The 917,911-nt window shown below is 41.3% G+C and overlaps 46 protein-coding genes and 4 long non-coding RNA genes across 91 annotated transcripts in view; 21 read left to right on the plus strand and 29 right to left on the minus strand.

Annotated features, from left to right (window-relative positions):
* Positions 1 to 11,370: 11,370 nt before the first annotated feature.
* Positions 11,371 to 25,319, minus strand: capn12 (calpain 12). The gene is given in 23 exon segments (XM_018702145.2): positions 11,371 to 12,191; positions 12,309 to 12,361; positions 12,719 to 12,835; positions 12,920 to 12,998; positions 13,128 to 13,196; positions 13,444 to 13,505; positions 13,859 to 13,904; positions 14,001 to 14,072; positions 14,170 to 14,206; positions 14,797 to 14,919; positions 15,837 to 15,916; positions 17,422 to 17,433; positions 17,531 to 17,790; positions 17,883 to 18,067; positions 18,158 to 18,235; positions 18,339 to 18,424; positions 19,440 to 19,523; positions 19,606 to 19,777; positions 19,922 to 20,055; positions 22,822 to 22,940; positions 23,830 to 23,881; positions 23,883 to 23,900; positions 25,096 to 25,319. Coding segments are annotated over 23 exon segments (2,166 nt in total). The 5' UTR covers positions 25,297 to 25,319; the 3' UTR covers positions 11,371 to 12,164.
* A 9,016-nt stretch (positions 25,320 to 34,335) lies between these two features.
* znf296 (zinc finger protein 296) lies at positions 34,336 to 45,154 on the minus strand. Its single transcript, XM_018702141.2, has 3 exons — positions 44,758 to 45,154; positions 41,721 to 42,083; positions 34,336 to 37,916 (listed from the first exon to the last, which is right to left on the minus strand). The coding sequence occupies exons 1-3, from the start codon at positions 44,807 to 44,809 to the stop codon at positions 36,115 to 36,117; spliced, it is 2,217 nt and encodes a 738-aa protein (XP_018557657.1). The 5' UTR covers positions 44,810 to 45,154; the 3' UTR covers positions 34,336 to 36,114.
* A 578-nt stretch (positions 45,155 to 45,732) lies between these two features.
* On the minus strand, positions 45,733 to 57,808 carry clasrp (CLK4-associating serine/arginine rich protein). 2 transcript variants are annotated; one of them, XM_018702135.2, is made up of 21 exons: positions 57,669 to 57,808; positions 55,653 to 55,792; positions 55,123 to 55,220; positions 54,404 to 54,505; positions 53,604 to 53,683; positions 53,298 to 53,382; positions 53,043 to 53,179; positions 52,654 to 52,750; positions 52,436 to 52,514; positions 52,273 to 52,346; positions 52,134 to 52,175; positions 51,851 to 52,039; positions 51,065 to 51,403; positions 50,791 to 50,976; positions 50,449 to 50,488; positions 48,526 to 48,586; positions 48,262 to 48,320; positions 48,029 to 48,075; positions 47,842 to 47,927; positions 47,568 to 47,592; positions 45,733 to 46,419 (listed from the first exon to the last, which is right to left on the minus strand). In XM_018702135.2, the coding sequence occupies exons 2-21, from the start codon at positions 55,749 to 55,751 to the stop codon at positions 46,377 to 46,379; spliced, it is 1,968 nt and encodes a 655-aa protein (XP_018557651.1). In that variant the 5' UTR covers positions 55,752 to 55,792; positions 57,669 to 57,808; the 3' UTR covers positions 45,733 to 46,376. The 2 variants fall into 2 exon arrangements, 1 of the variants encoding a protein (XP_018557651.1); XR_001963807.2 differs by lacking the exons at positions 45,733 to 46,419; positions 47,568 to 47,592 and having other exon boundaries at positions 47,884 to 47,927; positions 50,445 to 50,488.
* A 2,796-nt stretch (positions 57,809 to 60,604) lies between these two features.
* On the minus strand, positions 60,605 to 107,307 carry LOC108900880 (protein jagged-1b). The gene is made up of 14 exons (XM_018702146.2): positions 106,120 to 107,307; positions 101,284 to 101,610; positions 80,072 to 80,129; positions 75,470 to 75,718; positions 73,151 to 73,211; positions 72,536 to 72,666; positions 71,075 to 71,194; positions 70,601 to 70,714; positions 67,056 to 67,169; positions 63,660 to 63,773; positions 63,206 to 63,252; positions 62,763 to 62,939; positions 62,000 to 62,150; positions 60,605 to 61,918 (listed from the first exon to the last, which is right to left on the minus strand). Exons 1-14 carry the CDS (start codon positions 106,279 to 106,281, stop codon positions 61,482 to 61,484), a joined length of 2,262 nt encoding a protein of 753 aa, XP_018557662.1. The 5' UTR covers positions 106,282 to 107,307; the 3' UTR covers positions 60,605 to 61,481.
* Positions 107,308 to 111,827: 4,520 nt separating this feature from the next.
* snrpa (small nuclear ribonucleoprotein polypeptide A) lies at positions 111,828 to 114,697 on the minus strand. Of its 3 annotated transcripts, none has more exons than XM_018702126.2 (7): positions 114,618 to 114,697; positions 113,693 to 113,776; positions 113,417 to 113,589; positions 113,146 to 113,319; positions 112,687 to 112,863; positions 112,501 to 112,589; positions 111,828 to 112,407 (listed from the first exon to the last, which is right to left on the minus strand). In XM_018702126.2, the coding sequence occupies exons 2-7, from the start codon at positions 113,763 to 113,765 to the stop codon at positions 112,248 to 112,250; spliced, it is 846 nt and encodes a 281-aa protein (XP_018557642.1). In that variant the 5' UTR covers positions 113,766 to 113,776; positions 114,618 to 114,697; the 3' UTR covers positions 111,828 to 112,247. The 3 variants fall into 3 exon arrangements, with proteins under 3 accessions (XP_018557642.1, XP_018557641.1, XP_018557643.1); XM_018702125.2 differs by lacking the exon at positions 114,618 to 114,697 and adding an exon at positions 114,071 to 114,171; XM_018702127.2 differs by lacking the exon at positions 114,618 to 114,697 and adding an exon at positions 114,071 to 114,146 and having other exon boundaries at positions 113,693 to 113,773.
* A 59-nt stretch (positions 114,698 to 114,756) lies between these two features.
* actmap (actin maturation protease) lies at positions 114,757 to 119,043 on the plus strand. The gene is made up of 7 exons (XM_018702122.2): positions 114,757 to 114,878; positions 115,155 to 115,375; positions 116,270 to 116,338; positions 116,563 to 116,681; positions 116,953 to 117,082; positions 117,512 to 117,582; positions 117,904 to 119,043. The coding sequence occupies exons 2-7, from the start codon at positions 115,176 to 115,178 to the stop codon at positions 118,236 to 118,238; spliced, it is 924 nt and encodes a 307-aa protein (XP_018557638.1). The 5' UTR covers positions 114,757 to 114,878; positions 115,155 to 115,175; the 3' UTR covers positions 118,239 to 119,043.
* Positions 119,044 to 119,210: 167 nt separating this feature from the next.
* itpkcb (inositol-trisphosphate 3-kinase Cb) lies at positions 119,211 to 137,589 on the minus strand. Its single transcript, XM_018702119.2, is given in 10 exon segments — positions 119,211 to 121,328; positions 121,473 to 121,544; positions 121,658 to 121,759; positions 122,321 to 122,525; positions 122,820 to 123,033; positions 123,187 to 123,286; positions 133,018 to 133,806; positions 133,809 to 133,982; positions 133,984 to 134,355; positions 137,296 to 137,589. Coding segments are annotated over 9 exon segments (2,049 nt in total). The 5' UTR covers positions 134,167 to 134,355; positions 137,296 to 137,589; the 3' UTR covers positions 119,211 to 121,118.
* A 725-nt stretch (positions 137,590 to 138,314) lies between these two features.
* On the plus strand, positions 138,315 to 149,367 carry gfm1 (G elongation factor, mitochondrial 1). Its single transcript, XM_018702118.2, has 18 exons — positions 138,315 to 138,513; positions 138,687 to 138,839; positions 138,943 to 139,075; positions 139,977 to 140,181; positions 140,421 to 140,537; positions 140,806 to 140,956; positions 141,676 to 141,830; positions 141,962 to 142,046; positions 142,170 to 142,307; positions 142,644 to 142,745; positions 142,901 to 142,957; positions 143,061 to 143,198; positions 143,601 to 143,683; positions 147,354 to 147,516; positions 147,664 to 147,808; positions 147,929 to 148,089; positions 148,204 to 148,257; positions 148,856 to 149,367. The coding sequence occupies exons 1-18, from the start codon at positions 138,439 to 138,441 to the stop codon at positions 148,985 to 148,987; spliced, it is 2,247 nt and encodes a 748-aa protein (XP_018557634.1). The 5' UTR covers positions 138,315 to 138,438; the 3' UTR covers positions 148,988 to 149,367.
* lxn (latexin) lies at positions 143,744 to 149,833 on the minus strand. Of its 2 annotated transcripts, none has more exons than XM_018702123.2 (7): positions 149,535 to 149,833; positions 146,546 to 146,722; positions 146,366 to 146,428; positions 145,490 to 145,661; positions 145,064 to 145,200; positions 144,508 to 144,570; positions 143,744 to 144,077 (listed from the first exon to the last, which is right to left on the minus strand). In XM_018702123.2, exons 1-7 carry the CDS (start codon positions 149,685 to 149,687, stop codon positions 143,961 to 143,963), a joined length of 882 nt encoding a protein of 293 aa, XP_018557639.1. In that variant the 5' UTR covers positions 149,688 to 149,833; the 3' UTR covers positions 143,744 to 143,960. The 2 variants fall into 2 exon arrangements, with proteins under 2 accessions (XP_018557639.1, XP_018557640.1); XM_018702124.2 differs by lacking the exon at positions 149,535 to 149,833 and adding an exon at positions 147,002 to 147,137.
* A 1,202-nt stretch (positions 149,834 to 151,035) lies between these two features.
* On the minus strand, positions 151,036 to 155,753 carry neu4 (sialidase 4). Of its 2 annotated transcripts, XM_051065366.1 has the most exons (4): positions 154,763 to 155,753; positions 153,755 to 154,030; positions 153,331 to 153,586; positions 151,036 to 152,244 (listed from the first exon to the last, which is right to left on the minus strand). In XM_051065366.1, the coding sequence occupies exons 2-4, from the start codon at positions 153,953 to 153,955 to the stop codon at positions 151,235 to 151,237; spliced, it is 1,467 nt and encodes a 488-aa protein (XP_050921323.1). In that variant the 5' UTR covers positions 153,956 to 154,030; positions 154,763 to 155,753; the 3' UTR covers positions 151,036 to 151,234. The 2 variants fall into 2 exon arrangements, with proteins under 2 accessions (XP_050921323.1, XP_018557645.1); XM_018702129.2 differs by lacking the exon at positions 154,763 to 155,753 and having other exon boundaries at positions 153,755 to 154,110.
* A 98-nt stretch (positions 155,754 to 155,851) lies between these two features.
* On the plus strand, positions 155,852 to 158,583 carry wdr53 (WD repeat domain 53). The gene is given in 4 exon segments (XM_018702121.2): positions 155,852 to 155,945; positions 156,757 to 157,006; positions 157,008 to 157,253; positions 157,365 to 158,583. Coding segments are annotated over 3 exon segments (1,191 nt in total). The 5' UTR covers positions 155,852 to 155,945; positions 156,757 to 156,763; the 3' UTR covers positions 158,067 to 158,583.
* An 807-nt stretch (positions 158,584 to 159,390) lies between these two features.
* On the minus strand, positions 159,391 to 162,210 carry srprb (SRP receptor subunit beta). Its single transcript, XM_018702128.2, has 7 exons — positions 161,997 to 162,210; positions 161,549 to 161,643; positions 161,349 to 161,426; positions 161,129 to 161,211; positions 160,599 to 160,735; positions 160,442 to 160,496; positions 159,391 to 160,298 (listed from the first exon to the last, which is right to left on the minus strand). Exons 1-7 carry the CDS (start codon positions 162,160 to 162,162, stop codon positions 160,088 to 160,090), a joined length of 825 nt encoding a protein of 274 aa, XP_018557644.1. The 5' UTR covers positions 162,163 to 162,210; the 3' UTR covers positions 159,391 to 160,087.
* A 685-nt stretch (positions 162,211 to 162,895) lies between these two features.
* LOC108900881 (collagen alpha-1(XXVI) chain-like) lies at positions 162,896 to 184,794 on the plus strand. The gene is given in 15 exon segments (XM_018702147.2): positions 162,896 to 163,912; positions 164,163 to 164,285; positions 164,766 to 164,869; positions 176,596 to 176,657; positions 176,743 to 176,869; positions 177,309 to 177,413; positions 177,506 to 177,543; positions 177,545 to 177,635; positions 180,465 to 180,548; positions 181,136 to 181,188; positions 181,286 to 181,348; positions 181,794 to 181,829; positions 181,920 to 181,964; positions 182,048 to 182,132; positions 182,772 to 184,794. Coding segments are annotated over 15 exon segments (1,347 nt in total). The 5' UTR covers positions 162,896 to 163,721; the 3' UTR covers positions 182,912 to 184,794.
* Positions 184,795 to 184,944: 150 nt separating this feature from the next.
* Positions 184,945 to 188,324, minus strand: LOC127139048 (myosin regulatory light chain 10-like). The gene is made up of 5 exons (XM_051065520.1): positions 188,297 to 188,324; positions 187,572 to 187,685; positions 186,727 to 186,811; positions 186,455 to 186,503; positions 184,945 to 185,049 (listed from the first exon to the last, which is right to left on the minus strand). Exons 1-5 carry the CDS (start codon positions 188,322 to 188,324, stop codon positions 184,945 to 184,947), a joined length of 381 nt encoding a protein of 126 aa, XP_050921477.1.
* Positions 188,325 to 189,802: 1,478 nt separating this feature from the next.
* On the minus strand, positions 189,803 to 191,860 carry LOC108900840 (4-galactosyl-N-acetylglucosaminide 3-alpha-L-fucosyltransferase FUT6). The gene has a single exon (XM_018702091.2). It carries the CDS (start codon positions 191,512 to 191,514, stop codon positions 190,345 to 190,347), a length of 1,170 nt encoding a protein of 389 aa, XP_018557607.1. The 5' UTR covers positions 191,515 to 191,860; the 3' UTR covers positions 189,803 to 190,344.
* A 5,979-nt stretch (positions 191,861 to 197,839) lies between these two features.
* Positions 197,840 to 258,156, plus strand: cux1b (cut-like homeobox 1b). 3 transcript variants are annotated; one of them, XM_018702132.2, is made up of 23 exons: positions 197,840 to 197,975; positions 215,657 to 215,767; positions 219,774 to 219,821; positions 223,794 to 223,872; positions 226,521 to 226,658; positions 228,457 to 228,580; positions 231,106 to 231,182; positions 231,710 to 231,776; positions 236,261 to 236,309; positions 238,215 to 238,319; positions 238,712 to 238,900; positions 239,166 to 239,224; positions 239,587 to 239,629; positions 239,780 to 239,876; positions 241,186 to 241,986; positions 242,743 to 242,826; positions 243,332 to 243,433; positions 243,547 to 244,097; positions 244,226 to 244,367; positions 245,038 to 245,325; positions 245,512 to 245,700; positions 247,273 to 247,537; positions 247,969 to 253,916. In XM_018702132.2, the coding sequence occupies exons 1-23, from the start codon at positions 197,913 to 197,915 to the stop codon at positions 248,474 to 248,476; spliced, it is 4,179 nt and encodes a 1,392-aa protein (XP_018557648.1). In that variant the 5' UTR covers positions 197,840 to 197,912; the 3' UTR covers positions 248,477 to 253,916. The 3 variants fall into 3 exon arrangements, with proteins under 3 accessions (XP_018557648.1, XP_018557649.1, XP_018557647.1); XM_018702133.2 differs by lacking the exons at positions 241,186 to 241,986; positions 242,743 to 242,826; positions 243,332 to 243,433; ... (4 more) ...; positions 247,273 to 247,537; positions 247,969 to 253,916 and adding exons at positions 254,234 to 254,437; positions 255,605 to 255,717; positions 255,840 to 255,956; ... (3 more) ...; positions 257,040 to 257,104; positions 257,223 to 258,156; XM_018702131.2 differs by lacking the exon at positions 242,743 to 242,826.
* Positions 258,157 to 268,814: 10,658 nt separating this feature from the next.
* LOC108900851 (SH2B adapter protein 2) lies at positions 268,815 to 290,148 on the plus strand. Its single transcript, XM_018702104.2, has 9 exons — positions 268,815 to 269,054; positions 278,930 to 279,890; positions 283,629 to 283,730; positions 283,982 to 284,073; positions 284,410 to 284,510; positions 284,614 to 284,775; positions 284,876 to 285,072; positions 285,677 to 285,851; positions 287,168 to 290,148. The coding sequence occupies exons 2-9, from the start codon at positions 278,961 to 278,963 to the stop codon at positions 287,506 to 287,508; spliced, it is 2,100 nt and encodes a 699-aa protein (XP_018557620.1). The 5' UTR covers positions 268,815 to 269,054; positions 278,930 to 278,960; the 3' UTR covers positions 287,509 to 290,148.
* A 575-nt stretch (positions 290,149 to 290,723) lies between these two features.
* dnajc30b (DnaJ (Hsp40) homolog, subfamily C, member 30b) lies at positions 290,724 to 293,215 on the minus strand. The gene has a single exon (XM_018702116.2). It carries the CDS (start codon positions 292,934 to 292,936, stop codon positions 292,046 to 292,048), a length of 891 nt encoding a protein of 296 aa, XP_018557632.1. The 5' UTR covers positions 292,937 to 293,215; the 3' UTR covers positions 290,724 to 292,045.
* Positions 293,216 to 293,945: 730 nt separating this feature from the next.
* On the plus strand, positions 293,946 to 298,998 carry bud23 (BUD23 rRNA methyltransferase and ribosome maturation factor). The gene is made up of 12 exons (XM_018702117.2): positions 293,946 to 294,138; positions 294,314 to 294,351; positions 295,545 to 295,640; positions 295,971 to 296,053; positions 296,592 to 296,688; positions 296,789 to 296,885; positions 296,996 to 297,046; positions 297,185 to 297,270; positions 297,515 to 297,560; positions 297,659 to 297,720; positions 298,275 to 298,364; positions 298,551 to 298,998. Exons 1-12 carry the CDS (start codon positions 294,091 to 294,093, stop codon positions 298,603 to 298,605), a joined length of 849 nt encoding a protein of 282 aa, XP_018557633.1. The 5' UTR covers positions 293,946 to 294,090; the 3' UTR covers positions 298,606 to 298,998.
* LOC127139038 (uncharacterized) lies at positions 298,641 to 300,194 on the minus strand. Its single transcript, XR_007808860.1, has 2 exons — positions 300,025 to 300,194; positions 298,641 to 299,911 (listed from the first exon to the last, which is right to left on the minus strand). It is a non-coding gene; the product is annotated as an uncharacterized LOC127139038 (long non-coding RNA).
* stx1a (syntaxin 1A (brain)) lies at positions 299,842 to 354,479 on the plus strand. 5 transcript variants are annotated; one of them, XM_051065424.1, is made up of 11 exons: positions 299,842 to 299,982; positions 313,000 to 313,077; positions 320,308 to 320,407; positions 336,141 to 336,215; positions 339,439 to 339,512; positions 339,963 to 340,071; positions 347,880 to 347,953; positions 348,051 to 348,185; positions 349,717 to 349,827; positions 350,076 to 350,186; positions 353,056 to 354,479. In XM_051065424.1, exons 1-11 carry the CDS (start codon positions 299,953 to 299,955, stop codon positions 353,131 to 353,133), a joined length of 975 nt encoding a protein of 324 aa, XP_050921381.1. In that variant the 5' UTR covers positions 299,842 to 299,952; the 3' UTR covers positions 353,134 to 354,479. The 5 variants fall into 5 exon arrangements, with proteins under 5 accessions (XP_050921381.1, XP_018557631.1, XP_050921380.1 ...); XM_018702115.2 differs by lacking the exon at positions 350,076 to 350,186 and having other exon boundaries at positions 351,184 to 354,479; XM_051065423.1 differs by lacking the exon at positions 350,076 to 350,186.
* A 947-nt stretch (positions 354,480 to 355,426) lies between these two features.
* On the minus strand, positions 355,427 to 366,392 carry LOC108900839 (uncharacterized). The gene is given in 16 exon segments (XM_051065521.1): positions 355,427 to 357,121; positions 357,291 to 357,400; positions 357,528 to 357,689; positions 357,775 to 357,955; positions 357,957 to 358,010; positions 358,246 to 358,422; positions 358,514 to 358,590; positions 358,689 to 359,040; positions 360,131 to 360,241; positions 360,395 to 360,504; positions 360,641 to 360,796; positions 360,933 to 361,182; positions 361,285 to 361,461; positions 361,619 to 361,707; positions 361,841 to 362,125; positions 366,186 to 366,392. Coding segments are annotated over 16 exon segments (2,403 nt in total). The 5' UTR covers positions 366,193 to 366,392; the 3' UTR covers positions 355,427 to 357,016.
* On the plus strand, positions 363,164 to 374,408 carry rabgef1l (RAB guanine nucleotide exchange factor (GEF) 1, like). Of its 5 annotated transcripts, none has more exons than XM_018702110.2 (9): positions 363,164 to 363,529; positions 368,065 to 368,259; positions 368,436 to 368,608; positions 368,958 to 369,136; positions 369,716 to 369,797; positions 369,945 to 370,077; positions 370,225 to 370,316; positions 370,446 to 370,702; positions 371,479 to 374,408. In XM_018702110.2, the coding sequence occupies exons 2-9, from the start codon at positions 368,087 to 368,089 to the stop codon at positions 371,908 to 371,910; spliced, it is 1,521 nt and encodes a 506-aa protein (XP_018557626.1). In that variant the 5' UTR covers positions 363,164 to 363,529; positions 368,065 to 368,086; the 3' UTR covers positions 371,911 to 374,408. The 5 variants fall into 5 exon arrangements, with proteins under 5 accessions (XP_018557626.1, XP_018557625.1, XP_018557621.1 ...); XM_018702109.2 differs by lacking the exon at positions 363,164 to 363,529 and adding an exon at positions 365,000 to 365,888; XM_018702105.2 differs by lacking the exon at positions 363,164 to 363,529 and adding an exon at positions 367,210 to 367,361.
* Positions 374,409 to 375,198: 790 nt separating this feature from the next.
* LOC108900877 (high affinity immunoglobulin gamma Fc receptor I) lies at positions 375,199 to 378,077 on the plus strand. The gene is made up of 6 exons (XM_018702142.2): positions 375,199 to 375,322; positions 375,432 to 375,467; positions 375,705 to 375,995; positions 376,260 to 376,532; positions 377,032 to 377,307; positions 377,452 to 378,077. The coding sequence occupies exons 1-6, from the start codon at positions 375,253 to 375,255 to the stop codon at positions 377,820 to 377,822; spliced, it is 1,317 nt and encodes a 438-aa protein (XP_018557658.1). The 5' UTR covers positions 375,199 to 375,252; the 3' UTR covers positions 377,823 to 378,077.
* Positions 378,078 to 378,201: 124 nt separating this feature from the next.
* otol1b (otolin 1b) lies at positions 378,202 to 381,624 on the minus strand. Its single transcript, XM_018702092.2, has 4 exons — positions 381,071 to 381,624; positions 380,900 to 380,989; positions 380,046 to 380,117; positions 378,202 to 379,959 (listed from the first exon to the last, which is right to left on the minus strand). The coding sequence occupies exons 1-4, from the start codon at positions 381,543 to 381,545 to the stop codon at positions 379,061 to 379,063; spliced, it is 1,536 nt and encodes a 511-aa protein (XP_018557608.2). The 5' UTR covers positions 381,546 to 381,624; the 3' UTR covers positions 378,202 to 379,060.
* Positions 381,625 to 385,386: 3,762 nt separating this feature from the next.
* On the plus strand, positions 385,387 to 387,842 carry LOC108900842 (uncharacterized). Its single transcript, XR_001963802.2, has 3 exons — positions 385,387 to 385,535; positions 386,767 to 386,839; positions 387,425 to 387,842. It is a non-coding gene; the product is annotated as an uncharacterized LOC108900842 (long non-coding RNA).
* A 15,630-nt stretch (positions 387,843 to 403,472) lies between these two features.
* Positions 403,473 to 410,171, minus strand: sptssb (serine palmitoyltransferase, small subunit B). Of its 2 annotated transcripts, none has more exons than XM_018702217.2 (2): positions 408,013 to 410,171; positions 403,473 to 405,979 (listed from the first exon to the last, which is right to left on the minus strand). In XM_018702217.2, exon 2 carries the CDS (start codon positions 405,969 to 405,971, stop codon positions 405,729 to 405,731), a length of 243 nt encoding a protein of 80 aa, XP_018557733.1. In that variant the 5' UTR covers positions 405,972 to 405,979; positions 408,013 to 410,171; the 3' UTR covers positions 403,473 to 405,728. The 2 variants fall into 2 exon arrangements, with proteins under 2 accessions (XP_018557733.1, XP_018557735.1); XM_018702219.2 differs by lacking the exon at positions 408,013 to 410,171 and adding an exon at positions 407,801 to 407,954.
* A 134-nt stretch (positions 410,172 to 410,305) lies between these two features.
* Positions 410,306 to 421,660, minus strand: nmd3 (NMD3 ribosome export adaptor). 2 transcript variants are annotated; one of them, XM_018702207.2, is made up of 16 exons: positions 421,551 to 421,660; positions 421,093 to 421,179; positions 420,271 to 420,405; positions 420,011 to 420,107; positions 419,264 to 419,344; positions 418,521 to 418,649; positions 417,325 to 417,415; positions 416,580 to 416,658; positions 415,919 to 416,015; positions 415,248 to 415,365; positions 412,954 to 413,099; positions 412,505 to 412,617; positions 412,321 to 412,393; positions 411,998 to 412,104; positions 411,058 to 411,128; positions 410,306 to 410,850 (listed from the first exon to the last, which is right to left on the minus strand). In XM_018702207.2, exons 2-16 carry the CDS (start codon positions 421,134 to 421,136, stop codon positions 410,717 to 410,719), a joined length of 1,515 nt encoding a protein of 504 aa, XP_018557723.1. In that variant the 5' UTR covers positions 421,137 to 421,179; positions 421,551 to 421,660; the 3' UTR covers positions 410,306 to 410,716. The 2 variants fall into 2 exon arrangements, with proteins under 2 accessions (XP_018557723.1, XP_018557721.1); XM_018702205.2 differs by having other exon boundaries at positions 421,517 to 421,645.
* A 2,111-nt stretch (positions 421,661 to 423,771) lies between these two features.
* Positions 423,772 to 467,764, plus strand: ppm1lb (protein phosphatase, Mg2+/Mn2+ dependent, 1Lb). The gene is made up of 4 exons (XM_018702208.2): positions 423,772 to 424,721; positions 454,172 to 454,388; positions 462,578 to 462,739; positions 465,377 to 467,764. The coding sequence occupies exons 1-4, from the start codon at positions 424,323 to 424,325 to the stop codon at positions 465,715 to 465,717; spliced, it is 1,119 nt and encodes a 372-aa protein (XP_018557724.1). The 5' UTR covers positions 423,772 to 424,322; the 3' UTR covers positions 465,718 to 467,764.
* A 1,181-nt stretch (positions 467,765 to 468,945) lies between these two features.
* Positions 468,946 to 470,953, plus strand: LOC108900932 (ADP-ribosylation factor 1). Its single transcript, XM_018702211.2, has 2 exons — positions 468,946 to 469,414; positions 470,083 to 470,953. The coding sequence occupies exons 1-2, from the start codon at positions 469,100 to 469,102 to the stop codon at positions 470,389 to 470,391; spliced, it is 624 nt and encodes a 207-aa protein (XP_018557727.1). The 5' UTR covers positions 468,946 to 469,099; the 3' UTR covers positions 470,392 to 470,953.
* A 1,215-nt stretch (positions 470,954 to 472,168) lies between these two features.
* On the plus strand, positions 472,169 to 486,313 carry kpna4 (karyopherin alpha 4 (importin alpha 3)). The gene is made up of 17 exons (XM_018702204.2): positions 472,169 to 472,406; positions 474,247 to 474,291; positions 474,478 to 474,567; positions 476,832 to 476,861; positions 476,995 to 477,047; positions 478,270 to 478,365; positions 478,701 to 478,786; positions 479,665 to 479,751; positions 479,860 to 480,029; positions 481,229 to 481,273; positions 481,421 to 481,552; positions 481,842 to 481,970; positions 482,657 to 482,761; positions 482,870 to 482,941; positions 483,393 to 483,555; positions 483,657 to 483,751; positions 483,977 to 486,313. The coding sequence occupies exons 1-17, from the start codon at positions 472,338 to 472,340 to the stop codon at positions 484,070 to 484,072; spliced, it is 1,563 nt and encodes a 520-aa protein (XP_018557720.1). The 5' UTR covers positions 472,169 to 472,337; the 3' UTR covers positions 484,073 to 486,313.
* Positions 486,314 to 488,442: 2,129 nt separating this feature from the next.
* trim59 (tripartite motif containing 59) lies at positions 488,443 to 491,899 on the plus strand. Its single transcript, XM_018702210.2, is given in 5 exon segments — positions 488,443 to 488,723; positions 488,869 to 489,090; positions 489,197 to 489,406; positions 489,906 to 490,331; positions 490,333 to 491,899. Coding segments are annotated over 5 exon segments (1,275 nt in total). The 5' UTR covers positions 488,443 to 488,468; the 3' UTR covers positions 490,495 to 491,899.
* Positions 491,900 to 492,437: 538 nt separating this feature from the next.
* On the minus strand, positions 492,438 to 511,551 carry smc4 (structural maintenance of chromosomes 4). Of its 2 annotated transcripts, XM_018702189.2 has the most exons (24): positions 511,370 to 511,551; positions 509,715 to 509,872; positions 508,549 to 508,739; positions 507,775 to 507,966; positions 506,543 to 506,719; positions 504,217 to 504,381; positions 503,509 to 503,636; positions 503,190 to 503,330; positions 502,470 to 502,620; positions 500,386 to 500,550; positions 500,047 to 500,280; positions 499,679 to 499,864; positions 499,324 to 499,485; positions 498,997 to 499,222; positions 498,828 to 498,904; positions 497,611 to 497,763; positions 497,317 to 497,443; positions 496,919 to 497,108; positions 495,455 to 495,599; positions 494,711 to 494,884; positions 494,050 to 494,232; positions 493,589 to 493,821; positions 493,279 to 493,462; positions 492,438 to 492,759 (listed from the first exon to the last, which is right to left on the minus strand). In XM_018702189.2, exons 2-24 carry the CDS (start codon positions 509,860 to 509,862, stop codon positions 492,595 to 492,597), a joined length of 3,897 nt encoding a protein of 1,298 aa, XP_018557705.1. In that variant the 5' UTR covers positions 509,863 to 509,872; positions 511,370 to 511,551; the 3' UTR covers positions 492,438 to 492,594. The 2 variants fall into 2 exon arrangements, with proteins under 2 accessions (XP_018557705.1, XP_018557706.1); XM_018702190.2 differs by lacking the exons at positions 509,715 to 509,872; positions 511,370 to 511,551 and adding an exon at positions 509,456 to 509,653.
* Positions 511,552 to 511,833: 282 nt separating this feature from the next.
* ift80 (intraflagellar transport 80 homolog (Chlamydomonas)) lies at positions 511,834 to 547,557 on the plus strand. Its single transcript, XM_051065398.1, is given in 22 exon segments — positions 511,834 to 512,367; positions 512,488 to 512,546; positions 512,807 to 513,030; positions 515,241 to 515,351; positions 515,504 to 515,572; positions 518,017 to 518,126; positions 519,887 to 519,976; positions 520,061 to 520,198; positions 537,646 to 537,717; positions 537,719 to 537,826; positions 539,211 to 539,329; positions 539,692 to 539,766; positions 540,351 to 540,514; positions 540,599 to 540,648; positions 540,650 to 540,664; positions 541,941 to 542,076; positions 542,186 to 542,333; positions 543,714 to 543,885; positions 545,550 to 545,639; positions 545,832 to 546,004; positions 546,169 to 546,292; positions 546,809 to 547,557. Coding segments are annotated over 21 exon segments (2,334 nt in total). The 5' UTR covers positions 511,834 to 512,367; positions 512,488 to 512,511; the 3' UTR covers positions 546,920 to 547,557.
* Positions 547,558 to 550,996: 3,439 nt separating this feature from the next.
* On the minus strand, positions 550,997 to 552,452 carry LOC108900930 (uncharacterized). The gene has a single exon (XM_018702209.2). The coding sequence runs from the start codon at positions 552,411 to 552,413 to the stop codon at positions 551,454 to 551,456; it is 960 nt and encodes a 319-aa protein (XP_018557725.1). The 5' UTR covers positions 552,414 to 552,452; the 3' UTR covers positions 550,997 to 551,453.
* Positions 552,453 to 561,481: 9,029 nt separating this feature from the next.
* si:dkeyp-97b10.3 (ribosome biogenesis protein bop1) lies at positions 561,482 to 573,959 on the plus strand. Of its 3 annotated transcripts, none has more exons than XM_018702212.2 (13): positions 561,482 to 561,924; positions 564,799 to 564,830; positions 567,243 to 567,275; positions 567,489 to 567,560; positions 567,761 to 567,793; positions 567,916 to 567,951; positions 568,352 to 568,393; positions 568,496 to 568,548; positions 568,656 to 568,708; positions 568,786 to 569,013; positions 569,242 to 569,497; positions 570,926 to 571,052; positions 571,189 to 571,212. In XM_018702212.2, exons 1-10 carry the CDS (start codon positions 561,875 to 561,877, stop codon positions 568,940 to 568,942), a joined length of 561 nt encoding a protein of 186 aa, XP_018557728.1. In that variant the 5' UTR covers positions 561,482 to 561,874; the 3' UTR covers positions 568,943 to 569,013; positions 569,242 to 569,497; positions 570,926 to 571,052; positions 571,189 to 571,212. The 3 variants fall into 3 exon arrangements, with proteins under 3 accessions (XP_018557728.1, XP_018557729.1, XP_018557730.1); XM_018702213.2 differs by having other exon boundaries at positions 567,764 to 567,793; XM_018702214.2 differs by lacking the exons at positions 561,482 to 561,924; positions 564,799 to 564,830; positions 567,243 to 567,275; ... (5 more) ...; positions 568,656 to 568,708; positions 568,786 to 569,013 and adding exons at positions 571,501 to 571,548; positions 571,643 to 571,714; positions 571,895 to 572,185; positions 572,605 to 573,959 and having other exon boundaries at positions 569,304 to 569,497; positions 571,189 to 571,324.
* il12a (interleukin 12a) lies at positions 573,685 to 576,267 on the minus strand. Its single transcript, XM_051065412.1, has 7 exons — positions 576,124 to 576,267; positions 575,800 to 575,949; positions 575,591 to 575,658; positions 575,307 to 575,348; positions 574,957 to 575,097; positions 574,755 to 574,796; positions 573,685 to 574,575 (listed from the first exon to the last, which is right to left on the minus strand). Exons 1-7 carry the CDS (start codon positions 576,140 to 576,142, stop codon positions 574,435 to 574,437), a joined length of 603 nt encoding a protein of 200 aa, XP_050921369.1. The 5' UTR covers positions 576,143 to 576,267; the 3' UTR covers positions 573,685 to 574,434.
* A 3,045-nt stretch (positions 576,268 to 579,312) lies between these two features.
* schip1 (schwannomin interacting protein 1) lies at positions 579,313 to 772,212 on the minus strand. 5 transcript variants are annotated; one of them, XM_018702193.2, is made up of 15 exons: positions 772,101 to 772,212; positions 771,715 to 771,808; positions 764,019 to 764,086; positions 763,620 to 763,706; positions 762,050 to 762,191; positions 713,360 to 713,424; positions 713,030 to 713,101; positions 712,446 to 712,581; positions 615,153 to 615,938; positions 589,043 to 589,161; positions 587,533 to 587,650; positions 586,659 to 586,856; positions 582,086 to 582,209; positions 581,297 to 581,390; positions 579,313 to 580,275 (listed from the first exon to the last, which is right to left on the minus strand). In XM_018702193.2, exons 1-15 carry the CDS (start codon positions 772,121 to 772,123, stop codon positions 580,224 to 580,226), a joined length of 2,178 nt encoding a protein of 725 aa, XP_018557709.1. In that variant the 5' UTR covers positions 772,124 to 772,212; the 3' UTR covers positions 579,313 to 580,223. The 5 variants fall into 5 exon arrangements, with proteins under 5 accessions (XP_018557709.1, XP_018557714.1, XP_018557713.1 ...); XM_018702198.2 differs by lacking the exons at positions 712,446 to 712,581; positions 713,030 to 713,101; positions 713,360 to 713,424; ... (3 more) ...; positions 771,715 to 771,808; positions 772,101 to 772,212 and adding an exon at positions 618,985 to 619,140; XM_018702197.2 differs by lacking the exons at positions 712,446 to 712,581; positions 713,030 to 713,101; positions 713,360 to 713,424; ... (3 more) ...; positions 771,715 to 771,808; positions 772,101 to 772,212 and adding an exon at positions 617,818 to 618,223.
* On the minus strand, positions 764,107 to 765,835 carry LOC127139026 (uncharacterized). The gene is made up of 3 exons (XR_007808850.1): positions 765,661 to 765,835; positions 764,863 to 764,940; positions 764,107 to 764,701 (listed from the first exon to the last, which is right to left on the minus strand). It is a non-coding gene; the product is annotated as an uncharacterized LOC127139026 (long non-coding RNA).
* Positions 772,213 to 772,393: 181 nt separating the features above from the next.
* On the plus strand, positions 772,394 to 773,778 carry LOC108900887 (P2Y purinoceptor 3-like). Its single transcript, XM_018702152.2, has one exon. It carries the CDS (start codon positions 772,728 to 772,730, stop codon positions 773,721 to 773,723), a length of 996 nt encoding a protein of 331 aa, XP_018557668.1. The 5' UTR covers positions 772,394 to 772,727; the 3' UTR covers positions 773,724 to 773,778.
* A 607-nt stretch (positions 773,779 to 774,385) lies between these two features.
* On the minus strand, positions 774,386 to 784,178 carry mfsd1 (major facilitator superfamily domain containing 1). 3 transcript variants are annotated; one of them, XM_018702201.2, is made up of 17 exons: positions 783,924 to 784,178; positions 783,680 to 783,732; positions 783,239 to 783,351; positions 783,037 to 783,079; positions 782,806 to 782,873; positions 782,520 to 782,628; positions 782,266 to 782,365; positions 781,602 to 781,700; positions 781,143 to 781,254; positions 779,889 to 779,945; positions 779,260 to 779,416; positions 778,533 to 778,630; positions 778,305 to 778,417; positions 778,104 to 778,151; positions 777,849 to 777,915; positions 774,802 to 774,907; positions 774,386 to 774,579 (listed from the first exon to the last, which is right to left on the minus strand). In XM_018702201.2, the coding sequence occupies exons 1-17, from the start codon at positions 784,090 to 784,092 to the stop codon at positions 774,520 to 774,522; spliced, it is 1,572 nt and encodes a 523-aa protein (XP_018557717.2). In that variant the 5' UTR covers positions 784,093 to 784,178; the 3' UTR covers positions 774,386 to 774,519. The 3 variants fall into 3 exon arrangements, with proteins under 3 accessions (XP_018557717.2, XP_018557719.2, XP_018557718.2); XM_018702203.2 differs by lacking the exons at positions 774,386 to 774,579; positions 774,802 to 774,907 and adding an exon at positions 775,107 to 776,685 and having other exon boundaries at positions 783,924 to 784,177; XM_018702202.2 differs by lacking the exons at positions 774,386 to 774,579; positions 774,802 to 774,907 and adding an exon at positions 775,107 to 776,688 and having other exon boundaries at positions 783,924 to 784,177.
* Positions 784,179 to 791,249: 7,071 nt separating this feature from the next.
* On the minus strand, positions 791,250 to 794,930 carry LOC108900966 (P2Y purinoceptor 13). Of its 3 annotated transcripts, XM_018702259.2 has the most exons (5): positions 794,624 to 794,930; positions 794,306 to 794,420; positions 793,471 to 793,669; positions 792,978 to 793,367; positions 791,250 to 792,287 (listed from the first exon to the last, which is right to left on the minus strand). In XM_018702259.2, exons 3-5 carry the CDS (start codon positions 793,648 to 793,650, stop codon positions 791,814 to 791,816), a joined length of 1,044 nt encoding a protein of 347 aa, XP_018557775.1. In that variant the 5' UTR covers positions 793,651 to 793,669; positions 794,306 to 794,420; positions 794,624 to 794,930; the 3' UTR covers positions 791,250 to 791,813. The 3 variants fall into 3 exon arrangements, with proteins under 3 accessions (XP_018557775.1, XP_018557776.1, XP_018557774.1); XM_018702260.2 differs by lacking the exon at positions 794,306 to 794,420 and having other exon boundaries at positions 794,624 to 794,925; XM_018702258.2 differs by lacking the exon at positions 794,624 to 794,930 and having other exon boundaries at positions 794,306 to 794,575.
* Positions 794,931 to 796,176: 1,246 nt separating this feature from the next.
* LOC108900888 (P2Y purinoceptor 13-like) lies at positions 796,177 to 797,166 on the minus strand. Its single transcript, XM_018702154.1, has one exon. It carries the CDS (start codon positions 797,164 to 797,166, stop codon positions 796,177 to 796,179), a length of 990 nt encoding a protein of 329 aa, XP_018557670.1.
* A 2,141-nt stretch (positions 797,167 to 799,307) lies between these two features.
* LOC108900889 (P2Y purinoceptor 14-like) lies at positions 799,308 to 800,748 on the minus strand. Its single transcript, XM_051065487.1, is given in 2 exon segments — positions 799,308 to 800,444; positions 800,446 to 800,748. Coding segments are annotated over 2 exon segments (993 nt in total). The 5' UTR covers positions 800,626 to 800,748; the 3' UTR covers positions 799,308 to 799,631.
* A 2,069-nt stretch (positions 800,749 to 802,817) lies between these two features.
* LOC108900883 (P2Y purinoceptor 12) lies at positions 802,818 to 806,687 on the minus strand. The gene is made up of 3 exons (XM_018702149.2): positions 806,575 to 806,687; positions 804,745 to 805,005; positions 802,818 to 804,221 (listed from the first exon to the last, which is right to left on the minus strand). Exons 2-3 carry the CDS (start codon positions 804,994 to 804,996, stop codon positions 803,379 to 803,381), a joined length of 1,095 nt encoding a protein of 364 aa, XP_018557665.1. The 5' UTR covers positions 804,997 to 805,005; positions 806,575 to 806,687; the 3' UTR covers positions 802,818 to 803,378.
* A 10,730-nt stretch (positions 806,688 to 817,417) lies between these two features.
* Positions 817,418 to 831,011, minus strand: igsf10 (immunoglobulin superfamily, member 10). Its single transcript, XM_018702250.2, is given in 11 exon segments — positions 817,418 to 819,922; positions 820,009 to 820,375; positions 822,044 to 822,947; positions 823,083 to 823,413; positions 823,415 to 823,608; positions 823,793 to 824,692; positions 824,830 to 826,608; positions 826,740 to 827,507; positions 828,091 to 828,481; positions 828,833 to 828,962; positions 830,693 to 831,011. Coding segments are annotated over 11 exon segments (7,548 nt in total). The 5' UTR covers positions 830,926 to 831,011; the 3' UTR covers positions 817,418 to 818,371.
* Positions 829,928 to 830,803, plus strand: LOC108900958 (uncharacterized). Its single transcript, XR_001963815.2, has 3 exons — positions 829,928 to 830,015; positions 830,119 to 830,273; positions 830,715 to 830,803. It is a non-coding gene; the product is annotated as an uncharacterized LOC108900958 (long non-coding RNA).
* Positions 831,012 to 850,344: 19,333 nt separating the features above from the next.
* On the plus strand, positions 850,345 to 857,684 carry aadac (arylacetamide deacetylase). Its single transcript, XM_018702256.2, has 5 exons — positions 850,345 to 851,291; positions 852,747 to 852,975; positions 853,591 to 853,660; positions 854,721 to 854,892; positions 855,724 to 857,684. The coding sequence occupies exons 1-5, from the start codon at positions 851,151 to 851,153 to the stop codon at positions 856,348 to 856,350; spliced, it is 1,239 nt and encodes a 412-aa protein (XP_018557772.1). The 5' UTR covers positions 850,345 to 851,150; the 3' UTR covers positions 856,351 to 857,684.
* A 932-nt stretch (positions 857,685 to 858,616) lies between these two features.
* On the minus strand, positions 858,617 to 862,751 carry LOC108900965 (succinate receptor 1). Its single transcript, XM_018702257.2, has 3 exons — positions 862,634 to 862,751; positions 861,974 to 862,108; positions 858,617 to 861,724 (listed from the first exon to the last, which is right to left on the minus strand). Exons 2-3 carry the CDS (start codon positions 861,974 to 861,976, stop codon positions 860,774 to 860,776), a joined length of 954 nt encoding a protein of 317 aa, XP_018557773.1. The 5' UTR covers positions 861,977 to 862,108; positions 862,634 to 862,751; the 3' UTR covers positions 858,617 to 860,773.
* A 19,503-nt stretch (positions 862,752 to 882,254) lies between these two features.
* The window catches only part of LOC108900947 (muscleblind-like protein 1), a 64,464-nt gene continuing 28,807 nt past the window's right edge, over positions 882,255 to 917,911 (plus strand). For 2 of the 14 annotated variants that reach the window (XM_051078882.1, XM_018702236.2), the window contains exons 1-2: positions 887,735 to 887,922; positions 900,813 to 901,855. In XM_051078882.1, the coding sequence (XP_050934839.1) occupies positions 901,682 to 901,855 (174 nt within the window). In that variant the 5' untranslated portion in view covers positions 887,735 to 887,922; positions 900,813 to 901,681. Of the gene's footprint in view, positions 882,420 to 887,730; positions 887,923 to 900,644; positions 900,728 to 900,812; positions 901,856 to 902,201; positions 902,354 to 904,851; positions 904,966 to 917,911 lie in introns of those variants that run through there. The other 12 variants (XM_018702230.2, XM_018702231.2, XM_018702232.2 and 9 more) reach the window with 12 other exon arrangements.

Raw genomic sequence — 917,911 nt, forward strand, 5'->3', positions numbered from 1 at the left:
TTTTGCGTGTTGTAACGTCAGGCAGTTACGGGGAAAGTCAAAGTGACATAGTCTATCACGTTTATCAAACTCGCGTTTTGTCCCGTGGCCTAGTCTTAGCCAGTACAATGCAAATGTGCACACGCCTCGCAACGCACAATACATGCATGTATGTACCATGTTGTTAAACACTGTGTTGTAAATGTGGAGGTTCACCAGCGGAGCAGTTTTTATTTACCGTAACAGACAGGTTCAGCGTTAGACTGTACGGGTAAATGAACCCTTTTTTCGTGGCTACAGCGCTGATATTTTCAGAATATCTTTTTTGTCATTGTCACATGTACAACGAACAGTTGTGGAAGAGATGGGATAAAAACGATCTTTTTAATTAATTTTGCAGATTTTTCTCAGACACTTGCTGCATTAAGTGTGAAACAAATGTGTTTTATTTCATAAAGTTAATCCACTTACTATCAATGGTGCTTTCCAGGAATCCTTGATAGACTACATATAATAATAAACACTTAAAATGTATCACAGATTACTAACAGTTTGTCAATCAAGTCCACTTGTGTCCAAATAGGGCCAACTGACGATTATTTGTGTCACTTTATATTTGTCTAATTACTATCTGTTTTATAAATCTGCTGATTATTTTAATAGATGCATCACTCTGTCTCTGAAATGACAGAAAATAGTGGAAAATGCCTGTCATGATTCCCACAACTCAAGGTAACTTCTGCAAATACCTTGTCTGACCAACAATCCAAAACTCAACATAATTAACAATGATATAAGAAAGAAAAAAAAAACTCAAATTGGAGAAGCTGAAACCAGCAAATATTTGGCATTGTTGCCTAATAAATGACTGACATGACCATAAATGTTAATTGATTCTCTGACAATCAATTAATCATAGCAGCTCCCATCTGAATGTTCCTTAAGTAAATTGAAAGTTATGGGTATTGCAGCATTATCATAGAATCAGTGTTCCAGCTTGTAAGTTATGTCTCTTTGTGGGCTGGGTAAACCTTACTCACTCTACTAGTCATGGCTACATTTAGAGAGTGCAGTGACTACATTATGGAGTTTAAATGAGTCTGCAGTCATGTCTCTAAACTTTTTTGTTCCTTGAGAGTTTGTTTGTTTACAACTTGTGGTGGTCTAGACTCTGGTCGAGCCAGGTAAAAAATAGACACAGTGTTGTCTAATGCCCTTGATGTGCTTTGTTTTGCTTCCCCCTGTCTCTTAGCGTATTTTCGGGAAGCCACTAACTTGCACTGTGCTCATGAGGCCAGCCCCTGTTTCCTATTGGAAGGCGGGCCGTGTTTGCCTAGTCTTCCTGCCCAAAATATTTGTTACCAGGCAACGGTTAGGCCTGTCCCATTTCAGAGTGGTGTTGTTTACACCCCTTCTGGCTCCATATCCCAACAACATTACATAACTCTCACAGGCTTTCCCCACCTCTTTGAGAAATTTGATCGGTCTGCTCTCTACAGCCAACCAAAATGTTTCATACTCTCATACCATAGTTTTTCCCCTCAGCCACTCAACAGTTTCCTTTGTCTGCTCACTCAGAGCTGTTCTTATTCACGCAGGCATTTAGAGCAGCAAAACTGAAACTGAGGCTAAGACTGTTTATGAAAAAGCTACGCTTGACTTTCAGGTCAGCCTTTAACGAAAAACCCCTGAAGCTTATTGTTATATGATCAGTTAGGTGGAGGTTCAGGTCTGCCCCTAATAAAACATCTATTCTCATCTAAGTCCAGAAAGTCTCTCTTGGCAAAGCTGAAGGCCTTCCTGCACTCCTATATAAACATGGCCTGTGTACAGTGTATTAACTAAAATATTTGAGCTGAAATCTTTAAAAAAAAGTGGAGCCCTACATTTATTAACATTTCAGTTGAGAGAGATACAGCCATAAACTTCTGAACTTCCTCTTTCTCATTTCTGCAAATCAGCCACTGGTCTGCTTCTTAAATGTTCCTAGATATTTTGTCAATATTGCAGTCCAACTTTAGAATATTCAGCTTTGCTGGAACTATAATAGCAACAGAATACAGCAGTTTTTGACTTTTTTTCATCATATTTTGTACCTTCCCCTGTTTTTGGCTCACATAGTAGCTCATGTAGTCTTTGGGTGATAGTCTAAAAAGAAAAACACATGCCTCAGCTGGCCTCAGTCTCCCTCATTTTATGAGCGATAAATATAAAAGTGCAGTAGTGCAGAATTGTTAAACAAGTGTTGCCAGTTCTCTACCTTTCATTAGGGGCAGAGTGCAGTTTCTCCAGTTTTCTGTCTTACAGCTGACTCTGTGTTTTCTAGTCATATCACAGACCAGGAGCGGAGCAGAGAATACTCTTTTGCTCTTTTGCGAGAGCCAAATAACGGGCACAGTGCCTCGATATTAACCTCCAGCTTCTCCAGATTCCCTGTGGTGTTGTTCAAACATGGAATCTGGTATCTGATTTGTGTTATTTACATTTGTAGGGGGAATTAGTTTTGTGCCAGTTAAAAATCGTAGCATTAGCTTGTGCTTGTGAGTGACTTCACTTTCCATCCATTCATTTTCTGGTGCTTGTCTGGTCACATTTAACCACTAGGGCAGTACAATAAGCAAGTAATGTGTTCATGAGGCATCCAGACTAGATACCCATGTAACGTCAGCTGTCTCCTTTTGATGCAAAGGTAGAGAGCATCATCTTCTCCCAAAGGATGAGCCCAGACAACCTAAGCTAACTCATTTTATTTATTTAACTTTATTTAATCGGGGAGTCTCACTGATGACAAGACTCATGGTGAGTCAACCCCACAACCAGCAGAGAAAAAGAACACATGTAAGGCCAGACAACGTACAATCACATTACAAGTACAAGAGTCAGTACAAGAGTCATAAAAGACATCAGAGAGTAAAACTTTAAAATTTATAAGGGGAATCAAAGAATCTACCCTGAAGCAAGATTTCTGTTCATACCACATGAGAGGTGAACAGTCCCTGAAATCATAAAATCTAAGCTTAAACAGTTCATATACTCAAGTTAGGGGCTTTAAATGAAAGAAGAGTTATCCACTAGTTTATCCCTTTAGCCGCTTCCCAGATCTTGTGACTTTAAGTTTGGACTGTAACATACATAAATCAATAAATCCAGTCAGATTTCAATCCTAGCCTAACCATGATTGTCCAGCACAACAGCCTTGGTGCTCCATTTTCCCATAGACTCCCGTAAGTGGACAGTCAAAATTACAAAAGTCATGCTGACTGGGAGGGAAATTTCCCATGACCCTCTTAGTGTCTGTGAAGAGCCAGTTACATTGTTTACACTTGTGACTTTCCAGTTTTTCTTGTTCCCTGCCTCAGCACACAGCTCCGCTTCACCTCACTTTTGTCCTGTTTATGTTAATGTATTTGTGTTTATATGGCGTAATCCTTCTGGCTCTCTGCTTAAATAACGAACTTGTGTGTTTATAGGAACCCACACGGCACACACGCACATCAATAATTTACAGTGGTCTGTGCAGAAGGTAGAACATCCAATTGTGTGCATGCGTCAAAGCCCTGGTTTGTGGGCTCTTCTGAGGCAAAAATGTTCTTGCGTCATCTTATTTCACCCGGGCCAAGTGGTATCAGGCCTCTTAAACTCTCATTTCCCCCTGTGTAACATCAGGTGAGTGAGGCTGTGGTCGGCCATGGCTTGGCTGACCTGCTCTAAATAGCCCTTGACAGTACTTGATGATGAAATACACATTAAAAGGATGCTCGACAGCTTTGTGTGAGAGAGCAGTTATTGTACTATGGCAGAAAATTAGGATGACATACTGCATTTTGTTGCATTGTTCAGTTTGTTTGGTGTCCCAAACCTACTTGTGTGCAACCACAAGTAGGATCATCTCATCTTAGCATTAATATGTAGCAAGTGAGATCATTACTTTATCTGTATATTGGCAGTGCCTCTAAATAACCATCTCTAGAATTGTCCACAGCCTCAGAACAATTGGCGTCCTTTTTTCCCCTGTAAGTACAGCTATAAACGTCAGCATTGAGGTGCAGAAAGCAGAGTGGATGGCTCTATTGTATCATGGACTGCATGGGAGTCCTGATGCCTAAAGTTAAATGCAATCAGTGGGTTTCAGTATTCCACAGCTCTCTGTGACTCAGACACAAGCAGCGCGTCAATCCTAGCCTACTTTCAACAGGCTCGCTGCCAGTCAGAGAGGCAAAGTGCCAGAAAGAGGGAGGGACAAGAGCAAGAGGGTGAGAGAGAATGAGGATGAGATCAGAGGTGGAAAGTAACTCAGTATATTTAGTAAGATACTGTGGTTAAATATGGTGTTGAGGCACTGACCTAAGAGGGTTTTTTTTTTTTTTTTTTTTTTTTTAACTCTTAAGGTGTTTCTATTATTTTGTCCACCACATTTATATCAATATCAATGAGGGTTAAATAATGTATAATGCTGCATAGTCCAGCAGCATCAGAAGCTACATCCTTCAAAAATGTTCCTTTAAAAATGTTCATAGTTTAATCAACTCCTCTCTAACACAATTTTAATAGAGGAGGATTTGTTGCAGAACTGTTTTATTAAACTGCATCAGTTTAAGTGTACATAGACAGGAAGATTGTGGTTTTACACGCCAATTTTACAGTTCTGTTTTGGCTTCTAACTCCACCATGTTTGATGAACCATTTGAAAAGAAACAATGGTAAAGAATATCAAGTGCTGACTGTCAGCTTTAATTGAAAATTGAAAATCTCACTTTGGTGAAAGCATGTAAGTATTATTAACAAAATGTAGTTGTACTCATGATGTACTGTGAGTCTTCTACTACTATATATCATATTTTTACATCATTATTACTGATGCCTTAATGTGCATGTGGCATTTTATTGTTGTAGTTGGTCGAGGTAGAGCTAATTTTAGCTACATACTTTTGGATAAGCCACAGTAGTGCATCATATTTCAAAAACTGATATGTTTTGTATGTTAAATCTTAGTCTGCAAAGTAACTATAGCTCTCAAATGAATGTAGAGATACTTGAGTAAATGTACTCCGTTATTTTCTATCACTGGCAGTCTGTTTTTTATGCTTTACTCCAGCACATTGGATCTGAAAAGAACAATGACTGTGAGGTTAAAGTGCTGACTTCAGCTTTAATTTCAAGGTTTTACATCTAAATTCTGCAGAGGCTGTAGCAATTCTTGTACAACCCCCCCCCCCCCCCCCCCCCCAAGGGTAAAAAGGGCCACAGTCTGTACTGTTTGCCCTGAAAGCCAAAACATCTGCATTCAAACATCATAGTCACTGCTTCATATGTAAACCAGTTTCCTGGAGTACAGCCACAACTGGTAAAAATATAATTGTTCTCATACATACAGTCTGTAATATACAAATAAGCTTATAAGACACAGTGCATTGCAGAGCCATGTCATATTGCTGCCATTATTTAAGTGGATTAGAATACTTCTTCCACCTGGATAAGGTGCGTAGATGCCAACTTCATTATTCCCCCTACTCACTCTCTCTCTCTCTCTGTTTGCTTGTTTCTATCCATAATGCTTTGTTTCAGCCTTTTTTTCCTCTGCTCGCAGCCCCCCTCCCCACTTCTTCTCTCCTCCTTACATAAGGCCTGCCCTATTTTTTCAGGGACCAGTAAGAGGTAGGAATAAAGGGAGTGAGTGGGTGAGGAAGAGGGACTGGTAGAGGGTGAGATCCAATGAAGAGAGAGAGAGAGAGATATGGGGGTAGAGGAGAGGACTGTGTGTACACTGCACACGTCAGGAAGACACAAGCCTGCATGTGTCCCCATCATCCCCCTCACCTCACTGGCCTTCTCTGCCCACACACTGCTCCCTCGCTCCTCACCTTTTTCCTTCTTGCTCTTGTGCCGATCCTCTCTGCAACGGTCCCTGTCCTTAATTCACCCCCTTTGCTCTGCATTACCCCCAGGAGTGCATCTGCTTGTTACCAGCTGAATCGGTTGTTGGCAGTCTTTGATATCACCTTCCCTGCGACAGATTGACTAACCCCCACCACCTCCTTCCTCCGCCAACCCCCTGCGTTACATGTCGACTCATTCATACAGAGAGAGATTTTTCCACAGTACACTTATTTAAAAGCTGTGGTTACTTGGAAGATCAAGGCTTTAAAAATTCTAACTCTAACGGACAGCTGATCACAGCTTCATTCTCTGCACTCATAAAACCAGGGATACAATGTGGAACCACAAAAAAGCCTTCAGCTAACCGGCCAACAATTTTTATGTAAACTGTGCAAATGATTATGAGATGCTTTAAACCACATTTGCGTAAGTATACAAACAAGCTGAGCATAACACACGGTGATGACATGGTATTTGAGTCATGAATAGAATTTCAAACGTGTTTTTTGCCTGGAGGCATTTGAGTAACGCAGACATGACCGACTGACGGCAGCAGTTTGGTGCTTATGTTTGCACATTCCTCTCCTCTGCGCACGTGTGGACTGTTTTACAGCTTTTTTTTGTCCACTTAAAATAAACTATTAGCAGTTCTTTGATAATCTAAATACTGCATTGTAGTGTACTGAAAACCAGCAGTTGCATGGTGGCACAGTTCTTCACCTGTACGTTGAGGATGCCCTCAACCTGAAATGACTGATTTTCTGGCCTCTTAGGGGCAGCAGATCCAAGTTGTGAACAGAACACTGACATCTTGTCATGGCTGACTCTTCAGCAAGCACTTGCTAATTTTCACTTCCAGAAGTTACAGAGCAACATAATCATAATAATCATAAAATCATAATCATATTTTTTGTCCACCTGGTGAATATAAGTCCAGTATTCTGTCTCTTTTGACTCTGTTTTTGGTCTGTACCAACTGACGGAAATACCTGGCCCATTAGTATGCCAGTATGTTCACCACTAGATGCTAACTGTGTTTGGTGATGAGAGTGAACCAAAACAGTAAAGGTGTGATCCGAGTAGCTAAACTATGAGCTGATACTCACTGTAAAACTGTAAAGCCAAAGGGAGCTGCAGATTCTGTCGTCTTCACTCTGTAGACTGGCACAGAGGCTTTAACGGTAACACACTGCAGACAAAAACACAAGACAAGTTAGTAGAATATCCAAAAAGACATGAAAGACAGGACGTTTACTGTGCACATCTGAAGAATTGCTTCTAACATGCTCATTAATTTTACTGGATAATATTAGATCACTCCAAAGTATAATGAGATACCAATCCAACATGTGGCGATCATCCTTACTGTAAGATCCTGACTGATCAACCCTGATCTAAATATTATTTTCAAATATTTTTAGGACTAATGCAAAATAGAATAGGCATACAGAATGATGAAGGGTTGACATTTTTACTTTGGTTTTCATCTTTACATACTAGCCTACTATCTCCTCACTCTTCCCTCCTCCAAGGCAAAAAGACACAAATGTCAGCACAGGAGGAAATAACAGGTAAAATTCCAGGTCCTGTTAAAATTAATTTATGCTTTAAAATACCTTGTCTCTCACATTGTCAGATTTATATCTTGTCGAATGACAGGCCTTTAAAAAAAAGAGATCATTACCTGAGGATCCTCAAAATGCAATTAGAAGTTTCAGGAGTGACAGGAGATCATATAGTCAGGAACTGCATGCAGGTAGAGTCAGTGATTTCCAATGAAGCAGTCTTCTCCTGTGGGCAATTACAGTGGTCTGAGTACATGTTCAACTGTTGTTTTCAGGTATGTGATGTTATTTCACTTTCAAAACCAAAACCACCACAACAAAAATCACTGGCTTGGAGAAACTCCCTACTTTGGATCTGGTTGAACTCTTCACATCTCTGTCTCTGGGTTTACTTTTTTACAGATGGTTGATGGCTGAAGTCACTGAACTCAATGTCATGTTCATGAAACCAGTTTGAGACAACGTTTGCTTTGTGACATGGTGAATTATCAGACTGGAAGACGTTAGTAGAAGACAGTAAATTGTGGCCATAAAGGGATGAACGTGGTCGGCAACAGTGCTCAGATAGGCTATGACATTCAAACCATGACTGATTGGTCTTAAAGGGCTCAAAGCGTGACAAGGAAACATTCCCCACACCGTTACACCACCATTACCCTGGACTGTTGACACAAGGTCAGGTTGGATACATGGATTCATGCCGTTGATTCCAAACCCTGACCCTGCCATCTACATGCCTCAGCAGAAATCCAGATTCTTCAGACCAGGACACATTTTCAGTCTTTTCCTCTCCAGTTTTGATGTGTCTGTGCCCACTGCAGCCTCAGATTTGTGTTCTTGGCTGACAGGAGTGGAACTAGACATAGTCATCTGCTGTTGTAGCCCATCCACCTCAAGCTTCAATGTGTTGCCTATTCTGAGAAGTAAAGAGTGGTTATCTGGGTTACCAAAGCCTTTCTGACCACTTTAACCAGTCTCCTCTGACCTTTCTCATCTCCAAGGTCATTCAGTCAAAGTGAACTGTAGACTGTTGGGTGTAAAAGTGTCAGGTCCAGTCAGTCTGGCACCTACAATCAACCAAAATCAAAATTTTCTCACATTCTGATGTTTGATTTAAACATTAACTGAAGTTCCTGAACTGAAACTGCATGATTTTAGGCATTGCACTGCTTCCACATGATTGGCTGGTTGGATAATTGCATGACTAAAAAGGTACCTAATAAAGTGCTTGGTGAGTGTACAAAACAGAAGGCACAAATAGAAAACAGAAAAACTAAATATCTATAAATGAGTCCAAAAGATCTTGTGTTGCTGTCTAATTGCCTCAAGTTTATTCATATAATAAAGTTGGACAAGAAGTGAAAGTCACAGTTAAAGAGGAGTTTCAGTGAGATGTTACATCACCATCATATTTCTGTGGCACAGTCAGTGACTGTGAAACACCTGGTCACCAGCATCTATAACAATCTGCCATTTAGGAAATAAATAGCAACAACAAGATGAGGAACAGAAAGCAGAGTGAAGGGGAGAGGTGTTGTACTGTAGATGCAAATGCCTGCCCTTTACATCTCAAATGATCAGCCATCAGTCTTCACGACTTGTAAATAAACACGCACAATAAATACACCCAGCATCCCATGCCAACACACACTCACATCTTTAAATACCCCAGCTCTGACGACAGAGATAGTACTGCTCATCAAATTTATGCGTGAGCGAGCCCAGGCTAAATTTGCAGCCAGGGAGCCAACTTACGCAATCCTCCCTGGTCTCCCTCCTGTCTATACAATGGTTTAAAATCTCGCAGTTCTCAAACCGTTGCAGCCCTCCCCAGATCCCACCCCCACAGTATACACTACAACTCCGGCACTATTCCTGTACCAGCCCCCGCCGCTGTGGCACAAAAATACCAGCACCTCCAAGAACAGACGCCAAGCCTGTCAAAGCATCCTCACATCCCACAGGACAACTGGGGGAGAGGGGTGGAGGGGAGGACGGTGCGAAGAGTGGCGAAGAAGAGCAGGTGGAAGGACCAGTGCAGCTGCTGATGAGAGACAAGAATCAACAGAGAGACAGAAAAGAGAAAATAAAGACTCTGTGTGAAGGAGGGGACACAGTTTACAGTTATATCCTGGTAGATCAGCCACAAACTGTTTCTCTCTTTTCATCTGAGGCTGCTCGAACTGTTTTAGTTTATATTTAGCTCATTTTTTTCTAGTTGCTTTTTTCCTCATTTTTTTCTGCATGTAAATTTCTTAACAAGGAAGTGAAATTAATTAATTAATTTGTCTTTGATAATTGATTGTTTAAATGTCAAAAAATAGTGAAAAATGCTCATCATCATTCCCTGAAGCCCAAGTTAACATCATCATTTATTTTGTCTCACCAGCAGTCAAAGAAAATAATGGGGGTTGTGCTAATGCCATGACTGAGTCAAAACTGACTTTGTATTTTGTTTTTAGTGATAATCAACAACTGTTAGCAACATACACATACACTGAAATGGTGAACATGGTAAAAATTATATCTGCTATACCTCCAGGCATTAGAGTAAATCCTCACAGGACTGCTAGCGGACTGTAGACTCTGAACCAAAGTGGAATACCAACTATGATTGGTCCTCAGTCTTGTGGCCTTGGTCTTGTGGAAGGACCTGAATTCTTAGAGGTTAAACTGAGCTCATTTTCTAAAGTTGCATTTTTATCAAATTGCTTCAGTTTTTTTCTGAGTAGATTTATTGACACACAGGGAAAAAATGAAGCAGTTCCTTTGTGGGACGACTGTAAAGCTTCAGCCAGCAATTATACATATCCATCAATAGATGTAACAGCTATTTTCTTTGATAATCGATTGTTGAGTCTTTAAAATGACAGAAATTAGTGACAAATGCCCATTATTTCTTCTTTTGTCTGACCAGCAGCCAGAAATGCTTTGAGTTAACTGTCAGGAAACTGGGGAAAGAGGAAAAAAAAAGAAAAAATATATCAATTTAAGAGGCTGGTACAATTGTTGTAAATTCATTTTCTGTCCAGTACTTGATTACCAACCAATCATCTCAGCTTTATGCTGATTGGTTTCTGGGTCCCCAGCAGGTTAATCTGGCCTTGTCCGTAGAGCTGGACTCAGACGAATAAAGGTTTTTGAGAAGAGCAGAGGAAAGCAACATTCAGACACATAAAATAATAACGTGGGCAAATGTGAATTAGAGGCCAAACAGTGAGAGGAGCCTTAACAATCACTCTTGATAGGTCCTTCTTGTCTCACTCTCCTCTCTCCATCACAATGTAGATGGACGGTTGCCGAGGGCAACCTGTGTGTACTCACCTAAGGATGAACAGGAAGTGGTGTGTGAACAAAGGTGCTATTAATAGAAGCATGTGCAGAAAGGACATTTGCTTGTGAGTGAGTGTGTGTGTGTGTGTGTGTGTGTGTGTGTGTGTGTGTGTGTGTGTGTGTGAGCAGCCAGCGTGTAACAGGGAGGAGGAGGCTGCAGATTGTGAGACTCAGACAGTTACTAGAGAGAACAGGTGGGGGGGGGGAGAAAGAGAGGTAGTGAGGGATGGATGGAGGGAGTGAGGGAACATAGTGGAGGAGGGGGCGAATGTGTGTTGACGCTGTACGTGGCGTCAGTGTGATAAGAATAGAGATGGTGCGTGTAGCGCTGCTGAGACATCACCCTCACACCCTCAGTGGGGCAGGCAGTACTCACCGAGTGTGTGTGTGTGTGTCAATGAGTGCATGCGTGTGCACCGATATTACCCAGGGTACGCTCATGTGTGTACGGATGAGTAAACTGTTGGGGCTGCAGTGATTTTTCCTCAGTTGTGTAATTGCAGTTGTGTGTGTCATTTCATTCAAGTTAACTAATTCTTAAATCTTTACACAATTTCTGAACAACAACTTGAGAATGGTGATAATTACTTTGGGAAAAGGGGTAATAATGTTGACATTATTTAGGTTTTCAAAACAATTTTCTTTTTAATAGAGCAATGCTTTAAAAAGACAGTAGGAATAAAGATATCTTAAAAGTCACACCTGTAATTAAGTAATACTATTATACAGTACTGCTCTAACAATTGAATGGTGGTGCTACATAGTCTGCACATAGATGGATTATGAGATAACAGGTCCCTGGATAGAGACATGTAAAAGCCCCCCCCCCACTCTCCTACATAAAAGCAAGAGCCACAGATTGAAAGAGACATAAAATGGCTACAAACTATGAGATTGTTTAATCGTGTTGTCTCTTTGCAATCATATCAAGTCGTTTTTTTTCTTTTGTCTCTTTTTTGCTATTTTTGTTTGTCTTTCTTTCTTGATGTTTTTGTCTCTTTCTGCTCATTTTGTGTCTCTTTGTGAATATTTAGCATCTCATTCTGGTCAGTTATTGTTATTTTGTACTTTTTGTAGTCGTCAGATTGACCTTCCAACAAGAAATGTTGTCACTTCAAATAGAGGCTCTGGCACATGGGCCCCCTGACCACTTTGGCCCGTGGGCCTGTGCCTGGTAGGTCCTTTCAGTAAGCCATCTAGGACTTTGAATATTACATCAAGGTCAAGTATTAGTGTAAAGTAGTAGAATGGTACAAGATGAAGCTAAAATAAAACAATGGCAAAGCAAAGCATAACCTGACATAGCTGCAGCTGCTGCTCTGTAGCAAGGCACACATGGAAGAAGAGTTTTGTTCATGTATTACAGAGACTCAGCTGGGTCTGAGTGGAGATCCTTTTCCGAAAGCATCTTCACAGCATCAGAAACTGAATCAGCCACTGTGGAGGGACAACAAGTGGAGAGGGAGCAGAGAGAGCATAAACGGGAAGTCAAAAACTTGCTTGGGTCCAAGTAATTTTAGACACATAATAAAGCATATCTGACCAGATACTCACAGCATTGATCCCTCTGTCTTTCACCTCTTGACTGGTCTCTGATTCATACAGAGCTGAGGAGAAGAGGAGAGGAAATGACTGCATACAGTATCTCTGCAAAGGCTCAACACTCAGTAACTTCTGCATCAAATTCAGTTTTCAATTTAAAACAGAAGTCCTGGACAATATTTTATTTGGTACTCTGCCTCTTTGAGCTGAATACATTTATTCAAGTGAAACCATGTAAGATGTTTAGAGGGCAGAATTTTCTTTGGTGGAACTGCTGCTGACTCATAAACATCTGAGACCTCCAAAAAGTCACAAGCCAAAAAGTTTGGGACCCACTGGTTTAATCTTCAACAATGTGTTGTACCTAACTGGGTTAAGTAATAATACACCTAGATACATATATGTGTGTCTGTGTGTGTTACCAAAAAGCTTGCGCAGCCTGGTGAAACATGATACAAAGCCGTGGAAGGGCATGTGCAGCTCTCCTGATGCAAACCGCTCAGACAGCAGTTGAACCACCTTTCCATCACACTGCATTCCTGGGAAACACAGGTGTGAAACGAAGGTGTGAGGCCAAACAGCTGCAACCATGTGTGTTTGTAAAGGTTTGTGTATATGCATACCAACAGCTTCCAGGGCTGTGCTGAGCTCAAAGGGGCTCATTGTCCCAGAAGAGTCTGTATCGAACCGGAAGAAGATGGACTGAAAGGGAAAGCAGTGTTAGAATAAGTAATAATGACACAACCCTCCTTCTATTTTTGTCTTCAACACACACACACACACACACACACACACACACACACACACACACACACACACACTGAGATGTACCTGCAAATTGCGCAGCGTGGACAGCAGGGTTTCGGTTTGTTTACGGCTGAGACGGGAGCGCCCTCCAGTCTGCCGACAGAGTTAAGGACATCTCAACAGGAGAGAGGACAGAGAGATGAAGTTATGAGGAAGAGGAGTGAGAGCGAACAGCGACGGGAGGCGTGATGACTCAACCAGAGGACCACGGGGCTCAAACTAGCAAAGGTGCGAAAGCGGCAGAGGTCAGTCACGTTTTCTAACAGTACCAACTGTAACGGTAACTCACAAAAAACATGTAATTTCTCTAAAACTGATTATACTGAGGACAAAAGGATACATCCTCTCCAAAGATGAGCTCTCTGCACGTCTCCAGGGGCAGATGGTAATCTTTGTCAAGAACTGAGGGAAGAAAGACACAGATTGATGAGGAGAAAGACAACAAAGGGGTTAAACTGGATTAAGCTGAAGGGGAGGTGAAGATAAGGGCAAGCATAGTCAGTTTTATTACTTAAATAAGCTCAATTCACCTTATCTGACTGCAGCTGTGAGCCTCTGTCTAGACAGCTGACCTCTATGGCTCAATCCAACTCTCAAGTTAACATATTGCTACTTTGATCCCACCTAGTGGCCACTACAAGTATTGCAGAGTCAAAGATCACAGCTGGTGATCTGGCTGCCTTTGCATGATACATGAAAGCTTGGTCACAGTCTCTGAGGCAGCGAAATAAATGTAATATAGTGGATATTCTGACCTGAGTTGAACAGCTTCATGAGCTCATTGGCATTCAGCCTGTCATCCTGCCAGGAAGACAGAAGAAATCAGTTTGGTTCCAGCCAAATTTACACTTTTTTTTAAAATAATGAAGTCAGATGGGGAGAATGAGGAGTTCTTACAGGGCCAGCACCCTCATCAAAAGTCCTCTGAACTCTCCTTTGATCCTCTGGGGGCACAGGAGCTGCCATAACCTTTTCAGCATAAACATGGCAGACATTAGCATACTATAGATTTTTCTGGTTGTCTGTTACTTGCAGCTTTCAGTGTGAGCTAAACCACTGAACTCACCGGCAAGAAGCCAGAGGAGCAGGTAAAGTCCTGAGACCTGCAGCAAAAAAACATCACCACACAGTCAATGTTGCTCTTTTACATTATACATTTATACAGTTTGAACTGTAAACATTAATAATAAATGAATAAAAATAAAGAAATAAATAATGTTTGACAGTTGCATTAACTGAACAGTGGTGGAAGAAGTATTCAGCCCTTTAGACTACCAAAGTTAAAGTACTAATACCATAATATAAAAATACGATTTCATTTGAAAGTTGTTGTCAAAATTCTACTTGAGTAAATGTATTTTGTTACTTTCCACCACTCGGAAATAAGAATGGTTATTATAATCAGAGTCAGTATTCATATCACACTGTCCTCAGCTGTGTAATTGACTGTTGTTTCTGACAGGAGCCAAGAGGCAGCTATTGTTGTTTAGACCAATTGTAATTTTCTAAATTATACGGCAGTATAATGTTGGGAACACAATCTCAGCCTGAGTGTGGGTACAGGTGAGTGTGGGCGACTGTAACCGTGCTTATGAGAGATGCTCAGCCCTCACCAAGTGTTGTGGGTCTCTCTCTTTTAACAAAAATGACATTCAGCTAAACTGTTGTCAAAGCTAAATTTCGTGCATCTCACCCCAGAGTGTTTCCAGTCTTGGAGAAAATGCGGACAAAGAACTCTCCGGGCTTGTTGGGTCGATAAGTGGACACTACAATGGTGTAGTAACCCGGGTCCAGATGCAGCTTCCTCCACACACCCCTGTAGAACAAAGTTAATAAGTTGTATTAATGAATTAACAGCTCAACAGTGTTCAATGATTAACTTATAATGTTATGTCCATGCAAAATTCTATATACAATACATATTTTATATACTGTATAATATATAGACATTACAACCATGTGCAATAAGGACTACTGTTTAGTATGTTTTATCATTTGTCGCTGTCCATTTGATGTAGATCACTACACTAGAAGTGTTTTTAGGAAATGGCAGTAAATAACTGTATTTTGGGAAATTGTATGTAAAGTGTTACAACAAATACTAGGACATAAAGTCCCCGTGATTTAAATGGTACTTTCAGCATATATTTGGTTAAAATACAGTTAATAGCAAATATAAAAGCTATAACAAGGAACTGGAGGAAGGTAACACCACAGACAAAGGACTAACAGGTAACAATTGTTGAAGAAATCTTCTTAATGGAAAAGCTGACACATATTTTGAGATTTCAAAAAGCACAACTGGAAGAAAAATGTGACAAATGGACATTATACAAGACTCAAAACAAGGCAAATAAATCACAATCAACAGGACTGCAGAAGTGAGTGCAAAAAAGTGAACAAATTTCCCAAACTATTATCTGAGTTATTCACAAATTTTAAACAAATATCAAGGGACTAAAACTACATTTTATTCATTCTGTGGCAACAAGCTTTGTATGCAGCTGGACAATTATTACTAAAGTGAATTAGTTTATTTGATATTCTTATTTAGAGGGAAAAAAGTCATCAAACTCAATTCAGTGCACAGCTGACACAGTGCTCTACAGTCCCTAAATGAACCAATTAGAAGCACAAAATGATATGCTCTTATAACCAAATCCATTTTTTTTTTTTTTTTAACAAACTTGGAAGTATATGGGAGTTACTTTCTCATATGACGGCAGCCTTTACCTCTGAGCCTGATATTTCCCAGAACGTCCCACAGGACGATTTGTCATGAAGAAGTTGCGGCTCAGACACACACCCTGAAGCTGATGGAGAAAAACTTTATAAATGGATGAAAGGTTTGGTAACATTTTACAATATAGGCCATGATTCATTGTATAATTCCACCGTATGAATCAGGTACCAATAAAATAATTACTGGTTTCAACTGGTGAATAAATGTAGGTACAGTGGAAGAAAACACGACTGCCAGGAACAAAGGAGAAACAACTGGGCATCCCCAGTACCGCACTGGGATATAAAACTGAAGTTCGGTTTTAAAAAATGTTAGAAACCTTGTTCTTATTATATTACTCACGAGGACAAGGGGAATACCAGCCACACATTATATTACTGCACACATATAAAATAATAATTACAAGATTCCTAATTAAATACTAAAGCTTAGCCATGTTTGAGCAACCTCCATTAATGATACATTACTTTATTACTTTTAATAGATTACAAATTTTAACTGAGTTGATCACAATAAAAGGCTGTGATTAACCACAAGTTTAAAATACTAGTATTTACTTGTATTCATGAATTTTTTAAAGACAGTAGTTCCCCTCGAAGGTATCTTTGAATGATAGATCACCTGATACCATCTGGATAATGGCCTGAAGCCCTTGGTCTTCAACAATGTTGGTCGGTCTGCAGTCTGAGGCGATCAATTTTGAGATGGCATTACTTAGCTTTAGTTGTAATGGTTTTGTTGTTTTGTTGAACTCTCCAGTGTAGTGTGACGAGCGCGGCTACATCCAGTGTCGGTGCTAGCATCTTGGCTAACATCTGCGAAGATGCGCTTTGTCTAAAAGACGGCACTTCAAACTCGTCGTGCCTCGGTGGAAAGACAGTTCATCACTGCACCGTCTTCACACAACTTTGTTTTTCTAAGCCACCAGGAAGCTCTTTAAAACCAAAATTTACGTTAACCACACCAGTGAAAGTCTCCTCCTCCTTCGCGGTAGCTTGCGTTAGCCTTTCACCTTTGACCCCGAGCGGTGAAGTCTCGCGCTGGAATCATGGGAGGAAGTTGTGCGCAAACTTCCTAACATGGTTAAATTGTAATGTGTAATCGCGACGCGTTAATGTTGACTAGTCCTGTTAATTAGATAACAACAGAAACCTTTCTTGACAAAGATACGTTGTTTCTACTCGGTACTGCTGCTGACGAACACACCTGCGAAAGGCAAACATTTAAAAGTACAGACCTATTTCTCGTCTTATCTGAAAACTATGACTGAAACTGCAAAGTGCATGTACATTACGTTATAGCACTGTATACCGCAGATATCCATTATCTCCAAAATTGTGTAATTTATTTCACCTTTACACTGAAATCCATTTTTTACTCCCTTGTTTTCTTCCACTGCACCTACATTTAAGTACTAGAAGGAACCGGACAATATATTTATTATTACCTGATTCATATAACGAAATTACACTGTACACTGTGGGCTCTATTATAAAGTGTTACATTGTGTTCCTTCTCTATATGAGAATATAAAGATTTTCAGCATGATAATAAAATAGAACAACAGATACTCACCTCAGGGGGAACCTGCAATACAGAAAAAACACAAACATTTTAGCTTTTCCAGAACCAGAATAAACGTGCTGAGATCCAAAGTACTGAACAAATAAAGACTCGTTCTCACCCTGTAGATGTGGTAAGCGATGTAGAGAAAGTTGAGTTTGCCCGTCTGCCTGCGGTTTTTCTGCAGCAGCTCCACCAGCACAGTGCACTGTTTGGCTTTCTGCTTCTGTTTCTCTGCTATCTTCTTCTCCTCCGGGTCCATCTCCTCCTCATCCTCATCCTCATCATCTTCGTCATCCTCACCATCGTCTTCATCTTCATCATCGGGGTGGTCCTGCTCTTTAAGAACCAACTCAAACTGAGGATTCTTCCAAAATGTTTCTGAGGAGGGGGGACAGCAGGAGTGTGATCACATAAATGATCCAGGTGGAGCTTGAATGTATTTTTGTCCAAATACAAAGCCATAAACGTACGGTTGAATTTGCGGCTACCACCGGCAGAGCTCCCCGGTACCCACAGTCCTTCATGTTCACTGATGGTCCACTGGGGTGCAGCACTGGAGGGAGAGGCAGGTGTGTTTCCCTCAACAAGAGTGTCAGGACTCACACTGCAGAGCTCCACGACATCAAACAGGCTGCTGAAGTCCTCAGCACTGATCCTAATAATAAATGTGTCAACAGTGAGTGTTTTTGTACGTGACAGCTCATATGTCAGTGTAAATTGGTGTGTTTTAGTATCTGCCACATACCAGAACTCTCCATCTTCAGTCTCTTTCAGCTCAATCCGTTCTTTCTCTGCTTTGTCCACATCGTCCCACTCTTTACCCCTGGAGTCACAAAGAGAAACTCAACAACCAACCTGTGGAGGCTCTGTAATCTGTGAGTGAGCCGCTCTCATTTACGACACACACAAACAGCAAGCTTCCTCACTTGTCGCTCCAGGGGCCCCGATATTCAATAAAACCCCAGGGGTTCCTCAGCCTCAGCAACAAAATCTCATCTGTTGCTTTTTTCACCTGAAATGTAAGGAGACATTAAATTAATTTGTGAGTTAGGATCTGAGTTACATAAGGAAAGGTTTTGGAAAATGATTTATCAGTTCTCAGTATTATCTGAATATTGTATTTGTAGTGAGGAGGTGAGCTGAGGTGACTGGGATGAGATGAGATGAGACAAAATGCCATGACAGGAAATGACGCAAGATTAGATTACATTTCCAGGACATAATGTTGGATTAAATTAGATGAGACTGAGATGATATAAATATATAAAATAGACATTAGAATGAGATGTGATGACATTAGATGTGGTTAGATTAGATCATTTCTTTGACATAAATGAGAGTAAAGGCCTCTGAATACCAGAGATGCGATGAGATGAAATGCTCTGACTGGAGATGATAAGACAACATTTGAGTCTAATTACATTGGATGAAATAAACGATATTAGGATGTGATAAAATGAGATGAAATGTGATTCAACAAGATTAGACAGGGAGGGGAAAATTGATATGAGGAGAAATACCATGACATCAGATTATATAGTAGATTAGATTAGATTAGATTAGATTGGATTGGATTAGATTAGATTGGATTAGATTAGATTAGATTAGATTAGATTAGATTGGATTGGATTAGATTAGATTGGATTAGATTAGATTAGATTAGATTAGATTAGATTAGATTAGATTGGATTGGATTAGATTAGACTGTAGTGAGATGAGATGACATAAATAAAATTACATAGAAATCACATTTCAGACGATGATGAAATGAAATTAGATGAGAAGGTGAAATGAGATTACATGAAGATTTACATGAGGAGATTAGACAGGGATAGGGTGAGATTAGGTGAGGTGAGATTAGACTCCTCAAAGCATTCACATTATAGCTCTTCAAATCTTTATTATTAAATAAATAATAATAAAAAAGCAAACACATCAGAGCAATGATTGATGACGACCAATCACTAAAACAATAACAGTGGGTCAGCACTACATAGTCTACTGTGTTGTCTCAGTGTGATACGTACCTTGTCAGTGTCAGTGATGGCGTAAGCGTGGCCCTTTATCAGCCCGTTTCCTGTCACTTTACCTATGTCAAGATAGTTGCTGGCCTGTGGGGACAGAGACAGAATCTCAGCAGGTCTAAAATAAAAATCCACATGTTCAGTGTGAACACTTGCGGTGTGTATGTACCTGGATAAAACAGCTGAGCAGGCTGCCTCTGAACAGGGCCCTCGTCAGAGACCTCCAGAGGACTCGAGGGGTACGAGATGAAACCTTTATCGAGTATGCGATGCCTCCTGTAAAATCCTCCATCCCCTCAGAAATGTTACCCCCCTTCAGGCTTCCATAGGATCCCATTAACCTACATACATGAGGCGAGAAAGTTATCTCCGGTGAGTGTATTTTTGTTACGTCGCTGTGGCAACAAACACACAGACACGCAGAAAAAGAGTGGGTGATCTCAGACATTACAACCCAGAAACATATGCTGGTAGTGGCAACTGACTTGGCATAGGCCTTCTCCACCAGGGCGCTCCAAAACTCATTGCGGGTGTGAGAGTAGCTGAAGAGCAGACGGCCTTGGCGTACTGGCAGCCTGTCATCCACAACCACCTCCACCCACTCACCATACTGCCAGAACTACACAGGGAGAGAGAGCGAGACAGGAAGAGAGGAATGGTGAGAATAGAGGAGAGATGGGTGTAATGAACTGGGAGGAAAGATAATGAGGAGGGAGGCAGAGTGCAAAGAGACATTTGAATATTATGTCCCTAATATTCCCCTTAAACCTGTTGTTTTTGGACTCCTGTGGGCAGCATAACCAAACTGTAAACACTGTACATGCTATTATACCATCATCTTATAAGCTGATTCAGTAAACTTTTAGAAATATTCACTAACTCAGTTTTAACTCAGTTTAGGGTCTGCAGTCCCTGTTGGTAAATCCTCTTCTCTCTAATCCCACAAAGCACAGAACCATGTAACTTTGCACTATATGCACATTTTTCCTTTTTATACTATGTATAAATTATAACTCCTACTCACTCAACACTGTTTGCTGTCACCTTTAGTATGTTATACCTTTATCTGTTACATATTGGTGTCTGTATATTCATATATCTTATTTGCACAAATGTTAATGACGGTATTCTCTCTCTCTCTTTGTAGTTTAGTTGATTATTAAAATAGTTACTTACAGTTAATTGAAGTGCCCATCAGGTAATTGATTCATTGACCAGTCATTTCAACTCTAATATAGTGAGTTGTAACTATACAGTGGGTTGTTTATTCCTCTGTTAATCCTGTTTTATCCTGTTCTTAACATCCTATTTATTTATATGTATATTGTTTATTTGTATTTTATCCTTGTGTTTGCCTTATGTTCTGTCCTGTTCTGAATTGCCTTGTTGTTGAAAAGATAAAAAATTGGCCTTGCTAAACCATACAGTATTATACTTCCACATGACACACACACACACACACACACACACACATATATATGTATATATATATATATAAAAATCCAGACAAAATAGAGAGAATAAAAAACAGAATGAAGTCTTCCAGATCTGAAAAATTAAACCTTGTGGTCTATGAAAGGACGAGTTAAATTAAATTAACACACTGTTCTCTTGTATTCTTGAATTAAACCACCCCCACGGCTGTTACTGGTCATGACTAGGGGAGTGTACTGTACTGCTAACTGTGTGTACAAAACAAGGGGCCAAAAACAGGCCTGCACTGGTCTTTCATAGCTGCAGCTGTGTGTGTGTGTGTGTGTGTGTGTGTGTGTGTGTGTGTGTGCATGCGTCCCAGGGGTAGTCACTACCTGCATGTCTGGACTGCTCTCCCATCACCCTGACGGGGCAAAATGAGTTTCCAGTCCTGCCGTGCTGCTTGTTAAGTCATGTCACATTCTCCCTAACAGTCTCTAAAGGACCACAGCTCCGAGGCTAAATAATCACTGAGCACAAACTGTAAAAAAAAAAAAAAAAATCACCTGACATGTCAGTTTGTTTTTACAAGATTGATGTGTCTAATAAGATTATATTTATTGATCTGAGCAGGTCAGAGCCAGTGAATGATGAACTCTCCAGATTATTATCACCAATGATGATGATGAGGTTTGTCTCATGTTTCGTGCGAGACCACCGGGCAGCCATGACACCAGGATGAGTTGCTACCTGTTTGATAAAGTTGCCTTCATCTGATGCCAGAGCTGTGATATGACAGCTAAATGAGAAAACATCTCACTGAGAAGTCTAAAAGAATAAAGCCAGATCAGATATCTGTGTTTATTTCAGAGAATCAGTCCTTTTCATGAGATGACTGAGTATGAATCACATATATAAATCATTTGTGTCCGTCCTGTCAAGCACAGCAGTTATTTCATTGCACCTTTTATTGGTAAAAGTGTTTTGTATGTATTTTATTGTTGAGTTTGATGTATTTGAAAGCCTCATCTAGAGATGAGCATTGCAAGATAGCTCAGGTTGTAAATGCTCTAGTACTCTATGTGGCAGAGGTTCATACAACTCAAAGTTAAATCACTGTACACATTACACTTTGGGGTTATTTTAATCACATAACTTTACCATGAACTGGCTTATTAAGCTGTGCAATATACGTTGGTTAGTTTTATATTTAAGTAGGAATAATTCCACAGTATTACTTTGGGGCTATTGCAGAAGATTGTTATTATATACGGTAAAGATTTCACTTTATCATCCATCAGCACTACATTTTTAATATTTATATGTGTTACAATTAAATGACTTATTTTTATAAAATCAGGGCTGTTGAGTTAGAAAAAAGTGAGCTTACCAGTCCTCTGTGGCCTGCCCCTCATCTCTGCTTGAGACTAATGATTTGAGGCTAATTAGCACACCTGCGCGTCCCACAGAACTGTCTTTAGTTGAGTTCCATTGTGGGTAATGTAGGCATGGCATAAGAGCAATCATATCTGTGGTTCTGCTGTCCATCATGAGTCTGACAGTGTTACAGAAGTGCAGTGCTCTTTTGAGGCCCTTATCATGTCTGTTGATGTTGTCCTGTCATAGTGTGTATTCCCACACAAAGTCACAACTAGTCAGCTGCCACACTGTGAATATGGGTCCTTTGGTGGGTCTGAGGGGGCCATCTGTATACAGCATTATGCCCATCTGTTCATTAAATATATATCTCAGGCTCTGGTGGTTTGTCAGTTCGGGGACCATGTGTGTCAAACTTGAACCAGACCACCAAAAAAAAAAAAAACACATTAAATGGTTAAAATTACAGTTTGTCATGAGTATTTGCTTTTATAAAGGAAATCAAAGCAATGTGTTTTCTGTGTGTAATATTTTTCATTAACAACATAAAAAGGGTTCTCTGTCTAATCCATCCATCTAATCTATATTTACTTACTGTAAAATGGAAGATCCCTGCATATGGCTTGGAGAGGCTTTGCCCCGGTGGCACCACCTTCACAAAGAGCTTTGGGTGCATGGTCAGACAGGACAGAGCTGCCAGCAGCCAACAGTTACCTGACAAACAAAATTAGGCACATGAAGCTGGCACAGAGGAACCATCCCTCATTTCATGTGATGACTGATGTGTATCAAAGTGTTTCAGTGGTTAGACTCCCGCAAGGCATGATTCATGTTTGCGTCAGGTGGGGTTAAGCTCGCACACACACACACACGTAATAAGTTGCATTCCTCTCCAACAGAAAACATCTGTTCCATGTTGTTTCTCTGGTGATGTTGCAGTAATTCTTGGTTTCTGCGTAAATCATGGAAAAAAACATCCTGGGATGCAGTTTGAAAGAAAACGTGAAACATAAAATTCAGACATGAAAGGAGGAGGAGTAGGAGGTGGGGGGTGGTATTGATCAGTACCAATGACATATTTACACGCAACTGGTGACATGACCCATCAATCCAGAAATCCCAGAGGTAGAAGGAGAGTTTGATGTTGTGCAGAAAACAGTCCTCTAGTTCACCACAAATAAGAAACAGACAGGAGGCGACACAGATCTGAGCAGTATCGGGGGGATGTTAAAGACAGAGCTGGATGGGGTAAAGACCCTCTGCAGATTTGGGGGTTTTAGGTTTTGGGAACAACAGGGTGTCATCCCTCTTTCCCCCTCGCTGTGCATTTTAAGTTGGGTCTCTGGGGCTGTGTGGCGCATACATTGAGCTCAGCATTTTACTGCATTCAAAAAATAGGAACAAACTGAGCTACGTAAGCGTGGAGTGTTTCAGCGCTTGGTTGTGCAGATTTAACTTTTCCAGGGTGTTGTGCAATGCCAGTGTAAGACAATTCAGCAATGACGTATGCTAGTCTAAAACCTCAGTCTTCGGGGAGGGCAGATGAGCTGTGGGCAGGAGGAGCAGATTTTACTGCTGATGGAAGTTTTTCTGATGCACTCACCCAGTTGGCCCTGACAGATATCTGTGGTCCCGGTCATGCCCTCCACAAACACAGGCATTCTCACTGATTTCCTTCAGAGACAGAACGAGAGGGCAATAATGTGAGCACAAGATGCTGCAGCAGCACAAACTGATATCATGAGATAAGAAATTTTTAACTCTCTGTGCTGCAATCTTGTTTTCTGTGAGAGAATAAATGGAGATCTGTGTGTTGTGCCTTAGACCTGAAATGATTAATCGATTAGTTATTCAATATAAAGTCCCTAAATATATTATCTATACCATTTATCCTTAAGCAGGGGGAGAAAACCAAACCACACACAGAAAAGCCTGAGTGAATCGGGGTTTGAATCCAGAACCCTCTTGCTGTGAGGTGCTGCCCCTCAATGCATTAATTTTTCTGCAATAATCATTTAAGTTGTTTTCCATGCAAAAATACCACAAACTGATTTATTCCTGCCTCTCAAATGTGAGGATTGTTGTCTTTTCTCCCTTATGTAACTGTCTCTGTTATGTGATTGTAAATTCTCCATTTTATAGGTTTGTTGGTAAGACAAAACACAGCATTTGAATATGTCACCATGGGCTCTGGAAAAATGTGATGGGCATTTGTTTCTATTTTTCAGACCAAATGACTAATTAAGAAAATAACTAGCACATGGGTAGAATGGGTAAAATAATCATTAATTATAATACCGGATTTAGACTGTGATGCGTGATATGTGACTTTTGCAATGTCTATCATTATTTATTTTCATATTTTCAGTATTATTTGTCTTATTTCCTCAGTTACTTTGTTCCTCTCTTGAGCAAACTGCACCAGGTAGGAAGTACCTCAGACCTGAGCCACACCTGGTTGAGTCACTGTCAGTCACATCTATCAGCAAAACTGTTGATAAGAGTTCCTGTGAAAGCCAAAACCTAGAAGACAATGGGAGCTACAAGTCACATTGCTTCAGCGTTAAGGCATTTTTTTTAGTAATGTGCAGAAGTAGTCAACCATGTAAAACATGTAACCAACTGTGCCCAAAATAAAAATGTTGCCCAGAGTATGTTTCAAATGTTGGGAGCATTTTCTCAGATACGCATTTTTGTTTCTTTTTAGTTGCAGACGATACTGTGACATGACTCATGATTTTTTATTATCTTACAACTTATTTATTGTGTTATTGGTAGAAGTGAAGACGCACATCATTGAGGACGAAAACACCCTGCAGTATCTGGGTAAAAACTGGTACTTTACACACAGTGGTCAAAAAGAACGCACCTTGGGTCGCTGCCACTTAATCGCCTTTTTGGGATCCGGGTCTTCGGGCATACCGATGGACTGCTGCTCAGCCGGGAAGGTTGGATCAGAAAACAGCACGCCGGACTTCAGACACTCCTCCATCAGAGTCTGGAAGTCCTGATCATTGAATTTGATCGGGTTCTCGCTGGAGCCCAAAGGTGCCACTTTGTCGTTTGCCATGCTGCCAGAGAAGGATCAGCAAAATTCTTCATCCGAGGTGCAAAATGTTGCGAGCGGGCTCGGGCTTAAATAGGGTTTAAAAGCGCACACCCACTACATCCAGTGTGGCCCACTTTGCAGCGCCTCCCTGGCTCTGCCCAGCCCAGAAAGGTATGCAGAGCGCCGGGGGCCGTGAGGAGCTGGAGTCGGAGTAATGACATGGTGCCAACAACCTCTTTGATCTCCTCTAATTTATCGTCCATTCAACAAGCTTCCATTAGGGACGCAAGAAAGGCATAAAAACGGACATTTAACTGGACATCTCTGCAGGGACAAAGGTCAAAGTACCCTGTCTCCTCCACCAGTGCAAAAGCTCTCTAAAATGTTTTAGTAATTTGTATATTTTGTCCTTTACTTGCTCAGTTTGCTGGTCAGATCTTTCGCATTACAGGTTGTCACCCAGTATTTCGTAACAATCACATTCCCCTGAAAAAACCTGTTTTTACATGTAAGAAATGTGTTTATACAAGTGTACATAAATACAGTGGAAGGACTGTGTCTGTGCTTGAGAGGAGATACAGGAAATACAGGAAATCACAAATAAGCAACATTTAAATTAAGCAAGAAAACTCAAATTAACCACAGACCAATTTATCGAGCAGATTTTTTCAATTCTAAATCAGTCGAGTCCTCTGTCACCTCTCTAAAACCGGCGCTAGGTGGCAGTCTACTCCACTCAAAGTTGCCAGACCACAAATCACCACATCTACTGTACAGCAGGCTTTTTTTCCCTTTTTTTTTTTTTTTTTAAACTGTAAATTGTGGTGGTGACGATTATGATAAATAAGGCCATGAGGCGAAATACACATTCAAAACCTCTAGGGTAACTCCAGGTCTGTTCAACTGAAAGTAAAGTAAATCACACGGTAGAAATTTCCCTTCTTAGAAGATGTAGACAAGATGGACACCACAGAAAATTACTTTACCTCTGAAGTTAGCTAATGTATAAGGTTTATTGCAGTTCTCAGGATTATTTGTCAGTTATAGCACAGGCTGATAAACCACATTACTATAAGTTTTATGCAACAGACACAAACTTTAAATAGTCTGTTATATAACCTGTGCTTATAGCAAATGTAAAATGAGAAATGTATCCATCTATGACAGTTTCAGTTTTGACTTACTCATTAAAGTATCTCTTAACAGTCATCCAACTGTCCAACTGTTATTATTCTAGATGAGAGAAAAGAGGAGTTGATCTCTGATCTCACAGAGCACTTTATTAGGAACACCATACTAATACTTTGTGGGGGTTCCCTTTGCTCTTTCTTTCCATTGAGATTCTTCTCCACATTGACATGATTCCATCACATAATTTCTGTAGATTTGTAAGGTGCACATTCATACTGCCAATCTCCCGTTCTACCACATTGCAAAGGTATTCTGTTGGATTCAGTTCTGTTTGACTGGGGAGACCACTGAAGTTCACTGAACTCACTGTCATGTTACTTTTGTTACATGGAGCATTATCAGGCCATTAGAAGATGATGAATAAATGGATGAATATGGTCAGCAACAGTCTGTGGCCTTCAAAGCACAATTGATTGGTATTAAGATGCCCACAGTGTGCCAAGAAAACATTCCCCACACCATTACACCACCAGCAGCAGCCCAGACTGTCACAAGGCTGGTTGGGTCTTTGAATTCATGCTGTTGACACCAAATTCAGACCGTACCATCTACATGCCTCAGCAGAATCCAGATTCATCAGACCAGGCTACTTTTTCCAGTCTTCAGCTGTCTAATTTTGGTGAGCCTGTGCCCACTGCAGCCTCACAATTCTGTTCTTGGCTCATGGTCCTCTGCTGTTGTAGCTCATCCATCCTTCAATGTGTCGTGCCTTCTGAGATGCTTTTCTGTTCACCACAGTTGTAAAGAGTGGTTCTCTGAGTTATCATAGCCTTCCTGTCAGCTTCAATCAGTCTGGCCATTCCAGTTTGGTAAGCCTTGATAATAATGTTTATTTGCTAGATTGATTTCAATATAAACAGCAAGTTACATTCTGACACTGATATTGTCACTGATCTGTAGCTGAGTTTCCAAGGAGGATTTAGTGACTTCAAAGATAAAGTTCTCTTTCCTATTGTCTACAGACTATGTGTGGTATTTATTAGTGTCAGATCATTTACAAATGCCATATAATTTATATCAGTTATAAGACATTAATAAGAACAAACATTGTGGCTGTTTTTCTGTCCCCCAGCATGACTCTTTGATTAATCAGACTGCACCAGTAGACCTGGAAAAGAACTAAAATAATAAACTAAAATACATGCCTTAACAACCTGATAACAGTTACAGACTTGATGGATTATTGTGGGGGAAATTTACATTAAATTAATTAATTTATTACAAAATTTACAGCTGGAGAGTTGATGGCTTATTGGATAGTGAGAGTTGTTGGTAGTTGTCAAAGAAATTTAGTAACCTGGAAACACAGAAGTTACAAGAAGGATTTATGGTCATCAATCCCTGTGAACAGCTTTTAGAAAGGGTGCTCTGGTCGCTTGTGTAGGAAGGACCTAAATTAATTTTGTAACAAGTTATTAACAATTAAAGACCCGATAACTGTTCTGAGAGCCTCTTTATTAATAACTTATTAACATTTATAACCACAGAATTGGAAACCATTAGTTATCATAAAGTTATTAGAACTTATAAACCCTTTACAAAGTGACACACTCCATTTTTAATATCTTTCACCATTGGAATAAGTAGATAAATAAGAAAGTAAAGGAAGAATCTCTTGTTTCTTAAGACAAGACTATATTTATTTCATCTTTTAAAGTTCTGTCAATTAGGTGAGATGATTTTGTTTCGATGGAAATTTTAGGACAGAGAGTAGTAAGGTTTCCAGAAAATTCATTCATAACATCTTAAGGTTAATGTTTTTTTCACAATAGACTATTTTGCCTGGATGGACCAGTCTAAACAGTTTTTAGAAGGGGTGCTTGGGCCTCCTCCTGTGTAAACCACATGTGAACTCTGGTCAAAACTCTAATAATCTGAAGTGGACATCCAATTACCGTAACTCCCCCCCCTTTCCCTGCCCTCTTATGTCGTGTCATTCATTAAGTTTAGGTGGATATCCATCTCCAACAAACTGTTGTCCTGCAGTGCTCACTCCAGGCCTCTCCAGGCGTCTCCAGCCGTCCCTCCATCACACGCCTGATTACACTGAAAACGTGAGACTGACCGGGACTAAACAAACAAGAAGAATAGCGACACAGATCCGCCTAATGGTCACCATTTAACTCCATTCATAGGCTCTCCATTATGTCCGTATGGTCTTTGAGGACGGGATTATAGGAAGCCTCAGTGACAAAGGTCAGAGGGCCGAGCAGACACTCCCACACCTCCATGACCTACTCTGATCCCACGACCCTGGCACCAACAGCCCCCCTGGCCCCTCACACTCTCCCCTCTGGTTAACCGGCTTTGTCCCGGCCCGTTTTCTGCTGCATCACTCACACATCTCCAGACTGAACGGGTCAGATGGAGAAGGGAACTGGAGAATTAGCCTCCAGGAACACTGAGGAGAAATGACTAGAATATACATACGGTTAAAAAAAACAACATAATATCTACCTCTATTTTATAGTGTTTTTACTCTTCTTAAGTCTGCATTTTTTTGTCTGTTGCCTCGATGTTATTGTGAAGCACTACAGTATGTGATTATCTGCCCGTGGAGGGTGCAATATAAATAAAGTTACACACCACATACACCATTTTGTTAATACTTATGATGGAAAATAACTAAATGGTAAATACTGCACGTAAGCACCTTTCTGAGGTACTTCTACTTTGTATTTCCAGAGACAAATGTTGAACCTTTTACTCCACTACATTCAGATGTAGTTAGCAGTTGCTTTACAGATTAAGTTTTGTCACACCAAAACCTACAACTGACTTATAAAATACAATTAATTATAATTAATCTAAACTACCCAACAGTAAATAAAGTAGTTAGAATAAGCTCCTCCACAAGCAACTGTACAACAATAACTGCAACTTACATGTAATTGCATCAGCAACAATCAAATCATGTAAAATATAATAATATGTACTGACAGAGGACCTTCTGCTGAATTATATTTTCAATACATTTTGATAATGACGCTTCTGTACTTTTATTTCAGTAAGTATTTCTATTGCTAAAGATCAAAATACTTTATGTTTGGGAATTATCCTTGTAAAACATATAAGAGTTTGTTATTGTTTTAGGGTACCACTCAGTTCAGCTGTTGCATATACAGTGTGTTGAATTTGTGTTTCTTTATCTGTTGAAAAAGCTCTCAGATCAGTCAAGTCAAGTTTATATATGTGTGTAATCTAAGTAACTATTCTAGGACCAATCATTACTAAAGCAATGAAGCATACAAAAATGCTAAAATGACAAGTAAACTTGACTAATAAAGAGTTATATAACCGGGGTGACGGTGGATATTTGTTCCATGTGGAGCTTCTGGTTGAGGCAGTTAGAGGCTGCAGTTCACCTTCCCTCAGGCCTGCAGGAAACAAACACATGAAAGCATTTTCACCTGTCACAGGACTGAACTCCACCTTCTAACCTTACTATGCATGCTATCAGGCAGCACCTCTGACCCCAGCTTTGTGTGTGTGTGTGTGTGTGTGTGTGTGTGTGTGTGTGTGTGTGTGTGTGTGTGTGTGTGTGTGTGTGTGTGTGTGTGTAGGGAGGGGGTGGACAGTAAGGAGTGTGTAGTCAAATCCAGTTTTTCTGGCACTTTTGGATGGATGTTTCTGGGACAAGAAAAACAAAATTGACTGACCTGAAAATTAGTTTGTGTGTGTGTGTGTGTGTGTGTGTGTGTGTGTGTGTGTGTAATTACCTGAGCAAATAACTGTGAGTGTGTTTGTGTCAGGTTCACAAGGAGGGTCACCAGGTACTGCAAGAACAGAGTAATGTGTGCTTGTTTATGAAAGACAAAGAGAGAAACAGACGTTTGAGGAACAGTTTGTCAGAGTGTATTTGAGTGGGCAGGTGTTTGATTGCTTCACCTCCTTCATCTTCTTTACATTGTGATTTGGTTGCAGTTTAGTTCACCCTTGAAGCTTTATACATTAACAAAACAAGCAGAGGTGTAAAGAGACATTTTCCAGTAAACAGTGAAACCATTAAGCTACATCTTATTAATCTGCAGAGCATGTGCACAAGCAGCACATTTACCAAACACCTGATCTAAATGTTTCAGTATGTGTGGATGTGGCGTGAAAATGTCAAAATGTAAGAACAAACAAAAAATGTGTCGTCATGAAAGACAGAGAGCTGAGAAAGGAGTCATGACTAAGTCTGAATCACAGAGCAGTTCATATCATATAGAAAGATTTTCCAGTTCCACCCACAACATTTGGCGTCATTAAAGCTGCTTACTTTCTAACCACTTTCACCAGAAATCTGTTTGGTTCAGATTCATATTTTGACCTGTTTCATTTCTTTTCAGTTAAAACTCATCAGAAAGTTATTCATTTGGTTAAAATTTTTGCAGGTTTCAGACAATAATATGACAATCATACTGTGAACAGTAAGTGTAGAGGCAGTTTATAGTTGTTTCATTCTCTGTATCAGCCACACCCTGTCTCAGCAATCTTTAAAAACAATAACCTCAGATGATCTCTGGGATGAAAGTGAGCCCATGATCTTCACTCAGGGAAGATCCTTATTTAGGTGAGTTTTGAAATGTATTTTCACCATCGTTATCTGGCAACAATTTCTGCCTGTTTGATGTAATGTTTGGCCTCCTGCTGTGAAAAAAGACAAATCAGTGAACTTCCTCCTCTTTTGTTTTTAACCTGCAAACCTGTCTCCACTCTTAATGGCGTTGCCTCGCACCCAGGCCAGACAGAAGTAACACACCTCCCTCTGAGCTTGTCCTCTGCAATCAGTGACATTATATAAGCCCCTGTAAGAATGAACGCTCCTTGCCTTTCCCTCCTCTCATTATCTGAAGGTGTTGAATGGCAAAAAAGAGAGGCACCCGATTGACGGATGGCTGCCTGGGACCGTGTAGCCTCTCACCCCGTCCTCCCACACTCTCACTGTTAGAGGTTAGGTGGGTGAGGGGAGGGTGGGGAGGGGGCGAGGTGCAGCGGGTGTAATTCCAGGGTTCAGATTTCACTCTGTGGTCGTTGCGGGAGGAGGGACGGGTGAGAGAAGGTGGGGATTGTGGGAACTGAGCGAGGGATAAAGAGCAGAGAGGGAGTCCTGCGGTTTGTCTGATTGCTCCCGAAAGCATCTTTCTCTTTCTTGTTATCCCCGTCTCAGTCGGCCCTGGCTGATGATTTAATCCTCCACCTCAACTATTCTGAGGAGGACGAGGACAACAGGACAGGGACTGCAGAGATGATTGGAGGCTTCACACAGTTATAACATGACAAATGTAATTAAATACACCCAGTTAATTAGCTTTCTACACGATAAAGCACAATCTTCTCATACATAAGTGAGAGCCTCTCATGGCCACAGGCCTCCCCTATAGGAAAACAAACACACAGCTGATAAATTCCCTTTGTTGTGAGCATTTTCGGAGCTAATCATCTAAAATTTAATCTGAATTTGTGATTGTGCTGCTACTGCCAGAAAACTGCACTTCATGTCTTTAATGTCCATGACTACCCAATAGGCCATGTTATCAGATGGCTCTGTCTGCGCTTCAGTTTTAGGTTTGAAACTGATGCAGGTGAATGCTCTTTTTGGTTCAGCTGGCTCTCACTGCTCTATTATGACTTAGACAGTGGGTGGGTATCTCTCAGTCAGCACTTGAGTGGTTCCCCTTTTACGTCTCTAACAGGAGATTCTGAATTGCTGTTGGTATCTATGCATCCTCACTGTAAAATTAATTTGTGGTGTTCCCCAAGGTGCTGCCCTGGGTCCCTCTCTGTTTACCTTGCATAAGGTTTCCATTTGGCAAACAAGTCATTTTAAAGGTATTTTCTTGCACGATTATGCAGATGATACTCTGCTGCACATCTTAGTAAAAAGGCTTTTAAATATTTGAGCTACAGCAGGAATTGAAATTGGATCACCTAATTTTTGAAGATGAATTAAAAGATTTAATTGAGTCCACTACTAACTATACACATACTGTACAAGTCACTGCAATAATTACATATTTAAGTTTAACTAGGTCTTCAACCCACATTTTAAAAAATTTATCTGTTGTTTATTAGATGCCCTTGTTTGTACAGTTTATCATCTTTTATGTGCAGTTTTGTAAGTTGTCTAAATGTTTGGTTTTTGTTCTTTGTGCCTTCTTTGTATGAATTAAGATTGAAGGAATTAATTAATCACTTTCAGTGTTCCTTGTTTTAACTCACAAACAACCCAATAAAGAAGCAGGAACAGTATCACAGTAATGCAGCAATTTAGATGCAGAAAGCTCAACATTTAAACTGTGGCACAATGATACAGTGACTGAAATCCCACATGCTTTTGCCTTACATCAATTTATCTTTTTTGTCATAGTAGTATACAGCATTTAGCAAAAGATGTTTAAGTGTGTGTAGCATATTAAATCCCCTGTGACAGTGCTGGTTTCTGTCCCACAGTGACTTCTCCCACACCAACAAAAGCTTTCTCTGTGGAGCTGAGACACAACTATTAGATCTCAAAGTCCACATTACTACCGCCCAGGGGGACGCACTGGTCAGAAAACACACACACAATGTTGGCCTCACCCTCCTACTGGCAGACACGATTAACTCTTCATGTTGTGATTGGCTGGTTTGGGTGCTGCTGACACCGGCCTGTGCAGGGTTTGTGAACAGCAGTGAGAGAGGTGTGTACTGTGGGAAGACAAAGGGCACTCGGGGACAAGGAAAAGATATCCACTTGCTGTAGGGGCTACTGTGCTGTGTTCTGCCGTGTATCACCTTACCTTACATAATTGGGTCCATACGAGCACCAAATGGCGCTGGCTGTGGCGCCCAACAGACAGGCAGGGCAGAGTTTACCAGAGGGAGAGACAGAGGATGTTACCTGTCACCTGCTACTGTCCTCCCTCCCTCCTTGTATTTTTTTTTTCTGTCTCTGTGGAGTGAAACGGACAAACTGACTCATCTGGGTCTGAGAGGCTTCTGTCTTCACTTCCTTCTCATTCTCTATAACACAATGGTAATTGGTAGGAGTGGGCGTGTGTGCATCTGGTGCAATAACCCCACCACCACTACCACCTCCCACCCCACTCCTCCTCTTCATCTACCCAGCCCCCACCCTGTTGAAAGCTCATTAAAAGACCTGCTGTTAATGAGCTAGAGGGATCATAGAACTTCATTTTCATTAGGGGGGGTGGGTGGGAAGGGAGGGTTAAGGCCAGAGATGCTGGTGCAGAGGTTTTTATGCCCTTAAAATGGAGTCAGCAATTATCCCAACCCCTTGACACTCCCCACCCACCTTGCTCTGCCTCCTAACATGCCCACAAACAATAACCAAACTGCTGCCACCCCGCAACCCCCCACCCCCCCCATCAATTTTGTATCCTGAGAAATCCCTGTCGCCCGTGTCCCATCACAGCTCAGCTGCACCCATCCCACAACCTGCTGCTGGATGACGGACACCAGCTCAAATATATCTGCAAACACACACACTGCAATACACACACACACACACACACACACACACACACACACACACACACACACACACACACAGACGCCCGCTGGAATTACATTACAGTGTTTCTACACAAAGCCAGTAACATCCCAAGGATGTAAACAAGGAGTGAGGGTCCCTAATCCAAACACTCAAATTAAAAATTAATAACTCAGCGCTGACTGCGGTCCTCAGAGAAACGACCCACACTGACTGAGACAACATCCTGGTGAGAAAAGATATTTAAAAATAGTTTTGCTTTGTTGTGGGTCCCAGGATAAGAAAAAAATAAATAAATAAATAAACACGCATGGAAAAGCAACCACAAGCAGAAAGAGACACGGGTGGGAGGCAGAAAAAAAAACCCCAAACAAACTCCACAATACAGAATATTTCACCTCAATTCTTTATTGAGGCTCCTCGTGACATGGTACAAAATGGTGTCAAGTTTACAAAGACAGCAGAGTGGTATAGCTTCACAACGGCCAGTGTTCAGCGTAAAGGAGACGATGCTAGGAAAAGCGGATGTAACAGAGACAGGCAGATAATATTAATAATAATAACAATAATAAGTATAGTGACAGCAAGTATGTACAAAATATTATCCCTGAACAGTTAGACTGCACTCACTCATAACCATTCATTACACCACTCACAAAAGAATTTGTTTTCCCTGACATGGATGCAAGCAGAAATCAGACACAGTAACACAAAGTCATCACAGTAGTTACGAAAAAGTTGGTAACACTCTACTTGAAGACCCCTGTCCTGTTATATGAGCAGGTTTCCTCACGCTTAACTTGCATTTAAATCTGAATCACGAGCACGGCATGGAGATTACGACCAGCCGAGTCATGCTCAAGACACAAGATGACAGTACAGAGGGTTCAAGTAGAGGATGTTTTTTTTTTTTTTTTGTCTTATGTACACACAAAAACATTCACTCACTCACCCAAGTGCTCGCACAAAACTCTCCACCAATCAGCTCTCTACTACCCCACCTCTCAACCCTGTAGTTCAGCAGTGAAACAGACTTTTTTCAGTTACAGAATCTCCAACATGCGGCATTCATAAATTAGGAATAAACTCAAAAAAAAGGAAGAAAAAAAAGAACAGTTTTAAATGGCTGGAAAACATGCACAAGCTTCAAGCAGTCCGGCCTTTTACAAATGTAAACAATGAAAGAGAGGAATTACCGTCACAATACTAAGTACACATTGAGAAAAATAATACACACCCGTTTCACATGTAGGTAAAATTGCAGGTTTTTTATGCATAGAAACTAATCATGAGAAGAAAAAAAAACATCAGTAGATGAGACTTTAAAGTCTTCTCATTCACATTTATAAAATCTGACAAAACAAACATAAAAAAACAGAAACTCATCCATACATACTGTCACAAAGTCAGAGCACAACCTTGCTAGGCCCCTGAGAGCCCTGTAAACATTACGTTAAGTGACAAGTGTTGTGACAACCAAGTGCCTTTAAAAAGAGGAGTCTGAGAAACTGCAGGCAGACAGTGTTTGGATTCATTTCACCCCTGTGTCTGTTCAACACGTCTTTAAAAGGTCTTCTCAAAAGAAAACAGCTAGGTAGCATGATATCACCTCTCTCCCCATCTGCTGCTGAAAATATATTAACATCGTTCTATTGCTAGGGTTTTTTTTCTTTATTATTTGATATAATCCTTTCTCTGTATTATCTGACAGTTAATATCCGTCTCCACCTGTCCAGTGGGTCACCAGAGAGATAAATCACTCGTCTTTTGCATCCTGCACTGCAACATGGTGATCAGTTTCCTGTGTCGGTGTGGACTGTGGCAGTTCACTTCCTGTTCAAGAGCTCTGGTAATCTCCCTGCTGAATGTCATGGCCTTGTTTTTGCTCTGTGGTCTAAAGAAGTGTAGGCACCTAGTTTCAGACAGCAGCTTTGCATACAATTGTGAGCAACGTGGCTGCCGAGTGCCTCAGTGCTGGCAGGGAGGACACAACTGCCTGCTGCTTTTCCACAGCGCTGTTGCTTCTTCTTCTTCTTCTTCTTCTTCTTCTTCTTCTTCTTCTCTAGATTCCAGTTTAACTTGACTGATGGGACGAGTTCTTTCTATTTGAAGGGTGACTTAAATCCTATACAGTGCTATTTTAACGTCAATCAGTGAAAAGAGAACAGCTCTCACGGTGCAGAAGTCAAAGCTGAGCTCACTTCTGCGCTGCTCTCAGGTGGGAGATCGCCCACTATGGCCGGACTCCCCCCGCTTTCCACATAATCTGCTTGGCTCTGGCCTTCCTCCACCTCCATGCTTTTCACCGCATCGCTCTCCATTTTGCTCTCCATCTCTATCCGATCCAAACTGGCTTCATCCTCCTCCATTTTCACCACCGCCACTGCTGCTTCTTCTTCAGCTTTTATGGCAGCTAAAGTGTCCGCGGCGCTGGCCTGAGCGTACGCCCCCACACTGGCGTGGCTCAGGCCGTGGACTTTTTTCAGGTGTTTCTCCAGGGTGGCGTAGACGGTGAAGGGTACCGCGCATAGCTGGCACAGGAAGGACGCCTTGGCCCCCTGGGCACCGTGGGTCTTCATGTGGCGCGTTAACTTTGAACTCTGAGCGCAGGCGTAGTTGCAGAGGCCGCAGCGGTAGGGCCTTTCACCTGTGTGGCTGCGGCGGTGCACAGTCAGGTTGCTGCTATTTCTGAACTGTTTACCACAGTACTCGCAGGCCTCGTCTTTCTTTTTTTTACCAGCTGAGCCAGCAGTAGTAATATTGTTGTTTCCTCCTGCGCTGACACCTCCTGCTACGCTCCTCCGCTCGTTCTCCCTCTGCCACTCCTGCACAGCCTCACTCACTTTGACTGAGCTCCAGTCTTTCTCCCTCTCGATGATCTCCCCTCTCTCGTTCTCCCACTCCCCGACCCCTCGCACTCTGTCGCCCATCTCGGGACGTTTGGGTGTGCAGTTGCCGCTGGCGATTCCGCTTTCGCCACTACCTCCCGTCTCTCCGCTCTCCAGCGAGCCCTCAGAGGGGCTGGCGCAGGGTGAGGTGTGCTGGGGCTCCCCCTGCCCCTCTGCCTCCTCCTCTACTCCCTCTACCCCCTCTCTCTGGCGCTGGTACAGCCTCAGCAGCTCCCTGTCTGACGGCCTAACCTGCGAGGTCAGCATCATCAGGCCTGAGGCTATGGAGGGGTGTTTGGGCAGGGTCAGGTCCAGCTCCGAGGGGCCCTGGGCCCTTACATCTACACCAACCATTCCCTTTCCAATGTTTCCAGCTGGCTGCATTTGAAACCTCCCTCTCATCCCCTGCCTCCCTACATCCTCCTCCATCACAACCATCTCCACCGGCTCATATCCACTTCCTCCACCTCCGGCCTCCCTGTGATGGCTCCTTATGTGACGGGCCAGCTGGCCACTCTGGGCAAAGGCCTGCCCGCACACTCCACAGTGATAGGGCCTCTCGCAGGCGTGAGTCCGGCGGTGGGCTGAGAGGGCGCGCAGGGACTGGAAGTTCTGGTTGCACAGCTCGCAGTGGAAGTCGGCCTGGAGGAACCCGGTCTGAGGAAAGGGAGAAGCCGCTGGCGGAGAAGAGGACGGAGACAGCACCAGGCCTCCGGGGGAGCTACCGGCAGTGTTACTATTCCCCTCGGCAAGCTCCCTGAGCCGCACTGAAAAGTTCAGAGCTTGCACATTACTGGACGAGGAGGTGGAGGTGGAGGTGGCGTGTGTCTGACGGGAGCGACCGAGGCGCAGGGCGGAGGGCTGAAAGGCAGAGGCGAGAGCTTGGCTCAGGTGGCGTGGGTCCAGAGTGGCTGCAGCAGATTTGTGCTCTTTAAGACCTTCTCCTCCTCCTCTCATGTCTGCGTCACCCTCCAGGTCCTCTTGGTAGATGCTCAAGGAGTGTGTGTGCTGAGCGTGCTGTAAGAGCGCCCATGCAGATGAAAACACGCCTTCGCACTGCTGGCAGGTGAAATAGGACGGCTCCTCTGGCAATGGAAAAAAAAAGATGGACAGAGCAGAGTTAGCGATTTTGATTAATGGATGTTAGTGAAGAGAAGATCTTTTGAAATGTCTTGGCTTCCAACAGGAGGTAAATTCATAGAAATTAAACCTGCAATAACAGATCCACTCAGTTGATATGTTGGCACATCCTTCCTTTTACACATCACACACAGTGACACTAATATTTATAATGGAGTTGTGTTTATGTCCACCTGATGAATCCAGACCCTGTATTCCCTCTCTTTTTAACTCTGTTTTTGGTAGCCACCAGCTCTTTAGCTGCTAAATGCTCCATTATTCTCACCTGCTAGATGCTAAATGCCATTTGGTGCTGAACATGTAGCGCATGTTATGGATTTTTAGGGCTTTTTGCTGACAGATGCAGCCGCAAACAATGCAGCAAGAGAGGCGAGAGTGAAGCTGCAGGCTGGAAATGAAAACAAAGAGTGTAAAGACGCTACAGAACTCTGTTGACCTGAAGGGAACTGAAGAATTGAGTGATAACTATCTGTGGTTTCATCACTATGAGTAACCTTTTTCACATACAAGAAGTCATGTGATGCCCTGTCAGTATAAAGATACAGATTACTACACCTTTAAAGTTATGAAAGCTGAGCTTGAACGTGAGTGTCAGAATGATAACTACGTAATCTTAAAAGGGGAGTAGCGCAGACAGATTGGTGAGGGCTCAAATGAATCTAGGATGAAGAGGAGGAGCCAGGTGAACCCGGAAACTGGGCAAGGAAAGAAGAAAACAAGTAAAAAGTGATAGGAAAGAAGAGTTGGACCTGAAGCAGAACAGAAGCTGAGAGGCCAACAGAGCAAAGTACATCTGGAGATATTTTCATATGTGGATAGCTTTGTCTCCTCACCGAGAGCCACTCTCCAATTAAGCTGCAAATTGCTAATTAGCAGAACGCAGAAAACGAACGCTTTATGCAAATCAGGCACTGACTCAGCCTGCTTGACAAATGAGGCCTTTCTGCATAAATCAAAATTGGAGAGAAGATCCCCAAATTGAGGGGGAAAACAGTTCTTTTTTTTTTCTTTTCTGGAGAGGTTCAAAGCCGACTCTGGTATAAGCCTCTTTCATGTTTCCTCAAGTCAAATCCTTCTGTATTTTACTGGAGGGGGGGAGGAGAGTGAAGATGAAAAAGAGAGCAACTGTTTCTTTTTCTTTTTCCTCCCCTCTCTCCCGCCCTCCCTCCGTCTGGAGACGAGGAGAGGAGCCACGGCGTTCGTGTCCTTTAACCTAGCCCCGAGGAGAAACCCAGGAGAAGTTGAGATGCTTCTTTTAAAAATAGGGTGAAGAGTGAGAGCAGAGGAAAGGGAAAAAAAAGAGACAGATAGATAGGTAGGTCAGGGCTCAGGAGATAAAAAGAAAATGAGATAAAAAGATTATAATGTAGTACGTGGGGGCCGAGAGACACCACGAAAATATGTCACCCCTTCGGATTGTACTTGAGACCCATCCTCCAACCCTGGCTCTCCTCACCCCTTTGCCCACCCCCCCTCCCTCCCCAAAACCCTCCAAATCTTTCCCTGAGGTGAGGAGGAGGGTGGGTGGGGGGGTGGGGGGCTTTTGTCTTGAGGTCCTGGAGTGAAACACAATACCCAGCCAGTTTCTCTTTCCTTGCCTCTCTCCCCTCTCACTCCTCGCTTTTTTTTCTTTCTTTTTTTTTGTAAGGATTCCCATTTGGCCCGGGGTAGCACTTGAATATTAAGCAGAAGCAATAACTACTAATTAAAAATGCAGATTGGCTGGGAGCACTAACGAGCAGCAGGCAGAATCTCTTTTCCCTTGGGAGGCGGGGGGGGGGGAGAAAGCGAGAGTAGCGGGGGAGGGTGGGTGGATGGGGTGTGGGGGGTGGATTGAAAGAGGCCAAAGCGAAAGTGTGTTGAAGATGGGGGGAAGAAATAAGGAGGGATGGGGGAGGTGGATGTGTATGAGGGGGGAAAAAACAAACAAGGAGAATAAATAAAAAGGAATGAGACAGATGCACGCGGCTCGTCAGTAATCCATCCCACTCTACCCCCTTTTTTCTCTCTCTCCGCTCCTCTCTCTTGAATACAGAAAATGGATGGAGGAGCTATCTGTTGTGGGATAACTGCTCTTTCACTTCCAGTCATCTCAGAAGATTCAGATGCTCGGCTTCCCTCCCACAAAAAAACAGCTTCGCCACTCAAGCAAAACAAGACTTCCTACTGCTCTCCGCTGCTTCTTTTAACGTGCAAACTCTTTATGTCACAACTCATAAAAATCTGAGGAGATAAGAACACTGGAAGCTGGGTAAAAAAAATTACAATCAGGAACTCGAAACAAATCTCTAATAAAACTTTAATCCAAACTTATCCACTTTTGCATTATTCACAAGCTGTCATGCTCTTTCCCCTCGCGCACGTGTCAGGTTTGTCGTATAATTCTGCGGGCACCAAATTACCAAACTCATGGCTGTAAGTGAGAGATGTAGTGAGAGAGTTAAGAAAAAGAAAAGAAAAAACTGACTGAAATAGAAAAACAAGAGAGGTTGTGGACAAACGGAAATGGTGCGTGCACCCGTCCCCTGAGCGTTACACAAAGGAAGGAACTGCTAACGTGTGTGTACATGACAGAGGAGTGTTTCAAAATGTGCAAAGGGGCATTTGTACCTACTATGAGTGTGTCGCAAGACGCACTGTCCATTTGCAATCATTTACGACACCCCCAGCGTTCGCTTTCTTTGCATACGCAGAGTGACCTTCAAACACATCTTACAGGGGATCTTTGCAGGGAAAACACAGCAACTCCAACACGGTGCTCAGCAACTGGATATTAATTTTTTCAATAGGATTTTAATGAGAAGTCATGAATGGATGATTGAGTTTTAGTGAGCTTGACCCCCTATTATATTTAGCATCCACCACAGTGTCCATAGTCAGTCCTCTTCTCTAAAAACAAACAAACAAAAGGTGAAAAAGAAAAAAGAAAAGGTGTGAAGAGAAAAGACCACTTAGGAAAATCAGTGCTAAAGTATCATACAATGTATCATACAATTTTATGCGGAGCGAGAAGAGAGGGACGCCTTAAGAGACAGAAAATATGAAAACAAAGCGCAAGAAGAGAGAGAAGATGATGCATAAGATGGAGAAAAAGCAGGAGGAAAGGAGGAGATTCCCAGGAGCTCAGGTGGCTCGGCCCGAGGCAGAACAGTGGGAGATGGCAGAGGAGCTGCACATGATGCAATGTCCTCCATTACAGTGTCATGACGGCGAGGAGAGCCGCACGAACACATCTCTGACCCGTTTCACACCGCAGAAGGGTGAATTCAACCCAACGAACCTTGTTTTCAGAAACGCTGTGCATGGCTTTATAAACACCAACACATGCTCCCATGCTGGTTCTAAGAGGATGTGGCATCATGTCTCTGTTGTCCAGGGTGCAGCGGACGACGGGAGGGAGAAACATGTTTACCTGGCCATTCCACCTCAGAGGACTGACAGTCAGGGAGATGGGAAGGAGCTGTGGAGCTCAGGTGCTCAGTGCAGGGCCCCTCGGGGGACCCTCGGTGCACTCTGAACGCTCCTGACGCCTAGCCTTTCCACACAATTAGCCTGTGCGTCACTAACTCATGCAGGTCTGCTAATGGCAACGGCTAGCTAATGAGCTGGACTCGGGAGGGAGAGGGAACAGTTGTTAAATGAAGAGGAGGGCGGTTGAGAGAGAAAAAAAAAATAAAACAAAACAAAAAACAGAGTCACTAATTAGCAACCTGCCCTCTTTTTCTCTGCGTCTTCTTCTGAGTGCTCACCTGCTTTGCTGGGCTCCGCCTTCGTTCTCGCGCCAGGCTCCTCCCCCCAGGCTCTGTCCCTGGCAGCCCCCCCTCTCCTCAGCTCGATGAAGCCCGGCCCCAGCTCAGCGTTTGAGACACGCTGCTGCTGCTGATGGCGGTTGGCAGGCGAGGGGGGCGTGGCGCTGGCATTTGAGGCCTGGTTCCGGGAGAGGCAGCCACCTTGTTTGTGCTGGATGAACGCCAAGATGTGGGCAAGGGGGAAGGCCTGGCTGCACTGGCCGCAGGTCAGGAGGTCGCTACCCTCGTCAGGGACTCGTACCTGCTGGGGAGCAGGGGTCGGGTCGTCTGATGGGCCGCTGCCCTCTGCCATGTCGGTGGCATCTGAAAGACATGATAGGCAGGGGAGGGGAGACACTACAGTTACTAAAGGAGGCGACTACTTTTAACTTACATTTAATGGTGTAAACATAACAGAGAAACTGGTGTGTGAAACAAAAACATGGGGACCAGGTTGGTGCCATCAGTTAACAGACAAGTAAAATTCATGACACAGGGATTTAGGCACTATAGCCCCTAAGTACTGAAAGGAGAAATAAAGAAGGATGTTTTCAACAAAGCTGTAACAAGCAGATCAGTTAGTTTAAGTAACTTTTCACGCAAATATGGCAAAATAAATAAAAAAAATAGATAAAAAATAAATCGCTGGTTTCACCTTCTCAAATGTGAATAATCTATCTTTCTTAGTAAAGTGAATGTCCTCAGGTTGTGGACTGTTAATCAGACAAAAATAAAACATTTAAAGATGTCACCTTTGCATTTTTCAAACTTTTCTGACATTTTATAGACCAAACTGCTGATACTGAAAATAATCTTTAGTTTTTAGAAAAAAATGGGTATCACTCTGTTTTTTTCATTTCATCCAGTGTAGGTGTGTAAATCCTCTTCTCCATGGGGCATAGATAGTTAACAGTGTCTATGAGAAGTTTCATACCAGAGGGGGTTTCTCTAAAGCCAGGATTTATACACTAAGATATAACTTTTACACAAATCTTTCGCCATACAAAGAGAGGAAGAAAGTATCAGGACTAAAGAAAAGTGTATCCTTCACATTAAACATCCAACTTTTCCAGAAAGTGAAAGTGAACAACACTGATATATGCTGATCCACCCGTCCGCTACCAAGAGTCCCTGTCTGTTTGGGTTTTTGCTGAGGGACCATCTCTGATCGTGCTGTCAAACGTTAACAACCCCAACGCTCGGCATTATGTGGCACAAGTGCTGTTAGACCTCAGTGGAACAACAAACAGGCGTGGTGATTCGAAGTGCTAGTTTCAGTTGTAAGCACTAAAGCAAAGAGGCCAATCTGCTCAGCCAATACTGACCACTTCCTTTAACCAACCCAAAACAGATCCGCTTGCTCTGACTGAGGCTGCTGGGTGCAGAAAGAGAGAGAGAGAGAGAGATAGGGGGTGAGGAAGAGGGAGGGAGAACAGCCCAACTGCCCATCTCAGCAAAGCACACTGGCCTCCTGGTTATATGTCAATCACTATGTGCTGATAAGTCATTTTATTACATTAAAAGTGTAAGATTATGACTCAGGCTTTCACCTTTCACTCACAATAATATGTTGCCCTACCAGCCACAGGCAGCGGGAGCGGGTTTCTCAACAGGAAGTGGATTGCAATAAAAGAGAAAAAAGTGACTGAAGGTGTTTGAGATAAGAGCAGCAACTGTGTGTTTTTTTCTGTGCACACAAACGTACAGGAGAGCTCATCTGATTCAACATTAACAACCTGAGAAAATGTGGTTTGCAGGTTGACATGCATGCAGTCTGCAGACCTGGGAAAACACTAAGGAGAGTTGCTAAAGCAGTGGACACAACTTAAAGCAAACCTCTTCAGAGGCTGTGTAAACTTTGGGTACGGCTTAAGAAAGTTTCCCAGATCAGACCAGGTAGAGCTCTCTGAGGAGGAGGAGGAGGGGTCAGTCAGATTGTTGCTCAACACGGTCATGGGCACACCTTGATGCCTGGACTGGATTCACCTGCCCGGGCTAGGCCGGCTATACAGCACACGGGACAGGTACAGACAGTACAGTCTGAAGTCGGATCTCGCCAGTTGTTACTCAAAAATGTCACCTTTCCTGTTTCAGGCCTGCGCTGTTTGTGCAGACTTGCAAGGCGCGGTCACACACACACACACACACACACACACAAAGAGAGAGAGACAGGGTTGAGTCAGGGCCTGTGGTCACACCAGACACGCACCACTGGCCTCCAGTAGAGAACTGTAAAAAACAAATTGTGTTTTTCAAGTTTCCCTCTTATTTCCCTTCGAGCATCACATGTCTCGCATCGCTGTTTTTTGTGTTTGAACAACCTGAACCAGATCAAATGGGATGGAGTTTGACATTTTTATTTTTATTTGTGAGTGTTACTTAATCAGCCACATATTTTTTTAAAAAGTATGTCATGGTCTACAGGAGTGATGGGTCCAGTCTCTTGGCTTGTAACTGATGATGTGCCCCAACAGCAGAGGAGAGCAAACTGTCCCACACTGAGACAGAGAAACTTGATCATCGTCTAACCTGGAAATATTAATCATCGTGTTCGGACCTGTAGCCTCTGAAAACAGCGTGCCAATAAACCGGTCCTTCCTCTGTGAGCTCGACTGCAGCCACAGTGCACATCAGGACAAACACGAGAAAATTACAAGCCCTTGTCTAAATATTTGCCCAGAAAGTGTGCACAGTGCTTTAAAATACCTCTACACTGCCCTGACCGAGGTCCGTGTAAACGCAAAGATACTTTAAAACCTCTTAAGGAGTGTTTTCGGTGCTTTAAAATTAAAAGAATAACACGTTCATCCATCATATCTACTCAACATCTGAGATAATCGGTGCCAGAGCGCATTCAAACCATGCGCACAAACTGGCACAATAAAACAAAACCATGACCTGAATTTGTTTTAGAAAAAAAACAACAACAACAACAACATCACATCCGTCTCCGGCAGCCTCAACGTGCCCGCACATCGGTGCTCTCACTTCGGCTTACCTTGAAATGCACTCAGGTGCTGCGGTCTGCTTCCAAGTTTGCGCCTGGACATCGCGTCGAGCCGTTCCGGCTTTGGCACCTCAAGCAGCAAATTACCAAAACAAAAAACTCCCAAACCAAAAAGAAGAAGAATCCGTCCAGCTGCTCCTTCTCCGATAAGTTGACCGTAAAGCCGAGCGGCAGGGGGACAGACTGATAAGACTGACTGGCCTCTGCCTGGACTCGCACTGAGCGGTGAAGGCAGCGTTCAAGTTCACGCTTCTTCCCCCGCAGCGAGCGGAGGGCAAAAGGGGGCATGTGCGACTGTAGGCACCGCCCGCCACCGACACCGCTGCTCAGCTTCACTCCTCTCTCCTCTCCGACCCTGACCCCGCCCCCTCCTCGGGTAACACACTCTGCAAAAACGATTTCAAATAATAATAATATTAATAATAATAAATCATTTCCCTCCTACACATTCACTTTCTGTTTTTTTACGCAAAAGATTTTTAACTGTCTGAGTCAATCACATCGGACGGTGGAAAATCAACATCTAGTTCCTCCTCGGCAGCTCCGAGGAACTACCTCGCTGGTTTCCCACAGGTGTCTACGAAACCCAAACCGGAACTAGGGGAGCGCTCATTTCTCCTTTTCTTGATGACCAGCTGTGGCTGTTGTACAGGTGTAAAGAATACATTTTAAGTCAGAAAAATACCACAAAACTCAGCAGAAATACGCTCAGTAACGAGAAGTCGCAGTGAGGCATCTTTAACTGAAAAATCTGAGGTTTGTCGCCACCTACTGATGAAAGTGACAAACTGCAACCCTCTGAGAAGTTATCAAATAAGGGGTCTCTTTTTAACAGCATATACTAATGTACTAGCAATTTTAAGATGGACATTTGATGAAATATTTAAGGTATGCAAAACAAAACTAACAATATTTCTTTATAAACATGTGGATCTCCAGGCTGAAAGAAAAAGGAAAACGAGCAAATAATTTCAAAGTCAGTTTTATTTTCTGTTCTGTATTTAACATTCCACATTACTGAGAACAAAGAAGTTATTTGCGGTTGTTAACCAGTTGGCAGAGGGCAGAGAGTATAAAAAGAGCAGTTGATTGTTTCAATAAATGTAGGAACTTTGACTTCAACGTTTCATAAACAAGTTTCAAATGGATGTGTATAAATAATCCTGTACATCAGTTCATGAGGGTTGTGTAAAACGGTCCTTAGTGTATTTTCTTGCTAAAGTAAAATGTGGGAGAACATTGATGACATAAGGTGAAAGTTTAGTTATTGCTCTGTATCACATACTTTGAAGAAATGCAAATGTCTGCAGAAGAAGTCTGCAGTGAGAAGAGTTCAGGCAGGAAAGGAAAAAAAGGAGCATGCAGAGGAGAAGAAACTTATTTAATCAGACGATCTTCACAAGATGAAGCAAAACTGAAAAGGGCAGACCAAACTGCGCTTGGTTGAACCACTCAGAGATGTAATTAGTGAAACTAAGGTATCATGGTCAAGGTTTTATTCTTTGTAGACATAAACAGTACCAAAGAACACACATTTAGATTGGTCGGTTGGTCTGTTCATATCTTCTTTACTGGACAGTGACTGTAGATGTTATTTTCCAGCTGTCGGCTCAGTATCTGTAGTACGGACTTCGTGATCGAGACCGTGACCTCCTGGAAAAATGAAAAGACAGGAGCTGATGCTGAAGGATGCAAATCGCTGTGTAAATTACAAGACTGCTCATAGATACATAAACACATAAGCATGAAGGATTACATGTTTGGAAACACTTTAAGTTTTATAATAAATGCTTAAAACAATGTGATATATTTGTTAGCAGCTTTAAGGAAACTGTTTATGAATGTGCAGTATTTGTAAAAAATTATAAAGACACAGTTTATAACATTACACCTGTTATACACCAGCCTCCACTTACAGTGCTACCAGGTGTATTGGTTTTGTTAGCTAATTATGAATTGACAGGAGGTGCTTATTTTTCTCCATTGTTACAAACATTATTCATGTATACAAACATTTAACATAATCACAACATCATAAGTTTGGCAACTAAGTAACTAAATTAATTAGTTGTAGAGCTGTCTTGTGTTACTCTATGTTTTAAAATATGTTGGTCTGGGAGCGATGGCAGGTTCCTATCTGCATTTAAAATTTTAGAGGTGGGGTGCCACCTGCTCATTCATGCAGTTATCCAACCAGCCAATCCTTTAGCAACTGTGCAGTGCAGATACAGGTCAGCAGCTTCAGTTAATGCTCACATCAAACATTAGAATGTGGAAAACAAGATCTCAGTGACTTTGACCATGGTATGATTGGTGGTGACAGGTGGGCTGGTTTGAGTATTTTCACACTCAGAGTGGTGCAGAAAAAAAGTTTTTAAACACATCTAAATATATCAGTATTGGCTTCAGTAATACTTGACCTGACCCTTGATAAATTTAAAACATTTCTAAACTTAATATATAATAGTATCTTAATTTATTGTGGTTCACACTGGTAGTAGTTTTTGTCTTTATGGGAAAATTAACTGCAGGAGTGTTTCGTTTTACTTTAGATATCTATTTGGATCTGGGTTAGGATTTTTCTCACACTCAAGTCTAAGTGTGCAATGTTGTTTTCAAGTTTCAGGACTCAAAACTAACTCTTCATTTCAGTGAAGAAAAAGCCAAGTGGCTGAAGTACAAGCAATAAAATCAATCAAATGAGCCTTTGTGATAGTGTTTGTGCATTAATGTGGAGAAAAAAAAACATAATTCATTCTGCTTCATCTGAGCTATGTAGATTCTTGTGGCTTCTCACATACCTTCTGTATGAGTTGTATTCTCGGCCTGAGGGACAAAGGACACAGAGCCACGATCAAAACAACAGCAAGCCAGAACATCTTGAAGTCCATAAAACTGTCAGAGCAGAAACTGATGCCAGGGAATCAGACAAAGGCTGAGCTGATTAAGTATCTGGTTACTTCTGTTTGAGTATGCAACACTAGGCACACAATAAACACTGCATGCTCACCCAAACCCAATCATTATTATATTAGATCCATATGGCCTTTGGTGATCAGAAACCCAAACTCTTACCATATTTGGAAGGAGAAGGCGAGTGGCTCTGTCGCCCGTACTGTCGTTCCCACTCATCCCTCTCTTTCTCACGGCGCTCACGCTCCCTAAACGCAGAGCCCCTGGGTCAGACAATTGCAACACACACACACAAATACCAAACTGTCCACTTCCACACACACACACACACACACACACAGAGTCTTACTTCATGCGTATCTTGCGTGCCATGGCTCGTAATTCTCCCTCGCGTTCCTGTAAAATAAACACCCAGCAATGAGGGGGAATTGAGGATAACAGAATCTCAGTTTCCACCTCAACCTGAAATATATACACTCAATCTCTCTCACACACACACACACACACACACACACACACACACAAAACACACACACACACACACACACACACACACACACACACACACACACACACACACACCTGTCGTTTGTGTTCCTGCTGCTGGATCTTCACCTGAGCAGCTTTTTTATCCGCCTTGGCTGCAGCACGGAAAAACCCACAGGAAGTTGAGGTAGGGAAAGAAAACAAAAGTAACAAAGTAATCAGTTGTTTTTTTTTAACATCTGTGATTTGCATGTGAGAAACTGTACAACATCTCAACAAGGTCACTACTCCGAGGTCTGCACTGTACCATTTCTGAACTTGTGCACAAACCACAAACACTCTCTGCTTGGCTGTACTCACATTGCTTATTTAGTGCCTTCTGCATTCGTAGCTTCAGCCGCTCCTGTGGGGTCATCTTGGGCTGCAGGTGACACAACTGTGTTAGCACATCCTCTCACAGCTTGACAACCATGTGTGTGTGTGTGTGAGAGAGTGTGTGAATGCGTGTGAGAAAGGATAAGATCAAAGGTACCGTGTTGTTATACTATATCGATACTATCACCTTTATGTTCTGTTGCTGTTGGAGATAAAAAGGCCAAAGACAAATTAATTTCATGTGATGTTTGTTAAGTCAACAGGCTCACTGGAATACCACTGGCTAAACGGGTTGTGTGCACGTGCATGTGAGTGTGTGGACAAGAGACACACTGCTGTTGTGGCTGCGGCTGACAGCTGCTGTGGGACAGTTTAGATGCAGGACAGGATCCAGTTACATGAATCTTTACACAGTATATTTACTTATTTACTAATATGTACGAATACTGTCAGAGGGATAAGAGAAATGGAGGAGAGAGGGTCGGAAAGTGAAACAAGAGCAAGTTCAGGTCCGGTGAGTGAGTTCAACAGAGTTCAGACAGAGTCAGTGCCACTCCCATCACTGGGCTGTTTAAACCTGGCCAGGCAAGAAAAACTGCAGGTCACAACACTGCAGGCAAGTTTAACAGAAAAGCAGATTACGACCTCTGTATTTGTCTGTTTGACTGTTGGAACGTGTTCAAATGTTTTCAGAGAGAGGGAAGGCCGGTTCAGGACAACAAACGGTCCAGAATGTATTTCAGTCCTGAAGGAACTGTTTGACATTTTGGGAAATGCGCTTATTAAGATGAGAGGATTGATAGCGCTTCGTGGCTCTGCTCAAAACATGAAGCTGGTTAGTTCAGACTGGAAACAGAAGGAAACAGTTAGCCCAGCTCTGTCCAAAAGTAACAGAATACAGCTACTGTTTCCTCTAAAGTTCATTAATTAACACATTACTTGTTTGTTTAATGTAAAAAAAAAAAGGGCAGACACACAGCCCCTGTACTAAAAGCAAATTGTCATTTTTACACTTCTGTTTTTGCACAGAAACAAGATACTACATCTTGAAAGGTAAGCTTTGGAAGTGCTAACAGGTGGGTTCCTTTTGAACAGAGCCAGACTCAGTGTTTTCCCCTGTCTCGAGTCTCAGCACCAAGCTATCCAACTAGCTTCATATTTAGCATACAGACATCTAATTGTCAGCAAGACAGAAAATAAGTGAATTTACCAAAATGTCCAACTTCCCCTTCTTCTCCTAAATGTGTAGGTGGGATATTGAGCACTTCATTTCAAGAGTCAGAGCGTGCTCCACTGCTCGTTAAAACAAGCCCAGATACGACTGTCCAGAGCACACCCATCTCATTTCTCATCAGAGCCGCACTAGACAGCGTCAGTTGTGATCACTTGGCCAAAACTGAAGTTGTAACAAGACACATGGTCATAAGAGAAAGAAGTCCTCTTCTTCCTCTTAGGGCCACTGATGTGTGAGTGTATTTGAGATGACAAACAGATATATAAAAAGACGCTGCACTCTCTCTCACCCACATGTATATATGTATGTATATACATGTATGTACCAGCCAGACTAAAAGCACAGTCGAAACAATAAATAATGACTTCACAGGGTGTCTAAAAGTTCACTCCATACAGAGATGGCAGCATTAATTCAGTCATTTGTCAGTGTTGGCAGGTTGGCATGAATACTGTAATGGTAATTTCAGAGTAGATGCAGGGCTTTGACAGCAGAGTATGTCCACTTTTGGGGTGGGGGTGGGGGAGAAAAAACAAAAATCATATCATTTTTTTTTCTCTGTGGGGAACAATGGCTTTTACATCCCAGTCTGGTGGACAACCATGTCAGCCTGTCAGGGATGAGGGAGGCGTAGGCTTTAGCAAGAAACCCAGCTAGATCAAATTCTTACTGACTTTGGCAGCTCCCGTCTCTTTACCACCCGCAGTATCAGGCCTAGAGAAGAGAGAGAAAAAGACAACGATTATCTGAGGTGATGAAGACAGCTTGATTTATATACAAACATCGACTTTCCTACACGTCTTAATGCTGAAGGGTAAGTAAGGCTTTTAAAGCATTACAAAGAGATCAATACATAACAGCCCCTGATAAGTTGTTTCTGGCTTCATGACATTGCATTGCTGCATTGACGGTGATTTCGTGGCTGTGGTGCAGAATAGGATATATTCTTATAGAACTTCTAAAAATAATACATGGTGCAAATTCTTGCCTCCCTCCTGTTTACATGGGCCTCTTACTTTCTTAGCTTGTCAGAGATGGTGGTGGTAGAGGGCTGGGCTCCTCTGTGAGCAGGGGAGGGACTGTGGTTTGGGCGGCTGGGGGACTGAGAGGGGCTGCGGCTGCCGCTGTCTCCTCGCCGGTGGCCTCCACTGCTCCGGCCCCCTCGCCTGGAACTGCCCCCCTGCCGTGAGCTGGAACGGGACCTGACAGAAAGGATGAGGCCACATTTTACAAACATGCATTTAAAAAATACTAACTACAGTGATGATGGTGGTCAGTGAGGAGTCTTACCTTGTTCGCCTGCGTGCTGAATATCGTCTCCTATCCCTATCCCTGTCCCTGTCCCTGTCTCTGTCCCTGTCCCTTTCTCGCTCTCTATCTCGGTCGTTGGACCGCGATCGCGTCCAGTCGCGTCTCCTCCAGGATCCACCTCCTCCGTTCCCTCCTCTGCCTCTGGAGTGAGATCTCGAACGCCGCCTCGACCTCGAGCGGCTCCGGGAACGACGACCATCTCTTCCACCCCCCCGTCCTCGTCGGGCTCGACGTGAACGGGAAGATGAGCGAGAGGAGGAGCGGGATGAGGAGCGGGAGGAGGAGGAAGGGGAACGACTGGAGGATGACCTTCGTCTCCTGAGCAAAGAGAGAGACGGTGTTTTAGTAACAACACCAGCCCAGCACCTAGCCTATCTGAAGAAAATTTCTGATTTCTTGTTTTTGAAAAATCTTACGGTTTCATGGTTAATAGAGGCAAAAATCACCAGATAATAAAACTGCAGCTTTCTGTGTTTTACCACAATGTTACATGCACAGTCATAAAGAAGTAAATATGTGTCTAAGCTTAAAACTACTGTATCACACACTTTTTCTCTCTGCACATGCTCAGTTGAATAGGTCCTATTTGTCACTCCTCAGCAACTATTTGAAATATGTTATTTGATTGTGAACTTATCCACCTCACCTACCACAAAAATCAATCAGTATTCTTTCTGCGTCAACAGCTGTGGTCATTTCAATGAATATAAGGACTGCAAGAAGAAAATAACCAATGAAAAGCCAGGAAGAGGGAAAGTTACCGACCGGGAGCCCCTGCTATGACCTGCAGGGTGCTGCAAGTTGGAGGGGGCGTGGCCAGAGTGAGGAGCGGTAGTTTGAGTTGCTGCTGCAGCTTCGTCGTCGCTGCCTCCGAAGCTGGTGATGAAGGTGATCTTCTCTGGACCGGGAGACCGAGAACGTGACCGAGACTCAGAGCTGGATTCTGACTCTGGCCTGAGAGAGAACAGAAAGTAAAGTTCAAAGACAGATATGGACAACAGCTGAGGAAACCAAAGGAGGAGGAGGACAAAACAGTGGGTTAACTCACCGTTTATAGGGATCGTACGTTGGGCTGTCTCTCCTGGCGTAGCTGAAAACCAGGAGGACAAGGACAAAGGTTAAACAAGTTTAAAGGAAAGTGGACTCTAAATGAGGGAAAAACCTTTACAGACAACATAATTTTTTACCTTGGTGGACTGATCTGTCTACCTTTTAGCCTCTTCTCTCTGAACTCTCTCCTTTGTCTGCGAGAACGCCGGCCCTGCGATGATCATATGTACACAAATTACAAAGTTGCAACTGAAATACGTGACACACACACAGACACATATTCAGTGGATGTCATCTTACAGAGTACATGGCCTTCTCCGCCTCCAGGGCCTTGGCATGTTTGATCGCCTCCACTTCCTCCTTGTCTTTCCTCAACATCCTGACAAGCAGGTAACAAATTCACAGCATTATTTCCAACTCAACAATAACATTACATTACAATATGAAAACTACCCACAAGAAAACATCCATATTGCTGTACATTTCAGACATGTCAATATAAACCACTGAGATGTTACCTGACAAAGTCTCCTTCAGCCATTCCATATGGGGTCGCCATTTTGTTTAGGTCCAACACCTGCTCCTGGTTCAGCTCATCGACATCGACCTCCACATCTGCACAAACACACGACACGAAACTCTTTTTAACAAAATAAATCTTAGCCTCATACTCATGTTTAACAAATATTTGCAGAGACAGAGAGGATTTACATTTTCAGAACAGATCCTCAGTTGGGTCTGGTATGTTTCTATATTCTTTAAAACTAAGACCCACAGGCAGAGAGTTGTTGTTATGCCTCACTGCACATTTCTGCTCTGCTTCCTGTTGTTTTTGTGTTATCTTTGTGTTAGTTTTGATTCTTCTAATCATGTGTTAATCTCATTAGTGCCAAACTAATTTCCTCACCAATATCTGGGATGCCCTCATCCTCTTCAGATTCACTGTTCTCTGAATTTTCCTCATCTTTGTCTGACTGGGGTTCAGGCTCTGTCACAGTGCTGTCTTCATAGGTGTAACCAATGGTGGCCTTCTTCTCAGCCAGCCTGCACAAAAAGATTTATCGTCACATGGTGCCGTAAATGCTCCACAGAGCAAACGAACTGTAACAACCACAAATTTACATGCAGTGTAGGGCTGAAACAGCAACTTTAAATGACATACTTTTTCTTCTCTTCCTCATTTGGTTTCTGCAGGCCACCATAGAGCTCATCCAGGTAGATCTGGTATAAACACTGCTCCTCGGAGACTGCGGGAGGACAACAGGGAGTTTGAGAGCACAACACAACTGCAAAATACACCCACTGAGGACTATTATAGTACATTAAGAGCACATACTGTATGCAGCACATCAGTGTTGCATCATGAAACCAAATGATGACCTAATCTATGTTATTCACTGGTGATGTAGCTTCTAAAAGTGGAATGAAATTTGACTGAACATCAGTGACCACGGTTTTTAATACTCACTGTTGGCAAAGTCGTTCTGCACAAGGCCTCTGTAACGCTCATAGTTACACTTCCTCTCCTCCATCTCCTGCTCTGGGGTTCTGTGCACAACAAAGAGCAGAGGGTTGCTTTACTACTTCACTAAATACTAAAAATACAAATCTCACCACACTGAGCATTTTCAGGGGTTCTGTAGGTTTCACCAAATTAAATGCAAGACTTATGTAATACCACAAGAATGACAGAAAATCAGCAGGACACCAATAATTTAATTAATGTCACTTTTTGTTGACCATTTATAACTTCCATAACAGTAATACCAAATAAAGACAATTAATTAACGTAACCCAACCATGATTTTCACAATGAAAAATTAAAGTGATGTATCTGATTTAATCTAATCTAATTTAATCTAATCACCAATTCCTTTTGCTGTAGGTAAATGACTTTTTCACACAGTTAATTTACATTTTATTAAACATGTGCTTCTCATGTCAAAATGTTTTTTCTTCTGTCGATTGCAGCAGGATGAAACAAGAGAATGAAAGAGCAACTTAATAAAAACAAACAAAACACCAAAACCTTTCTGCTTAATGCTTGATGCACTCTCTTGAAAGATGATTTTATGTTATGTATTGTTAATCTGTTGAATTTATGACTTTTGTTCTCCTTAAATGCAAACATGTATAATAATCTGTGGAGCACACATGAATGTCCACAGCAATTTCCTTATGTACAATCATAACAAAATTAATTAAATATAAAATATTCCATTTACACTTCTGGAGTTGAATGTGGCTGTAGGTAATGTGAAGACTTACGATGTGCTGAGCAGTGGAGGTGTGTAGGTGGGGATGTAGTCCAGGTGAGCCCTCACATCAAACCTGTCAATCATGTTGTTGGCGTCTCCTTGCCATGGCATCCTTTAGACAAAACAAGAGAAAAGAAAACAGGTTGTAATCTCATTGGCATGATCCCACCAGTACTGTGCATGTCTACTGTAAGTGTCTACTGTAAGCTCACCAAGCACTAAATTAGAAACACCATACTACTACTGTGTAGGTCCTCCCTTTGCTTTCAAAGCAGCCTCTGTTCTTCGTGGCATGGATTACACAAGATGTTGGAGACTTGTGATCACATCATTTCTGCAGATTTGTCAGCTGCACATTCAAGCTGCTAATCTCCTGTTTTACCACATATCAAAGGTGCTGGTTTGGATTCAGATCTGGTGAGTGAGGAGACCACTGGCCATCCTCCTCTGACCTCAAGGTGTTTACGTCGACAGAGCTGCAGCTAACTGGATGCTGTTTTTCACACCACTCCAAGTGAATTTAGTAGTTTCAGAAATACTGAAACCAGCCCATCTGGCGCCAACAACCATGCAACAGTCAAAGTCACTGAGATCACATTTTTTCCCCATTCTTACATTTGATGTGAACATTAATGAAGTTCCTGAACTGGTCGGATAATTTCATGAATGAACAGGTGTTCCTAATAAACTGCGTGGTGACTGTGTGTGTGTGTGTGTGTGTTTCCTCACATGTTGATGGGGCTCTCTGCAGCCAGCGCCACAGCAGGATCTAGATGAATCTTATATGCTCGGCCATGCACCTGGAGAAACTGAGCTGGATCTTTTTTCTGTCAAAACAAAATGAGGGGCAGTCAGAAGACAATAACATGCCATCTTATAATCAACCAAATAGTGAAAAATATTATCCTTTGCATCCCTTTAACTCTTTAAGTAAGTTGTCTATTCAAACAAGAAAGATAATTTAGGCCATGCATGTGGTTGGTACAGTGTCTTGTGAAGTGAGGCCAAATTTGGCTCACAAATCTTTTCTTTATTGTTTAAATGCTGTTTGTGAGAGTCTGAGAGTATTCATCTGTCATTTCAGGTCTAAATTAGACCCCATTTAAACAGCTTGAACAAAAACAGTCAGAAATAGAAAGCAGACAGCACACCGAACCCAGACAATCTGATTTGAGGCTTCCTGCCACAGAGCTTCAGTATAACAGAAATAATATTAAATCTCTGCATACGTTGCTCAGCTAGGTGACAAAGTCTCTTACTATCTTCTCGTAGTATTCTCGCCGGCGCTCGCCTCGGCGCTTGTAGTCTACCATCATGCCACGGAGCTTGCGCTCATGTTTGCGGGCCTCCTGCCACATGACGGCTCCGCTGGGGGTGGGGGCGCGGCGGGGCACGGCTGCTGCAGAGAGGCAAAGACAGGATGGGAGAGAGGAGAAAGAGAAAGCATACAATGATGTGAGGTAATCAAAGACAGAGATGAGAATGGAAGAGACAGAAGAGAGATGTACAAAGACTTTTTTTAAAAAATTAATTTTAAATAAATCTTTGACTGGGACAAGCTGCAAAGACAAAGCTCTTCTGAGAGGTCACTGCACGAAAGTTTTGGCTCCCTTGTCATTTCTTTTAAAATGAATACTTTAAGCATAACTCCTCTGCTGTTTATTGCAATTATTCCTCATTAAAATGACACATTATAACACAATCAATACATCTGAAAATCCAATGCCAAGGCTCAGTTAGAGTTTCACCCATGACACAAAATGTGACACATAATTTCACTGAGCGCAGAAAACACTTTTAGCAATAAATCGGAACCAATATGTCAGAGTCACTAAGTCAAAACTAAAAACATTTGGTTTAATCAAACTGACTTTAGATCTGAAAATGATGTGAAAGTTAATCTGGAACATGATCTGCTTTGCCAGCATGACTTCTGAGTTAGAAGTGAATGCACTTTGTTTGGTATGGTCCTTTGTGTTATAACTCAATAAAGAGGTGGTTCATTAAAACTAAAAAAGATTACTTTCTTAGGAGAGACATTGGAAATATGAAAATAAAACAAAATCAGGTTTTTATTTGTCAGCTGTCAGGAGCTGTTGTTTGAATGTCATATTATTGTGTGTCATGCAATCCTTTCTGAGTTGGACCATTTTCATGTTGTGATGGGAAATTAAAAACTTCATACATTCATTCAATTTGGTCTGTGGTATTAATACTGATGATTATCCAACATAATTTACTCCAGTTAATGATACTAAAAAGTTGCGTAAATAAACAATATAAAGTCGCCTCTGAGTCAGATTACTTTGAGAAGAAACTCAAAACTGAAAGGTACACATTCACTTCTTGGAAATATAAAGACCAGTGTAATAAACTTCTGACAACTTCACGCGATTTTCCCCGTTACAGATTTGGCGACATATTTATTGATATCAAAGAACCTTTTTAGTTATATGCATAGCCTTAGTGCTACTCTTTCCTTATTGGTCAGCTATAATTACATGGATTATTTTAAACTTGACTGTTTATAAATAAATCGATGGTTTTAGACACTCACTTGTCCTGACCATTTTAAGCCGACTGTAGCAAATACTATTTGGTCCTGCAGAGAAAAGTGACATTCAATCCAACAAATTAAACAAACAAAAATAAAAGCTGCTGCGTTTTTGCATTTTACTGCCAATAGTTTGGGACGTTTTTTTAATATTTCTGATAAACTTCTCAAACTGGTGGTTTACTATTGTAACATGCACAACTTATGACTGGGCTGTAAAACATGGACTGTTGTTACTAAATGTTATGCTGATCTTATCCCTGTCATTACGTGTGTGTTTAGTAGTTCACAGCAGCAGCAAACAAGCCACCTGGAGCTAAAAAGCTAACACAGCTATCTACTCAATATCAACGCTGACAAGCTCATCACACCACAGCTCTGATTATCTATAATTAACTGTCCATTTAATACGGTCATTTGCGCCTCCCTGCTATCGCTTACAGGGTCGAGCAGGATGTGAAATAAATGTTGTCAAAGTTATCGAGGAGTTTCTTAGCATGCACATCGGCCTGGCTGCGCATGTAGCCTGGGCCTATATAACGCTATGCTGCTGTTAGCCACTTAGCATTACCGCTAGTCTTGCCTAGCCTAGCTTAGCTTAGCTTAGCGCGTCTGCAGGGACGTTAGAGACAACGCGTGAGCAACAGCCACGTTAACACCAAAAAAACATGAAATACAGCCACATGACACATCAAGCATCGTTTTAAATATCTCTGTTTACCTGTTTTATTGACCACCGACACACACTGGGGTTGTTCTCGGTTGGGTAAAGACGATGGTGGTGGAGCGTCACACGCCTCCTCTCCTCCGTTTACAAACTACTGGTCTGTGCAGACCTGTGCCTGTAGGGGGCGTTACACGCCTTTTCCTCATAGACTGTATGTAAAAACGCCGCTTGTATCAGTCTCTGGCGCACAGGTTTTATACTTGACAGGACCTTTTTTATAAACTTGCAAAGTGTAAAAAACGGACATATTTTCTCTGGTAGATGCTGCAGAATAATGCACACCGAAACAAATATAAACAGATGAACAGTTTCTTTCCACAGGCCATCACTCTGATCAGCAGATAAAGCAGTCACATGCATGGCCAGATAAACCCGCTACAAGGCCCAGGGCCAAGACCCCCCAGCCCCCCACCCCAGAAACCAACCAGTACTTTAAAGCTGAAACGATTACATTAATTTCTCAGTTACTTGATAGAGTTGGTCAAACAACAAAAGCAAGCTGAATATGTTCACTTAGGTTTTAGGGAATGGCAATGGGCATTTTCACTATCATCTGAAAATCTATTCACTGAACAAGCATTCAGTTATTAGATAAAATTATCATATCTATTCACAATTAGATAGAGTAATACTATCATGTCAGAGGTTTTCTGTTAATTACTCAACACACTGACAAACATGGCAGCAATATGGCCACAAGATGTCCCTGCAGGACAATGTAAACGTCCATAACTTTGAGGTCCACCTTACTTTTGAAATTCTCCTGGTGAAATAAAGTGAACTGAATTTGATAACTGCAACTCAAAGCAGTTTTATGAACTAACTGTCTTTATAACAGCATATTTTGTACGCTACAGGCCTCGTATAAACGTTGAAACTCTGATCCCCAGTGACAAGTCAATCACTGCTTAAACCCCACATAACCCATATATTTGCAGAAAGTTTTGTCTTCAAGCTTCTTTCTGTTTCAAAGATGAACTGAAATATAAAAAACAGTGATAGAAAGTAATAAAGTGCATTCACTCAAGTGCTGAGCTTAAGCCCAAATTTGAGATACTTTGACTGTATTTTTCTAGATTTATCTGACAGCTGTAGACTCTATATATGTTTGGATTTGATTGATTTTAGGAACAAAACATATGACAACCTTAAACCAACTACAACTTTAAAGTGTCACTGTGTGACTGTAATACTTTTACTTTTGATACTCTGTAATAGTTCTACTTAAGTCAAATTTTGAATGCAGAACTTTACATGTAATGAAGTATTTTTATATAGTTGTTATGTTTACTTAACTAAATGATTTGACTATCTCTTCCTCTAGTCATAATTGTGAGTTTAGCCTCGAGCTGAGGTCATCAAAGTTGAAGGGAACGATGATGACAGAGACCAGGAGCTGAGATGCAACATGTATTTTAATACGTACAATAGGAACATTAAAGTGTTTGGACTGGGACGCAGCTACCTGTCAGCTGAATGTAAACTTTCTAATCTGGAAGCAGTAGTCTGACATCCTGGGCCTCACAGCAGGTGTAGAGAGGTTCCTATACATACAATAGAGAGTGTGTGTGCATGTGTGCATGTGTGTGTGTGTGTGTGTGTGTGTGTGTGTAAACTATTTCCTACATTTCCTTCTTACCAGGGTGGTGACAGGAAGTCTGTGTTCATTTCCAGCCTTTAGCCATTTGCACAGGTCAGAGGTCACATGTGTAACATCCATTTGTCCTTTTAACTGTCGCTGCTGTGACCTTGCAGTCACTTTACACTGCCCCGACACACAAACCTCTTCCTTTCACACACTGTCATTTTACCACAAATTTATCTTTTTAACATCAGCCTGAGATAGTTTAAAGATAGTTTTAAATTGTAGCATTATCCTCAGAAGCCCACTACTCTTGTAACTTACTGTAAATTTTACCAACTTACAACCTAACAGACAAGTTTCTCACAACCACGCAGTCGTTTTCTAGGAAGACTGAGGTCAGTCAGGTGGTTTTCCATTTTTTCCTGGCACCGTCAGCATCATTGTTTGTGAATGTGTGTCAGAGAGAGAGATAGATAGATAGATAGATAGATAGATAGATAGATAGATAGATAGAGAGAGAGAGAGAGAGAGAGACCTTGTGTATACAGTGCGACCCACTGACCCACTGAAAGTGGCTGTGAGCCATGTGCTTCATGATGAAATATCTTCCCTTTGAGCATTCAACCGTGATATGAAAGAAGCAGGGTCTAAAAAGTGCACTCTGGATAAGAAGGGTAAGAAGAACTTTACTCTGTTCTTGCCCTTGTTGATAATTTTACACATCATTTTTATTCATCTATTCATTATCAATATTTTTCTCTTCTTACCTCTTTAAAATTTCCCCCAAGAGTAGAAAAAATCTCACTGTATCTATTTATTCTTTTAAAGCTGTATAATGGAGCAATAATGTTGCTCCTCCTGAGGGCGGAGGCAGTTTTTCTTATTGTACAGATTGTAAAGCCTCATTACAGTGAGAAATATTCAAAACTCCATTTTATTTATGGCTGCAGTATTTCATAAAATGGGAATATTCTATGTGTCTTATGTATAATTTACACATTTTTATAAATGTTGACATATTTGGTGTCCATATGGGAACTGTGAAAGTTTTTAAAATAAGTTTGAACACTGCTTGGAGCAAATTACAAAGTTGTAAAGATGGACTGTACTGTGAGCACTTCAGACTTCAAGCTAAAAGAAGTTGAATGTGACATAATAAATATACAGCAAAAGAGATCTCTGACAATGATATTAGTAAGTAAGTACTTGTTATGTACACATAAAAAAGGTGAGAAGCTTTAAGAGCATAGTTGTTAATCTTTTTCTGGCAGTGTTGACACCTTCCTCTAGCAGCAACTGTGGCCTCACACTGGTGATGAATGATTATAGGCACTAAAAAATAAAATAGAGTTGGTAAATGCACCTTTATTACAATCCACATGTGCTGGTTGTTCCAAATGTAAAGTGAAATGGGACAAACAGAGCAAAGTAATACAGAGATACTTTCAGACCAAACCACAGTACAAAAATGGGCGTCAATATGTACAATATATTTATGTACAAAAAAGCTATTTTACACGCAGGTATGAAAAAATCATACATCTTTGACAAACTGTAGTATTACAGAGATGATGCAGGCAACAGTGTATAGTCTTAAAACAGTTTTCAGTATGCACTCTCTTTTGACAAGTATATCATTTTTGTTTTCTTCAGTAAAATCCTTCTGTCCTTCCTTTTTCCCTCACATACACTCATACTATACACTCTCTCTTTCGCTTTCACTCTCACACACACTTTATGAACAACCAGACACAGAAACACACTGAGTGTTAAATAGGCATCCGCTCCATCTGTCAGAGTTCAGTCTGAAACACAAAGGTCTGAACACCAATCAGATGGCGTCGTGGACTGGGAAACATGTTGAGAGGCTCCTGCACAGGCTGATCCTCCACTTCTTCTTGACAGTATCTCAGGCACTCCAAGGCATGTCTTTAAGTCTTTCAGTCAAACATCATGCACCCACTGCTTCTCACAGTCTTCAAAATGGACTCAAAGAAGTCAACACAGTAAGACTTTTGACCCCTCTTCTTAGCAGCTTTTGCTCCTCAGGTGTTTGCCAATCTGCCATCTGAGCGCACAAAGGTCATAGGGTTGCCTCGCATTTTCATATCTGCAACTGTGATATAGTGGCAGTAGTTGAACGCAGGGTCCTGTGAGCAAAAGAGTGCAAGGGACGCAAAATAGAATTAAAAAAGCTCCTCAGATGCCCAAAAGTTCAAGGGTCAGACCTCAAGTTCCTGGTTGTCTGTGTAGTGGAAGCGGTTCAACTTCTCCCTGTCCCGGTTTGAAATGTCCAGCTTGGGAGCATGGGCAGGCTTTAACGCCGGCGAGGGGTGTGAGGGTGCCGGGGAAGGTGGAAGGGTCAGTTCAATCTCCTCGTAGCAACGTGAGACAGGGGCAGGGGCTGGAGGCTGCGTGAGCGGGGCAGCGGGGGGAAGAAGGGGCACGGGACGGTCCACGTTTCTGATGAGGTTGACAAACTCCCTCTGGTTGTTGATGCCTTCTTCCTGTGGGACGGCCTGCTGCTTTTTCCGCTTTCGATGGAGGTGGGAAAGGATGAAAGCACAGGCAGTGCAGCCGCAGACCGTCACTAATGCTAAGATGCCCACCAGGATCATGTAGAAGCTGATGCCTCCATGTGTCGTGTCCGACATGGCACCTGCAGGACGGAAGGCAGAGAGGTTAGACTGGAGTTCACAACAATTTTGTACATTTTTACACACGTGTATATTTTTCTTACCTGGACAGTGTTGACCAATGCAGGGACTTTTGAGGCTTGTGCACTCGTTACCATAGTAACCCTCGGGACAGGCACACATGTACCTACCCTCTGTGCTGTGACAGGCTACCCCCTGCTGGCAGGGGTTGGGGTTGCATAGGTCCAACACAATCTGAAATAAAAATGGGAAACTGTAAGACTTAATTTCACTTTAAAGGTCACAGTTTTTCAAGCCTGTATTTAAATAGTCATCTGCCAAAATGAACACTGAAATGGTTTTTCTTGTAATTGTTCCTCCTGTCCTGATGTGTTTTCAGTGTGCGTGATGGAGGACAGTCCTTGTTGCTGGAAGTGCACACTTCCACAAAACACGATAAAATACAATATAAGTGTTAAGCTCTTTACATTGCTTGAGAAAGTACTAACTATTGTTGTATTGTCAGGCTACTGATCCTGGTAATCAATTCATATTTGGGATATTTCATATTAATATGTTTCAAACCTGTGGATTTATGTGTAAATGTACCTAATAGTCCCTGACATTTCCAAATTTTCAACCATTTTTTGTACTTACATTTTTTTAAAACTTGAATTTGATTTTATATATTTTACCTGACACGTTCTATAAAGTGTTTAAAGGATTTCCATTAACACAATTTTTCTTGGTCTTTTATTGTATGTCACTCTTTTTGACATTCTTTTGTTAATCTAGTTCATTTAATCTTGTTTATCTGGTGTTAATGACAACACATGACTGACACTGTGAATCTGAGTGTTGTCCAACCTCACAGAAGATTCCTGAATATCCCGCGGGACAGTTGCAGGTGGCCGTTCTCCCATCCCTCTCTGTGCACTGTCCTCCGTGCAGACAGGGGGCGCTGTCACAGGGACTTGGACTGTTTTGGCAGTATTTCCCAGTGAAACCAGGTGGACACCAGCATCTGGACCCTGACACCTGGTCCTAGGTATGACAGAGGTGTATATTACATATATGTATGTAAAACAGAGAGAGCAGTGAAGTGGGGAAAAGCGGCAGTGGATAAGCTATTAACCTTATTACAGTGATTGCCTTTTACAGATGATGGAATGACACAGAGAAGATGACAATGTTGCCACAGTGTAAAGGAGAGAGCGAGGGGAGGACAATGAGGGAGGTCAGTATTGTGACTGATATGCAGAGGCAACAGGCAAATTAAGCAGACAGAGGGAGGCAGCCGAGACTCTCACCTCACAGCGTCCACCGTTCAAACACAAACCCTGACAGCTGCTGTTCCCTAGAAAGCAGAGAAAGCAGAAACACTATATTAACCTGTCACACAAGGACAAGACACGTAAAAACAGAACAGACTGACATGCATTATAGGTGATTTGAATACATGATGTTGGAGTTTACATCGTTTAACAGCAAAATGAAACAGGAGATAATAATCCAAAACAAAACTTCACACACAGTCTTATTGGTTAATGTTAAATTTTTAGTGTATTTCAGTGAAACCCTGTGACAGATAATTGATTGAACTGGAGTTGGAGTAAAACGATCTCCCGCTCACAGCGACAGCAGGGGACTTGCTGTTTTAACATAATCCACAGAGGCCCTTCATGTTTCACCGCCTGCCACAGGAATATCACCTCTCACTCCTTTTCTGTCATTTTGTTTCCTCTCCTTTCCTTTCATACTCACTGATGTCACAGTTTGGCCCCGTCCATCCAGGAAGGCAGTCACACAGGTATCCACCGATCAAGTTGCGACAGTAGCGGGCGTGGGCGCATATACCCGTTTCACACTCGTTGGTGTCTGAAGGGACAAAGCAAAAGAGGACACTGATGAAATGTAAAATAAGCAATGTTTCATCTCTGTCTCAGCTGAAATGGCTACATTGCATTCCGGCAAAGAAGTATCTATACTCAAAAAGTGAGTAAAACTAGTAAAAATACTGACTTATATTACACAGTATATTTGAGTATATTTTGTCCTCTTTTCAGTTTGGAAACACAACACATACGGGACCAGTTTGTAGTAAGAAAACAGGTCACATAGCAATTATGCCATCATCAGAAATTAAATGTTTCCATTGAAACCAGCTGAAATTAAATTTGTAGCTCACTTGATGAGTCAAGAGAAGTTTAATTGCAGGCTTTATACAGAGTGCTGATCAGTTAAGCCAACATTAAAGCTCATATTTGTTTTATAATAGTTTTAAATATACTTTATTGATCACTTTTGGGAAATTTGTCCCCCTTATATTATCTGTTTTGGAGTCAGTGGCCTGGTACCAAACCTCTTAATGGCTGCCTACATCCCTGTCGTCTTTAGCAGTTCAAATCGAAGTGTAACAAAATGTTCTCAGTCAGATTCAGTCTGATTATCAGGTAAAGATCTGACTTAAGTGCCACGGTCAAGGGCAATGGCAGGAGAGTCTCTAATACTGAGCATGTACCAGTGCTTTTGGATAAACTCTTCATATAGAAAGTCTAAGTTGGCTTCAGTGGAGATCAAATATAGTGCCTCAAAAACAGAGGGCCAATATAAATAACATTAAGTATATGTAATCTTGTTGCATAACACGCAAACAGCACTATACTAATTAAACGTCTCATTCAAAGAAGATAAATCATCACGTATATCCCTTTATCTAAGAGACACACATCCCATAAAACTACTAATCCTGTGTGCCTCCCACTGAGCCCTGACCATCCACTTAAACCAAAGTTAAATTAGATTCTGAAGTGGATGCTTGAAATGAACTGTGAAGTGGAGAATTGCTGGGCAGGCGCCAACAGGATGCACATGCCTCTCACAGATCCCACTGAATATTATGTTTACAAATGCACTGTACATCCAAAGTAGTGCCTTGCAGCATCCTCTCGCATCTTCTTTGTTTATGCCCCCCCGCCTGCTGCACCCAGTGCTCCTGTTAAGTTTATGTGTGTCTTTTCCCACCCTCTGTCACACTGAGAGCGTTAAAGCACAGGAACCCCTCAGGGCTTGGCTCTGATAGGAGAGGAGGAGGATTAGAAAGAAATGCTGAATGAATAAAGAGGAAGTAGTCAGTCAGTTATAGGTAATCTAAACCTGTTAGCGTCAGCGAGAGGCCTATTAGGATTTAGCACTGCCAGGGTGTGTGTGTGTGTGTGTGTGGGAGGGTGTTATCTATGGAAAAAGCCTGGGGATTTCGCCTGGAACATGAGAAAATGTGGGGACAGAAGTCGACTAATAAAAGAGTGAAACTGATAGAAGGTATAATTGCTTTTCACCATTTGGGCCTCTGCTGATGTTCTCTCCCTGTCGGCTCAGGCTATAAAGAGTTTTATCACTTGTGTTTGAAAACTGCGTATGGCTGTGTGTCTGCGCGTGTGCGTGTTATACTGTGAGCTACTGACCTGTGATGTGGAACTATGGGGGATTATCAAGTGTCAGAGTGACATATCACTGTAACACAGAGGAGTAGGAGAAGCTGTCATCCTGAAATATGTCTCAGTTTTTACTTCATAACCCCCAAGCTTTTGTATGTGTATATACAGTCTCTTTCTGTGTGTGTGTGTGTGTGTGTGTGTGTGTGTGTGTGTGTGTGTGTGTGTGTGTGTGTGTGCCTATGACCTGATTCTGGACAATATTCCCTCTGCTGTACTATCTAACACAATAACCCTCTGGGAGCATACTTGTCAATATGAGCGAATGCAGCCCAGAGAGACGTGACGGTGCATTTAGTGAATACTGATTCACAGTCAGGATGAGTTGATAGGAGAATTAACACACCGCTGGCTTTTTCTGCTTCACTAATTTGTGTTTTAAATGCATATTTCACCTCAAATGGAACATAATCACTTATTGAAAAACAGGTTTTTGCAGCTTTTGAAACCAGCTGTGTATTACAGCTAGGGTTGATTTTTGCTTGTTGGAGGATCAGTGTTAAAAATCCTTTGACTGGATTCCTTTGAAGATGAAAAACATCAGATTTTCTTATTAACAGAACACTGTATTAACAACTGTGGAGACATACTTTAATGATGAGAAATGATCACCCCAGCATGCTAAACTTTTGAAGCATTAAACTGTTCTACTCAGATAAAATCCTTTTGCACCAACTTTATTGTCTCTGCTCTGTTCATTTTATTGATTAGTTGCACTGTATTTCAGTACACACAGTATATCATATGCCTCGTGTAAGCTGATTCACAATCTGCACTCTTGGTTCTAGCAATGAAAACGTTACCACACAGTTTGTAAAACAGTCACACACTCAAGGCTTCCATGTGTTTTCACTGCTGAATGAAACCCAGTAGTTTCATTGATAATGAAGCCAGTTTGTGTGGTGAAGTGTTGACTGGAGTCATTAGCAATGGGTGTGCCATCTTGTTTTTTTCATGTTTTTTAGAGGCAGTGGTCCTTGAGTTTACACCTCAAGCAGTTGAGAGTGTGCTTCTCCTGTCTTTTAATGAAATATTTCTCTGACTTATTAAACTAATGTTCAAACCAGTGAACTGTGTTCCATTGTTTTACATTAAGTTACATGAGAACCTTTTTTCATACATGAACAACCAAACTAGTTCAGATTGCCAATTGAAAGCTCCAGACTTGGTGGTGAACCTGTTTCTTTCAGTTTCTATTTCTAAGGTCAGGAATGAACTTTCAGGCTCAACTTGAAGCCAACGTGGCATCAGCATTTTTGTGACATCTGGGCAGCTCCATCCACAACGGTTACTGAACTGACCTTGTGTAACTAACTTTGGTAATTATTAGTCATTCATTTGGGAAAAAGAAATGTGTAGAAATGATAAAGTGACAAGATCATATTATCACCATGATTTTGCTTTAAGTCAGTAAGGAATAATACTGTCATTTTGCCCAGCCCTACTTTTACTCCTGATTGAATCATTTTTACTTTAATAATTCCCTAATAAAGCACTTTGCCTCTGTGTCCTGGAATGTGTCATATATATTCATATATATCTTTGAATATATTGAAGAATGAGCATAAGAGGCTACCATTAATCATAGGCAGTAACCCTCTACATGTATATATAATACATGTAAAATCCCACTGAAGTGACAGCTGTTTAATCCTGACCCACTGACCCAGCTGGCACGTCCTGCCGGTCCATCCAGGCGGGCACAGACACCGATAACCTCCAGGAGCCTCCTCACACGTCGCTCCACGACCGCAAGGGCTCCGATCACACTGCCTCACCACTGGGAAGAGGGAAGAGGAAACACAGTACATGAACTACTGGTCTGTGTAAGGGGAATGTGTGTGTGAATATTAAGGAGACATTTTGAGCATGTGTGTAAATTGCGTGTGGTGCCGCCATGAACTGTAGCATTGGTATGCGGATGCTTCGGTGGCTGGTGTTTTCATTCTTTCTTCTGCTGCTCTGGTTTCTGTGCAAACAATGATAAATACAATCATCTGCCGCACACATACATGGCTGACACCTCAAATCTTTCCCAGAGAGAGAGAGAGAGAGAGAGAGAGGGAGGGAGAGGGAGCAGCGAGTGAATTTAAATAAAGGAAAGGATGGTGGGAGAAGAGACAGACAGGGGTTTAAATAGAAATAGAAAAACAGAGCTGCCACGCCTGGTTCCACCACTCTGAGAAGGAATTAAAAACAGATAAAGAGACTGAGGGAATGTGAGGGAAAAGAGCACAAACAGATAGTGAGTTTAGGGGTTAACCGTGCATAACTTCCCATTACACATGGCATATTTGTGCAGTAGTGGCATCATAACATTTCCCATGCATATCTCTGCGATATACGTCTTTCACTCAAGAGCTCTCTGTCTCTCTCATAACCTTTTTTCATTTACCTAACCCTGCATCCTCCTGACCCTAAGTCCAACCCTGAGTAATAATAACCTCATCAAGCCAGCGGCACTTCTCCCAAAACTAGACAGAGGATTCATAACAAACAAAGAAGCCTTTAATTAATATTGGTTATATATATGTATATATATATAAATCTAGTCTGAAAACAGGGCTGTGTTGTGGTTTTGGTTGTCATTCCCTGCAAGCCTGACAATCCTCTCACTGTGTATTCCCCTGAGGAGCCCCCCCCACAACACATACAGAGACAGAGATAGACCGGCATCCGAGCAACAAATAACAAGAGTGACTAACCAAAGCAAAAATAAACAAGTCCTTCATTCCTCTGTTTGTCTTTCTCCTCTTCTTAGTCTCTCTCTCTGATAAACATGCTCCTTGCTGAAGTGTTTACACGCCACTGAGCGACCTGCAGCGCCGTTTCTCCTGATCGAGGTGAAAGCAGAGGATGTGGAACGATGCTTGTTTACACACACAGCTCTGACAGACCATAACCTGAGCAATCAAATCTCACCTGCCCTCAACACACACACACACACACACACACACATACACACACACACACACACACACACACACACACACACACACACAACATGAGCTCAAACCTGGTATACACCTAAGTCTCTCATACACATACACACCCACAGATGGACCACATGATCGAGCCAGAGACAGACTGTTGTGACAGCTCAGTTGTTACTTTGCAGCCAAAAACATGTTTGACCTTTATTCACACCTCAAAATACGCGAGTGGGAGATCTTACAAAGTGTGAGGACTGATTTAAAAGCCAGTGTGGTGTAGTGTGTACAGGGGGTGGGGGGTGTCAAATTATGTGATTCAATGCACTTTCCCTGTAACTGCATTAAATATTTTAAGTAAATATTTAATTAAAAGACAGGACAGTATGAATTTCAGATTTTTACACATAGACAGGTGACAAACTTATTTAGACTTCTGAAGGCTCCTTGCTGTCACCTTAAAGGAGCACTCCACCATTTTTACTCTTAAAGGCCACTGCACTTTTCACAACAACCTTTATAATATCTTCTGCGGTTTTAAAAGAAGCTTTCTAAAGTCTGGGAAACTAATCCCAGTTACATCATCAAGGTTACAAACTGGGAGTGTGGAGTTTAAAAGAGGGTGACATTTGTCGAATTGCATTGTGGGAAATGTAGGCTGCAGCAGTTTTGAATTTTGCTCACCAAAAACAAGCTTCCTTCACTTCTGCTGTTTCAATTTTGATTCTTTTTTTTTTTTAAATGACAAGAAGTACTCCTTCAAGTTATAGTTGAACCTTGAATTAAATTATTTTGAATACAAGGATGCATCTTTATATTAAATGATTTTTCATTTCATCCTTCCACGATGCCATTCCTGCCTTGTTTTCTTGTGTACAATGTTGTTATTATCCACATGTTGTCTTTTATGGCGAACAAAGAGACCAAAAACTGTGTTTTGTGTTTAAATGGCAGTAAAGAAATCAGGTTACTAACAGTGACCTCAGTGCATGTAAATACACAGTGAATGGCTCAATCTCATGGTAAACACTGAGGAACCTTTGTCAATTTGTTGTGATGCAGAAATGCATCTTAATCATATGTTCGTCATGTGGTTTATTACACTGTATACTGTAAGTCAACGTGTGCCTGCAGAGTCAGAATAAACTCTCCAACTCTCTTGGACATAACATAATGTCACTGCTGTGGCTGTGAACTGCTCTTTTCAGCTGGTGTCATCATGCATCATGGTGATATCAAGATCTTTGCAAAGGCCAAAGTTAGATAGTCTAGCATACAGCAAACTAATGCCACCACAACTGATGCGGACAAAAGCCAACAACAACATGTCATTCCTGTTCTAAACACAAGTGTGTATTGTTTTTCTGTTTAGCAGTGGTCTCAGTTTCCTCACAGAGCAAACAAAACCTGATTACATTACATTCACTTGGCAGACGCTTTGGTCCAAAACAACTTGTTTTAATTTTTTTCCCACGCACACGCACACCACAAGGGAACCGGATGTTGCAGCGCAAATTCTCACATATGTGATTAATGGCTGTGCTGATAGTGTTCACTTGTCTCTGTGGATGTGACTGAGGAAGAGGAGTGGAGCACAGCTGACACTCGTTAGTCCTAAAACTTTTGTACCTTTTTTTGGTGAGTAGGCAGCATGACTTTAATTTTTAGGGGAATCCTTGGTCTTTTTTGTGGACAGTATGACTCATGACAAACAATCTGGAGTTCAGTGTTGTCCTTGACAGGAGAAGCCAATCTACTGACTGAGTGGTCATTCCTAAAGTGCTAGTGACATCAGTCTGCTTCATCTGGATCTGGATTGAGACAAAACCTCAATATATCCAGGGGCAAAATACGACAAACCTTCGATTCACTGCCATTAAAAAGGAAAAAACTCACAACGTCATCTCTGTTTATATTAGAGAAATAGAGTTGCTCCACCTCAGTCTCTTGCTTTTCTTGTCGATGCAAATACACATGTAAATGCATGCCCACACAAACACACACACACACACACACACAAACGCACGCTGGACTAGACAGAGGGGCAAGACAGATCACTGATTGCTGTTGATACTGTTTGTGTTCAGGCTAATTTAGCTTCCTCTGTTGGATTGATTAGAGTCACTCACTGGCTTTGATCCAATAACAACCAATCACAGACAATCTCGCACTGCCTGGCCCCTCAGCTCAGAGTTGTGTGTGTGTGTGTGTGTGCGATTGAGGTGTTTGTGTGCGAGTGTATTTGTGTGTCTGGGGAGGGAGGTGGTATATTGACAATCACCATCTGCGCAGGTGTTTCCGGTCCAGCCGTCGGTACAGATGCAGCTGAAGCCCGTTGGGTCCTCCACACAGGTGGCTCCGTTCATACATGGAGACGACAAACACGCGTGTTCGACTGATGGGAGAAGAAAGAGACGAGGGAGAAGGAAAGAGGATAAACTTTAAAGGCCCTGGATATCCACACAGGTATTTAATATTGTAGCGCACTTAACCTGCCCACAGTGTAAAATTAAAATGGCTTCTTTCTCAAAATTCTGACAAATTCCTGTTATCACTTATTATCGCTGTTATCATTTATGTTCGCCTAATAATTAAATAATTAAGATGTTCAATTTGACCTTAACTTTCGGTCCCTTTACCACATTGTACATCTCTTTCATTTCACATTTGTTTTCTGCTGTATCCATGTGCAGTAATTAAACTAACTTTTAAATTCCTCAGTGGTTCAGTGACTGTATTGTGAGGCCACACTCACCAATGTCACAGTTGCGCCCTCTGAAACCTTCCTGGCATTCACACTTGTACTCGTTTGGCTCAGTGTTGGTGCAGGTCCCACCGTTCTTACAGGGCTGGTGAGTGCCACAGAAGTTAAGATCTGAAACAGTAAAAAAAAAAAAAAAAAAAAAAAAAAAAAAAAAAAAAAAGGTTAAAAGAATTGTATTTATTATATTATTTAGTTCACAGCACAAAACAGCAGAGAAATGAAGTGGAGAAGAGATAAAGGCATGAGGTTGCAAGATCCAGGTTAACTTCAGCTTAAGCTGTTTCAAGAGAGCACAACACACACACACACACACACACACACACACACACACAGCACAGAGGCTGAAGTGTATCCAGGTCGGCTCAGTCTGCTGACTGGTGCAGGCCAGTAGCTGCAGGGCCTGTTGTCCCCAGTGTTGGGTCTGATTAAAGCTTTGCTTTCTCTAATGATCTCCTCCGTGCCCACAGTCTCTTTGTCTCACCACAGCTCTTTATAGAGCCTTTCTGAATACACAGAAACAGCTTAGGACCCCACCTAGCTAAGAGCGCCCGGCCCAACCCCGCTCACATTCACCTTACCCAAGGCTATCGCCTTTCCTCTTCACAATACACTGTCCCGTGGGCACCCGTTTGGCTCCCAGATCCCAGCTCCCACACTGGGACAGAGGAGGGTGGTGGGCGGTTATATCCAGGGATAATGATGGTGGTGTTGGTGGGAAAAGTTTCAGAGTGGAGGGTGAAGCCCAGAGGGAGTTTTGTCATACAGAGGAGCAGAAGGTGTGTGAAGACAACGCCTGACAAACTAATGCATTGTGACACAGTCCTCAAGTTTAGTATTAATGTTGGACAGTGAAATAAAATTCTCATGAAAAATAAGCTGCTAGCCAAAACGAGAAGTAATCAACACACTGATGCGACAATCAGCATTCACCACGGTGTTCCCAGTGAATGAGTATCTCAGTATTTGTCTCAGTGATTGATTCATGTCTCCTCACTCCCAGAGCTCCCAGAATCCATCAATGCCTTTTTGAGTTTAAAGAGTAAAGTGCAGTTTGAATTCCTAAAACCTTAAGATTCACAGAAAGGAAAAAGAAAAAATCTGATAGGAAAATATATGTTTACAGGCCATAAGGGTTGTTGTTTTCAGAGAGTGAACTGGTGTTTTTCACTAATTTTGATATACTATACTGAATTATTGTTTGTTCTTTTCCTAACAGATTACATTATGTATCTGATGAAATGATGGGAGTTCAGGATGGGATGTTTAAGTGAGGATCATGTGAATCTGGTGCAGTGCCCTCAATACAGGTGGCTCCAGTTACATATTTGGGATGTTGAATTGAACAGAAGGAGGGAAACAGATTGACAAACAGAAATGAAATCCCCTTGATGGAATATTAATGCTGTCTTTCATCTCTGCTGCAGAGTCTTAATATCACATCACACATCTGACCTTTGTCACACAGCAGTCCTCCCCAGTTGACGTCACACACACACTGCCAGGGCTCGGTGCAGCTCCCGTACACACAGCCGGGGAACGTCACACACTGGTCACACAGAGGACCCTTCCAGCCATAATGACACCTGGAAGAGGTGAGCAGAGAGACATCTGTTCACGTCATGTTGATGAGGATTAATAGTTACGGTTATGGACCAGTTCCACACTGTAAAAAAATGGAAAAGCTGAGAAAACTCATCAAACTTCAGCAAAACGTTTGCGAAGAATTAATCACTGTTGCAACTACTACAGCAACCAGTTCAGGCAAAGCTGCACCTGCCTTTTGCTGCAGGATTTCATTGGATTCTGACCACAGTGCAGATGTCCAATCCAGGATGAGGTTCAAAAACAACAAAACATCAATATTGCATTTTGGCTGGGCCAGAATAAAGGCACCATCTGTGACTGACTGTTTCAGAAAAGGTTCAGGAAATTACAACAGGCTTCATATCACTGTCTTTAGTCATATTGCTTTACACTGCAGTGTGCTGCTGAACTGTGGGGATTATCTTGTTGTGACTGATGAGTTGAATCTTCCTCAGACTTTTTCCAAGCGATCCTCTGACTTACTTGCATTCTCCAGGTACAGTGCAGGAGCCGTGGGCCTGATGACACCCCTGCCGGCACACCGCTGTGAACAAAACACACACACACACACACACACGAAAAACAAGAACTGTTAGAGACTAGAAAACAGTAACAATGAGACAGAGATGACATCCAGTCGAGTTACTGGACATTAAAACCATGTGATATCACCACATCTATAAACATGCACCCAATTAGTGCAACATAACATAGATCTGTGGCTCTAAAACCACTGTCATGCATCCCTGTTAAAGCTTAAAAAACCCAGGAAAAATCAATAACAATAACAACAACAACTGATCATCTGTGTCACCACAATAATAATATTCATACAACTGTGGCTCCAATCAGAGAAGAACAAGAAAAACGCCCAGAGTTTACACTTTACTCAATGCTTAGCTCTTTGTATTGTCAATTGTATTGACTAATATTGGGGTTGTTGTTTGTTTGTTTGTTTGTTTTTGATATAACCAGCCAGCACTAGAGATATGATCAGTGTCGAAGGTCAGCTGCTCATAATTGCGGTTTAAGTGTGACATGAATGTGACATACACCACCCAGTTTGTGAGCCACTGTCACAGGTGATGTCGAGCAGTCCGTAAATGTAGGAACTAGGAAATATCACCCAGTTGAAAACTCAAAGATATTGACGACTTTTGGAATAGGAGTCTTCAAACTTACTTCTTTATCTTCTTTAAATTCTTTATCTAAATCTCAAGTCTGTCTTCAAACAACTGTTCGGTGTCTATATGAACACCAAAACTGGTTTTCTTTTTGTTCCACCTGTTTACACCAGCCATTAAAAATCTCCTGCGAGTCCACCTCTATTTTAAGTGGGTTGTTATAATATGAGGCTTCAGCCATCCCAATTATTTCAATCAAGGGGGTATCTGTCGAAGTTAAAGCCTTTTTTAGTATAAAATTCTCTCTTTGTCACCACCTCTCTGTGATAGCTCAACAGGGAAACAGAAAGGGGAATTTTATATTAAAAAGGCTGGAAGCTATCACTTGATTTGACCAGCTCAAACTGCTATAGACTCATATTACAACAAATAAAACCCTTTTCATTGTTCATCAAGGCACCTGACTAATGTTTTCAGACAGACTTGAAAAACTGAAACTTTAACTACTTTGACTACTTTAAACCTGTATGTCATTGTGAGATTATTTACTTGAGCAGTTAACTTATTCAGCGTGTCCAGCTGGAGAACTGACAACTCCCTGAACTTCATCATGATCAGTCACCTACAGGGGGTAACAGAAGCACCCTGGCTAATTTTTCAAACTTCCTGCTTCTCTCCAGCCCAATCAGCGACCTGCTGAGGAGGAAGTCGGATGAAGTTAGACAGGGGCTGGATGGGCAGGGCTGCAGGATGTCCTTAAACTGTGTCCTTCAGGGTTCCCATGGTTTCCACTCTGGTTTCCTCCATTCACTTTTACCATCGCAACATGATGGCAGCGCTCCGAGGTCACACAGTGAGGTCGTCCGGCTGATGAGTCATGGACAGACGGAGAATAATCCCTCACACACACACACACACACACACACACACACACACACTGTCCACTGAAGCTACATGATATGGCTCTACTGGAGAGGGTCAGTGTAATGAGTCCTGAAAGCTGTCACTACTTGTCTCATTGACATGAACAGCAAATATGTGTAAACTTATGCCTGATTAGTCTTATATTTTTGGACAGTAAGGACGTTTATTAGGCCAGTCACTTTAAGTAAGTATGTGTGTTAGATTCCAAAACAACATATCCAGCAATTGAAAATACCATCACTGATTCACAGATAACTTGTGAAGCTACAGGTCAAGTTTATTTGAACAGCCCTTGGTCCCAATCAGATGATTTCAAAGAGCAAAATTAAACAGGAAAACAAAGACAACATCGTGGAAAAACCTTTTAAGAAACCTTGGGAAGTATTGCCAAAGAGGAAGCCCCCTTCTAGGGCTAGTGGAAAAATAAATGGAGAGCAAAAACATTTTCTAAATTTTCTTATCAGTGGCCTCAAAACATGTTGAGGCCAAAATTGCTAGTGTCAGAATTAAAGAATAAAACCCAGAGCTGTTCAGTTTAAATAACATTAGGTGAAGATAGAAAGTCTCTTTTAAGAAGCTGGGATCAGAGTATGTTTGATATTTTTTCTTGAAAAATTACATAAATGATTCATTAATTGTCAAAATAGTTGCTCTTCACAGCTCTCAATACCAAACACAGATAAAGACTGATTCTCATTTTATACATGACTTTCACATTTTTCAAAATGAATACAGGATAGGTTTCCTCTCTCACCTTCTTTGCACTCTGGCCCGGTCCAGCCCTCCATGCAGACCTTTGAGCCGCTGGAGTCACAGCTGAAGTGACCAAAGAAGTCATCGCGGGCTCGGCAGAGCTTGTTGCAGAAAGGTCCATAGTAATTGGAGTCGCAGCGGAAGCGAAGCCGGTACTCCAGGCTGAGGGTCCGGCCGTGGTGACGATACGTCTGCCACTGTTCGCCAGGGTTCAACATGGAGGAGAGGAGGACTCGCTCAATTAACTGACCTGAGGGAGGATGGAGGAAAGAAAAACCAGATCCACTTTTATTTTATGTCACCTGTCCACAGTCCTGTACTCATTCTCTTTCAGCTCTGATTTGGTCAACAACTCCTGAGGGAAATACATGATTTTTTTTTTTTTGGCTCCATTGTGTTCAGCAGTGAGTCTCTTACTGTATCTGTCAGTCGTTTGGTGCTGAGCAGGTGGTCAAAAGTGGGTTTTTAGACATTTTCACTGAAAAGAAACTGCCTGCAGCTGGAAACAACACTGATGAGAGTGGCCATAAACTCTAATCAATGACGTTAAAGACGCTAAAACCTAATGTCGAGCTGAGGGAACTGCAGAGTTGAGTGATTATTCTCTGTGGGTTTGTCACTTCTTTCAGATTACATGTAGCCAATCAGTCATTGCAGCTTTAAACTTGATCCTTTAATTTGCACAGAATTTCTTGGGCCCCACAATCAGCACTTGACCAGACAGGGAGGATCTGAGCAGAGAACTAAAAAAAAAAAAAAAAAAGTTGGGTACAAATTCCAATGGAGGCAAGAGTCAGCTATAGGACCAGACAAAAAGGGGTCGGGGGTCTGCAGGGGAGAGAAAGAGGGGGGCAGCCTGAACACCAGAGAGGACCAGATGAGGCCCGGGGCAGTGGCTGCTGCTCCTGACCCCCAGAGGGGATTTCCCAGAGGCGCTGTCATCCCCAACTCAGTCATTATCTCCTCTGACAGGGTGTTAACTCCAAGCACGGAGAATACATGTGTGCAGAGTGTATATCTGTGTGTCTCAGTGTATGCATGTGTGTATTTAAGAGATGGTGGTGAGGATAAGAGGGAAAGATTGTGAGATAGTAAAGCAGAAAGGGAAGCCTTGTTGGAAGTAAGTCGGTGATGGAGAGAGGGAGGGTGGACGGTCAATGTGTGTGTGTGTGTGTGTGTGTGTGTGTGTGTGTGTGTGTGTGTGTGTGTGTGTGTGACAGACAGAGCCAAAGAGGAAGGGAAGCAGCTATTAGTGCACACACACACATAACAAACTGCCTGATGGAGAGATGAGATCACTGTGGTTTGACACAAAGGAATGAAAACAGGGGCACATATTAGCCAGTCTGTGTGTGTGTGTGTGTGTGTGTGAGAGAGAGAGACTGTGTATTTTAGAGAGTTAAAGAGGAATGGGAACAGAGCAGACCACCAAGCGAACTGTTAGCTCAGCCGTCGCCCCATTCCTCCACCGCCCTCCGCCTGCAGTCAAATCTGAGGGCCCGCTTTTCCAAACACTCATCACGCGACTGTGGTGCATTGTGGCCTGATCATTATTTCATTACTCTGTCACGTCAAAGGACTAATTTCGTCATCACCATATCTCTGGCAAAAAAGAAGAGCAGCGAGAAGCGAAAAGAGTTTAGGGAGAAAAAAAAAAACACATTATCAGCCAGCACAGCAGGGAAGGTGTATAACCGAGTCTGATTTCCTCTGTAATGTGATTAGATGAGATGGCACAATAATGAGTGAGTAGAGAGAAAGAGGGAGACTGAGAGAGAGAGAGGAGCTCAAATGCAGCAGCAAACAAGAAGCCCTGAGCTGCTTTTGAAATCGCATTTTACAGAGGAAGCAAACAGCAGGCACACAGGGTTGTATCTGCAGGTAAAGAGAACACTTAAATCTCTTCCTCTGGCCTCTGGTGATTGTCTCCCACTGCCTGGTATTAGCTGTGAAGTGCTTGCCCTTGACTGTGGCTGCGAAAACACCGCAGGATCTCTCCTTTTTGACTTGCTATTCCATATTACATGAACCCACAAATCGATAGATAAATCAATGGAAACCAATAGATCACCCAGATAGTGATCCTTTGTTGTCTGTTTTGATTCTTCCTTTCTTCCCAATGAACTTATTGTCATCCGGATAAAAACACTGAGTCTAAACATGTGTCTTGAATTTTGCAGACAAGCTGGTCTAGATTATAACGCGTCTAATATTGAATTCCACTTTCTCTCCAGTGGTGGTGGCAGTTTTGTGGCTGTGAGTGCTATGTCAATACAGTTGAATCGAGGGTGAGCGCAGCAGCAAGTCTGTGCTCAAAATGTCCCTATAAATATGTGAACATATGTCATTGGTTTTGTGCCATTCCACGTTTGGTAAGGATAATGCGCAGAGAAATGTAGTGATGTGACACCGAGCGCAAAGAAGAAGAGGACTGTAATGTAGGTTTCAAATTCATCCAGAAATCAGCTCGGCAAATGTTAAATCAATACGCTTGTTTGGACTCAAAGAAACATACACTGTGTTTTGGTGAGAAACAAAGAACACAAACATTAAAATAATTGATCTTATTTACAAGTAAACTAAGGTATGTGTGATGCTGAAAGTCAAGAGGCAAAAAACTTGACTGGTCAGACAACCAGTCAGGTTTTAAGTAAACCTCCAGGTCCCAATTTGAGCATATTTACCATGTTAAAAGTTACGATTTGCAACATGAAATCATTTCATCTTCTCTCACTTTGAAATTTTTCCTACTCAAGACAAGTATCAGAGGTGTAATAGAGTGTATACAGTATGTATTTAAACAGACAGGATGACAATCCTGACCATTCTACTAATCAAGCTAAACATGGCCAGTACTCCCTCAGAAATGTTGGTGTAGATGTGGAGTGAAAGTCCAAAGTACACATTATCAAGAGCTCACTATATTCAGTCATCACATCTAATACTATTTCTTCTATACATGTATTTTTTTCTTTTTATGTAATTATTGTCTGCTGAACTCTTCTGTTCATTTATCATTTTCCTTGTATTTTGCTCAGTCATGTTTTACTGTATATATATTAGTGTTGTTTCTCATCCCATTTGACATTGTTTTTCCAAATCCCAGCATTTAGTTAGGAGATTAAAACGTCATCAGAACTGAAATGATGAGGACCAAAACTATGGAAATAAAACCAAATGAAATGGGAGTATCCTTTGAAAGACAAAGGTATGCCCCTGCAAATTAACGCTTAGTACATTTCATTTAAACAAAAATCAGTGAAGGTCACACTGTCGGTGCACAAAGAACGTAATATTTTCTCCCTATTTCCAAAGACTGTTTCAGCCATGCTCAGTAATCCTTTCTGATAAGCAGCAGGGCCCGATAAGTCCGATCAGACTGCTGTGGGACGCCTGTGTTTGGGCTGAGCTAAGCTGCCGGCCTAGTGAACAGCTTTAGAACCAATGTTAAAGCTGTCAGGAGCTCAGGTGGAAACGACACATAATGCAAACAAGATGTAAGAGCAGCGCTGGAGGGCAGAAGGAAGGAGAGATGGAAGAGGACAGGAGCGATGAACGGAGAGAAGGGGAAGGATCTGTGGAGCAGTCCTCATTATCTCAGCCATCTTTTGGATATGACTGCGGTCCTTCCACTGGCTGAGAGGGAGGAAGAGGATGGTGGGATGAAAGGAAGGAATGTGGCATGATAGGAATGAGGAAGGCATAGGAACATCTGTCTCCATTCGTGCATGTGTGTGTGTGTGTGTGTGTGTGTGTGTGTGTTATGCTTTTTATAGCATGCAGCTCACACTCCCTGTCATGGAGCTTTTCCCGATTATGAGGAGAAACAACAAGGAGACGAGCAGGAAATTAAAGGGTCTGGATAAAAGACCCTCCAACCTCATATGATCACAGACATAAAGACGCAAAGGATATTTTCACATTGTTTCACCATGTTGAACCACACATACTTGTAAACAAGCACCCGTGTTGTTTGTCTCTATGAAAATGTTGCTTGTTGAAAACAAAAATGTAGATAATGTGAGATGGGGCGAGAGTGCTGCCCCGAAAAACCAAAACATGTCTGACTGTTAAACATGTGCTTTACTGTACCATTGCAAACAAGATGAAATTAGAAATGAGAAATTATAGAAATTATTTGAAAAAATAATGTGTAAACAGAGGTAAAAACCACACTGTACCTTAAAGCTAGCCAGGATCAGAGCCAGTCTGAGCTAAAGCTAATTTAACAACATTTTCTGACCTGTTTGGCACACCAATCAATTTTGATGCTCCATTGCTTTAGTAAATTAGTTTTTTTTGTTTGTTTGATTGTTTTTTAAATACCACATAAACAAGGCAGTGTGTAAGTACAATCATAATGGATACAAAAATTTAACAAACAACTAGCATGCTAAAGGCTAACCAAGCTTTGATGATTTTCACATATTGGTCAAAACTCATGAACATAAAAATAACCAACACACAACTTTCTCTGTCTCTACCTATGGAAAAACATCAGGAATAAAATTATTTCATTTTAGCCCCCTATTTTTCATGCTTATGTCTAGACATGGAATAAAAAATAACTACAGACAAACAAACACATAAACCACAGCTTCACCTGAGTCTGATGTGTCGTTGTCGTAGTCCAGAGCATCCAACACCAGAGAGAAGGACTTCTGTGAAGAAAACACAGAGAAAACATCTGTCAAACCTGTGCTGCCAACTTACATTTAATATTACATCAAACAATTCATCAAAACAAATTCTTTAGACATTGAACAGAGTCTACAAATCATGCTCCAGCTTTGTCAGACTGACATGATCCCCCGTGTGCATTCAGCATTATTTAGCAACTGATTGAGCACTAGTCCTTGCTGTGCTGGAGTTATGAATTTAGAACAGCGATAAGAGTAATTTAGCAACCAAAAGTACTAGACATGGTAAAATTGTTTCCTCTCTGCTTCAGCGGGGAATAGGATGTGTAGGTGTATGGTTCAAATAAATGAAAAACCTGCATGAGAAATTCAAGTTTTTGACTGTGTGGTTAAGAATTGTTGTTGCAAAAATTGAGAATGCCTGATTAAAATTTGAGCATGAATTATATTAACAATAAGTTAACACAAAGCCTGATTTTGTGAAAATCTGATTACAGATTCAACAGACAGTGAAATTAAACATGGGAATACATATTCAAGTTACAAGTACAGATTTTATTTCCACCTCGGCAACCATCCACCATCCTGAAATAACTCGGCAGGCAAGGCCAAATTAAAACATTCTCACATTTTCTCACAATCTCTTCTACATATTCACAATGGCAACATTCAACCACAGGCTTTGTAATTATTTCTGAGCCTCATTTCACAAGATTGTATTGTTTATTGTCCCTTTTTGAGACCACACAGGCAGTGTTTTCTCTTCTCGTGAGGGTCAGAATGAATATAACCTCTGTTTAAATCCTGCACACTTGAAATCCAGTTGTGGATTCAAATAAAACATTTAATATGAGTGAGTGTTTCTATCCTTGCTCTCAGCCTTGAAAAAACAGGACAGGCATCGGAGGTGATTCACTGCCCGGAAAAGCCAAGGCTGCAGCTGGATGCTGATTCGAGAAAACTTCAACCTGCAACCTTGCAGTGAGAGAAAAGAGGAGGGGCGTGACATCAGCTGTGGTGGTGAAGGAAGACATCCAAAAACTCCTATTTATTTTAATGAACACACTCCTGGGCTCAGGCGTGATGCCCCATTGTGCTCCTCTTTCACTCTCTGACAAGTCCTTGCAGCCTGTACAATAACTTACAGATTACCCCTGGATGGTTGGAGCAGATTGTAGCAAGCAGTCTACATGACTACATTTGAATATTTATTAAAATTCAGAGCCTTATGTAGAGATAAAGTCAGCCTATACTGTATAAGGCAGTCTTGGAGTACAGTAGGGGACTCGGGCATAGGCTCGGCATCTTCAAATGATGACTTTGAGCATACAGAGATATCACACTCCGGAGAGATAACATAAGACAGGTGTTTTTTCTTCTGTCTTCTCTGATGCATTTGTTCATCCTATAGACCAGCGATGAATAATTCAGACCAATACTTTCCCCCTACAACTCTGTCTCTCTCTCTCTTTCTGTTCTTGCTTTCTCTGTCTCTCTCCATCCATCCATCCCTCCCCCTATGAAACACGCCAGCGCCTGTCATGCAAATCTCTCCACCATGTAAATGTGGGTGAGGTTTCTCTTGAAGGGCTGCGCGAATGTGTAGTCACGTCTTTTGCTGACGGAGTGTGTACCGCCAGGGGGTGGATGAGTGGGAGGAGAGGGAGAGGTACTGGGAGGTGCGAGAGGTGAGCGAGGTGTGAAGTGGAGAGATGGATTTGGAGGGAGGTGAAGGAGCGGGAGGTCTGCTCTATCGCTAAAGTTAGCCAGAGGCGAGAAGAGGCGAGGAGGAGAAGAGAGGATGAAGGGTTGCCGTGGAGGTGCAAAATGTTAGGGGAGAGAAAATTGGTGTGTGGCAGAAAACGCTGAGTCAGGGATCTGTGTCCAGTATGTCTGTGTTCAACAAATGAGGAGATGGGAGGAAAAGGTGAGCAGGGTGATTGTACAGAAGGAGAAAAGGACTGAGGAAAGGGTAGAAAGCATAATAACATGGGGAGTATGTAAAGATAAAGGACATAGGAAGGTAGAGAAGAAACTGGGGCAGCTGTGTGTGAAGTAATGATTTGTCCGACCACTGGAGTTTGTCAGGTTTTCAGATGTGATGGAGAGAGAGAGCAAATGTCAGGGGGAGGTGAAACAGAGGGATCGTAAGATAAAACAGGAGAAAAGATTAGAGGAGAAGACAAAAGAAGAGAGAGGCAGTAAGATAAGAAAAAGGTTGAAGGGGAAGGGGAAGAACACCCACACACACAGTATTTAGAAGTCAGGGTGCTAATGAGATGTGCTGGGTTGCTCGGGGCTCGCAGCCAGTTCATTAAAGCCGGCAGATAGCAGGTAGTCCTCAGATGGAGCAGCTGGAGTCAGTATGCGTCGGCTTAAAATTCTAACCTCGAGTAATGTTTAGTATTCATGATTTACATCTGGGCACGGTGAGATCCTGCAGTCGACTTTAAGAACAGTTCAACACAGAAGCAGTGGAGGAGGAAGAACTTACATTACAGTCACTCCACAACAGTCCTGTATTCAAAATCAGGAGTAAAAGGAGATAAATATTATCAATAAAATAACCTCAAGTATCAAAAGCACAAGCACTGCTGCTGCAGAAAAATTATTAATTATGACATCGTTAGGCTGTTAATCCTGACACATCAGAGTGCCAGTGCCATTTTATTGTTGTTGCAGGAGCTACTGTGGTTTTAACTTCAGTTTAGCCGTGTGGTTTTCAACCAAAGGGTCGACCCCCCTCCTGTGGGTCATGACATAATTAATGAAAGAAGAAAAGACAATATTCTCTTACACACATTTGTTGTACTTTTTTGATTTTTCTCTATTATTTACTTTTTAAAAATATTATAGTTTGACATCTTTGGGCTCCAAAAATGTTTGGAGGGAAAATATCTCTTTGATGGATCTGCTAGCAACCCTCACAGACAAAACTTTTGGAGTACCAGTACTTAATCGACTTCGGCGTTGCACTCCCATAGCTGTCAAACTCAAAATGGACAGTTCACTGACAGTTCAGTCAGAGATTCAGGTGTGTTATGCTAATAGCACCTGGTGTAACCTCCAGCCTGAAGCAGAGATGAGGCAACTTCACTTTCTTCAGATTTTTTTTTTTTTTTTTACTTTCAGTCTTGCAGCCTTCAGCTCCAACCAACACTGACTCAAATGACATCACTTTATGCAACTTTTTTCACATGCAGTCGTACTCCCCAACAGGCTGTGAACAGACACTGGTTTGTGAAATCTTTTACAATGTATTCTGTAAAGTCTTGATATGAAGAGTAACTACTGCTGTCTGATAAATATAGTGGAGTAACATAAAGTAGCATTAAATGGAAATACTCGAATAAAGTGCAAGTACATCAGAATTAAGTGCAGTGCTTGAGTAAATCTACTTAGTTACTGCACAGAGTTACTGTTACTACAACGTATAATCAGCAGGTCTCTCCTGCAGCGGGTTGGTAAACATTCAGCTGATAAAATGCTGCTGGTGTTGGAGCGTTATGATGAACTGTCCACTACTACAAAATGCACACACAGCATTGCCTCACTGCTGGCCTGCTCACAGACCTCTTAGCTTTATCGTCGGTCCAATCGCTCTCCCTCTTCCCTCGCCCTTCCTTCCATCCACCCACCGTGCCTCTCCCTCTTTCTGCCCGCACCTTCTGCCAACTACTACGGCAGGTTAAGACCTGTGGGAGTCTTTTTTGTTTCTTTTGTTTTCTCTTATTCAGTCCCCCCACCACCACCACCTCAACACACACACCCTAACCTCTTCACCTACCAGTGCACACAGCCAGGTAAGTCATGATACCGTCATCGATACAGGAAGGGTGGATCTGTGGATAGCCCTGTTGCTGAGGTTGGGGTCTTCCATAGAGGCCCCAAGGGGGTCACACTAACCATGGTTACCAAGTTAAAATCACAACAACAACCACTGATAAGACTGTTTTCAAGAGATCATCCACATTAAGCTCTTCCTGACAACCTTTCCAAAACACACACACTCACACGGACACCACAGCAATTTGTTTTGCAATCACAGGGTGACGTCAGAGAGAGAGACGGACATTAGAGGCCAGGCTGGGCCAGGCGAAGTGACCTCACAGTGTGTTTAAGAATAAAACAACACACACTCACAGAGAGAGGAAAATCATAAGGTAAACACGACAAAGAAGAGGCTGATAAGATCACAGTCAATGATAAAGTGATATTTTTACCTCCTTCTGACACAAACAACATCTCAGTGTTATTTGTGCCATTTGTGGCGATAATGGCCAAAGTGATGACAGCAAGGAAATGACATAATGGGAAAGGTGTGCGTGTGTGATGTATGTGCTTGTACTGTATGTGTGTGTGTCTCTATCTGTGTGTGTGTGTGTGTGTGTGTGTGTGTGTGTGTGTGTGGACTAATCATTTTAGAGGAGATGGAAAATTGGCCCAGCAGAGGACAATACTCCCTCTCAAAACAGTGATAAGAAACATATTAGAAAAATGACAAGAATCATTTTGTCTTCTATCTCTGAGATTTTACAGTTGACAGCTAAAAAAATCAGATTTCAACCTCCAAGTGAAATAAAGGCTAAGACTCTAAGGCTATGCTAGCAGCTCTGTGAGGTTGTACTAAGGCACAGTGGTGATTTGATGTTTGTCAGGCACCGTGTTTCAGGTTCTCATTGTCTCAGTTTAGCATGTTAGCTGTTAATATTCGCTAATCAGCGCTGAACAAGAACATAGTTGAGGCTTGTGATGAATGTCTGACCCCATGGTCCATGTTGTTTGACACATGTTGTTTGACTTCCTAAAAATCTTGCTTACCTGAATCTTGCTTTTATCAGAGCACTTGTTTCTTTATCAGTCCAAAATGAATCTGATTTATTGTCCCTTCTCACTGCAGAAATTTCAACTTGTCACAGCAGGAAAAGCACAGGTGGAACTAACAACATTAATGACTCTTCTGTTCCAGCAGTTAATACAATGCAAAGCAACAATCATAATCAATATAGTACACTGTGACGACAAGTGTTATCAACTGAGCGTTTAAGTGGCTCTGCAGAAAATGTTGTCTTTGATACGTGGATTCAGCCCTGTGGTGCATTTTTAATTATTTATTGGGGAAATAAATATAGACTGAACAAGGAAATTCTCTCAAAAACAGTTCAATATTTCAGCATATTTGATAAGATGTTATATTCTGAGCAAAACACTGCAGAGGCCTGACACAGCAAATGTGAAAGCACATTTTTGAGTGCACAAGTGGATATTTGATTTCCTCTACATCCTATGAATACCCAGAATCACTTGTTTCCATCTGAACCACTTCCACTTTGCAGCGTTATGGATCTGCCACATCTGAGCCTGACATCTCTGCTCCTACACACACAGCTCATTTTCAGTCATCTCTCGCTCTCATTGTTTGCCAGTCATGACCTGTGCAGATGGCCTGAGCCTGGCACAGCCGGAGAGAACAGGGGTTTCCCAAAAAAAAAAAAAAAAAAAAAAAACAGAGGGGGAGAACAAGACTACATCAAAACACAAGAATTAGTCTGGATGATAAATCTGCCCCTCCCTCGGGCTATAGGCTGTCTGGTCGTCTGGGCCTGAACCCTTTGCCTGCAGTCCAACAGTGGCAAAGCTCGGGATTAGAGCGAAACTATGCTAATTCAAACCACTGGGCAGACATTTGTAATGGCATGCCAAATTCTATTAAGTTTTTAAAAAGCCAACCTTGTTTTCCATCCTTCAGAACTCCTGCCACTGCCTCTTCCACTGCTCCACCTCTCATTCCTCCCCTCCAGGTTCTCAGCCTGACCCCTTACTCTCGATCCTTGCCCGCCCACCCCCCTCTGCTGGTGCCCCCCACACCACCACCACCACCACCACCATCCCTCCCTCCATCTCTCCCTCTCTCTTTCTCTCTCTCTCTGTCTCTCAGACATGGGCAGGGTAGGATATCCCGACAAAGCCAGGCTGTACAAACACAGCTCTACGACAGGAAGGACTCCCAGCCCTGAGAGAGGAATTTCCCCTCAGAGCTCACACACTAATGCGCACATGCACACAACCACACGCCCCGCGTTGCTCATGTTCACGCACATCCACAAGTCAGGCACACATGGACATCCAATATTACCCTGCAACCAATATTTATGTTTCCATATACAATGCTTTCATTCAACTCTGAAAATATGAGTCTATGTACTACAATGGAGATTGTAGAGGGAAAAATGTGTCATTTATCATTTAGACAACAGGATTTGGTGCCTTTTGCTTTAATCATTCAACAATAGCTATTGTGCCATCTATGCAGCCCTCACAGTAACTAATTTCCTAATAATTTCCTCAGCTACTTGGAACAAATTTGCGCCAATTTATAAAGAAAATACTGATAGTAAGAAATATATTAAGTCTGAAAAGGTGGTCTTACATTTGAGGATACTGTTTTTACTGTCACTCTAGGGCAGTGGAAACAAGTGATGAACACAACACTGTCATATCATCACCTTTAAGTTGATATGGAGCAAACTGCTGCATATTTACACGTCCAGCAGCAACACATTCTTTCACTGGAGTCGTGTTTCTGGTCATTTGGCTGATTCTCTCTCAAAGTGTCTGACTCCTCAGCTGCCAAATGCTCCACTATGTTCATCACATGACTGCTGACTGCTTCTGTCTGACACTTAAGATAAGATACACTTTATTCATCCCACTTGTGGGAAATTTACATGTTACAGCGGCAAGAAACAAGACTGACAAAAATAGAAAAATAAAAAATAAAAATATAATATAAGAAAAGCACAGAAGGGTAAAAAGGTTAAAAAAGTTAAAGTGTAGTAATCAGCATTAAAAAAAAAAAAGTGCAGTCGTAATATAGGAAAAATGGTGATAATCATTGAGGTAGATGAAACTATGTGCAAATAAAGTGACCAGAAGGTGGAGTCCAGAGTTTCAGGTTATTGTTCTCACTTAGTGCTGATCAGGAGGTGCACAGTCTGTTTTTTGGTGAAAACAATGATAGAAACGACACTGTGACATCAGTGGAAATGAATGAGTTTTTGGACTGTAAGATGAAACTTGATATAAACCTCTGTAAGGCTGAAAGGAGCTGCAGGCATTAATTTTCTGTACGTTCATCTCTATGAATGAAATCTCTCACAATACACACTGTTTTCACATTGTCATTTGATACATTGTTATTGTGAAACTGGCAAATGCAGAGTTCAGCTGACCAGCTGTGCAAGTAATGAACTGTTCTTTCCTATAATTACAACCAAATCACATACAGTGATATATTTTTTTAAAGAAACTTTGAAGATATTAGAAGATTACAGACCAGTAAAATACTGAACTGTTACCACAAAATGATATCAAACATCACAGTATAGTACTATTTACACTTCCTGTCGTCTACTTATTTCTCATTAGCTCTTTTTTTTATATCTCTAGTTTCCTATTTATATTCATTTATTCATTCATTGCTCATGGCATACATTTAATAATTTATCTCTTCCGTGTTTTTACCAAGCAAGATTTCTTGCTTTCTCACCACATTTACCTAATCCTTATATAATAATGAGAGATGGGCATGTTCATGTATGCAGAGCAGTGATTAGTTCAGGCAAGCAGATGCTGTTTTAATCTAAATATTCATGTATTTTCTCAACTGATTGGTGGTAAAGGCAAAAGATAAACCCTTTATTACCCTTTATCAAACCTCTAAACTCTTTATATTTGTTTAGAACTCTAATTTCACAGTGTTATTTATATTTCATTGCCTCATTAATCAGTAAAAATACTAATATATAATCAATGCCGAAGCCCCTGTTTATCCCACAAGTCTGAACTCATAAACATTAAGTTAAACCTGTAAGCAGTGATTAAACAAATGCACTTAAGCCTTTATGCACATATAAAAAATCCACCCGCACAATTAAAATCTTGTACACACACACACACACACACACACATACAAGCAGGAGACTAATTGACAATTAAACATTTGCTGTGCAGATGATGGAGAAAATTAAACTAGCAACAAATGTTCCACACAACTTTTAACATTCATAATTTGCATCTGAACATTTGTTGTTTTTATGCACCTGCTGTGTCAGGAAGCTCGAGCAATTACAGACTCACACTTGTGCAAACACACCAAACAACTCACACACACACACACAAATGCAACCGGTTGTCATGACAGCAGCTGTGCCTGAGCTGGATTGGATGGCTGACACCTCACCTGCACTACCAATTAGGAGTGGAGGTAACCACAGTAACAATACCATTACTATTCCAGAGACAAAGCTCCAGGTTTACATCATTTTAAGACAAGTGCATGTAGTAAACATGACTATGTAACAATCTGTGGATGTTCGCACCATGTAGTCAGTGTCATGTTATTTGTATTCGAGTACAAAAAAACTAACAGTTTAAAGAGCTGAAAAATGTATACATTTCAGATTGGTTTCCATTCAATTTAAGTATAAAAAAATGTTATTTGACCACTGAGGCTCCCCACAGACCCATGATATAAGCATCCTTGTGTCAAATATGATTATTGATTCTTGTCTTATGATAACAAAGAAAAAAAAATATCAATTTCTTTGGCTCAAGAAGCAGCCAGTGCCCAGGAGAGTAAGAGACATGATGTTATGGTGGCTAATTTGTGAATTTCATAAGTCTCTGTAGATATGAGCCAATGTGAGCCATCTCCCTGCCCTCAGGTGGAAAACACACACTCACTCACACAAACACACACACAGCACTAGATGAGGAATTAGACCCTCGGTGTGCAGCCGTCCTCCCGATCCTGCTCCCATGACCCCGTCTCCATAATTACGCGTCTCTGTTCTCGCATTCTCGCCGTCTCTCCTGCTTTTCTTTCATTCTGGGCATAATTAGCATCAGGCTTTATCTTCCCCTCTTCGCCCTTACTTTCCATCTACCCACCACCACCACCACTACTACCATGTCATTGCTGGTCAACTCCCAATGAAAGAGGTTTCAATAGACTCAAATGACGTCTCACGCAGAGGCATTTTACTGAAGCTCAGCTGAGGATGAACAGAGATGAGCAATAGAAGTTAAGACTGTGTAATGACACTCAGTTATGAAGGAATCCGTCCTGCATTTAACCCTCTAACTATGTTGTGCCTCCTGGAACCACATGGTCATGGATCAACTGTCATATAAATATAGTGGAATGTGGTGGAGTGAAGCAAACAGCAGCAAATGGAAATGCTCAAATAACGTTACAAATGTATATAAGTAAAGAACTTGAGTAAATATACTCAGACTGCCCCTCTCTGCATCCTCGCTCCTTCCCTGTCTGACACTCACATTCCTGCGGGGTTAATTGGCTTACACTAAACTATGCGACCACTTCAAACAGTTTGGAACAACAGAGGCCTCTTGACATGACGTGCCCTCGTCCTTCACGCCGCCCTGCCCCATCTCCATCCTGTCCTGTCCTCCACCCCCAAACAACCCGCCCTCCCTTTACCTCCTGCTGCTTATGATTCTCTCAACAGTGTGAGTAAGCGGCTATGACACACACACACACACCCAGAACACCTGCGCCCCACACTGAGATCACCCACTCGCCGCTCCCCACACTGTTTCTCCCTTATCTAACTCTCACTTCCTTCTTCTTTACTTGGTCTCCCCTCTGCTGCGCTTACATCAACTTTACCCTTTCGCCCATTAATCTCAACTGTTCCTACCACCCTCCGCCCTCGCCTCACATCCCCCACCACAACCCAGACCGACTGCCTTCATCCCCACTGAACCCCCACACCCCTCCCCCCTCCTCCTCCTCCTCTCCGACTTCCGCAGGAAATTACCTTGTCTAGCCGCTGGATGCTTCACATCCACGGCTGCACTTTCAGTGAGAGAGAGAGAGAGAGAGAGAGAGAGAAGCATTATGAGTGAGAAAATAGAACGAGTCTGGGAGTGTCTGTGTGTGTAGAGAACAGTGTGTGTTAACAGTGTGTCACAGTGTGTGTGTGTGTGTGTGTCAGATTTCTCAAGTCTTGATAGGAGAAAAAGTAGGGTATTTTCATTGAACTACAATTCTGTGGTTTGTTGTTACACTGGAGGATTATTCTTCTTACATCTGAGCCAATGATTATATCAACAAACTTATTGTGTTTGTTAACAAATCACTGCTTGATGATAATGACTGATGAAGCTGAAGTGTGTCCATTTACACTTCTGTTTTTAACAACTTCCCATTTTGTCTTTATCTGTGACTGTGAGTCGTCTTTCAGTTCTGATAAACTGTGTAACCTCACATCCATACAATGCACTCTCTGTAGTTTGAGCTCACCATGTGTTATTATCACTTCCTGTTATTTCAAATAGTCATGTTATAATTATGATGCAAAACCATACTGAAGATGTGTGCACAGACTCCACTTGACACCTGTTTTTGCTGTAGCGTCCACTGAAAAAACTGTGTGGAATGATGAGACAGTTGCGTTCCTTAAGTTAACATGAGACAAATATGACTGCCATATTTCCATCATGTTTTCTACATTGTTTTTTTTTTTTGTTTTTTTTTCCTTTTTGAGGTTTGACTGGCAGCATTTTAATTCTGCCACCTCGTTAGGAGAACTGGCACCACCAGCTGTTTATCTTGCCAAACCAACTCCTAAAATTTGCAGTGGATGGAAATGTGAATTTAATTAGCATTTTCTTTCGCCAAATTCCTTGAAATGTGCTTAGAATTTGAACTACATTTGGATGCAAACCCACTTGAACCATCATGCACAATACCAGGACTCTGAAAACCAAAGCAGCTTAATAGAATTCATCATTAACCTGTTAACCCTGGTCTCAATCAATCAAGCAACTGCAAACAAAACTACTGAAGTTTTTGGACTTTGTGGAGTTCACAGGATTAAAGCTTGAATCCATTTTGTTCACTGGAATCTTGTGGTGAAAACTGCATGAACTTTTTACCACTTGGACGTGATTTCATCTTACCTCACTAACGGCCAAAAAGGCAAGGACTGACTATTTTGTTTTGTGTGCTAAGCTGCTACAAAATGAAAATCAGCTGTTGCAGTGATATGTGGATCCTAAAATGTCAAGGTTCTGTGAAGACTGAAAACAAAACACAACTAAAGTAGCACTACCAAGGCCAAACCATCATCCCGCGGGTGTGAGAGTGTATTTTAAAAGGGTAATTTTATTATTTATACCTGTACATTCCCTATTGTGACATACCAAAAGACCTACTCTTAAGGCTTGGTTACATTACACTTTAACTGAAGCCTGTATGATCAACAAATTGAAGCGTGAGATTTCTGTTTTGACGAGATGCTCAGTGAGTCCACCTAATGCCAACCTCTGACCGTGTGAATGTGTACAGTGGGTCATTAGAAATGCTGAGGCACTGTGTTCGCAAATGGAGAACCACTATTCTAGTGCGTGCCATTTCCTTGTTTACAACAATATCACTCCACCAGACTACAAACCACAGGACCGCTCTCATACATATTTACGGTTTCTGAGAGCTTTGCTCGATATTTATTCATTCCACACGTCAGAAGTGTTATTGCATCCCTCTGAGTCTGGGACAATTTCGTCGAAAGTAGGTGAAATGTAAATGTAACTTTTAGTAGTGCATGAAGTTTGGTGCAATAACATAATTTCCCGCACAGCTGCACCTAAATTCAACCTAAGCAGAGGTTTAATCAGCTGGAATAAATGCAAACACCTGTGTGGGTGTGCAGCACTTTTAATATTTGAGTCACTTAACAGGCCTATGTATGCTGAGGGCTAGAGATGTTCCTCTCTCCAGCAGAGGATGGTAAGAGTCATGAATACTTTACAGTTAATTACTCCCACTTTTTACACATCGTTGAAGAGGGAGGATGCATGAAAATCATTATATGAGTATGAGTAATATGAGTATGTGAGATAGATAGATAAGCTTAGAATTAACATGAATGTAGAATATAAAAATATCCCACATTACCTTCGATAGACCTAAGTAGCTTTTTCAGTGATCTGATATGACAGGTGGAGTAAAGTGGGAATAATAACCAGTACGCCCCTCAGACAGACAGAATGAGGACAGGGGGTTATAATAATGTGATAATGAGACACACTGATGTAAGTCTGACATACTGTAGGTAAGGACACGAGTGTAACAGACCTGAGTCTGAGAGGCATCGTTAGACAGGGTCGACATCGCACTGGGGACTCTAGTGAGAACAATGTTTCATGATGTGATGGCTCAAAATGTTTGTGCTCGCTCCCGTCGAGCTCCAGCAACACAAGAAACTGCAGGGAGAGGAGGAGGATTTATGACAGCTGTAACTCTTCCTTGCTCTGTGTAATCCACCCAGGACGTGATGTGGCTGAACATCACCGGGGAGGCAGTGACACAGAGAACAAAAGGTTTAGAGGCACTGGAGGTGGAGGAGATATGACGAGAAGAGAAAGAGATCGATGGCTCTGAATGGCAGCCGTTTGCTGTAATTACACCTGTGTGTCCTTTTACGAGTTTGTATACCTGCAATCTGCATTCAGTGACACGCCACAAGACACAGGGACACACTGTAATTTCACAGTGATCATGTAAATCAAGGCTCCTCTTGCCTCCTTTCTCTTCTAATAAAGAGGCTCCTACTCTCAATCCAATTTGCACACAAATGAAATCATTAAAACACGCTCCCCCTGAGACGTTTACCCCCGAGTTATTAACTTATCTCTAAAAAACACGAGCTCCGAATCCTGATGGAATTAACCTTCTTTGTGTTTTGTGTGTGTGTTGGCTGATGAATTCATGATCTGTGTGTTTGGGTGTATCTATAGTGGGAAAACTGAAAAGGTTATAAGGAGAAATGTGTGTGCACATGCCTGCAGGTATGTGTGTGTGTGTGTGTGTGTGTGTGTGTCCAAATGACACGCACAACAGTATCAGCGTACACACTGGTATGCGAGGCTGCGTAGGAGAGTCAATTAGGGGACAAAAGAGAGGAGAGCACAAACGACGGGGAGAAAGAGTGAAAGAGAGACTCTGGAGAGAAAGAAAGCTCCAACTATGCTCCTCTCTTTTCGTTTCCCTTCACTGACTTCCCCTGGCCCCGGCTCCCACACAGCAGGAATGCACAGGTTACAACAATGTGTTTGTGTGTGTGTGTGTGTGTGTGTGTGTGTGTTGTGTGTGTGTGTGTGTGTGTGTGTCCTACATGATGATTTATACGGCCTCTTCTGTTCAGTTTCAGTCATGGGAAGTAACTATGTACATTTAAGTCCAGCTCTGAGGTACTTGCACTTTACCTGAGTATCTCCAATTTATGCCACTTCTTACCTCCATCTTTACTTCTATATTTAATCCTTCTAGTTGCTACAGGTACAGGTTGATACCACCATCAAGTCTACATGGTAAATATGAAGCTACAGCCAGCAGACGACAAACTTATGAGCAGAAATGTGTGACACCAGAGACTGAATTTGAATTATTTATGTTTGAATTTGAATTGCTCAACTTGAATAATTGCATAAAGAACTGAATTTGAGCCACATAATTTGAATTCCTATTGTTTAAACTGAATAACTGCATTGAAAAAGTGAATAAGTATAATTTGAAATTTAATTCATTAGTTCGGAACGGACCTCCAATAAACTTGAAACTGAATGTAATAATTGAATTCATTTGCTCTGAAACTCTATCACTGAAAACTCACCTTTCTGAATACTTCCACACTCAGTTCCTGCAAATTAGTTTGAGTTTACTGAGACACAGTCTGGTCACTGAGGAGGAGCAAAGGAGTTCAGATTCACACAACTTATTTTCATGTTTTTTAAATTGTGCATGCTGGACTTCCACTTGTAATAAAGTGTTTTTACATTGTCACACTGGTCCTTTTACTTAAATAAAGGATCAGAGTGCTTCCTCCACCACTACTATCTGAATAAATTCACTTCAGCTTCTTTACTTGTCACCGTAGAATAACAGTAGAGCATATAGAGACTGGGAGGCTCAACCCACAGTGGCTACACCTGAACTTATTTGCCTGACGGATGCACTTTGCATATTGAAGTTGATGACGACTGGACACAATAAGCTGCCTTAGAAGGATTTCACTGAAAAGGAAGTGCTTTGTTAATCTAAATAGGCCATAATATAGCTTCACCTACTGTAAATGACAAAAAAACGGATTGTTTTGGTTTTTTTTTACAGTGAAAGGAATATAATGTACATACATCTGAGAACAACAACAATGTGTCTGAAATAATGTCATAATAACTTGGATATTAAACAGGCCTCACTGTGCTGCGAACAAACAACACAGAGACTTCACTGTCTCTAATAAGAAAGTAATTCCAGTGAAAACTGTCCACAATGAGGTCTGTGGTTGGATTATCTAGAAAAACTGAAGTGAATCATCTATTTGTTTTGTCATTTTTGTCTTTGTTGGATGGCTGACAGAACAGATAGAGACAGACAATGTGGCGAGAGAGAAAGACTACGACACAAAAAAGTCCCATGTCAGTGGTGAGCAACTATATAGTTACTTATTATTGTCCATAAATTCAATTTTTAGGTACTTGTGCTCTGAGAGCATGAGTCCTTTGGTTTTATACTCCTTTATACTTGTACTCAGCTGAATTTCAGAGGAAAATATTGCACTTTTCTCTCCATTACAGTTATCTAACAGGCGCAGCATCAGTTATGAGATTTACAGCCGGTCTGTACTATACTCGATACTTAAAACTTGTAGTAACTGAATTTTTTGGACATACAGGAGCATGGAAACAAACTATAAACACAATATCTCACATATTATATACTTAATAGAGTTTACACAATTAGCAGATATGGAGCAACATCAGCATTCATTTGATGTTTGTGTTCACTCTGTGTATTTAAGTGCTGAAATTCACTCTCTGTTTTGGTCTCAACCAACTCCTAAGAGAGATACCCGTTTCTTTAGCTGCTCTCCTAAAAATTGTCTTTATACAACATGACTGCAACAGCAAAAACATAAATACAAACAGATGATGTTTTCTGTAAGCATAACACGGATATATTGTTAGTTTTTGTATTTGGCATGTTGAATAAATGTGGACACTGAACATATCAGTGAAATGTTGTCAGACAATGTATTTGTCTTCCACCAAAATACCCGATCTTGCGGTATAATATGCATTTATAGTAACTACAACATTATGGTTATGTTTAGGCAATAACAGCATTTGGTTAAGGTTAGGGAAAGACTATGATGTGGTTCAACACAGAAAAGTGACGTTAGACAAAATGTCTTTAATAAAATTTAACAAAAACCACAATCTTTGCCTAACCCTAATCAGCCACAGAGGACCTCACCACAGATGGGACTCTGGATGTGAACATCAGTCTTTGGTGTGACAGTCAAGTGCTTTAACCAAAACAGTGATGTTGTGGGCTGCAAAACCGAAACAGTAAAGCTGAAAGGCTCAGACACTGTTCACATTATACAGAGCTGATAGTAGTTAACATGTATGATATGTGCCTTCACCACGAGGACACCTGAGCTTCTTTAAATTCAGAGTACATGTTAATATGTAGCTCTAACAGTAACATTTTGGCTCACAGTCATCTTCACTTATACTTAAACATCAGGATAACATTATACAACATAACGTTATCTATTGACAATTTTCTCTCTTCACGCTCTGCATGCTCTGCATAACCTGGCATTTTGCTCCATTTGTGATAACACAAATATATAAGACTCATATCTATGCAAACATATGCTAGATACATTTAGCATGAAAGCCAAGAGACAAGGCAACACAACGTTGGTGTGCAGTGAAAACACTCACACACACACACACACACACACACACACACACACACACACTCACACACACACACACACACACACACACACACACTCTTTGCTGAAAGAGAGTCTTTCCCAGGAACAGCCAGCTATGGCCTCTGGCAGTGAACCTGACCATGAATGACTTTTAACACTTGACATGAGGATTATAAACGGTGGGGACTTCACTGCATTCACTTCATGTTAACGGTATTTCTATAGCACCTATCATATTGTCATTTGTCACAGGCGGTTTTAACAAAGGAGCAGGTCTAAAGCAGACCTTGATGAACTAGTTCTGACTGACAAAAGGTCAGGAAACATCAGATTCTGTTCCCACAATGTATGGCAAATGGGGGTCTTAGGAGGCTGAATCGAAGCAGATACAGCCACCACAGCTTTGTCTCCACACTATCACAGCCAGCTTATTTTGTCCTGTGTACCTGCCTTCATGCCCTCTCTTTCCTTTTCACTCTTCGCCCCGATTCAGTCACAGATTTCTCCCTTCTTCTGTCAGATAAACAGATCCATCAGGAACACACTCTCTCTTGGCAGCTTGCTCTTTTTTTCCTTTCGTCATCCAAACAGATTAAACAGTGAAACCACCAACAGAGAGAAGGCTCAAAGAAATGACCTCGCAGTTATGAAGTCTTTGAACTTTTCCCGTCTCTGTGGAGGCGCCGCAGCTAAAACATCCCAGACCGCTGAGTGTCTGTGATTTTAAATCTGGGGTCAAAATGGAGCCACATCCCTCAGACTATCTGTGAGATTATTGATGACCAGAAGGCGAAGCTAAAATCTGGATTTACCATCTAAAACCAGACAAAGAAAAACAGCAGAAATGCAGTGCTACATCCTCTGTCATTTTAGTTTTCATATGAAATAATGGACAGGGGATGATTAACCTTCACATTTACCATTATGTACCCCTCCAACAGGACCCCCAGACTGATGGACGACGAGGTGGTGTGGTCGTTCTGTACTTCTTTGCGGTTGTTTGTAGTCATTTGAGACTCTTTGTAGTCATTTTGCGCCTCTGTGATCATTTTACATCTCTTTGTGGTTGCTTTGCCCATCTTTTCCATAGTTTTGCATCTCTTTTAGTTATTTTATGTTAATTTATAGTTGCTTTGTGACCATTTGTAGTTGTTTTGTGTGTCTTTGTAGTTGTTAGTGTTGCTTTGTGGTTACTTTGTGTCTTTTAATTGAGCTCTATGACTCTCAAACAAGAAATGCATTTTCAAACAGAGGCTCTTGCCAGGGGCCTGAGACATTGTGGGGCCCCTGAGCTCACAGTAACCCATCCATGCAGCCACCTGAGTATTGAATGTGTTATTTACACTGTATATTGCTTGATCTGTTACATAATGTTATATCTTTTGGCAGCTATCATTAGAGTGGGCTGACCTTTTCTCAATTTTACATATAGGGCAGACCAAATATGTCATACATAATATTTAAATATTCTTACATATAGCACCATTATCTGTCCATGTGTTTCTGTGGTCACTCATTGCCCAAAAACTTTTCCAGTGCTCCCCCAGTCCACTTAAAATAAATCCCTGTTGTCTTAGACAGCGTATTGGATCTTTAGTTTGATGTTTGGACTTGTTACAAATCCTCCTATCAAGGCTTTAAATGGTAAAAACAGTGAGACAGAACTAGTTCGTGACAATGACTGGTTAAAAGTGAGACATCAGCTCACGACCAGAGCTTTAACCACAGCAAACACAACACAGACTAACTGGGATGAAAACCTCCAGGCAATCTTGATATCATTATGTGCAAAAACAAACACAACGCAACAAATTACAACTATGCTCACATTCATAAGCAAATACAGACTCACATATGACATTTCCCTGAAGAGATTAGAGGGAGAAAAAAGACGGAACAAGTGAGGGAGGGCATGGGACAGAGAGAGCTCACCTTTCCTCATAATGACTACGCTCACCTGTTCATCCCCTCACCTGGGGCAGGGAGATCACTCTCCCTCTCACCCCCCTTCACCTCCACCGTCCACCTCCCCCTCTCCCCCTTTCTCCACCCCACCACCCTCCACCTCCCAGAGATGGCCAGATAAAGCAAGTCTTTCAACTGAAGACGCTGCCACTGTGTGTCCCAGCTCTCTCTCCCCCCGTAGCCCAGCCCGCCCTGCGGCCCGGCCCTGAAACTGATCCAGGTAGACTTTCTGATGGAGAACTTTCTCACACTCTTACCTGCCAATCACACACCTCCCCAATGTACAGGAAGAGAGAGAAAAAAAAACACACACAAGGAAAGTGTGACACACACACGCAGTATGCATACAGCACATACACAGAAACGCACACAAAGGCAAACTTGTACACAGATAAGGGAAGATAATTGGCTCTGGGACAGAGAGTCTCACAGGTAAATAGGCTGATACTAATCAAGAAGAAGAAACCTAAGCCATCTCTGTGTAACATTCCTGTGTATGCTGGGTGTGTGTGCTCAGGTCAGTGTGGATACATTAGGAGTCATGGATGGATTACTGAACGGACCTAACGTACACAGGCCCAGGGGCCAAGTGATCTGGGGGGCCCCTGGACGAGAGCCTCTGTTTTAAGTGACAATATTGTTGGAAAGTCAATCAAACAACTCCAAAGAGACACAAAATGATTAAAAACTGATGCAAAATAACCACAAGGACACACAAAATAAACAAACATAGACGCAAAACATCCACAAACAGACACACAACGACTATCAAGAGACAAACAACGACGATAAAGAGTGTATTTCAATCTGGGAGGCTTGCTCTTATGTAAGAGGGGTAGGGGGATGTCTGTGCCCAGGGGTCCATTGTCTTCTAATCCATTTTAGGAGAATGTGTGTATCACGCGTGTGTATTTTAAGCCTCACCTGGGTTTTGTGCAATATTACAAACATTATTACAACACAACACGATTATGAATTACAACCACAAGGCCTTTTGTTGCATTTCTGTAATACTTTCATTATTAGAAACAAGTCAACCATGCTGAGAGCGATCAAAGACAGAAAAAAGAAAGAAAGGAAAAGACTGCAGGAGGCTTTCTTTCACTGCAAATTGAAAAACTAAGAAACAAACAAAACCTCTTAAATCCTTAGAAACATTGTGGCTCACTCCTCCATGTCCTTGCCAAGTCATTTTGAAGGGATTCTCTCTGAGTCTAGTTTCATTAATAAACAGGCATTAATTACTGAAATGAAGAGTCTGGGAGAGAAGTGTCTAATGGGTGGAGAGATGGAAAATTTAGAAAATGGGGTGTTTGGAGGAGGTAAAAGCTTCACTAAATGAGTGTTTGTGTCACTCACTGCTATTAAAGCTTCTCATTTTCCTGTCCTTGTAAGGATTTTAGGTCTCAAAGCAAACAAACGGGTGTACATGATAGGCCTGCAACATATTTTCATTTCAGATTAATCTCCCAGTGGTTCAGTCTAAAAAATGTCGGAAAACAGTGAAAAAATATCCTTGCTCATTTTATCTAATCAAGAGTCAAAAAAATTCAAAGAAGTTCATTTATTATCAAAGAAGAGTTATTGTTATATCTGAGAGACTAGAACAGATTTTTGGCATTTTTGCTTAAAATTGTCTTAAATAATTAAGCAAAATATAGACAGACTGACTTGTGTTGATTGATCAACTAATGATATAGATAGCAGTGTAGAACAATGCACAATATAAGTTAAAATCCATTATAAAGGCTAACAACCACTATTTTATTGTGTGGGTTTTTTGGCTTATTATTGGGGAAAAAAATAAAGAGAGAGAGAGAGAGGGAGCACAGGAGGAGGAAAGAAAACGGTGGACTGAATAATCGATGTCTGTTTCTTGGCCGCACTCGCCTACTGCTGTGCTAATGGCAGATTAATTGGTCTGCCCTTTAATGAGGACACAAGACGAAGCAGCCAGCAGTGCGATGTTTGATCGAAATACAGATTATTCGATATGCTCAGAGGAAAGCAACGAAAAGACCAAAGTTTTTTAACTTAGGAAGAGAAAGTTCAGAATGGACGGAGGAAAGGAGGGAGAAAGAGAAGAGAAATAGGTGACTGAGGACATCAAGGGATATTTGTGTTACATGATACAGAAAATATTAAACAACAAATGAGATTTTGTAATGATGTGGAGTAATCCTATCATGGGATTATTTAAAATATTAAATGAAATGTTTAGTTGATGCAGTAATGGAAACAGATCTTGGCTAAGTTTACTCAACTTTTGGGTTGCCAGGTTGTGGACACTTTTACATGCATTAGGGAGAATGAAGTCATAATCATACATGTTAATAGTTTGCTGGAGGACAATTTTCCACAACCTGGCAACCCAAAATATGTTCTCATTAAAACTTTGTCTCTCACACTTAAACTGATCCACCACGCATTAGTAAATAATTTATTAACCAGTAATAGAGTTATTGATTACCTATTGATTACTGATTAGCATCTAGTGGTGCCAATTAGATGTTAACATCTGCATGCTAATGTTTGCTAATTAGCACTAAACACAAACCATAGCTGAGGCTGATGATGGGAATATCTTTAGTTTTGAGGGTTTTTAGTGATAAACCAAAGTACAGGGAAATTAAAATTAGACATGATGATGATGTTAGATGAAAAGTCACTAATCACCAACTGTTGCCAAAGTTAATAATAGTTCATCCCATGGGGATGAAGAATGTGTGAACCAAATTCATGACAATCAGTACAATACTTCAGTCTTGACCAAAGCAACGGACTGACTGAATGACCAGCATCTGCTACCCCTCGGTCCACAACACTGGCATTGCTTCATTGTCCCTCTAATAATCCTCTGATTATTAAAGGGACAGGACTCTTGGGGGGGATTTTGAGTCCAGCCCTGAGGTTTGGAACCACTGATCTAAACAATATATTTGCTTCTTTTCCCATAAAGACAAATGTTTCATTTTATAAAAGTGTATTAATGAATGAATGTTTTGAATTGAATGTTTTTGTGGAGTTGGTTTTTGTTTCAGGAGTGATCCAACCACTGCTATAAAACACAATAAAATCCTTATGGCCAGTTTTGTCAATTAATGAGGTGATTGTCTTTTCCATATCTAAACAGATTTTCTGATATCGGCCACCACAACTAGAACAAATACACTCTGGTTGTTGTATTTTTTTTTTTTTCCATGTTGTCCTGCCCTGGCACTTTAACTCGCATGCAGAGAGGGACAGAGAAAGTATAAAAGCATGTGAATGTGAAGTCTGAGTGTCATTGTTATTCCACTCGAGCCTCAGTTTGAGTGTATTGTTGTACTTCAAGCTTTGCCTGTTCCCTTGGTAACCATATTGATAACCAGCACTGCCCCTGTACTTACTGGCCAGGCGTATTTGAAGGGAATGACAATGTGTCCATTAGTGCCATCCTCTCCTCCTCCTCCATCATGTCCCCGGTGGCGGAGTGACTGGGAGTTTCCACCCAGGATCCCTGTGCTGCCCGACCCGAAGGTGCAGGTTCCGGTTGAGGCGACCCGGGCCTGGTACTCCTTGAGGCAGGCTTGAAAGAAAGTGTCACATTGGTCCCTGGCAGAGCAGCGCTGCCCCCCACTGGCCTGGAGGTCGCAGCAGTCTCCAGTCTGCAGGAGTCCGTGTGGGTTCTGGAAGTGGCGGATCTGAAGCTCGAACATTCCCGCGGCGCAGACAGCCTGAGTCCAGAGAGAGGGAAGGGAGGGTTGGGAAGGAGAGAGTTACATTAATATAGCATCCATTATCAAACTGGCACAGTGCCTGGAAAAACAAGCAATTACAATATGCAAGTTCTCGACTGGTGTGATACAAAATCACCAAAAATCAGCAGGTGAATTAAACTTAAGGTCAATCAAAACATTCAGGGGCTGCAGTCTGGAGACTTTAAAGGAACAGAAGCTAATTAGAAAATCAATGGGATTCCAAATCTCTGTAGGACGAACACACACACACAGATACACACTCACACACAGTTCACAAACTTTTAAAGGAATAGTGCAGCCTTATCGGGACATACACTTATTATCTCAGTTGCTCATAGTAAATACATTCTCCAGTATGGCTCCGGCTGTAGACAACTGCAGAAGCTTCTATACTTCATACAGAGGCATGTGCACATGGACACAAACCACACTAGAAAATATGAAGATGACCTCTTGAGATCAAGAAGTAGCGCTCCTTCGTTTGTTGCATTCAGCTGAATGACATGAAAAAGTCATAAAAGGAAAACAGAGTGTGAGTAACCGTTTAACAAGAATAGGAGTACAGTACATTCATACAGCGCACGTGGACCCTCACAGTCACAGAAACGATGAACTAGCCTATAGACTTTTAGCAGAGACTCCTGAAAGTCACTGCTCCTGACCAAAAACTAGTCTGACACGTAACCCTCTGTTCAACCACAAACCTCCCAGATTAAACAAATGAGATGTGTTTCCACGTCACATGAAAAAGTTATTAATGTATAAACTGTAAACTGAGAAAGGAAATTGTTCACACTGTCTATCATATGTTCTCATCTTGCCCATAGACCTCAGGAATTTTACCTGATAAAAGTTGACTGACCAAAACATCATAACTAGTTAAAAAGAAAAAGAAGTGCGTGTGTGCTCATAAAGTGTTATTGAAAAGAATGACGAAACGTAAACCGTAACATCTCGCTACTTCTGGGAATCCGCAGCAGCCTCCATGTTTCCTCTTTATCATCTTTTTATCAGTGTGTGATAAGACAACAGTCGTCAGACAGTAAGCGAGACGGAGAGAGGAGGACAAGACAGGAAGACATTATTTTATTCTTCTGTCGAAATCTAACTTTTCCATCCAAATTACAGACAGAATCTGCTGTATAATCCTCCATTTATTTCTCAACTTTGGCTTGGTTCTCTTTCTTTCTTTACCACCACTCCCTTCTTATTTCCCTCTTCCTGGGGGACGGTGACACTGGGAACCTGCTCACACTCCTTTTCTTTCCCTCCTCCTCCTCCTCCTTCTCCCTTCTCCGTTCTCTATCTGGGAACAAGCTGTAACGCTCCTGTCGTTTCTCTTTCTGCGGCCATCGGCTCTTTTCTGCATTGTTGTCATTCTCCTTTTCATCTGCCTCCCTTTCTTTTCTCTGTTTAAAGATGGGTGGAGGACACACACACACACACACACACACGCATACAATCACTTCCACACACACTCTAGAGTTAACAAGCCCCCCTGAGAGTCTGGGAGCACCAGGGTCAGGTATGTGCGTGCATGCATGTCTGTGTGTCTGTCTGTCACTGTGGCAGAATGAAACAATGGCTGTGGCTTCTTCCAACAAACTGCAAACACAAAAATAAAGCCACTGTTATCTCGGTTTGCCATGAAACCTCTGCTGATGAATAAATCTGAATAATTTACAGCCGTTTTGGCATTCTTGAAAAAACACACACACACAAAAAACAACAACACTAAACTAATGATAGCTCATTAAGTCCAAGATTAAGAATCATGTCTCCCCTGCTGCACTGTGCGCTCAATCATGGACAGAAATCACCAAGACCGACGTGTCATGTGCCAGAATCTCAGTCGCCCCATTGTGTTTTGGTTGCGTGTCCCTCTCCTGCACCCTGTCCCTGAGCTGAGAGGAGGGTGGGAGGGGGTCAGGGGGGGTGGACTTGTCTACATCAAAAGGCCTGTGGAGATACAGTGGACGCTCATCACTCCACATCCTCCTTTCTTCCTCTCCTACTCTCACTAGCCCGAGCCATTCCCTGCATACCAGCATTTCAGCGCTTCAGTCTGACCAGAGAAAGCGAGAGGGAGAGGGCTTAGGAGAGGGGAGAGGGACAGAGGGAGAGATCCCAACAGTGGCTCACACCGTCTCTGCAGGAGAGCTCGGGAAGCTAAAGGCTTGCTACGCCCAAAAGTCAAGGCTGTCTCACAGCAAAATCCTCTCCATCTTAAAGACTGACGGTCACGGCTCAGCACCTGAGCTCTATTTAACTGTGCAGGGCAGGTGAGACTGGTTAAGTCTCAAAAGGAGAGTAGGGTTAAAGCAAAAGTTCGAAACCAAAAAATGTTTTTTTCCTCTAAAACAAGGTGCTGAAGTTTGGAGACGTCGGCAGTAGTGAATACCAGTTACCACCAGAAAGTGGCACCAAATTATTCAGTTCTCAAAGCTCAGCAGCAACGTCTAATGTCAGATATGACACAGCAAAAATTAGCAACAACAGTTTCACTAAGTGTTTCCTTTTTAATAAGTATTGCAAATAATTCTATTTGGACAGATAATGAGTTTCATAAAAGTAAGTTTTGTGACACTTCAATCAATTTAAGTCATTTTTCATGGAAAATAATGGAAAATGGTGGTTTCAGCATCTCAGATGTAAAGATTACTTGTTTTTTTCTTGTGTTACGACTTAACTGAATATTTTTGAGTTCAGAATTGTTCAGACAAAAAAGAAGACACCTTTGGCTCTAGGTGTGTGTATGCAGGCATTTTAAGCTGACATTTAATAAACCAAATAATTCAATATTTGGTAGACTAATCAATAATAATGATAGCTAGTTGCAGTCCTGTATCACTGACTCAATGAAACTATATCTGGTTGGCTCTGTCAAACTATGGTTAGAAACCAAACAGGCTTTTATTGGGGTTTTAAATGAACTTTCCCTTTAATGGCGAAATCAACTCCTAATTGATTTGTTTCAGTAAATTGCTTTGAATGTGGAGCTGTTCTATCTAAATAAGACTATAACTGAAAAATATCAAACTGAATGAGCTTCATTTTGCTAACCACAGCTGAAAATCACATTGAAACAGTGTGGCGGTATCCTACACTGCAGTGTGCGCTTTGGGAATAATAAAACTGGACAACATGTGGTGACTGCTGGACTTCATTTACGAATCACACTCTTCTAAGCAGGCCTAGATATCTCCTAATGCAGATGGTCTCCTGTCCTCTGCATTATAAATGGTGACCAGCAGCAGCAGAGGATCCTGAGTGTGTGTTTCACACTGCAGTGCAGTCGGAGAATGGAGGGAGTGGAGTGTGTTGTTCTTCAGCTGTGAAGGGGTTGCAGGGGCGCAGCAAGAGACACGCAGAGCTGCCCCGAACGTTCAACATTCACACGCCCTGGAGTTTATTCGGCTGTGGCCCCGAGCTCCACACACACCCAAGACACAGATGCTGAATGTGAGCTCATAGTTTAAAAAAAAATCCACACTATCACACACACACACACACACATGTGCATACATGCACACTATTGAGCACCTCTAGGCCTGTTCTTGCTACTGCTGAGTCCTGTCACACATCATAGACATCCTGATCAGACCAGCAGCTGCCTGACAGCTCACAGGGCAAAGAGGAAAAACACTCACCTCAATGCTCAACATTTTGTTGACATAAAATCCATACTAAAGCTTTTCATGCTGAAAAAATAATGCTCAATCATTTATACAACTTATTGCAGTGGCTTCTGCACTATAACACACAAAAAAGAAAGTCTGCATCCATGCAACCATGAGGGATAAAGAGCAGGGGATGGGGGCTTGGGTCAGAAAGTGACAACGTTAAAAACAGGCATTGCACCAACAGGCAAATGTGCTAAGGATGAGGGGGGGTGCAGAGAAATGCAGATGCAATTACTCTATTATTAACCAGTGAACAAGGAGTGGATGCTGAACAGAGGATGTGGGGGTTTGGTAATTCACTGAGGAGCCACCACAGTCCCCTCAAAAAGAATGTAGGGTTTTATTTAGCATTGAAATCCCCAAAATAAACCACATGCAGCAGCTGGATGCCATTATTCTTGTTTGATTTCTGTGTTGCCCGCTTCATTATCCTCAACAAACAGTGGCATAATAAACAGTGATTTCTTTGTAATGCGAAAAAAAATATGGTTTTGCTATAATAATCCTATTCGACACATATTTTACTGTGGCATTTGCATCCCATGCGTCTAAAATGGGATTACAGTAGTTATCTCTTGCGTGGGATAATAGACAGCAGCGGGCTGAAACAACAGGTGGGCACAGCGCCATATAGGAGCAGAATGAGGGCAGCACAAAGGGGAAAGGGACAGTGCGTGTGGACTCCATTACTGACTGTTTTCACGCAGCTGTGGTGAGAGATACAAGCTGAGGCACAATTAAAAGTCAGCTTCTGGGGGTTTAAGGGCACGGCGCCCGAAATAGCACTAAATCGGTGGCTTACCTGCGGCTGCATCGCGAGCGCGACGAGAAAAATCACAGCCCGCTGCAGGTGGAGGTGTCCCCCCCGGTGTCGGTCACTCCTCATGCCTTGCCTCCCGGTGATCTTTCTGCTCGCGTTTCTGGGGTCGAGCCGAGTTATCCCGTGCGCTCTTGCGCTCTCCATCCCTGCGTCAAGAGGGATTGTGCTGTGCGCTTTGGCGGCGGCAGCGGTGGAGGTGGTGGTGGCGGCGGTAGTAGTGGTGGTGGTGGTGGTGGTGGTGTTGTCCCCCCCTCCTCGTCCCCTCCCTGCGTGCGTCCGTCCGTCCACCCTACCCCAGCTCTCCTCCTTCTCCGGTCTTAAACCCTGAAACTCCCGTGGAGCCACTTCATCGCGTCCAGTTCACAGAGACCATAACCAACCTCTGTCTGCGCTTGGATTTATCCCCCACCCACCCACACACCACACACACGCACACACACACACACACACACACACACACACACACACACTCACTCACTCACATACACCTGATCACCCCCTTGCTTCTGTGTCCAGGGTGGATCTCCACTGGGGAATGACACATGCACACAAACACACACGCGGCACCTAAACACAGCACCTGCGTTAAGAGGCTTTAAAGGTCCAATCTGCCGTCTCACTTGACTTGAACTCTCATCCCAATTAGCTGACACACACGTCTCTCTTCTTCTTCTTCTTCTTCTTCTTCTTCTTCTCTTCTTCCTCTCCTCCTCCTCCTGTCTCTCTTCAAGCCCGATCCACGCACCAAAACATCAGAAAATAAAATCTAGGCTCATCTTCTTTCGTGAGGAGTGTGTGGAAGCGGCCGACAAAAACTTGTGTCTCTCCGGCGGAATGATTTCACTTTGCGCTCTTCTCATCCAAGCGGCTGCGGCTCGTCATTTGTCAACCGAACGAAGCCCGGCGGCGACAGAGTCAGTGTGGGAAACAATGAGAGAGGGAAAGAGAGAGAGGGGGAGAGAGAGAGAGAGAGAGAGCGTGGAGGGTGTGTCCTGAGGCAGGGAATATCCGTCTTTCCGGATGGTTCCCAGCGCGCACCAGTGCTGTCATCCCTCTCTTCCCTCTATAGCTTACACACTCTGAGCCACCTGTAGGCCAACCCCAACTTTTTTTCTCTCTCTCTAAGCGTGTCACATTTACGCACGGAATTGTCCTGAATTCGTATCTCACTTCTCATCTTTTGGTTTTCTGTTTCCTCTCTACTTTTTTTGCGGCCTCTCACCGTTTCCTCTCCTCCAGTTTCAGCTCACTTCAAAGTTCCGTCGTGCCAATTAGGCCAAACTGTTTTCACAGTTTTGCTCGGGCTCAAGTGGGCCCTGAATAGGAGAAGTTTCTATGCTGTGAAGCTGAAGCCACTCCATCATTAAAATACCTCTATGAAATGGAACTTGTTCACAAAAAAAAAAAAAAAAAAAAAAAAAAAAAAAATGGTGACCGCTATACCCACGTTTATGATTAAACTTGTTTGGACAGCTGCCCCGGCCTGTATACTGCGCGCACATGCCGCAGCTTAATGATGCCGCCGGCTGCAAATACTAACATGGTGAGAGCATAAATATAAAAGAGACTTGTAGAAGGCGCATAGGCATCTTTTTGAATATTGGCATCGGTCACATGGCATATTTTCCACATCTGACCTCCAGTGCTCGTCTTGTTGGGACCGAGACCTCCGCACAATGTACCTTCTTTATCGGAGGGAAATCTAATGAGATTCGGCCTCCTCCCCCCCTCCTCCTCCTCTTCCATCTTAAAGTCTATCACGGGCTTGTTGCTCAAGAGCTTCCCTGACAACCGCTGGTGTTTCCGCGCGGCCCAGTGGTCGCTCGGCGGTGACCCCCCCGGTTCAGAACAGAGGGCTCTTGAGGAGCAGAGCGTTGATTTGCATAGAAGAGCAGTGACCTCCAAACATGAGCTGAATACTTAAACCAACCGCCCCGGAAAACACGCAGACATCACTGGGTCTGCTCAGACCAGGCTGCTGCTGCTGCTGTGTGTGGGTCACCTGAGGAAGAGCCACCAAAAATATGTGCACTCCCTGCTCCCTCTGGGTCTCCTTGCATGAGCGGGAAGAGTTGTGAGTTTGGCACCATCTAATGGTCACACGCGTCCTTTTGGGCCCAAGTTGAAGATGCTTAATGATCTCAATTTAAAGCCTCTGAGGACTTGGCCTCAAATCATGACGAGACAAGCAGAAATCAAAGCTAGGAAATAATCTTTAGATATTATTCTCTGAGAGTTTAAAACTCAAAAAGTCAATTCATCTGCCTCATCAGGACTGAGAGAGTATAGTTCAAATCTGACACTGGCTAAACAACTCATCAACTTTCATTAGAGTCTAATTTAAATGTCTTAAAATCCTGCATGGAGGTACAGTGTGTGGCATCATGTTTTTCTAAGTCCCACCCACTTAAAACTGATGAGAAAAGCCCAGAGGGAGAGAAAAAAAAAAAAATCTAATGTGAAATAACCAAAACTGCTCCAGCTTTGGCAGAACATACTGTGTTCCTGTGGGATCCCTTTACTCACTGTAAGAAGCTGATTGAGAAAATAAGTTCTCAGGGCCTGTAAGTAGTAATCAGTTAATGACAGAGATAAACCTGCGAACAAATTCTCAGATTTTCCAAAAACAGCTCTCCCATGATAAAGTGTAAATGCATAATGTAAATGCAACATCTCTGGTTTGATTTTGGTTTCATTGTATGTGCGCTCCCTGTGTTTTCCACGGCAAACTGTCAAAGACAGGCAAAACCTTTAAAGGAAAATTTAAGTTCTAACAGTTTCCTCCTTTTTTCACCATTAGTAGCTTAAAGTTTGTTTAAAAAATCATCTTATTGTGACAATTTTTCTTTTGTATCACTGAAGCCATATGATTTAAACTTACTGAAATATTTAACAATTTTGATTGAGATCAATGCGCTGGGGTTTTGAGGGGTTTAGCCACACAACAAGAGTTTGTAATGATGACGGATACACTGGCTGGTTAGTGGGGTTCAATGGTAACAAGAAATGTAAACAATGTTTTTAACTATAAAAAGCAAATAGCTGCAGATTCTGGCACAAATGTTGCCTCTACACACACACCACTTGACAGCTTTAGACACAAACTATAACCATCTATGATCAGTGTATGACTGCAGCCCTTAGACACAGAGAAACATGACAGTCCTTCCTTCTTACTCAGACAGGCCACAGTCTCAGATATTGATGATACTGAGCTTGGGGTGATTTTTTTTTAAATATCTCACTCTAGAGCAACACAACTCTCATGCATAACCCACCGGGTGAGTATAAGTTGCCTTTCAGTCCCTGCAACTGAAAGATCACTGTGTTGGTGAATGGGAAGGCACTAGGCATGTTGCCAAGAGCATGCGACACACACACACACACACACACACACACACACACACTCACTCACACACACACGGCGCCCTGGTGGCTAAGGTCAGCGCTTTCTCAAGGCAAAATAAGGGAGTGTGGAAAGGCTTGGGAAACTGCAGAGGAATGTGCATTTTCTGTGTACACTGTTGAGCTGACCTGCAGACAATTACTCAGGGCACAGTTTAAGTCCACAACAGGGAGGCCCTGTGTGCGCTGGGCACAGTTGATAGTGCGGGTCTAAATTAAGCTTTTCAGGCCTAATTCACACATCACTCTGCCCCACTCTCATGAATCCAGCCTTTGAGAGGAGGGAGGTGGTCCTTAGTGGCATGTACAGTAATTATTCTGCAAACCTACAGCATCTGAGGGCTGAGAGGGGCCTCTGAGGATGTGCAGCAAAACATACAGTTGGCATTTACTAATTGGCAAATTGCGAGACAACTGTGAAAACATTGTGTTCAGTGACATTCATTAGATATTTGTTTGAACACCAATTACAATGTTTAAATGTTTTTTAAATGGTTCAGAACATAACACATTTAAAGTTAATTAATTTATAGTATTGGTCAACAATTATAACTCCTCCTATAAAGACATATTATTACACCTGTGTGTTACTAGATTATCACTATTATCTGTGAATGCAGCAGCCTCCATTTACAGGTGTCCACAGGAGAAATTAACAGTATTATAGTGCTTTATGAGGCAGTTACTAAATGTTTATATACCACTGATAAATACTTGATAAGGGGCTTAAAGTGTTACCATATTAACTCCTCTTAAACATTAAAATGCTCCCTGTATGTTAATGCTTCATTAAATACAATCTAATAGTACAATATAACACTAGCACAGGGCGTTCTGTCTGCATAATGAGCACTTTTATTTTTGATATTAAGTAAATTTTACAAATAATACTTTAATCTAAATAATTCTGAATACTTTTACTTTTGTAACTGAGTATTTTCACACTGTAATATTGGTACTTTTACTTAAGTAAATAATGTGAGCAGCTAAAGCTTTATTTCCTTTTACTCTTGAAATGTTTGTGTCAACTAAATGTTTAATGCGATCATCTCACAAAGCCAGAGACCACAGAGCAGAGGTGACTGATTTCATCGCATATAGTAGAATCAGTTCTTCTACAGGCATGTTTAAAAAAATAAAAAATAATAAAAAAAAAAAAACAGAATAAATTCCTGATTAAATTCTCAACATTTGATGTCTATTACACCTAAAGACATGAATGATAAAATGATAAAAATGTAAGTTTTTGTTCTCTGATAACTGAAATAATTTGGCAGACAAAAACACAGAAGCCTGAAAACAGATGCAGCTGTATGAGATGCTACAACAGAACAACAACAACAAAAAAAAACTTTAGAGTATAATGGTCTGAGACCAGCCACTAAAGACCGTAATTGAATAGATTTAAAAATAAAAATCAGTCTCTCTGTGGTTTATTACACTGACCAAAGCACAAAGGCCAAATAAAAATAAAAATGTTTGTTCAGGTCGTGTATGCTGCATATTTCAATTGAATGAGATTCCACTTGGTTCACTTTACAAGCAAGATGGTAAAGATGATTTGTATGGAGATCCAGTGGTAGAAGACAAACATAGGCTACATTTTCTAATAAATGAAGGACTAATGGAACATTGTGTTTCTGAGGCCAAAGAATTAAATTTTCTACAAAATATCAATGTTTGCAGAGAATGTGGGCTGCCAGCAATCTGAACTGCATACCATGTAACATCAGCCTCCTGAGACCGAGGACTTATTTTGCCCATTTCTCCCTCCCTACATCTCTTTTTTGAGCTCCACTGATGACTAATAAAGACAACAATTCAGATAATTAGCTTCGTCCTACAGAGGGATGAGAGTTGGCTGTTTAATGTTCCAAGCAAAAGCTAGACCACAAGTAATTTCTCCCAGATACCACATGGTTGAAGATATGTTAAAGAGAAGATATGCTGGTGTTTTTTTAAGGTTGGAACAAAAGCTGACAGGTCCCCAGTCCTCCACAGCAAAGAGTTTAATACCCTTGCATTAACAGATTATTGCTTAATATCTAGTTTCAGAAAATTTGATGAAACAGAAGTAGTGGGCAAAAGAAATTAAAATCAACACTGAGAATTATTTATCAGTTGGGCTGCCCGAAAGCAATTTAACCCATCCATTCCTTTACCACCTACCCCTATGCAACGCACATCAACATCAGGAACGCAAGAAAGTAGGTTTACAGCACCAGCTGCTGGCCTGTGACGAAATCACACTGCAACATTAGCACACACGAAAAAGTGAGGAAGAGCACAGTGTCAGAAAAGCTTTAATTATAAAAAAAGGAAAAAGCTCCAGGTACAATGTCTGATATACCAGACTCTGGGTGCAATGCTTTAGGACAAACAGTTAAAAAAAACAGTACACATCAAGTTGCTTGTGGATTTAAGGGGGAAAAAAAAATATCAGTGGGATGCAGAACTCACAATTTCCATAAATTTACCTGAAATTATTTTCCATTAAGAGTTCTGTGGCACAATAAAACACAGCAACTTGATGCAAATAAAGTATACTTACATGTAATCCTGGAACGAGAACCGAGACACCTACTGCACCGACCAGCAACTGTACATTTCTAAAACTGTTTCTTGGTTTGAATCACTGCTGTTGATCGTTTTAAAAAAGACTAGTATGTGTGGGCATGTAAGAAAATGACTGGTCCTGAGAGATGTTATTTCTTTGCAAATGAGATCTTCATGGCATTAGTTTGTGTGATCTTAAAGCCTTGAAGTGCATCTCGTGCAGCGCCGGCCTGCACCTCATTCTCAAACTCCACAAAGGCAATGTCGTGGCGACCAGGGACCAGACGCACCTCCTTGAACCCAGGGAATCTGAATACACAACAACACAGTCAGGTTCAGCCTTTAACTAATGGACAAATGCAAATACACATAATTGAACGAAGAACATGACTTGTTACTGACTGGTTAAACAGCATGGAGAGCATGAGTTCGTTTGTCTCCTCTGGCAGGTTTGTGAGGAAGAGGATGTGATTGGGAGGATTTTCTGCAACCTGTGAGGATAAAGCCCAACAGAATTTAGAACGCAACTGAAGAATGAAATGGTAACATCATTTATTTAAGCAAATGAGAAGGCGGGACACACTGTACCTGCTGAGGCATTTGTCCTGGCATCTGTCCAGGCATCATTTGACCAGGAGGCATGGCACCAGGGGGCATCTGACCGGGTGCCATCCCCGGAGGAGGCATCATGCCTGGAGGGGGCATATAGGGCGGCTGGCCTGGCATGTGCATCATGCGAGGAGCCTGGCTCATGGGAGGCATTCCCTAAAGAGTGAAGAACAAGAAGGATGAGCATTTTCAACCAATTCTTCTATTTGCCCTTCATAATGCAATCAATGATTTCCACCCATATCTGGGGAAACTATGTGCTACGTTTACTCTACTGCATGAAAATTATGTGTCAATTTTAATTCTTTGGTCTTTCTTATCGGTGGAAATTTTCCAGGGGACAAAAAAAGCGAATCTGTTTTCTGTAGTTTGCTATTCCATCCGCATTTATGTCCTCAGCTGTCACAAGATATTATTGCTGACATTAATTCTACTTACAGGCATAGCAGTAGGTACCCCAGCGACCATGGGTGCAGCAGCTCCTGGTACACCTTTCTTAGCTCCCGATGCATCAGGTTTGGTCTTCTTCTTCTCCTTCTTACGGTCACGCTCCACATATGTCCCCTTCATTTTAGCTATGATGTCTGAGTCCTGCTTGGCATACTGGATACGCTTCATGAGGAGACAAGGGAGTTAGGCACTCTTATATACAATGTTTTTTGGAATGTTTTAATGTGCAAAGCTCTTTAGTGATCTGGTATTCACCTACCATGGGTTTGTCATAGAAAGGGAATCCCTGCATAGATCTCAAAGCATTGGAAGCACTGTTTATCTCTTTGAAGATCACAAAGGCCTGACCCTTCATCTTCAGGTTTCGTGCGACCAAAATGTCCAAAATCTGTCCGAACTGAGAGAAGATGGCGTACAGAGACTTCTTCAACTCTGCAGGGGAACATTAAATCAGAGAAACTATTAGTTTGATTTGATACATTTTTATATTTAACTGGATCACAGAGAGCCTGGAGAGAGTGGGTCATAAGCTTACCATCTTTCTTGATTTTCTCATTCAAGTTGTTTATGTAGATTGTATGGTTAAGCCGTACCTCCGCTGTGGCCATCTTTCTACCTGCTGATGAGTGGTTGGATTAAAAAAAAAAAAAAAAACGTTAAATATTCCTCTAAACCAGCTAGAAGCACAAGCTAAGCAGCTAACGAGCTAACACTCACTAACGTTAGCAAATAACCTGAGTAACGTGGGGTGAACGTTAGCCTACAAGCTAGCTACAGCTAACAATATCTAACTACGTCCATCTATCGTTTACGCTTCATTCACTCTTTGGCACAAACACGAATAAATATGCTGCATGAAATCATAAATTGGTAGCAAAGGTCTTTATATCGAAATAGAAACGGTTAAACTCACCTCGAAATGTTGAATGAAAACCCGGGGGTTCACAAATCCCGTTCGCTGTTCTCGCGATAAATTAGCAACGCAAACGTCATTTCCGGTATTACGGTAAATTCTGACCCATCAGATTCTTCAGAGACTACTTCAGCACTTTTTTATCTTAGTGTCCCTGATTTAATAGCTGCTATTCCCAGGCCACCACACCATTTAGATGAAACCACATTTTTTGATAGCCACGAAGAGAGAAATTGGACTTTATAGGTACAGAGAGCGTGACAAACTTTGGGTGTTACACCTGTCGTAGTAACTCGTACACAAATGAATTGACTGTGCAGTCTGTTCAGATAATTTAGTGGCATAACTCTACACCATACAGTTATAAATTGAAGCCTAGAGGCCTATGGGACTATAAAGAGATGCAAAAGTACCACACACAGGAACAAGAGGAGACAAATGACCACAAGCACACACAAAACAACTTTAAAGGGATGTAAAGCAAACGAAAAAGAAACTGTTAATGACCATTAAGACAAAACAACACGTCAAAGAAATGAAAAACTACCTTTAGGAGAAAGGGACTCCTTCAGTTCAAGGTCTGGCGCAGGAGTATCTCTTCCCAGGGGTCAATTTTCTCACTATCCATCCATGCATGCCGTTTATTAATGCTACTCTAGGGGGCGGTGTGACCGTTTACCTTTAGTGTGTGATCCAATAATAAACACGAAAAGAAGCGGGGCAGCTACTGCCAAATATGGGCAAAATACCGGTGCTGTTAGCCGACTGATTGACGATGGTTCGTCAGGAGGGAGTAGGATCCAGTATGGTAAATGCAACGAGTTAATTACTGTTTGTGGATGATAACAGTTTACAGGAGATGATTTTTGCACCTCGCTTTCTTTCTAAATACCAGTCAGCACCGAGTTAAGATAACTTTACTCGTGTTTCGCTCTGCTTGTAGGCAGCAGTGCTACTAGCTAAACTGTAAGAGTCGGTATTTCAATTACAGTGTTCATGGAGTAGAGCTGTTTAGAGCTGCTGCAACACACCCCCCCCTTTGCTAAGTTGCACCAAATACTTAACAAGCCTCCCTTTCTATCAGGTCTGAGCTAGAGGGAGCTGTATGAAAATGCCAGTTGATTGCCCCCTGTCACCTCCTCCTCCTCCTCCACCACCACCACCTCTTCCTGCTCCAGGTCCACCACCTCCTCCTTCAGCCTCATCACACAAAAAGAAGCTGTATCAGACTATAGCCAGCAGCAGGAGTCCTGTAGAGGGGGACCACACAGAGGCCTGCCTACTGCTCAGTCAGAGAGACAGCAGGTGAGAATTACTATGTGGGAAATGAGATTTAATCTGAACATCTGTTTATTGTGATCATCCACCGTCCATAGTCTCAATGTCTGGTCTTGCCTGATGGATGAGTAACAAGTAAAAGAATATTAATTATAATAAACTATATAAGTTGGATCAAAATAAATCTAGAAGTAAAACACAACATTAAAAGAGTGAACATCAATAGGTATACAAATGCTTAATATTCATAAGAAGAATAAACAAACTTCACAATTTTGCTTTGTGGACTTAGTTGCCGAGCCACTATTAGTTACTATTTACCATGCAACAAGAGGATACCACAGTGTTGTACATTGTCATTTCTTTCACCTTATTGTTGACCATTAAATATTGAATGTTCTTTTCTTTTTGCCCCCCATCCACCCCCTTCATTTCTCCCAACGTATTGGCACATACTGTCATGCTTTTTCTTATTTACAGTCAGTTTTATAAACTGAGTTATCCAGATTATAATGTTGGTGATTTGACACAAGCTTGGGTTTTTTTGGGTTGTTTGAAGCTGGTTTCTAATTCACCTGGAGCTCCTGTCACAGCAAAAAATCCTTGTCTAGTCTTTAGGAGTTTGTGATTTTTCATAGACACCTTATAAACTACACGGTTTGTTAGTTAACTGCTTTATATTGAAAAGTTTATTGTTAGTAAGTTGTCCACCCAACTTACTAACATAAGGTTGGCAGAATTTTGGAAACACACTGAGTCATCAAAAAGTAAACATAAGCTTGAAAAAGTACTGTAATAGATTGTACATATAAGTCAAATAAGCTGTTCAATTAGTCTAAGTTTGAAAGGGCAGACAGCATAGTTGTTGTTCTCATGGAATAGTGTGTATTTATGTTCCATGGTGTCGGTTTTGTGCTTCAGTTTTAGGAAGGACCTGCAGTGGATACTGGTGAACACATATGTGCCTTCCCTCATCCAAGATGGTCCACAGTAAGTCAGTAAACTGCTGTCAGTCTAACACTTGTCAGGTAACACTCTAATCTACAGTTGACTAAGGAAGCACTTACATAACGCAATTAAAACTGTCACCTCAACTGTTGTATGTACAATGGGGCTATTGTGTCATTGGTTTTACCTGAATGCTTTTCAGTCATTAAACATGACATTATTTACCAGGGTGTGACAATGATTGTGTTCTTTCACTTATCTCTCAGGTGTGGTCTGGTGGCTTTGTGGATGGCTGCTCACCTTGGACAGCCGCAGCTGAGCATGGAAACTGTAGTTCAGACAGCACTGAGCAGGGGATACACAGCACAGGGGGAAATGTTTTCAGGTGACAAATGTGTGTTTCTGCCATGGTGGATCACAGCAGAAACTTTCTGACAGCACTGAGCAAAGCGCTGAATTCTCTCAAGGGCAAAATAAATACCTCGACATCACTAGGTGTCGCCAGAAGTACGCAGGGTGTAATTTAAAAATGTGGAAGTTGCATAACCAACTTGTTTTAGTGGTGATTCACTCTTACACACCATAAACTCTCACACTGTGTTTAGTTTATGCTGTTTGGTTACTTTTTGTTCTCATTAAGATTCTTATTTTGTCAGCTAGCGACATGGCCCTGCTGGCAGAGGAGGTTTGTGGCTGTAAGGCAGAGCTGCTGTCCGGAGGTTTAAGTGGCAGCAATGCTGCAACCATCATCACACACTTGTGGGGGAGACAGCCGGTTCTCGTCCCGTATCCTGGACCTTAACAAAACCACCATGAAGGATGTTAAATTGTTTTTACTGCTAATGTTAGCGCAAGACAGATACATTACAGTGGACTCGTGTGTATGTCGGCTGAGAAGTAACAAGAAACAGGACAGAAATGCTTAACTGCATTTGAGCTAATTCAAACACAGTGTCACCAGGACAACATACATTGTTTGTCCTCAGGAGTGACAGGTTAATTTTTCAACTACAAAATGTCATATTTTGCATGTACCTTCTTTGTATCTGGCTTAAAAAATATAAGTGATCCATATTAAGGTTGTTTTAAGTTAAAAATGTTGATGTTTCTATCATCCTTAAAAATCCAGTAACAGTCAGGATGAGCTACATGTCATAAGAGAAAATACTACAAAAATTACAAATAACAATACAAATTCTTTAATAGCATGCACAGATATGATGAGGACTACAACCATGAGCCATGCCAGCGTAGCGGCCACAGGGCGCACTGGGCAGTCGCTTCAGGTAAGACTGGATAGTGTTCTGATAGTGTTCTGGATAGTGTTTTTTTTTTTTTTTCATTTCACATTAACCTAACAAACTGAACCAGGATTAGTCTGTTTCATAAAGCTGGTTTGGAGCTAATGAGATTAGTCCCAGTCAAGTCTGGTTTATTTAATGACTTTGAGACACAGACCTGAGAAATTAAGGACTGATCACACCAGTTCAGTCTGAAAAACAGCCTGATCAGTTTCCATGGTGACTAAACCTGGTTTAACTGGCCTTATGAAACACCTCTCAGCACAAACATCAACATCCCACACAATAACCGAATGTTCATTCCAGGTGTTCTCCTTGGTTTGGACCAGGGGAGTGTGAGTGAAATGCACCATCAGTCTAATCCCAGTCTGCCCTGGCTTTACCTGCCCAGCGACACCAGTTTCCCCTGTCCCATCAGCAACACGGGACTCAGAGAGGTTTATATCCTGGCTAAGCAGGGTAAAAGCCTGCGCTACCAGCTGTGGAGTTGGGACAGCATAGCTCAGAGCAACGAGCAGCTGAGGACAATGGACCCTCAGAGAGCCAACGACGGGACCCAGTATGTGGTTCCTCGAGGAGGGGTAGAGGCTGGGCTGGCGGGAAAGGCAGTGTTGCTCCACACAAGGACACAGGAGCAGTAATAAGTACGACGCTGCTGGCCAACAATCCGAGTTTTATTTTGCATCACGGTGAATTCTTATGGTGCTGTCTGAATGACGCTGCAGTTGAACCCATGTGAATAATGGGTTTATACAGATGTGGATCAGTCTTGTTTCAACTTAACTTTTAAGTTTAACAGGGCTTTGAAAAGTACAAAAGTAAAGATGCTGTACATGTCACAGTTCTGATGCAGCATGATTGTTAATTCTATTAGAAAAGGGTGAAATATATTTGTCAACCATCAAGAGATATGGCTGATCTCAGGGAGTTATCTCCTCATCTGTAGTTGCATAAGGTCTTTGTAGGTAAATGAATAATTATATACTAAACAAGAGGATCTTTGATTGCCTTATGTCTGGTCATTATCTCCATGACAAAAGAACATGTGTGCTCAGAGTATTAATAGTTAGTTTACCTCATTGATATTCAACAACGTGCACCGAAATCCAATCAGATCATCTTACACCTGTGGTGTAACTGTAAAGTTTCTACTATGTATTCAGCATATCAACATACTGTCCTACAGACCATGTAGTGTGGTGGAGGGACACATAATTTGAACGACATAATTGTCGTAAATGAGCCAAAGTGTAATTGCTATTCTTGGCTGGATCTTTTATCTTTTTTCTCTCTCTGTTTGTCATGGTTTATTGTTGTATCGCCTGTGAAACTGGAATGGTGTGCCTCCTTGGCCAGGTGTCCCTCAAAAAAGAGACTGTAGTCTCAAGGGATTCCTGATTAAATAAAGGTTTAATAAAATAAATAAAAAAACATTTCTACACTAAATAGTCTAATTTGATTTAATATTTGTCATTTCAGTTCATTTCCTACCTGTACCTGTACATGTTTTCAGATCTCCAGAAAAAGAAATATTTAAACATGAAAATCAATCAGTGTGTGATGTGAGTTGTGTGTTGGGGACAGAGTGAAAACAAAAACCGAACTCTTAGAAGTCTTATTTCCAGTTTATTGCAAACCATGACCTTCTGGACAAAGCAGGGATTTAGTAGCAATTTTCACCAATCTGTCTGTTTTACAGCTTTAAAATATGCTGCCTTTTAAAAATACAAAAGGTGGTTATGAATCCAGTTTTCTTGCTGATAAAGCAGCACCCAGTTTGAAAACCTGATAGTTTGCCACTTTACAAATATAGAGGATTTGTGGGCAAAGAAATATAATACTTTGTAAACACTATTATTCCTCTCTCCTTACACGTTTATTTTACAGAGATGGAAAAACTTATCTCCTGATTTTAAATTCCAATTTCATGAAGTCAGACTTTTGCTGCACTCATGTAGACAATTTGTGTGCTAAGTGAACCGCCTACACACGCACACGCACACCCCCCAAACAGTGCTGCCTGACACTGTCAAAGGACGTCTGGAAGACTGAAGACTGTTCGTGTTCACTGCCCTGCCGCATTCCAGTTGAGGAATGGCAAATATGATCGTAAATCACTGCCTTAATATCTAAATATAACAATGCAGTTTCTTTGTAAACTTTCCATCTTGCATACAAAAATTCAAAACCTCCTCTTTAGCTAAAAAAGGCTTACAGCAACAACCTCGTGTTTAAAATTGATATTCTTGTGTTCAATAACACGTCATCCTTTGGATCATAAGACACTTTGAATTTTCCAGTTTCAAAATCATGTGTAACTTGGTGCATAAGTGAAATCTCACAAAAGCCTAAAAACAGACTGAGACTGAGTTTAATCAGGTAATTCCAGTTTCATTTCACCCATAACACCACAGCTTTACGGTAAAACTCCCTGCAAATCTAAAGCAACACTGATCAGAGAGAACTGAGTGATAACACCAAATTAAAATGAAACTGCTAAATGTCCTTAGCTGTAAACCCAATACTTAACTGCTGCTTCCCATCCTAAGACACACAGAGGCACCGCTTGATTTGTTCAATGGCTTTGTGAGGATCCATAGTGCAACAAATTCCAGACAAACATGGCTGCCAAGCTGCTTAATGTACAGTTACTTGAAAGAAAAAAAACTTTCACTGCATAATCATACAAAAATCCAATTAAGAAAACACTTTCAGTTCCTACTACAAGTTAAACTTTGGGATTAGGTGTAAATCAGTTTATACTTGGGTGAACTCTTTGGAAGAAAAACAGCAGGAGTCCACTGCACTGGAATGATCAAACAACTCTTTCTTTAAAAACGCGAGGCACAGAAATTGTACAAACAAGTTAAGGAGGTTATACCAAGGCCAAAAAAAAACTTAAATAAAATCATATTTACACACTGAGTTAGTGAACACGTGGTCTGACCAGTGTTTTAGTGTTGCTGTGTACTTAAATGTCAAAAGTGGTCCATGACAACAAGAAAACTCCCATTAACAAAGTTCCTCGAAGACCGTGTACAAAGGTTTGTTTACACCATTGGATCAGATTCATGGCTGCCAGAGTGCTCTGTGCAACTCTAACCAGCAGAGGGAGATGGCAAGGAGGGAGATGAGTACTGTCAAATGCAGGAAATAGTGAGTGTTAGAGGTCCATGAATTCAGAGGACTGTATTCTCACAGTGACAAATGTTATGACTCTGCATTAAATTCTCCCTCTTTCTATTGCCTTTTGCCTCAAAAGATCACAGGTCAGCTGTACCTAAGTTCCACAGTGCCTAGCATAATGCATGATGGTGGCCTTTAGCATATTCCATGTAGCAATAGAAATCCTGTGCTTGCTTTGCCTCCTCTTCTTCCACAGGCGCAAGTGGATAAAGACACAGACTCTTCCATTCCTTCGTCTGTCAGTCTTTCCTTTTCTCCAAATTCTGATCTCGTATCTCTTCCACCATGAGGACATGGATCAGTCTTTTCATTACAGTCTTCTGAGCCCCCCCGCCTCAAGGTGTCTTTGGGAGCATACTGCTCAAAATGTCTATAAGGTTGTCCAGTCCCCACAGGTAGCCGTCCTCTCTGTTGCCCTCCACCCAGGGAGTCCTGTGGTCCAGGGTGCTCGGCTCTGGCAGGGGAACCGTCTTCCCAAAGTCGATCATCCACACTCTGGCCTTCCCTGAGGCATCGTGCACAAACAGCAGAGAGCTTCCAACAACCTACGATGGAGAAACCGGTGAGACGGGTGATGTAAGGCGTGTGAGAAGTTCAGCACAGAAGCTAATGACGGGATGATATCACAAATCTTCAACCTGGCCAACAGGTTTGTTTAGAAATCATGTAAAACTGAGTGTGTGTCTCACCTCGTGTGTCTTGAAGAAGTGCGACTGCTCGAGGACTGAGCGGAGGTTCTCCAACTGCTGCAGGTAGAGTTTCTGAGGAAAAAGAAAAGGCAGCAAAATGTGAGAACAGTACACAAAGAAATTGTTAAAACTGGCTTAAAAATATACCTGACACTGAGCCTATAAATAAAAATAACTTCACATACCAGAATCTGAGTGTTGCCATCAACAAAGTCCTTCAGGGCCTGCATCACCTGCTCTCTGTGCTTTGTCTTCTTAAAGTTGGTGTTACAAGTTCCATCAGCTTTCTGTAATAAAAAAAAGAAAACATGAGACACTGTCTAAATTCTTCTTTCTCTTTATTATTTTTATGACCTGCGTGAGGACAGCTTGATTCAGTAGATTATTTACAAGTTCCTGATTCAAGTGCATGTTCCAGAGTTGTGAGTTGTGGTTTTGCAATGGAAAACTATGACCAAAAAACATTAAAATTAATTTCGATGAGAGTGCTACAGCCAGCTGATACTTGTTTGGTTGGAAAATGACGCCACAGTAAGCTGCTTTAAATGCTTACAGTGTGTCATCAGATGTTTTCATTCATTTCTGAGCAGCATGCAAATCCACAGATATTGGTAAAAACCTGGTGACCAGCTCTGGATTTATTTTTGAAAGAACAAACATTTATGGCTGCACATCCCACCAAAAACTCCAATATACTGTTTCCCATTTTCACTCCAGTGTGTGTGGTCTATCACAGCAAACAGATGATAAATATTTACTCCCACTGATTTACTTCTTGTAGAAACTATTTGTTCTCCTCTGTAACACTGACTGCTACAGCCAGGCATATGTCCAGGACGACCTCTGACCTTAATGCCTTCGATGCGGAAGCCCAGAGTAGCTGTGGAGCTGAGCGTCTCCCTCCACTGCATGTATCTGGGTTTAAGGACGCCCTGCTGGGCCCTCTCCTGCTCTGTAGGGGCCCCAGGGTCCACAGCGACCATCTTCTCATACATGTCCTTCCGCAAACGTGGACGCTCCCTGGCTTTTATCAGCTCCTCTTCCAAATACGTCCTGAAAAGTAAAGGCTTGATATTTAATTTTGTTTTTGAATTAAGTTTGTTTTTTTAATGTATTTTAACATTTTATTTTTGCATCTATTTTCTTGAGCATGATTTTTGTTCTTATAGTGCTCATATTATAAAGAAAACTGTAGAGGAAACTGTGTTAAGCTTAATGTGTATAAGGTTCATTTTCAAGCTCACTGTATCTCCCAAAGCATAACATAAGCTCTAATAAACTGTCTTCTGCAGTTACTGTGGTCTCAGAAAATACTTGTCACACAGTTTCACTTTCTTACAGTCGTACCTGCTGCCCATTTTACAGTCCATGATGGAGGGCGAGTCAAAGTCAGCCAGCAGATCATCCATTAGGTTATAGTCCTGCTCGTCTCTCTGAACGACACCATAATAACCAGGCACGTGGGGGCGCAGAGTGTCCTTCATCAGCTTCTGTAGGCACTGCTGCTCACACTCACAGTATCGCTTCAACAAGCGTCCATACTCACCAGCCTGGAAGTTACCTTGGAAAAGAAGACAGAATGTGGATTAAAGCCGTAGTCTGACATTCTGGGAAATACAGATTATGTTTAATAATATTTCTTTTAATAATGAGGACTGAGCCTGTATAGATGATATGCAGAGGTATATACAGTACACCGTATATTCATGCATACCTGCATGGCCAGCGAGCTGCACCCATGGGTAACGCTTCTTAAAGGACACGACGAAGGGGGACCAGTGAACCATGGTCTTCAACTTCTGCCACGACTTATTCTGTAAAACAAAAAGCAAAAAAGAACGTCATCCTCTTGTTGAAACCATGAGGGCGGTCACACAAATGATAACTCTGAAGCACTGACTAATCAGCATGAGAGTTTATGTTCTGGTCAAACAAAGCACTGAGCTAAATACACGCCAATAGAATGATTATTCATTAAAGGAAAGCACGCCCTGTAGCATGCACACACACACACACACACACACACGCACGCACGCACGCACACACAAACACACACATCAGTAGACATTGGACAGATCCTCCCCTTTACCCAAGGTTGTACAACCCAGGTGCTCAACCTACGTGACAAAGCCCATTCATAAAACATTTACCAAAGGCACCAAAGGGGTGTCGTAAAACAGACCCTTACTGTCAGAAACTGTGTGTGTGTGTGTGCATGTGTCTGTGTCTGTGTAATGGTTATCTGCATTGGGAAACACCAGAGCAAGGACAGTGTGCAACAGCAGCTTTGACGCAAGCAATCTGAGAGGAACATGACATCAATTCAGTAGAACATGTGTGTGTGGGACAGCCGATTTAGTATGGTATTTTGTGTGTGTGTGTGTGTGTGTGTGTGTGTTACATTACAATGGATATTACCAAAAAGCAAACAAAATTACTCTTTCTCAATATACAGTACATTGTTTTTTATACATGTACCATATGCAAATAAATGTTTTACAGTCGCTCAAGTTCAAAAAGAGTGTGACAGAGGGAAAACAGGTTAACCTGAGTAATAAACCACAGGGACAAAAAGCCATAAAATGAATCTTTTTATAACTAAATAACTTCTGTGAATGACTGCCCAGCCTATCTCTGCCATGTTTACATGCTGGCCTATCTCTGCACTCCTCACTTGCATTCTTTCCACAGCTGCTCAGTTGAAACTCTGTCACAATAAAACAGTTTTTATGTAGGAATATACACACACAGCGGAAACTGCCAGTCTGTGTTTACCTTAGAAAGAGAGGGAAAAAGGTTTTTTTTTATTTGAGTTTATGGAGTTTAAAGATCCTGAAAGCCAATTTGCTTCAACAAACTTCTTACTGTGAGTCTGAAATATACTAAATAATCTGCTGGGAGTTAGTTAGGCAGACTGACTGACTGAGATTTATAAAAAATAAAACTGTTTATTTTGATTGTTGCTGAGAAAAACTCTGATTTGAAACAACATTTTAAGAGGCTTTAGCCATTTTAAATTCCAAAATGAAGACGAAAAAGACAATATAGAGTACATAATATGTGATAAAAAGATAAAAAGTCTTACTCCGTCCTTAATGAAATACAAATAACCATTCTTCGTCTTGAAGATAAAGGAAGTGCTCACCTATCATAATTCAACATGAAGAATATTTTCTGTACTTTATTGGATGTAGATATTAAAAACATTACCACATTGGTATTGGTCACACTGCAGGTGATTTTGTTTCATCACCATCATTACTCCTACACAACCTCAGTGACAAATGTGATTACAGTCATCATTACAGTCATCCTGTTTTGAAATAAAGACGATGGAGAACCAAATTTTCTGACTGCATTCATCTGTTGGTTCCTTATGATTGGAAACTGCATACAGAGTGTTTGTACAGAGGGTTTGTGCCTTGACAGACAGCTGGTCAAAGTCAGGATTTAAGAGAGAAACAAGAGGCAAAGAGTAATTAGAGTGAATACTTAAGTCCTGCGACCTGAACCTTCAATTGCATCAACAGATTAACCCCCGACATAACCTCCGCCACCCCAGGGCGAAGAACGGTGATGAAATGTACGAGTAGTGACTGCATTTCAACAAATGTGCGACAAATGCCACAATTTGCAACATGACAAAAATTCCTCTCGCTCATCACAACATGTTTGAGTAATCACATGCGATGCTATCCTTCTTTTAGATGTTTTCTTTCCTTTATGCTCACCTCTACTGTCTCTGTAGATTTGGCTGAGTTTGTTATTTTGCTCAGGATTCCTTCAGAAGGGAAACTGCACAGACCAGTATCTGACTTTTACCTTAAACTATACTTGTAAAACAAAGAAAAATGCCTAAACACTTAACCTTTGCTCCATTTGCTCTCGTTTCCCTGTTTACAACAGGACATCTGATTTCAAACTGAACAGAAAAATAAAAGATCAACAGAGCAACAAGCACCCCCTCCAATCTTAACCCACGTAAAACGCAACAACCAATCCACCTTCAGACGCTCCACCTGGGCAGTACAGTAAAAATGTTGCCAGTGGTTGTCCTCCAAAGAGATAATCATGAACCAGTTATGTAAGGTTCATACCACAAAAGTCTACAAGACAGCATGAATAGAGGGGGCACAGGCAAATACATGTACACACACTCACTACAGGCTCACACGCAGACATAATAAGATTATACATGATAGTGGGAGCATGTTTAAGCTTTAGAAAGACAGACAGAAATTAATAGACAGCAACTATTTTGACACTCAGTTGACGTTTTTAAGACAAAAATATCACAAATTCACTGTTTCCAGGTTCACCAGTTTTGCCTGATTAACCTGATTATCTTTTGGTTTTACACTGTTGGTTGGATAAAAATAAGATGTATGATCTGATAAATTATAACGAACATGCTGCACTATTTTGTGACATTTTACAGAAAAAAAACAACTGAGAGAGTAGACAGATGGTAGACAGATTAATACAATTGATAATAAATGATTGTTGTACTGTGTAATATTTTTCTAGAGAAAAGGCCTAAAGTTTTTACGTTGCAAATTAAAAATGTGAATCTTCATCTCTGTCTGTTGATTTGAGGTGTTTTTCTATTTGGTGTCAATGCAAACATAAGGCAATTAAAGTATTCAAATGAATTTCATATAAGATCATGTAATATTTGTGATTACAATATTCTGAATATATGTGAAACTGTGAGTTTCCTGCCTGCTGGACCAACATGCTGTTGTTACTGTGCAGTAACATCTGTTCTAAGACACAATCAACACTGTAGTACAAAAAAATCTTGTGAAATCATATCACATCTGTTAGTGGACAAAATACACACTGAGTTTACCCGTTAGACTGTTATAACCTCTGTTTCTTTTTATTTGTCTATTATTACCAGCATCTGTCCTCATCTGAAGAAGATGCCAGTTACAGATAAAAGTCAAGCGGGGGGGGAATGGGAGAGGTTCTCCAGCCTCTCTTCTTTCACTTCTTTTATCGACACACCATTAGGCTCTCTCTCTAATTGCCTCAAGCTGACAGCTTAATGTGTTGCCTCTGTGGGGTCAAATGTATCTGAGTAATATTACCAGTCACAGCCGGAGCTAATGTTGCTAATATTTTATATAATAAATCATTTTTTCAGTTTACACTGAAGAAACTGTTGAGTGCTGCTGTCTCATCCTGTGTCTCCATCCCACACACTTCACATTTCACCTCATGCTGTCCAACCCTCACCATCACCGCTTTCTGTTTTATATAACTTGCGTATATATAGCACAGAGCTTCACTTCATTGTTCTTTGTTTTCTAGCCTCCTCTTCGCCCCCAACACTTTGACGTTAATAAATGCCATGCCATTCTACCATCCTATTTCTCCTTCCTTTTTTCAAGTTATTTTTATTTTTCCCCCACTTACATGCAAATGAAAGTCCCACGACTGCTTGCCTCTGCCGCTTCCTCTCAATCAAACGTCAAACATTTGTCCTCCCGACAGCTTTCTCTAATTTTCTACTTTACTCTCATCACACTGCCATCCTCCATAATATTTACAGGCCTTTCCTAGATTTTGTGGTTGGAATGCCAACAATGTTTTGGATGCTCGTCATGAGGCGACACACACGTGCACACACACACACACACACACACACACACACACACACACACACACACACACACACACACACACACACAGACACACAGACACACACACACACACAAAAACCTCTCTGCTGGTGTCCCTCAGTGGTTCACATGACAACAACAAAGGTCACACTGGAAGAGGTCACACAGACCACAAGAAGGTGTCTTTACAGTCTCAGTTTCCAACAAACACACAAGCCCCTTTACAAACATGATAAAATACGAAGGCAGGAAAGACACACACAGAGTTGCCAGTTTATTAGGTACACCTAGCTAAAAGTAATGCAGCCAACACAGCAGTAGTTTGAAATCCCCCTTCATGAAGATTATAGTTATATTATATTGCAGTTTGTGCTTTATTATTTATCCTATCCTCATTAATGTAAATGGGGTGGATAAAATAACAGGAACACCTGTCAGCTGAACCAATGCCTCTTGACAGATAAACATATAATATACAATACCATGGAAACTACTGTCTTTCTTCTAAGTTAGTCTTCATCAAAAGTAACACACAGTAGTTAAGATGTTACTTAGCCTGTAATCAAACAACACTGAATACTAAATGTAAAAAATGTTGCTAAAAGTTTCATATGTTTGGTAGGATAATATAAAGTATATGAAATAATTTCACAGAGGTGTTGATTCAGCTGTATGGTCATTTTCGAGGCTGTAGTTTGTGTAATTGTATAGCATTATACTGAGAAGTGTTTCTAACATTTTTAGTCCACCCTCATTAATGTTAAGTGGTGGTGGTTCAGAGACATCTCTCAGTATAAAGCATTAGTTTTAGCAATAATAAGTTTATCTACTAAACTGGCAACTGGGTGTATCTGTCAAAAGAAAACAACAATTGTTACATCTGAGAAATGAAAGTATAACAGCCTGAAGCCTGATGATCCGGGTGGTTGGCTTACTGGCTTCTTAACCCAGTTAGAGAGATCATCAGAGCTACACTAGGCTAGCTGCAGACTGCATGCCAGACAACCAGCCACATACTGCAATGCCAACAAGACACTGGATGCCAATCACATTACATTTGAATACCCAAATCTGTCACCTGCATCTGATGCAAGCTGCACTCGTGTCATCGTTCTGAAGAAGCGTGATGTTATCGACCGCATCCAACTGGTCTGAGGCTAATGTAAGCTGAATTTAACTCTGCTCTGGATAAATTTGTCATGTTCTATTTCTTACCTGGCAGACAGAGCAATAGTGGAGGAGGAGGCAGGCGCTGACACAGGCACAGACAGCCCCAGAGACCAGGCGAGAACGCAGCCAGAACAAAACACTCCTCACCATCAGCACAGGGTCTCCCCACACAAGCACTACCAGGGACATGTGCCTCCCTGTTGGCCGGAGATCCTTCACAACCATCTCTTAGCCGAGTCTTATTCTAGTTATTTAGCTTCAGTCAGTCTGTAAACCCTTGTCGTAAACTGAGGATTGTGTTCCCTGCCAAGTAATCCTCCTCTGATATGAGCACTCTCACTGAACCTCTCTCCCTCTCTACAACCTCTTTTTGTCATCCAAATTCACAATTTCTACTATTTCAACATCATATCACTCCTCCCTTCCTCTCTTTACACTTTCTCAACACTTGATATGTTCTGTACTGTCACACACCTACCTACGGACCTATAGCTGTCATTCTTCTCTCTCTTTCTACCATCTTCCTGCTCAAACTAGTCCGCTTTTGTTTTGCTTCCTCCCTTAAATCATTCACCCTTTCTCCCTGAAGCTACTAGCGGTGTCTCCTCTTTCTCCTCAGTTTAACATTTGTTCTTCTCCTCTATTTCTCTCTCTCTTTCATCCCCTAATCCCCACAGGGCCTATCCTGAGCCCCACACTGAGCCAATCTCCTGCCAGGTTCATGACTGATTGGCAGCATGGGGGTAGGGACAACAAGCCTTTCCATGCCCTCCTAGTGCTCTCCTTTTGGCTGCATGACAAATTCCTCAGTACTATGTAACCTACAGAGGTGTGTGCATGTGTGTGGACACAAAGCAGAACCTGTCAGACAACTATGATCAGCTACAGGAGTGACAAGAGATGCATACACTGAGGCTGTTTGCAGGTACTGTCAGAGCTCTTTTCTCAAAAGTAGTTGATATAAAACCACATCCCTTTCCCCTGACTTAAGTCTCCAATGTTCAAGCAGTTCAGCTGTGGTGGGCCACACAAAACCATCTTCAGAAAAGAGACATTCAGATGAATTCAAACTTTTTTTTTTTTTTTTTTTGCCATTTTGGCTTTATTGTTATGATAATACATATTGTTACAGTACTACTGATTTTCTCTGAGGTGTGTCTGTAACAGTCACCAGCAATTTTGATAACTGTTAATTTTGTTTAATAAAAGATTTGTTGCTTTCTCTCTTTTATATCATCGTAAATTTAACTTTTTGAGCTGTTGCAGGAAAAAAAGACATTTCATGAAGTTACTTTGAGCTCTGAAAACTTATGACAGGTGTCTTCCACTACTATTTAATGCTTATGTTTGATTGTATTTTGTATGTGGCATTGCTTTTACTTAAGCAAACCATCAGAATATTTCCACCACTGCTGCTTATTCATATTATTCTAATTTGGTAAGCTAATGTAGCGTGTGGCTGTTGTGTATTATATTGTTAGTGACCTTATGTATAAGTTGTGTGCAAGTGGTGTTGATTTGTATTGTCAAGCTGTGGAAAATGCAGTGGATTGTAAATATAAAAGGATGGAAATTAAATACGACAAAAATAGGATTGAGAAAAGCAAACAGCGTGGAGTGTATTTCCCTTTTTTGAGCTTATTAGTTTTGTATCATGGATTTTGTATATAAGTGCTGTGGGAGTAGTGTGTGGGATTTTGAATAGTGAGTGGCACGGAAAAACAAATCTGCAATTGTGGCTCATGTGAATAATCATGCATGAATAAAAGAAAAACTATCACGTGTAGGCTACGTTCAAAGTTTCACTGTATGTTTTTGTCTGCCTGTGCCCTATTTTCTGTCAGCTTACCCTAATTTTCCTCTTGTTTTCTGTTCCACTGTGCCGTATGTCTCATGGTGTCCCAGAGGAAAATATTAAGCTTTTGTACAAGGCTGAATGTGGAGGGGGAGAAAGAGTGTCTCATATAGGAGGGGAGTAATCTGAGAAGTTATACAATAATATGTGCATTGTTGGGCTGATTAGATATTTACATCTAATAACATTCAAATGTCAGGGACAGAGTAGATACTGTCAGTGAGAAAGAGAGAACAAGACAAGGAGGGAGAAAAAAAAGTACCATATATGGCAAAGACGTCACCTAGCAACCGGCTCTGCCTTCAGCCCAATTTTCCATGACACACACTCAACTCTGAATGCATGCATGTGCGAGCAAGTATCTGCTCACGTCACCGGAGCGAACAAAATGTAACTGGTTTGGCTGGGGGCTGGCAGCATGGCCCCGGCTTTTTAAAGCCAATAATAACAAACAAACACAACCATGCATGCGCGTGCGCACACACACACACACACACACTCCTTTCATCAATTACTGTAAAACTGACAAAGAGGACTTTTTCAAAACGACAAGAGGACAGAATGTAACCATTAAAAACCAGCTCTTATCAGAAACCACAGGCTACCGTCATCCTGTTTGTTACAACAGCTCAAGTGCAACTCCTCAGGTTGCTCATTTCCTGGCTCTCAGTGTAATAGCCAGGAAATTACACTGTCCACTGACCCACTGATTCAGATGGTCATTACCGAAACTGGTACCCGATCAATTATGTTTGTTGTGCGGAGAAATGTGTATTTGAAAGTGGTGGAGGTATTTCTATAATTTAACTCAAGATGAAGGGCTGACACAGGAACAGTAAACACATAAGAGACATTAATAGATACTAAATTGGACACTGGATTATTCTTTTTTTTCTGCTGAATTCACAAATCAGTGTAGAAAATAATAAACTAATGCAATTCAAATCATATGGGAGAGGTATTACAAACTGTGGCTTTTGAATTAGTCAATTAATTAATTGATAAAAAGATATTCAGCAGCTATTTTGATAACTGACTAGTTGTCTGACAAATTTTCCAGGGAATATTCTCTGGTTCCAGCTTCACAAACCTGAGGATTTGCTGCTTTCCTCCGTTTTATGATACTTTAAACTAAATATCTTTGTGTTTAAGACTGCTGTACAGACAAACCTTGGACTCTGAGACAAGATCAAGATCAATTTTCTGACATTTAGTGACAAAATGATTTGTCTATTAGTCAGGAAATAGACTGTCTGACTGTATATCATCCCTTTGTGTTTAAACTAATTATGCTGAAAAGATATGAGGATGACTACATTTAGTTTGTTTGTGTGTCTATGTGTGCATGTGCGTGTGTGTTTTTGGTTCTGTTTGTGGTTTCTTGCTATGTTTGTTGTGGTAGTTGTTAGGACTGTATCATTCTGTTTTGTAGATATGTGATGTATTTTGGAAGCTGACAAATGACGAAGTAACATAAAACAGCCGACACTGCTAACTTGTCTGCCTTGATGTTTGTGTAGACCTGGGCACACTCACTTTGACACACTCAATTTGAATGAGAGACACAGCAACATATCAGGTATTAGTCATTGCTTGGAGCCCTATCTCCACCTCACTGTAAACATAAAGACAGAAGTGTTCAGTGCAGCTGTCAGAGAAAGAGTAAGTCGCGAGTAAAGTTTCTCTGTGTCATGTCTTTCTCGTTTCCCTCTGGAAAAAAGATGTAAAATACCAGACAAGGGTGGAACATCCACTGTGGAAAAAATAAATGGGGCTAGATTATTAATAAATCTATGAGTACTATCTCTGCCAGGCTTTTATGTTTTTTGTTTTGTATTATGAATAGCATGTAGATGATTGAACATCATTTGACAGGCATGCTCGGTGACGTGGCCCCAATACAAAAACCTGGACATTCAGGATTCACATGCTGCCGAGAAGAGAGGTGGAGATACTGAAAGACTGTCTGCAGTGGATACATCCTGTTTTTAAGACTTGTCTCATTCCAAGCATTTCTAGACACAGTAATTCAAAGCCTCCTGACTCAGAGCAAACATCCTGAATGGAAACTTTAACTGCATCTCATGCCTGGAGGAGAGGGAAACCTTGAGCCTCTGGGGCAGCAAAGCTAAAGTCTAGATCACTTTGATAGCATCTGTGTGGTCTATTTTGTACAAGAGCTGCACAGTGCTGAAGCAGCAACTGTAATGGGATGACAAATCATTCAAATATGCATTCAGACAGCGGTTAAAAGGTCCCACGGCTGAGGTCATCAGAGCCATGTGATCGCCATGGGAGTTGAGTGACACAGAAGGGGCTGAAGATAAGAGACAGTTTCCTCTTTAAATTTGTTATATTTCATTTATCAGAGTGGTGTGAGTCCAACCGTTAAGGCTCTGAACCATGTTAGACAAGTTGTTTCAAACATCATGGATCAGATTTTCAAACAGATACACTCCCAGTTTACTTCAAAGATCACCACATCCTGGGAATTTACCGTAAAATATCAATATGACAAAGTCTAAAACTGTTTTTACACATCTGACCTGACATGCACTTTGGCCTGGTGATTTGACCAACGACTGTGTTACAACCATGACATGTGCATGGTGACTGATGTGTCATCGTGCAATGTCTGTTTGTCTGCAGTAAACATGTAAATACATGTGTGCATCTTCATGATCATTTAAGTTATCTGATGACTACACAAAGTGTCTGTGCTTAAAGCTGTTACAGGATATGGGAGTGTTGGCCTGCATGTGTCCTATGAGTTGTGCGTGCGTGCGTGCGTGCGTGTGTGTGTGTGTGTGTGAATGAAACACAAGAAATTTCACCCTTGTGATTACTAATAGCTGATCTGCGCAAATAATTTTAACAATAAAAAAACACTCACCCCTGTCCCGTCGTCCGGGCTGCACAGAGACCGGGCCGGAGACAGACTGGACTCGATGTCGCTGCCGGTGAAGTCGTCCTCGGACTCCTCGAAGGACGACGCGGAGGACAGGCCGATGGAGGATGAGTTGGACAGCTTCCTTGGCGAGCGCATCAGGGCAGGGGACCCTCCGCAGCCGCTGTCCGAGCAGGGAGACTCATCCTCGGGGTGACACAAGCCGGTGCCGAGCTCCGTGGGGACGGTCAGCAGAGCCGGGGTCCCCTGAGAGCGGCTCGGACTGGGGTCTCTGGTTATGATGAGTTTGGGTATGGTTCCTGGGTAACTCTGGCCACTTGGGGGACCCTGGGGGGCCTGATCGGAGTCCTTTCGGCTCTCACTTTCAACCGGGCAACAGTTTTTTTGGTCACCGGCCGCTTTGGGCGCACATGAAACGGTACTACAGTCAGTTTTTGTCATTTTAACCTCAGCGTGATCGTCCAAAGGTTGATCCGGGAGCAAGGTAGTCAAAGTCCGCTCAGTGTCCAGGTCAGAGGTGAGCGGTGGGGCTGAACTCAGACTAGTCCCCGCTAATGCCCTAACCTCAGACACACAACGATCCTGCTTGTTTCCCCCCAGTGGCTGATCTTCCATGGCCCTCGTCGGGGGATCCGAGGCATTGTCCTCTCGCTTGGGTTTCGGCTCCTCGCAGCCCGCACCGCTGACTTCACCGGTCCGCGTTTCCAAACCTGACGCATCGGACGATCCAGCCGCCGCCTCCCGGCTCACGACGCGCTGGGTAGGCCTCGGATGTTACCATCGAGGCCGGACGGTGTCTCGAAAAGACCCGGGGCTGCTCGGTGCTCCCCGACCGCCGACGCGACCTCGTCCCTCGGCAACTTTCCTACTCTGTGATCGCGGCGCGTCGCTGGATCTCCGGCTCCGTTTCCGCAACCGAAATCCGCTTCTGTTTCGCTGGAGTCTCGCTTTCCTCCTTCCCAGACACGACAGCACTTGATTTTTCATCTGATTTTTGTTTAACTGGTCGTTCCGTCGCTTCTCTCCGCTTCCAAATCTGCGGATACGGAGCCGCTGGGCTGTCTCGCCTGCTTTCCCCTTTGCTCTGCCTGGGGTGGTGTTGCTGCGCGATAGATCCGAGCGAGTTTGGCCCATCCTGCATGCCGTAGTAGTAACAGTAAACCCAGACACACCTTCTCAGAGGTTGATTTTGAAAATAGCTGCCACCACCTAGACCGTGACTCTTACAATGTACAGTAATCCATTAATCATATAATCCAGTAATTCAGCCTGGGGAATTTCACAGTGGTCCATCCCTTCCCACCACGTAGGAATTGTTCATATCTGTGAGAACAAACACACGATGAATAATTTAGTAAACACGATTAATTGTGTGGATTAACAATTACCAGCTATGACAATACACTGTGTCACAAACACTCCCTTACCCTAAGACTCCATTAATCTGACTGATACTGTAATCATTAACAGCTCACATAAAGCAACTGTATTATTCTCCACAGCTCCAATAAACACTGGCTGCTATTAATCACAGTGTTTGGCTTAAGAATGACAATTAATCTGTGATTTATCAGCTCTGAAAACCAGACTTTTACTTCCTGGAGGAGGCGATGGGACAGAAATAAACAGACAGACAGGGGAAAGTCAAATCAGTTGCACCAGCGCTGAGAGTATATTCACTGGAAAATATGACAAGAGGAGAGATTTAAATATTGCAGTAAAACAAATGAGTGCAAATCAACTCAAGGTTTCAAAAGGTTTGAGTTTCACCAGTGTTAAGTCAGTGTGATACTGCCCTCATGTGTCTGGATGCTGAAACCTTGCCCAAGTAAGCCTCTCCTATCACTACAGCACTTTCATTTAGACCTTTGGCTGTCTGAAAAGTGTATCATTTCATTTTCAGAAAAAGGTACAGCAGGCATTAATATGGTTAACATAGATGTATAGTACTGTGTAAAACAAAGCGTTAACGTTGGGTTAGTAAAATTGTAGAACAAATGTTGACATACAATGCCATTTTCATCTCTTACTTCACAACAAAATGTAGAGCTGCAACTAAAGATTATTTTCATTATCAATTAAAGTATCACTTTTACTTATTAGTTCAATTAAGTGATTAACTGCTAGGTCAAAAAGATGACAGAGAGTAGAAGAAAATGTCTGTCACAGTTGCCCAGAGCCCAAGGTGATGTCTTTAGGTTGCTTCGTTTTCTGACCTACAGTCCACAACCACAATATATTCAGTCTACAACGATACACAAAAGCAAATCCTCACAGTCAAGAAGTTGTAATCCAGCAACTTTTTTGCTCAATAAATTACTTTGAACCTTTAATCAGGCATTAAACTTGCTGATTTCATTTTTGTTAATTGACAAACAGAATAATCCACTGATCATAAGTAAGTGTTCAACCAGCACAGGAATGTAACAACTAGAGCTGCAATAATTATTTAATCAACAGAAAATGAAGTGGCAACTATTTTTCCAAGAAATAAAATTTGAAGTCATTTTTCAAGCGAAACAGTCAAATCCAACTTCCCAATTGTGAGAATTTGCTGCTTTTGTTTGTCTTGTGTGATGGAAAACGAAGTATCTTTGGGTTTTTGGACTGGTGGACGGACAAAACGATTAGATTAGATGTCACATTGGGCTTTAGGAAAGTGTGAATGTGCTAAACTTATCAACAGATTAATCAATAATGAAAACGGTTGCAACGCTTGTCCACACACAGCCAATAGGAACAGTGGACGGGCTGTTTCAGCTTCTGTGTTTGGTCCTAATAGGTGAAATGAAACACTGGAAAACTTTCGAGTAAATGACAAATTCCTCTATGAATACAGTAGCCACAAACTCCAGCCTGCTAATAGCTATTTTCACATCAATATTTCATGTGAATACAAAAGTCACAGCAACCCAAAGTGCGAAATGTAAGCTTTCTTCCTATTTCATCATTGTCTTCCTAGAAAAATTCTTAGTCTTCTACATTAGACACGCAGTCGTTTACTGTGACAGCTCTGCAGTCACCCTGCTGTCAGGAGGAATGCTCACAAAAAGGAAACGAGACAGGAAGGATAACAATGGAAAGAACAGCTCATCATGTACCACACACGCACACACACACACACACACACACACCTTTGAGTGTTTGACATTCTTGTGCAATAAAAATCATAAATAATCATACATAATGACTCATACAGGGGTGGGTGATTGAGAGTCTTGTGCCATGCTGAAATCAAATGGATCTTTTTAAACACAAGTGCACACACACAAGCACACATACCCATCTACACACACTCGAACATTGACACATACTTAATGGGAAGTTAGTCATTCCTCGGTAAACCATAAAACACTAAAAGAAAATTATGATATACGATGTCAGAGCAATAAGTGGCAGTTATACCCATCAGTTACACATTGTACCATCTTTTATCTATAGCATCTATTTGTTCAATCAGAGAACACACAAAGTTTCCACAGTGGAAAACACTTTTACTTTTGCCCTAAAATTAAAAATCCACCTTTTTTGAGAAAAATAATACAACTCTTGATAAAGGATAGGTTTAGTTAGTGAGATAGTTTTTTAAAAACAGTTGTTGGTTATTTTCAGTGGTGAAATGTAGCTAAAGTACAGTACATAAGGAAATATACTGAGTTCAGCTTTGAGGTACTAGTACTTTACTTGAGGACTTTCATTTTAAGCTACTTTATACTTCTACTACACCACATTTCAGAGAGAAGTGTACTTTTTACTCCACTACATTTATCTGTTACTAATGATACTTTAAGTACATTTAGCTGCGAATACTTCAGTACTTTTCCTTATTAGGAATGCAGGATTTTTACCCGTAATTGTGCATTATTAAAGTGTGGTATTAGTATTTTTACATGAGTAAAATATCTACTACTTCTGCTTGAGACAAAATAAATGTTACCTGATGAATTTCAGGAGGGAGTTGTTTTTTTTTTTCTTCTTAAATGTGTAGTTTAAGTGAAAATATAAGACTAGGTGGAAATACAGAGGAACACAAATAAAATATGAGAATTTTAACTAGAAAAATATCAAAGAATATATTAGAATCTGTATTACTGTGATGTAAAACAACAACAAAACGTGTGTGTTTTTTTTTTTTTTTCGCTCACTGTGACTTTGGAAACGTCGTTCTGTTAACAATAAACCCCACCCAAACTGATGAATTACTGGACAAAAAGACAGCTAAAATCACACTACACACTTGAGAATTATGAGACAAAAACCTACCAGACAGATCCGGAGTTCCTCCTCTGGTTCATGTGAAGCAGCTGTAAAAACCTGGCAGGGATGCGGAGAGTTATAACTTACTGTAGAGCGCGAAGGGGATGTGACTGCGGCTTATCTGTTCAGCTTGCAGTGTGTGCTGCTGTTGTGTAGTATCAGCATGTGGTTGAAGTAAAAGAGGAAACGCTTGTGAAAACAGGAGGCAGGTCTAACCAACTGCTCTGGATGTCATTTAAACCGACACCTGAAGTGACATTACTACACGAACTTGCTTAACACACATAAAAGCAGTGATGTTACTCCGGTTCCTTACCTACAGTAATTACCAAAACATCTGTTAATCAAGCAAAAAAAAAAAAAAAAAAAAAAAAAAAAGCTAAATTATAAAGTAACTAACTTTACGCGGTGAGTAACTAACCGTTAGTAGGGAACAACACGCGACTTTAGAGTGTATTTAAATGTGTTACCTTTAATTGCTCCGCGGATTTTTGAACGTCATATCCACCAAATGTTAAATCCCTCTTAATTTTTTACTATGTAGTGACTGGTTTCAAACTAATGATTTACCACTTGAGTTGCACCATTAAAAAATGTCCTAGCTAACAAGATTTTAAGACGGTGCAAATCACGTAACACGTAACTATAACTCTGCTCAATTTTTCGAGTTTTCACGTAATAGCATATTTCCGGGTCAAACAGAGTTAGCTTAGCCGTTGGTTTTCTACGACAAGATTTTTTATAATAACTTATTTATTCATTTCATATTGAACACTTAACAAAATGCAGTTTAACGTTATTTTGCCTGACAGCACTTGAAAGCATCATGTGCCCCTACGTAAATGCGTAGTTTCTCGATCAATTTGAAGTTTAGAAAAAATATGTTTGATATTTTTCTCGTCAAACTGAACAAATATCACTCACAGTCAAAACTCTCCCACATACTATACTGTCTTTGCGGGTGGCGTCGTTCATTTTCATTATAAGCTACATTAGTAAGTTTGGCACATTCGAGTTTCCGTAGGCACGGAAGTAGCGTTTCACAAACTACCGTCAGGGTCCGGCGTGACATTCACCGGGTTGTTGGAGTTGGGGGTTGCGTAAAAGGAAGAATACGACCACCCTGTTTCCGACTTAGCTGTTATCAAAATGAGAGTACTAAAAGCGGGCCTGTGTTTGGCTAAAACGCATCTTCTGGCACCAGGGAGCGTCACTGTTAAAAAGGTAACCTAAAGTGTTTGCTGTTGTACCGATCTGACGCCAGAAACCTGACAGAGCGGTTTGAATATTGATCCTCCTCTATGTGTGTGTGTGTGTGTGTGTGTGTGTGTGTGTGTGTGTGTGTGTGTTGTGTGTGTGTGTGTGTGTGTGTGTGTGTGTGTGTGTTATCTACAAAGGTGCTCATCAACAGCTGTCGGACATGCTCCTCCGGTGTCATTCCCAACGAGAGGATCCGCAACATCGGGATCTCAGCACACATCGACTCGGGGAAAACCACCCTGACCGAGCGTGTCCTCTACTACACCGGCAGAATAGCAGAAATTCATGAGGTGAGCACCGGGACTGGTGCTTATGTGTCTGAGCATTCATCCAGGTTTACAGGTGTGCAGTCAGCTGTCATGAGCTGTTACCTCTCTCCTGTTGTGTGTGTAGGTGAAGGGGAAGGACGGTGTCGGAGCCACCATGGACTCTATGGAGCTGGAGAGACAGAGAGGCATCACCATCCAGTCAGCTGCTACATACACCATGTGGAAGAATCACAACATTAACATCATTGACACACCAGGTACTAAAAGTTGAGCTGGATCTGGGGCCCACGGGACAGCAGTTTGCTTAGGGCCCCTAGGAATGTAACTAAGTACATTTACACAATTACTGTAAGTACAATTTTGATTTTGATACACCGATCAGCCACAACTTTAAAACCACTGACAGGTTAAGTGAATAACATTGGTCATTTTGTTACAATACAATGTTCTGCTGGGAAATCTTGGGTCCTGACATTCATCTGGACACCTAAACATTGTTGCTTGGTCTGCAGCAATGTGCCCCCCAATGGCAGAGGCCTCCCCCAGCAGGACAATGCTCCCACCACACCTCAAAACCTGCTCAGAAATGTCTCAAGGAACACAATAAAGAGCCAAAGGTGTTGACCAGATCCCAAACTGATCCAGCATCTGTGGGTTTCCCAGCAGAACATTGTATTGTAACAAAATTATCAATGTTATTTATTCAGTCTGTCAGTGGTTTTAAAGTTGTGGTTGATCGGTGTATCTGTACATAACTTGAGCATTACTAATTCATGTCATTTTAGTCTTCTACACCAAGACATTTCAGAGGTGAAATACTGCGCTTTTCACTCCACCACAATCTGACAGATGTAGTTACCACACAAGGTTTTACAGACAAATCATACATAACTCCAAATACAATGCATTCTCAAATATGATTAAAACCTTTTAAACTGCTGTAGAAAGTAAAAGAGCAGAAGACGTTACTCAAATGTGTAATAAGTGGGGTAAATATAGTTAATTCTGTGCCTGTGATCAAGGTGTATTGCCTAGTCTGAACACAAATGAAAAATCTTCACCAGCTCCAGGACTGTAGCTCCCAACTCAAAGGTCTCACTGAATCATGTTTACTCTGCTGTATTACTAAATGTCAACGTCCCCCTTTGTGTCGCCAAGGTCACGTGGACTTCACCATCGAAGTGGAGCGAGCGCTGCGCGTGCTGGATGGAGCGGTGCTGGTTCTGTGTGCCGTGGGGGGGGTCCAGTGTCAGACCATGACCGTGAACAGACAGATGAAACGCTACAACGTCCCCTTCCTCACCTTCATCAACAAGCTGGACCGCCTGGGCGCCAACCCCAGCCGAGCTCTGCAGCAACTTAGGTACAATATGGCGATTAACTTAATCCATGCCTTAAATAAACTTAATACTCCTGATCAATATGTGTTTCCTGGACTCAATAAATAGAAAACAGAATAAACCACCATGACTCTGTCACTCTGTTCACATTAAGTCATAACTATTCCACAAAACAGTGTTGTAATCAGCTGTGGTTTTCTGTCTGTATCTTTGGTTCCTGATTTTTCACATTTAGATTTTCTTTTACTTGCTCTTTCCCCAGAACCAAACTTAACCACAACGCAGCCTTTGTGAACATCCCCATCGGCCTGGAGGGGAACATGCGTGGCATCATCGACCTTGTACAGGAGCAGAGCGTGTATTTTGAAGGACCCTTTGGGTAAGGGATTCCCCTTCAGTAGCTTGACCAGGAAGACATTGGTTTCTCTATTGTCACTCATAATTTGGTTATTTTTTAAATCTGCACTGTAGTGTTGCTGTGCTGACAGCCCAATAACTTTGAATCACTTCTTGTTTGTTTTTTGTTGATTCTCATAAATTGTGCTTCAGTTTTTAGCAGCACAAATCATTTGTCCCAGATATGAGATTCTGAGATTCTGTTCCTGAACAATATGAAACTGATTCATCTGTTTTCTTCCTCCCTGCAGTCAAAGTGTCCGCTACGATGAGATCCCGGCAGATTTTCGTGCTGAGGCTGCAGACCGGAGGCAGGAGCTGGTGGAGTGTGTGGCCAACGCGGACGAAATCTTGGGAGAGATGTTCTTGGAGGAAAAAATTCCCACCAATGATGACCTGAAGGTTTGTGTCTTTCAAGAACAAGAGCATGTGAGGAATCTGGGGGATTTCAGGAAATTATTCTAAGGTCTCTCTCAGGATTAGCACCTCACTTCCCGTCAAAAACTATGATGTATAGTTGATTCATCATAGTTTTAAAATAACTCATTTCACAATTTTTTCTTGATTTTTGCAAGTAAACTGTCAATATCTACAGCATTGCTTTCAGCTAAATGCAAACATCAGTATAATAACATGCTGGTATTTAGCAGGTGTGATGCTTGCCATGTTTACCATCATAGCTTAGCCTCTTAGCATGCTATGATTTGCTTTTTAGCACTTAACGCAGACATTAGTTTGCTCATAAACCAAAGTAGTGGAAAAATTTTAATTTCCACCTTAGTTAACAGATCACCAAAGTTCTTAAAATGTGTCCTGAGGGGAACATGAATCTTTATGGCAAACCCACCACAAGTTGCGGAGACAACAAGAGTCAATAAGATTCATTCTGCGATCATCATGGATAACTGTACTGAATTTCATGGCTGTCTATCAGGTATTTAGTAAGATTTTTCATTAAAAATCAAAAAGGCCCAAACAGAAAAGGTGATGTATGCACTGGTACTGATCTACTTCAGTCTGGACCAAAGTATTAGACCTAGCCATGGTGTTGGTATTGCTAATAAAATCTTTGACATCTAATTTTGACCAGTTTGCCTTCGAAACCTTTTATTGTCTTCCAGGCTGCAATCCGCAGAGCCACAGTGCAGCGACTCTTCACCCCAGTGTTGGTGGGCACAGCGCTGAAAAACAAGGGCGTGCAGCCTCTGCTAGACGCTGTCCTGGATTACCTGCCCAACCCCACTGAGGTCCAGAACTATGCTACCCTCAATGATGAGTGAGTAGGGTTGTCAGTTTGTACACAATGTTTGCTTAAATATTAACAGGAAATGACATTTAATCAATGTCGGATTGTTTTTTCTGATACAGCTTTTCTTGAGAAATGTTTCTGTTGTGTTTTTTTTTTAGAGATTCCAGTGAAACGTCAAAGATTCAAATGGACCCCACAAGAGATGATACAAATCCCTATGTCGGCCTGGCCTTCAAACTGGAGGTAAGCTGCAGCGAGAGATTAGATCTGTTTCGTCAAATGTCCTCATCACATTGTGTCTTTGCTCAACAGGAAGGGCTCATTTGGTCATGCTTTGTTGTTTCCTGTGGTCGTTCTCATTAACAGGCCGGGAGGTTTGGCCAGCTGACATATGTGCGGGTGTACCAGGGCTGTCTGAGGAAGGGGGAATACATCTACAACACACGCACAGGCAAGAGGGTCAGAGTTCAGAGGCTAGTGCGTCTTCATGCCGACCAGATGGAGGTGAGAGCAAACCAGCACGCATCAGCTGGTTGTCAGAGGACACAGTTTTCCATCTGTGGTTTGCAGTTTACACAGAAGAGAAACATGACTGGTCAAAACAGTTAGGTTCCTCTTTTGTCTCTAGTCAAGTGTGTAGATAAGAACCACATCCCCTGTGACACCAGAGTAACATGTTTCCATTCGTCAAGCATCAAAACAAGATATTGAACGTCAACTATAAGACATGTTTAATATTTTTCAGTTATTAAAAATAAGACATTTGGAGCAATACAGTCCTGAAATTCATTATCTTGTCCTCTTATCTCCATTGTTCCCTTTCTGTCCCTGTTGTTTCAGGATGTGGATGAAGTTTATGCAGGAGATATTTGTGCTCTGTTTGGGATTGACTGTGCCAGTGGAGACACTTTTACATCCAAGACCAATGCTAACCTGTCAATGGTGAGCAGCTTTAATGTTTTCACTGTGCAAAAGACCTGTGAAAGAGCAGGAAGCCTGCTCCTTTTAAGATGTTTTGAAGATTACTCCACTTTTCCCTCTTTACTCCAACATATAAATATGATCTAGTGTTCATTTGTTGCCATTTTGTCTCACAGGAGTCAATTCACGTCCCAGAGCCTGTCATTTCCATGTCAATGAAGCCAGCCAACAAGGTAAAACATCCTCAGTATCCCCCTGTACTGTATGTACTAATAAGAATCTAACTCTAGAGTCTAAATAGCATCTGTTGCTCTTCACTATCTTGTATTCGGACAGAATGACCTGGACAAATTCTCCAAAGGTATCAACCGCTTCACCAGGGAGGATCCAACGTTCAGAGTTCATTATGACCCAGAGAGCAAAGAAACCATAATCTCGGGCATGGGCGAGCTGCATCTGGAAATCTACTCTCAGGTACCTGGTCATACAGCATGTACCTCAAGGGTGTTGTGCATGTGTAATACAAGTCATCCTGTAAAAATTGAGACCGATTCTGTGTTGCTTTGCTGAGACAAGTCATCTACAGAGTATCACCACAGATACCAGTGATATTTAGTCTGTGCCAGAAGAGTCACATCTGAAAAACTCAACTCTGCCTCCATGCAGCAAAAAGAAATGTTGTGTCAGCTCTAAAAGTTCAAAGTCCATAAACCCTGGGAAAATCAGACTGAAGATTAAAAGGATATATCACTCTCTGCATTAAAAAGGCTGTTTTTCTTTCTCATGTTTTAGGGAGTTTTGTCTTTAAACCTAATACCTGACCTGTGTTTCTGTGGGGTTTTCTGTTTTTTGTTTTGTTCTGACATGTTGTTTCAGAGGATGGAGAGGGAATACAGCTGTCCCTGCGTGATGGGGAAGCCCAAAGTGGCTTTCAGAGAGACGATCACCAGTCCTGTACCGTAAGTTCTGATCTCCTGACACACACACACACACACACACACACACACACACTCAACAGCTTGTGTATAACAGTTTATTTTGGCTAAAATACTCTTGCAACCAACAGTACAGAACATTTTGAGGATATCATATCATTATGTACGATGGATTAATTTGATAGTGTAACCACGTCTCTGTGGTTCAGCCGGCATCATCGGCTCATCTCCTTGACGTAACCACATTCGTGCACCAAAATTTGAATACAAGATGTGAGCATCAAAATTTTGCCTTGGTTGTTTAGTTTGTGTTTGGAGGTTTTTCACAATGATGGCAGTGAGGCAGCTGTTCCATCTGCAGCACTTTAACTCCCCCTGATGGAGACCAGGAGACCTGCAGTTTCCAGTGAATGATATCCTGCAAAGATAAAACACAGATGAATACAGTTTATCGAGTAGTCAGACTGCTCCTCATGTAGTATATATTTAACATGAGAGTACGTGTTCCTCTCAACTCACTAATGTACCAGACAATTTACTGCAAGTGCCAGAAATTATTAGCTGCTTCAGTAACTGGTTATTGTGATAAGCAATCAAACAGTTTAGATGCTTAAATAATAAATAAATATAGGAAACGTTTACTGATTTTCTTTTTCTTCTTAGTTACATATTTCTCTGAACAAGAAATCTTAAGACAAAGTCTTTGACATTTGATGGTAGCCATCTTGTTCTACAGTAGATTCATAAATTAAAATATTTTCTAAGGTGATGAAAATAATTGTTAGCTGCAGCTCTTTATATTACCAGTTTCAAATGTGTTAAATGTTAATGTCACAATAAGTGGTTACCTGTGACACCATCTCATGCAGCAGTATGTGATAGTCAAATCTCAGCTGGTCGTTCTCAGTTGCCTGCAGTGGACGAGGGAAAAAATAAGGCCAAATGATAGAAACTGAGTCTCCTACAGATGTTACAGGCTTAATCCTCAGCTGGTTTGCAGCTTCCTCTCTGCCCCAGCCTCTAGAGTATAGGGCAGTATTTTGTCTGCAATACCCGCCTTGTATGCCTGATGACTGAAATGTATTCAATAGATAGTGGAGAAGTTGTGTATATGGTCTTCAACTGAATGTGGACCATACACTGTACATCAGCCCCGCCCTCTAAAGGTAGCAGATTTATCCAATTTATATATATGTTGAAATTACTTTGAATAATCAGAGACAACAATTTTTTATTGCTGTGTAAAATAACATATGCACATGTGGTTTTCAGAAATCCACATTTAATAAAAATCCTGTTTCCATTACTTTAGTAAAAGGATTACATCAACAAACAGTAACCCCTACAAACAGTATCATATCCAGGATTTATGAGCAGACGTGATAAGAGGCAAAAATAACCTACCAGCTGCGTGACGTTGGCCACCTGAGCCATGTTGAACAGAGTGTTTTCAGTGGATTCGTTCAGCATGATAAAGCTGGAGGCCACAGCGCCCAGGTGCCAGAAAGGCTTCATCTCAGGGTTGATGTGACCATAGCTATCTGTCGGTAATGAGGGAAGTTAGACTGTATGTGTGCTGCAAACTATACATCTTGTTATGTAAACAACTGGGTGTGCTCGTAATATACAGCAGATTACAGTTTCAGTATTGGTGACGACAGGCATTTGTGTTGTGTTAATATTGTTAGGAGCGACACTGAGTTCACTTAAAAACCACAACAGTGTTGAAATCCTAAAATGCTGCAACTTCAGGCAGTTAAGTTGTGCAACAGCTGACTTTGGGTGTTGATTAGTAGCAACAGTATGCAGAGTGTGTTGCATTGTACATACCAGGTAAATGTGCTGCCAACAGGCTTGGGTTCGTCTTGTACTGTTGGTACAAAGCCTCTTCTTGAGCTTTAGTGTCAATTTTACGGAGCTCCTCACATGAGGCCTGGACATGGGGCGAACGCTGCTGCTCTCCCCCTGGAAACAAAACCTCTGCAGAGCATTTCTCTGTATTCTGGATGGATATTAAAAAGGGGGGGCAGAGAGTTAAAAAGGTTAGATAAGGAAAAAGTAGAAGGGAGCATACAGAGCAAAGGCGTGGTCCAGATGTTACCATGGCAGCCAGTGAGTCAACGCTGCACCACACTATTAATCACACTGTGAGCCTCCTTTTATCTGCTCTCTAGCAAATCTTGTCATACCTGCTCACTCTAGAGCTACATATTACTCAACTGTGTATTTTAGACTAAAATCTCACGCCTAGGATTTGCTTAAAATATCTCGAATGCAGTGCTTTTAACTCCTGAAATGTTGAGGGTAAATGCAGGCAGTTAAACATATATTATGTCTGTCTCAATTTTAGAGATGAACCCAAGTGAGTGCTAGAGTAAATCTCCCATGTCAGGGTGGTCAAAGGATTTTAATGATCTGATTCAGGAATAAATGTAGTCTATAAATTTGTACTTTTATTTTTTTTATGGTGCTTTTAACATGTGATCAGAGACAATAAATAATCCGACTTCAGAGATAACTGTGGCTCATTTACACTTTTTTCCTGATGATTAAGGAGCAGTGTCACTGGCAAACCAATAAAATAAAATAAAACAAGAGATCTGCTTAATATGCCACTTAAGTTACTCTGTTGACTCCTGACTGTATCTAAATTGTGATGACCCCTGTGTCAAAAAAAAAAAAAACCAAAAACCCAGCATAGCCTACAGTGCTAATGAGGTCCTGCACTGAGATCTCCAGCTGATACTTTCTTCCAGAGTCTGCCACATCCTGAAAGAGAAATCAACTACAATCACAACTTGTACTGCGTCACTATGTGATATTTAGACCATAGCTATTATAGTTGAAAGTTTGTTCATATATGAATAGTTCAATAGTTGAGCTGACCTCTGCGTTTCCGCTGTGGACCCTGTGCAGGAAGAACACCCTGTACGGTGAGCCATAGCGGGTGTTGAGGTAGTGCTGGACCACCTTGGCTGCCCTCTGAGCAGGGTAGTGATTTGGGTTCAGCTTGCCAGTCGCCATCACATCCTCCTCAAGCTCCTCCACTATTGATACTTTTTGCTGTTATTCCAATATGGACAATGAGAAGAGAGAGGAGAAAATGAGAACAGAATCTGCTTTAGAGAGCAGGGATGGGCTCCCAGTCCCTGAGGGACTTTGACCCTCAGGTGTCAGCAGGGTGGAGCTTTTGTCTTTTCAATCAGTTTATGTCTAGATAAGAAAAGCCATAGACACACAGAGAACACAGGGCAGGGAGGCAAAACTGCAGAAGCACATGGTGAGGAGGTATACAGGTGGAAAAATGTGAATAGTGAATTAAACGAGGGAGTCTGATCTTGCCTGTAACTGGAGACTCCCTGACGATTACTTGGCAGGTGGAAAGTTTTATCTGTTCGGTGTTCAGAGTCAGCTGCTCCTCATGCAAGTGGAAAGATTACTTCCCACTTCCTCTGACACCAGAGCTCTTTAAGGACTGCCCCTTTTTAAAGACACAGAGCTCTTTGTGTTTTTCCACAGTAGCTTTACAGAACATACAGTGCAAGTAAGCAGACCCTTGAAAATGTTTTTAAAGCAATAGAAGGATGGATCAGTCAGAAATGCTGAAAAAAAAAACAATTGTGTTTACCTGATAAAATCAATTAAAAGCAACACCCTGCTTGAATATGTGGATATTTTGTCCTGTTTCCTGTAGGTTTGATTTCACCCATAAGAAGCAGACTGGTGGCTCTGGGCAGTACGGTAAAGTTATCGGGGTACTTGAGCCTCTGGAGCTAGAGCATTACACCAAGTTGGAGTTTGAAGACCAGACCGTCGGTACGAACATCCCAAAGCAGTTTGTACCCGCTATTGAAAAGGTAATTCTACTCTTTAATGTGGTCACAGTCTGCTATGTAGGTGTGAAATGTTTTAAAGAGAGTTTATGCGAACATGAAGCAAAAGCCACAGACTTGATCTCCAGTTGTCTTTGTTGTCTCTTTTTTTTTTCCCCCATCACACTGCAGGGCTTCAGGGAAGCCTGTGAGAAGGGTCCCCTGAGCGGGCACAAGATCTCAGGAGTCAAATTCTTGCTGGAAGACGGAGCACATCACATGGTCGACTCCAATGAGATCTCCTTCATCCGAGCAGGAGAGGGTGCTGTAAAGCAAGGTGAGCATTCAGTTTCATGACCTCTGATCCTTGTTTCATTTTTTAAAAAAATTCTGGCCCAGCTTCATCTGTATTTTTTATCATTGCACGCTAATGTTGCCTTCAATGTTCTCCCCACAGCTATGGAAAAGGCCAACGCGATCATCCTGGAGCCAATCATGTCTGTGGAAATCGTAGCACCTCAGGAGTTTCAGGGAGCAGTCATTTCTGGCGTAAACCGTCGGCACGGTGTTATCACAGGACAGGACGGGGCCGAGGGATACTTCACTCTGTACGCTGATGTGAGTCCAGTTTGTAAATATATTCACACGGAGCACGTATCCACATTCTTTTAGCTCACAATATTTATTCTATCATCCTTCAACCGACTAATGTCAGCCTATTTCTCCTAACAGATTCCACTAAATGACATGTTTGGCTACGCCTCAGAGCTACGCTCCTGTACTGAGGTAGGTTTAAATTAAACACTCTGAACGTCTGTTGTCCATTACAGTGGAGATCATGTTGAGCATCCAGAGGAGCAAGGGTGGAGGTTTGGTTTCAGAAGCGGGGACAGGATAATGAGACACAAGGGTTAGAGTGTTCAGAGACATAATATTTTGTGATGATGTGATGTATTTACATTTTTGCTAAGCAATGTGCTGCTCTGCCTTGGAGGCTCAACAGCATTTGTTGATATTGCCTGTAATCAAAAATACAGATTATGTACTCTGGGGAAAAAAGTAGAAGAATTTGCAGTACTTTTTCCAGACTTGAGTCACGTCTTCAGTTTTCCTCCCAGGACAATGAAGTGCACAAATCACTCTGTTGCTCAGAGATCTTCTTGCGGGTGTCACACTGATAACACAAGGAGACAAACTCAACATGTTGATCAGCTCACCTCTTTTCTCTCAGCTGGATTTAGGCGGCTGTACGGTCAGAGGAAGGAGGCAAACAAACTGAAACTGTGTGTGGAAAGTGAAGGAAGTGAGGCGAGAGAAGGAAGGAGTGACTTCCACAATGCATTACAGTGTCAAAAACTAACATCTGTCATCGTTGTTTATTCAGGGAAAAGGCGAGTACACCATGGAGTACAGCAGATATCAGCCCTGCCTGCCAGCCACGCAAGAAGAACTCATCCATAAATACTTAGAAGCCACAGGGCAGCTGCCTGCAACAAAGAAGAAGTGGAAGAGCTGAAAACTGTCTCCTCTCTTGTATACTACTGGACTTTGACATGACAACCGTCCCTCCTTTAGACACCATTTCTGCCCATCATCACCTGAGACTTGACAATAAGGCTTTAATTAGTGGAGCCAAACAAAACCTTGACATTTTACTTTTGTTTTGTTGTTAAAGCTAATTTTCCTCCCTCATGATTGACCCCTGTGGAAAAACATGCTGTATTTATTACTTTGCTTTTAGCACAGTTTGGCCTCTATGCTCTGTAGTCAACATTTTGTAAGGTGGTAAGGAAAGCTCAGTGTTTTGAACCTGAGCTTATAATGGCTTTTGTACTATGTACAGGATGGTTTTGATGTAATAATGACTGCAGAAAAGATCCATGTCCTTCTTTTAAAGTGTGATTTTTTTTTTCCTGTGTAGATCATTTATTTCCCATCAGAGTCTTAGAAACACTGTTGAGTTAAATCCCTGCAGATATTTCACATGTGCACATTAGAAACCTAAACCTGCAAAAAGAAACATAATAGCATGCTAATACCAGTCAGAGCTAGCTCCCTCTCACCTGTCCAGGAGTCTCCGTTTCCTCTGCCGTCTCTGGTAGGCTGTTGGGATGAGCTGATGTGTCCTCTGAGGCAGCTTCGGGTCTGATTGTCACAGTGGGACTCCCAGTTACCACCACTAACACAGCCAGAAAAACGACGATCCTCAAACCCATTATAGTACGCCGTGACTGTAAAACAGAGATGCTGGAGAGCAAAGGAAAGGAAAAGCCACTTCTGTGAAAGAGTCCAAGCAGGGAAATGACCCTCCTGTTAGTGTGGAGTTATATAACAAGAGGAGGAGGGGAAGCAGAGACTGTCCAGATCCTGCTGTCTTCCTGGCACGATCTGTTTATTTTTTTCCCCTCTTGACTAAACAAACCGCTCCGCTTTATCTGGTTCTGTTCTTCGTACGCTCTCATGCAACTCACTTAAGCTGTCAGCCACTAAACGTTTCAGCACCCTCACAGGAAGAAGTGATTAGTTTGGGAACGATTATCCCATTAGAGCTGCTGCTCATGAAGCAGGTGTGATTAATATGTGAACTTGATGAGTTGCAGCCTCGCCTGATCCATAGAGTGTTTCACTGAGCCAAATGAAACATGTCCTGGCAATTTGGAGTTGTTAAAGCACAGAACGCACACTGTTTAAGGCGTAAGATTATTCTCAATAGTCAAGTTGTGCAACATGAAGAGGACAGCTAGAAAAGTAAGTTCATCATGAGACATCTGCACAGAAAATACTGCTGCTTTCTCAATCTCTACATTGTAAAATTAGTTCTTAAATTCTTCATGGATCTGAAACCAAGATAAAGTTAAGACGAGGGTTTCATTCTGCTCTGCTCTTAGTGTGTGTTTGGTTGATAACAAGCTTTTTTTCTTTTTGATGACACTACAGGAGAGTGGAGAGACGTAATTCTCATTCGTACTTGACCTCGAAAACAGGAGCTGACAAAACAACAATCTTGTCATAAAATTAGTACAAATGGATCTTGCAGTGAGATTGTTTTGTCGGCTATCATTGTCCTTGTTCACGCTTTGGCTTGATAACTGATGACGAGGGAGGAAGAGGAAACTGGAGAGGGAGCTCTGGGATTCTTAAAATGGCTGACAAAGCAGACGGCTGTCTTATATTTCAGAAACATGCTGGATGTTCCTCCATGTTTTGCAAATCAGCACCTGTCTTTGAATCAGAGGAATAATTCTGCATCTGAAATGCGCTCCAGCTTCTTGTTTTCTTTTTAAATTGCTTTGTTTGGCTCCTTTTCGAATCATCATTAGAGCTGCATTTAATGATTATTACATCGCAGTTCCTCAGGGTCTAAAGTCGTGCGTCAAAAAGTTTTGTTTTGTCAGACCAAGAGTCCAAAACTCAAAGATAATTGGCTTACAAGCGGCAAATCTTCACACTGGAGGAACTGGTTGGTTCAGAATGGATGTTAATAAATCTATTAATTTTCTAATGATTTCAGCTTTAATCATCATTAATCACAATATAGTCACAATAAATGGAGAAAAGGAAAAGAAGGGTTAGGAAGACTTTAATGACACTTCTACAAAAACACAACTGACAAATGACCAACAACTGAGTAACACTATAAAAACTACATTACTCATAACAACAATCACTCTTGTAAATAGTGTGTGTAATATTCTGTAATGTATGGTGAATTCACTGTATATAGAAAGCAGTTATTGGAAGAAACTTTCTGTTTTACAAGCTTTTAAGACACAGAGCACAGCTCAGTCAACTTGCTCTTCTTCCTCCTCTTCTTCACATGAGGCACCTGTTGGAAAACTGGTGTCCCCTGAGCATCATGTCTACAGCTCCGCCCTGTCCCGGAGACTTGATTCTCCTGTCTTTTATATTCATCACCCAGCTGCATATCCCGAGGCAGATTATCGATAAGCTCGTAGAGAGTGAAGATGCTAAAGCAGATTTCATCGTAGGCCGTTTTGGTGCCGCACTCGAACAGGCAGGCGAAGGCCACGGCGGGTGGTGCTCCGGGCGAGGGAGGCAGCTCCAGGTAGGCCAGGTCAGAGTAGGCGCTGGGGCCCTCGTAGATCACCCAGGGCCCGCGCCAGCTGTCCGGGTCACGGGGAAATAGGCTGAGGAACACGCCCAGGTCCTTGCGCGCGGTGGTCCATGTCGGGTGGGAGTATACCACCCAGGTGGGGGTGAGGAAATCAGGAGGGGCTCTGTGATTGGGTGACAAAGGGCCGGTGGGAGAGGGAGAGGTGGAGCGATTTGAGTGGGTGCTGCAGGACGTCCAGTGTCTGGAGCGGCGTTTAGGTTGGTGTGAGTGATTGTTAAGACTTTGACGTAGATGCAGCGGGGCCGGAAATCCAACAGTGCTACCATGACAACCGTTTCGCGGCTCCACCAGCCGCTGCACCAGCTGTCCCTCCTGAAACACAGCTCCATCGTCCAGACTGAGGGCCTGCACCCTGTAGCCCAGAGGGCTGCGGGCGTTACAGTACAACACGTTAGTCCCGTCCTCCTCATCCACGGACACCATCTGACACTCCACGCTCTCCGGGCCCGGCACCGCCTCCCCGAAACGCCAGGTTCTCCCGTGGGTGTCGCTGTGAAAGCAGAAGGCGTGAGGAGCGGTCTGGCAGAGATGGCCGAAGCACTCCTTGCACTCGATGTGGTAGGCGTAGGCGGGAATGAGCAGGCGGCCTGACTTCAGCTGGATACCGTGGCCCGGGCCGAGAGCGAAGGTAGCCCATTCTGCGAGGGAGAAAAGGTGAGAAGCAGATGTTGTTACTGATAAAGTAAACAGAAGAACTACAGTTTAAGGAGTGAATACATGACACATCTTTAGGGGTTTAGTCATGACATCATGACAAAGGAGGCAGGTACCCCAAGTCAAGTCAAGTTTTATTTATATAGCGGCAAATCACAACAGAAGTTATCTCAAGACATCTTTCACATAGGGCAGGTCTAGGCTGTACTCTTCATATTATTATATTTACAGAGAGCGGCCCAACAGCTTTCCACCATGAGCAAGAACTAGGTGACAGTGGCAAGAAAAAACTTCCTTTTAAGAGGCAGAAACCTGGAGCAGAACCAGGCTCAGCGGGGGCCATCTAATCTGCATCGACCGGTTGGGTTAGGAAAGAGAGAGAAGGTGGGGGAGGGGGAACACAGCACAATACAGATAATAATAGAAAAGTTAGCCTAAATACAAATGTGTAGAAATACATTTTTAAAATAGATATCATGTTATAATCCTGCACAACTCAGTTTTGATTTGTTAAAGTGAATAAATTTATGTTTAATTTCAACAGCAGAGACTGAAGAAAGACTGTGGTGATGATTTATTCTAGTGGTTCCCGACTTTCACTTTGTTTAATATGCAGCCACATCTGCACTTGTCACAGGTTACACATGTATTATTTATTTGGAAGCCGTTTAAGTGAAGAGATCTTTTTCAAATTGTTTATTTCCATCTTGTGAGCTCCCATGGACGGATTACCAAGCAGTCCTGCTGGGCATAGGCCCAGGTGCGTAAGAGGTCAGGCAGAGAAAGAGACACAAAAACACCACACAGAAACAACAAAAAAGACTACAAATGACACAACTGTGACTGCGACTGACATTTGTCATTACTTTGTGTCTTTTTCAATATGGAGGTCCTATATAGGAGGCATGGGGTGTCAAGTCTAAGTATAAGTGGGTATTGCCATATTTACAGGACTCACTCAAATTATGGCCTACACAGGGTCCAGAAAACTCAGAATGAATAGTCAGAAAAACACAGTGGGAGTCTGTTTTATGTTGGATTTTCCCTTTACGGACGCCCCTTTCTCTGACCTTTGATAGTGTCCCCTATGACTCTCTTGGTGAGGTCAGTGACAGCAGTCCAGGTGTCTCCGTCGTCGGTGCTGCAGATGTAGCAGAGTCGGGTCACGTTCTTGCCGGTCACCAGCTGATAGGACTCTGAGGTGTGGCCCAGAACAGCGATGAAGAACAAGAAGAGAGTGCCTGTGAACTCATCGTAAACCGGACACGGGTTCATGGACCGGTGGCCCATCAGGAAGGCAGTGCCAAGGACACGCATGTCCTCCCACTGGAGCAGCACGAGGAAGAAGGAACAGAGATTAGAAAGGAACAGTCTAATGCAATCCAATAATCTTTGTAAGTTAAATAATCTTTCTTCAAGTATGAGCCATTAAAAAGGGTAGTTGCTCTAATTGACCTGCTCTGTGTGTAGGGCAGTACAGACTTCACCACTGACCTCTACATAGTTTCTGTAGAAAGTGCCTTTCCTCATGACCAGCAGGTGAGCCTGAGAGTCAGACGGGCTGAGTCTCTCCTCGCAGAAGGCCAGGAAGGACCTGGAGTGGGACAGGTAGAGCAGTGCCGGGACTCTGTACGTCACTCCATTCGGCTCCTTATGGAAAAGCACCGACCTTGCTGGGAAATAGGGCGACCTCATCTTCTCTGGTGTGTGACTATTTCTGTGAAGCTCCAAATCCTCTGAAGAGAACAATCAGGACCAGAGGCAGCTTCTCTGGAAAGGACATTAAAGGACAAGTTCATAGTTTTTCAAGCCCATCCATCTCAAAACAATAACAAGGTGTTCAACTGTAAACTCAAATAGGTTTTGTTTGCTGTAAGTATTCCTCCTGTTCATACTGGCCATTACGAGATCTCTTCCCAAGCAATGAGGGACAAAATCCTTTATCTCACTGAACAATCTCTGGAAAGATTCCAGCTTCAGATGAAGCTAAATCATCTGTTACTAATGTGAATTCTGTTTGCCACCTCAACCATTGCAGCAGTGTTAGTGCACTTCTTCTGCCTGGTACTGGTGCCTCTGTTCAAGCTGTTAAACATCAGATTCATTAGGATAATATAAAGAAATATCTTGTGCTTCTTCATTGTTGCTTTACATGTTCAAGGCGATTAAAGCTTCAAATACATTTAAATTTAAGCATAACTGCCTAAATATGAAAAAAGATGGCTCTTACCTCATACATCAGACGCTATCTGTAACAAGCTTGTTGTAAAGGATAAATTTAAAAACACATCTGGGAGGAGTTGTGTAACTGAGCGTGGTTTTAAAACCACACATACACAAATTTACACTCATATGTTTTAGCAACTTAAGCATCACATTTCATCAGCACATACTTGTCTGTTTCAAAAAAGGAACTTGTCACTATAACAGCATCATTAAGAGCAGATTGTATCTCACCACATGTAATGACCAGAAAAATGTAAATAGCTGCAGGTTACTTACATTCACGATGCTCTTTGAGAACTGCTGCTGTTTTGTTGGGATGTACTGTGTGTGTCAGCACTTGAGTGTTGGGTTGACAGTGTAATGTGTGTGTGTAGTTAGTGTGCGTGTGTTTTTGGGTGAGGGTCTGAAAGCTATGGCCTCTCCTCTCAGTTCCCTATTCAGTGCAGCAGTATGGCGTGGCATTTTGTTCACTGACCCAGAAATGGACCGCACTCATCAGATCTACAGCTTTGGATGAATCAGCGGAGAGCAGCCATTGTGGAAATGAAGGCCGAATGGGCAACACGCTGAACAATGATTCAATGACCTGCCTCCTCTGTGTCGTCTGTGGTTTACCTTTTCATTTTCTGCAGAATGTGCTTTTATCTCAGTGTAAAGCACCTTACTGCTGCAGCTATCTTGTATTAACAAATTTGTTTTGGTCGTATAGCCTATCCTATATATTGTATTCATTGGGTATACTGTACATTACATTTTATGGCACCATATATAAGAGGTTTATGAGCTGTAATCAAAGGCTAAAAGTAACTAACTCATTCTTTATAGATCAGTTATTTGGCTCATTATGTTCATTTTAGGTTGCCAGGTTGTGGAAAATCCTCCTCCAGCATGACACTTTTGTCTTCTTAGGTCAACTCATTGGGGAGACCTCCTCAATGAACTGTTAGATTACCTACTCTCTTGAAAAGCAACTATTTTGATTATTTACTAATAGTTGTGGGTCATTTTTCAAGACAATATGTCAAAATCCAGTTTTTGTAATTTCAAATCATTTTTATTATTCATTGTTATTTTTATATACATGCTTTTATGATAGTAAATTAAACATGTACATGTTTTAAAGAGTAAAACACAGTTTAGTTCTGTCTACGTATGTATTCCCCGTACTTTGCCTTGTAGGCAGAGTTTCGTTCCAACTCTGTACATAAAAACAACAACCATAATCAGTTAAATACTTACTTGTACACATTATAATGGCAATCAAGTTTGTATCAAAAGAGTTAGTATTAAAATCAGCCGTTCTTGGCGAAAGAATTAAGATTGCGAATATAAGACTGACTATAATAACGCCTGATAGGCTGTACTCAGGGCAAAGTTAAAGTCCAACAGTTATGATATAATCAAACGGCGACTCAGCTCCACATGGCAGCTCGGTGAAGTTCTGGTTGCTCTCGCTAAGGTAGAGTAATTCTGCGGTCCCTATGTTATTAATAATGTCACAACACTGCTCTAAATTATGTTTAATGTGAACATTGACAGCAACGTGTTAGTCATCGCAGCCAGGCATTCAGCTGAACATGAAGTTGCTTATTAGCTTTTAGGCTAACGAGTTAGCAGAGCCAGAGCTCAGGCTGTTTGGTTTGAGCACAACTGTTTTCTCGCTGTTTGATCTGATTCTGAAAAGGATATAAGCACATACATAGGTATAGAGCTTCTGCCGATCACTTTCTCGATTAATATCAGAAAACCGTGAAACATGGCGTTTTGTTTTGTCCGACCAACAGTCCAAACACCCAGATGTATGCATCATAGAAAGCTAAGAGACCAGTAAATATTGACATTAAATACAATTTTAATCTATCACGTTTATCAAGTTAATCGCCTTAATATATAAACCGCAAGTTTATATATTAAGGTTAGTTATTTTGTTCAACCAGGTGTCATAAACCCAAATATACTCAGTAAACAGCTCTGAGCAAAACTTTTAGTTACAAATATAATGTCATGAGCAGTTTTTAATTATAAAATTAATTATTAATTATTTAAAATTAACTTAATACAAAGTGCACTAAACAGAAAAAAACAGCACCAGTTCTTCTTCCAAACATCTTGGAGAGCTCCTTCTGTCTCTTCCTGTGATCCCAGGCTGATTCCATGATGATGAGATGAGGACTCTGTTGGGGCCATGACAAGTCTTGTGTGTGCATTGTTACCATCAGCCATGTTAATCTTATCTTATGTTAATCTTATTGTTAACTAACATTTTGTAGGGTCACCATGGCCAGGCAGTGGTCTGAGGGCCACTCCTCATCCATCCTGTGTGTTGGAGCCTCCGTGGGCCCTGAGGGTCTCCTCGCTTCAGGCTCTGAGGGTGGAGAGGTGACCGTTTGGAGCCAAGAAGGGACCATCCTAGGCAGACTCACCCTCCCCGGTGAAGAGGACAGCACCAGTGTTGTGTTTTCACCTGCAGTTCCAGGCCAGCTGTACGTGTCGCATGGAGACACGGTGAGCGTACTCGACCCCCAGGAACCTGAAGGGCCCCGTGGAGGAGTTCCAGGGCGCAGGGGAGGAGGAGATCAATGCTTTAGCACTGAACGAGACAGGTTCAGCCCTGGCGGTGGCCGATGACTCTGGGGCTGTGCGGGTGCTGGAGCTTCCTGGGGGAAAAGTGTGTAGGACTCTTCGCAGACACACTAATATCTGCTCCTCTGTGGCTTTCAGGCCTCACAGACCCAACAACCTTGTGTCTGCTGGACTGGACATGCAGGTCAGAGGAGATATCCAAGAGTCTCTCTGTATTACATTTCATCCACTTCTGCACCAAGACTACATTTGATGATATTGATCTTCTAATTATTTTTACCTTTTGTTGCCTCAGGTGATGCTGTGGGGTCTGCAGAAGACTCGCCCCCTTTGGACGCTGAACCTCCAGGATGTAGCAGAGGAAGAAGACGACCACCAGCAGCGTCCTGGCCAGCTTTTCAACCCACCGCTGGCTCACTGTGTTTCTGTGGCGAGTTGTGGGAACGTTTTGGCTTGTGCAGCGGAGGACGGGCGTGTCCATGTGATGCGGATCGGCAGCGGCTCTAAACTGGAGCAGCAGGGAGCCGTCAAAGCCCACAGTCAGGGAGCCTCACAAGCCCACTTTGTTAGTTTTCTCTCCCACCCGTACTGGCTTGTCACCGGGGGAAATGATGGCCAGGTCGCCCTGTGGGACCTTGGTACGCACCCAGTGGTGGCTCCTGAGGGCAAAGCCAAAACTAAAGCGACGGCTGCCCAACGCAGGAAGGGTAAGAGCAAGACAAAGAGGAAAGAACAATCCCGAGACAAAGCAAAGACCCCATCAAAGGCTGAAGCAGAGCAAGAAGCAGCTGAGGTGGAGGATGACGCAGCAGCAGCTGCAGCAGCAGCAGCAGCAGATGCAGAGGACGTGATGGAGGACAAGTCTGGACCCAAACTGAGCATCAGTCATGGGGACAAGGTGAACTGGCTGTGTCCTGCTGTGCTGAAAGGAGAACAGTGTGTGGTAGTGGCAGATCAGAGCTGCAGTCTGACTGTGTACCCTCTGTCTCACCTGTAGAGTGATTCACTCGTTTTATTTTTAGTTTGAATGTTTTTTTGAAATTCTTCTAATATAATCCTGTGTTTGTTGCTGTTTGATCTGGCAGCATCCTTTTTTTTATTTCTGGGGCCCTGGTAGCTCTTAATTGGCTGAATTAGGAGAGTGAGGGGTGTTTGTTGTCACTTCAGGTGATGCAGGGGTCTGCAGAAACCCCACCCCCCACCCATTTTGCTGAACTTTTAGCGTTAAGACGAACTTATTCAGCTGCTGCAAGTAATGAGCCTTGTCAGGTCAGAGTTTTGGAAACATAGAGCAATAATGAGCCTTTAAAAGTGCATGTTGACGGCAGCCAAGTTACCAAGGATCCAATTAGCTGGCTCTTCACTACTGTTAACCATGGAGATGTGTGGAATATCTCAGCTGTCTGTAAGAATTATTCATCAAACCAAAAATGCACCTTTTAGTCCCCAGTTTGTTCAACACTTCATTAAGTATACATTTAATAATCATTACCTGCAATAAATCAATGAATAAAGCTGTCTAGAAAATATCTAATATATTTATAAACTTTTAGCAAGGACATTTTTGTGCCATTTATTAAGATTCCCAGTGGTGAGATAGGATGTTTCTTTTTGAGTACGGGCCCTGGGCATCTGGTCTGGTGTGAGGCTTCCTAGGATCTGTCTCACCTCTCTTTAAGTCTGACCTGATAGAAGAACCAGATATAACTGGTGTTCTTGTCTGGACTGAACACTGCAGCACCAGTATTATAAGGTAGATCTTTACAGCAGCAATCAAACCTCAGTGTTTAACAAACAGTGTTTTTCAGGTCTCATTTAATGAAAGCTCCACTCATTGGATTTTGCTTAATGGGGGTTTAGTGTGTGTGTGGTCCTATAAAAATGTTTCATCCTTTGAAATATATTTTGTAGTCTGACACTGGGTTCATTATATTTTTCTAAACATTGTGCATGCTTGTGGTCTGTGAAACTACCACATGAGACAAAAAGAAATCTGCATCTCATGTCTAACAGAGTCTGCTGTGTTTTTATAGAGTTATTAAAAAAAACCCAAAACAAATCTCAATCCAAACCAGGTGCCAGACAGAAAGTGAAGAAGGGAGTAAACTAAAAGCTGTTTCCAAACACATTCAAAAACAGTTTATTACAGACTACACAGCTGCACTTTTTAACAGCTTGGGGTCCTGTGATCTGTCCCATGACTTTGGCCTCTGGGGAACAGTGGTGTAGTTTTTAAATGAATGTAAGGCAGCATCTTGTGAGCTGACACCCTGCTAACGCCCATGTATGTTAAAACACAATTAAGATGAGGCATCAAAAACTTGATATTGTCAGTTTTCTTTTCTTTAAACAAGCCAGACAGCTATAAACACAACATTTCGTTCTTGATAAGAAATTCATACATTCTTTGCAAATGGACTGTATTCACACTATACTTCCACACAAGTAAACCATCTTTCTTCTGCAGACAAGCACAACACTTTTTCTATAAGAATACCAGAGAAAAAAGGCACAAGGCTGACTGTCCAAGCTAATGAATAAATGCAATTCGCACCTCTCTGTTTCCACAGGGCAGACTAGCTGAGACACTTAAGATAAACATGGTGAAATAACCGATAATACTTTTTCTTTAAATTGAAATTATAAACAACAAATGTTCTTCAAGCTATAGATTTTCTAATCAAGCCAAACAAAGCTGTTTAAGGATGTTCACAGTAAGACTGACAGTGAAGAAGCACATGATCATTTCTCAGCACTGCAGAGCAACCTGAAACAGCTACAGGCTTTCACAGTCTTTTTGCTCAGTATGTCTCAAACATTTTTCCACCTTTTAAATTCATATTATCATTTACATTTACCATCAGCACAGACAGGATCACGTTTGACTGGTCACTCCTGCCAAACAGATCCCACACTGAGATGCATTTGTCCTCCCTCCTTTGATTACTGAGGTGACGGCAGGTGTTGAGGTGATCTGATCTGAGGTCCGCGCCCTCTGAAGATGTCAAGTTGCTCATTTTACAGTTTAGCCAGGCTCTTCTCCAGGCTCTGAATGTCTGCGTCCCCCTCCTCACCCTTGCTGCCACGGGCGCTGCACTCCAGGAACTCCACCTTCACGGGCAGCTGGCTGAACTCGAAGTCCTTTCCTTTCTTTCCCAGATACAGATTGCCGCCCACAGAGCCATCCTGAGAGCTGAGAGCTGCTGAGCGAGTCACTCGCAAGGTGTTCCTGTGTGAAAATGAGATGTGAGCGTTGAGGCATCTTCATTTGCTCACTGTCCAATCAATCTCAATGATCACTGTTAACTCCAGGTATTCTGGGAAGTATTTTTTATGAAGCAGATAACAAATAAAAGAGTGGATTTTACTTACAGTTCCTTTTCCAGCTGCTGCTGAATCAGTTTAGCTGATTTTGCCATGGTGATATCTACAGAACAAAGATATCCGTAAATAATAAGCAAATAAGCTTTTGGCAAAGGGTGATGTGACTGAAATGTATGTTATTTTAAGGGTCAGAGAGCTTTTCCACCTTGTTTGTTGCATGCCACCAGGAGAGCTGGAGCATTTCTGGAGATCACAGAGTCTGTCAACAGGACGTACAGGAACTCTGCCACGTCTCTCACTTCCTTCTGGAAGATAGCGCTGTCCACTACAAACACGATCGCTCTGAAGAGATGAGTGACAAGATAAAGATGTATAATACAGCTGCAACAGTTAAACAACAGAGACAGAATCAGCAGCTAGCTAAAACTGATTTATCTTCATTTTTAAGCAAAAATGCCATGATGGTTCCAGCTTCTCTATGCTGCGTTTCCTTGTTTTACATCAAATATCACTGAGTTTTGGACTGTTACTCTGACACTGTGGGATCCAGCAGACTGGTGGACATTTTTCACTGTTTTCTGAACTATCACAGATTTAATAACTATAAATAAGTAGATTCATTAATAATGAAAATAAAAGTTTGTTCCTGCCATAATAAAAACCTATCTGTGACTTTATCTCACTAGTAAACAGGTAATGTACATCTGTGACTCAGACGGGCTGTCCTGTCCTCACCTGGCAGCAGACTTGAACTTCTCCAGGTACTGAGGGCGAAGACTGTCATGTCCCGGCAGGTCGATCAGAGTCCAGGTGCTCCCCTGAATACACGAGAAAGAGGGCACAACTGTAAAACCTTGTGTTGTCCCTCACTTGTAAGCCTCTCTGGATGAAATCGTCCGCCAAATGAGTCCGTGTAAATGTAAATGTAAAGCATGCTCGCGGTGAAAGGACTCACCCTGTCGTTTTTGGCTTTGTACGGAGCACTGCTGTCAGTGATGGAGGTCTGCGTCCGCTTGAACTTTCCTGACAGCAGCTGCCAAGACATGAGAAATGCACAGACATTTACAAAGAGGGCTAACCATGCATCAGTCTCACATCTGTTCAGCGTCCTTTGATAGGCAACGTGGCGACTGAGGTTTAGTTGCATCAACTCACCCGGCTGAAGAGAAGCGTTTTCCCGGAGTCACACAGTCCAACCAGCAGCACAGCGCTCCGGACAGTTTTACTTGTGAGAAAGTACTTCAGAAACACTGTAAAGAGAGAGCAGGGAGGTTTGTCGCTGATTTACCCTCAACTTAACAATAACCATCACTGTCTATTATCAAACTTCACATTTTGAGTTTGAATGACTTCAGTGGAAAAAGCTGTGGAACTGACAGCTGCTTTAGCTTAGCGGTTAGCTACCTAGCTCGCTAATCCAGCTTCTGACTTTAAAGCGCTCTTTCCTTTGTAAATCAAACCTCAGTGATTAAATGTCAGAGCTGAAGCCCTGTTTACAAAACAAAACTGCTTTCCAACGGGCAGGCACTTTGTAGCTAACTATGCTAAGCTAGAAGCCACAGGCCTAGCCGGCTAAGCTAATGTTAGCATGGTAACTTCTTACCACATGTGATGACAACAACCGCCAAAGCGACGATGACTCCTATCAGGAAAACAGGGTCTTGGTCCTCCAGTTGCTGACGGAGGGATTCAATGTAAGGTTCAAACGGGTTTTCCATTTCCACCTCTGCTTTTTCTCTCATGTTGCCCCCGGTGCTGTCTGCCTCCATCGTTCTAGCTAAACTGTCAGTGAGGGACACGTCTGCTTTCTCGAGCCTGTACGGAGCCTGAGGAGCCAGCAGGGGGCGCTGCCGGCCTGGACCTGTCCAGTTTATTCCCACTGTGGTTTCTAAACTGGTGGGGTACTGGAACCAGTCTGAGTAACCACAACAAAACCAGGGAAATAATAGTTTGATGTCACTTTTATTTCCCTCCTTTGGCCTGCCGTCATTTGTTTATGGAAGTCATTTTAGCCAAGAAAATATTGGAGGGCAAGGATGAAAGTGGTAAATTAAAATAATAAGATAACACCTCAAAATGTTGCTTTACTGAATCAAAACTGTGTGATAAGTCAAAAATCCGATATAGTAAATCAAAATTACGAGATAATAAACCAAAAGCTGTGATTTATTAGTCGGATTATGAGGTAAGTAAGTCAACATTTTCACTGTTAAAGTCAAACATATGAGGTCATCAATTGAATGAATTCCCTAAATCAAAAGAATTAGGAAATAAATCTAAAATCTGGTTTATTAGATTCAAATTTATGAGGGATTAAACAAAAAAAATGATTTTAAAAAAGTTATTTTTTCGGTGAAACATTAAGTCAAAACTATTATTATCTCAATATAAGTATTTGATGATTTCTTACATTTCATTCTTTGTTTTTATTTTCTCGGTGGAAATATACTTTCTCATGTATAATCTGATATCTGCCTAATTGCAAAAAAACAATCTAACATTGGTCGCTAAAGCTTAAAAATCTGTCTCGGTGCGTAAAGAGGTTTATAGACAATATATATTTAGATTAAATTAAACATCTTGTCTCCAACGACATTTCATTAAGAGTTAAATGTGCTGCCATTATGTAGGCTAATAACGTGCTGTATCTGTGTCTCTTGGCACGCGAGTCTCAGAGGATAGTTTAGTCTCCAAAAGGAAACATAACCTGCTATTTGACAAACTGATGGAAATTACCCACATGAGATGATAATGTCATTGTTATCTTATCTTATCTTATCTGTCTCTGTTGCCCCTGGCTTATGCAGGCTGGAATAATATGGTTAGAATAAGTCCCTGTGGTGTAGTATCAGTATCAGTATCAGGGTAATGAAGACAATAGACGTTGCATAAGAGCGTTAGAGCTCAGTAAATGTGAATCCACTATTGGCCATCTCGTTCGCATTATAGCTCCCATGTGGAGACTGAATGCTGGTGGTTTTCGACCCGGGACCAGATGCGCTTTTACGCACTCAGTCTCCAGCCCTCACACTCAGCGCGCGCGCTTTTTACGCACACGGGATATTTGACTCCTCAGTCCTCGGCACGATGTCAAACGTCAGAAACCCACATTATTCTATAGGAAGAGGTTGTGTGTCATTCATTTTGAGCTCTTGAGAGGGCCAGTTTGTTTCTCGCCAGGAAGACGAAATGGCCAAGTCGTTTGCTGTTACAGTGTCGTTTGCTTAGACTTGCTGGACACTTTTAATTCCAGATACTGTAGAACTGTCACAGAGGGATTTAGAACTTCGGGGTTTACTTGAAAATCGTGCGGATATCTCTATCAGGGATGAATCAAAAGGAGACGATGGCTTTATCGTTGCTCTACGCGCTGTGCATGTGGATGACGTTAGTCTGTCCTTCGGTGGGAACAGGGTTTGTTTATCGCTTTCCAGGCATCACTGTGCAGCGGCAGCGCATCAAGTCGGAGCAGAGCGGCAGTACTGGACCTCCAGGTACCGGCTCCCGTACTCAACTCAGGTGAGCACTGCTGCACATGGCACATTTTCACCGCAGATGATGTCAAATTTTAATCTATGTCTTCAGCAGTAACACATTTGCTGGTGATGCTGCAGAGTTATTAAACTGTCACGTTAATGTTTCAGTCTGTTTTTAACGTTTTCGCATCATGTCTTAGTGTGTATCCTCCTCAATACCTTTATTGATTATGTATGATTACTTTCATATAGCATTAATAATGAGAGTGGAATCTGTTTCGTGTTTGTTTTAGGAACTGGTGTCAGTACACTGTTTCCAAAACAGTGTCCTGTCAGGTGCACAATGGAACAGAAACCACGGTGCAGAGAGTGTTTCAGGGCTGCCGATGGCCCGGACCCTGTTCTAAAGTCATCAGGTACTGTACCCTCACAGTCCTCACTGTTAAACTCCTGAGCCAAGTCCTCTTCTCATCTCCCCTTCGTGTGATGCTCATACTGTTGGTAGGGGTAGGGATAAGGGATTTCACATAAGTGAAAGACATATTATCAAAACTTACTTTAAGTATTTTAAGGGTTTCCCTCTGAAATAGAAAGTACTGCACTTCTCCTGTAAGTGGACTAGAGGTACCAAGTTGTGTAACAGAAAAATATTCAAGTAAAACACATGTAATTGCAACATTCCCACTTCCCAGTCAGGGATCTTTGTTGCTTCTTATTCCCCTCTCGCCTAATTTCCTGTCCACACTCAACTCCACTGTCAAATAAAGACAGAAATTCCCCAGATAACACTAAAAAAGAATAAGGCTCGGATATTTGGCAGTGTCAATGTGTCTGTGTATTTGTGTCTCTGCATTCATGCGTCCCTGTAGTCACAGTTACCATGTGTTGTTTTCCAGCTACAGGACCCTCATCAGGCCGTCCTTCAAGGTTACCTACAAGCAAGTCACAGCACTGGAATGGAGATGCTGCCCAGGGTTTGTGGGAGAAGAGTGTCGTGAAGGTGAGTTTCTTTGTTTGGTTTTTTTCTTCTTCTTTCACATGATGCAGCTTTCTCAAAGCATGGACTGGAGGAATTACAGACAGTGTAGTCTATGAGGCTAACTCTCTCAAGGACTGAAATAAAGGCCATGTGTTTTGCCCGGACCCATCTGTGTCTTTTTAGTAGCACCAGGCAGCTTTAGCCACATCAGTGCCTTTTTTATGTTTGGTGGTGTGTAGTCGGGGAGCTTGCTAATCGTGCTGCTGTGCAGCAGTCGGCCTCTTGATATGATTGTGAAGTTGTTTTGGATTAAGACTGAAGGTCTGTTTTGGATTACTTTTGGGAATACGGACTGCAGTAAAACAAGGGTTGAAAGGGATCCTGTGCTCTGTGGTTTTGTACCTTTTTCTTTTACAGCTGCGAATTCAAGACGCTTCTGTGCCTGGAAGGAGCGGGATTAAAAACACAATCACTCTCCTTCTGTATCTTTTTCTGTCTCGTTTAACTGCTAGACTGCACAGAGGCAGTTTCGCCTGTCTCCTCAAATATCATCAGGGCTGTTACAGTCAAAAGAATGAATGAAAAAAAAGCTTGGAGGAACGTCCAGCAGAATGACTTGTAAAGTGGGAGGTAGTCTGGGTTTCGGTGGTGGGCAGTGCTGCTCCTGGGGACCACAGACCGCAGACTCTGAGCCCAGTAAAGGGCCAAAACTTTCAGCCAGGGGTGAGCCACCACAGTCAGCATGAAACCATAGAGTGGGAGGGTGGAATGGATGTCTAATGTAGGGCTGCCTTAACTCTGCAGCTGTTTATATATAAATGTACACACACATATATATACATATATACACTTATATATATGTATGTAATCACAGCTCACAACCACAGTGACAAACATGTTTTCACATATTGTATTTTGAACATTGTGGCAGACTGAGGCTGCTCTGGCTGACCTACAGTCAGATGCAGAGTTATTTCAACAGTTTTCTATTCAAATTGTTTAGTACACCCACCAAATTGGTAGATTTTTTACAGGTTAAGCAATACAGCAATTGGTATGTCATTGAAAAACACTGGCATGGTTCGTCCACATTTGTCCAAGATTAACAGTTACCTCAATGAGCAAGTTTTGCCTATTGGTAATAATTACCACACCTTGTTCCATTTAACAAAATTATTCATTGTTGCACTTGGATGGACAAGATTTACCATGAGTTCAGAAAACACACATTAATACTTAGGGAATAAACACAGACATTATTAGCCTTTGGAAACCATTATTTGCCCGGTGGTGGATATTATTCCTCACAAAGATTAACACATAGCTATATCCGCTGAGTCTGTAATGCCAGAGATTATGGTTCACTTGAGACCAAAGTGGTTGCAGGAGTGTGAAGAAGTAATCTGGCTGTTTATTTAACATTTGCTGAAATGTATTTGCACATTCTAATGGCTATAGAGCAGCAGTGGGGGAAAATCGTCTCCATATGGATAGACAGAAGGCCAGGTTCGACTCAGCGAGGAGACCGTAACGACAGAGGCTGATGTCAGAGACGGTCTGCTTCATGCTGAGGAGGAGAGGCTAGATCTGGCAGGGGTCAGTGTGTCGGCAGAACAGAGAGAGAGGACACCGAGGGGAGAAAGTTCGGACTAGAGCACATAAAACAGCAAAGTGTTAGAATTGGCGAGGCAGAGACAGCTGTGTAGCAATATTCAAGGAGAAGAAAAGAGAGGAGAAGAGAAAAGTGAAGCGTAATGAGGAGTGTTTCTGTCCCACAGGACCCCAGCTGCTACGAGCTGCCCAGACGGCAGCGGAGCAGAGAGCCGGTTCTGTGGGAAAGTGGCCCCACTGAGATTAATGAGCATGACACTCCTCCGCCAGGTCTCTGTAACATACGTGACCGTGCTAAAATCAGACTACAGCTCTGAAACAAAGACTGGTTCTCCTCATGTAGATTAACCTGTGTGCAATAAAAAGAAGTCAGATATGGCACCATATGTGTATCAGGAAATAATGGTTGATCTTTATAATAATACCACAGGAGAGCATTTTAAAGTTATACCACAAACCTTTTTTCTTTGAATCTTTGAAGGAACCTTTGCTTTAAGTTCTTTAAAGACCTCATAGGCCTGTCCTTTTTTAGTATATTTTGCCTTCATTGCCTCAATTTTGCTGTTACATATTGAATGCAGATGTGTTTCTGTTTGATTTCAACTGTCTTTTGTCTATTATTGGAGGTCAAGGTTGTGAAAACAAGTCATGCATCACACTTAAGAACCTCTTGGGTTCATTTAAGCACTGCAGGAAGGAAGATTTACTATAGGGCTACCAAATGTTTCCCCATGGCATCATAATGAAAAAGTACATTTGTTTATAAGGGAGTAATTTGACATTTCTCATACCTGTTTGGTAAATTTGATGCTATAGCCAGCAGTGAGTTAGCTTACGTCAGCATAGAGACCTGTCACAGGAGTCACTGCTGCTGGCAAAGAAATAGTCACGCACATGACCCCCTGCATAAAACCACAATCTGATTTTTTTACCTTCAGACAGAACCAAGCTAGCTAGTTTCCAGTCTTTATGCTAAGCTAAGCTAACCATCTCCTGGCTCTAGCTTCAGATGTGACAAACAGACATGAGTGTGGTATCAATCTTCTCATCTAACCTGCGGCAACAAAAGAAAATAAGTGTATTTCCCAGAATGTCAAACCTTTCCTTAAAGTGTGGATAATTTTGGTTAGTAAGAGAATCCTGTCACCAGGCCAACACTGTACATGCAGCAGAAAACTGCTGCATTGGGGCTGTGAGCCAGCTGTTTTATCAGAGCGGGTGAGGACAGCCTTAACCAATGAAGATGACATCACCTCTGGTTTTAGTTTGATGGGATTCTGGCTCCACTTCAGAGACCCCCGAGGCCCTCAGAGATGTAGAGACAGGGCACACAAAGAAAGCTAAGTCTGTGTAAGCTGAGGAGTTCCTCCCACCTCTTCACACACTCTTGTTGTTTTCATCTTCTAAACTGTGAATCATTTTGTGCATGACACTAATGTCTTTTTCTTTTGTTACCATCATTTCTTCTCAAATAGATAATTAAATAGCCATTAAAGACAGTGACTTGGAGCATTAATTTAACTGTTTTGGTCTTTGAAGATCTTACAGAGTGAACACACTGCACAATATAGCACCTTTACACAGGGTGTTTGGTGTAATGATGCTGTGGCAGAGAGGACGTTAAAATCATGCCACAGTGAGCCCGGAATCTGTAACCACGACCTGATGGAGGCAGTGTGAGGAATGGGTCGTGGGGGGTCTGGGGTTCTGTGAAATGGTATGTTTACTGTGTGTGATGGCTTCGCTGTCGAGGTCTGAGGGGTTGGGGAGGCCAATAATTTTAGAGGCACAGTGTGTGATGAGTTTAACGTACAGACAGTGTTGTCGCAGCAGAGCATGTGCCATCTTACAGCCTCTGAATTATGAGGATTTTCCTGCTTTGTTTTATGTGATACTAAGCTGAATATCTTACAACAAAACAAGCTACTTGAATACATCACGTTGGACTCAGGAGTTGCAATGAGCATTTGTCACTATTTTCTGACAGTTTATCCACCAATCTATATTATAAACTTGTTGACAAATCACTGTTCAACCATTGTACCGTAGCAAGTATTTTCTCAGTTGGCTCTGGCTTTTGTAGGTCCTCTTGTGTGTTCCCTGTGTCTGTGTGTAACACTCACAGTTTGCTTTTTATGTTGTCCTTTATAACCCAGTAACACTCCTGACGCTTGTGGCCAAACTCCAAGGCCGAGCTGGTCACAAAGACTGAATTTTTCTGCGTTTGCTAATGGAAAGTGGGTGTTTTCTTGAACGCTTTTCGTTGACACCCTGACCCGTCAATATTTTTGACAGTCTGGTTTTTGCTGGCTGTGTATAGTGCATCTCAAGATTTACATTTTGCTTTCAGCAGAGTTGTGCTAACACATGACGGCATGGAACACATTTGGGAAAGAAATGTGTTCGTAATTTCCCTGCCGTTGGCCCCTGTCCCCCACCTCCCCTGCCCCATCACAGCAGCACCCCAGCATCTATCTGCACGCATGATCACATTAACAGTAGGGATTGTGGGTAATGTCTATGTGTGCGGGGAGCATAATCTTAAAAGAATTAGTGCCTGGACCCCCCCTGGTGAGAGTGTAACCTTTGATGTCACGCAAAAGCTCAGGAAAAGAAGTTTAACAAAGTTTAATGCTGGGTGTGCCAGCACAGAGTGTGTGTGTTTTTTTAAGGTGGAGTTAACGATGAATTTCATTAAAGAAGTGACAAGGTGTCTGAAAGCTCAGGGTGTCAGATGTGTTAATTTGTTAATGCTACAGCTATGAAACTGCTAAAGTCACTGTTTCCCCTCTGCAGCTGGATGAGAGGGAAGTGAGCTAAAGCCTCACTGTTGGAGGGATTATCTTGAACACCAGCTATATTATATGTCATTCAGAAATACCTTTGAATTCTTCCGTTTTTTTTTCTTCTCATTTTATTATCCTCTCTCATGCTCCCACAGGCTTTTGCTCTTTTGCCCTTGATTTTTCTTGCCACTGCTGGCCTCTTTATCTTATATATTCCTTGCTGCGTTCTACTTATCTTACTTCCTATGTCCTTTAGATCTCCCGCTCCCTTCTCCTCAGAGTAAAGTGATAAAACAGAACCATATCCCATATGTGCTTCTCTAGACCACAACCTTTACAGCACGAGGATATGTCTCTGTTACATCCCTGGTTGTGCTCAAATATAGGTCAGACGGTAACCTTTGACCTGCTGGGAGCCATGGGATAGCTCAGCTGTTCCTGGTCCTGGTCTGATCTGCCTGATAGATGATGCTCTGTTCTTGCTCCTTCTGTGGTTTTTCATTTCTTTCACCACCTTATCATTGGGTCTTCCTGCCTCTTAATGACATCTTTCCATTTGTCCCTCTGTCTTCCTGTCTGCAACTCCTCACATCTGTTTATGCAGAGCTGAGCAGGTAAAGTTACTGAGTACTTAAAAAAAAGTTCCCAGAAAAGTTCCCAAGGGAGCCAGATATTTCCATAATAGTTGGTGTTATCTGCCGGTTTATGTTGTTTGTACTCTGCAGTGCTGCTGGGAAATTCCTGTTTATGAGTTTGGAAGTTGAAAAGTTTTGTGGTTGTTTTTGAGAGAAACAAACAACTATTCTTTGCATTTGTGGCTTTACACTGGTCCTGAGTTGGGCGCAAAGCGCGTAACAAGAGATTTAGAGTAAGGTTATGCTCAAACAGATAGAACTAGTTTTTGTGGCAAGTTGTCTGGCCACATTGGAAATCAAAAGTGTTTATAGTGTTTTCTGAACCACCACACTGGAAGATGGATTGAAAAGCTGAAAAGGGGGAGGGTGCCTCAGTTGGTCGCATTAAAAATCACACAAATAGTTGTATCAAGAATGAAATGAGAGCTGGAGAGAGAAGTTCAAACCCTGGCTCCATCTCACCTCTGCACAGCTGTCTAATCGTGGCATGAAGATTTTTGGTTTCAGAAAGTTACAGGAATGGTCAGACACAGCTCTCTGCTAATCCAACATCGGAAAGTCTTTGGGGGGGAAGGGGTTTCTGAAGCTATTCAACCATCCGGCAAGCCCTTCTGAGGAGGCATACTGCCTGTATCAAATTTCATAGTAGTTGAGACATTTCACTCCAAACCAGAAATGACAAACACTTGGAGAGCCAGGTGAAAAGTCAGGGGATCATCAGAGTCCTCAGGATACATCCTCTGGGGACCATGAATATTAGTAGCATATTTCATGACAATCCTTTTAACCCATGTGGGTGGACTGTCATTCTCTTTGAACGGATCAACCAACAAGCTGAACAGCATCTCATTCACACTTCAGCTTATGTTTATGTGAAAGTAAAGTATTATTTTTCTGAATGGTAGAGGCACTCTCACCTTTGAAATGTATATTTCTGGTAGTTCCGGTTTTGTTTGTTTGTTGTTGCATTCAAGTGCTCTCATCTTATAATTATAATATTTCTGATGTGACTTGTGAGCAGGGACACTCTGCCACTCTTTCCTCTCTTTATTATGTCTCCACCCTTTTTGTTCTCTCCATTTCATCACACACCGCTGCAAAACCACGTGAACCTCAAAAATGTAGCCACTTATTTCAGCCGATCGCGGCCTGATCGTCTCTCCTCACCAGATTCACACAACATCATCTCATAGCATGACGATGACTGTATGTCTGTGCACCAGCAGGGCCATCCATCTCTCCCTGTGACTGATGTGTTGCTAAAGTTTCAGCACCAGAGCAGTAGCACGCCGTCTTGGCTGAAAAGGCTGGACAGTGCGGCGCGATGACATGAGTGGACACATTCTGGCGGAGTGAGGGAATGACGGAGAAACTGGGTGCATTTTCAGGTTTGGAGCGGATTCAGTGTGTCATTGTTTCATGACTATGCCTGTCGAGCAGCAGCACTCTGTGAGAAGGAATGTCAGATTAATAACTGTGCCTCATTGTGGTTTTGAAGTCCATTATTAAGTCATTGACCATATCTCATTTAGCATGAAATAATGGCATCATGTCTCAAATGTAATGGCCAATTCTATTTAATAGCCAAGTATTTGTTACTTGCAGAGTGAAATGGTGTGTGGCCTGTCAGCTGGCATCATGGTGAAAAATGCTTAATGGTCCCACAGTGGACAGCTAGACATCCTGGATTTCAAAAAAAGCTTTGTTCACCATCCTCCACCAGCCACCGCAGCCGAGGTGGGTGGGTGACTTAGTGAGTGAGAAAGTTTGTGACAGTGTGTGTGTGTGTGTGTGTGTGTGTGTGTGTGTGTGTGTGTATGTACACATATGTGTGTGGGTGTGTGTCCTGTGCCAGCTGTTCTTCATGCCAGCAATAGCTGACCACTTGCTGGCTGGGGCCGACGCACAACAGACTCCTGGGATACAGCCAGCTCTCGGAGGCCGTCTGTGGTCTACACACACACACACACACACACATACACATACACAGAGGCACACACACAGACTGGGCACACACTTGTCTGTGTTTCTTGGGGATGTGACAGCGACTCTTAGGACGGTCCAAGAAGATGTTTCAATACATCATCCTTCCGTCCTCACACATGCAGACAGAGCAAGTATTTAGTGGCATTGAAAATTACTGTCCCCAGCTGTGTGTGCGTCATGGTTTGTTTTGCGGTTGAGGTTGTCTGTGTGTGTCTGTGGGTGTGTGCGTGTGTGAAAAACTGCGAGAAAGCAAGTGATTTCTTTGATCCATATCCAGGTCTAATGTAGGAAATGTAGCTGTCTCAACAGACGATGCCCGCAGTCTGACTTACACTCCTGCCAAAATATCCTGTGCTGTCTTGTAGTGTAGATCACACAATGATGGCAGAGATGACTCATTAAGCAGGTTGGTGCTTTCATCGTTAGCTGAGATGAAATATGCCCATTGCTTTGGTTCTTCTGATGTTTAAATGAAGATTTATCCTCCAAGAGTTTCTAATCTTATTTGCACTCCATGCTTTGCCTGGAGGGAGTTTGATCGGTGCCAAGTCTTCTCTCAGTTTTCATCACCAGACTCAACAGTTGAGCTTATCACGTAAAACTAATGCCAGCCTTGCTTCTGTACCATGTTATTTATGGACATATAATCAATTTACATGGTGCATTACCCAGTAATCTGATGTTTTTATTAATTGCATTTTATGTGATTAAAGTGTCTGTGATAATTTTGAATCAACTAAACCTTCTTTCACTTGTCTTGTCTCTTCTGTAAATGAAATAACAATCCACAGTAACAGATGAAATATTAACCTCTCATGAAAATTAGGGAAATGTTAGTATCTGAATATTTGAAATAACTGCTCAATCCTCCTCTTTGGAGCAGAAAATGTTTGCTATCCTTTCTGTTTACTTGGCTCCCCACTAAAGACAACATGATTCTGATTCTTTCCCATGAGCTGAGCACAGGCCAAGAAAAATAACCCTGTCTTATGTTGCCATGGTGTAATTATGGATCCAAACAGACTCGGTAACTGTGGTCCCGTTCTAAACATCAGCTCAAGCACAGCGGAAGTTTGGTTTTCTAACCCAACATAATTAAATTCCAACTGCAGAAACGGAAATCCCTCCCACCACCATTACAAAAAAAAAAAAGAAAAAAAAAGGCAGTCGTTTTGCTTTGGTAGATTGACTCAGTCTTGGTGTTTTCCTGTGGTGTGTGTTTATGACATAATAAGATGTGGCTGGCTTATTTCTGGCTCTCTTTGGACAAGATATGAAGATTGGACAAGTTAGCTCGTTAGCAGTGAAGAATGGAGCTGAAGAAGCCTCTGTTTTTAGGCCTGAGGAGCAGAAATCCATCACCGATGAGGCGGGGATGCTTATTTCTCCATCAACTGGCCTCACAGCGAAGCAGCCACAAGGCACTTTGAGCCAAAGTACAACACAATCAGCTCTCTGCGGCTTGTTGAAATGTTGAGTGAAAGTGGGTATAAACACTAAATAAAACCCTGGCTGTGTCCAAAATCATACCCTCAGTCATTCAGTCACTCCATATAATAGACACTCAATACTTAATGGTGAGCACTTACTAGTCATCAACATTTTGCATCATCACTGACAGCTGTGGAGTCGCACAGTGGTAATTTTTGCACCTGTAAACAGCACGACTTTGCATTGTGAGAAAGTTTTGTTTTGTTCCATCGTGTAATTTTTGAGGACATTATATAGTCAGTAAATGTATACAGTCAGAAGTCAGACACTCAAAAATAGGAAGTGATTTCAGACACAGACTGCAAGTCTACACCTATAGCTGCTTTGAGCTAAATGCTAACTTTAGCATGCTAATGGCATTGCTAACATGTTTGGGAGATATAAAGTTTAACACGCTAGCCTTCTTAATTTAGTCTGTTAGCACATTACATTTTCTAATTAGCACTTAACACAAGTACAGCCGAGGCTGATGGGATTTAAATAATTTTGTACCAAGAGAAATTTTAACCTCTCGATTGGTGTTGGGTGATGGCAAGTCAAGGAATCACCAAAGTTATCTCCAGCTCTCATTTCATTCTTGATACAACTATTTGTGTGACTTTTCATGCAAACAAAGTTATGTCTAGGAACCATGAATGTCTGCACTAAATTTCACAGCAATCCATTCAATAGTTGTTGAGATATTTCAGTTTGGACCAAAGTGGTGGACCCACAGACAGGCCAACAGACAAAACTGAAATTGCCATCCCCTGAGTCACACCACTAATTTGGCTAAAAACTAAACACATCATCACAAAATAATGCAATGGAGATTGATGTACTGTATATAACAGAGTGAGAGTGTCAGAGGGTGGAGACTTCCTCTGGGCCGATGATGAATAACTGTAGAGTAGATGAAGGCATATCAACTCATCGGTCCTCTCACATTGCAGAGCCCATGATTGCCCACAGTCTTGCTGTTGTGCAGCGTGTGGCTTTGATGTGTTTTGGTGTAGTCACTGAAGAAACCTCAGTGCAGTCAGTCACAACAGGCGGCTCATGTGGGGTCATTTTTGGTCTTGGCGGTTGAACGGCCCTCAGTATTTGGGTTGATGAATCCTCAGGAATGTGTTTTGGGTTGATCTGTTGATTGTTGTTTCTGTTTGTGGCTGCACGCCAGGATGAGATTCAAGATGTTGAAACAAGGCATTCAGAAACCACACCCACGCAGTCTGATACACCACTGGACCCGGAGACGTAGATGATTATAGACACGTAGACATGGTAGACAGACATTCACACTATCCTATTTCAGTGAAGCAGAAACCTCAGCGGCTGCAGTTAGTACCCTGTACATCACGGTCAGAGACGATGATTTGGGCAGACCAGAGCTGTTTGGGTCATTTTTGTTGTTGTGTTAGTTATTTATGAGCACCAGTTGTTCCTCATTCGAGGTATCCCCGCTATGACCACAATGCGGGTGGGTCCCATCTGTGGGACTGACAGCTGACATTCCACACTTCTTATGAGCCATAGACCAGAGGAAGGCTCAGATTTAGAACAAATACAGGGTTTTTTTCATGAAACTGTGCTATTCTGTGTTTTGGATTTTGGGTTACAGTTCATGTAAATGATCCAAAATTACTGCAGAGCGAGGCATGTATAGGTCTCTGCGGTTTACTGGTGGCTGGAATGGTATAATTTGTGAGAGAGATGTGTTCAAAACAGACTGATCGTAACATATAAAGTTAGTGGCAAACAAGATTTTCACTGAGACACGTAAATATTTAGCAAGTGCTAACAGCAAAAATGAAAGGAAAAAAAAATGCTAAAAAAATAAGCTGCTATAATGAATGTTTTATAGTTGTAACAGTGGATCAAATGACTTCTTGTTAATAAAACAAGTCACCTGTAGTGTTGAACCCATGACCCTGTAGCTCCCCTCAGCTCAACAGAACATCTTTTAGCTAATCCTTTTCTGCTGTTTTCAGCCAAAAAAAGATCCAGAAATCTACTGTGTGCTACCTGTCCGGCAAGAAACGACAGGTAGACAAAAGATAGCATCTAGCTGGTGAACACAGTGGAGCATTTAGCAGCTAATCAGCCAAATATTCCCTATAGGATTTGGTGGAGATGAAAAACTGAGCTAAAAGGGGAGTGAATATTAGACATACAGTCACCAGGTTGTCACAGCCATGACTCTAAATGGATGATAATGTTGTCTTGTGTCTGCTGGATGCCTTAACAGGCAACAAGTTTGCCATGTCATCTTAAAAGCTAACAATACATTATGTCTGTGTGTCACAGCTTGTTTCCACTGCCCCCAGTTAGCCATAATAATAATAATAATAAAATAATCTCTTATAGCTTGTTTTGAAATGTATCACAAATTTCATTTTAAGGAAAGGCAAAGTCATTTTTAGCCCTGGCACTGTAGTTTTTAGTGAACATAATTCAAAGAGTAAATTATGTATTTGTCAGGGACTATTTTCAGCAGTGGAGTAATACACATATAGTGCACTAGTGAGTGTTAGCAAAATAACAACATGACAGCAGTGTAACTCATTGATATGTTTTTAATAGTTTTTGGACGACAGTGGAGGTCTATGGCAGAGAGGAATAACATATATCAAGGTTTGGATACACAAACACATCTTATATCTTATCTTGTCGACATTTGGAAATGTTAGTGAAAGTATGTAGATAGAGCTGTGTGTGTGTTTGAGAGTGTGTGTGTGTGTGTGTGTAAATGTGTTTTTGTTTGCGTTTCCATGTGCTACACGCAGTTCATGGTTTTGGTATCTGGAGGAGGATGTGAGTGTGGGCACACAGGCCATCACTGTGAGTGGGCAGACAGACAGAAAACATGCAGTCAGGAGACGAGCAGGTGTGTGCCGAGCTTGTGTGTGTGTGAGAGAGAGAGAGAGAGGGAGGGAGAGAGTGTCAGCAAGAGAGAGAGAGACTTTTATGAGAGGTCTAATAATATTTATTCTGTGAGTGAGTGACATGATTTAAGGAGGAATTCCTAATAAATTCTTGGGTCTGGTTTGATGGGCATTGTTCTTGTGTATCTTGGCTTGACCTGCTCAGTGTGAGATAGAGAGATACAACCGATGGTGCCAGGAAAAAAAAACAGAAACAGGAATGAAAGAGATGCGGGAGAGGAAAAGACAGACGGAGAAGAAACAGCAGCAGCAGCATGTATGCCTGCAATAATGTGGAGACTAAACTCATCCTTGTCTGTCTGTCCTTCTCACAGAGTGTCTGAACTGCACCAGCTTCACTGACATGAACAGCAGAATAAATGCAATTGAATCAAAGGTAAAGAAGATCCCTCTACAAGCCAGTGGATAATTTGAATACAAGCATATGTGCGCACTTTACTTAACTGCTGCTCTCGTTCCAGATCAGGCTGTTAGAAGAGGGACGTCCGTCACTGCCGACAGTCAGTAGTTTACCAGAGGGCTCAACGGACAACGAGGTGGACACACCTCAACCCACTCCTATTGGGCCACCGTTATACCTGCCGCCAGGTGCCAACATCATATCGTGAAAAATGTGCTTTCTAAAATATGTAGTTGGGATGTTGAAGAGCTGTTTGTTTTTAATCATCTGTGTCTGAGTCAACCAACAGTTTCAGCATTCAGGGATTGATTAAAGGAATAGTTTTGCCACTATTTCTGTCAAACCTGTCGACCCAAAGAGCTTAAATGATGAAAATTAATTGATCAAATTATCATTTTTCAAGGGAAAAAATGCCTGTATCTTTGTGCTGGCTGGACAAAACAAGCATGTTGAAGACATCACCCTGGATTTTCTGCATGTTTGTTAATCAAGCGTTTGGTTGTTTATAAATGTTTAAGTCTTTAGCCTAAGCCAAGATGATGGTGGAGTGCTCCTTAAATCATTTTGGACTGAATGATTTCCTGAACGGTGTGTTTGACTCTGACTGTCTCTGGTTTTTTTTTGGAGCACCAGGAAGAGTAGGGCCTCCAGGACCCATTGGACCTCCAGGGCTTCCCGGTTCTGCCGGACCTCCAGGTCCGGCTGGTAGACCAGGCTTTCCTGGACCCAGTGGTAAAATGTCATCAGTCTCATCTGCTTATTGGGATGTTTAACATGACTAATGGATCGATTAATTGTATTTCGTTGTTTTCATTGGTGCTCAGGACCAAAGGGAGCCAGAGGTCTACCAGGAGAATTTGGTCTACCCTGGCCCTCCCGGTCCACCGGGTCCTCCAGGGCCGAGTTCCTTTCCAGTCCTGGCGCGAGGTGATGCCTTCCAAGTCGGCAACCAAGGTGAGCAGACCGTTCCACTACAAATGTAGTCTCTCAAATCGGGACCGCATCGTCCCAGATGAACTTAAATGAGAGCATAATAGAAACAGATCTCACACACATGGTTGAGTTCTGGTCCAAAAACAATTGTAAAACCATTCAAGCGTTCAGTTTTTGAACAATTTAAATTCATGCCAAAACCACAGGTCCATTTTCTCAGTTCATCCCACAGTGACTCATGTGTCTCACTAGTTTCAAACACTCACATATCTCAAGCTGTTGTCCACCCCGTTCCTTTCTTGAAAACATTTTGTTCTCCCAAATTGGTTGTATAGAAAATGGTACAGGCGGAAGCACAGAGAATAAGGCACACTGTGGCTGTTACCAGGTGTTTAATTGAGCAATATACGTCTTTAGCTTTTAGAGAACGACTGAAATTTGTAATGGAGAGAGTATTGTTTCTTTTCCTGAGGAGGGCTGGCTTAGATTTAGTTTAATTGTTTCCGTGTGTTTTGCTGCTGCTGAGCCACTGTTTACTGCAACCTCATTTAACACCACCAACAATGGAGCCAAATACCAGCATATAAATCACAAGATTAGCCCAGGGGCTGAATCAATTAGAAAAATATATTGAAGCATTTTTCATTCATCTTATTCAATTTAATTTTAGCTCACCTCTTTGTCTCGTCCCCACAGAGATTAGTGAACACAAGGATGAAACTTACGTAGTGAATGTTAACATGAAAATCTTTGATTTTGTTTAGTGTTTGCAACATTTAAACCTTCATATGTTTTCAGATATACAAGATAGAAGAACAAGTCCGTGCACCAAAGTTACTTTTCTCACAGTTAGTACATAGGTTTTACCACAGGGAGGCAGTAGAAGTCCGTGTTGGAATCATTACCTCATGCAGACTGCTGGCTCCGATTAGACTTTTGGCTGCGTCTGCCTTTCTGAGCCCAGGACTGTGTCTGCGGGTCTGGAACTATGTAGATTTGGGTCTGTGGGACCATGTAAGCTGAGGGGGGCCAACTGGCTGTAAATCAGGCCTAATTTGTTAGCTGTCAGCACAACAGTCTGCGTTTTGGGGAACAGGCCGCGGCCCGGAGCCAAAAGCTGGGCCGGCTATGAACGAGGGAGGAGATAGTCTGCCACTCATGTGGAGTTTCTTGGGGAGGCAGCCAGACTCGAGGAGACTGTAACATTAGAAAATTAGTTCCAGAGGGAAATGTGCTCCTTCTAGACCCTTTCTGTGGACTGTAGCCATAATGTAACAGCGCTGTCTAAACAGGGAGGGGGGGACTGACTCGGAGCATATGGTAAAGTGGAGAGGAAGTGGAAGTGTGGCGTGATTTCAAACAAAATTTATACTTACAAGCATACTTTAAAATATCCTACATGCTGAGAACAAGGCACGACTTCCCCCTCATGCATGTTTTCTATGAAGACAGATCATGTCCAAGCATTTACTGCTCCATTAAATGGGACCTCTTTTAGATCGACCAGCTGTTCCTGTCGATCACTGTCACAGCAGATTTAATCCTCCTGTTGGCTGCTGGTGAAACTCTGCAGGATGACTGCTGACCCCTGATGTCTTAACTCTCCTGCTAGGCTGAGAAAAAGAACCCCTGAAGTTTACCTACTAGTATATACATACAGCAAACAACAATTTGAAAGGCATTTAGAGAGCCAAACAAACATTTCATAGTCATGCCAAAGATGTTCAGAATTTGTAAGCTGTAATAAGTTTGGTACATTTACCCAAGAACTGTACTTAAGTGGAATTTTGAGGTACTTAACTCTTACTTTTCCATTTAACAGTTTCATGCTACTTTGTACTTGTGCTCCATAACATTTCAGAACTCCAGTCAACTACATTTGTTTGACAGCTTTAGTTCCTAGTTACTTTGCATATTCAGATTATGGACACAAAATATAAATAATCTAATGAAGTATGAATGATTATTATACATTAATGTACCCAGTAGTATATAAAGTCATTAAAAATATTGATCTGCAACATTAGTGATGCTTACACATGAATGCATCACTAATTATGATTCTGTAATATGATATGCATTACTCTGAAACAGACCATTCTGCATAATGAATGCTTTCACTTTTGATAAAAGTATATTTTAGTGCTAGTACTTTTACTTAAGTATGATTTTGGATGTAGGACTTTTGCTTGTAACGGAGTATTTCTACATTGTGTTTTGCTATTTTACCCTTTTTAAAAGATTTGAATACTGACATAACAGCTGAGCTGTACCACTCCACAGACTGTATGAGGCGGCAGGCACCATCACTCAACAAAAACCAACGGGGGAAGGGAAAATGTACCATGTACCAAAACCATTTTTCTTTTGTAATGGTCAGATTTTAAAGAACTTGTAGAACTGAATGAAACTTACTTCATACCAACATTTCTGCTTTTCCTGTACAAATACCCAGTGTTAGAGCTTTGGCAGTCAGTAACAACAGAGTCATGGAGATTTTGGCAATTTTAACAAGTGACTGGCTGACTACTGAGCTGCAGCCTCTGAGTCACTAAATGAGAACATTATTAGAAACCTAGTTTACTTGTAAGTAATTAACTCCAGGAAATAAGAGTATAATTTTACATCTGTTTGATTCTGTTGGCTCCAGAGGAAAATAAAAAGGACGTGACAATGACAGTATGTTGAGAAACAGCATTTTAATCATTTATGACATTTAAACATGATCTAAATGATAATGATCCACCTGTTGTTGTAACACGATTGTCATTGACCGTCAGTCAGGCGTTAATGTTCTTCTCTAATCTCCATTATCTTTTGTGCAAAGTAAACGGTCTGTGTCTTTCCCAGAGGAGATCCCCATCCATGAACCTCCCCCTGCTCCTCAGATTGTAGTCGGGCCTCCTGGTCCAACAGGTCCCTCCGGCCCCACAGGTATGAATATGAGATGCTTCCATTTCTCTGGTTAGAAGACAATGCCGATAGTTTTGAAGAAAGCATGTCCTCAGTCTAACACAGTTCATGAAACATATCTGTGTATTATATTTTGTTCATGATTGGGTTTTGACCTTTTCAACCTCCTGTAGCAAGTCTGTCATTACAAATGTACGTTGAACCGCCGAACTCTGCTCAAATTCTAGTCAAGAGATCCCAAAACTTCGAAATATAGAAAACATTTCATGCTTATTTGCAAGGGAATGTGTACAGAAGAGGAGATTAACATGACACTCGAACATCAAATTTCCATTAGATGCTATCATGCAGCAATAAAATTTGACTCTGTATAAGCAAAATAAACTATAGTGTGTTCAACATGGGAGTTCAAGTGGTTAATCGTGGGTTCATTTTGTAAACCCTGACAAATGTCTCTCACAAGACAATATAATTTCTGAATTAAATTAAACTGTGTTAGATTGACTGAATTGAATTTTGACATTGCACAATAGTCAGAGCCAAGCTTTAACATTTTAACATTCATCCCCCCTTCTCGCTATGTGATGTTTTTGTTAATGACACTACAGGACCCGCAGGACCGAGAGGACCCGCAGGAATACCAGGCCTGCCGGGACGAGATGTGAGTATCTGTCACCGGGAGCTGATTGTTGATCAATAAGACTATGAATGTATGACCGGCATCATTAATAAATGTCCTTCTCTTTATCTGACACCAGGGCAAGGAAGGCCTCCAAGGCAAGCCTGGGGATCCTGGGCCTAAGGGAGATCTAGGGGAAAGGGTGAGGCTGCTTTAAAAACCGTCCTTGTTATTGGATTAGCGGGCTGGCTGAACATATTTGATTCTGATGAACTATCAAATGCTTTTTGTTCTATGTTTTGTAAAATCGGCCCTAGCTGTCATGCAATCTTAAACACATTAAAGGTGAACAAGCTTTTCTTCAAAGACTCACTCCAAGCCGTGACTAATCCTCCTCTTTTCTCTCTCGTCCAAGGCCAGGCCTCGCTAATCAGGGCAGCCATGTCGGGTCCCCTCTGTAGTCGGCTCTCTAGTGGGCCTCTGTCTTTAAACCTGATCCCCTTCCTCTACTAGCATGATTTAAGATTGGAGATCTAGTGAAGAGACTGATTAGTACGGGGGGGCAGGAGGGGAATAGAGAATTCAAGCTGGTAAAATGTGTGTGTGAGCAGGAGTCCTGAGTTATTTTCCTGTTTTTCCTGCACCAGGGGTTTCCAGGTGTAACAGGCGAGCAGGGCCTACCTGTGAGTATAAGGTTATTGTGTTACATAAAACACACACACACACACATAACGCAGATGAGATGACAAGATTATTTTACTCTGTTTTCACAGGGAGCACCAGGGCCAAAAGGAGAGCCAGGAGAAGGCTTGAATGAGGTAAGAGACATTATTAGTTGTTTTTTTTTTCTCCTGTGCTCCTTTGAACAACTGGCCTAAATAAACATGATGGTTCTGCTCAGGGAGAGGCCGTGCAGCAGCTCAGGGAGGCCCTGAAGATCCTGGCCGAGAGGGTCCTGATCTTGGAGCATATGATCGGCATTCATGGTGAGCAGGAAACAAAAATGGAGGATAATATGTTTTCCAGACCGAAGAATGATTCATGTCAAGGGAATCGTCTGACGTTATGGGAAATATGCAGTTTTGCTGTCAGGTGGAGAGTTAGACAAGGAGGTCAATACCACTTAAACATCTGTCCATTAAATATAAGGTGACAGCCAGCAGCTGGTTAGATTAGCTTAGCACAAGGAGAAACCGCTAGCCGGGCTCTGGCCAGTGATAATAAAATCCATTATTGCTGTCTCTATCGCAGTCCTAATCTTGTTTGTTCAATCCATATAAGAAAAAGTGTAAAAAAGGCACATTTACCTCCTGTAAAACTGCAAATTGTTTTATGTGTGTAGATTGAGCAAACAAGACATAGCATGTTAATTACTGAGCTTTATTTGTGTTGGTTGGTGGATTTTGTTTCCCTCTGACAGAGCCAGGCTAGCTGTTTCCAGTCTGTATGCTAAGCTAAGCTAAGCTAACCACTTTCTGATTCATCACTCACATTCTCATCCACCTCGCCACCAGAAAGCAAATAAACGTATTTCCCAAACATTTCTTTGAAAAGCATTATTTTTAAGAAGAGTTCTTTTCCAGCTGATCGTTGTTTTTTTTTCTGTCTTTCGTGTCTTTAAACAGACAACTCTGAAGGATCTGGTTTTGGTGGCATTTCGGACCCATTGTCTTTCTCTGCCATAAAGATCAAGCGCCTTCAGCCTGTTCAAACCTCTCCTCAAACTCCAGCACTCGGGGAGAGACAAAGACGAGCTTCCCTTTAAGAGTACAGTCTACTTTTGTATTTCTGTTCATTATTGTGAAGGATGTTGCAAACGACGCTGAACTGGCGATTTTTGTTCATATCAGTTTTCCTTATGCCCTTATTTTTTGAATTTATTTTTGTCTAATTGTCCTTTTTGGTTTTTGTTAAGTACTGTTGTAAAAACAAAGCTCTTTGCAGACATGAGATGTTGAGCATTTCATCCACATGATAGGCTTTTTTGCGCCTTTTTCACCCTGTTGCTGCATGATAGCATACGTAGCCTTAGCAGCAGCACTTACACTGTGTTGTACAATGAAATATTATCTCATAAAGCGTAATGAGGGTTTTGGCATCATTCTTTCCTCAGATAAAAGACTGCCTAGTAAACACATCACTTTCCTTGGCTGATGCTGCAAAGCTCAGAGTTCCTGAGAGCTGGACCCAAAGTGTACAATTTAGTGTCGAACACATTCTTGGAACGACCTCGAGGTTCATCTTGTGTTAACCTGTCAAATATATTTCTTCCTCTCTCTTCTTCCTGTCTCTCTCGCTGTGCTCTGCCTTGTTAAAACTGAGGTAAGACATGACAAGCTGCCAAGAATATCTGCTTAAAATAAAGTTAGGTGAAATGAATTGCATCTGGAGAGCGCACATCTGGAAAGCAAAAGGAGGAGATGCTGAAACTGTCGAGTTTTGGCCTGAAAAACCCAAAACCTGCTCAACGAGGTTCCAGTGCACCTTCACTCTGGCTGACAGAGCACTAAACCAGACAGGATTACACTGACTTCTTCATATACTGCCTCCGAGATTTGTTTTGAACTGATGGGATTATTGTATAATAAGTCTCTGAGAGACCAGACCTGTTGGTCTCTGAGTAAACCTTTGGCTACAGCTGGTACAATCTTTGTTTTTTCCATTACGAGGTTCATATGTTAAAGGAACTGTTTATACACTTATTTACTTTCTTGTCAAGAGATATATGGGATGATTTATACCTCTCTCATTTCTGTTAATATGAAGCTATAGCCAGGAGCTTGTTAGCTTAGCTTAGCATAAAGACTCAAAACAGGGGGAAACAGCTAGTCTTGGCTCTGTGAAAAGGCAAAAAACCCAAAATCCTCTGACAAGCATAACCCTGCCAATTTGCGTTCACATCATATCAGTTCAGACTGGAATAATGAGCAGCTGAGTGGGAAAAGCTGTTCATGTCAGATTCTGCTTTGCTGTATAACTAAGAGTTTGGGATTTTAGGAATTCCTCAGAGTGATGATATCTCCCACTTGGTAAAAAATAAAAAATAAAAAATAACAATACAAGTGTCAAAAATTGGAAATAACTGCTGCAAAGCCACCATCACTGACAGTTACATTTAAATAAAATCCAGTCAAATCGATTCAACACATTTGAAAGCAGCTAGACCAATTTTAAATGTAGTCTTAATTATTTACAAACTGCTACAAACACAGCAAAAGTAGCTAACTGCACACAGCCAAGAAACTGTGTGGCACATGACCACCTGTAAAAACCACATATAACATATTAATAAGTCAGTAAGTGGATTTTATTACCTTATAGTTAAGCTAGCTGTTTCCAGTCCTTGTGCTAAGCTAAGCTACACGCCTGCTGGATGCAGCTTCATATTGAACCCAGAGACATAAGAGTGGTATTCTCATCTGTCTCTCAGAAAGACAGCAGATAAGTGTATTTTTATGTTACTTAATGTTAAAGATGGCCGAGGCCTACCTTTTAAATGCAGCCATTTTGTTGTGGCTTGTGCATGTTTCGTTATCTTTTATACTCAAAAATGTTCAGGTGTGCTTTGTTGTTTAATGTGCAAAACATTGTACTCTGCAGATCTGTCTTGATTGTTGAAGTAAGATTAAAGTCACAACAACAAAGGGATCCATTTCATAGTCACCACTTAATTGCACATGATTACGTTCTCTCGCCACACGGCGCGGTGAGGCAGGAGCTTCACTGCAGCTCCTCCTCCTCCTCCTCTTCCTCACCTCCCTCCTCTTTTTCATCCCTCTATTTCCTCTCATCCTCCTTTCACTGCAGCTCTTTGTCCCCTCCGCAGGTGATCACATAACACACGTTCTTGTAATTGAGGTTACCAGCGACATCCAGGGGGAACTTTGTAAACATCTGTTTTATCTGTAAGCAAACAGGTAATAACAGGATTTATTGCACTTTTTTTCCTCCTCTTCTTTTTTTTTCCTAGAAGAGGAGCTGTCAGGCTTGCAGAGAAAGATCACGCACGCTATTACAGCTACAGACAAAAAACAGAGCTGGCTTTTGCCATTCGATTATCTCATCACAACGGAGAGATAAGTGCGGTTATGTATCATTGTCACATATTCCACTCTGGCCTCTTTATGCGTCCTTTCATCTGCATGCTATGACTGCCTGTTTCTGTCTTTCTCTTCATGTACCCCCCCCCCCCGTTTGTCTGTCTCTCTCTCTCTCCTCTTGTTTTTCCTGTCTACTGAACAGAGACATGTTGATATGAGGCCCGCTCGCACGGCCCCACAAGGGAACAAATCTCTGGAGCTTTTGATCAGCTGCAAGATCAGACATGTCCACCGCTCCCCCCTGTACACTCCAGTGACTGATCATGCAGTATAATGGACAGGCACAGACAACCCGAAGATGCACACCCACACGTGTTCTCTCTGTAGATCATATAAGCATGGGCACACACATTCAAAACACACATACACACACACACACACACTGTGCAGAGAAGAGGGCCTGTGGTCCATGTGTTGGCTCTGCTCACAGTGGGGTGGCTTGTTTGCAGGACACAAGGGAGCAAGAGAGAGAGATGGTGTGTGTGATTTCCCCCTTTCTTGCCCTTTTTTTTTGCCTTTGACAGTAAGATGGATGATTGCAATCACAGGAGCCATCAGTGAGACAGAGTGGAGGTCTATGGGGCAGCGAGACACAGCCATGGGAAACCAGCCGTCAGATTACTGCACCGCGCTGCCATGGGAACACTGTGCTGTTTATTTGTCTAGGGGTTTTGTTGTTTCATATGCATTTTCTTCTCTCTCTGCTGCCCCACCCCCCACCCCGTGTGGCCTTTTGATGTACAGAACATGAAAGATTCCACATAAAATATGTGCAAGACAGCGTTTACGTTTCACAACATAGTAAGCCTACTGTAAGTCAATACGTCTCTTCAAGCCACTACAAATGTGACAGATTTCATAGTGATTACCCTGGTCTCTTTGATCCCTTGAGAGAATGAGAGGCAGACTTTTCACTCCCCAGTCAACGGATGTTTTTAAGAGAAACATCTGTTGCTGTACAAATGAGATTACTGTGTCTCTAGCCAGGGGCCACGCAGGTTATGAATGGCACTGTTGCCGAAGAGGGGGTCTGGAAGAGAGCTGAGAAGGATCTTTGTAATAAGCTGTAACTGGTAGTTAAGGGGTTTAAATCAAATTAAATTGCCTCAGATTCTGGGTATTCATCAACGCTCACCTTCAACTTGCTCAACAGCATCGCCACCGCCGGTACATCCAATATTTCACCTTGTTGCCAAGCAACAACTCACCTCAGCCTCAGTAAACTTGTCGGCCTGTGACACGAGGTGATATTTCATCCTGCAGGAGAGCAACAGAAGAGAAGAATTACTATTTCCATCTCTTTGACTTTAAATGAACTATGATCTGTTTTTCACTGACCAAGATTTGCATTATCTGCATCCTCGAACTTTAAGGTTTTTTGCCATATGATACTAATTCTTCATTATCTGAGGGATGAGAGGGATCACAAGCCACAAAGTGGTGTTTGTTTTGTCTGTGCAGACTGAAGAAAATCGCACACTCGCCCCTCCTGCCTCCAAGGACTCCTGTTCCTTCTGGGTCAGAGACCTTGAAGGCATTGAGAATTGTCTCCTCTGGGTCATTTCCTCACAAAACACAGGTAAAGTTGCTTGTAAGAGCTGTTTGTGTGAGCAGACATGAAGGACACCACACTGACTCAGTTTCAGATGATACTTTCTTTTTTCTTTTCTCTTTTTCAACAAGTGCTAAAACATGACATTTTGATGCTGACTACAGAAAGTGAAGTAAATGGAGGTCTCTCCTGTTTTTATGCAGCAGCTCTTTCAATCCAAGACAAGTGTTTTGCTTTGGGAGACAATAAAAACAAACCTTGACTTCAAACTTAAAACTTAAAGTCATGACTGAAACTGAACATGAATAAATGATTGAGTTCACTTAAAACCACACCACAAACCAAACTAATATTCAAATAAAAATGTTATAGCAGGTTTTCCAGTCAAAGACATGTTTCACTTGTATACAGGAGAATAATAGTAATAAGCCCAACTATATATATTATATTATATATATTCTCCATTTTTGAATACATGTACACATAAACAATCAAAATACTAATCTAATAATAGATTAATACAATTATAAACACTTATGAACATTAACTGAATTAAAATGAGCAAAGGTAACTATGTCACACTTAAAAGATAAAACTTACATGATCCAGGTGGGGAAACCATGTCTCTGAAAGTGAAAATATAAATAGATAAGAAGCAAATGTGAGTTTTGAAAACAGAAAAAAGACATTTTCAACTAATGCACAGACGGGAAAATATTAGGGCCGTTTTCCACATCTGCTTCTTTATGACTAATGGCAAATAAATACCTAACTAGAGGTGTCCCTCAGGTCGCTCTCATCAATGACACCATCTCTGTTCTGGTCCACGATTGTGAAAGCCCAAGACTGATGGACAGTTACACAAGTCAGCAGAGGAGGCAGCGCAGCTATAAGGGAAGAGATAATCAGTCATACATGAGAGCACATGTGCACACACACACACAGTTTCACCACAGCATCTGTCCTCTAACCTCCTTAAACTCCTGGTTCTGGTTCTGCTGATGACATTGGAGCCTCCACCTTCTTGGCTTTTTTGGGAGCCAGTAACAGATGTGACAAACCTGCTCAAAGTGTGTGACGTGGAGGGGAGATGAGCCAAGTTCGAGTGCCAGTAAATGTGTTTTATTTTAATTAAACAGAACATATCTTTATGCAAAAGGATGCGTATGATGTTAGAGGCTATGTCATTAGCATGGGAAATGCATGGATGCTAAACTGTGTCATTTTATTACCAAAATATACAGAAGTTCAGTCCTGCATGACATCCAGTATCAAGACTCTGTAACTGACCACAAACTGCATTTAAACTGTGAGCAACACATGATCTGAGTTATTGCTAAAACATACCACATGCAGGTTAGTGGGTGCAGGCATATAAATTATGTGCTGTACAGCTTCTTAACACTGTGTGGGTTTGCTTGCAGTCTTCTTTGTGATTGGATGAGCTCTTAAAAATTAAGTGCCTTTCCTTTATATACTAACAACAACTGTGTGGCACCTGCTCTGTTCAGGCAGTTAGAGGCCATGTATAGTGTGGCGTGCCATTTAAAGGATGCTGAATGAGGACATATCAAATGAGTTTCAAGGAGAAGGGCAGGGTATTCACTGGATCTATATTTGAAAGCATGAGGAGTGAATATGATTTTACTCACAGTAACTGGATATGCTAATAATTCTCTATTGTGCATGAATGGGATTATGACAGGGGATGAGGGGTCTGGCCGCGCTGGCCGTCTAAATGCATTATTGCTGATAGACGTCAGTGGTTTCAGCAGCTGTTGAGGCATCCACTCATTATGGGGAGCAATATTACTGGCTGCTGCTGTGCCTGCAGGAAACGTCTCATTTGACAGCGTAAAGTGTTAATTCTGTGTCTAGGCACTAACACAGAGGTGTAAATTTGAATGATCCACATCACAGCTTCTGACGCCTATCAAGTGACTCCTGCAGGTTTTTTTCAGTCTAAGCTATGGCAGGATAGTAAAAACATGAGCAAAATGAGCATAGCTGTGCAAACATAGCAAGACTAAATGAAAGACTGGAGGATGTGGATGTTAGTGCAGCTGTTTTGCTCTCCAACAAGTCGTGCCAGGGCTGTATGAACTGCCCTACAAAGACAAGACAAGTTTTGGGACCTAAAAACACCTTTCAGGTCTTTCATTCAGACCCCTGCGTGGTCAGTGCAACCAGTCAGTGCTATTTTAGGGATGCATGGCCTACTATGAGACAACCATCAACAATGTATGGCATTAAGCTAATAGATCAGATCCAGGGATGCTATTGTTGAAAACAGAGGGGGAAGCAATCAGCAGGCTTCATTTCAGAGAGATCTGTTGAGTGGTTTAGTTTCTACAACTGAAAGAAAGTAAAGATACAAAACTCTAAATCATATCAATCAGTGAATGGATGCTCCCCTACTTTAAACACATCATAATCATGTCAGAATACATTTAAGAGATCGGATGTACAATGTCTAACTTGTTACATTCGAGAAAATGGAATAAACATAAACTAAAAGCACTCATGAACAAAGGACAAAGGGAAGCAGCTTATCTGACAGTGAACAGTGAATGACTCAGGATGAAGAACAAAGGAAACACAATGCACCTGTGTCAGCTGCTTCCAGGGAGTGTGCTCCTGTCCTGCATGTGTCATGTGACACCTCCAGCCCCACCCTCCCCCCAACTTCCAACAGCCATGATTAACATGATGTAGTGCTAACCCCTCAGGTGAGAGAGAGGCAGTAAAACAGGCAGGTATTTCTGCACTTTCTGGGGGCAGTCTCTATATTGCCTCTCTGAATCAAACGCACACAACAGGTCATGAATTCATACTCTCCCTCCTCATTACCTCTCCTCACCCCAAAACTAACAGAATGTACCTACTTTTTGTTGTTGTTGTTTTGGCATGTCATCTATCCATATTCATATTTACTCGATTTTACCAAGTGAACCACTTTTGTAAATATATATATATATATATAATAAGACACTTTGCAAAGACGTCAACTTGCAATTTATCACCTTTATTATTTGTCAGTGAATTGTCTTGTAATAAAATAAACCAAGTGAGGATTTTGACATATTTGACATGTGCAAAGAAACTAACTAATAATCAGTCACCTTGAGCAACTCTTATCTCTGCCAGCTGACTTTCTTATTGTAATGCAAACAACTGAAACCAGTAGCTTAACACATTAAACAACAACAGTATGGACAAAGACAAAGGTAGCCTAGTTTCAGGGCTCTGAGCTGTAAAGACTGTAAAGCCCTCTCAGGTAAAGTAGACAGTAGATGAGATGAGAGTCCATGGCCTATAAATAATTTTCAGAAACTGTGTTAATCTTTACTCTGGGTACTGCTGAAAAAATGTAACAGTACACAAGCAAAATAAGTTTTGAAAAACTCTCAATTTTGAGTCATAATTTAAATAAATTCACAGCCCTGGTTGATGATAATAGATTCATAGATTTCTTTTAAACTTTGAAAGCAGCAGTTTGACTTTTCCTCTCTCACTGTCACAGAGAGAGAAGTTACAATCTTGCCATCAGTTCACTTCAGTCCGGTACCATTTTGTCAGAGTTTTGACCACATCAGTCTTGCCCCTGGTCCTCCTCACCGCCCTGCAGGCCGTGCAGTAGTGCTCAGCCCAGAAGGCGGTCTGGTGCAGACTGTAGCCCTCCCTCCACTCCAGGTGCCGCCTCAGCCGGTCCGGGTTGCGCCTCAGCATCCGCAGGTACCGCGCCAGCCCTCGGACCGTAGGGAAGTCGTCCACGTGGATGAAGGCCTCCGGGGGCAGGAATCTCTCGTAGTTCTTCCTGGGCGGACCCAGGACCACCGGGACGGCGCCGGCCTTTACCGCGTTCCACAACTTCTCTGTGATGTAGTCCGTGTGCTGCGAGTTCTCCAGCGCCAGGTAGAACTGGTAGCGCCCGAGCAGCCGCACCACGCTCCCTCTGCCCTCCGGTAACGGCAGACCCGCGCGCCCGAACACATCCACGTTGATGTACCGGCGGAGCTTGTAGTAAAAGGCCACGCGCGCGTGGGACTCGGACCAGTTGCTGATGACCCAGGCCACGAAACGGGGCCGAATGACATTTGAGCGCGAGGGTTTGTGGAGCGGGTGCGCGTAGCGGTTCTGGAGACTCTTGGCTGTGCCCACGCGGGGGATCAGATACCCGTACGGCAGGAAAATATCTGAATCTGTCCGGTAGCTCAGAGTGAGGTTGAACACACCCTCAAAAAGCCACAGCGCGGGTGTGTGCGTGGGGGACTCGTAGTTCATCCATATCCACTTTTGCGCACCTGGCCGCGGTTCCGTCGGCAGTTCCGCTCTGCCGATGGCAACATCGCGGTGGTGGATGATCACGGCGTCAGCCTGCGGGTACGCGCGCCTGTCGTCGGTGAGCGTGCACTTGTGGATCTGGAAGAGCGCGGAGCAGTTCGGAAGTTTCCGGTACCGTTCGAACGGATGCGCCCAGATCAGGAGCAGCGTCACATGACTGCTTTCCTCAGAGACAGCTGGTTCCGGCGCGGACGGGTCCGGTAGGTAGAACAGAGAGAGTCCCAGGAATAACAAAAACCCGACGGTGGCCACGCACACAGAGCTGGTCCCTTTGTAAACAAGTAAACAACATCTCTTCCGCTGGGACGAACCGGAGCGCCTGATTGCTCTGTGAGCTGTGATTGCTGCTTTCCCATGAGTCACAGCTCCCATCGACGCCCTCCTCTCACTCTGCAGTCCACCCCCCCCCCAAAAAAAAGTTCAAAAACTTTTATCAGAGTAAAGCAATTTCCTCTGTCCTCCAGGAAGTACGGCACCAAGGTGCAGAACAAAAATCAGTCCATCTCAGCCTGCTGGCACACCCAAAAATCATACTTAAAAGTTACTGTGTAAACCAGTGCAGCAGGTCAAGTTATTTAACAACCAAATCCCCAACAATCAGCAAGTTCCTCCCAGAACTGTTGTGTCCCGTCTGTCCTGTTCAGCGGCGGTTTCATTTCACACTTCCTTCTCGGTCAAAATAGAGTAAACGAAAAAAAACAAACAAACACCATTTGCCCCCAGTGCTGTATATGCCCAAGCAGATTCGACGTGGCAGCGTCCTGTTACCGGTGAATGGGGCTTTTGTGAGGCCTGCAGCCTGTCGGTCAGCCTCCCAGGCACTTTTAGGTTGGGTAAACATGCTGGCCAGGGGTGCGGTGTCCTGCTGATGAAATAAGCAAGTGTCATTTTATTAGAGAAAGAACAGGACATATTTTTGATTTGGCATCTTTAAGTATATAAAAAAAAAACAGAAAGAAGGCCAGGGGTCAAATCACGAGCCGTGTGGTTTGGAGAACTGGCAATATTGGAGTCAAACTGATAATATTATATTGGTAAAATAATCCCTCAGATCTCATTGGCTCGCTGATAAAAAAAAAAAAAAACAACAACTTTTTTGGTACTTTTCGAGGTAATAAGGCGTGTAAGAGGCCTCCGTGAATCGTCATATAAAACGCTACACAGGTCGCTCACCACTAGGTGTCTCCATACACAAACACAAAGTTTCCCGTGGAGCGTCCTGGTGCAGGTTTGTGCAGTGAGTAGGGACGTTGGGATTTATCTCCAAACATGCATGTTTAATTTGGCCAATGAATAAACATTTCAGATGAAAATTAGGCATGCAGCAGCCTCGGCTTTGAAAAGGTTTGTCTCTGAATGTTTTATTTATTAGATATGACCCAGCATCGCAACGCCCTCCAACCAGAAATGTTAATGTTAATAAATGACTCACAGTTTTAATTTGGTGATCTAACCTAAACACATACAGGAAGGAAGGTAAGAAAACAAAAAGGCCTGACACATAGTCTGTGTAAAAGGATCAGCTGTCCACATTGTTGTCATTATGTGGATGCATTCTGATCAGAACTCATGAAAAAATGATGAGACGACGGGGGTTGGAAATCCTGCACTCACTGTGTGTTGTGTTATGTTGTGTCTGAGCTCTGGTGGGCAGGAAAAAACACGCCGTGACTGGGACAACATTATTTCTCCCCACAGACACAGGGTATGTCATGAAGTCTGAATGTGAGCGGAAAGAGGAAAAAAAAATGGCAGACAAGGAGGAGTGGGAGGAGATGAAGCAAGAAGCATGTGTGTCTTCTCCACTGGGTCCTCCTCCTTCCTGTTACATCCATTCACTTTTCTTCACAGTGGAGCAAAAAAAAAAAAAAGAAGGGGGATCTCTTTGTGTGTGTACGTGTGCTTGTGTGCGTGCATGTGTGTGTGACTAGTTATCCCCATAAGAGGTTTTGTATTCTTTCTGCATTATTTATCCTCCCTTTCATCTGAACAGTTCTATTTTCGGCCGATCATTTAATGTCCTGCCTGGGGTTATCTTGTGTTGGGGAGAAATGCAGCAAACTCATAAGTTATGGATACACGGTGAGGGGCTAACATTATACACACATGTGTGTATTTCCTCAGAAACAGAAGAGGTGGCCCTGAGGTCAGGAAATGACACATAGGAATGAGTTGTGTTTATCTGCTTTCAGTTTGAGTTTTGTTTATTTGAATCCTTTATTATGCAGCACAGAAGCACGCTAACGTTGCTGGAAATGTGCTATAATTAAAGTCGAACTGATTGGTGATATGGTGACATTTTGTTCAGCTCAAATTACAGCCGTGGTGATACGAAAAGCCTGGCATTTATGTTTGCTTCATCGTTTTCCTCCTCTCGCTCTCACAAGAAAATAACTTTTTAATCATCAAGCTCTTTCATTCGCATTTGCAGACCTTGAACATCAATGGAGGGATTGTTATTGCGTTTTTCTGTGTTCGGCCGTCACTGCAGCAACTGGCCACATTGGTACATGCATGCAACACAGAGAGAAGGACAGGAAACAGACAAAAAAAGGCTTGTCATGCTTTTTTATGTTGACCTTGGAAGCCATCTTCAGTTGTAACACTGCAAAAACACTGCATATTTTGCAGACTTGTGTATCTTTTTCTGTAGTTTTTGTACATTTTCCAGACCTGTTTTTACCACTAGCTTCCTGCTTCTTAAAAGTAACAACACTGTACATCTGTATGTGTTTTGTGGCTGTGTGAATCATACCAGCACAGATAGAAGCATTCAGTTTTTGATGGGACCCCCAGGTCTTCACTCATCTTCCCTATTGATTTTCTCTTGCTTTCCTTTTTGCACTCCCAGGGGGACGGGATGTCTCAATTGGTCCCGGCCGGTAAAAGAGAGCAGTGAGCGATAGAGGAACGAATAGAAAATGAGGGAAAGAGAAACCAGAGAGAGGGAGGAAAAAAAAGGAGAGAGAACGAACCGAGAGACTGTAGAGGAGAAAGAGGAAGGAGGGGCTTGTGAGTTCAACTGATCACAGAGGCCCTGGCTGACCCCTGACCTTGATCATGACCTTAGAGGTTAGCCCAGAGGTCAGAGGTTGTGTGAAAGTGCCACTGCGGCGATTCACTCCACTGCTGGGTGATGATGATCTTATACAGCCTCCCCAGCCTGTCTGACATGATCAGTGTTGCTCTCTGCCTGCAGCTCCCGAGGGCCACACATCCATCTCTAACCCAGCCACACAAGGCCCACTAAAAGCACCTTACAGGCAGAGTCAATGAGCAGGAGGAAAAGGGACACAAACAGAGAAAAGTGGGAAAGCTAAAGGACAGAAAGGCTGTTTTATCTTTTACCCTGTAGCTCTGTCGGGGTATAATATCTAGTTGTGTAACTGACACACAGAATGTGTGTTTATTTCTCTGCATTTAAACTCTGACCAAATATACATGAACTGATAAGGCTACATTTGTGAGCCCCGCTGTCCTCCTCGTGAACGATTTATGCAGAATTTTCTCCTCTTTAATTTTTGCTATATAGTGTAATAAAAAGACAAGTGAGGGGAAAAAAACCCACACAAGTCATTCATACCAGACGTGCACAAGCCTCTGTAGCAGGAACATGATAATTTGTAGGTAGATTGATAGCTCAGACTCTTACTTGTTCCAACTTACACAGTGTACCCCCTACTGCTTCAAAGTAATCCACAGCTGAGTGAAGCTTCAGTCAAATCCTTATGGGGATGCTGTGTGTTGAAATGTGTGTTTGAGAAGAGGCAGTGCAAAAAAAATCACATGATCTGTAATGTCCAAATTTGCTGAATTTCATTGATGAAGCTCTATGTTAAGTATAATTTATGCTCAGGTTAATATCATTAGCTATAGAAATCATAGTCTTGAAAAATTAGTAAGGTTTTTAGACTTATGTACCTAGGATAGATAATTCTAAAACCTAACTTATTAACTTTACAGTATTTGAAGCAAATAATTATTATGCTAGTTAATGTCATATAAAAGTGATCAATGGTGAATAATCTTAAAACATTCCTCAATACAAATACCATGTATTGTGGAGTAAAATACTGTTCAGTACTTTCTTTTTTTGTTTTGCAGGTCATATTAATATCAGTGGCATACAAATACATCCTGTTTCTTTTAGTTATGTGCTTTCTTTGTGTGATAGTAGGAGATAACTATACAAACAAAGCATAATGGACACACTGCAGAGCTACTAAGCCTGTGCGGATTATCTCAGACCTGTATTTCTGGTTTGACTTAATGATAGGTAGCATCACAAGTCAAGCAGGCCGAGCCAAGAAAACACTGATTAACATGGTGGAAAGGGGCAGAAATGAGAGGATTAAACACAGGATTCATTGGTTAAGATGTGGTCTTTCTTTCTAAAAAGTAAATGGATCTTTTCAGCAGAGTATTTGTTACGTATATTAGTGAAAATCAATTGCTCAAAGTCTTTTAAAAGACAACTATGGTGTAGTAATGGTTGATGCCGAAACTAATGTGAATCATGCTGCTATTATGTCTGTGTTCATAATGATCTTTTAAAGCAGCTCTCCCCCATTTGTTTTATACAGTGTGATTGAATGGTAAATGTGATTAAGTTCATTTTAGTAAGAGCATGTGACTGGGTGTGAAGGGAAAACTAAAACCTTTAATTCACTGTATTATGTTTTTAAATGAAGTATAAAATAAGGCAAAGCTATTTAGGCTGAATATCTGCTGAGCACTGAGCACCATTCATACTGTAGAAGGAGGGAGACACAAACAGCTTCAAATCAAATCAAGTAATGACCTGAAAGTTGAGCTTATTCAAAGCACTAAAATGCCCACCTTTGTATCCACACGAATGCAGTGAAAGAGGGGTTATTATCTATGGCAAATTCTTGTGTTATATTTAGTGAATGTAATTAAAGTGCAATGGCTGTAAAGAAATGAAAATGATCGGAGAAAAAGAAAATAAAGCTATGAAATATTTTTGTTAAAGGCTGTGGGGTCTGAGCATTCAAAGACAAAAAGAAAAAAGCCTCCAAAGTGTGACTGAAGGCGTAGATTTTCCACACAGCCAGGCCTCACGACACACTCGACAAGTCAAATTTGGGAAGCCACAAAGTGCTAAAAATGAACACAATGTGTACAACAGATGTGTTACCGTGATAAACCTGGTCGCTCTGGTTCGGTGTGCAGAGCAATTGGAGGCTGAAGCTGAGGCGGGATGTGTTTTAAGGTGCACGAGGTGGGAGGCTGCAGTTTAATGCAGGAATTCAGGGCACTCCATACATACAGTGTAATTAGAAATTCTTTGCATATTCCTCTGAGGCACGTCCTCACACTGAGGGGGTCAGAGGACGTGGTCAGCAGGAGTGACGCCTCAGGAGCAGCCAGGGTTCAGCGTGTTGCTCAAGGTCACTTCAGCAAAAGATATGAATGCACATTGACACTGTAACCACTGGGCTGCCCTGCTGCAGCAGTGACTTGACTGGATTAACAACACAACAATCTGATTTGATTAACTAGTCTGATTAATATCTCTGTAGGAAAAGAATGCCTTAAACGAGAATATCAGGGTTTCTTAATCAGGCTTAATCTAATAACTGTAAACTGAGAAAATCACTAACTCGAAAATACTTTGTGCCAAGTGGAAGTCCACTCCATCTTTTACCAATTCTTTAAATGGCCAGGTTCAGCAGGTCCTCTCCAAACCTGTTTTGTTGCATATGCTGAGTTTGTACACTCAAACCACCCTTTTAATAAAAATAAAACAAAATAGATGGATAAAATAGATGTATCATGAAACTAAAACGATTGTGGTGATTTTTATCATTAATTTGGGTCGAATGTTTTGTTCTAACAATTTGGATAGACATCTTAAGCCTGGATTTTCAACAGTTTCAATTTATTAAATTTTGTTTAGATTTCTACTAAACTTTATTTTTCTGCAATTGTCCCTAACACATGTCCATAGTTGAACAAAACAAAAATCTTTTACTGGGGTCACTCAAAAAAAACAAAACAAAACAAAACAAAACAAAGCAAAGCAAAACAAAAACAACAACAAAAAAACATACAAACAAAAAACCCCCAACAAAACAAGCATACATAACACAGAAATTTAAGTTTTTGTTGTTTGTTGTAACAAACAAGTAAATATGAGCTTGAGCCTATGACAAAATTCCAAGCAGTTGCATGGATTTTTATTTTTATTTTTTTAACTTTTTATTTCTAAATTTGACAGCCATGTTGTATTTGCAGGAGCAACTATTATTGGTGTAATAAATCATTAAATGTTAAATTATCTTTTTGCACAGTCCTACACATCTCAGAGGCAACACTGGTCCTGAATGCTCCCCTAGTGGGATTTTTTTTCTTTTTTCTTTTTAGATATGGCTTCCAAGTAGCCTCCTGGCATTATTTTTGTGTGATCTTTGCTCTCCATAATACATAATGACAAACCACGTCAGAGTATCAAACACTGGCGGTCACGGTTTCGTGTATTTCAACGTAATAAAATTAAGAGTAATTTAATGGCAGTTCGGTTATTTACCTGTAATATCTGAATGTTGATAAAATGCTATTTAAGCAATTATAATGGCGTTATTAAGGCAACACTCCTGTAAGCTGACTCCGTTCCGTACACCAGCTGTTGCCGGGGTGAGCAGTGGGAGTGATCCGGTCCGGGTGTTCCGACCGCCCGGTCCTCTCCACTGAACTCCAACCCCCGCGCTCTCTATCAGCATCTCATTCCTGTCTCAATATGTCTCAAGATGGCGGCCAATGCAGGATCGATGTTTCAATATTGGAAGCGCTTTGACTTACAACAACTACAGGTCAGTTCAACCTCTGTCTAAATCGTCTACCCTTCATTCGCTTCGGCTGCCTTGTCTCTCTCGGCGGCTGTGTTTTGTGTTTTTTTCGGCGCTCGCCTCGTAGGTGTTTCGGAAGAGAATTCAAGACCTCTTCCTCACATTGATGAAAGTGGCTCTCTCGCTGATCAGAAATTGATCCTCTTTGTTCAATTCAACATCGATCGGACACTGCAACTGGGCAAGCCGGGGCGACGCCGCGGGGATGCGCCGAAATAAAAACAAAACGACGGGGGCTTTGGCGGAAAGCTCTCGGTTTGCTATCTTTATTGCGTGTTCTTCAACTTTTACTGGAGCGAGTAGCCGTAGTTAGCCCGACGCTTTAGCCGCTGTAAGGTTGGATAATTTGGGGGAAAAAATAAGTGCGACTCATTATACGGTGGCGCTGTGGTGACACCAACCGTACAGACGGGCAGCACAGACACACAACAGCGCTTTGCTTGTGTTTTTTCTCCTGCTTTTAACTGTCAAATTTAAGTTTACTTCAACACGAATGGAAAACATTAGCAACCTTATCGGCTAACGGGTTTGAAGCAGTTTATATTGAAGTCGTCCCCGTGATTATGGTTGATCAACTCGGCCGTTTTTTTCGGTTGCCCCCCTCCCTCCTCCTCCTCCTCCTTGACGGCAATTATACACAGAGAGGTTTTTACAGACGTTGCCACGTCTGTGGAAGTGGACGGGACGGGACAGTGTTTGTTGACGCGGTGCAATGAAATAAAAATAATAGTAGAAATTTGAGCGATCATGACCTTGTTGGTTATGATGAACTCCCAGAAATGTCCCAGCCTCACGCACGCCGCTAATCTCGGCGTGCACGGAGGAGATCCATGGCACAGTAAAAGGATATGAGGAAAATATTGGGCCTATTCAGCGTGTGAATATAGCCTGTGTATATTAGAGCCTGTTTGACCTATCACAAGACATGTAGACAATGGCACTGTTGTGTTTTCCCGTGGCATTTAACGTGCATTGCTGAATTTCAAATCACAATTTATGAATATTAGCAGCCTAGTCGCCGTCGTCATTAACATAAGATTGCATTATGTAGGCTAGCCCAATTGTTCATACATTATTTTGTAAATCGCACAGGCTTGGGATTTAAACTTTTATTTAGGTCATGATGCCCCTATGACTGGGTAGACAAAAGGACAGTGAACAAGTCTTCCCAGCGGGCTTTGTGTTGCACTTATGCCACATCATCAAGGCTTCACTTCTCCTATTTATTTGATCCTGTTTGGTCCTCCTACTCGTGCCCCCTTGTTCATGCATTATGTAAAAAAATTGAGACTGCTTTCTCTTTTCTTTCCTGCACTATCTATCTCCCACCCACCCCCTTCCTGCCCCCCCCCCTTCTCTCTCCAATCTTTCTCTCCCTCACATCCCCCTCCCCTCCTTTTAATTTTTTTTCCTCTCTCTCTTCTCTGGCCCTTCACCCTGCTTTCACCCATTTCGCCCTGCTTGAACTGGTGTGTGTGTGTGTGTGTGTGTGTGTGCTTTTGTGTGTGTGTGTGTGTGAATTTGTCTGAGATCAGTCTTTTTCGTAGATTGACTGCCAGCGCGGACAGTGAAGGCACTGCCAGCAGCCAGGACATGAAAAATGCATCGCATAAGTTTGTGATAAGGCCCTGGGTAATTATGGCAAAGGCCCCTATCACAAGCGATTAGTCAGGACAGTGAATCTGAGCGTGTGCAAAAAGGCTGGCGGTTGGCAGGCCTGTCTGCAGGATAGGAATCAGTCGGAGCTGGTGTGTGTGCATGTGTGTGTGTGTGAGTGTGCGCGCGCAGAACTGCTCAGAACATTCACTGTCTATTATTGATGACATCTTATTTACTCTCCCTCCCACTGAGAGGCTCCTAGAGGAAAGCCTTCAGAGGAGAACCTTTTTTTCTTATCTGTTTTTTGAGGATAATATGGGGTTAGCATGATATGATTGTGGTCTACACTTGGCCTTGTCAGCCAATTGCTTTCTCATTTGCTTCTTCTTTGTGATCGAATGGACAGTGTTCACCATACACTTACAATCATGGCCTGTTTTGTCTGTGTGAGAGGCACCAGCAAAGGAATGTTTTTTTTTTGGTTGTTTCTTTTGATGATGAAAATCCAACCCAACCTAGATGTCAGTAGCTTTAAGCCATCATAGCGTCTATTCCTCAGGCTCTAACTGCTGATGTTCATTAAAATCCTATTTGATCAGCGTGTCCTATTCCCTGTGTGAGAAACTAGCTAGGTGGTTGTTACAGGACAGAGAGTGCTTTGAAACAGCACAGCGAGCTGTTAACTTGTCTTCTCTGCATGATTTTTTTTCCTCCTTTCTCTCCCCCCCACCCCCCACCACCACTACAAACACAAATGGGTGCAACAGTGATGCTTTTAGCAAGGTCTCGCACACTTGCAAAATGGATCAGTGATTCAGAGATGATGGCAGGGTGACAGTGAATTACAGATGGAGGAGGTTTTAACGTCTGTAATCCCTGTTCGTCCATTACAGAGTTGAGTTTCTTTAGAGGGGATCATCACTCTTCTCTCCTGTTGTTTTTTTTTCCTTTTTTTTCCTTTTTTTTGACCCAGTCAAGCAGTTTGCTGGAACATTGTGTTTCTACTTGAGAGCGCTGAGAAATTGCGCTTCATTACGAGCAAACCTTAATAAGATATGAGCGAATAGCTGAGCCTAAACCTATACTTTATATTTTTTTTTGTGTAGGCTGGGAAAATTAAGAACAGACCTATGTTATACACAATTCCCAATTTAGGCCTAATAGCCTACATCTCACCTCATAACATTTCCTGGAACAAAGCACCCTAGAGCCATTTTGAAAAATAGTTCACTACGTTAGCGGACAGCTAAATAGTGACTTAGATGAAAACTGATCTAGAGCTCGTTCTTATTCACCACCTCCTAATGGGTAAATTTAGGAAAAGGGTTTTGTAAGCTGATCCCAGAGCTGTGGTCAGTGGCAACCTGAGTGGTTTAAATCTCTCAGCGACTGGCCCGCTGTTGTCTGCAGGAGTTTTAGTGTTAATTTATGAGCTGGTTGTCTGAACTCACTGGTGGGATATTTTTACCCCTCTGTTGCTGCACAGGCTGGGGGAGCATAGAGGAAGGGGCATCACGTCATGCTTTTACTGTAGCCAACCGGTTCTCTGCCCAGTGACAAAACCTGGCATTGGGACTGAGGTTTCACTGTGTGTTGGTGGGTGGTGAGCGACTAAGCGTGAGTCAGAGAGAAGGATGAGTGCATGTCAGGTCTTTGGTCTGCCCTCGGTCTTCCTTGGTCGGGGTTCTGTCATCCTACTTTCTAAGAGGTTATAGTGTATCCTTACGAAGGATATGGTCCGTACGACTGCTAGGAATGTGCAGCTTTTAGAAAACTGAGAAAAAAAAAACTTCTGTTCATGTACCTTATCAGTGGCTAATTCTCAGCAGAGGCCCACACTCCCCAACTCCTCAGCAATTTAGTGTACGTCACTCTCAAGCTCAGTTTCTTCACCCTCTCTCTGCTTTGTGTCTGAGTGTCTACACCAGACTCAGTTTATCTGATTTAAGACAAAAAGTAAATATATTACACTCTGCGAGAGCCATAATCCGAATACTCAATTAAACAATTTTTTACATTAGTGCGGGTAAAAGAAATTTTGTCCAATGTCATCTGATGTTTGAACAAAAGATAAAAAGCACTTAGCAGAAGTCTAAAAATAGAGGTATCCAAACAGATGGAGTCAGCAGCTCTTAATTCAGGCTTTATGCTAAAGTGTGTGACAGACATGTTTCCTCTTAAAACTTGAAGTTGTGGAAGTCTCTGCGTATGATAAAATATCACATTTTTGTTTCCACAATTTATAAATTTAGATTAAGTAGTGTTGAAACATCTTTGTTTTGCACTTGCTTTTCACTTGAACTGCAGGGTCTTAAAATGGTCCAGGTGATAACATGAGATACAAATAAACATAAAGTGATATTGGGGAAAAAGAAAAAAAAAATTAAACATAAAAATATTTTTTGTGTTTTATTTCTCCCATAAATTGAAAATATTTTGTTGTAGTATATGCAGAGATTATAAACTGAGATATGCTTGAAAAATCTGGGTCAAATGACACCACAAAGACAGTAGAGTGACTTTTTGTTTCAGTTACTGACTGTATTCTGCCACTTAAAAAGTATGATCACAACAGAGATGTCATGAGCAGTTAAAAATTAAATAAAAGTATTCCTCCACAGGCCAATTGTGTACATCAGTGTAATGGAGGGGCCTGCAGCCAATGTGAAATATTCTGCATCTGACTTTTCTGAAAGCATATTTATTGCTTTCACCTAACTTAATAAGTTTTTAGTTTGTAACATTCCTGCTGCTCTGAAACATACTGAGACAGAGAGGTAACGTTTTCAGGGTGGAGAAAATGGAGGCTGTGTAAACATGTGATGTAAAGAGGATGTTTGTTATGGTTGTCTCACTATTACTGCTTGGTATGCTATTAAAATCAATATTTTCAACACTTTGAATTTGATCATTAAAACATTTTTTTTACCATCTATTCCTCCTATTTTTTTCGTGCAGAATGTAGAGCTATGGGCTCTGATCCCCCACAAAATATTGTGTTTTTGTACCTTGAACCATTCAAACTACACACATTTATAGAAAAAGAAATCATAAAAATTAAAGTGTTTTAAGTGGTGTGACAGCCAATATTTTTCATGTCTTTTATGTCTTGGCTTGCTCAGTGAATACTTTTATTATTATAAAAATTATTATTATTATAATTCAGTTAATTTGTGCCAACTGTGCTGTTCAGACTCTCTACAGGCTGCAGTGTGTACTGTACTTTTTTTTTTTTTTTTGGTAAAACTGGTAATCAATACTTTGCACCCTAGTCTTACAAAAATACCACAAAGCAGCTCTTGTTATGGTTATATTCATAAAAACCTTTATTGTACATCAAAACGATGATAGAAATTTATACTTTATATGGCTCATAATCACCACAAAATCTTGATATAGTGTCTTCCTGTTTCCTTCCACACAGCACTAGATCACTTAAATGTAACTACACAAACAGAACTTGCACCCTACAACCAGCAACAAGAGCACAGGGGGCAGTTTCCAGAGACCTATTTTCAAGTGGCAGGCATTATTTACAGACCCACTTGGAGTCTCTCTCACCTACAGCATCATAGAGTTTCAGCGTATCTCATGACAGAAGCATCCATTATTCTGCTGCTCTGTATTCCAGCAGAGAGAGCACAGGCTTCAGTGACTGGACACTTCTCTTTAGGCTCACTATGGAATATACTGGGGCTGTTTCCACTTGTAAGTTTGAGGACGCTGCCCACTTTATTTGAAAATCCGGCGCACACTTGAAACGGTGCCTCTGAGGCCGATGTAATGTTGTATAGTCTGTTGCTCATCTTGTAATATTAAGCCTAAGGTTTTCAGTAAACAAAAATCTTGCATTCCCAAGGGGAAAAAATGTCTGCTCCTGTCTATAAGCGACTGGTGTAAAGTAAGTGTTCACACAGTGAGGTGCAGGCCGGCCTCATGTGCAGCAAAACAGTCAAGTCGCACACTCTTTTCTAGTGCTTTTGTTCTTATCTTTTTACTTGTTCACTGTATGTTTTTAGCCATGTCACCTTTTAAGGTGATGTTTATTTAAAAGCACCAACTTACCATTAAAATACGTATATACGTATGTGATACATATTCTTTAAATAATTAAAGTAAATCTCAAACATGACATCTCTTTAGGGCTGCAGCTCATGATTATTTGAATTTTTGATAACTCTAGTTGTTAGTTTTCTGATTAATTGAATTGTTTGATTGTTTAATTTCCTGAAGCCCATTGCTGCTTTGTCCAAACAACAGTAAAAAAAAAAAAATATGCTATTCAGTTTATAGTGATATAAAAGGCAGAAAATCTTCACAATTGAGAAGCTGGAACCAGTGAGTGTTTTGCAGTTTTACTGGTAAGAATTACTTAAACGGTTAAGTAATTGTCAAAATAGTTGCTGATAAATCGCCTGTCATTCGAGTCATTTATTTTATTTTTCAGTAATACATCATTCTTCACTGTATTTTCCATTATCTGGAGTCATTTTACACTTGCGCTACATGAGGATTAGAGTTAGAAGTGAGGAAACCTAAGAAACGTGTGGTGAAAATAACTTTTGAATAATGACAACTTTGGTGAAAAACGGACTTAAAGCAGCCGAGGAAACCTGAGCTGGCAGAAACCATTTGATTGGTTGTTAAGGTGCAGATTTCTGATGATCCAAGAAGCCGGGCCTGGATATGAGACTTAACAGTATTTTGAAGAGTTAAACAAGACGTTAACATGGAAATATAAACAGAGGCAATGGACCAGAAAACGAAACGGAGTCCCGTTTCCACAAGGTACCACAATGTGATAATTTAGACCAACTGCAGACGGTCGCACACTGGGGGCCAGTGTTTGAAACTTTTTTGACAAGTTTGGCTGAGTGCTCTGCTGAGTTTGAAGCTAATGCAGTGCCTCATTTTGTTCCACAAACGTGTCCCTCTGCAGAAGCCTGACGAAATTTGTTTCTGCCAGCGAATGCTCTGTGGCCTGCAGTGTCTGGTGTGGCCAAGCTATTGGTGAACCACTTGCCCTACCTAATTTTAGTGTTGTTTATCTCACTGTTATCAAGGAGTCTGGGCTAAATAAGGCCTGAGGATCCTTATGTGTGGGCCTTATCCCATGTCAACCCATGACTCCAGTATCAGTGTCCGGTTAGATCATTGACCATAGGTATTGAATTCTAATAGGCCTATTGGTGTGTCCTAATGGTCCAAGTATTGAATTATGATATTGGCAAGGGCTGATGGCCTCAGGATTGAATTATGATATTGGTGTGCTGCAAGCTAATGGTTCTTGGTATTAAATTACGATATTGGTGCACTTTGATGCTGTAGGGATTGAATTATGATATGCCTTGCTATCTGCTAATAGCTCACTCTGTGTAATTTTCAATGTCAATCATGGCTTCAGTTGCTAGATCCATAGCCGGCCTTTAGGCTCAACACATCACTCACATCAGATGGGAACAGCCTTCAACCTTTAGCCTTAGTTCTCACTTCAGTTTCTGTTACTCTCTCCCTTTTTTCTCTTGCTTTTGTCTTGCACTCACTTCATCCAGGAGTTTGAGATTTGCTACTGCATGTATTTTATTATCGTAAAAATTAGGGTTTCATTAAAATAAAGCAAGGACGAGCAGTTCATTGTTTATATCTTCACATCACCTTGAAAACCACCTCAGTCAACTTTAGAAATAAGGGAGTAGGACAAACTTTCACATTATTACTCATTAAATATTGTGATTAAAGTCTCTTGAATTTGCCCTTTTGACACATGGTAATAATGTAGTCAGCTGTTATTTTTTCCTCCAGTGTACATTTATCCTCACAGCCTATAAGAGTAGGAAGCGTTGGATGTTTTAATGACAAGCCAACACCAGTTTACAGATTAGGTAAATAATTTTATTGATTGTCTGGCCTTTGTTCAGTGGCCAGTGAGTAACTCTGTGGATTTGGCATTTTCATATACCACCTTGTGTTCATAAGGACCCTAATGTTTTAGCCGTGGAATTGTAATGGCTCTGAATCTGAGCTAACTTCATTTCTGTAAGTGTCCACACCTTTGCAGTGTTTATGTTGAGCTCATTCCCATTTTGGTAGTTTAAAAGCAACCAGAGCTGTGATGGTCCTGCTGCCAGCTCACAGAGTAAATGGACGGCCTGCTTCTGTGTCAGCCCTCTAAAAATAACACAGACTGCTGGCTGGGCTCAGCAGAAAACTACCACCGATTATGATGATTCAACTACCCTGTATTCACAGGTGCGTGTATGTGTGTGTTGGATGGGGGTGGGTCATGCTTAACAAATTGTTCTCTGCGATTTAGTTTTATGTCGTAGGTTGGTGAAACTTTGCTCAGTCAGACAAACTTGGAAACTGTTGATGTGTATTTTAAGTTTTTGAGGTATAATTATTTAATGGAGGAAAGGCTGTCTCATTTTAGTTTAGTGAACCAAAGTCATTGTAGTGCTTGCCATGCTAATTTAAACTGTACTGGGAATCAGATTAAACAGTTTAAACTACCAGCACCCTGCTATTATTACTGCACAGGCTTTGCTTAATGTAAAATGAAAATGCGTAGGGGCAGATCCATGGCTTTGTCCACTGAAACATGGGAAACTATACAAATGACGCAGTCCTGTATCTGTTAAATTCATTGAACATCCTCAGACGGCACCTTAACCCCTCCCTGACCTTTGACCCAAGCAGCTGTCAGACTGGAGCCAGGGTTCAGAGGTGGTCTGACCCAGCAGACCTCAGTATGACCTGGGCTGTCTGACTGGCCTAACCTTTTAGAGCTAACAGATGATGACTTCACCATCTGTCTTGCCTTTAACAGGTCTGCCCTCCTTGAACTTGAACTTGTTTGGATGTGGAAAGAAGAAGAAAAAATCAAGGGAGAAAACTGTCTCACAACTAGCTCAGGATGTCTCCCTGTGCTGATGTATTTGTTTTATTTTTAAAGGATGACCAAATGTGAAGTCCGACGTTTCAAACTTTAGACTTTGTTTACTTATTTGTGAGCTCCTGCTTTATTTAGAGGAGTCTCTGTTTGTCCCAGTTTAAAAGTGTAAAACTGGCTGTACATTGCTACGTTCTGTGGCTTGCTGTCTCATTTTTAAAAGTGAGAGTTGTCCTCTTGAGGAAGGGGGAAGGGACTATGTGTTTAGTAGACACAGGCTCATCCGCTGACTGCTGTCTGACCCTGAGTTCAGCGGTATGGTTATTAATAGGCCCAGAGGCCTCAACTTCCAGGAGGCCCTCTGATCAGCTCCAGATGTGGAATGAGAGAGAGGACAATTCTACGTCGGCCTGTCCATGTTTCACATGAAGCAGAAAGTAGGGAGATAGGCATTTGGAGAGACTGATAAAGAGTGAGGGAGGGAGGGAGGGAGGAAGGGAGGGACAGGAGACCTTTCCACAGCAGGAGTGTGTTTTGTGAGTCTTTGTTTTCATGTGTGTGTGTTTTTTCATTTATTACACTCTCTGCCCTCAGACCAAAAGACCATAAAAACGTATGGCATCACCATGGTGACCATAATAACTACCTATAAAACAGCGTGTAAACTGTGAAATAAGACAAACAGACCAGAACAGCCCTGACTGGCTGGCTGGCTGACTGAATGGCTGCCTTCCGCCATAAAACTATTTGAGAGCCAGACTGAAGGAATGCCTTGGAGGCTGCTGTGGCTGTCACGACACATGAAAGGATTAGGCTCTGTGTTTTATCTCCTCTTTATCTGATGGTAATGGATAAGCTGAGTGTAGCCTATCATCTGACGCTTGGGCCGGGGGTTTGATGTTTTAGTAGGGTGACGGTTTGTTGAGTTGACCGCTTTGGTCTATTGATTGCTGTTTGATGGTTTTGATATGTAGGCTGTGTGGAACAGGTCAAGTCTTTTATGCAGTGAAGGCTCCAAATAGCTTTTAGCTGTCCTTCACTCCCCCCATTACTCTAGTGGTTCGTTTGATGTTTGGATCAATCAATAGAAAGAGCCTGAGCTCTTACACATGCTCCATCCTACTTCCCACCGAGCTCAATTCCTCTTCCTTCATTGTACAGGCTTTATATCACATTCTCTCAACACAGAATAAATGATATAATTACAACCCATTACTTAGCCTAACGCAAGCTAATTATTCTGTCATTACTGTAAGGATTAGCTATGCTCATTCTGTCTTTCTCACTGCGTTTCTTTGCCATTTCCTCTCAAAACTCGTGCAAGCAGAGCAGAAAACTCTTACTCATAAAGGCTGAGTAAGACTTAGCCCCAGGACATGCTCTGTTGACGTTGATTGTATAGACCATGGGTGTCAAACTCAGTCAGAAGGCCAGGCCACGCTAGAAAATAGTGACAGCATGGGGCTGGACACATTTAAAGAGTCTAGATATATCTAACCTAATGGGGCATTTTGAGATGTGCCTTTAATTTATGCACAGAAGTCAGTGTGCTGCTTTTACTGGCTGTGGCACAACTCATGCTGATGTGTCATCATCAGGCGTCTAGAATATTTACTGGATACAACAGATAGACAGGGCTAAATTAAAACGTGGAAAAAGGGCATCATGCAGAGCCGGGATTTAATGTACCAGAGGCACATGAGAGTGACACACACACACACCTTTTTCAGAGTCCTGTAACTGTGCCAAGAGCATGTCCTTAACTCTAAGTCTAAGTGAATTACAACAAATCAAATAGGTCAACGAATTGAGAACAGATCAAATCTCAACTTAATTAGAGCAACTTTGAACACTGCTTCATTGTCAAGGGGTCATAGACTTTCTGGGCTAAATATATAAGTGTAGGATGATGAGTGGATGTCTACAACATTACAAGCCTGCACCTGTGACCCCGTCATTATCCACCTATGGCTTCTTGTATGTGCATTTGATGGCATATAAACTAATAGTAGCGATGTCAATTGCTTGCCAGAGTCCTTGGACCACAGCCTTGTATATGTGTTACCGGGACTGGAGAGCCCCACTCTTCTTCCAGACTTGATTAATCCCTATCGCCCCTCTCCATGATCGCAGTTCCCATTTTTTAGTCCGTATCTGTGCACTCATCCCCTCCCCAATCTCCTCTCACTGGCACAGAATAGCTTCCTGGCAGAATGGAGGCATTAATTCAGGGATGAGAGGTGTGATACTCTGTCCCCGTCTCTCTCTCTCTCTCTGTCTCTCTGGGTCTCTCTCTCCCTCTCTCTCTATCTGTGCTCTGTTTGTAATGCGTGGCCTTTATCGTAGCTGAAACAGCTCACTACCCTCTGATCCTATCTCAGATCTCAATATCCTAGCCGTTCCACCCTGTAAACGCAGGGATGAAAAATCTTGCCCTTTCACCAATGCATTACACCCTAGCATATCGCCATACCCCCTCTCCTCCCATCGCACACTCCACACCACTCACCCTTTGTGACACAGGCCTCTAGCTAAATTCAAACTCTGCAAAATGAGACCAAGTGAGCTGCACTTCCTCCATGCCAGAAACCATCTTAGTCTCATTATATTTGTATTTAGGCTCAGGCCTGGCCTCTGAAACCCTTTGTCAGACAATAGGTCGGGCAAAAATAATGACTAGCTCTCAGTAAGCTTCAGGAGAGTTAAGGCTTGGATGTTGGGGAGATAAAACAACAACCAGTCTCTCAGCAGAGAAACATGGATCAATACGAACGAGGCTGCGGTGTAAAAAGGCTGTTTTTGATCCAGGCTTGCGTCAGCGTCAGTGAGGTGAGTCCTGACAGCTCCTGTGCTGTTGGTAGATATGGATCTGTGTTCAAAAAAAGGAGCAAAACGCTCAGGGACCACAAGCATCTTGTTAGACTGTGGAGAGTGGTAGGCTGACCCCCCGCCCCCCAGCCGCTCTGCACACAAACACAAGACGTACACACAGTTGCACAAACACACGGCAAAAAAAAAAAAAAAAGTGTACAGACCTCAGTTGTCACAGTGAAACTATTGTGTTAGCTTGTGGTAAAGAAAAGTTTGTGGCTTTGACTCCAGTGGGTGAGAGGAAAAGCAAAAACTGAGATTCAGGAAGATATGACTTGCGTCTTCAAACCCCGCGTCTGTGTGGTTTGTGAAAACGCCGTCTGTTTGGCACATTTTAGGCTGTGCACCCTGCTATGTCAAAGGTAGGAAGGCAGACAAGCAGGCAGGATTGTAGTCTCTTATCTGTGCTGCTGTTGTGCTGTGTTTTGAGGGGGCGTGCCTGTGATCTGTGATCATGTACCGTGTCGTTGTAGCAAGCGTAGCTGTTGCTCCTGACTGAGCCGCCACCCCACGACTCCACCCCCACACAGTAGGTTTGGCATACAGAACAGTCAGCCGCATGGGGTGGGGTGTTGGGGGGGGCTAGGCTGTAAGGGAATATGGAGGGGGAGTTTGAAAGATAGGACTCGTAGATTTCAGATAAGACATCTTTCCAGACGCCTTTACTGTTTACTATCATAACCACATAACAGCCCCAGACATGTCAGAGATAAAAGGAAAGATTACTGACTGCAGTGGCAGGACAAAAAACTTCATCTCTTAAACATCTGTGTCATGTTTCCAAGTACAGAGCCTGCAGAAGGCTTCTCACTTTGTAATGAACACAGAACAGTTTGGTTTTAAAATATTACCCTCTTCTGTAGTGTGACTAATATGGTGTTAGTATTATAGAGTAGAACTGAATGTATTTTTGTATGTCTCTTTTTATGCCTGGCTTGAATTCAAGAGTGGTACTCCCATTAGATTCATGTGTAAGACGTGGAGCAGTTAACCTACGTTATGTTTGGACTAAAGGAGTAGTGGCAGACTACTTGGCATGTGTGACTGCAGACTAGGTGTAAACAAAGTGTTTCTAGCAGCTTACAGTCCCAATTATTCCACAGGGGAATGAGATCTGAAGCAAATCCTTGTGTGGAGCTTTCTCCTCAGCGTGCACTCCCTGGTCACTGCCGGAGTACAGACAGCAGCTCAAGACTGACTTCATACTGTGTACATAACAATAACTTTGTTGTCATTCCACCAGCCTATCTGTCTCGGCATCGTTGGAGCGTGAGGGCATAAAGAATTCCACGAAGTTTTGATACCTCAATTAAAGTGCGTCTGTCTCCTGTTATCTCATTTAGTCTGTAGTCGATATGATTGGCATAATCAGACATGCCTGATTGGTGCCTCCCATTTAATTAATCAGTCTCACTGTATCATCACCTGTGGCTCATTAGAGTAATTAGAGCGAATTAGTCAGATAGAAGGCCTCTCTCTGCCTGCAGACGAGTGGAAGGAATTTCATTAGGAGAGATGAACACACACACATACACCTTAGGTCCGATGGCCAGTGGTAATAGGATTTGTTTACCCGTGACTGTTATCGGTGATTAGTATTATTACCACAGTGGTGGGGACGGAAGGATCCTCATTTCTGTTTGGCTCAACCTCTCCCCCCCACAGCTGCGAACATGGCTCATCATGCCAAAATTTGCTGGGCGAACATGTTAGCAGACTTCCTCTTTTGAAACGGAGTTCAAAAGAATGTGGAAAGACTGGGCTCCCCAAGTTACTGCAGCGGCCTGTGAGTGCATTCATGTGAGAGCACACGCGTGTGGAGCAGTGTGCGGGAGGCTTCTTGGCCAAGTCGGTGTTGAAGTCTCTCTAGGGACTGTTGGCAATCTGTTCCAATCGTCTTTACAGCTGACCAGACGACCAAATGAACCAGGACAGGGACTGCTGCTGTGGGCCAGTCCAGCCAAGCCAAGCAGAGCTGTTACAGCAATCACACAGACATTACAGCCCACTTAATGCTCCCATGCACACACCATATTCCATCCTCTGCTAAACTAGACAGTGCAGTCCTAACCAGCCATAGCCAAATTTTAAAAATAGTGCTGGACTTAATGTAAAATGGTTAAATGAATTAATTCAGCAGTAAATCAAACAGTTTTTAGATTTGAAAAGTAAAAGATTTCAAAGTCAGGCCAAGGAGAGCTAGAGAGCGTTGACCTCAGAGACTTTGCCTGAGGGCTCAAACAGAGTGGGCACAAGTTTTTCATGCATGTTGTTTGATGCTCTTAATTATATTTCTTGTCATTACATTAGTCATGTAGTGTAAAATATAGACTCCCTTAATTAGCATGTTTTTGTATTTTTTGATTAGAGTTTCTTCACTTGTTTTTGGCTGCCTGTCAAACGTGAATTTGTATGTTTTATCAGATTGGCATGGTGTCAATCATTTATGTCAAACATGATAGAAAGAAAATCCCAGTGGTATGCCAGATGGCTTGAACCCCTGTGGAGCAGCCTTGCCTAACATCCACAGTATTCCCCTCCAAAAGTTTGGAGATTGATAAAACCAACAAGCGACATGCTTCTAGTAGACGCTTTTTACTAAAATACAAAGAAACCTTGGGATCGTTTATAATCTGTGACGTCACCTGGACATCTATTTTTGACGCCTGTTCCAGTATTCTGCAGCCATATTTGCACTGCTGACTTATGTGTTCAAACCCAAATGTGCCAAGGCTCTACCCAATCCTTTTAGCTACCCAGTCCGCACGCAGTGTTGCTGTTCATCTTCACTGTCATGGCCGTTGATGGATAGTAACAGATGTTACCGTTGCGGTCATTATAAAAATGAAAGGTCTTCATCTTTCTATTTAGCTATCTATTAATCTAGCTATCTACTATCTTTAGCCATGACCGTAATATAGACTGCAATGTGGGTGGCTAGCAAGGATCAGGTGGCCAGACCGATTGGGCACTGACAATTCTCACTGCAAAGAATTCAAACAGTTTGAATGGTTATCCGTATCAGAGTCTAGAAATTAATATTGACATTCTGCGGTCTCGTATTAAAGCAAATGTCACCCTGCTTTAATCAGTTGTATTCCTGTAATATTACAATATTATCAACACGAGAATATCACCTTGGGAGGAAAAAGGGCAGTATGTGTTGTTACTGTGTTGAATGTGTTGGTCCCATGTTAATGTTCTGAAACCACTTTCAGAGGAAATGTAGAAAGTCAGTTTGACAATTTGAAAGTCAGTAAAAAAAAAAAGGTTTCATAGAAACAAAACCCAGTGTAAGTTAAATTTGCCTTTAAACAAACATGTTTTATGCGTCACTGTGTTTTAGTTTGTTGAAACAGAGCAAAAATATAAGGAGAAAAAGGACATGTACAGCTTAAGTCTGCAACTTTTGTAACATGTTAGCAAAATAAAACTGGACTGAACTGTGGTCAGCTAAGAACCCACAGCCTACAAAAACAGCATTCAGCAGAGCAAACACCCTAAACATATTTGCTCAGTATTTCACTTAAGGTAATAAAATATGACAACTTATCATGTAAGACACTATGTGTCTTAAAATCAGGATAATATTGGTCTCCTAATGGTCAGTAAGATTTGATGTGTGTTAACAGGGGAGGGGGAAGGGGCAGGCAGCGGGGATTGTGCACTTTGGGATGTTACGCTCTATCAGCAAGATGAGTGTAAAGTCTGCCCGTGTCTGCTGATGTGGGCAGAGAGTTTGCTGCATAGTCAAAACCTGACTGGGTCTGAGGGTCCTTTTTTTTAATTTTTTTTTTTTTTTTTTTTTTAACTGAGACCATGCCCATAATTACTTGCCCACTTGGCATTGAATCAATCCTCTTTCATGTGTGATGTGTTTATTTAGCTTAGCAGTGAGAATTTTTTTTTTTCCTTTTTTTCCCGAATGGGGATTTGGTAACACATTGGAATATGTGCAGGGTATTGGAAAGGGATTGGGTAGAATCAAGGGCGTCAGGGATTGGCACATGACCTCTTAAAGCAGAACCCCAGTGGAAGCCTGGCTGTGGTTATTTTAGTTTTGCTCCAAAACAGAGCTTATCAATGAATATACAGCAATGGATTGGCTTACTGCGTTGTATAAATTTGACTTTTGGATAACTCCTGTGCAGTTGAAAATGAATTTACTTGAAGTTTTTATGGACACTTTGAATATCATGATATCAAAGAGCATTTGGATAAATTTGATTTTAAAAAAAAAAAAAAACAATAGGGTTATGTCTTTATTTCCATACATCCACAGCTGGGAAAAGAGTAAAAATATGTTAGAATTAAACTGTGTTCTAGAGCCACAGAACGAGATGACGCAGACACTTTAATGCAAACCATGCTTCATTTAAATATATTTATTTTTAATGAACTTAAATGAACTTTTTTCTTCAAGTTGATGTACTTAATTGTGTCCTGAGGTGTGTAACATATGCGCTTCATAAGCAAAAACCTCAGTCATCCACAGTATTTTAGTTTTGTCCTGGTGTACTCTCAGAGGGAGATTTCTGTATTTTCAAAATTTATTCCTAATGTTTAATGACCTAGCTTGGACGATTAACGGCATTATCTCTTTACTTTTAGGATATACCTAAAATTATCCCGGTTGCTGTTTATGCCATCTGAATTCAGCTCACGCTTCAAACTAAAGTGTTCCACTGATTTATTATATTTAAATGATTTTGGTGATGTCTCCACCACCCAGAAAAGTAAAGCCTTAAGGCCTAAAGCATCGTAGTGTGATTAATATCTGCCAATTTGATGTTAATATCTTGAACCAACTGGGTCCTGTATTCTTGTTCTGTAGCTAATCTTTACCAATATAATAATTACACCTCTATTCATGAACTAGAGCATTCATTTTTTGACAATTAATTTAACATGATTAAAATTTATTAGGTTCCTCTTTTCATCAAGCGTTGCACAAGCTTCTGCGCACGCTCGAATTCACTAACAGATAGTGCAGCTGCTCCATGGCCATGGGCAGACAGGCTGCTACATCAACTGCTCCATGGGCAGTGAGAGCAAGATGGCATGTAAGCAAGTGAGCAGTTTTTTTTCCCATTTTTTTTTTCAAACATCCTGTGCTACTGCGTAAAATCCATTGCAGAGGACAGTCGACCAAGTCCATTTGTTATATTTTTTTTTATGGTTTGTGGATAAAACGAGATCACGGCTGGTCAGGGAATTAAACTTAGTGCTGATGGGGGAAAAATCTCCTAATTAGTACTTGATCACACTATTTCTTTAGAGGGTTGTATTTTCTTGTGTGTGTTGGGGGGGTGGGCATGTGTGCGTGCGTGTGTTTTGGGACCTTGTCAGCAGACTGAGCCACAAGGGCCCCTGTGGTAATGTGTGTATTAAATGATTAGTGTGTTAGTTAGCATAACGGCCCTTCAGCAGCGTTTAATCACTCTCAGGGGTGGGCGGCCTCACAGGAGGTGGATGGGAGGGAGGAGAAGAGAAGGGGGGAGGCGGAGTAAAGGGAGAGGAGAGAGAGATTTAAATGGAGGAGAAGGAAATGCTGGTTGAATGAGTGAGTGGATGATCTGGAGAGAGTACGGAAAAATGAAGGGGGGAAAAAAAGGAGTGAGCGTGACAGAGGGCAAGAATCCAACAGAAACATAATCCAGCAATGCTCACACACTCAGCAGAAAGAGATACAATCTTTACAAGGCCTGAATGTCTTGTTAATGTCAGCACTTGGCCCATCATCTGGAACTAGTCCCATAAATAGCTATTAATAACAATGCAAAATGGATGTGGATAAAGGCGGGCCCTGCCTCAGCCTTTACAACACTGCTGTTGTTGATAATTGTGCTGTTGTTGTTACGTGGGGAGGGGAGGGGTCGTCTGGTGCAGACAGTCAATAATTGTTGTGAATTGTGTGTATAGTAGTCTGTTGCTACAGAATTTGTCATGCCCGACATAGTGGTAACTGATTGACTGACAGGCTGAATGGCTCACATATTGCTCGCTTGCTGGTAGCAGATCAAACTACTGGTGTAGATGGGTTTTCTTTGGCGGTACATCGGCGTTGTGGTTCTGTTCCCTGCCTCTGCTGCCGCAACACACTGTCCAAGTTCAGCTGAGGCAGGACGGGTTGTCTGCAGCACGCCAGATGGGTCAAGGAGTCTGCTGTCTTTTTTTATCCCGAGTGATAACAATGATGCTGATTATAATGACAGGGGCAGTAATGATAAGTATGATAAAATTCTTTGCCTCAGCAAACTGAAAAAGTTGTGTGCTTGCTTTGCAGAAAGAACTAGACGCCACCGCCACACAGCTTGCCAACAGACAGGACGAGAGCGAACAGTCCAGGAAGAAACTAATCGACCTGAGCCGCGAGTTCAAGAAGAACACACCAGAGGTGGGAAAATCAGATTTTCACAGACATGCACCAACACACAAACACGCATACGTCCCGCTGTTCTTTTGGCAATCATAGTTTGCCTCACTGTTTCTTCTGTGTCTGTTCTCCTCTTCATAACTGCAGCCATGATTATTTACTGAGAAAGCAGGGGAGGAGTAGACGGCGCAGAGATGCGGGCTTGGATCCCAAAAATAGTCTCTCCATTAGTTTCCCTGAAATCCTAAAGAGACAAAACAGAAAACCCCTCAGGAGTTTGTATTATCTGACCTAGTTTTTTATGCGTGCAGAAAGTGTGGTCCGTGAGTGTGTATGGGAGAGGGAGAAAGACGGAGAGAGAGAGAGGGAGAGAGAGAGGGAGAGAGAGCAAGCAAGAGCAGGAGGGAGAGAAAGAGAGTGTGACAACACTACTAAGTGGGATCAGGAGGGAATTCTGTCCTGCTCCTGTGTTCCCATCACTCCTCCTGGGAATATTTGTTTCATCTCTGTTACCAAGGCAACACATTTTAAACCACACAGTCGAAAACAAAGTATTGTTGTGTTATTATTGGTAATGTCACCATGGTGAATTATTGATGGTAGTATGAATTATGTATGAATGGAGTAGACAGTGGATAGAAAATTGTCAACTCTCGGTGGAGTTGACAGTAGGCCTATTACAGTTACCACAGGATGAGCATTGTGACTATTGACTTCAGCATGTAGCCCACCCGGTGCAGAGGAATATACACCAGAGGAAACCATACCTGCATACAAAAGATGCTAATTTCACTTTACCCCGCACATTCATCTCTAATCTCATTTTCAAGTATAACCACATAACTAGCAACACACACAGGGAGGCAAGACAGACAGAGGTGTAGAGGCATACAAACGGAGGCTGAGAGAGAAAGAGAACATGCACACAAAGAAAACATGCAGACGCAGAGGCGCACACACAAACACACAGAGGCAGATAGCCTAGATCACAGAACAGGACACACACATTCATCAGTGTAACAAGGCTGTGATTTAGGAAGGCTCCTCTGGCGTCTGTGTGGCCCCTGGCATCTCCCTGGTATGTGGAGGAGGAATCTGAGCCAGGCCAGACGAGCGACAGGATTCATTACAGGGCTGTAACAGGCTCAATAGGAATCAGCACTAAAACTCGGGGCGTTTGGAAGTATATAAGCACCAAGGCTGCCTACTAAATAGGCTGGTTCATAACATGTGATGGCCCCGCGCTTGATTAAAAATGCCCTGAACGTCATCATCGTGCGTTTGCGGGAGCCGTGTTTTCTGTCTCGCGTGCGCGGCCTCTGTGTGTGTGGTTGACCAGCCTATAGAGCGGGGCTGTCAGCTCTCTGTGGTCCGCACCAGTCAGCGGAGATCACAGTCACATCAGATCAGACTGCATTAGGCTGAGCGGGAGTCCGTCTCTGATCCATTATTCAACAACCAGGAGACCAGCCCACGTTGACTGTGTCTAGTCTGCTGAGCTGTACTCGGCGTGAACTGCACTCATGGTCTGCATAATTACACACATACACACACACACACACACCCAGGCTTTTGTAGCATTTTGAAAGTAGTGCAAAGAAATGCAGCGTGAAAACAAAGTTTTCATAATTCATTAGGACTGACACACTGTTGAATTTTTTTTTTTTTGGGGGGGGGGACTACATCTCACTGTGCCTCCTAAGTTGTCTGAATTATTCATCCAGTTCTTAATTTCCTTTTAGTTTGTCAAGACTCCTCTACTACAGTGTTATAAAGGCAAGGGTGGGAATGGTTGTAAAATGTCCCAAAGATTGCTAGCCAGAGGCAGTGGTAGTAAAACAACTTTGTGTGTGCTTGTATGTGTGTGCACACGCATGCACATACGCACGTTTGTGTTTAGCTGCAGGGCAGACAGACAGCAAATGTGAGTTCCATACTCCCTGGAGGATTCCTCAGGCTGGCCTGTCTGCTGTCTGCCGGCAGCTCACACACCAGCCATCCATCTCCTGCTGCCCGGCCCCCTCCTCTCCCCTCACTACACAAACACACACACACACACACACACACACACACACACACACACACACACAGATTGACCACGGTGTCTGTGTGCATTGTTATGTTATATGGTCATAAATCTTTGGAAGTGGAGGGGGCAAGGAGGCGGAGCACTGGAGAGTGGACCAAAGGGGGTTCAGTGCTTCAGCAAAAGGAGTAGCTTGCCTCTACATGTTATTTGAATGTGTTTGTTTTTGTGTGTTCAGTGTGACCTTTCAGTAAGTGTGTGTGTGTGTGTATGTGTGTGTGTAGGCTCATCAGAGTTGTTTCAGTATTAAGGCACCCCCAAATCTTGGACCACAAAAATGCAAGTAGGGAAGATTGACCTCTAATCTCAAATAACATTAGGAATTTAATTAACTGTGCCAAAAAAAATTCAATATGATTAATACAGCAACTTCAAACTGTACATCATTTAAAAAAAATGATGGAAGAGTTGAGTCGGCTCCTCATGCAGACACAGTCTCAACAAAAGTTGAAAATTATGATTTGAACAAAGGTAGCAATTATTGGAGGACCACTAGACTAGACTGCATTACATTACACAGAGGTTTCTTTTTCGGTCACAGTATGTACCTAAATATTTACATAAATTTAAAGCCACAGTGGGAATAACACACTAAGTATAAAACAGTGAAATGAAAACGGTCTTGTATGCTAATTTATACCAATACAGACAGATGTTTGAGCACATTTTGCTTGGCCCTGACAAAACAATAAAGCAAAACTGAAACAAAATAAGATAAAAACAAAAATCATTGTTCAAAACAGGAAGTAGTGCAGGTCATCTAAAAACTAGTGGAAAGGAACCTTATTCTGAAATGGAAAATTAGGATGTAATCAAAATCTAATGCAAATGACTGAACGGACACTTCTCTGGTGCTTTTTGTGTTCATGCTTATCGTGTGTGTGTGTGTGTGTGTGTGTGTGTGTGTGTGTGTGAAAGGGAGAGCCAGAGCAGTAAAGGGAGGGGGGTGGGGATTGGGAGTGGGGGGTGGGAGGTGGAGGTCATTATCCCCAGCAGGGGAATATTGAATTGGCCCAGACAAACAGCCACAACGACCCCTGATGAGGTAACAATGGAGCAGGGTCACCGAGGTCATGACCTGTCCTCAGCCCCAGACAAGCGGCCTGTCTGGACCAACCTGGGATTAGGCCCAGGCCCAGACACTGGTCCCAGATCAGTTTGGGGATGCAACATTCGTTATGCTTTTGGACAGAGGTTTCTAAAAGGCGCAGAGTCTCCCAAGCACACATCTGTTGTTGCCCTACTTCACATCTTCATTAGGCAGTTTTGCGAGTATGTGTGTGTCCACAAACTGTGCAAATCAAATGTTCCTGTACAGAATGTCCTATTCTGCTGTGCTTTTTACCGTACGCTCCAGTTCAGTTTGTCAGGATGTAGGCTCAACTAACAGCATGGTGATTTGCATGTTCCCCTGATACATACTCGGCTGGCTATCTAATCTGAAACCGCTGACTCGTACTGGAAAGTCATGCAATGGGACTTGCGGGATGAAAAGCATTTGCTTTATAGTAAAAACTTGGTGCACAGAGACAATTTGCATTAACTGTAGGCCTACACCGTGGCTCATTCACTCTCTTGTCTCACACGCACTAGTGGTGCCTCTGGCTGGCCCAGGTGGTGCTGCACCTGTTCTTATAAGAAACGCAGTCCGCCAGAGCACCTCAGGGTACAAACCTGGCCTCCTCCCCATCCTATGTTCATCACTCACTCACGCACCACTCTTTATTCATTGGCAGTGGCAAGAATGGTTGCTAGTAGGATAATGAGTGACTTATTTGATCACAACATGGTCTGCTTGTGTAAAACTCATTAAGTTGTCAGTGCCTCTAAACATCACTGCTACACGTCCCTGTGTATTTAGGATTATTGTAGGATTATAATTGATCAGCTTATTATCTCATTTTTGCAACTGACTAACCTCTTCTTCTCTTTATTTTTTAGGATTTACGGAAACAGGTTGCTCCTTTGCTCAAGAGCTTCCAAGGAGAGGTGAGTGTGTTATTGAGAGTTTATATTGACACAATGATAGGCATACATGCCCCAGCGCAAGCATTGAAACACTGTGTTTTATGAGGCCCATTTGACATTCATTGACTGGTCCTGCTCCCTCTCTCAGTGCCCTCCTCTCCTTTTTCCACTTTCGTCTTCCCTCTTAAATTGTCATCTCTTCTCTCTCACTTCTCCCTCTCTTCTCTTCTCTCCGCCATCTCCTGTTCTTTCTCTTGCCACTATCTCATTTCCCCTCTTTCCTCTCCCTCTTTTCTTCGCTCTGCTCTGCTCTTGATTTTCTGTCCTATTCATGAAGTCCTGTAGCCCGAGGGTGTGTTTAAATTGCATCCTGCAAAAAAAAAAAAAAAAAAAAAAGCACCACAAAACCCCGGCTCTAGCCAGTCACAACTCACCGAATGCTATTTCCTTAGACTTTGTTTGTCTGCATGATTCGGTAGGGCTATTTGTTGTTTTTCGTTGATCTAGTGAATCATGAGCCATTTTTTTCGTCGTGGCATATTTATTTACTTTCAATTCAATGTTGCACCCTAGGTTTTTATGTTCCTTGACCTATAAGAGGCGACTTTTGTGTGTGAGTATGCTATATCATACTCCCACTGTTTCTCTCTATCTCCTCCTCAATCATTTTGGCCTATTTCCATCATGACTCCTCCTTACTGGCAGCCATGCATTTCCAGTTCACTCCCATATGTGAAAGTCAGAGGGTAGGAGTGGAAGCGGCTGGTTTAGACTGGGGCGTTATTTGGGGTTGGAGTGGGTGGATATTCAGCCCAACGGTATCTTTTCCCTTAGCACACACACACGGAAACACACACATGCGCACAAACAAAATCATCTCAATAGATAGTGACAGGGCTGCTTTGCTACTGGCCATAGAATATTACAGTTTAACACTGGGTTAGTTTCCATATTCTTGTGTTAGAGCAGCAACCACAGCCAGTGGTTATGTAAAAATGCTGTAATTTATAGTGGTTCCACCATGTTCTGCTGATGATCCACAGTCTATTTAGAGAATAGAAACGGCAGCAGTATAATTGGGGCTTTGTCAGCTGTTTCCACCATCCTCATGTTGACACACCTCGACGGCGTGCACACCAGAACACGCTGAGGCGCTTAGTGGGTGGTCGCGGAACTGAGAAAGACATTATCTTATGATTATTGAGATAATACTGTACACCCGCGCCAGTCTCAGAGCAGCCCATCAATCAGTTGACTATTCTGCGAGCTTGCATGCCACAACATGAGCAGCTCCGAGAATGTGTAATTTTAGCCTGGCTTTGTTTGCTTACCCCTCGATGCTTTGATCAAGGACAAGACAGCACCAGAAACCAGAGGGTCTTCCTGTCGAGGTCCCACAGTAATTCATCCTTAAGCATTTTACCCAGGAGCTTGAATCTTTCCTAAGTGAATGTGGAACCCAGACAGAACAATAAAAAAGTTTTAGCCCAAGAACTTGGAGGTCTTGATACTCTGTTTAATCTTTGTCATTGAAAGGTGGACGCCCTCGGGTCATAATTATTACCAATAACAGTACTTTCCGCGAGGCCTCAATTTGGTAAACGGGTTATGTGCGTGTGTGTGTGTACGTGTGTTTGTGTGTGTATGTTGCATGCTCAGTGTTCCTTGTTGGTCCATCGATCAGATAAGCTTTTCCATTATCCAAGGCTTCAGTCTCTGCTTCCCATAGCCTCCCCTTATCAGACTCCACTGGGGCCACACACACATAGGCATGTACGCACATACGCACACGCACAGGTCAGCCTGATGCCCTTCACACACTATGGGTTAGATAGGGGAGTGAGGCTGTGCTGAGTGATGGTGGCACAAGGTGCTGACGTATGTACGTATGTGTTTGTGTGTGTGGATGTGTCAGGGATACCTTTTGCAATTGCAAGCACTTCTCATTGGTAACCTACTGATACTGGCGAGGTATCATTTGTGTCACTTCATTTGTTTGGCTTGGTCTGCGTGTGTGTGTGTGGGATGGGGGCAGGGGAGCATGTAATAGCAGATGTCATTGGGATTGGTTGAAAGAGCTGCAGTTTGGAGCAGCAGGGTTGTATTTGCAAATCCTGGGTGGTCTTCTAATGGCTCTGGTCCTGCAGTTAACCTGCCTCTAACTGTAGGGTGTGTCCTACATTAAATGTCTATTTCCTGCCTCCCATGTTGGGCTATATAAAGCTGCTGTACCACTGACCTTGGCCCAGTCATTGTACAGTCACGCAGCTGGCTTCCTTCACTGCCATCGGCAGATCATTTTTTGCGTTGGTTTGTGAGAGTGTGTGTTTATCACGAGATTGTGTTATGGTACTGTGAACCTCTGATCATATTCTCTTATATATACACATGCACACACATTTTGATGCTGATGAACAGGTTTGGTGTTGGTGTGTGAGTGGTATTAGTACTCAGCATCAGTAATCTCCCATTAGTGGCCTTGCATTTGAGGATCCTGATCGCTCAATGTCACATAGCACATGAAGAGGGTAAAGTACATGATGCAGCGTGATGTGAGAACGAGATATAGTAGTGGGATAGTGTGTGTGTGTGTGTGTCTGTGTGTGTATTTGTCTGTGTGTGTGTGTGTGTGGGAGAGAGAGAAAGAGAAAGAGAGAGAGAGAGAGAGAGAGAGAGAGAGAGAGAGAGAGAGAGAGAGAGAGAGAGAGACAGGAGCCCTGTGCATGCCAGAGAGACACGAGTGTATGACAGAGAAACATGTGAGAAAGACTGACACTGAAAATGATTGAGGGAAAAAAAAAAATATGAGTCAGAGAACATGGAAGTGACAAGAGGGAAAATGAGAGAAAGACAGAGAGAAATAAAAGGGGTGGGGGTTGGGGGAAGTGGGGGTGGGGGTGCTGGCACCAGCCTACTCAGGGCCAGATGTTTTGCGGCTAAAAAACTAGAGATGAATCAAAGCCATGTGAAGAGATTTATTAGGTTCCCATAGGAGCCCAGGCAGTATTACATGTAGCCCGCTCTGTTTACAGTGGCAAGAACCCCTAAACCACCCATCAACTACACTACTGGCTTGGCTGGGAATGTGAAGACTTTATATTTGGACTTATATAGGCTTTTGTCTTTATTCCTTTTCTCTCGGCGAATGTGCTGGAGGAGCTGGAAGAGAAACACAGGGCTGTTTAGTCTGAGTGCGTGAGCCAGAGTTGTCAGCTGTAGCTCTGCCCAGTACAGTAGCACCATCTGAATGTCTTTATTTGGCATCTGTTTCCCTCGATTTAGATTTGATTTCAGATGCGTTTCGCCTACTCTGTCTGCTTCTCATATTGAAGTGTGACACAGAGACTATAGTAGAGCTTGCTGCCTCATGTTTCAGCATCGACAACAGTGTAAAAGTTGTTTCAGTATGATTTTAGAATTAATCTCTTATGGATCCATTCTAATGCTGTCCATTTCAATAATATCGGTGATGGAATGCATGCCGTGCCCTCTTGTGTTAATGGCTGCATCAGTAATGGATCCACACTGTATTGCTGCTAAGAGCTGACTGAATAATCTGCCCCTGCTGTGGCTGGAAAGACTGAGCCAGCTGTTTAATGATGTCAGCGTGCTGGAGGGGAAACGAACACACACAGGCGCACACACACACACACACACACACACACACACATGCATGCATATACACACAGAGACAGACGGACTTAGGCACACTCACTCTAGGACAGACGGACATGGGCACGCGGCAAACGAAACGCATCCGTCATCGGCTGAACAGCTGAACTGACTTCACGGGAAGGAAACACCAACACAGGCACTGTCAAGACAACCGCAATCGCATGCGACATACCAACGCATAGTGAAGATAGAGAGATATGTAGACTACTCTCACTGTGAAATTAATGGGTCTGCCTTTGGAATCTGAGGGTGTGACACTCTGATCTGAGGCGGTGTGACTGACAATTAACCATTAACTTTTTTTTTTTCTCTTTCCAGATTGATGCCTTGAGTAAGAGAAGTAAAGAAGCAGAGGCCGCCTTCTTGAACGTGTACAAGAAAATAATCGATGTCCCAGGTAAGACTGTGTTTAATGTGTGCGCATGTCCGTGTGAGTGTGTTTATCTACACACCTCCTGAGTCCAAAAACATGATCAGGAGACCCCTTTATCCATGCAGACAGCACCAACAGGGGGAAGAGAAAAAAGCATGACACCGTCCCTCTGGTGCTCCTTCACTGTGCATCCAGGCGTGTGCAGCGCCTTAATATGTCCCCACGAGATCTCATCCCCACTGGTGTAGCCTTTAGAGGGTCTTAACAGAAGGTGCATCCTGATATGGATGACAAGTGCGCCCACGATTGGCTGCCGCGAAGCGCACACATGAGCAGTCACGTTCAGCACGCTGGGGGCCGAGGAGGGACACGCAGCACAGGGTGTTACAGAACACACACAGACACATTGCTACTGGTTGGAGATTTTCAGCTGTATGGGAGCCCTGGAGGGGCTGTGTATGTAGGAACGAGAGAGGAGTTGAGTTCATCTATAGCGTAAGGAGGTCATCATATTCCCACATGGATAGACCTACAGTAATATCTTTGGATTGTACTGCTCCCAATAAGTCAGCGCCAGCTCTGACGGGGCTATTCTTAACTTGCAGCGAGACAATGATGTAATGCCTGATGCACACACGCACACAGACACAGACCAGCCTGACTAATGCAGCAGTCTTGAAAGAGGAAACAGTGTGTTTTGTTCTGTCTTCTATCAGCTGAAGGCCTGGTTAGTCAGCCCAGTGTGCTCTGCTTTAGATTAAAGGTGTCTGGCGAGAGTGTTCAGCACCAGTGGCCCACAAGTCAAGCCTCCTTTAACAAGCTGTACAGTTGATCTGGAGAAGGGCCTATGTGAAGGACAAAGGTTTGATAAGATGGAAAGAAAGTGGATTTTCAAGGGCGCTGAGGCAGATAGGAGCCAAAATTCAGGGCATACAGTTATTGCTCCATAGTGTTTGTTTGTACTTGTGTGTATTTGTATGAGACTCTATGAAAGTGCACACTTGTGTTTTTGTGACAAGGTGTGTGTGTCTGTGTCTGTATCAGAGCTTGGCCCTGCATGGTGTGTCACCTTGACAGCACAAAATCAGCATGAAATTCCCCAATCGTTCTCTGCTGATCTCTCATTAGCATAGTTAAGATATCTAACTGCGTCAGACATGAGACACACACACACACGCTCACACACATGCACACAAACGCACACACACAGCCCTTACCCCCAGCTGTAAGCTGTCAGTTCCTCTTATCTGTACAACACACACACATAAAAACACACACACACACACACACAAAAACTGCTCTTTTAGCTGGCATGCTGATGAGCATCGCCTGCGTCTCTTGGCTGCCTGTCACCAGTCTGCCACCCATGAGCACCAATCAGATGTGATTGGCCTGACTGACAGGGCTCTCTTCATCACACTGACAGTTAACCCTGCTGTGTGTTCACAGAAACGTTGGTAAAATGCCTCCAGAAAGTTGTCTTTCTTCCTTCTGTCTCTGTTTCTTTAATCTCTTATTTACCTTTTCCAACTGCCTGTTTTGTGGCTCCACTTTGTCCATCTGTCTGCTCCCATGTTTCTCTCTTTTTTTTTTCTTCTTGATTTCAAGTGGAATCATAGCAAACACTTAAACTGATCATAGCCCAGAAATCTCTGTTGTTAATGTGTCTCATCTATGTTACTGTCTGTGACTCTCTTTTGGTTATCACTTAGCCAATTCTCTTGCTGTGTCAGCAGTTGACGCATTCATTTTTTTCCTCATACAAAACCAAAGTTTATCTCATAACCCGACAATAGTCTCTGTTGATACAAAGGCTGATAGTGTGTCATTCAGTTGCCTTTATGGATACAGTCTTGTTGATATTGAATGTGAAAACAAACCATGACCTTTCAGTATCGTGTATTTTAAACTGTTGTGGCCAAATCTCTGTTCTTGTTCTTCTATTTCTAATCAGTGAAGTGCTCTAAGTTTTTTTTAATTATCTACAGTAGAGCCTGACTGATACTGGATTTTTTCTAGGTTCATATCAGTATTTGAGAATACTTAAAATCCAATAACAGCATATTGACCAGTATTCAAATTTGGCTTATGAATTATGTCCAGGGTAGGATATTTTCAAGTCGAATCATGACCTTTATTATCAAATGTACAGTAAATTCAAGACCACAGGAATTTCTGAGCGGTAAATCTAACTGGGAAAACAAAATTACAAATAATATCCATGAATAAAAACACAAATGTATTCCTGAATTTACTGCACAACAGTTTTTTTCCCTGTCTGTCTGTTAAACTACACATGGATCCCTTTCATCATCAATCAATTATCAAATGACAATAGTAGGACTGCCGTAAAGCCCAGACCTTTCCCTTCCTGTATATATAACCTGTCTTTATCACAATAAAGCTAGTAATTGCGATATGTTTTGGTCCTTGCAATAACCACTAGTTCTCCACAGGGAGATCAAAGGTCAGGGTCAGCTCCAGAACACTTCTCCTGGAGCTGTTGGAGATTCATTGCCTTGCTCAAGGACACTTCACCAGGGCAACACTCGCTCTCGCAGGGGCCTTGAATGTAGTTATTCCTAGCTCGCTGCGCCACCTTCACAGCCCTTGTTTGTGTAATCTTGCGTTGTGCTGTGTTAACGTGTGTTGCTGTGTGTTGTCTCTGCCAGATCCTGTACCTGTGCTGGAGCTGGCTCAGCAGCTGCAGCTGAAGCTCCAGAGGATGCACGACATTGAGACAGAGAACACCAAACTTCGAGAGACACTGGAGGACTACAACAAAGAGTTTGCAGAGGTCAAAAACCAAGGTTAGAGAGGGACACATGCGGACATGCACATTTTGGGATTTTACTGACTTTGAGAGGGGCATTGATGTAGGCCGCACATTTAATCTTAGATAATCACATATCAAAATGTCAATGTTTTAGTCTCATATATGGCATCTCTCTGACTATTATGGCCAGTTACACCAGTGACCAGTGTGATTAAAACAAAAACTAAGGCGGTGAACAATGAGAGAATTTAAATAAAGTGACCTGTAGTTAAATGGTTGGATGATGAGTGCCTGAAAAATTAAACTCAGTCTGAACTTGAACTTAATACTCAATTTTAGCTGATAACTGCCTGTCATTTGGCAATACTGTGGCTATGAAACAAGATGAGAAAGAATTTGCAGTTTGGGTTGTAGTTACACCTAAAGCAGTAATGTGTAAGTCTTAAGATTTTGTAACTGCTGCTAGGTTGAGAAATTCCAAACTCTTGTGTGTACATTTAAAATGTTCATGTGAAAAACGGCAGCAAAATCCTATGCGTATAACAGATGTTGATTATATGTAGACAAGCCTAAGTGCAAATACAAGGTCAAAGAAACATATTTGAAGCCCCTCTTTCAGAGGGAAAGGCCATATTTGAACATATTTTAATGCCTTATAAATTTTTCAAAAACACAAAAAATGTACAAGGTTTTACATTTTCAAATAGGTTTTCAGGGAAAAAAACATGAGGCAGACTTTCATGAATAAAAAACGACGGCCTACCTCAGGGTAAAGAAAGATGGAAAAACTGACAAAGGCAGAGAGATGAGTGAGAAGCAGTAATAAAAGTGGTGTAATTTCAGTCGAAGAGGAGGAGTGAGCGAGCGAGTGGGGAATGTTTTGGAATCCCCCTTTCCTCAGTGAGAGTTAATTGGAACAGCTCGATAGCGGCAGGGTTCCATTCTGCCATTGATTTTCCTGTTCCCTCATCCTTTATCCCTCCTTCCCGCCTCAATAGATGGGGGATATTTAAACCCCAAAACACACTGTGGAACTCCCACTCCTGTTAAACACACACAGGCCCGCCCGCACACTTGCACATGCACGCGCCCACACACACACACACGTACAAAGAGTGCAGGGGCCATTGATCCCCGCAACCTAAATGTTTAAAGTTCAGTTAAGCAGTTAAGGGGTAAGAGGGCTCTGAGGGGACTCTCCTCTATTGATTATGTGTCAGAGCAGTGAGACTGGAGTTTAAATCACACACACACTCACACACGCGCTCACAAAGTGCTAAGAGCCCTCAGTCAAAGGCAGCGAGCGGCAATGCTCTTTATCATTGTCTCACTCACTTATATCTTTCTCTGAGAAACACACACACACACACACACACACACACACACACACACACATACATACACGTACACATACACATAGGCCTATTTATTACCCCAGTTATGTGTTAGATTTATTTCAGGCTGCCCCATACAGAGCTCAGCCGTCAGCAGGTTATGAGGTTTCAGCACTAATGCAGCCCTAATGAATACAGCATATCTACACTTGGTGAATGCTGAATATTCTATACTGGTTGTGGATGTAAAGATTAGTCAGAAGCCATAGGGGTCAGGGCCTTCATCTGTGCTGACAGAGAAAGAATGTGGGATATGAAACGCTGTTCCTTAAGCAAAGGTCAAACACCCCCGTCAAAAGCATTATCGTCATCACCGCCATTTATCACAACTAGGAAACCCCTATAGTCTGTTCTCTGTGTATTTTGCAAATTGCCTGTATTTGAACTCTTCCTTCCTTCTCTCTTAACACTCGTCTTTCTGCTGTAACCCTCGTCCAGAGGTGACCATTAAGGCCTTGAAGGAGAAGATCCGCGAGTACGAGCAGTCTTTGAAGAATCAAGCTGAGAACCTGGCCCAAGAGAAGCAGCTCCAGCTACACAACGACTATGCAGAGAAGGAGAGGTATAACTGTCTGCCCCGTGTGTGTATGTGTGTGTTTGTGTGTGTTTGTGTGTGCACTACTGCAGCTGTGTTTAAACTAATAACCTCTGCATTATTTTGCCATTTTAAACCTTCGGGTCATTTTGCCCTCAGGCAGAACTGCTATGATTTTAATCTTTGAATGATAGGTATAAGATTTCTGACTTTATTTAGCAGAGCTATTCACGACTTAATATTTTCTTCGTGGCAAAAAGTTTTTCTCATAGCTATCAGTTTAATCAGCAAATTGTTGCCTATTTCTCAGACGTTGCCTTCATTTTGCAGATGAATGCAGGAGTGGAAAATAACCTACATAAAAGACAATGCCAGCATTTTTGTCATGTGGGTGCTTGCCATTCTTGCCTTGATGGGAATCAACACCTCAGACTCTTATTTTCTGTCTTTACCACAATATATTTCAGTCCTTTTGTTCAGAATAATTGCTGCCACAGCCATGAAACACACCACACAACTATAATGACAAAAATTATGCGTAGGTGTCACTTTATTTTGATACAAAGAAATTCACTTTGATTTAATAGGTTACTTCCTTTTCAAGCCCATTTCATAGGCATTTTGAAGTGTGTGATTTTGAGATACACAGGAAGCCTGTAGCAGTAATAAATATACTCAAAATTGCTGCCAGATATTTTTAGAAACATAAAAAAAAACAATTCTAACTACTGAAACGATGTATTAACTCTTCCAAAGGTTAGAATGTCCTAAGATTCACTCTGATACTGTCCACTCCCAGGAAGGAGCCCATTAAAACATAAAGACAATTAAACTAATTGCCTGAGATGCGGGCAGCCATAATATTGTTTCACTTTACAACAGACTTTGGTGCCTTTCCTCCTACATTGCTCAAACAATCAAGACTAATATGAAAGTGGCCAGTTTAAATTATCATGCAAGGCCACATTCAGTCAAGTATTTTAAGTGCAGGTGGAGAATCAACCTGTCAATCTTAAATGTAGTTATCTTGGATAACTATGTGCTTCTATTTTGAATTAAAGGGATAAATAAACAGTCAAAATGATGAGCACTTGCATGATTAGCTGGTGCAGCCTCGGGGCTTGAAAAGGCAGCATATGTTTTACTGCGGTTGAGCAGGAGTTAAAGGCTATGATGGATATGTAATAACTCAAAATGTATCTTGGAGAGGAAGTGAAATACTACCAAAACCTTTCAACCAAGACCCTGAAGCAGCAGATTAAAGTCAGTACATACCATGCAACAGCACAGTATGGAGAGTAACTCCAACCATGTTAATGTACAGTTTTTGTGCTACACCCACACTCCACCATGCTGATATGATTCTAAATATATAACTGTTAATGTAATAACAATATATAAATGAATAACTGAGAACAATTAAAAAACAGTGCAATTATCAGTTTATTTAAAAGAACATCATCCTCAGTGATTGATCATTCAGAAGTATTTAGAGCACTGAATGCAATCTCTCTGTTGTCCATTTGATACATTTGTCTCAGTTTTTCTCAACAGAAATGAGCAATTATTTAGTAAATGTGTTTATTGTTTTACCACTCTGTGCTGTAATTCAAAAGCACAAAACATCACTAACAATTTCAGCTAATTTTCCACAAGCTACAAACTGCTAATGGCCATTAAAACACTTGAGAATAACTCTCTGTGTGATCATTCTGATAAGTCTCTGGGCCATTTCCAGTTGATTTATAGGATTTGCGTAAATTAAATGCACATTACAGACCTCATATTTTCCCTCCTGTCAGTCATCTTGTTTGCTGTGTGAAGCTGCGTGAAAGCTCATTGCCCCTTTCAGACGTACAGTAGAGGATCAATTGTCCAACTGTATTTCCTGTACGTCAGTGTTTTATAGGCCCCTTCCTGTCTGCAGAGAGCTGACTTCCTGTGTCTGAGAGGGGCAGTAAATGGATGGCACCTCTGATGCATTTTATTCTGCAAGGAGCAAGGGAAGGAGAGAAAGAGAGAGGGAGCGAGAGAGATGAAAGGATGAAGTAGAGGGCAGAAAAATAGAGATGACAGGAGAGACAGATTGGCGGAGAAGGGGGGCATCAAAGACTGCCATAAAGACTGTCTTTGTGCTAGATTATTGATGTTTTTACACGCAGTGGTAATTTCTCAGCAGAGCCCAACTTTTTATATGCTAAGAATGAATCTATTTTATCCTTGTGGTTTCTGTCACCTCCCCCCTCTCTTACTCAACCCCTCTCTCTCTCTCTCCCTCTCCCTCACCCGCTCCCTCTCCCTCTCTCTCCCTCTCCCCCCCCGGGTGCAGTGTGCCCCAGTGGCCAGACATTCCTGCCTAATAGGGCTGCTTAATGAGGAGTGGGTTGTGTTGGGAGGATTTTAGTGGGGAAAACACTTCAGAAATGGTGGGAAAATAGAGAATAGTTGCAGTTGCCACAAAGTGTGAACCCAGGATTTACTGACTCAGTATCTCTTAACTGTGACTTTCTGCTCCCTGCTCTCTTTTTCTCGCCTCCTGTCTGCCTCTGTAGGAAACTCCAGGAGAGCCAGGACTCCATGTCCTCAAGGTTGGAAGAGGCCGAACACAAGGCCCAGTCCTTACAGACAGGTACCAGTCCTACTGTGTCTTTACAGACCTAAGTACTGCCTTTACCAGCTCAAATAAAATAGCAGCTTTATCACTGAAAATGAAGTAGCACTGGCTTTAAACCCTCTGAAAACCTGTTTCATATCTCACGTATTTCTCATTAAATGTTCAATCATTGCTAAAGTTGGGGGAAAAAAACATCCTCAGTGATTATTTATTAAGTTTAACTCTTGAGAACTTAATCTGCTTCATCTGGATGAGATGGGTGTGGTTTGATCAGATTGACAGTGGCCAACATAAGCAAATAACTCTAACTATTACTTCAATCCAGCAAGAAAAACACAGGCTAAAACACAAAGACAAAAATGTGAAACGATCAAAATTATTATAACTTTGTCAGAAAGTCTTATGTTTATGTAGGAGAGCAGCTCATAGTAAGAAGCTAATAATGTTTTTTGGGCCCTTTAAAAGTATTATTCATAGTTCTTCATTTGAATTGTGACTTGTTGCAGGAGAAACTCACAACTAACTCTTCCCATCTTTTACAGCACTTGAAACAACTCAGGCCGAGCTCTTTGATTTGAAGACAAAGTATGACGAGGAATCCACAGCAAAGTACGTGTCTCGCTGATGTGATGTGTGTGTTTGTGGGTGACTTTTCCCCCTCTGGCTCCTCCATAGTCTGTTCCTGACATAATCATCCTGTTTAGTGAATATCCTTGCCTGGAAACTCCCCCTTCTCTCCCTAACAGCTGGATTGTCTCCCACAACGCTCAGCAGCCTCCAAATCCCAGCATTACCCACGCACTGTAAATACTGACAGGGATTGTAATGCATTCTGCAGCCACGGCAAAGCACCAAAATAGAGATTTTTTTTTGTGTGTGTGTGGTGTAGTTTAAAGCGCTCTGATTCATCAGGGTCATGACAGAGAGGGGAGGCAACTGAGGGTCGCTTTGAGATCTCAGACTTAAAGCCACAAAGCCCCTCTAACAGGACCTGTAAGATAAGGTAGCTTCAATTACTTGAGCTGTGGGCGTCTATCATTATTGATCTTATAGTAGTGGTGAGGACGAGAACAGAAGCTTTTCCATGTCAGCACTCCACACTGTGAAGTGGCACTTTATGACATTCACACTCCTCATTCCCTCAGGGTTGGAAACGGGAACCAGAACCACTTGAGCATCTGAACTGAATTCAGAAAATTTTAAAATTCTGACAAGAAAACAAAGCCTTTATTGGTGTTTTATTAGTAATTGATATACTTCAAGAACAGATTGCTTTTCCCTTGAAATATAAAACTCTATTTTTTTTTTTTTTAAATCCAAGATGGTCAAGGGCGTCCTGCTTGCACCCTGTACACCAAGTACAACAGAGTATCAACTTGGCTTTTAAGGTTTTCCCCTACCCCATTTACCATGCCCCAAACTCACTGTCTCTCCATTAACAGAGTTGTTAAATTGATTGGCTGTTAAAAACAGATCGATTCCTCCTCTCTCATCCACACAACACTTTCCTCTTTTCTACCTTCCTCACTCACACACTTCTTCTTTTATCTCCTGCATTGTGTCTTTGTGAGTGTCGAGGCCACAGGAAGACACTACATGCAGCGTAATGGCTGTGATCAGTACGCGCGCCCCCCCCCCTATTTTCTTTACTCATGACTATATTGCACAGCTCCTCTACTTTTTCTCATTTCTTTACACTTCCTTCTTCCTTTTTCCGTCTCTTCCTTTTATGTCAGAAGAAAACACATTTTGAAAAGACACATATAGCAGGCCCCATTTGCTTACAGAAGCTAATAAACACACGCCCGCCCACATCCATACACACGCACACACACACACACACACACACACATATACTCGTTTGCTCACTCGTGAGCCTGAGGCAGTCAGGGTCCTTGACTATGTGGCGTGCTGTGATCTGAAATTTTAATGCAACGCTTTAAAGCACACACAAACCCTCTCTAACCCTGCACCCTCCCAGTCCTTGGAGTCCTTCCCCCGTTTACTGCTTGGCTGAGCAAATCGCCAGTGTTTGGCTGAACACAACTTTTAACCCTTCGACTGCATATATTTTGGCTCTGCAAAACACACACGCCGTCCATATCATGCACTTTTTCACACAGACACACATGGCGCACACACACACACACACACACATACACACTCACTTGCTCAAAACTTTCCACTAAGGAGGACATTGCGTGACAAATCCCCCATCCTCTTGCTGCATTTGGGTAATCTGCCTTTTAAAATACACACTAACACACACGCGCATACAGACGTACGCACACTCCCTGAGAATTTGGTCGATGTTGCAGTGCCCGGAGTGTGTGAGCTTCAGCGGGAGGCGGGTCCTGCAGATGTAGCATAGCCCCCTCTCTGTGCTGGCGCTGTGAGGGTCTGGCTGGCCGCGTTTTACCCGTTTAGTCCCTGTTAAAGATTAATGATATATTGATCCCCAACCCCACAGGATGCTCTGTGTGTGTGTGTGTGTATGCGTGTGTGCATGCGCCTCTGCATGTTTGTGTGCGGCTTTATCTGTGTATAAATGCTTGGTACCATTTTGGGAAAACCATTTAATTGCTGATAATTAGGCGACAGTCAATAGGCTTTTCTTTCCTGTGTCCATCTCAAGCACACACAAACACAAAATGGCGCACAACATACACACACACGCACATAGACACACTCTCACAGCTAGCTTCTTTTTAAGCCTCCTTGAAATCCCCAAGGTAACACGCTGTGAAAACGCAATGTGGAGAAAGCCATGGAAAGAAAAGGAATGGAGTGATGAAAGCTAGAGGGCAAAAAGCGAGCCAGGGGCTGGAGGCTACAGCGAGGAAGAGGGGATAAGAGTGTGATAGAGGGGGGAAATGAAAATCTAAATCAGGGGAATATCCTGCTGGCACTGAGGACAGAGGCCGAGGAAGAGAGGGCGAAAGATGAGAGAGGGGAGGTGGAAGGCAAAAAAAAGATGAAAGGAGAAAAAGTGGAGGGCAATGGGAAGGGAACGGGTTGTGGGGAAAGGATAGAGGCAGGCAGAGGGTGGAAGAGAAAAGCAGTTGACTGAGGAGCAAGAGAGAGAAGATGATAAGAGATGAAAAGGCCTGTCTGAGATGGAGGAAGTACAGTAGGGGCTTAGAGGCTCTGGGCTTGTTTCAGAAGTCCTACAGTACTCACTGATGTCATTGGGTGCACCCATTGGCTTTCATGGTACAAAAGAGAGTGTGTGCGAGTCTGTGTTGTTTGTGTGCATGTATGTGTTTTTTTTTTTCCCCAGTGCATCTACTCTATAGCTCCTCCCTGTGGCTGTTGTATTGAGCTTTGTCTAGTTGTAGAGTTAAGTTTTGGTGGCTTAAAAATCAGGTGATAATATTATCAAGGGCCCTCGCTTTACCGTTCAGTGTTTGATGAATTAATTCCACTGGGTGCATCGGCTGGCCATGGACAGTTCCTGCCCTGCCCAGCGACTGACTGACTGTATCAGGATATGCAGAAAATCCCTTCCCTGTGATCTGCTTTGGCCCTCAGCCTCTAGCTTTGCCTTTATAATTCCCAAATACAGCCAAATCCAAAGGTTATTTAAGAAGACTTTGTGCATCTGTACTTTGATTAAATGATCACATTTGGAGCGGGTGCGGTGGTGTATTTGGGTTGCATTACTACCCATAAACGCTCTCCATTACAAGCTTTTCTGGCTTGTTGGCTCTCTGACCTTACATTTGTGTGTACCGGAGCACGATTGAGCGCGCACGTGGGTCCAGCACACTATAGCTTAAGACAGGATAAAAGCTGGTGAGGTAGTGTACTATTATGTTGCTTAAATGCATACTAGATCCTTTTAACTGTTAGGGAAAGAATAAAAGCGGAGAGTGAAAAGCTCTCCCACCCACATCTGATTCTTTTTGCTGCATTGCCTGTGGCACAACGTTGACCTAATATCAACTGTGTCTGTTTTGTTAAACACATTCAAATCAGTAGTACTCAAGCCTATGGGACATAACACTGTTTCTCATACTATGACACACAAACACAAAAGCTGCGTGGGCTATTGGGTTCACTATCAAAAGAATGCAGTGAAATCACAGGGTCTTAATGGACGCAACAGTGCACATATGCACTCACATCTTTGTACTCAATGGCCGCCTGTGTGTTCTTATCAGTGAGTAATGTCTTAAATAAACATGCATGTATACACGCTGCGCCTGTGCACCGCGCTGAGCACCATCCACAGAGTATTTCCACGCATTTGTTTATTGTAACTTCCTCATACAGAGAAATGTAATCAAAATTAATATTGGCAAGCACACACAAACACACACACCATCAGCCAATTAACAGTAAGGGTAATGTATTCAGACAGTTCAACAGTTCATGGCATATCACCTAAAATTGTTGTGTAAATATCATTATTCGTTGTGTGCCTGAGTTCGTTGTTGTTCTGCTTATTCGAAGAGTTTCCTCCACATCTCTGTCATTGTTTGCAGAAAAGTGATAGATATTTGCATCTCTCATGAAAGAGGGTTATTAAACTATTTTTCCAAAGTCCAATGAGAGGTGGTATTATGGGGATGTGTTCCTGCTGTCTGACCTCTAGCAAGTGAGAGGTGAACCATGGCCTCCATCCAGACCATTAGTCAGACACAATCACACAGCTTCATAGCAGATTAGTCTGCTGTATTAGGACTTAGAGCTCTATTAATGTAATCCCTCTGTTTTAGTGTGGCCTGGGTTTAGGGGCTTACATGTGCACACCACACACACACACATAGACACACACACACACACACACACACGCTTAAATACATGTATGCACGCACACATACAAGCTGTTTGGGTTATGGAGTTCACAATCAATGGATTAAGGTGAAATTTAGACAGTAGCTTAATGGACATGGCACTGACATTCTCTAAATGTGTGTTCTCTGAACAACAGCGCACACACACGTGATGTGTGCAGAGTGTACTTTTCTTCCTGGGAATCATCCATCCATTTATCCATTCCTTCATTTTATTTGTAAGCTGTGTTTCAGTGAGCCTCTTTTAAGCTCTGTTGTGTGTTTCTCTGGAGTAATGGTAAATATCTTTCTCAGGGCCGATGAGATTGAGATGGTGATGACAGACCTGGAAAGAGCCAATCAGGTAAAGTCGCTCAACATCCTTAGTCTAACATTTCAACACAGCATTGTCCAAATCGTTTATCACACCAGGCTCCATAAGTGTTATGGATTAAATGCAGACAAAGCAACTGAGTTCTTTTCTGAAATTGTTGATATTGTTGCACAGAAAAAAATGTGTTTATTTTATTATTATTCCTCTGTGCCACTCAACTGATGTCCAATATCTATTAAAAACACATCATGAGCCGCACTGTTGCAGTGTATGACATGTTCCATCATTACTTTTAACACTACTCGCTGTTTGAGTTGATCCCACATACATCGTCCTGCTGCCAGAAATACTCACTTGAGCACCAAATGTGTTTAACTAATCTGCTACTGAAAATACTCCCCAACAGATTCAATACTCCATCTATCCCAGGATCATTTGTTAGAAACAAGGGTGCCCAGCTGTTTTAGGAAATTATTTAGCTTTTTGTTTTTCTTAAAATTAAACCATATTCTTGACTTTTCTTTAAAAAAAAAAAAAAGATTGACATATTCAATAGGAACAAACAGGCTTGGGGCTGAAAGAGGCTGGGAAAGTTTTTTTTTTTTTAAAGTAGAACTTCTTGAGAATAAGAAAAGCACCGAACATCCCAAACCTTACCCTTGAAAATACACATATTTTTATCTGTAGAGAATCTATGAAATGTGGCTTACAATAACAAGTAATGACTTGGTTATCACTGTGAGAGCTGCTGTTTGTTCTACATGTTTATTACACACCTACTAAACCCATCCAGCTGAAATAAGCCCCCTAGCCCGCCCTCTGCCCTTGTGTTGTAAATATTCCTGTGGTATCTGTTAATGTCATTGTTGTTAACTTTCATTATTAGCCCAAGAGTATGATTTGTGGCTAAAGGGGTAGCATAGGCATGTAATGTTAATATTAGCCTAAAGGTTAGTGCTCCAACTATAATGCCACACACAAACACACACACTATTCACACTTCTGATTTGAGGTTTACAGAGGATGACAGCATGGCCTCCAGCTCAGTCACAGACTTTTTATACGCTTTTATAAGGAGAAAATGGAAAACAGGATTTTTTCTTTTCACGACTAGCAGTCCAACTCCCACCCAGTCAATAACAGCTCTCAATATGGTTGCAATTAGGAACACTGTGGAATCGGCTCCCTGTAACTCCTAATGATGGCAAGTTGGCCAGTACTGCAGATGATTCCCAACTGGAGCATGGCAGTCTGGCCGTAAATACAAGGCAGCGGGTATCATCTCAATTCTCAGGGACTAATTGTAGTATTTGCAATTAAGGAAAAATCCATGCTTGACTGTTGCCCTACGCTTTTGCTTTGCATTCTCTCAGCCCTCCTCTGTTCTGTATATATTTGTTTATGCTGGCAGGGCATGAACTTCCTTTTCATACAGACACACAGCTGGCTGGTAGGAGAAAATAGTGTATTGGAAAACTTCTTTCCTTCAATGTGATTGCATTTCTTTAATGCCACTTCCCCAATACTTGTAAAGTGTAGTGACATTAGTTGTATACTTTGATTAAAAAAATGTCAAGATAATTATTTTTGTTTCATCACCAAATAATTATCTCTAAAAACCATTCCTCAAATGACAATTAAAATGGTGACACAGGACAGAATTTACACTGAGAAAGTGGTTTGACAGCATTTTCAACAGAAAGAAGGTTTGCTTTCTTGGACTTCTCTCTACCCCCTCTCCATCTACATGCACTGAATAGGTTTTCAGTTTTCCTTTGGGGCTAGTGGAATATTGAAACAGGTCAAAGACATGAGTGTACACCAAAAAATACATTACCCAGTAGCACTGAATTGTCCATTAGATTGATGATGTTTGACAGTGTGAAAATCTCCACCAGTTTATTTTCCTTTAACATTTCTCCCTTTTCCTTCCAGCGAGCAGAAGCTGCTCAAAGAGAGGCGGAGTCACTCAGAGAGCAGCTGTCCTTGAGTAACCAATCCCAGCAGCTCAGCAGCCCGGCCAAGGCCGACCCCGACACGGTAACGCATTTCTCTGATTCACTGGATGGCTGACAAAGAGGTATTGATAGGCTAAAGATCAGCTTGACCTTTTAATGCTAGGGGTGATCAGCTGATTAAAGCTTCAATTTATGGATCACTGTAATTGTTGGTCTCAGAGGTCAGGCTTCTGAGTCACCAGTAACACATTGATTTGTTGTCTAAATTATTATTTTTACAAGAAAAGGAAAGGGTTTATTGGACCTGTATAACAGGCTGCAGAGGTTAGACTTAGTTAACTTAAAGACCGCCTCACCAAAGTTTCAACTTCACTGACCTCTCAGAGTTGAGTGGTGAATGAATTCTGCAATCTGTAGCTGTAACGATTGTAGTTTTCTCATTAGATTAAACCACCGTTCTATTTGGCCCTTTAGGAACAGGCGGTGGAGGTGGCATCTCACTCAAGTCTGGAGGCGGAGCTCAGGGCCAAAGAAAGGGAGACCGCCCAGCTGGTGGAGGATGTCCAGAGACTGCAGGCCAGCCTGACCAAACTCCGAGAGACCACCAGCTCCCAGATCACACAGCTGGAGCAGCAGCTCAGCAGCAAGACTGCCACTCTCAAGGTAGCCACAGAACACACAGCTGCAGTTTCTTTTTTCAAGTTATTTTAGCTATTAATTTTTCAGTTGGACTATTTCTGTATTGATGTCTTTTTCCTGCTTTGTTGTGTATTCTGATCACACCTGTAACTATATTCACACATTTACCTGCTCTGTTATGTTGTCTAGAGTTGAGTCACTGAAACAAGTGCATGACATATAAAGATCCAAGGATTGCTTGTGCTATTTTACTCATTTTCTTGTCATTTTTTCTCTTTGTAATTCACAGGAACTGGAGGAGAAACTGCAGAAGCAAGCTGACTATGAGGAAGTGAAGAAGGAGCTGAGGTGAGGAGCACACACATAGGCATTTGTGTGTGTGTGTGTGTGTCTGTCTGTCTGTCTGTGTGTCTGTCTGTGCGTGTGTCCAGTACAGATCTATTTATTGCATGCGTTTGATGTCTTTAACATTATTAAGCAAGATGCGTGTCTTCATTTAAGATGCGTAACTCAATTGAGTGCCGTTATGAAGGTGAAGCTTGTATGTCTGTAGCTTTATATTAGGTCTCTCTCGCTCACTGTCCCACCATCCTTCCTTTGTCCTTAAAGAGACAGAAAAAGATGGAAAAGATAGCGCGCTACACATTAGATGTGTGTGTGCATGTGTCTTTATTAGGGGTTCATATTGATAATTTTCTTCTTCTCCTCAGTATCCTGAAGTCTATGGAGTTTGGAACATCTGACTCTGTGCAGGTAAAAGTGACAATCTGTACAGACATGAATGACATTTAGCAGTGGGCCTTCTAGTAGTTATGTTACTGATAAAAAAAAATATGGTACAGAGAGGCTGCAGCAAAGTTATTTTGGGAAATATTTTAATTTCCGTTCCGTCCTCATGATCAGGACTCGTCCAAACCTCTGGAGGTGCTGTTGCTGGAGAGGAACCGTAGTCTTCAATCTGAGAGCGCTGCTCTGCGCATCGCCAACACTGAGCTCAGTGGTAAGTCTGCCCAGATGTAAGTTAATAATAAGGGCTGGGTTCATCAACACTGTCTCCACACAACCATCACTCAGACCAGCAAACATGAAAGAACGCCCACAGAAGCTGAGTCCAGTGTTCATGGGACCTTAGGTGAGGGCTCAGCTGCAGGTAAGGCTGTGCAGGGATGGCTATGAAGACTCTGCATCAGGGTAGAGCATACATACTACATGTATGTATATAGATTCTTTTTCTCTGAGAATACTTTACCATTTATTAATGTCTCTGGAATGATTTGTGACATCGAGTTGTCAATTTGCAAAAGAAATGCAAAACTTTATCATGGTACATAAATGTTGTTGCTTTCTGGTGCATCTCTGGTTTCTTTGGACACCCCAGCAGGAGGTCAACCTGAACAGTAGCAAAGTTGCAGTACACAAAAATGAGGACAACATACTATGCCCCCTACATCAGGTCTCTTGCCCTCTGCAACAGTGTTTATGGTTTTGAAATGTCATGGCTTTAGGCTTGAATAGTTGAATAGCTTTGAATTGATTAACATTCACAGTAAGGGGAGCTTACTGTCTTACTCAATCATGTTAAGTCTCAATGGTTATGCATTAGAAAATATTTCTCCCAGCGCTTATCATCAAGATGGATTCCAGTAGTTTTAAGACTGAGAAAATACAGTTTATGTCTATATTTGTTTTGGTGCATGTGAAAATTTAATCAGTCTAACTTTAGAGGAAAAAAGAGAAATAAGGCTTTTACTCATAGTCAGTACAGTCTGTACAGTCCCTGCTTTTGGTGCATGCATCTGTTTTCTGTTCAGCCATAAAAATTGTTTTTTAAAAGAGTTTTATTGCTCTGATTTTTCCTGGATGTATTTTTTATGAACTAAAGACTATGATACTGCATCTACAATGGAATAATTCAGTGTTTAGGAACACACTCCAGCAGCATGGAAGAGGACTCACATGGTGTATTGGCTATCTAAGGACATAATTTTACTCTGTCCAGTTACTTCCACTTTGCCTGCAAGAGAGAGAGACTGAGCCCTGGGCCAAGCTAATCTGCCTAAGTGGCACAGTGTCAATTGTTTTGTTTGTCCTTTTTTTCTTCCAGGCTGTGGCTTACAAGAAAGGTTGAAATCACAAATGCATGGGCACTTTGTCTGGGGGGGTTGGCAAAAAAGGAAAACAAAGTTCACTAATTTGGAAAAGACTTGATTAAGATAACTTTCAACTTTTGTTTTTTTTTCTCTCTCTTTTTGGAACCCCTTTTTTGTTGACTCCCCCATAATGCATGGTGTGTTTGACCTTTCTTGTAGGGTCAGCCGGGCGAAAAGGGACAGAAGAGTCCACAACGAAGGAGGAGACCATGCCCAGCGATCCCTCTTCCTCGCCCCCTCCTCCCCCTCCCTCTGTTCCTTCCTCCTCCCAGCTCCCCTTGTCTCGCACTCATACGGACCCCCTCAACACTGCCACCACCACCAGCAGCGGCGAAACACACCCTTTCACTCCTACGGGCATTGGACAGGACTTCTACTCCCCTGTGTTCCCTCTGGTGGGTGGTAAGATGGCTTTGAACTCCCTGATCCAGCGGCAGCTGCTCCAGACCTTCTACTCCAAAGCCTTGCAGGAGTCGTCTGGAATCCCCAGTGGGGCTCTACTGTTCACCCCCTTCACTCCTACCCTCAGCTCCATCCCTACCTCCACCCCTGGCTCTGGGTCCGCTGCCATCCCTCTGGCAGCCAGCAGCCCCCAGCCACCTCCAGCCAGCCCAGACATGGCTCCTGTTAATGGGAGCAGCACCGCTGGCAGCGCCCCGTCCCCATCACCCAGTCACTCTGACGCCACCACAGGGAGTGTTTTGGACGGAGAGGACATGGACACTGCAGAGATTGCCCGACAGGTGAAAGAGCAGCTGATCAAGCACAACATTGGTCAGCGTGTTTTTGGCCACTATGTGCTGGGACTGTCCCAGGGTTCGGTCAGTGAGATCCTGGCCAGACCAAAGCCATGGAACAAGCTAACCATCCGGGGGAAGGAGCCCTTCCACAAGATGAGGCAGTTCCTCGCTGATGAACAGAACATCCTTGCACTGCGCAGCATCCAGGGACGGCAGAGAGGTGAGTCTATGTATCTTTAATGTGCCTCTACGTGTGTTTGTATGTGCGTGAGTGTGTATGAGTGCGCGCGTGTGTCCTGCATGTGTGTGTGTGTGTGTGTGTGTGTGTGTGTACAGCCCTGCACAGAGCCATTGATTAGCTTGTCAATATGGACTAGCTTTTTATTTTTCTTTCTCTTTCCTAACTCCCATCCTGTGCCACACCTGTGTGTTTTGAGTGAGTTCCTAGTCACGCACTGATCCCAAGAGCCTCTCCTAGCTATTGTGGTCAATACAGAAACCTTTCACACATCAATGGTATTGATCGGTGGGAACTAGGAGGAAGGCAGGGGTACTGTTAACTACGGGTAGATTCGATTAGCCTGGGCCTGCTTTTGTTAACGCATCAGGACATTTGTGATTGAAGGTGGTCTCAGTGGTACAAAAGAAGTCTACCACCCAGTCCAAGACATAATCCATGTTGAAAATAAGGCTGCAGTTATTATGCCCCTGCTTAATACATACTATTCAATAATTAATCCCTCACCAGTCTGTCTTTGTAGTAGTTTAATATTCCTGTTAGAGGTAGGTTTCATTCCTACCGGGGCCACAGATGGTGAAGATCAATGCATTTATGGTACTATAATGTGCATTGGATGGAAATATCCACACATTCCATATGTTTGCAGAGCATTGTAGGGCACCATATAGTCTAGCTATAAAGGAAAAAAAACACACAAGTGCTGTAACATAGTGTGTGGTATATTGTTTTTAACAGAGGGCTCAGGCCAGCCCCAGCTTAGCCGAGTGTTTCAGGATGTTCCGAAGCGGAGAGCCCTCTCTGATACAGCTTCACACACAGGTCTGTCCCCTTCACACACAGAGATTCTAGCACGTTCTGTCTGTGTGGCATGTTTGTGTTGGGGTGAACTGTATCTATGGTGTGTGTGCGTGTGTATGTGCGGGTTGGCGTTTATTAATTTGCGCAGGCATACAGATGTAAATGTGCCTTGAAGGTAACCACACAGTTCCAGTGACTTGCGTCAAAGGAAAAGCCAGCATGTGTATTTTAGGGATTTTATTGGTAGTTGTTATTCTGTGGGGAGCATTTACTGTACGAACCCTGTAGCACGTGTGCATGTGTGAGCTCCAAAGGGACCAGAGAAATTATGACAATCTCTCCAGTGTAGTCGCCTCGTAGCTCAGTGGTGGGAATGTTGTTCTTTGTGCTGTGCAATGGTGTAATTATTCGATGTCCTCATAGGCTCCATTATTGTTCTCTTTACCTGCTCTGTAGTTGGTTATTTCTGCTTTTTAACCTGACAAGATTTTTCATCTCCTCCCGTTCCCTCCTCCTCTCCTTCCAGGTAACATTACTGCCCGCGTCCGCACCCCAGAGGCAGGTTCAGATGAGGCTATCAAGTCCATTCTGGAGCAGGCGAAACGAGAGCTGCAGGTGCAGAAAGCTGGTGAGTTGTTTTTTTTTTTTTTTCCTTCCAGAGAAGTCAAAGCATTGAGGATGATACATTGTGGCTGTTTGTCTGAGTCTCTAATGACGACCCCTTTTCTCCTCCCTCAACAGACTTGTCCCATGCTCAACCCTCATATGCAGGACTGAAAGGAGGGGGTGGAGGCGGAGTGGGAGGTGGAGGGGGCAGTGGATCAGATGAGGCCATCCGCTCCATCCTCGAGCAAGCTCGCAGAGAGATGGAGGCCCAGCAGGCTGCACTGGAGCCCATCCTCAAAGCCTCGTCTTCCTGCTCTTCAGCATCATTATCTCAGAGGGAACTCCTAAACTCTCCGCTCACCGCCCCCCTTCCCCCTTACAACCCCCTGGCACTTTCCCTCAAGAAGCCTCCCAGCTCCCTCCTGTCCTCGCCCTCATCCCCGTCTCCAGTCCTGGACTTCAGCTCCGGTGTGAAGAGAGAGGGCAGGGTTTCTTCGGGGATCGACATGTCTGTTGACGGAGCTCTCAGGCTGGGTCGGAGCTCTGAGGGTTCGGCCCGTTCCGGAAGTTCTGGGGGAGTGGGTTACTGGAGAGAGCAGTGGTGGAGCAACATGCATACAGAACCCCGCAGGAACATATCCAGCCAGACAGGAGAGGAGAACCACAACCAGGAGGACTCAAAAGAGGTAAGGGTAGCAGGGGGCGTGTAAAACAAAAGCTTGTGTGTGTGCTTTATCTGCCCTTTATCTGTTTTTGCGACTCTGTTTTCGACAGTGGTTGCGTGTCTGAGACATTCTCCTGGTCTGTGTTTTAGGGAATATTGAGTGACAGTCTGTCTCGACACAAACCGTGGAACAAGTTGAATCAGAGGAGCAGAGAGCCATACCTCCGCATGCAGCCGTGGCTCAATGGAGACCAGGGGCAAAACACACACATCCAGCAAGCTCAGAACCAAGGTAAACAAATCCCATACACACACACACACACACACACACACACACACACACACACCAGCACAGAGTATATGGATTCACACAACACAGCTCCTTGGGCTAGAGCATTACTCTGAAAGCCTGATTAGAGCTAGTGGCTAGTTGTTACTGTCAGTCTGTCACTCACCCCCCTTCTCCTCCTCCCCCCGCCCCCCAATCCCTCCCCGTCTCCTCCCACCATCCCCCCATCCCCAGTGCTGTGGCAGTGTCAGCCAGCAAGCTGCTGGTTTGTCATGTCATAGACAAGTTAGTGTTGCTGCGCCAGATGGCAGCTCTGTGTGTGTGTGTGCGTGCGTGTGCGTGTCTCTCTTTCTCTCTGGGGGTGTAAACAGCAGCTAATGTACACTGACAGCTCCTCATGACTGCTCTCTTCCAGCCTGCTGAGCTGCACAGCAGTACTACACAGACAGAGACAGGGAGATGAAGGAATAGGAGGAGGAAGCCAAAAAAGCTTCAAACTGAAAACTTAAGCACCTTTGCTGTTTGTTTAACAGGAATTAAATTAGTTGATGTAGTATGACTGAAGTCCCTCCCAAACCCAGCAGGTAGAGGAGATAAAACTGTGTTTTCTTACACGGTAACACGTCTCCTAACCTGTGTGATCTTTCTCGCCCTGTCTGTTCTGCTCAAGCAGAGGGTACTCCCAAGACATCAGCAAGCTGCAGCCCAGCTCCAGAGTCGCCTCTCAGTTCAGCTGAAGAGTCTGTCAACGGTCTCGCCGGGGATCCGCTCGCTTCACAGTCGTCCAGTCTCAAACCTCCATCTGAGGATCCCTCAGGTGGGGAGTCTCAGCCCGGCACCCCGCTGCCTCTGCCTGGGCACTCGGGTCTCAGCATCCAGGAGATGGTCGCAATGTCTCCTGAGCTCGATACTTATGCCATCACCAAGAAGGTTAAGGAGGTGCTGACTGATAATAACCTTGGTAAGAAACACAGGGGTTGTATTCACTCTTGCCTGTTGTGTTTTGTTGCATTTTTTTTTCGGTTTATGGGTCTTTCCCTTTCCCCTGTCCTCCCCATTGATGAATTATTCAGCCATTGAATCAGTTCTCAGAAATGATCATTTAATTTCCCCCCTCTCTCTCCCTCTCTCTCTCTCTCCTAAACAGGCCAGCGTCTGTTTGGGGAGACTATCCTGGGTCTGACTCAGGGTTCTGTCTCAGACCTGCTGGCCAGGCCCAAACCCTGGCACAAGCTCAGCCTGAAGGGCAGGGAGCCCTTTGTCCGCATGCAGCTCTGGCTCCAGGACCCACACAGTGTGGAGAAACTCATGGACATGAAACGCTTGGAGAAGAAAGGTGTGTGGTAGAAGCTCAATGAGGAGAAACAAACACACACTCCATACAGTGTGTAGCATGCTGTCAGAAACAATAAACAAAAGACTCATAGAAAAACCTTCATGTTATTCTGCTTAAGCATGCATTTATCTTATAAATACATTCACAATAAAACACAAGCAGCAGCCTTTGAATTACACATGCACATCTGCACACACAATATCCTTTGTGCAGGACAGCAGAGCATGTTGTGCAGATCACAGTCATCTTGGTGTGATGTCAGTACCAATCAGGACCGCAGACATCACATACTGTATTAGATGTGACAGCTAGGGGACTGCCGGGGGCCTGCTTACTCACAGTCATCAGCATTCCTCTTCATCATCGTCGTCATCATAATAATCATCAGTGTCTATAAGCTCGTATTTTTATCATTTATTAGCCCACAGCCACTCTATCACTCCATCATTCTCTGTTCCCTTCTGCTTTCACAAAGCATTTAAGAATCAGCTCAGCCAAGTGGCCTCACCCTCCTCGCTGCCTCCGAGTGACCCCTCTATTGTCCACTTGAAGCTCGCTCTCTCTTTGGAGAAGCATTTTTGAACCTGCCAGTAGGCGCAAGCATCTGCGATCAGTTTACCCTCCTGATATCCCAAACTATACACAAGGGCAAAAAACAAAACTGACCTTACATCAGTGTGTTCAGGGGTTGGATGTGAGGGGTTACTGTCCATTCAACTTCATTTTAGATTATTGACCCCAAAGTAAGCCATCCAAATAGCAATGGGGAATAGACCTGGCCAACAGCAAAGCCCAGAGGAAAGACATGGACTTAGTCTGGAGTAACCATATTTGACCTCTCACCCCTGTGGTACAAGCCTGCGAGGCAGCACACAACTTTCAGAGCAGTTCTAACCTTGCTCTGAGGGGTTTTTCCCTGCATCACTAATATATCTCCCAGCTTGTATCGGGGTTGAGAAAATGTCAACCTCATGCGAAGCTGCCATGAGCTGTTCATTTTCAGCTGCTGGTGCCCGGAGTGAATGGTGCTGCTTGTTTGCTATAAAATGGAAGAGATGCTTTCATTGTTAGAATTCCAGAGTGAGATGACAGCACCATCTAGTGGCCGTTGATGATGTTACTAGGAATATTTTCTGTCCCCTGTAGGTTGGGTTCATTCATCAGACGTGGAACATCCACTTTGACAGACTCCTGATCGTTTATTACTTAATGTCTGCTTAGCACTGAAACTGAGATCAGGGCAATATGTTTTATGTTGATTAAAAATACAAAAATCTAGAGATTGCAAATATAAATGCAAAATATTCCAAAACAGGTTGAATAATATGGATCAGTCTAGGGTTATTTTCATGAGAGTTAATCCACTAATTAGAATTGTGAAAGATTTTATGCTCATCAACACAGATTCCTGCATCTGTTAACTACAGCACAGTCAAAAATTGGAGATTTTAGACCAGACCATCAATCTGCTGCAGATGTGATTTTAGTATTGATACTCCCCATATTTGTTCATTACATAAATGTGTTTGTGAGGTACTAACTTAACCCTCTTGTTTTTGTGTCACTGTTCAGCCTACATGAAGAGGCGGCTGAGCTCCTTGAGTGATAGTCATTCTGTGGATGGAGGCTTGGTGGGGGTAGATTATGTGCAGGGCTCCCAGAGCCCGGGACAGCAGCACCTGAAGAAGCCCAGGGTGGTGTTGGGCCCCGAGGAGAAGGAGGCTCTGAAAAAGGCTTACCAGCAGAAACCCTATCCCTCTCCCAAAACCATTGAGGAGCTGGCCTCCCAGCTCAACCTAAAGACCAGTACTGTCATCAACTGGTTCCACAATTACAGGTCAGCATATGGAAGAAAGAGAATGATTGGTGTCAGATGTTTTCATTACCAGCTGTTCATCAAAGGGATTTGATATAATTTAAATACATCCAATGTAATAGTTATATAAACCTACTTACGTTAATTTTAATTGTGTTTCTTTTAGAAAAAAATATTTGTAGGTTTGCAGCTCATAACTTTATCTGTGCATAACTGAAAAGTTTTTGTATTTCTGTATGCATATCAAATCGTGTTGTTATTTGCTAGATTATTTTGGACATTGTCTCAGAAATTCCCACAACAAGCAAGGACTGCCCTACTGTCTTGTTCCATATAAACGGATATCAGTACATATATACATTAATATGAGATCATGTGTTAGTATGTGTTTGGTTCGACAAATAGAATCTTATAGTTTGAGTAGCGTGACTAAACCCACGTGTCTCTTCTAGGTCACGTATCCGGCGAGAGCTTTTCATAGAGGAGATCCAGGCAGCTGGAGGGTTGGGGCCTGGCAGTGACGGGGGATCTCCTTCCCTCCGTGGGTCCAAATCAGGAGAGGGGGACAGCTGTGATGGGACAGAATCTGAGGGCACAGTGGAGACACGCCAGGGACTGGGCATTGGCCTGGAGGATCACAGAGGAGCATGCAAAGACCACGACATGGAGGCTGAGTCTGAGGCAGGGGGCTCTAATAACTCCCCTGCTCAGATAGACTGCACCACCTCAGGCTTAGCCGGGCCAGGCTCCAGCTGTGGACAGGGTGGACTGGGGCTCTTCAGCCTCACAGAGGCAACCTCCAGTAGCCATGCCTCTAGTACTAACATCCCAGCCTCTGGCCCTGCCAGAAACCCCAGGGACAACAATCTGCGCAAGAAGAAAGCAGCCAATCTCAATAACATCATCCACAGGCTGGAGAAGGCTGCCAGCAAAGAGGATCCCTCAGAGTGGGAGTTCTAGCTCCCCCTGACCATCCTTCATCCCTCTCGTTTCATAACCTCACGACCTCTAACCTTGGACCCCTCCTGCTCTGTTCCAGTTGGAGAGTGGACACAGCCAAAGTCAAGCTCAGCAGCCATTTTTATTACATAGAAGCTTTCCGAAAAGAGGAAAGAAACAAAGAGTGGTTGGCAAAACCCTTAAAAAGAAGATTTACTGAATACCTAGAAGAACAAAATAAGAGAACTTAAGTGTCTCTCCTTTTTTTTTTTAACTGAGTTTTGTTTTTGTACTGAGAAAAGCACTTAGCCGTCCTGCTGGCCTCCGGCCCTGCTGTACCTCCCCCTATCACCAGCCACTGGTGCACCAGACTGGTTAGTCCTGAGCTGGGGTCTGACCCACAGCTGGGGTTGAAACCTGGACTCAGTAACACAGGCAAGGCCTGACACAGCAGCTGTCACAGTGATAGACACTGATAGATGATAGATAGAGACAGGAACTCTCTTACAAGAACTCTCACTTTCTTAAAGGAGATTTTTTCCGCTCTTCTTCTCACCTCCCAAGTGTCCACAAACCTCCCCTCACTCAGTGAGACGCCTCATTTTTCACACTGTAGAGTGACTGTTACAAACCCTTTGCCTTTTTCACTCACTGCGTGTGTGTGTGTGCGTGTTTGTACGTTAGGGGTTGTGTCAGTGTGCACCTGTGTGTGTGTGTGTGTGTGTGTGTGTGTGTGTGTGTGTGTGTGTGTGTGTATATATATATATATACACACCCAAAATGGTGTGTATGTGTGTGTGTGCGTGTTCTCTTCTCAATGGCAGCATGTTTTCTTTTTTATCTCACTCCTACACTCTTAAGAGGGTAGTGGAAGGCCTGCCGGCTGAGCTGCCATGGTTACTGATGTAAGAAAGATGAACTTTGACCTGTTGTGTCCCATATCCTATCCTGCTGACAGCCATGTGATGGCCAGAAGGATCTCTAATTCCTCACAAACACACGCACTCATCTGAAGAGGAAGGAAGGAAGGAACCCTCTTTTGCCTCCTTAAACCCTTCTTTTAAGGATGAAGGATGATCTCTTTTTTTTGATATTGCAATTTGGTTGCCAATAAGAGATTGCACAGTCTATTGACTCTAAAGAGTACAAAATAGGGAATTTTAGGAAGCATTTTTAATTAGTACAAAATAAGAACAGAAAATAAGAGAATTACTGGTTACTGTTTTTAAAAGAAAAAGAAGCGAATTAGAATGGAATAATGTTGCGTTGTTGAAATACGATACAATGAATTTCACGTAGTACTGTAGCTGTCTGACATGGTGATACTATACGTGTCTCTTGTTGTTTTAGGTTGTGCACGTCACAGCTTTGCCCGGCACTGGACCTGCTGGGTGTATGTGTGTGTCTGCACCACCGATAAAAATTTCTCTGTTCACAAACACACATCTTTTTATAGGCCAAATCAGGAAGAGTGTGTGTGTGTGTGTGTGTGTGTGTGTGTGTTTGTGCGTCTCGTGTGCATTTGTATTTGCCTGCATGTAAGTCAGGGTCGAGGTCAATTCACTCAGAGTTAAATTTAAGAAGTAGATTATTAATAATGAAATTCTTGACTGAAAAAATGGGTTGTAGTGAATGGAATTGCAATGTACAGTACTTGATTAAGCTGTACGTTCTGTTGATTGCCGTCAAAGTGAATTCACCCCAATCCTGGTGTGAGTAGTTACCACTCTCCTCCAGTCTATCTATCCTGTATCCAGGGATGTTAAGTCTTTTGCATTGAATTCTACTGTATACACTACAAATTATAAGGCATATCACCTCCTCCCTGTCCCACACAAGCCCTCAGTGCCTGTCAGCCCACTGCCTCCCCTTTGTGTGTGTGTGTGTGTGTGTGCGCGTGCGTGTGTGCGCGTTTGCGTGGGTGCATGTACACGCATGCCCGTCAATACATGCGTGTGCACAAGCGTGTGCGATTGAGGAGTGTTCAGTGTTTCCAATGAGTGGGGTCATATTTCGTATCTACTTGCACACACTACTAGTGCACAACTGACACCCTTCTTTAAGCTGTTTGATGCGTTACCATTACATTAATCTTCTCACAAAGTAGTGTAATACTATGATTTACTGTAGCTTGGTTTTATTGCTATTTTGCATTTATAGTTTGGTTTTTATTCTGCTTATTTATAGGTGCTGTATTTTTCATTTAATGTCTTATCATTTGAGTTGTCTATTTTTTAAGGGATTATACTGTTCCTGAGGGCAAGTAACATTTTTATTAGACGTATAGACTGCCGGCAGTATTGGTTAATATTTACAAAGATGTACTAGTTCTCATTTGTTTGTATATTCATGAATCCTAAAGTTTAGTGTCATTTCAATAGCTTTGAAAGATGTGTTTGCTACAGTTCATGCTCCCGTAAGCATAAAGCTTTTACCACAACAGTTATGCTCTTAAATTGCTAGCTAGAGAATCAAAGGACATATCAAGATCAGTGAATATATGATAGCATATCTCTTTTCCTGTTTTCTATTCTCCGATAATGTTTTTTTTTTTTTTTTTTTTGGCTGTTTCTTGGGCAAGCCCAACACTAACGCTCGGCAGGGCATGCAGCTTTCTTTAGAGTTTAGAGTTCGCCCACTTGTTAATCACATCAACATAATTATAACAGGTCCAAGTGTATACACTTTGTCAAATAGGTCAAATGAAATTACCTAAACTTGAGAACACATGTTAACTTGAAAGAGGTCATATCTGCCAAATTGAGATTAGAGAAGTGTACCAGCTAGCAGGTGTGCTATGCCAGATTGAACAGAGATAGCCAGCCTATGATTATGCAGAATTTATATTGCAGTCCGTAACAAAGCACTTATTAGGATCTTTTTTGAAGACTTAACCTAGGACAGGGTCTGTAAACACTACAGCAGAGTACGGTCCCAGAATCCTGGGAAATGTATGCCTTTTTTAAAAGTGGTTGTGAACCAAGCACAGACTCTTATCCACACCCTAACACTAAAAAAAACACATGAGATAGCTGTACCCCTGTTTTCTACATGATGAACTGCATTCTTACATAGCAGACCCTTATTTCAAACTACAGATGACTGTGTGACAGAGAGACATTGTCCTGTACAGTTGTAGATATTATGAGTAAACACGTGTTTTGGGTTCTTTCCAAAATCTCCTCAGTCCATCCTCAAGCCTCCCGTTTCCCTGAATCTACATTCAGACATATTGGCAGCCTGTCAAAAGATACTGATAACCTCATTGCACTGCATTAAGATGCATTAGTTAAAATTGGATTTTCTAATGCATCTAATAATTGCAAAATTCCTCAAACATTGGCTCTTCCTGTGGACGACTGATGTGAAACATCTGTCTTCTGCAGAATACTGAAGGCCTGTTGCCTTCTGTTGGACTGCTTGGACTGGACAACCACAGTATGTTTTATGGTGATGAATAGCTACTGTAAAGTATAAGCACTTAACCCATTTGCCATTTTATAGCCAGATCCATCAACTCACCTAAACCATGTGAGATCATCAGATTTGTGCCTTTAACTGCCAAGCAGGGCACCAAACTAGTGATGTCATTAGATGTAGACGATATCACCTGATTTTTTTCATGATCTGTCCGACGTCTTGATCCAGATTTATTTCTTACACACCTCGTAGTGGTACTTAAAAGTCAACTTTTCTCAGCTCTCCAGAGAGGGTTGTATATAATCGCTGGAGTGCAGTGAAACAGTAAAAAGAGAAAACAAAAACTTGTGTATTCTTAACGACTGGCCTGCAGATGTGTTTCGGTTTGCGGGTCTCATTTCAGACAGTTGTTTTCCCACAATGCATTTCTTACGTTGTACATAACCTAACTAGCAGCGAAAGGCCAGAGCATTGAATGAAGGAGGAAGCATGCAGAAACAGCGTACACTGTAATAACACTGAATTTATTCATAGGGCATTTTGTATTTTTCTGTTTGTGTCAGGTTTGCTGTGACATTAATAACGGCACTACAGGTATTGATAATGACGTGTGCCAATTCTAATGGTTATTTGGAAAAGAGACGTGTAAATACAGTCGATCAAGTAGCTATTGATTCACTATTGTCACAGTATGCTTTTGTTTGAAGGCAGGAGGAGAGAAGGGACGATTCAGGACTTTTCCATGATCCACAGATATTTTTCTACAAATTTAAATCAGATGATTCTATACACTGTTGAATAACATTGTAAAGGTGTAACAGATGCTGTATATCATATCATGTTTTCTGAAGTCGTAAAGCTTTACTGTATGATCTGTTGAAGTAGTGGTTATTCATTTGACATATTAGTTGTAATGGAAGCCCGAACAGCAGCACTGGTCACCATATTCAGGAAAAAAAAAATGAAAGAAAAGAAAAAAAACCTCAGATGTTTTTTGTAATACTTTTAGAATATATCTTATGAAGTGGGTTTTGTAAGGAAACACTTTCCGAATCAGTGGTGCTGTATGCATAGCACACTCAGTAATACATACACACATAATACAGCACAATACACTCATCCTTTAAACTCTTCCCACCCCAAACCCTCCACTTTACTCGCGTGCTTTGTTTTTTTTGTTTTTTTTCAGCTCACCTCTCACGTTGGCTCCAGCTAATTTTAAGTCTTAAACCATTTCCTCTTTATCTCTTTGGTTATTTCATGCTTATCTGTACAATTTTAACACCCAGAGATCAACTCTGGGGCGATAAAAAACATTTCAGTGAAAACTCACAAGACTTAAAAGAGGAAGCAAAAAGCCAAATAGTGAAATAGTTATCCACCTCTGTTGAAAGGTTGCTGACAGTTTTTTTCTGTATGTTGCTACCTTGTGTCGTTGCTTCACTTCACCCATAGCTTAAACCACAGTGTAGTCTGACAACCAAATGACCTGGGGAGATCTTTAACCCCCACCCCCCCTCGCCCCCATCTCCCCACCCTTTTGGAAAGCTTTAAGATGCTTGTTGAGGCTTTAGCAAGTTCAGAGTGTTTTTAGATGATTTTCTCCAACCTGTCATCAACAACGTGGAAGTAATAATTCTCATAACTTCTCCCACTGCTTATTTTGTGAGTGTGTGTGCGCGTACGTGTGTGTTGTAGTACAAAAGGCTGCATGACTGTAAAGGGATGGTTAAGATGTTTTTTGAAAGTTGTTTCCCTAGCACTTCTGTCACTCCTGAGATGCTTTTTTGTCCTTCGGGGTCTCCCTCCCTTTCGTTTTTCCTCATGTATCATTGTTTCTTTATCTTTCTATTTACTAAACGTATCATGTTGTTTGTTCTCAGCACTGTAAAACAGTCCCTTCTACAACATTGAAAAGCAATATCACTGTATGAAACGTTCACAATGTATTTGTTATGATTGACATTTGATTCATCATTATTATTCACATGCACCCTAGGTGTGATAATTGAAGTAAATCTCTTTTATACAAATACTAAAAGTGTGCTGTGGTAGTTTTTTTTCTTTGCCAAAAACTTTGTTGGAAATGTACTTTGTTAAACACCTGGATGGTTGTGTAAAAGAAGTATTCTCAGAGAAAGAGATTAGTAGGAAAGACTCAAAGTAGGATTTTGGGGCAGAAAAGGGAATCCCACAGGGGTTTTCAGTGATGTTGTGGATGTTGGATTGCTTCTGCCATTTACAGCTGCTACAGGTGAGTTAGTTCGGGACCTATAAATAAAATCTAAAGACAAGCAAGGTGTCTGAATGAAAAATCATTTACAAGTTCTCCTCCTCTTTCCTCTCTGCCCTCGACAGGCCGTTACACGGAGCTGCAGGTGGAGTTTTCGGCCGCAGTGCGCACCAGCGCGGAGCAGAAGGAGCTGATCCTGAAGCTGGAGCACGACCTTAGCACCATCCAGGGCATGTCCTCCCTGCCACGCCCCGACGCAGACGGGTCAGAGGTCAGCAACATGGGGAACATCCCTGAGCCAATCAAAGAGGCCACTGCTATGTTTGCTGGTACGTACCTGGGTTCTACACACAAAGTCAGATGGCTTCTTTGTGTTAGTTTCAGTTTTTGTCAGACTTTGGATGGAATCATTTGAAATACGATGATCCCCCAGTGATGGTCTCTGCTGATGCTTCCCCCTGCCTGTAGTCTTTTGTCATGCACATGCATTTTTGTGAAAAGCCAATTAGAAACCCAGTTGTTTAGAAATCAGGTTTCTTTAGTCCCCCTACCTTGATTACACACAAACCAGTTTCTTGGTTTTGTGACATTTAAGAAACCAACTAACAGGAGAAAGTTGACTGTAACCCAGTGACTCACTTGCCTGTAAACACACTGATTGATTCACATATTGATAAACTCTAACATCACTTTTGTCCAACTAAGCCCTGTGCACTTCAAACTGATGACAGGAGCTCAGAGAAAAACACAAACACAGAAATCTGTAATATAAAAAACCCCAAAATATATTAATTTTGGCAGAATATAGTGTGTTCATGTAAGACACCAATACTCATAGTAATGAGCTAAAAGAGAAAATAGGTTTAAATATTCATGTATGCATGCTGGTTGAAAGTATCAGGAGCGTTTTAATTGTCTTATCTGCTGTTATGTTTCTCTGCTGCCAAACAGAAAATGTCATGGCAAGACAGAAAAAGATTTTGTGAATTTGGGTGCATCTCTTCAAGACACATTGATTTTTTTTCTCTCTGTTAAAAAGATAATAAGCTACCACTGTATAATAACTGTTAAACTGAGGCAGACTCTTTTAATTAATCTCCCTGCTTTGATGCTCGTGTGAAATCTGCACATTTAAAAGTCTTTGTTCTAATGGAGGTGATAGCACATGAAAGCGGTGTCAGTCCTCACGGGCATAAAAGTGAAAATACTGAAGCCTGACTTGCCAACAGCACAACTTCTTTGATTGAAGTGAGGTAAACCTGCTGAGTGGAGACACTGCGGGGGTGGTTGTCTGTTGAAATACTGCAAACTCGCCTGATTAGAGGGATTTAAGTGTTTTTTTTCCCTTACATGTGCCAGTCAAGACAGAGTCCAGAGTTAGACTCACGACTGCCTGTGTGCAAATAAAACACATTTATCATACAACATCTGTGGCCGTACATGCATATAAAGATAGGAAGGTGAAATATGGCATTTAAGTGTTGCATTATCTCCAGGTTCAGGCGTGAGCCCCCATCCTGAGCTTCCTCAGGGCCAGATGGACTCTCTGCTCTCCATCATCTCCAGCCAAAGGGAGAGGTTCCGCTCCCGCAACCAGGAGCTAGAAGCTGTGAGTCACGATCTCTCCTTATCACACACACACACACACACACACACACACACAGTATACTCCTGTGTCCTTTTCTGAGAGGACTAATTTCTCATCCATTTGTTTCCTCTGTCCCCCTGCAGGAGAATCGCTCCATGCAGCAGACCATGCAGGCCCTGCAGAATGAGCTGGACAGCCTGAGAGCAGACAACATCAAACTCTATGAGAAAATCAAATTCCTGCAGAGCTACCCCAGCAGAGTGCGTCATCGTGTGTGTGTGTGTGTGTGTGTGTGTGTGTGTGTGTGTGTGTGTGTGTGTGTGTGAGAGAGAGACTGAATGAATGGCTGTGCTCTACATGGGTGACATATTTGGTATCATGTTGATCTTGTGGAATCTGAAAATATTTTGGAGGAATATTTTTAGATCTGTGTTTTTCCTCTGTGCTGCAGGCTGGAGGTAGTGACGACACTGTGATGCGTTACTCCTCCCAGTACGAGGAGAGACTGGATCCGTTTGCCTCCTTCAGCAAGAGGGTAAAGGACACACACCTACACATGATCAAATCTCGTAAACACTCTAAAGCAACCTGTCATTTCCTGGTCCAACTGACAACTGGCCAAATATGGATGACAGGCTGGGATATTTCCAGCACAGCGACAATAGAGCTTGATTTAGTGCCAGTCCTACAGAATTAAAGGCCAAGCTCTGATTTGGATTCTCCAGTTTGCATTCATCCAGGAATAGTTTATAATTGCTGTCTCACATTGATGGTGATGACATTCAAGCAGTGAGTCACGTCTCATTTTATGCGCTTTGTTAAAAATTATTCTGGAAAATGAGTGAATTAGAGGTGGATAGGACATATTATGCAGAGGGAAATTACAACTACATTTTGTCGCATTTTAATATTACTTGTTTTCACACTTTCTATAGAAAGTGTGAAACAAGTGTGTGTTTCTGTTGAGACTAACCACTCTGTGTTTGCAGGAGCGTCAGCGCCGATACCTGAGCCTCAGCCCCTGGGATAAGGCAACTCTGAGCCTGGTATGCCTCTCTCTCTCTCTCTCTCTCACACACACACACACACACACACACACTTGGCTCATGTGTCTGGCGCAACTCCTTATCTAATCCTTTGATTTTTGTGTCTCTCAGGGACGTGTGATTCTCTCCAACAAGATGGCCAGGACCGTTGCTTTCTTCTACACCCTGTTCCTGCATTGTCTGGTCTTCCTGGTAATTCTCCTTATAAATCTGAGAAGCTTCTAACACATACCATCAATAGCTCCTGTGTGTTCACCTTTAGAGAAAACGAACTGACTTGTTACCTGTGATTTTCAGGTGTTGTATAAGACCGCTTGGAGCGAGAGCATTGGCAGAGACTGCACCGCTTTCTGCGCTAAAAAGTGAGTGTGTACCCCACAGCTGGAAGTGAAGCTCGTTGAGTTTGGCTTTATATGACTGAATGTTTTGATCCATATTTGATGTTGTTCCTAATTCTCTCTATTTCTCTGTTACTCCAAGGTACTCTGACCACCTCCACCGTTTCCATGAGAACGACCAGAACCTCTAAGCTGTCCCACAGTAATGTCATCTGGTCTCATGTGAGATGGGGCTGGTTCAACATTCAGCAGCGTGCAAAGAGTTTACCTTGGAGTTTTATTCTTGTTCTTGCAGTAGCTAATATATCCACTAGGGGGCAGTTTAGGGCTGTAAACTGAAAATCAAAGGCTTGATTGATTCTAAAATAGGTTCCTCTTGTTGTCATTTCAAGTTACAGTTGATGTACAAGGCTAGCAGAACTATAGCTGAAGGTTCCTTCTTAAAATCTTAGATTAACATAACGCTTAAAGTCAATCATTAGGAGTTCATGTAACATGTGCTGCTGTTGCACAAATTAAATGAAGTTAAAATGTAGTTCTTCCTATACCAAAGGGACCACGATTCTTGGGCCTTTGTGTGTTTTTTTTATTTTTTTTTTTTAGTTAAACTGGAATTTAGAATAATTAGGGAATTTAATCAGAGAATAGTTACTGTTTAAAGATTAAAGGTGATATATATTTAACATTATATTTTATGTTTGATTGGGGACTTTATTGTGAAGGTTATTTGGAAAGAGATTGTTATTTTAAGAGGTAGTGGTGATGGAACAATACATATTTACAAAGTTGTTTTTCATTCCTTTTGAGATTTTCTTTACTTGAGATTGACTGATTAATGGATAAGTTCAGTTTTTAATGACATGTTTCTTGACAGAGAAAACACCTCGTTACTGTCACTCGCTATTAAGAGAACATTCACTCCTCACCGGATAGATGATGGTTGCAGCAGTAAAACATCAGTGTTTACTTAGTCTGTGTTTCTAATATACTTCTCCAAGACAAATTACTGTGCATGTTTACCTGCTTACTTCTTCCTTTTCTGACTGATTGCAGATAAAATAAAGACTATGCAGTAATTTTTTCTTTCAAATCATTTTCATTTAAAAGTACATGGATAGGCACAGTGTATGTCGGGTTAATGGTTTGTGTATGATCCTTACACAGAATCAGTTAATGACAACAGGTTTGCACTTTGCAGCAAGGTTATTTTATTTAGGGATGACTCATGATATTCTACATTCGTATACATTGAATTCAACCTATTAACATGTATTGTGTGAGTTGCCTGATACAGCTGTCTCCTGCAGGGCAAGTGTCTGACTTTACTCTGAACTGACTCAACTAATTTATCAGCGACGGTTTTCTTTGTTTTCTTTCTTCTTACATTAAGCTACTTTTTTGCATCTGGGAGCAGAGAAATACTTCATAAAAGTCTGCGATCTGAAGGGGCAGTCATGCTGTGATGCGCTGGAAAAATTATGAGAGAAAGGACACTGAACTCAACATACATGCAAGCCCGCCCTCATTCCTAATCATCTGGCCTTGAGTTGTCGGTAGCACAGGCAGGATGATGGCAGAGGTGTGGGATGAAGAGGGGATGTGGATTGATGATATCTGTCCCTGTCAGATAACCTCAACAGCCCGTTCATTGAAAATCACTGCTATAGAGTTGCTGTCCAAAAACTATTAAACACACACTGTTGCAATGGATGACATGTTCCTCCATCAAGATGAACATAGGCTCTGTGGTATATTTTGATTCAATCACAGATACAACATCCTGCTGCTTCAGATACTCTGTATTAATCCGCAGCTGAAAATAGTCCCCAGTAAATACAATATTTACTCCTGTTTGCATAATGTTTGCTAGAAGCTACAGTGCCCAGGTTTGTTAGGGAATTACTTGGCCTTTTTAAAATATTCAAGTACATCTTCATTTTTAAATGTTTATGTCCTCAGTAAGAATGAATGGGCTTGGGGCTCAGAGCCATAGACAGGATGAGGAAGTCATAAAGTATTGAGTCACGACTGTTTCACTGTTCATTGGTCTTTTCATTGGATTTTCTGACAGTAACAGTAATATTACAATGGTCTCTGTATTTTTTACATAAGTCATAATGGTAAAGAGACAAATGTGGGCTGATAGTAAGAACTCCTGGGTCTGTTTAACAGCTGACCCAGGAGGAAGAAGCGGAAGTGACTGACTGCACTGAAACACACACTCAGAGGGGAATGAATGTGCTGATCAGTGATTCGGGCCTGAGCGGTCCCACTGAGAGCTCCCTGCATCTCAGTATGACTGAATTAGACTGCATTATTCATGAAAGGCCTCCTCTTAAAGAGCACCTCCGCTCACATCCATTAAAGACTAACGAGACAGACGCACATAACGCCGCCTCCTCCTCCACTTTTCCATCTATCTTTAGCCATTTTTTTTGCTTATCAATCAGAGCAGACCCTGAGCTATCTCAGCACAATTACAGCCTCATGCCCCCCACCCCCCACTTCCATTCACCTTTAACATCCAACTTGGAAATGCACACCTTTTTTACTTTACCCTCCCCTCTCACCAATCTCCGTCTCTCTTTCCTCCATATCCTTCGTCTCAGCTTCTCCGGCTGCCCGTCGACAGCTCCATAAATATTAACAACCTCCATCTGTAGAATAACAAAGGTCTTAAGTAAGTCTAATGGCCCTGATGTTATTTTTACAGCAGTGGACGGGTCATTTCACCAGGACTGATCCTTGGTCCGAGAGCTCTCTTTAATGACAGCACACTGATGGGTCAGCGTTTTATTTATTTATTTATTTTGTTTTTTGCCCTGTCATGTTTATTTTGAGGCTGTTTCAAGGAGCAGTCTGCAGCATCCTGCAGTGAGGGAGAGACTGAGTGTGCAGCTGGAGAGGAGAAAGAGGAGAATATTGGATTATTTCATCTTTCTTTCATAGTCTAGATTTTTCATTTCCATCTTGGGTTCAGTAGAGGGCAGTAAAGTTATGTTTTATTATGATTATGAATTATTTAGCTAACTCTCCTGACTATAGTCCCTCTTATCCCTTGTCTGCTTGCATCACCGTCAGTTTTCCCTTCTTTTTTTTCTAAACTCAAATCACCATATAACAAATCCCACCACGTCCTTTTTATCATTCTTAATAGGACGTTTGTGTGAATGTAGTTCCTGTTGTCTTCCTCTTGTAACAACTGTGAAACCACTGACCCCAGTGATGGCTCTGGATGGAACTTTTTAGGGCTAACTAACAATTTTTATTTTAATTTTTTTAATGACACAAATTGCCACAGCCTGGGGTGATGTCCTCCTACAGGTCAGACCAGACCGTAAGAACTTTTTGCTCCTTGGACTGTGACGGCACGTTCACTTTGAAATAAAATAATGGCCCTGCAAGTGCCAAGTCTCAGCTCACTGTGTGGCAGGTATAACCCTCGTTTCACATGCCATGTCTACCTGTGTATGGGTCCAGTTACTTTTCAACACCTATAGTTTGGGCACCATGTGTTAGGTCATTGTCTCACACAGAGTTCCTTCTATATTAATGTAAACATGCTCAAATTGAAGCTGAGATTTAGCACTTTCATGTAGTGTCCATTATCTCTTGCAAACTAAATGTGCTGAGGCACAGAGCCGCCTGAGGGACAACAAATGTGTAAATATTGTAATACTTTCATGTGGGGACTCTAGTCCTTGTTTCGCCAACACGAGAGAGACGTGCAAAATTGCCCACAACTGCAGCAGTAACTGCAGTTATCACAGGTTCACGGTACAGAAAAAACTGACCAGATGTCATGGCGAGTGCCATCACAACATCGCACTGCTCTACTGTCAGATTATTGTAATTTTAGGAAAGATTTGTTTTCTATTTGTGAGTACTTTCTTCAGATATTATTCACTTTAAAGTATACAGGGGTTTTATTTCATGTAGGGGGAAGGACGTGAAACATGTCTTACTGGAGGGAGCTGTGCAACCCATGTCATCAACACCACTTTAAACATTTGCACCATAGGGAGACACAGTTTACAGATGACTTAACTTGTGTGTAAAGTTTTTGGAAATACTCTAACAGAGTTTGGCTTGTGGCTGGTCAAAAACATTTCTTTCTTTCTTTCTGACAGAATTTAGACTCTTGACCTCAGCATTTTTAAAATGTTGGCTACAGCCCTGCTGACCACCTCTGCCCTTCACACTGAAGCAGAGACGAGCAGCAAAAACTGGCGTTTCAGGCTGATGTTCCATCCAGTTTGGAGCTTCATGAGCTCAGATGTTTTGTCTTGAATCAATGAAGAGGGTTCAGTTCCAGCAGTTTTCACAGCAGAGCCTCCTGGGCTGCAGATCAGCCCTGGTGAGAGAGGAATCGTGGAAACACTCCGTACAGCATGAATCGTGCTTTAGCTTGGCAGGTAAGATTTTTATTTTTTTCTTCCTCCCAGACATACCTCCCATTCAGCTGCATCCTCCTCATTCATTTCTCTGTGGCTGTGAAAATCTCATTCAGTGCATTCATTGAACTAACACACCATTCAGGATTTTTCCCCTTTGTGTTGCTAAGTAGCTCAGGCCATAAACTGCTGAGGACTGTTGCATGGATACAAAGAGTGTGTGGGAGTGTGTGTGTGTGTGTGTGTGTGTGTGTGTGTGTGTTAAAGAGGGTGGATTGCTGGGGGAGTTTGGTGCCCACGTTTGTGTGTTTGGGAGGTGCCATTCATTTTATTTTGGATAAATCATTCAGTAACATTTCGGCCCTCTCATAATCCCCTTTGGAAAACATCTCCGTCTTTCGTCCTTCCCTCTGTCCCCCCCCAAAAAAAGGGGTGTTGCCATGGAAACAGGCCTCCTCTGTCAGGTAGCTCCATGCTGAATGCTCCCCCCTGTGCTCTGATTTGCTCCAATGTCGTCTAGCTGAATCACTCGGCCACGTGATCCCGGATCAGCCAGTCTGGATGCTGAATATGGAGCCGGTCTCTCTCTCGTATGACCTCCATGGTCCCCCCCAAACACACACACACACACACACACATAACCACACCACACCTCTGAAGTCGCCCCCCCACCCAGCCTTCCTCTCACCTCTTCTGGGGAAGATGATGGGATGTGACGGGTGGATGTAGATCATGTTTATTCACTGTACAGTCATTGCAAAGATTAAAAAAACATGATTAACGAATGTAAATCATTCTTTGTTTGGTGAAATACAATGTTTTGAAGACATTTTTTATCAGCTTCAATAAATGTGTAAGCTCCATTCATGGCAGTGGTAAGGGTTACTATCAAGGGGGTTCTCTGTGCTCGCCTTAAATCTGAGTTTAAAGACATGCATTCAAAATAGCAGCTAGCTTGTAACTTAACTAATCATGATCCAATATATAACTTCCACAAGTGTGATGTGGACATTTGAAACCTCCAATGCAGACAGGAGAAAAATATTTTCATATCTGCTGGATTTTTGATGAGGTAGAAAGAGTAGCTGAGAATTTGTGGTGTGGTGGGATCTTTTTTAAATCCGAAAATCATGTTCAGACACAAATTATTATTCAAAATAGAGTGTTTTTATGAAACATCTGGATGGGATCTGCAGATGATTTTTAATCTAAACTTGTCTGCAAACTTTTGATGGTCAGTGGTGGGGGGAGTATTTGCATCTGTTTACTTAAGTAAAAGTTGCTGTATTGTATTGTAAATTTGTTCTTTACAGTGTTAAGAACAAATTTTAATTACAAGTTCAAACATAAGTAAATCAAAAGTAGTATTTTGGTGACTATCAAAAGTTGTGCATATATGATATAGATAATGCATTAATGTATAAGCTACATTTTAATTGTTGAAGTTGAATTTAATCACTTTATCTACTGTTTGGTGGTTAATCTGTAACAATTACATTTTGTGTTTCCTGATGCACCATAAAGTTTATTGGCAGAGCCTCTGCAGCACATGACTTACTGACGTGCTTTCCTTCCTGTTGTTGTTTCCTCGTGTTGTTTACAGTGTCACCCATAGTGTGGTTTACTGTGCTATCTTTGGGCTGAACGCCAGATGACATCATCGCACTCACCATGCATCACACACACCTACGTCTCACCAGCAGGTCATCTGAGGATCGCTACTGTTAATTTCTTATCACCTCTGCAAAGTGGTTGCCGGTGAAAGTTGGTGTGACTCAGCTGGCAGACTGACACCTCTGACACTGTGTGATGAGATTCTGTAAGCAGTCAGCGCCCCAGCAAGAAGACATGACTTGTGTTTGTTAAATAGGGAGAACTTTTCTTTAGGTTTGAGACTTCTAAAGCGAGAATGTATATGTGGTATTATGTAATCAACCCTGGAGCTCTGACACTGGCTCTCTGGGCATAATAAATATAATTCTTGCACTTTATTTAGGTAGGAGGTTGTAGGTGACATGGTACACACAATGCAGAGGGAGAAACTAACTGTTTAATCTGCTAATCCACATCTAGTAAGGCATCATTTATAAAGGTTTTATCAGCTGTAATTAATAACTTTATCAAATCATTTTACTAATGCTTTACAGTTGAGTAATAAGTGCTTAATAACAACATCTTTTGAGTTGCAGCTGCCTTATCCAGCTCTCAGATTCATTAGTGAAAGTCCTCTGAGCCGTCAGGTCTACAGTTTTAAGTGTCAGGAAATCATTAATAAATGGTTCTACAATGTTCTACCAAGTCTCTGGTTATAAATGTGAATAAACAACTAATAAATGGATTTTGGTTCAGATGTTGTTTTGTACTTTTTCAGTCAGTCTGTTATAGAGGAATCTAAGAAAAGAGCTAAAGGGACAAAAGTGCCATGCTGGAGGAGGATTTTCCACCACCTGGCAACCTTAAGGCTGTTATTACTAATGGATTATAATATTTAAAGAATTAATAAGTGATTAATCAATGACAGAGCCATAAATTACAGTTTATAAATCCATTATGACTGATGCCTTATCAGAAAATGGTACCAATGTTACATTAAAGGTCACACAAGTGATTTACTATTACACTTCCATACATTTTGGGAACTTGCTCGATATAGATGAATAAAAGGAATAGAAACAGTAGTCAGAGATATCATGACTTTTAGTTGGTGTTATTGGTCAATCACCAGAAATCTTTTTTCAGTTAGTAACTCCTCTCTATAGGTGGAATCAGGCCTCAAAACAACAACATGCAACAGCGTTGGCCAATGACGTTCATATAAAGACACACTCCCGGCGCAGTACTTTGTGACAGCAACTGACTGTGTGAATATTACAAACTACTGTGCAGTGTTTTTGTGTCTGATAAGCTTTTAAATGCATTAATCTGTCGCTCCAGCTGGACTTCCTGGATCGTATTTCATTGACCCCTCAGTATCTTAAACAACACGCTTCCACTGATGCAGAGTTTTGGTTTGAATCCTTATTCAGCTGTCTGTGTGAGCCCCACCTTCAAAAGATGGATGTTAAATCAAAAAGGTGTACTGGTAGTGGTGGTGGAAGTGGGGGCCTTCTCCTCTCTGAGGGCATCGCTTATACAAGATGGAAACAGGACCTCCTCTCAGGTAAATTTTGTTTTGTTCCACATTTTACTGCTCCCTCTGAGGCAGATAGTTCACTGTGTTTTCCACGGAGCTTCAGGTTACAGCCTTTAAATTTTCCCCCATCAGTAATTCATGCATGCAGACTGTTGTTTTTCACATTTCTACAAATACGGCTGTGGTGCGGAGTCTGACTCATGTTGAATACAATTGTGTCACAAGCGGAGTTTTCTGTACTCTTCAGTGGTGTGTTTTCCTGGTCAGGAGACAGTGAGGGGCAGTTTCTTATTAAAGCCCGCTGACACATTGATCCTCAAACAGCCCCAGGAGGCCAATCTCCATCCCAACCACTTTAGATGCTTTCACAGGAAATCAACTCAAAAGGATCTCTCTTTTATTTTCCCTTTTGTCTCTCACACCACACCCACCCGCCCCTGCCTCACCCCCCTGAAGTCTAAATTTGGTATATACGTATTCGAACTGCTAATCAATGACGCCCACTGAGAAGGCTGTGTTGTTTGTGTGCAGTCTTATGTTATGGGTTCCTGCTCTGCCATTGAATTGTACTGTACGTCTGCACAGAGGAAGAAATGGGAAAGTTTCTCAGATGGACTGAAAACAGTGACTTTCCAGTGTGAGATGGGAGGAAGGAGGAGCAATGTGATAAACTGAGAGGAATTGAAACACAGAGAGGAAGGGACTAAAACAGAGGCGATGTGGGAGAGACAGCGACTGGTCTGTGGCTGAGCAGGAGGTTGAAGTGGCCCCTGCCCCCTCGAGGCTACCGTCGATTCATCCTTCCGGCAGGAAGTGTGTGAGGATCAATAAGAAGCGAGGGGTCTCTTGAGAGAGACAGAGAGAGAGCCTTTGCCCAGCCCAGGTCTCTTTTTGTTTCATTAAGCAGCTCCTGCCTCTATTCTGGGTATGAATTGAGCATGATGAGCTTAGAGCTTTCTGTCGTCATCATCACAGTCATCACTAATATTTAAGGTAATGATGGAGACGACTCCTCAAACACTTTAATCCATAGCAACACTGCAAATTCATTCTGATGATACGGCTATTTTAGTATTATGGGTAACATAAGTTATATGAAGACTGGCAAAAATTCCTCATAGCAACATTTAACTCTTCTTTTAATCCAAAAACAAAAAGTGGTATTTCACAATAAAAGCCTAAAAGGAGCAGTAGTTATCAGAATCTGATTCAGCCTTATTGGCTTATCATTTATATAAGGAATTTGACTTATAGCAGCTTTCGGTGTTTACAGCAACATATACTTTCTACATGCAGGTTAACATGCAGATATTCTCTTAGTACCAAGATGGGTGAATACTGGAATAAATATTTATTGGATAATGTACTAAGTTACTTTATATAAATATAAAAGGTGGTTATGTGCTCTGCATGCATGTATACACTTCTATGTGCAGGATATACAGGCTGCTTGGATTTATATTTATATTTATCAGGGTAATAAAATGTACCATTGTTCCTAATGTGCAAATGTCTAATGAACATCATGAGTTGTTGAGAGGGTTATCGGGGGTTACCAGGAAGATGTACAAGTGGGTTTAGTTACTGTAAATGAATTAAAAATATTTAATTTGGGTATAAAACATGCTTTTTCTATAAGCGTTTGTCTACCGCTAATCCTTATGTGGATCGTTTAGAGCTGCTTAACAGCTGAGAAAAGAGGAAAACAAGATCAGAGCGTGACAGCTCTGACCAGAAGCAGGTGCAAAGCTGTTGGTTTAAGAGGAAAGAGTCAGATCCGATGCTGACCTTCAATAGCTGCTCAACCCCTTCCACTACCACCTGTCTTTACCCTGACCAGGTTATTATTTTAGCCCTTAGCCCCACCACCAAGCCACAGAGTCAATCCTCTCAGAGAGGATTATAGTGAAGGTGTGCTACGCTAGAGCCTCTCACTGAGTGGTAAACATCAGTGGGCCACGTGAAAAGTCTCATTTGGCCCAAACAACCTGTATATAACCATGTCAATCTGAGCTTTAGGATATGTGGGAACCTGCTTCTTATTGGCTTGATTACAAAAGTGAGTATCTTTGGTGAGGGAATAAAAATAACAGAAACAACAATAAATTAATGAATACCAAATATACAGTTAAAAAAGGAGGAATTAATAACCACTGCCACCACCAGTATCATAATAACTGTAAAATTCATAAATTAAGTCACTGTAAGAAATGTAAGAAAATTTAAAAACCGAAGTGGAGTATTAATAACAAATTCTGGGTAAACGCAAGGGAAAATCCATATGTAAACTTCTTATTAATATTTACAGCTGCAGTCTTAATGAACTGTGGAAATTTATCAATGTTTGTAATTGAAGCATCTATGTCTTTGGCCATCTATGTACACACTGTCCACCTTCTCTGCTTCATTTTTATCACTGGCTCAAGTTGTTTTTGTCCTCTGAGCAGCTCTGTTCAAAGAGCAGTGGGTTTTTACATGTTGGCATGACTTCATGCTTACGTCATGTCTTCATCAGTCAAGACAGTCAATGGTTACGTCAGAAGTCTTTTTTTTTCTTTTTTTTTTTTAGAAGAGTCTAAGCAAGTGTCTAAGAGAGGTTCTCCTGGTCTGACTGGTCCTGATCCTCTTCCCATGAGCCCCCAGTGAGCAGTTTTTAGGGACAGACGGTGTTAGTGAGAAAACATTTATTCAGTCAGTACTGTTACTGTGTGTGTGTGTGTGTGTGTGTGTGTTTGGACCAGCTGCAGCCTCCACTTCAGTGTATGTGATTCTGTTGGCAGGGTCAGTACTGCTGCTGTGTGAGTGTATTTTCAAAGGCACTGTGTATCTGGCTGTGTCAAGTGTGAGTGTGCATGCTTCCTCTTTTTTCACATTCATTCATTCATCCATTCACACACACACACACACACACACACACACACAGGATCTCTTGTATTGTATTGTGTCAGTGGCGAGTTACGGCAACAATAAAAGGGCGTGGCTCCTTTAAGGGCAGTTATGGTGGCTGTTAAATAGATCAGTGAAACACACACACACACACACACACACACACACACGCCCCCCAGTGAAGGAAGCTGCTGTCAATTCAGCCAAATACACACCGAGTATGCCTGTATATGCGTGTCCCTTCAAAATAAAAGTCTTAAAATCACAGTAAAAAGTGGCTGAGGTATTAGGAAATAATGAAAAATTATTATTTAAAAATTGTGCAATGAAAGGATTTTTCAGTTGCTCACTATATCCATGTGTGCTCGAGTTAGTTTTTTGTGATTTTTACGAATGCATTTTTCAGCCATGATTAGATTAGATTTGTTAAGCTTTACATTTTTCATCATAGAAAAACATCTTAAGATAAGAACCAGGGCAAAGGTGTGCACTTAATTAGTAACAGGTCTGATGAAAAACAGAATAACAACTAACTAACACCATACAGTTTGTAGTACAACGGTATTCAAATACTGCACCAGCTGAAACCAGTACAACACATTAAGGAATATATGTAGTGAAAGTTAGATGTAAGTGTTGTGATAACTAAACTAAATAACTAAAAAAACTCCTAACTAAAAATATACAAAATGCACAGTAGTACACCTTCCGTCATTTATGCATTTTGTATGTCCCCTGCCCCCTTGAGGTCCCGTCAACTGCAGTGCATAGATGAGAATATTGCAGCTTCATTATAAAGACCCAGAGACCAGACTGTCTGGAGAAACATCACCAGGCCCGAAGGTTTCTGTCTGTTAGATTGTCGTACTTTCATCTAGAAACATGCAGTGATAAACACAGTGTGAGCACAAATTAAAGCAACAAAGGTCAAATCTAAATCAGACTTTGATTTAGCACAACTCTTCAAGACTTAGCACAAATATCATCTACAGCAGACACTGTGTTATTATCTAACAAATTTGCAACTGACTGCAAACACACTGCCCTGACATGTTATACTACTAAAATGAATTAGTGTCATGTTGAATTGTTATCTTCAGGATATTTCAGAGGACATTATTGGGAAATTACTGATAAACTGCAGCATTACCAACTGTAAATAGTTGTCTGAATAACCAGGAACTGTGTTCAAATACCTACAACCCACTGACCTGCAATGAACAAAGGACTTGCTGTGGTGGAGTCCAAAACAAAAGGCTTCTCATTTGCTCAGCAACTTGTGGCTTTATTCTGAAAGTACACGCCGGAAGTCACCTTTTTCCTGATTCTCTCTGGCTTGTCAGCGGTCTTTGGACAGCAGAGCTGGAGCTACAGCAACACAGTGTGTCGAGCAGAGAGATGGAGGCAGAGCTGAGCGGCTGTGAGCTCGTATAACCCGGAGAGGGAAACATCAGCTGAAAGAGGGAACGAACCATGTCTGATCTCGCGGAGTGAACACCCTCACAGCAAAACCAGGCTCGTCCCAGAGACACCAGCGTCATGAAGCCAGTCCTGTATTGAGGTGAGAGCCGCTGCTGCCGCGGCTGCTGCTGCTGCCGCTGCTGTGTTTTTTATTTCTTATTTAGCGCGTCTGGATCATCTTGACGCGTGCGATTAGACATGTTTTGCGGAGCCTTTTAATGATGGTGTGAGGAGAGAGGCGTCCGCATCGTGGGTTTTTGTTGAGGCTAACAACAACAACAAACCTCCAGGTGCTGAGGAGGAGGAGGAGAGGAGGCTGCTGTGTTTTGCTGTTAGACCCGTTTCATCCCCACAGTCAACCTCCGAGACGAACCCTGCATTAAGGGTTTTCTGATGTAGAGAACAAGTGCAGTCGGTTCGTTTTTAAGGTGCCGAGCGCGGATATACTGTGGGATGAGGCTTCCTGGACTTGAGGAGGGGGTGGGGGGGGTCGCGCCGCGTAAAGGGGCTTTTCCGATAATCCATTTAATAGCCTTGAGGGAGTGAAGTCTGGTCAGCCACAGGACGGCTCAGGGGCCTGATGTGATGTGATCTGATGTGATCAGATGTGATGGGATGTACAGGCCCGATCCAGAACCAGTGTACCGACTCGTGACTCCGTACGCAGGCTCCCATTCATCGCCTTTCTTTCTGGACCTGGATCTGTCAGCCATTCAGCAGGAGGCTGCTGCCGATTCCCATTCATGAAGTCCAGTATACGCAGCCTGCACAACGATCCACTGTTGGCTTTAAATAGGCTCTCCGGGCCTGCAGTAGGCCTGTTTTAGGCCTGCTATTGACTTTCTCTCATGTATCTTTTTATAGGCTACACGAGACAGTCAGTTAATATGAAGCTTAATAAGAATGATTTCAACAGGATACAGCGCTCCTGTTGTATTGGCCCTTTGTTACATCACTGTAATATTCTGATAATGCTCCTATGAAGCTACACTGGCTCTGTTGTACATTCTGTGATGTTCTATTAGGAGTGTTGTTTAGTTGTGACTTTTCAGCAGCATCCCTCTACTGAAAAGTCAAATTTGACAAAAGATGCTGTTACTAAAAGTTCAGCTTCTTACTCCAGGTGATGCCACACCACTAAAGTTAGATATACAGGGGGGTGGACAGAATAACACCTTGCAGTCTAATGTAATCCGGGACATTGCCACAAAATGTATATCCCTCTAACGTTCAGACAATACTCCCAGGAAGCTATACCGCGTCTCTGACACTGTGTAGTAATGTTAAAGTGACCTAATCGAAGGAAACGGCTCAGTCGCTTATTTTTATGATATTCCTATTGTGCTGTTCTTTTGTAATATTTAAACAGCATCCCTCTAAAATCAAGTTTTACAAAGATGCACTAAATCCCTCACTAAACCCTCAGCTTTTCAGAAACAGCTCATATGGCGGGTAGATATACTCTGCAGGGGGTGGACAGAATAACAAGAACACCTTACACTATCACCAGAAAATACTAAGAAAGTCATATACTGACACTATATTATGATTTGATACCTAATTGAAGGCTGAGTTTTTAAAAATAGTATTTATTTCCTTTATTCTATATCTAAATTGTCAGACAAAGATTTTACACTACTTTGTCTGAAACATAGAGAGCTGATGATATTAAACTACCCAGGCAAGACTGTATTGCATATGTGGTGGACAGAATAACAAAAACACCCTGCAGAATATAATGCAATCCAAAACATCAGACAAAATGTGTTATATGCATCACTATAATATTCTCATAGTACGGCTACGAGGTCGTATTAGATCTTTGATACGGCGTACTGTGATTTTGCAGTGAATACATTTAAGGTGGGAGCTGATAATGTCATATGTATTTACCATTTTCTTTAACTAAAGTATTATTATTATTATAATGGGGATGTTGTTTTGTTTTAATATCATCAGTCTTTCATTAAAAGTTTTGCTTTTCACAGTTGACCCGAACCAAACTATTACCCAGGGTGGCTGTTCAACTAATATATTCTGCAGGCAGTGGACAAAATAACAATAACACTTTATAATATCACGCAATGCAACATCACATCACAAAAAACAAAACATGCCTCCTGCATAGCTGAATCAACACCTGTCGGAGAGCGTCTCAGTGAGAAGTGACAAGAGTATTTATTATAGAGCTGAAGCAATAATGAAAGTTGTAATTTCTAACAAAGGTTTTGGATTAAGTACATCCTAGAGGACGTGCTGAAACACTCAATAGAAACCAAACCTGTGAATTACTTTAGGTTTTTTGGCTATTTGTATGTCCCCTTGAGCTCTGGGAACTTGTGACCGGTAGTTTTCACAATTTTGGACTTCCATACTGTACATGTATGTCCAAACATAAATCATGTTTTATAATTGGAGCTAAAATGATCGTTTAGTTAAAAAAAAAAAAAAATCAGTCACTATTTTCATAAAGGATGAAAACTGACTAAAACACTCCTTTCTTCCAGCTTTTCAGTTGTGAGTATTTACCACTTTCTCTTATGTGATGCTAAACTGAATATTTTTACATTTTGTTGGTTGGAAAAAGGATTTTAAACCCCATCTTGGGAATTGTGATGGACATCTTTAACTGCTCTTTGAAATTTTAAAGTGTGAGAAAGTCTCTGCGCGCCCAAAGTATGTCAAAGGAGAGGACAACTTCAATGAGAATGAAAAACACTCTGTCACACTGTCTCACTTACCGCTGCTATATTTAATGATATATGACATTTTAGTCTGAGTTATTCAGATACATGATAACTGATTGAGTAACTGTAAAGATAATAAAACCTAATGTTAGATGTGGCCCAGTATCGATGTGTACTTGCTGTTGTTTCCACCCCATCATCAGGCTATTTTTTAAATCAGCTTCACTCTGTGACACCGAATTAAAAACCCATCTATTCCAGTAAGTGACACACTCGCTGTTCACACATGCACACAGACACACAAAACGTCTCTGTGAGAGGCCTGTGGTCATCTGTGAAATTAGTTAGACCTGGTGGGTGAGAGACAGGAAATGGAAGTCAGTGGCGGTATGCGCATCTCCCACGCACTACGTCCTTTATCACTGGCTGCCATATGGATGCCTGAGCTCACTCAATATTTACATTGTCACTGCTTGCCAGAGAAACCAGAGAGAGAGAGAGAGAGAGAGAGAGGAGAGCCTGCTGGTAGAGGACACGCTAATTCATGTGTTTAATATCTGTGTGATGAGGCCTTGCTACCTACAGCATCACACAGCCTGGCGACCACTGTTCACTTTGTTTGTGTGCAGTTACAGTTTGGTGATCAGGAATGTCCCGTCCTCCATCTTCTCCACACGTCTGCTTCGCTATCTCTGGTTGCATCTCTCTGCGTCTGCACACTTCCACACAGGTAGCTTTATGCAGCCGGATGTATCAGTGTCTAGATCGGGACTGTATACCTTTCATAACGTCTGTCTGTGCGACAACCCCCCCCCCCCCCCCCAACGCTCACAGCTGATCGTAGACCCTTCTCCTCTGCGATGGTCATCCTGTGTCACGTCAGGGTAGATAGATAGAAACTCTCCAGATGACGTTCAGTCGCATCAGTTTGAGGCGAGGTTATCAGAGCAGGGGTTAAAGGTCGCCGACTGGCCGCTCAGAGGTCGACAGATCACAAAAAAATGTGGACAGAAATGGGTGAAATGGGTCTGTTACAGCTGACCCCCTATTTCTGCTCTTTCTCCTACTACAGGCATCTGATCCTCATCCTATATCTCTATCTCCAGTCTCTCCCTCCAGGGAATTTTATCTTGTGTCTGCATCTCCTCTGCCTTTCCTTCCATTACTATCATCCCTCTTTTTATTCAGTGATAAACCTGGTTTACATAGTTTCCTTTTGTCTCGCTCGGCATCCCCCACCCCCCAACCCCTCAAACACACACACACCTGGATGCGTACTGTGATAATCTGGCTTTTGACTTCTTCAGGCGAGTCAGTTTTTGTCAGTGTGACTTCCCTCCTGTGTCAGTGTCTGCTTTTGTTTTTGTCTTCCTTCAGCGAAGCAACAAAACAAAACACACATCATACTCACGCTGATATCTGCATTTCTGTCACCTGATTCTGTGCTGCCAACGCAGTCTTCATGTTGGTTTCAGTGTTTGTCATCAGCTCTGATTGTTTATGTCACATGTTAAATGCCAACATAGCACAGTACAAATGTGTTGTTTTGACCCAGTATTAGTCTTAATATATGGTTATTTTGAGTCTGTTTTAAACACAAGAAGCTCCAGTTTTACTGAGTGATGTATTGTTAGTTGTACAAAATCATGTGCACAGGACACTTACAACTGCTCATGGAGACACATGATCAGAAACAAATGGTGACATGTAGGTTTAAAAAGAGCTAAAGTATAATGTAACAATTCACAAGCAGACTATATTTTAGTCTGGATAAATAACCAAACAAGAACATCAAAAATAACACACACTAGGTCAATAAAACATACAAAAAAAAGAGAGATAGTGATAGATATCCATTATCTAAATCTCCAAAGTGATATCTTAAAACAATGCTTGTTTGGCCCAAATAACAGTTAAGAACCAAAGATATTCAGTTTAGTATCAAATAAGATAAAGGAAAGCAGAAAATGCTCACAGGGAAACTGGAAGAAGAGAGTGTTTGGTTTTTTTGCTTGAATTACTCAAAAACAGTCCATTGAAATTCATCTGAACCAGTTTCGATAATCAGATAATCATTGTCTGTCATTTTAATCAAACTGATGCTGAATGCCAAATACTCACTGGTTCTGTCTTCTCAGTTATGAGGATTTTCTGCTTTTATTCAGTTATGTATGATTAATATGTTGAGGATTTTGGAGTATTGGTCAGTTACTCCAGTTACTTTCTCGTTAAGAAAAACAGACTTGATGAGACTTGATGATTGAGAGCTTGAGCCCTCAATCAATTATCAAAATAGCCTATTAATGCCAGTCTTCACCAGTGGTTAATTTTTAACTGTTAAGTTTATAAAATACCATGAAAACACACACACACACACACACACACATATATATATATATATATATATATACACACACGCACACACATCACCAGTTCCCAGAGCCCAAGACAGAAATTAGCAGCTAGCAATTTTACAACTTATTTTAAATAATTTAAGCTATTAATCAGATATTAAAATTATTTTTCTGACTGTCAGCTAAGTAATTAATTGACTAATCATTTCAGGTCTACATATTAATCATGCTTTACATTAATACTCACACGTGCATAGGTAGTATAAGGAAATGACATTATGAATTCAACATAAACACAGTGGAGTTGTTTTTTTCCAGCTGATTTAATGTATATCTGGACTTTCTGTCCTGAAATGTCTTCCGTCTGCATCTAACTGCTGCAGTATTTACATCTTCAATAACAACACATAATTAATGGAGTCGCGTAGAGTTGGAGATGTGTATGTACAGCACTGTACTGTACTGAGTGTGCTGCCAGCTGTGTGCTGTGCTGTGGAGCAGGCTAATCTTAGAAAACATGGCCGGGCCCAAACTCCCTGGGGTGGGAGCACAACATCACCAATCATCCTCATCAGCCAATCACTGAGGGCGTGCTGTTGGCATGAAACTCCTCGCAGCGACATGTGCGTGCGTGTGTGTGTGTGTGTCAGGATATAGGAGTCTGTCAAACTACACATACAGTGTTTATCTCTGTAAGTGCACAGAGGTATGTGTACACACAGCTTTAAAAACACAAGTCCTTGTACATCCGTTAGTCTTGGCCAGAGTATCATTTCCTCAGTAGCTCCATATTACTGCCCACAACACCACAGTATTAATCAGGCATATGTAATTCCTGGCTCTGCACAGTTGGGTCCTGTGAGGGCCGTACAAAGTACATGAAGTGAGCGGATCTTGTACGATGTGTTTTGCAGGCTGCAGTTTGATCGCTTCTCCCTGCACAGTATAATGTCTCTTTCCTCTCCTCCCCGGTCAGTTTACTGTTACAGACAGAACTCCCAACCATCTGACAGAGATATCAGCCCCGCTCCCCCGGGTAAAGAAGCAGCAGGAGGAGGAGGGGGCACAGTAGTGGTAGATTTTTACAACAGATAGGGAAGAGATACAGGAAGAAGAAAGGCTTCTGAGGCCTGAGGGATGGAGGTGAACGTTTTAGATTCCCCTTGATGGACCTAAAGGAAAAAAAAAAGTGAGTTGGGGGATGTGAGAATCTACATGGTGCCTCTGCTCCCCCTTCGTCCTACACAGTGTCTCCCTGTCTTTACACTCCCCTTGTCTCTTCCACCTCCACACGCTCACTGATTGTTTTAGCAGCTGGCCTATAGAGCAAAAACATGCCCCCCTCCTGTGGTGGAAGAAGTACTCAGATGCTTTACTTAAGTAAAAGTACCAATGCAAGAATGTAAAGATACTCCATTATAGGTAAAAGCCTATCATTCGCTTCTAGAAGCAGAGACGTTTTAAGACTGAAATGTACTTAAAGCGCTTACTTTTATCATAAGAATGTATGTATGACAGTGTTAGTGGGGTTACTGATAAACCTACAGCTCCTGAATCTGCAGCTCCACAACTTTGCTGTACTGCGAGGTCAGGCATTTGACGAAAAACAAACGAAATACGTTGCCAGTGAACATTTCTCTGACATGTTGAGTATTAACATTTTTGCGACTTGCCAAATATGTTAATCATCAACATTTCCTCATTTTCCTAGAAAACATTCATTAACATGTTTACTGAGGCAAATTAGTTGTATATTTCCAGCCAGACACTGCTTAAATTACCAGGGGTCACAAGCCAGAAATCTGTCACAGTGCGTTGTATATAGTATGTTATAATCGTTATTATTTAATGTAAAATCATAATGTGAAAGGCAGCTACAGCTGGTAAATATATGTATAATAAAAGGCATAATGTTTCATTTTGAAATGTAGTGGAGCAGAGGTATAAGCACTTTTAGTACAGTTCTTGAGTAGATGTACTTAGTTACTTTCCACCACTGCTCCTCTCTCTCTTTCCATTCATTCCCCTTTGTGCGTTGCAGTATGTATCCTGTCTCAGTCTGCTGAGCCTCAGAAAACCCTAATGCTGTCCACTTCCTCCAGTGTCTCATGGCTTGAGTTTCATGCTGACTCGGGGAGTGAATGTGTGTGTGTGTGTGTGTGTGCGGCATACAGTTAGTTCAGTATCCTTGAGAGAGGCACATCCTCATCTTTGCGGAAGGGCAGGAGTTTTGGAAATGCACCTCTCTGTGTGCTGTTGTTTTTCTGCTGAATGAGTGGAAAGTTGGCCCAGTGCAGGTTTTTAAATAGCTGAATGGGTATTGACTTCCTTGCAGCCAGCAACAGCAGCAACAGCACACACACACACACACACACACACTTAGAAGGGGAGCGAGATAATTATTACAGCAACACTTTCGTGATTAGCAGTTTATCTTACAAATCTCATGGGGCTTGAAGGAATGAATGGCTTGATGTTTGGATGAATGAAGTGATGGATTCATGAATGAAAGTGGGAAGTGATTTTACCTGTATTTCCACACATGTATCAACTTGTTTCCACTCTCTAATAAGGCATTGTTTATAAAAGTTGTAACTGACAGCTTGATTAAAACACTTTCTGATGCTTTAGAGATCAGTTATAAGCCATTACAAGAACAATTTTGGGTTGCCAGGTTGTGAAAAATCCCTTTATGTGGTGTTTTTCCTTATAATTGGGTAATAAAATCAGCTATAAATGTTGGTAATCTGTTCCTTCTAACAGTCATAAATGTCAGTAAGTCAGTAATATAGGGTTTTAGATTAATCTAGTCAACTCTAAATTATCCGTAGGTGTGAATGTGAATGTGAATGGTTGTTTGTCTATATATGTTGGCCCTGCGATGGACTGGCGATCCATACAAGGTGTACCCCGCCTCTCACCCAATGACACCTGGGATAGGCTCCAGCACCCTCCGCGACCCTTAACGGATAAGCGGTATAGATAATAGGATGGGATGGATGGATTAATCTAGTCTTCCATTAAATGAGAATCTAGTCACAAAATCTAACCTCTCTGTCTCCTTTCTGTGATACACATCTCTGAAACTTGTTAAGATGTCTTTCAGTCACCTGATGACAGTTTATGAAAACGTTCCCATCTGCCCCGGGGGGTAGAAACACAGGAGAAAACATCGACGCAGTTGCTGCTTATTCGCGTTCCTTCACTGCTCAGCCGGCCTGAGTGCTGAGAGGATCCCACAAATGTCACCGTCCAATCAAAGTGCCTTATTTGAGAGAGACCCCCCCCCCGACTGCCAGCTTCTGCACTTCATATGAACTAAAGAAGTAAAATGAAGCTAAATAGCCACATTATTGGCACCTGGGATTCCTCTGGGATATCCATGCCTGCTCTTTACTTTCTAGTGTCTCTATCCATCATGGGATTCCTCTGATATTCTGACACCAGGTCTCAGCTTCCAAGAGTTTCTCTCTCTCTCTGTGAGATGAGCTGAAAGATGGTTGTTCAAAGAGCTGGAGCTCCTGTGTGCTCTCCCCTTGTCATATCCTCTCTCTAATCTGGCATATTGTTTGTTTCAGATCTGTGGGAAAGGGAAAGGGAAAGGGAAAGGAAGAGAGAGAGCAAGAGAGAGACTTGTAGTCCCAGTGGAGAGTTTTTAGTGCTAATCCTTCATGAAAAGACAACCCACACTGATGGTTTTGAAAATGACAATAAAGCTGCATGTGGGAGAAATTCCAGGAAACTCTGCAGTGCGAATGTATGCACGTATGCGTGATTTGGTTTTAAGTGTGCGATTTCAGAAAAAGCAAACATTGGTGCGCTCGTTTGCGATTGAACTGCCAAGAGGAGCCCAGCAGCAGCTCTGACAATAAGCTTTCACAGCTTGGGGAGTGTTGGCCGTCCCTGTGCTTATGTCCTCCCAGCCTGCCCACTCAGACAGATATCCTTTTATCTGCATGATTTACAGACAGCAATAATCAAAACCAACATGTGTTTGATTGTTTGAAGCTATTCACTGATGCTGTATTAGTCACTGATGTGTTGAGCTGAAGAGAAAGAGAGAGGAGAAGTGTGTGTGTGTGAGTGTGTGTGTGTGTGTGTGTGTGTGTGGGGGGGGGGTGGGGGGGTGGCTGAAAACTGCACTTGGATGTTGCTACTAACACTGTGGTGGTACAGCTCTGTGGTAGAGCCCCACCACAGACCAGAGCGCAAAGAGTTTTATCAGTGATGTGATGTGGTTTGGCACTGCTCAGGCCAGAGAGGGAGGCAGGGCTGAGGACTGAGTCATACATACGCGCACACACGCACACACACACACACACACACACAGGAGCAGAGTAACGAAAGGATGAGTAGACGTTTAAAAAATACTCATTATCTAGAAAAACAACTGTGAGCGAGATAGATGGGACATGAAGAGGAGCCATACGTTCAGTTTGTGTTTACCCATGTTGCTGTTAACCTCCTCTGACAGATAATTCACATAATCTCATCAGTGCTTGTCAGAAACCATCGATTGGGAACTGATAGAGACCCCAGCTTTCTGCATGATTTCTTTCTGATCTGTTGTCGCATTGAATCTGTTGATGAGTCATTTTATTTTCCAGCCTTTGATGACATGACAATCCTATGTATGATCCAGAGCTGTCACAGATTTTGGGCTCTTCAAAGTAAATACCTTCCCACCACAGTGAAACAGGATGCTGTTTGTGTTTGTTGCTGTAGCTGCCACTGAGGACACTGAGGTCACGGCATCATGGGGGTTTAAGAGACCATGAGAGAGTTTGTATTCTACATTAAAATACCTTTTACCCTCAGTATGATGAATTTTTATTCTTCTTTAGGGCCATTAAATGAATGTAAGATTCAGTATTTCCTGGAAGTGCTGAAGATTTTTAATGTAATAACACTGTGCTCCTCTTCCTCCTCTCCAGCCTCTCCTCGGTGGGTTGGCATGGCCCAGTGATGAACGGAGCGGTGGTGCCCGGTAGCCCGGAGCTCTCCTCCTCGTGCCCACTGCCTGACTGGCGAGAGTTCTGTGAGCTCCACGCTCGAGCCTCCGCTGCAGACTTTGCCGACAAATTCCAGCGCTTCCTGTCGGAGAACCCGTGCTACGACTCGCCCGGCGCAGATGCCAGCTTCTCGCAGCACTTCGCCCACCACTTCCTGGAGTGCTTCTCTGCAGCGCTGACCCAGGCCCGTGAGAACCAGGCTTCCTCGCCAGGGGAGAACGGCTCCAGCGCGGCGCCCAAGTACAGCATTGTTCCTTTCCTGGGAATCCAGGGCTGCCCTCTGTCCTACGGTCACGACCTCTACCAGAGACGCAAGGACGCCGGGGCTTCGAGTGAGTCCCTGGACAGTATGGACAGCGGAGGGGGAGGGATAGATGGGGGAGGTGGTGGCACCAGTGCCACCCGAGGCCCCCAGCCGACCCACAAGGTGTCTGCTCTGGGACAGTCCCGCAGCTCGGAGGATGTATCGGTCAGTCACCCCAAAGCTCGCTTCAAAAAGGGCTTCTCCCTGAGGAACATGAGCCTGTGCGTGGTGGATGGGGTGAAGGAGATGTGGCACCGACGGGCCTCCCCTGAGCCCGACCCTCCCTCTGGAGCCAGGAAGGCTAATGGGGGAGGAGGAGGGGGAGGGGGAGGAGGAGCAGGGGGGGAGGCTGCAGGGGGAGAGAAGTGGTCCCAGAAGCTGCGGCTCCCCAGAGGTTCCCAGGGCCACAAGGCTGAGCTGCTTGAAATCCAGAGGGAGGGAGCGCTGAGGTACATGGTGGCTGATGACACAAACTGTATGGGCGCTGCACAGTGGCAGAAGTGCCGCCTGCTGCTGAGGAAGACGAAGAGGGAGGAAGGAGGAGAGAAGTTCCTGCTGGAGTTCTACGTACCACCAAAGGTACACAAACAAACACACAGACACACATGGAGGATCAGCTGGGCAGAAGAACACACTGAAAGACTGAATGAATGAGTGAATAAACACGCTGCTGAAGTGATTAGTCAATTAATGGATTCGTTTAGGGAAGCAACTAACAGTTAGTTTCATTACCAGTGAGTCTGTTGATTATCTGCTTTGTTAATCAATTGTCTAAATAGTGAAAACGCACATTTTAATTATGCCAGAATTCAAGATGCGCACCCCTGTTGTTTGTTTTATCCAATCAACAGTGCAGAACTCAAAGATGTTCAATTTACAAAGAAAAGTCCTCAAATCCTCACACTGTTTGAGAAGCTGCAGTCAGCTAATGGTTAGCATTTCTGAAATGATTAATCATCAAAGTTTTTTTTTTACCTTTTACTATCATTTTTCTATATTTTTGACAGTTCTATTTCTTCTAAAATGCTTACAACATGTGCATCAAACAACCAATCAGATCTTTCCACCCAAAAAAACCCAATAACAATTTAAACAAACAAAAATCCAAACGGTGATAGAATTTCTAAGATAGGTACAAGCCGTACAGTTAAAAAGTCAGCATTTTTTTCACTTTTCTTATTGTACATGTCCATGTCTTCATTCACATCACTAAAAAAAATGTCCCAACTATTGTTCAGCCTTCCACCATAACCAGGTCTGTTATAGCAAGGTCTCTAGGTTTAGTGAGGAAGTCATTGTGTTCAGCTGCATCCTATATGGATCCCAGATATAGATTCAGCCTGATAATCCGGCCCCTCTGACCCTGAGTAACACAGCCTGAAGTCGCACCACACACACGCGCGCACACACATACTCACGTGCATGCATGCACACTTCACATTTGTCTGTATGGGATTTCCAGATCATTGCCCCTGACCTTAAGGAGGCCGTGAGGCTGTGCAGCTGAGTGTGCGTAAATCTGCCACTGTCCTTTGATCATGGCTGGTGGGAATGTGGGGATGAGGGCTCGGAAAGGGGGGGGTGGGGTGTTGGGGTAAAGACAGGTGGGAGGCAGGGTGAAAGAGCTTGGCTGAGAAAACCGGAGATTGTGTGTGTGTATGTGTGTGTGTGTGTGTGTGTGTGTGTGTGAGTGAGGAGAGAGAGAGAGAGAGAGTGGAAGCTGTTGCATTGATTTCTGTAAGAGTAAGGGATCACAAAGTTTCTCTTTCATGTGCAAAAAATAAGTATTGATTGGTTTCTCATCTTTAGCCGCGATGACAAACTGAAAATAGGAACCGAAATAGTTTTGTGAGTCACTCCAGAAACTCTGCCAAACTCCGTGAGAGCCACGAGGGGAACATATAAAATGAAACTTAATAATTGTGCTTCAGCAGTTTCATCTGTTATGTTCTATTAACGTCCACACGTGGGAAAATTATTAGCAGCTGCGGACTAAGCTGAGATTAGGAGACGCTTCAGAGCAATAGTTACCAGCCTTGATGACACATTAATTAAACACACACATCTCGACAGGCCTGCCCCGCAGACACTCTCTGAGTTGTTTTATCACTGCCGTCCTATTCAGGTCTTACAAATCATAACAGTGCAGAGTCAACAGTGTCGGAAAGATAAACTGACTCATAAAATCTCACTCCTGCCTGCTCCTGGCTGACTGGCTGACTGGCTCTGGCTCCGTCCCTGTCAGGGTCATCAATCTGCCCGGCTGCTCTGCGTGGCAGAGACAGCACACTGCAGCATGCTAACTGCCTGCATTATGACACAGCAGCAGAGCCAGAGACGACCCACTCTCTGGTTTACAACGCCCAGAGTAACATTTAAGAGACACATCACAGTACAACATCAGGCAGTTTTATTAAACAGTTTTTTGTTTTAATCATTTTCCCAAAATAACATCTATTAACAGAACACTTAAAGAGGAAATGAAAGTTTCAGTTGCCTGAGAAAACAATTTTTCTTCCTTACAGTCACTTTTTCAACTCTATGTCCACACTTTGCTGTGAACAAAACGTTTGCGCCAGATGTCAAACTCTCCTTGTTCATGTAAACGACAACCAGACAGAGGTTCCTTTTTGGAGTGATTGGGGTATTCATCATCATCATTACACCAATTCAGACAGAAATTCCTCTGTTCTTCCAAAAAGAACAAAATCTCACTTGGCTCTCAGCCGGTTTGAGTTGTTAGCTTCATTTGTTTAAAGGGTAGATTCACCCAAATTGAAATATTTTCTCGCTTACCCATCTAACCATGTAGATAGGTTTAGTTTTATTTGCTGAGGTGTAGTTTACAGATGCAGCAGGCAAACAAACTATAAAAACCCACTCCATGCTACCTGTCCAGAACCAAATTAGAGACAGTTTTGGTAACCAGTAGGTGAACATAGTGTGTGTGGCTAGATTCCATTAAAGGTAAGTGAAAAAATATGATTTTTGTCATTTGGGTGCAATAACCCTTAAAGTTTTTATTACAAAGTCAGATTGATATTTAACACTGAACATCTGAAGGTGGCTCTGGGCCTGTGCTGCTCACAGTAGAGAGGTACAGGAAATGGTCAAATGGCTTAATACAGGAAGTGGTTTTTGACATCTGATCCAGTGAAAAGCATCGTGGGCGTGGACGGCAGCCAGCTGCACAGGCAGATCAAGATGAGAACAGTGTTACTCCAGACAGATCAGCTGATAAGCCTCTGCCAGACTGTCAGTCAGCCTCCTTCTTGCTCCCCCCCCCCGACACACACAGAAATAAATACGTACACACACACACAGCTCACGGCTTCAAACACACTCTTTGGATCTGTTAAGATTATCGTCTGGATCCAGCTCTCTTCAGAGGGCAAACTGAGGCCAGGCTGTTTTCCAGCGTTCACCATCTTATAAACTCTCTGTGTTTTTTATGTTTGTTAGTCAGTCAGCAGGAATAATCACTGAAATAAGCACAGAGAAACAAGAGACTGCATAAAATCAGAGCTGCTGAGTATTTTTTGCAGATTGTGCAAACTTTTGTTAACTCTTCCCTGCTCTTTTAGTGTTGGCCTTATTTGAATCAATTATTTAAACTCAGGATACAGGCAGTGTAGTTCATTACTGCTAAGGCTGCATGTTGCCCTTTAATTATCACGTGTGAAGGAGATGTTTGAGGTTTGGAAGAAGCTGGGTGCATTTCACACAGACTGACTTAATTAAAGAACTTTTTTGTACTATAACATTAAGTTTGTACTTTTACAAGTTATATAGTTGCTTCCTGAAGGATTTAATTTAATTGCACTTTTTGTTTTTCTAAAGCATAAATGATAAAAAATAATGTTGTTACCATATTAAATGTGTTACTCAGTCCACTGTAATCTGCAAGCACCAGGCAGCTCATTCATGTTCATACTAAAGTAATTTTAAGGAATATTTTTGACATGTGATCCTTTTATACAAAGCATGCTATTCTTCCAAACCAAGATCTTGACTTTTTAAGCATGCCACTTTTTAATTTTTAGTTTCACGCAAAACTATAGTGTAATACTATAGCAGTGCTACTCCCTTTCTCACCACCCAGTAAAAGACACCAAATATTAAGAAAGAAAAAAGAAATATAAACATACTGTGGTGTAGCAGAATTTATCTTAGGACCTTGTGAGAGTCCCAACTGACCTTTTGGGGGCCACCGATGTAAAGTGCAACATATTACAGGTTGTGAATTCTCACCTGACGACATCCTGGTTATCACATAAAGTAAAAAAAAAATGTGTCTGTTTGCATTTCTGGCTCTAGTCCTCCAAGCCCAAAGTGAGCATCCCTCTGTCAGCCATCGTGGAGGTGAGGACCACCATGCCGCTGGAGATGCCTGACAAGGACAACACCTTTGTTCTTAAGGTAAGAACGGCACAAACTTACATTCACACAACTGCACCTGCATCAGCTGGAATGCTTGATGGGAATAACTTGTTTTCACTACATAGAAAATAGAGCTTGAAAACCTGATAAACAGTTTTATTAAGAAAAACAGGTTGCTGGAAAATGAACTAGCTTGCGTCCCCTTGGTGAGGTAACCTGTTCTGTGCCCCGATGTGGTCCTTTGAACAGAGCTCAGTGTGTGTGATCGCAGTGTTTGGCTGCTTCCACAGGTGGAAAACGGGGGAGAGTACATCCTGGAAACCATCGACTCGCTGCAGAAGAACTCCTGGGTTGCTGACATCCAGGACTGCACAGACCCAGGGTAAACCACCAGATAAATATTTGCTGTTGGCTGAAGATGGAGAGAGGAGGGTGGGGAAGGTGGATGGGAAATGAGAAGGGGGCTGGGGGGGGGGTTAACACACACAGTCATTAATCATCAAATTAGTGGCGTTTTTGACAGGTTGCTTGAGCACAAACATGGGCGAGCTTGCACCGCTGACATTCCTCCTCAGTTTCCTGGGTTAGTGGATGTTAGTCGGTGTAGCTCGGGACGTAAACAGAAGGATTATTTGTGTCCATGTTTGCAGGATGAGGAAGTGTGTAGATTTGTGTGTTACGTTCTTGCGGTTCCCCTGACCTGCCTGCTTGTGTACAGTGACAGCGGCGATGACATCGAGCTGGCGTCGTGTCCTCATGGTCAGGCCTCCAAAGACTGCTCCATGGTGGCCTCCTGCAGCTGCGAGCTGCTGTCTGAGGGTGAGCGAATACTCTTCTCTGTATTTTCTGTCAGCACCCACTGTTAGGTAACAATCAAATCTTTTGATCCAGATGAATGTGTAAATATATAAAATGTGTTTAGGTGTGTATCGTGCTCCGGAGAGGTCATGTCCTACAGCAGCAGAGCATTACAGCGCCCCCTCAGTCCGTTGCAGGGAACCCCCCTTCACCCAGCACCCATCTCACATGCCTTTAGAGCGCTTCCTCCAGTCCCCAGAGGCCCAGGGCTCCAACTCCTCTGCAGGTAATAATCCGTGGTAGCCTATCCAATATCCTTAAACATAAAAATGAACTCAAAAGGATTACAGATAGAGCAAAACAAACATTTGTGTTTGACTGCTCAGGTGAAGGAGCAAAAGACTCAGATGGCGATGCCAGCTTGGCGGGTTACCCATGGTTCCATGGTACGCTGTCTCGTGTGCGTGCTGCTCAGCTGGTGCTGGCAGGCGGGGCCAGGAGCCACGGGCTCTTTGTGATTCGTCAGAGCGAGACACGGCCGGGCGAGTATGTCCTTACCTTCAACTTCCAGGGCAAAGCCAAGGTAAGACGATCAGAGAGAGGAGACATAGAATTATGTCATGTGTTAAAATTTGTGTTTTCGAGTTGCTTATTTTGTCCCAAATGTTTTGAATTTACTCCATAAAAGACCTTTAATCCATTTTTAAAATTGTGACTGATGAATTGTGTGTTCTTTAAATAATGGCACAATGTGTTTCTCCACTAGCTTACATTAATCTCTCCTCCCAGCTGCAGTCTTGCTCTGCAGCAGTGTTAAATTCTCTCAGGCTTGTTCTCTTGACATTTGGGATGCAGCCACTGCAGCTCACAGCAAGACCAAGTTGTTCAGGCCCTGGAAAAGATGCAGCAATGTCAATGTTTTGTGTTCTCTTATGTAACATGATCCCTGCACATCACATCCTGCCAGCCGGCGGTGTTGAGGAAGTGTCAGCTGCCGCCTCTTCCTCTTGTGTCAGCCTTGGCATTCTTGTCGCTCTGCTCCCACAGCGAGACGCCTCTCAGATAATGTCCTGACCTCTGTTTTGCTCTGTCTCTCTCAGATGTTCACTGTCTCACACTGCAATTCTCTGTCTCTCTGTTTTTTTTTTCTTTCTTTCCCCACCCTCCCTTTCCTTCTCCCTCCCAAGCATTTGCGCTTGTCGGTGAACGAGAACGGGCAGTGCCACGTCCACCACTTGTGGTTCCACACTGTGTCGGACATGTTGAGACACTTCCACGCCCACCCCATCCCCCTCGAGTCTGGAGGCTCAGCTGACATCACATTACGCTCCTATGTACAAGTGCAGCGAAGCTCCAGCACAGGTACACAACACACAGACTTAAAGCTGCTCACACATCAAGTCACTCCTACGGGCCAGCATTTTCTCAGATCCTAATAAGATGTTTAGTTAGTGGTGAAGAATCCGGGACACCTGCGTTGGCGATTAGATTATTGGGCGGAACCATACAGGAAATTACCTGAGGTCACTTAAGTTCATGTGCCATCATTAATGTTATTAGTAACACCTGTGATTTTCCTTCTATGAGAAATCAAAGTGTTTGCTGTGATCCTGCATTTTTGAGGCAGATATTGATATTTAAGTGTTAAAAAGAAAGATGATATTTGATATAAACACAAAGAATTAAAAAACATTTTTGCATTTCTATTCTGTAATTATCCACCAATATATTGGTCTACCTCTCATTACATTGCTTGAGAATTAAAGCAACACTATGCAACACTGAAAGAACAATTAACACATTCTTCCTCTTACAAATGAAAAGTTTAATTCATAAGAAACAAAACAACAAAACACACCCTTATTCAGTTCAGTACACTCAGGGGTTTTGCTGCCACGGTTTTACTTGGTTTGGTTTGACCAGTAGCTTGTGGTGGCTAATGTTAGCTGAAGATCGCAGACGTAAGCTAACTATATAACTGATATTATAGCTCTTTTATACATGTGCCCTGGTTTTAGCATTTACTAATCTCTTGTATTCCCTCAGTTGTCCATATTGTCAATATTCACTTCAAAGAAAAAAGTCTCTCAGCTTTGCTCTCAGAGTATGATTAAAAACTTCCAGACAGGTAGATATATTGATGATAGCAGAGGTTTGTCCTTACAGATGGAAGAAGCAGTGCTAAAACTCAATGAACCTGCCCCACCCCCACCCCTGCTCCTCCATACTAACACTGGTCCTGCCCTCCGCTCTCCTGGCATGGGATGAATGCCCTCCTGTACAGGAGAGTGAGGGGGCGATTATACCGCAGGAGTTTTGCATGCAGGCCGAGACTTCGGCCCCAACCCACCCTGGTGGTCACAAAGGGGCCCTCTGTTTCCCCCGAATGCTAGACCTACACACACTCATGAACCCACTCACATGCACATAGAGTGAGGGTTTGATTGAGGGCATAAAAAGGCTTTATTGATACACTGGTCAGGCGTGTCTTTGGCACCAGTGTTGTTGGTGTTATTGCCCACCAAGAGAAAGGATAATAAAAGAGGCCCACACTGCCTGTGTTTACATGCTGCGCTATGAAGGAGCTTTTTGCTCCTTGATAATCATTAATAATTTGTATTATTAATGTGTCCTTCTATTAAAAATATTTCTGTTTTTCTTCCCACAATCTGCTACAGATGTGACCGTGACTCCAGTTCTCACCCCACCCAGGGAGGCAGGCTGCCGGACAGATTCAGCTCAGCCGGCCCTCCACCCTCCTGGGATCCCAGCGCCTGCTGGGCCTCCTCCTGATGCCCCACTCTCCTCAAGCACCTCCTCCTCACCCACCGCCCTCCCCTCCCTCTCCCGCAGTGACCCAGGTACCGGAGGAGGAGGAGGAGTAGGAGGAGGGTTAGTGAGCCGGAGCAACAGCTCTGAGCGCCTGCTGGAGGCCTCTAGTGGTGCGTCCGAGGACTACCACGATGCCGATGGGACTCGCAGGGCCCGAGCCGTGGAGAACCAGTACTCTTTCTACTAAACCGCCCAGGGCAGGGTTCAGCCATGTATTTTTCTGGATGAGATGCAGAAAGTTGGAGGTGACGTGGGACGCTGTGCTGATGATGAAAACGGTCCAAATCACTGGATCACCCATTGTTTTGTTTGTTTTTGCTTCAAGGTCATTTCCTGGTTCTCTGATTTGAGAAAGGAGGTGACATCATGCCGAGCCATTTGTCCACGCTGGTAAACTCCTCAGGCTCTTTGTTTCAGACACATTTGTGAAGGTAGGAGTAAACAGACAAACAGAGGGCTATAGGTAGACATGGAGAGGGTGAGATTGGACCTAGTTGTAGAAATTGCAATGGTGAAAATAAGCGTAGGCAGCGGAAACAGGAGGAAGTCATCTAGTGGAGTCATGTGGCTTTGATTCACCTCCTCAGACCACTTCCTGTTCACCCTTGCCCACAGTTCCCTGGGAGCAGAGCCTGTGTCACCACCCCGCTGAAGGACTGAGAGTTTGAAATGACCCCGAAGAAACAGTCCCTCCCCTTCAGAGCTCTTCTGAGCTCCTGAGAGCATCCCATTAATGTTTGTAAAGCTGCTTTGAGTCTGTCCCGGATATCCTCACTGTCCCTGCGGGGTTTCCCTACAAAGTCCTGCTCTGGGTCTCTGCTCTACACTAACATCAGTACAGCAATCATGGGTGTGTTAGTGTTAGCTCAGATATGTTTTTCTTAAATGTGTACAGCCTAAAGGGTCTTAGTGCCTGACAGTTACCTTGGACTTGAACAGACTGTTGCCTACAGCGATGAGGAGGATGATGTTGACATAATCACAACAGCCCGAAATATAAATGCAGGTGATTATTTTACCATCGGTTTCTGCTTAAAACATAACTGAATGCGCATATCTCTGCATACTGAAATGGTTTTGTTCTTGCAGTTTTATTGGTGGCTGCACAGGTGGTCATATGTTGTGTTACAAAATCAGTTTCGAAATGTTGAAATGGAGGATGAACAACACAAGTTCAGTCTGTACGAATATGGCAGGATGGCTCCCATTTTGCTGTCATACTGGGTTATTTCTATGAGTGTGTGGTGGTGTATTAGAGTCCAAATGTCTTTCAATGATCAGTGTGCTACAGTAGTGTTTCTGAAACATGGTTTTCGGGGTCCCTCCGTCTGGTGCTGGTTCTGTATCAAGCTCATCATATTGATAACCTGTAGATTAGATATGCTGTTAATATAGGAGTTCACTTTGAAGTAATGCCTTGAAGATATTATTATACCAAAATCCAGCAGAGGGAGGGACTTGGGACTTGTTTTTTAGAGAGGTGGCAGTATTGCGTACTGTTAGTGCGGCCTGCAGGTGAACTTGTGGGTGTGAACTGGAATGGTACAGTTTGTAAAGTAAAGGGTACTAGATGGCCATGCTTGAATAGAAGAATGCACTGCATGCCGACACAGCACTGAGATTCAGCATTTTGTGGTAATAAATCAAAAGAAAACCTAATTTTCACACCACAAAACATTAAGGTTGATAAGAACTGACACCTAAACTACATTATAATATGAAATATCAATTAAAATATCCTGTTAAAGGAAAAGTTAAGACATTTGGGAGTTAGAGTCACATGAACCTATGCTGCAAGCAGCTGGCTAATTCACAGTAGCTTAGCATAAAGACAGGAAATGATTGAACAGCCAGACTGTCTCTGTCCAAATCGAACACCTCTAAGGCTCTTTAATTAAAATGTATCTCATTTGTTTAGTCCATATAAAAATTGCAAAAATGACAATGACAGGATTACGTGTGAGACTATTTCTCGGTGGGGACCAGTTGCTAGGCAGCCAGTGGAGAAGTTACTGATCCTGACTCAAATCCAACCAAGAAATAGTACGACATATATCACCCTTGTAAAATGGTGATTTGTTGTTTTTACACTTTAACTTTTGACATAATGTGCTAATTAGTTAGCTTTAGAGTGGCTAGTAGGTGGATTTTGTTAGCTTTGGACAGAGCTAGGCTAGCTGTTTCCTCCAGTCTCCAGGTTTTGTGTGAAGTTAAATTAGCCAGCTGAGTGTTATTAATGCTCCTCATCCGTCTTTCAGCAAGGTATCAAATAATTTCCAAAATGTTGTGAGCATGTTTCCTTTAAAGCTTGTTTGTTACACTTGAAAACATAAAAACAGACGCCCTTCAAATTACTGCAAGCAGGCAGTACGCAGCTACTGTATTTCAAACATAGTGTGCAACACTTTTGTTCAGTTGAAATAAACATATCAAGGCTCAACGTCTGTCTTGTCAAGCATGGCCATTTAGCTTCGAAGGTGAATTTGATTGGAGGAGCAGACAAAGCAGTTCATGTGCCAATTTGAATCCTATTTTTGAAACATATTTATTCCTCAGCCGTTGTAAATTACATTTTTCCTATTGAGTCTTATTTATGTACAATTGATTGATTCTTCTTGATGAAACATCCTCAGTGGAACCTGTCTGTTGCAACAGTCCATCTCACATATCACAGATTTGCTCATGTCTCCCTTTTATTTTCTTAACACTTCTTAAAGCTGAATTTTCTGTTGTCTGACTGAGTTTTGAAGAGTCTGTGCAATTTTGTACAAAGTGATGTACTTGACATACTACTTTATATTTCTGTGAATAAAATGTGAACAAACTATTGCATGTTTTCTGCAGTTATTCATTCATAAATGCCATGGATGGGGTGTGGGGGGGTCAGGCTGAAATGTTGGAGATTAAAGGCTCAGAAAAGTGAAGAGCTTTAGTGTTGCAAACACAAATATGCTCTGAAGAGATAAAATGTCCCGTCCTCCATTCATTCATCTGTATTAATGATAGAGATGGGAGATGTGATATGTCATGTGGTTTCCTGTTGCATGTTCCTGTTAAATAAAACACAGTCAGCCAACGTTCCATTATTATACTCCTACTGCAAACACACTTCATTTTCACTTTCAAGTGTTTGACTTGTACTGACCACTTCAGTCAGTTTAAAGACCAATAACTAAATCCTATACGTTGACCCAGTTTCATGTTTCTAATTTGTCTCATTTTCAGGGAAACTGGACAAAATAAACGGACGCCCTGTCAACATCAGGATGAGATGTCCAGAACATACGTCAGTGACCCTCCACACCCAGTTAAAACTCATCTAGCCCCTCAGGCCTCCAGCTGTAACCTAGACATCGTTTTGAGTGCACCGACACCCTCTAGAGGTCAGCTCTTATAACGCTGTGGAGGAAAAATAAATCACTTTTATTGTATTTGCTCAAACACAGTTTTCCTTACACAAAATAATCAATCTAAATTTTCTAATAACATGATGTGGCATCTTGTATGTACATTACATACATGTATACACACATAAACACCTGGTGGAAGAAGAGAAATGTGCATTAATTTACGCTTTGCAAATTATACACCTCAAGTAATTCTCTACAGAACCAGTGTACAGGGAAAGGTTGAGTAACTGTGCGTTGTTCAGCATGTTGAGTTTACTTTTCCCATCTTTGTGCAGTATTTGGATGAGCACAAAAAAAAACAACTTAAGATGCCAAAACGTTGTTTGGCTTCAGCCTCAGTCACTAATAACGGAAAGTAAATTAATGAATGGGTTTACACAGCAACTTCACAGCTGTTAGAACAACTGTTGACTTAATCCTACATGTGCATATGTACATCATATTCTCTGGTTTTCTCCTGCAGATGTTGTAACAGGCAAGTAAGTATTAACTCATTTTAAAAAAGCCTGACAAGCCATGCAATGTGAAATATGATATCACCCATTCACTGGGTGGCTTTTGACTTTCCTGAATCACTTCTTTCTAGGTGAGCATATATGGTGGTAATGTTTGTTTATGCTTTTTATTCTCATCCTATGTAAATGATGGTGCACAAAATTCACCCTCCTTATTCTGTGCAATAATAAACGTATATTCCGAGTTTACAAGAGGCTTCAGAAGTCTGTGTTAGACAGATCAAGTGGATAACTTCCAAAGATACAGTATTTGTTTTACTTTTTGTTTCCCTGGACTGTTTCCATACTGAGCTGCAATGGAAAAATAGGGACAAAAGAGTGAATTGTGTTTTAAAAAGGCTGTAACTTTGGAAGATATCCAGCTGATTTGTCAAACACAGACAGCTGGAGGTTCAGGTGGTGCAAATATATTTTGGAATACATTTTTGCGCGGATGAGATTTTGTCCCCCATTACTTACAATGAAAGCACATTAGGAACAAATCTCTTAGTGGCCAGTGTGAACAGGAGGTGTGATTACAGCATATAAAACCTGCTTCAGTGTTCATATGAAGCACCTGTCTTGAAAAACTGTGAACCCATCCTTTAATACAATCAGTTTGTGTGGATACATTTTATGAATGAACAACCTAACTGCTGCTTTAGAGCCAGCCTTTGTTTACTCCTGCAGTACACTAAAAACAATCATCTTCAACTGTCAGAAACTGTGCAACACATGCAAAACAGTCTGAGGTAGCACCCCCGACCCCAACCTCCCACCCCCTTCGTAACCCCACGTGTGTCCGGTAGCTGCCTCTATTTCAGGACTTGAGGATATTAACAAATATAAGCCCAGCCACGGTCAGCAGCACCACTGTAGTCACCTCTATTATTTTCCCCTTCCTCCACTTTTTTAGATTCTCCTTGTGCATTGCCTCCATATGCTCCCTCCTGGCCTTCAGGTCCCTCTCTCTCTGCAGCTGTTCCCCGTAGTGAGCCTGATAAAAGGCATCAAAATCAAACATGCGATTCCCTCCGGCTTGGGAGAACCGTCTGGCTCTGTACTGTTGCTGCTGCTGATGATGATGATGTGGGGACCCTGTGGATCTACTCGTGGCCTCTTTGGACGACGGTCTCCCTGCACCTTGGACATCTGACTGACTCAGGATGCCCCGGTCGTACTTCCTCCTCAGGATGATGTTGCCCAGCACGGTGTAAGCCTCGCTGATCTCAGAGAAGCGCTGTGTGGCCTCTTTGCTCCCCGGGTTCTTGTCAGGGTGGTAGATGAAGGACTGCTTGTAGTAGGCCGTCTTGATCTGGGATTGTGTGGCACTGGGAGACACTTTGAGGATGTCGTAATAGGCCGTCTTGCTCCTGTACAGCAGAGGAGCATCCTTTGAGCTCCTGTCCCTCCACGAGCTGTAGTTTCTGGTTGCAGATGTAGATGGATCAGGGTGTAGTTTGAGACGTCTCAGTCTGTGTCCACAACCCGCCCTCTGCTCTGACCCCTGCTCTGCCAGGATGAAGATGACAGTGCAGAGAGCTCGGAGCTGCTGAGGGGACCTGAAGGCGTCGGGGTGGATGGAAACAGCTCCTCGGGTCCAAGGTGACATCCTGCAGGGCAGGAGAGGCTGTAGGTTCGCAGCGAGGAGCAGGGCTGCTGTATGAGCCTGCACGCTTCTCTGTTGTGGGTGAATCCACCAAACTCCCATTTTCGTGTTGATGTTTACTTTGTCTGACTCTGGAAAGTTTCTCTGATCTGCGCTGCTTCGCTCTGGTTTCTGACACCGACTGAACTTCACGCTGATCACTCAAGGTGCAGTTTACCAGCTGAGACCCGGGACTTTCTCCGGCGCACACCGGTCGACTCGGGCTGTTCCTGAGAGCGGACAGTCGGTAGACCCCGATCACCAGCCTCTGACCGACCTCTGCCATTTCACCAAGAACGGACCCGGTGACCAGGCCGGAAAACAGCTGCGGCATCCGGCGACGTCACACAACGAGGAACCAGTAAGAGTCAATGTTTACAGGAAGTACTTACAGCCGACCAATGATTTTGCGGGAGAAAGGTTACATTTTAATTTCTTAGATAACAAACGGAACAATTAATATTTTTTAACTTATTTATTTTGGTGACACTCTTGTTATGAGACAATGTTCTAATTAAAGTTCTTAAAAAACAAGCAAAAACAATTAAGATCGGCAAGACAGCAGACTGTCAAAATAAGAATAAAGTGTTATTTTCTCGAATATCTTCCTTCTCCTCTGTCATGCATTTTAAGTGGTCTGGCATATAGTTTGAAAGAATTAGGCTTAAGTTAGAGTTATATGTCACATTGTGTAATAATGGTCATCATCATCTAAGCAGAGATACAGAATTACTCCAGCGTTTACACTTTCTGAAACTGTATTTGAACATTTTAAAAGTTTTAAAAAAGCTTAAAAGACGGCAGTCTAGTAAACCCCCCTTTAAAACATACTTGCATGCCTGTCTTTTTATTTGCCTTTTCATCTAAGCTTTTATCCCCTTGAACTTTTATTAAATAATTTCTTTTGTTATTCTTCACATCTAAAAATAATTTTTATCTTTTTATTATAAAATCTTCTGATTTATTTTGCAGCCCCAGTTTAAGCACTTAATAATTTGAGATGTGAAACGTGCTCCACAGATGTAGTTCACTGGAGGCTCAGTAGGTGGCGATATACTCATGTATTTACACTGGGCGGCTCTTGTTAACCTCGACGAAGGAGAAGCTTCACGTGTGGATCATGGTCGTCTGTTACCGCAGCATTTAGCTTGTTTATAACCTGATATCACAAATCAGTTCTTCATTTTCAGGACACTGACACTCACACAGGGAGAACCATGTCATCCAGCTGCCGACGGCCTGAGCACACAGCTCCTCCAGATGTGGTGAGTCTCTCGGTTTATTGTGTATTTGTAGCTGCTAGGCTAACGTTTTGCTTCAGCTGGGGTGTTTTGGATGTTTAACGACCTTTAACTGTCGTTAAAGAAGCGAACTGGATGGTTTGTTTAAAGTTAGCACCAGTTTTATTAGAGGTTTAATTATGTGCTCTCATCTCCGCAGTTCTACAATGAAGAGGAGGCAAAGAAATACTCCCAGAAGTGAGTCTTGGATGTTACATTGTTTACTGTGTGTTTGTGTGTGTCAGCGGTGGAAGAACTCAGATCATTTACATGAAACAAAAACGGAACATTATAACCTTCATGAAGGAGGATTTACTGCAGGACTCAGACTACATCGGTGTTAACCAGGTGTACCTAACAAACTGAGTGTATCAGTGTCACAGTAAACAGTTACACACCAGTGTTGGAAGTAACTAAGTACATTTACCCAAGAACTGTACTTAAGTACAGTTTAAGGCACTTGTACTTTACTCAAGTTTGTCCATTCAGATACTTTTTAAATTCTATTCCACTACATTTCAGAGGGAATTTTACTTCAATACATTTACTAAAGGTTTAGTCATGATGTATTATTGTAGGATAAGACAAGGTGAGACTTAAGTGATCTCCAGAATAGTGTGTTAATTACTTTAGGAAAGAACAAAACCAAACCAACAAACAGAGAGGTGTAAAAATTAGTCAGTCAACAGAAATTAAATTAGCAACTATTTTTAAAGCCATTACTCCAAATGTTCACTGGTCCCAGCTTCTCAAATGTGAGGATTTGCTGTTTTTTCTGTTTTATATCATCGTAAGTGGAATCACTTTGGATTTTTGGACTGTTGTTCAGACAAAACTGAGACATGAAGATGTTATTTTCTGACGTTTTCGACACTACATAACTAACAACGAACAATGATTAATTGAGAACAATGTCTGCAGAGTGATTGATAGTGACAACAATCATTTGTTGTTTTTGTATTGTACAGCTGAAGTGTATTTGATGAATCCGAGAGAAATAAGACACACACTATTCATAGATAAGATCAATGGAGCATCATGGGTAAAGTCTGCTCTGTTCACTGTAATCATCATGATGATACTGGAATATGAGACACTGTTTGATTCACTGCTGAAAGCCCCACACTCAGATAAAAGTCATTTTGATGGAAGATGAAATCAGAGTCCAGTCATTAAGTCACTAATTCAAATATATCACATCATTAACTCTGTTTCCAACTGAAGGAGAGAGTTGTCTGTGGATACAGTGTTTCAGTAAAAAGCTACATTATTCCTGTTTGATCCTGCAGAGCTGCTGCAGAGCGATAGTTGAAGACACATTACTAAATCCAGCGTCAATCCAATTCACTGTCTTTACATTGCAAGAGGTCATGTAACGATTTGCTTCACAGCTCTCGAATGATTGAGATCCAGACCCAGATGTCAGAGAGAGCTGTGGAGCTTTTGAACCTGCCAGAGGGACAGCCATGCTTCCTGTTAGATGTGGGGTGAGTGACACTGACTCTGTTCACATGGACTGCACTATTAATCTGATTTTCTGTTCATCAGAACACAAGTAAGATCTCACAAACCACAACATCACAAAAACATGGAGTTTGAGGTTGTCTGCTGTAATGACACCACAGAGAAGTGATGGTTTTTCTAATGTTTGAAATGGTGACTATGAAAGCTGTGTTGAAGTGATAATAGTAAACAGCTGGTGTTTGAGAATCATCAGTGTGACACAAGTTTAACATAACACCTCGTAAGATCCAGAACAGTGACCTTGCATTTGTGATGTGAAGGACTCAGGTGACTGTCTGTCCTCTGTCCCTCAGGTGTGGCTCTGGTCTCAGTGGAGACTACCTGTCAGAGGAGGGACATTACTGGGTTGGAGTCGACATCAGCACAGCAATGTTAGGTTAGTCTGACACTGTTAGATTTAAACAGAAAGACAGAGATACACCAATATGATATCAATATGATATTATACTAAATATTGTCTGGGATTTTGGTGATCTTAATAATGTGATGTAGTTTAAATGGTCTTTAAATTTAAGCTAAATGATGAAACTTTCTGAAATAGTTTGACTGAGAAAAACTGAACTATTAGAACCTCTACCTGCTCTGTTGTTATACGGATATCACTAATGATAATGTCTCAAATTCTCATTAATATAATATTGTAATTATTGTAACTAGAACTAATAAGTAATCCCAAACGTTTCCTGCTGCTTTGGAAGTTGACCACTTAGAAGAAGAAAACCACATAATCAAATACATTTTTTTTTTTTTAATTTGTTTGATGGTTATCTCCAGTTTCCTTATACAGAATCCAATCATAAGTGATGATGTGCATTTTAAGGGTTTGATTCATTTGTCTAGTTGTAATTTTTTAAAAGGAAAATCTTAATTAATTGCTGAAACATTGATCAAATGTAAACGTCCTCCTGTGACAGATGTTGCTCTGGACAGAGAAGTAGATGGAGACCTTCTATTGGGGGACATGGGTCAGGGGATGCCTTTCCGACCCGGCACCTTTGACGGTTGCATCAGGTGAAAAACAAGCATTCAAAAAAGAAAAAAAAAGATTTTCCCTGGATTCATTTTGAATAATTTATGACTGATTTTTATTTTATGCTTCACTCTGTGTCAGTATTTCTGCCCTGCAGTGGCTTTGCAATGCAGACAAGAGGACACATAGTCCTCCAAAGAGACTCTATACCTTCTTTAGTACTCTCTACTCTTCTCTGGTAAGCTTTTGTCACTCATGTTGACGTTCTTTGACATAGATCTTAACATCCATATGCCATATTTTACAACAAACACCTTGGGTTACTTCTCCCTGCTCTTTGTCTTTCAGTCAAGAGGCTCACGCGCAGTTTTTCAGCTTTATCCAGAGAACTCAGAGCAGGTGAAGAAACACTGCAGATGGTGGATGTAACATTTTAAATGTTACATCCACCAACCACCATCTCCACCAAATGTTACATCCACCAACCACCATCTCCACATTCCCATACTCACCCTTGGTCTTCTTCCCTCTCTAAAGCTGGAGCTGATCACGGCGCAGGCCATGAGGGCAGGTTTCAGTGGAGGGATGGTGGTGGACTACCCCAACAGCAGCAAGGCAAAAAAGTCAGTACCTATCTGAAGCGAGGCTTTTATTTTGACGAGATGAGATGCAGCCATCTGTAATTGATTCCTTCTTAATAGCCTGTGAAATTAGTACCAGTGTACTCGTAACACAACACTAATTAGAACACGATGACATCCAAATTGACTCGACTGTTTGTCACATTAGCCTTGTGATGAATTATCCCACATTAAAGCGGTTTTGCCTGATTTACCTCACGCACACACACATTTTGTTTATTTCCAGGTTCTTCTTGTGTCTGTTTGCTGGAGTAACAGGAGTCCTTCCCAAAGTAAGAAACAAAAGGAGTTAGCATTGTTAGCATTAGCGTGTTTGTATTTGTCTTAGAGACATAACGATAACTGTGCTCTCTCTTTGTTTTGTTTTGAGGGACTGGGATCAGAAGCTTCAGACAAAACTGTTTCAAACCAGGTCCAGTACTCAGGACAAAGGTAAAGACAGACACACTGGATGCGTTTACTTAGAGTAATCAGATTATTGTGATAGTTTATTAAACTGCTCACATGGTTGGACTTTGTTTCAGAGTTTATATGGAGTTATGTGTTTGTTACGCTGTTTTTAAAAAACATTTTAATGAAAATTATTATTTGTTGCAGCTCTAATTTACTCTAACTGCTTAGGATAAGCCCAATTTCATTATTGATTTTATTAAAACAACAATTTGAAAATACTCCAATTTATTGCTTCCTGTTAGGAGATTGAGCAGGTCTTGGTGTTGATAAGTGCAGGTTCAGTCATACCTGTCTTGATGAAGCCAAAAGACCAAGAGAAATCTAAAAAGGGTCGTCGTCCTGCCTGATCTAAACCCCCATCAGGCAGGTTTTCCTCCCTCTCACATTGTGATGTTCAAGTCTCCTCTCACAGTCACACAAAGACTGGATGTGTAATAGTTTCTGCATCAGATGCAGAGTTTTGGATGTGATTTGTTGTAATGACAGGGATGCATTTTAAATAAGGTGATCAGCTACTCTTTGTTTTTGTGAAGATGCCGGTTTAAGAACATGAAGGGTAAATCAGCAAAGAAGGGACGAGATTGGATCTTGGAGAAGAAGGAGAGGAGGAGAAGACAGGGACGGTACGTACATGACTGTATTTTAAACTCTCACAGGACAATTAAATGTGCTGAAATATTCATGGTCTAAATAACGCAATATGCTTAAGTTTAGCTTTAACTGAATCACCCCTGATTAGTTGTGTTTTGTAACGCTTGCTGACGCCTCCTCTCTCTGGTGTGTGTGTGTGTGTGTGTGTTGGCCTGCAGGGAGGTTCGAGCCGACACAAAATACACCGGACGTCAGAGAAGACCTCATTTCTAACTGTGACTCACACAGCTGTGCCTTCAGCAGCAGCCTGTCTCTTCTGTGCCGCCCTGCGCACAGCAGCCACCTGCAGCATTTGGGCTCAGTTAATTTCTCAATTCTTTAGTTCAAATGGATGAGAGGGAGTGAAATGCCATTACTGTCGTTCTTTTTTTATATTTGGTCGAGTGATTGGCAAATTGTTTCTCTCATATGGTGGCTAGACTGCGCTCTTCATGTTCATGTCGGCCGGAAAATACTACATGAACAGACACATGCTACCAACATCAACACCATCATAGAGTTAAAACTGTTTTTATAAATTATGAAATGTCATCCTCCATTTCTGATCAGCTTTTTGTTTTATCTGCAATATTTCAATCTCAATTAAAACTAAACCAAAAAATAGAATTTTACTGTATTTTTTGCATTTTTTTCTATTCAGATTATAGAAGAAACTGAACAGCTTCTGTGTATATGTAAAAATGTCAAACAAACTGAAAGTTAATGAAGATTATAAAAAGGGGAGAGACTGTATGTAGAACTGCTGCAACTATCTATACCACTGTGGAACTAATTATATAACTTGCAACTTTGATGGTTTGTGTTGACCATTGATGAGTAGAACAGCACATTACCACCTTAAATATAATGTGAAAGACATGTAGGTTAACAATATGGTCATTCTAATTGTTCAGAGTAACTATATAATGAGTGTATCTGTAATTTAAAGGGTAACCCCCCCCCCCAAATTCTGGGTAATTTGGGTCTTCTGCTTCTTCCATACCAGCCTACTTCTCTTGTTTCCGACAGAGGTCGCTGTGCGCTTTGACTCAACACAAACCACCTGGGCGTTATCTGTGAACCTGCTCAATCAATAACCAAATCCACCACAGTTTTCACCACTCAGCCAACCTCTCCGAGGTGGTCATTTCTCTGTTAATTTAACCTCTGGTCTGTCAGACTCACGTTCACGGAACAAAAAGAAACTTGGAAAAAGCAGTCTCGTGTTTTTTAAAGAAAAGAGAAAAGGTCAATTAGTGCGGATTGAGGAGGAAGTTGCGGGTGTGTAATGGGTTAACGGCGGAAGGCCTCGCCTCACCTTTTGTGCGCGTCACCCAGCTCTGTGAAGTGGCCCCACCATCCCAGCAGCACCCAAACCTAAAGAGAGGAGGGGAGGGTAAAAAACAAAAAACAAAAAAACACCGCCTCTCGCCGCCGCCAGACGCACTTCCTCGCCTCGGTTGGTCTCACATCATCCTGTCGGTCTCCGCCCCGCTGCTCCATCCACACCACACCACACACATCCAGAAGACAACGGGAACTGAAGGAATAAAGAGTGATTTACCGGCGAAACAGGGAGCCATGAAGGACCGCATGCAAGAACTTAGACATGTAAGTAACTATTTGATTCCTTTTCAAACAGCCAGCACCCACCTGTTCTGTGAACAGACGCTTTCTTAGATGATGATAAACACGGATTCAGGAAGAACAGATCCACAGAGCCTGGTGCGCTGATTGAGCAACAGTTGTGACTCTCGGGGGTCTGATGGAGGCTGGATTTTTTTGTGTTATATTACTGGCGGCGGACGCCTACTGCCACCACGCTTCGCTGTGTGTGTGAAGCAGAGGGAAAAACCCAGCTGAGATGCACGATTTTAAATGTTTTGTCAAAAGTTAAAGTCATTTTCTGCTCAGTCTCCCAACGAGTCATCACTCTGATACTCCAGTTGATGTTCTTTAAGCGAATTATAGGTAATTAAAGGATGTCTATGGGACTCAAGAGGGAGTTAAAAGAGAGACTTATATTTAATTATATTAATAATCAGTGTTAAAATGAAGCATTTTCTGTAAGCTCTTCTGTAACTCTCCGAACAAGGTTAGATTGCAAATTGTGCAGCCTTTGTGGAAATATGTCATCGGTGAATGAATTGTGTGTGTGTGTGTGTGTGTGGCGTGTGTGTGGTTTGATCGATATGACCTGACCTACCAGTGTGTGGTTGGAGCAGGGAAATTGGTCCCAGCTCGCCCATTTCACCTTAAATGTCCACCCCCTGCGCCCCACAGGCGGTCTTATCACCCCCCACACCCTACCAAACAAAACCCTTTAACTACCCACACCGAGCACAAAGCTTTGTCCATTTCTAACCAATGTTTTGCTGTTTCTTAGAGCTCTGTGCATATGGAGAGAGGGGGGAGTTTATTCTGACATAAATCAAGCAGATTTCCAATCCCACATTCTGTAATCATTGAAAAGATATAGAATCTCTGCCAAGGAAGCATACCTCCCTTTAGAAGGGGTGTATGTTTGTTGTTTAAGACCGTTTATTGTTGAATTGGTCAGGTATTTGGCTTGTCACAGATCAGGAGTCATTGAGTATCATTCTCCATAGGAATGCTGATCTAGGCTAGTGTATGTACATCAATCATATCTACATACGTATTCTGTATGAACTGTATATACACGCATCATTCAGCCATAACATTAAAATTGGTTACTTGTTTTAATGTTGTGGCTGATTGGAGCATGTGTGTGTGTGATGGTGGTGGTGGTGGTGGTAAAGTGGCCATTGTCAGAATTTGGTAATTGGCAGTTAAGCTGAGGACAGAGAGGGGAAACAATTTACGGCTCCTCAGTTTTCAGTGAGGATCTAGCTATGAATTGGCCTCCAGGGAAACAACCCAGCCTTGCCAATTGTGTGTGTGTGTGTGTGTGTGTGTGTGTGTGTGTGTGTGTGTGTTAAGGAGAGGCGTGTCTTCTGCCTGCCATGCTGCCTCTTCACAATGCTGGAAGGATGCAGTTGTCAAGAGAGACAGAGAAATAGTTTAAATCTTCCTCACCGGCGTCAGTGAGAAACCTCAGCCAATATTCAGCCGAAGCATTCGCAGTCGACAGAAATTATATGTCACCTGCCGATTCTATTTTATTTTATTATTTTTGATTGTATCTTTCATGTCTGAGAAATGGCAGCTGGAGCGGCTCCAGACAGACCAATTTCAGGCAATCCAGACCAAATAAAATTGAAGTAAATTGCAAGTCACAGACGGTTATTTCCCATCAGCACTAGATTAATATTGTTTTCCATTTACAGCCTCAAGTTAATGCAGCTTCTTGAATCTCATGGAGATGTCTCAGTGGGTCTGGACAGCATTTTATAACAGCACAGGGCAGGATGAATGTATGATTGTATAACAGCTCAGAACTAGTGTGCAATGGACTATGGCTGCAACTAATTATTACTATCAATACTCCTTAATTTGTCAGTTTATTTCAATCAACTGTATAGTGAGAAACGCTCATAGCAAGTTCCCAGGACAGAAGATCACATGTTTAAACATCATGTCTTGTCCGACCAATGCTACAAATCCAAAGATATTTCATTTACTTAACTGTTTCAGCTCTACGAGTTCCAGTTTCACTTTGGAGAAATGTTGAACCTTTTTCAAATGGCACTGCTGAGAGTTGGTGATGAAAGTTCAGTTGGTTGCTACAGCTGATTGCACAAACCCACAGCTCGCTGATCTTGCTGGGCTGCCATTGGTCTTTGCTCACTGGTTTCCAAGATGGAAAAAAGCTGATGTCTGTTCTGAAAATACTGTCATAAAATGAAAACTCTTCAGGAGTTGTCTTCTTATGGATTGTGGTGACCTGTGACCCTGAGAACTTTGTTGCCAGGGAAACAGCTCTTGGCAGCATCTCCCAAGGCAAAGTGGTTCCTTTTGAGGGGCCAAGTTAAAAGCTCTTCAAAGACCGGATAGGCAGTGGGAAGGAGACCTGGGAGGATGCCGTGCAGTTGAGTGCTTGGTGGCTCACTCTGCTGTCTCTCATTCACGTAGCCCAGTTTGCCTCGGCCTGAAGAATGCGATGGGAATGTGCTGGGATCTCACAGCAGGAGCTGGAGGATGTGGCTGGGGATAAGGATGACTGAGCTATCTTTGTTATCCTGCTACCACCACAGCCCAGACCTGCAGTACATAAGTGGACTGAAATAGATGGATTGATGGAGTTTAAAAAGTGTTGAATCATGTTACAACCAAATGCCTGCTGTCTAATGTATCTATTTGACACATTCAGAGTGGTTAGAAAACCAATCCTTGAAGGATTGATTTCTTCTGGTTAAGCCCTGTATAGTATCTCCCAGCTCACTGTTGTTCACAGTTGAGTTGCAAATAATGACAGCTGACCTGGAAAAAAAGGGGATTCTACTGAGTGGCTAATCACAGAGTTCACCTACTACAATGACTTTCCAACTCTCAATAAGTTGCATCTAGAAAAAATTATGACAGGCAGACAATGTGGTTTGGGTTTAGACTTAGACAAGTCAAACCTTCCATGGACATGACTCTGATACCTCAAACCTAAATGTGAAATCTGTTGCTGGGACCATTTTGATAAGTTATTAAGTGATCAGTTATTATGGATCATGACATCTGACCAATACCTGATCAAGTATGGAATTATTAATAGTTTTTAGCATTTCATGTTGGAACACTTGTACTCTCACTCAAATGTTGTCATTAGCTTTTTTGGACTTTGGGACATTTTTTTCCTCCAGTGAGAAAATATTTGTTTTGTGCTTCACTTTGCCAGCTGCTTAAATGGGCGAAATAATTTTACCACAAATAACATATTACAAAGATATTTCACAAGCATTAATTTTCACATGCAAACCGAGCACGAGAGCAACAAAAAGTGGGGTACTGAGCTTTACAGATTTTGTCGCTGTGGTGTCTTTTCGTGTGTTTTTGTAGAGTCATACTGCAAGTTTACTCACCCATGTGCTTATGTGTCATTTTGGCAGGAAATTGAGTTTTGCTCATATTTGTGTGAGGGCGCAGGTTCTGCTCCAGCATCGCCCATATGCACATAAAGCTACTTTATGAGCTCAACACCTGCCCACGACTCTGTTCATCCAATAGCTCGTTAGCCTGCCACCTAAAGCTGCCAGTCTCAATAACTAAAATGGTCGCATGCCCTCTCCCCTCCCCTCACCTCGTCCCATCACTCCCAGTCGGCCCAGCAGTGATTTGGTGACAGATGGCACAGATATGATGCGTTTGTCAAGCTCTGAAACCTAAGGGGGAAACATACTGATGAGATTATTACAGATTTCACACGCCACAGGGACTCATATCAATCATGACGTGATTGTTTATCATTCTGTGGCAGTGAGTTATTTATTTAGAACCAGTGTTACGAACGCTGCACCAGTAACAAGTAATTTCACCTTCATATCTCCTCATTTTTTCTTTGGTGTTTTATCAGCTCCATCCTTTTTCTTTCTGTCTCATGGTTTGATTGACCATATCTGCTTCTTTTCCCCATCTCTGTCTCTTTAATAATAACCCTCTCTTTTCTTTCACCCGTCTGTAATGGTGAGATCCTCCATTATTGCTCTTTGCTCTTTTCCTATCAGTGATTTATCAGATGGCTTTCTGTCCTCCACTTACATTTTTCCTCTCCTTTTTCCCTCCTGTCTTCTCTGTGCAGCTTTGTTAGTCAGTGTTAGTATTGGTTCAGGCAGTGTTGTGTGTGTGTGTGTGTTTGTGTGTGTGTGTATGTATGGCAGGGCCACTCACTGTCACTGCTTGCTTGGCGATAGAGTGACACATTAACTAATAGGATGGATGTGGAGCACCGACTCAGAGGCTATGTGTGCGTCTTTGACTCTTGTTTCTCCTTTTTTTCTTCTCATTATCCGCCCTCTTTTTTTTAATCTGCTCATACTCACCTCCCTGGTATTCCACTTTATTCCATGTCTTTACCTCTTTTTCTCCTGCTCTTGACCTTGTCTATTCTGATCTCATCTGTTGACACTTCCTCAGTGACACAAACAACAGCACTGAACACAGATCCTACAGGGTCAGGGGTTTTATTTGTCCTCATTCAAAGCCTCAGATCAGTGGTGGACAAACTGGCTGCTCTCTAGTTCTGACCCACAGACGAGCTTTTACCCTTAAAGTCAGGGTGGTGTGGGGTGGGGAAATAAAGTAGCAGTAAGATGCATTGTCATCATCCTGTATTGTCACTATTAACCATGAGAAAGGCACACTCAGAAACACATTATTCATCAGCACATAGAGGCTGCATAATTGCATTAATGAGCCATGAAATGAGTGTGACCGATCTGGCATTTCACCAGGGACTTGTCTGTCTTTGCAAATGAGGTGACAGTTGCAGTGATATCCAATATCTGTTGGTTGCTAATAGTTATTTTTGAAATGTGTGAATGGATGGTCCATTGAACCGGTATGCAGTATACCATCCTCATCTATACCAGCTAAACATGTCCTGTTCATTCCAGATAGATTTGTGTGAGAGGATTTGTACCTGCAAGAAATCAAAGTGTTGTGATAGCAGTGCCATCCTTTTGTAATGTTGGTTTTGTGGAGTCTGCGTGGTTAAAATCTCATTGCTTGATTGCTCCTCATAAAGAGTAACAGCTCCCGAAGCTAATGGAGAACCTAATAATAAATAAAGACGATTCTGTAATCAAACCTTCCCCATCTGTTGTGGGAGAATTGGCTTCAGGTCATCTTTGTTACTGTTGCTAAAATTGAATTTGTAATGTGCTGACCTCCCCTTTCACATCTTCTCATAATTGATGGCAGCAGAGGGATTCTTTAGCAGTACAGATAACACCTTTTATCACAGATTCCTCTTGGAGATTTAGGCCTTTAAACATAATTTATGACCAAATGAACTGCCATTGACCTCATTAGGCCCTAAGTAGCTCTGTCTTTCTTTGTTTGGTGATAATCTTGCAGAATAATAATATGCTAAATCCAGCCAGCTCGAGGCCAAACAGACACTTTTAACCAACAAGTCCTCCAAAGTAAACAACAAAATGTATTATTTGCTGCCACAGTTTGCCCTCCAGAATGACATATTGCCATTGTTTTTCTTTGGAGGACGGTCTCCTGTTAACAGTTCTTTTCTCTGAAAAAGATTTTGCAGTATCAGCCATTACTAATATGCTGAAACAAAAAGGTGATTAGGTGACAATTAATCAATAGCAACTTTGGTAATTGACAAATTCTTTTCATTTTTCAAGCAAAAATGTGAAACATTCCCCAGTTTCAGTTTCTGAAATGAGAGGAAAACTGAACATATTTGAGCTCTTGACTGTTGGTCAGACAAAACAAGCCATCTGAAGACACCACCTTGGGCTTTAGGAAGAGAAAATACCCAACAGATCTCTAGAAAATTACATCTGCCTCTACCCGTCTCTGTTTTCTGATATTTTTCTTGGCTTTACAGCTCTGTCATCTCTCCTGCCATGATTCTTTTTCTACACATCCTGCCATTCCTTGACATCCCTCTCGCTCTCTGTTACTTTCCTCCCATATCTACAATGTAATTGTGTTAGTGGCGCATTGGTGCTGTCATAATCCTTCATGGTCAGCGAGTTACAGAGTGAGGAGCTCTGAATATATTCCACAGGGGAAAGAGGAGAGGAGACTGGGGGTGGGAAAAGCCATGGCATAAGCGGTGACAGCACATCTCTTCCCCGCCTGTGATCTGTCATTAAAGTTCAATTGAAGCTTTATGACATTTTCTCACCCACTCCTGCAAGGCTGAACACTGGCCGACCACCCGCTGCTGCCTACACACATGCCCAGGGCAGATGAGTTTGTATATGAACATCCACAAGAGCATGTAATTTATATAATCATATCCATTGGCCAATTATGTGCTAACAAGCCAAAAAGAAAATAAGCATCCACTATTTAGTCTAAAGGTCAGTCATCTCAGCTGAGTCCCTGCAGCAGAAAGAGTTACCTCTATGAGAATTATCAGCTGCAGGCATTTGGATTCTGGTCTGAAATTGATTCTCATTGATTTGTGGAAAGATGTGTCATTATCGCAATGTAAGTCATTATTTAACCTTTTAAATAGTCTGGCAGTTTGTAAATTTGTATTTAGTCGTGTTTAAATGGCATCACTTTGATGATTGCACTGTGAAAGGTCAGAAAGATGTGAGAGAGGCAGAGGGCGGAGAGCGATGAAAGGCTGAGAGAGGAGAAATGGGAGGAAGAGCAAAAGAGGGATAAAATCTGGGATAAGATGAACTGAGGAGGAAGAGACTGCATGAGGAGGATCTATCAAGTTTAAGATATTTGTCATTTTAATGATATAAAAACACACGTATAGCTCATGACAGGGTGATATAAACACATTATAAAAACATCTAAAGTGTAAGTTTGGTTGGATAAGTGAATGCTGACGTGGTCTTTAGGAAGGATAGTGAGATGGTAAAGAAGAAAAGACAAACACAAAGTGAAGGCGTGACTAGGGAGAGTGAGACAAAGGTAACTGAGTCCATGTTGTGTGGGCCAGCTGAAGTCTGGAGGAAGGAGAACGAGAGAGAGAGAGAGGATGACAGACAGGGAGAATGAGAAGAAAAGGAAGATGATTAAGGGCGAGGACATTGAGGAGGATTGTTAGGAAAAGGAAATTGTTGCACATGCAAGCACTCTGACTCCGGTGCCGCTGTGGTGGCAGCGCTTCATCTCTTCTCCCACCCACATTATTCTCCTTCGTGTATCTGCTGAACCCTGCTCTCCGCGGGCAGGGCTGATAAAACCATCTTGTTAACCTTGGTCAGATTTGTTATGCTACTGGTATGCAAAGCATCTGCGCTTGAGAAACTAGATGGGTGTTTATATGAACAAAATAGAAAATCCAATATTAAAAGAAACATTATAGCAGGTCAAATAACAAGGAAAGAATCATAGTTACAACAGATGTGCTGGCGTAGCTAATAGCCATGAACTCTATCATGTGGAGATTCACAATAAAAGGACACTAGCCGTTAGCATGGAAGAATTTCTTGACATGCTTTTGAAGAGGTCTTGGGAAATGTTTACGAAATTTGTGGGAATTTATTTTCAGATTTCAGGATCTCTGTGAGTAAATGACATGTTTGTCCATTTCAGCTTTTCTGCTGTGAATTGTGTTAGTTTGCTGAACAGAGGGTAGAGTGAGTAGACCTGAACTTGTAGTTTATTAAAACTCAAATGTCTTCTTGGGGAAACAGGAGAATGGATTTTCTTCTCTGTGATTGCTGCCACAATTAGCTGTGCTCTACTCTAGGCCATAAATGTGTCCAGACAACAGTAAAGCTTGTCAGCACATACAGTACATATCTTAGATTAAAACAAAAAGTATTGATCTGTGTTTCTTTATGAGCAACAGGGATGCATTGATCAGCAAGTGCAAATGGGAAATCTACCACATGATTTTTTTCCAATGCCCTGAAAGATGGAGACTTGTTGATTTTCTTCGAAGACTGCTCCTGGTGTTTCTGTCAGTGAGGAAACAGAACTGTAATGTGAAAGGAACTGAGTGTGTTTTTCATTTGGCTGTTTGTCTTTTGGCTCAATCTATCGCTTCCTGTGTCCTCTAGTCACACTGCTCCCTGGTTGTGTAATTATCCTGTCTCGATAGCCCTACACTGCATCCTCCTCTGCCATCAGCCGGTCATTCACTCTGACAGCGATTCAGTCAGCCAACCAGCAGGGCAATCAGTCAGTCAGGCTGGTTTGAGATTTGTGGTTTTGTTGTGTCGCTTTTCTCATTTTTTTTTTTTTTCTGATAATCAATGTATGACTGAAAATTAAATCCCCCCTGGTTCTAAAGTTACATAATTGTTTTACAGTTACAGAAATATTGTAATTTATGCTCTTGGCTCTTGCATTTATTGCTGTGGTGACTTAATGTACATATTCAGTTCAACCCCTGCATTCATAAAAAGACTGGAGTCTTCATACTTAGAATTTGAGTGAAAGTTAATTTCCCTGTGCGATTTTACTGCCAGCTGTTTCCCACATGCATACACACTAAAGATCTCTTGGTGTGTAGGTGGTGAATGTCCTGAGGGGTCTAGCATGGGAGCAGGGAAAGGCATGGCCATGGTTATTTTTACAAGTGGGGTTGTGTCCATGTGTGTCTGTCTTTGTGAGGACTAGTTTGAGTGTTAAACAGTGAGATGAAATCTAATTTTCCTCCATAGTATTTGGGTGGCAGCAGAAATCTTAGAAACACATGCAGATTTTACCTGGGTGATGAGATACCTCTGAAGAAACTCTGTGTTTTGTAATTTTGGTGGATTGACCCTTTAAGGTTAGAATTAGGTTAATGCTAATGCCACTGTCATGTTATATAGGATGGATGAGAGAGATGGGAAGGTCCACTTAATTCAATGTACAAAGACAGTGTGCGCTGACAATATACAGTAGCTCTACGTACAACCCACCCTACATACATATTATTAAGTTGGATATATCAGAGCTTTCAGAAACATGAGAGTTTCTGAGTCCTTTTCATGACTTTGATGTTGACATGAACACCATTTACAAGTCGGAAACTGGACAACAGTAATTACTGGAAACATAAATACTGAATAAAGCAAGGGCGCGTGAGTGCATTATGTCCGTGAGAGTCTGTGTTACTATACAGTAGAAAAACAAAACTGTGTGTGTGTGTGTGTGTGTGTGTGTGTGTGTGTGTGTGTGTGTGTGTACTGAGCCTCTGACCTGAGCCCTGAAACATCAGTTGCTCACTCTCCTCTTCTTGTCTCCTCTGCCTGAACTATAAGCAGATTTTATACTGTATACCATGAAAACAGCAAGGCCTTACCAGATGTAAGTTTTTATTGTTCATATCTTTGTATTTTTCTACTGTAGGAAACATAAATAAATAATCCCATGTTCAACTATGTGTGTGTGTGTGCGCGTATAAGAGTGAGCGCATATCCATAATGAATGTTACCTAGCTATATTATGATAATAAATCTGGTTATGCTCTCAGTGCAGCTGACACAGATTTTTATGAGTCATTTCTAATGGGACGGCAGGAAGCTGCTTGAATTGGCTGTAATACAAAGATGCGGGAGACAGGTCTGCTTTAATATGGAAACACAAAAGGACAATAAAGTACTGCCCACATGGGTTTCCATCTCTACTTGAACTGTCTCTCACTGCTCTTCTCTCCTGCATTCTCAGAGAAAAGCGTGAAAAGGGTCTGAATGCATAAGACTTGCAAGCATACTTTACTCCCTCCATTTAACCTGATTACTTATACCGAACAACAACGCACACGCCCTGTGTGTCCTCTTATTGCACATGCTATTAGCGCTTTCACAGCTTTCAGTAACAGTTGTGTTGCTCTGGTTCTCCTCCTCCTCTTGCCGTGCTGACATCAGCCCGCTTGCTAGATGTCAGGTTAATCTCTTGCTCCCTCACTCTTGGACTACATTTCCTCCTGTTTACACTGGATGTGCGGGCACTGCCTTTTGTCTTTATGGAGCGACTCCCTGCTGGCATGGTGCCTAGAACAACTCTCTAATCTAATAAACAGCATAATCAGGCCACTACTCCTGCCGGGGTGTTTCACCCGAGTGTGAGCCCCAGAGGCGAAGTGCATTGAAGGGGGACCAGCTTGTAAAGGCCTCGATTTCTCTGTGTGATTACCCGTCTGTTATATATTATCGGTGTGTCAGCTGCAGTGTGCATGTGCGTTTGCGTGTGTGGCTCAGAGCATCTGCTGTGTGCGGACAGTTAAGTCCAACACCGTAGGCTGAGTTGAGCGTGAGGCACTGAAGGCCTCTCCCAGCCTCTTTGTGGCTCAGCTGGAGCTTCAGATCTGAGTGGGAGTTGGAGGTTTGGGTGCACCACTCTCCCCTCCTGACCACTCAAAGTAAAACCAGACCAAAGCCCTCCTCTCTCTGCAGGAGGTACAGCATCTCTCTGTGGAGGCTGAGCACACTACGGGTGCTCTTGTGGCTTATTCTGATTCCCTGCTTGTCCTCCTCCTCATCCTCCTCCACTGCCTCCTGCTGCTGCCGCCTCTTTTCTCTCTGCCTCTAAGAGTCTGCAGTTCCTCAAATGCACCTCATTGCCACACCAACACCAAACTTATAATATATAATTATTTATGCCAGTTTTGTTCCAGAATGAGACACACACCAAGAAAATGACATTCATCACATATCATATCATTAACATTTAATTATTTTGCAGAGATTTTTTTTGTGTGATGAATTTTAGTAATAATTACAATAAACCATTATTGGGAGCATAAAACAATCAAGTTTTTGTTGGATTAATTATAGTTTGAGTGGGTTCAGATATTATCAGCGTGATCACAGTGGCTCTGCATTCCTCTCACTTAGATTTGTGCCAATTGTCTCGCCATCTCTCGCTGAAGTCTGTCCTCTCAGACATTTTTCTCAAGAACTGGTTCCTCTCCCACTGTTCGTCTCCCCATTTCCCTACATCTCCCCCCGGCCTCCTCCCTCTGTTTCAGCGCATCACGTGCTAACGCTCCACAGAGTGACTGTGTCTGAGAAAACATGAACATGCATTGCTTTAGCTGGTATCCATAACTGTTTTTGGTTTAAACACCATCATGGATGTATTGAACAGCTGAAGAGGAATCAGCAGCAGCCAATGGCAATTGCTCACCCAGCTCATATGATGGAAAAGTTTCTTTCACTTCCTGCCAATAGTACATCCACATTAGTGTCTCTCTCTGGACGAATCTGGCCGACTGCCCGCACACAAATCTTGATACATCTCTTGGTGGTTTTTAAATATTAATTGGACTTAATGGCTAGAAGAGTTGATTTAAATTATGGGAGCGTGCAGGAAATTGTTTTCTTAGTTTTACAAGTGGAAGTGGAAGTAGTCAAAAAGTCTGTCTGAGCCTCAGAGCATCATTTGACCTGTGATTTTGACCTGTGCCAGCAACATCAATATCACACCATACGGTGCTGTTTTAAACAAACTAAACTTCAGGGTTCTTTGCCTTTGGGTCAAATGAGGACTTTTGAAAGAAAATGTAGAGTTGGGAAGGTTGGGGGTGGTTGAAGATTTGAACCGCTTATTGTTGAGAGGAAGAAATACAATATGTAAAGTCACAATATCACTACACATAGCAGGGAAAGTCTCTGTCATATGACTCTTTCCCTGCCGTTGGGAAGTTATAAGGAGTTATTTGAGCCAGAAGAAGATGAAAACTACCCAGTGCTGATAAGCAAATGGAGCTCATGGGTTGCTAATGGGGAATTGAATTAGTTTGACAGTGGCAAGATGAATGAGATGAAGCCTCATGAGATCCCCTGCTAATGCAGTTTAATGGCTGATATGTGATTAGAAATGGGCATGTATCGTAGAATGAATCACTGGTTAGATGCTGGAAAGTTTGACACGTTTTAAGCTCCAGTTGAAATATTAAGTATTATTTTTGGATGTTGGCAGGTTTCCCTTCTCATCAAACAGGCTTTTAAGGCTTAATTAGTCATTTTCATGACCACAGTAAATCATTTTAGTTTGATTTAGGAAGGAAAGTCTACTGATGTGAACATGTCATTCTGTAGCAGCAGAAAACAGCAGAGAGCAAACCTTTTGTAGCTGTTGTCATGGTAAAATTAATACACATGTGGTTAAGAATGGGGGGACAGTCGCGGTTTGGTTAGGTTTAGGCACAAAAACAACTTGGTTAGGTTTAGAAAGAGATTGTGGTTTGGGTTAAATTAAGTACTTTCTTAAGGTTAAGGGGCCCTTGTTGTCATGGTTACAATAATAAACACATGGTTAAGGATATGGAACAGTCGTAGATAAAAGAAACAATGTTGAAAGTCCTTAGCTGCCTCCTCTCCTAACATGGATTTTGTTGCTCTTGATACTCTGTCATTTGACTTCCTCCGTTGCTCCCATCAAAACTAAAGGTCACCTAACAATAAAACGTAACTATGGGTCATAATAACCTGCTAGCACAAACGACCTCTGGGGTCCTTTTTTACAGGAACAAGTGAGCTCTAGAGATGCTGATATGCAGATTTTTGTTACCTTTGAACAGAGCTTGGCTAGTGGTTTCCCCATTTCCAGTCTTTGTGCTAAGCTAAGCTAAGCTAAGCTAAGCAGCTGTTAGCTGTAGCATAGTTATTGTACAGACGTGAGGGCGGTGTCAATCCTCTCATCTAATAAACATATTTCCCCAAACCATCACCTTCAATCTGAAATGTCTCTATGTCTCTGTACATGCTGGTTCATGTCTGTGTATGTCTGTGTATGTGTACTGTGTGAGTGTAAAAGTCAAGGTTTTCTGTGCCTCTAGGTCCTAATTCAGTAATAACTTGCTAATCACTCGACCTGTGGTTTTAATTACAAGTGTCGTTAGGCGCTCCTTGTTTCTAATCAGTTGATGGGTGGAGAGGTGCAGAGAGTGTTGATACTGTTCCATGTAACCTTGAACCATGCAAAAACACAACCTTAATGGTTTGTTTCAGTCATGACCAGTGTTATTGTAGTGCAGATATATGCCTTGAATTATCTCAGTGAAAATGTTCATTGTTTCTATGTTTTAGCTGTTTCATGTAATTCCTAATTTTATGTGTGTTTATCCAGGGGAAGGAGACGACAGAGGAGGAGGATGAAGTCGCTGTGGGGATGGAGAAAGGCTTTATGGATGAATTCTTTGAGCAGGTTTGTTTATCTTGGCTTCTTTCGCTCTCATTCTCTGTCAGTCACTATTATTACGTATTCACACATTAACAGGTTCATAGTAGGCTAATAACTCGCCATCTTGAATTATAGTCCATGTCATTTGCTACACTACAATCTGCCTGGGTATCATTCCTCTCCTGGTACTGAATCTAATTGTGTTAGTTTTTCAGAGCTCTGTAATCAATCTCACGCCATTTCTCTTCCCTGGAGAGCATTGATATGATTTATAGCTATTGATGTTGTTGCTGGTGTGGCACGGATCATTATGTATTTTATTTCATTTCAAAAAGGACTTTATTGATTCAACGACACAATGATGCTCTCCTGCTCCAGCTCTGAATAACAACATCAGTGATTTCCCTGCAGTCTCTGTTCTTGTCCATGACAGATACTCTATATGCACTGAGCCTGTGTGAAGCTGCATCTGTGGATGCATTTGGGAGTGTTTTTTGTACCCTGTGTACATGTGCTGGGAACACAAACTGAACATTGGCTTGGCTCTCAGAGGGAGGCGGGGAGGGGGCAGGAGGGGCCATTTCAGTGTAGCGGCAATTGACATCTCCTCCCTAGAGAGATGGAGACCTGCTGTGAATCATCAGTCATATGGAGCCAGGCTGACTTTACTCTGTGACATCTTTCTCTGTGAGTAAAGTGGCCTCTGTAATGCCTTTTTAATGGGACTGCTACATACATCTCCCACAGCGAGTGGTTTTGAGGTAAAAAGCTGGATAATTCAGCTTACAGACTTTACATCCTCTATACAGTATAATCCATATTTATCACCACTTATCGTGTCTTTTATCCTCTGCCACTGCCATGTTACTTACATTTCATGAGACAGTCCCCTCAGTTTGTAAAGCACCTGCGTATATCAATTTATATACATGGAGGCTTTAACTTTGAAGTATTTAAATCACAATTGCAAATACTGCTACAAAGATGGGTCGGGCGAGGTTGAATGCCATTTAGCAGCACTTGTGAGTTATTAAAAGAGGTCTGACAATCAGCACTTTGATATGTGAGTTTTCAAAGCAACATGAGACTACAAACGCATCATCAAAGTGTCTAAATCATCTGTGACTGAGGTGCAGGTGCATTGATCAGAAACCCTGTATAGATATTTAATATATCAAGGGGAACAGTCCTAACAATCATGACGATATGTGTAAGATACAGACGGACAACAACAAGAAGCAGTCATCACATATTTTAACTGACCAATGGGTACATGATGGAAATACTGTGTATAACAAAGACTTCTTACACTGCTAAATGGAGCCACACTGTTTCATGCAGGCTCAGAAGTCATTTTAAATTCACGAGTTCCATACACTGTCAATTATAATGTACATGACCACAGCCAGTAATTCAAGCAACTGGGCAGCACATAAATAGACGTGGTGGTCATTCATTCTGCTCAGGGCAGCTTTCATGCAGCTAAAACTACAGCCTGCTTCTCAGCAGTTCAGCTCCCTCCACGTCCTCCTGCATTAGCATTTAGATTTCTTCATTCAGCATGACTTCATGTAAATTTAACTGCTGTGTATCTCACACTCTGCTTGGTGTTTATGGGTTTAGAGACACGTCTGTGTCACACTTGTGCAGATATGTTTTTGAGCTCCATGGGGGCAGAGTCGCACCACTAAACCAAAATGTGTCTTGTTGTTGTGGTAAATGGTTAACACCAAGAATAAGTATTGAGGCTGCCCTGACTCACTAGATTCAGCTCCCTGCAACTTCTACCTCCTCCCCAAAATGTTACTGAAGCTGGATGGTCACCACTTTGACACAGCAGAGGAGATCCAGTGTGAGTCACAGATGGTGCTTGACGCTCTTACAGATTGAAGCATGGCAGGAGTGCTTGGAGCAGTGTATTGCTGCACAAGGTGACCACCTCAAAGGGGATGGCAGCCCAATATAAGTCAGTACAGTTTTCACTTGTTATAGGTGCGTCTGGGACCCCTGTGATCACACTGTGAGAAACGTGTTGTTGAATCAATATTGCACATCTTCATTTTCACTGGTGCACTGCATGTGAGTGGTGAAAGTCCAGTAAAACCATGTCAACTGAGTATTAACCAGCTGGACACTCTGCAGATCTTCATTGCTCATGCCTGATTTTATGCAAAAAAGGATTTCAATTTGAGTGAGGGACAAATGGTTCATAGCTACCCCTGCATCCCATAGTCTAGCATAAGTTCAGTATATACTCATGACTGTATCTCCTGGATTTGAGGTTTGACAATCAGTAATACAGGGTAGAACTTGAAAATTACACCTAAAACACCATAATTATAGGATGTTTTAGCTCTGAGGGAACACTGTAGCCTGCAGTCATTTCTATCACATTTGTCTCCTCTCATTTCTGTTCCTCTGCTGCTTCTAGCCTCTGACAGACTTGTCTGTATCCATCATAGATATCGGAGCGTCTCTTCATCTGTCTGGAATTTTAGGCCTTTACAACTGTCTCAAGTGAGAAAAGTGAAGAAAGTGGAGTTTGAAATGTGAAATCTAGAGACACAGAGATCAACAACGAACAGTTTGAGACCATGTTAGGAGAAGAGAGTGATGTGGAGAAGATAGACAGCAAGACCAGAGAGGAGGAGCGGGTAATAATGTTTGTCAGTGGTCGATGTAGGTAGTGAGGGGAGCAGATTAAGGGAGCAGAGGGAGTAAAGGGATAATAACGCTCTAACCCTGACTGGATGCGTTAATTAAGCTTACACTGGTGATCTGGAGGGATAGCAGACGGTGGAGAGACAGCTGAGGCCCTTTGTCCTTCACTTCACTTCATACATATTGAGTGTGGATATTGATTTTATTATCTGTTAGTGGCATTTGTGGGACCACATATGTGGCTTTGGTTACTTAAATGTGTTAAAGTTTCATGTACTACACGATGCCTAGTACTGATCTGTGTGTTTTTGAGTGGATGTAACTGCCTGTGTAACTTTATTTATGCCCATCTATACCTGCCTGTGCCTGCCTTTACCTCTTTTCTAAAGTGCTTCTGATAATGTATATTTTACTGGAAGTCTTTTTTTTTTTTTACATTCAAGTATTTGTGTGTGTATTTGTGTGCAGATTGGGTTATGTGTAAAATTCATATGACATGTACGTTGTTTTTTCATTTTGTCACAGTAAAACATGTGGCAATCTCTGATTTTGGTTAGGATAAGGCTGCATTTTCTAAAGTTTTCATAATATTGCAAGTTTTCTGCTGTAACCTGTATCTGTACTGACATGAAGTGCTACAGATGGTGGCTGTGATAAAGTTTTTGCCTTCTGCTATGTTGTTCAGCAGAAGTTATGACATCTGACATGGGTTGTTTACCTCAACACTTTCAGTGTGAGAAAAAATCTGTACCCTATGTTGTATGTTGACTTCACAGCTTCAAGTGTGTGCATGCATGTGATGCTCAGCCAAGGCTTTAGTCTTATGTGGTCACTGACTAAACTGTACACGAGACTGCAACCTGCTGTTTCTCTCACACTGATTGGGATATTTTTTCATACTAGGATAAATACTAGACAATATTTAAATCAAAGTTATTTTACACTTTGGGTTTGTTTACACTCTTCTTAAGCTTGCACTAACATCAAACCTATATTCTGAATCGTAATCAGCTGTACCTTAAAGTTTGTGGTAAACTATTAATGATTATGATAAATAAGGTACATTTATAAACTGTGTCTGCACATGGGGTCATTAGTTCAGAAAGCAGATTAGTAGCAGACACGTTGTAGGTGCAAAGATAACTTATTGAAGAGGGTGATGGTGATGACAGTGGAGCAGGTTTGGGAGTTGGCTGGTGAGGAGGCTTGAGCCGCAGAGCAGGGAGGAGGAAGAGCAGGAGAGCGATGAAGGGAGACAAGATGAGGAGCCAGGGGCTGGAGTCAGGAGCCAGTGAGGAAAGACAGAGGTCAGGACACGAGCCACGGGTAACGAGCCAAACAAAACAGCAACTTGCGAGAAAGGCTCGAAGCATAAGACTGACTGAAGCAAGAGGCTGCGGTGTGGCGGGATGGTAGTGGCAGAGCTGGGTATTTGCACAGGGCTTGATTACAGTGAGGAGGTGCAGCTGGTGTGGCTCTGCTCTGACCCTGGTACACCTGCTTCCACTCAGACACAAGGAGAGAGCCACAGGGGAAGTGACAACAGGTCACGGAGACACAGAATGAGAAGTGGAGGGGGTGTCAGGGAATTGCTGAGGCAGATGTGACACAGCAACCCTCAAGCAGTAAAACAAAGGTTAAAAAAACTTCAACTTTAAGCCTCATCTTTATGCATTTGTCACACTGTGAGACGCACAGAAGCATTTGTCAGTGCTCTTGTTACATTGTGTGACGAGACTCATTTCATGCCCCCAAAATCCTTCACCTGATGATGCAAGAATGAAGTGAGAAAAAGCAAGACAGCGTTGATGTGGCCTCAAGCTTCTTATCATTCTCTCCACCAGATACAAGTTCGACTAAAACTAAAATTAGATGACAAAGCAGGGAAACTGCAGTTTTTCTTGCTGCTGCTGACTGAATCACCAGCTCTGGGATTTAGCTGGTTAACAGGGGATTTGTACAAGATGCAGAGAGTACCAACAAATGTCATGGTGTCCACAGGCATGTCAAGTTCATAAGGAGAAGTTCTAAAAATTGGTTTAAGTGATCCTATAAGTGTGTATGTCTGTTTGTTTTTGCATGTGTGCAAGCTTCCCAGCAGCGTCTGATATTGGTTTTTCTCCCACACCAATAAAATTTGCCTGATGTCTTATGAGAGCTGAGAGACGCACCATGACTCACTAACACATGGTCTTAAAGCTTCAAGTGGTTTCATCTTCTGCTCCCCCACCCCCCCCACCCCCGGGTTCCTGGCTCACTCTCACTTTTTAACTTTGTGATCTGTCTCCACCTGTCTGTCTGTCTGTCTTGTACATTTGTTCAACACTGCGCTCACCTCATTGTGCCTCCTGCAGTGCCTGGTCTCTCCCCAGTGGTCTTCCAGAGCCAATTATGTTGTTATTAAAAAAACAGATCCAATCAGCAACTAATTAAAGAGATAATAGGAGAATAATGACCGAGGCTAAGAAGAGGAAAGCTCAGAAATGTGTGGCTGGAAGAACAGAGGGAGAGCAGAGCTGTGAGATGTGACAGAGTTTGGGGAAATGAATGGAGAACAGGATGGCCTGTATCGGAGCAGGTGTAGGGGAGGACAGAGTGATCAGGGCTGGATGACAGACTGAGATGAAAGTAGAGATTGATGAAGTCACCAGCAGATGTGACCTGCTGCTCATCCAGCTGTTACCTGAGCCAGAGGCGGCACAGCTGGTGACGAGGCAGCAGGGAGGAGGGAGTTGACTGGGTAGAATGTCAAACCTGGATCTTGGTGGCAGCTGATGCTGTGAAGTGCAGGGTTCAAAGGAGGATACACATGTGATGCACTTGCAGGGTCCGTTTTCTTTAATGCATTTAATCATGTTGATAAAGGAATTGTTCAGCATTTTGGGAAATACGCTTTTTTGGTTTCTTGTCGATAAGTTCTAGTCAGTAGCCGCCTAGCTTGACTTAGCATAAAGACCGGAAACTCGGGGAAACAGCTCACCTGGCTCTGTCCAAAGTTACCAATATCCATCTACCAGCACCTCTAATGTTTGTTTGTTAGAATTACCACCTCACGGTTGTATACCTCTGCAAACAGTCAGTCCAACCAAATGTGAATTGCGGTCACAATTTTGCCTTCTGTTCTGAGTTATGGTGTCTTATGGTGTATAAATGCCAGAAAAAATGTTTGCAGAACATTATGCTGTTGCAGTGAAGTTGACCTTTGACCACCAAATTCAAATTAGTTCACCTTACAATAAAAGTGAATGTGAATCTGTGTTGAAGAAATCACTGGCACTGTGATATAAAAACAAAGCAGATTTAGTAACTTTTGGGCAGAGCCACTCTCAAGCTTCTCCCAGTCTTCTGCACGCTGTAGCTTCATAGTTATCAGAGAATAGTATTGATCATCTCATCTAACTTTCAATGATAAAGCACAAGAAGACACAAACTCTGTTTATGTAATACCTTCCATAAGGATATTTCTCCTCATTAGTTAGGTAGGCTCGAAGCCAAGAAACTGATGATTTTGATAGAGATCCAGATGTGTGTTTTCTGTTATTATATGTTTTCTTATCATAAAAACCTCTAGTAGTAGTAGTACTAGTACTAAAATACTTATGTACCTCTCAATGCTAAAGCACACAGTAATATTTTGGACTGCAGCATAGTTCCAATTTTTTGACAACAGTTTAGGGAAGACTCTCTCCTGTTCCAATACAAAGATGCCCCTGTGCACAAAGCAAGGTCCACGAAGAAATGATTTTCTGAGTTTGGTGTTGAAAAACGTGGCCTGTGCAGAGCCCTGACCTCAACCCCATCCACCATCTTTGGGAGGAAATGGAACACCAGCTGTGAGCCAGGTATTATCACCAAACATCAGAAGCTCGACCTCGCTAATGCTCTCTGGGATGAATGGGAACAGATTCGAGCAGCCGGGCTCCTGAATCTTGTGGAAAGCCCTCCCAGAGGAGCACAGGCTGTTACAGCAACAGATTAATGCACACGGTTTTGTTATCAGATGTTCAACAATCAAATGTGGGTGTACATCACAGTCTTATTAAAGCTCTGATTCACCTATCCACACTTTAATATCCAAAATTACATCACAGGTTGTACAGACTCAGGTGAGTTTGGCTGAGTATCAAAAGTAGAAAACTGAGTCATTTTCACTGCACATGGATATTCAGAGGGTATGAGTGAGTTGTTGTTGACTAAAACGACTTAAAAAATCATTTGACTACAGTTACAGCTGTTGCAGTAACAGCTGTAGTATATCAACGAGGATGTCTGCATCTGGTAACAGTTTTAATACAGCCCTCTTTGCTGTAAAAGAGAGTGTGTCTGTGTTTGTAAAACCCCAGATGAATGGTGATTGTAAAACTTTTTTTTAAATCCGTGTGTTCTTTCACATAACCCTGCTTTACTCAGCCTCTAATATGATAATAACATCTTCAGATCAGCTTCTATCAACATCACTCAGGCTAATCACTGCTGCTTCCTGCATCTGTATACTGAGCAGATCTAAACCATCTTTTGGTTCTCTCTCTCTCTCTCTCTCTCTCTCTCTCTCTCTCTCTGTCTCTCTGTCTCTCGCTCTCTCTCTCATGACAGGTGGAAGAAATCCGGGGTTTTATCGAGTCTCTGGCGGAGAAAGTTGAAGAGGTGAAGAGGAAGCACAGCGCCATCCTTGCCTCACCTAACCCCGATGAGAGTAAGGCTGTTCGTCTTTTCTGTTTCTTCTTGTTTAATTCTCTCAGGGTGAAATGTTCAGCACAACCGGATCTTCACACCTCTTAACGCTCCAAAAATACTGCATTTTCATCATGACAGGACTTGAGAATCTCAGGAGTTCAGGTGGAGTTTTTGCTCTGGTTTTATCTGATTATAAAGGAGAAATCTGAGTACATCTGAGCATTTCCGCCACAGAAACTTTCCTAGGCGATGAGGACCTCTTGAGGAACCCAGCTTAGCTTAACTGGAGCTACTGAGGCAGGGTTTCACGTGAAATGTAGGACGAGGGGAAACATTTGATCACATTAAGTTGTTGGTCTCCTGACTGTTTTTAAAGAAGGGTGAGAGAGTGTGTACAAAGAAGCAAGGGAGTGTAGTGTGAAAGTAAATTAGCAACTGTTTGTTTGAAATGAGTGGAGAATCATAATGAAAGCAAATCTTCATAACAAAGGGTCATTGAATGTTTTGATGAGTGTGAAAATGATGTGACTCCTGTTGATGGCCTTCACATTCCCCAGGGGCCGATTTCACAAAATTATTTTCGACCAGTCTGTAGTGTGATGTCAGTCTTAATTTAGATTAGACTAGATACAAGCTGGACTGCTTCACAAAAATAAAACCAAATTCATTTTATTCCTAATAATTAGCCACTCGACACCCAGGCTTATTCTGACCTTAGAGCCAGGTTTCCGTGGTAACAATCAGTGGCACCTGTTGGCTACAGCAAGTAATGAGAGGGGAAATAGAGTTTAGTCACCTATTAATCAGTTGTTTTTGTTTGTCTTGTCTCAGCTCTGCTACAGGTCTGCACTTTGCTGAGATGTTACACTTTTGGAAAGTTTTTGTATCGTTACACTGATTTTTCCTAGAGTCCTTTTGAATATTTTCTGCTGGAGTGAACAGAGCGGAGCAATATGATGCGGTTACATGGTCGGATTTACCCAGAATTCATGGCAAATTACTTGTTCCATTACCACTTTGTGCAACAGTTGAATTTAGATGTTACAATTTAGCTACATCTAACCCATAGTCCATCTTTGTGAAACCAGCTCCAGATTTCAACCCAATTAAACACCACTTCCACTAACAATGCAAGCCACTATAAAGAGCATGCAAATACATTTAATGGAGTGATTTTAGAGCAATGCAGATGCACTTCAACAGCATCAATAAAACTTCACATGAGGGAATGTCCCATGGAAAAAAATAGTTCATCCCTCCATGAGAGTTCAAGAGACTTGTTTCATCATATCAAACCAAATTTTGGTGTCCAATCCAAGACTGGCACTTTTGTATACACCTATATCACTCCTTAATGATAACATTTATGTTTCATTCTGCAGTGACTCAGTAATGAGTCAGAGAAGCTCTTAAAGGAGAAAAGAAAGAGAATAAAGCCAAAAGTCACTTATTTAAATGTCGTCTAATGTACAACTGCAGTAAAAAGCCTGGTAATAGTGACAGTTTCCACTTAACGAAAGGATGAAAAATCACTGCAACCCTTAAAAGAAATTGAGGAAATAAAGAACAGTTTGTCAGAAAAGCAAAAAGCTGGCCTGTTGATTGAGACTGTGGTAAAAGTCAGAGGACCTTGAGGATGTTGAGAGCCATCCCCTCCAACAATCAGTCCCCTTTTGAGCTTTCATGCTCTCACTGTGAAATCTCTTATGTTCTTGTTTGTCCATTTTTCTCCACTTTTCTGCTTCCCCTCCATTACTCTTTAGCCCTGTCTTTACCTCTTTACCTGCTGTTAACACCGTCTGCCGTATTTCTTGGTTTCTCCCTCTTTCCTTCACCAATTTCAGCCACTTCTTTGCTTTTGTTCAGTCTGAGCTGGATGCTACAATCCATCATTCCTCCTTTCCCCCCACTCCCCCATTTGTGTTCCCTCACACCTCTTCCTCTCTCATTCATGTCAGGGTATTGATCGAGACCCCTGCTCTCACGAGGGGGATGCTACTCATACCAGTAACACCTCCCAATCCCTTCTCTCCCTGATTCCCTGCCTCCCACCTACCTGAAAAAGCATCGATCTGCTTGCAGCAGCAGGCATGATAGGAGCACTTTAACCAGCCGGGGTTTGCAGATGACACACAGAGCGGTAAAGCAATGAGCCAAGGTGCTGCGTTTAAGATACAAATTTTTCCACAAGCCGTCTCCTTTGTGAGTGAAATTGATGCTCGGTGTGTGTCTCCCTGATAAATGCACATCAGTCAGCAGCTGATGTAGATGTCAGGGTCGTTCATTACAAGAGGGTCAGTATGTTCTTCGCTGTCTGCCTGTTGCATTGTGGCAGTGACAGGGACTCAAATCATCTGAATACTCTCATCCAGAATGCTGCAATTTTTATGGTGTGTGTGTGTGTCTGTGCAGCTCTATGAATCCAATTCACATACAGCTAATCTGCGTTGACTAATGTATTTTTTGGAAACATAATGCTGCTCAGATTGCATTTTTTTTTTTTTATCAACATCACAACAAAACAAGCAGTGAACCAGGGCTGTAGTACACGGTGAACTGGGCCCTGTAAAATTGTGAGAGGGAAAATTTAAAAAAAAAAAAGCACAACACTGACATTATCCAAGAAGTTCACTGCCAGAGTTTTGTATTACTTTTCCTTAAAATATATGCTCCTGGCAACTAAAGCATGACAATATGGGCTTGTTTAAATAGTTAAGTTGTGGTGCTCAGACTTGGTGATCTCCTGATGTATCCTGTATTTAAACCAAGAGGTTTAAATTTGAAGTTTTTGGGTGTGATTTCTCAACAGCTATTGGATGGATTGCCATGAAGTTCGGTGCACACATTTATGTTCCTCTCAGGAAGAATTGTAATAACTTTGGTTTACTTCAACAGCTACTGGGTAGATTGCCATGAAGTTTGGTATGGACTCTCATGTTCCCATAAGGATAAATTGTAATCCTTTTGGTGACTTAATCTAGTACAATCATCAGGTTGAAATAACTGCAAAACAAATGACATTCCATCAGCCTGAGTTTCCTCCATTTTGTCATAAGCCAAAGAATTGGACAAATTGAAATGTTGAGTATCATCAGTGTTATTAAAGGGGAGTGGATGGGAACATGCATGTCTGCACCAAATTTTATGGCAATCCATCCAATAGATGACAGATTTAACTCTAAACAACCAATTCCAACCTCATGTGGGAAGTCAGGGGATCACCAAAGTCATTAGGACAAATTGAACAACTGTGCCAAATTGGCCACTCCATCTGGTAGATGTTGAGACAGTTCACAAGATAAGAGAGTCCTAAGGGTTCATCCTCTGGTCACCATGGACATCTGTGCCTGTGTCGATCTAACAGTTGTCCAGATATTGCACTAAAAGGCAAAAATGTCAACCTGGAGTGGAGGTTGTGATATTTTAAGCTGAACCAAAGCCAAGTCAAACACCCCAAGCTCTTCCCTACATTTGCGATTTGGTGCAATGCAAGAGGAGAATATAATTTGTAGAAAAAGGGGTGTATGTGTTAAGCGCATAAGAAGTATGCAGTGTGTTGTGTAGTCTCTCTTTCTCTCTCTGCTTGCTGTTGTAATGGTCTGTAATTCTGACATTTCTGTGCTTGCACTGGAGTGTGTCATCAAAACTAATTGCACAATGACATTTTAATGTGAAATCCAATGTGCTAAGATCTACACCAACTCATTGTTGTTTTGAAAATGTTACTCACATAAAAAGCCACTGTGGTCTTTCATGATTTTTATTCATAAAAGCAAAAACTCTTGCTTCTTCCTCATATTCTGTTCATCTTATTCCTTTTTCAGTCTTTTTTTTGCATTATAAAGACTTTGCTGGCTTTTATTTTATCCCTTGTGGTGAGAGGAGCCCTGCTCTGCTTCTGCTGTAACTTCAGAGCGTGTTCCTCCTGCCAAACCAAACTTCATCTTCATCTTTCCTGATGAGAATGAGAAGTCTCCTCCTCTCAGCAGTTTCTCATCAAAATCCTCCTCCCTCTGCATACAAACAGGTACCACGGATATTATCGAAATAGGCGATAAGGCCTGTGAGTGTGCGATACTGAGAGCGGGGTGATGACAATATCATTTATTTTCTCTCCAGTCTGCTGATGAACACGACAATGGAGGCGTAGTAAGGAATCACGCAGCGCAATAGTTGTTTTTTTTTGTTGTTGTTGTTGTTTTTGTTTTTTCAAGTAACATTGTCAGGTGGTAAACCTTCTATTTCTGTCATGGTTTATCAGTTTCATAATCACATCACATCGCCCCATCCACCACCCACTTGGTCAGCCTCACAACTCAGACCTCCCCCATTTTATTCATCCCCTTCCTCCCCCTCTGCTGTGGGAGCTTTTGTGTTTGCTGACTGAGATGTTTCCTGTTGATCTCCGTGGGGGTAAATTCTAGCCCACTTGCAGAGCCTGTATTAATACACACACACTGACACACACGCTGCCTCTATGTAATATTACCTTTGCCCCTGCATTACACATATCACAGCCCCCCCCCAAATGAAGCGTAGCAAATTTCCACCAGGGAATTGCAATATACGGTGTTAGTGAGTGCTTGTTTTTGCTCGGTTGGTGTTAAGGATATGTGTTTTTGTGTGGGCATGCTCAGCCGCGGTATACAGTAGTAGGTTCAATAATGGTGATAGATTAGGTAATAGCCATCAGATCATAATGGGTATTGAACCTGCGTTTCCTCATGTGCACATTCCTCTAATGCAGGAAGGGAAGACACAAATGCATTTTATATTTAGAAACAAGATTGAATTCACATTTTCCATTATGTAATTGCATTATTTGTTTTAGTTTATAGTGTTGTTTGTTTGTCCTGTGTTGTGCAGCAGCTTTGCGTCTCATTATTTTGATCAATGAGTCTGCTCTTGATAGATTTTGTGATGAAAGGTCAAAAGTCAGTGATGATTGCTTCTTCTGCAGTAGCGTCAGTGGCCTTTACTCTCAGCTACTCCCAGGAGTGTGTGAGGTTGATATGAAACACAGCCTTTAGGAGAGCTGGAGGCATTAAAGCCTTAAAGAGTACTTGTTTAATCAGCATTAGAGTTGTGCAGTACTGGGAAGTAAGTCTTTGTGACACTGAGACAATGTTATTTTTAGATGTTTTCCCATGAACCTGAACACCTTTCAGTCCTCTTTCCCACACTGAATGATGCATTGTATCTGATAGAAGCTTCCAGAGATAAGGACAGTTTACTGCTAGTTTAGTGCTAGATAGTCAATTTACACACCAGCTCCTGTTTTGCAGTCTGATAACTGCTGTAGATATGGCTCATCTCCTCCAAAATGTCATTTCCCCTCTCTTTAGTTGCAGGTTATCATCATCATGGTCCTCACTGGAGGAAAGTGTAGTTGTTCAGTCAGTTTTGTAGTATTGTTGTTACCTTCTGCTGTAGAAACTGGATGCTTCCATTCAGTCCCAGAGGACGACAGAACGTGTCACCACTGTGATTTGTAATAGTTTATATTCTATAAGTTTCTGTTGAAAATGTCTGCTCAATATCTTGATGTATTTGACATGTAAAATGTAAACAATGTAAACAACTGACTCAGGTCCGTATTTGTTAAAGATTTATCATCAATGCACAAGAGCACATTATGTAAATTTGTTGAGTTAACATTTATATATTTGTTTTAACACATGCAGTGTATTCACTTGCTTTCCCTCTGTTTTCTCCTCCGTGTAGTGTGAGGAATGTCTTGTAAGCTCATTCAGTCATTCACCTTACTTGAACACAAAACCAGTTTTTGCTCCCACATTTTTACTGTTCCTCTGGAAGAGCAGTGATGTTATCAAAGCCAGGAGATCCACTGTTGTAGGAATTATATCTGATTGTATATGCATCCAATCATGTGACTCTGTGGGTTGTATGGTTTTACTGTGTAGCAGTGTTATTTTACAGGCTATAGGGGATTATATCAGTAGAAGAAGCTGAACTACAGAAAATGAAATAATAAAATGTTGTAAAATTAAAATTAATCAGAAAATTGGTTTAATCTTCTTAAAAATTAGTGTATATCTACATCTCTAATTTTACAAATACAACTAAATTAATAACATTAAACAAGGTAATCCATCCATGCATGACATCTGACACATGCACACAGAAAATTATACCTAGGGGCAATTTAACAGTCTCCAATTAACCTAAGGTGTGCGTCTTTGGACTGTAGGGGGGAAACATGAGCAGTCATTGTGTCCTGGGATCATAAAAGATTGATCCCAGTGCACTTACTGTGCTTTCCTCCTTTGTACATTAAAACCACTTGAGACAAGCAGCCTGCAGTGATACCATGTAGTGCTATATATGCTACTTAGAGGATGTGAAAATCAATGCAAAACTACAGAAAACATTGGATGGATTCTGATTCATGTTTGCTCTTCAGCACTTGTGGCTGCAGAGTTTTGGACTGGTTGTAATGTCAAACATTCAGGTGCCTACAAATGAATGTAAACAACGTAACTCAGTGTTTGCCACATGTTAGGAAGTGAAAGGGAAAGGTTTTTTTTTTGTTTATTGTTTGTTTGTGCACCACATCACAATCTGGACCAATAGATGAAAGGCCTGCTAACTTTTTAATATAAGAGGACAAATGATGAGCGGTGCAGCTATGATTCTACACCTCAGAATTAAGATTATAATTAAGATCTACAGTTACCACCACCATACTACTGCAAAATGTACTTCTATTTAATTAGATGCAGGAAAATCTGCTCCTTAACACTGACACTTGAGAGTTTATTTAACAACATTTCTCAGTCTGTTTTTCCAACCACTTAGTGTTTGCTCCCTCTGACATCTCAGCCTCCAGCTTCTAAAGAGCATCTTTCCTCTGACTCTTTAAAAGTCCTCAACTTGCAGTGCTGGAGATGCTAGTTTTAATTGCAGCCTGTGAGTGTTACTATTTCTAGTGTCAGTTTTTTGGCTTAGTGTGCTCCCACCCTCCGAGTGCTGTTTGCCAAAGCTCCTCCACCAAAATTTTTAAGTGTTGTGTAAGCCCCCCAGCTCTCTCTATTGTCTTTGTTCTTCCTCAACCATCTTTTTCATTGTGTCTCACTCCTCTGTCTCTCTCTGTTTCCTTTCCTCTCACATCCCCCTCAAACTGTCTGAGCTGATGTAGTGTTACAGTCTTTAAAGATAGAGCTTTATAGTGTGGAATAATATCCCTCTGAAAGTGAGGTTAATATGATGTGGACAATCGTGTCCAAGGCTAAGGACACACACAGAGAGACACACACATTTGGAGGTCAAAGCCAGTGAGATAACTCAGGGATAAATCAGTTTAACTGCCCTCCTTGGCCTTTGAGCTGGCGGTCAGCAAGAGGCGTGTGCCATTACTGCTCTGATGTAGATTGAAATGTCAAGTGTTAGGAGGCAGGGGGAATTTTCAAAGTGACAGTAACACTGCCATGTTAACTTGCAGCAACCCTGTTATACTGTCTTGGAAGATGTCACTGGAGAAAGAGGTTGGTGAGAAGAAGGAGGGGGGATGTTAGCAGAGACTTAATCAGATACAACACTTACATGTGCTCTTGAGTGGATCCCAAAAAACATAAAAGATTTGTACTGTTTTTACTTGCTGCAGGAACAGTGCAATACATTATGGTAAATATTATGGAATATTAGAGACATTCTTGATAAATGAGAATTAACATATTCATGGTTTGATTGTGGAGATATCCATTAAGAATACATTAAAATTCAGGTTAACCTCAGGCTTAAGGATGTGGATTTTCAGGATTGGAGCGATGAGGTTTATAATAACTTTCAGTTTGATTACGATTTCAGTAATACACTGTTTCATCATTGCAGTCCCATTACACAGTCAAACTCATAATGGACAGCTAAAAAGAAAGGATTAAAACTGGTGCAGCAGAACCAGAGATTGCTGCTTTGTTGGCCACAGAGTTCACTTCTTTCCAACCCCACACCCCCAGATCCTTTTCATTGTTAAAACTATTGTCTTCAGCCCCGACTGATGCACATCTTAAGGGGTCTTAAGGTGCATTCATCAGACTTCATGCAACTCACAGAGCAACAGAGCAATTTTTTGAGAATCTTTTTTTTTTGTAGCAACAATACTAATCTAAACGGAACTAAATAAGGTGAGGCATTCATGATCTGTGATTTTGAAGAAGACATATATTACATGACCTATGTAATGAGACTGTGTGCTTTCTGTGTAGCAGGAATTCAAGGTAAGTTCCATTACATGTTATTTGTCCTGGTTTTTGTTGAGTGATTTATTTAAACATTACAATGGGATTATACCAAGCATTGTTACATTTAAAAAATATCCAACATGCAAACTTTGTTAAAATAACACATTTTAAGTAAAGCCTGAATATTTGCCAGAGTGTGCTTGTTTATTTATTTAGGCATCATCATGCATTGAAGACAAAGTCTGAAGTCCATAACAAGGATTTTAAGTAGGGGTTGTTATTCCCTGTAGCAAATCTGTGCAACAGTTGTTGGAATGAAAAGGCAGGGATGAGCATGTGTGTTGTGTATAAACTCTTCTCTTTCTGGTGTAGTTTAGCACTTAGACTTTATCTCTGCTGTCAGTTTGCCATTACCTGTGTTCATACTGTATTCCTGCCCTAAGGCAAACATCAGTAATGTTTGAGGGATGAGCTCAGATTCTGTCTCGCTGAAACATCAGACACCTGGACTCTAGACGATCAATAAGCGGAGCAAACACACAAAGGACTGGTAATATATTTACAGAGAGAGCGGAGGGAGACACAGAGAGAGACTGTGAGATGGAGAAAAAAGATAAATGGCTGCAAGTTAGGGACTGGAATGGCAGCAATTGACCCTGAGTTAGAGAGGAGGAAACAGAATCGGCTTGAGGTCTTGTCAGTGTCATGGTGCCCTGACATCAGATTGACACATACACACACACACAGTCAAGAAGAGACATGGATGGTGTTCTTATATAAGTGGATAAATGCTGCTGCTGTAGAGCCAAGGCGATGTAGAGTCAAAGCTACTGTAGGAGAGAACTGACGCAGACTTTCAGGGTGTTTATCTATTGTTCCACCCGATCCACATGCTTTCATCCTCAATTTTCTGAAGAGCGATGTAGATAAAATCCTATACTTATCTGTAGACATGAAGTTTGGCAGCATAGTGCAAGTGAAATCAAATCTGGTGTGTACGCAAAAGCTGTCAAAAAAGATGCTGCAAGCAAATACCAGTATATACACTACAAGCGGGAATCCTTTTGGTTAATGGTGTTCACCATGTCAGATGAGCCTCAGCTGCAGTGTTAGACCAATGGTTTCAGTTTCAGAAAATATGCTTATTCACTTCCTTGCCAAAGGTAATTGTGTCTGTATGCTAAATATGAAGCTATCACCAGCAGCCTGCTAACTCTGTCCAGGTGCATGTGTGTGTGCCTTTGACTGAAAGTGGGAAGTGTTGAATGAGCGTTGTGCCTGTCTGCTCTGCTTTGTTTCTCTGCATTGTTTCAGTCATTCTGATTTAATTTAGTCCGGGCAAATATGCCAGAATTGAATTTGTTCTCCAGTAAACTGACAACTGTGTGAATAATCATATTCAAAATCGTCCCTGTGACCTGGTAGTTGAAGGTGCATGCAGTATATGCATGAGACTACAGTGTCATAGTTTTGGTGTATTTGGTAGTTTTTATATAGGTAAAAAATACTATGGTCACAAAGATATTATTTTATTTTATTTTTTTTTAAAGAGCTCAGTAAAAATAAATGGATGCTGCTGCTTTTAGCAAGTGTCACTCAAACAGGAGTAAATACTTTATTTGGTAGTTTAATAAACATTTGATGCTTTATTGTGTATTTACAGCAATAAGACTGGATATGTCAAAATGATGTAAACAAAAAGAAAGCATATGACAAAAGTGGCATGTCATCAGCTCATATCATCCATCTGCACCGCTCTTACGTCTTGAAAATGTAGCAGAGAAATAAACAAGCTTTGGTCATAGTGCTGACACTGCCATGCGGTAATAAATCACGTGGCAAGGGGAAAAGTATGTTGTTTGTTTTTGTTATTTGCCACAGCATATCATTGGATGCCAAAGCTCCATATCAGCCCATCGGTGGACATGTCTAGCAGTGAAGTCTAGGACCACCACAGCTGTCAACTGATGTCTTAGACAGCCCAAAATCATATAGTGTATAGGGGCCGTGAAGTGATAATGATGTTCATCATAACAAGTTACATCAGACTTTGGCTGCAGGCAATACATATTTGTATCACAGATACAGATATCTTTGATGGGTTTGATAATTTCATTACATTTTTTGGCTATAAAAACACAGAATATCACTTTACTTATCCTTTAATTCCCTCTCCACTCTCCCTATATTTCTTGATTTGTTTTTACTTCTTACTCAGATGTAAAGACTAAAAGGTCATAAAAGTAATCATCAAAAAAGAAATGCAATTGTTACACTGGAATAAATATCCCGGGACACCATTTATTTTATCATCTCGGCTCACACTCTGCCCGTCTTCTACCTTCCTGCCTCATAGCGTATCTTTCTCTCTCGGTCTCTTCGGCTCTCTCGTTCCCTATGCCACTTAGAAACAATCTGAAGCTGGTGAGAGGACCGACTGCACACATCGCCATAGCAACACAGTCTTAATGATGGCAACAAGCGTGACCTGAAGATTCCATTTGAGAACGTCTGGGAGAGGGATGGAGTGTGAAGCTACAGCTCAATTGACTCCTCAGTTTTGCCCTCTAATTTGCTTCCCTCTCACTTCTCCTTCTACTTACTCATCAGTGTCTGTACTCTCCCTCTTTTCAGACAACCAATAATGAGGCTGAATAGACACTTGATCGAGCAGGTTGGCCTCCTCCGTTTGGTAACCACGAGGGGGAAATCTAATCTAACTCCTTAACACACATACTGCACACGTACACACACACACACACTCCATGCACGGCCCAAAACTAAGTTCAGTTTTTGTGCTATTATCTCTGTGATGTCAGCGCAGCTGAACTCATGGAGCAGGTTACCAGAGGTTGCTATGGTTACACGGAAATGAGAGAGACACTTTTCTATAACTTTACACCTCTACGAGTCTCTGAAGTTGTGCAAACGTGGACCCAAAAATGAACACACAAAACAGAAGAATCCAGAATCAAATCCGTCATCATCCAGAGTAATGTCAAAGTAATTTACCAAGTAATCACATTACAGTTTTAACCAGGTGCTCTGTGACTGATAACTGATTGCAATTACGAAACTCTTGCTCTGCAAGCAGACAAACACACACTCAAACACACACACTGCTCAGAATTGTTTATTCATCTTGCCCTGAGGGACTCAGCCCACCACCTCAGATCAGTGTATGACCCTAACGCACTCACTGTATACTGCATACATTTTGCCACTGGCAGGAAAATTATTGACCGGAGAAAATTTTATTCAAATGTATACCAAGGATGTGGTAATGCTGCAAGCGTTTGTTTCAGAATTACTTGTGGAAAAAAACTTTTTCATATCTCTTTATTTTTTAGAATTTAATTAATTAATTTCCTCTCTAGCTGTTCCACTTGGATTAACTTCTCTGTATATCCTTGATGTGCCTGGTATCATTTCACTATTGATACAACCATTGATGTGAGGTATTTAATACCGTAATGTTTCCTGTACATTACTGAAATATGAAGGCACACTGTGGAGTTGTCTTGTAAACAGACAAAGTTTTAACAGTCACTGCTTCTCACCAAGAAGCTTTGTGCATTTTCTTTCTTGTAAAGCTTTTGTCAGTTTCTGTTGAAAATGTTAAATCACACATTGTTGACATCCATGTCTGCAGGCTCAAGTTGTTGGTGATTTGCCACATTTTTTTTTTTTTTTTTTTTTTGTGCGCTGTCATCACCAGCAGTCGATCAGCAAAATGATGTAGAGTCGTCAGCAGAAACATGTTATGTTACTGTTGTGCAAGCATGCACGATTAACAAGACCTGGATCTGGTCATAAACAGCATTGCTCCATAGCTCTGTGAGTGGTTAGGAAGTCAACAGGGTACCTTTAAAGGCCATTTCATGGTTTCTGCTCGCCCACAGATGGACACAGTGTGTGCACATGACTTCTGACAACAAGATGAACTGCTTTATTGTTCATTGTATTTGGCTGGACAACATGAGAAAGATGGCAGTATGTGTGACTGCTTAACATGAATAGAACCAAGGATCAGACATAACAGTACATACATGCATGAAACAAGTATCCAGTTCACTTGTCTGGTGCATGTGCACTCAGTGTTGTCACCAGCCTATGTTCCAGGCATCTTACATTCAAATGAGCCTGCCTTTTACAGCTGAATATAAAATGATGTAATTTCACCAGTTAGTGCTCTGCATGTCCATCACTTTGTCCCACTGAGCCGTACGTACCACAGGCTGATGTTCACAGATACGGAGGTACATCTGTTAAGCAGATTAAAAGCTTGTAGTGCTTTGCTTATCAGTATGTAATAGTTTTATGCTATCATACAAGCTGGTTAGAGGATTTATTTTCCTTTATTATAGTGGACCTTCCACTTTTTATTATGTGTTTGTATTTATGAGTTTTCAGCTCACTACGCCAGCCATGTGGGCTGTCTTGACTGTTTTTAATCATCAAAGTGTGAAATCTCAAACTGCCACACAGAGCATTCACATAATGTAGAGTTACAGTGCAGCTGTAGAGAATGAGATGATATGATTATCTCATCATTTTTAAGCTTCTTTCTTATCAGAAAATATGTGCAAATATTATGTTTTAATAATTGAACATCTAGTAGTGATTGAAGTCTGGCTCGTACTGTGTAATCAAATTATCCATTGAGGCTCTGTCTGTAATTGGGTGCAGATGTTTGCTATGGGTTTTAGTACCCCCCATCTATTATTCATCTTTGTGATTTATGCAGCTTAAAAGAAGCAGGTAATATGCAGAAACAAACTCATTATAAAGAAGTACTGCAGGCAATTTGGACTGATTGAACAGTTTGACTTGAGTAACTTTTAAGGACCATCTTTTATATCTGCTGGCCTCCTGGGGCTTGTTAACATATGGAGATTGTGGCTCTCTTAATGCATTAAGATGATGCCTTTCTCACTCCTTTGCAATGTTCTAAAAATGGCTATTAATGCTCCAGGGAGAATGTGTGAGAGAGACTTTGTGTGAAAGCCATGCTGTTATCTCCTTTTCCCTCCTTTTTGTTCTCCTTTACATCCTCAGATTTTTTTTCGTATTTCTATTTGTTTTCCCTGTTTCCCTCTCTTGTCATTTGATATGTCTAAAAAATGTAGTGTTGATAAGTGTGATATAAACCACATATGGAACTTAGAAATGCTAAATTTATCTTACGTTAAATGAGTAGTGAGTTTATTTGCAGCAGAACAACTGTAAAGCCTGACCATTTAGTGCAAGTGTCATTTGTAAATGTATACAATAACTATAATTATAGAACATACAATGTTAATTTGATTTAGATCAGGTTGTATTGCAGTTTGTTTTTGTCCCTGTGGCGCTCTGTTGATACATACAGTAGCTGATTTGCTGCCAACTGTAAATCTGGTCACGTCAGGTGTCAGGTCTGTATGGTATTTGTAAAATGTATTGGATGCCTGTTTCATCATAGGTTGTGGTATCAAATAGCAAACACCACCTTTCTTGGCTGTCAGTGTTTTTGTAATAGTGAGGACAACATTACTGGAAATTTAATGATAATCTATTTTCCTCTGTTCCAATTTTCCATGCAATTACAAAAGACAAAGTTCATTAGAAAAAACGATTCAAGTAAACTGTCCGTGTGCATCTGTATCATCCAGAGAATATTATTTTCTTTCCACTTATTTTCTTCTGTTCCAATTGGATTCCACCTTAAATAGGCCAGTGACATCTCCCTTAAAGTTGTTTTTTTGAAATTACAGAATAATCAGAATAAACACGTTTTTTATTTATATTTATTTATATGTGTGGGGAGTTCACAGCTAATTCTTGCCTGACCCACAACATTATTTAGATATATATATATATATATATATATATATATATATATATATATATTTGACATTACTCTGGATATATGAGTCTCCCATGTGTAATAACCTGACGTGTCTGTAAAATATGATTATAAAACTGCTGGTTTGGCTGTAGCTATAATGAGCAACAGAAGGGAGAAAAGATTAAAAGGGAAAGACAGTCAGTTCTTCAAGATAGCAACATAATGTGACAGTCCAACCATCCTTCAGTGCTGCTGCCTTTTGAAGATTTTACTGATGAGGAAAAACTCTCCTCTCCTGTACGGCTACAGGTTTGTTTTAATCACTGACAAAAACAGACCCAAAACACGATCAGGCGACACACCTCAGCATTTACAACTGAATTAAAAACTTTGTTGTGGATGACGCCAACACCATGATTGCCTCCGAGGAGAGACTGTGAGAAGAGTAACTAATTATTTTCATGATTAATTAATTATTAATCTGATGATTATTTTGTCTATAAAATGTCAGAAAGTGAAAAATGCCTGCTGAAATTTCTCACAGTCCAAGGTGATCTGTATTGCTAGCTTGTTTCATTTGACCAACAAAACCCAAAGATATTCAGATAACTGTGTTCAGTCTACTACTATCAACTTACTATATCATCATTTCATAAAAATCATCTCAAATTTTAGAAGCTGGAACCAGGAGATGTTTTGATGTTTTGGCTGGAAAATGACTAAAACATTCAATCAATCATAAAAGTAGTAGGAGTGTTGATTGATTGTATTTACTGTTATCCCTGTTTGACCAATAATCGTGTCTCACTCCTTTCTGTGAAAGCACTGCATTCAAGTGTGTGTAAATAGCTACGTATCAGCACTTTTGCCTTCAGATGAGTTTGAAAGACACATCATAGAAACTAGTTTCTCGCAGGTATACCCTGGCCTTAATAAGTATTCAATTTAAAAACTTCTGTACTTTATTACACACCATACAGGTAAAGTGCTCCTCACTGATTCATTTGTTATACAAATCATATAATCAGGAGCAGAGGAGGTTCTCTCAAGATGTGTCCTGACTTCAATGAAAAATCCTTTTTCTCAATTTATTTGGACTGTTGTACATTTATTCTGTAAACTGTGCAGTTTCACCCCCTGGAAATATTACCATGTAGAAAACTGTCAGTACGTCAAGCTCGAGGAGAGTTGCTGCTTTGATTAGTCATCGCTGAAATCTGCACAGTCCCACCTTCTGATAACATATTCCTGCTGGTAACAATCCATTCAGTCTGTTGTAGCCCAGATTGTGCTGCAATCCATCGTGATTTCACTTGTTCTTCTGGTCACCAAAATAGCAAATCATAGTTGCCCACACCCACATGTGCCCATCTACCCACAGGAGTCCCAACGCCTCTCTAGAGCGTGTATGTATGAGGGTGTGGGCCAGGATTGTAAGAGGACAGTGGACTGCAGAGGGGGGCTGAAAGATGCTGATACCCTCGATACAAAAGAGAAAGAATGAAGGAGGACGAGTTGTGCTGCTGTGGACTGAAGCTAATGAATTGTTGTCCCTGTTGACAGAGACACAGAGTCGTTTCTTTTGTGTTGGCATTGATTCTGTCTCTGTGAAACTGACTGGCACACACGCGTTTGTGTGAGTAGGTAGGTTTCTTTATATATGTGTGTTTATGAGTGGTTTCAGGCAAACCCGGTAACCTCTCCTCTCCCCTCCTCTCCCTCAGAAACTAAGGCTGAGCTGGAGGATCTCATGGCAGACATCAAGAAGTTGGCCAACAAAGTACGCTCCAAATTAAAGAGTGAGTACAGGTCTTTAACTCTCCTCCTGCTGCAGCTGCAACCAGTGCTCATTTTCAGTTATCAGTTAAACCCTTTTTGTTCAACTGATGAAATTGTACTGACAAATGCCTGTCACAACTTACCAGAGCTAGATGCTTTATCTCTTTCTGATCTGCAGCCAAAACGTATTATTAGATTCTAATAGTATAAAACTGGAAAAAAGGGGTTTTGAAGTTGCAACTGGCAAATGGTTGGTATCTTTACATAATAACTGCCCGCAACAATTAATTACTATGTGCTCTTTCAGATCCTTATAAAATTAATTGACAACTATTTACATAATTAATTATTTAAATACTTTTTTTCATAAAAATGCTAAACATTTAAAGGTTCCAGCTTCCTAAATGTGAGAATTTTCTTCTTTTGCTTGTCCTACATCATAGTAAACTAAATATTAGGGAGTTTTGGGCTGTTGTTGGTCAGATAAAACAATATGAGGACACTGACTTAGGATCTAGGAATTTGTAACAGGCATTTTCCCCTATTTTCTGATGTTTTATATACCCAATTAATAATCAAGTAATCAAGAAAATAAATGGTTGATGAACTTAATGAAAAACATAATTAGCCCTGAAGTCTGTATTATAATGTAATGACTATGTCTATAATCAGTGTGCACAGCTGTTGATCCTCTGTTTGATGTGATTGTGCTTGTGCTTTCTCGGCACAGGAGAAAGAGAAACAAGTGAGACATAAAGAGACAGTGAACTGTATAGCATCTGGCCGCTAACAGACACTTCACGTTACACTTATGGATTCTGTACTGCAGCGGGCAGAGTGATTAGTGTCACTTGCCACAGAGGTGGTGGCTGTGATTCATGTGCACGAGCACACACTGAGTTTTATTCACACTTGTGCACACAAACTGACTCACGTTACTGCAACATACTGTGTGCGGGCATAATGGATGTGTAGCTGGTCCTGGATCACACCCCCACATTTATTAAGAGAGTCTTTGCTCGTGCATTTATCCAAGTGTGTGTGTGTGTGAGTCCTATAATCTTCTTATTCTCTGATTTCCCTGTCATCCTGCCGCCTTTTTTTCTTTTCTCATTAGCTTTTTAACACTTTTTAACCCCTTTTTGTATATTTGCGTGCCCTTCCTGAAATCCTGTGGCATGAAACGTTCTGTGTCCACCACATAAGTAATTTTCTGCCATATAAAACACCCTCCTGTGCTTCTCCTCAGGGCTCCAGTGTCTACAAATAGGGGTCAGAGATAAAGTACCTGTATACACTGTCTTTCAGAAAAGTAGAGCGCAACTTCAGCGCAGATAGCAAGAATACCCCTATCCCTCATTCTGTATGCCTACAGATATACACACATATACAGTATATACACACAGTGCTGTGTGCACATGTACTGTATGTATAGTGATAGACACACTTGACACAAGCGCTATCAGGCGGAACAGGCTCTGCTTCACAGGCCTCTAACTGTGTCGCTCCACTTCACATCAGCTGTTGCCACAGGATACCTTTGCGTAACTGCTCTCTGTGTGTACAGTATATGTGTGTGTGTGTGTGTGTGTATGTGTGTGAGTGACCTCATCTTTGTCAAACTGCACCCTGCAATCCTCGAGAAGCAGCTAAGCAACATTATTTACTGTATCTGATGTATTTGTGATTGTTAATGGATCAATGGATTCAGTGAGAAAATTTCTTCAAAAACAGAAGATAGATGATACAGATGGTGATTTTGGTGGATGTTGATATTTTAACTCAAACCTCTCTTACTTTTTTCTATTAGACTTGTACAAATGAGCATTTTCAAGTCAAATTCAGCAAACCCTCTTAATTTCACAAACTCGTAAGTTGCCACTTTGAACTTGATGAAAGCCACCTGGTCATGTATGGGGGGTCACTAACGTTGTCTTGCCACTGTATGCTGTATATGTACAACCTGTCTTGCCATATACTTAGTTTATACTCAGTGGGTTTTCAGTGCACCTAGGTTATAGTCAGAGCAGCCTGAGTCTGTGAAGACAGATTCAATGAGCTTAGGGAGTGGGTTTAAAGTTTTAAATCAAAACTGTTGTTCCTGGGGCAATCACAATATAATGTCTACTTAGTGATTAACAAGGTTTAGACTGTTGCAATGTAGGGATGCTCCGATGTTTTACTGTGACATGTACAGGAGCTGGTACAGCCATCTTATCCCATTTGAATTTACAGAAAAACTGGAATGTAAATAAACAGGTTCTTACATGTCTGTATGATTCAGTACTGATTTAATTTCACATGGCCCCACATTTACTGTCTCTCTAATGTCATGATGCTCAGTCAGAAAAGTGTTTAATACGGGCAAAAGTTGCTTTTTTCTTTAAAAAAAAATCTGGCGTCATCCCAGTAATTTATACCTTGATACATTTTTTAATAGTCAGGCCTCTACACATTTCCACTTCCTTCCATCCGAGTGACTGATCTGATGTGTGATTAGTTAATATTTGTGTCGTGCAGAGACGTACTGCAGCTCGAGCACTTATGGCACTTTAAGTATTATATTATTATCCTGCAATATAACCCCTTCTGGCGATAATTGTAGTTTTATATAGATCAGGTCAACTTGATTGCAGATGTTATCGAGGAACTGATTTTGTTTTAATTCCTCTAAATTTGATGTGGTCGGACGATCTCTCTTTCACTCTCTGTATCCAACGCTTTGGCTCAGAGCAAGATATCTTGACAACTACTGATCAGATTACCATTAAATTTGATGTGAATATTCATGGCCTCCAGAGGGTTATTGATAATGATCTGGCATTTTCTTTCGTGCCACCATCTGTTCAGTCTTTCTCTTGACAAACACATGACAGGATATTTATCTTTACTGTGTATATTCATTGTCTCCTGAGATTGAATCTTTGTGTATGTGATGACCCCTTGATGTTTTTCTATCACACCACCTCCAGGTCAAAATGTCATCATTGTATCTCATAATCTATTTGGCAGATTGCCATGAGGTTTTCTGAGCACATTTCTGTTCTCACCCTTTTTGCTTTTATGGTCCTTAACATCTTTTCTCTGATGTGAGTATGCCATCCTCAGATTCACATTTTAAGCCCCACTACTGCTGTGACTCTTAAGGACAGTAAAATCATCAGTATGTTGTTTATTTCATCCATTTTTTTAAAAAACTCACCAAATGTTTGAATGCATATTTATTCTGGTTAATCTGTTTAGGTATCCAGCACACCATTGAGCAAGAGGAAGGGCAGAACAGGTCATCAGCTGACCTGAGGATACGTAAAACACAGGTACAGTTCAAGAGGGACGACTGGATCCCAACTGGATACTACAGCACATATTAACTGTATACAGTATATTTATACTTTCTGTCATAGTATACCATTTTTGCAATTAGCATAAAAGAGATTTTTTAAAAAGGTACTGTGGTTTTGAAAAATCAATTAAATTTCATCAAGAAAAAGCAGAATGTCTTACAGAAATGTAATACTTATTTTTTGTTTTCCAAAATCTTTATGGAACTTTCCCATTACTACTTGCATTGTGAGACAATAGTGTCCCCACAGCAGCCTCAACTCTGCCTTGAATATACTTAATTTTGTCACTTTTTCAGTGTGAACACACTACATACTGGAAACTTACTTGGAATTAGCCTCAGCATTTCATTAAGTTATGTCTAACTGCAGGCAGAACGAACAGGTTTACGTGAAATGTTTTGTTGTTCCTCACTGTACTTCCAGCACTCCACGCTGTCCCGTAAGTTTGTCGAGGTGATGTCAGAATACAACACCACCCAGTCGGACTACAGGGAGCGCTGCAAGGGACGCATTCAGAGACAGCTGGAGATCAGTGAGTAGACCTGGGAGACTAAACCCTCCACCACCCCTCACACTGACTGCGCATATGTTAACGCTGCAGGCATCCAAAACATCTGCATCTCTGTCTAGTCGCACAGCGTTTCTTTTTTGTTCGGTTTCAAAGTTCTTTAAATGAAAAACAAAGTGTTTTCAGTCACAGTCATGCGTCAGATTAGACAATCATCTCTTAACCTGCTCAGGCCACTTGACAAGACACACTGCATGTTGTTTCATACAAGGAGATGAAGTGATGAAGGCAGAAAATAATGGCAATCTTTGTGTTGGTTGTGTTGTGTGTCTGGCCAGACGCCACACTGGCTGACTTCCACTGTGTCACACTACTGACTGTCATCCTCAGTGCAATCAGTCTTATATGACGTAGTCTGATCCCACCTTCAGGGGGTGGATGGCCACTTTGACACAGAATATGAAATATAATCCTGGCCAGTGTTATGGTGTTGATGTGGAGAAATGCACTGTAATTGATACTGCACACACAGATTGTGCAAGCTGTTTTCCTGCAACATACCTTTCATACAAAGGTCACTGTTAATTGGGTGAAACAGTAAACATGAGCAAACAATGAGATATTTCCCTGCATGTCTTTTATTCTCAGCTAAAGTATCAACCTCTTCATCCTCATCCTCCCTCTGTTATTAGTCAGATGTTAGTCTCATGTTAATCAGTCTAAAAATATAGTCTGTGCCCACACTCTCCACCACTTTGTAAACATTCAAAAGCAGTTTACATCTGCAGAGCAGATCAGTATCATCCATTTTTGCAAGAGCATTACTGTGTCTACATAAGTAAAGATTTGCCAGACCAGTCACTGACAGAATTATGGACATGCACACTACTGCAGCATTGCCTCAATTTATTTACAGTATTTCTTCCAAAATATGAACAACTACTGCTGAAATTCATGTGATAATAAGTGCCATGTCTGCAGAGGCAGGTTCTTTCCACATTTAGAATTTTGGAAGCCATTGCTTTGTGGATTCTGGCAGGAAAAAACATATTTATCACAACATCCCATGAGCACTGTAAATACTTTCCACACATTGCCTTGATTTACAGTAATACGTCTAGAAAACTGTTAACCACAAATGAAAAGTCGCCCATTCACTCTCCTGCACTGACAGCCTGTTTTATTTATAAAACTACATATAATACTGAATTGAATACATCAAGTGCATTATTTTCCTCGGCATTCAGGTTACTTATACGTTGTCTGTTAACATTTATTATTAATGAAGAAAGATGCTTTGTCTCGGCTGGTTGAAAATAAATGACCTCAGCTCCAACCTGTTGACTGTTTATGTGCTTCAACCAAAGGGAAATTTGTCTCGCAGCCAAGTAAAACACAGAACACAGACCTGAACATAAAACATAGTACATACATAACACATAATACAAACATGCGAACACAATGGCTAACTCATAAAACAGTGCACATCAGAAACAGCAATAACATAAAACCTGGAGTATATTCAAAAGATAAACATACATTTAAAAAATGTCCTTTATTCTGATTTGTTTAGAGAGAAATTTCAGCTTATCGCATCCATATTTTATTTTGAATTTGTCTAGTGTAGTGTACCAAAACAACCACTCTCACACTGAAACCACTTTCCAAAACACACACATCACCAAACACCCACACCCATATGCATGCACATGCCAGGTTGCTGCAGCCCAGCAGATCTGAGCTCCTCTCACTCGTATCACACTCTATGTGTAATATGATTTGACAGGTATTAGCTGCAGGCCCCAGGCTCCTGCACCAGGCAACTGACGACGGCCTCTGCCACGGCATCCTGGCAGGCTGTGCTGTGCCAGCTGCCCCTAACAGTCATCATGATAAGAGTCACCTTATACACAAAAGCACACACACACACACACACACACACACACGCAGACAGAGTGGGACACTATGACTCATTTAGTGGTAATAGCAGAGGAGAGCAAGGGCAGTTTTGTTGCAGGGCACTTGGCGTGGACGTAATTTCCTCTGCCCATCTGTCAGTTTCAAGTGGACATGTGCAGCCAGGTCTGTCTGTCTGAGCTCCACCCAGTATATCTACACTAAACGTGATCCAATCAAAAGAACAACACACGGTACTTACTGGGGTTAATCAAAGGGCTAACACAAACCCTCCTCATGGAGTTGAACACAAACACACACACACACACACCCCTGACTCACTTTTTCCTTTAGCTCCTCCAGATCCATTTGGATTTGATTTGTCAGCTGGTGGAGTCACAGGAGGCCTTCGCTGATATCACCTGTCGTCAGGGAAGGGATTAGATACACAGGGAGAGCTCGAAGATGGAATGAAAGCACAGAGGAGAGGGAAAATTATGAGAATTAAGCAAGGAAAGGAATGTTTTGAAGGAATCAAGATTGCAGGTCTCCGGTAAAGCTTTCCTTTAGATTATTTGAGTCTAATTAAATTAAATCTTCTATATCAGTGTTTTGTCTATGTTTTGATTTTAAGTTTAATTCCTTTAGGGTTCTACAGTCAGAGAGTCTGCGTTTCTGTTGTGCCGACCCCTTTGACTTGTTTGTGTGTGAAATCAATAAGAGTGTGTCACACACAGAGGGAAATCTAGTCTGGTCTGTCAGAGTGAGTATCGATGTTTCCTCTGCTGTTTTCCCCCTTTCCTGTTCACTTCTACTCAAACCTGCTGGATACAGAGATAAAAGAAACAGGAAAGCAACACTGTGACATACTGTAAACATGTCATGGCCAACAATGCCACAGTAACCCCAAGTCCAAATATAAACTGCCTTTACTGGATATTCTTTTAGATTTCTCCTGTGGCACTACCTCATGGCAACAAAACATACTGGGCTCAAAAACTATTTTCAGGATAGTGCTGATGGCTTTCGTCCTCGAAATATATCAGGACTCATTCAATAAACTGATTTCTTTGAGTGATTTATTTCTCTGAGCTATACCAAAGGAAGAAAAAAACAGTGCTGTTGGCAGTATTGATAGACCTCTTAAAAAGTAACTTAAAACCAGGCTGAAAGTGTTGATTGACGGGGATGTCACAGTGTACTGACATGTCGCTGAACTGCAGCGAAGCGAGACATTAAAATGCTACAAGTTGGCAAAAACAGGATTTTTGGTCATTGTAAAGTTGCTTTTTGTAAGTAGATGGAGTCCAGAGACAGTCCAGAGGAGCTGTGCCCTATACAACATTGTTAATTTCATCTGCTTCAGATGAAAAGCTTTGTTTTTATTCCCAGAATTGAAAATGTTCTCATTGGTCATAGTTTCCATAAGTCAATGCTAATCACTCATAATTAGATTAAAACTGGCAAACTAACAGTATGTAGTGTTACAATATTGATTAGAAATGGACCTCTATGATATCCATCCCACCACGCCTGTTAATTTAAAGGAGTAGTTCAACATTTTGGGAAATACACTTAGTCTTTTTTATTTCATTTTATTTTTGTTTTTATTTTTATTTTTGCCAAGACTGAGATGAGAAAATTGATACCACATTCATGTCTGTCTGTTAAATATGAAGCTAGAACCATGTTTAGCTTAGCTTAGCACAAAGAAACAGGGGGAAACAGTTGCTCTGGTTCTCTCCAGTGGTGACAATATCAACCTGCCAGCAGCTCTAAAGCTCACTAATTAACACCATGTATCTGGTTTGCTTGATTCATATTTTTAATGTTAAAAACCAAACATGAGGTGTGATGATTAGTGAGCTTCAGAGGGTCTGGTAGGCTGATTTTTTTTAACCTTTTGACAGAGTTAGGCTCTCTGTTTCCCCCTGATTTCAGGCTTTATGCTATGCTAAGCTAACCATCCCCTGGCAGTAGCTTTATATTTCACAGACAGATAAGATATAAATCCTCTCGTCCAACTGCTTATTTCCCAAAATGTCAAACTGTTCCTTTAAAAGCACATCTCTCTGACTGAAACACTACTGTCGCAGTTCCTGCCGGTGCAATGGCAATTCTGTGGCATTTTCGTTCATTATTGATTGACGGTGCTGAATATCACACATTTATTTGCTTCCATAAGCAGTGAGTAGACAGGTAGGCTCAGCAGGATGGAGGGGATGTTGGTCACAGGCATCGCAGGGCCTCTTTGACATTTGACTGTAATGTTTTATTTCCCAGCGGACACTCCTTTAGCTAGTAGAGACGCACTCACAATGCCACAGAAAGAGACAGAGATGTACGCAATCACATTCTTCCTGTATAACAAACAGATTGACCAATATGTCTTGTGCAGATAAGCTGTTACATGCTCATCTCATTCCTTTGCAGGTGAAATTGCAGCAAGCAGAAGCATGAAAATCAGCTGTTTCTTTCGCTCTGCATGCATGAACGTTAGTGTGATTTGCCTTTTCACTGCGTTCCTTGGGGGTCTCACTTCATTTGTGTTACATAACAATGGAAATGAAATAACACTGTTACTGTTAGCAACATAGTATGAATGATTTAATACCCCATAAACGCAAAGGGTGAAGTGAGACTTCTTGGCTTCATATGAGGCTTCTCAGGGTTTGGGTCTCCATGGTAACAAATAAGAGCCTCCCTCTGAGCCTGTCAGGGCTTTAAAAAAGCCAATGAGGACTGTGCATGTGTGTGTGTGTGTGTGTGTGTGTGAGTGTAGGAAGTGAGATAAATAGGGTAGGGTAGCAGCAGAGTGCCTTCGTGGTTTTTTTTTTTTTTTCACAATTATCCATGACTCATTGTCGCTCCTCTCTGTCCTTCAACTTTAACTGTGACCCTCTTTAATGTTGTAGTTTTAGCCTTAATGATAGAGAGATTATTTATTATCAGACAGGCCCGGGAGAAAAGGGAATTGATCACAGTAATGTGGTGAACGTGGTCTCTCATTCCTCTTTGTGTGCCATCTTCATCCTCTCATTTGTCAAACTGCAAAATGTCATTGCAGAACATGAGTAGATTCTTAAGCACGGTAATGAAACAGCGGGACCACTTAACCTCAACTAAATGAAATTCATTGGTGTGATATGGATATGACGTGTGGATCAGATTCGATATGCAGAGTATATGTATAGAGAGATTAACAAAAAGTCATATGGGTACACGATCATGCAGCGCTAAACGTTGGAGAGCAGCGTCATCAGTATTCTGTTCATGAAGGCAATCATTGAACCATCATCACTCACCATCAACCTGCCTGCTCTGCTACTGAGGGCCCCACACCAACCACCAGTCTTCATCTCACATATAAACACAATAAAGGCACATAGTCACACACACTCTGATTAGGTCATGAGTAGATGTTGCAGTGCAGCTATGCAAAAAAGTAATAGCCTTGTGTGTTTTAAAAGAGTACTTTGACATTTTTGGTAAATACATTCATATTCTTTCTTGACAAAGAGATCATATTATTGTTATCATGACAGCGAAGGTCCGGTATGGCTGCTGCTGGTATGCCTCTCTGGGTCATATCCGAGGCTAGAGACAAAAGACCTACAGTATGTGGTCATTTACTTTTCTCCTTTTTTATGAAATATTGGATACTTTATTCTTGTTAAGCCCGTAAAAATCATAGAAATTAAACAATCTGTGAGGGAAAAAAATACTCTTTGGTTGGTAACATTAGTGGTGGAAAGTATACCACAAATTAAGTATATTTACTCAAGTTGTTTAACTACTCTGTAATTCAGAACTTCTTCAACTGAGTGTTTCCATTTTATATTACATTTCACAGGGAAATAAATTACACTTCTATGGTTACTAGCTAGTTTTCAGACAATATATGATAAATATAAACACTCTAAATGGGTCCATTTTGTATAATAAGTACTTTTAGTTTCATTTCAGTACATTTTTCTGATAATACAGTTACTTTGAATGCAGTTTTGCAATTTTTCATTGTACTATACAACTTTTATTTAAGTAAAAGATCTCACTAACTTTTCAGCTACACAGTGTTGTGATATCTGAAATCTCTTGTATGTGAATTAGTTGTCAACATATGTAGTTGTGCTATTGAGATTTTATATTTGCTTTCTTCCTCTTTCATATGAACCCTCTGGATCTTGGCATGGTTTTGTTAAGAAGTTGCAGATTACTTTTTGTAAAAAAGTCTTTTTTATTGTTGTTTTTGTTTGCTATATGTGCATATATCTGGATAACATCAGTGTGGCATAGTCAAAATAACTGAGAGAAGATTAACTGTTCAGCTCTATACACCAGGTAACTGTTTTGGGTTTGCAGGATGTTGTCATAGAGTAGTGATAGTATGTACTGTATGTGCTGTATAAAGCCCCACGGCCGACTTAAAATCTGCAAAGGAAAGATTGGAGATGGTGCTGACAGAGTCTGACTGTGACTTCCAGTATCAGTGGGGGCAGAAATTGGGCCCAAGAGAAGCAGCTCTGCAGGCGAACTCAGTGCTCAGACACAAGGATATTAATGTAGGTGCAGGGGAATGTTTATGAAGTAGGACAACTCTGTCGGGGAAAATAAAGATGGATGAGGAGCAAACACATCAGCAGGAAGAGGCAATAAGATGTGCTGTGGCACAGGCAGTGTCGGTAGATAGAGAGATAGAAAGGGGGGCGTTGAGTATTGAGGCAAACTTAACAAGGTACTCAGTGGGTGATAGTCCTAACTTTCCTTTGTCCCATACATGTTAGATAGCTCCACACCCAAGGACTGAGAGACTGCAAGTGCAAGATTCAGGTGTGACTGCTACAAATGATGTGCAGACTGACTCAGGCTGCACTGATACTGTCAAACTTTACTGGTATTCCTGGCTCAGTATTTGCACCTGACCTGTCTTTTTAACAGCCCAAATTGCAGTGCCTCACCCTCAGAGGTTACTGGTCATGTATTTTTAAAAGCAAAAAAATGAAGATGAGATGAAGATAGGAACTGTTCAAAATAGGATATAAAACATATAAGTATACATAGATCTTTCTTCTAACAGTATCAGAGGTTAAAGACACTCATGTTACATGCAGGATGAAAGAGGTAGTGTTAAAATGCAGTAGGTTACAATGAGTTGGGGTTTTCTTCCATTATACCTTCAAAACAGATGAAAATCCTCCTTAATAAATGGATTTACAGGGGAGGGAACCTGAAGAGCAAAATAGTAACTACTAACCTCAGGGGAAGTTTAAGTAGTTTTACAGCCCTGATCATGCTTACATTAATCTTAAGACCTTATTTTGGCAGGAAAATGACACGATTTCCAACTGAGCTTTGTGTTTTAGGTTGAATTCAACTTAACATTTGAGACTCCTGGTTGAAAACTAACAAACACACACATAACCCTATAACATACCGATCAACAGAAAGTAAAAGTTGAGGCTGCTGCTGGTCTTGTAATCTAGAGCTGTGATGGTTTAGACTGATATTTGCAGTAGCTGTTATATAATCACCCTTGTGAAAGGCACAAATTATTTATTCCATCGCATCCACCGCTGTTCAGAGACATAGGAGAATAAAGAGTTTGAAATGCAATATAGACAGCAGAGACAGATGGATAGAGAGAAAATGAGCTTGTGAAAAAGAGAGGCAGCTTTCATTTTAATTAATCCTCAGATAGACACGAGAAAGGAGTGGGGATGGCTATTATTATCATCCAGGAAGTTTTCTAATGTGTTTCCTAATAGTCTAATAGTAAATCCAATAGCATTGCACTATACTTTTTAATTCCTGGGAAACAGAAACACGGCTTTGAAAATCTCTTAACACCTACCCTGAGCACTCTTTCTGTTATAGATGTTTCTGAGTATGTTTGTGTGTGTGTGTGTGTGTGTGTGTGTGTGTTTGTGTCCTTCTAGCTGGGAGAAACACAACAAATGAGGAGCTGGAGAGCATGTTAGAGAGCGACAACCCAGCTATCTTTACCTCAGGGGTGAGTGGTACAACAAATGCTAAATGAATGTCACAATGCATGTGTTTAATCTAATTTTACTCCCCTCTAACTCTTTCTTTCTGTTATACCGTCATAGATTATTATGGACAACATCACCCAGCAAGCTATGAACGAGATCGAGACACGGCACAATGAGATTATCAAGCTGGAAAACAGTATCCGAGAGCTTCATGACATGTTCATGGATATGGCCATGCTGGTGGAGAGCCAGGTGAAAACATGGGTCCTCTGTCTCTCAGCACCTGTGTGGTTTGGGGCTGAGCCAAAATATGTGAAAACAGACCTGCAAATGCAAAATACATTCATAAATTGGCAATCCATCTGCTGACATGGATGCTATAAAGAGTTTGGTTGTGTGGTTAATGCAGAGTTTCAGTAGCACAACAGTAAAATCATTAACCAGCTAAGCATGCTAGCTTAGCTTGTTAGCTGCAGCTCCCTGTAACTTCACTTCAGACAGTCAGAAACTGGCAGTTTTTTGATTCACATACAAGTTGGGGAGTGTATTAGAATAAATGTAGGACCATTTATGCCAACAGAGTTGGAAGGAGGTTATGTTTTCAGCTCCATCTGGTTGTCTGTTTGCAAAATATCTCAGTAAATTTAGACAGAGTTTGGGGAACAGATCATTTTTGGCTCAGTGATCAGTTGATTGAAATTCGGTGATTAGCTGTGTTTGGGATTTCTGCCATTAGGCCATTTTTTTAGACATAACTATCATGCTGCGTTCATGATCTGGAAGGAAAATCTGACATCTGGGACTTCCAAGTTGGCAGCTTAACTGCATTGCTGTTTTGTCAGAGTATTAAAATTATAAACAAACATTAAATATTACAGAGACTTTGGCTTTGTAAGTTAAGAATTTTTCTGAAAGTTTGTTTTGTACTTGTGCTAAAATGTTTATTCTATTACATAAATTTGACACTTGCATCATTCAGAGAGCAGTGAACATACTTGTACTGTTAATATGTATTTTTCAAAGCCACATATGTAGATTATCCTTCTCGGTAAAGTATAGAGCTTCAGGTAAATCCGTAGGCCTGCTGCCTGCATGTGTGACTGCATGAGTGTGTGGGCTGAACCCCCACAGAGATTAACTGTTTCCCTCATCAGAAGTACCCAGTCTGAATTATGCAAAAGGAAATCTGAGCAAGAGAACACATGAATAAGAAAATATGCCAAATGATGAATATGAAAATATGTTGTTGAATGTAAATGATATGAATTACAGTGACAGCACAATGCAATAACAGGCTTTCCCTCATAATTTTGGTGTGGGAGTGATAATTGTCTGTCTAATGATTCCATAGTTTTGTGTGCATTTCTGTGTGTATAATCTTTTATTCTGTTGTCGCACATACGATTGCTTTGAATATAAATAATTCAATTAACTAACCCCTTCTTTATCAACTGAATGCTATATCATTTAAGATTGTACTTCAGGTGTCTGGTGTGTTAATTTAGCCTTTCTCAGCTTTGCTCTCTGTTATCTTTCTTTTTTCCCTTTTCAACAACACAACACTGTCACCACAACAATGACTCTAAGCTCTAGAGAACAGAGAACAGCGCTCCCCTTCTAATTTGGCAAGGTAATTTTCCTGTGATTCCTCATTTTCTCTTTTTAATACTTGGAGAAGTCATTGCTGCAGTGCACACATGGAGAGTTGTATACACTGGTTCACCATAATAGCCATTTGAATGGAAAATTGTTGATCCTTTTGACCGCTCTCATTTTTGTGCAGGGTGGGTTGGTGAACAACATTGAGCGGAGTGTGTTGGAGGCTCAGGAGTATGTGGAGCGGGCAAAGGAGAGCATCCCAAAATGCAAAAAGTTCAAAAAGACCAGCAGACGGGTGAGATGCAACATTCACACAGTCTACAAACTGACCCTCATGTTATTATTTCTCTTTTCTCTCTTTCTCTCCTTCCTTCTCTCTGCATCCCCCTCTCTCTCCTTCTCAACCACCCATTATTCCTCCCCTCTCCCTCACCTCCTCCCTCATCTGTATCCACTCATCTTCCTGCCTCCACATCTGGCCCCCTCTTTCTTCTTCCTGTCCGCATTGTTTTCCACACCTCCTCTGTGACTAACCTCTCCTAGGGAGAAATGATAGACCGCATAGAGTACAATGTGGAGCACTCAGTAGACTATGTGGAGAGAGCAGTATCAGACACTAAGAAGGCGGTTAAATATCAGAGTAAAGCCCGGAGGGTGAGTCACGTAACAACAATGCATGTGCACAAACGTGCTATCAAATGAAAAAGTGATATATAACTTCAGAGGCCTCGCATGTATTGTGTACAGTGTAGTGCAGTGATTGTCGTCAGTGTGTGTGCATGCTCACCTGTCATGTAATCTGCATGTGGAGGACTTGTGTCGTGAGCGTAGTCTACAACAGTGATTCACAACCAGGGGTGCGACTACCTCTGGGGGTGATTCTGCAGTTACCAGGGTGGACATCTAAAAATCATGGAGTAGCTCAGCTAATTTAAAAAATAAAATCATGATATGGTTTTAAAAAAAAACTGTCAACATATGTGTGTTTAGGAGGAAAATAAATACAATAGGATTGCAAATTGGTGTGTGGCTTATCTTGTGTACAATAACCAATAAACTACCAGATAAGACTGCAGAGGACACAGGATAGCCTGAGTCAGCTGTAACACCTGAACATCAGCTGCTGCTGAGAGGCTAAAATAGACAGCTAAAGTAGTATAGTAGTAGTGGTACAAATACAAATTCCAGCTCCCTGTGTGTTATTCTTCCACCTCAGTAAGCTTCAGAGGTGCTGTTAGATGGATTTTGTTACCCCTGGACAGAACTGGGCTAGCTGTTTCCCCCTGTTTCCATTCTTTATGCTAAGCTAAGCTAACCACCTGCTGGCTTCAGCTTCTTATATATTATAACTGAGTCCTTTTGAAATTGATCACCTCCTTCCTTCATCCAACAGCCTGCAACACAGTGGAACAACTGTGCCACCTCTTGGTTAATATTTATTAACAGCACTCAGAGGCAGAGGAATCCAGTTCACTTTAAGGGTCACCTACATGATTGTTTCCCCACTTATAATCAAACTGTACAACAGCAAAATTCCTTTCCTCCTCTGCATTTCTTTCCTTCTGTCTCTTAGTCGTTCTCTCCCACAGCCACTGAATTATTATCTGACACGTTGGCCTCCTTGTTTCCCCTCCCATTTTCCCTCATCCAGAAGGTGATGCTGATAGGAGGTTGTGTTGCAGTTTGTCTGACCGTCCTCATTATTTCCCTCGCAGTCGGACTCAGTTAAGACCATAAGAAATCCCCACAGAGAGGACAGGGTGTTGTGCCTCCTGTTAAGGCGATGCACATGACTGCCAAAGAAACACAATACTAACTCTTCATCTTTTAAATTGTATGGTGGGCCCTGTAATGTACAGTCAGTAACTGCTCATTAACTGGAACACTGGCTTACACTGCTGGTCTGAAGGCAGTCCAATATGTCTCTCTGCACTCAAAGATTATACATTAACTTTTAGATGCATTTTATTTATATATGCTTTTTATAAACTATACAGTCAAGCACCTTGAGGAGCTGCTGAACTGTGCTTTGTGTCTGTTTGTGTGATAAGTCACGTTCCTTTGTCATGTGCATGTTCTGCAGTCTGTTGAAGCATGTTTTTCCACAAACACAAAGCTGCAGATACATACAATCAAAATAAGTGTAAGTGTGTGATGAATCATTGAGAACTCTGGTAATATTCTTAGCATCAAAGGAATAGTTAGACATTTGGGGAAATAAGCTTATTTGTTTTCTTTCCATGTGTTAGATGAAAAAAATAGATAAAAACTGATATGTGCAAACTTAAAGATTAGTGATTTTACAGGGGTTTATGTGCTGGACTGTTTCTTGGCCTAGTGCAGTAACTATACAATACTCCAGGATGTCACTGCACCTGGTCAAGAAATATTCCATATTACATAAACGGAGTGCATAACCCAAAAAAGGTTTTTAGCATCCAGGTATGCATCTGCGTTGTGCAACCTATGGCACATTGCTTTAATGTGCCATAGGTTGCAATTTCAAAGGGTTTACAGACATTTGTAATGATGGTGCAAGGGGAAAATGCTTTTTGGGCTTCAGGACACTTTTTTTGTTGCAGCACCTCAAGTGGCCACTTTGACAAATTGGCAACAGGGCTGAGTGGCAGCACAGTATCCAGCTCTCCTATTAAAAATCCCTGTAAAAACACAAAATGTTTTCACATGTTGTTTTTTTTTACACAGATTAAATAAGATATAATGTGTTAATTAGAGTGCTGTAGAGGTGCTGGTTGGCTGATTTTGTTCTGTTTCTGTCCCCAACTTCATTTTTATCATACATTAGAGTGATACTGATCCTCTCATCTAACTCTTGACTGAAAGGGAATAAGTATATTACCCAAAGTGTCAAACTATTTCTTATGTATAACTATCTATGATACTGATAGAGACCACAGAGTTTTAAGTGTTAGGCGCTGGCTGTTTATGAACTCAAGAGGAGGAATTCATGATAAACAGGTTTAGTTTGCTTTAAAGCCACTCTGTGGATTTGTACAGAACAAATGAAACAATCCTATTGATCATCTGTGCAGTCAGTTTATAGACTGCTTTCAGCTTATTTCAAGAGATAGCTGTTGTATTACTATCTGCCACATTACCCTGTCTGATACTACCACCAGATGTCACCAAAACTGAGGATTCCTATACTTTACACGCGGTGTCTTTTATTGTGGCATGCATGAATGTTGTTTAATGTGCTATGAACAAAATGCAGGAACCAAAGATTTATGGTTTTAAAAAAGGAGGATGTGGAAATGCTTGTAAACCACACTCCACACTCAAACATCAGAGGATATATTAAATACAAAATGTTTTTCTCCAAACCGTATTGAATTCATTTGCTTTTCTTCTAAACTGCATTTTGTTCTGATTATTGTTAATATTGATTATTGTAAGACCTGTGTTAAGTGAAGTATAAACTCATATTTCTAACATGTCTTCTTCTGTTCCCCATTTGCTGCCTTGGATGACTGTTTCATTTGTTCTTGTTAACACTATTCAGAAGAAAATTATGATTCTTATATGCTGTGTGGTTCTGGGAATTGTCATCGCTTCCATCGTCGGAGGAACGCTGGGCTAAACCTCAGCCACACACTGACACTGAAAGACACACAGACACACACACACACACACACACACACACACACACACAACAGAGCAAAAACAGAGGAGATACACATTATCAGTTTCCTGTTTTCATGAATGCAATCTATTACATGTTTAGCACAAGGTGCATTACCTACTGTACGATACATTTTAAACACAGTGTACAGGGCCAGAGGTGTTTTCGCATGAGTTGCTATTTTGTAAATGTGTGGTGCTGCAAAATGTTTATCTGAGTGTTGAGTGTTGTCGAAGATATGATGTTTTTAAAAGTGAATTCTCGAATGAAAAAGTTACTAAATGCTATGTAATGCTATACTAATACATTCCAACTTCCAAATATGACACTTATTCAGTTGTAATGTCTATTTTGTGTTGTACAGGCAAAGTGACAGGCCACTAATCTGCAGTGTTTTCAAAGCCACGTTATCTATAGACCTCTTTATGTGTTTATTTACTTTATCCCTTCTAGTCTTCTAACTTCATGTCTCTGATGTCCTCTACCTCCCTTAAAAAGCCCTGCATGGTTTAGTTCACTGTAAAATGGTGTTTTGTATTCTATTGCAAAAGAGGAAAGAAGACAGCTGTACTGATGTGGGATATTTTGCTCATAGAATCATTACACTGCCAAACTTTTTCTAAATATCACCTCTTGTAGTTCACAGAACCAGTTCTACTGTATTTAATATCATCTGGCCTTACCAGTTGTGCAGCATTTCTGCCCATGGCTCCAGTGTTGAGTGTGAGTGAGTGCATGCCTGCATTAAGTAGATGGGGACAAAGAAATGTGCGTGTTCATTTGTAGCTACATGTTTGAACGTGCCGAGTGCGAGTCATGGGATGGCCATATGGGTACTTGTTAATAGCCACCTGTGTCTTTGTTTTGTATAAAGTGTAAACATGATATAAAGCTCTCTAACACTGCCAGTATGTTCAAATAAGCTGTTAAAATGGAGTCTAGTCTGATAATTCTGGTCTGTAAGTGACAAACCCTTGTTGTTTTATGTCTTTTTATAAACCCTGAGCTTTAAACAGAGCATATCCTTCTGTCGAGCTACTTCTCTCTTTATTTTTATGAATGAACTTGATGAGTCAGTGAAAGCGTCAGCATGAACTCAAAGTAGCCCTGTGAAAGACTCTTATATCAGTTTTTTGGCGACACATCAGACATGCACAGACTGCAACCATGTTACCATGTTGCCTACTCAACTTATTGCCTTGTGTTGTATTGTGTTGACATGGTTCTGTTTGTTTAATCTGAGTTATTTTTGTTTTTGTTTTGTTTTGCTTTGTTTTTTTCAAGTAAAGTTTGTCTGAAAATTACTTTCAGTTTGTGCTTTGATTTGCATACATGCTTTCACATAGACGGGATGTTCCTGGTAAGTGCCACTAAAGGGAAATTCTGGTATTTTTCAACTTGGGGCTCATTCTTGTAACTGTAGCCATTCTGACTGTGGGTCATGATACTGTGCACTCTGCTGCTGTAGAGATTCAGGAAAGATGACTCATTATGGTACACTGGGTCAAGTAGCGTAAAACAAATAAGAGTACTGCATTTAAAATCTTACATTCGTGAAAGAACAAATGTATTGGAAGCTAAATTTAGGTACACCCAGCTAAAACTAATGCATTCTAATACAACAGTCCTCCATCACGGAGGTTATTATGTTCACTTTCAGTTTAAACAGTTTTAAAGGGGTGTTGATTCAACACAACCATCATTTTGGAGGCTGTAGTTTGTGGTGCTATTGAACTGTGTTGCATTATACAGAGAGGTGTTTCTGTTATTTAGCCTGCCCTCATTGGTATAAATGGGTTGGGCAAAATAATGGAGGACAAGATGTCACAGGCATTTAACTAAAGGGCACAAGGCAGTCTTCACCCACCAGTGTCTACTTGCTTTATTTATCTTCAGTTCAATGAAGCTGTTGAACTTGTACATCATGTTGTATTGGAGCTCTGCCCAGAAGTTCCTCTTTCATTTTGAAGGTTGCATCTGTTCCTCAGAGAAAGAGAGTAATTATACCAGTTTCTTTGCTTTGGCTAGTGAGAGATCTGTTCCCATTGATATCAATTCTGTTGTTCTAAATTAACATATTCTTTCTATACGTATTTCTTCTGATTTAGCGTTACATAGTAGACTATTACAGACAGAAAAAGACAGTGAAAACAGATTTTGTCCAGCTTGCAAACTCAACGTTTTTCATCTTTGGACACAAGTCTAATGACAATTCAAGTCACTTTTGCTTACAACATTGGAATTTACTTCCCATTTTTGTAGGACAATTGTGTCCTTTGGGCACTTTACTTTGCATCAGCTCTCATCTGGACTCCAAAGTTCCTCTTTTCTCAGTTAAAACAAACAGAACATTTGCTTCCTTTTAGCCTCATGCATACTAGACTGATCATTGCATCCAAATAAACACATTTATAAACAGTATTTGATTATTCCTTTATCATTCAGAGTTAGTACGCAATGCTTCAGTAATATTTAACCAAAGGTCTATAGTCCATCACAGATTAATGCTTAACACATTGAATTCTTATTATCATAACTATTAGAAATTACTCCATCTACATGTAAAAATGCATCACTTACCATCATGTATACACTGATTATTTCACATAGATACAATCACTTTTCTACCTACTAATATTTTATTTAAAAATGTGTGGTTTAATAAATGTTTCCATCTCCTGTTTTCTGAAAGATTATTAGCAGACATCTTGAATCATGTCCCCTCAGACAGTGACAGAGGAAGTGTGCAGATCCTTTAATAAGTAAGTAAGAGCACAATAATACAGTAAATACAGCATTACAACTAGTCCTACACTAAGAATGTTACTGAGGAAAAAGTACAGAAATATCCTCAGCAAAAATATCCTGAGAGTATCAAAAGTAAAAGTACTCTGATTTGCAGTATGACCCCTTCAGAACAGTATATTACTTTATTTATTGGATTACATTAGATACATTAACATGTAAACAACATTTAATGTTGTGGTTGTACTGTTTATTTTGTAACATTATTTTGCACTGTATTTTATGAATCAATCATATATTTTATATCTAAAAAATCATCTGCAAAGTAACTACATCTGTCAGATACATGTAGTGGAGAAAAAAAGCACAACATTTTCCTCTGAAACCTAGTAGAATAGAAATATAGGCTAAGTATATAGAATGGAAATACTAAGTGAAGTGAAAGTACCTCAAAACTGTACACTACATGAGTAACTGTATTTTCCACCACTGCTCAGAGCAGACTTTTTTCTGTGCACACAGTATCACTTCACCAAGTAATTCCTCATAAATCATAGTGAGCATAATGTAAAACACCCATCTTAACACACTTTAGTATATACTGTAATATATATTGTAATAGAATAAATGAAAAATCTGAAATATCAGATCAATTTTACTTACAATCTTTTGATCTGTCGAAGTCTTGAAAACAAATAAAAACCTCTCAAAAGATGCAAAAGTATATTTTTGGGAGTAAAAATTAAAACAAGCAGAAACAGAAAAAAGTAACAATTACTGAATTAATCAGAATTACTGTTACAGTACATCAAGTATGAATCACTTATCACCACGAGTATATATTGATTATATATTGTAGATACAACCGATATTCTACTTATTAGCATTTTACTTTATATCGCATTGTCTCCTTCATTATACTTTCATCTGCTAAATGACTGTGAGCAGGTGTCATGCATTTATAACATAACCTCAGCTGACCCTGGAGAAGAAAGTTTAATGCCACCATTTCTAGCAGAATGGTTCCTCATAAAGTAAAGCCAATATAATTTTACACGTTTAATGAAGTTTGCACTAACCAACACTCAGTCCTGTCTCAGTGGCCTGGAAAGAGGTAGAAGTGCTTTGTTAGAGTGCATCTGTCCTTGGTTGGCATCTGTCTTTTGGTCTCAGAGGGGAAATCTTCAAAGCGCTGCATGACCTGTGTGGTTAAAATGAGGGGAAGAAACATCATTACTGTTTGCTCTAAGGTCTTTTTGAATTGTATCACACAGCTATTGTATCACACCATTTAGCTTTTAGCAGAGTCTATTCAAAGTCTTCTTTTAAATTTCCCACCAAAAATAAAAGTTTCCATGTGCAAAACTCACTTTTCTGAAAAGTTCATCAATGTCATCCTCATGGGAGTAGGTGTTAAATACCTCAACAATGTACTGGATAAGAAAAGACCCATGTTCTGGTTGTCTATATGAGACAGTATCTGCAGGAATGTAGAAACAGACATAAGGTAATTATTCTTGGCTGTTATCAGTGCATTTAGTTTATATTTATCTTCACTATGTCCTGAGCTATAGAGTAAGAACTGTTAATATCAGAGACAAACTGACCTGGGGTGCTGGAAAGTAAAGAAATGAAGTCTTTTTCTTTGTGTGCACATCTTAAAGCATCATCCACAATGTTTTCTTCATGAGTGGGGCCTGGCCATGATGCATCGTCAGAGACCACAGCTGCTTTTGCGCTGTCACTAACAAGCACTGATCCACCACTCTCTGCAATATACACAGAATACTTTTAAAACAGTGCAGGTCCCAGCTGAACCTATGCTGCTGTCTGTGAGAATGGGATGAGAATCACCTCCTCTGCAGGCCTGGATGATGATGATCTTGGGTTTGTTTAGCAGCTCCCGACAGTTCGCTGTTCCCAAGTGTTTGTAAATGTTGTCAACAGGGAATTCATCCGGCTCTTCATCTTTAAAGTTGATGCCAAGGACAGCTCCCAGTTTCCCGTGAGACATGATAACCACAAACACGCTGTCCTGTCTCTTTGAGCTTCGGATGTTTGGAGAACTTCATTAGAGCTTCATCAATCTGCTGTGAGAGCACAAAAAAGTCATACATCAGTTACTGTATTGAGAAGACAAATCAACTGTCAACAACAAAAAAAAACATGTCTTTCTTTTTTTATGCTCCAGGAATTATGATGAATGATGAACTGATTAGATTTTTGTGGTCAAAAACACAACATGTTTTTGGCCACAACTCAAGAATTCACTCACTGATTAACTGTAACTCGACTGGTTGATGGTAACTCTAGTTTTAAAAGTACCTTTCCAGTGAGGTCGCTGTATTTCACCACCTCGTATCGCAGAGCTGTGAGCAGTCTCTCCATGTTCTCCTCGTCCTTCTCAGCGCCATATCTGTTTAATCTCGTATCAGTGAAGTTTCTATTTGTGATTAGCAGGGCCACACGATTCCTAATGGACTGTTCTGCCACACGGTAAACCTGAAAAATAAAAGTAGTGTCTGAATAACATCATATCATCTACGTAAAGAGATTATGAGATTTGTGAAGTGTTGGATCATGAATGACAAACGTTTTTATCATTCAGTTTATCCCTCCAGAATGTATCAGTGGTGGTGATGAGCTTGGATGACCAGCTGGGCTCTGCTGCTGAAAACAACAAAATGCAACATAACAACTGGTTAATATCATGTACTTTTACATCTTTGAAAATGACATACTCTGATCTTCTTATAATGTCAGCTCACCTGCAGGCTGAGCAGGTTGGCCGCAGGACAGACCCAGCTCAGAGTGAAGTGTTGGATCTCTGCTTTCAAGATGAGCGATCAGCTTCCTGCTGGCTTTGTCTCCTTTCCTCTTCACTATGTCGATGAGAGCGCGTGCCATGTCCGCTTTGTTACTGTTGTCCTCAAGCACCGAGTCTGTCTCTCCATCATTCAACAAACCATCATCCAAAAGGTCGTCCAGGAGCTGCTTGAGAAGGGCTTTCGAAACCTTTTCCACAAATCTCCCCCTCACTCTGGTAAGCTCCTTATCTAGGGAGAAAAATGTGACTCTACTATCTGCCTTTGAATTACTCAGGTAATTCAAAGGCAGATACTAAAGATAATATGACATGCTAACAACATAAAATTCATTATTATTTCTGCTATATCAGGAATCCTTACCTGCCATTGTTTATAAGCCTTGTCTCACTGGACTGCATCAAATTCCCCAATCTTCTTCCAACTTTTAAGGATGAGTGTGTATTCTTATTGGCTGAAGCACTGATGTTATGTCAAGAAAATATGTTAATTCACCAGGAAACATTACTTCCATGGAAGTGTTCGTAAACAAGTACAACTAGTAATACCACACAATTGTTTTGTTTTTCTTGCTGCAGATTGTGGGTTATGATCTGAAATAAAGTTAAATTTAAGAATCTTTGCACCAAATAAAAAAATTAACAATTACAGCAACCAGTAATATTTTCACTGTATGTATGGGCATGTGAGTATTTGTATTGTATCTCTATTATTATATTATAGATAGACTTGAAAAAAATATTTAAATTAAGGATCAGTGTTAGGAAAGTTATATATCAATATCAATGTCACTGAATCTGAGATGAGATAAAAACCATCACAGTTGCCATTATTGTTGAAAATCATTGTTTTTTTTATCTAAAGGTAAAAGGGAGTATTCTGGTGCCATGGAGGAGTGGGTACGGTAGAGTTTTCCTGTTGGACTGCTTTTTTCACAAACACATACTAGGTGTAACAGATACACTGCAGAGCAGTATTTCAGCGTGTGCTAAACAAGGCAAAGGTAATGTGTTTCTAATATGATTTCCTTCCACTGTCTTTTGCTAATTAACCAAGTTACAGTGATTTTAACTAAATTAACTTGTGGCTACAAGGAATTAACTCAAATTAAGTTTATCTTCATAGCCTTTTGTCACAGGACAAATCTATAACTGTTTTAGTATGGATAACAAACAACATATTTTCAAAACATCTGTAATGCTCAATGCAGGTATCATAGCAAAGTAAAGACACAATATTATGTGTGTGTATATGTATTTATCTATTTATTTATTTATTTTGTTGTCAATTGATTTGCTTTCCAAAAATGATATGTTACCAATGACCTCATACACAGACTGGTCTGGGGGCCATGACTTTTAAAGGTGGCTACAAAGTCTGTGTTAAACAGCACTGAGACCCGGAAAGAAGTAGAATCGTTTTATAAGAGTGCATCTGTCTTTGGTTGGCATTTGCTTCTTGTTCTGAACAGGAAAATCTTCAAAGCGTTGCATGACCTGTGTGGTTGAAACAAACAGTGTGTGAAATTAAGTATGGATTACACTAATAAAACCAGAACATCATCATTACTGATTTCTCTATGGTGCCCCACAGCTGATATATTTTTCCATTTATGCAGATTTACAACAGGTTACACTTGAAAAACTCACTGCTCTGAAAAGTTCCTCAATGTCTTCCGCATATGCAAAGTTGTTGAAAACCTCAACAATGTACTGGATAAGAAAAGACCCACGATCTGTTTGTCTATATGAGACAGTATCTGCAGGAAAAACAGAAACAGAAAATACATTTAGTTTTTACTACATAAAGAAACTATTCTTGGAGATTATTGATGTTCATCTTCAGTATGTCATGAGCTTTGGACAAATATCTGATTATATTTGAGTTAATCTGACCAGGGGTGCAGGAAAGAAGAGAGATGAAGTCTTTTTCTTTGTGAACACATTGCAAAGTATCATCCTCTATGTCTTCTTCACAGGAGGACGCAGACTGTTGGACATCATCACAGTCCCCAGATGCACTATCACAAACAAGCACAGATCCTGCCCTCTCTGAAACACATGTGGCATATATTTAATACAGATCATGAGAACCTCAGTCACTTAAAGACAGCAAACAAGACATTCATTTAGCATTAATGAAGTTGTATTAAGATTTGGTATGTCTGTAAGAATAGGAGAGACGCACCTCCTCTGCAGGCCTGGATGATGATGATTTTGGGTTTGTTTAGCAGCTCTGGACATCTCTCTGGACCTAAGTGTTTGTAAATGTTGTCAATGGGAAACTCATCTTGTTTCTCATTGTCAGATATCCCATGTTTTGCGTTGACACCAAGGACAGCTCCCAGTTTGCCGTGAGACATGATTACCACCACGACGCTGTCCGTCGCTTTGAGTTTTGGATGAGTAGAGAACTCCATCAGAGCATCATTTATTTCCTGTGACAACAAAAGAGGCAGGTATCACTCATTATGTCCCCAATTCAACCAGAAAGTTTGTCTGTTTTTTTGTTTGTTTGTTTGTTTTATTTCCATGGTTACCTTTCCAGTGAGGTTTGTGTGTTTTACCACCTCGTATCCCAGAGCTTTGAGCAGTGTCTCCATGTTCTCCTCATCTTTCTCAGCTCCTTTCCTGTTAAATCTCTCATTAGTGAACTTTATATTGGTGATTAGCAGGGCCACACGATTCTTGATATTATCTTTGGTCACAGGATAAATCTGAAAAATACATTTAAAGGAAGAAAATCAAATAAAAATGTTAAGCACAAGGAAAACTATTTTATTTCCAGTTGTTAAATTACTGGAAAATAGTGGAGGGTAAATCTGTCACTTCTGCCACGTGACATATTTGATTGTCGTTACTAAAATAACTAACTTTTTTATCATTTTGTTTCTCCTTCCAGAATGCCTCAGTGGTCGGGATGAGTGTGAGTGACAACTCTTGCTTCGCCTGGAGCTCTGCAGCTGGGAACAACGAAACACAACAACATTACTGTAAAGTAAGTAAGTGTAAATAAAGCATCTGCTGATCATGACTGTGTCAAAATGAAATAAATTAGTTTGGATAAAAATAGGATGAAGTTCTCTCTCAGCTCACCTGGTGCAGGAGCAGGCTGAACACAGGACAGGCCCAGTTTAAAGAAAAGTGTAGGGTCTTCCTTCTGAAGATGAGTGATCAGCTTGTTGCAGGCAGCATCTCCTTTCTTCCTCACTTTGTCGACTAGGGCGCGTGCCTTGTCGGCTCTGCTACTGTTCTCTTCAAGCACCGAGTCTTTCTCCCCATCATTCAAGATACTGTCCTCTAAAAGGGCGTCCAGGAGCTGTTTAATCACTTCAGTTGTCACACTCTCCACAAAGTTTCTCCTCACCTTGTTGACCTGATCTGAAAGACAGAATATAAACCAAAAAGAAATTACACAACTTTAAATGTTAAGGTGATTTCAATGAAAGGTTAGGAAAACATCAGCTTTTTACAAACTAAGAGAAACAGTCAGTCTTTATAGTAATGTTTTTGTTTTGTTTTTTTACTTTTATCTATACAGTAGTTCTAATAGGAATAGGAATTCATGATACATCCTGCAAGAAATCATGCATGAAATCATCTTTATGCAATCTTTACTTGTGTTACGTGTGTTTGTACCTGTATTAAAAGGTGATAATAATATTGTTTTATATATTATATGTGTGTTTTCACATGACTACATGGTAATTAGTATGAGTGAACCTTTTGTGACTACAGGAGGGAAGGCTGTGCCCTTCCTTGTTTTTTGTACTTCATTTGAAGCTGAATACGTATTTGTAATAATTTCACGTCATAACATGAACTATTAGATAGTATGTGATTGGCATAGTGTGTGGTTTCAGTCAGAGGAGATCACTTTCTCCGATAAAAGAAACCTTTCAGATCTGACCTGCTCACTTGCATAACCTGCGTTTACTGTTCACCTTGTCCTGATCAAACACTTCAAACGATGGACCCTGAACAGGCTATAAACATGGTATAAGGTACATTACAGTTGTCAGTTTTGATCTCATACAAAAGGCCTGTAAATCGAAATTTTAAAACTCTAAAAAGTCTGTATCATATCTTCATGTTATTTTCTCTGTTTTTTTAACAACAAAGTGGACCTAACAATAGCACAAACAGGGCGGGGATTAGCGCCAGTACAGTGAAACTATAGAACATGGTATGTAAATGAAAATGTAGAATAGCCTAATCTAGACTTTTATACGACAGACGTTGGTTGTAAAGCTACTAAAGCAAAAGAAATCATATCAGTGCCCCCTGTCCTCCCCCAGACCACTTAAAGTAAATGTAACGCATGTAGACTGCTGACTTGTTACCACCTAACGTATAGTGCTATACCGTCACCTATAGTTTCCCGCAAAGTCCGTGTAGCCCGTGATCGCTTACCTGCCATTGCACAAATATCGTATCACAGGAGTGTTTAAACTGAAACCTGCAAAGTGCCAATGAAACTTCCCAGCCTCTAAAAGCCTGTGTGGAGACGAGTGTGTAATGCGCACCGGTCGCTTCGTTTATGGTGTTTCCTGCTTTGCGCATCTAACCCACCATAAGTACTACAGCACACTTTTGTTTAACTTCCCGGGCTAAGAAGGCGTTGCCTAAAATTGGTTATTCGGTCCCAGGTGGTGTGCCCTACATGTCGGTGTGACTCATCAGAAACCGTATATGAAGTAATCGAGACTAGACGTGGTTCCCTGGATCACTGGAATGACAACAATTTCCTCTTTCCACTTTAACGCAGCGCAGCAGTAATTTACGGTAAATCTTGTTCACTATATCACTATCACTATAGGAGTTATGTAGTTATACTGACAGAAATGAAAAATCCAAGTTACTAACAAGCACACAAAATTATTTTTTTTAAATAAAATTTATTGATGAAATCAGATTACAATACAAATTGACTGTAATTCAAGTAAATGTTATGGATCATCTACTTGTTTGCACACTCTGAAGCTAAAAAAAAAAAAAGTTTTTAAAAAATATATCTGAGCTTTCCTGTGACCCATGTCTCCGAACCCATTTGTTGAAACTGTGTGGACAGGAGCCAAATCTAAGGAAAAAACAACATAAAGTGTCTTAGCAAAGTGTTGTCCATGAGTGGTCCAGAAGATATTCCCTGCTGTTTGGATGGATAGTGTTGTCACTGGTTGCGAGCTGTGACAGTGAAGGCCACATCATGATTCACATTATTTTCATACTCATCAAAACCATTCAGTGACCCCTCCTGCCCTGTGGATGAGGAAACTGCCATTCAGCCTTTTCCTTTAATTTGTCACCATCATTATAATTGCCCAGATTTTGAAAATGAATGCAACTTGTGTGGGCACAAGACCTTATTTACATACTGCTCTGACAATCTGACAGATCAGACAATTCATTTTTAACATCTATCTAATCTAATTTTGAAATTCATTTTTAATTATTTTTTTAAACTTTTACAAATTGCATGATAGGTGAATGAGGAGACTTTTTGTTCTTCATCTTCTCTGTCCCCAAGGCTTCAGCAGCAGGGATGGGTTCCTCTTGAGACACAGGCTGAAAATAGCAAAACACAAAATTGCTGGTGTCACGTTTCCTGTTATTCCTCAGTGCCATTGTGTAACAGTGTATTAATCCAAATTTTGCTGAAAACCACATTGTCCAGCTGTTTTAGGATATTACTGAGCCTTTAAAAAAGGAACTATATGTTTGAAACACATGTTTAAAGATTAATGTCTTCACTAGGTTGTTGATAGTTTTGACCTTTACATAGGATTTGTGGGCAGTAAGAAAAACATTAAACTTATAACAAAAATAGGATAAGGTTTTCCCTACTTGAGACTTCAGGCACATGCAGCTATTCAAATCATTGTCACTGATTAATATCTCACTAGCTCATTGGTGTTGATCAGCTCTGTTTAAGTATGCCAGCTCACCTGGTTAAAGAGGCTGACCACATTACAGGCCCAGTTTAGAGCAAACTGCAGGATCTCTGCTTTTAAGGTGAGCGATCATCTTCCCGCTGGCGTCATCTCCTTTCCTCTTCACTGCGTCGACGAGGCAGCGTGCCTTATCAGCTCTGCCTTTGTTCTCTTCAAGTATTGAGTCTTTCTCCCCATCGTTCAAGACACCTTCATCTAACAGGTCGTCCAGGAGCTGCTTTATCAGTTCATTTGATGCACTCTCCACAAAGTTTTTCCTCACTTTTATGAGCTGATCTTAAATGTGGAGATCAAAAAGAAATAACACAACTTTAATCGTTAGCCTCTTAAGGTGATTTCAAGGAAGGATTATGGTTTTGGTTAAGACCAGATAAGAAATATTGACAAAATGGTGCTGTCCATTTAACCATTTATCTCTTTCTTACAAGCTTAAAAAATTGGATTTTGAAGTGATTTATGTAAATATTATTGATCCATCAGGTTGTATAATGCATTTTAATTTCACACCTAGTCAAGGAGGAACTAACTGTAACAACTTGCTGGGTTGTTAAATCCATAACAATGTATTAATATTTAGTGAGGTAACCATTTGTTTTGTTGTGTCAAACTTGATAAGCATAGTAACTTTTGCTGCCAACAAGTGTGTCTTTGTAAAAACTACAATATTTGCTTCTGATGTGCATGAAGTGGAGTTTTAAAGTAGCATTAGATGGAAAACATATCAAGTAAAGTGCTTCAAAATAAGTAGGACTTCTATACACTGTAACAAATGTAGGGTTCTACACAGGGAAAGTGTGTGTGTGTGTGTGTGTGTGTGTGTGTGTGTTTAGGTTGCTGTGTTTCCTTCCTTGTGTAAAAATGAAACCTATGTGGTTTTCCTAGATATGAAGCCAGAAATAAACATGTCTGTAACATCATGGTATAATTTAGTACTCTCTTCCAGCCAAAGAGAGTAAAAGCTCATTTTATGTGAAATCTAACAATGTAATTTTTAATCTGTGTTGATAATTTGCCACCTAATCTACAACAAACTCTGTATTTAAAAGACATAACTGATATTAGAATTGAATAATTGAAACCTTTTGAGTTTATGGTCAAATGAACGCGAAGGCGGGGCTTGATAGAGCTTTCTTTCTTTTCTTCAAAGACAGGACCGAGCAGTTAAAAAAAAAATAGGCCGATGAGAGCAACACGTGAGTTGTAAAACCACGTTACTTTCGTTTTGTGAACATACTTTCCTTTCAAATTTGATCGGCTCTGACTCACGGTCGTCTTATATTCTGAGCAGTTTGTTTCCGTATTGTCTGAATAGTTTGCTTCCTTATTGTGCAGGTCACTGCTCTGATGAGTTCAGTAACCGAATAACTCAGTTCAGCTGTAGACTATAGCAACTATTTCAGTGGTCAGTGAGAGAAAATAAATCGTGTCTATGTCATTACCTCTGTTTTACAAACTTAAGTCATGCTGCATTTAGACACAGATCTTCTTACCTGCCATCGTTCATAAAGCTCGTGTCAGATTCAGGTCCAAACGGGATTTAGATTCACACCCAAAATCCTCCCTGTCTTGCGTAATCACTTCCAGGTGTTCACCTCAACTAATTTACCTAACGTTTTCAGTCATATGTGTGAAGTGCAAATAGGCCGCTCCAAACCAAATGGACACATCTGGCCTGCGGGTGTAGATCATGTGTGTTGCCAGATTTGACAGAGCGAACCAAGCAGAGCATACACAATCAACCAGTAGCAGTGCTTCATTTTCATTCATACATAGTTTTTAATTCCCTTATATGAGTAGCTGTTGTGAACCGATGAAGGAGGACTATAGCTGGACTTGACACCTTTTTAGCCTTAATTTGTTTACATTTTGAAACATTAACTACGTCGAATTTATTATAAGCAGTTAATTGTTTGCTGTGTGTCAGTGGATATACTGACCAGGATCAGTGAATTGCTTAAAATAAAAAATAAAAAAATAAATTAAAAAAAACTGACGTTTCTCAGGCAAGTTCTGCTGTGTTAAGGAGCGCATTTTCTCTCTCATTCAAGCGGGTTTATGGACGTAGATTAGCGATAGACATAACAGAGATTGATATCTTCAGAAATGTGTAAATCACATTGAATCTAAAAATATGTGTATGTCTGTGTAGCCTTAATCGACTCAATGACCTGTATAAGTGCCACTGCTTCTGCTGCAGCTGCTGCTGGTGTTAAGCATAAGCAGCCAAACTAAAATAGTAAACTTCCTGTTGTTTTTGGATCACCTGCGTGCATCTCTCCCCTTCACCTCACACAGCACCTTCACCTCGCCTCCGAACCAGTGTTTATCTGCCAAATTAAAGAAAGGGTGGACCAACTGAACGGAAAACTGCCCAAACTGGCAACACTGGCTCCAGATGTGGTCAATAAGACGGGGTGGAGTTAAAGGACTCTTCTCTTCACTATGCCAACATACCGATACAATAAAGAAACACTAGGTGGCGCCAAACCATCTCACCCAGTCTCTATACCAAAGAACAAATAAACATCAGAGAAGAAGAAACAACAGACAAAATGGCTGGTGGACGAAGCTAGCTACTTGGCTAATGTAAACATCCACCTACAATAGACTGGAGCTGGTGCGACGATAACGTTACTCGATAGCTTTCTGACGCTGCGAATGAGAGTGTATGTTGACACAAAACTCCGGAGTCCGGAGCATCATCATTAACGTAGTGTTAATCTAGCTAGTTACCTAGCGTAGCAGTGTAATTAGCTTAGGTAACAGCAGTAGCTAGCTGTAGATTAGCTTATTGATTTCGCATTTTTGAGTGTAACACAAACTTTACAGCCACAACAATGTACCTATTTTTGATGAGCAGTGATAGAAAGCAATCGTAACTAAGGGATGAAGCTATTTTGAAAGGATATTTTGTTTTAGAGTCAGCTTTGGAGCTCTGTCAGTCGAGTATAGCTTGTGGCTATCAGCTAGCTAATGCTAACCAGTAGATAGGTCAAATCTGGAGATATCCCTCTCGCTGTCACCAGATGTGACTTAGTTCCCTCGGAAAATTAAAACAGCCAGAGCCGACAAGGCCTTGATTTAACTTTTTGAACCGGGCAACATTTAACCACTGTCAATCAAATTAGCTTCTTACTCTGATCCTCGCTGGTGAGACTTGAACTTAAACTCCGTCTCAAGTTAACGCTACAGAAACTTGTCAGCAATCTAAAATTGATTTAACAATGTTATTATTATCATTTAATGCATGAGCAATGGAACTTGTCTTTTTTGTACACAAGACAGTGCACTGTTTTGGACACTGCAGTGCTGATCGTACTCACTGCTTTGGTTTTAAAGGTTTCGTGTCTTCTGGTCCCCCCTCTGCAGTCCCTCTTGACTTCGCTGAAGGATGATGAGCCAGCGGCGTGGGATCCATCTGGACCAATCAGAGCTGCTTTGCAAAAAAGGATGTGGTTTTTATGGCAACACTGCTTGGCAGGGCCTGTGCTCAAAGTGCTGGCGAGAGGAAAATCAACGAGAGAGGCAAAAACAGATTCAAGAAGACTGGGCACTTGCTGAGAGGTCTGTCTGTCTCTCTTGTGCCTTGTGTCCAATTTATTCCTAAATGACAAATACTGCACTTTTTGTTCTGTCATCCTCTCATATTGTTGGCTTGCTCTGATGTCTGCCCGTCCGTCCGTCCATCTGACAACTATTACAACTCTCGTAATCGTATCGTATTGTCGTTTCCCTCCCAGGCTGCAGAGAGAGGAAGAGGAAGCGTATGCAAGCAGGCATCAGAAGGCCCAATCACAGCCGACCATCACACCCCTCAACAAGTTTGAAGAAAGAAAAACTAAGGAGAAGTCCAGCAAAGTCAACACAGTCACAAAGTTTTTTATTCCTTCCACAAAAACACCACCAAAAAAAGGTATGTGTATTAGCACATAGAAGTTATAAAACTTCTGTTATTAATAGCGTGAAAAGTTTCCATTCCTATTGAGAAATTGAGTGATAACTGTGTCTTATTTGTGATTTATCATTAATTTTACTCGATGTCAGCCTCTTTTTACTTTAATACATTTAGTAGTTCCTCATTCATATGGAACTAGTTTTGGGACCTATTTTCCTGAAACATTAAAAAACAAAACTAGACTGTGGTCTCCCAAACTCAGCCTACGTTATCTGTGTTTTCAGTTCAACCACTTCACACACAGTTAGGTGGAAAAATGCAAGTGTTTGTAGCTTAGACTAAAATAACATAAAATGTTTTCCCCCAGATGCTGTTCCTTTTGACACACAGTCCAGCCCAAGCCCGAGCTCCTCTTCAAGCCGACACTCCTCTGTGGATAGTGACCACGCAACACGAGAGTTCATTGATTTTCTCAAGCCTTTGAAGTCTGGCAGGGAGATCTTCAAACAGTGCCGGGCCTTCACTGAGAGCATGGTCTACAAGCGGGTGAGTTTGAGTGGATTACTCGTACCTTTTTTGTTGGTGAAATGAGTTTGAAGGAGCCATGTAATTCTTATGTATGAATAGTTGTGCAAGTCTGGACAAACTGATTAACAAACTACCTCTGCCGCAATTACAGCAGCACTTATAACCTGCCACCACCTAATGTCTGTTTTCCACCGTTGTTTATCTGTAATACTGTTTCATTACTACCTGTTCTGATTTACTTGACACTTCTCTCTTTCCAATGTGTCAGTTACTGAATGAAATACGCTTACAGTCAGTTTCAACTCAAATCCTAAAACATATGGCAAAAATGCAAAACAGCAGCATTTATTTCTTATCATGATAGTTACTTCAAACATTTGCTTTTTTTAATTTTAATTTTGTTCATTTTAAATTGTCTGGTAATTGCACATTTAAATAGATAACACTGTCAAAATCAAAACCAGCCAACAATATACTCTATCACTCTGTCATATTTGGAGGTGATTTTCATATCGGTCCCTCTACCGTTACCATTTTTTAAAGCTAAAATGACATTTTATCTGAGCTGAAATGTTTACCTCAATCCCTTTAACACAGGACATGGGTGCTGATGAGCTGTCAGAGTGTGTGCAAGACTTCTACCAGAACCTCTCAGAACGCCTCCAGACCCAGTTCAAAGGTACTTCTTAACTCCATTATTTAACACTGTGTGTAGCTGATTGTACTTGCTTAACAATCAGGAATAATCAGCCGTAAACCATGAATGTCATTATCAAACTGTGTATAATGTCTTTGTCCCATATTTGTTTTGTTTTTCTCCTCATAGGTTCAACAGATCATGTAGAGAGTGTTATGGATGAAGTAGAGAAGTATATGATGACTCGTCTCTACAAGGAAGTCTTCTGTCCTGAGACCACAGATGATGAGAAGAAAGATCTGGCCATTCAGAAGAGAATCAGGTTAGCAAACAAAAGTTGTAATAATGCTCACATTTTTTATGTTAATGACCATACATTTTTCTCCGCATTCTCTCTTGTGCACAAGGAAACACAAGAGCAGGTAACACATCTGAGAGTTACTTAAATTGAAATTGTGTTCTGTTTCAGGGCCTTGCACTGGGTCACCATTGAGATGCTGTGTGTTCCTGTAGATGAGGAGATCCCTGAGGTTTCTGACAGCGTAGTCAAAGCCATCACAGGTAAGTTTCATGAGGTTTATTTTCCAGAAGCCCACAGTAGGCCATCACCTCATTATCTTGGCGGTAGAGATCCAGTAGGATTTTCAGATTAACGCTTTGTTATCTCCTCAAATTTCTGCATCATGCCAGATGTGATTGAAATGGATTCAAAGCGCGTGCCCAAGGACAAGTTGGCATGCATCACTCGTTGTAGCAAGCACATCTTCAACGCCATCAAAGTCAGCAAGAAAGAGGCTGCATCTGCAGACGACTTCCTTCCCACGCTCATCTATATTGTGTTGAAAGCAAACCCTCCACGACTGCAGTCCAACATCCAGTACATCACCCGCTTCTGCAACCCCAGCAGGCTCATGACTGGAGAGGATGGTTACTACTTCACTAACCTGGTGAGGAGATGGATACATGCCCGATTGAATTTATGTGGTTTATTCGTGTGGGTCTCTAAGTCTCCAGATATGTCCAGATTTTCAAAGAAGTTCTGGTGCTGTTGAATTGTGTTATACTAATATATGTATCTGTAGGCTGAAAAACAGGAACACCTCTTTGTGTTATGCAGTACTGTTCAACAGCACCACAAACAACATCCTCTGACATGATCATAAAGTTGGATCAGCACCTCTCTTACAACAAAAAGGATTTATTGCAGGACTGTTGTATTAGACTGCATTAGTTTTATCTAGGTGTATCCAATAAACTGCCTACTGAGTATATGTAACACAAATAGTACATGTCAGTCCAGCTCATCTAAAATCTTTCTCATACAAAAGTTCATGTTAGAAACAGAGTTACTAGTGAAACGGCTGTCCCAATAGACCATGATGAAATGTAGCCACAGAAGATGTTAAAATTTGTGTAACATGTCTTGTGGCTTAACTTTAACACCTTGCCTCATTGTATGCTGTGGTAGCAAAGTGGGAAAGCACTGAGGGAAAAAAGTTACAGTTTAAAAAGTCAACTACAACCCGTTATCACAAATTACCCCCATGGAAGTGGTTTAATGCCTATAGTTAAATCCTATAGTTTTTGATATTTCATGACAAGAGAAACACAAGAGAGATTTTTTAATAGAGCTATTGAGGCATAAATGTCATACCTTTCATTCTGTCTGTCTTAACTACTTAACTATCTAATAAAGTCAATATGCTACATTCCTTCTCCGTAGTGCTGTGCTGTGGCCTTCATTGAGAAGCTGGATGGTCAGTCTCTGAACCTGAGCTCTGAGGAGTTTGAGCTCTACATGTCAGGCCAGGCATCTCCCCACTGGCCACAGGCCACTGGGGCCTCTTCCTGCTCCCCAGGCAACACGGCTCTCAATCAGGTCCACAAACGCCTGGACCTGCTAACAGGGCTCGGTGAAAGACAGGAGCGCGTCATGGAGAAGGCTCGCCAACTGGAGAGCGACCTCATCGACTGGACAGACGAAGTGGAACAGAAAGTGCAGAGCGTCCTGGAGAGCTATCCACCAGAGACACAAAACCCCACTGCAACCACAGCTAGTGGGACAACGTCCACAGCATCATCAGCAATCGACTCTGATAACATTGAGAATGAGCTCCTGCCTCCACCACTGCAGCCACAAGTGTTTGCTGGTTGATGTGTAGAGCTCTGCTCTAAAAGAAATCTAGAGGCTTTACTCCACCCTCCCCCTTTTCCCTGCTGTTACACTTTGTTGTTCATATGGACATACAGCAGCCATTTGATATGGATCCCATCACCACTCCAGACATCTTGATTCCATCCATCCATTGTCCTGGAGGAACTGAAACACTGAAAAGTAATTAAACAGTTGTTAACAGAATAGTTTGGCATTTGGGGAAGTGCACTTATTAGCTTTCTTGCAGAGAGTCTGTCTATGCGGTAAAAAGTCACAACATCCACCTACAGACACCTGCTCAACTTATCACTTCTCGCTTGTTTAGTTTGTACTACAAGCGAGTGAAAAAATTACAGCTTATTTTGCTTTTTGTGTGGATTTGTGAGGTAGAGGTGTAGAGGTGCTAGTAGAAGATTTTTTAAAACCTGTGGACAGAGTTACCTGTGGACTCTTTATGCTAAGCTAAACTAGCTGTCTCCTGGCTCCAGCTTCATATTTAACGGACAGACATGAGAGTGCCATCAGTCTCCTCATCTAACTCTCAGCAAGCATTTCCCAAAAATGTCAAACTATTCCTTTAACGTCAGGTAACATGAGGCAGAGTTGCAGAGGCCAAGTACACTCTGAGCATTTGGTCCTGGATCTGTGGTAAACCCCTGATGTTCTGCGTCTATTATAGTTGCAGTGCAGTTTCAGAACAAGCAGAGCTGTACTTGCATCCATAACCCAGCCATGTCCTTTGGTGTCCCCAGGCTATTAATCCCCCTCCAGTGTGCTCTGACTGTTGCTTCCTCTTAGTGGGGTTTGCAGGGAAACCTTCCACAGTGTCATCCAGGAGGTGTCCTGGCCACCTCAGCTGGCTCTGACTCCACTCCAAGCTCTTCCCAAACATCTGAGTTAGTCACCCACAGTGGCATCCTCAGTACCTCAGTACTTCTTCATCCTTGTTATTGTTGTTAAATTTGTGCAGACAGGATAAATGGTTGGATGTGATTTTTAAACATGTTTCTGTTATTATTCACAACTTTCCAGAGGAAAGGATTTTATCATTATGTTGTTATGTGTCCATGTGTAAATTGTTAAGTGGAGGCTGGAATTTGACACACAGAGCCCTACTGCCTACTGAGTGACATCCAATAATATGACAGTCAAATTCAGTGAAATATGTTTTTCGGAAAGGAAATGGAAATCTGAATGATTCGCAACTTAACTTCCCCTCACTAAAATAACCCCCCAGCTCATGCTCGTGATCTCTGCTCTATTTACTGTGTGTTTCCCTGTCCCGTGGAGAAATTTCCTCAGAGAAAAGAGTATTTGCGCTTGTAGTGGTTGTGCATGCGGGCTTGTGTGGGTGAGAGGGTGTTGCATGGACATGTTCCGTTAATGTCGGTAAATCATAAAGTCCTCCCGCTGTGTCTGTGGATGTATGTTGTTGTCTCACTCCAGTCATGAGCTGGTTGTACAGAAGTGATTTTATTTTTCTATAGAGTGGCAGATATCAATTCTTCTGGATGCAATAGGAGACATTAATCCTGTAATATTTACAGTAGTACTCTTATAAAAGAAAATAGTTTGAAGACATGCAACATGAAGTCTAATGGTTGAAGAGTAAAATGTTCATCTGTTCACCTGTCTTCTCAAGATGGTGTCCTAAGCATGTCCCATCAGAAAAATAAAAATCTGTCTTTTTAAGTTACTTATATTATTATTTTGCACTGTCAGAGCTGTTGGATTAACTAAGTAACAAGGCAAAGATGATGCTGGCTCCCATAAACTCAAGACATTAAAACCCCTGACCCCTGTTGTACTAGTGCAGAAAAATCAACATTAACCAGTTTAATTTACTTTATTTTAGCACTTTTCTTCCGTTTGATTTTAAAGCTCTTAACTCAATACATTGAATGAAGGAAGTAGTTGTTACAGTCAGTTGAAAGGATAACTGGTGAAAACAATGATGTGGGCTGTTGCCACACAGATGTTTTTTAATTGTCTTTATGTGTATGTAGCAGTCATGAAATGTTTGGGAGAAAGATGTAAAAGGCACATTATTTTTCTTTGCTCATTAGGTAACGTTTCTTTACGTTGGTAGTTTTGAATCATTTTTTAAGTTCATGTTTGCAACAGTATAGTCAGTGTGCAGTTGCTTTCCGAGTTAAGTTTGAGAAGAAGCTTTTAATGCAAACAACAGCTTGAATAACTTCATATTGCACTGTATGCAGAAGCCATTTTTGAGGTATTTTAAAAAGTCTGAAACATCATCTTTGTACCTTATAGGTTTGTTATTGTATCACATGGGAGAAAGTAACTTAATACTGTCTTTTATTTAAATGTAACTTATTGGGGCAGTATTAGTATATTTGCATCTATGGGTGTGTGATGATGATTAATAAAAATTGAAAATGCATGATCGCTCATGCAGTTCCTGTTCATGTTGTTTCACATGACTGTCATGAGTTTGCAAGTTAGGATTAAATAAAGAGTCAACACTGAGAATTTTACTATTTGTACAGTTCTTTATAAATATATATATACCTATAGAATCTCTGGAATTCATTGATCCCCAGGGTCTGTTAATTATTTTTTTATATTTTGGAAACAGTCACTAGGCATGCAGACTAACAGCTGGTGAAATTATTAATTCACCTTTGTTAAGGGGAAACTGTTACAGCAGCACAAAAACTATTTTGAGAGGTAGGAAACATATTTAAAATAAAAAAGTACATCCAATAGTACAACTCCAAAAGCCTTACTGTAGTGGGCTTTAAACTAAGCATTTATTTTGACTTTTTTCAACTCTGTAAAGTAGGATTTGTTCTGTATATATATATATATATATATATATATATATATATATATATATATATATATATATGTGTGTGTGTGTGTGTGTGTGTGTGTGTGTGTATAAAACTTTTTCCTCTGAATGTGTGAATGTCAGGATTCTTACTAAGGGTGTGCTACTTTTAGTTCCCCTTTGATTTCACTGGTTATAAAAATTTCCAGAATTGACAAATTTTGCTTCTGATGAAGTTTAGGAAATTAAGAAAAACTGAAAAAGAAACAATGGGTAACAAAACAGAAAATACTGGATTGCCTCATCAATACTACTAACTTAGATGTAAGAAAAGATGACGATCCCTTGCTTAGTAATGCTGCTCTTTCTTTATTATTTTGCTGTTTTTACCTCCCATCAGTTTTCTTAGAGCCAAGCCCACAGTTCACCATAAAATAAACAAATCAGAAATGAAAGGACAGGACAGTGTTTTTGGAAAAGGGGATATCCTGTTTGATGTGTCAAAGCTCAGAAAAAAACATTTTCACTTCCCTCCTCATTAGAAATAAATGAGCTCCCCTTGGTCTCTGTTTCTTACAAACAGAGCAATCACAATGGACACGGCAATTTCTCTCCTTGGTGAGTTTTCTTCAGTTCATTAGCAATATCTCACAAATTTCACATTCTGTTTGGTAATATTTTTGCCTGCTATAATTTGTAATTTATCCTTTAATATTTTCTATTTCAGTTCTTTCAATGCTAGTGCAACATGTAGTCCCTGAGGGTGAGTACCAGATATCCTTATGATTAATTTCTAGATGTAGAACAACACATAAATATGTTAACACTGGTAAGCGTATATACTGTGTCAATAGAATCAGTATTTTAGTTTATTATTTCTGCTGAACAGGTGACATTAATATGATTTTATGTATTTGAGTTGGACATTAACACTCAAACTCATAATCATTGATTCTTTTTAGATTTTCCCCAACAAACCCATATGTGCTTGCCTCCATAGTTCCTACTGTGACTTCATTCAGAGCTGTAGTGGAGAAAGTTTCAGGGGACTCAAGGATCTTTTCTGGAGAGAGTGTCCGTCTGAGATGCAGCATCCCTGATATCCACAGTTCCCGCTGGAATTACCAGTGGTTTAAGGGATCTGAGCGGCTACCGCAGTCTGAGGAGGTCTTCATTCTGTGGAAAGCCAGGGTTACTGACAGTGGGAAATTTTATTGCCAGGGATCAAGGGACACAGCAGTGGGAAACATATACACCCTCGAAAGTCTCCCTGTGGAGATCAATGTAGATGGTAAGTATATGTGTATATATGTATCATTGAAAACCTCCTTGATTAACATAACAGACCCCCTTCCTTCTCATTTCCCTACTTCCCGTTAACTTCAAAAATTGGGAAATTATTTCTGCCATGAACTTATTTTAAGTAATGTATGATGCTTCCTGTGCATTTATTTTTAGAAAATAAGATACTTTTGTACATTTTGGTCTTGCAGCACATCTCAAACACGCTGTCTTATTGAACTGAGTAACTTTCTTCTCTGTAATCTTTGTTTAGGAGGATGGGCTATCCTGCAAGTCCCACCTCATCCTGCCCTTGTCGGAGACTCCTTACAGGTCACATGTCGTGTCCGAGGCAACCCCCCACTTCATGAGGTGATTCTGTACAAAGATGGTGTTGAAGTTATGACACAAAAGGATGGTAACCCACATTTTCACCTGGACAACTTGACCCTCAAGGAAAAAGGAATGTATTCTTGTCGGGCCTCCTGGGATACAGACAGACGTACCCGTTCTGTAATTTCAGTTGATGCTCCAGTGCAGGTCGTAGGTGAGTTTATATACTGGGTTGTATATGCTGAGTCTGCTCATGGTTTCAGGTCCCATGTAAAAACAATAGTTAGCCATTGAACTCATTCATATTCTTGCCACGACTTAGACGAGAAGATCAATACCATTCTTGTACCTGTCCAGTCAATGTGTAGCTACAGCCAGCTTAATCTTAGTTTAACAGAAGGAGGAAACATAGATAGCTCTGTCTGAGGGAATCAAAATCTGCCTGCCACCACCTTTAACTGTTCTTTTGTGTTGTGTGTGTTAATTAGCGAGCTTTAGAAGTGTTGATAGGTTACAGCTACATACTGAATAGTACAGACATGGAAGTGGTAAAGTTCTTTCTAACTCTTGGCAAGAAAGCGTATAAGCAAGTTTCCCAGAATGTCAGCTTCTCAGCCTAATTAAATTGTAACATACAACAGGGAAAATTTTCACTAACAATTACTTTAAACTATTCCAATGTGTCAGTAATGTTTTCTCTTCTGTAATCTCAGAGGTTCTGTCGCAGCCGGTTTTGGAGATTGTTGCAGACAATAACCTGGTTTCAGCAAAGATGATGAAACTCATCTGTCATGTCCAATACAACGCCCGTGCTCCTGCCCCTCCAATAAACTACTATTTCTACAAGAATAACAACCGACTGGGGACAGCAACATCTGAGAACCACGATCTGGTCAGACGGACTCCAGGCTGGTACAGCTGCAGGGCCAAGGTGCCTCAGCTGGACCTCTCCAGGTTTAGTGAGTCCAAAAGCTTTGGACGAGTGCCAGGTACTCAGAAGTAAATGTAACCTGCTGTGTGTACCTGACTAAAAGTTTATGTAAACACTTAACCTCTTCCTGAATTGTCAAAAGTGTGAAAAATAGTGCAGCAGTGGCACAACTTCTGAGGTCACCTTGTCTCTGACCCAATAGGACCACAGCCGACGATGCCTACAGTTGTTCATCGACGAAACCTACAGCCTTTAGTTCCCTCAGTCTCATCCCCAGGCCTCTACTTTCCTCCTGCAGCTGAGCCAACACCAGCCCAGCCCTCCCCTCAACAACCCACTGCAGCTCCTACTTTTATTCAGCCCACTGAAGCACGCACTGAATCCTCAGTTCCTCCACCTTCACAGCCACCTCCAGGTGCTCTGCCATCTCTAGTCCAGTCTGTTAACCAAACAGCTACCCCTAACCCTAAGGCTTTATTTGAGGAAACTGATGATATGTCTGGAGACTCTGGTGACATGCCAGAGGAATCTGGTGACATGCCTACAAATTCCTCAAGCGCTGTCATATACTGACAAGTTATCATACATAACAGACTGCTAGTAGTAACATGTGACTTCCACATCTCTAACTATCTGATATTAATCAATACTGGGCTATTGTACTGCCATTGCACATGTTTTATATGATTTCATTGTGTAATATTAATTTGACAGATTACCAAGTATCAACTTTGTGATCTCACCTGTAGGAAATTAACTGGATCAGTAGTGCTGTTTATAGAAACTAATGCCATATTGGTTAAAGCAAATAAAGCAGTCCATAAATGATATGTGCTACTGGATTTTATTTTCACTGAACACGCTCTCTTTATACAACGCCACTGTACAGCAATACTGCTTACATATCAGAAGTATTGGTATAATAACATGACAGTGGATATAATATTTTTTGAATGCAGAAAGGTAAGGACGTTCTTGCCAGATTTACATTACAAATAATACAGCTATAGGTCACGGTGGTATTCTCTGTATATATGTGATTTATTTCTACGTCTCAGTTGGAAAGACTAGGTCAGCTAGAAAAGAATGAGCGGTCAAAGTGTGAGAAAGAAATAGCGAAAGAGGAAGACATGGATAATATGGAATGAGAGGTCAAACAAGCTTTTCTGGGCTTTTTTGAGTGAGGCAGGGGTAACATGGGGTCACTGTGTTTAACAGAGAGCCTGACTGAAAGTAGACTATCAATAAATACTTACAATTTATGGGTTTAAAGGAGTAAAAACTGAGCATATTATTTAGGAACACTGCAGGGTTTACAGTTGAATTAAAATGAAAGAAAAAACCTGTCCTCCTCACTGCTGGCATATTTAGTAGTAGTAGTTTATAGTAGTAGTAGTAGTAGTAGTCATACATGTACATTAACACCAGGTTAATAATCATATGTTCATTATAAATTATCTTACTTGGAGCTCTATTGTTTTTGCTTTCTTTTTTATTTATTCTTTGACCATTACATAATTTGCCAATCTGTATTTTATTTTTGATTTTTTTTTTTTTCATTTTTCATTTTCTTTTTTTTTTTTTTTTTTTGTTCATTGCATCATCACTTATGCAAATAACGTGATGATGCAATGAACATGATCTTGTTATTGCCAGTCCTCACATATCCAGATTAGTGTACAGTACAGCCTTTGAGCAGGTCATAAGTAGTGAGTATAGTAATGTAGCACCACCAGCATTTGGTCTTCTCTCTGATATGGTCAAGTTGGAACAGTACAGCAGAAGAAGAGTGTCAGCATCACTCTCGAGTATCAGGGCTTATCTGAGTAAAGCAGAAACCCAGAGAAGATGCTGTCATCCTCACTGCTGGCATATGCCCCATTCCAGTCTCTGAGCGTCTCCATCCACACCTGATCACCCACCGCCAGCCTCAGCACCACCAGAGTGGACGCCTGGTCGATGTCTTGACCGTACAGAGAGTCCCGTGTCCTTACCCGTCGTGAACCGTTCACTACCAGCGTGGCTCGCAGTGGCTGATTGCGCACAGTGATGTGGAAGGAGAAGACATAAACGCCAGCATGGACACAAGTGAAGCTGTTGGAAGTGACGTTGAAGTGATTCTCTTCGTTGTAGAAGACTTTGTCAAAGCGGATCGGGAAGCCAGAGGGAGGGAAGGACTTTCTTGGGGAGATGCCTACACTGAAGGCTGAGCGTTTCAGAGGAATCGCTGACCCTTTAGCCCCTTTGAATCCACGAATGCCTCGCTCACCTCTCATCCCAGGGTAACCTCTGTCCCCTTTTGGCCCAGGCATCCCTCTTATTCCTTGTGGTCCCTGAGGCCCTCTCACCCCTGGTTCTCCTTGTGGTCCAGGTGTTCCTGGATCTCCTCGGACGCCTACGGGACCTGGGGAGCCATGCTTGCCATTCATTCCCGGAATGCCCATCCCTCCTGGGGTGCCAGGAGACCCAGGATCCCCTCGTTCACCTTTCTGTCCTCTTTCCCCAAATGTGCCACACTCCCCTTTATCCCCCTTGTCTCCCTTAGGACCTAACTCAAAAGCTACTCCTGGAGGTCCAGCTGGCCCCTCTTTTCCCGGTTCCCCCTTCTCACCAGCAGTCCCATTCTGGCCAGGTTCCCCTTTTTCTCCACTATCACCCTTGAAACCTTGCAGCCCTATTTCACCTTTTTCACCTTTTGAACCAACATCACCTGCAAGGTGAGGGAAACTGTCTCAGAACGACTGAAGTCTGGCAACAATATAAGAGAAGTCAACAAACGTCAGAAAAAGTTTGCACCTTTTTGTCCTGGTTTCCCTGGGACTCCTGGTGGCCCTGCTGTCCCACTGTTTCCTCGGTCACCTCTATCCCCTAAGCAATTGACATGACAAAGCAAATATTCAATTAACAATATCCAACATACCCAATATGAATGTTGTTTTATCTTGGGCTAGAGGTGAAGAGGAATAATATATTTAATGGGCCAATGGGGCACAGACTCAGAGGCTTAAGGGGCCAGGCGGCCCAAATGTCAGAGCCTTTGTCTGAAGTGACTGTTATATTTCTTGTTCAAAGTCACAGGTCTCAGGCAAATAGCAATAATTGTGAGTTCTCTTTTCTTTTTTGGCCCTTATTATTTAAAGAGTAATATACCTCCAGGCTGAAAAACAGTGTTTCACTTCCCTTTCCCACATTTCTAACCACACCCAGCATCATTCTTGAGTGTAGTCAGCAGTTATTAAGTTATTTAATTATATTTTTATTTATCACATAGTGTATACTGCACAGTGCACAGTTAAGCTAATGGAAACCTAAATTAAAATTAGTAAAACAATATAATACAAGCAAGAAAATAGAACTTGTGGCACCTTTCCCTTGATAGTTTCTTGTAATATTCTCTTGTAAGTATGTTGCAGTATTTTTTTTCTTGTGTAGAGGAGTGGTTCTGCTGGGTCAGAAAACTCTATGGGATGATTATTCATTCTGCCTTTATTTCCCCACAAGACCAAAATACAGAATTTCAAGGTCTGTTTCATAAAATAGAAATTTGTAGGAACAATTGAGGGAGTTAGGTGCTGGGGGTTGGGGCTTGTTGCCTTGAAATATGTGGTAATAAGCTATTTCAAATTTGTATTTAATAATACTATACTCACCTTTGTCTCCTTTTAACCCCATAGGACCACTCACACCTGGTGGTCCTGGTAAACCAGCTGCCCCTGCGAGGCCCCTTTCACCTGGTGGTCCTAGATAAGCAAAAATAAGAGAGGTTCAAAATGCTGAAAGCAAAACATTTTTCCAGTGCCTTTTATGACTGAGTCTTATACCTTCCAGGCCTCTTTCTCCTTTCTGCCCCCTGGGACCTCTCTCAGGTGGACAGCACTCACAGAAGTTGAAATAACACTCATTGTAATCCAGGGTGTAGTTCTCTAGGCCGACACCAGGGGGCTCCGTATTCTCAGGGTAGTATTGAGGAAACACATGACTTGGATAGGTGGTCCTCTCTGTGGTGGGCAGCAGGTGGGGCTCCACAGGATTTGCACTGGCCACTATCTTGAGCGGCTTGGGCATGCTGGTGGTCACAGGGCTGTGCACTGTGATCTGAGGGATGGGCTTCTTAGTGTACTGGTACTTTGGCTTCTGTGTAGTTTTAGCTTCAGCACAGGACACCACAGTGAGTGTAACCACAACTACAGCCACAAGGGTTGACTGACAGGAGATAGTCCTCATGGTTGACTGGGATCTGAGAACAGATGAGTTTATACAAGACAATTTTCTTCTGTTGCCCTGTGCAAATTTCATTTTCCAACTACTTTTGGTTTGAAGAAAAAAGGATACAAAATCAGCACATACTGTTCAGCAGTTTAGCAATCACAGACTGTAGTATTGATGATATCACTGCTATCATCACTTCCATCTAACATTTTCATGCATGTTTTCCATGTCCTTTTTGACTGCTTTTGTTTGTTTCTCTGTTTCTACTTAGATCTTTCCCGTTGCTAATCTCACATAGGAGCTACATTTTCCCCAGTGACCCAGCAGTTCTGTAGACTACCCTTCAGTGAATTCAGCAGTGTAAGTGTTAGTAGACTTAACTAGAATGAAAGCCTGCAGCATCTTGGTCACAATACCACATGACTGAGGTTCAGTAATCTATATGCCAACAATTACGCATAAACCAAAGGTTTTAGTAGGCTGCTTGTCATGTTATGTAACTTTCTGAGAACACACACACACACACAAACATATATATATATATATATATATATATATATATATATATATATATAGCAAACTTGATAAGACTCACCCAGTTATGCATAAGTAGTATGGTCATTTATCCTCTCTAGCGGTGTCTTGCAGGCAGCACCAGGAGTTCCACGTCTCTCTGATATCTCTGCCAGGCTTGGGTGAAAGAACATCCCCACCAATGAGGGTGTTTGCTGGAAGCACAGGGGGAGGTCTGAAATCCAACTACGGCGGGCTGGAGCTGACCCAACGAGAACCACTGTGCTGTGGCCCATTCTCTGTACCCCTGTTGTATAGAAAGGTGCTTTTGTGACACGGGATACAGCGCCCGCCAGGAGCACTCCGTCGCTGCGAGCTAGGCGAGGAGCAAAGGCCGTGGGGCAATGGGTCACCCGATATGTGAGGCATTCCTCCAACAGCCAACCCACTACCCAGGCTCTTACGGTGGGACAAAGCCAAGCAAAGAGGGTTCTGTGACAGAGGCCAGGGCACTACAACAGCCTTTTTTCAAATGTAGGTTTGTACAGTTTTTTTTACATGTAGCTGCAAGCAGGAAGGTGCTGTTTTTATTTTAGGTCTTTTATTGCATAATCCCATGCTGAATCTTGCAAGTTGACCTAGATGACAGTATCTATAACAGGTAATTTGAAATAAGTTACTACAAGATCTGCAGAGTGGCATGGATAGCACAGGAGCTCAGTATTTACAATCTACTGGTACTTGGTGAACATCCAGAAGAAAGCTTTAGCCTAAAGAGCACTGATAATCTCCTCACTCAACAGTAGCTAAACCTGAGCTTTTTGTCAGAGGAACCAGCTTATCTCCCTCAAATCAGTTTGGTTGCAATGCTTGCCTGATCACTGTGAGCGACTTTTCTGCACATGAGCCCCAGAGACTGCTGGCAGCTACGTTTGCTAACTATGATTCAAACTGTGTGGCTGGACAATGATTCATTCTTACAGTGTAACAAGATAGCATCAGGTTTTCGTAGAAAAGTGATTTTCTGGTACCTGTCTAGTTGAAACTCTCGACTTGCCAGTGACAATGAATGTTTGAGCAGTGGACATGCCTCAGTTGTCAAAGACCTCATGTCCTCAGAGAGATCTATGACCAGCTATGAGTGAGCAGGAAGAAGGGAAATGAATTTGGGAAACAGAGAGGGGGTGATAGTGGGATGAGGGGAAAGTTTCTAAATAGGAGAAGATTGGATTTATTTAAGCTTAATAATTGATTAGATTTTTATCTTCTCCTCTCACGTACACTTTTCTTTATCTGCTGACCCCCATTTACATGTTCTTCCTCCTTCTTCCCAGCAGCTCAAGTGAAGTGTCCCTGACTTGCCCCTCCATAAAAGACAAACAGATGGAGTGTAAGATATGCAGCTGAGTCCTGAGAGAGAGAGGGGTTCCTTTGGGGTTCTCCATGCCCGACCTCAACCCCTCATCGTCTCTCAACTCAATTCAGACCACACACAACAGCAGCGGTCAGCTTACAGTGCCCAGCTGGTCACAGAGGACCCCGGCGCCGCTCACCTGTCCATTCATTTAACACTGGCACCAGCCTTGCCCTCAGCCTACATCCCCACATACTATAGAGCAAGGGATAAGGAAGAGTTAACTTACTCAGCAGGTGCAGCCGAGCAGAGAGAGGACCAAAGATGACTTGGGTGGATGGAGGTGTATTGCCTTACATTAACCCTATTCATGTAAAGGAGATCTTGAAACTGCTGCGAATGTGTATAGAGTGAGAGTGAGATAATAAGACAGACTTGTTTAATGTGCAACACAGCAACCAACCACTGTCTTTTTGATTATTGCCCTGCTGTGCTCACAGTGCTCATAGACACAAATAAAGCCATGGACTGTGTTTTTTTTTCTTAACTATGGGATCTTATCAAAGAAAATCTAGATCCTGCAGAATTAGCTGCTAATGACTTTGGCAAGAGATCTGCTGGCAGTGAAGATACAGCTCATGTAGTCAGACGGAGTACACAAAAACACTTTCTTCTGCCACACTTTCTCAGACAGGCCTCTGAAGGTAGGGATGGTTTCCAATGCACAAGTTGATGGCCTTTTCCACAAGAGAAAATTTGTATGTTCATGGTAAAATATACTTTTTTATTTAACATTGACTGGTGGTTACTGGACGTTCAGAAGTGATCAGTTGATGTGCAAGCTATGTGAGATGATGTAGAGATCAGTGATTTTTTTTTTGGTCTTACTGATATTATTTTGTGGTGCCAATAAATGAACATTTGCATTTTTATGCCTACACACTATCGACAGCTGTGGCCGAAGGCATTATGTTTTCAGGTTGTCCAACACCAAACGCAACGAATGACTCAAAGCCGAGCCTTCATTTTCATACGGCATATTTAGATTTTGTGGTTTAGCGTTGCATTTATCAGTTGCATTTGTCAGCCTTTATTATCGAAGGTATTTTTTTAATTAGTATATTAGCCTCGTAAGGATTCACTGATTCATAACTACTACCAGTTTTCTTCAGGGCGTTTTAAATTCGTAAATATTAATAAGTATAGTTTATGTGGTTTGTGCAGTGTCTTATCTTTTTATATACAGTCTACAGTGACTTAAGTTCATTAAACCTGTTATTCGTTCATATTTATTTAATTATTCGAGTGTATTCGAGTAACTGTCTCAGTGTGGTAAATCCTCATCATGTAGTAGATCATGGATGGGGCTGGTCGCGGTGATGAAGCGGGACCTACAGTACCTCCACCCGAAGTTCCCGGGGATGCTGATAATCTTCTCCTCCGTCGCCCACAGGCGCAGGTGATGGACTGTTAAATAAATCTAGTAAAAAGTATATTTGAGACCCTTATACAGACCCCTTCCACCATGAGGCTGGCCAAGTCCTTTCTTCAGGTAGGCGCAAGTAAACTGGTTTCCTTTATAGCCTCTGTGGGTGGAGCTGCAGGCAGCAGCACCAGTGTCTTACCATCAATGAAAGTTTGTTACTAATAATTGTGATTAATGGAACTACACCATTTAATTTTCTATTACTACAAAAGAATGAAATAAAAAAGTGCAACAATTACAAAGTAAATAAAATAAAATTTAAATGCGTTTAAGTTGTGCTGATTATTATTAATCTACAGTAATTTATACTTGTCTCCATACTGTATGTTTATTAATTTATCTTTTGACATCATTGCTTAAAATTTTCAGTAAATGACTAAATTCAAAACTCTTGTAAAATGTAGTCTTTCAAAATCTTTAAAAGTTTGACGAGGCACCCAACATTTCTATGGGGGGAAGTTTTGGTTTTTACAACCCTCCGTGATTCTTTAACGCATCGCCGTGTGCGCATGCGCCTCGACTATAAGAATGACGTCAGACGCCGACATTGGCACACCATGGCGAGCTCAGCTCGGTGTCGGAGGCGTCATGGCGGGGTCGAAATTTAAAACCCCGGAGACTCGACAGGGGAAACTGCCCTTGTCTGCAAAAGTTTCTGAAAGTTAAGAGACACCGGGACGATCGCGTCCAATAACAGGAGGAGCTCGGAAACGTATTCAGAAAGGTAAGCGATGCCTCTAATTTAGCCGCGAGTTAGCTTGGCGTTAATGTCATTACCGGCAGGTGTGTCGGCGCGTTCGGAAAGTTTATAAAGTATTGTTTGTTTAGAGTAAGATGTTTAACTTTACTGCGCTGTGGGAATGCAGGCTTTTGCGGCATGTTCCCTTCTGTTTTTATTAGGCGCCTATATTTAAATACAAATTCACAGGTTTTAAAAAATAAAAAGCCGGAGTGGTGTGTGGTCGCTCAGAGGGACACGAATTTAACCCGCAATGCTGGAAACCTTTTATCAGTTATGAACGGATTAAATTCAGAGAGAGAAAATGCATTTGGATAAACATTGTGGGCCTATTTCAACTGCTCAAGCGGAATGCGACAGGCCTCGCGGCCTTGAGCGAGCGCACCGTAGTAAATGCATTATGGCCAACAGAAGGTGAAGATAAACTGTTTTATTTGTTTAGCCTGTTTATTTATTCATTATAGGTGAATATAAACGGTAAGGGTCTGTTGGTTAATTTATTCAATCGTGTTATTAATTTCGCAACTCTGTAACACCTGTGGCAATCAAACAAATGGAAAGAGGCCTACACAGGTGGGATTGAGCATTTGCGCCGCACCCGCCACCAAACAGCTGCTGCATTGTAATTCACCTGAACATTTGTGCTCTACTAAAGTGCTTTGTCTGACATTACTACTGCATATACTACAGAGCAGCCTTTATATTACAGAGTAAAATCCTTTTTAACCAGAAACATTGTTATATATCCCTACCAGACTCTACTAACAAACAGCGATTTTTCAAGCATAATGCAGAGCTGGATAACCACTGCCTCCGTCTTTTTGTGTTGTGGTGTGATTTAAATAAAAGTAGGTCTAACACACAATAACACAAACTAACTCATCTGATATTGGTATTTTAGCAACTCCATCTTCTGTGAGCTAAATTTCCTGTTTTAGAGTAAGCATAATCCTGCTATTGGGTTTTCATTTTCTCTAGCACTTAATTTGCTCCTGTTGATGAAACTACCAGTGTAACTGGCACTATAAAATGACACTCTTTTAAGATGTCTATTTTCTTTGTAAGAACTCTTTGGGCAACTGAGTAATTTGAATAATATTCCCACCTGTTTGTGCCTATTTTCTCACCTCTCCAAAATACCACACAGACACCAAAGTGAATTTAAAGGTTGGAAAATTACTTTTTTTTTAATTATTTTTTTTTTATATAAAAACAGAACAATGCCCTCCTGTAAGGTGTGGGGAAAAAGATGCCAGGAGAATGTCATCCTTTAAAACTCACCCAGAAAGGTAAGAAAATAAAATTTTCCAAAATTTCAATATAGCTGAAATGTTATTTTATCTTTGACTTATCTTTGTTTTAAGTTCAAACAAAAACAAAGTGCAGGGAATTCCCAGGGTTAGTAGCATCTCTTATAAAGTTAAGTGAAATTTTAAATAAATAAATAGCTCCCTGAAGTTTTATAAAGTAAACAAAGTTAAATAAAATTTGTACAGAAGTATGAGTCTCAAATCAATTAGTAGTCCCAATTGAGCAGCACCAGACTGTGGTGCAAAAAGCAGAATTGTTCAGTCAATCAGATGGTGCTGTGGGTGGGACAATACTGGAGACAGTAGTGACTACAGACAGAGAGGCGTTGCTACATCATAGCCAAAATAACCCACTTTTAAATTGATCTCTTATCAGCCGTCGGATAAAAAAAAAGGCTGATGCTGATATGCGTCAAAATGCAGAATATCGGTGTTGATAATCGGCCCCGACCAATAATCTGTCTATCCATATAACACAGATACTAAAGTGAATTTAAAGGCTAGGTAATTGTTGGTGGTTTGAGACTTATTCTAACTGCTTTTTTTTTTTTTTTCTTTCCACAGGTAGATCTACGAACCAGTAAGACAAATTTTTCTATTTATTGTTTGTGGTTTTGGATGGCCGCCGAGCCGCTTTCTCACAAACATGCACACATGCACTCACACTGACTTTTACATTCTACCCCCTCTCTCTCTCTGCTGTGTATTGAAGGTGGATTGTCATGGCTGCAGTGTCACGAATGTTTGTCTGAGACTGAAATGTTTTTTTTCTGTATGATTTGTGTATTTGCTTGGCTGCCATGCCATGACTGTGCTTTGTGCTATGCTACTCTGAAATTTTCTTTTGACAACATGACCGTCCGTCTAGCCAATATAGTCTTCGCATCCAATTTGACCATGGCCACCCAATTGTTCACCGGTTCGTCTAAAATGGCCACCCTCTTTGTTTGTCTCTCTTTGTTTCTCTATTTCCCTTTCTTTTTTCCTCTCTTGAGCAGATAGCTGACCTTTTAATTGTGTTGGGAGGGATGGCCTCCCACTACAATTAGAGCATTTAGCAGTCTTTTTGATGTTTGGATAGTGAGGTTATTTAGAAGATTGCAGAATGATTGGAAGCTGCAGTTTTTTTTTGGGGGGGGGGGCTTAAATAGGTATTAGGAAAAGTCTGGTTCTGGTTTTAGTGAATTTTTGTTTGGAACTGCAGAGCTAGTGATGGTGTGATCAGGAATAGTAAGATGTTTGGTCAGGCCTGGACTGATGCAGTGCAAAATCTGAGGCTCTCTCAGGGCTCTAGTGAGGATCACACAGGTTTTATGTTCACTCAGGGCAGATGATTCACTGGTCCTTGAATTTGAATTTCTATTGGCATGAGTATATGCAAGGCAGGGGAGGTTTTTGTGTGCAATGATTTGGTGGAGCTGTAGTAAATGATAGGAGTGTAAAGGTTGTGTTACAATTCAGAAGTCTCTAATTTGGCCTGTTGGCTATGTAATGAAGGTGCTTTGTCTTAGCTGTTATGACTATATGTCTAAGTTTTGATGAATATTTGTGCACTAACATTTTCTTTGTAGGTAAATCTACAATTGGTGAGTACCTTATTTTTATATATATCTATATATATGTTCTTAGGTGGCTGCCATGCCTACTTATCTGTCTCTCTATAGTAGGGCTGAACAATTAATGTTATTGTAATCACATTTCATAATATTGAGCTGCAATTTTTGTTGCATATTGTTCAGTCTTACTCTAGATTTGTCATATTTTTGACCAATAAAATCCATTAGGGCTGTGTGTTTCTTTCAATGAATTGGGTTTTCTTGCCAAATGCATCACTGCACAAACGCATTTACACTGTCAAGGCTTATCATTAACACTATTTATTTAAAGTAGATAATACAAACCCATGAATTTACTGTTAAGGAGCAGTCCACGTGTTTGTCCGTGTTTGCGCATTCGTCCGTCCACCTTAGCTGCATTTCAGGCCGTGCATTCGTCACTTAGCTGCATTTCAGGCCGTGCATTCGTCGTCCAACTTGCATTTCAGGCCGTGCATTCGTCCGTCCAACTTAGCTGCATTTCAGGCCGTGCATTCGTCGTCCAACTTAGCTGCATTTCAGGCCGTGCATTCGTCCATCCAACTTAGCTGCATTTCAGGCCGTGCATTGTCAATTTGTCCATTGTTCGTTTTTTTTTTTTTTTTTTTTTTTTTTTTTTTTTTTTGGTTTGGCTGCCATGCCATAACTAACTACTTTCCCTTTCAGCCTTCATCCTACAAAAGAGGATTGCGTCTTTGTTTGTTTTGTTTTTTATTATTTTTGGGCCGCCGTGCCATCTCTTCTCTATCCCTCACTGGTTTGTCTTGGCCGCCGTGCCCATCTACCGAGCTATCCCTTTCTCGTTTGTCCATCCAATATGAATGCCGGCCAGTCTACATAAAGCGCGGTTTGCGTCTTTGTTATTTTTTTTTTATTATTTTTGGGCGCCGTGCCATGTCTTCCCTATCCCTCACTGGTTTGTCTTGGCTGCCATGCCCATCTACCGATCTATCCCTTTCTCGTTGATCCATGCAACATCGCTGTCGGTCCGTTAAATTTTTGCTCCCGTTCGTCTGTCCTAATTTTCCAAACATCATATAGGTGATTATGATTAGACTGGTCATCTGAACATCATAGCTGTTTGGATGATCAATCTAATCCTTAAAAAAATCTATAAATCTCTGAATTATGATTAGACTGGTCATCTGAATATCATAGCTGTTTGGATGATCAATCTAATCCTTAAAAAATCTAATCTCATCTTAATTGTTTGTTGTGTGTGTGTCCCTTTGTAACTGTTACGCTGGTGATCTGAAATAATCAAACATTAGGTCAGAGCTGGGCTGTACTGCTGGTGTAAATTTAAGGTTAAGTCAGATAGCTCTCATCAGCTTGTTTTCAGTTGTGTATTTGTGCTTTGTCTTGGCTGCTGTACCTTGAAGCCTAAACTCTTTGTTTTTCCAACTTTTTGATGGCCACCATGTCATCACTTGTAGCAGCATCTGTCTGCTTCTGTGTTTCCCTTTTGTGCGCGTTGCCAAAACTAACCAAATTTTATTTTAGCTTTCATCCATACTTAATGCACAAGAGCGTCTTTGTTTGTTTTTTTTTATTATTTTTGGGCCGCCGTGCCATCTCTTCTCTATCCCTCACTGGTTTGTCTTGGCCGCCGTGCCCATCTACCGATCTATCCTTTCTCGTTCATCCATCCAACATGGCTGCACACCCAAGATGATGTCCTTCCAGGATTTACAATTATCCGTTTGTTTACCCGTTATTTAGTATAATCGGTTTCGTTTTTTTCCCTGATGAATCTACAAGTAAGTCCCATTTTTGTTTAATTATGGCCGCCGCGCCACCCCTTTCTTTCCTCTGTCTCTCACATGAACACGCACGCACACTGATACTTACACACTCTATCCACTATCTTTTTCCAATTATCCTGTTGTGTATTGAAGGCCGCCGCGCCTGACACAAACACGCACACATGCACGCACACTGATAATTACACTTTTCTGTCTTGTGTGTTGGTCTGTCTCTGTTTGTGTCTGACGGACTGACATTCAAATTAGCTTTAGCAGACTGTGACTGTCTGTTTTGTGTGTTGGTGTTTGTCTGTCTTGTGTCTGACATTCAATTTAGCTTTATTTGACTGTCTGTCTGGCAAACTCACTGTCAGATTAGCTTTATTGGACAGCCGAACTTCAGATTGACTTGATTAGACTCACTGACTTTGTCTGTGTGTAACCAACTGACTGATGGTCAGATTAGCTTTGTTGGACGTACTAATGGACTGTGACGAACTGACTAATCAGAAACCTATATTAAAATATCAAAATTAACATTGACATATTTGGCAATGAATTCAAAATATGTAAATAGCAATCCTATAATATTATAAATGGCTTTGAATAGCAATTATGGTCACTTGAACTCGTGCCCATGCAGGACGGAAATGCCCAAAACATATGTAAGAAATTAGTCTTGGACCAACATGGCTTGTGCCATGACAATCTATTTTCATTTGTCTAATTGGCTTGTATCAGCATAGGTGCAACAATTTTCTCTTCCAGGTATATCTACAAAAGTAAGTATCTTTATTTTCTAAGTGCTATACAAAAGCAACTGAGCTTGGTTGAGGTTCTTGAAGACCTTTCATCTGAAAGGCTTCTTCAGTTCTGTCCAGTTGCCTTTGTCTAGCACTTAGAAATTCCATGACCTGGATGGCTGACAATCCTAAAACAAGTAAGTATCTTTTTTTTTTTTTTAAACAATTTTGCCATATCTATGTTGTCTTGGCCACTCCTATCTTTTTGTTGGGTTTGTCTGTTTTTACCAGGCTATCTTTGTCCCTTTTCTGTCTCTTTGTCTTTGTTTGTCTTATCTTTGTCTGCCTGTCTTGGTCTCTGTATGTCTCACGTTTTTTTCTCTCCTTTTCTCTTTGTCTCTGTCCCGATGAAGCCTTAGCATTATGTACTAACTAAACTTTAGGGTCCTGTATGCAGCTGATAAGAATATAAAGTCAGGCATTTTGATAGTCAGGGGCTGTCTCTGATCACTGGGGGAAATTGAGGATTGCTTATTAGTTTCTTCTCTTGGCTTACTATGTACGCTGACAGTTAGGTGATGGCCATCTTAGATCACTTATCACTCATATTTGGTAAATGCTTTTAATTTGTTGTTGATAATTACTCTCATTGCTCATGCTTGCTATGATTTGCACAGTGTAGTAGCTGTTTGTCAAACAAATCATTGCCAGCTCCATAAGTGGGGTTTTACTAGGTTCCATTGTTCAGTCTTCTGCTAGTGCAGGTACATGGTGTAAGTTGATTTAGTTAGAATTTTATTCACTACTATCAGTATAGTTGTGTTGACAGTCATCACTACCCAAATTTTGATACCAAATTTTTTTTTATTACACTTAAATGGATTTTGAAATTAAAGGCTGTCTTGTTTTGCTCTGCCAAGGTTAATTCCAACTAGAGACCCAAGTAGAACCTTTTCAGTTGAAGTAGGTCTGGCGTCGTTCAGTTTGGTATCCGTATTTATATCCATGACATTGGGAGGCCTCCCAGCAGGGGGATTTTATCCTACCCCTGCAAAGCTAGACTACGATCACATCAATCGCTGACAAGATGCACTGCGGTGTCAATGGACACAGGATAAATTGGGCAGTTTCATAAGTACGTGGGATTGTCCTTTTTATTGCTTAGTAGATAGTTGCTCGATAGTAATGCGTTCAGGCTCTCTGGGAAGGGAGTAAACTTGGCAGAGAGAGACAACTCGGATACCTCTGATAGTTAGAAGCTTCTGGACACCTGATTTGAGTATATTTACTTAATTTTTAATCTACTGGTGATGAGGTTGACAGCAATGATGGCCATGAAAACCAGACTAATGTATCAAGTGCACCACTTGTCATATTTTACAATTTGTTCCTATTTTGTTACCTGGTATTGACATTCTTGAATTGGAAACTGTGGGCTGAATTCCAGAGAAGGTGTTGGTGTTTTCTTGTGGCAAACACATAGGATAGAATTAGAACTTAAAGAGTTTGTCTGTAATTAGGGAGAGCACTTGTGGTAGATTAAGTATTGCCATTGTTGTTAATGTGGGAGGAGATACTTACAGGAGACAGCTGTAGTGTTAAATGAGCGATAGCTTGTATGAAGTGAGATTTCTATTGTGGAAGATTTGTTTCTATGATTTCTTTTGTCCCTTTTACTGTAACTTTGTCACTTGGATAGTGAAAACCTTGTACTCATCAGTATAGTGTTAGATTCTTTTGTCTTTACTTGACCAATTTGTCTATCATTGTCTTTCTGCAGATCCAAGACACGTGGCTAGTAACCTGCTACGATGGCGAAGTGGGATTTGGTGCGTCTGAACTACATGTTGGATGGTTGGGTGGTATCTGAAACTCTCCTCCCCCTCTCACCTTTCCAACATCAGCTAACAGGTATCTGTGTTACCAATTGTCTGTAACCTTCCAGAATTGACAATCTGATGGACACACTTCATGCCATAATTGGCCAGCTTGGAGAGTCATTCCAGATAAGGCTTAGCCCAGTGTCCTGGTTTGTTGCACAGGATGCAGCGATCATCTGGTTGTCTAGACAACATTCCCCCTCACTCCTGATTCTGTATCCACCCTAAAGTCTCTCTGTCTGCATTAATTCTTGTTTGGCTGCACATAAACAATCTCACTTCATTGTACTCAGGTCTCCTTTTCCTCTTCATCTGGCTTTTCAACATTCACAGCCGCTCTTGTCACATCTGCAAAAGGGGTAGTTTCCAAATTTGGCATTATTGTTTTTACATGTTTGGTAGGATACAGCAGTAGACCACTGACAAAGCAGTCAATTTGAGGTGCCTGATTCTGAGATCTTAAGTTCTGTCCTGACAGAATTATCAACATTTAGTGCAAACTTTTACACATTTTCTCCATTTTTGGCAATCACGAGGAATGAGCTAGGACATCTTAACACTACAGAGAACAAGGTAAACAGAGTCGACTCATATCACATAAGAAGGAAAGGCTTTTCTCCTTCCCCTCCTTCTCTGTATGTGAGGAAGTCTGTGCTGTGAGTAAAATTATTGTAAATTTAGACCTTGTTGCTGATTCTGTCCTAAAGCTGTACTTGTAATGGAGGGCAACTTGGAGGTATTTTAGAAATTTGGGGGGAAAAAAAAAAAAAAAAATCTAGCCTTATGAGTAAGCGTATAGACTACAGACTCCTACTGGGTTGTGTGCTGTGGTTGTGCAGTTTTCAAAACCAGACAAGGATCCCTCTGGTTTTTTGAATCAGCTGGCCATGGTATGCTATTATGAGCTTACTCCAAGACACATTTTACAATTGGACATAACTTTAGCAAGAAAGCAAGCATGTTTAACATTACCACTTGGGGATGGTGGGAGTCTGAAGAATTTGGGTGTATCAGGGTCTGGCATTTCAAATTGTCTGCTTTGTCAGTGGTCTACAGTGACATCTTGCCAAACACGTGAAAACAATGCCAAGTTAGGAAACTGCTCTCCTTGCAGATGTGACAACAGCAGCAGCTGAATGTTGGAAAGCTGCATGATGAGAAAAGGAGACCTGGGGAAAATGCAGTGGGATTGTTTGATGTGCAGCCAAATGAGAGTTGATGTAGAGAGAGGAACTTTGGGGAGGCTGCAGAATTGGAAGCTGAGGGGTAACTTTGTCTAGACAGCTAGGTGATAGCTGTTTCCTGTGTAGCAAATCAAGACATTGGATTAAGCTTTGTCCTGAATGACTCTCTGAGCTGGCCAGTCACGACGTGACGCATGTCACTCAGATTGTCGATTCTGGAAAGCTACAGGTCATGGGCAACACAGGCACCTGTTAGCTGATGTTGGAAAGGTGTGGGCGGGAGGGACTTTCAGATGCTATCCAGCCATCCAGCATGTAGTTCAGATGTGTCAAGTCCTGCTTAGTCATCTTAGCAGGTTGCCAGCTCTGTGTTGTGGGCCTGTAGACAGACATGTTGAATTATAAATTTAAATAGTCAAACAAAAGGTGAAATCAAGGATTAAACATTACATTTTTTTGTCATCCAAGTGACAAACCTAGATGTACTGAGGTTAAGGGCATCTAGATTCAGGAGCCAGGTCATGTCACTTGTAAAACCAGCTATATATTGTAATCTTAAGTATTTGGCCCAGCATGACCCACAGAGTTTGTTTGTAATTAGAGCCAGGTGCTGCAGGGAGAGCACTTGTGGTATATTAAGTATTGCCATTGTTGTTAATGTGGGAGGAGATACTTACAGGAGACAGCTGTAGTGTTAAATGAGCGATAGCTTGTATGAAGTGAGATTTCTATTGTGGAAGATTTGTTTCTATGATTTCTTTTGTCCCTTTTACTGTAACTTTGTCACTTGGATAGTGAAAACCTTGTACTCATCAGTATAGTGTTAGATTCTTTTGTCTTTACTTGACCAATTTGTCTATCATTGTCTTTCTGCAGATCCAAGACACGTGGCTAGTAACCTGCTACGATGGCGAAGTGGGATTTGGTGCGTCTGAACTACATGTTGGATGGTTGGGTGGTATCTGAAACTCTCCTCCCCCTCTCACCTTTCCAACATCAGCTAACAGGTATCTGTGTTACCAATTGTCTGTAACCTTCCAGAATTGACAATCTGATGGACACACTTCATGCCATAATTGGCCAGCTTGGAGAGTCATTCCAGATAAGGCTTAGCCCAGTGTCCTGGTTTGTTGCACAGGATGCAGCGATCATCTGGTTGTCTAGACAACATTCCCCCTCACTCCTGATTCTGTATCCACCCTAAAGTCTCTCTGTCTGCATTAATTCTTGTTTGGCTGCACATAAACAATCTCACTTCATTGTACTCAGGTCTCCTTTTCCTCTTCATCTGGCTTTTCAACATACACAGCCGCTCTTGTCACGTCTGCAAAAGGGGTAGTTTCCAAATTTGGCATTATTGTTTTTACATGTTTGGTAGGATACAGCAGTAGACCACTGACAAAGCAGTCAATTTGAGGTGCCTGATTCTGAGATCTTAAGTTCTGTCCTGACAGAATTATCAACATTTAGTGCAAACTTTTACACATTTTCTCCATTTTTGGCAATCACGAGGAATGAGCTAGGACATCTTAACACTACAGAGAACAAGGTAAACAGAGTCGACTCATATCACATAAGAAGGAAAGGCTTTTCTCCTTCCCCTCCTTCTCTGTATGTGAGGAAGTCTGTGCTGTGAGTAAAATTATTGTAAATTTAGACCTTGTTGCTGATTCTGTCCTAAAGCTGTACTTGTAATGGATGGGCAACTTGGAGGTATTTTAGAAATTTGGGGGAAAAAAAAAAAAAAAAATCTAGCCTTATGAGTAAGCGTATAGACTACAGACTCCTACTGGGTTGTGTGCTGTGGTTGTGCAGTTTTCAAAACCAGACAAGGATCCCTCTGGTTTTTTGAATCAGCTGGCCATGGTATGCTATTATGAGCTTACTCCAAGACACATTTTACAATTGGACATAACTTTAGCAAGAAAGCAAGCATGTTTAACATTACCACTTGGGGATGGTGGGAGTCTGAAGAATTTGGGTGTATCAGGGTCTGGCATTTCAAATTGTCTGCTTTGTCAGTGGTCTACAGTGACATCTTGCCAAACACGTGAAAACAATGCCAAGTTAGGAAACTGCTCTCCTTGCAGATGTGACAACAGCAGCAGCTGAATGTTGGAAAGCTGCATGATGAGAAAAGGAGACCTGGGGAAAATGCAGTGGGATTGTTTGATGTGCAGCCAAATGAGAGTTGATGTAGAGAGAGGAACTTTGGGGAGGCTGCAGAATTGGAAGCTGAGGGGTAACTTTGTCTAGACAGCTAGGTGATAGCTGTTTCCTGTGTAGCAAATCAAGACATTGGATTAAGCTTTGTCCTGAATGACTCTCTGAGCTGGCCAGTCACGACGTGACGCATGTCACTCAGATTGTTGATTCTCGAAAGCTACAGGTCATGGGCAACACAGGCACCTGTTAGCTGATGTTGGAAAGGTGTGGGCGGGAGGGACTTTCAGATGCTATCCAGCCATCCAGCATGTAGTTCAGATGTGTCAAGTCCTGCTTAGTCATCTTAGCAGGTTGCCAGCTCTGTGTTGTGGTCCTGTAGACAGACATGTTGAATTATAAATTTAAATAGTCAAACAAAAGGTGAAATCAAGGATTAAACATTACATTTTTTTGTCATCCAAGTGACAAACCTAGATGTACTGAGGTTAAGGGCATCTAGATTCAGGAGCCAGGTCATGTCACATGTAAAACCAGCTATATTGTAATAGGGAGAGGACATTAGGGAGTTCTCTCCAGCATTATCAGGGAATTCCTGATACCAAAATCCCTTATGTAGCAAAATGGTCAGCTGTGGCACTCACACCCTTATTCAGTTCTGACAATTCAGCCCTGTCTCAAGTCCTGTCAATTTATATCAGACACCAATTGGAACCAATCTCTGAAGTAAGCTTCCTAATAAAAGATTTAATACTTGTGCTAAAAAGGCTGGCCTTATTCAGGCATTGTTAGATAAATTACAGGAACAAGAATGCATCTCATTGTAATGTTTTGGATGAATAGTTGGACTACGCCCAAGCCCTCTATGGTGACGGAGGTTGCAGTCAGTTCAGCAGTTTCCTGCGACCCCAGAAAAATCAGTGAGGGAGCCTTGGAAGAAGTTGTCCTGGACTGGAAGAAGAGGAAGACCAGGCTGTACCAAACCATTCTTGATGATGATGATGATGGTGTGTTTTCTCAGATACAGTATATTATCCACTTTTTTGTTTTCTTTTGTTGCTTTCTACTAATTTATTGTGTGTGTTTTTAATTATTTTTTTGTCAGATATCCAACCTTCAGGAAGCTTTGATTGTTGTGGGCTCACCAAGCCCTGCACACTGCCTTGACCTCCTGACCTCCAGGCCCCACAAGTCTGCAAACCTCTCTGCAAAGTGGCATGCCAATTTTGCACAACTCAGCTGACTAAACACAAACTATGGCCATTAGTGAACAATGTAAACCTCACAAGATGCATCTTTTTGGAACCCAAGTCCTGCAAACTTTTGCACAAACTATGTACCACCTAACCAGCAAGGGACTCCCCCACCCCCGTCCCTGAAAGTGCTTAGGAGGCGCTTTCTTGCCAAGACTCACCACTGCTCAATACAACACAAACTGGACACCCATCTGGGGAAAATGCAACCACAGCATAACTGGGAGAAGGATATTCTGTAACTGTATTTGTGATGATGAGTCTCTGAAGTGGGTTTTTAGCCCATAGATAATGTACTATGACTCCATCTGTATTGGTATCTGAAGTATATGTATGCTCCTGTGTTGGATATCAAGTAAATCATTGTTTATTTCCTAATTTGTTTGGTTTACCTGGTTTGTTTTTTAGTTATCATGCCAACAGCAACAAAACACTTGTTTGCTCAGACATAGCCTTTGTCAAATGCACAGTAGTTGTCCATGTTTGTTTAACTACTATACAAGTTGCTGAGCTTCCAGTCTTTGAGGGAATGGCATCTAAGTGATTATTTGCATATTTAATGAGGTCACTTTAATCTATTAGATATTTTTCTCTGCAGTTCTTTAGTCCCGTATGCTAGTAGAAGCTGAGCAGCTCATATGACAGGGATGAATTAATAGGAGTGCACAAAGTAATTGCATTTCACCACAACATACTTAGATTTGTGTGCAATTTAGGTATTTTGACTCCGTTCATTCAGCACTGTCCTTACTTACATTTTACTCTATTCTACAGGATATATACTGTGAAAAACTCTACTTATGTTAGCAATTAAAATGCTGAAAAAATCCACTGGTTGAACCTGTTCAGACACTTAGCCCTGGTCATTGATAAAATGTGTAAAAAAAAAAAAAAAAAAAACCTATAGTTATGGTCCCCAGTGACCCTAAGTGCAAAATGCCCAAATAAAGTTTTGCATATGGCTTTAATCTGGTCTAGTTTGTTTGCAAAAACTGCATCATCAGTCCTACTGGTTTTAACTGATGCAGAAAAAAAAAAAAATTATATATATATATATATATATATATATATATATAAACTGTCCTCCGATTTTAATTTCAACACCTTCACAAGGTCCAAAGATAAGAAGGCAGAGTTATGGATCCTCACCAGATCCGTTTCCTCCATCTGTGGCATTGTTTACTGATAGGTAATGTACTTTAACAGGTGGGGATAGGAGAGAAAGGAGGGCCCTGTCTCTAAAATCTGAATCATCATTCAATCTGGATTGAATAGGTAGGCTCGTCTCACTTATAACTGGAGGCATGACAATCACAACTTACTCTAATTGCAAAAAGTAATGGGTGGCTTCCTTCTCTTTCATAACCAGATTCTGTTTCCCCACCTGTCATAGTGAATATTGACAGAGTCACTAGAGTGGTTTTACAATGAGTCTAAAGGCTGGTTTCCAGATCCTGAGATGTTGTGGCTTGACCGTGAGGGGAAACCTACAGAGACAGAGGTCCTAATGACCTCTATACTGTCAGCAGCAGAGTGACTGTGCAGAGGAGACACAGCAACAGCTTCCAGAATCCAACAGAAGATCATCAATCAGACTAGAGAGACACAGATCAGCATTACAGGTATACACTGGGTTATAAATTCCTGGATCAGCATTGTCCTTGTGCTGAGATATATGTTCATTGATATTTAAAGTGGAACCTAGAGACTCAAATTAACAACAGCACAAACCAGGCATAATTACGGTATCATAATATAGTATTATTGTGTAAATATATTATTGTATAAACCACATTTTTCTTTATATTTCTTTATGCACTATTGGGACATTTTCAAAGAACATGTGTTAATCACAGAAATCACAGTAAATCTATTTTTCCTTTCTTAAACTGACCTTACTCATTGTTGATACCTAATTATGGTGATTTAAACTAAACTTATTACAACTCATTCAGTATCACATATTTTTTTCTAATTATTACAGTCGCAGTAATGACTAGAAATAGTTCTTAAACTTTGTTACATAGTTATCTCACAGATTTCACAGAGATAGATGAGCATGAACCATGTAATAAATACAGGAAAACAATTTAAACTGTGCTGTTACTAAAATAATGTTATTTGATAAATTATTTAAGTAGGTTAATAAGTTATTTTACTAATATGATTTTCACTTAACAAATTACTTTATTTTTCATGGCATGCTATTGCATTGATATCCTTTAGTATCTTTTAATGACAGAATACACTGACATTTTTCACAGCATTTTATATTATGGTCTTTTTTAATGCCTTTCTATACTATGCAATTTTTTTTTTTTAACTATACAGCGCAATGTCAGTACTCAAATCCAATCTATTTCTGTGTACATAGTCCTATTTATACTGTTCATATTGTTTATAATTTTTATACATTGTTCGATAATAAGCTGTTTTATATATTGCCTTATTTATATCATCTCCTTTCATATTTTTGCTGCTGCAGCACTGAATTTCCCTGCTGTGGGACTAATAAAGTATTATATCACTCTTACTCAAATAAATACAAAATACAAATAAATACTTCTGAACAACAATATAATATTGTATGAAAGTGAATATTTTTAACCAGAGGCCACAGTTGTTGTCCTTCCAGTTGTTGACGCCTTATAATACTTTGACATTTTTGACCGTTTTTGACGCCTTAGTACACTGAAATTTTTGACAGTTTCTGACAGTTTTCGACACCTTACTATATTTTAACATTTTTTAATGGTTTTTGACGGCTTATTATACTATGACATTTTTTATGGTTTTGGACAGTTGATGTAAAGCTGTTTGTGAATTACCTGGAGGCCTCTGTCTTGGTCTCAAAGAACTTCTTCATTGTACAAACCGTCATATGTCCATAAACTAACAAATACTTCCTAAAAATCTTCAGCCCTAAACTGATTTTTTTTTTTTTTTTTTTTTTTTTGTGTACAATTCCCTCCCAGTGATCAGGTGTAGCACTCCTAATAGATCCACAACCCTCCAAAGATCAGACAGGCTTGATATCAAGTGACAAAGAAATTACAAAACTCTGTCTCACTCCCCCCCTCTGTGTGCTTCACACAAAAATTCTTGGTATCAAGTCAAACATTCCTTCACAGCAGCTTGTACACGATGAAAACATAGCTCTTCTTCATGCATGTACAGCACCATACTCTCAAATAAACCACAGAGTGAACCTGATAGAGTTAACTGAATATGAATTGTTAATACTAGAGTGCTTTCTCCACTAGATTCAGAGATGTTGATGGGTTTTTTTTTTCTTGTACAAAGAATGAGATTATTGTCATATCATCTTTACTTCATCCAAAAAAATATTATCTCTTCCTTGGCCACTTGGTGGCAGACTTGTGTTTTTGGTTTGGCCACTAGGATCTTTAAAGTTACAGACCTTGAGTTACTGAGAGTAATTAAGTTACCTGATCAGATTCAAACAAAAATGCATGTAATGAATTTGAGGTAGGTACAAAAATATATATTAGCTCATATTATGTTTCACTTCAACCTTTACAATATCCAGATGATAATAATGATGCTCTCATAAGAATATTTAGGAATATTTAGGAACAAATTCCTGTGTCAAGCTACACTGCTCTCCTCCAGCTCTTACTATGAGCCAGAAAAACATGTTTTCATGTGTAGTGAAAGTCTGGGGCTGGGCTCGGGTTTTTATCAGACCAACCACTCCTAGGCTCATATTGGCTGATTCATAGCCCAGATATGAAGTGGACCTGGAAGCAGTGTAAAGAGGTGAATTCCTCTTCCATCTTTGATCAACAAAGAATGGCAATAATTGCATAATCATTCTAAATGCCACAGCACAAACCATGTCTGATTGTAGAGAGATCAGTCTTGAAAGAAATCTGGTGTTGACATGCAGTGTAATTTATCCTCAGACAATAATAATGTGATCCTGTTCCTGATCTCTCTTGTGGATGTGATTATGTGCCCCAAATCATGTTACAACATGGGCCATTGTGTCTAATCTATGCTTATTGTTTACTCAGTGGAGCAAACACCAAGGATTTTAGAGCCTTTGTTTTTTTTCTATGTATATGAGGAGTTTCAGTTCCAAAAGAGCAATCCAACGATTAAAGAAGGAAAACCTTTTGATGGGAAAATTGATCTATACAGTACATTCATAAACATTGTCTACTTAGTATGACTGAGACTTTTTGTTGGAAATAACATTGTCTTATTACTACAAGGAAAATTACTGTTGAGTGTTTAACTAAGCCCCCACCTGAACAACTACATAACAACAGAAACACAGACACAGACAGAGACACAGACACACCCTGCCGTGCAAACAGTGTTCCCTCAAAACAGGCCTATTAAATAACTAATACATTGTAATAGCAGGGTATTGTCCTTTTATACAAGTGACTCAAAAACAAACCAGTTGTTACAAATTAGGTTTCACTATGAATTACAAGACTGTGTGTGACAGTTAAATGGAAAATACTGTTACATATACCATATGTTGGTGTAATGAAATGTAATAATTACTTTTATAACCAGCCAAATGTGGCCAAACAGTGGATATAAAAGTCACAGCAAACTGTATCAACAAATGTAATTCAAAGATTCAAAGGTCCAACTGTGTCTATTGTTGTGCATGTCTGTTATTACCATGGAGTCATTCAATGAAATGGCACACACCAGTAGGAAGGTAGAGCTAAACAATAGCACCTACTGCGTGGAGGCTGTTTAGTTGTAGAATGCTAATGCTCTCTCTCTCACTCTCTCTGTGTGTGTGTGTGTGCGTGTGTGTGTGCGTGTCTTGAGCCTAAGTGGAAGGTGTTATCAAATGTTGGCAATGATATTAATATTTGAGCACTTTCTGGGGTTTCCTTGTAAACTGAAACTTGGTGGCAGTGGCGGTGCTGGTGTGCATGAGCGCATTTTTCTCCGTGTCGTGTACCTCTTTGTCTGTGGACCCGATGGTTGCTAGGAGTTCCTTTCGTTTTATTTAGGAGAAACGGTCAGAGGCCACATGTAAACACAACAGAAACAGTACACCTCCACTCTGAGTGTTCTGAGAGCGTTTGAGTCTGCAAATAACTTTGTTTACACCTTGTCATTATGGAGATAACCTCTGGCTTCTTCCTTCATGGGATACAAATTAACATGTCAAGTGTAAACAGAGAAATCTTCTTCAAAGACCCTGAGACAAACTTTTAAAAAAAGACTTGCTCTGTATAGGATGCCATGAGAAAATGCAATACCTTGTTTTTTGTATGTGCTAGGGCAACATGTGAGGTGAAGGAATGGAAAAGGAAGGAAAAAAAGAGGAGTGGAGAGGAAAGACATGGAAGAGAAAGGAGGCAAAAGAAGGCAATAGAGAGGAGAGGAGCTTTCAAAACTTTGGGTGATGGAGATATTGTGCTGAACAAACAAGATGGAGGTGTCCAGTTACAAGGCATAAACACACTGAAGTTACCAGGCCAGTCCCTCCACTGCAGCTATCTTGCTAACCAAAACAGTTTCCTGCTCCCTCATCCAGCATCCATTTTATGAATATTGCAGGAAACATGAAGTGCAAATTTAATTTCAGCACCATTTAACAGTATTAAACCAAAAAGCCTTTAAAACAGGCTCTGCTTATTATCATCCTTTACGCTGGTTTAAATTGTGTGTGTTCCAATGAAGGGGGTGGACATAGTAAAGGCTTCAGGTTAGCAGAGCTTTGTGGGTTACCTAGTATCTGCAGGAGGGAAAGCAAAGCCTCTGGGCATTCATTCCTGCACTGTCTAGAGAGAACTGGTTTGGTGGCTCTGCCTCTTATTGTGTGAATTCACTTCATGTGGTACAGTCTATTGTGTCAGGAATGTCCTGCCCATAACCTTTTGTTGTGCATGTTCTTCCATTTCAAAGTAACTTCTCTGTTCGACTGACGGCAGAACAGATTTGATATGCTGCATGAATACATATTTCAAACAGTATGTGTCAGTATCAGTATGCACACACATTCACATCAAAACTCAAACTAGGATGAGAAAGAGAACAGCTGCCCAAGTGTCTTCGGATGTCTTTATTTTGTGAATATTGTAGTGGTGAGTTGCTATCATGTATAAATAAAGCATTCACTTGGTGAACGGTGAAAAAAGATTCTCAGAGAGCTTTTCATTCTGGGTGGAGGAAATGTCAGGGACTGGTGAAAATGTTGAACAAAGCTGAAATGAAATGACATAAACTGGGAACAATATAAAAGCACTTTTAGGAGGAGAAACAAAGTAAAGAACAAATTCTGTGTAATTTATGGCAACAGGAGAACACAGATATAAATAATCAAAACAAAGTTTGGTAATTGACATTGTAACCAGCCAAGCATTTACCAGTGTATATAAATATAGAACTCCATATAAATAAAGTTAACTTAGAGATCATGTTTAGACTGTAATCAGCGAGCCCTTGACCCAAAGCACAGATAATCAAAATTGATCTTAAGCGCACAACTAAATGCGATGCTCATCACAACTACCAGACACACTACGACTCACTCTCTATCCAGTTCATTCTCTATAGATCAACTATAGATAAGGAAGACTGTTTTTGGTCGACCAGTCAAACTTTTCTTTCCATTCAGGCCAATTTAACTGCATTTTGCATTTGACAGCAAACAGTTCTGCTTTGAGTTCAGAGGCTGTTGATTGAGTAAAGTAACGTCATTAACAAAGCCAAGCCTAAAACACAAAGGTGTGTTGTTTCAATATTTGCTTATGCTCAGTGCTAAGCAAACCTTCCTGACATACCAACAGTTTAAAAACAGCAGATAAAGAGAGGGCTCGGCACAAATCCATGCTATCATTTTGATATTACTCACTTTGACCAGTAACTTTATAACTGCAGATCCCTGATTGTGACACTTTGATTCACTGCATAGCCATCTCTTTGAGGATCATTAAATGTGCAATGTACTGCCAGTCAGCATTACAGTGCATAAAGGCAACTAAAAAAGGTGATAGTGGTTCTGATACAAAACCAATAGATCAACCAGTAACATTAAGTGCATGTCAGAAATGTTGGGGTGATGTACTGACTCCCCTTTTATCAGAGAGCAATTCACAATTGTGATAATATGGCTTCACAAATGCAATGCAAATAAACAGACACACACATGCTTAAAGGGGCACTCCAACTGTAGAATGTCTTTTGGGACTTTGAGGGAACCTTCCCTATGGCTATGTCTACAGTCACGCCCTCATTCACTGTTCCCTGTATAATAGACACTCAATAGTCTACTCTGTATTGAGCAGTAAATAATAGAGAATTCAGACACTCACGTTTCATTGTCATCTTGCATCATCACTGACAGGTGTAGAAGTATTGTATTGTGGGATTGACACATGCTATGGACACTACTTTGTTCATTTCATTGTTGGAACTTTTGAGGGCACAATATAGTGCATATATTTAACATGCTCAATGCATTATATAGTAAACAGTGATTTCAGACACAGCCAAAGTCTGAAAAATAATCCAGATAACCGCACCAGGGTTATCGCAGCTTGGGCACAGAGACTGCACATTTCTAGCAGAAACGCTACATTACCAAACTGGGTTGTTGACTTTAATGAATCTAGGTATTAATCAGTCAATAAGGATCAGCTAAAAGATGAGTGGTCTTATGAGAAATATAGAGAAGGATCCAATTGTTTAGTTTCTTTACTTAAGACTAAAAGGATAATTCAGCCTACACTGCTTCGATTATGACCACTCTCTTTTTAAAAATCTTAAATCCTTAAATTTAGAATATGACAAACTAAATTGCTGGAATGCCACTTTAAAAACTGGAGCTTAAAAGTCATGATGGAAAGAATAGAGTCTTGTGGTGTTTTGTAGTGAGACGAGCATGCAAATGTACGACGCATGTATGACCCTATCATGCAAAACCGAGAGGTGGTATGCACTCACACAGGACACATGGTGAGAAAAATAAAAAACAAACAGGACAAACAACATTTCACAAGACGTTTCACAGCGAGGGTGTGAAAGTGATGTACAGTCGAGTGTCTAATACCATGGGGTAAGGCCAGAGGGTGTGGGATGTAAAGAAGATAGTAAGGCTCTGCTTTCCATTTTCCATTCCATTGAGACCTTCACGTTTTCAGTTTTGATTAGCTGAGGTGACTGACTGCTGTGGTTTGGGATGAACATGATGTAAAGACAGGCTCAAGGTGCTTTGGGAGCTGAGGAGTTATGGGAAATGATTTGGGGACTCATGCTAATCCAACCACTTGCTGCCTCTTTCCCTCCACATTCTCTCCTCCTTTTAGTTCATGAGCGCCATGGTGCTCTCAGGCTGGCCACCGAAGATCCCAGAGAAGAACTCCAGTGCCAGGCGCACGTGGATGGGCACAAAGACGTATGAGGTGTAGATCACCATGGCGATGGCGGAGAAAAGGATGGAGTTGAAAATGGACTTTTCCCAGGGCTCCAGGACGTAGATGCCGGTGATGAGCAGGTACTGGTAGTACAGCCAGGCCAGGTACTCCTTCAAGTTCTTGAAGTTCATCCTGCAGGCTGGATGGAGGAAAAATGGAGGTGGTGAGGAGATGTGAAATTCAAACCTGTATGAGAAAGAGATGGTTGAGGGAGGATGTGACAATGAGGTGAGAGAGGAAGAGCGATTACAAGAATTTGAATTTTTTCCGCCTCAAGGAGAAAAAAAATCCAATGCAAACCCTGCACTCAAACTTGTTCTTTAGTAGATGTGCAGACATATTAACGGTAAATTGTACTCAAAATATTAAAAATTTGACAACTCATGTCAGTATTTTATTATTATTCGATTATCATTACTAATGCATTACTGTATAAGCAGCATGTTATGTTGTAGCTGATCAAAGTAAAGCTAGTTTACACTACTTATATATACTTTAGGGGAGTTTAATCTAGATAATGCATAACAGCTGATTATATATTTTATATGTAAATCCTTCATCTTTAAAGTAACTAGTAATTAAAATTGTATTTCTGAAATGTACTGAAGTAAAAAGCAGAATTAAATTGTAATACTCAAGTAAAGTGCAAGTTGATCAAAATTGTACTTGTGTAAATCAGTAGTTGCTTTCCACTATGATTTACTTCTTTAAAACAGACTGAATTCAGTTTTTTTTTTAAAAAACACTCTGGACATGGGTAATTTACTCTCTGGAAAAAATATAGACTAGAACATGTAAAATAATTTTATAATACTATTATTTCATAATAAAAAATATTTATAGTTTTTAATTATGGTTACTAATACACTCTGTACACATATTAAGATATTTGGTGGTGGTGTTAATCATTATCCTGAGGGCAATCGTGTAACAACAGTGGAAAAACAATCCTTGCATGATAAAATAGTCCTTGTGGCTATCTGTTTATTATTAATAAGAAGGTGTAAGTGGGAATTGGGAGCGCTCCCCTGTCCCCTGAAAAAACCACAGCACCGCCCTAAGGGGGCAATCAACCAGGACTCGTGGGACCTCAGGATCTTATAGGATTCATTTGTGTGGGTAGAGAGAAATCCATGAAATTAAACCCAAGGGTCCCGCATTGACATAAAACTGCTCTCACTTATTTTCTCCACACACTTATTCTCTCACTTGACACATATGCACGTGTTCAAACACACATGGGACACTTACAAATGAGTTTATGCTGTGTAATGAGCAACGATTTTGCGACCCTATAGAACATACAGCACAGAGCACAATATGCACTTATACATTTCGTTCATATAGCCACATATGGACGAAATAACACTCAGCGTTTATTGCTTTATCTGCATGGGTTATAGTATTGATAACTAGTATGTAAATTTAATGTTTTCCAAAGCTATAAAAAGCTATGTGTTTATTTAATGAAAGGTTTATGTAGCCGCAGGCACTAACAGAACCTGCTATACAGGTGAGGGGCGGGACCAACAGGTGCGCTGCAAGTGCAGGTGTCTTCACCTGTGTTTCTACAATATTCTAGATAGAATAACAAAAGCAGTGTATCTACAGGATAGCTACTGTCTGCTGGATGTTACCAAATTTGTTTCCTTTATATAAATAGTCTCCTGCAGTGGAGTGCTGTACTGAAGTTACTACAACCAAAGTACACTTATGTAATTTAGAATGGTACATTATTTCAAACAAAGTTGACTCACAAAACTGCAAACACAAGCAAAAGTTACAATTCATGTCTATATGGTATACATGTGTAATGATAAATGATCTGCACATCGCAATGATAAATCTCATCAGTAGTCCTGAGTATATTTTAATAGAGATAATATCAGGGGGGTATATTAGCTCTTGAACACTAACTGCAGCCTGTGTTGTGTATAACCGAATCCTTATATTGACTCACCTTAGCAGCCGACGTGAAATCCCGTGGATATCTACAAATGATGGAGATTATTACAGTATGAGCCAGACAACAGCCCGCGTCCCGCTGCTGCTCCGCTGCTTTGTGTAAACCAAAAGCTGCCTCACCAGTTTGTCACTGGCCTATATGTAGTAGTCATACAGACCATGAGAATGACACCACACCCACTACCCGTGCTTACACTCACGACTCACCTGGCTTTCAGATCATGCAGGTGGAGTGACCGATGACTTTAACGCATAGGCCGGTGTGCGTTTACGCCGCCAAAAGCAAAACAGTTCTCGTATCAGAGGCACAGGGGTAGTCGATGTCTTGGTCGCAGCTCGATTTCAGCACGTGTACAGTCCGCCGGTTTGGGCAGCATCTTTAAACTTTCTTCAACCCGTGTCGCATCCTTCTGCGCATCCGTCCCACCATGCTGCAGCCCGACACTGCGCCGCAGTACCACCTCTGACGTAGGCAGCAGCAGCTCTGCTGCACAGGAGACAAAAACAAGCCGAGGCAGCACACTGACACTGGTATGCACTTATACCGCAGCCTCGGGACGTTTATATTAGTTATTATATGGAAACCTAACAACACACATGAAATCATTAACAGAACGTAAAGATCATTTCTTACATGTTCTTAATATTCAGCTGCAGTCTCTGCACAGTCAGCTCATAAACCATTCACGAACAGTCCTGCTTGTCTCCGTCTCCTCCTCTGTAATAAAGACTAAACAAGAAAAAACAACACCTGAACACCACTTTTATTGTAAGAGAGTTTTGAAAGCTACACTTAGTGTTTCTATAAGATTATATCAAGAGCATGCAGCATTTACAACCAGTGCTCTCCACGTTATTTACGAAATAAATGTTATTAGGAATTGTGAAGAATAATGCAAAATATCTTGTCAGACATCCTTCTATTCCGGCCGTGAGTTTGACATTTTGGTAGCAGGTAAATAACTGCGAATGATAATGCAACACTGAATACAGAGACTGAGGTATGTGCCTGGTCAGGTGCTGTATCCGTAAATGTTTTACGCACGGGTAGTCACATAACGGATAAACAAAAGCTGCGACTCCGTCTGTCTTGGGAAACCAACAAAGCCTACTATAAAACCTGTATATTCCGCAAAGTTTTAACTTCACCTCTTTTCTCCTCAAAGTCCCTTCCTAAGAGAAAAGCAGAAAAAATCCATTTAATCTTTGGATTAAATGGATATGGGTGCCTTCAAAAGGAGAGGGGGGAAAAACGCACAACCCAAACACCTCTGGAAAAGAAATTTAAGTATAAGCTGAGAAGGTGTCTCTTTGTTTTGAGGCAGTCAGACATAGAGTCGGGAAACCTTATCTCCGATCCATCCAGGGTTTGCTGACCTGCTCAGTTCTTACACTTAACAACATTATGCATCATTGATGTGTAAACACTGGCAGTGCCGCCGTTGCGCACCGGTTACGCATGGATTCACTCTGTGACACAAGGATGAAGACTGGTTTGAAATGCCAAACACAGAGTGAACGCGTCCTCGCTGTGCACATACTGAACAACTCTTAACGGAAGATTTACACTCTTTACACGACCTGTCCAGACCTGCTCCACTGCAGGTACTTTGGGAATATATTCAAATCAGATTAACAGCCTCTTCAGCTTTTAATGGCTCAAAGTTCAAACAACATGACACTGGTCTTCTGATATCTGGAGAGTGAGTAAATAAAGGGGGATGGAGGCAGGAGGAAGTATTTGGGGTTCAGTTTGTGCACATGCAAAGATGGTGAGAAAATCAGGTCAACAGGAGGGTGATCAGAAAAAGAGAGCCCTTAACTCTACATTGTTGTTGCCTTTACCCACACACACATATACCCATACACAAACACCCAGAGGAGATCCACTTCATTCACTTTCCCAAGTAGATCTGATTACCATTAACAACCAACTCAGGTCTGTGAAAAACAACACTGGGCCTCCTCCTCCCTCTTCAAGTTAGAATGTGAGACATGTCACACAGACTAATTCACTCTGTGATACACACATTCCTATGGTGTCTTAGATTACATAAAGCTTCATATCAGTAGGTCTGCACAGCCATCCAAAGATCTGCTGTCAAAATCTTAAACGAACTCTTCAAGTTAGATTAATACTGTAGGGATGGCTGTATGCGAGCAAATGGCATGGTTTTAAATTTCCAAAATCATCAGAGATCAAGTTAATTAACTCTACTCATGCAAGTCATTTTAAACTTGTTCTAAGGAAGCCCACACCTGAGTACAGACAGCACTCTCTGGCCAAAAAGGTAGTACATGTGGGGTATTTGAATATTACCTTTGCTATCCAAATGACACCATTAACAGGCTTGTATCAGCTTAGTGCAAGTGTCACTATTTGAATACCTAACTTCCCTTTCCTTAGTGGCCCAAAGCTCCCTCTGGTGGATGTCAACAGCAAAGCACTTGACAACAAATGTCTCTTTCAACTCAGAGCAGAAAATATCTTTGAAAAATGTGCAGAAGGACTAATATTTATTTTGATATAGTGAATTATAAGCACTCCATTTCCATATCACTTCATTTTACATAGCAAAGGGAATAAGAGTTCTACAGAAATTGCTGAAAATATTAACTTTGCAGGCCCAGTCAATGATCAGTTGAAACAACTGAAAGTCCAGTTTCTCAGAGGAAACATGTTTGTTACTAAGAGTCGCCTTTATAATCCACAGTTTATGGATTTTAACTGCAATGAATTATTACACCACAGTCAGGGAAACTGGATTTTTTTCATCTATCAGTGGTTTAATCAGTCCTCAATCTGCTGTCAGGTCAACATCAGGAGTCTGTAATTGTATCACTGTATCATCAGTAGACCTGTGTTTTGACAGATCAGCTGTCAGTGCCACACAGGCAGGATGGTGACTGGTTAGTCTGTCATCATGTCGGCACCCTCTCCTCCTGTGGCATCTGATAGGCTGAGCTCCTCCAGCATCTCCATCAGGGAGATGCGTGGTGCTCCATCATCATCAGTGTCGCTCTCCACTGGGATCTTTGACGCATCTGAAATTTAAAATCAACCTCTTTTCATTAAGTTTCCAATGCATCATCTATAATTAACTGTGTGCTAGAGTTTTATCAGCAACCTAAGCAGGCGTTGACAGTAAATGAGGCGTAGCCTGACAATGGAAATACAAATATATCAACAGAAGGGCTGAAATCTCTTGGGATGCTGATGAAGAAGAAAGTTTGCAGTGTCCAGCTGCTCACCTTTGTAGATGTTGACATTCTTCCTCAGAGCCTCATCCTCCTCCAGGTCCTCCAGGAAGTCCTGGTATTGTCTAAAGACAGAAAAGCTAATTAAGCCCAAACCCATGTGGCATGACAGGATACATGGTATTCTTGGCACCGTATCAAACTATTCACCAACAAACCAAAAACAATGTCAGGTTTTAGTCATCATTTTGGAGAATATAATGACTGTTTACTTAGAAAGATTTTTTTCTGAGGACAAGGTGCTCTAAATTTATGCACCTTTTTGTGTAAAAATATTTAAATGACCATTACAAAAGAAAATATTTTCAAGATATACTTTATGAAGCAAGATACAGGATTTTCCAAGCACATTCACATGAAAGCCAAAGGTCTGGTGATATCCTACTTAAAATACATACATACAAATTTTTAATTCCATTAAAAGACCAAAGACAACTTGTTATTACTGGCTACATGGACAGTATTAGTATTAACAAGTCTTGTCTGTGTAGCCACAGCCTGATTGTTTGCACGGTAGAGCTGAAAAACACATCAGTGAGTCACACTGTTGCACTGGCTGATGTGCTCCTTCGTTACAATAAACACAACCATTGTTGTTTTATTTGGAATCACTTCCAGAAAATGGTCCCAGACAAATGTACAATTTACCCCAGTTTGATTACCGTTTAACTGCTTTAGAAAATTACGATGCCTTTCTAAGAATGGACTCATTGACAGACGTATGCACGTTTGTTCTGATCTTTCTCTGGGATTTGTTGACAGTAAGAAAATTATTTTTGTATCCTCCTTTAAAAGCAAACTAATAAATCATCAGAGCTAGATATTGGACAGCTCTTTAGAAAATGGCAGGATGTGATTGAGACGGGAAAATTTCTGAAGCTTTAATTCAGTTATTCTAAGAGAATGATATATGAGCTTTACATTACTATCCTACCTCTCATCATCTGTGTCCATGCCTTCACGGTCTCTGGACATCTCCTGTAGTTTCCAGTTCCTGCGCTTCACCCTCTTGCTACGATCGTAGCTCTTCTTAATCAGCACCTTTGATAGTCCACATTGTAGAAATTTAAAACACTACAACACAATGTTGTCATATTTTTCTCATGTGATTCTATGCAGTAATGTAGTATTTTTCCAACATTGAAATCAAATCTTCACCCAGTATTTTACGCTGCCACTAGATGTCACTATTAAGTCAGCAATAGCTACTAAAGATATCATTGAAAAGATGTTCAGGAAAGAGCACTGAAGTCTTACCACATCAGGAACATGGTGAGGATTTATCCTATTCAGGTACTCATCATTGATGTTAGAATTAGCAAAGTCAAATCTGTAGATTGAGGAGTAAACATGTCATTGAGTGTAAAGCTCACAGCTTGTGATTTGTCCTTAATGCCAACCTGACTATCATCCAAACATCTCATCAATCCTGCGTACTCACCCCAACACCAGGTCTCCGATGTTGAGCAGGTGGCCCAGGAATGTACGGCAGTGATACTGCTGACTGGTATCCATCTCTGATGTTTTCTGAACCCACACCTCAGCCAGGGTGTGCTGTAACACACAAGCAAATATACACAAGAGGGAATATAAATGTAGTTTCAAGCCTTTGTAACAACATTACTCTTGTTATTTTCCTCCTGTTTGTTCCAACAGCTGCATCGATAATGATTCAAACATTCAGACAGAGGCGAGAAAGAGAGGCGAACGTTGTCCCCGCAAACCTCATTACCCCACGTCATTGAAACAAACACTCCCGTTGAATCCAGCATACAGGTTCAGGGATAATGTAATGGTTTGTTATTGATTTTGCTTCCAAGAGAAGAGCAATGTTCCAACATAATGCAATTTGCTCTCCAACAACACAGACAAACGCACGTACACACTCACCCTATTGGACCTCAAGCCCGCTCCAGCACCCAGCTTCTGGTTTCTGATGATGTCAATGTCCATAACAATGAACTCCTCCAGCTGACGTGGGTTACAGAGACTGTTGAAGGGGTTACGCCAATATGTGTTCCCGTCCACCTCAGCAACTAGTAAGACATTATTCATGATCATTAAGACTAGTCATTATGGCAGTCAGTCAGAAAGTGTCAGCACAAATTATATAGTACCTTCTCATTTTACTTGACAGTTAAAGATCTTGAAAAAATAGATAGAGCTTCTTTATCTAAAAGCCATATGGTTACTAAATATAACAAAACTCTGATTTGCCTGCCAGCGTATATATCCAAACAACTTAGACAGGAACGATGTGTTTCTGTCTATACTGCAAATAAAATGAACACGCTCAGAAAAACAGCAACACACATATATTTTAATACATGAGTTAATTGCCTACTGCAGCCTAAATCTGCCGAACAGAACTCTGCCTCCAGGCTGTTTCTGCTATTCCTGCTCAGAAACTTTCTGCAACAAAAATAGCCTGCTCTTTGAAGAGTAATTAAAAACGTGTGTGCCGCTTCCAAAATGTCAGAGTTCTGTTGAGGAGCGTCTCAGCCTCTCACATAATGAGTGATTACACCAGATACAGAGGAAACACATCATCACTAATTGTCACCACATTTGCATTGATTATGAACCCCTCTCAATGAGCTGACTTGGCTATGACAGCATGCATAACACAAACTAGAAATATGCTTTTTTCCTGAGTGTCTCGTACTGTGCCGTGACTGGGAGCAGAAGGAAGCTTTTGAGTTAAACGACTATGATGAACATGTGGTCAGCAGACTGAGCTTAGTGCAGCATTGAGGGGTTTCACCTGAGGAATGACTCTCAGTTATACTCACTGAGCACTTTGTTAGGAACACCATACTACACTATACTACCAATGAAGTCACTGACTCATTGTCATGTTCACAAAACCAGTTTGGAACAACTTTAGCTTTGTGACAAGGAGCATTATCAGGGTGGAAATAGCCATTAGAAGATGGTAAACTGTGGCAATAAGGGGATGCACATGGTCAGCAACAGTACTCAGACAGGCATTGGCTTTCACACCATGATTGATTGGTATTAAGACGCTGAGAAAACATTCCCCACAGCATTACACCACCACTACCAGCCTGGACTGTTGACACAAGGCTGGCTGGGTTCATGGATTCATGCTGTTGATGCCAAATTCAGACCCTACCATCTACATGCCTCAGCAGAAATCCAGATTTCATCAGACCAGGCTACTGTATTCAGTCTTCATCTGTCTAGTTTTGGTGAACCTGTGCCCACTGCAGCCTCAGATTTCTGTTCTTAGCTGACAGGAGTGGAGCCTGCTGTTGTAGCTCATCCACCGCAAGGTTTGAAATGTTGTCTATTCTGAGAAGCTCTTCTGTACACTCCAGTTGGAAAGAGTGGTTATTTGAGTTACTGTAGCCTTTCTGTCAGCCCCAACCAATCAGGCCATTCTCTTCTGACCTCTCTCACAAACAAAGCATTTCCACCTGCCACAAAACTGCCACTTACTGGATGGGTTTTTGTTGTTTTTTTGCACCATACAGTTGTGCATGTAAATCCCAGGAGATCAGCAGTTTTTAGAAATACTCAAACCATCCCTCAGAAAAACTCTAAAAAAATCTATCACTGCTGTTGTCAGAGTCAAATTGTGTGTAGAAATACTATACTGTATTAAAACCCTGGAAATTGACACTGTATTAAATCATGATCCAAATCCCTGCTGCACACCAGACTAACCATTCACGATGTCTACACATAGAGCTTCCATTACTCAAATGAACGAGAACATGAATACTTTGAGTTTTAATGACTCAAAACTATAAGTGCTGAAAATCAGAGGAGACATAGCTTTCGCAGGAACAACATGCCTGAGGAATTAAGTCTGGCTGAGTCAGAGTCTTCTTTTAAGTCTCCTTTCAGAAACATAATTTTACAGGAGGAGAACTTATTTTGTCGAGTTCTTGGTCGATTTTCCTTGAATGGTCTTTCAATTTTTACTGGAATTGGTTTTATCGATTTTACTCTGGTCCAGTTAATGTATCAAGGTGCCCTTATTTTTAGATTTAATATTTGATTTTATAATTTCTTGATTCCTTGTGTGAATCACAGTTTACCTTGGGTTTTTTAAATATGCGCTATAACTAAAAAATCTTATTATGAACACAGTGTTTGCTAACTCCAATAGTGTCAGTTGGACCTCTTAACACTCAGTGGGCAGTAGCAATACTCACTCTGCAGGGTGTTTGGATCGATGAGGTGGATGGTGCTGGTGACACGGACACACACACACACTTGACCCATGTTCCCAAGGCTCTGCGCCAGACGTGGTGAAAGACACACAACATTGTCCTGGCAACCAGACAGCACAGGGTCATACTGAGGTCATGGAAAATAAAAGACTATAGAGGCGCATGATGTGCCAAAAAGCTACTATTCAAATGTTTTCATTTCTTCAATATGCCCTGTATAGAGCCCTGTCATTCATGTACTGATGTTTAAAACACACAACTAAAGCTACATGTCAAATGGGATACAGCTATTTAACATGATGATTACACATCTGCTAACAATCTCTGTCCCTACCTTAGTTTTGTTGTGAAAGTATATTAAGTCTCTCTAACTATTCAGTGCATTTCATTTATTATCACCCATCACTGTCAAAAACAAATTCAACATGAAAGATTCTTGGCCAGCCTCATGTTTCCATCTGCATATCAACAGATCATCTGACAGCTTTTAAACACAATGGTTTTTACTAAACTAACAAAGTGAGGGAAAGGTTTGGCTTGTCTGTTGCTCTGAACAGATACAGTATGGGTGTGTCTCAGCTCCAACAGTGGATCAATTGAGAGAGAGAGGAAAAAAAGAAAATGAAAGATAAATAAAACTCATAGCCATATACCTTGCAGACAGGGACAATCTCCACAGAGAAGGTGCTCTTGTAGTTGTATGTGTTTGAATGGATGTCGTGAGAGATGAGGCGCTGGGATGCCTTTGACCTTTAAAAATTGAAAAGAAAGTGTTTATCATTATTATTATCACGGATGTCATTCAGAAATACAACAGAGCCCATATTGTCCCGGTTGGACAACAACAAAAAGGCCTGAATGTAATAGGATGTTACGCACACATGGAAAAGACTCATGTATTGTGTAGTTTAATTTTAACATGATGGCACCACATTCAGGAAACTGATTATATAATGTTGTAGTTTTTACCATACAGAAACAACAGGGTTTTTTTGCTAATTATGATGTATGTACCAATAGAAATACACTTGTAAAATAATTTCATGGCATGAATTTTTCTCTTTGTGTTCTTTTAACAGGTTTACATTCTTTGGTAATGGAGTTTTTATTTGGAAAATGTATTATTTACAGCCTGTATTTTGGTTACACCTGCTAATAAATTATCTCCACACTTGCCCCACTGGATGAAAATATCTAGGTAGCTGTAATCAGGTTGAATACTCTAAAAGTGGAGTTCGGCATCTAATTACATGCAAATAAAAAGGAAAAGCGCACTTGAAAGTTTTTGTGGACTCAGACTCAGGCGTTGCTCACCTGCAGGGCACGGTGCACTGGAGGAAGTCGACCATCTTCTGGGCGTGCTGCTTGGAGCCATAGTAGAAATCAATCCCCTCTGAGAGAGAGAGAGAGAGGAACGATAACAATCAAACCCTCCACCAATAAATTCATCACAGACGTGCTTCATGGGTCATCGCCTTTGTAGAACTCGTATGCATGCAAAAAACACCCACAAGGGAGCAGATGAAGAGGGAAATATGGCGGCCACATGTTGCAACCTACATAAAGCCTTTAAGTCCTGCCGAGATGTGGAGATGATTTAAATTGCAACATCGCGCCAAACTCTGCTTCACAGTCCCGTCCAAGAGCATGGAGAGCGGCTGCTGAGCTGTCACTCAGTGCGCAGCATGTGTGTCTGAGTGTGTGTATACGGTGTGGCGCTTAGCATCTCTAAACAGGGTATGAAGCAAGCTTGCATTGCAGGAATCTGGTTCTGGAATGCCTCCTCTGATTACAACGCACTGATTAGATGCCCCTCTGAGGCCCACATTAGGACAGCTGTATGAAGAGATTGGCGCCAGTGATATGCATGCATGGCTTGCTGTCTGGTACATTGAGAGGTAATTAACACTCTGCACATCATTATGTTGCTTAGTTCTAATCCATATTAGTTACGCTGGTGACGAATGAGACAAGTTTCCCAATTTTCAGTGCAATTCAGGTTAGAGGCCCCAAGGAAAATATGTATACCATCATATTAAACCATATGCCATTGACCTACCATGGATTTCTTTGATGTTGAGGGCATTCTGGTGCAGTTTATGCTTCAGGATCAGCTGCTCTAGATAGTAGAAGGTCTTTTTATGGACAGTCTGTAAAAGAAAAAATAAATAAAAATAAATGAAATAAATAAATTCTCAGCATCATTATTATCATAGAGAGATTTGTACAGATCCCTCCAGCCCCATGACCAAATATTAACATTAATTGGTGCAAAAATTGGATTAACAACTTGGCATCTGCCATAACCAGTAGCCACCTTTGACCCTAAAGTACCCCAGCTAATAACTTCAGTGCCTGCGGCTATCTGTGTTTTTTTTCCTTCTGAACGTAGTGAAGTTGGTAAAAACCAATCCCATGGCAAAAGGGCTGCTGAGGAACAAGTAAGAACAAGTAGATGTTCATGATTTTAGTATGCTGTAAATTCAAACATCCAGGGTGGCTGCTCCACAGTAAAAGCCTGTTGGTGAAGAAAACTGACTTTTAATGTGAACTAGGTGCAGATGGCACTGAGATTTCACCTGTTTAAGTAATCATCCCACAGGTCTACTGTTTCTGTAGCGTGGCATCTCAGCTTGGTTTACTTCCACACCCCAGTGTTAAAAGAGAAAATGCATCTCTAGGATTACGAGTTGTATCTCCTGCCAAATACCTAGGGCTCTGCGTTTGTTTTACATAAAACCTACAGGGCTCAGGTTCATGCTTTAACGTGCCATTGCAAAATGAACACAGAATAACAGGATTGTGAAAAGACAGAGTAAACTTGAGAGTACAATTAACATGCAAAAATGAGGGGAACCAAGATAAAACACTTTCATGTGAGTGAAATATGGAGACACATTTATGGGGTGCAGGAGTAAAAAAAATGCACTTAGGCAACATTTTTTGAATGAATGCTGTACATTTTATTATGTATGCAGTCCTTTAGTTTGATTAACTTGCAGGAATGGTTCTAGCTCATTTTCAAGCCCCCTCTCGAGTCCCTCTACCAAATACCTAAACAGTTAGATTTACAGAAAGTACCCAAAATAAAACCACTATTAACATTTCAACCAATCAACAAATACTTCATAAAGTAAAGCATATCAAGAAGCATGCATGGCATATTCAAAAGTACTTTAAATAGATGAAAGCGTGAGTCTAGTTTAGGTAAAGTAAAACATGAAATAATCAAAAATGTATTTAGATCACACCTACCTTCTGCCTAACTTGCACCACAGCCTTCCAGAAGTCCTTGGCTTCCACACGGTGGCAGTCGTCACACATCTGGGACTGGATGACAAACTCAACCACAAACACCTGCTGTAGGATAGCACCATTCATCACCTGGAGAGGCAAAGACAGCAACAAGTCACACCATATGTTCTGACTGCGTGACAAACAGTGGTGAAAACTCTGTGCTTTCAGCCGTTCAATAACCCAAGTCTTTGGGGAAGAAAACATTTGGTTTTCATGTTTCCATTTCTGAGCCACTTAGAGAATATCACACCACTGGGATCTGGGGACTGCATTATAGGGACCCCTCCAAGAGCACGAACAAAAGAGCTGGTCCTGAGAAACAAGGGGCTCAGATTCTCACTAAAGGTCAAGGAGATGAGATGACAGCCACTGGCAATACTCACCTATCTAAAACACACATAACCCAGCCAAGAACAGACAACTCTGTTTTACGAGTTTATCTTAAAATCTGTTGCATATATGGCTCTTGGTGTCACAGAGTGCCACTGTATTTCACCTGGACATTATTCTTTTCACATATGTTAACCAAAAAGCTGAAATTCAGACACATACTGCGCTTGCTGCCAATTACCACCCAAAAAGATAGCCCAGATAACCTTTAGATGACAAATGTGCTACCTATCTCAGGTCAGTGATCAGTTTTAACCTGTCAATTTGAATGTCATTCTCCCACACTTTTCACTTCCACTTGGTTTTCTTACCTCTTTCTGTATGGTCAGTTTCATCTTGATCCTTTTGGAGTGCGGCTCTGTCCACAGGAAGCCAGCATCAATGAGACGCACCTGAGAGGAAAGAAGTGTTGTCGAATCCATGAAGTAGCATGAGCCATGACTGTCTATGCAAAAGTACAGAGGTGACCATGATGCACATCATCATGACAAATCTGTGACAAAATACCTGCAAAGAATGCTATAAATATGAAGATTATAATGTTTTAGTTTTCAGAATAGCATTAAGGGTGATTCAACTAGCTATTTCAGAGCTGCAATGATTAGTCATTAACCACTTAACTGATTGCAAGAAAATTAATCAGCAAATATTTTAAGAACTGATGAATCAAAATAAACTATATTATTTGATTAAAGCCTCTCAAATGTGAGGAAATGCTGCTTCTCTCTGTTTTGTATCATTGTAAACTGAAATTCTTCTGTTGGTTGAATTAAACTAGACAGGCTGAGACCATAATTTCATATACTGTGAGCTGAATTATATTACAAGAGACTCAGATCAAATTTTCACTTTCACTTTTTTTCACTGAAACCAGTTATTATTATTATTTTTTTTTTAATAAAAATAATAAGTTCACTTAACATCAGTATATAAACCCCCAAGATTAGGAAGGGACAGAGGGAACCTAGAATTCATACCTACAATGTTCATGTACACTTTTTATGACTTATCTGAGTAGAAACACGCTATTGTCATTTGACCAGAAGAATCACACTCACTTTGGTCATAGAGCTCTTGAGTTTTTTCAGGCATAGCGCCAGCAGCTCCCTGGACTCCAAGGCACACTGCACCCAGGTGGCTGGAGGCTGTAAGTACCTGCATGAAGATGTACATTCAACTTTCTCAACAAAATTGGGCCAACTAAAGAAATACTTTTTGTACCTGTAAATGTTTTCTGGAGTGAATAATCAATGAATCACATTCTAAAAATGTGCATGTAAAACAAACAAATAAAAAAAACAAAAGGCATGAAGCAAACCTTTCACACTGCTTGCAGAAGTGCACCGTGACTTGCTTGGGGATTCCCTCTGAGATGTCTACCTGAGTCCGCAGGCAAGCTACACACATGTTGGCTGGGTTTGGAGGAATAGGGACGCCACAGGTACAGCACAGGCTGAAGAGGAGAGAAGCAACATTAGTAAAACTAAGTGAAATAAATGAATGATGTCATGCCATTTTACTGCTCCAGGTTGACAGAAAAATGATGTACTACACACTACTGATGACCATTTCCTAAAATATTGTTTGTTTAATTGTGTTTTGCTTATCTTTCCATCACTCATTAATTTCAATTCATTTTACATGTGATCGTGAGTCACCACAATGAACATTTATATAGTTATGGTTTTGTCAAAATTACATTACAATTGTGCTGTAGAGCAGTTGAAATCCAGATTGTTTAGAAAACTCCTCCTTGTTGTGGTGTTACAGTCCACATGGGAAACTTTGCCATTCAAGACTTAAGAAACAGTATGTAAACAACAACCTTTCTAGCTACTAAACTGATGTAGCCCTTTAACTTGCAGGGGCCATTTTCACCTGGTGTGATTGCACTCTATAAAATATGAGACTCAACCCAGCCTTCTCTGATGACTCTCCATTTCAAAACAAATCAAAAACCAATCAAGTAATATGTGTAGTATGTGTAATATGTAGTTTATAATATGTGTTTGACTGTGTATGTAATTACGGATGTGTTCTCTCTGCTTGATAAATGGCTACTACTACTAATATCGTGTCTGGACTTACACAATACAGCTTATTTAACAACATAAAGACAATATATATGGTTTCCACTTACATATTCCCCTGGCTGCTTGTGGCAGGAGCTTGCATATACTCCATTTTTGTCAAATTGACAGGTCAGCGTGTGTTCGTGGGTACAGCTCTGAAACAGAAACATACATGAGAGATTTAACTGGCTCTGTCAAAAGATTTGTCAGCAGCAAAACTGCTAAGGATTAGCCAACATTCGCTCGAATGAATACACTGCGTAACAACTACTAACCTTATGTCTAACTGGTAATAACAGATAGACAGCTGTATAAAGACTCTTACATAATTTAAAAAGATGCTAACTGATGCTGAAGACTTTATATCAGACTGTTAGCATCTATGGCTAAACTGCTATTTTTGAAGAGTAATACTACACGAAAAAGCTCACAGCGTCAACAAAAATGTATTTGACTACTACAACTGTTTAAAGCGAGGCTGACAAAACTTACAGATGTTATTTTGCGCAGAGAATGAACAACACACCCTGAGATAAAGTCCTCCACGTTTTCCCCACCGTGGAGCCGAGGGAGGCGCGATGACGTCATTCAAGTCCTAAAGACCTCGAGACTGTCTTTGTGTGCCTGAACAGAACTGTTAAAATAAAATAAAAGTAAAATGTAAGCTTTGACAAATAAAGACTTTCATCCCATTATACCTTTGAAAAAAAATTAAAAAACGATAAAATGAGCAAAAATAGCGAACTAACTTCATTTCTCTGCCCTGATGCAACATAGTTTGAATTAGTCATACAAAATATATACTGTATAAGACAGTATAAAACCATATAGTACAGGCTAAGACAACAAAGGAAACAGATAATATATTAGGTAAATGTTTTAGAGAGATGTTTACCTTAATAAAAAAATAACTTGGAGAGTAAATAATGGGCATACATGCTTACAGAGTGTACATGTAGCCTAATTTTCCTTCAACACAATACCTAGACCTAATTGCACATGATTTTAGCAGTTATATTATGGTAAAAACAGGGTAACATTTATCTGAAATAATAATATACTTAAAGAATTAAGTATATCAGGACGTCTTCCTTGAGTTAAGAATCTTACTTAGTTATAAACCTGTCTACAATGTTTGAACTTCTATGACCCTTCACAATTCAAAAACACATCTCTTAATGTCAACATTTGTAATTTAAAAACACCTGAATTGTAATACTTATTGTAATACTTAATACTATCCTCAACCCATGGCAGAATTAACTTGCTTGAGGCAAAAATGAGCTGCTGCCCTCCGTTAACCCCTCAATTCCTCCCACTTCCAGTGCAATAGATAGTTCTCCTAGGTAATAGTATTCCTACAGTGGATTGTTGCATGATATGCAGTATGTAAGCACAAATCCAGCTGAAATGATAAGGGTCTTTAGACTAGATTCTAACTCAAGGACCCTCCCCAAGGCAGGGTCTCAAGATTAGGTTATAATGCAGAAGCCACCTTAAAGTACTTGTTGTGTGGGTCGATATTGGGTTTTAGTCATGTATATCCCCATATATCAAAACAGAATTTCAGTTAATATATGTAAATAAAATTACAGTTCATATTATCAAAGAAAGCTTTTGGGATCCCTGTGTGTCTGAGGTCCAAGGGCAGTTGCAAACTTTGCAGCAGGTTCAGTTTTGGTATTATCTATTTGATTTTGTCAGTTGTTATAATTATTAAAGTTGCACACCTATATTTATATAACACTTATAATTAATCAGACTGTGGTCTTCGTGGGCACCTGTGATATGGCAGGTCTTTGGATGCCTTCAGGTGCGATCGGAAATGACATAAATCAAAAAAGAGTGCATGGTGCCTAAGTGCAAAGTAACAAATATGCAATTTTTGTTGTATTATTCTACAATGGATTTGTTGGTTGCTTTACTGTACTTTTATTTTCTTTATTGAATTTGGGACTACTAAAGTTAATATAACCATATGTCTAGTCTATTCATTATTTCTATTCATTTGCATGATATCTAATTTTATCATGTCTTTTAAAAAATGTAAATAGTCTATTTTAATTGAGTTTACTTTTTTGTTTCAGTGTTGTTTCAATGCACCTCTTCACCCTTTCAAACACCCATTGAAGTGTTTGACAGGTTCTAACAACACCTAACAGTTATTTTCATTATTAATGAATATGTCAAGTTTTCTCATTAAAAAACAACAACAAACAAACAAACAAACAAAAAACAAACAAACTTAACTGTATATAAATAGTGGTGGGTAGCTCTTATTGACTCATAGACATCTGAAATGTGACTCTGACTACACACTACTTTTTGCAAAATGTTGAAACCACTGGTTTCCTCTTTAACACAGTGTTTGTAATATTATCTATTGTGTAAAATCTTTATCTTGTGAGTGAACAGTAACTAAAGCAAATAAGTGTAGTGTACAGAATACAGAAAAGTACCAACTAAATCTAATTCAGCCTCGAGCAGTCCCATTAGTAAAATGCTGCTTTATCACTGATCACAATCTAATAGTGTCAGGTTTAAAAAATATACTGCAAACCAACAACTGACACTTTAAATCCATTTTACTTGTATTTAAGCATTTTTACATCGCTGTATTGCTACATTTACTTAGGTAAAGGTTTTGAGTACTTCTCCCAGGACTGCCTATAGAGTGTTTTAATTACCCAGCAGTCTGATGTGATTGTGTGGTCAGCACAGTGGGTCGTTGGAGGGACATTACGAGGTGCACCTGAAGGCAGCACCGCCGTTTAGAAAAGGCAGCAGCAGAGAGTCGCAGTCAGTGTGGCAGCTGGGAATGTGAGGGTTTCAATACGGACCGCTATTTTCAGGACTGGGAACAGTAGCAGGGCTGGCCCGGGAAGAGGCTCTGCCCACAGCTCTGCTGTAGCCAACACACTGGCTTTAATTTGAGATCCAAACGGGCGACCTGCGCTTTGTGTCCGTTGGGGGTGTCGGTGTTCCCGGACCGCATCAGATGGTCAACGGACAGCCGTTGGTGGCTCACTGCGGGGCTGCGTGCTAGAGGGAACCGACCGGAGCACCGCGTTTTGATCGCTAACACCTTATCTCCCCGCCTGGTGGGTCCGGTTAAAAATGCAGTGAAGTGTCACCCGTCAAGTCAGTGTAATCTTAATGTTTCCCGGCGTGAAACGCTCGGTTAAATGTGCCTGTTTCACCGCTGCCAAACCACTCACGCCAACGACGATGGACTGAAATCTGCGGCGGGGGCGAACGACACACAACCTGCCGCGATTTCCTGCGTGTAAATAAATAAATGATAGAAGATACAATGACCCTGCTGTCTCTGTTAGGTCGGATCATGCGTTATTTTCTGCTCAGACCGGAGACCTTGTTCCTGCTGTGTATCAGCCTGGCTCTGTGGAGTTACTTCTTCCACACGGACGAAGTGAAGACCATCGTCAAGTCCAGCCGGGATGCGGTCAAGATGGTCAAGGGGAAAGTGGCGGAGATGATGCAGAACGAGCGGTTCGGCGGGCTGGACGTCCTGGACGCGGAGTTCTCCAAGACGTGGGAGTTCAAGAGCAACAACGTGGCCGTGTACTCCATCCAAGGCCGGCGAGATCACATGGAGGACAGGTTCGAAGTGCTCACCGACATCGTTAACAAGAGCCACCCGTCTATATTTGGGATTTTTGATGGCCACGGTGGAGAGGTGAGTACAATTTGGACGCGAGGAGAAGAAAAGGCAAGGTGTCCTTCAGTGAGCCTCTTCCCACAAACTCTCTAAATTACTGTCTGACTCTGTCCAACACATGTGGGTACCCAGGGGCCCCAAACTAAGTTGTGGGGGCCCTACAGTCTGGGTTACGATGCCTCAAGAGATGTTGAAATGTATTTATAAGTATTTTTGTGGGCATATCTGTTATGCCTGGTCTGGTTTAAACTCAAAACTGCTGGGTTTTTTTTTTTTTTATTAGAACCATGACTGAGACATAGTGGAGCATGCTTGAATCTTGGCTGCAGCTTCTTCTGTTTGAAAATTTAACAAAAACTGTCCTTAGGCTTTTGAAAACAGCAATTTTAAGATTAAAGTGTGTTCCTAAAGACAATAACTAACAATGGAATTATTTTCTAGACAATGAAACAGGTATTTAGCTTTGTTAAATGTTGAAAATGATGTCCGATGCCTGTCAGATATGCTTGACCTATTCCTCTGGCCAGCTGCCATAATTTTAGATTTCCAGAACAAATGTTTGGGTCAGCTGGTGAATAAGTGGTGAATCTACTAATTGATTTGTTACCTTATGTCAGATATACATGAAATCAATATTTGGCAGTGTGAGAAAGTTGTGGACATTTGCATTGCTAGATCAACCTGCCAGGGGCAAAAATGATCTGCCAGGGCCCTTGTAACTCTCCATTCCTCCCACTGTTTTAACTGAGCATTATTATTTTTCTCTGCTGGAATATATATATATATATATATATATATATATATATATATGTATAGTATATGTATGTGTATAATATTTGACTTAAACACCCTCCTAAAGGCAGGGCCTCATAAAGCAGGTCTCACCTTAAAGCCCTTATCTTGTCAGCTGATCTTGTGCTTTACTGGTGCACGTTCCTTAACAAGTTTTCAGGCACAATAAGCCCCTGGAGGCCACTGGTAATCCACCCTTGGGCATTTGTCACTGAATGTTGGTGGAGAAGAGGAGAACTGACCCACAATGGCCTGCCTGTGCGTGGGAGCCCATAATTTCTTGCTACAGCCCTGCACACACACTCACCCACGCTTACGGGTTTTCTTCCAAATGGCAAAGGAACTGCATCTTGCCTATTTTACAGCTTAAAATCACGCCAAAAATATCCATCTCTCCTGGTTTTTTTTGCCAAAACAACATTTTTAGGATGCAGACAGCATAGGCCCCATGGTCTAACACGATTATAGCTTGAAGGAAGAGGATGAACTCAAATCTGTGTGCTTCAGAGGCATATGCACTGCTAGATGAGCTCAATAGTGAGTGGAGAGCATGAGTGAAGAGGGTCAATGATCACCGATCTGCTGGTCGCTGTCCACCCACTGCTGATACTCATTGGCACCCCTGAAATCTCCCGTCTCTCTGCTTCCTTGGTGCTAACTAAGGTTGTTGTTTGACACGAGGGCATGAACGTGGCGTTGCATTCAGGGCAGCGAGGGAACAGCTTTACAAAAGCTACTCACAATGAGACCCTTGGGGAAAAAAATAGTTGTCAGTTAAAGGGACAAAGAGCATTTGAGATGACGCCACAGTCAGACGTAAGGTTGAAAATGCTGAGTTATCGTGAAGTCACAGCATGCTTCAACGCTGGCATTGTTTCACAGGACTTCAACAATGACCTCAGCTCACAGTATACAACCGATGCAACAGAGCCACGTAGAAATGAAGCGCTCCAACTGCAAGTGACAGAGTATCCCATTTTCTTTCATCTCCTTTCTCCTCTGCTCTCTCTTCTTGTACATTAAATATTATGCACTCTCAGATCAGGCAGTTGTGGTTGCTGCAGAGCTCCGTGCTGTTTTGGTCCTGACAGCAACTGTCTTCATTCTGAATTTGACTGCTGTGGTCTGATTGAGGCTGAGCGATAACATGCTAAAAATAGGCAGCCAAAGGCATAGAGGATAGCTGTTCTTTTAGGGGAAATTAAATTTTAGGCCGCGGTGCTGACTGTTGCAGCTTTTGACCAAAAGTGGTCATTGGATTGTTTTCCCCTGCGGCCTTTTTCCCCATGATTCTTCCCTTAGTGGAGTTCCTTTTTAGAGACCGGTGACCTAACCTGTGAGCCCTGTGGTACAGCTACCACACGTATGGTTAAGAGACTTGGAGAAATAAATAGTGAATAGGAGGTAAATGTTTATATATGTGACAGAAAAAAGAGAAAATGAGTGGGAGAGTATCACTGGTGAGAGTAAAGAGAGAAGGTTCACATTTGCACATATAAGCGAGAGGGTGTTTTATCACTGCATGTCCATGGGCAACAGTTTGTTCTCATTCCCACGCCCTCTTTAGAAGTGTGTGAAATGTTTGCCAGACAGCAGCCTTCAGAAGCAACTTCCTCTGTTAAGCAAATCTAGATTTGCTTTTCTTTTATTTATTTATTTATTTTGGCCAGAGGGCATTGACTAAAGCAGAGGGATGCTGTGTGGCCTGAGGCGACACCAGGAATACCGGCTGCCTCAGCTGGCTAGTTAGTAAGGTGTCAGTCACTTCCATTTCTCTCCACACACACACACACACACCACACACACACACACACACGTACACACGTACACATACACTCTCATACATTCCAAACCACATACACAGTCATTAAAGTAATGACTTGTGTCAACATCTATCAAGCATTCGAGACTCTGCATCAGCATCAACAGGTCTCGGACACTGTTTACAAAGCCTGTAATGAACAGAAATTTAAATTAATTTTCAGTGGGATATGAGTGTGCAAGCTAATCAGAGCAGTGATTCAACAAAAACCTCTAGGGAATAGGTAGTGGATCCAAATGCAATTATGGCTGCAGCTAATGATTATTTTGTATCATTGAGGGATCTGACAAATGTTTTCTCGGTTAATCAAGTATGCATTTTGTCGATGGAATGTCAGAAAATTATAAAAACTGCTGAAATTGCCTAAAGCTTAAGGTGAGACCTTCAAATTGCTTGTTTTTTTCTGACACAGTCCAAAGTTCAAAGACATTAATTTCACTATTGCATAAGAAGTCAGTGTTTGGCATTTTTGTTTAAACAAACAAACAAACAAAAACTGTGGACAATTTACCTGTTGACCAGCTCTGATTGAAATGCTTTCTTAGCTTGAGAACCAATTTGCTTTCTTGCCTGCAGTACTATCAGCCATTATTGCAAATGCAAGTAGCAAGAGCACAGGCCATAAATGTAGCTTTTAAAGCCAGAAATCACAGCACCTAGAGTTGTATTCGATATCAGTCTCATGTCTGTGTGTTACTTACTGACCTGGAGTCAGAAAGTAATTAGCATAGCTTAGCATAATGCACCAGTTTATATGTTCTGCCTCTTTGTTTGATTCTCACAAGAAGCGAAAGGAAATGGAAAGAAAACAGCAATTAGTGGTTCAATAAAGAGGTATGTGGTGTAACTATTTCCTCACAAACAATATTTTACTACTCTGCAGCATTTCCTTTGTCTGGCAATCTCACAGTGGCGACAAAACTCCAGGAAGTGACTGTGCCTTGCAGTTGTTAGCTAGAAATATTTACAGCACAAAGCTCATTGTAAAACTACAAAATGTCATTTTTACATTTCTGTAGGTAAACAGATAAAAAAAAAAAACAAGGTATAATATTAAATTAGTGGTTAAATTTTTCCACTTTTGACCTCAGCAGGCTAGTTATGTCCCCATGCTTTTAGTCCTTATGCTAAGCTAAGCTAATCTCCACCTTAACTCGTAGCTATGTACTTACCGTACAAACATGAGAGTGGTATCGATCCTCTCATCACTCTCTTCAAGACAGCAAATAAGAGAATTCCCCAAAATGCCGAACTATACCAATACAGGTACAGGTTTGCATGGTCAGGAGTGATTTGAATCCTGTGATACCAGGATGCGAGTCCAGCAGGTCGGAGGATAGAAAGTACAGAAATAAAATTGAATCCTTCAGTAAGTTCTACCACCTCACTGGAACGAATCATTTTACAGGCAGATAAATCATTAGTTGGTGCTAGATAACATCTAGAAATCTCCTTTTTTCTTTCTCTATCTCTGTGCACCACATACCCACTCACACACGCCAACGCAAATTCAATTTTGAAAGTGTTTAAAATCAGTGTTTAATGTGAACATATCCATCGGCAGTCTCAGTCATATTAGATGTTGGCTCAGTGAGGGGATTTATCTGTTAAATGGAGATTGATTTTTAGCTGACGCATGGGAATAACCTGCATGAAAACGATAACCCTGGGCTCTCCATCCATATAACGGCAACATGAGCCATTTGTTCCTTACTGACATGTAGAGAGGCAGTCGTATTCTGCCTCCCCTCCCCTGCCTCACTGTCAGGTTGTGGCTTTAGGCGCTGCAAAATTACCTTAACTGCAGAGTACAGAGAAGACATTCACCATGAGCCTGTTTAACTTGAGTGTGGGGGCTGCTTTTCTCCCTCTACTTTGCCATCCTTTTAGCTTTTGTTCTGTTGTTTTCTTTTTCTGTCACCGTGCACTCTTTCATGTGGTTTCGATCAGTGGTGTGTTGTCTGTGAGTGGGTTGCAGATAGATATGGTCTCAAACTGTGAGGGAGGTGATGGGAGAGCGCGGAGTGAAGGAGGAGAAAATAAATGCTGAAACCACAGGGACCGTGGACGTTTTTAGAGGTTTCCTCTTTCTTCGTCCTTACTTCACCTTTGCCTCATATTCAGGCTGAATGGCCATTTCATTTTCACCTTCATTGTTCGTTTCTTGAATTGCAAATACGATGGGACTTTTGAGAGCGCTTGAAGCAGTTGTGCAGCGTAGTTAACAGTCTTTAAAAATGAAGGACATTTTACAGTCAGAGAGGTTGGTGTTTTTGATGCGTTTATGTGCGTGTTTGTGGTTTACTCCAGAAGCACAGGGTGGGTTATGTAGTTTAGATACTAAGCAGTATGAATTCCTCCTGAGCTCAGCTCTCAGTGGAGAGATGAAAGAAAGAGCTGGCATGTGACTAATTGCACTGTTGGCATTACAGGATTAGAGAGAGAGAGCAAACGAAGAGGAGTGTGGGAAGACCAAGGACAGCAATGTGCGCCTGAGAGAATGAATATTTATGTGTGTGTGTGTGTGTGCGTGCGTGTGTGTGTGTGTGCGTGTTGCAAGCTTGCACAAGAACCCTCTCCTTGAAGGTTCACACAGAGATGAGAGGGGCAGTTTGGTGTTATCTGGTCTTCCAGGGAGACATGACTTCATTGTGAGAGACTGAAATGCCAAAGGCCCACTAGGACCAGACACCTGCTTCACACTATTGTACATCACGTCTTCAATCGCTGCCCTCAGCAAGTCTGCAAAATAGACTCAACGGGCTCTTATTTTTGTATAAATGCCATAAGATGGAGAATATTGAAACTGTTAAAGTGGCTATAATCAATAAATTTGTACTGACAATGACCCATGACTGTGAAAGTGTTCGCTTATAGTGATGAACCTATGAATTACACACCTGAATCAGCAGTTTCCTTCAGCTCTATGGATCTTCAGAGCAACTTTTATTAACTTGCCAACTGTTCTGGTTTTATGACCTGCAACTTTACTATTGTGGCTCATTTCCAGCTGTAGCAGTCAAGTGTTATCAGCAGTATCGCTCTAAGAACCCACTGTACACCACCTAACCAGCACCAACATCTGAGCGACCAGATGCTGAACATAGTGAAGTATTTAGCAGCTAAAGAGCAAGATTCATCCCTTAGGAGGTGGTGTAGACTAAAATAGAGCTAAAAGGAGAGTTGATAATGAAGTTATGTTTAGCAAATGGCCAGAAACATGATTCAGGATGAATGCTAATGTTGCTAAAAGATGATAGTGTGTCAGTGCTGTGTGTTTACAATGTGTTTGTGCTGCCCCCAGGTGACCAAAAAAACAGTGTTTGGTGGTATAAGGAAATCAAGTAACTGTCATTGATACGGTTTTGCTTGCCAGCTCATTCCTTTCTCTGAACAATGACATGACTATGACTGGCAAATTTGATCTGCATGATGGTACAGTGAATAGGGGATACTGTCCATTCATCACCAGGCTCAAGCTGAGGCATCAACAGCAGAAGTGTCCTTGAGAATTGTATTCCTGGCAGCTCCAGCAGTTTTCTCTACACTCTGACTGTACAGAGCAAAAAAAAAAAAAAAAAAGAATTCATCTAATGAGGATCATTTGCTCATCACCACTGTTCTCCTCCTGTACCCACTTCTGTCACTCGTGACGAAAGCTAAGGCTCAACATTTCAGCGATTCCTTGATGTTAAGCGAAGCAGAAAGTGGAGAGCACACGGGAGGTCATGTCCTGCTGGAAAATACTTGTGCAGCAGAGAGGAGACCAGAGAGCTGGAGGGCTCTGCCGAAAAGTCTTCTGACCTTTTCGGTAATTTGTCCCCGCTGGCGAGGTTTGTTTTCCTTGTAGCGAGAGGACTGTCAGGGAGCGAGCAAAGAGCGGAATCACAGAGTGAAACACAGCTAATAAATGGATGAATGAGGCTGTTGCCTGTCAAGCAACCTAAATGTTTAGCCCTGGAGTAAACATCTGTAATCTCTTCTTTTCCACTGTCATCTTTTTCCATAAAATAAATGCAAGGCTCATTCAGAAATCCTGTTACTGAAATAATATTTTTTGCCTCTGTGGGTCTTAGCATGTTAAAACCCATTCCTCTCTGTAAAAGATAAGAATGTTCAGTAGGTTAATAAAAACATGCACTTTACTGGTTTGATAGGTGTTTGTGTGCCTGTGTGACAGGATTGTGAGTGTGTGTGTGTTTGCCAACAGCATGTAGTGCCAGATAAGAGTGCCTTCTTCAGCCTCAGTGTGCCGTTCTTCCCTGCTGGCAGCGAGTGCTCAATAATTTAACACCTTCTCTGTCAAACACTTCTGCTAAAACCCCCTGACTAAATATACACCCACCTTAAAGCAGAAGGATGCCACAAGGTTATTGTTGTCACACACACACACACACACACACACACACATAAACATCACATACCAGTGTGTATGTGGAATTTTGAGGGAGGAGGTCATGTCTGGAAAGTTGTTTGTGAACTCTGAGCTTCATGGTGTTTAGCTTCTCTTTGTCCTCCTCCACTTCATGCACTCCTCTCTCAGCAGGGCTAGTCTGAGCTGACATGGTGGCAAAGGGTGGGTTTGGTAATGGAGCTGTTTTGTTTGGCTGCCAAATCCCCCTCTTGTCACACACACACCCCCAGCACCCCCTACATCACCTTGTTTTCTCTTTTCACCTATCCCCCCCCCCCTCCGGTGCCCTCCTCTCTCGTAGGGGGTTGGCAGTTTATGAATGGGCCACAAAAACTCCATCTCCAAGGCCATGTCAAACTGCCACCCACCCCCCTTTACAGCATCCCATCCGACCCTGCTGTGTTTGCGCTGGCCTCGGCTGCTTGCCACCCTCAGACGCGCTATGTGGTGCAACAAACTGCCTCATGTGATGTGTTCCCCATTTTGAATGCCAAGCATGCTGATTGTGTTGGAAGTGTAGGTTTAAAATCCAATTCTAAACGTTGCAAAGTCACAACTCTGGCTCTGAATGCGTAATGCTCGCCTACAGCAGTGCTATATTCATCTGAACAAGGCAATGCTATTAGATTGTATATTCTTATGTGTGTCTTTTGGGCTGTAGCTGATTAGTGGCCACTAAATCTAATCACATGGCTGGAATTGACTGGGCTGCTCGGTCTAATCTACACTTTGTTTTGAAAGGGGGGCATTCTTCACACAAATGGCAGTTATAAAAAATGCTGAAATGAAGGACTGCTTGTGCAGTAACATCTACAATTTGAATGTGACTACAGGAGCCGGAGTCTGTGTATGAACACCGGCTCCGCAGTTGTTTGTTTGTCTGTGTGTGACTGAGGAAAAAAAAAAGATGAGTCAGTTGGCGTTTGCCTGATCGCTGTCTTGGCAGTGGAGGACGGCAGGAGAAAAATGTTGGCTGAGAGAAGGTAGTGAGTCGCAGCTGTTCAGAGTTAGCAACATTGGTGTGATTGTGTGCGCAAAGAGACTGGGCTGTGATTTTTTTCTAACGCTCACAGTTGTGGCTCTTCCTCTCTTCACACCGGCCAGATGGGCCTGGGTAGGGCAGGTGCATCCCAGTAAATGGAAACAGGCCTCCTGGTTGTATTTGAGTGCCACTGTCTCTTATCAGTTTATATTCCCAGAAACTGGAATGTACCCCATTAGGTAATTTTGAAATTCCTCTCAGGAAAGATTAAACATTTCATGGCTTATTTTTCACTTTGAGGATGTGTTTTCTATTCTAACATACTTTGAATGTTCGTCTCTGCCCACACGTGTGAGTGTGTTTAAAGTTAGCATGCTGGAGTCGGTCTGCTGCACACATGTGCTGCACAGTCCTCCAGACGTCGACCCATCCAGACAGGAGGAATGCTGCAGCTGATATGAATGTTTGATATTTGCACGTGGTTTCTATTCACTGAAAGAACTAGGAGCCTCAAACCTTCAAATGCACTCTGCGGTGAACCAATCCTGAGCCAGGTTGTCTTTAATTTACACTGTAGCAAAGGCTCACGGGATAAGAGAGAGGATCAGACTCCACAGCATGTCATTAATTTGTGCTTGTGATTACAATTGGGAGGAAAAGGGATATTATGCACACACAAATGTGTGTGTTCTGCATTCATTCTCAGGCAGAGTGTGTGTGATTGTTTTCGTACCAGGGTCTTGCTGGATCTCCTCCATGTACTGTTGATTATGGCCTTTTGAGATTTATGATCCTAAGGGTTTTTTTCGCCCTCTTGTTTTCCCCTGTGGCTCCTTTTTTTTTTTTTTTTTTTTTTTTTTCACGGCACTTAGTGAGAAGTGGTGCCGGGGCAACCTAACACTGGTGAGGCTTTCTGGTGAACCATCTACTGTGTAAAGTTTTTAGTCAGAAAGAGAAAACAAATAAGCTTGAAGAGAGAATGAGAAGGAAAAAACAGGGACAGGGAGGAAGGTTAAAGAAGCAGACTGAGAGTTATTTGCAAACAGATTGAAGACGAAGTCCACGTTTATCAGAGTAACTGCAATAAATAAACTTAATCCTCCAATGGGATTTTAAGTTGATTCCAGTCTGGATTTGTCTGACCTTTTTGTTTGTAATCCTGAAGCATGTCAACACTGGCTAAAGGCTACAACTAGCAAACTGCATGTAACCCCGGCACTTAGCCATGTCCCAGTCACAGATAGGCTATCTACTGGCTTCCAGAGCTTAATGTTTGAGGCCTCCTGGAGGTATTGTTGGCCTCATTCAGAAAATCAGAAATGGATTGTGCACATGCTCTGACCTCAGTGACGTAACTGCTCTTACACACATTTTTCCTGTTAACATCCAGTCTTGGTTTTTACATGGAAGTTACGACGTCTTCAAAGTGCTTATTTCCCTTATTTGAACAAACATTTCGACTGTTTCTGATACATATTCTTGGTCCAATCTCTGCCTTCTCCATGAAATGTTTTTCTCACATGGCTATGACAGGTTATAACATTAAAGATGATTATTAGAGTAATATAAACTAAACAGTGTTGGTGCATTACCAAAAAGATGTGTACATCAGACCCTGCATATTGGTATATGGGTCTCATTTTAAGGAGCTTTGCAGCATGTTTGTCTGTGCTGTGGGTCACGGGCCGGTGATGGCTCAGAGTGCATGGGAAGTTTAGAGGCAGATAAGCAGGGTTGGTAATTGATTAGTGTGGTGCAGTGGAAGCTTACAGTGATGTGAGCTAAATGCTAACAGCTCAAGGCTATTAGGGTTCCTGCTCTCTTCCTGAGAGCGTCTCTAAGCCGAGGCTAAAAGGAGTAGAAGAGACAGCGGGGCAGATTAGATTTACACTAATCCCAATGGGGAGATTGGGACTATACGTTCTCTCCATGGATTGACTTTCTTTTTTTCCATCTTCCCTCTCCAACTCGTCTATTTGTATTTACCTCACCAATTAATTCTTCGTTCCCTTCCTGTTGGACTTGTCGATATTTTTAGATTCCCCTTCTCTCTAGTGTGTGTGTTTACACATCCAGTACCTGCATGTGTTTGTTACCCAGGGAGTTCTGTATGCTGCCCTCTTCCTGAGTTGATTTAATGAGCTTATCCAGCAGCAGAACTGGCAGCTATACTTACAGCTGCTCAGTGAAGGAGAGATGTTTTATAGGGGGTGAGAGAAGAGGAAAAATGATGGCATGGATGAGAAGTGCCCTCAGTCGGGGCAGGAGAGCGGAGGACAGAGGGGGAGAGATGCCAAGAGGAGAGAGAGAGAGGGACTGACAAAGCAGGCGAGCAATAAAAATGCTACAGGCTTACAGAAGTATGAGTGAAGATAGTGGAAGACGGAGCTTAAAACTGCTGTTTGGAGGTGGGGAAGAGGCAGTGAAGAAGTTACTTCTTTCAAAGGAGATGGGGATAAAAACATGGAAGCTGAGAGGCGATGCCGTGCCCGTAGCCTGAAGATTTTCCAGGCCTGCAGCATAGCAAAGTTCGTGTAGATTCAAAGGCTTAAAGAATCTGCGTGAAGCAAAGAGTTGACAGATAGAGGCTAAACATGCTGTAACGGTACAAAAAAAACTGTGTTAGATTGTGCATGAAGTAGCAGTGGAGCTTTTTCATCTTTTGATCATAGGCCTGCCAGACCGAAGTCCATGGCACCGTGGGGCAGTTCCTCCCCCGAGAAAGCATGACATACTTTTCCACCTCTTTTCTTCTGCTTTTCATCTCCTCTCTCACACTTGCTCTCTGTCTCTGCTGACCTTTCCCTACAGTAACTGTCTCTGTTTTCTCTCCCTCTCTTCTCCTCCCTCCTAACTCCTCATCCACTCCCCCTTCCTTCCGCCTTACCTACTCATCTCTTCTCTCATTTCATTCCTTTTTACCCCCACCCCCACCCCCACCCTGATCTCTTTTGTCCTCAGAAATCAAAATCTGTCATTCACCTTGAGTGTGTTCAGGTTAGTATTGGCAAGGGAGTGCAACTGGAGATGTGTGTGAGATTCCTCCTTTGGCTCACATATCTCACACGTCTGTTGACATACACGTTTGTAGAGAGTTTAGGTTGTGATTATGTATTCCTGGCTGTTCCAAGTGATAAATGCTATACTGGTAAGTTTACCTTCAGTATATACTATGGCAGATATTTCCCTTTTTGACAGAGGTATCTGGATTTGACAGTGGTGTCTTTTATCGTGTGAGAAGTCTTTTCTGTTTTCCCTGTTTCTTCTCTTCATGTCTTCTCTGACCTTTTGCTCTATTACCTTTATATATACATATCTCTCTCCACTTTGCTATATCCATTTCCTCCCTTCTCCTTCTCTACCTCTGTCTCCATCTTCTTCCTCCTCCTCCTCACCCCTCACCCCTACCCGCAGAGTCACCTTATCTCTCTGCAGTCTGTCTGACTTATTTATCACAGCTCTGAAATATTAAAGAGTCTGCTGCTTCCAGTCCTGAGGGGAGTCCATGACAACACACACGCACACACAACCTAAATCAGAATGTCTCTTGAAGATGACAGACCTGCTGCAGCACTACACTGTGCACAAAATACCCTGTTGTCTTGTCGTTTTAGAGTCTCCTCTCGGTTCTGAGAGACTGACAGACTGAACACAGAGTCTTGACAAATTCAGATCCTTTGGGACCCTGCAGATGCATGTACATTGTCAGAAGGTCTGAGTGACTGCCAGTCAGAAGTACACATGCCAGTTCTGTGACACCACTTAACATCAGTTGATCTTGCAGAGCAAGAGAGCCCTGACTCTTATGAGGAACTACCATAACTGCAGTTGGTGGCTCAGTGGAAACTTAAGACTATATTTAAGTGTCTGGAAAAAGCCCCAACTTCTGTCAGTCACTACTTTGTGCCACAAGATGTAAAGGCGTCTGTATGTTCCAGCTGAAGTACTTGATTGATGACAATGGAAGGTCCATGGTGCAGCATCAGCTTGGATATGCTGACTTTTCTTCCTTAATATGAGTTACTCCTCAAAAATACTGGATCCTACACTTCCCATAATGCAAGTCAAGACCATCTTTCATCCTTCAGACTCTCCCTGCCTGTTAATCAGTCACATTTTTCAAATGCACCAAGTCTTAAAATCTCCTCCCAAGTCACAGGAGATGTTCTACAACTCTTGAACACGTTGTGAAGTATTCTGTGACCAGTAAATTGACTGTGACATGTAAAAATGATGGATTGACCCTTTTTGAAGTGTGTTCGCTTGATTCGCTGGTGATAAACTCAGCAGTGGTGGTTGATGCTTGCTTACTGGGTTATTGCCCATCTTTGGATTTGCTGGTTTAAAGCTACAGGGAAGATATTGCAGAGCTATGAAGTCAGCTCTGAGCTCCAGATCAGTCATTGCTTCAGAAATGCGTGGGTGATGCCACAGTTGCTACATCCATGTTTTTCTACAATTTATGGTTTACACTGCATAGGGAGCCTGATGGATGTGCATTGTCTACAAATGCTCACAAACAGAGAAGGACAGAGGCTCATACTGGTTTCTATTCTTAGCAGGTAGTCCCTTGGGGGAGTGGTGGTGTCTAAGGCTGGAAATAGTGAGCAGGCCAAAGTGGAGTGGGCCTGCTCCATGATGGTACTGCACCTGCTGTGGAAACTGGGCTGACTTGGAGACCCCATGGCCTCATGCCTGCTGGCTCTGCCACTGCGCCTGCAGCCCTGCCTCACCAGACGGGCACAACAACAAATGTACAAGCTGTCAAGAGCTTGCAAACCAAAAGTGAACAAAAATGATTAGAAGCTTTTTTAATCCAAAATTATTCCCTACGTGGGCAGGCTTATTCAGCATATAAGCATCGATTCAATTCATTAGCTGGACCATACTGAAAGCGGAGTCATTGGACGTTTTCCACGTAAAACTTATTGAACGTGGCCAGCCCAAATGCCCATGGTGTAGTTTTGAGCTGTAATGGGCAACGTTTGGGATTGTTTTGGAAAGTGGGCACTGGGTTTGGTCTTTGGCTACACATTCTGTCCTCATTATGTTGTATGGGAACTTGGCTGTGTCATATTTTTGAGCCATCATGGAGCAGCATGTGTCACCACCACCTCATCATCTGTCATTATTCTGTTTACCACTTAAATCAACTTGACCTGAGGGAATAAGTCAAGTTGGAGGTATATATAAAGGAAAATGAACATCAGCGGGGTCGTTAAGCCAGTTACAATTTTTGTTGCGTTGTTTCCAGGCGGTAACTGATTTAGGTTCAGTCGGTGCCTTGTTTTCTTTTGCACAGTGAAGAAGACTAGCATTGAAGAAGACACAACGATCCTGGATCAGATTTTTATTTCCCAGAGACATCCGCCAGTATCTCCTGTGCCAGAGTGGGAATAGATGGCTTGGTCTCCCACAAGCCTCCCACACAGACTGATGTGATGCAGGATCTACCTCTGTCCCTGTCCTCGTATCTGGCATGACTCACATGTTGAAAGTAGCTGATCCTCTTTAGTTTGCTCTTACTCATATCTTGTCCTGGTCCTATTCTGTGTTGTTCCAGCATTCATGGCTTCATCACGCAAGCCCTTATCCTACTTATGTCTGTTACATCTAATCAATTTTCTGATTCACAGTGGTGTATACAACCCACAAACTGATGCATATGCACAAAAGCCTTTATTTTTGTCAACAGGCTTTATGAGAGCAGCCGCAGCAGCAGCAGCAGTGGATGGAGTGCATGTGTATTGATTTTTATGGATGTCTGTATGTTATCAGGCAGTGCACAATGGTTTTGCTCTATGAAACACACACAAACAACTATATTGATCGCTGTGTGTTTTTTCTTCTCTCTGATGAATGGGAATACAGAGAGGGAGGAAGATGCCTGGATGCTTTTACCTCAGGACCACTGAAGGAAAGTGAAATATTTTGGTGTTGCATATCACCGAATGGTCAAGAGGACAGAGGTTATGATTGGTGTTGGATAACCTTGAGATCAATTTGTGCGTACACCTTTACACATCCATGAAAGCCTTGATGAAACACTTGTATTCATGCCGGTCTTCAGTGGTGATTTTTTTTCTTCTGTGTCTAATCAGACATAGTAGGAGGAGGAGAGGAGGCAGTTTGTGATTAATGTGATAAATGCAACATCTGTCTCCAGAGTCACAGTGAGAGAAAGTGGATAAAGTTAAGAAAGGGGAGGAGGATAGAGATAGAAGCAGTGGAATAAGCAGGGGGGGCATGATCATAAATGAGAGAGAGATGATGAGGAGTGAAAGAAGGTGTAGTTGGGAGCTGGATGCAGGATGAGGACGTAAAGGTGCGAGAGGGAGGGAGTAATCCAGACGACACCAGCAGAGTGCCGCGTTATTAAAATGTAAAGCCATAAGTTTATTCACACATTCATCTCCTGCAAAACAAATCAGCAGAAATCCAGGCATCGCTCCGTTCCTTATTTATGGGTGCCCCAATTATAGGCCTGCCGCCTGCTGCTGCTGCTACTTAACACGCTGTATGTGTATATGGAAATTAGGAGCATGTGCATGTGAAATATGGAAAGGTTATTTTGCACCATATGCCCACTGTTGGCTTATTTCTTATGTGTGCAATGTTGTTTAATTGAAAGACTTTTTGTGCCAAGGAAGCCAGCTGTATGGAGATGAGAGCGATCATGAATGGATGGACACAGGAAGGGATGAATGGAGTCCAGGAAGCTGTTGACTCGGGATGGCGGAGGCACAATTTGGCGCTTGGAGTGCTCTGCAGTGTGCTTCGTGGTCGGAAGAGTCTTTCAGAATGACAAGACTTAATCTGTATCTCAAAAATCTCCAAGTGTCCACATTTATAACAGTGATGGTATATTTAGAGCTGAAACAATTAGCTGATTAATCAATTAGTTGTGATAAGCAAAGAATACATTTTCCCCACTAACAGCTTCTGAAACATATGGATTTGATGTCTTTCTTTGGTATATTTGATGTTAAACTAAAGATCTTAGACCATCCTCTGACACTGTATAGACAAATCTGTCCATATAAAATGATATAATAGTCCGGCATAGTTTAAGAATATAAGACGCATTTTAAAAATATTGCCAAGGGAAACATTTGTCATGTCACATTTGACTTTACCCTGATACCATAGGACAGTTTTATGTCCTTAATTCATGTTGAAAACCAGTTAAGCTGGAGGGACACTGTACAGATTGAGTCTGATTTAAAGGCCCAAACTGGTCTTGACTGATTTTAGAATCAAGACAAATTTCCATAGATTGGCTGTAGCTTGTAGCTTTCAGTTTTAAGAGGGTTACGATGCCTGATTAACAGAGATCGACAATGTGGCTGTTGGAGTCAGATGGTATGTTTGTATGTCTGGCAGTTTGAGCAGTTCCTCGATCTAATTTCTAATACATTTACATACATTTTTGTTTCCTGCTTTCTGTTTGAAGTGATATTTCACAAAGTAATGAATGCAATTTGAAGAGGGGACCATCTTGTTTGACTAATGCTCTTCATAGAGTGGTCAGTGTAAACTGATCAGGGATTCAGTGTTTATGTTCAGTGTGAGCACCATATTATGACCGGCTGTGAGTCATCAAAACATGGAACATGAATAAAATCGGACAGCATCTGTTCAGCTTTATGCCACAGTTATATGCAGTACCACGGTACAATATTAGATGCCCACTCTGATTGGCAGAGGGCGTTCACCTCTCTCTGGAAGAAGTAACTGAGAGGAAAGGAGGGGCTGGCGGAACAGTGGGGTAGTGTGTTTACTTCTGTATGTAAACAGCTCCTTCCTTCCTATCTCACTGTTTCCCTCTGGCCCACAGTGAAGGCATCGACGTGTGATAAAGCACCCGCACAACAGAGGTGATAATCTGTAAACAGAAAACTTGGTTTGCTTTCTTCTCAAACTACAGTTTTGGCATTAACACTGGCAATTCTCTTATCTCACGTTCGCTCCCCTTCATCTCTAAATCTTTGTTTCCTCCGTCTTCTATAGATCTAACTGGGAGTGCAAGCTTTGTGCTCCATCTTTATTCATTTCACTTTCATTTTCTTGCCATGCCTTCGTTGCCTCCCTGTCTTTGATAAGAGCAGAGCTTGTATTCACCTAAAGAGAGGAAGAGGAGGAGGAGGAGGAGGAGGGGGAGCGGTGAGAGAAACACAGAGTTTTAAGTTCAGTTTCTGGTTTACGAAGGCCACATATATAATCAGCCTTTCAATCAAAGCTGAAGAAAGTGAGACTGAAACGAACAAGAACAAGGTTTCATGGAGAGTGAGTGATACGCCATTGATTGCTCACAGCAAGGTGGGGAGAAATGCAAATTGATATCTTGGACCAGAGGTAGCTGTATGATAGGTAGCGGACGCGACATACGTGCGTGTACGTGGGAGAGAAAGAGGCGAAGTGCACGAGCAATGAGCCGTGAAGATGCAGCAGAGAAAGTTGCTAGGTGGAGATGACAAATGCGCAGTGACAGAGGTCTTGAATTGTCTCTCTACTACCGGCACCTTTAATAGCTTCCTACCCACAAAAAAAAGGAGGAGGAGTCATACACTCACTCTAATGAAGTTGACAACATCAGCGTCCAACTAAAAAGTCCAATAATGGTGAGGTTTTGTAGAGAAATGTAGCTTTAGATGTGGTCTTCTAAATTATTTACTGATTTCGTAATGCCTTTTTTCTTTAGATGAGACTTGATTCTAGCTAATGTCTTAAACAGCTGAAGAAGGGCATCTAAGGACTGACTGATACTCTTTGTGCAATATGTATGTGTGTGTGTGTGTGTGTGTGTGTGTGCGCATTCACAGGTTTCAGCCTCCTCAGTGAAGCTGCTCACACATAAAAATGCTTGGAGACAGATGTGATTAATCTACCAGGAGACTTGCCGTACCAATTAATCAACCGGGAAATGATTGATAAGTGGCTTCAATCACAGCAGGAGAGAGACAGAGATGCACTTCTTAGACATCCGTTTTGTGTGTGTGTGTGTCTGCGCGCACATGGGTTAACAGACACACACTGACATGGTTCATTAGCTTATGATGAAAGACCCTGCTGTGACAGCTCTCAGCAGTTCAGTGTTCACTTACTGTATGTGCATGTGGAAGGTTAGCACTATTTAGGAATGCATCACCATAATGCGAGAGGTGTGCGTTTGTGTGTGCATGTATGTGTGCAATCACTCTTGCAAGAAGAGAGGCGGGCTGGTGAAGCTTGCCACCCTGACTTGTGTATGAATATTCATGCAATTGATATATCAGTGTCTGCCAGAGAATGCAGGCTCCAGATCGCAGGAATACAAATAAGAACACTTGCCTCGTGTGTGTGTGCATGTGTGTGTCTGCGTGTTTGTGATCTGTGTGTGGGCGCAGGGGGAGATTATAGGCCCCAGAGTGCATGAGCAATTGGGAGGGTGTAAGATTGAGATAAAGGTGTGTGCGTGCGTGTGTGTGTGTGTGTGTCAGAGAGAGAAAGAGAGGCATAGCTGACATTTACTTAGCTCTTCTCCTCTAGGCTGTTTGTGCCCCACATTCAAAAGAGGGAGAAGAACGCTCACTCTTTTTTTTTTTTTTTTTTTTTGGAAACTTTTTCCCACTGTCTTCTCAACACTGTCACTGTATTACATCCATTTGTTCCATGCACATGGATGAAATAAGATCAGTGTGTCACAGTACAGTGGAATAATAGGCTGTGATACACCACCACACATTAGACCTTTTTAAAGCAGTGGCTAGATTAGGTGCTAAATATCAACCAGCTGTTGTGGAAAAAAATCATGTGAGTCAGGGGGGAAATTCACATTTTTTCAGGTCTGTCTTACAACAGTAGTCACATACACATATGCAGATTGAAAACATTATTGTTGGTTCTAATTATTCTCTCTATCTGGCTGTGAAAAGATCCCCAATGGAAGAGATTGGGGGACAGAATCTACAGTCCTCATTCTTCAGCTGAAGCTAATATGAAGCTTCAGTGGTCTGAATTAGACAAATCAAGTCCAAATGAAATCCCTCCACTGCAGCTTAGCAACAGAATACTTGACTTGTTGCCCAGCCTTCAGGTACTCTTTGACCTCTTTTCTTAAAAGAAGATGCAACGAAGATCCCAAACATTAAGTTACATGGGTATTATTTGCAGAAAATTTGTTTTATAAGCTTTTTTTTTTTTTGAAAGGTCTCTTCAAATACAGCCACGACTAAGCATCTGTACGCATAAAAAGACCGAAACCAAATAAGAAACAGCAGAAAAAGAGACAACTGGAAAACAGAGGACAGTATTTAAGTCTTCATGTAAAGAATATTGTGGCTGATTAGTGGAACATAAATAAACTCTCCTGGGTTTTTCCTCTCTCACGAAGCAAAATGGAGAATGAGGAGAAGTAAATGTCAGCAGTATACTCGACACACACACAGACATTGTGCAGTGGTGTGTGTATATAAATAGACCAGAGGTAGGTGTCGGGGTCTGAAGGACAAGTGAAATTCTAATAGATGCCAAAGGACAATCCTATGGAGACACTAAGCATCTATATTTGATTAGTCTTCTCTTCTCTTCTCTTCTCTTCTCCTCTCTTCTATCAGCACACCAGCACTTTTCTCATATCCTTATTCAAACGTCACGTACACTCGCAGCCCTCAGGTGTCTTTGTAAACCTTTTGTTATGTACAAATGCATTTCAGAAATATACATTCAGTAGTGCTGACTCCGTCCTCGACGCAAGGACATCTGTGAGTTGATGGATATCTAAGAAGTGCTTAGCCAAACCCTCTGGGTCCTGAACAGAAAGAGTCATCATTCTGTCCTTACATCTGTTCATTTAGGAAAATTGCAAATGTGCAATAATTTGGTCTGCTTCCTGTCATAATTCTGTATGATAAGCATCAAATGTAACTCTGTTTTTTTCCTGCTAGGGTTTGGAAATATTCAGACTTTATCAATTTTCTGTCTACTTGTCATTGTGAGCCCACATTGATACGCTGTACTGTTTGCCACCATTATAGGTCTGTTCAATATGTTATTATTACCTTACAGTGCTACGGTGATTACTTTCATTATAAGTTAATGTGTTGATGAAATTGTCATCACTATGTCCTTAAGTCTTAGTCAGTGTCATCATAGTGCTTGTGTTGTCTAATCAGCAGAAGAAAAAGCATCAAAGAACTGACAAACTGGTTCGGTTGATTAATTTTCTGATGATCAATGGATCAGTTACTTGACTAATTATTTTAGCACTAATACCTTCGTTGTGACAATTTCATAGAATCCTTTTTTTTCCATGCCACATTTGACAGTCTCAGGAACGGTCATTGATCTGAAGCTGCAGTTAATGAGTGTTTGGTTGGTCACTTGTTTGCTTTGCTTATTTTGTCTACTTTAAACGCAGAACATGTTCAGTGTACTATAATTCAAGACAAGAAAAAGCAGCAGATCCTTACATTTGAGAAGCTAGAACCATGAAATGTCCTGTCCATTAACCCTGATGAAGGCAAGATAGCTGGAACTTCTAAGTTGAATAAAGCTTGGTGTGCTGGATAAGCAACCCTGTCTCCTAACAGTTAGTTTCTGTACAACTAAACTGCAACAGCTTGTGCAAAGCGTAATTGCGAACTAATTGTGTTTAACATAATGAAGATATGTTGCTAATTTACATACACAACAATTTGCAAATACATTGATGCTAACCACAGCTGGGACTCTGGATGTGAACCCCAGCCTCTGGTGTGACGGTTGTATGCTTTGTACACCTGCATCTAATAAATGTGGCACTTCATTCATTCAAAAACAATTAACTGATCATCAGAAAAGCTGTCTATTGATCGACTAATCAATTAATTGACTAATCTTCCAGCTCTCCACTGATCAATAAACTTATGTAATATAACATAATCAAAACTATGCTGTTGTATTAATAAGACAGATAAGACTATCATTCTCTGTATAACTCCTTGGCTTGCACTAAACAATCAATAATGCATTTTGCCTAAAAGACAGAGGCTCATCTGTGCAGTGGAAATGTTGACCTTGCAACTTGGCAACATGGCTGTGTTTGTCTCTGCAGTTCTCTCCTCCACCTTTTCCAGTGAACGTGAGCAAAGTCTATGGTTTTGTAAAGTAGAGGCTCATGGGCAGTCATCTTTACTCAGTCATAGAGTAGGAATGTGTAATATTTATTCAGAATTATCACTTGCTTTTTTGTGCAGCTGTAGTAAAGGCGTGGGATTATGGGCTGTTGTTGGTAGCTGTTGGTAATAATAGACTTAACTGGGGGTGGAGGATGAGAAAGTATCCAAAGCACTGTCAATGCTGAGATCACAACATGAAAACACCACCCTCTCAACAGTAACGACATGTTCCAGCCTATCTACCCTTAATCATGGCTGAAGTGTTGCTTTGCTGGAAACCTCTTTGATTCAGTTCAGTGAGAGAGAGTTCCAGAAATGAGCTGTCCATCCAAAGTTACAATTAATTTCTGTTGTGGTTTGCACTTATAAAACCTAAGCACAGTGCTTGTTGTGGTCAATCATGCTTCTTTTTTTCTGGTTATATACGTACATCTGTTGCCATTATTTATTCCCACAAGATGGAGGTAATGAAAGAACTCGTGCTCAGCAAAAAAAAAGAAAAAAAAAGTCACTTTTCCATGCAAAGCAGTCGTCAGACAAAAGTATATAAATGAACCCTGAAAGTGTCAGTAAGCATAACCAGTGTGAGTGTGTGTGTGTGTGTGTGTGTGTGTGTGTGTGTGTGTTTTAATCAGTTGCACACCTCCAAGAAATTTGGAAGCAGATCTGAGTTGGAAGTGATTCTCCATTCAGCTCTCCATCCTTTTTCCTGTCATTCTCCTCATTTTTCTCACCTGACTGCACATCTAAAGTGGTTTTATCACCTCTCTTCCTCTTACCTACCTCCTCATTTCTTTTTTCTTTTTTTGTTCTACTTCCATCACTCTCTTTTCCTCTCACTGTCGTGTTTATGGCCCGTGCTGATTTATGCCAGTTGGAGTTATTCTAATTGCTACCCCTTTTGCTCTGTGAGACAGGTGTGTGACGTGTGGAGCACCTAGGCCAAATGTAATAACTGTTTCTGTCTATCTGTCTGTGACACACGCATGCACATGAATGTTGGCATGCGCACACAGACCGAGGTCCTGCCTCTGCAAATAATGCTGCTTAGCACTCAGATCTACAGAGACTATTACCCAAGAAATTACAGGGCTGTAGTGCTTAACGACTGGCATTACATTTCATGAGAGCTACACTGTTGCAGCTGTTTGTGAGTGTGTGTGTAATGTTTAGAGCGTATCGTATATGTGTGTGCGTTAAAACAAGGGCAGCAAAATTGAAGTGTAAATGTTATTTACCGCCATGCTGGAGATGTGTGAGCATCAGTGCCTCTCTACGTTTCCACTTAACATTTCCAATGATTTTTTTTTCTCTTGCTGTAGCTGTGACAGCAGTTGTCTTGTTGTCTGGTGAATACAAAAGGAAACAGTGTAACTCACGCACAGGTAGATATTATGTGCTGATGGTACTTAATCACAGATCTATAAGCATTATATGGTTTGTTCACCTAAAAGCACTGCAATTATTGTTTGCAACACATTCATTGACATCAGTGGGCAGACCTCATCACAGCCAAACAGACAGGTGACAGTGTGTTGTGCGTCTGTTTAGTGTCAATTTCATTATAAGGTGCTCATTTACTTATGGAATGTATTACTTAAAAGATGATCATTTTGGAGGCTGCAATTTGTGGTGCTGTTTGACTGTATTGTATTACACAAAGAGGCGTGTCTGTTGTTTAGCCTACCCTCGAATGGGGTGGACAAAATAATGGGAACACCTGTCAACATAACGCAATGCAGTTCAACAGCACCACAGATGGCACCCTCCAAAATGATCACAAGGTTGAATCAACACCTCAGTTTCAACAAAAACTGAACATTAAAACCATGGTGAAGGAGGATTTATCAGAGGATGTATAGAAAAAAAAAACCTACTTAGAACTACAAAGCTCTTAAATAAAGTGACGGCTGTTAATGAAAAGTGAAATATTGTGGTTCCATCACAACTAAACAAACACTATTCACTGATGAAGACTGTGAAATGCTCTGGAGAAAGCTCATAAGTGGACCTTGAGTTAAGAGTATCACCAGGGGTGTTATAGTTGAGGGACAGTTGAGTCTTTGCTGAATTATTAAGCATGTCATGTCATATCATGTATAGAAAATATTCTACCCATTACATTTAAAAAAACATATAATCATATACTCTATAAAAACAATTATAGATATCAGCTGATATATGGTGACGTGATATTTATTTATTGATTTCTTTTTATTTTTTTAATACCAGTATCATCAGTATAGCTCAGGCTGTAATACAAGCAGATCCCTGCACGCTTCAGCAGTTACATGAATCACAGCCTGTCATCACAGAGCCCTGGAAATGATGCTGAGCCTCCTTTCTATAAACTAAACATCAGTCTATTATTGAGTCAGTGTCCAGGCCATAGACACTGACTGGGTGCTCTTACCACGGGGTTAGGCTATAGGAAGCAATGGATCACCCAGACGGCCTCATTCTAATAGACTGTTTAGGTTTAATGTGAGTTTTCACCTCCTCTAATGGACCCGACTGTCGCAGGAAGGACACACGGTGAGATCTTACTCCAGGTTGTGTGTATTGCGAGCAGAGAGGCAGACTGATGGCTGTGAGTCTGTTCACTGCCTGAATGTGAATCACCTCCGTAATAGTTCCCTTCACTTTATGACTAAAGCGTCGCAAGATCTGTCTCTGTTTGTGCAACTGAGTGTGAGTGTGTAGCTGTCTGCCTGTGTGTGTGTGTGTGTGTGTGTGTGTGCGCGTGCACACTTTAAGTGGTAGATCTGGAGTCGCAGACGGTCACCTTTGCTGTAAAATCTGTTTTTACTGGCAACTGAATAAGCCAACAACCTGCATCCTGTTGTCCTCCGAGGGCAGGTCTTTGTGTACCGCTGCAAGTTCGAGACGACTCAGAATGAGACTTTTGCCAAGGTGGGACAGATGTTCAGCCAATCGGAGGCTCTGGCAGTTGTAACCATGGTTACCAGATGTTCTTATCACACCGGTCTTACACCTCTCATCCTTTTACAGTCAGAGAGAGAAACGAGCAGGGGCCGACTCTGTTTAGCCAAGAGGCAGTATTTCATGTCGAGCTCCCTCACTTTCTCTCTCTCTTTGAAGGCTGAAGGCACTGAAGCATTTCCTGCCATTTTTAATGGACTTCTATTCAACTTTCCAGCCCTGATCCACTTTTATAGCACTGCCTTTCACTTCTGAAATCCTCATTCGCTTTTCAGAAGTCATTTCTGTCCTCTTTACACTGTCAGCCACGCAGCACAGTGTTGGCCATTACATATACCCTCTAAGACATGACTGGTATTTGAATATTTGAACGGTGCTCAGAGTGGTTTATTTTTGAAGGTTTCTTGAGCTGATGTAGTGACGTGTGTGTGTGAGTTCAGTTAGTAGCCAAAGGAGATTTGAAGTTCACAGTAGTACTGCCACCGCTCCAACACCCCAGCCCCTCATCTCCGAGTCCATCTGTGCTCACTATGTTTGTTGTGGTTTTGGGTGAGATTTAATGGCTGGGACAGCAAAGTAGTTTTGGGATGCCTGGGTAGAATCTGTGTGTTTGGGCACAAGAAGGGTGTTTTCAAGGCCACACAAACACTTCCAATCTGGCTCCAGGCTCACGCTGCACAGGAAGGAAGTTATTGAGTTGCAGAACTTTAATTACGTTTTCTAAAAACAAATGAAAATGATCAGCAAATCATGTTTCAAAAGAAAATATTTTAAAAGCAGGTAGAATAAGTGAGATGACTCCTCATGATTTATTTATTTATATGTGATTTTATGTCTTTATTGACATGTTGCAATGCACATTAATCCACAGTGATCATTTAAGTAAATGTGTGGGATTTAGCTAAAAGGTCATTTTTACCAGCACAACTAAAAACTGACAAAACAGATAAAAACCAAAACAAAGTTGGACATGAATAGCATTTTAATAATTTCCTTTTAATATATAAAAAAGATTTCGAGACAGATTTGACAGAAAAATTACATCAAGGTTTCATGAACAGAAATTCTTACAATTGTGAGTTGCACTTCTTTAGGACTATTACGGATATTATGTTAATATTATAAATAAATGGACAGAATAAATGAGATGACTTAATGACTGTTAGCCCAGGAGAAAGCCAGTAAGTGTTTGTGGAGTTGTCATGGGATGAAAATTTACATTTTTTCTGAGCACTTCAAGGAAAAAAAAAAATCTTTGTTTTTTAATTTAAAGCTGAGCTCAAAAACAGCTACTTAATGAACCTGGAGTTTTGCTGTTTCCAAGGTCAAAAATTAACTTTCAATCTGAACCTTTTAAATTTATGACTGTGTGTGCTGGTGTGCTCATGTGGACTTAACCAAAGTGTTTGCATTTACATTCTTCTTAAGTACAAATGAGAGAGTTTCTATTTATGATACGCTGACAACATCATACCAACCTAATACACATACACTCACACACACTCACTCCCACTCACAACCTCTACTTGGTATAGCCTTGACACATACAAAGCTCAAGTGTGAGATAATGATATTATGACTCTGTGATGACGCTGTCCGCGGCCCTGTGGACAGACTGAGCTCTGCAATGTCATTCTGCAGTGAAACGTACTACACCTCTGCAGTGTGTTTATGGAGGGCATCATCCCTCTTTCCTGCCATTTAATTATAAATGTAATGTGTTTGTTTTAGTTTTTCTCAGTTAGTTAAAGGTTAAAAAATAAACAAATTATATCCATTTTGTGATTGGAAATTGGCAAATGTAGTCTCCTCTGTGATGGATCTTGAGATTATAATTTAAAACGTATGAATTGGAAATCAAAACAACAAAGGGAAATATTTTGAAATGCTCTTCCAGACTCCTTTTTCTCTAGTATCCACTGCCTTCTCTGTATTTCGTTGCTTTGAAGGTTTTCTGTCGCTTATCTCAGGCTCTGTCTTTTTAACTGGAGTCTCTCTCTCTCTTTCTTTAATGATGTGCTTGAGTGATGCTAATGAATGGTTCTTACACTCCTTAGTCTCTCCCCCTCCGTTCCCTTTTTTCTTCCTCTCTCCATCTGCCTGCTTGATCTGTCAGAGAGACCGCAGAAAGAGATTTTTCTACTTCGGTTATGAGACTCCCTCAGGGTGATTCTAAAGGAAAACTGGGATGACTTTCCTCATTTCTGCCAGCCTGGCGATGTGATGGATGGAAGTGTTTAAAAGGCCTGACTCTTTCTGTTGGACTGTGCATCTGCGTGACTCACAGTTAACAGTCAGGGGGGAGTGTTTGGGTAACACGGTAGACGATGCAGTGGGTGAAAATGTGTAGGTGGCCCTTTTGAGATAGGAAGGTGTGTGGGTTTGTGTACTTATTGTATGTGCATACTAGCACTCTGTGCTTGCATGTGTGGTGCAAGTGAAGTCTGGTGTGAAGGAGAACACAATGTGACGCTCTGCACAGCCATGACTGATTGCACTCTGAGCCAACTATCCCGTGTTGGGACTGGGAGTCACACTAATAATTTTCTCCACTTTTGAAAAAATTATTTATTTATTTATTTTTATGAGCTCTGAAATTATTGGTTGATAAATCAATGAGTTGATCCAGAGATTTGGATGTTTGAGTTACTCGGGTTATGCATCAAACAAAAATGTCATCGACTAGTTTTTTGGGATTATTTTAAATTTAATATCTCTGGGTTTTGCAATATTACACAGACAAACCAGCAATTTATAGACCTCTCCTTAGCATTTTTCACTATTTTCTTACATTGATTAATCTCTGAAATAATCAATTGGTAAATCATGAATGAAAATAACTGTTATTTGCAGAATGACAAATCATAATCACTTAAAACTGCACTAATTAAATATCTCATATTAACAACAGATCACTTAACTATATGTAATGTGAGAGTGGGTGCTCATGGTGTCAAACCTTCAGAGAATAATCACCCAACCCTGCATTTGAGATTTACAGAGGGTTTTAACATCTTTCAGCTCATTGTTTTGGTTTTATGCCCTACAGCTGTACTGTTTTGGTTCACATTCATTGTCATTAACCTTGTCTTTAGCTGCAAGACAAAGTTAGGGACTACCTGGTGAACAATAAAATATATATAATATAATAAAATGGTAAATTATTCATCTTGCAGATTGCATCTAGTATAATTTTTTCTTGACACTCGTTTACATGCAGGCAACACAGTTCACACTGTGCCGCTGTTTTCACGCCATTTTGTTGATCTGCAGTTTGTAGTGGTAACACACCAACAAACATAGCACTGCACCAACAAAGGCAGGAAAGAAACAGACTGCTAGCAATCAAACATGGTAAACAATCAATGATTTGCAAATGCTTTAAGAGGAAGGAAATTCACTCAGCACCTTTGTTGGACCTCACAATGTGTTTTTGTGACTTACACTGAATGTAAAAAATAACTCAAGAAAACTTGAGCTGCAACCAGAGTGCTGCCTTAATGCAGGTTATGAGGAAGTTTCTCTCAGACAAGCCTTCATACTATTTGTTCACACACATTTCCCTTTATTTTTTTCCTTGTAACCATATAAACTCTGTTGCTGTGCATTGGTGGTAAACAATCTTAGCACTTGACTCCTGCTGCTTCAACCCCTCTATAAGTCTCCTTCAGCAAGAATAACTCTCCCATTAAAGCCAGCCCGGTGAACTTCATTTATTTTGTTTCTGCCCTCTTCTCATTCTTTATTTCTTCCTGCATTCCTCCTATTGTGCTCTTATGCCGGCCGCTAATCTCATCCTCCATTTTGTTCCCTCCTGCATGACTATCCTTGATCCTTGCCATCTTGTCTTCATCCCCCTATCCCACAGTTTTCATCCCCATCCATCCTTGCTATCCCTCCCTCATTCGCCCTTCCCTCCTTTCATCCTCTAAGCTGGTGCAGATGCTGAAGCCAGGTGTTCGATGTGTCGATCTGGTTAGCCAGCAGGTTAGATGGCCAGATAATCAAGTCTTAGCCTCCACCTCCAGCTCTGTCAGGGCTGTCTGCTGTTCCCAAGCTTAGACACACATGCTGTCACTAAGGCTGATTGGTACACGTGCATGTGCAGTCAAATAGTTAAAGGAATGTAGCTGGAGAAAGGGTTTGTGACCCTTGTGCTTTGTTAAGGACTAACAGGCAGACAATTAAACTGCTTGGTAATTGGCACAGTATGACCCAAGCCAACAAAAGACTTCCTTTTCCATTTATGACCTTTGAACTGAGTTTATGACTCTCTGCATGGTAACCGCAGGATGAAGGTATGTCAGTGGTGATTGTCTTCGAGACAAGAAAAAGGAGAGTGTCAGAAAGGGATATAGAAAATATCCATGGTGATTTGACTGAACACCCCATGGAAGCAGAGAGAGGGGACTGTGGGAAATGGAAAATGAGAGAATGAAAGACAGGCTCATACACATCCAAGAAAGAAAAACACTGGGAGTGTTTGGGTGTGAGTGGAGAAGATGGGGGGGGGGTGACAGAGCTCGCAGAGGAAAAGCTTTGACAACACTGATGAGATATAACAAGTGAGGAGTAGATGAGTTGTTTTCATGTGTGTGGAGAAGAAACAGAGGAGACGGGGTTATCTGAGCCCTTGAAAGCAGTTTCCCTGAGCAGAATGAGATATAGATGGTGAGAGAAGGAGAGGGAGGTATAGATAGGAGGGAGAGCTAAATGGGGACAGTGTATGAGCGTTTGAGACGTGGGTTCATCTGAGTTTCTGTCATATGGCCTCAAATCACTATCTTCAGGAACTTTGGTAACTTTTTCTCTCCTGCAGCCTCGAATGGCTCAGTTTTGTTTTGTTAATTACTGCAGGTGTTTGACTCCCCACAAGTGAAAAACATGAACGAAATACAAGCTATGTAAATCTGGGATGCTGCGAATCCATTGCATGTCAGCAGAATATTATCTGACATTTGTACTTGGAACTTTTTGAACTTCATGACCTTGGACTGGCTCGTCTTGCCCTTTTGGCACTGAGCCAGTGGGGGGAGGCACTGTTTCCCCCCTGAAACAGCAGTGGGAATGTGTGAAAAAAGGTTTAGTTGGTGTTATCCTCAGAGTAAAATGGATAGAGGTGAGGATACAGTTTCCCGAGCTCAGCTGTATCCCACAGCAGGGTGTGTGTTTGATTGGCGATGCACTTTTTTTCCCCCCTTTATCTCTGTTTATCTGTGCTTTATCTGTTTCAGCAAGAAAGAGAGGACAAGCAGGTTACTGCCACTGTAACCTGCTGTGTAGGCGATTTGCTAAAGACAGAGTGTGTGCATGTGTATTCATATACAAAATATCTGATTTCTTTAATGACAATATTCTGTATCAAAAATATAGAAATGGTTAGATAAGGAAGTAAACTTTTTCACTTTCTTGTTGCTGGTGTCTGGCAACCTGCCGGCCCAGCTAAGAAATTGTTCCAGTACATAACTCCCTACAAGACCACAACTTATAATGTTTACATTCTGGGTGTTGTATGGATTAAACAACAGACATACAACAACAGACAGGATATAATAATAATATTTTGTGAGCTTTAAAGGTGGTGGTTGGCAGATTTTTTTTTAACCTTCAGACAGAGCCAGGCTAGCTTTTCTCCCTGTGCTTTCAATGTTTATGCCAAGTTAAACTATGAGGGGTTATTGATAAGTTCATGGTCTAAGGTAGAAGCAGATGAGGTAAACAGCTCTTGTTACATATACAGGCAGTTCAACTCTTTGAGTGATTACACAAACAAAAATACCACAAAAGTTATTAACATCAGATGTTTGTGGTATTTTGGTTTTGGATAACTGAAAATTACAACTCAGCACCATTTAATAACCTGCTTCTCTAACTAAAGTGAATAAACATATTTCCTAAAATGCCAAATACTTATTTTAAGTTCTACACTCTAAATGATAGGGATTTAAGAAGTTGTCATTGAATATATGTAAAATAGCAAAAATAATATTGAAAATGCCAATTGAAATTTCCTAAAGCCCAAGATAAAGTATCCAAATGTCATTTTTTATAGCAATCATGAGTCTGAAATATAAAGACATTCAGTTTACAATAATACAAAACAGACAAAAGCAGAAAATCTCCACAGTTAAGAAGCTGGAGTCAAGAATGGTTAAAACCTGGTTTTCATTACACCTCTGATGTCCAACCAGCCAGGTCCCGTCCATAAGGCAGTCGCTTGAACGTGGTCAATATGAAAGAAAAACACTTGTCATTGTCATGGAGAATGTGTCAAAGTCCTTGTGTTGGGTTATGCCTCAAATAGTGTTTTTGACCAAACAAATTTATATCTACAGCTGTATAATACTTCCTCTGTCTCCCTCTGCTCTCCATTATCAGGCTGCTGCTGACTTTGCCAAGGCCCACCTGCCCGACGCTCTCCGCCAGCAGCTACTGACGTACGAGCGGGAGAAAGAGCGAGACAGAGAAAAAGACAAAGAGAAAGACGAAAAGAAGGAGAGGGGTGGCCTCTCCTATCCTTCCATCCTGGAGCAGCAGATCCTGACGTTGGACAGAGACATGCTGGACAAGCTGTCTGCCACTTATAATGAAGCAGGTGTGTGTGTGTGTGTGTGTGTGTGTGTTTGTTTGTTAAATATCTCAGCAGCCTGACAAAAAAAAATCCCCCAAGCACTGTCAAAACATGTACACATAACTATTTATATTCAAGTGTAGGGCGATTTCCTGCTTCGGTTTAGTCTGTTTAGTCTGTCTAGATGCTACACTTGTTCATTAATTAGCTATGATCTAAATATATGAGGTTGAATGTGTGACCACAAAACTAGGAGGCAGAGAAGATGGAAATGCAGATGGATGTTTCCCACTGGTGTCGCTCATTACTTTGGACACAATAAGAAAGCACTAGTTAGTTTGCGGCCATGTTTTTAAATGTCCCCTATAATGCTGCATGCAAACTATTATTTTCTACTCCGCTGTTTCACTCGACTGTTGTTGAATAGTGACTGTCAGCAGCCCCAGGCCTTGCTTATTCAGCTGTTTAAATACAAGCTGATCTTCACAAGGCTTGTAGTAATTATCTCTGGAGGGAGGCAGGGAGGGGAGGGGTGACGCAAGAGAGACAGAGAGGGAGGGTAAGTGAGTGATGGATGGAAAGAGGTAGGAGAAGGGTCAGAGGGAAGGATGCATGTGTTGAAGGAGAGGACATTTTGCTGGTTAGAGGTATACAGCGGAGAGGAATGAGAGCCCTGTGACCACAGGCAAAATTGAAGGGAAAGAGATAGAGGGGAAGGACTGAGACAAAGGGTTAGGAAAGGCGAACAGAGAGGAAAGGGTGAGGAGAATGAGAGCATGGATACAAAGGATGATGAAAAAGTCAGATCTGCACGAATCAAAACAAAGGGCAAGGAGACGAACCTCAGGGGAGAGAAGAAGGAGAACAAGAAGTCCCACAGCAAACGAGCTTCATTCATAAACATATTTGACTTTGTTCCAGATTCCATCACAGCCTTGTTTTTTAAGATGATGACAAATAAGTTTTTAATGGGTTCTGTAGACATCAGAGAGGCAGTAACAGTAAGGGAGAGGTGCAGCAGAGTAATGAGCTTCATGTGGTTTTTCATCCACCTCTTTTAATCTAACTTTTATTCTCTAGGGAGAAAATGCAGGAGTATAAGAAATTAGACAAAGTTAAGACCATATGTTAACTAGACGGTCGAAATATAGATTATTATGGACTAACTGTACTGCTACATGCTGCAGCCTCAAGAATTCAGCGTTCCTGTGGGACGGTCAGTTTTCCTTCCGGTGCCCCTGATTACACTAACTGGTGACAGAGACATTAAGCAATGTCATTCCTTAAAGGGGAATTCTTATTCCATATAGCCTGGGTTTTACTTTCGACGTTTTAGCTATTGTAACTATAGATATTTTTAGTGCCAAACATCTATGATAGTTTACAGGTAGACCTCCTAAGTCACGTTTGGCCAACTTCAAGTTTGTTTAAGTATTTTTTGGCCATCTATTAATTTTGGGCATTAGATAGACGTCCTAACCATCACACCAACAGGGACCCTGCTTCAATTTAAAAATGTAAGTTTTAAAATGAAGTGTTTTTGATAATCTACATAGACTGTAAGCTTGGCTGTGGCCTGTCAGATCATCTGACCTTTTCTGTTCCTTGCCCAGTTGGACTTTGTTGCAGCAGTGTTACCATGTTCCCAGATCTCAGCAGTTACTTTGGTGAGTTCATTGTTGTCACAGCTAATACAAGTGTTGGCCAAAACTACAAAAAATAAAAACCAAGTTGTAATAAACTGGAATTTTCCTTCAAAAAAAAAAAGACACAAGGGGGAAGGAAATGCAGCAGCTCACAGATTATAGTGTGTAGCCTGAATGAGAACCTGCACAGACAGCTGATATGTGACTCACATGTAAGTTGTCGAGGCAGTCACTGGTATGAAAGGGCCATTGAAAAGGCCTCACATCCTCACGAGAATGACAGGTCATATGATACACTGATTGTTAAAGGGGAGAATTAAGCTCTCCAGACCTGGAGCGCCCAGTCTGGAGGCGACAGTTGATTATTACCTCTCGGAAAAGGTTGATACTCCGCAGCTGCGTTACCTTTTGTTACACTCAACTGCTCCCGACCTCTTCATCCTCTTTCATTCTTATCCTCCTCTCCTTTGCTGCCTCAACAGCTGCAGATAAGCATCAGTTTTCTGATATATGTTGCTCTCAAAACAGCCACCAAGTAAATCTCCCCTCCTGATCCCTCTGCCAACTTCTGTTCTTAAGCTTTGTGACCTGTTGCATCCAGGGTCCACTCGTCATCTGTTCCTATCTTGCTCTTATCCCTCTATATTTCTATCACCCTTTTTTGGGCGGATAGCACTGCAAGAACTGCACTGCTTATAGATAAACTTACAGTGGAGCTCCAATTTGCTTTCTTGTCAGCATCTCAGGGACTGGGGGGCGGTGTGAGAGGGGAATCTGCTGATCAGGTAATTGTTGTGCATTCTTGTCCCTGTATCTGATTCAACAGTCACATCATTTAGGGTGCACAGCTCCCTGCTCTCTGTCGCGACTGGGGGCCTAAATTAAGCTGGCAGGGAGGGAAAGGAGAGAGGGGAAAACAGAGAGATGCACTCTCAATTCAGGCTCCCAGTCCGCAAGACAACAGCAGTATCAGATTTACCCTCCTTGTTCGTTCATCCCTCCGTTGTTTATCAGCGAACAAAAGCGCTTGAAAGAAAGATAAGGGAGATGGGACTTTGATGAAATGCCCAGGAGCTTATAGTCTGTTATGGAAACAGTGTCCTTAATGCGGCATGTTATTCTGTTGGTGCTAACCTTATACAAGTCTCTCAGCCGACGTCTGCACCCACGCAAACACACAAAACTGTTCAGGAGAGCTTTTCTGACAAAGCAGGGATTAAACATAATGTATACTGTGCTTATTTGCTGCATAATGACGTGCGTTATGTTTTATAAATAGTGAGTGTGTAGAGGCCGAGCCCTCTTAACACAGCAGAATGAACACACACGGCAGAAATCTGAATATTTTAGAAATCAAGTATCGGCTGGGAGGGAAGGAAACATGTCTGCCTCAGTAATGCAGCAGAAAGTATTTGTATAACTGTTGCCAGACTATTGATATTGTAACCTCTTGCCGTGCAGTATATTGCTATTAATAACTATATTCCTCTTCTCTCATCAGGCTGTTTCCTGAACAGCTGGAGACAATATAAATGTTCACCAAATGCACTTGTTTTCTTTAGCTTTCATCATTTAAATCACTTTGGAGTGAAGCTCCCATTTTGTTAAGTACCAGTCATTTTGTTTTCGCTTTTCTAATCTTTGCATTTGTCTGCTGTTGTTGATGTTTTAGCTGAAAGTCGATGACATTTTTAGTGTTTCTTTTATTGCTGTGACTCATTTCATGTTTGTGTTCCAACTCCAGTGATGTTAATCTTTGTTTAGATCGTTGTTTTTCTCTGTGAAGTGCTGATTTAAGCTTGAAAAAAAAAAAAAAAACACTACACATTCCATTCCCATTTAACTAAATGTTTGCTCACTCCAAGTATGTTTGCAGCAGTTTGTTCAAATACTGCAGTGTTTCCTTCTTTAGTTCACTTTATTTGGCGAACAGGGAACAGTGACAGTTGACCTGCGGTGGCACCTTTGAATGTTATCATGATGTATTTTTTTCTGACTTTATTGGTAATCACTATAGTAACTGGTTCCACCCGGAGTGACCCATTCCCCCTGTGTATTTCTGACCTCAGGCCTCTCATTTAAATGGTAAAAGGAATTCTTTCAGAGTCAGAGAAATTCTTAAATAATTGAGTTTATCTGATTCAATTGATACAAGTGAACAGGTCTGAATGGATACACCCTCAAGCTACTGCAACATGATGTAAAAGTGACCTTTTTTGGCCTGACAGTCTGGCTGGGTTAAAATTTTGCACGGGTCATTGAATTCAATCTAATTGTCAATTTAATTTCAATCCAAAAAAAAAACCACATTCTCTGAATCTTTGCTGTAATAGTGGCTTTTTTTAAACCTAGATTTGATCCACTCGCTGTCAGTGTGGATTATCATTAACTGAAACTGATGGCTGTTGTTTATTTGTGCTCATCTCTGTGCGGGTCACCTGCGCACAACACTGTGTGTATAAGAATAGGTTCTAATGAGGCGTTGTAGACGGCTGGTGTACCCAATAAAGGTCGTGGGTGCTGCACAATAACGGATGAAAAAACTGATAAAGCTTTACACAGCTTATAGGAGTCAATGAAAAAGTGTCTTGATCTTACTGATAAGAATCCTTGCACATCGGAACAGAGCACACTTTATTTTTGGTCGTGCTTTACAGTAGAAGTGCCCAAATGACTAAATATAGACAACATGTGTATATCTGCACGATACGAAAAGGCAAAATGCTTCCTGGAATCAAGTTAAATTAAATTAAACTAGAAAAGGTTCAAAATGTTTGTTTTTTTAATCAATATGCAGTAAGTATAAAAGTGCACTGGCGTATATGTAGCTTAGGGACATGAACATAATGTTGATTAAACAAAGACCAAACACATTTGACAGTCTCTTCTGATATCCGAGATATGACAGTTGTTGTTATGTAACAACACAGCTCATCATTGCAGTGGTTTTTGGCAGCTGACTTTTAAATTTCCAAAGTCTGAGTTTCATGAACTCACGAAGGAGACTTTTTTTTAAAGCAGTTCCTGCTCACTGCATGACTGCAGGACCGTTCAGTAACTAAAAGAAAAACATAAAGATGGTGAGTTTTTCATTGTGATGAATTCTCTGTCATCTCTAGCGAGTATATAGTCTTTGAGAGTTTGATGTTGGATTTAAAAGTGCTCTAACCATCTGACCTCAGCTTGAAAAACTCAAGGATTTCCTTCAAGATTTTGGTGTTTAAAGTTGTTAAATTGTGTAAGGCGCAAAAGCTTTTTATTTTTCTGCACTCGGTTGTGTGAAGAGCAAGGAGACTGGGAGATTGATTATCTTGGAGGGGAATTTGACTGACTTACTGGTCTTAGGGAGTACTACTGAATATTTTTATGTGAAGATATGAGGGGGGAAAAAAGAACTTTTTTCACATATTTCAGACTTTTTTGGCTCCAGGTCGGGCCTCTCCAAGTGTAATGAATTGCATCAGTTGGAACTAAGAACTACAAATATGAAAAAAGGAAGTAATCCGGGGGTGTAGAGTTCGACAGAAGTGAGCTAGACAAGACAACCCAGACAACTGTCGGCAGTCGAGTTGCACTGTGTTGGACTGTGTCATCACTGGATTTTGACAAAAAAGAAGAATGTGTGGAATAAAATAGACAATACCTCTGATTCTGTGAAGTAGTCTTTCAAACCATTTCTGACCCACAAGACTCACTTTCTCAATGTTTCCATTACCATCATAATTAGAAGAGATACTTCAGCTTTGCCCTGATATGACCTGAATATCACTATAGATTATGATAAATAATTATCTACCCTCATATTTTGCCTCATAAAAAATCTAAAAGGGAGAAGAAAGACTCTGGAGAAATGAATGGGTGGTTCAAATCTAGACTGGAGCCCAAAGCAAAATCTTGCTTTAAGTTCTAAGGCAGCAAATTATTTAGACCAGAAGAACTAAATGGAATTGAAAACTATACATTATAAAAAGGAGAGATTACTTGAAGCTTCATAGTGACATAGTATGCAAGTTCAGTGTTGCACAGACTTTATAAAGCAGTCCAAAGCGATACGCATGCTAAATATAGTATTGCTATAAATGTTAAGTGTGCAAGTCCAAAGAGGGCAGATGAGACATGATGGCAGCTTGTAGGGGGAAAAAACTGATGTCGTGGGTGGACTAATGTGCAGGTAGTGTTTTTGTGAAAGGCTTTGAAACAGACAATGAGCTGAGGTGAGCAGGGTGTTGGCAGTCCTGCCCTCACATATTTCACCTAAATGCCAAGCAGCTTGGTTAAGAACATAAATCCACAGGATGTATTCTGGTGTTAAATGAACACTCTGGCTCTCCAGAGTTATTGAGAGCACAGACGCGGAGTCTTTGCTAACTCAGAGAGACTGAATCAGTGCAGTGATACAAATTGGAGTGGGGAGACTAACCGGGGCTGAGATGTTAATCTTCTTGGAGAGTCGAAGGTGTGCCTGGCCAATCCAAGCCAATAATTAGCATGAGCAGAGGGTGCATTTGGGCCCTGGTTCCATTTTAATGGGGAATGCTGAACGTGTGCTTGGCATGGCTGGGCTAATTGGGGAAGGGTGTGCTAGCAAGGCACCTCAGTCTATTATCTCTATCGCCATGGGAACTAGATAAGGATAATTAGCTGGACAGCATGGCACAGTGCAGCGGCAGCTATAGGCACGAGCAGCAGGATTAGGGATGCATACAAAGATGAAACTAATAGAAATTGATTTTCCACAAACTCTGTAAAAGATTTAGTAAGTCATTTACAATTAAGTGGCAGTAATATTCACTTCATTCATCTTAGCCTCGCTTCCAGCTAATGCTCTTTCTCATACTTACTTTCTGTCTCATTTTTTTTGCCCAATTTTCTGTTTATCACTTTTTTTTTTATACGCCCAAAGCTATAAAAGGGGATTAATAAAATCATTGACCTGCTGAGAAGTAATCTCTTCTGTCTTTCTTTCCTCTTGTCTTCTCCCAGCTCTCTCCCTTTCTCCTGCACTCTCACTTTTCATTTCATCTGTGTTCACGGCTGCCTGTGTCGCACGTCTCTTCCATCTCATTCCTCACATGCTGACTTTGTACAAGCTCCACGACAGAGTAACTGTGAACTGAATAGAAGAACACTTCATGGGGGGAGAGATAGATTTATTTCATTCTGCTCAGGGCCAAACATTTGAAACGTCAGTCAGTCAGTCGACATCACACCGAGATGTGGAACTTTAAAGGAAAGTTTCAAAAGTTAGTAGGTCATCCGCATTCTTACGCTGACCTTTAAACCGGGTTTGTTTTACTCATTCCTCTACCTGCTGGGACATTTTTGCCACTAAAACACTGGTCACGTCTCAACTGTATATCCGTCTCTCTCCCTGTACCAACCTCCACTATCTGTCCGGGTGGTCCAAACCAGTAGGACCCCACCACCACCACCACCTTCTCCCCTGATTTTTTTTTTCTCCTCTCCTCGATTCCCTCTCTCTATAGTTTTGTCTTTGCTCTGTGTGAGCAGATGGCCAAACAGGCAGATCTGTTCTTTCTCTACAGGACTTTGGATCTCACACAATAGGCCTCAGATTCTGAGTCCAGACTCTGTTCTGCCTGGCTGGGAGGCTAAACAAAGACAGGAAGGAGGAGAAGAAATGAAAGCGTTGAGGAGAGTGGTACAAGGAAGAGAAGCTGCTTCAAAGATTTTTTTTTCACATTGTTTGCACACGACTTCATGTGTTTCGCTTTAGTGCAGGAGGGAAGTGTGTGTAGTGGAAGAGTGGTGTGTTTTTACTGAGGTTGTGCATCGGAAGAAATGTGTTCCTTAGATCCTTAGATTGCTTATGTTTTCAACAGAGGTTGCTATGAGATAGGGTTGGGTGAAAATATATACTGTGAGTTGATATAAATTTGTTTGTCGGTCTCTTGATCCAGACTGAAACACCTCAAAAACTGTTTGATGGATTGCTCTGAAATTTTATACCAACATTCATGGTCTCCTGAGGATGAATTCTATTGACTTCGGCCATCCCCTGAATTTTCCATTAGTGACATTTTGAGGCTGACATGTGATGTTTTGGGTGAAATGTCTCAACAACCATTGGATCAACTGCCATGAAACTTGGTAGAAACATTCACGTCCACCTCAGGATAAAATCTAACAACTTTGGTGATTTCCGATTTTTTTTCTCTAGCACCATCATCTGGTCAGAATTTTAATTGTCCGTTTATTTTGAGCAAATAGCTGCAAAAGTAACAACATTCCCATCAGCCTCTGCTTTATTCACTGTATTTTGTGCTAATTAGCAAGTGTTAGTATGCTAACATCCTAAAATAAGATGGCAGATGTGGCAAACATTATACCTCTGAAATATCTGCATCTACATAGTTTAATTTATGCATAAATGCAATATTCCTTTGATTTGATCTGCTGAATTGGACAACAACAGATAATTACACATAGAAGATTTAATCCATGTAACACACTCCAATTATCATTTTCATATACTTCTCTCTCCCCCACCCTCCTCCTGCCCCATCTCTCCTCCTCCATCCTCCCCTACTCTCCCCTCTGTTTCAGGTACCACATGCCTGGTGGCCTTGCTGTCAGATAAAGAGCTGACGGTGGCCAACGTCGGGGACTCACGCGGAGTTCTCTGCGACAAAGACGGCAACGCCATTCCCCTTTCGCATGACCACAAACCTTACCAGCTCAAAGAACGAAAGAGGATCAAGAAAGCTGGTGAGAAAACAACTGCAGTCCAGATGAGTAGACTTTTTCTCAGCTGATTTTTTTTTTTAGCAGCAGAAAAAGGCTTTAGTTAAAACTTCAGGGGAAACATCAAAACTCAGATTGTTGTCATGAAAGCATAAAATGAGTCTTCTTATGATCAAAGCTAAGCACCATTATCCCTGTCTTTTTTTCCACATCTTGTGTCTCAGGCTGACATCAAAACCTAGTGACTGATAACACAATCTGTTTCCAGAGCAGCACGTTATCAAATGCAGCCAGACAGTGCACAGTATTTAAGGTGTATCTGTAGGCATAATTCTCCCTCCTACCCTATCTGCATACTCTCTGTGCTGAGGAGAGTTTGATGGCAGGTTGCCAGATTAGTCAGTCATTGTGGTCAGTGTTAGGGTAGCCCACCATCTCCATCTAATGGTCTGATTAGGTACTGAAAAAACCCTTACACATTTAGTTTGCAATATGTTGCTGCTTGCTTACTTGTAATTATGATACTGCAGACACTGAGGTTTCCACTGTTTCTTGTGACCTTCAATAAAGGGAGTAACATTTTAATTATAAATTTTCATGCACAGGTGCCGCTTATATATTAATAAAAAAATCTTTGTGCAGTGTCCTTCTCTCATGGGACAGCATTATCTTGTCACAGTGGTATTTTTCTTCCTCTCTCTGTGGCACATTCATGTAAACACAGATACTCAAGAACAATTAATAATAGAAACTTTATACCCACACCACAGATTCCCCAGGTAGAGCTGATGATCTGATTAGATTTTGGAGCAACTTGCTGCATAAATTTGCATATTAACAATGGAAACCTGATTTTCTTGAGACCGTTGTTATTCCTAAGAGGTAAATTAAGTGTGTTCTGTGCACTCCTGTTAGACAGATGAGGAAAAGAAATAATGCTTCAGTCTCAAGTTTATTAAGACTGCATTGTTTTTCAGTCACAGATCTTTCTCTATCGTCAGACTCACTGTATAAAACAATAACAACTTGATATGAAAGCTGCAGGCTGTAACAACCAATTAAAAATAATCACAAGCACTTGAGACAATTTTTCCATCACTAATTGATTTGAAAAAGATTTGATTTAGACCCGCAGTGTCTCTTAAGAGCTACAGAATACAGTGAGAACATTTTTAGGAAAGGTTTTAATGTATAACTTTTTTTTCAGGTAGTTTACTTAATATTTCCATAATCACGATTACATTTAAGACACACTTTAAAAACTTGAATTTTTAAAACGTTTTTAAGGTTATGAAGGTTATATCGAGTTTATATATGGGACTCATTCTTGATCGATCCTCCTTCCTTATTAGATTTTTATTTATTTATTTATTTTAAATAAATCACTTATTGTGCATTGCCTAACTAATATTTTCTCTTTCTTTTCTCTGTTTTATTCTGTGGACCTTATGATACTGTGTTATATTGAGGATTTTTTAAATCAATTATTGATGGTATAACTGTCTTGGGTGCTTGTGATGTGACTCCTTTTGACTGGTTGTCGTATCCTGTGGGTGTAGTACACAGATGTTGTTCACATTGCGAGTTTGATGCCTGACGGAGGCCTTTGACTTAAATGTTGCATTTTCTGTAAACTCAGTACTGACGGTGCACAAGTATGAAAAGTAACTAAATACTGAAAGGAATTTATTTCAAATAAATAAAACCCATTGGTTATGGAAAAATAATAAAATAAAGTCTAATGATAATATGAGGGCAGAAATGTTTACAAATTGATGCATTTATTAGCTTAACTACTGCCCTAAGCAGCTAACTGCTTAGGTTAATACCTCCATTGTCTGAAGTCTCTCTTGTTTCTAACTGCAGTTTGTACGTAACATTTCTCAACAATTATACCATAGCAGTCAGCTAAAGAGGCAGTAGCTGCTTAAGTAGCTCCTTCTGAGGACACAGAGGTCATGTCCTCTGCTTTTTCTGGGGATGTGGGGATTTTAGTCACCTAAGAGTAGTTTATAATAGAAAGTTACACATAATGGGATTTTTTTTTTTTTTTTTTGGAGGGCTGACACCAATATTTTATAGCCTGCAGTGGCCTGAACTCTCAACCTGAGTATTTTTAAAACCCTGGCTATGGCCCTGCTCTACTGTGGAGGCATCCTGACCTAGTATGGAAGTCTTCATCTTTTCCAGTCATTTCCAGTACAATTCCCTGCTTGCAAATCTGCTGAAGCCATAGAGGACACACAGCTGTACTTGCAGGATGTGACATGAATTGAAATGAATCCAACATAAACAGTTCGTTCCATGAGCGTTAACAGTGAGCACTGGGTACGTGAAAACACGTCAGTGGCACCAATCCATATTATTATTTGCAATTTCATGTGAGCACAGGACAGCGGCTTCACACTGGTTAGAAATGAGGAGACGTGCTGCCAGCTGGTTCAGAGGAACAAAAATAATCTGCTACCTTGACGTTATGACGGCAGTAACATGGGCAGCATCTGTTTCTCTTCTCATCTACTCACAGCACCTTTGTGTTTCTCCTTCCCTTGTCGTACCCTCATTCTTCCTCACATTCTTTCTACCACTTCCCCTCTCCTCTCTTGTCCTGCAGCTTGTTTTATCATTTTCCAAACATTTTTCCTCTGGCTTCTTCCTCAGGTGGTTTCATCAGTTTCAACGGTTCATGGCGCGTGCAGGGCATCTTGGCCATGTCCCGTTCTCTGGGCGATTACCCTCTGAAGAACCTCAATGTGGTCATCCCTGATCCTGACATCATGTCCTTCGACCTGAACAAGCTGCAGCCGGAGTTCATGATCCTGGCGTCCGACGGCCTGTGGGACACCTTCAGCAATGAGGAGGCGGTGCGCTTCATCAGGGAACGACTGGACGAGCCTCACTTTGGCGCCAAGAGCATCGTCCTCCAGTCCTTCTATCGTGGTTGTCCCGACAACATCACTGTCATGGTGGTGAAGTTTAAAGGCAAGGCCAGCGAGCAGTAGACCATCCATCTACCACATACAGTATCTATATTATGTTTGAATATAAGTAAGAATAGGCTTAAGATGAAAGATTTAAAAACCAAGCCTGCAATTTTTTTGAGCAAGAACTATTTCTATCACAGATATTTACAGAACTTAGTCCTTCAGTGCATCAACACCCCCCCACCCTTTACTTTTACTACTGTAAAAGTGGTACTTGTAGAAAAACAAAAAAATGTCTTTCATTTAGGCTTAGCCATATCTTTTAAACACCGTAATGCGAGCTGAGTTACTGTTATGCAAATAATCAGATTTAGCTTTGTGCAGCTATGGGATACGCCCATGAGTCTGCACATATTTGTATGTATGACTCTGTGTGTGCGTGTGTGTGTGTGTGTTTGGGAGAAGAAACAGTGATAGATGTCTGTCTTTGTGTGATAAACTTGCACAAAGTGTCACACTAACCATCACTTCATTGTTTAGCCGATAACGAGGATTTAAAGTCTACGTGACAGCATGGAGTTCCACTTGCATATTATTTCAAACGTGATGTCTTTCACCCAATGTCTGTGTGACCACTAATTTTATATTTTTAGTTTCCTAACTCTGTGTTTCCATATTGTCTAATTGTATTGACGTCTACAAAGTGACTGCACTGAAAATTGTTGAACACGTTGGCAGGTTACTTTTTTCCTCGGTCAGACACATCTCGCTGGTGCAAATCATCACTGATATGAACAACACAACTGATACTATGTCTATACTTGTTCAAATATCACCATTCATACTGTACAGCAATAGAACCGGTAACATTGTTATGTCACAGTTGCTGAACCTGAAGATTCTTGATATAAGAATGAATGGAGTGTTTTGTCTTGACTTGTCTCGCCCCACTTGTCGTCCATTTTGAAAGATTGCTGTTATTTTCTGTGCTGATAAAGTCTCATGTCTGTTTTGATTGTTGATCAAACTTTTAAGACTCTAAAGTTGAGACTAGTTTGTTCTATTCTACCACTCTGTTCAGCCCCAGCTTATCAGGATCCACATAACCACTGATAATGTAGAAACTGTTGGATAAAATATTGTAGCTTGTCAAAGTGTCACGTTAAATATAAAATTTAATACAATCTTTTAAAGCAATACATTGTGTAGTGATATTGTAGCAACAGCATAATGACTCTAGCTGCTAATTATTACTTTATTAGCTCATAAACGTACATGATTATCTAATTACATTGACTGTTATTATACAAATGTGTGAGAAAATAATTGTTTATTTGGTTAATAATTGGTTGTAATTTTAATATTACATTATCTAGATATTTACATTAACATTTTAGATTTCCAACCCATTTAAACAGGCTGTAATTACATACTGACATGCTATTCTGTTATCTGACCTTTCCTACATTATCATTTGGTACACTCCACATGAGATATAAATAAACTGACAATTTACTGTTGACATGTCTTGTATTAATGTCATATTCGTCAAGATAAAAAGTCCTTCATCTTGATCATTACTGTTCAATCTCCATTTCCCTGAACTGTAACTCAAAATGTAATAAGCCTTTGAATGAAATGCGTTATTGTTGCCTTATTTTTTTAACTGTTCATTTCATCATGAAATCTGCTGCCAAAACTACTTCTCAGTTTTAAATGTAATGCAGTCGATCATACATTGCACACCACACGACCTCAGTGTCATAACGTTGTTAACTCACGTGTAGAATAGCATCCGTGAAAGAATGTCTCCAGGAGACATGAAATTGTAAGATGAATGTACATAATGTCCTCATGTTAGTATCACCCCTCCACTGTTTATACAGCAATGAAGAAAGCAATGCGCCTGTTCCTGGATTGTTTAACTTCAGAGATATATACCAGATAAAACTGTTTGTTTGTGCTTTTTCAGTTCACATTCTTCCTCGATGATGTACGTTACAGAATGTTTATGTGGCATTTGTACTTGTTTTTGTTGACTTTAATAAACTGTAAAGAAAAAGAATTCAGAAATTTTAAAATGTAAATCAAAAACGTAACATTAAAATGAGAAATGATCATATCATTTTCTGTGCTGTATGTGTGTGTGTTTCTGTAAAGGAAATAGGTAACTTGTACAGATATAGAATAGAAATAACAACATGGACATAAAAAAGAAAAAGAGAATAAAGAAAAATACTACATAGATGTTTACCAAAAACATAAAACAGCCATACCTTTACATAGTGTATATCCTGGCTGCTCAATATCTTATTGCGGGGGAAAAAAAGAATAATAGCAATGATACTAAAAATAAGACACCTTTGTTACCTTTATGCTATACAGCAAAATCAACATCAACAAAAAAACTCTCTGAACAAAACATGAACATTAATATTATTCTCATCAAATATCATGAGAGTTTGTCCTTTTCAGAGAGTCTTCTGTCATGGTTTGTTTATCTTGTTTGAAGAGAGAAAATGTAGCATAATAAGTTAAAGAACTTGACTTGAAATGGGACTGTGATCCTTGACTTTTGAAAGGCTTGATTTCAGTCAGTCTGTGCCACCTGCTGGGTGACTAGAGGACATTCATTACAGCAGTCAAACAGCTACCACTGTGTATGTTAGGGCTGGGCATGAAACTGAGTGTGTTTTGCTACTGTTACCCACATGATTCTCTGAACAGTCCAAGTGTAATCAAACCCTACTGATCAATAAAATAGATTGTCTGAATCCCATGTAATAGAATAGCTACAACAACCTGTGTCATAACCAGAATTATTACTTATAAATTAGCCAACAGTTAAGAGGTCCAGTTTAAGTTTGAGTCATACAGAATTTATTAGGACAAACAGATCAGAGGTCAGCCAGCAGGAGAAATGAAATGCACAGATAATTATTGTTACTGTACTCATTGTGATGTTTCAGTGTATACAGATGAATCACAAATCCCCAGAAACCCATCAGCCAGGACCACCAAAATTTCCATGTGATGTCATCGCTGTGGGACATCCAGTCAGGAAGAAACACAATCCTCCCGCTGTACCCAACATGGACTTCCTGTCTGCTGGTGTGTATGATGATCTGGGGCAGGTGTGATGTGACTCCAGCGAGGGTGCTGTTGTAACCAGAGAACTGCATGTCGCCCCACTTAGTTGCACTGTCACTTTGGATATAAATAGCTTTACTGAAAACTACGCAGGGGACTGAAGGATCCCATCACGACAGAGGGGAGGGATCACTATGCCTGTGTGTACATAAACCATACCGATAGTCTCCATAAGAGACCAGACACACTAAGCCTGCAGATAGACAGTACAGAGGGGGGCCACTGGGTGCAGACAGCTTAGTTTACGCATTTACATAAAAAGAAGAAGATACACCTTTGTGGATACAGACAAAAGCTGCACTTTTAGGACATGGGTCTATATGCATCCAGGCTTCAGAGACAAGAACAGGTCCTGATGCTGGGCCTGGACGGATCAGGAAAGACCACTCTCCTCTACAAACTCATGTACAACGAGAGCGTGGTGACAGTGCCAACAGTGGGCTTCAACGTGGAGACACTAGAGACAGACAGGAGCAGCCCGAGCCTGACAGTGTGGGATGTGGGGGGCCAGAAGAAGATGAGGCCCCACTGGAGGCATCACTACACTGACACAGCCGGGCTGGTGTTCGTGGTGGACAGCTGGGATCAAGAGCGGCTGGACGAGGCACGCAAGGAGCTCCATCGGGTAAATAAATCAAAGAATATTTAATTATCTATAAAAGTAACACTTTAACACCTTTTGTCATCCTTTATAAGTGGAATATAAACACTTGAAGCCACTCTCCACTCAAAAATTTGTTTTGTTTATTGTCACTTCACTTGGATGTTTGACCTTCACTGTGCAAAAGTTACATTTGTGCAGACACTAGAAGACTCTGCTGAAGAAGGAAACGTTTCTCTGTGCTCACCTTAAATCTGAGTTTAAGTCATGTGACTTCACGAGTTTGGAAATTTCAATATACAATTTCCACTGTCCACTTACTAGATTTACAGTTTTACTGTTTTAGCAGGATCTCATGGTCCTCATCAGGATGGAGTTTGCCGGGTTGTCACAAATACATCATATTTCATTATGACTGTATTATATTGTCAGTAATTCATTATCTGCTAGTACACCAGTTACAAATCCTGCATAGGGGGAAATATAGTTGTTGAAAAACACATTAAGAAAGACTAAAAATGTCCTTATCTCTGTTTAAAATAATATTATAATGTGTTATAAACCAGATATTGAGGATTCATATGCTGCTTATAAATACTTCACAGGGGAAGGTTAAAGTGTTCAACTGATGGATTCATTTAAAAAGTTTGTGTTGCACTGTAGTAATTAAAGTCCTCTATCTTCACCTATAGGTCCTGAGATTTGAGAGTCTCAGAGGAATTCCTCTTGTGGTCTTTGCCAATAAACAGGACCGTCCAGGGGCTCTAAGCCCAGAAACACTTTGCCTGAAACTGGACCTAAGGAGAGTGTGTGAGGGCAGAGCCTGGTTCATTCAGCCCTGTTCAGCCACCACAGGCATGGGACTAGAGGAGGGTTTCAGGAGGATAGTTTATCTGATGAAGACCCCGCTGAAACAGACTCAAGAGGACATTAAAGTGAAGATGAGGTCAAAGGGATTCAGCATCACAGCTGTGAAACAAGTTTTGCTTTGCAGCAGATGATTGATGAAAATCTTTTTTTTCTTTTTTTTGATGTTTCATTCTTGCCATGTGTAGGATTCCTTCTCGCCAGCCTCTGTGAGTCACCAGTGACTGTGGTATCCGTAAGATCAAACGAGAGGAGGCGGTAATAAGAAGGATGGTATTAACACAGTCATTAGTGCTAATCTCTATGGAATGGATCATAGAGAAGAGAGAGTGTTAGTGTCAGTGATACTGATAACAAACTGAAATGTTCTTTTACATTTGTGCTTTTATGTATTTATTTGTATCATTTTTTAATATCACAACAGACATGCAGCTTCATACATTGACTTGCCAAAGTCATCTCACAATATGTTGGATTATTGCAAGGATTACCTTCAGCAACTCAAGTGTGACTCAAACATATAATATATACATGATAGTGAAGTAAAGTATATGTGCATGTTGTTGCATCAAACACATTAAAACAACAACAAATCAGTCAACTCATTTGAACATGTGTGTTTTATCCTGTGCCGGTGCTCTTTCAGCATCGTTTTTTCTATTTGCTGCACTGAAATAAAGTTCTCTGAACAAAGTGGCTCTTTTGGAGTTTGGGTGATTTGAGGTATTTAGATTATTTATTTATTTACATATCAGATTGCAATACAACAATTTAAAAAAAAAAAAAAAACATGTTAAAATCCTGAAATCAGGCCCATGTACAAGACTAGGGTAGGTCCACAGTGATCCCCCTCCTGAGATGATCCCAGTGTAGAAGAGGAGGCCTAAAACTACTGCCTTTATTCCAGGCATTTATGCATGTCAGTGTTCATCTAAAGCTGACATGAGTCTTTGACAGTCTCAGTTGGTCAAACGGATATCTTGCAAAATTATTGTGTTTTCAGCACAATATTCCCCATGTTTTAGTTTGTTGTCCCCTTGTTTTATGAGAAGGAAAATGTATAATAATGAGGGCTGCTTACTATCAGGTAACAGTGATTTTGGAGTAATTCCCTGTGTTTAATTTGCAGTAAATCAATCCATTTTAAGATGATCATATATTTTATGTAAAATCATAACCTGCAGAGTGACCATAGCTATAAAATAAAGGTGGTGTCATTAAATGGAACTGCTCAAGTAAAGAAGTAAACTACTTCAACACTGTGATTACAGTAAGTTCAGTACTGAAGTAAAATTACTCAATTATACTAGTGTGTGAATCAGTTCTACTTTTATCTCTGTCATGTCAAACATCTGACCCATCCCACACTCTATCAAACAAGGTACTAATCGTCCAATGTGGAAAAAAAGACCTGCTACATATCCACAGTTTATCCTGATGAAGGATTGTTCTCACCTCCCAGGCTTTCTCCAAGTACAAGGTTGATTAAATTTTTAATAATGTGAACAGCAAACTCAGTCTTTTGTTTTTATCTAAACAAACAAACTGTGCTCTTCCCTATTTAAAAAAGAAGATAGTAAAAACAACATGGAACTTACTTTCTGTCTTTTCAGACAGCACACTGAACAAATCTTCAGAGGCTGGAATTACTGCATTTGCTATGTGTTCCTAATAAACTGACAACTTCGTGCATAGCAATGTGGCTAGATTAAATATCAGTGACACCTCTCATTTTAATGCAACACAGCTGAACAACAGAGACAAACTAAAATAAATGGGTGCTAATTGTGCCTGAATGTTGATCAAATATGAATGCGTGTGTTGTTGTGTGGCGCGCTCTGCAGATGGAAGTTAACAGTGAAACCAATGAGAATACAGGGGATTTCCCCACCCTTCCTCAACGCCAGAGCGAGGCTGCCCTCCTCCTCCACCGCCGGCATTCCCAGTATGCACCGCGGACAGAGCAGCAAAAAATAGTCCGCTACAACGAAAGGCTGAGAAAAGGGAACTAGAAAAAAGGGGTAGCTCACCAGCTAAATCCACGAGTTTAACTGTATTTACCGCAACCAGAACTGCTAACATGGCCGACAGCGAGAAACTGGACAACCAGCGGCTGAAGAATTTCAAGAATAAGGGCCGTGATTTGGAGGTAAAAGTTGTGCGGATATGCGGCGAGGATGTCCTGTTTTCCTCGCCGCCGCCGGCGCTCTGTTCGCGGCCAGCTTCGCCTCCTGGCTTCCCTGTGACGTCGTTTCTAATTTCCACCATCGGGGAACTTTGTGCCCAGAGCCTCGGCCAGGGCCTTCACGGATCACCCGTTTTTAGATCGCTGGCCTTGGCCAGGGCGGTTTCCCGCATTGGTTTTTACGCTGGGTTTCTTTACATCCGAGAGACCGCGCTGGTTATAAAACATGTCAGAAAAGCTGTTCGGAGTTCATTGCCTCCGCTGGATGTGCTACGCTGGCCCGCTGCTAGCCAGGCCCACGGGGAGGGGGGGCATGCTAGCTTAACATAAGCATATCCTCCACCGGATCGGTTTAGCCCGGTGTGTTAGCTAGTGAAAATATTAACCGTACATCCAGCAGTACATATTATTGCCTTTCAGGTTGTCTTTTGGGGGATATTCGCTTGATTGCCAAGCGACAGAGTAACGCTATTTTGATACTGCAGTTAGCTAGCCTGCTAACTGCGTGCTAGCTTGCTAACGTTAAGCTTGAGGTGCTGGTGGCTGCAGTTCCACCCATCCCCCGTCTTTATCATCAAAAACAATGGCGGAAACCAGTCAGCCTCTTTGCCGGCCAGTTACCTTGGTCTTTTAAACAGTGTCGTACTGCTATTTTTTTTTACCCTGTGGCCAGTTGGCGGTTACACATGCTCAGAAACCAAGGTTATCGCGACTAGCTAGTTAACACGATCACATGACGGATGGATCAAAGCTACACGTTGGATCCATAAGTTACCGGTTGCTCTGCAGACAGCTCAGCTTTATTTATGTCAGCAGATGATGGTGTTGTTTTCAGGCGGGCTCCCTTAACATGCATATGAACAGGATATACTCACACATCCTGTTTGACAAGTAGTTTCTGTAGCGAGGTGGTAGGCCTTCAGACATGAGTTGTGTCGCCCGGTAACCTGGTAATAATTGAACACAAGCATTACAGACACATCTACTTCCAAACTGCAAGTACAACAGTGCTGTTCTGCTCATAAAGTGTAAAACAAGCCTCACACACTAGCTTAATCTAATATAACAGTCCTGCAACACAACCCTTGAAGGTTGTAATGTTCAGTTGTGTTGACATTGTTTTCCAGAGATGTTGATTCAAGTTCATGGTCACTTTAGAGGTTTGAATCTGCAGTATGTTTGTACTGAGATGTGTTTGGGATATTATGACGAGCTCATGTGAAGCAGTGTGGGTAGACTAAATATTAGACACACCTGTATTTTAATACAATATGATTAAACATTAGAAACAAGATAGTCTTCAGCAAAGACCACAAATCAGAATCTGCAGTTCTTTGAAACATTTTCAATAAAAAGTAGACACAATAATATTTATGAAGGTAGAATTTCTTACAAGTTGATTTGGCCAGATGTGCCTATTAGCTGAATGTTTTTCATCATTGTCGTTGTTTTTGTGTGTTTTTTTTCTTGGGTAAGAACATGAATAAAGATGGTATCTATCAGAGAAATGGGCGTTAGCAGTCTTGCTAAGGCACATAAAATGGTTTTGCAGTAACTTAAGCTGAGTCACATTAGGTCAGACTGGCGTTAAGTGTGTTTGGGTGCTGTCATATGCAGTGTGTGGGCTGTTGACTTTATGCTCCAGGTATGACTGAGATTGCAGATCAGCTCTGGCCGCACAAACTGGATCTTGATCTCAGGCCGTGCCCCGGATTTGATGTTGTAACTGGTGTGGCTCTTCCTGGGCAGAGACAGGCTGCGATGAAAGTTCCCCTATAATGTTTATATTCTGTTTCTCCCACAGACTATGAGAAGACAGAGGACGGAGGTAGTGGTGGAACTCAGAAAGGTAATCACATTTGTCTTAGATTGTGCCACACACACCCAGCAACCTTCAGTAATTCTGATTTTTATACCCGAATTAAATCCTGGCCTTTATCTGTAGTTTTAAATAATACACTGAAAGATTAAAAATGGTATGCTGAATATCTGCAGGAATATGCATGAAGTGATATTTCTGTTCCCTCTACCACAGAACAAAAGAGATGAGCATCTTCTGAAGAGGAGAAATGTGCCCCATGAGGACATCTGTGAGGACTCTGATGTCGACGGAGATTTCAGATCGGTATGGTTGAGTGTCTTCCTCTCAAAATGTTGTCTGATGCTCCCAGAGTCGTCATATTTTTAGGTTCTGTGCTCTGAGCACAGAGTAGTTTACAGCTGCTGTGAGGTTCTACTGAAGCAGTAGATATGAGAGCTTGGCATGTAGAGTCTGCTTTGACTGACTGACCAAGGAGGTTTTTCACGTTCGATTCGTCTCACTGGTTTAACACTCCAGAGGTTTGGGACATGCTGACGTTTTGTTCATGTGTTGCTGCCTCCTTAGCTCTCCTTTCTTAGCACTAGTTAGCTGGGATGTGAACGAACATGCAGTTTGTCTCTCTGTTTGCTGGTTGGTGTCTCATTTTCCTGAAGAGACCAATTTAGTTTGCATGTTCCTTGGTAGAATCTGTACAGTGCACCTGGTATGACTATCAAGGTTGTCTTCCTTTTTAAATGTCTGAACTTTTTTGGACACAATAATTCCATTAATGTCTGAGAGTGTTTCCTCTTTTGGAGTATTGCCTGCCTGCTTATGTAATCTCCACAGTGGACACCAATGCAGAGCTTTATTTTTCATTTTCAGATGGAAGAAAGCAGGTATAATGTGGGTAGTAAACCAATAATTATAATAACGATTGGCAGGTATAGTTTTGGTTGTAGTGGTAATTGTGATTCTTGCAGCAAAGATTTATTAATGCACATATTGGCCTGAAAATTATCCTCATACTTGGCCTTTTTGAGGCTGACATGATGTACAGGTAAATATTAATCTTACCTTGAGAGTTTGTGTATATATATTCCAAATATTTTTGGGGTCCTTAATTTTTCAGTTGAGCTCTTGGCACCCCACAGACTTTAAAGTCAGTAGTCATCCCTTAATGTATGCAGTATTGGCAGACACCAGACTTACATGTTTTAGAGAAACAGTGTCAAAGCAAATTAATCGATCAATCAAGAATCCCACCGTCACTAAAGGTCTCTGAGCTTGGTGGCAGCGCTGGATTAAAATGGCCACTCAGCAGTTCAGAAATTCAATCACAGTAACGGCTCAGTGGTACTGAGAGAGCCGACTTGAAATGGGCTGCTTAGCAATATATCAACAATGACATGCTGCTCTGACTCACTGTGAGACATTAGTGGGGCTTTTGTGGAAAAGTGCGCTGGCCAATCTAGTTTAAATACTTAACAAACCAAGTGGCTCTGTGGGACTGTTTTCAGTCAGCCTAAAATAACACATTGATTGTGTTGCCTTGAGGACATTTGTTTTCTCATTATTTTGCCCGTTTTGTGGTTAGCTCTCTCAAAATGAATAATTTGGGCCTCTGAGCATGTTAGACTCTAAATGCCTTTTTCTGATATATCACGTTTCCTAAATCCTCACTGTCCCTCAGCCTTTATTTTTTTTAATTTGTCCTTTTTCTGCCATTGTCTGAGTTCTTGTCACCGCTATTTTTGATTTCCCCAGCTTATAGTTATCTCCTTAATCTCCCCTCACAGCCATGGAATGTACACAAATATAAATCTGCTGCAAATACACACATATTTGCATGCAGGGTTGTGTTTGAGCTTTTTTCTTTATTTTTTTCCCCTGGTCTGTTCGATGTTAGTCCACTGCATCCCCTTTATTTTAGGGTGCACAGGCAATTAGCTGGTTCTCAGTAGCACCAGCCAACTTTATTTAATAGGGCCCCCAGTCATGATCAGTTGTTGATTGAAAGTGATACCCGGGGTCTCTACCAGAAGCGGTCAAAACAGGGCTCTGAACTCTCTGTACAGGACATTAGGTGAGGTTGCCAGTTGGCAGATTATCATGTCGAATGCTGGCCTGCACGTCCAGCTCGCTGACTGTGACGCCACAGCTCCACACTGGTTCAGACGAGAATGCAAGTCACTGCTTTGTCTCGATGGCATTTCTCAGTCCCTCCATCCTCCCCTCACTGTTGTCAGTGGTGCTCTGGTGACTTTCCCTCCTGCTTTGTCAACCTCACATACAACAGCAAATATTAGGAATGACTGTTTTTAATGCAAAGCAAGAAGCTAACAGATGTCTGCTCGCCCTCATTTGGTCCTGCCAGCGTATGCACTCTTCAGGGTATTCACATGGCTTTTGTTTAACGGGCACCACTGTGTTTCACAGAGTGGACTTGTTTTCTTGCCAAGCCGCCAGTTTAAAATCGAGCAGCTAATGATCATCTTGTAACTTTTCACATTACATACACACTGAATGTTTTACAAATGTGTGTTGAAGCATGATTCTGGCTGATAACTTGTCTCTCTCTCTTTCAGCAAAACACCTCTCTTGAAGCAATAGTACAAGTAAGCGCGAAGTTTCTTCTTTGTCATTTTGGCAGTCCAAACTCCTCCAAGCTAAACTTGATGTAACTGTGTTGTAATGATATATAAATAGGAATCTGTATGACTTAGTTTGCTTGTATATGCTGTGTTGTAGAACGCCACCAGTGATAATCAGGGCGTCCAGCTGAGCGCTGTTCAAGCTGCCAGGTAGGAACACACTCCCTCACACTCTCATCATGTCAGCTTACACCAACAATTGTTTATTGTCTCTGTATAATCATTTGGTAACACATTTCTCATTTTGTAAAACCATGGATCACACTTCTCAACGTCTAAGAGTTCTCTCACACCTAACCTCATCTGGGCTGGTGTGAACACTGTCAAATAAACACGGGTGCCAACAGTCGCCGATGCAGTTTGTTTGTGGCGTGAAACCAAAGCGGACCGACCGCAGGACTGTGTGATAGTGATTTTAGTGTGAATTCTAAAGAAAAGCAGCTACTGAATCTGTCCGCTGAGTGTGATCTGTTGAGGTGGTGATCTGTATAATCGACCAGATAAACTTACAGATGTTAAAGCGATCTAAATAATTAAGTTCAGTCTTAATTTCAGTTTTCAATACCACACAGAACCTGTTATTTCAATTCAGTTAAATCAGTTATCATGAAATGTTACTTTGTGTCATGAGAAATTGTTTGAATACTGCTACACATTAATATCAAGAAAATGAGGTCATTATTATCATGATGTTACTACTCATACTGAAAATTAGGTTTGGACGGCACGGACAATAAATTGTACTGATGCTGTATCATGTTGAAGTTTTGTTTGCTGTGTAACAGTAGCAGTTTGAATGTTATCAAGATTCAGATCTGGTTCACAAGTGTATTTGTAAGCCGGAGATTCTGCACCAATTCTTACATCTTAAGAGGCTGTCTGATTAAAATTGATGGCCTCTTGCAAAATACAGCCTCAGTGTTGCAATTTCTGGGGCTGAATGTTTTTCCAGCTTGGTGAGACAGCGGTGATTTACAGTACGTCAGCCCCGTCTGATTAATGGACATTGTACTGTAAATGGCACTGCAGCTCAGCAGTGCGGCTCTTCTAAAGAAGTCGGCACAGGTGTAGCTGTAAGGCAGCTGAGTCGTCCAAACATGTTCATGCTCCTTTTTTTTTAAGCCTTTTATTAATTTGTCTATTCTTTTTTCACTGCGGTCTACTTTACGCTTTATTTTGACACTTTGAAGATGCCATCGCACTTGACCTGCTATTGTGCAATGTTGGTGTGGGGTCATAAGCGAGTGATTGATGGACAGTGTGGAGATACTTCACATTCTTTAGCTGTTTGTCTGTGTGGGTTCTTTTTGTTGGTACATGTCAGTAAAACTATGCAAGTGTGTGAGTAATGTTTCCTCTTTTGTTTTTATAGGAAGTTGTTGTCCAGTGACCGTAACCCTCCCATAGATGACCTGATTAAGTCTGGGATCCTTCCTATACTGGTCCACTGCCTGGACAGAGATGACAAGTAAGCAGGCTATAATTCTGTTTGTCCGCATGTAGCAGTGAATCATCCTGTTTCATGTACAATAATTATAGTACAAGTTAGCCCTTTTCCCCCCCGATCGTGTTGAGTTTATGTACACTTCAAAGTTATGTAAATGAGCCAGCAGAGTTTAGCCCCAGCCTACATATGAATGGTGTTGCAGTTATGTAAATGTGTCCCAGTTTTCACCTTCCAGGAGTCATAAATGAGTCATCAGCATGCTCTTACTGTTTGACGCCCATGCCCAATCACACTCATTTTTTCCTGTTGCCTCTCCTGCCTTCATCCATCCCATCCTCTCTCACCTCTCTCTACAGCCCGTCTCTCCAGTTTGAGGCGGCCTGGGCTCTAACCAACATAGCGTCGGGGACTTCAGAGCAGACCCAAGCTGTGGTTCAGTCCAGTAAGTGTTACTGTATCACAACACCACCTCTGCCCCTCTGTGTTCCTTTATTTTATGTCAGTCTTGTTTCTTACTGGTGCATCTTTCTTATCTTTGCATCGTGTTGAGTACAATTTTGAATACTCCTCTAAGTGTTAATTTTATGTTGGTGGGGTGTGCAGTTCACCCATCCATCAGTATTTACTTTGGATAGTCAGTGGTACTTGTCTTTGTTTTCCCTGAGCGAACACTGTGTCTAGAAATTCCAAAAAGAATTCTAAAATCAGAAACAGCCTCCTTCAGGCTGTAAAATAAAATTCATAGGGGCATTTTCAAATAGCATAAGTTCTTACGAATTTTGCTTGATTTTTGTTTGTCACACAGATTGTAGCGCTTACACAGCAATGAACATGTATTGAAACAGGATTGATAATATAGAAAACATTTTAAACAGTGAATTATGCAGTCTCTTAACAGCACTGTTTAAGTATCTATGGTTTTCATTGCCTAAATGAAGCATGCTTTATGATGATCATCTTGAGTGTTCTCTGGTTGCACTTTGTTCAGATCTGCTTCTGAATTTGTTTGTATATGGCTTTATGTTTGCATAATTGATGTACATGAATATAGCTGTAATACCTTCCTGTTCTCCCTCTTCATTTCTTTTATTAGCATTTTGGGGTTTAGTTGCAATTTTTAAATGAAGTGCAAACTTCATTTAATGTGTGTGATCAGATGATTAAAAGTCATATTGAAAAATAGTATCATAACCATCACAACTCCTACTAGAGCTGTTTATAAGTTCTGAGGAGCATGGTGTGTACCTGAATTAAAGCAGTACATCAGATCATGAGATGCCCTTCTAAATTATCGATATGTATCTGTCTCCTCGTGTGTAGATGCTGTGCCACTGTTTCTGAGGCTGCTTCACTCTCCTCACCAGAATGTGTGTGAGCAGGCTGTTTGGGCCTTGGGCAACATTATAGGTGAGTTGCTGTTGGTGTGAACATGGAGTGTGTTAGAAATATACACAGCTGGTCCCGAGATGACATGCACTCCCTCTGTTTATGTGTGTGTGCACGCACTCTCTCCAGGTGATGGCCCCCAGTGCAGAGACTATGTGATCAGCTTGGGTGTAGTGAAGCCCCTGCTCTCTTTCATCAGTCCCTCCATCCCCATCACCTTCCTCCGCAATGTCACCTGGGTCATGGTCAATCTGTGCCGCCACAAGGACCCTCCACCACCCATGGAGACGATCCAGGAGGTGTGTACAGTTATGTGTGCAGAGAAAGTGTTATTTGAAGCGCTGTGTGTCAGTGTTTGTGGGTGAGAAGATGGTGAGGGATCACATCCTTTTTCACTGTACTTCCAAATCCTGCAGGTTTTACAGTCTTAGCTTCATTTGGTAACTCTTTGTTTTATGTGTCTGTTATTTCCTAATAATTTCTCAGCTCAGAGACTGTTATTTTAGTTTGTTCAATTAATTGAGTTTATTTTTAAGTTATAGATGAATTTCCATGAAAGAAACTGATCAGTTTATAAATAAATATTTATTGCTCATTCAGCTATTATTGTAAACTTTATTTTTCATTTATGCTGAATTGACATATTCTGCTTTATGCATATTTAGCTCACCTGCTATCCTCTCTGATCACTTTGCCTGTAATTAAGTCCAGGAAACTTCTGAGGTGATAATTTGGAAATAAATTAGAATTCATGGACCTGCAACATAAAGTGTTGCCCATTAGTTTGCATTTTGGAAATAAGATGTCTTAAATAGTGGATGTTAAATATTGAATATGCCGGGTGTTAGGGGGAAAAAAACGATCTGGGCAAACAATTAGAATAAGAGAGTGCCAACTGTCTGATGATCCTCTACTGTATCTTTATAACCAGACAGACAACATTTCAATCTGACAATAATCTTCCATATAATACTGAGGACCAGTCAGACAGTAGGAAGTGCCTAATTGAAATGTTGTCACCTTTTAATAAAACCTAGTTGCGAGCTTGGAAAGTGTGTAGGCTCTCTATAATACTAAGACAGTATTGATGGCTAAATGTTCCTGTACATGCAGGTGCTTACAGTATGTTTTTCAGAAGCTACAAAACTGATTCCAGACTAAAGTATTACCTGAAGAGATAATTAGTTTTTGTGCTACAGTGGATACCTTCATGCCTCTCCTGAAACCACAAAGAAAGATGTGTGTTTATTAGCTGGTGTTTGACAGGGAGAGAGAGGTAAGGAGGATTTGTGCATCACCATCAGTGGTCTACTCAAGCTGGTAGAATGAGAGCACATTTATTATGTTGCTGTTTGGTGCAGATATTAGAGGTGGTGTAGCAGTTGTTGCAGAATAAGTGACTCTGCAGCCATCGCAGCTGTGAGCAAACCATTATGGTTTAAGTTTTTGTTGTCATTTTCTCCACATAATGATTTTTTTTTCTTTTCTAAATTCTCAGATTCTGCCAGCTCTCTGCGTGCTGATCCACCACACTGATGTCAGTGTAAGTACACAGACTTAAAGCAGCATGTGGTGCATTGGCCCTATGCTATATTCCCATATGAAAGTACCTGCTACATCATCACTTTCTGATAAAGCTTGAGCACAAAGCAAAATGTATTTATTACAATCTTGCTTTTGCTGCCTCCAGATCTTGGTAGACACAGTGTGGGCCCTGTCCTACCTGACGGACGCTGGGAACGAGCAGATCCAAATGGTCATCGACTCTGGCATCGTCCCTCACCTGGTCCCTCTGCTCAGTCACCAGGAGGTCAAAGTTCAGGTACGGAAAGAAGAATGGTGCTGTTTAGTTTTAATTAAATGCCCAATTTAGGAAAACTTGATTTTAACTATATTGCCATGTTATATCACAACATTGGATACAGTTAAGAAAGTACAAACACTACTAAAGAATCTTAAGATCTGCTCAACAAGAGGTTGTTTTTGTTTTGTTTTTTTTCTCCCTGTGATTACGTGCTACAACAAGCATCTTTGAATATCTAGAAAGTAGCTCTCTATAAATAAGTATTTATTATTATCAAAACAATTTCACACTTCCTCTCCACACCCAGACTGCAGCCCTGAGGGCTGTTGGGAACATAGTGACTGGCACAGATGAACAGACCCAGGTGGTGCTCAACTGTGACGCTCTCAGCCATTTCCCTGCCCTCCTCACTCACCCAAAGGAGAAAATCAACAAGGTAAAATATTCCCCATCCTCTTCCTCCTCTACACACTTAAGCTTGACTGGAATCTGCTACATCGGTTGCCTGGAAGTGATGAAATCAGAGACTTGGTGCTAGTGTGAATGCTGTGTGAGAGATAATAGATGGGACAGATAGCAAACAGTAGGGCTTCACAACATGGAGAATCGTGAGGATGAAGACGACGACGAGGATCTCAGCCGCCGGCTAGTCGTAGTTAGTGAGACGGGTGGGGGTGGGGGGGAACTAATCTGCTTGCATGTGATTGAATGTGTAATATCATGGGCTGGTGGCCAAAGGGTGCTGAGACCATGTGTCCCTGCTGATATTGGAGTGCATCTGAGACCAGTCACTTATAAAATGAGGCCCCCCTACCCCAGCCTTTGTGACCTGGACAATGATTAGAGCCTCAAAGTCGCCCTTGCCCCACCTACAGCACTCTGTCTCGGCCAGAGGTCAATCTCTCTGAGCTGACCTCTGGATTCTGATCCAGTTTAGACACAAAAACTGTCATTCTAATAACAGTCTATACAATGTGTGTTTTCCCCGACTGATTCCCTCTCTTCGGTTGAAGACACTAAAAGTCACCCAGCTTCTCTGGTTAGAATAAACCCTATATACACTTCAGCTATGTTTAGGTTAACAAACTAACAAAAACAGCCCCTCTTCTTTCTCTCCTGTAGGAGGCAGTGTGGTTCCTGTCCAACATCACAGCAGGCAACCAGCAGCAGGTGCAGGCCGTCATTGACGCCAAGCTAGTCCCCATGATCATTCATCTGCTTGACAAGGTTTGTATCCATGTGCCCTTTTTTACGCACTATCAAGTACAAATAGATGATGCATGATGCTTTGTAGAACAAAGTGAACTAATGTCACTTACTTTGGATCTACTTTAGGGTGACTTTGGCACTCAGAAGGAAGCCGCCTGGGCCATCAGCAACCTGACAATAAGTGGGAGGAAAGATCAGGTAAGAACCTTTTCCTTTGTAGTGTTTCAGCCTGAACTGACTGAACCTTTTGTGTGCTTTAACCCTGTAATCCATCTCACACACCCAGTCCTTACCAAAGACTAATTGATCTCTGTTAACTGCTCAACAAGTCATTAACTTGAGTAAAAAAGAGCATTTCTAAGTCATGAAAAACTGTGAAGAAAAGTTATTAATCACGACTTATGTTGTGGTGAATAATTAACTCCAATGTGGGGGTTTAGTTGACTGTTTTAATTGCCAAACCACTATTGCTATTAATTATACTTATTAGTGACTCCTAATCTTTGAAGGCAAACAAGAAGATTACATCAACAAAAGCTGTAAATTTGAATTGCAGGAAATGCAGACCCTCCATTGATGAAGTATTCCTTCCTTCTCAAACTTGTCAGATCACTCATAATCAGTGCATCACTGTCTCTGCCATCCACAGGTGGCGCACCTCATCGAGAAGCAGGTGATCCCTCCATTCTGCAACCTGCTGACCGTGAAGGACGCTCAAGTTGTGCAGGTCGTCCTCGATGGCCTCAGCAATATCCTCAAAATGGCCGACGATGAGGCTGAAACTATTGCTAACCTCATTGAGGAATGTGGAGGTGAGATTCACTGATCAAACATCAACATCATTGATTTTTAACTTATTAAAATCAAGCATTAATATGCAGTTGAATGCTAAACTGCTCTGTTTGGCCCACAGGTTTGGAAAAGGTGGAGCAACTGCAGAATCACGAAAATGAAGATATATACAAATTGGCCTACGAAATTATTGATCAATTCTTCTCATCTGATGATGTAAGTTATATATGTATATTTTACCTTTTAATTTCAGATTTAGTTTCAGTAAGTATTATTTTGGTTTAAAAGCAAAGTAACTGTCTAGTGCTGTTAGCAGCACCTGGAGAAATATTGGACTCTTATTTTTCCTTTCACTGGTTGGCTCATCATGTATTGAACACCTCTGGTGTTTGATCCACTTTCCTGTTAACATTGTCAATGCTGTATTGCATTGTCATTCAGATCGATGAAGACACCAGCCTGGTCCCAGAGGCCATCCAGGGCGGAACTTACGGCTTTAACTCAGCCAACGTGCCAGCCGAGGGATTCCAGTTCTAGACGGCATCTGGGGTATTCTGGAGTTTTGTTCACGATGCAGCACTCTGTTCAACATAAAAAAATTAGGAGAGAAAGAGCGAGAGAGAGCGAGAGTGTGAGAAATTTGATCCATTGTGCTTGGCTCGTGGGATCCATGGCTGCATCTTATCTGAGAGAAAAATGTGTGGATTTCATTTGGCATTCCAGGGGAACCAGCCCAAATGAAGTTTGAGATGGCGAGTGGGTGCGAGTGAGAATGAGTGGCTACATGTTGCAAAAAAGCAAAACATCTACATCGAATGCGTTGAGAGACATGCCGACATAACTTCTGTGTTATTGGAGCTGTCGTCTTCGGAAAACTACTTCAAATGACAACAAAAAAAACTCGATGTCTGCCCGGGGAGAACCAAGGACATCCAAAAATAAGAAATCAAGAGATCTTGAAATATGACAATACAACAAAATGCAGAAATGAATATAACTATAATTATGAACTGAGATGAACCACAAACCATCACAATTCTGCGGTCCTCCGACTAGAGAGGGCGCCACCCTCAATGTGCCCCTCACCCAATCGGCCACGCTATCAGACATGTGTGTGAATGGACCCATTGTGTATGAATGTCTGGACTCAGTGCTGAGGAGCCAGGTTCATCTCCTCCAACAAGACGCCCCGATGGGGCACCATCCTCTCCCCCTGGTGGGCGGGGCCAGGAGTCCGGCTGCGCGTGTCGCATGTGCGAGAGAATGGACGGATGAGTTGTGTGTGCTTGGCTGCGTGCGTGACTGGGAGTATGCAAGGCTGGGTGAGAACGCATGCAGAGACGGGAAAAAGATACAAATACAACATCTGAAGAGAAACAAAAATTGAGAAACGTAACAATGAGGTTAGCAAAGGTTTCAGGAAAGAAATTCTGCCTTTGAAAGAGAGGCTGATCCTCTAATCCCTAAAAGGAAGAACTTTGGATATGAAAAAAAATCATCGTCATCACAAGGATTATTATTATTTTTTTGTTTTTTGAATTATTGTTAATTTAGTATTAATTGACACTGGACAATGCTATTGGCAGGTGTGGAGCAGCAGTGCATTGTATCAAGATGCATTTGGTGGCTTTTGGGCTTTTCTTTTTGCCTCCAGTGTGTTCCTTTTTATGATATTTTTTATTTTCAGCTTTTAGTTTCACTGCTTCTGTAAAGGTGATTGATGACGATCGTATTCCACCCTCACACCAGAACCCTAACCTACGCGCCAGACATGGGCTTGATGCTGTGAAATTCTGACACCATCACTATAATCAACCAAATGACCTGTTCCCCTTGTGACACTTCATTATTTCTCCTTCAATTAACAGCAAAATCACTGCTTTGCAGTATTGTTGCCATAGCTTTGACTTATCACCAAGGGAGAAGAGAACAATGGCCATTTCACGTAGGATTGTGAATCATAACCTTTGCATGTACTAAACTATAGCACAGTTATTTTTAGGGTATTTTAGTTTCCTTAGGCTGTGGATACAGTGTAATTTTCATTTTAAGTAAAACTGTGCTTAAATGTTACATGTTTCCCCTTCCCTTACCCCTCACTAGTGTCCAATTTGCTAAATAATCTGTATGGTTTTGCACATGTACTGCAAAGTGAGGCCTGAAGTCTTTCTGAAGGTGTGTTGGTCGGTTTCATAGGTTTTGACCTGCCAACAACCTCTACAATATGCATCACTCAACCACAATCTTTGTTGTATTTCTAGAGTAATCCAATGATGCTTTTTAGTGATACTTGAGAAAATTATAACTTTATTTCAGGAGCAGCAGTAATGAATCTGCTAATGTATCTCAGCTAGACTAAGAGGGGATTAAACTCCCTTTTCTCAAGGTCAAAGGGCGAGTTGGGGAGTTGTCCTAAGTGGGTTCTCCTGAATAATAAATAAACCCATGAACAAGTTTGCTGTACCTTTAGTACCTTGCAGTCCTTAGCCCCCATACTCCTCTTTCCTCTTATACCAGCTAGGTGTACAAGCTTACCTTTTTCCATTTTTTGTGTTAACTTCAAACACTGTAGTAAATGATTACACATTGTGCTCATAAACCTTCTGTTGAACATAGGGGTATTTTTTTGCAGCATTCCTTGTTAGCAAACATGTGGTTTCAAATCTAAAATTATGAGATGGAAAGATAAAAAAGGTGGTTTGCCCAAAAACCTTTTTTGGGGAGATAGGCTACAGGATAGGTTGTCTTTGAGAAAATAAATAGTGAAACCCAAATCGAGAGACTGTGTGTGTGTGTGGTCTGTTGTGAGGAGGTGGTGTGATTAATACTTTTGCGTTTATTTGCTTGTTTTTCCACTTGTTAAAAATGTTAAACAGCCATGTGGCTTCGTTTCTCTTAACAGTTGAGCTTATATTCAAATCGAGAAAAGGCGGCGTCTGATTGGTCAGGGAGACAGTTTTTCCGCATGCGTACTACCGAAGAATTAAAAAAAGGTTGCATTCGAAGTAGCTGCCGGAAATGGTGAGGATGAAAAAGAAAAACGTTATTTAAATGAACTAACTCTTTTAATTCGCGAAAAGAATAGACTTATTTTAAGTCTGTAAACATCGCAGAACACGTTTACTTTACTTCATATTCTCTTACACGAGCATTTGAATGCTCTAAAAGTTTGGCATGTTTTCATATGCCCGCCTCCTGCTGCTGTAAGGAATAGGAATTTACTGAGAGCACTTGAAGGCAGCACGGGAGGGAACAGGAAATGAAAGCTCTGTTTTGGAGAGACACTGCTCCGAGCAGACGGTGAGTTTCTAACAAGACTTCTCTGTTAAAACATCCTTTTTCTGTGTGTATAGTCGTGTCACTAAGACAAACAACGACTAGACGATTAAACAGACGCAAACAAATGGTAGACCAGATCGCCGAGAAAGTGTCCGCCATGTCTGTAATGTAGTTAACGTACGTTAAAAGTATTTGGGAGTGTCAGGTTAGTTGAAACAAAAAATAAAGTTTGTAATGTGAATTGCTCCACATTTTCTAGTTTTCGTGTAGCCGAAGTTACGCTACATGAACCCACACAGCAGGAGAGTGTTTGTTTGAAAGAAAACGGTGAACTATGATTTTATATCCGAGTTTTTAAAAAAGAAAAACGTTAAAATTTTGTGTAAAAGTGTAAATCGACTCAACAATTGCGTTACCTGCAGACTTAACTCTTGACCCCTGAAATATCTGTCAGTGCCCCAGTAAGCAAAAAAAAAAAAAAAATTTTTTTAATGCAGTTTTAAATATAACTGCATATGTGGATATGGCTAAAATTCTCTTTGCAGTGAGTTTAATTGATGATAATGATCGGGCCTCAGCAGGACACCTGTTACCTATTTGAATCTGGGCGCCAACTCGGCTGCAGGTAGACTCCATAAACGCATCAGGTTTTGTGCATGGTCACACAGCTGAACAGCCTGTCCCTGACAACAAAGTGTGTGTCTGTGGGTGTTGGGGCTGGGTGGGTGCTGGCATAAGGCCTCCTATTGTCGCTGCGGTGCTGGCTGTAACTAGAGGAGAGAGCACACACACACACACCACACCACAAAATAACTGATCCTGTAATAAGAGCTGAGCCTTTTTTGGCCGTTTAACTGTTTTTCAGTACAAGATCTCCACACATACTGGTTAGACTTACTTTAATGAGGCGAGGACAAATAAGGAACACTAAGTGTGCACTTCATTAGATACGCCTGTACTATCTGTTACAATCCAATACAGTTGCTCTGCCATAGTTTACTTTTATTATGCCTATAATGTTTTTGACATTGTCATAGATGTGTTAATTAAATTGTGTTTTTGCACTGAGGTCATTGTGGTGGTGTTGTACTGGACTGCTATAGTCAGAGGTGTTCCTAATATTCTGAACCCTTCATGTAGGGAGGGGGAAAAATAGAAACCTCCATCACCACAATATTACCTTTAATTATGACCTCAGTAATAAATAACAATAAATAAAATTAAATTTACTCATTTATGACAGTGCCAACAAACAGTGAACATTTTGAACTTTATAAAGCTTTTGTATTGTTTTGCAACAGAATTTTATTCATTTTCATTCTATGATATGTTCAGAAAGGCTCTCAAAATATACAAACACACTTTTACTTATGTATTCTCAGATATACATGAATCCAAAATAAGCAAGTGCAGGATATGTTTGAAACTAATGAAATAATTGTTTATCAAAATAATTGATGGTCAGATTTCTGTTGATTGACTTTCTAAATGTAATCAAGTTCTGTCCCATTATTAAAAGTAATCTCCAAGTTATATTCACTATACATTTGTAGCAAGTTACTATGTTGCAGCTTTTCACCCACCCTGCTCTCCTGCCAGATCTTCTTCTCCCTAAACCCCCAGTCCTGCCGGAGCGCGGCCCCCAGTCTCCATCATGGACAACCTAGAGGAGGACCTGACGTGCTCGGTGTGCTACTCTCTGTTCTCTGACCCACGAGTCTTGCCGTGCTCGCACACCTTCTGTAAGACCTGCCTGGACAACTTGCTCCAGGTGTCTACCAACTACTCCATCTGGCGTCCGCTCCGTGTTCCGCTAAAATGCCCCAACTGTCGCAGTGTGATGGAGCTGCCCCCGGCAGGCGTAGAAGCTCTGCCCACCAACGTATCTCTGCGGGCCATCATCGAGAAAGTAGGAGAGAGAATCACTTGTGTTCATCTGAAACATTTATCCTTTGACTTCCTGTCAGTCTGAAATCCTCTTCTTGGCTGTTGCCTTGCTGCTTCAGTTCGTTCTCATCCGTTTTGTGTGTCTGTTCGCTCATTTGCTCTCTCAGTACCAGAGGGACAGTGACCCACGACCCCCCTCCTGTCCGGAGCACAACAGGCAACCTCTGAACATGTACTGCATCCGGGATCGGCAGCTGATCTGCGGGCTGTGTCTGACTGTTGGGCAGCACCAGGGCCACGCCATAGACGACCTGCAGGCGGCTTTCATCCGAGAAAAACAGACGCCATCGCGACTGCTGGCCAGACTCTCTGAGCAGAGATGGGTGCAGGTGGGGAGCAAGTATCTGAGTTGGAACTGAATATTTTAGTATTAAAAAAAAATAAAAACAACCATCCACTTGCACTGACTGCCCTCTCCTTCTCTCCCTCTGTTAGGCGTGTGAGCTAGGGGAGCAGCTGGAGCAGGAGAAGGCCCGCTGTGAGGGGCTGGTGAGGCAGGACCGACAGGAAGTCAACCAGTTTTTTCAGACGCTGGAGGCGGTGCTGGCCAGGAAGAGACAAGCCTACCTGGAGGCCCTGGATAAAGCTGCTGCAGAGGTGTCCCAGGCCTACGACCCACTCATCCACAGAGTGAAGGAGCTACAGGTGAGTTTCAGGGCTGATGTACATTAACGCAAAGCATGAACAGATCATCACAGAAAATGACACATTTTTGGAAATATTTAGCAGAACTTAGCTGCTCAGACCAATCTTAAAGTCTTAGAAGAGCAGCAGAAAAGTGTAAGACGAGTGTCTCGGACAGTCTAAAATTAAACAAGTCAGTGACTAATGTGAGCACTTATGCTGCATTCATGTCACATAGGATAGATGTGCATCACCACATGGCCCAAGTCATGAGGCATCCATGTTTTTTTGGTTCTCAGGTGCCTCTAAATTATTTAGCGCCACGATAGATATATCTGAGGTTCCCTGTCATGATCCCAACTTGGATGTTGAAGATGATGCTATTTACAAGTTGGACACAAATAATTTGGGAAATCCGACACGACATGAATGCCATCTTGACAATTTTTTTATGATCTTAGAGATTGTTCTTGGACATTGAATTGTGGTTGAAATACTAAAGAAGTCCTGTTTCCTCCAGGAAGAACAGCTGGACCTGGTGTCCTTGGGTTCATCAGTGGAGGAGGAGGACTCGCCGCTGGTCTTCCTAGAGAAGGCGCACTTGTTCAGAGAGAGGGTGGAGGAGTTTATTAAAACCCCTCTGCCCTCGGTGTTAAATCTCTCTGTCAACCCGCGGGCAGCAGAGTACCTGCAGCAGCACTGGCCCGCTGTGACCATCGGGAGTCTGGAGGAAGCGCCCATTCCTAAGGTGAGCTGCTGCACAAGATGCGGCGGTGCGGAGGCCGAGGCCAGAGGGGATGAGTCCGACCCGTGGCGCGAGCTATGGCCGACTTCTTTTGTGGTGCTTCTGGGGCTGCTGCTGCTGCTGGCGGTGCTGTGGGCGAACCCGGTCGGGGGCGCGTCGCTCGGCTTCTCACTGTTGTCGCGGTTCAGTCAGTTAGTCCACAGGCCTGGGCAGTGAACTCATCACGTCTGTCTGGGACACGGCGGGATCAGCGTACACGGTGGCGGAGGCGGCTGTAGAGAGGTGTGGCACACAACTCTCCTCAGTCGGGGAGAAGGCTTTTCAGCAGCTGGCTGCCTTATTTAAAACTCTGACATCCCACTGATGAAACCTTAAACCCTCAACTTTTATATAGAAACAACAGAAAGTCTCACTTCCCCATTCCAGTAGTAAAGGGGAAAAAATCCACCCTAAAATATCATTTAAACAGCTGCTGCTTATTTTGATGTTTGACAATAGCAACAATCAAAAACAGCGAATGTCTGATTTTGCTGTCAGTTTCACAGTAAAACAAGGCTTTCTTTTTAGATGTAGACCAACACTGAACCTTATGTGGTAACAGTGGAGTAAATGAACCACAATGCATTGCAGGTCCTTTTCCTTTGTTTTTGTTAACGCTTCTCAGCACTCACACCTGGAAAATTAAGGCAATAAGTAAACAAATAACTAGATATTGAAGGCTGGTTTATGGAAAATTCTGACAACAAAAAAAAGATTTTTATAAAACTGGATATAACAAAAACTAAAACTTATTTATCAGAAATAACATCAGCACAAAAAAAGTTAGAAATGTAGTAACCATCATACGTAGATCATAATGTTACTGAGAGGGTGGATTTTTCCCTTTAGCCTCATTTCAAAGATTCCCAGGGGTCCTATGCAGACTGGGGGGTGGGAATATGACTGCTATTTTCAAGTTCTTAAAAAAAATGTAGACAGTTTATGTAGCTAGAAATCTTTTTATACGAGTATGAATTGTGTTATTGTCTAGTGTTTTGTGTTTCTCTTTGTGGTGTGTTTTTCTAGATGATCGTCATACTGCCTAACTAATAAGCATTTATCATATCAAACATTAGTCGAAACACTTTAACATAGACTGAGGTTTTCAAAAAGAAAAGGCAGAAACCGTGCCTAGAAATTTATAAGTCACCTTTCCCATAATGCACTGGGACATTACAGTAGCTTCACCGTTGCTCAGGCCGTCAGCACAGCCTCTCGTGTATCTCCTTACACAAGACTGTTTACAGTGACTGGAGCAGTATGTGAAATTTAGAGCCTGCAGAGTGGAACCAGACACACAGTGGATCTGACTTAAAGCCTCCACATATCATGTTGCGGTGATGCTCTGAGCGGCTCCCTTACTGTGCCTTTAACCATCATGCCTTTACATCGCCCGCACTTAATAGCTTTATTGTAGTGGACTGGTTATTCCATCAGGACCAATACGTCTTCTTAGCATAGTGCTGTTTTTTTTCATTTTTTTACTAAAATGGTGCAATGATATACAGTATATTTAAAAAAATATTACAGCCTTTGGAAAAGCTTTACCAGCAGTACTCTGCTAGAGCAGGTTTGCTTGAGCAGATTTCAGCAGGGTCAGTCCAGTTTCTACACAATTATTATGTTACCCAGACCTGTTGTAGTGGTTGTATTTTTATAAACTTTTTCTCAATTTCTGTATTTAAAAAAAAAAAAAAAAAAAATTCAAATAAATTTGTTCAAGTGCTTTATGTTCTTGTAGTGTTCAAAGCCATCTGTGTGCCGGTGTGAGATGGGGTACAAGTCAATTAGTGATGCAGTGAGCTCAATTAAGTGATGCTCACTACAGTTGTCTTTGCAGTGTGAAATACAGTAAATGGTGTCCCAGCTGTCACATCACCTCTGAGCACACGCTGGGCAAATCATAACTGTTTGAGTTGGTCCTGCACAAGCTGAATTCAGAATTGCCTTTTGGCTCGATTTGTGTGATATACGCAACTTGAGGAATCTATAGTCTAAGTTAAGGTTTTTATTAATTCAATTTAATTTTATTTATATAGGGCCAAATCACAACAGAAGTTATCTCAAGACACTTTTCATATAGAGCAGGTCTAGACCGTACTCTTTAGATTATTATCATTACAGAGAGAGATCCAACAGTTAAATTTTTTCTGCATAAAGTGATGTCAACAAGTTATAAAAATATCTTTCAGGGATCCTGTGGGTTCACGTTGAGAGTGGCAAACATTACATTTGACGTTCAACCTTAAGTATTGAGACTCATATAAATATTTGACTAAAAAACATTTATTGGGTCAGATAGTAGTAAAGGATAGCAGCATTTGATTCAAAGGACAAGATAAAAAAAAAAATGTAAATGTAAAAATATTTACATGTGTGTGAAAAGGAAAATAAAACAGCAGAGACAAAGATAGCTTCCTCAGGTTTAAGCAGTGACGGCATCATGCTCTTTGAAGACGATGGTTTTGGGGTTGATTCCCACGCTCTTGGTGGTGTTGTGTGTTTTGTAGATGCCGATGAGCCGGTCAGCGATCTCAAACATGTTGTTCCTCAGAGAGATGATGATGAACTGAGCGTTCTTTGTTTGCTCCTACAGAAACATCAGGAGAAAAAGGAAAGGAAAAAAAAATTACTGATCTGGGGAGAGATTGTGATTTGGGATTTTTGTCTCAACTGAGCATTGTTTGGTGAATAGCTGCTGCAGAGGCGCTGTCAAATTGTAACTTAAGAAAAAAGTGAACCTTTATCCAAAAGCCTATAAAAATAATGGGCACAGTGGAGTCCAGTATTTAAAGGCTTAGTTCTTTGTTTTGATCCAGCTCCCAAAAATAGGTGATTTTTCTGAACTCCTCCATTATTCAGTGTTACACAACAGAAACACTGGGCTCTCATGAGTCAGTGATTACTGCGCTTATTAGCTCCACAGTTCTTAAAATTAACAGGCTAATGTAATTTAGTTGAATTATCATCCAAGAGCACATCTGAATTCAGTGGCTTACTCAAGGACATTAAAGTTAAGTAGACTAAAAGAAAAAGCACTTTAAGATCTTAAACCTGTAACTGTACCAAGCAGCTTGTGTTGTCACATAACACACTGGACCATACTCACATAAATATAACAAGCAACAATGGAGACGTTCTTGAAGTCAAGAGCAGCATCTATCTCGTCCATGAAGTAGAGCGGTGTGGGTTTATAGTGGTGCAGAGCAAACACCAGAGCCAAGGAGCTGAGGGTCTTCTCTCCTCCTGACAGATTAAAGATCTTTTTCCAGCTTTTCTTTGGAGGACGAACACTAGAAAAAAGTGAGAAACATAAACATAATTTAAACAAAAGGACAGGAATTATGTCTAGAAAATAACACAAGTCAGCAGGAATAAACAAAATGTGCCATTGGTTTTTTTTTTCTTCATCCCGTTACCTGAACATGATGCCCTCAGAGAAGGGGTCTAAACTGTCCACGAGCTCCAGCTCTGCATCACCACCCAGCGTGAGCATCTGGTAGTTTTCCTTCAGCTTGTTTGTGATCATGTTGAATCCTGTCATGAACTCATTGAGGCGCTGTTTGCGCAGGTCCTCGTAGCCACGCTTGAATCTGTCCCTCTCTGTGGTGATCTCATCCAGCTGAGCCACGCGCTGCAAGTACAGCTCCTCCTGAAGACACACAGTGGCACAGATTGAATTTGTGGCTTAAGTGTTTTCTTTCCTTTTTTTTTTTTTTTTGAGAAATTCTAAACAGGATTTTCCACCACCCTTCACTTTCAGTTTTTTGTTAAGAGCATTAAACTGTTTTCAGTCACAATTGTAAATTTGTCTCTTGTGAAATGACGGAATTTGTGGTCTCTGTTAGATAGGAGGCTGACTGCTCCTATTTGTTCGTACCTTCTTCTTGTACTCAGCAATGGCACCAAGGTTGGGCTTCATCTGAGCGCACTGGGTCTCTAATGTGATCATCTTGTTGATAATGATGTTGGGATCAGAGATTTTTTCAAGTTCTGCAGGAGTGAGAACAGGAAGCTCCTCTGGTTGCTTGTCTTCAATGGTATGAAGGGACAGCTTGCTAGCCTGAACAACATAAACAATCATCAGTAGTCAAATATTAATGGTCACACAACAGAAATATAACTCCCATACCCGCTACAGATCATCAATGTTAACAGAAGTATCTGTAACTTACAATTCAATTAAAAAAATAATAAAATAAAAATAAAAACAGCTCATTAAACAGCAGCCTTCACTTTAGGAAAAAAAATCTAAAATCTTGAACATTTTTAAAATAAAAAAGATAATTAAATAAGAACAGTCTCAAATAAAAGCAGAGCTCCAAAACTAAAATGATGTTATTAAAATAACATCTTTAGTGAATTATTAAATTATTATCTTCACATTGTTTTGGGCAAGTAAGGTACATGAAGCGTGTTTGTTACCCAACTGGACCTCAGAAGTCAACAATTACTTTGCTGAGTATATTGTTGTCATCACCAACACAACCTACGGCTGCAGTTACAAAAATAAAACCACACTCACGCCTTCCCTCACCCACCTCCTTCTGCCAGTGTTTGATCTTGTTGTTGTGTTCAGTGATGGTGGTCTCTATCTGCTCGATGCGGAGCCGGACGCTGAGGGATTCCTCCTGCAGTGCGTGCTCCTGCTGCTGCAGGACCTTTATCTCTTTCAACACCCCCTGATACTGCTCCTGCACCTCAGGAAGTGCAGCCTGGAGGACAAGAGGTGGGGGAGAACAGTGGTACTCCAGTTATTTCAGTGTTTACTTAGAATTCATTTAGATGTGGTGATTCTACACAGCTACAGTGGTCATGAATATTTTTATTTTTGCAAATAACTAGTGTTACTTAACCGATAAATAGTCCAGGATTATCATTTATGCCCACATACACAAAAAATGTAAAGAAAACTTAAATATTTATTAAAGGGTGATAAATGTAAATATGATTTGTAGAACTTATCAGTTTCTTTATAAACTGTATCAACTCATATTTCCAAAAACACTTTATTTCAACAGTTAATTGTATTTTTCATTTCTCTGTGGGACCCCTGTGTGGTAATAAGCAACCTTTCTCTTAATTTTAAAATCACAAGATGCAAAATCCTAACTATCTACACAGTAAGATGACCAGGCCTATAAAAGACTGCTGTCAAGAATATTTTCCTGTAGCAGGAAACTACAACTTTTGGATATATTGGTATAAAATATCAGGGAATCTTTCTTTGAAAATCTGTAATTAAATTAAAACAAACAACAAAAAAAGCTTTAACCGAAGCCCACCTCAGCCTCCTGACAATCCTTCATGATCTCCCCAGCCTCATCTTCCAGTTTCTTCAGTTGTTCTGTCAGCTCAGCCATCGCCTTCTCGTTCTCCTCCAGCTCACTCTGCACACGACTCACACCCTCCTCACACTTCTTCAGATTGCTGCAGAGGGTAAAGGGACAGCAGAAGACACAGATATTAGGCTCTGTCAGAATGGTAGTGATGAGTGAATTAGAAATATGTATATATGACTAATGAAAATGTGAGTCAGTCAGACTCACAAAACAGAATTATTACAGCATGATAAACTTACTTCGTCTCATCATCTGTTCACACTCACAGTGTTTCATTACAAACTAACTTAACAAAGCTAATGGTAATCTCTACACTGCTCCACTGAGACCGTCAGTCACATTTGTGTGACATACAAGTCATCCAACATAAACAGAAATACACATCAGTGACAACACTGATGATTTTGCCACACAGTTATATCTGCCCTTGGAAAATGTTTCTTTCAACTGCAGGAGGGTATAACAGTGATCTGACACAGCTCCTAATTACCTCCTGTCTAACAAAGCTAACGGTAATCTTTGCACTGCTCAACTGAGACCCACAATAACATTCGTGTGGCATGCAAGTCATCCAACATAAACAGAGATACACATATAGTGGTACCTGACCGTGGAAAAGGTTCAGGTTCATCTTTTTAAGACACAAAACTTAGCTTGGATAATAAAGGTGGTTATATTACTATTGTTGATGTATTGTTGATGCAGTTTTTTCTTTAATTACAGCCACAACAGCTTTTTAAAGAGTAAGACATCTTTCAGACATGCTTCTTTGTTAAGTTCTGTGTTGACTCTGTTCAAACATGACAGGACAGTTATGGATAGAGCTGCAGTGTTTTAAAAAGAGGAAGAAGTGCTTTCATGCAGGCTGCCTCAGTGTTTCACTTCACAAGCTCCTTAATCGGCCCGACAGCTTGTCAAGCCAAACAAACCACGTCACATGCAGCTACCAGTGTCGTTTTGCTACAGTGTGTCCTGCCCACACGATCAATCTTAATGTTCAAACTACAGATAATGATGACTGGATGCCTGTTTTAGTTGGAACTGCCACAACACTGATTAATTCAAAGAAACCAATGACAACAGGAAGAAGACAGAGTGCCATGTACTGATAATTACTACTAAAATTAAAAGTCTTGAGAGAAAGGTTGAGTTTTTCAGTATTTCCATTATAAATATAACATGGTGACTTGTTTAATACGTAATGTTGTGACTTGAGGACAGTTTCACATTGTGAGATTCATAGACAGTTAAACCAGACAAAGTACCAACAGAATAAGTTGTTATGTATGACACAACATTTCTGACTTCTTGATAATTTTTATCATTAACAGACAATAGAGTTTAAACCTTAAAAGTGTGTGAACAATGCAATTCGTTACAGTGCTTCAATTTGCATTATGTCCTCACCGGTCAGCTGTCTTTATGGCTACTTTGGCCTTGGTTATGGTGGAGGAGCAGTCGTCTAGCTCCTTGTTGATCTTGTCAAGCTTGTCTTGCTGAGCCTTTAGCTTGTGGCTATTGATGTCTACAATCAGGTTGTGGAGCCTTTTCACCTCATTTTCCACCTTTCCTGCCTTACTGGATGCGGCCTCAAAGTCTGAGAGAGCAAGAGCAGGTATGAAGGGACAGATCAGATTAAACTAGGAAACAATTTTCATTCAATGTGAAAATTTTGATAAAAATTTGATAATGTTGAGTGTAATTATTTTTCCACAAATTACAACTCAGTTTACCATGAGATAAAACTTAATGACATATTTAACAATTAACAATATTTCTCTTTACAGTTTACAGGAGGATCCTACCTTTCTTGAAGGCCTCCAGGCTCTTCTCCATCTGTTTCTGTCTGGCCTTGTCTGGGGCAGCTGCCAGCACATTAGCCTCAAGTTCCTTGATCTGAAGTTTCAAGTGAGCTTCCTGGTCAGCGAGGCTCTGAGGGAAGGAAAAAAGGAATATACTCAGTCAAACATGGCTTGATAAGAGCAAAACGTTTTTTGTGGTTGGCTATGAATTGTAGAGGTTATTATTTACATCACAAATACACCCAAACAAGTGAGAAAGAAACAGTGAATGAAAAGGAAGAAATATATTTGATGTACAGTCATGCTGTTAGCATATTTTTCCAGGGTGTTCTTCATGTCCCGGAGCTCTGGCCGCAGGCGCTGGATGTTCTCCTCTAGCTGCAGCTTTCTCTCTTGGCAGCCTTGCAGCTTCGACACTTTCTCGTTCAGCTTGCTCTCCATACGGTCAAGCTGCGGAAAACACATGAAAATCATCATGGCTTGTACACTAATGGCCTGCTGTGGTGATTATCTGATAGCAGGGTCCATATTAATCCGGCATCTCAAAATCACTTCTAGGAAACAAGCTTAAAGTAAAATTTCAGTTCTCCAAGCTTACAGCAGGAATTATTTATGAAGCTTGCTTGACCCACTTGGAGTAAGTAAAAGGTCTCCTTTGAGAGTAAATAACAGCACAGTTTTATGGTACTAAGAATTTAATGATAATGTCCTCTAGTTAATCTCTATTTTTCTGGTTTCAAAGCAGGGACACTGATAGATACAGTAATTTGATGCAGATAAAGTAACTTAAACACAGAAAATGGTGTCACTTGTGTGACAGGTTAAACTGAACATAATTTACATGACCTGCTTTTTGAGTTCTTGTTGATAGATAGATATACATATCAGAGATAGATGGAGAGATAGAGAAAAAACACCATGAACTGTGGGGAGTAGACAGTATTTCTATTTTTTATGCTGTTAATGTACAAGGACACCTACTGAATGTGGGCATGCTTTGGCAGAAGTCATAATTTAGGTAAAGCTCTGGCACCTGATGTCAATCATGGTTCAGCTGCATCAGTGTGTCATTTGGCTAAAATATCAAAGCTCATGCATGCTATGTATTTGAGTATTTTTTTCAGATTATGTTTAAAGGTGGGGAAATTATTGAACATCCATCGTATTAGGGCTTTGAAGAGCACTAAACACAATCACAGTTCTTATGCCCAATATATCACAATAGTTGCTGCAGTAATAGCTTTCAATTAAGTGTATTCTGCAGAGCAGGCATGGTTGTGTTAATGTAGCCATTACCATTGACAAATTAAGTAACATGAAGTTTGAATCTAATACATTTCTATGAAAAGGTTTGTTGTCGTTTTAAATTAAACACAAAACAGTTTATTAAAACTTTTTCATATCTGGAAAAAGATGAGATAAAAGCATCACTTTGAATGAGCCAATTAGGACCAATTTTCTACTAAAAGACATTTGATAAACACCAGACCTTGTTTGTGTATTTTTTTACTCACCTCCTCCTGGGAGACCTCAGTTCCAATGGAGGAGCCCATCCTGCCCTTCATTATTCTTCCTCCTCCGGTCATGGTGCCTGTGAAGTACACACCAGACCACAGAGAGATTAAAAAAGAAAAACAGCATATGAGCTGGGTAAAGTTATGACAGAAATAGTAGGCCACCCACCAGCCATCTCAATTATCTGTCCCTTCAGGGTGACCACTCTCCAGCGCTTGTCTTTCTGGAAGGCCATTCTTGTGGCCTGCTCCATGTCCTGGGCCACCAAGGTGTCCCTTAGGGCGAAGTAGAAAGCTGGTCGCACACTCACATCCTTCACTCTCACCATGTCGAAGAGACGAGGGCTGTCCTCTGGAGTACGAATGGGAGCCATGTTCTTCTCCCACACCTTCATCTGAAAAAAAAAAAAAAAAAAAAAAAGGAAACAAGGAGGAAGAATAAATCACTCAAGCTTTTAAGAGACAAAATTGTTGGTTTACACCCTCTTGTCTTTACCTTGTCAAGACCAATGAAGGTGGCCACTCCAATGTTTTGTTCTTTGAGGAACGTGACACATCTCTGAGCTGTGTCGATGGTATCCACTACAATGTTGTCCAGAGCACCGCAACTGGAGGAAATAGCCACATCATACTTCTCATCTATGGCTCCAAGATCTCCCTGCAACACAAAAACACATTAATAACACAGCTACTGTACAATTCTGCTTTTTATTCCAGGCAATAAATGCTTAAAGCCAAATTAAACAAATTTGTAAAGGTGGAGTTAATGTTGATGTTTGCAAAGCGAGGTAGATAGCCATAAATGAAATCCTTGCTCAGTAACCATGTATATTAATATAATGGCCTTTTACCAATCTCCCAAAGATGCCAGGGATTCTGCCACTCTTCTTTTGCTGCATGAGGGCATCCAGGACCTTTCCTCGACTGCGGTTAGAAGACAGAGAGCTCTTGGCTTCTTCCACCTTCTGTCTCATTTCCCTCACCACCTCTCTAGTCTCATTATCCATCTTCATCAGCTTCTCCAGCTCTCCCTCATCCTGCAGGGGTGGGGAGGGAGAGTTCACACAAATGATGCCTCCCACTGGGCAGATATTCAGCAGATGTTCTGAGCACAGAGTGTGTGTAGTGGCTTCAGCACAAGTTGCTCATTTTTAAGGATGTGAAATGTCTCATGTAAATACCATCCCATCTAAACAACAGTGTTGATGCTTGGTTTTACCTTCTTGAGCTCCTGTTCTTTCTGGGGGATTTTGACTTCCAAGTCTTTGATGGCAGCACGGCGCTCTCGCAGTGTGTCAGAGGTTGTCTGAAGTGTTTGCTTGGCCGTGTTGAGCTGTGTCAAAGCTGTGTTGTGGCGGCTAAGGTAGATGTCAAGCTCTGACTGGGCTAGGTCCATTCGAGAGCGGGTCTCGTTTACAGCCTTGCTGAGCTCCATCAGCTCTTTCTCTTTGGTCTGGGCAATTCAAGAGGAGAAGTGTTAAAGAAGAGATGTTCAGGAAATTCTCAGTCTAAAGCTAACCAAAGCATGCAGCAAAGTAACACTAAGCAGCATACACACCTCTTTGTCCTGTTGCAAGCCACTGGTCTCTTCTTTCAGACTCTCCATCACCTCCTTAAGTTTTTCCTCTTCTTTCACCTTCTGCTTCTCCAGCTCTTCCTTGCGAGCTGTTGCCTCAGAGATGGCCTTTTCACTGTTGGCTGGTACACCACGCACTTCCTCCAGCTGAAAGATGAGCCAGTGCAAAAACAGATGAGATGTGTCCAACTGGATTCTAAGCAACAGTGGCTATACCTGTCTAGGTTCAAATTGAGGACACAATTCATTAATACACACCCTACAAGCCACAAAACAATGGCACTTTACCGCTTAAATTAGATGATGAGATGAAAGAGATCAGTGAAGACTTTTGGAGATGAGAGGTGTAATATATGTGCACTGAATATGTTTTTTGTCAGTGCCAGCTACAAGCAACTGTGATACACATTCAGAAGCAGGCCAAAACATACAACAGTAATCAACTATAAACACATATTCAAGACTGAGCAAGCCCTGGTTAAGACTAGCATAACAGTCTACTGCTTGGCAGGGCTGAAACAAGGCAAGGAGTGGTGTGTGTGCATGTGTATATAGTCTATGTTTTGTAGGGTTAACTGTGGGTGAAATGTGAATGTGGCTGCTGGGAGTGTTACACAAGCCAGGCCATAGTTGACTACCACACAGCAGAACACTGCTCCCCAGAGGTCTGCCTGCCTCTGCCCACCTCCCCCTCTGACCAAGACATTTCCAGAGCACAGCCATTGTAAGTGGAGCAGATGGGGTTTTAAAGCAGAGAGGGAGATGAGAAGATATACCTCCAGTTATGAGGGAACTCTTAACTCTAGGTTTGTGTGAAAAGGTTTTTCAGTAAGTGCACAAGTTAGAGAAACATTAGTCTAAGAGACAGGAACTTGACTGATGGTGAAACAGAGCACTCACTAACAATCAACTTGTGTGTTACTTCACAGCCCCCTAGTGGCTAGTTTAGGGCAGCTAGGCCTTCCTGCCATGAAATTTGATTTACAATTTTACACAGATTTTATTTTTTTTCTCTGGATAAAGTCAATTAATTTAGAGGAAATACAGGTATTTCTCTTTGCCCAAGGTAAGAATAAAAATATTTTAAAATAAAGCACAGTCCCTACACTCTTCTACAAGTGAGAAAACATGATTTTTCAGTCACACTGGGCATCATGTCAATCATGTCAGTAGCAAGGTACATGTCTTTTGCATGAAAGCCAGTTTTACTAACTTAGTCTTGCTTTGTGTAGCCTTAGCTATCACGCCAAAAGACATCAGTTACATTTCTCAGGAAACAATAACTTTACCAGGGGCCATGCCTTTTGTTTAAAACCTACATTACCTGTAATATTTCTTCTTTTTTTTTCAAACAACTTTTCAAAACTTAAAGAATGCTTAATTCACAAAAAATCCAGGTTAGGACCATATTTAGGTTCTATATCTTTGTTGTGACAAATAATTCTTATAATATTGACATTAAAGGTAGACAACATCAAATTAACCTGTAAAAATAACTAAAAATAACTTAAAAATAAAAACTGTAAAACATGAACCTGTTAAGTGATAGATGCTTTGTGAGGAAAAAAGAGAGAGTGACATAAGGAAACATATAGGGAACAGATATAAGTTAAAATGTGGTTGCTGTATTCTGCATTGCATTTATCACTATGCAGATTTCTATAAAGCCATGACCTGTGTTTTCTTCTCTACGCCTCAAAACAACAGCCCTTGTGTTTTCTATAAGCAACGGAAATTATATTTTTAGTGCCCATGTTTCTCTCTTGGACACAGGACAACATAAACACAGTAACACTGGAGTGTCATACCACTAGTGTTAGCCTGTCTTGACTTAGTGCACCCTTATATTTGTTAATGGATATGTATTGTAAATTATGAATAAGGGGCTACAGATATGCTCTCCTGACAAATGTATATGTACCTCTGAACATTGAGAATGCTCACTGTGATACTGTCAAAGTGAAAAAAATCTGAAAACTACAACAGAATAGCAAACTGTAATGCCAACTTAAATTAAGTTGCTGAAATGTGTGTAATAGTGGACCACAATTTAAAGGCCAACACACCTTTTCTTTGTCCTTTTCCAGCTGCTTCTGCAGTTTCTTGTTCTTGCTCTTAGAGTGTTTAATCTTCTCACGCACTTCAACGTCCTGCAGGTCCAGCTGGGTGAACTTCTCCTTCTGGGTCTCAATGTACTTGTTGAGCTTATTTTGTTTCCTGGTAGAGGAACAGCATTTTTACTGAGTAGAGTCAGGTCAATAGTAGAAAAATCAACTGAAATAGCAGATTTACTATGAGGATCTGAAAACTATACAAAATAATACATATAGGCTAGGCTAGGCTACATATAGAATAGGCTCTGCTTCTGTAACCCAGCAGCTCTTCATGATAAAGCTCAGCCAGGTTTCAGTTCCTACACATTTTTCATTTCAAAAACATTCTATTAGTTCTTAAAATAATCTATGATCATCAAAGCTAACAATTTATGAAAATATGACACCTAGAACAGCATCAACTTTACATTGTTTTTTTCTTTTTGCAGGGGAACGACAGTTTTCTATACTTTTTTAAACAACCATTTGTGGAGCAATCAAATTTTAAGACACACAAGTGACTACTGTTACTTCTATATTTTTCCAGACCTGAACTGGAATTTTGCCTCTAAACAAAAATGTTCAAGGAAAGAGAGACTCTGACAACAACCACAAAATTATTGAATTAGAAGAAAAGTTAGTAACCATGTTACATTTGTAAATAGAAGGGAAGAAGAACAAAAAATGCCTTACTTCTCCACATTTTTGAGCTCTTGGTTCATTTTCTCCATCTCCTGTGATATCTTTGTATTTTTCTCAGTAAGTTCCTTTGTGTCCTCCAAGATCTTCTGCTTTTCCTGCTCTTTATCCACCACACGCTGCTGCAGATCATGACTAATGGCAAAAAGATATCAGGAAAAACCAGTGAGAGATAAACTTGGACTATGGGGACACTAGAGAAGGGTAATGCTACCCTTGTGAGGTTTAAAAAAAATACACTGAAATTTAATGAGGCTATTATATGGTTTAATTTGTCATGTACAGAACAGAGAGATTGTCCTAGTGTACTCACACATAATATTGGCAAAGCTGACTCTTGTGTTTGAAGATGTCATTCTCCAGGGTAAGGAACTCCACAGCTTTGTTCCTCTCTCCCTCCAATGCATTCTTCTCCTTTTCCACTAGCTTTACTCGGTTTAACTAGGACAGTAAACATAATGCAATACTTAATATCAGATAACAAAACTTTAATGACATGTCTGGTCATGAGTTATAAGCATTATTGTCATGTTAAAATAAACAATATATCATTTTTACTGAATCTCCATCATTCTGGTGTCACATAAATATTTTAATAAAAGCCATAATAGCATTAATTTGCTTCTAATTACTGTAAAAATAACTTTCTGCTTACATAGAACAATTTAAAAAAAATGTTGACACAAAAAAGTAAAGAAAATAAATTCTATGTACTAAGATAGCACAGTCAGAAGTAAATGTGAATGCACTAAAAGTTTCCTATGAAAATCCATGAATCATGTCTGGAGTAGTTAGCCCAGCCAAATACCAACTTATCTTACACACTGTACAGTTAGACAATTTGTTATTTGTATCTCAGATTATGTACATCAAAAGCATCCAAACACATGTTCATACAAAGCCTCCACAAACTCTAAACTCATCTGTATAAATGCACAGCACATGAAATCAGGACGCAGGAAAGAAAGTAAGTTGGTTTGCTTATGACTGTGTGAACAGATACTGTATGAGTGTATGTCACCTTTTCTCCCCTCTGCTCATTCAGCAGCTCAATGCGACGGGCCAGGGTTTGGATGGGCTCCTTGAGGCGGCAGGAGCCGATAATGTCCTCCAGGTACTCCAGCATGCCCTCATCATGCTCTGTCTGACCTTTAGGCTTCATCATAGCAATCTGCTCCACCTCACCCTAGGTATGATCCAGAACACCAGACAGACAGACATGCATGCAGTCATTCACAGAAAACACAGAGCTAACAGTTATAATAAAACAACAACTCTTATTTTGAAATGATTTTTTTAAAATGTCCACAACATTCATTATTAATATACGTGGCCAACCAAATTCATAACTCTAAACTCACAATAATGCTGGTCTGCTACACACACACACACACACACACACACACACACACACACACACACACACACACACACACACACAGACACAGACACAGCTGCAGATACATAAAGTCATGCAGAGTGTACCAAAAACTATTTTCTAGAAGTTCCCTTTGAGAACACAATAAATTTTCCTACTCAGAGAAACTAAGAATAACAAAAAGATTAATTAAAATTAAAACTCAGAAAAACTACCCTTTCAAAATATAATAGATATGATTTAATCTGATAAACAAAAGTGAATAGTGTAATCACATATATTAAACATGCTTCAGAACTCTTAGAAACATTAATGCAGTAATAACATATTGTCACCTCACCACTCAGCCCTACCAACAATTACTACACATCACAGACCTTGTGTTAAAATTACATTTGCATAATGTAAAGTGATTACAAAACAAACACTGTTGATAGCATGCCAATTTTGACTTCTTACAGCTACACCTTAGTTGAATTTCCAAATACTGTACATGTATACTACTTGGCCCCTTGTTAGGGACACCTCTCCAGTGCAATTATGTTTGTCTGAACATGTGTTCATTTTTATTTATTTATTTTAGAGTTTGGCAGGCTTAGAATAACAATATTCCTACATAATAAGTTTCAAGTCAAAAACAAATTAAATCCAGATATGGTAAAAACTAAGTAAGTCTAAAATTGTGTTTCATTTATGTGTAGGGGGGAAAAAAGCAGCTCACATATTACTTTTATGTATGAAAGAATGGAGAAGCCAGTAGAGGAAGGGGGGGAAGAAAAAAAAACCCACGTCATCCACTGCTCTGACCAGTGCACAAAATAGACAGCTTCCCCTTAGCCAGAGGCCTGGAAAAGTGACCTTGGAGAACAAGCTAAAGCCTCTTCCCATAGTCATGCAGCCATGTCATAGACAGAGAGCTGAAAATCTAACATCCAAGGAGAGTGAGAATGGACATGCACACACGCATACAAAAAAGTCAGGCAGGACACATGTAATCAACCAGCTAACCACAAAACCACAGTAGAGGGTAGAAACCAACTGTGCACCTGAAACTACTGCATACTGTAAAAATAATAAAAAAAAATTTAAAAATTAGGACAAAAAAGATTTAATCAGCCGTTTTGTTCTGTTCTGACATGAGTCATCCCCCCATAAGCCGTGGGTTAATCAGTAATAATGGGTAGGTCACACATGAAATACAATCAGAAGGGGTAGGAATGTAGCAAGTGAACTGGTTCAAACTCAGTGCAACACAATGCTAAAAATAATTGAAAAAAAATATAGAGCAAAAAATAATAATAATAAAAAAAAAAAAAATACAGAAATGCATTACATTCACAGTGGAGGCAAAAAAACAAAAACAAAATGTTGAACCAATATTAAAGCCATGGTAATGGAGTGTGTTTGATCCGGCCACACTGAAGCAGCACTGCTAATATTGGGGTTGGGGTCTATTCTCACACGCCAATATTTACGTGCTGCTAAAGCGTGGCAGGTACATGGGAAAGGGAGAGGAAGGGAGATCCAACCTGTCCTCACTGGTGGGTCAGCCCCACCAAACGTGCCCCCCCCCCTTACTCTACTACTACTACTACTCTGTTACATGTCCAACTATAGCCACTCACATCCAGGTCCATGTAAGATTAAAAATGCTTTTTTTCCTTAAAATCCTAAAGCAGCAAATTATGGTTCGCACCTTTTCCACATTGTTTCAAACCATGATGCGCTGCTATAGCAGTCTAAGGGCTGGCAGAGGGCACATCCTCTCTCTTCCAATTCCAGTGCAACAGGTTATTCCCATAGAAAGGCATGGCTTCAAGGTAGCCATGAAACATTTGACTCAAAGAGGACTGGGAAATGGGCAGAGGACGAAGAGCAGGAAATCTCTGACAGAATGGGATGGTCACAGCAGGAATAAAAAAAGCAGTTAGAAGTAGAAGAGGAAATTACATTAAAAATTAACAATTACCTGTAAGATCAGAAATCTGTTGTGGTCTAGGTCAATACCATGGCTTCGGAGTAAAGCCCCCACTTCTTTGAATGTGGCTTTCTTGCCATTGATATGGTAGGCTGAGGAATTGTCTTTGTTGGCAGTCCTGGAAACATAGAACTTGCTGTTGGGGATAACTTCGTAGTCATCTCCTTCCTGGCTCAGAGGGGGGAGGGGTAGAAGACACAGAGCAGCTTAGGGCAGAACAGTTCAGGAGCAACTCAAATAGCTGTACACATCAAATAATAATACTCATAAAACTGACAAATCCACTGAGGGTGGTTAAGAGAAAAACATGCCACATTAAAAACAATTAAGAGAAAGGGTTGTTCGAAAAGCATACCAGAGATCTAGGCCAACTACTGTAACATGTAAATAAACCATGTCAATATTAGAGTGTATTCTATCATGTTGCATTTACAAAATTTAAACAACATGTTATATAAGATGATGACATTGTAAATACATTGCAAAAAGGTAGGTCATTTGCCTAAAAATGTACTTATTTTAGAGACAAGTCTAATAATTCAAGCTGTGTACACCCCTGCTTAAAAAATATTTTTAAGTTTCAGAAATAGCAGATTGTAAAGCCAGTAGAGTTCACAGAATTATGCCATTAGTATAACAACTTCATTTTAATTTTCTGTGAACTGTTGGACCACACAGACAGGCTTAGATACATTTACCAGTAGTCAAGGCAAGACTAACTCACACCCCCTGTGGCAGATCAAATATAGAAACATATTTAACTCTAATTCTTTAAACTACAGACAGTTTACAGAATATTTTGTGATCTAATCCAACGGACAAAATTTGTCTCTTCATATAAACACCCACTTTATTGACTTTTCACAGTACAATCAAATAAGTAGAGGCTTGTCACTAAATGGTGCAATTAAAAATTATTTAAAAATAGAGGGAGCAATTTTAGCACATTATGAATAGACTATGGCATGTGTGGGTGATACTTGTAACTTTCATGACTGATTTGATCTGTGTTTAGTCCCCCATGTAATAACTGGGTATCAATATGACCTCATGAGCATTGAGAAAAAATATATTTAAAATTCAAGAAAAATATCTGCCCACTAGAAAATATTTCTAATCGTCCCTTTCAATTCAGACAGTATATTGATTAATTTAGGCGAGGCCAGAGTGAGTGTAGTGTGTACCTGTGTGACAGAGATATAGATATAGAGGGATATATATACCTTATCAATAATCTTTTGAAAATGCACCTCCACAGTACAGCTTTGCACATCTTTGTGTTTATCAGAGCTGTGAATCAGCACTGAGAGCTTTTTCGATCTGATCTTTTGAGCTCTGTATCCAAACACAAAGAGCATTGAATCTATCACATTGGACTTCCCACTCCCATTTGGACCAATGATGCAGGAAAAGCGCTGAGAGAAAGGTAAGAGAGAAGATAAAAAAAATATATATATATATAAATCAATTATATAAAAATACACAGCATTCACACAAATACAATAAATGTCATAACATTAGAAGCTATATGTCAACATTTCAGCATAATAAGATTGTGATAGTGAATATATTCTGGGTGAGTGTAGTTAAGATTTATTTTAATATACCTATACTTGCAGAGCAATGAGGCGAGGAGAAAAAAGTGGACAAAGTTTTAAAGAAAGTCATAATTTAAGGGAAATGTCAGGACACCATTAGATCACTACCCCACATAAGATACATTCACTAAATCAAAATGGAGGGGTGTGACTTTTTCCACTTTGATTTTTTTAACTCAATAAATGTCACAATGAATCACAATCATTAATATTTTTGTACTTTTTTGTGTCTACCACTAGTCAAGGCAACATGTCTACAGTTGCATCATATGAAATTAGAGACAAAAAGAATACAACTGAGAAACAGTTCAAATGATGGTAAATCTGTGAGCTTAACACAACACATTGACAAAGTAATTCCCACGCAGGGCTTACATTTATGACCAATTTTAGTCGTACCTTGTGAAAAGGCCCCAGAATCTGCTCTCCTGCGTAAGATTTAAAGTTGCGATTAACTAAATGTGTTATCATCAGGCGAGGAGCGCCCGGTTCATTGGTCATTGCTGGGGGCGGGGGTGGAGGGATGCTACCGAGAATCTCCTCCAAACTTCGATTATCAACCGCCTCGGCAGCTTCCCCGTGAGACGGATCTGTGGCATAAAAAAAGTACAACTTTTATTTCTCTGTGCGAGTCGTTTCAGGTGGGGGACAGTGGTGCATGGGGGAGGGGTGGAGGAGCAAAAAAACAAACAAACAAAACACAGGCAGCAAGTTGCAAGAGCAGTCACACAACGACTCCCGAGAAAGTTGACAGGCGTTATTTTTCTTTGTTCTGAAAACAAGAGCCAACCCAAAAACAGAAAGAGACCATGGCCGCTTATGACGGAACCCACATTATTATACAAACGCTATCCACGAGAAGCGTTGATACGTGAGAGTGGATGCGCCACATTCATTTCGTCGATAGTAAATAACTAAAGTGTGAATTTCGATCATCAGCGTCACATTTTCACTCATGCTGAACTGTACACAAAACACAGACATGGAAAATCTTGTTTTGTGATAATAATGTTTAACGTAAAACCGATTGTGTTGCCATCACACCAAGCCACAACGACCTGTCCAAAATCTATTGTGCTCACATAAGCATAAACAAGCTAAGGGGTCGATGTTTGTAAATTAAAATTCAAGCAGTCAGACAACCCAGTGAAGCATTTCAACATATTCTAAAGAGTACCAACATCACTTACTGCCACTATGCATCTTAAGCTTCGCATTCAAATTATTTAATATCAACTTATAAGAATTAAGTAAAAAAGCCTTTTGATCTACTACATAAAACACTTCATTATCCGAAATAAATTACCTCCTTTGCTGAGAAGATCCGGGGAAGAAGTGCACTCGACGATATCAAAATCATCCCAAAAATCATCAGACATTTATTGATGACTGGCACTTTAGAAAAAAATATATCAGCCTTCTAACTACGTGTTGAGATTTAAGTAAGAAAAAAAGCCTCACAGCTGTGCCAATTGGCCACTACCAATGCAGCAATACACGCAACGCCATTGAGTGAACACAACTTATTTAGATTCACAGACACCAAAACACCCTTTGTTACTTGCCAGTTGTCGGCGGTGCCTCCTCTTGGCCATTAGAGTTGGTTTCTTGAGGGGGTACGTCCAGCTCGTCTTCGGAGTCATCCCGAGGCTGCGACCCTTTCCCTCTTGGCTTGGCGGAGGCAGTTGAGCTCTTTGCAGTTTTAGATGGCATGATTTGAAATCTGAAGGGGTCATTGGTAAAAAGGAATATCCATGAGTGGTTTTTGTGCCTGTCAATCTCCCAACTCCACATTTAGTCGGTCACACGCAGCTACCCTGTTGTCAGGCTTTAATCATTACCACAGTCAGATCTCTCTGCCGCCCATCTACCGGTTAGTCAGTATATTTTTCATAAGGTAACGTAGTTGTTTAAACAATAGATGAAGTAACAACATGGCTAAGAGTGAATAAGTTTGTGATCTGAACAAAGTAAGTTATTAAACGCTCTCGGCCTGATAACGTTGGGTGAGATGGCTGCCAATCTGCGTGGTGATTGTAGAGAATCAGATGCTAATCTAATACTAAACCCAAATAACATTAAAATTAATGGCCTCCTCCTGTGACAGTATCGCTTTAGTAAAGTTCTGCATCTAAAGTAGGCATTTTATTTGCGCGTCACAAAGCTAGACGATTAATAACCCTTGCGATGTTGGGAAATCATGAATATAAGATTAACGTAACGTCAACTGGAAACAAATTCAGTCATTATGCAAATAGCTAAATTCTCTCCCCACAGCTCTAAGCCTAGCCTAACGTTGTTAGATGGCCGTTACGGAATAGGCCCAGCTAGACAGGCTCTCTGGTAAAGACACAACGTCCTAAATAGATCGAGGTCTCAAACTGACACTAATATTAACTTTCATCCCCTCAACTTATGTTGGGGGCGGAGGTGTAGACGGGGCAACCTAACTCGCTAGCTAATTGGAAAGCATATTCAAAGTACGAATGTAACCTAACTGTAGCAATGGAGTAATAGTGGCATTATAATTACAAGTAGGTTTGCAAAAAAAGTAAGTTAGTACCGTTAGCTTGGCCATTGGAGTTTTTAAAAAAAGGAAATGCGCAGCGTTAACTTTGCCACGTTACTGCGCTAATTCCACTTTGCTAATGTTAACGTTAAGTTAGCTGCTGTAGCTAACTGTCTGATGTCAAATAACGTTGCGAGGCTAAAGCTAACAGAACGGCTAACTTTGCCCAGCAAACGTATCTGCGTTGAGGATCTGTAACGTTAACGCCACACTGTAACGTTACCTGTACTCAAAATTAGGGTTATCTGGATTGAAATGAGTGCTTAACTAAGCATTTGCTCAACTGACGCTAGCTAAAGCTAAAATAGTTGACGTTAATAAGACAAAGCTTTTGCACCTCAAAGTTAAGCAACCATCTATAACATTAATATTACCATAGACCGTCTGAATAGATGCATGTTACTGTTAGGAATATATCTCTCTGCGACAAGGCAAATGTTGCGTTAAATGTAATATAAAAGTGAAAAAAGTTATAACTCTCATTATATTCCGGAGTGTTGTGAACGTTCGCCTGTAGTTTCGGACCGTAGCTGATGTTAAAGCTCAAATTAAGATACTGTTAATATTAAGTCTGGTTTGGAACTATGGTTATACATTTCAGCAAATAGACGGAACCCAGTCATTAATCTCAGCTAAAATGCTCCTATGTACCTTCCACAATACGCGCACGGTCTGTCAAGTGTCTTCCTTTCTGAGCCAAATCACGATTTCGAAAAAGTGTTCGTAAATCCAGACTTTGGCAAATATAATCCACAAAATTCAGCCCCGTGTCATTCCGAGTCGCTCTCCTACTTGAAAACTCTAACTTGTAAATGGCGCCTAAACTGTGCTGTCGAACCAAATTCGTTACAAACTGACGCAAGGCACCATGGAACGTTCAAAGGGCAAGGGAAAAAAAACCACGAAATTCAAAAAAGGGGACGAAGCCAACTCCGCCTCGCTCCAAACAAACGACAGCCACATGACAAAAATAACCAGCCGACAAAACGCAGAAAGTTAAACACATTTTCATTACAATGATATAAATTATGTAAGATTATTGTCAGATTCAAAGCCTAATGTTGTTTCTACGTGTTCAAACGGTTGCCTGGTTACAGTACAACATAGTTCCGCTCCGGGTGATGGTTTACATTTCAGGAAATATTGTTTGGTGGATTAACGATTACTATTAGTGTTTTTGAGTTTAATGAGTCCAGATCGTTATATTTATTTAACAAATATAATCTGTATTTGTAAAATAACTCAAAATATCGGTTGTTAAGGAAGCGAGACTTGCAACTCTCGCGACAACTCAGTTTTCAAGCTGCTTATGACCCAGATTTAATGGCTACCAAAAGTTAGCCTTGATAACTACAGCGATCAGTGGCTGATATGTGGTGGGCAGGTTTGTTCTGTCCTGTAATGACTTTTCATGCGTTTATTGCTGGAGTAAATAACATGCACACGTTTTTGGCTGTCCCACAGCAGAGTTAATAACGGCAGAACGTTGTCTGTTTTAACGTTAGCATTCAAGTCACAGGCAGTACTCGGGGACATCTGAGGATTCACGTTAGCAACGGTGGCAGGTACCGTAGCAACTGCCGACGCTTGTTTCAGTCGCCGTTACAGCAACCGGAGCATGCCAAAAACAGCCTCGCCTAATCTACGGGGTACGGTTTATAGTTTCATGGTGTTGGTCCTATACATTGCTTCTTCATGTGTGACGGTGTTACATCCTTGTGATATAAGGAGCTTTGCTGACACTAACTGATATTTCTCTTTTCGTTTAGGAATCAACAGAGCAAACATCCACCATGAGACTGAAAACATCGCTGTTGAAGGAACCCAAACATATCCTCTCCAAGATGTCATTAGCTGTCTAGCCTTATAATTTGTGTGTCTGTACAGCTTACATTTCCATTATTGTGTAACACAACTTCAAAAACTTTCCCATCATTTTCAGTATTCTTGTAATAATTTGTCACTTCCTGTTGCTTGGCTTGATCTGTCATCTCGCCTGTATGACAGAGGCTACCTTAGTGTTTCATATGATCAATTGAAATACATGCCCTAATTGCTTACCTTGATTGCTTTCCCTAACAGCAGCTCACATAAGGAACTTGTCAGCTGTGTTGGCTGGACCACAGCAGATGAGCTGTACTCATGCAGTGAGGACCACCAGATCCTCAAATGGAACTTGCTGACCAGTGAGACCAGTCTGGTTGTCAAACTGCCAGAGGACATTTACCCCGTTGACCTACACTGGTTTCCCAAAACTGTTGGTGGCAAGAAGCAGACCCAGGCTGAGATCTTTGTCCTCACCAGCACTGATGGCAAGTCTCTTTAATCCTGCACAGTGGGCTACAGCTTTGAGTTCACTCAAAAAATCAGTCATTTGTTAGTTTTATTTTACAAGTTATTCATTCAGTGAACAGCTATATGACTAAGATCAGTGATATTTTTTCAGTCATAACTATACAGGGAAATAGAATTAGTTGAACAATATTGTGTTAATGTGAAGTAATTGCCATATGCTGACTGAACTAACTAGATACAATAACTGGTAACGGAATGTTTGCTACCCTCTGGTCTGCCTCTGATTTTTGTTTTTCTCTCAGTCTGTTTTTTGTACTCAGTAGGATTACAGTGTCTTGTGAAATCATCATAAGAATCAGGCAACAATTCATCTCACTCAAAACAGAATTAATTTCTTTGAGAGAAGCATGTTCATTTTCACAAATTCACTTTAGGAAGAGGATTTTAAACTCACTTTTCTGCCCTAGTTTCCAGACCTTCAGTGCTCAAATCACTAAAAGTCGATCTTTGTTTTTCATCTCTGTTACACTAAGCTTGGCGAGGCAATCTGTGTGACGTGCATCTATACAGCCTCGAACGTCTCCTCTTCGGCCTATATTAGATATAAACACATAGAATATGGATGTACTGTTATGGCAGGCAATGTGTGGTCACAACACTAATGGCAGTGTAGGGTTGCATAAACACACCCACAAACTGAAGCAGCAATTTTCTCTGGCAGACCAGAGAGTAGTGAAAACTCTGTTACAATTCACTTTTTCAACTTTCTTCTGCCTCTTGCCTTGTTACAGTCTAACAAATATCATTACGGCTCTATTTATTGCCCAAAATAAGTTTTTATTTTGTGTTGGGGAAAAAAAAACATGACAAGAAGGCAGTCCAACAGCCAGGGTTTTATTGGGTGGGAGGACTCTATATTAACATTGTGGCTTCTTTTAACCTTATTTGATTAGTCAGCCTTCTTCCTTTCCCTTGCCAACATATTAAATTATTATTATTTTTTGCATCTTCAGTTTGACACTTTCCAGTTACACATGCTGTGTGAAAAATAGGTATTGAAGTAATATTTTACAGTGCTATTTTCTGTCCCTGCTTTTACAGTATTAAACATCTGATAAGTATACTTAATTATTTTGGGATGCCTAATATTTCCCCATGACTAAAGGCAAAATTGCATAGCTTATATGCATAATTTGCCTCTCTACCAAAAAGGATATTGTGCGGAATGGAAGTAGACCTCACTAAAAGAGAACCAAATTAAGCATGAAGGATATCTCTGGGCCTTCTGTTTGGAACAACAGTCCGCCAGTCTCATTCTCTCTTACCCTGTGTAATTACAATATGGTGTCATAATAAATTTCACACCGATGTATCATCAGGATTTTCTCAACAAACAATGTATAAACAGAAGTAAAATAACAAAGGGTTAATATGTTTTCATGATAAGAGATCATGAAAACCACCTGCCATATTACAAGCAAGCAGACACAAAAGCACTGCACACGCAGTGTTTGGCTGCACAGGACTGCTTATGTGAGTGGATGAGTAATAGAAATGGAAGAATATACATACATATTTTGAAAGAGTCCTTCAACACTGCTGTACATACTCACTACCTGCTGCACCAGTAACATCCACTTTTGTTGGGATGTCCAAATTTAGAAACGGGAGAGAACAGCAGCATGCTGATTTGCAGTTTTAGGCCACCAGAAATTACATAGAACATTCAGAATTTTTTAATACACATTGCCACAAAGTATATGTTAGGCTAGCGTCTTCAATAACTGTCTCCATGCCTGATCACCCTTCGTGTCTAGCAAATAGAAAATTTAGCCGACAGAAACCCTTTAGTTTCACTCATCCTCTTTATGCTTCAAGTTTTTAATTTAGCTGGGAGGACAAAATATAGCTTTGTTGCTAATTGTGTTTCAGGGAATTTGTAGTGCTTATACTTTTATTTATAGCACTGGATTATAAAGTTGTTCGAGCTTAGTAAATATTTCCTTCTCACTGGTGTTTTGCATTGGCCATAAATTCTCGTTCAGCCTTTTTGCCTCATGCAGTAACCTGAAATACTCAGACTTATTAAACCATGGATTCTGTATTCTAAGATGTGACTTACAGCAGACAAGAGTATTCCTGAATTATAGACTGTAAATACGCACATCAACCCAGGCCTAGAGTGTGAAATTTCCCATTCAGTAAGTCTCTTTTTGTCTCTTTACAGGAAAGTTTCACCTGGTCTCCAAGATGGGGCGCATTGAGAAGAGTGTTGAAGCACACAAAGGAGCTGTTTTGGCTGGGAGATGGAACTATGATGGGACCGCTCTTATCACAGGTGAAGATGACAGGGGAATACACATGTTCATTGGCATTTAACAAATACTCGTTTAATTCTGTAAATTTCTTATTTAAATAAATAAAATGAATTCAGATTCTTAACTCTTAATATCCTTGATGTCTATTTCATCTGTTTCTCTAATGACTTAGCTGGAGAGGATGGGCAGATCAAGATCTGGTCAAAAAGTGGTATGCTTCGCTCAACACTAGCCAGCCAAGGTGAGGATAAAGACCGCAGCTTTGCTTCAGTTTTCTTCACATTATAGCTACATATACATATCTAGTGCTTGCATAAAACTGCTATTAATAATTATAAATGATCCATGTTTTTGTTATGCAGTTATGCAGTTATGCATTGTTATGCAGTTTTCAAACTGCAGTCACTGTGAACACTGTTGACGGTGTCATCAGTTGTTTTAAGTTACAAGCTAATCCAATATGATCAGGTATCTTGTAACTAATTGTAAATTTGACGTTGGTGATAACCCCCAACCCTCATTCAAGTGCAAACAGTAAGGCTTAGAGCTGCACACGCAAAGCAGCCATAGTCCATGTCCCTCTTGATTCATATAATTTAAACAGCAGTGTGAGAAAGGCCAATCTGGCTTTACACTGATAGAATTTAAAGCAGATCATAACTATAGCAGCTGGCAGCCGGCAGCAGGAGCCATGTGAAGCCAGTCACTGACCAACCAGCTGCAGACGTTTAGTAAACACAGCCCCAGTTGCACCCTCACTATCTCTCTCTCTCTCTCTCTCTCTCTCTCTCTCTCTCTCTCTCTCTCACACACACACACAAACAATACTGATTGCTTTTGGACCTTCTGGCTCAACGAGTACCTCTTGAGACTAAGAGAAAAATGAGACAGAGATAACAAGCGCAAGAAGCAGAGACGATGAAGAAGACCTGGCACATAGGAATTCAGTTTCATTTGTGTGAATCAGGGAAACCCTCTTCTTCTTCTGGTGCATTGAGAAACAATTTCACCTCCTCAGTTGGCTCCTGTTTGACACCAGATCCAAAGTAACCGTCCCTGTAGATAGGCCTTGCATGTCTGCTCTTACATGTGGTAGCAAAATAAATAGTACCTTACATGTTGTTTGATTCTGCATGAATATTGTGTTTGCATTATAAAAGAGTGTGAGGGTGTGTGGTGGTGTGTGTGGTGTGTGGTGTGTGTGTGTGAGTGTGAGTGAGTGAGTGTTTCCTTCTTCTGTCCATGCTGGCACACTTGCTGAACAATCTGCAAGGTTTGTTTTTGTGTCAAAGAGCTGCCTTTTTACTCAAGCCAGATAATTTAAGATGACAATGGAGGAGGAAATATTTTTTTGTCACCTTGGCTGTGTGATTGTGTGAACATGAGTGTGGTGTGTGAATGTGTTGGGCTATTAGAATGTAATTGTGCTCAGTACAACACAAAGCACAGTCCATCTTCCAGTTCTATGTTTTCTTTCTTTCTTTTCTTTTTTTTTTTTTTTTACTAAAAGCACCATAAAGTTTCAAAGCTTAATAGGAGTGGAGTTTTATTAAAAACCATAAAAAAGACTCCTAATGATATATTTCTCTATTCAGCATTCTCATTATATATGGCTTACTTATTAATTGATTCATTGTGTGTTCATGTTTTACTTATTAAATGTTTCTTCTCAGTTGTGGGACTGAAAAAAGATTGGGGGGGGGGGGGGGTGAAAGTTGGCTTCTGGGGAAATGGATGGCACACTCCTGCTGAATGACGGGTGCTGTGGAAAACCTGGCAGGGGAACAGCAATTCAGCCCCAGTTTGTAGACACATTTTTCCTTAGCTGGCTGTTTGGAGAATGAGCTGCTGGGTGGTGGGCTGCTCAACAGACCTACAGATTTGTATGACACCTGGATTTAGTAGCATTGCCTCAGATGCACACCACCCTCCACATGGCACTCAGATCACTGCAGGTGTTGCTTCTCTTCAGAGCCTTCAACTCCATATGCACACATGCACACACACACACACACACACACACACCACACACACACACAGTACAGGAGAGGGTTGCTCTTATTGGTTACTATGACCCAGTTTAAGAGAGTGAGAGAGCTCTAGGAAGAGGTTGGAAGTGAGTAAGCGAGAGGGTGGAGAGAGGAACTTGTCTCAACCCCTCTCATCGCCTTTGTCAGATTTAGATCATGTGACCAGTTGGCATTTGTGAGAAACCACATGCACCTGGAGTGGGGTTAAATGTCAGCTTTCCCCCACCACCCCTCCCCTCCACACGTGTGTAGCCACAACCCAACACATACACACACACATATCTTCCCTCACACATGTGCACATAAGCACAGACACACACACTTGTGCTTATGCTGTAGAGGTTAGGCAGGTTTTCTCAGCTGGTGTGCCTGCAAACTAAGTGCTGTTCCATAGGCTGAATGAGGTGAGGGAATATGATACCTTTTGAGAGAAGGAATTAGCACTGCTGTATCCCAGAGCTGTTGTTTATACCAGCCCCTAGTTTGTCAAAGAGAGAGGGAGAAATTCACACAAGCAAATTAAATTCACATCTTTTAAATACTGCATCAGGTAAGAGTCAGGAGTCCTTCGGTGCTGAAGCACAATCCATTGCTCTCGACTTGTGGTTAATACAAGATTGGTGTCTTCTGTCTACCTGTGTTTCTGCATATCCAGGGTCTCCTGTGTATTCCGTGGCCTGGGGTCCAGACTCAGACAGAATCCTCTACACTTCAGGAAGACAGCTAGTCATCAAGCCTCTGCAACCTAGTGCAAAAGTCATACAGGTACAGTTTTTTTGTTCTTTTAAGTATGTAAAAGTAAGTCAAAATCTACATTGGTTACTTAAGATACTAGTTTTAAAGACATGACGTGATCTTTTAATATTTATATTAGTGACTTGAAAGTTACTAATAATCTACTCATGTATTACATGTGGGATACCTTTTCAAATGAAATTTATTTTGAGTCACAGGGTCACATGACCAGTTAAATAATGAGGGAGGTGAAATACCCTATCCTGTGACTACTTAGACCTGTGAAAGCTCAAAGGCAGACATTCAGGTCGACCACCATGTTTGGATGCTTCGAACATCAAACTGACTTCACCTCACTATAAAGTATGCTGTTTGACATGCAGAAGTTGTAACTTAGCTTTTTTGCTGGGAAGGTGGCTATCATTAACCGTGTGCCATACTGTATATCAGAGTTGACACTTGCCTATGTTATTCAGTGCCTTTCTCGACTGGAAGATTTGCAGGATCTGGACAGGAGTTGTTGCAAGCTCTTTGTTATGACTTACTGAGTATATCTTAATACAGTACAGACAGAAAATAAGATTTCTTTCTTTATTTTGCTGAATTTCAGCTTCCAAATGGATCAGTGTATTAAAGACCACCAACACTTACAAACTAGTTATATTCATTATGTGCTTTGCCACCTATGACATATCTAATTGACAGTTTCTTTTCTTTTGTTGATATCTTTGAGTGAGAGTTTTTATGTGTAGATTTTGCTAATAATCTGCCTATTGACCTGACATCATCGGGCCCTTCGCCTCTTTTCAGGTCAGGTAAATTTATTTGCATTCAAAATGAAAACGTCAAATGAAGGTGCAGTAGATCTATACGTCTCTGAGGACCTTGCACACAAGTGAGTTTTCTTGTTCATGTATACTTGAAGCTGAGTAACCTTAGATAAACAGTGCTGTTTAATGTGCGCCTTCTTTACTGTTCGCTCTCTCTCAGCTGTTAACATGTATGCATGTGCAGACATAAGCACACACACACACACACACACACACACACACACACACACACACAGACATACATACATATACACACAACCATCCAACTTCATCTGCTCTCCCTAAGACTGCCTGGAGAACAATGCAATGATGCGAGTTGAACCTGTGTTGGGGGTCATTCTGAGTGGGTCAACGTGCATCAAGCAGGCGGGCTTAAACTTGGGTTTTGGACATTGCCTTGCATGGGTATCTGATATGAAAAGGGTGTGACAAACAAGGACGTGTAAAGAGCCCCTTAAAGATCCACTTTGACCTCAGCAATTTCTTACACAGACACAGATACACACAACACGTGCATGCATTTATGTGTGTTTCCCTTGGGTGCATGGAGTGAGCAAGCAGGGTACAAAAAATAGAAAATAGAGTGAAGGCATGTAGAGAGAGCAGGAACAAGATAGGGACACAGTAAGATAAGGTTGGTGACAGGGTTTCTGCTCTTTGTTACACTGTAACACATAATGGAGAGAGTATACTCTCAATGAGCCTGATATGAAACAGTTCATAAACTTACAACTGTGCGCAAGACCAAGAATAAATGCCACTCCTTCTGGAGCTGCTCATTTTTAAGTTTACTGTCTTTTTTGGATTTAGTAAAGGTGGGGGAATCTATTCGAGATTGCCCCACTTTCCCTTAGCGAAAGGGAGAAGTTATACATTAATACCGTCATTATGTTGTCACAACATTATGTTATGTTGTCTTGACATGACATTGTCTCGCTCTGTCCCTCTGCTTCTATCTAGTGGAAGGCTCATGATGGCATTGTTCTGAAGGTGGACTGGAATTCGGTCAACGACCTCATACTGTCAGGTGGAGAAGATTGTAAATATAAGGTGAGTGATGTTAGAGTAGAAGTTTAGACATTTTGGGGTGTGTTGTTGTTTTTCTACCTTTCAAAACATGCCCTCCCTCAACAGGTATGGGACAGCTTTGGCCGTCTGCTTTACTCCTCGTCGTCTCATGACTACCCGATCACCTCTTTGTCCTGGGCTCCAGATGGAGAGGTGTTTGCCATGGGCTCCTTCAACACTCTGCGGCTCTGTGACAAGACTGGGGTAAGAAAAGCCCTTTGGTCAGTGCCTTGTTTTTGAGTTGTTATATCCCATCATGACTTTCTCAGTAGAATGTAAAGTTATTCTATTTTTACAATGAGACGTCAAAAATTAGCAGATGTCGACACTCGAAACTGTTCATATTTGAGAAGTGAAGGTTACCACTAAATGTAAGTGTTGCGAAAGGAGCAAAAGAATAAATAGCAGTAGGAGAAATGATGTTACAGCAGCTTAACTGCATGATAAATAGAAGTGGGAATCTCTAGGCACCTCATGGTTTGATATGATTACTATTCAGAGGGATGTGATTATTGATGCATCTTGATGCATCTTTCTATATAGGATATCTTTTTTCTCACTGTGTGACTACTCGGTACTTTCAAAGCAAAGTACTTGTAATGATCCATAATAACATTAATAATGTTAATAACACTTTCCTCAGTGACTCTTTGAGATGTGATGTTGTATCTTGGTTCCAAAGCGTGCAATGTGGCACAAAAGCCCGGTAGAAACAGACATGGCCAGGGCCACAGGTTGCCAACCTCTGCGCTAGCATTACGTTATTAATTAATACTTAGAAAATCGATTTTTGATATTTATTAATTAAGTCGGAATCGTTCACGTCTGCATCGTGATGCATCTGTGAATCAACTTACTGAATACCCCTAAAGATAACAGTATTGAGAAGTTGTTCAGCTCCTCTCAGACTTGATGAATTCATTTCACTCTTGGTTGATTCATGTATGATGTAACTTTTCTTCAGTGGAAGCAGGACATGCAAGTTGTGCACCACATCAGCTGATCATCCAAACACCAATATTGCTTGGCACTTTTCAGTCTGGCAGCCCATTCATTACCAGTACAGCTATATTCTCAATGCTCTTGTAACAATGCAAGTAGCCTTCCTCAGTCTAATACCCCATTCATACATGACTAAGGACTGTTGATGGTGAACACTATAGTGTGCCATAGTGTGACTAGGTAATGGAAGTTTTCAGTCTATCAAAGGTTGTGCTGTGTACTCTGTGGTAGGTTTCTCATTTCTGTTTTAAATTGTGGCTATAACCTTATATAAAAAGCCAATATGCTAACATGTGTTCAGCATAGTAGAGTCCTGCACAAAACAAAATTATGTGCGCACTGTGAACCTAAACAAATCCCTTCTCTTAATTGATTTTTGAGCACTTAATAAGGTTAACTACTGAAGACTGAACACACTGTATTGTATATGTATTTCTGACCTCAGCACTCACTGACCTCTGTTATTCGCAGCTGTTACTGATGATAACCTTTGCAGAATCTATGCAACTGTAGAGCTTGGAGTCCATGTATTCTTCTCATATTGTAAGCTTGTGTTTTGTTTATTTTATTTGTTTACGGTCATATATCAGTATAACATTTACACTTTGTGGTCAGTTAAGTCCTTTTCCCTGAAATATACCATACTTGTGGTACACTGTCAGTGTTGCCAGAGCAGTATGGTTTATTTGATGCAGCTCTCTACAGGCCTTATGCTTTCTATACATTGTTCATCTCTGTAAACCACATTAGGCTGCATGCCATGAGTTCTTATTACCTGGTGCTGATGGTAACTGGAGTTATAATGAGAGGGGAAATGAGAGAATGATGAATGGTAATTGTTGTTTTATTATTGCTGAACGTTTGGCCAGGAACAATATTACTAGTTCCCCGCTCTGCCCTCATGGGATGTTTAGGGCTTCTTTTAGTTTACGTGGAGATGTCAGGATATTGCTGTATCAGACCTGTTGTAATGAAAACAAACAGCCAGGACTGGGTTTTTGTGTGCTGATCACCAGGCATTTCATGCTCCATTTTGATTTAATTAGGATCAAATGGCTTTTTTTTCTAGGAGCACTAAAACAAATGGGCTGGAGAAATGGTCTGAGCCAACACATATGTCTTCTCCAGAGGGGTAAGGTGTATGTTTGTATATGTTTTGGAGAGTTTACATTAGTGTCATGTGTAGTTTATGAACATCTAAAGGGACACTGGGGAAATCCCTTATCCCTTACCATTACTTTGGGTTTTCTGAACCAGGGACTTCAGTAGTTTTTGGGGAAATTGCCAGTATAGTCGTGAGCTGATGAAATCATTCAAATGAAGGCAGCTTGCATCCATTTTCTCTGTGTCAACAAAAATAAAAATTATTGTGCCATTAAAACTACAACAGACAGAATTTAATACAACTTGTTCCTTTATTTTTTTGTTATGACCCGATTCACCTTACACCCTCCCATTATGAGTTTGTTTACGTGGTTAGTTTGTTCCATTGTTTCGTCACTGCACCACTCGCTTTGCTGTGGTGTGTCTTGGTTAAGACAGTGTGATGATGATGATAATTATGATGATTATGGTTCTGCCCTGCTCTAACTGGAGGAAGGGTATGCTTGCCTTCTCCTCCCTAAGCCCCTCAGAGACAGTGTGTACTGTAGCATGGCGTGGGAGGCTTGCTCAAGAAGAGGAGGGGGGTGAGGGTGGGGTGGGGGGTGGGGGGGTGGGGGTGTAGAAACAGAGAAAAAGAAAAAGAGTTTAGAAAAAGAAAATCCCCCTCAAAGGTCACTCCATTTGAATTGTTTTCTATGTGTGAATTCAGACATACACTCCTCTCACGCACCGAGTTAGAGAGAGTTTAATTAGCAGACACATGCAAGCATACTGTAGTCTCACTGTGCGTGTGAGTTTTCACGCAAACACAGAAGCTGTGGACCCGTTACAAGGGCTTTACCTGCGTTGTTGCTGCGGGTTTGTTTGCGGTGCAGCAAGGGTTAAGCAGCTCGAAGAGTCTTTTCAGTTACTAGCGTGACTAATGGGAAGGAGTTTCATTCTGTATCTGCTACAATGAAACCTTGCACTTTAACGTATTGCTGCTGGCTCAGCAGGATCAGTCTTGCGCATTTAACCCCTTCACCTCCCCGTCCAGCTCAGCTCCCCTTCTTGCCCAAAACTCTCGACTCTCTCCCACTCTTTTCCTTTTTCCTCCTCCACATTTTCTCCCTCCATGCACCGCAGGGAAGATGTAGTGTGTTACCCCCCTCATTATCACCGTGGAGAGGGGGTGGGGGGTGGGGGGGGGGGGTGCACGCACACTCTCACACAGACGCACACGCACAGAGTTTTCATGCAGGCAAAAGCACTGGGAAAGATTAGTCTTGTAGTTCCAGCAAATCACCCATGGATTGAGCACAGTTTGCTCTGTTTTGTTTTTCCATGAAGCATCAACATTTAGTTAGAGTTAAATACATTATTGCATTATTAATACATATTTAATTACTTTGGTCTTGATTTTGTTGAATTTGGAGCTGTTTGGTATGAAGTTCTTATTCTTTTCACAGGAGCTTTAACAGGATACAAGATACAAAGAGGTTCACTGTCCCTTTTACAAGATTTGGGAGAGACAATAAGTCAGTGTCTGTCTGTGTGCCTGCCATAGTATATGCATGTGCCCACATGTCTGTGTGTGTGTGTGTGTGTGTGTGTGTGTGTGTGTGTGTGCGTGTGTGTGTGCAGCCATTGCCGTGCAAATGTGCCTGCGAGACAGCAGTCTATTTACGAGGCGCTGCAGCTGGTGTCTAGCGTCTGGACCCTGTCACGATCCCTGACACTGTCACTGGCTAACAAGTAGGACTCATTGTGCCAGGCGAGCACCCTCTCGCTTCTTTCTCTCCGCCCCTTCTCTCCCGTTCTCCTTTCCTCCCCCCTTCTCTTCCCTGCACTTGTTTTTTCTCTCTCCACTGTACACCCATGCTCACATACATAAATGTAATAGCTGCTTGGTTTTTGCTTTTCTAATTCCTGTACGATCGCAAAACTCTTTTTTCCCTTTTTCAGAACTTTGATGAGTTGGATTAGAAATCTGTTCTGCTGACTTTTTGTGTTTCAGAAAACTTCTTGATAAATGGAGAGAAAATCTACTTCTCTCTTGCAGGACAGACAGATTGTAGGACATTGTTCTAAGAGCTGGTAGACATTAAATCTTTAGCTCAAATTCATTAAAGCAGAGTAGAATCTTGTAATCAGGAGGGCTTAAACACAGCTTCAAGGCCAGATTTCATAATTATTTCACCACTCTTCCACCACGCTTGATTTGGTGCTCATTCGGGACTTAGCGGGCATTCAGACTGAAAACAGCCCTGCGTTAAAACAACACAGGACACCACAGTGCCTTGCCAGAAGACGTCACATTGCGCTGTGGCAAAAGTTGAGCCGGGTTCAGCTTTTTTGCTTGATGGCTTTTTTGCCAGACTGGCCTCATTCAAATGAATGAGCAGCCTGTGTTTTTTTTTCATGCACAGCTAGTGTCGATCTAAACGTGGCCTCAGAACCGGGCCTCATTCAGCTTAGTGATTACTACTTCCCTCTTTCTCTGGGTCTGCTTTAGATGAGGTCTCACTGAAGATGTGGCTTAGCTTAGCCTTGGTACGATCCAGATTCCTGTCACGCTCCTACTGATAAAGTCAGTGTACATCTCCTCTATCCCCCTCTTCTCTCCACCACTCTCCTCCCTACTCCCCCGTTTGTAGGTTATACTTAACCACAGGCAATTTAGTTAGGATCATCAGATGGTTTTAATGGTAGCCCCAGGCTGAGCCGTATTTCTTACCGACATCGCTGCAGTTTTCCTTCCACAGTATGATAACAGCTGTCACCCTCACAAAGTTTTGGGAGATGAGTAGTCGTAAATCATGTATCAAATGTATCACTCATAATGGCAGCATTGTTTTCAAGAGTAGGGTTTGTAAAAGTGTAAAACCACTGGTATCTACTTGTGGATACTGCTTGTTTTTTCACACAGTGGCCAAATGGCCCTCAATTGTGACAATCAATGATTTATTATCTCTAGCTGTGATTTTCTGCCAGCGGCGCTGAACAAACTGCCTCTTTTCTTATCTGTCCATCCATCCTGAGAACTTTATGCCAGTATGTTGGTCTAACAGCTATTCTGAGTGAACTTAAGTGGGAGATTGAGCTGCAACATTTTCCTCATAATTGCCGCTTTGTGTGTGAGACACACACAATTTTTTCAAGCGGGAATTCTCCCATTTTGAAGATAAAATTTAAATCCCTTCCTATCTTTTCTCCTGTTACGGCTATGGCCTCCCTCCTCCTGTGTCAGGGTGTGTTGGACTACCTCATGCTTATCAGTGCTCTCCCTCTTGGCAACCCCTTTCCCTCCAGCCATCCCTGAGGCCCACTTTACCCCCCCCTTTTTTTTTTTCTGGGTGAGTCTTGGGTGGGGGTGGGGGGTACCCTCAAGATCTACATGAGTCTTGCGCAGCATTGCATTGCCACTCTGGGAATGGGTCCATGTCCAACTGGTCACCACCGCTCCTGTTGCTCTCTGTTTCTTTCTCCTCCCCTCCCTCTCTTTAACGTGCAGCCTCATTCTCTATAGGATCTTTGTCTGCCATCCTTATAGCTGCCAACCATTATTCTCTCTTAGAGGGTCTATCGCTTTTGACTGTCTGTTTTTTTTTTTTTTTTTACCTTTTCTTAACTGTGGACACTCATCCTCTATGACATGCCACCCTCTCCTTAATTGCCAGACTTCAGGCTTCCCCATATTCTCAATGAGTCTCTGTAACAGTCTTCCCACCCCCCAAAAATCACTGTGGAACATATACCTGAGCCTGTGTTGGCAGTTTGCTGCCAACCACTGGCCGGCCAACATCTGGAAATTGCCGCTGCTGGAAGAGAATGAAAAGGCCCAGAGTTCTGGTCCCGATCGTGAAGCAGTGTTAGTGGAGCGTGAAAAAGGCAAAAGAAACCACTGTAGATTTATTAGACTGCGAGCCTTTATCTGTTTTCATCACACGAGAAAGGGACGCTCAGTACAGCGTGGTTCAGATGGAGAAAAATGTCACTGCGAAAGAATAGAAAGTCAGCAGAAGTAGGAAAGACAGACACACAGGCACACAGAGGATGGGGGTGGAAAAACGGGGGGGGGGGGTTACACAGGAGAGAAGATGAAAAGTAAGTCAAAGTGAAATTATTGGCATAAGCCTGACAAAGAAAGAGCATGTGCACGTCAGAAAAGACGGTGACTGAGAGTTTGAAAAAAGACGAGTTAGTTTGAGAGTGTGAGTGTGTCAGACAGAGAGAGAGAGAGAGAGAGAGAGAGAGAGCAAGAGTGAGGGAGCATTGTCAAACAAAGAGAGTCCTGAGTCAGCAGCAGAGCAGTTTTCTCCCCAGGCAACTGGGCAGGGCTACTCCTCTCTCTCCCTCTCCCTCCCTCTCTCTCTCTCTCTCTCTCCCTCTCTTTTCCCACTTGCTTTACCCCTCCCTCCCTCTTCTTACAAATCTGTGCTTTTGCGTGCTATTTCTTGCTCTCTGCTCTCTTCCTCTCTGTTCTCTTGCTGTAGTAAGGGTGCTCCCCCTGTACACTGTGAACTGGTAGAAAGAGCGCAAGTTCTGAAAAGGGCAGTTGGGGTCTGTCTCGCCCTTAAGAGCTCTCTCCTTCCAATGCTCTCTTTCTTGTTTTCATAAGAATAATTTTACTGAGTTCTCTCAGCACGTTTTGATGAGGTTGCCAGGCCTGTTGAAGCCTAGTTTAGAGTGTGTGAACAGCATAAGACTGAAAGATGCAGTACTTACATGTAGACTTAATCTGAAATCCCAAGGAGCTCATTAGTTTCCCTACCAGAATGTGAGGATAATGGTTTCTCCTTTGTATTCTGGGTCCTTTGTGCCGAACAGGCTTTGGTTTTCTGTGTTGCTGAACTTATTCTGGCACGCTCTGTGGAACAGTGTATACTAAGGTCCTTCTTGCAGATGAGTGACCCCAATTTTTTTAGTGCAAGCGCATGTGTGTTTGTGTGTGAGCCGGTGCCTGTGCGCGTAAAGTGGGTTAGAGTAAAAGGCACTTGTTGACATGGTATTACTTTTACACCTCTCTAGAGTTCGGCTAAAGGCTTGCCTTGTTGGAGACCAAAAAGGAGGGGAGCATGAAAAAGAGCTGAGAAAAGAGAGCAGTTGGAGGGGTGGGGGGTGGGGCAGTGTGGAACTGTCCAATATATCCTGTAAAGTTGGCCTAGGCAGTGAGGCTTGGAGTATTGGTCTCCATAAAAGATGGTGGTTTCTCTTTCCCTCAAGTCTCTCGCTCTCGCTCTGCTCTCGTCCCTCTCCCTTTTTTTTTCCTTTACCTCTCCACCCCTCCAACTCCCCCCCCTCCCGACGGCAGGAGTAAAGCATATGACAGTGAGACAGTGCCCTGCCAGCCCCACTGGCAGAGTCATCATTCTTAGCAGTACTAAATCACTACCTCTACTAGCTCGACAAACATGTCACACTCTGGAGAGAAAGAGGGAGAAAAGGGAGGAAAGAGGGATAAAATAGTATAAGGAATGAGGGTGATGCTGGGTGATGAAGGCAGGGAGCAAACAGAGGGCTTCGGCTGTGCGCACAAATAAGCGAGAGCAGACCTTGTGTGGAACTGGGGTATCATTTGAAGATTTTCTGCCAACCCAGAGTTCATTAAGCGTTGTTATTGAGGACAAGGGCTGAGCTGAAGGCAATGGAGCAAGGTCCAGAAAAGGATGATTTGAAAGGGTTTAATTTTGGCTGCACCCCAGGATTCTCTTCCCCCCCTCTGTTGGCTTCCACATGGATCAGACTGGTGCTACGCTTTGACATTGACTAATTTATTGACTGGCTCCTTCATTGAGTGTAATTTGTTTTATACTGTGTGTGTGCCTCCACCAAGAACTAATGGTCTTGTCATCACCTATGCACTTAGCTTAATGTGTGTGTGTTTGTATTGCTGTATGGATACCTGTGTTTATTTTAAGTTCTATGAAACCACTATTCATGGGCAAATGTGGTTTCCACATTATAGAGGACTAGCTAAGGAAGGGGATAAATGAAATTTAGACTAGCTGTTATCAACAGGCATTACATAACCTCCCATAGAAAGTTGTCTCAGCTCATTGGCTAAAGTTTTCAGACCCCTCAACCTGTGTGAAGGCCTTTAGATGAACTAAGTGATCCAGTATATTCTAGACCTGCCATTAGTGGTCTAGTAGGTCCATTGGAAGGTAAAGGGTCTTATATGTGGTGCTGTTTGGAGCATGCCAAAACACAGTTAAATACCCAAATTACCTGTGTGTGTGAGAGAAAGTGCATGTGTGTATTTGCAAATGCATGTGTGCATAGTTGGTGCTAATAGAATTCTGCTGTCCAGCTCACAGCTGTGTCCTGCTGATGAGTCCCAGGAGGCCCCAGCATGTGTCTATGGTTACTATGTTGAGGCTCCAGCATGAAACCATGTGTAGATCATTACTCTCTCTCTCTCTCTCTTGCTCACTCGCTCGCTATCATCTAGTTTGTCTTGCTCCCCCTCACTCACCTACCCCTCTCTCTCCCTCTCTCTGTTTCTCCTTGCACTGCCAAAGCTCCAACTTGTGCCACTCCACACTCGTCACAGGCCCAGCCTCTGTATCTCTTTAGCTGAGCCAAGTGGGTATTTCAATACAGAGATTTGCAGCGCTCCTCTCACTGGCCTATATTTAGAAATGGGCTTATACGATAGCTATAGTTATTGTGTGTTATTGCAGAGTCAGGGAATGCAAATGGTTTATTGTGCAGCAGGCAGAGAAAACACTGTAAGTGCTAGCACTTAGTTTATATCGAGTTCTTTAACAGCCTGAAAGTTACACTTTGTTGTGTCACAGGCCATAACTACATAATACTACAAAGAAATAAGATGCCATCTCTGGCCTGACTTGTACTGTACATGACACATTTTGTATTTGTACACACACACTTGCACATATGCACACAGTTCCTTTGCAGGACCAAGAAGAAACCAACACAGGGAGACAGAGAAAACAACTGGCTTAGAAGACAACTTTTCAAGAAATAAAACATAGTACACCCAGATGCACTGCGTTTTACAAGGATGTTATTGTTGAGGTGTAGGATTGATTTTGTTTGACATGTGCATCTAACATTGGTTGTGGGAAACAAAAACACAAACTTTAAAAGGAATCCATAGTCATATAGTTGCATTTAGATCTTGGTATCTAGGTGGCCAGCACTTCCCAGGTGATTTGTGAGTGCTGTTTTTGTCAAGCTGTGTGTATTTGTGTGTTAATCTGTGCGATCACAAAAGCGAAGACTATGTGGTACCATGGAACATTTTAAAGCAGATTTTTTGATGGACCTAAATCCTCATTTGGTTTGATAATATGTAATTTGATACGTGGGGTTAAGCTTTATGATAAACCACAGTGCATTAGTTGCTCCTCATTTTCCTCCCAAAGAGCAATTTGATAATTTACCCTAGCAGTTTTCTGTGATAAATGATTTATATTCAGGTACTACATATTTTCACGTGTGTACATTTTATAAAAAAATTATCAAGAATACTGTCATAGGTGGTCTGCAGCTGAATAAAACTGTGACCCCACAGGTAACATGAACTCTCTTTTTCATGTATTTAGGTTCATATTATTAGCTTCATCTCTAGAGGAGGTGTGGTGATTTGGATCATTTTGTCCATCTTAGAGGCCAATTCTCAGCCAGAGCAGTCTCCATGCATAGGTCTGACCAGTCCTGGACGTAGGCCCAGCTTGTCCTCATTCTTGTAGTCAACCCCCATCCCCCATGGAGGGGTCACTGCAAGCTGACATTTACAAGGCCTCCTAATCTGCTGAGAGATTGATGAACCCTCATCCAAAACCACCTCCTCCTTTCCTCAAAACAAATGGCCTTGCTTTAGGTTTCGTTCTCAAACACTTTTTAATGTTTAAGAATTAGTTTGGGAGCTGTGTTTTGTCTTGAACAGTAGATTTGTGTCAGCATTTTCATATATGTACACCCTATGTTTGTTTATGGCAAGGTACTCGCTTGTATATGTCTAGTGTCCATTACACTCAGACATGTGTGTTGTGTTTATTATGTGCAGGGAGTTACACTCTGTACCTGCTCTGGCAGGTCCTGTCCTGCACACAGACACACAGGCAAACTGAATCCAGCTGGCTTTGCCGAGAGTCTACCATCTGTTCTGATTTATGTAAGACTGTTAACCCTGGACTAGGTTGGCTCCCACTAGCTCCCACTAGCCCACTAGCACAGTGACAAACTAACAGAGCAAGTAGCCTTCCTCTCACTAGTGTGCAAAGTGTACACACTATTACAGGCTTGAACAATGGCTTTTGGTGGCAGTGCCATCCAGTGTTATGTAACCCATACGTTTACCACTCAGCAAAATTATTTCATGTTAAAAACTGTTGTGTGACTAAACAAGAGCAGATAGAACAGTCACAGATATATGGTCAAAATACATTACAACATAAAAACATTTTCAGCTGTTTCAAAATTTGACCAGATATATGCAGCTTAAATTGTCTGTGGTTCCATTTACAAAGAGAGAATTGTCATTCATCATGCAGGCTCAGCTTTGTAAGTTTTCTTTTGTTCTATTTTGTTGAGGAAACATAGCATTCATGGGATCTGGGATGTTGTACATATTTAACCCACTTTTGATCATTCATACAACAGGTTGGTCACAGGTAAATACTGGGTCATGATTCCATGTCAGTAAAAGTGGGTTACACAATGTTGTTTTTACACTGGAGATTCAAATGGAGGATATTATTGTATAGAGTCTAGTACAGACTATTAATATCTCTATACTGTAATGTCATGTCACAACATGTAATTTCATACACCAAGTTGACAGTCATGTTCAAACATTGCTGCAGTTGAGAGGAGTGGAATCTGATTTGTTCATCTTTTTATACCAAAGCCCAGCAGTGCTGTAGCTGCATAAAATGCAGGATTTTTGTAGGGTCACAGACTCAGGTTGACCCATTGACACTAATAGCAGTTACAAGTTTTTCCTAGATGCTTGCTTCAATGTGACAGGAGTGTCAGAGATGAAAGGCTAGAAAAGCAGAGAAAGTCTGGAAATCTCCCGCCCCCCCACACCCCCCCAACCCCACCTCTGATTAGTATGTTGTTGACTTGCATTAGGGCTGGGGGGAGCAGAGAGCGGTCAGGGCAGACATATTTAATTCTTGTGAAGTAATGGGGCTGAATCAGCAGATAGCTCCACTGGGAGCCATTAGTCCAGACATGTGTCATTAACCCTTTCCCTGGCCCGAGCTCCACCCCCACCCGCCCCCACTCCCCTCAGCCCGGGCCATGAAGACCAGAGCACTGTTTCAGGTAGAGCAGATAGAGAGAGGGGGGAAGGGGTAAACCAATGGCACAGACACACACTTTCATTTTCTGCCATGACTTTGTTTCTAACATTTTCCCTGCTCCACTCTCAGTCTGTGTGCTTCTCTCATTTTTCAGTGCTTTCAAGATGATTTTTGCTTATTGTGTGTGTTGTCTGAGTCAGTTGCTGTTTCCATGAGTCAAGTCTTGCATACAACCTTCTCTGAAGCAACTTAAAATAATGGTGTTTGATTAGATATATTTTATGTGTTATATACTCATACCCTGTAGGCTTCATAAGTGGATGTAATAAGAAGATATATATATATATATATATATATATGTATATTAGTTGTGGTCTGCTTTGTGTAAGTTTCAATGAATTCTAATAGTTTTCACAGTAGAAAAAAATGTATCAAAATGTCAAACCTCAAACCAGCCTACTCCTGTGCTATCCAGCCACATGTGCTTCCAAACACTCCTATTTTGGCCAAAATACTGTATGTCTAAATGCACAGCTTCCAGTTGTTGCTATTGCAGTAAGTTGCTCATGACAAACGGAAATAGCTCTCCATGCAAGGTACAAACTTGATACTTTTACATTTTTTCATACTTTCTTTCTGCCATGAAAAGTTGTCACTGTTGGAATGCATGGTAACCAACATAACTTAAGGTGAACACAGCCAATGGTCTGAAGAAAGGACAAAACAGTTAACTTTCAACACCTACCTTTCACACCTACAGAGAATGAGTATTTGATGGGTGGGAGCATCACTTTAATTGCTGGATGATTATTTTAAAAAGTCAAGGAACAACTGAAAAAAGGGACAGGGTAGAGTTGATTGTATGTATGTAGAAAGGAACAACAGGTTTGGGTTATAATTTGGGGGTTCACCAGAACGTCTTTACCGTTGAGCTCAATTTTTCTTCTTCTTTTTTTTTTTTTTTTTCTTTTTTACGTAACCTTTTTGCAGGCCTCCCCATGTTGGCTGTGGCTGCAGGGCAGCAATAGAGAGAAGGGGCAGGCCCATAACACCTGCCAGTCTTAATGGTAAACATATGTCGAGAAATGCAGAGGGAGTGAGGAGGAGGGAAAGAGGAGGGAGAGGGGGCAAGCACACTCCTTAAAGAGGCTCTAAAGAGGTTGTGCGTTCATAGTTTCGCTGTGTTTTGGGGTTTTTTTAAGAGTGGGCATGTGCGTGTGTGTGTGTGCAAATGTGCCGTTGTCTGCAGAACTGTCAGTATGTCTGTGTTTGCCTATAGTGCATTGCATACTGCAAGCCAGGGTCTGTGGATCATCACTCAGATTTTTCCCCTGAAACAAAAAGAGATCCAGATAATAACACCATCATCCAAATATGGTGGTAGATGGTAAAACAGCATTATCACATTATTCTGTGTGGCACTGCAACATCTCATAGGGCCATTTTTCTCATTCAGGACTCCAGGGTTTGTCACCTACATGCAACTAACGTCTGTACATCTGAGTCACATTAACATACACATGTTGGTGCACGCAGGATGCATGTGTGGGTGTTTTGCTGGCTGCTCATGGTGATCATCACAAGTGTTAGACTCACCAGCCTCTGTCTCCCGCCATGTCTTTGACACAAGTACATGTGTGGGCGTGTGTCTTTCTGTCTGCATCATAGTGCATACCTAGACTTTCATGCACAGCCATGCATTGCTGCCCTGTAGTCTGTGTATATAAGTTCATTGTAAGTTTGAGGGGTCTCCCCCTCTCTCTGCCGCAGCTCAGCTGAGAACCACACATCATGTCTGCCACCTTCGCTCTCACCACAAAGCTGCCCATTATGGACAGACAGGCTTCAGAGACCAGAGACTGGACTCCAGCAAGATGAAGGCCAAGACCCGCCTTCCACATCCCGCTTTCCCCCTTCTTGATCTTTTGGCCTTTATACACTCTCTGTGTATATCTGCTTACTCTTTCTTCTCACTGTATATTATGTCTCCTTCTGTTGAAGCCCTTATGGTTTCCCTTGTTGTTCTTCCTCTTTCCCAATCGCTCCTATCTACTTAATAGTCGATCCTCACCGCTACCACCTCTTTCTCACCTGCCTTGCGCTCTTTAAAATCTGAAAACACCAATCTGGCTTTATAGTGTGAAAAATCTAAAACAAGCATTTCCAGAATGGTGACATACGTCTGCTCAGATATTACGTTGCAGGAATGTTAAGAAGGCACAGCTCTGCCATCCCTACCTCTCTCCGATTGCTCTTTATCGACACTGATACACTATACAGGTGTTGTGATTTGTATTTATGTGTATAATGCGGAACTATATTGCATTAAAAAAACATAAAATAAAATAGTCATTTGTGTTTGGCTTATGAGCAAAGGTACAGCCTGTTGAGACCAAGCAAAGTAACCAGACTGTAACTACAAAGTGATGGTTGTAATGTACAATTTTGCTGTTTACCAACTATGAGAAGAAGAGATTTAGTTGTTCTTTGTCTTGTTGTATCCACCTTAGCATGAACCTGCCTTAAGTCAGTTCCTTCCTGGTGTGTGTTTTTTTTTTTTCCTGACTAGTTTCAGCTATCACAAAATCTAGACTCTTCACCAGTAAGGGAATAAATGAAAGAAAAGTACATAGAGGACAGAGAGATGCAGAGATCTTGTATCTGAATGCTGCGCTGGAAAAGGTTTTCATGCCCCAGGTTTCTCCTCTGCTGGGCCAGTTTGTTCATCTCGGGAGAGCAATGGGAGTCCCCCCATGTGTCCCATAGTCAGACACTGGCCGACAACTCTGACAAGCCAGAGGATTTTCACCTCTTTTACACACATGTACGCACACCTTCAAATCAGACATTGGACACTCACAAGAGGGGAATGCAAACTCACATTTATTTCTCCCTGTATTCACAGTACACACTTTAATTACCTTGACCATTGTCATCCCTGCATCTCGTCTTTGCTTTCTCGCACATACACAAACTTCATACACACAGACATGTATGCACACAAGAATTGCACAAAGACAAACCCCACCTTCCCACACGCACGCACGCACACACACACACACACACACACACACACACACACACACACACACACACACACACACAATCTCACTTGCTGGCTTGCCGGCTGGCTCTAGAAGGAATCAAATGGCTCAATGTGTTAAAAGCATTAGGTAAGCGTGGATCCAGCAGTGTTCCTCAGGCCGATATCATATGTCCTGCTTCATTACAGTCTGGTGTATACATTCAGCTGCATCTCTGACCCTCCATCTATCCATCCCGCTCTCTTCCATCCCTCCCCTTTCCCCTGGGGTGCTTTAACACAGAGCGGGCCATCTCAAGATGTTAGCCGAAGAATGGATGAGATCTCTCATTACTGTTAATGGCTGGCCTAGGCTGCGGAGCTCTTGCAAGCACATCTCCATGCATGTTTGGAGAGGAGAAAAATAATCTGTAAAGAATGTATTTATATAAAGGAAGCCTAGTTCTTGTCACAGGATGTATAAGTGAGGGCGCTTGCCGCTGCAGAAATCAAAGAGAAGGGAGGGAAAATAAGTTAAATAGCAATTAATTTGACTTTAACAAACTATCCCTTGTCCACATGGCTGTGCAGGTCTTGTTTTTTCCTGCAGCTATTTTTGGTCCTGATATGACATTAACTGCTGGGAGGGTGCTGACCGAAACCAGCTGAGCGATGTGTGTATGAGGCCTACAGACGGACCAGAAGCGGGAGAGAGATCAAAGCATCCAGCCTGTAACCTGTAGCCTGCCGACCGTTACCTCTAGCCCTGTCAAAGCCAACGGAGAGGAAATAACGCCACACCTCACATCCCACAGCTGCATGTGCACGAGGCAGCAAGCACACTGGGGCCTTTTCTCCGAGCCTCACCGCAGCACTTGGCCTGTTGCACCACACTTGTCTCTCCATCGCAGGCGAGCAGGCAGCGCTAGGCTAACATTAGCGCTTTTCTCCCTTCATAAGCAGTTTACAGTGTGAATGCGTGTATTTGTGTGGAAGATCACAGCAGAGAACCCCCACTCCCACCACCCCCCGACCCCACCCCTCGTCCCAGCTCAGATCGGCCAGTGGCTTGTACCCGAGTCAAGAGGGAGGTCAAGGAGGGCCCCAGGGGGACAAGATGAGGAAGGGGGGTGTCGTGTGAGAAAATCAGATGCCAGTTGTCCACAGTGGGCAAAAGCAAATGATATTTGTGAGAGACAGAAACTTGTTTAGTGGACCTTACTCTGCAAATCTAGCTGCAGCCTGGCGCCTATGAGACATTGTCCTGGAAAAGAACAAATCGGAAAACTTTTATCTGCTGGTGGATCCAGACTGTCTCGACTGATTCATATTGAATCAAAGCACAAAAATTGCTTCTGTGTTGTGATACTCCACAGAAGACTTCAGGGACAGGAGTGTGGAAAGACAATAGTAGGAGAAGGAAAAAGTACTGGAAACAGTGAAAAACATAAAATAAAAATAGATGGGAAAGGTGTTCTTGTCTTAGATACTGTAAAGGGCTGCAGAGCTCTCAGTTGTGTCTTTCGCCATCACTGACTGTCACTGTCAGTGCGGAGTCTGGCTGACACAGCACAGTGGACAAGGGGAAGAATCCTCTTTCTATTGCTTTGTGTCTGTTAGTCTCTCTTAGCTCCTCTATCTTTCTCTCCCTCCCTCTCAGGCTCTGCCTCCTTTAAGCCTTTTCTTATAAAAAGAAGGGAGAGGTCTTGTTAATCAGCGCTTGGCTTCAGTTTGGGGGCTCGTATATAAAACCTCCCTTTTCCTCCCTGTACCCCTGCCCCCCGTGTATGTAATAGATGAGGATAGCAGAGTGTATGTTTATGAGCGCGAGTGCTGGACTTGGCAGGGCCGAGCACTCCTTCAGTGTCTCACAGTTCATCACAGCTCAATGACTGACTGGGCCCCTGTCTTTCTAGCAGAGTTTACATTATGCGCACACACACACATACATATACACACTCACTCATACACTCTCACCGCTTCTCTTCTCCAAACTTCTCATTGTTTCTAGTCCCTAAGCTGCCCCCCTTCCCCCGTCCCCAAGGTAATCGTTTAAGATTGTAGATAAATATCTATACCCATTAAAGTCCATGTAAAGCTGTAATACTTATGCACTCTGAGTCAGTCACACCACAGAAAATGTGCTATTAACCACACAGCTAAATTTGAATGGTAAAAAATGTCAAATATATTACATGAGCTTTCAAAATCATGAAAAAATAAGGAGCTCTCTCTAGTCTGAGACCCTGGGGATGTGTCTCCTAAAGGTGCTAAAACCACACCCACTCGAACGGTGCAGCACAGGGACAGTCAGCACACTGTTAGCACCACTGATACTAGCCATCATGGATACCAGGCACAGCCTTGGAGTTATACATCCATTCATGTTTGAGCCACCAGAGCCAGAGTCAAGTTCAGAGCCTGAGGACAATTTCTTATTGATTGGGAATGTGTAGAAATGACATTTTTGTTGATCAAATGACCTGTCTGTCTTTCAAGGACTCAAGAAACAAGTTGCACTGTTTATACAGTCATATTACTTAGGTTTATTAATAAAGGTAACAAAGTTACCTAATGATGTCAAGTGTGCTACTGCTCACTCTAACCAGTTTGATCCTTCATCTTTGAGAGGACACACAGAGAGACAGACAGTGAGCAATATCAGTGGGACAGGAGGCCAGGGTGAGAGGGTCAGTTCAGCCTCATTCAAAAGTGACAGTGGATTATCTGTGAATTCCTGTTGTCTCTGTTGAAAGTTTGTACAACTAACCAGTGTGAAACGATCACTGTAGAGACGGATGTTGGTGGTGTTCCTCAGCTTTCCGTCAGCATGGTTCTCCACTAAATAAATCCACCTCCTCTTAATGCCTTTGAAAGTTTAAATAAGGCGACGACCGAGCTGTTCTACAAACGGGACGACGGCACAGCTAGCTAACAAAATCTATAATAATTTGCAGCCCACCGGGAGAAGCACTAATACTAATGCAGTGTCGCTATTTATAACAGTTACAGTCTTAGGGGCGGGGTTATGCTGAGTGGTGGCTTCAGCAAATCATGAAACACCCTTTCAGATCCACCCATAAAATCCTGAGAATGAAACTGATGAAAAACTATGAAACAGTCTAACTTCACAATGCAGTAACACATAGTTTACAGACTCTGCACATGTTTTCAGGAACTATTTTCCAACATAAATAATGTGTTTAGAGACAAATTTCTGAATTTGCTTTACACTGACTTTAACCATATTGTTCTCCCCCCAGTGGTCCTATGCGTTGGAGAAGCCCAACACAGGCAGCCTATTCACCTTGGCCTGGTCTGCGGATGGGACCCAGCTTGGCTGGGGCCTGCGGCAACGGGCATGTCATCTTTGCCCATGTGGTGGAGCAGCACTGGGAGTGGAAGAACTTTGTGATCACCCTTACCAAGAGGAGAACCATGCAGGTAGAGAGACTCACACATCCACATTACTCCTTTTCAACCTTAAAGAATGTCACTTTAGCCTTGTCTTGATTCTGTGTTGTTTAGTTTGATGAAACAAATGAAATGATAAAAGACTGATAAGATACAAAGCAACGACTGAAACAGGAAGAAACAAAACAAACTTTTGCAAATCTCACCTAAGCAAATTGCACAGTTACATGCACGTACAAAAGAATAATGCTGGGAGCCCATCTTGAGTTCTGGTCTGTCATAAAATTTTTATACGTTAAAGGTGTCTTTTTCAAACAAAGATCACTAAAAGTCAGTGTGTGTGAGGAAGAACAATAGATTTTCATCAGACAAAGTCAGCATAACAAGACAACTGGTAAGTACTGCAACACCATAGGGAGACTGTAAAAGAGATGAGTGAGTGTGCTACGTAGAGAAGAAAGTGCTTCCCAGGCCGGGGCTTGTTGTATAGTAGGACCCTCCCTGTGTGCCAGTGTGCAGCCCTGCAGTGACAATGACCAGCCTGTCTAGCTGCCTCCCTTGCTCCACCATTCTCCACTGTTTAAACTCATGCTAACCACAAGGTAGCGTTTAAATGCGGTTAACACACCCTAATGTACATATACACACACACACTTGTATACTTTGAGACAGGGATACACACGCACACCTACAAGAACAAGGTCATGCACATGTACTTGTGCCAACGCACGTGCACTCATTTGCCATAGACATCTTTACCAAGTGCAGTTTGTGTAAACCAAACAAAGTTGGGTCATCATCCATTTATTTTCAGCCTCGCAGGCACTTTTCTGTCTCCCTCCTCCCCCTCTCCTCCTCGCAGTCCGTTTTAAAAGTGCACATCTGCCAGTGGTTTGTGAATCAGCCAGCTAAATTTACCACCTTGCGGTCAAATGTTTTTTTATTCCTGGTTGTGTTGCATGTAAATTTGGGTAACTGGAGGGAGAAGAGGAGGAAGATTTGTAAAGCTGTAAAAATAACCCCACCTTTCACCTGGTGCTGGAAAAGGCTCTTTCATTCATTCACAGAGAGAGCTGGAAGGAAGTATTTATCTATGCAGGTGAAAAAATGAGTATCAACCACTGCTCACACACACTTAAAACAGTAAAAACGTCTCGCTCTGACCACAGTTGCCCTACGTATACTTGGACATACTGTAGACTGTTTCCTGTGAATATTAAGAATAAATACACTGTACTATGTATGTGACTGTGTTCAAGGCTCTGTTAATAAAGCTATTGTCTCCTCTTTGTTATGTTTGCTCAGTAGTATAAAGTTTATGCCCGCACAGTAATTTTTGAGAACTTTATTCATCCCTACCCTTTTTTTTCTTTTCATTTAACTCATCTTTTCTCATCACTTTCTCACCTCTCAGGTGAGGAATGTGATGAACGACGCAGTGGACGTATTGGAGTTCAGAGACCGAGTCATAAAAGCCTCGCTGGCGTTCGGTCACCTGGTGGTCGCCACTTCCCTCCAGTGCTATGTCTACAAGTCAGTGGGCCATTCTTCCTTTTCTTGTCTCCTCTGGTTCTTCTCATCCCCCCAATTCACACAGGCACTGAAATGTCTCATCTAATGATTTCAGTCCTGTCAGATGACTTCTATGTGTGTTTTGTCTTTTTTAAACTTTATATATAATGATTGTTTGCATCAGTCCTTTTCTATCACTACACTCTTCATGCTCAATCTGTGGATAGAGCTCTTCTCACTGTCACTGTCACTGGCATTAACTTAATAGTAACTTCATTGAAAACTCTTCCTGTTCTTGGTCTTGTTTCTGTTCTGTTGTTATTGATGTCTGTGTTTCCACTAATTTTGATGTGTGTTTTTGTTGCTTTTTCTCTTTGTGGCAGCTCAAGAAACTGGAATACTCCCCTAATCTTTGACCTGAAGGAGGGAACAGTCAGCCTCATCCTGCAAGCAGAGAAGTGAGTCTCTTTTCCAGGAGCAATGCAGCAAGAAAGAGAACAGGCTGTTGGATCGTCTATCAGCCTCTCTAATGCTTCATTACTCCACACTGACCACTCATCAAACAGCCAACCAGGCAACACACACATACACATAAACACTTAAACACACACGCACACACACACACTCAGGTGCTGTGCTGTAGCTTAGCCTGCCTTGTCATACAATAAGGCTGAAAGAAATCACTGGGGGAAATTAGATTAATATGGAGAAGCTCTTGTGTAATGCTCCAGTGCAGTGTCGCTGACACTAAGCATAGAGCTAAATAGATTACTGGCCATTCTGTAATCACAGCTGAGTCTTGCTGAGTAGGTTAATGCTGTGATAATGTGCAATACATGTTTAAATTACCTGCTTGTAACAGTTCATTAAATGTTAACATCTCTTCATCCTTTTACTTTTTAACATTTCATCTGTCTCATCTCCCTCCCTGCTCCCTCTCTTCCCTACTCATGCTATCCCACTCTCCCACATATAAAATCATATACATAAAATACACTTACCCAGTTCTCATCCACTGTATCCTCATGTCTCCTCCACCCAGACACTTTCTTCTCGTGGATGGAGCAGGGTTGTATACGTTCTCCTATGAGGGTCGGCTGATATCCTCTCCCAAGTTCCCTGGTATGCGAGCTGACATCCTAAATTCTCAGGTTGTCTCGCTTAGTAACGACACCATCGCCATCCGAGACAAGAGTGATGAAAAAGGTGAGGGAACCGCTGTCACTCCTGAAATGTTATAAATTGGATGGAGTGTGCTTTTACTAAACTCTTTTCCTTTTTCCTCACAAGTCATCCTTCTCTTTGATGTCCTGACTGGGAAAGCCCTTGGTGAAGGGAAGCCCATTGACTCACAAGGTAAGTAGTGAAGTCAGGTTTTTTTTTTTCCTTCTGTAAATTTTAATTTTAATTTTGTTCTTTTAACAATGACATCAATGATACTGAAAACAGAAACATTATACATCCCTATTATACTTACTAGTTCTCTTACTATTTGCTGATCTTAAAATAAACCACTCCCACAAATGTAAGTTTTGCCATTCTAAATATTGGAGTGACCAGGCCTAAAAGTGAACCCTGGTATCAAAATTGTTTGAAAATTTCAAACAAATTTGTGTTAGTAAGCCTAGCTAACTTGCATGGTACCAGTAATATTAACATATTTTCCTAGGAAGTAGCATACTTTTAACTAGCTACATAATTTTGTTGGATTACAGTTTATATCTGAAAAAGCTCTGTTCAGGACAGGGACAGGGAGATCACAAAATACCAACAGTAAAGCATAAACCTCACTCTGTGTGACTTGTCCATGTATGTTATGTCTATAACATAACATACAAGGACAAGCATCCAATGTGGCTACATCAAAAACTGTTTTCCATAAAATATTGTACTCTAATACTTTCACATGCAGTATAACATTGATGCTACTTCTTATTTTCCATGTTTTCTGCATGAATCAGCTGAGTTTTTCCCTGCAACCTTTAAGCTGTAGCTAAAGGTAGAGGCTAATTTAGTAGCCCTTTGTGATTCAACACATTTCATCTAGATAGACCTAGTTAAGGGAAACTTTTCAGAGCTGGTGTTTGTGCTAAAAATATACTAACAAATATCCAGAATGGGGAGAGACAATAAAGACACAGGAGGAGAATGGGGGAAGGGCTCTGAGGTCAAACTGAGAGGGAAAGAGACAAAAAGAAGGAAAGAATTAGAAGAGAAGGAAAAGAAGTAGAGGTAGCAGTAGTTACTGTTTGTCAGCATGGCTTTGTCTGCCAGTACTCCACAGCTCCAAGACACTGCACCAAGGCCAGCTGGCTCTGGCCAAAAACACACTCACACACATATGCACATGTTCACTCACACACAGGTTCACGTGCATGTATACCCACTCGATGTCTCTCTATCGCTCTCTCTCTCTCTCACATACACACACACACGCGCACACACACACACACACACACACACACACACACACACACACACTTGGCAGACAGACTGTTGGGTCACAGCACAAACCACTCTCCCCCTTTTCCTTTCTTTTCCTGATCTTTTGTCCTCTTTCCATCATTCACTCCACTGTTCCCTCTTACCTTTGTGCTTGTGTGTGTGTGTGTGTCTGTGTATTTATATGTAGCTGGAAGTGGTGGAGATTGCTCTGGACCAGTGTGGCCCATCCACCGAAAGGAAGATTGCCCTTGTGGACAAGAATCGTGACCTTTATTTGACTTCAGTGCGTCATCTTGGGCGAGAACCCAAAATCTGCAAAATTGGTGAGACAGGGAGGGGGAGGTGTAGGGCCTCTCTTTGTTTTTATACACAAGTATAGCTAACACTGGATGAATGAGACTGTTGTGTGTGTGTGTGTGTTCTGTCATGTAGGTAGCATGGTTCACAGTATGGCATGGAATGATGCTGCTAACATCCTGTGTGGAATCCAAGACAACCAGCTGACGGTGTGGTACTACCCGAGTGCTGTTTTCACTGACAAGGAGCTGCTGCCAAAAACACTGTATATAAAGGATGGCAGGTACCCAATCAGAGTCCTCTGCACTCACTTACATACTGGCATTGTAGCATTAACAGCTGATACTGTTCACCAGAGTGATGGCTGGGTTACTGTGACAGAAGCAGCAGGTTATGTTAAAATTAGAAGCTGGCCAGAATTGGAAGCATCCACTAACAAAGAGTGCAAACGTGCCCTGATGATTTTCATGTGAGCTTTGAACAGTCATGGAATAGAAATAGTAGGAAAAGATGTAAAATAAGAGCTACAGAAGAGAGATAGAAGCAGCTTTTTTTTGCACCTTCCAGCTCATTCCCAAAGGTACAACACATAGTGCTTTAGGCGCTCCTTTTTGCCAGCAGCTGTCAGACTGTACAATGCTTCCTGCCCAAAAGTCCTCGACTTCAGCCAGCACAGGAGGTGCTAAGGCAAAGTGCCTGCACGTCTATACAGGCAGTCCTGGATTACTTTTTCATGTCTCTGCTACACCAATCTGAACATTTGGTTGCACTGTTTTGTTCTTATTTGTTCTCATATTGTACCCGCCATATATTTATTTTATTTTTTGCCTCTTTCTATGGTTTATGGTTTGTGTGCTGTTGTTAACTTTTACACTTCTTATTCTGAGTGATACTTTTTAAGACATAATTTATTTGTTCTAATAGAATCAAGTTTTGCAGTTGGTGGTTACTTATATTTACACAGACTCAATTTATGTTGCTATTTTTCTTTTTTCATTGTTGTTTCACTCAGAACTCCTGCAGCCAAAATTTTTCATGAGAGTCATTAAAAGTTTATTTTTATGCAATGCATAAATGGGGAACACCAGATACCAAGTGGCAAAAGCTAGTAAATAAACGAATACAAAGGCTTCACTTTTCCGAATGTCACTAGGTTTTTAGGATATCTGTGATGGAAGGCAGCTTGGACCAAGTACAGTGCAAGTTACAAAAGCAGCACTGTCAGTATGTTATTTCATCTATTCAGCCAAATTGTATATGTGGTGGGCCCCCACAAATTACTCTCTGTATTAGAAATTCTGGCACACATATGCAAACTGGCAAAGACTGTACAGTCAATAAGTTGATTGTTGTGTTCTTAATTAGCACAATCCATCATCCTCACTATGTTATCATGTTAAATCAATTTTTTGCTAAGTTGTAACATATATATACATATATATATATATGTGTGTGTGTGTGTGTTATTGAATGGTTAGTCTTTTTTCCCACATGAGCATTCACACTCTTTTCATGCCCACTATTACGTGGAAAACACTGAGAATGGTCGTCGCTGAATTTTTCTGTAACAACAAAACAGTGACGATGTGGTTACATGTATTTGTTTTAACTCTGGTGTGTGTGTGTGTGTGTGGGTGTGTGTGTTTATTTATCCCCATCAAAGCGACTTCAGCCGTGCACCCCACATTCTGAACTATGTTGGCACTAAGGTGATGTTACGCCAAGGAGACGGTTCACTAGTGTGCAGCAGTGTACCTCCTTACCCAGCCCTCCTCCACACATACAGCACCTCTGCACGCTGGGAGGATGCACTGCGCCTTTGCCGCTTCGCCAAGGTAAGTTACCTGCATATCATAATGTTTACTGATTGTGCTTGTGAAGAAACTGTCGATTTGAACGTGGTTATAATTGTTTTGACATCATTCTTACATTTGGTCTTAGTGTGTGTATACCCATTTTAAGTATTTCTTTTCATGTTAATTAAATTACTTCTTAGAATTAATCACTTAATTTCTTCTGCTTTGCATTTGTATATATATATATATATATATATATATAGACTGTAATTGACCTCAAGATAGTGTGACATACCCTGCAGTCTAGGGCTCTGGCACAGTCCAGGGTCCTGTGGTGTGTGTCACACATGCATGTATGTATAATAGAGAGCAAGACAGAGTCTGAAATTAGAAGGCAGTAGACAGGTTTATGGGACCAGACCAGCAGGCTTTAATTAGCCTTCAATTAGCCCGGTGACACCATTTACCGGATTTAGCCCCCCTTGACCTCACTCATAAATACACACTCCACTGTATGCATGTGTAAACTCTCCACACGCACGCTGAACGCAGTGTGAGACTGTGTCTTTGCTTGGGCAATGATGCAATAACCACAACCCTGAAAAAATGGACGCTAGTATCAAGAGGAGGGTGGGACAAAAGGGATGGAGAGCGAGGCACTGGTTTTAAGAGCTTTTTCCTCAACAACCCCTCCCCCCCTATTTCTGGTAAAAGTTTGGTGGCAGCGTGGCTTTTCCCAGAATCACAGTCAATGTTGTCAGTAAGCCCTCAGCTGATCAGAGTCGATGTATGTAAAATATAGAACCATACACACATACAGGAATATATAACATACAGTAGATGGCATTAATCTAACTATGATACAGACACACCAAAGGAAGATTTAGGGAGTCAAGTTTTTGTATCAAGTTTATGATCTCAAGCAGTGAGTGTCAGTGTTATTTGTTATTTCCAGGAGTGGTTTCTGATTAGAGCTGTTTGTCTTAGAGATGGACATCGATTAAAGGGGAAATTACAGAGTGGTGACTCTAGTGTGAAGTTTGCTCAACTGTTGGCCAATTGGTGGTTAAGGCTTCACTTTAATGAACGCAGCTGCACGGAATAGTGGTGACACATTTGTTTACATTCATAGACGTTGTGTATTGCAAATGTCTGTGTTTGTGTTTTGTTGTGTTTTTGTGTGTGTCATTCATGTTTTCTTAATGGTTTGGATCATGGCTACAATGAGGCCTGCCAGGATATGAACAGGATGTAATGAGGACTATAAAGACACCGTCATACCCTGTCCCTGTGCACACTCAGACACACATACCTCAGACTGCTTTGAATCTGCCATCCCTATCATGCTTTGCTATAGTAATCATCGCTAACTAGAACTGTTTTGCATTTTAAAACATTTTGGAAGGCAAATGAAAGTTAGATAATATTTAAAGTCCTGCAAAATAGCAAACTAATTTAAACTCCTCTTCACATCACTTTTTCCATGACTGCGTCACTAACTAATGTAATGTAATGTTAAGTAAATGGTATAGTTGAATGCGATCAAAAAGTTCTGAGACTGCCATAAACAAGTGATTTAGATTTGGCTGCCATCCCCTTCAAAGTCCCCTTCAAAAGTGCTCCTGCCATCAAGCACCATCTGCGACTGGTGAGATATTGTCATTTAGAGAGATGCTCACTGACTCTGCTTTCCATCTCTACAGGACAAATCTTTGTGGGCATGCCTTGCTGGTATGGCAGTGGCAAACAGGGAGCTGACCACAGCGGAGATGGCCTATGCTGCAATTGGAGAGGTAAGGGCATTAGTCAGTGGCTAATTCAGTCGAACAGGCCTTCCAACACAAGTACACACACACTGTTGAATTCACTGAAACTCCCTGATTCTGACAGAAGAGACCAATTACAGTCACATAGACCAATTATAAGGTATGTCATTCACAACTGTTTTTTTTCTCTCTGCATATCCTCTCCCTCTCTTCTTTTAGTTACCTAGGGTGCAGTACATCAACTTTATAAAGGAGCAGCCATCCAAGGAGTCGTCTTTAGCCCACATGCTGCTGTTCAGTGGCCAGGTCCAGGAGGCTGAGACCACTCTGTTACAAGCTGGTCTCATCTACCAAGCCATACAAGTCAACATTGACCTTTTCAACTGGGAGAGGTACAGTTCAAGTGTTTCTGTGTACAAAGGTGCAGCTGGAATATAAGTATAATTTGTTTTGGAGAATGCTTTTTCTCAGCTTTGAAGGAGAAGGCCAGTGTTAGGATGAAGTATTTTGTCCATACAGGGTGGATGTGAATCTTCATCTTGTCATTTGTGTCCAGAGCACTGGAGCTGGCAGTCAAACACAAGACCCATGTGGACACTGTGTTGGCATATAGGGAGAAGTTCCTACAGAAATGTGGGAGGAAGGAGACCAATAAGAGATTCCTACAGTATGCTGAAGGGGTAAGTAAGGGCAGCTGGCCTGTTGCACTGCACTGATTGATTTGGGCTGCGATCACACCAGATTTATTTTTGGCAGTGGAGGGTGTCTTTTTGTAGTTATTTTCTGTGGGTTTCAGCTCATCAACTCTTTATGCACCACTTATATACTCTGAGCACCTCCAGAAGAAAAACATTTAAATCTTAAGGGACGGAGACTCTTTGTCATTTGGACTGTTTCTCTGCTGTCCAGTTGGAAGAGCCTGTGGAGCTAAAAGGAGGAAAGCCTAAAAGTTGTTGTTGTTCTCCTCTGCCAAAGCTGTTTAGCCTCACAGAATACTTGGATGAGCTTTAGAGGGGTGCCTCAAAAAATGCCAGTGCCATCATACTAAGAAAACATGTCCCACTTCAGACGTCCAGCGTGATCAATGCCTTATCCTGTAATGTTATTTATTTAGCTGCTTTGTTCCATAGCAATCAATATAAAATACAGTAGCTCCTCTAAGCTCATTTCATCTTGTCTTTCTGTCTCTCTGCCAGGTTGAGGTGGACTGGGAGAAAATCCAGGCAAAGATAGAGATGGAGCTGTCTAAAGAAAGAGAAAAAGCTGCTAATGCCTCTGTGAGGAGCAGCGTGGCCTTTCGACGTTAATGTTCAGGAGACCTGTCTCTAACACATCTGCTTTTGCAGAAACTGATTCCCATGTGATTTTGACATTTGTTGAATATTAGGTGGTTTGGCTTGGCCTCATGGTAAAAAAAAAAAGAACTACAACTCTGCATTTGAGGTTCAGTGTGAACCATTAGTTTACAAGTACGTTAACTTCAAGTAAAAAACAAAAGGGAACATTTGGAGATGTGAAGATTAGTAGGCCATGAAGAATATGACACTTTGCCTCCTACACTGTGGCATATGCTGTGTAATATAAAACATTTGCCCAACATCGTACATGGCATTCTGTTACTGTGGGTGGTTGATTTGACTTTTGATAAGAATATCTGTGTCTCTCACCAACAGCACCATAATGGCCTTTCTGTCATATCAGCTTCTCAGTGATTTCAGTGTGTCAAGTACAGAGTTGAGAGTTATCTTTTTCAATTTATCAAAATTAACTCAGTATGTTCAATCATGTTCAAATGTATTGCTTTGGTTTTTTTGTCACTGATGTTTTACCTCGTGTTTTTATATGGATAGATATTTTCACAGTTTGTATATTCAAAACTTTGCCTTCTGTAAACACTAAAAAGAATGTCTGTTAATTAAAGAGATGTATATGTTCAGATAAAATATCTTCTCTTACATTGCTTCCTCTATTTTTCATATTCCTTTAATGTCTTGATGCTTCACTGGTTTTATACAAAGATCACAGAGTATGTTTGAAATGTTTTTTCAGCTTTGTGCATAGACCCAGCAGGTATTTCTGGGTGCATGTGTGTTTTGCAGTCCAATATATCTACAGTATGTGCTTCTCTTTGAGTTATTCTTGTATTTCCTTTTCTGCTGAGGTGTGAAACCAACTGCTTGCCATGCAGCTCCACCCCCTGGTTGGCAGAAGGCCAGTGCATCAGCGGACCATTATAGCCCATCCGTCTCTTCTAGTGGCCCATGAGGGATGAATGAGGAGGAGAAGATCTGTCTCAGGGCTCTCCAAAAAACAACTGCTAGACCGTGTCATGATGATGTGGATAGATACGGTAGAAAGTGATCAGCATAATCCCTGAAACTGTGAGTGGCCACAGATGCTGAAACATCAGAGAAAACACTTGGTGTAGGAAAATCTATCAATGGGTTCTTTCTCTCTTGCTCTTGCTTTTTTTCCTGAGCACTCTCCACTTTTAGCCACTTCTAGTCTAAGTCTCTGTCTGACTCACTGTCTTTCTCTTATTTTACTCCCTCCATCCGCTTTCTTTCTAAGCCTACTCACTTCGTGATAAACCATAGTCATCCAGACCAAACACCATTAATCTATGAAAAGACTTATCAGTGAGGAGTCCAGTTTCACATGCATTACCACTGAGAGTGGCCACACACATTGAAAATGAGGACGGAATTAATTTTGTGTGCTGTATTCATACACCCTCTTAAACTTTATATACTGGTATACTGGTAATGAAAAATAATTAATTAGAGAGTTGCATTAAACCTATACTGTATGTTCTCACTCAGACCCACCCAGATTTAAACTTCTGGTTCTCAGTGATAACAACTGAACAATAAAAGGACCATGTAAATATTTCACGTTTCTGAAACTACAAAATGCCAAATAGACACTGCACTTTTATCAAACCACAGAGCTATATACACATACTCAATGACATATATTGAATTAATGGCCAAACAAATGCAGCTCCCCCAAAAATACAATTCCTCGATATGATGCAGAATTTATGAGGAGGATAATGCCCATTGATTTGACCTTTATAGCTGATCTGTTCTTTGGTCTAGTGAGCAATATAATAACTGGATCACTGACGTAGATTCTAATGTTGCTTAAACCAAATCCAGTGTGTGTGTGCATGCACTGTGTATTTGTCTTGTGTTTACTGTAAACTTTCTCGTTTTATCATGTCTGCCTCTTTCTGTCTGTTTCTGTTTATGTCTGTGCACACACAGTATATGTTTGTATTTGTAGTATTTGCACTTTCAGGAAAAAGAAAACCAGCTATATTAGTGTCCTCTCCTCTGCCAGGGGATGTCCCAGCTTTATATTATCTGGTTAAAGTTTAATGCTGAGAAATGTAGAAGACTGGTTTTGCCCTCTGCTCCCAGACTCACGGTTGCAGCTTAGAGATGGGAGCTGGTTTGCAGTGAACTGCAGCGACTGTAATGGAAAGAGCGAAAGGCAACATTCACACCTCTTATTGGTTTTGAGTAGCTCTCATACGTGGCTTCATGCATCTTGGGGTCACATACCCTGCCTCGTCTACCCATCAGTGGGTTTTAAGCATGGATTTAATGCTTTTAAGTGCAAACTCCACCCACCCACAAATTTCCCTCTGGAAAGGAAAGCCATCAGTGTTGACTGTTGGGCTCTGCCATCATGATCTGGCGGTATTGGATTACACAAGCCACCACAATCACCCTCAGACTCTCAGTGTCAGGAGCATTAGAGGAGCTTGAGGTCTTTAATTGTAAAGTCTAGTTTTGTGGATACAGATGCTTTGGCAGCAACTTTTTCTTCCATATTTTAATAGCTAAACATTTGACAGAAATGAAAGTTTTAATCTTTGTGGTGAATAAGAATGCTTTGATATTCTTTCTGGTATCATATTGTCTGTAATGAGAGTGCTTTGGTCTTTCTGATGGCAGATAACCACGCTGGAGCTTCTCAGATAAATCAGTTTAGTGGATTTGATAAAGTGAGCATCACTGGGTATAGCATAAGCCCATTAAAGAAGGAAATTTATACAGTGACAACATTTCCCATTCAGGACAGGTAAAATAAATTGGTCTGTTTGTTTAAGTTGATTAAGAGAAACTTAACTGACATCTAATTTGGTAATGGATTAATCATTTGAGTCTTTTTCCAGGGCAAAATTGCCAAAAAATTCACTTGATCCAGCCTCTCAGTGTAAATATTTGCAGGTTTTCTGAGCCCTCTGTAATAGTACACCAAATATCATTGTGTTTTGATCTGTTGTTCAGACCAAAAAAGCTGTTTGTGTTGGGTGTTGGGAAACTATGATGGACATTTTCATTCATCTATGGCTTTTTACAGGCCAGAACAATAAGTGAAGTGAATCGTGATGATAACTGGCATGTTATTGGATAACGAGAATGACTGTTGCAGCTGACTTGCAGCACTAAAGGAGATTCTCCTGCCAGCATTTCTGGGCTTGGAGAGAAGATATGGCAAGTGTGACTGTTTACCACACACCCAGTTAATGTCAAAGTAAAGTAACGGCTAATGACAAATGAGCCTTTTCAATATTATAACATAATGAGACATTTTAATGGACAGTTAATACACCTATAGCTTTGATCAGAGTAAACAGGCCATTAAGCCTGATGTCATGAGGTGTGTGTAGTGTCAGCTTGATTTTTGGTTCATAACAGCAAAAAAGACACCACTTGCCTCATTAGTCGTAAATGCAAATTAGGAAGGGACAGTTACACACTTATGGTCAACATACAAGTAGATCTGAAGATATATTCAGTCTGCATCCTCAAACCACTCTGACGTGACTGATGTTAGACGTCCCTTTGTCTTTTCCTTCGCTTGGTCTGAGCTGTGCTGTGTTAGCTCTGCTCGGGGCATCGGTTATGATCTCGTCTGACATGCTATCATCAAAATACAACTTAGTTTCTTGGCAGCTTACACCATATCAGTATGCCAGCTGTAATCTCTGCCATTGTTTTTCCTGAATTCAGAACCTGGGAGACACTGATACATGTAGCCTCAGGGGCAGCAGGGCTCCCAGGATCAGAGCGTTTTGGAAAAAAAAAGAAAAAAAATATCTAAAAAAAAAGTATCTACTGTGCCTTCAGCTTTTGTAGTAGACATATCAGACATGGCTCACTGATAAAATGCTCATCTGTCAGCTCCCAGTGACGTGTGTATGCGCATGTGTTGAAGAGAATATTGCTTTCATGCTGATAAGGTATAAATGAACTGGCTGTAAAGTTGGCTGATAAAAAATGTGTGCCTCAGAAAGTATTAAAACTGATATTCATCCCTTCACTCCCACTTTCAGCCCACGTTTCAGGTCACTGAGGGGTGTCGGGGGGGGGGCGGGGGGACGACTAAATATTCTTCCTTTTGGATGCAAATTCAATGAAGAATCTTTCGGGTCCAGCAGAATATTTAGCATTAAGAGTAAGAAAGGGCGAGAATTTGACAGAAGAAAAACTGTTTTCACGGTGCCACTTAAAATCGAGGAGCTGAAGTAGAACTTAATGCGATTGTACCGGAGCCAAATTAGCTGTCCCCAACACAAAGAGCGTCAATTTCAGCCGCCTCCGCTTCTACTTTATAATCTTCACTTAACCCAAGCGGTCATTTGCATACAAAAGGCGAGTAATCCGCTATAATCTTACAAAACACGTACATTTTCTCAGCCTCCTCCTTTTATTCTTAACATTCAGGATTATAATTGCACTTGAGTTTGTATCTCTGCAAGATAATTACCCTGATGATATTAAAATAAGAATACTATATTGTCTCAGCAGCTTTGCCCAGTCTCAGTCAGACAGAGTTTCGAGATGTCCTTGGGCTGTGTTGCGGTCCTGTCACCTCCAGGACATCCCGTCTCTGGTCTCCAGCCCTCGGTCCTGCAGCTCTCACTCTGCCCTGACCGCCCCTCTCGTTTTCCGACAGCAAGTTATCATCAGATCGGTCCCTGTGCATCTCCTGCATGCTCTCCTCGTACGTGGGCAAATATTTGACCTCGTCATAGGCTGGCAGGTTCGGAGAGGTGAAGTCCCCGAGGCTGTACTCCGGGTACCGGTCCAGCAGGGAGTCCTGGGACGCTGATGCGTGCCCGTGAAAGAGGGAGGGCTCTTCGCTGCGGTCGTGGTGCTGGTGCCGGCGGGGCCGCGGGCAGATGATCCGCTGGATGAAGTAGCCCATGGCGAAGAGCAGCAACAGGATCAGGATGCCCGACAGCTTCCGCGTGAACCAGCCTACGTTGTCGAAGAATATGTGGATGGGGAGCTTGCAGCAGCGCACCGCGGAGGTGGCACTGCCGTTCCCGTTGACGATGGGCGGACAGCACTGCTGGCCGTCGCCGCACTGGACCTCCCCGCAGCTCCGGAGGGCTTGACAAGCAGAGACCAGACACGCCGACAAAAGGGTGCCGGTGGTCCGGCGCGTTGTCCCACCGCCGCCGCCGCCAGGCAGACGGGGCATCATGTCTGAATTCTCCCGGGATGGAGAGGGTAATGCTGTCCGCCGCGTCTCCCGTGTGCGTGATGTTGTAATGTCAAAGTCCGATAAGGTGTTACAGGTCTGCCTCTCCTTCCAGCTGTGCACTAATCGTGTGCTCTCGCAGACACTGCAGCGCGGAGCCGGGACAGCAGGTGCCCCCCTGTTGAGGACGGCCTGTCTGCTGTAGTATGGGCGATAGGAGTGGAGCAACATCAGTGTCTGGGGGGGAGCAATGATGAGAATCATGAATAATCTTACATCATTATTACGTGAAGACATTCCTAACACTTTCCAAGCATGTCCCTGTAGCAGTGCAACCCACAGATATGGCCCCTGTTGATCAGATGACATGGACACTTTCAGCTTGCACTGCCTGGGTGGCTTGTGACCCTATTTATTTCATATCAACAACCCCCTCTCAGATAAGAGTAAAGTTTGCTGTAGCGCCCCATGATTTATATTGTTTGGTAAGATTCAGTAGAGAATCCTGTACAGGTAGGAGGAGGGCTGCCAACCACGAATGAGAGAGTGAGAAATCTGTTCATTGTGCTCTAGTCCTCATTCTGCAGTGGTGGAGGAAGTCTGGAGATCCTTCACTTTAGTAATATATATAATATAGTATAAGAAACATGTCTACAAGTACAGTATTCTCTGCCATCAGGGACCTGGAACCCTCTAAAGGATCCTTAAGTCCCAAGACCCCACTTCACTATCCGTTGTCCCCAAAAGGCCAAACCAGACTTTAAACTTATACACTCACTGAATCCTGCATCTACACAACACCACATGAAACCAATAAGGGTGAATGTCCCTGATGTAAGGCGCCAACAGATCTACCCCTCTCATAAAAAATGGATACTTCTTGCAGTGTGGGTTGTAATGGGCCCCATTAGAAGAGTGTCTGGATTGACATTAGTCCAGCAACATCCTAAAGAACCATATGTCTGCAGCCCTGAGGAACATAACCATAAAACTACAGTAAATCTCCAGTTTAAATGACGGTCTCCTCACCCAATGTGTTAATTTACACTAAAGATGTCTGTTTGGACAACGTCCAAGAATGACAGACAGCTCAGTAAGCTGCCCTGCAAGTACTGAATATTAACTGATTAATTAAACCAGTCTGCATCATCTGTTGTGCTGCACTGAACCAGTGATTGTATAAATAATTTTCTGCAGTGGTTATATAGATTGACCAAGGTCACTCTTCAAAGCCGTATGTTCTTATTGGATCTGAAAGGATTATGACTTCTTTCCCTCAGTGAATAGGATTTATGATAGTAAGACAGAACAGAGGGGACCACAGCCTGTTACAATATTTTAAATAAAGGGGATCTTAGTGATGAGATACAGCCTGGACAGTCTTTGTCAAGTCTTGATGGTGTAAGTCATGTGGCAAATCCTTTTAAATTACAGGAACATTCCACCCTCCCCTGTGTCTTCATGTTACTCTTTGTCACTAATAGCCAGTCTGTATTCCTTTCTTTTCTAAACAAGGCCTAATGCACAATACACCAAATCTAATTACCGGGGCATTATGACGTGAAATTCAGCTAGAAGGGCAGCATCACGCAACCTAATTTATGCAGCATCGTATTTCTTTCTGTTATCTGCCTCGATTAGGGAAACGTGATCGCAGGGGCCTCTTCTAACCAAATAAACAAATATACAATCAATAGCCTGTGGACCTTGGCTCTGAGAGTTGAGTTCGGAAACCCTTTTCAGTCCTTTGTTCCGAGGGCTTTCCCAGCACCTCTGCTATTCTGCTACTCAGTGGGCTCGTATTGACATGTATAGGGAACAACTGCTATTTTTGATCACATCTTTCACTCTGCAATGCCTGGAAAGTAGAAAATTACTACACTCGTCACAGTATAGAGGAAAACTTGAGACCATTTGGCTTTTTAATAACACCCATGTCAGCAATTATGAAAAAAAAAAAGATAAAATAAGAAAAATAACACAGTAAAGCACTTTATTCATCCTAAAGAAAATAGAGAGATTGAATGAAAGTACATAATATTCAGTGGGTATAAACATTTTAAAAGTCTTTCTTTGTCACTGATCACAGAGTCCCAATGACAATATATCAGATAATAATTCTTTTCTCTCTTGTTTATCTTCATTCTCTGACTATTCCTCCTCCTCAAGTCAGTTTCTAACCCACCACATCCTGCCTCTTTTGCCCTCTTTCCCTGAAATACACCACAAAGTGCTGTTCTTGTGTGAGATTGATTGAATAAATTCTCTCTTTACCTCTCTTCACCCCCCTCTTTCTTGTTCTCTGTCCATCTAGGAGTAGCTTTCAGAAAACACATCAAAGTAATTGGAGACAAATGACACCCCAGTGGAAACAAAACAGGACAAGTGTTTTTTTGTGTTTCTTTTAATTCATAGCAAATTTACAGAAAGTGAAGTTTCTGCATTCTCTCAGATGTTATGACATTTGTGAGTCTTTGAGGCAAGGTACTTGTAGACAGATGTAGAATGAGAATAGAAAACAATGAAACACCATTAGCAACTCTTAGAATGACAGCACAGATAAATATAAAATGTCAAAAGAATATAAAAAATATCAAAAAGAATATAATTCAGTTAAATAAGAATAATGAACATAAAATAGAGAGAGGATCGAGATGACACAGTGACAAGTTTATACACATCATCATACAAATCTGTTAACACCAGCAACACAAAGGCAACTTTGCTCACTTAACCCAATAATTTGAAGTTGTAGCCTCCTGTGTGGCCGACAATTAAAAGTGATAACACACTGACTACAGTATATCAGTGTAATAAATGTAGTGTGCTGTGTGCTTCCATTAATCTGGCACAAAGGTCTCTTGTGTTGTGCTTAATAATTCAGTCTTATGGGGTCCATTAGCCTTGTGTAATGATGAATGGCAGCGTTCATTTTCATCTGTCAGAGACGGTGATGTACGGACCGCCTAACGGTCAATGTCACGGTTATTACGTTTGCATTAATTATGAAACAAAGAAAGCCTTGTCAGGCCACGGGCTTTGTTAATGGACCCACTGATGGTTCTGGGTTTTGCTTTGTTTGCACCAGAGCAGAAGTCACAACCTCAGGGTTACTGCCTCGAGACCGACTCCAACCTCTGTAGCTTCTTTGCTTTGCTGTATTTAAGGAAACACTCTGGTCTTTACATGATGTGATGCGCTGCTGTGATACATAATTGAGTGTATGGTATCACAGCAGCATTCGGTGTCTACACACATACATTAAACAAAGAGTCTCTTGGTGCGTAAGCATGTGTAAGAATAGCTGTGTCTGCATTCGCAGACTGTTTAGGATGAGTGTTTGTTTAATCTGTGTGTAAATACTATATCTGTGCAGTTTTAGACCCAGAATTGCAGGATGCCTGTGTGGGTGTCATCAGTGCCTGTGTATTCCCATCAGCTTGAACTCTAATAAAAAGCAGGGCCTGCAGTCAGTGTAGATTGTGTGAATCCAGAAAGTCCCACACCACAGCTATTTCACACCCACGTACTTCCTCTAATCTTATCGCTCTGCTGGCTCAGAGGTCTTTAAGTGTATGGGATTGTGTGTGTGTGTGTGTGTGTGTGTGTGTGTGTGTTGCGACGATGGGGCAACTATATTTATCTTTTTAGTTCGTTTGTGTGGGTGTCTTCAAGCATTTTTTCCCATTTAAGCATTCCACGGACAAAACGCAGTAGAGGGGGACTTGACAAACTGAGGCAAGAAGGAACGACATGTGACACAGGTCATGGGACTAACTTCATTTAGAACACCTCACAGTGTGAATGTTGTGCTTTTCCTCAGAACTCTACTGAACAAGCGTGTGGACGTGGTCGCTTGTAGCAACTGTGTTTGAAAGAAAGTGCGCGCCTGTTACCTTTATGTGGTTTGTTCTCCCGGCGTTGTGTAGCTTTTGGCCTGGAGATGAATCAAAGTCCCAACTTCCTTTGAGAAGAAAGACTTAAAGAACTGCCCTCGGAACCCCCCCCCCCCCAAAAAAGAGAAAAAGTTTAAAAAAAAAAAAAAAAATCCTCAACAGAACAGAGAGGGGTAAAATCCCTTTTCTGTCTCAGGGGAATCGCTCTCAATGCTCTTAATAAATCTGATGAGTTGGGAGGTTTGTGCTGAGCTGGGCTTTTTCACTTTACGGTGAATAACCGTATATGATTGCCCTTATGATGGTCTTAGTCCATAATACACTGCTATCATTTAGACAGGTTTGATGGGTAGCACTAAGTGATTTGACTCAGCATCGTTGCTTTCCGTTCAAATGGGAGCATCACGTTGCCAGGAAATCTTTATACAGATATATATCAACCACTCTCTCTTAACCTTTTGGAAATACTGGCCCTCCACACTGCAACGGACATAACCACCCCAGGACATTACTCTCTCTTTAAGAAATGTTGTATTAATTAAATGTTAATTTAGGGTGGACATTGTATTAAAATGGGGGAAAGCTGTTTTGCTGTTGCATTAAGCATCTTTAGATGAGAGACTAGAATGATCGCATTAGGTTCTCAGTGACCTACACAACATTATAGACACTTTTCATTGTCTTGCCTCTCTTAATTTTTATATCTCTGCATTTCACACAGATCTAATTGACTCACAGTTAACCTCAGACAGATTTAATGGGGAAAATTCTCATCAGAGGGTGGTGAGTGTTTAGCATTAGGGGGCAGACACACAGCTTTTCCTAGACAGCTAAAAAGCCCCCAGCCAACCCAAAGAACGAGGACAACCCCATTTTTCCCTATAAGATATCCCGTCTGCCAACACCCAGCTGCAGATGACTCAGTTCCCGAGTCTCTCTCTCTCTCTCTCTCTCTCACACACACACACACACATATATACAGTCACACCAGACAGACACCTGGAGGTTAAATATAGGATAAAGTTTTCCCATTCCCACGTGTTTTGAGTGGAGGCGGAGGGCAGGGGATTTTTGACCCCCTGCCTCCGCACTACTCCGCTGAGTCACTCTAAGAGGAGGGAGGGTAGGGAGGGGGTCTGTGTCTCAGAAGGTGACTAGACTATGGCTTTCAGTTGCGTCCCTCCTACCAAACGCCCACATTGTTGCATCCCAAGGCTCGTCACTCTGTGGCCCCTGAATGCACATGGTTTCCTGAGGGCTCTGAAATGAGGAATCAGCAACAGAGAGAGAGAGAGAGAGAGAGCGGGAAAGGTGAAAAGAAAAAAGAGGCCATGACACAACACGCAATATACAGAAACGCTGACGGGCTCAATATGAAATAGAGCAATAAGTGGAGGATTTGTGTAAGACATAGGAGGGAGTAGACTCGTGAGGGGAGGGCCAAAGTGGGGTAGTCAACTCAAGAACTTGCATCAAAGTTCCCTGGGGACCGTACAGACTCAAACCTCTTTTTTCCCCCCTTGTTGCCTAAATTATCGCCTCTTTTCCTCTGTTACATCCCACCATCCAGTTTTATGGATGTCCAGAGACAGGAAATTTGTTATTATGTAAAAATACACAACAATTAAGGCCAGTCCCCTCTAGTGAAAGGAGGAACAATGAAGCAATGAACCAAGATCTTCTTTGTAAGACTGTGTAGGTGTCAAATCCAAACACTCACAACATCAAGGACAGATGTGCCTAACATCTGTCCTTGATGTTTACACACAATACCAAGCTTAAAAATGTTTTTGGGACAAACTCTGATGTCTGATTGCTTAAACACTCAAAGCTTTACTTTAGATTGTCGTGAAAACGCCAGACGGGCCAGAAATATCAAAAGTTGCATGCCGAATGTGTAATTTCTGTATATTTTCCCACTCAGTATAATAGTGCAGAAAATAGCAACTTGGATTCGAATAGTTAACTCAATATGTGCTGCAACAAGCAGATACACAGACAGAAATTTTATATCATCAAACAATGTTAAAAAAAAAAGAGCCTCTTTGACTTGGAAAGTGACTATTGGGAATACTGAGGGTTAAAGGTCAAACTTTGCCATGTTAGCGGCATGGCTCTAGGGATGCCAATGTCAGTTGGTGAGTCGGTCCACCACTTTGATCCACTCTGAGATTTTTTTTTTTTTTAAACTATGAATATTTTCTTATTAACATCACAACACGCTGAACATAGAGAACAGTGTGGGTGAGATGAAAAAAAACCCCAAAGGACAGAGGAACTCATAAAACATCTTAACCCATGGAACGTGAATGCTGAAAACATATAAAGTTAAAAAACAAGTGAGTGAAGTCACAAGTCATTAGTGTTTGAATCCACAGGAGTTGTCTGCTGTTAAATCCCACCTTACAAAACATTTTTCCTTTGCTGATCCAAAACCCAACAACAATGCTGCTCTGTTTTGTGCTTTTGTGCTTTCATATAGAGAGGTCATCCTATTGATTGCACAACAAAGAATTTTTGAGAACTGCCAACTCTTAGACCTATGCATTATACATTATACTGCTGTACGAGACTGAATGAGATTGCCACTGAAATCTCTCATGGCTGGACAATCTCCAGAGCCTCTCTCCCATTTTCTATATGCAAAGGTGTTGCTCTTTCTCCTCGTTCACCCCTCTCCAGCTTCTTTATGCAGGGCTGCAGCAGGCATGGCTCTTTTGTTACAATGGATCTTTCCAGTGATAACTCAGCATGGATGGCAAAATGGCCCATTGAAATTGAAAGGATATGGCGTTCCTCATCTCCACAGTAAGAAGACACCTTTTGTGCATCTGTGTGTGTGTGTGTGTGTGTGTGTGTGTGGTGTGTCAGTGTATGAATGTATGTATGTTATAATGGGGAATGTTTTAGCACCGAGGTATGGGTTTTCTTCTCCCCCTGACTCAGTATCTTTATATGTGGTGATATGTGTGTGCTATTTCGAATGTATTTCTATGTGATGGATAATAAGTCTGCACAATGAGGGCTCATATTAACCCTCTAGGGTGTGTGACATCATCGTTTCCAAACAGGTTTGTCGATCTGTTAAAAAAAAAGAAGGCCTGTCATAATACACACCCGCACACACACACATACACACACACAAGACTTTTAAGTGAAAGGAAAGTCAGGGGAAAGTTGGTTGTTTCTTTTAATAAAACCTTTCCCAATAAAATGTATCTCAATTCATATCCTTTTTAAAAAAATGATTAAAACATATATATTATATATATATTTATAAGTTCCAGGGTAGTTCTTAAGTCTTTTGGATCAAGTCCAAGTCAAGACTGGAGAGTGTGATACTTGATCTGCAAGTCAAAAATTTAATCTTAACCAGTCTATTAATAGTTTGTATCTCTCTTCTTTATTGGAGTATGTGTGCAGTGTATGTCCAATTGCAAATAGTGAATCAAAGCATTTCTACAACAGCTCAGCATTTGGCTCTGTAGATGATGGTTGGTCGGTCCACCACTTTTCTCTAGACTGAAATAGCTCAACAATTTGGATGGATTCAGATGAAATTTTGTACAGATTTTTGTGGTCCCCAGTGAATGAGTCATACTGATTTTGGTGATTCTTTGACTTGTATTAAACTTATTCAGTGAAATATCTCAACATCTACTTGATGGATTGGCATGAACATAGTAAAAATATTCATGGTTCTCAGAGGATTAATCTTTTTTTTGGATAATCTTTGATGGTTCCTCTAGTGCCATCACAATTGATGTTTGTAGTTACATGCATTGCATTGCCATGTAGTTTGGTTGAGACAGTCACATCTTCCTCAGGATGAACTGGCATAACTTTTCGAACCCCTAACTTTTCCTCTAGTTCCATCATTAGGTCAAAATGTTTATATTTGTTATATTTGTCCAATATATAGCAAAGTAAGATGTGTTGGCGTTTAGCTTTAAGTACCACTGTGCCTAAGCACAGCCACACAGAGCTGCTTAGATGGCTGTAGACTCTTAGTCTTGGAAAATGTTTATTGATCTGAGGTCAAGTTTCAAGACAGGTGAGTCCAAGTTGAGTGTCAGGTCCTTATTTTGCACCTCCAAGGTCCAAATCAAGACCAAATTTAAAGTCTCCAGCTCTAATAATTTCATACTTAAAAAGACCTGAATCAATGACTCTTTCCCTTCTTCACCTCCTTTTTATGCATCTCCCAATCTTTCCTCTTCTGTCATTCCACCCTCTCCTCTCTGCCTGTCCTTCCCTGTCCTCTTCTACTTTTTCCTCCCCTCCACCGCTCTTGCTTTATCTCCTCTCATTTCCTGAGGTACTGGGGGTATCGTCTCGCCACTGAGTCTGATCTTATGCTGTCTCTTCTTGCACAGAGGAGCTGATCTCTCCCTTTAGACTCTGAGACTTGGATAATGTCCCTGTTAGTCTGCGGTACCCACCACCACCACCACCACCACCACCCTCCCTCCCTTCCGCCTCTTCTCAGCTGCCTGCAAACTACATATCCATCCGTGAAAGTTGGACAGGTGAACGGAGAGAGGAGAATGGGAAAAGATCAATGAGTGGAAGATCAATAGAAAAGCCCTTGATCCTTCACTCATTCCTCCCACTGGACATCTCTGACGCTCGCTGAGAGCTCTCCCTCCCTTCCCCATCTCCCTTTCTCTCTGCTGAACACAGAGCTTACGCCATAGAAGAATATTGGGCTTCTTTGATTCCTTGAATGTTTCATAAACATTTGACACTCTGATCGGTCCTCACATCAAATACATGAATCTAGTTTGAAATGTGCAAGGATATTTTTGCAGAGGCATGGTTTTGCTGTTGAGTTGATCATGTTTTCGTTGTCTGATGTGACATCTGGTGGTGCCCTGCTAGAATGCAGCCTAATCTGATGTGCATGTTTTCCCGCTCAAAGTGGCCTAGTTGTACTGTGGAGTGCTGGCAGCTCCTTCTGTGTGTGGGAGGAAAATGTGCAACTAACAAAAATCTCTCAGGTTAATGCAGACACCTTATTTTGAAAATCGGGTTAACAAAAACAAAAACAGTTCTGACTGTTTTAACTCCCATTTTGACTACACTTTACTAGTTTTAGGATAGCCCTGTGAGTGTATGTGGCCTGGTAATGGAAAAGGGAAAGTATACTGTACAATGTAGCCTATGCAGTTGCCTAAAATCTTATTACTTCAACTCGATCTTTTCCAAACACAAACCAAAGTCAGACATGCTTCCGATTTCTACTTATAATGTCTAACAGCAAACATCCCCTTATCACTGTCTTCCTATTATATTGTCGGTGTATCTGATTTTTTTTTTTTTTAAAAAAAGGGACCGATTGTAAATCATCAACATGACTTTATAAAGCCCATGTTTGAGGCGGGATGCTGCACCCCGCCCACATCTGCTGTGGCGACACTGCGTCGCAATTGCGCAGCGCCGCTAATACCCAAAAGCTGTGCTTTGTGTAAAAAGGACTGCGCAGCACTGAACAACACGATATTAAGATCTGCATGTATTTTCTTGCACAGTATTTGTGAAAGGAAACAATACATCCGCATCTGCACTATACAAAAGCCGACTGACTGTTTTGTTTTGGGATTTTGGAAACAGTGAGCGTTTTGTTTGTTTTTTGGTTGGTCAAATCCAGATGTTTTGTTTTGCTTAAGAAGGGATGTGAGTGATATGAAGAAGTTGTTCAGCCACGCGGGCGCCGAAGATCATTACTGCGCCAATTACTGTTAAGCGCTTTAACGAGACACCGACAGCCGATGATAGAATCATATTCAGGTGCTTTTACGCGCAGCCGCCGCACGCTGTGGACGAACAGAAAGCAAAGCGGGGTCTGATTACGGAGAGAGGATGGTGGCGAAGATGGCGAGCTGCGGAGCGGCTTGTCACCTGGAGGACGGGTAAGAGTTTTAGCCTTATCACTGTAAAGAAAAGAAAACGTTGACCTCTGGACTTACATTAGCGTTTTGTGTTTTGGGGGGCACACGTTGCACGGCACGATGCCCGCTGAAGCGCTAAAATCGCTTCGGGTCAACACAGGAAGTGATGTCCATTGTTGTCGATCGGGGGCTCATCTGTTTGTGCATTTTAAGCAAAAGTATCAAAAATACAAGTATCGCTTCCTCGTTATTTGCATGCGTTGATATAAACAGAGTAACAAGGCCGTCGTGATCTCTTTGTGCGCTGCACGCTGTTGTGTTGTTACATTGTGATGACTCACTTAACAGTGTGTCATCATGTTGGAGAGTGGGTTGTAAATGAGTTGCATGTTTAACAACAAAAGATGAAAATCTAAAGCAGTTCTTGTTAAACTTATACACATAATGTAGGTTAATAAACACAAAACTCCTCACGGGAATGTTACAGAGAGAAAGTAACGTGTTAATGTCAGTATAACACTGGCATTAAGTCATACACTGGACTACAAACAAGCACTTAAATATAACTAATGAAAGCACCAGTATGTAACTTCCTCCTTACAACTTTTCATGATGGTTGATGATGCTGTGAAACACATGTGCCATGTGACACATGCATGTTTTTACCAACATGGAATATGTATTTTTCTTTAACATGAGGATAATCTTCAACTGTTTCACACCAGTCTCATTAATAGTTATATAACATTTATCAGTTATCAGTTATTGTTGTAACCACAGGCAGGTGAGGTGATAGTGGTGACTCACTGTCCTTTGTGAATACCTCTGTGTGGTTGCCAGGGTATCACTCACCTGATCATGATGGCTGGAAAGTCCCTGCTTAGACAATACAACCCAGGCTCTTATAAACATTGAACTAGAACCTATGAAGTTAGAAGTTAATGAACATGAGGGATACAGACATACATAGTTTGATTTGAGAGGCTAAGGCACTATCAGGACATCATTTGCTTACCATGTCATGTTTTGAATAAATGTAAACCCACTGTGAACACTGCTTTGAAAGCAGTGAGGTATGATATTAATGAGTAGAGGCATCAAGGGTCAGCAGGTTTTTTCTTCTTTTTGTGCGCCTGTGTAGTAGATTCAGACCAACTGCCAGTTATTTATCTACACACAGATGTCCCCTCTCTGTATTGTGCTTATGGGAAGTTGTAGAGAGCATGCAAACGTTGTGGCCTTTATCTTTGAACCAGAGACAAACCAAGACCCTCACAGAAGATTCAGTTATCGTGTTTTCATAGGTAACAAGTGAGAGCAGAGAAAGTGTGAGAACTCATGCAGGGAGTTTATTCATCGCCTGAAAACATCTGAGCGATGAAAATGCAAACTTTGGCCAAACGGAAAGATGACTACCATGGCAACTAATGAGCCTCAGTGTTGTTGTGGTGTGACTGTCTGGCAGAGCCATGAACCAACTGACCTTGAAGAGAAGAAAACACTGTTTCCTGGACAGATGTTTGGAAACAAAGGAAACCACAATGCCTTATCACGATTAACAGACGCTGAATAAACGACCACTGTTCGGGCATGCTTAATAATCTTAATTTCCTGATGCATCATTTTACCTTTGATCACCCAGTTCTGCATTTTAACAATTGAGGGAGAGAAACAGGAAAAAGGCACAGGGTGATGTGTGACCTACTTTTTTCACGCATGCTGGTGATAAACTCGTTCTTCTTGTGGAGTTGGCTTTGTGTTTTTACCACTGACGGATCTCAGGCGTGTTGCCTCTTGTTGAAGCTCAGACCGTGTCAACAGGTTGCTCCTGTCCTGTGCTCAGACACAACATCTGAACTGTTGCATGTGTACTTGGCTCATTGTTTGTTTGATAAACTACATTCTTGGACAGTCCAGTACGTATTAAAAGATTCAGAGAGCTGACTAGTCAGGAAGAACTGGTATTGATGTTTGCTGTGCAGGGTTGGGTGATGTGGTTGAAACTAGCACATTAATTAATGATTTTTTTTAAATAGCGATGTCACACAGCAGGCGTTTGCAAAACTATAAGAAGAATAATTAAATTCATGCTCAATGCAATGCAGTGTGTTCCTCTGACAAAACTTCCTACACACTTCATGTGTGTAAAAGAAAACTTCCATTTACTCATTTTGGTAGTTTTTAATCACAGTGTGCTTGGAATCAATAATTTAGAAAAATGATAAAACCATGCGATCATGTCCGTACACAATGATGCCACAGAAAGTAGATAAATGATTATACTGAATAATTGTCCAGTCAAGTTTTATTTTTATAGGGCCAAATCACAGCAGAAGGCACTTTTCATACAGAGCAGGTCTAGACCGTACTCTTTATAATATTTACAACAATTCCGACCATGAGCAAGCACAACACGACAGTGTCAAGGAAAAATTTCCTTTTAAGAGGCAGAAACCTGGAGCAGAAGCAGCCCTGCCGCTGTGCCTGACGCTGAGTTATGGAAGCAGTACAAGTGTCGGACCAGTCTTGTAAAATGGCAAAAGTACCCAGCCATTATCTTTTCATGGCCAGTTTCCTGCATCTATCAATACTGCCCAGAAAGTGGGTCAGAGTGAGCGTTTGGGTGGGTATGTGAATCTATAATTTGACAGGATGGGTTGGTGTCATAAGTGTGAGAAAGTGAGATGCACGCAGCGTTTACACATTTCCTGTTTTTCTCAATTCATCCGAAAGCAGAAGTGGTGAACTACAAGAGCTTGCAGCTGCACAGTTTTAAGAGCCGTCGCTTTCAACTGCCAAATTCCTCCATAAATTTCATCACAACTTCGCAGACATCCCCTACATGACTCTAATGTGATTTATAGCTGTCTGAATGTTATCTCCTCTGCCCTACAGAGACGGAGATATCCCTGCACTGGAAAACAAAGGTAAACATTAACCCATTTTCATTCCTTCCCTCCCACCTTCTGTGGGCATCTCTGTCTGCTTTCACTTTCTCAGAGAACACATGTGGTGCTGCATATGTCTATGTACTGTTTTTTGACACTGTGACTGTGCTGTGTCCCTCCTCTGGCACCTCTTTAATATTTAAAATTGTGCACTCCCATCTATTATTTGTGACTACATTTGCTTTCCTTCTTTTCTTTAGCCTTCCCCTTCCCTTCCTCTCTCCTCACTGTTAGGCCTCCCTGATTTTCATATCATTTCCCTTAAAGGGCAGCAAGATTTATGTACAGTCATACAATTACCTGTGATCCCCGTTTTGTATTTGCTATTTTTAATACCGCCCACCAGTGCACAAAATTGTATTTTCTCTATCTAATACATACTTTATTATTTAGTTTTTTAAAACAGCTACTCAAATAAAGTGTCAGAAAAACAACACTTTGTCATTGACCTGGTAATAATAGATAGACATGTACCACTGGTGATGATTAGGAGCAAAGTCATTTGACTTTTTCTCTTCTGATACTGATAATAATTCATCAGCTCAAGGTACTGTCAATGCAGATTACAGATGCAGATCATTTTTATGTGCTCATTCAACCAAACTTTTTAATTTAAATTAGCAGAGATCCTAAAGTTGCCAATGACACCAATATTTCAGGCTGAACTGTGGGGGAAATTCGTTTTAAACAAATAGTATGACATCTCAAATTTGTCCATTTGCTGAAAAGAAGCAACCATAAAAACATTAAGTCTTGGACTTGAGTTTTTGTAAACAACATATAGTTACACTGAGGAGCTAGAACAAGCCAATACAAAATAAATATGATACAGTCAGACAATGGGGAATAAAGCTACTCAAGAAGAAACAATGGGGGAAGCTGTATGTTCTGGGGTTAATGAGTGTCAGGCCAAAGAGGTTAACAACTACTGCTGTATGCCACACATGAACCTTTTTTTCCCTCTTGGTTGTGCTATAATTTTAAGCCAGCAGATGGCAGGCAACAACCATGAAATCATTCAGACATTTGAAGCTGTAAACAACTGTGTGTATGTTTGTGTGTGTGTGTGTCTGTCTGTGTATATATGTATGTGTGTGTGTGGATGTTTGATTGCATGTGCATGTGTGTATCTGTGCGGCGGGTGTTTGCTCTCCACCTTGTGTGTCAGTCTGATGAAGGGAAGTGGCTGTGCCAGAGTGAAGAGAGATAGCCTGCTGGCTCAGCTGTGAGGCAGCAGCAGCAGCAGCCCAGGAAGAGATTGGCCATAGGAGGCATTTGAGGACAAGGAGAGAGAGAAATGGGGGAGAGCGGGTGCAGGGAGAGGTGAAGCAGACGGATGGAGCGAAATAGAGGAGGGAGATTGATGAGGGAGGTGCTGCGAGTGGAGCAGCGATGGCAGCATCTGCTTGTTAGTCTAAGATAAAACTCTGCGGGCCAGGGAGGATGGGCTCCATCCATTAGCCGGCCAGGCACTTAGCCAGGTGACCCGGTCCACAGACATTCGCTGCTGCTGGGAAGAGAGGAGCAGCAGCAGCAGCAGCAGCAGCAGCAGCAGCAGCAGCTCCTCTGGATCCATCTGTATAAATGTGCCAGAATGTTAATGCACAGCTCTTATCACAGGCCTCTTCACAGGGTGCCACACTTCAACTGCTAAGGAATAGTGGAATGTAAAAGCTGGTGGGGAGTTTTTTTGATGACTAATATGTACGAAGACACAAAAAAAACACACAATACACAAACATAGAAGTAGACTAAAAGTAGAGTCTCTCACTGGGGCTGCACCTGTTAAAGGTGGAACCCCAGTGACAAAAGGTGACAGAAGATATTCTTGTTCAGACACAACAAACTACAAGTCCATCTATTATTACTTTCCTTATGTAAGGGAAGTTTTAAAGTGTGTATGAAGTACGGAGACAAGTTTATCAGCAGGGCATGCAGTGACACCTGCGGATTTATCTGCTTTAAATAGGCTTTGGTGGATGAGAAAGTACAGAAGCCGAGTCGGGACATTTTTAACATGTATGCTTTCCTTCTTTACACACTGTATTATTGGGTGCTGTTTGTTTCTGTTTTTACTTCAGACTCATGGTTCAGCTGAAATCAGCATGAGATATGTTAGCTTAACTCTAAAATAGCTTAACTCCTCTCTGAAACCACAGAGGTGGTCATGTATCAGCTGCTGGGCACAGGAATGGGTTGATGATATTATCAAACCTTCAAAAGTGGAGAAGTCCCCATAATGACAATTATGATGTCAATAATGACGTAGCAATAGTAGTGACTAATAAGATGGAAAAGTACTAGGAGGTTTTCCCACATTTTGACATTATTACATCAGTGTTCTGCAGACCAAAGCGCACTAACCTCAAAACAATGATTAATTTGTTTCAGATAACCTGACAGAAAGTGACAGCAGCAGTTCAGGTAAGCACAAATATCTCACTTGTTCTTTCTACCTGACTCATCAAATGTTGGTCATCTGCAGAACAGCTCATCTGCCGTGACATTTAATTCATTTGTTTTTATACCAAAGTTTTTTTTTTCTTCATGGCATGAATCCATTTCACACATCATTCTTTGGAAATTCAGTAGAAAGTTTTCAGCTCTATCACATGACCCTTAATTTTCCTCAAACAGAGAACGCAGGGACGTCCACTGAGGAGAGCTCAGAGGAGGATGAGGAGGATGAAGAGGAGGATGAGGATTCTGGTGAGAGACACACTTGAACCAATATTACGCGTCATGGTTTAAGATTATCTGGAGATTTGCTTTTTTCTCTTTCTTGCTGAGAGTTAGAGTGATGGTGATCTTCAAATGCAAATAAACACGTATAACAAAATGTTGAACTACTCCTTTTAATTTCTCTCCCTGTCACCCTGCCTTTTTCCTTGTATTTTGACTTGCACCAGAAGGCTGTGCTGAGAAGAATGGAGGAGAGGAAGGTAAAAAATAATATCCTATAATCAATCCTAGAAAATCTTTGTAACTCAAGGATTTAATAAGTTAAACAGTGAACATTTTTAGAGGAATTTCACTAAGTTTGTCTCCACCATGTTCTTCGCAGACGCCGAAGAAGCCGATGCAGAGGACTCTAAAAATGGTGAGACACATATCAATACTTGCTTGTCAGATCAAGCAACTGGTCTACTTTTTAAAACTGTTTGTTTGTTGTTTACATCCAGACCGCCATGTCAGCTCGCTGTCTTAGTTGCCATGGCTTTAGTGGGTAATTAGTGGACGACAGCTGCGACCACATCTTAATGGGAGCCATGTTACATAATTATGCCACAAAATGTCGGACTCTGCTGGCTTTCTTGGAACACAGGAGTTCGATTCGACATGTAATTGAGCGTGCTCCACCCTTCGCTCGTGACCAGAAAACTGGCCCACGACGTAAAAAGTTTGTCTAGGGCATCTGCCAGAGGCTTAACACAGCCTCTGACTTACTGTATGATTTTCATGCAATGATATTGGACTTGAATTATTTTTTTCCCTTTTAGAGGCAGTTGCTGGACCTGAAGCAGAGGTCTCAAATGGGAAAGGTGAGCAGATCATTAACTGATGTTACAGCACAAACAGCACATTAGAGTTAGTGGCACCTATCTTGTAAATAACGCCACATGTGTTGTGATGTTTTGTGACAGATGAGTTCAGGCAGTTCAGATTATGCTGTGAGAAATGCAAAGCCATCCATCAGGTGAGCTCAGAAACCAGATGTTTTTCCTCTGTTTTTATTGTGGTGTTTCTGATATTGTGTTATACTTGTGCAAACAAGTGAACAAGCTTTGTTGGTGTGTTTGACAGAGCCATGGCAATGAGCTTGTTACCCCCAGGAGGATCTCCAAGGGACGATTACAGTGAGTGATACTGCACCTCTGTAGCACGCTCATATCGATTCTGTACAGTGTCACAGACTCTGCTCGGTGTGTTCCAGGGTCCAGCTGGAGGGAGAGGGAACGTACGAGTGCTCGGTTACCGGCCTGGTGTTCGAGGCATCGGAGCGGGTTCTCGTCAGATACTCTGTCCTGTCCTGGTCCAAGTTCGGCACAGTTCCTCCGGGACTCCTGGAAGTTTGCGGGACCCATCTTTAATGTGGACACGGTCAACAAGGACGCGTCTGTCCTCAAGTCCATCCAGTTTCCTCACTCCGTCTGCCTGTCTGGTGAGAACATAAGGGTCTTCTCAGGCCTGTGTTCAACACAGAAGACCCAGGCTTTCATAATGACCAGTCTGATTTTAAATGATTACTTTGCAAATTGGTTTTGATGTGAAAATTGTGGATTAATTAAGATATGACCCAACTTCTAGCCCTTTCCTACAAAATTGTCCATTTTAATGAGTATAATTATCGTTTTTTGAAAACATAAAACCTTCTATTATCTTTGCACAGATCCAGAAAATGAGATGACATTCAGCTGTCCTGCACATAAAGGACAACCGTCCACTCATTGAGCCGACAGTGGACCACTCAGGGCAGCCATGTTAAGTGGAACGTGTCTTCCCTTTCGCCCGTGGGTCCCATCATCCAGACGAGGCAGCCAGTAGAGCACCACGGCGTGGTCCTGGTTTACAAGCAGCTGGGATGTGACAACAACAACTACAGCTTCCACGTCTACCTGGCCACCAACAGCTCATCTGACATCAAGGTTAGTATTTGCAAAAACTGCAAGACGATCCACTGACATGGATTAATTAACTTTAGAAAAATGTCTTTTCAACTAGTTTTTAAAATACATAATATCTTTTTCACATGAATCCTTCCTGCTCCTGACTTGATGAGTGCATCACTCACTGGCTGTCGTTGGTCTTTACTTGTGTGTGGTCAGATTTCTCCAAACCCTCAGACCAAAACAGCAGTATCTGTATTTGCAGGATCCTTGCAAGCTGTTCTCAACAGGTAGTTTAATCTGTAAATGTCCTGGCAGTATTATATCTTATGTCCGGCTTCTCAACACAATAATAGATTTCATATTGATTTACCATTTCTTATGCATATGGCAATAAAAATATGGTTGCATGTTAAATGAGCTAAGTTTTGTTTGTCAAAGTAACGACCTTCTTGTGATGTTTCACTTCAGATGACCACATTTTGTGTTCTCAGTGGAGGAATTTTTTGCCTTCAGGCAAGAGCAACAACAAAACAAAACTGAACAAATCCAGACAAAGCAAAAGAAAAACCTCCCTTACACACACAGCACGAAAAATATTCCATTCATGAGACCATTGTGTGAGTCTCTGTAATTTTTCCATTCACGACTTTGAATCTAAGCAAAAGGACAAAACTCCAGCAAAATGCCTTTAACCTATAAAGAGACTGAATTAGAGAACAGAATGAGGGACAAAACAACTTTCACTTCTTGTGAAAGGTGTTGATGCTGTCAGACTCCACAGAACAGGGGACAGGTTTCCAGGTTTGTGTAACACACTGAAGCAAAGATCTGTTTGAGTTTATACAGTATATCAGGTATTCTGTTGAGAAGCAGACATTTCAGCATCTGATGAAGTGATCACTGACTCACTGGTGTTAATGACCCCTATTAACTCGCTCTTTGATGTTTGTTAGTAATAGTAGTAGTAGTAGTACAGTTAGACGGTAAAATGATTTTTAAGAATAGCATGAGGAGAGCATCAGGAGAAAAAGGTCAAGGCATGTATCGGTATCAGCAGTGTGTGTATTACTGTAAGTGCACTACGCAGTGAGTTATTTTTTAACAGTGGACTTCTAAAGTTAATCAGGAAGTCTGTTTGTGGTTGTGTGAGCATATGTGTTTGGGAGGATGCAGCTGGTGAATAATCATAGCCCATTTATTATACCCCAGAAAAATGTCACTTCCTAAAAATGTACACGAATTGGTACGTTTTTAGGAAGTTTTACCCATCTGATTTGTTTTTCCATCACTATGCACTAAACTGCGCTGGACTCTGAGTGGTTTGCTCCTCTTGTAACGCCTTCAGTTTTTCCACTCCGTTCTCTAGAAGGTGTGTTTTTATTGAACAATAATCACTCCTCTTCTGCAAGAAACTGACTAATCCCCTGTTTCATCTCGTCTTCCTGCCGTCCTTATGGAAATTAGGATATTCGCAAACAAGTGCAGGGATACAAGAATCGTTACATCCGGATAGACAAGCCTCCCACGTGTAAGCTGGACGAGGGGACGTACCGTCTCCTGAGTCGAGCCAGAGGGAGACATCAAACCTCAGGTGTGTCCGCTCGCATTAAATCATTTACATCACGACTTCCTGACTTGGAGACACAAAAATATACATTATGTTGTGACTGTGCAACAGTGTATCATGTGACTACACAATTAAATTATGTGAATGTGTCTCTGTGCAGGACTTGAAATTCACCCTTGCAGTGACTAAGATGAAAGGCTACTTTGAAGCTTTTTTTGAGCAGCCTCCTCCTTTTAAATTGTCTCTCATAGAGACAGACTCTGAGGAGACTGTATGGTCCGCCACCATCAGAGAAGGTACTGGTACATTTAGTCTGACACTGAACATGTTTGGTGATATGCTGTTGAAAAAACATGCAGGTGCTGAGACTAAAATCAGGCCATATTTGTTTGAAAACGTTAAAGCTTTTTCACACTTTTTCAGTTTGTTTCCAATACAAACTGGTGATGTTCAGCTTTTGCTTTTCCCTTAGGTGACTGTGTGGATAATACAGAAAAGAAGCCCAGGAAAAGGACAAACAGTAAGCCTCTTTCTTGCTTTTAATCAGATTAGATTTTTTTTCCATCACAACAGCTGCTACAGGTTGACTCACATCATATTTGTCTCTCTTACAGGCCGACAGAGGAGCACCAGCCCCTCAGAAGATGAAACAGCCTGTAAAAGACCTCGATGGCAGGATGAGTCAGGTAACTGTCCATGTCATTTATCAACAGCTTGACTTGAGAGGAACTTCAGGCACAATTTTCTTTTGCTCTGGTCAAGCCAACAGAACCCAGTCCACACCTGAACTATTCCCAGATGCACCTTTCTGTCTAAAATTATAGTGAAATGCAGGACCTGTGTGTATGTTGTACGTCTTTTTCCAGATGGAGTAAAGACAGTGATGAGTCAGGGACAGGACATGTCAGACAAGCAGCTATTGCAGGTGGCCAAGCTGCTTGGGAGCGAGTGGAAGCAGGTAGCCATCTACCTGGACTTGGACTCCAGCTACCTGGACAGCATCCGGGAAGCAGAGAAAGACGTGACCATACAGAAGCTGAAGATGCTGGTGGAGTGGAAGAGGAGGCGGCAGGCAGGACAAGCCACGGCGTATCACCTGTGGAAGAGTGTGGAGGATCTGGATGACTTGCCGAACGAGGTCCGTCAGAAACTGCAAGGTAATGAACTGCAAACATACCTGCTCATACACATCACGGTCCAGCAGAGGATTCAGTACTGCACTTTCATGTAGCTCAAAGACATGTGAGGAACAGATTTTAAAAATGGTCAAAACTGAACCAGCAGAGATATCCTGACTTTAGTCCCTCATATAGGTCAAGCTCTAAAAACACTGAATCCTACACTTTCCATGATGCAACTCAGTAGCATCTTTCACTGGATCTTCCCTGCCTTCTTAATTCCTGCCTCTTTCAAATCACACTCCTGTCAGTCAGTTTAAAGCCCCAGCTGACATTACTCATGCACTGGTGGCCAGAAGACCAATAGCATTGCTGCAATATACAACCTACAGTATGTACATCATACACTTATCACAACTAGACAGACAAGTGATTGTTTTTCTCATGTCTATCTTCAGATATGATGAACAAGTGAAAGGGATTTGGCTAAAATGGACTGTTGGAAATCTCTTCCTCCAGCACCAGCAAGGAATCTCAGGAATACAGAAAAGCAGAGTTGACCTCTGGACCAAACTTCAGCTCTTCCCTCAGTTTGTGTTTCTCTTTTGAATATTTTCTGGACATGAAACTAATGGATGAGTTTTTGTTATTTCTGCATTTCATGAAAAGGGCCACTGTCTCAACCTTGGACGGGCATTTTCCCAAACTTTGTTCAAATATGGTCCTTTGATTCTGTAATGAATACAGAATAGACAAGCTGTACCTAAAGGTACCTTTGTGTAGCCAGAATCTGATGCTTAGTACAATCAGGTTCTAAAATGACCAGTAGAGATAGAGGTGTAGAGGTCGTTGAGGTATTTGGTAGCTAATTATGTAGCCAGTAACACATGTAAATGTAGGTGCTGCAGTGTTTAAACTGCAAAAATCAGGAAAAATCCAACCTGTGTGTCCTTGTTTCACTTCTAAATGCAACATTTGTGGGACTTTTTATAAAACACTTAGGCATTACATCACATGCCCACGCATGTGACTGTCCAAAGCCTTGTGGACTGACATACTGAACTATTTTGTGTCTTATACATTTTTATATTTGTGCATATGCGCTTGCCCTGTACATATCTTTATAACAGCTATTTTTTCAAACCTGTGATTTATTTTATTTTAAGTCTGTTTCTGTTTTATATGACAACTCTGAACCTGTAAAATGTAATGGAGTTGCAAGAGGTTTATTATTATGTTTTTTTAGACTTGAATTATGAACCTGTTCCTGCCCTTCTGAGACTGACCGCACATGTTGTATTTGTAAAATTTGTTTGTATGTAGTACAAATGTGTACAGTGTGAAGAACAAAAGCAGCACACATTTGGATTCAGGGCTGAATTCACATGTTCTTCATGTGTGAGTTAAACTACAGCAAGGAAACATTAATATATGTTGAGCCATCTTTTCAAAGCTGTTTCATAGATACAAAGACAAGAACCAAGATTGTGAAAAACAAACCAAACTATCAAATATTTCCCTACCAGTTAAACATGAACTGCTGATTCGTTTCCTTTTTATTTTCAGGCATCTCAACACAATGTGGAGAAAAGCTGCAAAATTGGCATGTGTTAATCTTTCAGGGTCGTCCACACAGGTGCTATGCAGCAGTGTTTACATTCAGAGAACAGAGTTGTTTCCTCAAACACTTTCCCACAAACAATCCAGTCAGTCCTTTTTGCACTTGCTTTTTGTTTGAATCCATCCAAAGACTATTGGAGTAAAGGTGAAAAAGCACATGTTGACTGAATAAAACAAGAGTAGGTCTCCTGGATGTGGTATTTTTCTTCACCAAGTGTCATCAGCTCCAGTTTCATTCAAAAACCTCCTCAGCACTTGATACCAAAAAACTTTATTATAAATAACAATAAATAACATCACAGGCCATCAAATAAATAAATTAAATAAATACATCTTAAATAGATTATACATTCTCCCAAATATTGGAATACATTCTGTCAAAAAAATAGCCAACATGGCCTCCACTGCTAACCTTAGCAATAGTTTGACTGTCATTCAGCTCTCAGTGAAGAGGCTGGAATCAAGCCAGCTAGCTTATGCCTGAGCAGTAATCATGCAGACAGTTGTACAGCATGTGCAGTGTAAAGAACTACTTGGTTAGTAGTTGTAGGTATAGTTGATGGTAGTGAGTGATCAGGAAGGCTTGTTCAGTTGTGATAATTTAAATGAATAGAGATGCAGTAGTATTGATTGGCAGGATGGTTTTGAGGACGAGGTCACTGGGTCATTTACTTCCTGTGGTCCCCTGAGGAGATGTAGCCCATGGCTCGGTTGATGGTGATGGTTCGGACATAGAAGCCCCTCATTATCTTATGCATCTCCTGTCTGTTATTGAAGGTGTCGGTGCCCCACATCTGGGCAACATCCTCCTAAAAAGACGACACAGAAGTACACGACATGAATACACCGGTTTCGCATGCACTCATAAAAAAAACACCCTTGCGTGAAAAATATTTACAAGGGTTTTTATATCAATAATTTTCCTCTTAAAGACTGAAAGATGAGGAGTGAATAAGGAACAAACAAAAAAGAAGGAATAGAAAAGTACCTCTGAAGTGTTGCTCTCTCCATTTAGCATCAGGGAGCACTTCTGTATAAACCAAGGAAGATTTCATCAGGCAACGTTCAAATGTTATTTCCCAGAAGATTCTCTAACTATTTCTGTCTTTAAATCATGGCTCTGTTTCTGTCTCTGTTTCTGTTTTTATTGTATTTTTTAACCCCCTCCCACACATGCATAATAAACACACCTTCAGGCTCCCTATTATTTCCAGAATTTGTTCCAGAGGTGGAACTTCTTCTTGAGGACTTCTGAGTGGGGACTTGATGTAGGATTTAATAGCAGCCTCATAGAACACCAAGTCCTTCATGATGTTCCTCAAACATTCACTCTGTCAAAACAGTCGAGAAAAAATTCCCATCAGTCATCTGCTTACTTTCTTAAAGAATGCTTTAAAAAAATCTTTTGAATGTGTGTCTGTGAAATGTCAACAAATGTAAACCTTTACTGGATTTCTGATATATAATTTTGTGTGACATACAAACAAACAAACGTCTGATAATCCTAAAATGCATTTAACAAGAAGTAACAGCAGCATACCTCACTGAAGGATGAATTTCTTTGCATCATGCAACCTGAGGTCTGTGGAGGGGGAAAACATTTTAAACATAAGCGGTTTTGTCAGGGGATTTGTTTTAAAAGTCATGTCAGATGCATCCAGGCATCTTTAGAAAATACAGTTGATTTCATAATGAGTGAAACTACCATGTTAAAGTTAAACTATGAGGTTTGAGGCTGTTTCCACAAATATTTCCAAACTTATACAAGTTATTTACTCTTAAGAATAATAGAATCATTCATGATTTAAAATCAACAAATGTCACCTGAGTCAGAGTGGGTGCACAGGCCAGTGATGTCTCAGCTGTGCTCCCTATCACCACCTTATCAGATCCTGGCGCCATACCAGAAAGTATCCTGTCATACAAGATAAGAGTATTCATAACTGATAAAACACCGAGGTGTGTGACAGAGTTTAAGGGGGAAAATGAAATTCGGTATTACAACAACAGAAACATGCTTTATTGAACTGTACTCACGTTGTTGAGAAGCCCTTTGATATTCTGCAGGAGAGTCTTGAAGTGCTCTGAGCACTGTGCGCATTTTTCTGCGTCCGGAGTGTGCAGCGGGACTCCCGTGGATGTGCGCCAGCTCAGGGTCAGCAGCAGCAAACAGCTGACGAAGTCTGCACGGCAAAAGAGTAAGAACCATCAACACACACGCGTCTCATGGATCTAAACAGTCCTGATGTCCATTTTTGCACGATAAAACACAATATAGAGTATATACAATTGTAGTTAAAAAACAGTGCAGTATCTCATCTATCTCAGTCTCAGGTTGCGGCCTGACTCTGACTTACAGAAATTAAAGTTTGCCATCCTTCTGATCAGATAGAGATCTTTGGTCGCGAGCCTGGTGAATCAGCAGATCAGAGGAGTGTGTTGCTGCTGTCCTCTTATCTGATGGATTTATAGGCATTCTCGGGGGATTCCCTCCCCCGTGCAGGAGCAAAAAGAAAACCAAAACGTCATACGTAATTTCCTCGTTGGTCTTCCAGCACGCATTGGTTGAACAAGAAAAAAGGGAAGTCATTATGTTTGTTTCATATTTTGAGAGAAAGCAACAACGGGGGGAAAAGTAAACTCAAACTGTGAAATAGGTTTAGAAACCGCAGCCTGTTGAAAAACTAAAGCTTTTATCAGTAATCACTGATATCATTTCCTTTTGCAGTCTAAATTGAAAGAAGGGAGGGAATAGTGCAGATGTGCAACATGAAGAACATGATTGTGGGTGCAAACTTGTACGCATCTGGTCCTGTCAGCAGCATCAGTGGACGAGAACTAGAAGCCCTTTATATGTACAGTCACATGTGTTAATCCACGCCCTGCCACAACGTATGGGATCTATACCTTCAGTCCGAACCAGAGAGGCAGAAACAGCATCAGAAAAACACACCACATACACAACGATACACACGTCAGTAAAAGCGATGCAAAGCAGCTATTACAATAAGACATATTGTGCATGTAAATCTATGAGATGTGCTCTAATTCAGAGAGTTTCTTAAACATTACTGTAACATCACATCAGCATCACAGTGATGCAATGGAAATGTTGCCGTTGTGGTCATGTGCAACAGCCTGCGCTTGTGTTGTCATAACTGTGCGATGAGTTAAAAGTCATCCTTGCTTTGTCTAAGTGGAATAATTTATAGTAAATTAATCATAATGAAATGAACCTGCACCCGGGGCTGTAGCGGTAAATGAAAGGGCGGATAAACCCAGGCTGCATCAGTTAGTCACCTGTGGAATTTCACTCACAAGATGATTGATAGAGTTTGATGCAGCACGTTTTAGACAAGATAGCGCCGGACGTCCATCATGTCTGACTCGTCTTTGTCTCATCTCCGTGTGGGCCACGGACACAGGGTCAGGTCAGATGCTCCCGCTCAATGTTACCATAGAGGATGAGTTGTTTGGTTTTGTCCTCTGCCTAGCGCGGGTGGGCGGCTTTGTTTAAATGACCGCTTCCTTCGCACGCAAAGGTGGAACAGAAAAAAGAGCAATCCCAAAATTTCCAAGAGAAAAGCGTGATCGGGAACTCGTCAGCGATGGAAAATAATAAAGTCCTCAAGTGCTGTACTTGAGTGGTCTTACAATCTGCAAGTTCTTTGCTCGACTAGTTCAAATTGCTGCTTTACACTTCATTTGACAGCCATAGTTATAATTCCTCAAGCTGAAATTAAAATTTTACACACGACCATCTTAAAAAAAAATATTATAAACTATCCAAGCTCCATCTACAGTATTAAAATGCTGCTTAATGCATTAGTGATAATAAATAAAGTAATGAAATAACAACACAACATCCTGGCCCCTCTATTCAATTGAATTCAATTCAATTTTATTTATATAGCGCCATATCACAACAAAAGTCATCTCAAGGCACTTTTCAATATAGAGCAGGTCTAGACCGTACTCTTTAAAATAGGTATTTACAGAGAGGGACCCAACAAATCCCACCATGAGCAAGCACTAGGTGACAGTGGCAAGGAAAAACTTCCTTTTAAGAAGCAGAAACCTCGAGCAGAACCAGACTCAGGGATGGAGGAGCACACGACTAAGGGAAAGGGAAGATATTTAGTTAGTAAGTTATGTATTTACTGGGATATGAATCTGTACTGTGTAGAGAGAGAGAGAGAGAGAGAGAGAGAGAGGAGAGAGAGAGAGAGAGAGAGAGAAGCTCATAATCTACATAATCAGTACATTTTATAGTTACAATATATTCTGCTTCCAGTACTGACCTTTTATTTGCCTAAAGGTTTGAATTCAGGATTTTTACTTTTGTTGTATTATTATTTAAGGAAAGTATCCAAACAATTCTTCTTTAAGTGCCACATACAAGATTTTTCAGATTGATTATGAGAGGTAATCATTACAATCTTATGTACAGGGAAATTATTTATTTATATCTTGGGTGTGGAAACTCATCTTAACTACTGTAACTCTGTATATATGTATATATGCGTACACACACACACACAAACATTTAAACCACATATTTATAGAATTGTTGAAATGTTACTTTCTGCTTGGTTGTATTTGAAAATATTGTGGGTTAAATGCATGAAAAGAAAGAAGGCGAATATTGAGGTTGATAATCAGCTTTCAGTATCAGATTTTGAATGAGCACGGAGGAAAAGTGAATAAGAAAAATTCAGTGTATCCCCGACAACTGAGCAAACATCACGATATGATTGAAAACTCCAGCAGACCTTCTGGTGAAATTACTTTACCAAGTTCTGTTTCCATGATTAAGAGTGAACTTTCAATCACAAGTACGTTTTTTTTTTTTCTTTTTTTTTTTTTTTCTTTTCAGATGGTGATTGTCAAACGTTTGTTAATCAGTATCCTCCAGGCCCAGTTTTCAGGATCTGTGATCCATTCGCTCTCTCTGAAACTGCAGTGATCAGTGAGTGGTTGATAGGAGTTTCCTGGCCTTTCTCTGGCTTCACCTCAGGAAACTTACCATCACTCTCTATATGCAGCATATGTTCAGATAGCCCACCCACAAGGGGGAGGGGGGACTTCCTCACAGACACGTCTATCATATTTTAAATGAAAAAGAACATTGTATTCATTACTAGACCGTCCAGTCATATACAATAACTAATAACTTGAACCACAAGTGACCATTCTTAACATGTTGTATCTTACAGGTCTACCAACCTGTCATTTTTCAAATGAAAGAAAAATTCCTAATTATGACTTTAGAGGGGTTGCCCAAATTAATATGGAGTCCCTTTAAGAGCAGAGCAGCAAACCACAAAAAAAATGAGTGAAAGACAAACAGTGTCACGATGAGGCAAGACCGAAACAAGGGTGTTGAGTCAGAGTATGTGTTATGTGGTGATGTCTTATATTGTCACTGCTCAGTTGCGACCAGTGATTACACTTCCTAAACTTCATTAGAAAGAGGAAATTCATCTGACATCTGACACGCTTCAAAAAACGACAGAAACGCGACATACTGCGCTACAAACCAAACATATATGAAACAAAGTTTATTCTTTATTTTACATATCTGTACATAAACATTTCTTTCCTCAAATAAAGTTTCTGAATACAATAGGATGAAAACGATATTAACACACTTATTCATTTAAAATGACTCGTGTCAGAAAATCAACATTCACAAAATGTTGAAGAGCAATTAGAGTGAACGTATTACCAAAAGCTACGACTCCACTACAAGGCAGGCATGTTTCCTTTACACTCTTTTAGCACCTTCAAATAAACATTTCTCAGTTGAAAACTACCATTTGTGCAGAATAAAAACAGGTCGACTTTGAAATACTTTAAAATTATTGTCCAACTTAAAATGGTCTGAAGAAGTTAGTTTTCCATCATCTTTTTTTTTTTTTATACAATGTTGTTTCTTTTTTCTCATGAATGACTTTCTACTAAAGTTTTCACTATTATTTTATTTTTTCCCACAATTTTTGCATTTGAACAGTTATAATTTAGTGGCGAATGTAGAAAGTTAAAAAGAAACAATAGCAAAGCGAGGCCGATCACTGCACAGGAAGCTGGGGACAGAATCCATGACAACACACAATCCTCTTCACCTGCGAAGCAGGAAGTGCTCCTCCGTCCTTGTTAGCGCCGGGAGAAAACCACAGAAGCAAATGAAAGAGAGTGGCCTTCTTCTGTGTGCTGCTGCTACCACTGGAGTCAGTGGGTCGGACTGGAAGATAGACGAGGGAGGCGGGAGGGGAGTTGGTGGGGTTGGGGAGGGGGGAGGGAAACAGCGAGGAGCAAAAATACTTAGGGACAAGCAGGGCAGGATTTGGCTCGACACGGGGCAGAGGTGGAATAGCCGGAGGTGGGGGAAAGTCTTGGTTTGGAGCGGGGGCTAAGCTCGGCAGACGGGAGCAGGGTGGAGCGGGGACGGGCATTTTTATTTGGATAGGGTCCTCTCAGCCAAATGTTTCTGCTGGCTCTCAGCATGCCTGGAAAACAGAGGGGGAAAATATGGTCACTTAAAGAATAAGTGCTGATATTATGTATTTTTCTTACTGTGAGCCAAAACCAACAGTGAAGTGATTCTACTAACAAGTAATGTCTTTGTAGCTAAAGCTTCCCGTAGCTTATTCCCTTGTGCCACAGACCTCCAATGATATCTTCCTTTCTTACCACGAAAATGGGCTCTGTGCTCTTTGAGTCAGTCCACAAACCACTGTCCTGCTGCCCCATGTGCTCACTGGTGCGCAAAATCTGCAGCTGAAAATAGCCTCCAAAAAATCCACTATTTATTCATAATTGAGTAATGTATGTTGATTTATGTTAAAGGGAAACACTGCTGATTTTACACATCAAAGTGTGTTTAGGAAGCTGATTGAAATCTGCTAAATTTGTATCAAGTGTTATCACTTAGGTCAGTGTCAACGACAAATTTGAAAATGAGGAAAAAAAAATCTTGAAAGAAGTGAGCTTTCCAGACCCCTGCACCCTGTAGCCCACTCCTCATCTCTGCTTGAGGCTAGTAGTTCAAGGCTACTTTAGTTGCTATTAGCATTATGCACTTTGACAGAGCTGTTGGTGGTTGAGTTGCATTGTGGGTAATGGAGGAAAAATATGTGGAATAAAAAAAGACATCTCTGTTTCCGCTAAATGAGTCTTTCTTCCCTTTGATTTTAAAAACTAAATAGTGAGTTTGACAATGTTATACAAGTGCAATGCTAACTACAGAAACTACAGTCTGCAGTTGTTGTGGGAAATCACTGTCGCTCTTAGTTCCAACATTTACATCTTAGTAGGAATAAATGGGCTTGAGGTTTAGAGACATACAAAGAGTAAGAAAGTCAGAGAGTACAGAGAGACTGATTAACACAGTGTTGATTCTGGTCTTTTTACATTAGCTTTCCTGACAGTGACAAAAATACAGAACAATTTCCAACTTTATTCTTTACATTTTGAGTGACATAATAATGGTAAATGCGCGAATAAATTTCTCATCAAGTGCCTCATCACCTGGTGAGGTCCTCTATGTCAACCAGCATGGCATCTTGCTCCATGTGTAGTTCATCTCGGATCAGCAGCAATTGTACAAGTTCCTCATTCAGACCTGGAGTGGCAGATAATATGAGGAATCATATTTAAATTATGTCAGGGTAAAGACGTTTCACTATGACTAACCAATAATTTGTCCATTTCATATTCAAGAAATCACAACACATAGTTTTTTGTGAGCCTTGCCAATAGAGGGACATTAAATCCACTAAATACTGAATGTGTCCGGCTAAAAATCTCCCACTGTGGATTAATAAAATAACCTCACAAAACCATCGAAAGCATTATGAGCAGTGACAGTTAGACCACACATCAGTGGTTGTGGTTGTTTTCACATCACATGTTTCAGCTATTGTTCCTTCAGTTTTGCCAGAAAATATAAATCACCCGACAAAAGAGATTTTGAGGGGAAAGTCTGTTTTGTAAGTAAAAACTAGCTCATCATTTTGGACTCATGGGGATTTCTGTAGATGTTTTATGCAAGATGAGAGATTATTCATCACAGAATACCAGGATCAATGATGTGTACAGTGGGTTAACAGTAAATGCTCAGGGGAAGCAGTAAACTGGTACAGTTCTTTGAACTGACTAACATATATAAAAGTACTTTCACATCCACTGAAAATGGTAGGGGTCAGTATGCATGTGCATGTTTTTCCCCATTTGCTGTCTTGCTCATTTCTGCAATTGAAAGTGTAGGTCAGTAACTGTATGTGTACATGTGTGTGTATGTGTGTGTGGTCAACTCACTTTCAATCTGGGAGTGCAGGTCATTGACTATAACCTGGAGCTGACCCAGTGTCATGTCTCTCAGGTCGGTGGGCTTCAGGCTTCTTTTCATTAGACACTCGCTGATGTGAGGCATGTGTGGAAGCTGCCAAAAAACACACAGAGACATGGGTAAATGAAAAAAAAAAACAAAAACAAAAAACACACATACCCGACACACTGTTTTAGGAGATTTAGACCTCATAAGTTGGATGAAAACAAGGGTCAGTAACAAAACAAGTAATAAAGGCATTTGTGTCAAACAATTTAAAACCATTATTGCAAATACACAATTGTAAACGCATCATCTGAAATCCATGGATATACTGTTAAATAAATAAAAATCTGAATCAAAATGATTTCAGAAATGTCTTACAAATAATGGCAGTGATGTAGCTCTTAAACAAGTAATTGGTTGTATTCAAAACACTGATCAACAATTTTTAACAGCTGATTTTTAAAAATCATTTATCAAGCAGAAAGTGCCAAATATTCACCAGTGCCAGATTCTCAAATGTGAAGTGCTTCTGATTTTCTCTCTCTCAGAACTGACAAGTGTTTTTTCCACTATTTTCTGTCATTTCCTACCAAACAATTAATCTATTCACTGAAAAAGAATAATCAGCATGTTATTTGGTAATGATATAATTGCGGGTTGTAGCTCTAAATTTGCTCAAATATGGTCAGAAGCCACAACTGCATGAATTATCAGCAGAATAAGAACTGAATCAGATCAGTAAGAGAGAGTCGGATGTTTTGATTGAATGACAGTTTGTGCAATTTCAGTCCGCCGCCTGGACTCATGCGGTTGTTTACGTCTTCATTTGTTGCTTCATCTGTGAAAAACAGACGACGAGAAAAACAGTCTCTTGGTTTCTTCTGATAATACCCGTGATGAAAGAAAAGGGAATATCACTTTTCTTTGCGGAGGTCAGCACCCTGAGTAGGGAGACTGTAAAGTTGGGGGATTTCAAGTAGGTGCTGTAGTTTGGTCACAAACAGGTTTACAGTGTTTTTTGTTTTGTTTTTTTAATTAATACAAATAAACAGCAGATGAACTGAAATGAAAGTGTTTTCACCCCAGGATGTACACTACAGAGTGGAGCAAGAGTGGTTAATTTCACTCCGCTATATGTTCTTATGTATAAAATATGATGTCTCTCGTCACAGAAACTTTTTAAATTCCCTAGTATTTTACCATTTAGTACAAAATCCCACACATCTACAGCTGTAAAAACATCTGTTATGTAATCACAGACAAAGGTGAAGTGACAATAAAGGAGAAATTACACATTATTTCCCTATGAGTGAAAATGAAAAGCTTCCATATAATACAGTGAATTGGAAGGTTTTGGAAGTGTCTTTGTGTAGATTATTGTATCTTTAATTTTAACAGTACCTTTAATTTTTTAATATTACCTTCAACATACAAGGCTTTTAAAACCGAATTACATATATTTTTTTTCCCCCTGTGCTTCTGTCGGCTTTGTCTTCATGAGTATGTGTTTCACTGCCACCAGCAGCTGAATCCATATTCTCACGAGTGCAGCCTCCACATGCGTTAAAACCACAAAGCACTGTGTGTGCTTTCTCAGGCACACATGGGCACATAAGTTTACTGTTTATCATACTCTCCCTCTGTCAATACTCCCATCCACCCAGTCGGCATTCTTTCTATTTCCCTCCAACACCCATTTTCTTTCCCTCCTACTTTCTATCTCTCCAGTCTGTACAAACAGAGTGAGAAAATGTGCTCTCTCTCTCTCTCTCTGCATGTACTGCAGTGCGAGTGTTTGCATGCCTGGGAAACCGGCTAGCTCCTCTCGCTCTAGTTTCTCACCCTTCTTTCACTTTCACATTGGCACTGATGCAACTGTACTCGAGGCTGCCATGTGTTACTTTCAGTTTCACGTGTCTACATGGGCACAATGAGGGTGACTCAACAGTGACATAGAGAGAGCTGTGATGTCAAAGTGATGGGAAAGCTCATAGATTAGGCTAGTCAGTCCGCTGACCATGGTGTGAGTTTCTGTGGTAGATTGATCGTCCTGTTACTTCCAAATGTTAAATACCATCTAACTAAACTCCAGCTATGACTCGGCATCAGACTGAGGAACTGCACTTCTCTCTGAATGAAGTTGATTTGAGATTTTACCATAGAATTTAAACCTCTCCCCCTCTTTTCTCTTTCTGACTCTCTCGCTTTCTCTTAGTGATACAGATTTAGGAAAACCCACACTCCCGGTACACACACACACACACACACACACACACACACACACACACACACACACACACACACACACACACAGGGAGAGAGACTAGAATACAGGCTTACTGTGCTGGCTCAAGTCCCATTCTTTGCCCTTGACAAGTGGATAGGACAATACACTTTAGTTGGAGCTGAGCTAAACTAACTGGCAGCGGTAGACAACAGCACAGCAGAGCGACTGCTCGAAAGTACTGATTCCTAACTTTTATCTGATGTAATGTCCACCCCCTAACCTCCCTCTTCATTAAGTGAAAGTGAAAAGTTTAGAGATATGACATAAATTGAACTGTTACAATGTTTTTCTCCTATGATTTAAATGTTTATCACAAGGAACCTCTCAACCATTTATCCATTACTGACAGCAAATTAACTCTTTATCCATTACTTTTAGCCTGTCATAGACAGTAGCTTATTGTGACAGGAAACTTACTAAAGATATGCACCGTGCCAATTTGTGATCATATTTGAAAGGGTGTATTTTTTTAGTCAAATCATAATTTCTGTTTTGTCAAATCAGCTCGGGCTACTCCACAATCTTTCCACCTACCCACATGTCAACTGCAGAGGTAGCCCCTGGTTGGGAATGACTGTTACAAGCATTTAGCACACGTAAAGTCTGCGGTTTAACAGATCTCTAGTGCTGTGGACACTGCAGGTGGCTATAGCCTTATTACATCTTAATATTCACTGTGTGTTTGGCCTGGATGTGACAGTGATGTCTTCTGACTGCTGGGCACTTCTACATCCCTAAACACCGAAGTCAATGCTTTCCGGAGTATGAATTATAGATGGACCCGGCCGAGCTGCCCTTCTCTTCTCTGAATAAGTAAAGCGGTTCTGCCTGCAAGTCCGGGTGGAAATACAGCGTGTGAGTCTGACAGTGTGAGTGTGTGCGCTCCTGAAGAGGCAGTGATGCAGATAAAAATTGATGAAATAATGATGAGCAGGGTCATCATCACCTTCCTTCCTCTAAATGGGGGCAGAGGAGGAGAGTGGACAGAGGAGGGGGCAGGGAGGAGGCTTCCTGTGACATCATCACAACATATATTTGACCTATTAAATTCTAGTACTCATATGTTACTGAAACTCAACCCACCCATCTGCTCTCCACATACTTTGACTAATGGACTACGTAGTGAGCATCTGTTGAAAGGGCAATATGGAAAATATTTTAATGTCACGACACATTTTTTCCATAATATAATTGTCCATTTCGCTCTATAACCACAAAAAGCAAATAACAAAAATGTATACTATATGTACTGTTGTCCATTAAATCTGGTGGCTCTCTGCTCTAACAGGCTATCTTAGTCTTTAATGATGAAACTGTGACTTTCGCTGATTTGTCTCCATTGCCACTGACACTCCATGTCAGTGTAATGTACCGCCTTATCACTGTTATTCATCATTAGTTATTTCAAATACGTCCTAAATTATATGCAAAATACTTTATGTTTTAAGATTTTGGTTTTGCTTTAAAACTATTATCAGGACACAATAGTTAATAAATACCAGGTGTGCCAGCTGATTGGTCAGTTGCACCACCTAGGCTGATGTTGTCACAGTGCCTACACTCTGTGAAAAAGAAAATAACATATGACGGTTTCGCTATTAGCAGATGTACTATACACCCTCTTTGAACAGGTGTTTATGATGATGGTTTTAAACCTGCAATAACTGATTCTTTTGGCCCCTTGGCGGCAGGGGAAACACAAAGCTTTGAATTAATATGGCAAACTTGAGAGCAAGGTTTTGCTTCACACATCCAGTAGATGTGGAGCAGTGTTAGCATTCATATGTAGTTTCTGGCAGGTGAATGTAAGTCCAGTAAACCCACCAACTCTCTTTTTAGCTGCCAGATGTTCCAGTTTGTTCATCACTTAATCACTAAGTGAAATCTGAAAGCTTAAAACAGCAAATTGTGCTTCCTCTTTTTACTCTTAGACACTTTAAATATCAATGAATCTTTTAATTCCAGTGTGACTGTTTAAAACTACATTCATATATATATATATATATATATATATATATATATATATATATATATATATATATATACACACACATACACACACACACACACACACACACACACACACATATATATATATATATATATATATATATATATATATTATATATATATATATATATATATATAAACTACATTGGCCCAGGTCATTTAATTTCAACTGACTTCAAAGAACATGGCAGTGGATATAAGAAATCAGTCATATGTTTCTTTCTAGTATTTTTTGTTAAGGTGTCTTTTCTGGTACTGACCAGGTCAGCCACTGGTGATTTTTTACGATTTTGTTTCTCCACTTCCACTTGCATCTTGGCCATGGGCTTGGCCATCGCCAGAGCCAGCTTCGCCTCCGCCTGCAGCTTCTTCTGTCGACTCAGGAAGTCCATGTCCTCCAGAGACTCTGAGTCATCCTCTGTGGTGTCCCTGTCCGAGTAGGATGAACTCTGCTTGGACTGCAGGGCAAGGAGGAGGAGATGGTGGGCAGGAGAGGGAGAAATGACAAATATGGTAAAGTGGAATACAATACGACAGAGAGAGTGAATGGAATAAGAAATGAGGGAGGAGCAAATGTAAGAGAAAGGGGGAAAGAATTAGGTAAGGAAAGAGAAAAAAAAGACAGAGTCAGAGGATTAATGTTTATGTATTCTCTGTCTTTTTCGTATGTAGGTTTTACACATTGACAGAAACATCACTGCATATCAGGTGGGATGTGAGCAGAACGAGGGCGAACACGTAAAGAGATGATTATTCTGTAAAACATGTCTCAAGCTGACAGGAGGTTAATGTGGTCAGTCATCCATGGCCTTGGTTGAGCGTATTCCAATTCACCCCTCATTTGCTGCCCGCGAATTGGTTAACAGGCCAGAAAACTTGAAAGACGACATTCATGAAGCGACAAAACCACCAGCTATTGCTCTGATTCATAGTGTATATCTTACCTATCTTTCACTTTTTTCACTCTCATTCTGTCTCAGTCTCACTCTCGCACAGTCAAATCTTTCACACCATCAGTCCTGTATATCATATCACACATTTTGTAGTGATTTCAAGATTTAAGTCCATTTCTATCATCCTTGAGTTCTGGAGAAATTCTATAGTAACTCTGCACACGTGGGAATCGGTGCGTACCATGGGGGACAGAGGTGTGTCCAGACTGGTCTCTGTCTTGCTGTCGTCTGCATCACTGTCCTTGTCGCTGCCGCTGTCATTGACAAAACAAATCTGTAGGTTCATCCCGCTCTGCAGCCTGCAGGGAGAGACAGATATGGAGAGAGAGAGGTCGAAACAGAGGGAGACGAGTTAATATTAGCATAAATGCAGATAAGAGTCTAGTCGGTTCAATGTTAGCTGCTTCTGCAGCAATTGACTCGGACCAGGGCCAAAACAGACAGCAATGTCAATAGCACTACTGGTAATACAAATGACCTAAGGTGAGGTCAACAAAGTGCTCTACCTCAATAAAGGATTTAGAGTGCTGTGAATATGCATACTGTACTATGGTGAGTTAAAAAGAGAAATAAGTACAAAAGAATAAGAGAAAGGGGAAATAAATTCCCTAACAGACACAAGCTGCTTTCATCACCAGAGCAAAGTGCCAGCTGAAGATAGAATAAGGGAGGGCTTGTGTTTTTAATCATCTCCCCTCTTGTCTCTGATATGGATCGATCCAGGACGCCTCCAGCAGGTCCGTTCCAATCTGCCTGTGACCGGTGGGGGTGTTTTTGTGCCACAGAGGAGCAGAGTATCACTAGGCGAAAACCCAGCCCATTGTGAATCAATAATCTGCTTATTCAATTCAGTAATTACAAACAGAGCTGATTGATCACATAGCATAGATCCAATCACCCCCAATTAAAATAGAACCTGAGTGGTCGATTGTTTTTTTTTCAATAGAAGCAGCATCAAAAAGTTCCCTGCAATTTGACTTTAATAGATTGTAGGGGCCTTGACTGACTTTTGTTTTTTTGATGAGAATAAAATGATAAAGTGCCGCTCGTAACATATATATTAGAGTCTGACTGATACATCAAACTATTTAAAGTTAGTGCAGATATACTGTATGTACTATTGGTGAATATATCAGTTGATGAGTAGTCATATATTCATCTCACACATCCAGTAATATCTGGCTCTAATAACAGTGTGTTTATGACTGTGATATTTTCACACAGAGGGCTACTGTCATTTGGCTATTTCCCTGTATTAAGCATCACAATCAGTCATTAATTTTCTGCAGCAAAATTTAGAAATCCACGTGATTCAAATCACAAGAATACAAAGAGTGTTCACAGAACATCTAGTTCCAGTAAGGTACAGTGTAGGAGGTGGAAGCAGCAAATTTGGGAAGTCACAAGGGCTGACTACGTCTGGCTCATTCACACTGCACAAATCCTCTCTGCTTCCTGTCTGTCATTTTTCTTGAGAGGTAGCCATGACAGTAAATCTGGACCTATTCATGTCCTTATGACATTTAACTACTACTCTCATTATTTGAGTAGGGTTCCCTACTCCCCTTTACAGACAACTATGGGACCACAAAAATACTAGTACACCAAAATCTTCTGTCTTCCAAGTATTAGTCATATGTTAGTAGTGGTTAAAAAAAAGGAAGTAATATGACAGAGGTCAGAGGTCTTACCGTGAGGACAGGCTGGGTTTGCCGCTCTTGCTGCAGCTGGTGTAGATGCCCGGCCCATCGTCAAAGAAACTGCCCAGGGCCAACTTCTGCCTGATAGACTCCCTCTCATTCTTTTGGGCCTGAAACAGCAGATTAACATGATTAAAGTTTCACAGTGAGGCCAGAGGTCAGGGCTGGTAGGGATTATGGTGCCTTCCTCAAAGATATTTAGGGTGGATGCTTGTTGTCATAGCACCTTCAACCCAAGTACTTATATATAGTGCTAGATCACCCTAACCCCCTAGAAATGTTACCCTGAGCGCTTTCTGACGACGAGTGAAAGTATATTAATAGCAACAGCCTCTTCTTAATTTGTATTTAGATGTTTAGTGTTATCTTAACAAGCTCTGATACAAAGTGATGAGAGAAAAATGTGTGAGATATCTAAGTGGGGATCATTACAGGCTGACAATATCATTATTCACCAGCAGGTGATGCTGTTTTCTCGGAGAACACACACATAGTAGGTCTTCTGGTAGAGGACACGCACAGGATTAAGTTTACATATGGTAAACTCCAGAGGAAGAACAGTAATAGCTGTTTCATATGTGCTTAAATCGGCAAGAATCCCCAACATTAAACTATTCTAGAGTGACTCTCACTTGGCCTCTTCCCAATGCTAAATTCCTAACTCAGCGCAGCCTCAGCTTTGGCAGCACTTCACACATGCTCGCACACACTCACACAGCAGTTCCTGTGGGACGCCCCGTCTGTGCTGATAGCAGGTAAACACATCCAACAGAGGTGCAAACAACTAATGAGTGACTCAGACTGTTTCTGATCAAATGGGAAGAGTTAAGTTCTCTGAAGCACTTTTCACACATGATACTGTTGCATACAAGCATTAGAGCTTTTTGATTTTTTTCTTATTTGGTCTTTAGGACCCTCTCAGCACAAAAGCTTTTGGTCTATTACATGCACAGTCAGCATAACACTGCAGTTCTCCCATCCTTCTGTTCTCATGTGGAAATCAGTGACTGTGAAGGACAGAGGGAATAGGAAGGTTTAGATGATAAAGATGATACCACACTAACATCGTATGGGATACATGGTAGAAATAAGGAAGCGATTGATGTTTACAACTTATGACTGTTGACATGTTGCCAGAGAACTGCAGAATTGGTCTCAGAAAGGTTTAAAATACTGTGCGCTGACACATGATACTATATCCATTAAATTTGTGTTTAATTTCCTAAAATAATGGCGGGTGGCCGACATGAGGCATCCATGCTTGTTTGGTTACTTGGCTCCAAGCCAGAGGTAATTACCATCGATTTTATGTATAAAAATGTTTTTGCCAGAATCAAGGTGAAAAAGGTGGTGAGAAGGAGAGGCCAGTGGTGTTGGCCTGAAGTGAAACCTCTCCTCCCTCCTTTCTGGATTTGACTCTTTCCCACTATTCCACTTATTCCTCTACAAATCTTCCACCCTTCTTATCTATCACTGTTCCTCACATTCCCACGCTCTCCTAATTCAGCCTCACCAGTCGTTTGTCTTGCCCTCTTTTCCTCACTATCCCCAGTTCCATTCATCTCCATCCATCTCCACTTCTCTCCCTCAGCCTCAGGCCTCTATGATCCTTCCATCGAGCTATCTCTCTGCTGTTCATTCTGTTCTTCCCTCTCCAAATCACTCATCACACCTTCACCTCTCTCCCACTCATTTTCTCAACTCCTTCGCTCCCTCCTTTCCTTGCTTTCTGTCTGTCTCTCCTGACAATTGCGTGCAGGCATTGGCGAGAGTGCCTCCACCAAGGACAAATTAACATAATCCCACTCCACACAAGAGCCCGCAAGACGCACTTGGCACAGCCAGCACACACACTGGCACGTAGAGGAGCGGACCTGGCGCTGCTCCCGTGTGTGTGTGTGTGTGTGTGTGTGTGTGTGTGTGTGTGTGTGCCTGTGTATGTGTTTGAAAGACTGGGGAGTCAAGATGAACACACTTGAGAGCTTTCAATTCACTGCTTCAAAGGTGCAACAGCAGCCTGTGTGGTACAGTGCAGGTCAAACACATTTATGTACACGTACATCACTCATGCAAGCCTGACTACAATACAGCTGACACACTGTCAATCAAGTTACTGCACTGAGCAGCGGCTCCAGGCAGAGACGAAAACCAGAAGCAGCAGGTTCACTGAGCATTGTTAACTGTTTTCTCCCCTCTTGCAGTGAAGGTTGCCTTGTGTGTGTGTGTGTGTGTGTGTGTGTGTTTCTGGGTGGGCTGTGTGGGGTAAAACAGTCATCACGGCAGCCCCATAAACTATTTACAAAGGTGTGGAATACACCACTGAGAGGTGGAGGTGTGAAATGAGTAGTGAACACATGCCCCTGCCTCTCATTCCCTTTCTACACACTTGTTTTATCATCCATACCAGCAGCTTATCTTCCACCTCATCTTGTCTTTTTCAATTTTATCTGCTATGATCTCAATCTCAAAATGCACGTCCTGTATTAGAAGCAAAAGAAAGCAAAAGAAAAATGGTGGCTGCGCTGAGGTGTAGGTGGGAAGAAAGTGTGGCACATTCAGGAAGGGTCAGGGTTTTGTTTCAGAATACTGAGTAATCAGACGGCATTAGCATAAACTGTGCAGCTCAGTTTCAAAACACTGTGCAAGACCACACACATACTCTGCTTGTGGACTGTGTGCTGATGTAGAGATGCACAGTGGTTTAACCTCTGATAACTAAGAGTGATAGAGTGATCATAATTTGTTCGTTAACAGTCTAACAGGGTCATCAGTCTTACCAGCCCGATTAAAAAAAAAGTTTTTCAACCACCATCACAAAAGCAGTTAAAATAAACAGTGTGAGACAGTTCTTGCATTTTGCATTTTATGTTCAGTGATGAGAGTTATTTAAATATATGAGGCAGAACACACAGCATATGCTGCTGCAATGATTTTAAATGAAAAACATTTCAAACACTGCCACTGGTAGGCTCATCAGCCCTCAAGGACAACCTAACACGAAACTGTCTTAACTGTCATAACTGCACAAAGCTGCTGATAACATGCAGTCATCAGGGCAATGTTTTGAATCTCTGTCTATACTATTTATTCTTGTTCTACCCCTTTCCATAATGTGAGCTGGGAGAAAGTGAGTGTGAAATGAAATTGCTTCTATCATTGGTTAGATTGGTAATTGGTTTCATTGCAGTTAGGCTGAAACTGATTATTTCCATTATTGATTAATCTGTAATTTTCTGGATTAATTGATTAATTATTTACTCTTCTCAATCTTCCCAATGTGACATTTTTAAAAGTCTTGCAAAAGTTTGGCATTTTTGCCAGTGGTACCACGATCAGTGGTCTGCAGCTGAACTAGCATGTGGGACACCATCTCTACATCTCACACCTGCCTGACAACACAACATCCTGTCTTTGTACACACATCATCAGCATGTTTATGTTGTGTGTGTGTGTGTGTGTGTGTGTTTCTGGGTGGGCTGTGTGTGGTAAAACAGTCATCACGGCAGCCCCATAAACTATTTACAAAGGTGTGGAATACACCACTGAGAGGTGGAGGTGTGAAATGAGTAGTGAACACATGCCCCTGCCTCTCATTCCCTTTCTACACACTTGTTTTATCATCCATACCAGCAGCTTATCTTCCACCTCATCTTGTCTTTTTCAATTTTATCTGCTATGATCTCAATCTCAAAATGCACGTCCTGTATTAGAAGCAAAGTATGTGAATCTTCAGAGCAGTCACTGACTGCATGTCACTGGCTGGAAACACACAAAGTTTGTTTTGATCACGTCACTCACTCAAATCGTCATGAATAAGATGTTATTGTAACCTTTTGTGCGCTTTACTGAGTAATTTTCCCACATTCAATCTTATAAAATCCTGGTATGGCATATTATCCAAATGCCTGTTTCCACATGATGATGACATGGAAAATTGTTGGATCCATTACATTAACATTGTGGAAAAGGGAGCAGAGGGGAGAGAGAGAGAGAGAGAGAGGAGAGAGAGAGGAGAAGAAGAGAAAGAGAGAGAGAGGAGAGAGAGAGAGAGAGAGTGAGCATGAGTGATAGTCCTAAATGCTTCCTTCATTTCCTGGCCTTGAGCACCAGAGCTGTCACTGTCCAAATTAGATTGGGGCGAACACAATTGGGCTAATTTGTGTTTTTCCTCAAATTCACCAAGCAATTTCCTCTGCTGAAAAACCCTCATTGACAAAGACATTTTCTCCTCCACTCTGCACTACAACCATTCATCCGCAGGCCTAGAGGGTGATTTAGCCTTGGCAATGGACGACAGGGTGCTTGTTCTGAGCCCTCAAATCTTCCTTGAAAATCTATATTAGAGGAGGGAGCAGAATTTAATTATCCGTGCTAACAAACAGCATCCTCCTTCTCCCCTCCCTGAGTTGCTGGCTCCAGTGGCCAGAAATTGTTTAGTGGTTAAGATCTAGGATGTGTATAAATACAAATGTGTGTGTGTGTGTGTGTATGTATGTATCTCTGCATGCCTATGGTTTTCTGTCCTTCGCTTTTCTCTGATATTTTGTGTTCTTACTGGATCTAAATTCTAAAAAATATGCTAAAAGGAGAGGTCCACTGAAATAGATCAGCCATTCATTTATTAATATTTCTTTCTTCTCTCTTCTCTTTCCCTTCATTTCTCACTAAGTGCTCTCTCTTGTTCAGCACAATGGAGGCTTTTCACCGGCCGAGACCTCACTCCCTGGTTGGAGACAAGAACCCACTGTTCACACACACACACACACACACACACACACACACACACACACACACACACACACACACACACACACACACATACTCAAATACCAGGTCTTGTGAGCCCAGGCTGACTGAAAGCATGACATTACAGTGCACCTGGATAAGACTAAATGTGTTTGGAAAAAACTGCAGTTCAGAGAGCTCTTTATAGAGTTACGGTTGTGCTAAGTGTATGTGTGTGTGTGTTGTGTTGGCTATCTGTGTGTGGTGTTGAGAATCCAAACAGGGACAGCTTCACTCTGATATGTTTTCCAGGCCTGACAGTGAGCTGCTGCTGAGCTCACAGCTCTGCAAACACATACAAGGTCACCGTGTCTTCAGTGTGTGTGTGTGTGTGTCAGGGTGTTTTGACTGTGCTGTATAGCTTCACAGTTCAAACGGATGTGCTTGAATGCTTAGATTTAACTAAAACTGCACCTTAACATATTTTAGATATACAAGATTTAAGATACAGTCGTAAGTCAGTGTGTATTACTTTTAAAGGAATACATCAACATTTTGGGGAAAAGTTATTCATTTTCACTGATTTCACCTTTCACTGATTAATGTTATTTTGTTTGGTCAAACTGCACAGAAAGAAGAAACTTTCTGTCATCTTCTATCCTGACATGATCCAGACATGGGAATGGTGTCAATCTTCTTATCTCAACCTTGGCAAGAGAGCGAATAAATATATTTCCTAAAATGTCCAGCTATTCCTTAACGTCTACATCCTGTCTTTAGAGGCTAAAAATGTCTCTGTGTGTGTAAAACCATCTTCTCTTCTCATGTTATCTGAGGCCTGTCTGTCTAGGCAGTGCAACATTCCATCCCAGATGAGGGACCTGACCTTTGACCTCTCATACAGTTCAGCCACAGGTCAGTACAAGCCTGCTCCTGTCACTCAGATTGGAAGAGAAGAACTCAGCAAGTGTAGAAGGCTGTATATGAGTATGAGTGTGTGTGTGTGTGTGTGTGTGTGTGTGTGTGTGTGTGTGTGTGGTGGTAAAAGGAGTGGGGGAGGGTTATGATGGGATAAAGGAAAAAAAGAGAAAAGGGGTTAGAATGACAAAGGGAGGGAGGAGAGATGGGGAGCATGAAGTGGGTTTAGACAGGACAATGGGTCTCCAAGTGACATTTGAGCTTCCCTATACAACAAGGCCAGACTATGGATTTGTGAGGAAAGATTCAGAGGAGGAATCTGCTTTTTCTCCCAGTGAATGAAGCAGATTTAAGGATAAAAAGCCTGGTTACTCACACCATTATGTCATAGCTTTGCCCCAAATATCTAAGCACTTTAATTCCCATACTTGAAGCATAACATCACCCTCAGTCTTTGGGTTGGATTACATAGCTGCCACACAACACAAATACACAGAAATATGCTTATTTGCTTTCTTGCCGAGAGTTAGACGAGAAGATTGACACCAATCTCATATCTATCTGTTCAATATGAAGCTGGAGCTAGCAGTAGGTTAGCTTAGCTTAGCATAAAGACTAAGAACAGGGGATAACAGCTAGTCTGAAAATGTAGCAGTCACCTCCTGAAGACTGGTTGTTAATTCAACTTCATTGTTGTTTCTTGCCATGACAAAAGTTCAGCACATAACTCACTGCAACTTGTAATTTTTACACTTCAGTGTGGATTAATCAAATGAGATGTAAGTTTATGAATTTTCTTTGGACAGAGCCAGTCCTCAGCATGCAGCGGTTTCAATTGATTAATAATGAAAAATTGACTTAAGACACATACAAGCAAGACATGGTCCTTTACCTCTTTGTAGTCATCACTGAGGTAGAGGCTGGACGCTTGCCTGATGACATCATCCACTCCACCACATCCATCCATATTATCCAGCGCCTCCCTCATCCCTCCCTCTCTCTCTGTCTCCCTGTCTTTTCCGTTCTACTCCCCAGTCAGTAGGTTAGTCCAGACCGACTCTTGAGGTTGGGCCCAGTCAGTACACATCATATTCCTGGCCAACTCACCCCTGTCATGGTCTGACACAAAAACAGGAAAAAAAGAGAGCTACTCCTCCACTGGCTTGTCTCCCTCTAACATGTTGTGACACTGTTTCTCTTTCACTTCCCTGCACTTTCTGACTACTCCACTCTCTCCCCCTATAGGTTTCGCTGCCTCTCCCGCAGGACTGTGAAAGCACAATGGTCAGAGGTAAGGCCCCTCTAGACCCTCCCTACCTTCCGCCCTCTGGACAGGACGGCCTCTCACAGCCGGAGAGAGCAAAAAGAGAGGAGGGAGAGGGAGAAACTCACACTGGTGTTTTTTTCCGTTTTAACACCCTGACGTGAGGACAGCAGCTGCTCACCACCAGTTTGGAAAGGCACACCTCAACGACAGGATAGCAACAGTGTGTGTATGTGTGTGCCTTTATGGTAGTGTGCTCATGCTGTGTGTGCCCATGTGTGTGTGTTTAGATGACTCCCGGTGTGTCTGGAGCCTTTCCTGGACACTGTCTCTCACTGTCTATATTTATTTTCCCAGGGCTCCTTTCTGATTTTTTCCTTTTATGCTTTGTAACCCTCTTATCTAGAATAGTTTACAATTCTGTGTGTTTGTGAAAGAGAGATTAACTTAAAATGTAGATTAGCCTATATATTTATGGCAAAATGAATGTGAAACCTTTGTGTTTATGTAACAGAGGAGGTAGTGTACTCCCTTCCTGTTAAAGGTAAAAATAGTGCTCAATCTGGACTCCAAAGCCAGCAGCCAACAGCCCCACAGCCTGGGCCAGCTGAATAAACCCTGACAGAGCACAATGGACCATTAGTCTGGCACACAAACACACACACACACACAGTCACTCACTCGCATACATGCACAGAGATTGCTTGTGCCATGTATCAGTGACTTACATTTTCAATCTGAGCTCTCCACGGTGTGTGTAATGATCTCATCTTTGCGAGACGCTATCGACCCATGACTCATACATTTGTCATAGCCGCCCAGACAGAAAATTATATCCACATATGGCTGCACAATCACACTGCAGGGGAACATGACTTCACACAAACATACAAACACACACACACACACACACATATCATCAAACCGAAAAATGATAGGCATGACAAGGAATTACAAAACCATTACCATGTTCAAGGGAAATTATACTCATAATTCATTTGCACCAAAACAGGGGATCACATACATTTACATTTTTTAGACTTTGCTACCAATGATAATTTTTCTTGATTGATTTTGGTTAACTGCTTAACTATCTATGAAATGTAAAAAGATAGTGAAAACTACCACAAATCACATCACAATTTCCAAAAGCCTCTGTCACCTCTTAAAATTGCTTGTTTTATCTAATCCAATCTGAAAGATACATCGATTAAAAATGACATATAACAGAGAAAAGCACCAAATCCATGTGTTAGAGAAGTAAAAGACATTTTGTAGAAAATTATTTTTTGATCCATTAAAGCAAGGTATTGAGAAAATACCAATTTGGAAATGGAACTGAAACTCAGATATTATAGTGGGAGTGGTATTGAGAAATTCCAAACAATGAACAGCCCCAGTTAGTGGGTAGAAATATCTAGTTTTTGTAATTTTTGTAACTTTTTTCAAAATTAATTTATCTAATTTTAGTATTGGCAATTTTTCTATTGCCTGCTTTACATAATTATCCCTGTTTATCCCCTGTTAAAGGCAACATTCAGTCAATGCACACACATATACTGTCTGGCCTGACGCAAAGTTGGAACGCATTATATCTGTCAAGCGACTAGAAATATAGCTGGACTAATGTGAAACAACAGCACAGTTAAAGGTTCTGTTATAATAAATACACAGAACTTTTAACCCTGACCTTATGCTTAAGGAATGCTTGATAAAAGTTAAAAGTTTTTTTCTTCGAAGCATCAAACCTCCACCGTCAGACAGATTCAGAGAATGAATCTTGCTTAACAGTCAGGGATCTAACGGGGAGACAGGGGTATCAGATAAGAAAATAAAATAGCCAGTCAAGGACAAAGAGGTACAACAGAGATGAGAGGAGAAAGACGAGAGAGAAGAGAGTGCCAAGTGATACTGATAAACATGAGTCACATCCATCTGTTACTCTGCTGAGAGAGAGACGGAGCGAAGATGAGAATAACACGAGAAAGAAGAATCAGAGATGAAGACGGTCGGAGAATAATGCATTTGCATGATAACATCAAAGTGCATTTGAACATGAACGAACACACACACACACACACACACACACACACACACACATACACACAAGGGGGTTAAATAAAAAAATAGGAAGTGGGTTTGATTCAGTGTTGATCCCTAAGGATTATGGGTAGAGTACAGCGAATTGTCTGGCTGTCTCCTGAATCCACCCACACTGGACTACTGCTGCTGGGGACAATACAGATAACACACAGACACACACACACACATGTGCACGGGCAAGCCAATAAAACTGGTGTTAGTTGTGAGTGAGGGCAGCCTGTTTGGGCCTAAAGGGTGGGGCAGAGTCTGCTCCGCCAGTTCACTGCTTCATTACTGAGGCTGACTTCATAGCGAAGGTGAAGTCACTGCTGATTCAGATGGGATAGGAGGGTGGGAGGGAAGGATTACCTGGGTTACCTATGTGCAGGAGGCAGTCAGTGGGAATTTACAAACACCCACAAATACACACACACACACACACACAAGTGTGCATTGCTTAAATCACAGTTCAAGGGCATGTGGATACTTTTAGCTATGTATTTGAGACACGCACACACACACATGCAGGTTAATTCCTCTGGTGTGGATGATGGCTTGACTGTCAGGTCAGCTGAGAGTGCGAATGACTGAGTGTGTGTATGAGAGAGAGAGACAGATACACACAGAGAATGGCTTATTGTTCCAAGTGAACAGAGGGTGACTGTGGGAGAGAGGGTTCCTGGCACCTCCTGTAAGCCTGGGATCCAAGGCCAGTGGCCCTGTGTCTGTATTTGCGCGTGCATATGTTTGATACAAACGCACCTACACTCGTGATGCACTCACTCATCCCACTCCCACGTTTGTTTGTGGGTTCTGTATCTGCAAACAGGCACACGGCTCCTTTATGTGTGTGATACTGTAACACTACATAACATTTACTAATGCATATGAAGGAAAATGTTTGAGACTCAGATCTCTGATCTTATTTTGGAAAGAGGAGGAAAAGAAAGGGGGCTGCTGCCATAGCAACGTGGTGAGAATTTCTCCATGGCAATGCTCTGTGTTCCAAACAAATTGGGCTGCTAAAGGAGCACGGGGGTGGCCCATCGGGAAGTCCGCTAACTCACACAGAGGCCAGTGTTTGAGGCAGCTTAAGTTTTGACAAATTGTATAATATTAGGACAAAACACACACTAGTCTTCAAAAAAAAGGGGGGCTGGCTGTACAGCTAAGTTGTGATACAGGGGTCCCAAATTATGTGATCACAAGATTAATAGGGCTGGCCTAATTAAAATCTATATCATATTAAGTTATTACATTTGCCAAGATAACATTAGAAGTAATAATATATATTTTTTAATATATCATATTTTAATATATTTTGTTTCCTATGTCAGTTCTGTTCATATAGCTTTATCCTGGTTAATGGTAGCATAACCAGTTACAGGGATGGTTCAATCTTTAGAAAAAGTACATATTTGCTTTATACAAGAATGAAATGAGAAAACTGAAATCAGTCTCATGTCTGCATGTTTGTAAGTTTGGTGCTGGAGACAGGGCATATTTCGTGTTATAACCATTTCCTGGCAAACTAAGCGGGTTTATAATGCCAGTAATTCCATAAACTGGGTTTATTATACACTCTTATTGATCAATGCTGTCATTCTAGCACGATCCATCAGCGATATCTACTGTACTGCTAGTCCTCATTTATAATTCATCAGGCCACACCTCATATACGGTTACACTGACACTAGAGCTCTCTGTCACCCCTCTCCAGTCCAGCCAGGAGAAACTGCACAAGCTTGTAGACACATATGCATAACATAAATCCTCGCACACGCACACACCACACACACACACACACACACACACACACACACACACACAAATATCACGTGTGACAGGATTCAATTTTCAGTCGGAGTTCTTGAGGCCTTGGCAAGCTGACAGTATACCTACAGCCTGAGATGACACACTGCGGCCAAGCTGATAAATCTTACCATCACCCTTCTCCACCCTGCTGACAGCAACACGGCACTGCAAGATTTATAGATTTACATGAGAATCTGAAAACAGGATGACATATTGAGACCTCAGCCTATAGTAAACACACTGAGGAAAAGTGTGCCTTTAGCTCACTTAAGCACTTAATGAAATGAAGTGCAGCTTCAGGATGAAGGAGATGGCTCTAGTAGATGATGATAGGTTATTCTTGTAATCTTTTGCTCTTTTTGGCCTCTTGGTTTATTTGCAAAATTAACTGGGCCTAAATCAATAGATGGCTTTGGTTTACTATGGGTCAAGTGGTTGGTTCTCCCGGGGTCAGCCTGGGACTTAATTGGCTAATGGTTTCTGACATTAAGTGGAAACCTGCCTCAAACATTACGAGATGAACAAACAGGGAGGGACAGATGTTTTATGTGTTTCCTTTCCTTCCCATCCTTTCTCCTCTCCTTCACCTTCAACCATCAACAACCTAGGGCAGATAGACCACACCTTAACTGATGCAAGAGAAAACAACGATGTCGATAACCAAAACAAGACATGGACACAGGGACAACACCCTGCCTACCTCTCTCTTTTTCCACTGTTTACTCCTTGTCCATTTTATTCCCTCATTTAACCCTTCACTGGTTCCCTTTCCTCTGTTCTCTCCCCCATTGCCCTTTGCTTCTTTCCATCACTTGGTGGTGTGTGTGTGTGTGTGTGTGTGTTATATGTGTGTGAGGGGCGCTGTCTGCCTGCTGGTTGCCAGGTTACCAGTCTAATTGAGGGGCCTCTAGAGAGTTGCTGTTATCAGAGCCTGAACTCTCTGTTCTGCTTACCGCTCTCATTCTTCCTCTTATGTGCTCCATCTTTCTCCTCTAGTACAACCCTTACATTAAAGCCATCTCACACTTTAATGGAGTAGTTTCACAAACAAACATGTTTTCAACATCTTCCTGAATTTTCATCCACTAGATTGAACTGAGATCCATTATTTGTTCTATTCTCCCTATCCTATATCATCTCAGCTGCTTCAGAAAGCTGTGCAGTAGTTCTTATTGCTCTCTTTTCACTCATTTCTCCCTTTGCTTTGCTCAGCTTGTGCTGTCAATACTTCTCCTGTTCCTGTTTCATCTCTGCCCTTTCATCCACTGTCTCCACCGGCCCTTTGGCGTCATTTTTCCTCGCTTATCGGCTTCCTTTTCCTTCCATCATAGCCGTTTCTCCGTCGCTCCATCTAGCTTTTATCTACCACGAAACATGGCAGGAAATCCTTATCCTGTTACACAACTGCTCCCTCGCTCACACAAGCACAAATCCACCCTCCTTGCATGCAAACTCAAATATGTAGAACCTGCACCAAAATTAATACAAATGTTTTGTTAGATGATCTCAGTCTTTCTTGGGTTTTTCAGTAGACGAAATTCTAAATCAGAGCCAACCTGAGGGGGATTTATTGATTCCAATAACCTAATCTCAAGAATTAAGAGGATGTGCACAGAATCAGTGCCAAATCAGTTGATAATGCCAGAAAGATGAGCACTTACAAGTGTTCACACCCAACTTGAAACCCAGCTGATCAATTCAGCTTAAAAAAACAGCAGCACATGCAAGATTAATCACATTTCCAATGTGTATACCAAAAATGCTTCTCCATTTAAACCCAAAAGTAAATATCATGGTTGGAAGAGAGAATTTAGACTCTTAAGTTACATGTTGCATGTTGATAAAAACACGTTACGCCCACAAGGCCACTCCATCTTTCTAGAACTCTCATTTTTCCTTCTCATCACTTCCTCTGCAGCTTTTCATACATTACTCCCATTGCTTCAACACTTTCTTCCCCCCCATCAAAGAAGCTCCATCTTTCCTCCCTCATCCCCCGGCATATTCAGCTCATCTTTTTTTTGCCTTTCATCTACCTCTCTGCTTTTCCTCCACTCTCCATCTCCACTGCATTGCAGAGACTTTCTTCCCTAGCAGAGCTGGATATAGAACAGCTGTGAAGTACTCGGTTTCTTTTAATCATGACTGCTTCATTCCTCCAAATTCCTCGTTAGATAAAGTGGGACACCAATGTCACATGTTCCACAAGAACGATGCGTGCCCGTAAACAGGCGCACACATACACACAAGCAGCAGCCATTCACATTTAAATTCTCTTCATCGCTGTTGTTTGCAGCATACAATGAATGACATGCATCCTCTACATGAAACTCACAGTGTAAAATACATGCACACACACACACACACACACACACAGTTCAGTCGTGACACTATAAACTTGCAGTTACATGCACACCTCATGCCTCCTTGACATGGATTGATGAGGGTGGATGAGGAGGAGGTGGAGGGGAGTTAGGACATTATTCCCTTGAGTCAAGTGCTCTCTTAGCAACCAGCCAGATTCAAAGCACAATCACATTACTGCTAAAGGCAGAGCAACACTCCTACACTGGTCTGACTCTCTGCAATGACACATGTGCAACAATGTCCCAGTTTCAACTTGACACTCAGTGATTTCTGATTAAACTAAACGGAAGAAATAAAACATGATATTTCACACAGACAGCAAAGCTCACAACAGGAAAATCTACAGCAGCTTCAGTGTGTGTCAAAATGCCACGGAAATAATGAAATTACATTATGTGTGTAATGTCCTTCAGCTCTGAGAACTACCTGGTAAGAACAGTTTTCCTGGTGGACCATCCTTCACAGCATCCTAGAGTGGAGCTGGCTGAGCTGGGGGGAACAGGAGCGGAACTGGGATAAGATTCCCAGCCCTGCGGTGGTATTCCAGCGGAGAGGAGAGAGGAGAGAGAGGAGGGATCCCACCCAGTCCTTGATCCAAACTAAAAATCAATTCTCCTGCCTTGCCTCTCCAGTCAGCTCAGTCTTCACCCTCTGCTTTCTTTCTATCTCTTTTCTGCGTGTTTGCTGTTCTGTCTGTTTTGTCAAGAGAGAAGGGCAGGGTTTGATCGCCGCTTCCCCAAAGCCGAAAAGAGGGAGGGGAGTGATAGACTGGAGGAGGGGTGTGAGAATGAGAGAGAGAGAAACGGAGAGGGAGGGGAGCAGTGAAAAGCAGAGTACGCTCCCAGTCGCCTTTCTCTGTCTGGTTCAGGCTGAAAAGGGGGGGAGGAGCTATTGGGCTGAGTGTATGCAGTGTTGGCCAGTGGGGAAGAGGGGATGGTGGAAAAGGGAGGGAGGGTGAGGGCTGCGTGGGTCAGGGTAGGGATGTCATTCTGCTGTTTCATATGGAGTCATGCCAGACAGAGAGAGCAAAAAGAGAGGGCAGAGGAATGACTTTCATACTTTAATCTTTATCTTAATCCCTATCTGTGCTGCATGAATGGTCTTCAAAGATAGGATGCTGCAGTACTGTAAAACACAAACTAAAATATGGCTGGCTATCAAACCTTAGATGTGTTTTTTAGCACCAGCTCCAACTATTCAAGTGTCATTCACTGATGTGTGAGTTTGTGTATGTGTGTTTGCATGGCACACACAGCTTCTCCTTATTTTCTGTCTGCCTCTTTGTCAGATTATAATCCCATAGTGGCAGATGGCCGGTCTATAATCCAAATGCAGGCCAACCTGCTTGGTTAATCGCTGCCTTCTCCATCTCTCAATCCACTCCCCCATCCTGACATCTAGTCATTGCTGTGACAAATCTCTTTGTTTTCTGGTTTGTCCGATCATATTGATCTCACTGAGATGAAAACATGTGCCCTTCTGCATCTTGATTTCTGTATCAGGGCTGAATGGTTATTTTAAATATATATATATATGAATCTGTAGATTATTTTGAGAATAATTAGTTACCAATTTAGTTTAGAACATGTCAGAAAATATTTAAAAAATAGTGTGAAATGCCCATCTGAATTTTCCAAAAGTTGCTTGTTTCATCCAATGAACAAAGTAAAACCAAATGATATTACATTTTGAATGATGCAAGACTTTTGACAAGTCAAAACGTCAAATGTTCGACATTTTTGCTTGATAAGTCATCAATAATCATTATATTATCATAATTTCTTTAAGAGTCTATTAGGCAACCACTCAGTCAACACTCCCATTAAGGCAGTGAAACAGCTTTGCACAAGGATATGGAGAATGTGACATCCTGATGCAATTATCTTATACATCTGTTTCAGCTTTCATTTTTGTCTTTTTTTATTTTGTTTTTTGTTAAAGTAGCTAGTTACACACACCTCCTGTTATCTCATCTGTCCTCTCAGGCCAGATCTCTCTATCCGATATTGATCTCTGTTGGGTGACGCTGCTTTTCCCGATAAGACCACTCCTGCGTTTAATGAGCTGGAAGTGGATCGATGAACTCCCCGCTCTGATCTCTCTCCTCAAGCCCTCACATCACTGGCTCTGGGTTTGGCATTCTGCGTGATGCCAAGCCAGGGCAGACTGGAACACTGCCCATCCTGTCACACTAACCCTGGATACAATTATCTGTACATGACACTGACCTGTGATAAACTTGTTTTTCTTTCAGTGACAGCTAACAAGTGGGACTGTGACGCTTCTGCTGAGTTTCCAGGCAAGCAGTAAAGCAAAGCAAGAAATAGAAGATTAAAAAGTGCAAGTCAAGGGAACCTAAATCTTTTGTGTTGCTGTGTTTTTGTTGGATATGTCATGTTAGGTGTTAAAATCCAACAAGCCAACTACTGGTCACTTGTATGGAGGTGAGAAAGTCGGTCAGCTTTGAATTTCTCTCTAAAGCTCTTTTTTCATGCTTAATGCAACCACTATACTTTCTTTGCTATAAATGTGAACACGCAAGTGAAACACCATTACAAAGTGTGTAACGTTAGTACTATTTGTACGATTGATTGCAGTCAGTCGGACGAAGAAGTTCTATTAAAGCGTACCTTGTCCCTTAGTGAGCCTTTAGGCTTCATGAGAGAAGAACATTAAAATGGAAGCCAGTACCCAGTGTTAGTGAGTCAATGATCTGATGCACTAGCTCCAGCATTAAGATCTTTACAGCTTCAGGCTCACTAAAGCTTGATGCTTTGCTCTTTTGAATACAAATGCAAAGTAGTGATTTCACTCTCTGATGCACATGCACACACATACACAGGCAAAAAACAAAAAACTTTGATGTCCAACATCTGTGAAACATGCTTTGATACAAAAAGCCACAGCAACCCCCTTTCTCTCCTCCATCACCATGGCAGCAGTTAGTCTGAAGACACCCCCCACCCACTCCCCGCTGACCTTCACACGGTTGTCAAGGTTACAATCTGAGTCACAGTACAGGTGGAGACCAAGACAGAGACAGCACCTCTTTGTCCAGACTAGAGAGGAAAACAATATCTGACAGTTCCCAGATTGTGCAGTCCCTGATTCTCAAATCACATGTGTATTTGCAGCCTTGAACAGCGATAACAACAAAAAAAGCTCTAAAAACCCAGCAGAGCAAACAAATTCCAATAACTGTGATTATGCAAGTGGTCTAAATCAGCACAAAGAAGATTCGGAACAAAGATTATTAACTGGAGACAGACAAAACAGGCAGACAGACCACAGTTTACCCTCCCACACACTGGCTACATTATGAGATGTTCCTCTCAGCTGGGCGGTGTAAATGCAACAACTAAAAGACAAGTGGATTTCTGCAAATAGAGGCTTTCTGCTAAAATATAGCTAAAATATGCTGATTCTAATACCCAATTTCAACAGTAGTAAGTAATTTATGTATGCATGGAGTAGGAAAAAGTGCTGTTGTCGTGTCACTCTCGCTATGAGTGTGTGTTAATAGTGTACACTTAGCACTGGAGCAGCTCCTCTCATCCTCCTTTTCCTCCTCTCATCCCCACACATTAAAACAACACTTATGTGGGGCTCTGTGTATTTAGCTCTGCTGTGTATGCATATTTATAGATGCAAACTTCAATAATGAATACCTAATCATAAGTCACTGATGACAGGGTGAATAACATGGTGGTTCACTCTACTGTAACTAGTGGGATAGAGAGAGAGCTGGGAATGATACTGTAGGTGGTAAACAATGCACCGTAACACTCAGTACAGCTCATGGAAAATACACCAGTGTGATGCCTCCTCCCTTTCTCAGCTTGCCCCGTCTCTCTTTTCAGCCTGTGTGCCATCTACCCCTCCTTTCTCTTTCTCTCTCTCTCTGGCCTCTCAGCGCAACTACATTTGCTTTTCTTTTCACCACTTTTCTCCATCTTCCCCCTCATTCTGTCTCTTTCTCTGTCTCTGCCTCACCGCTCTGTCTCAGCGGGAAGAGGGGAGCACAGATGCTTTTAGTGAGCTGACATTTTGTGCCAGTGTAAAAACACTGCATAGCAAAGCAGGTTGGCTCAGTGTGAGGGCCAGATTCTGGCGGTAATGAGCTCGCTCTGACAGGGAGGAACTGATGTGGAAGGCCAGGGAGTGCAAGTGTGTGTGTGTGTGTGTGTGTGTGTGTGCCCACTCTTATGATCAGGCACCAGAGTTTGTTCTAATGAGGATTGTATGTCTACAGTTGGTGGTGGAAAGACTGAGCATGCTGTGACCACCAGTCTGTATTAACATTTGTTTCACATTTTTATGTGTGTCACAACAAATCTGTATACCAACTGAGTAAATGACTAACTGACCACCAATTACACTTGTGCGATGGCACAGTACATTATGAAACAGGGGTTGTGAGTCACAGCAAATAACAAGCAGCTGAGACAGATTAGAATTTTTAAAATATGCTTCTTGCTGTCGTGACTACAGATAAAAAAAGCAAAAATAAAAACATGAAAATGCCTAAAAGAACTAACTTTAGAGCTGAAATGATTAATCACCCTACTGCTTAAATGATTAGTCCATTAATCAGTTAGTTCATATAAAGAAAATAAATAATTTTTCAACGACGCACATTCTCTGGTTCCAGCCTCTCAAATGTGAAGATTTATTGCTTTTCTCTATTTTATATCATCATAAACTGAATATCTTTGGGCTTTGAACTATTGGTTAGACTAACAAACTAATGAGATTGTGGGAGAAATGTAATTTTTTTCTAACATCTTATTTAAAAAAATGATTGATTAATCCAGAAAATAATCTGCAAATTAAATCATAATGAAAATAACTGTTAGTTGCAGCCCTACATCGATAATTTAAAAGCAAAAATTCCATACATCCCCTGCCTCCAAAATATAATGATTTATTGCCTTTGTTTGTCTTATATGATAGTAAACTGAATTTTTTTGGGATCTGGGTTGATAGTTGAACAAAACAGGCGATGTAAACATGCCACCTCAGACTTAGGGAAATTGAAACAGGCAGACATTTTACAGAGTCAGTGATTAACTGATGGTGAAAATAACCATTAGTTGCAGCCCTACTTTAGCTGGATGGAATGGTTACTCTTGTGTCGTGGGTATGCAAAGAGATAAACTTATTTTTCTGTGCTCTGTTCTGTTATAGCAACAGATGAAGCTCTCTGCATGACCTGGCACAAAGTCTTTCTCTTCTACACACACACACACACACACACACACACACACACACACACACACACACACACACACACACACACACACAGTCACATGAACAGACGAACAGCTTGGATAACACAGAGTCTGAAACATGGAGACAAAAATATCCTTGGATTGTTGGGGTCTCTGTCTGCCTGTGTGTGTGTGTGTGTAGATGTGATTTAAACACGCCTTGTATTTTTAGCCTGGTATAAACAGACCGAGTTCACAACCCACTTCTCTACCTTTCATACACACACACACGCGCACACGCCCAAACACACGCTCTATAATTAGGTACAGAGGAGAACACTGTTTCATGTTGCAGCTCCACCCAAATAAACACACATGTCCAGGCAAGCGCACACACACACTCAGCACAAACACATGCCACTGTCTGCGCGTCTGACTCAACCCTTTATTTGTCTGAGGGGAGACAGGAGAGGTGATGGATAGGAGTTTAAAATCCTTCACTGCTTGGAAAACATAAACCCTCTCTCTCTCATTTTCAATTTCCAGCTCTCCCTCTCTCTCTCTCTTTTTGCTGTTGTCCTGCAATAAACCTTGTTTTTTTATCTCCTTTGGCCCTGTTACTTATAAAGCCGAGTGCGTGTCTGTATGTGTGTATTTGGCTCTGCTCTGTAGTGACTGTGCAGTACGAAGGACTGACACAAAGCTATAACATTAGTGGCTGTCTCCTCGCTGCTACATAAATCCCCATTTCCTCCACAGCACGCTCTGCCACTCACAGCCTGCGCCCCTCTTTGATAGTTTTCATAGGGTGGAGAGGGGGAGCCAGGCCGAACGGTGGGGGGAAAATGGTCTCCTGCTGTATTTTGGCTGCGTGAGAACATTAGGCTGTAATGCTTCATGACAGCTTGAGGAAGAGGACAATTATCAAGGAACAGGAGTGGGAATGGTAGCGAGGGACAGGGGATGTCTGGAAGAGAGGCAACAAGGAGAGAAGAAAAGAGAAAGAGAAGAAGAAGGTGCAGATTTGCAACAGAGTAGTAAAATGAGGTACGGGCCTATGCTGACTTATGTGCCAGATAACATATACACATGCTAAAGAGGGGTTTAGCATTTTGTCAACCCTTCTCAGACCTCGGTGAATCATGGCTGAGTCAATCAGAGAAAGGGTGTGTTTGTGTGACTTTCTGTGTGCCTAACATGATGATAAACCGGACAGAAAGTGGAGGAATGTTTAGCTGTGGGCTACGAGTTTCCACCCAAAACCTTATCATTTCATCACAACAGTGTCTCAGTCAGGTTTACACTGGTTTGCTTGGGGTGACATCACTCTGGATCATCAAAGGTGTAGATGAAATCCTCAGCAACCGTCTACCTTAAGCTTCTAGAGGGGAAGCATGTCTGTCTTCATCATCTACACCTATAGTCTCATTATTACTCATCAGTTCATAAGGGTTTGTGCATGATTGTGTTTGTTTACCGCTTCAGACGAGGCGAGGTTATCAGGTAGCTGATTAAGCTGTACTTTGACACCAGATAAGAGCAGTTTAGATGGCACCACACCCATTGAGGTTGTCTTAAACTTCATAACCTGTAGTGTTTCTTGGATGTTTTGACAATACCCATTAGCCAGCAGGTCAATGTAAATATCAAAAGTTTTGAATTTACATGTGTGTGCGTGCGCAGGTGCATACCACCCTCTCCAGATCAAACATGGTATAGCAGATCACCTGAGCTGAGTTGTTAAACTTCACTTTTCAACTAAATTCAAAGGCCATAGGTGTCAATGCTGGGCTCCTCAGTGATAAACATACTATAATTACTATATATCTTTGAGTCTTGTAAAACCAAGCCGACAGTCAGCTGCCTGGTGCATTTGGCCTATTGAGTATTTTTGAATTGAAACAGTCAGACAGCTTACAGACTCGCTATTCAGTCTTGTGAATCACTGATTTTACCCATTTATGGTAGTCTGTTCTGATGTTTTGCCTCTGCCTTTTCCTTTCTTCCTCCACAATGAAGACTGACAATGCTAGAAGCCAAAGCAAAGCATTACGGTGCCAACTGCACCTTTTTTTAAAAATCAGACTTGTTCTCAGTTTGTATTCCAGCTATATGTCACAAGGCCCTCCACACAGATTCCTATGTTTCCTCTGTGCAGGTGCATGTGAAGAACGCATGCAATGGTCAGTCGCCAGTCAGATGTAGTCTCTGTGCTGTGTGGAAGTGCAAATTTTAACAGAAAACCTGAGGTGACGCAAGGTATCCAAAGCTTTTGATCAGTTGGCTTTTGTCGTCACTAGTTCTTTGAACTCGGCTCAGTGTGTCACACAGACTTTCTCTGCACCTCAAGGTAAAGGGAACATTCAAAACAGGTGAACAGCACGAAGCTTTGCTTATTTAAAGCAGGATTCAAATGCAAATGCTCTGCGTATTTTGATTATGTCTGTGCCAGAAAGGAAGAAAACAAGAGTGCTACCAAGCAGCAACTCACATATGGTCAGAGTCCTGCCAGCACGAACCTGCTCTTTGTTAAAGGGTCACATAGAACATAGTTCTGAGGAAACTGAGATGCACAGACAGATGTACAGCTGGCTTTAGTTTATGTTATATTCTCAACATGTTTAACTTTTCTATTACATACAAATTCAAAAGACAACATGTCACAGCAGAAGAATGCAGTGTCCTGGGCTACAATTACATTTTGAGCCTTTTACCAAACAATTTATCTACTTTGAACCTGAACTCTCTGAAGTTCTGTCTTAGTTTGGCCACAGCCACATCACACGTACATGTAATGTTGAAAAGGGTCTGACAATCTGGCCAGAAAGCACAATTTTCATAATCATATTCAGGTCATATTCTGCTTTACCTGAGTTAAGTGCCCGACTTGCTGTGAGGAATCCAAGGTTAAGCTGAGATGAAAAATACTCCACTGATAAAAAAGAAAAGTAAAAAAACATCTACCAACACTGGCAGACTGTCAGGATACCATGAGAAGAAAAAGATATCCTTTGATTTAGTGAGGCGAGAGTGCGCATGTGTATGTGTGTGTGTGAGGACTAACAGGAGACAGAAGTCTGCTTGACTCTGAGGCAGAGGTAGTGCAGTCAGTGTGTGTAAAGAAAGTGTGTGTGTGTGTGTGTGCGTGTGTGTGTATGAGTGCAGAGGGCCGGGCGTGTTTCAGCTGGTATCTGCACATACATTCACACACACACACACACACACACACACACACGAGGAGCTGTGGTTCAGCCTAAGGGGCTGAACCAGACACCAGATCCTCAGCAGGCGCTCTCCACACCTGGTTAAAGCCCTGCCCCCGCCCCCATCTCTGAAGCCTCCTCCCACTTCTTACCCATATATACGTTGACTATCTTCACTTCCAACTTCCCGCCCTTTTTGGCTTGCCACCCTGTTTCATTCAAAACATACTGACCCCACATTCCTCCTGTCACCTCCCTCCTCCTCCACAGGTTCTTTTTCATCCTGGCTATCTCTCTTTTCAGGCCTGCCTGTTTTGTTTTCCCCATTCAAGACCTAACTCTAGCGTAACTGCTTGACATTCATTGTTTGCGCCTATTTATATCCACTATAACCGCACTCAAACCCTGCAATTTCTTCCCTCGCCCTCTCTCCCTCTACGTGGCACAGTCTGAGTACTGGGTGAAGGTAGTAGTTAGGTTGTTAGTGGAGGGTGGCGAGCAACGCTTCAACTACTGAACTTGTACATAATCACAGAGCGTTGAGAGGGAATCAGAGAAACCGCTCTCTGCCTTTGCCCTTTTCTCTAACCTCTCTGTCTCTCTCTGCTTCTTTCTCATCCTTTTATTTTCCAAAGCCCTTGAGTGCTTTTCTGGGGCAGAGCGCTCCACACTTGTACAATTTGGTCTGGCTCTTGGCCTTTTTACTGTTTATGTGGCGTGCTCGAGCAGCACCTTTCTATTAAGTAGATGTTCGTTGAGCTGTTGCTTTCTCCGACAGCTGGAAACCGACAAAGGCAACTTAAGTTATGAGGTGGCTTTGTTGTATGCCATTTCTGTCACCCATTTAAAAGGACAATTCTAGCAATTATGATTTGTATCTACATAAAGTAGACAGATTTTTAAATATTGGTGCAGTGTTGATTGTTTTTGTTTGACCTCTCTAAACTTCATGCCTCCAGTTTCTAACACAGACTTTTGGCTAAAGAAATCACATCATCAGGGTATATTTTCAACCTCTAAGTGTTGGCGCGGTGTTTAGGAGCTGTATGCTTCATCTTTGCACTGAGAATATGTGCAATATACTTGTGAGGTCTAACAGCTTCATGGGGAACAAAATAATGGACCTCACAAGTTTAAATGGCTGTTTGATGATTAATACTTAGTTTTAGGTTCAGGGTTAGAATAAGATTTAGGTTAGGATTAGGGATTAGAGGCATTCAACTGTGATGGTTATGGTTATTGTACAGGACTAGGGAATGCATTATGTCAAAGATGGGTCCCCACAAAGATAGGTGAATAAGGATGTACGTGTGTGTGTGTGTGTTACAGAGAGACAGCTCTTTTCTGCACTTCCAAAGTGGGAGTGATACAGCAGGTCTCAACACAGGTCCTGTCTTTATAACCACAGTTTGCCCATGGGGTGTCTTTAAATTGTGTGAGTAAGTCTGGGTGTGTGCACTCTGAGATTGAAAAAGAAGCAGCCTCTAGGCACAGATTTAAAACTTTCCCAGTATGCACCTTAGAAAACACAAAGGTACATTTTTGAGTATGGGCATCCATACGTGCTGACTGAACCCATCTCTGCTTTTTTCACCTCAAGACTGGCTCGGAAGAATAATATTATTGTTTATCTTTCATCGGTGTGCAGCTAAATGGTGGGTTAGGGGTTGTGTTACCCCTGGTGTACTTGAGGTCCCTGTGGGCCCCTCTCTGCCACGCGCCTCCTGTGCTCATTAGAAACAAATTACTAAAAGGTCAGCGTGCCCCTCATCCTCGTGACTCCTCCTGACCCAACACCCACAGCCTACAGGAAGACGGTGAGATTACAACAGCCTGAAACCACACCCTAACTAAACACACCTGCAATAACAGGACTGCTTCATTAATACAGAACTGAGCTGGGGATGAAACCACATACAGGATAAATGAAGCTTTTCATGGCACACAATACGGTGCAGTCTGGAGAGCTTTCTGTAAATCTACAAGTGGGCTTACACTGCACAAATCAATACCTCTATGAAGTGTGTTTATAACAATTTAGGGCCATAAATAACTTTTCAAAGACCTGCAAACTCTTCTGTGCTGTGGTTTAACCCCGTCCTCTACCATACAGTGCAAAGGGAACTGTTTCCACTGCTGTAGAGATGTTTAATAGGACAACCAGAATGCAGAAAGACTGTCTGATGTCTCTGCTGAACCACTGCTCTTATTTATCCAAACATTTTTACATTTCATATTTACAAGAAGAGTTCTATAGCTGTGGCTGTGTCTCCAGGCACTTAGCGACCACTACAGATTATTAACTCTGAGTCTCTCTGTGTCCCATCTTTCTGAAAGCACATATGCTTTTGAAGCTCTACTGAAGCGTGGATATCTCTGTCCCGCTGGACCCCGGTAACATCCCAGACAGACAGACCCCTCTATACATGATCACATGCACAGTCTCGCTGGTAGGTCTCGCCTGAGTGGATGTCTAAATATTTAACAACATTTTAAAAGCACCAGCCCCCACCCCTTTTCCTCTAGAGCGTCTGCTAAGTCCTGCAAATTCGAGAATTAAGAAATCCAGATGCCCCCTGACATAGAGAGAGACTGGGACTGTCTTGTGGGAATGTCTCAGTTCCTAAACTGCCACTTGACTGCTTTTATGCTCATGTTAGCAGGTTAGCAGAGGGTCAGTACTACCATTGTCCTCTTTTACAATATGCAGAAGGTCCAAGATAGGACTAAACAAACCATAAGGTCAAAATATATATGAGAGGTTCAGTAATTGATTGTGCTGATATGATCCATATCATGGGTGTTCATTTACAGAAGTAGGAACTGATTTTATGAGTGGGACTGTCCAAGATGTGAGCTTATGTCTCCTGCCTTTTCTGGTGTATCTCTTCTGCTCTCTGCTGTGGGATGGGATTACAAGACTAATTCCAATTTCTTATCTACGCAGAGAGATCGCACTCTGAGGTCTATTTTTTCTGAGGGTTGGGTATTGCTTGTAATAGGAGAGACAGCTGGAAGCTGTGGCACTATCAGCATCAAGACTGGTCTATCTCTATCCACCACACCAGGCCTAGTCTATCTTCATGTGCTCACATGTACGACGCCAGCTGAGACCAAGAATGTGTCCATTGGCAGTGAGCATGGGTGTGAATTTGTGTGTTTGTGCATGTGCATGCAGAAGATAGTGGCTTCATGTGGAGACAGAGGCTCTCTTTCATGAGATTTTTCTTCCACCCAGGTCAATTATATCACATCCCACAGGCTAGGGAGTGAGACAGAGAGCAGACTAAAGCAAACCAGGAGGTGACCTTCCTGTTTAAGATGGACAGCAGGTAATGAACACTGACACAAACACACGAGCCATGTGGCCCTGAATTGCCTGGTTCTAAAGATACCATCTTCCTGTCCTTTCCTCCCTCTTTCCTTCCTCTCATCCCCCCACTTCTCCCCGCTGCATTCCTGACATGCCTCAGGGAGACAGAGGGGGGGCCTCCAGGACAGACAAACAAAGACACACAACACACACAACACACTCACAATGGCACTGGCTGCAGCCATTGTCTGTGCGCACTGAGGAAAAGGTCTTGGTGATCACAAAAGAGAACACAAATTCCCCCTCTCTCAAACTCACATTTGCCCTCACTTAGTTTGACTCAGTGATATCAGAGCTAAGTGTGTTTGTGCTGAAACTGTGGCTGCAGTAACCAAAGTTCTCCTGCTTCTCCCTAAACATTTTTAAAGCTACACCCTTCTGGACCCACAAACCAAAAGTAACCATAAAACTCTGGCTCTGACTGCGATTTAAATTGAGTGATGTCATGAGATTGCAAGTCAACAGACAGGCTGTAGCACTGGGGCTGCTGGTGCGGCATCATGGGCCTGCAGCAGCTCTCTGCATGAAGTCAATGCAACACTGACCTCTTCTGGTAGAAACACCACATGGCAAAGAACATACATATATTTAGAAATTAGGTTACACAGACAAAAGGTCAGTGACAAATCTTTGCTGTACTGTGTCCACAGTAATCAAATGATAACAAATGTGCAGAGAATACTCCTACTTATAACAACGACATGTGACATTTCTGCATTTCACCAAGTCACAAAGTCTAGTTTTCAATTTGCTTCAAAGAACTTTTCCAAATCACTTCCTGTTGATGTCTGTTTGAATCTGCACTAAGATGTGCCGAATCCCTGTTTCCTTGCTGCCCCCTGCAGCCTCCACTTCCCTCCAGCTGTGGAGCCCAGACTTCCATGATGGTCAGGGCAATAGCTGGGCCACATAGCTTAGCGCTACATTAGCCGACTAATCCCTCTTTCTTACTGCAGCTAACCTAACCTCATGTTTCCAGGGTCCATCTGACATGGATAACGGCTGGATTACAGCAGCACGCCAGTGCATGGGAAAACTAAAAAAATACATTTGTAAGATAACCTTTGAACACATAAACAGAAAAGCTCAACATTTTACCCACAGCAACACAAAGAAACAACATGTTAAATCCTTGCACACTTACTGAGGTGTAGTTGGTCTTGCCCATGTTGTGGTTCTGGTTGTGGTTGAGGTTCTGATTCTCCTGCTCTCTGCACTGCAGACCAGCCAGGTGTCTCTCCAGGGCTGCCCAGTCCATGGTGGGCAGAGGCTCTTCTTCGACACTCTCCTCCTCTCTGTATCCTCCCATCCGTACCCCAGTCCCTCCACTGCCTCCTCCTCCGCCTCCTCCACCACCACCTCCACCACTGCTACGGCTCCCTCTGCCCTGACTGGAGCTGCGGTGGCTGGGCTTGGGAGTCCCTGTGCCCCCCTGTGGTGTACCGGGGGAGTGGAGCTGGTTGCTCCTGGGCAAAATCAGATTGCCGTTCTGTTTCAGTTCCTCGGGGACGGCTGCGACTGAGGTGGCAGTGTGTCCGTCGGGGGCCGGGAGGGGTGGGACGGTCTTCACATCCTGGAATTCTTCGGCAAGGCTGCGACTGTTCACTGTCTTCCTGTAGCCTTTCCCAAGGCTGTCAACCCCCACAATGCCTCCCTCGCCTTCCTCCTGACCAGAAGGCTGTGGAGAGGTGTAGTCCTCTCCATACTCACTCTCCCACTCCTCTATCACCTTCTTCTTATACTCTTGGTAGTCCTCGTCCTCCTCATAGTCCTCTAAGGTGACCAGGTCCAGAGAGGGGGAGGATTTGTAGTCCTCCAACGTGGCCAGGTCAAGAGAAGGGGAGCAAGGCGTAACCTTGTTGGAGTTGGACTCTGAGCTGGAGCGACTGGATGCATCACTCCCCAGGTCCATGCCATCCTCCCGGTAATCCTGCAACGACAAAGGAAGAGAAAGAGAGAATGAGACTGAGGCAGGAAACAGGAACATATGAACAGAAAGGTGGTACATTGAGCAAGGGTTTGAAAGAAACATACTATAAGTTGGAGAGAGTGAATTATCAGAGAGGGAAGGAGGAAGGAAAAGAGGAAAATTATAAAAGAATTTAGGGAAGTGTGTAGCCTTAGATTAGTCACACCAGTGTTGCGGTTTCAGACTGGTAACCACAAAGCACTTCCTGTCCCGCAGGAACTTCCTTTCTGCTCAGAATTTTGTAGTCACTGTCTTGTTTGGACTTATTTTTCAGTCTCCTCTGCTGCAACTGTACTCTCTCTACTACTACTGAACTGTTCTGAAGCTTCCCCAGTCTTTCTAGACTGTGCAAACTGATAATCTCATTCCTCTTGCATTCCTCTGTATTGGTAAATGTGTATATGTGTGTGTGTGCGTGTGGGCTTGTGCAACACTTGACACACATAGGGAAGGCGGAGTCTGTGTGGCTGGATGTGTCAGAATAATATCCCACCACCCACTGCTACATCTGCACAGCACCACAGGGACAAAACAGGGTGTTAGGAAGGCTGAGAGTTGAGTGACACTGACATGCCAACACACAGCACACCAGAACTGTGACACGGACAGATGAGCCCAAGAGTTGTTCTCTAACCTTGAATGCGTTGCTCCTGTTAGAGCCCCAATCACCACCTGACTGATTAGTTTGCAGCTAATGAAAACGTCCATGTTGTTTACAACCCTCCACAAATCTTCACCTGACCTGAGCCTTCTCTCACAGAGTTATCAGTCTTTTCTCCACAGGAGCGCATTATCATAGTGCCTCTCACCACTTTTAAAAGTTAATGAAAAGCAAGGAGCAGCAAAATTTCTCTGAGGGCAGAGAGAAATTAACGACACATTCCTACGTGATCCACATTATGAGCTGCTCTGGAATATAAATTAATTATGAAGATTGCTGATTACCGGTTTAGACCACGAGGACTTACAGTAATTTTTGGCCTCTCACAGAAGATTCAAGAGGGAGAAACTGCAAAATGCACAGCATTAATCCTAACGAGAATAAGCCCCCTCGAGTTATGGCTGCTGGACCACACCTGTGCAGACGTTGGCTGTTGACGTCAAAGGACAATACAGAAAATAGCTACGTTGGGTAAAGCAATGTGACTCAGCATCTTGGAGACTAGATACACAAATCTGCTGATGCAGTGTAGAGATATAAGCCAGTCTGTGCTGAGAAACTTGCATTTCCCCATGAAATGCTATCAGGTCAAAGAGAACAGGAGTGAAGCTGCTGCAGGGATGAAGTTGGCACCGGCTACACAAATGGGGCCCACAAGAGCCATGTTTTGCCTTGACATGATGATGGCAAGTTGTCATTAGATAGTTAAAACACAGCTATTAAAAACCCCTCTGTAACATACTGCATTGCCACTGGGGTGTTGGGGCCTTCAGTGTGTCCAGAGGGAGAGTTAAATTTCAGTATTATTTTACTCACCAGTCCCAGAATGTGTGATTACTGTTTTGCTTGTCACCCCTCAGTCTAGACAGTTGGGTAATAACATGTAAAAACACAGCCTATTCGGTTCCTTGGGATCATATTTAACAATCTGTGGGTTCTTGACATGAAAAACTCCAGGAGACCCTGTGGGTTTACAACTGAAGGGGGAGGACTTAAGGGCACACAACATTACCAGTCTACTTATGGCCTAATACTCTGAAATCGCTTAGACTATGTCTTTTACGGCAAAATGACTGCAGTCACGATTATGAGAATTTATAAAAGGCAACATACAGGTTTTAAATGTTACATGGTTGATCTCACAATGAATCAGTCCATCGGTAGAGCGGAGAACCTTACCGATGTGCTCATCAAACGCGTTGGATCACTACGCGGTCACCAGTCCCGATCGTGCGCGAACCAGCCTGTCATCTCGGCTTTGTCACCCGCTCTTAACTGCTATTTTTGATTCAGGAAACCGGGTGGGTTTCTCCTCTCCAAAAGTAGGGAGACCGCTAAGTAGGAGCGGAGTATATATCCAGGCTGCTATCGCGTTTCAAATCTCGGTCATCGATCCTTTTTCTTAGAAGTGTTATCCCGTTTTTTGCGTGCAGCCTCGCAAACAGCGCCTGGTTTCCAGATATTATCACGTCAACACGGCCTACATGATGGTCACATGAGCCCCGATTAAAATAATGTAATCATTTAAAGTGTGTGTGAATGCGAGAGAGAGAGAGAGAGAGAGAGAGAGAGAGAGAGAGAGAGAGAGAGAGAGAGAGAGAGAGAGAGAGAGGGCGCTGCAAGACGGCAGGCTGGAGCGGTAAAGCTGATCCGCCACGGGATTAACCGAAGCACAGGCAGACCATACAGGCTGGATTTGGCCAACAAAATACATGCAAATTGACAGCTGCACCGATCCCCACCCCGCAGCCGGGTGGGTGTTTGGAGTGGGGGGTAGGACGGGGGGCGTTTAATTTATGTCAGAGACTAACCCCCCTCACAACTCTGCCCCGTCGATCTCTAGATGGCTTGCAAGGGGGGCATCATCGCATACGCCCAGTCTTTGCGTGCATCGAGCGCACTCCAAGTGGCATTTGTTCACACGTCAGTTGTGTTATTGCATCTGGCGACATACAGACTATCGTTATTTATTTTAAACGGTACGTTTGGTTGAACACGACACGTTATTCCCGGCTGTAAACATTCGGACAAAAAAAACACACGCGCGTTTCTTCAATTTGCAGAGTCATTCATAGGCTACTCAAATGATGTAATGTTCCCAAAAAAGTCCCGGGAGGAACCTGATATCCCCCCGGCAACAGCGGGGACAGAAACGCCCAATTTCACACTGTCACAACGGAGGATGACACCCGCTACAGCTGTGACCAGACTGACCCCCTCCTCCCGACAAACAATTACCGGTCAAAAATTAAAGTCAACGCCTGCATGAATAAAACCAGCCCCGGGAGACGAGCTAAAAGTAGCCTGGATGTAACATCAGTGCCATTTAACCGAGCCTATACTCACTGCCATCATCTGTGTAGCTTCCCCCTCCGCGTCTCAAGACATGGTAAAGTGTAAATCCCAGCTGTTAAGACAACGGTGACGGCGCTGACTTGTTTCACAGCAGCTTTATTCTAAGGACGGGAGGAGGAGGAGGAGGAGGTGGTGGTGGTGGTGGTGCTGGTGGGGCTGGCTTTGCCGGAGAAATTACAGAGAGCCGGTGGATAATTCAGTACAGTCATCGCTCTGAGTAGTCTGTCCACAGAGGAGCCAACCGGAGTCTGGAGTCCTGATGGAAAAAAAAATAACGTGGATGGCTTAAAATCCCAGCTGATGAGTTCCGTTTCCCTCCTCTCCTCCCCGGCACAGACACGCACACACATATATAGAGAGAGATGCCCAACCAACAGTTCAGCCTGCGCTCTCGCTCCCACGTCAGCTGGAAAATAAATAGGCTCTGAGTAAAGTGCGTCCCCTTATATTGTGGGCTTGCGCACGTTTCCGAGCTTTCACTCCAACCGGGCGGCCTCTATCGCTCAGTTATTGCTCGAAGTCGAGACTTAAAACTAAGCGCTAAACAAGCATGCTGCTGCTGGCTGGTGGTGGTGCTGCTGGCTGCTGTTACTGGTGCTGGTGCTCCTTTGACTGGCACAGGTCTTGTGTTTGTGGCGGCTCCCTCCCTACATAAAGCCGGCTCTCTGTCGCAGCCTGCAGCTCCGAGGAGAAAGTGACGACGACAGAACACAACTAAAGCCCAACCTTCTGCACCCACTGACCTTGCAAATGAGAAAGAGAGAGAGAGAGAGAGAGGGAGAGAGAGAGAGAGAGAGAGAGAGGAAACTATCTAGGTAAATTATTAAACATACTTCTGCTGCTCTCAATTTAGAATATTTCTATTGTAAAGACCGATTTTCTATTACACATATAAAAACCCAGGGATCTTAAGGACTCCTCTGTTGTTATATCAAATGTGTGTCACAAATGCAAAGCAAAGGCTGTCATATCTATCTTACACTGAATTATTGGTACACCTGTACCATCTAATACAATCCAGTGCAACAGCCCTGTAACAAAATTTTGAGATTGGTCATAATGTTCAGTTTGTGTCGAGATTGTGTCACACGGCAACTATTTTATACATAAGCGTGTACAGTCCCCCACAGCCAGGTATAGCCACAGAAAGCAGGTTCCAAACACTGTTAAAGGTAGGCACCATCAGTACACACTGTTATATTAAAAATAACATTTTTATTGTACAGAAATATGGTGTTCTACCATAAAATCAGCTACAGCGCAAAGGGCAAGTTGATCATCAAACACCTACACATGAAATATCTCATATTGCTTGGAGACTTCTATATTAGATTAACAGAGCAGTACCAATCCCCAACAGTGCAAAAGGAGCTCACAATCTCTCTCCACAATCTATACACCATTAAAGGCTCTCAATACTACTGACATATTGCCTTTCTCATAGCCTGTGCCTGTCCACCATTACTGTATATGACCTATCTAATGCAAGCCAGTAAAACATCACCACTAAATACAGCCTTGAGAAATTACAGTTATCAACCCATCCTTTTTGAATTGCTGTAAAGCTGAAACCATTAGTTTATTGATCCATTAGTCAATTGGCAGCCAAAAATGCTAAAATCTGTGTGGTTCCAGCTTCTCAAATGTGAGAACTGGCTGTTTTTCTTATGAATAAATGATAGAAATTGTGAGAATTTTGAGATTTAATGGGTTAAACAATTAACTGATTAATTAAGCAAATAGACAGTAGAATTATTGTTAATACATTGTAAATATATGTCAGTCTTTCTTTGATATTTTAGTGTTATTTGTTTTTATTTCATTTTAATACGAGGGCATTGCTCTTGCCGGATCAAAACACTGTAGAAGACATACAGTGTGAGTTAACACACACACACGGATGGCAGCTGCAGTGTCAGAGCTGAAGAGGGGTTAACACCAACATGGCATGGTATCTTCATGTTGCATTCTGTTTCCTGTTGCAGCAGCTGCTAATTTACATACACCGAAATGGAGATCAAGTTAAATGTCAGTGATGAACCAATCTCATCGCAGCAGGACTAAAATGTACTCCAAAGCCTTTGTATAACAAGTGTTATGATTAGGAATTGGATCTGCACCTCTGGAGTGGTAAGCCAAACATCTGCGGGGGGGGGGGCAGTGCGTTGTGCTCCAGTGATGTTGTTTTGGATCTCTCATTGAGTTACAACTTTCTCCTCTCTTCACGGCCAGCTGGGGCGCAGCCGAGATTTGTAGTTGTTTGAGGGATGGGAGCTGTCTTTTGGTTATGATGCATTCAATGTATAATAGCGGCACAAAGGAGTTCATCCATGTAATATACGTGCGGTTACTTCCAAGACCCCTGGCTGAGCCTCTCCTCGCTGTCCAGTTGGGACAGCACTAGTGGGGATCTCCCCAAAGAGGAGACAGCAGGAGTCCAGCTTATTGCTACTGCTCCATTCCCCACTGCTGCTTTCAACTCTCTTATCAGCCCCTCCACTCCTCCCCTCTGCTTTTCCTCCCCCAATTCCCTAAACATTAATCGGTCATAGGTGAAGTAAAGTAAGGAGCTGTACAGTTAACTGAATGCCTTTACGGAGGATAAGTGACCTTTGGGGGTTTTATCTCAGAGAGAGTGCAAGGACTATAAGTTCATTTGCTCACCAGGCAATTAACTTATCATTAACTTGTCAACAGGAGGCCGATATTGTTTAGGTCACTCTTGCACACGTACAGGCGCATGCACAGTTTGCTTTCTTTGAAGTTTCCATTTCCCTTTATCGTCAAAACCTTTAAAAACAGTTTTGACACAGCATCCTTCCCCTCAGTGAATTGTCTCACAAAACAATAAAAGCAGCAACAAGCTCAGAGTCAGGAGGGTCAGATGAAGATGTCCATGATCCGTCACATCAAAGATCTCTGATCCATGTCTTCATCACACCTCAAAGAAGACAATGACTTTTCCTGTACTTTTGATTGAGGAGGTGGTGAAAGAAAGTTCACTGTCCAACACATAAGGCACTCCAGATCAATCACTCCTCCCTTTTTGTTTTTTTTTTGTAAGAAGCTGGGGTGCGGTGTCTGTCAAACTGCCATTCAGTGCGATTTACCAATCACCGAGGGGTAGAAACGTGGAAAAACAGCCCGGTCTAGATCTACAGTATCTGGGAAAGCTTTGCTCTATCTTCCTGCCTAACAGTCTATCCGCAACAGCTATCTGGCAGGAATCACTGAAGGCCCATTACTGACAGAGAGATAAGGCTGGAGAAAAGAATGCTCCTCAGATAATACTGAAAAGTCAGGGAACATCTTCCTCTGCTTATATCTGTCTCACAGGCGTTTAAAAAACAGGGAGCTCCTGACAGTCGGTGAGAAATTGAAACTGTCTCTGCCTTGTCAGGAACTCACCAACTCTAACGGAGAGACACCGAAAGTGACCTTGGAGGATTCTCTCTCTCTCTCTCTCTCTCTCTCTCACTTTTTCTCTCTCCCACTCTTTTTTCAGGGACCGTGGGGAAGAGCTAACCTTGGAATAAGACTTGGGCCAAACCAGACGACAGAAAATGAAGCGTCACAAACTTGACTGTGGTACAAGGCCAGAACTGCAGATGGTAAATGTCCTGCCTGGTTATCAGAAACAAGGGGCCACAAGAGGCCAGACAATAGACTCAACACCCAGGTCTCTTGCCATATCACGTCTTTCTTAGATATAGAAGACCCAATCCTGGCTTCTTTATATTTCACCACATGCCTTTTTAATGTATCCCCTTAAACACTTGTACCACTTAAATGACTCCCTGTAACCTCTCCTCATACTCTGTACTCTGCAAATGGCAAGAACACTCCTATGTACTAGGCTCAAAGAAAGTCGTGCCTACATGTCAGGGTAAACGGAAAATTGTAAACATTCAGAAAACCTATTACAGTCTGTGAAAGACCAGTGGTTTCTCTTTGTCTGTCTTGTTCTGTCTTGCATGTGGAGTATTTTGATAACAGAGTAGAAAACCTGCATAAGTTTCCCTGACAATCATGTTCTTACATAAATGAATCATTGTCATCACAGGGCTTAACATGTTTAAGAACCCAGTCTGAAGAGGTAATTTGGCCACATTGTACACACAACTCCACAGAACTCATTCTACTTTAACTAGTGTTGTTCAGTGCTTACATTAGAGCTTGATTCATGGTTGCACATCAAGGGTTATGCCTTACCCATGCTGACCACGCATGTAAAGATCCATACCTGTGCTGTAGCCAATGTCTTGAGCTCCTCTAAAATGTACCTACATGTCCTGTGGCTACGCACTGTAGATACTACATGGGAATCACAATAACTTTGACCCATCAGCTTTGGCTGGTGTTTCCAATGCTGCTGAGGGAAGCTGAGCAAAGACTCAGTAGTCTTCAGTAACACGCATCTTGCAAAACCATTTCCACCGCTTATCACAATCACAATTAATAAATGAGAGAAGCCTATGAAGTAATGAAGCAAACAAAAAAACAGTTACTGTGGGGAATATATTTAAAACACGCACAATCGCATACATCGCATCTGCCCAATGTGGTGTTGATATCTGACACTGTGTAACATGTAAAGTGCAAATCAACATCTACACCAAAGCAACTCTTACTGATACCACCACACGAATGGCAAAATCTCTGATGTTTGACAAATATATACCATCATACACAATATATATCATCATATCACCAACTCTGTGTGGACATGCACCTTTTCCTTCCTGTTTCCTGTACACAAAGTGCCACACAAAGCAGTCCGTGCCTTGAGACAGCAGCAGCAGGATGCAGACTGTGTGATGATGAATAGAGATGTCAGGTGGCCACAATAGAGGTCGGATCCTTAACTGGCCGACTGACCTGCCGCTCTAAATAGAATGGGTGGCCAAACCATTGAGACTGGCCATCAATCTCCTTCAAAAACACAATGATGATTTACTCCATTCAAATCACAGGGCAAGTGAAGAGGAGGAACAAAGAGGAGTGTGTGTGTGTGTGTATGTGTGTGTGTGTGTGTGTGTGTGTGAATTTCTAGGTGTTCTTCATTTCCTAGGCAACTACATGCATATGTGTGTGCAAAGACATGCACATGTGCCGGATGTACATTTGTTTCTGATATGTGCCCATGATGCTAAACAATGCACCTTTGTATCATGTTTTGTGTAATTGCCTCTGCACAATCTGCTGAACCTCACCGCTAATACCTGGCTGAAACATATTGATCTTCCCCTCCATACTGTATATCCAGCTAACAATTTCACTTGCTAACGAAGTGTGAAATGAATTGTGAGAGCAACATCTTGTCCAATGTATATACAAGCACTCACAGCTATTAGATTCATTTGAATGAGAAGCACGTCGGGTTCCAGTCTGCAGCATAGTGTGTGCAGTGTACAGCTTGTCGCCCAATGAGGACAGACACAGACTTACCAAATTTGTTTAATCTAGCTCGGTTTATAGAGGCTAAATGGATCGTTCAGCAGCAGACAGTATTTCACACAGCTTAGCATTCATCGTGAAGCCTTAAATCCAAACTAGCAATTATAGAAAAGACCAGAATATGTACATATGGTCATAACCATAAAGAAAGTGAAGGGGGAAAACAAATAGCAATAAATGTGATGAAGGAGGAGGCAATTGTATTACTGAAGGGGAGGAGGAAGGAAATTACAGTGATGAAGAAGCTGAGGAAGATGAAAATGTTGACAATCACTACAGAAATCAGAGTGATTACAGCCATGCTTGTGCTGATGAAAATGATAGTTTCAGAGACTATAGTTATAAGTGATGGGGATGATCATGATGACAAGCATAATTAATCAGAACCAATATGATCTGCATACATCTGAACGTTTAAATTGGAAAAATAGAAAAGGAAAGACATTTTTGTAACGGCTGGGAGCCGAGACACCTGGTAGAAAAATGTTAAATCTAATCAAAGATCTTTATGCTGTAGGGAAGCTAAATTCAGACCCAAAGTCCCAGGGGGAGGGAGAAAGAGAGAGGTGGTGGTGGTGAGAGGACTGAAACCAGCAGAGTTGGAAAAAGTCAGCCAAGTCGTTAATGAAGTTATGACCAGAGCCACTGCTGTGGCAGGAGATCTTAATCGCCTGCAAGAGTGGAGGGCAGAGACCTACTCCAGACCCATTTAGTCCACGGTACACTAATGCTAATTAGAGGGAAAGAAGGGAAGGTTTGTAATCTGTTCAATTAGCCCAGTCTGGAGAGGTGTCCTATGGGGCTGAGGAAAGATTCAGACTTGGGACTGTGTGTTACTGAAGACAATTTTCACGAATCAAAGGGAAACTGAAGAATTATATGAGGGTCCTGGTGAGATTTCTAATACTTTTCTATTAATTTTCAACCTTACCACATCTCTCACACGCTGGATGAATTTTAGGTCAGACATTTTGTTCTTCTCCTCTCACTCCTCTTTATTTTCCCTACACTATATTACTCCCCCCTTTTTTGCTCTTTCTGCAACGTGGCATAAAACATCCACGGCGGTTAAAGAGTCAGATATAGAGACGGAGACTCTGAGAGTGTGTCAGGTCCCAATCCTCAGTCACTCCCTCTTTCTCTCTCTTTGCCGCCTGCCCTGGCTCGCCTCCACGGCTGTCTCTGTGCCCTGTCAGCAGTACATCCAGGCAGAGATATGCATCCACCCTGCCCCGCGCTCAGCTCCACACCACGCAGTGCGCAGATGTCCACACAATTTACTGCCCACACCAAATTGGATCACTTCTCTGGTGTTTTGTGCAGGCCTCACACCTGCTGTTCTCCACCTTCTCTCATAAATGACTAAACATCCAGAGATTGGGGGGGGGTGGGTGGGGGTGAAGGGGGTGGAGTAAGGCAGCCGGAGTTGATTTAAGGAGTGAATTAAACCAGGTAGGACTAAATGAGATAGAAAAAGACAGGAAAAGAGTTTAATGGTTGAAATGAACAAATTTTACAGCAAATTCTTTTCCTACATGCGCACATCTGTGAAAAGATTCTCCCTCGGAGCACAAGGTTGTTAGTGGAAAATAGGGCATAGACATCACACTGAAGTCTGCAGGTTTCAGTAACAGCCCAGCATCAACACAGCCACTGATGACCAACCAGCTTGTATGGTTTGACCTCAGGGGCAGCCATGTTCTGCCAGGTCACCAGAGAGCTGTCAGGGTTAAGCACAATCTGACACCTGATCAGCTGCGATGTGACTGAGTGACAACTCCATTTTATGCCCGAGCTGATGAGTGTATAGTTTCTTACAGTAACAGAGGAAAAAGACGTGTGTGCGTGTATGTGTGTCTGTGTTTTCTGAGAGACCCCAGGCAGGTGGTGGCACACTGTTTAGATCAATATTGATCCTCCCTGGATGGCCAGGTGTGAGATATTACTGCATCACACTCAGACATGGCCTCATAACTCATCATCGCGGAGATAGCAAGAGAGAAGTGCCAAGAGAGAGAAGTACAAAGCAGCAGCAGACTGTCCCGTGTGGCAAAAATACATCAAGACAACCCTATCCAACTCTAACCCAGACAGAGCACTGATATTGGTTCTTCTAAAAAACCATAGATTATGTTCAAAGCTTTAACTTTTCTAACCTTTCTACAATATAGTTAAACTTAGACAGCTAAAACAATTGGTTACAAAAAGACTCAAGACTCAACCAACTAAACTACCCTGACCTCCACACCCGTAATTTCTACCTCACTCCATAAAGGGCGCAGTAGTTCCTACGCTGACACTGACCACTGGCACTGGATCTAAATTGTGATTTAATCCCAAATTATACAAGTTAGAGACAAAGTGAAAGGCTGTGGTAGTCATACAGGTACAAATCTGTTTTTGAGTGTTAATCTTCTGTGCATAGTCTATTAAATTCTCCTTACTTTATGCGTAGTTGGTTATATCTGGTATAATCATAAACAGTCTGCAGCTGAACAATGTTTACATTCATTTGGATCGTTGAGCTGTACAGCATACAATCTTCCATCTTTGCCCTCTTTGTTTATCACAGAGAGAATCACTGTGTATTTCCCACTGACTCAGCTGTTCATTCAACAGTCAGCAGTAGCTCCTCCACATAGATGAATACATAAGTGAACCTTACTGCATGGGCATCTTGCCCTTCTCATTTTCTTTTTTGTTGTTTATTAGTAACTTGAGTCTATAAAACTATTCTTCAAGAGAATATCATTCAGATGATGCAACCCCTGAAGTTATTTTTCAGTAATATTCCTGACTGGACTTCATTATCATTTTCTAAGTTGTGTAAACTTTAAACTATATATCTGTCTTTGATAGAAATTAGGTTTAATTTTTCTCTCATCTTTCTCTCTCAAATAACAACAACTGTACTGTTTCCTCCTCTAATATTATGGTATTTTGTTTGGTGAGTACCAGCGCTGTTTATATCCTTTCAGGTAATGGCCTATCTAATGGTTTTCTTAGTTCCTAAAAGCATGCAAATCAAAATAATTATCCCCAGCCTAATAGTGGGCACAAATTCATTTACTGTCCTCCCTGCTCTTTCTCCCCAAATGCAGCATTAAATATACAGTCATTTCCCCTCTAACTACTGGTTTTGCTGCCTTGCAGCATAATGGGGACACATTTTCCTGTAATATTTTAATCTGAAAATATTCCACCTTTAAAAGTATATTATTTTGTCTCTGAATAAGTGCAGCCCTCCTCAGGGTGAAGGTACATTCTTCCATTCTTGATGCAGAACTCTTACAATCTATTCTTGACTTCAAAGATTTGAAAAATCCAATTTTATTTGCTAACCCTATCCTTCTTTGAACTGTCATGTCACTGTGTACTCCATTACTCACTATCTAAAACTGAATTAACTATAATCTTTGCAACAATGGTTATAGCCAGACTTTCAGATTTTAGCATCTAACAATTTTTTTTTCCTACAGGGGGTCATAGAAAATAAAGAAACCATCACACAGTCAATGGCCCCTATCACCATTATATACCCACCATACAGCATTTATCAGACCCCCTCTTTTCTAGACATTCAGTAAATGTTATTTTCCTAAATGTCCTTTTCCTCTTTGCAGGACCCACTTGGTCTTTGGGAGCAGTGTCCATATGCATCCGGATAGCTTCGTCTTCAGTTTAGTACCAGAACTATTTCAGTAAGTGATGAAAACCTAACTGATAACTTTATTGCAGCATATTCACACCCCCAATTTTCAGGGCAGATAGAAGACACATTCAGAGATTAGCTAAATGATGAAGTAATTGAGGAGACAGTGTAGGAAACGAGATCAGATTATAGCAGTTTAAATCATAATAGCCTTCTTTTTGAAATGGATTACATAATACAACAGTGATGATTAGAGCTAATCCATGACCACAGAGCATGGATAATGGAAGAATCACTGAATAGACTGCCAGGGTTTGTATGAAACAATGGTTTGGTTTCTGTAATTATATCTGTCATTTGTTAATAAAACCAATCTGGGGAGACCAGGGTAAATAAATCAGACCCACCGGCACTGGCTTGGTCATCACCGCAGCTCTGCCCTGTTAAATAGAAGCAGGTGGACTGGCAAGGCAAATAATCAGAGAGCCCCTTTTTGAATAAGCAGAACTGAAATATTTGTAATTATAGTGATGCTGTGCCAGAGCGGCACACAGGTTTTGTTCTCCTGAATGGACTTAATAACTTACTCTGGGGGTTTGAACATTTTCTCAACTAAGAAGCTGTAGCGCACAAAAGGCAATCCAGCCTGAGCCACTGACAGAGCCGTAATGATAACCAGCCACTCTAGCAGAGATGCATACGCTGTCAGAGGCAGTGCTGAAAGCACCTGGAACTGAAGAGGGAGGATGTGACCTCAGCCATTTGGGCACAGAATGCACCTTGAGGGGGCCCTATCACCTCCATCATGATGACCCCACCCCCACCACTCCCACCACTACTCAGGTGCTCTCTTTAAATTGTCACATTTCTCCTTCATCAGAACCCAGTGAGGCACTTGTGTGTCTTTTTTTCCATCTACAATGGCCCTATTCTTCCACATTTCTGCTCTTTTGTATTCCACATTCACCGTCCTCTCTTCATCTGTCTCCTCCAGGCTCTATGTGCCATCTCTGATGCTCCATGCAGCATCAGAGATTGCTGCTGAAGTGCTGCTGGGTAAATAGTCATGAGGGCATGAAGCCCCCCCCCAGCTCCCTGGCAGAGAAATTGGGGGAGGTGAAGGGGTGAAAACCACCCCAACAAAAGGAATCAGACAGTAAATGGACCTTGCAAGAGAGTGTGTTGAATCATTCAAAAGCAAAACGGGGTAGCGCACCGGACTAGGGAAGTCAGAAAAATAACTGCAAAGAATTTCTCTTTTGCAGAACGTAAAATGGATTTTGATTATTCTAATTTACAGAGAAGGCAGGTCACCAGGAGTTCATGTGAGGAAGGTCTGCACAATGTCACTTACATAGAGGATAGAGGCTGCTAGATACTTTACATTTGAAGACATTGGTTGTTCATGAGTAAATAAACTGAATTATGGTTTATATTTGCATGTGTTATGTAGGAGGGTGAGATAAGGTAGGAGGTAAAGACAGCACAAGGCTGTGTTCATTTTATGTAAACATGCTGCAATTTTAATGGACCCCCCCTCTGCCAGGGCAGGGAGGATGTGGGAGGCTTTCAGACCACTTTGCTCCTTTGACTCTGTCAATTTTTGCCCTGCTTTTCCCATCCTCCCTCTCTCCTCATCTTCCCATCTTCTTTCACCCAAGGTCTACTCATGCATGTTATCACTAAGCTGGCAGCAGTGGGAGGCTACAGAGGAATTCTTATGCCCGATATGCCCCCCCCGGTGCCACCTAACCCTCCACCACTCCATCTCCATTTTTACTGCCATTGCTCCAGAGCTGTCCTCCTCTCTCACACCTGTAACCATTATACCATTATCCCCTCGCTGCATCCAGTGTGTATGTGTGTGTGTGTGTGTCACAACTAATGATTTCCTCTCCTCTGACTTTCTCTCCTCTCCTCTCCTCTGTCCTGCATAGTGACAGGCTGGCTGTGTTCTCTGAGCTGGAAAAAGTCTCTGATAAGCAGAGCGGACTTCAAACAGGTGCGACAGGTTTGCATTTCTCCCACCCCTGACTGACACCCCCCCCCCAGCGGAACCAAATCACTGCAACTAAATCCACAGTCCTGCATCCTCACCTGCTGCTGGCGCTCCATTATATGCCCCTGCAGTTACTGGGCCACTCCCTGATATGTGTGCCAATCACCCAGTGATTCTGCAGTGACTATGATGACAATCCTACACTGCCATTCAACAGCTATACCCTTCAGACAAGTATCCATGACTCAGTACAACTGGGCATGCCATCAGAGGAAATGTAATTGAGTGAGCATAAACAAACAAGCTGCTGTGCATGCCCAGAGAGGATAATACCATACATATTTGTGCAGGGGGGGGGGGGGTACCCCTTTGGCAGTTGGCAGTTTTGATAGCCTGTGCTGGTTGTATCCAAGTAATTGCCATATTCATTCATGTACATTCATTGCAGTATGTGCAAAAGGTTTTGGGAAACTGGAATATAAATCTCCGCTTGTGGTAATCAATAAACATCCTCTCAGCTAGACACAGTACCTGTTTCAAAGTTGTTTTAAAGCAGCTATGATAATCACACTAAGTGTGTTTCCATCCACCTGTCTTTTTTAATTTGCATCAAAAAAAGACTTGATTGGAAACACCAGAAATTCAAAGTTGAAATACTGTTAAAAAAAAAAAAAAAAAGTTTTCATGGTTGGTTAAGGTGGAAAACTTGGTTTAAAAGGAAAATGCTACAAAAGTGCAATGGAAACAGACTTGGTGACTAAATCATGACATTTGTGAGACATCCTCTCAAGTTTCAGCTACACTCAAACATTCCTTGAATTAATACACAGGACAAACATAAATTACATATTTCTATAACATTTGCCACATCATTGTAAGTAATTTGAGGTCTGACTGTTGATCTTTTAATCTCATCATCTTGGTGAACCCTCCTCTTCTGCACCCTAATGAACCAACAACTAATAACTATTTTATTGGTACCTGATTCATGCAAGAAAATTATACTATGAATCATGGCCTGTATTGTGAAGTGTTAAATTTGGATGGACACACATCTCACCATGAGAGTGGAGTGCAGATTAGTTTCTTCAAACAATAAAGTGATTTCAGGGTTCAGAGGAATGCGGCACAAATATTGCAAAACAATTACGCAGCCAAAGGCAGACGATGTGGCTTTTAAAGTTAAATGTATCATTGAAAATCTGGTCATTATGTTTTCACTCAATACAGTGATCCACACAATAATGTCATGCTCAGTTACTTAATCAGCGGTAAAATAAAATGAGAAAATAAAAGTAAAAATGATTTATGTGAAGGACAGAACTTTTATTTATGTATTTATTTTGCAGCAGCCTGGTAGTGTGTGTGCATGATTTCATCAAGGTAACCACAATGGATCACTGTGTGTAATGGTGCTGCACTTTGGCATTGTACTTTTTAAATCAAAGGCTGCAGAGAAAACACACATGCAGTGCCTGTCTTTCCACCCTCAGATGATTATGTGGGAGTTAAAAGCAGTTGTAAATGAAATGTACTGTACTTGTAAGGATCACAATTTTTGATAATGTACACACTTGAGATGAGATCAAAAAGTACTGAGACTGTTTCTGTTGTGACTGAACAGAGCGCAGCACGGTAATGCACATGCAGCAGGTGTGAGCAGTAATTTTCAATCAACATTAAGACCTGTGTTACACATGTGTTTTTGTGACCACTGGCAGGTTTGCATTTGTAATTTCACCATGAAGCAGAAGCAGAACTGGTGTTGATGTCTGTGAGAATCTCCAGCAACAGCCGTGGGATGACCAAACCTTAATATCAAGGGTCATCGCTGGTGACAAGAGTTACGGCTATAGCTATGACAAAGAGACCAAATAGGAGTTTTTACAGTGGAAGAGCCCACAGTCCTCAAGACTGAAGAAGACACATCAGATCAGGAGTGTGACCAAGAGTGCTTGTCGTTTTCATCAAGATTTGTGGGGTTAAATTCTACCAAAGGTCAGACTGTCAACGATAACTTCTACTGCGCTGTTCTGAAGTGTCTGAGGGAGAACATTCAGCGCATACGACCTGAACCGCGGTGCAGTGGCAATGTGGTGCTCCATCATGCTTGCTGCACCAACTCAATCCTCGCTGCTCACCAGGGCTGCTGTTCTGCGACTTGCTCCTCATTCCCAAAGTGAAAGTCAAGCTGAAAGGTTACCATTTTGACACAATGGAGGAGATCCAGTGTGGGTTGCAGATGGTGCTTTGTGTGCTCACAGAACAGGACTGTTGCAAGCGTGGCAGGAGCACTGGGAACAGTGTATCTCCACACAAGGTGACTACTACAAAGGGGATGGAGGTCAAATTTAAATCAGCAACAGATTTTGCTTGTTATTGGTGCAGTCTCTGGACTGTGGCTTCCAGAGACAATGTCTCAGTTAATGAGTAATCCACAGATATTTTAGTATGGCTTTTCAGACCAGACCAGTTGATGCAACAAAACACTATGCCTTCATCTTTGCTCAACTATGATGCTCCCTTTTTATTTTTTCTTTCAGTCTCTACCTGCCTCTGCCAGACATCACAGTCTAAATGGTCTATAATCACTACTCTTAGAGAAAGAAGGAGCAAGGAAGAACTAGAGAATAGAGTAAATGGAGGACAGAATTTGCAACTATTTCTGGAAGATTGTTTGTCTCTCACCTTCCTACCCATTCCTTTTTTTTTTTTTAATTTATACACTTCATCCCCATTTGCAGCTCACGTAGGACACTAAAAAAAATGAACAACATGGAGGGATGTAATATACTTATGTATGTGTTTCTCTGCATGTATCTGGAGATTATATAAGAACATGTCACAGTTAACTAAAAAAGACACTAAGAAAATAACAGAGCATATTGGCTTGTTGAAAAAAAAAAGTTAAAAAATGTCACAAAGAGCTATCACAGATATTGCTTTATGTATGTGTATTTTGTGACCACATACATACATGTACACACACACTCACGCAGTTCTGCACAAACGCACACACACAAGCCTTAATAGAAGTTGCAAATTTCATGATAGGTAATCTTGAGGTGACAGTGTAGCAAGAAAATGGCAAATATTGAGGGTTCAGTAACACGAAAAGATGGTGTGCCAATAATTTAAAAACAAGGTACAGCCATGCTTGTAGAAAATAGAAGGAGGTTGAGAAAGTAAAAAAAAAACAACAAAAAAAAACAAAAAAACATTAGAAAAGAAAAATGCTGGCAGAGGATGTTTCAAAAGTGTAGAGGTGAGGAAGAGGGAGGCGGGGGGTGGGGAGGTAGCGGTGGAGGAGAAGAACGAGTTTTGAACAACTTCCAGCATCCCAGCACAGTGTGAACAAGGTGAGGTCATCTCTGGGGGAACTGGAGCTGAATTCTAATCACAACAATAAGGTCAACAAAGTAATCCCTGTCCACTGAAATGTCACTGTTCCCCCGTTTCGACACGACTCCCCACGCACAGCATCACAACAACCAGCTATCGATCACACACTAATTAGGAATGGATGAGGCCTGCTGTATGTTGTATAGGATACAAGGGTCACACACAAATGTGGGTAAAACTGCGCACACACGCAATAGAGTTAAATATATCACCTTTAAACACACACATGCGCACACATACTTATGTGACTAAGTTGTTTGTCTTGCACACACTCTCCTGGGACAGGAAGTCAGGTGAGTAATCTCAACCTGAATTGAGCACAGCCTGAAAGAAAAAGGAAATGGGATTGCAAGATAAAAATGAACCACCTAACGCAGCATACGTGCACAAACAAACGGAAGACAGTAAGTAGGAAAATCAGAGCATTTTATTTGGATCAGTGGTGCTCCTGGGAAAGATTAGTGTGTGACTAACTAATTTACAGCAGTGAGAAATTGGGATTGTGGATTTGAATTCAGACTGAGAACATGACCAGAGAGTGAACTGCTGACCTCAGCTTGACACACTTAATTTGCTTAATTGTTGCTGCCATAAATGAAATGTTTATGTATGTTTGTTTTTGTATGCACGTTTCCAGGGTTTCCAGGGTTTCCAGAGACTACAATACACCAGTATGTGCCTTCATGCATGCAGTAGGAAGTAAGGGCAAGCCATATGGATAAAATCTTCTATTACAATAAAGAAATGCCAAGTTGGTTCCTGTATGTACCCCTTTTCATTTTCTTTTAATGACATCCTGAATGCTGACACACAGGACTCTTACCCTGTATGTTTATGTATTTCTGCTGCTGTTTCTACAGAGAAGAAGCCATTCAGAGGCGTGATTCAGGGCTGTAGCACATTCACAATACTTTGTGATGCAGCTTCAGAATTTTAAACGCTGTGATTGGATCTATCTTACTGAAATGCACCTTGGGAGTCAGTGTGAACTCATGACCCTATGTTTCTATGATCACAGACTTGAATGTTCATTCATTTCACAACCAATCCAACCAACAAACAAAAAACTGTTCTTTGTTTCTAATGGCTCTGTTAAACTTTTGTACTCATGATTAGACCCTGAGAGGTTAATGCGAATCCAAGCTGTTGAAGTGCTCCAAATATGAGTCACCTAACACTGTTTATGAGAAAAATGAATTGGACTTTTATTTTTCAAAAGCAAGGGCGCCCTAAATTCCTCCTCTCATTTTGTCACCGTATATATATTTTTCTGTCATTATATCAATGAATAGTATCTACTTTTTCTAAAAATTAGATGGAGAAACCACTTCTAGATAAACAGCCAGAAAGAGATGTCAGTTTTTGGCTAATCCAATGAGTTTAATACCTGAAAATGTACAGTACTAATCCTAATGTAATCCAAAAAGCAAGATCTCTGGTAGTGGACAAATTTTGTTTTGTCTTATGATACTCAGTACACTGTCATGTTGCCCATCCATAACTACAGTAATGGCTCACACATACACAGTCGCTCTCTCTCAACCACACACATACACACACAATCCCTCAAATGAACAGTAAAGAGGACCAGAGAGATGTAGTATGCTCTGCCATCTTGGTTCAGCCCATCTAAACTAACGTCTAGATGGGAATGACAGCACTGTCATAGTAACAAAGACTGAGTCTGCACCACCACCGCTAGTACGTGTGTGTGTGTGTGTGTGTGTGTCTGTGTCTGTGCAAGTGTGTACTGTAATGTGTACGAGAAAAAACACGTGAAACAATCTGCACAGGAGGTCTCGTCAGATAGACATGAATTGAAGGAAGAAATGACACCGAGCTGCAGCGCAAAACTGAAGAGGAAATGCCTGGAGAGAAGAAGCACACTCAAAAGAGCCAGGCAGGAGAGCGGCACTAGAAGTCGAAAGGGAAGGAAAGAAGAGTTTTTGAAAGCAAAGTATGAAAGGATAGAAGTAGGACGGTTGGAAGAACATTACACTGTACACACAGAAATCTATGAATGCGAATGCTACAGTGTTTTTAAAGCTGGGGGCATAATGACTCTTCATTTGCATTGAGTCTGTATTCACGTCAGCATTATGGTGTTCTATATGTAGCCATGATTGATGAGCCTGGCTCTGGTGACATTATTAAACTGATCCAACTCATTAACATTTTAACTACCTGGGTGCTTTGGTCAAAAGGGCAGAGGGAAAGAAAAAGGTGCGAATGTAATGCACAGACATCATACAGTCAGAAGTTTCCACACACATTTTCATAATTCAGAATGTGGTGTGAAGTGTGAACTCATGTTCACACTTGATACAGACACAATGTGCCAGATTTTGATGGTATTATCAATGCACTGTATATGTTATTCCCAATACAGCTTTATCTTTCACCTCTATTCTTCTATCTCGCCTCCTTTGAGTCAATTACCCTGAGTGTGGTTTTATAATATACAGACTACCAGTCTGCTGACTAAGACATGCATTATCTATGCATCCACAGAGGATCACAAACAACAGCTTATTGCTCATAAAATGCAGCCAGGCTTTAAGCCCCACATACTGACACACACACACCTACCTACGCAGGATCTGTTTTTCATTCAATTATCAGCATGTCTGTGCAATCTAAAACAGCTTAGAGATAGACAGAGCGCTGTAAAAATGGGCTGTGAAATCTGGCCTCCCTAACCGCGAGAAACGAAAAAGTGGTGGCAGTACTTATAAGACTGAGCACAATTATACCACCTCTGTCTGCCTCTGCTGCTCTCAGACAAATGGATAGGTAGATTAGTTTTGCACTTGACTGGTTTTGTCTGGCAGCTCCAGCCTCACGGTCTACATGTCACATGTTGACGACAAGGCCACCGCTTCCCCGGGTCTGGTTGCAGCTTCACAGACTCATTTGGTCTGCTGTGGGGTCTCTAACAGTCATCACCATCCTACCTCCTGCTTAGTGCAAACTGGAGATAGAAGAACGCATAGATGGATCTATGAGGGAAACACAGATGCCACAAAGGCAAGGAATGAAAAGAAGGTTATTTGTAGGGATGGATGCAGTGATGGGTGAAAAGATGGACGTAAGGAAGGATGGGTGATGAGTAGAAAGATGTGGGGACAGGTAGATAAAGTGCTCTTTCAACAATATATACAGCCTTGTCTATCACAACAAAGACGCACAGCACGGAGAAATATTCACAAACTCAAATACTGTACATCATCTATAAAAGCATCTTCTAAAAAAATACCTCAGCATCAATATGTAACAATATAATGTGGTGATCACAATTGGAAATACTTTCAAAATCATTCGTGAAAGTCTGTCCAAAGGTGTGCGCCATTATCCCCAATTATCACATCTCACTCCTTCCTGTGACAGCGGAGTTTTCACCTCATCGATTGTGGCCATTTGGAAAAGCTTTTGCCTTTAAAAGTGGACAGATGACACATAATGTGAACCCCTTCATCTCAACTATACCTCCACCTCTAAAGACAACATTCAAAATATACAGGCAGGTGATTAATTGAAGAAAAAAGCTGACTACATGAGTGGAGAAAAGCACTCTGCACCTCCACAATTAAAACATCAAAAACACTGAATGGATGGGGGGTGCGTGTGTGTGGGGGTGGGGGATGGAGGGTACTTTCTGGAACAAGTAGACTTGACAAGAAAGCTGTTCTGCAGGCTCATGGTGGCCCAACACCTTAACGAGACACTTTCTATTGATGTTTCCTTTAATTTGTTATCAATCTTGACATAATGATAACCAATCCCAGATTATATTTATTCTTTTATCACTGAATCAATATTGTATTGATTTATTGCCCAGCTCCCGGATGAGGAACAATGATGATGAATGAATACACAAATAAATGTGAGGAAAGACGCATGGATGTATGGAAAGATGAATGTAGGAATGCACTGAATTAGGGAGGAATAAAGCAGTTGATAGCTACAGAGAAAAATGCAGATGAGGATAGATGACTAGAGCTGGTGAAAAGAATCACAATGAACCACATGGCCTAAAAACTATGCAGTTTATGAGAATATATGTCAAGTCTCTCTCTCTCTCTCTCTCTCTCTCTGTGTGTGTGTGTCTGCCTCAGTCCCAGTGCAGACAGGTGTAGCTGCAGCCCAATAAACAGAGAAGCTAGTATTTCAGTGTCTTGTCTCCATGCTAAGAATAGTCAGCCATGTGTCTTAAGCAGCGGCTTACTGAGCGAGACTTTCAACTCACACATGCTGGTTGACCTCAGCTCACACACAGCGGGATCTCACTCCCCTTGCTCATGTGTAAAAAGCATTTCAGTTTTTTATGCATGCGCTTTACATGCAGATACACGTGTGCATGCACGCCACGCTCGTGACCCATCTTGAACTCTATTTTGGCCACTCCACAACCAGATGCATTTCCCATCTCCCATTTCACTCCTCGGACCTATATGTATCTCTCCTCTTCCTCATGTAGTACCCTTGCCCCCCACCCCCACCTCCCCACACCCACAGGGGACAACAGGCTGCTGGGTTGTCAGGCTGCGGAGCCCTCAGAGATGGGAGGGATGACAACGTAACGTCCCCTCTGGGATCTGCTAGGGACAGAAGGAGAGATAGGAGAGCAGAATGGAGGGGTGGAGAAGAGGAGAAAGAGGAGTTATGGTCTGTGATGTGATTTAACCCCACAAGGTAATACAGTATGTGAGTGAGGACAGAAAAGGAAAGTCCTAAACCCTCTTCCCCTGCCCCAGTTCCCTCTTCCTCAAAGTGATATATTCTATGCCTGTCCCAGCGGATATGGAGCACATACAAGCGATATCGTTCACTTTAATGCTATCTCTACTACAATTCCCTGATGAGAAAAGGGACAATGAAACTTTATAGTGTGAAGAGAAAAGAGTTTCTGTCTGCTGTGCTGTCATAGGCCTTATTCTGTAGGGCCTAAAGGCTCAGTTAAATACACAGAAACTGACAGGACAAGGAGGCACAGTGGGACACTTCGGAGAAAAAGCTTAAGTTGGAATATAAATGAAAAAAAGACATGAGATAAATCAAATTACAGAATTATTCATAATTTTCATAGTACAATAAAATGATTTTGCCTCGAGGTAAGTCTCAGATAAAACTATAAAAGTAGGGTCAGAGGCCACAAACATCAAATCATATCATATTGCACGAGAATGACGCCCCTAATGTCTTTGAAGTGAAAATATTATGTAATAATATGCAATATATGAGAGATTCTGATGCATTGAGGACGCTAACACACAAACGCTCATTCAGAAATTCAGTTGATTGAAGAGAGGAACAGAGACACCTCCCAGTAAACATGTGACAATATACAGTGTGTGTCAGTTTATCTGTGTTATGTGTATGTGTATGTGTGTGTGTGTGTGTGTGTCATTTGCCTCCAGCCTCAGTGCTGGCCAGCCTCTCTCTGGGGCCCATCTGTGTAACCATAGTGATTGAACAGTCTCCATCTCTGTGTGTTAATCTAGTCTTCCCTGTGGGCTGTGCTGCGTGTGTGTGTGTGTTCCTGTAGTCTTCCCATAGGCAACAGCACACAAGTTGGTGATGCATTCATTATAAGAGCTCATTAATTTCCCTTAAACTGCTGCTGGCTAACACCCACTGTCTGGAGGATACTTTAGAAAAAGGTGGTGTGTGTATCTGGTCTGTGCTCGTGTTAGTGTGTGTGGCTACTGGTAGATCTGCGTCACTGGTCACGGGTGTGTAGAGAGAGAACAGGGTGACATGCACAGGGCAGCTGCTAGTTAAATTGAGCCTAAGCAATGTGACATGTAAACAGATGCACACACACATACTTGAGTTTAGCCCAGGTATATTTAGGAACATGTGATAAATGTATATGTGTGTGTGTGTGTGTGTGTGTAAGAATGTAAAATAGATATAACTATTTGCCATTTCTTGCCCAGTGATTCCACAATAGCACAGGAGACAAATAGTTCAGATTAAGATGGGGAGTGTGTGACTCTATATACTGTGTGTGTGTGTGTGTGCTCTCAGTTGCTGCCCTCTCTGCCAACAAGGACTCCATCAGTCTAGTGTTATTCCAGACAGACTCTCCTCTGCAGCATAACTATCTGATCAACAGCAGCACCACAAGTATTCAACACAAAGTAGTGTTACAGTGCCAGCAGGAGGAGGCGTCTGGCTGATGTTGTCAGTCTGTGGCAGCAGATTAAAGGACAAAATGAAGGGTGGAAATGAGAAGGGAGAGGGACAACAGAGTGTGTTTGTGTGTCGTGTTTAACGAGCAGGTCCATCTCCGCCTTTACTTCCTTCCTGAAGGCTGTCTTTAACTCTGAAGATGAGAGGCAGTGTTATTCTTGCAAACCCACCTCCTGTCTACTACTTATCTATGACTCAGAAGAGGGTACTCCTACACCTGCAGAGCATCTTCAGAGCCTTCAACTATAGAGAGTCTGTGCATAGGTTTTCAACGAGCAAGACAATAAGCACTGACACTCCATGTTTCAGCTCACCACCTGCTTTTTCTTTGAACCCACTGACCAACTCCAAGCTTTCCTTCCCCTTCACTCCATCTGCAGCTCTTCTCAAACACTTTACCTACTTTACTTGTGCACTTTCACAGTCCTTCCTCCCCCAAAAGGACTATTCCCCTGGATAAGTTTCTTTGACAGGTTGCAGCACTAGCAACTACATCTGAGTCAAATCATAACTCTGCATGCAGTTCTTTCAGTCAAAAACTAATAAGAGATTCAGAGACTGAGATGGCTGGGGAGAGAGCAAGAAAGAGGAGAGAGAAATCAAGGCAATAAAAAAAGGGAGCCAAAGAAAATGATATAAAAAAGAGAGAAAACATAGAGAATATATAACATTTATCATCCTTATTGTGAAATGTGACATACAGCCCTCCAGAAAGTCTGTTCAACTGCTCACATGAGGACCAGCAGGGTGCAAAAAAAAAAAAAAAAAGATGGCTAGAGGAACTGCCTGACAAATCAGTCATCCTTGGACCACAGGGATGGAACCTCAATGGCAGCAAACTGCCTGATATATCAATCATTCAAGTCCTACGGGACACGAGCTGTACAGGAAGACACAGGTGGCTGAAAGGCATGAGCTGGCAGGTTCAGTGCACACAGAAAGGTCCCCAAAAACTACCTGACCCATCTGTCAAACAGCGAATGTAAAGCCAAACACTTAATGTTTCCAAGCAAACTGACAGGCAGAGACACCCAAGGCTGAGAAAACTGAGACAGTTTGGCAAAGTCATCTGTCTGTTCATCCGTATAAAATCTGAGATACACGCACAAACGCATATAAGACACAAACAAATGAGCACTGGCCTACATAGGCACACATAAAATGCAACAGGCAGGTAGTCATATGCTTCTGGGCTCTTCTAAGACAGTGGACCCGAGGGAAATTAAACAATATTAGTAATCTCTCTTCCTGTTCCCATCAAATTCCCATGACTCGACTGTAAGAGTTTTAATATGGCTGTGCATTTACAAGTGTGAAAAAAGAGAAGGGGGGGGGGGGGAGAACAGAGAAAGAAAATATCTGAGGATGTATGTATACTGTGTGAGTGTACAGTATATGAATATGTATTGTACATTAACAGATGGGCCGGCTGCAGTGTCAGGGGGGCGAACACCATGATTTGACAATGAGAAGCACATATTTAAATGAATATGAATTTGCATACCACTGACACATCCAGACCAGTGTATCAGTGTGTCTGTCCCAGGCTGACATGCAGAGCATCTGTTTGAAAAGCTGAAGAAATAAAAAGAATTGCAATTGCTTGAAGTGTTCTTTCCACAGTTTCTCTTTCCTTTCTTTCATGGGTCACAAACTTGAACAGTTCGAACAGTTGGGAGTTTTGCGCCACAGTCGCAGGTTTCTTGCTCAAAGGTTCTTGAGAGACACTAAAGCAAGAAATAAAACAGATGAATAACAGTGACTCAGACACAGAATCTGATTTTCAGGTGCACCTGTTGAGATGATCTTGTTCATACAAGCGTATGGCCTCATTAATTTATTTGCCTCTTTCCTGTTTTAATGTGGAAAATGGAGGGAGTGACAATGTGAGGGATTACAGCTCAATAATAGGCTGGCATTATGGCTCCTTGTCCTCCACCCACACAGGGATTAGCTAGGCGGGAAGAACCCCACGTTAGCATTGTAGCCTAATAAAATGGCCATCATATAGAGAGGCATTTAGGAGCAATGAATACCAATGAGTGACTACAGAACACATTAAGCAAACTGGTAAATGAATGCCATGCATCACAGTGACAGAGTATAATCCATCTGTTGGCTGACTGGAGCTCAGTTGGAGCTCAACATGTTGGCTTCCTCGCAGCGAGACATGTCTTACTGAGTGGCTTGGAGAGGAGAACCATTTTTTGGTTTGCAGTGAAAAAGGGGAATGTGGAAGCTTAATGATTTTGCAAGGCAAGTGTAAACAGACAGCACCAAATCCTATATCCATATTACTTTCAACACTGATTAAAACTGTGATTGACAATTATTTTATTTGACTAACTGATAAAAAATAATATAAAATGTTATAGGTTAATAGCAAATACCCATCAGAATTTGTGAATACTTTTTGGAGGAAGTTTGTTTTTGCAAACGCAGATTAACAAAATTACACTTTGAAGTTGAAATCAAATTATTGGTGAGTCTTAAAATTAAGCAAATAATTTTCTGAGTATCCAGTACTGTAGAGTTTTTGTTCATGCTGAAATGTTGAGAGATGATGGCAGCGTACGAAATCAGACTGACAGTGAACAGACAGCTAATGCATATTGGTGCTACAGGCACTGGCATGGATACCAGCAGCCATGTGGTTGTGCCAAATATAAATATAGGTTAATTAATACATTTAAACTATGTGGTTCTGTGCATATTTGAAAAACTCCATTTATACCCTAAAAATCCAATTTCACATTTTGAACAAATCTATATGCCTTTACTGCTCAGTTGCTGTACTAACTAGGTCTTTTCATAACTAGGACCTGGATCTGTTTGATTATGGGCACAGGCCTGGTTGCCTTAGATTAACACACTGGATCAGCTGCAACCAGAGAATGGTTGTTATTTAGAATTGAATAATATACTTAAATTATAACTGTGTATCAAGTAAAAATAAAAGCAAAAAACAAAAGAGAAAAACGGTTGGAGAACATGTGTTAGGCAGGAAGTGATACACTAATCAGAAACTGGAGTGACTAATCTGTCCATTAATTGATCTGACAGTCAGCTAATCAATTAATCCTCTAATCTAGTTGATGACACTAAATAATGTATCATCTTTACTTAGAATATTTTATACTCATCATATGTGTCCAACAGAGAAAAGTAAGTCTTTGCTTAATTTCCAGAAGGAGATTTGTTGCTGATGTGAGACAGAGGAGAGAGGCGTGAGGACAAAACACGGGAGAGTCAGAGTGGGAGTAAGTGAGGGACAGAGTGGGTGAGAAAGAGAGGGGGACGATGATGAGTGTGGTTCAGCTGTGTTAATAGTTCTGCCCTGGCTGGCCGTCTCTCCCCGCCATGCCAAGCCTGGATGATTTATGGGCTATTTGGAGATAGCTGGGCTACTGAATGTACACAATCCCTCACACGCAGCAGAGAGGGAGAGAAAGGCTTGCGGTATATGGGTGAGATAGCCAGGGCACGGGCTATTCCTCACACAACCCCTGAGAGTAAAAAAGAGAAAACAGAAGAGAGAATTTGTGGGTGGGAAGGAGGGCAGGCAGAAGGGAGAAGTGACCAGGGGAGGAAGAAGGAGAATCGAGGAGGAGAGGAGAGTGAGGGAAGTGAGAAGTGTCAGGGCTGAGAAACGGAGGAGACAGACGGCTGGATAAAAGAAAGACCCGGCCAGAGAGAAGGAGGGGAGAACAGAGCGAGCTGAGTGAGGGGGAAATAAGGAAGGAGAGTGAGGAAGGGGGAGATGAGCAGAGGGATAAGAGGAGGCCAGCACTTTTATCTGGACCACAGAGCATTGGTATTCCCTCAGTCTCCCTCACTCACATTCCCCCTGTGCCCATCACTTTGGTCTACCTTTTCAGTTTTCTATCACTGTATCCCACACTTTCTTCTATCATTATGTTTTTGAATTGTCGCAGACACACAATCGTTTTCTTATTTCTCATCTGCTATTTACAACCACACCTTGTTCTAATTATTGATTTGCAGTGATATGTCAGTGACTGTGGAAATCTATTGCTTTGGAGAGAAAACCCTGAGTGGTCATTTGTGTTAGAGGGGGAATAACAGTGGGTAAACAGAGGTCTGTCATATTGCCTTCCTTATATTTTGTGGTTAAATGTGAATCAATATGTGTTTTCATAGAGCTTTATAGGAATGTATTCAGAATCATTTGACAAAATGACACAATTAATCAGACACCAGTGACTCTCATGAATCATTTCTCCTGGTTTCCAAATTAAATGGCATTTTTAAAATAAGTGAATGTGTCTCTCCTGAGCCATGTGTACCCACTAGCAGTGTTTTTAATCAGCTGATATGGTGAGACATGGATCTCCTGTCCTCGATGTGAAGGGTCTTTGAGTTAACATACACACACCACCACTCATTTTTTATTGTTTGGGTTTTCTGGTGGAGCGATGTGCAACAAGGCATGAAAACTTCATCCACAGCAAAAGAAGAAGCAGGTACTGTGATGTCAGGATATGTTAGAAAAATCTGTTTCCATCTTTATGGGAACTTTGCTACCTCAGCCAAGTATAAAAACTTTTTTGTGATAGTGCTGCTTTTAAAAAAAAAGATCTCTTATATCACTTGACTTTTTTATGAGAAACAGTACATAAAACATGTGAAGGGGATTGTACCTAGTAAATGTGTTACATGTTAAATATGGCATTCACATGATGTGATTATGTGATCATCTGTCTAAGGTTCACACAAAATTAATCTAATGACTGAATCTTCCAGCAAACCCCTGTTTGTCTGCTTGTCTTTCATCCTCCATTTCCCTTTTAAGTAACACTGTCATCTGAACACCGGCTCACCCTGAACACACCCTTAACTCTTGTCTCTTCTTGAAACAATGACAATTTTTCGATACCGACATCTTTCCTCCGCCTATTTGTTCTCTGCCTTGCTTTAGGAAATATCAAATAACTGCTTTAGCCTCTTTGTTTTCCTGTTTCCTTTATTGTCTGTTCATTTTTTTATTTTTTTTTTTTTGCAATATACATGAATTTCACGCCTTTGGTTTTCAATCATTGTTTTTATACTGCTTATTAAATCATGTTGATTTCTAAAATAATAAAATTAATTGAGGATGCAGGTGTTAAAATCCATATGGTACTTTTAATGTACTTCAAGGCAGCATTCAATTCTCTTTTATTCCAGCTAAACAATTGGTTGAAGCCCTTTCTCCTCAGCTCTATCATCTTGCCCAGCTGCTTGCAGTCAGACCATCAAATACACTGCATGAAGAGCTTTACCGACTGTTCTCCAGCCAGGAGCCTGACAAAAACAACAACAACAATGGCAACAACAAAGCTCCAGAATAGCAAAGACCACTCACAACAACAGTGTGCAGAGAGGGACCTGCCACCACATGTTCTCCACTAAATGAAGCAGGATTTCCTTTTCATGGTCTCCTGGCTGACTTCTGATGGCTGCCACTTCCTCTGCTGTGCTTTACTGCCAGACAATCCTCACAACAGCCAAACAGTAATGGCACATAATGAGAGAGCCACTAACCTGATTCTAACCCTACATGGGGAGCTGCCAAGGTGGGACACCTGTCATTTATGTGTGTATGTGTGTGTGTGTGTGTGCATATGTGTGGGTTAGTATGAGACTCTCAGAATGTCTGAAAATGGATTTAAGAGCTCATGGAACACAAAACACCCCGCTTCTTAGTCAGCCACACAGTACCCATTACACTATACACACAAACATGTACATGCAGTACATCAGAAATCATGTACACACCAGAAAGGGAGGGTAGAGGGGATTTTACTTCTCCGGTTAGAGCCATTAAAAGTGCAGGATTAACATAATGTAGCATTGTCTACAAACTCATGTATGTAAGAAGATTCTCATCAACACATTTTAATCATACACTGTGTAAGACTGGATGTTTTCAGGGGCTCTCTCTCAGTGAGAAACAATATGAGCTTACAAGTCCAGCTAGAAGAGGAAATGTAATGTGGCCAGAGGGTGCCAGAAACACTGGACCTCTTGCTGCTGATATAAAAATTCAGCTCCTGCACACTCCTTGTAAACACTTAAGGGTTGATGCTAATGATCAGAATGACATTGTTATTGGCCTTTCTTTCCTGCTGACAACCTGATATTCAGACTGAACCGCCATTACGTTATCAGCCTAACACAGGCTTCTTGTTAGCCATTTGCTTATTTTGCTCAAAACCAATGTCTGTGACTGTTTCGTGTCATCTTCAGTGTCATTTTTAACAGAAGAGCTACATTAGTTGAGGGCAGGAGCAGTCAACTTCATCAAACTGATTAAAGTCTTGCATTATTTGTTGCATGTTCAGCAATCTCTGGTAAACTATAAGTATTTATTTATTTAGTTGATGGGCCTTCAAAACCATGCTGCTGTCAAATAAAGTCAGCTTTGTTCACTTAATCCCCCATCAAGGCGATCAAGAGAAAAACAACTATTAGACCTGGATTTTTGCAACTTATTAACAAGTACCACAGGGACCAACTGATGGATTAAAACTTTTCCCAAAACCTGTAGGGAAAACACTAAAAACATAATTCTTCTGAAGAAAAGCACTCAATGTGCAGCATGAGCTCTGATTTAAAAGCAACTATCCCAGTTGTTCAATTTACAACAGCCTTGATAGCTGTGTCGATTTTATCTCTGCTCTGCCCCATATTCATTCTTATCTGATGGGGCAGGTGGAAGATGTTCCCAGCCTTAATCCTCATCAACAGAGGTGCTGGTTGTCTTTCTCCAATAGTACAGACAAGTTAAATTGCTCAACAACATTTTAGATGTGGGTGGTGATTTAGAGGTCTGGACGTAGCCCAGAGCATTACACAAAAATATGCACAATCTGTTAGACCAGTAATTGACTGAATCAGGTTTACTGGTTTAGAGGTACTACAGTGTATGAGAGCTCAGAACTCAGCGACTGCATAAGATAGGGAATGTGTGGATAACTTGATGTCACATTATGCAATAAAAATTTACAATTAAATTTATGAATTAGTATTTTCTTTATTTACTCCTCTCCTCCCCTACCCTCTCCCCTCCTCACATACTACACTGTATGCCAGTGGGCTCATGCACATGCTTATGTTTTATGTTACAGAGATTGATGGACTTGAAGGCCAGTGGGTAGCACAGTTGTGTGGGTGTAAAGCCAGCAGCCCTCTGTCAGCCTGTCAGAAAACTGAGGCATGCCAGCAGCTGTGTGTGTGTGTGTATACGTGTACGTCTGTGTGTTTATTAGCAAGTGTATATTTGTGTGCAAGCATAGAGTATGATGTGTGTATGTGTGTGTGTGTGTGTGTGTGTGTGTTTGACATGGGGACAGCTTGGTCCAATGCCAACAGCCCGGCATGAGCCAAGTTTCCTCTCGATATGACACCTGCTGGCCACGGGCAAGAACAGGACAAACCAGGGACGGCCCTGATGGATGGTGGCAACTACATGTGTGTGTGTGTGTGTGTGTGTGTGTGTGTGTTTGTTTGTGTGTTCTGTTTCTGTAAAGACAAATCTATCACACATGTACAGCTTCACACTGCGAATTTATGAATGTTTAAGCAGACATCTGTGTGTGCATGCATGCGTAACAGCGATGAGCATGGATCCAAGAATTAACAGGCTCCTTTTTGGTATGGGACTGGAAAAGAGAGAGAGAGAGAGGGAAGCCCCAGGCATTTTAACTGCTGCCTCATAGATAAGTGAGCCCAAATCTGCAGCCTTTTATGCTTTCATCTGCCCATCCATCTCCCCCCCAACACGCACACACTCAGGTCTCTAAACTTCTATCTAAAGCTCACCCTGCATTCCTCATAAATATCATTGCTTCTTGAGTTACCTCATTCCATTTTCAAATCTCATCAAACCTTTCCTAACCTCGTTTACTCTGTGCTGAGAGGTACCTTCTTTTCATTCCTATTTAATGCCACCCTTCTCCTATTCATTCAGTAACTTCCAAATATCTATTTCCTCCCCTCTCCTTCACTCTCCATTTTCCTCCTCTCTCTTTCTTCTCTCGTGATTTTTATTTATTTATTTTTTGCTTCCCTTGTCTCAAAGCTTGGCCATTGTTTTCATTTTCTGTGCTAATCTGCTAGCAGCAGACATCGCTGCACAGACACATCGGCATGCAGGCGCACATTTGTATATCCATGCACACAAACATTCAGATGTGCACAAAATCTTACACACAGACACACAAAGAGCACTGAGTGCAGCAGCCCCAGACATAAGGGCTTAAACAGCGGTTAATCCTCTAGCACAGTGTTTCTGTCTTCCACGGGGCAATATTGGGCCCAGTGCCATCCATCCAGATCAGTGTGTATTCACCTCCCATCCGCACCCCTTCAACACACACAAACACACACCACCACACCACTCCAAATGTGACACAATTATAGGTCTGAGAAAGGCAACATGAAAGACAAGAACATTTAAAAGGCAGGGGAATTTATTACATACTGCAGCATATGAAGATGATAATGTGAACAGCGTGGTTAGTTATGGAGCAGATCCAATGATACAATGTTGTTACAAATAGTGACACTATGTGGTTGATGGGATTTTAAGAAACCAGATGAAAACCTCGTGCCTACACTGAGCACGAGGGGCTTAAAGTAGCTCTCAACAAGCCTCTGACTCACGGAGAGAGAGAGAGAGAGAGAGAGAGAGTGAGAGAGAGAGAGAGAGAGAGAGGAGAAGAGAACAGAAAACTAGAGGGAGAGAGAGAAGTGAGGGGAGTAAATATGGGTCTTTTGAGTTTTGGCCAGGCAGACGGATTGGCTCTGCATCAGAAACACAACACATGAAAAGAGGAAATCTGGGCTATTTCTCAATTTGCCACAGAGGAGGCCTGCACAAATGAAACTATCGTCCATGTGCGCCCCCTCCAACCCGCCCGCTCTCTATCGTCTTCCAGGAATCCCCCCCCCCCCCCCCCAATCCCTTCCCCTGTCTGTCTTTCATTCCAGCTCGTCTGTCCTCCCCACTCCTAACTCTGTTGTCTCGAGTGCCTGTCTCGCCAGGCAGTTCCCTCTGTCACACCTTTTCTCCGCTCCATATGTTAATCTGTTTCTCTGTTTCTCTCTATTTCATTACCACTATCTCAGAGTTTTTCTCTCTCCCTCTAGCACCCATTCCTTCCACTCGGCTCTATTGGTGGGAGAATGAGGTGCTTTAATGAGTCTGTTTTTGCGCCCTCATTAGAGGGTGGACAATGATTGATGTAGCGAGGAGGTGAGAGCATGCAGACTGAGAGAATGTGCACGTGCAAACACACACACAAATGTGCAAAACAAGCACCTTGACCAGATTTGCTGTGTGCATTTGTGGGTGCATGTGGTTTGTGATACTTCAGTGGAAATGCCTGCCTGACTAAACCTGGGAGAGATGGTCATTTTGCCAGGGCCTGATGGGAAGAACAGTTGGTAATGATCAATTGGCAAAAACATATGTGAGTGTGTGTATGCATGTGTATGCACATAAGTAAACAGCAAAGCCTGTGGAGGCAGAATAGCTTTGTCTGTCCCACTCTGGGCTCCAGGTTTTGGGTGGTACCACTTCAGGAGGGAGTGCCCCACCTCTTCGGTAACACAAAATACAAAGACACTAAACTCTACTGTAAATCTACTGTGAAAAGGAGCGAAAGGGATGACACCAGCAAAGAAAAATGTGTGAAGAAGAGATTCCAAATCACTGTGAGATTTCACATTCTCATCTCAGACACACACACACACACACACACACATCTTTGACTAGCCAATCAGCATCAGGCGTCTCTGGATGGTGCAGTAATTACAAAGTGGTAATTGGATGTCATTATTATTATCTACAATAAAGGGGAGATCGAGGAAGTAGGGAGTGAAGATGACAAAACCCGAGACCTCAGCACATGACAGCTCGTGAGAGGGAAGCCTGAGTACATTAGCCACAATGAGATGAATGCCAAGGGACTCTGTGTACTGTATATTTTCATACAATTATTTTGAATAGATAATCCACATTAAAATTATAATATTTGTACTAAAAGATGAGAGTTTTAAGTAATGAATAAGTAAAAACAATAAAGACAAACAAACACATTCAATTGACTGGACATAGTTTAAAAGAGTTCACAGTTCACACTGTATGTCAGGACAAAAAAACAAGCCATATAATCCATGGAACTCTCTGTAGACCTCTGCAATTTAATTGTGGTGAGGCATATATCAGGACATGGGTTTAAAACCATTTCTCAAGCTTTGAGTTTTCCCAGGAGCACAGTGGCCTCAATAATTGTGAAATGGAAGTTTGGAAAAACAAGGACTCTTCCTATAGTTGGTCATCGGCCAAACTGGGAAACCAAGAGGTAGAGGCCTTGGTGAAGGAGGTGACCAAGAACCCAACAAAAACTCTAACAAAGCTTCAGAAGTCCTCTGCAGAGATGGGAGAACCTGCTGGAAGGTACAGCCATCACAGCAGCACGGCACTCGAAGTTTGCCAAACAGCATTTAATGGAAAAGTATTCTGTGGCCTGATGAGACAAATACTGAATATTTTGGGCAGAACTCCAACCACTATGTCTGGCAAACACCAGACACTGCTCATCACTCGACTAATACCGTCCCTGCCGTGAAGCATGGTGTTTCTCAGCAACAGGGACATGGAAACTGGTCAGAAGTGAGGGAAGGACGAATGCAGCCAAATACAGAGAGAGGTGCTTGAAGGAAACCTGCTCTCCAGAGTTCTTGCGACCTGTGACTGGGGCGACGGTTCACCTTTCAGCACGACAATGACTCAAAGCATACAGCCAAGGCTGGCAAGGCTGGAGTGGCTTCGGGACAAGTCTGTCCTTGAGTGGCTCAGCCAAAGCCCTGACAGACTCCATTGAACATCTGTGGAGAGACTTGAGAATGGCAGTTCACAGTTGCTTCCCATCCAATCTGATAGCGTTTGAGAGGATCTGCCAGAAAGAATAGAATGAACTGCCAAAACCCAGGTGTGCAAAGCTTACCGAAGAAGATTGGAAGCAGTAATTAAAGTAACGTAACTGAATTATTGGCATAAATACTTTTGTAAATGAGAGATTTAAGTTTATGATTTCTAATAAATTTGCAAAAAATTCTAAAAACATGTTTTCACATACTAAAGAATACAAAGGAGATACTGCAGTAATGCAGTTAGGACACTGTTGGCTAATAAAAATGTCAATACAGATAGTGTCAGAATAAATGAACTATCCTGCATTTGACCCTGAAATTCACAAATATGTCTACATGAATTTTTCATCTGTTTGAGCATTTGATATCAGAGGAAGCCCTAATAAACAAAACCTGAACTCAGTGGCAGCCAGATGGAGACAGGTAGATGAAATGCAAGAGAAATATAAAAAATGTTTTGCAGTTGTCATGCTTTTAAAAAGAGGGTTAGCACTGAAAAAAGAGAAGGAGAGAGAAGGTACGAGGGGGGGGGGGGGGTTGATGAAAACATGAGAGAGAGAGAGAGAGAGAGAGAGAGTCATAGAGGGAACTAGGGTTTGAGTCCAACATCAATCACTGAGATGAGAAGAGGCATGAAAAGAGAGGAAGACACAGGGAGGGAAAGGTGAAGCGACAGGGAGTTGTTTGATGAGTTCATACGAGTCAGGTCCTGGGTGGCCTGGAGTCAGGGATTAACTGTTGGAAAAAAGGCTGAAAGGTCAATATTGATTGACATCCAGGCTTTATAGAAGGAGATTCCTAGTTTTGTATGTCCATGAGGCGGCTCGCTTCACCTCAAATCTTTAACAAAAGCTTTAAATTAATTTGTTTTCTGACCTTAAATAAGACCTTTCAATCAAACAAATGAATATATAACCCCAACCTAAACTCTGAGCCGAATGCTAATGGTGAACTTTAGAACAACCTCCAAAATCTAACCCTTAATCCCTTAACAGAAATATCCCAGAATTAGTTTGGTCACTTTTTTCTCATCTAATTATTCATGTGAGGGCATATGGCTCCTGTAAAAATACATGGACAGCGTAGACATACACACACAGAACAACGCACACTGTTGCAGTGGCAGTATTATCAGCACACAGGGGAGGGGAGTTGTGTGTTATCAGTAATCTCCAACATATTTGCACGTTTGTGGCAAACTGTCGCATCAACATTAGTCTTCGTATCATACCCACCCCTAGCGCCCCCCGTTTTCCCGTAAACAGGAACAAATGGCATTTTATCTTTCTCTGGTTGTGATAAGTCTCACATGAACCTTTCCAGCTGGAGCCATGTCTTCTGGCCTGTGGCTTATTGCCTTCAAGAGCAGAGAATGACAACACTTGGTAGGAAAAAGATGCAGCTTTTGTTTTGTTTTGCTTGTTTTTATAAAGTGTGTTTTAATTCATATACTGCATTATCTACTTGAACCAGTTCCTAACGGAGCTCTAAAGCCAATACAGTGCATAATGAGTTAGACTCTGCATAATACAAACAAAATCTATGCGCTTGAATCACAGAGAGCTGTTTTACCAGTCAACAGCTTGTCTGTACATTGCACTAAAACACACAGTAAAATGTAGTATGTGTGTGTTTGCGTGTATGCTCATGCACAAAAGTGTAGCGGTGCGCAAAGGAGTAACTATGTGAAGGTGAAAAAAAATTGACTGAAGCCCGTCAGCCACTGCAATCAATCACTAGAGCAGATCAATGACGTGTGGTTCAGCCCAGCCAGCACTGCAGAAATGAGAGGTGTGGTAGGCTCAGATGTATGTGTGTGTGTGTGTGTGTGTGTGCATGTTCTGCAGGTAAAGGATAAGAGGATGATAAAAAGCAGCTGAATGAGAAAGTGAGTGGAAAGAGAAGGTTAAATGAATTGGATTACTGTGTGATATGACTTCCATATCAGATGACATGCTCTGCCTCTCTGGTTCCACGGAGCTGCTGCATGTGACACGCGGATGATTGTCTAAAAAAAGATGGCCGTGATGATGAGGATGATGATGATGATGATGCAGATTCCCATCTAACTCTGAAAAGGTCTGCTGATTAATAGTCACATCTGAAGCATGTGAGGAAAACCATATCTATCCATTTTTCACTCTTCGTCATCCACTCTGCCCGTTCCCCGTACTGTCTTTCCCCAGACTAAACCTCCGACACACTTTGACGCCCTTTCTCACGCTCTATGAATAAAGCTCTATGTCTCTTAGCCTCCTCCATCAAATACTATACTGTAATGCAGTGTAGAGGGCTGTGGCAGTGCAGAGCTACTGGAGACAGACACACAGGCAATTCCACAGTCCAGTTGTCTCTATACTGACATCAGGTCTCTACTTTTCTTTCCTTGAATCACATGTGGAAATATAAGTCCCTATAAAATTATTCTGATATTGACAATCAGAAGTATACACACTCTCCACAGTTCACCCTGTTCAGGCTTTTCTGTTGACCTGTCACTTATTGCAGCATAAATGTGAAAGCTGACCCTCCCAGGGGTCACTGTAGGTGACACATGGAAGCCCATGACCAGGAGCATTCTCTGGGTGAGAAATGTGGGCAGGTTTTGATTGGGAGACAACTGAGTATACAGTCTACAGCAGTAGCAACAGATGGTAAGAAATTGAAAATGATAAAGTACAATTTGAGTATTTATTTGCCAATATGCACATCTTATTATTTTCATTTTTTTTTATTGAATATTAATAACAAGTTTAAATGAGATTTTAAAATCTATAATACAATATGGATTTTTAAAATGCCATTTGCAAAACAGGCACTCAGTGGAGCTTTCTAGCATTTTCTTGTTTTTATTTTCTTCACAGTCTGGAACTGGAACATTTTCTGACCTGTGCTCATTGCAGCAGGACCTTGTTTACAGTAAACACAAGTGAACAACAGTGCCTTGTTGCAGCTACAGTGCATCCGGCTGCACTGAGTAGAGATATAAAAAGCAGTAAAACAAAGTCCTTGCACAGAGAAAATGCTATTGATAGGTGCATAATATATAATATGAATTTAATTAATATATTTTGCCTGATTAAAACTGAGAGACATACATATGAATTTTAGCTGTGGACCTAGCTGTTCTGAATAAAGTGAGCACAAGTCATTGACAGTTTGCAGGATTATTTTTTCTTTTTAAAGACAGTGTAAAAATTATATGAAACTGAAAAGAAAGAGCCTTATGAATATGCAAGACACTTATTTCAGTGCTAAAATGACCCTGAAAAGCACCATAATTCCTCAAAGAATCAGATTCATGAGGGAAAAACCCTTTCCACCCAGGTGGGGATACTGAATTACAACAAAAAGCCATCCTTGGACAAGGGTCTGGAGATGTTTTGTAATATTCATACCACACAGATGTGATTAAGATAATAAACCACATTAAGGTCAGGAGAAAACACAGGCTAGGGGTCTTTTTAGACAGAGCGAGCTCAGTGAAGTACTAGGGATTAGAAGTGTTGTGTGAAAAAACGGCTCCAGGCCTACTGCAACTGACTGAAGTCAACCGTGGAGGAGAATTACAGTTCACCCTTCAATACCAGAAAATATACTGCAGAGGACACAAATCCATCTATACACACATGCACACACACACACAGACACACTAGGGAAGTGAAGTGTGTGCAGCTGGAGAAGTGTCGTGTCAGTAAGAGGAAGCCATGAACTAGAGATGAACCAATAACCTGCATTCCTTCCAGGAAGCGATCTACCACTGGGTTGCCAAGGCAGTCACCGAGATGCATTAGATGGCTGAGGGATGGACTGACTAAATGAATGTTGTATTGATCTTTCATTGGATATTCTTCCGGTGCAGTCAGCCAGGTGTGAAGTGTATGAGAGGATATGAGACAAAGGTGTTAACCGGCCACGGCAGAGGAGCAGATGAGTGCAATAAAGTGTGACACAGCATTTTAACACAAGCTTAGACAAATGAGACTGAACCCTGAAAAGTATAAGTCCTGGTCAAATGTGCAGATAGACAGAACATTGGAATTAACATGTATGTCCAGCGTTGCTGACTTTTTTAAGCCCTGAGATAAGTTGTCAATAGGTCAAATGATGCATGCTTGTAAAAGGTCAAAAGAACTATCACTTTACTCTCCAGTTCTCCTGAGCTCTAAGGAGTATCTCAGCATCTTTGAGCTCATTGTTTTGGTTTTCTGGCTTGCAATTTTACTGTTTTGGTTCAGACTCATGGCTCTCATCGACCTTGTTTCCAGCTACAGAAGGCAGCTGTTATCAGAGGAAAAACTCTGATAAACCCACTGACAGTGTAAGCAAATGGCTGATGGCTGGAACACTGACTTGTGTAGCAGCTAAACAGCCACATATTTCCCTCAGGAGTTGGTGAGGGAGCAGAGATAGCAGGAGAGTGAATATTGGACTTAAGATTCGTCAGGTTCCACAGACACAACTGCAAATCAATGCTAATGTTGCTCCATGTATGATGGATATACAGTTTAACTAGGCAACTGTTTGCTAACCCATAAGCCCTATCAACATTATGCAGTGATAATATGTCACTGTTGTGATTAAAGTTTGTTCTACTGTCACCAAGTGACAAAAAAAAAAAAAAAAAAAAAAAAAATTCCTCCTGACAAGCAAACCCGTTGTGGTAGAGCACATGATGACTGTTCTCTCTCTGAAGTAAAGGTGGAAGTAGCGTGATGTTATGAGGCTGAAAAATCCACACAGGAGGAGGTGTGAGTGGGCATGCAAACCTTATGACTCTGACACCACAGACTATAGTTTGTCTCCTACACTTGCCACTGGTTTCTTTTAACCATGACCACAGTCTTTCCCTAACTGTAACCAAGTTGGTTTACCAAACTTTAACTTCAGAGATGACAGAAAATCCTCTTGTGAAGTTTTTATTTTTATTTTTTTAATGATCAGATGTCATTTTGGAAGGCACAGACAAACTGTATTGTCCTCTTGGTCTCCAGAAAACACTCCCATGGAAGTCAATGACAAATGTGAGGATGATTACATGAGAAAATTCTTTTACTTTTGGGATCACAAAATCCTTTTAAAACCAACTGGATTATGTAAAAAATGCATTCTCTCTAGGCTGTTTTTCTTAGCCACTCCAAAGTTGACATTTTCATAAGAAAGCGCCAATATTCAAATTTTCACTTGCGAGTGTTGTTTGTGATTTCAGGATGGGTCCCCGGAGGAATGAGTCAATGGTAATATAAGCAGTCAAGACAGAACACATTTTCATAGCCCAACTTTCTCCTCCTTTCCAAAGGGTTTCTTGGCCTGCCATTCTATCTGTGGAAGAGACACCCAGTATCGATCTGGCTCTGACACATCACAGATGACTCACTGAAGGGGAAGGGTGGGGTGGGGTGGAATTTGTATGTGTTTGTGTATGTGTGTGTGTGTGTGTGTGTGTGAGAGAGAGAAAGAGGGACAGAAAAAGAGACAGTGATCCCTTCAATCCTACGATGGCCTTTGAAAAGGAGTCAGCAGGGAGGGTTTCTCCAGCTCATTTTCTTTCATGGTGCAGTTTGAATTTAAGGGGATGTTGAAGCTGGTGGACGATGTGGAATGACAGGTTGACATGGAACTGGTTAACACACATGCATGTTCACTTTCTATAGAGCCTATACTCTGCCTTCACAGATTTTTTTCTATATAAGGTCTCACCCCTGTCTCTGTTTAGGTTTAGAATCTCTCCCTCACTGTTTTTCTCATGGTTTTCTGTCACGCCTCCTGTGTCACTGATCACCTCCTCCTCCTCCTCACCTTTTGCTCTCTCTGTCCGTGGCATCCACTCCTTCCCAGTTTGAAGGAGATGACTGGCTGCGGCGGGCCGATTAGGTCCAGGCTCGCCTCGCTTTGTGCGTGATTGCGAGGCCAGTGGCAACGGTTGAAAGCTGGACTTCAACGCATTAGATGAGTCATTACACCGGGGAGAGCGAGGGAGCAAGGGGAGGAAGAGGGCAGAAAGAAGAGAGGTAAAGAGGTTGACTCAAAGAAAAACAAAATATTCCGCTCTCACAAAGATGATCTCTCTGGCTTTTTATTTATATAAAAAACATGATGAGAGAAAAATGAACAAATGTCTGTTTTTGGCAGTGCAGGGGTAATGGACATTTCTTTTAAAAATAGGTTTATACACAGTATCTGGAAATGAAAAGCTTTCAGCCAGACAAGAGAAACAGAGAGGAGGTGTTTGGGGGGGGGGGGGGCAAATTAGAAAGAAAATGAATGGAGCAAAGAAATTGAAAATGAGAAAAAAAAAGACGTGATGAAAAAAGAAAGAAGAAAAAAGGATGGGAGATGCTATTTGGACAGAGAGGGGAGAAAGAGAAACAAAGAATGAGAGAAAATAACTGCAGCAGACACTTTATTCCCTCTCATTTTAACAATGCAAGGTGGTGTTCCAGAGCAAATCACACACAGCCTGTGCATACTAATAGATTATTACTCATTACTGCTACCATCAGCACAATGGTAAATATTCCCCTAATTGCATATCACAGATAACACTACAGCTTTATGTTGTTTATGTGTGTCTCTGTGCGGGTATGTTTGTGTATTTATCCATATTTGTGTATGTGTGTGTGTGTGTGTGGGGGGGAATGTATGAAGTTAATTGGCTGCCACAGATAACAAAGCAGTGTCACATTCAATTGCTTTGCTCTCTGCTGGGTTTGAGCACGTTTTAAATGAAATTTAAGATGCTAAAAATAAATCACCATGATGACTGTAAATACAGCGTCATTTGGATGGATGCACTGTGCTGAAACAATTAGTTGATTCATCGATTTGTCAGTCAAGAGAAAATTAACTGAAAACAGCTGGCTCTAGTTTCTGAAATGGAAGGGTTTACTTATTTCTTCTGTTTCATACAATTTCAAGTAAAAATAAATAAATAAAAAATTAACAGCTTTGGGTGATGGACAATTGGTTGGACAAAACAAGGATTTTGAAGGAATTAGGCCGAGCCCATGTCATCTTGCTTGTGGGGTAATTGTGAGTCACTGATGTCATTTTCCAGCATTTTCGAACATTGATTAGACTACACAATAAATCAATTAGTCAAAAAAATAAAGAGTCTGCAGTCATGCTAGCAGCTCGGTGAGGCTGAGAGCTAAATGCTAACATCATGATGCAAACACACTCAAAATGGCAATGTTAACAAGCTGATGTTTAGCGTATCTGGTATGTTCACCAGATTAGACCAGAGAGTTTGTTTGCTAATCTGAACACAAAATACATACAATTTTCAGCAATCCATCAGTTGTTGAGATAGTTCAGTCTGCACCAAAGTCAGGGACTGGCTGAATGACAAACTGACATTGCCATGGCTAATAACAGATTATTCTATAAGAATAATCGTTAGTTGTAGTTTAATTAATAATTAAATTTCTATTAAGCTTGGTCTTATTTCTTAGAAATGTATCCAAAGGGGAAATGTAATGAGAGCTAAATATTTCTATAGATTGTAATGTGAAGATGTACCGCCCCATTTTTGCTGTATCCATGTAGCATATTATCTGTGCTTTTATGTTTTGCCTTATTTATTTATTAGCTGACTTAACATGCCTACAGTTGTTTTGTTATCAGTTCTTGAAATATATCTTACAAAATATAGGCTTGTGTTATATTATGGTCTATGCGCTGAAAAAGTGAATGAAAAAGTTTCTCAGCTATCAGTGTAATTTTTGAAAGTATCTTGCATAATGTTGCTTACTCAGTCGAGGATGCAGCCTAATTTCGGGAATAAATCTAACTTTTGTTTACACTTCACAACCCGATGAGCACTCCTGGACTGTGGGCTGAGTTGACGTTGGGGTGACAGCAAACACCATGAAATGCGGGAACATTGCTGAATCTGAATAAATGAGAGAAACATAATGTCTGTTCCCCCTCACCAAACACTTTACTCAACCATTCAGCCTTGTTTTCATTCATGAATATTACATAGCCTGTGATTGGCTGCCAGATCATTACACTGATGAGTGAGAGCAGGCCATCTGGTGGTGGTGAGAGGGTTATCACGACTCACTACCACTAAGCAGCCCACACTTGTGAACAGGTTTGCTATTATGTGAGTATTATGTGTTCCCAACTCTGTGTGTGTGTGTGTGTGTGTGTGTGTGTGTGTGTGTACGTGCGCGCAGCTGTGTGTGCACAGTTGTGTGTATGTGTGTAAGTACAGTAGAGAAGAGATAAGAAAGTCCCCAGCTTCCTAAATGCAGAGAGTGAAAGCTACCCCAGAAACACAATCTCTGGGGTAATGCTGGCTCCCCAGAGGGGAGGCAGGTAGGCAGGCTTGTGTGAGGTAGCTACCCAGCGGGAGAGAACTCGTGACAGGCTGCTTACGGTGGCATCCTGGCCCCCTTTCCTGGAACTCACTGCTACACACAGGTGTTGGGCTCAGGTGGGCGAGAGAAGAGGAAACTTGGCAGGCAGGTAGAACAGAAGAAGTGAGGGCAGGATCGTGGGCGGCTGCGGCGAAGGAGAAGGAGGGAAGAAATGGAGGAGAGGAGGAAAAGGGTGTGTAGCCGGACTGATCTCATTTTGTGAGCTGAGAAACCAAAAAACATACAAGGCTCTATTTTTCTGCTTGCATAACTCACCTTACACTGAGGGGTTAAAAAAAATCCCTTACTTCTTCAGCTTCCTCTCCTGCTCTTGCTTCATTTTCCGCACTCTAAAACAAGTCTATATGCATCTCTGGGGAGCACATGAATGAGGAGAGCTGAGACGTACTCAGTGTCTGTCCTGCTTTTACCTCCAATGCACACGCACACACACATTATGTCAAAAACACAACAAACTCATTCACTATTTAAGTTATACCAGTCACTACAGAGAGAAAATAGTAGACCAAGCCCCTTTCCGGTGTCCATTCTGATTTCCATTCTGACAACACTCCCACACCAGGGTGCCATCTCATATATTATTAGCTTGTGTCTCTCCCTACAGGCCATGTTTGCCTGTGCTCAGTTGACCATCGCCCAGTCAATGTGCTCCTAATTGAGCCTGGAATGGAAATGGTGATAGTGCACGTGTTTATTGCAAGGCAAGCAATTCTGTGTACAAAAAAAAAAAAAAAGACAGTGTTTGTTGACACAGCATCAATACTAGAAACCCCCTTTGATGAAAGCCATATCACTAAGTGGGAAACACAATAATCACATTCCCTCCCATGATAATTTACCCCTTGGGCAGCTTCAGCACTATTAAATGAAGAGTAATCAGCCTGACTTGTCAAATGATCAGTGTTTATGAGTATTTACAACCACTGGAGACATCCGCCAGTTAGCTAAATCACACCATTACACAGAGCTGAGCCTCAAAACGCAGCCGAGCATCTTATACCCAAGTATCAGTAACAGCTAACTAAATATAGGATGGATTGGTTACCCCAGCACCATCTGGGAGTCACTGTTAATAATTCAGTCACTCTAACAACTTTCCAATGTTTTAAAACCTTTATTACTTGGGTTCATGATAGTGAGATTAAATCCCTCTCTAACAGAGACCAGTTAAGACGGTTCTGATGTGAGAGTGTATCCTGCTGGTTTCCACAGAGCCCTGAGGCAGGCCACCTAATCTTCAAAGCCTCAACACTCATCCACATGGATCAATGGATAACCGGGCAAATATTAGCACACATCTCCTCTCAGTCCGCCGGCCTGTCAGACTATCACCGGGTCTGCCTGTATTGAGAAATATAATCTGCTCGCAAACTATGTCCATGTCTGCTGAGCACCATGCCAGTTAACCCTGACAGGCTCTTAAAGCTGAAATTCCACAAGAGCTGTAATTGTTTTACAAGGACAGTAACTGTGATTGAAAACTATCATAGACTAATTAGGTTTAGCATAGTAAACTAAAGTCACACTGAAAATATTTATTGACTTTCAGTGAGAGCCTATAGTTACAAGATATTGTTTCACAAAATGTTGCTATCTGAATGTTTCTGAGCAATTAGCAATTTGTAATATCTGAACAAGGACTTAACAAAATCAGTTGAATGAAAGGTTCGTCTTACACATTTAAGTGTAAGAGTTTTGTCTGATGTTTAGCATCACAGTTAATTGCATTTAGCTTTAATTAACTGAGAAGCAGGAAGAAACCACAAACTGTCCTTGTTACTTTGATTTTTGTTAAGGATTAAAGGAGATATTACATGTTATTTTGTGAGCTTCAGAGGTGCGGGTATTTGGACTTTTTTTAAAAAAAAAATCTTCATTACCTTGTTATTGCATTGCTCTCACATATCTTACAAGATTACAAATATGTACAGTAACTCAGATGGTCCAAATATTGTATATGTGTCTACTCTTTCCAGCCCTGTTAGCTTGGTAATTGAAGCATATAGCTTGGGGAGAATGGTGTGTCTAGAAATCTGAGAGGTTTAGCTTCTGTGGGATGTATAATGTGGAATTTGGTGGATATAATGTTTCTTTGTTAGTGTGTGTGGGAATGTTTGTGTGAGGTATGCTTTATAGGCTGTAGGGGGTGTTGCGAATATGGGGGAGGAAGACAAATGGGTTTACTCTGTGCTGATAGTTTGGTGCCATCTCTCCTCACATCCCTCCGTCTCTCTCTCTCTTTCATCGTTAGAGTTGTCTGGGTTTGTGAGGCCCTGTGGTGTGATATTGAACATGTTGTAAAAGACTCACGCCCCGCACATTACCGCTGCTAACGCACACAGACACAGGGAGAGAGAGGAAGACAGTGGCATGAGGACGGTGCATGTGTCAAAGTTCTGAATTACTGCAGGGCTGTCTGGGGCAGCAGTGCAGAGAGGACAGAGAAGAGAAGCAGAAAGGAAGGGAGAAATAAGCTTTTCTACCCTGCTTTAATTTTCCTCTGGGATATCAGGGGAGGGGAGGCGTTCAGCAGATCAATAGCGAAGTTTGTCTCTGTCAATGCAGAGTTCAGCTTGGAATAGAAGAGAAGCCAGTGAAAACATGCTACTATTCATAGCCCCTCTGCAGAATGATGTAAAATTTCAGAAAAACATAAGAGAAACTTGCTTTTTCATCCAAACACAAGAAACAAATGTGGCACTGATGCTGATGGGATGTAACAGCAATGATCTGTCAAAGAGTCAGAATTTCTGACCCCTGCTTTATAACACATGCACATCAGAGCTTGTTGTGTACTATATATGCGTTTTTGTCCATATACTGTACATTTCTGTCTGTTTGGTTTCTTAACACACAGCTAAAGCTCTATAGTTCTAGCATGAGACGCATGATGACACTGCAGACCATTAACTTAGTAAACTTCTCATGAGAAATAAGGAACAGGTCAACCATTTCAAATAGAAAATATTTCACAGCATGTGAAGGCAATCATGTGTGCTAGCATCATGGGGGTATGCAAAGGGTGACTGAGTATGTCTGTGTACTTGTTGCTGATTAGTTTTGGCAAACCGTGCTGATTCTGGCTCAGGAATTAGCGGGGTAACCAGCTGCCATTCATGTAAGGAGCATGTGAGTTCGATTTTAATTTGCAAAACTGTGAACAAGTTCTGAATACTTTCTGAAAAAAAAAAAAACAAAACAAAACAAAACTCTGTGACTAGAATTTACAACAATGACATGCTACTATATGCCTGGAAATGATGTGTTAGATATAGTCCAATATACTACATTTATTCATGGGAGCAAATAATGATATGTAAGCTCGTGAACATTACTTCTTAGACAGAATTTATAAATGTCTGATTTGTTTTTTACAGATCGAGGTGAGGGCGCAGAGGGTAATAGAAGACTGAGATGTAACAGTGTCATATAAAGATTCAATATCATATAATAGATGAGGAGTGGTTTCCCAGGAAACTGTACTCCAGCTGGTGGCTGATACAGCCTGTCAGTGAGCACTTTTCTAGTAATTCACCACACACATTGGGTGCAGATGGAATATGACCTGCTTAACTGGTGCTGACACATTATTCCCTGACACACAATCTTCATATTTTCCTTTTCAGGAGTGTGATTAAAGAGCCGCCTGTCAATCAGTTCAAGGATTTAGGTTCAAGCCTCTGCATTCGAAACAAGAGTCCACCATGTTGCAACACTATCAATATCAGTTCAAATGATTCTGCACTGCGCAGCTCCTTGGAAAGTCCTCAAGAAAAAATAAAAGCCCAATAAGGTTTTTTTCTTTTCCTAAGTGTCGTCCTGTTGTATCTTTATGAGTGTGAAGTCATGCTGCTGATGTTCTGCCAAAAAAGGAGCACGAACTGAACTGTTCGTCTTGGTTTAGAAACGCTGCCTCACTGTTTTGACTGAGCTCCACTGCTCTCCTCTCTGTGTGCTCCACCACCCACCAAACAGCCCCAAGACTTGATGGGAACTCTGGCACGAGCTCAGCTCATTATTGCAATGTCACAGAGGTGGGGAAAGAATCAGATGATACAAAATTCAATTTACATAAAGCAACCTTGAGGTGAAATGTAGCAGCTGATGGTATTAGTCAGTGAATTAAAGTGACACTCTCTATATTCTTTTCTTTTTTCACTCTCTCTGTCTTTCTTAATCCCGTGAAGTCAAGGTTTTTAGCAGAGAGACTGATTATCAGAAGCTCTCTGACACGAAGAAAAAGCATTTACCTCCTCCCTATCTGGCTTCCTCCTCCTTTCCTTTCCTTCTCCCTTCCTCTCCTTCTTCTTCCCTTCCCTCCTTTACCTCTCTCCTGCCTTCCTGATATACAGGAAATCGATAAACCCAGCGTCAACATTATAACAATATTATATCAATTCTGTCAGTGCAAAAGCGGGCCGATCGTTACTGCGGAGATGAGCGCTTGCTGTATCAGTTTGGGGCTGAAGCAGCATTCTGATTGGCAATGAGTGCGGGCATTGATTTATCTATCACTGAGAGGAGATAGCATTAGTATTTATCACGCAGAGTTGAGGTCCTGCCAGAAAGAAGTTAGGGACACGATTAGTGTGGTTGTGAGAGTGTGTGTACAGAAGGTGTGCATGTGTGTGTATATATTTCATTTTTCCTTTAGATAAAGGATTATGTGTGTGTGCATTAGAGAGATGAACATTTCTTTTAATTAAAAGGCATCGGCAAATTAAACTAGATATAGGATTTCCTGCCTGTGGAAAATTTCAAAGTCCGTCTGGAATGAAGAAGCTGGACTACACGGACATGTCTTCGAAGTAAATGACTTTAATGATTTAGAAAGTAATGACCTAAAATTAGTCAGCCCCTGAATTCTGAAATATCCATTTTGTATTAATATGAAACAAAGGAAATGTAATAATATTTTGTCTTCTGATTTGCTAAATCTGGAACTACATAGTCATTGTTATATCTCATACTGCTCTATTTTTGAGAGATGGAAAAGGTATAGCTAGAAAACATGTTTTCATGTGGTCTGTTTGCCTCTGTTGATAACCACTTGTCCTCTTAAAAAAAAAAAAAGGAAAAAGCCTGTATTATTTGCCCTTGTCATGGAATCTTCTGCCAAGGCGAGTAAGAGTGCTGCTGTCACACTGATTCACTCCTCCTGACATGCTGAAACAAGTGAAATTGAGTGTGGAAGACAAAAAGTTAAACGATTACCTGTCAGCATCACAGAGAGACCCACAGGACACTACCAGTACTGATACAGCCGAACCTGAATGAAATGGAACTGGAAACTTCATCACAGGCTGCAGGTAAAAATAAAACTGGATAAACAGGTGGAGACGGCTAAAAAAATATGAGGCAGAGTGCACTGAAGTGAAGGCTCAATGGACACTTGAGAATATGAAGGGAGCGAACAGGCTGTGCCGGCGAAATCTTTCAACACTGTTTACTGCAGTCACAGAAGAACCTTGTTTGCTGCATCTCCAGATTAAAAAACAGCTCTTCTTAGACACAAATAACAGCTTACAGACATACAAGGTTACATAGAGCATTATAATACTCAATATAAATTTAGCAGAAAAATGTGTATCTGATTCTTTAACTGAATTTAAACTGATATTATTTTATTTGATTATCAGTTAAATTTGCCAAGTTGAGGAAAAAAGAGGTATATTCTTGCACACGACCATTGTCACTGTACAAAAAATTAAAATGTGGCATTTTTGCCAGCAAAAAGTTATGCCTGCTTGCCAACTATTCAGACACCTCCCTGAAAGGCATGGTCCAGCTCCATCTCTTCCTGTTCCTCTCATGCCTCACTCTGCTCAATCCAATCTCTCAAAGCATTATATGAACTACAGTAAGTGCCCATCCATGAGCAGATGAGAGGGAAAATCCAATCTGATAAAAAGCCCACAACTCAGCTCTGGAGTCATATGGCTACCATCCAGCACTTGACCCAAATCTGATTGTGCAACACTGCACCGGAGGCGGCTTTTGTTTTTTGGGAGCAAATGTGTGTTTTTGTCATTTGTGTGTGTGTGTGTGTGTGTGTGTGTGTGTGTGTGTGTGTGTGCCTCCTTTGAGCAGAGGGAATGGTGTGGATGCGTGCAGGACTGTGTAAAAACACTGTCAGGAGTTATTTTAGTCTGTATGTGCCAAGGTGCTGATGAATAAGCTTACATGCATATCCTATTATTCATTACTGAGCCTATTAGTGCGTGTCCTGTGTAAAACTCCACGCATATGTGTCTATTTGCATCCACTGGAGTCGGTGCTTAGCTCAGACCTTTGCAACAGGAGAGCATCACAACAGTGAGCCACTACATTACTGTGATATAATTATGGTGTCATGGCCTGCAACAGATTTAGAGCGACGGACAGCATTGCCCCACATTCAGGGAGCATGGCCTAAATATTTTGGTTTTATTGACGTACATATGGCTGACAGCAGATGAAGACACTTGTAAGCCAATAAAATAGCTTTAATTCAGTTTGGCTACAAATATTGATGTATAAAATAAAGTCCAATCTAAGCATGAGTGTCTGTTGTTGGCAGAATAATTGATTTAAATGCTTCAGAATTCATCACAGCTGTGTCTATAAAGATAGAAATACATGGAATGGGAGCCACACAACAGACAGAGGAACAAATAATAAAAAGTTGTGCTGACTTAACCTTTCAGAAATCACTCAGATGAACAACAGAGGGAGTTCAGTACATCTTGCTTTATAAAAGACAGAGGTAGGAACATTTTCAGGGGGGAGAAAAGCTGGTTCATATTGAAAAAGAAGAAAATGAGACACGGAGAAGGGTTAAAAAAGAAAGAGAAGCTGTCTTGATGGAGGTCAAACTAAAATCATTCAAACATCTGAAATGCAAAGATGTTTATGAGGCTTTCACAGGCTGAGTGCTTTAACACCAATAAAGTAGAGGGGAAGTAAAGAGAAAATGTGTGCAGGGGAGAAGGTGTGTAGCAATGTTACTCATGTGCAGCTTTTAACATATCTGTTTTTTTTCTCCCTATCTCTTCCCTCAGTGCTGGTCTCTCTCTCTCTATTGGTTTCTCTTTCTCTCTTTAGTTATCCTCCTGGTCCCCTGCATAAACATGTTTTGTTTCCACCACCACCCCTTCCCTCCACCCCCCCAACTCTTTTGCCCGTCTTTATTTGAACAGATAAAAGTGCTGTCGCTCTTTGACAAGACACACTCGGTTGCCTCCTCCTCAGAGGGAGAGGGGGAGAGAGAGTTGGTAAGTAAGTGACGGAAAGAGGAGAAGGCTGATATATATGCAGGTACAAAAGTTCACTGGCGTTTATGCAGCCTTTGATCAGCTGAGCACCTGTCTGCAGCCCCGAGGGCCTCAGCAGTTCACAAGGTCAGCCATGCAACGATCTGCCACTCATTTCTAGTATATTTGAAATATTAGAGCTGTAGGGTTTGCAATGGAACAATGGCTACTATGCACCCAAAAATGTCAAAAACAACACTTTGATCGTAAGTGTAGAGATTCACCTTTTGCCCCATACTTACAAAAAGAGTAGCAGCCTAGAGATTGCTGAATGTCATTGTGAAACACAGACTGTAACATTTTGATAATCCTTTATTAACTCCATACCCACATTTTCTGGAAAGTAAATTTTGGTCTAATTTGGTGGCATGCTAGATGGGTATCAGAGGTCCTGACCTAGTGACAGCTGGCAGATTGAACAGACATCTTCTATTGAAAGGTGAAACACAAGAGCAGCAGAGCCAGAGAGACACAGCAGCACAGAGGAGATGCCTCCGCACGTCTGAACAGAGACTGCAGGATGGAGGTGGGTGGAGGTGGATGAGGGGCAGCTGGCAGGAGCTGGCAGGAGCTGAGGGAGCGGCATCCCTGACACAGAACGGCAGTCTGTTTGGATTACATCACATACATCTTTCAGACCCATTACCACTCTGACCAGGGAAGAAGGGAGGAGGTGGTAGCGGAGACAGGGAATCGAGGGACGGAGACTGAGAGCCAGAGGTTGTGAGAAAATAAATAAATAAATGAAACCGCGTGGGTGAGAATGGAGAGAGAGAGAGAGAGATAGGCAGGGAAGGAAGAGGAAGGGAGAAGGTAGAGGGAAGTAGGGCGATGTGGCAGAGCACAATTTATTATGGTTCCCTTTCTCTCGGAGAGAGCCCAGGAGCGAGTGGTGGTGTGAAATATTCAGAGAGGAACCAGGAAGAGAAACACCAGCTCTCGGTGACGTAAAGCAACTGCAATGCTGGGACAACACCCACAGAACTCTGCTCTGCTTAAAAATCTTGTTTGTGTGACCAGCTTTGATATTCATTTCCAAAGTTATGAAACAATGAGATAGATTTAGTCTTAAACAGAGAAGTTTCCTGAGAAACTAATTCCAAAAATATATCATTTGCTACATCTCATTAGATTGTTTGATGCATTAGTGATGCAAATTCTGCATCATGATTTAATGACTGTTTGAAACAAAGAATCAAAATGAATATGCATGTGGATTAGAACCTTAAAAATAGGTTTGTTCCTCTTGAAGTAGAACGGATACATCTCTGTGGACCCTGGTGTCTTCTGATCCTCCACTATCAGACTTTACTTCATCGAACCTCTTTTGGAACATCTCCCCCTCAATTTCTTCCTGCTCTTGAAGGACTTTTACCATTACCCTTGTCCATCCCCTGCTACTCCCCCCGTCCTAAACCCAAGCTCCCCCCAACCCTCCAACCCCCACCCTCCCAACCTTTAATCAAAATCTACCTGTCTGTCTCTCACATCTGTTACCATTCCAAGGTCACTCATTCGATCACTTCCTCTCTTATCCAGTCAAATTTACCTTTCTCCACCGCCGTCCCAAAGGACTCTGCTTCCAGAATGTCCTGGGGCGAAACAGGAGGAGAATGTGTGTATGTCTGTGCGCATGTGTGAGTGTGTTTGTGTGCGTATGAAAGGGTTGTAACATTATGGATGACTTCATTTAGGGGAGCTATTAACAGAGCATGTCCCTAGGCTGTGGACCTTTCATACGAGTCCTCCCCGGAGAGGCGGCAAACAGAGAAAATAGAACGGAAAGCATTTGTGAGGCTATGCAAAGGGAAAGGATATGTCACTGAATGTGTGATGTGTGTTTGTATACAATTTAAAAGTCAGATTTGATATCCGTGCCCTGAATAATGGCCATTATGTCCAAACTCAAAGAAAAATGTGCTGTAAAAACTCCCAGGACTCTGGATTGCAGTGGTGTTCTAGAATACATGATCAGGTCCAAGGCTAATATATGTATGCACCACCTTCCCATATAACCTTGTAGGTGCAAACACAAACAGTGCACGCCTAGTACACAGAGTTTATTGTGTGTGTGTGTGTGTGTGTGTGTGTGTGTGTATATATATATGTGTGTGTGTGAAGAAAATTGCTAATATTGCTACATTATTTGGGGTAGATAGAGGCCCCAGCAGCCTCTTTTTACTGTCAGTTTGCCTGCATGAGTGATGATACTCATAATATCATGCTGATGTTGTGTGACCATCAATCATATGATCAAGAAGGAAAAAATACAAACAAAATTGCATGGAGTGAATCATCATCTTTGCCCCTCCCTGTATATAGAGAGTGAGAGTTTGTAGCAGGTACTGCAGTTTGCCAGCTTTTATTTGAAAATTTGCGCCACAATCTATGGACAAATCAGCTTTTACTTTATGTTGCATTAATATAATATAATATAATATAATATAATATAATATAATATAATATAATATAATATAATATATAAATTACAAATTCTATTGCAATTTGCTACTGTGAAGAGCAACACAGCTAACCTCACGTACTGAAGACTGCTCAATTCAGAGGTTTAATAGCGTCTTTGTTCTGAGAAAGATTGAGGTGTTGTTGAACTAAGCAGACGGCTGTAAAACATGTCACATATAATATACCAAGAGACAAGTTAAAGGCCCAGGCTCCTGCCCACTCTCTTAATTGCTGCACCACGTATATACCAACCTACAAAATGGTCAGAGGGAGCTAGAGAGAGGCAGATGGAGGTAATGAAAAATGTGTCATTTCTGAGACTGTGTGATATGTGTTTGATAAATGAAAAGAGAGGGGAAAAAAGTAGAAAGATGTTCTTTTATTCCTGTTTTTATAGCACAGAGGAATCCAGAAATGCTGTAGACATACAATGGAGCTTGGTAGAAGAGTTGGGGGGGGGGGAGTGAACACAGAGTGCAGGATAGATCAAGAGAAGGGCTTGAGGCGAGACACGATACATACTTTCACATACCGTTTCCCCACCTCCAGCTGCGCAGCAGCCAGAGAGTAGGTTCAACATGAGGGAAGAGGCAGTGAATCGGAGCAGCTGATGTGTCTGAGGAAAAATGAGGTGATGGGGCTCTAGCTAAGAAACAGACATTAGATTATCGAAATAAACAACACATAGAGTTTTATCTAAGGGTCTGTTATAAGCAGCTATCCACCCACAAACAGACATGTGCACTCATAAAGTCCATGAATTCACCTCCGGTCACTCTGTGCGCTCATCCTCATCATTACTGGGCAACGGCAGTGGATGGTGGTGAGTGGATGGGTGGAGGTAAATGAGAATCAATAGAGTTAAGGAAAAAGAAGAATGCTTCTCTCCAACTGCATTGATTCTCTGCTCCTTGGGGTAATGGCCCTAATGTTATAGGCTCTGACCTCACACACAGAACAACTTTAATTAAGAAGAAGACCCACCAGCCACTTCACAGACACATACAACAAGAATAATCTAATCTTAGTGAAAGTAAAATGAACACATGCAAATATGGCTCAACACATAATCAGTTGCTGAAATTTGTTTTCTTGCCCTGAATTAAATTATCCTTCTGTTGTTAGCTGGTGGAGACTGTTCATGTAAATATTAAAGACATTCAAAATATCATTTGTGTGGCTGTCATTGAACAGATGTTTATCTATTATATATTTTATAAGTTATACAAATAAGCCTCACTATAGCATCTTTAACTACAGTAATAACTTTCAATTTACATTGGTTGCTAAAAGTTGATCCATGTCAGCCAGCCAAAGAAAATTAATATTGTAATTGCTATATTTGCAGTACAGTAACTGAGGGTACATGCTTGTTGCATAAGAGGGAGGGATGAATCTTTGGTTGGGATCACTGGTTTCAGTCACCAGCAGAGGAAACACTGCCCTTTCTGCTTGGACAAAGTAGTCACGGTTTATAACTCATTTTTATACTAGTGTCTCATTTCTCCAAACTGAGGACAGTTCATTCATTGATCTCTACTTTTTCAGCCACACTCTTGTTGTGTTCACGACTTGTGCAGACACAGTTACAGGCTACTTTACTTGTGAACTGATGCGATCCTTCACTCCAAGAGTGAACCTCTGACCCTGCCAACTGCATCTAATGTTGCATTATTATTATCAGAGAGGAAGCAATACAGCACGGTGAGGCGCCAGTGCAAGACATATACAAAACCTCAACATGCTGTGTGCTAGAAGTGAGAAAAGGGAAAGGAAATTAGAACAATCTGGCATGTGGAAAGCTCAGACTGGTAATCAAACACACCTACAAACACACACACACACACACACACACACACACTACATTCCACCACTCTTTTGGTTGGCTCATCTAATGACAGTTTCTCTTTAGGTCAGAGACAGGAAATGTCAAACCAATTAACAATACGACAGGAGGAAAGGGAGTGTGGCGCTATAGAGAAAAGGTAGACAAAGTGGAAGGGGATGTCCTGTAAATGTCAGCTTCTCTGCAGGAATATATATGAATAACACTTTGGAGTGCTTTGCAATCTACTTGTTTTTCAACAGAAAGGACACATTTTCCACAAGTTGTGTTATACATGGCAGTTGTCCTAATGTTAAAAACAGAGCTCCCAGTGCACAGCTGCAGTGAGAGGAGCGAATAAAGCCAAACAGAGGCATAAAGGAAGACAAACTAATGTTGACACTGGGGTGTAATGATTCAAATTTTCTCCCTCTCTGTGCTTCTATACACTCTCTCCCACACAATAAATGGATGGAAATGAGAGGCAATAAAAGGATGAGATGAAATCATTTTCACAGGCACTATATTTATTTTCCCTCCCATCTCCCTCGTTAAATGCTGTGCTCTGTCGATGATAACCAACACGCGGACGCACAAACACGCATGTGGGCACACAGAGAGAAGACATAAATATAAAGACTCACTCAGACACACTCATGGCGTATAGAAGGTAATACAAGGAAAACACACAAAGGAAAAAAAAAAAAAAAAACAACTCCAAATACACAGAGATGTGTAGAGATACACATAGTACAGAGACATACCATAAATTAGACAGAAAACCTTCCCCCTTCAACCACATACAAACGTGCCAGACTTTTAATGGTTTCCCTACAGGTGATTAGAGGGTGGTGGAGCATTGACATCTTGACTCATGGTGGGTTCCGCTAGTAATGTTAAACAGCACGAGGCCCCTCTGACACTGCCCTTGCTGCAAATAGACCCATTTACATAGAAACCTTCCCCTGTAGCCTTTAACTAGGCTCCCGAGGCCACTCAAAGGCCTAGAGCTGCTCTGCTGAGGAGCGTTGTGTTGGATCGCATGTGTGTGTGTGTGTGTGTGTGTTTTCGCTCATGCGTGTTTGATGTGCTACCACCAACAGCCTATGTAGACACGAGCCTGCATGACGCCAATCCAATATTGATGTTGTGAATCTCAGTGCTGCTTCAGCGTGTTTTGTGAACTTTGACCCTCTGAAGACACAGAGGACAGTTGATTATGAGACACTTTCTTTCCCCTTGTGTTTCGCTGCCTCTTTATGCTCTTCACTGAATGTCCTGTCTCTTGTAAGCAGATGGTTTAACATACAGGGGCATAATTAATCATGTTTGCCTGTTATGCAACAATCCAGGTCACTCACTGTGATGACTGACAGTCAGACAGTAGATGTGCAATGAAAGTATGGAGACAAATAAAATGACACTGTCTGCACTGTACATAGGTTTTCGATGCTGAGCGCAGGAAAATATAAACACAACTTTAATTTTCATTTGTTTAGACTGAGAGAAGGGTTTTGACGGTGGTGTAAAAGTCACTTCTGCAAATTGTCAATAAACACAAGTTTAGTGATGCCCCCCTTACACACATACGCGCACACACACACACACACACACACACAATCCAGGCTCTATCATGATGAATTGATTGTCAGATGTGTTTGTGTCAGGGGCAGTAGGAGGCGTCCCGCTGCTGAGTGATTTATAGAGCCGAACTCTGAAAGAGAGACACCCCTGTCATGGATGCCACTGTCATTTGGTCAAGGGTGGATGGAAAGGGAGCTTGTCTGTCTTTCAGCTGTACTGTGTGTGTGTAGGCGGGAGGCTGGATGTGTGAACAGGTGCAGGTGCATGCTTACTTACTTACGTGTGTGAAAAAAAAGGTGTGTGTAAACGAAAAGGGCTAAATGACAACCTGTGTATTTATTTATTATGGTTTTCCACTGACAACAAGTGCAAGTGTAAAGTTGTTACATTTGTTATTAACCTGCTTAAATATCATCTTGAGGTTTAGCAAAAACAAATAATCAACCACCAGTCCCTGAGTCATTGTCGCTATAATTAGTTGTTAATTAGTTTTTAATTGAAAGGAAGAAAATGCCCTGTTATTTGCTGCGCATAAGAATGAGTCCTCCGTGATGTTGGAGCATCTTTTCTCCAAATATAAGGTACCTTGATTTTATGAGGATTACAATAACACTGTTCTCAAATCTCCCCAGTGCAAACATCAGACAATGTCACCCCACTGAAGCACCCACTTAAGGAAAATGACAAGAGCAAACACTTTAAAAAATTCAGAGGCTAAGTGCTCAATCAGTTTAACATGCAGTAAATTCGGGGTATGTGAAGATGCTCTTGAAGATGAAAAAAATGGTCACTGACAAGAAAAGTTCTCGAGCCATTCCAAAGGTAAATTGGGCATATTAAACATTAATCTGTTTCATTACAGCAGAGATAATCTGGTGATGTATAGAAAAAATACCAAACATTGTTCATGCCTGATACATGATTATGTGATGATGGAGTCACTGCTTTCAGAGACCCATGTACAAGAAAAAAAGCAGTCAATGAAAGTTTAAAGGCAGACAAAAAAATCCCAAAAGGTGCAATCGTCATAAAATGAAAAACTAAAATTACTGCTCTCATGGAGTAACAAGTATTACTGTTGACTGTTAAAATGAGCAACAACTGTCTCTTTTGGGCAACGATCCAAACACTGTGTCCATTGGGCTCTGAAATGAGAGAGCACTGTAAAGGAAGCTGGGAGGATCAGGTGTGGAGGGGTGACAAGTGTTCGCATAAATTACATTGTGAATCCCATCAGCCCCCTCCCCCTATTCATTTCCTCCGCCCCTTCATTCTCTCACACACCACTGCTCTCTTTGCTCCCATCATGAATATCAATGCATGAAATTCTCTCCCTTTTAAGGGTTTAACACACACACACATTCACACATACTGCATACTTTGCCCAGTTCATATAACGACTGCTTTATTAGTTTTACACTGTAATTAGCACCAGAGGAGGAAATTATCTCAGAGTTTACTTTCCATCAGAGTTGAAATGTCAGAGAGAGCAGCGGCAACACCTCTGTCATCGCACTTCACAGATCACAGCACGCACACACACACACACACACACACATGCGCACGCTTATAAAGTGGAAAAGCATGCTGATTGATCGCACTCATAATCTCTCACCTCATTTACTTATGTCTGAGTGTTTGATATGTGGGCTTTTACTTGTAAAAGCACTATACGTTATAATCATTTTGTACTTGACATAATGTCCACTATGGTAAATTGGAGCTGTATTGCTGGTCAATACTTGTCATGTGCAGCAGTGCTGGCCAGTCTCTGCTTAACAAGGAGCATCTGCTGGAGGCTTTAATAGGATCATTGATCTCAAAGGGTAATATTTTGTTTGTTCAGGCTCTTATATGTTTATTGTTTCCTGTTTTGTATCCACTTTCTATCGCTCTTGTTTCAGCTTTATGCAGCTCTTATATTCTCAAAGCCAGCCTCTCATTGTCTCTCTTCTCTCTTGTTCTGTTTTTTAGTCACACATTGTAATATGCAAGACAATGTCTTGTGTCCTGGCAAAATTCCCCCCTTTTGTTTTCCTCCTTTCCTCTCCTTCCCTTTCCTTTCCTTTCCTTTCTTTTCCTTTCCTCACCTCTCCTCTCCACAATTAAGGTCATGTGAGCTTTAGTTGGCACATGCTCCTGCCCATTACACACACCTGCCAGGATCCAACTCTTGTAAGTGATTCTTTCTCGCTCTTTCTTCTGTTCACTGTGTCTTACATATCTCAGCTTTCCTGAAAGCCCTGAGGTCTCCGAGCAGTAATTAACTTTGTCTGTCAGGTGTGCAAAACAAACACACGCACACACACGCTCACATTTAACTACTCTATACTCTCATACAAATGGTGGATGACATATTTCTTTAGCCCGAAGATAATGTTATTACAAATCGACTGTATGTAAGCAGGACGGACTGCCATGAATCAATGTGACAACAGCCATGCAGAAGGCAGGCGAAGCACTCTGTGGATGTCTGTGCCTGTGTGTTTATTATTGGTCCACGCGCTCAAATGTGCAAATAACCCTCCACGCACCCGTTAACCCAAACTTCCTCCCTGTTTGACTTAGTCGCAGTGAGTTGATAGGTCATTAGTCATTCAGCACTGTTGCTAGCTATAATGACTCCCCTCTCTCTTGCTTTCTTTTTTCCTTTTTCCCCAGTCTTGGCTGTCCTGTGTCTCCACTGACAGGGGTATTAATGTAGCACACTATGGAAGTGTTTTTTAGTCACTGTAGTTGAATGTGTCTGTAAGGGCTGGTGTGCTCAGGAGAGGCTGGAGGTTTCACTTCATGAGAAATTAAGATAGGATGAAAAGTTTAATGATTCCCCTGGAGGAGGTGGGTCATTGCAGCAGCAAAGACTATGAAATATATAAGATTATGGACAATTGAACCAACTGAATAATGATACAGTGTCTTTGTCATGCTAATGCACAGATCTGCCTGAAATAATTCTTACTACTGACAGGCTGCTCGGTTAATCCTTATAAACCAACAAATTTACAGAACATATTGTAAAACTTCTCAATGAAATTCAGCTAAGAGTCAACACTTAGGGTAAAATCCACACTAAAACAGATGTTTCAAGTTATTTGTATAATACTGCAAAGTATGAGTAAGCTTCTCCTTAAAAATCTAAATATTTTTGAGCAGATAGTGTACACTGTATAAAGAAAATTATATGAGTACTAGGTGCTGTGGGAGTTCAAACTAGAGCTGAAAATTGCTGCAGAAAAGCTGAAGCTGTTTGATGATTTTGAAACAGTCTGACCTGAAAGTAAAAAAAAAAATTGCAACCTACTGGTTGGAGGTGGGTTTCGACATCTGTGTCACCATAGCAGTAGCACACTAACTACCACGAAGCCTGACACCCGTCACCCCAATTTGGTTGGTTTTAAAATTTACTTAGGAGGTGGAAAAAGGTTGACAAGACAATATTTTGTCAATCTTAAAAACCACTCTGTGTAATGTTGACAAAACAGTTTCAGAACAAGGTTCACTACTGTCCTGGAGCTTTCAACTGTACCAGGCAGTCTTCCTCAGTAGATGGAGTTTTCCCAGTATGATACAATAGATAACTTAACAGTAACTGAATGAACCTTGTGGTGTGACCGTTTTGTCAACAACTGTTTCCAAGGTTAAGAGTGAAGTTTCTATCTCAATATTTAAACCAATGTGGACAAGAAGTCCTTAACGTGTTTAGAAAAGTTTAACATCTATGATACCTTGACAAGTGGGCAAACTCAATTTGACGAGGAAGCTCATGTGACACAATGGAAAGCTCCACGGCAGCTATTAAATGGAACTTATGGTGAGATTGTTTTATCAAGGCTGTTGCCATCTAAATCTATGAGACTGTCCACCTGTAAAACACACTGGTGTTGAACTCCTGTGTGAAACTGACATTCAGTGTTACTTCTTTTTTCCATGGCCATTCAACAAGAACAATAAAAAGGTCCTCTAAACTTTGGGAGTTAACTACTTATTTTAACCCAAGTCACTTCCTAAACCTAACCAAATTCCCCAATTTGGTACCAGTAATCAGTAGTTAGTTAATAAATAAATGGACCAACTACAGTTTATTCAAATTAGTAACAAGTATTGATTTGTGTGACTTCACTGAGGAAAATGAAATGTGAGATTGTGCTTTGTGGTTTTACTCTCTGGGGGTTAGAGAGCTAGGCTGACACATACTATAACTATCTCTACAAAGCAGGGTTCTTGAGTGGATGATGAAGCAATAGGAGAATGGGATTGTGGGTACATGGGGTGGAGTGGAATGGGAGATGACAGGATACTGATGAAGTGAGACAGCAGTCATGTGTTAAATCACTGCTTCAGTCTCCTCCGCTCTCTGCAGCCCGCACTGGGTAAACTGAAAACAAGATAGACAGGTATGGGCAGACAATTCCCTTCTTCTCCTCAGCTAAAAGGAATCAACCCCCCTCCTTCACACACACACGCACACGCACACACACACACACACACATACCCCTCAGGGAAACTATCTGACACATGGGATAGTTTGGTGAAATCCTTGTAAAAAGAAAAAAAGAAAAAAAAAGTATGTTTCTTACATCTCTCTCTCCTTCTCTACTGCTTCATCCCTCTGAACGACTGCCAAGCTCATTTCACCGCTACAAAGCCAAGTCTGATTTGAATAATCAGCCAGATTTTTTTCCCATTGCAAAAAGGAGAACTTTCTTCCTCATTAATTTCCATTTGTCAACACATTCACACACCTGCCTCCCTCTGACTGGTGTGTGTGTGTGTGTGTGTGTGTGTGTTTGCACGCACGTGCCCGTGCAGGCAGTCAGGTGCCGTATGAATGAGAACTGGTGACAAACTGACAAAAAGAGGAGAGCTAGTTACTGGAAGTAAGAAAATGTAAACAAGTGAGAGGGAGGGAGGAGAGGAAACAAGTGGGACGAAGGGAGAAATAGGCCATGTGCAGTAGATGCAGACAATTACTCCTTAAACTTGTAGACAGCTGAGTGGGGGGGTGGGGATCTGGGTTTGGGGGAGATGTGATTGTTCTTGTGTGTGTAGTATATATGTGTATTTACAGTTTTTTTGTGCATGTGTGCACTTTCTGTATTCGTGGGTGTCTGTGAGAGTAATAACAGGAATTTTAAAACACAAACACACACACACACACACACACACACACTGTGCACACCTACTCTCTCCTTCCTTATTTCTCTACCTTATTGTTGCCATTACTTGTTCATGACTATATTCTTTTATAACCTTGCTTCCAGCCCTTTATCATTTTAATGACCTGTGAAAGCAAATGGGCTTCATGGGCCACTAACAGGGGGGTGGGGGATGGGGGCGCATTAATTAATTGATTACATGATCAATTATGTGCGTCTGTGGGCAACTGTAATTAAGGCCTGCCATATGGACCTGGCTGATGTGGCCAAATCCCTCACCGAGATGGCCTGTCACCACTGTACACACCGCCATTTGTTTCCAAAAGAAAATGATTGTGTGTGTGTGTGTGTGTGTGTCTGTGTGTGTGTGTGTGTGTGAGAGAGAGAGCTCATTTGAGACCGACTTCTATTTGTGTGTCTCATTATTATTTTCTGGCACTATTTGCACAAGTGTGTGCTTATCTCAGTTGCATGCCAGACAGATCTGAATTGCATTTGTGTATGATGTAAAGGATGTGAAAATGTGTGTATGTGGTGTGTGTGTGTGTTCATGTTGTCCCCTCCAGGCCTGCAGGCTGATAAAGACTTAAAGGTCAGGTGTTCCCTCTCATTTCTCTGCCTCTCCAGGTAATTACTCCAAAGCACAGTTCAAGGCACACAGAGAGACAGGAGGCAGGTACACACTCACCACGGGGATCAGACAGAGAGAGAGAGAGGGGGAGAGAGGGAGAGAGAGATAAACTTGCTTCTGCTCTTGTAGTCTAACCAGAGAACTAAAGACAGACACCAGGATAAAAGATAAAAGCCAAGCCAAAAGAAAAAAAAAAGAAAGAAAGAAAAGCTTGAATAAAAGATGATTTATGCAAGTTCAATTGCACAGGTATGTGTACTCATCTCATCAGCAGCATATATGTATACAGCTTTTTGGTTAATACTCAAGGGCGTAACAAATTATTCAAGTCGGCGTACACCTCTAGCCCGCGCACAGAGCCGTATAGAGAGCCTTGGCTCCAGGGAACTACAATGCAGAGAGCTGGAGGCTGTCCTGATCAATACGTCAGACAGTGGGGCGAGGCAGGGCACTGCAGTAATGGCACAGACACACAGATAACAGTGGATGTTAAAGTGAGGACACATACAGAAATGGATTGGGGTTAGCACAAAAAGGGTAAATGGGCTAAAATTGTAAGAAGCATTTCACATCTCGTGTCAAAGCTATTATACAGTATATCAGAGAGGGGAGAAGATGCCAACACACTGAGCAGAATACTTCCTTCTTTACTTTTTTTGGGCTGCTTTATCATTTCTTCCCCTCTGGCAGCAATGTATGCTCACACTGGGGGAGGTCTACAATGTTTTTCTGAAGATTCTCTTAAATAGTTGCCTGTAATCCGCACTAATAATCCTCTTCCCTGAATAGCAGCAGTGATGGTAACAGTGCCGATTACAGTCTCATACAAAATGCATGTGGAGAAATCCTCTTAAGGCTAAAACATGCTGATCTAATTCAATCAAGGATCTGATACGGTGGATGAGGACTCAAACATGATTTGCCATTAGAAAAACGTGTGCCTCTGTGTGTGTGTGTGTATGTGTGGGTCTGTCTAATGTTCTCCAATATCAAGAGAGCTCTGACAGTGTGTGATACGAGCATCAACTCTGAACACATGCGTACATGCAGCAGTATCATGACGACAAGCCTAGTGTTGCTGCCAGCGTGCATAAGTGGAGGAATCTCTGAACATCCCTGTATTCCCAGAGAGAGGAAAATCTCATTCCCACCACTCCCCTCTCCTCCCCTCCTTTATCCCATTTCTTATAGCATCCTTGATCCGATCACCAGGCTTCTCCTGAGCTTCAAAGCATGCGGCGAAGAAAGAGGAATCCCTAATTCAAATAGGTCTCTCTTTCTCTCTTTTTTTCTCTTTACTCTTGTGTTTAACATTTGTTGCCTACAGAGGGCTTTGGTTCATCTGACAAACAGTCAAGACATCACAGAGATCCGATTACAAAGGCAAAGGACAGGAGTGCACTGACACACACAGACTGGCGCGCACACACACACACACACACACACACACACACACACACACACACACACACACACACACACAGGCGAGCATTCAAAGGGAGCCTTGTTTATAATAGGCTTGCCTTCTGAGAGTGTTGTCCCTGTGCTTTTGTGTGGAACAAACTGAATAACCTCAGACTTTTGCATGAATTCCACATCCAAGTCACGGGCTGGATCAGTTCTTTAATATATGTGCCTGTATGTATTGAATGATAGGATTTCAAAGGAAGCTTTGTGTTTTCATTTCTTGGGAATGCTGGGTGAAAATCTTGTTATCTAGCTGAGCTCCAGCCTGCATGAGGGTAAATCGAGGAATTCAGAAATGTGGGCTCAGGAATATAGCAATGGCATGTACTTTGTACTTTATCCCCATGCCAAGTGCACCTCTTTGTTTAATGGGTGCAGCTGCCTGCAAGGCCACTGGTGTTTTAGCAACATCTGGTTGTACTGCTGTAATGCACAAGCTTATTGCAAGATGGGACACATGAAAAGGTCCATCACATCATTTCATATGCCACAGATAAGGTGCTGCTGAAAATTGTGAGTGCACGGACAAAGACACACAGAAACTCTCTTTGTTTGAAGATCTGTGAATCGCTCCAACTTGATCTGCCTGGGATTTGCAAGGACAGAAGTCAGGCATGGTGTCTAGGTGGAGTGTGACGCGCCGACAGCACTCTGACAGCTTTCCAGCAGCTCCTTGTCATCCCGCAGCATAATGAGAGCCTCACTGTGCCAAATTAACCCTGTTAATCATTGTTATGGCTGACGAATGCACAAACATTACACGCACCTAGCACCAGCCTCAGGATATCAGCCTGTCAGTACCAGCTGTCAATGTTATAACCTGACTGGAGAGAAGTGACCATGCATGAAAGGAGTCTATTGTGACGTGCAAGCTCATGTGTACCTGTGGATTACTAGTACAGGTTGATAAGAAGTCTTGTGAGCTGGCATGAAATGACAACTATTGGCTGCTGTGGCCAGACAGACAAGATGAATTTCAGAGGTCTGGTTTCATTGCTGGGCAGGAGCAAAAACCTGAAACTCGTGGGAAGCTCCGGCGGGACCAGGACTGATGAACACAGACTGTAATCCATCAGTTCACTGTTCATGCATTAGAGTTGTGTCCACAGCAGAGCAGACCAATAGACCATTAGCTCTGTAATTAGCCAGGCACTAGCACAGAGAGGTAGGCAGCATACAGAAACACTATCTCAGCCACAATTAGCCAGTAAACTTTAATTAGCATTGTGATTAAAGACAGGGAGGCAGAAAATCCTTCAGCAAATTCCTCAGCCTCCCACTCCTTACCAACTCTGACAAGAGCGTCCAAGTTGAGCTGCGTCTGCGTTTTTCTAAACAAATATGTGTGCAGGCCTGTGGTCTATCTGGGCTTAAACTAACGCAACTCAGCACTTACATACACTGAGGATGAGGACACAGCAGCTGACGACACAGCAAATGGGGGGCAGAGAGGGCTGTGCTGCAAAACAAGAGCGTGGATATGGAACAGACTCCAGGAATTGCTGTGTTTAAACACTACAACATACAGACTGCCAGAAACACATGTGCACCTTTGTGCACATTTACACATTAATCCACAGGGTAATACATTTTGGGCTGCCAACCCTCCATATCCATACATTTAGTCATCCACAATTTTGCTGTGGGTCAGGGAGGTGTGACTTTGCCATGTCAGAGAGAAAAACAAAGACAAGCTGTGGTGTATAGAATTTACTTTAGAGAGAAGACATGACCAGCAATGGAAAAAACAATTCCTTCTAAACAAAGTCATATAAGACCAAACAAAAGGAGCAGCCAGTGACACAGCCCTCTCTGCCATCACCACTGCAGGTGCAATGATTCATGGGAGAATTCATCTAGGGATGAGCTGGCGGGCTATAAATCACCTCTACTGCAAGACATCTCACCAAAACTCAGCCTGCTCTTTCTCCGGGTGTTTGCTGAAGTTTATGAATGCCTGCTTGCACGTGGAAGGGCGTGGTTGTGTGTGTGCGTGAGTGTGTGTGGAAACACTGTAGATCATTATTTAAATATCTACCACAGGATCCCTTTGGTTGATTCCACTACGGCTTAGCCCATTGATTTGTGACTGAGTAGTGAGGCATATTTCAAACATGAACCGACAGAATGCCGTTTCCCCCTCCTTCTCTCTCTGCCACTCACTCATTCCTTACTTGTCTGTCATGCATCACAGCCACTATGTGCCTTTAGAGCGGAGCTTGGTTAAAACTAAGTTGCTCTGTCTGTCTGACTGTCTGTCTATCCAGTACTGTTTTATTCTTTCTCTATTCTTTCTGTCTTCCCACTCTACCTCTCCGCACTGCGGACTGTCCCTCAGCAGTGAGCTGGTCTTTAAAGCAACATATTTATCTCTGCATCAGTGACATCACCAGCGAACAGAGAGGCAAGCAGAGAAAGAGGGAGAGAGTGAGGGAACGGGAGGAGAAATAAAAAAGATATGTAGCATCCAGTCTGCTGTCTGCCTGGCAGAGGTAACTGTCTCAGAGGAGAGGAGAGGAGAAAGTTAAGGACTGAGGAAGAAGAAGACGTTGCTGTTTACATGTTAATTATGATTTAACCCCTGTCCCGTCACTCCACAAAAAAATGCCCCTTCTACTGTGAAATTTTGTCCTATATTGCCTCCTTTGCCACTGAGCCTGGCCCAAGGATCACACAGGTGTTTTAGTCCTTAACCCAACTGCTCCTTGCTGCCAGGGAGGGATGGAAAAACAGAGGACAAGAGACAAGAGAGATAAAAAAAACATTTAAAAAAAAAAAACAGGAGCAGAGAACAAGGTGGGTAGATCAAGCTGTGGAGCCCTGAGGAATGCCTCTCAGACAACCTGACCTTTCTGCTTTTTAGTTCCATAAGAGTGGCTTTAGTATTACTCAAACACTTTCCCTACGTGTGTCCTTTTTTTTGCCACCTATGCCTTTTATCTATTTCCATTTCTCTTTACTTCTTTCTGAATTCCAGTCTCTCCCTTAACTCCATTCAATTCCTCTGTTAGTCCCATGGCAGTGAGATGAATACCACAATGGTGAGAGTCTCCACTGATGGCACACATACATGCACACAAAGCTAGAGTCTTCCATTAGTTCCTGTGGTCTGGAACAGGGTCATAGAGCTTTAACACTATTAATAACGTCATAACCTACGATGGACATACAGAGAGACTCTCTCTCCTCCACATACAAATACAAATGTGTATACATACAACTTTACAAGTGGAGATTACAGCTGGATTCCCAAATACAAAAACTCAATATGCAGATAAGGTATAGACATCAAGAGCTGCTGCAAAAAAATTTGACCAGAGGCCACTGGTGAGGAAGAGTCATGGCTCTACAATACCTTGTCCTGTGAAAAGTTTTACAGATGCCCTCTTTATCAGGTGGTCTATGGGTGCTTTTGGGGATGGAAGGGCTTTTTTAGTTGCAGTACAGTGGTTTAGCACTGTGACAAACTGGCAGCAAGGCTGATTAGCAGAAACATATCCCCCTGTCTTAATACATCCCTGGTGAGGGTGTATGGATGGCAGAGACTGTCCTCCCTTAAAAAGACCTTGTAGGTCGTCTGTGCGAGCAGCTTATTACAATCCAGTTACATTTTATTGTTAGGTGACCTCTAGCAGCCGTAGTAATTATGACTGGAGCAAAGGGGGCCGTCAGGTAACATAGTATATAAGGCAACAAAGTTTGCATTAGGAGGAAGTTGGGTTGAACACATGGTACAGAGAAGACTGCTGTTTGTTTCCCCTTTTAAACTACGATCATGTTTTTTAAACTGTGACTGTTGTTTCCACGACCAAAGCTTCCAAAGCTGTGCTTATTATTGTAACCATGACGACTGAGGTCCTCTAAAGTAAATTGAGTACTTTTTTCAACACAAACCATTATCTTTTCATAACCATAACTGAGAGGTTATTGTGCCTAAACATAATCACCAACCATGACTGCTTCATAACCTGAACACTGTGTATATTATTGTGAAGGTCCAGTACAACTGCAGCTGGTACACTTATATGGGCTGTGTCGGAGGGTAGAGACAAAGAACCTATATGGTTGTTTACGTTGGAGGACTTGTTTGGATGGCATGGGGGCATAACATCTGCCCACTCCAACAATAAGTGGGGTTCATCTCCTGACAGTAATACCTCCACTTGGTTCAGTGGAGGTATTACAAAGCACTCCGTTAACATTAGTGGGGATCCAGTTAGGAATCTTGTTCGTCATTGTTGCTGCACTAATGACTACCATTGGTTGGTCAGAACAAGAGAAAACTTGCATGTTACACCTTCCTCTGTCATGGCAGTTGAAAAGACTGACTGACTGGTAACACCATGTGTATCAAAGAAGACCCAAGGTGTTTTACATCCTCTAGCTTTAGCAGAAAGGGCTGCAATACAGGGGGGCTGAACACTCTGGAATATGAGGGAAAAAAGGATGAAACAATGGCCTCTAGTCAAATAGAGCACAAACGGTGCAAGTGTAGGGTGGAATACCAGAACAATGATCATTCCCCTGGTTGTTATGGTTACAGTACATGGGAAAGTGGCTCAGAGAATATGGCCATGTTCCTTAATAAAATAGGACTTGTAAGATGAAGAAGCTGAAGAAGAGAGAGTGGACATGGAAGCGAGGTGTGAAATGAAGAGATTCAATCTGACTTCATACAAGCTGTAGCAGTTATGACCCCTTGTTCTCCACCATTGCTCTCCTCTTTTCTCACACTCTCATCCTGTCTTCTTCCAACATGCAGTCAGGGACATATTGGCTACTTTTCTATTTCTGGAAACAGCCAAGCCCCCACCTCTATGTTGTCCTTTATTTCCACACCATATCAGCTCTTCCTCCCACTGCCTCTGCTCCTTCCACTTGTCTGTTGAGCCAGATCCAGTTATTCACAGCTTGATCCAATGGGTCTTATCAGCCTGACTGTTTATCTGTTTGCATTTTGCTGTCTTATCTGCTGAGGTGTTGTCCATCTGTCCTAATCGACAAAACACTGGCTCTCTGTTTATTTGAAACCATTATTTACCCAGGGAAAGTTGGCAGAGTACTTATCTTCTTTTCCAGCATTGCACATCACATTCATGCAGTCATATATATTCACACCCAAGGCTACTACAACTGTCCACTGTTGGCCAGTGAGCAAGTCCACTGGGAGTTTAAACTACTCTGCATAATTTCTGACCACTAGTGGTGTTACAGAGCAGTGATTTGACAAACCTCCTTTGTTTGTATTTCATGCTTTACATATGCACCTGGGAATTCAAACAAGCAAATGGGGTGCTAGGGATGTTACACACCTTGCTGATGACTGCAGAGGAAGGTATAGCAAATATGCAAGCAATGAAACACAAAGAAAAAGACAACAAATTGCTCAAAGTGATGATAAATGAAACAAGCACCTCAAAGACTGGCCACGTCTATAAAATGAAAAGCAGGACTGACATCCCTAGATTTCCTGCCATTTCTCTGATCGACATTGGGTGGTTGAAACATGCCAAGAAACTAGCAATTTGCTGGGAAGGAGAAGACTGCTGTTCTAAAGAATAAAGCTAATTCTTATTGATGCTTGTTATTATTGTCAACAAAACCCAAAAGACCACAACCATCAATACACTGAGCCTCAGCCTCTTTCGCAATACTTTCTGACTTCCCCAGCCAGAATCTGTGACTCTCAGCCAGAAAGTCCATTTAAGACACTTCACATATACTGTATATACATGCAATTTCATAAATAAATATCAAAATAACTGGGCACTGTAATTTAATCAGAGGTATTTACAGCACTATGTGGGAGTGATTCAAAATAAACTATAGTGCCCATGTTCAAGGTATTATAGGAACATGTCACCCACTGCAATAGTGTGGGTCAGTGATTCATTTTTGGATAGTGGAGATCTACAGAGGGGAAAACTATATCAGGCTTTGTATACACAGACAAAACTTGTTAGTAGGATCAATTCATTGTTTTTTTCTGAGTCATCATAGTTGTGTTTGTTTTCAGGAAAGCTCCACAGGGTATCTTTGAGTGCCTTGCTAAAGGGCAACTTAGTCGTATTTTGCTTTGGGAGGGATGAGTGCTCCCTCACCCAGTTTGGTCTACAAGGAATTAAAATGGCTACATGCCCACTTCTCTAGTCTTTACTCTTCTACTGCCCTGTTTACAGAAGGTTTCTGTTCATTTATCTGTCTGGCAAGGTACTCTCTGTCTCTCCTGTCCAAAAATATACTGACTTTCCAGTTTCAAGCGGAGTGCTGTGGCTGCAATGTTTAGGTTTGATCACGGAGCGCAGACAACGCCACAGCAAAACCCCTAATGGGCACCTCCAGTCTAGACGCAAGGGTTTATGTGTACTAAATAGAAAACATAACACATCTGCAGGGCACCATCCATTCAGTCTTCATTACCCCACAGATAGGCTTTCCAGGTCCCACACTAGCCATCATCATCAGTCAGTAGCCAGCCTAAGCACCCATATAGACCTGGTGTTCTGTCTCCTAGCCAATTAAGTAGCAGTTATGAGTCCAGCAACATAGCCCTGATGGGACAAATGACAAATAATCAGACATGTTCAGTCCAAAAATGAGCCTGGGCCTTAATTGGTGGACATTAAGCACACTGAGAGTAACTTGGACCAGACGGAACGGTTAAGAGCCAGTAACAGTGTGAGTGTGTGGCAATAAGATTGGATGGGAGTGTGATGCCAAGCATTTACAATTAACTAAGCTGCCATATTGCTCTCTATTTCCCTCTATCATTACTTTTATCAGTTTCCACTGCGCTCTTCCCTCCTCTCTCTCTTCCATACATTAAATGCCAGCCAGAAGCACATCCAGATGCAAATATCTGCATATCCACATGAGGTGAGATCAGTGAAGAAGAAGTAAGCCAGACTTGAGAGAGAGTGAGCGCTGCTAAAAGAACAAACACCAAAGGGAGGAGCTGAGAAATTCAGAGCATGAGGGATTGAACAGGCTGCAATATTTCATCATCAAAACTCCAACAAGCAGCTATTCAGAAAAAAAAAAAGCCCTGAACCATGTCGATTTGTTTCAGAGGGTGAAAAGCCGGTGGTGAGATCAAACAGACCTTTGATATTTCTGTCATGTATAAAGGGAACCATACTCTTGGGAGGATATACTGGTGAACAAGCTCTTCTTATATTCACTGTTTATCTTGTGCTCTCTGCCAATGTATACATACACCTCTGTGGAATCAGCCCCAAAATACACTATCCAGGCTTCTTTTCCCCAGTGCATATGGATACAAAGCCCTTGTGCTTTAGTAGTATTGTGTCTGTCTGTGCTTGTCAGAGGAATTACAGCATCCTATTTCTTTGACAAGGCTTCCCTGGCTGTCATAAACCCCTAAAAGCAGCAACCAGTGGTTCAACACAGCACCACTTAAACTACTTCTGTGTCCGTTTGCTTCCTTTTTCTGTCTCTGCATTGGATCAGTAGCCAAACTGATATCTTGTGTGGACAAAAGGCATCAAGAGTTGAACTACTGATGAAGAGGAATGGCTCTAGAGTTAATGTAATACACTGTGGGCAAGGTATTAAATGGGATCAAGCAGAGAGGGACTAAAGGGAGTAAAGGAGACAAAGCACTGTGCCATCAAATCATTTGCTATGAAAATAATTAGTGCCTCTGTGATACTGACGGATCCTATTTTATGTTTATGCCAGGCTCACTCATCGTGTCTCTTGCTCTCTCTCTCTGCCGCTTTCAATCTCTCCCACATACATAATAAAGAAAAAGGAGTTCAAACAAGCCCCAGAGTACTATCATCCTGCTGTCTCTCAACCTTGGGAATCAATTCACAAATGAAGAAAAAGTAGACTCTAGCTAAAAGTATGCAATGATAAATCAAATTACCTAGCTGAGAAATCATTATTCACAAGCCACTAGAGTTATCTGGCTTTTAGATTCATTCTGTTTTGTGGTTCAATAAGGCCAATAACTTACTGCATAAACTCAACGCTAATTCCGTTACTGCGTGGGTGTTCTCTCCTGCAGTCCCACGTTTGATATTATTTTTCTGGCTTGATGACGCTGTATATGAATGAAAATACACATGTACCACCACACACACCTTCTGGAAACTTTAAGTAGTAAAGGTTACAGGATATAAATAGAAATAGTTAAAAGCTTGGTTACCTTACAGTGTAAAGGACAGTTTGTGTGCTCTATCAGTGGCATATATCTGTTGTGGGTGTGTGTGCTGGTGTGCATGACTGTGTGTGTATGACTCTGTCCTGACTTCATGGAGGATTAATTGATAGCTGCTGTGCCGCCATCCAGATTTCATTTCCTTCTGAGAGAGATGTGCATCCTAGCAACAAACTTACTGTCTCCACACACATTGTAGCATTGCTTGATGTGAGCACCTTCTCTGCTTCGCTCTCTCTCTCTCTCTCTCACACACACACACACACACCCTGACTACACTCCCATTTCTCAGCCAGGAGAGCTCAGTCACTCCTGACTGAGCAAAGTCAAATGAACTACATCTCTGCTGATCAAATCCAACTGCATTAGAATTCATTTTGAGACTTCAGGACAATGAAAGAAAGTTTCAAATATCCTACTGAGAATCAATGATTGGTATATTACGTAAATGCAGACATGCTGATTTATGGGAACAGCCTGGAGATGAAAGAAAAAAAATAGTTGGGCAGCAGGAATGATGAGTCATCAACAAAGAGCCAAGTCATGGTCGGGTTTCACGCACACCTTGAAATGTTATTGTGATGCAAGACAAGGAAATATTTGATGCTCTGAATTAAAAAAAATATGTAGCTGGTGTGTGTTGGTGAAGTTTCTATTGTATAGTGTTATATTTTTAGACACATGTACTGTGTTTATGCATGTAATGCTTGATTGGAGAAAGTAGATAAGAGAGATAGACTGAGTGGTCTCTGCTTAGGCCTACAGAACGTGTGTTTGTACACACACCTGAGACAAATAGGTCTCTGTGGATATCTTGATGTGTATGTGTGCCTATGTGACAGACAAAGGGCATAGAGGAGCTGTGTCTCCTCTGATGGTAGGGCTTGACAACATTAGAGAACCACTTGGCTTGTGCTCAAAGTGCCTGCTATAAATCCACAAACTCTTGTTCTCTCCAGGCGAGCTCATTTTATTCTGGTAAAAGATGCGTCCTTAGGTCCTTATAGCAACAGAACAGCTGGAGCTTCCTCAACTAGACAAAGCAGGGCCCGGTCTCTCAGACACAGCAGCGCTGCAGTTGCACTGATCCACTGCTTATCCAGGGAAACTGGACCAGTGGGAGACATTCGGGGTCTTAGCTGAGTGCCTCCCTCCCGTCTGCAGGGATCTGTTTTTGGAGGGCTTAATTGGAAGAGGGAGAATGATGTCCGAGGAAGGTACTCTGTGGTGAAACATAATGATCCTGCTCTCTCCCCTCTTCTCCACAACCTTTTCTCTCTTACATTACTTTGTTGACTTCATGTTCAATCACTTTCCTCAATTCTGTACCAGTCTGCCATTGTTTTGTCTCGACTTATTTTCTCTGCGTGGACTGACAGAAAAAACAACCGTGGCAAAAGAAAAATATCTAATAACAATATATCCCTGCTAAACACTGAGAAGGTCAAGCCCCACAAAATCAGTTCAGACAGACTGGTAACACACCTGGAAAATGTATTTCAACACAGAGCAGACAGAAGATGAAGGAAGAAGCAGCAGCACAGGAATATAATATTGTGGAGGCAAGACTTGGCTGTATGTAGTGTTGATACATAATTGCTTGAGGCACAGAGCCAACAATATTGCATCTGGATATAGAATATATTGGAGCCTGAGGTTTTGCCAAATTAACATATTATTTACACCAGTCTAATGGCTCCTCTCCATGCAATGGGAAAACACAAAATTTGAAAAAAAAAACAAAACAAACAAAAAAAAACCTCCATAAATACAAAACGTCCTCCACCACAGCCCCTCAGCAGCTGCGACAGAGTAAATGAATGGATATGGGGACATTAAAAATGGAAATTAATAAAAGGGAGTAATTACCTGTGGATTATCTCTGTCTAGTAATTAAACAGCATTGGCATATGTCTGACACTGATATGCCTGCAGAGCTTTATGAATTATGCTGATGTCAGATCAGTCTGCAGCTATTGTTCTGCTTTGTGCTGTCCTGATAGCTGGATAGCACACTGAGGTGGCTAGGGTGATGGACTCAACTGATTCATGTTTCAGATGAGGTAATCTAGGACAGGTAGCATATAGCAATGGCCCCATTTCCCAAACGCATCTTAAAGGGATATAGTAGATGAGCACATTGGGAAATATGGTTGATATCTGACTTTTTTTTTAATGAGAGTTAGATTAGACAATTGATACTGATCTCATGCTTGCACACTAAATGTGAAGATGGAGCCAGCTAGGCCACCAGTAAGCTTATCTTAGCAGTAACATTGGAAACAGGAGGAAACAGCTATTCTGGCTCCGTCAAAGGTGATTAACATCTACCTATCCAGCACCTTTAAACATCACAAATTAACGTGTTAAATCCATTTTTTTTTAACTACGCAATGATTAAGTGTGTCCAGTCTTTATGCTTTGAGAGTGGTAATTAAGTGGTAATGATATTCTCATCTACAGCTCTGAGCAAAAAAGCAAATAAGCATATCCAAAAATGTTAACCTGCTCCTTTAAAGCTTATATTTTATGCTTGCTGAAACTTTGCTTAAAGGGGAAATTCACCCTGATCTACAGGATGAAACTAGAGTATAAAAAGGAGATTTCGGCTTAATTTTGAAAACCAACTTTAGGCTGAAAATTAAAATGACCCCTTTCTATTACTGTAACTGCTTAATATCAGGCTTAAAGCCAGGTACATTTTGAATGTTGCTCTCTGCTGGTAGTTCCCTAAGCTTCTTTATTACTGCTGCCATTCCAGAAGATGTACAGCTGACCTATTCTGTCTCTAATCGTCTTGGTGTAATTACGCCCACAGCTCGTTAAATATTGTGCCGTACAGTCATGGAACATGGGCTGAGTGGTATAGGCAAACCAGACAGTAATGAGAGTGGATGGTACCAATCATTTTCAGCAGGAATAACTCTTTACCTGTTCAATTCTGATATCCATGACCTATGCTGTAACACTGGGTGTAGCTATTGAAATATTTTATTTATTTTAATGCATTCAGTGCCCTTCAGCCATCCAGGGACAGGCACGTATAGTCATGCATGCTCAAACAAACAGACAGAGAGAAGGACAGACAGAGCAGGACGTGTCTCCCCTCTGTGGTTCCCCAAGCGGGTGTCCATCAGGCTAAATGAGAGATGAGCGGTTCAGTTTGGTGTGACTTGGATGCAATCCTAATGACTGAAACCTGGCTGACAGATGGACCAACCACATTCAAGCATATGGACGAGCGCGGGCGGATGTACACGCAGACAGACACATACGATCGTGCATGATCACATAAAAATGCACGCACACACACTCATATGCACACACTTAACAAACAAAAGGGGGGGGGGGGGAATCCATGACTATTGGCAGCTGTCACCTTCAATCAAAGTATTTTTCTCCAGGTCTGAGGGAGTGTTCATCAGAGAGATGAGGCAAGGACAGACACAGGTTAAAGCCTCAATAACAGCCTTCATTTCTCCTCTACAACAAAGGAAGAAATGGGAAGAAGAAAAGACAGAGAGGAGAGGGCTACTTCTTTTGCTTGATTACAGCCATGCACACTCACACAAGAGAAATCCCTTTAGGAGATATTTATAGGGTCTGCTCAATGATTAATGGCTGCATATCAGGTTGGTGTATGCAGGCAGCATAGCGTGACCATAGCTGTACCAGTATTCACACGACGCAGCCATCAAACAAGCATGTACACACTCACACACACACACACACACACACACACACACACCTAGCTGCATTGCAAACATGGACAAACACATATTTGCCTCTGTGGACGTGACAGTGGGAGTCGGGCAGGCGGGACTGATCTACCTGTACTTTAGCTAATGGAATGGAAGGGTCCCTGCTGGGCGCTGTTCAGCTTGATTTCCCCCGGCACTACAGTCAGCCAGGGCCGCCACTGGATGATTATTCATGTCTGCACACACATATTACTAAGTAAGACCATGGCAATGTTGATGTCTGCTTCAGTGAGCATGTCGGTGTCCTGGTACTCTCTGTGGTCATACAGTATGGAGCGTAATCATAAAACACTGCAACATGTAGTATCTTACAACACATTGCAGTTGTGTATATGTATATGTAGTGTAGGCTGTAGTTAACTGATTCACAGAAAATTAAATAAACAGTTTTGATAATCAATTAATCATTATTTATCAAGCGAAATTGTCAAATTGTTTCTAGTTCTAGCTTCTCAAATGTGAAATTTGCTAATTTCTTCCTATTCATGTCACTGTAAATGGATCATCTTAATCTATGGAATCCATTGGTGATCCCCTGACTCTTCCTATAGTAACAATCGTTTGATCAAAACTTCAGTTATCTTGATATTTTGGTTTATAAACAAATACCTAAATAAAACATAAACATTAAAATCAGCAACACTGTTGCTGTGGTCAATGTTAGCATTTAGCTCAAAGCACCATCAAAATCAAAAATTAATCAACAGATGAATCAATAATACAGATAGTGTCAGCTGCAGCCCTATTATATTAAAACAATCTTTATGATTCGGTATGTATAAAAGAACATGTGCACATGAATATGTGTATACTATAACTATGTGTTGAGAGCTGGTTTGCATAAATGAACATGTGCTCCACATCTATGCATGTATAGTCACAAAGCTAGTTTGTGTGTGTGTGCCTTTGTATTTGTGTATGTATGTGTGCTGACCTCTCCCTGACTCAATTATTTTTCTGCCTGTAGCAATAAGGATTAGAACTTTTTCACCACTAAAGGGGGAAAAAAAAAAACGCAATTCATTTGCTGGAAATATGACAATAAAGACAAAATTGGTTTTCTTTGGCTGAGATGATAGAAAAATCTTAAAATAATTTTCCGCCCCTAGATGACATTTTTTGGTTTAGAAAAGCATTTTAGTTTTTATTTCCCTGGGAATATCATTTCACATAAAGGGCCGGGAGATTAAGGGAAGGCTGTGTCTATATGATTGTCAACAAGACTAACATACCGAGGGCAGAGGATCTTACAACAACACTGGTTTATAAGAGACACTAATGCTCAGTGAAGGCTAAGAGGAGCTCTGATGTAATTTCAACACCACAGTCCACTCCAGTGCACTTAAAATGGCAGCTGTTGGGCTTTGACACCTCGACAGAACACGGTTTGTTGGACTTAACAGACCTATTCTAAATTCCATATTTCCTGTCTAAATTACACAAAAGCGCTACAAGTGAAAAATGATTGGAGTCACAAATGCCACTGGAATAGGGCGTGAATACCCACCCATGCGCCCCAGCTGAGTGAGTAAATGCCTTGTGGGGTCTGACTGAGTGCGTATTAGAGCTTAGAAATGACTGGAGCTTTTGTATATGCAAAGAACACCACAGACAAGACAGCACAAGGTTTTGATTTTGAAAGCTTTGCTTAAAGAGGCATTGTGTATGTGTGTGTGTGTGTGTGTGTACTTGTACATATGTTCAAAGCAATGCATCACTGTAAGAACATCGCAGGCAACAGATTAAGGCTTTGATTTTAAAATGCCTCCTGAATGATGTGTAATTGTGTGGGTGTGCATGTGAGTGTGCATGTGTGCAAAATAAAGCAATTCATCTGTGAAACAGGTTATTTGTCTCCATAGTTAACATTTAATATGAAAGACTGGTGCAGGCATTCTCTCATCTATTGATCAATTTGACTCCAATTCTTCTTCCCTCTTCTGTGCATACAGTCAGCCATAATTGGTCGTACCCTCTCATCCATCTCGCTTTCTTCTTTACAAATAAACAAACTCATTCCATTTACAGTCTGATTGATTTCCCAGCTCTGTTTTTACATTTGTCTTTGTGTTGATGCATTTAAGTTAATGTGTTGTCATCATCAGCAGCTTGATAGAGGAGTGGAGGTTCCTGCCTTGGCAAATAAGTTGACAGAGTTGTGTTTTCCAGAATCTCTCTGAAGACTGAGGACTAAGCCAAATGACACAGCACTAATTCACTAATATGCTAATGCAAGAACTATGCATTATATCTGTGACACCTCATCACATCAAATGTCAGTTAAGTAAGAGGCTATTTAGACAATTACGCAGACGCCACTCTCTTGCCAAAGCACAATGACCATAATGTGCTGGATAAGCAGTTGCCTAAAGGCCCCATACTCTAGCAGATCGTGAGCTTATGACTGGGGAGTAACAGATCTCAAATCAGTTGGGAAAAGCAGGGCACACAGCATGAATGATAACCATTCCCCATTTTGCTGAATACTTGGAAAGGATCTGAAAACTTTTTCCACTACCTACCGCCCGCTGTGATAGTTGACCTCCTGCATGGGAAAGTAAGCAGTTTGTGATCGAACTACAAGAAAGGCTGGGTGTGAGTGGATATTTTTTCTCCTTTTTTGAGTCATCAAACAAAATCTCTTAAAGTATGTGATGCCAACTTTTGGTGATTCACAGTTTTAAATATGCAATGCTACACATTTCATTAAAAAAGCCAAAACGTATTAAGGTTAAATACCCAGAACCCAACCAATCATGTAGGTAGGACTGTAGTCTGCAGGGCATTGCTGATACAGCATTCATGCTCCATCTTCTCTCGATAAGCAAAAAGGTCATTTTTAGTAAATCTGTAATCAAATGGTGGTGGGTAGAACAAATGACTGCGTTAAAAACCAGGCTCTGTGATGATCATTTTAAAATGCCTAAACATTTTTTTTTTTTTTTAAAAAGGGCAAGAAAACAAGAAGCAGCAAGCCAGGCACTTAACTCTCCTCACCCCCTGAGGCTAAAACATCACGCTGGTTTCTCTGTGACATTAAGACCAACTGGCGTTAAAAGTCATTGTGTAACTGAGAGTAGAGAGCAGCACCATCAAGTGAACTGTGGACTATCAGACATTACACCTCATATGGTGAACAGAGACAGGCCTAAACTAAAAGTTCTGACACGCACAAACTCTCTGTTTTTGTTTGTTTGGATTTCATGGTTTTACAGCATAATTTGCAGCTATATCCATCTCTATGAGTGATGCTCCATAAGGAGAACAAGGTGGTGACTGTGTCTCTCTGTCTTTCCCTGAGTAATTATCTTCTCTTGTATTGGAGTGTGTATAGGGGGATCCTTGGGGGACCGTCACTTTGCCCGCTGCTTTCAGATGCGGTGCAATTACGGTTCTTTTTTTTTTCTTTTTTTTTTCAGCACTCAGCCATTCCACGCACATTAAGGTAGGAGAGATGAACATATATTTTCTTGGCCTTAAATCGACTTTACTAAAAAGACGAGGGAAAATACTCCCCTGAACACACACATGCATGTGCACACGTACACACACATAGCACATACAGTATCACCACTGACCAGATAGTGGTTTAGACAAGTATACAATAAATGCAAGCTGCCACATTACTCCTGTGTGGGCACATTGATGAGTTACTGACAACACTGCAGATGAAAGAAGGAAGAGGCAGAATAACAGAAGAAGAAGAAAGAACGTATTTAAACAAAAAGATGCAGAAAATAAAGGTATAATAAGAACAAAATAAGGCAAATTAGTGGCAGATAAAGCAAAAAGATAAGACTGCCCAAAAAGTAAAGTTGAACTGGGATAGCAGCAGGAAAGAGAGGCACAAGAAGAGGGTGGGAGAAGTGGAGGACATTAAATGAGAGACACAGCCAGTCTTTAAGTCTGGGAACTGCCTAATAACCCTTAGCTGCTGATCGGGCTGTTTCTGGGCACCGACACTAGATGTTCTGTTCAGTCGTCCCCGGTCCCGTAATCCTCTTATCCGAGTTGATTTCAGCACTGTGAAGTCGCAAGCCACTGTTTGCTGCAAAACTGTCTATGGCAGAGCTGTGATGGTCGTCTGTCTTCAGACTCCCGACGGCACAGAGGAGGTGAGAGGTTAAATAGAGGTGGAAACGAGGCGGTGTATTGTGAGTTCAAATGAAAAGAAACGAAAGCAACCTGAAATAAAAGATTCGACCTGAGATGATCGTATACTGCATTCCTGGGAGAATTACCACTGTGCATCTCGCCGCACTTAAAACCACATTACCTGGAGGGAAGAAGAAACTCATAAATCTTCTCTGTTACTCCCTCCAAGGTCATCCACAGAGGGCTCTGTTAAATCAATGAAGGGGTTTTGGAGGTGATCTGAGGCCAAGGACTCAGTAGTTTGACCCTTGACCTCACCCTGAGGGTCAAGCCTCAGCCATGTCACGTGCTGTATGAACTGGGTACAAATTGCAGGTCAGATTTAATCATACTAGCCTTTATACATCATCTGACCTTGGCTGGGAGTACATGCAGGATGCAATGCACTAAACATACCAGGAGCTGTGTGCATTAGTGATATTCATTTTGAAAAAAAGGAAAACCTTGTATTCAATAAAGCTGCATTCACAAAAGCTTTCAGCACTTTTATTCACCCTAATCCCTCCTTTCCACCTGGTTTCCCCTAAAGGATACCTGCAGCTCTTCAATTTGCTCTGGGAGAAAAGCGAAGCAATGAGGGCTCCTGACTGGTGCGTATGTGTGTATGTGTCCCACTGCGAGAGAGATGGCCGCCCAGCTGATCAGCTCGGCAGGATGCTCCATGCTCTGTTAAAGAGATAACACTTGCAAAGGATTGGGACCTACAGTATGCCTTCCAGCAGGGGCCACCTACACATGCGTGCACAGACACACACTCACACAACACACTCAACACACATGGATGCGAAATAGAGGAAAAGTGATTGGTTCGAGAGCTGGGCAGAGGCTCTGGAACATGCCAACGATAATATATATTTACTGTTTGAGTGAGTGAATGAGCAGTTTTCAGGAATTTCCTGCAGCACTCACACTCTCATACACAAAAAAAAACAGCAGCTTCCTTTCTCTGCAGGTTCCTCTTGCCTTCTGCTACCAATGACAAAATAGGTATAGTCAGTGTAAATGTCTGATCTTGTAAATTTCATTCAGCTGCACTTCAGCAATTTTAGTCTGACACTCATCTGCTCGCTGCATCAGAGCATTCATTTTATTTGATCAATCCCACCAATTATAAGTCACCTTGTTAGGTTGACAATAAAGGAAACTGAATTTACTGAGCCTCTTGTTTTTCCCCATGTGACCACACTGAAAAAGTGTGTGGTGAGGTAAGTAAGACGAGGGGAGTATTCACTCTTAAAAATATGCAGAAACTCACTTCTACTAAAAACCTAATTACCACCAGAAAAAAGCCTTTGTTGTGTTCATGCATGTGTAACCATGCATTGTGTGTTTTTGTTAACTGAATGAGGTGAGGGATAAATAATTTATCTGGGTGTGTTCTATTATGTCATTTTGAGGCATGAAATATGGCAATATTTCAGTTTTTTAATAGCTGAACAAACAGCCGCAGATGTCTCTGTTGAGGTTGGCTTCATATCTTCTGTCAGCCATCTTACATAACTGCGGTGTGCCGTCACATCTAAGCAGTTCATAAACTCTGTGACAGTGAAATGTAGACATTATTCCACCCAGCTCATACACCGCACACACTGGCATTGTAATCTCTGTCTCCCTCGTTCTTATTTAATTAGAATGGACTCATCTCACTCATCTTATACTAACGATCGGGCTTGGACGGCAGGGCAGATAGCACACAAGATACCACATAATTAAGGCTGCAGTGAGATAGGGGCCAGGGAATTGATGGCGTCAGTATTAAAACTGGACAGAGGAGCTGCAATTTTCATGTTTCAGCTGCGGGTGAAGAGTCGAAAATGTTCCTTTAGTGATGGATTGAGCTAAACTACACAATCTGGCAGCTAGTGGTGTCATTGAGACTATTCATTACAGATTCCATAACTCACGGTTTCTCTCCACCCATCTCGCCTCTGCTGCTACTATGCAGAATGGTCTTGGGTTGGATGGGAAAACATGCAGAATATGTCGTGGCCCTGCTTCCCCGCCATTTGTTTTCATCTCTGTCAACAGATTGGTTTTCTACAGTAAATCTTTTTTAACTTAAGACGGCAGCCTACAGTTTAATACGCGGCAGAGAAATCCATCACAGACTTGTTGACTTTCTCCTATTTATCTTTGCTATCCTCTGTCTGTCTGTCACGTGAACATCTGCGTTAATAAAGTATCCACAAACACTGCTACCTCACGAAACACAGTCTCATTTGATGGACTGCACTAAACTACAGATAAGTACTGCAGCTGGGCACTGGGCTCACATCAGCCTCTACAAAGGAGAACAAACAGCTGTGATAGCAAGCCTTTTGGGATAAAAGATTTTATTCTTCCCCATGATATGCCCTGCTGTTTCTACTAGAGATAGAGGGGGTAAAAGACAATGCCGAAACAGTTCAGATGGAGGACGCAGCCTTATCTTATTTAGTGTAATTAAACATCAGGGCTGATCAAAGGGACATGTGTTAGGCTGGCGGGCAAGTGGCGAGGGGGCTGGGACACACATACAGAACATGCTCCAAAGCCAGATGATCTCAGCAACTTGTGATAGGAACAACTTCAAAATAATAGCAGCAGTGCTTAGTCCGTTTACAGCAAGGCAAACCCATTACAACTAATCCCACTGTAGCAAAAAAGATTTCCCTGCGTCCTTTAGTGTTTTCCACTGCCCACAGCGGCAGGTTTAGCACATGCGGTCTGTTCACTGAAATGGATCCAAACAAACAAGCATGCTATGTGTTCTCTCCCACAGGATAATTAGCTGTGTAGAGATGAGCACCGGTTCACTGATATGACAGTTGTTTATGGAAAATCCCTTGCAGGTACAGTTTCAAACTGTTAGGGACACCTGTTTGGGTTTTCTGTGTTTAAGGCAGATCATTATTGTGAGATCACATACAAGAAACACTGCATAATGATGAAAGCTCCACCAAAGAAAGGTATGTAGATTTATTATGTTCTTTCTAACAACACATCTTATAGTAATAGTTGGTAAAGCTTGTAAATTCCCTGATCACATACATTGCAAGTTAATACAATTTTACATCATAACACTGGCTATATTTTCCCTTTTTTTATACCACACACAGACCTTTGTGACCCCAGCCCATCATTACAGAGAGATAATAAAGTGCTGGACAGAACAAAGTGTGCTTTTGAGCGGAGCAATCTGCCCTGGTGAAAAGCGAATTAGCTCATCTTAGTGCATAAGTCAAAGACACTGGCTGCATTGAGGCCAGACATATGGAGGCATGGTCCAGTGAGTTCTATTTAATAGCACATACAGGCATACGAGCATTCACACAAAGTAACACCTAGTGTTTGCACACACATGCACACACCCACAACTATAACAGCCAAGTAAGATGAAATATGTGTCCACTTGCCTTCATATAATTCATATAATTTTATTCTCCTTCTCTGCCTATATTTGTCTCAGGTTTCTCGAGTCCTAACGCATTTGATACCAGATGAACTCTTAATACGAATGTTTATGATGTGTGCATTAATGCAAAAAAACCAAAAAAACCCCAACAACAATCACTCCCTGTGTGTCATGTTATACACCGAGAAGCAACAGTTTACACACCTATCAATTCACAATTACACTTCTACACACAAGAATAAAAGATTAGAGACTTAGAGATTTACCAGCTCATCTACATATACAAGATGAATATTTCAGCTAATTGTTAATATTGATCTCTGTATCTTATGGGACTGGGATACAGGACGATACAAAACTCCAGAGGAAGTCCTGAGGATGATCTGATCCTTGAACAAGGTGAGCATGGATGCATTTAATCCACTAAGATGATGTTTTATATACCAATATATGATGTATTTATTTACACCTTGTGTCATTATAAAACTAATTCACAACATTGAGGTCACATGATGTCATTGGAATGCTGGCAAAATTGGAATAGCTCATCTTGTTGTGAATAATGCTTCTAAACTTCACATAAATCAATCCCGATTTGAATGCACTTGACTAGAACAGGATATCCTTAATGATGTGATTTTATCACATTTCAGTATTTATGGCCCCCAGCAGACACTCCTGCTGCACATGTTTGTACCACCAAAATATTCTTATGCCCTTGACTGTGGTAATATATCAAATCAACTCCTGTTCAACAAATTAGTGCCTGCTTAGTCATTTGTCATTTAATTACCACTGCTGACTGAAATATGGTAGCTGTGCCTACTATGTTGCTCTCATTCACTGAACATGGATTTGTGCTGGAGTCCCAACACAGCTGTTTTGAATAAGGATTTTTTTGGGCTCTATTATGCATGCAGAGCACGTACCTCCATTCAAAATGGTACTTGTAAGAGCACAATATTGAATTTGTAAAAGGGTCTGTAACATATGCAAATAAGGGATTCTGGTATAGAAGTGTATTAGATATATATTGTGATTGATGTTATGTGATTTGAATACATTTACTATGCCAGAAAGTCTCAGGTTCTTTCCATATTCCAGCCTTTATGGCAGAGAGACAGCTGCCTACTGGAGAATGGAAATCATCCAATGAAATATTTATCCAAATTGAACAGCAAAACAGCTGGTGTGCACAGAAAGAGAAGAGACGATAAATTAATAACACAAATGTAGGACAGAAAGGAACCTATAGCAGTGATGTCTGGCAAGATATTCATTTCCAGAACTGCAATTAATAAAACATAACTGGAACTTGAAAACTTCCCCGTTTCTAAACTACTTACTGTAGCTTCTCCTTGCTTGTACCTGCTGAACTTTCTACCTCTGCTTAAGTCCCAGGCGAGATCTGCTTACTACAAAGCAGTTAAAATGCCTTTGTCTTAATAGTGATGTGATCTCCTTTCTCAGCAAAACCTCTGTTCTCCCCACAGGAGTGGGAAGCCACTGAAGAGTTGTACAGGAATGAGAGAGTTCTTGGAAAGACTTTGCTTTTTTTCCTCACATTTTCTGTATTCTCTCTCCCCCACAAGCCGCATCTCTCTCACAGCGCTTTTTTTCCCCCCTCTCTGCGTCTTTCTAGTTTTCTCAGAGTTCGTGAACTTAGTGAATGACTGATTTTGAGACCGTGGAGCTCTGCGCGAGGGGGAAAAGTGTTGTCATATCAAAGCTGTCAGGCATTCTCTGTTTGCTCTATGAATCCTGCGTGCATCGTTTCCTGTTGATGTGAATATGCAGACGTTGTAGTCTGGGACAGAATGTCTGCTGTCAGTCAGTATACAATGAGGGCATACATCTGTCTGTGTTTGAGGTGACTCGTACTATACTAGTGAATACACAAACAAACACAACTTGAATACTTGATAAACTTAAAAAAACTGATGGTTGACTTAGTTCCAACAAACTATAAATTCTACACTCAGGTGCCAGTTTATTAGGTACATCCAGCTAAAAATAATGCAGTGTAATGCAACAGTCCTGCCATAAATCCTGCCTGGAGAGAACAGGAAATGACAGCGATAATGTGTAAACACATCATACTGCAGCAGACAAGAGGTGGTGCTAAATAACAAAGTCCTCACCAATAAATTTGAACTTCGAACAACAAGAAGAAATAAAAGTTTCTCTGCCTAACTCTTGATGCGACAGAATGAAAAGCCTGAAAATCCAGTAATGTCTTTGTGCCCACTCTCTGCTCCTCCAGCCAACTGAAGTGATTTGGACAGTTATTAAGGATGGTCCTGAGGAGTATACCCACTGAGGTATTCTGGGACTTTGAAGAGTCCCTTGGGCAGATCCGAGACAAAGCTGAAGGATCTCTTAGCTGGGACTGAATCACAATGGTTTCCCCAGGAGCACCTGATGAAAAGGAGGAAGGCATTTAGGCTATTCTGTGTGTCAAACTCTTACAGTGACCCAACTCACTGTAGGGAGCTAAAAAATTACTTGATGGACCTTCCCATTATCTTTAAACTTGTGTCTCATTTTTATTCTTGGGTTACCTTGTTTACATTTTTCTGAGTCTCTCCTCTCCCTTACCCTTATGTGGCTCCTCTGGCACTGCCTCACCCCTGCATGGCATCTCCTCTCACCTTAACTCTCCATGACATTATGCGTAAAATCTGCGCTCGTCTTCACAACATCCTGCATTTCAAGAGAGATGCTGTTTTTCCTCCTAATTACCATCACTCCCTTCACGCCTCGGATTTTCCTGCCCGCACTCTTGACATACTACTCCCTCTGTGTAATGTCATGTGAATGACTGGTTGTACCGCCGGTTGCTGTGAAGTCTCTCTTGTGACAGGCAGGTGCAGTGTTGCATCATGGCTTCTGATCTTCCAGGTGGCTCCGTGATGATACTTTTGCTCACCCCTACTCCATCTCTACACATCTTACAAGTCCTCTATTTCACTTTTTTCCTTCCATCCTTTTCTTCCTGCCATAATCCAATACTTATCCCTTGATGTGAGTACAGTTTCAAAACCAACTTCCCTCTGTGTCATCCACATCCCTTGCTCCTCTTGTCTGGCTGAATAAGGAGGCCAAAATGATGCCCTGTGATATCAGTGGGTGCAGGGATGAGTGCTGTGCTGTGGGACACAGTGGTAGAGGTGATGATAAGGACAGCGCAGCTGATATCGGTTTACTGGGCTAATGAGGCATGAAGGAGCTGCACACAACTCAGGATCTCCCTCATTCCCTCCATCTGCAAGTCTCCTTTAAAACCCTCTTCTATTTTTTATTGAAACTTACTCTATATGCTGCATCATCACATGCCTGTATCATTTAAGCACAGAGCACACAGGGCTTGTTCTCACTCTGTTACCACTCTCTCTTCTTTTTTTTTTACCACTTTGCTAAATTGGTGATGGAAATTATGCCAAGTTGTTGTAAAAGTGGAGAGAAAGTTACAAGGGAGAAGGTTGTGACTTTGTGTTTTGCAAAAGGTCGGGTGTTTACCTCATGATAACACGTTATCGCCATTTGCCCACAGAGTGGTTGCGTGATGATAATACTGTAGAATGTTTTTGTGCTCCTTTTATTGGCTGATTTCTCTCTTTATCTGCTCCCTAATCATTCCCTACACACAGACATCATTACCGAGATGGATTTTCTGGGTGAGAAAGTTAGGTTAGATGAGGGAAGGGAAAAGAGGGGAGAAAGAAAGAAAGAGAGGGAGAGGAAGCCTCTCCTCCATCTTTTCATTAATCACAAATCAGTTTATTTCTCTCTGGAGACCAAACCACTCACTGGGAAGGAGAATAGGCTCTTTCTCCCCTCTTTTTTTATCTCCCTTCTGTTCAATACATTTCCCTCCATTCTTCTTCCCGGGATTTCTGCAGTCTCTAAATGCCAAACCAATAAACCGAGAAACAAAATCCCCGTCCTCTCTCTCTCTTTCTCGCTCCCTCTCAAACAGACTGCATGTTCAGTATTTTAATAAAAACCATAGCTTAGATGGTCACATCTGAGAGAGCAGACACACACTATCAGACACATGCAAACACATACACAACAATCGACGGCTAGCATGCGCTGTCTTTTATATTGCCAGAGTCGGTTTAGTGTAACCTACCGTTCCACACCTCAGCAGTCACTGTGACTATTAGAGGGATCTCACAGGGCTGAATAAGCAGTGGGATTGTTCAAGTTGAATAACAATGCGGTGATCTTCTCAGAAATACGGGCAGGCGGTGAAAATCACAGAAACAGAGTGGGAGAGGCCTGTCTTTTTGACGAGACAGAGGGAAAATGCAGTGGTATACACAACTGAAGAAAGAAATACTTAATGAGTGAAAAACTGGAGAGCAGTAGTGAAATCATGCGGGCTAGCCTATTCTCTTCACTGATCTTTTCTCAGTAATTATTATCATGGTGGGACAGCCAGCCGGGGAATGGTTAATGCTCCATTTCCTGTTATCCCCGACTATGTACATAGACAAATGTGCCCTTTCATGAGCACATATATATGACCTTACTGTGCAGCACAAACTGCATTTTGTTATGCTCAACAGCACAGTACACACATGCATTACAGAAAAAAATGAGTGAGTGGTATCAGGGTTGAAACCTTAATCTCATCTTAGATATCTATCTCTGCATCTCCATACCCTTCTGTACTGATGCACACTGATATGAGCATCAACTGTGGCCTGCAAGCCACCAAAGTCAGGAGCGACGATGCACGTGCATGCACACTAACCTCATTTTGTCATTTTTTAAACTGCCACAGGAATACTGTGGCAATAAATAACAAACCTTTGCACCTATCCGTGCACATAAACACTCAGCAAGTTAACTATTTTTAGTTTTTATGGTTCATGTGTACAAAGAGTGCAGAATAATAAGCATTCTGGGTGGGTGCGAGTGAGATGTGTGTGTTGATATTTTGGTGTGCCACCTTGAGTCCCAGCAGAAGTGAGGGAGCGAGGGCAGAGAGGAGAGAGGATAATGATCCTGCTGATAATGGAGGAGTGGAATCTGGTAAATGAGGCTGGATATGCACAGCGCTGCAGGCTGTTCCTTTGCACCCAGTGTCACACACACGCACACACACACACGCCCACACATCCCACAGCTCTTGAGATATACAGTATGTGCAAAATCTTGTCACATACAAATGAATGGCAATACAGTTTCCCTTACCTCTTTTCTTCCTGTGGGTGTATGCATACATGTATGTGTGTGTGTGTGTGTGTGTGTGTGTGTGTGTGTCTTTGTGTGAGGCTGAGAGCATGAGCACTGATGATTCTCCTATTAATAAAACATTGCCACCACTGGCACCAGCTATAAGAAGGTAGCGCTTGTTTCACAGGAACAAGAAGCAGCTTCCACTCTCATCTCTGCACAGGTGAGATATTTCAATGTCAACACAAACACACCAGCAAAGTTAATGAGCTACAGCAGAGTTTTTGTTGTTAGAATTTGGAGTCAGGTAGTACCTGATGTGATAAATATCACGTTTGGTTCCAAAATGAGATATCTACTGTTTTGTGATAAACACTGCCAACAGTATTTGCATATAAAATGACTGACAACAAATAATAATAATAATAAAACTAAAGGGTGTTCAGCAGACTACAAAAGTAGTGGTTTTTTTGTTTTTTTTTACCTACAATTAATATAGCCTTTGAACAATTTTTCATTTGGTTCCATTAAATACAATTTAGCAATTTTATTGTTTATGTTAACATACTGTATGAAGAAGCAAGCAGGCATAATGTGTCTTTGGTTGCCAGATGCGACATCCAATATAAGTGATACATAATTTCACAACTACCTGATTAATCAGGATTAAAAGCTGAATAAAAGGATAAAACAAAAATTTGGATTTCATCTCTTGGTTTGATGGCTAATGTTCCCTCTCCTCATCCCCTTATCCCACTATGTCTTCTATAAAAACATTAAATGATCTTCTGTTTCTTACATTCATGAAGTCCTACTTGTGAATGTGCAGAGACCTAAAGAATAGTTCATGCTAATCAGCTTTCATTAACAAATTGTGTCCTCTGCCCATCAGTTGAATAACCCCCTTATGGTTCAGAAATCTTCAGAATACTGTCTTCAGAATAAAGAATGACACTTTGCAGCATGTGGCCAATCTGGTCTTGATTACCTCTGCAAAGCCCCGACCAATGAATTCCATAGCAAAGATGATTCGTAATTATATCCAGTCTGCTGCTTTTCATATCACCGCTGTCCCCAATCAGACACTAATGATCAATTATGGCTGTGTTGCTGGGCAAGTATAGATCAATGAGATAATGTGGCGGTGGTTGTGGGATTGAAGAAGGGACTCTTGGTATGAGAAAAAGGGAGAGAGAGACAGAGACAGACAGACAGACAGACAGACAGAGAGAGAGAGAGAGAGAGAGATAGAGAGAGAGAGAGAGGAGGGAGGGAGAGAGAGAGAGAGAGAGAGAGAGAGAGAATAAGGACTGAAGATAAAGAACAAAAGATTGAAAGAGGAAGCATTTAAGCAACCTGCATTTTGCTGTTTTAATGCTGTATAACCTAAAGAACAACATTAGTTTTGCAAATGAGTGTTTTTTTGAATACCATTCCTACCATTATATGTTCAAGCTTCATACTGCAGTTTCCTTACCACCACTAATCCATCAGTGTGAACAAATCAGCTTAGGGCTAGACAAATTAGTAATAAATTAAAAGTAAAGGCTTGACATGTTTTTTTTTTAAATTAGCATTTTCCATACAAACAGATATGAACTTTCAATTCAGCAAATTGTTACTGTCGATGTTTACTGTTCTCCCTTAAGCTTTTACGTAGGACATACTGTATGCTGTAGCATCAGTTCTGTCATTGGAGTACAATGCTGAGAGTAAAATCTTTCTTATAGTCCCTGAAGGGTTTGAGGCAGCATTGCTTACAGTTAGCAGATTTCATTATTACTATCATTGTCTCTATCTGCTGTCTTTATTTCTGCATTTTTTGCAGCTCAAATGTATTTACAAGTCATGCCAGTAAAGCAAGTTGAAACTGAAACTGGAAAAAAAGGGGGGGAAAAAAAAGGAAGGAGGATATGTATATATATAGAAGGCAGGCTGGAAAAACCCAGCAGCTTGTTCACAAGTCTGACGTAATCCTAAAACACTTTAATATTTAATTGAAGTGTCATGAAATTAAAAGGCTCAAGGAGAGGAGGCAAAGGACAAAAGGGAGGCATAGATAGAGAGAGAGAGAGAGAAAGATAGATAAGCCATTGAGAGACAAAACAGCAGCTCACCTCTCTTTTTAATTTACAAATATGTTGATAATGGGTTATTATCTTTGAAAGAAGAGGCCCTTGACTAAGGGGGAGGGGAGGGAGTGTTTGCTGACTGAGAGTGTCCTCTACACAACAACATCAAGAGTCCCTGTAGTTCCAACAAATTGGACCAGATATCTGAGACTGCATACATCACGTTTTTAAATGCAGAGTGATACTATAATTTACATCCAGTAAAGATGTAGAGGAATACCCTCCAGAGTAGAGCTTGGATATTTGAGCTAGGGTTTTACTAGACCTGGACTACTCCCTGCTATTTGGCCAGTCTGTCCTCAACAAAGCAGAACAGTGACCCCCTGTGGATTTTACTAGACGATACAAATGCAACATGACGTCACTCTGAAGCAAGAGCTGCTATCATTTGTAAACAACTGTCCTACAAACATGCAAGTAACTATAATGCAGATATCAAAGCAAACCCAGACAGTTTTTTGGACTGATGCAGAGTTTGTTTTAATTGGCTTTTCTTGGAACTTGCTTCAGGCTCTTGAGTCTGACTGATTAAGCCTCAGTGCATCTAGTTCCAACCCCATCATCTCCAACATGTTCACACACACACACATCACGTCCAGCATGTCACATAACTGTAATGTGTATTACACACCTCAGAGAGTGTATGACATGACATGTCCCAGGTGTGAGAGGGCCCATGTTTGACTTGACATGCCGCTGGCAGGTGATTAGCGAAGAGTCAGACTTCGCTGCCCCCACTCCGTCAGACATTATTGCACAGAGGGCTCCATCTTCTTAATACATAATTATAAGAGTCATATGAATGCCCTTCACATGTCTGCAGGGCGGCTGAAGCATTTACAGAGAAACCTAGAGCTGGAGTGCACAGACAGAACAAGCTAATGTTCTTTTAAATCAGTTTGGTAGCTTGCAGTCACAAGATGATGTAAATTCTGTAGCTTCCAGATCTAGGGCTAGACTCTCTCCACATAAGGTGGTGATGGAATGGTGAGGAGGGGTCACTAATGATTCTGTCAATCAATACGTGGGCTGGTGTGTCACAGCAGTCCTGTTACATCCCGCCAGGGCTGTCACTCTGCCCGTCCCACCTCAGACACAACTGGCAGACCCAGCACACCCACATCTGCTCTGCTATCACACAGCACATCTTATCTAGGAGAGAGATTGTGACAAGAAGGATTATGTCAATTAAATCAGCAGCCTACAAAAGCAGACCCACCGTGACTCCTGAGGAATAAGAAAGAGTATAAACCCATGCGTGGGCTGCCTTTTCAATCAATTTGCACCTAATGAATGAAGAAAAATGATTAAACTCATGAATTGCTGCCATGAGGCTTCAGTAAACCTAAACTAATTCAAGGGAATCCTTAATCGCCTGACCTAGGCTTTTTGTACCATCCGTGGTATTACAGTAACAGGATTGTAAAAAGCATTGGCTCCAGTTACACCCATCCTCCAGTGACTGGAGAGACTGGTAGGGGAATAGCATTAATTTCCAAAGCCTTATGTTGCATTTGCATAATTACCATAAATCATCACAGGGATGTTCTGGTCCACAGTAGAGGAGAAGCAGTAAAGGCTACTGGGAAATGCCATCGCTTGGAAGGCTGACAGTATGCAATAGATGGCTTACTAGCTGGTATTGTAATGATTAAGAATAATCTTGTGGTCCTTGATACAATGCTAAGTACACAACAAGGGCATGTCTTCTTGTCTAGGAAACTAGAGGTTTATACAAAACCTATGCACCACATTATCTGCAGCATCAAAGGACCAGTTACTGTTCATTTGCTAAGCGTTTGCTGCACTGTCTATTTATATCAGTGCAAGATGTGATGTCATGAACCGAGACGTCTCATGATCATGATCTGTGCGCTGCTACCGATTTACAAGGATGTTTACTGCACTTAAGAATATTACATTTTCTTTGTGGTTTCTTTTTACCCAAATCAAAAGAGTTTTTTAGAGGGTGTTTCCTTTTCCAAAACAAGCGTATAAGCATAGAGGGTTGTATGCTGTACAGATTGCAATGCTCTTTGTGGCAACTTTGTGATTTTTGTCTATATAAACAAAACTTAGCTGACTTTGTGTCAACACTTACAATGCTTTAGATTCATACTTTTAATATACATTGTGATTTGACCTTAAAACAGGCTCAGTGATACTGAACTAAGACTATAAACAAACAGAAAGTGGCGTTAAAGAACTTTCCGTTCCACTGGTTGACTAACTGAAGATTGATGAGCTGCCTTTGTCTACCTGTCAGTGAATGCTACAGCATGAGGTTAACATACAGTAAATACAGCAGAATGGGGACATGGTGAGCCTGAGGGAGAGTCATTCATACAATAACAATGCTGAGGCCTTAGTAGAATACCCATTCTACTGGCATGATACAATATGTGACCTTTCCTGCTTTCTTCCATCTATAGTAATAAAAGGCAGACTTGTACAGTGAATTGGAAAAACTATGAGGATTAAAATCATGTGAGTTCAGAGACAGGGCAACAATTTGCATCTTGTGTTGGATTAAATAGGTGAAAAAGAATGTGAGGGGTTAAATGCTTTACAGGGTACATTCTGTGCAGTCTGTTGGCTCAGTAATCTGCTGAAGTTGTAACACTTTGTGTAATGATGAATTTGAGTCAGCTTCAGAATAGTCAGTGGGTTATTTCAGGACAACTCTGAGCAGACCCAGAGGTTAACCTGGAGACCTGAACAGGTAGTGCAACATTTCTGAATGTCTTTTATCTCTGCCATACAGAAACTCCACGAAAATTCCCCAAACTTTGCCTGACCTCTTTTTTATCTCGTCTGTCAGGGGCCTCTATAGCTGCTGCTGCAGCTGCACGACCTGATAAAGCCAAGAGAACAGGAGGTGGGCCAGTAAGTGATACAGAGGAGGAGACAGAACAGAGGTGAGAAAGATGTAGAGAGGCTCTGAGAGGAGCATGAAGAAGGAGATGAGAAGAAGAGAAAGACATTCATTATGGAAAGGGAAAGGCGAAAATAAACTATGACATGACAGAAAAGAGGAGCAGGGGAACGTTAAGAGAGCAGTGATGGAGAGGGCAGAGATAGAGAGGCGTGACAGCTGGTAGATGGGGAAGGCAGTGTTGCTCTGCTCAGCCCAGTCTCACTGCACCTCAGCAGGCCAGATGGACTACCCTGCCCCTCTGTGCCCTTCACCAGCCAACACAGACACACACACAAACACACACACACTCTCAAATATATTATTAATATTATATTACATATATATATATATATATATATATATATATATATATATTATATATATATATATATATATATATATAAATATACAGGAAATCATATGCATATTTTGTACAAATCTGCTAAGTAAATACATACTCTCTGTCTTGGTAGTGTAGAATTACCCTTGTCCTTGACCTTTATGCACAAGGTTGTATATTTGTGGAATTACAAGGGCCTGATATACTTTAAAGGAAATAAATATCCTCTGCCCCTCCAAAGAAAACAAAAGAAAAAAAAAACTCCTCAAAAACCACCAAAAATAACCTGCATCTTTTTCACATATTCAAATACTCACAGTAGGCAACACATGTCTAGAGTTATATTACTTTTGAGATCTTGAGGACTTTGCTTTGTAATGTGTGTTTACCACAACAGGTCCAGTCACTCCCACTGCTGGATCTCCCTCTAGTGTCAAAAGTCAGTAACTACATCATAAGTCATAAATCAGGCACCAAGGCAATGGACAGCTCCTAAACCCCCAAAAGGCAGGCTGTCAGTAAACTGGGACACAGGACAGGAAACTAGACTTTAACCTAAAATCCAGAATTAAAATACCTGAAAGTTTTGAGAAATTTGGGGGATTTGGGGAAAACAACACAAACATCTTGTATGTTTACATATTCTTTGGATGTTTGTTTTTGTCCACATTTCTTATTATAGTAATTTAAGGGTAATCTGGCAAGAAAAACATGCCGCCATTCCCCAAACAGTATTGATTGATGTCTGGTTATAAAAAGACATCTATCATCTAGACAGTCTGAAATTGAAGCTGCAGTGGTTTGCGTGTCCATGTGCCTGTGTCTGTGTGTGTGCTCACTCTCCTTTGTGTGTGTTGGGGTGGGGGGTGTTGACACGGTACAGTATTATGAAACAATAAAATTTAGACAGCTGATTCATATCTGAGCATAAAAGCCAGAGTTTTGTTAGGTTCCTCTTTAATGAAACCTATAATTTCTGCCTCCCTCTATGGTGTTGCTATGGAGCACAGGGATCGATCATAAAGTGAGACATCCAGAGCAGCTCTATTTTGCAGGATTGCCATGGCAATGAGTGAGCTAAATTACAGCGCAAAAGATCATTTACGCTGTAAAGAGTCACATGTCATCTATATCTCTGTCATGCACTGCTGACAACATTACACTTATCCCTCTTACAGACGTGTGACAACGCTTTGGAATAGAAGCACACAAAAGACCCTTCTGACATACACAAGCATGGGTCACACATATACACAGACACATAGACACACACACACACACACACACACACATACTGCAGTGTCATGCAGCAAGGTTTTGTCAAAGACTGATGTTATAGGCACAAAGGTTACAAACTCAATCACTTTAGAGATGACTGCCACATCACTGTGTCTCAGGAAAATATGACTCCATCCTTGTGTGTGTGTGTATGTGTGTGTGCATGCATCCATGAATGTATAGACCCTGGTGCACATTGAGAATGTATTGCTGGGTCGACAAAAATGAAACTGTTAGAAATTCAAACAGGGTGGAGCTGTCACATCCGGAAAAAAACATTATTGTAAAAAAGGGACGATCAAATAACAAGAGAAAAAAGGGTAAGAAAGGGTGAGTGTGTGAGGTGAGACAGAGTTAAGATAGTAAAACAGATTTTATGTGGACTGTTACTATCAATCAGGTTAATAAAAAAAAAGAAAAAGCCATCAAATCATATGAGATGAGAAGCCTCTGCCTCTGCTTCCCACAGAGGAGAGCAGTATCAGCACATTCAACCGGTGAACCAACATCTGTTTTTCATCTTCGTTTCCCCTCTACCGCTCTCCTCTATCTCTGTTGACCTTAGGGTCTCACACACACACGTGCGCGCACACGAACACACAAATGCTCTCTCTTTCTCTCAGTGATGATCATCTGCCCTTGTCAGCAGGTCTGAGTCACTGAGCTAAGCATTTCCCAGCCATCCCAAAGGATTTCAAAGACACAACCAATGTTTACTGTGTGTGTGTGTGTGTGTGTGTTGTATGTGTGTGTGTGTATAAACCTATAGAATGCTTGATGCCTTTATCTATAACCTTCTTGGCCTGAATATTGACCGTCAGCTGCTCACATCATGCGCTACCACAGACCTAACAGAGAGCATACATTTATTCCAGTTCCTCACCACTCTGGATTCTCTTCACTAATAACCCTTCTGACCCCTTTTTTATCCACAAGAATCAAAATCAAACAGCCTTCTTCAGTGTAAAAGCTTTTCTCTGAAGTGATTGAGTGGACAAGTACCACCTAAGTGCGCTCATACACAGAACTCTCCCTGCCGTCTCTGAGATTTAACCTGCCTGTTGACTTCAGGCTCAGAGATTAGCGGAGAAGAGTACACACACTTGCTATTCAGCCAGAACGCTGCAGTCGACGACAGTATAGAATTATAATGACCAGAACAGACGCAGTAGAGAAAATCCTGGGGATTTACTGTGGTCTGGTTAAATGAAGGGGAGCTGTGCTAAATGAGAATGGCTACTGCTCTGATTTCAATTCTCAGTGTGCTGTTGCTGTGAGAGAGAGAGTGTGTGTATGTCAGACCAAATCCTTGTATATTTACTATCTGCTCCCATAGAAGAGGCTGGTTGAGAGACTGCACAGTACTGAAGAAATTAGATGAAAGATACTGCCCCCTTCTGGACAGGAATGAGACCATGCACTGTTCCATATTGGCCACATAAGGCAGCAAAAAAACTCTAAGACCTAAACTGTAACATCTTAATGTATGACGCACACTTACAACATAAGTGTGTGCAAAGAAACCCTTATTGAAACCGCTGAAGCACAGATTTTAAAATCACTGCACTGGTCTACATCACCTGCATTAACAATCTTTTCTGCAGCGTTGTCCGAACGCTTTGGAGAATATGTTTAACATAGGCATGACTTACTGGGGTGCTGCCATCTGACAGGGTTGTCATGCTGATCGACATGCTCATCTTGTCGGAGGAGGAGAGGGAGGGCGGGGAGGGGCTCCTCTTTTCCGCTTCCTGTCTCTGGAGGAAGTCACGCCAAGCCCGCTGAATACTACATGTATTGAAGAGGAGAACACATGTAAACACAGGAAGAGATCTTGAAAATATAATGCACGTGTGATTTGTTGCAACTGTAATGTTCGTCAGTTTACTTGAGAAGCAGTCAGGAGGTGAAGGTCTTACAATCATTTTCTGACCCCTTAAAATGAAGCAGTGTTGTACTCGTTGCCCCCCATACTAGCAAGAGTGCTATCTGTTATATCAGTCACTTTTTAGAAGAGGGGAGCCAGGATTAGAGAAAGGTGACAAAATATAGATATCATTTTATTATTTTGTGACTGAGAGTGGTCCTGAAACTGCTAAAGTTGGAGGAAGAGTAAGAAATACATATATAAAATATCTAGAGAGGTAGTTTTCTATTTCGTTAGACATTCTGTCTATAATCAAAAATAAAGTCTACAACTGTGTCTTTTTGTCCTGGACATAAAAGATATACTCACATCAACACCTTGTTCTCAACAGGCGGCATGTTGATATTGATGTTGTTATCTAGGTCCATGGTCAGATGATTACTGAGCCAGGAAATAAAGGGAAAGGGTGTAGGGGACATTCAGAGGACAGACGGACACACACACACACACACACACACACACACACACACACACACACACACACACACACACACACAAAGGTCCAATCTCAGTCAGGGTTATCAGTAATTAAACAGTGATGGTTTGGTTCCATCTGCCGGGAGATACAAGAGCAGGCTGCTCATTCTGTCTCTGTGTTGTGTGTTTGTGTATTGAGTATGTGCCATAATGTAAACCTACCTCTGCAGCTGGAAACCTCCATCATTAACATGCTTGAAGCCACTCTGGAGGCTCTTCAGCTGCTCCTATGTGAGGGAGACAGAAGAAGGGACAAATAGTGAGAGTTTTTTTCAGAAAAGGGAGATCCCCACATTGGATGCGTGTGCACAAAACGTGAGTGAATGTTTGGCAGAAGTGTGATCATTGTGCTGAGCTAAGGGACCCCTGCAGCAAGTGGTTTGGCAGCGTTTTGGCTCTGTTAGATGTTTTCTTGTGAAGTTACTGAAGTAAGCTTCAGGGAAGAAAAAGAAAAAACCCTCGGCCAAACTGCCACCTCAGCGTTTTCCAGGCATTTGGCCCAGAGGCGCGGAGAGAGTCAAAGAGGAAAGTCAAACTGAGAGAGACAGGCGAGGCAGAGAAGATACAGTGGAACATAATTCATGAACTACAGCACAGGTGTTGTACAGATTGTACAGATGTGGCAGACACATTGAAGATTAGAGCGGTAAAACTTTACACTTTCACTAAAATGACTTTTTAGCTGCGCTCTCCGCTCCTCGTCTGCTGCTCTCCTCCCCTTGGCTCCATCCTCGTACTTTAATAGTGCTGCGTAATGAGGACAGGCCTGCCTCTACATAATTGAGCAGACTAATTCAATTACAAGGGAGCAACAAAGTTTAAGTGGAGCAGTTCTTCCTGATGAGCCAAGAGGGTCACATCAGGGCACTGAGCAGCTACTAGCTGCTGTATTTGTGTGCATGTGTGTATGTGTGTGTGTGTGTGTGTGTGTGTGTGTGTGTGTGTGTGTGTGTTTACAGTGAAACCTACAAAATTCCTCAATTTAATTTGACTTTTTGTTTGATTATCCCATTACTGCATAATGAAGTATGCATGAAGGAATATATTGCATCTATTTGATGGCCAATAATGAAATTCACACTAAGACATACATTACATCTAGAAAAATGGCAGTATTGTAGCATTTACTTGATGTTTCAGCCCTAGGCTATTATTCATTATATATATATATATATATATATATATATATATATATATATATATATATATATATATATATATATATATGCGCTTTCCCCTTAACTATGGAAAGGTCTCAGACAAAACTCTTTTGAAGTGTGAGTAAGTACATGAAATATCCCACTGAAACAGTGTCTTACTGAATTTTCAGCTAGTCACTGTCGAAACACAACAGCATCATACAGTATCTTTTTTTCTTTTTGATAAAAAGGCCTATCTTGTTTGGCTGTTTGCTCATTTTCACTGTGGCAGGCAGTGTTGTTTTTCCCATTACTCTGCCTTGCAGAAGGAACAAGCAGCTCATTAGACAGAATCAAGGACTTTGACTAGTGATCAATGATTGCTTCAAGGAGCTGTTTTTCATCTCTTTCCGTCTGTTTGTCTTTCCCTCTCAGTTTCTCTATAATGAAAAGAAGATCTGTGAAAGCGTGGATTCCGTGCAACCGGAACCTCCCTGAACTTTCTTCTGCTTTGAGAGAGTCAATGTCACCTCAGCTTTTCCAAATCCGCCCTAATGCTATCCTGGACAGACAGCTGTCTCTCTTTTATACAGTCCTCTTACTTTCACACATACACATACAGTCAGACACTTTTTAAACAGACTTTAAAAAGTGCCATTTGGGAATTTTGAGACAGACAGGAGTGAGGCAGAGAGGATGAAAAGGAAGAGCAAAACTAAGAGAAACAGAGAAAGAAGAATGAACTTAAAAGGCACTAAAATAACTTAAAGTCAGAGAGATGCAGAAGAAAGACTTGGGTAGTGAGAGAGAGAACAGACAGAGAGAGGCACAAGTGACATTGATAGAGAGATAAGCAAAGTATAAACGAGGGGAAGATATGTTAGTGTCTGTGTGTGTTTGATTGTGAGGTTTTGGGTAATGGAGTTGCTGGGAGCTGGAATGAGCTGATCATTTCAATTTCCCCTTAGAGTTACTGATGACCCTGTCACAGGTCTGGCCAGACAAACCATTAGCTCACCTCACAAACAAAAACACATTTTCAAGCAGACAGAAGCACAAACACACACATTACGTGTAGAAATTTGCACATGGACAAACATGTATGTATAAGTGCTTTAAAGCCTGTAAACCCTGGTCTATCCACTTGTTTTTACTTATTTGTTCCATTAAAACAAGCAATAAGTAATCAGTGGTACGAACCGACAAGTTCAATCAAACAAAGGTGATGATGAATTTGATTGTAATGACCTGGTGACAGCACACAAAACACACAGAAATTACATTATACAGTGACTATTTCTAAGTAATAGAAAATTATTATATACACAGTAAATCTGAGCAAAAACAACATATGGCTGCTAAAGAGATAAGATAATAAAGATACTACAGCTTTTTCATTAAATCATTAAATCTGTTGACACTTGTGCTGTCATTTTGTTTTTAAGGTAAATAATTAGAATTAAATTGATGAAAATTTCTGTTTTGTTGCAGCCTCCACAGGAAATGTATTCCCCCACTCTCATAACACGGTATAGAGAGGTATGTCCACGTGCCATGATTAGGCATAGGCCGGTTACCGGTTTCAAGGTAAACCGTTTAAAGGTTTTAAAACCATTAATATTTTCCATCATACCATTCCAGCGATATAAGCTGTTAAAATGTGTTTTCTTTGTTTTTATTTTTATTTTTTAAACAGGCAAGAATTCTATTATTAATGTTCTGAGATGGTTGAGCTGCATGTTTAGGCTCACTTAATTATTTTTTTATTTGTATTTATTTTTTTAATTCACATTTACTAATGTTCCAAATACTCTGTGTTGTTCAAAAATAGAAGAGATTGTGATCAACGGAAAAAAGGATGTCTTTCTTATCAGGTATTTCAAAAATAATTCATTTTAGAGCTTTAACCGCACCTCTATGAAACTGTGATATATTTGCTTAAGGTACCATACCGTTAGAATCTCATGCTGGCCAATGCCTAGTCCATTCTTAGTTAACATGCTTTTTTCTCTTTTTGCATGTGTTATACAATATTTCATCTTACACACAGAAAATATATGAAATTAAGACTTTACCCAACCTTGTGTAATGTGTGTCTGTATATGTCTGAGCTTGCAAAACAGAACACTGATATCCAGAATGCATTATTCACCACTTAAACAAAATCTTGACTGCAGCAGGACATTTACAATGGTTTTAATACATGGTATTGATTTCAAAATCTATAGGAGTATACATTTTGCAGTTACTGAATACCAAACCAAGGGCTGTATAAGTTTGATGTCAAAAATGATGTATTTGATCCTGTCAAAAAGCCTTTTCTTCAGCTATCCACACCTGTATCCCTCCATCCCTGCCTCAGAGGAAAACCCCATCCCATGCCTGAAGTAGGAATGCCCAAAAAAAAAAAAAAAAAAAAAAAAGGAAAAAAGTACCAGAACATAAACCAGAGGTTTGCATAATTTAGTGGCAGAGTCGACAGAAAATCTATAGTCATTTTGGGCTTTGGCAGTGCCAAGCAGGCTTGTATTGATTGGTGTGTGTGTGTATAGGTGTGTGTGTGATTGTGTATGCGTGTGCAAATATGTGTGATGGTGGATTTATGGTAGAGTCAGGTAGAGCAGAGAGAGGACAGGGGAGGGAGAGGGAGAGGGAGAGGGAGAGAGAGAGAGAGAGAGAGAGAGAGAGAGAGAGGAGAGAGAGAGAGATTCAGATGGAGATGGGACCTTGAACTCACGGGACACCATTCAACAACAGAGGAAATAGAGCTACTGACAGCCAAATACAGACCATGAGCATTCTTTCGTTATCCATCCCTCCTTCACCCCCTCTCTGTCTCCTCCTATATCAACCGTTTCTCTTTAACTCCACTTTCTGAAATAATAAATAAAAATAATATGAGACAGGCGCAAGGAGGAGATGAGAAGAGAAAGCACAGAATAAAGAGAGATGGAAAAGGGGAGATGATGATTTGATCACTCTGTGAGACATGTACTAGTCCTCCTCTCGGAGGAGAGGACAGGAAAAAAGGAAAGATATAATAGAGAACAATATTCCAATAGTTGTGTGGTAGGTGTTACTTACTATCTAAGGGAAAGACGCAGTACCAATTCAGGTGGAAAGTTAGAGGGTCTGCAGGTGTTGTAAGTGAGTCCACCAGGCCCCTGACCCATATAGAAGGCCTCCATGGAAGAGTTTCCACTACTATTTACACTGTAAAAGCCAAGCAGTCCAGGCTTGCTGGTGGCTCTACACTGTAGACTGCTTAAATGATTTCCGAAATGAATGCTTTCAACAAACTGAAAAGGCATTTTTAGGCTACCCTTCGATGACTAGATGTATTAAAGAACCTTTGTCACCTCAGATTGTAGGGCTGTAGATGCTTTGACCCTCCCTACTGCCTCCTTTTTTTTTTTTTTTTACAGCTGTATGTTGTATTATTAAGGATTAAAAATTATCCTCAAAGCCCATTTGATAGAAATGGTTTTATCTTTTCTTCTGATGGGCAAACACAGACCATCAAGAACAGGCTTGACAGGGCCGTTGAAGCGGCAAGCAGGACTCATGGCTTGAGTCAAGCCTAGATTAAGGATATTTACAACAAGCAGGTCGTCAGGAAGGCCAAAGGCATCCAATACTGACCACCCACTGAACGAAAAGAATTTGAGCTCCTGCCTTTAGGCCGCAGCCATAAATCACCTACTCTAGGGACAAAACCACTCTTAGTATATATTGTATTACTATCGATACACTGAACATGGAGTAGCCCGTTCACATTAACAGCTGCCCTCTCTGCCTTTTATTTGCACTGTATGCTGCCACACTTCTGATATGATCTTGTAGCTTTTATACTGCTTATTGTTTTTAACAGCCTTATTGTTTTCACTGCCTCAAAGTTGTTTTTATCATTTTTATTGTCTTAGAGTAGTGTGTGCTGTCTTATTGTCTTGTTAATATAATGTTTTAAAACCTGGCTGCACATCACATTTTCCATAATGGGACTATAAAGAATGACCTAACCTGACTTGAAAAAAAGAAGGAAAAAAAAAGACTATAAAAGGAAAAGGACTATATTTTGTGCTGTTTTTTCTGTCTGAAAACAGCAGGTTGCCCCATCACCAGCTCTGTAAGTGTTGTGAAAAACAATGGGCGGCATATTGAAAATAAAGATATTTGGATCAGGTTAAATGTACTGCAGATGATGTTCAGGTTAGGTACTGTTGAAATGGTAAATATTGATCTAATCATGTGACTCACTTTAAGCATATCAGTGATGCATGGTGGCAGTCAGGAGACTCATCTGGCTTGTGAAGGAAGGCTAAAGGTTCATACAACGAGAGACAACGCAGGAGACGGAGGAGGGAGGGGCTGAGTGATTGACGCTCTAAGAGGTTAGATACCTCAGCTGTAGGGGGGACAAAGGGCAGGGGAAAGATAAAGATACAGCACTTTGCAGAGACAGAAAGTGATCCGGTTTGAGAGTCGGCGAGGGAGTTGACGGAGAGGAGAATATGAAAGCGGGCTCTTCGTCGGCGGTGAGAAGAAGGGATATGGAGGTGAAAGAACAAGCCTGTGGGCTCTGAAGAAATTAAACTGGACCGACGCCAGCCAAGCCAGCCAGAGAAACACAGAAAAGAGAGAAATGGCCTGCCTGGGAAATGGCCTTCATCTCTCCAGTACACGGGGTGTAAATCTGTCCCTTGCACCTCCAACTGATCCACACACACATACTGACACTCACACACATGATTTAAATAGCTCTCCTGCTCCTCTAAATGCCCCTTTAACTCAGTTCAGGGGACAGAGTGACAGACAAAAAGAGGAAACAAATGAACACACATACACACATCTAAGGAGCCTATAAAAACACAGAGTCAAAATCTATTTCCCTCTTTGCTGCACTGTATTTCAAACTCTGTTGCTCTTTTAAGGTCACTATCTTCACATCCTCCTCCCTCATTATAGCAAACACAATACACTCTTATGTTCTTCCACTTCTTTGTGTCTTCAACTTCCCTACTCTCATCTCCCCGTTTGTCTTGCATTCCATCCACAGTCTCTTAGTCTGAGTTGGTTTTCCTCTTCAATACTTGATGAGCTTCCTGATGTGAAGTGCCGGCAACAGATTCCTGGCCGTCACTCTGTCGTCTTCCAGCACTGTAGAACATTGGCCAGCTGTGTTTGTTTTCCTGATGAACTCAATTAACTCTGGTACACAGTCTCCAGAAAACTGCACAGTCACACAGACATTTATATGGTGCACACATACATGCTTGCACATTGTGTTTTATATGTAAAATCAGAATTTGTTACTGTAAATAACTTGTAACTTCTGCTGCTAAATAAATGTAGTGAGTAAAAAGTAAAAGAAATACCTTCTGTGTTGTAGTGAAGGCATAATATTAAGAATAAAATAGAAATAATGAAGTAAAGTACTGTGAACTTGCCTAAAATGTGTACTGGAGTACAGTGTCTGAGGAAATATACTTAGTTACACTTTTTGTTCAGTGCCTGGAACTAACGACATATGTCAGCCATCATCAGACGAGGACAATCAGCCAAATAAACATTACTCTTTCGCTCCCTACATGCGTGGATAGTTTCTTGCTAGATCCTAATAATGGTATAATTTTGAGGCTAGGAGTTATTCCAGTCACCTTTCAGCCAAAAATCTGTCATGACCTGGTCCTCCACTGATGGCAACCTCGCTGGTTTAAACACCATCATACCATCTGCCATACTACATAGACACCCCCCTACTCTCTCTCTCTCTCTCTCTCTCTCTCGCTCATACATAGGCTTTCTAGAGGACTTTGAGGCAGGCTCTATCAGTCAACCCTCCCTGGGGTCCTTTGGCCCAGCCAGCCAGCCAGCCGACGCCATCTCTGCCATCGCGCTCACATCCTCATCGCTCTCCTCTGCCACGGGGACACAGAACCTGTCAGTACACCATGTGTTTGTGCATGCGTGTGTGTGCGAGTGATAGCAAAAACCGAGGACAGGTGCTGTTATCTGCAGCCGTTCCTGGCCAGACACTGTGTCTTCTAGCACCTGTGTCTGTGTGTGTGTGTGTGTGTGTGTGATTTGCCAGTGTCCATTGAGATTCAGTGTCCAGACACCGGCAATGTCGTCCCTGAGTGACCCTGCAATCAGAGCTGGCTGGCACCTTCTCTCTCTGTTGCACTCTGTTGTACACACACACACACACACACACACACACACACACACACACACACACACACACAGACATATTCCCTCTCACACCCTCACAGTCTCTCTCTCTCTCTCTCTCTCACACACACACACACACACACACACACACACAGATACACACATACACACAGTTCTTCTTTCTGCTCTGAGGGTTAGGCTAATGACTGACGGAGTCAGAGACGGAGAGGAGCTGCATACTGAGAAAGAGGAAATGGAGCTAGGAGAAAACCTAACGACAGTCACACAAGCTACTGCAGAGTAATGGAGAAAGGACACAGCAACACACTGAAATGTGATACAAATAATGAATGACAAGTTAATGGCGACAACCATGTTGATGGACAAGAGTTCTAAAGGTTGTTGAGGATTTCAAGGACTGAAAATATTCAGAGTGGGGAGTGAGCTTAGTAGAGACAGGCCAGTCTGTGGGCAATGCCAGCTGTAGGAGATGAGAGAAGTTGCCAAGGGTTAACACATACACAGACTTGCACACACACAGACACATATTTCAGAGGTCCCTGGTTGTCCAGGCAACAGAATGAGCATCTGTGTGGTGTCTACTGTGGAGAAATATAATTTTGTGCATGCGTAGTATTTGTGTGTGTGTACATGTGTTTGTGTGTCTTACTAATTCCATAAAGTTTCCTGGTTGCAGGAATTAAAATGGAATGAGGTGAAAATAAAAATCTGTCAGTCATGCCTGTCAGTTGTCTTTGAGGTTATATCAAGTTAGAAACTCATTCTCCAGTCATAAATTGCAGGAAATAACACCAGATACCAGAATAACAATCAGTTTATCTATAAGGTACAATCATGTAGCAGGAAATTGTGTTGGCGACCACCGACATAAGTTAGGACACAACAGGACTTTTAGTGCAATAAGGCAGTGCTGCCATTAAAACAGATCACTATAGAAAAAGAAAGATGAAATAATTATCAAGAGAAAAACCAGATGAGTATTCATGATGTGCATTTTTCCTTTTTGTCAGATATTTGAGATCAGGAGACTACTGCTCCTCATGACTGGGGGTTCTTTTTGATTTTTTACTGCAAAGGTATGCACACCCTGAGGAAATGTACGTTACCACTTCTTCCTGCCCTTTTTGCCTGCAGCATTTTCCCTGTGTAGTTAGCACTCCCTTCTCCCCTGGTGGGCCATAATCAAAGCTTGTAAAGCTAGCCGTTAACATGCCAGAACAAACACACAGTAAAGCAGCTCCTTTTACAACACCACTCAATACTACCTGTCCTCCACAGCAGTGGAGCAGAACACAACTGCACTAACGACTGCACTGCTGGGCGGAGAGCAATATATATGCAAAGAGCTGAAGGTAAATATATGCAACTATAAAGTCTCTTTTATTGAGCATTATGGTCAAATGGACGGATCGGCATTGTTGCTTAATAAGATTGTAAAGGCAGTTGTGGAAAGAGTAGTAAAAGAGATGCAGAGTAAGGAATACAAGCTCCCCGGGGGCTTTTTAGTTAAGGTGCTATGATCCTATTTGGATCTTTATTTTGCATCTGAACAAGTTTTGTTAAAGACCTCTAAAGTCTATTTAAGTTCATTTGTGCTTTCCCTAGTTCTTGTAAATTAGTTTTAGAGCTCTCAGTGGAAGGACTCAGACCAAGACCCTCTCAGAAGAAGAATTTAAATTGCACCTACAAACTAAATATCACTGAAAGGTGCAATTTGGCCTTGAAGGAGTCCTCCACTGACTTAGTATTGTACTTAAAGTAAGGTTAGTGAAATTGCAAGAAACAAATTTGGAGAAGGACAGTCAAGTTGATACAGTGGCACGCCAAGTTATCCTAACTTTTACTCCATAATACGGGTCAAACACCAAAAACACAGGATCCTTCCCATAATTTAACTTGCTATTGCTTAATTAGTCTTCTTTCTTAGACTCTAAGGGGACTGGTATGTGCCCAAGTTTTTTAGAATCTATTCTATAGTGCAGGCTTTCTGTTTTAAAATGTGTAATCTCCAAGCTAAGACTAACCAGGTGATCTCACTATTTTTCCATGAGTGACCCCCCCCACCACCACCAAAAGCTACAAAACACTTTTTACATTTATTTTCACAGGATATATTGTACCCTCCATGGCTATAAAATTGACGTTAACATGTAAAATCGGTGGGGTGAACCTTCAAAGGTAGAGTGAAAGGTCATCATGATTTGATGGTTGTTTCGTCACCTGTTTTCTGTATATAAACTATATGTGCACAGGTTCACAGACAGTATACTCACAAACACTCTCTATCCCACACACACACAAACAATTATAGCCAGGCTTGAGTTGTGAGTTAGAGCTGAGCCTGTCCATTAACAGTGGTCCATCGCTGTTTCAGGCTTAATGAAGTAGAAAGCCAGAAGAAAGAGAAAGCCTGCAGACCTGATTAATGAGAGGGGGAGAGAGGTGGAGGAAAGGGGGAGGAAGAGAGGAATAGCGATGAAGACAAAAGGAAAGAATAGGGTGTTGAAAAGAAGAGAGAGAGAGAGAGAGAGAAAGAAGTAATGCATAATTACAGGTGATGAAGAAAGAAGGGGAAGGGCAGGGAACTAGAGAGGGGGAGATTTTGCAAGATTTTTAATTGATCCATGTAAAGCTGCTACGAGAAAAGCGCTTACTTAGTCTTAATGCCTTCAACCTCTCTACTAAACGGTCTCCTCTCAAAGCTATCACCCTATTTCCTTCTTTGAAAGTCTTTTGAAGAATCTTTGCATCTATGACTGTAGCTTAACACTCTGGAAAGCCTGGCTTACCTCTCCTCATCTCAGCAGGAAATGATTAAAGTCACGGTCCAGTTAACTGCTGGCCGCCCTCAGCCCTGTGGGCCTTAGGTGGAACTACCCACCTGTGCTGGGCCTCTTAGAAAGGCTAAGTGCACACACATACACACACACCAATGAAATCAGTCACCTGTGCGGGGGCATGCACTGAGCGTTAGGCATTAGCTGTGGCAGGTTCTAGCTAAAGCTTGGCTATGCTCTGAAAAGCAGCAGCAGGAATGGCACGGCAAGCTACAGAGGCAGGCAGGCAGTGTGGGTGTTCATTAAAACACCCAGCACCATTCACAGGGAGAAACAAGGCCATAAAAGCAATTAATCTGCCCATAAACAAGCCATTCCGCCTGTCCAACACACCCACAAACACACGGGCATGACAGTGGGAGCAGGGAGGAGGGAAAGGAGGGCGAGCTGCGCCTCTCGTTCCTCCCGGCTCTCTTTCTCATTATCTCTCTCTGTCTGATTCTGTTTCTCTGAACTACTCAGATAAATCCAAAGATCTTAAGGTTTTTTAATCTAAAAAGTGTTGCTATCTAAATCCTGCAGTGCTAAGTTGTAGAGATAGCTCCTGACAGAAAGTGGGCAAAAAGTCCAGTATCACACGCACCACAGATCAGCAGGCTGAGCCAGGATGCAGAAGCCTGACCCGGCTGTCAGCGATGTCATCTCAAATGTCTGGCAACTGTTTTGCATCAGTCATGCGTCTTCATCACGTTTCTTTACTTTGATTACTATTCTTATTGATGGACGTACATCAGTTCCATAATAAAATATTAATAGAGCATTAGTCTGATAAAAGATCAAGAGTCATCATATTGTTTTCAAGATGGTTCTGACAAGTCATTACATTTATTTCTTTAATTTTTTAATTATTAATTGATTATAAAGTAAACATTAGAAGCACAAGCAACTTGTTCAAAAATTCTAAAATATCTTTAGATTTAGTGGGATATATATAATAATATAGCAAATGTATGCATAGTAACAGAATAATCTAATGGATGTTCAGTGCAATAAACATGTGAAGAAACTTTTCACACATGCAAATCAAAAAAGTAATTTTCTTCACCTTCATCTTGTTTTGAGTCATTAATTTGGACAAGGGAATTTTGTAAAACAATAACACTATGTTTATAGTGTCACAACACAATTCAACTCAAAAATCAGTATATGGTAATATCAAATTACTAAATTTAGAGTGCCAAGTCATATCTATCTGGGAACCAAAAAATAACAAAGTAGTATGCTTATTCCTAAAAAAAATGAATGAAAAAAAAGAAAGAAAAACTTTCGCTTGGCAACCCCTGCTGGCCGTGGGGCCCTCAGCAGATGCTTACTTAATTTTTGCCTCGGTTCCTCTATAACCTCAACACATTTCTGTATTTTTTAAAAAATCATTCCCACTAATCCCCAGACATTCTCCCTCACAGCAGAGGATAATTACAGCACAATAACAGTATCAGTCAGGGTATCTAAAACCTAAACTCATTTTCCACTGCTGAGTAGGAGAACTAAGGAGCTTTATCGGCATTGATACCGGCAGTTACAGTTTGTATTGATGAACCTCTTCTCTCCTCCACTCCTCACTTCTGTAACAATACAGAAACATATCAGATACAATAAAAGATAATAAGCAATTGAGTATGTGTGTGTGTGTGTGCATGTGCAAAGTCTTAGTGTGTGCCTTTATTGCCAGGGGCTATACAGATGATGAGAGATGATGAGTTGCATGCCCCCACCCTATTCAGTAATAATGAGAGTGCTGTGATTGCCTGTGCTAAGAATAGTAGGCTGCTAGTAGCTTTAATAGGTGGATTGTCTCTCCGTTATCCCAGCCTACGGCTACACTGAGCTGCATTTATCACTGCGGGACAAGCTGTTAACAATGCTGGGAAAGGCAATGAACATGCATGAACACATACATGTACGTACACACACATCCAGAATGTGCTTTAGCTGTCGGGGGTTCATAATAAAGGACATATGGAAAACAGAAGTGGAATCACACAAAGACATTGAAGGACAGGTGGACTTAAAACTAGGCAGTGAAACATGTAGTTGGACCGTAAAGTGTTTTTCCTCCACCACGGGTCGACTCTAGAGTTCAGAGAAAAAGCCAGAGTGTCCATACCTCTACTTTTCTAACATCCAATTATCCTTTCCTTCAGACATTCACTCATTTTGTTCACTTTTTCTATGACACTTTGTCCTTCTCCCCATTATTTCCAAAAACCATGATATTCTCGCCTGTTTCCTAATCCAGTTTTTTAAAATTCGTTCCAGCATGTCTCTCTTACATGTAATGTGTTATTCTGCCCTTCAAGGCCTGAAGCACACCTGGTAATGCACATTAGTAAATACATTATCATGCTGTCAGGTAAGTAAGATGACAGATGACAGATGCAACAACAGGTTACATCCCCCATGAAAGACAAGAGAAGAAAATATACTTATAGTCATTCTTCTTGTAAACCATCTGCTTATACAGTGCCTCAGTGACAGACTGAGGAATTGTAATGGTAAACACAAACACATATACCTTCCCCAGTATGGGTCCGCTAATTTTATATTTTCCTGTCTCTCGCTCTCTTCTTCAGTGAGTGGCCATCACCCAAAGCCAATCTTGTGGAAAATGAAAACTATCTGAATATTCTTGGGGAGCTCAGGGAGAGTTGTGCGTTCTCTGAGCATCATTTCACCTGCTGTGTTTACGGCTCCACACTGAGCTATTGCATGACTTGTCTTTGCTCTCCGGATTGCAGAGGGAGAATGAAGTTGAAATTAGTTCCGGGGATATATATATGTGTGTGTGTGTGTGTGTGTGTGTGTGTGTGTGTGTGTGCGAGAGAAAGTGCATGCATTTCAAGTGCAGACACACTCACAGGGAAGTACACAAACAAACACACACACATGGACGGGTTCAATTAGTGTCCAATCGCAAGGGGAGGGGACTCAGGTGAGGGATAAGTCATGTTTAGCGCGCCTGTCTCTCCAGTAGGACCTGTGCTGGAATTAAAGCAGAGAGTTTGGGAGGTCTGCCACAAGAGCATCAACTGGAGGTCATAAACACACAGAGGAGACAAGCTGGAGTCTATCCTGCTTACGTGACGACTCTTGGAACAGATGCAATAAATAAATCAGCATTAACCCCCCACCCGCAAGCAAACGCACAACACTAATACAAACTCAGACAGGCTTGTGTAAACAAAAATGCATAGTGTGGACAGAAACAAAAAGTGTACAAATATCCCAATGCAGAGGCAGTGTCGATTCAAGGATGTGTGTGTGTGTGTGAATGTCTGTCTGTCTGTCTGTCTGTCTGTGTGTGTGTGGTATTCACTAAACTGTACCCACTTGAGACTCTGAGTGACAGGTACATGGGTAATGGGTGTCGCTGGTACACAGCTAATGAATATTCACACTGTTATTCTCACTGCATTATTCACACCAGCGTGAACTCACACATACAAACACTCACACACAAACACACAGTGTTCATTCTGTGCATGCACAAACATGCATATCCGCAAGCTTGCATTTTAACTTAGTCAAACACGTTTGGATACACAAGTGTATATAAATCAGAGACAGACAGACACAGAGAAAGTCAGACAGACTTACAAATTTCCATTTCTGCTGCTCGCAACTTTGCACGAAGCTGTCAGTTTGTGAGCTGACAACAGGGAGAGAAATGCAGCCCACTGGGGTGACCTTGACTTTAAACACCCTCTCTCTCTCTCGCACACACACACACACACACAATAGTTAACTCCACAGCAGAAATTGTCATTATTTTTCCTTCTGTTTGACATTCTGTCCATCCCCGTCAATCAGTCTGACTCTCCTTGTCTAATGCCGCTTCTAAATGTAAGAGGAAACGTCAGCGTTGTTCTGCGAATCACCCTTTTAGATTGTGTGTGCATGCATGTGCGTGCGCTTGTATTACGTGTTATAATGCAAGGCTCTGGAGAACGGTAGAAAAGGAAGCGACTTCCTCCCATCACTGAATAAAACATCCCATTTAGAGCCAACAACCATGCACCATAAATCACCTTTCCACCACCCATGGGGCCACTGCTCAAAGAGAGAGGAAAGGTTAGAGGGACTAAGACGGGATGTGTGTTGGAGGGAAAGCGAAAGAGATGCGAGCAATAATAAAGAGGAGCAGTGACGTGTAGTTTTGAAAGATAGGGATGTTTGAAAAGAGAGTGAAAACAATCTAATGCAGAGGAAGAAGAAAGCTAAAGTGAAACCTGGTGAGCCACACGATTGTTGCCTCCACCAAACACACACACACATCCACAACAATAAGAGAGATAAGCGCTAAAACCCAAACTGATGGAAAAATTGAATGAAATCAATGTCAAAGGAGTTTTGAAATTTAGAACTGTATTCATGTTAGGGCTGTAATGGTAGATGTATACTGAAATTATCATAAAACTTGAAGGAACAGATCAACATGTTGGGCAATATGCTTATTCGCTCTCTTGCAGTTACATGAGAAGGATAATAAGACTTGTGTCTATAGGCTTAATATGAAGCTACAGCCAACTAATTTATCTTAGCACACAAACTGGAAACATGGTGAAACAGCTAGCGCACAAACATGAGAGTCATATCTTACCATCTAAGTCTCAAAAAAGCTCTACAAAATCATACCAATTATGCATGGCTTTGATTTGTGATCAAGAGAGAGAGCATTGTGTTGGGTTGGGGAAAGATCAGGCTTCATATGAATCAGACACGCACAACATAAGATAATCGCAACAAAATAACACAAAAAAACACTTTACTTATTCATGAGTATAAACTGATTTATTCCTCCCCACAAGCGGTGATTTCCACATTGCTCTTGCTGCAATCTGAAAACTGTCCTTTTATCTACTCATCTTTATAGATCAAGATAACTGGGATCTGCTGTGGATGATCATGGAGACCAAACAACTTATCATTACACATCAGCAGTGCCAGGCCTTGTAAATGGGGGTCTTCACTTGCTTGAAATAAAGGATCAATGCCCCCCCCCCCAAAAAAAAGGGAGGGATGGAGTTCCAACTTATCATCAACATTATCGAATTACTGTAGAAAAAAATGTTATTACAACACTTTACCACCCAACACAGTGTGTAATTGTTACCCAATAAAAGTATAATTACTTGAAATTACTATGTGAGGTTTGTGAATGTATATTTTTCTCTTGATTGTTCTTGATGTGTGCACGCATGGTATCATTGGTGCGACTTTGCACAGGTGAAGGTCAACTTTAATTACCCCTCCCTTTACAGAACATGCAAAGTTGAATTGAATGTGAAAACAGAATGAGGTAGGAGGGCAGGAGGTAACACTCATTCAGGATAAGTGTTCTCTTTTCCCCAAACAATGTTTTTTTTTTTTTTTTTGAGAGGAGTGATTTTAATAGAATACTGGGAAGATGTAATCGCATCAGAGTACCAATCATTTCTGCATTAGGGGGCAAAAGTGGGTTCCCACAATGGGCTGACTATTAGGGGAAGGGTGTTCTGACTCCATGTGGCTATCAAACCACATCCATGTCTCTGGGCTGAGTGGAAGAGGAGGGGTGGGGAGGTGCTTAACAGCTTGTGTCTGTTCATCTGACCATCTGTCTATGTGCCTGAGAGCGTGAATGCACAACATCAAGGTGGTTTCTTGTGTGCGCCCACGTGCCTGAGCCTGCAGCGTGTTTCGCACGGCTACAGTTGTCCAACTTTTTCTAATAGCTTGCCCTGTTATTTACAGCCAACACACGCTGCTGCATTTAGCCAGTGTGTCGTATATCAAGCTGTGTGTGTGTGTGTGTGTGTGTGTGTGTGTGTCAAGAATGGGCACATGACCACATACACACACACACACACACACACACACACACACACACACACACACACACACACACACACACACACACACACACAAACACCCCAGCACACAGTGAAGTAATGCTCTGGACATTGATTGTGGATGCAGGCACCTAACAATAAATCTCACCTCTTAATTCTCTCTCTCTTACAAACACTAAAGAAGTAAAATTCTCTTAAAACATTAAAGAAATTTTTTTGAAGAAACCTCTGTAGACAAATGTAACCAGCATACATCATGCAAGAGATGTATTACTATAAAAAGCTGAAAAAATCTAATCTTTTAAAGCAGGACATAATTAGTGTTTCTATATTAACCAAGGGTCAAATGACTATGTGTTTCACATACTGACAGACCCACAGAAATTTATTACTTGCAGCTCCCCTTAGCTCCATGGTGCGTTTTATCATCTTTAAGCTCATTGTTTTGATTTCTCAGCCTGCACCTTCACTGTTTCGGTTCCCTGTCAGTGCTCTCATTGTCCACGTTTTCAGATGCAGCAGGCAGCTGTTTCCAGTTAAAAAGCTCTGATAAAGTAACTGTACACTACCTGCCCAGCATCCAACACAGTCAGCTGGTGAAGTTGCACTGTGTCTGCTGGATGTGTAACATGCTTGCTAACAAATTAGCCCCACAGCTTTATAAAGCAAGAACATATCCATGTTGTGTTTGTGGATTATTTTGCTGTTCAGAAAATCAATTACTGCTGTTTGAATAGGTTGTCAGATTCCTTGCAGTTACGCTTTCTGTACCTGAATTTGTATGTACACTTAACTTTCATTCACACTCAGCCTCACACACAGTATGTGTCTCCACCGGCCAGATCACAAACCCAAATGCAACCTGTCTTGATTTTGCTGAACGATATGCAAATCAGGGTAGGTCTCAGTCCAGTCCAGAGAGAGGCATTACTGCACCTGAAACTGTTTGGTATCTGCCAAAACATCCTCCCACCTCCTGAGGTGGTTTGAACACTCACATTTGAATCCATCTCTAGTGCCTCTTAGACATGTTTACAGTTAACTTATTTGATGTTCGATAGCTGCTGTGTATAATCTGCCAACAGGAATGGAGTGAATAAAAGTGTAACTTGGGTTTTTACAGAACTGAAGCTTTTGTTTAAAAAACATAACAGAAAAATGTGTACTAAGGGCAAAAAGGGTCAGCCAGCAAGAAAAGTCATCAAGAAAACAGAGAAAGGTTGTGTTGGAGCTTGTGTTTTTATCTGGTTTAATGAAAGCGCTCTTTCTCATGCGCAGGCACGCACGCACACACGCACACACACACACACACACACACACCAAGTTAGCACATAAACATGTACAGAGGAAAAAAAAACACATTATGGACATGTTGCAGGGGTAATGGAGTTGGTAATTGCTTAGCAACAGGCAATGCCACCACCACCTGTCTACCAAGGTACCCACTGAAGGTCAGTGCGTGCGTGCGTGCGTGCCGCCATGTGTAGGAGGGCACCTTATCGTGTGACACAAACACCCACAAATGCACACTATCACTGTCTCATTGTTTTTTTTTCTTCTTTTCCAGTCCTGTTAACTCCTCGCTGGGTCTAGCTCTCCTGCTGGAAGTGGCGTTGTCAGATGCATCACATTACAATACATGACATCACAAAGATGTTAAAAGTCGGAAAACCTTATAAAAAGCCCAGCTAGTGTCAGACATGCTGATGATTGTGATCTTTGTCTGCCTGTGTGTGTGGGTTGTGAATGTGTGGGTGGTCTTTTTGTGTGTGTTTGTGTGTGTGTTTTTTTCCATGTGAATGTAGGAGAAGCATTATTGTGTGTATCTGCTGGGTCGTCGTAGTGCCACGGAGAAAGATGGAGTGAACTTTGGGCCCCCAGGAGAGAAGGTGTGTGATGATGCTCTGCTTTTATGTCCTGTGCTTTCATCACCTGCCTCCACCCCCACCCTCCCACTCTGTCACTAACCTGTGCTCCTGAGTTACATCACATGACACACACACCGAGACTTCCTCTATATCACACTCTGACTTACCTCCCCCAATGTAGGGTGAGTTGTGTGTATGGGGCAAAAGAGAGACCTTGAGAACATGCTTGATTTTGAGAGTTTACAGATGGACAAGATAGAGGGGAAAGATTGCTGACTGCTGCGTGCACTGCGACGTGTGTATTTGTGTGTGCATTAGTATAATGTATATGTATGGGTGCCTACAAGCAAAGCAGCGGGGAAAAAAAAAAGAGTTAGGGCCTCCCTCCGAGCAGTGCACAGACTATATTTTACCAGCAAATAAAAAAGGAGTGGGCCTGCCACCAATGTTTTACTGTAGAGAGACAGGCGTGAGGTTCAAATCAAATACAGGACTAGATCACAGTCACAGTGAATAATACATGCATTTCATATTCACGGCTGCTTGTGAATTTCATGAATACCCCACGAGATGACAGGACCGTTCAGGGTTATAACTGCCAGCTATTGTTTAGTGGGAAGAAAAAGAACATAGAGGAAAATGGTCACCATTAGTACACCTGCTCATTCTGTACCGTCAGTGCTTTCATAATGGGAAAACTGGGTCTGACAGCACACTGGGCACAGGCACACACACAGGCAGTTAGAATGCACAAGCTGAGCAGATGTAAACGTGACCATGCACATGTACTGTACAGTAAATGTGCTGCAACTTAGGGCTACAATTAATGATTTTTATTTTTTTTTAATTCATCAATCTGATGTCTTCAAATTGCATGTTTGGTCTAAACAATGCAAACAGCACAGATATTCACTTTAGAATCGTGTACAACAGAGAAAAGCACAAAAAAGTGTATTTGAGAGGCTTGAACCAGCAAATGCTTGTGTGTATTTCTTCTTAACAAATTACTACAATGACCAAGTGGTGTTAAAAATTGTTGTCCATTTTTACTATGAGGAAATAATACAGGCAAAACCTTTGTTAGGTGATCTCCATGATTACAGACATACACACATACACATACACACACATATGTAGGGGAACACATTGACGCATGCAATCACAGCACACCTCAGCACAGAAAATGAGCAGTTATTCACTCTACACGTGCAGTCAGCACGTTCCAGGTCAGTCTGTCTGTCTGCCTCTCTGTATGATTCATACATATGAATGACCAAACATGTCTGTGCTCCTCCAATACAAAACCCTGTCTCTTTGTTTGGTTCAACTGTGTCTTTTCTTCTCCTCTTTTTCTCCTTAATCCTCCTCCAACTCTTCTCTCACATGCAGCAACACCGCTGGGTTTCTCCAGAAATTTCGTTTTTTTCTTTTCCATTGTTTGCCTTTCGGTGAGGTGACACCCGACACATTGTGGTAGTCCAGCCACCCTGGGGGAATACTAATAGAGGAGAACCGTGAGTCAGTGAGTCGGCAAAACAGAGAGAGACCGAGAGCATGGAGAGACAGAGACGGGGTGAGACAAAGATGGGGAAGTGAAAAAACAGAGATTGTCATCAAAAGACATAAAATGAAAGGGAGTCTGAGCAAGACAGAGAGAACGCAGCATGATGAAAATCTAAATTAAAGAAAATAGGAGAAAAAGTATAGGGAGCAGTGGAGCATAGAGAGAGGGAAAAACTGAGGAATTAAAAGGGTCAGATAGAGGAAGCATGAAATGGACAGAGAGAAGATAAAAAAAGAATATGTGAAAAGGAGAGAGTGAAGACAGGACAGAGTTAAGATAGGAGATGGGCAGGAGGGAGGAGTGGACATGAAATAGTGTTGTGTTTAGTCAAACTGAAAGGGCAGGTGAGACCGAGAGGAGGAGGAAAGGAGCAGAGAAGGATGAAAGAGTTTTACTGCCTGAATGAATAATTCAATTGCAAAAACAAGGGATCAGCAAAATAAAGTTTTTCCTTCTACCAACACATAGTCATGGTCATACAGTATCATTTATATACATACTGTATATGCAAATACAATATAATGCACACTGTAAACATATAGGTGATGTGTGCGGCATTTGTTTCAGGTTCATGAACAGTGGAAAACTTCTTTGGATTTCCTTGGACTATCTCTCCTTTCGTCCCTAAGCTTTTATTTTCAATGCAGCGCTGGTTGATGTCCTCTATACTCCGACCTCTTCTTGGTTTTTCTGAGAATGCAAATGCGAGTTTGTGATGCTTTAACGTGCGCATTAAGTTTGGGTACCACACGTGGCACTCCAGCAGGTCCTAACCTGACTTTCATTTAAATCTCTCAGTCTCACGGCCCCCTGCTGCTTCAAACCCGTGGCCCTTTTCTCTTAGATCAGTAGCTATAGCAACACTCAAAAGGAGACCAAGATGACTGAACGTGCTGGGGAGAGATGTAAAAGATTGGGGGCGGGGGGAGGGACTGGGGAGATTAGGGGCTAAAAAACAACACTGGAGAGTAGTTAAAGGTGAAAAACAGAAAAGAGGGACAAAGTATTCAAGTACAGGTTTAACAGCCCAAAAGAAAGGGTAAAAACAACAGATAAAAACAGCAGTGCCTTTGTGTGTCAGGGCAGTTATTAAGTATGGGACTTGAGGATTTTACACAAAGATGTAATGTTAGCCAGTGCCATATTTTCAAACGAGTGGGCCCGTATTTGGGCATTGCTTCATTTGTTGAGTTGTGGCTGGAGTGCAGCCAAGAACCTCACACGTAAATATGTAGCACACGTCCCTGCTTTGCCAAGTAAAGCTAAAACAACACTGATGGCAATGAGCTGCGAGGGGGGTGGTAGTAAAATGGATTTCTCTGCTGATCTATTTATTTCTCTCAGAATAAGTGTATCGAAAGCTGGCGCGGAATGAAACCTACATTTGTTTATACTCAGCTGTATTGATGTCAGGCGGTCGGTACACACAGTAAATATTGAGTTTTGGTAACGTTTGGAAAGTGCACCGTGGCGTGATTGCTGACCCTCTCTTCCCACTGCTTCATCTCTCCATCCATCTTGCCTGCACTCACCTCATCCTCATTCCTGTTGGCTTTTCGTTTATCCCTTAATATAAATCCTGTGTTATGGTGCCTCATAAACAGGTCAAGTTTCACCCAACCAGAACTCCCAACATGCACCTGTGCACATAAGCCATAATTAAAGCAGGTGCAATCCAATAAATCAACAGAAAACACACGTTACATCATCCAGTTTGTTATGATCAGAAATAGCCTATCATGATGTTTTTGCCAGGTATGTGTGTATAAAAAGAAGAGATGGGGCCTGAGCAGTGGGTTTATGGTGCACGCTATGTTTTTTTTCTCCACGGGTCACATTCAATTGATCAGTACTTTCTACATCCTACACTGACATTACAGCCAGCAAACAACCTCGTCAATCAGATGGGGCTAAAACAAATCCTGAGAGCATTTACTGTCTCTTCACACATTCACAGTTTTCTACCAGCAGTTGACTTCCCCTATCATCACTCCCTCTCTCAAGCTCTCTGTCTCTCACTCTATCTAAGAGCTAATCTCCTTAAAACAGCAATCTCTCTCTTCTCTCCTCATCCCTCTCCCTTTGTCTCTGTTTCTTCCCGCACACTGCCCTCTGCCCATCACCAGACCTCTCTGTCTTCCCACCTGTCTGCCTGCCCTCCTTCCCTCATTTCTCTTTCTTCGCATCTCCACCCATCATTCTTTTCACCCCAAACAACTCTGCTCCTGTTTCCCTCCACTTCCCCCCACCCCTCCTCCCCCCTCCCCCGTTGACGGATAGCTTTTCTGCCGTCTGCACCTTTTTTTACCCTCTACATCACATTAGCCTCATTTCAAGGTCAAGATCATATGAAATAGATAAATTTTCAATCCTGCAGCTAATTCAAACTATTAATAATGTATGTTATGGATGAAGCAGTCAGCAAATATCCACCTCCATCCTCTATGTGTTGATGCTTGAACAAATCAGATAGGTTGGAAGCCAGGGCTATGTAAAGGTCAAACAAATTACCAGAAAACAAATAAGGTACTTAAAGCCTGAACACTCCCCCCACTCCACACACACACACACACACACACACACACACACACACACACACAACTGACATTTTCATTAACAGAAGAGACAAATATTCAAAGGGTGGAAATTAGAAAGAGGATAAGAAGTGTTTGCCTTACTGGAACACTTAAGATGAATGTGAAAAAGGAACAGAAAATTGGGAAGTAGGACAGAGACAGAATGGGAGGATGGGGTGAGCGGCGGGAAGAGAGATGAAGAACCAGCTGAAGGGAAAGTGTTACATAGAGCAGGGAGGGAAATGGAGACGGGTGGCAGGTTGAGCTGCCGGTGATTGACTGATGTTTGGGGCAGGAGGAGATTAAAGCAGAGCCACGAGGCCGACTTAGACAACACACACACAGGGACATCCTAGAGGGATGGGGGCATTCAACAAAGCAGGTGAAGGAAATAGAGAATGTGGAGGTAAATGTAGTAGGAGGCAATGGTCTGAAATATACTGTAGTTCTATGTCAAAGAGGCACTGTGCACGACACACACTGAAACACACCTGAATGAAATGTAGCCCTGAATGTTTATCAGTTGCACCTGTGGTTTTGTACTGAAAAAGATGTGACATATTGGAACTAACGCTCAACTCCCTGGGCTGTCATTGTTTCAGTGATTTGAACTTGTGATTTGTACTCTGCTTGTGCGAGGTCTATATTGTAATTTTGACCAAGTTACTGCCCCATCACTGGGCTCCTATCAACCCCAGCTGGAGTTCACATTAAGGATTTTTTTTCATTGGTGAGGATGGAGACAGGCAAAGGGTGTGGAGAAAAGGCATGAAGTGCAAAATAGCAATGGAGAGGGGGAAGAAAGGATACAAAACACAGAGTACATGAATAAGGAATAGAGGTAGAATATACCCAAGGAAACAGGGAGCGAGAGAGAGCACAGCTCAAAGAAGGAAACTGCAGCTTGTAAGAAAAGGAGAGCAGTGAGGACACAAAGAAAGGCCTGGAGAAAAGCGAATATAATGGAAATGAACTGAAATGAAAGGATACAAAGAGGCATCATAGAGGTAAGAACAGGACAATGGCAAAGATTGCAGAAAGATGGTGTAACAAAAAAAGGTAAAAGTGGAGATGGAGAAAGGAGGCAGGGCGGTTGAGGAGGGAGGGTAAATGGAAGAAGGGGAAACCAAAAAAAAAAGGATGGATGGGCGAGAGAAAGGATGAGCTGGCTGGGTGAAGAGGGGATGTTCAATGGGCCACAACGCAGCCGCTGAAAAGCCCATCTCACTCCCAGTGCGACATCTTACCACTCAACAGCTCACAGGTGGAGGGGACACACACACCCACACGCATACATACACTAACCAAGCTCCAGCAGAGCCTATGCCAAGTCTTTCACACATGTGTCTCTGCTGTAGCTCTAACTGAGAGCTCAGGGCTGTGGATACCAACCCTCTACCAACCTCTAGACCACACCAGCCACAAGAGCTCAATGCGATGTTGAGAATAAGTGAGTATGTGAATCTGTGTGTTATGTGACGACACTGGGCTGGTGCACAACTGCAACGTTTTGCATCCAGTTACCGTGCAGTTGCTGTGAATGAATAATAAATGTCTTGGTGCTGATTTGTCCTGATATGCATAACTGGGATTATGGGTTCAATGTGACTGCACATGCTGAATTCAGTCATTTGTTTCCAAGGCTAATCTGCTGGCACAAAATATGAGAAAACTATTCTAGTTAAATCTAATCATACTTCATACTGACTATGTGCTATGTACTCTGTCACTGTGCCATAATTAATGTGAAAGTTAACTAAAATGGGCATGATTAAACAGAAAAGCATGTAGTTTGAGTGGAGTTAAGATTTAAATAGATACAAGAGAAAACAGGTGCATCATAATTTATTTTAGAGGCAACCATGTTGTTTGTACTGGACGGAATAATCCAGGAGTGTGAAGGAATTTATATGCAATGCTGTACTACATACAGTGTATTATGATGTGGCATTTGTTTTTATATGCTGCCATTATTTCCTCATGAGGTCATGATGTATGATTATTCATGCAGAGTAAGTTCAGAAAATCATTTACATGCTTGCCTGCATTTGCAAACAGCAGTCAGATCATATACAGCGAGTGATACACGTTCAGTACAAAGGCCGTAGAATGATACCTTATATTTAAAAGTGCTGCCTGTAGCATTAAGATTTATGCAGGTTTATGGGCAGAAGTACTGTACTCACAGAAGCTCTGGAATTTATTACTCAGGACAGAAACAGCGTTGGAAGGAAGAGTGAAGAGATTTATAATTTTTAAGCTCGCAATAGCCCTTTAATTCTGAACTCAGCATAACCCAGCTCACCTTCACAACCTCTCTTCATTATGATTGTTGGCACTTTGCCAACGCCACCTGCAATGTATAAGTGGCTCATACTCAGCTGCCTCTCAGTAAAGAATATAATCTCTGGTATAACAGCTACGTTGGTGAATGTCAATATTTCAATTTTGTGTTACAAAGGAGTGCTAAAGCAAATAAAGGCAATTCTTGGAACACGTGCTACAAGTCCTTTAACAGGAATTTGGAGCTGGATTGGACTGCAGCTGGACTGGCTGTGTTGGTGAATGGATCATTATTCTAATGCAGCAGATATGTCTGTCCGCACTGTATCTGCTTCATTGTGTTTTGTGGCGAAGGGCACGCACATCTGTGTGTCTGTGTGTGCTCTCTGAATGTCATTATTGTTTCCTGTTAGGGTGCAGGCAGGTTACTTGGCTGGCGTGTCTCAGCCTCTGCTCCTTAACGATAAGCTCTACCACTTATCTGCATGAATGATTGAGCGGGGTGTGTTTGAATATGTGTGTCAGTGTGTGAGTTAAATACACAACAGTAATTTTGTGAGAGCGCAGTTTGAGTTTTGATTATTTACCAGTCAGGTGTCCAAGCAAACATTTCCATCTTGTGTGTGTGAGTGTGTGTGCATCACAGCATATGCTTGATTGCTTGATAGAAGTGGACTGTTTTCAATATGGCTATCCAAAGACACATTATCCTTAAAGCTTCTCTAGTCATTTTTGTAATCATCAATGGATCAAATGACTATATGTAATGTGATGTTAACTGATTTGTTTTATGGCACACATTTTATTGATTTGGTTCAGTCTTGCCAACCTCGTTTTCAGCTGCAGAAGACAGCCTGTTTAATGCTTACATTGAGGTGACCAGTTTTTTTTCCCCCAAATGGGAGGTGAGGGTCCATAATGTGATTATGTGAACATTTGGTCCCTACAATATGAGTAATGCACAGACACCTCTTACACCTTGTAAGTAGTAGCCAATAAGTAACACTTATATTTTTCCATTTCCCTAAAACTGAGACTGAGCCAGCTGCCATACACGTCCCTTCTGCAACACATTTCTGACATCCACTGGGAGTGACAACCATGAGACCTGATATTTGTTGATCTAATGACTAATTCTAGCCTGTTAATGGTAAGGTTTTCCTGCTTCTTATCAGTTCAGGAGAGATGGGCTAACATGGATGGAAATTGCCTCACACAATTACCACCACAAATAGGATTGTTATCAGTGTAATATTAGTCTATTAGTCATGCAGCTTGATGCTGGAGTTAATGAGGCAGTGGCTGTGACATATGATGATGGGCAATAGGTCAGCCAGCATATAGGCGGGCTGAGGTAAGCGGAAGTCTGGCTGCTATCACCTCAATTAAACAAAGACTGTGCCTGTACTAAAATAAATCATAGATGTTGCTCTCTCCTTCTTTGTCCAATCACTCTGCCATTCTCACAGTGAAGCATACTGTCGTACAAACACAGAGAAAAGGCGGTGGTGGCATCTCTAATCCTGTAAAAGCAGCAGCAGGAGGGGGAAAGCCTTGTGAAGGCAGTGTTGGATAGAGAAAGCTTGCCTACGGCGATGTCTCAGCTTTTGGATACACTCAGCTGGTGGAAAATCATGCAGCTACAAACACACACACACACACACACACACTGTGCGCATACAATCATGTGCCGGGAAAAACAGATGCGCGTACAAGTACATGCCATGCACAGTCGAACTACATCTTTGGAGGTTCAATATTCCCTGCCTGCTGTCCCTCCTGGATGCTCGTGCAGCCCAAGGAGCATGGAAAAGAAAGGCAGCAAGCGGTGAAAAGCGTTTCACCTCACTGTAGGGGTGGGTGACAGGGCTCAGCTAGCACACACTGGGGCCCTGTCAGGCGCATGCACACACGCACGCGCACGCACACACACCAGCATGTAAGCAAGGATATGGCTAAACCTGCAGTGCAGTGCAACTACTTGTTGAGAGAAGTTCAATAATAATCCAAGATACAGGGTTCTAAACGTGTCTCAGTGTGCTGTTCATGGTGTGCAATAAAAGGCAGTGAATTAGTAGTCATTATGTACAAGTTAAAATAAAGCAAAATGTGTAGTTCATGTTCATGTAAGTATCTACTCATCTTTTCCTGCTTCCCTTACCACTGCGCATGACTCAGTAAGGAGCACTGCAAAGTGAGGAAGTCTTTGAAGTCTGAGGCGTACAGCTAGAGAACACAAGTTGTGCTATTTGAAGTTTCAAGGTTCACCAATGGCCAAGCAGGAAAGTCACTTGGAGTCACTTAAAGTTGTGAAGTATCAGATGTATATAGTGGCACAGTACCATCAAGAAATACATCACTTCTACCACCAGTTGCTGACAAAACTCTCAGCCTAATGGTACGTCTCAGAGAAGGCCAACTATTCCTGTCATACAGTGACACACTCATGTTATGCAATGCAGTATATAACTACTCTGACATTGTAAGCTCAGCACAGCATACCACAGTAAAGCTGCTGGGGTAGACAGACAGAACAACATTTTGATCCTACCACAATTTCACCGGTGCAGAAGTGGCAGCCCATTCTAATGTAGGACAACCAAAAAGTAAAAATAGATAAATAAATAAACCCTATATCAGAGTTAACATACTCACTGCCTGTTCACAGGTCAACAGGTACGCCTTGATTAATAGTCTGGGAAGCCTGTGCTCTTCCAGATGGGCTACACTCAAAGTAAACGATGACACAGCAGGCTCATACAGCCAGCTAAATGATGAAAGAGGTCCACTGCTGAAATTGAGTTTAGATTTTAAAAAATACATACTTGTAGGTCACATAAGTGACTTGTAAGACTACTACAACTATGACCAAGGTAGGTATCATGAAGAACATGTTGAGAAACTAAGAGTTTAGTGCAGTTTTAGTCAAAAACAAAAGCAATCACAACAAATTTAGGACACAGGTAAATTTTGTGTATGAAAATTGCTAATGCCATTCAGAGCCGTTTTATTTTTATGTCAACCCCAAAGGAAGAGAGAGTTAACTAAATTTGGCTCATTCTCTCGTCGCTGCAACAAAAGTAGTCAGAAACAGTTTCCCAGGTAACCGCAGGACAAGGATGTAAAAGAGGTAAGAAGAGAAGAGGAGGGGAAATGAGGAGTCATGAGCATAAGCAGAAAAGAGGAAAGAGAGAAAAGGCAATATTTAAAACGAGCAGTTCAAAAGGAGATGTTCGACAATACAAAGGAAAGCCGACGTGATTTAAGTTAATTCCTACAAGGTAACTTTAACAGAAAGTCATTCTAACCTTGTGTCTTTTGTGCGAAGCTGGGACAGACTCATTTCTACAGTATAGGATCATATTCAAGAGAACAATTCACAAAAAAGTCTATCTGTTCTTTCTATCAGCTGCGTGATGAAAACCATGTTCCCATCTGAAGCCTTGAGGTGTTCCGCTTTTACCCTCTCATCCCTTCACACTCTTACTATTGCTCTCTTTCTCCGTCTCCCTCTGTCTCAGACCAAAGCGAAAGGAGGAAGGGGGGTTTCAGAGAGAAGGCAAAGTGTTCTTTCCATTTTATTATTTCGTCCCATTTCTTCTCTGCACTGCCCTAAATGGATCCTTCACAAGTTGGAAAAACCTCCTTCACAGCTATTCACCAAGGAAGCTAGTTGTGTGTGTGTGTGTGTGTGTGTGTGTGTGGTGTGTGTGTGTGTGTGCGTCCGCCTATGGACATGCAATCTCATATTTATGATAGACAGAGGAGGCTGTCTTCAGCTTGATAAAATTCACCACAATCACAAGTGCAACCTGCTGTTTCATACAGTATGATGATTATATTGTCTGATCAGTTATTATATTAAAGCCTATTCTAAACCATCCTTCCAATCTCTATATAAAGTCTAAGTGTCACCTCCACCCACCTCCTTCCCGCCTCTCCCAGCTCACTCACCTTACATCCCCTTTCCCAGGCCCATCTCCTCCCGTCTCTTGCACCATTACCTCTAATAAAAAGTGCCATAATGCCGGTTAAATTAAGAGCGCAATGTTGTTCACTGACGGTTCCGTGGCTTGATATGATTTTAATGGGCTCGTAAATGTTGGAGTAAATACTTGTCAGACAACAAAGTGGCCTCTCACGAGGTCGTCAGAAGAATTCATTTCAAGAGAGCGTTAAAACTGGTTTGTTTATGTTATTCAGTGTGGATTTCCCTCATACTGTACATAATATTTGCATGTACTAAATACAGTACATGCTGCATGTGTTTAATATGTGAGTGCTGTCATGAACTTAGAAGAGTGCAGCTCATTTAATGTTGTGGTGAATAGGCTGTAATGGAATTTTTAATTAAAGCTGTATTAGTGACATGGCAAGGTGCATTAGAATACAGACAGAATAACTTATTACTATTATTTACATACATACATTGTCGGCTGTTCACATACAAAACATTTAAAGGGGTAGTTCAGCAAATTGTGTGAGACAAATTTTTTAACAAAAATTGGTGCATCAGAGACCAATATAGTGGCTTTTAGTCCCAAGTATTGGTCAAACCCAGGGAACAATGGATCCTACATTTCCCACATGGCATCTTTCATCAGAGTCTCCTTGCCTGGCAAACCCACCTAACCTGCCCGTGTCTTCTGAAGTGCACACAAAGTTTATTCTTCCTTTCTTCAGTTATTTGGTGCCTAATTTATTTTTTAAGTTTGTACATAAATCCACGTATAAAGTTATAATTGATGTCTTTTGGTTTTACTGGAAGATGCCTTACTATATTTTTGATATTTGATATACAATCTTTCTTTTTTGGAACGCACCAAATGTTTGGCATGACACAGAATTAAAAATGAAAACTAAATGACTACATAAATCAAAAGTTTTCCTTCAGAGCCATAAACATGTCACAAGGAAGGTGATCATGTGATGAGGCTTTTCACTTGAAGCAGTTATGAGCCAAGCTCCAAATTAAAGTGGGAATCAATTATCTTTACAACAAATCTGTCAGTTTTTAATAGGCTGTGGTCTCATCTTTTGCAAAGGGGCCAACAAATTGAGGGCTGTGTAGTTGATTATGCATCGCATTCCCACTGAAAGCACGGCGTGTAGTTTTCTGAGCGTGCATCCTGTCGTATCACATTGCGTCGCAGCCGTCCAAAGTGCCTCTAAGATGGGAGCAGAAGGCACAGTAACACCTGGAGTGTGTTTGGCTCTTTAACAGCCCAAGAACATCTACATAAAACTCCAATTACACACCCTCATAAAAACTCACACAAGCTACTATATATCTCCACCTCTAAACGAGATTGATGAGGAATGGAAAGGTGGGCATATTTCAAAGAGCAAGGAGCACCCTGAAATAGAATGCATCAAACTTTGCCCAACAGCAATTCTTGGCTTCTGTAATTAGAAGGCAACATTAATGCCATATTAATGAGCAACAACACACACACACACACACACAATCTGAGAGAGAGGGAGAGTGGAAAGACCCAGAGAGAGAGTCAGAGAGGGAGAGAGAGTGGAATTAAATCATGACGTCAAATTTATGTCCCGGCCATATTTACTGCTTTAATAAGAGTTGGGTAAGCAAAGAGAACTGCTAGAGGGCACAGAGCCTATGTCAGCAGATATTCAAGCACACACACACACTCTCTCTCATACACACACTGACACACACACGTCCTTGTTGACGTGACCTGTTTTACATATCAGTCTCTTTAGCCTGTAAATCGGCCCACCTTTATGCAGCTGCCATATTTGCACATGTGTGGCATATGAATGTGTGTGTGTGTGCGCACACGCTACTTCAGTCACACTCCTAACAAGCTACAGGGGTCATCGTTACAAAAGGCAATAGCTGAAAACGGTGTGCATGCCCGCATCTTATTGCGAACCACTGTGAGAGAGATAAGAGATCGAGAGATGCAAAAGGGAAAAAAAATGTAGGGTGGGGGGGTTGCGGGGGGCAAGTGAGAAAATTGGCCAGATCTAATTAAATGCCCCTCAGACACGAGCTGCCTGCAGAGCTGCTCACTGATAAACCCATCCTGACTCTATATCTATTCTAAACAAAGCCTTAACAATATCGTGCTCATCCTCCCTTTCAGCTCACTTGAATGTTCACACTTGCCTGCACACAAGAACAAGGCACGTAAAAAGACATACTGTAGTGCGTGTCCCATACTGTCTGCCATGTAACTCATTCCCAATGGTGAAATGGTTCATTTGATGATACTGGTGGAGGTGGTGGAGGTGGAGGTGGTGGGGGAACCGGAGCGAGCAGCTGGCCACCCCGGCAGCTTGCAGGGCTCAGGGCAGCCAGGCTCTGATATCTGACTGCTGGGGTGAAGGTGGGAGGATGGAGGTTGTGGAGAGAGGGAGAGAGGAGAGGGTGGAGGAGAAGGAGGCGGAGGGGGAGGATAAAAGTCCACTGATAAAAGCAATGAGTGCAGAGCTGAGGTACAGAATCTCAATCAGCCCATAATACAACCCTGGAGAAAAAGGGGGCGGCAACTGTGGTGTGTTTTGTGTGTGTGTTGTTGCAGTTAAATGTGATATCTGGCAGTTAGATGGGCAGCTTTACCATCTGCTGGTCTGAGAACGGCACCATGGGTAACCTTTGAGGAGATGAACAGTCATTGTGTTATCACAGCGTGGGCGAGCTCTGCCACACTATTAAACATACTTTCAAACAAACAGGTACGGACAACAGAAGACTACACAGTTTTCACATTAACAAAAATGTAATCACATTTAAAAGCTGGCCACTTATTTAGAGACTGGTCTCTTCCAGTCCTTGAGAGGCTCACGTCAAATAATCAAAATGCACATCTGGCATCCTCTCATTGCCACCCTGCTGTGAGAAGGTCTGTGCCCCTGACGAGTGACGTAACTGCATCTGGAGAGAGTCTCCTCTGACGCTTTGAAGAAGCTGCCACTGTGGATGATGACTTTTCAGCGTTCAGCAGTACAAGAAATCTGTGTGAGGCCATAAGAGGTTTATCAGGTTTCATTTTAGATTAATAAATAAGTGTCAGTCTCTGTTTAGTTTAGATTTTTACGCTGACCCAGTCTCTCTCTCTTATACTCTCTCTCTCCATCTTATTTATTTTTAACAAGACATAGAGATGAAATGATCAGTTAACTCACCAGTCACCCAGAGGAAAATCAGTTGGCAAAAATTTTAAAAATCAATTAATCATGTAGGTCAATTTTTCTCTCTGTCATATTTTTGTGCATTAAATATCTGTGAGATTTGGAGTATTGGTTGGACTGAACAAAAAGAGACAAAGAAGAAATTGTACATAATTTCTAATAGACTGAATAATAATAGATCAATTGATAATGGAAATAATTGTTCAAAACTTATGTGTAGACACATAAACAAAGAGACTGCGTCATTAGCATTAACTTTCCATCTTGACCCACAAATTCAACAAAAACAACAACAAACAACAAGAAAAACTCAGGGTCCGTTTTTAACCACATCGTGTGGTTACTGAGCTCGCAATTCAACAGGTGCACCTCCATGACAAGTGAGAAACTTTGGCTGTTCAAGATCATGGCAAACTCTTTGTCAAACTATTTTCCAAGGTCAAGAATAAACTTTCCTGCTCATTTTTTAAGGCAAACAGATGAGGAGACTCAAAAGTGCTATGAACAAAATCATAACAGTTTTTTGCAAACTGTTCACCATGAGCTGGGCATAAGCTGTCTCTTAGCTTGATCATCTTAAAGCTAAATAATGTGTGAAAATGATTTATGTGACAGGTTTGTGTTTTAGGCTCCACAATACATTTGTTCCAAACAATCAAACAAACTGCAAGACCAGAATTAGCTTTGTTCTTACTGGAGTGACTATAGCAGGGTCGGTTCACCCGAATTACAAGTAACGCACATGACCTTGAGATGTGTGTATGTATGACAAAATAATCACATAGTCTGAGATTTCTGTCTTCTCAAAGTCATGTTCAAATTTTGAAACTCAACTGCAGCATTCACCATTAGCTGAACAAGCTGCAAAAATGATTCTATTCAGTGTCAAAGGGTACATCTTCTTTTCACACTCACACACACACACACACACACACACACACACACACACTACAAACACATGGACAAAAAGTCATTTCCTAGTCTGAAAGCATACTCCATTCCTGTGAAGATAAATGTCAGTCACTGCCCCTCCGTCCCACTGGACAGAGGGGGCAGGAAGTTGGAAAGGAACAGGGAGGGAGAGGAGGGAGGTCTGACCTCTGGCTAGCTGGCCCCCTTGGGGCCACAGTGACGGACGGCATGAACAAGGGAATGAGGTCGAGAAAGGGAGACAAGAGACGTATAGGAGACTGATAAGTCATTTCTCCCTGACATTCAGGGTAGTCAGGTTGCCTGGCGTGGGAACAGGCTGTCCAGGGCAGAAGAGAGTCCTCGAAGAGAGAGACATCACACACCATAATAATGTTCTCTGGATCCCATAGACCATGTTATGCCTTTGTGTGTATGTGTGTGCATGTGTCTGTAGGGTGAGCATGTGAGCAGTCAAGGTTAGAGATCATCCTCAGCACAAGATAGAGACAAGCCCAGAGGCATTCACAGGGCAATCACTGCCATTCAGTCGAGCAGACAGGCAACGCTCTCATTTGTGTTCATCTGTACGTGTAGTGCATGCATGCGGCGCGGCAGATCAACAAGTTGTTATGAAAATCGGAGTAGATATACACGAGTATGCACAAGCATGATTCGCACCAGCAAACTATGCCGCGACTCTGTTGTCTTCCCTCTGCCTTCCTCTTTGTCTCTCTGCAAATCAATGGCCTCCAAACCAGCTCTGTCAGAGTCTGAGCAGAGAAGATTAAACCAAAGAGGAATGGAAATGACAGCGGCGTCCAGCCTGGCTAAAGGTTACACATAGGAGCTAGAACCTCTGATCCACCCACCCGGACTTCACTTACACAACCAGAGAAAAAAGGCTGATGATAGAAACATCACACCAATCTAACCACATTAATCTCTCTTTTAGTATAACATAAGAGAGTTTATAAGCGGTTTATAGTATATGCCACAGTCTATACAAGAAGTAAGATAAAGTAGCTGATTTAATATTCCATTAGTCACAGTCAGCTCCTGTGTGTGGTTCCACTTTGGAAGTGTAGGATATCTCTAACTGAGCTTGTGCAGTCTGGATAACATTTAAATAAAAGTTTAGTTTGGTTCTTAGGGAATATCCCAGACTGGAAGCACTACTTGAGCTGATAGATGTTCAGAAATCAAGCTAAGATAATATAATCTCCAGACTCAGCATGTGTGTGTTTGACTATAGGAGTGCAGGGAAAAAAGCTCCCCAGAAGCAAACTATTACTTAAAGTAACAGACACTGCACAGCAAAACAGTGCATACTTTCAACATTTGATTTCCTGTGAATAAATGTCACTGAAATGGCTCTGCTGTTTGTTGTATGTCTGATCTTGTCAATTCAGAACACAGTATTCTGCTCTGAAATAAACCAAATCAGGAACACAAAAAGGGAAGCACGCGCAATGTCACTGATCATTGTTTCTGACAATAAGAAAAAAAAAAAATCCAACACTCTCCGTTACCTGTTTTCCTATCATCATTTTCTTTATCTTTCTCTGACATCTCATGATCTGTGGGGAGTGGCAGGGATGGAAATAGAGACAGGGCGAGACACAAACAGTGGAGGAATAGTGGAAGTTAAATATGGACATAATGTTGTTGACATTACCCAGGGTTCTAAAGGATTTTTGAACCCTAGATTTCTTTAAGCCTCTTTAAGACTATTGTGTTTTCAGTGTGACCACTGACTTCACCTCAGTGCAGACTAGTGTATCTTAAGGCGCTTCACAGTGCTTTCAGTCTTCAGCCATGATGGGTCCTGTTTATGCTGAATCAACAGGAGAGACTCGATGTCAGAGAGCGATCACAGGTGTTGCAGGCTTGCATGTGGAGTCTTATATAAGAATTTTGTGTGAATGTGTGTGCTTAGCTGCAATCCACTAGAGGCTATCCAGCAGGAAAACCTCTAGCTTAGAGGGTGTTGCTTCAATATACACAGGGCAGCATGCATTAAAGATGAGAGCTGCTCACACCAAATACCAGCAGAGAGCTTCCTCACACTCGCGGACACATGCGTAAACATGCAGAAAAACACAAACGCACCCTGACATGCACAGGCTTTGGCTCATCTCAAGGTGTAAAGAGCAATCACGCAACAACTCTCACAGAGAGAGAGCGAGGCAGAGAAAGAGGACGGGAAAGAGAGAGAAAAACTTAATTTAGAAAGCAAACAAGCTGTTCACAGCTTCCTCATCTATAATGCAGAGGAGAAAGCCCCAGTGTTTTAGCAGCAGCAGAATACACTGATGTCATTTTGAGCACTGCACACATACCTGTAAGCATAAAAGTGTGCAGCAACAATGCATTCATGCATGGTGTTCAATCCTGAGAGTATATGTAACTTAAAAATTCTTGTGTGCATGCACATGTTTCTCATGTTTGTACAGGATGTATGAGAAAAATCAATGCCTCAGCTCCCCCCCCATTCCTCCTCACACACAGATACACAATGACAGACGGGCTTTGGAGGCAGGATGGAGAGTCTGATGTAATGCAGCTTCAAACACTCGGAGGGATCAGAAGGAACATCACACACTGTCACAAAAAAAAAAAAAAACACAAACCAAAAAAAAAACAAAAAAAAAAAAACACAAAACCTCTTTCCAACTCTCACTCTGCCAGACAGATTACGGAGAGAATGAAAGAAGGTAAAGAGACAATACAGGTGAGGAGAAAACACACGGGGATAGAGAAAGTGAAAAATGAAGGAAATCTGTATTTCTTACGCTACAAGCGAGTCTGGGGTAAAGTAAAACTGACAACCACACGGGGGCAAAAAATGCTGAACAATTTTTATTTTTATTTTTTATTTTTTTGTCCAAACACAAGATTATTATTCAGGCTAAAATTTTGTATGGGCCAGAATGGCATTAAGTGTTCCCAGCTTCCACAGTTCTCACCAGAATAGGCTGTTGTACCAGGCAACTGTGTGTTCAGAGAGCCGTCTGGGAGATAAGGAGCTAAATATAACCATTACAGAGCCTCTACACATGCTACTACAGCCACCATCCCTCCTGTCACTGATGCAGCCAAGCTCCCTCCAACAGGCTGCTGAATTATCTCAATTTAACTCAAGCGTGTTTGGTTATACGGGCACGCTGAGATGGAAAAATTACTGACGTGTTTTTTAATGCTCTCGACCTCAAAATGTTGAACTATTCCTTTAAGATCCGACTTGGAGATGCAGCAGAACAAGCTCTACAGGAGCCACATCTAGAGCAACTGATGAACTTAGGCAATGAAGAATGAATCTCATTCAAGGTGGTGAGGCACTGTGGGGCATCTGGGTGTGTATGACATTGTCCTGTTTGTGTCAGAGACAGAGTGGTGAGGTTAGAGGTGACATTAAAGCGTTCTGCGAAGTGGAAATGGGATATTTTAGGAAATCACACACACACTCATCACAGGTTAATGAGGAGGTAATTAGTGCTTTTGTTGGCACAGACATGGCAGCATTGAAATTCAGACTCCATTTCAACCCACAAAATTTCAGATGTGCTCTCCCTGAAATACCTGAGCTCTATACCCTGCAAAAAAATGTATGTCTATCTGTCTGTGTGTCTGTGTAAAGGTCTGTGCTCCATTTATCAGCATTCTGACCTTGTCCAGCAGCGCCACTGTGAAAGGTGCACAAAGCACCAGGAATGATTTAATAAGGCCTCATACTTTTTTTGGTTGAAATGTGGAGAGGAAAAAGAAAAATGAGAGAATAAAATGGAAAGGAGAAAGGGAGACAGTGAAAGAAATGGAGAGTATGAGAGGTAGAATATGAATTAAGCTTGGAAAATAGTATGCCTACAAGTTTGACAAGTGGGATTTTATTCTTGGTTACCACTTCTTTAAAAAAAAAAATTCTATCTTTCATTTTGTAAGTGCAGATGTCACTTCTGTCAAAGAGTAATATCTCCCTTTTGCACCAAACTGCCATATACTTTCTGTGATTTTATGTAAGTCCAACAAGGGACCAGGAAAAAAGAGTGAGGCCAAAAGAAAATGGATATTTATATGCCTCACACACCAAGGAGAGAATTATTTTTGGGGTGACAGACAAGCCAATTAACAGTTAATGCACAGAGTGTGAGAGAAGAGAGAGGAGGAGATGTAAAAAGATGCAGAGAGTCTAAGATGAGAGATAATTAAAACTGAGCTTATAAACCCAGTAATTCCTCCTCTCACTTCTTGTATTTTAAATGGACTTTCTACACTAGTGCAGCCATTGGCACCACCAGTAGAGATGGTTAAACACTGCACCAATTAAAGGAGAAAAATTTATAAGGAGAAATTTTTAACATCTAGAAGTCAACTAACCGTCTTTACTGCTGAGTAAATAAAACTTCACCAGAGGAAAAAAATGGATCCCCAGAATGCCATCTGGGGTTGGTAATTAGCTGCTATGCTGTAATGGTGCTACTGTCCTATGGTATTTAATAAGGATAACACAATCTCATTGTTGCCTCATTTAAAAGGTTCCATGTGGCCATAAATTGGAAATAGTGAAATTATTTTATGAGTCATTTTTCTTCCTGAAAGCTACATATTACAGTTTTACAGATTCATACCCCCCATTCTTCACCTAAGCATTTTATCTCCTCATCCCTCTGCCAACCAAGTCCCTTATGACTCTGAGCCAACTTCTCCTTGAATACACATAATGATGTATCATGTTCATTTTTTGTGTTTAAATAATAACTGTAGAAAAGGTGGTGACTCTGTGTGATACTCCCTCTCTTTCTCACATGCATTTGTGGTATATACCTCTGCCTATAGCTTTGCACCAGATCTCAAAATGTTAGAGGTTGAAAATGGTGAGCACTCACAATGTGAATGATGAGATGATGTGCAATGAGAGAGTGACAAGGAGCAGCCAAAACACATGTAGGCTTGAACACCCATGTATGAAATGTAATCTGTGTACACTGATGCTGAAACAACAAATCAATTAATCTATTAGTCGCTCGGCAGAGAATTAAGACAATCTATTGATCGTCTAGGTTTTTATTTATCAGGTAAAAAGGACAAATAGTAGTTGGTAGAGCTCTCCAAATGTGAAGATTTGCTTCTTTTCTTTGTTTAATATCAGAGTTAAACCCTGTGGAAAGATGTGAGACTGGACCTACACTTGGAACCTTATTTTTCTGAATGATTCAGACTAAATGTTATTTGCATTGATTTATTTTTAACAGTGGAAATCTGCATCTACTGTACCGTTATGTAAGTAATACTGTGATATTCAAGTTTTTATAGTGTCATGACACATGTACAATATAACAGAATTATTATTCAAAAGAAAACATAAAAATTAATATGAAGCAAAACCCCCTGGAATCAATAGTTTTGTTTATCATGGCTCATTCTGTAGCAGTCATTGTAGAGACCACTCCAAACCAGATTGGAGTTGTCAGACTATTAACTACATTTAATCCTAAAAAATTATTCCCACACATGTGTTATTGATACCTCTGCAGCACAAGGTAGACAAGGATGAAACTGAGCTAAAGCAACTGCTCTGGTTTCCCTCCCTCCAGTCCTTCTTTTCCTGCCACTCCCTCGCTCACTGTCCTGGTATTTTGAGTCTAACTCTAATTCTGCTCTCTCGCTCTCTGTTCGCTCTGTGGCAGGAAATAGCATCTGCTAAATGAGCACAGGAGGAGGAACATTTGGAGTTGGTGCATGATATCATTCTTCAAACTAAATGTTTTACTGTAAACAGTATCGTAAACCTCTTTCCCTCGCACACGCAGACACACATTATGTTTGCAGAGATAGAACAGTAACTTATGAGGTGTCATTAACTATACACAGTGGCTACAGAGCCAGAGTGTTTCCTGTTTGCCATTACTGATCAGACTTTTTGAAACTGCCTCATGAGGAGGATCACCGGGCTATTTGTGTTTCACATGGGGAGATCAGGATGATTTATTCAACTAGTGACATTCACCTGGTCCAATTGCCCTCCAAGTTGTTATAATACTGTGATACTGTTATTCTTTTTAATCTTCATCAGGTCTGGGTTATGATGGTAGCAAAGTAGCCCAGACAACCTTCTCCCTACCTACTTCCTCCAGCTCCCTCTAGGGGATCGCAAAACATTCCCAGGCCAGATGGGCTGTATAATCTCTCCAGCATGTTCTTGGTTTAGCCTGGGGTCTCTTCCCAGTTGGACACACCTTCCAGTCAACCATCTCAGCTGGCTGTTTCAAATGTGAGGAAGCAATGGTTACAGTGAGTTACTTCCAGACACCTGAGCTCCTCACCCTGTTGCAAAAAGGGCCAGCCCAGACATCCTGTGGGGGAAACTCATTTTGGTTGCTTATATGCACAATCATCCATCACTATCCAAAGGTCATGACAATTGATGGTGGTTGACCCACTGATCTATTAGTGTCATGCCTGCATTACTACCATTGCTGCACTGTTGTACCTGCCAGTCTCAAATCCCCTCTTACTCTGACTCATGAACACGATCCAGAGACACGTGAACTCATTCACTTGGGGCAGCAATTTGTTCTTAGCCCAAAGGGACAATCCACCGTTAAGACTTGAAGGTGCTGACTCTCACCTTAGATGGAGCAGCCAAAAATGGGCAAAGCAACCTAATCTGGAACAGTGCATAGTATTTTATCGCATAATTTTGTTGTTATCTCGTAAACAAATTGAGATGAATTGGTTTGAGAAGATGAAATGTAAAATAATTTATAAAATATGTCATCAGCTGCAAAGAAACTATCACGCTCAGGTTTTATGAGGGAGCTGCTAAGAGTGGGGAAGTACAGTATATAAAGGAGGACAGAAGTCGTCAAGTCAAATTTTATTTATATAGCTCAGTATCACAAATCACTAACTTTGCCTCAAGGGGCTTAATCTGCACAGAATTACGACACCCTCAGTCCTTAGACCTTTCAAATCAGACAATGAAATAGTGCCTAAGAAAATGCTTTTATGGGAAAAAATGGAAGAATCCTCAGAAGGAGCAACGGGGGGGGGATCCCTCTTCCAGGGTGGACAGACATGCCATAGATGGCATGTGTAGAGAAAAGAGCAACAGAGTAGAATGGAAAATTAGGATGACAACATTTTTGTAAACATTAAGCAGAGAGGAGAGAGACTATAAGAAGAGGAAGAGTTTCTCTGAAGAAGAAGAGTGTAAACAAAACCCAGCTCAAGAAGTAAAGCTCAGGGCAGACAACATAAGAACAACAAGAAGATAGAAAGACTTCTTTCCTTTTTGCCAGATGTGGGTAAAGGCATAGAAGGATCCTATTGCTTGTCTAGGTCATGCCAGACAGCAGTAAATAATCTAATAAATAAAAAAAAAATCCAAAACTTTTTAAAATATTTGTATTGTGTAAACAAAATAAACAAGCAAGCAAATTAAGGTGAAATGCTGGTGGGTCTACTTTAAGCTTGCAGAGGTATTTAACACTGAAGCAATTTTGAAAAACTGTCCTAAAAACAACACAAAAACAACAAAAAAGAAAAGCATGCATTATAGGATTATAAATAGATAAATGAGAGAAAAAGTTCTAATTTAAAACTCACCGACATGGCTGTGAGGTAATGTGAGATTTACCACAGCTTCACAAACTTTTAGAGGCAGTGATTTCTACAGAGAGCACTTTGCAGTGCTTTGGACAAATTGGTGCTCAGCGAAGGTTGCATAACTTTGAGCTGAGACTGACAGTTCTCACCTTTCTGGCTGAATTTTTACAATATGCTTAGGATTGTGATTGACAGGTTGGAAAGCTGCAGGACATCATTTGCATAAGTAAATAAGGACATCCTGAGCAAGTTCACGGTTACCATGGTGATGGTAGGAGATTATGAGGACTCATTGGGCCAATGTTTAAACTGCCAGAGGGGCAACTAGACAGGTGCTCTGTGCGTGGGTGCACATGACACACGCGCACTCTTGCGCACACACACACACTTGACAACACACATGCACATGCCTATACACTACAGTACCTTTACAGCTGATGTAAATGCATATGCAAATACAAGTGCTTTCACAGTGGCTTCAAAGATTCAACAATCTATTATAGACAAAGGCACAACTTCAAAGCAAAGGCTCTTGGCTGAGAAGATTCCCCAACACACTAAAAGCACACTCACAGCTGACAACAGTTTTTACTCACCAACATGTACACATGGACTGCATTAGAGAAAGGCCTGGCATTCAGCCCACAGAAATCCTCTATCTTTTCCCCCGTTCAATGCGTTGTTTTTTTTTTCTTTGTGATGCAGTAAAGAATGAGTATTCATTACGTGCTAGAGGACAACCCATCTTCCCTTCATCCCTGACTCATAGATCAAAAAGACATGAGAAAGGGCAGACAAGAGATCAAATGTGCCTGTGAGAAATCCACCCACAGGACTTCTCCAGAGCCTCCACTGGCATATTAACACACATAGCCAATATTACAAATTCACACTTGAATACAAGTACGCAATACACACATAAAATGGTGGTTAAAGGTTAGCTTTGCAGGAGCTGGCTCAAAATCTCACAAGGTCAGTTTTCAATATTAGATCTTAGTCTGGAAAACATCAAATGAGAATTGACTAAGCCCTGTAAAGACCTTCACAAATATACAGTAACTTTAAATCCAACTATTTCACTTTAGCATTGCTGAAATAAAATGATGCATGACTTTGCAAAAGTACTGCCTAATTCTGGTCTGAAATGTGTTTTTTTGTGTGTTTTTGTCTTTCAAGATGTTAGGTGTGCCTGAGAGATAGTGAGAGGAATGGAAGGACACACAGAGGGAGGAATGGATAGATTGCTAGTTAGATAAAATAAAAGAAGAAAACTGCATGTGTATCTGTTGGAGCAACCACCACTACAAAAATACTATGTCCTTAAAAGGCCAGTAAACATTTCATTAATAGTCCCTCTTATCTAACTCCTGCTTAAACTGTTAATACATTGTTAGAGCGGTGGTAAGTAGTTTGCCTCTGTGTTAGTGCACAGGATAATGAGACTAACAGCAGCTAACTGTCACAGCCTGGACTTTATGCTATCAGAGAGGTGCCGCTCCTTTAACAGTCACTGACCGGCTCATCTTCTCTTTCTACTTGCTGTTGTTGTGGTTGATGGTTGAAAGACATGGATGATCTTTACTGAAGCTTAAAAAAACCCAGAGAGCACAGCTGTGTAAGAGAAAGTGTGTTTCTGTAGAATCATCTCTCTAAGGGTGTTGTGACAAGCGAGGTGCCCATGATCAGATCAGAGGAGGAGAAGTAAATACCTTATGGACCTGCTGCACAGTATATAAGATAAAACAAGTAATTCACAGCCTGGACTTCATTTTCTCCCACCCTCTGTTGCTGTTCCCAGCCTCCTCTTACATATGCACACCTTTGATTTTATTCTACAACCTCGGATTCTCTCTCCTCTCTAAGGATAGCCATCAATTCCTGTCTCTGCCACCACCACCAAGTGTACTGTACACACAGCAGGAATGCTGTCAGAGGAGGATTATAATGCCTCTGATTTGGTTAATGGACAGTAATGGTAGATGGCTGATGAACAGAAGAGGGGGGAGGAGGAGATGGTGGAGTGAGGGAGGCAGAGAGAAGGCGAGTAGTGATAGTGAACAGTAGGAGTTAGAGGGGCTGGACTATTCCAGTGGTTCCCTATCTGAGGCGGGTCAAAGAGGAGATCAACCCTCAACTCCTCTCCTCTCTTCTGCTGCCCTCCTCTCTTTACCCTACTCCTCTCTCCTCCAGGGATCTCATTATGGCAGACTCACAGGCCATGAGGACTGAGCCCATCTGCGTATGAGATGGGCTAAAGAGGGGGACAAGAGGAAGGGAGTAAGTGGGGGGTGAGAAAGCAGGATTGAGAGAGATACTGGAGGAAAGGATGAAGAGAGAAAAACTGGGAGCAGCAGACTGGGAAGAGAGAGTAGGGGAGATAACTGGAGGGAAAGTGTGTATGTGCAGAGAGATGTGTGCTGTAATAGAACAGTAGAGCATATAGCCTTAGGTACCAGATTGTTATTACTGCTGCAGATGGTAGGGAGACGCCTCCAGCAGATTTATGTTTTGTTATAGTCTGTGTATGTGTATATATGTGTCACATCCATGTCTGCATGGGGCTATATGCTTGTTTAGTTTAAGTAATGTCAGCTGAACGGCATGTTTTCTAGATAAATAACCAATTAGAAGCTCAGGGGGAGTCTGCAGTGAGCTACAGCATCCAATCAAATCCCCATACACCAGCTGTAAACTATCGCTCTCATCACAGGCAGCCTGCTGTAAATATCCAATCAAGTGACTCAGGATCCTGCGCTCACAAAAACAACAGTGGATGACATAAAGTGAGAAGACTAAAAATGAGCTGAAATGCTCACTCCATATTCTCCCCGTCCTCCCGCCTGTGTCGTGATCAAGATCCATCTTGCCCTCTGCTCTTTTTCACTTGTCAGCCCTTCTCCATTTGTGAAACGGCTTTCATTGATTTGTTTTGGAGGGGTCATAAGATGCTCTTAATGTGCCACTGAAGACTGTTAGAGTGTTTATATTTGTGTACATGAGCTGATGTGTGCATTTAAGTGTTTGTGTGTATCTTCGCAGGTCCACATATAATGGTAAACATTAATCTTTGGACAGTTTGGACAGAGGCAGTGATGACAAAGAAAGGAGATGCTTTGACACACACACACACACACACACACACACACAGCAGCGTCTGCACATGCTTTCAATCTCACACCCACACAAATGGAGGTTCATGGAGGCTCTAATGCAGAGTTATTATCCTCATAATCTCCAAAATCCACCACGCCTTCTCTCTATTCTCTCACCTCCTCTTTTCAGCTTTTTAGCCATCCATCGTTCTCTCTCCACCTCCTGGAGACATCAGCTCTCACCACTCGTTTTCCCTCTCCACCATATAGCCATGATAAATCTCTAAGATATCTTCCCAATGGGCTTTCACAAAATCAATGGCTATTTTGGGGCATCACTCTCTAGGCATGAGTCTGTGTGCTGGGTTAGGTACAATATATCTATGTGGATTCTCAAATGCTGAAAATTCACAAATAAGAGCCGATATAAAAACAACTTCTGATTCTCAAGTAATAGCTTGGTGGTGTCCAGCACAAACAACTAAAGGCAGGGTAAAAAAATATTGCGTGGGGTGTAATTACCTGTGCTGCAGAAGCTCAGAGGTACACAGCACAAATTCCTTCAGAGCAACAATCGAGTTTTTCTTTTAACAGAAATCAATTACTAGCCTACTTAGTTCTAACCACTTCTACTACGCAGTTCTTTTGATCATTAACATTAAAAGGCATAGCAGGAGAGGGAGGGATTATGCCCTTTTAAGCCACTGGAAGGATTTTAAGGTGAAACATCTGTGTAGGAAGTGTTGAGATTCAATGATGACAACAGCTTAGCTGCTGCAGCTGTAGGTATTAAACTAATTAGCTGGTCATGCTAACATCCACAGCTCATTTTGGAGCAAAAAATAGAAACCACCAATACCTATTTGTAACTTTAGTGTTTTTGGTTTTAAAAAGGCAATAAAAAACATCAAAACTCTTTTCTATATAGTATTGCTCTCACTACACAGTGCCATTCATGTCAATTTAACATGTGTAGAGACCCAAAGCTTGACTAGCCTTGCTATGGTTGCTGAGCCTATGATTGGACAATCACTGTTGGAGGTGGCGGGGGGGATTAGCAAAGTGTAATTAGCAAGTGAGAACAGTAGAGAGACAAAGTATGAGAGTACAACATTACTCTGTTGGAATAAGTGCTGTAAAAATGTACGTTATCATGCATTAACTGAGATGACAGGGAAACATGGATGTAAACAAAGGGACAATTAGAAATAAAGGCATATGTCTAATGTAGAGTTCAAGTAAAACAAAAACCTGGCTGTTATTTGGAAATTTGTAACATACAGTGTGTTTATACATGATGGGTGTTAAATTTAGTATGTGTGAGTCCATGTCTGCGTATGCTTGGACTGAATATTCCTCTGGAGTTTATATTTTGCACAAGCGATCACATTTTCTTCTCTAACGGATACAAATGCAAGAGTTACTGTCTCTCAGGAAGCCAGCTGAGCCTGGGCCTGTTTTGACAGTAAATAAGCTAATAGGCAAATGTCATGGCTATTAAATGAGTTAAGCCCGATCGATGTCAACTCCGGGGCAGAGGTATATAAATTCATTTCGAATGAGACACCAACTGACACCAATAAAACAAGTAATCTGTTAGCATCTGTCTGCAGAACCGGGGAGTTGGTGTGCGTCTGCGAAAGTGGATGTGTGCATGTGCCTGCGTGCATCAAGAGGCAGTGGGAGGGAAAGCGAGGGATGACATAGAGTGAGGTTGGGAAAAAGGGATTAAGGGGAGGGGGGATAAAGGTGGAGGCACGGATGAAGCCGTCACTTTGCTTTGTGAGATTCTTGGCGGTAAGAGATGAGAGAACGATCTCCCACGCAGGCTGCAGGAATGCTTACACTCACACTTTCCCTCCGCCTGGGCCTCAGAAAAGGAGAGGAAAAATGTGCAAACATGCCACAGAGATAGGAACAGATCAATGTCCACAAACACTGTTAGCAAACAAACACAACCACGGTTGCACAAACTTGTATTAGCACAGCCCAAGCGTAGATGATGTAATGTGTTTTTATTCAAATTCCACTTTCAATTCTCTTTTTCATTTTTTTTCTTTCCTCTATTGACAGTCCTTCACTTTTTACTATCCATCACTGAAATCATTTAATTTATGACCAGGCAGCCTAGCAGCAATATTAGTTTCATCGTTATGACAGGCTCTGCACTGAAGCATTTCATCGTCATTCTCATCTCCAACACTTCAGCTTTGATCGCTGGTTTGTGCTTCTGAATATAACTCACCAAACCATCCCAGAGGGCCACACTCAGCTGTGTGAATCACGGGGATCCACTCAAGCAACAAAGTCAGCACGTAGAGACACTCACATGCAAATGTACATAATACACTTAAAGCACACATTCAAATCAAACTATGCAGGAGCACAGTTTCAAAGCTTAATACAGAGCAAGCTGTGCAAACTGCCACAACAATAATCCACATTTATGCTAATAGAAAGTCAACTTGTGCCCATAAGAATTTGCAGGTCTTCATCTATTAGACCTCACTGGTTTAGGCTCTCTACTCTGTCCCAGACCTTACCTGTATTCAAAACTGAAGGCAGGTGAGTGGATATGCAGAATGTTAAGTTTAGCCTGAAGGTAAGATAGAAACATGGCTTGCAGAACTATCGGTACTGCCTCAAACTTTTAGCCTTAAACATGTTAAGCATTTTTGGTGAATGTTAAGCCACTATCTTATGTTGCATACAGAGAATTAGATGAGAAGATTGATACCATTCTCATATCAACATGCCAAGTATAAGGATATAGACAGAACACGGTTATCTTAGAATAAAGACTAGAAGCAAAGCGAAACTGCTTGTTCTCACTGTGTAGCTGCCAGATAACATAGTGGAGACTCCAGGAAGTCACAGCATGTGGCCAAGAAATCGTCCAACACATAACACCTTGTCATTTCTACACTTTGGTTTTTGTTCAGTTTAAACAGTATAGTTTTTAAGCTATGACACAGGTGTTGAAACACTGTGGTTTATAAATGCTCACAAACTATCCATGGTGTTTCTATAAATTTTTGGAACAACCCCACAACCAAACAGCCCTCTACACAGCAACCACATCAGGTCAGCCAATATAGAGCAGCAGTGTCACAACAGTCAGACCTATTGATTTACTATCAACAGGCCAGGAATGACCAGTGCAGTACATGTAGGGCCTGGCCCCCAGGTGTATAAATAATACATTTGGGTCTAAGGTTACAGCAGGCTTGAGCCAACCATTTCTGTCCATGCAACTGCAATGTGTGAAAGGTGCAAACAGGCATACATGAGAGACAACCTGACATTGATATTTGAGAGTTGAATTCTGGAAGGTGTTATGAGAGGGAGAGTGTGGTTCAAGGATGTTTTTCTATGTTAGAGCAGATGAGGGAGAGAAACCTCAGTGTGTGCTGCAGTGTCTTATCTATGCCTGTGTGTGTGTGTGTGAGTGTGTTGTGTGTGTGTGTGAGTTCAATGAAATATGCATGAAGTATGTTTGAACCCCCCCTCCCACTCTCCTCCCCTACAGGCCGCAGCAAGGTCCTTCACATGAGCTCACATGAACATGAAAAGACACACACACATACACACACACACACACACACACACACACACACACAGGGATATAATGTGGCACCCTGGCCTTACACTGATGAATGTCTGTCCTTCAGAGAGCACAACAGCCACCTAATAGTGATACAGTGTGAGTGAGGAGAGACAAAGAGAGCAAGATAGAGTGTGAGTGAGGGAAAGAAAAAAGGTGATGTATGAAAAAAAAAAAACTGAAAAAATGGTGGTCAGAGAGTGTGTTGAGAGTGTGTTGAGGGCAGAGGTGGAGGCAAGAAGAGTGTTGCAAGAGAGTGGGAGAGGGTGAAAAACAGCAGTGCCTGTCCTACATTATTCCCAAAATAACAGAGACTGAAAAAAGGTATGGAAGAAAGAACGTGTTTGATTGCAAAATAAATGTCTCTTTTTGATGAGTGTGAGACTGTCTTTAAACAATATTTGGCTGACTTTCCATATTCAGTAGCATAGGATTGGCATGTACACCAGGTCCAGTATAAAATATATTCCTGTAGGGAGGGGGATATTAGATAAACATAAGATAAATATATTATCTTATTTGCACATATGTTTAATTTTAATGTCATTTGTATGTGTTTATGCTCTCTTCCAATGAGTATACAAAGCTAAGAAATGATAAGAGGTGAACATTGTATTAATCGTGCAGTGGTGTATGTGTGTATAGGCCTACAGGTAAGTGATGTACAGTAAATCCATTTCAGGGCAGGGGGATTTGCCACATACCTCCCTAAACATAGTCAGAGATCTTGTATAGCAAGAGAGCAGCCAGTCATGATACAGTCTATCATGTAATCTGAGGTGTTTACTACACACGAGAGACTTTTGTTCCCTGACTTTATCCTTTAAGTCAGTGCTTTAAAACAGCACCAAGAGAGGAGAGAAGTGCTGTCTTGAGGACAAACTCAGGGGGATATGAAATGGGAAAAGAGGAGATGATGAGAGGAACTAAACAACATTATACCAGTGGCCATGGTACTGAAAGGTATGGGTGTTGATTTGTGAGGGAAGAGATATTCAGATCTTTTGCTTAAACAAAAGTTACAATAGTGCAGTATAAAAATGCTTAATGTAAAAAGGAGGGCTAATGATGATAAAAAGGAAAGAAAGGGGGAAGAGATTAGGTGACCGAGGAGCGGGATGGGGGATTCTTTGTCATCTTGGTTTTTAAGTTACAGTAACTTTCTAATTAGGAAGACATTTGCTGCTGTGCTAATGAACAACAAACTCTTTCAAGCAGAACAAACAACCTAAAAACAAAGCGCGCACACGCACACACACACACACACGCACACACACTAACAGAGTCTCACCAGGATACCAGCCCATCTGTTTGCTAAGGGAATCTTGCTTTCCTCTAGCATTTCTTAAAAAGAGGGGGGATAAAACTGCATCCTACACACACACACACACACACACACATATCAGTGAGTATGCAGACATGACATCATATTTTTCTGTGCTGGGTCTCTGCAAAGAGCGTGGGCTGGCTTGTGCGGGTAGATTGTGTATCTCCAGTGCGATTACTACACTGCAAGAGCCAACGCAGGCTGAGAAACCAGCAGAGCAGACTGTCCGTGTGTGTATGTTTGTGCCTTGTCTGTCACTTGGAACTTGAGGCAGTCTAAAGGCATCTTTTTCGCATCTCTGCATTCATCTCCTTATCTCTGCCTCCTCCTCCCCCCTCCGACTTTTTGATTCTTTCTCCCTCATTCTCCTCTCACTGTTTATCTGCTGCTCAGACAGTCGGTTTTCTTTTAATTTTTTTCTTTTCTTGCCTGGCTTTTATTTGGCTGCCATGCCCTGTGAGCACTGTTTAATTCTCCCCTACACTCCCCCGGGAAAGGGAACGGGTGGGGGGGGGCAAGGGCAGAGGCACTTCATTAATCAATCAACCAGCTTTGAAAATTTACCTAATTAATGGCTAATTACAGATCTGGGCACAGTGCCAGCTGGCATCCCATCCACCTCCACCAATACGACCCCCGCAGTCCCCCAGATGACACTAGAGGTAAACACCCCTCCCTCCTTCCCTCCTTTGCTCTCTCCTTTATTATTACTCTATTCATCCATGCATCTACTCACTCATTCCCTTTTGGCTCCGTGCAGAAACAACAGATCACAGCTGATAACTCGCACAAGACAGCAGATAACTTAAAAGACGTCTAGATCTCTTGCCACCTGCCTCATGTCGCTTCACACGGTCTTACCGGAGAAATATTGGTGGTCATCACAGGGTCCTGGAGGCTCTCTGAAGGCACCGTCTCACCCTGATGTTGGCCGGTGTGGTTCTTGCCTTGCCCCTGCCAGCACCCCCTACGGAACAGACTCGCACGCCAGGCACGCTGGATCCTAGATACATAACGGGATAAAATGCGCATATCAGTGACATATACATTTCATAACAAAAGTTAAACTGTGGCTGGTTGATGGAGCGTTTCCAAGGCTTGAATGAGCTTGAAACTCTAGTGCAAGCCTATGGAGTTTTGCTCCCAGGGAGTATTCCCATGACAAATGTCCAATCACTGACCTTCAAATTCTGCTATGAGCACTACTGATGAGGAGTTGAAACTAATAAATAAGCTTTGTAGAAGCCTGATAACATATTATGCCATTTAAACCAGTTTAACTTTAGGATTCTGCATTCAGCTACGGCATAATGCTTTGTCCACAACTGCACTGATTTGCAGCTGGCTTCTTCTTCACGGAGTTGGGGGCTCATGGATACACCACTTTGAGAAAAAAAACTAAAAACAACAGGATTTGTTAGATATGAAGTTAAAATATTTCAAAATGCTGGGCATAAGATAAACACTATGGGACTGATAAATTATCAAGTAGCCTTGAGTATTCTGTGCTGATAAACACAATATCAATGGAAAAAAACCTTGAAATTTATTTTCCTTTCCTACATTTATTTTTTGCCATTCTCAAAGGAAAAAAATCCCAAATATTTAGAGTCAACTTTGCTATTCTTTTCCCTTTAAATCTGGCTGATACATTTCCTCGACCTCTCCCCACCTATCTCACCCCTGTTCTCGACCTCCACAGACCGCTTACTCAGTCTCTCACTTCCTAACCTCTTTCATCCCTGTAGTCACCCCAAAGCCAGGGTCCAGGATGGAGTGTAGGATCAATTACCCGATGGAGAAACACATTCACCTCCAGCGGAGCAGAGAGACAGCTGAGCCAAATGGAACAAATTGAATTAAGCCATAACTCCTAGCTCCAAAACCAATACCTTTCTACCCCCCACCTCCTACCCCATCTCTATTTTCTCTACTTCTACACTCTCTTTGCTTCTTCTATCTCTCCATTCCCCTCTCTCTATGCTTCCTGTCTCCCCTGCCTTTTCTGTGAGTTCATCCTAACATTTTTTTCCAGCCCTCTCACCTTTCCACACCCCAATCATGTTGCCCCTACACGCTAGCTTTCTCTTCTCTGTCCTCGACTTTCAAGGAAGTGAAAGCCTGAGGCGAGAGCTGTCCTTCCCTATTACACCTATAAAACCGTGGGTCCATGTTTAAGTAAAACGTTGTTAGATGGCAGTCTGCGAGGGTTCATGCACTCAAAAGTGCACTTTGACCCCAACTCTGAAACCTAATCAGAGGTAAGATTGAATAAAGGCCACACGTAAATTGATTTCTCCCACACAACAAATACAATGCACTATTAAGGTCACAGGCAACATTAGTGAAAAACTGATTAAAATGTAGAAAATAAACAGATATTTTTGAAGGAAAAAAAACAACACACAAGTAAGTAACAGATGATACTCACACAATAGCCTTGAACTCCAGGTGCTGTTGTTGCTCACGGCGATGAGGGCTATTGTCATCCTCCTCCCCGCTCCTACTTGGATGGCTTCTATGACAGTAACAAGAAAAGACAGATAAAGGCATATGAGGGCAGAAACAACAAAAACAGCACACACAGTTTGCAACTCCTCCTGAATGTTACAACTTTATGAGTTTATATTTCAGATAACACAGGAAGTTATAGCCAAATAAGCACTTGGAGGTTTTGTGCAACAGGGAGCTTCTCACTATAAAATAAGGCAGAAGAAAGGTCTTATTGAACAGGGGCTTTACATTACAGTATAGCATCCTCTCATTGCAGTGCTGTCTATAATAACTTTTTTTCATGGAACAGTAGGGACACTACTGTATAGTGGCTTACCTCTCCACCTTAGGAGCTGCTTGCCCTCCGCTGTGGTTGCAGTAGCGATGATATCTCTTCACTTCTTCCTGTGCAGTGAATAGCACCATTATGTCAACAAGGTTTTTAATTCTCTATGCCAAGGATTTGATACAGGAGGATCTGTGCCTTCGATAAGATACAATAATAAATCTGCAGCATATCGTGTGTGTGTAACTGCTCCTCCACCCACACGTACTGTCTGTCTGGCATAGCTGCATAACTGGGCCAAAACAGAGGAAAACTGCTCTTTCATTTGTTTCGGTTATCTGTTTGTTAACCTTAACAGTGTCAGCATGTCTGGATCTGTTAACACAGGCATAAATAATCATAAACACAGAGTGGCAGGGGAAAAAGAAACTGGTAAGCTATTGCTGACGCATAACAGCATGTGTGTGCTCCGCAGGTGCCAACCAGCCAGACACCGGCTGCAGGCCAGGGGGTGAGGCCCATCTCAGGCAGCTCTGGGGCTACTGCCATAAAGCTCAATGGGACTAAGCAGATGGATGTGCTCCCAAAGCAGCAAAGCTGCTCCACTCCATCTCTAGTATTCACCCATCTCTCTGTTAGCCAGCAGGGTGCAAGCTGTGAGTATCCATTCATGCTCGTGTCCATGTGCTTTTGAGTGCATCAAGGGTGTGAGGATACATTCAGCTCACAGATCACTGCAACACAGAAAGTAATGACTACAGTACATGTAATGAGAAAGGTGACCCTCATAACAATGAAGCAGCAGAGTTATCAACTGATGCTGTAGTTTTATTCAGCTCATTGTTTTTGCTTCATAGCACACAACTTCACTGTTAATCTCTTTCACTAGTCTCACCTCTTATCATCCTCACTTCCCGCTCCAGCAGACAGCTCTTTAAGAGGAAAAGGCTCTGATGAATCCACTCTACGCTTCCTGCTCAGCGCCAAACAACACAGGCAAGGATACTGAATAACTGGTGGAACATAGTGAAGCATTTAGCAGCTAAAAAGCAGTGCACTTCCCTGAAGAGTTGGTGGAGACCAAAAGAGAGCCAAATAAAGAGCGAATACTGAATTTCCATTCACCACATGGACAGTCACACAACTCTAAACAAATCAGTGTTGCCAACTTTGGGTACCTGGCTGGAGTGAGATTTTGATGCCATGGGCTTAATCACACAAATATGCACTAAATCAGGGGCACATGTTTGAACTTCACCATCATGGTTTTTGAAACAATGCAGGCGCTAACACAAAACCTGATTATGCCACCCCAGGACTTCCACCTAGGTAAATACTCACAATTTCACAATATTATACATACACTCGGGCACAAAGTTCCATTCACACACTCTGTCTCTATGGTCTATGGGAAAGAGATACAGATCTATAGCTAATTGATTAATTAATCAGCTAATTGAGCACAAGTGTAAACACTGACTTAACATATTACATACAAATCATAACAAATTACAAGCTTGGAATCAAAATGTGGATGTACGTGTGGTAAACAGCAAGCTTTGCTAGCAAAAGTTACAATTAAAAATCAGCTGGATAGCAATTTTGGCTACTTTACATGTGAAATCTTTGGTGGATGGTACTGTGAGCTAGCCAAGATACCTGTGATAGCTTCATTTCTGAACACGGCACTTACGTCTCATCGACTCCATTTTCCCTCAGTCTCCCCTGAATCGTTTGCTAATGCCGGTCTCTCATCTCTTTCTCTCTCTTTTGCCTTCTTAAAGTATCTCAATAAATCATCAGTCGTCATCCGGAACAACAAAATTTATCATCATTTAGCATTCTTAGAAACATTCATAGTAGCTAGCTAGCTTAGATAGAAAAACCGAGTACCTTAGCAACACGTTGCTGTCATTCTTCTCTGCTGTGCACTTGACGTTAGGCAGCTAACATTAGCTAACTAGCTGTTTACATAGCTTAAGCAATTTTAAACTTACTCCATAACTTGCAGAGCATTTACTCATACAAATATTATGTAACGTTAGTTGGAAAGTCCTGGGTTCCTTAACTAATCCATAATCGATATTTGCCATAGTCACTTTCCTTCAACCAAGTTAGACAGGAGTGTAACTGGCTTGCTTGAACGTCATCTGGAATCCCGGCTGCCTAACATTAAGTTTGAACAAATCATGCAGCAACTTCCGCCCTACTGTGCTGTGATTGGCTAGTCCTCGCCGGCTGTGCGCTTGATCAGTTGTCTATCAACACGGTAGCTAACCAACCAAAATACGATCGCTGGTTCATCTGGTATTGGCGTGAGATTGAAAGTAGAAAGCGTGTGTCACACGCCAGAAGCGTGGGAGCTGGCAACCCTGAATAATTATAATAATGGTTCATGTCTGCTAAATCAGTAAATTAGCAACTGTTTGCTAACGAGTTAGCCATATCAACTTCATAAGGCGATATTATATTAATATAGTGTTTACAGTTTGTTCTGCTGCCCCCAAATGGCCAGTAAAAAATCAACTGATGCAAGCTTAAAAAGTGCAAAAAAGTGCAAATGTTTGAACTTTGTTGGAGTGTCATTCTCCAACTGCTCCAACCAGCCACAAACCCCAATTTAAACATCATCACACAAACTGACATTTTCAGTCGATATCCCTGACAGTTCACTGTATTGAAGAATTACATTTATTTGCAGCCTTTGGCATTTCATACATAAAAACTGCACTCTTTGAGAATCCTAATTAGCACAAAATATTATGCAGCTATAAAATGTTTCACAGCTGGCATATGCGTACATTTGCGTGAATCTATAAGCTTAGGTTATGTACTGTATGTTTGGCTCCATGTAGTCCGGACTCTGTGCTCTAAAGCTGCATTAGCTGAACAGTTCTAAATGTTCCTGCTATTCTCCTCAGTGAAGCCAGCAGGGATTAAGTGATCAGGATGCCAGGCAAAAGGCCAATACGGGTTTAGAATATAATTGTATCAACAAGTGTTGTGCTGTATTAACTGCAGACTCCATCCTGATTCTCAAGCTAAAATCCATGACAAATGATAAATATGTTCTTCAAATACATTTTTAGCAACAAAAGTCGAAAGATACATTTAAGGGAAGTGCTAAAAATGGAAGAAATATATAATTTAAAGCCACAGTAATACATCTTGATGTCATTATCATGATCTACTGTCTAGCTTCCACTACATGGTTGAACATTAGGAGCATTAATTATATGATTAAAACATTAATCACTGTAAAAGTTTCATTATGTAAATGCTATTATCGCTTTGAGACTGTAGCTGTAACTGTCTTGACACACACAGTTGCTAGTATTGGTCATTTTTTACAGCTACTATCTTTTGTGTGTTTACAACTAACTGTAATGTCTTGGGTCTCTGGACCAGACAAAATGTACTAAAGTTATATGGGAGCAATAGAAATACCAGGGTAGCAATTCAACTGCAGCCGATGACAGGAGAAACACATTGCTTGTAGGCTATAGGTTGCATGACAATCTATCTAATCAATAGCTGAATACACGATTGCATAAAAACAGGAATATTAACAGAACCCTCCAATGCTGGGCATGTAAACAGCTTGATCGCATTATTTTCATTATCAAAATAAGGGCAATCAATAAACTGAAAAGCTAGGGAAGGTGAGGCTAGACTGTAATAAGCATTATGTCACTGAAAAATGAGAGAGGGGAGGAAAAGAGGAAGGAAGGGGAGAGAAAACAGCAGCACATAGCAGAAAGTCTGCCTCCCTTTAATTGATGAGTTATTAAAATCATAATTTCTCAGAGTCCTAGTTCTATCACAAAGATCGATGGCAGGCACAGCTGAATGTCCACGCTAAAACACACACACACACACACACACACACACACACACACACAAAGACAAAAGCTTATTCCCTCTGGTGTGTGAGACATGGTCAGTTCTATGTGCCCTTCAGACACGTGTGGTCTTGCAGTGAGATAACCTCCCACACACACGCACACAGATGCACACCTGAGTGCACTAAGAGAACAAACATGCCCACATGCACGCACACACACACTGACACACACATCAATCTGATCTCAGAGGATTTGATTGCAGCATGGTGATGCGCTGAAACATCTGCATCAGACTATCGGCTGTTTAGCCTCAGCTCCACTTGCCCATCAGCCCCAGGAAATGTCCAATCAGGAGAAGGGGCTGTAGCAGTGGAGATGCTCGTTAATCGCAACATCGGAAATCAATTTACATGCGCAGTGCGTGCAAAGGAGTAATATGGAAGTCAACATTTACTCTTTCGCCTGAGTTGCTGAGTGCAAAAAAAGCCCACTGAGACATGTAGGTGTTGCTGATGTGTTGATATGATTACATGATTTGAAATGCAATTTCCTCTTAGTGTTATGGCTATGGTTATAAAAAAAAGTGCTCTCTACTGAGAGAAATGAATGAGTTTATGTAATTTTGCTTCAACCTTTAAATCCTATTTGAGGAAAGCGGAAGGTAACAAAAGCAAGAGATAGAAAGAAAAAGACACTCAGGTTTGGAGGCATGAATTGACAAAGAATCAGAATGATAAACTTGCATTGACTGAAACTGCAGTGAGAGAGCAGTTTCACACTGATCAGATAACAGTGTGTAGAGACGCATACATTCACACAGTACTCAGGACTCTGCAGTTACACAGCCATCAATCCCAGGTTGGAGCAGGAGCTGTAAACTGACCTATAAGGCACAGATAAAGGAACGTTGACGCCATAGAGGCTTACATCATGCACACATACAGATGTGAGGTTAATTCCATATCTATAATTAAGCAGTTCATCAAACAGAGACAGACCTGTTTCTTTCAGAGCAGGTTTTATAGGTATGACCAACCAAAGACTAATTTAACAGAGTAAAGAAACTAATTCTCATATATAAGAAGCAGGAACAAGCACATGCTTTACATTTCTTCTTGAAAAATGATGACTGATTCATTACCAAAACCATTATTGATTCATTTCCTGCTGATTTTGGCTAACTGATTAATCTCCTCAGCACTAATGCGAACAGAATACATACAACAGGAGTCTGCAAACCTACATGTGTTGAGCCGGTGGCACTGCAGAGAGGAGTGGTGAGCATTTAAAGATGCTGGAAAAAACTAATCTGAGGATGTATGATGAGGGATACAAGAGGGTATCAATGAGGAAGAAGAGGAGGACACAAGAGTATTCTAAAATGGAAAAGGAGAAGGAGACATCACGAGAAGTGTGGAGGTGGGTGAAGTGTGACGACTGGATGTGAAGGAAGTGTGAGAGCGAGAAAATGATCACACAGTCTATCAAAATGCAAAATGGAGTGCTTGCTTGGGACTAGTTCCCCCCTGCTACTATTAAACAGTAGAGAGCTGCCGTGGTTAACATATGGTGAGGAAAGGGAGTGATTGTGTGTGAGCATGTTCACACACTCACATGCATACACACATGCCCAACATCAGTAAAGAGCTTTCTCTCAGTGATCAAAGACTAGGCTCACTCATTTAGACCAAACCAGCCTTCCAAGACATGGTAATGGGAATGGATGAAAATGACTGACAAAACTGACAGAAGAGCGTGTGTGCGTGTGGGGGCCGCACACATGTGCACCCGTGCGTGCATGTTTGTGAGTGTTTTGTAGCATTTTAATAAAAAAGAAAAGATGCATTTTATATTTTATGTGGCAATAAACCAGAGAAGAAATGCGCACGCAGCACACACACACACCACACACACACAAATGATATATATTTCTCTGTTGCATGGCCGTGGCGGGCCGAGAGACAGCTATCTGTCAGTGTGCAGGCTCATCTCGGTCCTGCGCGGGTTATTACAACTCAATCGCAGAGCGTTTTGAGTGAGCTGGTGCAAACAGCACTCAGCACAGCTCTGTCCCACTGGGGGAGAGGCAATAATGCACTTCTGAAATATGACACCCATCCCTGGTACCATGCTCCCACTGCGTACATCCTTCTATACATTAGAGAACGCCATATCTATGTCAGACTCCCACGGTTTGTGTTGATGAACTGATGCCAGCCTGTCCTATGATACGTGGTCTGAGTGACACCCGTGTATGTTGGATTTCTGCTCCTGTTGAGCACAAATGCACACATTCATTAAGAAGGTGGCATGCTGGGACATTTTTTCCTGTGTGTTCTTTTAATTAGGAGCAACAAGGGGCTTCATGCATGGTACTGATGAATGATTTCAAGACTCCAGCTGTAAGTGCTGTGTCAACATTGTCACCTGTACTGTATATTTCATGCTTAACCCCATTAAACGTGACCACCACCACCACCCACCCCCCTTTGGCATGCTGTTTAAATAAGCTCTGTGTGAAATGGTTAACAACATGAGCCTATGGCCGTAAAATTCCACTGTCCCATTGATTACAGGGTAATAGCTGGATAGATTAATGTGTTTCTCAGGGGGTTCATGCCTCGGCAATGAATCTGAATCACTCACACAGACACAGCAAGTGGAGCAGCCTCCATATCCAATAACCTGCATTTTCTATCCTCACTCATATTTCACACAACAATTACTGGTTAGTCCTTCAGCGAGCTTCTTCCGTGTCTTCCTCACAGGTCTTATATGAACCTCCTCTGACACGGCGTCTCGCAGAGTTAAGCTAAATCAATTTGGAAAATGTCATTTTTGGAAAGTGATAATGAAATTCAACTGTCAGGTGGTGCAGTGGAAACAGATTGTGACAAATCTGGAGCCAAACTGGGAAAGTTTAGGGAAACATGCAAGGAACAAGAGTATGTGTGATTGTGAGTGTGTGTGAGTTGGGGGGGGGGCTGCACCATTATAATATAGTGCAGAGTAAGTCAAAAGCTGTGATGGAACAGTGCTTTCAGAGCTCACGCGCTCAATATCCCCTGCTGCCGATAATGCGCAGCACTACATCACTGGCATTAAATATTCAGAAGCTCAATACAACCAGGTGAACTTGTGCACCTCCACTCACCCGAGCACATAAAGGAGACATTACATACTTCTCTTGAAGACAGTTTGAGCAAAACTGATTTACATCATGAAGTCAATTACAACAACCACTCTCTTCAACCCAACTGTCAGAGTTCATTCATTTTCTCTATACATGAGCTCTGGTCTCAACTTGAGGAGGAAGGGCATGCCTCATCTGTCAGCTCACCAGTTCAGCTGTGCCTTCACTATCCCCTGCTGAAAATGAAGTCATTTATAGTGAGAGGCTGTAATATGTAGTATTAATGAGACCTTTTTGGCTGCTGCCATGACAAAAATCTTTCAATGGCCTCAAGCCAACGTGAAAAAAACAATTTCCCAAACCAAACTGAATTCAGCAAATTGTTCCATTTGAATGGGTGAATAAGGGAAGGAAATTCAAAGCAGTTAAGACTACTACATGGAGTTTTATAAATGGTTAATACAGTTGGTTTCACTGTCCATGGTGCTAATACTTCTCTGCTCTAAACATGTCATATTGCTTTCAAAATAGATGTTTGCAATGGACTGTGGTCTCGTTTTTATCTCTTAAGAGACTCTTTGCTATACTAAACAGTATGAAAAAATAAAATAAAAAATCAGAGAGTGAATTACATCATTGCTGATGATAGCATCATCCGCTGGTGGCAATATTCTCCCAGACATAGAGGGGAGTTTATACAACCCAGTTTACACTTCTGACATATACTCTCATAGACTGTCTATTGCTCTCTCTTCTGAATGCCTCTTACCTGGTTATTAATGCACAGAGCAAGGTGCTTCCTCTCTCGAGCCACAGCCAGACTCCCGCTGCGCAGCCTCGCCTCCTCTCCCTGGTACGTGCCTCTGGAAGGACACCGTTCAAGTTAAGACGCACACACAGACAAAAAAATAAATAAATGAAAAAATAAAAAAATAAAAGTCTCCAAATATAACATCTGCTTTAAGCTCTGAGTAATGTGAACAGCCTGTACTCCCCTCTGTCCTGCTGCAGAGAGTGCCCGTTATGCAGGATTTTTATCACTCATGATGTGCATGTCGAAAGCAGCCCTGTGTGCTGGAGCTTGCCATTCCTGCCTAAATAAACACAGTTTCCTTGCATGCATGGCGAGGATGAGTCCGTGGTTGTGACACTAACCTGTACGAGCCGTTCCTCAGCATGACGAGTTCTCTCTCTCGCGGTCAGACAGAGACGAAGTGAACACTTGGAGTCGGGGAGCAGCCGGAGAGAGACCAGACTTGGAGAAAATTCTCGCAGCCAATGGGATGCTGAGCGTGTGCGCGGCTTTTTTTTATACAGCGCCCTCGATTACGCCCCCACCACCACCACCCCACACCCGCCCCGCGCGCGCGCGTGTTGACGGTGTCATTTAACTTGGCAATCGGCTTTAATCACAGCATTAATTATCTGCACGCCTCCTCTCTGGGGAAGGGCAATCGCATACTACAGTATCTCAGCCTATTATGCCAGGCTTTTGAAATGCTTCACGGTGTGCCAATCTTATTTGCTCATTGCCTAGATATGGCGTTATAATGGTTTACATTGTACAGGTGTGGGCTGGGAACAGGAGGGACGCACAAGTTGAACAAACACCTGCATTTGGTATTTTTTGAACGAAGCACACGTCATCTTTACACAGCAGTTAGGTGAGCTGAAGGCAGGTGACATTTAAGGAGAACTCGTCCATGTATCAGGTGATCAGTTTCTGATTGTGTTTAGTGATCAGGTTTCCTGATTATCAAACCTCCCGAGTCGAGCTTTTGAATGGAGCACTTCCACATCTGTCCAGTGACTAACTACTACAAGAGGATCCTTCTACCGGTGTGCTACAGCCTTGTGTTTCTGCTGGGCCTGAGTTTAAACGGCGCCCTGCTGTGGTGCGTGTGTTGTCGGACGCGCCGCTGGAGCAGCACGGTGATCTACATGACCAACCTTGCGGTGACTGATCTCCTCTACGTGCTGGCCTTGCCCCCTCTCATCATCAGCGACGCCATGGGAGGCCTGTGGCCCTTCGGCAACATTATCTGCAAAGCGGTCAGGTTCTTCTTCTTCGTCAACCTCCACTGCAGCATGATGTTCCTCACCTGCGTCAGCGTGCTCCGTTTCGTGGGAGTGTGCTTCCCCATCGCCGCCGTGCGCCTCAGGACCAAGAAACTCGCTCTCTTTGCGTCGGGCTCGGTTTGGGTCCTGGCCTCTGCGGAGATTTTGCCGACGCTGGTGTTTGCGCACACGGGTGTGATCAACAACATGACCGTGTGCTTTGAAATGACCAACCCGAAGCAATTTAACGTTTACTTCCCCTATGGAGTGTTTTTAGCCATAGTGGGTTTTCTGTTCCCATTTCTCGTCGTTGTCACCTGTTACTGTTCCATGATAAAGGTGCTGTACTGCAGGGCCGCGGACAGCATCTCCAACGCCAGGACGGCTCGCATGCGTAACAAGTCCCTGTACACTCTTTTGGTCGTGTGTCTTATGTTCGTGGTGTGTTTCGTGCCTTATCACATCGCTCGCACAGTCTACTTGTTTGTGAGGGTCTACATGCCCGAGGACTGTCACCTGCTGAACGTGGTCATGATCTCCTATAAAGTCTGGGAGCCGGTAGTCAGCTTTAACTGCTGCGCAAATCCTCTCCTCTACCTTTGGGGCTCTCACCAGCAGCGTCAGGAGCTCCGGGCCTGGCTGTGTAGGAAAAGGAACAGAGTGCAGCCCATTGGGTGTCCGGTAGTGGATGTAGGCAGCACAAACAGATCCGGTGGGTAGACAGCATCCATCAGAGGACTGAACAGTGTATACAGCGACTTTTATCATGAATCAGAGGACAGCAATAATAGCAAAGACTGTGCCAACACTGTCCACAAGCTGCGTTTAATAACTCGTTTTATTATTTCAAGTATAAAAATAAATATCTGGCAACATTCAACAGGTCACAGAAGTCCCTGACTTGTGAGGAATGCTTGTTGCAAAGTCTTAACTTATTCTTGTAACTTATTGTTACCTATAAAACCTGAGGGATCAGCAAAAGCAAGGAACTAACTGATGTTAGTGTAAATACTCAGATTGCTAAATGAGGTTATTTAAAAGCAGTGATACTGTGACCAGAAGTGATGTTATACATTTGTGGGAATTACTGCCCTCTGTCGTTTGCAGGGGGTTGAGTCTTTAAAACAGACTGTAACAACATTCAGGCACCTTTAACACATCAGCCCAATTTTGTGAAACTAATTCCTGGGACAAAATATTTCTGTTGTGTGGTTTCTATAAAAGGCACAACACCTCAAGTGTGGAGCAAATAGAAAATACCTTAAGATAGGCTCAAAAGAATTTTTATGGTGATAATAATTAAAGTCAAAGAACAGACACCCGTCTTAATACCCTGAACAACAATCAGTCATGTGAAAGTTAAAAGTACCTTGAGGGTAAAAAAAAGAAAAAAAAGAAGTGCTACAATGTTTTGTTCAAAAAGGGACACATGGCAAGCATCCTCTTTTTTTAGTGCGTACTTGTCTGGAGCCACAGAGCAAGAGTGTCGGAGGAGCAGACAGCTGAATGAAGGGCATCATTTCAGAACACTCCTGTGGGCAAGTGATGACAGATGGCTAGAGCAGTGGTCTGGGAGCTGAGAGTAGAGAGGACAAGACAGATTGAGCAAAGAGGAAAAAGAGACAGTTTAAGGAGAGTGTTTAATTGGTGGTGTTTAAAACCAATCCTCCTGGCCTTCTATTAAAAACAAATATTACAAGGTTAGAGGCTGAACTAATCAATAAATGGATTTCTGTTTGAACTGTGTCTAATCATAAGTGGTGTGTGTGTATGTGTGTGTGTGTGTGTGTGCGCATACCTGTGCACCCAGCCTGGAGAGGTACCGGTTGCGTAAGCCAAAAGCAGACATGGGTGCTAGTCTAGCAAGTTCACCCTCTGTCAGCCTACTGGGCCGCCTTTTAATCCTGCAGGAATAATAACGTGGCCATCTCTATCATCTCTGCACCCAACACTTACATGAGCACAATTATGTAAATATTACCAACAGGATTAATAACCTACAGCCTGTTGCTAAAGGCTGAGAACATAAGTTATTAGCTTAGGTGTTGGGGGGGAAAAAAACCTACTGCAGAAACACAGTTGTGCAAAAACAGAAAACTCCACTGCTTTGAAAAAGTTATGTTTAATTAAATGCAATTGTTTCCTGAACAATCTCATATTAAATGTGATTTGGTTCTACAAAAAGACTTTGCATCCAGTGTCTCCATCTTTGATTGTACAATGGATCTTCTGTAATTACTCAATCATATAACTTCTCGTACATAGGTCAGTAACAGTTAACACTTGGTAAATTAACACAAATATTCTCCATTAAACAAAGACTACACTGCTGTCAGAACATTATAGTGCAAATGAGTGACCAATGAAGGAGGCCAGCCACAGCCATGTTTCTGGCTGTGATACAATAACACAGTGGTTATTTTAATGTGCAATCACAACACTTTAACTTAATGCTACTGACCGTCGTCTTGTATGTTGTGTTGCCTGTTTGATTAAGCATATGACTGGGGCTCATTTGCCCAACTGAGGTAGTGAATGTTAATCATCCACAGTCTGCGACCCTGATAACACAAGGAGACAAATCTCCCTCCACATTACTAGAAGTTAAGCAGAGAGCAACAATTTGGGACATTGCTTACAACAAGTTAATAACCTGAGTTTGATAAACAAGCTAAATATAATCTAAAAAACATTATTTATATGTGGAACCAATTTTCTTTCAAAGGTAACATTAATAAAAGTTTGTAAAAAGTTGAAACTGAGCATATCATTACATGGGTAAATGCACTCCAAAGTGTGCCTTTCTCTTTTCCATATCTTTCCTATCATTATCATAATGTACCATTTGATGATGCGACAGAAAATCAATTTTTATGAGCTTATGCAATCAGAGAAGAGCAGATAAAGGAATTGAGAAATAAAAGATTTGAGCGATTAAGATTTAAACACTAAAGAGCTATGCTCTTTTTGAGATTATCCACCATAAAAGGTCAATGATGCATATGATTAAAATTGAATATGAACTCAGTTTGCCTAAGGAGAGTCCAGTAAGAAACACTTTGAATGGCAATTATTGTGAATGCTGACAAATGATGTACATAAATGATCTGCTGAGCTGTCTGTAGTAAGGCCTGCTGAAAACAATTTATAGAAAGAAGCATAAAAAACATCCACAAAGTTACCCCTATATACATATATAACAGTTGAATTAATATAGGAACGCTATATTGTGAGTTGTATTAACATGTGATAAAATCAAGCACTGTTCATTAGTGATATAGGCACCTTTCCACAGGATACAAGTCCCATCCTCTACTTGACAGTTTAAATGTTCAAAAACATTTCAAACATCTTCATTTTCTTCTGCAACTTGCGAAACTTCACTCTGAAGTCAGTGGAGAGTGAATACAGATCGAGATAAAGTCAGTATGAGAAGTCACTGTGTCCAAAATGGGATTTGCAAATTTGTCAGTGACAGAGGTGAAATCAGCTATTAATACAGCATCGTGCAATAGCCGAGGCCAGACAGTCAGTTCTGGTGGGAAGAGCCACAGATGACAGCACTGGGCGGAGTCAGAAGCTCAGTCCCGCCCCATGACAGTTGATTGACAGCTTTGGGGTGGACAGTGCAGCCTGCTGGCTCTGAAGCCCAGGACCATGTGTGTTCCCTCATCATCATCATCATCTGGAAAATATCAGTTACAGCACGGACCCGAAAATATTAGTCATTCAGTATAAGCCATGTATAATGTAGTGTGTATTGTATATATAGATTAGATGGGTTAGACAGAAACAGATGTGTGGTTTGTTTTTACGTTGCAAAGAGAAAATAAACCAACCACAGGTGGTGTGCTGTTGACACAAGCCAGCTAATATATATGAATTTAAATGCTAAACCTAAATAAATGTACCCATTTACAGAAACCATTTCCCCCTTGCTGCGATAAAGAAGTCTTGTTTTTTTTCCCGGTAAAATTCAGTGCTGCTCATTAAAATTGTTCCGTATGAGCGCTTTGCCAACATCCAAGAAGACAGGTAAAGCCTTTAAGCAAAGCAAAGTGAAACAGCGTGGCTCGCTTTCAGACACAAAATTAAACTTTCTTTTGATTTTCACCTGCAAGTTAGTGTCGCAAAAAATTGGAATAAGTTAGGGAGACCCACAAATGGACCGGAACTAAAACACAAGAATGGATTAATTATCCCTGAATTTGACTATCTGGACAGAAATTAATTGACAGTGATAACTGACACACTGAAATACTACCAGAGGGGCCATGAGCAGTACTACTTTAACAACTCCTCAAAAATAACTCAACCACACATATTGATCGTGATATGACTTTTAACCTCTTTGCACTCCTGAACCTTGTAAACTATTAAAACTGAGAGTTGTAGATATATAATAACATTAAGTAGGATTCTACAATTCTGTATGCAAGTCATGTGGTTGGAGTGTAGAAAATGGGATCAAAGAACAAACCCATAAAAACATAATTTGAGAACCACTTAATGAGGAAAACATGGACATTGACTATAACTATCACGTTGAAACCATGTTCAGTCTGTTAAATCATTTATTTTTATCTCACTGGATGCTCAGGCTAGAATGGAACAGAAAATATACCAATTTCAGTAGATTTGGATTAAATTGACTGCAGCAGGTTCAGCTAAGGACACACTCAGTAAATTAACACAGGAGCTCCTGCAAGTGTTCCTATCCAAAATATTCCCGTGCCCCTTAATTATACGAGTGGGCTGTTCATTATGTTTCTGAGATGCTTGTCTAATTGTTGGGTAAGTGGGTGGAAAAGCAAAGATGGAGGGTGAGGGGTCAAAGCTACTCACTCTGCGTCTGAAGTGGCTTCTTTCTGAAGTTTGGCTCTGGCTGCAGCTGATTGGTTCAAATCTCCTCCTGGAGCGAGAGAGGGAGATGGAGAGATTAAGAAGTGAGTGAGCATGGTGGTAAGGAGAGGGGTGTACTTGAGAAAATGAAGAAGTGGGGTAGGCTGGGGAAAAGAATCTGAGACAATATGGCAAAGGAATGAGGAGGGGAGAGAGAACTCAAGCAGCGGAAGAGTTTAAGCTCCAGTCTTCTCTTACCTCGGAGATAATCCACAAAGTACAGCATCACCACTGCAATCAGAGCAACTGCAAGGGGAAAACAATGTGGAAAAATCACTGACAATGTCACTCAAAAGTGCCTAAGAGGAGTTTGAAAGACTATAATCTCAAAAACACACACACACCACACCACACACCACACCACACACACCACACACAGAGCAGACAGAAAATACTGACTGCAAATGCAGGCGCAGAAAAACACTTCCAAAACCAGGTATCCCCTGGTGTCTAGGATGGCTCCTGCTGCCATGGCGATGAGAGCTAGTCCCAGGTTCTGGATCGACTGCATGCTGGTGGACGAAGGTAGGAGATAAACATGGAATATTAAGAACAAAAACAAAGACAGCAATAGTGATCCAGAATATGTACAATGTGAGGCGTAACAATGTGACTGAGGGTACATACAAGCCATAGGCTGTCCCCAGCTGATGCTCAGGCACCACAAAGGCCACCATTGGCCACAGAGCACAGGCCAGTAAGGAGTAGGAGACACCAAGCAGGGACTGGAAAACAAGCAAGCAAACACATCCTCTCACATCCTGTTAGAACAGTTTTAGTTATCAAACATCTGATATTTCTGTTTTTCTTTTTTTTTCTCTGAGCTCTTCTTACTGGTTTGAAATGAGCCTTATTTAGTTGGAAAAAAGGTTATATCACATACTTCGGTGCACCAATCAGGATTTAACTAAATTTGTTTCACAATCTGACAACAGTTGGTTTGGTTTGTTTGGTCACTGACAATCACATCTGATCAAATCACAGCCACACACAGTCCCACTGAACAGATATACGGAGTTTTTAAGTGTTAAAACCTTAATTCATAATAACAAAAAATCTGACTGTTGCTTATTTAGTCATGAATATAAATGTTTTAAGGAAATACTTATGATTTGAAGTGAAGTTCTCAGGGGCTTTCAATAAAAAAGAGTCAGTGTTTTAATTTGTGTGTAAATTACTATGGCTGGAGGTTCACTCCATGTTACAACAAATTAGGTTTCTGTACAGAAAAATCAATGTTTGTGCAGCTACAAGTGGGAAATCATCAATATCTATAAATTTACTGAGTTTCAAGGCTTGAATTGCCATTTGCTAACATCAAGAGTAGAGTATAAAAGGTTGTGAGGAGCATTACCATGGCGATCCATGGGTTCCAGAAGGTGAAAGCCAGCATCATATGTGCAGCAAGTGTGGCAACCACGGCAGTTATTACCCAAACCACATTCCTCCCAGTCTTATCAACCATAAAGCCCAGAACTGGAGATGCAGGAGCTGAGATGATGTACACGATACTGGGGAAGACAGAGGATGGCATGAAGGGTGTATGCTAAAGAGATAAAGCTGAATAGAAATACTTTAAAGGAAAATTTCACACTACAATACTGATAAAGTAGAGAGCACTGCTGCTTAGGAGACTGAAACTGAACCTTATACTTTTATATACGGTAAAATATGTCTGATCTTTATAAGTAGAATCTGTAAAAAAAAAACAGGAGTTTCATACTGTAGTTTGAGTTTAATGAGGGCAGTCTGAAAAAAAAAATCAGTCTGTACATGTGTGATGTCATGTTATTTGTTTTACTCTGCTCCCAGCTTCAAGTGCCATTAAAATCCACTGTTTCTGCACTGGAAATGTAATTTGCCCAGTGATCCATTGGAGTACATAAAATGTACCCCGTACAGCAAATGCAAGATACATCAGCAACAGCAGACTATAATAGTCTTAGTGCCTTAAGGTAGATTATTACACCTGATCTGAGTTACCTGTTGACAGCTCTGGCTTCAGCCGGGGAAAAGTTGAATTTTTCGATGAAAAACACCCTGTGAATAAAAAGACAAAATGAAGGGCTCACAGTCACTGGGGGATGCTTAGCCTTTACATTGATGAGACGTCAAGAGCAGGAGAAATCGAGTTGACTCCTGCAGCAGGTAGCGCTCGCTCTTCCATACATCGTTTTCTGCTACATTTGCATAACAACTATTTGCTCTGTAAGCACTGACCCTCTGTGGAAAAAAACATGTCAGTTGCTAAGTGATTTGAGAGTGCCTTTCAGTAAAGGAAATACAGGTTGTGATAGCTTCAATTGGTTTCTTTCACTGCAAACCCATTTGTCAAACCTCCTTCCATATCTGACTCCCTCTCCCTCCCTTTGTTGTTTGATGACAACGCAGCACTGTGAGGTTGCACTGCTGAATCTCTCCTTGGACATGCATTGTACTAATCTAATGGAGGTTCTATATTTAATTCATTTCGCACAATATACCTACAATACATTCTTACTTAGGAGGTGACAATCACAGTATTTTTTTTTAAATCGAGCACCATATATGCTGTTCCTGTATTTGATCAAATTAAGTATTTAAATCTGTGTGGTTAAGATCTGCATTTAATCAAAGCATTTTTCATCTTATTCTGACAGAATATGGTTCTGTTTGTACAAAATGAGATAATCCTGCTGGTAATTGGTATCCCGGGGGTTGCCAAAGATAGAACTCATCCTATAGTGTTTTAGTGTCAACAAAACCCAGGAAAACTAAATAAGCAATACACTGATCCTATTAACAAGGACTGTCTGTGCATCCACAGAGATTATTCCTTTGTGCCACAGACGTCCATCGTTGTGCATAAACTATTAATACCACATCAGTTCACCATGCTTTTACACTGGCTGACATGTTTATTCTAATACATGAACATGGGCACTGGAGTTCATTTTGAGTCAATCCCCTGAATGTCTTGCTGCCATGTACAGTATATTCACTAGCGCACCGCAGGTGTATTAATCCACTGCTGAAAATAGTCCCAACACTATTTACCTTTTAAAGAATGGACTTGTGGCTGAGTGGCACAGACAGGGTAAGGAAGTCAAAAAGCATTGGTAGTTATGGTTATATCATGGGATTTGTCAGTTTTGCTGTTTGGACTGTATTTACTTATGTGATACAAAGACATGGAGGAATGCTTTAGTGTCTGCATGTGTATGTGTCTGAGAGAGATGGCACTGATACAGTACTCACTGTCCCAATCCAATAAAGGGGAAAATTGCGACGTAGTAGCCCACACAAATGATGAAGATGAGCCACAGGGGGAAGGGGAAATCCTTCACGTCTGTCAGCTTAATCACCTCACCTAATATGCAAGATCAACACACATGCGGATTAGCATGAAACTAATATTTGCTTTCAACAGCTGTAAAAGAAAAACTACGCTTTGTCTGACAGAGCAAGCTGTACATTCACTAATATACCACATACTGAACTGAGCTGTCCTCGTAATCGAAAGAGAAAGTGCTGCAGCTAATGAACTGTCTGTCCAGAATGTCAATTTTAGGTAGATAACAACAAAAACAAAACGTGGCCCTACACTCTGTTGTGGTCCACACTGACTGTGGGAGGTATTCTAACAGATATTGACAGGTGTTGGGTTACAGAGGAGAAACAAAAGATAGAAAAGGGATATAATCTTAAGTAAACTACCTGTTTTGCCTTCTTCCTTGTGGAGGATCCTCTCTGCTCTTTTGTCAAGGAACGCCAACACCAAGGCACAGACCAGTGAAAACAGGCAGGTTACAGCAGCTAGGGGAAGATATAAAAAGAAATTAAAAACATAAATACAAATGGAGGAGACAAAAAAAGAGACAAAAGGAAGAAAGAAGTGTAAGTTTCACTTATAATTTGGTGATAAGATTATCCAGAAATTCAAATTAGGATACCTGATGACTTTTATTCTATAGTTCATATTTATTTATTAGTTATTTCAAAGAATCATATTACAGTTTAATTAAGAGTGAAAATGGTGAAAGATTATACAAGGAAACCCTCAACTGCGAGGCGTGTGAAAGTGGAAGCACTTTTAGCTCTGCTCAGAAGTAGCTGTAGAAAATTACAAGAACTGACACTTCTCCTAACTCTTGTGATTCATCTGTAGCAGCCAGCAGCACTTTTAGTTCTCCATACCACTTCTCTCTGTCTCTGTTGGCTGTGTTATCTGAGATCATTAGTTACTCAGAGAAGGATCTAGTGTCTCGAACACAAACAAAAATAAAGTACATGTAACCAAAGTCTTGATGTTTAACACTTGCCAACTGCAAGTCCTCTCTTTAAGTGACTCCCAGCTAAAGCACAGGTGTATAATATTTACCTATCATGAGTGATATGCCTAGTGCGGTGTGTCCAGAGCCAACAAGGTCTTCGACTCTGCTGTACACCCAGCCCATAATGTTCATGTTCACTGTGCTGCCCTTGAGTCGAGTAGAGAGGAGAGTGAATGGACTTCAATACACTGATATGTATTTTGTATAGTATTTTCATTTACCATTGTTACAGTCAATAAAAAGCATTAAGATGTTATTTGAAAGCGTGGATAACTTCACGTTCCATCGACAGTGTCCTTACCAGTCGAGCCATGCTCAGCTGAAGGCCAAACACCAGATTAAGCTCCTTTCCTTTGAACCAGTTGACTGCATATGTGTTCTGGGCCACAGCCAAGGACTCTCCTCCGATACTGCCCAGGAAAAGAAAACCGGGGGGGGGGCTTGTAAGCTAATGTGACATGTGCCTCTGATTTTAATGTCCTTCTCAAAGTCTGTGACCAAATAAAACACGTCCAAATCTCAACATCTAATGCAGATTCAGTTTTACTAGGCTGAGTTTTGGAGATTGTGAGAGAGAATGTGCTTACCCAAATACAAAACGCCCAAGTTCCATCAGCCAGAAACGGTTTACCAAAGCTCCAGTAGCAAATATTACCTGCATAGAGGTGGAAAAGATAAAACACACCAAGGAAAACAATCTAACTGCCATCCATTTTCTGTATGTATTCATATCTAAATTGCTATTTTATTAATATGTCTCTTGTATTATCTCTTTTTCATAGAATATAATTCACATGTAGATTTTAGAGTAATCCTACCTGTCCAACACAGACAAAGAGGGAAAAAATGATGGTTCCCAACCTGTACAAAGCAATGAAAGATGACACTAACCAAGATGACAAGAACAAAAGCAACACTTTCACTTTCACTTATATTGAATTTATACAACACATACATACGACATGAACCGTCGTATGTACATATGAACTCAGAGTAGACGTGACTTTGTGGTCTGTGTACCTGATGCCAAAGACTCTGTCAAGCAGGAATCCCCCAAAGAAGCAGAGAATCACATTGGGCCAGGAGTACCAGGCATACAGCTGCATGAACTTTGCAGTGTTCAGGTTCAGATCCTGGTGCAGTCAGGGAGAAAACACGTCAGAGTCTTTTGGATCACTTCAGCTAGTTTTGGTTTTAAGTTTCGCAACTAAAATCCTGGTGTGAAACACGGGGTCAATACTAGACACTTGAAATAAAACCCTCTATTGGCAGCATTTAGGAGCAGGGTAATTTGACTGTACTTATACGCAAATCCGACTCTACGCATCGATGCTTCACTGAATACAGAAGTCTCATCTGTTTTATGTGTAAAATTGGTCTCAGCCTTGCATTAATATGAATTGCTGCATTTATGTTACAATACCCTGGCGTGCAATGTTGCGTTCGCAGAGGATGAATTACCTGGATGACTTGAGTTTGAAGTGCAGCCGGGTTGTCATAACAGAAGTAGCTTCCTGGAAGCAAATTAACTCCATTAACAGACTACAGACACAATGATACGGTGTTTCTTTATCCCTATGTGACCCACAAGGAGGAAGAACACTACAATGTTTCTTGAAGCTCTAAGGTAATTTATTGAATTCAAGTTAAATCTCCACAAAACCCCGCCGGGATGCTTAGGGAAGTAAGCGCTTCTACTGCTCACCAAATCCCAGGAAGCACATGAATAGCAGGACAACCACTCGGTGCAGAAGGTGGCTGGGGTCGCAAATGGCCGGCATCGGTCTGTCGGGACCTCTGGCCGTCTGTCTGCCGGTGAAAGACCCCTCGTTCTCATCTCCCAGCAGGCTTTGCCGCTCCTCAAAGTCGGGCATGTTCGTTTGTTTGGGAGACGCGGAGGGAAAAACTGACGGCAGCAAGGAGGACGAGGAAGACGTAGGCGATTGATCATATGACCCGCCAGGCATGTCATGTGGCGATATGCTGCATTCACGCAATACCGGCAGAATTGGACTTTTAAAAAACACTTATTTTTCTGGTTCGGTGATACTCGTGCATTATTCTATGGGGCCTAGTTCTAAGTTTGTAGACACGCCAGCTGTATAGTCTAAATTATCTTCTTTTATTGTGTGTGTTTCTAGCAGTTCGTTCGTTGGGTGAGACCAGATATTGAGTTTGATTTTGCCAACAGTTCGTTGACATGTCTGTTGTTCCTTTCAGCGAGAGAAAGATGTCATAAATTCTTAATGTCTCTGCCTGGGAATTACAAGTCAGGTGTTGATGTTTTCTCACTCGGCTGGTAGTTACTGCGGTTTGAACGATATAACCTGAACGCGGCATTAGCCTCGTAGCTTGTTCCACGAGCCTGAGCACGAGCACGAGCTAGCCAAGGCGCGCCCCGCCAAGAATTTAAAGCACCTCACGGGAGCGCGCACAACGAAACTCAATCAGCAGATATTTTTATTTATCTCTGAATTAACTCATAAAGATCGGGGAATGGTGTACTGTCTGCAGCAAAGCAATCTCACGTTGTCTCATATGCTTAGGAAACACCACTGACTACCTCAGCCTGCAGCTGAGTTTATCTGAAAACACCAGCAGTTTAACACACTGCCTGCATCTTTCCTTAGTACAGCCTCTTACCTTCATAAATCTGCAGCCGCAGCATCACCTGACCTGTTGCTATCTGTATTTTACTGGTTAGTGCAATGTGGACTGTAGCAAGTCATGTGTTTTATTGATGATTAATTTATGTGTTTTCCTACTTAACTGTCCTCTGCACGTGTTAGTGTTACTGCGTTCCTTTGAGTGTGTTAGTGGTATTATGAATGTTGTTTTATTCTATTTGTCTGATAATTTCCCATTTATATCAGATACAGAAGGGTGTATTGGCTGTGGATGGGAGAATGGGAGCTTGGACAAACTGGACGTTACAATGTACCTCTTGTTAGAAATTTTGATGAACCTGTTCAGATTTGCACGTTGGCTTATGTATTCTGTGCATACAGTTGAATTTATGACTTTGTTCTTGTGCTCGAGGGACATTTAGAACCTCTACTGACCAGGCCATGAATATTTTCTGTTACTGTGAAAGAATTAAATAAAATAGCAACAATTACAAAGCAAACTAAAATAAAATCTAAATCTGTTTAAGTGGTGCTGGTTATTTATTCAATTATAGTAATATCTACTTGGTATGATGTAAAATGACCATCATATGATCATCTGTCAATCACCTGTGTCCTTGAAACTTAAGAATTTAAAAATCTTATCAAAATTGACACCATAAAATATCGCTGGCAGCTTCACAAGGCACCAAATATTTATGCAGGAGGAAAGTTTTGTTTTTTACGAGCCCTCTCGATCTTTTAATGCATCACCGCATGCGCCCTCCACCTGTAAGCACCTGACGTCAAACGCCGAAAAATTGTACAGCCTGGTGAGATTAAAAAGCTGCGTAGGTCGAGCTCGAAATTCAAAATGTTCGGAAAAGCTAAGAGACACCAAGACAATTGCGTCCAACGACAGGAGGAGCTCGGATACTCTCTGCGTAAGGTTAGTAAAGCCTCTAAGTTAGCTACGAGTTAGTGTGAGTTTATGTCATTGCTGTCAGGTGTGTCGCCGCGCGTTGGGCTCGTAAAGTTTGCAACTTATTGTATTATTGTACTTATTGTTTAGAGTAACATGTTTAACTTAACTGTACTGTGTGAATGCAGGCTTCTGCACCATATCCTGTTTTCATGAAGTCTCCATATTTAAATGTAATTTGATGTGATGGGCCCTGTGGCTTCATGTGTGCGAGCCATTTTGGTTTAAGGAGGTGCAAAAGGTCTGACAGAAGGTGTATGTTGACCGCTGTATTTGTTTATTTTTAAGTGAATATAAACTGAAAGTGTGTGGTGATAATAAATTCAGTTATACCATTAGCCTCTTAACTCTGAAACAGCTGAGTCAATCAAGCAAATGGAAAGTGGCCTCTCCAGGTAGCATTGAGTATATATGGTGTATTGGACAATGGCCAGCAGCTCTTGCAATGTAATAAAACTGAGCATTTGTTAGTCAGAGTAGTTCGCTAAAGTGCTTGTTTTTGCCACTTTTTAAAAAAATCAATAGCAGACCAATACCTCCTGTAAGCTGTGGGGAAAAGACACCGGGAGAGCCCCGTCCTTTAAAACTCACCAAGAAAAGTAAGTGATGCCATTAAAGTAGCCATGAGTTACTGTAGTGTTACTGTTAATGTCATTACTGTCAGGTAAATAAAACCATCACTGCACTCTAGGAAGGCAGACCTTTGCAGCATACATGTCCCGTTGTCAAAAAACAAACAAACAAAAGTTTATGTGTCCATAAAGTCACACAGCTACCAAAGTGAATTTCAAGGTTAGGAACTGAAATAACTAAACTGTCAGAGGCTTGAGACTTGAATCAGACCTAACCCCCCCAGGTAGAACTACAAACCAGTAAGACTCATTTTTCACACTGACTTTTACATTCTCTTCTCTCTCTCTGTCTTGTGTATTGAAGGTGCCTTGTTGTGGCTGCCATCTAGCTGACATAGCCACTGGTTAGTCTGCGCATCCAATTTGAGCATGGCCACACATTAGTTCGCCCATCTGTCCAACATGGCCACCCATTCGTTTGTCTCTTTGTTTTTCTTGTCTCTGAGGACTGTCTCTTAACTGTGTTGGGAGGGATGTCCCAAGATTGAATCTTTGTTTGTTTGTTTTTGTTATTTTTCGCCATCTCTTATCTATCCCTCACCCTTTCTCTTGACCACCTATGCTGATCTAACGATCTGTCCATTTCCTCATTCATCCGTCCAACATTGCTGTCAGCCTGTTCAAATTTAGGCTCAGTTCGTCCATCCCTCTAAACATCTAAGTGATATAAATGAACAAATAAAGTGCCGTTTCTTTTAATTGTATTGGGAGGGTGAAGTCTTAAGTTCTTTCTGTGCACATATCCTGAAAGTGTCAGCAACATTTGGAGCAAACTTGTGCTCATTTTCCAAATTTGGCAATCACAATCAGGAATGAGCTAGGATGTCTTAACACGGCAGAGAACAAGGTGAACAGAGTCGATTCATTTCAATTTAGACCCTGTTTCTGATTCTGTCTTAAAGTTGCACTTGTAATAGATAAACAACTTAAAGGTATTGGAAAGCTGCATGAGGGAAAAAATAGACCTGGGGAAAATGCAGTGGGATTGTCTGTGCAGTCAAATGAGGGTTAATGCACTGTAATGCTACAGCATTGTCACAGCATCCAGTACCACCTTCCTCTACTGACTGACACAACCATACACCACTCCCAGTTAAACTGTCACCATGATAGATATTACACAGCACACACACTGCACATGTGTATACACACACATCTATTGTATCTATTTTCCCTATTTGTTTTTAGTTGTACTGTATAAATATTTATGGAAATCTTTTTTTTAATAGCTACATTCCCCTGTGCTGTCAAATTCAATTTCCCCTACAGGGATCAATACAATACAGAATACAGTGCTCAACACAAGGAGGGATTTTGGATACTGTAGCTATATTTCAGATGTTTTTGTGATGCTGATATTCTGAATTGGGTATTCAGCCCATAGATAATGTATTATAATGTATGATCTATGAGCTGCATTTAAAGTCTGTATTGGTATCTGTATTATATGTATACTCCTGTGTTGGATATCAAGTAAATTGTTGCTTATTTCATAAGATGGCTGATTTGCCTGCTTTATTTTTCATACTGTCAACAAAACAATACTTTCTGAAATGCACAATAGTTAAATCTAAGTTTCTGAAGTCTCTAGTCATCACGAGGAAATAGTATGTAGGTGATTATCTGTATCTGTAATGTGCTCACTTCATGTATGAAACATTTTAAGCTGTTCTTTGCTAAATAGAGTCCTCTGCTGGTGGAAGGTGAGCAGCTCAAATTGGAGGGATGAATATATTAGTTGGTGGATTGATGGTGCACAAAGTAACTGCATTTCACCACAGCATTTAAGTATGATATAACTATTTTGACTCAATTCATTCAGCACTCTCCTCACTTATCCTGTAGGATTCATTGAAATGTACATACTGTGATAAAAGCGACATATAGTAGCAGCTTAAATGACTGACCAAGCCCACTGGTTTAATGAAACAACTTTTTGGGGATTTTATAGTGAGAGACTAAAGGCTGGTATCCAGAGCCTGAGGTGTTTCGGCTGGACCAGTGAGGGAAAAACACCTCTTTGCTGACTCTACAGAGACAGTCACAGGTCCTGATGACCTCTATACTGTCAGCAGCAGAGTGACTGTGCAGAGGAGACACAGCAACAGCTTCCAGAATCCAACAGAAGATCATCAAGCAGACCAGAGAGACATAGATTAGCATTACAGGTATACACTGAGTTATAAATTAGTTATATACTCACTTTGATAAATTGATTCAACTGAAATATAAATACAGTTCTCTTGTGTTATTTCAGTTGATGGCATCATCCAACTTGTGTTCCTGATCACTGGTTCATTGCCACTGTAGTTTGTAGCATGTTTGCTGCTACAATCAGCTTTGAGCACAAATGGAGATATAATTCAGCAAAGTTAATTGTGCTAAACATCAGTTTATTTTTTTTTTTTTTCCTTGTGTGAGCTGAATTTAAAGAGAAGTTTAAAGTTTAAACTTTAAATATTAACCCTGCTATTATCAGTATTTTTAACAATGGATCACGTGATTACTTGTGAAACGTGTTGCTTGTTGTGATGAACACAGATAATTATTATCTGACTCCATAGTTACATTCAGCAGTTTCAGCTCATTGGTTAACTGTCTGGACCACCACTTTACTATTCTCACCAAAAAACTCTCCACTGTAACTACCTGCTCAGCACCAAACACGCAGCTACAGTGAGACATTAGATTGAGATCAAATTGGTGTTTAATGGGTTCAAAGCGAAACATTAAAGTTGCATTAATCAGGTGGATTCAGTACTCCAGACAAAAAATATCGCTCTTATCTGCTGATTGTGTAAAACAGGCAACTGTTTGCAAAGACTGTCATCTATCATGACCGATTAAGAAATAATAGCTACTACTACAACTCTAGAGTAGGTGTAAAGGATTTCACTTGACCGTCTGAAATCACATATTGCAACTGCAAATTGATTTTTCATAAGTCCATATTGTAAATTTCAAAATTCTTGCACACCATTAAGTCTTAGTGACAGATGCGTAGGATCAGCCTGTTTGGTTGTTTATGTCTATGACAAATGTCTATGTCAAACTGTAATAATATTACATATTAATATTTTCCACTTTCACTAAGTTAGATTTTTTTAAACCAACATCAGTCCTGGTCATAACCACCAAATATTAATGAATTCATAAGATTTTAACCCTTTAAATGCCAGTTTATTAACATGATGTCACTGTTGTTTCTTATGAAAAAAACCAATATGGTCGCCAGTGTTGATTTTTAAGGACATGTTCTCAGACTGCTTTTTCTCTCTACTCATGAATGTTAAAGTTAAGGTTACCTTTGGTCCTACATGTTGAGTGAGTGAGTTCAGTTTGTGAGTTGAGTTTACACCAAAGTTGTGTATCCTTGATGATGTATATTGTATACTCCTTTTCAACAAAAGTGTTAAAGAAGAGTGAGGTAAGCTTATTCAGTTACATCTTTCTTTCATTCAGTGAAAGTTTTAACAATTGAACAATGTGTCAAAATGGCTTTTGTCTAAAGCTCTAATAAGCTACCTAAAAGCCATCTCTTTGGGGCAGCTTGACATAAAACATTTTATAAACCTCTGTTGATTGGCATTACTGACGTGTATATTTGACAGGTTTCTCTGACATGTAAGCTGTACCACTGTGTTTCATCAAGTCCTCCACATGCATGCAGTTATATGAAACTGTCAGCTCCTATACCTCTACCTGCCCCCTATTTGTCTGGCTCTTTTCTGTCTCCAGCCTGCGTCTGCCCATACTGCTAGGCAACACTATCTCCAGGGTTTATTTAATTTCCATGAATGTCATTTAGAATTTCTCATAATTCACTACTGCAGGGTCATCTGTCAGAGGATTTAATCTGAGGGTGACGAACGGTCCTTCCCCCGGCTGCAGTCACCGCTCCAACCACCCTGTAGCTCATTAATTTCCTGCCCAAATATCAGCCTCTGTCGGCTACGACAGAGGGTGGGATGGCGGAAGATCATATTTCATTATCACATTAATCAGACCCACATGCAGACACAATTGTAAATCAGGTGGGAGGTGACAGTAATCCTGCAGAACTAGTTTGTGAATGCCCTGAAACCCGTCTTCTGGTGTTGTAGTGTTGGAAAAAGTCAATTTATTCCAGTTCTATAGATTTTTTTCTCCTCTTGTCCAATTCAAAAATTAATCAGGCACTGCTGCAATATTGTGAAAGACTTTATGCACTTCTTGCAAATGCTTGCAGCCTTGCTGGGCGTCTGCAGTTTCTGTTAGCTGCTCAAAAATCATCAAATGTTCCTAAGATATGCATCACCGTTGGCTGTAGAGAGATAAGTAAAGATAGTCATCTCTAATCACTGATTACCGAAAGTGAATCAAGCACAAATAGCTCCACATTTCAGACAAAAATCAATCAACTACACATTCATATCCTCTATGATGGTATCATTTATGTTAGCCTGAGCATGTTGTGAACTATGAACCATATAATCTTGCAATGCTTATGTGGTAGAGGAACTGGGTTAAGGTGGTTTCACCCTCCATTTTTATTGGCTGCCTTTCTTGCACAGCCACTGTAGCTTTGGTCTGCATGCAGACTGTAATTTGCTTTCATGTCTTTATCTTATACTTAATCAGAAATATAATTCCACCACATGTCAAGACTGCTCCTGTACTCTCTTAATCCAATCTTGAAGTGTACAGTATGTAAATACTGTAATGTGGTCCGTTTGTGGTGGCTATATGCTAATGAAACAGAGAAAATTATTTGCCCCCCTCTGTTATTATCAATATTAATGTTTACAGCATAAAACCTGAACACCATGCAATTGTAGTATGAAAAATGTTAATTTTATTATTATTATCGTTATTTATATAGCACAGAAGTTACAGCTGTAAGCAGTGTGTATTGCAGTCTTTTGTTCCCTGCTCATTTTCTTATCATTCAGTCCCTGGTCACATTTCTTTGTTGTATAATTACTGGAAAGTATGTGCTGTTGAGATGTTTACCCTTTAGTTTTGTTAAGGGAAAGTGCGGTTTGAGCGAGATTAGAGAGAAGGAAGTAGAAAATGACAATAAGCACATTAAGGAAATGTGTTGGATGACTTAGCAAGTAAGGGGCAGAAATGCTTGGTTAGCTCTGTATCAAAAACAGTGGTCATTGTTGGCACGCAACTTCATGATCCTGACATGTTTGACTTTTTTCTATTACACAGCATTGTTCATTTAATAGATATCAACACATTGCATTAATTTATAGAAGTTTTACAACCTTTGTCATCAAGATAAAATGCTATTTACAAGTAGAATAGCACATTCTTTCAGGAAGTGTCTTATCTTGCCTTGACTATTACAGTTATCACTTGTGTCCCATTGTGTACTGTCCATTGTTTTACTGTGGCATCCCATTATTTGACATTATGTTACTGTGATGTATTTGTGACATCTCCAGTTGAGTTGATGTTGCTGTGGGAGATTCCATGGTACCTTTGTGGAGTGGCTTACGGCAGAGTGTAGCAGTCAGTTTTTTCCTAAACACCTTACACAGGAACACGTAGATAAGTGGGTCCAGACACACATTAGTGGCTGATAGCCACAGGGTGGTTTCTTTGGCAATGAAGAGTGCGTTCTGGGCTTTGCAGTGACTCACCATGCTGCCGGTTTGTGTCAGAGTGTAGGGAACACGAGCAAAGTGGAACGGGGCAAAGCAGATGAAAAACACCCCCACCACCACAAAGACCTTTGCTTTGGTTCTGCGACTGGCTGCCTGAGATCTGCTCCTAGAGGCCTTGTATGACTCATAAACCTTCTTGCTGATGAACGTGTAGCAAACCACCATCAAGGCCAGAGTGCCCCAAAAAACCACCTGGAAGTATAAGTCAACAAAACATTAAGCAAGGCAGGAGCTTCACACAGTTTTTGTCTCAACTAATTTTGTTGTTGTTAGAGTAATAGTTAGAGTGGTTCAAAGGTCAGTTGTAGTATCCACCTTTTAACAATCATACTGATATCACAGTGAAAATGCATTAAACAAATAGTTCTATATTTTGTGAAAAACTTGTATTTGCTTTCTGGCTGACAGTTAGATGAGAGATTAAAATAACTCCTATATCTGTAGAATAAAAATGAAGCCTCAGGTTCACCTATAAACAGTGGAGAAACAGCTAGCCTGCCTCTGTCCAAACATAATCCAGATACCTGCACCTCTAGGGATTACTAATTAACATGTTAAACTGTATTTTGTTGCTTAATCCATACATAAATCATAAATCAAGTGTAAAAATGTCTAGTTGTGGTTTTTGCCAATGTTCCTGGCCAATTAAAATTCTATCTTGTAGCTCCATGTAAAACCACATTATGTTTTTTTTTTTTTTTTTTTTGGTCCTGAGCTGTACAGGCCAGACTTTCTGTTTCTTCCCGTTTCCAGTCTTTATGCTAACCTCAGCTGACCAGCTGCTGGTTCAAACTTCATATTCAGTGCACAGACATTAAAATTGTATTGATCTTCTTTTCTCACTCCAGTAAAAACTAATAGCTACTAGCAAGAAATAGCTACCTGACAGAAGTAGTTGAATCCTTCATGCCACATCAGGCCGGCTTTGCTCTTCATCGAGGTGCACTTCAGTCTGCCTCCAGAGATCCGTGGTGGCTGGTCACTTAGAATAACGTTGGGTAGCGCTAAAGATAACATTACCACCCAGACAGCAGCACTTAGCCACTGACCAACACGGACCCGCTGCAGGGCACACTTCCCAAAGGGCCTGACTATTTTCAGGTAGCGGTCCAGGCTGATGAGGCCCAGCAAGAGGATGCTGATGTACATGGTGATGTAGAAGAGAACCGCAGAGTACCGGCAGTGGAAGGCACGTAGTTTCCAAAAACCCCCATCCGCATCACTTAAAACTCTCAGAGGAATGGTCAAGGTCATTAGCAAGTCAGCCACCACCTGTTGTTGAAGGATAATGAGTCAGTTTTTGCCTTTAAAAAAAAAAAAAAAAAATTACTTGCTTTACAGTGACGACAAACTTTATGAAGCTGTCATGTCTTACCACATTTTTTAGAAAGACCACAAATGTTGAGGTGCTGGGGATGCTGAAGAAAATCCATGCAGCCAGGGAATTCAGTATTAGGGCAACTACAAAGAGGATGCTGTATAGACAGGGGAAAACCACAGCTGTTATGCTGGTATCCCGAACACACTTGGTGATGTTGGACACGGTGTTGTTCATCTTCTGATCTTTGGTGGACCTTGGGATGGATGAGAGAGACATCATATAAAGATGTAAATAAATTATGTAAACACTGTAATATGCCGTTTTCAGAACGTATATACGCTGTAACCATTTTCTGGATTTCCCAGAAATTCTTTAAGAGAACTAGTTTGTTTTAAATTGATTATGGGTTATTTGTTTATTAACTCATATAGTGTTAATAGAATTAAAACTGAAGGCCCAGGTATCTTTCTGTCTTTCAGTGCAACAAGTAAACTCCACTTTGTGCCTATTTCAGGGACACACGAACACTAAACGGTGTAACTGCTACAATTTACAACATTTAGTTGTATGTCACTGAATAGAATTGACCTTTCTCACAGTGGTATGACCACCAAATGAATTCAACTGTCAAAATGCAGAGACAGACTTAGTGAATAGCGATGAAGGCATTTAACAACTAACTCCTGCATTTGTCCTTTCTAAATTCTCCTCCAGTGTGAGAGTATCTGTCAGATGTCCTCTCTTTACACTGAAAACGAAAAGAATAACATTGAGACCTAGAGCAGGTGCTATGGCAACCAACATATACAACTATTGTTACACAAATTCTATCTTTGTGCTCAGTTTAGGCTTATGTTTTATCAAGAAGAGGCAAATAGTTGAGTCTTACCTTCTTACTGCGTTCTTAGTGCCTGTGACTGAAATGATGAATAAAGGGTTGAAAAACTACACTATTTCAAAAAAAGGAAGAAGTGAAATATCCAATTCCCCTTTCCCCTTAATACCTACAGGAAGAAAGAGAAACAAAAGAAAACCCACAATTTAGAACCTCTTGGTGTTACTTTAGTTCTCCAGTCATTTAAGAAACCCCGCTTTGACATAAGGAGGTTTTAGTCTCACTGTCTCTCTCGGTATTTCTCTCTCTCTCTCTCTCTCTCTCTCTCTCTCTCTCTCTCTTTAAGTGCGTGTTTGTGTTTGATGCTCTTACAATGGGTGGTCTCTGGAGCTACTGTGTGGCTGTCTTGTCACAATCCCAATGAGTTTGCCAGTCTTCCTCCGGGTGAAAGACCCTTTCCTTCCTTGCTTCCTGTTCCAATTGTCTGCTGAGAGGTTTGTTCTACTCCGTGCCAGTCCTCCTGCCTCCGCTAGCTTGCGTCAGTCTCAGTAGCTGTTGACAGGCAAACACTAAAGCCATGGACTCATTTTTTTTGACCCACATGTAGAGACGTCCTGCACTTTGCTGCTCCTCCCTCCACTTTGCAGCTTATTTACCATTTCTATCAGTTTGTCTTGTCTCATCACGAGAGGCCGTCTTAGCAGCAACAGCTAGGGGGACAAAAAAAAAGAAGAAGAAAGAAAACAGCTGTGGTTTTAGTGGGCGAGAATGTCATGTATATTGCACTTATTCTCATGAGGTGATATGTAGAACTCTAACCATAAACACAAGCTAGGCCCTGTCAGATGAGGCAAAGTTTTATTCCCTTTTGTACTTTCATGATAAAAATAGTTCTGAGAGCAACACAACATGATTTCCTGATACTGCATGGGTCAAGGCCAGAAATTGTGTCAGAGGGGGGAAAAAGTAGTTGAGAAATAACATGTATGTCACCATGTGTTTACTGCAAGTCCCACAATGAACACAATGTTTTATAGTAAATGACACAGATACTTGTGGTACCCATGACCCCCATGAACTAGAACTGAACTAGATTCTAAATACAACAAATACAAAAACCTAATTTTTAGTTTCAGTCACAGAACACTGCCACATTTGCAGGTGTTCAAGTTCATATTCATCATCAACGTATTCATCAGATCCTTTAGGGACTGTTCATGGGTTGAAAAAATAGGTAAATAAATGGAATGATTTCTACAGTTAGAAGATTTACAGCATACTTTATTTGTTTACAACTTTACACATTCTGATAAAGGAAGTACAGGCGTATTGCTACAGTAATAATATATCAATACAGTTAACAGTTTGTCCTTTTTGCGCACATCTTTTCTTCTTTGCAGTAAACCCTCCATCTTAAGCCACAAGTTGATGACAGTAGCAGATTGCACATTTGCAGAGCGCCATTAAAGACATGGCCTATTTTACTGTTACCACAAGCATTATTAGACCTAAGTGTGTGATGCAAATGTGAACAATAGATACTTAACTTGTTTTGCATGGAAGTTTGATTTGCAGTCTTTCTCCTAGAACTCTATTTGCCTTCTGAGTTTGAGCCTGCAGAGCTGTTAATTGTGAAGTTGTGTTTTGCTCACATAAAAACAGCATAATAATATCACCCCCTTGTAACGTTTATCTCATCCATCCTATTTCTATTTCCTGTTTATGGTTTTCAAGCTATTTAGAGCCACACTTTGACAAGACACAAAATGGCACAGCAAACGTTGATTTGAGATTAAAAAGTAAATGGAATAAATAGCAAAATGTTAATAAATACATGAAGCAATAATCTCAATCTACAAAATCTGCATTAACATCTGAGCTCAGTCTGTATCATACCTTTTTCATGACTCGTGTCAGAATCTACCCTATGGTGAAGTAGCCTCTGCTTTGCCTGCTGAAGCTACTTTAAATGAGATGGAAACATTTTTCATCATAGACATCAGTTTCTCCTTGAACTCCCGACATAGAAAGACATAGAGAAGTGGGTCCATGCAGATGTTAGTGTTGGCAAGCCAGAGGCTGAGTTCCTTGGCAAACTTCCCTTTTATGGGAGAACAGGGTGTACTGGAGGAATAGTTGACTTGTTCAAAAGTGTACGGGATCCTGACAATGTGGTACGGTGCAAATGATACAAAAAACACAATGACTACCAGAAAAACACGCAACTTAATCTTCTGGTTTCCCTGGTTATTATTGCTGCCGGAGTTTCGAAAAGACTGGATAACCCTTTTTGCAATGCAAATGTAGCAAACCGTAATGACCACGCTGACGATCCAGAAGAAAACATTTATCAACATCACAATTGTGTGATGGAATTCAAGTCCAGCCCGTCCTTTCAACTCCATACAAGTGCGGATCGCTGTCAAATTGTCTACTGATTCAGTACTTAAAATGATATTTGGTAAAGCTGTGCCTCCAAACTGTGTTACCCAGACTGAGCCTGAAATCAGTTTGCTAAAAGTCAGATTCTGACTGAAGAATTTGCTCTGAGGTGTCATGATCTTGAAGAAACGGTCCAGACTGATAAATCCCAGGAAAGTGATACATGTGTACTGTGTGCTGTAGAAAATGGTGCTCAAATAACACGACAGAGAAAATAGTAAATTTGATGCACCCGGCAAGTCACTTGCAGCTTTGATTGGAATGAGCAAGGTCATAATAACGTCAGCAGCTACTAGATTTTTCAGGTACACCACAAAGGTAGAGGTGGACTTGAGGTGCAGAGACACCCAGGCTGCCACACCGTTCAGCAACAAAGCTATGGGGAACATCAAAAAGTAGAGAGCTGGTACAATGGTTGGGTTATAATAAGAATCACACTTGGAATCATTGTGAGATGTCTGATTCGATGGCATCGTTGCACCTGGGGAAAATGAAAAAGTTGATGGTTATGGTGTTGCTTAATACATAGTAGTATGAATAAATGTTTTCCAAGCAAACTTTTTACTATAATTTTTTCCACCACACATATATGCTTATCTTCCAATACTTATTTTCAGTCTTGTATACAGTCCCATGTCCCTAATTTTCAAACCCTAAACAAAAAAGTAAATGAATAAATAAGGGTAAACATATTTGAATACAAATCATAGGCTTCCTTGTCTTGACACGGCTTTTTTCTTATAGACGTAACAAGGTCAAAGAAGTTACTAATTCAGTTCATTAAACACATATAGCTGTGTTATCAGTGGTGACTTGTTGTAGTTTTATATATTTTTAAGTAATATTGATAGATATTTATACTTTTTCAGGATCATACCATTACCATTTTTCAATTTGACACTATAGAAACATGCTGTTCTTGTATCATAATGAAGTATATTAGGTGTTTTAAGACAACCGTTCAGCAGAAGATGTTAAAAGAATTAGCTGTGCAGCTATATTTGTCGTCATGCATCAACTTATCATAAATGAAATACTAGGTTGTGTATTAATGATTAGATTAAGATACATTTTCATAACTTACAGCTGATGACTTGACTCACTCTTCTCAAAGTTGCGAGGTGGATCTGTGTGACAACAGTACTGATGTGACAGGTGTTAAGATACACTGTTGATTTTCCTAGCAAACAAATCAACAATTCAGCTGTGATGAAAATGCCAATTTATCAGGACATATGCAAAAATAGGAAAAACCCTCTGGTCTTCAGCCAAAAGCAACACAGACATCATACACTCAGCCCACAGTGTAAACAACACTCAGAGCTGGGTTTGGATGGGATGAAGACTTAGATTCAGGGCACCCCATGCTTCCTTTGGCCCACACATGTACCTCAGACATCACAAACTGTGTCTAACCATTAATGTGGAAATGATCAAAGTTAGCATATATGGTTGTCTACAGACAAGAACCTTTGACCTGAACCCTGACCTTTTGATGCTAGTCATCCTCTGCTTCATTAGCACAGCAAATGATCTTAGAATTGACATGCTCTTAGCTCTGAGCATCATTTGGAAGGCTGACTACACATCACTTTTCCCCACTCCATAATTATGTTATTATTGCAGGCAGAAAAAATAAAGCAAGAAACATTGTAACAGTAACTGATAATTCTGTAATATAAAAGATAAGCAGACTCCCTCTCTTTTTGTGCCCTTCATTTGTTTGTTATTGTCACTTATTGATTGACTTATTGCTTGATTGCACTTGTAACTGCCGAGAGTGACTTCACAGCAACTTGATATAGTGGAATCATCTGACCTAAACGTGGACTCACATGTTAAAGCCAACCAAAAGGTCCCACAGACTACATCAGGACTTATTGTCTCCTTAAACAAAAGAGGGTCAATAGCTGCCAAGAAAATTTATTCTTCTGACAGGGTTTCAGGTCCATTTCTGCAAACCAATTAAAAACATTTGTTGAATGGTAATAGTGTTTGAAATAGTCTATGGAGTATTGTGGTGCATTGGTATTTAATTTTGATCTTTAATTTCACTGTTTGCCACTGAGGAGGACATTGTTGCATATACAAGTAGTTTATTACTTAGAAGGCAATTAAAGATAATGGAATCTTTTAGTGAGGCCCTGAAAATCTTAATGTAAGAAATTCATTCACATAAAAGAAATTAATTTTTTGTCAGTGCTCTTTTGTAGGGACATTATTAAATTTGGGTTCAGGATTTACAAGAATTGATGTGGGGAGATTTATGTTATCATTGAATAAAGCCATTGAAATAACGGACAAAAGATGCAGTTAGTGTATGTTGTTCTTTTGTGCAGAAAAACATGAACAGTGTCTCCTCTTGAGTAATGTTTCATAGGCAATCGAAGCAGTAATAATGAAGGGGATAATATGCACATATACAACCCTCAAAAAGCTTTCTATATTATTGTGTTTATTATAATACTGTTCATTTAAATCCCATACATCATAATGTTATAACTGGGACAACTGGATAATGGTGAGACTTTATCTGTATTGACCGCATCAAAGAAAAACAAAACATGATTTCAAACTCATATTTATTGATAGAGGTCTCACAATAGCATTTCAGTATGAGATTAAAACATAGTGTTGGATTATGAAAGAAAGAAAGAATACAGCTCATGTTCTTCATCATATTTATATGTTGTGTATTTATCTCTACCATGTTTCTCTTAGTGGCTATTTAGCCTCAATAGATGCTAATCTATGCATTAGATCACTAGAGGGCAACATAGGGCAATGGTACAACATAAAGTTACTACTCCAAGCTTCTCTTGCTTCCTGAGTTATTCATCCTTTTCTCTCCATAAAACAAAACAGCCTAATTTTAACATCTTATTTATCTCTAACTTCTTAAAGGAACTAATTTTAATGCTTAACAATGTACTTTTTTCTACTGTGACACATCATCATTTGCACCTGAAAATAACCCAACACAGATCCCTCTAGCTTTCATCATGTCAGCCAGTTTGTCTCTGTACTCCCTGCACAGATAGATGTAGAGAAGAGGGTCCAGACAGGCATTCGTGGTAGAGACCCACAGGGCTAATGAATGAACTATCAGCAGCCACTTCTGTGTACAGACATCGACATTAAAGATTTCGTGTAGTGTAAAAGGAATGCGCATTATGTGGAGAGGCACAAAACACACGAAAAACACCAGGAGGATCGAGAAGACTCGTAGTTTGGTTTTCTTCTTCCCATGGCTGTTGTTGCTCCCAGAGTTCCTGAAGGACTGCAGGACTTTCAGGGTGATGCGGATGTAGCAGAACACAATCAGCATGCTGACCAGCCAGAAAAGAATCTCCATATATAAAACTACAAACTTGTGAAGTGTCAAACCAGCTGAACCTTTCAGAGACATACAGAAATCTCCTGTCACATTAACAGGATCCTGGTTAGTTAGAATGATGGTTGGAATCGCTGTGCAACCAAATATCATCACCCAAACCAAGGCAGACAATGCAAGACTGAACACCACATTTTGTCCTAGCATCTTTCCACGTGGTCTAACAATTTTGAAGAATCGGTCCAGGCTGATGAGACCCATAAAAGCAATGCTTGTATACAAACAGCAGTAGAAAATGACATCAGAGAAACGACAGGCAAAGACCTTTAACTCAACTGCTGCTCCAGGAAGCATGCTAGCTGCCATCGTCGGGAGCGTCAGAGTCATGAGCAGGTCAGCGGCCACCAGATTTTTAAGCATACACAATGAAGGTGGAGTTGGAGTGGAGGTGCAAAGACACCCACGCCGCTACACCATTGAGCAGTAATGCAGCGGGGAACAAGAAGAAGAAGAGGAGCGAGACAGCCTCATTTAGAATCACTTGGTGGTGCGGGGTGCAGTCAGAGGAGAGGTGTGATGTGTTGTTGGCCACCATCATAAAATCTGGAATTAAAAAAACAAAACAAAGAGACTTAAAAAATTTTGCACACTGCTGGACTCTTTCAGTTCTGAAGGGCCTCTAGAGCAGACTTACATCCAGAACCTTTGTTCTTTTGATTCATTTTTCTGAACTGTCTCTCAAAGAATTTCTAATTGAAATAAGCAGATTTGATCACTGATTGCTCATTGATTTGAGCACTGGCATGAATATTTAGTGATGTGAGAAAATAATACTGAGCTGTAGGGTGGATTCCTTTTGGAGTAAATAATTGGATGAAGTCTGAGGTCGAGGTGGAGCTTTGCTAGTCAGTCATTTGACACTGAGATCTGCTACTGCTCTAAAATTTTCCAGCTTGCCCATTTGGACCTGATTTGCATTTGTCATTCGTTTAAAAGACATTTGGTACTATCATTTGTTTTTCAGTGCTCAACCAAAGTATTTGAATGTGTCCTGGATGCCGAACTCGACACTTCCACTTTTGACACTCATTGACAGAAGTTATGCAATTGCCGGATTAGTTTTCACCATAATGAATACAGAAGCAGAAAAGTTGCTGAGTATACTACATTGAATCTACCAAATTTTAGAAAGATCTTTCAGATATTTATCTTCAGTCCCATTTGCACAATAGATTTTCTTCAAAGCTTCTTTTACTTGTCTGCCTCTATTTGACTATTTTGTAAAACGTTGCACATATTAAGTGTAATTGGACAGGAGTTTGCCCAAATTCACCTCATCAGCGAGTGCGTTTGTGTAATTAAAAAAAAAAAAAAAATCACTCAGTGTCCAGTTTGAGCTGTTAAATTTAGAGTGATAAAATTATCAGTGAATATAAAGAGAATGGGCTGTGACCATGATAACCTAGTATCAACAATGGACAAAGAAACAGAAAAAACCTTTTTGGTCTGAATTAATCTTAGTAAGAAAGCTAATTTGACACCTCTTGGGACTTCTGGCACACTTATAATTGATAATGTGGATTTTTTAATATTCATCCTTGAATTTACATTCACTATTTTCTGTGATTGATTAAGTTTAACGTATCTTCCTTCCACCACAGATAGATTACTACTACTGACCATTACATTGTGAGAAATGTAAGTGACTGGGCCTAAATCTGCTTCTCAGTCATAGACATGCACAGAAACGATAAAAAAAAAACACAAAAAAACAAGCCGTGTTGAGGTGTTCTTTAGATCTCAGGCTCAGTCTATTCACTTTTTCTTCTAACAAATAATAACAAACCAGATATTTATCTGGATATTTATCTATTTTGATCCCTTCCATGACTTCTCACTGTAACCTGAAGAACCTTTTTTTCAGGAAGTTGTGAAAAATAATATTAAGCCACTCACCAAGAATGTTAACTCACACTGTGCAGTCTGGGAGATGAACAGCTTCACAGGAGAAATTACAAATGTGTCGGCCTCTTCAACTAGACAGATGCAAATCCATGGACACTGAGCTGCTGTGGGGGGGAGAAAGGATTCAAATAATGCACATTGTGGTAAGCAGTCAGGCTACAGTGAAGGAATTTTTTACTTTGAACAACAAATCAAGGTTGCTTTATTTCTACAGGTCTCATTTTCCCAATAGCTCTACATGCTTTAAACTTAAACGCCCCTCTTTTTTGTTTTAAACAGTCAGAGATATGATACTTATTTTCTTGACAGTGTAATAGTGAAAATGCAGGATGCACTGGGCATTGTCTGTCACTTTTCACTCACTGTTCAGGTTTTTAAGAGATGTATCGTGAATGATTGAATTTTTAGGTGTGAAAAATGACTAGAGCTATGTGTATTTGCATCTTTGGTTCCTTCATTGTTGTTTAATTATGACTTGCTGTGGAACTGGTTGGTATAAGTCTTATGTGGTTATGTGGTTGTTACAGGAGGGAGTTCATACAACCCAAGCATTTGGAAGGCCCCTGTTCTTAACGACTTTCTAATCCCTTCAACACTTTGTCCACTGTTTTATATGCATGGACTTGATATGTGAAGGTAATTATGAGTTTGTTATTTATGAGCCTTGAGGTTTGGTATACAGGTAGCCTGTTTTGGAGGAATACTGTGGTTGTCCTCAAAATTCAATTTGTTTTCAGTTTGTAAAAAAAAATTAATTAATATTTGAAAACACAGAAGAGAAACTAATGTTGTTGGAATAGAGAACAGAAAGGAAAAACAATCAGCAAAAATATATATTTGTGTTTATGTATGCTCTTCTCTTACTGTAAAACAGCTGCTTCTCACACAAACAATCAGGAACAAAAAAGAGGTCTATTACTGTTTGTTACAATGTTGCACTTATTTAAATCAAACCTATTTATTTCATACAACTCAGTGTGCTTCAAGATTAAAAAACAGGAAAATATCATACATGACAAAACATGTAAGGTAAGATGATATTGCAGTAAAAAAGGAATAAGATAGGAAAGTGTTATTCTTACTGTTAAAAGGAAGTAATAATAATAATATGGTAAAAGTTTTACATGTCAACAACATACTTTGAACTTTAACATAACCCAAACTAAAGGCTTGCTTTCAGAAGAAAATCCTGTTGTAGCAGACTTCAGTTAATGTGGTAGAGAATTCCAGAGAGTAGAACTATAGTAAAGGCATAGATCCATGATAATTGATCATAAGCACAAATATGTGCCACGGCATATATACATCATTAGGACAGACTGTCGGACTGCAAATGACATCTCTGTGTCTGTCACAAAGCTGAAGTCTTTATCCTGTCCAGTGTTTTTACGTACAGACAGAGGAATCTTTGAGAGGGGTGCTGCCTGTATCTGTGTCTGACCCTCTCCCTGTTAGCCAGCTACAGGTACCAGGAGGTAGCCGCAGGGTCTTGAACAGAGTGGTCCTGAATGACTTACAGAGGAAGAAGTAAATGAGCGGGTCCAGAAGAGAGTTTAGGGATGAGAGGAAAAGTGTACTCTCTTTCAGCTGGAACAAGAAGAGCTTGAGTTTACAATCAAAGACCTGTCGGGTCTGGCTTAGGGTGTACGGCACACGGGCAAAGTGAAACGGCACAAAGCACACAAAGAATACTGCCAGAACCAGGAACACGTTTGCATTCATTTTTCTCGTGGCCTTTTGGGGCGCACGAGTTGTCGTCCTGCTTGGCTCTCGACACACTGTCCCCTCAGCGCGGTTGGTCTTAGTGCGGGTGTACGATCTGTACAGCTCTTTGCTGATTAGAGTGTAGCATATTATCACAGTCACCAGGTTGCCCCAGAAAATAATCTGACAGACATGATTCACCACCTCATGCCAAAACAGCCCAGCTTCTGTCTTTAGGTCGCTGCACTTGAAGTATTTAGAAGTTGGAGTTTTGGATGTCAGGATCACATTGGGCAGACACAGGATGAGCAGAAAGGTCCAGATGGCACCTGAAAGGAGCTTCCGACGGGTCAGCCGGGCTGCATTTGTCCCCCTGAAGGGTTTTAGGGTCTTTCTACAGCGATCGATGCTGATGAGGCCGAAGAACAGGATGCTGATATACATGGTGAGGTAGAAGAGCACTGAGGAAACCCGGCACACGAATATACGTAGGCCAGTGGATGCCATGTTGGAGTCTGATAACACCTGAAGAAACAGCATATTACTGTTTAACACTCATTTCAAATTCAACCCACATCTTTTATTTTTAAGTTAATGCCAGCACTTTCTGACAAGTCACCCGTTTGAAGGCTTTATAAGTTGTAACCAATGATTTTATTTACTAATGCTTTATTGCTTAGTCATAATAACAGCAACATTTCAGTTTCCGAGTTATGAAAAATCTCATCTTTATCCTCCTCCAACATTTACAACTGTAGACTTGATGAATTATTGTAAAATCACTTTCATCAATTTATTAACATGTATTTCTGCAGATGACTGTATGTTGCTATTATCACTATGAATGACTGTAACATTTAAACAAGTGCTGACCTGGCTAATTGGAAAGCAGGAAGCTCATGACCCTTTATTGATTACTCATCAGCACTACCCAGCAACCAGACCATTCTCATGAATGACCAATATCTCTTCTATTATAAAGGTTTAATAACAATCGAAACCTTTATAAAGTACACCACATGAGTAAGTAGTACTAGTTTAACCAAACCTTGAAAGGGAACGTGAAGGTCATGATGACATCTGCAACCACGATATTCTTCAGGTATATGATGAAGTGAGACCGTGAGGGGATGCGAAAAAACACCCACACTGCCACACTGTTGAGCAACAGCCCCACCAAGAAGAGGAAGGAGTAGAGAACAGGAAATACTACCGTCTTCAATACGTTGTCACGGGAACAAGTGGTGTTGGTGTAACTTTGATTGCCAGGGATTGGGGGGAAAGTTGCACTTCTCTCCATGAGTGTTGTCTAAAAAAATTCAAGAGAAAAATGTTCTCAATGTTTCATCAGAATTGCTCAAAAAAACAAACCCAACAAAAAGTTACTTCATAGTAGGACAGTTATGCATTTTTGTTCTTCGCCTCATGATCAATATAGAATGAAATGACAATTAGTCTCAGCTTTAATTTGAGCTGGTTTACATCAGTATTGAGAGGACAGTGTGGGAGAAACAGCCCATAGTGGCCAAGGTTTAGGGTTCAAAAGTACACAATCATCATATTTAATATTTTGTGAAAAAATCCTTTGACTGCCAGAGCTCTTTGACCTGTAGACATCACCAAACGCTTTGTACCTCCTCTGGTGATGCTTTCCTGGGCTTTCACTGCAACCACCTGCAGTGCGGGGTCTCTCTGCTTTTAGTCTGGTTTTCAGCAAATGGAAGTGCAGCTCAACTGGATTGAGATCAGGTGACTGACTCAACCAGCCGAGGATTTGCCACTACTTCACCCTGACAAGTCCTTTTGTTGCTTCGGCTACTCGTTGAATTGTTCCTTTTTTTTTCTCTACGCTTTCCTTTTTTCATATTTTGATATGGGCTGATTTTAGTTTTGTGAGTTCAGAGCTCTACCAGGCTCTTTTCATATGTTTTTGTGTTTTGCAGCCCAGCCTTTCTGTTTTTGAGGATCACTGGGGGATTGCATCTCGTGGCAAGAATCCTCTGAGGATATGGTTATGAAGTCTTTTGATTCTTGACAAGGATGTAGGGCTACATCCTAGAGAGCATTCTTGACTTGCTGTGCAGTCATAAAGGGGTTTTGCTTCACAGTGCAAATGATTTTCTGGTCATCTGCAAGACTTGTGCTACTCTACCGGGTTGTTTGCTATTTTCTTTCATTTTAAAATTAAGTAATTAATTAGTTTTTTTTTAGAACATACCATACATACCAAATTTTGGCAAATCAGCTACCTTTGGTATCTCTCTGATAACTGATTTTTTTTTTTTTTTTTTGCCTATCTTCTTTACTTGCAGGGTCAACTCCACCTCAGTCTACATGGAACTGTCATCTCTCAATTAACTCTCACTGTCACATGTCAGTGTTTATGTGAAACATCACACAGCTGCCCAAGTAGCCAAGTGTACTTTTGGGCCATATGCATTAAAAGATATCTTCTGCACAGCTCTTTCAATATTGACATAAACCCTCTCAAATCGAAGCCTTGGCACTTTAATGTAGTATCCATTATTTTATTTCACATTGAATGTGCTGTACCACAGAGCCTGAAGAACACAACATGTGTTACTGTTCAAATACTGAAAGTCTGGACTGTAAACAGAAGGTGGGTAAATAACATTAAATCCAGTATAGTATAATGTCATTGAAATTTTATCGCGTGCATGTTCAGTTTATGTTGATTTGTCATAGTATAAAAAAAACACTGAACAATATAACTTTCAGAAAAGCAGTGTCTATAGCTGTTTATCTGTAGTACATCTAAAATCAAAGTAAATTTCAACATTTGCACAGTCGTAGATACATATTGCACATCATAGTCTGATTTACCGTGATAAACACAAGTTGAGGTTTTTTAACTAACCTTTTGAATTTGCTCTCCAAGTGCAATTCTTGCGTCTTTTTATCCCTCTCACTTCTGTATTGTGATCTGATACTGACCATTTGGCTGTGTATGTGTGTGTACTTTCATGATACAAGAGTAACCGGAAGACGACTTTCTCTTTGCCTTCTCCTTTTTGTTTCCTGTCATGTGGCCAGGCTGCAAACAACATTTTTAAATCTTTATGGACAGACACAAAAATAACTGTTCAGTTTAGTAATTGAGTTGTGAGGATGAGATCAGCAATCTACAGCAGATAAGCAGTAAGTTAAACCCAACTAAAACATTTTATAAACAGCAGATAGGCACAGTAAAGGCACAGCTGCAATATCAATCAAATAGAACATTTAATGGTTATCATCATCTCCACCACCACCGCCACCATCATCATCATCATCATCATGGCTCTCTAAAACTGACAACTTCTTTAAAGTTTTAAGACACTATAAATATGTTTGTTCGATGTGATACAAGCTAATGTGCTTCCTCTTATCCAATGCACTCACTCTTGAGACCCATTATTGTGTAATCTACACTGCTTCTGCATTATTTTATTTTATATGCTAAATGTACATTTATGTTACCAACAGTCATGGTTTGACAGGCCAAAAATGATGAGCCACATCATAAGTCACTGAATACACCCCTCTCTTTATTTTCTACATTCAGTTTGCTCCTGAACGGCAGCCTATCCCAGCATGCACTTGGCAAAAAGCAAGAAAACATGATCAAGAAAACACAGTCTTTGTCACCTCAACACACATTTCACATTTCACAACTATATATATTAACATGTTTCCAGATAGGCTTGATTAGACTTTGATATAATATAACGCAGTTCCCTTAAAAACAAACACTTTGGAAGCATGTGGCAGCAATACCTTCTGTCCCATGGTGGAAAAAGCATGAAACAGTTTTTGGCAGATGCTTCACTGATATAAAACTTTCCTAGTGCATCACAGCCCCATTCAGAGCTTGAACTCACCACCCTCCCAGGTCATTTTGGCTACAGCATCTTACCGTAGGGTCACAAAGCCATAGTCCAAGTTGTGAAATGAACCACTTAAATGTGACCTGATCCTCTAACCACCCTGGTATGTTGAGGACTGAGCTTGAATAAACTTCACTTCCTTTCATTATAACTTGTCTGTCATAATGTATAACAGACAGTCCAGAGTCCAAAGTTCTACAAGTAAAACATATAATGATATGAAATAATATCCTACGAGTCCAGTAGCCTATAAAGTCTGGAGTGTGTCATAAGAAAAAATAATATGTGTCTTAATCGAATTGTGACCTCTAAATGTTAAAGGAGACAGATAAACTAGGAGATAGAATATCACACTAGTATACGGAATAACTCAAAGCCTTATAAAAGCATTTTGAAAATCTGTTTTAATATATTCAGTCTGAATTTAAATGTAGAGTAATAAATATTTACTTGCACTTTTGTTGATTATTCTCTAACCCTTTTGCCCAAACCATATTTTTTAAATAGTGCATCACTTAAATGTAAATGTTATTAATTACATCCTACTTTGTTTTAAAAGGCAACAGTTAATTGATTTATTATAAGTAAGGCAGTGGAAAAGCATAGAATTATTCAGGTAGCATACTCCAGACTTTGTAGACCAGCATCACTGGAGCAAACCATCTGCTTTCAAACAACAACATGTAACCTCATTCTTAAACACTACATGGTTAGTAGCAGTTAGTGCTCAGTGCTGTCAGACTATTATACTACATGTTTTTATGGCCCCAGTTGTGTTTTAGTTCACATTTCCCAGTGAAGCTTATTATATCATTTTAGGAACTGAGCAGAAATTTCTGCACATGTTGGTATTTACTTCTCCCCTCATCATATGACCCTGATGGCCTACCCTTCATTCTCTTGGGTGCCAGCAGCAATGCATGGCAATGCTGCAACTTCCTGTGTCTGGAGCTGGATTGAGTCAGCAGCATTCATTTCCTAAATAAATGCCCATCTAAATGTCCCTGTGATTGTGTTTGCATGCCTTTGTGGTTGTTGCGTAGCTTGGCCCAAATTTAGTCATATATACTGTACATGAAGTCAGTTTCTCAATCCTCCATATTTATACGCAGCCACGTTTCCCCCAGCTGTGAACTCTGCGCATCTGTGTCTGATCAGGGCATCAAACATGCATTCTCTCCCAGAGTGGACTCGGCAGCTACACTTCCTGCTTTTCAGTTTAACACTAGTCTATCTGTGGCTCGATCAGTTTTTGAAATTATGTACCTTGCTTTTATTTTGGAAATCAAGCTCTAAAATCAGCTCTAGGACAAGGGCCATTGTGTAATCCTACCTCTCCTATCGATGTCCTAAATGTACATGAATCATTCGCACAAAAGTGTAGTCAAATAGCATGTGAACGCACAGTTGTAGGCACACAGGCAAAGTTGTACTACACACACAGTAATCCTCGTCATCTCCCTCTCAGACAGACAGGAAGAGAGGAATAAGGAAAGGAAATAAAAAGAGTGTAACAAAAGACTTGACTGAATTTCCATTTAAACCCCTCTGCGCCTCCTAACTCCCCCATCCAAAACACATGCACATTTTCCTTCCCTGTAGGTGCGCTGCTTTCCTCACCTCACACATCACCCCTTGACCTTTAAGTCACCACTATTGCTTTCTCCCAGTCCCCAGACCACAAGCCTGCTGCTGCACAGCTACCGTCTTGCCAACAGAGTCAAGATAAACACTGTTGTTTCAGCCTGTGGAGATAATGAAGCTGGAGAGTGGAGAGAAAAAACTTCATCTCCTCTCTGCACATGGGGTATTGCCTTTGAGCAAAAAATATAGCCTGTCTTTACAAAGCCTTTGGAGAGGCTTTTATCACAAAAGTGAGCGTGAGGTTAGGGGAAAAGGGTGATGGAAAAAAACTGGTGTTTGAGGGCAAACGTCAAGCTAATAACAGACACAGAGTAACAGCTGTGGTCTGAAGAGCATGGTTGATCCAAGGGCAGGATGAGGCTGAACTGTGACCTTTGACCTTAACAAATGGTTGATCATCTTGTCATCGTGACAGGTAGAAAGACGTAAGAAAAGAACTTCTTACCACATAGAGAGAGAGAGAAAAAAAAAAACATTCAGGGTGGTCCTTGTTGCTTGAGGTTTGTTTGTGACTGTCTTTGTCTTTATGTATGGATGTTTATGTGTATACATTTCCTTTGGCAGCCTTTCACACTAGCTTCTCCTCATATAGTTGAAATGTGTGGGGCACACTTTGTTTTGACAGTGTAAGGTTTCTTTAGCTACTGCTGTTGCTGGTGTGCTGCTCATTGTAGGTTCCAGTGGGTCTGCCTCCCATATGTTTATCCACACTGACAAATCTAAAGCAGCTCATGTGGAGGTGAAGGGGGACACGGGTATTACTGAAAATACTGTGAACTACACTGTTTCTAGCTTTTACTGAGGATGAAACCACATTTGCTGTCATGCACCATTAGGGTGTGAAACATCATTGCATGTTTATGATTTTAAAAAAATACTGAAATGGTCTACTTCTCCTACTATAGCTGCTAGTTTTATTTCTTTAGGAGCTTTGTAAGGGCTCTATATTGGTAACTGCTGACTTTAGTACATTCCTTCATTTCTCATGAGCCCCATGTGTCCATTATGGGTGTGTTGACTGTCTGCATCAAAACTGCACACACATACACGCACATGAACATCAGAGGGTCCAACTGGCTCCTGGGCTTTAGTCTCTACCGGTGAATGATGTCGTTGATTCCATCCTCAGCTCCAGTTCGTTGTTCCCATAGACATTTTCCTAGCAACTGCTTTTGTTTGGCTATTGCTACAAATCATTGCTCATCTCCTGGGTCTGGCATATGCATCAGTGAGTGACCTACTAAACATTACCTGGCTTACACCACTGATCTTTTCACAAATGCGTCCATTTGGACCCACGCAAGAGTATTTCACAATTTACTGGGATTTTTGTTCACCTTGTGACTGATCTATAAAAATGATCCAACCATGTGAAATGAGTTTAATGCAAATGTTTGTAATTTAGTGAAACATTGAATGTGTTTGCTTTGCTGTAGCAGCCTGTGTCCATACTTACAGTGGCATGGCCTATAGTACGATGACTCGATTTTTCATCACACCTACATCCGCGTACATCTCTAACTGCACCTAATAGCTGTCATGGCAATGTGAATTCTGGCTGTGTGGGAATGTACATACAAGTTAATGTAGCAAGTATACTATGAATAATCATTTTTACATCCTGGCTCCACATCAGTCTGATGGCTTTTAATTTGAATTTTTTTTGTGGGTCATGTTGAGTGAGGAGGATGAGGACCGCTGTGTGTCTTGCTGGTGCCCAGTTGATCTCCAAAGCCACTTACTCCCCCTTAATTTAATTTATTTTTTCCCTTTTTTCACAGTTTTTCTCTTTTACGTTAAGTTTGAAATTAATCTCTTACACATTGTGTCACATTGTGCGCCAACATCCACAGACCCACTACTCAAGTCCAAACAGAATATACCACATCTTACAAAAGCATGATTTTAACTAAACCAGTCCAAACCAACAACACACAGTGGCAAGGCAGTGAGACATAATGTAATGGAAAAAAAAACTGCATTTGCAAATGCACTGAAATGCCCCTGGCACTCACTGGCAGTAGCATTTCTCCTTTAAATTCTCATCCAGAGTTTCTTGTCTGATAATCCCCTGACCAATGCCTGAGAAAGCAGGATGCAGAGCTGTGGCTTGAGAATTGGGGAGAAAAAGGACAACAGCTTCCTTTGAGAGGCTGGCCACTCTGGGATACCATGCATATTTGACAGAGTGTCTGTGTGTGCTCAGCAGAGACCTGTGTGTACACAGAGGGCAGAACAGATAGGCCAAAGGACAGGGCCAAAAGTGTCATCTTCAGCTGTTAACCACAACGGTGTGTGTAAAAAAGGTCAGTGTCAGAAGAAATTAGATGCAAGTGGTTTAAACCTGGAGCAGATTCTCTACAAAACCCAAACTAAGGAATTTCAAGGCCTACAGACAATTAAAACGAGGCAAGACAGATGCTTTCTATGTGTTCCATCATGTCATTTGAAACAAAGCCATGCCAGCAGATTCCTCGTCTGCTTTCAACACTGGATATGATATCAAAACGAATTAATAGGAAGCTGCTTAAGGGAACGTCTAGAGCAACTTTTATGATCCAAGTAGCAAACATGACTTCAGTTGTAACCAGTGAACTCAGAGCTATAATGAGAGTCTGTTTTCCCTGTGATGTCATCGTGCTATCTGAGGTTGCTAGGTGCTGTAAAGACATTTATGTAGGGGAGACAAGCCACAGCAGGTGGTCTGAATGATGTCATGTGAAATGACTTAACCACAGCATTTGGGCTAAAACTAAATCTGTCAGACAGATTTAACAATGCCTGTCTGTAGGAGTTGAACACTGGAGGATTTCTGTATTATATTTAAATCCTAGATATATTTTGTCAGACCATTAGATTAAAATTACACAGTGAATGTAGTTTTATGATTAGAGCTGTTGATGCCATCTATTGGTTGCTTGTCAGGATAACACAGTCAGAGTACACAGTTTACCAGGCCTGAAACCTTAATGATAATATGTCAAAATGAAGATAAAGTTGACCATAAAAATCAGATTACTTTTCTGCATTTTCACTGAATAAAATCTTTGTCTTGGCACCAGTTTTCATTTAGAGCTAACTGTAATGCTGTTTCCTAAAGAAAATCAACGGTTATGTGGAAATGTGTGAATTTATGGTTAATATATTGTACTTTACAGAGCAACAGATTACAAGATTGACAGTCAGAGGTTACATATTACAAAAAATTCTACAAAAATGTCTCTCTAGAGAGCACCCATATATTTCTGTCTTAAACCAGAGAAGGCTTATATACAGACCTGTCCAAAGCCAAGTCCTCTGTTCCTGTTGTCCCCCTCGTTTTTTATTTATAAGTGTTTAGTGTTTCCTCAGCTGGGTTACAGCTCCTCCAGATTGCATCTAAATTACACATTGGCTTTACTGCAGAGTGGTAAATTAAACCAGAAGCACAGAGGAAACGCTGACTTTGGATGTGTCTGAGTGGAAGAATGTAACTCTTTCACAACAACCCCTATACAACTTGAGCTTTATCTTCCTACACTGGAAACAATGAGATTTCAAAAGAATATGGGAAACCAGTCAAACAGGGGAAATTACAGAAGACTTCAATTCTTACAACCGGGGGCACTGAGTGGAGAATTAAATTGTTCCCTCATCCCTGTAAAGACATGCAGGCCTCAGTGAAATTAAAACCAAATTAATGACCAAAGCTATTGATGGGGATGCCACAACTTAACTGCTACTGAATGTATCAGAACTACCAGAAGGGTGAGTAAAGGGAAGTTATACACTTACTGTATGCATTTCCATGTCATTAATGCCAGAGCCCCAGGTCTGGTCAGTAGAAGTTTCTTTACCCTTAAGGTCCTACTGACACCACCCCCACACTTTTCCTGGAACAGCTAAACCTGTCAGGCAGAAACATCAACGTCTGCTGTAAAGTAGTGGTGCCACTTTGTTGATGTAGTCTAATTAGGCGAACCGGCTAATTTAAAAGCCCACCCCCCTCCTTTGGGACTCAATAATTTGGAAGCGCTTTGATGTTTTTAGCTTGGTTTTGTGTGAGTGAACTGAGGAAAGTTAGGTATACTGCAGGGGACTCCACCAGTCCACCTGGTCACTCTCTGGGGACCACATCTGCACCCAATCAGATTGGAGAACCCCCACTGAAGAACTTCCACTGCCCTCAGGATAGAGACAGAGGGATATGGCCTCATTAAAATGTGTATACCATTCCTTAGAATATACATAAACTCTGTGCACCCTGTTGGATCCTTCTTTTTTAAATTTTATTTATTAGGGCCCATTTTCATTTAATGGCAGCAGTATTTACTGACTGAAAGCTTTAGCCAGTTTACAGCTAAAGTTAGCTGATTTGTGGTTGCACTTTTGTCCTTGTACCTGGCTTGTATACCTGGCTTATAGTGCTTAAAGGCTTACTCTTAACACTTACAGGGGATATCAGAGGAAGAGAAATAGTTTAAGGATTATGGCTGTCATATGTAGAGTTCCACTGAAAATAATTATTGTTTTAAATGGCAACAGTGGCAGCAAGGCAACAACTGATGCCTGCATACTCTCCTTACCTTGACTATTATAGCCAACATATAAGCTCCAGGTAAAATTGAGAGATTATCAAAAATAGTCCTGAGAAGAAATGGATTAAGAAACAGGGAACTGCCATCACAGTATGACAGATCTTACCTGGAAGGGAGGTGCAAAGATCCATCTGTCTTACTTGTGGCTGGAGGGTAGAGGTGTGGATTCTATACTGATGGTGTGAAATTCCAGCGTCACCACAGGTACCTGAAAGAGACGCCAATCTTACTGTATGAGCAAGTGTGTGTGTGTGTGTGTGTGTGTGTGCATCTACAAATCTGTGTGTGTCATGGAAATATTTTGAAAAGGTTTTCTCACCTATACTGCAGGCTTGGACTGCAACAAAAAAAGGAAGCAAAGCGATCCACTTCATTCTGCAGGGGACTTAATTTGTTGCCAAGTTTGCAGCTTCAAAGAAATAAGACAGACTCTCTGAGCTAACAGAGAAGTACTGTCTGAGACTGCTGCTGGTCAGCTCCCAGCGGTCCTCTCTTGAGATCTCAGTTTCCATGTTCAGGCTGCTAGCATTCTAGTTTAAGTATGGAATTCATACCACAGACCAAAAATATGTCTCACTCTTCCCTGGTTTCCCTCATCTATCTGCTCTGCAGACTTTATCCTTCCTCCCCACTTTTTCTCACTCAAATCAAAATTTCCTCTTTTTCAGTTGTTTGTCATTACTCATCTCAGACATACATACATTCAGTTTACGAAAGTGCCTAGATATAATATAGATAAAATATAGATTTTTTTCTATGATTACTGTAAAAATATATTTTTAAAGAAGTGTTGTGCATGAATGTGATGTCATCACAGGAAAAATTACAGGTGTAATTTATAACATTAATGTTCCATTTAGTTTGGCCTAGTATTGTGCATGATGGTTCACTGATATGACTCCTTTGGACACTTGAATGGAACTGGGCCATCACTAGTGTTATTCTGGCTGGGGAGTCAAAAGGTCACTGAAATATACATTTAAGCACTATATTTAAAAAGTCTAATGAACATTGATTGAATTAATTTGTAAAAAAGAATTATTAGCAGCAGAGTCTGAGTTTTAGTAACTTAGGAAGTAGGCATGATTTATCTCCCTCTTTAAACCTGCAATAACTAATTATCTCATCAGAAGATTGATGTGGTTAATGTGTTAGCAAACAGTTGTTGATTTACACATCCAGCAAATATGGAGCAACATTGGCATTCATATGAAGACATGTTTTGAGAGACAAGGCTAATGTGAGTCCAATATTCACTCTCTCTCCTTTTAGATTTCTTTTAGATCAGATCTAGTTCTTTTGTGAATTAGCTCAATACTCATTGAAAATAAAGAGGCTTTGCTGTATACATTTTATAGCATGTATAACCCTGAACACTAAACACGTTCATTGCTAGACAGAAAAATATCCTCTCTATAAGTAGCTGGAGAAGGACAGCTTTCAGCTGAATCATTGACTTATTGAGTGACTGAACGGAGCTGGCCATGCAGCGATTCCTGGATCGACAGCCCTGCTGATGGATGGAAACATAGAGAATACTGAGGCAGGAATTGCTGGTTGAACAAAGCACCTATTGTTAAATGTTCCCTGCAGTTTGCAGAGACAGTGTTGCGGTAAAACCTGTGTCATGGGTCTAATATTAAGTAGTAAGATGTTAGTAAGCTGGAAGCTGAATCCAGATAGAAAAGTAGGGGTAAATAAATGGGAAAAAAAACACAATCTGCTTCCAGCAAATATAACTTGTGTGTATTGTGCGTTATCCTTGGAGAGGATGGGCTGTGGGGTAATGAGGAATATCTTCCCAGCAAGAAGTCATTTGATTATGTGCAGATTTGCTCTGTTTTTCCACAGTCTTCAAGGTAACCAGCGAATGGCCATATTTTTTACCAACGTCACCTAGAGTAAAAACAGGTTTTGTTTATTCATCTTGTGAAATGGTAGAGGTAGGAGGACTCTTCATGTTGACATGTCTCACCTCAACAGCTGTGACCAGAAATTGGGTTCAGAGGTACAGTATATTTGACCTGGTAAAGGTTGAAACTCACACAGACACACAAGGAGCTCCTTTCAGTAGCTTCTTATAAAACCATATTTTAAATGGTACGTGTTCGACTTCAAATCTTTTCCTTTAAACACCCAAGAGGAAAAGAGCAAATGGGAATATCATATGTTTAAAATTCTCATAAATATCCAAGTCAGTGGAAGGTAAACTCCATCATTCCCCTAACATGAACCGCAAAACCAGAACTGAACAAATAAACTTCACATGGTGAAGCAGGGCACATGGTGTGAATGATGAACCGTCTTTCACATTGAAAGGCCAGACATAAAGAATAAATGTGGTGCTTCTTAAGTACTTTAATTTGTGTTTGATTGTCGCCTAGCGCACATATGCAAACACTTTTCTCTCAAATCGTGGAACAAGTGGCCTGCATTCCACAGTTTATGGAGGACAATTCCCTCTTTCCCCGTATCTGCCTGGGTCATATCACACTGCTGTAGACTGGCTCTAAAGTTTGGAAAAAAATGTTTTTTTCAGAGATCACAAAAATTGATTCATTGGAACATACACACTTGAGGACTAACCAGTGACCTCTTTTTCTGAGTTTTTTATATTGCAGCTGTTAAGTATTGGAAGCCACTGTAAATTAATCATGTCCTGTTTAACTGTTCCGTTTAAAGCTGTCCTTCACACTCCAGCAACAGGAAGAGACTGTAGGGAAGACTGATATCACTTTATCAGCATTATAAAAAACAATACTAGGGAAATTGATTTTTAAATTTAAGTCCTTAATCCACTCACATACATTGTAGTGAATTTAAACATATAACCTGCAATTTACTCTCATGGCATACAGACTGAAATTTATGTATTTATTGTATTTTTGATCTGTTTGATCTCAGTACAAATCACAGCATTATTAAAAAGACCTTGCGAAAAGGACTTTTAAAGAAAACTTTAAATGTGCATCTTTATAGGCAGTTCACAATTATTGCAATTTATTGGGAAATTGTTTCCAGTTGTTGTCTTTAAGGAAAAGGTATTTGTCTTAATAAATACCCTTTAAATATTACATCTGCAGGCAGTCACCAAAGAAGTGCGGTAGAAAGCAAACATCACTGTACAGTGGACCATATCACTCATTAATCTCTCATTCATTTGTTCATTATTATTAATTTAACGTGTTGTATGTAATGTCTTTTCTTAAAATATAACTTCACAAACAGGAACATTACCTTCAACCAATTACATACAGATTCATAGTTTAACAATATATTGTATTTCTTCCTCTTTGCTGTCTCAACCTCCTTCCTCATCTCTCAGTTTAATTTTCAGGAGGGCAGTAAAACCAGCACACAATCACAAACAAAAATCAAAGGCTCCCCTATGGGTCTTGCACACTGAAGGACTATTTTCACAGCTGGAGAGTTAAAACTGTGTGTGTCTGGAAGACTTCTATCGCAGCCACAGGCATGATGTCCTCCTGTAGGGTGAGGTATAACTGGCTTTTGACCTTCATTACAACAGCACTGTAATAGCCTACTAGTGTCAACAGCCAGTTCTGTGATGTATGTCATATACTCAGTGGTGTAGAATAAAAACATAAAAAAGGCATGAATCATGTTTTTTTAATTTCAGTTTTTATCCCATACTTTGATAAAGTAGATACTACAAATAGATATACATACTGTATTATTACAGATTAGCATAATGTATAACATTACTGTAAATTCTTGTGTACAACACAATAAACTGATAGTGTGTTTCTGATTTTTTTGACCAACAAACTGAACTGCAAAAAGACATAAAGGAATCTGTTTTATACTAGTCATCAAAAAATAAAAAAGTATAATGAAGAAATCTGATCAGGCTATTCTGGTATGAAGGCACTATATTGTCAATGCAGATATGTATCCAGTGTAAAACACGCCACATATATTTTTGAAGAAACCTATTTTTTCCACTGTGAAATTCAATGTATTGCCCTTAAAATATATTTTCTATACACCCTGATTGTCTTTTTTAATTTGCTGTTAAAGCACAAAGCAACATGTCATGACAGCAACAAATTCTGGCCACTGTCTAAATGGTATTAAAATCCTCTTGGGAGCCTTTTTTCTTACTTGCAATCTGCTGCACAATTTGTGTCCCCCTCTGTATGTGCTGTAATAGTATCCCTATGTGCAGCCAGCAATGCCTGGACAGAGAAATCACTATAAGTTTGACTTTATGCACTGGCCCTTTACTCCCACGAGAACCACCGCAAATGAGAACCACCTATGAATTTCCAGGCACCCAGTTCCAAAGTTACAATAACAAATTTCTAGCCCCAGGCTGGGGTTTCCAGTTAAAAAAACAACATTTTCTCCCTTTAAAATGTCTGTTTCTTTTCTCTTCTTGTGCTCTGTTTATGTTATTTTTTATCCACGTCAGTTTTAAAATTATATTCCACAAGCCATGATCCTCACAAAATGAGAGAAGCATGTACATCGCCGCAAGTGATTGTGTGTTTGTTAATGTTTACATTCAGATATGCCACTGTCCTCCCTCAATTATGTCTTTTCCTCACACAACACGTATATATGTGATCTTTGAGTCTGTACCTAGGTGGTTCTTGGCCAGGCACTTGTATGTGCCTGTGTCTGAGGCTGTGGGCCTCTGGATGATAAGTGTGCCCTGAGGATGGAGCAGTTCACTTCCCATAGGTCGACCCTGATCTGCCGTTGATAGAACTGAATGATCGGGCAGCTCCCAGGTTATCTCTGGCTTGGGAATTCCAATGGCAGCACAGTTGAGCTGAATAGGTGTCCCGGTCACTGCCCTCACAGTGGGAGGTGGCCCTGTTGTGATCCGTGGAGGGTATGCAATGATAACAACAGGAACAGTGAGCACGGCCTCTCCAGCATCGTTCTGAGCTCTGCAGATATAGTTCCCTCGATCATGGAGAGTAGTACCCTGAACAACCAAAGTGCCATTGTCTAACAACTGGTAGCGCCCAAGGACTTGAGGACGATTAAGTGTGTGGCCACCAGGGATGGTCCAGTAGATCCTGGGTCTGGGACTCCCATCAGACAGACAGTGAAGGAAGAGAGGTTCCCCAGACACACTGCGTATGATACCCCTTGGCCTTGTCAGGATGTAAGGCTTCTGCCCAACTTCCAGAATTATTAGCTTCTCTATGTAGCCCATGAAATTCTTGGCACCACAGCGGTACTTGCCAGCATCCTCTTTGTGAGGGTTGTAGATGATCAACGTTCCATCGTTGCCTAGGTGGTGATGAGAGCCACGGTCAGGGCCACCAGTAAAACGTGTTCCATTAGGCAGAGTCCAGATGATCTGTGGCACTGGGTGTCCGTCTGCAGAGCAGTTCAGAACTGTGGTTTTCCCAATCCGAGACACAATACGTTCATTGAAGGGGTTCTTGAAGATTGGCCTTCGGAACATACTGGTCACCTCCAGCTGCACAACCATTACTGCCTCCCCTCCATCATTCCTTGCCATGCATATGAACTCTGCTGTATCAGTTGGCCGCACATTACGAATCTCTAACGTCCCATTATGGTGGACATTAATCCTGCTGCCAAAGTATGGTGCTGTCAGGAAGATGTTATCAGGCATAATCCAAGTGATACTAGGAGTGGGATCACCCTCAGCCTTACAGTCTATTAATTTCCTGGAGTGTTTAGCAGCTACATCTTTGATTACAGTCCTGTTCTGGCGATAGCCATTGATCACTGGTGGATTCCCGTCTATATTAAGCTTGTAGACTTTTCTATCTTCTCCAGCAGGGTTGCGAGCCATACAAACATATTCCCCAACATCAATAAGCTTCACATCCCTAATATCCAGAGAACCATTGACATGCATTAGGTAGCGCTCATTCGATGCTGCAATTACATCGTTGGTGGGCAACATCCACAGGATCTTGGGTTTGGGTTCCCCAAGTGCTTCACAGTCAAAGCGGATGTTCCCTCCAGGTCCCACCGTGGCATAAGTTTGGCTGGATGTACGTATTCTGGGAGCAGCAGTCACCACAGTGATGTGTACATGCATCTCATCCTTGCCCACCTGATTCTCAGCATAGCAAGTGTAGTCCCCTTCCTCTGACATACCAACCTGGAGAAACATGATACTGATGTAAAATTTTTGAATGTGAATTTTAGGAATTTTCATTGACGTTTGTGGTTGATGCAATAGCTTACCTGGTTTAGGTAAAGAGTTCCATTGTCAAACAGAGTGTAGCGTCGTGTTCGTCGTCCTCCACTGCTGGCATCAGACTGCAGAGCACTGTTAACCACTGTACCATCTGGTAGACCCCAGGAGATCTCTGGCTTTGGTGCTCCTGAGGCTTTACAGTCGACCTTCAAGTCATTACCATATGGTACCTGCTTCTTGCCGTAGAGCTTAGGCTCTATCTTGGCTGGCTTCATTGACACACTGACTCTCATGAGTTGGAGATCATCACCAATCTTGCTTCTTGCCACACAGAGATAGTCTCCAGCATCTTTATCACTCACAGTGTTAACAGTAAGAGTACCATTATCCAGGACCTGGATTCTACTTCCCATCCTGGAGAAATACATGATAGAAAATTAGAGTCACTTAGCATGAGTGTTAGACAGAATAAGCCTGATACAAATACAAGAGGGTCTCATTTACTACAGTGTAGGACAAATGACACATATAATCCTGTCAATGCACTTCACTGCAGTGTACAAGTTGTCACTGCTGATAACTCATACAACTAGTTTTGAAAGGTTTAGTACAAAACAACTATTTAGAAATGTTGGGAAAATACTGTCATTCCTGGGCCATGCACTTAAAAAACATTTACTGCATTAAAATAAAGGGGCATGAAAAAAATCAGAAAACACAAATAAAAACATTGTGGTTGCAAAGAAAATTTCCAGTATTTTAAAATGAACGCTATCAGCAGGAAGCCAAATTTACTACTCACAGCACACAAACATTACATTATTCTTCTTGAGAAGAGCCTTAATATTTTATGATCTTACCAGTAAACTGAGCCTAAGCCTTGGCAATGAATTGAGCACCAATATAGCATTGTTATGCGTCTCTTGAAAATAACACACTTTCTGCTTCTTTCCTCAGTCATTTTTTCTCTGATTTTAAATGCATAGAACAGGCCAAAGAAATTGTTTACAGATACGGTATTATAAGGGGCACTGTCAGCAAGCTAATATTCTTATGATGCTGTCCAGTTTCTTTACTGGTGTTTTGACTAAAACATGTAAAGCCAGTAATTTATGTTGCTTTTCTGTAAACGTCTTCAGTTGTTCTTTTATTCTGTTTTTTTCCCTACTCAACAGAAAGCAAAGGAGAAACTGAGAATATATAATATTTATTGACACTGTACTGAAGCTGATTGTTGCAACTTGGCAAAGTTCCACTGTAGATATGACGTTTTACTGCAGTACATCTTCAGGTCCACTGCACTTTTGTCCCCAAAGGCATCATATCTCAATATGACATACAATGACCTTCTAGTGTTAGTGCTGTATATATTTTGAGTTATCATGCTTACACACTTCAATGTTTGTCACACTGAAGAGGCTAATGTTTATGAAAATAATAAGTTGTTACTCTGTGTAATCCTGATTATGGCCCCATGATGTTGCATTTTCATGAGACCAAAATCCAAAATACAGATGGAATGTCCTCTGGATCCGCTATAATCAGTGTGTTTCCAATGTTTTCATTCCAGTTTTTGTCTAACTGTATTAACTGAGTGCTGTTGAGCTCAGTATCTTATTCTCTCTTTTCAAACACATATGGTGTGAATTATCACCACATCACAATAGTGACTATTCTGTACTTGGGGGAGAAAACCCAATGGTTCAATACAGGGAACTAAAAATGAAAAAGAAATATGGAAACCTGAGACCAAGATGTTAACATGGAAAAATAAATATTTCAACAATAACTACAACATCCCCTGAGATGTTACTTTCTTTAGTATTACAGTATATCATTAATCTATGCTTAACTGTTCAGCTAATACTCAAAAACAGTTTGTTCAATTGTGCCTCAAATTTCAAATAAGTTCCTGAAAATAGGTTGCTTTTTGCATGAATGGAACCTTATTACTAACTATTATCTGTACTACCCTTGGAGAACCACAAACTGCGCTGACCTTTTGCCTTTAAACTGTCTATCTGTTTTGTCCAAGATGTTTATAATGTTTTTCTCAGTTTTTACTGCTCAAAGCATTTTTACCTGTGCCATCGGTCCACAACAGCTTTAGAGGGTAACCTCCAGATGATCCTAGGCGTGGGATCTCCTGTTGCTGAGCAGTTAAGTATCAACTGATCCCCAAAGGACAATTCCGTCAAACGCTGGGATGTCTCCACTATTTGAGGTGCAGACTCCCGTCTCTCGACTGTCAGAGTCACCACCCTTCGCTCTGAGCCGGTAGAGCTGGTAGCAATACATTCGTATTTCCCACTGTCTGCTTCAGTCACATCCTTAATGTGTAGCGTCCCGTTCTCGTACACTGATATCTGCATGTCTCTGGCAGGTCTGTTAGATTGTACCATTGTCCCATCATGGAGGACCCAGTGAATAGCAGGTTGAGGACTGCCTTGGCCAGTGCAGGGTAGCCATAAGTTCTGGCTTACGCTAGCTTTGAGCTGCTGCCGTTTCTCCTCCATGATGCCCGGTGGAGCTGCCACCACCTGCAGTCGGACTGTGGCAGTGTCAGCTCCAGCTGGATTACTGGCGATGCATTTGTAATGACCTCTGTCATAAACTGACACATGCTCAATGACCAGAGTCCCCTCAGCAGATACTGACACCCTTCCTCTCTCTGTGTTTTGACCTCTGACTTGGGTACGGTTGGCCAGAATCCAGGATATCATGGGCGTGGGTCGACCCTCCGCTCTGCATTTCATCTCCACAGTATTTCCTGCATGAGATTTTATCTCACGGATTTTTGGTTCCAGGATGCGTGAGGGATAGGCCACCACAGAGAGTGTGACAAGAAGTTTATCTGATCCATGATCATTCTCAGCTAGACAGAGGTACTGGCCACGGTCCTTAATGTTCGCATTCTGGATGAACAAAGTGCCATTGCTCAACACCTCAAACTTGCCCATCCTCCCTGTGATGGTAACGGTGCTTCCTGAGAGTCAGAGAGAGACAGTTTCTTCAAAGAAACATTCAATTAAAAAACATCCAGAAACAATATACAGTACATTATTTACCCAAATAGATATTTTTTTCTTAATAATAACAATTAATGAAACTGTTTCTGTACCTGTGCTTGAGGAGAAGCGTTTCCAGGTTATATCTGGCTTGGGGTTTCCAACAGCCTCACATGGAAGGAAAGCATCAGAGTTGGACAAAACGGTAAAACTGGCTGCATTGCCCCCAACTATCTTAGGTTTGCTTGTCATGAGATTTGTAGTGGGTTCAAAGCCAGCAGTGTTGGCACTTGTAGCTTCATTGCCAGTGGCATGATTATAAACACTAGAGATGGTATTGTCTATGCCTATGTTGTTGTATGGGGCAGGGGTGTTGATGTTTCCTTGCTCAGCTATAAGGATAATCACTGTGTCAAAGTTGAGGCCTTTATTTAAACCGCCTCTAAGCAACACTGCTTTGCACAGTAGGTCTGGTTCTCCTTGTTGGTGGCCTGCGAGTGATGTGACCATTGTTTCTCTGTGTTGGTGGTCTGCTGTTGCTCTGGACTCTAGTCTGAACTGTTGTGTAAGACCTTTTTGTGGTAGCTGGCATAAATGTGGTGGTAGGGTTATATGTTGAGGTGATGAAGGGTGTCTTGCCTGTAGCATAGGCTGGTAAAGTGCTAGGTGTGCTCCAGGCATATTCCTCATACAAGTCAGTGTCCTCTTTTGACATTTGGTCAGTGGAAACAGCTACTGTGGCTCTGTCCTCTTTCCTTGATGGTTTGTGAGGCTTGTAGAGTGAAACGGTCCATTGAGGTAGTGGGGTTGTCTCTATTATAGCTTCCATAGTTGTTGCCTCTGGTAGTTGAAGCCTCAGTTGTGGTAGTAGGGCGTACTTTAATGATTCCAGGTTTCTTGAAGGGTCTCCTGCCCTTAAATGGCCTCCTTCTCCGCCCTTGCCGTCCTCTTGTCCCACCAGTCCTCTGTCTGTTTATAAACCAATTATCAGGGAGTCCACCAGACCCAGATGATAAGGATTCATCAGGATTTTTAACTGAAGGTGGTTTGATAGTAGGTGGGGAGGGCAGAGTCTGTGATTCTGGTGGTGTTTCAGCAGTGGTGGAGTGCCCGGAGAAATAGGGAGAACTGGTAGTTGTTATATGTTGAAAACTGGGTCCCAGTGTTGTGAATTCAAAATCTGCGGAGGATAAATCTCCGTAGTCATCATCTAATGAGCTCTCTCTGCTCTCTGTGCGTCTGGATGGGGAAAGAGTCTCAGGTTCAGCCAGTGAGTTTGCAGTGGTGGTGGGCATAGCAGCAGGGCTTGTGGTTAGGGTCACTGTAGTAGTTTGTGTTGTTGTTGAGGATTTTGGGGTGATTGATGGCCTCCTCAGCCTGCCCAGTATCTTTTCCTTCTCTCTGCTTCCAAACAATCTGTCCCATGGAATTCTTCCACGAATAACCTTGGAGGCTGTTGTAGTAGCGGTCGTGGTTGAGACAGATGTTTCTATTTTTGTGGTCAAAAAAGGATCAATTGTAATGTCAAACTCAGGGGCATCAGCAGAAGTTATATAACCACTGGAATCTGGCTTAGACTCTGTGTGGGTGAAAGGGGCATTTAAAGTAATGTAATAGTTTGGTCTCTCTGTTCTGCTTAGCGATGAACTGGAAGAAGCTGTTGGCATGACCACCTGCACACCAGTGGTTGCTGTCCTCTTTTTGTCTTCATCACAGTCACAGTCTGAGAGAAAAAAAAAGAAAAAAGGAAGAAGAGGATAGACAGATACAAAAAATATGAGCTAAAGAAGCACACTGAACAATGACTTAAAAAATTAAGATAATAATCTCTACAAAATAATACAAAACAAGGTTGCTTACCAGTAGTCAGTTCAATCTGATATGGCACCGAAGCATTTCCTTCTTTCTTCACTGAGGGCTGTTTCAATTTACTGATGAAGGACCGTATGTCAGTGATCCTGTTGGGCTTTATGATTCTCCTGCGGCCTTGGAAGGTCCTCCTGCGGCCCCCTCCTCTGCCGCTCTTGTGAGGGATGATGTGGATCTGCTGCCGCGAGATGATGGTGGATCCTGCAGGCAGGCGCGGGGATTTGATTGTTTGTGTGGTGTGGAAGGTGATTTCGTCCTCCTGTCTCTCTGTGGTGGTGACAGCTGTGAACGTGGTCTGGCTGTCTTGGTCTGTGTGGATGACTAGCTCCACCGGGCCTTGTCTGTCCCTCATTGGAGTAATGTTAGGGTCTGTGGTAAATGAGAGTGCTGCCCCTGTGGATGTCTCTGGCTCTGCGGGTTGCTCTCCTGAAAACTGGAGCTGAGTTTCTTGTGAAGTGTCTGTCACAGTAAGTTGGAGAGTGACTGGGCGAATGTCTGAGGGTGGCTTGCTGGTTTTTTCCAGTGTATAAAGCTCTGGATTTTCTGTGAATGTGGACTTGATAGGTGTAGAGTCTGACTGCATATATAACTCCGTTATTGGTGTGTTTGTATTCTCTGTTACTTTACTTAAATCAATGTGATTGCTAACTGTGGTTTCCATAACAGTTTGATGACCCCCTGCTACTTCTAAAATATGACCCTGACCTATCTGTGTTTCAGTCTGGCTGGCTTGCCTAAATATTCCATTATCTTTAGGATTATCCTTAGTTGGTTTGACTATCCTTGGCATTGCAATAAGATGGTCCTCATTTTGATCCTCACCAGAGCCGATTTCACCATCACCAGAAAGGCCAGGGTGTTCATGCTTTACCCTCTCTTTCTCTGTCTCACTCCTTATTCTTGATCCATCCTGAGCCTTCTTCATTAATTCAGCAAATTTCTGTGGGTCTACTTTCCTGGATGCTTTATCAAAGACCCTACTACTCCAGGTGCGCCTGTTGCTGACTGACCCCCTCCTTCTTTGTCCCAGTCTACCTCCAGAGCCTCCTCTGTCCTGTGATCTCAGTCTGGGATAAGGTCGATCTGAGGTGATGGTCCTGGATTCCTGACTAGTTCCATCAGAGGGACTGGAGGAGGGGCTCTCATTGAGGGTGGCTGTCTTTTCTGTCCAGCTAGGGTCCACCTTGACCTCCATGTCTATCCCTGATCCCTCCATGTCCAAAACTGGCAACCTTTCAGACGTCTCACCCATCACTGTCACCTGAGACACAAGCAGGTCAGCTCCTAGGTAATTGGCAACCAAGCACCTGTAAAACCCTCGGTCCCTTGCCGTGAGCCCCTGAATCTGCAGTGTTCCATTCTTATAGACCTTTCTGTTCCCGTGAGACTTGTCCAGCACTGAGTGATCAGGGAGGATCCACTGTACTGAGGCCTGAGGACTCCCTGAGAAGCTACAGTCGAATACCAGATTTTCACCCAGTGGCCTTGAGAGTTGGACCCCATTGACCTCAGTTTCTTCCACATCAGGGGACAGAACTGTCACTCGAAACACAAGGATGTCTGCATCCAGGTAGTTCGTGGCAATGCATTGGTAGAGGCCTGTGTCTGAGGCGTCCGCACCCCGTAAAGTGAGCTTTCCTTCAGCAGTGATTATGATTCTCCTGTCCTCACTGGAGAAAGGGGCTCTGACTTTACTTCCATCGGGTAAAATCCACTCCAGCAAAGGCTTTGGCTCCCCCTGGATTTGACAGCTTAATTGTGCAACACCACCTAAGTTAAGGATAAAATAGATATTTTATTCCAGTAATTATTGCTTTCATATTTAAAAACATAAGACTTTTTACCAATGCAACAGAAATGTTGGGTCAATTTTTATGCATCAGCTTGAATTAATCACCCACCTGTAAGTACAGTATGCTCAGTCTTGGTTTGATTATCTCTCTTGATCATGGTCCAGGAATAGCGGTCCCTCTTAAGTGATGTTTTTTCCACACGTAAGTTGACCACAGACTGGTACTTAATGTGCAGAGTAGAGTAAGTGGTTGTAGTGCGGTCAAGCTGGAAGCTCACCTCTCCCTGCATCAACCATGCAGGGGAGGCTTTCATCTCGGCCTCAATGTTTGTGTGAATTCCTTCCTCTCCCTCTTTTGTTTTCACCTGACTATACCTGTACACCATTTCTGGGCTCCTGGCCAGCATCAAACCTCTCTCTAGCCACATGGGAGAGTCGCTGTAGGTGGCCAAGATCTGCCACAGCTGCTGGATGTGTTCGTAGTCGATGTTACACACCAAATATGTAGTTATGCTGGTGGTAAGCACAGTGACATTGTTTCCCTCCTCCTCCTCCAAGGTTTGTGTCAGGTTCTCAAAAGCAGAGGGCCTCTGGACAGTGCAGGATAGACTAGCATCATTGTGAAACTGGTCAGTCAGGTTCATTTGTATGGAGCCTAATGGGGCGATGAAGTCCTTGGGGGAAACTGGAGTAAAATCTCCCTCGTCCAGGCTGATGTTTTTCTGCTTTAGATGAGGCTGGATCCAGGGCTTGGTGCAAGTGAAGGCATTGCTGGGGAGGAGGGATAGAGGTCTGTTGTGGTAAGGGCCAGGATTTTCACAAACAGGACACAGCTGTCCTCTCGGATATCTCCTGTCTCGTTTACATTTCAGAACACCTGGAAACATTTAAATCAAGTGGTGTAGCGTTTAGTTGGTTGCATGCGAGAAAAGAACATTTACAGTTTTCACATCATGGGCCAGCCAAACCAAAACTGATCAGTAAAACTTGTGAACCAGAAAAGATCATTGTCGCCACAGTCTTTTAATTTATGAGTTGACTTTTGCATCAGCCAAGTCATGAATATAAGGTATAACTTTTGTTCTTTTGTATCTTCAGTGTTTTCTACAGCCCCCGTAATGAGAAGAAGACACGGTCTCTGTCTGCAGTGATGTTACTGCAAAGATTTATATGTTTCCCTTGGCTATGCCTTTCTTACTTGGGATACTGTCCCATGCACCATGAGTTTTGTAGGAGAGAAAACCACTTTAAAAGTCTGAATAGAATAACCTATTAAGGTACTGATGCAGTTAGCAACTTTACCAGATTTGTCTTGTTAAAGCTCTTAGTAAATGAGGGTTCATAAAGATTAGTTGGATTAGATTAGATCAGTATTTAATTTTAAAATAAAGATTTCTTCATTCTTCCCTTGTAAACATTACAACCTTACACCTCTCTAAAAGCAAACACAAACTCCTCACCTGTGTTCCTCTGTATCCACAGTGGGAACCATGTCATATGGCAGTCACATGTCCAGGGGTTGCCGTGGAGGAAGACGTTCTCTAACTGGCTGCAGCCTGAGAAAATGTCTGCAGGCAGAGTAGTGAGGAGGTTGTCTGACAGGTGGATGTTTCTTACTGAGGACACCTTGAACACCTGGCTGTGCCTCAGCGTGATGAATGTGTCCGGGTGGAGCTGCTGGAGGTGGTTACCCTCCAGGTGGACCAACTGCAGGTTGGTTAGGCCGTAGAAAGCCTCTGGGCTGATGAAATCAATGTGGTTGTGGTCCATGTGGAGTCTCAGCACACTGTCCAGGCCTTTGAATGTCTCTTTGTTGATTTTTTTTACTTTATTATAGGACATCTTCAGGACCTGTGGGAATAAGATTCAGAAGTTGGAGATATTTATCAAAACAATTTCGAAAAATAATTTGTTTAGTCTGGAAAAGTGCAAGCAAGCAGTTATTGGAGAGCATCCTTTATGTCACATATATTTAAAATATGAAAGCCCTGCAAAAATGCTCTCTGTGTGAAGTTACTTGAACATCAAACATCAGTGCTTATACAAGGATGAAATTGGCATTGTACATTATTGATTTTTGTGTATCATCATGTATGAATTTAACCACAGGATGCTGACAGGCTTTTCACACTATTGATATTCTAATTTGGTGACCTTGTGCTCTGATATTACAAGACAGGTCTGTGACAAACACTTGATTACCTGTAAGGACTTGAGGTCTTGGAAGGCTCTGTCTTCAATACTGTGTATGGTGTTGCTATGCAGCATCAACAGCTCTAAGTTCTCAAGCCCTGAAAGATCACTTTCTCTCAAGACAGTTATACTGTTGTACCTAAAAGCAGAGACATGACAAAGAGACTTTAGCTTATCAGCTCAAATGTACCACATGTTATTTTTGAGAGTGAATGAACAATAAACACGGTCTCATTTCAGATCCTGGACATTAGGGCTGAACAATTAATTGAAGTATTATCAAAATTGCAATATGGTCAAGTGCAATGTCTGACATAACATAAATGAAGCACTGTGGTGTTACAGAGATGTCCTAACCTACAAATCATATTGTCCAGTTGTTAGGCAACAAACCCTGGCAAAAGTTACATTATCATCTTTTTTTTTTGGTTTAAACAAAATTCAAAAACTCCCACTTATATCACAATGTCTGTCAAAAATAATCTCACTGAATTTTTTTGCATACCATTCAGCCCTTCTGCACACCCACACTGGTATATGATTCATAATGTGTTTAGAATACAGGTTTACAACAAACATGAATAAGTTTAAGTTATCCTACAGAATAATTAGGTGAAAGAAACAATAATAATTTGGGAGCTGTTAGTTAAGCACAGTCTCTACAAGCCCATCCAATCATGGGTTCAATACATATTCTATACATATCCCCACTTTAATAAGTAATTTTGGTCAATCAGGCTGATCAGACCTCTCCTCAGATTTAATTTGAGTAGAGCTACAGTGGGAACTCCATGGGGTCACCGCAGTTGATGTATAAAAATGGTAAAAGTCTAGGACTCAGACACAGACTGTGCATTCCACTCCCACAATGTCCTGAGGGTGGGAAAAACACAGGTGTTACTAAAAGCATCAATGGTGGCTCAGCTCCATAAAGTGTCAAAGTAGGCCATGCCAGTAAGCCATTGTGCACAGAATACCAGGACCTTGGCCTTGGCTTACCTAAGTGAAATGCAGTCATTATTTATGTTATTAATTACACCTGTGCTTTTACTGATATGACAATGCCTTAAGAAGTCTAATCAGGCATTATCATTGAAAACACCTGTGGGAATGGAACATAGCTGTGCTATGTCGTTTAGAAACTGTGCTGACAAAAAGGCTTCTACTTCGTTTTCCGTCAAGCAAAGTAAAAGTAAGTGATTTTAACCTAAATGTTTACCTGGAGAACAGCCTTATAGATTATCACAATATATTTTTGTGTTTCATATACTGTCTGAATCCACATTCACATTTAGGAGGCGACCAAAAACTGGACACCTGAGGCTAACAAGCACAGAAGCTAGCTGGAGGCCGAGACGGGACTTTGGCTCTTCCCTGGCGAAGGAAAGGCGACCAGGGAGGCGACGTGTCTGCACCAGAACCTGACAATGCAGAACTGAGGAGCTAGCTGGTATCTGCACAATTTGTATTATAATTATAGCTAAAAGTTGTGTAGGTTAGCTAGTTAAATTAGCCATTAGCTATAGCTAACCTTGGCTAACGTTCCATAATGACCCATTTTAGCATGAGCTTTAACCCCAGGGTTAGCCTTTAACCTACGACAGTCTCACATTAATGGAATAAAGTTATGCTCTTCACTGTAATGTCCATGTTCAATGAACATTACTGAATTTTAATGTCAGTGTTGACCATTTACTTAACAGCATTTCAAACCCTAAAAAGGCAGTAGTCAACATTTGTTTCTTTACAATGTTACTCCTGTTTATACAGTCTGTGGCTGAAATCAATCACTGAAATTATTCCCCCTCCGGAGCAGCAGTCTGGAGTTCTCCAGTCTACAAACAGCTGGAGAGAAACGCGAAAGCTCACCCGAGGTTAATTCTTTCCACAGCTGGCTGGATGTGGTCAGGTATCGCGGTCAGGTATCTGAAGGTGCAGTGCACTTCGGTGGGAACATAACAGGCGCATGATTTGGGGCAGTCACCGCTCGTCGGCAGCACAGCGGCCAAGAACAACAGAGCCTTCAGCAGCCACCTCCGCAGGTATGAAACGCTGCAGGCGCTCACACTCATCGTGCACTGGGATGAGGGCTTCAGCTGCATGGGCAAAAGGGGGCTACACTTTGTCCTGAACCATTAATGAAACCCACCTGGGGAGAGAGGAGCGAGTTAGATAGATGGATAGATAGATAGATAGATAGATAGATAGATAGATAGATAGATAGATAGGTAAGTATAGTAAAATAATGAAAAAAAAAATCAAAGAAAAATGGGATAATGTCTAACATTTTCTCTCTTGAAATTTGCATTGTAATCACTCAGATTTTTTTTTTTGTTTACGAGCTGTAATTTATATATTTATCAATCATTATTTATAAAGGTGAAAACTGAGATGGGATCATGCATGCAGTTATTAGGAAAATTAACTCAACCAGAGAAAATATTACCTGCAAAAATCAATTTCAAAGATGATATATATGAAGCTATATACAAAACTGTTTTAACTCACACATGACAGCATTTAAACCTGAAAAATATGCATTTTTTTTCCTCACCGCACTTCAACAGCTGTAGAGAGCCGAACTGTTTCACTTGAAGGAACTTGCAAAAATCCCGATCAGAGAGTAAAAGGTAAACATTCAGTTTTAGTAGTTCTCCACTTTGATTCCTCAGATGAGTCCACCGTGTCTGAGGCTCAGAGGGACGGGAGTCATTTCTGTGTGAGCGCCTGCAGCGGAGCGCACACTTGTCTCCTCCGCCCCCCTGTAATCTTTGTGCAATGTAATCCTAGAGTAACCGCAACTCTCAAATACTCAGGCAAGTGGTCTGCATGAAATACCACAAATCTGATAGACGGTTAAACGCCAACCTAAATACAAAATCCTTCCTCAACGTGAATTATTGGAGACAAAGGTGGAATTCTTAAATTCTGCCAAGACAATAATATTTGACTTATGTGATTAACTAGGTCACAGAGGCACAGCTTAGATGAAGAATGCTTCCCTGATGTGAGCTATTAGATGTGGCTCCCAGATAATTTTCAGATTTTTGCTTCATCTCAGCTCTTTATTATAGTAGTAGATAGAACATGATTAAGTTTGGACATCTGTATGACAACTGCCCCAGGCTTGTCTACACCACAAATTCTTTGTGAAACTCTTTCTCAGATGAAACAGTTCAGTTATGATGGTCAAGGACAAATGTGTTACAGATTAATTAAATCAGCATTTTACTTTGTTCTTTCCCCTTGAATGGGTCATTTAAATCTGCTTTTATTTGTGTATTTTGCTTTATAAATCAACCATCATTCCTGGCATATGGGGGTCAGTTTCTATTTAGTCTTTTTCCAAAATACAATTCTTTTGACTAGTTTCTTGAATTCCAAGAGCCCCTGTGTGTGCACAAATCAGCATAGTCAGAGGCACGGTCTTTTGCTTTGAATTCTCCTGTTAGTAGCACAGCATGTTACTGGATTAGTTGTGTTACATGTCCGTCGTTTTGAAAAACGACTACTGTCACTAGATGGCAAAGGTTGAACAACTGACTGATTTCCCACTTCAAGTTTGCATGTCTTCTATTTGTGGGTGACTCATTTGACTGTCATTGTTAAAATTTCTGAGTCATTCACTTGTAAACAGTATTTATGACAAAGTATCCATCAAACTACAGCTCAAGTTGTCTTTAAATCGTACCATGTGTGTTTTGGCCTCCCAAATACTATGTTCACTGTCACAAAGCTGCCAGTTCACCACATCCCACATCCACACTGTTAAACATCAACAAACATGCACACTGGACACTCATGCATGTACACAGAGACTCACAACCACACACACACACACATGTACATGCACAGTTGCAGACAGGGAGTATTTGTTAATGTGAACTGCCTTTAGTAACATACAAGACTATTAATGACCATAGTATAACTATTCAATTATATTCAAACTGTGGAGGAATAAGCTTGGAGATCAGATAACTCCATCACAAACGTGTTAGTGTGTTTGTGGACTAGTCATTTGCATGGCATGAGGGTTTATGGGGATCCCTTTCATCAGTTACTTCAGTTCACAGGCGAGGTTGGCATGTTCCTTTGCAGTGTTTACTTGAACATCTGGAGAACACACCAGCACATGTGGACAATAACACCTCTTCTCTTTTCTTTTCTTCTCTTCGCTTCTCTTCCTCTCACTGATGACTAAATCAGATTTTTATACTTCAGCATGTCATGTTTCCAACAACCAAGAACTACTGTATAATTGGTTTGCTCCAGCTGTGGTTACTGTATGAATGAAGAGCAATGCAACAATCACTGTGTGGTTACATTCTTGTAAATGTGATCACATGTTACGCTTGATTTACCAACAGTGATGACAAAGGGCTATTTATCTTATAGTGTCAGAGGCTTCACCCAGGCCTGTTGAAAGCCATGTGTGTGAATTACTCAACAACTTTCATAACCATTGGTGTTGGTGAGGCTCTGTTCCTAACGCTTACAAGTAATCTTGATACAAACAAGACTTAATTTAATTATGCAGGATTTCATGCCCATTTCTAAACCCCAAAGTGGATTTAATCCACTAACAGAGCAGAATTTTTCTTCTAGGAAGGTACATAGTAGAGTTAATTATGTCTAGATCCAAGTCATCATTATAACTGAAGAGTTAAGCCTCTTCTTAGAGATGGCAAATTGCAGTGATAAGAGGCTTAGGAGTTGAGAAGAGGAAGTGATGAGAAGCGCACAGCTTGCAGCAGGTTTTGTGAGTGTGTGTTTGCACGTGCATAGCTATGTGGCCAGTACAATATGATTTGTTTGTTTGCGATTCTGCTGATCACAAAGTTGAGTCTGGTCCATCTTTTTTCTTGCCAAGGAAGCAGTTTCTCTTTGGCTTTAACTCACTCCAGATGATGGAGTACCACAATAGCAGCTGTATTATTCCTCAAGCTACAAATCTCAAAATGTTCTGGAGGTTAAATGCCTTTAATTCTGCTTCATGTTGTCTGTCTCAAGGAAATCCCCTATGTTTGCATACAAAGTTGATCGCCTCACTGACTGGCTGGTAACGGGAAATGCTAAACTAATATTGCTCTCTTCTTCACTTTACAGTGTGGGCTAAAGGGAGTGTGGACGGACAGTTCAGCTGTTAAAAGTCACAGTTAGCTGGTAGGCTCTGAGGAATTTGTAGACACATACAGCAGTGGCCTCAGCTCCTCACACTCATTGCTCGCGCATGACTGGGGGCCCACCTCTGTGGGAGGTGAATGACAGGAATAGTGTGGTTTGGAAAAAATATCGCCTTACATGAGACGCTGTCTCAACATCCTTGACATGTTTTCCCTCATGTGTGGAATTCTCTCTTAATAATTCAGCACTATTCGTGTTTTTCTGTTTTGTGTGTTAAAGTTGGATTTACATTTACCAAAGAGATTAGACACATATAGTTGCTATCTACATATTAATTTCAGTGCATGTCAGCTGGCACATCATTTAAGTTTATTTTGAAATGGTAGAAAAGTCTCTCTTAACTAATTATTGAAGCTTATGGGCCTAAACATCTGTTTGCAGGTGCACTGGCTCCAGCAGAATGTTTTATAGAGTGTCAAACAAACAGACAGTATCTCTTTAACAGTTTGGATAGAGAATAAGTATCAAATTGACTTTGTGTATACAGTACATGAATGGAGGCAGAAAAGATTTATTGTTGTGTGAGCCCACATTTGAGAAGGTTTAGAAATGTTGGAATTACAGAATGCAAGCCAAGCAGACATAGGCCAGTAATTTGTGCACACATAGCCAGAATTTTTTCCTTACTTTGAAGGTTGATATAGCAGAAATGGACAGTGAGATCAGCTCTGGCTGTTACAGGTTGGTTTCTCAATTGTTCAGGCATCTATTCCAGACATCATATCATCCATATTTAGATATTTCCAGCAGTTTTTTTTGCATTTTTTTATGAATGGGAGTGGTAGAGCCTTTTTACAAGAATTCAGGTTTGTGTGATTGCGGAAGTTGCCTTGCAAAGGGACAATTATAGTTTACCCATCAGTTGATGTTTTGTCTTCTTTAGTTCTTCAATATGTGCTCATGATAAAGACAAATCTGGGTGTATTATTTGTGGAGGTGTAGTTTTTTCACTATGCTTAAAGTGTTTTCATCTTTAACCAATTTTTCTGGCTCCCCTTGCACACTGTTGGATTTTTCTGTTCTTTTGGCTTTGTTGACATTCAGAGTAACCTGTGCTATAGTTATAGAAGACTTTATAGAACATCAGTCTCCTGTTTGTGGTTGTAGCTATGTGTCACAAATCAGTAAAGTAGATGCAGATCCTCATGTACTGTAATGACTCTTAATTACACTGTGAATGTAGAGTGTTATCAACACTGTGAGTTTACAGTGTAATCAAGAGTAGTAGTAGTTATAGTAGTGTGTTTTGTTTTTTAGAGCAATCTTACAGTTCTGTAACTTCACTCCTGCACAGGCTCTGACTCAAGTTTCTAAGTTTCTTAGACTCTCAACAATACTGATGAAAAGGAGCCCAGTGTTCTAGACACATCTGATCAATCTTATATTAGTCACACATGTTAGCAGCTGTCTGTTGTGAGTCTGATGACCTTTGGCAGTTCAGAATATATCTGGCTCAGTCAAATGTTGGGCACTTGCATTTTTTTTATCTTGCCCTATTGGTGTGGTTTTGTTAAACTTCTCTTACAACACTGTTAATGCACTTCCTGCTGGTACACCAGGCGGCAACACTGATGTTAAGATGATAAGTCTCACCACATTAAACAAGGTCAGTGGAATTTGGTTTCTGGGGCAGTTTGAGTTCAGTGGCTTGATGAAAAGAACGTCAACAGCAGTTTGTTAGAAAGAAAGGATCATTTTGTGCTTAGTACTCATAAAAAAAAAACATATGTGCAAAATTATTTCTCGACGAACAAAAATAATTGTATTACTTTCCATTACAGATCCCCCTTTGTCATTGCATTCTTGTGTCAGATAAGGATTAAGAACTTATTTCACAACAATTGATGCTGCTATGTGAAAAGTTCAATGATTTTCAAATACATACTACAGCTTTCTACAGTTGTTATCCTTCCCAATTTTCCCAAAAAGAGTTTTTTGTCTTATACACTTTGCAATCAGCAGTTACAACTAAACTATAAGAGCAAATAGGTCTTGTGGTTATTTGTGAGCGCTTCTAACTCCTTGACAGCCTGCCATCTGAACCTCTATCTGTAGGACACTGACTTTTTTGTAAGAGAATTTAAGCCCCTATTTTCTAGTGGCGTCAGATGCCATGATCAGAACCATGTGTGATGATTTTTGTGGACAAGGTGTTCTGTTGGTGTGTGAGTGGGTGTATTTAATGCCTCACTTGTTTGGTTAGAATAATTTCCACTACTTCAACAAACTGACATATGTGCCAGTTGCTCCTAACAGACCTAATATAGTACGTTTTTCAAAGATTTAAGTATAGTTTCTTAATGCATCCTGCTACAAACAATTTGCAAGAAGATATTAGTTTGAAAAACATGTCCTAGGTGTGAAATTATAAATAATGTATGCTTATTTATAATTGAGTAACAACCAGTGTGGTTTTATCAAAACCCCTGTCAATTGATCTGGGTTATTGCAATGATCTGGTTCTATGTTTTGAATTTTCATGGTGGGGCTACAAAATTGTTTACTTTTGAATCAAAGCTTATGCCTTTAGGAAACAGCATTTAGTTTCACTTGACATTTATCAGCTTCTTGCCACCGTGAATACCAAGACTTTGAAGGTGTTTGTGCATGACATGCTGTGATAATTCCTGGAGCTGTAAGAAACATGACCTCTGCTGACATTCATAGTCTGTCATAGTTAACACATTCTTATTCCTCCTGTGAACGTGAATATGTGTGTTTGCATGCTGTATTCATGAGCATGTGTGTTTATGTGTATATACATGTAAAGACATCAATGCAACATATGGAAGTTATGTGTGTGTCCAGTGTGAGTGTGTGCATGCACATACTGTTATGTGTGTGTGGCCATGTAGGCCAGAGATGTTCAAGTAAAGTTGGCTTTGAAGTGTAAAACACACGACTCTGCTCACTGTATTTGTATTTTGGATATGTGAGAACAAGATTATTAAAAGAGAAGTTTTTCACAAGGATTTCACTCATACATTGAAGTGATTGCTTGCTTGATTGAGCGATTAATTGATTAGCCCGTAATTCCAGTTTTTATACATACATTCCTTCATTAATGAATACATCACTGCATGATTACATTGACTGATGGTCTTATTTTCTCATCATGGACTCACAAATCATGGATTTGTGGCCACGGTGCAACAGTATGTCATGCAGTGTATGAACACACTTAAAGGTCTATGTCTATCTGAGGGCTTTCTGCTCAGACATAGTTTGTGTTTGGAATTTGGTGATATTTTTACCCAGAAATGTTATCGGGCCCTCAGAACCCAGTTGGTTGCTTGGCATTGACCTAGTCTTTGCTGATTTATGAGCATGTCACTGTCTGTCATCTTTGTCAGTGAGTATATAAATCATGGTGATAGTGAAAAGAGTTTTGGGTACATAGAGGATGTTCATGACAGTGAGCAAATGCTGGAGATTCTTAACAGGCTGTTTGATGAGTTTATGATGAATATTTGTTTTCCAGCTCACAGATCAGCAGGACCTTGTCATTGTAATGTGAGTATTTGAGGGCCAGTGAGTATTGAGTATTTCAGTCTTCAAGACCATATCAAAACAAAACCAGATGGTTGGATTCTGGCCTTATGAATATACACAAGAACAGAGGTTAGAAAAAAACTGGAGAGAGAACAAAACAACAAAAGTAATTTATTTCTATTCAGTTCTCTCTCATGTTCTATACAGCCTTGGCAAAACTCTCTTTGGCTCTGTTTGCATTTGTCACTGGATTCAGTTGTCAATGTCTTTTTGCTTTTTGTTCTCCAGACTTCACCAAGCTCTTGCTGCACATGTGTGGGGGTGAATTAAGTCAGTTGCGCTCTGTGGATAGTGCTGTACTGAACTCTGGTGAACTTTGTCATGTTTTTAATATCCCTTATCTGACCCCCCTAACTCTGGCTCTGAGTCTGCAGTGTAGGCTGGAGGCAGCAGTCAGTGGACTAATCACAATTTGCATGTGTGCCCAGATGTGTTATATCTGCTTTTTCTTCATGCATGCATTTATTGAAATGAGCAGTATTCTTAATGCAACAGGGAATAGACCTGCGAAAAATAACCTCCCACTGGAAAATGTAGAATAAATCACAGAGATATACAATGTATTATGAGGTAATTCTGTTTTGCTGTTTTTTTTACTGCTGACCTTTCTGGTGAATATAAATACACTAGAATGTCAGCGTCAAATGTCCTGATCTGAAATATGTTGTGAAGCTGTGATAAACATTTATAATATCAGTAACAGCTATGTAAGTTACTCATATAAGTTTAATTTGTCAATCCTTTATCAATCACCTGTTTGTTATCACTGGCTTGTTCTACCTGTAATACTGCTGTTTGTCAACAAGAATTTGCACCCCAAGGTAATGTTTATCTCACTTATTGTTAAACTAGGGACCATTCTGTGGTTTCTCACAAATTTGCTTTAAAGAGCACTTAGAGTAAGACAGAAAGACGTAAACAATACTTTTTTCCTAGTATGCAGTGCTAAACTATCAATTTGCCTTCCACTTAACATATGCTTATAAACTTAAGAGGTATAAGAGCCTTGTTGGTTATATCTAGTCATTATAGCATATTATATTGTATCTCCTTTAACAGTAAAACATTTTATTATTATTCCTTTTATTTTTTTACTTAAATAACATATTACATTACATAGTAGTACATTACATCAACATTAGTGATGGTCTTCATTACCATCAGTCTTTTTACATTTAGGTAATATTACAAAGCAGAATGCATAAATATACTATCACTGACTAAAACAGAACTAATACAAACAACAACATTTCTTTCATTGTCTAAAGAGGCACTGAATCATACATTTTAACTGCAACCTCTACAGGTCTATCCTTTCATCTCTGATCTGTCTTAGTAGGGTGGTCTAAAATAGAATAAAGAGAGACTTAGAGGGAGTACAGGAAAACCAGTGGGGTAAATGACAGTAAGTATTTGCTGAGTATGATAATTCAGAGATGTTACTGTAAGTTCTCCTGTTATCATCAGATAGCTCATGTGGTGGTTAAGTCTTTGTTCTATAAATAATCAAATCATATATTGTTAGTGACACTGTAAGACATTTGCTTCATGTGTTATGTGTAGTATGATAATAAGAAACACAATACATGTCCTATCAGATCTGTATTGTTTATGTGCCCAAATGCCCCTGGAATTCTTGATAAACATGGACCACTTTGATCTTATTTTACAGTATGGATGAACATATGTGGCCACTTAAGCTTTCAGCTGCAATACACCCCCTGTTCTGTATGTACTTATGGTGCATTCATGCTGATCTGTGCACGTTGTCTTTAGATTCTGCTCATAAATTATACCCAGCTTGACGTGCTCAACCTATTTTCTTTACGGGCCATGTTCAGCATAACATATTGAGACACAATGAGTGAGTGCTAAAATCAAACTCTTGGGGCCGCTAACCCCAGGAGTAAACCACTTTTTTTCCTCCTCTTTCCACTCATCATGCATCCCTCACTTTGTCTTTGTTTTTGTTTTAGCACTCAGTCAAAACGTACTTGTCTGCCATATCATGCCCTTAAACCATTTCAATGTTGTTGTTGGAAGAGGCCTGTTTTGTTTGTGTTTGTGTACATGGCCATTGGTTGATATGCAGTTGTATGCACAAACGTGTTGGTGCATGTGAATGTGGCTGACCTCATTCTGGTATGAATAAACATGCCAGGAATATACTGTGTCATTTGAGAGAGTTGTAAACTCATGTGTTTACTGCTTTGTTTATCCCTCTGATTGCAGTGATCAGGTTACCGAAGCAACCCTATTCAAAGGGCCACAAACATTTTCAGCAGATTGAATCCTTTCAACCAGGCTAGCATTCCAGATTGCTTAATTCTTGGTCACACAGGTGAAGACGTAGCTTATTTATGTGTGCTGGCTTGTAGATATTTTGAAGTGCAACATTCCTTGTCCTTTAGGGAGTAGTAGTAGAGCAAACAATACGCAGGACAGAGGTTGTCATAATCTTGTGATTGGGCTGGTGTAGCAAGATACAGTGCACCACTGCCTTTTGCCTCTTTTTGTTAGGGCTGAGTGATTCTGACATACAGAAGCACCACTGCTGAGCTTCCTGTCATGTTTAGCTGCTGTAACTCTCAGTGATTCCTGAGGTTAAAGCCATAGGCCCTATTGATGGGACATGAAGAAAACATGACAACACATGTTTCTGATCTAATGCTCCAGAACATGGGCTGGGGACTGTGAAAACCAAAGCATCCCCTGCTACCTATTTATCCGTTTTTATGTCCACATCTAGTGGTCCTTTGGGGCCTAATGGCCCCATTAAAAATGGTGCATTCAATTAGAAGCCATTAGGGGATATCAAGGTCCTGCTGGTAGTCCCGTATGTTCTCCTCTCGATTTATTATCATTCTCTTTTATCTGCACATACATAAAAGCACCACATTGAACACATGTGTGAGTTAATTCATCAAAGGAGAATGTCATTAATGAAAAACAGTTTTCACTTTCTCAGTTGCATAAAATTAAGACAATGACTAAAATGTGTAAAAATTTTACAACCATGTATAAGAATTAAAGGAACCTCTGAAACTAAAAGTAAATAGCTAAAACAGTGCAGGGCACAGATTAATTGAAAACATGTTTGGGAACGATTACCTTGTTATAATTGTTTTATTGCTAATGGAACAAGAAAGATGTGCACTTCCTGACAAGATAAATTGTAGGCTTTAATGACAGGAGTTATGTGACTGATGTCTGTAGCCTGACACGTAGCACTAAACATAGAATGGACTCCAGGAATGAAATCAAATCCATTTTTGCAGTGCAAATACAAACAAGATGTTTGTGTAATGATGCAGCAAGTAAAAGGGACACCGCTTCCACAGGTGAATGACAGGATTACAATTTGATTAGGTGAGAATGTTACAAATAGTTTTAAAACAGGTCACATCAAATCATTTTGTGGTTGGTTGCCTGTTCCTCATCAGCTCACTGGCTCCTAATTGACTACTGTAATTTTGAATCCATGGCACTTTTCATAATTACTTATAGCATCTATTTAACCTAGTGTTGTTGCCATTACTGTTACTTGTTTGTCTACCTTTTGCCATTTTCCCTGATTACCTGCTGATTTCACTGGTTACTTCTTGTCTGAATACACACCTAAGTAATGTACCTGTCCTTCCTCCTGTGTCACAATTTAGATCTGAGTCCCTGCTTTCAAACAACCTGGTAAATTTTCATGTTGGAGATACAGGTTTTCATACACAAACAATCCTCTTTCACTGTACTATAACAGTCAAATACATAAGCTCATCAGAAACTGGCATCGAAACAGTGGGCAGAATGGTAGACAGACATTCTGGTTGTGGTGTGCACATTACCCATCAAAAAGGATTCAGTTCTCTCTTCCAAGGCCCAGGGCTAAATGACTCATGTTTATTGGCCAGATTAAATATTATGTTATTTTACTTTTAGGTGATTTATGATCAATGTTTTTTTCAATGGCTGATGTCTTGAATGACCTAGATAGTGCTCCCATCCTTCTCAGGAATGTTCAGTTCTCTCCATAAAAACAAAATAAATTATTTAATTTACAAGTTTACTCAGTCCCACAATACTGTGATTAATACACATGACAAAAATAGGTCAGTAGTAACTGGCCAAAGTTTCCATCAGCAAGATTAGAACTTTTACATTATACTCTTCATTGCTACTACAGAATAGCTCTGTAATGTTAATTTAGTGCTGGAATCTGCAAAATTTACAAGAAGGTACACTCCTAAAGGTCTATATATGAGGGACCTGTAAATTAAATCATCTCTCCACAGTCAATTTAATGATCTCACAGTGTCTCAGATGATGCCAAAAGGCCATCAAAACTAAACATGTGGCTCAATGATCTCATTCAGACCCAGTAGGTCTTCCATTTTCTCTGTGTCCTCAGGGCCGGCCAAGTTTTCTGTCGCAGGAACAAATCTGAGTGCTTTACAAGTCTTACTATCACCCGTCCAGAAACTCCTAAATTTAAAAGGCACAGAAGTCTGGAGCAGGAAGAGATGAGTCAGCCTGGTATCCTCTATTGACCTTATTTTCTGAACATTAAAACAGTATCTGTGTGTTCAGATTTTCAGTTGATGGGTGGGCATAAGTCACAGAGCTGCATTGTTCAATGAAGTGAAACAAAAGACAGCAATGCACAGCAAAGGCAAGCTTCCATGTCTCCACCTACATATGAAAAGGACAAAACCACTATGTTACTGACTTATTATCAGTTTGGGAGCCATTTAAAATGATGGAAACTGATGGTAGTTTATTGCACTTGACCTTTAACAAGCCATATGCAATAGATTAAAAAAAGAAGAGACACAAGACAAACAATCTGTGCAAGTTTGAAAGCAGCATCTAGTGGTCTCATCAGAGTAGTCTCAGTAGTCTCAGTAAAACCTGTACGGAGGTTGCATCATGTTTTAGCTTAAAATATTGGAGATCCTTGGCCTCTTGGACCGTACTGCAGGGAACCCACTCTTACAGAGATCAAGGATTGCCAAAGCAACCACACAGTCTACTGTAAATAGTATAAGAGTAAACTTTTAACTTAAAATGTACTTACTCAGTAGCTCACATCTTCTCTTGGGGACTGGAATTTAGGAAATACATCCTATTGTGAGTAGTCTACTCCCAAATAATAACTTAGGAAATCTGCCATACAAATCTGCTGTTATAACAACCCTGAAATGAAAATTCTTCATTTTGTCTGGATGTGATTTATGTTAAAACCTGATGAGTAAAGAATAGTGGATAGGATAGGATGGATTGTGTGGACTGAATGCATCCAGTTTTTTTTTCCATTTCTGTTTTATGACTTGAATGAGTTAGTTGATACAGACAAGCCTTTGCTGGCCTGAAGGTTTTGTATGGTACATTTCCATTGAACTTGTTCAGGCTGGAAAACCTGGATGCATCAAATCACATTGGTTGTATTTTTGTTCAGTATACAACACTGTGCTTATGCTCTATCATAATTTGGTTAATTCTATAAAATATTTTAGTAAAAAGCAGAAAAATTAACAAGCTAAGGAGACAACTGAACCATCAATACCTATAGCTGTGCTACACATTTAGGTGTGTCAATCCGATTAGTCCCAGTGTCATGACTGGTTTTTCCATGTGCTGCACTCAGACAGAGAACCAGACGGTGGTCCAGCTACTGAATAGGAAGCAACAGTTATACTGAACATTTAAGGGTGACTCATGAGTGTCAAGAGGGAAAACTATATGTTACATGGTATGGTATAGTCGTTAATGGTGACCAGTCTGTGTGTCAGTGCATCCTTGCATATTCCCTCAATTAAACACACCGTGTGTCAGCTGTTTTTCCAAATTCATTTTGTACCAATTACTGTTGGGATTTTTATTATTATTTTTAGGTGTATGATTCCTCACTCATAGTATTAAGACAGATAGTGAAATGTTGAATAAATCATAAAGAATTTTGCCAAACACATTTCATCCTTGCTGATATATTTTACGATTTGAATTATCTTGCAGTCCAGCTACATGTCTTAGACTTAGATGCGTTACCAAGTATTTGTGGCTGCATGATGCTTTTACTTCATACTTGAGTTTAATTCCCTAGCTAGTCCTCATGGATGTGTGATTTTTTTTAATGGATTTTTATTTGTGTTTGTGTGTGTGTGTGTGTGTGTGTGTGTGTGTGTATGTGTGTGTATGAGAAACACAGTTCTCATGCTGTCTATCAAACTCTGCTCTATCTGTAAATTAACTAATGCAGAAGTTTTGTACTTTGTAAAATTATAAATTGCTATAAATTATGATGATGGAGTAAAATCATTAAATCACACTGGTTAGGTTTAATAATTGTGGAAATTAGACATTGGAGATAAACAGTAATCAGTTATAAAGAGATGCCATCATATGACTTGTATGGCCACTGGGTGGCCTTGTTTACCCAGCATGCATCTCTATGGAAGTCTCCATTGCAGAAAGACAGAAGAGCAACTGTGTTTAATCTACTGGTGTATCTAGACTAGTCTGCAGCCTGGAGGCTAGACATAGTGACAAAATATATTTCATGCAATCAAGTTAAAATATTAAATAGCGCACTCTCACTCAACATCATGTTTAGATCTTTGGAAATTGATTTGTTTGGGAACTTCTGAACTCCTCATGTCTGCTCTTGTCCTGTGACCATGACCCATGCAGTTAATGCCAACTACTAATCACTGTTCTGATCCGTTGATCAGAACAAAGAAGCAGGTAAAAGCCTGAAAAATCAGTGACATGCATATTATCCCTATGATCGTTTGTGGTTTGCATGCTCAAGACATTTTTCCTCATCTTAGGCTTATGATTTAACTCTGAAACATATTTGTTGATTTGTCAGTTATTGTTGTAAGCTCCTAAATAGTTGACATTTTGAAGATACAGGCTTTTGACCAGACAACGGCAATATGCTGTGAAGTAGACGCATTGAAGTCTTGCACCAGTTATGTCACAGCACCATCTGCTGGAGAGTAAAGCTTCAAAGTTCAAGAACTACAGATGGACTGATAAAGTTCCCATGTATTTGAAATCATGCTTTTTACTTTGACATGCTTTATACTTAAAGTTAGTGACAATGCACCACAACTGTGAGTCATTTTCCAGTTAGATTAAACTGTTACTTTTGCTTTTATTTTTGGTGTGTCTTAGTGTTCCTGTAGAATGATGTAATGTGTATTTCTTTACTAGATCTGTCCTATATCTACATATATCTCTATATATCTCTCTATCTATCTCTATCTATATCTATCTCTATATATATATATCTATATCTATATCTATATATATATTATATATATATGTATATATGTTGTATATATATATATATATATATAAGAGAGAGAGAGAGAGAGAGAGATGATGTGTGTGTGTGTGTGTGTACACAGTACCAGTCAGAAGCTGCCATCAAAGCAAAAGGTGACTACTTTGAAGAATCTAAGATATCAAACATATTCTGCTTTGTTTAACATTTTTTTTTTGTCTACAATACAATTATATATGGGTTCCTTCATAGTTTTGATGTCTTCAGTATTAATCTACAATGTAGAAAATAATACAAATAAAGAAAAACCTTTGAATGAGAAGGTGAGTCCAAACTTTTGACTGGTACTGTACATATACATTTGTAACCTGTGAAATGAAGTCACAGAAGATATCATCATCTCATCTCTTCCTGCTTCAGACCTCTCTGCCTTTTGAATTTAGGAGTTTCTGGATGGGTGATAATAAGCACTCACATTTGTTTATTTATTTATTGGAACAATTGCAAGCTTAATTTTGAGGCAGGTGAAGGAGACTTTACAGGGATTAGGCCATGATAACATACGGTACTAAATCTTATAAGCCTACAGAATGAAACTGAAATAAGCCTTCTGTCTTTAGTGAGCCCCTGACTTTACCTCTAGCTCCACCATGAGGCTGAAATGTGTGATTTGGAGTGAGGTGTCTCTCCAACTCTAAACCAAATTGTCATGTAATTTCCATTTTAGTTCATTGTGAGAATATTAGTTCACTGACTTAAGCATTTAGCTGAAAGCACCATTGTGCTTAACTACAGCCTCACAAAGTTGATGTAAACATCACCAAACCTTTTATGTTTCTTAAAGTTTAAGCAATAGTCAGATATAGCGCAATAAATTCTTTGAACAAGACAATGTTAGAGATAAGTTTATTTTACCAACATTTTTAATGTGAATGAGTTGTCTTGTCAATGTATAACCAAATGTAGATACCATCTGGTATCCCTGTGTCTGGTGATAACAGAGGAAATTCACGTGGAATGGGGTGAGAGGCCAACATTCCTTATGATAGAAGTGTTGCATAGGCGACTACTGATAAAGAGCTTATCCACTGCTGTTTCCTACACCCAGTCCCATGATCATGAGACACAGTGTGGAAATAATAAACCTCAAGATCCTTACAGCTGCTTTTGTTACTAATCATGTAGGGAAGATGAGTGAATAACATACTTACATTCACGGAAAATCCCCAAACTACATGAAAGTACAAGCCAGGTTTGTAACCTTCAGACAATATGTTTTCCTTATGGCTTAGCACGTAGGAAGGATACAGGTCAAAGAGAAATGAAAATGGCAAGCAATTGTGCCAACTGTATTTGAACCAAAAGTTTAAATATCCCCCCAGAATATTAAGCTTTATTGCTGTACATACTTTTAACTATTCAGGCATTAATGTGAAACAAAATATTTTTGGGCATTGTCTGTAAAGCTTGCCACTTACCACTAACTTAATGTGACGGAGTAGTTGTTATATGGTGTAGAAGGTGTGGTGTAGAAGACCTATAGTAATTGCCTTCATATGGAAAATAAAGTGCTTAAGATATTTTGTGGCCTATCAATAATATAAATAAATTCCTTATGTCAGATGACAGTGGTGTTAGTTGTGGGATCTTTTGGCAAAGGATAATGTTCAAATTACCGTTTATGTTTCTTATCTTCAGCAAATCCCAAAACCAAAAATGTGTTTTACTGTTTCTCAATAGTTAAGATTTTCCTACGCTGTGGCATTCAGCCCCAAGTACATTTGTTTCTTCTGAAGACATAAATCTTTAAAAATGGGTCTCAGATATGTTTTTTTAAAAAGACTAGCAATATTAACTTGGCTCCTCACTACCTTTGATAGAAAGTGCTGTCCATGTAACTAACGCTGCCTTATTCACTTAAAAGGTCAATTGCTGATTAAATATCTTATTCCTCTCCTTCTCAAATACTGTCCTCAATCCCAGTGTGCAAAATATACAAACATGCCAGCATGCTGCTCTTTATTGGAATATCATTTCAAAGATAGATTGTTCATCTTTCAGCCATGTACATAATGAAACCATTGGCCCACAGAGGAATACTATACATCTCTTTACATACAATATAATACAATACAACAAAATACAACTTTGGTCAAAATAGTTACTGATCAAGATCTTTGTTATAGCCTGCACATATAAACAGTTTCATAACAATTTTATTACCTCTAGACATGGTACACATTGTGTATTTCATGACTGATGATGGTAAGTGGTACACAGTTAATGGTACTCAGTGGTAAAAATGAGCCCCCGTGATAAGATACTCAAACGTAGTAGAACAGAAGAACTAAAATAGTGAAAAACAAACACAGGCATGAGAACGTGAAGTATGCTGAGACGCACCATTGCACAGTATTTTGGTTGGACAAGTGACAGCAGGATGGACCAACAGCACAAGGCATCCTGCCAGGCTCATAATTACAAATGGACAGGTTGTAGCTCTGTTTCTGGCCTACAGCTTGAAATCAAAGCCGGTTGGTCTGCCCTGTTCAACCACAGAGGATTGCTGTAAATAAATTCAGTGCAAGTTAATAGGCATATTGTTATCTGTTTATCTGAATAGATGACGTGGGAAAGAAACATTTTCTAGTCCATCCCCCAATTGTAGCTTGCATAATCTGGCAAAGACACTATAACAGATATTCAGGGTATCTGCCCAGACGTGATGTATCTGATTCCACTGAACTTATTGTTCAACACAGATACAGTTTTTTGTGTTATCTCTTGGTTGACCCACCCCAACAAAATATCCTGACAATAAACATGAGAATTATTACATTATAACAAATAATATTGGTACACCTTATAATGTTGCAATAGACTAGGTTTGGTAAACGTATTTATTTATTAACAACTTTTATTAATGCTTAATTGTGCTCTTTAGAGATTTTATTTGATATTTATAAAATTCAGTGGCATTGTACATTTTTCTCGTCTCACGATATTCTCTGCTTGATAAAACTGCCTGACTCTGACTCTCAAATTTAATTTTCACAGGAAAGGACTACTTAATATCAGACTGAGTGTTAATGACTGAATGCTGAGTATTAACTTCTACTTCCTCTATGGGGAAATTATAGTTTGTGTGATAATGTTTGTCTTATCAGGATTAATGCCTTTAAAAGTTTGAATAGAACTTTTATGTCGGCTGCATGCTGTGTTTGGTTGTTAGTTATACGGTTAATATTAAATTATTCAAAAATAGCTTTGAAAATGGTATTAAACTTTCAGTACTGTGCTGTACTTTGCTTGAAAAGAAAATCAAAACTTTCATTCAAAGTATATATATGCTTTGCACTCTCTCTCTCTTACTGTTTTATAAGCAAGCCCAGCATGTAAGCACCTTAAAACTTCCTATGTAGGCTTGTGAGTTTAATAAATTACCCTCGGCACTCCTCAGTCTGTGCTGTGCTGAGGTTTTTTAATGCTTGTTTGCTTATGGGGAGTGTGAGGTCAAAGACATGAAGTTTCAAATAAACTTAGTTAAGGAAGACTAATGTTTTCTCATAAAAACCTCTTCATAACTTACGTTAGATTAAAACAAGGCACTCACTAAAGCACACAAATGTACATGTATCCATATGTATTCACTAGCTGTTTTTCCTTGTTTCCACAAGACAGGAATGAAGCCACTGTTAACAGCTTGCATAAGGGCTACAAGGAAAACAGTGTGATTCAAACATTTGTAAGAAAGATAATTTGTTTAAGAAGACTTTCACATGCAAAGGGAGCTAGTCCATGTATATTCCTAATATATTTGCAAATGCCAAGTTCATAGGGCTAATTTGCACATTGAGTAGAGATTCTCAATGTGTTGATAAACAGTTAAACTCATTAAACTCATTTTCATTATCAACATCATCAGCTGGCTGAATTTAGCAGCGCACCCAAACCTATTTCTTGCTTATTTTATCAAAAAATGTTTCTTCCACTCATCTCAACTCAGTGCCTTCAGATGCCTCTTGTCATGCAGCCCATCCACTTTGCCTCAGCAGGGGCTCTGTGAATTAAAAAGTTACAGCTCACACTTATCATTTTCACTGGAAGTCTGGATTAAGTTCCTTAATTATAAGAATTTGTTATGCCTCTGTAGATGTGTTAAACTCAAGAATGTGCAGGCACAAAGGAATGAAACGTGGCCTGTCTGCATGCATGTGGGCTTTCATGGGCTTACACAGGAACATACACACACACACACACACACACACATAATGCATGAAGACATGCACACATGTTCACACAAACTCCTTGTTTGAGTCTCACATCTGTTTGAGCTACCCCCACACACACAGCAGGGTGTTGGGCAGCCACGTGGCACAGCACTGCACAGCATGGCTCTATGTAGATGAAGACAACATCCCCACCCACGCACACTGTGACACCAATCCTCCCCACTTACAAGACACAAAGAGTGAAGAGAGCTCCATGAAAGATTTACTAACCAAATGAGGTGGTCTCCCTCTGAAGCTGAGTGGAGGCCGGTGGTTGGAGGCAAAAAAGAGAGAGGGAATTCCAGGGAGGATCCCTGAGCGTCTGAAGTGTGATTTTGTATTCAGAGAAGAGATTAAGTATTCTACTGCTCAGCAGTGATCAGTCTCACAGAGGCTTTCACCAAGCCTCCGTCACACGCTGGATCCTGCAGATTGCATCTCAATAGAGTTTGATGACTGATGGAAAGAGACAAATGCCTGCTCCTAAACACTGCCCAATTACAAATTCCAACTTGACTGAGGAAAAAGTTTGAAAAGATCATAACACAGAGGTTAACACAAAGTCACATGGAGGCATGTGGTTCAGGTTTCTTAGATGAAGCCTGCAGAGAACTCTAACTACTGTACAACACACACTGTTAAACTTAACGAAACCAGAGTGTCTTGAATACCATTAAAAAAAACCTTGACCAAGGCTTTTGGTTTTAATCTCTGCATTGTTTCCACATCTTAAAACCATAAGCACCTGAAGTTTGAATTGGAGATTTTAACCCCTCTCTTGTTTAAGCTGCATTTTTCTTAAGTGCAACCTTATACTTTTCCTTTCTTCTTTTCGACAATGTGAAATGGCTTTTAGGGAAAGTTTGGAATGAGGTAATCTGTGCCAAAGGATATCCCTGTGAATGCACTGATGTCATCATATCATATGAGAATACAGCATGTATTTAAATTTGTTCTAAGAAGCTTTTCCCATGGTAAAGTATGAAATGTGATTTCAGTATTTGCTGGCCTAAGCTTCCCCCTGTGAGACTTTAATACTGCTTGAAATAATACTAGACTCATGCCTGTATGGACATGTTTGACTGTTTCAACCACAAATGTCAGCAGTGTGGCACCTTTTGCATGAACTAGAAGGAAAAACAGGTCTTATAGATGTAAAACTTCTCTTTCTAATTCTTGTAGCACTGAATTAGTTCCCCCTGTAGGATCCTTTCAAAACGTGAGTGCATGAGAGAGTCAAATTGCTTTGACTGTCAGGCCTGCCAGGAAACGAGACATCTCATCTGGCTCTGTCACCAATAATATAATTAGCTTAGGCTGCCTTGCAACCACAGCTGTTTAGCTGCACTACAGACTCACTTCATTTTGCTGTGGCCACAAGGTTATGAGTCACACCCATACTGAAGATTTCTCTTGGATATACAGAACTTATACCCGAGATTCACAGGAGGCGGGTATCTCATGGAGCACCCAGATGACACTGTTAATCGGTAGCAGGAATTTGGAGAGACTTTTGCACAAGAAATCATTACAGGCCTAATATTTCTGACCTTCAATTTTTATTTTACGCTGAAACATTTTGGAAACTGTCTGCAGAGTCGAATCCATAAGTTTTATTAGCGATGATATTTGTGCATCAGTAGCATCGTGCCACAAAGTGTCGTCGCACGTCCTTTCGAAGTTGTACACGTTTGGGAGGAATTTGTGGTGCGGGCAAAGGTGGGACGGTACTGCCTCGTGAGTACAGAGCGTGCGCACTCCTGTCTCCATATCACTGACACTTCAATTAATTCTACGGCTCCACGAGACAGACATGCATTACGGCACACGCACGAGCAGCAAAGAAAAGCTCCGAACATGCACGCCGATAACCATCAAATGACACCAGACACGTGTTGTCATATTTAGCTGGTCTGGATCCAAAATTAATTCCGAGCTTAAGCTTTGTCGTGCACCGGAGTGACTTGTTAACAAGCGCAGCTCACAGCCTGTTTGTGTTTGCACCCTGCAGTCAGTTGCTGGGGACGCACGTTGTAAAATGAGGTTGGGAAGCATCATTTTATTCGTCGCTCTCTGCTCTTTTACCGCTTATTACATTTATGAGCCCATTCCTGAGGAGATAGAAGAAAGATGGAAACTCATGCTGACCAACTCTTTCTTCAGAAGTCTCAGCCACCTGGTAAGCAAAAACTGTATTCTTGCGGGCTACCTTGACATTAGGTCTACTGGCACTGACACTTCAGAAATAAATCCATATAGAATAGGCTATCTAGTACTGTGGGTGCATGCACACGTATTTCTTAGTTAATCAGGTAATTTAGCCATTTATTAAATAAAAATACGAAAATTCCCTTGCTTTTGTTTGTTCTCTCAGAGAAGGTAGGGTGGCAGGTTAAACGTTTATTGTATTTTGCTGATGTAGATATACATGCTGGTTACACCAGATTATGTCAGATGATAATCCATGTGTTGTATAGTCCTGCTCACCTGTTCTAATAATAGACCCTATTAAGGAAACTAGACTCTGTTTATGACCGTTAGGTGCCTGCGGTTACTGTAGCCCACTGTGGTGCGGCTAATACATCTCTTTATAGCTTTAAAACAGAGCTAGGTAGTGCATACGTGGTTGTAACGTTAGTATTAGAATGGATAGTGGCTTTGTCACACCTTTCTCGCTGTTAAAAGCTCATACTTAATCCATTGAACAACTCGAAAGGTGCTGCAGTTTGTTATATAAATGAATCGAAATATTTCAGATTAAGTGGAAAAGGGTGCAAATGCAGGACATTGTTATTTGTGCTGCTTAGTTCAGTATAATTTCAGCATTAAAATGATAAAGAATGTTGTAAAATAAGAGATCATGTTTCTCATGTAACATGTAATACACCCTTTAATTGAGCCTGCGTATTATATAGTCAAATGTATGGCCACCAGGAAGGCATCCATTCTTTAGAATGACTGATTACCTGATCATGGTGTTTTAATTAGATGGTAGTCTTGGAGAATGTGGACATGTGGATAGGAAGTGAAAGATGGTCTTTGCGTTTTAAACCAAAGACTAATTATCTTTACATTAAGTTAGATTCTGTGTAGGGAGTATTTTTATGAATATTTACTGTAACTTGTTCCATTAACCTGTTCTATGAGGCTTTTTCTATTTTTACTTCAGCAAATGATCAGTTTTGTTCTTTGAAGCAGAGAGATAGAATGCTCCAGTATTTTTTTTTTTTCATACTGATATGAGTACCTGATAATACACAGAGCTGGGAGTGGATGACTCTTTGATGAGTTTGTTGTGGTCACAGTAGAAATGCATCAGCTGATTAGCCTCATGCCAGCCACTGACTATCTCCCTCATCAGATATAATGGAGTACAAGTCATGCTTTTATAGTTTATCATTTCTTTATACGTTATCAAAGAGTTGTGACCTCTCAAAACAAATAACTTTAGGGGGCTGTTGACATTTTCTAAGGCAACATTCACATGACTGTAGTCTCCCTCTCCCACTCTGTAATATGGCCACATAGTTTAACACATTAGCTCTCTGTGTACAAGAGATAATGGTAATGGCTAGGGTTTGGTGAACAATAATGAATTCTGTAATATCATACTGTCTCTTTGTTCTCTTTCCAGGCAGACCTCAGTGAATTATTGGGGTTGAAGGACTACATGGGGGTAATGTACTTCATTACTGTGGTTGAAAAGGTAGTGCCTGTGTCTGACGAGCATGTCCAGGTGACAGAGGAGAGGTTTGATGGAGTGGAGGTGGTGCTTTACCAGCCAAAGCAGCGGGGCAGTGACTCTGAACTCAGGAGAGCTGTCATATACCTACACGGTGGAGGATGGTGTCTGGGTAGTTCCCGTAAGTTCATGGGTTATCCTGTCTTCTCCTTTATCACACAGAATAATGACTCTATGGCTTTTAAGGATGGATAGAAGATGGCTGAGAGGCTGATACATGTTCTTGTGATGTGTTAATCACACAGTAATCCCACTATTAATCTGAGTAAGTAATTTGAAAATTCACCATTTGATGTTACAAATGACTTTACAGCTTTATACAGACACCCTACGAGAGCTATTATGACAAGATCATAAATAATGAGCAAACTGTCAAACCTAAGCCACAGAGCTTTCACAGTGTCCTGAGGAAATAACACACCGTCTGCTGGAGCAATGGGGACCTCAGAGGGTGGTCATCCCTGTGAATCCAATACCTAAAGACATGACATGCAGTTTGACACATGTCATGCTGTTTTTGCAATCTGTTGAGTGGCTGTAACAATTACAGTAACATGGATTTTGCCAAGAAGTACCATTGAACAGGTTTGTCTCTGTTACTACAGTGTTATCTTCATGTAAGGTGATGGGTGATGTCAGGAATGGATGGATGTCAACCATTGTGGTGGCTTGAGTTGCTCTGGAATCTCTGCTTTGACTTAGACTTTGACTGTGTCTTTCCTCTCTGTCTGTGCAGGTATGAGTCCATATGATCTCCTGGCCAGAAAAACTGTCACTGAGCTAGATGCAGTTGTTCTTTCTGTGGAGTAAGTATTTCATATTTTATTGCCAGTTACATGCAGATAATATAGTGCACAGACTGAAAAAAAGATAGTTTGCACATAAACCAAATAGATAGAGATTAAAGGTGTTGCAAAGGCAGGATCGGGGCATTTAATGTATGAAAGTGCCAAATTCGAGTTTTATTTGTATTATTGATAGTTAAAAATACTCTTTCTCTCTGGCCCTCACACAGTTTTCTTTTGTCATATGTGCCTGTCCTCCATCATTAGTCACAGGCTAGATGGAACTGAGGATGCAGTCGAGTGAAGCTAACAGGTTTTCATTTGGGTCTCGCCAGGCCTTTCCCTTTCCCAGCTACACTCACTGTTATTTTTTGGCACATCCGGCTCTAACTCTGCCTCTCAGTACTGTAACTTTCTTTTGCAAGTACTCTCTCTATCCTCTTATTCACTATTCACAGTTTTTTTCAGTGAAAGTACTTTCTTGTTGTGTGTGAAGTGGTTGTGCTTGTACATATACTGTATTTCACAGTGGTAGATAGAGCAGATCAGTGTATAGGTATGGGTTGTGTGAGGATTTTGCCTTATCTGCCTCATCCGAATTCCTGTCTGCAATTTGTTAAGGGTTCACTGAGTAATTCCAGCATTTCAAAATCTCACAGTCAGCCATGTGTAACATTTGGTTTATAGACTGAAATATTTGTAGAGATGACACCAAAAGGGTACAGGTTAGTGCAAGAAAAAAGGTGTGAAATTCAAAACATACAACTTTAAGTGAATTTATGAAATGGATCATATTTCAAAAGTGCAGGTGCAATTCGAGACAGTTGTTGTAACACTTCAAACAAACAAGTTTTGAGTTATAGGTATTGGGATATTGATGATTTTTTTACTACAACTACAAAACAGTAGTCAACCACACAGAGGTTGAGCAGCTTTCTGTTGCTTTATTTATTTATTTGAAATGAGATGGCTGACTACTGTTTGTGCTTGAGTTAACAAATTAAGTAATAAGTAAGACAGAAAATACCTTGTTAATTTGCCCACAGTTGGAATTATAGCTTTTCTTTTATGTTTTTTTCAGGTATCGCCTCGCCCCTGCTCACCACTTCCCTGTCCCATATGAAGATGTATACCGTGTGGTCAAACATTTCCTCCAGAAGGGGGTGCTGGCCCAGTACTCAGTGGATCCAGGACGCATTGCTGTGTCAGGGGATAGTGCTGGGGGTAACCTGGCAGCTGCAGTTTCTCAACAGGTATACAGTCTGTTTTTTCTTTATAATGTCAGCTGTATGGAAAAAGAACTCAATGAAGAGATGACATGAGACAAAATTAGTGAGCCAGTTTGTGTTAAACAGTATTGAACCACAACAACATGTGTTTGGTACTGTGTCTGAGGTAAACAACAGTCATCAATGTGTTTCCTATATCTCAGCTAATATGGAGAATACTAATAATCCATGTCCCCCTGTCCCCTGTGCCATCATGGATTACCATGATGGCACAGGGGACAAAGAACAGAGAGATATACTAGTTCTCAGGAACACCAGAAATGCGATAAGAGCCATCCTATGTTTTCAAATTGAGTGAACACAAGTCTAGGACTATTTCAGCACTGGGGGATAAGGGTCTAAAGCTGGAATTATGTTTCCCTGAGCTACATGTAAGTGAACATATGTAGATGTCGTACAGGCACGTCAGTATGTGCATTTTAACTTTTGTATAGATTTGCGGTACAATGTACGTGTCAACTAGGAAACAGTGTCATGTAGCAAACCACAGTGTAAAGAGCAGGTAAAAAAAGCCAGGAAAAGAAGTCAATCTCACTCTGATAGTACAGGACGAAGATCAGCTAGGGTATTAAATGCCCTGATTTTACTGAAGTTTTCAACAGCTCCGTGAATAAAGAGACAAATAGAGAACACTGGCGCTGATGCAATTCTTCCTGTCAACAAACATGACTGGTACATTTCATGAAATGATACTAGTTTATTTCGAAAAACTTGGAGCTCGCATGTCATCTGATTGAGAAATCGATTTCAATTTTCTTTGAATACACACCGACTTTTCTCTGTTTCTCTTCACAGTTAAGAAAAGAACATGGACAGCAAATTCAGTTGAAGGCCCAAGCACTCATCTACCCAGTGTTACAGGCTCTGGACCTTAACACTCCTTCATATCAGCAGAATCAGGACATGCCCATCCTGCCCCGCACCCTTATGGTGCGTTTCTGGAGTGAGTACTTCACCAGCGACAAGGCCCTCTTCAGAGCCATGATGGCTAACACTCACAACAACCCTGAGTCTTCCAGTCTGCTGAAGTTTGTCAACTGGAGCGCCTTTCTGCCAGAGACATATCATAGAGAATACAACTACAGTGCTCCTGCTGTGGTGCAAGGAGTTGGAGGGGAGGCAGTTGGGATGGAAGGACCATCTCGATCCTTTGCTGACCCGAGGGCATCACCTCTCCTGGTTCCAGACGCAGCCTTACGCTCCCTCCCCAAGGCCTACATTATGACATGTGAGTATGATGTTCTCCGAGATGATGGCATCATGTATGTCACTCGGCTTCGTGCTGCTGGTGTTGAGGTGACACATGAACACTATGACACCGGATTTCATGGAGCACTGATGTTCACTGTGTGGCCAACTGACTTCCTGATTGCACGTCGTATGACAGACAACTACATCAAATGGCTCAAGGAGAACTTGTAAACTCTTGACTATCAATATTCATTCCAGCTTTTCCACACAATGCACCAGTGTTTGATTAGGTGCAATTTTTCCCCATCTGGTGTTCTTTTTTGTTGTTTATTTCTTTCTCTTTGGTCATGCTATTTTTCTGTAAATATTTTGAGAAATATAATAACTTCATTCATTTTCTCACTTGTACATTTTGCCACATTAGATACCAGAACAGGTGACCGGATAGTTCAGATTTGTTCACATATGGTTGTTTGAATACAACACAATGCATTTGATATTATCACTTGTGTACAATAGTTGCATTGTATTTATTGTCTAACAAAGACAATACTACCCTGAGAGATCTGAGGGGAAAAATCAAACCCCATACAGGGTTTTAAGTCTAAAATTATATTCACTTCGGCCATAATTAACATTTATCACAGAGTGCAGCTGATACTGAAACCAGAGATTGTTTTGATGTGTTTGCAAAAACCAGTGTGTAATAGTTACAGACATTGCATCAAAGACTGGCCAATGTTATTCTGTTAAATACAGCAACACTGTATGGGTGCTGGTATGTACTAGTATGGGAAAAGATTTAAACTGCAGAGTGAATGGCATCTTCATTACCACAATATCGTCTTGTATTTAGTCTTATTTCCACCTACATTCAGAAGTATAAGAAAAATGTGTTTGCTTGTTTGCTTTGTAACGGTGTCACATCAGGGCTACACACAAAGAAATTTCATCAGCCACATTTCACACAGGATATTGGTATTTTGAAGTAAAGACTATGTTGTAACAATATGCATACCTCCAAACAGTATTCACACCATGTGTACACACATCTCTGTGCTTGAGCTTAGCTGAATGTGATGTAGCAATATGGCAAAGGACGGATTAATGTCCAAGAGGGAATTTGGGCAACATTTTGATCTTTACAGCACATCACAACTCTCTTGAGTTCCCTATAATAAGACTTGTGTGTGTGTGTTTGTGTGTGTGTTTGTGTGTGTGCTTATGTACTACCACATGGGATGGCTATCTAAAAGATAACAGAGAGGTAAAGGTTACCAAAAAACAATTCTTTATATGGTCTTTCAGAGTTTTGCTTTCTCTTGTTTTTTTTCCTTCTTTTTTTAACCAGTTCCTCACTTTTCTCTCATTTTTACAAAGAAAATGCACACATAAAGTATGTTACTTTTCAAACAAATGACAGCTCTTTTGTTTATGCACTGCTACATTCTCAGTTGTAAATATCACTCTTTCTATTTTTGTTTTGGATTCCCTCTTGGAGAAACTATTATTTGCATCATTTTTAATTTTAATATTATCTGACAATAAATGGACTTGACCTTTCACTACTGGTTAATTGTACTTTGTGTGCAGTCACATTCTGTGAAAGGAAGAGAAAAACAAACTAAAATAGAAGTACACTAAGTACACTAAGCACAGAAGTGTTTTGTCCACTACACAATGGGAAAGTGAACAGGATGATATGCTGAGAAGGATATTTTGTATAGACTGACTCAGACACGCCAAATCCACTTGGCGCCACTTAGGTAGAGCATTACCCATTGGATCTGTTGAGGGTTCATATAGCAGAGGGAGAGAGTACAGTTGATCTGCAAACATACTTCAGATTTGTCCACAAATCTACCACTAAAAACACCTACACATGTTCTAGCCAAGGGGTTGGGGGAAAAAAATCAAGCTGTTGTTTTTCTCTGGGTAGCAGAGAGGATGACGCATGAGTGCAAACATCCATTTATACAAAAGCATGGTTCAAATAGGTCAACCTCATTCATCAGGACACCTTAAACAAAACACTCCAAGCCTCCTGGGTGTAGAGTGGGCTATTTATGTACAACACCATTCTTGTAATATTCGTCTGTATACTGGCCTTGTGTGCAGGTGTGCATGCAGGTACTTCATGCACTTACTTATTCCTTCGTATGTGAAGTGGTAGGGCTGTTCCCAGATTCCTTCAAAGCTATGGAGGGCTAATAACAGTAATGTGAGATGGATTATGGCAGACGATTCCTTGAAACTGTTAATAATGCATAGTGGTTTCACACAGATTATACTTAGATACAGTACAGAATTTGCACAAATACTTACTGTGTTCACACACAGGAATGTGAGTAAGCGTGAGTAAGCATGAGTAAGCATGCACACTCTGGTAATGCAAATATGTGCATTGTGTAAACATGATTTTCTGTCAGGTTTGGTGAAAACTGTTCATAAGGCATGGAAAAATCTAATTCAAGTCAAAAAAAAACTGAAGCCAAAGTGTCTAGGTATTTTCTTTATTAATTTTGAGTGTCAGATTAAGTTTGATAATTCATTCTACACATACATTTTATCACCACAAAATTATTACTACATAGAATACGTGCTTTAAGAAATCATAAGTTTAACATGTGCCCTAAAATGTCAAAATGCCTCAATAGCCTCAGTTGTCTGAATTGCAATATTGAATTATCTTCAAAAAGTGTAATTACATTGGGATATCACATTACAGAGCTTTAGGTTTCGTATTTGTCCTCACATGTTCTTTTCTGCTGCTTTTTCTCATCGCCTCTGTCTCAATATTACTCCTCTGGCTTTTATTATGAAACTTGAAGAACACACAGAACATAGCTATTTCATCTTTGTTTCTTTTCTTTGCTCATTCCAGGATAGATGCCAATGTAAATGAAATGATGGATCAAGCATGGATTAGTTACAAGTAAAAGAATGCACCCGATTCTGTCTGTTGTCTTAAAGCCCTATGAAGTCAAGTGTGTTTAATGAGGATACAGGACTGTAGTAGGCATCAAAGGTCACTGGCAGTCTAATATGAATGAAGTTTTCATGAGAGCATAGACTTCCAGATGAGTTTACCATTAGAGATACAGTACATATTAGAATATTATTAGAAAATATCATAAAGGTTCAATAAACCAGACCAAACAACACTAAAAATAAGCTTAGTGGATGAGACTAAATCACTACTTTCCATACTACAACAACATTTTCACAGCAGATGAAGTTATTTTCAAGGTAGAGATAGAATGATTTTGTATTTGGAAGCCCTGAGTGATTAATGTAACTAAGGAAAAAGGACTATTACTGAGATTTTTACTTAAGTGACTGAAACAGTGTAAAAGGCAAGAGTTAGAGGAAGTAAGAGGAAATTATGCACTGCTATAATCGTGGTTGAGTTTGTGTTTTTGTCTGCAGGAACTCAAAGAAGCAGCTCTAGGTTGGCACTATAACATATACATTTTGCAAATACACACATTCACACAAATAAAACAAATGATACACACTCTATACTGTGGTGACAGGAATGTAAACACATATGCCAAATCCAAACCCTTCTATTCTCTCTTTAAAGTGTATGTCACCCATGTTTTTAAAGCCCTGACCCTACTCATGAGATTGTAGATAAATCATCTTTGGAAGCCAATGGAAATTTTCTTGAAATGAAAATAAAAGTCCTGCTGATGACTCAGTTGAAAAGGTCACAATGTAAGGTGCTACATAACACAGCAAGCTGGGATCAGTGAGATCCAGGAAAAACAAAGGCAACAGTTCTAAGAAAAACTCACTCAATATCAGCCGTACAAGTTTCATGTTACACAAGAAAAACTTCTGGGAAAAAGTTCCCCAAAGCCAAAGTACTGGTCAGTGGGGTTTGGGATTATTAGCAGTTTATTAATACCAGAATCAGTGCAGAAAGTAACTGGAGTTCAGTCTGCCAACTACATGCAGTGGATCATCATGTGATCACAGAAAACCTTGACCTAGTTGACCTAACCCTAACTTTCCTGTAGTAATATGAACACCAGCCAATTAATATTAGTTGAGGAGAGTTAGAATTTGTTATGTTAAAAAGTAATACAGTAATACAGCACAATACACACGCATATAGTAATAACAATGATAAAACATGCACCTCCAGTTTCATTCAATTACAAATATGAGTAATAATGCTTTTTCAACAACATATACAAAGAGCAACCTATGTGCAGATACATACACACTCACATGCACATGCTATATATATCTATATATCTATATGTATATATATATACACACACACAGAGGGCCAGCCATTAAATGAAATGAATGCCTTACTTTCACTTCATGGATATCTTGACATATATATATATATATTTTAAAATCAAATAATAAATAATAATAATAATAATAATGACAATAATAATAATAACTGTAACAAAATATACATATCAAATATGGGCGAATATATTCTGCTAAGACCAAAGATGTTATGCAATGTTAATACCAAGCAGTCTGACAATATTTCAATGGACAATTATATCAATGAATACATTAATAACAATTAATAACAGCAAAGTAAAGGGAAGCATATCAACAAAGCTTTTTACAAAATACAGTATGTAAAGACAGGTGTGTGTCTCTTTTCATGTGTTGAATTTTGTCAGGCTGGTTGTCTTTGCTGCTCCTTCATTCTGACCAGCTTTCTGAGCTTAGTGAACAGGAGCTCTCTGAACTTGTCACCCATGAGGAAATAGAAGACAGGGTTGATGACACTGTGCAAGAAGGCCAATGGTCGTGTCAAGATGTACAGGGCCTCTATGTACTTCTTTGGGCATTGTGTCATTCCTCTCCAGACCTGCCAAGATGCTATTGTTATATTTCTCAGTACATGGTAGGGAGTGTAGAGAATCAGAAACATGGCTGCAGCTGATGCAACAACCTTGAGAGGTCGCTTGTATGATGTTGACCTGCGCTGTAGAGCCCTTTCTTGGACACGGAGCAGATGTGCAATTTGGTAGGAGAAACCACAGAGTGCAAAGAGAGGAAGTATGTATCCAGTCAAGGTTAGCCCTAGGCTGTAGCCTAATGTGTGGACATCTCCTTTTAGGTTAGCAAAATCCGTGCAGTGACTATAGTTTGCATTGTGAAGGTCCTGAACCATAAGTGCTATCATCGGCGCAATTTCCACATTAACAGCCAGCCAGCTCAGCGCCGTTACAATCACAGCTGTTTGCGGCCTCTGCAGGTAGTGGTTCCGCGTTGGATGTTTTATGAGCAGGAAGCGGTCCATGCAGAGCCAAACCATGAAGAGGATGGAAGAGTAAAGATTGACATGCAGGATATAGCGGTTGATAACACAAGCAGAGGGACTGCTTGTTGATTGGTTATTTGCATAGAGGTAGGAGAGGCCTGGCAGTGTGCAGAGAAAAATAAGATCAGAGACTGCCAGGCTGAAGACGTAGATATTGCAGCTCTGCCAATTTGGCAAACAAAATATGTAACCAAGTACAACCAAAAGGTTGCTAGGGAAACCAATGCAGAACTCAATGGCATACATTGGTGACAGGTAGTACTTTTCCAGCACGTCATGTATATCCGTACAGTTGTGCGCCTAGAGAGGAGAAAGGAGGAGAGAAGATAACAGAAGAAAATGAACAGAACAGAAAATGAGGGGAAAGGGAGGGAAGAAGTGAGAAAGTAGGGGAGAAGAAACAAATAGGTGAGTAATGAAAGAAACAATGTCTTGACTTGGAGCTGTGAGCTTTAAGGATAATTTAAACAGTCTCAGTCGAAACTAACTTTATGTTGAGGGCTAACCACATTCAGCACAACATTAATATTGTGTAAGGACAAGACTTACCATGATGGTGTTGTTCTAGTTGTTGCAGGTAGCGTGAATAAAGAGTGAGACCATGAACAGGTGCAGCCACTATCTGTGCTCTGGAAACAGTAAACACTGAGTGCTGAGGGTACTGGTGCTTCTAATACAGCATGGCTGGAAAAAGCAGCCACAATAACTTATGGTTGGAAGATATGGAACTCCAAAGGAAATGTGAATGTCATTTGCATATACAAAATAGAGCTGTAAAATAAACCGAACGAAACATTCTATCAGACTTACAGTACTATAATAGGTTACTTAACTCTAAACCCATGTTTTGTCTGGTTATGCGAAACTCCAGTCCAGGAGTCCAGTCAAACTTTAAACAGACAGAAAGACTATACTACAGATAGTTTGATGCAGATTGTTTTACATTACTATAAAGACTAGTAATAGATTAGTTAGGCATGCCTAGCTACAGTTTTCTGTGCCCAGTCATAAGCAGTTAGAACACCTTGCTATTACCATTAAACAACACTTGAACAGCATAACATGCATAGACATGACACATGAAATGTTCTTCAAAGTGGTGTGCTATTTTTACACAAGTCTCATTACAGGCTGTAGGTTAAAATGTGAAATTGAATAATAAGAGAATTATCAATCCCTTTTCTAACTTTATTCTGAAGTTGTACTTACAGTTTCTGAGGAGCTGAAGAATAGAGCTAGTCACAGGCAAAAATGAAAACCCTATATATACACTCACTATAATGAGCCACAAACGTGTCACATAATTTCTCATGCGCTAGCCCTTTTCATCTTGGTACCTCCCATTAGCACCTCAAAGTTCCTCTTTTTGTTTTAGTCCACTCAGACACATTAATTTCCTGTGTTTTTTCACATTTAATATCTTAAATGTTTGATTAGTTTAAAATAACCACAACATTAACTCTACTGACTTAATTAACATGAATTTTCACCATTTTGAATAGCTTTCATTTCCCCTTTATCAAACCCTCTTCTATGAGTAAGAGGTGAGTGGAACAGACATCAAATTGTGTTCTATCATGTCTGAAATCTACTTATTGCTGCATTACTTTTATTTGACATTTGTGTGTACCAATTGCACTATGTTTCCACTTTCCTCATAATCATTACAGTAAGTATGATACTTATCTTTTTTTTTTCTAATTATCAGTTTCCAGGAACCTACAGATGAATTCACACTTACTACCACCTCCTTCTCAGGAAATTACAGAAAGCTACGTGCAAAATAAAGTGTTCCAAATTTAAATCCCAACCGTAAGATGCTATTTATACATTTATGCATCAGCAGTAGTAACTTTTCAATGCAGTACTCCTACGCCATTACTCGTTAGTGTGGTATTGCTACTTTTATGAATACTTCCTCCACTGCTACAAGAATGTGGTATTTGGATTAAAGGCAGCTCCGGGTAGAGTGTTCAGCCACATAAGAAACCATCACAGTACTGTTGGGATTCAGTGCTGTGTAGCCTTGCTGCCACGCCTGTTGAGTCAGGCCAGGGAGGTTTGTGCAATAGCTCAATAGCTTTTGTCTTTCTGCACTAATGTCACAAACCATTCAACGCCGTAGCTTCCTCATAAAAACACCCTGCCTTTCATTCATCCATTCAGATTAGATGCCTATGGTGCATCATTATTTTGTGCAGTTACCAACCATTTTTGTAGGCATTGTCAGATCTTTAGGAAAGTATAGTGCTAATATGGACAGTAAATTTACATTGTGCCATTTGTGTAGGGCTCAAAAACTTCAACACTGTGGTCATAATCTAGTATATAAATGAAAATGTAACAGCACTACCCAAAATAAATTAAGGGAAGTGTTTAACTAAATTCATATTAGGCCAGTGAGAGCTACTTTGGGCCTGAAAAATTATGTCTGACTTGCATTTCGTCAATATATTCCAAGAATGCAGCATTCTGTCATCTGCATAAAATTATTATTAACATTTAACAGGATACCAATCTTTAGAATCAGTCTTTAGAGGAATATTTTACCAGTCATGAGGAAATTAGATTGAGATCTATTCAGGAAAGTTCCTAAACAGGTTACAGCAGAATCATCCAGTCCATGTGACTGCAGTGTGTCAACTACTGTGTGATCCACAGTATTAGCTGTTTTACTTATGTCAACAAACTGAACAGCACATTCATTAGCATTTAGAACAAGGTTCTGTGATATCATTCAAATGTACTGTGCAATATTCAAATGTTGCAAAAAATTGAGGCCTGGGTCTAAATCCAGACACAGAAATGTCTGAAATAGAATTATGTGACATGTTTGCTTTTCAAACTCTAACTAGATGTTCCGGTATTTTGGTTTGTCTGGAGAACTTTGGACGTGGCCTAAAAATATTTAGATCACATGTGGAACATTCCCTATTCAGTGATACACCTTTTTAAACTGAAGTTATATTCCATTTTAATGAGGTCAGCTCAAAGGCATGGGTTAGTGGATTCAAGTTATGTTAAATTGTGTTTTTTAAGAGCTTTGAATTAAGTTGACAACCTCCTGTTTAGTTACCTTTATGAGAATTTACTTTCGTTTTATATGTACATTATGAGTAAGTGAGTGGAAATTCTGACCCTAATTGGGAAATGCCTTGCTCTATCATTGCCTAGTCATTCAAAGAGATGTTAAATGGAAGCAACTTTGGGTGATGAGGAGAGATTAATCATGAAGTAGAGATTACATGCACAACTTTTCCTTTGTTAGTGATTCTATTACTATTTTTCTGTTTATGAAAGGATGAGTTAAGTCTATAGGTATATATAATTTTATGGTTTTACGAACCTTTACTGACTTAGATGAATCTGTCAGTTACAAATGAGGATGTGGCTCTCATAACTAATTGCATGCAATTGTTACCCAACTCTCAACACTGTGGGAATATATTTAGGTTTAGCCAAAACCTAATCATCTTCTTGAAAGTTCATGGATTTACAGAAGGCATCTTTAATTTTAACTGTTTTAAAATAGACATTGTAGTTTATATCAGTCAGATGTAAACTCTGTAGATCATTTATATGTCACTAACAAAAAGTGCACTAAAATTTTCCTGTGTGTTATTTGATAAGCTTTCATATTGTAGAAATCATGTGAGCCATAACCCTGATTCATTCACGTTGCTTTGGAACATATGGGGATAACAAAACAATGCTGCAGTGTTGACTTTTGAATTATCAATCTGTTGTGTCAAGAGCCTTTCCTGTGGTTGCACAACACACGCTGATCTTGATGATGTTTATTCTGATGGGGAGCCTGCAGTATATTTTGGCAACAAAGCTTACAATGTTGGTCAGTCTTTAGAAAGCACATGACCTGCTGCTGAGAGACATGTGAGACAAAGTCAGGGTATTTTTTCACCTTGCCCTGCAGAGAAAGTAAGCTAGGTATAATAGAATGGGCATGTCCTTAAGAAACCCAGCCTAGACTGACAGTGGTTTGTTTGGTTATATTACTATGGGATCAAAAGTAATCCCTCAGCGTTCCTGTGCTTTAGTAGTGTTAGGATTTGTTCTAGGGGAGGCCAAGAGTGGGGCAATGACATAAGTCTATTTTTATACTGTCTTGGGTCAGCTTTTGTTATAGTATGCTTTGGTTTATATAAATTAGAAAGGATATGTGATCATCTGTGGAATAAAATTAAATGGCATGGCTCCAGATTACACAAAAGAAATATTCATCCAATGTCAACCACAAAAAAATAAAAATAAAAAATAAAAAATCTCAGACCATCAGGCAGTACTCTCTTGGCAAGGTTGTCTATCAGTTCATACAGCAGAATTTGTGTTGTTCACACAGGCACTACAGCTTCATCTAAGAGATGCTTAAAAAAGGTCATTTAAGGATGTAGATGTAAAGTATTACTTTTGGGCATAGAACTTGAAAAACTGATAAACATTTGACTTGCTTTTTAAATATTTACTTTCATGTTTAACATATATTTTACTTAGCACTCTCAAAGCAGTTTTTCTTTATTTTCATTATTTTATGATGTGTAACATAGTAAGTGCATAAAGTTTGCCTGTTCTTGTCAGAGTTCAGTAAAAATTTCCTGTCTGGGAGAGAGAAGGTACAATTGAATGAGATAATCATAATAAGTGATCTAAAACTATATCCAATAAGCTCTTAATAATTTTAATATAGTCCTTTTCAAGTGTTATTTCCCTTTTTACATAATGAGAGTGTCCTCTGGTGGCAGACCACAGCAAATGCAATATCACAGTCTTCACTTGGAGCAAGGCTGTTGTCATTAAACACCCGACCACTCTACGATTCAAAGTGGTGTTTTTATGTGCTTGTTCTGAGCTTATGAAGTGGAGACATCTTTTTCCCAGACCTCAATTTTTTAGGTATTCAAAGCAACTGGTCTGTGAACCATGTGTTTGGCCTTGTATGTCAAATTAATTATCTGTTTATAGGATTTGAGATCAAATGATACACATAAATTTATCATAGGTAGATAGGGCATGACTTCAGCAGGTGGCTAATTGTGTGTGTACATGTGTGGGTTTGAGCCATTCTCTAGAACTACAAACTACGAAAATCCAGCATGACCCCTTAAAATGTAACAGTGTTTACAGGTAAAGAGATTTTTTTCTGTGTTTAATTTAAATACCTGTCAAACCATGAAGAAGTGAAATTATCCAATAACTTACAAGACAAAACTGAGAGAACAGTAAAAATATTATACTCTGATCTTATGACCTGTCATATTTACCTTGCCCCCATTTGTTGTTACCACTGCTCTGGATGTATACAGCTGAAAGCAGAATGCTGCCATAGTATCATAAAACACAGCTGTCTCCTGCCCACCTGTATGTGTTCATGGAATTGTGAGAGATGCAATGAAAGGAGCCCATAAAAGTGTTGTTATGTCATTGTGGTGTATGTGTGTGCTACAGGAGACAAGAGGATAAACAAAGCAATGAGAGAGACATACCAGAAAAGGAAACTCTGTTAAATTTGAATAGAACTGTATATAAATGAGAATTTATTAATTTATTCCAGCAGCACATTTCATGTACCAACACTAACAGACAGTATGTGATACAAATGTAATCCAGCAGAGGGTAGTATTAGTCTAGCACTTTGATAGTGGTAAAACTCCACAAGTGTCCTGCCGTATGGAAAATTACACTGATCAAATTATGTACTAAAAGAAAAGGAAGAAAATTGGTTAAAAGGAGCTTAACTAATGTATGACACTTATGAATCAATCTATACTATCAGCCCTAACTACTGAAAATAAAGCTGTAAAAAGGAGACAGAATGAGGAGCTGTGAAGCAGAAAAGAAATAGAGAACAGAGCTTGTGATGGACTAGTTAGCAGAAGGTGGATCTTTGCCAATGAATATGTCACAGTGCCCTCATAACTTGTGCTTGTATGTGTGTGTGCTGATGTCTGTCTGTGAAATGAGGAAATGCAAAGGTGATGGACTGAATCTGCTAGTTTCACTTGTGCTCATTCCCAACTCTCCTAATGAGCAATTTGTTCCAAATATACCCAGATGCATACACACACACACACACACACACACACCACACACACACACACACACACACAAATGTGGTCTTACTATAGTAGTGAGGGGACTTATTGACATAATGCATCCCTAAATAATAATAATAATCCCAACCTAAACTTTATTCTAATCTTAATCCCGAAAGTCTTAATCCTCAAACAGCCTTTTGAAGTTGTGAGGACTGGCCTGAATGTTCTTACAAAGTACAAATATCCTCACTATAGTGGCTTCGCACTGAAATTTATCCACACAAACATAGAAAGACATGCAGTCACAGAGAAAGAGAGAAATGATGCTGATAAAATAAGAATACATTATCTGGCCTGACAACAGTGTATGGGTATCGTTTTTAGTAGATTGTCATGTTAACACATGAGTGAGATGTGAATGTATGTGTGTGTTTCATGCTGGCCCATTATGAGTGAGTGTTCCCATTAGCCCCTGTAGCTTACACTGTCCCAGTTCTGGAAGGTGACACACTTAGAGCTTTATCACTACAACTCTGCACTAATTATCAACATGCTTCACATTTGACGGTGACTTAATGGGATCAAAACGTGATGTAGAACATGGACTCATGAGTGTTTTAGCATGTATCACATGAGACAAAGGCTGAGATAGTCAGAGATTTAATGGAGACATTGCATCTTTTTACCACGTTTGTTGAGTTAAACCCCAAATTTCTAAGTGCAGCTTAAAGCCTGCATTCTCTGTGCCCTCTACATGACCTCTCTCCAATGTTCTTCTGAGTCCTTAGTTTTGTCTAGAGAATAGTAGAATTTTCTCTCCCCCATTGTCTCCTATCTTCCTTTATCATCATTTCAACCTTCTCCCTCACTCCTTGTCAGTCCTGTCTCCTTTTTTTCTGCCATACATCAAATTCCAAATCTTCTCATAGGCTTGAGTCAGAGGATGTTTCAATAATTCAGCCAGTGCTTGTCTAAGAAGCAATCAAACTGGCATGCTCAGACAAGGCTGAGACTGAGGTCTTCACCTGCTTTCGACCTCTTTGCTGGGGTCACAGGCAGGACTGGTTATGCAAGCTAGTTTAAAAATGTCCTTGACTTGTTTCCATGTTTCATATGTGTGTGGTCATTTTTTTTCTCAGTGAAATATGATCATTAGTTGTGAAAATATACAGCTAGCTATTGCTTTTTTGGCCAATTTACAGTTTCACTTCAGTGAGAGAACCAGTTAGTCTCATGCTGTTTTATCTGTGTCAGAGACACTGTCAAATTAAGCCCCCCCCCCTTCCTCTTCCTCCTGACTGCTGCAGAGAGAAAAAATAAAACTCAACCCTAATGAAGGAATAGATTGTCGGACTTTGGCATAAAGTAACATTTTTAGGATGTTTCTTAATTCAAACTTCCAGTGTCTCTATAAACCACAAACTGTTGTTCAGACATTTCATAAATTACTGCATCTCAGATTATTTTTACCATCGCTATAAAACAAAATAACAAGAATCTATTCCCGTAGAAATTCTCTACTTCATCTACATCATTGCTACATCATAATTTTTTTTCCCCTCCTGTGTTTGCCTGCAGTCGATCATGTGTACACAGCACGTCAAAACTACAGGTCTGTGGACTTTGGCATCTTTAGAACTTTTCTGAAGAAAAAAACATCTGCTTTGGAGCCCTGATGAAAACTGACAAGGTGACAAGTCATCTGACAAGGTGATGAAACCGAGCCATGTCAAGGTGTTCATTCTGACAGAAAATGTAATTAAATAGCCCGGACGCCCCATGTGCTACAATGTAAAGTCTTACAGGAGGTCTGGGACCTGCAGCCACCCTCAGTTTAAACCCTGTGCCTCCTGCATATTTGTCTGTATTCTTTTCCCTGCTCTGGATCTATTTCATTTTCAGTCACGGCAGCTCTAGAGGCTTGTTTTACACACGCTGGTGGTGTATGCTGTGTCAGGCTTTCTCAGCGTTACTGATATGATTGCCTCTGCTGTCTACTGGGACGTATAAATTCAAAACCTGCGTCAGGTCAGCTAACCGTCAGCTAATCGCTACGCTAGTCACTGGACACGTTGCAGAGCTAGGGCTTCCTGGCCCCAGGAGGGGCTAATATCTAACCTTCCCATGTTTTCACTTCAATCTCTGATTACCAGCTCTCAGGGTCAGTCAAGCACAGCTAATGTCACGCTGTGGCTATATCCAGACAGTTTACATTTTGTGTGAAAAGCTCCTAAAAAATCACTGCTTTAATGCTGCCTTGCTGTTATTATTATTATTATTTTTTTTTTACCTAAATCAGATTTTAAGCTAATGCATGCTTAGTGTATGCATACTTTTTCATATAGTAAACTGTCAGAAACGCATTAAGCAGCTGCCTACTTTTAATTTTCCTAAACGGTAGCTTGAGTGAGCCTTTGTGGATTTTTCACAAGCTATGAAACTTGTTTCCTGCATTAAACTGGCAGCTGCTGTGACACACGGGTGCGCACTGAACAGCAACATCTGTGTGTGATTTGCCTGTTGCGTCAGCGAGTTCACGTGAATCGCTATCATTCATTTCGGCAGGTGGCATTTTTAGGTTTTCTGTGGAGAAATTGTTTTCCAGGTGTATGCACACACACACACACACACACACACAGTCACAGATTACGTACACTTCAGGGTCTTTTCATAGTCTTGTCTTGTTTCATTACTGGCATCACCAGGTTTTTACAGATGTTAACATTACCGCACTGCACAGAAAATAATGGCTCTCCTGTTCTGTGTCTTGACTTGATGACATCATACCGCTAGTGTTGAGGAACCTGGGAGCTGTGAAACAGGTTATATTATGTAAAACACATTGTAATGGTTTAGCTGTTTGTAGAGGCAGTGAATGTCTTTTGAACCTCTGTGGTAATTGTAAAGCACTGTACATTTCTAATCAGCAAGGGGGAAAAGATCTTGTACATCACAGATTTCCAGGTACTCTAACAGCACATCAGCGCTCTTGTCACTCCTTTTCTGTGCGGTCTTAGTCAGCAGCTCTGTCAGCTGACAGTCAAGTGTGGGCTGACAACAGAAAACTTCACTTTGCAACACTGACATCAGCCATCCTTTGCTCTCTTTAAGCTTCATTTCAATCCCCCCTCTTTCTTTTTTCCCCCCTCCTCTTTCCCATCCTGTCAGAGTTCTTCCTATCTCCCCCATCCTCATCATTGTAATTCTCTTGACTTGTCTCAGTTTTGCTCCCTCACTTCTCACTATAATATCAGACACAAAGAAACGCAGCTAGAGAGTTTTTACAGCGTTTGGACCAATAGCTTGTCATATCCACAGCCTCTTAATTGGTGTCACACAGTGTCAGGGGACTGGGAAATCTCATAGCACCACAGAGGACATCACTGAAATCTGTCTCCACGCTAAAGAAGAGAGTTTGCAATAGGAAAACAATGCACTGAGCAGTGACATGATCTGGATGTATTTCGCTGTGAATTTGGCAAGATAAAAAGTAAGATTATGAACTAAGACAACCCCCCCCCCCCCCCCCGATTGCTCAGATTCTAAATATCTCTCTGTATCAGGTCTCAGCGGCAGAGGTGGAGAATGATAAATTTTCTCTGTGGGGTCTTTGACTTCCTGGCTTGTATGTATTGGCACCAAATGACAGGGCTCACTCTGCCAGCCATTGTCTAAGTGGTCAACAGTTCTCCTAAATAACACGGCCACAGGAATGTGTCTCAGTCTGCTTGGTTTTAAGAAAATAAAGAGAGGAAATAAGAAGGAACCATGTTTGGAAGCACACACGTCTTGTGTAGAGAAACTGAACCACTATGATTTTAAATGTTTGTGCTTTCCTGTTTGTTTTCCCATATGGGGAGTATGCAGTACAAAGTAGGCATGCTTGTGTGTGTGTTTGTCTGGGTTAAGTGCATGTGGTGGTCTTTACATTCCTCCAAGCACCTGACCCAGCATTTACATCCTCCACCAAGATTCTGTTCCTTTTTATTTTCTCCATCTCTCCTCACTGGTCAATCGCTCTGCCCTCTCTTCTTCCTTCACTCCTTCCCATGTGGCGATTATGAGTGGCATGATACTAATGTCTCAACTTCGTGCTCTGCTGCACACAGACGGGGGGGTGGGGGGTGGGGTGGGGGGGAATGTCAGTGTTCAAATGAGGGAAGCAGTCTCTTGCATCTCCCATCCGTTTCCACTCCTTGCTCCCTCTCTCATTGCCTCTCTCAGCAGGTAGACAGGGCGGAGGTCTTGCCCTGTGACATCACAGTTCTCTGGTTGTCTCATGGCGGCTCCGATTTCAGCACCATGGATTAGATTAGGCTCATATTGGCTGGCTGACTCACTGTCCTTGAGTTATGTTGAGCTGCAGAGGGGAGGCTGGATGACTATGTGGTCAAGGAGGGGTGGAACTAAATTGGATTTTTGCTCAGAAAAGAGATAAATCTAAAATGAACCTGCATAGATTCTCTACTCTCTACTCCCATTTGCTTTGAAATTCAAAGCACTGCCATGTCTTTTCATAGAAATCTCACCAACTTTAAGTCTCATGTCTTTAAATTCTCAGATTTCCACATTTTCTGCTGAATTTTAGCAGTATGGCTTTAGGAATGGCAATGTCAGTAAGTCTACCACTTAGCTACCCATTATCTATCCATTAGCTATACCACTTATCCCTTGAGAGCGCCAGGTCACGAGGGGTCTGAGCCAATCCCAGCTGACGCAGGGCAGGAGGTGGGATACAGGTCGCCAGTCTCTCACAGGGCCAGTAATATCTCAACTATTAGATGGATTGCCATGGAACGTCTGCTTTGGTTATTGTCTGACTTTTCATCTTTTGCCATCATCAGGTCAAAATATGAACTTGTCCAACACTTTTATAACCAAGTAATTAATTAGCGAAACTAATGACATCCTGTCGACCTCAGCATTTGTGTTTAGCGCTAATTTGCAAATGTTAGCATGCTCCTAACATGCTAAAATAAGATGGTGAACATTACCTGCTTAACAGCAGCATGTTAACATGGCCAACATTAGCATTTTGGCTGTAGACTTTAGTTTTAATATAGATTGTCTGTGTTACCTCTGTTACAATGCAGTGATTCTTACCCCATTGCATGCATCTCTTTCTTTCACATCTGCTGTCAAATTAGGTTTTTTCTATCAACACCCTGATGCCACCATCATGATTATATTACCCCTCCTTTCTGACTCCTGAATTAACCTCTGTGACCTCTATTCCATACATGCCTGGGTAGAGAACAGCTCACATTCCCTGAGGCATGTTTTCTATCTTAAACCTTAAACCTTTAAATATCAACTGAGTTGCTGTGAATTGATCCTTCTTTGCCTATAACAAAAAGGTTGACAATTCTTATTGGATCCTTTTGTGATATTAGTGTGTGTAATGTTGTGTATACTTGAAGTTAGGCAGAGTGTTATTGGCTATAATTATTTCACACCATCTGACTGGGGGGCTGAGAATTTAGATAAGGCACATGCCTTTTACTTTGCTTCTACAGGGGGACACAAATAAAATACATACACCTGGCTCAGATAGAAATCTGCTCAGGAACCACAGTGATGTGTGAAACAGATGTGCTACTGATAGGCAGTGTGAAACAAAAGAGGATGAATGTATTGTGCAGAGGAGATGAGAACTGGTGGAAATGGTGCATTAGGGCAAGATGGGCTTTGATCCAGTTCTAATGAGAGCTTCCCAGTTTTCATGAACAAAAAGCTGCATTCTTATGGAGAATCTAACACTTTCTTCACTGGACAAACCACCTGAGATTTATCTTCATGGATACCATTCTTTTATTCGTATTCCCCCGTTTTCTTTTCTTTTCTCCATTTTTCCCATCACTGCTTTGGCAGGGCTCCAACACCTAAGCTTTTTCATTGGCCTGCTGACTCTACAAACAGCTTTACAGCATTCCTGAGCAAGAATCATGCCTCCTCCTCACCTTTGTGTACACACTACACCTTGCCCCTGAAAATCTCTGATACCATTTATAAAGACCTCCCTGGAACTTCTTCACCCTTGTGTTGCTTCATTCCTGTTCTGTATTTCACCACAAGCCCCAGAGATTGCAGCTTTAGCTCCTGCTCTGGTTTTATTTTTTTATCTGTTCTGTGTAAACACTGCACACACATACAAGTGTGCACATGGTCAGCCGCATTCTGTGTTTATACGAGTGAGGATAGAGGCATGCTGGTGGTTTAAGCACTGTAAACACGTCTTAAACGGATGTCTGCCGCACAGTGTAGGTGATGTCATCCCGTGTGCGGCCTGAGCCAAGTTCAACATTCTACACATGCAAGCTGCAAAGAGGGTCGTCGAACACAGAAAAACATATGACCAAAAAAAGGCAATCCAGCATTGGCTGTGGCATCGGTAGTCTGGAGCAAACATCATTAAGCTAAGAACTGTGACTAGTAGAGCAAAGAATTGAGTTAGCTCAGACAGTCAGCTTTCATCTACACTCATTAGGTTACAGCTCATTCTTAGGCCTGACACACAACTGCCTGTTTTTTTTTTGCCTTCCTTTCCCCTTGATTCATTTGTAGCTTCCTCCTTTCTCTCCATGTGTCTACATAATGTTCTCTGTCTCCTGCTCACACACTCACAGAAAAGGGGAAAAAAAGAGAAAAAAGCCCAATATTGACTCTGCATAGTAGAATGACTACTTATAAGCTGATGCTGTGGCAGACTGCAGCCTGTTTTCAAGTCAGTGAGTCACTGTGAGCAATGGGTAACGGCTGAGAGATGGAGCTGGAGTCAAGAAGCAAAGTGGTTGGCAGGCTGGCTAACAGGGGCTGGGAGGAAGGAAGACAAGTCCTCTTCTGGTTGGCTTGGTGTTGCTCTGCCTTAGAAGGCTGTGTTTGGAAACAAGGGCTAATGGACCGTTCAGAGGCGACTGCACATATACCCTTATGTTCTGCTCATCTATCTATCTATCTATCTATCTATCTATCTATAAACAGTTTTTTCTCTGTAGCTTAGCAGAAACAACATGTCAGCCACACATAAGCACAGACATTTGTGAGTAAAAGCTCATACTCCCACAAACACATGTACATAAATTGCTTCTGCATAAGAAAACAACAAATGCCTGTCTGCTCTGTGTATAAATTAATAATTCAGGAACAATGCAGCAAACTCCAAACACATCTGAACACTGTTGTGTATTCCAATCTGCAAAATTATGTTAATATTGTTTCATGTTGTTTACTCATCTAAAACACACAAACATGCTTTGCATGTTCTTGAATGTGATTCATTTTTCATAATTTGCACTGACTTCCATACATATGTACAAAAACACCAAAACAAAATATAAGGAGCAGAAAATTTGTTCCTTTAGCTGTATAGTACATTTCTATTATAATACGAGATAGATTCATACTAAATGAGCCATTATGTGGTTGTAATTGGCTTAGGCATGACCAATCAATAAGAAATCAATGCAACGATTCTGCACTTTAATTAGTAAAAACAGGCTAATTATCTGTTTTTTAAATTGTACGTTATCTATTGGGTAATCAAGACCAAGAGTCTAAAAGCCATTCTAGCTGATCTGTGAGACTGTAGTTGTGCATAGTGGTACTTTGAGCTAAATGTGCACACCAGCATGGCAACATGCTCACAATGACAATTTTAGCCTGCTGATGTTTAGAGGCTTTTATGTTTATCATGTTTACCACCGTAGTTTAGCATTTTAGAATTCTAACATTAGCTAACTGACACAGGTATTTGGTTGTAAACCAGTGTTTTTTCACTCAATGAGAAAGTTAGAGATAAATAGAGATATTTTAATTGTGACCAAAGGGGTGCACCGACCACCCACAGACCAACACTGCCATTACTAGTGTGGCTAAAAAGTAACAAAACCTGGTTTAAAAACCTGGTTAATCCTCTGCTTCATGTTGCATGCTTATACATATCTGAAATAGGATAATACAATGTTTCGACTTTTCTTTGTTCTCTTTTGTTGCATTTCACCCAGTACTCCCAACTAGTCAACTGCCAGAAAACAGTCTTCTGTAACTGTGTCTCAGTGTCTCTGTGATAATACTGATAACATATATCACACCTTTCTCTACTCAGTCTTTGTTTTAATTTCCTGAGGCAGTATGGGTAGTGTAGTCCCCCAGTGTGTCTGTCTCAGTGTAGGTCTGAGCTCTGTGCTCCCTGTCGGGGTACTAAGGGGATTGGATATGCTCTGCTAATGCTATTAGTGCTGCAGCTGGGGATTACTGTCTCCAAAGGAAAGGGGAAAAGGGTGTGAAAAGTGAAAAATCATTGCGTCGGGGAGTACGTGCGTGACAGAGATTTGCATGGTATACATGTATTTGAGAGAAAAAGAGAGAGATTAAAAAAAGGGATATTCATGCAAACTATTGCACATCAACAAAATATTAAGTCACTGGCTCTAATACAAAGTGTTGTGCAAAGTGTTTTTTAATTTCATTTGGCTGTTACAGTCCTCCTGGGATTTGAGTTAATTAGTCTATTAAGCTGGCCAGCACCTTTTAGAGAAAGACATATTTTTAGCTAAAGGAGAGATAGATGTCATGATTATTACTGTTTTAAGAAGGCCAAAGTTTAAGGTTGATGCAGAAGCAGAGGGCTGATCTGTTTTGACTTTCTTGTGTCTAAAAAGCCTATTAATTTACTTTGTGACATTTTTACAAAATAAAATTAGTTAAAATTAGTGAAAGCAAAAAAGTGACACATCTCATTTTAAACACAGAGCACTGCTTAGAACATTCCATATGGCGTATACCATGTTGTACATTTCCTCTGGTCAGTGTAAGTGATATTACTGAGCAGGAGGAGATCTTTGTATTGGGTAGCAGGTATAGTGTACAGCGTGTACATTGCTTGAGATCAATACGGAAGGAAAATGAGACTCATTCTCACCTAAAATAGGGTACACTGTCCACCCTTGACAGCGAGACAGAGTTTCAGCAGGTCAGCATCTTGTTTTCTTACAGGAATGATAAGGTGGTATCTTTCTCAAAAAGCTGAGCTGAGCTTTATGTACAGTATTACTACTGTAAGAAAAAAAAAGGCAAACAGCAGAGGATTACAGTGTATGTGGTGCACAGTGTGAACATGATCTGCTCTGCACACCAGGATTTCCCCATAGCTTGCCCTCTGGGTTGATCTGCTCTGTGAATTGTGCATCCATAACCAGCTGCTGAATAAGAATGTGTGCCTTCAGGGAAATTCAGGTATTCTGACTTTGAATTATAAAATAAGAAATGAAGAAGTCTTCTAAATCATTAAATACCATGCACCTCATTTGGTAAATAACATAGCCTTATGAATATGTACAGTATGTGTTGAGGACTCACATTCACCACTGGCAGTGCTATTTCATGAGGCATTTGTTTTTCTAATCAAACAAAAAATCTCGATTTCATATCACCAGGAGGCTGCTAAAGGCGATTTTTTTAGGTTTTCCCACTGCAACAAAAGAAACATTTGATATTCCCAGTCAAATTTCTGATGCAGTACAAACTGTATACATGAGTTGCATATACTTGGAATCTCTTTCAGAATGTTGTTATCATCTGGGCTTTCAATTCAACCCTGTTAGCACAGAAAGTCAGTGATCCAGGTATGTTGCATAATCTTCCCCAACAGTTTTGTTCATGCATCTCTAATCAGCTAATAATCTTCACATAGACAGAGTGCAGTTTAGTTTTGTTTAAACTACCATAATTGCCAATTAGCTTCAAAAAGTATGTGCATCTTTTAGACCCAAGCCTTCATAAAACCAATAATAAAACCAATGTGTCTGTTTTTCCTTATCTTTTGCCCCTCTGTCTTTCTGTCTTAGCGTCTGTTCTCTTTCTCCAACCAACTATCCAATATTCATTCCCGTATCTTTTCCCCTCCGTCTCACACATTTACACGTCTTTCTGCTAGTTGTGATGAGTCTAGAGGTTGTTCTTATGAATATTTACCAACATCAAGTTACCAAGGGCAATCTGCTGAGATTTGTTCACTCCCACCCTCTTTCATGTGTATGCATGTGTATGTGTGCTTCAGACTGCGTGTGTGTGTGTGTGTGTGTGTTATTTTTCAGTACCCTCACTCTTCTCCAGGCAGGGTCAGGTATTTCGATCAAACCCCAGAGTAATCCATGTTATCAGAAATCTCACAATGTCTCCCTACAGAGCCTGACCTGCTGTACATTAATATGCAGAATGTTTTGGCTTTCTCATGTCATTATATATTTTCACCAGTCTTTAAAAAAGAAATTATTTTTTGTCAGTATTCCTCACGTCTGCATTTTTATGTACAGTCCAAGCTCTTCTCTCTCTTTTTCTCTGCATTGTTAGATAACTGACTGTATCTTCAAAACTTGTATGTTGCACTGGTCTAGCTGTAAGCATACATTCTGCACCCCCGGCAAGACACCGCTACAAACAGACAAGGTTGCAGCTACATTGCACCATTCTGTCTGAGTGGCGTTAACAAGGAATTTCCTCCTATCCATCACTTTTCAACAAATCACATTATTGTCCCAACAATGGAGTAGCATTCATCTGTGGAACGCAGTCAGGGGCAGCAGCGCTGAACTGGTTGTCAAGCTGACAGCCAGAGGACGATCAAACTCGATGAGCAGATTCAACTGAATGACTTTTAATTGGGACAAATGGGGGTTATATAATGTATACAGGATATCCATAATTGTCAGCTTTGGCATTTCAAGGTTAAAAGTGGCTCATTTAAAGCATGATGCTGTTATTTGAATTTTTGAAGTGATTATATGTTGACTCCAGGCTTCATTAGGGGCTTTCTTGTATGTGTTGTTTATTTGGGATTGGTTACTGACTTGCTATTTGTTGATGAGTATATTCGGACTCTTGCCAAGCTCTTGAGAGTTGTTGCTCTTGAGAGTTGTTGCTTTTTGCTTCCATGACTTCCCTGGTCATCACAGAAGCTGTACTAGGTATTTCATTGGTGGGCATTTCTCAGGCTTAAACGCCAACAACTTTTAATTTAATGGTGATGACAATGATTTGGCATTCTCTTTTAGCTTCTCGCCTTAGCAGGAAACAAATTAGTGGATACTGTTTGTCAGGTGTCTCTTGAAGAGATTATTGCTTTTTTTTCTGCATAGATTAAGAAAAGGTCTTTGTTTTGTTAATGTTGCTCCACTGGCCAGGCACAGAGGTGATGTAATTTTATTCCAAGGAAGGTATGATGCGTTATTCAATTTTGCCGCAACTAATTTTATTCTCAGTTGCCATCGCAGGAGGCCTATATTGTTGGGATGATACGGAAGGGACTGTTGATCGTCAGCATGTGAAGGAATATTAAAAAGAATCCAACTCTGTGATGCTTGCCCATTCTGTTTGGTGTGAGCCTCTCTCTGTGGGAACAGACTGATTGTAATAGAGACAGACATCGAACCCCTCACCCATCCCCACCCCATCTTTCAGATCAAGATGAGGGAAGATGTGTTTAAAAATAAATGGGTAAATATTATTTTGCTGTCAGATGCACAATTTGAAAAGCCTGTTCAACCTGCCACCAGCAACTGGAATTCAAGCCTTTAATACTGTAGTTCTGATTACACCCAGGAACCCTCTCTTTAAATTGTGGTTTGAAATGCAGTGCTGTTTAGATACTCAGCACTACTGTGCTTGCATCAACAAACTGAACCTTTAGAAATATGTCTGCCTCAAGTGATTAGAGATGATAGTTGGACTGAACCTTTTAGGCTTTTCAGAATGTCTATCTATTTTGTGGAGGCCATGAAAAAAATCTACCTTACTGTACTGAATACAGTAAGAGGAGGTAGTTGAAGGACACATTTTATCTTTCAACTACTGCAACAGTAAATGTAATGACCGCTTACCTTCAACAGATGACATTATTATCTGCTACTGCAAGACACGACTTAAATACTGTACTGAACACCTTCCAGAGCAGTGTGAAAGAAGATCAAAACAAAAATGCTTGTAACAGATATTCTAAAACTGACTTTCTGTGTGTGCTTCCTCCGTAATTGTGGATGTGGTGAGTTTTCTTTTCTTTCAGGGCACAGTCATGCTAGTTTATTCAGATACATACTGTGCCCAGAGTTCAAATTTGTTGAACTCTGACCCCAAGCTGCATGTGCTGACCTTTGCAAGCTCAGTCAGTTGCTGGAGGCTACTGGTTGTGCTAAGAATAACGATGGAGGATAAAGAGTGAAAATAAAATAATAAAATAAGAGTGGTTCTGTAAATATATATACAATAACAAATGTGAAATAATGACCTCATGGTCTCTATGGTGATATTGTTAGCAATATTAACAGGTAATCACAATAGATTGTGGTGATACACATATTTTCACAAAGCTAGAAACTAATGCTATTTAATTTGTAAATTCACTTTTTTTAAACCAATATGTTCCCACCGATGCACCACTCCCCATCAAGGAATCCTGCACTGAGAAAAGCAGCATGTGCAGCTCAGACGCCTTGTTTTTTTCCTGCTACGATGTGAATCTGATTCAAAAGTGTAATGCCTTCACACAGAAATACTCTATGTAGGACTACTATTGATAAACAGAACCAGAAAGAGTCACAATGCCTACAGCTCAGGTATGCTGTAAGAAAATCAAAACCAAGGTGAACAAAAGTCTGAGAGTAGTAATAATTACACCACCACAGTTCCCCCACCATCATTATGCATAAGCCTAATCAATGGTCATTGCGCTTAAGGGGAGCTGCGACATTGTTAATGAATAGTTCCAATAAGCAGTGAGCTCTGTGTGTGTGTATGTGTGCAAGCAGTTAGTGTTAATGTCTCTAATGAATAGATGTGGCACACGGAGCCTGTGGACACCTGCTGTTGCTATTAGTCCCGAAGAGCAGGCTAATCACCCTGGCTTTCAAATCTGAGCAGGTTATTCAGTGTCCCTCAAACTCAAGGACCCTTCATTACTTGGACAACATGAGTGTTGGGTGATAATGCCGGCTTGTTCAGATGTAAGCTTCTTGTAAAGGCAAAAAAATGGCACGGAAAAGCCCCTTTTATTAACTTAATGCAGTTTTCTTTCCCGCAGAGCACTGAACGGCTGGAGGAGTAACTCTAACTTAATGGCACATTCTCTAAAGACCTAAAGAATAAAGTAGAGCAGCAAGTATGAATTGGCTGCCTGCATGGACAAACAAACACATAAACTGGCACATCACCACCTGTTGCCTCCCACTTTGTCTATACCTTTCTCTGCTCCCTTTCCCTTCCAAGCTTGATTAAATCATCCTCACAAGAATTTCAACAATAAATGCTCAGTGAATCCCAGTTCCTGCCTGTTCCCATGGCTACTAGAAATACAGAGAATGGATCTGTGGGAGAAGTAGTTTTCCCTGGTTCGTTCTAGTGGCATGGCTGGATCACTCGTCTCAATGAGTTTATTAAACATGAACATGTTTTTGGTTGCAGAAAGGATTCTTGTAGGCTCAGGTTGGATTTGGAGCATGATGGGTCACTGCAAGACTGAGAGACAGAGGGGAAGAGAGAGTGATGATAACAGTGTGAAAAAAAAAACAAAGACAAAAACAAAAAAAAACACGAAGGCGAGATGTTGAAAGATTGAGTGTTAGGGGTTGCCAGCGCAATGGTTGCTCTGCAGGACTCAGCTGTGAGCTGTTGATTTACAGGGCCTGAAGGACAGCCACGGCCTTCCACCCACTCTGTCGCCATGGGAGACGGTCTAGAGGAGGTCTCATCTCCTTTTCTGTCTCACCCTCATTCTCTCTCCTTTATAGGACTTATCCCAGTATTTCTCTTTCTCCTCCTCTGTCTTTCTGTTCTTATTCTGTCTGTCTCTCCCTCCTTTCCTTGATAACCCATCAAGCCCCGATTATCATTATGACTCAGCCCACTGCGTTAACAGTTAAAACCAACCTCCAGGAAGGTGAACAATGATGAAAATTGAAATAATTACACCAGAGGGCTCAGTCAGTCTTTCCTAGTGTCTTTCTGTCTGCATGTGCATGTGTGCACACGACCCATTCATTTCATTGGTCAGTCCAGCTGTACTTCCCTTGTCAGTAATGTGACTGAAATGAGTGTTATCAAAGGGCTGCAGGCCTCAGTGCACTGGTGCTAGCAATGGAGAAAAGGAAAGAAACCACAAACAGGAACTATAGCCTGTTTCCAGGAACCACCAAACCAACCCACTCATTCAAACACACACACACACACAAGCTTAGAGGTGCATGTGCATATGCACAAACACTGAGTATCTGTGTCTGTCTCTATTCCCTCTTACTAAATACCACCCTTTCTTTATCTCTGAAGGCAGAAGCAACAGTTATCAATCACGTGACCACAAGAGCCTCCCCTCATTTCTGCATTAGCCAGTTAGCTCGGGCTTAAAGTAAATTAAATAGAACAAGTAGAGGCAAGTAGAATGAGTGCAGTTTGTGAGAAATTGTTTTTGTTGCACTATATTTCACTATTTAAACAGAATACACTGAGGGGGAGCCTGAAGAGCTACAGGAGCGAGAGAGGGGTGGAGGGAGAGAGGGAGGCTGTTGCCACGGCAACCAGAGCGGCGGCGGTCGTCATCATAAGGCTTCTTCTGCATTGTGTGTGTATGTGTGTGTGGACACATCGTGTGTGTGAGTTCACCCTCCTCTCTCCAGACAGGAGGCGAGGACATCCCCCTCTTACACTGTGCCAACAGAGAGAGGAAGAGAGAGAGACACACACACACACACACACACACTCACAGTAGAGAGAAAGGGAGAGAGAGAGAGAGAGAGAGAGAGGGAGGGAGAGAGAAAGACTGAAACCCCATAATGCACTGCACGCTGCAGGGCTGAAGTCGTGCAGATTCATCAGTTCCTGTTCGTGGGGACTGTGTGTGAGCGCACACACACTCATACACCCAGACCGAGTGCAAGAGAAACACACAGACAACCAGGCAGGTAAGACAGCTTTTCTCTGACCGAGCAGAAAGCTACTGGCTTTACAGGATGATCTGTTTATCTGTCTTCATCTATCTGCCTCTTGAGAGGAGGAGAGGGGAGAGTTGCTCTATACAGACGACAGGGTGTTATTAATATTTGACATGTTATGATTCCGACAACTTCCCTGCCTGTTGCTAGTGATTGCTGCTGTATTTTTTCTTACTTGGAAATATTGTTTGGGATTTCTCAAAAGTGAGGATATATCTTAGAGAGGAGATTTGAAATAGTTGATATGCATGTGGAATATCTGTGGTTAGGTTTTGCCTATTACTAGGTTCGTTGCTTGCATAGTTGTTTTTTTTTTCCTTCCAGCTCACAGATACTGTTTAACTGTAGTTGATTTGAATATGCTGGGAAGGTTTTGCATGGATATTATGGGAGCACTGGTGAACACTGTAACTTTTAGGAAGGGATAACTTCTCTTGGAAATGTGTTCATGTTGTCACTCGGCAGATTGTTTATCTCTTCATGTAGATTTTGTGCGGTGCAGCATGTTTCTCTTATGATATTTATGAATAGCTAGAAGTTAACTAAAATTTTGATTCCATAGTAATGTATGAATTGTAGTTTCAAATGTTCAGTTGCATAACATCCAGTTAATGTTGGATGACTTGGTCTTATATGTTTCTCATAACACTAAAGTGAAACTAATTATGTCATTTAAAATGTGAGCCTAATGTGCCCAGTCAAAAACAGCTTAAACCAATGAGGCATTATAGGTTATACTTTCATGGAGGACAATCATTGATGAGGCTTTTTACGATTAAGTTTTCAAAGCTCTTTGTCTTTATATATATATATATATATATATATATATATATTATATATATATATATATATATATATATATAATGTGTATGTGTGTGTGTGTGTGTGTGTGTGTGTGTGTCAAATGACAGTAGTGCAAGCTGATAGGCGGGTAAAAGTGTGGCTCCTCTATTACGGGTCATTTTGTGGTTTAACGGCCACTGAAGCTTGTGACCATATCTGTTGCGCCAGAAATCCAGACAGACTAGAAAGCACAACTGCAGCAGCTTAGGGAAGGGACTCTCAAACTTTATTACCTAAAGGCTCAAATGGGAAATTTCAGTCCTCCGCCCGGGGACCCCATTGTGAAATCATGTTTCAACACTGTCATGTGGAGACACAACAGAAGGTCAAAATAAGGGCTTAGAGTGAGAAATGGATTTGAAATTAAACAGATTATTTGATTATTTTTTTTAGATTGGATCTTAATTCCAAAAGGACATAATTTAAATATTAGAAATACATACTGATTTCTTAAGAAAACAGTTAAACAGTTAAAGTTAAATTTTGAATAAAATAAGGTAATTTTATTTATATTATCTTTTATCACAGGAAAGTCTCTACAGAGCTTTAACATTGTTTTACCTGTATGTCTTGCATCTTTTAACAGTGTGTATTATGTAGACATGGGATACTGTACATACTGAACTGTGCAACAGACTATGCAAATAGCTTTTTTTGGCTTAGGAAACGAAATGCAAAAAAGCCATAATGCAGATCAGACAAAAAAAATCTTTTGAATATTCAGTTTGTCTCCATTTAGCAGACATCTGTTCTTCCCCTGCAGAAATCCACCTGTCAAAACTCAAAATGGAGAGGCTCCTCTTTTTCATTATGGTCGCTATCATTAAGAGCTCCCCCGCCCCCCATCACTATCTGTGTTGTCACCTGATAGAATTATCCACCAGACACCTATGTGACAGTAGCATCTATATCTCTGTCTCCTCTCTGTAATAATTCAGCGCTCACGCTCGGGAGACTCAAAGCTGCCTGATGAAACTGTGCATATGCATATGTCTGTATACCGTAGTTATTTGGATATATAATGTGTTCTTCAAAGTGTGTGCATTGTAGTGGGCTCAAGACGAAGCCGAGAGATACTGTAAGTAAGAAAAAGAAAAGCAAAAGGATGTATGTCTGTGTTTAGTTATGAGTTGAAGACAAAAAACAGAAAGAAGTGGTTTGTTGGTTTTTAATGCTGGCTCAAGCAGATCACAAGAGTAAATCCAGCAGGGCTCTGAATAACAGTGGTCATACCAGAGCTGTTTCAGTGCAGTTTCAAAGTTTAGGAGGTTTTTGAACAATGGTAATTCATTTATTCCACTACTGGTCTGTTATAGAGGTCTGTGTTGACAGATTCCCACATTTTCCACTGAGGTCACATCGTGGGGCCCCAGAATACGTTTGTACCCAAACAGAGAACTGATCAGACTGAGGAGGAAGGTGTAGAAGCTCTGCAGGGTCATGCAGTTTTAACAGACTGAAATAGCTGCTGTTGTTTGAAGATGATCCGTTCAATGATTTGTCTTTAGATACTCAACAATAGAGCAGAGGTCTGTTATGAATGCTGAAAACCTCTCAGACACACACTGGGTCGCCCTGCTGGATTTTCCATTCGGTAAGATCCTTGAGGTTCTCCAGGAGATATTCTTTTGCTCTCTATCCAGCTCTGGCTTTATTTAGCAGCATGGACCAAAAGTGATATATGGATCCAGATCTCCTTGTCCAACTTCAACTCCTCCTGTCTCTCTCTGCCCCCCCCCTCCAATTCCTGTCTTTAATGATCTGGAACACAGGGGGCACATGTTCGTGGACCTGTGGCCTCGTTTTGATATGACCAGAATGAGCGCAGATGTGAGGGATGACAGCTCATGTTAGAAAGCAGTGCCTCAGAACCCCTATTCATTCTCTTTGTACACAAACATCAGCAGAGCAGTGAGCAGGAACCTTAGTATGCATTAAATTATCTGCAATTGCAGCAATTATCTGCAAGTCCAAAATCTTTCCTTGTGATCTGTTCCTACTTTTCAGTGGCAAGTATATTTACTCAAATACTGTATATTTACAAAAATACTGTGCCTAAGTACCTGTACCTGTCATTTAGTATTTCAATTTTATTTTACTTTGCAGTTTTACTTTGCTCCTTACTTGTCTCAGGTAAAATGAGTCCCTTGCAGAATCAGATTATAAAACCTTATTAAAAGCATTTAAATATAATGAATTGTTATACAGTCAGTTAAACTACAATAACAGTATATAATCTAGTTTACATTATCTCCATTTTGGCTATAGCTACAACATTATGATGTTAATGCACAAATAATAATGCCTCAATAATGTAATCTAAAATAATATACTATAACACTGACATGGGCCATTCTGCTATCATAGTGAGTACTTTTACTTTTAATGCTAAATCTATTGAACATTTTGCCACTTAAAATGACACTAAGCAATATATATATATATATATATATATATATATATATATATATATATATATATATATAGTGGGTCTGTATTGGCTGGATATGTTACTTAGCAGCTGTTTGCTAGCAAGTTCATGAGGTGGTAATATTGTGATCACAGTTTGTTCCCACCGATCCAAAGTGGCCAAAAGTAGCCTTTCTAAAACAGGATTTTTGCTTATAATGGAGTATTTTTGCATAGAGGTATTTACCACTTTCTTAAAATGTTGGAAAGCAGTTGACCTACTGAAGAGTCTGAGAGCGAGACACTAAATCTGCATCTGAGATCTATGCTCTAAATGTGGCAACTGTAAATATTTCCTACAGGCATACTGTACAAGCTTTTTTCCAGACTCCACATATGTTCTAGACAATCCCAATACAACATGTACACACTCGGAGACACCTCGTCCCGCTCCCAAGTCAGTGTAATCCTGGAAGACAACTGCAGGGCCTTTTTTGGGCACAGGACAGTGACTTGCCAGCTCTAAAATCAAAATTCCATATTACCGGCGTCTGTAGTGAGTTGCTGTGTCACTATGAACGAATTTATAAATATTTATAGAAGCTGGAGCTAAACATTAACACTTAGAGCAGCACAGAGATCCATCATAGTTGCTTTTGTGGGCAGGCTGCTGTTCAATCAACACCTTTCCTTTATACTCACACACACACACACATACACACATGTGTACGCTCAAGCCAATACAGTGATAAATTCCAAACACCCTGATATATTGCAGCCACAAGTCAGTGATGTGGCTCTGAGTCACTTGGTAACACCCACCTGACACACACACACACCTCCGCAAATACACACACACACACACACACAAAACCACGCACTCACACATGCTCACATAGACACACATGCACCTGACGTAGTGTTTGATGGAGTTAGACACCATGGCAACAGAGCTGTGACTCTTGCTGTCCTGTGAGTGGACTGAAGCTGTGGAGGAGGGAGGAGAAAGCTATCAGCTAGCACTGCTACTCAAGTGCAGCTATTATTATTCCCAATCTCTCTTTCTCACTATTCTCAGTTTTTTTTTCTGTCTCTCACTTCACCACAACTGTTATCTGCATACTGCATTTCTTTTTTTTTTTCATTTTTCAAATGCAATATAAAGGCTGAGAATTGAAAAAAAAAAAAAAAAAAACCTCAAACAGGGGAGGCAGAAGAGGCAGAGGAGAGGTCAGCAGGCATGCATTTTTTAAAGCCATCGATTGCACAAAACCTGACACATGATCAGAGGGAACCGTGGTGATTCTTACAGCTGCAACCAGACAGCACTCTGGATGGCATCTTATTTGTTGACATATTATTTTTATCTCACCCTTCTTCCACTCTCGCTGCATCTCTGCTGCTAAGACCCCAAACAAAATGGTTTAACTCCTCCTCTCTGTCTCTGTTTAACTCTTCTTTAATTTAATTTTCCTCACAGTTTGTTCCCCTTCCCTTTCTGCTCTTGTCAGTCATGGTTTATTGAGGTAGTGGTACAGATAAGGCAAGCAGAGAGAGAGGTATAGAGGAAGGGGGCGTGCAGGTGGACAGGTCTCACAAACAGTATCTGTACGAGATTTACAGCCTGCAGATACAGATGGTAGACAGGGAGGAGGAAAAGAGGGAAAGGAGAGGGAGGTGTTGAAACAGGTGAATTGCATTTCAGTTTCCAGTAGCTATTTCATGGTATGTGTTAACATACACACATGCACGCAGATGCACACGCAGTGTGAAATTGTGGGAACGTGGCTGTTGACAGTAGAAGTTTGTCTGAGTTAAGTTGCCCTCCCACACTCCTCTCCTCTCCTCCCTCTTTTGCATATGATCCAAGCGCGAGCTGTGAAAGGTGAACTCGCAGCCTGCTGTGGATAAATTATGTGTGACATGTTTAGCTGTGCTGCCTTATATGGAGACTGGTGTATCTGAATACAGTAGGGCTCTGCCAAGAGGCAAGGAGGGAGAGGGAGAAAGAGAGGGAGTAAAGGACAGGGTGGGAAGGAGGAAGAGGAGGAGAAGAAGGAGGAGGAGGAAGGAAAAGAGGCAGGGGAGGGAGAAAGCAAAGGAGAAAGGAGGGAGGAGGGGGCAGTGACGGAGGGAGTGAAAGAGAGGAGTGCCGCGAAGCAAGCATGAGGTTTTCCATTCTCCCCTCAGCAGCAGTCAGATGAGTCCTTGCAGAGATACAGTAAGTCTTTGCTGTTTACTCTGTGTGCGTGTGTGGGTTTGGTGTGTGTTACTTTGTGTGTGTTTAGACACAAGACTGAGTTGACCCTGCTCACATTTTCTGCTTTGTTCTGCCATATCGCTTTTGGAATTTTTATTCACCATCTGGATGTTGAGTGTGATGTGTTGTTGTGTGTTTGAGTGAGTTACATGTCTGTTTAATACATATGCGTGTGTGTACATACGCAGATGACCTCCGTGCTTCACTGTTAATGTGTTGTAGTTTGAGGCGGGATAGTTTTAATGTGGAAAAGAGCTGAGCGGACAAAAGAATGGGTAACGTTAGTGTTTAATGTTCCGCAGAGTAGTTAACACGCACACAAACACTTGTGCACAAAGACACACACACTGACGCGTGTTCCCTTTTCTGGCAGACTACACTCTGTCTCCCTTGGACTACACTAAAATCAGTGTTGTGTGACTCCTACTGTTAACACTAAAGCTAAATATGCACTGAAGTTTATGGATGAATGAATGAAAACACAAACACACACACCGACTCACTCAGACACACACTCACCCATATGAACAGCCCTACACTCCTCCTGTATAATGACAGCACTACTGGTGTTTACACTACAGCTGCCCTCAGGAAATGATTAAACTCCAGCTTCACCCAGGCTGTCTGCGCCAGTCTGACACACAAATGCATCAACACACATAAATGTGCACACACAGAAACATTACTGAAATTTGCATTTTGTAGAAAATGGCAAAAAAAAAAAAAAAAAAAAAAAAAAAAAAAAAAAAAATTAACATCATTTGGATAAAATGGCTTAATATTCTTTAGTTTGTGTATCCGTTGATAAAGTAAACAACATTAATAAAGCTGTGTATATAGATATTTCTGTCAGTGTTTTCCATTTCTACTGTGACAAAATGTGAGTGATCTTGTGAGTGATTGTATGGGACCAACTACTGTACATGATGGATTTATAAAGGGCTATGTTTAATACATGTGTGTCATTTTTGTAGATAAAATGTTAGAGTTAGCAGATGACTCACTTTTTTTGTTTTAAATTAAAGGTTTAATCACTGAAATAGGTTGAAAGTGTCTGAAACTCAGTAGCTTTAGGGTCTAAACACTTTCCAATTAATCTTAACAACATACACACATCTCATTCTCTACTTCTCCATATGGTTTGGCCACCTGCTTTATGCTGATGAGGCCAGTTTTCCACACCTCTCCATAACTACATTTTGTACCATTTCTCATTTGCAAAATTTAAAAGTAATCCAGAGGCAAGGAAAAAAAAAAAGAAAAAAAAGAAAACAATGTATCAGTTCCCACCAAGTACACAAGTTATCATATTTAACCTAACCTTCATGACTAAGGCCTTTACTCTTTCTGTGGCTACATACTTCACAGTAAAAGCCTTGTAGTGGTTTACTGGTGAGAGACTTTTGACATAGGGATTGAAAAGAAAAAGGAAATTTGTGGGAGGCCCACCTACTAATATGTATGGTATGGTAATATGTTTATTATCATAGTTTGGACTCAAAGGAGATCGTATTATTTACCAAACTGATGCTGTGATGCACACTGCGTCTATCTATATTTTCCCTGTTGTTTTGAGAACACACCCTCTTCTCACCCACCAATCTCAACACCTCTGCCTCTCTTTCACAGTTTCACTTCCTCGCCCCTCTCCGTCTTTGTCTCTCTCCCTGCAGCTTTCTGTCTTGTTCTCTGTCTTCCTGCTTTTTTTTATGGCTCACTCAGTGTTTCTCTCTCAGTGTCTGACTCTCAGTGGGTTGAAAAAGCTTCTCTGCGGATCAGAGCAGGCAGATCTACAAGGTCATTAGAGTATAGAACAGCGAGAGCGCAGAGGCACTCAGATACATACTGAATTTCACAGCACACACGACTCTGACTAAACAACTGTATGTAAGAGAAGAAAGAGATTCTAACAGAGGGAGACTGAGGGGGAGAGGATGCACGGTTACCTGCATTTGACTGTGTTAAACCGAAAAAAGAGGAATGAGGTTTTTCTATGAATTTGTCCTCTTTTCTTGTCCTCCCCCACCTTCTCATTTCATCCCTCAACTAATCTGTCCTTTAGAAGTGATGTCATCTCCCTGCTGTCCTCAGCAGGCACAGGGCAGTCTGTCGAATGCAGATGAGCGGTGTGTTTGTGTGAGAAAATTGTGTGTGTGTGCATAATGACATGAGCACACCCTTACCCTGATTTACATGATTCAATTATCAAGAAGAAGAAGAAAAAAAAAATAGGGCGGATGCTCTAATCAAGGTGACAGCAGGAGAACGTGAGTGGAAATGACTTTGAGTCCCAAGCCTCAGAAATTCAACACAGAGCATATAACTGGCTGATAGACGGACAGTCACTCAGACAAATGGTTGAGTCCTACGAGGCCATTTGGTGTGTGGCAAAATCACAGTGAGTCAGTCAATGGTGTATGATTGCTGTTTTCCCTGCAGTCTGCAAAGCTGTCACTGGACTAATGCACACTAGTGGAAGATGTAATCTATAGTAAATACAGTTGGCTCCATGGAGGAGCCCTCTGTGATATCTGCAGATTAAGGTGTCAAACTGAATCACTGGTCATAGACAGCTGAAGAGTACAGATTATCCCGTTTGGCCAAATGCTGCTCTGATGACAAGTCAGGGATTCTGCACTTCAATATGTGTGCGTGGTTGCGATTAAGGAAACTGATATTTTCTTCTGGGGAGCATCCACTCCTTTGGTATTTCCTGATTTGATCAAAAATACCAGACTGAGGAATGTCAAAAATTCACATAAGGCCGAATCATTAGCGTTAATCATTTTCATCTATTGCACCTCATAATCTTTACAACAATTTTGCTGCTAAGCTTTCAGCCATTCTGCTTCTAATCAGTGATCATCCTGCTGCAACTGAACCGGCTCCTGTCAAGGATTTTCCACTGCCCAAGTTTGTCATAAATTATTCTTATCTTGCTGTACTTATTGTATCTCTCTGTCTGAAACCTCTCTCTCACTCTGCTCCCATCTCATTATACACTGAATATCTCCAGTCTGTCTATCTGAGGCCACGCCACCTGTACCTCTGCTATGTCTACCTGTCTGTCCATCTGTCTGTCAGCCTGTCTTTCTCCTTTGTTTTTATCATTCCCTGATTCACCTGCCTGCCTGCACTGTCTGTGCAGGTTGCCATGTGTCTGTGTGTGAGAGCGAGAGAGACACAGTAAATGTAAAAAGGAAAGAGTGTGCGACTGTCCGTGTGTGTGTGTGTGTGTGTGTGTGTGTGTGTGTGTGTTTGCAGTTTTTTATGTCCGATAAAGGCCCCTGTGCTTGAAATGCCACATGCGGAGGTGGTAAATTTACACAAGGGAGCTTTTTTCAAAGTGGGCAGACTACTTTTTCACTGGCATCTGTCTGCCTCCCTTCCACCTATGACATCTATATCCCTCGGATGTCTCCTTACACTTATCACACTGTCTGTGTCTTACCCTGTCTGTCTCTGTGACTCCTCTCATTCTTGCTGTTTTCCAGTGTTTTTCGATCTACCCTCCTACCCACACTCACATGCTCACACATACACATACACATACACATACACACATATTCTCATACACACACCACCTCCATTGCTATTCCTGTGAGAAGCAGACTGGTCTGGCAGTGGGTTGGTTTATGTCCATGAACTCAGTGACACCCTCTCTGCCACTGCATTACACCACACTGGCACAACCACAGGTAGCCACACTGCAGTGAGGATACGAGTAGAAGCTAGCTGTATAGATGAACAAAATGTACGCATATGTGCACAAAACATGTAATTGCTTCCTCGCCCGCCCCACCCCAAACACACTCGAAGAAATACGTAACCATGTATTTCCCCATTATCTCACATCTTTATTCATGTGGGAGTCTACTATAACTGCCTCACCCCCTGTCTCTGTGCATGTCAGGCTGTTTAAACACTTGCGCTGATATCACTGTGCAGACGACAGCTTGCACACGTGCCACTTGACTGCCCTCGTCGTCTCCCCTCCCCTCTGTTTGTCTTACAGCTGAAGGGGGGAGTTGTAGATTGTGTGTGTTTATGTGTGTGTGTGTATGAGATAGAGTGAGCGCACGAGAGAGCAAGATAGTTGATGTCGTGCATATGCGTAGATATTACTCATATGGCTGTGTCCTGAATATCAATGCACCGACTGACCTTCCATTCATCACTGTAGTTGTGTATCCTCTGTAGATGGTACAGATCTGCTGTCTCATGGTTTGTGGTCAATACTAATATGTGTGTGCCACAAGCTAGGGAATGGAATGAAGTCTAAGATTACCCTGATGGTACAATCTGTGGAAACATCATCGTAATGGAGTATCATTTCAGAATGACCAGCACTCAGCCGAATACTGACGGATCAAATCTCAGGCTCGCTATGGGTAGGGACCGAGCATTTCTTTGACAGGGTTCATGTGTGAGCCTGATTAATGCTGTTGTCCCATCAGCAAGGTATTTGGGCTTGTTAATGTCACAGACATGTCCGTCACTCAGTGTTCCTCAAGCAGTTTAAGCAGGAAGGAAAAAAACAAAGTTTTCATGTGGTACAGATATACGTACAGATATACGTAGGTTCATGGAGACCAAGCAATATCTATGGCTAAGGAAAAAAACGTATTATTCACCACCCATTATTCACTGTCATGTGACTTAATGTTTTCTTAATGAGCCATGTCTCCATCATTAATGAGGATCTTATGTAAATCTTGTAAATCTTAAATATTACCCTTTATTATGGTGTGTGAGGGTGCCAGCTAGCTACATAACCTAAATTAGCACAAGCCATGCTTCTATATATTATATTTTTGTTTATTTATGTTGTGATGAGTTTTGTCTGCAGCAAGTATATCTGTTTATATAAAATAAATGTGATAAATGTAACATGTGATATTAGATGTTCTGGTATGACTCATAACCTAAATTACAAATTGACGTCTTGAAAAGATCCACTGATGAACATCCCCACGTTAGCTGAGTTAAAAATCTGCTGTTAGTATATGTTACACTAACATAATACAATAATACATAATACAATAATACCAGAGAAAATAGTAGTAAGTACTAAACATAGTGCAAATTTTCTAGTAATGGATAAAATAGTGTCATGCATTATAAAGTACTCAGTAGCCACCTGTCAGCAGTCAGCTAACTTTGCCAACAGTGTGTTTCCATATAAGTCGCAAATGCTATAATTTGCAGCATTTATGGAGAAAGAAAGTTTTGCCTTCTCTGTTAGCTGTTGTTCTTCTAACATTTGTATCTCATTGTCTGTCTGTGTTGTACGGCACAGCAAACATTTTCACTTTTGGTCATCTCTACATTAATCCTTCAGTCATTCCCACTGCTACTACAATAAACATAAAAGATAGCACGTGATAATCTTACATTAATGTTAGCTTATCATTTTAGAATTGTCAGTGTGCTGCTCTGCCTGTTTTTGTGGTTTGATGGTCAAATCAAATTTTCATGCTCTTTCTTTCCAGGAAGTGGTGACATTAGCTAAAATTATTGGCAGAAACATAACATCACTGAAATGAAAGAAGCTGCTCATTTGTGCGACAGGTCAAACAGCTAAAACAACTTCTGAGATATTTTTGGACAGGAGCATACAAAATGTGATGCTGCAGATCATTAAATTAGATTGCATTTAAAAGTAATTCTCTTGTCTTTTTGATCAACCATCTGTCTTTTAATGCTCGTCAACAAAACGAAACATTTCATCATGGATATTTTGTTTTCAAGGTATCTTCTTATTTAGTTTGTAGAGTTTATCACCGCTCAGGCTGATATAAGCTGGACAAAACTTGTACTGATTTGTGAAAATATGGCTCAAGTGTGAAGTTGGAAAATATGGCTCAGGGATAATGTCTAGTGGCCAGTAAAATGACAGGGGCAAGTGCTGTTAACAGAAAGCTGTGAGGAATCTATGTCAGATTCTCTCATCGTCGTCAGTGCAGTCGGATGCAGGTTGAATTGCCGTTGAGAAGGTTACTGATCTTTCCATTGCTGCCCAGCCATATCAGTGCACAGGCCTTGATTTGACTGTTGAAGTAGACAGATGCTCATGGCTTATTTGCACATTAAGCTACATTTCTTTTCTTTAATAGACCACATTTTGCAACAACCACCAATGTTGGAGTGATAAGACCCAGCAAGAGGTATTTTGTTTAAAACAATGGAAAGTAACTTTGCTAAATGTGCCTGGATAAGCATTTAACTTCAATCATCTGGTGACACAAGTATTGTCTCTTGCTATTGCACCACTTTAGCTACTCGCTCTAGCCTCATTAGTGGACAGTCTAGGAGTCTAGTGGGCGATACTGCTCAGATTATATATAGGGCATTTGAAACCTTTCATCTGATTTCAAGCAAACTGCTATGATATCAGGCTGGACCACCATCCACTTTATCCTTGCTTTAAACACGGTTTCTCCAGTTGCCGTGGCGATGGTGACCTTGCAGCACATGACTGTAGTACTGCAGCATAAGGTGTTGTGTGAACAAGGAACGAGACGGGAGACAGCGAGGAGAGATAGAAGGGGCTGAGACAGTGGGCGAATAAAATGAGGACAGCTACTATTAAAAGACGAGCCACGTTCAACAAAGTTGTTTATGTCACATGATACTGGGAGCGCAACTTAGCAGAAGGCGAGCAGATTTCTAAGAAGAAGAAGAAGAAGAAGAAGAGAGATTTCGGGGGAGAAAGAGCAGAAAACACTGAGGTGTACGTTTGAAAAGAAATAGAAAAGGAGAACAGGTGGGGATCAAAGAAAGATAAATGAAGAGAGATGAGAAATGTCAAGATGGTATCACAGTGGAGTGCCAGCAGTGCTTTGAAATGGAACAAAAATCTGCTTTTTCCCTCTGATTCTTCTTCTTCTTCTTTTTATACCTGCCACTTCGCACCTTGTTTTTCCCCTTTTACTACCAGACACCAACCTCTGTCTCTCACCAGCTTGTACTAATTGCTCCTGTTTGCCTCCCATCACTCTTTCTCTAGCCTCTATCCTTCCCCTGTCACCACCTCTGGTCTCCTCTACTCTATTTGTCTCCCACCCTCCTCCCCCACTTCTCCCTGATGCTCCTATCAGTATAAAGGGCAGCTCAGGTCGTATACAGATGATATCCTGGTCAGCCGGTGATGCAGTGTAATATGAGGCGTCCAGCATCTGCTTTTTGCTGCTGCAGTCAGCGCCCTTTAACCTCTCGCATTACTGAATTTCCCCTCCCTTCTTCCATCTTTCCTTCTCTTTTTTTCTCTTTTGCCTTTTAGAACGTGCGTCACCTACATTACTGACTTCTGACCGGTTGTAGAAACTTGCTGCATAATTACATTTCAACTGAATTCTAATAATGTGTGTGTTTCTAATCAGTTACGTTTCCCAACATCCTAAGGGAGAGAGCATAAAAACCTGATTCGGTGCCTCTCACTGAATTTGTAACACTTAAGGAATGTCTGAACCCTCAACTTGCCGCATAAACAAACAGGACCTTTTGATTGCCAGACAGCAACTCCAAAGGCACTTAAACAGATCAGAAGTTACACTGTGACTGTCTGGGTGAATTTTGTTTTGAAGAAAATAGTTTCCTCTTACTTTCCAAAATGTTATGACCATTGCTCTTTCTGCTTCTCTGTCTATTGTGCTTCAAAGGTCAGCCATTGGAAATCAAACATGCAGGAACCTGCTTTCTTGCTCTCCTCTCTTCACTCTCCCTCATTTTTTTCTTCTCTGGAAGTCATTTGAGGTGAATAAATAGCTCCTATCTCTGGCCCCTGCTCACTCAGTTTTTTCCTCATTCTTTCACTTTCTCCCTGTGTATTGCTCTCAGATGCAGGATTGAATGTGGCTTGTGTTAAGAGTGCAATTCCACGTGGCTTGTACTAAACACTGCACATTAATATATCACGATGCACAGCTGCATGAAGTAACAAAAATGTGATGGCTTGGCATTTTAAACAAACTCATTTATAATTATTATTTATAGCCATGCAAAGGATGCCAGTGTTGTTCTGTTGGTTGGCCTCCACTTCGGACTAGACTATCTAAACAATTATGTAATCAATTTGCATGATATTTTCTTTAGACATTTATGGTACCCAGTGGATGAATCCTACTGACTTTTCTTTTACTGCCAAAAACATTTGATATTTATAATTTCAAGTAAAATAATGTATGCCCCACTTAAAGTTAATTTCAGTTTGCTTGATTTTTTGGTTCATGACCAAATATCTAATCTTTAAGGAAAGACTTTCACAACAGCCTCAATTGTCCTTTGTGTTTAGTGCTAAACAGCAAATGGTAACATGTTCAGCGACAATAGTGAACATGGGTAAATGCTGTACCTGCTTGACATCAGCACACCAGCATGTTAACAGGTTGATGTTAGCATTTAGCCCAAAGAACCACTGTACAGCTTCTCAAAGCTGCTAGCATGGCTAAGACTCTTGATCATGTTCATAGATTATCAATGATGAACAGAATCCAGCTTTTGCTGTGAATACCTGAACAAACAACCAAATGTATGCAGTCTGTGTGAAAATGATCAAATTACTGTGTGTGTGTAATTGGGTATTAACAGTCAGTAATTCAGAAGCAGTGGTGTCACTGGAGGCTAAATCGGTGTGTTTTTCCTGGAGAGTTGTCATAGGCATGAAATAATCCAGAGTTCGGCCAAACGAGTGGCACCATTTTAGCAGACAGATTAGCACCGGATCAGATGGCTTTCTTTAAACGAGGAGATACATGAACCCTGGTGACACTCTCGACATTACGCTCTGCTTTGTGATGTCAATAGCTGAATTTGGTCAGCAGAGAGACGAAGTATTATGCCAAAATTTATTCTCTCTACTTTTAGTAAGGTGTATGTGTGTCTGCATGTATGTGTGTGTGTATTCCATTTGTGCGTTGGGGGAGTTTAGGTGTTAGGCAATTGGGGGTGCGTAATATCCCCAGTCCTCTCCACACCCCCCTCCTCTCCAACTTATTACCTTGGCTAGTTGATCTGATGGGGTAATAATATCTCCTGCCTCTGGCTACGGGAAATGGCCACATGCATTATTCACACATGCTAAGATACTTATTGATGACTCCTTTATTTATATATTTCCTCAACGTCTGAGTCATTTCTCACATTTTCTACCCCTTAGTTTTAATCCTCTGTTTTGACACGAGCCTCGTCTAATGAGCTGCACTCTCGGCTTTCAAATATGTTGTACTTCTTTGATATTCATTTAGTTCAGGCTTTTGGCATGAGATACATCGGTGTGGAAACAGGGCTAATAATATGTGTAGGTGGAGCCCCATTTATTAAATCTACCGTATTCGATATTAAAGCTCATGGCTTCTCATTTTGTCATAGCTGTTTCCACTGGGGTATTACACAAGTGCTGGATTAAGATCCACAGAAAACTCCTTTGAGAAAACTAGCATGACATTGCCTTAGTACTCTAGGGCAAGTTTGTCTAATCTAATTTGTGTACATTCTTTAGCTATTTGCTTCCTTTTCATTCATGCAGACATTTTAAATGGAGCATATTCTCTCTTATGTTGATGCATGCCAAAGTTTACTGCTACTGGATATTTAGTGGGTTTTCTCTCTGAACTCACATTTCTTTTCATTTCTTTGCTGATATCAATAGCCTCTGACAGAGGAACGGCAGAACTGTGGTGAGCCATATTTCTGGCCAAAAACTGGTACTTTAGGTGCACAAATGTGTGCATTGTTTTTTTTAAATTATTTTTTTTATTGAGAACCACTTTGACATTTAAAACCATTTTTATAACAAAGGTAATGTTTCTGTTTCTGTTCATTTTCCATCTCTCTCTGCCTCAAATACACACACATTCAATATAGGGGTTCTTGTGCCCTTCAATGCGGGGTTTTGTTTTAAGTTAATTAAAGTTGACTTCATTATCTGTCATCTATAAAAATACAGGTAGAGAGTCAGTAGATTCTTGTGCCATCAGCTACAAAATCGAATGTTTGTTTTTAGTTTTGGCTGGACTCAGAGACAAGCATTCATAAAATTAAGTTTTCTTTGGAATGCTTGTGTTGCTTTCCCCTGAATATGTTGTTTTGCTGCAGTTGTGTTCCCCAAATGTCTACAACGAAGGTGGTGAGAGCAAAGTTACACCATAGTGAAAACCACTCCTTAGTGAAAGCAGCATGTTAGCAGAGCAGTGCCACCAGCTTTGGTCCTCTGTTGGGTGCACAACGTTTTGTTTAAAATTAGGCATGTACTGTTCTGACCTTTCCTTCCCAATATCAATTCCAGTACATTAGCCCAGGGTATCTGCCAATACCACTTCCTGATCTAATACAAGTGCTCTCTTTATTCCCAAATTTGAAATCCATACACCACACCACAGTGAACTCATTCGGATCATTTTCTGGAGGGTAACATGAGGTTACAGATTGCTGTGGCACTAAAGCTAATAAATGTAACTGACAGTAACTGATAGTGGATATAGTGAATTTTATAATGACAGTGACAAAGAAAATGTGTTTATTTTCATATTGGTCACATTTAGCCAATACCCAATCCTCTCAGTCGTGAATCAGTGAACATGAGCGTTGGTCAGATGGATTGGATTGGTACATCTCTAAGTGAGATAGAAATGTATTTCTTTTGCCAGACATACATGAGACAGACAAGTTTTAAGCTTCCCTTTAACTAAATGAAATTCATTTATATGTAGGTCATCCTGCTTTTATTTGCATGTAGGAAATGCCACTGACACATCTTCACAGCTGAGATATAGCGATGCAATAGCAAGAAAAAGAGGAAGAGAGAGGTCAGGAAGTGAATAAGAACAGGCGATCCAGAAGACTAATTTTGCCATTCCCATATTTAATATACTGGTAATGGTAGCCCTGTCTGTATTCTCTCTCTTACCACAGTCTTCCTGCCAGATACAGTGGGTTGCCCTGGCCTCTTGCTCTTGTCCACACACACACATAGACACTGCCCAAAATATCAGCTTTGGGCCGAAAAAGTAGTTTGGGCCAGTGACTGGCCCAAATAGGAGACCAGAGCATGACACATAAGCAATCAATGTTTGACCAAGGGAGTATTTTTAATTCTTCCTTCTTCTCTCACTTTCCTCTTCTTATTTTATTCTCAGTTCCCAGAATGGGCTGTGACAGTGCAGAGAAAAAAAAGAAGCCTGAATTTTTTTTGTACCCTCTACATGTAGGTAGCAAAACTTAGGTAACAGGCTAATATATATCTATGAAATTAAAAAGGGTCATGGTATGTCTTCTCGCTGGTAGGAAACTCTGGCATCCAAAAAGTAACTATTTAATACAAGATGCTACCACATACAATTTTTCCACATCATTCATCATTGTTGCTCTTTGTTCTTTTATTTTCCTAATAAAGTAGCTTGTGAAAGTGTTTGGCAGCTGACTGTAGAGTCTTAGATGTTGATGTTTCCCACCAGCACACAAACACAAAGGAAGCTCAACAGGCAGTATCAGCTCAGCAGACATAGAGCAGGACGCTCTGTTGTTGACTCAAACCAAAATCATGACTGCTAGTCCCTGAATATACATCTGACCCTAACTATGATGCAGCCGTCGGCTCAGAGGTAAAGATGAGTTACATATTCCTATTTTTGTCGGAACAGGACTACTGTATGAATAACAGGACTACTCGACTCACAGAGAGGTTACTTTAAATAAAGTCCTTTTAAAGTTTCTCACAGATGTCTGTCTGGATGCCTGCTTTATATAAAGATCACATCAGTGTTGCATGATAGCATATTCACAAACACATTATATTTGTGGGGGACCTAGAAGTGATGTAACCACATGGGGGATGTAGGTTTGAGGGCACTTACTGTAAGTGTAGCGGCTGTGGGAGTTTTGGGGGGCAGTCTGTTCTTTCAACATCCGGATGTGAGCAGAGAGTCTGGATGAGTGGATTTAAGAAACATGCAGGAACAAAAAAAGAAGAAACATTTTTCACATTCTTCCTATGGTTTTTTTCTCTCTTTTTCTCTCATTGATTGTGACCTCATCCAGTCATTGTCTCTCTTGTCTTACCTGGCCATCTGCCAACGCTGATGCAGGAGCCATCTAGCCAGCAGATTGGCCATTTGCAGGTCTCACCAGGGATGGGCTGATTGATTGAACTTGCTAGTCAATACGTTTATACATTTGCTAATTTGTTCTTGATGCCTATGAAAAAGTATTAATACTGGGTCTCCTGTTTTTCCTTAACATGGAGAGGATTATTTTAATTGCAGCTCTTTTCTGGAATAATTCCTTATGAAAGTGTAAAAATCTGTAATGGTTTTATTTTACTTTTCATGCACTTTGTTATTTTATTTGTATTAAAGTTTTTTAAAATGTACCTTAGCAAGTTATATAATTTTAAAGGAAATACTACAGTATGCTTATAGTATAATTAATGTTGTGGCATAAAATACAACTGCATAAAATTTCTAATATCACCCACCCACCTACACACACACATACACAAATGCCTACATGCAAATCTTCCCATTTTCTGTACCCCCCCCCCCCCCCCCTTTTTTTTCCTCTGTCTCTCTCTCTCTCTCTCTCTCTCTCTCTCTCTCTCTTTTGCTGTCTTCCTTTGAGATAAATTGTCTGCGCCCGAATGCGTGAGCTTTACTGTTAGTGATGTGGTGTTTGATTTGATTTTCCAGCTGAGAGCCTGGCAGTCTCTGTGAGGGCCACTGTGAGAGAGGATGAGCATGAGGGAATGAATGGGAAACATGTTCGAATGAAGGTGTGTGTATGAATCCAAATGTGTGCCTGACTTATGTGTGTGTGTGTTAAGCCCTCCACTGACACTATTCCCTCCTTCTCCACAGAGAGAAGTGCCTTCTTTCGCTGACCCCTGTGGCTGTTTGGCTCCATTGAAGCCACCTCTGCCTCTGTGCCTGTCCATGTCTGCTGGAGTTGCCAGCCACACCAGGAGCCCCAGGACTGCCAGGACTGCCAGCCTCATCCACTGAGCCAGTCTCCACACCACTGACACCTCCCTCCTTCCCTCCATCTCCTGCTCTGTCTGCCAGCCAGGCCTCTCCCCATCCATGCCATTCAGCCCTCCTCTGTGGAAGTCAACCACTCCCCCCTCCTCTGCACACAGGGTCTGATACCGAAGACAGACAGCTTTTATCGGCTCCTGCGAGCGGAAGGACATTGTCTCTTTGCTGTCCCCCTCCACCACAGAGTACTCCACGTCATCCCTCTCCCTCTTTTCCTCTTTCTCCTCCTTCCTCCTTTCCTCCAGCCCTGCATCTTTTCATCATGGGCCAACTCAATCGATAATGTGTTTTGCCATTCATCTCATCTGACAGTTCAGCCGTGGAGAGAGGCAATAGAGAGAACTGGTGTATGTGTGTATGTTAGAGAGAGAGGACGAGAGAGATTGCAAAGCAAACCTCTGTGGCCGTCACCAGCCCTGGCCCTGGGTGACAGGCGGTGAAGGATTCCCATTACAGCCACAAACAGACTCTTAGGATGGCCTGCGGGTGGTAGGCGACTCCCAGGCCTCATTGGCTTCACCTTAGAATCAGAGCCCCAGGACAAAACCTCTTAAAACTGGCTTTTTCCCCATGTCATTTACTTATTCATTGTTCTCATTTGTCCCAGTGTCATTAGAAACATACAGACGCGCACATAATTGCATTTGCTGGACATCTGTTCCTCTTAATCGCCCACTTCTGCCTGGTTCAAAATGGCGGTGAATGTGACACCAATCCGGGACACGAAGTGGCTGACGTTGGAGGTTTGTCGGGAATTCCAGAGAGGAACATGTTCGCGACCGGACAGTGAGTGCAAGTTCGCCCACCCTGCCAAGAGCTGTCAAGTGGAAAACGGCAGAGTCATTGCCTGTTTTGACTCACTCAAAGTGAGTATGACAAACACCTGTGATATTCATTCATCACTGCCCTATCTTCTCTTTTTTTCTAGCTTGCAGTCTTGTCGCGTGTTGTCTCACGATGTTGTAAGCTTCACTTTGGGCTTTTAGGAATACCAGATTCAGGAAAAATCTGGAAAACCTGCGTCACTTGGGGAGATTAGGGGTATGTTTCAGAGAACAATCTTTCTCTGAGCAGCAGTGTTTTTACTACTGAGTTTCTCAAGAGTACCAAGAAGTTAAACCATGACAAGGGGATAAATACATATCTGTAATAATACTTTTTAAAGAGAGAGAGAGAGAGAGAGCAAGAGTGTGCGTGTGTGTGTGCTGGTAAGCTGAGATGTGGCCGTAATCACATTAACATCTGTGAATCAGACTCAGAGTTTCCTTCACTAGCACACAACTTCAGCACAGGACCGTCCGTTGGCACACTGCGAAAGTTTCTGGGTGATCGTCACATCAACAGGCTGAATGGGAAATATAGAAGTAGGACATCATACTGTGTATTTCATGTTTGTATGTGAGTCTGCGAGTGTATGTCTGTGTGTTATTTTGAGGTCATGCAACACAGTGGGGTGTTCTCAGAAGGCTCTGTAATTTACTGTCTATTTTTGCCCTGGCACTGAGACAACACACTCCCACTATGCAGCTCCTCTCCTCTCTCTCACAGAGACGGTGGGGGGAGAAAAATCAAATAGCAGAGAAGATGGAAAGAGGGAGGAAAATAGAATGGACTGGGTCGGGAAGTTGTGAGAGAAAATAAAAATATTGTATTAAGGGATTTATCACAGAACACTGCGTATTCATTCATTGTAGTGTTGACGTGATGCTTAGAAGCACAGCTGATTAGAATGTCTATAGTTTCAATAGACTGTAACCAATGTGTCTGAGTTTAATTTTGATCAAAACTTCAATAATAATTCATAGTGAGTTTGGTTTTTATGCCAGCAATCATTTTAGTCACAGTATGTGTCAACAGCCCTGTCTCTTACAAATTACATTTGTATACTACTAAATTGTTTTTCCCAATATGTCTTGAAGGAAACATAACTGTTTCATTCTCTGTGTATGTTTTTAGCCAGTCCAGGAAGATCAACATTCTTGTACTGTGAAGGTGTCTTTGGGGAGGATTTCGACTCACCAGGGTCTGCCTCTTGAGTTTTGTGTGGGAGGTTTGAACAACTTGGTTAAGGTGGTGGTTTAAGCCACTTTGGTTAATGAGGTTTCTGATTTTGATTAGACTTAGAGTCTACAGATAACAGCTCTGTGATGACGTTCGGTATAAAGTCTACCACTGTCACCATGTTAGTTTTGTGCATTAGCATGCAAACATTTGCAAATGATACCTTAACACAAAGTCGAGCTGTGACTGATGAAAATGTCAGTAGTTTTGCAGGTATGTTGTGTTGCGTTAAGTATTGGACAAATTTACATTTTCACCTGATGATGGTGCTGAATGAAAAGTCAGTGGATCACCAAAGTTGTTAGATTTCATTCTGAGGGGAACATGAATGTGTGTGTACCTAATTTCATGATAGTCAGTCATGGTGATATTAGGGGCAAAGTCAGGAATCACCAGACTCATTGGGATTTATCCTCTGGGGACCGTGAATGGCTGTACAAAACCAGCCAACAGACAGACCATCCCTACTAGCACTAGCATGACAAAGTAAACATTCTGTCTCATGCTTCAAGTTTTTTCAGGCCTTGACTTGAGTTGATTTGAGTTGAGTTGAGCAGATATTGTAGGAAAAAAGCAGATGAAAATATCTGAATGTTTTGCAGACATGTTCAGTATGATTGACGAGCTTGACAGCCAAACATAAACGCGGGTATATGTGCCTGTACATATGCAGAATATAAGTCACACACACAATGTATGCACACACTTCTTACTGCGGTATTTCAGCCAGCTGCCTCATTATTCCAGATGCTGTCAATGTGTTGGATACACCGATATCAGCGAAGTCAATCTGGGTATTTTGGCTCGAGTGGGCACAATGACTCTGGATCCTACACTTCTGTCTATCGTGTTGAGCACATGTCCTGTAATTTGTCTCCTATCTGATTGGCAAGCAGGGTGTTATCCAGTGTAACTGGAGCCCAGAGCTGGAAGTCAGTCAAGCCAGTCCAGGCTACAGCTTGCCTTGGTTTATAACTGTGGGGGGGATTTCTTGTTAACCCAGGCACTGTGTTATTACAGCTATGGGTTGCTTGGTTTGGGTGGCCGGCGTGGGTTTGGTTGATACAGGTAAGACAGGAATGGCTAAGCAGGGGGGAGGGGGCTGCTAGGACATTGCAAGGATCATGAAAACAGACAAGAAGACTGAGCCGGAGAGGGCGCAGCAGGGAATGTGCGTAGAAGCGTAGCACTATGCTTAGAGCCCTTCCCTGCTCTCAGTGCCAGGGCATTCCACAGTCTACCTCCCTTCCCTGCCTCCATGACAGAATGATAGATCTGCTTTATCTGCAGATGAATTCATAACACATAGCTAGGCATGGAGAGAGGGGCAAGGGGATAGGGAAGGACCGGCTGGAGGATGTGGATGGAAAAAAGGGAGTAAAGGGATGGATTGTCGTACACGTGGCTTTGCACTCCTGGACAATTTGTCATACCAACCGCCCTTCATTCCTTTTGAATGCAGGCTGGCAAAGGAAGGGAGGGCCTGTAGCAGGAGAAATAAAAAGGCACATGGGTAGCTGTCTCGCTTTTTCCATCTTTCTCTTTATATTCTAATACTCTGTCAGATTTAATAAATGCACTTTATTCTTTGTCTGTTTTATCCTTAAAACAGCCTTGAGCATTCTTACTAGTTGGTCTGCATATGCAAATGTCTTTATTTCTCCCTTTCTCGCATAAACTTCATTCAATCATTCAGTGTTATCTCAAAAAAAGGCGTTTGTCAGGGGTGAATGTAGTGGAAAGTTCCATTTGATGGTTGGCGTAACAGAGGATGGAGTGATAGAGGCGAACAGGAAATGAGTCAGAGGCAGACTCTGTAGGATTGGGCGGTATTACAGAGAAACTGACCCTCTCAGCCTGGAATCACAAGAAGAGAGAAAAGCAGTCCTTACAAAGATGTGAGGACACAGTCAAGGTACACAGCACAAATTTAAAATTTTTTGACTCAGAGTTCATTCACTCAGTTACCATTTTCAGGAGTATAGGGAATGATTTTTCTTTGGTTGGTGAAATTGAATTTACTCAGTTCTAATAGTTCAAATACTTAACACAACATGTTATTTGCATGTCTTACTAATGAACTGTAACTTTGTGATTATTCACCCAATTCAGTCAGCATCATATCTGTACTGACCCTAGCTGATGCCAAGCTAGCTACCTTTGCACATGTGAGTGAAGTGTGTCTGTGCCAGAACTCACCAGGAATACACTTTTTTCTGTTATTTTCCCCACTCTCTCTCCTTTTCTCTCTAGGCTCTATATGTTTATTAAGGTGGAACACAGTCAGACATGTCTTTGTCTCAGTTTGTACTTCTAAAAGCAAATTAACGTCATTAGCACCCTCTCAAGTGCTTCCCATGACAGTGTATGCAATCGTGCAATGTCTAAAATTCTCTTCACTCTCTGTCTGATCTCGCCTTATGACTTCTGACTAGTAATGACTTATGATGTTCTTTCTCAGAAGCGCATGCAAAAACTTTTGGTAAGACTCTTGCATGGCTGGTTGCACATACTCATATGAGTCCTTCTGGAAGTCACAGGCAAACAACAGTTGCTTGGTCTTTTGGCTCCTGTTACAGGAATTCAGCAGGTTGTTGCTATTAGCAGCTGGAGACAAAGCTGTTTTCATTGTAAGTGAATAAAAAGCAAATCTGGGGGTATTTAGGCTGACGAAATACAATAAACTCACCATTGGGCTTTGATGGGAAACAGGTGAGAGTGAGCCAAAAAGCCACAGGGGCTCCACTACAGTGTGATGGACTGACTAGTGGTGACCATGCTGAAATTTTCAGATAGTGGGTTGACTGTCTCATTAAGATTTTCATCTTTTTCAACATTCTGATACTTTTTCTCTTCTGTGGAATTTTGTCGATTATTGAAATCCACCATAACTGTCTAAAGCCACTGTTCTCTGTGAGAAGAATAAAACATTTTTTTTTTAACAGCTGTATTTCAGGGCTACAGGGGCTGCGTATTTAATACTGACATGATTTTTGGTGGGTTATTGGGTGGGTGAAAAACTCTAAGCTACCAAAATTGAGCATTGTTAAAGTTTACAGATTGTTACTCATTTGTTAATTAATTTCTTTTTACCATGGGGAATATATTACATCAGGAATAGATAGGAGGATTTTAGTTTTGAGGAGTGGTTGTTGTAATTTCAGCTTCCCTATCTACAAAGATTTCTCCTGTTGTGCTGATGAATACGCCCTGAATAAAGATTGCTACTCAGTGTTTACATGCAGTCTAACAAGCCCTCTGAGGATTCACCAATTTACTGGTTTCCAAGAAAACAACATTACATGAAAAACTTCAAAGTGGCCATGGATATAAATTAGTAGTGATTACTTCATGTTTGTAATGGAAATGCTTTGTGACAAGGTTGAAATTAAAGGCTATTCAGTATACACTGAGGATGCATTTTCTCTCTCACTCCCATCCTCCTGTCTGTTAAAGCTTGAAATTTGAAAGAAAAATATGTTGCATGGACTCTGTGTTGACTATTTATTTGTATCTTTTACATAAAATTGTAAGAATTGGAGTGGTAATTTGTTAATTTACCACCATTCAAACTCCATGTCATCCAGCCCATAATCAAGACCACAGTGTGACAAAAATGTATTAAATTACACTACTATAATCAGGTACAACAGACTGTTGACATTCAAAACATTGGAGAAAGGGTTTGTGTTGTGAGTAAGGTACATTTTCTTATTTACTGTTTAGTCTTACACTATCTTTAACCTCCACCTAAATCTAAACTAGTTTTGTTGCCTACAGCTCTAATGTTTAAGTAACTTATCCTGTACTTCATTATACTATAATTTAACTTGTGGTGTTGTTCACAGTGAGTGAATGCAATATTCCCACAATTTCACTTCTTGTGTATTTATCATTGAATATTATGAGTTTCCACCTGATCATCTGATGTGTGAGAATGCATAATCCCCTGGTACCGTTACATTGAAATATTCTCAGGCATGGAAAATATTCACACACAGTGTGTATCTTATTGAATTCAAAGAAATGAAGAAGAGATGAAAAGCTGAGAATGTTTATTCAATTGCTTCAACATATCTTTTTATTGCACAGACTACAAGGACATTGAACTATACCTCCCTGAATCTGCAGCTTCTCAATACCATGTTTTATGTCAGCAAATGTTGAAGTTCTGTGCTCTCACTCATTTGCAGAACCTTTGGTATAACAGGGATTAGTAATCATGGGACTTCAAGAAGTGAACTAGATGTTACGTTGGGAGGATGTCTAGGGTTGTGGGGTCAATATGAAAAGTTGTTTTAGCATACTGTATTATGTGTAGAATGGGAGCCTGTTAAGCTAATACATTTTTTGGAAGATTGGCATATTATTGGACGGCAGTTGAGAAAATGTAGTTACACACATTAGGGTTGATACAGCAGTATGTCAAACATGAAAATGTTTACTCTGAATTAGTATTTTGGCTTGTAGCATTCAGTTTGGTGTTTAGAAGTTAGCAGCTAACCTTCAGTCTATGAAAATTAAACATGTATTGTTAACAGCTAAGAAGAAATGTGTTTGACAGAGAGCCATTGGTTTGATTTAATTTGATTAGCTCATTGTTAAAGATTGTGTGGGTGTCAGCACAAAAAAGATTGACAAAAGCCAAAAAAGACCAAACACTCTTTGTAGTTGAAGTACTGAAATGTTTTGGTCTCAAGAGTTTTCTGGCCAGTGTGTGTCCGTCTGTTATAACTGAGGACAATCTTACCTTATATTTGCTCCAGGGTTTTAATTTCACACTCTTGCCGTGGTTTAAATATGTCATTTTAAGACTGGATCAGCAAATTGGATAATGTGCAATTGACCAGACAGATGCTGTTTCAGGTTTCTTGGCCATTTAGCAAAGCACTGACTAGTTGTCAAAGATGCTACTCAGCTCCAGTTTGTTGGACACTGTTAGCCATGTCCTTAACTGAAAGACTGACCTATAAAGGTGCTGTTATTGCCTGAGCTTAACGAAAACTTGCAATGTATGTACGTAAATCAAAATTACTACACTGTTTTGTGTTTCATTATGCATTACATTATCCCAGAGGTGGTTATTGCACTAATGATGGCACATGTCCTTGAGAATTAGTGAACTTATAGTTATAAGTCGGGACATTCCTTGCTGTCACTGCAGTGATGCTGCATGTGCATTAGGCCGCCATAATCACTGTAAACAGCCTATTTAAGTGCATAATGGCTGTTCTAAAGCAGAGTCAGTGCCTGAATGTTTCTGAGATATTTTCTTCAAGTTGTATATGTAAGAAGCACAAACTCTCTAGATACCAAAAAAAGCACAGAAACCAATTTAAATTTTTCCCCAGTATGACTGGAGTGTAGCTTTGGTCTATGCCACGGTCTGCTCACCACAAAGTCCCTATTGTGTAATGACTCATCACACACAAACACAGGCATACAAAAAAAGTCTTTGACATATCTACCAGTTGGGACAATATTAGAGAAGTAGATTGTAATTAAAGTACAGATAAGGCATTTTTACATTTGTTCAAAATTCCCCAAAGTACCCAAATAATTAATGTATGATCAAATTATTAAAATAGAAAGAACAACTGTACAACTTTTGTAAACTCATCAACGTACCGTCTGAAGCAACAACACTGGCATCATTTAATTTACTGTATGTGTTGAATCAATGCCATATGTTCATAAATATGTTTGTAATATATGTTCCTGTTTACCACTGGTCACTGTACATGAGTTATGACCGGCACTCTTTCTTCTGTCTGAGTGATCAAAATGATCAGTGATTACAGGCTGTATTTTAGTTAGTACAACTCTCACACATACACCCACAACCAAACATAAATGTTCACATTGCACAGATGTAGTCCACTCAAACACAAGCTAAGCAACATTGGGAATGTACGGTGACCTACATATATGCACCTCAGAGTCCTTGGAGAGACATATCACACACACACAAGACATATGTGTGTATGAGAGAAGTGAGTGCAGGAGAGCGTGTATGAGAGAGAAAAGCAAAGACAATAGGTAACAGGAGAATAGGTAAAGTAATATGTATTGAGATGAGAGCCCAGTAGAAAACAGAGGTAGAGCTGTGTGTGTGTTTGTGTGTGTGTGTGAGTGCACAGTGCAAAGAGGGATGCAGTATATTGGATAAGAACTATTTGAAAGGGAAACGTACTCCAACATTGTTAATCTGTTCTGTATCTGTATTCTACTGTCGTGCTCTTCGCTCTCATCCTCTCCTCTCATTACCTCTGTTAATCTGTCTCTACTCAACCCATCTACCCCCCCCCCCTCCTTCTCCCAGGCATCCCAGACATTTTCATTTCTATTTCACACACAGTGATTTTTATCTCATTTTTTCCTTTATCGCTTTTCATCATATTTTTGGGAGACATTTGTTTGTCTCTCTTTTTTTTTTTTTTTTTTTTTTTTTTTACTGTGGCCAACTATCAGGACAAGATGAATCATTCGTCTATGGTGGACGTTGCTTACTTGTCTTCATTGTGCGTCATCAGACTTTGGTTTACAGGTGTCACAAAGGACATGACTATTCCTACACTAAACTAGTTAAATCTGAAAATGCTGTTTACACGTCAAAGAGATATGTGTCCACACTAGTGGTTTAGGTTGTTGTGTCTGAACAGTCTTAACTTTCTTAACTTCATTGTTCTCCAAAACCTCAGTTTCCCTGTTCACACAATAATGCATTTATCCACATATACTAAAAGCTTGGTTTTTGGCCCTGAACAGTGCTGCCTCAGGGTTGATCTTAAATAGGCATGTACCAATTCAACATTTTGTCTCTGGATACCAATTCCAATACCTTGGCTCGAGGTATTTTCTGCAATTACTTACAGATGTAATTGTGGAAAATTACATCTGTAACTGCTGTAGGAGTGATGGTTTGCCTCTATCACTCCTGCAGCAGTGCTCTCTTTTCCCCAAATTTAGAATCTGGTTATGAATGATGCAACTGGTGGCAAAAACAAAGAAATTTAGAATGAAATTCATTTAAAACGTTTTAAGGTAGATTGCACATGTCACTTGGAAAGGTCAAGATCAAGATAATAGGACAATCACAATGTGTTCCTCATCACAAAATAATTTCTATTATGGCCAAGGTTTACCTCAGTGCTCACAAACGTCAGATTATCAGATTTTGTTGCTGTTGTTAACACTTAATCCATGTTGTTAAAATGTAATTTTAATTCTCCTCACTTTTGTGTAAAGCAAGAATATAGATTATATTATTGTATTATTATTGTATTGGTTTACTAATAACCATGAGACAGCACTATTAGAGGACATACTAACAACTTCATGGTGTGCTGCTGACTGACTTTTACAACAAGCCCACATAGCGTTGGCTGTCATCTGTCCATTACAACAACAAAGCTGAACCTTAAATATTAATTGTGACTTTGATTAAAGACAAGAGAAACAACAAATATATTACTGATTTTATAGCAAAAGTACATTTTAATTTCAGTCAAAAAAGTTGTTGTTGAGAGCAGGTTCCATACTTATGGTTATTTTTGGACAAAACATTTGTTTCTTTTGGACTTTGAATTAGTGCATGTGTGTGGACATGTCCCATAGTATCCTGTAAGCTGTTTTTGTAAAGTGGTGTTACTGGTGTAAGAGATGGTCAAAAATATTAATGTTTGCAAGTGGGTGTACTCCTTCTAACTGTTATCATCTTGTGTTCTGCAGATCCATTTATAGAATATATTTTTGGGCCTAACTAAACCGGATACAGTGTACCATATCTGATTTCTCACATAGCTCAGTCCACAGGACGTTATGAAAAGAGACTTTTATTAGCACACTGCCACGAAGTAAGCTGTGAACACACAGCCAGCAGCTATTAACTTTGTCTGGCTCTATTCATGAGTGAGTCCTCCCTTGAAATGTCTCCTCTAAATGTCTCTCTGTCCTCTGAGAGGCCACCATTTCTACATCCATCTGTGGATACGCTGCCTCAGCATAGACACACACACACACATACACACACACACACACACACACGCACACACACACACACACATCCATCTTTAAACATGCTGCATCAGCATGGAGACATGACACAACAACATTAGAGCCAAAATACATACAAGGGCATTCAGGAATAGCTCCCCACCACATGCAGTGGTCTCTCTTTCACCTTTTGGCACCCTTCATTCTTTCACTTTTAATCTTAATGTTACCTCAAACTACAGCTCTCTGCATGCAAATATCCCTCCATGTATGACTGAGACAATTTTCTGTCTTTGCGTATGTGTATCTCTGCATGTGTTTTCATATGAGGCTGGAAGGCCCAGGACGTTTTAGGCAGTCTGAAGGTAATATCAGCATCTCTGCGTGCTGAGTCGTGATGTCCCATTGCTATTGCTGCTCCTGCTGCTCCTGCTGTTGTGAACAGAATATCTAATCAGTTATGGCCTGATCCATTCCTGTTAGTCTCTGTCTCGCCCTCCTCCCCTCCCCACCTCACCAAACTAACTCGTCTTTCTCCAAGTACACCAAGTACCCCTCCCTCTCCTCTTCCTCCTCATCGCTTCTTTTACCTCACCATCTTCCGACTGCTTTTAAAGCGGAGCATTTGTAATTCTTTGAGAGTAATGCGGTAAAACAAACATTTAAATTAGACTGCAGACAAGTAAGGTGTACGGGGGTGGAGGGAGAAGTAGATGGAGAGTGGGAGTAACGGAACATTAATTCACTCCAGGACAGCGAGTCGTCTGCCAACTTGTTCTCCCGTTTTTGTTGTTTGGCAGCACCGTAAGTCTGTCTACCCCTGTCTTGCCTTTCCTCCATCTCCTTTCCTCTGTCTGTCACTGACCCTCCGCTCTTCATCTGATCTCAGGAGTTTGGGTGCTATGCAGTTGCACGTCTGAAGTGTAATCCTTCACTTTCAACCCCGAACAAACAACAAACGCTTACTCTCTACTGCAGTCACACACACACACACACACACACACACAGACTGACACACACACTGATCTCAGTGAAGCAGAAAGAGTCCTCTGAAATCATGAGCATTCACCTCAGGTAGATAATCACGTCAGAGTGGCTTTGATGCCTGGTTAATGGTATTACAGGCTGCAACAGGCAGGAAGTTGGAGGATGGGCAAGTCTCTCTCTGCTGTGTTATTGGACATTTTGAGTTGATTATGTATTTGTGTGTCGTTATGGAAGCCTTTGCATGATAGCTCTCAAATCATGATGTAATGGAACAGAGAAAGAGTTTGGATGATCAAAGTGGAAACAAAGGATAGATCTGTTATTATTTTTGGATTAAACACACTGCATGGGCCTGCATGCTGATGCAGTGATTAGCACTGTCTCTTTGCAGGGTTTGAATCCAAAAATGACTGCCCAAGACGTCTGTGTGGAATTTGCATGCCCTCCCCATACCTGCATGTGTTTTATCTTGGTGTTCTGGTCTCCTACAGTCTCAAGACATGCAGGTTAGGTTAATTAGCAACTCTTAGCAACCCACACGAGTGTGAATTGTTAGCTAGACCTGTGAACGACTGGTGGACCAGTCGAGTTTAACCCGCTTTTCACAGATAACTAATTAATTGATAATGTAATATATGTCTGTGAATGAACCTATAAGCTAATGTTTGTATGTTATGAACCAGGGTTTATATATTTAAATTGCTTGAGAAAAACATAATGCCACCAGGATTCCATTTTTAGCCATGCTAGTAGCATGGTAACATGACCATGTCAGTCTGTCAGTTGGTCATCCACCACTTTGGTTCAAACTGAAAAAAAAAAACAAAACTATTGGATAGAAAACTATTAGATGGCCTGTTAGATTGTCAAGTCTCTCTCTACTGTGTCATTGGACATTTTGAATTGATTATGTATTTGCATGTTGTTATGGAACTCTTTGCATGATAGCTCTCAAATCATGATGTAATGGAACAGAGAAATTAAAATGAGACAGCAGAGAGTTTGGATGATCAAAGTGGAAACAAAGGGTAGATCTGTTATTATTCTTGGATAAAACATGCCGCATGGGCCTGCATGGTGATGCAGTGGTTAACACTGATTTATAATCAGACAGTGTAATTTTATAATCCAGCATACTGCTAGCAAACTTTGATTTATCTTATCGCCCTGTATTCAACCTAGTTTGGTCATATCTGACATCCCAATTGACCTCAGCTGTACTTTTTGTTAGCATCTAAACAAAGATGGTGACTATGGTTATCATCATACCAGCTGAACAACAATATGTTAGTAGTGTCACTGTGCAGACTCATAGTCCTGTTTAGGGTTATGTATGGGGACTCACTGCACCGGATGGTTAGGATTATAGAGAATGATCAGAGTCTTAAAAACTAAAAGTGACTTGAAGTATGAGACATGAGACCAAACTCACAATCTTAAACCTAACTTATACCAGACAGCTTTTTGTTGCCTAAACTCAACCTAGTCACATACAGGCTCGCCAACCACCCTGACCACCTATGACCACCTACCACTATGACTTTTATAATGGAGTGCTTTCATTACCAGAAATATGTTGCCAGAAAAAAAAAAAAAAAAAAAAAAAACCAGACAGCAATTATGCTGCCTTTAAAAAGTATTTTTGCAAAACAAATTAAACCAAATTTCTAGCAGACAGGGTAGCTATGAGAGAAATACTACAAATAATAGTGGTACAGATTCTGACCTGTGAACTTATTGCTCAACCAAGCATAATAAAAATGTGCTTGTAGATATAAGTTTTTAGCAGACAAGTCAAGCCTAGTCATGCAACTAATGCAACATTTTTAATACCAAAGAAATACATATTTTACATTATAAACAGAATTTGATTTTAGATTCGTAATTTGTTTAAGCATTGCAAACATTTCTTTCTGCCAAACGACCTCTGCTCCTGAGGGAGTGCAGTAAACAAGGCTCGACTGAGTATGATTTCTGTCTCTGCGTCTGTCACCAGTACGTTTGTTGTTTTATTTTTTCCCCCGCAGTTATAAACATGCATTCATGAATTTACTCATTGCCCCCATCACTCACTCCTTTAATTAGAAAATAATCAGGGTTGGATGAGAGGTTCATTAAATCTCATCCTTGAGAGCCATCAGCCACAAACACAGGAGTGGGGTATTTATCACGCTTATGAAAAGAACTCAGATACCTCCTCTCGCTTTGTTTTCTCTGCTGAGAGAACATTGGTTGGGAGGACAGAATCAACAGACTTAGACAGAGGACTGAACAAGTGATGGAGCCAAAGAAAGAATGGGTTTTAATGGAAGGGAGCAATAAAGTGCAAGAGTGGGAGGGAAGTACAGAAAGCGAGGGATTGGGGAAAGGAGGAGGAGTAAAAAGAGAGAGAGAGATCATTATAGAAGTGCTAATTAACAGAAACCACACTGTTTAGCAGCACTTCGTCTCCATGCAGTATTGATCCTTCATGACCATTATGGAGCGGATGTTTTTTGCTGCTTTCAGCGTGGGTTTTCTCTTTCCCTCTTTCTTTCTCCAAAAGTTAATACATCAACTCTGATACACAGTCTTATAGCAACCTGTAAAATACACTTTTTTTCCTCCCACCCTGAACTCATGCAAGTCTGCAGCGAAAACAAAAATAGCTGTTAAATGACCCAAGATGCCAATTTTGTTGCAGAAATGCCTGCATCTGTAATTGAATCATCATGACATTAAATATGAGGCAAAAAATGTGATCCCTACAGAGACAGACAGACAGACAGGAGGGTGGTGTCAACAAGCAGACTATATCCAAGGAGGAAAAGAGGGCTGTGCAGCAATGAAATGGAGTGAAATGGAGTGAAAGAGTGATGGATGGGTACATGGACATCAAATGGAGTAACATGGACAGTGATGGACAGATGGAGAGGCAGATAGATGGCGCACGGATGGAGGGAAAGTAATAACAGAGGGGGAGAGAGTAGAATTGAGCAGGAGTCGTGTCAGTCGTGTGTTCAGCGCACGCAGGATTGAAGAATGTCTGTAATATCCCTGTATTGTTATAGTGCATGTTGCAGGGCTTGCTGTTGGACATTGTGATTCTTCAAAAGGCTTTAACTGCATTACAGCGGTATCAGGCTCAGCCATCAGAGAGAGATAGAGCAGCTGTGTTGTGTTGGGTCTGCCGACAGCACGCTGTCTGTCACCGTGCTGTCTCTCACTTCAGCTTGCCTGCTGATATTTGAGGTCTAGACTGGATCACATATCCCAAAATATGTGATCGAAATGACATGGAGATTACAGCCAGATCCTCAGTGTTCATACAAAACAAGTAACTCAAGCTTCAGTCTAACTTCGGCTCAATTTTAGAACAAATGTAACAAATGTGTTCACAATTTTCTCTGACCTTTTTGTCTTTTCTGTGAGATTTTGGCTCCTTTGATAGACAACACTACTTTTGTGACTACAGTATGTAGCAGTGGTATCTCTGACAACAGATGAGGCCATTGCGAGCCAGGCTTAGAGGAGGTGATCACCCTGCCCACTCTTCCCCTGCTCTTTGCTCAAGTGGTACGAGCCGACTTTGATCAATGTGGATCGATGTGGATGAGTGTGCAGCCGGAAGGTGCTATGTGGAGGGGGGGGGTGGTGGAGATGGGGGTGGGGTGATGGCCCTCCGCTCTGTCGTGCAGTGTGTTTGTGTGTGTGTGTGGGAGGGAGGGAATTAAGACACACTATGTCATGCTTTTCTATGTGATGTATCACGCTAACAAAATGTATCCTTAACCTACAAATGACTCTGTCTCTGTATCTGTTTTTATTCTTTCTGTCTGTCTCTCACTTTCCCACTCTTGTGTGTCTTTATGGGAACAGGGCACAGTGCCCACTGAATGGTCCTTTGCAGCCAAAGTCCTGAAGGAAAAAAATTGCAATTTGACTGTTTTTAACAAATTTTGCTTTTGTGCTGAGTATTCCTGGATGGAAAAATGGTAATTTCAGCATGAAAATATCAATAAATTAAAAGATCTTACATCAAATTCTGAAATATAAATCATTGTCATCTCTTTCTTTTCTGTTGTTGTCTATTGTTGTCCTTCTTTTCTCTTTTTTCCCAACACTGTCAGAAGTCATCATGAATACCTGAGGCTTCACTCAGAGGATTTTTCAGCTCTGCAGTTGTTGGTGATACAAAGGATTACATGCTGTTGCTCTGTATTATTGTTATTTCCCTTTGATTGTTGATGTCTTCTAAAAGAGAAGCTGTAAAGTGGCTATGAAGAAAAAATTTCCTTATTTTCAGCGTGTGTGTGTGTGTGTATGTGTGTGTGCTTGCGGTGGGTATCATCACTTTATGGAGTAATGAATGCTAATCCTCTCTTATCTGCTTTAACCTCGAGGCAATGACACTAGCTACTGATGCCAGTACAGTGACACTCTTCGTTGGAGGAGAATAGGACTGTGTGTGTGTAAGACTGTGTGTGTGTGTGTGTGTGTGTTAGTGGAGACATGTACCACATGTGCATGTAACAAGAGATGTCTCTACTTGCATTTGACAACTTTCTCTGTTTTTCTCACTCTGTTTGCTGGAAGCTTCAGGGTGTGGTCTCGTGATTATCTGCCACGTCCCCCATGACTCATCAGAGGTAAAATAGAATAGAACATTCCAGCCCTCTGACTCTACTGCATCTGATCCCCATTCGTTTCATCGGGACTGCAAAGAAAAAAAAGTATTTTCATTTGATCCTAAATCCCTCCTCAGATCATTATACAGGGAGGGCATGTGAATAATTTTTGGTCACTCATCCGGCTGCGTCTGTGTTTGTTGTTTGTGTCCACTCATGCAGTTTTCACTAGCTGAGGGCAGCACCCTGCCTGTTGCCAACAGCGTCTTTTGTTTTCACTTTGGAGCCACTTTGTGTAGCTGCTAGAGATCACAGCACAAACCAAAGGCAGCTGCCAGTCTTTGTGAGTGAGCATCTTTTGTTCATTCACAAGGACAACTTCATCTTCTCTTTTTTTTCCCTCCCTTTTTTCACACTCCAGGCTGATTTTCTCTAACCTCAAATAGAGATACAAGCAAACAATTTTTTAAAAAAAGTTCTTCTTTGCCCAACTCTTGATGAACACTTAATGACAATGGCTGTGAAGCAATCTAAGGAGAGTGAGAAGATAGGGGAAGATCGAGATGCAAAAAACAGGGGGAGGTTTAAATTTAAAAAAGGGTGGGGTGGGGGGGAGGCTATTCCCAGCAGCCAGTGAGGCCCATATATCTGCAGAACGAGCATTACAAAGATGGGCAGAAAATAATTAGGCCTAAAAGCTGTTGAATCCTGTGTGCCTGTTCACCAGTCTTCCATTAAGGCTGTTTTAATGGGTCTGCTCTCAGCCTGCCTCCTTGGCACAGTGAATAGGAGATAAAACTGAATTAGACTAAACTTTAGAGATTGTGAATAGAGAACTCTTGAAGGAGTGTTGAAGGAGAGATGAAGGCAAAAAGAGATGAACAGATAGGGGATGGAGGAAGAGGGTTAATTGAAAGAGAAAGAGAGAAGAAGGGCCAGATCTCAGGGGCTGTGGGGTGGCCTCTGTGTGTGTGTGCATGCATGCATGTGTGCTGATGAATGTGTGTGTTTGTCTGTCAGAGGGGAGATAGTGTTGTAGATCTAATGAGAACAAAGCTAATTAGAGACTTTGCCTTGCACAATTCTACAATAAAGTTCCCACAGGAGTCAGGACAACACTTGCCACCTATACCGCACCCTCCAGAGAGGGAGAGATACTATAGAGCCTTTTTCATTTGAGCTTTTTCATCTTCCGTTTCAAGCAGATTTTACAAGCAGTGAACAAGTCTCGGCTATGTGACTGCAGCGGGGTCAGTGAAAGGAGCATAGTGA

Source organism: Lates calcarifer, linkage group LG21 (assembly GCF_001640805.2).
Source record: "Lates calcarifer isolate ASB-BC8 linkage group LG21, TLL_Latcal_v3, whole genome shotgun sequence".
Lineage (NCBI taxonomy): Eukaryota > Metazoa > Chordata > Actinopteri > Centropomidae > Lates > Lates calcarifer.

What these genes read in the sequence shown, in the direction of transcription:
- znf296 (XM_018702141.2), bottom strand. Translation starts at nt 44,809, where the DNA reads ATGTCCAGGCGCAAACTTGGAAGCAGACCGCAGCACCTGAGTGCATTT. An exon ending in GCACCTGAGTGCATTTCAAG is followed by an intron (nt 42,084 to 44,757) that starts GTAAGCCGAAGT and finishes CATGTCTTTCAG; the next exon opens with ATGCCACCGACATGGCAGAG. An exon ending in GGCGGAGCCCAGCAAAGCAG is followed by an intron (nt 37,917 to 41,720) that starts GTGAGCACTCAG and finishes TTCCATTGCCAG; the next exon opens with AGGAGCCGTCCTATTTCACC.
- clasrp (XM_018702135.2), bottom strand. Translation starts at nt 55,751, where the DNA reads ATGTGGCAGGAGGCCCGCAAACATGAGCGCAAGCTCCGTGGCATGATG. An exon ending in ATCTCTGACAAGCTAAGAAA is followed by an intron (nt 50,489 to 50,790) that starts GTAAGAGGCCCA and finishes TCTCTTCTCTAG; the next exon opens with GCCTGATACTGCGGGTGGTA. An exon ending in AAGAGACGGGAGCTGCCAAA is followed by an intron (nt 48,587 to 50,448) that starts GTCAGTAAGAAT and finishes TGTCACCTGCAG; the next exon opens with CCCAAGATGACCCCACAGGA.
- LOC108900880 (XM_018702146.2), bottom strand. Translation starts at nt 106,281, where the DNA reads ATGGAGAGCGCAAGAGCGCACGGGATAACTCGGCTCGACCCCAGAAAC. An exon ending in CAACGACACATCAGACTCAG is followed by an intron (nt 75,719 to 80,071) that starts GTGAAGCTGTGG and finishes ATCCTCCCTCAG; the next exon opens with GTCAGTTAATTGAGCGAGTC. An exon ending in ACTGTACCTGGAGAATGCAA is followed by an intron (nt 72,667 to 73,150) that starts GTAAGTCAGAGG and finishes CACCTCTTCCAG; the next exon opens with GTGTCATTATGGCTGGAAGG.
- snrpa (XM_018702126.2), bottom strand. Translation starts at nt 113,765, where the DNA reads ATGGCCACAGCGGAGGTACGGCTTAACCATACAATCTACATAAACAAC. An exon ending in TGAGAAAATCAAGAAAGATG is followed by an intron (nt 113,590 to 113,692) that starts GTAAGCTTATGA and finishes GTTCCCCTGCAG; the next exon opens with AGTTGAAGAAGTCTCTGTAC. An exon ending in CTCTCCATGCTGTTTAACCA is followed by an intron (nt 112,408 to 112,500) that starts GTCAGTAACAAG and finishes TTGTGTATTCAG; the next exon opens with ATTCCCTGGGTTCAAGGAGG.
- actmap (XM_018702122.2), top strand. Translation starts at nt 115,176, where the DNA reads ATGAAAATGCCAGTTGATTGCCCCCTGTCACCTCCTCCTCCTCCTCCA. An exon ending in AGACAGCCGGTTCTCGTCCC is followed by an intron (nt 117,083 to 117,511) that starts GTATCCTGGACC and finishes TAGCATGCACAG; the next exon opens with ATATGATGAGGACTACAACC. An exon ending in GCACTGGGCAGTCGCTTCAG is followed by an intron (nt 117,583 to 117,903) that starts GTAAGACTGGAT and finishes TGTTCATTCCAG; the next exon opens with GTGTTCTCCTTGGTTTGGAC.
- gfm1 (XM_018702118.2), top strand. Translation starts at nt 138,439, where the DNA reads ATGAGAGTACTAAAAGCGGGCCTGTGTTTGGCTAAAACGCATCTTCTG. An exon ending in CCAATGCTAACCTGTCAATG is followed by an intron (nt 142,746 to 142,900) that starts GTGAGCAGCTTT and finishes TTTGTCTCACAG; the next exon opens with GAGTCAATTCACGTCCCAGA. An exon ending in TTGTACCCGCTATTGAAAAG is followed by an intron (nt 147,517 to 147,663) that starts GTAATTCTACTC and finishes ATCACACTGCAG; the next exon opens with GGCTTCAGGGAAGCCTGTGA.
- lxn (XM_018702123.2), bottom strand. Translation starts at nt 149,687, where the DNA reads ATGGGTTTGAGGATCGTCGTTTTTCTGGCTGTGTTAGTGGTGGTAACT. An exon ending in TCCACAGCGGAAACGCAGAG is followed by an intron (nt 146,429 to 146,545) that starts GTCAGCTCAACT and finishes TTTCTCTTTCAG; the next exon opens with GATGTGGCAGACTCTGGAAG. An exon ending in TGCATGAGATGGTGTCACAG is followed by an intron (nt 144,078 to 144,507) that starts GTAACCACTTAT and finishes TTATCTTTGCAG; the next exon opens with GATATCATTCACTGGAAACT.
- neu4 (XM_051065366.1), bottom strand. Translation starts at nt 153,955, where the DNA reads ATGAGGTCGCCCTATTTCCCAGCAAGGTCGGTGCTTTTCCATAAGGAG. An exon ending in TCTACAGAAACTATGTAGAG is followed by an intron (nt 153,587 to 153,754) that starts GTCAGTGGTGAA and finishes GTGCTGCTCCAG; the next exon opens with TGGGAGGACATGCGTGTCCT. An exon ending in CATAGGGGACACTATCAAAG is followed by an intron (nt 152,245 to 153,330) that starts GTCAGAGAAAGG and finishes TCTCCCTCGCAG; the next exon opens with AATGGGCTACCTTCGCTCTC.
- srprb (XM_018702128.2), bottom strand. Translation starts at nt 162,162, where the DNA reads ATGGAGGCAGACAGCACCGGGGGCAACATGAGAGAAAAAGCAGAGGTG. An exon ending in AAACGCTTCTCTTCAGCCGG is followed by an intron (nt 161,427 to 161,548) that starts GTGAGTTGATGC and finishes ATGTCTTGGCAG; the next exon opens with CTGCTGTCAGGAAAGTTCAA. An exon ending in ACAAAGCCAAAAACGACAGG is followed by an intron (nt 161,212 to 161,348) that starts GTGAGTCCTTTC and finishes TCGTGTATTCAG; the next exon opens with GGGAGCACCTGGACTCTGAT.
- LOC127139048 (XM_051065520.1), bottom strand. Translation starts at nt 188,324, where the DNA reads ATGGCCTCTAACTGCCTGAACAGAGCAG. An exon ending in CGACCTGAGGGACACCTCTA is followed by an intron (nt 186,812 to 187,571) that starts GTTAGGTATTTA and finishes GTGTTTTGTGAG; the next exon opens with GAAATGACCCAGAGGAGACA. An exon ending in CTTGGAGGCAGGAGGGGCGA is followed by an intron (nt 186,504 to 186,726) that starts GTGTGCGATTTT and finishes GCTCTCCTGCAG; the next exon opens with GATGAAATATCACCTCGTGT.
- LOC108900840 (XM_018702091.2), bottom strand. Translation starts at nt 191,514, where the DNA reads ATGGGAGCTGTGACTCATGGGAAAGCAGCAATCACAGCTCACAGAGCA.
- cux1b (XM_018702132.2), top strand. Translation starts at nt 197,913, where the DNA reads ATGGCGGCCAATGCAGGATCGATGTTTCAATATTGGAAGCGCTTTGAC. An exon ending in TGCAGAGGTCAAAAACCAAG is followed by an intron (nt 226,659 to 228,456) that starts GTTAGAGAGGGA and finishes ACCCTCGTCCAG; the next exon opens with AGGTGACCATTAAGGCCTTG. An exon ending in CATCCAGGGACGGCAGAGAG is followed by an intron (nt 241,987 to 242,742) that starts GTGAGTCTATGT and finishes TGTTTTTAACAG; the next exon opens with AGGGCTCAGGCCAGCCCCAG.
- LOC108900851 (XM_018702104.2), top strand. Translation starts at nt 278,961, where the DNA reads ATGAACGGAGCGGTGGTGCCCGGTAGCCCGGAGCTCTCCTCCTCGTGC. An exon ending in ACAACACCTTTGTTCTTAAG is followed by an intron (nt 283,731 to 283,981) that starts GTAAGAACGGCA and finishes CTGCTTCCACAG; the next exon opens with GTGGAAAACGGGGGAGAGTA. An exon ending in CAGGACTGCACAGACCCAGG is followed by an intron (nt 284,074 to 284,409) that starts GTAAACCACCAG and finishes GCTTGTGTACAG; the next exon opens with TGACAGCGGCGATGACATCG.
- dnajc30b (XM_018702116.2), bottom strand. Translation starts at nt 292,936, where the DNA reads ATGGGAGTTTGGTGGATTCACCCACAACAGAGAAGCGTGCAGGCTCAT.
- bud23 (XM_018702117.2), top strand. Translation starts at nt 294,091, where the DNA reads ATGTCATCCAGCTGCCGACGGCCTGAGCACACAGCTCCTCCAGATGTG. An exon ending in ACCTTTGACGGTTGCATCAG is followed by an intron (nt 296,689 to 296,788) that starts GTGAAAAACAAG and finishes ACTCTGTGTCAG; the next exon opens with TATTTCTGCCCTGCAGTGGC. An exon ending in GTACTCTCTACTCTTCTCTG is followed by an intron (nt 296,886 to 296,995) that starts GTAAGCTTTTGT and finishes TTTGTCTTTCAG; the next exon opens with TCAAGAGGCTCACGCGCAGT.
- stx1a (XM_018702112.2), top strand. Translation starts at nt 299,953, where the DNA reads ATGAAGGACCGCATGCAAGAACTTAGACAT. An exon ending in GCATGCAAGAACTTAGACAT is followed by an intron (nt 299,983 to 312,999) that starts GTAAGTAACTAT and finishes GTGTTTATCCAG; the next exon opens with GGGAAGGAGACGACAGAGGA. An exon ending in CTCACCTAACCCCGATGAGA is followed by an intron (nt 320,408 to 336,140) that starts GTAAGGCTGTTC and finishes CCTCTCCCTCAG; the next exon opens with AAACTAAGGCTGAGCTGGAG.
- rabgef1l (XM_018702110.2), top strand. Translation starts at nt 368,087, where the DNA reads ATGATGAGCCAGCGGCGTGGGATCCATCTGGACCAATCAGAGCTGCTT. An exon ending in AGAGCATGGTCTACAAGCGG is followed by an intron (nt 369,137 to 369,715) that starts GTGAGTTTGAGT and finishes CCTTTAACACAG; the next exon opens with GACATGGGTGCTGATGAGCT. An exon ending in CCTCCAGACCCAGTTCAAAG is followed by an intron (nt 369,798 to 369,944) that starts GTACTTCTTAAC and finishes TTCTCCTCATAG; the next exon opens with GTTCAACAGATCATGTAGAG.
- LOC108900877 (XM_018702142.2), top strand. Translation starts at nt 375,253, where the DNA reads ATGAGCTCCCCTTGGTCTCTGTTTCTTACAAACAGAGCAATCACAATG. An exon ending in TGTGGAGATCAATGTAGATG is followed by an intron (nt 375,996 to 376,259) that starts GTAAGTATATGT and finishes ATCTTTGTTTAG; the next exon opens with GAGGATGGGCTATCCTGCAA. An exon ending in AAGCTTTGGACGAGTGCCAG is followed by an intron (nt 377,308 to 377,451) that starts GTACTCAGAAGT and finishes CTGACCCAATAG; the next exon opens with GACCACAGCCGACGATGCCT.
- otol1b (XM_018702092.2), bottom strand. Translation starts at nt 381,545, where the DNA reads ATGAAATTTGCACAGGGCAACAGAAGAAAATTGTCTTGTATAAACTCA. An exon ending in GGGGTTAAAAGGAGACAAAG is followed by an intron (nt 380,118 to 380,899) that starts GTGAGTATAGTA and finishes TCAATTGCTTAG; the next exon opens with GGGATAGAGGTGACCGAGGA. An exon ending in AGGGAAACCAGGACAAAAAG is followed by an intron (nt 379,960 to 380,045) that starts GTGCAAACTTTT and finishes CTCACCTTGCAG; the next exon opens with GTGATGTTGGTTCAAAAGGT.
- sptssb (XM_018702217.2), bottom strand. Translation starts at nt 405,971, where the DNA reads ATGAACTTCAAGAACTTGAAGGAGTACCTGGCCTGGCTGTACTACCAG.
- nmd3 (XM_018702207.2), bottom strand. Translation starts at nt 421,136, where the DNA reads ATGGAGTATATGCAAGCTCCTGCCACAAGCAGCCAGGGGAATAT. An exon ending in TTCTGCAAGCAGTGTGAAAG is followed by an intron (nt 420,108 to 420,270) that starts GTTTGCTTCATG and finishes ATCTTCATGCAG; the next exon opens with GTACTTACAGCCTCCAGCCA. An exon ending in GAATGTCAACATCTACAAAG is followed by an intron (nt 410,851 to 411,057) that starts GTGAGCAGCTGG and finishes TTTAAATTTCAG; the next exon opens with ATGCGTCAAAGATCCCAGTG.
- ppm1lb (XM_018702208.2), top strand. Translation starts at nt 424,323, where the DNA reads ATGATAGAAGATACAATGACCCTGCTGTCTCTGTTAGGTCGGATCATG. An exon ending in TTGATGGCCACGGTGGAGAG is followed by an intron (nt 424,722 to 454,171) that starts GTGAGTACAATT and finishes CTCCATTATCAG; the next exon opens with GCTGCTGCTGACTTTGCCAA. An exon ending in TGCCACTTATAATGAAGCAG is followed by an intron (nt 454,389 to 462,577) that starts GTGTGTGTGTGT and finishes CCTCTGTTTCAG; the next exon opens with GTACCACATGCCTGGTGGCC.
- LOC108900932 (XM_018702211.2), top strand. Translation starts at nt 469,100, where the DNA reads ATGGGTCTATATGCATCCAGGCTTCAGAGACAAGAACAGGTCCTGATG. An exon ending in CACGCAAGGAGCTCCATCGG is followed by an intron (nt 469,415 to 470,082) that starts GTAAATAAATCA and finishes CTTCACCTATAG; the next exon opens with GTCCTGAGATTTGAGAGTCT.
- kpna4 (XM_018702204.2), top strand. Translation starts at nt 472,338, where the DNA reads ATGGCCGACAGCGAGAAACTGGACAACCAGCGGCTGAAGAATTTCAAG. An exon ending in CTCTTGAAGCAATAGTACAA is followed by an intron (nt 476,862 to 476,994) that starts GTAAGCGCGAAG and finishes GCTGTGTTGTAG; the next exon opens with AACGCCACCAGTGATAATCA. An exon ending in TCCACCACACTGATGTCAGT is followed by an intron (nt 481,274 to 481,420) that starts GTAAGTACACAG and finishes TGCTGCCTCCAG; the next exon opens with ATCTTGGTAGACACAGTGTG.
- smc4 (XM_018702189.2), bottom strand. Translation starts at nt 509,862, where the DNA reads ATGCCATCTAAAACTGCAAAGAGCTCAACTGCCTCCGCCAAGCCAAGA. An exon ending in CAGCTTTGCCAATATTATGT is followed by an intron (nt 503,331 to 503,508) that starts GTGAGTACACTA and finishes TTTTGCCATTAG; the next exon opens with TCATGATCTGCAGCAGCGTG. An exon ending in CCTGGAGGCCTTCAAGAAAG is followed by an intron (nt 497,109 to 497,316) that starts GTAGGATCCTCC and finishes TTGCTCTCTCAG; the next exon opens with ACTTTGAGGCCGCATCCAGT.
- LOC108900930 (XM_018702209.2), bottom strand. Translation starts at nt 552,413, where the DNA reads ATGTCTTCACGTAATAATGATGTAAGATTATTCATGATTCTCATCATT.
- si:dkeyp-97b10.3 (XM_018702212.2), top strand. Translation starts at nt 561,875, where the DNA reads ATGGTGGCGAAGATGGCGAGCTGCGGAGCGGCTTGTCACCTGGAGGAC. An exon ending in CCCTGCACTGGAAAACAAAG is followed by an intron (nt 564,831 to 567,242) that starts GTAAACATTAAC and finishes AATTTGTTTCAG; the next exon opens with ATAACCTGACAGAAAGTGAC. An exon ending in AATGCAAAGCCATCCATCAG is followed by an intron (nt 568,549 to 568,655) that starts GTGAGCTCAGAA and finishes TGTGTTTGACAG; the next exon opens with AGCCATGGCAATGAGCTTGT.
- il12a (XM_051065412.1), bottom strand. An exon ending in AGGGCTTCTCAACAACGTGA is followed by an intron (nt 575,659 to 575,799) that starts GTACAGTTCAAT and finishes GTATGGCGCCAG; the next exon opens with GATCTGATAAGGTGGTGATA. An exon ending in GAAATTCATCCTTCAGTGAG is followed by an intron (nt 575,098 to 575,306) that starts GTATGCTGCTGT and finishes CTGTTTTGACAG; the next exon opens with AGTGAATGTTTGAGGAACAT.
- schip1 (XM_018702193.2), bottom strand. Translation starts at nt 772,123, where the DNA reads ATGCTGAGGAACGGCTCGTACAG. An exon ending in CTGGAGTTCAAGGCTATTGT is followed by an intron (nt 762,192 to 763,619) that starts GTGAGTATCATC and finishes TTATGTATCTAG; the next exon opens with GATCCAGCGTGCCTGGCGTG. An exon ending in AATCACCAGTGGCTGACCTG is followed by an intron (nt 582,210 to 586,658) that starts GTCAGTACCAGA and finishes GTTTTTTGGCAG; the next exon opens with CTTCCACACATGCCTCACAT.
- LOC108900887 (XM_018702152.2), top strand. Translation starts at nt 772,728, where the DNA reads ATGGAGCACTTCCACATCTGTCCAGTGACTAACTACTACAAGAGGATC.
- mfsd1 (XM_018702201.2), bottom strand. Translation starts at nt 784,092, where the DNA reads ATGCCCGACTTTGAGGAGCGGCAAAGCCTGCTGGGAGATGAGAACGAG. An exon ending in GAAGCCAGAGCTGTCAACAG is followed by an intron (nt 779,417 to 779,888) that starts GTAACTCAGATC and finishes TGTCTTCCCCAG; the next exon opens with TATCGTGTACATCATCTCAG. An exon ending in GAAGCCACTTCAGACGCAGA is followed by an intron (nt 774,908 to 777,848) that starts GTGAGTAGCTTT and finishes TTATTCCTGCAG; the next exon opens with GATTAAAAGGCGGCCCAGTA.
- LOC108900966 (XM_018702259.2), bottom strand. Translation starts at nt 793,650, where the DNA reads ATGAACAACACCGTGTCCAACATCACCAAGTGTGTTCGGGATACCAGC. An exon ending in TGGTCTTTCTAAAAAATGTG is followed by an intron (nt 793,368 to 793,470) that starts GTAAGACATGAC and finishes CTTCAACAACAG; the next exon opens with GTGGTGGCTGACTTGCTAAT. An exon ending in GATTCAACTACTTCTGTCAG is followed by an intron (nt 792,288 to 792,977) that starts GTAGCTATTTCT and finishes TTATACTTCCAG; the next exon opens with GTGGTTTTTTGGGGCACTCT.
- LOC108900888 (XM_018702154.1), bottom strand. Translation starts at nt 797,166, where the DNA reads ATGCCATCGAATCAGACATCTCACAATGATTCCAAGTGTGATTCTTAT.
- LOC108900883 (XM_018702149.2), bottom strand. Translation starts at nt 804,996, where the DNA reads ATGGAGAGAAGTGCAACTTTCCCCCCAATCCCTGGCAATCAAAGTTAC. An exon ending in CCTTCACGTTCCCTTTCAAG is followed by an intron (nt 804,222 to 804,744) that starts GTTTGGTTAAAC and finishes CTGTTTCTTCAG; the next exon opens with GTGTTATCAGACTCCAACAT.
- aadac (XM_018702256.2), top strand. Translation starts at nt 851,151, where the DNA reads ATGAGGTTGGGAAGCATCATTTTATTCGTCGCTCTCTGCTCTTTTACC. An exon ending in TCAGAAGTCTCAGCCACCTG is followed by an intron (nt 851,292 to 852,746) that starts GTAAGCAAAAAC and finishes TTCTCTTTCCAG; the next exon opens with GCAGACCTCAGTGAATTATT. An exon ending in ATGGTGTCTGGGTAGTTCCC is followed by an intron (nt 852,976 to 853,590) that starts GTAAGTTCATGG and finishes CTGTCTGTGCAG; the next exon opens with GTATGAGTCCATATGATCTC.